The 980,891-nt window shown below is 42.7% G+C and overlaps 10 protein-coding genes and 2 long non-coding RNA genes across 37 annotated transcripts; 5 read left to right on the forward strand and 7 right to left on the reverse strand.

The window, feature by feature from the left end:
• Positions 1–1,710: 1,710 nt before the first annotated feature.
• On the forward strand, positions 1,711–55,295 carry GRTP1 (growth hormone regulated TBC protein 1). 2 transcript variants are annotated; one of them, XM_075918546.1, is made up of 9 exons: positions 1,713–2,132; positions 2,670–2,834; positions 4,825–4,976; positions 12,907–13,065; positions 20,961–21,085; positions 25,909–26,005; positions 51,417–51,589; positions 52,498–52,683; positions 54,731–55,295. In XM_075918546.1, exons 2-9 carry the CDS (start codon positions 2,803–2,805, stop codon positions 54,833–54,835), a joined length of 1,029 nt encoding a protein of 342 aa, XP_075774661.1. In that variant the 5' UTR covers positions 1,713–2,132; positions 2,670–2,802; the 3' UTR covers positions 54,836–55,295. The 2 variants fall into 2 exon arrangements, with proteins under 2 accessions (XP_075774659.1, XP_075774661.1); XM_075918544.1 differs by lacking the exon at positions 2,670–2,834 and having other exon boundaries at positions 1,711–2,132.
• Positions 55,296–69,527: 14,232 nt separating this feature from the next.
• LAMP1 (lysosomal associated membrane protein 1) lies at positions 69,528–104,747 on the reverse strand. Its single transcript, XM_075918533.1, has 9 exons — positions 104,606–104,747; positions 85,938–86,056; positions 80,318–80,534; positions 80,016–80,174; positions 75,441–75,646; positions 72,770–72,892; positions 71,642–71,711; positions 71,297–71,467; positions 69,528–70,474 (listed from the first exon to the last, which is right to left on the reverse strand). Exons 1-9 carry the CDS (start codon positions 104,649–104,651, stop codon positions 70,335–70,337), a joined length of 1,251 nt encoding a protein of 416 aa, XP_075774648.1. The 5' UTR covers positions 104,652–104,747; the 3' UTR covers positions 69,528–70,334.
• Positions 104,748–104,763: 16 nt separating this feature from the next.
• On the forward strand, positions 104,764–108,227 carry LOC142826125 (uncharacterized). The gene is made up of 2 exons (XR_012900379.1): positions 104,764–104,882; positions 107,922–108,227. It is a non-coding gene; the product is annotated as an uncharacterized LOC142826125 (long non-coding RNA).
• Positions 108,228–114,857: 6,630 nt separating this feature from the next.
• On the reverse strand, positions 114,858–183,926 carry CUL4A (cullin 4A). 2 transcript variants are annotated; one of them, XM_075918528.1, is made up of 20 exons: positions 183,209–183,926; positions 180,381–180,496; positions 166,872–166,975; positions 164,840–164,909; positions 162,157–162,230; positions 161,771–161,933; positions 155,374–155,463; positions 153,865–153,947; positions 150,050–150,117; positions 147,924–148,042; positions 142,582–142,774; positions 140,976–141,080; positions 134,313–134,423; positions 133,334–133,419; positions 132,231–132,338; positions 124,951–125,064; positions 122,547–122,652; positions 117,305–117,477; positions 116,780–116,932; positions 114,858–116,396 (listed from the first exon to the last, which is right to left on the reverse strand). In XM_075918528.1, the coding sequence occupies exons 1-20, from the start codon at positions 183,360–183,362 to the stop codon at positions 116,301–116,303; spliced, it is 2,286 nt and encodes a 761-aa protein (XP_075774643.1). In that variant the 5' UTR covers positions 183,363–183,926; the 3' UTR covers positions 114,858–116,300. The 2 variants fall into 2 exon arrangements, 1 of the variants encoding a protein (XP_075774643.1); XR_012900369.1 differs by lacking the exons at positions 166,872–166,975; positions 180,381–180,496; positions 183,209–183,926 and having other exon boundaries at positions 114,858–115,281; positions 115,991–116,396; positions 164,840–165,634.
• A 5,079-nt stretch (positions 183,927–189,005) lies between these two features.
• PCID2 (PCI domain containing 2) lies at positions 189,006–216,483 on the forward strand. The gene is made up of 15 exons (XM_075918548.1): positions 189,006–189,159; positions 189,317–189,407; positions 192,568–192,657; positions 195,208–195,281; positions 196,217–196,282; positions 196,856–196,897; positions 197,964–198,018; positions 205,307–205,410; positions 207,296–207,371; positions 207,491–207,632; positions 211,178–211,278; positions 213,204–213,277; positions 213,429–213,554; positions 214,211–214,334; positions 215,404–216,483. The coding sequence occupies exons 2-15, from the start codon at positions 189,372–189,374 to the stop codon at positions 215,491–215,493; spliced, it is 1,200 nt and encodes a 399-aa protein (XP_075774663.1). The 5' UTR covers positions 189,006–189,159; positions 189,317–189,371; the 3' UTR covers positions 215,494–216,483.
• A 1,937-nt stretch (positions 216,484–218,420) lies between these two features.
• Positions 218,421–233,309, reverse strand: PROZ (protein Z, vitamin K dependent plasma glycoprotein). The gene is made up of 8 exons (XM_006138944.4): positions 233,142–233,309; positions 230,661–230,824; positions 229,212–229,236; positions 227,789–227,902; positions 225,471–225,602; positions 223,544–223,629; positions 220,795–220,918; positions 218,421–220,017 (listed from the first exon to the last, which is right to left on the reverse strand). Exons 1-8 carry the CDS (start codon positions 233,209–233,211, stop codon positions 219,500–219,502), a joined length of 1,233 nt encoding a protein of 410 aa, XP_006139006.2. The 5' UTR covers positions 233,212–233,309; the 3' UTR covers positions 218,421–219,499.
• An 18,386-nt stretch (positions 233,310–251,695) lies between these two features.
• Positions 251,696–270,655, reverse strand: F10 (coagulation factor X). Its single transcript, XM_006138945.4, has 8 exons — positions 270,481–270,655; positions 265,818–265,978; positions 262,962–262,986; positions 261,754–261,867; positions 260,834–260,965; positions 259,474–259,763; positions 258,114–258,231; positions 251,696–253,091 (listed from the first exon to the last, which is right to left on the reverse strand). The coding sequence occupies exons 1-8, from the start codon at positions 270,557–270,559 to the stop codon at positions 252,544–252,546; spliced, it is 1,467 nt and encodes a 488-aa protein (XP_006139007.2). The 5' UTR covers positions 270,560–270,655; the 3' UTR covers positions 251,696–252,543.
• Positions 270,656–277,206: 6,551 nt separating this feature from the next.
• On the reverse strand, positions 277,207–294,492 carry F7 (coagulation factor VII). Its single transcript, XM_006138946.4, has 8 exons — positions 294,334–294,492; positions 288,045–288,205; positions 287,363–287,387; positions 287,159–287,272; positions 284,190–284,330; positions 281,236–281,342; positions 279,771–279,891; positions 277,207–278,196 (listed from the first exon to the last, which is right to left on the reverse strand). The coding sequence occupies exons 1-8, from the start codon at positions 294,401–294,403 to the stop codon at positions 277,655–277,657; spliced, it is 1,281 nt and encodes a 426-aa protein (XP_006139008.1). The 5' UTR covers positions 294,404–294,492; the 3' UTR covers positions 277,207–277,654.
• Positions 294,493–308,324: 13,832 nt separating this feature from the next.
• Positions 308,325–556,563, reverse strand: MCF2L (MCF.2 cell line derived transforming sequence like). Of its 17 annotated transcripts, none has more exons than XM_075917179.1 (34): positions 556,423–556,563; positions 546,549–546,747; positions 418,766–418,849; positions 406,261–406,375; positions 360,833–360,923; positions 355,438–355,551; positions 351,578–351,694; positions 350,881–351,030; positions 348,722–348,846; positions 347,105–347,219; positions 345,936–346,055; positions 345,035–345,226; positions 344,566–344,757; positions 343,544–343,703; positions 343,331–343,404; positions 342,801–342,877; positions 336,303–336,369; positions 335,355–335,470; positions 331,117–331,186; positions 329,279–329,371; positions 329,094–329,186; positions 327,830–327,955; positions 325,739–325,960; positions 324,939–325,031; positions 321,477–321,555; positions 321,254–321,320; positions 319,707–319,822; positions 319,138–319,230; positions 317,878–317,952; positions 314,996–315,076; positions 313,813–313,940; positions 311,498–311,610; positions 310,723–310,826; positions 308,325–310,603 (listed from the first exon to the last, which is right to left on the reverse strand). In XM_075917179.1, the coding sequence occupies exons 2-34, from the start codon at positions 546,724–546,726 to the stop codon at positions 310,509–310,511; spliced, it is 3,735 nt and encodes a 1,244-aa protein (XP_075773294.1). In that variant the 5' UTR covers positions 546,727–546,747; positions 556,423–556,563; the 3' UTR covers positions 308,325–310,508. The 17 variants fall into 17 exon arrangements, 15 of the variants coding, with proteins under 15 accessions (XP_075773294.1, XP_075773434.1, XP_075773221.1 ...); XM_075917319.1 differs by lacking the exon at positions 319,138–319,230 and adding an exon at positions 318,301–318,360 and having other exon boundaries at positions 355,432–355,551; XM_075917106.1 differs by having other exon boundaries at positions 355,432–355,551.
• Positions 556,564–556,955: 392 nt separating this feature from the next.
• Positions 556,956–602,641, forward strand: LOC142826461 (uncharacterized). Of its 2 annotated transcripts, XR_012900596.1 has the most exons (4): positions 556,956–557,994; positions 566,137–566,231; positions 588,009–588,076; positions 602,516–602,641. It is a non-coding gene; the product is annotated as an uncharacterized LOC142826461 (long non-coding RNA). The 2 variants fall into 2 exon arrangements; XR_012900595.1 differs by lacking the exon at positions 602,516–602,641 and having other exon boundaries at positions 588,009–588,204.
• Positions 569,355–804,689, reverse strand: ATP11A (ATPase phospholipid transporting 11A). 6 transcript variants are annotated; one of them, XM_025179412.2, is made up of 30 exons: positions 714,220–714,537; positions 677,834–677,956; positions 659,809–659,898; positions 655,239–655,319; positions 652,417–652,524; positions 650,113–650,241; positions 648,007–648,110; positions 639,727–639,777; positions 634,394–634,458; positions 628,430–628,511; positions 626,493–626,643; positions 620,310–620,507; positions 618,818–618,991; positions 616,672–616,835; positions 616,248–616,319; positions 614,670–614,743; positions 614,309–614,412; positions 607,118–607,299; positions 605,613–605,864; positions 603,380–603,554; positions 601,932–602,034; positions 601,523–601,668; positions 600,711–600,770; positions 596,501–596,628; positions 591,820–591,955; positions 587,688–587,753; positions 586,417–586,520; positions 580,221–580,386; positions 575,047–575,151; positions 573,485–573,622 (listed from the first exon to the last, which is right to left on the reverse strand). In XM_025179412.2, the coding sequence occupies exons 1-29, from the start codon at positions 714,292–714,294 to the stop codon at positions 575,062–575,064; spliced, it is 3,453 nt and encodes a 1,150-aa protein (XP_025035197.2). In that variant the 5' UTR covers positions 714,295–714,537; the 3' UTR covers positions 573,485–573,622; positions 575,047–575,061. The 6 variants fall into 6 exon arrangements, with proteins under 6 accessions (XP_006139013.2, XP_025035195.2, XP_025035196.2 ...); XM_025179413.2 differs by having other exon boundaries at positions 573,503–573,625; XM_006138951.3 differs by lacking the exons at positions 575,047–575,151; positions 714,220–714,537 and adding an exon at positions 804,162–804,689 and having other exon boundaries at positions 569,355–573,625.
• Positions 804,690–843,921: 39,232 nt separating this feature from the next.
• TUBGCP3 (tubulin gamma complex component 3) lies at positions 843,922–976,975 on the forward strand. Of its 2 annotated transcripts, XM_075918510.1 has the most exons (22): positions 843,922–844,182; positions 866,739–866,846; positions 870,829–870,896; positions 882,240–882,317; positions 884,055–884,272; positions 892,895–893,067; positions 896,085–896,203; positions 918,456–918,581; positions 923,321–923,389; positions 929,473–929,605; positions 931,903–932,069; positions 936,018–936,128; positions 936,424–936,532; positions 940,848–941,037; positions 942,370–942,505; positions 944,022–944,090; positions 949,814–949,949; positions 969,274–969,362; positions 969,520–969,651; positions 971,296–971,436; positions 972,630–972,746; positions 974,373–976,963. In XM_075918510.1, exons 1-22 carry the CDS (start codon positions 844,107–844,109, stop codon positions 974,529–974,531), a joined length of 2,724 nt encoding a protein of 907 aa, XP_075774625.1. In that variant the 5' UTR covers positions 843,922–844,106; the 3' UTR covers positions 974,532–976,963. The 2 variants fall into 2 exon arrangements, with proteins under 2 accessions (XP_075774625.1, XP_075774662.1); XM_075918547.1 differs by lacking the exons at positions 843,922–844,182; positions 882,240–882,317; positions 884,055–884,272 and having other exon boundaries at positions 866,736–866,846; positions 974,373–976,975.
• Positions 976,976–980,891: the final 3,916 nt, after the last annotated feature.

Genomic DNA, 980,891 nt, shown 5'->3' on the forward strand with positions numbered 1-980,891 from the left:
TTTCTTAAGATGTATGTTTCAGGTAACTAGCTATTGCAGTGGGTATGTTTTTGGTTTGCTCAAAGTTACAAAAGTAAGAGGAGCACCTTTTTAAAGAAACAGTATGCTGCAGATTTTCAATGAGGGGGGGAAACAGAAAATTTACTGGATGCTGTTATTATTCCATGTTGTAATTGTCAATCTGGCCTTTTGTATGTTACCTAATGGTAAAACTAAGTAAAACATAAGCTAACAATAATAAATCATTGACTTTAATGCAATAAGCTCTTCAGAGGAAAAATAAAACACAAGCTGCAAAAGCAGAGCACACTAAAACCTAACAACTTTCAAAACTATTACAGCTGCCAAATCTCACTGGGTTTGGAGGCAAATTCCTTCCATTAGAATGGAATTTAAGACAGCATTAGAAATCTCTCCCTTTTTGTGTATTTCAATTATACGTCTCTTAAAGAAGAAATATCTTTTAAAACAATTTTAGAGGATGTATCAATAGTTTTTAACATTCAAAATATATCTGAAATATTATCAAAATTATTTCTAAAAAAGGAGAAAGTTCAAAGGGAGGAGTAGAATTTGTAACTAATAAACCCAAATAAAATTTCAAAAATTGCAGAATATGTTTTAAACAGAATAAAAAAAATATAGAGATATTTTTTTAAATGAAAAAAACCTGAAAAATCAGAGACCTATTTTGGCTGCTTTGTAAAATGCAACTGGTATTTCTGAGATACAGGATACACTTCCAGTCTGTCTTTGACACCTCTATACATAATGATCCCAATCCTGCAAATTGCTGTGTGGGTTGGCCATTGCAACACAGGGCCTAAAACTGCCCTGACAGCTTAGGAGTTTCTGCTTTTAGCATCAATAAAAGGTGGTTAGGTAGAGTTCATCTCTGTCTGTGACCAGGGAAAAATACATAAGCCCCTTAGATGTGATCCTGAACTCAAGCATCTCCTGAAGGGCCCAATCCTATATGTTGGAAATTGGCCACTGATAGGCCAGAGCAGCAGTAGTGGGTCTGAAGTAAGGGGAAACCAGGGGTCAAAAATGAGAGTGTTTAACATAAAGTCCTTAGGGAAATGGCATAAAGTGATCAGGTGCTTAGTGGTGAGAGTTTTGTTTTTCTCTCTAGTGGCGTAAGGCCTATTACAGAATTCCCTCCCTTTGCCGGACAATCCCTTGTCACTTGGGCTCAGCCCTAATCCCCATCATGGAATCACAGGTCTAGAAGAGACCTTCAGAGGTCATCTAGTGCAGGCCCCTTACTCACGACAACATCACGCACTATCTAGATCCTCCCTGACAGGTGTTTGTCTCAGCTGCTCTTAAAAATGTCCAATAATGACGATTCCACAATCTCCCTAGGCAATTTATTCCAGTGCTTAACCTCTGACAGGACTTTTTTCCCCCCAAACACCCAACCTAAGTCCTTTGGCTGCAATGTAGGCTCATTGCTTCTCCTCATGTCCTTAGAGGTTAAGGTGAATAATGTCTCCCTCTGCCTTATAACACCTGTCTAGGCCACTGAAGTGGCCCCAGGATCCCTCTTGCCCAGGGTGTGAGCTCGACCCTGCCAGGGGAGGCTGGGCCCCGAGTGCGGGCGGGGTGGCGGGAAGAGGCTGCTGCGCCCGCTGTGCTCCTGGCCGGCTGCACAGGAGTCAGCGGGGCGGAGTCCGGACCCCGCCTCTTTCTCTCCGAGGCTCAGGAGTAAGAGGGAAAAAGCAGCAGCCGCCGCCGCTGGCGGGGAGGGAGCAGGAGCGGGAGCAGGTGAGGCGGAGTCACCGGAGACCCGGGCTGCCCCGGGGAGGAGCAGCAGCCGCCCAGGTGGGCAGGAGGGACGGTGCCGCCTGGCCACTGCGCGGAGCCTCTGGCAGGGGAGCCACGCGCGGGCTCTCGGCGCCCCGGGACTGAACTTCGGAGCCTTCTGCGCAGGATGGGGCCGGTCCCGAGGAGGCGGCGCGGCCGCTGCTCGCGCTGAGGGAGGCTCCGCTCCGCACGCGCCGCTAGTGCCAGGGCCGCCGGGCCAGCGCGGCGCGGGACAGTCGCTGCGGCGGGAGAAGCCCCGAGCGCCGCCGGGCCATGGATCAGGGCGGAGGAGGCGCGCGGGAGGCGGGGGCCGGCATTGCCAGGTACGCATGGCTGGCGGGAGGGGGGTCTCGTTTCCTTGTTAATTCTCACTCCCTGGCGCTACCCTGCTCTGCCCGCTGGGTTGGGGGTAGGCGCGGGCAGAGCAGGGTACGTCCCGGTTCGAGCTGAGGACGCTGGCCGGTTCTGTGCCGAAGAGCGGCTGTGGTGGGTGTTTTCCAAAGAAATGGCAATTTTACTTACTGATCAACATTGCCCCGGTTCCCATTGCCACAGCCCCGTGGAGATTTCCCTTAATACTCGGTAAAAACATTTTCACTGGCTTGGCTAAGCCCGTGTTCTCACTCAGGGAGGGCTATAAACGTATATTGTGCGCTATACAGTACTGCAGCTCCCTGGGTTAAATGGCTCAAGCGTCCCAAACAGACCAAACCAAAACTGAGAATGAACACTCAAAAGCCTCTTTCTCATGCGTCCTGTTGAGATTTTCTCTCCGTAGAAAATCTTGAATGCCCCTAAAATTTAAAGGAGGTGCAGCAATTTGAAATATTTTTAAATAGGTTGCTATTTTTTATATGTAGACTATTTCCTCAGTTGGAAGAAGGAAATAACCCAGGATCCGTGACACCCAACCTGCAGGCCTTGTAAAGAGAGACTTTTTCTGGGCAAAGGGGTATCTTTTCTTCCAGTTTCTTATGGGACAAAACAAATCCTATGGAAGAATGTTTGGAAGAAATGAATAAAGGGTAAATATCTATCTTGCAAGATATATCTCTTTATGGAGAATAAAACACTTTTATATAATAGTATTAATAGATCATAACTGTTGCTAGAAAGGTTAGAGATAATACATTTGGAAATATGAAATTAACTGCTGTAAATCAGCATTTGGAAGGATGCCATTCTGAGGGGAGTTGGTAAGGCTGAACACATTCTGAAGGGAAGTTACGGGCTAACAACAAATGCTGATGGTTCCCCAATAATCACGTTTGCTTTGTACATGAGGATTGAAGAGACACGAAGGAAGGTTTGTAATAGAAATGTAGAAGGAAGGTTTGTCATTCTTTCCATTTCCAAAAAACCCCATGAGTGATGCACTGGAACGAAGAATCTCTTAAAATAATAGATTAATGGCTTTGACATACATACAAGCTTCTATTAAAAACGAACAATACTCTTTTATAAAATCAGGAGACTACCCAGGACTTTGGATAAGCCACACTGCGTGTAGATATTGGATTACCTAACTGTTGAGGAGAATATCAGAGTAATTTTTTCAGCTGGTCTCTTTTCTGCTTCCTAACAATCATACTGAATTATGAAATGTGTTCTCCACCTTCACCATCAGAATCCTAAACTTGACATGTGTGAGTTGAAGAGTTTCCTGGCATTGTTTTAATGCTGTGTGTATGAGTGTGAAAGGTGACTTATTTCTGCCAGCTCTGTAAACTCAGTGGGCCTGAACATCCAGTAGTGCTGCTTCTGACTCATGCATCACCACCACTAAAAGATTCAGTGGATCAAACTCTTCCCATGGTTACACCTGTGGAATTCCATTGTTGGAATTTGCACTTGTGTAACTGAATTTGCCCTTACAGTTGGAATTTAGGCCTTAACATCCTGCGAGCTGCTCTGCATTACGGATGTCAAAGTGTAAATGTGTAGACAGTTAACCAGTGAGCCTGTGCTCATTGGTTAACCTTTCATGGTTACACCAGGCCCCCCTGTCTCACCCTGTTGCCTCTGTATCATAGGCAGCTGCACGGGGGCAGGTAGGAGCCAGTATGCACAGCTTTTAAGTCGGCTCCCTGCGTGTACCGGCTCCTACAGAGACGCCTGCTCTCCCTCTCCCCCCCACTTAAAATCTTGCTTCCTGGGGAGCCGTCTCCCCACCGTGTGTAACCATGAAACTGTTGAAAATTTTCAGCAGTTACATATTTACCTAAATAAACGGATTTTAACATCACTACTCTGCATAGGTGGAAAAGACTCATGGACATTCATGGGACAAATGTACCAGTCCTCCCACATAAAACATTTTGCATCGGTGGGGTCTATCACTATTTCAGATAGTTAGAATTATATCCAACTCACTCTTTGGTAGCCACATTGGTTCTTCGGTGCTAATGGGAATAAAACATTGTAAAGGCAAAAATCCCTAACTGTAAATAAAATAAGTACACAACGCACTTGCATGGAATAGATCTGATGAAGGGGCAGACAGGCCATTTTTATATAGTCACTTTTGAAATAATGTTTTTCTTTAAATAGGGTATTACCAAAGGTTACAAAAATAGAAAATTTTAAGATCTGTTTTTATTAGCACAGAATAAATGGAAATATTTTTTCAACTTTGAATCACAGACTCTTACCTTTGCAATGTATATTCTTTGCATTTGTTATAGCCTTTTTTTCCTGTTTTCTGAAAAACCTCTTTTCAATTAGTCAGAGGTTAAGCCAACTATCTATAGAATAGATCTTCAGCTCTAAATCTCTCTATTGCCAAAAGCACGGAACTCTGGCATTGACCATAATTTATATACATTCCAGTTCATTGTTCTAAAAGATGCGGAAGTGTCTATTTGCGGGGACAAGGAAGGGAAATATTTTGCTTTTTTCCATAACTACTTCTCAGAAATACCACCACCATTTCATTTACAAAATCATACTTACATATTTTAAAATATATGTATGGAAAAATTTTATTGGTATACAACAACTTATTTTATATTGTAGGGTTGATCCATATGGATTTGAAAGGCCAGAAGACTTTGATTATATGTCATATGAAGAATTCTTTTCCAGATATATGGTGGTACTCACTAGAAGAGCAATAAAATGGTCAAAGCTTCTTAAGCGGAATAATGGTGTACAGAAAAGTGTAAAAGGTGAGTTAAATATTTGTGGTTTTTTTGTTGGGTCTGAAGATGGATCCACATTGGGAATGCAACTTAAATTTAAATTGACTTATTCTTTAGAACACAAAACTAAATGTCTTTTCTGCTCTAAGTAATAGGACTGAAATCAGTAATAATACATAAACAACTTTGCTGCTGTTCTAGGAGTAATCAATTTGATTTAAAGTTCACAAGGGAGCAATCTTATTTTATATGCAGCTTAATAACTTACTATTGCTTATAATATTTTACATGTTTGTGTATTCAAGTGACCTCATTAAAGGATAGTTGTATGGTGCAACAGAACATGTTAAGATAAAGAGTTCTGAGTTTCTTCTCTAAAGTTTGCTGAGCCATGACTTGTTCTCTGATGTTTTGCAAATTGCTTTAGCTTTGTGTTCTTCACTTTTCCCCACTTATGAAATATGGGTTGTTTTATGGTTAAAAAGCACTACCTATGTGATAAGACACAATTAAAATGTTAAAAACAGAGAAAGTAAAATTAACACAGGAGCTTAGGTGCAAATATTTGAAAAGATGTTGATAGAACTCTTAATTGCTGGTTCAAGAAGCAGGAAAACCTCTCAGGATAACCCATGTAGGAAAGCCTATGATGTGAAATTGGAGGGGGCTGGGAAATGTAATTAAATGGAGGTAAAAGAATCAGAGAAATTTCTTTGTAAACTTCTTAATTTTCCCTTTGCACTTAATGTGTCCATTTTGTCCTCTGGAGATTCTGTTTGGAATTCTTATAATGGTGCCCAGCAGAAACATTAAAGCAGCCTTAATCTGCTAATCAACTAAACCACTTCAAATACTAATTTGGAATAATTTTCCTGAGTGTCCCTATGTAAAACAAGACTTTGGATGGTACCTGAATCCTTAGAGGTGTGCTTTCGCATTTTGGGATGTTATTGCAATGCAGCTACAGGAATGATAGCTCTTCCTACAGTGTTTGTTCTAAGGCGCATTACATCATGCTTTGTAAAATCTCTGCCACTGTTTTTGATATCAAGAATTCAATTACATCTGATTTGTGGATGAAAGACATGAAATATGATGACAGCAGAGATTTAAGATCCTGGATGTCTATTGTGTCAAATTTTCTGTTATGAACTTTTTACTAAAGATAATCAGAATTGCTTACAGTGCACTTTCTTATACACCTTTAGAAAAAATGTGACCAATAAAAAGGAGTACAATAGAGCTGAGACAGTATACATTTGGAGTTAATAACAGATCTTCCATACTCTGTTTGGAGCAACACTCAAATTACTAACGTTAAAAATTCTAGAAGAGGAAAGTGGCAGATTACTTTTAATCTGTAAAAATATTAATATAAATACTTGCCCCAAGGTGTTGATACTAGGACCTATCATGTCAGGTATATTCCCCTACTGGACACAAAGATGTGGGTAGTTGCCAGTTTGTGAGGATGTTCTTATCCTGTAGGGTCACTTATCCCATTGCAACAGTAGCAAGTTAGTCTATTAAATCTCTGATTCCTTCATCCCTCCCATCTTTTGGCTTCATTGCTCTGATGCTTTAGGAGTCAGAATTGCTGATTACTAATAATGTCTATTCCAAGCACAAACTGATCATAATATCAAACAGACTGAGGAATGTTTAACTTGCAGCTCTTCTGTACAGACCCTCTGAGAACTTTCACAATCCACACCCTCATTTTCTACTTCCCCAGGGAAGATTTGAAACCCTTTCTTTCAGAATGCATAGTGTAGATCTATTGGATCTCAAAGGACCATTGAATGTATATCATCTTAGCAGTTTACACCCATATGTCCTCAGAAGTGCTCATAATTACTATCATACTAACAGGAAGAAAGGATGACTTTGTGGTGCTAATTCCCTAATTTGGAAATACAGCATATCTGTGTGCTGATTTGTTGCATGTAGATGCCTTGTGTCTGACATGATGTATACATGCAAAGTTCTGTTCTGCTTAAAAGACAACTAATTAGGGTGTTTTAACAACAGTTGTGCTGTATATCCTGTTATCCTTGATCAGAGCTCCAGAAAGATGGGTCATGAATGTTGGCCATCATTCCATTTGCTTTCTTCATCCATTATTTGCTATCCCTCCCTTTACCTTGCTCCTCACCTTGTCCTAACTATTTCAGTCTTGCTGTCTTCTTGCTTTTCCTCTTTCACTTCTTGCTTCACACCTTGTTTCACTTCGTGCTCTTCTTTTTTCTCTTTCATTCACACTCCATTACTTGACAAATTCCTCCCTGCCCCCATTTCTCTGCCATGTGCTCTGATTTCTGCTGTAATCTCTTCAGCTGCTGTGATTTATATTGTCTCAAGTCCTGTGATCAACAAGCACCGGAGGTGCAATACTAGAGTCTTACACGACCATGGAAAGTTACTTTAATTCCCACCTACAATGTGCCCGTGTAGGAAATTGAAATAATCTACTTGCTGCTGGAAACATCTGGTGGCAGAAATTTTCCAATAAGTACTTCATCAGCCTTCTGATATAAATGCCACTGAGCTGCTGTGGGCTGGAAAAGGTTCTGCAGTTTGGTAGACATACAGAAACAATTATTATGTAACCCACATGCCTTCTGAGTGTGGTGTGCTATCCCATGTAGTGGCACTTAGACCACTTGGAGAGAGAGAGAGAGAATGAGATTTCTCTACTGCAGTGTTCTCCAACCTTTTTTGAGCACGAGATCACTTTTTGAATTTAAGTGCAATCCAAGATCTACCTCAAATATAAATACTCTTGCCCCATCTCCTTTGTGCCTCTTCTCCCAAGGCCCCACCCCTGCTCACGCCATTCTGCCTCTCTTGCCCATCCTCACTCACTTTCATCAGGCTGGGGCAGAGGGTTGGGGTGTGGGCTCTGGTCTTGGATTAAGGGATCTGGAGTGTGTGTGGGGCTCTGAGCTGAGCTTGGGGCAGGCAGTTGGGATGTAGGAGGGGTTCTAGGTGCAGGCTCTGGATACAGGGGTGCTCAGGGCCAGGAAGGGGCTTGGAATGCAGGAGGGGGTTCACGACTAACATAGGAGTTTGGGATGTGGGCTCCAGCTGGGCACTGCATACCCCAGGTGGCTCCTGGTCGGTGATGTAGTGGGGCTAAGGCAGGCTCGCCCTGGCCCTGGCCCTGGCCCTGGCCCTGGCCCACTCCCTAAAGCAGCCAGCAAACTCCATCCAAAGTCCTGTTGTGCCCCCTCTCTTCTCTGTGGAGAAAGGATAAAGTGGGAGGGGGCACCTTGACATCAGCACCCTTCTTCTTCCTCCCTTACCCTGAACAGAAAGCAGGAGGCTTGCAAGGGGAGGGGCAGCTCCAAGGCAAAGGGCAGTAGATGAGCAACCATGGGGGGAGAGGGAGCTGAAGTGCTGGCACTTGATAGCCTCTTGGCCAAACTAGTGAAGATCACCTGTCAGACTCCAAATCTACCAGTAGAGCCCAAGCTACTGGTTGGTGACCACTGCTCTGCTGCCTTTGCTGAGAGCCAGCTAGCTTTCAGCTCAAGCAGTAGAGGCTGATGCACTAAGCTCCAGAGTGTCTCAGGTTTGGTTCCACCCATCAGTGTTATATTTCCTCTTTGTAGCTTGTTGTCCAGACTAGATATAGTATGATCAGATGTGAGGTGTTTGGACACAGTTTCAATTTTTCTTCTAATAATTTTCAAGTGAGGTAGAGTAACTTTTAAAATGTCCTCTATAAAAGGCATGGGCTGTTGTTTATTGTTCCACTTAGTCGTGCTGTTGTACCCATTATTTTTCAAGAACTAAATGAGGAAATTATATAAAGTGATAGTTTCATTACAACTTGAAAAGACACCAAGTGTTCTGTTGTTTGTGTCCTTTATGTGTATGTGACCTAAGTGCTTGTCTGATTGTCAAAACAATTGCTGCTTCAATTCCTGTGTTTGGTTGTCAGTTCTGAAAGTTTTTTTCTTTTTACTTTGCATGAAGAAATTCCTTCAGTTGTCTTCATTTCTGCCATTTTTGATTTTGTTCCTGTTTAACCTTTGTTAATTTCACTTTCACTGTCTCTATATACCTAAAAAGCCTCAAAGGGATAGCCATGTTAGTTTGTAACTTTAAGGTGGGGAATCTTTTTTTGGCTCAGGGACCACTGTCTCACAGAAAAATCGGTCAAGGGCCACACACAAGTGAACAAGTGAGAAGCACAAAACAAAACAGAGAGAGAGACTGACTCTCTCTCTTTGTCTTTGTCTGTGTGTCTGTGTCTCTGTCTCTCGAGGGAAGGGGGGGGCTCAGGCAGGAAGATTTTGTTTGCTCAGACCCCAGTGCGAGGCAGGGAGTCCCGAGCCTCAAGAGCTGGATCCAGGCAAGCCGGGGATTACGTCTGGCCCCTGGGCCTTTGGTTCCCCGCCCCTGACCTAAATCATTGTTTCTCAAAGTGGTCTGTGGACCCACTCCAAGAGAGCTGCTAACTGGCTCCTTCTGTTTGTTTATTTACCAGCTCCACAGCCATGAAGCTCCATTGACAGGACGGGGCTACTGTTTCTCATGGCTCCCCTTGACTGCAAACAGCAAACTGCAGCCAATGGAACCCGGTAAATAAACAAACAGAAGTGGCTAGTTAGCAGCTTTCTTAGAGTGGGTCCGTGGACCACTTTGAGAAACACTGACCTAAATACAGCTTTAAACTTCTTCAGTCTTCTTTGCAGGGTAACAGACCAAATAAATCATAGTACTTAGAGAAGGTACTGGAAAATCAAACAACAGGAACATATTTATTTTGAGTATAAATCATGGGGAGTGGTGAGAGTTTATGTGGCGAGAGAGAAATAAAGATGTGACAAAAGAATATATAAACAGTTTCCCATCTCTGGCTTGCCTATCACTTGACTGCCAAATGTACACACAATCCACTTTTTTTGTGTGTGATATTTTTATAATAAAATAAGAAACTTAAAATTCCATATCTTGATCTCCTGACCGTAGCTGTGTTTTAGGGTATATTTCTCTCTAATGTATGTGCTAATTCCTCAACACTTAAATTTAATTTTTTTTTACATGCAGAAATGTGCTCCAAATATGAAATACTTCATACTGGAACTTAGATAATATTTTTGGATGAAACAAGTCTTTTTTTGTTTTTAATTACTTCATTCCCACATGACTTTGCTTAATATCACACCATAGAGGGACATAATTTGTCACGCTATACAAAAACACGTCTGTCTATAGACCAAGGAAATAGGAGTTTTCTGAGTGAATGTGAAAATTATACCATGAAGGGAATGCTGTCAACTTAAAGTGCATTTCTGACTTAGTTCTCTTATAGGTTGTTGTTATAAGTACTGCCCAATGCTGGAGAAATACTGTATTTTTTTTCATTGCACTTACTTTGGGCATTGGGCAGTACTTACTCTGTTTCCCTGGCTTTTGTGTGGACCCTTTATCCTGTTACTGAGGGGAAAATATATTCATAAATGTAAAGCCACAAAAACTGGCATGGGAATCCAGAGGCAAGTGCGGTACTGGAACTACTTTACACTCATTTTTAAAAAACCAGACTGGATTGGCAGCTTCCTTTCACTAGTGTGTTATACAGACAACATAGTTTGATTAAAGGATTTTTCCTTTATTATACCATGGATAGGCTCACTTTAAAACGGATATATGTACTGCTATTCACACAAGTGACACCACGTGTGTCACTAAACGTGAAAGTTTGTGGGAGCCTGCTCATCTGGAATAATTTGTGGGAACAGAACTTTGGGTTAGTAGGTAGTCAGAGGCCAGGCCCAAAAGGTCAGCTTATGGTAGGCAATTCAAGCTACATAAAAAAACGTAGCTGGAGATGACATACCTTAAGCTGAGCTTCGGCGCTGTCCTCACAGCAGGAGTTCAACGGGAGAAATGCTCCCATTGACTTACCTTAGTGCTCGGAAGGAGTGGGATACCATTGCTGACAGGGGTGCTGTCAGCATTCCATTTAGTGGGTCTTTACTACAGGTGCTAAATCGAATGTGGGAAGATTGATTGCTGCAGTGTTGATCTTCCCACAAGTGGAGACGTGGCCTGAGTTGGGTGAGGAAAGAGAAATCATGCAGTGAAATGTTCTTGTTTTTCTTATTTTGAGGAAAGAGTGGCTGGCCAACTGGCTGGCAATCCAGCCAACCTGCTGTAGAAAACTGAACTATATTTTGGAAAATTATAACTAATCTTCCTTTTTGGAGCTCCTGTGTCACTTCTGTAGGCTAGCTTTCTCTCAGATTATAGTGGGCAGTTTGTTGTTTTAAAATCCATTGTTAGGCATTATAATGAGGGAGGGAGTCAATGCTATAAAAAGGTTTTGGTGCTTACAGGAGATTTGGCCTCTTTATAACTGATTTTGGGGGATGTGGTCAACAGTGTATCCTTTATTCCCATATGACCTTGCTTAATATCTTTGCTTTCTTATTGAAAGCCCAAGGACATCTCTTGTCACGAGGACAATGACACTGAGGAGTAATGAGTGTATGTTAAGCTGCAGGGCTGCTGTTCCCTTGTACTGGATACCAAAGTCAAAGGCTTGTTCCTGCTTCTTACATTTGACTTAGATTCATGTCTGATGCTGGCAATGCTTTCAGAGTAAATAGTTATGCCAGGAGGGGTCCAGTTACAAGGGGAAGTACATTTTTGGAATAATCCTTTAAAGAAAAAGGCATAATATTCATTATGATAAAACCAAATAATCCTCAACCTAACAAGTGAGTAAAATGCAAAACAAGTGAGTACACTTTTAGGGCATGAATATACCTAAACATACCACTTGGCTTAGGCAGGGGTAATCATTAGAAACCAGGTAGTACAATCTATGTATCGGCAGTGTTTCCTGAGCTTCACAATTCAGTGTTTTTTTAAATGATATAGTCAGTATTTTACGAATACCACTTTCAAGCAGTAGGTGTTTGTGGGTATTCACATGCCTTTCCTAGGGGGTAATTAACACAGGAACAGCTAAAGTAATGAATTTTCCTTCAAGCTTGTATCCATATTGCTTATGCTTATGTGTGTGTGTTAACACAGTGAAGATATATTAAAAGGATACTGGCATGGGCATGTAGTTTAAACCTACCCTATCCATTAATGTGGTAAGTATCTGATAGTAGAAGGTGGGGTGGGGGAATTGATCTGGATTAAAAAGCAAAAAACCTCTCCAGCTAGTATGTGAAAAAAATCAATTGTTTTTCTCTCAATCCTTCTGACACTCCAGCAGGGTCATTCAGACAGTAGCCAGTAGCTCTGAATGACCAAAAAGTGCATGGGGGGTATCTAGTGTTTCTACTGCAGAGTTTTGCACCACTACTAGTCAATTGCCAGATCCTAATCCTAGTGTCATGCTAACATCTTCAGTGATTCTAATATATAAACAAGTAAACAAAAAAACACACAATGTCAAGCTCTGTTAGAAGTGCAGGGAAAGAAGAAAAATCAATATTTGCAAACGGAAAAAATAAATCAATGGGAAAACCCATTTTATTTTCAAATCTGTATGCAAGAGGACATCACAATAAAGGAGGAGTGGAAAAATTAAAATCCTAATGTATGGGATAGTGTTCAACTCCTAGTAATTCACTCTTATTGTAGTATGAATACATTAAGCTTGTAGAAAAGGACGGCTCTGAGGAATCTGTGGAGTCACTAGAAACCACCTGCTTAATTGTGTGTTTTGTGGGAGTAGAGATTGAAGTTTTGGGTGTGTATGTTTGTACTTTGTACTGTTCTTTGACGCTGGGTACAGTGTATTTTGGTCACTGAAATCTGCTCAATAAGTAATTCTAAATGTTTGACTTCACTTTTGGCCTCTTGCACGGAGGAGGAAGGAGGGAGCAGGATGATCAATGAATGCTTGTCAAGAGTTCTCCTAGAACCTCTCAACTTCCTATTTATTTCCAGAAGAAAAATAATGTTTTGTTTTGTTGCATTGCAGTGAAGAGATATATCAGGAAAGGCATTCCCAATGAGCATCGTGCACTGATCTGGATGATTGTAAGTGGAGCCCAGGCCAACATGGAACAAAACGCTGGATACTATAATAAACTACTTGAGGGAGAGAAAAATGACATGCTGGTGGAAGCAATCAAGACAGGTTATGTTTTAATGTTTATACATACAGTCAGTAACTGTGTTATAAAGCAAGAGTGACAGATTAAATTATGTATGTGTCGCAATACAGCTGTGTTTCTGTAAATGTTGAGTAGTGATTAAATGATGATTAATGTGCAAACTAGAATAGCCACAAACTCTGTAATAGTAGCACTCTTCAGACTCAACAGTGCTCCTAAATTTAAAATGAATGGGTGGCAGTGAGTGTAATTAAGTAGATTGTGGTTAGTTAGGGCACGTCTAAACTACATTCCTTTTTCGAAAGAGGAATGTAAATGAGCCCAATCAAAAATTCAAATGAAGTGCAGATTTACAAATCTCACACTTAATTTGCATAATCACATGAGAGTGCTTTTTCGAAAAAATGAGGTGTATGGGTTCTTTCGAAAAAGGTTTTTTTTTTTTTTTTAATAAAGAACCTTGTCTAGACGACGGTTTCTTTTTCGAAAAACTCTTTTTCGAAAAAGCACTCACATGATATGCAAATGAAGTGCGAGATTTGTAAATCCGCGCTTCATTTGAATTTTCGATTGGGCTCATTTACATTCCTCTTTCGAAAAAGGAATGTAGTTTAGACATAGCCTTAATGTGCAGAATGATCCAACTGTAATGATGACATTTTTATGAAAAAGCTGACACAAATAGACACAGTTTTGTGATTGCTGTGCACTGCCATCCACAGTGTCAGCACAGCTGTAGAGTTGTTTTGTTAGGATGACTGATACATTAGGAATTTTTTTTCATGACTCTTGAAAGTATTGGGTGATTTAAGTTGGGGTTGTACCAAATTTTATCTTAGAAATGGGTACCTGACTTAACTGTGTTCTTAGCCAAATAGCCTTCCCCCCTCCCCAACTATTGATTTTTTTTTTAAAAAACTGAATAGTAGCTGCATTTTGTGGGAGTTTGGAATTACATACCTGAGTAAGGCATTTTGGAAGATGCATCTCCAGACTCCTGCAGGAAGAATGTCCTGACTAGAAATCATCAGGCTTCTGTATACCTATGCTGAAATGTGAGCTGCAGTTTAGGGTTGTGAAGAGGGAGCAACTAAAATGATTGTCGAAGGCCCGCTTCACTCGTGGCCTAGAACAGTGATTTTTCAAACTTTTTTTTTCCCCTCGTGACCCAGTTGAAAAAAAATTGCTGATGCCTACAAGCCAACATAATTTGACTGGAGTGTGGGCTCTGGGATGGGGCAGATGAGAGCTTTGGGGTGAAGCAGGGGGCTCTGACTTTGGGGGCATCAGGGCTATGCAGCAGGGGCTAACCTTGAGTGGCTCCTGATGAACATGGGTGCTAAGACCGGCTTCCTGCCTCTCCTGGTGCTACAAAATATGACCCAGAAGCAGAAAGCAGCACATTTCCAGGCAATGGGAGTGCAGAGCTAGTGTTCGGGGTAGGGGTAGTGCGCAGGAGCCCTGTGTGCTCCCCCCACCACCACTTAGGAGTCAGGCCTGTTGCCAGCCATCTCCAGTGCACAGCCCAGTTTGTGGTGCCAGGACAGGCAGGTACTTTGCCTTAACACCCCCACTGGTCACCTGATCACCCTGCAGAAATGAGACCTAGTGCTTGGCATTCCATGACTCAGTACTGGCTCACAATCCATAGTGTGAAAACCACTGGCCTAGAGAACAAAGGCAGAGAGCACAATCTCTCTGCAATACTAGGCAATAAAACCAGGATCTCACCAGGACAGCAGGTGACTGGTTAAGTCAGTCTGTGAAACACAGTGCTGTGCTGGAATGAGGGGAAAGGGAATACAAGTGAGTTATAGGAAGAAATAAGGATTTGGAAGACCCACTAGAGGGAGGAAAAGACCGACAGGGAGAACTGGAGATCTTGGGATTTAAAATTAATAGTGAATAAGAGAATGAGGAACTGAAAAAACAGGATTGAGTGCTTTGCCAGGCTGAGTCTGACCGCCTGTACAACAATATTTAGGGCCTTAGCCCAAGCCCAAGTCAACTGATCCAGGCCAGTGGTAGCCATGCTATGTGGTCTCTTATCCCTGTGGAGATGTAAAAAGGAGAGAAGAGAATAAGCCAAAGACCATAGGAAAAAGTGTCTAGAAAGGAAATAATTACAAGGCCATATGTGATAATGCAGGAGAAAATAGAGAAGAATTAAGATTATACACAACTTTAAATTTAATGAAACTTTGTATTCCTGTCAATTTTGCAGATTCATATTTGGCTTCAGCTAAATGCCATTTCAGTTATTAAAATAACAAAATTTAGGAAACAAAGAACCTCAAACTTATATTTAAAAGCTCCTGATTTTAAGGGCTGAACTAATGATTTTTGAATGCATGTGATTGGTAGTACTGCAGTGGAGGAAGAAATGCTTATATCTGAGTGAGGTGTCAAAATGCTATAATGATGAGAGAACAACAGAGAAATTTTCTCATCAGGATTTCAGCAAAGAAGTAAATCGAGGAAGGAATTAGCTGATTTGCATCCTACATTTGATATCCGCATTAATTTACCATCTTATATTATTAAAGCATAAGTATTTAATTTTTAAAAATGTGCCTTAGAACATTTACTAGAAACAGATTACAGAGGGCTCCTAGCCTCTTCCCAACATACGCCCCTCCCCCTCAGCTTTTTGACCCTCAGCCCTTTGGGCAGCATCTGACTCTGTGGAGCTCATTGCAGGATCGGGGCTTAACTGTCTATTTTCATACTGGGTTCTTTATCTTTACTGCCTTGTCAAATGTATTCCAGTTCTTATTTTCAAATTGTAGGTCTTTTTTAAAAGGGTTAAATGTTGCCTTCCCATGTGAATGCAGGAAAAAACTAAATTAGCTGATTTTTTTTTTTTAATTCTGTCTTGGATATGAAGTTTTTATACATCCTTCTGGAAAACTTACAGTCTTTATTATTGGTATAAACCTGTCAAGAAAAGGCAGGTACATTCTATACTCTCACTGATACTTTAGCTATTCAACCTTGGTTCCTTTTTAAACCATCGTATAATATTCTATAATACTCTAAAAGGCCTTAGCCATCAGGAGGAGGTTGTTCAGGGGTTCTCAAAGTTCACTGCATTGTGACCTCCTTCTGCCAATAAAAATTACATGACCCCAGGAGCCTGCATGCCTGGGTGAGGGTGCTAAAGCTGAAGCTCAAGGGCTTCAGACCCAGGCAAGAGCTATAATAACCCCACTTCCGAGAGCTGAAGCCCTCAGACTTTGTCTTCAGCCCTGGGTAGTGGGGCTTGAGTGTTTGCCCTGAGCCCCAGCAAGTCTAAGCCAGCCCTGGCAAACCCCACTCAAAGGGGATTACAACCCACTTTGGGATCCCCACCTACAGTTTGAGAACTACTAATATAGTTGTTGCTAAATATAATGTGATGTGTTAAAATCCTACATAAAATCAGGCAAATTTCCCCTACCTCTGTTGTAAAATCTGCTATAGCAATGAAAAATAAATTTGAGTTGACACTTTAACTTTGGAGAAGGGCCCTTCTTCGAGTTGTACAAGAAATACATTTGTTTGGATCAGCTTCTGAAAAATTTTTTTTTTACATAACTAAAGGGGAAATACCATATCTGAAATGTCAGCTCCAACAACTTCCAAAGAGTACTTTTGTCATCTAATCATAATTCATTTATTCATAGAATCATAGAATAATAGGACTGGAAGGGACCTCGAGAGGTCATCGAGTCCAGCCCCTCGCCCTCAAGGCAGGACCAACCTCCGTCTACACCATCCCTGACAGATGTCTATCTAACCTGTTCTTAAATATCTCCAGAGAGGGAGATTCCACCACCTCCCTTGGCAATTTATTCCAAGATTAGACCACCCTGACAGTTAGGAATTTTTTCCTAATGTCCAATCTAAACCTCCCCTGCTGCACTTTAAGCCCATTACTCCTTATTAAACTCCAGCATCCTATAGATTTCTTAACTTGATTGCTTAATGCCCCAGTAAATGATCAACATTTAAATAGAACAAATTCATTTTTTGTATCGTTAGCAGCAAGATTTTATATTGCACTTGATTGGAAAAATGTGATTTCGTCTATGGAATTGTGATTTAGTAAAATATGGATTATCTGTGTGGTGGAAAAGCTTTCACACTAAGTATTTTCACAAGAGATGTGACAACTAAGGGTATGTCTACACTACAGCATTATTTCGAAGGTGGGGTGGAGGGGAAGGAAGAAGCAGGAGGGGAGCAGGAGCAGGAGTGGGAGGAGGAGTGATAGCTCGGGCGGTCACAGGGGCTGGAGCAACAGCAGGCAGTAATCTCTGCACCAGGGTCTACAGGTGGTCGCGGATGGCACGCCCCTGGTCAAGCAGCTCCCGCAAGCTCTCCCACCGCAGCTGCAGGTCTTCTTGCACCCAGTGCTCCTGGCAGAGGACCTGCCTTTGCAGGAGCTCCAGGTGCTGCCGCTGGTGGTACTTCAGGTTCTGGGTCAGCCTGCTGAGGGCTCGGATGCGGGCGGATGTCCTGGGCGGGGTGGTACGCCCTGCATTCACAGCTGCTGCAGCTGTGGACAAACACGAGAAGTGGTCAGTTCTCCCTATGGACACAGTGGGTGAAGCCCAGCCCCCCTATGCAAGGCGAGGACAGCAGGTGCCAGCACCATCATATCCTGTTATCTCCGGAGTGTGAGCTGGCCCCTCTGCTGTATATAGTGTGTGCGTGTGCAGGGGGAAAGGGGAGATGTGCCCTGCCTCTGCGTAGAGGGGGCTTGTGGAGGGAGAGCATCATGCAGTGTCCCTCCCCAGGGTTAGGAGCATGTCATGTGCCTTCATACATACATACATGCATGTGGGTAATAGGCCAGGGCCCCTGTGTGACAGCCAGCTGGGGCCACATGCCCAGGGTGGCACGGCACATGCACAGGTTGCTGCGTGCTCCGTAGTCAGCAAGGCTCACGGGCGCGGTCCCTGGTCTCCCCCGCCCTGCATAAGGGGACAGTGCTGGCACTCACATGTCGAGGCTTCCCTGGCCTCAGATGACACTGGCAACAGGCTTGCTGGGATGGCTTGGTGCGGGGTACACTCGCTCCAGGCTTCTGCGGCTCCTGGCCGCCGTCGTCCTCCTCCCGGGTGTCATGGGCAGGGCCCTCTGCCCCAGGGTCGATGACCACCTGGGGGGCCCGGACCGTCTGACCCCCCCCCCAGGATGCGGTCTAGGGCATCGTAATACGGGCAGGGGTCTGGGTCAGCCCCTGATTGGGAGCTTCCCCCTGAGGCCCTGGCATAGGCCTGTCGCAGCTCTTTTATTTTCAGGCACATCTGCTCCTGGGTGTGCATGTGGCCTTTGGTGACCAGGCTGTCAGCCATCTGCCTGTAGACGGCCGTGTTCCTGTGTCTAGTGCGGAGATCGTGAACATTGGAGGCCTCCCCCCAAACCTCAGTGAGGTCCACAATCTCCGCACTAGACCAGGAAGGCGCCCGCCTTTTGCGGCCCCTGGCAGGCTCCTGGGAGCTGCTAGCCTGCTCCTGGGGAGCGGTGGAGGGCTGGGTGCCACTGGGCTGCTGGCTCATGCTGTGCCAGGTGCATGGACTGCTGGCTCTGTAATGGCAGGCTTGCAGCTGGCACAGGCACTGTGGCCAGAGTCTACCCCTTTAAGGGCTCCGGGGCTGGGGCGGGAAGCAGAAGAGTTTTCCTGTGTGCCCAGAGTGGCCACCAGGGCACCCTGGAAGGGGCTGGAGGCCCCCTATTTTGAAATAAGCGTCTACACAGTGCTTATTTTGATTTAGCTATTTCGAATTTGGCATTATTCCTTGTGGAATGAGGTTTACCAAATTCGAAATAAGCATGCTGCTATTTCAAATTAATTTCGAAATACCAGTTTGGCTGTGTAGACTCTAGAAAAGTTAATTTGAAATAACGGCTGTTATTTCGAATTAACTTTGTGTAGACATACCCTAAGAGAATAGGTATTGAGAAATGTGGTCACCCTTCTTAGCATAGACAGAGGAAGAGTGCTCATAAGTCAGCAAGCCAGAATCTTTACCTTGGTTCTTTGGATATTAACCTGATCCTAAATTAGTAGTCATTAATGTAGAATGTAGTGTGTACACATTTTATTGTAACTTTATTTTTGTAGAAGGTTTTTTTAATTTTCTGCTTACGTAGATATCATCCTGTTATTTCTACCAACAGAGACAAAGCAAGTTTTCTGTAGCCTGTGACTACCAGATTGTCACAGACGCCTGTTAATGACTGTTGGTTTTCCTTTTAAAAAAATGTACACGGGAAGTGATTTATAAATGTTTCCCTGTCCTACCACTCCATAACTGACTGACTTTAAATGGAAAAGTGGTGATTAGAGCAATCAGTTTATCTTGGCTGTGAATTTTGTAGCACAAGCCATGGTTTTTTAGGGGTTTTCTTCTCATGGCTGTTCCCAGTTTAAGCTTTTATCATAGAAGTCTTTTTCATAACAAATTGTTTTCTTTAAGCAGGAAAAGCAGATAAGATGGGAAATATTTCCTAGACTGTAAGGAGGTTAGGCATATATCTGCATGGGAAGTTAGACTTCAATTTTGTTGCTTATATTTGACTCATACATTTTGGTTATATTTAAATAATTTAGTGTGGCCTTGGGTATTAAACAGCATCAAAGTGAAGTTGCTCTGTTGTCCTTTTAAATTAAAGCCTACTGCCAGTATATTGACCTATTATTGCATAGTGGCCTCTTTTTTTGAGTGAACTTGAAACCTCTTAAAGTGCCCTGATTTTTCAGAAAATATTATGCCTTTTTTGCAAATGTACGTTAGAGGTCCTTAAAGCTGAGTAGGTGCTAATTAAATTGATTAAAGGGGCAATGTTACTGTAAAAATTTGTATGTATGAGTGTGCTCTGTGCTCCAGAGAGCAATAAAGGTCATGTAACAAGTTGATGACAGGTGTGTGTGTGTGTGTATATGTGCAATTACGTGTACATACACCCATGTGTAATTATATATTAATTTAATTTGTATAACTTTCCTTAGATGTTTAAATACCCCTGAAAAGTTTAAAAGTTAAATTTATTTTTCACTATTCATGTAGCTTGTTAAGGTCTTGCTTTTCTCTCTAAACTAGCCCACTTCTAGGCACTTTCACTATTTTATGTGTATCGCAAACACTGCAGCAGATAGGTTAAGTTTTTCTGTTAGAATTAAAATTTTAAAAAGCATGGAAATATTTTTATTTCCTTCAGTATGAGCATATTTTCACAGAATTAAATTTTGGACCAAATTTAACCTGACAGTCCCCTTTTAAGGAATGACAGTTTTGAAATGGTTTAATCACATATCTTAGGTAAAACTAATCTTGAAGTACAGTGGTTGGCATCTCCTGTATGACCTTGCGTGAGTTAAGAAGCAGATTTTTTTCCAGGATGTGACAATGTGTATTTTTTTTTATTTTAGGTTAGAATCAAACACACATGATCAGTTATGAGATCTGAATCTTTTGGAACTGAACTGTTTAGTGCTAATCCAGATAGATAAATGCAGCAAAAGACAATTCTGATTATTTGAAAACAAAACTGATCTATTGTTAGAATGTCTTTCTAGCACCTCAGCTAATACCTTACTACTGCACTAGATAACTTTTGTACATAGTTTAAATTGCTGAAGAGATTAAATATAACCATTTCCTGGTTTTGCCAGTAGATCAGTCTCTGCCTTGAGTCCGGCTTGAGACTGTAAGCCACCCACTGTAAGCCTGCAGAGAGAACTCTTTCTAGGAATGGATCTCTCTTAACTATAAGTCAGTGAGCTGATATAAAGGTTTCAGGTTGTGCTTTACTAACTTCATCTCCTTTTCTATGAGTCCATGGTCAGATTTCAGTTGTACATCTTACAGTGGTAATATTGGGGAACATGGCAACAGGGCTTAAATTTGGTCCTTTCATTTTTTTCTAGACATGAACAGAACATTTCCAGATAATGTACAATTCCGCAAAACTGCTGATCCCTGTTTACAGCAGACACTCTACAATGTATTAGTAGCATATGGGCACCATAATAAAACAGTGGGATACTGCCAGGTATGTAACTTTTGATAGATATTTAAAAAGACATTTGCAATATTGTTGTTGCTAATTTGAAACTACATTTTTGGGTGATGGGCAAGGTTGTGGGGAAGGCTAAACATAATCCTAGAAACAGTTGTTGTTACTACCCTTCCAGTCTCACGCTTGAGTCATTTTAAATTAATCATTTTAAGCAAGATCAACTAGCAATGTGTGCTCACCCAATTTCCTTCCTTTTCAAGTGAACATAAACTAAAACGGGTAGGGAACCTACAGCTCTTGGACTGGATCCAGCTCTGGCCTATTTGGAACCGATCTGTGGTGAGGCTTGGGTCTTCTCTCCCCCCCCGTTCCCTAGCAGTGGGCTGAGCTGGCACTTGCACTCCAGCCCGGCTGCATGTCTTTGAACTTCAGCACCCCTCCACCAGGCTGTAATGCGAGCAGCTCTCCAGTGCTCCAAACTGAGGGTGAGTGGGTGAGTCTCAGTCTCTCCTCCCGCCCCCTTTTTGTTTTGCTTCTCACTTGTGTGTGGCCCCCTGACTTGTTTTGCTACTTGGTGTACTAGAGAGACATGGAAAATTTCTTATTTATTAAAAATGGCCCCTTTACAAGAGCTCTTACAAATCAGGTCTTGATTTCCATTATCTTTCTGGAGAAGTTTTTTGAGTAGTGGATTACTAGTGGCCATATGACATTCTTGACCAATGGTCTCCAACTTTTATAAGCATGAAATCACTTTCTGAATTTAAGTGCAATCCAGGATTTACCTCAAACCCAAACACCCTTGTCCTGTATTCTACCTGCCCCTTCCCCGAAGCCCTGCCCTGCTCACTCCATCCTCCCTCCCCAATCCTCACTCAACTTTTATCAGTCTGGGGTCAGAGGGTTGGGGTGGGGTAGAGGAATACAGACACTGATCTTGGGCTAGAGGATTTGGAGTATGGGAGGGGTTCTGAGCTGAGCCAGGGGCAGGGAGTTGAGGTGCAAGAGGGGGTTCAGAGTGCAGGCTTTGAGAGGGAGTTTGGGTGCACAGGGACTCAGGATTGGGGCCAGGGTTTGGAATACAGGCTCCAACTGGGCACTGCTTACCACAGGTGACTTCTGGGTGTGATGCTGGGGGCTCAGGCAGGCTCACCCCTACCCTGGCCCTGCACCACTCCCAAAAGCACCCAGAAAACTCTCTCCATCCTTGCCCCTCTGCTCTGTGGTGATGGGGTACAGGGTGGAAGGAGGGACACCCTGACATCACATCCCCTCCCATCTCTTCTTGCCGTGCCCTGCACAGCAACCAGGAGACTCCCGTGAGTGGGGGGCACCTCCAAGGCAGAGGGCAGGAGCAGCACGGCAGTGCTGAAAGGGGCAGATGAAGTGCTGGGACTTGATAGCCTCCTCACTGAAGCTGTTAGGATCACTTGTCAGAGGCTCCAAGATCTTCCAGTAAATCCTGATCTACTGGTTGGTGACCATTATTCTAGACATATTGTCTAAATCTAGTTTTAGTAGATTTGGTTGTAACATCTCTTTAACTCAAACTCCTGACAGACACATAAGAAGAAAATTTGTCTGCGTAAAATTCAGCCTCATAACTCCAACAGGACCTCTGATGTTGCCGAACCAGAGAATCCACATGGAAGGCTAGTGGTGAGGCAGCTCAGTGGCAGGGCGAGGCAGAAATGGTGTTTCCTGTTCAAACGAAATCCCTCATATGGGATCAGTCAGATCTTGAGGGTGCTGGATCAGGGAGGTCCAACCTATATTAGCTATAGATCCTCCAGAAAAATGTTTTGATAATGCTACTGTAGTTTACAGTCACCACTGAGAAGTGCCCAACCAGGGAGTTAAGTTTCAAATTGCCATTCTGCACTGTAGTCCATGGATGGCCAGCCTGCTCTTGGAAGAAAAATTTGCAGCTCCTGCACCCGCACCTGCAATTCAGAAAGGGGCAGCATGTTTCTGTTTGCATGGGACACTGGTGCAGATGTCAAAATGGCCGCCATTAAAAGAGAAATGCTCTCAAAGGCCCCCCCCCCCCCCCTTTTTTTTTTTTTTTTTTTGCTCAATCAAATGGCGGCTGCGGGTTTTTTTTTTTTTTTTCCCTTCCCCGTAACAACTTTTTTCCCTTAGCTCTTTGCGCTGCATCCACCACTATTTTGGCTCTTCGCCTGTAATGGGTTGTCCACCCCTGCTGTAGTCCTATGAAGTTCTTATCAATGTGTGCACAGCTAGTGAAATTCTTTGCTTTTTGAATATATTTTTTAAAGTAGGCTTTGTGTCTGCTATGTTAAGTGCCAAATAGTAAGTATCTTATCACCATGAATGTAGTTATCAAACTATCTGTCAACCTGGGAACTGTCTTCCAAGCAGAAGGCCAAGCAACACAGATGCAACATATACCCAGGCAACTTCAGCATTTTGTAAAAATTCAACAACTAATATTAAGGCTTCAAGATTGAAAATGAGTGTCTAGAGAACAGAGTGAATATTTTAAAATTCAAATTGCAGAGCTGTTTTGGCATTGTGTATCAAAAGACAAGTGAGCAAAGCCATTTGAATTCAAGAAATTGGATTTCAGTCCAGACAAGAATTTTTGGTTTCCAAAATCCTTTGAGTGTTTCAGTTTTGGCTCTGCTCTCTTCTTTCTTGAGCTGTAGCTGGCATTGTTTGTTTGTGTACAGTGAGACAATTTTATCTCCTGTCGCCATAGACAACACTGGTGGAGGAGAGTTAAAGGGGAAGGAGGCCATGGAGAATACAAAAGGATGAAATTTGAGAGGATTTCTAAGATTCACAATAAACAAGTATAAATTTGACATGAGCCTCCATAGCCTGTAAATATTGAATGACAATTTTACATTGGCTTCTTAAAAATGTTTTGAGGAATTTAAACACCAGAGGCTATTCTTATGTGCTCTTGTGCTGCAGAGTTTTAGATGCTATCTTCCTTATATCAGAAGAAAGACACTTTTAAAAAAAACCTCTCAGTCTAAATGCCAAAAGTTTATAAAATGTATAAGGTAAATCCTCCTAATAATGTTGCTAAAATTAATTGTGTGATTGATCTAATATTATGGATTATTTAAAGATGGTCTTTAAGGAAATTACTTAAGCATATGCTTAATTTTAAACACATTCTATTCCTGAACCAAGGTCTGTATATATATATATTGTCCTTCCTCTGAAATCCATCATCAAAAGCTCAATACACTGCACTATCAGGAAGGGACCAATTAATACTTAACGTATGTGGTTTGGGCCTGGCCCCGGAGGCCGTGCTGCCACTACAGGCAGTCCCCGGGTACGTACAAGATAGGGACTATAGGTTTGTTCTTAAGTTGAATTTGTATGTAAGTCGGAACTGACTCCAGATTCAGCCGCTGCTGAAACTGATCAGTGGCTGACTACAGGAAGCCCTAGGCAGAGTTGCTCTGCCCGCGGCCTCCTGGAATCAGCTGCTGATCAGTTTCAACAGCGGCTGAATCTGGACTCCTGGGAAGAACAGCTGGGGCACCGCCGGGTAGGTCCCCACAAGACCAACCCGGCAGTACCCCAGCTGCTCTACTCCAGGCGTCCAGCAACAAAAACCTGGTCTGCGGGGGGGGGGGCACTAGCTGCGCCCCCCCCTCCCCCCAGCAGACCAGGGAGACCCGAGCAAAGCCACGGAGGCGCAGAGGTCCCGCCGCCTCTGCGGCTTTGCTCCTGTCTCCCTGCTGTGCTGGGGGGGAGTCCCCCAGCACACCAGGGAGACCCGAAGCAGCTTTTCTCGCCCCGGAGGACGCGGTGGCGGGACTGCTGCGCTCTGGGCGGTCCCGCCGCCCACGAGCTCCGGGGCAAGAAAAGCCCCATTTGTAAGTGCGGATCCGACATAAGTCGAATCCGCGTAAGTCGGGGACTGCCTGTATTGACGTAGTCCGGGGCCACCCCAGAGGTCCTGCTGCCACTGTGGTCTGGGGCTAGCCTTGGAGGCCTCGAGGCTGTGGCCCATGTGGTCTGGGGCTGGCCCTGAAGGCCGGAGGCACCGCGGCCACAGCTACGGACCACCTGGCTGTGGCTGTGGCAGTGGCAGTGGCACCTCCCAGACTGCGTGGCCATGGCAGCGGTGCCTCTGCTCCTGGCCAAGGCGCTGCTGAGGAGCCTCAGCCCCAGAACTGCCTCCTGCCATCAGAGCCTAACCTGCTGCAGGGAGGAGGGAGCACTCTTAAGAGGCTGTGTGGGGCAGGAGGGGCAGGGATGAGTTCCTTCCTGCGTGCTGCTGAAAATCGGCTTGCATGCCATAGGTGGCACACGTGCCGTGCCGTAGGTTGCTGACCCCCTGCACTGGGGGCGGTGCCTGGAATGGCTGGATTAAAGCCCAAGGCGGGCCGGATCCGGCCCATTGAGAGGCTTTTGCCCACCCCTGGGATAGGACATACTCCACCTGGAACTGCTAGGCAGTATTACTGAGCACTGTTAGCTCCACTCCAGAGGTAGCTACATTTCAATGTTGGTCAAAGTATCACCTGTTCCATTGTTTGGGAAGGGCTTTGGGATTTAAAAAAAAAGAAAAGTAGTCCATACATTATTTTTTAGTGCTTTGTTTTTTCTTTTCTTCCCCAGTTTCCCTCAGCTTTTATTGGCCAGGTATAGGAGCTTAATTAGTTGGTAGACTTTGTTAGTAAATTTCCTGTATCCTGCCCATTTTGTGAATTATTCTATTTCTTGTATCTTTCTAGGAACATGCAGGTACAATGTTTTCCCTTTTATTTCAGTTAATCAGTACTTTGAAGTTCATGTTTGGTATTGTGAAGTTAAACTTTTGAAGTAAGCAGAGACATTATAAAAAAACTTTATTTTTATTTCAGGGCATGAATTTCCTAGCTGGATACCTGATTCTTATTACAAAGAATGAAGAGGAATCATTTTGGTTATTAGATGCTCTGATTGGACGAATATTGCCTGGTACGCTAGTAGTTCTTATTTTTTTGTACATTAGAGCTTGAATTTTATTTATAGAAGTCCTCTGTGGCAATATCAGCCTTACTGTTTAACTTCAATGGTCTGCTTAGTTTGCAGGAGTCTAATTCTGCCTTGATTTCAATAGAGGGTTACAGGATGATAAATTGAGACAGTTTGAAACTAAAACGCTGGTCTTTAGACAACAAAGCAGTAAGAAACTTAAAACTGATCTGCTAGTGTAGAATTCTTTTAATTTGTAACTCATATCTTGCTTTTCACCCACCACCACCATTAATATGGCTTGTAGTTCCAGTGACTCAATGCTAGGCAAAAGGACAGGGCTTATGAGCATGCCTGGGACTTTAGTAATTTTCTTTGGCCTGTGGGAAAAATATGATTGAAAGATGAAGCAATTAGTCTCAACTAAAGGTAGAGTATGGGTCTCGTAGTACAAATATCTTGTGATGGTCATTTACCTAGAGCAGTGTTTCTCAGCCAGTGATATGAGTCCCCTCAGGTGTACTTGAGAGAAGTTTGGGGGATACGTCAATGCAACTGAAATTTGGAGAAAACTGAATTTTTGTTACTGCGCTTTATTATTTTTGAAATTTTTGGGTGTAAAAAGTACATCGCCCGCCCGACTACGATTAAGTTGTTTAAACAAATATGTCGCAATGGTAGAAAATTTTTTGTGTGTGTCTGAAAACTGTAGGTACTGGGGGTACTTATACATTTTTTTTAAAGGAGTACTTTATAAAAGAAAGGGTGAGAAACACTTACCTAGAGTAGCAGTTTATGATGCTGCTGAAAAGAGGCAGCTTAATGTTTAGGACCTGTTAAGTCAGTGTTTATAAGCTTTTTCACACCATGACCACATTGCAGCAACAGAAAATTGGGATCCCTCACCCATCAGGCTATAAAGAAAAGGCTGGTGGCTGTGACCTTCCTAGAGGTAATGACCCCACAGTTTAGAAACCATGAGTTTAAATTATTCAGATATGACAAAATGGACATTCCTCCCCCCAAAAAATTTTTAGTAGATTACATGAGCACTCAAGCTAAGGATTTAACGCTAAAGCCTACGAAAGAAGAATGGCTGCCCCATGAATCCTCATAAGCACAGTGCTACTTGAGTCCTACACTTTTATTCAGGTGTACATTGTGCCTAAAACTTAGTACAGTGGTTTATCAATGGTAAGTTATGACATTCCCTTATCTGGCCTATTTTTGCTGCTGAAGAGCTTTTGTGAGCTGCTATCCTGAAAGGCCAAAGGCTGAACTACTTATTAAAATCTCAAATTGTTCCCTGGCAGTAACATACAGGACTGTCCTTGAGTTTTCGCCAGAGCATTGGATTTCTAGAGATAGTCTTATTTAATTTGTTAAGAAATAAAATTATTATCTTTGCTCTAAAGGGAAAATTTTTTTTGAGAAGGAAAGAAAGAGGAACTGGTGTAACTGTTTGATGGCATCGAGTAACAGCAAAAAATAATGCTCTAAGCCAGTGGTCCCCAACGTTTTGGGGCTGCCGGGCGCCTGGGGGCGGGGCCGCTCACGCGCTGCGCGTCCAGGGGTGGGACTGCTCACGGGCCCGGGGGCGGGGCCAAGCATGTGCTGCGTGCCTGGGGACGGCACCGGCCAGGGGCCACCCAGGTGCCGTGTGCCCGGGGCCAGCACCGGCATGTGCTGCGATCCCGGGCAGGGGCTGCCCAGGCGCTGTGCGCCCGGGGCCGGCACCAGCATGTGCGCCCAGGAGCGGGGCCAGCCCAGATTGCTCCGCGGGCGCACATAAATGGCCCGGTGGGCGCCATGGAACCAGCGGGCACCACGTTGGGGACCACTGCTCTAAGCTAAGTCATGTAACATACTAAACCAATTTTTACTTGCATGTAGTCATCAGAATTGTTCAGTCCATAAAATGCCTATTTTAAGACACTGCAGATATAAACTTCTTCTGAAACAAAGGTGGAAAACGTAGAAGCCAGGCCAAATCAACTTAAGAAATCTGAGACTAAAATAATTATTAGGTTTGTTACCTTTTTTTGTAATTATAGAACAGTTACTAGAGTACAGTGAAATTGACTGTTATTTTATTATAGTTTATACTGAATATAGCAAGCCCACTCTTGGAATATGTAGAAGATTGAAGTTATTATATAGGATCTGATCCATTGCGAGTCTTTTCACTGATCTCAGTAGACATTGGATCTGGCACTTAACGAAAGGCAGTGTGATTGTATTGTGAAGTTTAGTGCTTCCATGATTTTATTTTTAATCATTTGCCATTTCATTTATTTTTGTCTGGGATAAAGAAGTGGATTCATAGGTCTCTGAGATTCAGGACTCTATTCATCAGCCCTTTTAGAGAATTTGTTTTGATAGGACACCGTGAAGCCTGAAGCTTTTCAACACCTTGCTCCTAAACTTGACAAATACATTAATGAGAAAAGGCACTCTTGTTTCATTTTCCTATTTGTTTTTCTGGCCTTTCCCCTATTGTTGTAGTGGTATTGATTAGTACAGACTCATAGGGAGAGTGGCAATGGGACAGGACACATTAAAAAAGACACATTTATGCTCTGTTTAAATACTGTGTCTGGGGACTAGCTACAGACTTTACCTTTTAAAAATATCATTTATTGGGTAATGCAAAACTTTCTTAAATTTTTTTGTCAGTGATTAACAGCTTTGTTGCATATTTCCAAGACAGTTCTTTGATATTACCACTGGTGGCGGTCCCATATGGGGGGAGGGAGCATTTACCAGAAGTTGAATTGCTCTGTTTCTGAAGCTCAGAGCATAAAAGGTTAAATAATTGGAGTAATTGCACAGAAATGTAATGAGTGTTTTAGGTCTTGTACATGCTGGAGAAATTTACCTTCATAAGTGATTGCTCTGCCTCAATTGGGTGTTTAAAGCAATGCATATGTCAAGCAAAAGTGCTTCAGCTGACTGTGAGGTAAACAAATACCATGGCATTTACTGCAGAACTTAGTAGGGGTATGCAATAACTGTTTCACACTAACTGTACAGATCAAATTGATTGAGTACCAGTGTGGATGCATCTTACTGACACAGATGATGGGCTGTTAATTCTGACAGCTGTAACATCTGGCAAATCTCCTTTAGATTTTTAGCTAAGAATTCACTCTTTGTTCTTCCCTCTGCTGTACCACCTCCATGCCATATAATCTACCTGTGTTCCCCCCCTGCATCACACTAGAAATGCTTCCAGATTGTGCCCTCCCCTGCAGTCCTTCTACTAGCATCCCCCGATATCCTAAGCAGTTGAGTTAACTGTGGATAAATAAGTAAGCCAACTATTTAGTCTCAGAGGTCACGGAGTCCATGACTTTACTTGACCTCTGTGACTTCTTCAGCTTCAATTGGCAGGGGCTGAAGGCAGAGCTGTGCACCTCTGCCCTGCAACTGGGGCTAGAACCAGGACCATGCTGCCCCTACCCTGCGGGATCTGTCAGGGGCTGCATCCAGAGCTGTGTACCCCCTCGCAGCTTCCCAGGGCTGTGTGCTCTTCCCTCCCTCTCCCCCCCAGCTCTGGAGTTGGGGCTTTACACTCTGTGTCACTGCACCCTGAGCTCTGGCCATTGGAATCAAGTCTGTAATCCCTACCATGGTGGGGGCTCAGACTGTCAATCCTTTCCACTATGGAACTCCATTCCGCCCTATCCAGTCCCCCCGCCCCTGTTATTTTTAGTAAATTTGGAGACAGATCACAGGCTCCTATGAAGTTTTTTTTTATTGCCCATAACCTGTCTGTGCGTGATACTAAAAATAACCATGACAAAATCTTCACCTTAATCATAAGGAAAAATTCCTGTTCTGCCATTTGCAAAAACTCCCTGAATGTCCTCCTTCACCTGACTAATGCTCCCAGCTCTGGCTCTGACTGTCATAAGCAGTTGACCCAACTGTGAATTGCTGGTCATGAGTACTGTTTTGACGATCACTGGGTGAAATTTGTAGGTCTTGATCTGTGGTTGATTTGGCTGGCAGATGGCTTCACACACCTCTTTCCAGTTGCGTTTCTGTGTTCCGCTGCTACTTTGTTAAATCTGCTCGGTTGGAGGGTGCATGGCAGAGGGAACAAAAGGACACTGGGCGTGTGGTGTGGTGGGGGAAATGAAGCACAATTGAGGTAATGGATTTCAGGAAGGCAGATTTTGATAAGCTCAGAGAAGTTGTAGGTAAGGTCCCATGGGAAGCAAGACTGAAGGGAAAAACAACTGAGGAGAGTTGGAAGTATTTCAAAGAGACGTTGTTAAGGGCCCAAAAGCAAACAATTAGCTGTGTAGGAAAGATAGAAAATATGGCAAAAGACCAGCTTGGCTTAACAAGGAGATCTTGCATGATCTCAAAATAAAAAAGGAGTCCTATAAAAAATGGAAACTAGGACAAATAACAAAGGATGAATATAGGCAAGCAACACAGGAATGCAGGGGCAAGATTAAAAAGGCAAAGGCAGAAAATGAGATCAAACTAGCTACAGGCATAAAGGGAAACAAGAAGACCTTTTATAAATACATTAAAAGCAAGAGGAAGACCAGGGACAGGGTAGGCCCACTGCTCAGTGAGGAGGGAGAATCAGTAACAGGAAACTTGGAAATGGCGGAGATGCTCAAAGACTTCTTTGTTTCGGTCTTCACTGAGAAGTCTGGAGGTGTGCCTAACGTAGTGAATACAAGCAGAGAGAGGGTAAGTTTAGAAGATAGGATACACAAAGAACAAGTTAAAAATCACTTAGGAAAGTTAGATGTCAGCAAGTCACCAGGTCCTGATGAAATGCATCCCAGGATACTCAAGGAGCTGATAGAGGAGGTATCTGAGCCTTTAGCTATGATCTTTGAAAAATCATGGAAGACAGGAGAGATACCAGGAGACTGGAAAAGGGCAAATATTGTGCCCATCTATAAAAAGGGGAATAAGAACAACCAAGGAAACTACAGACCGGTCAGTTTAACGTCTGTCCCAGGGAAGATAATGGAGCAGGTAATTAAGGAAATAATTTGCAAACACTTGGAAGGTAATAAAGTGATAGGGAATAGCCAGCATGGGTTTGTGAAGCACAAGTCATGCCAAACTAATCTGATAGCTTTCTTTGATAGGATAATGAGTCTTGTGGATAAGGGAGAAGCGGTGAATGTCATATACCTAGACTTTAGTAAGGCATTTGATACGGTCTAGCATGATATTCTTATTGATAAACGAGGCAAATATAACTTAGATAGGGCCACGAGAAGGTGGGTGCATAATTGGCTGGATAACTGTAGTCAGAGAGTTGTTATATTAACGGTGCTAAATCTTGCTGGAAAGGGATAACAAGTGGAGTTCCGCAAGGGTCTGTTTTGGGACCCGTACTGTTCAATATCTTCATCAATGATGTAGATATTGGGATAGAGAGTAGGCTTATTAAGTTTGCAGATGATACCAAACTGGGTGGGGTTGCAACTTCTTTGGAGGATAGGGACATAATTCAAAATGACCTTAGCAAGTTAGAGAAATGGTCAGAGGTAAACAGGATGAAGTTTAATAAAGAGAAATGCAAAGTGCTCCACTTAGGAAGGAACAATCAGTTCCATACATACAAGATGGGAAGCGACTGTCTAGGAAGGAGCATGGCGGAAAGGGATCTAGGGGTCATAGTGGACCACAAGCTGAATATGAGTCAACAGTGTGACGCTGTTGCAAAAAAAGCAAATATGATTCTAGGTTGTATCAACAGGTGTGTTGTAAGCAAAACTCGTGAAGTCATTCTGCCGCTCTACTCTGCACTAGTTAGGCCTCAGCTGGAGTACTGTGTCCAGTTCTGGGCGCCACGTTTCAAGAAAGATGTGGAGAAATTGGAAAGGGTACAGAGAAGAGCGACAAGAATGATTTAAGGTCTAGAGAACATGACCTATGAAGCCAGGCTTCAAGAACTGGGCTTGTTTAGTTTGGAAAAAAGAAGATTAAGGGGGGACATGATAGCGGTTTTCAAATATCTAAAAGGGTGTCACAAGGAGGAAGGAGAAAATTTGTTCCTCTTGATTTCTGAGGACAGGACAAGGAGTAATGGGCTTAAAGTGCAGCAAGGGAGGTTTAGATTAGACATTAGGAAAAAATTCCTAACTGTCAGGGTGGTCAAATCTTGGAATAAATTGCCAAGGGAGGTGGTGGAATCTCCCTCTCTGGAGATATTTAAGAACAGGTTAGATAGACATCTGCCAGGTATGGTGTAGATCAGGGGTGTCCAAACTTTTTTCAAAGAGGGCCAGATTTGATGAAGTGAACATGCGTGAGGGCCGACCATTTTGCCTGACATTCTTTGAACCATTAAAATTAAATGCAAATTAACTATTTTATGCAAAGTTTATTGCAAATGGCATACTTTTCATTTCGTCACATGGATGACAAATCTAAACAGGTGTTTAATCACTCTGCCTTTCATATCTGAAGGCCAGATGAAAAAAATCCAGGAAGCTGAAATATATGTCAGGAAAATTGTAAAGTACGTTACATATTATTGGTAATAAAGGTTGTCTGTCAACTTTTAAGTTAAAAAAATATGAACAGGAACATGACACCAAGTATACATGTTGTGTCCAAATATATTTATAACTGATTTAGACCAACTGACATTAACTGAGATTTTACAATGTATTCATCTCAATACATATGGATTCGTTGGGGGCCATAAAAGATAGATATTGCCAAATTACCTGTGGGTAATTAAACTGGAACACGGACTGCAATTGGCCCGCGGGCCGGACTTTGGACATGCCTGGTGTAGATGGAGCTTGGTCCTGCCTTGAGGGCGGGGGGCTGGACTCGATGACCTCTCGAGGTCCCTTCCAGTCCTATGATTCTATGAAGTTTTGTGGGCTGAGACAAATGTGAAAAATAACAGCACATCACACTTGAATTGATTTAGGGTGCCCTCAGTGAAGAGACAGGAGAAATCTTGTCTGTGGTTGCTGTTTTGAATGCATTGACTTGTGCATGGTTTATTCACACAAATGAATACAATATTGTTCAATACTATCAAATGAAGCATAAATAATTAAAGCTTCTACTGAAGACAAGGCCACAGTCTTGTAGAACAGTTAAGTAAATTCTAAAAGTTCAGAGGCTAGGAATAAAACTCCTTAAAAGCAGTGAGAGAGGGGCACCAGAATTGTTTCCTGCAGCCTGAAGTATTGTGTGGCCAGGACAATTCTTTATCAGAAAATTCACTCTCCAATATTTGTATGCAAGCATATACCTAGAGCAGTTGATGAGCGAAAGTGGACTAAATGCTTCAAGGAATGACTGCTGGTTGACAAACATATGTACCTCACAGTTTGAATTTAGTATTTTGCATATCCTTTTATGCCTACTCTTGCTGTTGAGAAACATTGGAGTCTTCACTTTTAGAAACCATCAGATAGTTGTTAAGTTTGCTAACCTTAGTAGTTGATGTTAAATACAAAGTGATGTGTATCATTTGGCTGGTTTTCTTTTTCTGTGCTCATGCATTGAGGAAAAAAATATTTAGAGAGACTTGAAGATCTACTATGCCCTGTGAACAGATGTTTCAAACTATGGAATGATCACACAGTTGGTAGATGAGAGGTGTGAGGTTAGCCTGTGTTATCTGCTGCGGCAGATAATGTGGCATGAGACAATTTAGAGTGAGAGGAAGGTCTGTTGAGTAAAGGCAAGTATCTGAAATATCAAAATAGCTAATGTGGGGTTTTTTCTCGTAAAGAAGCAGTCTTTCTATTTTTTATTATCTGTTTCTGCTGAACGTATCTACAGCGGAAGTGATGGATACTATGTTATGACACTAGGAAGGCCAGAGGCAAGGAAATTTCCGATTGGAAGTGTGCAATTATGCAGTTACTCTGTTTTCTTATTGATATATTAAACACTAAACTGAGTAACTGCATAATTGCATGTTTATATCCTGCAACTTCCTTACCTCTTGCCTTCCAAGTGTCATAACATCCTCACTTCTCAAGTCCATCATCATAGTTATGAATAATTCGGAGCAAGGTCACTTCTACAAGAATGCTAAGTGCTTCAGGTGGTATAAAATAATATCCCCAATGTTTATTCAGTGCCTTATTGAACTAAAATCAGTTACACATTTCTTTCTTTTAGCAAATTTGGACAGAGCCCTGTGAAATCCTTAAACACAGAGCTAATTGAGTAAGCAGTTGTGCGTTTAAAATATCTTTCCCAAAGGAGAAGTAGAATATTCAGTGACATGGAACATTTCATTCAGCAGGGTAGGAAAAAACCTTAAATAACAAAAGTTCTAGACAGAATTCACAAGCAGCTGGGTGGCATGCAGGAAAGTATAGTGTGTTGAAGGAATGTGGTCATACTAAGACAAGGTTTCAGAACCAGAAATGGAGTTTGTGATACAGGAAGATCTTTGTGAGGCTATGATGCTAGGTTTACAAAAATCAATTAATGTCAAGCAGGCTATCCACCTCTGGTAGAACGACCTGGAAAAGAAGGCAAACATCAAAAGCTTTTACTTTGTGGCTATATCCCCACAAAACAGAGAATCTGCATATCTTGATTTATTCTGTGCTGCTGGTTGAACCTGCTGGGTCAGCTGCAGTCAGCTACAAGATTGTCTTCTGGCAAAGTTGCTTCATTTTTCTCTTTCGAGAGTGGCTGTTTCATCAGTAGTGAGACACTCACCATATGTGGCTGTCTGTGAAACAACTTAATGCCCATAACAAGGAGACAGGCATACGTGGTTTATAGAACAGATTATCTGGACTTGCAAGGTGCCATACTTATTTGACTAGTAGTCTTTAGCAAATGAAATGGAAACAAGGTGGATCAGATGCTCGTGGGGAGCCTGCTTAAAGCCTTCACCTCATGGGCACTGGCTTCCGCTCCCCCTCCCCTGCACTTGCTGCTTCTGATACAGAGGCAGCAAGTGGGGAGGGAGCTTGTGTAGTCGATAGGATTAACCATGAAGTGTAGACTTATTAGTTAATCGAGTACAGTAGTTGACTACATGTTGACATCTCTAAGCCAGGCATGCAGAGCGGAGAGTGCCAGGCAGTGACAGTTAGCTCAGTTGATCACCCTCTCTCCTCTTCCTCATGTGAGAGGTAGGTGTGTGTGTGTGTGTGTGTGTGTGTGTGTGTGTGTGTGTGTGTGTGTGTGTGTGTGTGTGTGTGTGTGTGTTTTCCCCTTTCTGTGTGTATGGGTGGGCTAAGAATATTTGTGTCGCCTTCCCTGTATGCAGTCAAAAGCCTTAAACATAAGATAGAGTCAAATATGCTGTATTCCTTTTAAGCTGCTCAGTCAACTTGATGTTAATTTGAATGTTTGTATGATTGACTGCCATTGAACTTGCTTAAATATGAATAATTTTACCATATGTCCAGTACTCAGCACAGGGAAATATAATTCTCAACAGGAATGCAAAAACCATGCTCTAAAGCTTTCCTAGTCTCTGTTTGCCAGAAGCTGGGAATGGGTGACGGGATGGCTCACTTGATGATTACCTGTTAGTTTTATTCCCTCAGAGTGCCTGACATTGGCCACTATCAGAATTCTGGGCTAGATAGGCCATTGTTGTGACTCAGTACGGCTGTTCTTGTGCCTAAAACAGTTTCCTATGGACCTGAGGAGTCTAGAATGAAAAAATTCTTGATTTTTTTTTTTTTTTTTTTTTTTTTTTTAAGCCTGGTTGTGGAATATAATTAAGATCTAGTCCACGTTAAGGTTGTTAAGTATGGTGTAATTGACTAATTGAATAGTCGGTGCAATTTTGCATCGACTATTTGATTAGTCGATAGGGCGGCACTGTCCATTTTAAAGGCTGCAGCGGCATTTCAATGTGACAGCGCTGCATGGAGCAGCTGACCCTGGGCTTCGTGCGGTGCTGCCGCTTAGAAGTACTCCCCTCTCCCTCTGCCCCCCTTGCTGCCTCTATCTAATAGAGGCAGCAAGGGGGGTAAGCAACTAGCCTCTATCCGATTGAGGCAGCAAAGGGGGGGAAAAGGGGATACTTCAAAGGGGCGGCGCTGCACAGCTGATCCCTGGTTCAGCTGTGCGGTGCTGTCCCTTTAAAACACCACCTCGGCGTTTCAAAGTGACAGCGCCACATAGCTGAGCCCGGGATCAGCTGTGTGGTGCTGCCGTGCATGGAGCCTGGGGTCAGCTGGGGACTCCCCAGCTGATTCCGGGCTCCACACAGCATTTCTGTGGAACCCATGGTCAGCTGGGGAATCCCCAGTTGATCCCTGGTTCCGCTGAAATGCAGCATGGAGCCCGGGATCAGCTGGGGAGCCCCTAGCTTACCCCAACTCTGCATGGCATTTCAAAGCGGCAGCGCAGCATGGAGCCCAGGATCAGCGGGGGACTCTGAGTCCTCTACTGACCCCAGGCTCCATGCAACGCTGCCACTTTGAAATGCACAAGAGCCCCCACTGGGGACTCTTGTACATTTCAAACCTGGCATGCTGTGTGCAGCCTGGAGTCAGTGGGACTTCCAGCTGACCGCGGGCTGCATGCAGAGTTCTTCATTCCTCCTTTGAAATGTACAAAAACCCCACTGGGAAATTCCATCGGCTACTCAACTAGTAAATTAACTGTTACTTAACATCCTTTGTTCACACTACAAACTGGAATCATGTTAGTAACTTGAGTACTGCTGTGTTGAGTCAGATTCCTTGGAAGGGTTGTGTTTATACTGCAGGCAAAATCTAAATGGCTTATTCCCTCCCTAATGGCTTGTCACACCTGTCTCCTTGTTGAGGGTTTGTATTAATATCATTTATAGATTCATAGATTTCAGAGCATTCTGATTATCTAGTCTGACTTTCTCTAGCGGGGGAATGTCCCCAAAGACAATTCCTAGAGCAGACCTTTCCAATATTGATTTTAAAAATTATCATTGAGATGAAGAATCCACCATGACTCTTGATAAATTTATTCCAGTGATTAATCACTCATATCTTAATTCCAGTTTGAATTTGTCTAACTTTAACTTCCAGCTAGTGGGTCATGTTATAATTTCCTCTGCCAGATTAAAGAGACCATTAGTAAATATTGGCTCTCCATGTAGCTACTTATAAATTGTAATGAAGTCATCTCTTAATTCTCTCAAGCTAAATATGTTGAGCTCTTTGAGTCTCACTATAGGGCATGTTTCCTAACCCTTTAGGGAAACAAGATTGGTGACATATCTTTTATTGTACCAACTTGTGCTGGTCAGGGAGACAAACTTTCAAAATCAAGTTCTTTAATCATTCTCCTGGCTCTTCTCTGAGCTGTCTCCGGTTTGTCAGCTTCCTTCTTGAATTGTAGACACCAGAACTTGGCACAGTATGTCAGCATTGTTACAACATTGCTAAATATAGAAGTTAAAAACCTTTCTGCTAAAGATTCTGTTGCTTGTGCATCCTGGAATCTGAAATATAGCCTACATTCTTTGTTCTCATATGTACACATTGACGTGTGTGTGTGTATATACATATAAAGTGGTGATCCTGAGTTGAATTTGGTATGTACTGTTTGTGTGGGAATAGTGGCTCTAAGAATTCCTTGAATGCTCAGTGATAAAGGCTGAGCACTCCAGAGGGACTCTTGGAGAACTCCGGAATTATTGTGTACCTGTTGCAAGCCTGTACAGAGAGTATGGGGCTTGCAGAGGCCTGAATAGTAGTGCTTGTGTTGCCTTTGGTTGGTAGTCAGGGAGCTGATCTACAGCAGGCACTGGTAAGACTTCCTTACACTAAGGGCAGATGGGGAGGGGGGAGGTGCCTCACAACCCACTTTTTAATTAAAGAAATATAACTGCAGAATTGGAAGATTCAGAGGAGTAGTTGAGTTAGTCTGTAACTGGACAAAACTTAAAAACAAACGAACAGTCTAGCAGCACCTTAAAGACTAACAAAACTTGTAGATGGTATCATGAGCTTTCATGGGTACAACCCACTTCTTCAGATGAATGGAGTATTAAAAGTCTAATTCCAAAATAAATAGGGAATGGGTGGTGGGAAGAGAAGGAAGGGAAAAAATAGTGATTTAGAGTGTTCATGTTGCATGAAGCTGATAGAGAAGGTGCAAATTGTTCTTAAGTAGCCATTGTTTGGTTGGTTAAGTCATTAGGATGTGTAAGGTAGTGTGCTAGCCAGGTAATGTCTTTCTTTATACCTTTGTGATGGGTCCCAAACTTGTAAATGAAGTTAAGTTCCAACACTTCCCTGTGTATTTGGCTTGTGGAATTGGCCTGAAACAACACAGTGACTTTGAATCCATTAATGAGTGCCGGGGCAGGTTAAAGTGTTCTCCAACAGGTTTCTGAGTGTTGCCTTTTCAGATATCTGATTTGTGTGCTTTAATCCTTTCCCATAGAGACTGTCCAGTTTGGCCAGTATACACGGCAGAGGGGCATTGTTGACATTTGATGGCATAGATCACATTAGTGGAGGTCAGTTAAACGAGCCCCTGATATAGAGGCTTATATGGTTAGGTCCAGTGATGTAATCACTTGTGTAGATGTGTGGACAGAGTTGGAACTGGAGCTGATTGCAGGGGTGGGTTCCAGGATGATTATGACTGAGGTGTGCTGCGTAGTTATTAGAAAAAAATAGTTTGAGGGTAGGGGGTTGTCTGTAGGTGAGGATTGGTGAAGTCCCTCGCTGATTTCTCCCCTCCTGCAAAATAATAGTCTGCTTGATAGCAGCGGCAATTACATCTTTTGCCCACCAGGGGCTGCTGTAGCAGCAGAAGAGGTCAGCAGGCTCACCCTTGGAACAGCCAGCTCTGGAGAGGGAGGGGGCACTTTGGCCTTCGCCCCCCTACTTCTACAAAGGTTCTGGTGCTCTTGCCTCTGGGATGTACCACATCAGTGCGTCCCAGCAATGGAATGTGCCATATCTCCTTGGGATTTGAGGAGTGTCAGGGAATGAATGGGCTTTTCCATTTTTTCCAGACTGTCTTAATTTTTAAAAAGTTTGTTGTTAGGAGTTTGAGGAAAGCTTGGTAACATGACCTAAGTGTAACTAACAAATTTTTGTGTGCCAGAATTTGCAGAGAGACTGAAACAACTACTTTGGCATGTAGAAACTGCTAACTCAAATGCTGAGATGAAATTTGAGGCTGTGGGGTGGGTAAAGTAATTATTTTATTTTTCTGAGGGAGGGATTAATTTTCGAAAATTGGCAAAATGCTGGGCTACTGGTTGGGCTTACTCAGGATTCATTATATTTGCAATTTAAAATTTTTCAAAATTGCTTTACTGTTTCACAATGTAGTTGGATCAGTTACTATTTTATATAAACTTAAATTCTTAGCAATAAATGTTACTTAATTGATGTAAATATAGTTTATACTTAAATGACCTATTTGTGCCCTATATATGGAAGAATATGAGGAACTTGTTATATATTATGTAATGTAACTTTTGTCCACTTACATGTATTAGAAATTATTGGTTATTTACTGCCAAATAGAAACTAGGATAATCTAGAATCATGTAGGAACTTTATTCATCATTTTATGGATTTTTTTATTTGATTTTGCTAAATGTCTTTAATATACAAAAGACTATCTTGCTGCTGGTAATGAAATCTCACTTGTGTCTGCTATATTTGGGAATTGGTATTTTAAGATTAAAATTAGTTCTGTTGGTTTGCTTCTTCAATCTTCAAATAAGTGGATTGTGTTACTTTGCTATATAGTAAGAATATGAAGAGCTGGTTTGGTTTCCTTCCCTAAATATTAAACTAGAGTTGATTGAGTGTGTGTTGAACTTTCTTTTCTAAATGACATCCATCCATCTATCCATAGCTTTTATGAAACACTGCATGCTGTGTAAGTCTGGTGGTATGACAATAGCATTCTTATAAAGAAAATTTAGCTTTGTAAGTTTTAAGTACAAAATAATCTGATTAGAAGCAAAGCATCTTTCATTTAGGGTGTGCCCACATTGTAGATTTTAACTCGAAATAAACTATGCAAATTGAGCTACATCAATTGTGTATCTTATTTGGAAATACCTTATTTCAAAATAGGGAGTGTCTACACAGTACTTATTTCGAAATAGAGCACTCTTTCTCCAACTTCTGTTATTCCTCGTGCAATGAGGTTTACAGGAGTCGGAGTAAGAAGTCCTCCAGCTTGACTCTATTTTGAAATAACTGCCTGCTGTGTGGACACGGACCAAGTTATAAGAATAGCGCTAGTTGTTTTGAAATAGTGTTTCAATATAGACATACCCTTAGCTATGTTAAGAACAGGTAATCTGATTGAATTTGATATTTAACTGACAATACAGCTGTCTCCCATAAACAAACGTAGAAAACCAGAAATACTTGATTAGCAGAAGGCACCAGGACTTAAGACTTAATCGTACAGTTGTGAAGTCATAAAAGGGCAATTGCCTCTCTTTTATAAGTGTATAAAGAAGTTTTTGTTAAATGTTACTGATTTTGAATAACTCCAGTGACTGGAATGCTGGATGAGACTAAAATAATTTATGAATGAATTACTTAAACATCATTTCAGAAGTTAGCAATTGGGTGACCCTGAACTTTCTTACTGTGAAGTGTTTACTCATTTATACTGTATGAGTGACACAGGGTCAGTGGCTGGAGATATGTGCCAGACTATTTGGAAACATCCCGCTGATGACTAATCTGTGTAACCTTGCATCTGTTACCTTCTTAGTATTATGAAAAGCATTGTGTTTATAAAAGGAGCTATTCATGCCATTTATGGAGGAGGAAACACTGACCATCTGCTTTCTCTCTTTTCTTCCTAAACGTTGTAGAGCCTGTTTGAAAGTGCTTAGGTAGCTAAAACTTTTATCAAGTGCTTGGACATACCAGTGACATGAGTATCTGATATATGGTGTATTTTAATTCAGTAATTTTTAATTCAGACCTTTTAATTAATTATTTGAAAAATGGGTTTGTTAATCTGGTTAGAAAGAAATTGTTGATGGCGTACGCTCCCATAGGAAGTAAGGGCGAAGAAGAAGAATCTGGTTAGAATTATCCTAGGTAAACTTTGTCAAAGCAGCAGGTTACATTCTCTGGTATGTGGAACGCTTGCAGATACCATTACTACATAAAATTAGTTTTGTTCTGACTCTGTATGTCTGCACAGGGTGACTTTAGAATTAAGTCTTGGCATGATTATTACAGCAAACAAAAATGCAGTAAAACTTGTTATAATATCTTACCTTTCTTTTTTTCCTCTATCTTTATTATAAATAATCTTCTCTACCGCTCCTCTCCCAGTAGGACATGATTGTTAAAAATGAGTTGAAAGTTAACCTTCCCTCAAAGTATTCATAATGAAAAACTTGCCCTTACTGAGAGACTAGATTAATATTTTTGTGTAACATTTTAGGAGGATGGTCACTTACAGCATGGATCAATAAAATGTCAGTCTCTTTATTTCAGAATGAGTAGAAAATTACTTTCTATTCTTTAGTCCTTACAACATTCTTTGCCTAAGTATAGTAACTTGGCACATCCTTAATCAGGAACATAGTAAAATGTGTGGTGGTTTTATTTTTTATGTCCACGTACCAGGCTCTGTGTGCTGCACTACTGAGAATGTAGAGGCAATCCAATTTCCTAGCTTTTTTCATTTTTTATGACCGACTTTTACTGTGGTTTTTAGGTGCATACGCAACGTAATTCTGTAAAGATAGAAGGTTTCTACCTCTGTTGTGCTGTATAGGGGGAAAGTACTCACTGGGTCTCTATACAGACAGACCCCGGGTTACATACAAGATAGGGACTGTAGGTTTGTTCTTAAGTTGAATCTGTATGTAAGTCGGAACTGGCGTCCAGATTCAGCCGCTGCTGAAACTGACCGCCAGTTCCGACTTACATACAGATTCAACTTAAGAACCCCAGGTGTCCCCAAGTCAGCTGCTGCTGAAACTGATCAGCGGCTGATTCCAGGAAGCCCGGGGCAGAGCAACTCTGCCTCGGGCTTCCTGTAGTCAGCGCTGGTCAGTTTCAGCAGCGGCTGACTTGGGGGCGCCTGGGGCAGAGCAGCTGGGGTGCTGCTGGGTTGTTCCAGTAGCGCCGCTCCTTGGTGCTACTGGACCAACCCAGCAGCACCCCAGCTGCTCTGCCCCAGGCGTCCTGATTCAGCCGCTGCTGAAACTGACCAGCAGCGGCTGAATCAGGATGCCTGGGGCAGAGCAGCTGGGGTGCTGCCGGGTTGGTCCAGTAGCGCCCAGAGCGGCGCTGCGGGACCAACTGGCAGCACCCCAGCTGCTCTGCCACAGGCGTCCGGAGAAAAGCCTGGTCTGCTGGGGGGGGGGGGGGGCGTACTAGCTGCGCCCTCCCCTCCCCTCCCCCAGCAGACCAGGGAGACGCGGACAGCGTACCGAGACGCACCGTGGTCCCGCCGCCCGGGTCCTCCGCGGCTTTGCTCCCCGTCTCCCTGGTCTGCTGGTCTCGGAGCACGCTGGCAGCGGAACAGCCCAGACGCGCCGCGGCTGTCCCACTGACGGCGTCCTCAGAGGCTTTGCTCCCCGTCTCCCTGGCTTTGCTCCCTGTCTCCCTCCAGCAGACCAGGGAGATGGGGAGCAAACCCCGTTCGTAACTGCGGATCCGACATAAGTCGGATCCGCGTAACTCAGGGACTGCCTGTAGTCATAGACCTGTCAGCTCCAAATGTTCAAAAGGAGTTGGGTCCTTGTCTCCAAATGAAATTGGCTTAAAAATCACAAGACTGTTTAAATATAACAAACTTTGGGTTCTTTTTATCTGCCTTCTACATTTTGAGCCTTTCACGTGCATTCAGGTCTTTTTTGTCTGCATAGCCCAGAGGATTAGAAACTTAATTTACAGGAGAATCTCAGCAGTGATTTGTTTTTAATCACATGTCTTCAAGAACTGAGGCTTTATATAAGCCCCCAAATATTGCTACAGGATTTGGCAAATTTTAAGTTTTTGTCCTCTACTCCCTGTTGTGATTTTCCCAGTTTCCCCCAAACACGATGTCGAAGCATTACTTGTGCAGTTCCCATGCATCTGATCAGAAACTAGAGTGCTGCTCTGCCATATTGAGCCAAGCAAGTCATGGATTTCCAACCAGACAGCTGCAGTGAATGAGCTAGCCAGTGTAGGAGTTGCATGAGCAGGATCAATAGATTTTTATGTCAAAAAGGACTAGGGATGTAATAGTGTAGTCGATTAACTGATAGCAAAAGCTTATAGGTTAATGTTATAAACTACATGCATTTCCCTCCGCCCCTTGCTAGTACATTTTTTAGCAGGCTGGACAGCAGCCCCACTGGGTCTGGGATCTACCCCTGCTGTGGCTCTGCATTTAAAGTGTATTAGGAGTTGGGGGGAGGGGGAGGCAGACAGGCTGCCTGGCTGGCTCAGTTCTGGCTCATGCCGGGTTCAGGAGCTCAGAACCCTCCTAGATAGGAGCTGCTGCCATCCCATATTGCTGCTTCTTTATCCACTACTTCTACCAACTACTGCCTCCTGCTAATTCACTCCAATACCCAATGTTTCAACAGTAGCTCCTGCCCTGCGCCAAGGAGCCATGTTTCAGTATTGCAGACCAGCTCCAATCTCATCTGTGCTGGTAAGACAGGCAGGGACAGTGTTTATTTAAAAAAATAAAAAGGGAGGAAGGTGGGGACTATATGCAGACTTACCCAAAGTTTGAGTATGATAGACAAAACTTTTTCATTTTGTGATGAGTGGCGAGTCTAGCATGTGCCAACCACAACATTAGTTACAACCTGACACACTGAAACCTGGGCTGGAGAGTGTGGATACACAGCCGGTGTTAGTGGTGGGCGAGCTGGGTAGTAGCTCTGGGCCGCCATTTTCAAGGGGCCGCTGACAAAGCTGGTCTTAGGGGCGGGCTGTGACCGCATTTCGGCCCGACCTCCCGAATCCTTCCCTCGGGTTTCCCTGGTTACTCCGCAACCCCCCCCCCCCTTTTTTTAGCTTGACAGATTTTCCCCAGCTTTTACAATTTTTTGTCTGATATATATATTTTTTAAACCATCTGGCATTCCTACAGGTGAGCTGGGTGGTTGCCAGTAGCCACCAATTGGTTAGGACTGGCCCTGTGGATGCACCATTGGACAATCATGACAATGAATTTTAGTAATGGAAACTGTAGAGAAACATTTAGTGTCAGAGGAGAAGGGCAAGAACCTTCCTTATTTCTTCAATTGTTATTGCTTGCAACAGTTCTCTACCTTCCCCTGTTTAACCCTTGTGGTTAGGCTAGGGTTCTCTAAGGGTATGTCTACACTACAGCGATAATTCGAACTAAGTTAGTTCGAATTAGTTAATTTGAACTAAGCTAATTCGAATTAGCGCAGCTAGACTTAAAAACTAGTTCGAATTAGCAAAGTGCTAATTCGAACTAGCATGTCCACACAGAGTGGACCCTGAACAGAGGTTAAGGATGGCCGGAAGCAGTGCCGGCAGGGCATCAGATGAGGACTTAGAGCGTGGAGCTGCTGTCTCAGGCTAGCCGAGGGCTGTGCTTAAAGGGACCCGACCCCCACCCCGGACAGACAGTTCTCAGGGTTCCCCACTTGCAAAGCAGTCCTGGCTTGGAGTGCCGTGAGTGCCCACACGCGGAACATCACAGCACTCGGCCATCACCCCGGCTGCACTTGCCACAGGCTGCCATCCGGGGGGAGGGAGCATCGGGGGGCTGCAGGAGAACTTCCACCCCGAGAAGCCCGCAGAGCCAGCCCAGTCCTCCCCATCGGGGGCGCGTACCCCATTCCTCCCTCACCTCCTTCCAATTACCCTTCCCTAGCCCCCCTTCCTGATGTACAAAATAAAACGTGTGTTCAAAAATAGAATCTCTCTTTATTGAACAAAACTGGGGGAGACTGGGAAAAAGAGGTGGGAGAGGGGAAGAGAGAGGCTGGGAGAGGGGAGGGCAACTAAAATGATCAGGGGTTTGGAACAGGTCCCATATGAAGAGAGGCTAAAGAGACTGGGACTTTTCAGCTTAGAGAAGAGGAGACGGAGGGGGGATATGATAGAGGTCTCTAAAAGCAAAAGTGGTGTGGCGAGGGTGCATAAAGAAAAGTTCTTCATTAGTTCCCATAATAGAAGGACTAGAGGACACCAAAGGAAAGGAATGGGTAGCAGGCTTCAAACTAGTAACAGAAAGTTGTTCTTCACAAAGCAAAGCGTCAACCTGTGGAACGCCTTGCTGCAGGAGGCTCTGAAGGCTAGAACTAGAACAGAGTTTAAAGAGAAGTTAGATCAAGTCATGGAGGTTGGGTCCATGGAGTGGTATTAGCCAGGGGGTAGGAGTGGTGTCCTTGCCCGAAGTTTGTGGAAGGCTGGAGATGGATGGCACGAGACAAATGGCTTGGTCACTGTCTTTGGTCCATCCCCTCCAGGGTCCCTAGTGTTGGCCACTGTCGGCAGACAGGCTACTGGGTTAGATGGACCTTTGGTCTGACCCAGTACGGCCATTCTAAGCTCAGGGCTCAGGGTCGGGGGTCTCAGTGGACCACCTTGATTTTCATGCAAACCTTCTCCTGGGTGGCCAGGGTGGCAGCTCTCCTGCCCTAGACGGCCACTTTCCTGTGCCTAGTGCAGAGTTCGTGGACGAGGTCCACGATGTCTGCACTAGACCAGGCGGGTGCCCACCTCTTGCGGTCCTGGCCAGGCTCCCGGGAGCCGCCAGCCTGGTCCCGGGAAGAGGCGGAGGGCTGGGGGGCATTGGGTGGCTGGCTCATGGCGTGCCAGGTGCAGGGTCTGCTGGCTGGGTGCTGGCAGGCTTGCACCTGGCATGGGCACTGTAGCCAGCCCGTGCCCCTTTAAGGGCTCCGGGGCCGGGAGGGGGGCATATGAGTTTCCCTGGTGGTGCCCAGAGTGGCCACCAGGGAAAGCTGGGGAGGGCTAGCCTCCCACTAGTTCGAATTAAGGGGCTACACAGCCCTTAATTCGAACTAGTAAATTCGAACTAGGCTTAGTCCTCGTGCAATGAGGTTTACCTACTTCGAACTAAGCGCTCCGCTAGTTCGAATTAAGTTCGAACTAGCGGAGCGCTAGTGTAGCGCCTATGAAAGGTAATTCGAACTAACGTCCGTTAGTTCGAATTAACTTTGTCGTGTAGACATACCCTAACATCTTTGACAAGCCTGCTAGCTGATGTGTGAATTGAAAAGTTTTTGTTACATTTAACACAGAGGTAATTGAATAGCTTTCTTAATTTTGTTATGACAGAAAAATTCTAAATATGAGGTAGATTTTTAGAAGTCCGCTACTAATTAACATATAGTCCAGAATAAACATTACAAAGTGACTTGAATGACTTATCTTTGTCTTTTCATTTGTATCATTCTGATAATAATTTATTGGTAATAAAACAGAAGTAATTGGTAATGCTTTACTAATCACTCTCTGAATCTAGTAGTTTGTAATTAGTATTTTTTCAAAGTGTCTTTCACTGTCATACCCATAGCAAAGGTTTGGAACTAGAGGTGGTCGAGTGTGGTGTATTGCTACATAAAACTAAACAAATATGCTAAGTCCTAGTTCAAGGAGTAAAAATCAGGCTCACGTTCATACCCTCTCTAGTTTGTGACTCTCTTATATATGGCATACGCTCTTAAAATACTGTTTTGAGCACTTTATACATCAGATTATCTGCTAATCCTGCTTAAAGGATCGTTTTCAAAGATCTCTGAATCCCAAAATGTGGTAGCCTTTTTTCCTCCTTTGTCATGAACATAGTTCACAAGAATATTTTTACTACCTTTTTTTAAGATCTGTAAACATGTCTCCTGATTTTACTTTCTTAATTACTATGTGCATCTTTGCCCAGTCTTGGGAGTGATAGAAACATCTGAAATAATGATCAGAAATTATGTAGGGTATGCAACAGAACTACAGTACTGTCACAGGTGTTTTGTCTTAAATTCTGAGCATCTATGATGCCTCAGAGTGCCTATGAAGTGTACATCTAGTTTAAAAACCTATATAGTTTTTGTGTGGAAACTTTATATTCTTTGGAACCATATTCATGGCAATTTGAATTCATATTAAGTTACTTTTTTAGAGTAGCATTTGTATTAACTGTCACACAAAGTTAGTATAAGGATGTAAAAGTTTTAAGATGTGGTGCTTTTTATTTTTGGATCTTCTTAATCTCATTTGTAACTGAGCACAAGGTAATATGGTCCTTACAATCTGTATTCTTATTTTCTGCAAATCTCGTTACTGCTCTATAGCACTAGGAGGTAATCTTTGGCAACTTTGTATTGGACATATTATTTGTAGGATTCAAGCACACACGAATGATTATATTAAGGAGAGTTGAAGTGCAATTAAAAGCCGGTTTCCACCATCTTATAAATCTTTTACTGAACTAGAATATTTTGCAATTTAAATATTTTGATAGCTCACCAAACCCCAGGATTAGCGCAACCACATAAATAGCTTGGGACCATCTCTTGACTAGTGGTTTCTCTCAAATGTATGTTTAAATATATATACCAGTGCCTTACCAGTAGTTTCCAGACTTGTTTATAACATGGACCGGCAAATCCATACACAAACTTTGGCGGACCAATATTATTGTATTTACATATTTGTATATTCATTAGGTAAATAATGAATATTTAAATATGCAAACAAAATGTTAACGTTCCACCAAAAGTTTGACTGGGTTTGCCGGTCCATGGTACAAAAAGCCTCAGTCCCTAGAGACCTTGAGTGCCAGCCCTAACCGCTAGAGCCCCCCCCTCCAGGACCCCCAACACCAGCCTCCCACTCTGAGTTCACCATTGTCAGCCCCCCATCCCAGCCGCCAGCCCCTCATCCCTTAAAGCCCCTTTACCCTAGTGCCAACTTCCTGTTTCCAGAGCCCCACTGCACCCAACCTCTCTGGGTCTCCCCCCCCCCCCCCCCCCCGTGCCAGCCCCCAGTTCCCAATATTAGCTCCATCCCCAGTGCCAGCCCTGTCCCCATAGTCCCCTCACTACTAGCCCTGCCCTGTAGTGCCAGTTGCTCAACCCAGTGCCCCCTGTATCAGCCCCACCCTTTAGAGCTCCCCAGAACTAGCCCCGCCTCCAGAGACCCCCAGTATTACCTTCGCCCCCAGAACTCCTCAGCACTAGTCCTCAGTGTCTGCCCCCAGTGCCTGTCTTGACCCCCTCACCTAGCCCTGCACTGCTTCCCAGCCGCCAGTTAAGTGCTGCTGCCTGGGTCACAGCTGCTCTAAGGCTGCTGGGCTGGGCTCTGCGTGGCCGAACGACTGTACAGCAAACCGCTCTTCCACAGCTGGGAGACCCCACCCCTGCCTGTCACTGGTTGGTTGAGAGATAGGACTGGACATGCCTCCCGCAACAGCTGCAGTGGGAGGGGAGGCACTAGGCAGCGTACCCGAGCCCTGGCCCTCAGAGCTGCCGTGACCCGGCAGCTAGTGGTTCACAGCCTGGTGCCTGTCCATGGACTGGTGGTTGGGCACCACTGCCTTGTAGTAATGGTAAAATGCCTGGGAAGTTTGTGAATATGCTTTCAGCATTTTTTTTATTACTCATAAAACCCTTTATCCTGAAAATTGATGAGCCGCATAACATTCATGGACTCAATGGAGTGATGGGTACTTAGCAATCAGGCTCCGTACTTCAGATCTTTGATTAAGAACAGACGTTGTGTGAAGTGGAGGGCTCTGTGTTCTGTCACTGTGAACCCGAGTGCTCTCTTTACTGTTGGGAGCGTTATCCTACATCTATATCCACTCTGGATGGTGATTGCAAGTGAAACAGTCAATAAAAGTGACCTAAATTAGTAATGAGATACCTGCAGTAAGTACAGTAATAGAGAGAAGCTAAAGTTCAGTTACAGACTTTAGGCTTTACTGTGAGAGGCTGCTGATTCTTTTAATGCCTTTTTTTAGAATTAGAAAGTTAACATCAAAGCTTATACTGTCACCAACCTATTATACTTGTTATTAAAATCACTGTAAATGACTGAAAACCTATAGGTAGTTGTAACATAAGGGACTTTCAGGAACTCTCCTGGATTGTACATGAATATTGTGCACTCAGTGGTTTTTTGGGTTTTTTTATATTAAAAAATAAATATCTTAGTCTCTGACACTTCTAGCACAAGCTTTTTCTTTTCTGTGCCAGCTATAACATCCTGGAGAAGGCTTTGTAATCTATGAGTTGTCTGTTTAAAATTATGAATCTTTATTTTTTCATTTGTCTTACAACTCTCTTCATAAGCAGAAATGGAATGTTAAATGTAAAATGAAGGCCAGCATGGAAACTGTTACATTAGGAACAACAAGGCTATCCTAGTTACAAAAGGAAGACATTGCTCAGCCGTGTAGTACTGTTACATAATGTTTTAGTTATTAGCGTTTACAACATATTTTAATCTAAATAAGGCTTTCCTACAGCTGTTGAACCAGCAGTTCATAATTCAGAAGACTCAGTAGCTGAGGAATGACTTATCTAACTTTACTCTGGCATTTCTAACAAGTGCAGTTGGTGTCCTGACACTGATATCCTGACATTCATTTTGCTGCAGTACTATAAAGATTGAAAATAGCAGCTGTTGATTCCAGCATATCAGATGATCACAGCAGTACATAGGAAAGAGCATGTGGAAACTTCAGTATCAGTACACTTGCTAGTGGTTTGAGTAATGCTCCTGTATCTCAAACATGCTCAAGAGAGAAGTTACTTTGTGTTTAATTGCTTTGAGGCAGGTGTCTTGTTTTCCTGCTTGCTTCTCCCATTGCTGATGCATATATATATATATATTTTTTTAAGTAACATTTTTAAAATTCCTGCTTTACAAAAAACTAACACATCTGTAAATTTGAGCATTTTTATTTATTTTCTTTCCTATGTTCCAAGTCGTGAATATTGCAAATGAGTCAGAAGTGCATAGAACATAAACAAAGAGAATTGTTGTATTGGCTAATTGTCTGTGGTAAGACTTACTGCTTCTTGCATTCTTTTTTCCTCCATCCTAGCAGCTGGAATTTTTCAGGTGGCCTGTATAATACACACATGCACATCTTGCTGACTGCTTTGTTTGTTACTCAGAGCTTTCTTATGATTGATTAGTGGAGACTGAAGGAATGTCAGTATAGTAGCAGTAATACACACGGATAAAACTTCCTGCAGAAGAAGGTGAATCTGGAGAGGGAAGGAAGAGACTATGGATTATAAATAATGGGCTAGAATCCTAAAAGTTATGTGCTGTGCTTTGTAGTGCTATGAAAGTGGTTCTGGAAGTAGACTATGAGATACGTAGGGATAAATATTCTGTAGTCAACAGGAGAGGAGGAGGTTTTTTGTGTACATCTTTGTAAAGTGCCTACCATACATTTTAAACTGTGATAATAAGAATAATAAAATCTCCATTATAATTTACTGTTCTTGAATTCAGATTTCTGTAAGTGGAAATTTGTGTGGTCCTTAAGCCCTCTTCTGTCTCTGAGCTTCTCATGAATATTAGAAATCCACTGTGTTATGGACTGAAGGGTTATAAAATTATTTAGGCCAGTGAGTTTTTTTTCCTCCCTTTTATTGTTTTATTTTCACTTAAGCCTCCTCTGTTCTTACCTTTGTGTGTGAGTGTGAGTGTGAGTGTGAGTGTGAGTGTGAGTGTGTGTGAGAGAGAGAGTGTGTGTGTGTGTCTTGGCAGAGACCATCAAAAATGACATGAAAACGCATTACCAGTTGGTGCACTTGTTTTAAATAATACTAATAACAGAGGTTACTTCTGCACCTCTCTTAAATATAATGCACATACGCACATATGCGTTGGCAGGTGTGCATGCACAAGTCATTTTCAGGGTTTCCAGTTTAGATGATGGTAACTAGAGCCCTGCGTGGATACAGAATTTGTATCCACATCTGCAAAAATAATCCATGCATGATATTCACATCCATGGATGCAGATACCCATGGATATAAAGCCGATATCTGCACATTTGCAGGGTTCTAAATACAAAATTTGTATTTGCATCCGTATCTACAAAAATGAGTGCAGATATCCACATTCACATCTGCAGGGTTCTAGTAGTAACTACCAACCTCTAAATTGGCTTAAGATTTTTTAAGTGCTCTTTTTGTTTGAACTGGGAACAGTAAGATGTGTCTGAGAGTTACAAAAACATTTAGCAAAGCTGAGGAATGAACTGTTAGGGAGGTGGTTGTGGCAGACTTGGGGGAAGTAATTTTTTGTGTTGAGAGATCAGTGGTTGCTGAGGTAGAAGAGTTGGTGAGCTGAGGATGCCAATAAATATCCTTTGTTCCTTAGTGTAACTTCAGTCGTTTGCTGTGGGCTCACCTGGTTAAAGTGATTTATAACTTCAATAATTTAAAATTTACAGGAAATTCTCAGTTATGGAGATTTCACACTAGCTAGTGACAAATTTTTGTTTTTTTCCTCCAAAGATTATTATAGTCCAGCCATGATGGGGTTGAAGACTGATCAGGAGGTCCTTGGAGAACTTGTGAGAATGAAAGTTCCAGCAGTGGCAGAGTTAATGGATAGACATGGTGTCATGTGGACATTGGTAGTGTCACGCTGGTTTATATGCTTATTTATTGACATTCTTCCAGTAGAGGTAAGTATAACTGGAAGGTATTATATAGTGCTTTTAAAAAAAAAAAAAGGTGCCAGTACTCCAGGGTGAGCTCTGACTGGAGGTGGAGAACAGAGAAGTTGCATGCAGTATTTTTTATAAATATATTCATCTCAGGTTACTTGTGTGGTATTTTCCTGCCTGAATATATAGAATTCTGCAAGAGAGAAACCAACAGGAAATGAAACAATAAAGATAAGGGATTATGAAAAGGTTTCCCAAGAGTCCCCAGGAAACAATAGAGATTCAGTTAATTCAGGGAATACCCTTGCCTGACTCTACTATTGTGCCAGGGTTTATTCTTCCCGGACCAAAAACCTAGGCTAAATGGGAATATTAAAATCTTCAAGATGCTGGCTAAGAAGTGGGGTTGCCCAGGGTACATAAAGGAAAGCTGACTGGCTGGCAAGGAGAGACAGACCAAGCACGCTGTGAACAGGGCAGTTTGCTTCTCCCAGCTGAAGGGAATTTAAAGAAACTGTAAGAAAAGATTTAGGATTAGTTAAGAGTATATATGTACCCATTATTCTGTACACTACATACCTTTGGGTGAATGAATAAATAATGCTTGGTTTTGAAGAAGCTGGTTTTGAGTTACTAATCCGCCACTGTTACAGGTTCCTGGAGGAATCACAGGTGCCAAACTAAGTTGGGCCTGATGGGCTAATAAAGTGGGGAATCTAGAAGTGGTTAGACTTGGTTTCTACCCACAGTAAGGTATAACAAGCCTGTGACCTGAGAGGTGCACTGGAAGAGGGACAAAAAGGGGTTTAAGGTGTGGCTTGCCTGGTAATGGATATACATTCATTATCCCACTGATCATGCCTTAGTAATAATTACTGATTGCAAAGCAACAAGGTAACCTTTCTGACAGTTTTCTTATTCTGCAGACTGTTCTCCGAATTTGGGACTGTTTATTCTACGAGGGATCAAAAATTATCTTTCGTGTGGCCTTAACATTAATTAAGCAACATCAAGCTTTTATTTTGGAAGCCACAAATTTCCCTGACATTTGTGATAAGTTTAAGCAGATCACCAGAGGGACATTTGTAACAGAGTGTCACACCTTTATGCAGGTAAGTGTTTCTAGTTTACAGTGCAGAACAGTTAAAAGCTATGGAATCAAATAGACTTTGAAGGGCCTGAAAGGTGACTACAATTTTATGAGTTGCATCCATGTGAATTTTCAAAAGACTGAAAAGAAGTTCTGGTATAAAACAACTTTGTATTTTGCAATGTGACTTGTCTTAAAGTTGAAGATGATGTTTCAAAGAAATTACTTATTAAACCAACCGTTCATGTACATCACCTGCATTCTACTAAATGAGATTCTAATTGATCCTTCCTGTGCAGCCTTTTCTAAGAATCACGTTTGTCTCCAGCCACATCCTGCATTCCTGCCAAAGGTGATGTCAGCTTTCCACATGAACCAATCTATTCCGTTTCTGTTCTTCTTTCGAAAACCACACATCTAAAGCCAAGGAGAAACTAACCCTTAGATGTGATTAGAGCTTTAGTGTTCTACATCAACCACATGAAATCCATTCAGAGCCTGGTTCCAGAATCCAGAGACAATCAGGGTCAGCTCTGCACATCTCACTCTGGATGTCTGATTTTATTAAACTTTATTAAACTTTGTCATGATCCTGTGAAAGTCTATTCTTCACCAAGAATAATGGATTATTCTACCAGAGCTCAGTGTGCTTCTTCAGCCTTCCTGAGTAATGTACCAATCACAGGCATTTGCATAGCAGCAACCTGGTTGTCTTTGGACTCTTTTTTTTTTTCAAGATGGTATGCCATCACACAAGCCTTTGAAGTCAATGCCAGCTTTGCAAGTTAGTGCTGCAATCTCTCAGATGATGTGAAATCCCACCACCTACGCAGGTGACTTTGGAAAGCCGCAAAGTGAATGTTCATGTGCACAATACATCAAAAGTTGTTACTTAACTGTACAGTGATTGTTGTTCTTTGAGATGTATTGTGCATATTTACTTTCCACAGCTCCCCCTTTTTTACTAAAATTTTGGACAGTGTTTCACAGGTAGTGGGAAGGTACAAAGGAGGAAGTAGGAGACCCCTCTTTTATACTTTTGGCTGGGTGATGAGGACAAGAGGAGCACACGTGCCACCTACTGGTACTGCTGGTGAAAGTTTCTGACTTACGTGTTTTAGGTGCACACTTAAAGTTGAACACATCTTGAAGAACAACAGTTACTGCAGGAGAGTGTTTTATTTTGAGGTTTAAACTCCATGCAAACTTCCTCATCATGGTACTGAACAAGACTTGCAGCATAATTTTTAAAGTATACTCAGAGATCACAGCTCAATTCTGTGGAACTTTCATTTTTCCTTCTCCCTATTCAGAATCGGTACTGTTCCTAAAGGAATACAAAGCCAAATTTGTGGCAAGCTTATAAATGACCTGTTTGCACAGTTAGAAGGCTGATATGGGCTATGAGACAACATTTTTTTATCTGAAATGATTGTCATGTTTGTTTAAGCCATGTCATATTTGACTCTTTAGTGCTCACAATGCAATTGAAGCAACAACTATCATATATGTTTGCTAGCATCGGCAATATTATTTCAGTCTAGAATCATGTTATGCTCCTTTCTAGCACTGTCTTTGCATAACACTTCCCTAAAAATATAGCTTAGCCTTAGGGGAAGAGTAAATGTACAGGTATTTTATAGAAAAAATGGGGTAGAAGTGACATAGTGAAAAGATCTAAATAGAACTATGGAGCCCAGATTGCCATTTATTTTCACTTAAATTGAATTTGTAGGTGTTTTCAGTTTGACTTTGTTGAATTTAGATACATTTTCTAAAATCAAATGCATAGCTACCAAATGGGAAATAATTGCTTAGGCGGTAGCACTGCTGTAGAGAACCTGGGAGTTACTGTAGATCACAATTTGATCTGAGTCAATAATTTACTACAGTTGTCAAAGGGTAATACCATTCAGGAGCATGGTATGTAAAAGAAGGGGAGGGAACCTCTGGCATGGGGCCTACAGGCTGCCAGACAGCTTGTTTACTTGAGAGTCTAAAGGCATAGCTGCTTGCAGCTCCTATATTGTCTGGGAATCGTGTTTTTAACTAACAATTATTTGTTTTAGAAAATATTTACAGAACCTGGAAGCTTGTCGATGGCAACAATTAACAAACTTCGAGAGACATGTAGAGCAAAGCTGGTTGCTCAGGGATCAACCAATAATATTTAAACAGATGGTCAGTTACTACAGAAATTGACACATTCCTGTAATTTAATTGCACTGACGGAAGCATAATTTCTAAACTTTCCATGAGTGTCACTTGGCACTCGACCAATTTTTCCTGCCTTTCAAGTAAGTGTTGTAAACATTTTATATTCTGTCAGTAATCTGTGATTTAGAATATTATCAGAATCAAATGTGACCAATGTGGGAAACTCCTTTAAAATGTCACTAGCCTTGTTTTTCTTCAGGGTATTTTGTAATGTTGGAGTAAATAGATGTATAGAGCAATAAATACCATTCTATACATTAATCATGAAACCACAGCCATTTGTACAAAATAAATTCTATTTATTTGTCAAAATCTGTTTAATATAATTCACCGTTGTTACCCTGTAACCTGGTATCTGTCTCTCAGGCTCTGGCAATAACAGGCCTTTTCAGAAAATAAACAGCCTCATTCTCTTAATCCTCCCTTGCCGTGAACGACCCTTAACGGCTTCTCTTCCCTGTACTTGCCACTCTCTGCAATTGGCCTGCAATATGTTGGCTGTTTCCCAAAAGCATTTTAAAAACTGCAATAGCCTAGCATTAATAGGTATCCATGGAGTGATGGCCTGATGTTTTCACCAGACATTACCATTCTTTATATAGGTCTCAGTAGTTTTGTAGGTGTTAGACACATCAGCCTGCCCTCTACTCTAAAAAACTGAAGGAAAGGGAGGGAGGGGATATAAGGGTTGTGGCTATAAAACAGTGTAGAGGTTGGATCTCCCTGGTCCAGCACCCTTGTGAATGAGGGAGTTTGCCAGATCAGGGGAGGTCCCCTGCCACCAGCCTCCAAGGACACTGCCCCTCCCTCCACCAGGCTCTGCTCCAGCCCTGCTGCTACAGGGCTTGGGCTTGGCTCTGGCCTGCTTCTGCCAGCTGGCTGGGGCTCTCCGGGACGTAGCACCCTACCCGCTGCCCTGCTTCTGTCGCGGACAGGGTTCCGTGGCTGCTCCACTGCTGCCACACCCAGCTGGGGCTCCCCAGGATGGGACTCACCAGTCCTGATGGTGGAGTTCTCGGATGCTGGACTCCTGACTGGCTCTCACTCCCAGGCACCAGGGCTCTCTGGTCCTGCAACATCCGTGATCCTGCTAGACCACGGATGTTGCTGGACCAGGGAGTCCCGGATTTAGGAGGCTCAGCTTGCAGTTACTGGGAATTTGTAGCATGTTCTCTTATTATAATATGTTTCTGTGTAATTCAGCAAAGCAGGAGGGGAGCTGAGGGGACGAGTGAGTAGGGAGCTGAACAGATAAGAGGAGAAGGTGGGAGTGAAGGACAGGAGCACATAGGCAGGAATAGAGATTGAAAGTCTCAAATCAAGAATAAGACCGAGGGAAGGTATAGCAAGCAGCCTGCACTCAACCCATGGTGGCTAGTTTGCTGGCCTGTCCAGCCAAGGTAATTGCTAACAACAATATTATCTTCATGGAGAGAAGAGAGAGGGAGCATGTTGCGAGGGGCTTGAAAGGGTGGCTTCATAGAGGTGGGTAGAACAAGAATAAAGGTCCGCAAGGGTGTGGGCTAACGCACTGGGAAAGGTATTGAGGAAACCTTTAATAAAATGGGTGGTGGTAGGGTGTAGAAACACTGAAGCGGGAGAAGGGGCCTACCTACTGCCAGATTGAGCTGTATAAAGCTGAGGAAAAAGCCCAACATTTTGAGCTCAAGGAGGTAATTGAGGATGATAGGTCTGGACACCTCACTTCAGTGATAGTGGTGGCAATGAGCCCAAGTGGTGAAATGTTTCCACTTAGCTTGGTAGCAGGCCCTGGTGGATCCCCTCCTGCTTTGTGTAAGGATGTGTGGCTCTGAGGTGGAAGCATGCTTTGCCTCCCCTCGAGCCGCAGCCAAGAACCACGCTGAGAGGTGAAGAGGCTCTTGATTATGAAATTGAATCTGCCCCAATCTTGCCTGAGAAGCTCTGGGAGTGTTCTGAGGTGGAGTGGTGTGTAGGCAGAGTCCCAGGGAGGTTTGTGACTCACAACTGACAGTGCACCAGAATGGCTATGAGTATTATGGCAGCTCAGGCCCAATGAATCTTGAGGGAGGGCTGGAACAGAGGGAAAGGCATTGGGGAGGTGCCCATCCAGGTTAGGAGAAGCCCTGTAAAGGCTCTCCCATGGCTCCTCTGGAACAATAAAGAGGCAACTGGTGGTTCTTGTGAGTGGTGAAGAGGTCCCAACATGGGCTGCCCCCTGAGCAGAAGAGGTAGGGGAGAGTGACTTCATGGAGTTCCCACTCATGGTTGAGGAAAGGAGGGAGCCCCACTGAGTGCATAAGCCAGGGAATTTTGAGTGCTCAGGAGTTGTGGCTTGGAGCGTCATGTGGCATTTGCACCAGATCCAAAGGCAGATGGAAGCAGGACAGAGGGATGGAGACTTATCACCTTGTTCGTTGATGTGGATGAGTGCCGCGATGCTGTCTGAGACGAGCTGACTGGTTGGATCCGAGGAGGAAATGCCTGCCATGTTAAACAAACTGCCCACTGTTTTAAGACATTTGTGAATTTCAGCTTCTTGCAGTGTCCAGATGCCCTTTACTGTGTAATGCTCTGGGTGGCGCTAACCCCTCTCCCCCATGGGAAGTGTTTGTGTAATGGCCTGCAGGACAGCAGAGGTAAAGGGAGCACTGATCATAGCCTTGGAGGGGTCAGCTCTCTAGGTGATGGAAGCCAGAATTATTCGGGTGGGACAGTGACTCTCCTCCAGATGGTCCATGTGAGTCTGTAAAGGGAGAGGAGCCAGAGCTGGAGGCAGTGCATATGGAGATATATGTGCGGTGTTGCGTAGCTACAGGCTGCCACACACTGGAGGCAGGTGAGGCAACAACAGACCTTGGTGTGAGGGTTGTGGCTTAGGCCCAACTCTATGCCTCTTAGTGTTGCAAACTGGGCAACTGTAAAGAAGGCTGGTGCTGCAATTGAGTTGAGCCTAGAAGAAGCTGATCACCTGTGTAGGCACAAACACTAACTTCTCTTTATTGATGCAGTTACCCAGAAAGGACAGGAGAACATGAAGGGTGACTTGAGATGGAGTCTGTGGGCTGGATGAACAGAAGGGTAGAGCCCCGTGAAGATACAGATGTCTCCATACAGGTGTGGGTAGCTGCAGCTAGACATGGATATCCACTGATCCCCGCGGCTCTACTCCCAAAAGATACTGTGGTAAATGGAGAGGCGTGTGGTCCTGTCACTGCTGGGAACCAGCACCTGGTGGCAGCAGCAGCTCCTTATGCCCGTGCACCAGACAGACGCCAGGGCTGGGGGAAATACAGCTGCACTGGTGGGAGGAGCTGTGGATGCAGGCTGCCAGGATTGATGGGACTACACTCCTCTCTATTGGCTGCTGGGCCTTTTGGCAGTAGAGCCCTGCAGATCAACAGATACCAATATCTATCTGTGCATATCTGCATCCATGTCTGCACAGGGTTCTATCAAAGGGCACCGAGATGGCAATGGGACAAGTGGCGCATTTTTGCAGGGGGTGGCTTCACATAGACAGGTAGTGGGTTAGAGGGGGTGGTGCCAGAAGATCCTTTTGAATTTTGCTTTGCTCTTGAAGCAGAAATGCAGATGGCTCTGGGGCTCGCTCAGAGACAGCATACAGGCATGAGAGTTGTTTAAACCTTAGAATGTAGGGGAGAGTCCCTGGGGAGGCAGTGTATCCTAACTGGGGTAAACTCTGACTAGCAAATAACTCCATGTATACATGTAAGAACATAAGAATGGCCATACTGGGTCAGATTGTGGAAGAAAACAAGCCTTCACTCTGTGTTTGTAAGCAACAAGTAGCCAGAGGCAGTTTATTCGAGCAATAGTGCAAGGGAAGCCTGATTCGGATGGGGGCAGATCTTTGAAATACAAGCATTACATATAAGAAGGCTAACAGTTATCTTAGTTCCTCCCAGATGCTACCCTATTCCAAGGTCCCTGCTGGAGTCAGCATTTCATCCTAAAGCGAAGCGGAGACAACACGTCTCTACAACTATCGCATTGTCAGGCCTCAGAATTAGTGACAGAACAAGAGATAGGCTAACAAACCTAAAAATGGCTGCATACAAATCCCTTGCTTCCACAAGATCAAAGGTCCATCTAGCCCAGTAGCCTTTCTTCTAGCATTGGCTCCCAGAGCAAGTGGACAGAACAGGTACTCAAGTGATCCTTCTCCTGGCACCCATTACTAGCTTCTGCCAAAGGCTAAAAAAGTATCCATGGTTTTGATCTATAGACCTCTGAGTTGTGGGCCCAGGATGCTTCTGCTGTGCCACTCTGCTCCCTCCCACAATACTGACAAATCACAAACAAGAAACTAGACCACTCTTAGGCTGAGTCAACAAAATTGAGTCAGATTGACATAAGGCAACTGATGTCAAGCCTGCACTTACTGATGGAAGTGCCCTACTACATTGCCACAGTAACTCCATATCCACAAGAGGCGTAGGGCTTATGCTGGTGTAGTTCTGATGACATGTTGTCATGTGAACATTGCTGTTGCTTACATTGGCTGCTGGCTGTCATTCTTGTCCATGTCAGCTCAAGCCATCACCCTAGGAAGGTGTTAGGCTCCACCTAGAGCTCAGCTGCTTCAGGGTAGGGATGCAATAGTATAGTCAAGTAACCAATAAGCAAAAGCTTATAGGTTAATGCTGTAGGCCATGTACATCCCCCCCTTACCCACCACCAGTAAATTTTTAGTCGGCTGGCCAACAGCCCAGCTTGCCCTGGGTCTGGGACCTACCCCTGCTGTGGCTCTGCATTTAAAGTGTATTAGGAGCCAGGTGGGCAGGCAGCCTGGATCAGTTCTGACTCGTGCTGGGTGCTCATCCCCCATCCCAGACAGGGGCTACTGCTACCCTGTGCTGCGCTGTCTATATTAGAGGCAGCAGCATGGGGCCACAGACAGCGGGTTAAACTAGCTCCTCTTGTGGACCAGCTTCAACCTGGCACCCCTTGCTGCTGCCTCTGAAACAGAGGCAGCAGTGCAGAGTGGCAGGGGGCTCTTTGGGAGTGGGGCTGGAGCACACTGGCTGCCAACCCTGCCCCCAGGGGGCATAGACTAGTCAAGTAACCTTTAAGAATGAGGTTAATGACTATTCAGTTAACTGATATTTAACATCCCTACTCCTGGGCTCTCTGATCTGAGCCAGGCTGTTTCCTTCTGAGACCCTGGCTGCAGTGAGGCTACTGGGCTCCTCACTGGAGGCTGGGTGTGGAGCTTGGCTCTCCTTATGTTGGTAAAAACAACCTAACATGTTGTATAATCATGCCCTTAGTAAAAGGGCCAAGAGCATGACAACACAGGAATGGGGGACCTGAAGTTGTCAATGTGCATAGCCTACTACAGTGGTGGTCACCAACCAGTAGATCAGAATCTACCAGTAGATCTTCAGGCCTCTGACAGGTGAACCTGACTGGTTTGGCTGGGAGGCTATCAAGTGCTGGCACTTTAGCATACCCCTTTCCGCACTGCCCTACTGCTCCTGCCCAGAGCTGTCCCCCTGGTAGCCTCCTGTTTGTTGTGCAGGATAGGAGAGATGGAGGCACTCTGTACTCCATCTTCCCAGAGTGAGGAGGGTGGGGCTTCGGTGTGGGGCAGGGCAGGGGTATTTGAGTTTGAGGTAGATCCTGGACTGACAAATTCAAAAAGTGAGCTTGTGCTTAAAAAGGTTGGAGATCCCTGGCCTACTATAACTTCAACTGAGTGCCACAGGTGGGTAAATGGGACACTGCCCGGGAAACCTTCCTGCACCTACAATTGGAATACAAATAGGGACAGTCACTTACATAAGAACGGCCGTACTGGGTCAGACCAAAGGTCCATCTAGCCCAGTAGCCTGTCTGCCGACAGCAGCCAGTACCAGGTGCCCCAGAGGGGGTGGACTGAAGTAAATGATCAAGCGATTTGTCTCCTGCCATCCCTCTCCAGCCTCTGACAAACAGAGGCCAGGGACACCAATTCTATCTCCTGGCTAATAGCCTTTTATGGACCTATCCTCCATGAATTTATCTAGCTTCTTTTTAAACTCTGTTATAGTCCTAGCCTTCACAGCCTCTTCTGGCAAGGAGTTCCACAGGTTGACTATGCACTGTGTGAAGAACTTTTTTTTATTAGTTTTAAACCTTCTACCAATTAATTTCATTTGGTGTCCTCTATTTCTTCTATTATGGGAACTAATAAATAACTGTTCTTTATTCACCCTCTCCATACCACTCATGATTTTATATACTTCTATCATATCCCCCTCAGTCTCCTCTTTTCTAAACTGAAAAGTCCCAGTTGTTTTAGCCTCTCTTCATATGGGACCCATTCCAAACCCCTAATCATTTTAGTTGCCCTTTTCTGAACCCTTTCTAAGGCCAAAATATCTTTTTTGAGGTGAGGAGACCACATCTGTACACAGTATTCAAGATGTGAGCGAACCAAATTTTTATACAGGGGCAGTAAGATATTCTGTGTCTTATTTTCTATCCCTTTCTTAATAATTCCTAACATTCTATTTGCCTTTTCGACCACCGCTGCACATTGTGTGGAAGTTTTCAGAGAACTGTCCACGATAACTCCAAGATCTCTTTCTTGATTTGTCGTAGCCAAATTAGCCCCCATCATATTGTACGTATAGTTGGGGTTATTTTTTCCAATGTGCATTACTTTACACTTATCCACATTAAATTTCATTTGCCATTTTGTTGCCCAGTCACTCAGTTTGGTGAAATCTTTTTGAAGTTCTTTACAGTCTGCTTCTCTCTTGACTATCTTAAACAGCTTAGTATCATCCGCAAACTTTACCACCTCACTGCTTACTCCCTTCTCCAGATCGTTTATGAATAAGTTAAACAGGATTAGTCCCAGGACTGACCCTTGGGGGACACCACTAGTTACCCCTCTCCATTCTGAAAAGTTACCATTTATTCCTACCCTTTGTTTCCTGTCTTTTAACCAGTTCTCAATCCATGAAAGGACCTTCCCTCTTATCCCGTGACAATGTAATTTACACAAGAGCCTTTGGTGAGGGACCTTGTCAAAAGCTTTCTGAAAATCTAAGTATACTATATCTACTGAATCCTCCTTGTCTGCATGTTTAACTCCTTCAAAGAACTCTAATAGATTAGTAAAACATGATTTCCCTTTACAGAAACCATGTTGACTTTTGTCCAACAAATTATGTTCTTCTACGTGCCTCACAATTTTATTCTTTACTATTGTTTCGAGTAATTTGCCCGGTACTGAAGTTAGACTTACCGGTCTATAATTGCCAGGATTGCCTCTAGAGCCCTTTTTAAATATTGGTGTCACATTAGCTACCTTCCAGTCATTAGGTATGGAAGCCGATTTAAAGGATAGATTACAAACCACAGATAATAGTTCTGTAATTTCCCATTTGAGTTCTTTTAGAACCCTTGGATGAATGCCATCCGGTCCCGGTGATTTGTTAACGTTAAGTTTTTCAACTTGTTCCAAAACCTCCTTTAATGACACTTCAATCCAGGACAGCTCCTCAGATTCATCACCCACAAAGGACGGTGCACAGATTTAGGAACATCCTCAGCTGTGAAGACTGAAGCAAAGAAATCATTTAGTTTCTCCGCAATGGCTTTATCGTCCTTGATTGCTCCTTTTATATCTCGATCATCTAGGGGACCCACTGGTTTTTTAGCAGTCTTCTTGCTTTTAATGTACTTTAAAAAAAAAATTGCTATTTCTTTTTCAATTTTTGGCTAGCTGTTCCTCAAAGTCTTTTTTTGCTTTTCTTATTACATTTTTACCCTTGATTTGACAGTGTTTATGTTCCTTTCTATTTATCTCACTAGGATTGGACTTCCACTTCTTGAAAGATGCTTTTTTGTCCCTCGCTGCTTCTTTTACATGGTGGTTAGGCCACAATGACTCTTTTTAGGTCTCTATGGCTATGTCTACACTGGCGGGTTCTTGCGCAAGAAAACGTTCACACTGCCATATGCAAGCTGCGCTTTTGCGCAAGAGCACCCATGGCAGTGTGGACGCTCCCTTGCGCAAGAAAGCTCTGATGGCCATTTTAGCCATAGGGCTTTCTTGTGCAAGAAATCCCTGCCGCGCATCCACACTGCCCTCTTGCGCAAGAGCTCCTGCACAAGAGGGCTTACACCTAGAATCATAGGACTGGAAGGGACCTTGAGAGGTCACCGAGTCCAGCCCCCCACCCTCAAGGCAGGACCAAGCTCCGTCTACACCATCCCTGACAGATGTCTATCTAACCTGTTCTTAAATATCTCCAGAGAGGGAGATTCCACCACCTCCCTTGGCAATTTATTCCAATATTTGACCACCCTGACAGTTAGGAATTTTTTCCTAATGTCCAATCTAAACCTCCCCTGCTGCACTTTAAGCCCATTACTCCTTGTCCTGTCCTCAGAAACCAAGAGGAACAAATTTTCTCCTTTCTCCTTGTGACACCCTTTTAGATATTGAAAACCGCTATCATGTCCCCCCTTAATCTTCTTTTTTCCAAACTAAACAAGCCCAGTTCATGAAGCCTGGCTTCATAGGTCATGTTCTCTAGACCTTTAATCATTCTTGTCACTCTTCTCTGTACCCTTTCCAATTTCTCCACATCTTTCTTGAAATGTGGCGTCCAGAACTGGACACAGTACTCCAGCTGAGGCCTAACTATAGTGCAGAGTAGAGCGGCAGAATGACTTCACGAGTTTTGCTTACAACACACCTGTTGATACAACCTAGAATCATATTTGCTTTTTTTACAACAGCATCACACTGTTGACTCATATTCAACTTGTGGTCCACTATGACCCCTAGATCCCTTTCCGCCATGCTCCTTCCTAGACAGTCGCTTCCCATCTTGTATGTATGGAACTGATTGTTCCTTCCTAAGTGGAGCACTTTGCATTTCTCTTTTTTAAACTTCATCCTATTTACCTCTGACCATTTCTCTAACTTGCTAAGGTCATTTTGAATTATGTCCCTATCCTCCAAAGAAGTTGCAACCCCACCCAGTTTGGTATCATCTGCAAACTTAATAAGCGTACTTTCTATCCCAATATCTACATCATTGATGAAGATATTGAACAGCACAGGTCCCAAAACAGACCCTTGCGGAACTCCACTTGTTATCCCTTTCCAGCAGGATTTAGCACCGTTAACAACAACTCTCTGACTACGGTTATCCAGCCAATTATGCACCCACCTTATTGTGGCCCTATCTAAGTTATATTTGCCTAGTTTATCAATAAGTATATCACGCAAGACCGTATCAAATGCCTTACTAAAGTCTAGGTATATGACATCTACCGCTTCTCCCTTATCCACAAGACTCGTTATCCTATCAAAGAAAGCTATCAGATTAGTTTGGCATGACTTTTTCTTCACAAACCCATGCTGACTATTCCCTATCACTTTATTACCTTCCAAGTGTTTGCATATGATTTCCTTAATTACCTGCTCCATTATCTTCTCTGGGACAGACGTTAAACTGACCGGTCTGTAGTTTCCTGGGTTGTTCTTATTCCCCTTTTTATAGATGGGCACAATATTTGCCCTTTTCCAGTCTTCTGGAATCTCCCCTGTCTTCCATGATTTTTCAAAGATCATAGCTAAAGGCTCAGATACCTCCTCTATCAGCTCCCTGATGAAATGCATCCCAGGATACTCAAGACCTGGTGACTTGCTGACATCTAACTTTCCTAAGTGATTTTTAACTTGTTCTTTGTGTATCCTATCTTCTAAACTTACCCTCTCAATGCTTGTATTCACTACGTTAGGCACACCTCCAGACCTGTTAAAGAGTGTAGCTCTTGCACAAGAAGCCCTCCCTTACCATGCCATACTGTAAATTTCCTTGCGCAAGAGCAGGCAGGCAGTGTGGATGCTCTGCGGATTCTTGTGCAAGAATGGCCATACTTGTGCAAGAAGCAGGGAGTGTAAACATAGCCTATTTGTTTTAATTTGGGGTATACATTTAAGTTGGGCCTCTATTAGGGTGTCTTTAAAAAATTTCCATGCAGCTTGCAGGGATTTGGCTCCAGCCACTATGCCTTTTAAAACTAACCTCCTCATTTTTGTGTAATTCCCCTTTTTGAAATTAAATGCTGGACTGCTGAGGTGTTCTTCCCACCACAGGAATGTTAAATGTTGTTATATTATGGTCACTATTCCTAAGCAGTCCTGTAATGGTTATCTCCTGGACCTGATCCTGTGCTCCACTCAGAACTAAATTAAGAATTGCCTCTTCCCCTTGGGGGTTCTTGTACCAGCTGCTCCAAGAAGCACTCATTTAAGTCATTGAGAAATTTTATCTCTGCGTCCCTTCCTGAGGTAACATGTACCCAGCCAATATGGGGATAATTAAAATCCCCCATTAGTCTAGAGGTTTTTATTTTGGTAGCCTCTCTAATTTCCCTCAGCATTTCAATATCAGTATCACTGTCCTGGTCAGGTGGTTGATAATATCTCTACTGCTAAATTCTTATTATTGGAGTATGAAATTACTATCCATAGTGATTCTATTGAATATATTGATTCATTTAAGATTTCATTTGATTCTACATTATTTCATGTACAGTGCCACTCTGCCACCCGCATGACCTGCTCTAGCCTTCAGATATATTTTATATCCTGGTATGATTGTGTCCCACAGATTTCCCTCATTCCGCCAGGTTTCAGTGATGTCTATTATGTCAATCTCCTTTAATATGAGGTACTCCAGTTCACCCAGCTTATTAGTCAGACTCCTAGCATTTGTGTAAAAGCACTTAAATGGCTGCTGTTTGTCTGCCCTTCCCTGATGCATTGGATTCCTTTATATGTGGTTGTCTGCTCTGGCCCAGGGTTTGTCCTCTCCCCTCCTCTTTCTGACTACGGCCTAGAGAATCTCTATCTCAATGGATTCTCTTCTAAGAGAAGTCTGTCTGGTGTGGAAAAGCACATAAATCATTTGGCTCTTCCTCCCCCCCCCCCCCCCCCCTTCATTTAGAAATTGCTCTACGGCCTTTTTAATGTTTAGTGCCAGAAGTCTGGTTCTACCCTGGTTTAGATGGGGCCCATCCTTCCTGTAGCAGCTCCCCCTCTCCCAAAAGTGTCCCCAGTTCCTAATAAATCTAAACCCCTCCTTCCTACACCATCTCATCCATGTATGGCCATGTGTGTGGAACTGGAAGCATTTCCAAGAATGCCACCACAGAGGTCCTGGATTTCAGTCTTTCCTAGCAACCTAAATTTGGCCTCCAGGACAGTCTCTCCTACCCTTCCCTACATCTCATATGGTACAAGCAGCTTCATTACCATATAGAAAGTGTAAGTACTTGAATTGTCTGTGGCCAGTGTAACACTGAAATTGAACCTCTGGTTTCATATGGAATAATATGAAGGAGCAAAATGTGGGCTGCTGTAAGCTTGGCATCAGGGACTCTACTGATTTAGCAACAGAGGCTCACTCTTGTATCGAATCCAGATCCTATTGTACTCAGCAAGTGACTGGCTCATTGGACTACATGCTTTGTGTTCTGCTCCTGCAGCTAACAGGTGTTAAATGACAAGCTTTTCTACCTTAGAATCATAGAATAATAGGACTGGAAGGGACCTCAAGAGGTCATCGAGTCCAGCCCCCCGCCCTCAAGGCAGGACCAAGCTCCGTCCACACCATCCCTGACAGATGTCTATCCAACCTGTTCTTAAATATCTCCAGAGAGGGAGATTCCACCACCTCCCTTGGCAATTTATTCCAATATTTGACCACCCTGACAGTTAGGAATTTTTTCCTAATGTCCAATCTAAACCTCCCCTGCTGCACTTTAAGCCCATTACTCCTTGTCCTGTCCTCAGAAACCAAGAGGAACAATTTTTCTCCTTCCTCCTTGTGACACCCTTTTAGATATTTGAAAACCGCTATCATGTCCCCCCCTTAATCTTCTTTTTTCCAAACTAACCAAGCCCAGTTCATGAAGCCTGGCTTCATAGGTCATGTTCTCTAAACCTTTAATCATTCTTGTCGCTCTTCTCTGTACCCTTTCCAATTTCTCCACATCTTTCTTGAAATGTGGCGCCCAGAACTGGACACAGTACTCCAGCTGAGGCCTAACTAGTGCAGAGTAGAGCGGCAGAATGACTTCACGAGTTTTGCTTACAACACACCTGTTGATACAACCTAGAATCATATTTGCTTTTTTTGCAACAGCATCACACTGTTGACTCATATTCAACTTGTGGTCCACTATGACCCCTAGATCTCTTTCCGCCATGCTCCTTCCTAGACAGTCGCTTCCCATCTTGTATGTATGGAACTGATTGTTCCTTCCTAAGTGGAGCACTTTGCATTTCTCTTTATTAAACCTCATCCTGTTTACCTCTGACCATTTCTCTAACTTGCTAAGGTCATTTTGAATTATGTCCCTATCCTGCAAAGAAGTCGCAACCCCACCCAGTTTGGTATCATCTGCAAACTTAGTGCTGGGATAGTACTTTCGGTCTAGACTTAAATGTGTATTTCCTAAACAGGCCTCTCTACTGCCCTTGAATCTGCCAGAGCTGCAAAAATCACAGGTTTTCCTGATACTTTAGCCTAAACTTTTCCTTTTGATGCCATCACCTGACCTTATTTTCCCTTGGAGTGCTTCCACTTTTCATACAAGCTTGTCCTTGCTCCTAGAGCTAGATGGTAGTGTTACCCAGTGATTCCTTTGCTCTGAACACCACAGGATGTTTCTGGAAATGTTGGGCCTGTTTCAGGTTGATTGATGTCAATGTCACTTGTCATTGTAACCCAACACCAAATTAGCAATATTGCTCATTTGACATGAAAGGGAATAGTGTTCACCAGTTGTCTGGCAGTATTGCTGTCTTTCAGGTAAGCATAAGCAAGCTATTACTTCAGTTGCTGATTTTGATTTTTGTGAAGCCAGATCCAATTAGTCATGGTACTTGTCCTAGCTGCTGTAATGTTGTGTGGTCCTTCAGACAAATGCTGCTATGGAGCAGGGCTGGTTCACAGGCCTCATCTATGATGAATCATTAAATTATGGGACTAAGCACTAAGGTTAGTTTCCTTACATCTACAGTTATTGCTTTTCCTATACAGGAGCCTCAATTGTTTCAAGCTCAGCTGTATGGTCTATGCATACGATGACTGCTCTAAAGCTACCATGAAATGACAGTATGACAAAGCGCTTCTGGATCTAACCTACCCTAAAAGCTTTGAGGAAAGGGTCCCCTATCTGGAGTATGCTTTATTATGGGTATCTCACTATCATCATTGCTCCTATACTTAGAATTCTGTGCAAAATATCTTATTGGCTTACTGACTGTAGTAAACTGTAAAGCAGAAGCTTTACATCTTGGGAGAGGGCAAGTTGGCATCAGTGCTGGTGAGAAAGTCTAATGCAGGTAGGCAGTTGACCAGGACACTGCAGTTGTCAGATTTCTCTGTCTTCCAACTTTGATGAGCAGGGCTTGCCGAACCACAGCGAGCTCTGCTCACCAGCCATGCTGTCCAGCAATCTGCATATGTGCAGATCACCTGAACCCTGCTCTTCCAGGTTCCAGTCTACTCACCACAGGGGAGTAGATTGTATAATTTGTTGAGCCCTATTGATGAGGAATGTTCAGCCTATGGCTACACAAACTTCAATCACCCAGACAGTGTCTTTGCCTTCATTTTAAATAAAAATAAATTAATGGAGATTGCCTATCTCCTAGAACTGGAAGGCTTGAAAGGTCATCAAGTCCAGTCCCCTGTCTTCACAGAAGGACCAAGTACCACCCTGATGGGTTTTTTTTCCCCCCAAATGGCCTCCACAAGGATTGAACTCACCACCCTGGGTTTAGCAGGCCAATGCTCAAACCACTGAGCTATCCCTCCCCCCCTTTTTAATGTATAAAATGAGTTATGAATTGGATCCAACCCACCCTTGCACTGGGAAGAACTAATAGCTTCCAGTTCTTCAAAAAATTAACCCACAAGGTGAATTGTGTTACAAGGCTCCCCTTGCTCCTGAGGCCAGATTCTGCTGAAAGAGGGATGGCCTGGACCAGGGTTTCCTAACCTATGGGTCAGGACCCAAATACGAGTTGCCATTACATTTCAAAAGGGTCACCAGGTGTCTCAAGGAGCCATTCACACATTTTTTTAAATTGCCCTGAGTCACCAGGTCTTCCTGAATTGTCAAATAGGTTCCCACCTGGAAAAGGTTGGGAACCACTGGTCTAGACAATTACAGGATTTAATGTCCCTCAGAGGAGGATGAAAAAGTTACACATGCTAGTTAAGTATATATGTAATGGTACACAGAGGTTCAGGACTTGGGAGTATGTGTATACTGCAGTGAAGAGCAGGACTACTACACAAGTAGGAATACCTACCAGAGTTTTTTTCTAGCTAGTGCAGAACATTGGTGAAGATGAAGCATCAAAAGCCTCTCAATAATGGACATGTACCAATATTACTAGCTTGTACTGAAGCCTATACCATCACACCTTCAGTGCTACTAAAGCAAAGCGTGGTTGGCATGCCAAACCCTGGTGTAATCATCTAAGGAATACACCTACCCTTAATCTCTTGATTCTTAAAGTGAGTAAGGAGTGGTACACACAACTTAAAATATTTCTGATCAAATAGTGAAGTAAAGCAAGATGAAAGTTATGTAGAAAGGGTCTGTGAAACAGTGTACAGAAAAAAGTCTTTATTAGCATTGTTATAGGCAATGCATACATAACTGATCCTTAAAGTGTACAACCCCAACCAAGTTTAAAGCAAGAAACTCAGATTAAATTCATCTTGTACATATCTGCAGAAAAGACTGAAATTCACTTTACAAAAAAAAGTAAACATCCATTTTGTATTTAAAAAAGTTCCAGCTCTGAACAAACTGGCAGAGCATCAAAAATATCAAGTATGGAATTGCCCAATTGTAAATATGAGTTCCTATAAGGTTGACTATTGCATGTTTCATACCCTGCATATGCCTGGCATGCTGGGTTTAATGCTTAGTAACACACACATAAGGGGGATTAATTTTTTACATAGATTTGTCAGTCATTACTTTAAATGCACCATCAGAAGAATTACTGACTTCATCACAGGATCCTAGTAGAACCAAGAGTGAAAGCTTCCCTTTGTTAGACTTTAATCTGAAGGTAAGTGAGTGAATGAATTAACTACACACCAGTCTGGAATAGGTCTACCGGACATGAAATTCATGCCAATTCAGAAAAGCACTCTTAAAACTTTAGCTTGTTTCTAAGTGGGTAAATATTTAACCAGTTAGCAAAATTAAACACCAGAATTTGAGAAGTTATTCCTTTGTGCGTAGCTAAATGCTGCATGATGGAATCATTTAATAAAGCACAATTTAACAAGAAGCATTTTGCGAGACTGTGCTCCCTTATAATAAGGAATCTCAGTTTAGGGGAAATTTATCCACTTCTTGCAACTGCTTTTTAATTAACCACTGGATTCATTTAAGTGAAAGTCATTAGATTGTTTGATATCCAGCATGACTTCTCTTTCTACCAATCAAATAAGCAATCAAGACAATCAGGACAAGTCCAGCAAGGGCAGCACCAACTATTATAGGGATCACCATGTTATCTCCATCCTGTTGACATTCTTCCACTAAAGAGAGGGGGAAAAAAAAAATTCAGTAAACATTGGTCTCTTAACTTGGGGTGGGGGAAGAAGAGAGACGCACCACCCACAGATGATTTCATGTTGGAATATTCTACTCCTAGCATACAGGTGAATGCTAATCTTCAACTAGTTAACTTCTGGCCTGACAGCAATAATGGAAGCTACTGTTAAGTAATCTTGCTTTTTAAGATCATTTCAGGAAAGAATGAATGAACAGGTTTGATAAAACGGTATTTACTGTGTACAATGATTTACTGCACACAGTACAAGAAAGAATTTATAGTGTACAAGAATCCCATGTTGGCTCTATTAATTAGGCTCTCCCCCACCTTTGCCCAGGGGCCAACACTACCAGAGGCCATAAGTATGGCCAGATTAAAAGCTTTCAAGCAACTTGTCAGGCACCACATAACCAGCTGTGAACTCCCCTTCTCAGATCTCTATTCTTTTGATACAACTGCAATAGAATACTGGTGTGAAAGTCTAACTACAGGCCCTCAACTTTTCTGCACACTACAGTTGTGCACATGCCTTATTTAGTATATGTGCTATTTCAAGAAAACTTAGCATTTGTTTACACTTCATGCCTTAATTCAAACAGAGCAACAAGTACAGATAGCTGACCCACAATTGTAGTGAGGCATGCTGTGAATATGGACAGATGAATTTACTGAACTGGTCATTAACTCTGAAGACTAGTTTCTGAAAAAATATTCATGTATTCTTAAATCAGTAAAATAGGCACATTCATTAAAACCTTCAGTGTCATTAAAGTGTGCTGGTTTTACAGATGCATACACAGTTTACCTGTTCCAAATTTGTTTCCATCAATCTTGAAAGCCTGAACCTGAACACTGAATAAGTTGACAAAGACCTGGTCGGTGACCCAAAGTTTCTCCTCCTTATTGCACTTGTAGGAGTTCCCAACTGTAGCTCTCAGTTCACTCATGCTGTTGTTAAAAGCATCCAACTTTGGTTCTGTGCAACAGAAGGCAGCATAAAGTAACAGACATGTGAGAAATAGCAATTGCTAAGGCTTCAGAAAATTCTATTAGTTAAGACAGAACACATACACACCCCCCCCCCCATGCACATATTTGGGCTTCCTTAATAGTTACTGACTAGCCTTATGACACTAACAAAAATCCTTACCTTTAGCTTCAGAAGGCAAAGTTGTGTTCACAATGACACCTTGCAGGAAAAACTTGTCGGTACTTGTATTCTTAAAAAAAGAGAATTTATTTGCACCCATACATCACATTTTAAACAGCTGAAGTACAACTTGGTTTTACAATAGAAGAGTTTAATGCATCCTTATTAGAAGTGCTGAGGCATTTAAAGCCTTAACACACTGAAAGCCTAGAAAGTGATACCAACTACTGTACAGTTTTAGAGAAGAAACCAATGGGAGGGGAGCAGGGAGGAAAATGCCCTCAGATGCTTTTTTAAAAAAGCTACAGAGTTAGCATTTGAAGATGAACATGACAGATACTCACAAAACACCACCTGAAAGGTACAATCCTCAGTTAACCCTGGATAATGAGATCTATAAAATCCTGGCAAGGACATAATACAAGTGCTCACTGGGGGAGCCTTAGAGAGGCAGGATCTACATTAATGACTAACTCAAGCCAAAGTCAGTTTGCCCCTTTAATGGCTGACAATTAAGAGATTTCAGGTTTCTCATGACGACTCAACCCAATGAGCAAGCATACTACATCCCAAACAAGTGCCAAGTAGTGATAATGCCCCTTTGAAGGAAATAAAGGGGCATCAACCCTTCTGTCACATGTACCGTTGATTCAACAAAGAAAACATAATACCTAACAATTCACTGCAGAAGACAGTGAAAGCAGCAGGAAAACTACTCATGCTGTATAAACAATATTCCTGAAAGGACTTGAATACAATTCCGTTTGCATGCTTTTCATATAATTAGATGGAACACCTACGTACAGCAGTCAGCTCCCCTAAAGGTTTCTTGAAGAAACAGAGCTACCAATAGTCTTGTCTGAGAACTGTAAAATGTATTTTAAAAACCCTCATTGCAAATTAGCCCTTTATTTCCCCCACCATTTCTGTTACTTGGATTCCTCTCCCTCCTTGTTTATTATGCATTCTGTAGGGAATGCATCTAACTTTTTTGGAATAAAACTGATACTGACTGTCACACACATCTTATCTTGAATATGGATTTAATGGAACAATTTAATGGAACAATTTAGTCACATCTAAAAAGCATGCCAGAGCTGTGCAAGTAACATTAAAAAACACCCTTACCAATAGAAAATGGAACACAAGTCTAGTTTTCCCAAAAATCAGGTTCAGAAAGGCAGAAGAATTGTCACAGCTCCCAGAGAAAGATGTATTCACAGGATCAAAATTCAGCACAACCAATCCAGTCTACAGAGGAGAAAAGGGCTAGTTATTACGTCTCTCAGCAAGTTGTTAACATTCTCTCAGTTTTCAGCTCTTTTCTACCTGGTTTCCACTCAGATGCAAGAAAAACTGCATGTGGATACCCCCATGAACAAGTGCTGATATTATGGGACAGGCTCCTTGTGCTTATACCCCCCCTTCAAGCCTCATGGCACTCTCGAGGCCCAGACCCTTTGGTTACAGTCAAACTATTTTCCAGGTAAAGATTGTTGTGGATAAGGAAGCTTATACTTAATTGAAGAGCATGAAGGAAACATCAGCCATTACCACCATGCATTAAGATTTAATTAGATTGATGCAACCATAAGAACACTCTTCTGCTTTCACTTGAGGGAGAACTGACAACAGCCATAAGGAGTTCTGCAGATTACTGATTCATTGGAAGGCAGACAGTTTGAAAGGCTTTATTACACAACAGTAACAGTTCAGCATTTCAGACAATCCTGTTCGCAGATCACTATGGGCTAAAGCAGTGGTCCCCAACCTATAGAGGCTACCGGGCTCCCGGGGGCGGGAGCCACTCACGCACCAGGCGCTTGGGGTCACGCCAGGGGCAGGGAAGCCCTTGCACCTGGTGCCGGCATGTGCCCCAGGGCCGGGGCCGCCTGAGCGCCTTGTGCCATGGGCCCGGTGCCGCCGCCTGAGCCGCGTGCCCGCACGTGCCCCGGGGCTGGGGCCGCCCGAGCGCCGCGCACCAGGCGCCAGTGTGTCGCGCGCCTGGGGCCGGCACCTCCAGTGCATGGCGGGCGGGGCCAGCCCAGGTTGTCGGCGGGCACAAACAAATGCCATGGTGCCCACGGGCACCGCGTTGGGGACCACCAGGCTAAAGGTTTTTAAGCCTGATGGATTGTATAAGTGTTCACAAACAAGCTTCTGATAATTGATGAGATACTCTTAAAATTATTTTAGCAGGATTAAACACCTGCTTCTTGACTAGAGGCAAATAGACAACACAGAGGTAAAGAGGAATCAACTGCAAAGTATCTCCTCCAGAAAGTCTGCTAATGGCGTATATGCACACAGGTACAGACTTGAAACCAAAGCTGGTGAGCTAAGGTTGGCAGCAAAAAAGTATAGAACCAAGAGAGCCAGGAAGTTAGAGTAGGCAGAAAAACTAAATATAACTAATAGATTCAGTTGCCAAAAACAAAAACAACACACACAGTAACAGAATACTAGCAAGGTTGCCTATAAACCAATTCCACTCACTCAATATTTGCTTGTGCTGGGCTTTAATGTAGTTTCATACATTTTTAGTCAATTAAGACTGTGAAACTCAAAGACTGTCTTGACTGGCCGGTTTTTCCGGAAAATCAGCCGCTCTCCCAGAAAAGCTTGCCAGCTGTCTACACTGGCCGCTTGAATTTCTGCAAAAGCACTGACTTCCTACTGTAAGAAATCAGTGCTTTTTGCGGAAATACTATGCTGCTCCTGTTCGGGCAAAAGTCCCTTTTGCGCAAAACTTTTGCGCAAAACTTTTGCACAAAAGGGCCAGTGTAGACAGCTGAGATTTGTTGTGCGCAAAAAAGCCCTGATGGCGAAAATGGCAATCAGGGCTTTTTTGCGCAAAAGTGCGTCTAGATTGGCCCCGGACGCTTTTCCGCAAAAAGCGCTTTTGCAGAAAAGCGTCCGTGCCAATCTAGACGCTCTTTTCAGAAAATGCTTTTAACGGAAAACTTTTCCGTTAAAAGCATTTTCCGGAAAATCATGCCGTCTAGACGTAGCCAAAAAGCATATCAAAGGATTGTCAGTTGTCTGCACTGTATTTAAAGGTTTGAAAAAGCATCTAAATATGAACAAAACCCTGATTTGCATGTCTAAATGAAGAAACAAATGTAAGCAGCATCTTAATTTTCCAGATTCTCCATTTGATGTTTTGAACTGTTTCTATATCTTGAACAAATGTTTCAGCCTGGATTTCAACATTCCAGGTGTAAAGTCCTGGTATATAATGGAAACAGTTAAGTGACTTATCTAGAGCAGTGTTTCTATGAGTACTTTTAGGGGTACGAGAGAGGTTGGGGGGGGGTACATCAACAACTGAAATTTGGAGAAAACTAAATTTGTTTTAAGTTTTACAGCGTTTTATTTTTGTACTTTTTATACCCAAGAATTTCACCACCCACCTGGCTACGATTAAGTTGTTTAAAAAAAAATGTGTGGCAATGGTAGAAAAAAATGGTGTGTCTGAAAACTGTAGGTACTGAGGGTACTCTATTTGTTAAAGGGGGTCCTTTTTTTTTTTTTTTTTTTTTTTTTTAAATAAAGGAGTTGAGAAACACTGATCTAGAGCAGCTACCAGTACATCAGGAACACACTATTTATGGCAAGGTTACAATGACTATCCACTACAGAATTAGTGTATCCAGGAAAACTGTTAAGCAATTTAATTGCAAGACCATAACTGAGTACTGTAACATTAGTCAAGTCTGTAAAGCACAGGGAAGCAATATTTTCACTCTCTCTCCATGAAAGGTTTTAGTATAGAAATAGTAATTAAAAAAAAATGTACCTTTCCATCTTTTCTTGAATACGTGACATTAAGTTGCAGCCCCATATTAGCAAGTACACAGGTCCCATTTCTACCAGTCACATTATATTTTCCAATCGTTGGGTTTTGTGGAGGGGATGTTGGTGCTTGGCTTGTCGTAGGTGCCTGCCTAGTGGTTGTCGTGACTGCAGTAGTAGAGAGTGGCAAATCTTTTTTACACAGAGTTTCTGGAAAGAAAGTAGTATCAAGTGATGAACATCAAGTACAACTGCACAGAATTACAAGGAAATCATTGACAACAAAAAGATGTTAAGATCAATCTCTCTCTGGGGAAGAGGGAGACTATCAATATCCCCTTATTTCAAGGAGTTTTATTCTTAATATCTATTAACCACTAAAAAATTAATTATATATAAAGTCTAATTTGCTTTTTAACAGTGAGATTCAATACAGAACTGGTCAGCTACACTTTTACTTTTGCACTAGCCATAAGGCATTGTGGGTCTCTCAAAACCCATTCCATTTCAGTTATCAAGACGCCCCATCCCTGCTTGTTTAGCTTTAGCAGAACAGCAGTTTAGGCAATTTAGATTAAATAGAGACTATTCATTCATCAGGTCAGCATTTACTTATTTTCATCAAATCAAGAACATTTACATCAGTGGTCTCCAACCTTTTTACACCCAAGATCACTTAAGTGACAGAACAAGCCAAGATCTACCACCCTGCCCCTTCCTTGAAGCCCTGCCCTCTCTACTCTCCTCTCCATCACTTGCGATGCCCTACCCTTATACTGCTGCTTTTTTCCCCTCCAATTCTTCTGTAGGAAGAGGTTTTTCCAACATTTGGCCTGTTTAGACTGGACCAAATGTCAGAAAGACCCCTTCTTTCGGAAGCCTCCTTATTCCTCGTGGAAAAAGGAATATAGAGGTGACTGAAAGAGCAGGTTTGCTCTTCCACTAAAAAAAAGTGGAAGAACAAATGCATACCTGGATGAGGAAGAGTTTTTCTGGGATATCTCCGGAATCCTGAAAAACTCCTGCAGTCTTGCTATACCCTCGCTGGGTTGAGGAAGGATGTGTAAGCTCTGGGGTGGGAATGAGGGATTTGGGTGTGGGAAGGAAATCTGGATTCAGGAGGAGATGGAGAAGGGGATGCTGGCTCGGGGAGGGGGCTCCAGGCAAGACAGTGTTGGGGTACTAAGCAAGCCACAGGCTTGTGGATATGAGGGTTCCGGAATTTGGGTTGGGGTATGTGAGGGGCTCAGGGCAAGGGGTTCCAGTGTATGATAGGCTCAGATCTAGGGTCTGGGGGAGCGTAGGAGTGTTATGGTGTGGTCCAACTGGGGGTTTGTTGGCCAGTATTTTATTTAAAAATGAAGCCTGTCAAACAAAAAAGTTCCTGCATTATCTTTATTTATGAGAAGGGCGGGGAAACTTGTTTTGAGTCACGGGTCACTGACCCACAGAAAAGTCACTTGGGGCCACACAAGTGAGATGCAAAAAACCCTCCAATGTGCCCCCCCCCCCCAAAGCCTCACTAATGTGGCCCCAACTGTGCTGGTGGGAGCAGGGGACATGGTACTGGGGAAGGGTGCTAGTGGGAGCTGGGGCAGAGGACAGGGTGCCAGTGGGGGCAGGGAGGCCCCTGCACCTGCCTCCCTCCCAGGATTCTCTCCCCCTCGGAGGGAATCCCTGTTGCACACCTCCTCTAGGCCTCGACTCCCCCCTCCCGCAGAGCAGGGAAGCTCGTGCACGCAACCCCTCCAGGCCTGAGTCCCCCCTCCCACAGAGAAGGGAAGTCCCAGCGTGCACCTCTGGTGATTCACCCAGTAAATTCCCAGCATGCCACAGACTTGGAGCAAGGAATCAGCCAGCATATTTCCAGAATCCCCAGAAGGGACGCACAGCTGCTGGACTTCTGTCCATGCTGCAGGAAGCCGCCACTACCTCCACTGTCGGTAGAGGTAGGTAGTAGAGTTTCTTGGGGTGGAGGGAATGGGGGCCCAGAACACCTTGTGATCGACTGGTTGGTGACCATGGATTTACATTAATCCCTGCTTTCTCTCTTTATGGAACTAGCTCCCCCTGCTGACATTCACAATAGGGTTGCAAGATGAACCTAAGTCTGTCAGCTGCCAGACCACTGGAAAGCAGAGCCTTTGAAAGCCACTGAAGCAGATCCTTTGAAAGCCATTTTGTAGCATAAGTATCAGTTCCAGGACTGAGGACCTTATTGAATGGATGGCAGCTGGGGACTTGCTCAGCATCAGTGCAGTTCCCAAGCATTTCCATGGCAGTACTAGTGGTATCTTGCTTCTTACTAAGAGAGTTCACAAGCTGCTGCTCTGGATTCCTCCTTCTAGGGATTGTCCAAAATACACCTTTCCCCCCTAGCATAGACACAACTTGTGAGGTTCATTCCCTCTGTCACTTCTTACATCAGGCCTGCTAGCATTAGAAGCCACCCTCTGCCACTCCTCAAAAAGGAACATTTCTGGTTTATGCATGTTCAGTTGACCAGCATAACTTCTGTTCCTGTCCAGTTTGCAGCCAGCATCCAGGTAGGTAAAGGAGAAGGAAAAGCCTGACATAAGGGAGCAACAACCCAACAGGCTCCCCAGCCCTACTGTTTGCCAAGAGATTACAGGGTCTCCTAACATGGAGTTCCTGTTTGCTTCAGCAACTCTTCACTCAAAGCCCCTGCGTTGCTTCTCTTCTAAACCAGCCCACAAGTTTTATTGTGGGTTGCAGGCAAGAAGTGTTGTATTTAAACTTTGCAATGTAGATGTAGCCTTGCTTTTTTGCACAAGAATATATGCAAATGAGGCACAGCGATGAATATCGCTGCACTTCATTTACATACTTAATGAGCCGCCATTTTGCACAAGGGGCTTTTGCGCAAGAAGGAGCAGTCTACACTACTCCGTGCGCAAGAGCCATTCTGCCTGAAAATAAGCAGCAGAATGGCTCCTGCGCAAGGAAGGGGTTTCTGCACAAAATGGTGGCTTATGAATGTGGCACCTCATTTGCATGTGTTCTTGCGCAACAGAGCGCAAGGTAGACATAACCTAAGCTACTTAAATGTCATGGCATAAACTACATAAGAACCCATACATTCTTTGGCGTTTCCTGCCCATGTCAGGGTTGGGTGCATAAGGGAACTTGCATCTCTGTGGAAGACAGGCCCACCCTGCCTTTCCAGTCCATTGTGGGCTTGGTGTACATGGAAGCCCTGGTAGGGACTTGGCTCAGAAAGTACAAATGAGATCATTCCCCTTGTCCGAGTGCTAATCATAGGGTTATGTGGTCCCAAACGAAGATCTTCCCACAGTTACTGCAGCTACAAGACCCCCATGTATTAGTATATTTGGGGAAACTGATAACCTATGTATCACCCTAGAAGGACCAACCCCCATTTACAAATGAGAGTAAATCCCAAACACAATGGAGAAGTCTTATTTTCACTGATTTAATAAAGACAGTTCCCCATAATATTTAACCACCCTTTTAAAAGCAAGGATGCCAAGTTGTCTGGTCACCAGAGGCTAGTGTTGAATGTGAGCTTGGATCTTTCAGTATCATATTGGACCAATGCAAAAACTGAACTTCCTGCCTACTTTCCTGAAGGTAGATGTGCAATCTGCCATCAGCAGGTAAGAGTCAGGTCTCCCTTTCTGCAGCAGTAGCTCCTACTTCCCATCTGAAGGAAGAGCCAGAAATATATAACTAAGCAAATCCCAGACTCTTAGGAGGGTGAATCTGAGGTCTACCTTGTGACTACACTATCAGAATTACACACTGCTGATAACGTATATAGGTGTAGCTGAACCAATGAAGAACAGAGTCTACACATGTATTTTAACAAAGGACAAGCCTCATTCAGCACCCTTTCAGAAATTCCCACTGAACAAAGGGGGCTTTGGAGACATTCTCTGTCACCGAAGACTGGTTTCCTGCACTAGAAAGAGCTATAATAGAGAACTATACTTCTGTATTTCTCCTCCCCCCCCCCAACCACCTTCCCAGTTTTCCTCAGAACATGCTGAACCTTGCTCAGGATATTCTGATTGGGAACATTTTTGTTGAAAGCGCCAGCACCTTTTTTTTTTTTTTTAAATGTAAAGGATTTGATGTTCCTGGAACATACTAGACAGAGCAATGGAAGTAGGGTTCCACCCAGTCTCAATGGCTGGCCCTAGTTATCAAATGCAGAACAGTGGCAGCAGCAGTAGCCGTCACGGTCGCCTACATCGCTCCACTAATAGGTTTCACTCATGACATGAGGGGATTCATCTGTAATACTGAGAATGTCCATGCTGATTCAATCCTCGGCTTGTACGAAGGCTGCCTATGTATGCCTGTCGTAATGTAGACACTTATCCTGGAAAAGCTGAAGCGAAGCCCCCCGAGTTCATTGTAGAACCATCAGATGGTGGCTTCCATGTTTGGCCTATCCTGGCAGTGAGCAGATGCCATCTTGAGATGAAAGGATATTTCTATTTCTCATTAGTCACACAGGGTTCCATAAACCTAGTGGATACAAGGAAGGTTTGCTTGTCTCAGTGTATTCTCTCAATAAATCAAAGCTACTTACCATTTTTACTTAAGGTATGATTCATAAGATATGCTTGAAGAGTAACATTGCTAAGTGTTATGGTCACATTCAACATATTAATCTGGTTGGTACTAAAACATCTGTATCTTGTGTCAATTTCTGCCAGAATATCAGTTTTTTGCGAAACCTCCTTTTCTCCTGTAAAAAGAAAATGTACAGTTGCTCAAAGATTAAGATGTCTCCAGATAGCACTGCACAGAGGGGAAAAAAGTGAAATGGCATTCCACATGGATAATAATTCAGGTACATACAAACAGAAAATCAAGACTTTTTTACTTCACCTCCAGTTGAGTTGGGGAATGTAGCTGTATCGGACAAATTGTAACGGAACATTAGCGTGTCAACACCATACTGCTCTGAGGTCTTTGTGAAATTCATTTTTAACGAGTGTCCCTCTCCAAAACCAATCACCAGTACAGGAGTCGAAGCATTCTCTGTACCACAAGTGCTTCCCTTTTCCAGTACATGAGCATTGTGTCCAAGTGTGAAGTTTGCCACCTAAAGTGGGTAAAACCAAGAGACTTAAATAGGATTCATAAATGCCTTCTCAACTGTTACTTTTCAGATATCCTAGCCAGTTATTCCAGCACTCACAGCACAACTCCATTACCACAGGGTCACTATTCTCAGCCTTAAGTAACCCTCAAATACGTACTTCAGTGTTTGAGATTTAAATTTTGATGAATATTTTGCTCTATAAAGAAGGAAACCATCAGGCTTCTCTAGCAATACACATTATATTCCTCTCCCCACCACATGTCAGATTGTACCTAACTTCCTGAAGGGGCTATGACAGTTTTACTTCAGTGCACTAGGCAAAAGTGAACACTGGAAAGTTAACAAGCTGTACTAATGTTTCTCAACCTTTTTTGATACCAGGGACTGACTTGCTTTCTTCTTAAACTGGCTAGGAAAACTTGGGGACTGGCACCAGTCCATGAACCAGTCACTGAGAAACAGTGAAGCTGATCTTTTATAAAGGGCCAGTGAGCTTGAGTGAAGAGAGCAGCTCCCTTTGAATGTTAGTGTACATCCAACATAACTAAGGAGCCATTTTTAGAGTTCAGACTGTTTGAGCCCTCCACGGCTCACTCCTCACACAGGCCATAAAAGGAATCTCTCAAGGCCAGAGTTTGGCATTCTGAAGTGTCATCAACTAAGATGACATGAAGTTCAAAAGATTCTAAATTGACAGGGAAGTCCCAGGGGCACTTATACACATTTAGTATATATGAGCGCGCCACATCTCTGCTTATGCATTTCTCTAGGATACAGTGAAACTTATATGAATGCTCTTCCTTGGTCTTACAACAGGAAGTCCTCTCCACTTTTATTTTCCATTCTCCTCATTTTCCCTCCACCACAATCTGTCTATTGAGTGGTTTCATTTCCCTGTTCAGTGTATTCTGTTCTTCCCCTCATTAGAGATCTCATTTTGCATTCCTCTTCTCTATGCATACTCTTTGATGTATCAACCTTCAACTTTTAACACCTTTCCAAGCTGATTAAGTGGCAACCAACAGGGTTTTTTTTAAAAAATTAGGTGCCCTGGCTCAAATGCTATCTACTGTGAAGGCAGCCCAAACAGACATGCTACCAATCAGCAGAAGGTTTTCCTTTTAGTTTTCAATGCAGAAGTGCACAATCATTCCCAGTTGTCTTCACCTGTGCCAGGTGCAACTTATTCAACTGAAGGATTGAAATTTTTAGCATGATTCCTAGTAGGGATGTAAACAGTTAAACTGTTAACTAGTTACCCGGTAAGCCTAAGGCTTACTGGATAGGAAACTGGTTAACTGGACGGGCTGGGTGAGGACCCTGTCCAGGCCATGTGGAGCTGCAGCTCTGATCCCATCCTTTGCCATGCCAGTAGCCCCAGCCCAGCGCCTGGGGGGAGGAGGGGAACCCTTGCCTGGCCACATGGAACAGAAGCACCAACCCTAGCCATGTGGGAAGTCCCAGCCCTGGGGCCTGGGTAAGGGCAGGATCCTGGCTGGGCAGCCCGCTCAAGCAGGACCATGGTTAATTGATTAACCAGTTAACTAAACAGTTAGCTGTTGAACCTCTATTTTACATCCCCAATTCCTAGCCTTAGGACAGTGGTCACCAACCAGTAGATCAGGATCTACTTGTAGATCTTGGCGCCTCTGACAGGTAATCCTGACTGGCTTGGCCAAGAGGCTGTCAAGTGCCAGCGCTTCAGCTGCTCCTCCCCCCACTGCTCCTTATCTCCTGCCCTTTGCCTTGGAGTTCTCCCCCCTGGGCAGCCTCCTGCTTTCTGTGCAGGGCAGGGGAGGGAGAGGAGTGTGCTGATGTCAAGATGCCCCCTCCCATTCTGTATCCTTTCAAAGCAGAGTGGGGGCACAACAGGACTTGTGATGGCGTTTGCTGGCTACTTTAGGGAGAGGGCGTGGGCCAGGGCCAGGGCAGGGGTGAGCCTACCTTAGCCCCACTGCACCACCACTCAGGAGCCACCTGAGGTAAGCAGTGCCCAGCTGGAGCCCACATCCTCAACTCCTCCCTAGTCATGAACACCCTTCTGCACCGCAAGCTCCTGCCCCAGCCCCCCTGCATCCAAACATAGTCCCAGAGCCTGTACCTAGAACCCCCTCCTACATCCCAACTGCCTGCTCCGAGAGCAGCTCAAAGCCCCTCTCACATTCCCAATCCTTTAACCCAAGACCAGAGCCTGTGCCCCAGCCTGATGAAAGCGAGTGAGGATGGCAAAAGAGGAAGGACTAAGTGAGCAGGGCCGGGGCCTCAGAGAAGGGGAGGGACGGAGGCAGGGGAAGGGTATTTATATTTGAGGTAGATCTTGGATTACACTTAAATTCAAAAAGCGATCTTGTGCTTAAAAAGGCTGGAGATCACTGCCTTAGGACATGCAGTGAAATTAGAGATATCCAGGAGGGCAGACAAATCGTATCCATTATACTCTCCTACTACTTGCAGCAACAGTACCAAGCCAGGACGTAAAATGTATTTACTTTAATAAATGTGGAACTGCTGAAAGTTTCAGCAGTTACAAATTTGGGGACGAGGGGGAAAGAAGAGAGAAGCATCAGTGTCCACCTGCCTCCCCACACTGCGGTCTCTGATACAGATGCAGCAGGGGGGAGGTGGCTTCATGTAATCGTGTAGGTTAACAGATGAGCCCAGGATCATCAGTTAACCATGTGAAAGTAACTGTTTACATCCCTAGTTCCAGGAGTTACAACTTAAACTGCAGTGATTTTTAAACAGGTTAATTTAAATGCAAATAAGGTTTTAAAAAAAAGCCACAAGTGAGGTCAGTGGACTTGAAACTTGAAGAGCTGCATACCTACAAGCTAATTTTTTCCAGACAGAAAATGCAATGAATCCCAGTTCTTAATTGATTTGCAGTAAACACCTACCTCAAGATGATAATCACTGAAACTTGATGCAGAAGCATGGACTTAACTCAGTGGTTCCAGTGAATATTTATTGCTACGGAGATTTTATTACTGGTTCTCAATAAAAATTAAATAGTTCAAGATCTGACCTTCTGTATCTCACTATCTAGCAGGATCATGACAGCACTTTAGGAATAATAAATCTGCTAGTGTAAAATCTGGATCAAGACAAGCAAAGCAAAAAGTGAGTAACAACAGTTAATTTCTATAGATACAGGTTGAACTTCTCTAGTCTAGCACTTTTGCCAAACCCTAGCAGGTCAATATGGTCTAGCAGCATTAGCAATACTTCCACTGCTTACTTTGAAGACATTTAGGGGTAAGTTAGAGCTAAACAACAGCACAGAACACTGAGAGCCAGGACTGATGGCTGTAAATAAACTTTGTTGGACTATAGGAAACTTGGCCACACCATGGTAAGTGGACATTCAGCTAACAGATGACAGATGTTGCTGGACCAGAGAGGTTGAACCTGTAGTTAACTTTGATCCCTCATTTACTATTAAGATTGCTAAAGACATTTTTCTGTGCCATACAAAAGGTTTTAAGTTTCAAAAAAAATGACTCCGCTTTAACAATATATTAGACAGATAGGATCTCAGCTAAGACAATCATACATTCAAAAGTGACTGATCCAAGTTTCAGAATAAAGGAAGCAAAAGTAGTCTTACGGGAGGAACACAGTTTGCAAGCTCTTCTGCTGAGCTCTTAATTTCAACTGAAATAAGCAGATTCACTTGGCAGTGTTGTATTGAAACTGGCATAATGCAGAAGAAACTGTTTTAAATGACACTTTATATATGGAAAGAATTGGCTTGGGTATAGTTTCTTCCTCTGTAAAAAGCTCTGAGAGGCCCATGGAGATTAGGGCTTAATGTCTGTATAAAATGGGGATGATAAATACTTAAGGCACAGAGGCAAAAAAGTATTTGAAGATCCCAGCAAATCAGTAGCAGAGAGGAGCCAATAGACTCCAGGTCTGAACTCCCCATGCAGTACCCTGTTGACTGTACCTACAGCTGCCTCCTCAGAACAAGAGACAGATACCTTGCAGCATGTACTGAGCACTAACAGATTTCATGGATCAGAAAGGACAACACTTGGCTGCATGCTGCCCCTGAAGAAAGACAACCACAACTGAACACTAAGAGCAGTGGACAATTTAAATACTCATTTGAGTATTTAATAAGCACACATCATTTGCTGACCTAATATCTGAACTACAAACTAGACAGGCAAGCCTAGAGGCTTCAACAATTTTCCCCAATACATCGGAGTGCTCAAAAAACCACACAATAGACTCAAGTAGAGTCCAATTATACAACTGGCAGAGGACATCTAGCAAATTCTCCTTAAGCTTGGCACAAAAGCACATTAAGCAGGAGAATATCAGCATGAAGGGCACTATCTGCTGAACTGAAGGCCACAAATTAAGCTGACAGTAAAATCTGCAGGATGCAAGAGATTACCAATAGGTACTGAGGGGAGACAAACTAAGCAGTGGTCTCCAAACTTTTCACATTGCACTCCTCCCTTACTCCTGTCCATGCCCCCCAGAAGCCCAGCTCAGCAGCAGGACCAGAGTTGGGTGGCTGTCTCCCTGCCCCAAGCCCTGTTGAACATTCCTCTGTACTCACTAGAGGGCATTCTCCATAGTTATAATACACTAGACCAGTGGTCTCCAATCTGAAGTACTCCACACAAGCTTCAGCAGCAAAAGGCACCAATAGCAGAGCAGAACATTACATTCTCTAGCCAAACAGCACTAACTTTTTTTAAAAAAAGATGTAGGCACACTCTAAATGGGTAGTTACAGCGAGATCAGGAGATGAACCCATTTGCCAGCAGAGAGCAACCCAAGCCAGAAAATATTTCTAGCCTGGCAAGTCACTTACACAAAGGTGTATTAGGAAACAGATAAAGCCCCTCACACTAGGTCAATTTAGTATCATAACAATATTAACAAGCATCATATGTACTTCATTACTGTGGTGGCATACTTATTGTGCAACATATACTCATTATTGCTTCTGTCTTGCAATTTATTGAGGGGAAAAATGTTCTGCATCTGCAAGAAGCCACACTGACCATGGGTTTCAGTCCAGGGGTTTGCCTGCAAAAAGCCTGTGCGAGATCAGGGCTTCAGACTACCTAAGTAACTGCACTGAATCAGACTATTATTTCTCACTACAGCCTCAAGGAAAACAACTTCTAGTATTGATGTTAGGACCCCAAATTCACGCAGCAGCTGGCAGTCTTAAATACTATTAGTTTGATTTTCAGATTAGATCTTGGAACAAGTGTCAGAGCCATTATTCCAGAAACAAGGAGGAATAAAAGATTTAAAGAGCACTGTTTGTGCAAGCAGCTTTTCTGGCTTAATGTTTGCTCTAACTTCTAACAGAACCCACCGGCAAAAAATTTCCTGTTTAAAATGACAATTAGAAAAACACCAAGCTACTCCTACCTTATACTGGCTCTTAGTCGGGTATTTCACTGAGAAGGATGCTGACAGATTAGCTATTATGCAGATTTTACCACTCTGATCTTTCACTTCAAATGCTGAAGATGACATCTGTAAAAACACTGTTAAGAATGGCAAGAAATTAGTTTCAAGGTGTTACTTGAAGAAACATAGCTTTGAATAGACAGTCTACTAAAACTCCTGTCACTGGAGGTCGGCTGGCATAGGTAACTCGGGAGCAAAACTGTTACACGGACATAAGTGCTCATGTGGTACAACGGGTGGGAAAGTTTCGCTCATCAACATAGCTTCTGCTACTCGCAGAGGTGATTTTTATGCCAAGCAGAGAGCTCTCCTGTAAGTACAGAGTGCCTTCACCACACGTGCTGCAGGACTGGCACATACAACTCCCCAAGTGGTGCAAGAAAAACTTTGGATAAGAGTCTTGACGTGACAAAATACAGAGAGTACAGTGGAAACACTTATCTGTATCCACAGAGATCTGTGGGTGTGTCCTATGGACAATTAATTAGCACTTCTATACTTTCAGGGGGGAAAAAAAAACATTTAAAATCTTCCATGTGGTAGTCATCTCTCCCATTACCTTAGCCCAAAATGCCTATAAGCAACCAGTGGTCCTATTTCATTGCCTTTAGTAGTAGAAACATGTTTCCCCCAATGCATGTCAGGCACGTATCAGGGAGTGCTAAAATGGATGAGATTTTAGTAAGGGATACATTTTACTACACTAAGAGGATAAGAACTCCTCCTTCCTTCCCACACCCTGCTAAGGAAGTAGGGATGTTAAATATCAAGTAATTGGCTAATTGAATAGTCGATGCATTCAAGTCCAGGCTCCACACAGCACTGCCGATTTGAAATACCCCTTCCATACACTCCCTTGCTGCCTTTTTCTGATAGAGTCGGGGGGGAGGGGCAGCACAACTAGTCTGTTGACTATCCAATAAGCATTCCCTTATCGGATAGTCGACTCGTCGTTCACATCCCTATGGGGAAGAGCCCCTCATTCTCAGTTTCCAAGCCCAGCAGTCCCTGACAAAAGCTAATCTGTCACTCTCCTTCCCATACTAATGCAGAAAGGGAAAGATTGCCAGCAGCAGTCTGATTCCATCTCACTAGGATGACTTTTGCAAGTTTCATCAACTTGGCACAATCAAGACTAGCAGGGTGAAAGACACTGTTGAGTTGCCTTTGATCACACTGGATACTAATAGTTTGGTAGGGCTTTGTAAGCTGCATTTACATGTGAAATAATGGACATCCTGACAATTAGGGTTCAAGCACAACACACACACCTGGAGGTAGTCCTAAACTCTGGTTTGAAAAAAAGTCTATAGCACTTGAAGACAGCATTGGGCTCACATTTTTCTTCTGAGGGATTTCTATGTAAAAAAATATTAAAAATTCTGCCCGTATTTTAAAATTCTGCAATTTTGTCAAACACTACGAAAAGAACTGAAACAGGCATGATTACATCATTTCAAAATACCTGCCAGCAACTATGTCTGCAACAATCCAGACATAAAAAGATTTCCCTAGTATTAAAGCAGTGGTTCTTAAGCTTAAGGGGGTAACACTGCCAAAAGTTAACCAATAAACCAAAATTACCCCTCTTCCTTTAAATGGCAATAGACAAAAAGAAAAATTACAATGAATCATTTGTAATGTATTTTGTTCTCATACATTATGTTGAACAAAATTCAACACCTATTGTATTTTAAAACTTAATGTCCCCTGAAATATGCCAAATAACCTCTCAATGGGTAACTACCCCCAGGTTAAGAATTGCTGTAGTAGAGAATTAAAGAAACTCCTGTTTCCATGCTCCCTCCCTCTCAAATCAGCAGGTGAGGAGGGGCAAGATACCTGCACCCCATGTCCAGTGAAATGTCCAGCCCAGACATCTGCACTCTCTAACCTCCAGGGAACAGGGATCCAGAGTAGGGATGTAAATGACTAGTTACTATCTTGTAAGCATTGGCTTATCAGGTAGTTGAGTCACTACTCAACTAGTTGCTTGACCTCCCCCCTTGCTGCTGAGGAGGGGGCAGGAGAAGGGGAGAGCAGGAGCAGATGCTGGGGGGGGGGGGGAGGGAACACAAGCACCATCTCCACGGGGGGCTGGGGGAAGCAGAGGTACAGAGAGAAAATTGCTTGCACAAGGTCCTCACTGCTGTGCCTCTGCCTTTGAAATGTAGCAGGAACCCTGTGAGTTTCCTGCTGCACCTCTGCTGTTGAAATGCAGTAATAGCCGCCTGTGGCTCTTATTACATTTAAAAAGGCAGCAGTGCAGCTGGTAGTGAATGCCCCCCCCCATTGACTAGTCAAGTAGTCAATGGAAATTCCATCAACTACTTGATTAGCTGATTAATCAAAGTTTAATATCTGCTTGGTTTGTATCAAGTTTACTTCACAATGTCTCCTTCAGTACATATGAGCAGGGCTCAACAAATACTACAATCTACTCGCCCGTGGCGTGGAAGAGCCAGGTTCGGGCAATCTGCACATGCGCAGATCGCCGGACAGCGCGGCTGGCGAGCAGAGCCCTGCATATGAGCAACTGCAGCTCCCTCTCCTGAGCAATCTTGTATTTATGAGCTCTGGGTTCAGCTGAAGACAATGTTGCAAATGTTACTCCTAAAATTGCAACATCCTGAAATGCCAATGGAGGCAGCCTCCATCCAGGAACCCAAATGACCTATTAAGTAGTTAGCAGCTGACTGAAGCAGAAACATACAGCTACTGGGTTTGCCCATAATTTGGGAGGTGTGGCCAGATGAAAGAAGTTAGATTGAGATATATGAATTTCACCTTCAAAGTCTTAGTCACTTCTGACCCTGTTGGGAAGGAATCCATTCCTTCCCCAGTACCAAAAGCTTTCTGCGTACTAAAGAACTATATTCCTTTCCCATACTTCCCTAATTTCCCTGTTGATAGGGACAACAGCCCAAATCCAGCTCATCCTAACAATTGCCATGATGCAGGTTTGTGCACCAGATTTTGTTGTGGGGGTGGAGAGGGATAGTGAAATACATTGAAAAGCTGGGGGAGGGGGGGAATTCTTCAAATAAGCAGACTGAAAACCAGGAATACTGGATTGTTTTCACACGAGGATTAAAACATCATTTTTAAAGAGAATTTGGAAACTGTCAGAAATTTCAGTTTCTGATGCTACAGTGCAAGTCTTGCCATGAGACTTAGGTACAGCTTGCCAGAGAGTGCACAGCAGTTTATAATATTAAACCCAGATCATTAGCAGAATTCAGAGCAGCTGTAGAACTGGTTGAGAAGTGCCAATTTTTTCCCCCATAGGATTTTGTTTCTCCCCCAACATTTCCTGTAAAGACTTTTTCCCCCATGAAAATCATAACTAGAGAATACTTTTTTGGTGCTTTCACAAGTTCAGGAGTTAACCAAAAGTTAACATTGATTTGATAAAAATCAGAGTGATTAGACCAAATTGAGGGCATTTCCATGAAAGTTTTAGTTAAACTCCTTTTGAGGAAAAAGTTGACCAATTGTATGTGGCTCCACTGAATGCTGTGGAACAGCTCAGGCTTAGATTATACCTCAGGCTCCCTATCTGCAGCAAAACAGGGATAGCAAGGGCTCCCCACACTGGGGAAAGTGCTTTGAGATCTACCAATGAAGAGAGTCAAGAATGACAGGGTTACAGGGTACAGAATGGTAACGTGCCATGGAGCTACAAGATCAGACTGCGGGATTGCTAGCCTTTAAACCACATGGCCAGTCACATGTGGCCCACAGCCTGTGTGTTTGTGGCCTGCAGTGGTATTTGGATTTACACAGGGCTCAACACGGCACCGCAGGGGGGGGAACCAAAACAAAAGAGTAGTCAATTTAATGGCCTTCTATTGATAATGAGTTTTAGTAGATAAATTCCTGCACTATCACTGCTCATTAAAAGTGCTGTCATATGGGTACAATTCCGGTAAATATTTCATTTATTAATATCAGCAGAACTGACTTAAATGGGGCCTGCGTGTTGTGTAGTCTTGCTTTAATCTTTGTATTCATGCCTGTCAGCGTGAAAGAAGCTATGAGCATATGTTTGCATGTATATGCATTCACACTTAGGTTGTGGCCGTTGGCATTTGCTGAGAGTATCACTGTGGCCCCCGGGGCTTCCAAAGTTGAGCAGCCCTGCTTTAAACAAACAGGATGCTATTGGAATAGAGATCAGGTGGCCTAGGAACAGAAGCCAAAAATTTAAAGAAAGAGGGCTTGAAACGAGATTGTAGAAGTCTTATTTAGCACACTGGAAATAAATCATTCCAGGCCAAAGAAGAGCAATGTGAAGAGAGGCATGAGTGTCAGAGGAGGGGATTAAGGAAACAGCAATGAAGCCAGAAGGGACAAGGCCAGGATCACCAAGTGAAAGATGCAGACAGGAGTGGAGCCTCAAAGATGAGAGGTCAAAGGGAAAAGGCATAACTGCAAATTTTAGTTGCTTGGGAATGCGAAAGTATGAGGAGGAAGTTTAAGGAAAAGTGCAGTTTCTGTAAGAGCTGATTCCATAGCAATCAGCATTTTAACCAGTGAGGACTAATAGGAAGTATGAAGAAGCAACTAGATTTACTGAGAGGAAAGAGTGACTCCAGCATCGCAAGCCAGACAGAAAACAGTGCAGTTGTTACTGATGAAGTGAGAACACAAGGTCATTTAGGAGGAGAAGTACAGTTCTGCTTTTGTTGGGTTTTATTTAGGGGAAGTAAGACAAGCACAGACATGGGGAAGAAGTCAGAAGTTCCTTGAGGGCAGACAGTATAAGCTCAAAATCATGCAAGCTGATTATGTCATTGAAGAGGCACAGTGATGCCTAAGAGATGACCAGTGATGAGGGGACATAAGGGAAGGGAGAGCAGAGAACACACCAAAAGAATGAGTCAGAAAGGAGGGGAGTCAGGAAAGAATAGTCAAAAGGCAGCAGCCTGAAGTTCAGAGGCAGCAGAGCAAATCCTAGGGTCTCTGCAAGGGAGTAGCTGTTTCCTGAAACTATCTCCCAAAAAACTATAAAGCTTAAAGCAAGATGCGAGAGAATTCTAAACTGTCACAATGAAAAAAAAAAAAAGAAGGGGGGAGCATATGCCCATACCCACACCAATGTATTGAGTCAGTGCTATTATAGAACCCAGCCTTCCTTATGTATCTCATTAAAGAACACTACATAACTGCAACACAGCTTGTGCTTACTGCAGTACAGACAAATTTAGCAGACCTTTATTCCCCCCCCCCCATTTACTTTAAGCAATTGGTGTTGTGACCTGCAAGCTTGTTAGTCATTAACACCTCCTAAGATGACCACTGCAATGTGTTACAGATAATTGATTTCACAGAGTGAGGCAGTTACTGTCAAAGTATATAATTAAATTGCTTTAGAAATTAGTGTTTAAAAGTAACTATCACTATCTCAGAAAGCAAAGACTAGTGAACTCCATGGGAAAGGATTTTCATTACCTTGTTCTGTAGAGCAGCAGCAGTGATACAGCTTTGAGAAATGTAAAACAGTCAGATTCTAATTTTAAAGACCGATTTACACCACCACTGAATAAATACAATGTGACATTGTGCCCCCACGTTTTTTATGGAAATGTTTTTCCACTGTAAATATGCATTAGGTATGTGGACCTGTACCCATGTACATAGTTAACCAATGATCCTGGGCTCAGTTAACCCTCATGGCTATATGCAGCTCCTCTTCCTAGGGTACAGAGAAGAGCGACAAGAATGATTAAAGGTCTAGAGAACATGACCTATGAAGCCAGGCTTCATGAACTGGGCTTGTTTAGTTCGGGAAAAAAGAAGATGAAGGGGGGACATGATAGCGGTTTTCAAATATCTAAAAGGGTGTCACAAGGAGGAAGGAGAAAATTTGTTCCTCTTGGTTTCTGAGGACAGGACAAGGAGTAATGGGCTTAAAGTGCAGCAGGGGAGGTTTAGATTGGACATTAGGAAAAAATTCCTAACCGTCAGGGTGGTCAAATATTGGAATAAATTGCCACGGGAAGTGGTGGAATCTCCCTCTCTGGAGATATTTAAGAACAGGTTAGATAGACATCTGTCAGGGATGGTGTAGACGGAGCTTGGTCCTGCCTTGAGGGCGGGGGGCTGGACTCTATGACCTCTCGAGGTCCCTTCCAGTCCTATGATTCCCCGTTGCCTTTGTATCAGACACAGCAGTGGGACAAGGAGCCAGCTTTTGTGTTATGCCAGGACTCCAAGTTAATACACAGATGGATTATTACGTTATAAATCACCATTTCAGTTCTCTGTTAAATGCAAAATAATCAGAGGCACAGGCCACCAAACAAATTACACAGAAAAAGTTTGTTATTTTGCTTCTCATTGCTTAGTATCTTTCACTTGATGCCCAAAGAGGAATGTCAGCATTTCCCCTTTATCCATACTCATAGAAAGTTTTTAATATTACAACCTTTAAAAGATGTAATTAACATGAGATTTAACCTTCTAGGTAAATTAAATATCTTACCTGTGACAGAGCAGCATTTTTTTAAAGCAAGAAAAAACTAGTGTCTAGCTTAGGGATGTAAGCCACTATAAGAGGCAGCACGGGGGGGGGGGGGGGGGGGGAGAAGGGGGGGGAGGAGAGGGAGGGGAGGGAAGGGGGCAGGGAGGAGAAAGAAGAAAGCGCTGCTTAAAAGCTGGTTCCCCCAGTACCATCTCCACAGGGGGCAGGGGAGGTAGTGGTTCCCCCAGCTCACGCCCAGTCCCAGATGCTGCACCTCTGCTTTTTAAAATGCAGTAAGAGCCTGTTGGCTCTTAATACATTTAGAATGAGAAGCACAGTGGGGGGGACCCCAGTGCGAGCCAGGACAGCTAATTCCTGGTTCTCACTAGGTCCCTCCCGCTGTGCTTTAGCCTTTTAAATGTATTAAGAGCCAACAGGCTTTTAATACATTTTTAAAAGGCTGAGCCGCAGCGGAGTTAGCTACGAGGCCAGAAGCTAACCTCGCTGCAGTTCCCCCACTTATTTACTAGTCGATTTAGTTGATTAAACTAAATTTAACATCCCTCATTTAGTTCTTTTTGAAAGGTTTGATGACATTTTCAATTGTTACAGCGTATGACAGTATTTTTATCAAGGTCCAAACTCCAGAGAAAATCAGAATAATGGTAATAAAGAAAAAGATTTCAGGGTTAATTTAAAAGTATGAGACTCTGGATTTGATCCAAAGTTCACCTGTTGACTCTACTGGTGTACACTGTTCCCAGAGAAAGCTATCCAGACTGCTGCCTGCAGGAGTTAATGATTTACTTCGCTGCTGCAATTTCATTATTAAAGCTGTTCCAGGATTCTAGATTTCTGCCTTATACACAGAGATCAAGCTAGCAGATTAATATTTGTTGGTGACAGTTTTGTTTAGGTTGGATTCAAACTGTCTGGACAGGTGGGGTTTCCCCACTAGTAGTTCTATGCTTTAGGAGAGGATGAAGCGGGGCTAACCACCAGAATCCACTTCAACACGAATCTCAGCTTGTGATCTTTCACTACACTATGAAGGTTCAGTTATAGGAGTCAGTTCTATGCTATGGAAGTGTCATTATTTAAGGCTAGCAGTGTTCTGGCAATGGCCAGCTATGACCTTACAATGTTTCAGCATGTCAACCACAAGCTGTCTGTGCCAATTAAGGCACTACACAATATTTGCCACTATACAACCTGGCACGAGCCCCATAGCTACAGTGACCGTATTTTCTGAACCAAAAATAGGGACACATTAGCCATACCTCTGACCCCTTAGGCCCCACCCACCTGCCACAAGAAGTCCTACTCCTGGGGGATAGTACTCCTGGGGTCAAGATGTACACATGACAAAAAGAAAAGTGTGAGATACAACCCCTCTGAGAAGTCCTCTACCAATAGGGATCGGTTTGGGAACTATAGGCCCTAGATCTAGAGTCTCAGGACACTGCAGCACTAGGGGCCCAACCTCAATTCAAGGATCCGAGACCTAATATCTTGCAGTGTAGATGCAGCCGTTTGACTCAGGGCCTGGGAATCATCCAGAACTATCCCACAACTTCATGGGACAGCTTTCTAAGTCCTCTTAAAAGATTATGCTTACCCATTCCAATTAACTGGTAATCAGAGGGGGCTGCAGACAGGGGTTGCTTTTGTCTGGAGCAGCCCCTGTCTGTGGAGAACTGAGGGGCCCCACAGGCAGGGACTGCACCAGTGCCCAGAGCAGCCTCCCCCCCCTCCCCTCCCAAGGCAGGGCGTCCAGCCTCCTGTGGACAGGGGCTGCAGTAGTTTTGCAGGAACTTCAGAAAATGCAAAATGGTCTCCATTTCCACAAGCCAGAATGACAATGCTGAACGGCCATGACAATTCCAGGGTAAAGACCATATCGCTAACCCTCACTACTACTTCTTGAAAGGTACATTTTCCATGGAAATCAATGGGACTGGGCTATTTTATATTCCATCTGTTGAGAAATGTGTGTCAATACCATGATGGCAATGTATAGGTCAACACCATGACAATGCCTATTTATGTAAATACCACCTAATAATTGCTGAATGAGACCACTTCCCAACCTGCTTACAAAGGGCCTGATCCAACTTAAATGTTAAGCTAGGATTGAGCCCAAAGCAATCTGTTGATATTACCCAAAAAGATCCAGTTAACATTTAATCACTGTTCAAAATAATGGACCAATCAGTAAAAGCCCCATTGCCTGGTAGAAGTGATCTTTGAAGAAAATTGGAAAAACTGAATTGACTTCTGACTGCATTGCTTGCTTTCACTGGACTTAGGTCTTTAGCACAGGTTTCATTGTGTGGGTCAGAATAACTCAAATATGTTGTCACAGCTAATGCTATTCATGTCAATTATCAATAATACTAAGTTGAATATTTTCAGTCATGCAAATGAGCGTTCTTATAAGACTCTTTGTTGACCACTTGTTCTCAATTTTGATGTAGTTTGGCTCTTTGGTTTGAAAAGGTTGTTGACCAATGAACTAGGAGTATATCCAGTACAAACCATTTGTTAAAGGACTGAGGAAAGAAGAGAGGGATGTGAAAAAACAGCAATATCTGAATCATGGGACATTAAGTAAACAACGAGATTTATTTTAAGTGGGTGCTTAATGTGTACTTGCTAACTCTCTTGTTTCTGCAGAGCTCAGAACAGAACAGTCCCTGGGTAAGTTTAATGCGCTGTAACATGCAAGTCAGAATCAACACAGGCATCCATGAAGTTATGAATTTCTTCTTTTCCCCAACTTTTTTTTTTGGAGGGGAGGGGAGAAAGGACATCAGGGAACAGCAATGCGCAGAGCCAAGAGGAGAACCACATCTACTGCATCCAGTGCATCTAACACCTATTCTAGTCTGACTGGTATTACAGTGAACCCAGTGAGCCACAAAAGCTCATGATATTATCTGCATGTTTTGGTAGTCTTTAAAGTGCTACCAGACTATTTGTTGTTTTTTAAGTTTATCCTGTAGAGACCAAACTTGGCTACCCCCTGAAGCTTTTACTCTTTTCCAGCTTTAAAAAAAAAAAACCCACACATGAAAAAGGCCATTTTGCAGTTGCATGTGTGGTTTGACAAGTCATTGTGAAGATGCAGCAAGTTCCATTCAATATCAAACTCAGGAAGTTTCAATTCAACAGTTCTCACACTTTAAAAAAAATGAAAAATGTTTGTGCGGGTGACAGCCCACAATCATTTCTTCTGCAGGATGGGGTGGTGATACCTTCAAACTCAGGGCTGACAAAGAACTAAATAGAAGTCTCTCTACAGGAAACAGAAGAAGTGACGACCAAAGCGGTTCAGTGAGCCACCCTCCCATTCTAATCTAAATAAAACAATCAGGTGCACCTTCAGTCTTCGTCCAGACATTATGCCTTCCCATGCAGAATATATTAGCAGTTCACTTCTGCAAATGCTCTTTTCAAGACAATTGTTTAGAAGAGGCCATTTTCTGACCTAACTAGAAATGAACGGAATTTTAATACCCTTCATTATTTTTCCTCTACTTGATCAAAACAAGTTTCTGTGCCCAAGCCTGAATGCCAAAGATAGTCGGTTTTGGATGAATTATCCATTATGTAATGTTACATCACATTTGCAGCTGAATGTTCTAGGATCAAAGGAAAGGAGCACTATTACACTGGTTACATTTTGCTTTAGAAATTAGGCTGCCAGTACTACCTGGTACTACATTATTCATTAAACAACAAATCATCTTGCAGCACCTTAGAAACTAACAATGTAGGGTCTCTGCTAAATGAGGCTAATAGAGTAGGTGGTAAGTGACCGATACTTTTGATGTCATTAGTGGTGGGAGCACCTGGTGCTGGGACAATGGGGCGACCAGCACAAGGTGCAGAACGTAGCATCCCACCTATCCAGTACAGGTCTTTGTTCAGACCTTGATTAAAATTAAAACGTGTCAAACTTGCAGAAGACAACAAGTTCCACAGCTTCTCTTTCCAGCTGGCTTTTGCAATTGCTTTGTAATAAAATAGTATAGTCACTTTTGGATCCATTAAGGAGTGCCCGAGGAAGGTTAAAATGTTCCCCAACAGGTTTCTGTGTTATTTCAAATCTCATGTGTGTCCATTAATCCTTTGTTGTAAAGGCTGTCCAGTTTGGCCAATGTACATAGCAGGGGTTATTGCTGGCACAAACCACATTAGTGAATGTGCAGTTGTATAAGCCTCTGATATGCTGGCTTATGTGGTTACGTCCTGCAATGGTGTCACTTGTATAGATGTGTGGACAGAATTGGCATCAGAGTTTATTGTAGGGGTAGGTTCCTGGATGAGTATGCTGCATGGTTTCTAGAAAGAATTTGTTTTAAGTTAGGTGGTTGTCTATAGGTAAGGATTGGCATGTTCCCCAAGGACCATGAGAATGAGGACTCATTTTCCAGGATAGATTGTAGATTATTAATACTGCACTGGAGGGGTTTAAGTTGGGTGCTCTGTTTTTTTTGTTGGGCCCATCTTGAAGAAGCTGATGCCTGGTACTCATCTGGCTCTGTCAATCTGTTGTGGGTTTGTTTTTTTTAAACTTTCCTGGTTGGGTATTTAAGTTTTAAGAATGCCTGATAAAGATCCTATAGGTAGGTGTTTGTCTCTGTCTGTGGTATCTTAAGGCCTGGTTGTAAACAATTGATTGTGAAATGTGACTAGGAGGGAAGCTAGAGGCACATAGGTAAGTGTAATGGTTGGTAGGTTTCTGGTATAAGATGGTGGAAATGTGTCCATTTAATTGTACTGTAGTGTCAAGGAAGTGGATCTCTTGTGTGGACTGGTCCAGGTAAGGGTGACGGTGCGGTGGAAGTTCTTGAAATTCCTGTGGTGTTCAAGGGTCTCTTTTCTGCAGGTCCAAATGAATAAGATATGGTCAACGTAGTATAAGTAGAGTAAGGATGCTGGGAACAAAAGCTGAGGAAACAGTCAAGGTCAGCCATAAAGATGTTGGCATGTGGGTGCCCATACCTGTGCCACTGACTTGAAGATATAAATTGTCCCCAAACTGGAAATATAGTTGTGGGTGAGGACTAAGTCACATAGCTCAGCCAGTAAGTGTGCAGTGGTGTTAACAGGGATACTGTTCCTGACAGCTAGTAATCAGGACCATTAATTTTTAAAGTTTTTTCAATGACAGATTAACACGGCTACCCCTCTGAGACTTTTAAACATCTACATTATTCATTGCCAATGAAGGATAGAAAACGAGGAGCAAAGAAAAACCCCACAGTTCTCAGTTCGTGAGCTATTATATATAACCAAGGCTATTTTAACTATAGATGTGCCTCCAAGTTTCTAAGCAAAAGTATTAAAAATTTATGATACTACTGAGATATCACATTTAGCACATTAAGGTCTCACCAAGTGACTACTAGAGTAGTTTGAAATACATATACAGTTCAGGGTAAAGATGGTCCAATGAAACATTCAGATCAATGCTATAACCAATTTTGCTTAAAGCATGTAAAAGTATCCACTGCCAGTCTTAAGAACACAGATTAGTATTGCTTTTGAAATTTTTCTGATTCTACTGATTGTTTAAAGGTGATTATACTCGACCTGGAAAAAAAGAATACAACTGACAGCAGCAGTTTAGTACCAGAAACTGCCATAATCCCATCAAACTGTGGGAATATAGGCAGGTTGGCAGGGGGAATAGGGGGAAGATAGTTGCCTCTCTAACAAGGTAACTTTTCTACAACTTTCTGCATTGTCTTTTCAGGGTACATCTATACACTATTTTGAAGCAAGCCACCTAGCCCAGTGTGATGCTGTATGGAAATGGGTGACCATTTTAATGATACCAAAACACAAAATTGCAAAGAATCTTACAAACTATGCCATGTAAGGTATCAACAGAGAAGTTATGATCAGCTTAATAGGATGATCATGTTTATATGTATGTGTGCGCATCGTGAGTTAGCAATGTCTGGCATATTTGTATATCAAAACCTATGCGGTTTCTCTCAGATTGACATCAGCACTATTGAGCTGGTTCTTCATGGGCCATTAAGCAATCAGCTGTGCAATAAGCCCAATGAGAAAAAGCAGGAGTTACACTTAACAGTTGTCAAGACACGTAGGGACATGTCTGTGGACAGGTGACGCCCAATCCTTTTCTATGCCTATGTGCTGTAAGCTTATGTTTGGGAAAAACCATATACAAACCACATGGCAACAAAGGCAGTAGGCATGTATAATTTTTGGTGATACTCAGAACAGTCTAAGTCCTGCCTCCCTCCCACCCCCCCAACCTGCTTTGTAAGAACAGAGGATTGGAGTGCAGGAGATAAGGGCTGTGATGCAGGAAGGGGGGCTCAAAGCTAGGGCAGAGGATTAGGGTATGGACTCTGAGGTGGGAGAGGTGAGGATTCTGGCTGGGAGTGCAGACTCTGGAGACAGGGATGAGCAGTTCAAACTTTGGAGTGCAACAGGCAGACTGCTCTGGAACTGGGGCTAAAGAGGACTCTCTCCAGTCCTCCTTCCCTCTCCACCTCCTGACATGAGTCTTGCACCCACCCAAGCCCCAGGAAAAAAGTCACCTGTGTGGAGGGGAGAGAGGGGAAGTTGTCATGTGACTCCAGAGTGAGTCCTTCTGTCCTCTTCTCTGCAAATACAGAAGTTCAATCTGCCATCGATGCTGCTCCCTTACAATGAGACAGGAGGAGTGCAGACAAGGCAGAGCTGCAAGAGGCAGCCACCCACTGCTTAGAGCACAAGCCAGGACACGCAGGGAAGATGCTGGGAAGGGGAGGGACAGAAGTGTGCAGGGCCAACATGCAGACCCTGACAAGGAAGGAAGGAGACACCCAGTCCTGACATTGGGAAGTCTAGAAACCATTGGCCCATACAACTCAGTGCTTCTACATGGTAAGGATACAAGAGGTGGCAACATCTTCTCCCTTTTCATCTATCCTGCTTCTCACCTCTAGAGTAACTGGTCTACAAGCTGAAGCTTTGAACAAAGGACCAACAGACCCATCCACGTGGATGTGCGCCAGAGGGACTCTACAAGTCCACATTCACCAACACTGAAAAGAACTGGATATTCAGATTCTGATATCATATGGATGCATCTGATTGCTCTGACCATTTAACAAATCTCTCACAATGAAACCATTAATGTAAGATACCAAAAGATTGGCTGTCAGTAGGGATGTAAAATCCAGTTTAATTAGTTAACTGGGTAAATATGTTTAACCAATTAAATGGGACAAGTGGGCAGGGTCTGCTCAGCTCCCCCACCAGCTAAATGTTCACATGGCAGCATGGTGTTTTAGGGAAGATCAAAAAGAGTAATGATCTAGTAATGGGACTAGTCCTGTGGGTTTAGGGATGTGAAAGGTTAATGCTTCTGATTAACCCATGGGGGCTAGAGCAGCTCCCCACCCAGCATAGGGCTGCTTCAACCCTGTGGGGCCCACACCCACTGCAGGCAGGAGCAGCTCCTGTCTGTGGCCGTCTCAGGGGGGCCATTCCAGCCTGGTCAAGGGAGGAGGGGATGGAACACTAGCTCCAGCCTCCCTGGGGTAAATTAAATTAAATGGTTAAAGTTTGAGAACCCCTTCATTGTGATACCATGAGCCTCCAAGTTGCTGCTGACCCCCCAGTGGGGTTAGGACCCACAGTTTGAGAAACAGGAATTAACCAATTAAAAGGATTTTACATCCCTAGTGGGGATCAGAACCTTTCGTACAGTTAGTCTTACTATACCCGTAAAAGATTTTCCTGTGGGAGGACAGAGTGATGTCATCATATCACTCTGCATCTCGCAGCCTCCCTCCCTAGCCCCATCATGGTGTCAGCAACCTACGACTAACTCTTCAACAGCAGCACTCACCTTCCTTGCACCTTGAAGGTAAGCTGCTGCTGGGCTTATAGAGGGGGGGGGCCACAGGACTGCATGGCAAGTAGGCAAGTGGTGATGAGGCCCATGGGGGGGGGATGTTGGGACTGGGGTACACCCCAGCCCCGAGCCACCGCACAGTGACTGGCTGAAGCTCCAACAGCTGCCACGAGGCAAGCGGCTGCTGTTTTAAAAATAGCTGACTGAGGCACTGGTGGTGGGATCCATGCAGGGGAGGAGGGAAGGGAAGGGTAGGGAGAGAAAGTACCAAGCTGGCAGAGAGGGAAGAAGAGGCCCTGGCTGGTGGGGAAGGGGAGGGGGGAGAGGAGGGGCCCTGGCTGGAACAGCCACAGTTTCTCCCCCCCTCTCCCACGGTTGCCTCTCCGCAGTGACAGGGGGTTGGCGACCACACGAGCAGGTAGCACAGCTCACAGCAGAGTTTCAAATACCTTCAGAACAGACTTCTGGTAAGGTGCTGTTGTGAAGGCTAAGGCTATAACAGTTTAAAAAAAGACCTGGATACATTCAGAGGCTAATCCCATCAATGGCTATTAGCCAGGAAGGGCAGTGATGGTGTCCCTAGCCTCTGTTTGCCAAAAGCTAGGAATGGGTGATGATATGGATCACTTGATCACCTGGCCACTGTTGGAAGACAGGATACTGGGCTAGATGGACCTTTAGTCTCATCTAGTATGGCTGTTCTTATTTGCTGATTGGGAGCCAGAGAAAAGGAATGCAGTGAAAAGGGCTCTGTTTTCTTTGTTTTGAGTGAGAGAGAGAGAGTGAGAGAGAGAGATCAGGAGCAGTCTGTGACTGGCTGGTGACTAATTACAGTGTTAATTACTAGTTTGGGCACTATCAGATCTTTTTGTAGCCTGCACTGACCATGGCATTTTCAGCGTAGGCTACCCCAAGGCATCTCAGATCAGACCTGAGTTGAGAGACCAGAATAGCACACTAAAGCCAGCTATATAGCTAGTACTTTGGAACTACAGCTCAGGTATTGGCCTCTGAAGCAAAAGCTCTCTAAGCAAGACTCAAGACAGACAAGTAATTTAGAGTGCTAAGCCAAGTCCCACAAATCTGTTGACCTGGGCTGGACAGCTTGCTCCAATATGCAGTGTGGATATTCCCTCTATGGTCAGTTTCAGCTCCTAGTATTGGCAACTCAGTCAGAAGTTTTTAAAACCAGTTAATTTAGACTATATAGTGCTACTTGTAACCAATAAAATGGCCTTACTAAATTTTCATTGAATACATCTGCTCGAGGGCCAAATCCCTAACTCCACAACTCAGCTGCATTTGAACAGGAAGCTAGGAAAACCATCTCAGAAGATGAGGATTATAGTATCTACTCAGCATTTGCACATTTATTATACCTGTAAGTTTACCTGCCAAGTACATTGTCCCAGAATCTCTCTCTTTTTCTTTGGAAGGAAGGAAGGGAAAGAAAAGCTACAAAAGTCTACTTAATGGCTCATCAGGATTTGATATATTAGAGAATGTTGTACAATGAAAGCTATACAGGATTTTGCCTCAAGAACAACATGTTTTAACTAGAGATGTTAGATATCATCTAATTGAACAGTCATGTAAACGCATGAAATCTTAGCAATTACATGACTATTTGATAGTCCCCAGCCATGAGACCAGCAGCCAGTGTGCTCCCAGCCTCGCTCCTGGGGAGCCCCATGTCACCCCCAAGGAGCTGGTCCACAAGGGGAGACCATTTTAAAACCAGCCTCCTGCACAGGAGGAAGTGTGGGATGGCAGCAGCCCATCTGCAGGGAGCTCAGACCTACACTCTGCCACGAGCTCGGACCTACACTCTGCCACAAAGCAGCCTCTGTCTGCGGTGAGCCTGGGCCTGCTGCGGACAATCTCCCCTGCTCCCCCACTCCATGCTAGCGCATCTGATGGAGAAAGCAGCACAGGAGCAGGAAGGCAGATGGCACCACAGAGCTGGTGCTGGGGGAAAACTGGCTTTTAAGCCAGCTCCTGCCTTCAGCAGGGGGAGGGAGGAAAGCAAGCAAGCAGAGACAGCACATATGGGGAAACTGCTTGAAAGGTAGCTCCCCCTGCTTATCAGCTCCAGACTACCACCCTCTTCTCCCTCCCCCCCCCCCCCTTTGCTGTTTCCTCTCTATCAGAAGCAGCAGCGCAGGGATGGGAGAGAACAGGCAGACCCGGTGCTCGTGGGGAGCCTCCTTAAAGCCATCTCCTCACAGGCACCAGCTCCCATCCCCACCCTGCCTCTGATACAGAGGTAGCAAGCGGGGGGGAGGGGTCCACATGTAGTCAACAATATTAACAGATAAGCCCAGACTTATCGGTTAATCACACAGTAAGTGAAGATAAGATCAGCAGCATTAGAAAGATGATCTAAAACATTCAGATACAAATTCCCCACAACTTTAGTTTTTCAAAAAGAACTAAAGCTGCAAGATTCAAATATGGGTTTTCAACTAGAGTGCTACAGAGTTGGTATCCAGCCATCTGTAATTACCCATGAGCTTTCTAGCCTAACAATCCCTGTATTATTCCCCAGTATCACCAATGATCATGGTAAAGAAAAACAAGTAGATAACTACATAGTTTTTGCATCTTTTATCTGATAATTTTTTACTAGCCTCTTAATCTGGAATATGCAAATTCCCTCCATTGCCCTTGTGAGTTTGTGCTTTCCAGCAAGCAATTGTTAGATGACCATATTTAATCAGCATGTACAATGTAAGAACTGACAGCCAATACATCACTGGTCTGGTTAAATGTTACACCTTAGACTAACATCAGGTGAAAGGAGCACCTCCAAGATGCAGCAGAAATGCCCAAATTAGGCCACACTAACTTCACAAACCCCTTCATTTTACAACTTCCAAGAGTTCAATGGAGAATCTTCTACTTCTACTTCACTCCGAATTTAAAGCACCACTTCAGCAAACCTTTAACACATCCTTGTGGTCAAAGCACCCAGGACTGGGAGAGAGTTCTCCCTGCACTATGTAATTCACACCTGGGGGGGAGGGGAAGGGAAGACTACCTAACAGTGCTGCAGCATGGCTCCCAACAAGGTAGCACTATCTACACTAGCACTTTACAGCCCTGTAACTTGCTGCACTTGGCAAAAGTGGGGTGTTTTCTCACAACCCTGAGCAAGAAAGTTACAATACCAGCATAGAAAAGTACTTTGTGATACTGAATTCACTTTAAACTTTCCCTGCAAGTTTTCCCCTACATATGTCAGCAGCAGCAACTACACCTGATGGATGCAAATTAAATTCCACTCTGTCCTGCACAGCTGGATGTATTTAGCAGTGAAGTAATGTTACCTTTTGAAAGCTTTATTAAGCAACAACTCCCTAAAATAAATAGTAAAGATCATTGCAACTGAACGCTATTGTCTGCGGAATCAGCCAGATATCAATGCACTGGTGACATACATTACAAACACAACACAACGTTGACAAGAGTTGTGCCATCTAGACGGATGATTCAAGTTGTCAGTCCCATGACATTTAACTTAATAGTTCACAGCCATGTTCAGGCAGAACCACCTTGCAGTGTAGTCAAATCTCCTGGATATCTGATTTTAAGACAACTAAGAGTCAAACAACATAAAAAGCTGTAATTTGACCACATGAGCCTGGAGACTCTTATGTAGAATAGCTCCGCTGGATATTAACACTTCATTTTTAGGTGGTGAATGTGCTTCCCATTTCCCAGCCCAGGAAGGGGGCGCGAGGAGACCAGGGGTTCATGACTCTCCGATGCACGGGGCCCACCGAGTACTCCCGCCCCACGCGAAATAACCATCCCCTGTGGTTTCAGGGCGCGCTTATCCGGCAAGGCCAAGGACGCCGCGCACGGTTGCGCATCTCCCCACGAAACTCGAGCCGGACGAGCCTAAAGTTACCGCACGGAAATAGAAAGCGGCAGAGGGAAGCGAGACAAGAGCCAGGGAGGCTTGCGGCGCCGGGCAGGAGCGAAGCCCCGCGTCGAGCCCCACGGCTCCGGCCTGGCCCCGCTCGCGGGCGGATTCGCTCGCTCAGGCCGCTGCGGGGAGGGGGCCGGGTTCGGCCGAAGCGCGGAGTTTCACCCCCCCCCCCCCCCGACTCTCGCTGCGCGGGCAGAGGCGAAGCCCGGATGGCGCAGCCAGGAAAGCGGGGACAAGTCGCCCCGCCCGCAAGCCGCCCGCCCCCCCCCCCCGCACAGATCGGCGCGGGCCCCTCCCTACGTGGGGGGAGGGGAGCGGCGCGGTCGGGCCCCTCTTACCGAGCAGCGCAGGGGCCAGGAGTAGCGCGCGGCCGATCCGAGCCATGAGGGAGGCGCGCGGGAGGCTTTCGCGCTGCTGCGGCTGCTGTTACCGGGTGCGAGCAACTCCCCCGTCCCCACTCCTCAGGTCATATGACTGATGGCGTCAGCGCCCCCCATGGCGTCACGTGACCCCGGCCGCCGGCGAGAGGGGGAGGGCGGGAAGAGTTTCGCGAGAGGATACGAGAGGTGGGAGGGGCGAGGGAGCCCCGCCTCCTTCCTCTCCCACCGCTGCAAGGTGATGCTGCTGGGTTGGGGCTGAAGCCGCGTGACACGGCTCCCCCTCCCCCACCCAGCACCCTCGCGCCCAGGCCCTGAAACTCCCGCGGCCGTTAGAACCGGCCCGGCACGAGCGGCAACCGCCCTGCACTGGCTGTCCCCGGCCCCTGCTGCAAGCGCCCCCCTCCCCCCGCCGGTTTGCAGCAGCTCCCCTCCCCCCAAGCAACTCGAGGTGTATTTCACCACTGAGTCCACTTCCTAAAGAATAAAACCCACCCGCCCTGGGGCGCCCCCTCCCCCCCCACACTTGTTGCCTCTATTGAAGGGAGCAAGTGGGGGGGGGCAGGAGCCGTTTCTGAGGGGAGCCAGTTTAAAAGCTGGTTACCCCCAGCACTGTCTCAAAGGTCCTGCCTGCTCCCTCCCTGCTGCCACTGTCAGAGGCAGCAGGGGGGGAAATAGGGGAGGCTGCTGCCAAGCAGCCCCTGTCTGCAGGCATCTCCAGCAGCAGCCCCATCTGCGGTTAGCCCTGGCGGCTGCAAACGGGCCAGTGCCAGAGCGAACAGGCTGATCCAGCACGCTGGAGAACCTCCTGCCTGTAGCCAGCCCCGAACAAAGGCTGCTCTGGCACCAGCCCCTTCGCCGCAGAAGGGGTCTGCTGGACTCAGCAGTCCCAGCTTTCCCTGATTGATGCACCTCTGCGTTTTAAATGTAGTAAGAGCCCGGCGACTTAACTACATTTAAAATGCAGAGCTGCAGTGCAGGTGGCTCCCAGAGCCAGCAGGACCCAGGACTGCTTAGTCCCAGCTCAAACCGGCTCCTGGAGCTACCCCCGCGACTGCTCTGCAGAGAGATTCTATTGGCTAATTGTATAGTCCATACAAATTGTATCAACTATATGATTAGCTTGATAATCACATTTTAATATCCTCAGTATGGATACCAATTTTGTCTGGGCTAGCTGGATTACCCTGGCTGTGTCCTGTTTCACTTTCAGAATCACACATTGGAGAGGTGGGAAGTATACAGTATAGCAGAGGTGCTTCCCACTTTATGCTAAATGCTTCCCCTAGCGAATGACTGCAGGAGGAGGGGGGAGGAGGCTATGCCCCATGTGGAGCAATAGCGTGGGCAACAAGTGTTTGCATGGGTTGCAAATAAATTGACCATGGGAAACCCCCACTTCCTGAAAAGGTGTGTCGACACTGACAGATTGATTTTCCACTCATGATTCTATGGGAAATGTTTGCTGAGGTTGACTGCAAGAACATTGTCTTTGCCAGGGAGATAGGCTGCAACCGACTTTATGTTTTGCAGAATGCACCATTTCTACAGGCAAACTGCCTCCCAGCTAAGCTGATAGGACCGAGTTCCTCCTTACCAGTTAATATAGTACATCATTGTGACATTGTCCGTAGGTATTTGTACTGTTTTGTTTTGGATCAGAGGGAGGAAGTGTAAGCAAGAGTTGTGGACTGCCCTGAGCTGAAACAGGTTGAGATGTTGCTTGGCTTCCTCTGGGGCCCATTGTGCTTGAACAACGTGATGGCCTAAGTGGACTCCCCAGGCCTGTAGTGAAGTGTCTGTGGCCATTGTTAGTGATGCTGGCAGTTGTTGCAAGGGCACCCCCTTGCACACCTTGTAATGCATGGGCCACCATGTGAGGCCTTTATCTTTATGAAGCCATTTGTTTATATGATGGATGTGCGGCCTGTATACCATATGCAATCATGCCTGGAGTGGCCTCATGTGGAGATGGACATATGGTACCACAAACATGGCCACAGCTATATGTCCATGTGTCCTAGATGTTGGAGAGAGTGTCAGGTTGTTATGCAGAGGCTGGCCTGTCCTAGAGATGTGAGGTCTCTGATTGTCAGGAACCTCTATTCTGGTAGGGAGGCTAGTACAGGTGCAGTCTAGGTGCGTGCTTATAAATTCTTGAAGTCAGGGTAGGAGTTAGTGTGCATTTTGACAGGTTATTCTGGAGCCCTGTTGAATAGTGCTGTCGAATAGGGCCATGGTGGTTTTGACCGCCTGTTCTGTATCGCATGTTGGGAGTGCCTTTTAGCAGGCAGTGGTACAAGTATGGGAATATAGTGATCCCCATTCTGCACACTTGGGCTGCCACCACTGTCAGGGCCTTTTTGAAAACGTGTGGGGCTGTTGAAAGTCCAAAGGGTAGCACTCTATACTGGAAATGCAGGTCCTCTATCATAAATTGTAGAAAGCATCTGTATGACAGATGTCTCGAGATACAACAATAGGCATCCTGGAGGTCAAGGGTAGACAGTCAAGCTCCCATTTCCAAGGCAGGAATGATAGTGGTGAGGGTTACCATCTTGAATCGCTGGGAGCAAACAAAGCGGTTGAATTTGCGGAGGTCTAAGATTGGCCTCCATCCTCCTGTCGTCCTGGTGGTGAGGAAGTAGTGGGAGTAGAATCCCTTTCCCCTGTGCTCTGGTGGTAACTCTTCTATGGTTCCCAACCGAAGATGTTCTGCTTCTTGTACGAGCACGTATGTCTGAGAGAGGTCACTGAAGAGGGACGGGTAAGGGTGGTGGGGGAGGATTTTGTCTGGAAATGGGTGACAAGGGAGGGATCACGAGGATTACCTGTTGTGTTCCCTCCTTTTGGGGAATTTGGTATTGCCACTGTCGGAAGACAGGATATTGAGCTAGATGGACCATTGGTTTGATCCAGTATGACCATTCTTATGTTCTTATTAATGAAAAATGAAATGCAATAACCAATTTTGATGAATTGAGCATCCACCTGTCATTGGTAATGGTACGCCCCACTGGATAGAATGCAGCTAGTCTGCTGCCAGATATTGTGGAGGATGTGAATTGCTGCTGTGAAAAAACTGGGGGTGTCACACCCTCAACCAATGCTTCAAAATGCCTGTTGTAACATTGATGGCTGCTGAGCTGTTGTCTGCTCAGGGGCCTGTCTGTTCCTGCTTTGGCATGGTTGACACCTGTTATCATAGAGCTGGTTGAAAGGTGTGGGTCTGAACCTCTGCGTGAATAACCTTCCCTGTTTGTTTGTTTTGTAACAGGCCCATGAATGCCAACTGTCTTCAGTATATGAAGTGAGGCAGTGGTAGATTTGGTGAAGAGCGTGGTTCCCTTGAAAGGCAAATCCGTGACTGTGGTCTCGACTTCTCTCGGAAAACTGGAGAGATGGAGCCATGATGCTCATTTCATGACAACCCCAGAGGCGATAGATCTTGCTGCGGTGTCTGCCGAGTCTGGTGCGGCCTGTAAAACTGCTCTAGAGACTAGCACCCCCTCATTAATGATTATTTAAATTGTTTTTTTCTGTTGTTAGGGAGAAACTCAATAAAAGATGTGAGTTTATCAAATATATGGTATGTGTATTTGGCGAAAAGTGCCAAATAGTTGAAGAATCTGAAGGCTGGATGATGAAAATGTCTTACTGCCCATCAGCTCTAATCTCTTCCAGTCCCTGTCATAAGGGACCGTGCCAGTAGCCTGCTGTTTCCCTCTCTGATTTACAGCATCCACCACCAGAGAGTTTGGGGTAGGGTGAGAAAAGAGAAAGTCTGCCCCTTTGGGAGCCACATAGCATTTCTGATCTGACCTCTTGCAGATTGGCGATATTGTGGCAGGTGTCTGCCAGATGGTTTTTGCTGGGTCCATTCATGGGGATGGCAAGTTGGCATGTGGAGAGGCATGCAGTATATTCTTCAGCTTATGCTATGTGTCCCTGGCATAGCGGAGAGGGAAATATCTAGTGTGTCCGCAACTCTCTCAAAGAATCCTTGAAATGATTTAAAATCATCCCCCAAAGTTGGAGGCAGGGGCATGATTGCATCATCTGGAGATGATGAAGAGATATGCATAGGTGGGGGCGAGTCAGGTGTCTGGTCATCGCCTTTTATGTCCACATCCTCTTCATCATCACATGAGCTAGAGTGGGCAGGTGACTGAGCCATATGAGCTGGCAACGGCTGCTGTGCCTGCTGCATTCTGTAGGCTTCCCAAGAGTCCCAGTATGGCCAGCTGGGTGAAATGGGTGGTGGGAACCACTGTAGCAGTTTCCACTGCTGCAGCTGCTGAGTGGGTTTAGGCAAGGAGTGCCTAGGTATGTGTGTCTGAAGAGGCTCATCATCGTCACTAGGTAGGGGTGATGCCAAGGTAACTGGGGTGGATGAGAGGCTGAACCTGGATGTGTTTTGGGTTACGGTGCCAAATAAAGGCGTTCCTGGCATAGAGGAAACTGTGAGCTCTGCCACAGTAGTGAATTTTGGTACTGGCAGAGGAGGAAGCGGCATGGGTACTGATGATGCTTGCAGTGTTGCTACTGGCAGCTTGGCTTCGGGCAGTGCTGGCTGTTTTGTGTGCAGCATCAGTTCGGAGTATTTGGTTGGTGTTGACATACTTGCCAGTGGCAGCATAGTAGTGCTCAGTGCCGAGGCTGAGTGTGGTCTGGTTGGTGCCGCAGCTCGTACTAACAGTGTTTAGGCTGGTGCCAACATGGAGGTTTTCTGCTTCACCTCTGTTGGTGCCTTGGAGGAGGAGCGGACTCTCTCCTTGGAGTCTTGGCTCTTGTCAGTGCCGGAGCGGTTAGCTGCCTATTTCTCTGGTGCCTTAGGTACTGTAGGTGCCGAGGCAGTCTTATTATGGAGAGAGCACTTCGTTGAGGAGGACTCAGTCCCTGAGGAAGAGTGGGACCTCTTTTTGGGCACTTGAGCTCCTTCATGGTCTTTTGGGCTGGACCTAGTGGGAGCCCCTCTTGCCGATGCCACTCCAGGGGATGGTTGCCTGGGCAGGGTGGTATGCTCTGGATCTGAAGCTGGCTGAGCAGTCTTCTCCAGTTATATCATTTTTAGCTAGAGTTCTCTGGCCTTTCTTGTCCTGGAAGTGAGTTTTTTTTACAGCGGGGGAGTGCTTCTCACCCAAGCAGCAGACACAGAGAGTGTCCATCTGATATGGGAATGGACAGCCTGCAGCTCAAACACCTCTTATAACCAGGCAAGCCAGGCATGTTCCCGTTAAAAAAAAATAGTCCATTGACATAGCTTTTGAACTTTCCAAAGCCTAGCATAATTTGTCACACAACCTAGCTATTTGGATATAGAGATACACTAACACTTTGTACCACTCAGGGAATCTATGTGTGTAATGTTGTTATAACCATATTTGTCCCAGAGCTTTAGGGATGCAAGTTGCATGAGGGGCACATTTTATTGGACCAGCTTCTGTGAAAGCTCAAAAGCTCTCTTACCCACAGAAGTTTGTGCAATAAAAGCTATTACCCACATGGAAATCTTTGTGAACTATGAGAAATGCCTCAGTCTGCTTTTGCCTAATCAGAAATTGTTAAAGGATAACCCTAAGGAAGGTCAAATCTACACAATCATTATATGATAAGTTTCACAAGACAATGAAGAGATGACCTTATAATGGAGAGATATGCTTCATACCTCTAGGTTAAAGGAACATAGTTGAGGTTGTTTGGATAAGTTAACTGCACTTCTACAAACTTTAAAATAAAATCAGGAAAGAGGTTGCAAAGTAGCAAGAGAGGCAAACATGGTAGGAGACCGGATTGGCTTACAGGGGAAATCCTTGGTGAACTTAAGCACAAAAAGGAAGCTTACAAAGAGTGGAAACTTGGACAAATGACATGGGAGGGGTTTAAATGTATACCTTGAGAATGCCTGGGATTTATCAAATGGAAAGCACAAATGGAATTGCGACTGGCTAAGGGTGTGAAGGATAACAAGAAAGGTTTCTACAGGAATGTTAACAAGAAAAAGGTGATCAGAGAGGGTGTGCGGCCCCTACTGGATGAAGGAGGTAACCTAGTGACAGATGACGTGGGGAAAGCTGAAGTACTCAATGCTTTCTTTGCTTCTGTAATCATGGATAAGGTGGGCTACCAGACTAATGCGCTAAGTGACGCAAGATGGGATGAGGATGAACAGCCCTTGGTGGGTAAAGAACAGCTTAGGAACTATTTAGAAAAGCTAAACGTACACAAATCCATGGGTCCGGACTTAATGCATCTGAGGGTACTGAGGGAGTTGGCAAAATGTCATTGAGGAGCCTTTGGCCATTATCTTTGAAAAGTCATGGAAGTTGGGAGAAATTCCAGGTGATTGGAGAAAGGCAAATGTAGTGCCCATCTTCAAAAAAGGGAAGAAGGATGATCCAAGGAACTATAGGCTAGTGAGTCTTACCTCGGTTCCTGGAAAAATCATGGAAGGGATCCTTAAGGAATCCATTTTGAGGCACTTGGAAGAGAGGAAAGTGATTAGGAATAGTCAGCATGGATTCACAAAGGGAAAGTCATGCCTGACCAATCTGATTAGCTTCTATGGTGAGGTAACTGGCTCTGTGGACGTGGGAAAGTCAGTGGATGTGATATACCTTGACTTTAGCAAGGCTTTTGATATGGTCTTCCACAATATTCTTGCCAGCAAGTTAAGGGAATGTGGATTGGATAAATGGACAGTAAGATGAATAGAAAGATGGCTAGAAAGCCGGGCCCAGCGGGTAGTGATCAATGGCTCGATGTCAGGATGGCGGTTGGTTTCTAGTGGAGTGCCCCAAGGTTCGGTTCTGGGACCGGTTTTGTTCAATATCTTTATTAATGACCTGGATGAGGGAATGGATTGCACCCTCAGCAAGTTTGCAGATGACACTAAGCTAGGGGGAGAGGTAGATACGCTTGAGGGAAAAGATAGGGTCCAGAGTGACTTAGACAAATTGGAGGATTGGGCCACAAGAAATCTGATGACGTTCAACAAGGACAAGTGCAGCGTCCTGCACTTGGGATGGAAGATTCCCAAGCATTGTTACAGGCTGGGGACCAACCAGCTAAGTAGTAGTTCTGCAGAAGAGGACCTGGGGGTTACAGTAGATGAGAAGCCGGATGAAAGTCAACAGTGTGCCCTTGTAGTCAAGAAGGCTAATGGCATATTAGGTTGCATTAAGAGGAGCATTGCCAGCAGATCCAGAGATGTCATTATTCCCTTTTATTTGGCTCTGGTGAGGCCACATCTGGAGTATTGTGTCCAGTTCTGGGCCCCCCACTACAAAAAGGATGTGAACGCATTGGAGAGGGTCCAGCAGAGGGCAACCAAAATGATTAGGGGGCTGGAGCATATGACCTATGAGGAGAGGCTGAGAGAGTTGGGTCTGTTTAGTCTGCAGAAGAGAAGAGTGAGGGGGGATTTGATAGCAGCCTTCAACTTCCTGAAGCGAGGTTCCAAAGAGGCTGGAGAAAGGTTGTTCTCAGTAGTGACAGATGGCAGAACAAGGAGCAATGGTCTCAGGTTGTGGTGGGAGAGGTCTAGGTTGGATATTAGGAAAAACTATTTCAGTAGGAGGGTGGTGAAGCACTGGAAGGGGTTACCTAGGGGTGTTTAAGTCTCAGCTTGACAAAGCTCTGGCCGGGTTGATTTAGTTGGGATTGGTCCTGCCTAGAGCAGGGGGCTGGACTTGATGACCTTCTGAGGTCTCTTCCAGCTCTATGGTTCTATGAGTAGTATAATAATTTAGGATTTATAGATTTTTCTAAAATTCATGTGTTTCAAGAAATCTAGAATATTCTCTGAAGACTTCTTTAGCTAACACAGTACAAAAAAGCAAGATGTTAGCCAGTGCATTTAGGTTATGTTTACATAATACATCACATGAATATCTATATAGTATATAAATACCATATACTTATGTGTGTGCTTGGTAAGCATGTTAAGTTGTACAATGCTTATTTTTGTTCATTTGTCCTTAGGCATATATCCTGTGGTCTCCTGGAAGACACACCTCAGAACTTGGCTTAAGCAAATACAAAAAAGTCAAAAGCTAGATGGATGAGCATTATGAAACAAACTTACAATGTAGTACAAGAAATAATGAAAGATGTATGAACATTGTGTTAGGGAGTATTTCCATGCCCCTTAACATTTGGAATTTAATAGTCAAATGAAAAATGAGAAAGTACAAGGAGGCACCGAAGACAAAGCTGGCTTATTAAAGTTTAAGTTCTCTTGTACTTATAAACAGCCTTGCTATAAACGAATGGCTAGTTTAAGGTGGCTTTGGGAAGTACATTCTCTGTGTAAGATGAACAGAACTCATTGCTAGACTTCAGTTCCCGGGAAGAGATGTATTAACTTTTTCATGCACTGTACTGGGTGTTGTCTTTAGACAATACATTTGGCTGAGCGTAGTTATGTAAATTCTTAATATCAAACTGCGTGTATGGTCAATTATTTGGCAATACCTTTTACTCACCAGAAATATGTCATCATAAAGATGCTGTAGTGGAAAAGAAGATATGTAGTTTAAGACATTCAATCACTCTGTAATATGATTTTTTCTCCTGGTCAGCTTGGTTAAAAGATATTATCTCATGCTTTTGAACTATTTATTTTACCACTAAAACTCTATTTCTAGTTGTATCTTATATTATAAATCAGTATCTCAATATGTTGTGGTAGGGTGGTTCTACCACATCAGGCATGAGAGCATATGGGTTTCATGCTGCAGAGAATTAAGGCGTGTCAGTTCCATTGCCTGACCTATCATCAGAGAGGTGCATCACTTGGTCATTCTTCTCATCATAGATGCCCTCACCAAGTTAGTCTTGGGAGAGAAACCTTATGTCCTGAACTACTTTTCTATTGTCTTACTTAGGACCTTTTAGGTAGATAAAGCCAGCATACTTCAACATAACCTCTTCCTAGTACATGAAGAAATTTGGTTACATATTTTTCCTCCTCTCCCCACAAAAAACACAACCCTCCAAAAAACCTAAAGCCCGAAGAGATCCCACACTCCAAACAAACAACCCAGAGACCAAATCCATAAGTTATTTAAGTAGTCATTGTGAGTTGGGATTTGCCTTTATCCCTAGCCCTCAATGCAAAAAGCTAAAATACTCCGATGGTAATCATTGCCATTGCAGCCCTCAAGGCACGCTTCTTTTTTTGTGATCCACCAGAGACAAAATTCACTTTTTAAAAAAAAGCATTTAAGGAACACTTTCAGTAATGGCTGAATATGAATCAGCCTCAAAGGATTTGGGGACTGAGTCAAAATTACTCTTTATTCTAATTTATGGGCAATTTAGATCATAGGTTGGTTTTAATTTACATGATATTCCACTGTCATATCAACAGATTAATAAAGAATGTTTGGCCTCTTAATATTAGACATTTATATCTAATACCATAATCAGACATTACAATATTATTGTACAGTTATTACCATAAACCATTTATATTATAGTGGAAGAAACTGTGCAACCTTTAGTCTCTGTCACTGCAATAAAAGTTTTCATTGTGACGTAAGCCCAAGGAACTGATCAGCTCATTTCATATAAATGGTATGATGATGTCAGTCACTAGTGACTTGGATGCCAACATATTTGTTTTAAAATGCATATCACTTTGTTTGGGCTGAAAAATTCTAATAGAAAAGGATTTAAAAAAATCCTTTTTATTGCCATATGAGTGAGAGTAATTTGGTTAACAAGTACCTGTCTTTAGGTATGTTGTTTTTTTAATTACATGGCTCAGAATTCTAGTCTGTTGTTTACCTCTTTCCACAGGCAGAACCATTTTGCTTGTGGATGAAAATATCTTTTAGTAATAGCTTCAATTTTTGTTAATTATTGTTTGTTTTTTATTCAACACTAGTCAGAAATTTAGAAGTCTCTCTTTTGGGTGGACAGCAGGAAAGGTAAGGTAGAGAGCATTGTTCATATTGCACAGGTTACTGGATTACTGTCCAACATTCACAAGCCTGTAGTCTGATTAAACTTCTGCCTGTTACATAAATATTTTTATTTTAAAGGACCAAAACCAGCACTATATTTTAGCAAGCTGACTTTGGCTGGTTGTGATGTGAATAGGCAATAAAAAAATTAGTTAAAAATTAGGTCTGCTAATTAGTACTTAATGACAGATTGCGATAAAAAGTGTCAGATTCACATGGTGGCTAAAAAAATTAGCATTCAATGCATATCAATGAGGTTTTATTTGAATTAACTAAAGAGTTAAATATTAAAGCAAGTTAAAATAAAAGTCTACATTAAATTACAATATTAAATAGTTTTTAAATACATTTATTGTACTAAACATATGATATGGCTTTTGGTTTCTAACACAGAAGAAATGGAATAAAATAATTCAAAGACTGCAATACAAGTAATGACACCAGATGACAGAATGAGGACTTTAATATGGAAACCCACAAGATGTCAGCTTTTAGCAAGGAATACTTAAGAAGGGGTTGTGGACTTATAATTTATGTGTAATAATTACATTACATAAATTTAGTAAGTTATTTTCAAGAAAATATTGCTCTGTTAAATTCTCATTAGGCCATGATCAAAACTCCTTTGGTAGCTTTTAATCAGAATGAAACACCATTATGCAAATCCTGTAAAACAAAAGAGAGGCTTGTAAATATTACCACAAAATGTATTTTCCTTATACAGTTACAATTATCTAACAGATCTACATGTCCTTCATTCTTTAATTCAAATCAACTTACATATATACAATATGTAACAGGGAACTCACAAAATCCTTAGTCTCTCAAGACAATCTATGTTTTCACAATATCAAGACTGTATAAAGCCTTTGAAAACTTCTCTTCTTGTGTTGAGTGCACTGTACAGTAGTTATCCTATATTTGTGTCTAAAGGCAAAACTAAATTTAACTGAAGTTTTACATGAACAGTGATACAAATCAATTGCCCAAGAGCAAAAAAATTCACAAATGAATACCTTAGCTAAATTATCAGACAGCTCACTAGACATTTTTTTTACACAGTTGTCCTCTTGGCACTTCAAAGATTTCACTTCAAAACCTGATTTATCCAAACCAGACTGAAGTTTACAGCTATTTTGAAAGAAAATTAAACAAACATGATGATAACAATATTGTGGTGTACAATTTCAAATATTTACTGAATGTTTGTACATAAGCATTAATCAATTAAAAGGGGTTTTAAAAGATACCCAAGTGATTTGTATAGCTAAAGAATGCAGCATTAAGGGTCTTTATGAATGTTCAGTCATAAACACATACATACATAGCCAGACTTGCATCTGTGACAGAAAAATATTTCAAATAATTATTTTACCTTCCCATCTAACTTCAAAAGTTAGTTTTAAACAAAGTAGAATAAACAAATCTCGAAGGACTCAAAAGAACAAGTGGAAGAACTAAAAGAAAAAAAATGTGCCATTTAAAATCACTACGAAGTCTTGACAAGATCATCCAAGAAACTTTTCCTTTGCATCTCATCCACGCCAGGGCATGCAGCTGGTTGAATAATATACACCAACTTGAGACATGTTAGAGGTAAAGTCTGGAGACAGCATAGGTAGTCAATGTCCTGAATACATTATTCTGGTGTTTTTGAGGGGGAAAAAAAAAAACAGTTCTCTCCATTATGCAACATAGTGGTATTGATTGGGGTTGTCTTTGTCTCTCTCCATATAGTCTCTGTCTATGAGAGATTCAATCCTTTTTTTCAAGTCTCCAGGCTGTAAGAACAGATCAGATTAGTAATATAAATGAAATATGAAAATAAATTATTTTCAATCTCATAATCGTCAAGTGAGGACAGTAATCTTTATTAAAAAAACAAAAACAGAACGATACACTGTATAACAGAGCAAATTAAAAAATGCATTTTTAAACAAACTCCTGGTAAAACCTGCTGACTTTTTTGTTCCTCACTGTTATACAAAACATATTTGAATATTTCAATTTTAGGATTTAATGGTTGAATTAAAATCAATGCTATATACTTATTTTATCATCTTATACAAGGGACATGAAGAGCAGAAAAATTAATGAAATCAGGTATTTTAAAATAATTACAGTAATGGATGGAAAAGGAAATTAAGTTCACATGTCCGTTTACCTTTACTGGAAATTTCAGCTGATTATACAATTCAGAAACAAGGAGGTTATGACAGAGTATCTTTCTCATCTTCATTATTCGTACAATAGCAGCATCAATCTGATACTGTCTATCTTGAAATACTCTTTCAGTTGTGCTAACCTGTTCTTCAACCTAAAGGACAAGGCAACAAACATAAAGCTATCTTTCATTGGTGATTCCTCTGAATGCTTGTTTAAGCTTTAGTGAAATATACAAGTAATGTATAAAATGAAACAATATTTACTCATTTTTCTCTGACATAAGCATGCATATTTAAAACTAGGGCTCTGGGATGTTCTGATGCAGTTAAAGAGAACTAAAGATACAAATCAAGCATACACCAATAAAATTAATACAATGCTTTAAAAAAGTTAGCTGGATAAATCAAACTACAATAAAAAACCAACAGTATTTCTTTAATTAAGATAAATATATAAAATATATTTATCACAGCGTTAGTTTAGTCAAAATAGATGCAAAGAACAAGATCATTTTAATACGTACTGTTTCTTTCATCTGTATTTGGTTGATCTTTATTCGAAACAATTTATGCTTGAAGTCACCATTAAAAATGAATTTGTCTCCATCATCTACTTCCTTGCCTTTGGGATTTTTGATCAATACTCGTGCTTTCCCACAGGCCAAAGACTGCAAGGTTCTTCGTAATTCACTGTTCTCTGTAAACATGTTAAAATACAATAAAACTGACTAGAACACGGACATGTGAAATATTAAATTGTTAATTTATAAATACAATTTAAAATATTTGTTCTTTTCTGAAGTACATTGCTAGTAATTTCTTCTAACTAATTCCTAACTATGCAATGTAATTCACAACTTTAAAGGCCCAATCCTATAGATCTTACTTACATGTAAAGATTATTGATATTTCAACACTGTGCAAGTCATGAACAAAGATGTGGTCCTAGACTCAAGGAGTTTACAATCCAAAAGATAAAAGATCAGACAAGAATGTAGTTGGAGACTTTGAGATTATAAAGAAAAATAGTCATCTGTGTTACCCTGTGCTTCACCAGTGGATACTGGGTTAGGGTACTGGGATGGTATAAGTATGTTCTAAGTTGAATATTATGTTAAAAGAATACGTGGAAAGATGTTTATGCTACCAGGAAAACTTTTATGCACTAAAAAACAATACAATATGAAATAAGTAGAAACAAATAAAGGAAATAATGAATTTTAATATATAAAGCACATAATCAAGTGACTTTGGTGTTAGGCAAAACAAACATTAATACACTAAATACAGTGTTAAACTTTGTAAAGACTTTTGTTAAAGCCCTGCCAATTTAAAAATGAATGTACATTTTGTTGTTCTCTGCCTAGTCTTTAGAATATCATTACCCACAATATAAAACCACAATAAAACATGTTAGAATAGCATTGTGTATGAACCTATGAACTGAAATAGCAAAGATTTTGCAAGCTAGTGCTGAAGTGTATTAGAGAAGTTGAGTAAAATGCTAACATTATTAGATCTAAAATTAGCCCAATTAGAGAATAGTTTAGCTTTCAACAATCCTGCAACACTATCATCATCAAGAAAATCTTTTTCACTCCTTCTTGTATGGTAAAGGAGCAGATGGACAATTATAAAATATTAGAATGCAATAATTAAACAATAAGCACCCATATGCTTTATTTTAAGCACTATAAAGAATGGTTACTATCCATTAACTGTGGTTCTTCAAGATGTATCGTCCACATATAATTCCATTTCTGGTATGCATGTATTTCAGATGCAGAAAATTGGTTTGTTTTTGAATAGCAGTGTCTGTTGGGGCCACAGCTGTCCCCTGGATAAATTGCTATCTACACATACACAGTGTAAGCCCTGATCTGCACCCAGGCTAAAGCTTAAACACACCGTGTGTTCATACTGCAAATGTGCTAACTTAGGGCTCAGACCCAAGATTTCAGGATCCTGCCAGTCTGAAAGGTGTGAGCCTGTGTTAAACTGGGATGCAGAGTCTGAGGCCTACTGGTTTTCTGTGGGTTTGTGGCCCCAGCTTGACTCAAGTCCCAGAAGTCCTCCAGATACATATTTCAGAGTTTCCTGACAACAGAGGAGTAGTGCTGCAAACAGAGAGCATGATGACCAGAAGTGTTGCTACTATCTGGCTAAGCGTGTTCTCCCCTTTCCTGCTCTGTGGATCTTGCCCAGAGCAGGCAATGAAGTTGGCAGGAGCCATCTCCTGCCTGCTGGAATGTTGCAGGTCATTCCTCTGTGGACTGTGATGAGTCTAGAGCTCTGATGCTTCCTCTCCCTGGAAGGCAGCCACTTAGCACTGCTCTGATCTCTGGCCCTTGCTCCTAGATCCTTCCTGCCCTTCCTGGAACACTGTGTGCAGGGACAGCCAGGCAGTATGCACTGTGAGTGGGAGACAGCCCCAAAACATCCCCATAGCCTCTGGGGATCCATTATCCCTGCCTCCCAGAATGCAGCAGGAGCAGGGTTAAGGGATCCACAAGGGCTGGATCACACTGCACCCCATTCCTGGACAGGAATGTCATCACTCTGCATCCAGGCTGTGTTATACGTGTGTGTTTTCCTCTGATATCTTCATTTCATGTCCAATTTCAGAACAAACAGATACACCTTCATTGAACATCCCACTTTAAAATTAAGAATGGAAAAGTTTAACTTTAATAGTTTGACAGCCATGAAAACTGATGTTCTACTTCTCCTCAGAACAAGTGCACAGGAGCATTTTCCTGCCAATATGACTCATTTCAGAGCTGGAAAGCCCAATTGTCAGATTATGTGGTAGTTCAGTATAAAGCCTTCTTAAACTGAAGTTGTTCTACTGAGACAGCCACCAAAGGAGCAAATCAGTCTGTTTATGTACTCGTGTTCTCCTTATGGGCACCCAAGTCCCATCAATAACACCCTAGGGAACAGCGTGGGCAACAGAGGGCAATAATATCAACACCGGGGTAGAGAGCGATAGGCACTATGGCGTAGGTTTATTTTGATTTGGGTTTGTGCTCTACAGTATGGACTCCAGGGCATTAGGTTAGAGCACAGGTCAGAAAATTCTTGACCTAGGGTTAAAATGTAGTGCAGATGCAGAAGGTTACTCACCATGTGCAATAAATGAGGTTCTTCAACGTGGTTGTTCTTGTGGGTGCTCCACTTCGGATGTTTTTCACACCATGTGCTTCTAGTCAGAGACTTTTGGTAGCAGTGCCCCTATTGGCTACACACATGCAGCAGCAGTTGTCTAATGTTGCTCTGAGGCTACATCTACACTTCGGGATTTTTGTGCAAGAAGCTTTTTGCGGAAGAGGTCTTCCACAAAAACTTCTTGTGCAAGAGTGAGTCCATCCTACAAAAGCACATCACAAAAGCAATGAGCTTTTGCACAAGAGAGCATCCAGACTGCATGGATGCTCTCTCGAAAGAAAGCTCTGATTGCTATTCATAGAATAGCCACCAGAGCACTTGTGCTTTTTTCGATTGGTTCTTTTTGCGCAAAAGCCCAGTTGCCTGTCCACACACACCTTTCTGTGGAAGAACTCTTGCGCAAAAAGGAGTTATTCCCTGTAGAAAGAGGAATACCTACACTGCAAAAACCCCCTCTGTTCTTTTGATTTACTGTAAATTGATTTGCACAAAAACACACTTGAGGTGCGGACGCTCCGCAAAAACAGCAATTTTGCACAAAAACTGCCATTTTTGCACCAAACCCCTGTAGTGTAGACATAGCCTGAGTGTCTACCCTGAATGCGCAGCCAACTGTCACCCACTTCCTTCTCTACCCTCTCCGAAACAGAGGAGGGTCAACCATCTCGAAGAACCTCAGTTACTGCTCAAGGTGAATAACCTCTTCTTTGAAGACTGTCCCTGCGGGTGCTCCACTTAAGATGATGGAAGAGCAGTGATTCTTGGTGGAGAGGAGGGGTTTCAGAGTTTATGTTTGTATGGTGGAGAACACGCATAGCTGAAATCGAGCAACTGCAGCTGACTGTTGTTTCAAGGCATAAAATATGGTGAAAGTATTGGGTGATGCCCAGGTAGCTGTTTTACAAATATCAATGATGGATACATGTTTGGGAAAAGCTATGGATATGTACATAGCTCTAGTGGAGTATGTGTGAAGTCCAGAGGGAGCTTGCAAATTGTAGTTTTGGTAACATAGTCTGATACAATTAGAGATCCATTTAGAAAGTCTCTGGTTCCATTACTGCTTAAACAATGGGCAGATGTCCTTGGGAGTCCCAGCTGGAATAGCTTGGCTCAGAGAGAAGAATGTGGCAAGTATGTGGTGACATCTCTCCACTTTGCTTAGTTGTAGAGGAGAGGGAGCATATCTTCTCAATAGGCAGAGAACTTCTTTCAGAAGTTCTAAAAGGCCCAAGGGTATCTTTTGCCAAAATTGGCTTATACGTCTCCCCTCCTCTACTTTTTTATAGCCTTCTGCTCTGACACTGTCACGGCATCAGTACTGGTAGAGGCAGGAACAGGCTTCAAAAGCACTGCTGAAGTCATCTGGTGACAAAATGGTGCAGAGATATCAGCAGGATTTAAAATGAGCCTTGAATTGCCCCTGGTTTGGACCTACTCAGAGCTGTTGAGTGAATGTCTTCAATGTCTCATCAGAAGATTGAACTGAATATGGTTTAGAACAGGGGTGGGGAACCTAAGGCCCGGGGTCTGGATGTGGCCCCCAGCTTGCCTGGATCTGGCCCCCAAGACTCAGAGGTCTCCCCCCTACCCCAGCATTGGGGAGCCTGTGCTGGCACTTCAGCCCCCTGCTGCCCCACCGCAGGGCTGAGCACACAAAAGCTACAAGCCTGGGCCCTCCTGGGCTCTGCTGTGTGAGGGGAATGGGATGAGTGTCTTTCTCTTTCTCAGTCAGAGGCCACGTCAATGAGGGCTTGTTTGTTTTTTTCTTCTTGCTTGTGTGAGGCCCCTGACTGATTTTTCTGCAGGTCAGTGACCTGGAACCCAAAAAAGGTTCTCCATTCCTGGTCCCACTGACTCTAATCAAAAAGTGAGTCCCGGAGTTCAAGGTAGACCCAGGGCTTACTGGACCACTCACAGAGACTGATCTAGTTTGGTTGTTGTCTTCTCCTCAGGCTTAGATAATGCTCTTGCATTTCTCTCAAAGAGCATGTTTTTGACAGGATTCCCTTTCTTTGTATGTCCATTTTGTGCAAAATAAATACTTGATATATTTATCTTTTTTCGGTCTCAACAGGCTAGCTGATTTTTAAAAAAATGATCTTGTGCCTATGGGATTCATGCACATGAGAAGTGGAATACACATGGACAATCACACAAGGACTATATTAATTCAACCCCCCAATAAAAACAAATCCAACTGTTCTAAAATGGTCATTTTAAAAGACGGATTCTTGAAACTACAATAGAACCTTAATAAACTGCACAGAAAAAAATGCAGTCTCTCTCTACTTCTCAAAGAACTGAAAAAGCTGTACTGAAGTCTTGTTACTGAGAATGTATCATTTTTACAAAATATACAACAGATAATTTACTAATACATTTACAAAATACCACTGTTATCTATAAAGTAGAAGTAGTACTTTTTTCCCCTATTTCCTTACTCTCTGATTCACAAAGGTGTCCAAATAGTCATTGCAAGTTATTGAAATTAGCAAAATTGTGCTGTACTTACCATCAAGCTTTTACATCCCAACTCATATTTAGAAGCTATTTAAATAAAATAAAATTATGAATGCATGAAGCAATTTTTCATACCTACACCAGTGGCCATTTTAATTTCTTCAAAAATAAATTCATCTCCTTCATTAAACATAAGCAGCACTAATGTCTGGAAGAGTGACACATGAAACTCCTTCTTTCCCTACAAAGGGAACAAAAAAAAACAAACCCATAAGTAACTATAAATGTTATACTCAACTCCAGAAATCATTAGAGTATCAACAGTATCCTATACAGTTCCAAACTTCAAAAAAGAACTCTGATGACAGGTTGTATAATCTATAGATTATTTAACAAATAGCTTCTAGATCGGGGTAAGCAAATTTCAGTCTGCAGGTCAGATCCAGTCTAAAGGGTTAGTCCCTGGCAGGCCCCCACCTCTTTATTTACCTGCACTTCTACAGGTATTGGGCGATCGCAGCTCTGGTTGGCCACGGATTGCCATTCATGGCCAATGGGAGCGGCAGGAAGTGGTATCACAGTCCGCGGCCAACAAGAGCTGTGATCACTCGATACTTGCAGAGGCACAGGAAATATAGCAGTGGTGGCCTACCAGGAACTAACTCTTGTGGCCCCCCCCCTTTTTTTTTTATTGCCCACCTGTTCTAGATGAAAAAAAATGCATATTTTAAAAGATTCTATTGTTTGATTATGTATACTACATATAGTGCCAAGGAAATATAACAGTAGAAAGACAATTGCCAAATCCCCTCCTCCCAAAACCAACCATCCAAAAACCCAAACAACCCTGGACATTACATTGGTAGTGTAATGAACCAAGGAGGTTACCGGTTAGTCACCTAATAGCATTTTCTTCTAGGTACACACAATGGGTAAAACCCTGTCTCCACTGAAGTCAATTGCAAAACTCTCAGGCTATGTCTACACTGCCTTCTCTTGCGCAAAAAACATGCAAATGAGGCAAAGCGTGGAATATCGCCATGCCTCGTTTGCATAATTAATTAGGCTCTGGTTTTGCGGACGAGGCTTTTGCGCAAGAGCTGTTCTTCCTCTTTTTTTCAGGAAGAATGGCTCTTGTGGAAAAGCCTGTTGCACAAAAACAGAGCCTCATTAATTATGCAAATGAGGCATGGCGATATTCCACACTTCGCCTCATTTGCATGTTTTTTGCGCAAGAGGGGGCAGTGTAGACATAGCCTCACGGATTTATATGGCCCAGAATGTCACCTAATGTGTTGTTTCATAAAGATAAGAAAACTAACATGAAAGGTATCAGTCATACAAAACTTGACAGAACACCAACACATTCTTTTTAATTCATGCAGTTCTGCAGCAACCACATTAACAGAAGTGTCTTGTATGTAAAATTAGGCAATGGGAAGGAGATTAATAATTCCAGATCCCCATGCACAAACAAGATTTTAAATTGGTTGTGAATTACAAAGTTCTCGGTCATTGTAACTTTACATAATCTCACGGCTGTAAAATTTTGTATTTATAACTAGTCATTGTCAACATCAGAGTAAAATGATTTTTGTCTGTGCTCCAGTACAATGACGTTGTTACACTGATTAAGCTATGAGACAGAACAAAAGCTATATTAAGAAACATTTCAGTTATTTAATACTTTAACAAGCATGTAAATTTAACTACATTCATTACATTATACAGGAGACTCTTGTGTTTACAAAAATCACTATTTGCAGTTCCATGTATTCATGGGTCTCCTGTCCAGGCTTGGAGGGAGGTGCAGCAGGGGCTAGGAGCCATGGGGAACTGAACATGGCCCCTGTGGTGAATTCCCCGCAGCTGCCAAGAGCCATGGTGAGTGTCTTGTGGCACCTGGACCCTGTGGTGAGTTTGGAAGTTGTGAAGCTGTGGCTCCCAGTATTTGTGATAGGCAGGGCTCGACACGTAATGTAATCTACTCGTCCATGGTGAGTAGATCACAAGCCGGCACAGCCGCGCAGCGCAGTCTGCGCATGCGCAGCATGTCGAACCGCGCAGCTGATGAGTGCAGCTTGCCGCCACTTGGCGAGCCCTAATGATAGGCAAGGGTTTCCTGTACCACTGATCCTTTTCAGCATAGCTTTATAATAGCTAAGATTAATAGTCAATCACTAGTTCCTTCAAAATACTATTAAAATTTTCCTTTTTTTTTTTTTTTTAAAGTTTCTTTCCTTTTACAGGTTTCTCTTCACTAACAAATGAGTCTTCTTATTGCTAAGTCATTGCTAAAAGATGTTTCATTCAGGAGTTTTCATGTGCTTAATTAAAATACCACATTCTATATAAATGTATTTATATAATGGTTATAAAATCTGTAACACTTTTCTAAATAGTGAATATAGAATTTTGTTAGATTCTAGTCTTCTCTGCAAAAAGTTTTATTAAGTAATGTAATGCTAAAAAGGCAAGAGGTGCCAAATAAGTTATTTTATTTAAAGCAGATAGTTAAGCATTAAATAAACAAACATACTTCCTTAAATTCTGCTTTCAAGACAGCATGCCCTAAAGTGGTCTGCCACTGAAGCTTTCGACCACTGTGTTTTCCAAGATAAAAGGTCTTAAATACCTCTTGAAGCTTAACCATCTGAAAGAAAAAAAAAAAAAGAAGAGGAAAAAAAGTTAGCATATCTTGACCAAACATATTCTCACAGATGATATTCACAGAAGTAGTGTGTTAGGCTCATCTTAATATTTTAAATGGAAGTTTACACAAAAGTAAAGTTCAGGGGCCAAATCTTCCCTCATTTGTGCCAGACTAAACAGAGCAAAAACTGATGCCAAAAGTTGCTGCTCATCATTCATATAATTTCCCTGAAATGAAATAAATATTAGATAAGATAAACCCAACTTCCCATTGAAAAAAAAGAATATATACCAAAGTGGTGTTTTCATCCTGGACCTACCATCATCTGTTCCCCACATATGATGAAATTGGAGGAGGAAGAGAGGAGAGAAGGTTTTTAAAAGCCCCACTCCCATACTGAATTCTGTTCCCAAGTCCCCATAGATTTTAAGACCAGGAGGGCTCGTAGGCTGTCTACATAGCAACATTATTTCAAAATAATATAGTCCGTATCTCCACAGCCAGCAGTTATTTCAACATAATATCGAAAATGTCAAGCTGGAGGACTTTTTACTCTGACACCTGTAATCCTCATTTTATGAGTAAGAGAAGTTGGAGGAAGAGTGCTCTATTTCCAAATAAGTGCTGCATAGACAGCACCAAAACTCGAAATAAGCTATTTCAAAATATGCTACACAACTGACGTAGCTCAATTTGTGTAGCTTATTTTGAGTTTAGCCCTGCTGTATAGATGCACCCATAGTGATCATACTTCAACGGTTCTCAATCGGTGGGTTGTGATCCAAAAGTAGGTCATAACCCTATTTTAGGGGGGCTTGCCAGGACTGTCTTAGACTTGCTGGGGTCTGGGGCTAAAGCCTGAGCCTTACTACCTGAAGCTGAAGCCCCATGAGCTTCAGACCTGGGCAGTGGGGCTCATGTTATAGGCCCTCTACTGGGGTCTGGTGCCCTTGGGCTTCAGCTTTTTTCTTCCACCCTGCTAATGGTGATGAGGCTTAAGCTTTGGCAATGGGGTTCGCACAGGCTCAGGCCCCCACTTCTGGGGCCATGTAGTAATTTTTGTTGTCAGAAGGGGGTCACAACTGCAATGAAGTCTGAGAACCCTGGATCTAATCTGACTACTCACACACTGCAGGCCACAGAACATCATTTACTCCTTCCTCTAATAGACTCATAAGCTCTGGATGAATTACTCAAGTCCTCAAATCATGATTTATAGATGTCGAAGTTTACACAGAGTCCACATTATTTGCAAATCACCCATGTCCCATTCTGCAGAGCAGTACTAAAACTGCCCCAGGATTCTGCCAATCTGACCTGAGGGAAAATTCTTTCTCAATTCCAAATATGGTGATCACTTGAAACCAGAGCATGTTGGCAAAATCCACAAACCAGATGCCTGAAAAATAACTCTTTGTGACTCCTGCGATTGGTTTGCCCTCCTAACTGCAGCCAAGGCTGCTTCCAGCATTTTATGTCCCATTTCTCACTATCCTATTCAACCCCACCATTAGCAGCAGTCCACTGAGTTTAAGGACTCCATCAACTGTCTGCCTGAACCTAGGGGACTAAAAGGGCAAAAGCTTCTTCTGCCTGTAAATCCAGGGTCACAGCTACAACCATTGTTGGATCTCAACACTCAGCCTGCCTTTTCAGCGAGGTAAGGGTGGGGTTAAGAAAAATGTGTATATTTGACAGAACCACTCAATTAATTTAATTACTATTAAAATAGGCTTTGCAATATCTGGTAACTGAAGTTATCTCTTTACAGTATAATTTAATGTAAATAAAGGGTGTTTTTTTGAAAGCAGAAGGGTCCTATGGACTTAGACACTGGGCCCAGGTGACTAGATAACCAGTGTGAAAAATCAGGGGAGGGTGAGGAGTGACAGACGCCTGTACAGTAAATCTTCGCTTAACACGTGCCCGCTTAACACATTTTCGCGATAGCACTATTTTTTTGGGGCAACATTTTTCGAACAACACGACCCATCCCTGCAATAACAGGATGTCCCCTAGGGCCGGCTGGTGGCCGGCAGCTGCATGAGGCTTTCCCTGCAAAGTGGCAGAGGTTCGCCACTCACCGTGCTGTTCCCCGGCGACCCCCTCTGGCTGGATGCTTCGCTCCCTTCTCCTCTGCCCCCCGCTTGCAGCTGGCGGCTTGGTTTCCCCAGCTGGCCGGTCACTGGCAGCTGCGCGGGGCTTACCCTGCCTCTGGAGGTTCTCCGCTCGCTGCACCATTCCCCGGCGACCCCCTCTGGCTGGATGCCTCGCTCCCTCTTCTCTGCCCCCCTCTTGCAGCTGGCGGCTTGGTTTTCCAAGCTCGCCGGTCAGCGGCAGCTTCACAGGGCTTCGTCTGTCTCCTTACAAAGCTGCAGAGGTTGTCCGCTCACCGTTCAGTTCCCCGGTGACTCCCTCTGGCCAGATGCCTTGCATCTGGCCACAGGGGGTCACCGGGGAACTGCGCGGCGAGCGGCAAATCTCCGCCACTCTGTAAGGAGGCAGACGAAGCCCCACGCAGCTGCTGGTGACCGACCAGCTGAGGAAACCCAGCCACCAGCTGCAAGCCCCCTCCCCTGTCCTTCCCTTCTCTTTCCTAGAGCCAAACGCCTCCCCTCCCTGCTATAACCCAGTTCCCTTTCTCCCCCAACCATATGTCCCAGTCCCAGCTGCTAACAAATGCAGACTGGAGCCGCAAGCACGCATGCTCTTGAAACGCAACCCCCACCTTTTCCATTATTTTCAATGGGAAAATTGACCCCGCATAACACGTTTTCACTTAGCACGATCATTCTCTGAAACATATCTACCGTGTTAAATGAGAAATTACTGTAATTTCTTAGTTTCCTTTTAAACAGAGACACAAGAAAAGATGTAATTTAAAATGAAATTCCCTTACATGGGTCATGAATAGGGTACTACCAAATTCACAGACATGAAAAAACACGTCACAGACTTTGAAAGCTTCCCCCATGAAATCTGGTCTTTTGTCCGCTTTTACCCTATATCAGGGCTACTCAACTTTGGAAGCTCTGGGGACCACAATGATACTCTCAGCACCTGCTGACGGTCGCAACTTAAGTGTGGTTGCATATATGTGCAATATATATATGCAAATAGCTTCTTTCACATTGACAGGCATGAATATAAAGCTTAAGGCAAGACTACACAACACACAGGCCCCATGTAAGTCAGTTCTGCGGATACTAATAAAATGCAATATTTACCCGACTTCCTCCCTATAACAGCACTTTTAATGAGCAATGACAGTCCAGGAATTTAACTACTAAAACACATATCAATAGAAGACCATTCTATTGACTACTTTTTTGTTTTGGCTCCAACCCATGGGCTGCCTGATGAGCCCCACAAAATCCCAAACTGCACTGCAGGCTGCAAACAAATGGGCCTCATGCGGCCCACATGGTGAGTAGTTCTGCCCTATACCATAGTATGTCTACACTGCAAAGTTAATTAGAAATAACAGCCGTTATTTCGAATTAACTTTAATAGCATCTATACATGCTAACCCATAATTCGAATTTGGTAAACCTCATTCTATGAGGAGTAATGCCAAATTCAAAATAGCTCTTTCGAATTAAGTGCTGTGTAGACACTTAATTCAAAATAGGGGGCCTCCAGCCCTTCCCGGGGAGCCCTGGTGACTACTCTGGGCACAACCAGGAAAACTTACTCTCCTCTCCCCCAGCCCAGGAGCCATTAAAGGAGTAGACCCTGGCCACAGTGCCTGTGCCAGCTTCAAGCCTGCCAACCCAGAGCCAGCAGTGGCCACTGGGGCCCCTGACCAGTGGCCCCAAAACATGAGCCAGCAAGCCAATGGCAGCCAGCCCTCCACCGCCCCCCAGGAGCAATTTGCCAGCTCCCAGGATCCTGGCAGGGGCTGGAGAAGGCAGACACCTTCCTGGTCCAGGGTGGAGATCATGGACCTTATTCAGGTTTTGGGGGGGGGATGCCCCCAACGTCCATGATCTCCGCACTATACGGAGGAAAGCGACTGTCTATGGCAGGATAGCTGCCAGCCCAGCTACCAAAGGCCACATGAGAACCCAGGAGCAGGTTAGCCTGAAAGTCAAGTTGGTCCGGCGAGACCCCCAACCCTGAGCTTCTCCTACCCCTTCTTCCCCTTGCTTCACCCTTCCAGCTCCCTCCTCCCAGGTTTCCCCCTTCCTTCTCCCACCCTCTGTCTTTCCCCTCCCACATCCTTTTCCCAGTCTCCCCAGAGATTCATTCCCCTCCCCAGTTTCTATTTTTGAACATACATGTCTTTTATTTGACATCAGGAAGGGGGGCTAGGGAGGGATAAGTGGAAGGTTTTGAGGGAGGAATGGGGCACGAGCCCCCGGTGGGGAGGATTGGGGAGGCTCTGAGGGCTCCTTGGGGTGGACACTCTCCCTCAGGGGCTCCTGGATCCTGACAGCCCTCCCGATGGACCCCCCTGGGTGGCAGCCTGCAGCAAGTGCAGCTGGGCTGATGGCAATGACCCCACAGGAAGCACCGGCGTGCCCAGGGGCAACTCTAGCTCCATGTGGCTGAGTGCTGTGGTGTCCCGAGTTCAGGCACTCAGGGCACTCCAAGACAGGACTGCTTTGCTGTCCGTCATCAAGGTAGATAAGCAAGCGGGGAACCCTGAGAACTGTCTGTCCAAGGTGGGGGTAGGGTTCCTTTAAGCACAGAGCTCAGTTAGTCTCAGGCAGCAGCCCCCCACACTAAGTCCTAACCTGATGCCCTGCCGGCACTGGTTCCGGCCATCCTTAACTTCGGTTCAGGGTCCACTCAGTGTGGACGTGGTATTTCGAAATAGCAAAATGCTATTTCGAAACAGTTTTTGTGTATAGATGCGTTATTTCAAATTAGCTTAATTCAAATTAACTATTTCGAATTAAGTTAATTTGAAATAGCGCTGTAAACATACCCATACAGATTTCAAAGGAGAAGCCAGCATTTCTGGCCCTAGAGGAAGTTGCAGGGGGAGTACACTGTTACTTTAGCGGGGGCAGGGTTACCATATCGTCTCCCTTCCTTCTTGTGCTGTCTTCAGAGCTGGATGGCCAGAGATTAGCAGTTGTTGCCTGGTTGCCCAGCTCTGAAGGCAGTGCCTCTCCAGCAGCAGTGCATAAATAAGGGTGGCAATACCATACCATGCCATCTTTACTTCTGTGCTGATGTTGGTGGTGATGCTTCCTTCAAAGCGGGGCTGCTAGCCAGCAGCTGTCCCTCTCTAGCTGCCCGGCTCTGAAGGCAGAACTGCTGTCAACAGAGTGCAGAAGTAAAGGTGCAAACAAGCCCTTCCCTATGCATATGCAGAATATGCAGCTGCATAGGGCACATGAAAATTTGGGGCACCACTGGGACAGCAGGTAAGAGTGGATCGGCTCCCTCATGTCCATGTGCAGGAGCTGAGCCATTCTCGCTGGGTCTGTGGTGCCCCAAATTATGGTGAAATGTACTGAAAGGGGCAGGGGGGGGGATGGTTACCTGATTGCCACCTGAGTCCAGGGCTACAGACGGAACTGCAGAGCCCTTGGGCAAAGTGTGGAGGGACCGGCTCTGAGACCCAAAAAAGGCAGGGCTGCAGAAGGCTCTTCCCCAGCCATTCCTTCAGCACTGTGCTCATGCTGCCCAGGGCTCCAGGAGTGACTTAAAGAGCCCAGGACTCTGATTGCTATTGCAACAGTGACATCAGCCAGAAGTCCAGGACCCTTTCAAACTGCCATGCCCCAAGGCAGCTGCCCTTTCCCCCCAATCCCTCAACCCCTTGTCCGCTGCTGTTCCTGAGCTGGGCTTCCAGGCACTGGAGGCTGGAATGCTCCAATTCCCAAGAAGCCCAAAAGCTGAATGACAGCCTCTGCAGCAGGCAGGTGAGGCATTTGACCCTCTCCTTGCTGCACTCTCCCACGTAGTGTCCTATGGCGAGGGGAGGAGTAAGGGGGAGGGCCAGGGCTGGCCCTACCATGAGACCAACTGAGGCAGCCACCTCAGGGGCCAGATTGGAGGTGGGGGGGGAGGCGCCACTAGAACCCAGAGTGTAGAAAATTGTGTCTGCTGCTGGGCATATGTAGGTAGCAGAGCAGTACCATGAGAGGAGTAGAACAGGAAAAAGACAGAATTAAGACCTTTCAAAATTTTGGCCCAAGCAAGGGGGCATGGGGGCATCATTTGAGCTCCCTGCCTCAGGTGCCAAAATGTTGTGGGCCAGCCCGGGGGGAGCCCTGGACTGGGGACAGGAACAAGTCACATGGGGGGGGCCATATAGGAAGTGCACATAGAGTCCCATAAATTCTAGGAATAGCCCTGTGTGCATACTAAAAAATACCTCGTTCATTCTATTTGAACGACATACCTTTTAATGTGTGCCAGCAACATCAGAGGTCAGACTGATGTACAAAAAGAGTCACTCTCACTGGACTCAAGATTTAACATTACACTCTAACCAAGAGGGATATATCCCTACTCCACAATCCCCACCCCACCTGCACCATCATAACTAGCCCCTCACCCAGTCAGCACCTACACTCCCCTTCTGCAGAGCCCTCCACATCCCAATCCCCCGCTAACCTACAACCACTTTCACATGGACCCTACTGGAGAGTTCCATTCCTCTGCATCTAGAACCCATCTCCAATGAGCTCCTGTTTATCTAGAGTCCACCCTCCTACCCCCCAGCAAGCAGTCTGCACCCAGACTGGGCCACAAACAACTTTGTCATCCCACACAAAGCCCTTCCACACCTGGATCCTGCTGGGCTGAACCTGCCTGCCTACATCTTGCATGCTTGACATGGAGGGGCAGGGCCTCAGGGTTTTTTGGGTATAGGCCTGGCCCTTGTGTTGTGTCAGTCAGGTGCATCCTCCCCACTGAGTCTGTGTCCTGTGGTGGTGGGGGGAAGGGCTGCAGGGTGATCTCACCTCTCTGCAGTCAGTGACCTGTGCTTTCCACTGCCATGCTGGAGCCTCCGCATTTATTTACTGACAAGATTTGCAGAATTTTAAAATATTGTCTGCCGAAATTTTTTAGCGCAGAATTCCCTCATGAATATCTAGTTATAAGTAATTGAAACAGTTCTAATTTAATGTGTTAGGCAACATTAATATTGAGAATTCCATCCCTCCACCACAATCGACAGAAATTCTTGTTCAAAGACTCACCTCTGGAGGTAAGTGGACTTCCATGGGTGTATAGGTTGGCCAATATCCCATAGTAAGTATATTTACCGTCAGGTCTATATTACCTGGATCACTTTGGTTCTGCATATACTGAAATAAAATTAAATTAAAAAACCCAAACCCGTTAAAAATCCTGCTAACACAATAAATTAAAAATAAACTTGGAAAAGTATATGGCATCTGTTAATTACTATCTATAGTATTAATCTTTTTTAACTGTAAATTAATTTTGACATACTGAATTAATTCTGGCAAGTCATTAAAACACTCATAGAGCTGACTATAAACCAAAAGTTGAATTTATGAAGCATTTCTCATTGAAAATGTCTTGAAGCACTATGCAATATAAAAATCTGATCAAAACCAAGTTATTCCTACAGTAAACATAGACAGTCTTAAGTTTCTTAAAATACTGATTGCAATTGGAAATTATGTACACCAATAGGAAGTTTTCTTGAGGCAATGTCCTCAGATAGAAAATGCTTTTCTTCTTACTGTTTTGCAGTCATGCAAAGTACACTACATACCTACGCAGTTCAGAACATAGTGAATGTTGGGAACAAAATGGACAAGATGACTATCAATTAGGTCTATTAGATCTGTTCTAAAGGACTTCAAAGTCAAAAGAAATGAAAAGAATCCATACAAAAATAATTATAGGATATTAAGATAGATAGATATTGGTACATTTTGAAAGAAATGCAGTCTAGATAGTGCCTGGGCTGAGCATCCAGAGAACATAACGACAATCCACTCTGAATGGCATAAGAACGTTCATCACTAAATGTAGGTCGTTCATACTGAACTAGTAAGAGCCTGGCAATAATTCTCACATGAAAAAATGGCATCTTATTAATTTTAGAGATGGATCCAATAATACATTTAGAGACAACATTGCATTCAGACTTTATTATTAAGAGACAAAACAAAATCAAATGAAACTAGGGCTAGATAACATCCCAGCAGATACACTACACTATAAACAATCTGTGGAAAATCTGTTTTGTTGTGGTTTAATTCAATACAATTATGTGACCTCATCTAACTAGTATAAATATACTACGCATAAGTGAAGTTAAATTTACCTGCTTAAATTGAATCATGACATCTTTTGAAAGTTCCATATCCTTGAACATTCCCTCCAATTTGCTGGTGAAAGCAGCACCACATTCTGCCACACAAATTAAAGTTTCCATGATTGCAATAAACATAAAACAAATAATAAAGGTTTAAGCTTAATGTTGAGCCAGCATGACGGGCCTTGAGATGCAAATCTAGATAAATTTACTCCTGCTCGTTCTGCTTCTTACTCATCTTTACACTTTCAATTGTTCTATTTCCCTTACTCAAAGTAAACAGGAAAAAAATAAAATTAACCTTTAATTGTTTGCAGCTTTTTCACTTGAGAATCACTTCAAACCATTTTACCACAGTTTGAAGTGTAAACCTCAGTTAAAATAGCAAGCTGTGTGTAAATCCTGCATTACTACTACTTCAACTGCAAACCCAGACCACAGAAGGGGTTGTGTCACTCCTCACCCTACAAGCCTGAGAGCTCCCAATGCTGTTGTTGTTGTAGCTCCCAACCTGGGACACTCACATCTAGCCTATCACACCCTGAGTGTGTGCTAAGACAGCTGATTCAGTAGTTCTGATTCTAGCCGCCCACCTGTAGCCCCACATTGGATTCCACTAGCCTTGGTTACAACACTTGAATGTGAGACCCCCACACTCCACCTGTTCCAAATACCCCTAGAACTATGTGCTCCTGGACACATCAGAAAACTGTAAGCCTGTTCTCAAAAGTCCTAAAAGCATACCACAGTTACAGCTTAATGTCACAGATTCAGATTTCCAAAATAACTCCACTACCATTTAGGCATCTAAATTAAATTTCCATATTTCCTTGAGCCCAGAGCAATCAGCAGTACCCATTCTGAACAGTGGGAGCTGTAGCATGCTCATCTTTTATTTGACAATCTGGTCCAGTCCCTTTAACATAAATAAAGATTCATATTTAAAAACCAAAGGAAGTAAAAAAATTCAATGTTTGCAGCTGCTCACCATGTTTAAGCTTTGACAACATCGACTTCTCAGCATCTACCGAAGCACTTTTTCCAACCAGCAATCTTTTGGCCAAATCTTTCTTATAAAATGCCTCAAACACATCTTTACCTGTATAGATAAACAACAGCAACAACAACAAGAAAAAAAGCCTGAGAAATGAAAAGTTACATATTTATTCATCTTCAATTATACAGAAGTGTCCTTCCTCTTGACTTGCTGAAAGGTGGATATATCTGTACATTGACTGGTGTTATTCTTTGAGATATGCTGTACACATATGTTTCACTAAAAATTTGTACTTGCTCCCAATGTACTTGAGTTGTAGATTTTTGGCTGCACACATGGCCCTACTCTTCTTGTACACCAATCTGAGGGCCATTGCCATCTCACTCTCTGTTCCTTCATACCACTGTCCAACATCCGAAGCAGTGGGGAAAGTGGGAGAGATTATGGAAAATATATGTGCTCAGCATATCTCAAAGAATAACAATTACCACAGAGGTAAAATAAGCATTGTTTTTGTCCTTGGAGTGATTGCATGCATAGCATTCCACTGTAGGTGACTCATCAGCAATTTCCCCTACAAGTGATGGGACTTTTTTTTTTCCCCACCAAATAATCCAAAGATCACAACACTGACTTACCAAAGTTGACGTTATTTCATGAAGCTTGAGAAATAGTGTTGTTTCTGAAGAAAATATGTAAAGATGACCACATTGTTGCCTTGCATATGTCTAGAAATATTGCTCAGGAAGGCTGATGAAACAGCCTGAGCCCTCGTAGAACGGGATTCTAATGTTGATGGAGGAGGAGACTTTAGTAAGGTCATAGGAAAGCATAATGCAGTCCCAAATCCAATAAGAGCTCTGTAGAGTTGTTCCAGGGTGACTTATACCTCTTTCAGAATTGGCCACAAAGAGCCTAGGGGAAGATCTGAATGACTGTACAATCCAGATAGAATGCCAAAGCTCTGCAAACATTGAAGAGGTAGAGACTCTGATCAGCTTTGGAAGCGTAGGATTTGAAGGCAGAAAAAGCTGACACCAACTTTGGTATACATTTAGGGTATAGCCTAGGAGAAATGCTGCCTTTATGGCTAACGATAAACGAAAGACAATGCTGAAAGTTTTGGAAATCTCATTGCAGAGAGGATTGCAACCAAAAACAATCATCATAGGTAGCCGTAGGAAAATCAGAGGTTAAAAGGGAGAATCTTTTAATTTGGCTAGGACTAGACTGAAGATCCTATGAAGGTACTGAAATGCTCACAGGAAGATAGAAACAGGTTTCCAGATTTCTTAAGGGTTTAATCAAAAAAGAAAGAAAAGATAGAGAGGTCATTCTGTATTGCTGAGAAGTGAAGTGGATTCTTACTAAACTAACTGAAAGGGTGGATGATTTCAGATGCAGTCCAGCATGTGTACGATTTCTGTATGGAGAATGAAATAACGGTGGGATTACATCCAGATCAAATACCAGAGGGGTAGCCGTGTTAGTCTGAATCTGCAAAAGCGGCGAGGAGTCCTGTGGCACCTTATAGACTAACAGAAGTGTTGGAGCATAAGCTTTCGTGGGCAAAGACCCACTTCGTCTGATGCATGCATCAAATGTGACATGCATCTGACGAAGTGGGCTTTTGCCCACGAAAGCTTATGCTCCAATACTTCTGTTAGTCTATAAGGTGCCACAGGACTCCTCGCTGCTTATCCCGATCAAAAACCTCTTTCATTTTTTGGGGGGAGGGGGTACTGGGGCAGGGACCTTGGGCACAGGTATAATTTGACTTCTATTTGGGGACAGGGGAGGTCCAAGCAGGGATCAAACCCACTCCACATGGTGTGGTCCAGGGAGGGAGTAACACCTCCACCCCCAACTCACCTCAGGAGCCCACCCAGCCTGAGTTGGGGGGGACGACCAACATTTATAAACTCAAAAGTTGGGGGCTCAGCTCCAAAAGCTTGAGAACAGCATAAGGTGGAGGGTGGGGGTAGCTAAGGGCTGTGTGCAAGCAAAGGGTAGCTCAGGGTGCAGCTAGAAGTTGGGTGTAGCCAGGTGGCATAACTCAGGGTGCAGGGAAGGGGCAGTTCAGGATGTAGGGAGAGGAGTTCTAGAGGTTGTGTGCCAGGAGGGCTCCTCTGCTGTCCTGGTTCCTGGACTCTCCACCATCCAAAGGTGGATGTTACGTCTGCTTCTGTGGGGACAAGGGGGACTAGGAGCTCAGGAACAGCTTTACCCCTGAGCACCAGCAGAGGGAACACTTCAGCTACCTGCTCCATGGAGCCAACTAGAGCAGTAGCTGACCCACACTCCTTGGCTCTAGCTTCCCACCTCCGACCAGGCTGGAGATGGGGAGAGAAGGAGAAGGGGAGAAGTTGCTCCAGGGACTGCCCTGCTACCATTTTGGGGAGGCAATGCCCTTTATGCCCTCCAACTCTGCTCAGGTGCTTAGGGCTTCCAGGAGGCACCAGAGCTTGGGCCCTGAGATTCATCCTAGCTGCTCCTAGCTTCAATCTATTGGGGGAGGCAGGGATCAGGACTTCAACCCTGTGGACAGCCTCAAGGATCAAGGTTTCAACCTCAGTTCCTGACTTCAGCTCCACAGGGGGTGCTGGGGTTTGGAGTCTGGGTTTTGGCCTTTGTGACCTCACAATAGTGTTTCCTGTAAGCTGGACACTTGGGCAGCCATCCAGGAGAGATTCAAATGCCACCCAGCTGATTAGCAAAGTGCCCACAGCTTGCCACATGTGTTTCTATTGGTGATGCACACCTACGCATGCCTCGGTCCACCTAACAACATGTATTCTGTGTTCCCATAAGAGGGAACACTGCCCCGTGGCCCACTTGAAGGTTGAGAAAATGTGGCCCTAGTGAGTCCTTGGTGCTGCTTGCCAAGATGACAAACTTCTCAGGACCATAATCTCTCACACATATTTAACCAGAAATTATTCACACGGTGAGGTGGAGAGATTGACGGTTGGCATTCAGAGACTTGTCCTGATAACATTAGGACATAGGAGATTTTTGTCCAGGATAAAATTATCAGGGGTCTGATAAAGCTGATGTAGATCCATGAACCAATACTGTTGTCATGGCCAAGCTTGTGCCACCAGGATTTATGTTGCTTTGTCTCTTTTCATCTTCCTGGAGCACTCTTCGAATGTGAGAAATTTGGGGGGGAGGAGGGGGAGAGGCAGAGAGGAGGATGCATAAAGCAGATGAATAGACCAGGGAAGAAGAAAGACATCCAGCATGGAACTTGTGCTGCAGCCACTCTGAAGCAAAATCCCTGCACCTGTTGTTGAAGTATGTCACAAATAAACGTATTACTGGGTACCGGTATTCCTTTTAAGCTAAGTGCTTAGGTGACTACCCAGGAGAGATTCAAATGCCGCCTGATTAGCAGAGCACCCACAGCCAGCAGCATGTGCACCACCAGTAGAAACACATCTCCACATGACTCTCTGCACATAAAATTTATTCCATGCATGGACTGAAAAAAATAAATTAGAGGGAACATTGCTGGTTACCCCCAGTGTTGAAAGACCTGGAATAGAATATCCTTCCTGACTGACCACTTGTGTTGGACAAGTTCCTATGGAGAGAATCTGCAATAATGTTCCTCACTTCTGGAATATAAAGCTTTTAGTAAGACATTGCTTCTTATAGAGATTCCATGGACAGATTGTTTTTTAGAGCAGCTGAGATGACCCTGCAATCCCCTTGCTTGTTCAGATAAAACATGGTAATGGTATTGTTCATCAGAACTTAAACCAAGTGGTTCCTGATGGTGGATATAAACGTCTTGCAGGCTTGATGCATACCACCGGAAGTGAGAGATCCTTCAAAAACTATAGCCAATAATTTTTCTCTGTACTCCTCAGACAACTTGTCTGTAAATTTGGAGACCGCTGGCCAATTAAGAAAAGTGTATTTAAAAAACAGTACCTGATAATTTGACACATATTTGAAGGCTGGTAGTAGCATGGTCCATATATAAGTCCAGTTTTTAAACTCCTTGTTGTTAGTGTCCCTGAATTGAGACTGCCTGGTACACTTAGCAGTATCCATAATCTCAAGGGAGTCAAGAGTTAGTTGGTAAAGAAATAATCAAATTCTTGCAGTGGAACTTTAGCACCGTTGACTGTGGGTGGTATAGAAGCTGGCATCTGACAGAGAGATCTGACTGATGCCAGCAAAGGCTTCATTAATGGGAAGGATGATTGTTTTCAGAGCAGGGATCTGTAAGATATATAGGAGCTTGTATGGTTATCTTGTGCAAGCATCACCTGTACTCCTAAAGACATGGCCACCCTTCTCATAAAGCCCTGGAATTTTAAAATCTTCCAGAAAAGATGTTGATTCCAGGGTGACAGCCTCAGAAAAAATGAAATATTAGGGGTGGGAAGACATGAAAAGATTTCCCCATTATTTTCCCTTCTTATCTAAGTTCCAACAAAGGAAGAGGCTAAGGGATCACAGAAGGGGCTTCCCTATATGTTGATGGTGTAGATTAAGGTGATCTTGTAGACTAGAACTCAGATGGAGGTTTAGACCTCCTCATAACAGTTCAAGATGTCCCATAAGGTCACTGGAGATGTTCCTTGTAAGAATGTCAGTCCTGACTTTCAGATTTAGTATCTCTGGAACAAGTTCTGTAAAAATGATCTAAAAGATGTTGAAGGAGATCTTGGTGTTGGATGGTTGAGTCTGAAGAGATGCAACTCTCCGTAGTAAATGGAAAAGCAGTCTCTGTCAGCGTTTGGTGGGTCTCCCCGATGGCACTGACACAGAAGCAGCCTCTGAAGAAGTAGATGGCAATGGGTAAGACAGCTGGGACATCAAGATAGGTGCCAGTTGTGCCAATGGAGCCTTAACATCACAACAATTTTGTGGTTTGGATTTTCTTCTTAATTTATTGTGATATGGTTGTTTCCCTCTTCAGTGTCCAAGTGTGGCTGTTGACTTAATTGCCCCTTCCTGCCCTTGGTCAGCTGCAATTACTGACACAAAATTGTATTTGCCAAAAATACTATCATCGTCCCTCCTGGAGTCTTGTCTATTAATACACAAAATGGGTCCTTATGCATTTCAGAAAACCCCTTCTGTACACGTCACCTCCTCTGGCTTTTCGTATACTTCTCAGTAGGCTCTGCAAATAGTCTTTTGAAACTTAAGACATATATGAATATCCACAGATCTTCACCCCTTCCATTGGGGCTTCTCCAGATCCGCTCGTTAGATCTACCACTCCTTGGAGCAGAGGTACTAGGAATATGATTCAGATTCAGTGTTCTCTTTTCCTCCACGCAAAACATGGCTCCTTCAAAGTATTATTACCCCAAATCTTGGCAGACTATCACTGGGATCCGCCAAGAGGAACTCAACATTGCTGCAGCAGTTCTACTTCAGATCTCCCAGCACACAGACTACCAAGAACTCTCTGAGCTTCGCTCTCACTGATAAAGTGGTTTGGTTATATAGAATAGCCATGCCACTTTATTGTGGGTGAAAAGCTCAGGAGAGAGCAGGGAGTGCTTGGAAGATAAGATGGGGAACAGCTGGTAACTACAGGTCTCAGAATATCTGTCCTTAAAGGACCAAGGCGTAGAAACTTAAATGCTCAGTAAGACCTACCCTTAAAGAGCCAGCCATGTCCTGCTATGACATATGTATTAGTTAGTAAAAAAAAAAAAAAAAAAAAAAAAAAAAAAAATTATTATTCTGACCTACTCTTTCAGTTCATTTAAAAACTTTAAAATACAGATATGCATAATATTAAAATAAAAATAATAAATGGAAAATGTCATGGTTTCATATTTAGCATTTCAAATTTAGAAAGGTTAATCTCTTAGCCTCAAGAAATATATACTTCCTTCATCGCTTCTGTTGGGATTTTCTTAGGGTTTGACAAACAATAATCAGTCTCCACACGTTTGCTGTCCAGACTGCTATATTCAAATAATTCTGGAAAAATATTTCCATAGCAAGAGCAAAGAGGGGTTTAAAAAAAAAAAAGCAGGCCTGCCTATATCTCTTATATAAAATGCCCAATATTAGAAACTGCTCTAGTTAGACAAAAACAGCTTTTCCTCTAACTCAGATATTTAAGATTTAGACCCCATTTTCCCCTAAAACAGCCAACAGATAGTTTAATTAGATGATATGGTGATATGCTTTTTCTGCTGTTCATTTTAGTATAAATGTCCAGATCATGTGGTTATCCTTATATTGATTGGTAGAGTTCATTCTCGGAAAGTGCATGGCATTAAGATGTCAAGCACTACAGTGCCACTCTCTCTTCTCTGTACCTTGATTTATTGTTTGCATCCTTATGTAAAAGAAGGATGGTGATGAAAAGGATGAGCTACTGTGTGCAGGGCTCCCACATAATCTTATCTGAGTGGCCAGGGGAGGGAAACAATGAGGGGAAAAATAATATCAGTGACACTCACAGTTTCTGGTCAGAGAACAGTTTTAACCTTTGGTCTTTATGCAACTAACATCAGCCTCTCTAATTTTGTAGTCCCAGCCTATAGACTCTTAAACATGCAACAAGTTTGTTACTGCTGCACTAAATCAGTTAACAGTTCTAGCAGTAGCACTAAAGATCATCTTAATCACATCTGTTTTAAACCCTTCTTACACTTAAACATTTCTTACCATGAATGAATCTGAATATTATCATGATTTTGTCAAGGATTCTTTCTAGCTCTTCATCAGTTGCTTCCTTATTTCCAGCTCTTAACTTTGAATCCACATGTTTTGCTATAAATAAATAAAAAAGTTGAGGAGCTTAAAATAAAAATGCCTCTAAAATTATTGTAATGTTTCCACTTCTAATATTACTAGATATTAAAGCACTGGTGAAATGCCAAATATCCTATTTTGTAATCGGTTATCCCGCCTCAAAAGTCAGAGTAATTATATTCAGGTATTACATTTTTAGTGAAAAATGATGTCACAAAGGAACCGACAATGATAAAGACAACAAATTAGCTTTAAAATTAATGTACTAAAACACTAGAATTTTCATGTTATGTTCACTACAAGAACATTACTTGTTGATAGACAATATTTGGAATTATACAATGCATAAGAATGTATAACATGAGAAACAAAAATAAACAACACAAAGACGACTATTTTTGTAGGCCTTTACCATGTCCTCTGGCTCTCACCAAAACTTAAACAGAAGTGATGCTTTCAAGTTAGTAGCTTGATAATGGCAGAGAGAAACAAGATTACACGATAAATTTTAATTGAAGGTATAGAAAGCCATACAAATAGCCCTACTCTGAGTCTCTAGGTTACGTGTCAGTGGGATGAGAAGGAAGCCATTGTAACAGCTGAGGATATAGTTTCCACAAGTGGCAATAAGCCCATATCACTGCTCGCACATTCAAATAGTATTCAGTCATCTCCCCTACATAAGGGTATTACTTATAAAGCCATTTTTCAGGTTAGCAAGAAAAAGCAAAAGAATATGGTATAGACAGAAATGTGCAGATCCTCAGCTAATGTAAACTGTAGCTCCACTGACTTCAAAGTCAGAGCTATCACAATTTACACCACCAGTGGATCTGTCCTCATATTACTTATTCTGAACATTTTAAATATTTTTTTTCTAATGTACACCAAATGATTACGCTTCCCTTTTCTGATTAGAAGTCCTGAACAATTTTCTTCTTTACAACTCAGTCTTCCTGTAACTTAATGCTTTTAAACTGATGTTCTCCTGAGTTTAGCTCAGGAGGGAAAAACAACCAGCCACTCAAATCCCACTACTCCTTCCTTCCTGGGCATATTTTTCTTATCGACTGTCAGTCTGTATGGGAAAATGATGTTTTAACATCAGTATGAGCCTTATCCAAAAGACATACCACTATTCTATTCTGAAGTAGTTACATTTCTTTTATAATAGCTCCTCCTTCCCCTTAGCAACTCACCCTACTTTAGAAAGTTAGCCATACAGGTTTCTAAGCATCTGTCAGCACTATACACAGTGCAGGCAAGTAGGGATGCAGCAATAGCAAGAGTTAACATGCCTCTTCATGTGATGTCTTGCAAGCAAACACCTGACATAGAATATCCAGACTTTTACCTGAACTCCACAACATAGCCAGATTAATTTTTGCCTAACATCTCCAAATCAATTCTTCTAGTGGGCTATGCATTGTATTACTATTACAACAGCATACTCAGTATGCTTTATCTTATTATGGTTTCTATAGGTTTTATAAATATTTTACAGAAAAATATATTATACCTATCAATTCTGCAGGCTTATTTGGTCTCTTGTTGATAAATGTTTCAAAGGATTCCTTCATCAAGTTTACAAATTTCTCATTTTTCTGAAAGCACGCTTCTATGATATGGTCCACTTTATCCTTAAAATCTAGTAGCTCTTGCACCATATCCTTGTCCTTTTCAGGATTAACCACTATTGTTGTCCCAAAGTTCTGTAAAAACAAACACTTTTGATAATCAGATACTTCATTGCTACCTGTCTCCCCTCACAGACACATACACCCTTATGAAATTCAGCAATTGGAAAAATTTATAATAGAGGTACTTGACATCTTAAAGCTGTTCAAAATGATGAGATGCATTGACATTTAAACACAAAACTAAAAAAAAAAAAAATCCAAACACACATTAATGGATTTCTAACAGCAGTGTTTAAGAGTTCACTTACATTTAAAATAAAAGTTACATATTTGACGTTGTTACACACACACACACACACACACACACACACACACACACACACACACACACACACACACACACAATTGAATACACAATTTATATTAAAAAATATGTGGGAAAGTGTAGAAAGAATGTTCAGTGTAATAAAAAACTGTGTGCAACTTCCAAGATTCTAATGTCAACAAGGGCTACAAATGTGGAGATACAGAGCCACCACTAGATGGGGAAAAGGGGGAGGAAGCTATTGACATGTGAAGACAAAATTTTTGCTTTATCAATTTTTAATCTTATCTTGTTTCTACCTGTACCCAGCTCTTCAATGGAATTACAGGCAGTCCCCGAGTTACGTGGATCCGACTTACGTCGGATCCCTACATACGAACGGGGCTTTTCTCGCCGCGGAGGACGGGGGCGGCGGGACCGCAGCGCTTCTCGGCGGTCCCGCTGCCCGCATCTCCCTGGTCTGCTGGGGGGGGGGGGGGGGGACGGCGCAGCTAGCTCTGCCTCGGGCTTCCTGTAGTCAGCCGCTGGTCAGTTTCAACAGTGGCTGAATCTGGACGCCAGTTCTGACTTACATAGAAATTCAACTTAAGAACAAACCTACAGTCCCTATCTTGTACGTAACCCGGGGACTGCCTGTATAACACTGTTTGTTGCTGAATCAGACAATTTACATAATAGTATTTGATTGAACTCCATGTAAGACAGTTTAAGAAAGTTAGCATCTTATATTTGTCACAAGTACAGTGACCAGATTTCCATAGTGAACAACTGGGACAACTGCACAGTGGCAGCAGGAAAGCAGTTTCATATTTTCCATTCATTACTATCTCAGCCACTGTAACAGCTGGCGGAAAAAAGACAGCTCAGACCTCCCTCTTAACATTTAAGTAGACATAGCAATAATTCATAGCTACGATCCTTGATACAGTGACTTGATCCTGCCAGAAGCCAACCCCTCATAGGGCATGTCTAAACTACGTTGTTATTGTTTTTCAAAAGAGGATATGCAAATTCCACGGGATTTGCATATCTTCTTCCAATCTCACTTTCAAAAGAGGATCTTTTGAAAATGAAAGTAGTCTGGATGCAGTTTTTTGGGGAAAAACCCCTTTTTTTAAAAAAAAACTCCATGTAAACCTCCTTTTTTTTTTTTTTTTTAAAGAGTAGGTTTTTTTTGAAAAAGCGTTTTTCCCCCCAAAAAACTGCGTCCAGACTACTTTCACTTTCGAAAGATCCTTTTTCAAAGTGAGATCGGCAGAAGATATGAAAATTCCCGTGGAATTTGCATATCCTTTCAAAAATTCTACATAGTTAGGCATAGCTATAATGTCCACACACTCCATACCTCTATCTATCGGTAGGTATTCACATGGCACACATTACTGTAGCAGCTGAACAATTTATAATCTTTAATGTGCTTATCCAGACAACACCCCAACTGGTAGAGAAATACCACTCCCATTTTATAGATAGGGACAAGAGGCTAAGCGACTTGCCCAAGATCAGAGAGAGAGAGTCTGTGGCAGAATAGGGATTTGGTCTCAGGTGCTTTAATTCACCCTGTACACTCTCTCACGGTATGTCTACACTACAGCGTTATTTCGAAACAGTTAATTCAAAATAAGTTATTTCAAAATAACGTGTCTAGACACAAAATGCATTTAGCGCATCCACACTAAGTGGATGCTGAATAGCATTTAAGGCCGGCCGGAACCAGGTCCGGCAGGGCATCAGGTCAGGAGTTACTGTGTGTGGCTGCTGCCTGAGGCCTGTGCTTAAAGGAACCCCCCGGACAGCAGATTCTCAGGTTTCTCTGCTTGCTTGCCTACCTCGATGAGGGACAGCAAAGCATTTTGTCCCTCGGGACACCACAGCACTCTGCATCATGGAGCCGGAGCTGCCTCTGGGCACTCGGGTGCTTCTCTTGGACATGTTGCTGTGAGCCTGGCTGCACTTTCTGCAGGCTGCCATCCAGGAGGTCCTTCGGGAGGCTGTCAGTGTCCAGGAGGCCCTGCGGGAGAGCTTCCACCCTGAACTTGCCTCCCTGGTCTGCCCCACTGGGGGCTTGTGCCTCATTCCTCCCTCACATCCTTCCACTTACCCCTCCCTAACCCCCCTTCCAACTAAAATACAGGCAGTCCCCGGGTTACGCGGAGCCGACTTACGTCGGATCCCTACTTACGAACGGGGCTTTTCTCGCCCCAGAGGACGCGGGAGGAGGGACCCCCAGACGCGCCACGGTCCCGCCACCTGGGTCCTCCACGGCTTTGCTCCGCATCTCCCTGGTCTGCTGGGAGGGGGGGGGGGCCAGCAGACCAGGGAGATGCAGAGCAAAGCCGCAGAGGACCCGGGCGGCGGGACCGCGGCACGTCTGGGGGTCCCGCCGCCCGTGTCTCCCTGGTCTGCTGGGGGGGGGGGGGCGCAGCTAGTGCGCCTTTCCCCCCCCCCCCCCCCCCCCCCCCGCAGACCAGGCTTTTCTCACAGACGACTGAGGTAGAGCAGCTGCGGCGCTGCCGGTTGGTCCCGCAGCGCCGCTCCTCAGCGCTACTGGACCAACCCGGCAGCACCCCAGCTGCTCTGCCCCAGGCGTCCTGATTCAGCCGCTGCTGGTCAGTTTCAGCAGCGGCTGAATCAGGACGCCTGGGGCAGAGCAGCTGGGGTGCTGCTGGGTTGGTCCAGTAGCGCCGAAGAGCGGCGCTACTGAACCAACCCAGCAGCACCCCAGCTGCTCTGCCCCAGGCGTCCCCAAGTCAGCCGCTGCTGAAACTGATCAGCGGCTGATTCCAGGAAGCCCGAGGCAGAGTTGCTCTGCTCCGGGCTTCCTGTAGTCAGCCACTGGTCAGTTTCAGCAGCGGCTGAATCTGGATGCCAGTTCCGACTTATGTACAAATTCAACTTAAGAAGAAACCTACAGTCCCTATCTCGTACGTAACCCGGGGACTGCCTGTACACATATTTTCATGAACACAAACTCTCTTTATTTAACGAGACTGGGGGAAGGAGGAGGGAAACGAAACGCTGGTGAGACTGGGGAAAGGAGGCGGGAGAGGGGAGAAGAGAGAGTGGGTGAGGGGAGGGGGAAACCTGGGAGGAGGGAGCTGGAAGGGGGAAGCAGGGTAGGGGAAGCTCAGGGTTGGGAGTCTCACCAGACCAACTTGATTTTAATGCAAACCTGCTCCTGGGTTCACATGTGGCCTTTGTTGGTCAGGCTGGCAGCTATCCTGCCATAGACGGCTGCATTCCTCCGTCTAGTGCGGAGATCATGGACGTTGGAGGCATCCCTCCCAAACCTGAATAAGGTCCATGATCTCCACCCTGGACCAGGAAGGTGCCCTCCTTCTCCGGGCCCTGGCAGGCTCCTGGGAGCTGGCAGACTGCTCCTGGGGAGCAGTGGAGGGCTGGCTGCCAGTGGCTTGCTGGCTCATGTTTTGGGGCCACTGGGTCAGGGACAGTGCCTGCTGGCTCTGGGTTGGCAGGCTTGGACCTGGCACAGACACTGTGGCCAGAGTCACCCTTCAAGGGCTCCAGGGAGGGGAGAGGGAGAGGAATGCTCTTAGTTGAGGCTGGAGTGGCCACCAGGGCATCCTGGGAAAGCTGGAGGCCCCCTATTTCGGTATAAGTGTCTACACAGCACTTATTTCCAAATAGCTATTTCAAATTTGGCATTATTCCTCGTGGAATGAGGTTTACTAAATTCGAAATAAGCACTCCGCTATTTCAAATTTATTTTGAAATAGCGGTTTGGCTGTGTAGACACTAGGAAAGTTATTTCAAAATAACTTTGCTGTGTAGACATACCCTCAGAAACCCAGGACTCACCTTCTCTAAAACTGTCAAACCTTCCTCCCAGTAACCTGACCCCTCCCCCCATCTATTCACCTGCACCGCTGATCAGTTTCCTTGTGTGTTCTTGGTTTCTTGTACTCTACCTCAAAATATACACATTAATTAAAACTCAACCCCTCCCACCCCACCACTCTCTTTTGGTCTAGTCCTAACATCTGGGATATAATCAACTTTTCAGGGGCATCAGATCATCCTAGTCACATGGGATTTTCTCACTGTCTCAAATGCCCATCAGCCCCTCTCCTACCTTGGAGGCCATAATCGAGTGGTTAGCATTTGGGAAACCAAGTGCATAATGTTTCTAATGTGCCTTCCCTAATCCTACCTCACAATATAAGACATGTGATTCCAGGAGTTTCACTGCAACGTTTTCTTATAATATAGTCAGCCCTAGCTTAAGGCTACAATTAAAAAGCATCTCCAAGTGTGCTAGACTGCATGTTCTTCAGGATGAATACATGACTAGCACAATATCTAGTTGTACAATGAAAGTGAGGCCTCTAAGTTACGTTCATCTCATGTTCAACATAACTTAAAAAACTGTTTAGCCTGTTAACCCTTATAACAAGCAGCAGTTATTTATAGCACAACAAATCTGCAACACTGATAGATGTACTGGTCAAGTTCTGATGTTCCAGTAGTTTCACAGCACTGCGATTAGAGTGTCTGGAGGAACAGAGAACTATTTATTTTGAACCAAACATAGCCAACTTTCCAGCCCAATGTTTTCTCAAATCATAAGTAGATCTATTTTTAAAATCCTGTTTGTATTTTTGTTCTTTTTGGGAAAAGAGTTCCCAAACATGATTTTTAAAATCAAAATGCGTATACACTGTCACTTCTAAACATGAGTTTTCAGAATATTGTTGAACAAAATGTGTGCATTAACAAACCAAATAAAAAATCCACGTTTCTGCTTAAAATATAATTTTCATGAACACAGTTGAGTGTTTTTTGCTTCTCATTACTTAATTTTTAGAAACCAAGCAGTCACTCCACTGTGCACAGCATATATACGTGGACAGTAAGATGCAATAATGTTTGAAATACCTTGATGTATTCACTCCAGTTTTGCAACAGGATCTGCTGCCCACCTTTTACCCGGCTGAATAGCTGGTATGTCTGGGTGAGATCTGATATTCTGTTTTCATCAAGCAGATTATCAAGTCCTAAAATAAAATTTTAATAATTTAATCTTATCTTTAACTGCAGGCATATCACTAAATTAAAGACAGAATAGAGGGTATGTGGGCTCTGTGATATAATCAATACAATTATAACATTACAGCAGATTTCTTTTGTAAAAAGGAGTTATGATCAGTACTGAAAAGTGTCTCTGGACTAGATCCAAAGGGATTTAGTCACCTAAATGCCACTTTAGGCAGTAAAGTCCAAAATGTAGATCCTCAGTGTAACATAATATTCCATAGGCTTTATGAAAATGTATCTGACTTAACAGATGTGCTTAATGCAAAATAGTTCATGTCGGGTATCACTAAAAAGGTTTTGATCTAGTAAACATGATTATCCCATTCATATCCATGTATCATTTTGTAGATGAAGTTAGGAATACTGACTCCATTCCTTTGGTTTTGGCTCAATCCCACTGCTGATACTTCAGGGACTACAATGGAAAAGCCAGATAAAACTTGATGGCTCAACAGTTAGTACCATGGACTCTGAAAAGGCTTTGCCTTCCATAATGCTACTGACTCATGGCTGATGACAGAGTCAGGTGATTTGGTCACCTGAAACTAACCAATTCCTTCGTCTGATAAAATGTTCCACAGGAGTATTCAAACAAAGGTTTCCCACCTTATGGAAATTCTACTTAAGGCAGGAAAGGAAAACAACAATTGTCTTTAGCTTGCTTCAACTTTGCTTCCCCACCCCAAAAGATACTTGCAAACATCTGGGAACAAAAAGAACTGTAACTAAAAGGGTGGGGGAAGACCTGCTGGGATAGTGAAGGATTCTATCTGAAATAATGTCTAGAGTAAGAAAGTATTAATAGTAGCCATCTTCTTTAGTGAATCTACTTAGATTGCATGGTATGTATTATTTTCTTAGTAATCTGTTTTGTTCTGTTTGCTACCTCTCTGACCACTTGAAATACAGCTTTTCTTGCAACTGAAGTGCCTCATTATGGAGAAATCTCTCTTCCTGGCTTCTCAGCTCAAATCATGGACCCTCAGGACACTGGTACCTTATGGCAGCCTCTGACAAAGGTTCTCCTCCACTCTCGCAGGCAAAAAAGTACTCCGCCAAGAAGGCAATAAAAAAAGCGGACTCCAAACTTAGAAGCTCATTTACCGACTCTGCAGACCCCATCACTACCAACCATGCCAAGACATTGCAGGTCCCAGATAGATACTACAGGAGCACAAGACCCTAAGCTGACTAGCTCAGACAAAGACAGCAAAGGGAAATCAATAGTGTCAGAGCCGATAAGGCAGGAGTATATAAAATACAGTCTGCAGGCTGGATCCGTCCCACCAAACATTCAAATCTGGCTCACCACAATATTCTGGGCCACCATTGTCCTGAGGCACAGCGGGACCCTCGGACAGATTTCCCACCTGCTGTGCCCCCAGATGCTGCTCCAAGTGGCCAGCTGCTCAAGCCAGCATGGGTGTGTCTGCGCAGAGTATGCACATCGGAAGAAGGCCTGCACGTGCTGCCCCTGCCCCCAGCACAATCCAGAGGCCCTCTTCTCCCCAAAGGGTGTGCCATACAAAGATGCACACAGTGGACCCAGCAGCTGGCCATTTTGCGTGGCATGTGGCGGTACAGCAGGTGGTGAGCCTGCCTGAGTGTTCCGCTAGACTACTGGCTGAGAACCGACCTACACTAAGCATCTCCTGGACAGAGCCTGCAGTTGTCACCCCCTCCTGCCCTGGTCACAACCTCCTTTCTGCCCCTCAAACTCCTGGCCCAGGTCACAACCCAAACCCTCTGCACTCCCTCCTGCATTGCTGCCCAGGTCACAACACCCTCCTACCCCTGGTCGCAACCCAAACTTTCTGCACCCCTCCTACACTGCTTCCCCAAGTCAAAATACTCTGTTCCCAAACCCCCTTCCATACCCTGGACCCCAATCCTGTGTTCCTGGTCATAACTGTAGAGTATGAGAATCTGTCCTTCAGTGTAGATTACAAGAGTTAAGAAAGATATACCTTTTTGCAAAATAGCTGTTAAGTGTTCTCCTAGTAATTGCTTCTCCACACAAGCAATTAGTAGTTTCCTATATAAGGCAATAAAGAGCAAGTAAGAAATACTGCACAGTTTAAGGAGATTACTCTCTTATCAGGATACCTATGTGAATAACTCCCATCATTAAATGACAAAACATCAAAAAATTACAGTTTATTTTAATTTTGCAGTCTGTATTTTACATAAACAAAACATTCTTATAGATAAACTCAACATAAAATGCTGCAAAAATATATGCATTTAAGAAATGATAGTTTTATTTATATTAATTTAAAAAGTAAAAGCTCTTACTATTATTCATAACACTTAATCTTTAAAACTGTTCTAATTTTTAATATTTCTTATCTTTTTTCTATAAAAAGAAAAAGTAAATGGTTCTAAGCTAGAACCTCAAAACCCAACAACCCACATTAGCGTGGTTCAAAATTGAAACTCAAATTCTGAACTAAGATTTCGTAGTTAAAGCAGCATACTTATGAGCTGAACGGAAATCCAGTATCAGACCACCAAATTCTGGAGGAAGATATTAAACTTGGTTCTGAATTTTGCAATGTAGGCTCATCTCTACTTTCCACCCATAATGCAGATTACTTACTTGCTGCATTTGACGGAGACTGGTCGGTTTCCTTTTCTGGGTTTTATGTATTACTGAAGTGGTGCAATATTTAGGTTGCAAATACTGCTGAACATTGTCAGCAATTTTTCAACGTACCATAAAGCAAACCAACCAAACAAAAATGCTAGCTTTATTCTCATATATTGCAAGCTCATAAATCACAGAATAATTGTATTGGTCTTAAGATTTATAAAACCTAATTTATTCCTGATATATAGTGTCATACTCATGTTGGTCCCAGAAGGTGCATCTACACAGCACCGTTACCTTAAAATAAGCTAAGCAATTTGCGCTATGCAAATTGCATAGTTTATTTCGATCTTATTTTGAAATAGCTTATTTCAAAATCTGATGCTGTCTACACAGCGCCAAATTTCGAAATAAAGTACTATTCTGAAATGTCACTTATCCTTTGTGCAATGAGGCTTACAGGGATGTCGGAATAGCGAGACTATTATATTTCAATATAACGAGCTTACTCTTAAGGCGTGGAATAGCTATTTCGGGATACGAGAGGTATCCCCAAAGTGAAAGAGTGAATTCCTGATAGAGTGTATTCTATCAGTACTTTACCCAACGTGTCCTCCATTATTTCTGATGTTATTTTTGTCCCTGAAAGATCATATCTATCCCAAGTACAAATCTAATTAGGGCTGCCAAATAATCACTGTTAACTCAAATGATTAATTCAAAATTGTGATTTAAAAAACAGATTAAGTGCAGTTTTAATAACTTTATATTATTTATTTGCACTGTAAAATGATGAAAAATAGTATTTTTCAATCCTCCTTATACAAGTACTGTACTACCATCTCTTTATCACTGAAGTGCAACTTACAAATATAGATTTTTGTTACATAATTGCCATCCAGTCTTTTTTATTGTTTTTTTGGTAACAAAACTGGGGCATTTGTCCCACTTGCTATTGCCAATTGGTCACCAGCTGGCAAGAGTGAACTGGACAAATGCACAGTTTTTGGTACAAAACTAGGATGTGACCCCTAGTAGTGCATGGAGCAATGTTCGGGGGGGGAGGAGACGGGAGGAGTAGCAATGCTAGCCCTGTGCGAGGAAGGTTCAGGACAGTGACTAGGGCAAGGCCAGTCCCATGCAAGCAGACAGCAGAAGGTCTCGGGCAGCCTCACAAGCAAGGAGTAGAGGTGGGCCTTGGACTGGCCCTACATGGGTGGGCTGCATGGAGGGCTTGGGCCAGTTCTACCCACAGGGAGGAGAAGGGGCATTGGACCATCCTTGTGCAGTGTCTCATTTACCTTTGAGAAAACATGGTCACTGTAGATGACCCAGGACATGTTCGATTTCAGAAAATTTTCTCTGCAAATTTGATAAAACACAAAGGAAGTACCAATGTGAGATTTCTAAAGATAGCTACTGCACTCAGTATAAGGTTTAAGAATCTGAAGAGGCTTCCAGAATCTGAGAGGGATGAGGTATAGAGTAAGTTTTCAAAAGTCTTAAGAGAGCAACATTGGCGTGGAAATTACAGAAATTGAACTCCCAAGTGGAATCTGACTCAGATGATGAAATGTCTGCACTGCTTTGGATTGTTATTGAGCAGAATCCATCATCAGCATGAACGTATGTCCTCTGGAATGGTAGGTGACGCATGAAAGAACAAATAAATCTTTACAACAGCTAACATGTAAGTATCTTATGATGCCAGCTAAAACAGTGCCATGCGAACGCCTGATGTTTTCACTTTCAGGTGATATTGTGAACATGAAGCAGGCAACATTATCACCTATAAATGTAAACAAACTTGTTTTGAGTGACTGAACAAGAAGTAGAACTGAGAGGACTTGTAGGTTCTAAAGTTTTACATTGTTTTATTTTTGAGTGTAGTTTTCTTTGTTCATAATTCTACATTTTTAAGTTCAACTTTCATAATAAAGAGATGTACTACGCTACTTGTTTTAGATTAATTAAAATATTTCTTTTGTTTCTTTTTTACAGTGCAAGTATTTGTAATAAAAATAAATATAAAGTGAGCACTATACAATCAATCCATGTTCTGTGTTGCAATTGAAATCACTAAACTTGAAAGTGTGGACAGCATCCAAAAATATTTATATAAATAGTATTTTATTATTAACAGCATGATTAATCATGATATTTTAAATTGTGTGATTAATTTTTTTAATTGCTTGACAGCCCTGAATCAAATACATATCATTTTTTTACTTTCTTTAATGTTCTAAAAGGATGGGAAACACCTGAGGCATGAGGATCACTAAAGGAGACAAACTTCAGATACTGTAAATACAACTTCTTAAATGGATCAAAGGAAAACAGTGATGATTTATGCCAGGCTCTCTCATTTTTTCACAGAACACTCTGACCCACAGTAGGTCCAGAATTTTGGTTTCATTAGGGTTCGAGTCTACTCTTTTTAAATTGTACTTTAAAGCCATGATTCTGCAAATATTTATGCATGTTTTTAAATTCATTCTTGAGAGTAGTCTCATGAAAATCATTAGAACTAACTGTGAAATAAAATCAATCTGGAAGAAAGAATTTGCAAGATTAGGGCCCAAATTAGAATTTTATAATATATAGAAGTTGTTTAAAAAATATTAGTGTGCATAATACAAATATTACAGTATAGCTCATGATAGATGATTTTAAGTAATAAGAATCAACAGATAATATTTAAATAAAATTCACCATTATAACACATGATCAAATAGCCTAGTCAGATAGCCTAGAACAGGTAATAAAAGTGGATTGATATTTTCAATAGTGCTCAAGAGTGATAATACACAACAGTTTCACTGAGCAACAAGCACCTTCCCTGAGGCAATCTGGGCTAAACGTCCTTATCAGTGCATGAATGGTTAACCCTACTACTATTTTAATTGTCCAAATGATGTATTATGTAATAACAATTCAAAGATCTCAAAAACTTCAACTCATGTTGCTAGATCTTTCCAGATGTTTTCTCTCCAACTTTTTTCTTTTTCCTGTTGTATTTTAATCAAAATATGTAGCCTTCATAAAACAAAGTTTTTATAGTTAACTCAATATTACCCTTATATGTATAATTGAATAATCCTGTCCTCTTTCAAACAATGGATAATCACATTGCTTTATGAATGGATAACAAAGTTTGGCCTATACTGAAAATGGAAGAAAAGTTGTACTCACTGTGTGCTGTGGTCTAAATATGTTATTACTCGGTCTCCTTCTTCTTCTAAACGTTTGTTTACATGGTGAAGATATTCTGGGACCTAACAAAAGAAAAGTATATAACATGTATAACCTTATTATCATTACAATTATGTTACCTATATATTAGCAAAGTACAGATTAAACTTCTCTAGTGCAGCACTCTCAGGACCTGACCAGTGCCGAATCCAGAGAATTTGCCAAACACAGAAGGTCAATATTGTCTTGCAGCATTACCAACACTTCCACTGCTTATTGGACTCTTAGAAGACATTAAGAGTACGTCTAGACTACAAGCCTCTTTCAAAAAAGAGCATCTAGACTACAAGCAGATTTGCTTTTTCGAAAGCGAGTCTAGATGCTCTCTTTCAAAAAAAGGCGTTATTCCTCGTAAAATGAGGTTTATCATGATCGAAAAAACTGCCACATTCTTTCAATTTACTTTCAAAAGAACGCGGCTGCAGTCTAGGCACAGGTGAATTTTTACGAAAAAAGGCTACTTTTTTCGAAAAAGTCTAAACATACCCTAAGGTTTAAATCAGAGCTAAATAACAGCACAGAACACTGAAAACCAGGACTGGTGGCTGTAAACAAACTTTATGGGACTGCCAGAAACTTGGCCACATCTATATGATAAGCGGACATCTGGCTAACTAAAATCACACCCGACTATAGATGTTGCTAGATCAGAGAGTGCTGGACTAGAGAGATTCAATCTGTACTAACAAGAGACCAACAGAGAAGAAATTAAGGATGGACTAATCCTAAGAAACATGGTTGTGACATGGTAATTTATATCAATCGCATACACTTTTTGCAGAATATTTGTGTTGAGTCAGTTAAATTTCACAACCCTCATTTGGGAGAGCCAATACATTTATATTAACAAAGGGACATTTGTTTGTTGGACATTTTCGGAAATATCTAAATTTCTGGCCTATCAACAGGACAGTATCACTTTAACCCAAGAAAATACAAAACTGTCTTGGTCTATTGAATAAACAAGACTTTTTAAAAAAAACTGCTTAGTTAGATATTAATCTAAGAAAGACAGAAATGATGTTGATACTTTCATAGCTCTTATTATTGTGCTCTCCAACAGCATGATTTTGATTAAATTTCACTGGGTTCTCTTTCATTTCTAGTCCTATAGTTAAAGCAGTAGTTTTTCAATCATTTTAAATTTGTAGACCCCTACAAAATTTCAAACGAGGTGTGGACCCTTTTGGAAATCTTAGACATTCACAGACTATTCAAAGAAAATAACCACAGACTTAAAGAAAATTCAACATTGTGGATTCAAATTCTCCCTCTCAGTTACACCAATGCAGCTCACACTGAAGTTCATGGAGCAGTACATGTGCAACTAAATGCAGATCTAGGATCCCATGGTCTTTTCTTTAATTTTAATATAGATTTGGACTTCTTACAGATTATAACATTTGCACTATACAAAATTCCTAGTGCTCATTAACACTGTTTATTTACCTCTCTTTCTTGCATTAGCCTTTGGCCCTCTGCTGCATATAAACAATTTGTCTCTTCCAAAAACTTCTGTTCAAATGATTCCTTGTAAACCTAGCAAAAAATTAAATTATTAGTTATTTATTAACATCATGCTTACAGCTGGCTTTATTTCTTGTAGTTGGCAAGACGAAAGAAAATACACCACAACACAAATTGTTTGTCCACAAGAAAAGTGCCAGGTTAACAATACTGGATAATAAAGTTCTTAGTTTATTCACATAACAGGTACTGAATGAGCAACTGCAATGGGAGCTTTCCCACATCATATCATTAGTGTGCTTCAATCAGGGATTCGGCATCTGATTTATGTAAATCAATGCACTTCTGTTTCAATCACACAGACATCAGAAGCCAATATAAACACAATTATGGGACCCCAATCCTGCTTACATTCCTACAGAGAATGCAATAGTCCCAAATTAGTGAAATAATAGGACACAACTGGTAAAACAAATTTGTTGAAATGCTAGAACTAATCAAGAACAACAATCTCCAAAATAATCGTCGTCCAAGAAATCTAGGGTCTGTCATCTTGCTTTAGCTCACTGAAATAAGTGAGGTGTAAATGAACTAAACTAAAACTAACAGGAACAATCAAGAGCAATGAACCCTTGTGAACCAGCTATTTCCATGCTGATGCTTGTTAAAAAATAATGCATTAATTAAATTTATAACTGAACTCCTTGTGGGAGAATTGTATGTCTCCGGTTCTGTTTTATACACATACTGACATATATTTCAAGTTATAGCAGTCTCAGATGATGACCCAGCACGTTTATTTTAAGAGCACTGTGTCAGCAGATTTCATAAAACACAATGTGAGATTTCTAAAAATAGCTACAGCACTAAACCCAAAGCTTAAGAATCTGAAATGCCATCCAAAATCTGAGATGAGCGAGATGTGGCACACGCTTTCAGAAGTCTTAAAAGAGCAAAGCTCTGCTGATGGCATCCAACTCAAATGATGAAAATGAACCATGTGTGTTGGTCTGCTCTGTTTGGATCATTATCAAGCAGAATCTAGTACAGGCTGGACCTCCCAAAACTGGGACTCCCTCGTCTGGTAACATCTGTAGTCTGGCAGGACCATGGGTGTTCCTAGATCAGGGAGTCTTGACTGGGAGTACCAGTGTCAAAAGGACTGGTGGCTCAGAGACCAGCGAGGCTGGTGCTGGGACCAGCACCAGAGTGTCGGTAGTGCGGCAGGGGCAGGGGCAGGGGCAGGGGCAGGGGCAGCACTAGTAACAGAGCCAGGGACATGGCAGTTGTGGCAGCCCCGATAGCAGAATTGGAATCAGGGCCGCGGCAGCTGATAGTAGGGCTGGGACCAGGGCATTCCAGATTGCCAGGATCGCAGCAGCACAGTAGCCCAGTGGTGGGGAAGGGGGGACCTGGAGCCAGCAGTGGGAGGGGAAGGTGGTCTGGGGAGCGAGTAGCAGGGGGCCTCCTCTGGTCTGGCAAATTCCCTTGTTCGGGACCACTCAGGTTCCAAGGGTGCCAGACCAGAGAGTTCCAACCTGTATAAGCATGGATGCATGTCCTCTTGGATGGTGGTTGAAGCATGAAAGGACACATGAATTTTTAGCACATCTGGAATATAAATATCTTGTGACACTGACTACACTAGTACCATTTGAACACCTGTTCTCACTTTCAGATAACATTGTAAATAAGGAGCAGGCAACATTATGCCCTGCAAACTATAATCAAACTTGCTTTCCTGAGCGATTTCTGAACAAGTAGGGATGAGTGGACTCGTACGTTCTACACTTTTATTTTTGAATGCAAGGGTTTTTTTGGGGGGGGGGGAGGAGGGCATAATTCTACATTTGTAAGTTATGTTTCAAGATAACCAGATTGTACTACACTACAGATTGAATCTCTCTAGTCCAGCACCCTAGGGACCTAATCAGCGATGAACCAGATAATTTGCTGAACCACAGCATTACCAACACTTCCACTTATTGGGCTCTTAGGAGACATTTAGGGGTACATTTGAGCACAGAACACCGAGAGCCAGGACTTGTGGCTATAAACCAACTTTATGGGACCGTGGGAAACTTGGGCACACCTGTGATAAGGGGACATCCCACTAACTAAAACCATGCTGGACCAGACAGTGCCAGACAAGAAAGGTTCATACCATTTTTTTTCCTTTTTAAAGTACAAGTATTTGTAATTGTGACGGCGCGTTGGGGTTTTCCCGTCTTCTCTACCCCCGAAATGGCACGAACAGACCCCCCCAGCCAGTAGAATAGAGGGAGTTTATTGCTTCTCCAGGATACAGCACAGCACAGATGTCATCTGGTTACAGGAACTGGGGCTAAGAGGCCTCAGTGCCCCCCCTTGAGATGGGGGGTGGCTGGGCCCTACAATCCCAGCCCCTCTCCCCAGCTCCTTCTCCCCTGCTTCCCAGACCGAAACTAACTAACTCTCTTCCAGCCCTGCCCCCCAGCCAGGGACGGCATTCCATCTTCCTTTGTTTCTCTCCCTGGGGGGTAGCTGGTCAGACAGGTTGAGAGACCCTCTTTGCATAATGACTCATCCCCTGTCCTGCTGGGCCGTGGTACAGACAGCAGCCAGTGGGGGTTACCACAGCCCCAGCATAGCAATCAGCAAGGTACCCCCACTACGCCACAGTAATAAAAAATAAATATAAAGTGAGCCCTGTACAGTTTGTATTCTCTGGTATAACTGAAATCAATATATTTAAAAATGTAGACAACATCCTGAAACATTTAAATAAATGGTGTTCTATTATTACTTAATAGTATGATATATTGCAATTAATTTTAATCACTTGACAGCAATAAAAAAGAAATCTCTCTAAACTAAAACTCCAATCTATCCACTTATTTAAAAAATTATATGCTCAGTTTTATTTTACTGAATAATTTACTACAATATTCATGGCTTGATTTTGCGAATGAAGATTTAGGAAGGGGTTTGTCCACATCTGATGCAAGCTCACTGGTGACTGACGAGTCCAAGGCGGGACAGGCAGATTCGGCCGCAGTGGCAGCAAGGGAAATTCTGTTCTGAGTTTAGTACTGCGGTGTTACAATTCTTCCTCCATGTCCTTTTGTCCTCAAGACCAGCCCTACGTGTATTCTTGAAGGAGGAGACAGCCTGCTGAATGGTGCATCTCCAGGCCTCTCGTTCCGAGGCTAAAGCAGACCAATGGCGGTGGTCAATATGACAGACGCCAAGGGATTTCTTCAGAGAGTCCTTGTACCTCTTCTTCGGTGCTCCTCTGTCGCGGTGGCCAGTGGCGAGTTCGCCATACAGCACAATCTTGGGCAGGCGATGATCCTCCATCCTGGAGATGTGCCCTGCCCAACGCAGCTGTGTCTCCAATAGGATGCCTCGATGCTGGTAACCTCCGCCTGTTTGAGGACTTCAATGTTGGTGATGAAGTAATTCCAGTGGATGTTAAGGATGGTGCGGAGGCAGCATTGATGGAAGCGCTCAAGGAGAGGCAAGTGATGCCGGTAGGTAACCCATGACTTGGAACCGTACAAGAGGGTACTCAGTATAACAGCTCTGTACACACCAATCTTTGTGCCTTTCTTTGAATGCTTGTTGTTCCAGACTCTTTTATACAGCCTTCTGAATGCACAGTTTGCCTTTGCCAGTCTGTTATCAATCTCTTTATCGACCTCGGCATCTGAGGAAATAATACACCCCAAGTAGCTGAACTGATGAACTGTCTTCAGCTCTGACTCACCAATGGTGATGCAGGAAGGGCGGTAATCTTCCCAAGGTGCGGGCTGATAGAGAACTTCCATTTTCTTCAAGCTGACTTCTAGTCCAAAGAGTTCAGCAGCCTCTGCAAAGCAGGATGTTATGCACTGCAGCGCTGTCACCGTGTGAGAAACAAGGGCAGCATCGTCAGCGGAGAGTAATTCTTGGATGAGTTGCCGCACTGTCTTAGTATGGGCCTTTAGTCGCTTCAGGTTGAACAGACTGCCATCGGTACAGTATCGGATATAGACACTGTCTTCATCATCAAGTTCTACTGCAGCTCTTTGGAGCATCATACTGAAGAAGATCATGAAGAGAGTCGGCACGAGGACGCAGCCTTGCTTTACACCGTTGCGTATTAGGAAGGGCTCTGAGAGGTCAATGTCACGTCTGACTTGGCCACGCTGGTCTTCATGTAGCTGGATGATCATGTTGAGGAACTTTGGGGGACACCCTAGTCGCTACATGATTAGCCACAGACTTTTTCTGTTCACAGTGTCGAACGCTTTGGTAAGATCGACAAAAGTCACGTACAATCCCTTGTTCTGTTCCTTAAACTTCTCTTGTAGCTGTCTAAGAATGAATACCATATTGATGGTGCTCCTATTATCTCTCAAGCCACACTGGCTCTCTGGAAGGAGTTCTTCTACAATGGTGGGCACCAATCTGTTGAGAAGTACTCTTGCAAGAAGTACTCCCGCGCGAGAGAGCAGAGTTATCCCCCGGTAGCTGGAACAGTTATCCCCCTTGTTTTTGTACAGAGTGACGATGACTGAGTCACGGAGGTCCTGTGGTAGCTTGCCTTGTTCCCAGCAACAGACAAAGAGCTCGTGGAGTTTGGTGTGCAGCGCTGGGCCCCCATGCTTCCAAGCCTCTGGTGGAATTCCATTGACTCCTGCTGCCTTGCCACTTTTCAGCTGTTTAATGGCCTTGACAGTCTCCTCTAGAGTAGGAATCTCATCCAGGTCTATTTTCTCTGGCAGTTGTGGGATACGATGGATTGCTGAGTCTTGGACCATGCGGTTGGCGCTGAAGAGAGTCTGGAAATGTTCCGACCACCGGTTCAGGACAGACACCTTGTCTGTGAGGAGCACTTGGCCATCTGCAGAGTGCAAGGGACTCTTGATGTAATGCGAAGGGCCGTACACCGCCTTCAGGGCTTCATAAAACCCTCTGTAGTCACCGGTATCCACGCAAAGCTGAGTTCTCTCTGCAAGTTTGGTCCACCATTCGTTTTGAATCTCTCGAAGCTTGCACTGGAGATTGCTGCATACAAGGCGGAAGGATGCCTTCTTATCAGGACAGGACGGCTGAGCAAGATGCGCTTGATGGGCGGATCTCTTCCTCGTCAGCAATTCTTGAATTTCCTGATTGTTTTCATCAAACCAGTCTTTTGTTCTTCTTAGAGGAAAACCCTAGGACATCTTCAGAGGTCTGCAAGATGGTGGTTTTGAGGTGTTTCCAAAGAGCTTCTGAAGAGGGGTTTGTGGGACAGCTGGGATCCTTAAGCCTCGACTGAAGATTGGCCTGGAAGTTACCTTTCACTTCAATTGATTGGAGTTTTCCAACATGGAACTTCTTCCTTCCCCTCTTTGGCTTGGCTTTGAAATGGAGACAGAGTTTACAGCGCACAAGGCGATGGCCCGTATGACACTCCGCGCTGAGCATTACTAGGCAATATAGTCTTACTCCAATATAGTTTTAATGGAAAATGAATTATGGTGTAGAGAGCCACCGAACAGTTATATGTACAGCTACTAAATTTAATCGTGATCCTTGTCATGATCATGAGGGTTAGCCAGCAGCCTGGGGACTAAGGGGTTAACTATGTCCCTTACTTAACTAAATAGATTTAGCCAATAGGAATGCTGGTAGGAATTTCAAACTGGGACAAAGGAAATTTTGGTTTTTCCCTCTGTTGTCCTGGGCAGTAGTGTCTTTCCAGCTATTGAAGGGGACAGGATGTCTCCCTCTAAGAAAATACTCTTCGCAGTTTGTAAGTAGGATAAAGTTTAGATAAATCTATTTTATTGTTTTATGGTTTGGAAAATAGGATCTCGTGTCTGTGCATTTAAAAATGGGTTTTGCTCTCCTTTGTAACTAAGTTCCTGGCACATGGTAAATTTCTCCTCCATGAGTATATTATTTTGTTACTGTTCCATCTAGTCATTATGCTTGCAACAGGAATATTATGGTGATAATAAAAGTTCGATAAGTTAATTAAAAGTTTATTTTTATTTACCTGGTATTGGTTAATTTTTGTGTTCAGGTTTGTACTTTAGGGCCGGGATTTCCTAAGTGATCTCTCCCCTGATTTTTCACATCAATACTTGGGTGGTAGCAGCAGAGATTTTATTCCCAAAATCTAGGTTGTTAAGATTTGGGGGGGGGAAGTTTTATATCAAAGCCTGGTAGATAAAGTTTTGGGGTACTTTTGCTGGCCCCCTCTTCTGCATTTATCGTACCAGAGTGGGGAAGGAGCCATGACAATCCTAAAGTATGTTTTTAGTTCAAAGAACAGAAATTAGAAAAAAGTTACTCTTGTAGGACACGGAACAATCAGAAAGGTCTGTCTTTAAGCATGACAGCTATTAGTAAGGTTTGATATAGTTACCTGTAGATCAGACAGCATGCTTAACAGACTTCGCAACAGGCTTCTGTCCACAGTTTCACCATTCCGTTCCCGTTCAATCAGCAAGAGGATTCCATCAATGGTCTTGTTTTGAACAAATTTATCACTAATAATGTGCTTTCTAAAAAGCTCTAGCCCCATATCCCTGTATAAATATTAAAAATAAAAAATTCAGAAATATAACTTAATTTATAGAACATTCACACACTAACTCCATGCATTTACATGAAATTTTCAGAAATGAGAGATGTTACATGTATTACATACACAAAATGTAATCAGGGGAAAAACAATGTTTATTCTTTACAAAACAACAACAAATTCAAGTTTAACAATTATGCTAGCACCATACTTACACAAATACCTACCATATAGAAGGAAGCATTGAGTTCTGAAGCACGTATGTACGATCCAAAAATAAGAAAATGCTTCTAATCATGATCTGCAAATATAAAACAATGACAAACTCAATTTGCCTATTTACAACCACACATAATTGTATTTTATATTAGGATTTGTGATAGTTAATTGACTTGTTAGGTATCTTAATTATGCATTCTAATTTTTGCACATATTAAATCAGATGTTTTATAAGGGTAATCATTTTTTAAAATTGTGGATCTTGATACCAATACTGTCTAAGCACAAACTGTATTCTAAGAGGTATCCCAAATAATTCTACACCCAGTTATTAATTTTAAGACATTTAAGATGGTATGATATCATGCACTAGTTCTATTCTTTGACCACCCAAGAACTGCACTAATATACTTCCATTGTACATGATGCAGTGCTATACTGTTATAAATTTGATTTTAGAAACGTATTTTTAAAAAGCAGTTATATGTTGGGAAGAAATGGGGTTACACAACATATTATTTGCCTATGAAAATCAGTTCCCAGTTAAATGAGAAAATAGGGGAAGGTTATAAATACTTCCCATTACCAATGAAAATATATGCAATATCTTAATTTTTCCAGATCTATCTTCTTTAAAAAGAGAAGAGAGTCTCTAGAGGTATGTCTACACAGCAGCGTTATTTTGGAATAACTGACATTATTCCGAAATAACAAAGAGCATGTTTACACTACAAACCATTATTTCAAAATAATGTTGAGCTGGAGGACTTGTTACTCAGACTCATGGTAACCCTCATTTCATGAAGAGTAAGGGAAGTTAAAGGAAGAGTGTTCTTACTTCAACTTCCTGCTGTGTAGACAGTGCCTAAAGCCGAGTTAAGTTATTTTGACTTAAGCTACACAATCGGCGTAGCCAAAGTTGCGTAGCTTAATTCGACTTTAGCCTTGCTGTGTAGACGTATCCTAGGTTATTTTGAGCCCTTCCACTTCTCTACCACATCATTAGCTGAGCAAAAGTTTCATATTCAGCCGTCCACTTAATTTTATAAAAAATTAAATATGGAAAATTGATTTCTTCACAGCTTTGATTTCATGCTAGAACACACGTTAGAAGTGGCTAAAGAAGCCACACTCTGCAACTTGGCACTTCTGAGGGGGAGGAAGAAAGAGTCGAGTTTAATACTACCACTTTCATCTCTTTTCACTTTCTTATACAAATGGTTAATTTGTTTTGACTGAAAAATCTCTCTCCTGGAAAATGTGACTTAGTCTAAATATCTTTTTACAACAAGAGTGGCCAACCTAAACCTGAGGAGGAGCCAGAACTTACCAATGGACTTTGCCAAAGAGCAACAGTTCTATGTCACCAACCCTGATCATATCCCCACCACCACTCTCAGCACATCCTGCCCAATGGCAGCCACACCAGTCAGTGCCTCCTCCTCTTTTTCCTCCTGCCCACTGCGATCAGCTCTTTCTCAGTGGGAGACACTGGAAGCGGGGGAGTATGGATGTGACAGGTTCAGTGGAGAGGGTAGGAAGTGGCAGGATCCTAGGAGGAAAAAGTAGAGGGGGACAGCACCTAGGGCAGAGCTAGGGATTGAACAGTGAGCACCCTCCAGCCCAGTGGAAAGTTGGCACCTGTAGCTCCAGCCCTGGATTTGGTACCTATGTAAAGAGCCACATATTAACTTCTGAAGAGCCACATTATGGAGCCAAAGGTTGGCCACCCCTGTTCTATGAGAAAATGCCAAAATGTTTCTATTTTCTGACTGGATTTTTTTTATATTGTGTTGAATAGAAACATGCTTTCTTATTATTTTCGAAGAGGAAAGTGGAAAATAAGTTGGGGGGGGGGGGTCTTCCTTCATCCTACCTTTTCTTTTTTGAAACCCGTGGGAAAATGGAAAAAGTGAGGAGAGAAAGGAGGATAAATTATTCGAATGAAAAAATAAAACTGAACATTTTTAGTTTGCATAAACCAAAGCAAAATAAAATGTTAAGTTGAAATTAAAATCTTCATTCAGAATACTATGTAAAAACTAAATTAGAAAATCCCCAGGAAAATTTTTGCGTCAACCTTTTTAATTGCGGCAAAGGGCAGGAATGCAGAGATTTGATTTTCCAACCAGTTTGTTCCTTAATCTTAACTGCCACTCTGCCATCCATGGAAAGTGCCATTATCTTATCTTTTAAACGTTACAAGTGATATGGAGAATTAAGAATATTTTATTAAATGTGTGATTCATGCCCCGATGTCCTCCATCATATTTTTGCCTGTGAAGATATGAAAAAAAAATGTATGGAAATTATCTATGTGTTTGTGAGTTTAAAATTAACTTTGAACTTTTCTGACTTTATAGGTTGGGGAAGCACCCAAAAATTGATGAATGCTGCTTATATGCAGCCAGGGAGTGCTCTGCAAGAAAACTGCAGGTGGAGAATAAGTGCATACCTCCTTATTGTTTGGAATGAAATGAGATTTTCCTTGCTGAAAAATTTATAAATTATATAGATGAATAAGAAAACATTTTGGTTTTTTTTTGTTTTGACTTAAGAAAATTCCTGTCAGTCTATGATGAATGACTGAACTCCCTCTCCACTTCTGATTTTTGCAATAACCTCACCATTTATTTACCACATTTTTTTGATATCTCATGGATTTGCATTTTGAACAAATAATCAACTTACCATTTGTCTGCAATGATCTTGCCAGCATTTATTTACCTTCTTTAAAAATAAAAGACTGTCCAGAGAATCTGTACAGCACCTGCTAAGGAAAACTAGTTCATCAACACCCTTTTGAGGACAGATACTAATGATTATCTTTATCCAGTAAATTTTTATTCATCAAGTTATTCAGTAAAGATTCTCAGTGGATACGCAAATGGAATTGTGCTGGAAGTTAGAGATCAAAGTTCAGTTGCTAAAAGTGGAAGACTAGGAGAGGGCTGGGAACGCTCTAAAATCATGACTCAGTTTTTGAGTGAATACCTTACATTGTTCTCCTGTGTCTCCATCTGGCAGATTCAATATGTAACTTTGACAGGTTAAAAGAAGGAGTCCCACATATCAAAAGCAACTCTCCTTCCCATTGAGGAGAGATGGCAGGAAGTAAGAACAATTGTGTTCATTGAACTGGTTTATATCAGACAAAAGTTCAAACTGCTGTATTCTTTTAAAAATCTTTCAAGGGCTTAAATAATCGTCACTAAACCCACACATGACTCTGTTCACCTAAAGTCACAGATCTTCATGAATTTACTGTGGAGGCTACTTCATAGAACAGCAGACTTTGGTTGTGATTCACGCTTTCTGAGTTCCATTAAGCCTTTTATGAAGAAATCCAAATGTGGCTTCCTTCACATGCAAGATCAACACATCTTCCTAAGCCAAATGTTGATGACTAACGTCACTTGTAAAATATGGAAATTTCACATCTCTGAAAATCATTTCTCACAAGATAGAAAAAATCTTAAATTTAAAAGCACTTAATTCAGAAGATTATATGAAGTTTAGGAGTATTAAAAAAAAGAAAGAAAGAGGGATTTATATCTCATTCTAATTGAAGATCGATTTCTTTTAACTACATTTAAAAAACCCACATCCACAAGATCTGTTTCAAGCATAAGACACTAACTCTTCCAGTATTTGCAGAGCCACAAGAGAACAAAATCAGTGAGGAATGTGACAACTTCATGGGAGGACAAACTGCTATGAGACCACAGCAAGAACCAATTCAAGGTTGTTGGTGGCACGCTCAGAGCAGTTGCAGATGGTGCAGCATCACTTTTGAGCCCAAGAAATGAGCACTATTTGACTGTCATTAAAATAATGAGAAATACCTGTAGTAATTTTGGAGGCACCCAGTTTGCTCAGACCCCCCAGTGAAGGGACACCAGAACAACACTGGTATGTCAAGGTCAACGCAAAGTGGCTTACCTCAATAACGCAAAGTGGCTTACCTCAATAACTTTGTAGGGTAGACCAGAACTAAGTGGCAGAGAGAGAGTTTGGAAGGAAAAATATTGAACACCCTATCTCAAACCCAGGAAGCAGGACTGCTGTACAACATTCTACCTGCAGCCACTCTCCTGCATACATAATACAGGTTGAACCTTTCTAGTCTGACACCCTTGGGACCTGACCAGTGTCAAACCAGAAAATTTGCTGTACTTCAGGAGGTCAATATTGTCTAGCAGCATTACTAACACTTCCACTGCTTAGTAGGGTCTTAGAATGCATTTAGATCTAAATTAGAGCTAAACAACAGCACAGAACATTGAAAGCCAGGATTGGTGACTGTAAACAAACTTTAAGGGACCACAGGAAACTTGGCTACACCCATGATAAGTGGACATCTGGCTAATTAAAATCATGCCAGACCATGGATGTTTCTGGACGAGAAAGTGCTGGACTAGAGAGGTTCAACCTGTAGCTGTTTCTTCAGAGGTTAACAAAGCATTGCTGACAGTCATTAAAATTTTGAGACCAGGTATAAAATTACTCATGCACTCTTGCCATGACAATGAAAATGTTATTGATATTTTGTTGGTCCACAGAAATTATTCAATTAAAGTAAGCAGGTAACTAAAATTTTGTAAGATTGCTTTTAAGATAAACCATTCAATATAGAAGATCCACATATTTGTTTGATCAATTGTTGTTGTATTACCTTTAGAAGGTATTAAGGAGTGTATTTCTGTGCACAAGAAAAGGATATTCTCTGAACTGAAGGATCTGTGCTTTTACATGATCTTCACAGACTTGCCGGAGCTGTTTGTACAGTGTAGGAGACACTTTATAAGAACAGAGGTTTTCGACAGCCTAAAAAACAAAGAACATTACAAATAAATATAAAAAAGGATATCCTGTGTAAAGTGCCTGTTCCAGCATAATTAACATAATGAATTATGAAAAGGAAAAAAAAAATCACAGAAAAAGAATCACATTTATCCATCTAAATTAAAAAAAGAATAAGTTAAAATGTGTTTTTAGTCAAAATCACAAAGAGGGAAAAATCAATGTTCATGGACTTTGTTTTAAATTATTTTTAAATTTGAGTCTCTCTCAGGCCCTTAGGGCACAAACCAGTTTCTGCCACCGATCTATCCTGAACCACAATCTGAACACCTTCCAAGTATTTGTGTCCCATAAGTTCTCTCTGACTTGGGAGTATTCAGAGGAATTTTGTTGAATTCTTGTTTATGTTCCTTCAGCTGCCCAATGACATGGCTGCCATGATCCAATACTCTGCCTTCGTTCTTAACATGCTTCAGATATATCCTTTAACTCTTCCAGGTAGCTTTAGAAACAAGGTTTTTTCCAACTCTGACAAAATTTCAGCATTTGTTACAAATTAATTGAATTTAATAGCTAGTACAGGCTGAAACTCTCTTAACTGGAATTCTCTGGTCCAGCAACATCCATGGGCCAACATCAATGTTGCAGGACCAGAGAGTCCCAGTGGACAGCCAGCAGTAAGGATCCCTGAGGGTCTAGCAGGGCAGTGGGTTGTCCACTGGGAGCTGACGGCAGGGCTGCCCAGTGCGTAGCAGCGGAGCCAGTGCAGCAATGGCTGCCCAACACGTTGGCAAGACAGTGGGGCCAGCAGGAGGTGGGGAGCCAGCTGGGAGGCCAGCGGCTGAGCCATGGGGGCCAGCGGCAGGGGTCCAAAATGACCTCCCTTGGTCTGGCAAAATCCCTCATCCAGGACGAGTCAGGTTCTGAGGATGCTGGACCAGGGAGGTCCAACCTGTATTAGATAATCCTGAGACATTTGCTTTCAAAAGCATAAAAACATCTGTGTGCGCCTTTGATGGATTTCTGTCTTTCATCTCCAAATACAATTTCTGTCTAAACATATGGATATGAAGATTTTTAGTCAAGTGTTTAAGTTCTAGATGTGCAGAGACCAAATATGGTTTAAGATGGTGAATGCATCTACCACATTGCCGGTTTGTGACATGATTTCCTTTTGGATATGCCCTCTGGCTTGCACATTACTGTGAAGGTAGAACCTTAGAGTTATGAGCACCTCAGGAACTGAGGCATTTAATAATTCTAAAATATTCAAAAGCTTCAGAGGAGTAGCTGAGTTAGTCTGTAACTGGAAAAACTTTAAAAAAATGAATAGTTTAGCAGCACCTTAAAGGCTAACAAAACATGTAGATGGTATCATGAGCTTTCGTGGGTACAACCCACTTCTTCAGATGAATGGAGTTATTAAAAGTCCAGTTCCAAAATAAATAGGGATCGGGACATAGGCGGTGAGCTATATGGGCTCATGGTGCCCATGCTCCACCAATATTTGGAGCTGGGTCTCTCCCCCTGGAGTGGACCCCGGCCCCCACTTGCCGGCCCTGTGCGTCCTCCTCCCAGACCCCATATCCCTGGCCCCGGAGCGTCCCTCCCAGCATAGGCGTGTGCACGGGGTATGACTGGCAGACTGGCTAACTGGAGGCTGCTGCTAGAAGAGGAGGGGTATGACGGGGCAAGCTCATCCCCCCGCCCCCGCAAGAAGATGCCGGCGGCCGCAGCATCAGAAGCTGCACGACCTGGCACGCCTCGGCACTGCTGCACATGCTCCGGCGGCCCTGCGGGCACTTCAAAAGCCGGGGCAGCACAGCTGAGAAAGAGGGCAGAGCACGCCACCGTGAGGCTGGCGGAGGATGCAGGAGGCCGGAGGGAGCCAGGGCCCCGGACAAGAAGCACTCCATGGCACACGTACCGCAAGAGGGCTGCCTGAGAACCCGAAGGGCTTGTACTGGGCGGCCTCTTCTTTGCCTTTGGGTGAGTGTGCCTCCCATGCCCATGTGCCCCCTCAGGCCGGCCATCCCCCTCCCGTGCGCCCCCCCGCATCTCTCCCTCCCCACCCGTGGGCCTCCCCCCCGCCTGCGTACCCCCACTGCCGGCCACCCCAGGGTGGCTCTGGTGGCAGTGAAGCAGAGCTGCTCACAGGCGGAGCGGGGTGGCCGGGCTCCCTGCCTCGCCAGCGACACTCTGCAGCGCCACTTGCCCACCTGCGCCCCGAACCCGAGAGCCACCTCCTCGGTACCAGGGCCCCACAGCCGGCCGCGCTGTCTATTCTGAACCATTCACTCAAGCCTGCATTTACATTGTTAGTGCTGGATTTTTATAGAAAGCGTTGAGTAGGGATTTACAAGAGTAGTTGAATAGTCGACTGTTCAATAGGCCTGGGCTTGCCAGGTAGTCAAGTCAACAACTCGCATTCCCCCCACCCTTGTTGCCTCTATATCAGAGGCAGCATGGAAGAGTAGGAGCTGGTGCTGGGGGGAGCCGGCTTAAAAGCCAGTCCCTGCAGCAGCATCTTCATGTTGTGGGGTTGGGGTGCAGGAGAGGCAGAAGTGCAGTAGCACTGCGGCGCTGCTTTTTAAATGTAATAAGAGCTGGGCAGCCTGCATGCCCGGTTCCTACTACCTTTAACCTGCAGAGCCGCTGTGGCCCCTTAACTACTCATGTACTTAACACAAATTGTAGCATGTACAGAATTACTCGGATACTTGATCCTTACCATCCTTAGTGCTGAGGATAATATTTTTTACTGGCATGCCATAATACTTCATAACGCTCCAGAGTGAATCGTGATGGAGGGTGTAAAGTACTTTTTGAAATCTATGAACTCTGAGTTGTTTAAACCATTTGGTGCTATCTTCAGTGATTATTCTGAAGGTGAAAATCTGGTTAACAATCTTTTGGATCAAACACCAGCTTGCTCCTCCCTTAGAATAAATAAAATGGCTGAGGCGAAACCTCCTTGGGGCTATATTGCAGAAGACTTTACCAGTCATTGAAAGGAGTGTGACTCCTTGCCAACTACTGCAATTACTCAGGTTACCCTCCCTTACTAATTTGACTATAATGCCATTTTCCATTGTTCGGGAGGCTTTTCCTGGTCCTATGCTTTGAAGGCAAATTTGGTGACTTTATCAGTGGATTCATCTCTGGCTTTCAACATTTCCCTGGTGACCTGCAGCTTTCCAAAGCTTTAATTTCTGTTTTCAGTGTTGTAGCTGCTGTGTTGGTCCCAGGATATTAAAGAGATAAACTGGGTGAGGTAGTATATTTTTTTCCCACCAACATTGTTGGTGAAAGAGAAGCTTTATTTCCATAGTGTCCAACCAGTTCTGAAGCAGTAGCCACTATAACAGCTATTGCTATAGCGAACTAGCCACACTCAACTGGCTAATAGCCACATGTGACTAGTGGCCAGCATGTTGGACACCATGGCTGTATATGCTTCTCTTCTTCATCAACAAAAACTGATCCAATAAAAGATGGATCACTCACCTGGCCTTTCTTTCTTTACTGTCATTCACTTTGAAATTAAACATGTTATAGTGTTAGTTGTGGGTTTTTGGGGTTCTTTGTCAAAGTCAATAGTTTTCTTGTGCTCTTGATTTGCTTAGCACCTCTTGAAAGAGAACTGCCACTTCACTTGCTTTTTTCCCCTTTTTCTTTCCTTGTTTATCCTTGACAGGCCTTCCTGCTGGTGTAAATTTACCAGTTAGGACCATGTTGAGCCAAATAAAAAAATTGTTTTTATTATCACGTCTTTCAGCAGCCACTGAAACCATTATCCATATACTTTCTGTTGTCTCTCTGACACTGCTTTTTACCGTGCAGTCCTTTCTCCCCCTTCCCCCCTTTTTAAATACAGATTTATTTACTTCTTTTTACTGGAGGTGTTTAGGGCAGGGATGTTAGTGTATACAGTAAGCTTCCGATAATCCGGCACCTTTAGGACCCAGGGGGTGCTGGATTATCAGATATGCCGGACTATCGGAAGGGGGGGCTATGAGGGGTCTGGGGTGGGGGGGCGGTTATGGGGGGGGGGCGGCGCTGTGAGACCAACCCGGCAGCACCCCAGCTGCTCTGCCCCAGGCGTCCCCAAGTCAGCCGCTGCTGAAAATGACCAGCGGCTGACTCGGGGAAGCCCGGGGCAGAGCAGCTCCAATTGTCCAGCTGCCTGGACACTTCCGGATTCCAGGTGGTGCCGGACTATCAGGAGTGCCAGACCACTGGATGCCAGACAACTGGAGTTTTACTGTAGTTGTTTACACAGTTAACCAGTAAACATGGTTTTATCAGTTAATCCTAATCTCTACACATACCACTACCTCTGCTGCCTCTATATTAGGAACCGATGCCCATGGAGAGCCAGCTTTTAAGATAGTCACCTCAACCACACAGGGATAAAACGAAATAAATAAATTAAAATTAGAAATCTGAGAAGAGAACAATATGTAAAAGGTTATAGATAATGGCGTGACCTAAGGAGAGGGGGCGCATAATTCATTTTGCCCCAGTGCAAAAATACTTAGTTAAGGTGCTGGCTGCCGCTGCAGGCTATAAGTATGCTCACTCTGCTAATCAACTGGGGGGGGGGGCTGGACAGAAATGTTGAGCTGGCTGGATTCGGTGTATTTTTCCTGCTCCTATTCTAGACCATTCTTCAACTTTAAGATTTCATCTTACAGACACTGCAAACTATCTGAACCCCCTTAGAGTAAATACAATGAAGGGAAGATAGTACCAGAATAGTTACTGTATCAGCATAATGCTATTTATAATTTCAAATACCTACAAACGTCAAATGAGATTTTTTTTTAATTGAGAAAGAGAGAGTTCTTCATCCCATAACACAAATCATTCAATTCATGGGCCTTATCCTGCAAACCTTTAATTGCACAATTTAGAGTACAGGCAGTCCCCGGGTTATGTACAAGATAGGGACTGTAGGTTTGTTCTTAAGTTGAATCTGTATATAAGTCGGAACTGGCCTCGATTCAGCCGCTGCTGAAACTGATCAGTTTCAACAGCGGCTGAATCTGGACTCCAGTTCCGACTTACATACAGATTCAACTTAAGAACCCCAGGCATCCCCAAGTCAGCTGCTGCTGAAACTGATCAGCGGCTGATTCCAGGAAGCCCGGGGCAGGGGCTTCCTGTAGTCAGCCCCTGGTCAGTTTCAGCAGTGGCTGACTTGGGGACACCTGGGGCAGAGCAGATGGGGTGCTGCTGGGTTGGTCCAGTAGCGCCGCCGCTCCTCGGCGCTACTGGACCAACTGGCAGCGCCCCACCTGCTCTACCACAGGCCCGGGGCTTTGCTCCACGTCTCCTTGGTCTGCTGGGGGGGGGGAGGCGCACTAGCTGCATCCCCCCCCCCCCAGCAGACCAGGGAGACGCTGAGCAAAGCAGAGGAGGACCCGGGCGGGATCGCAGCGCTTCCAGATCAGCGCCGCGGTCCCACCCGGGTCCCCCGTGGCTTTGCTCAGCGTCTTCCTGGTCTGCAGACCAGGGAGACGCTGAACAAAGCAGAGGAGGACCCGGGCGGGACCGCGGCGCTGATCTGGCTCCTCTCCTCCCCCCCTCCCTCCCAGCAGACCAGGGAGACGCAGAGCAGCTTTACTCGCCCCGGAGGACGGGGGCGGCGGGACCGGGCGTCCCGCTGCTCCCGTCCTCCGGGGCGAGAAAATCCCCGTTCGTAACTGCGGATCCGACGTAAGTTGGATCCGCGTAACTCAGGGACTGCCTGTACTCAGGTGCAGGCAAAAAATAAGGCAATACTGGTGGGCAGTGTCTAAGAGGAAAAATTAAGGGTGCTGTTATTCAGACAGAAATTGTACACATGCATTAATGAATGATGTGAACCTTGCTGCAGAATTACACACTTAGTTGAACATTATCATAGTTCTGAATAACATCTGTAACAAAAAGTTGTGTGTGGAATACCACTTTTAGCTAATTGAGCATATTTGTGAACCCAGAAAAACTCCCCTTAGAACTTCACTAAAATAAATGGGTTGCTACAGCATTATGTGAATCACAAGTGCATTATGCTCCCCAAGGAAGGAAGGAAGCACTCCAATTTGGCAGCCCTATTATAGACACAAGAGTGCTGTGCAATGACCCAATCTGGAGGTGAAATTGAGGTAGACAGCCAAAGCAAAAATGTAAAAATAATTAAAAAAAGTAACCATGTAATGTATTAAAATTCTACTGGTTAAAAGATTAACCATTAAGGAGTTCACACATAGGCAGGGAACTAAGAGTGTGTGTGTGGGCGGGGGAGAGATACTGCAGCACCCCAAAGTTTTAGGCTGGGGTCCCAGGAGAGCTTAATCATTAACTGAAATACATAACCAGTTAACATTTGACATCTTTAAACCAAATGGAGGTTCATATTCAACAAGAATGATCACAATCTCCTTGCCAAGCATGAATTCAAGGACAAATATGTTGGGTCATTGCTGATATCTGGAACATTCAGAAACAACCAAAGGCCCAACACGAGCACCAAGTATGAGTGACAAATGCCACACTAATTATTTCCATCGGAAGAAAAAGGAATTACTTTTATTTCCTTCAACCAAGTCCCTCCAACAAATATATTTTCTTCATTGGACATTCTCAAGACATAAAGCTACTTAGTTATCCTACAAAAATGATTAAACAGATCTATAAGTAGATGTCATTGCCTCACAGATATACAGTAAAACCCTGTTAATCCATTTTAATTAGGACCAGGGCCAGGTCAGATAATGAAAACCCTAGAGCAGGGCTGGGGAACCTTTTTGGGGTTGGGGACTGCTGACTCACAGAAAACTCAGTCGGGGGGCTGCACACAAGTGAGAAACCCCCGACTGAGAAGCAAAAAGACACTCTCCACATTTCCCTCATAGACTACAGCCCGGAGGGCCCAGGTTAGTATATTCTGCATGCTCCAGTCCTGTTGATGGGTGGCTGGAGCACCAGTGCGGGGTCCCCAATGCTGATCCTCGGGGGGCCAGATCCAGGCAAGCCAGGGGCCCCATCCAGCCCCCAGGCCTGAGGTTCCCACCCTGCAGAAACCAGAGAACTGAAAAAAATTATACTGTGGTGCCATCTAGTGGCCAAGTAGAGGCCACCCATGTCTGACCCTGGAGTCTTGGTTGTTTGGTAAATGCAGAGAGCTGGTTATGGGAGGGGCAGATAAAAGTTCTACTGTATGGAGAAGGAAGACAGATTAGAACAGTGAAACAAATATTATATGTAGAATCTTCCAAGAGAAAAGATGAGAGAATTGGGGTCTCAGGAGCAATGCCACCTGTCAGCAGTCCCTCATAGTCAATAGTATTAAATGCAGTCAATAGATTTCAAAGGATCAGCATGGATATTATGGGCTAAATTCTCAAGGGAACACACACATGCTGATGCCTAACTTGTAGATGCCTAGAAAAATCATTGGAATTCAAAAACCTGGGCTAAGAGCCTAGACTCCCTTTACAGTGAATGGGGAGAGACAGACATCTCAGAATGGGATTCCCAGAAACAAGTACACTAGGTATCTTCCCTTGTAAACTAGCCAATGGGAGATGTGAAAGAATGGGATGTATTCTACATTCCTCGGGAAATCTGGAACCTAATTCTAGGTAGCAATGAGGCTCCTCTCTCCACTTGAGATTCTCAGCTACAAACTCTCTCGGAGTTAGGTTCTGAGTTAAGGTTACTTTAAATTCTAAGAGTGACCAGCTCGGGATTAATGCAGTTTAACAAACCCACCTTGAATTAATTTAAGGTCTGAATTAAACATTTACTTTTCAAAGTGCCCCCATCTAGACAAGATTGGTTTTACTAAAGTAAACTACCTTTTTCAGATAGAAAATTTAGGGCTGGTCTACACTAGAAAGTTAGGCCAATCCAGCCATGTTGCTCAGGGGTGTGAAAAATCCACACACTTGATGAACATAATTGAATTGAACTAACCCAAGCAGGTAGCACTAGGTGAACAGAAGAACTTCTTCCATCAATCTAGCTATCATCTGTCAAGGAGGTGGATTACATATGCTGAAAAGAGAATCCCTCCCATTGACATTGACTACACCAGGGTCAGCAACCATTCCGAAGTGGTATGCCAAGATTTAACCCTCCTGCCCTGGACTGTGCCACTCTCCCAGGAGAGAGGGAGGGGCTCTCTCCCCCACGTGGGAGATGGGTAAGGTGGAGACCTGTGGGTGACTGCAGGGTGTCCAGCCCTGCTGGGGGCAGAGTCCTGTGGGGGTCCAGTCCATGATGCCCTTGCCTTCCTCCCAGGGACCCACATGCCCAGGGCCGACGCGGCTTTAGGGCAGGGGGACCCCCACTATGCATTTTCCTCTCCCCTTAGCTGCCCCCTCCCAGCCCCAGAGCTGCAGCCCGAGCAGCACTCACCATTTAGCACAGTGATTCTCAGTCTTTTTGGTCTGTGAACCACCTGGCTCAATGTAAACCTTTCCATGGACCACCAGTTGCTAATGGAAACTCACCGTTATCTACATAATTACACCCGAGCCATTTTGCTAGTGCTACAGCTAGAGAGAACGGTTTACTTTAAATTATTAAACAGATTAAGTGTTTTAACTTTCTCATGTTAGTTTATCAAACTTCATTTTAAATAAATAAAAATATTATTTTATGTCCAACACAAAAGTTTCAATGTTTTCTTTATTTATGGCAGGCGTTGGGAACTATCAGTTGGGGACCACACAAGTGAGAAGCAGAAAAACTACTCTAAACACCTCCAACCCTCTGAGCCCGACCCCATCAAATCTCAGTCCCCAATTCCCCCATTACCTCCTCACCCAGGCCCCTGCTTCCCCCACTCCTGGGCCCCCCCTCCTCCACCCCTCCCATACGGGGCTCCTGGCTCTGTGCAGGGTCCCTGTACCTCCCGGTGGAAGCCAGTGGGGAGCCGGAGCGGCTCTCAGGGGCACTGGAGGCAGACTTCTCCACACCACTGCTTCCTTCTCTCCCAGCCCTCTGCATGCTGGAAGGTCCAAGTGGGCAGAAGCGGCACACATGCAGGGGCGGGGCCTCAATCCTGCAAGGGTGGGCAGGTTGTCCTGGCTCTGTGTGGGGTCCCTGTGCTGCCGGATGGAGGCAGGTGGGGTCCTGGGGCAGCTCTCTGGTACACCACATAAGAACCGGCTGCTTTGTGGCAAGAGCCAGCTGGGGAGACTGCTCGTTTAAAGGGCCAGCTGAGGGCACGCTGTAGGGGACACACGTGCACTCCCAGCCAGGAGAGTGAGAGGGGCTGGTGGAAGCCAATGCCTCCATCTGGCTGCAGTAGCCCAGCTCCAGCCCCCTCTGACTGCCACAGTGTGTCCCCAGCCACCGCGCTCCTGGTGCAGATCCTTCATCCCAGCCCCAACAGCCCTGCAACTTCTGCAACAGCACCGCCACAGCGGCCTGGCTTGGGCTCCAGCCACAGCAGCCTGGCCAACAAGGCCCCAATCGGGGCCCAGCCCACATCTGGACACAAGGTCCTGTTCCCAGCCCAGATCATATGGCATGCCCCATGGTCCAGCCTCCATCTGGCAGCAGAAAGGGCAGGTGATGGCCCCCCTCCTGCTGCGACAGGGGTAGGATGAAGGCCTCGATCGGACTGCAGTGATCCTGGCCCGGCCCTTTATCCAGCCACTGCTGCTTGGGTGAAGAAGTCCAGCCCCAGCCAGTTAAGATGTAATCTGGTTGCAGGACACCCCCCCACCACACACACACATACTCTACTTCCCACCCCCAGTGTCCTGTCCTGCCTTCTTCTCCTCCCACACACCTCAACCCCCTGCCCTGAGCCCCTCCTACACTCCAACCCTGATTCCTGCACACCATATACACAAACTGCACTTCCAGCAGCAGCAGAAGTCCCATTAAATAAAGTCTGTGACTACGGTTTCATTTATGCTATTATTAATCATCACGTCAATTATCAATAATATTAAGTTGGATATTTTCAGTCACGCAAATGAGCTTTTTGTTGACCACTTGTTCTGAATTTTGATGTAGTTTGGCTCTTTGGTTTGAAAAGGTTGCCGAGCCCTGCCATACACGTTGATTGTGCCTCAGGATACGGGGGTAGGGAGGAGAGGTGAGAGGAGAGCAAATGACTCTCAAGGTCCCCTCCAGCCTCACCTGTCCATGACTCTATATTAGAAAATCACCAGCTCTACAGTGAAGGAACTACAAAACATCTGAAAAGCACTTCTGTTTATTTTTATTTTTAGCTTAACTGAAGGCTCAGATACATGATGAAGACTGAAACTTCAGATATAGCACAACTATTATATCTACTAGAGATGTTAGATATGTGTTAATTGAGTAGTCGAGTAACTGCATGAATTCTTATCAGTTACTCGTCTATTCTATAGTCCCCAGTGGGTGGGGCTGGCAGTCAGTGCGCTCTGGTCCCACTCCCAGGAAGCCCCTGCTACTTCATGCTACTGCCTCTGTATTAGAGGCAGCAGCGCTGGGTGCCAGGCGGGAACTGGTCCCCGAGGGGAGCCAGTTTAAAAACCAGCTCCACGCACAGACCAACTGCTTGCTGCCCCACACTGCTGCCTCTGATATAGAGGGTGGCAGAAGCCCCAGTCTGCGGGGGATCCAAGCTCCCCACAAACAATGGTTTCTTCCACTCCTGCTGCCCTTGATACAGAGGCAGCAGAGGAAGGAGGGTAAATGTGTGCAGCTGACAAGATTAACTGATAAGCCTAGTTAATGGTATAGTCAACTACACATTGACAACTCTAATTTCTACATATCACTTTTTAAAAAAATTTCCAGCTAAATATTTTAACAAACACCATAGGTTTAGGCATCATTATTGCAAGTTCTTTCCATGTTTTAACACATAATGACTGGTTTTAATTAGATTTCTCTTATCAGGAATTATCTACACTAATCAATAACAAACCTAAAATATAAAAGATGATTATAACTTTTGGTTACGTGGCAGACCAACCTATTTAACATATTGGGTTTCTGTAGACCTACTGGCTTCCGTTCATAATGAGTAAAGACCACAAAGATCCAGGGGAAAAAGACCCTATATGTACAAGTTCCATCAGGCAATTAAAATGATCCGTAACCACATTTCTAGTCAGAGCTAAATTATCCTCTCTTTCCTTCCCTAAATAAATAAACAAGCGTGCACAGAAACATACAGTGGAAACTTGCTAATTAGCACTGATGACTAGAAGATCTGTTATGAACTGCCATTATGAATTAAGTTTTGCACATTAGTGCACAAACAGGTGAAACTACAGTTTCCTTGCTTCTTATTTTATGATGTATACAAAAATCCATCCTGCCCCTTTCTTCCCACACATCAAAATTCTTGTCCAGGCCTTGATGATTTCATGCCAATGCAACTATAATCTCCTCCTAACATTTGAAAACAAGTCCAATGAAATTACAAACGCCTGGACTTGTGTCAAATAATGCATAAAAACATGATCATAAAACTTTTAAATATGGACCTATGTTATTCAACTGGAATGTGCGCTTACAAAGCCCAGTATTTAAATAATGCACAGTTAAATTGTCTTATTTAAAGAATTAACTACATTATTTTATTTTAAATATAGTAATGGATTAAATAAACTATGTTTAGAACAATATGTTAAATATCCCCATGAGATTAGGGAGTAAAGGGCAATCTTTACCCATAATTATTATTTTTAGGTCTTTGACATTCACACCTAATGCACACTGCTAGGTTCTCAGCATGCTCCCTGCTAATAACTCTACAGAACTCCAATGAAAGCTGTAGACCACTTCCAGTGATATGCAATTTCTGAGACCATGATACTGCAAAGAGTACAGCCCAGCAAAAATGTGAATGTCCACCTTATATCCACAGATGTGGATGCAGATGTCTGCAGACCATATTTGTAGACTGGATGCAGATACAAGTTTTGTATCCCTAGAGGGCTATAGCAATGTTTAACACATGTCCAAGTAGAAACTCATTCATTTCAGTTGCACAGTATCATGAGCTTTCTCAGGCACAATCCATTTCATCTCAAGAAGTGGGTCGTGCCCACAAAAGTTCATGATACTATTTATATTTTTGTTAGTCTCTAAGGGTATGTCTACACTACCCCGCTAATTCGAACTAGCGGGGTAATGTAGGCATACCGCAATTGCAAATGAAGCCTGGGATTTGAATTTCCCAAGCTTCATTTGCATAAGCCGGGCGCCGCCATTTTTAAATCCCGGCTGGTTCGAACCCCGTGCCGCGCGGCTACACGCGGCACGAACTAGGTAGTTCGAACTAGGCTTCCTAGTTCGAACTACCGTTACTCCTCATTCCACGAGGAGTAACGGTAGTTCGAACTAGGAAGCCTAGTTCGAACTACCTAGTTCGTGCCGCGTGTAGCCGCGCGGCACGGGGTTCGAACCAGCCGGGATTTAAAAATGGCGGCGCCCGGCTTATGCAAATGAAGCCCGGGAAATTCAAATCCCGGGCTTCATTTGCAATTGCGGTATGCCTACATTACCCCGCTAGTTCGAATTAGCGGGGTAGTGTAGACATACCCTAAGGTGCTGCAGGACCATTCGCTGTTTTTTAAGTTTTCTTCTAAATGTGAAATGATACTTTGTTGCCCACTCAGTCAGTACTAAGAGTGTTGAGACTCTGAAAATTAATTGTGACAATGAATATTGTAACATTGTTATCCTTTTTCATGGAAGCAGGGCCGGCCCACAACATTTTGGCACCTGAGGCAGGGAGCTCAAATGACATCCCCATGCCACCTTTTCTTCTGCCTGCCTGTTAGGTCTCTTGTGCCCTCCTTCCTCCAGAACAGCACTCCACCATCTCTGTGCATTTAGAGCAGAGAAAATACGTATGCACCAGCAGCAGACAATTTTCTACACTCTGGGTCCTAGTGGTGCCCCCCGCCCCTCAGTTCACCTCAAGGTAAGACCAGCCCTGCATGGCAGGTCACAGCATGCAAATAAGAGAACCAGTTATTACTAGGACTCTGAGTACCTGCATACTCTAATGAGCATAACATCTCATTTCAGCATACAGAATCAGCAGAGATTGGAAGAGTACTACAACTTATAGTCTCTGCCCTTTGTCCCTCATTCTGACTCCTGCCAAAATACATGCTTCCATAGCCTTCAATATGACTAGCATTAGTTAGATGAACCCTAATCCTGCTAGTGCTCCATTATTCCAGAAAATTCCAAGGAGAACATTTGGGAAGTCACTGATCTGGAATATGATAAACATGTTAGGAACAGAACATTGAACTGATCCGTAGTCAGAACAATATGCACTGTAAACATAAAAATCCCATTTACATTTCCACTGTTTAGGACCATGAAAATTCTAAAGAAATCAGTATTATATTCTACCATTTTCCTAGTTTTTCTAAAAAATACAACACAAAAACTTGTCTCTTACCTGGTAAAGATCTTCAAGATTGTATTTAATAGAGGTGCTACTTTGTATAGCTCTCACTGCTTCATCAAGCTTCTGCCAAGTGTCCTGAGTGTAATTATCAGGCAATTTAGGTCTTTCTGTAAAACCAGTTAGAGGTAAGTGGAAAACTGAACCATCAGTTAGGGAAGCAAAAATCCCATTTAAAATGTTAACAAGATAAACATATAACATCAGGGGTTGCTCCAGCCAAGCCGGGCAGGGCTTGCCACACTGCACCACAGGCAGGATACTGCTCCAGCATGCTGGACTGCTCCCCGTCCGCTGTGCAGCGACCTGGCCAGGCTAGAGCAGCCCCTTGTCCGTGGCGCACTGCTGGTGGGGTTGCTCCAACCAGGCTGTACACCAGTTAACTAGCCACTCAGTAAGCATCACCTCACTGGGTGATGCTTACCAGTAACCGGTTACCTGTCTACATCCCTATAACCAATACGAGTTATGTCTTTTTAAATACTATTTAATAAGGTGACAGACACATTGGGTTTCACTTCACACTTTAAGCTTGATTTAAAAAAAAAAAAGGAATATTTGCAATACCATATAACATTGGCAAAAGCCACTAAGGGCTGTTTTTATCTCAGAATGGTGCATACAAAGGCCCAGCTGCCACAAGTTGTTTTACATGGGCTGCTCCTCTTCACATACACAGATCCCCAATAAAATACATCTGCACAGATAGAAGAGCCTGCATGATCCTGGACAACATTTGTTAAACATGTCCAAGAATACTATTTCAGAATGCACTAATGACTAATTAAGTATTACAATTTAAGATTTTTTTATTTAATAAAGCTTAATTTAGCATTCCAAATTCTAGCAAATTAGTTTGGTCTACTGCAACATCTTCGACACCATTCTTAATTAGCTTTAACACTGTCTATACTAGTTTTATTTCAATATATTTTCTTTAAAAAGTATCTGACCGCCAAACCATTGCTATACGTTATCTCTAACTACACTGCATGTAATAGAACTTTCTACACATAACATATATTTGATTTCAGAACTTGCTCTTAACTGAAACGTTAGAAAGACTGCAACACAAACTGTTATACAGAAACTGCATCACTTAGCTGAAAAGGCAATACTAAGACAGTACAGTAGCCAGACACTGGACTTGTCTGACAGAATGGTTGGGTTCTGTTGCCATCTACATCACTGATGTGCTGTGTGACCATCAACAAATCACTTCACTTTTTTATGCCTCATTTCCTAGGAGTGTAATAGTATAGTCAATAATCGATAAGCAAAAGCTTATAGATAATTGCTATAGACTATGTGCATTCCCCACCCCAACCCCGACAGTAAATTTTTTAGCAGCTCAGCTCAGTCCTGGCTTGTGCTGGGTCCAGGACCAACCCCTGCTACAGCTCTGCATTTGAAGTGTATTAGTAGCCGGGTGGGCAGGCAGCCCAGCTCAGTCCAGGCTTTCACTAGTCTGGAACCAACCCCCTCTGTGGCTCTGAATTTAAAGTGTATTAGGAGCCAGGCGGGCAGGCAGACTGGCCCAGTTCCGGCTCATACTGGGTCTGGGAGTTCAGACACACACACACACACGCACAGTCAGGGGCTGCTGCCATCCCGCGCTGCTGTCTCTGTGTGAGAAGCAGCAGCACAGGGTGACAGGCAGCCAGTCAGTGAGGGGAGATGGTTTTTAAACTGGCCTCCCTCATGGACCAGCCCCCGCCTGGCACCCCACGCTGCTGCCAAGGGGCTCCTCAGGAGTGGGGCTAAAGCACGCTGGTTGCTGGCCCGGCTCCTGGGGACTATAAAATAGTCAAGTAATCGAAAAGAACTCATGAGGTTAATCAACTGCTCAATTAACCGATATTTAACATCCTTATCATATCTCCTATCTGTAAGACAGTAGCAGTGATGCTGGAACCAGAAGTGATGGAAGTGCTCTGGCATCCCAGGCTATGACTATTAACAACAAACACCAAATACAGGGCTTCCATCATACACATTCCTAACTACAAAAAATTGTTCCAGCCCCTTGGGTAAGATTAGCCTGTCTTTGGGAGCAACAGATGAGGGTCCCTTAGGATTGCCAGGTGTCTGGTTTTGAACCGGACAGTCCAGTATTTGAGCTTTCTGTTAAGGAAACAAATTGAGAAAATACAAATGAGAAAGTATAAATGTCCGGTATTTTCTAAATAAGATGTAATGTAGATTGTGATGTAATGTCAAGTGTGTCCAGTATTTTTGTTGAAACCATCTGGCAATGCTAGGGCCCCTAGGCTCAGAACCTCGCATATGTAAGTCAGCTGAATTAACTTCCTTGGGGCTACAGGATCAGGCCCTTGTCTGCCAAAAAAAGTCACTGCCTATACATAGGAGCAGGCTGAGTAAGAGCCCTTGTAGCTGTTGAGACAAAAGTTAGCGGAGTTAAGGCCTTTTCACAGTCACTTTCCAGAGCAAACCCAGCCTGGCACCTATTTCTTGGGGAGGAAGGAACTAGAGCAGCCCCGACACCACCCCACCTCGGGAGCGGCGCTGCTCTCAGAGGGTGCAGGCTGCACGGGCTCCCGGGGCTCGAGCTGGAGGCTGCACAGCGCCCCCAAACCACAGGGTGGGCCGGGCACCTGGGCTGGCTCCCCCGCCTGTCAGTGTGCGCAGCAGCCCGCAGCCAGGGCCCCTCCCAGCCGGGCCCGGCGGCCCCCTCAGCGGGGAAGGGGCGGGGGCAGCAGGGGGCCGAGGTCAGGGCCGCGGGGTCCACCGGGGGCCCGGCCGGGAGGGGGGCTGGACACGGGACGCCTCGAGCCGCCGCCCGCTCCCCGGCCCAGGCCCACCTCTGAAGTTCTTGATCACGAGTTTCTTGGAGGCGGCGGCGGCGGCAGCAGCGCCCCCGGCCCGGGCTGCCGCCAGCGCGGCGGGCTTGGTGAGCCCGTTGGTGTGTTCCCCCAGCGCCGGCAGGTGCGGCTTCCTCTGCGGCTCGCCGGCCATGGCCGCCCCCTGCGCGCTGCCCGGCCTCGGCCGCCTGCTGGCAGCGGCTGCGGAGAGTCACCGCCAGCCCGGCCTCCCCCCGCGGCGCCCCGGCTCCGGGGGCCCCATCAACCCCGCCCCGCTGGCGAGGGGGAGGGCGACAGGCCGCGGCTGCAGCCGGCTCCGCGCACAAGATGGCCCCCGAGGCGGCCGGGCAGGGGATTCGCGGGGGAGCGGAGGCGCCTGCGGGGCGGCCCCTGGCTGGACTCGGACCCTTCCGCGGCGGGGCGGGCGGGAGAGCAGTTCCGGCCCGGGGACACAGTGAGAGGAGGCGTCGCTGGGCTCCCCCTGGAGGCCCAGGAGAAAGCGAAGGGGTCTCGAGGCTGGCGCAGGCTGGGAGCACGGGGCCCAGGGCGAGCAGCGGGGAGCGCCCCGCTCGGCGTCTTTCCTCCCGGCCCTTCTCCGCGGACCCCGCTGGGAGCGGTTTCCAGCCGCGTTACTTCAGCCCGGTGAAGGAGCAGCACTGAGGCGCTCCATGTTTTTCAAGCGGCCTTAGTTGACCTAGGCACCGGGTTGTCAGTTTAGGTTGGCCGGATTTCTGGAGACTTCATCACATGACCTGTAATCTTTCATTCAAGCTTAGTCTTTAATTCTTGGGAGACCCCAGGCAAATCAGGGAGGGTTGGCAAGTTTCAGCGTAGCTGTCATTCTTTTGCTATTCTGTTCAGATTAGCCAGTAGGCACAGTGCCTAGGGCCTATGAAAAATTTAGGGCCTAAAAAAAAAAATCATAATTGACTCAAAAATAAGAAAACTACTAAGTCACACTTAATAATTTGCTATTTGTATTAGAATATACATTCAAATTTTGAACATCATTAAACACAGGTGTATTAAATCTTTAGTCAACAAACAATATAAGAACTAGTGGTCACCAAGTGAAATTAATAGGCAGCAGGTTTAAATCAAACAAAAGGAAGTTTTTTCTTCACTCAGCACACAGTCAACCTATGGAACTCCTTGCCAGAGGATGTGGTGAAGGCTAGAATTTTAACAGGATTCAAAAAAGAGCTAGATAGATTCATGGAGGTTAGGTCCATCGATGGCTATTAGCCAGGATGGGTAGGAATGGTGTTCCTAGTCTCTGTTTCCCTGGAGGTGGGTGACAGGAACAAGGAAGGAATCACATCAGGATTACCTGTTGTGTTCCCCCCTCCCCCATGACATCTGGTATTGGCCACTGTCGGCAGACAAGATACTGGGCTGGATGGACTATTGGTCTGACCCAGTATGGCCGTTCTTATGTTCTTATATGATAGTGGTCTATAAAATCATGACTGACATGGAGAAAGTAAATAAGGAAATCTATGTACAGTAAAACTCCATTGGTCCGGCATCCAAAGCTCTGGCACTCCTGATGGTCTGGCACCATCAGGAACCCGGAAGTGCTCCGGGCAGCCGGACAATTGGAGCTGCTCTGTGCCGGGCTTCCCCAATTCAGCCGCTGCTGAAAATGACCAACAACTGAATCGGGGAAGCCGGGGACAGAGCAGCTGGGGTGCTGCCGGGTTGGTCCCATAGCGTGGCCCCTCGGCGCTGCGGGACCAACCTGGCAGCACCCCAGCTGCTCTGGCCCAGACGTCCCCGATTCAGCTGCTGCTAAAACTGATCAGCAGCGTCTGAATCGGGGATCCCTGGGGCAGAGCCGGACTATCCGAAGGGGGGGCTATGAGGGGTCTGGGGTGGCATTCCCCCCACCCCAGACCCCTCATAGCCCCCCCCTTCTGATAGTCCGGCATATTTGATAATCCAGTACCCCCTGGGTCCTAAAGGTGCCGGATTATCGGAAGTTTACTGTACTTGTTCTTATAACACAAGAATTAGGGGTCATCAAATGAAATAGGTAGCAGGTTTAAGACAAGCAAAAGGAAGTATTTCTTCACACAGCACATGGAATTCCTTTCCAGAGGATGTTGTGAAGACCAGACTTTAAAGGGGTTCGAAAACTAGATAAAATTCATGGAGGATAGGTTCATCAATGACTACTAGCCAGCATGGACAGGAATGGTGTCTCTAACCTCTGTTTGTCAGAGCGTTGGGAATGAGCGACAGAATGGATCACTTGGTGATCCTGTTCTGTTTAGGGTTGTAAGTGACTAATCAACCAGTTGACTATTCGATAAGCAAAAGCCTATCAAATAGTCAACTAGTCACTCCCCTCCTCTTCCCCCCCCCCCCCCCCCCGGCTTGCTGCCTTTATCACAAAGAGGCAGCAAGGGAAGGGAAGAGAATGCGGGTGCTGGAGGGAGCCGGCTTAAAAGCTGGTTCCCTCTAGCTCCGAGGAAGGGGGCAGGAGTGCAGCTAACTTTGAAAAGTACAAGAGTCCCTGATGGGGCTCTTGTACATTTCAAAGTGGAAGTGCCACATGGAGCCTGGGGTAAGTGGGAGACTCAGAATCCCACACTGGCCCCAGGCTCCACATGGTCGCTTCCGCTTTGAAATGCACAAGAGCCCCCACTGGGGTTCTTGTGCATTTTAAAGTTGGAATGCTGCATAGAGCCTGGGACCAGGCTCCAGGTGGCATGCCAGCTTTGAAATGTACAAGAGTCCCTAGCAGGGGTCCCCCGTTGACCCCAGGGCTTCCACTTTGAAAAGCACAAGAGCTCCCACTGGGGTTCTTGTACATTTCAAAGGAGGAACGTGGAAGTTCTTATCGACTAATCGAATAGTCGATGGAAATCCCATCAACTATTCAATTAATTAATCAAAATTTAACATCCTTAGTTTTGTTCACTTCCTCTGGGACACCTCTCTTTGGCCACTATTGGAAGACAGGATACTGGGCTAGATGGACCTTTGTCTGACCCAGTATGACTGTTCTTATATAGGTACCTGAGGTGGTTATGTAACACCATGCATCTTGTGAATAAAACTGGCCAAGATAAAAAAAGTTCATACTATTCATCCTATTAAAGACAAAGTCCAACATTTCTTGGAGTTCTAGTTTCCTCTTCTCAGCCTGAAACACATCTTAATTTTCAGAGTGATGAACACCCACTAAATGAAATGGTGTCTCTGACAAGAAGGGCCCAGGGCTTCACTAGCTGTTTGTTGTTGTTGTTGTTTTAATTTCCCACTCTTGCTATGGTTGTAGCAGCTTAAAAAATAGTGAATATAGGAGCACAGGTATAGACCAACCCATGTTTTAACCATCATGTCATCTAAATCTACTCAGAGCAGATGTAGACAGCACACTGTTTAAAATCAGCACTCTTACCATAGAAGAAGCTGTATCAATAATAACAACAGTAGAGAACTGGACATTTTTTATGTTTATGGTCATTTGTGAAATTTTTTACCTTAATGTACCATGAAGGGTGTTAATAATAGGATGTAAAAGTTTAAATGGTTAACTGATACTAGGCTTACTGTTAACCAGATCTTACCCCTTAACCCTGGCCACATCAGGCTGGCCAGCCAGAGACCCTAGCCCTGGCCACTTCAAGCATGTAGGTAGGGCCCTGGCTGCAGTGGGTAATATAACTCATGGGGCTTCTGCCCCAACCACAGTGGCCAGCCAGGACCCAAGAGACAATGGTCAGGCCTGCTAGCAGAACCTCTGCCATGGAACAGGCAGGCAGGATCCTGGTCACAGCCATGTTGGAGCAGCCCCAGCCCAGCCCCATCCGTAGGTAATAGGCAGGACCTCAAACATGTCTGCAGTCCCAGCTGCAGTGGGCAGGAGTAGCCTCACTCCTGTCCATGGCTTGCAGGTGAGACCCCAGCCCTATCCACAGAGTGCCAGCCAGCCTAGAACAGCTGTGGGCTGTATCTGGCCAGCCCCACTGGGGGTGTGTCTAGACTACAGTGGTTTGTCGACAAAAGTCCACTTTTGTCGACAAAACTATACCTGCGTCCGCACTGCCACTGAGTTCTGTCGACAGCTGTAAACCTCATTCTACGAGGAATAACACCTTTTGTCGACAGAGTTTTGTCGACAGAAGGCATTATTGCATCTACACTGTCCTTTGCGTCCACACTGTCATGTCGACAAAGTGGCTTGCTTTGTCGACAGAACTGGATGTAGTCTAGACGCTCTTTGTCGACAGAAGCTTTGTCGACAGTATCTGTTGACAAAACTTTTGTTGACAAAAGCCTGTAGTCTAGACGTACCCTGGAACGCCAGTCCTGGCTACTCTTAGCCAGCTCACCGAAGCAATCTCAGTTCACTAGTTAAATGATATAATTTTAATTGTTTAAATGGTTAACTTTTTAAACTAATATTTACATCCCGAGTTAATAGGCCACCTCACCTTGAATGGTCCCTTGAAATATGTACTAACTACTTGTGCTGAACAATCTGTTTCAACTTGTATATAGCTGAGGCACTGAATACATTTCCCAGACCAGAAGAAAAGCTCTGTAATTTAAAAGCTTGTGTATCACCCAGTAAGAGATGGATCCAATAAGTGATATTACTTAACGCAGGCCCGGCAAAAGAGTTTGCAGGGTCCAAGGCAGCATGCTGTGGTTGGCTGCACTGCGTGGCTGGGCAGCACCCAGCCAGGGTAGTGAGCGGGTGGGCGGGCACTGGGTAGTGCAGGGCCCTGAAGGCACATGGCTCAAGGCAACTGCGTTGCCCACCTTGCCCTAAGGCTGGGCCTGACTTACCCACTGGTTTTGAACCAGATGTATACGTAATCCTGAAGATATGGAATAATCTCTCAGAGGGTGCATCAACATATCTAGTTATTCACCTAGTTTTACAACAGGCTACATAAAAAATGCTAGCAAAGTCAGTATAAACTCAACCTTCATACAACTATTTTAGGGATGTAAAATCCCAGTTAATTAGACGGTTAAACATTAGGTTAATCTAACATTTAACTGGTTAACTAATTAAGCAGTATCTGGGTAGGGGCTGGGGCTTTTACTGGCTCCCAGCTCTTGGCCCCTAAGCCCCGCCAGCCCCTGTTGAGGATGGACAGGGTTCCCCGCGCACAGTGGCTGCTCCAGACATTGGTGCAGTCCCTGCCTGTGAGGTGCCCAGGCTTGCCATGGATGGGGGGATGTTCTGCCCGAGAGCAGCTCCTGTCCACAGCCAGCCCCCTGTGGGACTGGAGTAGCCACCTGCCTATGGCAGGCGAGCAGCTGCTCCAGCCCCCACCAGTTATTGGTTAATCTTTCACATCCCCAGTTTATACTACTATCTATACTATACATTGTAAAACAAAAGGAAAAAATACATAGCACTTTAAAGATTAACGAGATAGTTTATTAGCTTCAGGGGGTAGCCTAGTTAGTCTGTTACAGGAAAAAAATGGTCTGGTAGCGCTTTATAGACTAACAAAATATGCAGATGGTATGTTAGTCTTTAAAATGCTACCTATTTTTTTCTTTTGTTTTACCACGATCAGACTAACACGGCTACCAATCTATTACTTTTATACAGTGTAAGTAATATGTTCCACTGGATGTGTCTTGTACGGTTAAAGTGGGAAAGCAGGCCATTTTCCAGGCATCTTGCGGTGTAGCACTTGTGGGTTTCACGCCGCTTTTGCCTAGTTACAGTTTGTCACAGCCCCTTTTGCTCGCACAGGGCGGGACAGTCTCCAACAGGCGGGAGGCACCGCCCCCTTTGCCCTCCAGCGCGAACAAGAACAACAGGGAGGGGAGGGGTGCGACGAGTCACGTGAGCGCCTTGCTGGGGCCTGGTGTCACGTGCGAAGCGGGCGCGCCGTGAGGGAGGCGGAAGCGCGGAGCTCTTGCCCCGCCTGCGGGGTGCGCTGGAGTGAGGCGCGAGCGGCGGCGCGAGGCCAGTGAGTGCGCGCGGGGGAGGCGGGTAGAGCGCGTCCTGGGACCCCCTCCCCCCCCCGCCACTCTTCCTGCGTCTGGCGCTGGCCCCGCGGGTGGGATGGGGCGGGGAGGGTCTTTAGAGCTGCTCGTTTCGCGGTGACGCTTCTGTTTCCTCTGCAGCGAAGCACACGCCCCCCCCCCCCTCCTGATCCCCAGCATCGGCCCGGGTCTGCCCATGGCGCACATCACCATCAACCAGTATTTGCAGCAGGTAAGCGGCTTTGTCCCCCCCCCACCCCCCGTTCCCTTGCTCTTGCTACAGGCACGTTGCCCTGCTGCTGAAAAGGCAAGCGAGGCTATGGGAGGGGATAACTAGGGAAGCTTCTTCTAGGGCAGGGATGAAAGCAGAGCAGCATTTGTTTCATGTGGCGCTTCAATGTGCGGAGGCCGAGATAACGACGTAAGCCCCCCAGTCCTGTGATAAGATCTGTTAGCGCGGGCTCTGGCATCTTTACCAAGTCCTCTTGTGACTTCAGTGGGCTTTGCCAGCCCAGATAGACAGCGTTGCACTAGCCCAGTTCAAGCGCTAAATCCAATATCACGGCTAGTGCAGCACAGGGGGTAACTCAGGCTCTCCTGTTTCCCCACCCCTGCCACCGAGTTAGGTGGAGATAAGCCCAAGTCTCCATTTAGCCCACAATTTCCATACTGCTGTTTTTACTGTTACCTGAATCCCTGCTAGCATTACTCTGTTGCCCCAGGCTGAGAGGCTTGATATAAAGATTCCTTCTCTATCAGATGTAACACACGCTTATTTAAGCACCTTCATGAGACATGTCAACTTGATCAGTTCCATAAAAGGAGCCAAAAGTTAAATATTAATTGTTCAAGTCCTTTTCCCAGTTGCTGTGGTTTCAGTCATGTTTTTCTGTCTTTAGGAAAGGGTTTTCTCTGTGTTTCTGAGTGACAGATCCATACTACTATAGAAAATTTAATATAAATAAATGAATCAATATGTTGGCAAATGCATGAAGTAAAATTGTAAAAAGGAAGCATTTAATCTGTTACTTAAAATGTCATTTAAAGTAATACGAGGGAAAACATTGTGTGACATTTTAAAAATTGATCATATCCCTTTAAATAGTCATTGAAATTTAAATCTCAGGCTCTGTTGTCAGGCTTCTTAACTGTAATAACAGCCGTGCTAGATTACTGTCACATTCTCTATCATATTTTCATAGTTTTAGATTTTGCTATTGAGCATTTTGCTTTAAATATTTTCAGAGAATGCTTTCTTTAAAAAAGATGAAGTCAATATAGAGCTGAACTCATTGATTGCATGTGCACTATACTTAACTGTTTAATAATGCTTTATATCATTGCTAATATTCTTTATTGACTTTAGGACTAATTTGGTTTCTGCTAATGATATGGAAGTGGGAATATATTTCCCTGAATAGTGTAGACAAGAATACAGGCAGTCCCCGGGTTACGTACAAGATAGGGACTGTAGGTTTGTTCTTAAGTTGAATCTGTATGTAAGTCGGAACTGGCGTCCAGATTCAGCCGCTGCTGAAACTGACCGCCAGTTCTGACTTGCATACAGAATCAACTTAAGAACCCCAGGCGTCCCCAAGTCAGCTGCTGCTGAAACTGATCAGCAGCTGATTCCAGGAAGCCTGGGGCAGAGCAACTCTGCCTCGGGCTTCCTGTAGTCAGCGCTGGTCAGTTTCAGCAGAAGCTGACTTGGGGACGCCTGGGGCAGAGCAGCTGGGGTGCTGCTGGGTTGCTCCAGTAGCGCTGCTCCTCGGTGCTACTGGACCAACCCAGCAGCACCCCATCAGCTCTGCCCCAGGCGTCCTGATTCAGCCGCTGCTGAAACTGACCAGCAGTGGCTGAATCAGGACCTGGGGCAGAGCAGCTGGGGTGCTGCCAGGTTGGTCCAGTAGTGCCCAGAGCGGCGCTGCAGGACCAATCGGCAGCGCCCCAGCTGCTCTTCCTCAGGGTCCAAAACAAAAGCCTGGTCTGCTGGGGGGGGGCACACTAGCTGCGCCCCCCCTCCCCAGCAGACCAGGGACACGGGGAGCAGAGCCGCAGCGGCAGCGGGGTGCCGCGCCTCTGAGGCTTTGCTCTGGCAAAGTCTCAGAGGCGCGGGAACCCGCCGCGGCTGCAGCTTCAGTCCCGGTGCCTGTGGTCTGCTGGGGACGGTCCCCAGCAGACCACAGGCACCGGGACTGAAGCGGCAGCAGCGGCGGTTCCCCGCGCTTCTGAGGCTTTGCTCTGGCAAAGCCTCAGAAGCGCGGGAACCCGCCCGGTGCCCCTGGTCTGCTGGAGACGGTCTCCAGCAGACCAGGGGCACCGGAGCAGCTTACGAACGGGGCTTTCTCGCCCCGGAGCTCGCAGGTAGCAATCCGCCACCTTGACCTCCGGGGCGAGAAAGCCCTGTTCGTAAGTGCGGATCCGACATAAGTCGGATCCGCGTAAGTCGGGGACTGCCTGTAATGCTATGTACGCAATCCTATATCCCATCCATACCCAAAACTCTAAAGGGTGTGTCTACACTGCACTCATAGCTTGAAATAATTGGGTAGCTTATTGCAAGTCAGTTTTGAAATAGCTTATTTTGATTTTTGGCGCTGTCTACACAGCACTTATTTTGATATAAATTGTTATTCCAAAATGTCCCTTACTCCTTGTGGAATAAGGTTTACAGGGACATTGGAATAGTGAGCTCATTATATTTCAAAATAACAGGCGTGCTCCAAAGATGCGGAATACCTATTTTGGGATACCCAGGGTATCCCATAATAGTGCTGCAGTGTAGACCAAGCCTAATTGACTTAAATGAGTTCACAAAGATACTCAGGTCCAGTCATGTAGCTCCTGCTTAAGAAAAACTGCCCATTGATGTGAAAGGGAAGATGTTTTGAGTAGGGAAGGCAGGATTAGTTTTTTTATTAGTTTATGTTATTAAATACTAATATGCATGTGAAATACGTTTGAGTCCTTATTAATTAAACCCAAACTATCCTTCCTTTCAGCAACTCCAACAATAAAATATAACTTGATTTATGCCCACAATTTTCCTTTTAATTTATAGAAATCTGTCTACAGATATACAAAGTTTTAAAATTCTACAGCCAGCAAACCCATATAGTTGTCTTGGGAGGTCACTGATCTGAGCTACTTTGTATAGCTAAGGAAAAATAAAGATGTCTGATTTTTTCCTGGTTGACGAATTTTAATGTGTCTTCCAAATTTAGCCAGTGAAAATAACGTGTGAAATTAATATTTGCAGAGTCATTAACAAGAATGAGAATGTCATCACAAAAGCATGTTTTTATTAGCAATGTGGCAATATGTATTACATGGTTAAGACTAAATCTTGTTCCTTAAAGTATATAATTGTTTTCTTGAATTTTCTTATGTAGGTCCAAGAAGCCATTGATTCCAGAGATGGATTGTTTTGTGCAGAATTGGTGTCATTTAAGCATCCTCATGTAGCAAATCCCAGGCTTCAGGTAAAGATCCAGTTACACTAACAAACCAAAGCCCCAATCCTGCAAGGTGAGGTGCACAGGCTGACCTCTGTTAATTTCCGAGAGGCTGGGAAAGAGTCTAGGATATTACTCATTTGCATGACATTTTTAGGGGCTTAGATGGAAAAATTCAAGAAGTTCTGAAGAAAATAACACAGAAGAGAATAGTGTACATAACAAGCATATAGGCAAAAATCCCTACAAAACACAAACCTTGCTCCAGAAAGGAGAACCTGCTTAAGGAAAAACAATTTTTTGCCACTGCTTTTATAAAGAAAAAAATCCTACAAAATGTAAGTCAGCAACAGTTCTGTAAAAGTAACTCATCACAGTATTTCAATATAACTTGATAACATTCTGTCTATAGATTATTTAAACAAGCTGTAGACTTCCAACAGAAAATGACATGCTTAGCATCCATTTGTCCTCTTTACCTTCACAGTACAACTTAACATAATTGTAAGATCCTTTCCAGAAAAATACAAAGAAACATGGATGTTCTATTCTTTACACTGTAGTATCTGAGAAGTGAGCGCTCGCTCGCGCTCTCTCTCTCTCTCTCTCTCTCTCTCTCTCTCTCTCTCTCTCTCTCTCAAAAAAAAAAAAAAAAAATTCCTGCAGGAGAATAGTCATCACACCACTTTGTGTCCCTCCTGGCCTCTTCCTTCACCCCTCTCCTTTTTTCCAGTGCTCAGGAGCCAGGGCTCCTGTGTCACAGCCTCCCTCCTCCCCACTACCCAGTGCTCCGGGGGTAGAGTGGGTAGGGGGAAGGAATCAGGGCTGCTGGGTTGTGGCCTTGCCCTCCCACCCCCGGTGGCCAGGGGGAGAGCACAATGCCTGGAGAGGCCTTGGCCTTGCCCCCCCTCCCGGCAGCCAGTGGGAAGAGAGCTGGGGCTGTGTGGCCTGGCTTTGCCTTATGGCCAGGGCAGGAGGAAAGCCTGTGGCCAGGGCTGGTGTGGCTGGGGGTGGAGGGAAGTTGAAGTGGGTAGAACTGTGGCTAGCTCAGCCTCAGCTCCCCTGCCTTGGTAGCTGGTTGAGGGGCAAAACTGAGGCTGTCCCAGCCTCGGGTGGGGGGGAGGGAACCAGGGTTGGGCTGGTTTAGGCCCAGGGGATGGGACAGGCCAGGGCTGCCATGCCTCGGCCCGGCCCTCTCCAGTGGCTGAGGGGAGAGCTGGGGCTGCCTATCTCCAGAGAGAGGGGGTTTGGTGAGCATAAGGAGCAGGGGGATCAGCCCCTAGTTGTCACTAATCTAAATGTCTCTTGTTCTTTCCCTTTTTGTCTGTATTTTCTCACTTTGCTCTGTCTCATTTTATTTAAAATGTTGCTTAACAAGCCACAGCAGCACACGTTTCTGGTTTGGTTTCCCTCTTTCCCCTTGTTTACCTCTTGATTGTGTTCCATAGCATTCTCTTTCCTTTCTTTCTTCATTTTCTTAATACAGTAAAACTCCATTGGTTCGGCATCTGACGGTCCGGCACTCCTGATGGTCCGGCACCATCAGGAACCCAGAAGTGCTCCACAGCCGGACCATTGGAGCTGCTCTGCCCCCAGCTTCCCCTATTCAGCCGCTGCTAAAACTGACCAGCGGCTGCATCGGGGAAGCCGGAGGCAGAGCAGCTGGGGCGCTGCCGGGTAGTTTCCCTAGCGCTGCCCCTGGGGGCTGCGGGACCAACCCAGCAGCACCCCAGGTGTCCTGATTCAGCCGCTGCTGAAATTGACCAGTGGCTGATTCCTGGAAGCCCGAGGCAGAGCTGCTCTGCCTCAGGCTTCCTGGAGTCAGCTCTTGGTCAATTTCAGCAGCAGCTGACTTGGGGACGCCTGGGGCAGAGCAGCTGGGGTGCTGCTGGGTTGGTCCTGCACCGCCGCTCCTCGACGCTACTGGATCAACCCGGCAGCACCCCAGCTGCTCTGCCCCAGGTGTCCCCAAGTCAGCCGCTGCTGAAATTGACCAGTGGCTGACTCAGGGAAGCCCGGGGCAGAGCATCTCTGCTTCGGGCTTCCTGGAGTCAGCTGCTGATCAGTATCAGCAACGTCTGACTTGGGGACGCCTGAGGCAGAGCAGCTGGAGTGCTGCCGGGTTGATCCAGTAGTGCCAAGGAGCGGCGCTGCGGGACCAACCCAGCAGCACCCCAGCTGCTCTGCCCCAGCCATCTCCGATTCAGCCGCTGCTGGTCAGTTTCAGCAGCAGCTGAATCAGGGACACCTGGGGCAGAGCCGGACTATCGGAAGGGGGGGCTATGAGGGGTCTGGGGTGGCACCCCTCATAGCCCCCCCCCTTCTGATAGTCCGGCATATCTGATAATCCGGCACCCCTTGGGTCCCAAAGGTGCCGGATTATCGGAAGTTTACTGTAATGACTCTCCTTAATTTTCCTTTTTTCCCCTATAGCGAGTATCCTGTTAATATTCTCGTATATATTCAAGGCTTTTATGTATGAAAATACTAGCTTGATAAAATATCTATGTGGTTTTTTTCTATTTTTTTAGTGCAGCTTTGTACATTTAATGCTCCATTTATTTCTTCTTTAATTAGCTTCCATCTCCAGAAGAAAAATGTCAACAACTTCTGGAACCACCATATGATGAAATGTTTGCTGCTCACTTAAGGTAAAGATAGAATGAGGTTTTTAATTATTATGTATTCACCTAGGGAACAGGAATGGACTCTCTCTGAATTGTTCTCATTGATTGGAAAGGGCACTGGTAACTTCAACTCCATCTGAAAATTTTGTACCTCGTACTGTTATAAGCAGGGCTGAACAAATATGCTTATCTACTCCCCCATGGTGAGTAGATTTCAGCCGGTTGCCCCATTCACCGGCAGTCTGCGCATGCGCAGTGCGGATATCGTGCATGTGTGGTGCGGGGCTGGTGAGTGGTTTTTGCTGCAATCTTTGAGCCCTGGTAATAAGTTATCATTAATTTACAGCAATTTTAAGGATATGGAAAATATTTACAGATTTATCTTTTTTAGTCGGGGGGGTGTGTGTGTGTGTGTGTGTGTGTGTGTTGACGCTGTCTTATTGATCATGCATGCCCTTTTCCAAGCCCTGCAAAAGCACGCTTACTTTACATAGCAATAGCAGACGTGAAAGTGAACAAACAGTAATGGGGAAAGATACATTTCTTGAATAGGAAAAGGTGATTGTAAACTTGTTGGGCTCTCTTGTGCCTCTTCGTTGTCCAGAATATTTCTTTTAAAAAATTGAATAGAGGTCAAGTTGACGTTTTAATTTTCCATTGTTTTAATAACCTTTCAAATGTATCCATCTCAGTTATATTGAATAACATTTGTAAAGAGGTTATTTAATACTGATGAGTTCAGACCTATTGCTATGTAATGTATTGCCAGTTTATTGATATTATCACTCAATATTCATTTCAAATATTATTTGCAGTTTGAATACGCCTAAAAATCCTGTTACTAAAATAAACTGCAAAGCTGTAATTTAGCTATCAAGAAAAAGGCTAATATATTAAGCCAAACTTTTAAATATAAAATACTTTTTGAGTGTCCTTCTTCATGCTTTTTCTTTTGACAGATGTACTTATGCTGTTGGAAACCATGACTTTATCGAAGCTTACAAATGCCAAACAGTTATAGTGCAATATCCTTTTGTCAGGTCATTTGAGAGCTCATAAATGCATGCATCAGGGATATCTTTGTGTTTGAGGAGGGCAAAATTCTTACACGTGATAGAATTACGAAATCTAAATATTGCGCACACGCGCTCTCATTTATACAGTATATGAATAAAATTCAGCTATTTAGACTTGTGACCAATGAAGCCCTAAAAACATTTTCCCCCTTCACTACACAAGGGTCAGAAAAAAAGTATTACTTGCCCCCAGCCCAGCAAATTAGTCTCCTACAGGAATTTCACACATAATATAGGAAGGAGGGAGACATTGCAAAGACCCACTGTCCTGTCCCCTTCCTTGGGCCTCTTCCATTCTTATGTGCTGGGCTCCATGCTTCCTCAGTTAGAGCAAAGGGAGCGGCATTCAATAGATCTGGATTTGTCCCTTACGTGCCTCTACATTCCCTGAGACCAGATTTGTTGCCTCTTTTGCAGTCTTCTGCATTCAAATAGAGCGTACTGTGAGGTCTTACACCTATCTCATTATACTTATATGAGTCACTTTGTAAATTGTGTGTTGTGTTTTCTTAAATATAACACATCATTCCTGCGAGCATTTCAAGCCCATAAAGAAGAAAATTGGTAAGTATTTTATAACTGATATATTAGTAATTAGGCAGGTGAATACATTTTGGGATGAATGTAATCATCTAGATCTAATGATAGTTCAATTAAGACACCACCATAAAATAACTCATCTGTCATGATATGTTTCAGTTATAAACACCAGTTATTTTCTTTTAGATTTGTATTAGGGACTTAAGCCAAAAATCTGTTCATTTTGTCTATTTGTTCAGTAGTTTACATACTCCAATTGTTTAGTAAACTTATTTTCTTTCCCTTTAGAGCGGGGGTGGGCAATAATTTTTGGCCGGGGGCCACTTCAAAATAGGGCTCCAGAAGGGGTGGGACCAGGTGGGGACCATGATTGGTCTGCAGGTGGGGAAGTCCCTTTGTGCCTCTCTCCCCCTCTCCTCCCCCCCCCCCCCCACTAGGCACCCATGCCCCTGGTTGCGGGGGAGTATGCGAAGTTTCTTCCCACCCTATCAGGGCCTGGGGGCAGGGGAGCTACACAAAGCATTCTTTGCCCTGCCCTGCGTGAGCATACGGCACTTTGATGTGCTGGGCGCTCCTTGCAGGGTGGGGAGGAGGGTGGAGGAAACTTCATGAACTCCCCCACCCCCAGGGCAATCAGGGCTTGAGGGTGGGGGAGCGCATGATGTTTCTTTCTGCTCTGGGCACAGCACATGGCTCTTCAAAGCACTGCGTGCTCCTGGCAGGGCAGGAGGAAGGTTCGTGGGGGGCCTCTGCGGGCTGGATCAACCTGCTTGGCGGGCTGGACCCAGCCTGTGGAAGTCCTTTTGCCCACCTCTGCTTTAGAGCATTGATTGCAAAATGATGTTCTTTCTGACAGTTTGTCATCTAGATATTAATTACATGCATTATTTATTTACTGCAAGTAAAGATGTACGGAACGCTGACCTTTAAAAGACATTTTCCTACCAAAATGTGATTCTTTTTTTTTTAAAGATTGAAGGAAAGGATATGTAGGAATGCTTACCCTTATATGGACTAAAAATTACTTGTACCTTTACCTACAGTATTGGTTTTGTTACTCAGACAAAATATTGTTTTTTTGCTTCTGTAGGGCTTTGCCTATTATGTATGCTGTAGCACTTGACCTTCGAGTTTTTGCTAATAATGTAAGTAGACAGGAACTTGAATTTAACAATTTCATGTACTGTGTCAATAAGGAATTTATTTGACTAAAGTGTCTTCTTAATATTTTAACCTTTGCTTAAACTTATCTGCATTCTCCCTTTTATGTAAGGAGGTATTACAAAATTATTGGGACTGTCAAGTGATTAAAAATTAATTGCATTAATGGCACAATTAAAAATTAATCACACTGTTAAACAATAGTAGAAAACTAAATATTTTTTGGACATTTTCTACATTTTCAAATATATTGATTTCAATTACAACAAAATACAAAGCGAACACTGCTCACGTTATATTTTTATTACAAATATTTTCACTAAAAATGTTTTCCAGTTCACCTAATACAAATACTGTAGTGCAATCTCTTGATGATAAAAGTGGAATTTACAAATGTTACTCTGGAGGAATTCTGCTCTAAACAATTAAATTCTGTATACAATTTTGCAAAACTCTTAAATTTTATACAATGTGATTTTGATGCATAATCATGCCAGTTGCTATTATTAGTAATTTATTTCAAAATACCTCAACAAGTATGTCTGTAACAATAGAACAAGGAATCCTGTGACACCTTAAATACCAACCGATTAATTTGGGAACAGGCCCTATCAGAGGGGGTGGGCCAGGAGGGCAGTTTGGCCCAGGTTTCAGGAGACAAAGGGGGGACCTCAAATTTTGACATTTTTCTACCAATTGCCATTTTATGACACCTTGCAATAATTACAGAGACAACAAAAGCTATATATATCTGCAGAAATGGATTTAAATCATGGGGGGGACTTTGGGCCTTTGCCAATTTTTCAGTCATATCTGAGTTTTTATCTGTGTGACTGGAGTCTAGAGTAGCTTCTGTGGCTAGTGATTCTACGTTATGAAACGCTGTTTGCAGTCTTTGCATAGTTTAGAGGTTTTGAAAGTTGTAATTAATTCTGTTATTGTAAAGTGATTTTTCTTAGTCTGAGGGTGAGTTTAACCTTTAAATTATATGTTTATCTCTACATAGGAGATTTTTGTATTCCTGTTTTTTCTTATGGTCTTCGTATACAATAACCATATCAGGCTCAGCTACCTCTTCGTCCAGTTTTAGATTCACGATAAAGGCTTTTTTTTGTGATGATAAAGTTTAATTTGAATTGTTTAATAATCTTTATATCTAATCTGGCAGTTGTCCCATGTTCATATTCATAATAACGCTCCAGTTATTAGAGGAATTTTATAATGAGAAGATGTTAGCAGATGAAATTTCAAAACTTTGAAATGAGGCTGTAAGAGCCATAGTAAATAACAGCCCCACACGGTTATAATATAATATAATCATTGCTAAGTATATACAGTTAACATTTTGTACAGGTGACCCCTGCACTTATGTCCTAATTGGTTCCTGAAGAACTGTCGTAAATCAAACCCTTATTGCCCATAGGGGCAATGTTATGAATGGGGGTTCCGTTCCTGGCCCACTTTGCCTCCGGGGAGTTGTCTCCTGGAGCTAGCGGCGTGAATGGTGCTCTGAGCCGGCCGGGGGCTATGTCGGGCAGTAGGTGGCCCTGCAGCGTGAAGAATGCCCTGTGCCAGCTGGGGGCTGTGCTGGCTGGTAGGCGGCTCCCAGAGCAGGGTGGCTATAAATGCAAGGGGTTGTAGGTCTGCCGGTTGTAAGTCGGGGGTCGCCTGTATAGCTAATAGCCTTTAGCGAATGAATTTGTTTTGTATTGCTATGTTCTAAAAGAATCCCTTTATAAAAATGAAGCAAAGATTTGAAAGTAGTGCAAGAGATGGTGAAAGCAACACAGTGAAGCAGCAGTTAAGTTTAAAGACAATAACATCATTTCTTGTAGAAAAGATCTCAGCTGTTACAGTGACTGTACTGACAATGACACTTCCAGTTCTGATGATGAAAACTTTGTACCCACAAATGACATTTCAGTGCTGCTGCTTCAAAATGAGGTGGTCATTAATCAAGACACAAGTGCCAACAGTAGTAATAGATGCAGGAGTCCAGAGTGAAATAAACACGGAAACTGAAAAGTGGAAAAAACTCCTTGAGTGCATATTGAATGTCATTCTTTTTCTTTCTGAAAGGGGATTGGTTTTGTTTGGTTCCAGACAACATATCAGTGACCCTACAAATGGAAACTTTCTTGGTATGCTTGAGCGTCTTAGCAAGCATGATTCACTTTTATCAGGCTATATTAAGCGTGTTTGTGAATGCAAGTCTACCAGAGTACAAAACGAGTTTACTGAGCTGTGTGCAAACAACAATTCTTGAAGAGATACGACACGTGTAGTACTTTTCAAATGATTATTGATGCAACTCCAGACTGTTCTCCAAAAGAACAGATAATTTTGGTTGTTAAATAAGTTAAAATTGCGGGAAATTCAAAGATTTCTTTAAAGAATGATTCATTTTGTTGAATAATTTCATGGAAAAAAATGGAAAAGAAATGCAAGTGGCAATATTAGAAATTCTGGAAGGCTTCAAATTAAATTTTCAAGTCTGCATTGACCCAAGCCTATGACAGTGGATACAATATGGTTGGGAAGTACAACAGAGTACAAGCAATCCTTAAGCAAAATCCAGACTGTATTTTCTCCAGTTATGGCACCCATTCATTAAATCTTATCAGCGATTATTGCGCTGAATCATGCAAGGAAGCAATCACATACTTGGGAAAAGTTCCACAATTGTAGAACCTCTTCAGTAGCAGTCCTCAAAAGTGGGAAATTTGAAGCAGCATCTGCCCGTTTCCCTTCATGGCATGTTGACAACAAGATTGTCGGCATGAATTGATGGCATTAAACCAGTTGCACAGCATCTGGACTCAGAGAGAGGCTTTAAGAAAGCTGGAATCTCTTACTTTTTCAGCACAGGTTCGCACTGAGCTTAAGTAATTTCAGAATTCAGTGAATTTGAATTCATTTTAATGTCATCCATGTGAATGAAACTGCTAAAAATGATCCACTAAACTAATCTTGTAATTAAAGCACACAATGCTACATTAAATGTTGAGAGGGATAACGTTGAATGACTTCTTAAAGATATTAAAAAGATTCATGATCAGTGGGACGCAGTCTTTTCAGATTCCAAATCAGTAGCACAGGGTATTGACATTTCATCTGAGTTTTCCACCGGTCGCAGCCTAACATTTCAATCTCATGCAAAAAGGCACTTTCGAGTCAGGGTGGCTTTTTTGTGTGTGTTGTTTTTTGTTTTGTTTTGTTTTGTTATTGACTCCATCAGATCTGGTCTTACCTGTCAATTTTGAGTCACAGACAAATGTGTACCCTTTTTGGATTCCTTTGAGAGTGCGGACACCTCAGTGATGAAGATCTATATCAGTGGTCCCCAACCATTTGAGCCCGCCGGGCACCGGGGGCAGCCCCCCCCCCCATAGCCGCATGCCCGGGGCCGGCGCTCTCCCCTCACCCCGCAAGCGCCGCGCGCCCGGGGCCGGCGCTCTCCCCTCACCCCGCAAGCGCCGCGCGCCCGGGGCCGGCGCTCTCCCCCCACCCCGCAAGCGCCGCGCGCCCGGGGCCGGCGCTCTCCCCCCACCCCGCAAGCGCCGCGCGCCCGGGGCCGGCGCTCTCCCCCCACCCCGCAAGCGCCGTGCGCCCGGGGCCGGCGCCCCCTGCAAGCGCCGCACGCCCAGAGCGCAGGCGGCCAATCCGCGGCGCTCCTGGGGCCGGCGCTCCTGGGGCCAGCGCTCACCATGCGCCATGTGCCCGGGGCCGGCTCCGGCGCCATGCATGCACCATGTGCCCGGGGCTGAGCCAGCCCCGAGCCCTTGGCGGGCGCACAAAAATGCCCCCGCAGGCGCCATGGCACCCGCGGGCACCGTGTTGGGGACCACGGATCTATATTCAGGAGCTGAAAAGCTTCAACAGTAGAACAATATTTCAAGAGATCTGTCACGAGATCATCTTCCTGAAATGTCTATATTCCACCAACTTTAAATTAGACTGGAAACCAAAAGAATTTCTTCAAGAAATATTTGATTTTGGTCTTTCAACTGTATCGCCTAATATCACAATTGCATTACGTATTTTTGTCAGTCTCCCAGCATCAGTGGCTTCAGGTGAATGCACATTCATCATATTCAAACAAGTAAAGAACTATCATCATTCTACAATGGAATAAACATTAACAGTAATGTTGCATGTAAATTTGACTTTTCTATTATAAATGAATTTGCCCACTAAAGCCAGAAAAGCATTCCTAAAATGAAGTGTTGCTTACAGTTGAAACTCACAATTAAAGTTACATTTTTAATATACATGCTATTGGTATAATTACTTAATTGTTAAATAAATAAATGTCTCGTGTTCATTTTCATATATTCTTTTGGTTTTAGTTTGAGTCTATGGATGACAAGTTAGCTATGTTGGGGGGCTCAGTTGGGGACTTTAAATTTGAAGTGGCCCGGGATTCTGTCATTCTCTCAGAGGGCCTGTTCTGGGCATAGGCTTTCATGGGTAAAAACCACTTAATCAGATGCGTGTAGAGATATGTGCAGCTGACAAAATATTTTTTACCCACAAAAGCATATGCCCAAATAAATCTGTTCATCTGTAAGGTGCCAAAGAACTCCTCATTTTTGAAAATACAGGCTACCCCTCTGAGACTTGTAACAATATAGAGAGAGAGAGAGACACACAAATTTCCCCAGGAGTAGCAAGATAAAGAAACCCCTATAACAACCCAGTTCCTGTTTTTCTGCCCCCTCCCTTCAGAGTTGGGTTCTGCTGGGTCCAAACTGGAGCTCGTTTCTGGGGGCAGGGGGAAGGGAAAGACAATTCTGTGCATACAACACTAATTTCTACAAAATTTCTGCATTATACAGTGGCACTGAATTCCTTCAGGAGTAAATGTAGAATTATGTATTAAAAACCTTATTTTATTTTTGAGTGCAGTGTGCAAATTTAGAGCCCATAAGTCCACTCAGTCCAGTTTCTCTTGCAGCCAAACACTGAAACAGACAAGTTTATTTACCTTTGCAAGACATAATACTCCTGTTTTGTTTACAGTAGGTGGGAAAATACCCCCTCACGGGCCAGATCTGGTCTGCCTAGGGTAGCCTCTGGCAGGCCCCCACAGCATTGTATTTACCTGCATCTCCGCAGGTATGCAGGAATTGCAGCTCCTTTTGGCCATGGATTGCTGTTCCCAACCAATGGAAGCTGTGATTGCCTGTACCTGTGGAGGTGCAGGTAGCTATCATAGCAGCAGCCCACCTGGGGCTAACTCTGGTGAACCACTGCCATTTTATTGTCCATCCCTGGTTTATGATGTCACCTGAAAGTGAGAACAGGCATTCACAGGACACTGTTGTACCCAGCATTACAAGATATTTATATGCTAGATGTGCTATAGATTCATATTTCCCTTCATGCTCCAAACACCTTTTGAGAGATCACCTTTGTCTTAGCAATTAGCTGAACAAATTGTAGGCCTGAGTGGACCTGTAGGTGCTAAAGTTTTTTACAATGTTTTGTTAGTGTGCAGTTACAAATATTGATTTTGTTATGTAAGGTACATTTTCATGATGAAAAGATTGCATTGCAGTCTCTGTATAAGATGAGTTGAAAAATACTTTCCTATCATTTTTACAGTGTAAATATTTGTAATTAAAAAATTGAGCACTACATTTTTTTATTGTTGTAACTAAAATCAATTTTTTAAATGAGTAATGTCCATTAACTGCAGTCGTTTGCTCTAAAATGACACATACTCAATTTCACACATTACGTTTATCTTATGCCTGCAATAATGTAAGTCTATTACTCTTAACTTTTTCTTATTTTTGGTGCTGAGAACCTGGAAATCAAGGAACCTAAAGTCAGTCTAGGTTTCTGAAGTGATTTATGATGCAGAAAAGCTTTCTGGAGCAGGCATTAGGTGCCCCAGTAATGCTTTTACTCCCTGGCTTCTTGACTGGGTAAAATTTTCTCCAAAATACTTTTGAAATTGATAGGATTTAATAGTTCCCCAGAGTTGGACCATGGTGATAGTTTGCGTTGCAGTGGAGAAAAACTATTTCTGCCTGAAGAAGAAAATGGTCTGAACAGGGTTGCAATCAGTTCATATACATTTATGAACTCATCCAACCTGAGGATCCAATCTTGATAAGGCCATTTGTGTGTTTGGGCCCATAATTACCTGTGAAAAACCTGAATTGAAGTGTCTGTATGGGAGATTTTGGTTTCTTGGATTGGAGAGTTTTATACACTAACTAGATTGGCATTGTGAGAGCCGATGAGGTATTAGAATATATACATTTTCAGTAACAACGATGAGTCTTCATTTCTTTTTTTCGCCTGTTTGCATTTGTTTTTAGGGTAGTTAAAAGTGAAGAAGAATGCCTTGTACATTTGTGTTTTAATTTTGACTCTTTGTTTACAAACTCCAGATAATATTAAGGACATTGGATTGTCTCTTCATTCTTACTCAAACAAGAAGTTCATTCTTTAATCAACCTTTTTTACCTCTCCAGTCTTGCACGCTATGGTGCCAGCTCATAATTTTATTGTGCGCTTCACAATATTTGATGTTTTTTCTTAAAGCCCCAGCACATGGGGTCCTGTAATTGTCTATCTAAGAATCTCAGCTTTCATTTACAAGAAGAATTGCGATCTTCATAGTTAGAGAGAGAACTTGAAATGGCAAACCCTGAAAATTCATAAAACAGCAGGCAAATTTAAAGAGCCTATGTTAATTTTTTTTAATAACTCTTTTTTGGTGGCTAGAATAGGGGTGACCCGAGTCATTTTTTGAATCTTTGTGGTGGGCAATACTGCAGACAGTGCATTCCGCATTCAAAAATAATCTTAATTTTTAATTTATTTTGTTTTTACATAGTTTGGTCTAAACTGTAATGATATTTTAAACATGATATTCATGTTAAGATTAAGAAAATGTTTACCTTCACAATGACCTCAACTCCAATGGGATCATACCAGCACCATAGTAGAACTTGAGGGAGCTGGATTCAGTTTCATATTGAGATGCTGCCCAAATTTTAAATGTTTGAATGCCGTAATAGAGCTCAGCCTCTGCAAACATTGAACACCCCATCTCCCCTTCTCATTTACTTCAGTTAGTGAGCGGATGGGTGTTCAGAACCTCCCAAGATATATTTTAATACATACAGCCTTAGGAGCTTACACCTTAGTTATTTAAACAGTATCTTGTAAAGTAAATTAATCGACTTCACTGCTTTTAAAAAGATGAGACTGGACATAGGAATACATACTGTGTCTTTTGCCCTGATTTTCTAGGCTGATCAACAACTAGTGAAGAAAGGGAAAAGCAAAGTTGGTGACATGTTGGAAAAAGCAGCAGAATTGCTAATGAGCTGTTTTCGCGTTTGTGCTAGTGACACGTGAGTGAGAGATCTTTTATTGATCTTGTGTTTTGAATTATTAAGAAATGTAAATAGCTGTACCCATTTGTTAAAGTATAAGAACTAATTCTCTCCACTAACCAAGACCATATCTTAGTCAGGACAGTCCCTTTTCTTTCTTGCCTCCTTCCCTTGGTGCAGTGTTCTCTCCTGAATATCAGTTACAACAGGGGAGGCTTTCTTTAAGCTTGATATTTCTAGCAGGTGTTGCAGAAGAGACTAATTTATGTGCCAGTCTCCTCAGGCAAACAATGAACTCTTTCTGTCCTGTTCCAGGGTAGAGTTTTACATAACGTTACATTGGGACTGGAAAGAGAGTGTTTTATTTCAGTCATCAGTTTTCCATTCTTAATATGTTTAATGCTCTCAACATGGAGAAAAGGTTTATTCACTCTCCCCTTCTAGTATTGTAAACAGCTGCAATTCTCAGGTGTGCAGAAGGCCACAAAAGGGGAATTTTACTGTAACACACTCCAGTCTATCACTATATTACAATATGTCTTGTAACCTCTATCATAACAAGGCTGTTTTAGAGATGTTAAATTGTGGTTAATCAGCTAATTGCATAGTTGATGAAATTTCCATTGACTTCGATAGGAGACGGGTGCTCACTATCCCCACTGTGACTCTACAGTTTAAATTCACCGAGAGCTGGGCGCGGAGCAGCCCGGCTCTTAGTACATTTCAACTACAGAGCTGCTGCAGAGTTAGCTCCCAAGGGTGACTTGAGCAGTCACTGTTCACACCAGCCCCAAGAGCTAACCCCCCTGCAGCTCTGAAGTTGAAATGTTGTAAGAGGCTGGCAGGCTTTCACTACATTTAAAATCCAGAGCTGCAGTGAGGTTAGCTTCCAGGACCAGCCAGTTCTGCTCCTCCCTTCCCCCTCCCCCCAGTACTATGGAAATGAGCCAGCTCCCCCCCCCAGCACCAGCTCCTGTTTTTCTCTCCCCCCACCCTTGCTGCCTCTGACACAGCAAGTATGGAGGGAAACAACTAGTCAATTTGACTACCCAATAAGCATATGCTTATCGGATATTTAAGTAGTCGACGACTATTTCATCTCTAGGTTGTTCTCCACCAGATTTTATGCACCAAAATTATTTAATCTTCTGTCATTACCTTAAAATCCAGGGATATTTCCTATCAACATAATCACTAGAAACCAAGGAAATCTCCAGCTAAGTAGCATTAGCATCCGCAAAAGTCTAAAATCACTCTTAATACCTTCCAGATATAATACCAAAGCACAATTAGGTATCTTTCCTCTACAACAATTTCCCTTTCAGTTTCAGTGTGCAACCATTCACAAATGCACAATTCACAAATGTTCTTCAAAATTTCATCCAAGTACACAAACTTAACTCCTATGTGATTATTTGAGAAGAAATAAACAACACTTTGTAGAATTTCAGAGTCAAATCATGTCTGCCTCTAAGATACCTCAATCACAATAAGATGAAAGATAAGTTTGTTCATACAGTGAAATTTTGAGGAGGTAGATATGTACATTGGTGGTGGTTATATATTGGAAGTGTGTGAATAGTAAGACAGGTGACTTGAGTTTGAGGTGGATACCTTATGTCATCAGGTAACTTTCTTGATATGTAGTGATTGCATTGATGGGGAACACAGTTGAGCAATCCTGATTTATCAAGGATGGAAATAGGATTGACCACTCTATTTTGATGAAGATTTGAATTATATAAAATTTACAAGGAATTTTTGGCCTGTTTTTGTTTAGTTGTAATGTAAGAACATTTGTTTAAAAATATGGATCAAAGGCCTGTAAAGGGAATTCATTCTAAAAAGCAAAATATGAGTTTTCCTAAAACAGTAATTTTTAATGTTTTATCTTTTGTAACAGTCGAGCTGGCATTGATGACTCCAAAAAGTGGGGCATGTTGTTTCTGGTGAATCAGCTGTTTAAAATCTATTTTAAGGTATGATCCAAGTTTAGCAAGCTTGTATTCGTTGTATTTCATCTTCTAAATCAATTTCCCTGTTTCTTACTTGGTGCTACTTCAATATAGTTTTCAATCATCTGACTTTTTTTCCTCAGATTAACAAACTTCATCTGTGTAAACCATTAATTAGAGCCATTGACAGTTCAAATCTGAAAGATGAATACAGCATGGCACAGAGAGTTACATACAAATACTATGTTGGACGCAAGGCGATGTTTGACAGTGATTTTAAGCAAGGTACTGTATGTTAGTAGAACAGATTTACACTCTCACTGGAAATGAAAACGAGCTGATGTTTTTTTTGGGTGTGACTCAAAACCTGTTGTGGAAAGCACAGTTGTTGTGAAGCATGACTTTCATTCCATCAGTGCAAAGACAAGATCCAAAGGGATTTACTACAGGCTCAACCAGATTAGACTATGGTTTACATTACAGTTCTAATTGCAACATGTAGTCAGTCTTAAACTATTTACATCTCCAAACTCTTCTTTAGTGTACACTATATATGTTTGGAATACACATTACTAACCTTTTCTGGATGAATGTCCAGCAATGTATTTTCTGATGTATGTTTGAGAGATGTTTGTAGAACTTCACAGCTTTCACTTACACGGCAGACTTTGAGCAAGCTACTATACAGTTTAACTTCTTGTTGCATTGATTTTGAAAGACATATTAGTTGTAGCTTTATTAATTATGATGATGCTTCAGGACTATTGCTCTCAATCTTTCCACACTGCTGTTCCCCTTTCAGGAATCTGATTTGTCTTGCGTACTCCCAAGTTTCACCTTTCTTAAATCTACTTACTTACAAAATCAGCAATAAAATTACAGAAGTGTCTCAGCACACTGTTATTGAAAAGTGGCTTATTTTCTCATTTTTATCATATTAAAATAAATCAATATAAATGTTGTATTTGCATTTTAGTTTATAGCATATAGAGCAATATACACAAGTGATTGTGTATATAAAATTTTAATTTGTACTGACTTTGCTAGTGCTTTTTATGTAGCTTGTTGTAAAACTAGGCAAATATCTGAATGAGTTGATAAATCCTTGGAAGTCTGAGAACCCCTAGAGGAACATGTATTCCTGGTTGAGAATTCCTGCTTTAACGCTAGCCTGTGCAGCCTTTGCTCCATGTTGGTGATTGCTGGGGTTACTTGCTTAAGTACCCCATTAATAAGATTACACAGTATACACGTTTACCCCTTTGCAAGGAAGGACATTTCCAATCTTTTGCTTGTCGGTCTTTTTATAGTCACTTGCACAATTTGGGCATATGTTTATATATTGTTTGAATCCCCTGAAGAAGAGCGTGATCACATAATTTTGGAAAATGTCATATCATGTAGAAACATATCCTGAAATTCTCCCTTCTTTATAACAGTAACACAATAACCTGGCTATATTGAGCTGGATTTATTTTCATAATGTGGTTTAGAACATAAGAATGGCTGTATTAGATCAGACCAAAGGTCCATCCAGCCCAGTAGCCTGTCTGCTGACAGTGGTCAACACCAGGTGCTCCAGAGGGGTGGTCCGAAGACAATGATCAAGTGATTTGTCTCCTGCCATCCCTCTCCAGCCTCTGACAAACAGAGGCCAGGGACACCATTTCTATCCCTTGGCTAATAGCCTTTTATGGACCTAACCTCCATGAAATTGTCTAGCTTCTCTTTAAACTCTGTTATAGTCCTAGCCTTCACAGCCTCTTCTGGCAAGGAGTTCCACAGGTTGACTACGCACTGTGTGAAGAAGAACTTTGTTTTATTAGTTTTAAACCTGCTACCCATTAACTTCATTTGGTGTCCTCTAGTTCTTTTATTATGGGAACTAATAAATAACTGTTCTTTATTCACCCTCTCCACACCATTCATGATTTTATATATCTCTATCATTCCCCCCTCAGTCTCCTCTTTTCTAAACTGAAAAGTCCCAGTCGCTTTAACCTCTCCTTTTATGGGACCCGCTCCAAACCCCTAATCATTTTAGTTGCCCTTTTCTGAACCCTTTCTAAGGCCAAAATATCTTTTTTGAGGTGAGGAGACCACATCTGTACACAGTATTCAAGATGTGGACGTACCATAGTTTTATACCGGGGCAGTAAGATACTCTGTGTCTTATTTTCTATCCCTTTCTTAATAATTCCTAGCATCCTATTTGCCTTTTTGACTGCCGCTGCACACTGTGTGGAAGTTTTCAGAGAACTATCCACAATAACTCCAAGATCTCTTTCCTGATTTGTCGTAGCCAAATTAGCCCCCATCATGTTGTACATATAGTTGAGGTTATTTTTTCCAATGTGCATTAATTTACACTTATCCACATTAAATTTCATTTGCCATTTTGTTGCCCAATCACTCAGTTTGGTGAGATCTTTTTGAAGTTCTTCACAGTCTGCTTCTCTCTTGACTCTTAAACAGCTTAGTATCATCCGCAAACTTTACTATCTCACTGCTAACCCCCTTCTCCAGATCATTTATGAATAAGTTGAATAGGATTGATCCTAGGACTTGGGAGACACCACTAGTTACCCCTCTCCATTCTGAAAATTTACCATTTATTCCTACCCTTTGTTTCCTGTCTTTTAACCAGTTCTCAATCCAAGAAAGGACCTTCCCTCTTATCCCATGACAATGTAATTTACACAAGAGCCTTTGGTGAGGGACCTTGTCAAAGGTTTTCTAAAAATTTAAGTATACTATATCTAGTGAATCCCCCTTGTCCACACGTTTGTTAACCCCTTCAAAGAACTCTATTAGTAAGACATGATTTCCCTTTACAGAAACCATGTTGACTTTTGTCCAACAAATTATGTTCTTCTACGTGCCTGACAATTTTATTCTTTACTATTGTTTCGACTAATTTGCCCGGTACTGAAGTTAAACTTACCTGTCTGTAATTGCCAGGATTGTCTCTGGTGCCCTTTTTTAATATTGGTGTCACTTTAGCTCCTTTCCAGTCATTAAGTACGGAAGCTGATTTAAAGGTTTGATTGTGTAACTGATACATCTGAAACTTAGAGCATCAGCATATCTTTTCAGGGACCTTTTTAAAAGGGAACCAGTTTTTATGGGAATACCCCATCTTCAGTGAAACCAACAATTCTTAAGGCATTTATGTTTCTATTACCCTTTGGCTACGTCTACACTGGCATGAATTTCCGAAAATGCTTTTAACGGAAAAGTTTTCCGTTAAAAGCATTTTCGGAAAAGTGCGTCTAGATTGGCAGGATGCTTTTCCGCAAAAGCACTTTTTGCGGAAAAGCGTCCATGGCCAATCTAGACGCGGTTTTCCGCAAAAAAAAGCCTCGATCGTCTTTTTCACAATTGGGGCTTTTTTTCCAGAAAACAGTACTATGCTGTCTACACTGGCTCTTCTGTGCAAAAGTATTTCGGAAAAAGACTTTTGCCCGAACGGGAGCAGCATAGTTTTTCTGGAAAAGCACTGATGATTTTGCATGAGAGTGTCAGTGCTTTTCCGGAAATTCAAGCGGCCAGTGTAGACAGCTGGCAAGTTTTTCCGCAAAAGCAGATGATTTTGCAGAAAAACTTGCCAGTCTAGACACAGCCTTTCAGTTAGTGGGCAATAGAGATTGACTTAGTTCCTGGGTGAATACTTCTAGGTTATTGTAAATATGAGAGAAAATGTTTTGATAGGCTCAAACCATAGGGTAACACTAGAGTTAAACATATTATTATTTGTTGTTACATATTATGATTTTTGCTGTTGGTTTCTGTTACCAACAGCAGTGCTGATCCTTTTTCTGTGTCTGCAGCTGAGGAGTATCTGTCATTTGCCTTTGAGCACTGCCACCGCTCCAGTCAGAAAAACAAAAGGATGATTTTGATTTACCTTTTGCCAGTAAAAATGTTATTGGTGAGTGGTGTGGTTTTCTACTTCCAAATCAGTCAGTGTGTGACAAATGACCAAGCTGACACACTATGGCATGACTTCCCCTGATTTATATTCAGAAGCTGTCTGGTGCCCTGTCCAGACACAGGAATCAGCGCACACAGATCTTGTACGTCAACGACTAAGAATATGGTCCCCGTTGAATTGTTTAACTATGGAAAAGGGAAAAAAATATTTGAACTTACAAATTAACTCCTTAAATAATAAAAAAGTATGATTCCCCACACAGCTCCTCATTCCAAATTCTGTTCCTAGCAATAAAGGTACCTATAGAAGTGTAAATGGTGACATTTCAGTGCATAAGAGGTGTTCAGGATTATAGCTTCATAGCAGTCTCCTGTGTTGGGGGTGGGGGCAGATCTGCTATGGCATCTCTAAGAAGAGTGTATGTAAAGGCCTGCATAGCTTACTTGAGCAGGTCAGCAGCCTAAAGGGAAGGATTCCTTCCTTCATACCCCTCCTACACCTGTTGGGTGCATCTAGACTGGTCTACACTGGCCACTTGAATTTGCGCAAGAGCACTGACGTTCTAATGTAAGAATTCAGTGCTTCTTGCGCAAATACTTTGATGCTCCCGCTCAGGGATAAGCCCTCTTGTGCAAGAATACTTGCACAAGAGGGCCAGTGTAGATAGGCACCTTAATTTTTTGCGCAAGAAAGCCCGATGGCTAAAATGGCCACGTTTATACCGGCCACAGATGCTTTTGCGCAAAAGCATCCGTGCCAACCTAGACGCTCTTTTGCGGAAATACTTTTAACGGAAAAACTTTTCTGTTAAAAGTATTTCCGCAAAATCATGCCAGTCTAGACGCAGCCATTGTGTATATATCCCCTCTGTAGGTAGGTGCTGGAGGAATTGACAGGTATAGAACCTCAATCCTGATGTTTGATTAATTCAGACTTCCCCCTCCCCCAGTCTTGTGCTCTTTTGACCAGTCATGATTAATTACATTGCAAGAGGTAATCTTGTAATGTGTGAAATGGGGACTGGGATGGGAATGCTAAACCCATTATTAGTGGCCAGAAAGAGAGATCTAAGGCTTCTGATGATCAGATCCTTTAGTATCTTAAATTACTATCCTCTTTTCTAGAACAGTTTTGCCAAACAAAAAGCCCATCTTGGCAAGATCATTCTGAGCTTCAAAAACTTTACACTTACTTAACAATGTACTAAAATAGCACAAGTGGCTCTTTGTTCACTGAGAGCTAGCTACAAACAGAACACAGAGTTTTGTTTCGCATCTTGCTGATTCTCCAGCTAGTAAAGGGGCTACCAGTGATAGCAGCCAAGTAACTATATTTCAGGTCTGACTGGACTGATGTGCAATTTAATTTCCGCTGTGTAAATTAAAACTTGCTATTTCCTTTTTCGTAGTGTATATGGTTCAAAGTCCCATCATACTTGATATAATGAGAATGAGTTTTGTCTTTTCAAATTTTCTTTAAAAAAAAAAAAAGACTTTAAAATTCATGAAGGGACATTAAGGAAAATATATGTGGTCAGATAGTCAATAAGTTTAACTGTGCTGATGCATACCTGCTATAACTAATGGTGTGTGTTAAAACAGTTTTCTGTTTGCAGAGTAGAGTGCAAACTACTTTTATAAAAGTTTTATAAAAACTTTTAACAGTCTAGGTCATGTGAAGTGTAACGGCTCTGTTATACAAGTTTTTATTAAAGTTTTTAAAACTCAAGCTCCTGTATCTATGACAGATAATTGTTTCTTGATATGATTAATGATGTAGTATACTGGGATTCTAAAAATACCTTCAGTCACCACCTTTTATTAAAAAAAATTGCATTTGTTCTTTTGATACTTGTTTTTTATAGATGATTGGATATATATTTAAATTTATTCTTGAAATTTTTAACTCTGCTTACTTTTCAGGGCCATATGCCAACAATTCAGCTTTTGAAAAAGTATGACCTTATGCAGTTTGCTGAAGTAACTAAGGCTGTGAGGTATAGTGTATTTATTGCATCACGTGTTTTTGTTTAAAATAGTATTAAGTGAAACATTTTTATAGTATGTGAAATATATCCATTGAGTTGAGATTTCATCTTCCCAGAGTTGAACTTTCTCATAATACTTCCATGTTTTCTGACATTTTAGTGAAGGAAATCTTCTGCTATTGAATGATGCTCTGACAAAACATGAGACCTTCTTCATTCGTTGTGGTATCTTTCTGATCCTTGAAAAACTGAAAATCATCACCTACAGAAACCTGTTTAAGAAAGTGTAAGTAAAGTAGAAATCCTGTTGTATGTGAGGGTGATTTTCATTTGGTTTCACCGTAGAACTGAATTTAAAACATCTAAGGTCCTTTGTTTCCTTTCTGTCCCTTAGGGTACGTCTAAACTACATGCCTCCGTCGACGGAGGCGTGTAGATTAGCCAGATCGGCAGAGGGAAATGAAGCCGTGATTAAAATAATCGCGGCTTCATTTAAATTTAAATGGCTGCCCCGCTCTGCCGATCAGCTGTTTGTCGGCAGATCGGGGCAGTCTGGACGCGCCGCGCCGACAAAGAAGCCTTTCTTGATCGGCACAGGTATGCCTCGTGAAACCAGGTTTACCTGTGCCGATCAAGAAAGGCTTCTTTGTCGGCGCGTCGTATCCAGACTGCCCCGATCTGCCGACAAACAGCTGATCGCAGAGCGGGGCAGCCATTTAAATTTAAATGAAGCCGCGATTATTTTAATCACGGCTTCATTTCCCTCTGCCGATCTGGCTAATCTACATGCCTCCGTCGACGGAGGCATGTAGTTTAGACACACCCTTAGAGACCAGAGTTTAAACAAAGTGAATTATAGTAGAAGAGCCCTTTTGCTCAGAGAAGCAGAATTTGAGGTGATTGTGCTGAAATAACTGAAATATATTTGTTTGAATCTTTCAGATATTTGCTACTTAAAACTCATCAGCTATCACTAGATGCCTTTCTGGTTGCCCTGAAATTCATGCAAGTGGAAGATGTTGATATTGATGAAGTGCAGTGTATTTTGGCTAATCTTATATACATGGTAGGTGTTCACCGTGGCAAGCTGTAATTGGTAGAAGTGACTACACACAGCAGGAAGGTTAATTGCAGAACGGTTAATAATAGGAAGTGTACTGGGTTTTGGTTTTTGTGATGTGTGAGGAACAAATTAGTACCTTAATACAGTGAAGATTTTTATGGTCTAATTGTTGCTTTACATAGGTAAAACAGTGAGGACTGCAGTTGAATTTCCATTATAAAGCCAAGCATGGCTCTTTTGCTAAAATCCATAAATGCAGTTTAAAAAAATTGTCAGTTATGATTGGGGCTAAGGTAGTATATTTATACTAAATTCTGAGTTCAGCTGTACATGGGATTCCTGATTTGACATCGTAAAAATAGAAGCACTCCTAAGAGTTTGAATTAATTGTTTTCACATTATATGGGAAAAAAATTAGACACACACAAATTAGTTTACTGGACTCTAGTAGTGGTTTAGTGCATGAATTTGTGTTAATTAAACTCCGTGTTTAAAGGTTATTAAGACTTTGGTCTTAAAACTGGGTAATACAGGAATGGATGTGAAATTTATAGTCCCTTGTAACAATAGAGCTCAAAATATAAATGGGTGACTACTTGGAAGGCTTGTCAGTAACAGCAAATTCATAGTTCATTTTCATATTAAAGGTTCCCATCAAGCAGAGCACTTATTTGTGTATTTAAGTATTTGAGTAGTCTCTTTGACTTAAAATATCTTTTATTTGTATTCTTTGAAGTCAATGGACTCCACTCATGAATTAAATAAAGCTAAGCTCTCACACAGAGAGCCCTGCAAATCCACAGATATCTGCTACTTAGTTATACAGATATGGATGCTGATACAAATTTTGTGTCTAGGACCCCATAAATTTGAGGATATCCACAGGTATCTGCATCTACTGATGTCAGTGTGGGTATCTGCAGCTCATTTTTGCCAGTACAGATGTGGATACACATTTTGTATCCATGCAGCACTCTAAACCTGTGCTTTGCAGGATCAAGACTGTAGGTAGCAAAAAGAAACTTACTGTTGGTTTCCAATACTAAAACTTCTTTCTTTTTAACTCTGTCAGGGTCATATTAAAGGATATATATCTCATCAACATCAGAAGCTCGTGGTCAGTAAGCAAAACCCATTCCCTCCACTTTCTACAGTGTGTTGAGTTTACTGCACCTTAGATAGAAGAGAACTTATAAAAGACTCTACATATCAATGGAACTATTTCTCAGATCACTCCGTGGAAACTGTTAATGACCTGGTTATGTTCAGTACTGGAATACAAAAAAACTGTTCATGGCTCCTTTCCCATTGGGATAGGGCATGCCAGCTTAAGCAAACACAAAGAACAAAATGCTCCCTTTTAAAAGTTAGTTTCTACAAACCTGGAAGTATCGTGGCAGGAAAAGAAACAAGAACATTCCTAACATGTTGAAACATTTGCAGAATTTCAGCTACAATCTTTAAAAAGACTGACTCACTTTCTCAAATGCAGTATGTGCTGATACCCCTTTATTTTCCTGTAACTATTTCTGACCTTTCCTATCAAAGGCATGGGCCCATCAGTGCATTTAATCATTCTTCATGAGGAGAAGCAATGCTTTTTTTCACCTGTCCTCGACCTGACTCCCATTTATTTGAAGCTTTGTGCTTTTTTTAATTGTTTTGATTGGATATGACACTTTTTTTCAAATTCTTTCTCAAAATTCAGGGCAAATGCCTCAATAGGTGCTGAACACTTGGCACTTCACAGCAATTTCAGTAGGGTTTGAGTGTGCAGCATGAGATGTGGTTATCTATTGCTACTCAGAATTGGGCCTTTGGTAACTGTACTTAATACTTGGAGTTTCCCCTGAGGCATATGACACTAGTTAGGTGACCTAGTCCAACACGGTTTCAGTTCTGGTTTTGTTGAAAATTCTGCCAGTGGGTCCATTCTCCTAAATGTGCAATCATTTCTAACTGTTCCTCCTGCAGGTGGTTTTATAAAGTAAAAAAACAAATGTGATATTTTTCTCTGGATGGGGAGAGAATGATAATTTTATTCTGAACTGTTTTAGCACCAACCTGTAACATCTAAGACATTTGGCAGTCTTCATAAAGAAAATGTGAATAAATTTGTTGAAAGTTAAAAATTAAAATACCTGTGAGGTAAGTTATTTCCTAGCTTGATTTTATTTTAAGGGTATATTCAGGCTGCTTTCATTGTTCTGTTTAGTTTTGACTTATTCTGTACAGTAGAAAATCTAAAAGTTACAAACCCAGGTTGTTTTGCAACTTTCATACAACATACAGGCAGTCCCTGAGTTACGCGGATCCGACTTATGTCGGATCCGCACTTACGAACGGGGCTTTCTCGCCCCGGAGCTCGCAGGCAGCGGGACCGCCCAGACCGCAGCGGTCCTGCCACCTTGACATCCGGGGCGAGAAAAGCTGCTCCAGGTGCCCCTGGTCTGCTGGGGACCGTCTCCAGCAGACCAGGGACACCCGGAGCAAAGCCGGGGAGGCGCGGCACCCCGCCGCCGCTTTGCTCCCCGTGTCTTTGGTCTGCTGGGGGGGGGCGCGCAGCTAGTGCTCCCCTCCCCCAGCAGACCAGGCTTTTGTTGTGGACCCTGGGGTAGAGCAGCTGGGGTGCAGCCGGGTTGGTCCTGCAGGGACCTACCTGGCAGCCCAGTTGTTCTGTCCCAGGCTCGAGATTCAGTCGCTGTTGAAACTGATCAGTGGCTGATTCCAGGAAGCTGGGGGCAGAGCAATTCTGCCTCCAGCTTCCTGTAGTCAGCCCCTGGTCAGTTTCAGCAGCAGCGACTGAAACTGGAGCCAGTTCTGACTTACATACAAATTCAACTTAAGAACAAACCTATAGTCCCTATCTTGTACGTAACCTGGGGACTGCCTGTACTTCAGTAGTGCTTGAGAATAGAACAGTGCTTCTGATTTCTGTGCAATTTGCTTCTAATAATATTCAAGTAATTAGTTTTGACATGTGAAAAGGTCACGTACTTTATTTTGTTTTTGCTGAAAATGATTTTGCATAGTTTAAAAATGAGCAGTGAGATTTCATTAGAGTTATCAATTTAAAAATGAAGTCACTCCTTGCTGTCAGAGCCTTCCACTGCTTCTAGTGTAATTGACAGGGAAAGGCTCTGAAAGTGGGGACTCTACGCTGCTTTGATGTGTAGAGGGGCGCACAGGATATGTATGCCCAAGGGTTCAGGCTTGCCTCTTCTCTATTTGCCTCATCTGCACTGTTTTCTGTTCTAGGGCTAGGTGTATCTGTACTCTACAGGCCACTGAGCGTCATTCTTATAGTAGAGTGGGTTCACAGATCCACCTTTTTGAAAGTGTCCTGTCAGAGTGTTAAGTGTCAGTGCAGGTTGTACAACTATGAAGAACTTATAATGTTTGAGAGTGGATAATTAAAACATGCAGTACTGGGAAAAGGATACAAGCTACTTTATTTTTTTTAATCCTCTTCCCATTTACTTCAGTGATACAGGGTCAGTGAGGAAAATCAGTGTGGTCTGTTCAAAATGCTCCTTTTTTTGTAGTGCATATAGAAAACTGAAGCAGGGTGCTGTTTTGTGATCATTGCTCTTGCTTGGCAAAGAGTAGTAGTGCACGGCCTATTCCTTCTGTAACCCCATTTTTCCTGGCCTTCCCCTCAGCCCACTTGGCTCAGCTATGTGTCAATCCCTGTCCCAGAGAGCTTACAAATTAAAGACATAATAATCATTTACTATTTGTTTCTTATGGGGGACGAGGGGCTGAAGATTGTACCACAATGTAAATAGTAGTAAAAAATATAGATGTGTATTAGAAAATGCTTTCTCCTCAAAATCATGACCTGTGATTATATCCAGTTTAGTCACATTTCACAAAGATGTTAAGTTTCAGAAAGATTTGAATCAAAATGGAATATTTAGTTCCATCTGTCTTGGTTCTGCGTAATTCCAACTCAATTGGTGTTGTTCAACATCAAAGAGGTAGAAGCCGAGCATGCCTGTGAACTCTTCTTAGAAAAATTTCATACTTTCATAAAGCACCATAAATAATGAAAACTAAATTACACATATAATATGAACAAAGTAGATGGTAGTTATGCATTAACTTTTTATTTTGCTTTTGCTCAATGGGGGCAAGGTCACTAGTTGGCAATCTAGGCCAGAACCTGAGCCAGTCTGTTTCTATCCCTACCTGAGAGACTAATGTAGGGACTCATTTCACTTATGCCTGTTTTACACTCTTGCTAAATGAGACCCTAGAACAGGAAGGCTGTGTCTAAACTGGCCAGTTTTTCCAGAAAATCAACTGCTTTTCCGGAAAAACTTGCCAGCTGTCTACACTGGCCACTTGAATTTCTGCAAAAGCACTGACTTCCTACTGTAAGAAATCAGTGCTTTTTGTGGAAATACTATTCTGCTCCCGTTCAGACAAAAGTCCCTTTTGCGCAAAGTTTTTGCGCAAAAGGGCCAGTGTAGACAGCTCAGATTTGTTTTCCGCAAAAAAGCCCCTATCGCGAAAATGGCGATCAGGGCTTTTTTGCGGAAAAGTGCGTCTAGATTGGCACGGACGCTTTTCCACAAAAAGTGCATTTCCCGAAAATCATGCCAATCTAGATGCAGCCAAAATCTTTAGCTTTACTAGGATTAATTGAGTAAAGACCTGGCAGGGGATGCTTTATAAGTACTTACGTGAATAAAGTTGTCCAGGATTTTACCATTATGTCACAGTGAATGTCACTGTTTCCTGAAATAATAGCTTCATTTTCCCCTAGCACTGCCTCTACACACAAAGCAATGTGGGGTCCCTACTTCCACAGGCTTTCCCTGCCACTGACTCTAGAAGGCTCTGACAGCATGAGGAAAATGATTCACTTACTTTTAATACATCTTCAGTAAAAATGTAGATGAACAGTACTGTACAAATACAGCTCATAATTTTCAAATCGAAGTAGCCACATATCTACTACATTAAAGACACCATTGATGATTGTTGTGGAGAGGGAGAGAAAAACAGACTGGAAAATAATGGGTTGTTTTTGAAGGATGAACTACAGTTAAATATTTTACAGTATTAACATTGTAACTCTAGTAAATACACTTGCTGAAACTGGTCCAGTTGTTGCATCTTTGTAATTGAGGTTATGGATTTGATACTGTGGGGACTTTCTTTTAGTCAGTTTTTTGTTTGAACCACATTCTATATCTTGAAGTCTTTGTAAAGAGAAATGTTTCCCAGTTACTTACATCAGTTGGCCAACCTCCAAAAATACCTGTCAGAAACCAAGTGCCTTTGTAATCATTGGCAATAAAGTTTCCTCCTGCCAGTTGCATATCCACAGGCTCAGGACGACGTCCACAATACTGTCTGTTTGTGAGACTTGTATTGAATACTTGTTCACATTCCCCTTCAGGAAGGTAGGAGACTTCCAACTCCACTAGTGAATCTCTCACCTCACTTTGTTCCAGTTTCCAGCCACAGACAGTGCCTGCCAAATGCGGAATCAAAACATGTTCTGCAAAGTCTTTGTCAGGAAGACATATAGGACGCTGGTAGTTGTTGCACTCAATGTGCTCTCGCAGTTGTAATAATGCAAGGTTATTCTCACCAGTAGCTTCGTCATACCGCATATGTATGTGTTTCTCATTCACATCCATTACCTGTCCAGCTCCATGCATCCTGTTATTCCCTGTGAAATTATGACATGTTCACTGCTCTCTGAAACAGTTTTAGCATCTGTCACCAAAGTTGAACACAGGTTAACTGCTAAGGGTGTGTCTAGACTACAGGGTTTTGTCGACAAAAGTGGACTTTTGTTGACAAAACTATATCTGCGTCTACACTACCACCACGTTCTGTCGACAGTAAGTTGACAGAACGCAGCAGTTTTGTCGACGGCGGTAAACCTTATTCTATGAGGAAAGACAGTTCTGTCGACAAAAGGCGCTGTTGCATCCACACTGCTTTTTCGAGAGTGTGTCTACGCGGCTTGCTTTTTTTGACAGAACTGGTTGTAGTCTAGATGCTCTTTTTCGACAGTGGCTTTGTCGACAGTATCTGTTGACAAAAAGCATTATGGTCAAATATGGTTTGGGATAAAGCCAGAGACACCAATAGAAGATATTGATTTTATAGCAAGTAAGCAAATTGGATTATTATACAAATTAATATGTTGAAGGGGCTTTTTAATTTTTTGGAAGCCTATAGGTGCACGAATAGGAAGAAACTATAATTTCAGGATGACAAAGTAAAATATACAACAAAAATGGGAGTGAATGATCGTGAATGGACATTGTCACATTGTTCCCTTTAAGTAAAATATTTTAAATGCAGACTGATTCCTAGGATAGACAGAATGTTATGACATGGCAATTTTTATGTGTAAACTCTTTGTTAATTTTTTTGTCAATTTTTTTGTGTTGTCAAAACATACTTTCAAACTGGGGGAAAAAGCTTGATCACCTACCCGTCCTAACCCTGATATCAGAATGATTGTGCACAAGGGCGCACTCAGCTGTAGTCAACACAAAGTTACTCTTCATCAGAACGCCTCCACAGAATCCCTTTCCTTCTGCATCTAGCAACAGAACCTTTAAAACAAAAGCCAGTAAATTCTACTGCTGTCTTACAACTTTGTAGCATGAGGGGATAGCAAAATATTGAACTATTACAAGCAGCGAAATTTGTAATTATTTTTAAAATGAAATGTTCCCATTCTGTCCTGATCCTATTCCTAAACCTCCCAGTGATTTAAATGGGAGTTGGATAGAGCCTATTAATTGTTGTATTTGCAAAGAAATCTATAGGGTTGTAATAGTGAAGGGAGTACTTAGCACTAAATATCTAATATTATACAGGTTGAATCTCTCTAGTCGGGAACCCACGGAACTTGATCAGTTCTGAATAGGGATGTAATAGTGTAGTCAATTAATAGATAAGCAAAAGCTCTTATAGGTTAATGCTACAGACTACACACATTTCCCCCTTTCCGCCAAAAGTACATTTTTTAGCAGGCTGGCCAGCAACCCAGCTCAGTTCTGGCTTGTGTTGGGTCCAGGACCTATCCCCATTGTGGCTTTACATTCAAAGTTTATTAGAAGCCTGGCGGACAGACATCCGAGCTCAGTTCTGGCTCGTGCTAGGTCCAGGAGTTCAATGCCCCCCTTCTCTGCCCCAGGTAGGGGGCTGGTTTTTAAACTGGCTCCCTTTGTGGGCCAGCTCTCGCCTGGCACCCTGCACTGCTGCCTCTGATATGGAGGCAGCAGCAGAGTGACAAGGGACTCCTCGGGAGTGGGGCTGGAGTGCACTGGCTGTTTGGCCTCACCCCTGGGGACTATAGAATAGTCAAGTAACTGATAAGAATTCATTAGGTTAATCGACCTGAAATAACCAATATTTAACATTATTAGTTCTGAACAAGAGAATTTTTTGGACCACAGGAGGGCAATATTGATTAATATTGCTAACAATTCCACTGCTTACTGGGCTGTTCGAGGACAGTTAGGGATAAATTAGAGCTAAATAACAGCACAGAACACAGAGAGCCAGGACTGATGGCTATAAACAAACTGAGACTGTGGGAAACTTGGCCACACCCATGAAAAGTGTTCAGAAGCTTCAGAGGGGTAGCCGAGTTAGTCTGTAACTGGAAAAACTTAAAAAACAACAAATAGTCTAGCAGCACCTTAAAGACTAACGAAACATGTAGACGGTATCATGAGCTTTCATTTGAAGAAGTGGGTTGTACCCACGAAAGCTCATGATACTGTCTACATGTTTTGCTAGTCTTTAAGGTTGCTGCCAGGCTATTCATTGTTTTTCCATGGAAAGTGGCATCCAACTAATTAAAATCATTCCGGATGACAGATGTTTCTGGATGAGCGAGTTCTGGATTAGAGAAGTTCAACCTGTACCATATAACACTTCAGAAGGGGCTCCCATTACATAAGCACTGAGTTATAGGACTTGCAAATTATATTAGAAAATGTGGTAAAATCCTTCTATGTTAATAAATGAACTAGAAAGTTTATTCCAGTGAGAATAATTTCCACATACCTTACGTACCCGTAAGCACAGCATTTTCAGTGTCTCCCCTGCTTACAAGTGACCTAGGTGTTGTGCATAGTTTTAGAGAGGTAAGGTGCCATTAGAATTCTGCTGCCCATGTCATGTGCCTACTATGCCTAACTGGAAATCTGGTCCTGCTAAAGCAGTGGCCACCAACCAGTAGATCGGGTTCTACTGATCTTGGAGCCTCTGACAGGTGATCTTGACTGGTTTAGCCAAAAGGCTATCAAGTGCCAGCACTTCAGCTCCTGTCTCCCCCCTGCCCCCCTCCCGGACATCTCCTGCCCTTTGCCTTGGAGCTGCCCCTCCTCCTGGGAAGCCTCCTGCTTTCTGGGCAGGGCAAGGAGAGAAAGGAGGTGGTGCTGATATCAAGGTGCCTCCTCCCATTCTGTATCCTTTCTCCACAAAGCGCAGAGGGGCACAACAGGACTTGGGATGGAGATTGCTGGCTGCTTTTGGGACTGGTGCAGGGCCAGGACGGGTGAGTCTGCCTTAGCCCCACTGCACCACCAACCAGGAGCCACCTGAGGTAAGCAGTGCCCCGTCAGAGCCCACATCCTGAAACCCTATCCCAATCAAGACCCCTTTCCTGGTCCCCAAGTCCTATCCCTAGCACCCGTGCATCCCAACTGCCTGCTCCAAGCTCAGCTCAGAGCCCCTCTCACACTCCAGATCTCTTAATCCAAGACCAGAGCCTGCACCCCAAATCTCTGCCCCAGCCTGGTGAAAGTGAGTGAGGATGGGCAAGAGAGAGAGGTTGAAGTTAGCAGGTGCAAGGTCTCGGAGAAGGGGCAAGGATATTTATATATGTGGTAGATCTCAGAATGCACTTAAGTTCAAAAAGTGATCTCATGCTGAAAAAGGTTGGAGACTCCTGTGCTAACGAGTAGGGCTGTTGAAGCAGTGGTGCAAGGAATGAGATGCTGCCAAAAGTAATTTTATAAATTGTAACATTTAAATGTTTTTATTTTTCAAGGAGGTTTTGATGGTGTTGCTATTTTCTATCATCACTTTTTTGCTGTTTATCTGACCTCTTGTTTAGTTAAATAAAAAAAGGTTCTAAGTACTCAGATATGTTGCATCTGAGTACACCGTTTTACCATAGATTTTCTTTATAACAACAGTATTTCCAAGATCTCTGTATTTACCTGCCAAGGGAATCCTCTTTGGAAAGTCATAACTTCCTTCATCTTCAGTATTTTACCATCATCACGTCTGCCACATGCACACTGATCTAGCAATGGTTACAAGAAAAAGACAGTTATGTCATACACAAGGTTTTTGTGGTGATGTTTGAAAATAACCACTACCTAGCAAATATTGTGGTAGTCCCACATTAACAGCTCATGATCAGTGATTCTTTGCTTCCCTCACTAATCCCCCAAAATGAAGGGCTAGATCATCAGTATCTAGTAGCTTGCTAATGGCTTTGGAAGACCAATGGTTTATTCATGGTTTGCTTCTTTCATAAATTTCCATTGCAACAAGTGCTTGATGTTTACATTAAACAAAACCCAGTCCTTGGTCTGAAACTTTTCAGTTTTTGAGCTCTTGGGAATAAGGGTCTGTTCTGGCTGGACAAAATAATACGCTTGCCCCCAAACCTTCTGCCTGAGGCACCCCGCCACCTCTTGACGTCAGAGCCCTGTCCCCCTGCAGCAGCCCTAAGTTACCCCTACAGAAGCCTCAAGCTCCCCTGTGGCTGGAGCCTCACCCCACAATGGCTGGTGTCTCAGCCATGCTGCACCTCTCCTCCTGAGACCCCAAACCAGACGTGGGAAAAGCTATTCACTTCCCAAAGAACCTGAGTTTTTTATATGCCCCATGCAGGTTCCAGGGCATCTGAGGGGGCAGGATGTGCTACTCAGCTTCCTGGGTTCCTTAGTAATCTCCCTGGTCTGCCCTCTGAGTTCCAGGGAGATTACTAACGAACTCAGGAATCTGAATAGTACAAACCACTTCCTCAGCCACCCTGGAACCTGCATTGGGCATCATAATAAGCAAAACCTTCCCCATGCAAACCTTGAAACCAGCATCCACTGTCTGCAGCTGCACTATGGAAGCCACTGCCTATGGTGCTCAACTGCCTTTGTGACACTGTCTCTTCCCCCCATGCTGGGCCCAGCAAAGCCCTCTTTGAGTAGGCCAGAGTCTTCTCCCCACTGTAGTGGGGAACAGAGTGGTAGGACTTTTCCCCCTTGATACCTGGCCTTCCTACTCTGAGTGTGAAGATGGTCCGTCTGTGCACAGAAGTCAGAGGTTAGAGCACTGATCTAGAGTGTGTCTACCCAGCAGGGCTTAACTCAAAATAAGCTGAGCAAATTGAGCAACCTCAATTGTGTAGCTTATTTCGAAATTGGGAGCGTCTACACAACACTTATCTTTAGAAATAGAGCACTCTTCCTCCAACTTCCCTTACTCCTCGTACAACAAGGGTTACAGGAGTTGGAGTAAGAAGTCCTCCAGCTTGACAGTATTTCGACGTTATTTTGAAATAACTACCTGCTGTGTAGACACGGATTAAATTATTTCAAAACAACGCCAGTTATTTCAAAATAATGTTGCTGTGTAGACGTATCTCTAGTGATGTAGAAGGATCCATGCTGCTCTCACAGCTAATCAATGCATAGACATGTGCTACCCTGGCTGTAGGAGGGAGAGCTGCTTGCCTGGTAGAAGAAGTGTTGGTATCCCTAGTTTTCTGTTGCCACTCCTGGCAGCAACCCCCCCCCCCCCAAAAAAGAGGCAAAATAAAAAGAATGGGCCTGATTCTCTTCCACCACCTGTGCTAAAGGTGTAACTCAATTGACTTTGGAGGAACCACTATTTACAGTGGAAATACTTGGAAAACTGGAGCCAGTGAATGAATTTTAGGATTTGCATTGCTCTGAAGCTGTGTTAGCTCAAACTTGTGTTTGTTTTACTCCTAGAATGTCATTACTAAAGCTCTCAGGACACCTCCTCTTTGCTCATTCCAGTGGTGTCAGTGCAGTCATGCTAGCACCTATTGGTTTGGTTCCCCCAGCCAGCCTACTCTGGGACTCAGCATGTTCTCTTCTGACTTGCTATACTTACCTCTTGGAATGCATGATTTTTTATCTTCTCCCAATTCATAGCCTTTTGCACATGAGCAGTGGTAGGACTCAGATCCTGGATAGCAGAAGTGTTGACACCCCTCTCTAGTTTTGTACTGACATTCATTTTTAGCTAAAGAGAATAATAAAAGCAAAGCACCAAGAAACAATAATTGAGCAATGAATTGAAATTTTCTTGCACAGCATGGGGTCTGTTTTGCTAAGCAATGGACATTTGCTTGTTTTTCATGCTCTTCTAAGCTCATCTTTTAAGCAATTTTTGCTACTACCTCTTTTTAACTTGTAGGTCTGATTACGAGATGTACTGAGCTCTGGCAACTCCTGGCAAGTCAATGTAAAGTAAGTTGCTCCATATGCCTCCAGATTAGGTTGGATATATTTCAGGATTGCATTTGTAGGGTGTACTTAGCCAAGTTACACTAGCTCTTCTCCACATGGAAAATGCCATGACACATTTGCATGTATGTGCACTGCCAGGTGTCTTTGAAAGAAGAGAATAATTGTACATTTTATGGAGGCAAGAATTGCTTAACAGACAAAGGACTAAAGTTGTATAGTTTGTAGGAACTCCTCCCCCACTAAAGTTGTATAGTTTGTAAGAACTCCTCCCCCACTTAAGTTGAAATTTTTTAATAATGAATATAAAAGAGAACAAGAAACCCAAAGGCACTTATTGCCTCTGAAACAGTGCCAGTCTCTCCAGCTTACCATAGCTGGGGCAACACTTGAGATTTACTTTGGTTTGCAATGTTAAAACTAATGGGCAGAGCTCCAGAATGGGACATTTGGTACCTGACACAGCTATGAGGTGGTACCAAAGCTGGCTTAAAGCCATTTTTATGGTTCTGAGAGGCTTGGGGCTGTGCAAGTCCAGCTCCAAGAGCTATGCTAAGCAATGTTCCCTCTATTTTTTTTCCATCCATGGGCGAAACACATTTTTGTGTGCACCGCACATGCACAAATGTGCACCACCAGTAGAAACAGAGTGCTGTAGGCACTCTGCTAATCAGCTGGGCAGCATTTGAATTTCTCATGGGTAGTGCCCCTCCCCCATCTAGCACTCAGTCCCAGTATTCCCTATAAGCTAAGTTGTGTCAATGCCATTGGTCCCCAAAGAGCTATTCCACTGTACCCACTGCTCCTTTTCCCTGCTATACCACTTATGCCAGAAGGGCTACATTGGCACACCGCACCCAGGGATTCCTCCATAGCAGGGAAATCCCCCAGATAATCAGTTAAAATGGTTTTAAAACTGGTGGAGTAGCACTAAGCAGCGGATTCAAGGACCTGGCCCAATGTGTCTTTAAATGCGTTGCGTTTTGCTATGCTTTTCCAGTTAGATTTATATCCATTCACATTCTAAAGCAGATCAAAAAAGGGGTAAGCTTTGTGGTCAGTTTGTAAGTGTAAAGGACTTTCTATACAGAGAATTGTTAAAAAATAGTCAGGTCCATGTGAATGAGATTGCTTGTGTCCCCCAAATTGTGATGTCAATAAAAAGGTAAATAGTAACATGTGACTTATCAAGGATGTATTCGTGTTCTGAGCAATTTGCTCAAGAACATTTTATAAAATGCAGAGAAGACTTAAGAAGAGCACAAGTACTATTTATATTCTCTTTATGCATCCAACAGCAATGCATCATACGTGGAAAATGGGGATTCAACAAAACATTTTCTTAAAGCATCAAATTTTTGTAAATTATTAGCCTGTTCACACTGGAAGAGGCCTTACTTCCTATGGTTCCTTACAATCATAGTTTCCCTCTTGCAGCTACAGCAATTGTATACATGGAGAAGTAATACTAGGAACATATTTAAGATCATTTCATATTCTTTAATGCAATTTAGCATCTTGGAAACAGGAGCAGAGTGTGTACCGGGTGACCAGCTAACAAGTGATCTGCAGGCCATGCTTTGAGAACCTGTAGATGATGAGCAGAGGGCCAACCACACAGAGGCCCTGTTTGTCTTGGTTTCAGGCTCTCAATTCTGCTTCCAACATGGCTTCATTGGTGCCATGTTGCCAGGGTTTCTTGTGCCCTTTACTGCATCTGCAATCTCCCTGGAGTAGAATGAAGGTAGCAGGGGGCACAGCAGTTAATGCAGCCTCACAATCTATTAACATTTTCACAGATTTACCCCAGGTTGTTGAGATGAAAAAATCATATCCCCTCTTCCCATGTGTCACTGTCATGCCTCCTACACAAGGAATCATATGTTTTAACATAAAACAATATAAACCATCTGCATGAGACCCATATAATTTCCACTATATCCAGTAGAGGAAATGTCTTACCAAAATTACAGTTCTCGCCTTCATAGCCATCCGTGCAGGTGCATGTGTAGCTGCGAATGCTGTCCTGACACGCCCCATTGTGCTGGCATGGGTTTGAGGAGCACTGTCTGCCATCTGAACAAATGTTACATCAGTAAGAGTAATAGGAGACGTCAACAGGGACAAATGCCTATTAATAACGGAGTTTCTTCCCAGCAACAAACTCTTACCGGCACATCTGTGCTGGTCACAAATCATCCCTCCTCACTCCTCGGATGGGCCCAAGTGTGCTCCCAGGTATGCTCTGGGAGTGCCCTGCCATCAGCACTCTGGAGTGTGAGTGTCAGAGTGTGTGTGTGTGTGTGTGTGTGTGTGAGAGAGAGAGAACGAGCAAACAGAACTGGTTCAAGTTCCCACCTATGGAGATACAGTGTGGGTGCTGTTCCGAGTACTGCCTGCTCCCCCTTGGCAGCAACACCTACATCTGCGGGGTTGGGGTGGACCCCTAGTACAACTCTGGCTCCTCTTGAGAGAATAAGGATTCTTACTGTTGCTCCTGGAGGAAAGAAGCAGCTCCTTGCCACTCCTATTGCAAGTAGGGAACAGGACAAGTGAGAGAGTGCTGGATGAATGGAGACACGCAAGACTCCAATGTTGTGAAGTGCCCAGAGCCCCAGATTACCTTAGTCCAGATTTGCATGAGAGAGAGCAATACAAGAAAAACATCATTTAATGTCATTGCATCTAGCCAAGTATTCTAACACTTTTATTTACAGTTCTGACTACTAATTGTTTCTCAGATGGCATGCTTTTAAGGATTCCACACCTGCATTTTTTATTCCTAACCTCTCCTTCCACTTGACCACATGCTTGATAAAAAGCAGTAGGCTAATTAAAATAATGAGCAAGTGGAATAAACTATGAGGCTACGTCTAGACTGGCTTGATTTTCCGCAAATGCTTTTAACGGAAAAATTTTCCATTAAAAGCATTTACGGAAAAGAGCGTCTAGATTGGCATGGACGCTTTTCCGCAAAAGCACTTTTTGCGGAAAAGCGTCCGTGCCATTCTAGACGCGCTTTTCCGCAAAAAAGCCCCGATCGCCATTTTCGCAATCGGGGCTTTTTTGCGCAAAACAAATCTGAGCTGTCTACACTGGCCCTTTTGCGCAAAGCTTTTGCGCAAAAGGACTTTTGCCTGAACGGGAGCAGCATAGTATTTCCGCAAGAAGCACTGATTTCAGACAGTAGGAAGTCAGTGTTCTTGCGGAAATTCAAGCAGCCAGTGTAGACAGCTGGCAAGTTTTTCCGCAAAAGCACACGCTTTTGCGGAAAAACTTGCCAGTCTAGACGCATCCTGAGAGTCTCTGTTAAATACCATAATTCTAACTGGAATGCTCTCTTCATAAACTCATTCTGGAAAGAGAGATTGAACAGTCAACTTACTGAAATAGCCAGCCCAAAACGTGTCCTGAAAAAAAAAATCCTTGTTACAACTCTTGTCTAATACCTTTTCCCACAATTACTTTGTCATAAGAATGTACAAGTGAACAAATCTTACATTCTATACTTAAGAAGTTAAACACAATCTGGTCCTAGTTCTATACAGGCAGTCCCCGGGTTACGTACAAGATAGGGACTGTAGGTTTGTTCTTAAGTTGAATCTGTATGTAAGTCGGAACTGGCATCCAGATTCAGCCGCTGCTGAAACTGACCGCCAGTTCTGACTTACATACAGAATCAACTTAAGAACCCCAGGCGTCCCCAAGTCAGCTGCTGCTGAAACTGATCAGCAGCTGATTCCAGGAAGCCCGGGGCAGAGCAACTCTGCCTGGGGCTTCCTGTAGTCAGCGCTGGTCAGTTTCAGCAGAAGCTGACTTGGGGACGCCTGGGGCAGAGCAGCTGGGGTGCTGCTGGGTTGCTCCAGTAGCGCCGCTCCTCGGTGCTACTGGACCAACCCAGCAGCACCCCATCTGCTCTGCCCCAGGGTCCAAAACAAAAGCCTGGTCTGCTGGGGGGGGGCACACTAGCTGCGCCCCCCCCCCCCAGCAGACCAGGGACACGGGGAGCAGAGCCGCAGCGGCAGCGGGGTGCCGCGCCTCTGAGGCTTTGCTCTGGCAAAGTCACAGAGGCGCGGGACCCCGCCGCGGCTGCAGCTTCAGTCCCAGTGCCTGTGGTCTGCTGGGGACGGTCCCCAGCAGACCACAGGCACCCGGACTGAAGCCGCAGCCACGGGGGGGTCCCGCGCCTCTGAGGGTTTGCCAGAGCAAAGCCTCTGAGGCGCGGGGAACCGCCGCTGCTGCCGCTTCAGTCCCGGTGCCTGTGGTCTGCTGGGGACGGTCTCCAGCAGACCAGGGGCACCGGAGCAGCTTACGAACGGGGCTTTCTCGCCCCGGAGCTCGCAGGTAGCAATCCGCCACCTCGACCTCCGGGGCGAGAAAGCCCCGTTCGTAAGTGCGGATCCGACATAAGTCGGATCCGAGTAAGTTGGGGACTGCCTGTACTCTTTGCTCAGGCAAACTTCCCACTAATTGCAATGAGGGTTTTCCTTGCATCTGGAGTACAGGATCAGAATCCATTGTTTTACTTCAAAATACATATTTCTTATGAAAAAATACAAGGGACGAAGGATTATGTGTTGAGTGTAAGGAACATGACAACAGGCATCTGATTTTTGAAATGTTAGATAAGGAAATATGATTTTAAAAACAGCTCATGATATTTAGACCAATTCCATGATTTATTTATTTGGTGCCAGATGATTTCACAGTGCAGAGAAATCTAGGCAACACAGTTATGCAAGGCATCAAACATGGTTGCAGTGTAGACTCTTGCTGTTCAGCTAAGAAGCAGCAAGCGTTGTAGTTCTTAGAAAAAGAAACAATAAATACCTACAGTCTTTTCTTTGTCTTCATATACTTCTCTTGCCTCTTCATACGTGCATCTTTCTTCTAGGCATTCTCTTTCCAAGTTGCCTTGAAAGAACTCCTCAATAATTAGGAAGGTCCCACGCTTATGTCTTGAGATAACTTGGTTTGCATTGTTGGCGGATAGAAAGACTGAAAAGTTGGATAAGAAGAGGCACTAATATGCATATACAGAGGGCCTTCCTTATCTACTTCTATCTCCTCTTAACATAGGTCAGGAAGTTGGCAATTTTTAATGTGAAGAGAAATATTAAGGAATTGCATCAACATCAAAGTTGTATAACCGTGGTCCACAACACGGTGCCCGCGGGCGCCATGGCACCTGCGGGGGCATTTGCATGCGCCCGCCAGGTGCTCGGGGCTGGCCTGGCCCCGGGCACATGGCGCACAGTGAGCGCCGGCCCCGGGCACACGGCGCTTGCGGGGGGGGGGAGCGCCGGCCCCAGGCGCGCGGCGCTTGTGGGGGGGGGGGAGCGCCGGCCCCAGGCGCGCGGCGCTTGGGGGGGGGAGGGGAAGCGCCAGCCCCGGGCGCGCAGCGCTTGGAGGGGGCCCCGGCCCCGGGCGCATGGCTATGGGGGGGGCCGCCCCCGGGCATGCGGCTATGGGGGGGGGCCGCCCCCGGGCGTGCAAGCGTCCCCACCCCCGGGCGCACAAGTGTCCCTGCCCCCTGGCGCCCGGCGGGCGAACGGCCACGCCCCCTGGCGCCCAACAACCTCAAATGGTTGGGGACCACTGTTGTACAAGTTCACAGGCCCGTATACAGGAATTTCGGGGGGGGGGGGGCTTTTTTTGTAAATGGGGAAAGCAAGGGTGTGAATGCACCTCCCTGGTCCCCCAAGTAAGCAGGGAAATAGGCCTGGCTGGCCAGAGCATGGAGGAGAGAGGCTCGGGCAGCGCACTGCTCAGGCCTTCCCCTGGCTGGTCGGAGCATGCTTACTTGAGGAAAGATGGGGTGGTGGGTCCTTTCACACCATGCCTGCATATTGGCCAGTTCAACTTTTACATTAACACTTGTCTTTAAACCCAGACTGGGCTGGAAAGTCATGGAGTTTTGGCCACTGCTTAATTTATAATGAGAGAGGTGCTGGAATTTTTTATACTTTCATAACTGATGCAACAAGCCCACTAGTGCTGAGGTTATGAACTGCCAAGCTCGTGTTGATTCAGTATGTAGTTGCTTGGAGAATTTGTCGTGGAGGGAGAATTAGGCATGTGTGGCTAGAACTACCCTTTCCCACCCTGACTTCATGCCACCCCTCCAAAACAATTCACAAACCTGTGAAAGGGGCTTCTGCAGGACCTGGGTTGGGGAGGAGAAATGTTACCATAGAGGCAACACTCTGGACATTAGAGTCCTTTGGAGAAGATCCAAGGGATTTTTAAATCCTTCTGCAGAGGTGGAGGGAGTGACTTGTGCCTCAGTTATTATTTCAGAACCCATTCCTCCACTCCTTACTTGGACTGACTCTCCCGGGAGTCTTGGCTGAATAAAGATGACCACATCTGGTTTTTAATCTATGTGTTTAGGGAAATCAAATACAAGTTACAATGGACAGAAGGAAAAAAGACCAGCTTCTTGGGTGGAGGAGACTAGAACCATGTGGCTGTGATGAGGGATCAAGGAAATGGGGGCTCTACTTTGTAATAGAAAAATATTGTGAAATAGTATGTGATTTCTTAGTTAAACCTTAAAAAAAAAAGTGCCAGGGAGCAGACTAGTTCTAGCGCTATTGATGCTGTTTAAAAAAAAAATCACTTTTTTGCCATATTTGTTATATAAAAAAAAACAAACTATCTAGTGACAATATATTTTTTTAAAAGTGCGTGTCATATTTTTCTTGAATCATTAATAGTGCATTTTTATCATTAGCGTGATTTTGGGTGAGCTAAAGAACCTTTTAAAAATCATATCGTGGTACAGGATTGAGGAACTTTGGTGAAAATCATTACTGTTATCACTGTGAGCCTAAATGCAGAGCTTCTTCCTGCTTATCCCATCCTTTCCTCACCCATCTGCAATGCTCTAGAGCATTAATGCAGAAAAGTACATCTACGCAAATCATGCAAAAGTCTCTTTTGGCCTCCTACCATAAATTCCATTTTCATCACAACAATGATTAGCAAGTAAGAAGTCATTTTATCATATGTATGGGCACTTTTTATGGATGGTAAGTACAGAGTAGAGAGAAAGTATTGTGCTGATGTTAAAGAAATGACATACTGTGATATACAACAAGGTTTTTGCTTCAGTAATTGAACTGTGGTTTCTGCTAAAGTGCATCAGAAAAACAAGAGAAATGTGGTTGAAAATGAAGAACTACCAGCTTCAATGAAAGCCTGTACTACAAATTTAAAATAATACCAGGTACATAATAATCTTGTATTCTCTTATGTTTTAGGAAGATTGACACAAAACCAAATTAAAAGAACAACAAAACAAATGTCATACCTGTCTGTTCCGTCTGAAAGACAAGGAGGACAAAAAGAAGAAAGCATATTGTCCAAAAGCGAGTTGCCATTGTAATCCACTTTGAAAATTAACTGTAGCTTTCCTGCATTCCTGCAGAGCTCTCAGGAAAGTCACTAAATGACCAATGTTAAAGTTTAAAGTTCAGTAGCACTAAGGGCAATGCCTGGACTCAGTGTCAACAAATGACAACTTAAAAAGAGAAATAAAGTTTCGTGGTACAACTATCCTCCCATTCGAGGAAAGAGGCAAACCCTTATCTTGGTGGAGCAGGCTTGCCAGCTATCCTGAAAACTGCTCAAGGGCTTCACATTTTGAACATCCATCCCAGAATCCAGTCCTCACTTTGCACGACACAAAAAGTAGAGCTGCTAACAAGCTGACAGCTAGTGCCACATGTTAAGGGCAGTACAGGTCCAAGTTGGAAGATAACTCAGAAGGAGAAGAGTGTGCAGTAAGACTGTTTTAGGCTTTAGTAAAAAGGCTGCTCCAATAAACCATTTAGCAGTGCAGTAACAGGGTAAGGAAAATCCTTACATCGTCTTTCAGAATCTCTGAAAATGTTTAAACTCTATTGTACCAGTATAACTCCATTGACGTTTGGGATTGCACTGAATAACCAGGGGCAGAATTTGTTCGAGAGGGCTGTATTTTCATGACACCTCCATTCTTGCTTTTTGCTGCCAGTGGCGGTACTGTGCTCCCAGAAGAGACAGAGAAAGAACCATTTTAGCAGCTCTGCTTTCTGTTTCATGCAGAATGGGAACTGGGACATGGGTATCTTTGTATAATCTACAGTAGCTTCTTCACTAGCTCTCAGACGTACACAAACACACATACATAGCTGTACAAATACTAGTACATTAAACAATTAGTTGGCACAAGCTAAAGATCCTTGTCCCTTCTCTTATACCTACAAGGGCAAGTTTGGCCCGTGCCTAGTCCAGGATCAAGAGATGCATAAAGCTAGTTTAGGGCCTCTGATTCCCACCTACCTACGTCCATTAAGTTCACTCCATTTGAGAACTGGCCGATAGAGAAATGTTGGCTTCCAGATTAGACAGACACCTTAATAATCAACATAAAAAAGAATGTGAACAGAAAAGAAAGAATCAAGCTTTTGTGTTGGTAGAACTCTACCATATTTCATAGTTTTTTTGGTGTACTGCATTCCCAATTACTATACTCTAACAAACTTTTCTTAAGTGATCTAAACTGTTTTAAACTTATCTGAATTTTCTGTTAAAAACCTACATAGTATTTTATTTTATTTCAATAAAAATGTTAAGAGGATTCAGCATTTGATTTTGTAACTATCTCACTGGGTACTGTATGTGTGTCATTAGTAATACAGTAGCAATTTTCCTTGTGTACATGGAGTTAGCTTAAACAACATGTCACCAAATTCCTAGGACTCACCTCTGAAGTTAAAGGGAAATAGGCACAAGAGCTACGTCTAGACTGGCATGATTTTCCGCAAATGCTTTTAACGGAAAAGTTTTTCCATTAAAAGCATTTCCGGAAAAGAGTGTCTAGATTGGCACGGACGTTTTTCCGCAAAAGCACATTCTTCTTCGAGTGGTCCCCGTGGGTGCTCCACTCTAGGTGTCGGGCTCGTCCCGGCGCCGCTGATCGGAGGCTTTTCGTAGCCGTAACTGGCCGGACCGCGCATGCGCGGCAGGCTTCGCGCGGTTTCTTCAGTCACGCGGTCCGGCCCCCCCGCCAGTTCCTTTCAACCGTCCTAGGTTGCTGATGGACATCGGATTCTCTCCTCAGAGACAGATCCTTAAGAGATAAACGTTAAAATTATCATAAGTTTTCCACAGTTTATTGTTAATTAGTTAGTTAGTTAGTCGTTTGTTCGTTTATAAAAAAAAAAAAAAAAAAAAATTTTGAAGTTCAGTAGATAGTTAAGTTATGGTTTTTGCTCTATTATTCGTTATTGTTATAAGAATATATATATATATCATGCCCGGCTCTCCGGGGTTTAAGAAATGTGTTCGATGCAAGGACCCCATGCCAGCGTCAGATGGCCACGACGCGTGCATACGCTGCTTGGGAGAGTCCCATGTGCCGGGAAAATGTGCCCATTGCTCGAAGTTAACGGCCAGGGCACGTAAAGACAGGGACATGAGGCTGAAGCTTATCTTGTTTGACAAGGCTTTACAGCCCTCTGAAGCGCCTCATCGGGAGTCTTCCCGAACTCATGAGAAGACGTCTCCACCGTGCACGGGGTCGACTCAAAAGAAATCTAAGCGAGTCTCCCCAGCGCGCTCTCTGGCCGCGGTCCCTCGGTCTAGAATCAGCGAGGGTGACCAACCGGGTACCTCTGGAATGGGGTATAAACCCGCAAAGCACAAGCGAGGCAGAGGTAAATCGGTGGAGCGGTCGTCTTCAGCGCCGGCACCGTCCACTGCCGCCAGCTCTACCAGGCAGCAATCGGCACCGATGAGTCGAGAACGGCACCCTATAGATCCGTCCGACCATAAGATGTCGGCACCACCGGTGCGGAAACATACCACGGCGCCGCAGTCGGCACCGGCTCAACCATCGGCACCGACAAACCAGACGGCACCGACGTGCCTAGCTCCTGCGGCACCTGACGCGGTGCCGAGCGACAGGCATGCCTCGGTGTCGGGGGCGGCACCGCATGCGCTTAAGAAACGGGTTACGGAACCGGCGGACCGTAGTACCCCGGTTCCGCCTAAGGCACCGGAGAGTCAGCTTCCCTCCCCATCAGTGTCGGTACCGCATTCTCCGATACTACTTTCAGACGATGATGATCGCGTCTCCAGACGCTCTCCTGTTAAAGGTCCGGTACCGACGAAGGCTCAAAGAAAGTCGCTCCCTCGAAGATCGTCTCCTTCGCCATCTCCAAAGTTCTCGCCGGCACCGTCTCCCTCCCCCCCGCGATATGTGCCAAGGGAATCGCGGTACTATCGCGCCTCGCGTTCTCCATACCACTACTCGAGGCCGCACTACACGCATGTTTACAGACATCCCATTCCACACTTCGGGATGCGATCTCCTATATCTCGCTCACCATCCCGCTCACCTTCGAGGTCATATGGAAGCAGGTACAGCGTTCCCTATTCATCTAGGAGACCATCTCCCGATTACTCTTATCGTCATCGAGAGCCGGACTATTCCCCATATGCTTACTCAAGGTCCCGGTCACCTCATTCCTGTTGCTGCCGTACCTCGCAGCATGAGCACCAGTCACCAGTGGGTTCCCCGCAACGCTCGGTTCAAACCCCAAAAATTCGGGCGGCTGCTCCCTCGCCTCCTCCTCAAATATCGGATCCTGAGGAGGGACAGATTTCAGATGAGGATGCCCCCTCGCACGCGATATCTCCACAGGACGTTGCCTCATCCTCTCCGGACGAAGCGGTGTTTCAAGGGAACGATTCACCCCCGGACGACAGTCGAGAGTTCCAAGATCTGTTTAAGCGGGTAGCTGACACGCAGAACGTTCATGCGGCTGACGTTCAGATGAAGCACTACAAATTGCTTAAAAACCTGCATCCCAAACAACAGTCCAGAGCAGCGCTCCCGATTGACGAGGCGATCCTTGAACCAGCCTCAGAGATATGGCACACCCCGGCCTCTGTCCCGCCCACATCTAAGCGGGTAGAGAAGAGGTATTTTGTACCTTCTAAGGGCTTAGAGTTTCTTTTTACTCATCCCCAACCGAACTCACTGATAGTAGACGCAGCCCTGAATCGAGCTAAGAATCCGCAGGCGAGGAATGCGACAGCGGAGAAAGAAGCGAAGAAATTGGACATATTTGGTAGAAAGGTCTACTCATCCTCTACCCTTCTTCTTCGCATTGCCAATTATGCAGCGCTACTGTCCAATCATGGATTTGACAACATAGCCAAGCTATCAGGTCTGGCTCAGAATGCCTCCGAGGAGGATAAAGCCATTCTGCGCGCGGTGGTGCAGGAAGGATACGCTTGCTCTCGTGCCAGTCTCCAGATAGCCATGGATGTTGCGGACACGGCTGCGAGATCAATAGCCACCGCGATATCCATGCGTAGAGCTTCATGGCTGGCGGCGGCGGGTGCTCCAAGAGACCTTCAGGCAAAAGTTGAGGACCTCCCGTTCGACAAATTAAAATTGTTTGCGGACAAAACGGATGAACTACTTCACACCGGGAAGGACTCCCGGACGACCCTTCGTATGCTGGGCATGTACGTCCCACCGTTCCGCCGTCGGAGATTCTTCCCATACCAGAGGCGATATGATTTCCAATTTCAGAGGCAACAACCTCGTCCGTTTGATCACACCCGATCCAAACAGAGGCCACAACGCCGGCGCCCGCAACCTTCCAGGGCGAACAATCATCCGCAGACCAAACAACAGGTTTGACGGGTCTGTCGAGGGCGCAATCGTACCAGTCGCGACCGCAATTCCCACCAATACCTCTCCCATCTTCCATCATCGTCTTCGGCCCTATTATCATCGTTGGGCCGCAATAACCACCGACAAATGGGTATTGGACATAGTGAAATCGGGTTTCATCATCCCCTTTACTTCAATCCCCCCTTCCCACCCACCAACCCCGTCCCTTTTCAGGGACCCCTCTCACGAAACTCTTTTGCGACAGGAGGTCCTACGCTTGCTCGCCATAGGAGCCATAGAAAGAGTCCCGAAAGAGTTCTGGGGGAAAGGGTTTTATTCCCGTTACTTTCTGACAGAAAAGAAGTCAGGAGGATGGAGACCGATTCTCGACTTGCGACTTCTCAATCGTTATCTGAGAAAAATGCGTTTCAAGATGGTGACATTAGCAACAATAATTCCATCTCTGACTCGCGGCGATTGGTTTGCGGCCCTCGACTTGCAGGACGCATATTTTCACATTACAATTCACCCGGCACACAGACGCTTTCTACGCTTTGCAATACTCAACGACCATTTCCAATACAGAGTTCTCCCCTTCGGTCTCGCGGCAGCTCCCAGAGTCTTCTCGAAAACGCTGGCGGTAGTTGCAGCATACCTACGACGGCAGCACGTCCTTATATTCCCCTACTTGGACGACTGCCTCATAAAGGCCTCAACGCACCAAGAGACCGTACAAATGGTTTCGTTGGCCAGAAACACGTTCGATTCGCTCGGCCTGATATTAAACGAGCAGAAGTCGACCACTGTCCTGACACAAACTATAAAGTTCATAGGCGCAGTACTAGACTCGGTCACGGAAAGGGCATACTTACCTTTAGACAGATTTCAGGCAATACAGAATCTGATAAGAGTCCTCGATATCGCTCCGACTGTGTCCGTGCATACATGCCTCCGCCTCCTGGGCCACATGGCTTCCACCACTTTCGTGGTTCCTCACGCCAGACTCCACTTCAGAGACCTTCAGCACTGGTTACGGAAGGTATACTTGCCTCAGAAAGACAGCATCCGCAAGGCAGTTATTCCACCGCCTCACGTTCACGACTCTCTGCGCTGGTGGAAACGCACGGAGACGCTCCTCTCCGGAGTTCCGTTCCGTCGTCCTCAGCCTTCTATGCTCATAACAACAGATGCATCTCTTATAGGCTGGGGAGCGCACATGGACAGCGACCGCATTCAGGGCAAATGGTCCACCATAGAGAGCACATACCACATCAATCTCCTAGAGTTGCGTGCCATTTTCCTGGCATGCAAGCATTTTCTTCCACGCATAAGGCATGCCGCTGTCAGGATACTCACAGACAATGTAGCGGCGATGTACTACATAAACCGGCAAGGGGGTGCCAAATCTCGTTCCCTTTGTGCGGAGGCAGTGCGCTTGTGGAACTGGTGCATAAGGAACGATGTAACCATCATGGCATCGTACTTACCTGGCATCAGCAATGTTATTGCGGACTCGTTAAGCAGACAATTCCCAGTAGATCACGAGTGGGAAATGAGAGCAGACGTTCTTTGACACATCTTTCGCAAATGGGGAACTCCGAAACTAGACCTGTTTGCCACGAGGCAGAACGCCAAGTGTCCCCAGTTCTGTTCCAGAGCGGGGATCGGAAGAGGGTCTCTGGGCGATGCTCTTCTAATGACTTGGACGGGACCGCTCCTCTACGCATTTCCCCCGACGGTCCTAATACCGCGAGCTCTCGAGAAGATAATGCTCGAGCGAGCGACAGTCATCTTAATAGCTCCGGCATGGCCGAGACAGCCGTGGTACCCGTTGTTACACAGGCTGTCGATATGCCCACCGTGGACACTCCCCCTTCACCCAGACTTGTTGTCCCAGCAGAAGGGAGCCCTCTTACACCCCAGACTCGAGTCGCTTCACCTCACAGCATGGTTCATAGCTGGCTCAAACAAGACGAGCACCTTTGTTCACAGCGAGTCAAAACAATTCTTATGAGTAGCAGAAAAACTTCTACTCGGAGATCTTACCTGGCAAAATGGCACAGGTTCCAGCAATGGTGTCAAGCTATAAATGTACAACCTACTACTTCCCCTCTACAACACATCCTGGACTATATCCTCCACCTCCACGACTTGGGTCTAGCCATGGCTACATTGAGAGTTCATTTAGCAGCGATCAGTGCCTTTCACGAACCTCTGCAGGGTGCTTCGATTTTTTCCCACCAAATTACTAAAAGGTTTCTAAAAGGCCTAGTGAACCTGCATCCGCCCCACAGGCCCCCTCCACCAACCTGGAACCTCGATTTGGTACTACGGGCAATTATGCATCCCCCCTTCGAACCGTTGGCATCAGTACCACTTCGAATGTTAACGATGAAAGTAGTATTCCTATTGGCTATCACTTCCGCACGAAGAGTGAGCGAGTTAGGGGCGTTGATGGCGAGTCCACCCTACACTTCCTTTTCAAAGACCACAGTGACCTTACGTCTACACCCAGCGTTCATCCCCAAGGTCAACACTTCCTTTCATATTAATGAACCCATAGTTTTAACTGCCTTCTACCCTAGACCGCATGCTTCTTCGTCAGAGACTTTGCTGCACATGCTCGATGTGCGACGAGCACTCGCTTTTTATATAGACAGAACACGCTCATGGAGACGCACGGACAGACTACTTGTGTCCATAGCACAGCGCTCTAAAGGCAACCCTCTTTCCAGTCAACGCATAGCTAGGTTGATTACCGCTTGCATTACAACCTGTCATTCATTGAAGGGAAAACCTCTCGCTTCTCAGCCTACTGCGCATTCCACTAGGGCAATGGCCACCTCCACGGCATTTGCTAGAGATGTGCCTCTCAGCGACATCTGCCGAGCAGCCACCTGGTCCTCTAGCACCTCCTTTGTTCATCATTATGCAATTGTGCGACGTTGGTGTCAGCCGACGGTCAGGGCAGTGAGTCCCTTATGACCGGCTGAAGTTCTTTTAAATTGTGCTTGGTTCTGTTACAGCAACTGAAGGAGTCAGGTTAAAGCTTAAACAGTTACTATTTTATTGTTACAGGGTAAATTTAGCTGTTAAATGCTACTACTGTGTTACAGATAACACAGACACTACAAAGGACAGGACAGAAATTACACTAATAAGTTACTTACAGGTACCATGAAACCCTTTGGTTCTCTGAGCTCTTATTAAATGCATGCAAAATAGACACATAGCAGGTATATATTCTCACCCCTGCGTTCCAGACTTGGCGTGGCCAGCGTCTTTCTCTCAATCCCTCGGGAAGAAGTAGGGCGAGGTTGGGCGTCCCACAGACCTCGGGAGACAATCAATACCTGCCAGCAGGTATAGATGATTGGAGCTCAAATAGGGTGGGCTGCTGAACCTCTTTTATACCCCTTGGGTCATGTAGGCTTCTTCCTGGGCTCAAGTGGCCATTAAGGAAAAATGGCTTTGAATGCCAAGTTTCCCACGAAGGGTGCAAAGCATAATTTACACCTGGGAAAATGCAGACAATGGGCACCTCTAGTATGTGATGGGCGAAGATTCCTCTCTGGGACAGTGCAGGCGTGTCAATTACTGGTACTAGCCATCAGGGCGACGGGAGGCCCCGGGTCATCAGCTAGCCCATTTACTGTCTGGTTTCTGTTTATGGTAGAGTCAGGGACAGGTAGCAAACCTGTGTTCCCAGGGCATCAAAGGCTGACTGCCTTTCTCTTGCTCTCTGGGGGGGGTAAAACAAGATGGGGCTCGTGGAAAAACAAGATGGGGTTTTGTGTCTGGCTACAGTTGGTCCTCGGACGCAGCAGTGGCGTCCGCAGTTCTAGCCTCTACGGAGGAACACTGACCCGGTGCGCATGGGGGTTACTGCTTGGTACTCACCTAGAGTGGAGCACCCACGGGGACCACTCGAAGAAGAAGGGGAAGTTACTCACCAGGTGTAGTAACGATCGTTCTTCGAGATGTGTCCCCGTGGGTGCTCCACGTCCCGCCCTCCTCCCCGCTCCGGGTCTGTTTTTGTCTCTTTGCAGATTCCGGACGGTGACAGGAACTGGCGGGGGGGCCGGACCGCGTGACTGAAGAAACCGCGCGAAGCCTGCCGCGCATGCACGGTCCGGCCAGTTACGGCTACGAAAAGCCTCCGATCAGCGGCGCCGGGACGAGCCCGACACCTAGAGTGGAGCACCCACGGGGACACATCTCGAAGAACGATCGTTACTACACCTGGTGAGTAACTTCCCCTTTTGTGGAAAAGCGTCCATGCCAATCTAGACACCGTTTTGCGCAAGAAAGTCCCGATTGCCATTTTTGCGATCGGGGCTTTTTTGAGCAAAACAATACTGCATTGTCTACACTGACCCTCATGCACAAAAACATTTGCGCAAGAGGTATTTTGCCCGAACAGGAGCAGCATAGTATTTCCGCAAGAACACTGACAATCTTACATGAGATCGTCAGTGTTCTTGCGGAAATTCAAGCGGCCAGTGTAGACAGCTGGCAAGTTTTTCCGCAAAAGCACATTATCTAGACGCATCCTGAGAGTCTCTGTTAAATACCATAATTCTAACTGGAATGATCTCTTCATAAACTCATACTGGAAAAACTTGCCAGTCTAGATGCAGCCAAAGTGTTTATTTTTGCACATTAAGGTCAATGAAGACTCTCCTCTGGATACAAAGATAGTGAATCAAAGCAAGTTAATAAGAAAACGGAGTCTGAAGTTACATTATTAGCAGTTTAGGTTGCATGTTACTCTTTTTCTTACACTTTTTTTTAAAGGAAAACTAAATCTACTGTGTAGATGTCCTATGCCTTATTTCCCTGAACATCAATGAAAATGGGTCCACTCACATATAACACTGTCTTTGCAGTAATAGCCATCTACAAAATGCAACAATCTGCTGTGTATTTTCAGCAAAACCTTTTAGATGTGCTGTGATCACTGAACTTGAGCTATACCCATGCACTGTAAATGCAAACCCAGAACTGGCCTTACCATGAGGTGAACTGAGCAGCCACCTCAGGTGCCAGACTGGGGTAGAAGAGGGCACCACTAGGACCCAGAGTATGGATAATTGTGTCTGCTGCTGGTGAACAAGGCATTTTAAGTTGTTAGTTCTCCTTTATTGGGGTAGGTAGCAGAGCAGTACCATGAGAGGAGAAGAACAGGAAGAAGGCAGAATTACAACCTTTCCAAGTTTTGGCCCAAGCGAGGGCGTATGGGGGCTTCATTTGAGCTCCCCGCCTCACGTGCCAAAATGTTGTGGGCCAGCCCTGTGCAAACCCTACCATTAGCAGACATGATCTGTAGGTATGTTGCTACCATCTTCCTCTGTTAAGAGTGAATGTTTCCTTGAGGGCAGGGGTAGGCAAGATGGAGACCAGATCCGGCCCACCTCACACTTTGATCCGGCCCATGGACTGCATCTGGCTGCTTTCTACTTATATCCTGCTGCCCATACCATTGAATTTCCTGGTGGTGGCAGGGACTGGGGCTGTGAGCCCTTTAAATAGCCACAGCAACCCTAGGCAGCTGCTAGATAATGCACGAGCAGCAAGGCCAGGAGCCTCAGAGCTCTTTGCTGTGTTATTAATTCAGAGCCTCCAGCCCCAGACAATCCTGGGTGTAAGCTAGTCCCCAGCCCCACCCCTTCCATTCCAGGGCTGGAGCTGGCCCGTGACCACATAGCAAAATTCATTAAGTGCCCCCCCATAAATCATTGCCTACCCCTGCTTTAGGGAAATGTACCCTGCTTATTTGCATAGTTAATTTAGAAGGGGCACATACATACACACATTTTATGCAGATATGTAGGACTCATTGCTGGGCATGGTGCTACTTTTCCATCTGGGGAAATTAACACAGCAGAGCTCCAGCACTGATTAATCAATTAGCATTGATTAGCTGGCAGGGAGATGAAAAACAATTTGGTTATTATAATCGTATTTCCTTAATAACAGACCTTAGTGTGCTTAATGTCCTGGGGCTCATTCTAACAAGACCATTCAAATGACATAGTCCTCAATCATTTAGGGTACGTCTACACTACAGCGCTAGTTCGAACTAACTTAGTTCGAATTAGTTAATTCGAACTAAGCTAGTTCGAACTAACGCATCTAGAACTAAAAACTAGTTCGAACTAGCGTTTTGCTAGTTCGAACTAGTAAGTCCACATTGAGTGGACTCTGAACAGGGCTTAAGGATGGCCGGAAGCAGTGCCGGCAGGGCATAAAAGGAGGACTTAGAGCATGGAGATACTGTCTCAGGCTAGCCGAGGGCTGCGCTTAAAGGGTCCCGACCCCCACCCCGGACACACAGTTCTAAGGGGTGCCCCGCTTGCAAAGAAGTTCTGGCTTGGAGTGCCCTGAGTGCCCACACTGGGCACATCACACCACTCGGCCATCAGCCCGGCTGCACTTGCCGCAGGCTGCCATCTGGGGAGAGGGAGTAATTGGGGGGCTGCAGGAGAGCTTCCACCCCCAGAAGCCCGCAGAGCCAGCCCAGTCCTCCCCATCGGGGGCTCGTACCCCATTCCTCCCTCACCTCCTTCCACTTGCCCTTCCCTAGCCCCCCTTCTTCTTGATGTACAAAATAAAGATAACGTTTCTTCCAACATTGACTCTGTCTTTATTGAAAAAAACTGGGGGAGACTGGGAAAAGGAGGTGGGAGAGGGGAAGAGAAAGGCTGGGAGAGGGGAGGGCAACTAACATGATCAGGGGTTGGGAACAGGTCCCAGATGAAGAGAGGCTACAGAGACTGGGACTGTTCAGCTTAGAAAAGAGGAGACGGAGGGGGGACAGGATAGAGGTCTGTAAAAGCAGGGGTTGGGTGGAGAGGGTGCATTCAGAAAAGTTCTTCCTGAGTTCCCATAAAGAAGGACTAGAGGACACCAAAGGAAAGGAATGGGTATCAGGCTTGAAACTAGTAAGAGAAAGTTGTTCTTGACAAAGCAAATAGTTAACCTGTGGAACTCCTTGCTGCAGGAGGCTGTGAAGGCTAGAACTAGAACAGAGTTGAAAGGGAAGTGAGATCAAGTCATGGAGGTTGGGTCCATGGAGTCCTATTAGCCAGAGGGTAGGAGTGGTGTCCCTGCCCAAAGTTTGTGGAAGGCTGGAGAGGGATGGCACGAGACAAATGGCTTGGTCATTGTCTTCGGTCCATCCCCTCCAGGGTCCCTAGGGTTGGCCGCTGTGGGCAGACAGGCTACTGGGCTAGATGGACCTTTGGTCTGACCCAGGACGGCCATTGTAAGCTCAGGGCTCAGTGTCGGGGGTCTCAGTGGACCCCCTTGATTTTCATGCACACCTGGTCCTGGGTGGCCAGGCTGGCAGCTCTCCTGCCCTAGACGGCCACTTTCCTGTGCCTAGTGCGGAGATCGTGGACGAGGTCCACGATGTCCGCACTAGCCCAGGAAGGTGCCCGCCTCTTGCGGTCCAGGGCAAGCTCCCGGGAGCCGCCAGCCTGGTCCCGGCAAGAGGGGGTGGGCTGGGGGGCATCGGGTGGGTGGCTCTGTGCCGTGCCAGGTGCAGGGTCTGCTAGCTGGGTGCTGGCAGGCTTGCACCTGGCACGGGCACCGTAGCCAGCCCGTGCCCCTTTAAGGGGTCCGGGGCCGGGAGGGGGGCATAGAGTTTCCCTGGTGTTGGCCAGAGTGGCCACCAGGGAAACCTGGGGAGGGCTAGCCTCCCACTAGTTCGAACTAAAGGGCTACACAGCCCTTAGTTCGAACTAGCTAGTTCGAACTAGGCGTTAGTCCTCGTAAAATGAGGTTTACCTAGTTCGAACTAAGCGCTCCGCTAGTTCGATTCAAATTCGAACTAGCGGAGCGCTAGTGTAGCGCATAGGAAAGTTAGTTCGAACTAACGTCCGTTAGTTCGAACTAACTTTCTAGTGTAGACATACCCTTAGTTATTTAGGCTATGTCTACCTAAGTAGGAGTCAATGCCACAACTGCACTACTCTAAGGTTCCCCCATTTAGCTATTCTGTAGACAGGGAAGCACAACCATTATTTCTATTATAAGAAACTGTACAGAAAGTGGGAAGAGGGCCCACGTGAGGCTTCAGGGGTACATAGTGTCTTGAACAGGCCCTGTGCACCGTAGTATATTTCAACACAGGTGAACATCAGTTTGTGTGCATAAGCAAAGATCATTGATTCAAGCCCACAACATTCTATTTGCTGGCAAAGTCTGTTTGATCTAAGGTTGGGCAATGCCGTGGAAATTTGCCCGGTGTCCCTGGTCTGAAGTGTAGAACAAATTACATAGAGACACCTGTAAATAACCTATCCCAGATTTGTCATGAGAAGCTGTGGATGCTTTGGTCACCTTCTCATTTTCTCTGGGTCCTTGCACTCATGACAATGTATTTTTTCATTCTCGTCTATATACCTGGAACAGTTTCTCCTCCCTTGTGCACCAGGGTCTGATCAGCAACCCTTGGATGGAAGGAATCCAGCTCAGAAAATAGAGCAGCTGTCATGCGTTGTGAACATAACAGACCTTGCTGCACCAGTTAGAAAACAGAACTGTTTCACAATAGATTTACTTACCCAAAGGCAGCTAATTGCCCACCACAGCCTATCTCATCCTTCTAAATCTTGGTATCCATGCAAGCTGGGTTCTGTCTCATGGCAAACTCTGTGTACAAGTTCCCCAAATCCTTTCCCCCGCCTACAAAATGAAACCACACTGTGGCCCTACCAGTGGCAGGTGAGGTAGGTGTAGGATTTGTCATTAAAATTAAAACCCCTCACATTTTAAAAATAATGAGAAAAAGGTAGCTGCATACATACAATGTACTTAAGCTTTTGTAAGGCATTTATCAGTATGAAGTATCAATTGATCACGTTAAACGGAATAAAAACTAGCTCACTCTCAGATCTAAAAAATAGGCATCAGTGGGTAATCATCACTGAATGGGGTATTTCTAGTGGGATACTGTAGGGATTGGTACTAACCTGCTTCTGTTCAATATTTTCTTCAGTGATCTGGAAATAAGTGCACAGTGACTCTTGTCCATGTTTGCAGATGACACCAAGACTGGCAGAGCACTAAATAGTGATGAAAGCAGGGGAGTCAAACAGAGCAATCTGGTTGTTCTGGTAAACTGGGCCTATTTAAACAGCCAAATGCCACGTTATACATATAGGACTAAGGACATCAGGCCCTATCTATAGAAGGGGATTGGGGGTGGAAAATCATATCCTGAGAAACAGTCACTATGAAAAGAATAGTCCTGTATTTTGTTTATGAAAAGAATATAAAGGTGGTAGTGGCCAAACAACTAATCATCAGCTCCCAGTGTGGTGCTGTGGAAAAAAGATCAGTGTAATCCTTGACTGTCTAAACAGAAATGCAGTAAGAATAGGCTTAATGGTCTTAGATTGCAGCAAGGAATGTTTAGGTTGGACATTAGGAAAAACTTCCTAACTGTTAGGGTGGTTAGACACTGAAATAAATTGCCTAGGGAGGTTGTGGAATTTCCATCATTGGAGATATTTAAGAGCAGGTTAGTCAGACGTCTGACAGGGATGGTCTAGATGGTACTTGGTTCCTGCCATGAGGGCAGGGGAATGGCACTTGACCTCTTGCAGTCCCTTCCAGTCCTAGGATTCCAGATTTCTATTAATAGGATGGTGATTGCACCCCTGTACGTGGCATTGGTGGGACAGATACCAGAATACTGCATTCAGTTCTGCTGCCTACATTTAAAAGCAACGTTAAATAATCCAGCACCCCCATTAAAGTCAGAGGAGTTTTGCTTCGCTAGGCACATGATTGGATTTTCAAAACCATCCAGTGTTTGCTTAATGTTAGTTCTCAGATCATGAACATTTGTTCACCTTGATCATTGTCAGCATTTTAAAATCTGCCAGCTTATGTACCTAGTTTGTACCGTATTGACTGGCTTTACCTTGAACTGCTTAAACTTTGCTAACAGGATTGTACAAAACATTAAGTTATGTCCTTTTGGCTGAGCCTTCCCCAAGATGAGCCGAGCGCAGGGGCTGTATTATACTGCAAAGGGCTGTGACCCTATCTCTGTGTCTGTGCTGGAGGAGACTGGAGAGTCTGGCTCAGCTGGACAGAGCTGAGAGGTGCCCAGGTGGACAGGTAGGCAGGCTCAGTGGTATTTCAGCACATCAAGTGACAGTTCCAAAGGGGGTCCCAGAGACCAAACCATTACAGTGGCCTGCTCCTTTCCCCTTATCTCCCATTCTCTGATAACTTGAGACCCTTGCTCATGTTATTTTCTCACTGACCACACCACTGAGGGTCTTGGCCTCGGAAAGAGGGTTTCCTTTCCTTTCCTTTCCTTTCCATCCCTATTCTATTCTCGCCTACAGATTTGTGCCAGCTGGACAGCTGGGGGGAAGCTCGGGGAGTGCGCAGCAGGCTCACTGCAGTTCCCACTGTAACGAAAAGCGAAGGGCAGACTTTTCAAGAGATACATTGTTGAGTTTAAAACCTAATCTGTTAGAATAAAATGAAGGTCTGTCTAAAGACAATAGGAATGTGTTCCGTACCAGGCCACAATTGTGCTTTTATGAGGCCACTATATAGCAGGTATAGCACAGAGTTCTTAGGGAGGCAGCTGGACTTGATTAGGTGGCAGGCATGGTAAGGGACAGGCTGGGGTACAAGCCTGCAGGAGGGAGGGGGTTCAGATGTGGCAGCAGGGCCGAGGTTTGTGTGGCACCTGTGTGTTCGGTATCCCCATTTGCTAGGAGAGTGCAGCTTTCCCCTCTCACTGGAGCATGGGGGCAGGAGGGGTTCCAGGCATGGCGGCAGAGCAGGGCAGGGGCTCAAGCCATGCTTTATTGGGGATGAGCAAATAGAGGCTTTCTGCAGAGGCATTAGCTAATAGCTTCCCCTGCTCCATCCAGGTTGCCATGCACATTATCTGTCTTCTCCAAATCGCACAGAGTGATTGGGAGCAGATGCTGACTGGCCAGAAACCTGTACTTTATGCTGCATTACTTTGTGCTGCAATGGCACCAGACCACTTACTGCATGCTTAGCATGGCACAAAGGAGGATGGAATAAGGCAGGCCTCCGCAGCAACTTTGTAAGAAGGATGAAAGAATTCCTCTATGAGAGCTTCATGGAGATGTAAAGGGAGGATTCCCGCACTGTGTAAGCACAGTGGACACCACAGATCACACTCAATTGCCTAAACCCACTTTTAGCAAGATAAAAAATGTGAATTCACCTGAGGTGCCTGCCCCCGGGATCAGTGCCCGACTGCAAGAAGTTGTTGGCTCTTGGTGCCATTGCTTGCCCTGCTCACCTGCTGAACATTCTCCACCTTCTCCTTTCCTCATTCAGGCTGTCCGCTATGCTGGTGCCTGACGCTGCAAGGGGAGTGTCTTGGGGAGAATCCATGAATTGGCTAAAGAAGCTGGTTGGATCTCCCCCCAAAGATCACACACAGCTGCTCATAGAAGCAGCATGTTTGTGTGATGATCTAGACCATCCATTTGCCTCATTTATCTTTTGATATGATTGTCTTAGCGTCTTTATTTTCATTCAGCACTGCTGGGTATCCCTGGCGTATCCTTTCTCCTCCATGCACTTGCTATCTTGACAGATACCTGCATTTTTTTTCTGGTTCATAGTTCTGAGAGAACAGATTTCTCGTCTACACAGCAATGAGGTCCAGTCTCCTGCACGCTCCATAATGTTCGTCTGCAACCCTGAGAACTCATGGAACTCATAGACAGACGTGCTACTTAGGTGTGCTCGCTGCTCTGAAGTTTGCTTGTCATGTTGGCCACACAAGAAATGAAATTCAAAGTCACATGTAGAGCAGTAGAGTTGACCAAAGTGGTCACAGTGGGACACCTCCCAGAGGCCAAGAACGTTGACTTTCACAGCACTGCACCCGCACTACCATAGTCGACCAAGCACCGTTGAACTTTACTCTTCGTGAAAGCAGGAGCACCAAAAACGACTTTAACAGCCCTTACAGTTGATGGAATGGGCTTGGCAGTATGGCCTCATTGTTTAGAAAATTGACCTAAGGCAGCTAAGTTTGACCTAAACGCCTAGCGTAGACCAAGCCTTAGGGATCGGCACTCTAAAGAATTATTCCCATTTTACCACCAGGGCTCACTGAAGTGTTGGGATCTATGCAGAAGTGGTGGGGACAAGTGTCATTTTATTGGATTTTAAAGTGAGCAGACAGATCACCGTTGCACCCACGGGTGGTGTTGGCCCCAAATTCTATACCAAGTGGGCCATGTGAAGTATCAAATGAAAGCTTATGCTCTGCTGAGCCTATGTATGCTGCTCATGTACTTGTATAATGTTGTATGTGAAGTTATGACTATGGACTCTGTTCTTGGATTGTAAATGTTCTCTGTGATAGGGAGCAATGGGCCTGGGCTGCCTATTGTGAGGAATGATAGCTTAGTGAATGGCTGTGCTAATTAGCACTGCTCCATGGACAATGGCTCTTGGGAGTGGCCAATACACACCTGAGGAATGCGTCTGGAAGCCTGCAGACCAGCCAGTGCATAATGGCTTCTTGCATGTGAAACACGGACAGGTCACTTGATCATGTGACCAGCTTCAGTTTGGGAGACACCAGGAATATAAAAATCCCATGAGGCCGTCTCCATCTTGTCTTCAATCTTGCTCCTGATTCCAGATGCATCCTTGCTAGGGACAGAGAGCTTGGAAGGATTGCTGACCCATCCTGATACAGGATGTACACCAGAGACTTCTAAGCTAGCAGTTTGCAACATCTCAGCTAAGAGCCTGCATCAAGAACTTGGGGATTGATGTATGTAATGTATGCTCCTTAATCTTACTCTCAACCTTTTCTTTCTTTTATTAATAAACCTTTAGATTTTAGATGCTAAAGAATTGGCCCAGAATGCTCTTGTAGGTAAGATCTAAAGTGTAAATTGACCTGGGACTTCGGCTGGTTCTTTGGGACTGGGAGGATCTGTTGTAGTTGATGAGATTGGGTTTTATAACCTGTGTGTAAGGTCCGGGGCTGATTATGGCCCAGAGAAAGCTGGGAAGTCTGAGGGGTTTTGCTCATGAGGCTTCCTGCTGGCCATGTTGGCAACTGAAGTGCTCTGTGTGGCTGGTCTATGGCCTATTTGGGAAAGGTCTCCAGTCAAGGGCTGTAAGTAGCCCTGGTTTTGAGCAACTCACCCTGAGCTGATGCCCTCAGTGGTGCCCAGACCCAGCCTGGTCGGTCACAAGAAGTGCTAACTTTTGTTTTTGCCAGTGGGTGCTCTTCTCCAGCCCCTTCCCTCCCAAAAAATGGTGGGCAGGTGTTGGTGGGGGAGACACCAAGCAGGGGCCAGGTCTTGTAGTGGAGGGGTGGGTGGAGCCTCAGGGGGAAGAGGCTGAGCAGTGGGCCTTTGGGGCAGAGCACTGTGATTAATCTGGATTTTTTTTTTGAGCCCTGGAGCATCTATGGAGTCTGTTCCTATGGTGGGGACTGTATTACTAGCACCCCACATTCAGTGGGGACATGGCTGGGTGGAACTGTCTGCACACTACTCCCACTGAAGTTACAGCAAGTAGTTTATACAGTTTAGGGCTTTACCTAGAGTACCACCTTTCTCATGAAGTCTCCTATGCAGATCCTTTCAAGTGAGATCCTCAGGGCAGCCAGAGACATTCTTTAGAGCCACACTGAGAAGAAGCAGAGGGCAGGCCAATGGGGCAAAGACCTGGCTCAGAGACTTTAATGCTCCTGTGGATCCCAGCATTTGTCAAGTAGGGGGTGGATCCCATGGCTCATAATGAGCGTGTGTGTCCAACCCCATCCTAGGTAGAACAATTTCATGGGAACTCCATGAAGGCCTCTGCTGCAGGTTTTAATCTCAAATGGGACAACACAAAGCTCAAAATATTTTCTGAACAAAATGCCATTTTAAAGACGGGGAATGAAAAAAACATTGAACATCCATGGCTATGGGATTACTAATGAAAAAACAAACACATCAAAGGCCGTAACAGTTTTCCCTCTTTACATAGGGACTCCATCATCTTGTTATGCAATTACTCATTTTTAACCTGAGGGGAAAGGCCCATATTTATTCTCCAACTTGGCATAAAGCAGCTGCAGTACGTCAGACTGTTGTTTGGGAAGACACAGGCTTTGTCTAGTTTATAAAAAGATTTTGCTCATATATACTTGGAAACACTTATTTACTGAATAAATATAGATAACACTTTATTTGGTGGGTAAATGCTGATGTACAACAACATTGGATTTCTATAGAAGTACCTAACATATTAATACTAAATTCATTGATTATTGTCCATAAAACAAACAAGTGTTAACATTATTTTCAAAAGAGAAACAGATATATGTTGAATATATATGATTTCTTTATACATTTTTTTTCTATTGACTGTACAGATACACCAATTTAAGTTACTAAAACCAACCAGACATATTGTTTCCATGAAACACCTGGTTATTTAGTATCAAATGGTAAAGATTTATTTGCAGTGTAGTTTTCACAAAGACTAATCTTTCTGCTCTGAGCTTTTTAATGTGTCTATATGTATGTGTGTAAGACTCATTTAGAAGATTAGAGTTTGCCCTGAGGCCATAAGGCTCTGGAAATGCTCTGTTGAATTTCAGTAATGTCCCATCCTTACTTTTATATACATTTGTCTTGCCTTTCCAACTCAAGTACTGCCAGTTCAGAATTTCATTATAACTGGAGAAGGTTAAAAAAACAAAAAAACAAAAAAACAAAAAACCACCACACAAACCACCACCAACTTTCCTATAGACATTTGGCAAATTGTAAATCAGGGACCCAAATGGAATCTAAATATCAGTCTGGTTTCATGAAATCCCCTAAACCAAACAGAGCAATGCGTGCATGCTAAAACCATGAATATACTCTTTAAGAAGCAGTACTGTAACTCTCAAAGGAAATAGTAAGCTGTCAGAAAAAGAATTTCAGCAGAAATACAAGAAAGACTGAATGCTTATTTATGAATCAGCTGAGTGTACAAAACATAATGCTAAATAAATTTAAGAGTTTTCTTTCAATCTCTTTCTGACCCAACCTTCTAACTTTGACACTTTTGTATATACTCCATATTTGCCTTTCCTTGCACATCCTTCACCCCAGCTGACTATACCAGTAACAAAATAAGTGTCCTTGTATTTAGTTACGTGGGGACCTCCACTGTCTCCCTGACATGCATCTTTAGTTACATTGTCATAGCCAGCACAGAACATATTTTCTGTGATCATAAAGGTACTAGATTGCTTGCATGAATTTCTGTCAATATAGGGGACTTCAAGCACTTGAAGTTTGTTGGACATGCGTCCTTGTTCAAAGAGGCGCCCAAAACCACTAACTCTTCCGGATTTTTGAGTCATCAGAATTTCATTAGCAAAGTCCACATCAGGAAGGCATGCTGGAATAACATACTTTGAAAACTTTATAGGTTCCCTTAATTTTATAAGGGCTATGTCATAATCATAAGTTGCAGAAACAAATCTACCATGCACCATTACTTTTTCCGCTGCGTATATCATTTCAGTGTTTTCTTCCTTTTCTCTGTCCACTTCCCCTGTGAAAGATCATTAAAAATATAATCATTATGAGACACAGTACAACAAATCTAAACACTTCCTTGAAAAACTAAGGGGCCAATACTCCACTGCCTTGCACCTTGTGTAGTCTTTTCTAATGTGCAATGTAGATTAACAATGCTCCTATCCTCATCTTTGAGCATGTTACATGCACTTTGGAAGGTATAGATGGCAAGTTAGGACCATCATGTTAGAATGGTGATTTGGGAGTTGAATGCAATGTTTTGTGCTCAATTCCCTACAACTCGGGCCATACAGAAAAGCAATTCTCAGAAGTGTAAACAGAATTTGGCCCTTTATTAGCTACAGCATGCAAAAATAATCTGGAAACATAGGTTTTTTGAGTTTCACAATTCTTTGATGTTTTTGCTATCATAGCTAAAAAGAACATTGTTCCACATATTTCAGTTTTGGTGAGTAGGCATCACATTTCCTGGGGAATGGGATGGGTTGGAACTTTGCCCTTTCCACCCCCACTGCAGGTGGCAGGTTCAGGCTTTAGTATTCCCTGTAAGATGAGTGCTTGAGGGGCCACCCAGGAGAGATTCAAAGGCTGCCCAGCTGATTAGCAGAGCACCCACAGTCTCCACAGCCAGCAACATGTGTTTCTACTGGTGGTGCACTACTACATATGCCTTGCTGCACATCTAATTTTTTCCATCTCCAGGTGGAAGACATTTTAGGGACCATTGTTGTGTAGTAATATTTGTTGTCAGAAGGTGGTCATGGTGCAATGAAGTTGAGAACCCCAGAACTGCTCAGGGCCCATCTCTAAGGGCAGTGGATGGCTAATATAGACCAAATAGGAGTTAGTCACCAGAGGGGAACCCAGAGTTACAAGTTGAAGCAAGGTTCCCAAAAGAGCCCTGTGTGTGCTGCATCACCGTCAGGCATGAATTCCATAGCTGAGGTCTCTACTGAGAACGCCCAGTGCCCATCCCTTTCAGGGCACAGTGGCTGGGAGGTGAGACTCCCAGTTTGGATAGAAACAGACACATTAGCTAAAAGTAATATCGCAACTGCCTCAGCATGGGTTACCTACCTAAGTGCAATCCTACCCCAACCACTTGGATCTGTGCTCATGACATCACCCCAGGCAGCCACAGCTACACTGCTATTCTACTGTGCTGACTTCAGGGTGACCAAATAGTTTTATATGGGCAACCTTACACCCCCAAAAGAAAGGTGTCCTGATTTTTCACGCGTGCTAAGTCACTAATATTGGGAGGTCTAGTTCTCCCTAGCCTGAGCTGAACTACCTCCCAGTTGCTATGTAGATATGCCCTGTGATATTGGGGCTCTTACCTCTCCACTGATTACAGATGAGGCAGAAGTTCATAAGGGATGAGAGTCTTTGAAAGCATTCTACCAGCTAAGTACTGTAAGGCTATGTCTAGACTTCAGGTTTCTTTCAGAAGAAGCTTCTCTGGAAGAGAACCCTTCCGAAAAAACTTCTTACGAAAGAGAGCGGCCACACTGCCAAAGCGCATCGAAAAAGCAATCTGCTTTTTCAAAAGATAGCGTCCATTCAGTGTGGACGGTATCTCGCATTTAAGCTGTGATTACTCTGGGCAGAATGGCCAGCAGGGCACATGTGCTTTTTCCGCTCCTCTCTCCCTCTTCCCCATCCACACATGCCTTTTTCTGAAAGAGCTTTTTGGGAAAAAGTCTTCTTCCTAGTAGAAAGAGGTTTACCAATGTCAGGAAAACCCCTGTGTTCTTTTGATTTTTTTCAAAAGAACGCGATTGCAGTGTGGACGTAAGTGAAGTTTTTTCGGAAAAATTGTTGTTTTTCCAAAAAAAAAACCCCTCTGCACTGTATACATGCCCTATATGGTTTACAGGAAAAATGCAGTCTATTTAGATGGGAGAGACAAGGCCTCCATTCTGGCTTTGGTTTAATTTCTAACTGCTGTTTTGGAATGAACTTCTGCTTTTTCTTTGGTCCTTTGAAGACTTTTGTATAGACGAATCAGTACAAAGTTTTTCAGTTTGATCAAAAAATGGCAAGGGGAGGATACTTGGAGAGTTCTAAGGTCTTGGAGATGGATTGTGCATGTGAATAGAAGATTAGACACTTCTGGGCTGGCTTTTTGAGATACACAAGGATAACTACTGTAATGATGTACTCTCTCGAGTTTTGGGTCCTGTAAGTCAAAGCTCTGTACATCAGGACCGGATCTGTTGATGAATGGAAAGCCAGTGCTGGTTGCAGAGCTGCATTTTGGATTATGATTTCTGCACATATTGAATAATGAATTTCTTTATTTCAACTCAGGAAGGGTGAATCACAGCGCTTCAGCCCAGAGGTTAGACACACATGAACTACTGAGCCCTGGTCATTATCCATGAGGAATTGACCTTAATAGCCTGGAGAAAAGGGGGCCAAGCGTGGATGATAGAATAGAATCATTATAGTAATTTGGCCTCTCTCCATCACTATGTGGAGATCACCTGTCAGTCTCACCAGTGCAGTTCAGGAACATGGCCACACTGATGCCACACTGACAGGATGCCAGCAAGAGAGAGCTGATTTCTCGCCAGTCTTTGCATTAGTCTTGACAAGGATGGAGAGGTTTGATTCTGCACATTCCTCAGGGCAGGGGCATTAATATTAAATGTTTGGTTTTGCAGAGTAATTTAGTAGATTACCTGCTCCATGAGACACAGAGCTGTGTGAGAGAGAAAAGCACTGGCTATTTTGGTTTGCAGTAGACCAAGATATTCCCTGTTGGCTTTGACAAGTTAGGAGTGACATTAATCTATGTGACAAGTTTTATTTAATTCAATTTCTTCTAGTTACCCCCAGACAAACAGATATTCTGGCCTGCGTGTAAAGGCCAATATGTTAAGAATTTAGGTATTTTTATCATTTACCTAGTTAAAGAAGGATAAAAATATAAAACCAAAGAATCAAAGTTGCAATCTATGGGTATGTCTAGATTACATCCCTCTGCCGACACAGGCCTGTAAAATAGACTACCCACCATAGTCAAGGAAGCTGGGATTTAAATATCCTCGGCTTCATTAAAATAAAAATGGCTGCCGCGCTGTGCCAGCTCAGCTGATCGTCGGCACAGCATGCGAGTCAAGACGCTGATCGGTCGACAGGGGAAGCCTTCGTTGACTGCTCCTGTAAACCTTGATATTTAAATCCCAGCTTTATTGACTATGTCAGGTAGCCTATTTTACATGCCTCTGTCGGCAGAAGCATGAAATCTAGACATACCCTATGGCTACGTCTAGACTGGCCCCAAATTCCGGAAAAGGGATGCAAAGCAGGTAAGTCAGCATAGGGAAATCCGCGGGGGATTTAAATATCCCCCGCGGATTTAAATAAACATGTCCGCCGCTTCTTTTCCGGCTGGGGGAAAAGCCGGAAAAAAAGCATCTAGACTGGCGCGATCCTCCGGAATAAAGCCCTTTTCCGGAGGATCTCTTATTCCTACTTATTCTCTTATTCAAGTAGGAATAAGAGATCCTCCGGAAAAGGGCTTTATTCCGGAGGATCGCGCCAGTCTAGATGCTTTTTTTCCGGCTTTTCCCCCAGCCGGAAAAAAGCGGCGGACATGTTTATTTAAATCCGCGGGGGATATTTAAATCCCCCGCGGATTTCCCTATGCTGATTTACCTGCTTTGCATCCCTTTTCCAGAATTTGGGGCCAGTCTAGACGTAGCCTATCTGTATATAGTCTGAACCCTTGTTCTTAAGCTAAGGCCTTTGGCTAAGCATCAGAGGCAGCCATAAGATGGGAAATGTATAGTCACATCCTCACAGATCCCAAACCAGTCACATTGAAATAGGGCAATTTTGGGCTGTTAGGAAGGCGATTCAATCTATCACCTCCACATTAAGGGACAAACTTTGAAGATTTAAAGAAAACTTAGGATGACAGCTTTATGACTAGCAAGAACCCACTTGGGGTTGTGAAATTTTCATTTTTTTATTGTTTTGGTAGTATGGTCCTCACATCTCTATTGTTTATCCGTATGGTCTTTGTCTGGTTCTTCGATTGTTTTAGTCTGCTGTATAAGTAATTTTGCAGATTGTAAAACAATTAAGGCCAGGGGATATAGTTGATTAGATAATCATGATATAATATGTTAGGATTGGTTAGTTAAATTTCTGTAAAATGATTGGTGAAGGTACAGATGAGAATATTATCACATAATAAAAGAAACAGGAAGAAAGTTAGGAAAAAAGGTGGGGGGGAAGAAAAACTGAATCCATGCTTGCTGCGAGCTAATCCCATTCGACATCAGATTGTTTGCATCTTCAGACTTCAGGTATTGCTGTTCTCTGTTCACACAAGAACCACCAGGGAAGTGGGAGGGCAAAGGGATAAGCCCCCTAAAAAGTAGGTTTTATTTCATTCGTTTTCTTCTGGTTACCACCAGACAACTTGCTCTCCAGCTTAGGTAAAGCCAACTTCATTTCCAGCTGAGAATAGTATCCTTACTTCCTTAAGGGTGACACTGGGGAAGAATGTGAAGCATTCTTTTCCCAAGGATTGACATATTGTAGTCAAAGGACTATGGGCCCTATTGTCCCAGTACAAAGCAATTAGATCCTGCCTCAAATTTATCATCTATATAGGGTAACTGAAATCATCAGAACATTAAATTTCTGTAAAACGATTGGTGAAGGTACAGCTGAGAATATTTCAGAGCCTCTGGCTGGTAAAGAGGGTGAGGTTTCTGAAAAGGCAATATTCTTTGTATCGTGTGGAGAGAAAGGAAAGGCAATATTGCTAGAACTAATGCTCTTTATCATTTCCACATAGTTCATCAATTGCAAAAACACTGATGCCAGCTACAAAATGAATCATTCATTTCAGTACCAGTCCAGAGAGAAATTGATGCAGTCAGGATAGCTGACAAGACTATTTTAAAAGCTGAGGAATGAGACAGAAGGCATCTCACATATGGAGATTAGAGGTCAGATTGTAATTAATAGCGGTTCCTATGGAAAAAAGGATAAAATAATAATAGCTACTTACCAACAATAACTTTAATTATTTTAGATTGGTTTATGCAGTGAGCTGCAGTAAGTATAAAAAACTGGTTCAGAATTGTCCCTCCACAAAACCCTTCCTCCTTTTCATTTAGTAGAAGAGCCTGTAATGAGAGAAAATGGATCTCACAAAAATAAGAGTTCAGAAATAGCGGGTTAAAATTAAGCAACGTTTCCTTAACCAGGAATAGCTTTTTACATACTGTACATATATACATATAACTATAGTACCTCCCAGTGTGTGTATATGCAGTTGTATCTGTCCCGTACCAGTATATATACCCCTGCTAGCCTTCAAACCATGCTTCCATCTTCTCCAGGCCACCATCAGAAGCAAGCTCCCGACAGACCAGGACATATCAACTCAAACTGGCACCAGACCCTGCCAGAACAATATTCCCACCCCCTCCCTGCCCCACAGCAGCCTATCTTTCAAATTGCAAGAGCCCTCCACGTGCCTATCACAACATGTAGCATTACCCCACTGAATACGCTAAATGCAACAACAACAGTGTGGAGGAAATCAGACAATCATTGCTCTCCTGAATGAACTCCCACAGTAAAAGGATAAAAGATAAAAACACCATCTCACCTGTGAGTGAGCACTTTTCATAAGGCAGTCACTCTGTATTGCACCTATCAGTCCTCATGCTCAAAAGAAAGCTGCATGACACTTTTAAAAGATGAGCCTGAGAGCTGAAATTTTAAACTCTCCTAGACTCTAAAAATCATGGACTGAGCAGATTTATGGTTTGTTATAATAATCCATAACCCACTAACCACCAATTCTCTGCTTTCATCCCAAATGTTTTTGTTCTTTTCCTCCTCTGGCCGCATCTCTAATTACCCAGAAGTTTGAATCAAGATAAGCAAATCCATCTACATTAATTGTGTAGCTGGAATGAACATACCTTGATTGAAACTTTGGTGCCATCCCCATAGCGGGAGGTTGATGGGAGAAATGCTCCCATCAACTTCCATTCCTCCTTGCAAGGAGTAGGAGTACTGGCACCAATGGCATTCGATTTATTGGGTCATTACTAGACCCGCTGAATCCAACACCAGAAGATCAATCTCCAAAGCGTCGATATGCAGGTAAGTATAGACGTGACCTTGAAATGTGTGTTAAGTGCTTAAAAGGTGGAACAAAATGTTTGGCATTTTTCATGGTGACACTTGGAGTATGTTTCCTGAACAAGAGCTCTGTCTAAGTTTGAAAGCTTGTCTCTCTCACCAAAAGAAATTGACACAGTAAAAAAATATGACCTCAGCCACCTTGTTTTCTGATACTCTGGGACCAACAAAGCTCATCTTTCCAATGCAAGATATAAAATTTACATAGTTACCTGCCATGGACATTCACCAGGCAAACAGTCTTTACCACCTACTATCCTCACATTAGGATTTGGAGATATTTTAGGATCATTTTCTGTTTTGTTGGGAGCTTTTATTTCATTCTGAAGGTGAACATCTGGGCTGGCTGTAGTATTGGCGATGTCCTTGTGGCTTGTCTCTTTATTCTTAGATAGTTCATTGGGTTTGCCATCTTGCTCATTGGTAACACTGCTGTGGTTACCAAATGAAATCACTGACCTCTTTTTTCTTTTCAAATAAACTTTCCCACATGGGAATGGCTCTGCAAGAACAACAAAGAAAAGTTAATTTTTGATGTAGTAACAATACGGTAACTGTAGACATTTAAATATTCATTAATTAGTTCCCTCATGACAACTAAGCTGAGTCAGATTTTCATGGTGACTAAGTGACTTTGCAAATGTTCAAATGTTGTTTTCTTTATAAGAAAAAAGAAAAGTTCAAGTACTTTTACTGATGTTTGTTTTTCAAACCTGAACATACAATTTCAGTGCACCTTTAACTTTTCAGAAGCTCAGTATTCATAAGAAACCCGCCACAAAACAAACGTGTGCCTAGAACAGTGGAAAATAATTTGCACGGAAATAGATGTCACTTTCAAGTGTTTCAAATGTTTGTATAAATAATAGAAGAGAAAACATCCTGTACAAATAACAAAAAATAATGTAACAATGTCCATTTACAGCTGAATTATTTACCCAGTTATCTTCACAATAGCAGGTTCCAAGAAATGTTTTCAGACAAACCAGAGGCTTGACAGACACTACAAAGCCTAAGACCAGAAAAGACCAAAACCAACATGTCTGCAGTCCTAAGGATTGTCCAAAAGTACTCGCTTTTATGCATAGGGCTCAATTTGTAGAGAGAGAATGCTGAGCAAGCAATATCACTGAAACAATATTTTCAAAATATTTAAAACAAAATGTTTTCACGGTTACAAAAATGAGTCTCTGAGTGAAGTGTTAGAGTTTATAACTCATGCGACTCCTTCAAACTTTTAACAATGGCAATTATTTATACTGATTAAATACATTATTTTTTAACTTAAGATTCATAACACTTGGGGAATGCCATCCTTGAGTATTTTGAGTAGTGGTGTGTGAGGTGATCTCTGTAGAAGAGAGCATGTTGTAAAGCCAGCCCCACAAGCCTTCCCCTTACTGACAACTACCCTTGCAAGACATGCAACTGTATTTTCAATTCCTTGATTGGCCTTGTTTTCCCACATGAGAAGCAATAAAAGCAAACCAACCCAGAACTCAGGTCAGTACTAGCTGAACTCTCATTGGTCAAAGCACTGAGGGAACCCATTATCAACGTATTGCTTCATACCTGTTGGAATACACGATTTCTCGTCCGCTCCCAGAACATAGCCAGTGGCACAGGAGCACACAACACCATTTTTGACAGGTTTGCAGAAATGGTCACAATCGCCATTAGTCAGCTTGCAGTATTTGGGTATAACTGCACAAGAGGCACATTTGTGTGAAAATGACAAAAGAAATGGCAATGTTATAAAGGCACATGCAGCTGATAATGCTTGTAAACCTGGGCTAGAGCCTTCATCTTTTTGTTTGCAATGTTTCAAACATGCTTCTGGCAAATGCATCATTAACTTATTTATTCCTCATGTTGGGAGAGTGCTCAAAATATACTAGACACTTTAAAAAAACACAGATGAAAACAGAAGTCCCTGCTCCAAAGAGTGGATAGTTTAAAAAGGGAAAGGCAAACAAATAGTGGGGAAAGTAGTATAACATATAAACAATGAGATTGGGTGATGGTAGACAGGCATTTTGTCCTTCTCTCCCTTGCTTTCTATGTAATTCATAAACCCTCATTGTTGTCGCTAAACCAATTCCTGACCTCAATTCCAATAGCTTTCACCCTTCTCTCCCAGCATTTGATGAAAATTAGCCATTCACTCACAAGATAAATAAATAGCTTTCTCCATTAGGCTATGTCTACACTATATCCTATGATGGCAAAACTTACGTTGCCATAGGTATGAATATTCCACCCATGAGTGACATAAGTTACACTGACATAAGCATTCATGTGCACAGTACTATGTTGACAGGAGAACTTCTCCCTTATCCCTTTGCAAAGACCTGGTGGCTTAAAGGCTTACTGCACTGGTGGCGGATATTGTTGGTTTCAGACCTGTCAAAACGCTCCATCCCAAAATTCTAACTTTTTATTCCTTAACTTTTAGGAACTCGAAAACTATTGTCTACTCCACAAACACTTACCAGTGTCACAGTTTTTGCCCTGGTATCCTTCCAAGCATAAGCAAGTGTACATGCCAATTCCATCTTTACATGTTCCACCATAACGACAAGGGTTGGGCTTGCACTGGTCCCCATCTACAAAAAGAAGCAGTGGCAGCTTTTAAAACACATTACACATTTTCACTGAGATTTGAAGTATTCCTGGATGGTGAATTTTGTGTCTATCTTTTTTTGCTATTTGTATTTAAAATGTTAGCTCAATATAACCCCATGAGATATAATTCTGCATTTCCCAAAGGGTCCTAGATCAACAGAAAACAATGACATGCAGAATACTTACCGTTTAACATCATGCACTAGCCTCATTGCCATTACAGACAGTCCCCGGGTTACATGGATCCGACTTACATCGAATCCCTACTTACAAACGGGGTGAGGCAACCCCGCACTAGCTGATTCCCCCCAGCAGACCAGGGAGACGGGAAGCTAGCACTCCCCCCAGCAGACCAGGGAGATGTGGAGCGGCTTTTCTCAGCAGACACCTCAGCTTGAGAATAAAGGACTGAGGGAAGTGAGGTGTGGGAGAATAAAACTGAGCTCTGGAGAAATGTTTGGCTAGAGTTTCCCCTACAATATGTACCAGTTCCAACTTGCATACAAATTCAACTTAAGAACAAACCTACAGTCCCTATCTTGTACGTAACCCGGGGACTGCCTGTACATGATTTTCCTGGCAACTGTCAAATACAATAAAAAAATTCTGGCTGGGTGGTAACCCTATTTTAGGGATAAAGGAAGGTCAGGTGCTTCTTTGGACTCATGTAGTAGACCCTTAGAATTGGCCAGGGGAGATCTGACTGAGTGAAGCAAGGAGAGACGTGATGGGATACTCCTGGCAGCTGATGAAGGATGCCACAGGGCTCCTTTCTGAAGCAATGGTAAGTAGTTTGGAGAACCTGAAATTCCAGACCTAAGCAAAAGGGTTGATTTGCTGCTGAATTCCTGTGTACTGGACTCCATGGTCCCGGTCTAATAAATCACTAAATCAGTAATGCTCATCGTGCAAATACTATTGCAAACCAAAACCTCTAGAGGTCACATAGCTGTGCTGTTTACTTATCAGCCAACAATTTGTTTTTATGAAGTGTGTTTCTCTCAGTTGCCACATTATGTTGCAATATATATTCTCTGAAGGTTAAGAACAAAATATAATTCAAAGTATTGCTTACCTATATATTTATTCCAGAATTCTTCCTAATGGGGAAGAACAATAGGTAGAGATTAATGAATCAAACTCCAAAGCAGAAGCTGTCATATCCATATATGAAAGGTAGTTTTGTTGAAAGATGCAGTTTAAGTAGAACTTGTTAAATTAGATACAAATACAGGCCTTTACAGTGCAGTGTTAAACCACCACGAAGACTAGACATTTTTGTATCAATGAAAGTTGAGCTATCAGCTAATAACCTGATTTGTTGGCTTTAAGGAAAAAACCACCAGATATAGTAAGATTAGCAATGCTGCAATCTATGGCGTGAGAATAGGGCCCTTGTGATGGTTTGTCTCTCAAACAGCTATGTTCCTATATTAAGCTAAACCTGAAAGAAGACAAAGTGCTGTTTTTCCTCTCTCTTTCTCTCTCTCGGCCAATTTTCTTGGTTAACTATATAGCTATGATCACCTACTGCATTTTGTAGCTATGCATCACAGCTGAGCTAACATTTCTGTTGGAGTCTTAATTAATCCACTTACTAATATTTTGAGAATTTAACAGTGTGATCCTAACAATACTTTAACAGACCTTGCTGCCTTAGAAGAACAATGGTTATAAGAAGTGAACGTATGTGACTTCATGGAAGTTATTTGAATACTGTTGTAGAAGAACAGGGCTCTGATGCTCAAATTACAAAGAAACAATCCATACTCAGGTTGCGCATTTAACCTGAAGATTCTACACCCCATTCTCAGTCCATAACCCAAAGCATATCACACTTTGCCTTCCAAACATGTTGTGTTCCCTTCTCTAGATAACCCAAACCCCTGAAGTCTCCTGGTTTTCATCTCTTCGTCCCTCTCCTTAATGCCCACATCTCTTTCCTGCTCCTTTGCCTCTCTCACTCCTGGCCTCCTACTTCTCCTTTGGTTGGCTCAGTCTTCTTCCTGATGCCAAGACACAGGCCAAGGCTGGAGCTGTGTCTATAGTACAAAGAAAAGGTGGAAAAAGATATGTAAATTGCTAACCTCAATTTGCCTATCTTTTTCCACTTTTCTTCCAAAAGAGGGTTTTCCAACATTTGGTCTGTCTACATGGGACCAAGTGTTGGAAAAAACCCTCTTTCTGAACATTCCTTGTGCCTCGTAAAACGGGGTTTATAGGGATGCCAAAATACCACATCTGCTTTTCCAAAAAAAATTTCAGAAAAGCAGATGTGTTTCCTGGATGCAGCAGAGCTTTTCCAGAGTATCCCAGAAAAGCTCTGTAGTCTAGATATACCCTGGGACTCTGTGTCCACTGACTCTAAAATGAGCATTGGGCCACACTTCCTCTCTGATGAGGAAGGTGATATGAACTCTTCAAGGCCAGACAAGTAGATAGGGTTGCGGACGGTCTAACAGCACAAACCCAAACACACATGCCCACAGCCATGCCCCTCTCTTGAAGCCTTGCCTCTGCCCCACTCCTCCTCTGAGGCACTGCCCCCTACTGGCTATCCCCCACCTTCACTCACTTTCACTAAGCTGGAGCACAGGGGAGCGTGAACTCTAGGCTAAGGGTGGGGCCAAGGGGTTTGGAGTGTCAGAGAGGGCTCTGGGCTGAACTTGGGACAGAGGGTCAAGATGCATGAGGGGAGTGAAGGGTGTGGGCTTCAACTGCGAGGAGCTTACCTCAGGTGGTTCCCAGGGAGTGACTGGAATGTCTGGCTCTGAGGCTCAGAGGTGGCATGACAGAAATGTGCATTGCCCTTGTTTGCAGGCACCATCCCTGCAGCTGCCATTGGCTGTGGTTCCTGGCCTCCTGTGCATAGGAGCCAGACATGCCTGCCACTTTCAGGAATGGTGCGGAGTCAGGGCTAAGGCAAGGAGCCGGTGTTAACCCCACTGTGCTGCCAGACTTTCAGTGGCCTAAAATCTCCCAGATTGGCTTCAATAGCCTCCAGTAGATCCAGCCTGATTCCATCCTACCCCTTGCCAAGCCCAGAAGAGTTGGCAACCCTATGGGTAGATAAATAGGAGTACATTCTTCAAAGCCCTTCAAAGTTAATAGACCACCTCTTTCCCACCCACTCTTCTTCAAGACCTAAGGGGATGCTTTGCTTTTGTACAAGCAGAAAGCCAGCATGAGTGTCAGGGTATCACCTAAGGACATTGAAAGGGGGCCGTCACCCAGAATAATCGGTCCATAGTTAGCCATCAAAATAAGTTAGAGCTACACAGCGGCAGCTTTAACTTACACCACAGACACAAACTCCAAGTGAACTAATGAATCCGGTCCTTAAATATACCAGAAAAAACAGGCACCTTGAGCTAAGTTGGATTAATGTCTCAAGAACTTTACCCTGGGCAGTGGTTGCCATTGCAATCAGCCTCCTTGTGCTCTCTCTCCATCTCATTTCCAGTGTCATCTGAAAACATATGTAATCACCCCGCCTATACTTTCTTATACAGAAAGGAGTGTGATTGAACCCAAGCGGCGCTCAGGAGCAGTTGAGATTCTGTCCTTTAGTTATTTCACCTGAACAGCGTTAGAAATGCTCCAAGTCACGTAACTGCGTCAACTAAACAGATCAGAACCAGGTAAACCGAACAGGAGGATTTAGCATGGTCTGATCAGACAGGGCCTGTACTGGGACTGGATGCTTTTTCAGATGTTGTATATTTCCCTGGACTCCTCCAGTGTGACAAAAGCAAATTTTGCCATCCCGCCCACTTCTAACAGTTAAAACAGAAAGCACTTGGAATCTCTCTGTGGGGTTCATGTTCAAAAGTGGTTAGTTATTTTTTGGGGGCAAAACCTGAAACACCTCACAAGGGCTTTCAACTGTGGATGATGAAGGCCTAGTTATTTTATGCTGATTTGTCCTTACGGTTTTCTGTGTGTCTTCAAATGCTTCTCTGGCTTCCTCTTTTGAGCAGCGTTCCTCCCAACATTCTCTTTCAATATCCCCTTTCTTTAGCTCCTCAAGAAAGGAATTAGCACGCTTTATTCTTCCCAAAAACTTGTTCGCATTTTCTTCCTGTAAAAACACTAAATGGAAAGGAAATGGCATGTGTCATTTTAAAACTGATGTCAAAGAACTTCATACGATAGAATTCAATAAGTGCACTAAAAAAAAAATCACAACAAACAACCCTAATCTATTTCTAGGCACCATTACCCCAAGCAGAATAAAAGATTCTGGCCCATATCTATGTATCAACTCCTGCTGCTGAAAAGTACATCCCAGTATTCCTCAGAATAGTCTGTTCAAATGGTAATCCCTTGACAGTGTGTCCCTGGACCCTGAAATTCTGTCTTGCTTCACTTGGTCTTGAAAATAAGAAAATGCAAATTGCTGCTCAGGTTTTGCCTCTTAATTCCCTGCGCTAACTCCAAATAATGTATCTCAAACTCCCACCGGGACTGCAAGACCCAAGCTAGGTTTCCCACGCAGTGATTCCTCCTGGTTGCCATGGACTGCTATGGCATGGACAGGCAGGTAGATCATGTTGGACTGCTCTGCTCTGAAACCCAGTGAGCAGGTAGCAGCAGAGGCTGCTTCAAGGGCTCATTGACCAGCAAGTGGAAGGGAAAGGGACTCAAGGGGGAACAAAGTTGTAAGACAGGGATTCAAGGAGATCATGGGTAAGACTATTCCAGGAGCCACGCCTTTCCCCCAACATTTCTAGGCTCCCATTCCCCCCAACTTTCAAAATGTCTTGTGCTGCCCCTAGTTTTCCTTTCAGCCTCAATAACACTCCCCCCGCTCTGGCTTCTCTCATTGAAACAGGTCCAGGCAAGATGATTGTAATTGCAGCCTAGTATTTAATTAACAGCGGCTACACAGAAATATTGGGCCAGTGGCAGCTCATTTGCTTTAATAAGAATAGTGATGATTAATGATGATTAAAAACTTGAGCACTGCAGCCCCATGGGTTGAAAGGCTGGCTGGTATTGAATTGCATTGGAGGAGCAATTCCAGCAGGTCCAGCTCAGCCATTTCCATGCATGTGCGGTATCATTACTTCCAGCAGGGGGCAGCGATACATACACATACTTCAATATATATATTACCAGTGTCAAAAATCCCACCATGCAGGAATAAATACTGAGGATACTAGTTGTCACCAGTTACCGGGCTGTAAACACTGGCATGCTGGTGGGTTTCAATAACCATATTGAACTCAGTGTTCATCACACAGCCAGGGTATGTCTACACTACCACCCTCGTTCGAACTAGGGTGGTTAATGTAGTCATACAAACTTGCAAATGAAGCCCGGGATTTGAATTTCCCGGGCTTCATTTGCATGTTGCCGGGCGCCGCCATTTTTAAATGTCCACTTGTGCGGACTCCGTGCCCGCGGCTACACGCGGCACGAACTAGATAGTTCGGAATAGGAAGCCTAATCCGAACTATCTATCTAGTTCGTGCTGCATGTAGCCGTGGGCATGGAGTCTGCACTAGCGGACATTTAAAAATGGCGGCGCCCGGCAACATGCAAATGAAACACGGGAAATTCAAATCTCGGGCTTCATTTGCAAGTTCGTATGACTACATTAACCACCCTAGTTCGAACTAGGGTGGTAGTATAGACATACCCCAAGTCAATGACAGATCTGAAGCTAGAACCCACATCGAAAAGCCTGACACCCTATGCAGTGGGCCATGCAGCCTTCCTTGGCATAGAACATGCAGTTCCTGGACTGTTTTGTTGTACATCTGATTCTTATAAATGTACTGGTGATTCCTATTAACTATGTGCTTTAATTTCCCTTAGTCTCGCCTTCTCTATCAAAAAAAAACTTTTTCTTGTGGGACAACAGAGTGACATCATCACATCACTCTGCATCTACAGGAACAAGCCCCACCCACTCCCAGCCTGGGCGCGGTGGCCCTGGCCCGGCTGGTCCTCCCTTCCCCTCCCCAGCAGCTGGGGAAGAGCCCTAGCTGCTGTAGCCGGCTCAGCCCTGGCCTTCCTCCGGCAGCTGAGAGATGGCAGCCTGTGCCGCCTTGTCCTGGTCCTCCTCTGGCCAAGAGACTGTGGCCTGCGGCAGGGTCGGGGTGGGGTGCTGAGAGGCCTGGGCTGGCTGCAGCTAGGGATGGGGGCCTAGAAGCTGGGCTTACCATGGCCCTGTCCCTCCTCTGCCTGGTGGCTAGCAGGAGAGCTGGGCTGACCTACCCCCAGACACAGGGGGATTGTTGAGCATAGTGAGCAGAGCCCACTAGTGCTCATAAAGATTGTTAAAAGGCAGGAGAAAAATTGTTCTCTCTAACTTCTAAGGATAGGACAAGAAGCCATGGGCTTAAATTGTAGCAAGGAAGGTTTAAGTTGAACATTAGAAAAACTTCCTAACTGTCAGGGTGGTTAAGCACTTGTCCAGGGAGGTTGTAGAATTTCCATCACTGAAGTTTTCAAAGAGCAGGTTAAACAAACACCTGTCAGGGATGGTCTAGAATAGGGGTGGGGAAATACCGGCCTGTGGGCCACATCCAGTCCACCAGAGTTTGTTCCTGATGGGTTCCCACTGCTATATTTACCTGCACAGCCACAGCTACTGGCAACTGCAGCTCCCATTGGCTGCAGATTGCCATTCCCAACCAATGGGAGCTGTGGGAAGTAGTGTTCCGATCAGTGCGCTGTGATTGCCAGTACTTGAGGAGGTGCAGGTAAATATAGTGGTGGCGACCCTCCAGAGGCTAATCATGGTGAACTGCTGCTGTGTTATTGCAGGGATGTGAACTATATGACCTCTTGAGGTCCCTTCCACTCCTACAATTCTATGAATTTGATTTGACACACTGTTTTGTTTTCAGTGGAAATGGCTGGATCAGCCCCACGGGCCAAATTCTGCCAGCATTACTCACATTGAGTAGTCCCTTACTTCCCACTGATTTCAACGGGCCAACAATCAGGATGAGATCTAACTCTTTGTAAATGTTAACTGCGAGTGACTGGCTAAATGATTTACAGCTCATAGTTTACTCACTATCTTGCTTGTCCTTACATTTTCCTGCTCTGTCATTGCAAAGAAGTGACAGGATACAGATGTGGTTTTAATCTCTCAATATCTTTGCCTTGCCATTAGTATTATGGCTAGGAAGGGAGTATACATGACTTAGCCTGATCTGTCTGTCAGGCTGATCTCTTGCTTCCCTAAATATTCCTGGCTCAAAATGCAGCAAGCTATAGGATGCTTGCCTGGTAAATCGGAACAGTAGAGAAATACGTGAAGAATTTATTTTTAGAGACTAAATGGGCTTGCAAAGAAATTGCTCCAGGGGAGAATCTTTGGAGGATGATTTTGCACTTGGAAATGTTGGGTAGTTGTTTAAGCATAATTGCTGTCTCTAACAAGCCAAAACACAAAGTCACAGAGGGCATGAAGAATGGATAAAGAAAAAAGCAAACTGCTGGGTCTCTAAGATTCACAGGATGGCCTCCTATCCACAGGATCTGAGCATCTCCGTTGTTAAGGTATTTGCCCTGTGTGGCAGTGTTATTTTGTCCACTTTACAGTCCAGGAACTAAGGCACAAAGTGACTGAATGACTTACACAAGCTCACACATGGAGCCTATGACAAGGAAGGGAATGGAATCTGTGGCTTCTGGACCCCCAGACTAGCTCCCTCTGGCTTAATTTTCTTTATGAAACTGTCCACCTACCGGACGTCTTGTTCCCAGGATTCTGCAGAGAATGTACATTACTTACAAGATGATCCAGTCAATTTGGGGATATGAGCAGTTTGGCACGAGCCCCTTTTTAAATTAAAATATCTATGACAGCAAACACAAAACCCTGAAATGTCTGTCTCTTCTTGCTCTCCCCTACTCTCATACAGCTCTTTAGTCCCTTTCCTTCTCTCCTCCCCTCACTCTCCATTTTGGTTTTTGTCTCTCCTTTCCCTGTATTGTTCTCTCTGACAAGCTTATCTGCCTCTCTTCAGATTCCTTTTCACAGGCTTTGAAGAAAGGGGCTGTGGAGGGTAGGGGGAGACTTCCCTTCCTACTGACTAGAGCTACATTTCATTTCTTCTAATTCTTTGGTTTCCTTCTCCACTTTCCCATGCACAACCCTCCACACCCAGACTGGAGGGGATTTTCTCATTCCCTTTTATGTCTCCATTCCCCCTTCCTAAGGACTTATGATGAAGGGGGCTTCCCCACCCCCCACTAGCTTCTGGGTGAAGGGTAGTTTTTCTCCAAGGTGGGAGGGGTTGTTTTCAGTCTTCCTCATCTCTGTGTGAAGACATTTCCTCTCTTTTTCCTCCACAGAGGCAGGTTGTATCTCCAGGTACTGCTCATGCCCCACCCTTATTTTCACACTTTGACTGGGAAAATTGAAAGTATGGACATGACATTAAAACCCCAGGCAAACCAGTTCACAGAGACCAGTGACACACATACTGCATGTGTGCTTGAGATACTCAAGCGCGGGGGACTCCTTTTGTCTTACTCTGCTCCTTTTCTGCCACGTAAGAGATTATTTCTCACATAAAACCCCAAACAAGCTTGACAGGGGAAAAATAAATAAATCAAGATTCTCTTACCATTTCCTTCAGCTCGCAGGAGACCTGCTAGGGAAGTGGAAAGCAGTATGAGGAACATCTGGTCAGCCATAACACGCATCTGGAAGAGTTTTCACTCTCTCTCCCCACACTGCAGGGCTGTCACTGACCAAGGTTTACTCAATAGCAGACTTCCTGTTATGTGCTTCGCTGTGCTGTACTTCTTATCACAACAAATAGTGATCGTGCATCTTCGGAAATGGGTTTGTCCAACTCAACGTGCTGATTGGATGGCTGGGCCTTTCTTGAATATGTCACAGCCAGAAATGAATTAAAGAATCTGGAGGCCCAATCCCAGGAAAAATTAAATGTTCTCTTTCTGTTTACCTCTGGCCCTGACATACAGGAAGCAGGAAAACTGACTGTATTTATGGCAATAAGCACAGATAGATTTCCATGCCAGAATTTAGGAATACGAAAGGGAAGGAAATCTTCCCTGAAGAATTTTTATAGGAAATATTGCATTTTCAAACTAAATTGAAAGCAAGTCCTGCCGGGTCTTAATAGCGTGCATTGCAGGGTGTTCGTTCACTAATTAGCATGTTAACTATTCCAAAGTTCATACACAAAGCCTAGGATCTGAGATGTTGCATTTCTCTTGGTCAGACAGGGTCAGATGAATCACTGTTGCAACTAATGCTCTAATCTGCACTTCTGCTTAATTAAATGCTCTGGAGCAAGTTATGCAGAGGAAGAGCTAGGGTTGCTAGAAAGTGAAGGTTTTGAAAGCTATTTCACTCAGGCAACTTGTAAAACCTTTCTATATTTAATAAAAGCTTAATATTTTGGAAAGAAAGCTAATTGGGTGCTTGGTGATTTTTCAGTATAAGAAGAGTGACAGGGCAAGTTAGAGGACTAGATGAGAAAGAGGGTTACTTCAGGGAAGCCAGGAGCAGCTACCCTGAGGCTATTAAGGGCAGAATGGAAGCAGCTGGAATAGAGCTGCTATAAATCAATCAAGGGCCAGGTGATTTGACTTCAGGCAGCCACAGGAAGCCTTTTTAAAAGGGAGAGAGAGTGGAGGTAGAGAGGAACTTGTAACTGATAAGGAGCATCAGAGAAGCTGAGAAAGTCAACAGCAGCATTGCCAGAGACCACAGGCGGAAGGTGAAGGGTTCTGACAGGAAGTGTTTGGGTTCCCTTCCCCCAGTAGCCTGAAATTCCAGCTGGTAGCCCAGCCCAGACTGACCATGGGGCATTTGCCCCACACTCTTTTAGCAGGAGAATTGAAGCCCAATCCCAACAAGGATAGGTGTCCACAAGACCTAGATTGTGTGATAGGGGAATGACCAGGAGTTTGGGACCCAGGAGTGAGACTGACCCTTCCACATAAGACAAAGCTTTTATTGACAGATTATAAATAAGCTAGAGAAGGAAAGGACCGATTACTAAGCAAACTGAATAAAAATTACCAGGATAGCAACAGTATAGGACATATGCAGCTATCTGAAAAAGGATAAATATTTACAGCTAATCCACAGTTGGATGGTTTTGTTTAACAGGCCACTGTTATCCATGCTAGTTGCAAGAGGTGTACAGAGGTAGGTATGTCTATGTTGGATCCAATGCTCCCACTGCCTGGGCCATGCAGTAGAGGTAAAAGTGCCCCCTCATCTCTTGGTCCAGTGGGGAGGAAGGCTGAAGATCTCAATTCCTTGACTCCTGTAAAGTCTAGAAATTGACCTGCTTCTGAAACACACTCAGGTGTTCTCCCAGTTACCTTTAGTAGTTTTCAGTTGCTTTCTGCTCCCTTGTCTTCTGACATCTTCAGGGTGAAGGACTGGAACCAGATGATCCATTTTCAACAACTTCAGTATTTGGGGCCAGGAGAGTGGCAGGCAGATCTATTGCCCTATCTTTCAATCCAGACAAGGATTTTTTTTTAAGGCTGAGCCCTTCCTTCTGTTCTCCAGCACCAGGAGTGGGAGTACTGCAGCCACTTATTAATGCTAAGACCCCCCTCCAGATCATGTTAACCCTCCAGGAAATCCCAGCACTTAGCTGTGCAAGATTGTTTTACACTTACTTAATTATATAGACTTTTGTCTAGCCAAGCTTTAAATATCACAAGGAATGGGGTTTCCACTGCAGGCCTTAGGGTATGTCTACACTACAAAGTTAATTTGAACTAACAGACGTTCGTTCAAATTAACTTCAATAGGTGGTACACATACAAACTGCTAGTTAATTCGAACTAGCGGAGCGCTTAATTCGAATGAGGTAAACCTCATTCTACGAGGACTAACGCCTAGTTCGAATTAAGTAGTTCAAATTAAGGGCTCTGTAACCACTTAATTCGAACTAGTGTGAGGCTAGCCCTCCCCAGCTTGCCCTGGTGGCCACTCTGGGCACCACCAGGGAAATTTGTGTGCCCCCCCCCCCAGCCCTGGAGCCCTTAAAGGGGCACGGTCTGGCTACGGTGCTCATGCCAGGTGCAAGCCTGCCAGCACCCAGCCAGCAGACCCTGCACCTGGCACGGCATGAGCCAGCCACCTGCTGCCACCCAGCCCTCTGCCTCTTCCCGGGACTGCAAGAGGTGGGCACCCGCCTGGTTTAGTGCAGAGATCGTGGACCTTATCCAGGTTTGGGGGGAAGCCTCCAATGTCCATTACCTCCGCACTAGGCACAGGAAAGTGGCCGTCTGGGGCAGGATAGCTGCCAGCCTGGCCACCCAGGAGCAGGTTTGCATGAAAATCAGGGTGGTCCAGTGAGACCCCCGACCCTGAGCTTAGAACATAAAAACATAAGAATGGCCGTACTAGGTCAGACCAAAGGTCCATCTAGCCCAGTAGCCTGTCTGCTGACAGCAGCCCACACTAGGTACCCCGGAGGGGATGGACTGAAGACAATGACCAAGCCATTTGTCTCGTGCCATCCATCTCCAGCCTTCCACAAACAGAGGCCAGGGACACCATTTCTACCCCCTGGCTAATACCATTTCATGGACCCAACCTCCATGAATTTATCTAACTTGTCTTTAAACTCTGTTATAGTTCTAGCCTTCACAGCCTCATGCAGCAAGGAGTTCCACAGGTTGACTATTTGCTTTGTGGAGAAGAACTTTCTGTTATTAGTTTGAAGCCTGCTACCCATTCATTTCATTTGGTGTCCTCTAGTCCTTCTATTATGGGAACTAATGAAGAACTTTTCTTTATGTACCCTCTCCACACCACTCATGCTTTTATAGACCTCTATCATATCCCCCCTTGGTCTCCTCTTTTCTAAGCAGAAAAGTCTCAGTCTCTTTAGCCTCTCTTCATATAGGACCTGTTCCCAACCCCTGATCATTTTAGTTGCCCTCCCCTCTCCCAGCCTCTCTCTTCCCCTCTCCCACCTCCTTTTCCCAGTCTCCCCGAGTTTTGTTCAATAAAGAGAGTTTCTATTTTTGAACACACGTGTCCTTTATTTTGTACATCAGGAAGGGGGGCTAGGAAGGGGTAAGTGGAAGGAGGTGAAGGAGGAATGGGGTACGAGCCCCCGATGGGGAGGACTGGGGTGGCTCTGCAGGCTCCTCGGGGTGGAAGCTCTCCTGCAGCCCCCCCGATTGACACCCGGCCCAGATGGCAGCCTGCGGCAAGTACAGCCGGGCTGATGGCCGAGTGCTGTGATGTGCCGAGTGTGGGCACTCCAAGCCAGGACTGCTTTGCTGTCCCTCATCAAGTTAGACAAGTGAGCGGGGAACCCCTGAGAACTGTCTGTCCGGGGTGGGGGTCGGGTTCCTTTAAGCACAGCCCTCGGCTAACCTGAGGCAGCAGCTCCACACTCTAAATCCTAATCTGATGCCCTGCCAGCACTACTCCCGGCCATCCTTAACCTCGGTTCAGGGTCCACTCAATGTGGACATGCTAGTTCAAATTAGCAAAATGCTAATTTGAACTAATTTTTAGGTCTAGATGCACTAGTTCGAATTAGCTTAGTTCGAATTAACTAATTCGAATTAAGTTAGTTCGAATTAGTGCTGTAGTGTAGACATACCCTTAGGGACTTTAATTGAACAAATCTTACTGTCAGGAAACTGGTCAGGATATTTTGCCTCAAGCCTCCTTTTTATATTTTCACCCCATGGCACCTAGATAGAGCTCTGTCCCCCCCCCCCATTAAACAATTGCTTCTGTGGAGTTCACACCTTTGATATCTTAGGAGCTCACTTTCACCATCAGCTTATTTCATTTATTTAACCAAGATACACATATTAAACCTGTAGTTAAAACATCCTTTATAGATCTGACCAGACAACTCATCTTTTTTTTCCTGAATGCCCTCCAGTTTGTCAGTACCTTTCTGTAAATGAGCAGGGCAGAAGTTAAACAACATTCACACTGGAGCCCTATACAGAGGCACAATTAACTCTCTGCTCCATGATGTCCTGCCTCAAGAATCCCAAAATGAACTGGATTATCTTTTTTAATTGCCTCATTGCAAAGTTATGCTTTGTTTGCTGGTCACTATTATCTGTAGGCTAATTCCACATTATTGCTTTCCAGATTTGTCCTCTACCACTGATCTGGATTATTTCCCCGCACCCCCATTTCCTAACTTCATTATTTTTTCCTATTAAAAAAAAGAAGCTATCTGTCCCTTTACATTTGTCCTCTCTGGAATTTGCTGTTCTTCCCAGTTCAATGGCATTTGTGGTTTTGAATATGATTCATACACTGCCACCCTTGTATCATCAATGAAGATGTTTGTTGAGGGGTATGCCCCGGCATGGGTACGCCCCCCCAAGGTCTCTTTGCCACCATTTGGGCCCCTCGACCAGGGCATTCACGGTACTCCCCCAGTCTCACTACAATGTCCAGGCCCCTCTAGCAGGACAGCTACGGTACCCGCAGTTCCAATGCAAAATCCGGGCCCCTCTATCGGGGTAAATCCGGCTCTATCAACCTGGTTCAAAAGTCAGCGCCCCTCTATCGGGGTAAATACGCCGCTCCTGGACCAGGGGTTGATTGTCCAGGGAAGGGAAAATGGGTGGTAGGGGGACCCGGGCCCTCCCCCTCCACCAGGTCCCAGCCCAGGACCTGTGGGCAGGGACTATGGCTCCTGCCTGCTCAGCAGGGAATCCGGCTGATACGCGCCGAGCCGCTCTCCCAGTCCTTTACCCTGGGCTGCTTCTTGCCACGCCCTGGCTCCCCCGTGGCCCTTCTGCCTCAGAGTCAGTACCTGCGGGGGCCGCTGTTGGAGTTGCGGGTGCGGCCCTGCCTACCTGGGGTTGGCGGCTGCTGGCTCTGCCTCCGGGTCAGGCACTGGCGGTGACTCCCGTTTCAGCTGCTGCAGAAACACCGGCACGGCCTGGGCTATTCTTTCCCCCTGCAGCATTCCTGGCTGCAGGGCTCTCTGCTTTTATACTCAGGCTCTGCTGGAGGGGCGGGGCCTTCTCAGCCAGCTGGGTCTGGGCTACCCCCTATCCTTCAGTGCGGGGCCTGTCCGCCCCATCAAATAGTTAAATAAAATAAGGCCCAATATGGATCTCTGCACAACTCCCCTAAATGTCTTCCCATCTCAGTGAATTATTGTGTATCATTAGTTTACTGTTCTTCAGCCAGTCCTAGTGACTGTGCTGCTCTTCCAACTGATTTGAATTAATTTGAAGAGAAAATAGATCTGAATTTTAGAAAATAATTTAATCTACCTTTCTCCATTAGTATATTATATTGCCTTCATAATGATATTGGCAACACACTTTCAAAGGGATCGGAGTCCACCCTCTCATTGTGCATTCATAGGTTTTCATATATAGGTTGGACCTCCCTGGTCTAGCATCCTCAGGACTTGACCAGTCCTGAAGGAGGGAGTTTGTTAGACCAGGGGAGGTTAGGGTTTCCAGGTGTCCGGTTTTGAACTGGACAGTCCAGTATTTGAGCTTTCTGTTTGGAAAACAAATTGAGAAAATATAAATGTCTGGTATTTTCTAAATAAGATGTAATGTAGATTGTGATGTAATGTCGAGTGTGTCTGGTATTTTTGTTGAAACCATCTGGCAACCCTAGGGGAGGTCAGTTCTGGCCCCCTCAGCTGATGGACTCTCCTGGGGTCTATAGTAGATCATCAGGATCCTAGCTCCATGGCCATTCTGGGCTACCAGACTCCACTGACCTGTAGGGCTGCTGAGGCTCCATGGCCAGTCCTGGGCTTGCTGGTCCACGGATGTTGCCAGACCAGGGAGCTGTGGATCAGAGAGGTTCTATCTGTACTATCAATTGCAGGTGAAAACAATTATTGGTATGTGCAACCAGCAGTAGCCTGTGCTATGCTGCTGGTCAGAACATAATGGTCCTTATCTGGCCCACCTACATTGAGAGCAAAGGGAGAAGTTGCCCATGGGCCCAGCAATTCAATGGAACCAGAGGCTCCTAGCCACCACTGCTGCTATTGCAACAGCAGCCAGAGCCCCAGGCTCTTTAGATCACCACAGGACCAGTGTACTGTGTGCTCCGTAGGGCTCAGAGCACCTCTCTGGGCAGTGTCTGCCCCAGCTCTTCTGCCTTAGGCCCCACCTCTTGAGGAGCACAGAGCTGGTCCTCCATATCTTGCCCAAGGGCCTACAGAGGTTGTCATCTCCCCTGCATTCTACACACACAAGTGGCAAACACCTTGGTTTGAATACTGTTACTGTAGGGGGCTACCTAATAAGCACTGACATTCTCTTTGTTCTCATAATGTAATCATGTTATACCAGAGCTAAGTTATCTTAAAGTCAGAGGCACCAGACACAAATATGGATCAATTTTATCATTGTTCACAATATTACATTAGTATTTAATGTAGGAAAAGATGAAACTAAGACTTCAGTAACAAAACCTGGAATGAAATTTTTTTCCCATTTCCTTGGTTCTGGAGTCTTAGGACAGATCACATGTAGCAAGGTTTGCCTTTAGTATTTGCAACTGTGATGTAAGGTCAAGTTGTGGAAATATAATTTACAAGTGTTACCCACTTTGAAAACATTGCTGCAAAATATTTCCTCTTAGATCATAATGTACAAACAATGAGTTTACTGTGACTGAACTGCAAAGGGCTTGCTTTCTAATCCTTAGGTAAAGGTGTGAGTAACTTTTTTAAGATCCTGAAAGAATAATAAACAGGGAAATGTCCCAGGTGGGATTCAAAGATTTCCTCTGCAATGTGGAAATGTTCTGACTAGAGGTAGCCTGGCAGTTTATGAATCCATGTGCCTGTTTAACCATTCAATATATTTAGACACCCGCGTGTAAACTCCGTAAGTGCCTTCGGTAGCACACCCCTTCCCCCAGCTGACAATCCCTGTCAGAAACCAGGTGTTCTTGTACTTTGTGGCATGAGGCCCACCGCTGTCCCCACTGCAGGAGTCTTTGGTCCCACTAAGGTCTCCTGCACAGAACATGTTCTCTGTGATATTTAATTTGGTCTCCTGGACACACTCTTGTGTCTTGACACGTGGCAGATCAACTCTCATCAGAACCGCAGAAGTAGCACCTCCTTCTATTAGACGCCCCCATCCGCTCACAGTGGAGAACTTAATGGAGGACAGCTCATACATTGCAAACTGTTTCTCAGGCAAACATATGGGTACCACGTAATCAGTGAAATTAACAGGTGCCTCTAGGCGCAGCAGGGCAATATCATGGTCAGTTTTTCCTAAAATATAATTTTCATGAATGATCATTTCAGAAACCCTCCTTTCTTGCTCCCCTTCATCATCTTCATCTATTCTGTGTTCTCCTGAAAAAGGAAATAAACTCTTGTCAGGTTCACATTGGTAGTAAACTTCTTAACTCCACACAGCTCTTATGGAAGGAAAGTGCTAAACTGACATTCCTTCTCTTCTTACTTACTATTACTACATTTCTTTGGCCACTACTGAATCCTGCCCAATTAATTCTTGTCTCTGGTTCAGCAGACACAGTATTTGTTACCCCAGAAAGGCCTCTCCTAGAGCCTCTTCCTTCATTCCAGCTTTCTCCCTTGACAGAAGATGTGTTACAGGGCTCAGCAACAGATTTATAGCAGAAGCAACCAGAGTACAGAGGTACTGCTTCTGTAGGGCCCCTTGACAGCATTAGAACTACCCCGCTTGGCTGTTCATTGACTAACTTCTAGCACAGAAAAGACTAGGCTAGGTTCCATGGCACAGTTATATATAGAAGCTAAGTACCAGACACTGGGAGCCAGTGTAACTCCACTGGCATCTGCATTTGCCAGCTGCGGGAGAGAAGAAATGAGAGGGCATAGGTGCTGGAACGAGGGGCGCTGCCACACCCTGTGGCTCCCATCATGGACAGCATTTACAGTTTATATAGTGGCTCTCAGCACACCCCAGTTTATGAATTGTTCCAGCCCCCCGTCAAAGTGCCACCTCCATAGTTTGCACCCCCACTTTCTCCCCACGTGGAAGACATTCTGGAGGATCCATGGGCCAAGGAGGGAGTGGGCCAAGAACAAGAGGGACTGACTATGCTCTCCCTGATTAAATCATAGAACAATAGGACTGGAAGGGACCCCGAGAGGTCATCGTGTCCAGTCCCCTGCCCTCATGGCAGGACCTAATACTGTCTAGACCATCCATGCTAGACATTTATCTAACCCACTCTTAAATATCCCCAGAGATGGAGATTCCACAACCTCCCTGGGCAATTTATTCCAGTGTTTAACCATCCTGACAGTTAGGAACTTTTTCCTAATGTCCAACCTAAACCTGCCTTGCTGCAGTTTAAGCCCATTGCTTCTTGTTCTATCCTCAGAGGCCAAGATGAACAAGTTTTCTCCCTCCTCCTTGTGACACCCTTTTAGAGACCTTGTAGATTGTACAGCAGACCCATGGAGAAATCTTCTCTTCTACCATTTCTTGACAGCAGCATTCCTGCTGGAGTCATGCTGCTAACTGGCTCTGCCTGCCACTGCCCCCAAACTCTCAAGACACCATTCACACCTCTGCATGGTAATAAATCTGGTCCCAGAGCCTGGTTACTAGGCCAATAATTCAGCAAGTTTTAAGCCTCTTCAATCCCAACCTTGACATCTGTTTTGTAAGACTATTATGTTATGGCTGAGGAAGAAGGCAGGGACATTTAGGAACTGCTAACTGCTCCAGTCCAGTAGATGGCCTGTGTCTTTGCAATCAGTTTGGACAGCTATTTTTTGGATATAACCCTAAAAATGTCTGCAAGTTCACCGCAGGCAAAATTGGGATAACTTCTGTAACTTGAGAAGTATTACTCTGGATTTATACAAGATGAAGGTAACCAAAAAACTTTAGGCTACAAAGTCTAAAAAAGTGAGGCAAGAGAAAGACATACCCAGTTTTACTCGGAGCAGTTTTGGATGTGTGTTTTCTAAGCAATGAGCAGCAGTAACCACCCAGCTTGGCGCAAGCAGTGAACCTCCACACTTTTGTTTCTCATTCTCTATTAGCAGAACCTGAAACATGCACAAGAAACTTTTATGTTACACCAAGTCATTTGCTGTGAAATTCTATAGACTTTACAGAAAAAATTCATTGTAATTGGCCTGCAAGGACCATGTCTACTCATCATTTTCCTAACTGATGATTGGTAAAGTTACCATCAACTCTTTGAGGCAGGGACTATGCTGCATAACCCAACAGGGCCTAGGTTTTTAGACCAATCATTTTAGTAACTCAGATTTATAAGTAATTCAGGAGATTATGGGAACTAGACATCCAACTTCCATTGAAACCCAGTAGAGGTGAGCACTTAACTCACTTTGGACCCTTTGAAAATCCCAGCCTTTGATGTAAATACATTGATAAGTAGGCTGTAAATGCTCATGCTGAGTAGCACCTTCATCTGCAAGCAGAAGTAACACTTTAATGTACTACTCAGGGAGAGTAAAAGTAAGACAGCAAGAGTGAAACCATCAGCATCTGAGAGCTTGGCAATGATTGTATGGCTTGTGCTTTTTGGAATTTAAAGTTTACACAGCAATGTATTTGGATCTAAATTACTAACATTACAAGTCGGAAATAAAGGGTTTTATTTTCCTGTTTGCTCAAAAAGAAACTTTGAATTTGGCCCCAAAGCAGACAACTGTCAAGTTGGCTTCCCTGCATACAGAGTTTAGGGAGCATTTTGCATCGCTAATCTCCCTCTCTTTAGTTTCTCTTTCCCCCTAGCAACGTCGATAATTCATCAAGTCATGAGTCACTTCATTCCTAACCTTGAAATCGGTTATGTGAGACTGTTACACTATGGCTGAGGAACAATGCAAAGATATTTAGTAATCACTAATTGTTCCTGTTATAAGCAAGCAGATAGCCATTGTATTGTCAATCCATTGACTGATATTTGTTGTATTTAACCTTTAAAAAGGTTTGCGGAGTCACCCCACGTAAATGTGGAATAGCTCCAGTAACTTGAGAGGCATTATGTTGCATTTACACAAGCGAATGTGACAATAAAACCAAACAAAAGTCTTCCCTTGAACAGTTTTGCTAGAATATATTATTGTTTTTGCCTGTTTTGCCCAAGAGTTCACAATCCCACTAACTACAGCTGACCCCCTTGTGGGCAACCTCAGCAATAAGGCAAACGACTGAATGGGCAGAGCATGGAGACAGCTGAATTACCATTTCGTGCCTGGCAACACAGTCACTCCAGCGGAGGGACAAGGCACGATATCAGGGATGCAGTGAGCATAGGGAGCTTGCATTGCTTTTAGCTGTTCAGTGCCTGAATGGAGGGCTTGGTTACTCAGTAGTAACAAGTACTCAGTAGACGACAAAATATGAAACAGAAAACTCACCTGCCATGGACATTCACCTGGGGGGCAGACATAACCACCTACAATTCTCCCCCGCTGAGTTGCACTTTGCTTTGCTAAAACAGGGATTCGCCCACATGGGTAATCCACTGTGAAAAATAAACAATAAATCATAGTAAGAAGAGTGATTGAATACAATGAATCCACTGGAAAACACACAGGTCCAAATTCTCTGCTAGGGCAACTCCAAAAAAGATTCCTTCCATGAAGTCATATCAGCAGAGAATTTGGCCAGTAATCTAGTGGTGTGCCTAATTACAGAATATTTTTAATTGCCAAGTGGGTAAATGTATTTTTTTTCTGTAGACACTGCTCACATGTGGTGTTACCTTACAATATAGATCATTTGATAAGAAGTTGCACTTGGGTATCACTGGAGGCTCTGAGAAAAGCATTGATGCTGTGTGTTTAGTGCCTCTAATTCCTTCTGGGTTTTCATGATCATCATTTTAAGCAGGCAGGATAAAGGGTTGTCTTTGAATAGTCTATGACACCAAGGTCTGTTACTCTACACTTCCTGTTCCCCCAGTACTGCTAACCTCCAGGTCTGAGGAACACACAGAGGGTGCAAGGTCCCATGTCCTCTCTGACAAGTGGCATCTAAAATCTGCAGAATTCTGCAGCAAAATTCTAGCCTCTGAAGCAGCAGATAGGAAATTCTGTAACTTATTTGGGTAAATGAGGTTGTTAGTGATTTGAAGAGGAATAAAAATAACACTGTTTTATTTGGACATTAAATTCAATATAATTTGTGCTACTCCTAAAACAGGGGCGGAAAACCTAAGGCCCGGGGGCTGGATGCAGCCCCCAGCTCCCCTGGATCTGGCTCCTGAGGCTTGGGGCTCCCCCCAGCCTTGGGGAGCCCATGTTGGCGAGGGGTGGAATTTTTTTTGCTTCTCACTTGTGTGCAGCCCCCGACTGATTTTTCTGTAGGTAAGTGGCCCTGACCCAAAAAAGGTTCCCCACCCCTGCCCTAAATGATCAATGTTGTCACCGTCTCTGGGTCAGCTGACCCTGGTGAGACCTTTTTCTAGTCCCCTTAATGTGCCCCTTTCCACAGGCAGATCCAGGTTTTGCAGCTCAGGTGGGGTGTATGTGATGGACATTGGTGGTGCCACCATCAGTTATACCCCATGGGTTGTTAATGTCACACGTTAGCATGCCTGCTGCTCTCGCTGCCCCTGCACTGAAACCCTAAACTTGGCTTGGAGCAAAAGGGAGGCCAGAAGGGAGCGTGGGGGGAGGGAGCAGGAGAGCATGCCTGCTGTGCACCTACCCTGCAGTGATGGCTCCTAACCACAGGGCTGGGTTCAGCTCCTCCGTATGGGAGTTGCAGCCTGGCGTACAGGGTCGAAGCGCCATTCAGGTTTAGCCCCTCCCCCACTTCTGTCATGATGATGGGGCGGCCAGGATAAATGTGAGTGAGCAGCGGTGTGACATGTTGCATGGGGTCACACCATGCGACTCTTTGTGCCAGACTAGTGCCCAGAGCAGGGAGCTGGGCTCAACCTGGCAGCATGGGAGCTGCCACCAATGGGTGAGGGTGTGATGGGCCTGTTCTCCAGCCCCTTATGAAAAGTGGGGTCAGACACGTCTTTTCGTCAGCTGTGTAATAAGCTTGAAAAGGTGCCTTCTCACACCTTAAGGCAGCCAGTTGTTCCCCTGTCCCTCTGCTAATAGCTCCATCAAGGTCCCCTTTTACATGACAGGCCTGTACCCACTCTTCTCTTTGGGGTGGGACACCACAATCCAGTCACTCCCTGACAGGGTCTCCAGGTGGCACCCCTCTGCCACTCCAGACACCTCACACATCCGTTAGGCACTTGTAAGTAGGGACCCAAAAGCAGTTTCCCAGTGGAAGTGTTTTATTTTGCCCCATCAGTGCATAGTATTCAGAGAAGTGAATTTACAACTAGTCCTACACCTCAACTGCCTCACCTCCACTCGGTCTTCCCCTCCAGCCCATAATTAGGCATGAACCAGCCATGGTGCTCTCCATTATATTGGAGGCCGTGTTGCAGCATGGCCGTACAGATCTCAATCTCAGGCTGCCTGTGTCTTGCTGCAGCAGCTGACAACCATTTCTACCAACCCTTTATGTAGGGTGGATCTCTTAACATATGAGTGTCTTTTGATCTCCATATTCTCAGCTTTTGCAAAACATCTTTGAAGCCAGGTTAGGCTGGAGGTGGTGTCTTTTTGTGACCATAAACTGCCTATTGTATATGAAAACTCATATTGAAATAAATAAAGGTATGAAGCATCTATTCATTGAACACAAATTGACAGCTCCCAGAGAAGCACCATAAAAAGATGTTACCCATAGAATCATAGAAGATTAGAGTTGGAGGAGACCTTAGGAGGACATCAAATCCAACCTTCTGCCCAAAGCAGGACCAACCCCAACTAAGTTATCCCAGCCAGGGCTTTGTGAAGCTGGGACTTAAAAACCTTCATGATGGAGATTCCACCACCTCCCTAGGTAACCCATTCCAGTGCTTCACCACCCTCCAAGGAAAATATGTTACTATAAGAACATAAAAACATAAAAAGGCCATGTTGGGTCGGATCAAAGGTCCATCCAGCCCAGTACCCTGTCTGCCGACAGTGTCCAATGCCAGGTGTCCCAGAGGGAGTGAACTGAACAGATAATGATCAAGAGATCTCTCTCCTGCCATCCATCTCCACCATCTGACAAACAGAAGCCAGGGACACCATTCCTTACCCATACTGGCTAACAGCCATTTATGGACTTAACCTCCATGAATTTATCTAGTTCTCTTTTAAACCCTGTTATAGTCCTAGCCTTCACAACCTCCTCAGGCAAGGAATTCCACAGATTGACTATGCGCTGTGTGAAGAGCTTCCTTTTATTTGTTTTAAACCTGCTGCCTATTAGTTTCATTACGGTAATAACTCGGTTTTTAGAACCTTACCTTGGGGAGTACAGGACACTTCATCACTTGCTAACATGTAACCCTCTGCACAAAAGCACTGTCGTATTGTGGTTGGACTGTCTCTGCAATAATGTTCACAGTGCCCATTTTCATTAATGCACTTCAGTGTGTCATTCAGACCTAAATGCAGGAAAAGACCACATCAGTTCCAGAATGTGGTGTCTTGTGTTTAACTCGAGTCAATTATACTCGGAAATTTTGACCACATTTTGACCTGTGACTCAGTAATGTTGATATATTGATAAAGAAAGCTGCTCCTGGGGGGCAAATGCAAGCACACATTAATGGCAGAGCTGGGAACTAAACACTCCAGCACAAATTAAAGAGTTCAAAAAATGCACCAAAACACACACAGTGATTGCTATTCAAAATAATGACCATTTGTCTCCAGTTACCACAAAATGGTATTTGAGATATAGCAATCTTTACAATAATTGGAATAGACCATCCTTGCGGTAACCAGATGGAGACTGTTAGCAATATGTTTGTTTAACAACTGTAATCATTGTATTCCTTTCACCTGCAGTAATTCACAGGAAAGGCCAGAGGATAATTCACTGCAGCAGAAGACCTGTCTTCTGGAGAAAAAGCACGTCTGAATGTTCATTAACTCAAGCTATCTGAATAGCTGAGCATGTATGGGTGCTTTATCATCATCATTATTACGTATCCAATACTATGAACTCAACCTGACCTGAAAACATGAACTGCAACATGTGAGACAAAACACAAGAGACAGAATAAGCGTGTGGGATGGTATGGACACTCCAGATAGGAAACACTACTGAAGAGGTGGGTTTTCACAAGATTTTTAAAGGAGGTGGTGAAGGGATTTGAAAATATTGAGTAAGAGGCTGTTCTAGTGTGGGACAGCATGAGAAGGTGGCAAAAAGATAGGTCTGTGCAAAGAAGACAGAGCTAGTCATCAGCAAAGAAGCATCAGTAGAGTACAGGAAATGGGAAGGGGTATAGGAAGTGAGGGAATATAAGCTGTGAAATCACAGAAGCCTTGTTACAGTACTGGTTGAACATCTCTAGTCTGGCACTCTCTGGTCCGGCAATATCTGTGGCCCGGCATGATTTGAGTTAGCTGGATGTCCACTTATCATGGGTGTGGCCAAGTTTCCTATGGTCCCATAAAGTTTGTTTACAACCACCAGTCCTGGCTCTCAGTGTTCAGTACTGTTACTTAGCTCTAATTTACCTGTAAATTTCTTCTAGGAGCCCAATAAGCAGTGGAAGTGTTGGTAATGCTGCTAGACAGCATTGACTTCCCATGGTCCGGCACAGGTCAGATCTTGAGGGTGCCGGACTAGAGAGGTTCAACCTGTTGTTAGAGCCACTAGTTAGATAACAATGTTAGACCAGATAAGCTTCTGATCCTCCTTTGGGCCTACACTATGCTTATGTACCGAGTATATTGAGTTAGAACCAATGCTGCTTGTCATCAGTGGAAAGACTCCCACAGATATCGCTGGACATTGGATTTGTCCCATTGTGCTTTTAATGAAGGTATAGGTAAGGACTGTTCTTTTCTGCATGTGTTTATATACAGACATGGCCACCCCTTCTACAATATTATGATAAATCTAGGGCAAAGTGTGTCTGCTAAAGTACCCTTGCAAAAGTCATCATTTGCTGACCATTACTGTCCTGAGGAAATGTATGCATTGTCATTGTATATGAAGTTACAAGAGTCTGCTACTTATTTGTTACTGAAACATGTCAAGCGATTGCGAAATGCCCATCGACTAGCCACTCAGAGAAGGAACAGAAATTACATATATTGAAACCTTGCATGCCAATCATAAGTAGACAAAAAGTGCAAGCAACATTTTGCAATTCATAATGAAGGATGGTCAGCAGCACACATACACCACGAAGACTGCCTAATCCCACGACATAGCATGGGTTTTTCCTGCACCTATAGAAGAGGAACACCATGGGCCTACTCTCTCCTTTCCATCTCAACACCTGGAAGCAAGACTGTTAGAAGACAAAGAGAAATCTCTTTGTACTGGGAGGAAGGGATAGTCTTAACTAGAAAGCCTGAAAGCTGCCTGAAAAGTCCAGCAGGGTGAGAAAAACTGTTTGATTCAAATCTTGTTCAACCTGATAAAATTTAGGATTTAGAATGTATGTTTACTTCTTATTTCTTATGTAGCCAACTCAGATCTTTATGCCTATGCACATATAATCACTGAAAATCTACTTTTGTTGAGTTAATAAACTTATTTTAATGGTTAATCTAAATGAATGAGTTTATCTAAAGTGCTTGGGGGAACTGCTCAGTTCACAGAGCTGGTGCATGTCCCACCACCCTTTGAAAGGAGAGGCAAGCTCATTAGTGAGCTTGCATTGATCTTGAGCAATTCAATATGCACTTTTCTGGGGTGGAAGGCTAGGGTCTCCTTGTGTGCAGTTCATAAGTGGCTTAGAAGAGAATTCATGTAACTTTGCTGGGCGTAGCTCTGCAAACTGATGGCTAAGGGAAAGGAGTCTGGAGGGGTTGGCTTTTCACTATGTAGGAGACAGCCTGGAGAAGAGAGTTAATGAGGGGACGGACAATGGTTATGCAGTGCAGATTGCATGTTGGGGTGTGTCACACTATTGCCATTTCTAAGCCATAGAGTTACTATAAATCAGTGAGAAAAATGCTCTTTTTCCCTCAGGTGAGTGAAAACAGTGAACTCCTTAGAAGATCTACACTATGTAATGATTATGTGGCTATTATTTAGAGTGACTGCAATACCTGTTTCCTAAATGCTGAATAAAACATAGCAGTGTTTTCTGTGAGAATGATGCACAGTAATGTTGACAAGTTTCAGAGGGGGAGCCCTGTTTGCACAGTAATGTTGTTTGCTACCAGTCCTTTTTAAAATCAACAATGTATTCATCAGAGCACCTAACATTTGAATAGGATTTTTTTTAAAGTTTTAATATCTGACCTCTCTCACAGTTTTTGCCCTTATACTCCTCAGGGCAAAGGCAAACATAAGCCTGAAATTCATCGACACACGTCCCACCATTCTGACAGGGGGCAGAGTCACATTGGTTGGCATCTGTAAAAACACAGTGTCAGCAAAGGCTCACAGGAAGGACTGCAGTGGTGTAATTTCAGTAAATTATTAGAACACATGAAATTCTCATACCAACATAAGTGTGCCAGAATTCCATCTGTAAAAAAGAGAGGGAAAAGGGCATAAGGAATTATCCAGACATATAATGTATCATTTCATGAACAAAGGATAAGAGCATGTACAATACCGAAACAAATAAATTATAGAGTTATTGCACATAGTTGGTTGAAGGGTGAAGAAAATTGTGGCTACTTAGAGAACATGTCTAAAATTGTACACAATATTAATTTGTGTATATTTTAAGACAAAGGTAATACAAGACAAAGGTACTACAGGTTGAACCTCTCTAATCCAGCACACTCTGGTCCAGCAACATCCGTGGTCCGACTTGATTTTAGTCAGCAGGATGTCCACTTATCATGGGTGTGGCTAAGTTTCACACAGTCCCATAAAGTTTGTTTATTTAGGTCTAATTTTCCCCCATATGTCTTCTAAGAGCCCAGTAAGCAGTGGAAGTGTCGGTGATACTGCTAGACAATACTGACCTCCCATGGTTCGGCAAATTCTCTAGTTTGGCACCAATCAGGTCTCGAGGATGCCAGACTAGAGAGGTTCAACCTGTATGTTATATACTTTACAGCTCTCAGGGTTTAAGAGGCAAAATCTATTTATGTTTCTACTAATAAGATAGGAAGAGATAAGATAAAGATCAGGCCAACAGAAAACTCCTTAGCCAGTGCTACTCCTTACTTACTGTTCTTTTAGTGTCTTGAAAGATTTCTCTGGCTTCCTCATAGGAACACAATTCTTCAACGCACTCCCGTTCTAGTGACCCTCTTTTTAACTCCTCAAGGAAGCTATTAGCTCTTCTTTGTCTTTTCAGCAAGCTGTTTGCCTGCTCCTGCTTTAAAAAGACTGAAAAATTGAAATAATTGGCACTCTGCATACACATTTCTCTCCTCAGAAACAAAATACAGTAGGAACTCAGGGTTATGAACTGACCAGTCAACCATATACCTCATTTGGAACCAGATGTATACAATAAAGCAACAGCAGAGATAAAAAAAAACTAAAATAAAAATATATCACAGATGCAGTACAGTACTGTGATAAATGTAAGCTAATACAAATAAAGAGAAAAGAGCATTTTATTTTGCATAATAAAGTTTCACAGCTGTATTAGGTCAATGTTCAGTTATAAACTTTTGAAAGAATAACTGTAATGCTTTGTTCAGAGTTACAAACAACCTCCATTCCCGAGGTGTTTGTACATCCTCTGAGAGTCTACTGTAAGCCACTCAGAGTTCAGGTCCCTTTACTTTTTAAATTCAAGCTGTTTGCAACAATATTTAAAGCAGGTAGAGACACATTATTTACTTATGCTGCTGTACATGAGGTAAAGTGATATATTCCACGTCTTTATGCAGACTAAAATTTTAGAATTATAGCAGTTCTTCACCCAAATAATTCATGAAGAGTTACCATTCATCACATGGGTAGGTTTGAAAAAAAAGTAGGACAGGATTTCCTTTAGTTCTGGCAGTCAGTCAACAACATTTCTGGAAATTAGACAAGCAGCACGTTATTTTGAAATAAGTCATTTCAAAATAAAGTAGAGTCCTGATTATCTGACCTAAATCGGACCGAGGGATGGTCAGATTAACAAAAATGTCGGATAATATGGAAACTGGTATGAAATCAGGTTTATTACTTATTATTCTACAGAACAACTAACATAATAGAGTACAGAACATTTAGTATGCAGTATGGCAGAGTGCTAAAGTTATTGTTTAAAAAAATTAGTGATTGACGTTTGTTTCCCAGCTTTGTTTCTCTTCCTTGCAGCAAGGTCGCACCAGCGTCTCAATAACATAACATCATTAGCAGTTGCCTCCCCTTGTTGTTCAACGTAAGCCAGTGCCACCTTGAGAACCTTGATCCCTTCGTTATGACTAATTCTCTCCATTTTGTCATTGTCATTTGTATCATCTTCATCGTCATTGTCATCCCGATTCACCAGAGCTATTATGTCGTGGCCAGTCATTTCTTGTTGCTCGTCTTTCTCCATCCATTCCTGTATTTCATCATCATCCACCTTCTCGCAGCCTGGAATTTGCTGTAACAAAGGTAATAGGTTATCACAATTTTCTTACACCATTTCTTATATGTTTTCGTCTTCTGAAAGTAACTATCTCCATGATCTTGCCAGAGTTTGTGGTTCAATCTCTTCCCATGATTGTAAGATCCAATAAATAACATCTTTTATGTTCACTGTCCTTCGCTTATATAGCATACCATTTCCATCGTCTATCACCTCAATGAGCGTAGTTAAAAGCTTACGACGATATTTTTTCTTTAATGCTTCAAGCACACCCTGGTCCATAGGCTGACACAATGAGGTGATAGTAGGAGGAAGAAAAATCACTCCAATGTCCCCACTGATCAATTCATTCTCATGAGGATGAGATGGCTCATTATCAATGACAAGGATTGCTTTCCTTGGTAGGTTTAGCAAATTCAAAAATTGTTCTACTGAAGGAAGAAATTCATTGAAAAACCAGCCTCAGAAAATTGATTAATCCATCTATGCATTCCTCTGATTTTTGTACGAAACTGGTAGAGCAGTAGGTGTTATGTTTTTGAAAGCTCGTGGGTTTTTTTGCCTTTCCAATAAATGTGAGTCTTAGTTTGTGGTTACCAGTAGCGTTACTACAGGCTAGAATTGTCACTCTTTCTTTACTTCGTTTATACCCAGGAGCTGAAACTTCAGCCTGGGAAGCTAGAGTTTTTGAAGGCAGCATTTTATAGTTTAAGCCTGTCTCATCACAGTTATATAACTGCTCACCTGATAATCCTTCATTGTCGATGAGATAATGAAAATTTGCTTTAAATTTCAGAAACCCTTCCTGATTTGCCGATAATTTTTTGCCACATATACTGAGCTGCCTTAACCCATATCTTTTTTTCCAGATATCAAGCCAGCCTACACTAGCCGTGAAATCAGGTTCCCCTTCATTAAATTCCTTTTGAAAACTCAGAGCTTTCTCTTGCAGAATCGGGCCTGTGACAGGCATGCCCTTATCCCTTTGCTGTGTGAACCATAAGAACAAAGCTTCACTCACTTTTTCATGTTCACATTTTTTCGTTTTTCTGTCCTTCAGTCCTGCACTTGAGGGTCGATCAAAGCACCACTTTTCTAACTCACTTATTTTCCTCTTCCAGTCACCAACTGTAACTCATCCCACACCGAGTTCAGATGCAATTTTTAGCATGGACTCACCTTTGTCTACTCTCTTTAATGCTTCAGGTTTTTGTTCAATGGAAAGAACCACTTTTTTTCCTCTTTTCATATGCCATGTTCCTCAAACAATAAAAGTATATTACAGTAAGGGGAACATGCAATTGGAAAAATGAAACACAATCACAGCACAAACATAAATCAGTGGTGCAGAGGAACAAACGAAGCTACGGCCATTGCGGTATGTGATGCATGGACACGTAAATAGCACGCTGAATGGCTGTGTCGGTTAAACTGGCAGGTCGGATAAGCGAAGGTTGGATAATCAGGACTCTACTGTAATGGAATTGCTGCGTAGACGTTTGCATTGTTATTCCAAAATGCTGCTGCTGGGTAGACGCACCCTTAATGTGCAAGAGGAGCAGAAGTCAAGTTGGTGTGCTACAGAGCACTGTGCTGTGCAAGAGAACACATCTCCGTTCTACACGTTTCTGCAAAATGTGAACTTTTTTTTAAAATAAGAGTTACAGTTGTTCTGTAGTAGAGACCCAGTCCGGGCTTCTGCCTTTAGGGCACCATCACTAAACAAATGCTAAATTAATATAAAATTATCTCTCTACTATTATAAAAGGCGAGGGGTCCATCACGCAGTCACACAGAACATTTGAGAATACACTGGAAGACTTGAGAAGTCTGGGTCTGGGGTGGTTTTTCCAGAGGCCAAATGGATAAGGCATCAGCCTCCAGAATTTGGGATTGTGGGTTTGAGTCCTGCCCCAGGAGCAACTGGGCAGCTGCCTCCAGCTTACCCAGGGCTAGATTTAGCACCAGCTGAGGGTAGGGAGGTGGGTTACCAGCTTCTCCAGGGCTGGAGCTGGAAGGGGTGAGCAGCTGGGTCGCTGAGCCACTTACTCTAGCTGCAGTGAGCAGAGCAACAATTGGCCCTGGGGTGGGGGTGCTGTGCAGGCAGGGAGAGCAGCCCTGGGCCCTACCCTGTGGGATAGGGTCTGGGGGTGCAATGCCAGCACATGGTGGGTTGGTGGAGGGGAGGCGTAGCACTCCCTGCTTTCAGTGCCTTCCCTGAGGGACAGCTCCCAGTCTCCTCAGCCAGGGCAGCTCCCCGCAGTGCCCTGCCCTCCCCCACGTGAGGGAAGCTCCCAGAACCACATCCCCCATCCTAGGGCTGCAGCTGGGGACAATGCTGGCTCAGCTTTGCCCAGCCACAAGGGACAAGAGAGCAGCCCAGCTCCCTGGGCTGATCCCACTGAGGCAGAGCTGGGACCCTAGAGCCTCCCAGATCTAGTGTCTGTCACAGGGTTTATTTATTGTAACAATCACTCCCATGTGGCAGCCAGATGCTGCTCTAGGGAATAAGTTAGCCAAGTGTGGAATGGAGGCTGCACCTTAGAATCATAGAATAATAGGACTGGAAGGGACCTCGAGGGGTCATCGAGTCCAGCCCCCCGCCCCCAAGGCAGGACCAAGCTCCGTCTACACCATCCCTGACAGATGTCTATCTAACCTGTTCTTAAATATCTCCAGAGAGGGAGATTCCACCACCTCCCTTGGCAATTTATTCCAATATTTGACCACCCTGACGGTTAGGAATTTTTTCCTAATGTCCAATCTAAACCTCCCCTGCTGCACTTTAAGCCCATTACTCCTTGTCCTGTCCTCAGAAACCAAGAGGAACAAAATTTTCTCCTTCCTCCTTGTGACACCCTTTTAGATATTTGAAAACCGCTATCATGTCCCCCCTTAATCTTCTTTTTTCCAAACTAAACAAGACCAGTTCATGAAGCCTGGCTTCATAGGTCATGTTCTTTAAACCTTTAATCATTTTTGTCGCTCTTCTCTGTACCCTTTCCAATTTCTCCACATCTTTCTTGAAATGTGGCGCCCAGAACTGGACACAATACTCCAGCTGAGGCCTAACTAGTGCAGAGTAGAGCGGCAGAATGACTTCACGAGTTTTGCTTACAACACACCTGTTGACACAACCTAGAATCATATTTGCTTTTTTTGCAACAGCATCACACTGTTGACTCATATTCAACTTGTGGTCCACTATGACCCCTAGATCCCTTTCCGCCATGCTCCTTCCTAGACAGTCGCTTCCCATCTTGTATGTATGGAACTGATTGTTCCTTCCTAAGTGGAGCACTTTGCATTTCTCTTTATTAAACCCCATCCTGTTTACCTCTGACCATTTCTCTAACTTGCTAAGGTCATTTTGAATTATGTCCCTATCCTCCAAAGAAGTTGCAACCCCACCCAGTTTGGTATCATCTGCAAACTTAATAAGCATACTCTCTATCCCAATATCTACATCATTGATGAAGATATTGAACAGTACGGGTCCCAAAACAGACCCTTGCGGAACTCCACTTGTTATCCCTTTCCAGCAGGATTTAGCACCGTTAACAACTCTCTGACTACGGTTATCCAGCCAATTATGCACCCACCTTATCGTGGCCCTATCTAAGTTATATTTGCGAGGGAGGGAGTTGGGCAGGCTGGCTAGGACCTAGCCGACTGGCACCTGGATGACACACTCCAGTGGTTCCAGTGCTCTCAGCAGGTGAGAGTGCACTGTGTGCGCAGACAGTGTGAGGTGGTGGTGGAGCAGCGGGTCCTTCATGGACAAGATGGCTGCCAGGTCTGCTTTTGCCCCACTCCTGCACCAGGCCAACCTGAGTGGCGTCTACCATCGCAATGACATTTATTAGCATTTATTAATGCTGGTAACTGATAATAAACTGATAATAAATAATGCAACTCAGTGATGTATTTCTGAATCTTGACATAGTAGACTGTAAAAAAAACAATCATTCTACGAGGTGAACAATGTCCTACCATATATTAATTAGTTGATTCTGAAGCCTAGTGATGACAATTTTACTTCTGAGCATTTTGACAGAAACATTCAACTGCTCTGGGATGGTGGGTAAAGCTGGGGATAGAAGATGGAGCTTGAGCAGAGTAGTCCCAAAATGTTTCCTCTCCAACATAATTCCCAATGGAAAATGAACAGTCTTCCATTTGGAGGTATCTCTGCCAGGCAGTGCCCAGCCACACTGATAGGAGGGGGGTTTGGAAGTTTACTCCACTCATACTTGTACTAGAGTATTTCTGTTCCTAGATTACCAGCCACCAAATTATCATTAACATATATATATTTAAAAACATAAAAGGGATTACTGTAGATGGCTTCCATGATAATTACGTCTGTATACGTATTTACTATAGTACACACAGTGCAATGTCTTTTTCTTATGCTCATATCAAGTTTCATCCTTTCATTTTGTTGAATACCGATATTTTTAATTTTTTGCAATTGCTTTCTTACTTCACTTGTCCTCATTAACTTACTGAAGGGAAGAGAATCTAAGGGCACCACCATTCTATAGCTAAAAAGGTATACGGAAATCTTCGTAGAATTGTATTTTTTTTATTGTTGATCAAGTCTTGGTGGGGAGGGGGGAAGGGTGTCACTCTGTGGATTGACTGAGCTCTATGATTACTAGTGCCCTTTGGTTCCCTGGGAGCGGATTCTGGTGCACATATTGAGATAACTTATTCATCTATGAGCCTAGCAGGAATTTTTCCCAATTGATACAGTAAGAGCATGAACACAATTGCCACCCAAAACAACGAGCTCATTAGAACACCTGAACAGACTTAGACACATTCATTAGGAATCGTTCTGTACAGCCATTGCTGTGGATGATCCAACACGCCTCAAGAATCATGTGATTAACAAAGCAATAAATAATGATCATTACAGCAGTTTCCTGAGACATACCTGTAGCCAGAAAAAGAGGTAGCAATAGCATAAAGCAGAGAAGCAAAACCACGTAGTTACTGGAAGCCATGATGAAACAGAAATGCCAGTGTCCCAATATCTTGCAGCCCTTGCTGAAATGTCAACATGGTGAAAGCTCTCTATTTCAAAGGCTTTGACCTGGAGGAGGAGTTGGGTAGTCATTAAACACAGAGAGCTAAACCCCATGCAAATAATTCTATTCGTGCAGAAACGTACCAACTAATCCCCTACATGGTCTTAAAAAACAGGCAAAAATCTTAGTTGAGAAGAATTCCCATTCATAGTGCCCAAAGGCTATACTGAACATTATGAATGTTGTAGTGTGTTCTTACTAACAGCACAGCATACTATTAAATGTGGACTATGAGTGCCAAATTACAGCCTGGATAGCATGCCATTACATTTTGTATGTCGCCACCCCCAATTCACAGATGAATCAGAACTCCAAGATTAGGTGATGGGGGGGAGGGAGGGTCAAGGTAAAGATCTGGAGTATCTTTGAAGGGGATCACATTATTGAGGTTTTCAAATGTATCATGTTGCTTTCCTTTGTGGTCCCCAGTGGGAACCCTGAACCACTGTCTGATTTTATATTGCGACACCAATTAACAAACAAGGAATACCAGGTTCCGCTTTGGACTCATTTTGCTGCAGTGAAGGAGCTGTGTACTTTATCACCATGGACTTCTACACAAAGGGCTTGCAGTGTATTGGAAAGAAAAGAATGGAGCAAAATTTCATTTAATTAATAATTGTAGTAGTTTGACCAAATTGACAGCTAAAGTTATATCTGGAATATAAGCATTCCTATGTATTCATGTCTATCAAGGGCTAATTGTATCAGAACACATAATTTACAACATTCTTAAGCAAAGATTTGACTAATATCAGCAAGGTTAGATGCAATGATTTATCAATGGGGATTGGAGCATTCCATAGGGCCTGGGGTATTTTCCAGTCAATTCTTCACTTCATTAGGTTAAAAGAAAGCAGCTGCTTTGTGCACATCAGAACAATGAAGGGAAGCACAATTTTTATACTATTGCCAGGCTTCATCATCATCATCTCCTCCCTGCTGAAGTCATAAGTGACTATCAAAGAATCAGTCTCTGTCACCTGAGAAATCAAAGAGTCCTGCCCATCTAGATGTATTATTTACACGGTTCTTGTAACTCACACTTTATGTGCGGTGATGTACATCCTTTTTGGACATCTGGTTTACAATATGGAAAAACTGACCTTTTGGGGCATCTTTTATTTATTGGACTCTGGCTAATTCCCAGAAAACTCATTTCCTGGAATTTTCAGAGGCTAATGGTGGGAACTGTTACAGGAAAGAGGGAAGGAGTATGACTGCTGGAGAACACAAGACACTATAACAATGAATGAGTCTCAAAATATTCCGCGCCTCTGCTATTGGAAATCCCCATTTGTACCTTGGCTTATCCTCACCTAACCCTAAACCCACCCCCACCTTGCCCTCTCCTTTAGCTTGGAGCTAGCTGGGGGATGGGGGACTGTGATAGGCATTCAGAGGAAAAACCACCTGGAGAAGTGATGATCTGCAGAGAAATGAGGCTACTGGCAGAAGCAAGGCAAGTGAAGAGTAGGAAATGGGGTGGGAAGCTCTGCTACTCAGCAGGGAGGTTTCTGGGGGATCTTGGGGTGAATAGACAAGGTGGGAGGGGTCCTGTATTCAAGGAAAGAGACAAGGGGATGAGGGGAGGAGGACAAACTGGGAAGGAAATCTGTCTCCACTGACCATGGGGAAGGGGATAGGAGCAGAGACTGCAACTATGGCTACATCAAGACGACACGCCTTTTTCGAAAGAGGCTTTTTTGAAAGATACTTTTGAAAAAGCCTCTTTCGAAAAAGAGCATCTAGACTACAACCAGTACTTTCAAAAAAGCAAGCCGCAGTCTGGATGCTCTCTTTCAAAAAAGCACAGTTTGCATTACATAGTGCCTATTTTGAAAGAACACTTTCAAAAAAAGGCATTATTCCTTGTAAAACGAGGTTTTTTGCAGTCCACAAAACTGCTGTGTTTTGATTTACTGTTGACAGAACGTGGCAGCAGTCTAGACACAGGTAAAGTTTTTTCAAAAAATTCCTAGACACACCCATACATTTTTTGTTTGCAGCTCTGAGTGAGGAACAGCAAGACAATACTGTAGCTTTTCAAAGAGTTCAGATAAGAATATATTTGTCAGAGCCACACTGCAATTTTTCTTATCTTATCTTCTTAGAACAGAAAAGCCACTGTCCTGTCTGAGGGAGTCTCTTCCTGTTATGCAAGTGAGAGCATAGGGCCACGTGTCTGACATTTCTTTATCTACCACCACATTCAGTGGCTTTTTTTTTAAACTTCTTTGACTCACCCTATACAAGGGATGGCACTTACACACACACAAAAAAACCCTTTGGATAAGAATTTATTACTATGTCTGGAGCGCTTGCTTGGTGCCACGTTTAGTCTTGTTCCTAAATCTCCGTAAGGGGCCAGCTGGAAGAAAAGACAGATGTTTGGATACATGGCAGACGCCTAACACTTTTACTTTTAAAAAAACCTAGCTTCAGCAACAAGCATTTCCATGTACTTGTGTTCTAAGACTATGGATTTCCATCTACTTTATTTGACTTCTAAATCAGATTTTGTTCCCAAACCCTCCTAATTACATCAATCATACAATGGTATTACACTGCTGTTGTACATTCTGTGTGATTCATATGACATTTTACATTTCCGCCCTCTCATTTTATTGGTATCTCAAACCTGTGAGGTTCTGATTTAACAGTTTGTTTGTGATTGCAATACAAATATTATGGAAGGGAAGCCCCAGGAGTGAGAATCTAGGAAATATACGAGTCATGTAGTGAAACACTTCATTCAAAGAAATACTGGTGTAATTAGGCTGAGGGGTGATGACACTGGTAGGCATCACTAGAAGAGCAAGTATTAAAAAGAGCACCAATGAAGTTTCCCATGGGACTTTCCTCCTAATTAGCTTCAGAGTCACAGACTCCTTTCCTAAGTTGTTGCCTAGCCAGCCCTGGCAACAAAGCCAGCCCTGGCAACTTACCTTGAAGAGCTGCATTACTTACAGTATAAATTATTTTCCCTCTTTTTAGGACCTGGGCCAGCAGCATCCAAACCAACCCCTCTGCGTTTTCTGTTTCAGAGAATTCCTAATCCCAAGTGTTCACCCCTCTTTTTAGTGACTAAGTGCATCTAGACCTAAAAGCATGTCCACATTGAGTGGACCCTGAACCGAGGTTAAGGATGGCCGGAAGCAGTGCCGGCAGGGCATCAGATTAGGACTTAGAGTGTGGAGCTGCTGTCTCAGGCTAGCCGAGGGCTGTGCTTAAAGGTCCCGACCCCCACCCAGGACAGACAGTTCTCAGGGGTTCCCCGCTTGCAAAGCAGTCCTGGCTTGGAGTGCCCTGAGTGCCCACACACGGCACATCACAGCACTCAGCCATCAGCCTGGCTGCACTTGCCGCAGGCTGCCATCCGGGAGGGGTCAATCGGGGGGCTGCAGGAGAGTTTCCACCCCGAGGAGCCCACAGAGCCACCCCAGTCCTCCTCATCGGGGGCTCGTACCCCATTCCTCCCTCACCTCCTTCCACTTAACTATCCCTAGCCCCCCTTCCTGATGTACAAATTAAAGGACACGTGTGGTCAAAAGTAGAAACTCTCTTTATTGAACAAAACTGGGGGAGACTGGGAAAAGGAGGTGGGAGAGGGGAAGAGAGAGGCTGGGAGAGGGGAGGGCAACCAAAATGATCAGGGGTTTGGAACAGGTCCCATATGAAGAGAAGCTAAAGAGACTGGTACTTCTCAGCTTAGAAAAGAGGAGACTGAGGGGGGATATGATAGAGGTCTGTAAAAGCATGAGTGGTGTGGAGAGGGTGCATCAAGAAAAGTTCTTCATTAGTTCCCATAATAGAAGGACTAGAGGACACCAAATGAAATGAATGGGTAGCAGGCTTCAAACTAATAACAGAAAGTTCTTCTTCACAAAGCAAATAGTCAACCTGTGGAACTCCTTGCTGCAGGAGGCTCTGAAGGCTAGAACTATAATAGAGTTTAAAGAGAAGTTAGATAAAGTCATGGAGGTTGGCTCCATGTAGTGGTATTAGCCAGGGGGTAGAAATGGTGTCCCTGGCCTCTGTTTGTGGAAGGCTGGAGATGGATGGCACGAGACAAATGGCTTGGTCATTGTCTTCGGTCCATCCCCTCCAGGGTACCTAGTGTTGGCCACTGTTGGCAAACAGGCTACTGGGCTAGATGGACCTTTGTTCTGACCCAGTACGGCCGTTCTAAGCTCAGGGCTCAGGGTCGGGGGTCTCACTGGACCACCCTGATTTTCATGCAAACCTGCTCCTGGGTGGCCAGGCTGGCAGCTATCCTGCCCTAGATGGCCACTTTCCTGTGCCTAGTGCGGATGTCGTGGATGAGGTCCACGATGTCCGCACTAGACCAGGTGGGCGCCCGCCTCTTGCGGACCCGGGCAGGCTGGGTGGGACCCGGGCAGGAAGAGGCGGAGGGCTGGGTGGCAGCGGATGGCTTGTTCGTGCCGTGCCAGGTGCAAGGTCACCGTAGCCAGCCCATGCCCCTTTAAGGGCTCCGGGGCCGGGAGGGGGGCAGAAGAGTTTCCCTGGTGGTGCCCAGAGTGGCCACCAGGGCAAGCTGGGGAGGGCTAGCCTCCCACTAGTTCGAATTAAGTGGCTACACAGCCCTTAATTCGAACTGCTTAATTCGAACTAGGTGTTAGTCCTCATAGAATGAGGTTTACCTGGTTCGAATTAAGCGCTCCACTAGTTCGAATTAAGTTCGAACTAGAGGTTTGTATGTGTAGCGCCTATCAAAGTTAATTCGAACTAACATCTGTTAGTTCGAATTAACTTTGTAGTGTAGACGTAGCCTCTGAGGGTAGCCCTTGAATTTGCCATACAAATCTTGCAGCTTGGTGGTGGTAGCCCTATGTTTTTCCACTGTTTGACTCTTGTCCACCAGGAATAATTCAGGTAAAGTTGAAGGAAAAATAGAATTTTCTTTTTATAAGAAATTTCAACATTTCAATCGAACTCTGTGTCCAAAGTGGAATGAAAAATTGAAATGCTGAAAATATTCATGAAACAAAAAGTCCAAAAAGATTCAAAGTAGAAATGCTGAAGTGGAAAATGTTGACACTTTTGATTGAAATGAAAAGATTCATCCAGTTGAAATTGTATTTTCAAAATGTAGGTTTTTTTTGTTTCTAAAGAACATTTTAAAGCAAAAAAGAAAAATTGGGGGGCTAGTCAGGCTTTTAGGTTAACTTGTTGGAATCTACTCAGAACCTCAAACATTCTAGAAACTTGTTAATTACTGAAAGAAATGTGACTGTCTTTTAATAAATTTCATTAAAAGCTAAACAGAAATAAGACCAAGGGAATGTATAACCAAAGTTACACTAAAAATGAAACAGGACAGCTAGTAAATCAATATCAAAACAATCAAATCAACAAGCTAGCTGCAGTATTGGATTGGAGTTAAATCATTAAATGAATGCAAAAACCCCCAACCCCAATCCATATCAATTTAAAAGAGCATTCTAAAGAGGTCATGTAGTTATACATTCTAACTACATAATTTTACCAAAGTCAATAAAATCTATAACTGCGTTCATATTAAAACCAAGCTATTCCCATAACAGATGGCTAACATCTGTCAGAGTTACTGAAGTCCTCTAATCATGGTTTAAAACCTTCAAGTTACAGCAAATCCACCATTTATGTGACACAGTCCCAAGCCCTGATTGTAGTTTTCCCTTTCTTCTAGCATAGTGTATTTCTTGTCTTTCTTGTGCTTTACAAATATTTCTAAGAGCCAATGCAACCTGACCATGCTTTATTGCTTTCAAGTTAGTGCTATACTTCGTAGTATTGTTCTGTGATGATAGTATCTAGGTGAAAAAGATAACATTATATAATCAGCTTTCAAACATCCATCTATCCATAAAAGCTGATTGCTATGGTTCTTTTTAAATAACCAGTCATTGAACATTCATTCATGAATTAAATTAAAAATGTATTCAAAATTTCTAGTTTCTTCTTTGGAAATCTAAAAACAGACAAATGAACTTTCTGGAACTAGATACAACTCAAATGGTTGCCTTCTGGAATCTTCAGCCTAAAAGAAAAAGTTACATTAGAACTTATAAAGATGAAACCTAATTAAAATACATATAACATTCCCTAGTCTGTATTGAAATTATTGTTTTTACACAAAAAATATTTTGTGTAAAAATGCTGACCAGCTATAAATCTGAGAATGAATTTTATTTTTAAAACTTGTGTTTCAGCTGTTGTGCCCTGCTTTTTAAAGATACACAGTTCCTATAGGAAACAATAAGTGTGGGGAAAATGGAGCAAAAATAGATTTAAAAAAAAAAGTAAAGAAGTGTTCTGTTAAACTCTAGGGGGGCTACACTGCTATTCGATTACATTCTGCATAAAAATGAAAGCTAACGTAAACATGAACGTTGACCTCTGACAACCAGGCAACTGGTTCAAATCTATAATAAACATCAAACTGTTGCTTGTGCTAGTTAAACTTTCCAAATTATCACTGTAAATGGATGTTCCTGATGCTCTAGCAACACCATCAGGCTGCTGCAAGAATTGATTGCAGGGGCCAGTGTTACAGACAATGGCAATGAAGGAGATGCAGGAGCTGTGGGGTTCCCGACTATCTACTGACATCACACAGAGCTGAACTGTCTAAGAACTAGTGGAACTACAGAACTCAGCATTGCTGCTAAAGGCAGTAGCAGGAAGCAGAGGTGGCAGTAACTTGAGTGGGCGGTGGCAGGAGGCAGCAGCAGCAAGCAGCGGTTGAGGCATCACTTGATCACTGCCCCAAGGCAGAATATGATCCCACCTGAAGACACCCCTCAATTCTTGACCTGAGACAGACAGTTCTGAGTGGGGTGCAGTGGTGGGAAAAGGAGAGTGGCATATTAAAGTGACATTCATCCTTCACATAGCCAGGTGGAAAACTGAGGCTGCCCCAAGATACTGTGGCCCAGGTGTTTACCTACTTTTGAAGCATTGTTGCAGTGTTTTTGCAAATTAATGCCACGGTCCTTCTTTTAATAAATGTTTTCTTTGGTTATACACAGACACAATACTTGCACGAGGGGACGTACTGCCTCGGACTGCAGGAAATCGAGAGCAGGCTGCCACAAAGATCCTTTCACATCCTGGAGTATGTGTAGGATGGTTCGGCAGGTGAAGTGCTCCATGTGCTGAGTGAGCACTCAGGGATCCACCTAGTCCTCCCATCATAGTCCAGGTGATCTCCAACCTCGGTGGTTTCTGCCAGGATCAGCTTCTGGTGCACCGAGGGAGACTCCACCACCTGCACACACAAGGCTGGATTGTGGAGCAGGGGATCCGCGAGGAGATCTGCTCCCTCGGTGGCCACAACAGACCTGGTCACTGAGAACAGCTTCTTCCGGGTCTGAAGGAGTTCCTGGTAGAACTCCAGCAGCTCTGAGAGGTCTCACGGAAGATGCCTTGGGTGGAGAAAAAAGAGCTGCCAGTCGTATCGGCAGCGGCGGAGGTGGCAGAGGAAGACGAGCACCAACGTGCTGCATGCTGGACTACCTTCACTATAGGGGAGTCTCTGCAGAGCCTGGAGATGGAAGGTCCAGACCTGGCTGTGCATGCAGACCAGGCCCTGCCCCCCCTCCTCCAGGGGGAGACGCAGGATACCTGCAGAGACCCAGTGCAGTCCTGGCCAGAAGAACTCCAGGGCTGTCCTCTGGAGTCTGGCTAGGACCTCTGGGGCCAGGCTCAGGGTGTTGAGCCAGTGCCAGAGCATGGACAGGACCAATTGGTTCAGCACCAGTGCCCACCCTCGTAGGGAGAGACACTAGAACAGTCCTGTCCATCTTCACAGCTGCTCACCCACCCTGGCCTCCAAACCCTGCCAGTTCTCCAGCGGAGAAGGATGCACGGCGGACAGAAAATGCCAAGATAGAGCAGAGGACTTGCGCTCCACCTGATGGCCTGAAGTGTGGGTAGGAGGGAGCCTTCCTTCCACCTGTCACTGACCACCAGGCCAGAGCTCTTGACCCAGTTGACCCGGGCGGAGGAGGCCCCAAGCATGAGGACGGGGACAGCCGCCTGGGTCATGGAAGAAGTAGGAGGAGGGAGAGGGGGCAGCATAACTGAGTCACCACCCAGACCGAGGCCTGTTGGCACAGGGTTGTACTCCCCCTGGGCAAGTGGGGTCGGACCCAGGGCCTTGATCTCCTCAAAGATGGAGCTAAAAATCAAACCCCACATCCCAGGATCCTCCCTGCCGGACACAATAGCAGCAATTGCCTCGGTGGCAACGACAGATGGTACAGATGGTAAAGAGTCAGGGGGCTCCATCCAAGGCCTCCTAGGGGATGATCTCCGTGAGAGGGACAGGGGTGTTCCCCTCTGCTGCTATGGCAATCTTGGCCGGCGCCTCCTGCTGACGCTCGTCAGGGGCGATGGCAACAGTGGTGGCCCCCCTCAGCATTTTTCAGGGGGCCTTTCCACCCTCTTCGTCGGAGGGGGGAAATTGAGCCCACCCCACAGACTGCAGGCTGTGCACTTCCTCCAAATGACTGTCCAGCCCTCCGAGACAGAGGGCTGGTCAGCAGGGGCAGGTGGGGGCATAGGTGATACTCAGGGGGGTCTGGGAGACAAGGGAGGAACAATGGGGGGAAGGGAACTCTCCCCCTGGGATGAGCCCTCTCCCTCACCTGGCAGCAACCATGCTACCCTCTCCTCCTCGGCCCCCACCAAATCAGATTGGACAGAGGCTGGGCCTGACTGCTTTTCTGGGCATGTTGGGGGAGGTGTGACCCCTTTGCCCAAGCAGAGCTGCTGGTAATAGGAGGGGCAGCCATGGAGGCTGGACTACCAGAGGGGCTGGCAGTGTTGCGTCCGGCACCCTCCCAGGCCCTGGGGCAGCCCAGACACCTCCTCAGACCGGGGCAATGGGCAGTCCCTCTGGACTTGTTTGCTCGCTGTTCCGCCTGACCCAGGGCCAGGGTTCTCTACTGACTATGTTGTTTACTGCCCCACCTGAAATAAGGTCTGGGCTAATGAACTACTATTAAAACTGTTTGTTTGCTCTGAACTAGGGATGGGCTTTAAAACTGTTTGTGTTTGTTTGCTGCTCTGCCCTGCACTAGGGCTGGGCCGTAAGACTGTTTGTTTGTCACCTGCCCTCAACTAAAGCTTGGGCCACAATACTGAACCAGACTGACTATTGGCTTGAGGCCCAGAACTAAAGGGGGCTCTACAGACATGGGCAGAGTGTCCGCCTGCTGACCAGAGGAAGAGGAATCCCTTCTCGAGCCCCACAACGGGCTACAAGGTCTTACTAGGAGGAGGGAGAAAAATTGTTCTCCTTGGCCTCTGATGATAGGACAAGCAGCAATGGTCTTAAACTGCAGCAAGGGAGGTTTAGGTTGGACATTAGGAAAAATGTCCTGTCAGGTTGGTTAAACACTGGAATAAATTGCCTAGGGAGGTTGTGGAATCTCCATCACTGGAGCAGGTTAGATAGGCATCTATCAGGGATAATCTACATGGTGCTTGGTCCTGCTGTGAGGGCAGGGGACTGGATTCAACTTCTCAAGGTCCCTTCCAACTCTAGGATTCTATGATCTAGTAGTTGCATAAGTAGGGTCAAGTTGCTGGGATGATAAGCACTCCAAAACTGGGGTGCACGGAAGGAGAGAGGAGATCGTCACATCTGGGATTTGATTTGAGCCCAGCTCAGATGTGATCTGCCATCGATTACAAATTTTGGCCAAACCTGAGTTTCAATTTGACATATTCAAAGCTCTGTTCTGAATCCAACTTGTTTTGTCCCCCACCTCACCCCTGGAGCAGACCCTTAACATCCGGGCATAGGTGAGCATTTGGTTCTGGCTTGGATTAGGCCAACATCTTAGAGTGGAAATCTTAAGAGAAGAATTCATTTGACCAGATTTCCAACTACTATAGGTTGAAGTCATGTGAGAAGCGAGGGAGAGATTTCGATGCAATTTTTCCCAGTAAAGCCAACAGCGTATTGTGGGCCCTGTTTCTAACGGAATGTAATTTCACGTGTAAAACTGCAGTACGGTCTGAAAGGTCCTAACTTGTTTTCCTGAAACTGACTCCTCAGTGAGAAATTCTTAAAATAACTAGATAAACATTGAATTAAAAGCAGTTTCCTAGGACAAAACAAATAGAGCGAAGTTAATATCTCTGCCAAAAGCCTGGGGCTAGTCTCATGCAGCAGCTGGCCTTTATCCTTTCAAGTTGTTTTTGAAGGGCAGAGATCGCCTGCACTGATCATTTACCAAGCACTCTGTTGTAACAGCTCTGGAAATTGTTTCACCATTGGAAGCCATAACATGACCTTTCTACGTTTATGGATCCCCAAAAGAGCATCTTTGGTCTTCTTATCCTGCTGGGAAAGGCTCTTTCTTAATTCACAACATTGACAGAATTGTCACATGCTAAATAATAAACATATATTGATTATTGTCACCATAAATGGATTCACAGCTTCTCATAGATGAAAGCCTGAAAAAATGCAGCTATTTTAATCTCGTAGGTGTTTCTACTACATACTATTGTATTGTGGGGATGTTAAAACAGTTAACCATTTTAACATAGGGCCTGACATCAAGCCCCACCATGCCTGATCCTGGCAGCCCACCACTTAGTGTGTCAGTCCCTCTGAGGCCAGGGCTGCTCTGGCCTGGCACAGCTGGCCATCACTGGAGTTCACTAGCAAGGGCTGGTTAACCAGTAAGCCTCATGCTTACATGTTAACTAACAACCCTATGTAGTACAGTATTTAGATGGGATTGACACCATGTCTTTAAGGTCAACAAACTCAGCTTTGTTACACCAAGTGGGAGAAACAAATTCCAGATGTGAAAGTACCTGACCTCTTTTACACACAATCACATTTTAATTTTTTATCTGCATGTATGGAGGAAGGTAATGTTCTCATCCCAGTGAAGACTGCACACCATGCTTCAAAGTAAAAGGATTAAAGGAAAGATTAAATAATAGGGTTTAAAAAGGATTCACAGGAAGAAGAAAGGGACAAGACTTTCGGAAACAGTCCATAGGCATGTAGAAGGAGGTTGGAGACCAGTGTAGTCTTTGAAGAATCAGACTACTGAAAGTTTAGCTTAGTTCAACTAATGAATATAGTTTTAACATAGCACCATACACTCATCCTGTAGTCTTCCATGGGAACCTTCACTAGAGGAGTGTGCTTCGCTTGACCCAAAGTATCTAGAAAATAGGAAACTGGGAAGGGAAACTACAGTGCTTACAGTGGGGAAAAAAGTTAAATTGTTGTGTCTCATTCACATTTAAATATAAATTCTGGATTTTTACTATATACCTATGGACTAAAACTGACCTAGCAACATTTTTCTTTTAGGCTATGGAGCCCATGTGGTAGTTGCCATTCGATAGCTTGGACTCTCTTGGAGCCCATCTCCGGGGCTTCCTATTTGGTTACGCAGAGGCCACTCATGAATAAACAAGATATATAGCCAATATCTAGGCACAGCTGGGTACCCTGAGTACTCTGAGGCATAGCTCAGAGTACTAAAGTATGTTCTTAGAATCATAGAACACTAGAATTTGAAGGGACCTTGAAAGGTCATCAAGTCCAGTTACTTGCCTTCACAGCAGGATCCAGTACCGTCTAAACCATCCCTGATAGATGTCTATCTAACCTGCTCTTAAATATCTCCAAAGATGAAGATTCCACAACCTAGGCAACTTATTCCAGTGTTTAACCACTCTGACAATCAGGAAGCGTTCCAACCGAAATCTCCCTTGCTTCAATTTAATCCCATTACTTCTTGTGCTATCCTCAGAGGCCAAGGAGAACAATTTTTTTCCCTCTTCCTTGTGACATCGTTTTAGATACCTGAAAACGACTATCATGTCCCCTCTCAGTCTTCTCCTTTCCAAAGTAAACAATCCCAATTCTTTCAGTCTTCCCTCATAACTCATGTTCTCTAGACCTTTAACCATTATTGTTGCTCTTCTCTGGACCTTCTCCAATTTTTCCACATCCTTCTTGAAATGTGGTACCCAGAACTGGACACAATAATTCAACTGAGGCTTAATCAGTGCAGAGTAGAGAGGAAGAATGACTTCTCATGTCTTGCTCATAACACATCTGTTAATGCATCCCAGAATCATGTTTGCTTTTATTGCAACAGCGTAACATTGTGGACTCATATTTAGCTTGTGGTTCACTGAGACCCCTAGATGCCTTTCTGCAGTACTCCTTCCTAGACAGACATTTACCATTCTGTATGTGTGAAACTGTTCCTTCCTAAGTGGAGTATTTTGCATTTGTCCTTATTAAACTTCATGCTATTTACCTCAGAGCATTTTTCCAGTTTGTCCACATCATTTCGAATAATGACCTTGTCCTCCAAAGCACCTACTTCTTCAGATACTTTAAGTTAACAGTTAGCAACCAATCTCTCCTACCTCCACCTTCCCTCTGGTGGAGACTTCTCACTGATGTTCCTCTCTCCGCCCCCAAAGACAAATTGGAGGACCTGTCTATGTACAATTTTATGAATTCTGATGGTTATAAAATTATTTTATTTGGGAATGTCTCTGTGTGGATGTGGACTCCACCACTTGCTGACATGGGCTGTGGTAGAGTACCCACCAGACCAGGGCAATGGATAATCATTAACAACTGTATGCTGATGAGATTAGCTGAAGTTAGTTTTAGCAACTCTCTGTGCAGGGAGGGGGAAGTGGACAGAGTGGAAAATTCCCTGATAGTACAAAGATGTCAAAAGCAGGAAGAAGAAAGGGAAAAGACTTTTGGAGAGACAGGAAGCATTCGGGCAGGAAAAAAGAAGAGATAAGCAGGCTTTTGTAGCAATGTGGTAGACTGGTTTAACTGCAGGATGAGCCAAGATCAGAAACAGCTAACTACATATGGGGGGGAGGGGCACCAAGATTATGAAGAGAAGTCATGTGCAGGAAAGGGACTCTGGCTCTGCCCATGCGGAGAAGAGTGAGGTCTCTGCCCAAGTCCAAAGAATGCTCCAGAATGGTGAGGAACTCGTGCCAAGGAAATGCTTGTAGATATATTTGTTATTTTGTATGGCTCCATGCATTTCCCATGCTACTGTACTAAGTAAAGAATGATGGTGTTTTACAAACCTGTGCAAAGTCAGTCTGTAGATTTTCACTATTATATGTCCCTGAAGAGGTAAACGGTAAATTAGAAACTCACATTCAGGGGAATACGCACACGATGCTCAGGAGGCTAAGTACAGGAAGAGGACACTAATTCTAGGAATTAGGCAACGGGGCTTCAGGGTGCCCCCCCGCTATGAAAGCAAACACCAGGGCTGCACCTGGAGTGTGTACCTGTACATCTAAATCCAGGGACAGTATCTAAACTCTGCCAGGCCCCACCAAAGTTAAGAGCACGTGGGAGTCAGCATTTGGATCCCCTCACAGCCATCTAGGGAGTGTCCAGCAGAGGACAACAAATCTGCAAAAGACCCTCCTCAAATTCCCCAGAATTAAACCAAACCGAAGTCCAAACTTTTAGAACAAGCAGTCAAGAAATCTGGCTATTGTCAAAGTCAATCTGGCAGCACCTTATCCAATCAGCAGGGTGGTGGTCCCATCTCCTGAGCCCTGTGGAAGCAACAGAGGGTTGGAATAAAAAACCAAGGGGCAGGTAGGAATGGAATTTTGAGAGGTGGATTAAAAGACAGGAGCAAAACATTTGGACACACAAAGTTTAACCTGGCTTTCGGAGTCCGTCATTACAGCCCTGTGGGGTTCTACTGACGCATTTATGTTCTTGCTGGACACATAGCACAACAGTGTTTCAAGCACCTTGAGACAATAAAGCAAACAGCACCTCCATTTTGAGGACATCCAACAAGGAATGCTGAAATTTATTCATCAAACTTTCATACATCCAATAAAGACCTCTGACTTTATACTTACAATTTACAACAGCAGTAGAAAAGGAAATGGTGAAATGTGCTGTATTAAAGTGCAATGATGTGTATATGATCACAAAAATAATGGAAAGAATGCTGCAGAGACAGCTGAAAGAACACAGTCTCATTCTAGGACTGTTTGGGAGCAATATATTTAAGTAAATTATGTTACAGATCATTTACAAAATAACTTACAAGAAGACAAACCCATATCGCTGCACATTGCTATTTCATTATCACAGATCAGGCTAAACAGTCCTGGCCAGCACAGTTTTGTACAGGATAATTTAAGGAAGGAAGGAATAGAGGAATTCTTTTTTGGAAATGTATAAAGTAAAAACCCTGATCAGCCTTCATACTGCAGTACTGCAAGAAACCTAAGTAGTTATGAATTGTAAAGTGACACATTTTCAGCAGCATGAAGACTATAAATACATCCTTTACATTAATATATATATGTACACACACACACACACACACAGAAACACATACATACATATATTTATACACACATTTACGCATGGACCATAGCCAGCTGCATATTGATTGTAATTGGGTTAGGAATCATTTCTGGAAAGTAGAAAAAGTAAGATAGTTCATCTGAGACATTTCTCTTTTAGCTGTTTCCATGATTGAGTATGAAATTCTTATATTAAGTTAGACTTCTAGGTGCTGAGCACCAGAGCTCCCATTGAACACAACAGAAGCTCACTGCACTCAGTGCTTCTGAAAAAAATCAAGCCCTCAACATTCCAGATTATTTTAAGTAATAGTTATAGAGACCAGGAAAAATTTTGTTTCAGTATAAGAAAAAATACATATATCTGAATGTAGCAAGGAATGAATTGAAGGAATTTTCAATACAGTACACACACAAGCGGATACCCTGTGTGCATTTGTAAGGCTGAATTGCAAAGAAAATCTGATGAGGTGAATTTTTACAGCATTTACATTATACCCTGAAAAACTGCATGTTATGATTTTCCTCCCTTTAAAAAAAAACAATTAAAATATTTGTCCACAATGTAGTTCAGATTTTTTTTAAATAAAGTATATTTCCCCACCCTCCACTTTCATAGAAAAAATACACAATTATTTAAATGTTTCCATCCTTTTCAGTAAATCTACAAACATACATCCTTAGCTAAAAGGCTCAGGTTTCTAACCCTTACATAAATCATCAGCATTAGGAAAGCTCTTCAGCTATATAGTGCAGCTTTAATAGTTTCATTTTCCTGTAACCATCTTCTAACTGGAAACCGCTAAGAAATCACTTAAGTAATACAAACATTTTTTGTTTCAATGTGTATCCTTGTAACGAAAAATAATTTTGTATCAAAGATGCTATTAAATCGCCAATGTTATGTAAACACAGTGATTCTTGGTAAAGAACTTGGTTTAGAGGCCAAAATACCTCAAAAATGGCCATTGGGGACACTGTAAAAATGCTGGAAAAGATAAAATAGTCTCTTCTTTTGATGCTGTTGCGGTCCAGGAATTGTTCATTTCTTTTGCAGTACAGTCTGTGAAGATGAATTTTACTGCAGAAAGCACAGTGCTAAAAATTCAAGAAAGGAGAATGGCTGGACCTTCATTAAATTCCCAGATATTGTAGAAGAGACTCCATGCACTGCATTAACCCAGAAGTATCCTTAGAAGAAGATTTTTGGGAGAATGAACTTTAAACTGAGATTTCTTATCCTTATTTCTGTATTTGTATCCTTATTATGCAATTATTTTTTATTTTATTATGCTACTATAGAATTTATCACAGAGGAACACATTCCTGTTAAATCCAGTTCTTCTTCTGGTTGTGGTAAAATGAGGTGTCTATAGACTTGATTGCAATATCCATGGGAAAATGTACGTTGAGACACATGTCAAATCAGAAGCTGCTAGAAGATCCCATTTTAGATAATTTACTTTTCTGTACAGTATCAGACTTCACCTACTTTTTCATTGAGCTCTTCCCAGAGATGGCTCCATAAATCACTATTTAAAACATGAGACAGGCAACACATACACGCTGGATCTCCATTTCAGTCCAGTCATTGGGAAGTCTGCACAAGATGGTGAAAGTTCCCAGGAGAGAAATTTTAATGTTAGCCCTTCATATCTGAGAAGCTGGTGCTGCCAGCATTGCCACTTTCACTGTAACTTGATGATGAACTCAAAGTACTGCAGCCAGTGCCTGATTCTGGAGGAGGAGGGAAAACAATCACAAGATACATGTTATGTCATGTGTTTGTTCAAAATGCTTACTAAAGAAATCTTTAGCAAAACTGACAATTGCCACATGTACAGTTAATCTCTTACCAGAGCTGCTTAAAGACTGAGCTGATTTTGAGTTGCCAATGAGCATCAATAAATTGTTGGCTGGTACCAAACCTTCTTTCCCAGTGCTCAGATTCTTCACATACCTAAGAAAATAATGTTACTGTCAAACTGTTTCATTTGATTTTTTAAGTATGCTCTTTTTACACACACAGAGATTGTTCAGATAATCATAGAACTGGAAGGGACCTTGAGAGATCATCAAATCCAGTCTCCTGCCCTCATAGCAGGACCAAGCACCGTCTAGACCATCCCTGACAGATGTCTGTCTAACCTGCTCTGTGATGGAGATTCCACAATATCTCTAGGCAACTTATTCTAGTGTTTACCCACCCTAACAGTCAGGAAGTTTTTCCTAATGTCCAACCTAAACCTCCCTTGCTGCAATGTAAGCCCATTGCTTCTTGTCCTATCCTCAGAGGCCAAGGAGAACAATTTTTCTCCCTCCTCCTTATAACACCTTTTTAGATAATTGAAAACCATTATCATGTTCCATCTTAATCTTCTCTTTGCTAAACTGAACAAGCCCAATTCTTTCAGTCTTCCATCACAGCTCATGTTTTCTAGGTCTTTTATAATTTTTGTTGCTCTTCTCTCTCTGGACCGTCTTCAATTTTTCAACATCTTTCTTGAGATGTGGTACCCAGAACTTGGCACAATATTCCAACTGAGGTCTAATCAGCACAGAGTGTATAATATCGGAATTGATGAGCTACCAGTGTGCATTTTAAAGTAGCCACACACAATTTTTCCATACCAAAGTCTGTCCTCCCCTTCACGGATCAGCTGAACGAGGTCTCCACTTTTTACTGCAAGATCTTCAGACCCTCGTTTGTCATAATCAGTCACAACAGTGTATTTACCAGGAGTCTAAAGGCACAGAAAAAAAACAAATGAAGCTTTACATTAAAAATAATAGATACTGACAAAAATTAAGTAGCTATTGGAATTTTTTTAAAACAACAATGAAGCCAAAGTGAATAAACCTAACCATTACACCAATATGTGAAGTCAGTATATTTATTATCACAAACATTCTGAATGACTTTCTGAGAAACATTGGTAGATATTAATGACATAAAAAACTGAACAATGAGTAATCTTTTTATTACTGACCTCGGCACTAGGAGTGTGCTAATAAAGTTTGCGGATGACACAAAGTTGGGAGGTATTGCCAATTCAGAAAAGGATCGGGATATCATACAGGAAGATCTGGATGATCTTGTAAATTGGAGTAATAGTAATAGGATGAAATTTAATAGTGAGATGTGTAAGTGTAAGGTTATGCATTTAGGGATTAATAACAAGAATTTTAGTTATAAGCTGGGGACACATCAGTTGGAAGTAACAGAAGAGGAGAAGGACCTCGGAGTTCTGGTTGATCACAGGCTGACTATGAGCCGCCAATGTGACATGGTCGTGAAAAAGGCTAATACAGTTTAGGGATGCATTAGGCGAGGTATTTACAGTAGACATAAGGAGGTGTTAGTGCCGTTATATAAGGCATTGGTGAGTCCTCATTTGGAATACTGTGTGCAGTTCTGGTCTCCCATGTTCAAACAGGAACAGGTACAAAGAAGGGCCACGAGGATGATTCGAATGGAAAACCTGTCTTATGAAAGGAGACTCAAGGAACTTGGCTTGTTTACCTTAACCAAAAGAAGGCTGAGGGGAGATATGATTGCTCTCTTTAAATATATTAGAGGGATAAACGCCAGGAAGGGAGAGGAATTATTTAAGCTCAATACCAATGTGGACACAAGAACAAATGGATATAAGCTGGCTATTAGGAAGATAAGACTCGAAATTAGGTGAAGGTTTCTAACCATCAGAGGAGTGAAGTTCTGCAACAGCCTTCCAAGGGAAGTAGTGGGGGCAAAAGACCTATCTGGCTTCATGATTAAGCTGGATGGGTTTATGAAGGGGATGGTTTGATGAGATAACTTGATCTTGCAATTAATTGACCTTTCACTATCAGTGGTAAATAGGCCAATGGTGGGAAGATAGGAGTTACTATAGAGAACTTTTTTCTGGGTATCTGGTTAGTGAGTCTTGCCCACATGCTCAGGGTTCAACTGATCACCATATTTGGGGTCGGGAAGGAATTTTCCTCCAGGGTAGATTGGCGGAGGCCCTGGAGGTTTTTCGCCTTCCTCTGTAGCATGGGGCATGGGTCACTTGTGGGAGGATTCTCTGTATCTTGGGGTCTTTAAACCATCATTTGAAGACTTCAATATCTGAGATATAGGTGAGTAGTGGGTGGGTGAGATTCTGTGGCCTGCATTGTGCAGGGGGTCAGACTAGATGATCATAATGGTCCCTTCTGACCTTAAAGTCTATGAGAACAGTTAGTATCTTCTCAGCTTTATGTAGCATGGACATTCTAATTGACTGTTTCTTTTCCCTTTCTTTTTCTTTCTCCTCCCTCCCCCCCTCCTCAATCCTCTATTTAATTTAGAAACTGGACCTTTACTAACACCATTCATCTGAAGAAACAGGTTGTGCCCATGAAAGCTCATGGTACCATCTACATATTTTGTTAGTCTCTAAGGTGGTGCTGCAAAGACTATTTGTTGTTTTTAAAGTTTTTCCTGTTACAGTCTAACTCGGCTACCCCTCTGAAGCATTGGTACATCTCTCTATTATATCAATGAACAACAACAACAACAAAAACAAACAAGCAAAAAAAAAATCCCAACCCAAACCTATAAATGTATAGGTTCCAAATACATTTATATATGTGATTTCACTGGATAATATCACTTTCTAACTCACTATTTTTCATTACAGAGGCAGTAAACAATAGACACCTGTGTTGGTTTTCATAATTCTATTGTATGGAATATAAACAATAAATATGAGTCCAAATGACAAAAAAATCTTCACAAGGTATTTATGCAAACACAACCTTAAATTGGTATCACTGTGAATTTTGCTGGATTAAGGACATCAAGCCTGGGGTTGTATTTTTTTCCTGCAAGCTCAAACAAAATTCCCATGTACTAGATACTTTTATTATATTAATTAGCAATATTCATTTCACTAAATGGGTAGGAAAATATTTCTGGTTACCAGCTTTATCTCTTCTCCCACTCCTCCTTCTTCTTCCTCTGCATCTGATGAATTAAGTGGGTCCTCAGCACTAGACCAACCATCATTTTCTTCAGAGGCATCAAGAGAATGAGAAGTTCTTGACCAGCCTTGACAAACAAATAGCTAATTGTTATTAATTTTGCTAAAGCAGCTCAGAAACAAGAGAAACTCCCACTGATTCAGAGGCCAGGACAGCACACACAATCTGTAATAGTTGGTTACATTACATATTAATTAGAAATAGGAAGAAAATGTTAGGTGAGAAAATATTTACATCCACAGGGTCAAATTCACCACTGACATAAGCTGGCACAATGGAGTAAATGTTGTGCTATTTTAAGGCAGTAGAGAATTTAGGGTTTAATGTTTTTAAAAAGACAATAAGTGTAGGGATGTTTTTCTTGGGAGGCACTGGAAACAAATTATTTCCAATCTGTGCACTGCTGAGGGCTGGTAGGTAGGTAGGACATCAAAGAAGCTTAACTGCATAATGAGATGATGGCAATGGACAATACTGCTGAGCACCTGTAGTTCCCATTCAAGTCACTAACTTCAGTACCACATCAGATCAGGCTGCAATAACCACCACAGGAACAAAGATTTATTTATCACACTGTGAGGTGTTACTATTTTTCTTAGGATGAGTATTTGCAGGCTAAACCATTTCACTTATTGACGATGCAGAATCACTCCAAGGTGCACAACATGCCATTCCAAATCAAATCAAACTAAGCATGCTTTTCACTAATGTCAGCAGGTGCTTAAAAAACAAAGTAACCACTAACATATCAAGTGATTCCTAATCATTAAAGAAAATAATGATAAACATTTCACAATTAATTTTTATGATAAATTCCTGTTCAGGACACAGTTACATCATTAATAGCCAGTGAAAAGAATGACCGGAGGAACATTTCCTAAACCAAATCTAAATATGAAAATATGATGATGATCACTTACACTGCAGGGGGGGAGGGGGAGAGGAGGCCCACCATTTTAGCTTGCCACAGAATCTGAGAGGCAGCTTCTATTTCCTGTACCTCGTGTCCAGACAATACAGGATAAAAAAAATGTTCTAGTACTAGCAGAATAAAGCCAAAATAACCTCTAATCCACAGCACACACACAAATGGATTCACATGGTCTAGGACTGATACTCTACCTTGTCTGCGCTGGGTTGCTGATACAAGATTAGAAGTACTGACCCATTTGGCCCTTTCCAATGTAAATACTGAACATGTATCTGTGAAAGAACTGAGTAATAAATTCCTGCTTCATTCCATTCAAATTTCATTTTAGATTAAAAGTTACCTTTATTACTGAGCTTGTAAAATGCAAAGCAGAACCCTTTTCATTATTTTTAAATAAAAAAAAAACACCCCAATATAACAGAGGAAAATAGGTGCTGTCTGTCGCTGGTCCTCAATTTTGCCACAGCATTTTCAAAAACGGAACAAATGAAACAAACAAGAAAAGGAATCTAAACTTGGGGTTTGCCAATTATTACTTTACTTGTGGGTTCCATTCTTCTTCTCCCACTCCTTATCTTGTCTGTTCTAGATGGTAAATTCTTTGGTGAATGGACTACCTCTTATGTATGTATATAGTGCCTAGTGCTACTGGGCCCCAAATATCAGTATGGACTGCTAGACACTGGGAATTCAGCTAACATTAATGATACCATTCATGAGGGGGAATATTAAATTTAAAAATAAAATAAAATAAAAAACCAGATGAAAGTGATTCTACATCCATATTAGGGAAAAACAAAATATCCCACAGAATTTCCAAGAATGATTTCCTATTACTTTCTGCCAGGACTTTCCCAACACTGACAAAACACCACATTGCTGGGGGGGGGGGGGGGGGGGGAGTAGAAAAAAAATACCCTTTTTTCCAAATAAAATTTTTCTACCTCAGAAAATGTAGAAAGGAAGCAAAAAGACTCCCACAGGATTGTCTTTACCTTTTCCTGCATCTTCTAATGCAACCTCCTTTAGAGAAAGTTCCCATCTCTTTGCAAAGACTCCTGAGCAAAACTTTTCTTCCTTGTAATATTCTCAAAGCCCAGACCTTTCATACTAGTTAGGAGGTCTAGCAGGTTTGGCTGGTTTCCTTCAGAGCTCTGATGTCACAGCCTTCAGAGTCCAGATATGCAGAGGCTGCAGACACCCTTAGAGTGTCTGGAACACTTTGCAGCAAAAGCAAAGTTAGTGCTTTTGGATAATACCATCCCCAAAATCCTACAACACCATCATGGTAAAAGACAAAGGATTAAGTAACCTTGGAAAGTGGGGTTTGGAAGAAGAAAGTGTTCTGTATGTAGGAGGAATATTGCCTGAGAGTATTCAGAAAGGGTTTACCTAGGGTTGCCAGGTATCCGTTTTTTTACCGGACAGTCTGGTATTTGCACCCTCTGTCAGGCAGAAAAATTCAGAAAATACCGGACATGTGCAATATATGGTATTTTCTGAATTTCCAGCTGGGCGCCGGATGGAAGCCTGGCAGGGGTGGCGGAACGACTGGGAGGCGGGGCCGCAATTGGCACTGGGAGCCCTGTGGTCACGCGCAAAAGCTGTGCGGGGACAGTAGCAGGGACTCCCAGCCACTGCCCCCGCCTGGCTTCTGTGCACAACCAGAGGCTCCCAGCACCAATCATGGCCCCGCCTCCCAGCTGGGAGCCTCTGGATGTGAAAAGTCTGGTATTTCCTGTTTCCTTCGGACAGAAGCCCGGCAGGGACAATTTTCCCCTGCCGCATCTGGCGGGGACGGGGGAGTGAGGAACGTGGCAGAGTCATAGTGAAGGGGGGGGAAAAGGGGGTACTTGCCGGGCACCATGCTAGGGGGCGCCGGGCTTGGGTGGGAGTGAAGCACACACTGCTCCTGCCCACATGACCAGCAGAGACCCGGGAACTGGCCACGTGATGCCTCCCTCAACACCATCCGTGGCTAACCCTGGCTCTTGCCCCCCAAAAGTGCAGCTTGCGAAGCTGCTCCTGCGCCCCCCCCAAACGGCCCCTGCCAGCTCCACCCCAGCCCCTGGCTTTCCTGTGCTTACCAGGTGGAGCTGCAGGGTTTTAAAAATGGTGCCCAAGATGGCGGCTGTCTTAAAGGGGCAGCCTCCTTAAAAAAAAAAAGGTTATTTATTTATTTATTTTGCTCCACAATTCTGTTCTGGGTTTTTTTTTCTTAACAATTTTGGTCTCTCCCCCCTCACCCCCGACAGAATTTTTTCCCTTTTTTTTTGGGGGGGGGGGGCGATGTTCAGTATTTTTTGTTAAACTATCTGGCAACCCTAGGTTTGGCACCAGTGTCATAGGAGAGGAGGGCTGTGACCATCCTGCCATACAACCTAATCAGTCCACCCCCAGTGATTTGCACGAGGTCAACCTTCTTCCTGAAAGGATCCTCATTATTCGAAGAAGACATCACTGTCTAAATTGAAAAGCTCTGTCATAGCCATTTGCTAAGTGCAGTGAGGACTAATAGGATTTCTCAACAGTGCACTGAAAGTGGTTCACTAGCAGCAATGAGGATTAATTTTAAAATGGAAGCATATGCAGTAAATTAACTGACATGTAAATATCTAATACTTATAACCAAAATTAAACAAGCTGACAGGAATTCCACCTTGGAATAATGGTCCTGAGCCCCACTGTTAGCGGAATATGGTATGTCTAATAGAGCTTTATGGAATTACCTCTTATACGCAATACGCATTGTGACTAGGTAACAAGGGTTCTGATTCTGCAGGGGTCTGGTATGGCCAACTACCTCCCCTGTGTAGTATAGCCAGACTATTAGACACATATTAAACACACAAAGTAGGTTATTTCCTTGGCAGAATAACTATTCTTCTCCAATTATGCTCCTTTTTTTGATGAGCAGGGAACTTTAGAAGTTGTTCCATCAAAACCAACACTCAAAACAGCTGGGAAAACTGAAAAGACAATACATTTGGGCACCCACACTCATTTGACGTGAACATTACAACATTAGCAATCTATGGCTTATTGTGGAGTACAAAAGGCAATATCACTCTACCTCTTAAACCAAAAGGAGTTGGATCACTCTTTACTTCATGTCGTTTAGCTTTTTTGTCAGGGCTGGTGGGAGAAGCTGCAGTAGGATGAATAGGCAAAAAACACAGAAGAGAGATATTGAAGAACTGGAAAAAAGAGAATAGGTAGATTGCATGCTAAATACCTTTGAGTTTATACTGGAATGTAATAAATGGTTTTTGATTAGTCTAATTTAGTTTAGTTGCCACTGACTGAGTATAATAAAAGAAATTAATTTTGGGCACTAAACTGGGCTAAACTGGCAAGGGCATTTTCGCAATTATGTATAGAAATGTATGATTTTTTCCTAAAATAACTATAAATCAACTGTAAATCTGCATTTTAGGTACAAATATTATAAAAAAACAATCATTTTATTCTGGCAAAACTAATTCTACAGCAATACCTGGTCCTGTCAGAAGGATCATTGGCAATGTCAGGTTTTTACCAGTAGGAGATGGAGTTTCTGTCAAGGCAAGCATGGAGTATTAGTGCTTACCTCATATGTGCTTTGAGTATTTAGACACACTATGCTGATACAGTCTCTCCAGATAGAACTCAAAGGTAATCAGTGTCGAAAAAGACATGTGAAGAGTGTATTTGAAAATCATGTGTTGTGCTAAGTGTTGTATTAGTGCAGACTATTAAGCAGAGCAAAGCGGAAGACTTCTTGAAAAAAACCCGAATTCTTATTTCCCTATAACCTCAAATATAGCAGCATCCCTTGCACAGTCTTGCATTAAATACTGAAAATTTGATGAATAAGAAGTTAATGAGAAAATACTTCTAATAAAATATTGGTTCTCTACTGGTTTTAATACAAATAATAATCCAGAGCTCATTCACTTTGAGGGTAGGCACCTGAGGTTTCCACTGCCACCCTCCTACCGTGTTCCCATTGGAGGTAAGCAGCTTAAGCTTCTTCTGGAGACTCCACAAAAGGAACTTGTGTGTACAGGACCTGGATTCAGCCTTCCTCCATCTTGGCTAGCACTATGTTCTAAAATACCCCATACCAGTGCAATGGAAATTATAGGCACTTGCTCCTGTCCATTTCTCTCAGTGGACTTTCTACCTCCGGGCCCTTTGCCAGGTTCTATGATAGCCAAAAAACAACTTAACCTTAGGAGAGGAGCTAAGCAATATCTCTCTAATGAGTGTATATATTCACACAAACACCTGCACGTGATACACCAACTACAGCCTTGACTGGAAAACAGAATCTAGTTTGTTAAAAATTTACCTTTTTGACTTTTGAGGTTAGTAAAGCCCTGAAGTGTAAAGCGCTTTTTTGACAGTGCAGAGCTTTCTGAGGTAGAACTAATTATTGAATTATCTACAAATGAGGAGAGAGATGAAAAGAGAGAAAGGGGAAAGACACATGAAAAGGTCAAGGCAAAAATCATCCAGCAGTATTCCAGAGAACTAGCATTTTGAGGGAGAAATAAAAATCAGTAAGTTCATGCATTGTAGAAGAATCCAAGCAAGAATTTATCACCTCCGTACAGGATTTATGTTTAGAAGTGGTCTAGTGGCTGAGCTCAGTAATGGGAACCCAGGCACAGAGGAATAAAGGGCTCTTCTAAACACACCCATCAAGGTTTTAAGAATTCTGAGGTAGTGTCAAGACATTTGTCCAGTAAAAGAGAGATCTGAGAAACCATCAAATCTGTAGGATCATCAACAATGTTGTCCCTGTAACATAAAAACCTAAGAGCATTTTCCTAGCTCTCACTTTACACTGGAGACTCCATTTCCCCTCAGTAAGGTACTCTATGCCCATGGATAATTGAACTGATAACTGAGACTCACCTTTGCCTCTCTCAGGGTACTTTGGTGTTACTGAGGTGAGACAACCTTCTGGGCTTGTGGGATCAGTTTTTCTCTCTTCTAGTTTTTTTAAGTTTCTTCCCTGATTCCTTGAAGGACTGTTTGTCAGAAAAAAATTCAGATTATAAACCTCCTGAAATTCTAAGTCTGAACAGGGATGGCAGATATCTGTCCCTGCTATAACCACAAGGCTGGTGTTGCTCCTTGCTACAGACATAGGTACTGAAGAGTACTGCATACACCCTGGCCTCCATTTCCTGGAAAGCTAGGATGGGGACTGGCACCCAAGATTGCAGCCATGTGTGTTATGATTGCTGCTATAGCTGCATTGGGCACAGCCAGTGGAAGGGTGCATGTTGCTTGGCTAGGGTGTGGAGGCCATGGAAGGACCAACTGTCTCCTGGCATCTCCGGGTTGGTGCCATGGCTGGGTGGAGCAGACACCTGCTCCTCTGGGCAGATGTGGCTGGGGTGGGGTGGGTGGGAGGGTGCCGGCTCTACCACAGAACTGCCATGGAGGGGGGTGAGATACCCCCTTCCCATGGCCCTAGCAAAAAGCTGCCACAGCTGGGGCAAGGCACAGCCCCCCCCCCCCCGCCATAGCCCAGAACCAAGCCGCTCTGGTAGCTCTGTGCTGCGACTGACAGGCAGAGGTGGCACTCTGCACGCCCGCCCCTGAGCCCTGCCTGCCCCGAGCCCTCTTTCAACTTTCACACAGTTAGGTTAATTTTGGGATTGTAATTAATTTGGTGATTCTGTCTCTTTTCTGTCTGGTTTTATGAGAAGCAATCCCATTCCAGGCTCATCCCATTTTCCTGCCACAACCAAACCCTGGCCTTGCTTTAAGTTATGATAAGAGGAAGCTGCATACCCAATTTGGTGGTCCTAGTTCTTACCATTTAGGAGGAGTTCTTGAACAGACAGACAGACCGACAGAAATGCTCAAATATAATGCTATATTCCGTAAACAGGCAACTAGACTGTGCTATTTTCTAGTTCATGCCACTGCTATAAACTCTTTATGTAAAACAATGTAACAGTTCAAAATCTATTTAAACCTCAGGTCTATAATTCTAAAGTGGCAGAAAAGCAGCGGAAGTAAAAAGTATAGTAGGAGGCAAGTGGACAAAAGAACAACAGAGGGTATGTCTACACAGCAACATTATCTCCAAATAACTAGCGTTATTTCAAAATAACAGTTTACATCTACACAGCAGGCAGTTATTTCAAAATAATGTCGAAATACTGTCAAGCTGGAGGACTTCTTACTCCAACTCCTGTAACCCTCGTTGTACAAGGAGTAAGGGAAGTTGGAGGAAGAGTGCTCTATTTCCAAATAAGTGCTGTGCAGATGCTCCCGAATTTGAAGTAAGCTACACAATTGATGTAGCTCAATTTGCATAGCTTGTTTCGAGTTAAGCCCTGCTGTGTAGATGAACCTAGACAAGCCTCCTTGGTAAGTCTAATGTATTTTGTAGCAATCTGCTATGTTTAACCCCACTAACTTTACTTGACAACATATTTACTTACCTTGTACAAGTTGATGCAGGTAAAGGTAAACTGTGCGTCTGTTCTAGTGTTTTGTGCTGACTAGCTTCTGCAAGAAAGAAAAATATCTATCAAAATTACTTCTCTCTATTCAGAGCCTTTGTTTTCAGAATTTTCTTGCAACCCAGGTGTATAGAATGGGGTTTCCAGTATAAAACTCCACTGGGCAGAAGGGAGAAGGAAAGAGATAAAGAGAATGTTTTACCTCGGCATGCCTGCAGTTGGCTAGTTAACACTTTTCTAATTTCATTTACCCAGGTAGCTTTAATTTCAGGGGTTGGTGCCTATCACAAAAAAAGAAACAAGTAATCAAGTACTGAAAGCTAGTTACACTAAACAATGATTGCAAAAACACTGATAGGAAGAGCCCTAATAATAAACAGAACTATCTCTCAGTCTTGAGTATAGGTGAGTTGTTTTAAGTTTTTACCTCATCTGGGAGGCTGGGAGAAATGATGCTTTTCAGACAATCATAGAACACTAGAACTGGAAGTGGCCTCAAGATATCATCAAGTTCAGTCCACTGCCCTCACAGTAGGACCAAGCACCTTCTGGATCATCCCTGAGCGATGTTTGGCTAACCTGCTCTTAAGTATCTCCAGTGATGGATATTCCACAACCCTCATAGCAATTTATGCAACTGTTTATCCACCCTGACAGTTAGGAAGTTTTTCCTAATATCTAGTATAAACCTCCTTTGCTGCAATTTAAGCCCATTGTTTCTTATCCTATCCTCAGAGGCCAATTTTTCTCCCTCTTCCTTCTGACACCCTTTTAGATACTTGAAAACCACTATCATGTCCCCTTCAGCCTTCTCTTTTCCAAACTAAACAAGCCCATTTTTTTTCAAACTTCTCTCATACTTCATGTTTTCTAGACCTTTAATCATATTTTGTTGCTATTCTCTGGACCTTCTCAAATTTCTCCACATCTTTCTTGAAATGTGGTGCCCAGAACTGGACACACTACTCCAATTGAGGCTTAATCAGTGCAGAGTAGAGTGGAAGAATGACTTCTCGTTTCTTGCTCACAACACTCCTGTTAATGCATCCCAGAACCATGTTTGCTTTTATTTCAACAGCCTCATATTGCTGACTCATTTAGCTTGTGGTTCACTATGACCCCTAGATGCCTTTCTGCAGTACTCCTTCCTAGACAGTCACTTCCCATTCTGTATGTGTGAAATGGATTGTTCCTTTCTAAGTGGAGTACTTTTGCATTTGTCCTTATTAAAAACTTCATGCTATTTACCTCAGAGCATTTCTCCAGTCTGTCCAGATTATTTTCAATTTGACCCTATCCTCCAAATCAGTCACAATCCCTCCCAGCTTGGTATCATCTGCAAACTTAATAAGAGTACTCTCTATGCCATCAACTAAATTGTTGATGAAGATATTGAACAGAACCAGTCCCAAAACAGATCCCTGTGAAACCCCATTTGTTATGCCCTTCCAGCATGATTGTGAACCATTAATAACTACTCTCTGAGAACGATTATCCAGCCAGTTATGCATGTACCTTATAGTAGCCCCATCTAGGTTGTATTTCCCTAGTTTGTTGATATGAAGGTCATGTGAGACCATATCAAATGCTTTACTAAAATCTAGGCATACCATGTCCACCACTTCTCCCTTATCCACAAGACTTGTTATCTTATCAAAGAAAGCTATCAGATTGGTTTGACATGATTTGTTCTTTACAAATCCACATTTGCTGTTACCTATCACCTTATTATCTTCCAGATGTTTGCAGATGAATTCCTTAATTACCTACTCCATTATCTTCCCTGGCACATAAGTTAAACTGACTGGCCTGTAGTTTCCTGCATTGTTCTTACTGTATTTCCCTTTTTATAGATGGGCACTATATTTGCCCTTTTCCAGTCTTCTGGAATCTCTCCCGACTTCCATAATTTTGCAAAGATGATAGCTAAAGTCTCAGATAACTCCTCTATCAGTTCCTTGACTATTCTAGGACGCATTTCACCAAGCCCTGGTGACTTGCAGACATCTAACTGTTCTATGTAATTTTTAACTTTTTGTCACTGTCGCAGAAACTTGATTTCTCTAATGAGAAAATTAACAAGACTTATTTATGCAAATTTTTCCTGAAATGTTGTGAATCTTATCTTTTTCATCATAAAGGCCTGTATCCTACAAACACACACAGTAACTTTTACATACTTGAATAGTGGCATTGACATCAATGGGTAGCTCAGGTGTGTAAAGTTAAGCACATTTGTAAATTCATGCAAGATCAAGTTCAAACAGTTACATTCCACTTTTTGGTCAATGACATCTGAATCATATCTCAAAATTTCTGGGCTGCACGGCTTAGATTAGTAACTTATAAAATGAGGCACCACTTCCTCTTTTTTATTCTTTTTAGAGCACCTCTTCTGTTTAAAAGTACCCTCTGCAGTCACCTCTGTGTGTTGGCTCCATTCTCCTCATTTTACCAATGTACAGTAATATAGTAAAAAAACCATTACACCTTGTAACATCTCAGTTGTATCCCAAAAAGCTTTATAGGAGTTGAATACGAGAAGTTGACCCTTCCGTGTCAGGCACCCTTCGGACCTGACCAGTCCCATTTGCTGGACCAGGGAGATCAATTCTGGCCCGTCTGCTGCAGGCCTCCATGCTCTTCCAGGGGGCTGCCAGTGTCCCAAATGGGCACCCCTCCTGGCCATCAGTCCTGGCTCTCCTCACAGCTGCCAACATCACTCCTGATCCTGGCCACTGGGCTTTGTTCCTGGCCTGTGTCAGGCAGCCAGCCTGGCTGGGCCCCAGTCGCAACTGGGCACAGCTCCTGGCCTCAGCTGGGCTCCTACCCTTGGGCTGCTGATCCAGCTCTGCTCCCAGCCCTGGCTGGGCTCCTGGCTCCTCTGCCATCAGACTCCCTGCCAGCCCCCAGCTCCCAGCCCAGCTCTGCTCCCAATCCCGTCTAGGCTCCTGGCCATTGGCCTATCAACTGCCACCGGTCTCCCAACTGGCTCCACTCCCAGCCCCAGCCAGACTTCCAGTTGCTGGCTCCTTTGTCGCCAGATTTCCAGATAGCCCCTGCTTCCGGCCGCTGGGGCTCTCTGATACAGCAATATCCGTGGTCCAGATGACGACGGACCAGAGAGGTTCAACCTGTACTTAATTTTTTTACTTCTATAATTTCTCTCTTCCTCTGATAAATTAAGTGTTATATTTTCCCCTTTTCTTGTCTTTCCACTGAACAGCTCCTATTACAGTCAGTGGGCTGGTTTAATTAATCTTACACATACTCTCAGATCTTTATGTACAAACATGAAAAACACTTCACTAGGCACTTTTTTGTGCATCTGGATTGTACAGTGACACATATAGGCTCCATTTACTTCTCTTATTAGAAGTCAGAAAGCATCACTGTCTCACTTCCAAACCAGAAAGTCTCAACTTTTATTTTGAAGAATACTACACAAGACTTGCTGCACATGTCTGTTACTTAGGCTTCTTGTCCAAGTGACATTGCTAAGACTGAAATAATAATTTATGTAAGTAAGAGCAACACCTGCAAGCATACAGGAAATGGGGAAATCACCTCATCATTTATTCTGTGAAAGCACATGGCTCAAATTAAAAACTGTATGTAGAACAAAAATATAGGCCTATGAGAAAGTAAAGTGAAACACCGTTACCTGAATGATGTAAACTTCTTCCCTCGCATTATACCAGATTTCAAATTTCTTTGAGTCACCTTTGACGTTCTCCGTTATTCCAACAGCTGTCATCTGGCAAACACAACAAACAGATGTTGACATGCTAAGCATCAGTGAAAATAATGGTAACAGAAGACCATTAGTCACCACCTTTGATTCCAATACACTGAACTGTTTAAAACCTATTCAGCAGAAAAACTGATGTTTTTCACTCAAGCCAATCCACTGTTCATGTATAATCCATGCATTATGAAGTGGGAAAGATTAACAGCTGAGAGTAAAGCTCTTATTAGTGTGCCAGAATGAAGGGGAGATTCTGTAAATTAATCAGGGCAGAACGAAAAATCATCTCTCATTTAAGGGCCAGATTTGGACACACTTATATGTAGGGTGACTTATATGTATAGTCACTTACTCTGCTAGTAATCCCAATTAACTATTTGACATGGGTAAGGGGATCACATTCTGGACTACATTACCCTAATATAGTTTTGTAATCTCAAATCAGGTGATCTTGGCATTAAAAAGGGAAGCTATGGAGAGATGGGAAGGACAGAAAAAATAGCACAAAGAGAAGAGATTATATCAATACTGGCCAGATTTGCTTCTATGTGCAAATTCTATGCTACAAAAAATTCTTTAGGTGTTTAAGGCATATAACATGTTTACAAATAAAGTTTTATGACTTCAGTGAATAAACACAATATACTATAATAAAACAGCTCAAAGCTTAAGTACTACTACTGTCTTATTCTTAATATGATTGCTAAATATCTTACATTTAAGGAATGCTTGTAACTGTAGGAAGGTGCTTTTTCATATCCCTCTCCATTTTCTTCTCTCTTCTTACAGAATAACACTGCCTTCTCATGGAGGAAGAGGTGCCTTTGCATTGGCTTGAAACGTGCCAAATCCTTCACTTTTGAGTGGCCCTTTTTGTGATCTGTCCATACACTGAAGGATCCTTGCATTAAAAGCTTGCCTAGTTCATTCAGGTTTCCCTAAAACAAAAACAGTGAAGTTGTTTACACTTTGAAGGGACATGATCAACTTGACAATACATTTCTGTCTGAAAAAATGTTGTTCTAGCAGTACAGTTGTTACCAGAAACTCCCACAATCAGTAGGGAAGAATGGTCCTAGAATTGTGAGACAGGAGAGAGCGAGAGAAAAATAAAGTATTTGTAAAAAAGGTTCTCTATCAATTTTAAAAAAAATAAAAAAATTAGTTGACATTGTTCCTTTATACATATTTTTTTGCTTTATTAATCTTGAAAGTGGGAAGACATTACACAAAGATGTGTGATGAAGGTGGTCCAAATTAGCCTGAAGAGAACAGAAGCAGCAATGGTATTTCTTATTTAGACTTTAACCACTGTCAATAAAGAAAGGGCGAGGAATCCACCATTACATGCAGATTGAAATCAACAAATTATAAGCAACATCTAACATCCAACAGTACATCCAAATACTAAAGAGAAATCTGACAGTTATACTAATCAGATTAGTAAAATACAAAAAAAGTCGTATCTAAACCTTTTAAATTTGATGGTTCAGATAAAATGGAATGTGGGGGTGAAAGCCTGGCCCTACTGAAATCAATGGGAACTGTCCAGAGTCATAGTTTCTAAGGCAAGAAGGAACCATTATGATCATCTAGATTAACCTCTTGCATAACACAGGCCACAGAACTTCCCCCAAACCATTCCTAAGCAGATTTTTTTGGAAAAGCCACCAATTTTCTTTTAAAACTTGTTTGTGATGGAGAACCCGTGAGGCTACTTGGTAAATTGTTCCAATGTTTCATTGTGAGGGCAAGGGACTGGACCTGATGACCTCTCGAGGTCCCTTCAAGTTCTAGTATTCTATGATTCTGTGATCACCCTCACAGTAAGAAGTGTACCTTATTTCCAGTCTTAATTTGCCTAATTTCAACCTCCAGCTGTTGGACTGTGTTATACTTTTCCTGGCTATACTGAAAAAACATTATTAAATATATGTCCCCAAATAGGGACTTATGGACTCTAATCCTTAATATTCCCTTTATTAAGACAAATAGATTGAACTCCTTAAGTCTCTCTAAGGCATATCTTCTCATTCTTTAATCTTTCTCAAGCACATCTCTGAACTGTCTCCAATTTATCAACATCCTCTTTGAATAGTGGACACGAGAACTGGACACCCTAGTGTCAAGATAGAGGTGAAATAACCTCTCTAATCCTACTCAAGTTTCTCCTATTTATGCATCCCAGCATTACATTAGCTGTTTTGGCCACAGAGTCATGTTGGGAGCTCATGTTCATGATTATCCACTATGGTCTCCAAATCTTTGTCACTGTTTCCTGGGATATAGGATGCTATTATTCCTGGGTTTGGTTCTGGAATCACAACTTCCCCATTAGATCATCTTGAGAGGAAATTTCCCTCTAAAGATAAAGCATTAGGTAAAGGTTAACAATGCTTGAAACATGTGGCCTTGTCCATAGGTTCTGGAAGTAGGAGTGCAGGGGAGCGAGTACTGTGACACTCCCTAGCTTAAAGTAGCTTCCCTCACATGCACCGTTTACAGTTGGGTTGAATGGGTCTCCACACTCTCACCACACAAATTGTTTCAAAGAAATTTTCAAGAGGAAAACTGGAATCAACAAAATGGGATTGGGACTTCTAATAAAATATACTGAAAGTACATACTAGTAGTGAGATTGGTGAGAAATGTGTCAGAATCCATTTCCCCATTATTTTTACTAGACAGCACAGATCAGAGATTAGTCAAAAGAAAACTGTTGCAAAATCCCATTTGCATTATTACATACATTATTATATTCACTTCATTTTGTATCTGTACAACAATTAAGAAATGCGGTCACTTACGTCATAGCCGGTAATGGCAATCTGGTGCATAGAATCATTGACTGCTTTGAGAATACCTAGTATAGAGGTTAATGCCTCCTGCAGATCTTCAGCTCCTTCACAGTTTTTACTGTACTTCAGCATTTCCTATGGGGAAAAACGATGTGATGCTCATTCTGTTTTGTAAACAGATAACTATTACATCTCTAGATGTGTGCACTTTCAACACTGAATTTTGAGATGAGCTTTCATCTGTTAATTCCTCCTCCCCTCCCCCAACACTATCTGGTTCTGTGTGTTAATTTCAACCAAAAATTCCCACTTGCCACAATTGAAAAAAGCCTGAGGAGGAGAAGGTGGGAATCTCCAAAAATCCCATGGTAATGGATAAAATAAGACAGAGTCAGATGGTTCTAAATTCTACTTCTTGCCTCTGGAAACGAGGCCTATATAAGCCCAATGTTGCAAACAGTTGCTATCAATATGGTGAAAAGATTGGCATGAAGTTTTGTGAAAAAGGTTTCTATTGTTATCTAGCTCTAAAATTTAGGTACATCCCATGCTCATTTTAAGCTGTTATTTTGATTGCAGCCTGAAGCCCTGCTCACAGGTCAAAAACCCACTGTGCTAGGTTATGTTTTGAATATCTATTAAATAATTTACAATGGGAAAAAAATAAGACCTGTATTAAATGTTTGGAAATTTGGTATAGCATTTCCAAAATTGTCAGGCTTCCAATATAAAAATTATTATATTAAACATTATCCTGTATTTCCAAAAACATACAGTGGCATAAATTAAAAAACACTTGATTCCAGAAATGCATGCCTCTGCATTACCTTGCAGAGTTTCTATATGATTGCACAGGCATTTTTCTGAGTATATTTTCAAGCCCATGGTGCCAATTTCTGCAGTGGTCAAGTTTCAAGCAAATAGAAAGTATCCCTTACAAGTCTGTTTGTCCTAGTCTTCCTTCTGTCTACTCAGTGGGAGAACAAAGTCAAAAAGAATTATAGCAAACTCTATATATGAAGCACAAGATTGCCCACCCACTTCCTGCTTTTAGAATCAGAGAAACAAGAGAACTGAACAAGATGACAGATTGAAATCTGCCCATCACCCTTCATGCCTTGAAAGTCCATGTATGGTCTTATTCCTACTGCCTTTAGGCTTTTCTTGGGGTAGGATGAGACAAATAGTGACATACAACTACAAAATAGTGTAATTTTTTAAAAATGCCCAACCACCAAAAGAATACTCATGCATATTGTTCTGTACCCCCTACCTTCAGCAGTAATTGGTATTTGGTTATTCTCTGAACAGGCTTCAGTAAGTAGGAATCCAAACTCAGTTTGTGCTCAAGTTTCCTCTGACATTCCTATGATGAATTTAGCACTTCATTAATACATAAAGTCTTTCTTCATTCAATCTTAGAAACATTGAGAAAAATGAAGACTTAAGTAAGTATACCTGAAAAAATGCAGAGTCTGAAAACTGCCTCCACAAGCTTTCAGATCGGGGTTTATTTTGACAATATTTTTCATACATCTGGAAATCTTCCATCTGAATTCCATAAAAAAAGGTTATTGTGAATTCAAGTACTGAACTTTTACTAAAAAGCGTTTAAAATACTTAGGAATTCCTACTTCTGAGACTAAGAAAAAAAAAAAAAAAAAGAGGACAAATGATAGTATAATTCCCTGGAACATTAATGACAAAAAATATTGTTAAAATATTTGCCATAATTTTGAAGCATATTAATTTACATATTGTATTGCAGAATTTTAAAAGAACACTTTCTTGTTAATTCTTGCTTCTGTTTAACTTTGCCATTTTAAAATATGTACAATTCACGTATATAAATCACTTATTTAAACTAATATATAAAGAGGAAATACAGCTGCATAGCACTTTAATATTAACCATGAATATAGGCAAGCAGTAATACAATAGAGAAGTGTTCTTTAGTGATTGATTACTATGTCACCAGATGCATCCAGCTAGTAAATGTTGCTAGTAGCTAATTCATAAAGTTTTGCTATCCATTCAGAAAGTATGTTAATTAACATCAGTAAAATCAAGAGTTCTACTCTTGTGGAGTGGGACAAAGTCTCTGTAGCACATCATTTTTTTCCTGTACAATTGCAGTTTTTCTGTTTGCGTTATCTGTGCAATAATGAACAAATGTATCAAATTCAAGTCCGTACACAGCGTTCAATCACTTTGAACTAAAATATCATCCAACTATGGTTGTGCACGGTTCACTTCAATGTCTTTAAGGGTTTTACTATTTGTTATTCCATGGCATGGCTGATCATGTAAGTCATGTGGTGTTATTGCTGCTCCCTAACTGTATGACTGAACCTTTTAAAAGTAGAGAAATGTTTCTGCTAGAGTCAAAATCGTATTTATGAATCTATTACCCCCAGGTCAAATTTACCATGCACAAAGCCTATGCGGCACACAAGTTCTACTTCAGCTCAGGCTAGTTGAGTTTTAACAGGGCTTACATGTTACATAGGCTTTATCCTGGTCCTTTGCAGATTATTGAGTTTCACCTTCTGAACAGAAGTGCCACAAGTTGTGAATATTATGGAAGCAAATTCAAGCTTTTATTTTAATGAATACTTGCAGGGCTCGACAAATTATACAAACTACTCGCCCGTGGCGAGTAGACTGTAACCTGGAAGAGCTGGGTTCCGGCGATCTGCGCATGCGCAGATCATCGGACAGTGCAGCTGGCGAGCGGGGCTCGCTGCAGTTCGGCAAGCCCTGAATATTTGCAATTAATCTTTTTTGTAGATTTGCCCAGCTCTCCTCTCTTTTCTGTTTGTCTTCTATTTCCTCTGTAGTCATAGATTGTTCTACAGGCAGTCCCCGGGTTACATGGATCCGACTTACATCGGATCCCTACTTACAAACGGGGTGAGGCAACCCCGCACTAGATGCTTCCCCCCAGCAGACCAGGGAGACGCGAAGCTAGCGCCCCCCCACCCCCAGCAGACCAGGGAGACGTGGAGCGGCTTTTCTCAGCAGACACCTCATCTTGAGAATAAAGGACTGAGGGAAGTGAGGTGTGGGAGAATAAAACTGAGCTCTGGAGAAATGTTTGGCTAGCGTTTCCCCTACAATATGTACCAGTTCCGACTTACATACAAATTCAACTTAAGAACAAACCTACAGTCCCTATCTTGTACGTAACCCAGGGACTGCCTGTATAACTAGAATGCTGGGCTTCTAATTCAAGTAGTAGGCAGAGCTGAGTGAGACCAGAACAGCGAGTAACACACATTCTCTCGAATACATACCCTTTCAAGGAAACACCTTCCCACCAGCTCTGGGTATTCTATGTAATTTTCTAGCTCTCGCAAGAATATTCTACAAAGAAAATAACTTTGTTAGGTTATGTGACAGAATATTCTAAAGGAAAAAAGCAGTTATAATGACTTAGACTTCCTTAGGTTCCCTCTCCTGCAATAGCCTTAATTTTCTAAGCTTTAGGAAATATCAGAGTTGTAATATTATACTACAAAAATAAACATCTTCCTCAAATCATTATTTGAAAAGGACACCAACTTTAAAATTGTATTTCTGTTTTTAAGATACTCTTGTTCGAAATGGTTACTACAAGATTACTATAACTGAACAAGAGGGGAGAAAATTTTTTTTATTTACTTTGTTGGTCACGTATTTTTTTTTTTACTGTGTTGACCATGTTGGCCAAATCTTACATGCCTGTATAAGAAATGTAACACCTGTCTTTTGTGTTTAACTGTCTGAAATTATAGTAGGTTGTCAAGAGATTAAAAAAATTATAACTGTGATTAACCAGTTAAAGAATAATATAATACCAGGTATTTAAATATTTTAGGATATTTTCAAATATATTTGATTTCAATTACAATCCAGAACAAAGAGTGCAGTGCTCACTTTATATTTTTGATGTCAAATACTTTCACTGTAAACAACAAACAAAATAGTATTTTTCAATTAACCTAATACAAACATAGGTTGACCCTCTCTAGTTCAGCAACACCTATTGTCTAACATGATTTTAGTTAGTCTGATGTCCACTTATCTTGGGCGTGGACAAGTTTTCCTCAGTCTCATAATTTTTTTTAACAGTCCTGGCTCTCAGTGTTCTGTATTGTTATTTAGCTCTAATTTAACCCAAATGCTGTTGGAAAATATTTGATCTCGCATGATCTTCTTATCAATAAAATAGGCAAATACAACTAAGACGGGGCTACTATAAGTTGGGTGCACAATAACCCAGAGAGAAGTTATTAATGGTTCACAATCCCGCTGGAAAGGTATAACAGGCGGGATTCTACAAAGGGTCTGCTTTGGGACCGGTTCTATTCAATATCTTCATCAATGATTTAGATATCGGCATAAAGAGTACACTTATTAAGTTTGCAGATGATACCAGGCCTGGAGGGGTTGCAACTGCTTTGAAGGATAGGGTCATCATTCAGAATGATCTGGACAAATTAGAGAAATGGTCTCAGGTAAACAGGATGAAGTTTAATAAGGACTAATGCAAAGTGCTCCACTTAGGAAGGAAAAATCAGTTTCACACATACAGAATGGGAAGCAACTGTCTAGGAAGGAGTATGACAGAAAGGGATCTAAGGGTTATAGTGGACCACAAGCTAAGTTTGAGTCAACAGTGTGATGCTGTTGCAAAAAAAAGCAAACATGATTCTGGGATGCATTAACAGGTGTGTTGTGAGCAAGACACAAGAAGTCATTCTTCCGTTCTACTTTGCGCTGATTAGGTCTCAGTTGGAGCATTGTATCCAATTCTGAGTACCACATTTCAAGAAAGATGTGGAGATATTGGAGAAAGTCCAGTGAAGAGCAACAAAAGTGATTAAAGATCTAGAGAACATGACCTATGAAGGAAGACTGAAAGAATTGGGATTGTTTAGTTTAGAAAAGAGAAGATTGAGAGGGGACATGATAGCGGTTTTCAGTTATCTAAAAGGGTGTCACAAGCAGGTAGGAGAAAAATAGTTCTTCCTGGCCTCTGAGGATAGAACAAGAAGCAATGGACTTAAGCTGCAGCAAGAGAGGTTTAGGTTGGACATTAGGAAAAAGTTCCTAACTGTCAGGGTAGTCAAACACTGGAAAAAATTGGCTAGGGAGGTTGTGGAATCTCCATCTCTGGAGATATTTAAGAGTAGGTTAGATAAATGTCTATCAGGGATGGTCTAGACAGTACTGGGTCCTGCCATGAGGGCAGGGGACTGGACTTGATGACCTCTCGAGGTTCCTTCCAGTCCTAGTATTCTATGATCCAGCAAATCCTCTGGTCTGGCACCAGTCAAGTCCTGAGGGTGCCGGATAGAGAAGTTCAACCTGTACTGTAGTGCAATCTCCTTATCATGAAAGGTGAACTTACAAATGTTGAATGATGTACAAAAGTAAAACAATGTAAAAATGTAGATGCTACAAGTCCACTCAGTCCCCACTTCTTGTTCAGCAAAGTATCTACAAGTTTGGTTACAATTTGCAGCAGATAACGCTGTAGCTTCTTGTTTATGAAATAACCCAAAAGTGAGAACAAGTGGTCACATAGCACTGTTATAGCTGGTGTTACAAGATAATTAAGTGCCAGACATCAACCACTAGTCCAGAGGACATACATCTGTGATGACGACAGGCTCTGATCAATAATGATACAAAGAAGAGCAGAGTGGTGAATGTTCATTTTCATCATCTGAGACAAAGGAGAGTGGCAAAATTTGATTTTCTTTTTTGGTGGAGTATTGCTCTTTCAAGACTTCTGAAAGCATGCTTCACACCTCATTACTTTTCAATGACACTTTAGATTCTTAAACGTTAGGCCGAGTGTGTAGTTATTTTTAGAAATCTCACATTGGAACCTTCTTTGCATTTTGTCAAATCTGCTGTGAAAGTGTGCTGGGTCATCATCCTGCGACTGCTACATCATGAAATATATGACAGAATGTGGGTAAAACAGAACTGGAGAGTTGCAATTTTCCCTTAAGGAGTTCACTCATATATTTAACAAACACATTTTTTTTAAACAAGCATCATCAGCAGGGAAGCATATTTCTGAAATGGTGTCCGAAGCATGAAGGAGCATACAAAAGTTTAGCACATCTGGCATGTAAATATTTTGCAATGTTGGAGACAAAAGTGCCATGTGAATGCCCATCCTCACTTCCAGATCACATTGTATGTAAGAGGCATGCAGCATTATCCCCTATAAATATAAACAAACTTGTTTGTCTCAGTCATTGGCTTAACAAGAAGTAGGACTGAGTGAATTTGTAATCACTAAAGGTTTACATTGTTGTGTTTTTTAATGCAGTTATGTAACAAAAAAATCTACATTTATAAATAGCACTTTCATGATAAAGAGATAACACTACAATATTTGTACGAGGTGAATTGAAAAATGCTATTTGTTTATAATTTTCATAGTGAAAATATCTGTACATCAAAAATAATATAAAGTGAGCACTGTACACTTGTGCATGTTGTTGTAATAGAAATCAATATATGTGAAAATGTAGAAAAATCTAAAATTTTAAATAAATTTCAAGAAGTATTTATTGTTTAATAGCATGATTAATCACAATTTTGTAATAGTTAATTTTTTAAAAATCGTGTGAGTTAACTGCAATTAAATCAATAGACATAAGTTATACTTTTGTCCTTCCAACCAGTTCTAATTCTGCTTTGTGTGGGAATATCTGCTAAACAACATCTACTAACTGAAACTCCTGGGAGAGTGTAAATTCTGTTGCCTTCACCATATAGAATATCAAGGATGGGATAAAATGGTTAGTGACTGAGGCAAGAAGTAAATACTTAGTGACAGGAAAAAGACACATATTCAGGGATCGACCATATTAGAGTGTGCTGGCTGTAACTTTGTAAAGGTTGTAAAATAGAATAAAAACTATTTGAAACTGATTAACTTCCTCCATTAATTGGGTGAGTGAAAGGACAGGTTGTACATAGCAAATTACTGGGTGTTTTATGCTTTTTTGCAGATACTGAATAACTTCACACTGCTCTTCGCAAGGTTATTGGTCTCATAGAATCCTAGGGCTGGAAGAGACCTCAGGAGGTCATTGAGTCCAACCCAATTCCCAAAACCGGATCAACCCCAACTAAATCATCCCAGCCAGGGCTTTGTCAAGCTGGGACTTAAACACCTCTAGGGATGGAGATTCTGCCATCTCCCCGGGTAACTCATTCCAGTGCTTCATCACCCTCCCAGTGAAATACTTTTTCCTATTAGCCAAGATAGACCTCCCCCACTGCAACTTCTACCTCCCTTAGGTACTTTGCCTTCTCTTTCCTATGCAATATGGATTTAGAGACATCAGGTACTGAGGGATGACTTAGTCAGAGTCCTTTAACACAATTAAAAAGAATACAAGACTTCCTTCCTCCCCCAAGCAATACCACAAAAAATGGTACCACATACAAATGAAAACATTCATTCTCTTATCCACACCCACTCACCGAATCAAAGCTTTTCTTATTAAACAGAAATCCTAACCTGTTATGAAAATGATAAATTTCTTCCATATTCCCAAACAAAACATCCTTCTTATTTAGGAGCCCTGGTGAAATGAGATTCATCATTAAAGGGTTGTCCATCTCTGTAGCATAGCCCTTTGACATGGAGAGAGAGGCAGATTAATTAGTTCCAACCCTCTCCTGTACACAAATCAGTCTGCCAACAGCCGATACAAAGTACAGAAGATTTCTGCATCAATTAAATGTTGACTCTTACAACATTGCCCTTCTCTTGACCATCATCAAAATGAATGTGCGTGAGGATTGTACACACACATTCATAACCTCTGGAGAGTTAATTTAAAGAATTATTCAACATTCTTGTTAAATAAGAATGTAACAAAGTTTATACAATCACTGAATTCAAGCCAAAGCTAGCATATTTCTACATCTTTTTTTTAATGTAGTTTGCAATTTTTTAATAACTTTACACATAGTTTCAAAGCAAACTATATTATCTAAGCAAGCCTTAGACATTGATATTTCAGATGACTGGTTTTGTTCATCCACATTTATAATGACTACTGCAGGTAAAAAAAATCATTGCAGATCCTGTTCTTTAGCATTTTAAAACATCAAGAAATGCATGCAAACTTGTTTTAAGTCTGATTTTCAAATGTAGACTTTATCCATTGTGTATGAAGAACCAGATCCTCTGATCTGAGCACCTAGCTTAGGGGAGAATGCAAAGGTGGCTTTTGACCATCACTGCTCTTCCCTAAGCCCTGGGGACTCTAGGATAGTCAGCCCAAAAATGATATTCGGACAGGCAAACAAGATTTTTTTGTATTGTACATTTGCTAGAATTTATTCATTTAAGGATAAACAATGAAAGGTGTCGATTCTTTAGATAAACAGATCCAGTAAAATATATATATATATATATATATATATATATATATATATATATAGAGACAAACAGACTTACCTCAAGAACACACAGAAGTTCTTCCACATATGCTCGTTCAGTTTCAATAAGTTCATTAATTACATGGCTGTTTAACAGAGAGATAATTAAGAAAGGACTTAATTTCCTTAGACTAATAAATCTTCATATAAATTTCCTTAGCCTATTTTACAGGCACAAATAATTAATGCTGAATATTAGTATTTCATATATTTGCATAACCCTATGTCAAAATGTCTCTTAAAAAGGGAGAGGTGGTGAATTCTGTTTAAATCAGAAGATTATAACTTGAAGCTGCACATTGTGACATCAAATGCTTTAAGCTTGGGTTCTACTGTACTTATAAGTGCTGCAGGAGTTGGTGTTAGAGGCCAGTGAAGATCGGTTTTTACATTTTAAATTCAGTTGGTCATTTGATATTTTAAACCATCTTATATACACCGGTATTTATGCCATCTGATGAAAAAATGTTATGCTGCATCTGTGCCACATTTGTTTTCCACTGGGAACCATTACCTTGATTGCTTCTCTCTCTCTGTTTTTAGGTGTGTGACCATTCCCACGCTCATGAACAGATGGAACTAACTGTGATGGCTAGAATCAACCACAGTGTGTCATTTTTCAGAAAGCTGAGCCAATACATTTTGCAAACCCTGACATCCCAAATCTGAAGTGGTCTGAGATTGCGAATTTTGGAATTCAGATGATGGTGCTATGATGTGGACAAAGGAGTAACAGGAACTTCCTTGTGATGTCCCCACCACAGAGTTTAAGGCCAGAAGAGACAACCAGATCATATAGTCTGCCCCTCTGTCTATCACAGGCCACTAATGTCACAACTGACAACCAAAACTAGAACAAAGCACCACAGCTTGTTAGAGACCAAACCATTAGATCCCACAGGCAGAGAATGGGGAGAAATTCTTTTGTGATCCCACATATATTCAGCATGTGAGCAAAAACTAGCCAACCAAGCACTAAGAACATTCTCAGTACTACCTCAGGGTATGTCAACACTACAGAGTTATTTCAAAATAACTCACATGATGGTGAGCATCCACACAGCAAGCCTGTTATTTTGAAATTACTTCAAAGTAACAGGCTTCTTATTCTGAAATAGTAAACCCGCATTTCATGAGGAATAAAGCCTATTTCAAAATAGTGTAAGTGTGGATGGTGCAGTTGTGCTTATTTAAAAATAACTTGTCTCTAGGGCTTCCCACAGCTGCCTTGGTGGCCACTCTGTCCTCACCCCTCAACAGCTTCCCTTCTCCTGCCACTTTTCAAGGTGCAGGCAGAAGGGAAAGCACCTGTGGCACGATGCAGGCCCTGCTTGCACTGTACCACACACCAGCACTCTGCCCAGCCTTCTCTGCTGCAATGAGCAACGCCGGCACTTCATCCAAGCCCCCCACAGCTGCAAACATGCCAGCAGCCAGCTCTAAAGCCCCATGCCAGGGGCGGAAGAGGAGGGCACCCTCGTGGATTGAGGTGGAGGTCGCCAATCTGATCGAGGTCTGGGGAGATCAATCAAACCTCCAGGATCTCCATACCAGATGCCAGCTTCATCCAGAGGGGACGTATGGACTAGGTTAGGACAAAGATCAGGGAGCACCGGAAGGCTTACACCAAGGCAAAAGTTCCAGGCAAAGAAGTTCCCGGTTGGGAGCAGCACCCTAGAACTGCCACCTTTATGTCCAGCTGAATGGCATCATAGGAGGGGGCAGGTCACTTCCCCTCCCTTCATTGTCACCTCTGGTCTGGACACGCCTGTCATCAGCCTCCAGGAGGGCAGGGCTGTGGAGGAGGAGGAGGAGGAGGAGGATGATGAGGATGAGAGGAGGCCAGTACTGACACTATGCCCACCAGCAAGGAGGTCATCACCCTGGAGTCAGTACCCTCCCCTCTCAAGAGGTCTCCCATGCCTCGGACAAAGCCAGGGAAGGCCCATCGGGTGAGTTCCATCACTTTCCCATGGCACATGTGGGGGCAGGTGGCAGGCTGTGAGGGACTGCACGCTTCTTGCTTGGCCTTCTCGGCCTGGGGCTAGCACAACAGCCTGTGCACGTGGGTGCACAAGGAGCATCAGTCCCATGAAGCTGCCACACAGGAACCAGTTGCTCCTTCTCACTGCCTGCCATACTCCAGAGTCTGTGGTGGGCCACTTTCCCACCACAAGCCACCACTAAGGAGGCTGTGGTCAGGGAAACACACAGCAGAGCCGCACACTCATGCTTGCACTCTTGGAGCAGCATCTGCTCCCAGTCAAGTGTAGTGATTTGGAGGATACCGATGTCCTGCATGGGAACCTGCTGGGAAGGAGAAAGTGGAGGGGACCCCAGTACCACCCTTCCCAGCAAGCGGGCATTGCTGCTCACACGCACCTCCCCCAACACCTCTCTTTCCTCCAGCGGGCAGGGATAGAAGTTCTCTCTCTGTTGGACACAGCTAGTGCCAGACCTGGCATGTGGGCAGCACAGATGGAAGCTCAGCTGCCCGATCCCTCCCTTCCACCTGCAGACTCCTGGCCAGGCCAGCCCCTTCTCATGCCTGCTTGTCCCCAGGACGTAGGGGTAGCGAGGCTCCCCTGGGATGCTGATGCCCCTACAGGAAAGTGCCTCATGCCTAACCACAGATGGCTTTGCATGAAGCACTTCACTGTCATCTAAACCAAAACCTTTTGGTGTCAGCTCAGAGATTAGGGATAGGCTTCATGCATGGTGTCTCCTGGGATGACTGGCCTTCTTGCTTTTCTTCACAAGTGGACCAGCTGCAAGTGGGGCACATGCAACACTTCCCTGACATCCTCCCGATCCTGCGAGACCCGCCAGTGGAGGTGACCCCAGGACAACTTGGCAATAGAACACCTGGAGCACCTCCATTCCCTCAACTGAAAGGAGGATGACTGCCAGGAGAGCCATGCTGACCAGGAGCTGCACTGCACATCAGGGAGCAGCTGTCCTGGCAGCATGAGACAATGGGAGTGGCTTACACCAATATTGAGTGCATGGTCACTGCCCTCCCTATACCTGCTCTTTCCCAAGCCCCCCTGTATTCACCCCTTCTTCTCCTAGAGCCCCCTGTGTCACTGATGGCTCCACACACAAAGTGGTGGGACCACCTGAAGCAGGAGCCATTCCCAGCCCCATCTCTGAGCCCCTCCTCCCCCTACCCAGGTTCTTTCTCCGGTTCCTCCCCAGTTCTAGATTCCCCCCCAAAAAATCAGAGAGTGTACTGTTTCAACAAAAAGTCTGGTTTATTTGGTCTTCGCAGGAGGGGAGGAAGGGGGGGTGGGGGGGAAGGTACCGAAGGGGGAGGAAAGGCACACTGGGCCACTGCAGAGGTCCCTTGTGGAAAAGTCAGGGGGAGAGTCTCACAAGTGGCCTTCTCTGAAACTCTCCCTCAGGGCCTCCCGGATGCGCACAGCCCCTGACAGGCTTGCCAGATGGCTGTGGTGTACAGCTGCTCAAAAGCTGCTTGGCCCTTGCCCCCCACTCTTGCAAGAAAGGCTCCCCATTATTTTCGCAAAGGTTGTGGAGGATACAGTAGGCTGCCACCACCTGGAGGATATTCTGGTCGCTGGGGTCCAGGCAGGCGAGTCGTCACTGGAGCCTCACTTTGAAGCAGCCAAAGGCACTCTCCACCATAATGCAGCATCTGCTCTGTCTAGCATTGAACCATTCCTTGGTGGGGTCCAGGTGTCCAGTGTAATAAGGGGAGCAAGGGATAGGCTACGTCGCTCCAATGCACATAGACACGTCCACGTCCCTGACCCTGATGGTGCAGTTGGGGTAAAAAGTGCTGGTGTGCATCCTCTAGAAGAGGCTGGAATTCCTAAAGACACGTTGTGCACTTTCCCTGACTACCCAACATTAATGTCTGTGAAATGGCCCCAGTGGTCCATGAGGGCCTGCAGGCCCATGGAAAAGTATCCTTTTCCTATTGACGTAATCTGAGGCCTGGTGGTTGGGGGCCTGGATGGGGATGTGGGTGCAATGAATGCCCACTCCCCCATAACTGGGGAAGCCCATAATAGCAAAGCCAGTGATGATGGGGTCCACATTGCCCAGGGTGGCGACCCTGTGCAGCAGGATGGTGTTGATGGCCTTCACCACCTATAGAAGGATAGAATCATAGAATCACAGGGTTGCCAGATCCCTTTGGAGTTCCTCGAGCCCAAGCCCCTTCCCAGAGCAGGAGCAACCCCAACTACCTCAAGCCTGCAGAGCTTTGTGAAGGCAGAATTGAAAAACCTCCAGGGAGGGAGATTCCACCATCCCCTTTCTCCGGGGAAGCCATTGCAGTGCTTCTCCACACTCCTGGGACAATAGTAAGAGAGTCAAACCTGCATCAGCACGGCCCCGATGGTTGATCTCCCCACACTGAACTGGTTCCCGACGGAGCGGTAGATGTCTGACATGGCAAGATTCCAAACTGCGATGGCGCCACGCTTCTGCAGGGGGTGGGTGAGTCGCATGCAGGTGGTCCTGTCACCTGAGGGCAGGGGCATGCCACTCCAGAGCTCTAGAAAGGTGTCCTTCCACATGAGGACGTTCTGGAACCACTGCTGGTTGTCTCACCGTTCCATGACGACTTGGTCCTACCAGACAATACTGGTCTCCCACTGCCAGAAGCAGCAGTGCACTATGTGCAGTGGGGAGGTGAGAGGAAGTGTGGCACATGAGGAACGACTGGGCCTGAGTGAGGAGGTCCCCCATTCCAGGCTGGTCATTGTCTTCAAGCAGGGCCACAAGGGCAGACTGCATAAACTGCAGCAGGAGTTGCAGCAGCGGGTCTAGGAACCAGTGACTGCTTTGTAGCAGGTCCAGCTCCATGATAGCGGTAGGAGTGCTGTGGGCATCTGAAAGGGCAACCACAGCATGCGGTGTGGCATTGGCTGTCTCTCAAGGAGGTAGGCTATGGAGAAGAATTTGAGACACGGCTGTAGAGGGGAGCCCCTTTAAGCACAAGCCTCACATAGCCTCAGGCAGCAGCTACAGGAAGTGAGTGCTGTCCTGATGCCCTGCCCGGAGTACTTCCAGCAGGCCTTAAATGTGATTCAGGCTCCAATCAGCATGGACATGCTATTTCAATATAGATCTGTGCTATTTTGATGGGGAGTTGTAGTGTGGATGTGCTATTTCGAAATAGTTATTTTGAGAGTTATTATTCTGAAATAACTTATTTCAAAATAACACTGTAGTGTAGGTGTGCACTCAAACTAGTCCAACCCATCCAGTGTCCTATCTCAAGTAGCAGCCATCTCAGATGTTTCAGAGGAAGGAGAAAAAAAACGACAACAGAATACACTGGAGGAAGGGGAACCTTTCCTGATCTCTGCAGGAGGAACTAGCTGAAGTCCTGAAGAATCAGATTCTGGGAAGATTCAGTGTGAATTGGAAGGGACGCCAGGTCTGCTGAGCTCTGGCTCCCCACTACCACAAGCAATCCCACCATATAATCCCACTTTTAAGACAGCTCCTGCTCCACCATATAATCCCACTGATAAATTTGTCAATCTCATGCCTAAAACTGATTAAGTTGCTTGCTGTCCACAACTCCTATTGGGAGGCTGTTCAGAAATGCACTCCTCATGCTTAGAAACCTTCTAATTTCCATCTGAAATGTACTGATGACCAATTTATACCCATTTTTTTCTTCTGTCCTTCAGCTTGAACTCCAATCAACCAACCAGACAATTTTTTAGGAAAAATCATCTAAAAATTTCGAAGTATGGAGACCAAACAACTCTTGGTAGTTCATTGAAGGCTCGATAACTGCTCAAGCCTGAACTGAAACTTTAAAATCGCCTTTCACTAATGCATTTATCATTGAAAGTTGGCCTAGAGGAAGTGAAATTAGATATAGGATATAATCAAAATACAAGCTACCGACTAAAAACGGGAGAATATCCTCCAGAACACAGCTGATTCAGGTCCACTAGCTTAGATTACCTTTAGTAATAAATTCACCTCAAAGTTTAGAGACTTGATTCAGAGAAACATATGAAAGCTTAGATGCTTCTCTGAACCTTAATCAAATGTAAAACTAAACAGTTTTCTTAAGGTTCATTTTTGAAAAGTTACAGCATTATTTTCAAATCTGTTGGTTTAATTTTGTCACAAATGAGGAGATACTTAGACAATCACAACAAGCTGCAGTCTTACACCAGCCAAGGAAAAGATTACTGCAATGGTGGGGTCATATTCAATGGTGCAATGGAAGGTATGTTTCTACAGATGATTTATTTAGCTAAAGTTTAAGGAAGCAGAGCACAAGACCAAACACAAATGAGGCTGGAAAATACAATTTTGAGATGTTTAAGATGACAAAATCCTCCCATATTACTCTCACTGAAGGAAGACAACTTGTAAGGACTTGTGCAAGATGGAGGTCCATTTTACAAACTCCCATGGCTACATCATAGCCATCTGAATCTGCTGAACAAAAATGTATTGGTAGACGTTAATCAGTCTAATCAGACCAACATGTTGGCTGTGGTACCTCAAGTACACCCACCTTCGTAACACAGCTAAGTTTTCTTCATCATCCATCACTGACCCAACTCTGTTTTGATGGAATTCACCCATTTCACTCTGGAACACAAAGTGAAAATGTACATGGGAGGAAAACAGGAAAATGCAGTTCCAGTCTATTTGCTACGTCACTGACACACAGAACTATCTTGATTTCACAAGAAAGACTGCAACTATTAACAGAAAACTGTGAGGCAAATTGGAGGGCAAAAGAATGAAAGATTATCTGTATAAATGGGGTGTCCCACAAAAGAGGAAGCCAGATTGCCAACATAGAATGGTTCTGCTTTTGGTTCTTTTCACAGCAAGAAGTGTCTCAGGGCAATATTACAATCTTAGAGGACAAAACGGAACTCTGTGTAATCAAAACTTAATTTATCAAAGCTCTTTTCTCTGACACTTTCTGTATTTCTTTGAGTTCTGTGACTTTACAAAGCATTGTGACTTTCTCTAGTTTGTGTGCGCGCATGCACGGTGGAGAGAATAATCAACATGAAATAAATTCAGAATTACTTTTACTCTTCTGTAGTTCATTCTCCGGAGATTACCATCTAGGCTGGACACATAGTCAGAACCTCGATGAAGACCTGGTACAGAATCAAACGGCAGCTTTTAAACTGGAGCAAGTTTGACAGATCATTTGTGCAACCAGAGAATAGCTTAAATTCTTTTCAAGTTCATTGGCTTAGTGCAGACACCTAATTTAATGGCTTTTTTTGTAGTTACCTGGAGAGACGCAAGGAGATTTTACTAACACCTCAGGTCTTGGTGCCACTGGCTGAACCGGACGGGTCTGCTTAGCTGCTAGTTTCTTTAGGCTTGCTTGTCTCTTTTGAAACATTTCTTCCATGCTTTCTTGCTTTTGAAAAACTTTTTGCACATGTTCCTGTACAAATAGCATAACATAATAATAATTCTGAATAAACCCACAAACCAACCATGCAGAAATAATGTTCTCAACTTCAAAATGAGAAATTCTTCAATCATTCTAACTAAAATATAATGTGTAATTCCAGACTGAGTCAATTAGTCCCAATTATGTAAATGTACATCAACAAAGCATTTCACTGCTGATCATGTGCTAAATTTAGGGCAATTAAATCATTACTGATTCAGATTTACATATTAAGGGAAAATGTAAGTGACGTATGAGTCTAAGTCCCATTTTTAAAATGGAGTTCAGCAATTAGTGAAAGAAAGCCAATGGGACTTAGCCTCCTAAGTGCCTGAATCACTTTTGCAAATGGGACCTAGACCCATTTTCACTATGTCACTTAAGAATTTAGGACAACATGCTCATGACATCCACGTTTGTCCTGTGACTCCTATACACATTCACAGGTGCATAGTGCCCTGGAAGAAGTAGAACTACTAAGTATCTTAAATTAAAGCTGTCCTAGGGAGCAACCTCAACTGCTGCAGGAGAAGTCTTAAAAGGGGTAGACCATCTCTCCCTCTCCATATCCCCATCAATAAAAGCAGTGCTGGGGCTACATAAAAGTAGGGCTAGGATAGAGCAATATCCGTGCTGCAGTTCGCAGCTCTCCCTCTCCCCACAGTGCTGCTGCCAGATACTGCATGTAGAACCGGGGAGTAGAATAAGCAATCAGGCTTATAAGCGCCTATAAAAATTCAGTGGCCAAAGAGGCTAGATCTGTGGCTTACCATTAACATCAGTCCTGCATAAAACACAATCTAAAATTAACAGTGACTATAAATATGTGCACATGCATAAATACTAAGAGTACCATTAGATCCTGGTTGAGAATGGGTTCATATAATTTGTAAACTTTATTCGGTTCATTGATTTTATTGTCTGCCCCAGTGTCCAGGAATTTCTCAATCTCCTGTAAAGCTGACTCTGCTCCATCCTGGGTCTGGCATTTGTCTACAGGCTGTGATGCTAGCAGGTAAATGCCTTCATCACACCATCTCATAGACTGGAAACACAAAAGAAAACAGGAGGAAAAAACCCCACATCAGCACGAACAATTGAATGGTTTGCAGAATACACTTTGTACATTTACAATTATGTGAGGGGAAAAAAAGATATCTGTCTCTGATGCTTTAGCTCCCTATTAGCAAAAGCTCACTTTACACTGGAAACATTCTCTCTCTACTAGTCATCACTTACTTTCAAACACATGGGACTATCACATGTTTGCAATATTATTAGCAAGTGAGATGGGAAGCAGAACCATTTCATATAAAATCTACCTTCTCCAAAAGACTGTGCAGTTCCAAAGATTTGGTAAGATGATCTTTCTTATTTTTTATCTCTGTTGTAAACGCATCGCAGAGATGATGGAGCTCATTGCACTTGGGAAGAATGGAGTCCACAGCATAGTGGTTGCTTTGAACAAGCTGGTCACCTTCAGAAGCCAGCACGTTAGCTTTTTCTAAGGATTCCTAAAACAGTTTTAGGTACATCTTTTGTTAGGCATTCTTCAAAAAGCTTCCAAAATAAAGTTCATAAACATGTATTCTATTATGGAAAAGTGCATTGATTTGCTAGGCAAATAATTTCATGGATTAAATTGTTAACTGTCACATTGTCTAACAACTCAAGTTGTTCTCCTCTTTCCTGATGTCCCAGTGCCTCGGTACTCCTCTTCAATATGGCATCTGTGTGGGTATAATCTTACATCACCAGTGCAGTCAGAAGTACTATCATCATTCATTTGCAGATGAGGCACTGTGGCGCAGACAGATTAAATGACATGTTCAAAGTTGCAAGTGGAAGCTGTGGCAGAATCAGAAAACAAACCCAGATCTCCTGAATCCCAGACCAGTGTCCTAACCAAGGGACTATACAATAATGGTCTATATAGACAAAAGTATATAACTATTCCACTACAAAATACCCATAAAAAACTGAAAAAAGTTCTCCATTTGTGTGTCTAGCAACATTTTTAATTTTGTGATACATTCTTCTCAGTTCTAAAATTGTCATGATACTGGTTGTTTAAATCATTGTGAGGAAAAGACACATTCTGTCCATTTCTGAATTGTGATTCTGGGTCAAAAAATATATTCAATTACTAGTTCCTGCTCATCTTTTTCAAAAAGCAAAAATATATTATAGTTCTTAGTCTATGGAGAAATTACAAGAACTTACATGTGATTTTTCTTCAAAGTTGGCAAGAGCCTTCAGAATGTGCTCCACATGTGCACAGCTGTTCCCCACATCTGTGAAAGCTGATAGTCTCTCAGACACTATAATTAAAGCTGCTTTGACCTGAAATGAGACAACAATATATTCAAGAGGATGATTTCACCTCCTCAGTAATAAGACTAGTGCTATATAGCTAGCATAATATGCTTCTACACAAGAATTGATTTGGAAGGGACCACTGAACACCTATGCCTGCTGGTCAGTGGAGATCAGAACACTGCAAGTAGAACACTTCGTCTTTAGAGAGAAATATTCAAGTCAATGAGGCTCCTACTTTCATAGTGCTCTGAAGAGCTCTAAAGCTCATCTCTTTCACCAATAGAAGTTGATCCAATAAAAGATCACCTGGTGTGTCTCATATCTTGGGACCTATATGGTTGCAACATCATTGTAAACATTATTTCTGAATGATAATCCTTGAAGTATCATGGACAATAGCGGACTACTCAGAGGGTACATACTGTGATAATGGAATATAAGACTGAGGCTATATCTAGACTGCAGGCTTCTTTCGGAAGAAGCTTTTCTAGAAGAGATCTTCTGAAAAAACTTCTTCTGAAAGAGAGTGTCCACACTGCCAAAGCACATCAAAAAAGTGACCTGCTTTTTTGAAAGATAGCTTCCATTCAGCGCAGATGCTATCTCGCATTTAAACTGTGATTACTATGGATACAGTGGGACCAATGCACTTGTGCTTTTTCCTCTTCTTTCGAAAGAACTCCCTCTTCCCCATACACACATGCCTTTTCCCAAAAGAGCTCTCTCGGAAAAAGGCTTCTTCCTCATAGAAAGAGCTTTACCAATGTCGGAAAAACCCCTCTGTTCTTTCGATTTTTTTTTTGAAAGAACGCATTGCAGTGTGGATGTAAGTGAAGTTTTTTCCCAAAAAACCTCTGTAGTCTAGACATAGCCTGAGGAAAGTACAAGAAAAAAGTCTGTAAGAAAATTTTCAATTGCACATGAGAGATGCAGAAATAGATTGAAGAAAAAACACACTACTTTAAGGATTAGAGTGTTACATATAAATAATCTGGAAAATGGTTTTGGATCCTTTGGAAATGAAAGTGGACACACAAATGTAAAATATTTAAATAGCATCCAGAAATTCTCACCTCTCCAAAAACTTGTTCAAAATTCCGAAGCTGTACACACTGCTCAAGCTTTTGATGGTGTTTAGTCCAAAATTCATCAAAGGCAATCTCTGTTTCATCTAACTGATCCAGAAGCCTAAAAGAGAGTACAGCATTGAAGAGATGGCTACAGTCTGAGAGACAATAGTATCTTTTAGTGGACAACTCAAAGCCTCCCTTTAAGTAATCTTTTTCTAAACAATTAGATCAGTGTTTCTCAAAGTGGTCCGCGAAACTACTTTCAGAAACCTGCTAACCAGCAGCATCAGTTTGTTTACTTACCAGAGCTGCATCCACAAAGCCTCATGGCTCCCATTGGCTCAAGTTTGCTGTTTGCAACCCAGGGGAGCTGCAGGAAATGGTGTGGGCTGGGCCGCCACTTCCCGCAGCTCCCCTTGACTGCCAATGGCAAACTGGAGCCAACGGGAGTGGTAAGGCTCGGTGGCCATGGCGCCGGTAAGTAAAAACAAACTGGGGTGGTCAATTAGCAGGTTTCTCAAAGTGATTTCTCAGACCACTTCAAGAAACACTGAATTGGATGCAATATTGTTAGCAGGATAGGAGCCAGTGCTAACTACTAGTTAGCTTTTCCTCATTTTTGATATTGCATGTCAATAGTTTATTGAATAATACTGACGTAAAACAGAAATCCATCATGAACGTTAGCATTTTTGGAAAATTAATAGCAATGGTTAGATCCTGATGTGGTACATACCCACACTTAAATTCTGGTTTGTGTTACCCTTTATATACCTCTCTCCTATGCAGAGACTATCAATCTGCAGCTTTATGCTATATACATGTCATTCGAACTTGCAAATGAAGCCCAGAATTTAAATATCCGGGCTTCATTTGCATGTTCCCGGGCGCCGCCATTTTTAAATGCCTGGTAGTTCGAACTACCTGCCCGCGGCTACATGCGGCATGGGCTAGGTAGTTCGAACTAAAGCTCCTAATTCGAACTACCGTTACTACCTCATTGCAGGAGGAGTAATGGTAGTTCAAATTAGGAGCTTTAGTTCGAACTACCTAGCCCGTGCTGCGTGTAGGATATTTAAATCCAGGGCTTCATTTGCAAGTTCGAATGACTACATTAGCCATCCTAGTCTGAACTAGGGTGGCTAGTGTAGACATACCCAACCAGAGGAGAAGCTTTAATATCTATAACTGAACTGAGTAAATGTGAATCTATTTATTTATTCAGGCAATTTCTAAAAAAAGAGCTGGGGCTCTTGTACATTTCAAAAGAGGAATGCACAAATGGCTATCAACTAGTAAATTAACTGATATTTAACATCTTTAATCTGTGCCAGATGAAATTGAGACAGAGCAACATCAGCAGCATACTGCTGGTGCTGAAATTCCAAATGAATCCTGATCTCCCTCACATGCAGTCTAAGCAGCAAAGGAGACAAAACAGAACCTCGCAGAACTTTGTTCAACAAAGCTTTTGGAGCAGACAAGCTATCAACTACTAATACCTTCTAAATATTGGCCACATTGAATCACTTTGCCAGGTATTGTGAGTATAAAAACTAAATACTAGAAAAAAATGTGCAAGTAAAAACTAATGCATACTCCATAATTCATCCATCTCACCTTTCCACCGTGGTTTGATTGTCAAGCTGATCTTGGTTGAGTTTGTAGTCAGGGTTCTCAGTAATTGGCTTTCTAATACTTTCAAGGATATCATGTCCGTGTTTTAATGCTAACCTCAAATCCTCCTGCAGAAAACAACAACAACAACAACAACAACAAAAAACCCAACACATGTTTTTAGTGGTCTTTCTAAAGACATCTTGCAAAGCACTATAGATAAAGTGATCTTTATAGAAAGAAAAGTGAGAACAATTTAATAAAGTCATTTGATTACAAGTAATGAACTAAAGGTATTGAATGTTAAACCTCAGTGTTTTCCAAGCTTGTTCCAACCTTTCAAATCTGAGTTGGAAGTTTCATGATAGCAGTCACTTCTTCTAAATTCCAGTGCTTCTGGTTGGTGCCACCCTTACCTTGAGAATTTTTGCTGTTGTATTTTGAAACTGCTGGCAGACTAGTTTTGGTTCAAATTATTGATTTAAAAAATAGTATCTGAACTGGTTTGCCCCTTTTTAATAATAATTTCAAGTGTATGCACACAAATTGTTATGATTTTTTAAAAAAATAATTAAAATAAAAATATCCCCATTATTACACCTTTGGTTATACAGCAATTTCCATTACACAAACATAAGATTATATTTTGTATGTGCTATATATTCTTAGCCTCCAGGATTATTTTGTGCAAGGAATAAAGATTAGTATTAACCTTCAAATACTGCCAGGTAGCTGTGAGTAAAGCCTCCAACCTAATACAGTATAATATAAATGTAAGTTTCAGTATACTGTGAATGTAAGTGTTGTAACCTTTTGAGCTCCGTAATATCCCAGTATGTGAGGAAGAAATCAGAAGGATTCTTGTGATTTAGCATGATCACACAGTTGCTCTTAGATGTAATTGTAATATAGATTGTGTTATAAAGAAGATCTGACGAATGATTCTTTGTACTGAAATAGATTGATAGATTGATTTTTTTGTATGGACAATTGTATCCCTTTACCCATGTGTGAAACAACTGTGTAGTGCCTGGAGAGAGGGGGTGAATGAGTTTGGAATTTGAATATTTGGAGAAGAGGGGTCAAGGTACCACAAATTGAAGCCCAAAACAAAGTAGACTTATGCAGGACATTATGGATAACCTTGGAGTGTTAAGAGCAAGCACCTTTTTACATACAAGACAGACTTGAAATAACACTGGGAAGGAGGCACCAACATACTGATGTCAGTTGGCAAAGAAGAATGACTTCCAGATAAATAGATGTTAAAACAGTGATCCTATGTCAACACTTGTGGCTTCTTGCGCGAGTAAGATGCAAATGAGGCTAAGCGTGGAATATGCCGAGCCTCATTTGCATACCTAATGAGCCACCATTTTTTTCAGAAGAGGCTCTTGTGCAAGAAGGAGCATCTACACTGCCCCTTCTTGCACAAGAAAAACCTTCTTGCACAGTGCCATTACACCTATTACTTTTCAAGAAGAACGGCATTGAGCAAGAGGGTTTTTCTTGAGCAAGAAGGGGCAGTGTAGATGCTCCTTCTTGCACAAGAGCCTCTTTTGAAAAAAATGGTGGCTCATTAGGTATGCAAATGAGGCTCAGCGATATTCCACGCTTAGCCTCATTTGCATATTACTCGCGCAAGAAGCTGTGAGTGTAGACATCGCCTGATTGATTAAGAACTAACACAGCAAAAGGTATAGATTTGAATGGGAGAAAAAGTCCTATAAAAGATAGGGCATCTTGCATGAATCTCCGAGGCTTGTCTCATCAAGATCGAACCATCAGTCCAGAATGAGGGAAGCCCTCACTCTTCCCCCTTGCATTTAATTCTCTTGGCCAGTGAGTTAATGTGAGCAACAGACTGGTAACTTTAGCAAAAGCAAGATGGGGTTGGTTTGTTTGAATATGAGTGTATGGATGTGAGAGAGAGATCAGGTTCAATTCCTTTTCCATTTAATTCAACAGCAGCATTTAATAAAAGCAATGTGTGTGTAACCCTGGGTTGATCTTTAGTGAAAATAAGGTAACAGTAGCATTAAGAAGATTTCAAAGGTCTCAAAGCATTAAGTATTTTACAAAAGCTTTCAAATTTTAACAGTATTTTTACTGCTAGTAGTAATTAAAGTCTAACTAAAAGCACTTTCATACGACACACCTACCTTCATTTTGTCCTTCTTTTCAGTATGTGCTGCAAGTAGGGAGCTGGTTGATTGCACATCATTTGGTAGTTCTGTTTCAGCCAATTCAGTCCCAAAGGACTGAAGCATTTGAGCTGTTTGCTTAACCATTAGGGCGAAACTTTCTATGGCCTTTTGGAATATAAAATAATTAAAAACATTTCATGCTCTGAACACACACACACACACACACACACACACACCCACCCACACACACACCCACACACACCCATAGAAAAATGCAAACTTACGACTACAATTAAAAGTTTGATATCAATGTTTCTTTTAAAGAATATTTTGTCAGCAAGAGCTGTAAATAAAACACCTTCACCATTAGCTTCCTAACCACAAATTTTATCTATACTCACATCAGAGGTGTTCTCTGCACATTTTTATAACTTTTTAAACCATTTTTTAACTTGAGCCTTTTCCCTCTCTTGTAACATTACCAGCCCAGCCCCAAACAATAATATTCTTTTGCTCCAAAGTCCTAAGAAAACCACTCCCAAACACATTACTTATGTTATTTCATTGAGATGACTTAAGTACCACTGGGATCATTTCCTCACTCAATTGATGTCAGCTTGCATTAACCAGAATGTGTTTTATATAGGACAAAAGTATAAAACAGGAGAGACCATTAAACTGTGAAAAATAAAAAACACCAACTAAGACTTACAGTGCGATGAGAGAGCCATCTGTTGTGGCAATAATCCAGAGTGCCACCAAGTTCTTCTGTTAGCTGTGTTTTGTCAATGTAACCATGCAATTCTGTTAGTGAGCCCAGCATTATGATCTGCAACCATAAAAGAAGAGAATTAATATGACTAGAGTCAATTCTAGTCAGTTAATTTCATAGTCGTAGGATCTTAAAAATCATAAATTTCATGGATTTCAGCTATCTGAATCTAAATCTGAAATTTCACAGGGCTGTAACCTGATTATGAGTCAGGGTCACAAAGTTATTGTAGTACTGCTACTCAACTTCTGTGCTCCTGCTGGCAGCAGCGCTGCCTTTAGATCTGGGCAGTTGGAGAGCAGCAGCTGCTGGCTGGGAGCCCAGTTCTGAAGGCAGAACCACTGCCAGTAGCAGCTCAGAATTAAGGATGGCATGGTATGGTATTGACACTCTTACTTTTGTGCTGCTGCCTGCAGAGCTGGGCCCTCAATCAGCAACCACTACTCTCGGCCATCCAGCTCTTATAGTAGCAGCACAGAAGCAAGCATGGCATGGTACTGTCACCCGTACTTCTGGGGTGTGCTGCTACTTGCGGAGTGCTGTTTTCAGAACTGAATACTAGGCCAACAGCCACCGCGCTGTGGCCACCCACCTCTAAAGGTAGCACAGAAATAAGAGTAGCATTACTACAACTCCCCGAAAATAACACTGACTCCCCTGTAATTCCTTCTTAGGTCAGGACCCCAATTTGAGAAATGCTGGTCTCTCCTGTGAAACAGTACAGGGTAAAAACACAAAACACCAAATTTCACAGGGGAGGTGGGAGAGACCAGATTTCATTGGTCTGTGATGCGTTTTTCAAGGCCATGAATTTGGTAGGGCCCCACATATGACCAAATCAATGACAAGAATCACATTAGAAACTTTGGAACAAATCCTACATTCTTTACTCAGGATATTGAAATCAAGGGAAGAAGCATAGGGTGGATTTGTTCCCTTCATGTATACAACAGCACACAAAATTAATTTAAGCTGGAAGATATTACAAATGTAATGAATGCAGACATAATCACCAGCATTTTATTTATGCTACGTAGTATGTTTTGAGGAAGGCATTTGTACAGTATAACATAGTGCCATCAGTCTTGCTTTTGGCACACAATATACGGCTATTTTCTTAAAGCTATGGTATTCAGTTAATTCACATCATACCAATGACATCAAAGATATGTTGGAGAAAGGGAGAGAACCAAAATGCAGCATGCAATAGCACGCAACAGGAGTTTTAAATGTTTGCTTTAGTTCCAAAATATAACCCACATTTTTGAATTTGCAGAGGATGTCCCTATAGATAGGATAAAAAGAGTCATCTGTGCAAAAGAAAAAGGTGCTTAAAGGGTATGTTTACACTTGCTGGTAGATTGGCACTGCTGCTTTCAATGCAATCAGGGCCTGGTAAAGACACATTAAATCAATGGCAGAACACTCTCCCATCAATTTGTGTTCTCCACCTCCCTGAGAAGCATAAGGAAAGTCAAAGGGAAACGCTCTGCTATCAACACAGTGCAGTGTAGCCACTGCGGTAAGTGGATCTAACTATGTCAACTTCAATTACACTGTTCACATAACAGAAGTTGTGCAAATAACATTGATTTATCATAGTAGTGTAGACCATTCCTCAGTCACATAATAAATTGCCCAGTGATACTATATTGTAAAAAAATTCAGGTTCCACTTTTCAGGGAAACATAATTGAGACTGCACATTTTCACCCAAAATTTTAAGTGGCTACTATTTTGTGATTGCAGTAAAGTAGTTGTTACTTAAATGTTCATTAATTGTTCCCACAAATAATCTTGGGGTGGAGGGGGAGAGAAAAAGAAGACTGGGTTGAAAAAGAAACAAACCCAGGCCCCATAGCTGTGTATTATTAAAAATTACATTACATATAAGGGGTTTTAGTTTGGAGAAACAGAAGTGTTAGCAAACATAAATGATATTCAGTAATGAACTTGAAAACAGCTGGGAATGAAATCATTCTCCTGCTGTTCAACGATGTAAACACACACACACACACACACACACACACACACACACACAATACAAAGATATAAATGAACAAAATGGTCTTTTAAAAGTACATACACTATATTTTACATAACAAATCTGTGCATTTACATATGTTAATAAAAATTCTAGAGTTTAGCTAAGTGCGTGATATTAGATCACTCATTTTATGTTTACTCACAAGTTAAAAATACTTTTATTTGACAAAAAAAAAAAAAACTCCTTGGGAACAGAACAACAGCATGGAACAGTACAGACAAATTTATTTATTTATTTATTTGCTCATTTAAATATTTTTGCTCCATCTTACAAAAATATTTTCACACACAATAAAAAAAAATATATATATAAAATTAAAATACAAGATTCCATAGGGGACATAAAGCTTGCTAAAAACATCTGGACCCCTCCACCCCCCAATAAAAGCACAAGTAAAAAGGGTGGCTTTAGCCTGATGCTGAAACAATTCTAACGTTGGAGCCATGTGAATATCCCGAGGAAGAGCATTCCACAGCCTGGGAGCAAAAGCTGAGAAGGCCCTGTTCTGCGTAGATATTAATCTTATCTCCAGAAGTGGAGGAACACTGAGCAGAGCTTCCCCAGCTGATCTCAATCCCCAGGGCAGGTTCATATGAGAATAGATCATCCTTCAGATACCCTGGACAACCCATTTAGGGCTTTATAGGTCATAACCAAGACCTTAAATTGTGCCGGGAAACATACAGAAAGCCAGTGCAGCTGCCAGAGCACTTGCATAATGTACTCTATATAACAAGTATTAGTTAAAACTCCAGCAGCTGCACCAGTTGAAGTTTCCGAAGACTCTTTAGAGGCAGCCCCACATAAAGCGCATTACAGTAATCCAGTTGGGATGTAACAAGAGCATGGATCACTGTGGCCAAGTCATGCTTGTTCAGGAAAGGTCGCAGCTGGCGGATCAGATGAAGATGCCCAAAAGCACTCGTGGCCACCGAAGAAATCTGGTTCTCAAATGTTAAAAAAGGGTCCAGGAGGACTCCCAAGCTGCATACTTGTTCATTCAGGGGAAGAATAACCCCGTCTAGAACAGGTACCATGCCACATTCCTGAACAGATGGCCTCCTGATCCACAGGACCTCAGTCTTATCTGGATTCAACTTCAGCTTATTTGACTTCATCCAGTCCATCACCATGTCCAGACACCGGTTTAGATCAGTTACCGCCACACCTGGTTCTGATGTCAGGAGGGAAATAGAGTTGGGTGTCATCTGCATATCGATGTCACCATCCTCCTTACGACCTCTTCCAGCAGCTTTATGTAGATGTTAAACAGCATAGGGGACAAGACAGAACCTTGCGGGACCCCATAGCACAATCACCACTAGCTCCACCTTCTGAAAGCATCCCAAAGGTAAGACTGGAACCACTGCAGAACAGTGCCTCCAATACCCAACTCTGCCAGGCATTCGGAAGGATACCATGGTCAATGGTATCAAAAGCCGCTGAGAGGTCCAAGAGACTCCTCCTGTCTATCTCCCAGTGTAGGTTGTCTACCAGGGCGACTGAGGCAGTTTCAGTTCCAAAACCCAGCCTATAGCCAGACTGAAATGGATCTAAATATTCTGTTTCAAGAAAGCTTATAGTTGCAATACCATCACCCACTTGAGTACCATTCTCAAGAAGGGAATATTAGCAACTTGTTAAAGTAACATGTAAGCAATTTTAAAAAATTTGCTAATATGCACACTGTCTGGATTAAGTACCTTAATAGGTCACCGCCAGCATAGTTGAGGCAAAGAAATACTTACTGGTACCTTCATTTTAAATTCATCTCTGTTGAATTTGAAAGCGAGGTCTGAGAGAGTTCGGTGGATAAATCCTGTTGGGCGCAGAACAAGGACTAGCTGCAGGTTTCCTGGGAAAGATGCCTGCAAGTATCATTAAACAGGTTTGTCACGTTACATTCTGTAACACTGGGTTCTATAAATCAGTGTGTGTCAACCTTTTTTTGTATAAAGTACCCCTTTAAAAAATTATAAAGTACCCCCAGTACCTATAGTTTTCAGACACAAATTTTTTTTCTATGCAACACATTTGTTTAAATAACTTAATCGTAACTGGGCGGGTGATGAAATTTTTGGATGTAAAAAGTACAAAAATAAAGTGCTGTAAAACTTAACACAAAAATTCAGTTTTCTCCAAATTTCAGTTGTGTTGACGTACCCCCCAGACTTCTCTCATGTACCCCTAGGGGTACTCGTACCACTCATTGAGAAACACTGCTATAAATGTATCTTTAAACCATGTGGAACCAGTGCTAAACCATGTGCTAATTGTAGCAAAGAAGAGCTACATAAATGCTTCACTGAATAAAAACTGAAAAAGGCCTATAATTGAAACTTGTAAAAACTCGCCCCTCTGTTGGAATTAGGATTTAACTATTTTGCTCCTTTCACTGTGAAGTGTTTGAATGATGAATTATACTGTGCAGAGCAATTAATGCCATATACTTACATGAATGTCAAACTTGTTAATCATTAATCTGAACTGAAATTTGTCTCTTTTTTATCATTATTGATCCAAAGTAAATATATAAAGGAAAAGTGTATAAACTTATGCTCCCCTCCAATCAGTCTACTTTAGAAAATGCTATCAGGATCATTACCCTAAGTTACTCTATACTCAAAAGTGTGGAGTAGTTTCCCCTCTCCTACTGCACTAAGTGCAAGATCTCTGCAATTCTACTTTTGCCTACACATTCATTCATCTCCACTTGCCTCCAGTTCCCCTAGCCATCCACAGCTTTTCTCTCTTGTAAACGACACCTTGCACAGCAGGGAGGGCATCACTTGAGAGCTAATAGTTGAGAGAATATGAAGACCTTTCTGTGTCAAATGGTAAAATTGGAGAACTGCTACAGTAAACAATACTGGACAGATGCCTGATGCCCCTCTTTATCTGAGCTTATCATCGCTATCTAGATAACTGTATTCTTTTTATGCCTTTTTCAGAAAGTCCTGGTGACATGCAGAGACAAGAACATGACAAAGGACATTTGTAGAACACATTTTAACTTTGTCATCTTTACGATGAGCATAGAAGAAAGGACAGAAAATACCCAATTTTGCTACAATCAAGGAGCAAGTTTGTTATGAAGCCCACCATGTACTAAGCAGACATAACAAAATGCACAGTGCCTTTTTAATACTGCTCCTTGACAACTCTTAAGCACAACCCCTCCATAGATGAACTTGGTGTGTTTATTAATGTCACATTTTACGTTTTAATGTTCATTATTGTGCAAGTGTCTAATTCTTCACAGTGTAAGAGAAGGGGGCAAAATCATAGAAAAATATCAACTTTTTACTGTTGGAGCAGGCTATGCTATGGATTTCTAGGTCAGGAAATGAAAAAAAAATGACAAAGATTCCTACAACATGTAGGGGAAAGTTATGGTAAATTCTCTTTTACGTGGCATTAACTAATCCTTGACCACCCAGGCTATTATTATTCATGCAGTGATAATACCCACAACACCACAGTACTTCCTTTCTACACAAAACTCTGTCCCAAACAGCTCACAGTCTAGGACTTTATTGTTGTCACTAGGGTGTACACTACAGGCAGTCCCCGAGTTACGCGGATCCGACTTATGTCGGATCCGCAGTTACCAACGGGGCCCGTCTCCCTGGTCTCCAGCAGACCAGGGAGAGGAAGCAAAGCGGCGGAGCACGCGGGCAGCGGACAGCCCAGACGCGTCTGGGCTGTCCGCTGCCCGCGTGTTCCGCCGCTTTGCTCCCCGTCCCCCTGGTCTGCAGACCAGGGAGACAGGGAGCAAAGCAGAGCAAAGCCGCAGAGCACGCAGGCAGCAGGACAGCCACGGCGCGTCTGGGCTGTCCCGCTGCCCCCGTGCTCCGCGGCTTTGCTCCGGACGCATGTGGTACAGCAGCTGGGACACTGACGGTTGGTCCCGTAGCGCCGCTCTTGGCGCTACTGGACCAACCCGGCAGCACCCCAGCTGCTCTGCCCCAGGCGTCCCCAAGTCAGCCGCTGCTGAAACTGACCAGTGGCTGACTACAGGAAGCCCCTGCCCCGGGCTTCCTGGAATCAGCCGCTGATCAGTTTCAGCAGCAGCTGACTTGGGGATGCCTGGGGTTCTTAAGTTGAATCTGTATGTAAGTCGGAACTGGCGTCCAGATTCAGCCGCTGTTGAAACTGATCAGTTTCAGCAGCGGCTGAATCTGGACGCCAGTTCCGACTTACATACAGATTCAACTTAAGAACAAACCTACAGTCCCTATCTTGTACGTAACCCGGGGACTGCCTGTATTTGTAATGTCACATCGGCACCATGCACAGATGTTGCAGCATCCAAAACATCGGTGGGCCACACGTGGCCCATCAGAGTTCTTTGTGCTGTCCGTAAAATATTTTGTTTACCATTGCTCATGCACAGGATTGCCAATTTTTGCTGGTTTCTGTCAGGGTCATTTATTTTTGTATTGGTATTATTACAGTAACACACATGTAAAGCAAGGGCACATGAAGTGAGGTGCATTCTGATTGCATGCAATGTTGACTGTAAAAGCCCTATGCTCCCTCTGCATCCAAAGTACTGATACGGTTCAATCAGCACACGCCACGAACTCTAGGTACGCCAGTGCAGTTAGCAGAACTACCCTATCTTGGGAGATCGTCTTGGTTACAACAATCTTGCTGCCCACTGAGATGAAGGAGGGGCATTCATGCAGCCCACTCATTAGCTTAGGTTGCCCATTGCTGATCTAAAAGCACATCTCACTTCTTAATAAATCTCCATTAACTATTAGCAGCAGAGGAACTAGAACACAATGGAACAATTAAAATGCCACCCACTAGACAGGAATGGTACATGGACATATTACCCGATTCACTGCAATTCCAGTAACCATCAGCATCAGATATTAACACCTTTACGGGCAATACTGATCCATGGAGTAGGGTGCCTGGGTTGGAACCCAGAGTAGGAGGTAGACTTAGGTTCTCCTTCCAGCCTTTAGGACAGTGGCTGGTCTGGTGAGACTGTGTTACCCTTGAAGGGAAAACTGCAAAGTGTTCTAACTGGAGGGTCAAGCCATGAAGAGGAAACACTGACTCCTAGAGAGCATGACAGATCACATCAGGAGCTAAGAGAAGTAAGGGGACATCTCACTGGGAAGAACTAATCCCCAGATAGAGCTGTGAAAGGCACACCAGCTGGGAATGGGGCATTAGCTCTTTGTTTGTCACTGCTAATGCAGAGTATCTGCATCTGAAACAATTTCATTGTGTCATTAAGTTTATTTTGTTCCATCATTAAATTAACCTGTGGACCGCGAACAAAATTTGTGTATAGAAATAATTCCAAACAAACAAATATCCATGAATGCAGTTCTTGAACCCCTGTTCCAGCCCAAATTGGAGTACGGGAGGGTCTCCAGTCTTATCCCAGGGCAGGGGATTGGGGTCCAGGAGGGGTTTCGGGTGCAAGCTCTGGGAAGGAGTTTGGGTGCAAGGGAACTCATCTGGGGCAGGAGGTTGGGTGTAGAAGGGGAGTTTAGGGCTGGGACAGAGCTTCAGGAAGCAGGCTTTGGCTGGGCACCCTTTAATTGATGGTGGTGGATCAGTGAGGTTAAGACAGGCCTATGCCTTGGCTTTGCACCACTCCTAAAAGCAGCTGGCATGTACAGTAATGGCTGTATGTGCTGCCCCTCAGTTACAGGCCCTGAGCCCACAGCTTCTACTGTCCACAGTTCCCCATTACTGATCAATGGGGGCTGCAGGAGTAGTGTCTGCAGACAGCACTTGGAGACCCCCTGCTCTGCCTTTCTCTACCAATAGATCCTGATTGGTTGGTGACCACTGCTTTATACGTAGCTGGTGCTTAAAACCACACCATTAGAGCTTACCTCAAACTTTAAACTTTATTATGATTACCAAAAAATCAACAAAGGCAATTTTACAACCAACTGTGATTTTATAGCAAGCAGAAAAGCTGAATTTTTGGGAGGAGTTTCTAAACTACCAGAGAGTGAATCCTATTTCTTTAATCACCCCCTATCACTCCAACTCAGCTCTTTTCAGTTCTCAGTACTGGAATCTTCTCAAGGCTCAATCTTTAATTTTCATGAAGTACTATCAGGATTCATTTTTTTCCAGCATTTTCAATAATTTATTAAACATATTTTAATGCCCAGAAAATTCCAAGTCCTATTATGGTAATAGCAGATTATCAAATCTGTTTAAAACAAACGAATTGCCACTCTATAAAAGACAAGGTTCCTTGTGGCAATGCTATAAGAGCAAAGCAGCAATGCCAAGAGAACAAATGCAGCTTTGATTCTGACTTGCTTTTACCTCCCAGAAGTAGAAGCCATATACAGAAACAGGTTACAAGCTCTGTGGCTTTGCACTTAATGGTAAATATTCTGAAATACAACATGACAAAATAGGCTAAAATAAGAAAGGCAAAGGTTATGAATAGTACCTGATAAGTAAATATGTGAGTATTCATTCATTTAGACATGCTTCTCTTTTGGAACTTATATACTAAAATAACTTTCATTGTCTAAAAATCATGTATATATATTAATATTTAAAAATTATAAATGGAAAGGTATGTTAGGTAAGCTTAGGTAGTTTTTTTTAAAAAGCTATGAAAAACATGCCAAAACCATCAAAAACACGTTCTATAGGCATCTTCTTCTAAGCCTGTTTTAAAGCTATGGAACCATTATTAGCAGATTTTAAAAATATGTAGTGTCCATCTTTTGAAATATTAAATCACGTAACTTCTTCCTAGAAATGTACTTTTGTAACTGGAGTTTCAGATATTTAAACAAATACCATGATGGTTTCAATTTAAACTTATAGGGGCATTTTTCAAATCATTATCCTTATTTAAAAAAAGCCAGCAAAGCTTGTTTGATCAGTGCAGTGAATATGGCTCAGCAATACTAGCTTTCTACCATTTGAAACTTAGCAGGGATGAAACCACACAGACTACACTGTAAGAATACTGCATACCTATGCCACTGGGTCTTGATGGGTTAAGTCATAAGAACAGTTAGAATGTGTCTAACAAAAAGCTATATGGTGCAATTTGGGAATAGAAAAATGCTTACTGCATTTAATATATAGATGGGTTCAGCCTCGAAAGACTGCCATAAAGTCCTTAACAGAAGAACTCACCGCTATTCGCAGTATGGAGGCTTTCACAGAGGTCCATTTGTCTTGCCTTCGATCTATGACAAGGATAAATCCAATTCCAGCATCTTGTAAACTACATTTGGGGGAAGCAAAAAAACCTGTAGTTAAACATACAGATGAAAAAAATCTGATCTTCACTAGCAATATTTCACAGTTAAAAAAATCAACTAGGTTAACCTTTCTTGTGCTGAGCCTTAATTTATATATTTTAAATATATACATAAAGATATCTGATCTACCATTAGGAGGATGCAGCCCTCCCAAAAGGATTCCATGCAGCTTGACAATCAATCTATATATTGCGCTTGTCCACAGGAAGCTAGCTTTTGCATAGCCTGTACAAATATTTCAGTGGAATACAAATCCCTTTGATTTTTCATGATTTCTGTTGCCAGTGTAAATGTCTTTCATATAGTTTTCAGTTTCACTATTCCTGGATAAAAACAAAATCATTTTCCTTTTGCATCTGTTTTCTTACTCCTTTTTCGGGCTGGCTTTGCTTCTTATTATACTTGTGTTTTAATCCCTTCAAAACCATCGAGTTTAAGATCCATGTATTACATTAGTCCTTCCATCTGAAATTGTCATAGTCATCCATGTTAGAAATCTCTTCTTAGGGCAATTATTATATTCACCAAGACAAAAAATTCCTAAGGCACCAAGAGGTGAAACTTGTACACTAGAAAGGTCAGATAAGATATACTTCTTTGAGATGGAAACATCTGTGAGAAAGATCTCACTTGAATCCTTGTGTAAAGATGAGCTTTGTTTTTCTGCTCTGTTCAGCTGCATGTGCTACAGTCATGGAGTACAAATACAGAGATCTGCTCCTGTTTTTGTAATTTCATATCAAAGCCAATTGCGTAATGCCAGCTCCTGACTGCCAGCCAATCACAACAGAAGTGAAAATGATAGACAAGTATAGACTGACTTAAATTGCTAATTTTTGGTACATTTGGTAAACTGTATATGCTATAACATTCTATAACTGAACACAGCAATAATCAAAGAAAAATATAAACTGATGTAGAATTACACTGTAGGGGGCTCTGCATGCTATGATTGTAAATATTACAAATCATGGTTTGTTTATTGTCAGTATAATGATGGTGCTTTTTATTTTCGGTTTGTAAAATGATATGGAAACATTTTTGCATATTTAGCACTGGTGATTTATCAGAGCGAGTTACATATTGTCAGCTAAATTCAATACAGATAAACACTGTGTTATAGTGGATGAAAATTCCCACTGTGGTCTCCTGAATTACTATTTACTGTTGTAGGTCTTAGTATCCCTCCCCTTTTTCTCATTGCGAGTTGACCAAAAGTATGGGCTAACTATTCATGGGAACAGAAAAAACAGAATTAGGCTTCCAAAAGTAACAAGAAAGGCAGGAATACTAACAAAGAAAGAAACTAAACAATGCATGTATCAACCCAAACCAAACAGTTGTTTTGTTTTACCACAGAAAGGCTTCAGATGCCCTAGAGCTTTTCAATAACACCACATGCTGCCTGTAACTCATCTCTCTGGTTTAGGTTAACTTTATCACTGCTACATACAGCTTTTGAGCATTTAACTCATAAGCCTGCCCAATCCACTCTGGGGTGGATTCTAGCCCTGTAAATTTACCAGCTCATAATCCCAGACAAAATATGCAAACATTCAAATAATGAGCTGCAGCTTATTTTGGGTTCATGATGCTTTTCAAGATCTTTATATTTTTATTAGTCTTTTTAGCCTATACACACCACCTGGCGAGCACTGACATCCAATTAGGTCAGATTCAAATTGTAAAATTATTTTATTATTAAATGGATAAGAAACTTGTTAGTGTCTGAGGCCATGTGGTTCACTACACCCCCCACATGGCTCTCTCATACACGGATGATCCCTGAGGGTTCCTACAACATGATGTACTCCACTGCTATAAATCAAGTGAGTCAGCCGCACAGCACATGCCAGTTGCTCAAAGAGTCAAAGAACCTCAGGGTTGCTCCGGCATCCACTCAAAAGCCCTGATTCTGAAAGCTGTTCTGCACAGGCAGACCCATCGGCCTGCATGAAGCCACGAGGCCCCTCATACAAAGCTTTCAAATTGGCCATCTCAATAATATGGCTCCTAAACAACTATCCGTTTGCATTTTGCATTGTAACAGTTAGAGTTTGTTTTCTTTTTATTTTGGAGGAAATCCACTTTCCTGCAATTCAAATAAATAATATTTCTCAAATTTCTTATATTCAAATATTAAAAACGATAAACCATACAGGGTATCTATTTTTTTGCTGAAAATTCAACTGTAGGCTTTCATATATAACACACAGAAACAGGGTTTAATAATTGAAGTACAACAGAATTTTTATTAATTATCTATTACTGTAGCTGGTAGAACTGTGTAAAATCTACTATTTCTTCCTGGAAAGCACATGTGGGCACTATAACAAAACAATAATTGGAAATAATACTAATTATCAAAAAACAACAACATTCCTAATAGCGCTGAACATTTGCAAGATATCAGACCTTACTAGTGTTGTAAAGCAGGCTTTTTCTATCCACGGCCTTCGCGTATAGCCCATCCTGCCACACAACGCCCCTCACACAAAACCCAGATACTCAGAGGAGCATGGGCAGCACAATGCAGTTTTTGTGAATGGAATTTGACCTTATAGGCATCCTGGAACTCAAAGGCACCAAGAAAATAGATAACGCCTAGCTGAATTTACAGATAAGCCTCATTTGACCGTAGCTTGACCAGTCTTAGGGGCAAGGGAAAAAGCAAACATAGGGTAATAAAACACACTTGTCTCACACTAACTATGCCCCATCTGGTCCTGTCCACGAGGGGATCACGCATACATCACGAAAATTCCTATAGGGCAGTATTGTCATACCACCTCATCACTAGCCTATCAGGCCCTGCCAAATGCAGACCCTAGCATGGCATCAGACACCGAATTTTTGTATAAAAGACCCTCTACCCCTTTGTTCGACGGAGGTTCTGTGTATTGAGGGCACGTGTCTTTTTTTTGCCCGGCTAAAGGATCACCCTGAGGCTGCCTCCCCACCCTTTGAGTCAAATATAGGGGTGCACGAGTCCTGAGCATGCTCCGAGTTCTAGTGTGTCTTTATGTTGTTATCGTTGCAGGATTTGTAAGTATTGCTTAAATTTATTAATTGGTGGTTTAGTTAATAGTTAAGCTGTATTAATTATATCCTATAATCCTGTGAAGTATAAGTAAGTCATATTAATTGTATTGAATAGATAGTGTGATTTTGTGCTATGCGAAAGGGTTAAGCTTTAGCCCAGGTATTAGTGTTAGAAGAAAAACCTTTGAGTTGTCAACTTGTAACAGTAAAAAATCAATGACTAACTCCACCAGCTGTCCTAAAGTGACATTGGAGGGATTGGCTGTGGGTGGTTCTTTTATTATCATTATTTTGGCTTTGTTTTTTGTATTTTTCGTTTGTATGCTACGTTGCCTTAGGCGAATTAGGGATAGTGATTTGATATAAGCAAATTGTAATCAAAGAATTGTAATCAGTTGGGTATAATTGTGCCCAAGCTTTTCTATGCTGTAAAAGTACTGAGCAATTGCTAGTTTAAACACCTACTTGTTAATTGCTGGTTTTGACCACTTAATAAAAATCATTTGTTTCACCATCATCCAGTAGTTTTCACTGGGTAGTCGGCTTTAACCCTTGAGGCTCCCATCACATCACCGAACCAAGGTGTAACAACTAGGGTTGCCAGATGGTTTCAACAAAAATACCAGACACACTTGACATTACATCACAATCTACATTACATCTTATTTAGAAAATACCGGACATTTATATTTTCTTATATATATTTTTTCAATTTGTTTCCCGAACAGAAAGCTCAAATACTGGACTGTCCGGTTCAAAACCAGACACCTGGCATCCCTAGACCTTACACATGTCACTGGTCCAAGACTGAATATTGCCTGTGTGATTTTGAAGAAGAAATTCCAGAGTCTAGAAAAATACATATATTTCTTTAAAACAAGTAGTCCTGTGGTACTTTATACTAAACAAAACAAAACAAAAACATAGAATGATGCACTTTCATGGGTAAACCCACCTCAGATGAGTTAAGAGTGGAAATAACAGAAAGCAAGATATATCAGGAAAAAAAGTACCTGTCAATTGTAGGGCCCATGTTAATGAAGCTAATTAAGAGGGCTGCGTGTCTCCCATTCATAGCTTTTGATATGAAAATGCTGATATTAAAGGCATGGGAGATAGGCTTTGTAATGCACTAATCAGTTCATGTCTTTATTCAATCCCAATTTTGTAGATGAATTCCAATTCTGCAGTATGTTTCTGTAATTGGATGGTGTAATTCCATTGTACAACTTATCTGATGAAGTGGGCTTTAGCCATGAAAGCTCATGATACTAAATATTTCTGTAAGGGTGTGTCTACACAGCAGAACTTAACTCAAAATAAGCTATTCCAATTGAGTGGTCAATTGTGTAGTTTATTTCGAAATTGGGAGCATCTCCACCAGTGGTGGAAAAAGTACCCACAAAAGTTACTTGAGTAAAAGTACTGCTACTTTGAAAAAAAATGTAATTAAGTAAAAATCAAAGTATCCTTCTGGAAAACTACTCAAGTAAAAGTAGAAAAGTAATGCATCTTAATTGTAAAAAGTAGCAGTCCTATGGAAATGTATGGTTAAACCATCTGAATTATCATAGGGCACCAATATTTGGGTCGGGGACAACTGATCTACAGAAAAATCAGTCAGGGGCCACACAGGGGAGAGGCAACCCCCCCAAAAACAAAACTCCAAAACCCTCACTGAAGTGGCTACCAACTGAGATAACTCATTCCCCTGGTGCTCCAGCCCCATGGTAGGAGAGGGAGAAGAGAGGAGGCATGAAGTACCAAGCTTCAGGGCTTTCCACAGGCCAGATTAACTCTTTTGGGGTTCCAGGGTTAGTTGATTTGGTGGCCCCCCCCGCTACACTCTGGGGTAAGGCCAAAATGAGGGTTCAATGTGTGGGAAAGGGTTGCCAGGGAGTTGGATAGGGATGGGGTGAGGGTTTGAGTGGGAGATAGGGTGATGGAGTGGGCTGGGAGCGGAGGTCTGGCTGGCAGGGAGATGCAGGAGGAGGTTGAGGATGGGATGTCTGGAAGGGTGGGAGGGTGCAGGAGCAGACAGGGGCTGGGAGAGCTGGGCGGGAGGCGGGCATGTGCTTGGCTCTATTGTTTACAACCAATCACCTTTCCACAGTCAAAATCGGAATACAGGATTCCCTATTTCCAGGGGGCGGCCCAAGGCAGGCTGCCAGCAGCTGGCACCCCAGGCGAAATGTGCGATCGGCACCCCCGTGCCCCAGGCAGAATGCGCGATTGGTGCCCACACCTCCACAGCCCTCAATGGCATGACGTCGTCATTACAGCACCCTAGGTGACGGCCTAGTTGGCCTATACGCACGGGCCGCATCTGCCTATTTCCAACCTTCCTTGACTGTCTAGGAAACAGTTACGTAAGTTCCTGACAAAATATGCACTGGACCAGTAGTTGATGCAAGTTCCTATTAAGTGTACATCTGCTCTTGAGATTTTCAGTGTTCCCTCAACTACGCATCTGCAGAGAGAGATTCAGCATCTGCAGAGACACACTTAGCAAACAGCCACTGTAGAAATGAGGGGATAGCAGCCTCTGCAGTACTGTCTTTTCCTATAGACCATAAAGGTTACACTGCAAGCCTGTGAAATCTTAATTCATATACATGTGGATATGCATTATGATATAGCCTAATTACATGACCACACAACACAGCATCCCTGCCTCATTCAGTGTATATGGTGGATGGTGCTCAATTAAGGAGCTGCTATTCAATATGTTATTTTCTTCTCATCATTCAGTGTGTGATCCAGGACTTATTTGCTGCATGCTATTCAATCCCTGCTCTGAATTAGGGACATAAGTGAATAGTCGACTATCTGATAAGTCGAGTCAAGTAGTGACTCCACTAGTCACTTAAAAGCAGGTTTCCCCCAGCACTGTCTGTGTGGGAGGCCGGGGAGGCAGAGGCACAGGGGGAAAAATGGCATGAGCAGGGACTGAAGCAGTCTCAGTTCATGTCGGTTCTGACTACTGCACTTCTGCTTTTGAAATGCAGCAAGTGCCCCACCTCCTTCTTATCGACTACTCAAATAGTCAATGAAAATTCCGTGAAATTAAACATCCCTACTCTGAATACAGAATTATCAATTTCCTCATAAACTTACCTATATTTGCTAACCTCAGTGGCATGGTGAGACACTGGAATGCTGGGTTCCATTCTAGGCTCAGATGAGGAGGTTGTTCCAATGGGCAGAGTCCTCCCACCCCAATTGATCCCTTCTAGCTTGTGCCCACCAGCTTGTCATTGCACATCCCTGTCTTTCCCACTCATTTCCTCATCCCAGTCCCATTCTCTTCACCTGGCCAGTCCCATCTTCTTGTCCAGCCAGTTTCACCACTTTTGGCTCCTAGTCTCCTTAGCTTAGGGTTGCCAACTCTGGCTGAAGTTACACCTGGAGATTCCACCCCCTTCCCATGACAATGTCATTTTCTTTAAAATAGCCTATTAAAATCGGCAGAATTGCTTTCCATAGTTATTTCCAGGAGACGGCTGGCCAATCCCAGAGAGTTTGCAACCCTAACTTGGTTAGCTAACTCTAGGTTTCCTTCCTCCCGATTTTCTTCTCTCCTGCCCCAGCCTGCACTAGTCAGTTCTAGTCTCCCTTGCCACAACTCACAACCCGTCCCTTGTCCCTCATGCATTTGAATCAGGCAGGCTCCTTCTCACTGGCTTCGTGTCCACAGGAGAGGCACTGAGAGCACAGGAGAGATGGTCTTGCTGCTCTAATTTGTTACCTGGCCCTAGCCTGTAGAAGACCAGGCCTACAAATGAATTAGGCCTGGGCTGGAGAATACTGAGTGCACATAATCTTTTTTTAGTTTTTAGCTGAGACGCTGCAGCTAAATTTGCACTGAGCATATATGAACTGCAATTTTTGAAAAGCTAATAACTGACAAATTTGAATGGATTTTCAAAGGGATGACAAAGGCCACCAATCTACAAAATTCCAAGTCACTGTTCCAAACCTTGAGCTCAGTGTATGGGTCCAAATACAAGATTTATAGAATATATTTTTAACATCGGCAGAATAACTCATTTTCCCCAATCTCGGTTGCAAACTGTAGAAATATTTTGGATGAAATTTTTCAAACAGATTGGAAGTTTTCAACCCAAACATGTAAAGTTTGTGAAAATTATAAGCAACTGGAAACTGGTATTATAATAGGAAGATATGGGCAATCTGAATAACAGATAAACCTGAACAGACCCTTTTTTCAGTAAATACACATATAACCTGATATCTTCTCTATATTTGTCTGTCCACCTAGCCCTCTGTTCAAGAATTACTAAACAATAAGAATGAGTACCATCAAATTTGGAGTTAGCTTCCTCCTCTTCTAACTTAAAACAAGGTTGGGTTGTGGCAGGAAAATGTGATGTGCCTGGAATGGGATTGCTTCTCATCGAACCATTCAGAAAAGAGACAGAATCAGTAGGCAGATGAAAGCAGATGGCTTGCGAATGTAACCTCTCTGTCCTGGATTTAAGCTTCCCATCTTTTGGTGCTCTTTAAAAGAGGTGGTGGGGGGGGGGGGGGCTGAAGCTTCCCCAGTCAAGTTGTACAGGGACAAATAAAACCATATAGAAGAGAGACAGAATCACCAGGCAGGTAAGAGGGTCTGGCTAACGGCGTCCCCCCATACGGGGGTGCCCTTTATAATGAGCTCCCCTACCTGCCAATTCATATGGGAACATTGCCGGCTTTTCCCCTTCCTCATAAAGCACAGGGAAAGTGCAGCGTATTCTGCATCCCTCACTCTAGCTGAGGAGTGCAGGAGGCAGATCAACTTGCACCTGCCCCAACCAACTTGCACCTGCCCCAACTTGCACCCTTTCCACTGGCTGTGCCTGCTGCAGCAGTGATGGACAGGTGCTTCTCACCAGACCCCAAGCTGCTGCAGTGAGAGAAGGCTGGGGTAGTCCTCTCCCCAGGGCAGCTTGCAAACTGAACCCTTCCTCTCCAGCCCTACTCCAGAGCAACGATTTAAATGAAGAAAAACAAATATTGTGTTAAGGACCTGAGCAATGCTGGGTAAATCTTCTAGTTTGTTTATACACATTTCTCCTATACATGTTATTTGTATTCTGAAAGGCCATTTATAAAATTACAAAACAGGAAAAAAAAAAATCACCAAGCAGACAATTTCCTTCCTTCTGCACAAAATAAATAAAAATACACTTGGAGGTCAGCATCATTCTCTTTAGTCTGCATAATAAGCCGACAGAACAGAATAGGACTCAGAAAAAAGGAATATCTAAAAAGGCACCGAAATAGCTATTAGTGGTGCCCCCAGACTACAGGTAGAAAGGAGTGAAAGGAAGAAGGAAGAAGGAATGGAGACAGAGAGAGAGAAAGTAAATGGGAGAAAAATTATAAGCTTGCCTGGGGTCTCACCTTTCCAAGGCCAGTATCCCATAATGCAGTGTCAGAGATGGCTGAGGGGTACTGAAAGAACCCTTTACTTTCTTCCTGTTAAGCACATATCTCAGACAGTGTAAAGACTGAAGTTTTAATTCAATGAACTTTCTGCTTCAAGCTTTGGGGACATCTCCCGCCTGTGTCTTCTATTGTAAGATTTATGATCTCATGTACCGGGGGAAAGGGTGGGAGAGCTTATAACACATGCTGTTTCACAAAGTAACTTTCCCCAAAGGCACATAGATGCAATTATGTATTCATCCTTGGAAAAATCCTCACATTTCTCCAAGGTATGGGTGGTGGTAACTGGTACATATATATTATCTCAAAAGTTTCTGCTGTTTTTATACTATTGCACGAATACAGTTTGAATATATTTCTGTCCACACTGACAACAACATAGAGATTGCCTTACAATGGTGACTCAAAGCAAAGACCAAACATTTCAAACGGAGGACAGGATTACATCATTTTTGACCTAAATAACTAACTAAATGAGGCAAATTTAATAAAGTATTTCAGTGTTAACAAGTTGCTCTTCTATTAAAAACAAATGGAAATTAGTTGACAATGTGTTTCAATTGTTCCCTGCTCTTACTCTCTCTCCCATCCTTTTACTGTGGTGTCACCTGCCCTAAACACAGTGGGGTCTTGGTCAATGACTAGGTGCCTTGGAGCAACAGTTATACAGCAACAAAGATTTACCCAGGTTGCTTGGGTCCTGAATTCAATTTTCATTTTTCTTCATTTAAATCATTGCTCTGCACGGGGCTGAGGATGAGGGTTCAGCGTGCCCCAGGGAGAGAGGACTACCACAGCCCTCTCGCACGTCTCACCTGGCTCCAAACTGCTGCAGTGACTCTCCATGGCTTCAGCAGCTCCAGCGGGCACAGCTGGGGGAAGGGTGCACATGTCCCTGGCTGAGGCAGGTCCAGGTTCGTCTCCCCTCAGCCAGAGCGAGGAACGCGGCAAACTGTGCACTTTTCCCTCGCCCCCGATGAAGGGGAACAGCCAGCAATGTTCCTGTACAAACTGGGGGAGGGGAGGACGTTTGCTTCATTCTGTCCGTATGTAGGGATAACATATTAATGTATTGAAAATGATTCCTCCAAATGGAAGTGACTCCCCATAATTTGTTCCCCACAACTTAGTGTTTAGATTTATTATTAATTCTTCTTCTTATTATTATTATTATTTGTTAAGATTGTTAAATGTTTAGATTTATTATTATTATTGCCCCCTTTAGAAAATAATGTATTAGGTAATATAACTTAGAACTGTTAAAAACATAATCCTATGTAACCAGAAACAGCCCCCCCCTCTGTGCTCCAGGGCATGCTCAAGCTTGTGCAAGGGGCTGCTTGAAATTGACATTGCAGAGATACATTGTAACAATGCATTGTCTAGCCATTAACTCTGCTATGGGAGCCAAGCCCTGTAATTGACTAAGGCCATTGTTACTTAATTGAGGCCTGTTCTCTTTAAAACATTGTTAACTTTACTTAGCAGTCAGAGAATGTTTTAAGCAATACCACCCAGAAACTTTCTGTAACTACAACTTTTATTATTATACAAAATACTGTATGAATGTATGAGAGAGTGCTTGGATGATGAATGAATGGCTCTGAGAGGTGCCAGCCTGAGAATACAGCAACAAAGGGCTGAAGAAGGCGTCAGGTGCCAGTGCAACCAAAAGGTGTCAAGTGGAGAAACTGGAGGTCCACCCGATGAGATCACTGATGAGCACCTGGCAGCCACCCTGGAGACATCAGCATGATACAGCAATTTCCATAGACTGGCATAGGAAGAAATTCCTATAAGAACTGGACTAAAAAACTATGGAATCAGAGTCCAAGGTTCTGCTGCCAGCCTACCAGGAGCTTCAGATGCGCATCTGATCAGGACTTCGCTCCCCACTACCATCACTTGTGTACAGAGTACCTGGCCAGTATTCTGTCACAAGCAACTTCCAGGCTGGTAACTATACACAGAACTTGAGTGAATGGATGTATGAATGAATGGTTATATATATATATAATATACATACAAGTGTATAAGGGTTAAGTAGTGTTAGGAATAAGTAGTTAAACAACGTTGTTTGCTTCTATCTTTTCTTTATTTTTTTATTATCTTTACAATAAATGTGGCTTTTTGCCTTATCCCCCTCATAAGATCCTGCTTGCTTTTATTTGGTACAACATTTTGGTGGAGAATGCGAAAGGGGGAATATTGGTAAAGAGCCCCAGGTATTGTGAACATTGGTGTGCACACAGCTGACTCTACAGAGAGCAGTTCTATTTTTTTTTTCTTTTTCTCTCTTTTTTTTTTGGTTAACCAAAGCCTGCTGACCTCCAGAGGGTAGAGGCTTCACAAAAGAGCTCATAGTAAAAAGAAGCTACAATTATTGAAATAATTTAGGCTGTAAATAGAAGCTATGGTTATTCATTGAAATAATCTAGGCTGTGTAAGAAGCTACGATTATTCATTGGAATAATCTAGGCTGTGTAACTAGAAGCTACAATTATTGAAATAATTTAGGCTGTAAATAGAAGCTACGACTATTATTGGAATAATCTAGGCTGTGTAAGAAGCTACGATTATTCATTGGAATAATCTAGGCTGTGTAACTAGAAGCTACAATTATTAAAATAATTTAGGCTGTAAAAAGAAGCTACGATTATTAATTAATAGTCTAGGCTGTGTCACTCGCTGCAAGGGTTCAGGGGTGATAAAGGAAACTACACAAGTATTAAAGATGTTTAAGAAAAGTCCAGGAAAAGCAGTCTCAGAGGGAGGAATAGAGTTTGAAGGAGCTCTAACCTCACCTTTCATAAAGAAATAACACCCTTTAAACAAATCCTTCAGAGATATGGGTACAAGTCCTTGGACAAGCCCTTGAAGATGTTTGTAATATTTTGGACCTAGAGGATAGATTGGCACAGTATATCCTCATGTACAAACCTTCTAATGCTGCCAAAAAAGATGCAGCAGCAATTTGGCTATTATGGGAGGCATGTAATAACAGTTACCTCCACTTAGCTACCTGCAAAGAAAAAAAAAAAAAATATCTCTCTGCAGAAAAAGCTAAACCCAAAAGAAAAAGGGAAAAGAAAACACAAATTCAGTTTGGCTCCTATGAAACCTGTAATGAGGTGTTCCTCAAATTAACTAATTATAAAAATTCAAATAGGAAACTGCAAAATGTAAAAGCCTCTGCTGCAAAAGCAAAAAGTTGGAAATGTCTGTCCCTCAGTACCCAGACACAGTTAGAGTCCCTTAAGGATGGGTACTGAGAGTTAAAGTAGCACTCTCAAAGTTTTCAGGGATATGCTTAAGGAAAAGGACCAGGAGGTGTGGGGTTTAGTGAACAAGGCCACCCTCCTTGCTAAACTGGTAATGGGACAAAGCCTGTGTCCATGGAAAAGGGCCATTCAGCAAGAAAAACAGGATCAGGCCCAAACAAGCAGGCAGGCAAAAGATAAATTAAAGGCCTTGTGGTAAAACTGGGAAAAAGCAGTAAGTACAGGCACTGAAAATCTAAATTCTTAAGACAATACTTACAAGAAGTAATATCTGAAGCAAGGCCAGTTTTCATTTTAAGAAATAAAGTGTTTTAAAAAAAAAAAACACAAAAAAAAGTTAACTCTACAGAGTATGGAAGAAATTGAGCAGTTGTAAAAATGCTAAAATGTTATAGGAAAAAAATTCTTGGTTTCTTTGCAGCCATTCTGAAGGAAAAAGGGGCCCTTTTCCAAAAGAGTGTCTGTAAATAATCCAGGCAAATTTAACTAAAAAACTTCAAGGGGGTTCTATTGGGAACTCAAGTACCCCCAAATGAATAAAAGTGAATGTAATCTTTGTACAGGTATGTAAAAATAGTGTTAGAAATATTCAGAGAATATATGCATGTATCTGTGTGTAAATACAGTGTAAATAGTAGGTAAGGTTTTTAAGATCCAGAACTCCTGTTTTGTAGGTTAGTAAACTGTTTTGTATGCTTAAAACAAATTGGTTTGTTTTGTTTTTAGTAAAGCCATTTCATACCAAGTTGTTTAATAAAAGTATAGGAAAACTCAGTGAGCATAAAAGAAATAGTTACACCCGATGCAAAAATTAATATGGCTAAATAACATTATAAACAAAGAATGCACATTTTCCTGTAACATGCAATGTATATTGTAGAAGGAGGTAAAAACTGCAAACAAATCAAAATCCTGTGAAGGCTTCAGGAGCCACAACAGGTTGTAATTTCCTTTTCAGGTTGCTGTGTGAGAGAGCAGGACTTAAAGTAAAAACTCAAAACTGTAAATCTCTGGCAAAAGTTATTGTGTCCCTTTTTAAAACAAAGCTACAAACATCTTTTAATCTAAAAGCAAGCCAGAAAGTGTCTGTGGTGCAAATGCCCTAGCTGGCAGCACACAAAAAAATGTTTGCAGGTAAATAAATAGTTTGATTAGCAAACTACCTGAGACCAGAACAAAAAGGGGTCTGCATATGGAAAAATTTCAAGATGGTTTTAAACACACTGGTCTCAAAGCTAAGTTGTCTAAATAAAAGGCATGCTATCACAGGATACTTAAACACCTATTGGTAAGATCCACAGGGCTACTTGTTATTTGATGCTAATGTTCATAAGTAACCCTGTAATATGTACATGATTTTCTTTTTAAAAAAAAGAAAAACCTTTAAAATGTTAAAATAATCATTGGAAACACATCTCACACTTAAAACCCTCCCAGCATTATAGTAATAATGCTTCCTGGCTACTCTCTATTCATAACCCTAACACAGCAGAAACTTACTAACTTAGTCTGCTGTATAAGAGAAAAACTAAAGTACACCTCCTAAATTTAATAATTACACAGTGGGGTAATTCACCCACAAGAAGGGGTAAAAACTATTAAAACCTGTTTTGCCTACAAAACAAAAATATTTAACTATAGGAGTAAGTGTAAGCAGAGAGAAATAAAAACATATTTGTAAAAGAGAAAGTATGTAAATAATAATGCCACCCCCAAAGGGGTAGAAGTATGTTCTTGTTTTGTCTTTCAGAAAATCAGGACAAGCTGGTACCAGCTAAATACCCTACAACACCATGGATGTATTGTTGCAACAAAGATTGTTTTATGTTTTGTGTTTGTCTCATGTCTGTCTGTCTGTCTAACTAGCTAGTATACTGTGTTAAAAATAATCTGCCCTAGGCAGGAAAGGTTCAATAAGCATTAAACATGTTAACTGCATTTAGAAAAACCCAGTGTAAATGGCTGTGGAGAAATCTCAGAGGAACTGATAGTTGTTTCAGAAGAGGCAGAATCAGCCAGGGAATTGGAGCAGTCTGGCAACCAAGTAACTGAGTATGACCAGCTTGCTGGGAAGTCAGTGTATTTGGGACAGGAGTGTTCCCAGGGGAGGCACCCCCAGCCAGGCCTTTTGTCTTTGAAAGAGGGAGCTTTGCATTTAAAACAACAGGGCAATGGGGCAAGACCTATGTGGCCAAGGAAGGCTGCAGATTTTTCAACCTAAAAACCCAAAATTGTCAGCGTACACTTGGGATGAATTTGTTCCTGCTACTTATGCTAACTTTCATAACCACTGTACTGCAGTTACTAAGAATGTAACAATGTTCAATGTGCAGGATTTTGTACCAAAACCCTGGAAATGGTTAAAAAAATGTACCCAAGAGCACATTGTATGTTCAAAAGCCTTGTAACACTGGTATTTTACTGTTAGTACTTGTAATTAGTGTTGAAGCTTCTCACCTGAGAAAGGGGAATTCCAAAATTGGTGTGTGATGTGAAAAGGGAAACTGAGGCACACCACCAATTTTGTTTTCAGGGCTAAATGCAAGGATGCCTACACTATGTGGGATAAGAGCACATACATTCATGCACTGTTAATTGGGTTTCAAACTGTTGCCCAAGCTGCCCTGGATAAAATCACTATTTTCTCTCGCTCTGGGCAAGTCACCTAACCTGGATAAAAAAAGAACATTTGTTACATTACAATCAAACACATGTTGCCTCACGATACCTTCTCTTAAACAGATTAAATACAAAGTGACACTACGAGTATACCAGATATCGTAGTGTCAAAAGGGGGAGTATGTAGGGATAACATATTAATGTATTGAAAATGATTCCTCCAAATGGAAGTGACTCCCCATAATTTGTTCCCCACAACTTAGTGTTTAGATTTATTATTAATTCTTCTTCTTATTATTATTATTATTTGTTAAGATTGTTAAATGTTTAGATTTATTATTATTATTGCCCCCTTTAGAAAATAATGTATTAGGTAATATAACTTAGAACTGTTAAAAACATAATCCTATGTAACCAGAAACAGCCCCCCCCTCTGTGCTCCAGGGCATGCTCAAGCTTGTGCAAGGGGCTGCTTGAAATTGACATTGCAGAGATACATTGTAACAATGCATTGTCTAGCCATTAACTCTGCTATGGGAGCCAAGCCCTGTAATTGACTAAGGCCATTGTTACTTAATTGAGGCCTGTTCTCTTTAAAACATTGTTAACTTTACTTAGCAGTCAGAGAATGTTTTAAGCAATACCACCCAGAAACTTTCTGTAACTACAACTTTTATTATTATACAAAATACTGTATGAATGTATGAGAGAGTGCTTGGATGATGAATGAATGGCTCTGAGAGGTGCCAGCCTGAGAATACAGCAACAAAGGGCTGAAGAAGGCGTCAGGTGCCAGTGCAACCAAAAGGTGTCAAGTGGAGAAACTGGAGGTCCACCCGATGAGATCACTGATGAGCACCTGGCAGCCACCCTGGAGACATCAGCATGATACAGCAATTTCCATAGACTGGCATAGGAAGAAATTCCTATAAGAACTGGACTAAAAAACTATGGAATCAGAGTCCAAGGTTCTGCTGCCAGCCTACCAGGAGCTTCAGATGCGCATCTGATCAGGACTTCGCTCCCCACTACCATCACTTGTGTACAGAGTACCTGGCCAGTATTCTGTCACAAGCAACTTCCAGGCTGGTAACTATACACAGAACTTGAGTGAATGGATGTATGAATGAATGGTTATATATATATATAATATACATACAAGTGTATAAGGGTTAAGTAGTGTTAGGAATAAGTAGTTAAACAACGTTGTTTGCTTCTATCTTTTCTTTATTTTTTTATTATCTTTACAATAAATGTGGCTTTTTGCCTTATCCCCCTCATAAGATCCTGCTTGCTTTTATTTGGTACAACATGTTTTCTGTATTGTTTTATGAGAAGCAGTCCCATTTTGGACATATTCTGTTCCCCTGGCACAGCCAAATCTTTACCTTGGTTTAAGTTATAAGAAGAAAAAGCTGCATATCTAATTTGGAGGTTCTAGTTCAGTGGTCCCCAACACGGTGCCCGTGGGCACCATGGCGCCTGCAGGGGCATTTGTGTGCGGCCATTAAGTGCTCGGGGCTGGCCTGGCCCCGGACACGTGGCGTATGGTGAGCGCCGGCCCCGGGAGTGCGGCGAAGTGGCCACCTGCGCTCCGGGTGTGTGGCACATGGGGAGCACCGGCCCCGGGTGCACAGCTATGGGGGGGTGGGGGCGCCGGCCCTGGGCACGCGACGAAGTGGCCGCCCGCGCTCCGGATGCGCAGCTACGGGGGGGGGGGGGGGGGGGGGAGGACACCGGCCCCGGGCACGCGGCTATGGGGGAGAGAGGGGTGCCGTCCCTGGGCATGCGGAGAAGCGACCGTCCATGCTCCGGGCACGGAGCGCATGGGGAGCGCCGGCCCCTGGTGTGCAGCTATGGGGGGCGCCGGCCCCAGGCACGTGGCTCATGGGGGTGTGGCATATGCGTGGCCCCTCCCCCTGCTGCGCGAGTGACCCCACCCTCTGGTGCCCAGCAGGCGAACGGCCATGCCCCCTGGAGCCCGGCGACGTCAAATGGTTGGGGACCACTGTTCTAGTTCTTACTATTTAGGAGGAGTTCTTGGATGGACAGACAAAGAAGCATTCACAGATAAACTCTCAAATATTAATGGTATTCAATGAACCAGTACTGTGATCACAGCACCCAGATGAGCTGTTGACAGCTATCTGTGTTCCTAAGCAGGTGAGGAGTTGTCTTCCGAGCCAGTTCGAGTTCTCGGGACCCCTAATTTCATAGCCAGATATAATGCCCTGCAGAGGTCAAAACCTTCTCTTCCCCGTCAGCTTGTGGCTCTGGAACTTTCCTTCTACTGCTGCCAAGAATGTCACTTTCAGCACAGAACACAAACCCCATATTTTTGTTATGACCATTCCACAACACTAAAATAAATAATTTTGTATGTACTAGTAATGACTAGAAGAGAAGCAAGAATCTACTCACCCACTCTGTTAGATTTGTAAACCACTCAAAAACATGGAGATGACTATGGTATAAATTAGGTAAAATAGAACTCTCCCCTATAGCAACATCAGCTTAAAGAAAATAGGGCAGAGGAAAAACATGAGGGTGTTCTATAACGTACTGAAAGCAATAGGGTGCTTCGCAGCATACTAAAAATACTAGAAGAAATTCATAATTTAAGATAATCCACTGTAGAACACAAATTGCAAGATTAAGATGATTGGCTAGACATTGAACTATATCTGAACAAGTCTCACTTTATTAATATGTTCTCCATCAAAGATTACCACCACTTCAGAATTGGCTTTCAAAAAAAAAATCAGTTTAGATCCGTATAGTGCATCCACCACTGTAGTAAATTTGTGAGGAAGTCAGTTACCAAAGTAAACTTCAGAAAATGTTTCATACATCTAGTTCTCTACTTAACCATTCTGCTTCCCTCTTTTTCCTCTTTCCAGGTAGTGTCCACCTTATCACTTGCCATGGAAATCATGTTGATGGCATCCATAAACCATGTCCTTAATATGTCTGTTGTCTTCTTCTTACCAAATTTTATGTTTAAGATATGTTTGGTCGTCTTAGAATTTCTGAAACTTTTTCTAATGCACTCTGAAGATCCTCCACAGACATTTACTTTGAAATGAGTTTATTGTCTTGTCAACATTTGTTAATAGATTTCCATTATTCTGTTCCTTAAAAGGAGGACAAACAATGCCGATAATAAAAATTCACAATTTTGTGTCAGTGCCAATCATGCTACTTTTCCAAATCTTTTCAAGTTTATGAAAGTTGTTTACTGCTTTTGTTCTTCTTTGTTTGATACCAACCATAAAGTCACCATCCTTGCTCATCTCCTTCCCTAGACAAGTAAAATGATATTTCTTCTAGCATTTCTTCATCCACTAACGGTTACTTTTGGAACACGGATAGCCATAAATTTGGTCTTCCCATTGTTGACGAACACACCAAGATGTTTTCCTGTATATGCCAGAAGGTTGGTCTTTTATTCCATTAAGTGATGTGTTGAACTAATCAGGACACTCATCAGAAAAAATGAGGTCATCCAATTGTGCTTTGCCCATACAATTCCTTGGTTACTTTCTGTGGTTACTATACTCATGACACAGTCAATGATCAGTGAAAATGATAATGATAACATAATACACCCTTGCAATACTTCAGATGTCACTGCAAACCATTGATTGATATGGTCACCATCTCTGATGGCACATTTGGCATTATCATATAGATCCTTGTTTATTCTAATCATTGTTGCTGGTACTCCTTTATTTTCCAAAGAGGGTCTTTGTGTACTCTGTCAAAAGCCTTATGGAAATCCATCAAATTTATCTCAATAGGTGTTTACCACTCCTTGCTTTGTTTTATAATAAGTCTACAAACAATAATATCGTCTTTACTCGAGCTCAGTGCTCTGAAACCTACTTGCTCCTCTATAAGTAGAAGGATTGTTTTGTTTCTCAATATGTTCTAGGCTGATGATGCACATGATTTTCCTAAGTACTAATAATAATGTGATTAATTTCCAGTGTGCGGTTGGTAAAGTTAACATTCTTGGGCAATTTTACTATAAGGCCTCTCTTCCACTGGGTTAGGTTCTTTTCTTCATTCCATATTCAATCCAAAGAAACAGGAGAACTTTTATCACTTGCTTTGAGCATCTCTACAGTAATATTAACCTCGAGAGCTGCTTCTCCATTTTTTAGCTTACAGATGGCTTTTATAACTTCTTTCATTGTAATATCTCCTAAATAGTCTAGAGTAGCAGGTCTTCACCACATATTTTGAAATAGTTTGCTTGGTCATAATCTATTTAGAATAGCCAGAAAATGCTCATATTTTCCTTATTATTTCTCTTTCTTTTAATTTCTTTTCAAAAAAATTGTTTGTGAGCTGTCTGCCTTACACAAGATTATAAGATCATTTCTTTGGCTAGCATTTTCAGCCTCTGGACATTTTCTATAAATATAGGCCCTTTTAATTTCAGATAACTCCTTTTTGGGTTTTTATATATTAAGAATGGTACAGTATCTTTAACCCTCAGCACAAAACCAGAAAGGTATTCTTCCTTTTCAACAGCCAATTTTGTTGCTAGCCTCCAAAACACTAATTTTTACCTGCCCTGAAACAATTTTAAATATTTACCTCTCTTTTTAATTCCTCCCACTCAAGTATTACTATTGTTATGGCATATAAAGAATTTTATGTTGGCATATATCTCAGCGTATTGATGGGGAAAAAAAAAGGTAGAAAGCAAATATCATGAAACCATTCTCCCAGTGACAGCTATGGAGACAATTGTATGATATCATCATGACACTTAACTGATTAGATAGCAAATAACTTAGGGCTAAATTCATTCCATGGCCATGTATATGAGATTCTCAGCAAGGTTAATGGAAGTTGCATATATCTGTGGCCATATTTTTTTTCTAATAATACTAACAACAAGTAAAATGAGTCACTGAAGCATCAAATTAAAAGATCCAGATAAACTCTTTAACTATCTGGCAGATCCACAGAGCTATGTGCCAAGCTGTTTCCATAAGCAAACTACACTCACATTTCAAATCTGATTTATGTTGGTGATCAACCTCAACCTCTGATCTTTTAACAAAAATGTAATGCTTTGGTGAATCACCCCAAATTTAACTGTATATAATCCACCATAATTTACTATTCACTATGCCAAATTCACGAGACTGTGAGAAGCCTGAAAACAGAAATATTTATTTAAAAGTTTTATGTTAAACATCTTATAAGTTGAAAGAATTAAGTTCCCTCCATGGCCAAAAAACCACCTCCCCCCCCAACCCTCCCCCCATGAATACAAATAATTAATGGGATATTTTAAAAAGATTATGATCCCAAATTTGAGAAACATTCTTTCAGAGGAAAGCTAGTCGAAAGATGCCACAACAGAGTAACATTGCTATCAAAAGGATTTTCCATGTCTAGTTTCAAATCTAATTTAACATTTAAATAAACCTTCAACACCAACTTTTGGAGGTCTGCTTTCAGTACCTACTGGCAAATGGAGGATACCTAAATTACATTTTTAAGAAACTTTCAATGTTTTCATATCTCTATTTTAGGTTTTTGTCATCTTGAAGCAAGGTACCAAGTCAGCCAACTCCATTTTAATTTTAGCTTCTGGAACATGCTGCACAGACAAGTCAAATTTTGCCTGAAAAATGAATTATGAATAATCTAGGTTTTTTTATGAAAAATATTTGTATTTATTATCTGAAGCTTGCATCAATTCAGCAATATGTTTATGTAGACACAAGAGTTAATCTAATAGGGGAACTAAAGTATCCAGATCAGTTGTACCTGCTGGAGATTGGAAAGCCAGCTAAAACCTCTCCTACACATCTACAACCTATCATAGATGATGATCCCTTACTCTCTCAGACCTTGGGAAGCAGGCCAGTCCTCCCTTATGGGGAACCTGAAATACAATACTCACCACCAATTTCACACCCTGCAACAGAAAACACTCACTCAGGAACCTACCCCTGCAACAAATCCTGTTGCCAACTCTATCCATACATCTATCCTAGTGACACCATCACAGGACCTAACTACATAAGATATACCAACAAAAGCTTATTCACCTACAGACCTGCTAATGTGACCTATGTCATCACGCGCCAGCAATGCCCCTCTGCCACATACATCTGACAAACTGGACTGTCTCTATACAAAAGAATGAAGAAACACAAAATCAGACATCAGGAATGGTAACGTACAAAAACCAGAGGGATACAATTTAACCTCCCTGGTCACAGTTACTGGCTTGCAAGTTGCCATTCTAAAAGCAAAAATACCTTCAAAAATACCTCAGATTTTATTCTTCATGCTTAAATTTGACACTTTACGATGGGGTCTTAACGAAGACGCTAATTACCTTACCCTTTACAAAGATAGCTTCCCCAATTATCACCTCTAATATCATTAGCTCACAGACATTTACCTCCCCCCTCCGTTCTGAAATCTGATTTGTCCTTTTTATATGTGTTCACTTTTTTTGATTGTATCCCTTTGGTATATATGGTCATGCCTATTTTCTTCCACAATTTGATCTGAGGAAGTGAGTCTAGCCCACGAAAGCTGAACACCTAATAAACCATCTTGTTAGTCTTTAAAGTGCTACATAGTCCTGTTTTTTGTTTCAAAAACAAACTGCAACATGAAATTGCTGAACTGGAATTCACATGAAAAATTGACACCGTCAAAACTGGAGTGACTAGAAACATGTAATGGCTCGCTCATTACAATAATTAATTTCCCCTTTAGATACTCTCAGCTTCTCATCATTGTTGGAGGTGAGCCACATCCATTCTGATTTCATTAGCACTGATGTTACACTCCCATCTCAGTAGGTCTGCTTTCCTTTCACTTCAAGCATCTGAGGATGAGAGCTGTATTTCATAAAAGCCTGCTCCCTAATAAATCGGTTAGTCTTTAAGGTGCCACCAGATTTCTTGTTGTTAACAGAGACAGGTATTTTCAGTACAAAGTTCAGGGACTGAAGAACGCCACACTTGCAGGATGTTCCATGCTCACATTCAACATCATTTGAAACCAGCAATTTTTTTCACTTGCTTTTGTTAACTTAAGGAATTTACATGTTTATATTTTTGCCATTGTAAAATGTATATTAATGATTTAATATCATGAAATTTAAGATTTAAATATGTGAAACCATAAAATTCAAGATTTTTTAAAAATCATGACTGAAATTTATGAAAATGGACAGTGACTTTGGTAAGGCAATGCTTTGAAAACTAATGCACTGATAAATTAATATTCTTGCATCATGTATGTACAGGATAGATATTAAGAGTTATGAGGATATGCTGGAATTGTAACTAAATTTGCCCAAATGAGGTATATCGGAGGAGATGTTAAATGGGTGTCTTTCCTAAACAGACACCCATTACACTAACAAGTGTGTGTGGGGGGGGAGGCGGAGGTGGAGGTGAAGACAGTGTGGCCTCTACAACCTACATGAAAGAGAAGCATGGTGTGGATTTTATTCTTCAGAAGAATCCATTACAAAGGTTTTACTGCTCTATAAAGATAGGAGGGGAACTGATCCTCAAGTGAGAAACAGCTGCATCAAAGTATCTGTATACTACATTAGTATTTTATAAAAGTGTATGGAGTGAGGTCTTTTCTGAAAACTAATGACACACTGGTGATTAATATCACTATGAAATGTATGTATTAAACACTGTATGAGGCATTATGGATACTCACTGATACTCGCTTTACAGTACGTCCTGGTGGGGGGAATATCACAGCCGGTTTCCTATGTAGATCAACGGTCTAGATTGCACCCCTGAACTGAGACAGCCTGTGACAAATACTTATCCCCCTTTCTCTCATGGGTATGTTATAAAGGTTTAACTAGTTAGCGCCTATAAAGTGCTCTGAACAAGTAGATCACATAGAAATGTGATTAAGACCCAATTTTATCCATAATTAATGAATGAATTAATTATTGAGTTAATAATGATAATTAGATTTGAATCCTCTCTCATTGTCAGCTCAGAACTTTTAACAACACTTCTAGAACCACAACAAAGGAAGGAGGAGGAAGAAAAAAATATTCTGTGAGAGTTATGTTTATAATGAGCTGGGTGTGCGATTCCCAGACATCCCCAGAGGTGTAGCTACAGCAGCAAAACAGTGTGAGGATCCAGCTGCCCCTCCTATGTGCATAACATCTCAGATGGGACCATACTCAGGACAGCTAGCCCCTCCTGCCACCTGATATACACTCTGGCATGTGAGCTTAATCAGAGCTACAGATATTACGTCTCCTCCAGCTGGGAATTATACGTCCAGCTCAACATATAGAAATCCCCACAACTACAGTTTGAGAATTATTCAAGCCTAAAGCTGCCAGCTGACGTGCCTGCAGTGTTCCATCTAAAAGTGATCTACAATGAACTTGTGCTAAAATCGTATTTACAATGGTCACATAAAACAGTTCTGGAGGTCAGCTTGCTTTGGTACAGGAGGAACTTCCATTAGACTGAACACGCACAAGAATGGGAGGAAAAAAAGAAAGAAAGAAGAGACTCCACTTTGTTAACGAAAAATTTAAAACTGTATCATTCAGGGTATTGTATGTCCAATAGCGGCCTCTTGTGGTTTGTGCTAAAAACTTTGGATGGAGTATAAAAAAAATTGTGACTGTTCCTGTCAATAAACACTAAGCTGCACTCATAACAACCAATGAACTAGCAGCCAACAGGGAAAGCATAATTGCCACATAACTCAGAGACAGTCATATTAAAAATAAAAAACTAGTCTATTAGAGAAAATTGGGGGGGAGTGAATGGTATGACGACAAGACAGGATGCGTGCTTTAATTTCCTGTTTTCATTCTACACTAGAATCCTGTGCATGGACGTATCTGTATTACTTAGAAATGTTTATTTAAAAATACATGCCTTGCAGCCTTATCTTTGGTTTGGTAGCTACTCCCTTCCCCTAATAGGCATGGATGAAGCAGCACAGAAAAATAAAATCTGAACTCGCTCTAGCCTTGGCTTTCCTGTTTATCTAAAGGAACTGAACCAATTTTAAGGTTCTCTTTGGCTCAGATAAGAAGTTATATAGTCACATTTTAGAATACCATTTCTTTCCTTCTTTTCCCTCCCCCTTCTGCTTTCTCTTTCCAAGATTCTATACTGATTGCACCATTGATGAAAACTATCATCTGCTCCCTTTGTTGAGCTTGTTATTAGGCCTTCTGCATTGTGAGCTCATTCCCAGTGGGTACTTTTCGGAGTCATACAAAGTATTCCAGGATCCCACTGAATCAGGGGCACCCTATGATATGCAATTCAGGAGTTCAAAGCACAGGTGCATGCAGCACACAAGAACAGAGGAATTTGTGCGTTGTATCAGCCTCAGTGGCAAGTGGGAATAGGGAGGTCATATAGCTCTCAATGAAATGAGAAGCAAAGAAGAGTAATATGACAAAACTGGTTTTGGAATGGTGATTATGGGGTGAGCATAGACAAGCCAGCTAAGTCTGATGTTGTGCTGTGAGAAGACTATTTAGATGTCAAATACGGCACAGGCAACAAAATATGAAAGCAATAGCAAATAGATTTGTATAATGTTCAAATGAAATTTCAAAATCTCTTAGGGACTTATCCAGATCTTTTAAACCCTCTTGAAATTTGTCCATCAATACACCATCCCTGAACACACTTAGATTAGTTTATTAGTCTCCACCTTTTTTTGCCGTCTGACCCCCATCTAATTATTCTATCTGCTACAATAGTAGCAATAGTTTATTGTATTTGCCACCCTCGCAACAGCATATAACTAGAACAAGCTGTTATCACTGTTTTGCAGAACAGAAGGCAAGGACAACTAAGAAGGAGGATGGCTGTTTTTAATCCCTGCAGAGAGATCAAATTCTTTATAAAGCTGGGCAATAGGCTCCTCTAAACTGTTCCACAACACAAATCAGTATACATTGATATTGACAATATCACTTTGTGATACACTTCCAGCCAACCACCGGGCTTAGTTTGCCAAAGGAGTATCATTGTTATAGATCAAGAAAAAGTTTCACGTTAAGTATTAGCCAACTGAATAATGCAAAGGACTCCTATTGATGACACCAACAATTAAGGAATACATATTCAAAATACAGTAAACGTCCGATAATCCAGCACCTTTAGGACCCAGGTGGTGCTGGATTATCAAATATGCCGGACCATCGGAAGGGGGGGGGGCGCTATGAGGGTTTTGGGGTGGAGTGGGGGGATGCGCCCCTCGGCGCTGCAGGACCAACTTGGCAGCACCCTAGCTGCTCTGCCCCTGGCTTCCCCGAGTAAGCTGCTGGTCAGTTTCAGCAGCGGCTGAATCCGGGAAGCCGGGGGCAGAGCAGCTCCAATTGTCCAGCTGCCCGGAGTGCTTCTGGGTTCCAGATGGTGCTGGACCATCAGGAGTGCCGGACCATTGGATGCCGGACCACTGGAGTTTTACTGTAGCTGGGTAGCATTTTAGGCATGTGGTTTCCATGGATTGTGCTAGTTGTAACACGATTAAATTCATACAGGCTGCTTGGAAACTTTATTCCTAAATGCCTGCAAATATAAAATTGAATTTAATTTAGGTTTGATGGGTAGTTTCACATTCAATGCTAGGTACTTGCAACACTCAAAAAGAAAGATTTTTGTCTTGGGGATGAGCATGAACAAGTACCTTAATCCATATCAACCCCTTCCCCTGCCCTCATACTTGAACTTTATTCCACACCGTCTGCTGCATTCTCCTATTTCAAATCCGATAAATCCCTGATAGATCAGCAACAAACAGTGCACAGTCTCTGCCTACATTTCTAACCTAGCCTTCTCTTTCACTTGTTCCCATCGTAAGGTGCAACATGGAAGATGTCAGAGAGCCCAGTGAAAGAAAGACTTGCCGGATACTGATGCTGGTATTAATGGAGGAGTGGGAGCGAGGGTAGCACCTATCAACTTGTTTGTCAAACCACTTTCAAATTCCTTCTAAATATTCACATTGTTATTATTGATTAGTTATAATACAGTAGCACTAGATTCTTTCCCATCATATATGCGGGAATGGCTTTCATTCTCAAAAACTTACACTAGTGCCATGAAGATATAAAGCTAACATTGCAAATCAAAGAACTCACATTACCAGATATTCCTCTGACTACTCTGCTTGTATTGTGCATATCAATTTTCTTTTCACACTGTATGGTTCTGTCATTTCATACTGGAAGTTTGCAAACATGTACACAAGTGAATAATCTCATTGATTTCAACAGGACTTCTTATATGGGCAAATTTAAACAAGTGTTTGCACAAATAAATAATAGCAGCTATTAAAAAAATCCTGCCTTAATAAGATGCAAGGTCTATTCAGCATTAAATACTTAATCTATGGCTGTTTTTGGTGGACTGAATCCTTTAAAATAAAGTAATTAAAATGTTTCCATTTTGTATATGAAAAATTGACTATAAATTCTTCGGGTCATAAATGAATTTGTCTTTGTCAGAACTATTCCAAGAACTCCAGTACTTTTGAAGAATGGACATAGAATTGTGCTAAATACAGACAGTTAAAGCAGGACATGCTATCCTTGAGGGGCTATTTTCTGGAGTACTAAAAATAAATAGGTTACTAAAGCTAAAAGTGCTCCAACATGTTGCTTAAGCTTATGTAAGCAGAAGCTGCAAAGAGCAGAAAGTACTCTACAATTATAGCTGTTAATTCTCAGACTCCATTTTTATAATTATTCAAAGATGTCAAACTTGAAATGTTTAGCGCATTTTTGTTTTTTCACAATCAGACTGAAATGTAATCAATTAAAAAATTTCAATTCATTTCAAGTACTACACATGTCCTTAAGTCCCCCTGCCATTTTGGGGGCTTTTACAAATCCATTTTTTTTAATCTCTTCCTTGTAGAGATATGAAAAGTGCACATAAAGAAAAGGATTACTGACTAATACACGGAAACAGTGAAATTGATGATACACAAACTACTGTCAAAATGCAAAGAGGAAACCAGCTGAAGAGAGAGATGTATGTTTCTTCTCTCATACATATATTATAAAAATTTTAGATACTAGTTATAACCATAATAGGTACATAATTTTCAGATTTAGAGGTGATCCTTTAAGTTAACACACCATGCCATAGTTCCAGAGCTAGCTGCACTTGTGTCCTAAGTAGAGTTGCCAGGTATCCGGTTTTGAACCAGACAGTCCAGTATTTGAGCTTTCTGTTCAGGAAACAAATCAAGAAAATATAAATGACCCGTATTTTCTAAATAAGATGTAACATATATTGTGATGTAATGTCAAGTGTGTCCAGTATTTTTGTTGAAACGACCTAGCAACCCTAGAAGATGTCAGGCCTGGGGTCTTTACCTCCCCTAGGGTGGATTTCAGCAATTTTCCACTGCTAGACTGAACCTTGGGCTGCTGTACCCTTTGTATCACCCATTCCTACGAAGCAGATACAGCTTGAGTTGCAGAACTATGAGTTCTTTTCTTTAGGAGTCCCTGACCAGCAATATGCAGCGATCAGACAGTCTCCTCATCACTGTTTATTTTATCAGTTGTAATAAGTATCAGAAAAAGGATTTTTAAAAACAATCTGCACACATCTCTTACCTAAAGTTTTACCATCCCCTAAAGATAACCTAAGCAGACCTAACTTCTTCAGTCAGCCCGCAGAGGATCCTGCCTCAGTCTGGCTTCCACAAACAGCTGCTGCTCCCTCAAACATTACAGTTTTGTTCTTCACTGTTCACAGGTTTTGATCCTTATGGGCAAAACCAGTTGGCAGGCTCAGCAGGCATCTGAGCTAGTGTCCTCAGCACCAGTGGTTCTGGCATTGGCCCTTGACAAGTCTCAATTTTTGTAAGGGGAGGCTAACTAGAATCTCCTTTTCCTTCCTGCTTCTTTACCCAGACAAACTCATGTCAAATTCAATACAGCATTGGGATTCCCCCAAAAACTTTGTTCAACTTCTCTCAGGCTCCTGTATTTGGCATACAGCAAAGCTACACTGCATTGCTCAGACTCAACTGTAGGCAGTGGGTATGGGACATACCACACTTTCAAAAGTTACAAAGAAAACCCTTTCTTTATATACACACAGTGCTTTTTTGGAAAAAAAAAACAAAACAAAACAACAAGTGCCAGGGAGTAACCAGAGAGACCTGGGGGAATTCGGGAGGTCAGGACCGAAATGCAGCCGCAGTCCCTTAATTGCCATGTGTCCCGAGCAGGCTTCCATTGGGCACCAAGCTGGGCCTGGGAAAAGCAGAAAAACTTCCTTAATTAGAAAATACCGGTGTGGTGTGAATGCTCCCAGGGCCGGCTGGGAGAAAGCGGCACAGGTGCTCCCAAAAAAGGTGCCGGTACACCTTACCAGTGCGTACCGTCACAAAAAAAAGCACTGTATATACTTATGAGTTACATTGATATTTTTTGCTTAGTTGTTCTGTAGGAACCAATCCCTTACAACACACTCTGACCATACAAAACTGTCAAGGAGCTGGTGGCGGTGGTGGATTTCATGCCCCTTCCCTCAAATATCATGGTATCTGACCCTTGTTAATTTTCTTATCCTGCACCAACTGGTATTACTCTCCTGTATCTAACTATTAACTTTTCTATGAAGACAAAAAAGGTCAAGAAAAGATCCCAATAAGTAGTCCAGAATTCGTGAACTAGAGAGCAGCTCCAAATCTGACACACCCCTTACAGGTTACAGGCAGTCCCCGGGTTACGTACAAGATAGGGACTGTAGGTTTGTTCTTAAGTTGAATCTGTATGTAAGTCGGAACTGGCATCCAGATTCAGCCGCTGCTGAAACTGACCGCCAGTTCTGACTTACATACAGATTCAACTTAAGAACCCCAAGCTTCCCCAAGTCAGCTGCTGCTGAAACTGATGAGCGCTGATTCCAGGAAGCCTGGGGCAGAGCAACTCTGCCTGGGATTCCTGTAGTCAGCGCTGGTCAGTTTCAGCAGCGGCTGACTTGGGGATGCCTGGGGCAGAGCAGCTGGGGTGCTGCTGGGTTGCTCCAGTAGCACCCCTCGGCGCTACTGGACCAACCCAGCAGCACCCCAGCTGCTCTGCCCCAGGCATCCTGATTCAGCCACTGCTGAAACTGACCAGCAGCGGCTGAATCAGGATCTGGGGCAGAGCAGCTGGGGTGCTGCCGGGTTGGTCCAGTAGTGCCCAGAGCGGGTGCTGCAGGACCAATCCGCAGCGCCCCAGCTGCTCTGCTTCAGGGTCCAAAACAAAAGCCTGGTCTGCTGGGGGGGCACACTATCCGCGCCCCCCCCCCCCAGCAGACCAGGGACACGGGGAGCAGAGCAGCAGCGGCAGCGGGGTGCCGCGCCTCTGAGGTTTTGCTCTGGCAAAGTCTCAGAGGCGTGGGACCCCCCCCCCCCCCGCGGCTGCGGCTTCAGTCCCGATGCCTGTGGTCTGCTGGGGACCGTCCCCAGCAGACCACAGGCACCGGGTCTCAAGCGGCAGCAGCAGCGGTTCCCGCGCTTCTGAGGCTTTGCTCTGGCAAAGCCTCAGAAGCGCGGGAACCCGCCCGGTGCCCCTGGTCTGCTGGAGACGGTCTCCAGCAGACCAGGGGCACCGGAGCAGCTTACGAACGGGGCTTTCTCGCCCCGGAGCTCGCAGGTAGCAATCCGCTACCTCGACCTCTGGGGCGAGAAAGCCCTGTTCGTAAGTGCGGATCCGACATAAGTCGGATCCGCGTAAGTCGGGGACTGCCTGTATTGTGAAAAGGTCTGACAGAGTTCAGAAGTAAATCCACAAAAACAATGATACTATAAAATTCCTTTTGCAATATTTTCCCTTAAAACAGCCCCCAAATTGAGCACACATTATATATTGAAGGGCTCTAATTCATCTGAAAAGTTATGTGATTTTCTGGGACTAACCAATTTAGGCTTAAGATTGGCATACACCATGAAATGAAATGGGAAGGCGAGGGAACCCATATTAACTCAGTTAGAAGAAGCACTGAAACTACCTACTAATGAGTAGTTTTATTCTGTATCTCCATCTTCTGCTGGAGCTGCTGAGGTTGTAGCACTTATTACAGTTCCAGAGTTGTGAGGATCTCCCTTTACTTGTTTCTCTTATGTTTCTGGTTTTTAAGAAATTCCTGCAGTTAGGCTCAGTATGGGGCTACTTCTCTGGTGCATCACACCCTTACGAAGTCTTATTTACAATACAGAATGTTTACTAAAGGTAAGGAGTTGGCTTCGACATCCATCTGTCTTTACAAAGTAAAGAGTCTAGCAAAACAATAAATCTGCAAGCACAGGATCTTCAAGCTGAACATACAGGATGTGCTAGTGAATTCCTAGCGATTACTCTTAGGCGTGGCAAAATAAATAATCATAACAGCAAGGGAGAATTTCTATCCCTATTTTTGCTTAAAAAGTTTAAAAGCCAAGAGAGAATTAAAGCCAAATATCATTTTACATGAATGAAGAAGTTTTTATTATGGAGATACTAATAATTTAAGTTCAAAATGTGACAGTTTAAGAGAGTCATAAGCAAGTAATATCAACCAGATTCTAAATCCCTATTTTGCATTCAGATTTTAAATTCCTATTTTTGAAATTCAAGAACTCCATACATAAGAGGGGAAAAAAGTCAATCAACATGTATCATATGGAAAATGTCAAGAATTAATAAGGAAATAAATGTTTGTTAAATTCTTGAGTGATTCAAACAAGAGAAACAATATGGTTGACAGGAGTTCCTGTACCATATCTGGTATTTTTAATAATTAACTTTTCATCATTTTACAATACTCACTTTGTCCTTTGTTCTCAATGGCTGAAATTTTCCCCATGTGCAGTGGGCCTTTATAAAACCATGCACCACGGAAATCCAAACCGTATGGATAGAAATGTGATTTAATTGTGTCTTTGTCTGCACAGAAATGAATTTTACCCACTCAAAACAAGCTCAAAATAGTTCCAAACCTACTTAAAACTGAGACGTTCTTTAAGTTAGTGGCTCTTACCCCGGGGTACATATGTATTTGGGGTACAAAGAGGTCTTCCGGGGGGTTACACCAATTCATCTAGATATTTGCCTAGTTTTACAACAGGCTACATAAAAAGCACCAGTGAAGTTATATAGAATTCTTGTTTATATTGCTCTATATATGGAAATGTATGTAAAATGTTTATATTCCAATTGATTTATTTTATAATTACATGGTAAAATTGAGAAAGTAAGCATTTTTTCATTAGCAGTGAAACACTTGTATTTTTAGGTCTGATTTGGTAAATAAGTTTTAAAGCGAGGTATACCAGAAAAAAAAAAAAAAAAACAACCAGACTTCTCAAACAGGTGCAATAGTCTGGAAAGGTTGAGAAGAACTGCTCTAAGTAATGTTTGCCAAAATCTTTTACATCTGATCCACTGGCTCACAGATGGTACAAAACTTTTCAATTCTACCAGCTTTATGACTAAATGCAGTGATTTAAAACACACATCTCAAAATTGTTTATTTTCTCTTTCAAAGGAACATATGGTATTCCTAACAGTTTGGCAGCTGTGCCATGCGAAAGGAATAGCATACAAAGCACAACAGATTTACCTGGAAGCCCTGGGACTCTAGCCAATGACTTTGGGGAAGACGCTGTAAGTGAAACAAAAGGATGCAAGATCTGCATCTTTAGCTTGGGTTGTAAACTGATAGAGAGGCATGATTGCAGCCAAAACATAGCAGAAGGAAGCAGACACTGAAGCTGCAAAATCATTGCATATTGCATCAGCTTGAGCTGTTAGGCTACTTGCTTGACACCTATGCTTGCAGTGACTCAGTGGACAGCTGAGCTGCAGTAACAGAACCTCGGAATCCCCATGGTGCAAAAGGTTTATTAAATCCATCTCCCTGACAGGATAGGGCTGTTCCCTAATATCTTGTTTCAAAATGCCATAAACAATGGGGTTTCTGGAATGCAAGAGAGAGCCTCTTACAATAAATATCAGAGGGGTAGCCAGATTAGTCTGCTCCAGCAAAAACAATAAGAAGTCTTGTGGCACTTTAAAAACTTAAATTTATTTGGGCCTTAGATTACATGAGCTGGCGCTCACTTCATCTGATGCATGCAGTGGACACTTCAGTTTGGCAGTTAAGAGTGTTACATTACTCTGCCTCTATTACACCCTGGTGCTGGGGTCGGTACCAGAGTCAGAATCCACTCCCAAGCAGAAAGGAGCCATATCCTATCTCTCTAACCCCTCCCTCTAGGGTGGTACAAAGGGAGAGCAAACCAGTGGGGTCATAGAATCCCAGGGCTGGAAGAGACCTCAGGAGGTGGTGACACATGGGGGACATGAAGGGTCACATGCTCCAAATGCCATGGATGGATGGGAGCCAACCAGCAGACTAGCGGGGTGGAGGGACTAGTGCCCACAGCAGGGGTTTCAGACAATGGCATAGCAAGCAGAGCAAGGTGACTTGGAAGAGGGAAAGTGATCAGGAATAGTCAATATGGATTCACCAAGGGCAAGTCATGCCTGACTAATCTGATTAGCTTCTATGATGAGGTAACTGGCTCTGTGGACATGGGAAAGTCAGTGGATGTGATATACCTTGACTTTAGCAAAGCTTTTGATACGGTCGCCCACAATATTCTTGCCAGCAAGTTAAGGTAGTAAATGGATAAATGGACTGTAAGGTGGATAGAAAGCTGGCTAGATTGCCAAGACCAATGGGTAGTGATCAACGGCTCAATGTCAGGTTGGCGGTCGGTTTCTGTTTTGTTCAACATCTTTATTAATGACCTAGATGAGGGAATATCATCTGCAAGTTCGCAGATGACACTAAGCTAGAGGGAGAGATAGCTATGTTGGAAGGCAGGGATAGAGTCCAGAGAGACCTGGACAGATTAGAGGATTGGGCCAAAAGAAATCTGATGAGGTTCAACAAGGACGCGAGTCCTGCACTTGGGAAGGAAGACTCCCAAACATTATTACAGGCTGGGGACCTACTGGTTAAGTAGTAGTTCAGCAGAAAAGGACCTGGGGATTACAGTGGATGAGAAGCTGGGTATGAGTCAACAGTGTGCCATTGTAGCCAAGAAGGCTAGTGACATATTAGGGTGCATTAGGAGAAGCATTTCCAGCAGATCTAGAGAAGTTATTATTCCCCTTTACTCGGCACTGGTGAGGCCACATTTGGAGTGGCCAAATTCTGGCCTTCCCCCACCACAAGAAGGATGTGGATACATTGGAGAGGGTCCAGCGGAGGGCAACAAAAATTATTAGGGGGCTGGAGCACATGACCTATAAGGTGAGGCTGAAGGATTTGGTCTTGGTTAATCTTCAGAAGAGAAGAGTGAGGGGGGATTTGATAGCAGCCTTTAACTTCCTAAAGGGAGGTTCCAAAAAGGATGGAGAGAGGCTGTTCTCAGTAGTGACAGATGGCAAACAAGGAGCAATGGTCTCAAGTTACAGTGGGGAAGGTCTAGGTTGGATATTAGGAAAAACTATTTCATTAGGAGGGTGGTGAAGCACTGGAATGGGTTACCTAGGGAGGTGGTGGAATCTCCATCCCTAGAGGTTTTTAAGTCCCAGCTTGACAAAGTGCTGTCTGGATGATTTAGTTGGGATTGGTCCTGCTTTGGGAAGGGGGCTGGACTCCATGACCTCCTGAGGTCTCTTTCAGCCCTGGGATTCACTAGTTTACTCTCCTTTGCACCACCTTGGGGGAGGGGGTGAAGAAAAGGCAGGTAGAAAGTGGGGCCTGTGTGGAGGGGGGGTTGCCTCAGCTCCTCTCTAGGCTGGGGGGGGGGGGGGGGGGGAATGGGTGTGTGTAGGTCACGTGGCCAGTTTCTTCATGACCAGTTGCTTCTATCTATCTAACTAGCGAATTTGAGAGGTGGGAATGAGGACCTATAATGGGGGGAAACCCAGGAGTTCTAATAAAGCCATTGCATTCACCATGACCTGTTGACCAGCAGGTGCTGGTCGGGGAACTAGCATCAAAGTCTGATGGCACACATGCCGGGTACTGGTGGTGAGCTTTCAGTGGCATCAGATTCCCCTTCGGACTCCAAAGAGAAGTGTTTTGTCAGTGACCATGATTAAGTGGTACTTAACTATTGCTGACATGTGGTGCGGGGTTCTGGGGACCAGCACTGCACTGAAACCTGGGGTGCTGAGATCAGGGAAGGTTTGCCTCTAGGAGCCAGGGGGCAAGGTGCTAGGAAGGCACCCAAATGCTTTGCATTCCCTCTGTTTCTCTAACTCAGTGTTTCCCAATTTCATTTGGCTGAGGAACCCTTTTCAGCTTTTCAGAATTTTAAGGAACCCCTAGGTTTGTCAAGCAAAAAAAAAAGGGGGGGGGGGCGGAAGGAGAGAGGGACCCACCAATTCATGAAAATCACATTCCTTTCCCGAGACCCTCCTCCCCCACCTCCCTTCTGTGAGGCCTCATCTGCTCTGTTCCCCTCCTCTCCATCACTTGCTATCCCCAGCCCTTATACCAGTCTCAACCTAGTGAGAGTGAGTTGTGGGATGGGAATGAGGGATTTGGATGTGGGAAGGGGTGAGAAGGACAAGATCTGGGAGGGAATTTGGATGCAGGAGAAGGGGCTGTTGGCTCGGGGAGGAGGCTCTAGGCTGGGGAGTGTTGGGCTCAGGTGGAAGGTTGGGGTGCTGAGCAAGCCAGGGCTTGTAGATGTGAGGGTGCAGGAGTTTGGGCTGGATATGTGAGGGACTCGGGGCAAGAAGGTTGTGAGTATGAAGGGCTCAGGACACAGATTTGTGATGTGTGGATGGTGCAGGAGTGTTGTAGCAGAAGACTGAGGATGTGGGGATACAGGAGTTTGGGGATGTAAGAGGCTCAGGACAGGGGGTTCCAGTGTATGATAGGCTCAGATTTGGGGTAAGGTGGCGCAGGAGTGTTATGATGCTGCAGTGAAATGGGGGTTTGGTCCCAATTGGGGGCTTGTTGTCCAGGCTTCATTTTTAAATAAAATATTATGTCAAACTCAAAAGGTTTTAGCATTGTCTTTATATGTGAGAGGGGTGAGGAACCTGTTTTGAGTCAAAGGTCACTGACCCACAGAAAAGTCAGTTGGGGCCACACAAGCGAGATGCAAAAAACAAAACAAAAACCCTCCAAAAACCCCCAAGCCTCACTAATGTGGTCCCAGATGTGCTGGTGGGGGTAAGGGACAGAGTGCTAGTGGGTTCTGGGGCTGGGGCGAGGGTGCTGCTGGGTGGAAGGATGCTGGCTCAGGTGGCAGGGTGCTGGGGCAAGGTTCTGGGGCAGGCAGGTGGCAGGGTGCTGGGGTCAGGGACATGGTCCTGCTGTGCACTAGGGTGACTGGCAGGATGCTGGGACAAGGAACAGCATGCTGCTGGGTGCTAGCATGGATGGCAGGGTCCTGGGGCCACGGCCAGGGTGGTGCTGAGTCTTGGGGTGTAAGGCAAGGTGCTGGGGCCAGGGCGGTGCTAGGTGCTAGGGTGGATAGCAGGGCTGCCAAGGAGCGGGATAGGGATGGGGTGCAGGATCTGGGAAGGAGGTGGGGGGCAGAAGGGGGCAAGGTCTGCGTAGTAGGTAGGGTGCAGAAGCAGGCTGGATGTAGGGTGTCTGGCCAGGGGGAGGGAGCAGGAGCAGATTGGGGGTAGGGCTACGAGGAAGAGTGCAAGGAGCGGACTTGGTTAGGAGTTGGACCTCCCTGATCTGGCACCCTCTGGACCTGACTGGTCCCAGGAGAGGTCATTTCAGGGCTCCTGGTTTCCCCCCACTCCGTCCCCACTAGGCTTCTTTACATCTCTATCCCCTGCAACCCAACTGAGCTGCCTACCCCTGCTGGTTCCCTGTACCTCCCCCAAAACCATCCCCCACAATCCAAGGGAGTGCAGCACCAGTTCCCTGCATCCCCTCACAGCCCAGCTGAGCTGACTGTCTGTTCTGTATGCCCTCCCCCATCCACTTCAGCCCAGCTGAGCCCTACACTGGTTCCCTGCATGCCTCCCCCACAGCACAGCTGAGCCCCATTTTCCTGCACTTCCTCCAAGCACTTCCTCCAAGCCCCGCAAAACTGCTGAGCCAAGAGCCGATTCCCTGCCCCTCACTCCCCTTGAGTCTAGCCCTGGTTTCTGGTACCTCCCTTCTCCTGCAGCCAAACTGAGCTCCACACACCCCACCGCCCAGCCCAGCCCAGCTCAGCTCCCCAGACCTCCCCACTCTGCAACCCAGCTGAGCTCAATTTCCCTGCACCTTCCCCCACACCATGCAGACATGCTGAGCCAGCGCTGATTCCCTGCCTTTGCCTTCCTCCCTCCCTTTGGCTGTGTCTACACTGGCACGATCTTGCGCCAAAGTGGCCGCTCTTGTGCAAAAATTTGCTGCCTGTCTACACTGGCCATGTGTTCTTGCGCAAATACACTGTCGGTCTCATGTATGAAATCAGGGCTTCTTGCGCAAGAACTACGATGCTCCCGCTCAGGAATAAGCCCTTTTGCACAACTATTCTTATGGAAGAGGCCAGTGTAGACAGGCAACATGAATTTCTTGTGCAAGGAAGCACTATGGCTAAAATGGCCATCGGCACTTTCTTGGGCAAGACAGCGTCCACACTGCCATAGATGGTCTTGTGCAAAAGCACAGCTCGCACATGGCAGTGTGGATGTGTTCTTGCACAAGATGTTCTTGCGCAAGAAACAACCAGTGTAGACATAGCCTAAGAGTTTCCTCACATAAGCAAAATGAATTTTGTGTTGTGCACCAGTACTGAGTTCATGTGGCTTGTTTGGATGTGCCACCTAAGTTATTAATAAATATTTTTAAACCTCTACCTTTTCCCTCTGCTACCATGTCACCTCCCCTTGCTCCATCATCTCCCCTGGTGCCTGCTGCCCTACCACTCCTCACCCTCCTCTGCTGTCCTGACTCCTGCTCTTCTCACTGTTCTCAGCCCTCCTGCAACTTGTCCCCCTCCACCAGCCCTTCTCTCCTCCCTGTGCCCACTCCTTCAGTAGCCCCACTCTGATCATGTGAGCTACCCCTCCTCAACCCCTCTTCTAACACCTCCCTCTACAAACCTGCCCTGCATCTCTCCTCTGATGGTGGTCCCTCCTCTACAGGTGTCTGCCCTTCTGCTTCACCCCCAGAATCCCTTGGCACCTGCACCTTCCCTTACCCCTGCACTCTCATGGTGCCTCCCCCTTCCCTCACTTCCCCTGCCCCCTTTTTCCCTGATGCCCACCCCTCACCACCCTCTGCCCCATTCCCCTCTTGCCCCTGTGCCCTCACACATGACTTGCTCCATCCTGGCCTACCTCATGTCCACCCCTTCTTTCAAGCCTTCTCCCAGCACCTCCCCTCACCCCTCTAGCCTCCAATTCCCTTACCCTGTCCCCTCCCAGCATCACCCTGTCCCCCTCCCACTGATGCCTCCTCTCCTGCCTTTTTCCTCATTGTCTGCACTTGGCCCCCTGGCATTTGTGTCTCCTCCACTCCTGTCCCTTGGGTGCCTTCCCCTTCGCCTCTGCACAAGCACCTTCCTCTCCCAGACCTTCCCCTTTCCCTCTGCACAAGCCCCTTCCCTCCCTCTCCCGTACCTTCTGCCTTCCATTTGTGGGGCTGGAGTCTGTGCTCTGTCCCCGGACTCCGAACCCGCAACTCAGCCATGCGGCGCAACACAGCGCCCAGAAGGTTTAAAATCCTGGGCCATGTTGTTGTCATGTCACGTCAGGGTGTCTCCCCACCCACTGGTTTGAGCACGCTGCGCAGGGCAGCAGCAGCCAGCAAGGGGGAGCTCAGTGACGGTCGCGCATGGCAGGGATGGGACCGGGACAGGGGAGAGACGCTTTGGGGCCGGGGTGGGAGGATGTGTGCAGGGGGTCGGGACCTGCTCCAGCTCCAAATATTGCTGGAGCATGAGCACCACGAGCCCACACAACTCGCCACCCATGCCTCTGCTGGCTAGCCGGCTCTCTCTCTCTCTTTTTCAGAGGGAAAATTCTCCAGCAATGGTGCACATCCACCTAATGCGGAATGAACATGATCAAGCAAGCGAAGAAGAAATAAGTTAAGCGTCAGATTTAACACTGAAAGCCAATGCCTAACTGCCTAGAGGCCATAGCATCTCCGAGAAAAGTCAGACACTCGCTGTGCTGTGGCTACCATGTATGAAAAATAGTATCCATTGATTTTGATATCACTGAAATGTACTAGTTGCTTATTTTGTTTCTCTCAATGAAATAAGACTAATTAAAAGGCCAAAAAGAAAAAAGGAAATACGACTGACACCTGTGCATTGCTAAACAAGTGAATTATGGAAAGCAAGATGCTCTACAAGGTAATTTTCCTCTTCATTCAAGTAAAACAAATTTTGTGTATTGTATTTGGAATTAGAGCTGAGGTCAGGATGGGCTCCCAGATTTGGTTGATTTTTCCTCCCATAATTTCTCCCTTTCTCTTGAACTTTGAAATTTCCTATTTCCAGTAGGATCAATGTTCGGTAGGTAGGGTTTTAATCTTCAAGTTTCCTGGATCAAAATGTTAGCTTTTTTGTTTTGTTTTTTACAGAAAGAGGTGAACACAAAATAGCAACCAAAAGCATACACTTTTCCCATTCATACAGAGAGCATACCCACCATTGTTAATAGTCTGGCTGCAGTAGAAACTGCTAATGACGCAGGAGCAAAGTCATATAGTTAAAACATCCTATCTGTACAATGGGTAATTTATTCATTTCTTTGGACTAAGAACTTGAGCTACACCTTATCTTTTTAAATGTATATTTCAAGAATGTGCCCATTACTAGTTTAACAAAATATGTTTTAAATGACAGCTGTGTTGATTAAGAACAAACAAACATAGCAGTTGCCTCTGGGTGTATCCCATATCCCAACAGTTAATTTACTGAGATAAAGAGAGCACCTTGTATTGTAAAGAGAGAAAATGCTTTCAAAAGAAAAGGAGGAAATAACAATTTATTTCCTGAAATTATTTTTGTTGAGTGTTTTGAAACCTCTTTCTTTCTTTAAACTGTTTTTGCAGGTGTGTATTCCAAACAGTATGTACTTTGCCTTAATCTATGAGTCGCACTGCTAGAGCAGGAAAACTTAAATGTATATGGTTGATAAACTGGTCACAAAAGAGCTTTGTACTGAATATTAAATTACAAAGCACGGTAGATGATGTTCTCAAGAGGTTTTTGTTCACTGTATTAGATCCTTGTATCTATGAAATACGAATAGTTTGTAATTCCAACCATACCCACATGAGGGAGTTGCTTGACATTAAATAAAATACACAATATAGTCTGTTTAGTTTAAAGAAAACATAATATTTAAATTGCTAAGGAATTTTCCTCCAACCCCTTTCCTTTGTTAACTTTCAATATCTATATGTATAAATCTATACACGCATCACTGTGCTGTCTCACTCATTTGCACTATTTCCTTCCCTTGGAGTCTCAGGATGTATTCACTGTTTGGGAAAGCAGGACTTGAGGACTGTGATGGAGAGGACTTCCCTGGTAAAGTACCCTTTAGGCAGGGCACTCTCCAGAGCCTGAACAGAGTTTAGGTATTGCCCAAGCATGGAGTCTCTAGGCGAGGGGTGGGCAATGGGCAATAATTTTTGAAGGGGAGCCACTTCACAAATTTCGGAAGTGTTTGCAGGTCACTCTGAAAGGGGTAGGGCCTGGGTAGGCATGGAAAAGAGTAGTCGATAAGGCTCATTGGGTAGTTGAGTTGACTACTTGCATTCTCCCCCCCCCCCCCCCATTAGATGCAGCAGCACAGGAGTGCCAGGGGAGGTTGCTCCGGCAACAGCCCCTGTCCGCAGGGGGTCCCAGCAGGGAGTTGGGACACTCTGTGAACAAGGGTTGCTTCACGGCCAGTCGCGCCCACAGGCTCCTACTGCGTTTTGAATTGCAGAGCTGCAGCGGAGTTTGGTCCGGGCGCAAACTAGGACGGAGCTGGCTGCCTTCCCCTTTTGATTAATCAAGTAGTCGATAAAAATTCTATCAACTACTCAGTTAGTAAAATAAGCTCATTTTAACATCACTGGGCCTGGGGCGGAAGAGGTGGGGTTAAGAGCTAGCCTACCCCAGGCTCCACACACACATTTGTGGGCCCCTTTAGTGGCAATGGAATATGGCACGGGGAGGTCAGGTCTTGGAGCAAGGTGCGGGCCAGGGGAAATGGGGAATGTCATGGTGAAGGCAGCTCAAAAAATCCAGGCAGCCACAGAGAAGGCACAAGCCCTTTAAATAGAAGCAGTTGCAAGGGCTCTTGAATCCCTGGCTCCAAGGCAGCATACTAGTAGTGAGGTCAGGAGCAGCGAGACCTTTAAATAGCAAGAATTGAGAGGGCTTGCGGCTCCTGTCTCCGGATAACATGATGCCTGGGAGCCCCAGGGAAGGTGCAAGCCCTTCCAACTCCTGCTATTGAAAGCCCCTGCCCTTGCCACCCAAGGCCCTGCCTCTTCAGGGACAGCCCACAACTACAGGCAGTCCCCGGGTTACGTACAAGATAGGGACTGTAGGTTTGTTCTTAAGTTGAATTTGTATGCAAGTCGGAACTGGTACATATTGTAGGGGAAACTCTAGCCAAACATTTCTCCAGAGCTCAGTTTTATTCTCCCACACCTCACTTCCCTCAGTCCTTTATTCTCAAGCTGAGGTGTCTGCTGAGAAAAGCCGCTCCGCGTCTCCCTGGTCTGCTGTGGGGGGCGCTAGCTTCGCGACTTCCTGGTCTGCTGGGGGGAAGCAGCGAGTGCGGGGTTGCCTCACCCCGTTTGGAAGTAGGGATCCGATGTAAGTCGGATCCATGTAACCTGGGGACTGCCTGTACTTCAAAAATTATTGCCCACGCCTGGTATAAGCCATGCAAGTAAGACTTTCCAGCATGGCTATACCTGTATAAGGACTGACAAAACTCTTCGGCTGTGTCTACACTGGGCCACTTATTCTGGAAAAGCAGCCGCTTTTCCGGAATAGGCTGCAAGCGGTCTACACTGGCCCCTTGAATTTCCGGAAAAGCAAGGACGATTTACTGTAAGAAATCGGCTGCTTGTCCGGAAAAACTATGCTGCTCCTGCTCGGGCAAAAGTCCTTTTTCCGGAAAACTGTTCCGGAAAAGGGCCAGTGTAGACAGCACAGTAGTCTTTTCCGCAAAAAAGCCCCGATCGCGAAAATGACCATCGGGGCTTTTTTCCGGAAAAGGGCTTTTCTGGAAAAGCATCCTGCCAATGTAGACGCTCTTTTTCCGGAAATACTTATAACGGGAAACTGTTCCGTTTTAAGCATTTCCGGAAAAAGGTGCCAGTGTAGACACAGCCTTCTAGTATAGACCAGGCCTCAGAATGTCAGGATCCCTTTATTATGTGGCTCACAGCAGCTGCTTTGTCAGCCTTCCGGGAAAATATAGCTCCCTATAGCACAGGACAGCAGATAGCTGAAAAAGCAATAAGGTTTGACTTGCCACTGCTGGACACCATGCTTTGATCAAGAGTCTTTTGTCTGAATGGGGGACATGAATACCAAGATTTGCAAAGAACATTAAAGTTTTAGAAACCTATTATGCTTTTAAATATTTTGTTTCTTCACACACTAATATTATGTTGGGCTTCTCGTTATAGCAAAAGCAATTCCACGATGCTTCAAGCAACACAGCCTTTAGGAAGACAAGTTATTAATTTTATAGGTGAAACAAAGCACACTTTGAAAAAAGTCCTAAGGCTGTATTTTCAAACTTCCTGTAAATCTTGTATCTGTGGATCGCTTAATAAATAATGGATAATATAATTAAGTAACTGACTTAATTTCCTTAAAGGAGCAGTAATGAAGTTGTTCATATAGCTGTTAATTTTTTGAAAGATTATCTATGCAAAATAAATGCCTTTAGACAAGTTTTAAAAATTGCCTTAAGACAATCTTAGCATTAGAAATTCCAAAAAGTAAGGGGAATGGCAACTAAAACAGTACACACAAGACGTTCCTGAGTCACAAACATTCCTAGGGAAAGAGTGATTGGATAGAAAACAGTGAATAAGAGTCATTTGGATAGGTGACGATGGAGGACCAAGAGGTCATACACAAAACATTAAAAGTAGTTCTTGATTATACTAAAAGCCAAAGAAGAAACAACATCAACAAAATGTGGTAATGCAGGAGTATCTGTACTGGTATCTAGGAGTGACACTTGTTCCATTTGTTATTCTTCTAACAAGCCCCCAGGTCAAATTCTTCCAGGTGAAATATGACTGAGTTTAATGGAGTTACAACAGGATGACTCTGGCCTTTTGAAGGCATACACCAATGTCACTCTATTACAAAACAGTGAAGTCCTAATTCTACCAACGTTTAAAAGAATATTAACACCAATTCCACACTAGAAAAAAGCTGAAACTAAAACAAAATTGCCAGATTCTGCCACCTTTGCTCATAACTGACCACAAGTATTCCACAATTACCTGAGAGCTTACCTCTCAGTCAATAGGTAAGACATGGACTATAATATAATTGAAGAATGTACTTTTTTTTTTTTTTTAAAGAGTTAGGAAGAACCTAAACTGATAACTATACATTTGCTGTCATTTTAGCATAGGAAATGTAGCAATGACCACTGTTTAATTCAAAGAAAACAAACAGAAAGCTCATCCACAACGTAAACTAGTGATGGGCAGTCTAGGCTATTGAGTGGGTCGCAAGATTGTAACCAAGACAGTCTCTGAGGATAGGGTAGTTTTGCTAACTGCGCGTGCATAGCGAGGATTTGTGGGATGTGCCAATTGAACCAGAGCAGTGCTGCCATTGGTGGCAGAGGGAGTGCCAATATTTTGTGCAATTACATGCACCTCAGTTCACATGCCCTTCCTTTTTATGTATTTCATGTTAGTAATAGCGGTAGGGGAAAAACAACTATGCAGACAGAAACCAGCAGAATCTGGCAAACAGGCAATAAACACAATGTCTTACATGGGCCAGAGAAAATCCAGATGGACTGCAGGCTGCTGATATAAAACATGGTCACATCTGGCAGAACAGATAAATATACAAAATCTGTTGGTGGGACAGGGTGGGGGACGGAGGAACAACATTTGCTCTGGTCATCAGTGAAAACATGATTGCTACTGGTGCACTGAATAATTTGCCACTAAAATGACTAATTTTTCTTCCATGAAATTTTTGATATCCCAACTAGGACTTCTCACATAGGCCATGTTTTACAAAATGAAATTTCACCTGATGAGGCTAACACTCTCAAGAACTTCAGACAGCAGGTGCAGATCTGAAATTGGTTTATAAATTGGAATATCAGAATTTTAGAATAGGTTCTCTCAAGAATGGATTAACCATGTCAAGTTTAAGCAATAAAAATTCAAGCCAAGAAAGGAGCTGATGGAGAGATTACTGGTCAATGTAGGTGAAGTCAAGAGCGACTGTGTATCATCTAATTGACAAGTATAGCACAGACTACTGCCAGTAATACTGTGGTGTGCATAGTAGACTAATCATGTTATGGCATCTCTTTCCAGAGTAGCAAGGAAGGTAAGAAAAGGGGAGACTAAAGGTAAATAATAATATGCAAAAAAAAATCATCTTAAAAAGAGTACAGGATAAAAAGAACAGTTTATACGGAGGCTACCTACTGTCCGAGTCAGAACTACAACAATGGCTGCCCGTCGCAGGGAGCCATAGCCTGTAATACCTCTAAGGCTGGTATAGGGGGCTCTGTCTGTGAGGTGGAGTGTTTTCCATATAAGGGCATGTAAATTAATAATCTTCCCCTGCTCCCTCCACCCATTGCAGTAAAAGATCAGCCAATGGGCTGACTTGTGCTCAGGCCTGCTACTCCACCCACTGCAGCAAAAACCAACCTATGGGGTGATAAGTTCACAGGCAATAAAACAGGCAGGCAGCCCCTCTCTCACTGGGGATTCGCATCGAGTGAACGCCTGGCCTGATCACCCAGACGCCTTGCACCCCCCGCTCTTGAGTCTTACTGAGCGTACTCCGAGTTGGTCGACCCGAGTGGAGACAGTTTATGAGCATGCGACCGGTACTTGTGTTCCTGCTGTCTCCAGAACTGGTATAACTCCTCCCCCCCCCCCCCCCCCCCCCGCCATCATCCCTATCCTAATTGGTTTTTTAGTTGTCCTTATTGCTTGTCAAGTGACAGTGGCTAAAAAGTTACTAAGTTAGTTTATAAATAGTTGTGGTTTAGGTTTTTTACTGTTTCCTTGTATAAAGTTGTGTAAATAATCAGCTCTATGGACAATACCAGTGTTAATTCAATTGTTCCTAACCCCTGGGCAGTTATTGGGAATTATTGTGATTTAGAAAAGCCTCAGGGAATTGTTTTGTGTTGTCTGGCAATCTGTTTAATTTTTGTTCTGATGATTGTCTGGTGTCATCAAAATAAAATCAGTTTGTGCTTTTTGAAACCCCCAGTTGTGGTCTCAACCTTTCCGGCATCCCTTTGAACCTCGTGTATTATGGGAACTTACACCTACCACCAACAGTTATTTCAACTATAGCCTCGTAGCTGCATGTACACAATTTACTTTGGCCTCCCCTGCTCACACACTATTATTGTGATGCGAAGACAAGAGAACAATGCTTAAGGGAATATACTTTTTTGTTTGTTTGTTTTTAAGTAAGTGAGCTGTATAACTCAGAGCTATGTGTGGCATAATTACTACAACAATGTAGGAGAAGTGTAATGTAATAAAGACCACATCTTGGGGTAGTGCAGGATGGTGACCAAATATCTGTAATGCATTCTACCTTATTATTTATTGTTATTCATAATTTGTTTTATTGTAGTGCCCAGGGACCTTTATAATAGACCATGACCCCGTTGTGTTATGTGGTTTGCAAACACATAAGAAGATGGTCCCTGCCCAAAGGGGGCTTACAATCTAAGTACATGCCAAAAGAGGACAGATGGACATAGGGGAGTACAAATTATAAGACAATAATGATAGGCAATGTTTTCTGTACATAAAGAACCTAGCCAGTGTCAAGATACCTAAGGTTGGTGAAGTAAAGAGTCTGATCCTACATCTGACCAATGCAAAACGAATGGTTGAGAATAGAGGGATAATATTTGGCAACAAAGATTTTAAAATAAGAAAATGAAATGTATCTCCCTCTTTCTGGATGCCAGAAAAATAGGAATAATCTTGATTCCATGATAAGCCTACAGTAAAACAGTTTCTGTGGACTGGCCCATTGGCTTAATAAAATGCACCACACTGCTATGCAAGACAACCAAAGTAAATTGCTAGGTTGGTTTTTGTGCACCACAACCAGAAAGAGATGAAAATGCTGCAGAGATAGTGTGCTCAGCTGCTGGAGCGGGTGGGGAGTGAATACCCATACTGATCAGTAGAAGAAGTTGTGAATAAGTAGTATTCTTATGCTTCATGTGGTATCCTGGCCAGAGTTCTCGGCTGGAAGGCTATTGCTCCATTGTGCGGCCTCAACAAGGAAACAGTGTAAAATAGACACTGGTGTGACAGGGAATCCTCAAAAGTCCAGATGAGAGAGATGATCCCATAGAACAATGCAGGCTTTCCCAGGTTTGGCTTCATTAACAAGAATGAGATATTGTCCTGTGTATGATTTGCTGACATCTGATTGAACCCACTCTTTTCACAGAATAGAGGTGCATCTCTCAAAAACTGTATTTACTTGCAGCAGAGAATTTTCTCTCATGCTGCTACCTCATAGCTCTCATACCAAACAAAATTATCAATAAAAAACTCTTAATGACTTTAAGCCATTATAAGAAACTGTATTTTTCCTTTTCTCCATTTAATTGAACACAGGGTCTGAACTTTACAACCTGTGACACACAGGTGGAAACATTTGATAACCACTGCTGTCGTGCACTTACCTGGGAATGCTAGTTAGATATGTCAGGACATTCTGAAACTCTCTCTCTGGAATCTCGCTGAATGTTGGATAGTCTGGGAATGTGATAACAGGGCAACCATCTTCCCCTCTACCACCTGAAAGCACAAGCAAAAGTACCGATATGTAATTAGTCACCCTATGTAGTTACTATTTCGTGGCAAAACAAAAATTATAATTATTAAAAAAAAATAATGATGTAGTCCTCAAATTGGGGATGTTTACTCAGAGTGATCTAGCTTTCAAGTACAATTTAGGAAATATAATTCACCGTAGCCAGAACTTCCAACTTATTTTATCTTAAATAGAAGGGTCAAGTGTCTGTTCCCACTGTGAACTGGTTTCAACATTAGAGGACTCTGCACCTTCCATACAATTTACTGTATCTGAATGCAAAAATACGCCACATAAAATGAGAACTGGACAAACTATTAAAAATTGTGCCTGCATATTCAGAACCAAATGACCTGAACTAAAAATGAATTGGAAATTTGACCTAGAATGGAGGAAAAACTTGCAAAGGGTTGCAAATGCTCATAACGCTCTTAGGGTATGTCTACACTACAAAGTTAATTCGAACTAACGGACGTTAGTTCGAATTTACTTTGATAGGCGCTACACTAGCGCTCCGCTAGTTCGAACTTAATTCGAGCTTAATACACTAGCGGAGCGCATAGTTCGAACTAAGGGGTGTGTAGCCCCTTAATTCGAACTAGTGGGAGGCTAGCCCTCCCCAGCTTTCCCTGGTGGCCACTCTGGCCAACACCAGGGAAACTCTATTGCCCCCCTCCCGGCCCCGGACCGCTTAAAGGGGCACGGGCTGGCTACGGTGCCCGTGCCAGGTGCAAGCCTGCCAGCACCCAGCTAGCAGACCCTGCACCTGGCACGGCTCGAGCCAGCCACTCGATGCCCCCCAGCCCGCCTGCTCTTCCCGGGACCAGGCTGGGGGCTCCCGGGAGCTTGCCCGGGACCGCAAGAGGCCTCGTCCACGACCTCCGCACTAGGCACAGGAAAGTGGCCGTCTAGGGCAAGAGAGCTGCCAGACTGGCCACCCAGGAGCAGGTGTGCATGAAAATCAAGGTGGTCTACTGAGACCCCCGACCCTGAGCCCTGAGCTTACAATGGCCGTACTGGGTCAGACCAAAGGTCCATCTAGTCCAGTAGCCTGTCTGCCGATAGCGGCCAACCCTAGGGATCCTGGAGGAGATGGACCGAAGACAGTGACCAAGCCATTTGTCTCGTGCCATCCATCTCCAGCCTTCCACAAACTTTGGGCAGGGTCACCACTCCTACCCCCTGGCTAATACCACTCCATGGACCCAACCTCCAGCACTTTCTCTCACTTCTCTTTAAACTCTGTTCTAGTTTTAGCCTTCACAGCCTCCTGCAGCAAGGAGTTCCACAGGTTGACTCTTTGCTTTGTGAACAACTTTCTGTTACTAGTTTGAAGCCTGCTACCCATTCCTTTCCTTTGGTGTCCTCTAGTCCTTCTATTATGGGAACTAATGAAGAACTTTTCTTGATGCACCCTCTCCACCCCACTCATGCTTTTATAGACCTCTATCCTATCCCCCCTCAGTCTCCTCTTTTCTAAACTGAAAAGTCCCAGTCTCTTTAGCCTCTCTTCATATGGGACCTGTTCCAAACCTCTGATCGTTTTAGTTGCCCTCCCCTCTCCCACCCTCTCTCTTCCCCTCTCCCACCTCCTTTTCCCAGTCTCCCCGAGTTTTGTTCAATAAAGAGAGATTCTATTTTTGACCACACGTTTTCTTTATTCTGTACATCAGGAAGGGGGGTTAGGGAAGGGTAAGTGGAAGGAGGTGAGGGAGGAATGGGGTACGAGCCCCCGATGGGGAGGACTGGGCTGGCTCTGCAGGCTTCTGGGGGTGGAAGCTCTCCTGCAGCCCCCCAATTGCTTCCTCTCCCCAGATGGCAGCCTGCGGCAAGTGCAGCCGGTCTGATGGCCGAGTGCTGTGATGTGCCCAGTGTGGGCACTCAGGGCACTCCAAGCCAGGACTGCTTTGCAAGCGGGGCACCCCTGAGAACTGTCTGTCCGGGGTGGGGGTCGGGTCCCTTTAAGCACAGCCCTCGGCTAGCCTGAGGCAGCAGCTCCACGCTCTAAGTCTTCATCTGATGCCCTGCCGGCACTGCTTCCGGCCGTCCTTAACCCCGGTTCAGGGTCCACTTAATGTGGACATGCTAGTTCGAATTAGCAAAACGCTAATTCGAACTAGTTTTTTAGTCTGGATCCGTTAGTTCGAATTAGCTTAGTTCGAATTAGCGCTGTAGTGTAGACATACCCTTAGTTCTCACGTGTTGTGTTTTATTTTTGCAAGTCTCTTCACTTCCAGTTTCCATTCTGGTCTGGAAGAAATTGCAGATTAGGAAGAGTTTATTGCTGGTGAGATTTTTTTGTACAATGCTGCAGACCCAAGTAGAAGAAATGAAGTATAAAGAAACATCTGAGCATCTGAGTGTTTATTTGAACCTTTTGTGACTTGTTTTGCACTATCAAGACTCATTAAGAAGAGGAAGTGAAAAACTTTTAAATTTATTTCCCATAGGTGTCACCATATGCCTTTAAAATATGACTAAATATATAAAAGAAGGGCCAAGATTCTCTAATCCCTTGCAATTGCACAAAGTTTACAGTGTTAGATAAACCCATCCAATCCTAAATTATCTCTGCTCAATGCTCAAAAGGAGGAGAGAAAAAAAACAACAGATAAGCTCCCTGCCAATATTATTCTCGTGCGCGTGCTCATGTCTTTGTTACTATGTCTGCTTTCTTGCATGCAACATAGTGATCTCTGCAAAATTCCTGAATGTAAATTATACTAAAAATAAATAATTCAGGATGCATTGCAAGAAGAAAAATTATAATTACTATGCAAATAGCGTGTCTTTGCAGCAAACCCTTTATGATATAGTCAAGCACTGGCATACGAAAAAGTTAATTTTAGCCATATAAATATTCAAAACAAACATGAATCAAGGTCAGTTTTGATTATCTTAGCCTCTTTTCCCTCTTCCCAATTCTAGGCTTAAATCTAGGCGCATGCTTAAATGATTTTCTGCTTCTGAGCCCTCTTGCAGAAAGTAATTTTGGCGTTATTTGATCGTAATTACTCATTATTATTAGTAGGCTATATAACATTTTTTCTGGGGTAATTTGGTCTTTTTAAAATTTTGATGTTCCATAGATCTTTGTTCTTTGAAGCTGCTAATGAATGAGGCATGAATTCCTCTTTTTAAATAAGTCTTAACTTGTGTTTATGATTATGCACATGCCTAGAAGTTTCTTCCTGAACTGACCCATCTAATTTATGTTAGATGATTACAGAACATCATGATCCTATGTTTATGAAGGCAAGGCAGATAAGATTTCCTGACTTTTTTCATTTTACAATAGGTAACTCTCACCACTGGAATTTGAGTCTGCAAGATTTGTTACTCTTACAAATCATTTTCATTCATTCAGGAACCCTCATAGAAGCTTGTTGCAATTTTGATCATCAGGGCCTGATTGACTGGTGATTAGTTCCAGTTTTATGCCAGTGTAGTTCCCTAAAAACTATAAGATGTTAGAATGGTTTCCCAAGAGATTCATGGATGGCGAGGGGGGAGGGGAAGGAGAAGAGGAGGAATATTCTGTAGACCTAGCTCCACATTTTCAATAAGTTGACTTGTGGGATTTCCTGTTCATTTTTGATATGCATGACAGTTAAAAGCTAGAAGTTAAAAAGGTAAGAGTATGTTTGTCTCCCTTTCATCTCTAAGTCTGAGAGTCCAAGATTTCTCAGATAGTAACAGTTTTTAATGGGAATCAATTCCTCAATTGCTAATTGAGCCTGCCTGGACCTGCCTGTTGGAAGGATGGCCTATCTCTTTGTGATTCACTGGCCCAACTCTAGTGGTACTTGAGCTGATCCCTCATTATTATTTTTTTTTAAAAAGGGGTTTGCTGGCAGGGCTCTGGGACTCTGGAACCTGCTCCTCAACTTCATCCTGGACAGGCCAGCTGCAAACATCATCTATTTGATAGTTTTTTAAAAAGAAAAAACAGTCTATATTTCCTGCAACAACAAGGAACTTCTGCCTGCCATGCACTTAAAAAAAAATCCTATCTGACTTCACAAAAATACCATGAGCTTTGATAAGCATGTCTTAATTATTTAAATCAAGAGAGCTGTTTTCACTTGAGAACTATTGTATGGAATTTCAAGAGAGGCCATAAGAGCTAAACACACAAATCCCGGGAGTTTGGTAACTAATACCCTTGGACTTCTTAGAAAACCCTAATTTACATTGTTGTTTAGATATTACCAAAAGCATGCTAAGCACCTTCCAGATAAGTGTGAAGACAAAGCATTTTCCCTGAAAAACTTAAAATCCAAACAAAGAACATATGGGGGAGAAGTGGCATGTGACAAAGTGGTGCTGTTTGCCACATATACTGAAGTTCTACTTTAATTTTATTTAATGTTACACTTTATGAAAGGAGGATGAGCATTTGTAAATGTCATGGAAGAAACATGGTTACAAAGGACTTGTAGGGGTGGATACATGGCAAACTAGGGAGTTCATGATGGTCTGTTCTATTCAGGTTGTTATAGAGCAGTATCTAAGCATGTTGCCATCAATTATCTTATATACAATCTTTGACAAGAAATTATTAATAATGTTTTCATCTCAGTATGGTGCGAATGTGAAATATAAAGTGACTGAATTCTTTGCACTACAGTAAAATGAATAAGACTCAAAAGTAAAGAATTCTCTGCTTAGAACTCTGATTAAAACACGGTTTGATTCAGTCGCAGCAGGCTAGTGTCTAGAATCATTTTACAGAAAGGAAAAAAGCCCCCAAAGAGATAAGCTGCACTCAAGTCCTTCTTCTTAAGGCTAGAAGGGCTTTGAAACAGTGAAGGTGTCTCAGATTTTTTTATTTTTTTTTTTAGTGAAGTGATAGGAGACAGATGGACGGATGGCAGTTCCTGCCACATTCATTCCACTTGAATAAGAGATGGCCCTGAAGGATTCTCTAAAGCACTTCCCTAGTCTTTTTTGTCGGGAAGAATAATGAATGCAATATGGCTAGAGGTAATCACAAGCAAATAATATTCGTTACAAGGAGTAAGGATGGGATCCTCAGACCTAAATCTATGGTGGATATTCAGAATAGATAGTCAAAAAATAAAAAAGTATTGACATAAGCAGACACAAATAAAGCAGCATAGCATGATTAAATGGCCCAAATCTAAACTAGTAGTTTAAAAACCCAATTTGTCTCATGCTATTCCTCTGTATGGGATGATGCCAAGAGTCAAACACTTGGGACTAACATAACTAACTCTTAAGTCAATGCACACTTGAAGACACAGCGTTTGGAAACTGCATCCTCCTGATTTGGAATTTCTGTTTTCTATAAAGGAAACACACACTTATTAACAGGACAACTAAAAATATTTGTGAACAATTTTAACTCTATGGGGCTAATTAAAATCTTTGTTATTCTTATTTATTATATTGCCTTCCTGATACAGCAAAAAAATGATCAAAGAGGAAAATCTTGCTGAAACATTTGTTTTGGAACAAGAAAGAATTTGCACATATGTATTTCTTCTCAGGATTGCATTTAATACAGAGGGATTCAAAAGTACCTGTAATTACGAACTATACTGGATTACAAGTTAGCTAATTTGAGAATGGTATTTGAAAGTAATGCCTGTAGGCTAATTTTTTTAAAAAATTGCATATGGGACCAAAAGTGAGTTTAGTACTTGAAATGATTTAAAATTTTTAAAACTCTGGCCTGCAGCTGGAATAATGCACAGAAAGTGGTAACAGCTGTCTTACTGGCAATATGGATTTAACCTCCCCCTCCAAAATATTGAATCTAGTACAGTATCTCTAGAGCTAATTATAGATAACATCTAATTTCTTAATGAATTATCTGAAATTTTGCTGAAATAAGTTATACCATCTATCTGGTTTCTGAAAACCAGCAGAAGCCATAACTTATCCAAGATGGCCTCCAGATTTTAGATTTATTCTATTCTCTCCCCCCTTGAAAACAAGATTAATATAATACAAAGCAGTACCATTCATATAATATTAAAGCTATTAAAACAAAGCACAAAAATTCCAAAATTTAAGGTTGCTCTGTACATAATATGTAGTTCCTAGTCTTCTTTTGCTGAAGCTACCAAGCATACTATGTTTTTATTTTCTGGAAAGCACACACTGGAAAACATGTTCAATATGGCTACATGGGAATTTTGCAAGACTAGATCTTGTCTACTTTAACAAACAAAAAACAACAACAAAACCAAACCATATCCCATGTAGAGAACTCTGCAGCTACAAATAAATTGTGCCTCCCACCAGCAGTTAGAGGCTTAATAGTTTTTGATCACTTCTGTAGTTTGTAAAGCACCTTTTCTTTCTCTGCGGGGGAGTCACAAGAGAATACAAAGATCATGAAAAAAAGGGCACAGACTCTCCAGTACACCTTCTGTCTGCAGCCAGTTAAAGCAAAGCACCCAGCAGCTGATCTAGTGGCCAGTTCTATGATGACTAATTTATGCTGGCTGGATACGGTCCCACAACGGGGGATATTAGTAAGATAAGGTGGGTGATGTAATGCCTTGTATCAAACCAACTTCTGTTGCTGATAGAAACAAGCTTCTGAGCTGCACACACCACTTCTGCAGGTCAGGGATACGTACTTAGAATCATAGCTAAATTCAAATTGGAACAGATTGTTTAGCATAAGGAGCTAACACATTTTGTGAGAGATTTTTCACACTGAAGTGGCCAACTTAACTCCTCTTCAGTCACAGGATAAACGGGGTTGGGGGGAGCGGCAAGTGTATCACTAAAATAAAACTTAAATCCACTGTCTCTGTTCTGCCCATGATTTGTAGTATCTAACAAAGTTATGAACTTAGGCTTCTACGTTTGTCTTTTGTGCAGGTTTCCTTTGAGGATGAGGACTAAGAGGTCAACTATGGAGTGCCTGTTTTGTAAGAAAACTTCACCCAGAAGTGACATGAGTTTGTCATCTCTTTTTTTTTTAATTCAAGTTTATTCAAGAGCATAGTGATGATGTCATTTCACCCATATAGTTATTGGGTGATATGGGCAATTTATGATTAGTACAAGGGCTTAGAACATGATAAAAAATTTGACCAACAGTTTTGAACAACTCTTTAAAAGCAGCTTCATTCTCTATAAAAGAGTTCCACAACTTAGGGTGTGTCTTGACTGCATCCCTCTGCCGACAGAGGGATGCAGATTAGGCACATCGAAATTGCTAATGAAGAGGGGATTAAAATATCCCACACTTCATTAGCATAAAAATGGTTGCCCCTTTTTTTCAGCATGGGGCTTTGTCGGAGAAAAGCGGCTGTCTAGAGGCTGATCTTTTGAAAAATAAAGTCTTTTTCAAAAGATCCTGTAAACCTCATTTCACGAAGGATAAGGGATCTTTCGAAAAAGGCTTTATTTTTCAAAAGATCAGCCTCTAAGCAGCCGCTTTTTTCCGACAAAGAACCGTGCCGGAAAAAGCGGCGGCCATTTTTATGCTAATGAAGCACGGGATATTTAAATCTCCGCTTCATTAGCGATTTCTATGTGCCTAATTTGCATCTCTGTCGGCAGAGAGATGCAGTCTAGACACACCCTTAGTGTGCAAAGGCTGTTTTATACTATATAAAAGGAAGATTATTATTAACATTGAAGTAAAATCTTAAACAAAGAATGCAACATAGGAACAAAATACATGGCTTTGCTATACAAATCTCAAGGATCAAGAGCAGGAATTACTTTTAAAAACTAATACTGTCAATTGATTTTCAAGCCTTTACACGTACTTTTGCAATCAGAAAAGGCAGGCAACATGGGAATTACAAACAAAGACAAAGGTGCATTCTAAAACATTTACTTTAAAAGACATAGTGAATCTCTTACTATTATTATATAAACTTCTATTTGTTTGGCAGTACATATTGTAACACAGAACAATACATAGAAAAGGAAGCTGCAATGAGTGGTTCAGGTGGGCAGAAGATTCATTTGTATTTTATGTTTTATGATATTCAAGGTGTTTGTAACAATTAGCTTGTGCAGATAACGTTTTGATAAGATACACTTGTCTATTTCTTAGTCCTATATATTCTATTATAATGTATCTGTGCATAAACAATTGCTAGGAGTTTAAATGTGAATATAAAGGAGATCTGGCAACTTCTCACTCAGTGAATAACAAAAATCTGAGGAAGTGTCTAAGTGAGAAAATAATATGAAGTGCTAATGAACTAAACTCTAAGCGAGGTGTTTATCACCCACAGAAGCAGAGAATGTCCTTGGAAAAAGCAACAAAGGCTAGAGAGAGCTCTTTGAAGCACAGAAGGAAATTAGAAGATTGCATATCAAAGAGTAACAAAGATAAAAATAGAGTATAATACCAAGTGAAACAGAAAAGACAGTGAAGTTAAAAAAAAAAAAAAAAAAAAAACCAACAACATCCCACTGCTGTAGGGAGTGAGTTATTGAAACTGATGTCTAAGAGGAACAGCTGAGCTAATGTCTGAACATTCTAATGAAAATGTAACATGGGTTCCAAACCAAGAAAAGCTCTTTTAGAGAAGAACAGTGACTAAAAGGGAAAAATAAAAAGGGACTTGCCAAAAAACAACGTTTTAATTGTGGGGGCAGCATGAACTTGCAATATAAATGCATCACTTGGATCCCTCTCTGGAGCTAACTGATGTTTGGATGGACTGCTACCCATAGATTAGATGAACAAGTGTCTGCATACTAATACCTAAGCACCACTGCTTTTAAAACTCTGTACTAACATGATTTGTCATAGCTTGTGACTAAGTAGGGTTACGTTTAACCGCTGTTCTTACTTTTAGTATTTTATTTCTCTATTTCGTAAATATACTTGAAATTAAACAAAATACTTTATAACTATTTACCTGGATGGAACTATTACATAGGGATATCAATTCTGTCTGCCCACTCTAAGAAATGAACAAGTTTTTACCGGTAAGAGAAAAGGAAACAAATAAGTTAACTTATCCAGTGATACACAAGATCACAAAAAAGTGGCTGTCATCTCCACTGAGAAGAGGTATCAGAGATGGCTAGGGCTTTGTGATGAGGTTCGGTGACTTGCTGTTACAAGCCTACACGCAGATAAGAATTCCACAATGCTAATAATATATATATTATTTATTTAGAGAAAATACTGCATATTCAACTACATTATTGTGTGTGTGTTAGATGCTCTCAAAGAGCATCTATCACACACAATAGTGTGCCAAGCCTAAAAGCTCTTAAAGGGAAAATATTTAATTAAAATATTCTTTATCTATGTACTGCCTTCAGTTGTAATTTATTTTACATCACAAGATCAAGCAGGGTTTAAAACCCCCCCAATATTCCCATGGCAAAAATACATTTCCTAAACAGTAGAGCAACAAAGTCACAATGTAACTGAGAGCAAGCTGTTACATAACTTCAGTGACAGACTATTAAACACTGCTCTTGTGTTCCCAGAACCCATAGCAACTTGGTATAGGAGAGCACTGAAAGTTAACTATTAACATACTAATATCAAAGCTAGGATAAACTATGAAGTACAAAAATAGACTAAAATGCATAAAAATCAAATTGAACTATAACAATAAATTGCAAGGACAAAGATAAATTATCACAATCAAACAGCTGTACTAGCTTTTAAAAAGAAAACATTTGCTAATAGATTCAGGGGTTAAGTATAAATTCAATAAACTAGAATAAGGAATGGCTGCTCTTGTTAAGCTCTACTGCACTGTGGACATAATGAGTGCTCAATATGCTTGTGGCTGTGTGAAAAAAAAAACTTAGGGATGGGGCTAAGGAATCTTAAATTGCATTCAATTGGATTGCATCTATTCTGTTCATAATAAGGTTTAACTCGTGATTGGGGAAAAGTAGTAAATCCTTCTTGTAGTTATCTAGTAAGACTGTTTCTTATATAAAATGATCATAAGATTTTTTTTGCCCAGTTAGAAAACAGGAACTTAGGCCTGGTCTATCCTAGAAAGTTAGGTTGGCTTAAATATGTTGCTAAAGGCTGTAAAAAATCCACATCTCAAGTGGCATTATTAAGAAAAGTCAGGTCACTACACAAAAGACAGGACTATGTAGCACTTTAAAGGCTAACAAGATGGTTTATTAGATGATGAGCTTTCGTGGGCCAGACCCACTTCCTCAGATCAAATAGTGGAAGAAAATTGTCACAGCCATATATACCAAAGGATACAAATAAAAAAAATGAACACATATGAAAAGGACAAATCAAATTTCAGAACAGAAGGGGGATGGGAGGGGGGAAAGGAGGGGAGGTAAATGTCTGTGAGCTAATGATATTAGAGGTGATAATTGGGGAAGCTATCTTTGTAATGGGTAAAATAATTAGCGTCTTTATTCAAATTTGAGCGTAAAGTGTCAAATTTAAGCATGAATGACAGTTCAGAGGATTCTCTTTGAAGTGAAGTTTTAAAAGGTCTTTGAAGCAGGATGCTTTACTACACAGACAGCAGTAAATTGATGCAAGGATTCTTTTCTAGTCCTAGCTACTGCCTCTCAGGGAGATTGACTAAGTACAGAAACGGGAGAACCTCTCCTACAGTGTAAGCATTGTCTATGCTGAAGTGCTAAGGCTGTAGGCACTCCAGAGTTGGAGCACCCCCGGGGAAAAAATCAGTGGGTGCGGGGTACCCACTAACTGCCAAGTACTACACTTTGTCCTCTTCTCTGCCGGCATCTCTGCTGACCAATTCCCACCCTTCTCTACCCTCCCAGCGCTTCTGGGGAACCACAAACAGCTGATTTGTGCCATTCAGGACGCTCCAGAAAGGGAGGAGTGGGATGTGCTCAGGGGAAGAGGTGAGGTGGGGAAGGCATTTGGGGAAAGGGTTGGAGAAGAGGTGAAGGGAAGGATGATCACCCCCACTTAGAGGGGTCTTTTTAATCTTTCACATGGAAGCTGTTCCATACCCTTAATCATTTTTTGCTGCCCTTCTGTGTACCTATTCTGTTTCTTTTTTCAGATGAGGTGACCAGAACTGCACACAGTATTCAAGTTGTAGGCACACCATGGCTTTATATTAGTAGCATATTGATATTTACAGTCTTATCGCACCACTTTCCTAATGGTTCCTGATATTATGATAGCTTTTTTGACTGCCACTGCACATTGAGTGGATATGTTCCCGGAACTATGACAACTCCCCAATTATTTCTTGAGTGGAAGCAGTTAATTTAGACCCTTCATTTTGTATGTGTAGTTGGGATGATATTTTCCAATAAGCATTATGGTACATATATAATATGATTTTACTGTATTGTCAGTAGTTTTCCAGAAATAGTCTTGACTACTATCAATGCTCTTTTGTATTTCAGTGCTGTGCATACACCTGCTGGCTGGTTTGAGTAAGCGGTCATGCTTATTTGATATGGTACAGCTTCAGCAAAGCATGTTCTGTTCATTCCCTCTGAAGCACCTGGCAGTGGCTACTATCGGAAGACAGGTTACTGGGCTAGATTAATTATTAGTCTCACCCAGCATGGTGGTTCTCATGTTCTTAGAGTTGGAGGATGGGAAACAATGTCTGGAAATTGATCTTCATGGACACTGAGGAACAATATCAGGAAGGGTGGTTAATAATTAAGTGCGAGACTTGGGGACAGGATAGGATTTGGAATGAACAGACTCTCTTTGGAGAGCAAAGAATGGGCTACTTTTCAACATTGTATGGGTAGCTGAAATGGGTAGAAAGGTGGAAGAAGTCCTATTCTGTTGGAGAAGTAGCTGAGTGGGTTAAGAAGAAACTAATGCGCTGGGGGGGGGGGGGGAGGGGGAGAGAAAGGGATTTTCAGTGTAATCCCTTGGGGACATGAACACCTACCATTACATTTTCTGCAGGTCAAAGGCTCTAAAATTGTTTTTGTTTCTCAATCCCGCCAAGGTCAATACATTCACAACACAAATCCAATACACTTTTAGTAACTGGATTCAGAGAAATCAAATACAGAAATGTAAGTCTCAATTCATAAAGTTTGCTATACCGCAGGCTAAATCCTGAAGTCCTCCTTCAGTTTTTTACAGTGTTATCTCCTGCTGACTCTTGTGTGATTGTCTGAGGTTAGCCTAAGACCTGTTCTCCCTATCTATAGAGCATTGTGATGCTGCCACCAAGCTAGCCATCTGGCACTATTAGAGAGAATATATATAATTCAACTTTCAATCATATTGAACAATTTTTCTGTGAATTCCAGAATAGTATATCATTATGCATCTATTCTAAAGCTAGATCTCAAAGTGATGGATGCCCCGATAATAGTTTTCAGTGACTATGTGCAAGTGTGGCTAGAAATAATAGCTAAAACTGGACTCTTGAACAATACATACAGTAAGAACATCCAGTATTTACCTGACAAATATGCAAACTGCTTCTTTAACTGGTCTTCAATATCTGCAGCACTGAGGGGAATTATATCCTGATGCATGATTTCTTCTGAAACAAAAAATATTGCTATATTATTTTACAGAGAATCACAGTCTACACCAACTGTCACCTCTAGAGCAGTGACTTCTAGAGCTATTCAAATTTTGAAACACCTGTCATATGTCTGGAGAAAGTCATTCAGTCTTCTGGCAAGAACAATCTTTTGGTTTTGTGCAGCGGGACTGATATAGTCACAAATGATTACAAGTAATAGCTTTGCTGAGACAAATAAAACTAGAAAAGCTGTTTATTCTTTGATGTGATTGTATTATGGGATAGAGGTAAATCTTACTTTGAACTTGAAGTTCAAACTCAAATTTCATTACAGCCTACTCAGATTAAAAAAAAAAAAGAAAAAGAAAAGAAGCAGCAGCAGAAAATGGGGCTATTTGTACATAGTCTACTCTTGCTGAAATTCGCCTGTAATATATAGAGTAGCCTTTCAGAATGTTGGGTAATATTATGTAGGCATCTCCAGGCTTCTCAGTGTGTCAACAAGAAGAAGCAACATGTACATTCAGAACCACACTCACTATACTGGTCACTAAATCCAAATCTAAATGTGGTTGAATGAAAACTTCTAAGAATAATAAAAGTTTTTCAATTAATATTCTTTGTAATACGAATATAAGGTTCACTATTCCAAATCAGTCTCAGAAGGGTAGCTGTGTAAGTTTGTAACTAAACAATAACAACAACAACAAAACCCATAAACAAAAAAAAAAAAACCTCTGCAACCCTTAAACAATAATGGTCCCGTATCACCTTATAGCAGGTCTAGTTAGAACAGCTAATTCTAGCTGAGAGGGGCACTCCGGTCGATGCCGGTAGTTCTGCTTCCATGAGGAGTAAGGGAAGACAAAAGAAGAGTGTTCTCCCTTCAACGTCCTGCAGTGTGGGCAGCACCTAAAGTCAAGTTAAGGTACTTTGACTTCAGCTATGCAGTTAACGTAGCTGAAATTGTGTATCTTAATTAAACCTTATCCTGCAGTGTAACCATACCCTTAGAGACTAACCAAAAAATAAAGATAGTATCATGAACTTTGGTAAGCATAACCCACTTCACATGACCAATATGGAACAAGGGGTGCAAGGTACAAATATACAGCAGAAAAGGAGGGGAGAGAGGGAGGGGAAAAAAACCTGTCACTTAAAGTATCCATACTAAATGAGGCGAATAGAGCCCTGGTCTACAATAGGGAGTTGTTTTGAAATAACTCCCTTTATTTCAAAGCAACAATTGAAGCATCCAAACTACCAAGCCTGTGATTTTGAAATAATGGGCTGGTTATTTTGAAACAAAAACTCCTGCATAGTAGTGTGGACATTCTACTGCTGCTATTTCAAAATAACTACTCCCCAGTGTCATTCAAAGTCTACTACTCTCCAGTGCTTCCTGGGGCTCTAAGTCGAGGTAGCAGATACCACATTAAAGGAGCCAGCCTTGGACTAATTTCGAGGCTTCCCTGTACTGTGGGCACATTATTTCGAACTATTTAACAACAAACAACATCTGGGCATATTTAGTTAACATTAATGGAGGAACGTGCATGGTTTACCACTGCAGTACTACAGGACAAGCAGAAGTATTTTTCATAAGATCAATATATCCTTCAAGTTGCCTGGTAATTAAGAGCCATGTTAAGCATCTATTCTGTCATCTGTTGTGGATCAGATGGTATTTAAGTGCTACTTTAGAGAAAAGCACTGTTGTAATCTAGTGATGCCATTTTCTAAACATTCTTTGATTTATTTGCTGAATTGAAAAACAGGCCTGTACCAGCACCCCAAATCTTGAAGAGTCTTCAACCTGTACCAAGTCTAGAGCAGCATCAAAATTAAAGGCTAGCCCCTAAAGCAACATCAATGGTTCAAACCAAAATCCCAATTCAAAACACACTTGGAATTTTGGATTAAAATTTTACAGCTCTGACACATCTTCAGCAGTTTGTTCATAATTAAAGTGCTAACCACTTAAATAGCACTGATGGCAACATAAGCGCTAAAAGCATCTAACAGAACACTTTAAAATATTGTTCCAAGAGATCAAAAACATAATATCTTCTATTAATTTCTATGATTTTTGCACACTTGAAGTCTATGGAAATAATGAAAAGTTAAATGCACATCTTTGTGCCTTAATATTATAGTACATGTTTTAAATAATATCGAATACTTAAATTAGTTATTGAAGATAAGGATAGCATTTCAATCCTAACTTGGCATTTTCCTGCTTTGGTTAAATCTTTAGGAAGTAAGGTACTTTTTTTGTCACATCTCTTCAAGAAAGTAAACCTTCTACCATCAGCAATTCCCATCTGCTGGTCCGCAGACCTCTGGCTGATGGGCTGCGGTGGCACTGGGCACCAGGACTGGTGTATATTGCTCCTGCCATAGCTGTTGGGAGAGGCATGTCCTGCTCTGCCTCTCAGCCAACCTGTGCCAGGCAGGGGCGGGGACACGGACGAGAAGTTCACTGTGCAGTGGGAGCTGGCTGCTATGAGGTAGCGCAGAGCTAGATGAGGGGGACAGGGCAGGCACTGGAGGCTCTGGGGGTGGGATTGGTTCTGGGGGTGGAGGGTTCTAAGAGGTGGGGGCTGACACTTGGGAGCTCTGAGGGTGAAACTAATACTGGGGGGATATAGGGGCAGGGCTAGTACTAGGGAGCTCTAAGAGGCAGGGGGCTGACATTGGGAACACTGGGGCAACCAGGGTGGGGAGCTGGCACTGGGGTATTCTGGGGGTGGGGCTAGTAGTGTGGGGGCTATGGGGGCAGAGCTGGCACTGGGGACTCTGGAGACTGGGCTAATATTGGAGACTGGGGACTAGCACTGGGGAGACCTTGGGGGGAGGGCTGGGTGCAGTTGGTCTCTGGAAGCAGGAAGCTGGCACTGGAGGGTTTGGTGGTGGTTGGCTCTAACGGGCGGGGGGCTGGCACGGAGTCATTTGGAATGGGAGCTGGCACCAGGGGGAGTTGGGTACAGAGGACTCTGGGGCCAGTGGCTGGTGCTGGGGGGTACTGCAGGAATGGAGAGCTCTAGGGGTTAGGGCTGGCACTGCGGGGCTCTGGGGACCAGGGCTTTTTGCAGACCAGTAGCATTTTATTTGCATAATGAATATGCATATATGCAAATAAGGTGTTACTGGTCCACCCAAAGTTTGTGAATGGGTTTTCTGGTCCCTGGTATTAAAAAAAAAAAAAAAAAAAAAAAAAAAAAAAAGTTAGAAACCACTGCTGTATAGATCATTGGAATTTACTACTTAGAATTGGGTTATACTTGGGAATAGAAGATTAAAATTATCTTCAGCCACCAAAGAAGAATTTTTAGGAAGTAAACCTAATACTAGCAAAAGAGCAGCAGAATTCTAAGAAGTGCTATTTTTAACAGTAGCCAAAGAATTATTAGTTTCATTTCTTCCAGATAAGTAGTGATTTATTATTTGAAACAGAACTTCACTGTTCTCTTTCTGGCATCTTTGCAGAAGAAGCACTGATAACTTCTTTCAAGCTACACAATGATTGAAATAATCTTTCTGTAACCTGCAGAATGGTGAACCTCTCATTGGCCAAAAGGCATCTGTATACCTGAGTTTAAAATCCACAAGAATATATGTTTAATAGTTAACTATGATTTAACTCTTGGGCCTCCTGTAATGCAACTTTCTGATATATACAGGAGATAACTGAATTAAGTTCTTTCAAAAGAAATGAAAGATCTCTTTTATATGATCAGCTCTCCCAAAGAGAAGAAAAATCCAGTCCAATACAAGCGGGGGGAGTTTACTGTTGGGACAATACAAACATTATGAAGATTCCATCTGCAGTCTCTCACACACTTGAAGGCCTACAATTCTGATCTTTCAAACAGATATGCAGGGGTGGACTAATCTACCCCTTCAAATCTGATTATAGGTTCAAACTACAAACCCTACATTTTCCAAAAATATCCAGACACAGGGAAGGTATCTCACAATGGTGGCAACAAAGAGAAATATTTTCATAATAGAAATGTAGGCTCCTGGTAAAATCTTACTATACATTTTAGAAATGTGCATCTGAGTCCATTTGTTCAAGAACTCCTCCTAAACAGTAAGAGCTAGGACCACCAAATTGGGTATGCAGCTTCCTCTTATAACTTGAAGCAAGGTCAGGATTTGGTTGGGCCAAGACAATGTGATGTGCCTGAATTTGATGGTTTCTCACCAAATGGAAAGGGAGGAGTCTGGCAGGATGATCATAGGAGGCAGCAAGGGGCCAGAGATGGGGACCAGAACAGCTATAACTCCAGTGGGCTAGCAGGGGCAAAAGATGGATAAAGGGACAGCTAGCTACTATATATTTCAGAGAGTTTGTCTTTCTGCCCCCCAATCAGGAGACATACACCCCCTCCCTCAGCTGTGCTTGCTGTAGCAGCCATGGAGAGGGACTTTTCACCAGGCCTCAGGATGCTGTGGTGAGAGAGGGGTGGGGTTGTCTTCTCTTCCCCGGGCAGCCTGGATACTAACCCCAGCTCACCCAAGCACAATGGATTTAAATGCAGACAAACAGAACTCTTGGTGGAAATAATCACTCCATAGTTTTCTACTATTGCCTGTGCTTCTGACAACCAGGTGTGTAGGCAAATATTACATATTAATATCTCATTCTCTGCTTTGCCATGTCACCTGTTGTATGTATGTATATATGGCCATACCTAGAAACGACAGACATACAGACAAGTGAACTGACTAGATCAAGAAATTGGAGAGACACCAGTGGAGGAGCGAATATCTTTTATCAAACCAACTTCTGGTAGTGAAGGAGAAACTTTGAAGAACATGGAGCTCTTCTTCATGAGTGGGCCAATAAAAGATATTACATCACCCACCTTGTCTCTAATATCCTGGGGCTGACATGGCTACAACACTGCAAAACTGTGAAATTGGTCAGTTCCATCACCACATTGATATATTAATCATTTTAAAACAACGAATAGTCCTGTGGCACCTTCGAGACTAACCAAAATACATAAAATCATGAGCTTTTGTGAGCAAAACCCATTTCATCAGATTAATTGGAAACTGGTTTTGCCCACAAAAGCTCATAATTTCATATATTTTGGTTAGCCTCTAAGGTGCCAGAGGACCACTCGTTTTGAAAGTTACAGACTCACACTGCTACCCCTCTGAGATGAATCATTTAAGTCATACATATCAGAAGATGACAGACTGGTTTGCTGTTTGTGTCCAAAAAAGCAGATTCAGCCGAACCATAATATTTTATGGAATCAATCAGGGTTCATGGCTCTGGAGCAGCCTTGCCACACTGCTCACTGCCCCACGACTGGGGACCCCAGTGCTTCCAGGCTTTTTAATCATAAAGGGGAGGCTCAAAGTAGTTCTCTCAAAGCCAGGTGCCTGCAAACCAAAATATGGGGCTTTCAGGGCTTCCTGACTTTCTGCTCCATGGCAGGGGAGTCCCACTGACTCAGAAGCTTGAGGCAGCCAGCTGTTCCACTTCCTTTTTTGAGGGGCAGAAGGGAACATGAACCAAAACTATTAGATTTTCCCAAACTTTAAAATCTTTGAATGCTTTTCTTTGTGGGAAATTTCAAGTTTGCATTCCAAATCAGAACAAAAAAAATACTACTACTGAAATTTATTATTATTATAGCTCTGCTTATAATAATCTGATCTGTGCGTACATTAACTGGCCAACAATGTCAGGTACGTTAGTTTGGAATCTGGTAGTTCTTCATTCTCCTTCCTCTTTCTGTAAGTCTCTCTTTTCTTACTATTGTCCCAAGATTTCAAAAATTATTATTTTAAGTAGCGTACTCAATGCACAACAGTATATTTCCAGTAATGCATAATTGGTATAACTACCTGGTTTACAAAATTATTAACATGATAAAGAGAAAGCAGAAATTATACTTCAGAATGTAGTGAAATATCACTCGTTACAAAAGCAAAGTTGCTAGGAAAAAACAAGAAAATCAACATCAAAATTGCAAAAGGCAAATAACTGATCATTAGAATTGCCTCAGACTAATTTTATCTGAAGTAAAGAAACTCAATACACCATGTTATAGATTTATGACACTGAATAAAACTTTATGCAGTATTTCAGAACAGGTTGGATGGGGAATTTTGTTTGTAGAGCAATTAAATGAGGAAAATGCTGAGAGGAAGGAGTAAATCTTTGCTTGGATCATCTCTGGATTATGTGGCATTTACATTTCTAATGAAGCACAGGCAGCCTGACTGGCCTCAACTGGAGTTTCAGATGGGATTGTACGTGGGGCGGCTATCTTGCCCAATGCGCAAACCACTGGGCTGCCCTTCTACTTTCAATATACTTGCATAATCAGAGCTAGCGGGTATGTCTATTTAGGCTAAAATTGCACTTCCAACTTCAGTGTAGACATATTGAAAGTCATCTCATCTTTGTACACCAGGGAAGCAAGAGGGACTTTTTGCTTCTAGATGCTTAAGAAGTAACTGAATGAATGCTCCAGTACTTCAAAAGATGGCATGAGGACTGTTAAATAAATAAGAATGATAGAGTAGACAAAGAAAGAAAGCAGATCAAAGCAGACTGATGAATATATGATTTAAAACAATGGGACAAACTGCAGATAAGTAATAGCGGTGCTATTAAGATTATTTCATTTAAAAGCCACGTCACTGAGGGTAACTATCATCTTAGAGTAGGGATGTAAAATCTTGTTTAATCAGCTGACCAGATAATGTTAGGTTAACCAGTTAACCAACTAAGCAGGATTTCAGGCAGGTTACCGCTCCAACCTGAGACTGCTGCCCCCTCCCTGGGGCTTGGTACAGCTGGAGCAGCCCTCTGCCTGCCGCAGGGCTGCTCCCAGGCACCGGTTACCCAGCAAGCATCATCCAGTAAGGTTACTGGTTATCCATTCATATCCCTATCTTAGACCCCAATCTGGCAAGGATGTCAGGGAAGGTGCAGTGGCCCAACTGCAAAAAGTATCTTGCACTAGCTGAACCTAAAATCACTAAAGACTTAAAAAAAATTAATATAAGGAAGCTCTGCATTTCATTCAAGTGAGACAATAAGAAAAACACTTCTATTTAAAAAAAAAAAAAAAAAAAACTGATATGGTAGCAAAAAACTCCAGTCATCTTAAGAAGTGGGTTATGCCCACAAAAACTCATGATACCATCTACATGTTTTGTTAGTCTTTAAGGCGCTACCAGACCAGTTTATGTTTTTTTTACGTTTATCCTGTACAGACTAACTCAGCTACCCCCTGAAACTTCTATTTCAATCATTTTTAGTTTGTGTCTAGTCAGTTTCCTTTTCTGGTTCTCCTGCACTAGAAAGATTCAGTCAAGTTACATAGCATACACAAACGTTTAAATTCAATTCATATTAAGCGTAGTAAAAATCTTTAAATTATCTCTTTAAATGGAAAGAAACCTAAACTGGAGGCCAAAAATTCAGAATAGATGTTTTGATAAAAAGGAAAATGCCTATAAAATACCCAAACTGTAGACAGAATAGTTACGGTGGGCATGATCCTTCCCATTGGTTCATCCTCATGCCAGTATCCCTCCTGACATCAGTAGGACTAAAGGCAGGAACAAGGGTGCTGAATTGGGACCAGTATTTGTAAGGCAAGAATGAAATGGTATTAATGAACTAACTTTTTATAACAAAGTTAAAAAATGGAGACAATTTTTAGTAACTCACTGAAGTCAATTTTCAGAAGCCTCACAGTGGATTTTAAAGCATATCAGTGAAAAATGAATGAAGCAAAAATAAAAAAGTCCCTTTAAAACAGAGGACCAACAACTTAAGAAAGGGCATCTCAAGAAATACCAGGCCATAGGAGGAAGGATGGTCTTGTGGTTAAATCATAGGACTGTATCAGCCTGTCTTGTTTCTATTCTTGCCTCTGCTACATGTGCACTGTGAATTTCCCAAGGTCACACATCCTCTTTGTATTGCAGCAACCTCATCTATAAAATGATAATACTTACCTACTGTACTTCTTGTGGGTGTTTTGGAAAATAATGTTTCTGTACACTGAGCTCTTCAGGTGGAAAGCATTATAAAGCCAAAAAAAAAATCCATCGATTCTTGCACAGATGTGCTAGAGCACAGTTCTATGAATGACCAAGACAAGCCTCACTATTGGTAAAAAGACAGAAAATGTCTAAAACTGAATTATGAAGAAAGATTTTTGTAGTAAGTTTGACACTTGGGGTTATAACTGCCATGTCCATTCCATATTGATAAGTGAAATGGGTGTTCTAAAATGGAAAAGGCCAAAAGGAACTGATTTAGACAATTGTTTGAATGGGTAATCTGACGTTATTTTAAATGTTTTGTCAGGCCTTCCTGATGCATCTACACCCTCCTGTGAAAACACTGTAATAAGCCACCAGAATGGAGGCCTAAATGCAACAGAAAGCAAAGGCAAAGTTAGACAGAAATCTATGATGAATAGTTCAAAGCACTTTAGATTAGAGGACTACCACAGACTGTATTATAGATTATTATATGGGTAAAAATAGAAAACTGTCCTCTGTAGAGTAGCAAATCACAGCTCTTCCCATTTTACATTGAAAAGCGCAATCCTGTCCCACAGTTTTGCAAATTATTTAAAAAAAAATAAATAAAAAACAAACAAAAAAAACCTAGCGCAAAACAACCTGAAAATATCAGTCTAACTGGCTTAGATTAAAACAGAAGAACTGCAGATAAACTACACTGCAGCACTTCCTTCCCATTTAAAAGAAAAAGAACACAAAGCTCCTCTCACTAGAAGGACAGAGTTACAAATGTGAAGTCATTTAGCAGTGCAAAGTAGTAATAAAAATGAATATCATCATGTCAAAATTCTACCTCCACAAACTGCCTCAGGTTTTCGGTACAGCAACAGGACCAAGCCTGAGCTATTAGCATAGGAACTAGATTTTTGCTACTACCCAGTAACATCCATGGTTTCGCCAATTAGCATAAAAGCTCTGCTCCAAAGATCTATTCCAGCAGGAGACCAAACACATAAAATATGATAAAATGTCGGGGGACATGTCCCCCGACATTTTATCATAGTCCCAGAGACTGCAAAGGGCCCAGGATTTCACTTCTGGAGATCTTATCCAGATGGTCAGGTACTTTCCCACTACAAATACAGCATCAATCCTAGTCTTGCAAGGGAGTCCAAGAGCTTTTGTCTTATTTTCATGTTAATTAAAATGGTATGGGATGTAAAAAGAAACACCCAGTTGTTCAGCTCATAGATTTTTACAGCAACGAGAGGTCTCGCCATGATACATTCCATCTAGCTATAATACCTATAAATTCAAAAAGCAGTGATGATAGAGATTGTCAAAAGAATCAGCTTTAGAGTAGCTCTGGGCTGTAGATCAGATCCCTAATTCTAGATATTTATTTGCTAAGCCTATATTTCAGAAGCCACTAAATACAGAACTGACTGGGTGACTGAATATAATCAAAAGTGCTGAATGCACTCCCTGCTGTCATAACACAGCCCTTATAGTGCCCACTGATTTTCAAAAACATATGCTTCTGCAAAAGTTAATCCTGCAAAGGATAAACATAAGTTTATCAAAGGGATCAGGAAGTGGAAAATTACATCACAGAAGGGATATTTAGCAACCCAGTCTTTCCCATATTGTTAAAAAAAGGTAGGCAAGGGAAGTGAGGTAGAGACCAGATTTTCAAATGAGGTCAGCACCCAATAGCTCCTAGTGCACTCAGATGTTGGGTGAAATGGGACCTGTTGTGTGCTGAACTCATTTGAAGGTTTGACTACTTCAAGTAGATGCCTAAACAAGGTCTGACATCTTGAAAATCATGCCCTCATTTCCAGCACTAAATGCTTTTGGAAAACTATCCCTAGACATTTAGGCCTATCGAAACCTAGGCGTCTGTTACGAATGAAGTGTGGAAGCAAAGATCATTTGTAGCAGAATTAAAAACCTTTACATATTCCCACCTGTAGCTAGAACAATGAAGATTTGAAAAAAGAATTAAGGATGTTTACCTCAGAATTCATCTGAGAGTAGCCGTGTTAGTCTGTAACTTTAAAAACAACGAGAAGTTCTGTAGCACTTCGGAGTCCAACAAATAGAATTATATCATGGGCTTTCGAGGGTAAAACCCACTTCATCAGATGAGTTGGAGTATACAAAATATTTAAAAGCAGCTACCTGTCAGTTATAGGACCAGTGTTACATGATGCTAATTGAGTCAAGCTGTATGTGTCCCATTCATAGCTTTTGATGTGTAAATGAGAATATTAAAGGTTGGGGAATTTGCTATTGTAGTGCATTAACCAGTTAATATCTTTATTCAATCCCAAGTTGATAGTGTCAAATTTGTGAAAAAGTACAGAGGCCTTTGTACTAAAATAAAGCAAGCTCAGATTCTTTGCAGATAAGAGAAAGTTCAACTTTAATATGAGAAAGCAAAATCTTTTCTTACAACACAACTGAACAAGGAGGAGAGACTATAAATGGCTCTTTAGATAATCTTACACAAGCTGTTTTCCCTTATTTAGGGTCAGATAGTATTCCGATTGAAAGGGAATTGGATCAGGCTCTTTGGAGTCAGTAGCACTATACTGTGGTATTTTACTATATATGGACTTGAAAGCCAACTTGATTCTGCTTGATTTTTTTTTTAAAACATACAGGTTCTTACACACAACTCTGTGGATACCATTATGATCCTTCTATAATAATTGAAAAAACTGTCAATATTTTGGGTTGACTTTTCTCTCTTTAAAACTAAAAGAAAAAAAAAGAAAAAAACTGAATCTCCAGCTGTTCCCCCCCCACCCACATCACCATTAATCAATTTCTTTGTGTTGTCTTGAAAGTGGGGGACTAGATCCAATTAACCAGTTAAGACACTGAGGGAACTCTCTCCTAAAATCTGGTGGTGTGTTTTTTGTTTTTGTTTTTTTAAACCGAAACAGACTATTGCTCATTTCAGAAATTCTCTTTGCAGGTCTTGATATTTGTTAGCTCCACAAATAAAGCAAGTTAAGAAAATGTAACATCCCTGTGGTGGGAAAAACACCTCAGAAGCCTAACACTGTAGCATTTAATTTCAGAAAGGGAAACTACACAAAAATGAGGAAGTTAGTTAAACAGAAATTAAAAGGTACAGTGACAAAAGTAAAAGCCCTGCCAGCTGCATAGAAACTTTTCAAAGACCCCATAGTTGAGGCCCAATTTAAATATATATCCCAAATTAAAAACATAGTAAGAGAACCAAAGAAGTGCCACTGTGGCTTAACAACCAAGTAAAATAAACAGTGAGGCTACGGATACACTGCCTTCTTTTTTTCCCCAGAAGAGGATATGTAAATTGCACTCGCATTTGCATATCTTCTTCCGATTCTTTTTGTAGAAGAGGTTTTGCCAATAAAAAGCCCCGTGCAGACGGGGTCATTTGTCGGAAAAAAAACCCTCTTTTGCAAGATCCTGTAAAAGCTCGATTTTTGAGGAACAAATGATCTTGCGAAAGAGGGATTTTTCCAACAAATGGCCCTATCTACATGGGGCATTTTATCAGCAAAACCTCTTCCACAAAAAGACACAGAAGAAAATATGCAAATGCGAGCGTGATTTGCATACCCTCTTCTGCACAAAAACAGCAGTGTAACCATAGCCTGAGAGATAAAAAGGCATCATTTAAAAAGTGGAAGTTAAATCTTAGTGAGGAAAATAGAAAGGACCATAAACCCTGTCAATTAAGTATAAAAATAATAAGAAAAGCCAAAAAGGAGCTTGAAAAACAGATAGCCCAAAAAAAAAAAAAAAAAAAAAAAAAAAAAGGAATAGCAAAATGTTTTTTAAGTATATCAGAAGCAAGAAGCCTGCTAAACAACCAGTGGGGCTCCTGGACAATCGAGATGCCAACGGTGTACTCAAAGATTATAAAGTCATTGCAGAGAAACTAAATGCATTCTTTTAAAGGGAGATATGATAAAGGTATATAAAATCATGACTGATGTGGAAAAAGCGAATAAGGAAAATTATTTACTTGTTCCCATAATATAAGTACTAGGGGTCCCCAAATGAAATGAATAGGCAGCAGCTTTAAAAGAAAAACAAGGAAGTTTTCCTTTACACAGTGCATGATTGGCCTGTGGAACTCATTGCCAGAGGAGGTTGTGAAGACCAGGACTTTAACAGGGTTCAAGAAAGAACTAGATACATTCACAGAGATTAAATCCATCAATGGCTATTAGCCAGGATGGGTAGCAATGGTGTCCCTAGCCTCAAAGAGGCTGGTAATGGGTGATGGGAGAGGGACTGCTTGACTATTTCCTGTTCTGACCTGTCCAACACATTATCAATAAACTACAGCCTATATTGGAACAGGATACCATACTCAAAGAGGCTCTGGGAGACAGACCCATAGTCTCATATAGACAACCACCTAACCTCAAGATGATTCTTACCAACCACCACAGGACATACCACACTAATACCAACCCTGGTACCTTCCCTTGCAACAAACCCCGTTGCCAGCTTTGTCCACATACTCATTCTGCTGATACCATTATTGGACCTAACCAAGTAAGTTATAAGATCAAGAACACATATTCCTGCGCATCCAGAAATATAATCTATGCTATCATGTGCCGAAAGTGTCCGTCTGCTATGTACATTGGACAAACATCTCAGACACTTCGCCAAAGGATTAATGCCCACAAAACAGATATCAGACAAGATCACAAAGAGAAAACAGTTTCTTGCCACTTTAACCAGAAAGGACACTCTCTAAATGACTTAGCCACCTGCATTCTGCTACAAAGACCTTTTACATCTGCACTTGAAAGGGAATCCTCTGAACTGTCATTCATGTTAAAATTCGACACTTATCACCAAGGACTTAACAAGACTTTGAACTTTCTCACCCATTACCAAGACAGTTTCCCCAATTATCACCTGTAATACCATTAACTCACAAACATCCCACTCTCCCTACCTTTAATATCAGCAATTCACAGACACTTACCTTCCTTCCTCCCCCTTCCCACCCCCCCGCATCCCCCTTCTGTTCTGCAATGTGATTTGTCCTTTTCATATTTGTTCATTTTTTTTTTTTAATTGTATCCTTTGGTATATATGGTTGTGACTACTTTCTTCCACTATTTGATCTGAGGAAGTGGGTCTGGCCCACGAAAGCTCATCATCTAATAAACCATCTTGTTAGTCTTTAAAGTGCTACATTGTCCTGCATTTTGCTTCAACTACCCCAGACTAACACGGCTACATTTCTATCAGTATTATTGGTCACTTTCAGCAGACAGGATACTGGGCTAGATGGACCTTTGATCTGACCCTGTATGGCCCTTTCTTATGTTCTTAAGAAGTTCTTTTGAACCATTAGGCCCATATGCATCAGAAGTTTCTCTTTTAACCCTTGACCATTCCTGGTGTAACTGTGTGCTCTTTGGTACCATGTTGAACTGTTTCACAGTTTTAGTATTAACCTGATCAGCAGTCCACAATTTATTCAATAGAAATGAACTTTTATTCAATTAACATTCAGTTACACTTGGAGCTGGGCAAAATTTTTAGGATGAATGTATTATGTAATGAATAAATGCAGTTTTTGTCAACCAAAACTAATTTGTGTGTGTGTCTCAGTTTTGGTAATTCCTAAATGGCCAAAGGAAGAGGTGGTAATGCTGCCCCCCCAAGTCCTTGCATAACATGTAGCCCATTGGTTAGGACACACATTAAGTATGTGCGAAACCCATTTTCAAATCCCTGCTATGGAAGAGACCTGAAATGAACTTTGATTCAGCAAAAACCGATAAACCTTTTGGATTGGATTCAACACAAACCACTTTTTTTTTTCTTCCAAACTGTCACCAAATCTACAAATCAATTAGTCAGTACCTCTAGTTCCACTGAAATCTACAATTCTATTGTTGGACAAGCAACTAAATAACCAATTCCCCAAGACTTTTACCATAATGTGACTTTTCCATTGGAAGTAGTGTGTGAAGTGCCATGAGAAAGAAAGCAGTAAGTTATATAAAACTGCACCGTCAGAAATAGATTGTTTCTGCTACACTGAAGTCAGGTTATGGCATGTACGCTTAAAAACAATGCTTCATCTTCCTGAACATTCCATCAAATTAGCAAGATTATATACCTGAAAATAAGTATCTTTAAACTCCAGCTTCAAAGGAAAACAAATAGCCTTGTCAGTGCAAATTCAGCATTAGGTGTCTGATGCATAGCTGAATCATTTAAATATTTAAAGTCTTATTTTTGAAACTAGACAATTGATTGAGGCTTACTGTTAGGAGACAGCTCATATTTCTCCACCCATTCAGGAGAGACAGGTTCCTCTTAGAGCCACGATGAATAAAACAGATCGTAACATTCTGAGTTTTGAATAATTTTCTCCAAAAACGTCACTTCCATGCTATTAATCCTACCCTGAATATTGGCATATTGGATATATAGATTCTAATGTATTTCACATTAAGAAACATCACAATTTCATCCCTCCGAACAGGCTGGGTTTCAGAGAACCGTCCTGCTTTGACCCCCAAAACCCATCACGGTTCAAGAAAATCATGTCCCTTGGAGCTGACTGGGCCTGGCTTCTTGCTTTGGGCATCTCAACTTGGCTTTTGATGCAGGGACCTTGAGTGTCGAATGGCACTGACACCTGATGCACAGGGTCACAGCACCACTCGTTCACACTGAATTAGTGTGGTACTGTGTGTGCCGGAGGCCAAGTTGAAATACCCAGAGGGGGAAGCCAAGCCCAGCCAAACTTGTGGGAAAAGAACTGCCCACCCCTGCAGGGTGAGCTCACGCTGCAACTTCCCCATGTGTGTCTCTCCCCAGCCCCAGCAGTAGGTCCTTTAGCCACTTAAGAGTTTAGAGCAGTGATCGCCAACCTTTTAAAGTACAAGATCACTTTTCGAATTTAAGTGTAATCCAGGATCTACCTCAAACCCAAATACCTTTGTCCCCTTTCCTCTGTGCTCCTTCTCCAAGGCCCTGCCCCTGCTCGCTCCATTCTTCCGCCCTTTCATCAGGCAGGGACAGAGGATTGGGGCACAGGCTCCAGTCCTGGGCTAAGGGATTTGGAAGGTGAGAAGGTTCTGAGCTGAGCCTGGGGCAGGGAGTTGGGGTGGGGGTGGGGGTTCAGGGTACAAGCTCTGTAAGGGAGTTTGGGTCTAAGAGGGCTAAGGCAGGGGCTTGGGGTGTAGGAGGGAGTTCATACCTGGGACAGAGATTCAGGATGCAGGCTACAGCTGGATACTGTTTCCCACAGGTGGCTCCTGTGTGGTGCTGCAGTGGGGCTACGGCAAGCTCACCCCTGCCCTGGCCCTGCACCACTCTCAAAAGCAGCCAGAAAACTCCCTCCATCCCAAACCCTGTTGTGCTCCCCTCTGTGGAGATAGACTACACTACAGGGTGGGAGAGGAAAACAGCTCCAAGGCAAAGGGTAGGAGATGCTCAAGGCGGGGGGAGAAGGGGGGGGGGGGGAAGAGGGAGAGGAGCAGCTGAAGTGCTGCACTTGATAGCCTCTCAGCCAAACCAATCAAGATCACCTGTCAGAGGCTCCAAGATCTACCTGTAGATCCCAATCTACTGGTTGGTGACCACTGGTTTAGAAGTATACAATTAAAGGCCTGATAACAGAAGGGAAGGATGTACTTTATGAAGGGTGAAACGGCCTGCTACTGGGGGCAGTAATCTTGTAAAATTGTACAAGCTAATCTAAGTCTTGTCTTGTCCTGTCAATTTTGGAAAGAAAGTAAACCCAGGTTGCTAGACGAAGTGGTATTGGGAATTCAGTAAGTGCCATTCCTTCCCTTATAAGCTTGAGCATGGTGATTGCTTTACTGCTTCAACAGCTTTTACAGGACTACTTTTGGTCAGTAAAAACTGTGTGACACTTTTCAAAGCATGGGGGTGCTAGTCCTTGTGCATTGGATGAGCTGTAATTTGGGCAATTACATTATGGCCACCCAAGTTCTGGATTCCCATTTCAACAGAATATGGAATTTTCATCATCTTCATTGCTGTGAGATAGTATTATGGCATGTGCAGTTATACTGCAGCCTACCTTCTTCTCTTCCCTAAGCACTCGCTTCCCACCCCCACACATTGGGGACCTGCAGACCTTCATAGCTAAAAGCACAGACTGCTATATGTTTAGCTAAAGAGCTGGGCTCTATAGATGGGGCTTCAACAAGATCATATCCTCTGCAGATCAGCACAGGGGGTGGACCTCCCTTTATGTATTCTTTTAGTTTTTTAACAATTTTAAAAGCAAACCTGAATAGCTCAATATTCATTCAGCTATATGATGTTCAAGTTTATTTTTAATCCATATATAACATACATTATTATGTAACCTTGTTTTAAAAAATGTCATCCTTTTAACATCCTCATTGAAATGCAGATCTCTCTAAAGGGAAGGGTGATCTCGAGAGACAGCACTGACAGTCGTTCTGCTGAGCAGCAACAGCAGTAACTTCAGCATATTAGGTAAGCAACGAAGATAGGAAGATTGAAGATAAAGTGTTAATGCTCTTAGTGACTAAACACTAAAATGAACCAAACACTTACCCTTCCACTCCAGACCTAGCAGCCAACGAGACACTAAGCTTCAGTTATATCATTTAAACAATTCCCACCAAATGGGAGATTTAAATTCTTGTTAATTTGTCCTCCCTCAGAGAAGAGCAGGAGAACCAGTTGAGTCCATATGTTAAACACACAGCTTAATTCCTAAAAACAACTGTACCAGCAATAAAACCACATTCCAGGGGCAAGCACTTGTAATGCATGTAATGAAGAAGAAGAAGAAAAAAAAGACAGCACAGTGGCAGACTACTCCACCTGCTCTGCTCACACTATCTAGGGCTTCCTGTCCCATGAGCACAAGGCATTTTTCTAAAAAGAACTCTTCATCTGATTCTTCATTAAAATCATAAATGTAGGCTTTGGCAAGAAACATGCACAGCATCATCATAGTCATCTTTTGTACAAGGAGATTACTCACTGATCATTCTTGCAAACAATTTGCTGACGTGCATTTTGATGGAGGTGCGCCAGTACAGCAGCACCCAAGGCAGCAAGTCAGACACTCACTGTTTTGATATTTCCAGTGATGAAATGTCTTGATAGTGTCAGTAGCCAACTCAAGTTTTGGATTCTTCCAAATGATTCTCTAAGGGTTTCTAATACTAACACTTGAAATTAGCATTAAAACCATTTTAAAAATGCTTGTCTATGTTTTACTGTTTTTCTTTGTGACACTGAGCACCAAATACTGGAGCATTAGCTTCACTAAATGCTTTCATCTCCAGGCAAGTGGGTGTTGCACCTTTGAAGCGCTATTTGAGTCAGGATTTCTCTTTTCCTTAGGATCCACAATTTTACATTCCTAGAGCAGATGTGATCACCTCATCTCAAAAAAGATCTCCTGGCATTGGAAGAAGTTCAGAAAAGGGCAACAAAAATTATCAGGGGCTTGGAATGAATGCCATATGAGGAGAGATTAATAAGACTGGGAGTTTTCAGCTTGGAAAAGAGGAGATATGCTAGATGTCTATAAAATTATGACTGGTATCAAGACACTAAAAGACAAGTTATTCGCTTGTTCCAATATCATAAGAATTAGGGGTCACCCAATGAACTTAACAGGGAACAGGGTTGTGTGTGTGTGTGGGGGGGGGTTTAAAAGAAGCATTTCTTCACAGAAATAAGTCAACCTGTGGAACTCCTTGCCAAAGGATGTTGTGAAGGCCACGGCTTAATAAAATTCATGGGAAGAAATGTCCATCAATAGTTATCAGCCAGGATGGACAGGAATAATATCCCTAGTGTCGGTCAGAAGCTAGGAATGAGTGACAGGGGATGGATCACTCAATGATTATCTGTTCAGTTCATTCTCTGCTGCATCTGGCATTGGCTAATGTTGGAAGATAAGATGTCTAGGTGGACCTTTGGTCTGACCTTATATGACTGTTCTTGAAGACACTTTCAGATGCTCCCTCTGCTGTTCCAAGTAATGGTAGTTACTGCAAACGTGAGATGACAGCAGGAATTCTTGATCATTTCATAGAGTATTATGAAGTCAAACGTACATCATCATGTATAGTAGCTGCAGTATGTCAGAGACAGACCTGTGCTCAAAACCTTCACAACAATCCAGCATAGTGAAACCGATTCATGAAAGATGCAGGTTTGAAGCAAAAAGAAATTGCATATCAAGAGATTAGAAATCATTCATTCATTCATTCTCCTTGAATGGTTGGGAGAGAGGAAACATTGATTATGTAGACCTCATAGTCAGTTATCTACATCCGTACTATAACTTCAGATTTCTCAGGACTTCCATCCCAAAATTAGTTAATAAAAGCTGAAACATTAAAGAAACAGACAATTTTTTAAACAATTATTACAGTGTATATGCACATACACAGCATATAGTAGTAAAATCATTCCTGAAGTGTTCATTCTAATTTTAGCTGTCTCAGCTTATTATTCTAAATACACTAGTGACTTTATAATTGTATTTGACAGTCACATATGACAAATACATGTCTAGAGAAGCAAGAGGGACATGTTCCTAGAAAAAGCATGATGGACTAAACAGAAGATTGTTCCAAGTGCTTAAATGAGAAAAATGTAATGTGACCTAAATGTGTCTGATTTAGTACTTTATCAAACAGGCCAATGTGGATTGAATGGAATATTACACTTTTCTAACTCACTGTCTGTCATCAGATTTAAGACTCAAACTTTGTTTGAGTCTTAATTTCTGCTTTCTGACTAAAATGAGAATGAAAAGAAAATTCTAGTACCTCAACTACTATTGTATTAAGATTTGAGAAGAGCCTTATCAAATGATAGGGGTTTGTTGTACTGAGATTTAAACAAACAAAAAAACCCCACCACATCGGTCTCTGAAACTTGAGGTAATTACACAGTTTACCTTTAAAAATATGCTCAAAATGTTCTTTTCCAGACTAACACCCCAACACTATTTCCTTGTTAAATATGCCCAGCATCAACACTCCTTTCCTCAAGAAAAACAACGGGAAAACACATTCCTTCCAAGCATGCCCTGAAAGACAGCATCAAGTTTTGCAGGGCCAGTTGTGGCGGGGAAGGCAAGTTTCAAAATTCCTGAAAACTCCTTGTCCAGCTTCCTTAAGCAACTTGCTGGGTTGGGTGCCTAGGAGGATCTCAGCTGCTAGGTGGCCTCAGAAGGCACACATGGTAAAGATTATCAGAACTGGTCAGGAATTTTCTGTTGGGATGATTTTCTGATGGAAAATCCCAAGGGATTAGTTCCCTGCCAAATTTCAAGTTCCAACAACATTGCAGCTAAGGTATGAGGTTAAAAAAACGAAGTACATCCTTATTTACAACAGCAGATGCATTGGTTTTCTATTCTCTTTCCCTACTGAAAATTGCTAAACCATTTAAACTCAAATTAAAACACCTGAACAAAATCACTCATGCTCCTGGATTAAGAAAAAAACATGAAAAAGCAGTAGTCTGTTAAATACAAACAACAGATATAAATCATGTGTGCAACCTAAATGACAGGTATTTTTTCCTACAAAACTGTACAAAAATACATTAATAAGATATAGTAAAATTAAATAATCTAAATCTGCCTTAATTACCTTAAAGATTAAAAACATCAATACAACAAATGGAAGAAAAAACAATAGAAGCGTGTGGTGTAGACCTAGATAAAGCAAATGAAGATTTATTTTGAAAAAGCAAAGAAAGAGAAAATATTCAAAATGTCACAATCAGATAAGTTCAGAAAATATTTCTGAAAGAAAACTAGTAAACAAATTGTTTTCTGAAGTCTGTTCATGACTCTCTGGGGTTGCGTCCTCACATTAAGCGCTCATGGCTTAGCAGCATCTTCACCAGGCAGGCCCTCCCAGAGGGATGACAAATTCCACATAACTACAATATGAGGGCTCTGACCATGACCAGGCCACCCCTCACTCTACTGAATCTCTCACTCAAAGAAAGAGAAATGTTTTGTTCTGCTTTGTTTTCTCTCTATGATAAAGCCCCTAGTTCACTCAAAATGCTGAGCTCTAGCAGAAGAGAATGATTCAGTCTCCACTCTTCAACATGTGGTCTATGTTCTGTGGCATGTACCAGTAACTGGAACATATCCATTTTTATTCCCAGTTACCCCTTGCTGTCGGCTTTGCCTTACCTACAGCTTCTAGGGCTTTATACTAATTTCAGGTACATAGGAATGTAGTCTCTCTCCTGGCCTAGATCCCTTCATGCTGTCTGGCTATGAGAGAGGGCCCCGTAATAAATTATCTGCCTGGCTCTCAAAGGAGATGCAGGAGGCTGCAACTCTAATCTCAGGCAGCCTGCCCCTTGGTCCTATCTAAGGGTCTGATATGGTCCCCACTATTATAGCATCTGAACGCTTCACAAGTTTTACTGTTATCCTCACAACATCTCCCGCCCCCCCCCCCGAAGAACTGCATTAAATACTAATTTATTTAACAGAGACTTCCCCAAACCCACACATTAAAGCTGTAGGCAAAGCAGGGAATTACATCCAATTTTCCTGAAACCTAGTGCCTTAATCTCCCGACAAACCTTCTGCTCCATCCGCTCATGTCATTGTGCTCCCTCCATTGCCTTGCTACCAGGGAAAACAACATGGCCCCCCTCTGCATTTTAACTTTACTCACAAGTAAAAGAGGTCAATATGCCTCTCCCCCCAATCCTGTCCAAGCCTGCTTAATCTTCATTGCTCCCCTTCACAGACCCTGGGTCCCAGAGCTCCTTCCATAAGGTGCCATGGAGACAGCTTCCCTTTCCTTCCAGCTATCTGTGGAATGATCCCATCCCACATGGATCTCAGGGAGGGATGATCTGGGCCATAATGAAGAAGCTCACAATATGTTGCTGCACATCTGAGATCAATACAGAGCCCTGGAAAGTGCTAGTCAAAGCTGCCTGCTAACATGTTTACATTTTGTCCAACTTTAAGCAAGCCCTAATGAAGGAGGGAGCTCAGTGATGATGTGCAGAAACTCGTGCCATTATTTAGCACTTAATTCAAATGCATAGATTTAAATGTATACACCACTGTGAAGGCTGGGCTGGATAGCTACAGTTCATAAAATTATCTTAATCCACATAAAATCTACATCCTAAATATACAGCCAGTTCTTAGAGACAACTCCCCCCAACACACACAAATACCAAAAGTTCCACCTCACGATTAATCCTCCCAGACTCTTAATTCTTCTAGTCTTACCTTTAAATATTTCTTCCTTCCTTCCTATGCAGTGTGCCTTGTAGTATGTTCCTCCATACCCGGTGCAGTAATAGGAATGGATACTGATGAACACAGTGCAGCAGAAGCTCACACATGGATAATTTAATTAATTATTCTAAACCGAGAAGCCACCCCTTATGCATACCAGTTTCATTTAAATAATGACGTTTCAAAAGCAGCAACTCTGGAATGTAAATGCCAGCCCAGCAAGTTACAGCCCTTCTCTCTGGTATTCCTCAACAACAATCATGCATACCAAATAATAGAAAGCAGAACTGGACATGTGAATTGAACAAGCAGAATAAGGAAGCAATTTATGGATGTCACTATTTCCACAAAACATGCTTTTCAGTTTTGCAGTGAATTGCAGCTGCACTATTTATAGCCAACAATGTCTCCATGTATCATTTACCTCCCAGAGAAATAAATTTTTGTGGAAATTTTTTAATTAAGGAATTTTAAAAAATAATATATTTTTGTTTGAGCCTCCAGTTTTAGAATGACAAATGCACCCTGTAAATGAAACTCTCTTCCCCCTTCCCTTTCCTTATTGCATAGGGCTTTTCATAGAGATCAGAACCAAAATAAATATTTGTCAGAGTGAAAATTACAGCTTAAGCAGTGATGTCTAAAGGAGAGCAGAATGGCTCTCCAAGATAACATCTCCTTCCTGCAAGCTATAAGTGGTTATAATTGTCATAATAATGTTCTAAATGCATCTCTACAAAAACTTGTTTCTTGCAACAAGTGCAAAACAATGTAATTCATAATGTGATATATTATGTAATACATCTAAGACTAAAAAGATACATTGAAGATTTACATATACATAATCCCTCACTACTCCGACAGTATATTTATACACTATTGTGCATGCTGAAAATTCAAGAATTCAATTTCTTCTGCCTTTACTACTCTATCCCACATCACATGTTCCTCTATACTATCATTTGCCAGAGTTACTGGGTAATACATAATTTCTATGCAATTAAGTCAGCAGGAAAAAATGGAAAACAAATAAAGTGGGACACACCTGCGCTTTTCTTCAGGAGGAGCCACAATTCTGCAATATCTTTGTAAAGCAAGGAGATCAGACTTAAGGTCATATTGCCACAAGTCAATTTAGAGCAACGCAGCTTCGTAGACAGTGACCTATTTATCTGTAAGCCTGTCTTCAGAACACAAAGCAAGCATAAAATTCCATCTTTCAGTCAAAGCCAAGCTCCGTGGGATACAATACCTTTCTTCAAATTACATGCAAAGCAAGTGTGCCTTTCAACCCGATCAGAGCTCTGGCAAAGGGTTAGCTGTTTACTGGCTATTTATCAGTTTCAAGTCTTATTTTATAAAGAACTGGCATGGATTACCCTCAGTTTATTTACTTAGAGTGTGAACACATTCACTGTTTAAATACTATCAAGAACGTGTTAAAAATTTAAGCTCTCAGTGTTGCATGTCAAAAACCTCCCTGTAGGAGCCCTACATTTAACAAATGGTCAAGTCTCAAGTAAAGCGATCTTTTTTCCCTCCCCAACACAAGGAAATATATTGTCCAACACACAGCTGTCTTCCCCAAAGACTATTCTGATTAGCAAATCTCTTGGAATTTAACTGGGCATTTCATAGTAGGGAGATCTCACCCTTGCATCTGACTGAAATAGATCAGAATATTTTGCCTGACAGTAAGGCCCTCCTCCCCCATCCCTCATAAACCATGTGTTCTTTATGAAGATTTGTACCACTTTTGGTGGATTTACATAGGGGCTATTCTCTAAAAAAATAACCCTATTTTACTTACAAAGTCATATTGGTCAAAATGTACCCTGAGGCTTTTTTTTAAGTCAATTTTTAAGAAAATCAGTCTCGATCGGTTATTTTTGTATGACCTTTCACACAGTAACATTTAGCCGTCTTGCTCTACCTTTAAGGTAATTGCTGAAGGATAGATGATCAGTTAATTAATGGTCTCAAGATTATTTAGCAGCAATCCAGCCTCACTAATACGGAGACTAAGAAGATAAAGGAGAGTGGCAGCAACAGCAATTAGCTGTCCTATATGAAAATTCATAGCCCCCCTTTCCCCCCCACCCATGCTGTTATAAGAGCTCTTTTCCAACAAGACAGCGCAAAAGGGGAAAAAAGAATAGTGGGGATAAAGAGCGCGAGTTGGTTATATCTGCTTACAATGATCCATTTTCATGGGGCAAGGTTCAGTTATACATTCAACAATCCATACTATCAAACAATTTTACATAACCAGAATCAGCAGAAAACAAGTGACCAGTGGAATACATGAGATATTTCAACTGCTTACCTGAAAAAAGTGTTTTACAGGTCTGCCTACTACACATCCATCCTCAATGAGGCAGAAATACTTGTTTTCAAAGCCACTTACCATGTATGAAAATACTCATATTTTAAATATAAATATTAGACAGGCTGGTACAGTACACTGCCTTAAAATACATCAGAGTAATTAAACTAAAGAAATTCAGGTAATTCATTCTTAGCATTCACTATTATTCTTTTTGGGTATGTAAGGATTCACAATGTAGCTGGATCCTAGAGAACTTTTTTTTTTTTTTAAATTACAGTTGGACTAAAAAATGGACTGCTCCCTAAAAATACTTTAACTGCTCTAGATCTTATGCAATACTCAAGAACTATTACAATTTTTGACTTCCAAAGTGTCCGCCATCTGCAAACTCAAAGGATCATACTGTGAAACGGTTAAATACTATCTCAATTTTAGAAATGTGGAAGCTGAACCAATGAGATTTAAGTGAGTTGTTCTGTGTCTCAAAATACATGTGTGGCAGTCAGGAACAGAGCCCAGATCTCGACTCACATTCTTATGCCTCAGCCATGAGACCCCAACTCTCTCTTGAAGAGTAACAGATTGCTCCAGATTGTCACCTGGTATCACCTGCATGGCTTGTTGAGAGCAGTCTGTACAGAGGATCAAGACCTTGAATTCCAATCCTCAGACAGCATCTGTAATTAAAATTATCCTATTTATAACTTTTGCAGTACAAAGTGATCCCAGGCAGAGCTATTTCTCTTCCCTATTAGGATATCAAAATAGTATTTTGGAAATAAATTCCATTAATCTTAAAATACACACATGCTGCTGTTTTTTCCTTATTTAACAGCACAAAGTCACTCCGATGCAGCAGCTAGCGTGAACTCAGCACTATATCTGGTTGATCAGACAACTATTAACAGCTATGAGAGTCAACCATTTAACCCAGTAGTCTTCAAATTGTGGGGCTCACCCCTCTCTAGGAGCACACAACAGGGTATGGGCAAGCCCCCACAGCAGAGATAGCTGCCCAGACCATTCCTCATGAAAAGTGGGGAGTGACAGCCCCCCAGCTTTGCTCCTATCCTTGCCCCCAATTCCACTTCTGCCCCCGCACCACCTCAGTCTTAGCACTTGGACTGAGGCTCCACTCCTGGCCCCACACGTGCCTTCTCTCCCCCACCAGCTGTGGCCTTCAGCTCCCATCGTCGTCCCCTCCTTCAGAGCTGTGGCCTCATTCTGAGCCCTGACTCCAGAAAGAGGAGGTGCAAGGACAGGTAAGAAGGGACATAACGTGACAAGTTTGGGGACCACTGGTATGAAGCTCCTTGCAGAGCATGCTGGAAATGCAGCCCTCATAAAACGTATTTAACTACGGAGAAAGGGTAAGATTCTTTTCAAATTAAGTGGCGGAAAGACAGGGACTGCCTTTAAAAACATTTGTGGGAAACCAGGCAAAATAAAGTGGAAGAGGGGACTAAGCCACTGCCATAAAAGCAGAGATAGGAATCCTCCTACATAAACATTTCAGTAAGATAACAATCAGAAATATACAACCTGACACACTGGCATAGTTAAATCTAAGAATTTCTTAAACAAATAAAAAAACAACCCCCAAAACCTATACTGTGTGGTCAAGATAGAGATGAAGTGTAATAATTTATGTAGATTAGAACGGCTTTTTCCTGCATCCTGTTACATTGTAAGAAAGGCAGACACATAGCTCATCACACACACAAGGATTTCAAAGTACAGGGATTTCCCTGCAGATGAGGCGATACAAATTTCTATCTGCACAGGACTCTAAATATTCTGTCGTCATCTGAGATATTTATTTCTATCAGCAGATAGAAATCCGTATCCACTCACTGAATGGCAGGTCCTGGGAACCACAGTAACCAAAGGAAAGAACATGGTACCCCAGGTCCCAGGAGCCAGCACCTTGCATTAGTAGCAACTCTTAGCTCTGTAACTCTTAGCTCTGTAACCTGTGTCACATGTCAGGGATTGTACAGCCCCACTGGGGGTAAGACTGGGACCCCCAGCCTCGGATAGCCGCATGGCCAGGAGAAGCTGCCAACATGGGACATTAACTCCTCAGAGTGGCAGCACCAGGTTCTTCTCTGGCTACTGCAGTGCCTGGGAGAAGAGCCCTGTCATTCAGTGGATACCAAATTCTATCCGCAGATTGAAATGTGCGTCCACACAGGGCTCTAAGAGTATCAATAGGATGGTAAGTAGGATCCTTGTAAATTTCAGAATATTTAGTTCTGTATAACTTGTACCTCCAGATCAGTGGCACATCCATGGGTACCCGCATGGCCCCACAGTACGCTAACATCTTTATGGCTGACTTAGAACAACGTTTCTTCAGATCCTATCCCCTTTTACTCCTCCTTTACTTACGCTACATCGATGACATCTTATGATCTGGACCCATGGTCAAGCAACACTGGACGCATTCCAGAGACTAACAACCTACACCCCACCACCAATCTCAGTCTAGACCATTCAACACGAGAGATCCATTTCCTGGACACCACAGTACAAATCACGAATGGAAAATTAAATACCACTCTACAGAAAACCCACTGACTGCTACACTTACCTACATGCCTGTAACATCCATCCAGGACACACCATACAATCCATCGTCTATAGTCAAGCCCTTAGGTACAACTGCCTCTGCTCTAATTCCACTGACAGAGACCAGAAACTTCAAGAGCTCTACCGAGCATTTATAAATTTCAATTACCCACCGGGGAAATAAAAAAAACAAATTGAAAGAGCCAGACAAATACCCAGAAACCATCTACTTCAAGATGGGCCCAAGAAAACCAACAATAGAACACCACCTGCCATCACCTATAGCCCCCAACTTAAACCCCTCCAACGTATTATCAATAACCTACAACGTATACTGGAACAGGATACTACACTCCGAGAGGCTCTGGGGGACAGACCCATAGTCTCCTATAGACAACCTAACCTCAGGAAGATTCTTACCAACAACCACAGGACATGCACATTAATACCAACCCTAGAGCTTTCCCTTGCAACAAACCCCCTTGGCCAACTTTGTCCACATATTTACTCTGGTGACACCATCACTGGACCTAACCATGTCAGTTATATGATCAAGAACACATATTCCTGCTCATCCAGAAATATAATTTATGCCATCATGTGCCAACAGTGTCCTTCTGCTATGTATATTGGACAGACTTCTCAGACACTTCGCCAAATTAGTACCCACAAATCAGACATCTTCACAAGGAAAAACCAGTTGCTTTTCATTTCAGCCTACCTGGACATAGTCTTAATGACCTTACTACTTGCATCTTACTTCAAAGAGACTTTAACACCAGATTACAGAGAGAAACTTCAGAACTGCCTTTCATGCTTAAATTTGACACTTTACGAATGGGCCTCAACAAAGATGCTAATTACCTTAACCATGACAAAGATGGCTTCCCACTTATCACCCCGATTAGCCATTCATTGACTCAAATAGCTATTCTCTCCCTTTTACCCCACTTTCTGTGCTAAATTTGATTTGTCAGTTTAATAATATGTTCACTTTTTTCCCCACTGTATTCCTTTGGTATATAGGGTCATGGCAATTCTCTTCCAGAATATGATCTGAGGAAGTGGGTCTGGCCCACGAAAGCTCATCTTGTTAGTCTTGAAAGTGCTACAAAGTTTTTCCTTTTGTTTTAGTTCTGTAGAAGTCTTCAGTTATATGTACAATTGTTGTGGGAAGGAGCCAGCCAGAAGCATGAGGGGGATTCCAAAGCAGATGCATTTTAAGATGTTATTTGTGTCTGTCCACTTCCCATTGTGTGTTTCAGAAGGAAAAACAAAACAAAACCAACCACCATCGGCCTGGTACAAAACCTAATGCATTTCTGTCCTTTGTAGAAATAGAAATGGAAGAGTCAAACTTACAGGGCAAAGATTGCAGTATGTGAATGCATACATGTCAGTTACCAGGCTCTTCTTGAAGCAAACAGAAAAGTCCATAAAGAAATGCAGCACCAATAGCCCAAGAGATTCCAGAAGAAAGAGATACACACATCCGTACAAAAACATTTATATTCTGTTAAACATTTTACCCCAAGTATCCTCTGCCTCCAGATCAATCTCACTCCAAGGCTACGTATAAACTACACCCCTCTGTCAGCAAAGGGATGTAAATTAGACATATCGAAAGTGCAAATTAAGCAGGGATTTAAATATCCCGCCCTTCATTTGCATAATGGTGGCTGGCGCTTTTCTCAAAATGGGGCTTTTCTAAAAAAGCGGCAGTTTAGATGGCACATTTTCGATAGAAATGCCCCTTTTCGAGAGATCCTGTACTCTGAGGATCTTTTGTAATGGGGCATTTCTGTCAAAAATGCCCTGTCTAAACTGCTGGGTTTTTTCAAAAAGCCCCGTTTCGAAAAAAAAGCAGCGTCTACCATTATGCAAATGAAGCACAGGACATTTAAATCCCTGCTTCATTTGCGCTTTCATTATGTCTAATTTACATATTTTTGCCAACAGAGGGGTGTAGTTTAGAAGTAGCTCAAAGGAAGGGTTCAAAATTCACCACAGTTACATTACTGAAGAAATGGAAATGGGGCTTAATAAAGAGGTATGGTATGTCAAGGAAGGGAGAAGATTTTGTGGTTTTGTCATTTTTAAAGAAGTACAACTAAAAGCCCTAAGATGTTGGCTACCAGATCAGGAGCCTGCTTATATCAAGGCCCCTAAGTCTCAACTGACCATTGTAAAATATGTAACAGGAACCAATCTGGCTTACCTGTGTGTTAGTGTTAATAGAGTTACAAACATGAGCTTCAGAGTTAGTCTGTACTAGGAAAAACTTAAAAAACAACAAATAGTCTAGTAGCACCTTAAATAAATAAAATATGTAAATGGTATCATGAGCTTTCGCGGGCACAACCCACTTCTTTGGATGATTTTCATGTTTAGACGAATGAAACGCCTGTATGGTGCAACATGCATTAATCTCATTTACAATGCTTGTTATAAGGAAATATGTGAGTGTTTGCTCTGTAACTGCAAATCACTGGACAGAAGCATTAAGAAGCATGTCATACTAGTTTTCAACAAGAGATGTTATCTCTTGCCTAACAAAGGCACTAGATGAACCATTGTGGAACAAGACAAAGGTTTTATGATCAATTCCCCCTCAGCCCTTCTCCCCTTCCTTGCCCAACAGCTGAATTTACAATTGGAAAGCAGGAAGGAGAAAGGAATACGAAGCCCTAAAAAGGGGGAACTGTATCTTGTGTGCTACTTGGACACTGAGGGACAAGGATTGCTAAGCATAAGTAAAAGATTCCCAGGGTTGTGTTAGTCCTAAAGAGCATAGAGAGTAGTGGTCTCCAACCTTTTTATGCCCAAGATCGCTCTCTGAATTTAAGGACAGGTGAAAATTTACCCTGTTCCTTCCCTGCGGGGAGATAGGGTGCTGGCTGTGAGGGGGGTCAGTGCAGAAGCCTGGGGTGTGGGAAGAGCTATGGGTTGCTGGCTCCGGGAGAGGATCAGGCTGGGACAAGGAACTAGGGAGCAGGCTATGGGAAGTGGTTGGCCTGCAGCTTCCCACCGCGCAGCACTTATCACCGGCAGCTCTTGGTTGGCAACAGCCAGGCTGAGACAGGCTCCCTGCTTCCCTAGTCACACACTGCTCCTTGTGGCTCTGGGGGTGAGGGTGGGGTGGTATGTGGCTCTGAGCTTCCCCCTCTGCCAGCACCAGCCCCTCAATACCCATTGATCACAGTGCTTTGAGACAAGAGAAGCATGCCGAGACACCTTCCCTACACTCACCCAGGGCCAGGCTGGCTGCTTCCAGGAGAGGGCTAGTGGCATGGAGCTGTGACAGGCAAAGAGCTTGCTGATCACAATCGACTGGGAGACTCCCTAGGATCGATTAATCAGTGGCCGCTGGCATAGTCCTTGCTTACTGCAGAAGGTTCGATTCCCTTTAGAACTTAAAACTAACTCATACAGGTGTGGCTATGTTTACCTGATTTAAATAACTGTTGTAAATAACGCTTAGTTCCTTGCTTTAGCTAATCAATCTTCTGTTTATTATAGTATTGGCTACAAGCAGTGTCTTAGGTATGAACTGTAAGGTGTCGGGGGTAAGCAACTGGGATTTTTTGGGACTGGGGGTAAGCTGAATGTCACTGTGTTTTTTGGTATAAGGGACCACAAAGGCAGCCTTGTTTAGGTGACAAGATGATTGGATTACTCAAGGAGGTTGTGTGAGACTCCATGGTGAGGCAGTTACAGTGTCTGAGGAGTTTACACTAGAGACTTGGCTGGTGAAATAAGTATAAAACTAACAGCCAATTTGGGGTTTGTGCCCTGCTTCTTAACAGTGTGCATTGAGGATGGTACTAATGCTCTTGAGTCACTAGAGAGCTTGACAGAGGTTACTGACCATAGGAGTCAAGGTCAGCTGCAAAAATACTAATTTATGCCCAAATACTGCCCTTATCGACTATTTGATTACCCAATTCATCTGAATTTAACATCCCTAATGTCCAAACTACATTATCTCTGTCTTGCTGAGCAGGAGAAGTGATAGCAGGAACTGGATACTTTTATGAGAAGGAGGCAGAAGTGGATGGAAGCAGGGTCAACCAATGTCTTAAGTGGTAACCAGAAGTTCAAATAAAGTGGAGACAGATGGGATCCTTCATTGCAGTGGTAACAGGCTAGAAATCCAACTAAAAAGGATCAAAAAGATTTGGCTTTGATATGCAGCTGTGGTGGAAAGAAAGTGGAATGGAATTTAGGAGAAAGAAAGTTCTTAGGCCAGAACAGTAATGGGATGGAACTGGATACGTAAAGAACAACTGACCTGTTTTGTTTTGTTTTCTAAACATGGTAAATAAAGATGTGTTGATTTAAAAAAAGGATGTAACTATTGACATGAACAGTATAAGGAATGCTGATCTATTAAAATACAGGCGTGCAGCTCCCACCTACTCATTTTAATGAACCAAGTCCATCAGATGCGAAAAACCAGCCCTTTCAGTAATACAGCCTTCCTTGGGATGCAAGATTACTCCCTTCACAGCATTTACAGAATAACTAGTAGTCAGGAGATAGAAGGACCTGAAAAATCAGTTTATTAACTTTTCTGCCTCTGCTACCTAGTCATCTGTAAGATGATAGCTATAGGGTTGCCAGATGGTTTCAACAAAAATACCAGACACAGTCGACATTACATCACAATCTACATTACATCTTATTTAGAAAATACCGGATATTTATATTTTCTCAATTTGTTTCCCGAACAGAAAGCTCAAATACTGGACTGTCCAGTTCAAAACTGGACACGTGGCAACCTTAGATGGCTATAGGCCAAATTCCAAGTCTTGCATTGAGTCTGTGATGATCCATATCCAGAACATTCCAGCCTTACTAGGCTTCATGCCTATGGTGTGCTCAGCTAGTCGCATCCAAAACAGGGAGCTCCCTTGCAGCTGTAGAGTGCCCACTTGTCCCTGCACTAGAGTCCAAGATTCCCACTACTGTCACCCCTTGTTGTCCACATGAATTATAAAACTCATGAGATCGGGAGTTTTTCTAAAATGCTATCTCCCCTGCAGAACTCTCATAGCTGCGTAGAAAAGCGTGAAAATGTGAGCCCTAAAGGCTCAAAAACCAGAAGGCAAATAAAAGGAAACCCACATCTTTTTCCTCTCTCAAGCCAGTCTCCATAATTTTAGGACCTGACTCAAGATTTGTGTAGGCCCCTTTTCTATGGGACTAACTTTTACTGGGAGGATTCTTTGTGCTACCATCTAGCCTAGACACAACAACTGCCATGATGCCTTGGGGAAAAGGGGGGAAACTGTTGCTCTCTTTTAGACAGTGCAGGGAGAGAGTTAGAGAGGAGCCAGATTGCTGGCATGGAGCCTTTTCTAGTCCAGGAGCTGCTGCTGAAAGCTAGAGCCAGCTGCTGGGAGCTTGCTGGGGCTTTGATCTAGGAGGCTGCTTCAGGGGCTCTTGGTGTGATTGTCCCTGGATTGGGGACACCCCCCTTGCTGTGCCTGTGACTGAGAAGAGCCTGCATAGAATTAACTGTGACTGTCTGGAAAAGCGCTGCCTGGGATGGAGCACAGAAGACAGACTGACTCTGGGTCCAAAGAGAGGCAGAGTGATCTGCCCAAGGAACCAGAGCTGCTGGACTGCCTTGCCTGGACTGGCTGCCTCGCTTGGACTAACACACATCCAACCTGAACAGTGCTGTCTCCACTCCAGCTGCAGATCTCCAAGCACACCCACGCAAGCATCTGGGACGCTGGCATTCCAGACGAGTGTGCACTCCGGGGTGGGATAAATGGTGGCCATGTAAATGCCAGTTCGACAAGTTTCATTTATTTGTGTACTTTGTTATTTTATTCACTTTTAGTCTGCTAAACCCTGTTTAAGTGGTTAAGTAAAGGTGTGTTAATTCTAATTCAATCAACTAGATCAGGGATGGGCAATAATTTTGGCATGGGGGCCACAATGAACTTTGGTATGTGATCATGGGCTGGCTCCACCTCTTGAAAGGAAAGGGGAAGGGCTGGGGCTAGAGTCTTTGAATTAAAAACACAACAAAGAGCTCACAGCTCCTAGACCTGCGGCTACCGTGTTGCCTGGCAGCTGCCTGGCATTTAAAGAGCTTGTGGGTCTGGCCTTTGCCAGGGTAGTGCCATGATGGGGAGCGGTGAGCTATTTAAATAGGATCCCACTGCCTGAGCCTCTGCCTGGAAATTCAGTGTCTTGGGCAGCAGGATATCAATAGAAAGTGGGCAGGTGCGGTCTGGATCAGGCCCCTGGGTCACATGTTGCCCAGCCCTGACTTAGATGCATATTATTTATAATGGCGGTTTGAAGTTAAATCCAGATTATTATTGGAGTAAATTTATTCCTGGAGGTTCCCAAGGCATCCCATTAAGTGTGTATGGGTCCAACCATGTGGAGACACCGCTATTTTTTTATTCCTTTAAAGCATGGGACTGCAGCAAAGAGGTGGACAGAAGATCCTCAACTATCCAACATCACTGCTGGGATACTCAGGATCTCCTTTAATGTTACACACCTGATACTTTTAGGCACACAGGTGAGCGTTGCCTGCTCCCGAGTAACCCAGGAAGCAAAGAGGAATCCTAGAGGCTGGCAGAACCACGCACTTATCCAGGCCAGCAGTGGACAAGGATGAAAAGGGCAGCACAAACTCCACGTAGCCCCTGAAACTCACCATACACCAGCCAACACTCTGGAAAGCTATGCTTGAATTTCTTCCATTGCCTGCCCCCCTCCTTTTTCAGGGCTTCAGTGGGTTCCACAGTCCCCACACAAGTGAGAGGATACTCAGGATCAGCAAAAGGCCAGCGGAAGACTCACTTCAAGAATAATCTTATTAAAGGAGCAGATGTGGGGGAAGGAATGTGGATAATTCTGCCCCCCAGAAGATTGTAGGAGGACTCTTAAGAGAACCTCTTCAGAATCTGAAGAGATTCTCTTAAGATTCTGAAGTCCCCATTTAGATTTCTTCCCTGAAAGGAAAACCCCAGCATAACAAATGAATTAAAATCTTGGCCCCAAATCTTTTCTGCTTTTGGGACACAATTTGCATCTCAGTTACAGAAACCAAACTGATGCTGCTCATAACAACAACTATAATGAGGAGTCCTGTGGCACCTGAAAGCCTAAGATTTACTTGGGCATAAGCATTCATGGGTAAAAACCACTTCAAATCTTATGTCCAAATAAATCTAAGGTTTTAAGGTGCCACAGCACTCTTCATTATTTTTGCAGATATAGATTAACATGGCTGCACTTTGAGACATAGCTACTATATATAGAAAACAAACAACAACAAGAAGAGCTACAATATGTATGCCTCCTCTTTATAGACACCATCTTTATAAAGAACCATTTTTATAAGTTATCAAATCCAGCAATATAGGTTGCTGCATACAATTTAAAATACAAAAATCCTGCAAGGACTCTGGCTTGCTTATGGACATTATAACACAGAAGATACATAGCAGCCGTCACGGTGTTCCACACCTATTCTCTGAGGCAAACAGGAAGCTTATACCTTTACCTGATTGAAAAAGCAGACAGTCCATGGAATGCAATTTCCCTAAAACAATGGCTATTTCTTTTCCTGTGTTGTTTCCTGGCCAGTCCATAGTAGAAATGTGGAGACTAAAGCTTTTTCACAGAAGCACAAGCTGCCATCTTCCACTTTTGCGAACTGCAATTTGCACTGTTACACTGTTTACTCTTTACACTAGGTGAGACAGAATGGGCGGGATTCTTGCTATGATTCATAGGGCAGAACAACCTCACCTGAGGTGCAGTGTAGTCAAAAGCTTTAATTTCACAACCCTACATTCCAGATATGCATCAAAAATCTTTATTTTTCAACTTGTCCAGCTAAGCAGTAATTACTGTGAATGTACTACCAACAGGGGAAGACAGTCATGCAAATCTGTTTGGAGGAAACAAATAAGATTTTGCAAACTACCACAAAATCCTCTAATCTCATGATCATAGATTTGTAATACATTTTTTGTACATTGTGCAAAACCAGCAGTTTGCCTTTTTGAATATTTTGAACATTCCCTACCCATACCCTCCTTCCAAAAAGTCTACTCAATTAGCTGTGTGCTACTGTGTTTCTCCATAATGCAAAGCAAAATCTTTTGACTGCCACAGTCAGAAAGAGCTAAAGATTACAAGATGAACTCTATGAGCTCTGACACTTGCTCATCAGCTGAGCAAATACACATATGACTAATATGAGCATGGGACAGCCCTCAAATACCCCCTCTTCTTTTCTTCCTATTTACACAAGGATGTTAAGAAACAGGTAATTGACTAATCACGTACTAGATACAATTTGTATCAAGTACACGGTTATTTGATAAGTGGCCCTTGTGTGGTTCTGAAATTTAAATGTAGTAGAAGCCGGGTGTGCAGGCAGCCTGGCTCCTACTGCATTTAAACTGCAGAGGTGCAAGCAGTGGCTAGGTCCAACCGCTGTGCCTCTGCCTTCCCTGCTCTCTCCCACCCTCCATACAGTGGAGATGGTCCTGGAGGGAACTGGCTTTTAAGCTGGCTTCCCCCAGCAACAGCTCCTACTGCCCCCCCTTGCTGCTCCTGATACAGAGGCAGCAAGAGGGTCGGTGAGTAGTCGAGTAATGACTTGACTACCCGATAAGCCTATGCTTATTGGGTAGTCTACTACATGACTAGTTGTTTACATCCCTAATTTACTCTGCAAAAATGACAGTATTTGCACCCATCTTTTTCTGTCTCTGGTTCCCCTCCCAGGTTTTTTTGTTTTGTTTTTTATTTTTTAAGTGAAAGAACCCTAACATGCTTGTCTGGTGCTATCCTCCATTTCCTACCGCTGACATTTTTTCTTCCATTTATAAAAGTTTCAGAGGGGTAGCAGTGGCAGTCTAGAACTTTAAAAACTATGTGCAGTCCTTAAAAGCACCTTAGAGAGTAACAAAGTAAGTGTGTGTGTGTGTGTGTGTGTGTGTATGTATAAGTATTATGTGCTTTCATGGGCAAAATCCACTTAGATGAGCAGAGTGGAGAGAAAAGGGGAGAAGATATAGTTTCCCAACAAAATGAGGAAGCTTTAGTTAATTTAGCTTCTGTCTCTTGCGCTTTCTCAGAAGCTCTTGCTGTACCTGTTGGGCAAGCAGTGCAAAAATAGAAGTAGTTTCCCTTAAGCTTGTCCAGACAATGTGAATCTATCATCGACTGCTTGACAATGGACCATCTTCAGGCTTCAGAGAGCCCAACTATGACTAATTTAAAGAGTTACAGGGGCAGGAATAATCAGTTAGCACAGTGATACTCAGAGGCTTGGGAGTCTTTACTGAGTATCCTGTGGCTCTCTGCAGGACATGATATTAAAACAATCTGTGATTTAATTAACATCCAAACAGGATGTTTTTGCTACATTAATAGCCAATTACAGTTTATAAAATAATACCACTTGGACAGGCATTCTAAACATAAGAATGGCCATACTGGGTCAGACCAGTCATCCATCTAATCCAATATCTGTCTGCAGACAGTAGCCAAGCCAATGCCAGGTACAACAGAACAGGACATCATCAAGTGATCCACCTCCTTTTCTGTGAGACTAATAAACAAACATTAAATATTCCTGTTATACTGTTCAAATATATAGTACTGCAGGAACTGTGGCTCTGCTGATTGCTAATTTGGCTCATGAACCATTGAGGTGTGAGTATTACTGAAGGTTATCAGGAATATCAGCATTCTGTTCTATAGCAAAACCTTGATCTTCAGCCAAAATTCCCATAGGAGGGAGGGCAGTGTAAGATGGACAGCTTGAGACTTCTACCAGAAACTTAAAACACCAAGGAACAGAGTTTCTGATCTAAGTTAAACCAGCTCATATCTAGGGTAACTTCACTAAAGTCACTGCCTTCAATTGAATTCATCTTAATGTATATCAGTAATGAAGAACAGAACCTAGTCAATGTAGTCCTGGAGTACTCAAAAAACTAGCTAAGTCATGTTTGCTTTGTTTTTGTTTTTATGCATTTTACTTCATGTTCCTTAAATCACAAGTCTATCCCAACTGCTTAGATGGTAGCAATACCAAAATATTTTGAAGTATGTCTGCCTGTATTTGAAGTTCTTGTTCAAGGGATCCAAAGTACAAGTAAATTGCATCTAGTAAATGTTTTAATAAGATCATGTAACTACAGTGGTTTTGGGAGTGTGAAGGGGAATTGCGTAAAAAAAAAATTCAATGAATCAGAACCGGGCATAGTCACTTTTTGCATAGGAAACTTCAAAGTAGTAAGAAACTAACATTATTTAAACAAGGGGCTCTCACAAACTTTACTCTCTTAGCATCAATAAACACTGTGTGTAAAGACTCAATGCTAACATGGAGAAAGCTGGATTGGGAGAGCTGATTGTTTACATGGGGAAAAAATGTGCCCATACTCATAACTCAGGCAGGAGGCAATGTAACATAAATAAAGCTTATATTGCATTCACTTCAGTGGAAATGTTTATAGCTCTCATCTTCTGAAAAGATGCTAAGAATATTAATAGTACAGGACCAGTGTTCAACGTAGAGTTACCAAACGGTTTGAACAAAAATACCGTACACATCTGACATTACATCTTATTTAGAAAATACCGGACATTTACATTGTCACATTTATATTTTCTCAATTTGTTTCCCAAACAAAGAGCTCAAATACTGGACTGTCCGGTTCAAAATCGGACACCTGGCAACCCTATCAACTTGTGGAACTGGAAGCTGGGGGCAGACAAATGAAAACCATTTTAGGGATTTCAGGAGTATACTCCACAGGGAAATATTTTCAAAACTACCTGGTACTCTAGAATTCCAGAAAGTACAACCATTGCTTTTCAGAATCATTTTTATGTCCCCCAAGGTAAGTATTCTTCAGCAGGTGTTTTAGTATTATCCGGAAGGACGAGGCAAAGAAATCACTCCAATCCTCCCTTCCATTTGGTGGCAGAACTGTGACAAAGGGTTTCTGAATGCCTTCCCCATGACTTCACTACTTTCCAAAAATAAATCCTCCACACATCGCTCAATGCTGTAGAAGTAGTACTGATGATTCAATGTCAGACAAATTCCACTTACTCAGGTGGTAAATTACTTTGGTAAATTTACCAAACCAGTCCAGCTCCTCTCTGATAGTAATAAGTAATTGTTTTCAGCACAACAATGTAATCCTTATAATTCAAGTCACAATAAGAAAAAAAAGGCATCCCTTCGGGCTATTTCTAAAATAAAATGTGTTCTCCCACTGCTTGAGTTAAAAGAAGATGACTAGATCTAAGTATTATCCCAACTGATGATTTTTCTGCCATAAGGCATTCAGTTGTGTACACAAACCTTCTAATCTGAACTATGACACGATTTCACAGCAAGGCACATACATTTTATCTAGCTGAACTGACTACATTTGCACGAAATAACAGATCAATGTCCTTTATCATTACTCAGCCTATGCATCTGAAGTCCATCTTATGTCCAATTTCATTTAGGTAAGAAATCACTTTTTATATCCATGAAACATATAGAGTAAGATTTCACCCACATAAATGTTTTTTGTGGACAAAACCCACTTCTTCAGATGATGAACTAGAAGGGAACAGAAAGCAATATTTTAGAATAGAAAAAAAAAAAAAGGTACCCGTCAACTGTAGGAGCCAGTGTTAATGAGGCTAATTAAGTGAGCTGCAAATGTTCCATACTTAGCTTATAATGTAAAAAATGAGGTGTTAAATACAAGGAAGACTGGCTTTATAATGGGACATCCAGTTAATGTCTTTCTTCAAGCCCAAGGAAACAGTGAAATTTGCAGATAATGTCAATTCCACGCTCTCTCTCTCTCTAATTGGCTAGTGACTTTTTTTTTTGTAGAAGAATGGCTATTTTTAAATCCATGATTGAGTGCCAAGGCAGGTTAAAACATTCTCCTACAGGTTTGCGTGTGTTACCATTCCTGATATCCAGTGTTCCCTCTAAGATTTTTCCACCGATGAGTAGAGTGAATTTTGTCTTGTGCACCAGTATTGAATTCATGTGCTCTTGTTCAGATGCGTGCCACTGTGGCACTCAAGTTATTAAGTAACTTATAAACCTCTCCCTTTTCCCCTTTGCTGCCATGTCTCCCACCCTCCCCTTGCCCATCTGCTCCCCTGGTGCCTGCTGCTGCCTCCCACCCCTCTCTGCTGTCCAGGATCCTGCCCTTCTCACACCCCTCAGCCCTTTCCGGACCTGCCCCTCTTCCCATCCTCCTTGACTCTTAGACTCACCCTTCTCTTCCCCTTGTGCCCACTCCTCCTCAAGCCCAACTCTGATCATCTGTAGCTACCCCTTCCCATCTCCTCTCCTAACACCTCCCTCTACCCACCTACCTGCCTCTTCTCTTTGGTGCCTGTCTCTCTCCTCCACAGGTCTGCCCTTCTGCTTCATCCCCACAATCCTCCTGGCACCTGCACCATCCTGGTGCCAGCCCCTTCCCTCACTGGCTCTGCCCTCCTTGCCCTCTTTCCTCCTGGTACCCACCCCCTCACCACCCTCTGCCCCAGTGCACCCTCATACGTGACTTGCTCCATTTCCTCTCTTCCTCATGCCCACCACTCCTTTCAACCCCTCTTCGCCAAGCACCCATTCTTCCCCTCTCCTCTTCATCCCTCTTGCCCCCATTGTTCCTCCTGTTTCCCCTCACTTCTTGCACCACCACTGATACCCTCCCTCCCTTCTCCTCTCCCTCCTGCCCTTTTCCTTATTGTCTCCTCTTGGCCCCCTGGCATTTGTTTCTCCTCCACCCTGCCCCTTGGTGCCTGCCTTTTTCTTCTCCTGCCCTGGTACCCTTCTCTTCCCTCAGCACAAGCTCCTTCCTCACCTTCCTCTTAGTTCTCCCTCTGCCCCTTCCGTAACTTTCTACTTTCAATGTGAAAAACAGTTTGTGGGGGCTGGAGCTGTGGTGCTATTTTTAGTACCATGGTCACAGCCCCAAAAGCTCTATCAGTGCTGGCCACAGCTGCTCCCAAGGCAGGACCACATGCCAGGACTGAAGCAGTGGGCGCCCGCGATGCTATTTTTAGTACCACAGTCCCAGTCCTCGTGGGACCTCCGTACTAAAAATAGCACCATTGGCAGCCCCAGCTCCAGCTGGAGTAAAGCAGTAGCTGCACGAGGCACATTCCAGCTGGGGCAATCTTACCAGAACAGTCTCACCTTGTGCACTGTGTCTCCACATGGAGTAAAAGGGCAGCTGCCTGCTGGGAACCTGTGAGGCCACCAGCTACTGTCACCACTCACATTCTGTTCCAGCAGGAAGATGAACACTGTGTGCTGCTATATGACTCTTAAAGTGACCTAACATTTTTGGTTTGTGGCTGCGCAGCTTAGAGGAATACTGCTGATATCTGATTTGTGTCCATTTATCCTTATCGTAGAGACTGTCTAGTTTGGCCAATGTTCATGGCAGAGGGGCATTGCTGGCACTTGATGACATATCACATTAGGGAATGTGCAGCTGTATGAGCCCCTGATGTGGTGGCATATGTGGTTAGGTCCTGCAATGGTGTCACTTGTATAGATTAGGGATGTGAAGGACTAGTCGACTATCCAATCAGCAAGTGCTTCTCGGATAGTTGGCAGGCTAGTTGACTAGTCGCTTCCCCTCCCTTGCTGCCTCTATCAGATAGAGGCAGAATTCGGGGGGAGGGAGAAAAGAGGGTACTTCAAAGTGGCAGCGTTGCTTGAAGCCTGGGGCCAGACCCTGGGCTCCACGTGGTGCTGCCACTTTGGAAAGCCGCATGCTGCCCGAAGCCAGCTGGGGTGTCCCCAGGCTGCATGGGGCGTTTTGCTGCGGGGAGCACAGGATTAGCTGGGAACTCTCCAGCTGACCCCAGGCTCCATGCAGCGCTGCAGCTTTGAAACACCACCTTGGCATTTCAAAATAGCAGCTCCACATGGAGCCCGGGGTCAGCAGAGAAGTCCCCAGCTGACACCAGGCTTCTAGTGGCACTTTCACCTTTGAAGTGTAGCAACAGCCCTTCTAACTATGCAAGAAGACTAACAGAACCTCCATGTAATAGCCAATTCAAAACAACAGACTGAAATACATTTAAGTTAAATTGGGTATATATACATACACATACACTAGTCTGAAGCATAATAATATTTTTAGTGATTTAAAAACATCCCTTAAAAAAACCCAACTGATGAACGTTGTGTGGCTACTTCCTGCTTTTGGCTTAGAACAGAGTGAAAAATACTGAAATCCAATACAAGCTGTTCTTGTGGTAATTTGGCCCACTTTAATTTTTAGAAATCTCACCGCAAAGATGTTTTTCCTAGCCCATTTTCCCTAACTGGGGAAGCGTGTGTGTACTGAACCTGGGAACCTTTTGAGATTTGTTTAAGGTAGTTCATGAACACATGGGATTTTGTTATGCATAACATATATAAAATAGTAGAAAGTAGGTACAACCACACAAACCACTACCATAGGATAGGGAAAGTCATTTAAACAGCTTACAACCAGCATAAAGGATTGCAAAGATCATGTAAAAACAGGAGATAAAGAGTACCAGTGAAATTATATTCCAAGTCAGGAAACAGCCCTGCCCACAATGTAAATAGTGTTTTGCTTATTGGAGACAGTCACCTACAGGGAAAAAAAGTCTGCTATAAGATTACTGGCAAGTCACTTTTGCTCTAAATTCTAAAGAAATAAAATCTCCCTTCTAATTGGATTATTTTAAAGTGTCATTTTCTGCAATTCCATTTCCCTTCTTCATACAGTCTTAGTTTTCTTCAGTGTACAAGAAGCTACTTAAATCAGCTAGACACTCTACAGTGTCATTCACTGGGATCAGAATTTAAAAGTGCAGTAATCCATATTCAGACAAGAAGTCTCTATCTTCAATATCAAGAGTTTCAGAACAAACCCAGATATATAGTGTGATTTTGTTTTCTGAAGATGCATTTGATGTTTGCAATAAAAACAAAAATTTTCAATTTTAAATAACGTGTTTCAAACAGTGTTTTGTTATGTGGCTTTAAAAAAACAAAACAAAAAACAGAAAGCTCTAATACTCAGAATGCAGTTAAGAGTCACAATGGATATCTGCTTCCTCACATGTTCACATTACACTGTAGAGAAAACATTCACAGGAAATGGCAACTAATTTTACTTTCCCACAGTATAACATTTAGATGGCAGTTTATTATAGTAGTCCATTAAGACATCAGTGTAAAGACGTGAACAAGCAACATCAGTTGCAGCACTCCACTGAATCTATCAGTTTTGGATGGATCATCATCAAGACTGGAAGCCTCATCCATTAGTATTTCAGAGGTGACAACATAATTATAAATGAGAGATATGCAATGCCATTTAAGTTTACAAAACACAAACATCTTCACAGAGAATGCTCTAGCACTAAAAAGCTGTATTTCTATAATTTCAAGACAATATTAAACCACTTTACAAGCTCTTGAAATACTTAATCAATACTGTGAATAATTAAAGAAACACCATAACTGTTATGGCAGAGAAACATTTTAACTGGAGCTGAAATTAAGTTTCACATGGTAACTACTTATATATGCACACCAAAACTCTTAAAGCTCTTACGTTTCAAATAGTGTTCTCTCTTTATTTCTACTGATAATATGTTACAATCACAGTCACTTACCATATATTGCACAACACATCTGTTATACATAATTTATCCAGAGATCATTTAATTTCTTCTGAAACAGTTTATAAACTTGCCCTTCAAACTGAAATTTACTCAGTGTTTAAGAAAAGGCTCACAGGAGAATCTGAATAATGTAATTTTATCAGAATTGTCAGCAGTGCAAAATAGATCTCATCACGGCTGTTTGTCAAGACGATCCTTGACATGACAAAATTTCAGCAGCTGGAAATGAGTACTTATTGATAACTCAGATTCCAGATCCTAAATTTTCAATGCTCTTGGCAGCCCTCCAAGCTGCCAACCACCAAAACCATCCTACTTCCAATTTCTCATAATATAAAAATCTAGGGTAAAATACTGGCCCCAAGTAAGTCAATGGCACAATTGCCACTCACCTCCACAGGGCCAGGATTTTACCACATATCTTCCGACCTGCAACTGAAAATGCGCATATCTAGAATTAATCTGCAAGCGCAAACAAAATTACATGATCACCTCTTCAAGGTAGACGTTTACTAAAAGCAATTTAAAATGCTTTCACATATTACAGTTTCTATTTTATGAATTTTATGTACCCCCTCATATTTCATTAAAGGTAATGTCAGAAGTTTCTTATATGCAATGTCAGTCACAAAGTCTACTGTTTATTTCATCCATTTCAGATATTTTTGCTGTTGCAGTGTCTCTCTAAGATTGTCTTTCAAGTGTCAAAATGCCAAATCACTGATTTTGCTCATTTAAAAACTTGTATCTTCTTATGTTTAAAAGTAAAAGCTACAACAAGCCTAGAAAAGGCTGGGGGAAAAATCATGTTTTTAAAAGAGTCTGATCCCTCCAAGACTGCAAAACAAGTCAGCACAGACTTTCATGGAAAAGTCTTACAGTGTTGGTGCTGCTCATGTTAGTTGCTGGAATGGCAGTTTTGAAGAGTGAAGTTGTCCAATTATCACAAACACTGAACAGATTGTAGCGAGCTAAACTGCCAGGTTATATTCTGTCAATATGTTTGAATGCTCACTGTGGATGAGGAAACTGAACTCTTTGGACCTTCAATTTTTAGTCTCTTTACTGACTGCCAAAAGGATGCCAGTTGTGGTGCTGGTTTTTATATATCCATTTCTGGCTAAGAACTTGACTGTGACCAATGTATCATTTCACATAAACACTCAATGGTTACCAAATGGTAACAACTTTCTTGCCACTACTGATGTCCTAGAGATAAGGAAAGTTCTATACCTCCTCTACCAGCTTCAGGCCTTGACGTCTGTCAGCCCGAAGACTAAATCTACGATCCCATTCCCCTCCAAAGTCATGCTTCATCAATTAAATTAGTCAAAGAGTTAACTATTCACTGTATTTACTTGAAACATGTTATTGACCCATTTTCTATTTACTATTTCTATTTACATTAAAAGAACGATAAACTTAGAAAACAACAAACGGCCTGGTAGTACTTTATAGACTAACAAAACAAGTAGATGGTATCATGAGCTTTCATGGGCACAGCCCACTTCTTCAGATGACCAGAGTATTGAGTTTAGGATATGCAGACCCAAAATAAATAGGGGAGAAGGAAGAGGGAGGGAGGGGTGGAAAAAAAAGGGGGCGGGAAACAAGGAGCAGAGGGTATGAAAATATCAAGGGAAAACAAGTAAGCAGAACTGGTAATCTATAAACACCTGAAGACTGGATAGTTAAAAAGAAGCAGATAAGAATCAAAGGATAGCAATTAGATAGGAAGGGTACTAATGCAAGAATCTACACAGACAAAGAGCTGTTGGCACCTTCATTGAATGTTAGGTTGATAATGTCCCAGCCATCAAATGTTATCTTATCTCAATTGAGAAGGTGATCAGTGGAGAAATTTAATTTTGTGGATGAATTGTAATTCTAACACCTCTCTTTGTATTTGGCTTGTAGAATTGGTTTGCGACAATGTTGAGAGCTACAAAGTCAAACACTTAAATGTCAGGAAAAGGCAAAAATTTAAATATCTTCAAATTTCTCACTATGCTTCTCTTTACTAATTTAGCCCATCAATATCTCCCTTCCCATTCATCACGTTTACCCTCATACCAATCCACACATCCATTCACAGCCTGGATGTTTTACCACATACTAATAATTTCACATAGACAGGGAACAAAAAACAGGACTATGTAGCACTTTAAAGACTAACAAGATGGTTTATTAGGTGATGAGCTTTCGTGGGCCAGACCCACTTCCTCAGATCAAATAGTGGACTGAGGAAGTGGGTCTGGCCCACGAAAGCTCATCACCTAATAAACCATCTTGTTAGTCTTTAAAGTGCTACATAGTCCTGTTTTTTGTTTCAGCTACACCAGACTAACACGGCTACATTTCTATAGACAGGGAAGACACTCTCCAAGAGCAATGCTCAGGTAACAATGTACCAGCTCCTCTCTCAATTGCTGAGAAAGGGATGGACTTTATCAGGATAATGTCTTTGGACCTTGCTCTGGGGGTCCTCGTTTTGCATCAGCCTCTGGCTAATAGGTCTGAGGAGTGTGAAGGTCTTCACATCTAATTACTGGGAGAAGGAGCTCTGTGAATGTTCCCTATTTGTACCACAATGTGTAAGGGTGGGATCAGGGGGTCTCCGATTCGCCACCTTTAGTGCAGCCTTTATTGTTTGGTTCCCTCTCATCAACAATTAGTTCAAATTCCTCCTATTTCTGCAGTTGCTAATAGCTTTAAATGTAGCAATTCCTGATTGGGTCCTCGTGGGCAGCAGTAAACCTAAAAGCAACAATGAATCCTAACCCGTCTTTTCGCAATACAACAGTGGATTTTTTAAACGAAACTTAGAATTGGCAGAATTTGATGGAACTTGTGCAAGAAGGGTCCCTACTCTTCTAGGAGAGTGGATTTGTAGAGCTCTGATCAGGACTATAAGCTGTCTCAATTTCTCAAACAATGAGCATTATATAAATAGCTGTGTTTTCAAGAATCAAAGAACGAACTAGAAAAATCTATAGGAAAGTTGGTTTAAATATGCATTTTATGGATTATATAAACCATGCTGTTTACTTCAAAATTCTTCCTGCAACACACACAAAACACATACCTCAAAAAACCCCACTGAACAGATTGTACATTTACTTTTATAAGCTCAGAGACTTATTTTAAAGTTAAGGTGACTTACCCTGAGCCAGAGAATCCAGCCAAGAACACCACTCAGAGAAAAAATAATAGCTCTTCATTTCAGCTACAGAAATTCTTAAATCAGTCATCTTTATGATTAAGTAAAATCAAAGGGAAAGTCTGCACTTTTCCCTTATTATGCTCAGATCATTCTATCCTGCTGTACACTTAGTTTTGTTATTGATTGAACTTTGGTCCTTAAATGCAATAGGAGGGACAGGATGACTTTACTCATACTTTCCCTCCAGTGATTACACTGCTTCTTGCAAACACCTCTTTAATTAAAATATTCTCTCTCTCCACGCCAGGTATTTACATACTGTAGATATACCAAACATCTGACATGTTGGCAACAGACTTTAGCCTTGAAGTCTTAGTATTTATTTCATGAAAACATTTTGGGTGTGTTTTTTGTTTTCTATTTTAAGCATTGACAGGACTGAGCACATGCTGATAGTCTGCTAGTGAGATCCATAATATATTGTGTATCGGGGCAGGAGGTGCACTGAAGTCAGGTGATCATGAAATCAAGTGTCAAGGTGGGTGAGGACTACCTTCTGCTGGTGTAAGACACAAGACTCCAAACAACATGGAGCTCTTCTTCAAGTCTCACTTTGTCTATTGACAGCTGTTAAGGGTTGTGAAGTGTACCAGAAACATTATCAAGCAAGATTTTCTATATTTTTCTATTATTGCACATGTGATGTAACACAAAGTTCTGGAACTTCTAGCAGAGTCGGTAACAGAACACAGATCTCTGCTTTCCCAAACCTCAAACATGCAGCCTGTCTGAAATCATCTGACAAATTAAGTATGTGACTATTCTCTTTGTGAACATTAAGTCCCAATCCCTTTCCAGCATTCTAGCAAATAGCTGTGTGACCTGCTCGCAAATCATGTGTCACACCTCCATCTAGAGGCTAGTTCAAACAGAGCTTTCTTTTGGTATCTCTTACACACCCTGGTCTGAAATGGCAGAGGTTTGTATCATGGTTCTCATGGTCCAGGCTTCAAATCCTGGTTACAAGCCACAGGGGAATGGATATAAAAAGGAACTGTGTAATTAAATACTACTATAATGCATGTGCATAGAGACAGGAAGGATTTAGGGCAATCTTAATTCTGGCCTTTTTTAACTTTTAAGTGGCTGTCTTTGCAAACCTAGTGTTATTTTAATATAGGGAATATATTACTTTGTTAATAAATATTTGTGTTACAAGAGGGCTTCTTTATGTCTTAAGTTAGCACTTATGTACATGGACAGTAAGCTTGTCAGGGTATTGAATGCCTTCATTATATGTTTATACAGTGGATGATAGGGATGTTAAATATTGGTTAACTGAATAGTCAAGTAACCTCATGAATTCTTATTGGTTTCTCATCTATTCTATTAGTCCCTGGGAGCGGGGCCAGCAACCAGTGCCCTGTAGCCCCACTCCAGAATAGCCCCCTGCTACTGCATGCTGCTGCCTCTGATACAGGGTGACAGGCAGGAACTGGTCTGGAAGGGGAGCCAGTTTAAAAAACAGTTCCTCTTGCAGACCAGCTGCCTGTCACCCAATGATGCTGCCTCTGACACAGAGGCAGCAACCCCTCTCCAAGAGGGGAAGGTGTTTGAGGTTCTGGACCTAGTGTGAGCCAGAACTGAACCAGGTTGCCTGCCTGTCTGCCCAGCTCCTAACACACTTTAAACGCAGAGCTGCAGCAGGGGTAGGTCCTGGACCTGGCACAAGCCAGAACGGAGCCAGGCTGCTGGCCAGCCTGCTAAAAAAATTCATTAGTGGAGGGTGAAGGGGGTGGAATGCACGTCATCTATAACATTAACCTAAAAGCTTTTGGTGATCAGTTAATCAATGACACTATTACATCCCTAGTATATAACACAATGAGGACTCTAAACACTACTGCTGTATCAATCATTATCAACACACTACTAAATAAGTAGCTGGGAGGCCTTTCTAATATTACTAATGAGCTAAGTAGGTCAGCTTAAATATATGCAAAATTCATTAGGGAGTGACAATTGTTCCATCCGGAGAATGTTTGGAGTCCCCTATATCAGAGAGGTTTTGAGGTTCTCCAATCCAGCTCCCCGCATCACAAACTTGCTACCACGCTTTCCATTATTGCCAGACTCAGAGAACACAGCATGGACCATGGAAACCGATCTATCCCTGGCACCAATTGAGGACGTAGTTGAGGCAGCTTAGTATGCAGGGGATGCTTGCCAAAGCGACGGGGAAATCATGGACCTGTGGTGAGGTGCTTTAGGGCACACATCTCCATGGCTGCAGTGCTCTTGAACCCTCACTTTGACAGCTTCCATCACCTGTCCTGAATCAGAACTATAGATCAAGGGATTGTATACAGGGCACCACTCACCTGTGTATATCTGAGGCAGTGGCTGGAGACAGCAATCTAGGTCCTAGCTCTACAGTTGGGAAAGATTCCGGGGGGTGGGGGGAGCCAAGGCAAGAGAGAGAAGGAAAAATTGTCATGGCTTGGGGAAATACTCTTCCAATCTACCACTGACAGTGGGGAGGGAGTAGCTAGGACCTGGGACTAGGGGAGAGCCCCACCTTTTCAGAGGGCACCTAAGAAATGGGATACTGGTCTTGCTCTTCATTAATGTGAATAGAAAAGAAACTGAAGACAGTTTGAGCATTCAGAGTCTGTAAGGCTGAACAGCTGATGTGGTTTATGTGAAAACTCTAATGTGGAGTTATCCAGTATACAAATTGGGGCATAAATCACTCGCCTAGAGTCTCCAGCTTTCTGGGCTATTTGCCTCAATAGGTATGGCATAAGAGTGGAGCTCCCCCATTCCCAGTTGCCAACATGGGAGTGGAAGTGAGGGGACATCTGCTCCATTCTCAAGTTCTTCGAAGTGCTAAAGCACAAAGGATTCTGGGACGGGGGGGTGTAGGAAAAAAGTACTGTGTCACAAAATTAAAGAAAAGGTTGAAAGCAACTAATCAATTTCTAAATCTTAGGGCCGACAAGACAATAATTTATTCCAACTTTTACTTTTAAGTCACAACTGAGGCTTTTTTCAATCATAGCCATCTGCATTTCACAAACAGTGACATGGTGTTTTTATGGAAACTACGTTAGTTCTGTTACTCTGACTATGACAAGCACTCACTTGTTCAATAGGAATTATACCCGACAGTTATCATATGCAAAAGCGGCGAGGAGTCCTGTGGCACCTTATAGACTAACTGAAGTGTTGGAGCATAAGCTTTCGTGGGCAAAGACCCACCGTCAGATGCATGCATCTGAATACCCTGCATGTGTCTGACGAAGTGGGTCTTTGCCCACGAAAGCTTATGCTCCAACACTTCAGTTAGTCTATAAGGTGCCACAGGACTCCTCGCTGCTTTTGCAGATTCAGACTAACACGGCTACCCCTCTGATACTTAATATTCATATTATTTGATTGCTATTCACTCAATCCATAATCCATAAAACTTTGCTCAATCCATAATCCATAACACTTTGTTTTTACAATACATGGCTGACATCTTCCTCTGGAATCGCAGCTAACATATTAATGCATATCTTGTACTAGAAATATATACGAATCTTTAACAATAAACATGGCTTGTTTGACCAAAGAGAAATGACCTAAAACCTTATTTTATATTTTTTTTGTTCAAGAACTCCTCCTAAATGATAAGTTAGGACCACCAAATTTAGCATGCACCTTCCTCTTCTAACCTAAAGCAAGGTCAGGATTTGGTTGTGCCAGGAAAATGGGATGTGCCTGGAATTTGATTGTTTTAAATACCCTGGAAAGGGAGGGGACTGATCAGAGGGCCAGTTATACCACAGAGTCACCACTGGGGGCAGCAAATATAGGGGACAGCTATACTACAGAGTGACTACAGGAAGACAGCGGCCAGCTGGGGCCAGGGTTCGCCATCTTTCTGGCCACCAACCCAGGTAAGCAGGGCCCCTTTCCCAACCCCCTCCTCACCAAGCCTTCAGCCACAGCAGGAAACCCAGCCAGCCCAACCACCAAGGCTGGGCAATGAAAAGCCCTCTCCCCGAGGAGACACTGCCCACCCCCACTGGGGCACCCAGAGTGCTGGCCTCCCAGTCAGCCTGCATGGCCCTCCTGCCCCCCCTCTGGACTGGGAAGTGCCAGCTTGTGCAACATCATCTGCCCCCCCCCCCCCGGACCAGGACTGGAGAGCGCCTGCATGACACCCCCTATGCTGGCCTACCCTGGGGAGAAGCTGGTGGCAAGGTGCACATCACACCTCCCACATGGACAAGCCAGTGGGTGGGGTGTGCGGTCCCCATGGCTCTGGACCTCTCCACAGGGAGAAGCCAACAGGCACCCCCACCCTCTGTCTTGGGCCTCCTCCTCCCAACGACCTGCCCTGAGCCACCCACATCTCCAAGACCTTGCCCTGACTCTTGCACTCCCACTCCTCCACCACCAGCCGCATGTCCTGAAGGACTTGGGCAACACTGGTAAAGTCTTCTAGTGCAATATATACAGATAATATTACAACAGGAATTATTCCTGCTCTAAAATCAGTGTAAATTAGGGAGAAAAAAGAGAAACTGAAGGCTTTAAAAAGAAAGGCTGCTCTAACAAAGTTGCAAAATACTTTATACAACAACGCAGTTTGGGTGAGATAGAATTTGGACACTGCATTGGGGAAACTGATGCATTTTGTAGCTATAACACAGGCACACAACACCACAAAAGGATTCTGTAACTAAAACATCATACAACTTTACAAGATATCTTGGAGATTCAGAGAAGCTAAAATAAGTGACAACTTTCCTGTCCTAGAACATGTAGCTTTCCATACTAGCAGAGCTTACAACTACAGGCAGTCCCCAACTTACTAAAGGGTTACATTCCAAACACCTGGTCGTAACTCGATTTGGTCATAAGTCGAAAATACCCTTAAACGTGCTGCCTGCGCTGTTCGAAAAACTTGATGTACATGGTTCTCAACTAAAAAATATTATAATGGGGTTAATGGGAGGTTGGTCGTTAGTACAGATGGTCGTACGTCAGTGTATTCATAAGTTGGGGAGAGACTGTACTACAAACTGGAAGAAGGTTGAGGACTGATGAAAATCAAATGGCTACTTTTCTGTCTATGCTACAGTTTTGCCTGGGGCAGTTTGTGGGCCATCTGACTCACAAGTATAGAGAAGAACCACATTGAGGGCAGGTGATGGTTCCCTCCTCCCCTCTTGCTACACCCCCCAATCCAAACTGTTCAATTATACATGCTTAAAATGCTGTTGAGATTTTAGACTTTTCCTTATACTGCTGTCAACTGACAAACATAACCCTTGTTTAATCTGAATTTAACTGGGCCAGTTAAAGTTGGCAGCTAAATCTAAATCATTTCCTGGCTGACATGTCAATTTGGCACGTACCATATATTAAAAAACAAAAATCACACCTCAATTTTGTGTGAATAATTAACACACATTTGCTCTTATTCTGATTATCCTTCTATACAAACTTTCTTAATGGCTTTAAGTCTACATTTTCATGACTGATCTAGGATGCTGTATTATTTGAATATCAATTGTATAATACTCCCAGGACTGTAAGGAAAAACAAAATCACAGATATGTTCCAGTGTGTTTCGTAAGAGATGGACTAATTCTAGTAAATACTAAAAAGATAAAAGAAAAAAGTGAAAAGGAAATAGAGGAGGCTAATAAGCACTATTGAAAAACTGTATATCATAGACAAGAAATCCAAAATTTTTATACAGTTATTGGATTCTGACAGATGTATATAATCTGGATTTAGAAAAATACCCATTTTTCAATATTCTGATATTTAAGATAAAAAGATCAGCAATGGAGGAATTATCAATCTAGATCTAAATACTGTACCATACAACACTACTGCTCTTAAAAATAAACGAACAAAAATCCCCATCATACATGCAGCTGCTTTTGTCACCTCATACTATTTAATTGGCATAGGCTGAATATAAAAATACAAGAGAGGAAAATATTTTTCCTTCACAAGAAGCTTCTTGTATTATTAATACAATTAAACAAATGGATCTCTTGCCATGTCACACTGCAACTTTGGTTTAAATTTTCTTCAGTCGGACTTCGAACGTTTAGTTCATTTAAGTATTTAAGAAAAAGAAAATACAAAAACCTATTAACATGCTACCATAATTTAGGACTAGGATATTAGAGTTCTATATTCAATGAAATAAGCGCTACAAAATTTAACTACCCCGTACCCCAAAAATAAACATGAAGACATCTCACCAGACAATGCTCGACGTGTGTTATTTCGCGAGTGTCTCTTTGGAAGGGAACGAAGTACTGCGGATGAGACATTGCGAAGGGTTTGGCTCACTCTTGTTTGTAACCTGTAATGACCTTCTCGGCCTTCCCTTAAAAACTCATGTAGAGACATGGATGTATTCCTGTATTTTCACAAAGTTTTTCAACAAAGGAAAAAGTTAATTTTTCAGACCAGTGTTCTAATGAAATGTCCAAATGCCAATAGCACCACAAAAAAGTGTTTTCCTCCAGTAATCCCAGTTAGGGGATGACATTCAAAAGCTATTAAAAAAAAAGGAATGACATAGTGACAGAGGTTTTAAGAACTAGAATTAGGTGCAATTATTTGTACTGTTCATGCTCAGAAACCAAAGCTTGTTCCTTACCAAACAGGATATAATAAACTATTGGAGTATTTCAACCAACAGAAAAGACCAAGATAATTTCTAGATGAAGCTACAAGATTTCAAGTTCATCTAACACCTTAACACTGAAAGTATGCCATCTTGATACAGAATAATACATTCACAGCTCTCTCATCTTCAGTGGCAGCAGATAAAAATTCTCACTTAAGCAGACGAGACTAGCACAAAAACCAACAGCAAAAAGTGTTCAACACCACCTATTTTTCATTGTCTAGTGCTGCAACTTTAAAAAACAATTTCATGCTGTATTAGATGAAATCAAGAAGACACATCCAGTTGATAATTCTTTACCACAGCATGCGCTGTCCCAGGGTATCAAAGAGCTATTTTTCATTTCCAAGTAACACTGGCTCTGTTTGAATCTTTCTCGCTGAAGTGCAGGAATATTCCATTGTTGCAAGGTGACATCTTAAGTTTTCAGTGAAGAAGCGCACTTGGCAGTCCTTTTCAAGCATTCACAAATCAGCACTCAGGCAGGCAGAAATCTAATGCTGAAACTCACTACGCTTTCTGTGCCCACATCTGCATCAGCCTATATCCCCTGAAGGCCAGCATTGTGCCAATACCAGTAAAACCAAAGAAAATATAGATGCCAGTACAATGCTGTACACTAGAAAGAGTGTACTTTTTCATCAATTTAGTCTGGTTAGGATTTTCATCCTCTATAAAACATAGAAAACCTGTATAGAATAAACCTTTCGAAATCAAAGTGAGTTTTCATACCATGCAAGCTGAAGTCTTATAAAAGAAAATCTTGAATCTTCCTGGGAGTTTAACAAGCAGCTAACAATGGGAAGGAAGGGAAGAGGGGGGGGAACGGAACCCTGCCTTCTTAAAACATAGCAGGAAATTCTGTACTGTCTGCTCTCCCATCTCTTTCAGTGTGGGAGAAAGAGGAAATTGATAACACTGCTTTATTTGGCAGTCATCTCTTTCCATAACATTCTGTTTATATTTAACTACTGGTATATCTTGTGATTTACCACAATTTCCATTATATTTGAGATAGAGCTAGTTGATATGCAGTCTTTTCCAAACCCTCTCTGAAATTCTTCAAGTGAGCTAAAGATAGAATTTGAAAAAAGGAGTCTATTATACTAAATATCAATAGCTTCCTAGAATATTTGTAGAGATACAAGGTAGGTGAACAGTATTTTTTAACCAATTTAGGTAGTGAACAGGGCAAGCTTTCAAGAATACTTATAGTCAGATGAAAATGACCTAGATAGGCTGTCACTGCAGTGGAATACATGCTATCTGCAAACCTTTTTCTGCTCTTGGTTAGGGGTGTTTATACTAATGTAACGTTTACTATAGAATATGCTAATATACCAAAAACCCTTGTTCACCAATGATAAAGCATAAGTAATTTATTTTATTCTAAATGAAATGTATATGACAGTGGAATTCATGGGGTGGTTGAAAAACACATTCTTAATGATTATATCCTTTTCACCTGTAGTCAATGAGTCTTGAGTGCTGCAGGTGTCTGGGTGATGACAGTAAAGGAAGGAGAATCCATATCAAATAACTTATGCTGAAGCCACCACCCTCCTTACACAGAGAAATCAGGAGCCCCAGAGGTGAATAAAATTTCTACTGCATAACATTTCTACTGAACAAAATAAGAAGTCAGGCCTACTCTGCCTTGTTGAGAAAGATGAACTGTTGCAGTTGTGATGTATAGAATACTAAACTTTAAATTAAAAAAAAGACTCAGAGGGTAACTATTAGTCTGTAAAAACAACAAGGAGGCCTGTGACACCTTAGCCCTGATCAAATAACAATTGGAGCATCCACACTACCAAGCCTATTATATTGTAATAAGGGACTGGTTATTTCAAAATAATAACTCCTGCTTTCCACAAGGAAGAACGCTAACTTCAAAATAGTTATTTTGAAATGATGGTAGTGTGGACGTTCCATTATTTTGAAATTGAATGACTCTGGGGAGTAGCTAAGTAATTACTCCTTAGTGCTTCTTGGTGCTCTAAGTCAAGGTAATACGGCCACATTAAAGGGAGCCTGCCAAGGAGTTATTTTGAGGTTTCCCTATAGCATGGACATGCTATTTCAAAATAGTTATTTCGGGAGTAGTTATTTTGAAATGATTTCCCAGTGTGGACATGCCTTTAGGATTTATTAGGGCATAAGGCAGTGATTTTAACCATGAAAACTTATGCTCCAATAGATCTGTTAGTCTCTAAGGCTACGTCCACACATCAGGGCAAAACTCAAATTAAGCTATGCAACTTGAGTTACTCAATTACTGAAGTCGTAGCTGAAGTCGAAATGGCTTCATTCGGCTTTTAGCACTGTCTACACAACAGGAAGTTGAAAGAAGAACACTCTTTCTTTGAGGGCAGGAAGTAATGTGTGTGTATGTGTGTGAGAGAGAGAGAGCGAGCTTTGTATCTTTTTTAGTTTATACCTTTAGCGGCAGCTCTATCTTCTTTGGTTTAACCTTGGAGTGATAATTTCTCAACTTTAATGTTACCCCAAAATATTCTCACTGGAGACCACCCAGGGTTACACTAGTATGGATTTATTGCTTGAAGAAACCACAGGCATATGGGTTGCAGAAGGAGCCAAGGCATGTAGATCCTGGAGGGTCGGTCTACTCATCATGGCTGGGGAAGCTGGTCAGGAGGAGAGACACTGGCTGTAGAGAGGAGTTTCTCAGGACCAGGGGAAGAAAGAGAGAATCTCACATGTGTTCCCTCTCTTTAAATAGTGTTTGAATGCTCCTGTGACTCATTCACCTCACCATCAGGGAGCATGCCCAGACTTCCCTTTATCCAGCAAAAGCAGCAGTCTATGATGACTCATCACCATATGCTCCAGTCTTAGCAACTCCAAAAAAAACCACACTCACACTCTGGCTGTATCTAGACTACATTCCTTTTTTGGTAAAGGGATATAAATTAGGCAAATGAAGCTGGGATTTAAATATCCCATGCTTCATTTCCTTAATGGCAGCTATCGCTTTTTTCACAACAGGGCATTTTTGGAAAAAAACAAAAACAAACAAACAAAAAAAATACCTGGCAGTTTAGATGAAAATCTCTCGAAAATAAAACCCTTTTTCAAAAGATCCTGTAAATCTCATTTTTTGAGGAGTACAGGATCTTTTGAAAAAGGGTTTTATTTTTGAAAGATTCCCATCTAAACTGCCGGGGTTTTTTCAAAAAAGCCCCATTTCGGAAAAAAGAGGCAGCAGCCATTATGCAAATGACGTGTGGGATATTTAAATCCCGGCTTCATTTGCAGTATCAACATGCCTAATTTATATCTCTTTACCGAAAAAGGGATGTAGTCTAGACGTATCTCCCCTCCCCCTTCATTCACTCAGGGGAGAATACAAGTTAGAGCAAGTTATAAGCAAGGTGGTTGAGAGTTACAAGATTACGAAGTTTTACAAAGATCACAATGAGTTGCAAGGTTTGACAAAGTTTAAAACCTTAGACCTTACAGTTTAGTGTAGTTTCTGAAAATGCATGTGTATAAATCAAGTAAGTTCAGGTGGAGGCTTTTTATGCAACAACTGATACACTATATGCAAATATTCACTTTCCAGGTTGATTGTTAATTTGCTATAATAAATACTTAGGCCTTTACAAAATTGCTGTGTTAGGTTGATCACACACAGACTCATCCCACACATCAACACAAAACTGGGTGAAGGAAAATCAGGTACAGCATGCACAAAACAATTGTTTTGGACATTTTCATTGTACTAGATGTTCAATGCCTATGCCACAGAGAAAAAGTGGGATTCATATTTTGTGACAGATATAAAAAATCATCTTTTTGCAGCGCTCCACATTTTCTTGAGTAAATGACTTACAAGGGGCAATAAGATGGTGCTGGTCACATGCAGTTACAGAGCAGGCTAGCTCAGTAAAAGCAAGTGCACCTCAGAGTTTAGTACTTGGTTTCTGAATAGAGGTCCTTGCACGATCAGACAGCACTTGCTGCTGACAGCATAGACCAGCCAAATGGACATTCCCCATAGCTGGTCGTCAGGTTTTGTGTTAGCTGGTGCGTGCTAGCTGCGCACTCTCCTGACCTGTTGGATGCTTCTGTGGAACAGTGTTTCTTAAACTTTTTGGGACCATGGAACATCAAAAAATTGTTTTCCCCATGCAGAACACCTATGAAAATTTTCTTTAAAAAAAAATTGTCAGACAAAAAAAGACAAAAACAAAGAAACAACAAAAACAAAGAAGAGGTCACAGCACACCCGTGAGTTGTTCACGGAACACCAGTGTTATGTGGAACACAGTTTAAGAAACACTGCTGTAGAACACTGACAAACTGTGTGCGTCAATGTTCCCCTATAGTGTGACACACAATGGAGTGCTACCAGCTGATTAAGTTACTCTTAGTTCAAATAGTGCTGGAGCCTTCTGTGGTGCTGAAGGCTCTCGGTTCAAACTCTTCTGATGACATGTGCGTGGAAATCACTACATTTAAGCAGGAGCAATATTTCTCTATACTCTCTACACCTACTTCCTATGTACACTATGCCACAAAGGATGAATAGTACCCTTTCTTGATGAAGTTGAAAGATTCAGGACACAAACTCCAAGAGAACCAAAGATCCACAATCCCACTAAAATCAGGGCCTAAGTCACAATCACATTGCTTCAAGTAGCTTTTAATTTTCTTTCATGTGCTTAAATTTGTTCTTAGCAAAGAAATTAATCACAACAATGGCTACTGCAATACACAATCAGAAGGAAACAGATGGTGTGATGCAGGATTTCCCAAACATCAGCCATACTCACATCACCAGAAAAAATAAATCAGAGTATTTTCCTTGCTGTTGGGTTACTATAACAAAAACAGTAGACACAGGATTTCTTCTGTGCTTTGCACTGCATCAACAGGCTAATTAGCAGTTTCAACAGATACCAATTAATGTTCAAAGAATATTGCTAACACTAACTAGATTGCACCTGATCCCCTCTCTCATATTTGTAAACAGTAATATGCACAGGGGAACACCACTGACACTATATTTAATGGCTATGCCTAGAGTGGTAGAATCAGAAAGATCATGAAATGGGGCAGGTTTATGTCTTCACTTATGTATTCAAATAATTTCTATTTTCAGCTGCACACAAAACTGTTACTTCTCCATAACTTTGCATTTTGTAAGTTGACCTTGAATCTTCTTTTGAGAATTTTGTAACTATTCACACATTTCCCCTGTTCCCTGAAATAAAATTGTTTTCTTCTTTGGGCTCATGATGTGTTTCAAATAGCATATTAATTTAGTCTTTCATCTTTTTACATGTGCACACGTCTTATCTTTGCTGAACATCTTGAAATCCCTGATGTCCTTTTCCCCAACACTGATGAGTTAATTTCTTATAACCTTGTTTTAACCACAAATCTATAAGAGTTCACACACAGCACCAAATGTCTCTCCACCACAAGTACAAGAGGTTCTGGGAAGCAGCACCAGTGAAGTTATGGTGCAGAAGAGGATGCAGGATATGCACGAGCTATACATACCTTGTATGCTCTCCAGCTCCCAGCACACAAGTGAGGGGGTGGGCTGAAGGATCCACTGCTCTATGGATAAGTCCATCTTTTTTCCACTCCTCTTGCCAGGAGGAACGTTGGAGTTGCAGTTGCTTCTGTACACACACAGAACAGCAAGCACAGTTTTGCAATCACTCTGGGGGTAAAACCAAAGATGACTGCAGAGATATGTGTGTGTAAGCAGAAGGACTGTGCACTGGATAAAGACATTTGTACCTAATACAACAAAAACGTTAAAGATGCCATCTGTCCCTCAGCAGTGGCACATTCAAAATGAGATCAGGAATCCAATGAAGGAGAAAGCACAACACAAGGCCAGTGTTTTTTTTAAATAAACAAGCTCAAGCTGTTAATTATCTCACAGCACACAAGTGATCTTTGATCTTGCTGAAAAACAACATACCAACAAAAAAAAAATCTCAAGTGGAATTACATTGTCCTACATGTTGGTTCCATTATGTATGAAATTCTGCATAAAGTGATGCCTAATTGTATTTTTACTTGTTTCAGGTATCTGAAGAGAGGTTGCCAACTATGAAACCTGAACATTATCTTGTAATAAATAAATCTGATCGTTCTAAGGATGATGAGACTGTATATTTTGTGTTTGCTTTTTTAAATAAACTCACAAGATGAGAAACCTGGAAATATTTACATTTATTGAAATACTTAAAGGTAAAGGCTGTCAAGCCTAACATTTTTCTTTTTTTGGAAGTTGTCCCACATTATAGATCTGAACTTCCCAGTTCTAGCATTGTATTTGATTAAAAAAAAGTTGGCCCAGTGTGCTAATACTATGATAGGAGAGGACACATGGGTAGCAGCCTGTACTGATCACAAAGATAATGAAATGGGCTGAGGGCGATTATCTTATAGGTAAAGCTTTAACTACTTTCTCTGCCCCTCACCATTCCCACCCCAAACAGCACTATGCAGAAAAAGATGGTACAGAAAGCAAATTTTGACACAAACAGCAGGGCAGAAGGGCATTAGAGTGTTCTGAAGTAAATAGATTCCAGTTATAAGCATTTAATACATATGCACAGTGCCTCTTCCACAAGTTTTGTTGTTAAATTCATAAGACCTGGTAAGATACAACTTCTCTCTTCATACTGTTCTGTCATAACTGAGATCAGTGAGGGAACACAATCTGGCACATCCTTCACTTAAGAGGAGGCAAAATATGCTTCATGAGGGCACCTTTGCAAGTCCTTTGCCAATTACAGGCAGTCCCCGGGTTACGTACAAGATAGGGACTGTAGGTTTGTTCTTAAGTTGAATCTGTATGTAAGTCGGAACTGGCGTCCAGATTCAGCCGCTGCTGAAACTGATCAGTTTCAACAACGGCTGAATCTGGACACCAGTTCCGACTTACATACAGATTCAACTTAAGAACCCCAGGCGTCCCCAAGTCAGCTGCTGCTGAAACTGATCAGCAGCTGATTCCAGGAAGCCCGGGGCAGAGCAACTCTGCCTCGGGCTTCCTGTAGTCAGCCGCTGGTCAGTTTCAGCAGCGGCTGACGTGGGGACGCCTGGGGCAGAGCAGCTCGGGTGATGCCGGGTTGGTCCAGTAGCGCGAAGGAGCGGTGCTGCGGGACCAACCGGCAGCACCCCACCTGCTTTACCACAGGCCCCGGGCTTTGCTCCACATCTCCCTGGTCTGCTGGGGGGGGCACTAGCTGCGTCCCCCCCCCCCCCCCAGCAGACCAGGGAGACGCGGAGGAAAGCAGCGGAGGACCAGATCAGCTGGAAGCGCCGTGGGTCCGGCCCCGGGTCCTCTGCCGCTTTGCTCAGTGTCTCCCTGGTCTGCTGGCTCCTCCAGCAGACCAGGGAGACGGGGAGCAGCTTTTCTCGCCGGGGGGGGGGGGGGGGGTCCCGCCGCTCCAGTCCTCCGGGGCGAGAAAATCCCTGTTCGTAACTGCGGATCCGCGTAACTCGGGGACTGCCTGTATTCCAAAAGGGACCAAACTTGTTGAGTTTCAATGACAATGCAAAGCCCATCCTTATATAAGAGGGTTTCAGGGAAGGGATATTGCTCGAGGGTAATAATTATGAAGGGATGGAATTTGTTTGCTGTAAGGGTTGGTTAGTTATAGTATAGATCGCTGTTGGAGCTGTACTTTTAAATAGTTAGCAGGGACTAGAGTCTGGGATAGGTTTGTATAAATCTACACAAATAAAGTGTGCAATGGAGGATGACTGCTTTGTGGCTACGTACGAAACGGAGTTAGTTTCTTTGTCTCAGTCAGCGCCACTCAGGCCAGGACTCACAACTAATGGCTGGGAGTATTAAAAGGGATACTTCTGCAGCTCCAACTGCTTTTCTCAGGAAAAAAAAAAACCATTCATTTTGGCTAGTGGTAGGACAGTATACACTGACCTAGGAGCCAAGGGAGTCTGAGTTTCACCATCTGTCCTAATTCTTTTCTGTATTTAGTAATCCTCTGTTTTTCTTGTTTTATCTGGCATGTAGTTAGGTACAACAGTTTTAAAGTATATGTTCAGGAAGTCACCACATTTTTGTAGTATTACATTGACTACAAATGTATATTAGCTTAATTTTATCTTCACAGTAGTATTATTTCTCTCATCTTATAAAGATGGTATGTCATAAATGTCTTTGAGAGAGCTTTAAGAAAGGCTAAGAAAATCCCTGAACTGTTAGAAGGCAAAAGGATTTGTCTTAGATCATCATTATAGTACAGCATTGTGTTTTCCATAGTACAACAACTACAAGGAATGCAAGACCGACAAATCACATGAGGGGCTATGTAAAACTTTGAAGAAAGAATGAGATTTTCATAATATAATGAACACAGGTAATTCATGTAGAACTGTTCATTTTAAAATCAATAACCATCCAAGTGGGCCTCTAACTGAATTTTTACGCAAATTAACATGTAATTAAACAAAAATGTGTGAAAAACTGGGATGGAAGGAGTTGTCAGTGTGAGGTCTGCTTTTTTCTTAGTTAGAGAAGAACGAATTCTAAACTGCCTGATCAGATTTTTTTTCCAGCCTGTTTACCAGTTAGTTAATGATCACAGTCACTTCTTATAAACCACAAGTAATGACAGGTATTCAAGATCAAAAGAGTGACAGACTAAGCTTTTGGAATTGTAACAGCAGAAAAATGAAAAAAACTCTAACAGTTGGTAATCAATAGCCATCTTTCTTGCGCTCAAAACCTGGCACAAATGTGATATGATAATGCAGTTACCATGGTTACAATTCGTAGGAAGTGAACCGCTCATTCTATCCTTAGTGGAATATTTCTCAGCATGTGCTATGTTTTGTTGTTGTTTTAATTCAGTAAGCAAACATGACACTGAAGCTCATTGAAATGGGTGACATGCTTTTGGATACATAAAGAGACCTACTGATTTCCCTTAGTTGTGTGTTTGTATATGTGTGTGTATATTATATTTTTTCTTGTACCCAATGGCAACTTTTTTTGCTTTTGGATTTTTGACTCTCTAAAGAGAAATTTCTTCTGAGATTTACTGAAGCAAGTTTAAGCGATGTCTAATTACAACTATGCTAGGGTATTTCCAGAACACAGATGCACAGTGCACTTGGATTTGCTGTACAGGCAGTCCCCGAGTTACGCGGATCCGACTTATGTCGGATCCGTACTTACGAACGGGGCTTTTCTCGCCCTGGAGGACGTGGGTGGCGGGACCACCCAGACGCGCCGAGGTCCCGCCACCCGCGTCCTCCGGGGCGAGAAAAGCTGCTCCGTGTCTCCCTAGTCTGCTGGGGGAGGGGGCCTCCAGCAGACCAGGGAGATGCGGAGCAAAGCCACGGAGGACGCGGGCGGCAGGACCGCCCAGACGCGCTGCTGTCCTGCCGCCCGGGTCTTCCGCAGCTTTGTTCCGCATCTCCCTGGTCTGCTGGGGGCCCCTTCCCCCCAGGAGACCAGGGAGACGCGGAGCAAAGACCTGGGTGGCGGGACCGCAGCACGTCTGGGTGCTCCCACCGCCCGGGTCCTCCACGGCTTTGCTCCGCATCTCCCTGGTCTGCTAGGGGGCCCCCCCCAGCAGACCAGGGAGACGCGGAGCAAAGCCGCGGAGAACCCGGGCGGCGGCACCGCGGCGCGTCTCAGTCCCGCCGCCCATGTCTCCATGGTCTTCTGGGGGAGGGGGCACAGCTAGTGCGCCCCCCCTCCCCCCCCCAGCAGACCAGGCTTTTCTCGCGGACGCCTGTGGTAGAGCAGCTGGGGCGCTGCCGGTTGGTCCCACAGCGCCGCTCCTCGGCTCTACTGGACCAACCCGACAGCACCCCAGTTGCTCTGCCCCAGGAGTCCTGATTCAGCTGCTGTTGAAACTGATCAGCGGCTGATTCCAGGAAGCCCGGGGCAGAGAAACTCTGCCTCGGGCTTCCTGTAGTCAGCCACTGGTCAGTTTCAGCAGCGTTTGAATCTGGACGCCAGTTCCAACTTAAGTACAAACCTACAGTCCCTATCTTGTACATAACCCGGGGACTGCCTGTACTATAGCTCTTACACAACAGCCAGCCAAAGGAAGTTGAAAGACACCAATGAACTACACACAATGAATATACACACACACAGGAGATGGCTTTCTTTGACATGACCTCATTACACATGAATACTGGAATGCAAGAAGTCTTGCAGACGAGATGGGGACAATAAAGAAAGGGTACAAAAATGAATCCTTACCCCAAAAAAATATAATGTATCCTACGTCTAAAGAAAACACTTTACTATAAAGCCCATTATGTGAGTCATGCCTACAAACAAATGGCATGGGAATTGGAACCCCCATGCCCAAGAGTTCTATAAACTAAAAGGATCCATCCCAATGAACATATTTGCCCCTCCCCCCCCATAACAGCCCGGATAAGGTAGTTCCACTTCTGTAGAGTCCAGACTGATTTTCCCAATGTTTTAAGTGGTGTGTCCCTTTTGCAAGTCCATCAGCCATCCCTGCTGTTCTGTAATCATCATTAGAAGCAGGAATGGCCAACAGTGCTCCTCTTCCTTGTGCAATCAGAAAGCCCAAATCAGATGTGGCCATATCAGCTGTGTCTGCTCCCATTTGTAACAACTGGGATCCTACGTTTGCTATCAGCATTACTGCAATAAATGCCTCAGCTCTATACCCATCAATAGTACAGGAGAGCACAAAACTATTGTCCTGCCTCCATTAGAAACTCTGATCAGATTTTCTGATACAGTAAAACTCCATTAGCCCGGCATCCAATGCTCTGGGACTCCTGATGGTCCGGCACGATCAGGAACCCGGAAGTGCTGGGGCAGCCGGACAGGCTTCCCCCATTCAGCTGCTGCTGAAACTGACCAGCAGCAGAATCCGGGAAGCCGGGAGCAGAGCAGCTGGGGTGCTGCCGGGTTGGTCTCATAGCGCTGCCCCTTGGGGCTGTGGGACCAACCCGGCAGCACCCCAGCTGCTCTTGGGGATACCTGGGGCAGAGCAGCTAGAGTGCTGCCGGGTTGGTCCCGCAGCGCCAAAGGACGGCGCTGCGGGACCAACCCGGCAGGACCCCAGCTGCTCTGCCCCAGGGGTCCCCGATTCAGCCGCTGCTGAAACAGATCAGCGGCTGATTCCAGGAAGCCCGGGGCAGAGCAGCTGGGGTGCTGTGGGGTTGGTGCCGTAGCGCCACCCCTTGGCACTGCAGGACCAACCCAGCAGCACCCCAGCTGCTCTATTGCAGTCATCCCCGATTCAGCTGCTGCTGAAACTGACCAGCAGCGGCTGAATCAGGGACGCCTGGGGCAAAGCCAGACTATCGTAAGGGGGGACTATGAGGGGTCCGGGGTGGCATCCCCTCCCACCCCACTCCAGACCCCTAATAGCCCCCCCTTCTGATAGTCCGGCATATCTGATAATCCAGCACCCCCTGGGTCCTACAGGTGCCGGATTATCGGAAGTTTACTGTACATCCTGAGAGATGGATCCAAGCAGAGAAGGGTTATAGAACAGCTGCAGATGCTGCAATTCCCACAACAGATACCCAATAATTGTAAGAGAGTGTGCACATGCACACATGCTGTATGAACTTACAGTATAGAGAAACCACATCAAACAAAAACCATGCTGGGAAAGATTTTGTGGCTAATACACAATCCGAGAATAATCAGAGAATGCATATTTAATGACAGTGGAGCTGCAAAATTCAGATCTAAACAAAAGCTTTTCCAAAATTGGGGTACTGGATGAACCTCCCAGGTCCACCACACTTGGGACACAACAGGTTATGAACCAGCAAATCTGATGGACTAGCGGAGATCAATGCCAGTCTCTGCCGCCTACTGCGAGGCTCCACTTCGGTGGCAACAGAGGGGCAGCATTGATGGGGGATGTTCCGGAGAATCACAGAATACTAGAACTGAAAATCATCTCAAGAGGTCATCAAGTCCTCCCGGTAGGATCAAGCACCATCTAGATCATCCCTGATAGATGTCTATCCAACCTGCTCTTAAATATCTCCAGTGATGGGGGTTCCACAACCTCCCTAGGCAACTTATTCCAGTGTTCAACCACCCTGATGGTTAGGAAATCTTTCCTAATGTCCAACCTAAACCTCCCTTGCTGCAATTTAAGCCCATTGCTTCTTGTCCTATTTTTCTCTCCTCCTTGCAACACCCTTTTAGATGCTTGAAAACTGCTATAATGTCCCCTCTCAGACTTCTCTTTTCTAAACTAAACAAATTCAATTCTTTGAGTCTTATGTCATAGCTCATGTTTTCTAGACGTTGAATCATTTTTTGTTGCTCTTCTCTGGACCTTGTCCAATTTCTCCACATCTTTCTTCAAATGTGGGACCCAGAACTGGACACAATATTCCAGCTCAGCGCAGAGTAGAGCAGAAGAATGATTACTTATGTCTTGCTCACAACAGTTCTGTTAATGCATCCCAGAATCATGTTTGCTTTTTTTGCAACAGTGTCATACTGTTGACTCACATTTAGCTTGTGGTCAACTATGACCCCTCAATCCCTTTCAGCAGTACTCCTTCCTAGACAATCACTTCCCATTCTGTATGTGCGAAACCGATTGTTCGTTCCTAAGTGGAGTACTTTGCACTCGTCCTTATTAAACTTCATCCTTTTTACCTCAGACCATTTCTCCACTTTGTCCTGGTCATTTTGAATTATGACCCTACCTCTGGCTCCTGTCATCTACACCAGGGGTCTCCAAACTACGGCCCGCGGCCCGCGAGGCCCTCTCATCCGGCCCGTGGAGACCTTTTTGTCTACAAAACTTTTGCATCAAGGTACCTTTCAATCTTTGGAACGACATACCTGTGTGAACAAACATTTTCAAGAATGAAATACGTGAAGAAAAATTTGAGAACAAACTTGTCCGATGATAATCTCAGGTCACTGTTGATGTTAGGGACAACAAATCTAAAGCCAGAAATGTCTGCTATTTTGGCATCCAGGAAACAATTTCACCATTCACACTAATACAGGTGTTCATGTGTAGTGTATCAATGTGTTATTAAATAATAACTGAATAAAATAATATTAAATAAATAATTAAAAACAACATCCATGTTTTGATTGTTTTTTATTTGGACCTCAAGTGTGTAGTCGGCCCCCGAACTGCTGTTTGATAGTTAATGCGGCCCTCGGGCTGAAAAGTTTGGAGACCCCTGATCTACACGATTAATGAATTACATGCTTCTTAACATCCCTAATGGTTCTATCAGCCAGTGAAAGTGTACCTTTCTTTAGTAAATAAAGTAAAAATAGAAAACATTGAAATTGATTATTTCAATTGAGGCCTTCTACCTGGTGATTTCAATCCCTGGAATTCAAAGAACCAACTCTGCCACTTTCTGCTGACTCTAGAACAGTATACACTCTATGAAAAATCATTGTGATTCTCCAATAAGGAGGTTTGCAGCCAGTGGATTTGTATAATGGACAACCCACTGGTCACACCCACTTTCCCATTCAACTGCCCTAGAAGAAGTTGCCATTACACCCCAAAATTATAGAAGATGTGGAGTCCAGGTGTGCAGTCTGCCTCACATATGCAGCAGTTCCACTAAGGTCCAGCTGAATTCAGGACATCCAGAGAGAAGGATGAGAGGAAGGGCCCTTAGCTATTTGGATGTTTAATTTTCTCCCTGAATAATTTAATAAAATTATATCTGTTTACTTTAAATTCTCTATTTCTCATTCCATTCACATCAATCTACATACTTTAGATAAAAGTAACATATACACTGTTGAAACAACAAAATATTTACCATCTAGACACTAAACAGAGAAATTTCTAAGTATGGCAGCCAACCTCCTTCAAAAAAAACAAACATTTGTATTAGCTCATTATACACTAGCAAGAATGGGAACATGCATTTAAGATGGTACATATATTAAATAGCCAGCTGCAACACTACTAGTCTATAAAATATACTTCTGATTCAAAGTAAAGGGATTCTACAACTCTTTAGGAAGAATTTTCTATTGTAGTCAAATAAGATTATATTAATTATCTCATTAGAACATAATTGAGTGCGTCACTGGTGCTCAGTATTATCAAATACAAGCAGTTGATTAGGTTATCAAAGACAAATGGAGTAAATTCTAAGTTCATTTGTAATGGATGGATAAAGCTATACAATATTTAAGAGACCCAAATTCCCCCCTTTTTGCTCTCAAATTTAACAACTCCTTTCAGCTCATTTAAACATCCAATTGTGTCTTCTGCTCTCAGTTTTCTGGAAAAAAGATTTAGAAAATAATAGGCAATTGTTGAACTTCTATACAAAGTCAAAGAATCTCTGTAAATGATGTAGAGAAATGCTAGGAACAGACTTCCTTCCTCAATAAGCAGACCCTTACAAATACCTTTAACAATGCTTTATTAAGTTAGGTTTTTTTTTTTTTAAATCATGAAGTTCAACAAGCTTTTTCTCATGTACAATTAAGCTAAAAATAAAGTTAAGAATCAGGAACAGAATTAAAACAGTTTTCAAAATAAGAGTTCTTAACACAAAATAATTCAGGGGTAGAACAAGATATCCCTTCATAACGTGAACTTTACTTAAAAAATAGCTTTTAAAAAAGTTTACTCCTAAGTGTCTGTTCATCTTTCAGAATATATACTGTTGCAGTCTCCACACAAAGACTCTTCTGTAAAGAATCCTCTGGCTATCCAGGACCCTTAACCTCCCCTTCCATTAAAGGATCATCTGAACAAGTTCCCCTTTCTATTCTCAAGTGAGCCCCTATGTAGTAGAGTGCATCGGAGTAGCATTTATTCTTAGAAACTCAATGACAAAAATCTGTTAAACCTGTAAAGATACAAAACCCCTTTAATTCATGCCTTGATGTTAAACGTCCTCATGTCTGATGTCCATGATGCTAGCTCTTAGCTATTCCCTGGCCCTCATAAACAATTGAGGCTTTTCATAAATGCTAAGGACAGAAGGAGCTATTATGATCTTCTAGTCTGACCTCCTGCATAAACACAGGTCATAGAATTTTAGCCAGCAATTCCTATATTAAACCCATAACTTCTGGTTCAACTGAAGTGTATATTTTAGTATAATGTTGACAGTATTATCTGTGCCATCTTACTTTTATTTAAAAAAAAAATTAAGGGCACAAATCAGTATAAATATCTAGAGTTTCTATCTGACAAACACTAACATTGACACTGTTAGAAATGGCATGAAACTGGCTTTCAATTATTAATATTTTAATAAAGATAACAGCACCGCTGTACTACTGCCCAACTAAGAATTAACATATAAAAGATGTGAATTACTGTGGCATGTATTGAACTTGCCGCGGGATTCAGCAATTCAAAGGGATTTGGGGTTCGCAGATGCTGCCACTGCTACTGCAGCGGCCGGAGCCCCAGGTCCTTCATAATCACCTCTGGAGTGCCACGCTGCACACTCCAGGGCTAGGGGAGGGAGGTGCTGTGCTCTGGGAATGGTGACGGGTGCCTAGGGACTGGCATGTTGTACTCCAGGTGGCGCTCAGGACTGTGGCCTGATCTAGTCCCTTCCAACTCAGTCCTTACCCCTTCCAGGAACATGAAGCCACCCCCTCCTCACCCACCCACACTTTGCCCAGGGGCCTGGCCCATGGAGACTGTGGGTGCCCCTGTGGACCTTTGATCTGATCCAGTATGGCTGTTCTTATGTTCCGTTCACTGTAGTAGGAGACAGGGGCTGCCCCATGAGAACTGGTGGGACCAGGAATATCCATAAGTCCCAGGCTGCAATGTTCCTTCTAATCTTTCCCATGTGTGGATTTTTTCAGTCAATGTGCGGAATATTTTTTATGTGCATAGGCATATGTGAATTTGCATCACCAGTAGAAACAAAGTGGGTGCTAATCGGCGGGGCGGTATCTGAATCTCTCCTGAGTGGCTGTACAAGTGCTCAGCTTATAGGGAACACTGCTAGGCTATTATCAAGGCCTTCAGTGTTGATGGTGCCATCAGTCTGCTGGTGTCGTCAAAGTCCTGTTGACAGAGTCCTGCACCAGACTTCATGTTCTGGAAGAGTGGACAGTACAACTGTGGGATGAGGAGTGGAGAAGGGCCCAGTGCAGGTTTCACTTCGCTCCCTTCCTGATGTTTCACCTTCTTCTGCACCAGCGAGCACCCTCTGTCTGAGGAAGAAGTGCAAAAACCAGCACCCAACACCAGAGAAAGGGAATGGTGCCAGGAAGCGCACAGTGGTGGAGGAGCACTTTGTAGTGATGTTGACGTCCTTTCTTCATGTGCGGTCAAAAGCACTAACAAATCTGACACTGGTCTCTCACATGAGTTTCTCCCCAAAACTTCAGACAACTGGTCTGTGGTTCACTCATGGGCTTACAGGAAACACAAGCTTTCAAGGCTTAGGTCCAGGCCATGCCTAGCCCCAGGGGCAGAGACTCTCAGCAAGAGGGAGAAGAATCTCTATTTACATTAACATTACAAACTATGAAAACAGAGTCAAACTACTGAGAAGCCTTGCTGAAGAGCAGGGATTGTCTAGCAACCAGGGAGCTAACAGCCCCCACGAGCTCCTGGGCAAGGTGGTGGTGGGGGCTGGCTCTATACTCCAGAAAAGCAGAAGAGATGAGGCCAGGAAGCCAGCTCTCAGCGACACCCAAAGCCCGGTGCCGGGGGCCCACCACACCATCCCTCAGATCTGCCCAGTGGCAATATAAAGGGCTTGGGGGCTCTGGCCACTGCTCTAGTGTCAGGTGGGAGCTCCAGGCCCCTCTGAATCACTGGGCCCCAGGGCAATTATCTCCTCTCTCACCATTGCCCCACAGTGGTGGACCTGCCAACAACCATCTTGGGTGATAAAAAGAAACAGAGGATGTATGGTCAGTGGTGCCCCTTTTACCAGAGCATCAACGGGTACTAGAGACAGTCTGACTGATACCACTGAAGTAATCTCTGGCAATGTTGCCAACACTGCACACACACCTACCATGGAATGGATATGAATGTGCACTCGAAGAACCACCATAAATTTACAAATTCTCTATGAGACACAATTCTGAAAAAAAATGGATTAAAACATTTTGTTTTCCATTTATTTCTGTTTCATTCCAGATCATTTCAATGTTGTCACAACTTTTCACTTCCTTTTTCTTCCAAAATGAAATTCTGGTGAAACTGAACCAAATGCACAAAAATGTTTTTTTTTTTTAAAACTGAATTTTTTTTATAGTAGGAGTAAACAGAGTTCTCTTAACCAGCTCAATTACGCCCACACAAACAAAACTGCCCTGACTGCCTTTTTCGAGACCCTGGGGAAAATGCGCAATTAGTTCATGCCCCTCCCTCTCATTAACACAGACTTTATCTGCTTAAAATCCCCTACTGTGATTTCTCACAAATTCAGACTTTTAAAGAATATTAATGTACTTCTTTTAAAGAAGATCAAGTGCAAAGGTTTCAAAAACTTGTCATCTGGTGCATAACTGAATGGCGTGTGGCAACAATACTATACTCTGAACAGCACTTAAAGACATTTTACGGACTATTATTTACAGAAAACAGATGGAAAAAGGTTATCCCTTAGATGAGCTAATCCATATCTTATCATGCAGGACTGTTCCCTATTGTAAATACACACAATATGGTATATGAATTAGATATTAAAGTTACTGATTGATCAGACACTAATTTTATCTAACGATGTCAAAATGCTTTGCAAAAATTAATTAAGACTCAGTATCTCCACAAAATAGATACTACTACACTTAAGTCATAGATGGATCTAAGGCGTTAAGAAAATGAACTAACTATATCATGGGTAGACAATATACGACCTGCAGGCTGGATCCAGCCTACTAACCCTTTGGATTCAGCCCACCAAGACCCTCAAGCAGCCTCCTTGCTTGCTATAGCTCTAGGCCGCTCAAAGGTAGCTGCTGGGGCCATATGCCTCTAGGTGCCATGCACCCCGGGCTCGGGGGCGGGAGGGGAAGAAAGAGACTTCAGAAACTGGCCAATGGGAGCTACTTGTGCTGTATTTGCAGTGCAGAGAGCACACAAAAATCTCCCCCACCCGGCGCACGGTGAAGAGACACACGTGGCTCCAGCAGCCAGCCACTTTGAGTGGCCTGGGGCTGCAGCAGGCAGGGAACCTGCCTGAAGGTCCTGCTGGGCTGATGACTGGGAGCTGCCTAGGTAAGTGCCTCTCAGCCAGGGCCTACCTCTGGCATCCCAACTCTCTGCCCCAAATCACCCACGACCCAAACCTACTGTAACCCCCTCCCCCAGTCACAACTCTCCCCCAGACCCTGTGTCCCCTTCTATATTCTCCCCCAGGCCAAATCTTCTCCTGCACCCATACCTCTTCCCCACCCATCCACCCTCTGCTGCACCACATCGTAACGCAAACCCTCTGCACCCTCTTCTGCACTCCTCCCACAGGTCAGAATCCTCTCCTGCAGCTAGGGTTGCCAGGTGTCTGGTTTTCTATCGGACAGTCCGGTATTTGCACCCTCTGTCCGGTAGAAAAATTCAGAAGATACCAGACATGTGCAATATCTGGTATTTTCTGAATTTCCAGCTGGAAGCCTGGAGGGGACAGGGGAGCAACTGGGAGGCGGCACCACAATTGGCACTGGGAGCCCTGTGGTCACATGCTAAAGCCAGGTGGGGCGGGGCGGGGGCAGTGGCAGGGACTCCCAGCCACTCCCCCTGCCTAGCTTCTGCACACAACCAGAGGCTCCCAGCGCCAATCGTGGACCCACCTCCCAGCTGGGAGCCTCTGCCTGCATGAAGAAGCTGGGTTGGGGGAGCAGCTCCCAGTCACTCCCCCCTTCCAGCTTCTACTAGCAACTAGAGGGAGTGCCTGCCGGGGGCACGGCCTGTTGGACCCCGTCTGCAACCAGGGGCTGCATTTCCCCTCCCCTCCGCCAGCTCTGTTTCCCGCCCCCCTTCCTCCGGCACCCCCTCTTCCCTCCAGCCCCCCAATCCTTCCCCATCTTTGCTTCCTGCTCCCTTCCTCCGGTCCCCCTCCTCTTGTCCAGCCCCTCTGGCCCCCAATCACCCCCCCAGCTCTGCTTCCCGCCCCCCCACTTCCTCCCAGCCAGCCCCACCACGTCTCCCCCACCCACGATCAAGTGTGTCCGGTATTTTTGGGGGGAGGGGTCTACCTGATAATCCTACCTGCAGCCATACTCTTTCCCAAACCTTGCACTCTCTGCCCCAGGTTACAACCCCCTCCTTCACTCAAACTCCATCTCAGACCCTACACCCCCCTCTTGCAACCCAATCCCCTACCCCAAGCTCCTTGCTGCACCCAAGCTGCACCCCTATCATAGAAAAGTGCAGCCCTTGAGCACTTACCAAAATCTTGGAGTGGCCCTCCCATTGCCCTCATCTACATTGATTTTTCCCTTAATTGTACACCTTTTGGCATAATAGTCTTTCATGTGCTCTCAGGCCCAGTTATCAAGATCAAATTCAGTAAAGACAAGTGCAAAAGTACCACATGCCTTAACGAAAAAAAAAAAATCAAATCTCCAACTACAAAATGGGGAACAACTTTAAGCAGTAGTACAGCAGAAAATGATTTGGTGGGAGCGAAAAGTAGGAAAAGGGTTATAGTGGATCACAAATTGAATATGAGTTAATGCAATGCAGTTGATAAATAAGGGTAATATAATTCTAGGGTGTATTAACAGGAGTGTTGTACATAATATAGAGGAGGTAACTGTCCCACTCTGACTCTTGTGGGGCCCTCTGCTGGATAGTGTGTCTAGTTTTAGGGTCCACCTTTTAGGAAAGAGATGGACAATATGAAGAGAGAACAGTAGAAAGCAACAGAAATGCTTTAAGGTTTATGAAACCTGACCTATGAGGAAATGTCAAAAAAATGAATAGTTTTGAGAAAAGACAACTGAGGGAGGATTTAACAACCATCTGCGAGTATATTAAAGGTTCTAATAAAAAGGATGGTGGCTCAATTATCTCCATGTCCACTAAAACTAGAACAAGTAGTAATGGGTTTAATCTTCAGCAAACCCGTCTCCACTTACTGGAGGATTGATGCTCCAGTGATCAATCTTCTGGGGCTCAATTTTGTGGGTCGAGTAAAGCATCGCTAAAATCAAATGCTGAGGGTGTCCACATTGACTGTGGTACTCCTTGCTGTCATGAGTAAGGGAAGTCAACGGGAGAGTATTTTCCCTTGACTTCTTGCTGCGGAGCTGCTCCAGAAAAATCAGTGCAAGGCATGTGGGCTCTAGCAGCACAATTCTGGAGTTGTGTATCTTGCATCCATTTTCTCTGCCAACACAGACCTGGCCTTAAGGTTCAATATAAGAAAAAAAAAAACTTTCTAATGATAAAGATAGTTAAGTACTAGAACTTGTTTTCAAGGGAGGTTGGGAAATCCCCATCACTGGAAGTTAATATCCGTACATTAGACAAACACCAGTCAGAAATAGGCAATAATTTTTGATGGGGGGGGCCACCCCAAGATTTTAGAAAGTGGTAAAGGGCCACACTCTTCCATGATATTAATGGAGGTGCTGTGGGGTTTAGGATGGAGCTTGGGATAAGGCAATGGGGTGCAGGAGGGCATGTGGGGTCTGTGAGGGAGTTGTGATGTGGAACATGGGACTGGGGCTCAGGCAGGGAGTACAGGGGGTTTGGGTTGTGACCTAGGGCAGGGTCTGGGGTCAGAGGGGATATGGGTCTCCAAAGTCTGTGATGGGGACAGAGGGTTGGGGGAAGGAAGGGGCTGGGGTGCCAGAGGCAGGCTCTGACTGGGAGACTTACCTAGGTGACTCCCAGCCAGCAGCCCAGCATATTTCTCAAGCAGTCTCCCTGCCTGCCCACCCCTGCACAGGCTGCAGGGGCCATGTGCATCTGTGAGTAAAGGCCTGTGGGAAGAGGTGAGTCGTGTGCTGCCTGTTCTTGAAACAGGCAGCTCACACTGGCTAGAAACCAGCCAATGGGATTGTGCTGGGAACAGCACATGAAGCATCTCTCCCTCCCTCCGGCTCTCAGCTCTAAAACAAATTAGGCCTGGCAGCCACTTTTCTGAGTGGTGTGCAGGGCCAGGTGTGGCAAGAAGGAACTCTGCCTGAGGCTCCCCGCTGCATCTTTGGGCCGGATCTGGTGGCTTGGTGGGCTGCATCCGGCCTGTGGGCCGTATTTTGCCCAGCCTTGGTCTAGGTTCACTTGGCCCTGTCTCTGAGCAGAAGGAAGGACTACATTTTTTATGACTATAGCTAACAAAGCAACATCACAGACTTTGGAGACTGAACACAATACAAGTTTCATCCCCATCACCCTGAAAGTTATCTAGATTTACTAATCGCCATCTTAAGGAAATTTCAGAAGTCATATAAGCACATCACTGCAAGTAGATTACAAGGTCCAGACTTTCAAAAAAGCACAGTTCATACTTACAACCCTAAATGAAGTGGCCAGATTTTCAGAAGTGTATTGTACCTCACAGTTCCTTTTATTCCTAACACCTAACTACTTCCAAGAAATGTGGCCCCATCTACTGGTATTACATTTTTTTGAAAATCTGGCCACAGAGGCTTATTTTTAACAGGAAGCTAATCTTGTCTAAGATGAATATTAAAAAACAGAATTCGAGAGTATACAAAATGATATAAAGTTAAACTGATTATTTACATTTACCTAACTGTTAGCCAGTTAGAATAAATGGATGTGAGGTTTAAGTGTAAGACACTTACTGTGATAAGGGATAATCCTCCAAAGAGATTATTGAAAAGTCATAAAGCTTATAGTGTATTCAAGATGACAAAGCTACTACATTACTTCCTCATGGATTCCTTTTAAATAGTTTTATTTTAATCCTACATCCTAGGATACTGCTTTGTAACTCCAAAGATCAGGCCCAATAAATTCTCTTTTTTAACTGCAATGCTATTTTAACTGCCAATGGTGCCATCAATAAAAATCACATTTGAAAAAAGGCAAATTCAAATTTCTTTAACACATTTTCACAACATAACTAATTATTTTAGAATAAAAATAAGTAAAACATAGTTTGGTTTTCAGATCCCTTCCTCTCCTCCCATTTTTGTTGTGTTACACCACTGTATTTTTACTAACAAAGGTGTACCTGAACAGTGGCCGGGAAGTTACTTTGTTACAATTTAAGAACCTTTTCAATGTATTAGAATAATTTTGTTTATGTCCACATGACTGGCACATATTTTGTAACAGAAACTAACATTTCCTTACCTAGGCCTGATTTGCAGAGAGTAGTTACACATTTTGTTTCGGCCAATGTGAAAATGTTTTAAGACAAAGCATATTGCAGCTTTGTGGAGAATTTATTCAGCACTTATTACAGACTAGCCAATTAGCCCATCATAAGACAGGATTTTCAGGTCTCCTCCCCCCCCCCCCGCTCCTCCTCCTGCCCCTCTCCCTCAGCTCTCCTCCCCCTCCTGCCTCTCACTCAGGAGCACGCAGAGCCCAAACGGCTGCTTGCACCACTTGCTCCCACACGGCGGCCCAGCTGAGCGGTGCAGAAGTTAGCCAAGCACCACTGCAGCAGGCGAAAGGGGGGCAGGGCAGTGATTTCACAGCCAGGGGGCAGGTCCTGGAGCCGCTGTCACGCTGTACGTCACCGCCCCGCCCCCCCTTCGCCTCCCGCGCTCAGCTGACTTCTGTGCCACTCAGCTGGGCTGCCGTGGGGGAGCAAGCGGCTGTTTGGGCTCCCCCGTGGCGGCCCGGCTGAGCAGCGCAGAAGTCAGCAGAGCACCATGGTGGGAGGTGAAGGATGTGACTCAGGCAACAGCGCCATCCAGAGGGAACAGCCAGCATTTCAGCGTTACATAGTCACAGACATTGGGCTACTCTATAGTAAAGATTAGCATGTTAATCAAGTGCTGATTCTACATTGCACAAAATCACGCTAAGCAATTTGAAAGGTGATATTTTATGCCATTTCCCCATTCAGTTTTATTTTTTAAAAATGTGACAAAAATGAACAGTGTAGCAATACTGGAAAATAATTCAGTTTCATAACTTACTAATGCTGTCAGAGACAGACCAAACTTTAACCCTGACTGAGGCAGGGAATAGTTTAGGCCACTGCCTAGGTATCCAGGTGATGTGTGGTCTTTATCACAATAGGTTTCATGGAAAGACTAATTGGGGCACAAAGAAAAACCTAATGGGGCCTGATGCAATAGTGAAAATATTAACAAACTCTTTAATTTTATTTTACTCCGCTTTATACAGCACTAAAAAGTAACTACCACAAAGAGCATGAAATGTTGAAACTTTTAACCTCCCCACCGTAGGTGAAGAACTTAGTAGTTTCTTTGGGCATTTCTTCATTATGGAGCTTAATCAGCACCAGTTTTAGCAGATCTGTTAAGTTGATGGCAGAGTGCTTGCCTGTCAATTTCTGTTCTCCACCTCCCCAGGAAGAAAAAGGTAAGTCAATGGGAGAACCTTGCCTTTTGACAGTGTGGGGTAGACACCATGGTAAGTGAATCTTGCTACATTGACTTCAGTTCTGTTAATCATGTAATAAAGTTACATAGCTTAGATCAATTTACTGTGGTAGCACAGAGCTATCCTTTGTGGGAGCCTGCAGAACCATTTATTGATAATGCTTATTGTTCTCTCAACTCTCCACCCTGTGCTACTAAAAAAAGATGTCCCTCTTATTTCCCATTTCTAACAGGTCAAGAGAGGCTACTGTAACTCTTTCTCCTCCCATATTTTGAAATCCGTACCCACCATGCCACCTTGCTTTTATCATACCTTTGGATCCTCCTCCTTCAGGTGCTATATTTAATCCCCTGTAGCCCACCACAATTTGTAGACCCCTTGATCCCACTTAATCACTCTTTTGTCTTTCAAATACCTACTGAAGCCTGCCATCTCTAACTCTCACAAGAATAAAACACTAAAGCCACAATGCATAATATATAAAATCAAATGCCCGTGACTTGATTTTATGTGGAGACTGTCCTACGTTACCAGACCCTGCATCCTTAGCGGATGTTTTCATGTTGTGTTGTGTCTAATTTAGATTTCAATTTCCTTCCTGTCAAGTATGGCTCATCTACAAAGCACTACGGACATCTACAAAGCACGCAAACACACACACACACACACACACACACACACACACACACACACACACACACACACACTCACTCCCCATATTCAATAATAGTGCGTTCCTGAGGATGCCTTAACAATGATACGTCAATATTTCTGAGCGTGTACACCACACTACATGGGATTTTCAAAATGCTCAGGTTTTGCATAATTCTGCTCTCAGTGAGATAAAGGATGAAACTATCAGTATCTTCTGTGGTATCAGAGTTACCTCACAAGTGATTATGAAAATCCTACTAAGGATGTTAAGTAACAGTTAATTGATTAGTCGAATAATCGATGGAATTTCCATCAACTACTCAACTAGTCAATAGGCATTTCTACATTCTTCCTTCGAAATGTACACGAGCCCCCTCCCCCCCCGGGGCTCGTGTACATTTAGAGGAGGAATGCGGAATTCTGCGTGCAGCCCCGGGGCCAGTGGGAGGTCCCGCTGACTCTGGGCTGCATGCAGGTGCCAGCTTTGAAATGCACAAGAATCCCCAGCGGCATTTCAGCAGAATCCGGGATTCTTCGGAAATGCCTTGCTGGAGCCCGGGATCAGCTGGGGGCGTTTGGAAATTGACAATAAAAAGGAAAACATTTGTGTGTGAAAACATTTACCAGCTCTAGTCCAAATGCCTCAACTCTCACCAGCATGTAGATCACGCCTGCTGTACAACCTTTTAAAAGCATGCTGTGAGCATCCTAAACACTGATAATGATAATTAACTCCAGCGGCTGGTGGGAGGGAGATGGACAGTTATGCCCCCCATGTCCTAAGTATCCCCTTTGAGGGGGGAGGGATGAAGAGCTAGCATTTCAAGGAGCTCTAGTCCTGGCACTTTCACATATCTTTTGTATATTTAGTTTTAGAACAATTATATTTTATTATTACTACTTCCTTGAATTCAGTCATTTGCTCCCTACCACTTCCTTCCTCCTCAGTCAAATGCATACACCAGTATGTGGACACATGCTGTATTAGCAGCATGCTAAGCAGTTGTAACCATGCCGGCAATGCTCGCATTCTCTAGCACTGATAGAAGCAGGTCAGTCTAGTTTACAGTTTGCACAAAATGAAAAAAGCCAACCAACAGCAAGCAAAGAGTGAAGAGAAAATTAAGTTTTTAAAAAATCCACTTTGTGCTGTGACAAATCAGTCATATTTTTTGAAAATGGATTTTATTCTGAGAACATCCATTTAATCTCTACCTATCTTTAAAGTGATGCCCTGGTTTAAAACTAAGCTTTTTCAATTGGATATTTGTACATTCCACGATCAGATTCACAGCCTTCTGTTTCAGCAGTAATGCTATTAAAAATGTCAAGGTTTGTTCTCCAATACCTTTTTCCTTAATTAATACTCCAATATAAGGCAGCAGCACAGCGCGCTTTGGATTCATTATGCCAAGTGCACTGCTACACTAAAGGAAGAATCTAACTCCCTATTCCTCCAGCTTTGGATTGGGGGAAAGCTACCCAGAGCAGATCCGCGAAAGGGGACAGCATTCTCTTGTGTGTGACACACAGCCCTGTTCTGCACAAGCTGCCTGCCTGGCAACAGCTCACCCATGGCAGGAACTGGATAGGTCTGGGAATCTTCCTCTTATCACACTTGCACGAGGCTGCGAACGGTACATCTACATGAGCTCTGGGTTAGAAGAACATGATTTAGCAGACCCTGGGTTTGTAAATTTATGTCTTGAGTGTCTAAGCTTATTTGTAAGCCTAAGTTAGGAATTGTTGAACCTCAGGTTCCAACTTGGGGCTCCAGCATCTACACTGTATTATGCAGGTCTGGAACCAATCACCTAATAAAGGCCATGCTGGCTGCCCCAATACGCATTCCTGAGCATATGATGGATGTCACATCCTCAACTAGCCACAGGTTTTGGGCTACAGACATACCTGGTCACCAACAGAGGTTGATGTGGCACCAGACGAGTGCAAAGACCCTCTTTGTCCTGTTTTCTTCTCCACCTGCCTGTCCATATGGAGCAGCAGAGAGAAGGTGGTGGCACAATGGCATCAGTGGCATCTGAGGGAGGAGCCAGGGGCCTGTTTTTTGAAATAGTTCAGCAGCAACACATGGCTTCCTCCGCATCAGGCTCTGTCCTCATTACTGCTACTCCCCCTCAACCTCCTGCTGGCTCTTCACAAATCCTTGCTCGGACTTGGGGGTGTGCACGTGAAGCAACGAATAAAACCCTGCCTCCACTTACTCTGGAGAGACCCTGTAGGAGAACTCTAGTCTACAATACCCTCTCCCCATTGGTGTTTTCAGGACTGATATTTGTGGTTGAAGTCAATTTTGACTTCATGTGCAAATTAGCTAATTATGTAATTTGCATAATTTGTGACATCTGGCATTACATACAACTTAACAGTAAGGATTAAATGAATTCTGTTCTATGAACACAGAGCTCACATAAGTCCTCAAGAACAATTTTTCAGGACCTTTAAAAAAAGCACAGATGCCAGATGGAGTGTTTATTTAATTCAGCTCTACTCGATCAGCACCTTCTAACAGCATGCATCAGGCATACACAAACAAATCAACCTAAACCAAGAGTAATCATTCTTGTTTCCAAATACCAGATTGGAGGGGGAGGATGTGGAAAAATTTGTTTCCCGTCCAATCAGTTCTAATGGACAGGATGGGATCTCACACGGATACAAGAAGTTAGAAATCTGCAAAGTGCACCAACAAAATTAATATAGAAGCTGGTAAACATTTCCACTTCCCTAATGTGAAAATAATGGTCTACTTCTTTGGGCTGTATTCCTTCACAGCCTTCTTAATTTCCTGTCATATCACACACACAAAAATATCAGTCTGTCTTTAAAGATAGCTTCACCCATCACATTGGAACAATGCTTCCTTTTTTTGCCCACACAATAACAATCACCTTGCCTCCTATCTTGTCTGTTTTCAAAGCATCTCAAAGTCAACAGTTTTCAAGGAAACTGATTAAGAGAAAATGAGGTTACTGAAGCAGAGAAAGAGACAGGATTATCTTCTAGGTCAAAGTAAAATCAAGCACTGTATAATTTGGGGAAAAGGATGAGGAGAATCTAGAGGAAAAAGCTTAAGATAGGGCACTGCATTCAATTTAAGCTCTTAGGAATCATATATTCATGTAATTTTTTTTATTTAAAAATACTTACCTTCATGTTGTAAATTACTTGGTAAAGTTTGGCTGCCATGAAAATCAAATGACCATTTACAGCTGCATTTTCAGAAACCTTTCCTGCCTTTTCTAACAAGTTCAGGGTTCCTTTCTTTACCTTTAAACCCCTTGCACAATTTTACACCTGCCTATCTTTCCTTCATCACCCAAGCTGCACTAACGATGTTAAATATCAGGTAACTAAATAGTCAAGTAATTGCACGAATTCTTACTGGTTACTTAACTATTCTGAAGTCCCTGGGGGTAGGGTTGGCAGCCAGTGCGATCCAGCCCCACTCCCGGGGAGCCACCTGCCATCTCATACTCCCCGCAGACAGAGGCTGCTTCATGGCAGCCTCCTCCCCCCTCCCCTGTTGGCAGGGAGCTTGGAACCCTCCACCCCACAGACATGGCTGCTGCCACCCCACACTGCTGCCTCTGATACAGAGGCAGTAGCATGGGGCAGCTGGTCTGCACGAGAAACTGGGTTTTAAACCTCACAAGCCAGCATGCGCCTGGCACCCCGCACTGCTGCCTCTGATTGCATTTGCACCAGATTGCATTTGCTCCAGCTTCTGTCTGCAGGGAGCTTGGACCCCCATGGAGAGGGGCTGCTGCTGAGGATTAGCATCTGCCCACAGTGAGCTTCACAGCAGCCTCCCCTACCTCTAACCCCTCCCCCTGCTACCTCCCTGCACTGCTGCCTCTGATATGAGCCAGTACTGGGGGGGAGACTGTTTCCCCCTCCCTTTGTGGCTTCTGCTACAGAAGCAGCAGGGGCGGGGGGTATAAGTAATCAACTAGATTAACCGATAAGCCTAGATTTATCAGTTAATTGTATAGCTGACTTCTTCACATCCCGAAGCCACACACCTCAGCAAGCCATCATTTCCTTCTCCTAGAAGATCATTGCTCTTCTCTCATTGCAGACCTGTGTGTCTGGGACTCCCATTCCTCACCCGGTTCTACTCCCTCCCATCCCACCTGTTCCTCAACTAAGGTTGGGAAAAAGCCTTCTTCTCACCCTACCCACAATAAGAAGTGGCCTATTTTGCTTGCTTTATTTTTTAATGAAAGTGGAATCAATCGTCATTGGCAGGGCTCGACAAATAATACAATCTACTCGCCCATGGCGAGTAGATTGTAATCTGGAAGAGCCGGGTTCGGGCGATCGGTGCATGCACAGATCACTGGACAGCACAGCTAGCGAGCAGGGCTCACTGCGGTTCAACGAGCCCTGGTCATTGGATACTGAGGAGAGAGTGAAGTTTTGAACTGCTTGATAGAATCGAGAAAAGTCAGTTAGGCATATCATCGTATCTACAAGGGCGGCCCGTGACTATAGGAGGACTTGGCCACCACCTAGGGAGCTGCCGTCCGGGGCGCCCGATGATGACGTCAGTCCATTGACGGCCCTGCAGGCGGGGGCAGCGATCGCACGTTCTGCCTGGGGCACCAGCTGCTTCAGCCGGCCTCGGGCCGTTCCTGCGTATGTAGCTCTATTCAGCTGTTTCTCTTGCTAGCTCAGATCTATACCGAGACAATCATGAAAGTAAGAAACTAAAGGTGTGAAGTCAGTGTACATAATTTAAAGCACTACACCCTCTTTGGCTGCTCTCATTCAGGAATAAAAGTGGCCTTTGCTCATTGTAACTTATGCTCATGGATTATACATGTTTGGTTGATTAATGATAACTTTTCTTAGAGTCCCCATGTACACATTGACTAACTGGAGTAAATGTGAAAGCTGAACATTTTATTCAACATTAAACATCAGCAGGGACAGCTAAATCATCATATTGGGGGAGGGGAGAGTGAGCAGTGGGGGTGATCTATGTTTCCTACCCCACAATATTTCTTCAGTATGTGGGGAGGGTGCAAGTTGAGCAGTCCAGGCCTTGCTCTTCCTCCAGCATAGCCTCCTCAGTACTGGGGAGATCGGGTGCCTGAAAGGGGGGAGGAGGGAGATCTGAAGCCAGCCTTGGCTTGGAAGGGTAGCTAGAAGAGCCATGCCATTTGGGGAACTTGTGTGGGGAGAAGAGAAACACCCCCTCAGCACGGGAGCTGCTGCTAGTTGTGTAAAAGGAAAAGTTGTGGTGAGGAGCATGGAGCCAGACAGGTGGCTGCTGTGAGCAGGGACAGCTTGCTACTGCAGCTGTCCTCACCCATCTCTTTGTCACATCTCTGGGTATGCCTACACTGCAGGACAACACCCATGGCTGGCCCATGTCAGCTGACTCCAGCTTGCAGGACTCAGGCCATGGAGCTATAAAACTGCGGTGTTGACATCAAAGCTTGGGCTGGAGCCTAGGCTCTGGGACCCTGCAACGGTTGTGGTACCACAGCCTGAATCCCATCACATATGGCACATTGCAGCCCCCAGCCCAAGCCCTACAAATACAAGTCTGCTGACATAGGCCAGCCATTAGTGTTGAATTGCAGTGTAGACACAGCGAAGGCAAAATAAACGCCTTCTCTGCTCCCTTCCCTACCGTTTCCAGAATACCTGAGTGCTCTCTGCACCCTGGACATCTCAGCAAGCACCCGCAGCCCTAAAACTCACCCTGCCATGCATTAAAAATTAGTTTCTGTTGCTCTTGAACAGTCAGGTATATATTTCTGATGCAGCACGCCGAAAATTTAAAAAGATGCTACAAAACAAGCGATGGAACAGACTGAAACAATGGAAACATACAATTCTTCCAAAGGAAAATGGAAAAACATTGTCAATGGACTTTAAGTAGCAAGATAGAAAAGCAATTGTGCTGATCTCAACACGGACATTAACTGAAAATGGTTGGCCAGATTCCTGGTGCTCAAGTGTTGAGAGTTAGGAGAGAAATAACTATGACAACAAGGTCAGTGGAAGCAGAACCTCTACGGGGGCTAGACCATGGCTCTGGAATTGTCATGTGAGTGCTAAGAATGGGTCACAAAAACTTGCTGTCTTCTTTGGCAAGATACAAAACCCTTATGTTTAACGTAACTTTCACAACATAGCAGCAGGTTGTTCAGGCACTGTAGCACTGAGTACAGTAATACAAAGAAGGGGGGTGGGGGGAAAGAGAGAGAGGTGTCACTCACCAAACAGGTTTTGCAAGAGCATTACACTACACAAAATGTGGTTTGAAATTGGATTTGAAAAGCAGCCAGTGAGAGAGAGGAGTGGCATGCGTTAAAGGATTGTATTACACGGATAGACATAAGACTGGCTGGGATAAGATACTAATCAAAATAAAGGACTTTGCCAGAAGTTAGACAGAGACATTTACAGACCTGCTGTAAGTAGTTAAGCTTTCAAAATGCAAAGAATTTAGTTTGAGTGTTATTTCTAGAATCAGATACATTTATTGCTCTGCTTAGTTTCAGTTTAGCTTGATTCTCACTCTAATTACAGTAGTAAATCATTACATTATTTTGGATATCGATAGTTGTTTGGGAGAGGGGGTAAAAGGGGGGGGAGGAGAAGAACTGTTTGCCTCTGATGAGAGGTGGATTAGAAATAAAAAGGCACCTCCAGCACGGTCACTCATACATATGGAAGCAGAGCGCACTACAAGAAGCGCTGCAAATACAGTGACCATAACAGGAATGGAGCACAGTGAAAACCCAAAGACTAAAAGGAGACAGTGCTTAGGTGTCCTGTTACTAATGCTGTTTAGTGACAAAAGCCATCTTAGCATGTTTTACGTTTGTACTCTCCAAATCTTATTTTACTCCAGGTACAACTTTTAATAAGAAATCAGGCTATTGACAGAAAAAGTTAGAGACAATGATCCTCTAAAGGGGTTACTCTAACATATAATGTAATCATGCAATTATTTGAGGAAGCCATTTTCCTAGGAAGTGGTCTATCAATCTCTCCTTGAACCTTAGATATATTACATTCTGGCCTAGGTTATTTAGATTATTTGGACCTTCCCCCCCCCCCCATACTTTTGCTAGTGCCAGTCTCCATATGCTTCCAACCCCAAACTATGTTATATCACAAAATCCTTTGCTCCCAATTTTGTACTCAGGCCAAAACTCTTTGCTGAATCTATCATTCCTAAAGTCTAAGTTCAGTTGTTCTCCAAGAGACCCACCAATGCCTAATCCACTTTATAGTATCCAAGTTGTCTTAAATAAAACTGATTTCATTGGCACATAATAGGGTGAGAGAAAAGAAATCATGAACAAAATAAAAAAAGCACACTTGCCAGACAAATTCTATGGAGCAGGTTCAAGTCGCCCATTACAACGTATTGTTTCAGGTACCCGAAAATCTTGTATAGAAAAGCCTTCAGTCTGACTCAGCAGCAACAACATTGTATGTCTCTCTTCTATCTTAGTATGTCACATATCCCATTCTGAACTCCTCCTACTTTTAAGCTTTCTTTGCTCATCAGCTTAAGATATCTGATGCCTTTAAGAGAATGCAACCAGTATAATTTACATTTTTTGCTCAGGGCAAAGATTAACCATATCTGTAAGTGTATCTGATAGGCTACATAGAGTATACACATACACACGTGGGCTTTTATCACCTGCCCACTTTTATCACCTGCCCACTAGTGTAAAGCCCACTTCATGAGACTGATGAATCTATAAAAATGCTCTTTTCCCTTTTGGTCTTGTGGACTTCCTAGAACTTGTCCTTCCTGGAATAGCATCCCATGGTTGAGGAAGCTGAAACCCCGCCCCCCCCCCCCCCCCCCACACACACACACAATGGACACTATCTGTGCAGCCATCAATTCATCTCCAGTACGAGCATGTGTCTGACTGGGCCCTGACCCTCAACTGGGAGCCTAGATAAGAACATTTCTATCACTATTCTAGATGAGAACACAACTTGCACCCCAACTAGGAGAGCTGACAGAAATGCCAGGCCTCTGAGCAAAGCGGGGCGGGAGGGGAAGAGGCTCTGCAGTCCTAGAAGGGGCAGAGCCTCAGGTGGCAAGGACTGAGCTAGGGCAGCCAGGCCTCAGTGCCACCCAGAGCATGCCATGCCCCCCCCACAGCTCCCCAGAGCTGCCTGGGCTCTGGCCGGCACTGCTGCTGTAGTTTTTGAATTGCAAGGCCCCAGGGCAGTTGCTCCTCAACCTCTGTGCATGGAGCTGGGTCAGGCCTGCCAACAGGGGAGGAGAGCAAATAGTCACTCTCAAATAGTGAGAGAGCCTGCTCAGGGTCAGACCTGACAGTATCATTACTGCTCACCCATATGGGCACTATGGGGCAGTAATCGTAGGGATGGATGGGCCACAGCAACCTCTCTAGTGCCTTGGACATAGGCTCCAGGCATGCAATGCACTTTCCAGGACATCACATCCTATCAGGTTGGCAGATGCCTCCATTCCCCTCAGGAGTCACCCAACACCAGCACTCTCTCCTCCCCTGTCTACTGCTTGAGATGACCAGCAGCCAGTTTTCCAACTTGCCAAGCAGACAGTTTTTCCTCCTCCGGTGCTGCAACAGTTACCTATGGTCAGCTAGCCTCCTCCATCTCAGAAATCTACTTGGGTATCTTGTTGATGAAGCCCTCGCACTCCCAGATGCCACACAGAGGAGTCACCTCTTCCTGCAGCTCTCTTACCTGCTTCCACCAACAGATGTCTCTCACCTCTGGTGGTGCCCCCTGCCTGGCTTCCGTTGATAGGGATACAGGCTGCATTCCTAGCAAGTCAAGACCAGGCCTCAGTGGAAGCTTCCAAGGTCAGGATGGCCAGAGCTATAATTTTCATTTTGAATAGCTGTACATGCACTGAGTTTAATCAGGCAAACATGCTAAAAACAGAAGTGCAGCTGTGGCAGTGTGGGCAGCTGGATGGAGTATCCGACTGAGTGATTACCTAAGGTGGGAATGGACTCAGGATGGCTAGTCTGCCCTGCCACCTGCACTGCTGCGGTTACACTGCTAATTTTAGCATGCTACCTCAATCAAAGCTGGCATCAGTATGTCTGCCTATGCCAGAAGTTATACCTCCCAGCTCAAAATGTAGGCGTTCCCTTAGCTTACGTCACAAAATCTGCACAATTTTACAATTCTCTCACCCTTCAGGACATGATGCCACCTATCACTATACTTTCAGTTACCCATCATTAAACCCACACATTTCCCACCTCACTGCTGACAACCCCCATGGAAAGTAGACCCCTGTGCCCTGCTGCTGACACAACCTACACAATACAGAGCTGAAATAAGGCAGAATGGATCACTCAAGATATACTGCCACCTCTTTCCTTTGATCATGCACATCCCCACCTTACCCTACACACTGCGTAACAATTACAACTCTTCCAGCTAATCCCTCCATCATTCAATACACTTGCATTGACCATGGCGAATGCAGCTGGAGCAGATGCAGATAAATGCCCAGTGACTACTTCCAGCTGGGGCACAATAATGTCTGTGTGGGTATGCACCATAACACTCAATTTCCTGGTTTAGAGAAGGGAGTTTTTCCTGAACCTGACTTCCTGAAAGTGCATGGCACACCACTGTGCAACCTTAACTCTGCAGTAATGAAGTTTTTGGTCAGTGAATAGAGTTGGTAGTGGAAGTCATGTGAGTGGCTGCACTTAAGGAGAACAATGCAAAAATAGGAGATGGCCAAAAGAGCCATTTGAAAAAACTACAATACATCAGTTTTAAGGGGAAAAAATAAAAAGGAGGATAAAAAAATTCAAAGCTTAGTTTAAATCGTACTATAACTGAAGCAGGGTTACTTACAAAATGCAATCACAATGAAGGCAGAAAAGAGCATGTATGGGTATTTTTTGCTGAGACTATTCCTAAATATTACAATGACTGGCACCTTAGAGAAGCAGAGAGAGCGAGAGCGCGCATGCGCATACACACAATTACAGCTAAATCCTATAACCATAAAGGTGGCATTCTATTTAACACATCACTCCATTTTGAGATGTATATATTTGCATAATTAATTAATAGAAACACAATCCAGTTCCTGCCACAGTGTAAAAAACAAGGGTTGGAAGCTGCTAACAATCTTGTGGGTTGGTGTGCGCACACTTGGATGGTTGGGAGATGTGCAAGTCAATTGGATAACTGCGTCAGCCATCTTGAAAATTATCTCCTACTATCAGATTGAAAGTGAGAAGAACAATATGCAATACTGAAAAACACAATTCACTCTTTGGGAAAATAAAATATATCAAATTTCAATATTTGTGAATAACGATACTTTGAAATTTCTTTATCAGCAACCTATGAGTGCACTCTTGATGACAAGGAGATGAAAAACTTGAAACATCTGTCAACTGCCTAAGAATACCTGACAAAAGAACATATTTTCAAAGGATGCAATAAATATTTCCTTGCACTTTGAAGGTAACCATAGATAGATGTATGCTGTAGATTCAATTGTGTGTTCACATTTCTGCATAAACAATTGCCCATGAAAGTTCTCCTGGAACTCAATCCAGCCACAGACCAAAATATTACATGCTGCTACTTAGTTCTAAATAGTTAGATTTCCAGAAAGCATTAAAAATCTGGCAATTGCCAGAACTCTCATTAATCTTATTATCACCCTAAAACAATGTACAGGTCTTTGTTGCAGTTTTTATTCCTATTCAGAAGCACCATTGAATTTGCTATTATTGATGGAGTCATAGCTTCATCCTCTTAGAAGTACAATTTCAAACTACCGAAAACAGAGGCTGCTGTGTGCCTTTGATTTTCATTATTCCACGTAACAGCTTTTTAACCCATACTTTACAGTTTCCCCCCCAGTCCTTAGCTGCAGTTTTGTCTGAACTGAAAACAATCAAGACTGGTTTATGCTATTTGACTGTATTAGCAGCTACCTAAGAACAAAAACCTAGTCAACAAGATCTAAACCTGGCTTCATTAATTCTCAACAACTAAAACCTTGCTAGACACAATGAAATGTTACTAAAAATAACGAGTGTCAATGTAAACAGGAGTTAGTCTTATATAAATAACTTCAAATATTTTCTCTCTAACATAGCTAAACACAAAGGAAGCTAGTCAAGTCACACAGATTTACTAAAAACCCTATACAATCAATAACATCATAAACAAAACATTATTTCAGACCAGTAGCTCCTCCTACCAGTGCACAGGAAAACCACATTTAATCTCTGCACCAATTCTTCTAGGGCCATTTCTTCAATTCTCAGCCAACATCTCATTCTCTTGGAAAACAAAAAGGATCCACAGCAAACATGTTTTCCCCTATTCTAGAAATTAAAAAAAAAAAAAAAAAAACTACAGCAGTGCTTCACAGCCCTGCATTTCAATTACTCCACACAGATCCCGTATCAGCACAAAAGGTGGTGTGAGTGCATACACTCCCCCTGCAATGCACAGGCTTGGCGGATGCTGCTTGAAGCCAGAGTCATGAATGTTAATTACCTCAGGCTCACTTAAGACTTCTCTCTTCTGTGCACTGGTTGGTCTGCAGCATCATTACTAAAATGTTAAAATTAATGTGAAGCACTGATGAGTCAGTAGCACAAATCTCTGTATCACACTGAAATGAGCACTGGGGAGAGCTGCACTGAAACACCACATTTTAGGAAACAGCAGCTTAAACAAGCAATTCAGCAGACCTGAACCCAGCAGTATCCTCATTCTTAAGTGAACCGTAGCCTTCTTTTTACCTTCTTGACAAATCAATTGATACATGGGGGAAAAAATAAATCACTTATTGCAGACAAAGGCAATATAATTTCACTGGAATGTATTCACATTCTTCTAGCTAAAACGTGACTTTTTGGGTTTATGCCAGATGTCTTCTGTGCTTGTTTAAAACCCCCCAATAATATTAACCATTTTCAAGACAGATTTAGCCATTAAAATTCTAACACAATAGCTCGTTTAACCCCTACATCTCTATTTCCAAAAAACAGGGGCGGCCCTCGACTAGCTGCCAGCAACTGGCACCCTAGGCAAACCATGCAATTGGCGCCCCCACCTCCAATCCCTCAATGATATTGCGCCACCATTTGGCGCCCCATTTAACTTGGCGCCCTAGGCGACTGCCTAGTTTCCCTATACGAATGGGCCACCCCTGCTAAGAAACCAACATTTTCTGGCTTTATGGCACTTGATTCATAGATCTTGTCTATCTCTAATGTCTAAGACATCTCATCCATCATGCGACCCCCATTTGGTTGTTCCGTGAAGTTCATTTTCAGTGCTATTATCCAGTCTTCTTTTTAAAGTCACAAGCAATGATTCTCACTATTTCCCTTGGAAGATTATTCCAATAAATCAGCCAGGGTGCTTGCTTTTGCTGAAATTCAACTAAATTCTCTCCTTACTTTCATCTTGCTAATTGAAATTGTACTCCCTTGTACCACCCAAGTATTTGATGCTCCTGTTTGGTGTTTATCTAATCAAGTTACTAATTTAGCACAGGAAGAGGAAAAGAGTCCATGTGAGTTCAATTACATAACTGAACTCTAATAAATGGATAAGGGGCTACAGTAAGGTTGTTTTTGGAACATGCAGCACAGCATTTTGCACATGTACATTTGTTTAAGAGATTGCTGAAAAAGACACTATTAGGTCAGTCTTAACTGTTTATTTTCATCCATCTAAATGCTTTGCCTACTCTCTAACTGTACACTCTTGAGCAGGGCAACTCAACACACCACCCGCCCGTGGGCCATTTGTAGCCCATAGTGCAGTTTGGAATTACATGGGGCTCAACATGCAGCCTGCAGGTGGGATCCTTTGAATATGACCCGCACTGGGAACACACTCCACAACAATGAGTCAATATAATGGTCTTCTGTTGATATGTGTTTTAGTAGTTAAATTCCTGGACTGTCATTGCTCATTAAAAGTGCTGTCATATGGGTAGAAGTCAGGTAAATATTGTATTTTATTAATATCCACAGAACTGACTTAAATAGGGCCTGCGTGTTGGTAGTCTTGTCTTAATCTTTGTATTCGTGCCCGTCTGTGTGAAAGAAGCTAGCTGCATGTACATGCAACCACACTTACGTTGCAGCCCTCCACATGTGCTGTGAGTATCATTGTGGCTGCCAAGTGCTTTCAAAGATGAGTAGCCCTGCTCTTGAGTATATGTGTGCGTGCACATATGCACACATGCACGCACACAGAGTAGCAACCTTTTTACTCTTTTCAGTCTATTGGCTTTTATTAATTATTAGATTTACCCAGCATTGCTCAGGTCTTCAATTTTTTTTTGGGGGGGGGGAGGGGATAAAATGAAAATGCTTCGTTTCAATCACTGCTCTTGGTTGGGATGGAGATGAGGGGTTCAGTATGCAGGCTGCCCTCAGGAGTGAGGATTGCCTCTCTCACCACAGCAGTTGGGGCCAGTTGAGAAGCGCCTCCCCGTGGTTGCTGCAGCTCCAGAAGGCACAGCAGCAAGTGCTGATCCGCAGCTCGGTTCCCAGACTCTGGACATGTGTTGGTGGGTCCAGGCCACATATCAGTGAGGGCTAGGTACTGATTCCTGGCTCTGGCCAAACAACCCCAAGCTTTAGCATCCAGCTCTGGGTCACATGGTGCTGGGTGCTGATTCCAGAGGCTGGCCTTTAGCTCCTGCCATACAGCTCCTGCCCCAGGCTCTGGTCCCAGGCACTGACCCCAGACCCACATCAGCAGGTGCCGACCCTTAGCTTGATCATGCTGCAGTAAGGCTCACCAGTCACTCACTAGCTCTGGCTCCCACTGCTACTCCCAGCTCTCCATTTATCTCTTTCTGCATCAGTTCTGGACCGCACTACCTCTCTGGCCCCACATTCATCCTACAAATACGCTGGCACCCAGCTCCTGTCTCTTCTTCTGACCTCCCCATCCTGGGCTTAATTTGTCTTGTGGCTTGTTGAGAAAGAGTGGTGTTCACAAACATGCAAGTATCATGTTTTCAGAGCAGACTCACTCGTTAGCATGTTTGTGAATATCACTTCTCGCAATCTCCCCTGTAGCTACGAAGTGTCTCGTGAAAAGTGATATACAATTAGCACTTGCCAAAGCATTATTTTTATTACTGAGGCTAAGTCTACACTGCAGGTTATTTTCGGAAAAAGGTACGCATATTGTGAACTGCAATTTGTGTACCTTTTTCTGATTCCTTTTTTGGAAGAGGCTTTTCCAACATTTGGCCCGTCTACCTGGGGCCAAATGTGAGAAAAATCTTCTCTTTCGGACATCTCATAAAATGAGGAATACAGGACTTCTGAAAGAACACGCTCGCATTTTTGGGAACCGATCTGAGAAAGCGGATGCGTTCCCTGGAAAAAACTCTGTACTGTAGACATAGCCTGGGTCTGAAAAAAGCCACCTACATAAACTGCAATGAATTAGATGTGTATAATTGTGCATTTGTTTTTCCTAAATTTATTTAAATAAAAAGTGTCAATGTGGCCGCACTTCATCCTTCTCCTCTGAAGTTTTGCACACAGTATACCCTGATGCTAATCAGAGGTACAAGGACGGCTTTATAGTATGGAAAGGACAGATCTATTTTACATGGAATCCCCAAAAATGTAACTTAAGTTTTGCAGAGAATTCTCTTTAGCAATGAGAGTAAATCTGGCATTTTACTAGTTGAACAGGTTGCTAATTAATTAGGCTGAGGATGGAATAGCTAAAAGTAAGGCTTATAATATAACCTGACAAAACTAAATTGAACCCCTTTATATACAATATACTATAAAAACAATCGAGCATATGCAACTACTAATTTACTTGATAAAATGTAAGGATGAGACAGCACATTCTTAGAGCTCCAACTCCTAAGGCTACATCTAGACTGGCATGATTTTCTGCAAATGCTTTTAACGGTAAAGTTTTCCGTTAAAAGCATTTGCGGAAAAGAGCATCTAGATTGGCATGGACGCTTTTCTGCAAAAGCACTTTTTGCGGAAAAGCGTCCGTGCCAATCTAGACGCGCTTTTCCGCAAAAAAGCCCCGATCACCATTTTCGCGATTGGAGCTTTTTTGCACAAAACAAATCTGAGCTGTCTACACGGCCCTTTTGTGCAAAAGCTTTGCACAAAACGATTTTTGCCCGAACGGGAGCAGCATAGTATTTCCGCAAGAAGCACTGATTTCAGACAGTAGGAAGTCAGTGTTCTTGCAGAAATTCAAGCGGCCAGTGTAGACAGCTGGCAAGTTTTTCCGCTAAAGCAACTTGCCAGTCTAGACACAGCCCTAAGAGTATAAGAAAGGTCACACTGGGCAAGACCAATGCTCTATCTAGCCCAATATCCTCTCTTCTAACAGTGGCTAGTGCCAGGTGTTTCAGAAGGAACAAACATGAACCATCCTATTGTCCACTTGCAGCTTCCCGGCAGCTTCTCTCTCAAGCTAAGAGGAGTTTGGGTTGCACAAGGAATGTAAAATAAGGCCCTTTGTGCTTGCCAAGTTAGCATTATAATTTATATTACATAGCACATTTTTCAGTCTACGAACACCTATTTTTTGGCTGAATATCAAATGTCTCCTTGGTGAAGTCTACTCAACTGAAGTTATCTCCCAAAAGAAGTGACAGATGCCTGATCACTTAAAACTAGGGCAAAAGTGCTAGAGAATATAATGAAGTGAACAAATCTGCATTGGCAATGAGAAATGGTAGATTACCTACTAAAGCAGGGGTGGATGCTGCTTGCCAGGGTTAGCCTTTGATGGGCTGCCAGAAGTTTTATTTACCTGCACTTCCACATGCACAGCCAATCGCAGCTCCCATTGGCTGCGGTTCACTGTTTCCCAGCCAATAGGAGCTGCAGAAAATGGCGCAGGCGAGGCCACTATTGCTAGCAGCTCTACTTTTTAGAATGGATTTATATAAAGGTAAAACCAACAGAATAATGTTTCCGTATTTTTTCCACTGAAACCAATCCTGCTTTTATTGTTAGCAAGGGGAATTTTACTTTTCACTGGGTCAGGATCAGCATTAGTCTGGTTCCTAGGCATATTTTGACACACAATACCTTGGAAGAAGTTGCTTTACCTTCCTGTATCTTAGTTTACTCATCTAGAAAATGGGGAAAGAATGATACCTTTGTAAAAGTAGGAGATCTATCATCCAAAAGAGCTATGCAAGAGCTAAATAATATTAGATTCTAATATTTGCATATATCAACACATGAACTATTTAAATACTAGCCCTTCAATAATTCAAGTGTCAAAGATCTGTCTTAACTATAAAGAAAGCATGAACACCAAGAATTAAAGCGGTTACTGCATCTTCAAACTCAACTGACCAGTTAGATATTGCCATTAATTTGATCTTTTATCAACAGAGAGTAGAACAGGGACTTGATCATTCTCACAATAGGTTTTTGCTGTTTTTAAACTACTTTAATAAAATGATAGGCTGTCAAATTTCTGCTTCTAAAATAGTAAGTAAAGAATAAACATTAATTTTTGTAAAGGACTGTTTTATTTAGCACAAGCAAAGCACTCATTTAATTTCTACACCACCATGAAGCTGGCAAAAAGCAAATTATCCTTTCCAGGAAAACACATGGATCCCTGTGGTGACTAATCAGTACCACAAGGAAAGCAAGGCATCATGTAATAAAATTAATTGAGAAGAGATACTCAATGTATTAGCTCTTTCTCTGCAACAAGGGTGGGCAAGAGGTGGTTAGCAGTCCAGATCCGGCCTGCCAAGCTGCCGGATCCAGCCTGCGGTTGCTCTGCTGGCACCTTTACTACAGAGCAGCTGCAGCCGCTCTAAACAGTGGGCTAACTGCTCTGCAGCCTGGGCAGGGAGGAAAAAGCTTTGCGTACTGTCCCCGCCCCCTAAAAAAATTTCCAAGATCCCAATGTCCAGTTTCTGGCCAATAGGAGCTGAAAAAATTTCACTGAAGTCTGGTACAGACAATGAAGCCTCCTCTCTCCTGGTGTTGGAGCAGAGTCCCATGGAGCATCCCCCCTCCCGCACTCAGGCAGGGAGCCTCTCTCAGGTTCCTGCAAAGCTGCTGGCTGGCAGTCATCTAGGTAAGTGCCTTCCAGCCAGAGCCTGCCTCCTCTCTCCTCACAACTACCTGCCCCCAGCTACTACCCAAACCCTCTGTATCCCCTCTTCCCATCTCCTCCAGATCACAACTCCCTCCCAGACCCTGCACCCTCTCCTGTACTCCTCCCCCAGGCCAGAATCCTTTCCTGCACCCCAATCCACTGTTCCACATCCCCACCCAAATCCTCTGTACTCTCTGTCCCCCCAGGTCACAACTCCCTGCCAGACCCTGCACCCTCTCCCAACCCCCATATCCCAGGCCAGAATCCTCTCCTGTACCCATAACCCCTCCTGGACCCTGCACCCCAAGCCCTTGTCTCAGATCATAACCTACTCCTTCACCCAAACTCGCTCTCAGGCCCCACACTCCCTTCTGCACCCCAGTCCTCTATCCTAAGCTCCCTTTTCCCTTCCTGCTGTCCCACATCCCCCTCTCCCCTCCACAGAAATGCAGCCCATATCCACTTAAAATCTTGGAGTGGCCCCCCATTAAAAATTATTGCCCACCTGTGCTCTGCAGCCATATGGATTTTTTCCTTAAACTTGAAATAAATTAATATCTAACAGCATATAGTAGTAACTCCAAGTTTAATAGGCTTATTACATTTCAATGTTATAAACCCAATGCTTTGGGTTTATTTATATGAAGTGAATAAAGTTGAGCTGTTCATCAAGTTTTCGTTAGAACCTGTAATATAAAATTAATCTTCTATGTGTATAAAGGGAGCTTTGTGATAGATATTTTAAGTATCAGACATCCATTTAAGATGGTACTCTGGCAAGGGAAAAAAGATCCATAGTACTATCAAGATTCTGTAACCATTCTATTTCTGAACTTATTAGGTAATGAGTTAGAGCGCACTACACACACTCAGGTTCTCTGTTAACATCTGAAGTTTGTTTTGAAACAGGACGGGTCAAGGAACTCAATGTCCAAGAAATTCTCAGCAAGGATTTCCAGATTTCAGGGGATCAAAATAGACTGGACTCCTGCTAGTAAAATACAAAAGGAATAAGAAAGTCATAGTTTGTAGGAAGGCAACCTAGAGATTACGTCTTTTCCTGCGTAGCAAGAAATGCAAGATATGCATACACAATTTCACAATCATTTACAGGAGCAGAGTGTGCTGTTTCAGCAGTGACTCTCTGTCATCTTCCCTCAGTTTACAAGTTATTTTTTAACTCTCTACGGAATGTCAGTAAACATATTGGGCCTGATTCTCCAATGCTGCCATGCATCTTGTGAAACTGTTTCCACTTGTGCAACATGAGTGGTAGATAATATTGATTTAGTAGCATTTTTCAACTCTTATTCTTCAGCAGATCTCATGGTAAATTAAAGTTTGGATTCTATGTAGAAAAGCTCAATGAGCAGTTATGATTTGAAAAAAGTATTGTGGGAGTCTATCTAGTTTTCTATCTGGCTCTGCACTGTCCAAGGTCCAGCACCCGCCTTAGTCAAGAAACAGCAGAGTAACTTGCAGTTTATAGCAAAATGCAGGACAATGAAGCACTTTAAAGACTAACAAGATGGTTTATTAGATGATGAGCTTTCGTGGGCCAGACCCACTTCCTCAGATCAAATAGTGGAAGAAAGTAGTCACAACCATATATACCAAAGGGTACAATTAAAAAAAATGAACAAATATAAAAAGGACAAATCACATTGCAGAACAGGAAGGGGATGCGGGGGGGGGGGGGGGCGGGCAAGGAAGGAAGGTAAGTGTCTGTGAATTGATGATATTAGAGGAAGGGAGAGTGGGATGTTTGTGAGTTAATGGTATTAGAGGTGATAATTGGGGAAACTATCTTGGTAATGGGTGAGATAGTTCAAATGTTTGTTAAGTCCTTGTTGGAAAGTGTCCACCACAGGACATACCACACTAATACCAACCCTGGTACCTTCCCTTGCAACAAACCCCGTTGCCAGCTTTGTCCACATATTCATTCTGCCGATACCATTATTGGACCTAACCAAGTGAGTTATAAGATCAAGAACACATATTCCTGCGCATCCAGAAATATAATCTATGCTATCATGTGCCGAAAGTGTCCGTCTGCTATGTACATTGGACAAACATCTCAGACACTTCACCAAAGGATTAATGCCCACAAAACAGATATCAGACAAGATCACAAAGAGAAAACAGTTTCTTGCCATTTTAACCAGAAAGGACACTCTCTCAATGACTTAACCACCTGCATTCTGCTACAAAGACCTTTTACATCTGCACTTGAAAGGGAATCCTCTGAACTGTCATTCATGTTAAAATTCAACACTTTCCAACAAGGACTTAAACATTTGAACTATCTCACCCATTACCAAGATAGTTTCCCCAATTATCACCTCTAATACCATTAGCTCACAAACATCCCACTCTCCCTACCTCTAATATCATCAATTCACAGACACTTACCTTCCTTCCTTGCCCGCCCCCCCCCCGCATCCCCCTCCTGTTCTGCAATGTGATTTGTCCTTTTCATATTTGTTCATTTTTTTTAATTGTATCCTTTGGTATATATGGTTGTGACTACTTTCTTCCACTATTTGATCTGAGGAAGTGGGTCTGGCCCACGAAAGCTCATCATCTAATAAACCATCTTGTTAGTCTTTAAAGTGCTACATTGTCCTGCATTTTGCTTCAACTACCCCAGACTAACACGGCTACATTTCTATCACTATTCTACTTGCAGTTTATAGAAATTTAGTAGTATTGGTACATGCTAAAGAGCCTTCTCAGCCATAGATTAATATTGTAAACTTCTCTTTAGTACCATTCTTTCCTGTTACACCCACACACTACTTAATTCAATTTATAATTATAGCTTTGCTTACAAATGTGTGTATATCATGTGCAAATGGAGGAGTGATGCATCTTCCTAATTTTCACATGGTTCCAGGCAATGAATAATTTCATCCTTTGAGAAGTTACATCTGTTTCAAAGACTCTGGAAAAATCAGTAACCTCTGAAATTTTCTACTAGTAAGAAGCCTTCACCGTGAAAACTATAACGTTGTTGGCAATGATTATGTATGTCAGAACAATCTGTAGCTTTATTATATGGACCCCACATATGTTTTATACCTCAATCTTTACAGCTCATTTTTGCAGATCCAGATATGGATACAGATACAGATTTTGTATCCAGGTAGGCCTCTACCCATCAAGCTGCAATGTGTAATGGCAAATGTACATTAGGGCTGTGTCTACATTGGCATCCCTTTCCGGAAAAGGGATGCTAATGAGACACATTGCAATTGCAAATCCGCAGGGGATTTAAATATTCCCGCGGCATTTGCATTTACATGGCTGCCGCTTTTTTCTGGCTTGGGGATAAGCCGGAGAAAAGCGCCAGTCTAGACGTGATTCTCCGGAAAATAAGCCCTTTTCTAGAGGATCTCTTATTCCTTATTTCAAGTAGGAATAAGAGATCCTCTGGAAAAGGGCTTATTTTCCGGAGAATCACATCTAGGCTGGCGCTTTTCTCCGGCTTATCCCCAAGCCGGAAAAAAGCGGCAGCCATGTAAATGCAAATGCCGCGGGGATATTTAAATCCCCCGCGGATTTGCAATTGCGATGTGTCTCATTAGCATCCCTTTTCCGGAAAGGGATGTCAATGTAGACACAGCCTAGCTGTTAGTAGTTGCAGCAATAATGCACAAAGTCATTGTATATTTAACACAAATTAAAATAATGCACAATTCTGTAAACAGTGATGCTAGGTTATTCCATTGGATCATTATCTAGGGACTTGGTGGATTCTCCATTGTTTGACTTTTTAAATCAAAACCGGATCTCCTTTTAAAAGAGGTATTTTAGATTAAACAGGCTTGATGCATAAATTACTGGGCAAAAGTCTTTGCTCTTGATTCTCTGATCATAGTAGTCTAATCTAGCCTTTAAAAAAAAAATGTATAAAATCATACAAGAAACATAGGACCTAAGATATAAGAAGCTTTCAAAGAAATAAAAAGGCTCAAGCCTAAATTACATTTTACCTTAAGCAGCCCTATCATAGATACTGACATGGCTCCCATTAACACAGTATTTGAGTCTCAGAATCTTTAACATATTTATCTTTAAAATACCCACATGAGGACAAAGTCGTATTGGCATCCCCATTTTACTGATGAGAAACTGAGGCAAAAACTAACTGACCACGATCAAATAGGAATCTGTGGTGGAGCAGAAAAATGGAACCTGCATCTTATGAGTCCCATGCTAGAGCCTGAACCACTGGATCCTCCTTGCTCTTCTTCTTGTTTGTGTTACAAGACAAGGCCCAGCATACTCTTAGTCAACATCTGTCCCGAGCCCTACCTTGGGAAGAGATCACTATGTAAAAAAAAAAATACGACCTTTCAGATATTCAAACTACATTGTTGGCATAAATATGGTTTGGTACATTTCTAAACATTTTAGCCTCATTTAGACACTAGCTCTTTCTGTGTGGAACAGTTTTTCCGTGTGTGAATGACTGAATTCTCTTGGCATTGAGCCCAGTTTGGCTTTATTATGCAAAGAATCCAGCATGCTATTTTGAAACATGGATTCATAAACAGAGAAGGCAATATTCAAGCTCTTGCAATACCTCAGCACTTTACAAGGCAAAGGCAACCCTGAATTTATAACAATGGAATAGGGAGATTTTTACAAGTTATCTTGCTTCTAGAACTAAGAGGGAACAAACAAAGATTGAAATGCAGAGCTACATGTTTTAAACACCAATAGTCGGCTATTGCATTAGCAAAACGAATACAGAAGCACAAAGTAAACAAGACTCCAGATTTGCTCAAGCATGCAAACCCAATATTTAAAACATTACTGTATTTTATTTTTAACACACTATTTTGTATGTTCAATAGAAAATACCTGCAAGACACGCACAGTTTTATTAATTCTTAATGCTCATTTTGAAGACTGAGACCATCAGTCTACTAGCTGCATTTTCAAGGATCATTCTAGCAGGCCTGATTACCACCAATCCTTTCTGGGAAATTAAATTTGGAAGGAGAAAACTGTCTCTTACGGTTTCTCTCTGTATTGTTTATTTTACTGGGTATCTCATGGTGAACATACTACTTCAAGAACACTATTTGCTTTAATATTGCTGATTGACTAATCTAGTCATCTCCATATTAAAGAACCAAGGCTAATATGATAATGATCTTGAAAAGTGACCCATTAATAAAGTGTAAACCACTGTAAATTTGTCATACAATACTTATTTTATAACAGCCGCTAAAAGAAGACAACTTAATGGTCCCACATGAGTCTGACTGCACAGAAGAGTGACTATATAATATAGGATAGAAAAAAAAACCACCTTATTTCCTTCCATGCTCTTTTTCTACTCATACCAAGTGTCACCATTAATTTGAATCCTTCTTTTCTCATATGCATCTTTTATTGGGTTTGGTTTTCTTCAAAGTCTACAAGTCAATACCGGGTACTTTAAAGTAAAAGAAAAATGTCAGTCAATAAGACAATTAGTAATTTTAGAGTAGTGATAGAAATGTAGCCGTGTTAGTCTGGGGTAGCTGAAGCAAAATGTTTTAGAGTAACACACATGCTTGCATTGCATTAGAGGTGTGAATAGGGAAGAAACACTGGATAGATTATTTTTATTGTGGGGTCTCTGAGCAGATCTATACTGCAGCTGGGAGCGTACCTCCCAGCCAGAGTAGACATACAGGTGTACACATTGTTCCAGATACGGCTTTTTAGTAAAGCCACCTGACTATGGAACAAGGAGTTGGGCAAGCTATTAATAGGGCAGCTAGCTTTTGCTGCTGCTACCTCTCTTGCAACATCCACACTGCTATTTTAATCATGTTAGCTCAAGCTAGGCTCATGTGTGTTTGTCTACCCAGATTTGGAGGTTCACCTAGCTATAGTAGGGAAGGTGACTGTCAAAGGAGCTAAAAACATACACAAGTGTGACAACCAAACATGAAACTATCTAAGAAGTTTTCATTTTTGGGGAAAACAGCCTGGCATAACACTCCCCTAAATTACCACCTCAAGCTGAGGCAACTGGAGCTCAAACAGGGGTAGTTGGAGACAGCCTGGTGTGCAACTTAGCAACTGAACCACACAGAAATAAGATGAAAGTGGTCCCCTGTAATGCCCATCCATTTGGATCTAGATGATGTTCTTCTCTGACTCTTACAAAAGGGAGGAAGACTGGAGGGAAGTATAGGTATGTGTAGGTGCAAGGTGTACATTTCCTCAATATTCTGAAATAACTTTTATGTGTTCACCCAAACAAAGCTATGTGAGAGATATTCACAAAAAATTTAAATATTGTTTGTAGCCTTTAATTTAACAACAAGAAAAGAGAAAGAAAAATTGTATGTAATTCTCACAAATATAAACCTGAATGATGTTAAATATTTGTCCCGAAAAAAATTGAGCTCTGTCTTTTGCTTCAACAAAAAGAGTAGGCTGAAGTGCAAGAAAGTGGAAGTAACTGAATATAAGGATATTGGTTTCCCTTTTTCATTGGCCCAAAAGAATTTAAGTTAGCATCTACTTTATTAGTTATGATTCATGTAATGCACAAGAGAACAGACAAAAAACCCAGTGTCTATTTATTTAAGTTTCAGAATTCTGAATGGTAATAATCCCAATATATGAGTATGGCTTCATAGAAGTCAAAATATACTACTTCAGCAGAACCTCTGGTTCACGCAGTCAAAATATATTTTAATTGGACAAGAATGGCAAATCCATACCTTTGAGCTAAAATAATAAACATCTACAATTAAATAATTGAAAAAGCCTTAACTGAAGATACAATGAGAAGTCCTGTGGCACCTTATAGACTAACAGATGTATTGCAGCATAAGCTTTTGTGGGCAAAGACCCACTTCATCAGATGCACGAAGTGGTTCTTTGACCACGAAAGCTTATGCTCCAATCAAACTGTTAGTCTATAAGGTGCCACAGGACTTCTCATTGTTTATGCAGATTCAGACTAACATGACTACCCCTCTGATACTTAACTGAAGAGAGAATTAGACACCTAGATCAGCCGCTCAAACTGGAGGTCGGAACCCCAAAGTATGTCACTATCCATTTTAATGGGTCCACCAGGCCTGGTTTAAACTTCCTGGGCTCTGGGGCTGAAGTCTAAGCTCCAGAGCTTCAGCTCTGGGCATCTGGCCTCTTGCTTAAAGGCCTCCTGCCCGGTCTGAAGCCCTTGGGCTTAAATTCCAAGGCAGAAGGGCTCGGGCTTCCCCGCCCATCCAGTGAGTGGGGTTCAGGCTCAGGATGTTAAGGGGTGGGTATTTGGCTAATCGTGTAGTTTATACAATTTGTATCGACTACGCAATTAGTTGCTAAGGGGAGACAGTTTGCCGACCTGCCGTGGGATAGGTCCAGGACCCAGTACAAGCCAGAATTGAGCAGTCCCAGCTCACACCAGCTCTGGGACTGCTACAGCTCTGCCTTTTAAATATAGTAAGAGCTGCGATCCCTTGCTACATTTGAAAGGCAGAACCGCAGCAGTCCCAGCCTGGGCCACCATGAATAGGGGCTGCTGCTGGAGCAGCCTCCGCTAACCCCTTCCCACCGCTGCTGCATCTGATAGAGCCAGTAACAGGGGAGAAGGCAGCACCACAGAAACAAAGCCAGGTCCCTCCAGCACTAAGTCAACTCCCCCCACCCACTTGCACCAGCTCCTGCCCTACCCCCTTGCTGCCTCTGATACAGAGGCAGCAAGGGCAGGGGAAGCAAACTTCAGCTTATTGGATAGTCGAGTACTCGACTACTCGCTTACATGCCTAGTTCAGGCAGGTTCAAGCTTTGGTCCTGTATCCTGGGGTTCTATAATAATTTTTGCTAACAAAGGGGGTCTCAGTGCAATGGAGTCTGAGAACCTCTGAACTAGATAGTTGTATGAAATGGAGGGACCATTAATCATCACTCCTTTTAACATAAAAAAGATGCTTAAAAAAATCCAAACATTTGCTTTACTGACATCTATAAAAAATTGCCCAGGAACATATTAGGATTTAGAAAATGTTCTACCTATTTTGGATGCCTCAAAATAAAGCCTGGGTGGGTAGCTTAATATTTTCTGGAAAGAAAAAAAAAGAGACAGTTTAATGAGATACAGCTTCTTTTTCCTGAATCTGGGTGACTTGTTAATGTTTATAAATAAAATATTTTAGTCAAGAAGCACCCAGAACACCAACACTGAGGCTACATCTACAGGACAGCGGGGATTCATACTCTGAGATCAATCTACTAGCAGTCGATTTAGCAGGTCTACTGAAGACTTGTCAATTTGATTGCAGATAGCAATCTGCAGCAGGGCCATAACAAGGGCAAGGCGAATGAGGCATTTGCCTCAGATGCATAGCTGGGGGGGGGGGGGGGGTGCAGAAAAGACTGCTACTGTGTTGTCTTCACTCATGCCTCGCGCCACATCAGCACCCCCACCTACGCTGAGGATGGTCTTGCCTCAGGCGCAGAATTAGCTAGTTACAACTCTGCTCTGCAGTTGACCCCTGTACTCTATTCCCAATTAGAAGAATAAGGTAAATTGATGGGCGAGTTTCTCCTGTTGATCCCCCACGGGGAGGACCTGTGGTTGTTCCTCATGCGCTTGTGCAGCCACTCAGGACAAATTCAGATGTCACCCAGCTGATTAGAAGAGCACCCACAACTATGTTTTTTTTGTTTCTAGTAGGGATGTGATTGGCTAACCAGTTAGCATCACCCTCATCGGAGCAGCCTCCGGACTAAAGCAGTTGTTTAGCCAGTTAAACAACATTTAACCAGTTAACTGATTAAAAGGGATTTTACATCTCTAGTTTCTACATATTTGCACATGCCTCAGTGCACATTTTATTTTCCATTTCTTTGCCTTGAATCGTATTAGAGAGCAATGTCTGTCATAGGCTAGCTGCCGTGAACAGCACGCTGCCTGGGCTATATTTCATGCTCAGATCACATTGTTGCAAACATAATATCACCTATATCTGTGGAGAGTCTCCTTTGACCAAATGTGATCCAAGTTTGGCCATTTGTTTTCACCAAGACTTAATCTATACATGTAAATCATTGAAAGTTTTCATATCCAGAGCACAATCCCAGAACCTCTTTTTTTCACTGAGCAGACATTCAAACCGCGCGTGTGTTTTTTCAGTCACGTTTGCCACTACAGAATTCACCCCTCCCATTTTAAACAAACTGAAAAGACATTTTTTTGTTCATTTTAAAACTATTTATCCCAGAGTTCTGAGTTGATAGTCCTGTCATATTTATTCTTCTAGTGCAAGATTAAGGGATGAAATGTCAGACTGCTGCCACACTAAGATTTCTTCCAGCACTTAACACTGGATATATGTCATGTCCAAATGGCATATTTATAGTATCCATTTTGTTCCTATTTTATCAAGAACCAGAACATGCAGAAAATCATCTACACCGGAAGGAAACGAAGAACTGTATGAAAAATACAGGATAAAATGCAATACGGCGTCATGATGTTATACACAAACCATGCGTTTGTATCACAGTATATGATTTATGGCAATAGTCATGCAACAGTGTCTTTTACATTGACTTCACATGAAACATGAAATAAAGGATATCCTTTAAAATTAAGGTCAGGTGACTGTACAAGGAGTGGGCCACAATGTGTATGGAAAGAAAAAAGCATGAACAGGAGGAGGCAAACATAAGGCATGCCCTCAGACTTCCTGTTGCTCAACTTCATCCATAACAAGGGACACTTTGTTAGATGTTTGATAAATTTGTCATGTGTGTCAGTCTCTATCTGGTCTTGCATCCTCTCTGGGGTGCTTCCTGTCTACTGAACCAAAAACAGTAGACACAAGGTCAAGCTGCTGCAGGTTTGGAAGAGGAAGAGAATTTTTCAGAACAGGATATTATTCCTCTGTACAGTACAGCATGGGCAGATATTGTATTTTCAAGAAAGTCCAAACCTGTGAAATCTTTTCAAAACATTGTAATTATCAAAGCAAAATATTCAGGGATGATGCAAGACATAATGCACAACGCAGAATTCCCAAGGCAAAGAATTCATACTGAGGTGATAAAATCATTTAAGAGAACACAGTCACCCGGTTTGCTATGTAGGTACAGATCTAGATTAAAATCTGCCTCAAATCACTCATCTGCTTCTAAATCTGACAAACAGAAACTTTAGGAAGGAAGGAAAGAAAGAAAGTTGAACAACCTAGAAAGGAACATTATTTAAATAAGTTTTAAAAGCTGGGACCAGATACTTGGATATGTATTCAAAAGCTTTGTACAATAGTTTGTTCCTCATAGGAACTCCACCTAGTTCTCACCCTTCCATACATCAGAACATTTGTCCTCACCCACACTAGTAGTTGTGGATGTCTGGTAGAGCAGTTAGATGTGCTGGGACACAGATGGTATGTCTAGACTAGACAATCTCTTTCGAAAGAGGCTTGTAGACAGCCACAAGGATTTTGAAAAAGTGAGTCACTTTCTCGAAAGAGAGCACCCAGGCAAGCTGGACGTTCTCTTTCGAAAAAGCCCTGTTTGTGGTCAAGAACACTTTTTTCGAAAGGGCCCTTTTGAAAAAAGGCACTGTTCCTGGTAAAAGTAGGTTTCCTGACTTCAAAACAAAACAAAACAAAACAAAAAACAAAAAACAAAAAAAAAAAGCTACATTCTTTCAATTTAGTTTGAAAGAACGCGACGGCAGTCTAGATGCAGGTGAAGGTTTTTTTTTTTTTTAGAAAAAAGGCCACTTTTTTCGGAAAAAAAAACCCTCAGTAGTCTGGACACACCCAGACTGGCAAATGGTTGTATGCAGAAGGGCAGTTAAAGGAGGTAATGAAAAGCCCTCACCCCCATTGCAATAGTTACCATTATCAACTTCTCTAGCAAGTCCTTTGTAGACAGACAATACTTTGTGAACGGCATCAACCAGCAATGAAAGCAGGGATGGTCAAAAAAAAATTTCATCTCAAGTTCAAAGGTTTCCTATTAAACGTTTAAAGAAAAAAGCCAAACAAGTTGAAAAACCAACCCTCTGAAATTTCACACTAAAGGATTACCCCCTTTAAAATCCAACCCCAGTTATGAAATAACCACCAGCTGCCTTCATAGTATTTGCCAAGCTGTAACCAGTGTTTTGTCAACATGTCTATAAAAGTGTTTCCATAGAGAAGGTACTTCTCAGTACAGTACTTTTCCAATTACAATTGGGAAACAGAAAAAGGGAATTACACAAAAATGAGGCGGTTAGTTAAACAGAAATTAAAAGGCAAAGTGACTAGAGCCAAATCCCTGAAAGCTGCATGGAAACTTTTCAAAGACACCATAATAGAGGCCCAACTTAAATGTATACCCCAAATTAAAAAACATAGCAAGAGACCTAAAAAAGTGTCACCGTGGCTTAACCACCATGTAAAAGAAGCAGTGAGGGACAAAAAGGTATCTTTTAAGAAGTGGAAGTCCAATCCTAGTGAGATAAATAGAAAGGAACATAAACACAGTCAAATCAAGTGTAAAAATGCAATAAGAAAAGCAAAAAAAGATTTTGAGGAACAGCTAGCCAAAAACTCAAAAAGAAATAACAAAATGTTTTTAAGTACATTAGAAGCAGGAAGCCTGCTACAAAACCTGTGGGTCCTCTAGATGACCGAGCTATAAAAGGAGCAATCAAGGACGATAAAGCCATTGCAGAGAAACCAAATGATTTCTTTGCTTCAGTCTTCACGGCTGAGGATGTTGGGGAGATTCCCGAATCTGCACCGTCCTTTGTGGGTGATGAATCTGAGGAACTGTCCCGGATTGAAGTGTCATTAGAGGAGGTTTTGGAACAACTAGAAAAACTTAATGTTAACAAATCTCCGGGATCAGATGGCATTCATCCAAGGGTTCTAAAAGAACTAAAATGGGAAATTGCTGAGCTATTATCTGTGGTTTGTAACCTATCCTTTAAATCAGCTTCCATACCTAATGACTGGAAGGTAGCCAATGTGACACCAATATTTAAAAAGGGCTCTAGAGGCGATCCTGGCAATTACAGACCGGTAAGTCTAACTTCAGTACCAGGAAAATTAGCAGAAACAATAGTGAAGAATAAAATTGTGAAGCAAGTAGAAGAACATAATTTGTTGGACAAAAGTCAACATGGTTTCTGTAAAGGGAAATCCTGTCTTACTAATCTATTAGAATTCTTTGAAAGGGTTAACAAACATGTAGATAAGGGGGATCCAGTAGATATAGTATACTTAGATTTTCAGAAAGCCTTTGACAAGGTCCCTTACCAAAAGCTCTTGTGTAATTTACACGGCCATGGGATAAGAGGGAAGGTCCTTTCTTGGATTGAGAACTGGTTAAAAGACAGGAAACAAAGGGTAGGAATAAATGGTAAATTTTCAGATTGGAGAGGGGTAACTAGTGGTGTCCCCCAAGGGTCAGTCCTGGGACAAAACCTTTTCAACTTATTCATAAATGATCTGGAGAAAGGGGTAAGCAGTGAGGTGGTAACATTTGCAGATGACTATCCTAAACAGTTTGGTATCAAGACAGAAGCAGACTGTGAGGGACTCCGAGAAGAACTCACCAAACTGAGTGATTGGGCAACAAAATGGCAAATGAAATTTAATGTGAATAAGTGTAAAGTAATGCACATCAGGAAAAATAACCCCAACTATACATACAGTATGATGGGGGCTAATTTGGCTACGACAAATCAGGAAAGAGATCTTGGAGTTATCGTGGACAGTTCTCTGAAAACTTCCACGCAGTGTGCAGCGGCGGTCAAAAAGGCAAATAGGATGCTAGGAATTATTAGGAAAGGGATAGAAAATAAGACCCAGAATATTTTGCTGTCCCTGTATAAAACTATGGTACGCCCACATCTTGAATACTGTGTACAGATGTGGTCTCCTCACCTCAAAAAAGAGATTTTGGCCTTAGAAAGGGTTCAGAAAAGGGCAACTAAAATGATTAGGGGTTTGGAACGGGTCCCATATGAGGAGAGGGTAAAACGACTGGGACTTTTCAGTTTAGAGAAGAGGAGACTGAAGGGGGATAGGATAGGGGTCTATAAAATCATGAGTGGTGTGGAGAGGGCCGATAAAGAAAAGTTATTTATTAGTTCCCTAAATAGAAGAACTAGAGGACACCAAATGAAATTAATGGGTAGCAGGTTTAAAACTAATAAAAGAAAGTTCTTCTTTACACAGCGTGTAGTCAGCCTGTGGAACTCCTTGCCAGAAGAGGCTGTGAAGGCTAGGACTATAACAGAGTTTAAAGAGAAGCTAGATAATTTCATGGAGGTTAGGTCCATAAAAGGCTATTAGCCAGGGGATAAAACGGTGTCCTTGGCCTCTGTTTGTCAGAGGCTGGAGAGAGATGGCAGAAGACAAATCACTTGATCGTGTCTTCGGTCCACCCTCTCTGGGGCACCTGGTGCTGGCCACTGTTGGCAGACAGGATACTGGGCTAGAAGAACCTTTGGTCTGACCCAGTACGGCCGTTCTTATTTGCATCTGTCTTCCTGTCAACAACACTGACTTCTATCTTACATATCTGTGACCCAGTAATTCACCTGGAGCTATATTAAATGTACTAGTCGAAACATAACTAACTATATATACACAACTACAAATTCTACTCTTCAGACTCTTCTCAGTTTAACTCTAAAAATAGCTTTGTCAGAAGCTAACAATGAATAAAAATGTTTAAGTACACCATTAATTCAGTTAGCATATTGTATGTATCAATTACTACCCAGCTCAACTTTCCAAGCCAAGTCTTAGTAACAAGCAATTATTTGAAATATAAAATCAAATTTAAATTGCAACCAACACCAAAATACCATTCTATAAGTACATGTATATGTGCAGATCATGCTGAATGAATATGAACAAACTACAAATAAGACTAACTTCCCGCCCCTCCCCCCCAAAAAAACCCCACACTTACTAGGAAACCAACAATTAGTAGCTCTTCCACTAGCTCTCCAAAACTAGATTCTGCAAAGCAGCTGTGATTTTAGCAATGTAGGAACTGAAACATTAAAACTAACATTGCTAAAAGAAAGAAACAAACATTGGGTAACGTAGGAGCAACTTAGTTTAGTCATATAATTGTCTAAGTCACTCAAAAAACAAGATTAACTTTTAGCTTCATACATACCAACCTTTTTTTGTTGTTTTGACTCAAATTTCAAACATGTACTAATCTCTTCCTTTGGCCATTTACTTTGTTAATTTGAAAAAGAGGGTACAGTACAGGGTGTTTGATGCTCTACACACAAATGCTGAACTCCAGAGATAACCTGAATCTCAAGTTCAGTAGAACAGACATAGTAAGTTTTGCAAAGTACATTCCCAGTGAAACTTGTTTCCATGGAAGCAAATAGCTGCAGATGCTTTACCATTCAACAGGGAAACATTTCTGCAGCAAGATCCTTGCTCACATGCAAAACTGAATTCCACACATTTTTTTTTTTTGCAAAACACAATTTATCCTGACAACTGAGGAAGAAATCTTCAACCTCACTAACTCCTTGTGTTTTTAGGGCCACTTTATGCCACTCCATCTGGCATTGGAAGGATTCCCCAGAGCAGATGCTGCACAGGTCCCACAGATCACCTCAGAAACCCTGAAGTATGAGTCAGTCTGCAAATCCCAGGGAGTGCTGCCCCTACAGAAAGCCCAAAGAGGCTGATGTACCTTAGAGCAATGATTTTCACTCCCCCCCACCTGCCCCATGACCCAGATGAAGAAAATTATTGGATGCCTGTGACCCAACAATTTGACTAGTGTGGACTCTGGGGTGAGGCAGAGGACGAGAGCTTTGGGCAGTAGGAGGGAGCTCCGGCATTGAAGCGGGAGTGAGGGCTGTTGCAGGAGGGGCTTACCCTGAGCAGCTTCCAGTCAGAGGTGCAGCAGGGATGCTAAAACAGGTTTCCTGCCTCTCCTGGCACTGCAGACCATGCTTGTCTCCCCCAGTCCTAACTTCACCGACTGCACATGCTTGTGTGTTCTCTTCCCCCTGAGGAGCTAGGCCTGTTGCCAACTGCTGCTGGAGCGCAGCGCAGTCTGCAGTGCCAGGACAGGCAGGTAGCTGCCTTAGCACCCTCACTGGTCACCTGATCCCCCTGTAGCAAGGAGACCCAGTACTTGACCTTCCATGACCCAGTACTGGGTCATGACTCAGTTTGAAACCCCTGCCTTAGAGTGTGGCTACACTATAAAAACCTGCAGCATCAGTGTGGTTGGCTCAGGTCAGCTCATTTGCACTCCTGGGACTATAAAATTGCAATGTAGATGTTCAGCCTCAGGCTAGACTCTGTGATTTGAGACCCCACAAGTAAGGTATTTCTTAGCTCCAGCTCCAGCCTGAGTCCAAACATCTACACTGGTATTTTCAGACATGCAGCCTGAGCCACAGGAGCCCAAATCAACTGGCCCAGGCTCTGAGACTTCATGCTGCTTGTTGATTATTGCAGTGTAAACATACCCTTATTGCTCCCAGGAATGTCAAAATTATGCCAGGAACCATCTAGTCAAAGTCACCTGATCTTCCACTCTCCCCGAGCTAAGCTCCCTTAAAAGGCAGAGCATGGAACTTCACTATGCAAATTTAACACCACAGGCATGCCGTTTGCTGCTGTGAGCACCCAATTCATCACTTCGCTTTTACACCTCTTAATTAGAAGCAATAAGTCTTTTGACCTGAATTGTGACAGCTACAAATAAAAGCTATGATATATAATGATAACTTGATGATTTGCCTTGAAATTGATAGTATTTTTAAGATAGACGGAAGTGAATTTGTTGGCAAAATTAAAAAAATAAAATCTCTTACTTGAATCATCATGCATGCTCTATTACAATCCTTCATTCAGTGTAATATTGAAAACAATTCCCACCTACACTGGCATCTTTTCATTGCTAACTACAGCAAGGAGTGACTCCTGAGGGAGAAGAGAGATGGTCCTCCTATGGATCTGTAACTGGTTAAGAAACAGGAAGCAAATGACAGGAATAAATTATCAGTTTGCACAATGGAAAGAGGTGAACAACGTGGTCCACTTTTGTGTAATTGCTGAATTACCCCCAGTGAGGGGTGGCAGTCAGCTTGCACCTGCAGCTCTGCTTCCAGGGATCTGGCTGCTGCCCCCACACTGCTGCCACCTCCCTGAGAGCCAATGCATGCCAGGAGACAGCTTCTAAGCTGTTTCCCAGCATACACCAGCTCCTACCTGCAGCCCTACTCCTGAGGAGCCAGCTGCTGTCCCCCACTACTGCTTCTGACAAAGAGCGGGGCAGGAGTCCGCATGTAACCATGAATGTTAACTGATTACAGTGTCAAACTTTCACATCCCTAATGCAGAGGAAATGGAAAAGGTGCAAAGACGGGCATCAAAGGAACAACTTCATGGAAGACAGGTCCATCAATGGCTACTAGCCAAAAAAAGTCAGGGATGTTACTCCATTGTCAAAATAACCCTAAACAACTTTGATTCCCAGAAGCCAGGCAAGGAACACGAGTTGGATCTCTCCTCAAATTTCCCTGTTCAGGGTACTCCTCAGTTGGCAGCAAAATACTGAGGATCAATGGTCTGACCCAATATGGTACTTCTTGTAGGAGACCAGATCCTCAATAGAAAAGCAAGCATGAAAAATTCTGTAGTGTATTTTTCAGCTGTGCTAGTTGTAGGACTGCATGTGAAACATACTAAGTAATGTTCAAGAGTATGCAGCACAAAGAGATATCCGTGATACAAGTGATCTTATAGCTATTAAAATTAAATTTTGTAAGCCACCTCAAATATTTTAGAGAGAGAGAGACAGGGTAAAATATTTTAAATAAATAAATATATACACTGTTAAAATAAATGTCAAGTCTTTCAGTCAACCTACCTTTCTCTTCCCATCTTTCTTTCCTGTTTCTGCCTCCATATTCTCCCTTCCTCCTCAAAATAAACTAACTCCTTTCACCACTCTTACAAATGCAAGTGCCCCAGCAACCTGGCGATATCACAGCTAGCATAAAACAAAGGTGGTTTACAGACTGTTAAGAAAACGCCTCTTTTAAAAGCATAGGCAAAGTTGTGTTGTTTCATAGGCTAGCCATCATTAGTAATGAGAAATCTGTATTTCTTACAGTGCAAGGAAATAATTTTAAAAATTTGGCAAAACTGTATCATAGTAAAAAGGCTAATTTCAACTTACTTCATTCTCCCCCTCATCCAATCTTACCATTCAACTCAGTCTTATGATAAAATAAATTAATTTCTATCAATATACTTGCACATCTCTTAAACTGGATTTCCAATCTGTTATTTTGAAACCTTATTGGAAACATTATGTATATTATATTTGCTGTTTTATAGTAATGCCTCTCCTCTCTCTCCCCTACTTGTGTTAAATCCAAGTTCCAGAATATTTCAAAACATATCACCAATACACTGCCTCAGTCCTACTGATTCAACAGCAGCACCTGCTGGCTGAACAGAAATAGGATTCAATTTCTGAAAAGAGCACCATGCATACGTTTCAGGAAGATGGATTTGTTGGGCTATCGTGAGATTTGTATATAGTAATGGGAAAGAATTATGGCTAAGCTATCAGATCCTCCATATCCAGATGCAAAGAGTGCAATGAATTATCCTCGTTAGTTCTTAATGGTGTCCTCAATTTAGACCCGTAGACTTTGCACAAATGGAAAACTTTGAACAGCCTCCACACAGACAATGAAGAGCTTAACTATTATATTCCTTTTAGCTTTTAGTTGAATTCCCTTGTAGCTAGGCTAACTAAAAGTGTGATCAGACATACAAAAAGCATAGGCTATCCTATCAAGTGAAGGTTCTCAAACATCTCAGAGAGCAAGTTGACTATGTGCAAATCCATTAAGGGCTAACTGCTGAAAGAGGTTAGAAAGGGAATTGACAAACATCTCTCAGCCAGCCAAAGCTCAGACATGGAACTATATATATATATAAATAAATATATAAATAAATAAATAAAAGACTCAAAATAAGGGACAGAAAAATATTTATGTATGCCATTTAAAAGATGCAAAATAAATTCAGTTAGTGTAAATCAGGCATGTCCAAAGTCCGGCCCGCGGGCCAATTGCGGCCCGTGTTCTAGTTTAATACGGCCCCACAGGTAATTTGGCAATATCTATCTTTTATGGCCCCCAACGAATCCATATGTATTGAGATGAATACATTGTAAAATCTCAGTTAATGTCAGTTGGTCTAAATCAGTTATGAATATATTTGGACACAACATGTATACTTGGTGTTATGTTCCTGTTCATATTTTTTTAACTTAAAAGTTGACAGACAACCTTTATTACCAATAATATGTAACGTACTTTACAATTTTCCTGACATATATTTCAGCTTCCTGGATTTTTTTTTCATCTGGCCTTCAGATATGAAAGGCAGAGTGATTTAACACCTGTTTAGATTTGTCATCCAAGTGACGAAATGAAAAGTATGCCGTTTGCAATAAACTTTGCATAAAATAGTTAATTTGCATTTAATTTTAATGGTTCAAAGAATGTCAGGCAAAATGGTCGGCCCTCACGCATGTTCACTTCATCAAATCTGGCCCTCTTTGAAAAAAGTTTGGACACCCCTGGTGTAAATGATGCTGTCTAGAACCTCACTTTCACAAGTCTTATTTTGGACCTAAACAATTTTCAACAATAGAAGATAAGGAACAGCAAATTGGTATGAAATATTTTGAACAAAGTTGCTTGTGAGATGGTACTAATTAAACGTTGTCTGGAGAAAAAGAAAACTGTAGGCTAGTCAAACACTGGAACACATCGTATGGGGAGATTGTCAATTCTCCATCATTTGAAGATTTTAAGCATAATGGGGTGGGGGCTGGGAGAGGGGAAGTCTCTACCAACACAATTGCCTAGTCTTTTGGAGACCAACACTTCACCTCCCACAGACTTTATTGGCAGCAGTGAAGGAGTAGTTTCTAGCCTTCTTTTGTCATCCTGACAATCCCCACCAGGTGACTGGAGTTAAGGATTATTCAGCAGAAGTTCAGCATGGACAAATCTTTCATTAGTACAGGGTCCCAAGAGGAAGCAGAAATGAATCATCATCTCCATAGTAATGGCTAGGAACAACTCTACACAAAGGTGTTTCCTGACTGAAAGTCGCACACATTAACAATGGTTATTTTTTCTTCTAATGCGTTTATTAAGTTTGTTAAAATGCTTACCTGGTGAAAAAGTATCTTAAAAAACGAGCCTTACACATTTAACAGGATTAAACTTAATCATCAAAACAGATGTAACGTGAGTGGGATCGCCTCCACATAAGTAATATATTTCCTGTGCAATTGTTAAATTTATCAGTTTTGAAGAATAACCTGTTCACTGGTTAGCTTAGCTTGCATTTTAAGAAAAATCAACTAATTTTAATTATGAACAATTTAAATTAATTTCAAAGAATTATAATTTTTCTAATGTACCTTGTAATCAAATAAGTTCAAACCCATCTGACCATAAAACCCACAAAACCATTCACTAAGTGACTCTTCAGATGAAATATCCTGCTTTTAACCTCTAGTAATTAGAAACAAAACAAAAAACATCCTTTCTGCTAGAGGAAAAGGTTTGTATTTGACATACGACCACTGTTTAAACTACAAGCAATTATTTAAAAACATAATATGTATTTTTAAAGAGAAATGACAAGTATCTTGCCTGGAGTTAGTCCAACAGGATGAAAAATAAAAAGAGAACTATTAACATTCAACTATAAAAATATGGTTTTTCTATCGGAAGAGGAGACACTTGTTTCTAGCCGTAGTAAGACACAAGATTACAACTTCTCTACTGGGTCCTGCCATGAGGGTAGGGGACCGGACTCAATGACCTCTCGAGGTCCCTTCCAGTTCTAGTGTTCTAGGATTCTCTCTCTTTATATGGTAATAGTTTGACTTGTGTCACTTAGTTGAATGCTACACCGGTCTACTCCAGCAAGTAGGGATGTAAGCAATTAGTTGACTATCCGACAAGCAGAAGCTTGTTGGATAGCCAACTAGTGATGTGACTAGTTTCTTCCCCACCCCCACGCTGCCTCCATCAGATTTCTTGTACATTACAAAGGCTCAGGCACCGCAAGAAGTGTGGGGCCAGCAGAGAGTCTCCTGCTGGTGCCGCTCCCTGCAGGGCTCCTTTTCAAAAGGTAGGGCTTCTAGCAGGGCCTTTGCTATAGTTCAAAGATGGAGGTGCCCTTATAGACTAATCAAATAGTCAATGGAAATCCTATTGACTATTTGATTAGTTAATTAATCTAAATTTAACATCCCTACCAGCAAGTAGATACAGGACTTTATTATTAAATACCACATCAGAAGCAATGGGCTTTAGCATTTGTTTCTTTCCTTCAACGGTTTCCTGAAGAATTCATATGGTCATCAAAAGTAACATTAATGGAATGTCTTAAAACAGGGGTGGGGAACCTTTTTTGGGTCAGGGTCCACTGATTCATAGAAAAATCAGTAAGGGGCCACATATACAAACAAAAAACCCGCACTGTGGCCCCTCACTGAAGCTATGTCTAGACTTTGGGGTTTTTTCTGGGATACCTGATGTATCCCAGAAAAACTCCACCACGTCCAGAGAACGCGTCTGCTTTTCCACTTTTTTTTGCGGAATAGCAGACATGTTTTTTGGAAACCCTGTCTTCCTCCTTCCACGAGGAAGAAGGGCTCTTCTGAAAGAGGGTTTTTTCCTGAAATTTCAATTTCTGGGCCAAATTTTGGAAAAGCCTCATCTGAAAAAACTATCGGAAAAAGGTACACAAATTGCAGAGCGCAATTTGTGTACCTTTTCCCAATAAATCCCCTTAGTGTAGACATAGCCTGAGAAGGAGGAGAAGGAGAAAGACATTCCCCACATTCCCCTCACACACCAGAGCCCGGGGGAGGGGGGGAGGAGGGGGAAAAGGAAGAGCAGCAGCAGCAGCTGCAGCATGGTACAGTAAAACTCCAGTGGTCCGGCATCCAATGGTCCGGCACTCCTGATGGTCTGGTACCATCTGGAACCCAGAAGTGCTCCGGGCAGCCGGACAATTGGAGCAGCTCTGCCCTCGGCTTCCCCGCTTCAGCTGCTGCTGAAACTGGCCAGCGGCTGACTCTGGAAGCCTGGGGCAGAGCAGCTGGGGTGCTGCTGGGTTGGTCCTGCAGTGCCAAGGGGTAGCGCCAGGGGACCAACCCAGCAGCACTCCAGTTACTCTGCCCCAGGCATTCCCGAGTCAGCTGCTGCTGAAATTGACCAGTGGCTGACTCCGGGAAGACTCGGGCTTCCTGGAGTCAGCCCCTGGTCAGTTTCAGCAGCGGCTGACTTGGGGAAGACGGAGGCAGAGCAGCTGGGGTGCTGCTGGATTGGTCCCGCAGAGCCGAGAGGTGCATCCCCCCCACTCCACCCCAGATCCCTCATAGCCCCCCCTTCCTATAGTCCGGCATATCTGAGAATCCAGCACCCCCAGGGTCCTAAAGGTGCCGGATTATTGGAAGTTTACTGTAGATTGTGCATGCTCCAGCCCCCCCAGTGGAGGTAGCAGGGGAACTGGAGTGCCAGCACGGGCTCGCCAATGCTGGAGGTGGCCCTGAGTCTTGGGATCCAGATCCAGGCAAGCCAGAGGCCGCATTCAAGTCCCTGTCTTAAAACCTCCAAGATAACTTAGCAATTATTGTTCAAATTCTGAGTCTGACCCACTAGGTCACTGCATCTTTTACTATGTAAGTTCACACATTGTTTGGAGTAAGGTACTCTCAACACATAAGCCTTTGCTTAAAACTTTCTTGCTGTTTGCACACCTAAAAGGGAAGGGAAGATGCACCCAGTTTGCTCAGAGCGGTCTTCAGAGAATGTTCATGATTGAAGGAGTAAAATAAACAAACTTTTAGAGTATTTTGAGGACTCTAGAGAAGGTGGCTAGACAGCTGAAAATCCTATATTTTACAGGGTCAATAAAAGCAATAAATAAAAAGTGAAGGCTTCTTTGAGTCTTCCCCCCCCCGCCCCCAGGGAGTCAAATGCTCTTAAATGTCATCTTTGCACTTCCTTGTTGTTTTCCTGGTAAATTAGTACTTAATGAGGTTGAAGATTTCCCCCCCCCCCTTATCTACTTGCTCATTTCAAAGGCAATACAAATGCTCTGTCACCACCAATTCACCGAGGGGGTTAAAAATTTCTGGTTTGCTTCAAGTTGAGCTAGGAGAGGTGTGACTGAAAGTTATAGGACTACCATATGAAATGATTTCATGGTCTCAATCAATTTCCTCATCACATTCAAAAAAATCCCACATCAGCACAATTGGCATCCATGTTAGAAACCTCTCTAGATAGACAAATCCCAAATTGCTTCACTCCTGCAGGCAAACCGGGAAAGTCACTGCCTTGCTTTATTCAGAGACCTCTGAGCAGTTGGAGCTTTTAATCCAGCAACTGTCACGTGCTAAAATAGATTTTTAAAAATTTTACTTTTTAAAAATCCTTTAATTTTATACCAGTTTATTAGGCATAAATTTCCCTTTTTAAAAATGGTATTCTAAACTAATGAGATATAATTAAGTCTCTTCATGTTAGAGCAGTGGGTGGTTCTTTTTTAGGTCTGAATGAAAGATGTATTTTTAAATGTGGAAGGAAAAACAAGTTATGTAAATTGGTGTAGCTTTGACGGTAACAAAACTACTATAATTAAGACTGCAATGCAATTTCTGATATAAATTTCACTTTACTGCTTTGCCAAATCTATTTAGCTATTTGACCAGATTTTCAAAGGTACGGAATGGTACTATTAGAATTGATAAAAGGACCTATGCAGATTAGGTGCCCGACACCAACTGACTTTCAAATCTGCAAATCTTGCCCACTGTCTAATTTTGAAGGTAATAGGAAACCATTCTTTCTGGGTTTAAAAAATTATTTTTGTGGCTGGATAAGAGAATTCTCTCAGAGGGGTAGCTGGGTTAGTCTGTATCTACAAAAATAATGAGGAGTCTTGTGGCACTTTGAAAACTAGCAGACATATTTGAGCATAAGCATTCCATATATATCTGTGGGAGTTTAAGATGTGACCAGACACCTCATTGCTTTATACTGAACTTTAAAACTTCATACCTCAGCTATGACTCATCAATCATTATGATAAGTATATGGTAAATTTAGGTTTGTTGTAATTTTATTAAAATTAAGTAATTAAAAGTGATTTATTTGTATAGATTCTGATATTGATGAAGCACTTATGGTGTTTTTTGTAATTGTATTACAAAAAACTCAGCAAAATACATTTATATAAAATCTGTAATATTAAGGTTACAAACTCAGATCTCAGCCCAGTATCTATTTGCTGGTATAGACTAGTGGAGCATTCCACTGAATGACACAACTCTATTACCATCACAGGGAGAAAAGTTGTAATCTTGTGTCTAACGATGACGAGAAACTGTGTCTCCTCCCAATGGAAAAAAAATTGTAGGAAAAAAAAACACCCTGTGTTTTTTATAGTTGAAGATTAATAGTTCCCTTTATTTTTCATCCCGCTGGCCCTGCTCCCTGAGGAGACTTCGCTGTGAGCTCTGTAGTATACAGCTTATTCAAAGCTTTATACTGTAGAGCCTGCAGCATGTTTAACTAAAAACCAAACCGTGTGACCGCTAAAAATCACAGTTATTTTTAGCAGTCACACAGTTAGGTTTTTAAACACATTTTTACATCCCCAATCTAGAGTTCTAAGAACATGCCAAAAATTTAAACAATTGTATATTAAACAGCAGAAAAATGTTAGCTGGTGAATTTCTGAGAATATTGGCGCATAGACATGCTGACAGACTCCTTAACTGGAGGCACTACTGACACCATTACAAAAGAGTTCCAATCAATAAAGAAAAAGACTTGTAAAATTCTATACAGTCTGTCCCCTTACTACAGTAAAACTCCATTGGTCCGGCATCCAAAGCTCCAGCACTCCTGATGGTCCAGAACCATCAGGAACCCGGAAGTGCTCCGGGCAGCTGAACAATTGGAGCTGCTCTGCGCTGGGCTTCCCCGATTCAGCCGCTGCTGAAACTGACCAGCAGCTGAATCAGGGAAGCTGGGGGCAGAGCAGCTGGGTGCTGCCGGGTTGGTCCGGTAGCGCCATCCCTCAGGGCTGCGTGACCAACCCGGCAGCACCCCAACTTCTCTTGGGGACGCCTGAGGCAGAGCAGCTGGGGTGCTGCTGGGTTGGTCACTCAGCACCGAGGGGCAGCGCTACCGGACCAGCCCAGTAGCACCCCAGATGCTCTGCCACAGGCATCCCCTATTCAGTCTCTGCTGAAACTCAACAGCAGCGGCTGAAACGGGGACGCCTGGGGCAGAGCCGGACTATCGGAAGGGGGGGGCTATGTGGGGTCTGGGGTGGCATCCTCCCCCACCCCACCCCAGGCCCCTCATAGCCTCCCCTTCTGATAGTCCGTCATATCTGATAATCCAGCACCCCCTGGGACCTAAAGATGCCGGATTATCAGAAGTTTACTGTACTTGACCATAGAGCCTTTTTACAATAGTGTAAGTAGTGCCTATAATTAAGGCCTATCAGCATTTCATAAGAGCCCTGCACAGATACAAATTCGGTAGCTGCATGTGCAGAAATGATCTGCAGATATCTACAAATATGCTTGGTTCTAGATTCAAAGTTAGCATCTGCACAAAAATGAGTCTCGATACAGATACTCGCAAATATCCAGGGATTTGTCTCTCACACACACACACACACACACACACACACCCACCCACCCTTATAAGCTCTAATTCAGGGACTTTCCTCATTGTACAATGTCAAGTATAACGGAGCCCTCATCCCTGAGAAGGGTGCCAGTGAGATATGGCAATTTCCTGAAATATCCTTGAAAACCTTATTATATTAGTGTGACAGAAGACATTCATGTTCGTTCCCTACGCACTACTGTAAACCTTTGTACAAAGTATGCCTTGTGAGTCATACTTTGCTGTTCAGTAATATCATGGTAACAATCATATAGCAAAATATTCCACCCACCTCTCGACACCCTCTCCATGTCTTATTGCTCTTGCACCCAAAATGCCTCCAACAAGACTGCATGCATCCAGATCCCCACCCAAAAGCCACCGATGTGTCTCAATCCCACCCACACTAAGCCTCTCCACATTTGGAGCCTGTCAGGCTGAGCCTGTCCACCCACACCTTGTGCACAGAGATGCAGGCCCAGCACAGCATGCCCTGTCAAGAGTTGGATGCAGCCTCATTGATGACTCCATGTCTTGGGGAGGAGAGTCTGCAGGGTCATCTTTATGCAGCTAATGGCTTGCGCTCCCCAGAGCCATGCTAAAGCCTTCACATTTATTTATTGACAAATAAAACTTGCAGAGTACAAACTGCAAGTACAACTTTTAAACTGGTGCTAGACAAAATTCATCCAATGCACAGGGTTTGGTGGTGATGGGGATTTCAACTATCCAGACATATATTGGGAAACTAACACAGCAGGGCACAGATTATCCAATAAGTTCTTGGACTGCATTGGAGACTATTTTTTATTTCAGAAGCTTGAAAAAACTACTAGGGATGGTGGTGGTGGGGAATTTTCTAGATTTGATTTTAACAAATATGGAAGAACTGGTTGAAAAGTTGTAAGTGGAAGTCAGCTTGGGTGAAAGTGATCATGAAATCATAGAGTTCATGATTCTTAGGAACGGTAGAAGGGAAAACAGCAAAATAGAGACAATGGATTTCAGGAAGGCAGATTTTAGTAAACACAGAGAGCTGGTAGATAAGGTCCCATGGGAAGCAAGACTAAGAGGAAAAACAACTGAAGAGAGTTGGCAGTTTTTCAAAGGGACATTAAGGGCCCAAAAGCAAACTATGCCACTATGTAGGAAAGATAGAAAGTATGGCAGTAGACCACCTTGGATCAACCAGGAGATGCTATAAGCAAAGGATGAATATAAGCAAAACAGAAGTATGCAGGGGCATGATTAGAAAGGCAAAGAAAAAAACTAGCTCAATCTAGCTAGAGACATAAAAGGTAACAAGACGACATTCTACAAATATATTAGATGCAAGAGGAAGACCAAGGTCATGGTAGACACACTGTTCAGTGAAGAGGGAAAAACAATAAAAGGAAATTTGGAAATGGCAGAGATGCTTAATGACTTCGTTGTTTTGGTTTTCACCAACAAGTTTGATGATGCAGGGATGCCTAACATAATGAATGCTACTGGAAATGGGGTAGATTTAGAAGTTAAAATTACTTGGAAAAGTTAGATACCTTCAAGTCGCCAGGGCCTGATGAAATGCAACCTAAAATTCTCAAGGAGCGGATAGCTAAAAGTCATGGAAGTCTGAAGAGGTTCCAGAAGACTGGAAAAGGGCAAATATAGTGCTCATCTATAAGAAGGGAAATAAGAATAACCCAGAAAACTACAGGTCAGTCAGTTTAACTCCTGTGCCAGAGAAGAAGATAATGGAGCAAGTAATTAAGGAATTCATCTGCAAACATCTAGAAAATAATAAGGTGATAGGTAACAGCCACCATGTATTTGTAGAGAACAAATCATGTCAAACCAATCCGATAGTTTTCTTTGATAGGATAACAAGTCTTGTGGATAAGGGAGAAATGGTGGATGTGGTATACCTAGTCTTTAGTAAGACACAGTCTCACATAACCTTATCAATCAACTAGGGAAATATAACCTAGATGGGGCTACAATAAGGTCGGTGCATAAGTGGTTGGATAACCGTTCTCAGAGAGTAGTTATTGTTCACAATCCTGCTGGAAGGGCATAACTAGTGGGGTTCTGCAGGGGTCCTTTTTGGTACTGGCTCTGTTCAAAATCTTCGTCAACGATTTAGATGATGGCATAGAGAGTACGCCTATTAAATTTGCAGATGATACCGAGATGGGGAGGATTGCAAGGGCTTTGGAGGATAGGGTCATAATTCAAAATGATCTGGACAAGCTGGAGAAATGGTCTAAGGTAAACAGGATGACATTTAATAAGGACAAATGCAAAGTACTTCACTTAGGAAAAAATAACGACTCACACATACCGAATGGTAATAGAGATGTAGCCGTGTTAGTTTGGTCTTGGTGAAACAAAAGACAGGACTATGCAGCACTTTAAAGACTAACAAGATGGTTTATTAGGTGATGAGCTTTCATGGTCCAGACCCAATTTGATCTCAGATTTGATCTGAGGAAGTGGGTCTGGCCCACGAAAGCTCATCACCTAATAAACCATCTTGTTAGTCTTTAAAGTGCTGCATAGTCCTGTATTTTATTTCAACATACAGAATGGGAAGTGACTGTCTAGGAAGGAGTACTACAGCAAGCTAAATGAGTCAACTTGTGACACTGTTGCAAAAAAACCAAACATGATTCTGGGATGAAGAATGAGAAGTCATTCTTCTGCTCTACTCTGCGCTGGTTAGGCTTGGAGTATTGTATCCAGTGCTGGGCACCACATTTCAAGAAAGATGTGGAGAAATTGGAGACGGTCCAGAGAAGACCAACAAAAATGATTAAGCGTCTAGAATACATGACATATGAGAGAAGACTGAAAGAATTGAGCTTGTTTAGTTTAGAAAAAGAGAAGACAGTACACGATAGCATTTTTCAAGTATCTAAAAGGGTATTACAAGAACGAGGGAGAAAAATTTATCTTGACCTCTGATAAGACAAAGCAGGAATGGTCTTAAATTGTGGCAAGGGAGGTTTAGGTTAGACATTAGGGAAAACTTCCTGTCAGGGTGGTTAAACACTGGAATAAATTGCCTAGTTTGTGGAATCTTCATTATCAGAGATATTTAAGAGCAGGTTGGATAGACATCTATCAGGGATAATCTAGATGGTGCTTGATCCTGCTGCGAGGGCAGGGGACTGGATTTGGTGATCTCTCGAGGTTCCCTCTAGTTGTAGTATTCTAAAATTCTATAAAATTCAGACTGGGAAAAGGGGTAATTTTCCCCCCAAAACACAGCTGACTAAGGGACATAGTGCATTTTCCATAACAATGACATTTTAAATGGATTTTATTTAATTTAAAAATATATACTCTAGTTCAAATACAGCTATTGGACCTGACGCAGGAAGTGAACACATGGAGATCTTATGTCCTGAGTTATGCCAGTCACGATGGCGGCAAATCTACAAATTTTTCACTTACCATATTCAGTTAATCAGAAGTAGGTCTTACAGGCATTAATGCAAATTAGAAAACTTTGCATTGTACATACACACAGTACCACCAAAAAATTCAGCCATTCTTAAGTTGACAGATCCGTGACACACAGCAAGGTGGAATGGAATGGAGAAGAGAAAAGATACTTTTACCCACAGATATTTGCACACATCTTTAGTTTTAGAAAAGAACAGGAATTAACAGATATCCCATGCATGTCTTTATAGGCAGGACCTAGGTTTATAAGCTCATCCTCAACTCCACACACACACTAACCTGTTTTGCTATATCAAACATATGCCCATGTTCATAACCAGGGCTCGACAAATTATGGAAAACCCTACTCGCCAGACAAAAAAGGGACTCACGACCCTCCACCCAAAAAAGTGTTTTTTAATGGAATAAATTCCTAATAAGAATAAGAACAGTAATTACTAATAAGTTATTAATAAATCTTATAAACCTCTACATTTTCCCTCTGCTGCCATGTCTCCTCCCCTTGCTCCATCAGCTCCCTTGCTGCCCCCCAACCCCTCACCTTCCTCTGCTGTCCTGACTCCTGCCCTTCTCACTGCCCTCAGCCTTCCTGAGACCTGCCCCCCTCCACCAGCCCTTCTCTCCCCCGTGTCCACTCCGCCAGTAGCCCCACTCTGATCATGTGAGCTACCCCTCCTCATCCCCTCTCCTAACACCTCCCTCTACACACCTGCCCTGCCTCTCTCCTCTGATGCTGGTCCCTTCCCTGCAGGTGTCTGCCCTTCTGCTTCACCCCCAGAATCCCCTGGCAACTGCATCCTCCTTGTGCCTCCCCCTTCCCTCACTGCCCCTGCCCCCTTTTTCCCCTGATACCCACCCCCTCACCACCCTCTGCCCCCGTTACCCTCATGCCCATGCCCTTACACATGCCTTGTTCCATCCCTGCCTTCCTCATGCCCCCTCCTTATCCTCTCCTCTCCCAGCATCACTCTGTTTCCCTCCCACTGACACCTCCCCTCCTGCCCTTTTCCTCATTGTCTGCACTTGGTCCCCTAGGATTTGTCTCTCCTGCACCCCTGTCCCTTGGTACCTTCCACTTTCTTCTTCTTCTCCTGATCTCCTCCCCTCCTCTCTCCTCAGCACAAGCCCCTTCCCCATATTTTTCCCCTGTCCTCCCCACAGCCCAGCCCAGCCCAGCCCCTTCCCTTCCCCCAGGGCCAGCTCTAGGTTTTTTGCTGCCCGAAGCAAAACATTTTTTGGCCATCCCCCTTTTTTGTTGTCTTTTACACATTTACATTTTGCAATGGGCTTTTTTGGTTTGTTTTCATTTTTGTCCTGGCATTTTAGCCCTATAAATAGCAAATAGTATTTTCATTCTTTTTTTCCCAGAAAGGCAAAGGCGCTTCAAGTGAACTCCCCCTTTCACTCGCTGCTAGGTCACAGCAGCCTTTTCCTTGCCCTGTCCAGACCTCTCACTCCCAACCCACAGGGGGAGCAGGGTGCAGGAACAGCACAGAGCCAGAGGGGTGGAGGGAACAGTGGTGGGGTACAGTGGTGGCGCAGGGAACGGGAGGCCCAGAGCCAGAGGGACGCAGGGATCGGGGGGAGCAGGGTGCAGTGAAGGCACGTGGAATGGGACGTGGGGAATGGAAGGGGCAGAGGGATCAGGGTCTAGGGGCAGTGTAGGGAACGGGCAGCACAGAGCTGGGGGGGCAGGGATCAGGGGGAGCAGGGTGCGGGGTGCAAGGGCAGCACAGAGCCAAAGAGTCGTAGGGAAGAGGGAGAGGAAGGGGTCCGGGGAGCAGGGGCGGCGTGGGGAACAGGCGGCATGGAGACAAAGGGGCACGGGGTGAGCACAGCGAGCTGGGTGGTCAACAGGGAGCCGTCTCTTGCCGGCGGCAGTGGCAAGACTGGAGCCGGTGGGGCGGGGCGAGGCCTGGCTGCACCGCGTTCCGCAGCCAGCTCCCGAGGACATGTGGCCAGAGCCGAGCTGCTGCAGCCCTTTAAAATTGGCAGAGCCACGTCACACCAGCGTCCTGGCATCTGCCGGCATCCCACCCTCTTGCCAAGTTTCTGCTCATACTAAACCAAATACCCTTGCTCTGTCCCCTGATCCAACCTTTCTCCAAGGCCCCCATTCCCTGCCCTGTCCCTTTTCACTCCCTTCATCCACTCCTCCCTCAATGCTTGCTCATTCTTCCCACTCTCACTCACATGCTCATTTTCACGATGCTGACTAAGTGGGAGAGGTTGAGGGCTCTAGCATGAGGTGCGGGCTCTGAAGTGGGGCTAGAGATGAAGGGTTTGAGGGGCAGGAGGAGGCTCTGGGAGGGGACCAAGGGGACCAGAGGGTAGGAAAGAGTATGGGCTAGGGCCAGGTGGTGCAGGCTCCAAATGGTGCATCACCACCTGCTCCACAAAGAAGAGTTGCTTGGCAGACTTCATGCAGTAAATGGCAAGAATAAATCAAGGATTTTCCCCCCAAAAAATTCATTGACAGATTGTAATCGAGGAACTTAAAAAGAACACACAGCCATTTTTAAACTATTGCTGTCAAGTTAGAACTTTCAGTTGAGTAAGAACAGTAATTGTGAAATTACTGACTCAGACTTTTTTTATTTACACTGAAGAGCCAGGCAGGATAAAACTTCTGTCCTGCACACTCAGCATGCCAATTCTATATTTAAGTAGTATGGGAAATTAGTTATATTCATCAGGACATTCAAAAGTGGATTGGTTTATAGCCCAATACGTTACCTCTCACCCCTTTTTGAAAGGGCTGTCAATTCTAGGTAATATATGGTAAAACAGTTATATTTATATATTTCGCTATTTAGTAAGCAACAGGAAAACAAACATTACTACTTATCACATTTATCCTGGTTTGCTGCTGGTGGTGAATGATGAGTGCAATGCATAAGTAGATTTAGCTGAATTTATAAATGGTTAATATGACTGGTGTATGTTAATTCTGTTTTTGGCTTGTATTTACATTAGGCTGTTATTAAGAGGCGTACCAGAGGCTTAGTAATACAACGTTAGCTGAAAATCTGTTTTTGATTTATTGAATTACACCTGCTAGAACATCTCTGCAATCTAAGGCTGAAAAACTGTTGGTTGTGATACACAGAAAGCTCCATAATTTAACATTTTTAGTTGAGGCTGAGAACACTCTTCAAAGAGTTTATGAATGTAACAGCTGAGCATTTGAAGAGTCTGAATACAACAGCTGATAATTACAGCTTTACAACAATTGGTTAAATTGGTTTTTAAATTACTCTTGTTACAAGTTTATGTGCTTCTATATGAACTGCTGATACATATACATTCAGCTGCTTTTTCAGTTCTCAATTTTTCACATAAAAACTAATGGAAAAGAAGTCCTTTTTTCAGTTTTATGTTTTTAAAGTATTTTCTATTCAGTAAATGTATCTTACTGCACAATTTTGCACCAGAATAATTTCAAGCTTTATTTTTTTTATTCTGGATCTTTGCTTGTTTTGATTCTTTTAACCCTAAACTGACCTGTGCTTAGGTCCTAATTTTTGTAAAAAGCATTGTCGGTTGCACCCTCATTTGGATGCTGTTTGCCACCGCTTTCCTACTCGCTGTTTTCCAAGATGGTTTGCATCAGTATGCCATAGTAGCAAATTCTGCAAATTCTAGAGCCACTTGGACTTCACTCTAAACCACAGGAGGAGAATGGAACAAATCATTGCAGGAAGGCGAGGCTTCAGGAAGCCTGCAGGCACAGAAGTGAGCTGGGTCAGCCCACTAGTCAGAAGACACCATTGCTGCACGAGCATCCCCTGGAATATAGTTTGCAGGCTGTGGTGGCAATTGACATTTGCCTGCGAGCACAGAACTCAGGAAGGTAGAGTAGCTGAGCCGCAGCAGGAGGCAGCAGTGCCAGCCAAAAGACATTGTGCCCGAAAGAAAAGAAGGGGGGTTATCTAGCATTGGTTGAGAGCTGCTGAAATTCATCCAGAAAAGAACAGGGGAAAAAAGAATCATGATTCCCCCTTCCCCAAAAAACTAGCTCTACAGGCAACAGAGGAAAAAGAGAAAGTATTACAGAGACAACTACAGTAAAACTCCAGTTGTCCGGCATCCAGTGGTCCAGCACTCCTGATAGTCCGGGTTCCAGGTGGTGTCGGAAGTGCTCCAGGAAGCCAGACAATTAGAGCTGCTCTGCCCGGGGCTTCAGCAATTTCTGCAGCAGCTGACTCGGGGAAGTCTGGGGCAGAGCAGCTGGGGTGCTGCCGGGTTGGCGGTGCTGACCAACCCAGCAGCACCCCAGCTGCTCTGCCCCGGGCTTCCCCAAGTCAGCCGCTGGTCAATTTCAGCAGCAGCTGACTTGGGGATGCCTGGGACAGAGCAGCTGGGGTGCTGCCAGGTTGGTCCCACAGCACCACCCCCCCCCCCCATCGCACCCCAGACCCTTCATAACTCCTGCTTCCAATAGTCCGGCATATCTGATAATCCGGCACCCCTGGGTCCTAAAAGTGCCGGATTAACGGAAGTTTACTGTACTAACAAAAGCAGACAAGTTTATGACAAACAAGCAGACAAACAAGTGGTCTTTGTGATGTCACGCTACTGTCCTCATTAAGATTTGCACAGAGGCAAAAGGTAATCTGGATTCTAAACCCTTTGAGACAGAAATGGTCTTCTGCTCTGTATTTGTGCGGTGCCTCCTACAATGAGGCCCTAATCCTGACTGAGGTTCCTAGGTGGCTCCCAGGCAGCAGCCCCACAGAAGCCTGAGCTGCACTCTAAACTGCTCCACGCAGCTGTGTTCTGGGCAGAGTGGGGGGGATGGAGGGAGAGACAGGGAAGGAGGAGGCCTCATCGGCTGCCCCTGCCACCAGAAAAATTTCTCTGCTCCTATTGGCCGGAAACTGAAGAGATTTTGCGGAGGGGAGGGGGGTACAGAACACAAAGCCTCCTTCCTTGCTCCCCACAACCTGGAGCATAGAGCAGCCACATTTAAAGCAGCTGCAGCAGCACTGTGCTTAAGGATCCCAGCGAAGTAGTCACAGGCTAGATCTGGCACACTAGCTGCCTCTTGCACACGCCGGCCAAGAGGCACATAGAACTAGGTTTGTCAGCAAAATAGTAGGTTCTTGTCAGAACCCCCCCCCCCACACACACACACACACTATTGCTTTTTAAGTTAAATTAACACTTGTTAATATATTGATCACTTCAGAGCAAGGTACAAGAAACCCCTAAGTGGCCAATTATAAAATAGCCTGTCAGAGCAAGTTTCTTCCTAAACTCATTGTCAGAGGCGGATATTAGCTACAGCATTCCCCATAGAGTGGATGCAGAGTAATATAATTGAAGCAGGATGAGAGGCAGGGGCTTTATTTGGTGAACAGTCAGTCTCACTTCGTTTCTCGCCTCACCCTGAGCAGCATATCCTCATGCAATTGAATTATAGAAGACAGGTAAGGCAAGACAAGCAAAAACTAAAACAGCTAAGTAGTCTTGAGCCAGCCAACGGCTTCAGAGTCAGCAGTGATCAGCTTGGGAAGAACTCCAGGAAGCCCAACACCAACCGCAACCATCTAGAGTGTGCATGTAGCATCTTCCAGAGCACCACAGGTGCATAGAGAGCTGCCCTGAATCCCTCAGGCATGGTTGACCTTGGCACAATGAACTACACCAACCTAAATCTGTGACACTAGTTCCAGAGATGGCTGTGGAACCCAAAGTCAGGTAGCCCGATGGTGATGTGGGAATTCAGGAAACAACAGCAACTCTCTCCTGTTCTGTCCATCATGGAGAACTGATATTATAGCTGGATGCAAAGTAGGCAGCACTGCCCAGATAGAGTAATTCTGTGTAGTCACTGCTGTGGTTCTGTGCTTAGTTCACTGGCTGCATTCTACCACCTGATGTTAAGCAGAGGAATACTGGCTAGGACTGGCAACCATACAAGTGCCTGGGATAATTCTCATGGTATGATTACGGTGTGCGTCTATTAGTCGAATGTGGGCAGAGGTTAACCATCATCACGCACTGGGGTACAATGCAACGATGAATCACACCATGTTCCTCCAATGAACCAGATGTACTGGATCCCACCTCACTGTGGACCTAGATGAGGGAATGTTATGAGCAGCTGCAGAGAGAAAGGAATTGCTTTCAGACTGACTGCTGCCCAAGTGGCAGCTCATTGGACAGTCACACCAAATCCAATGTTGGATCAAGTTTTCCAGTCTGCTTTCCAGAATTCATTTATTTTATTTTCTTGCATGAACATTAACTCTCCAGGAAACAGCCTCACTGACTGCAACCCATTTTTAAAGCTAGGCTGTCCCATCAGCTAACATTTAGATGTTGTATTATGCGGGTTTTCTATAGCTTGGCACCAGCAAGGTATGTTTGCAACAACATTTGGTAGATTTCTCTCACCTGCCCGTATTGCTGGCACCTGCTGTTTCTCTCGCACAAGCTGGATAATGTCCGACACAACAATCTGAGGCTCAGTATCTTCTTCTTTCTCCTCATTAGACTGGCTGTCTGTTATGAAACAATTGCAGCTGCCAGTTTCCTTACATAGGGTCACCCTCCAGTGCCAATAGACAGACATGAAAGTGTCTTCTGTTGACGTCTGCCAAAAGGGAGACAAATTATAACATCATCATTATTCAAGGTTAGTTTAAAAACAGTGATAGTTACACACACACACACACACACCACCTGTGAGTTTTCTGAAGAAAATAAAGCTACATTATTTTATACTTATTTAAAAGGACAAGTGCATATATCTAGGATATCATATGAGTGGAACTAGCTGTCATCCAAAAATAACATCAGGTTGCCTTGTATGAAAGAGCCCTTTCTTCACTGAACCTTGAATCAGAGGCCTTGAGAAAGACTAAGTCAATTTAACCACAAAACCAACATCCTGATGGAAAACAATATACAACCTTATGAACAATTACACACAAGCAAAATGATACTTCTATGTACTTTCAATATCAGACCAATGCTTACATAAATATTCTCCTGAATAAGGTTTTTTGGATAAGAGAGAAAGTGCCCCAGGAATACAAGATTTGCAAAAGGCAAAGCAATATAAATATTAAAATATTTCCTGCAAAATGACTTATGGATTTGAAAAGAACATGGTAGGAAACAAATTAACTAAAAGTGCATTTTGCTGGTGGGATGAGGACAAGGGCAGGACAAAGAAACGCTACAGAAGTAACTTGTTTTAGCTTCTAATAAAGGCTCTGGGCCTCTTGAGCGGCCCTATTCCTGGAAGGGAATATTTCATGGATGCAGGAGGGGAAGAGGTAAAAGTTAGATGCCTACAAAAAGGTAAGAGATTTAACAATGTGTTTTTATAGATGGGAGAAACATCTGCAAGTTTGTGCATTTACAGAAATAGATGGGAAAAAATCATGCGTCTTGACCTCAAAGTCAGCTGTTCTTGAAATTTACTGTATGCCTGACACAGTTCATCTGTCAGTCTGTTCAAGAACTCCTCCTGAACAGTAAGAGCAAGGACCCCTGAACAGTAAGAGTGAAGACCACTAAATTCGGTATACAGCTTCTTCTAATCATAACTGAGAACAACGTAAGGATTTGGCTGTGCCAGGAAAATGGGATTGCTTCACATACAATCATACAGAAAAGAGACTATCACCAGGCAAGTGAAAGGGGCTACTCTTTACCCTTCTGGGGATCCCTCCCCCCCCCGCCACCTGGTTCTGCCCTAACCCCAAGCCTCCCACCACCCCAGCTGCCCTTTATGGAGAACGGGAAGGAGGGCCAGAAGCTTCCCCACCCCTGCTGCCGAATCATATGGGAACATTAATGGCTGTTCCCCTTCATCAGGGTAAGGGAGGGAAATGCACTTTGCTGCACTTGCACTCTGGCTCAATAGTACAGGGGGGCCGACAAATCTGGACCTGCCCTATTGGGGAACATGCACCCCCTTCACTGGCTGTGCCCACTGGAACTACAGCAGCCCTGGAGAGGTGCTTTTCACCTGGCCCAACCTGCTGTGGAGACAGAGGTCTGGGATTGTCCTCTCTCCCCCGGGCAGCCTGCATACTGAAACCCTTCTACCCAGCCTCACCCCAGATCAATGATTTAAAATGATGCATGTGCATTTTCCTTATATTGTTTAAAAAAAAAAATTGAGTTACGGACCTGAGCAAAGCCAGGTAAACCAAGTAAAAGATCAATCATAATTAACTCAAGAATAAAGGTATATTGTTATTCACTTGTAGGAAATATTTCCTAATCCCTGATACTTATAAATGCTTAAATACTTATATTTGTTTGAAGTGTGGTAGCCATATAGGTCTCAAGATAGGAGAGAAAAGAAGTTGGGTGAGAAAACCTCTTTTCTTGGACCAAATTCTGCTAACAGGAGAGAAGTTCTCAAGTTCCAGAGAGATCTTCATTGAGAAAAAGTCTAAAAAGTAGTAAGGCTCTAGCAAGAGCCTCCATCACGTGAGAAACTTTTTCTATCAGTCTAGCAAAACACCTTTGTCAGCTTTAAGTCAAAATATGACCAAAGGAAAGGAAGGGGAAAAGCTGCTGGAAACCCAAATAGCTTTGCTAAGTAATTGTGGGTAAGTGAACAAAAGGAAAGAAGGGACATGTGATGACATCTCCACTCACATACCATAGGCACTGAACAAGGATGCAATCTCAGATTACCATACACTCCACTTACTGCAACGGCAAAAAAATATTCACTGAGTCTTTTCTCTAATTTTCCATATTTCCAGATGCTGATTTTGGACTGCTCCAGAATAAAAATATTATACAAGAGAATAGGTGGTAATTAGGGATGTAAAATCCTGTTTAATTGGTTAACCTGTTCAATATAATATTTAACCGGTTAACCAATTCAAGGATAAGCCTGTCACCGACATGGGCTGCTCCAGCTGGGCTGACGTGCCCCCTGCCTGCAGTTCCTGCTGGTTAACAAGAATCGGCAAGCCTCATCTGTAAAGGGTGAGACTTACCAGTTAACCATTCACATTCCTAATGGTAGTACTAGTATACTTTGGGATATCTGCATTATATCTGATGGTGACAGTCTTACTGATTTAAAGAATATTGACTGAGTAAATTTAGCTCAGAATAAAAGAACTGCCCAGAAAGAAAGAAAGAAACTAGTAACAATGTTTTAACCATGATTCATTCAAGAATATTCTGAGAAGGATTAAATTATTATCTAATTCAAAGATGCGCAACCCGTGGGTTATCACCCCCAAGGGGGTCACGGCTTCCGGGGGGGTCACAGTGCTGAGCCAGCCGCCATTTTTTCCCAGCTTTGCATACATGCGGCAGGGGAGTGACAGGCGGGCAGAGTGGCATTTAAAGGGGCCGCCTTTTTTTTTCTTTTCCCTCCCTCGATGAAAATTTTCCCAGGGCTCACACTAGGAAAAAGATTGCACACCACTGATCTAATTATTGTTAATTACAATACTTCCCACACATCACTCCTACCAAAGACTTTCTGCTCTAACCATCATTATAAATTGTATTTTCTCTGTAAAAAATAAATGTGTTTTATTTTCAACCAACAGGCTGCTGACAACTTTCCTCTCTCCCACCCTCCATTTCCAAGTAGTGTAGGTTTTTCTGTACTTTTAAAACAAAAAGCAGTGTGCTAGATTTTCCAAGGTACTGAGCATCCTTAACACCCTCTGACTTTAATGGAAGCTGCATGTGTTTGTACCCGTTGGCAAAAAAAAGTATATTTAAAAGAGCCATGAGACATTACCACTGCTAAATGAACAAAACAAAATGTTTCTCTAGGAGAACTCTATTGGAATGTGTGCACAAGAATGGGATACACAAAATCAAATACTTATGATAAAATAACTTGTATTCAACTCTGCAGCTGTTCAAACCATCATAGGCAAGGATAAAAACAAGAGTCTATACATGCAGAGATAACTTTGTAGCATGCAATGTTAGAATTTTAGTGAAAGATACACTTTGTAGTATTGTCATCAATTTCCACTTCATTTGCTGATACCACACTATTGTTTCTCTTTATTATCTCACATGATATATTAAAGAAACTAGGGAGAAATATTTCCTTAGATAACGATTTTCTAATCAAGAGGTTTTTGGGGAAAAAAAAATCTTTTGGGGAGGACATCACAGAATAGCAATTTTTTCCTTCCCAAGAGTGAAAGAGTAGGGTTACACCTCAGTGACCAGAAATTACTTTATAAATATTAGGTTAACCTTCACTTCGGATTTTTTTGCCTTTCTTTTAAAAAATGAAATTTCTAAAAGATTTTTTTAATTGTAATGGTTAGTTAATATTTACAACCTTAATCCAACTTAGTGAAGTTGTTTGCTCATTTAATTTCTTTTATTTAAATAATAACATAATGAATGTAAATTTTATTTGGGGAATCGAGCTCAAGAAGTTGTAGGGGATGGAAGGGTAAACACTGGGACTGCATGAGATGGAAGCACAGGCTTCAGTGATATGGGTGGATGCAGTCCATGGAGGACTAAGTAGCACTAGTGGAGGGTCAGGAGTGCAATGGAGAAAGATTTAGGGTGAATATAAAGGGCAAAAGAGAGGAAACAGAACACATAATTACTTTGGGATTTTAGAGCTATTATGTGTCTGCATCACTCACTGTGCATTTGGCAGATATGTCCTTGAGGGTCATTCCAAAGTCACTGAAAAAGTATCCCTAGTCATGTAGTCTTTATAACAAGTCTTGGGATTTACTCAACCGCACCCCTCCTCCTTCCCCCCCCCCAAAAAAGTGGCATAAAATTAGATTACCATTTTGAGGGAAAAAATAACTAACTTCTTTTCAGCTCTGCACTCACCAGCTGTGATGTGATTTTTTTCAATGTAAACAATGTAATAGAATAAAAATTTCCTCCTCTCAAAGTTTTGACTGCACTCTGAGCTCAAAACAAATACAAGCTTACATACAAATGCTGCCCTGACTTTTCTACCATTGCAAGCTAATCCACTAACTTCAATGTTGTTGCAAATGGGAGAAGTCAGAACAGAATTCATAATCTGTCAGTATCAGTGAGGCAATACAATAAAAAATTGGTTCTCAGATCAAACATAATTGGAATATAAATGATTTCTGAAAAGATTACCTGAAGATTGAGAGTGGATTCTAAAAGCTGGAAAAGAGATAGAGCCAGTTTTCCCAGAAGACACAATGACTCAGGGCACCAGTTTAAGCTCGTAGAGTTCCTATAGAGCCCTACTTATAAATTAAAACTGTTTTTCTATAGGAAGAACTCAGAAGAAGAGTGCAAACCAGGATAAATCCATCCCTCAGGCATGGCTGCAAATTGCACCTTCATCTCGTCATGAAATGTGTGAATCAAGCCCATAGTCTATAAAGCCTGCCTGCAGTATTTATAATGGATGTACACCACAGTGTGCAATGAACACGTGTTTTTTGAGCTTATGTAACAGGATGTTTATTGGCGGAGGCATAGGACACAAAGAAAATATGGAGGCATGAATCTTGGGTTAGTGAAAATTGTGCAAATCTTTGAGCACATTGTGGATAGGATACAAGAGAGGTTATAATTCTCACCCAGAGAGGTAAAGCTGGTTCAGTCTGTTTTATGCAGACAGTACAGGCAGTCCCCGGGTTACGTACAAAATAGGGACTGTAGGTTTGTTTTTAAGTTGAATTTGTATGCAAGTCGGAACTGGCGTCCAGATTCAGCCGCTGTTAAAACTGACCAGCAGCGGCTGAATCGGACATGCCTGGGGTAGAGCAGTTGGGGGGCTCCTGGGTTGGTCCCGCAGAGCCGCTCCTCGGCGCTATTGGACCAACCCGGCAACATCCCACCTGCTCTGCCCCAGGTGTTCCCAAGTCAGCCGCTGCTGAAACTGACCAGCGGCTGACTACAGGAAGCCCGAAGCAGAGCTGCTCTGCCCCGGGCTTCCTGGAATCAGCCGCTGATCAGTTTCAACAGCAGCTGACTTGGGAACACCTGGGGCAGAACAGCTGGGGTGCTGCTGGGTTGGTCCAGTAGCGCCGCTCCTCGGCGCTGTGGGACCAACCCGGCAGCCCCCCAGCTGCTCTACCCCAGGCGCCAGCGAGAAAAGCCTGGTCTGTTGGGGGGGTACTAGCTGCGCCCCCCCAGAAGACCAGGGAGACGCGGGTGGCGGGACCACCGAGACGCGCCGCGGTCCCACCGCCCGCGTCCTCCACGGCTTTGCTCCACGTCTCCCTGGTCTGCTGGGCCCCCCCCCTCCAGCAGACCAGGGAGATGCTGAGCAGCTTTTCTCGCTGTGGAGGACGCGGGCGGCGGGACCGCGGTGCGTCTGGACGGTCCCGCCGCCCGCGCCCTCCGCGGCAAGAAAAGCCCCGTTTGTATGTAGGGATCCTACATAAGTCGGATCCACGTAACCCGGGGACTGCCAGTATATGAAATCTGAATGGTCTTTCAGCAGTGTTAACATAGTTCAGTGTTCTACTGTCACAATGTTTCATTGGCTGTGACTTTATACTTCTATGTACCTAAGTTATTCTGATATCTGTTCAAAGTGTCACATGTAATATGTTGGCTATGATCTTTCTCGACTCTCTGAACTCCTGGAATTTTAACTTTGTTTGATATTAATATATGAACAGTTAGAAATTTATTACCATAATCCTATGAATAGTTTAAGCGATACCTGGAAAACTACAAATAAATCTTGTAGAGCAAACTCTTCCTGACATTCAAAGTGATAAAAACCCACCCAAGAACTATTTCTGAAAGTGAAAAGAATATTTGAGTGTCAATAACTCAGATAATGATTTTATTTACTTCAACCTTCTCTACTCAAAATGGTCCTCCGGCCAAAGGAATGGAAACACCACAAAAAAAAAAGTTGTTTCAAATTTATTTCAAAGCTAAGTGATAGTTGTTCATGCTGGGTAAGTTCTCTGCCCAGAAGTGGGGGAAAAGGAAGAGGGGACCTCACATTGATGAAGGTTACTTACATACACTGAGTGGAGTATGCTGCTTGTACTCACCATAAAACATCAGAGAAGGGGTACCAAATTCATTTCTTGGAGAAGTCCAAATTCTATCTTTAATTATGGTTTGTTGACTGAGGCATAACTGCTGGGTTGAGGTTAGTAAGTAGTCTTTAAACAGAATTCCCACTGAAGCCAAAAGATTTGCAGAAAGACCTACAGTAGTATAGGGACTCCATGTAATAACTAAACTCAGTAACTATTTCTCCAGTATTGCCACATACACCTGTAACTCCAGGAGCAGAGGGCAAAAAACTCCCTGGTTCGTAGCTGTGAGTCTCTGCTGGCCTAACTAGTGCAGTGCACTACACACACTTGTCTTGTAATATTTCATTGAAAATTTGGCAACATAGTCAATACTACTGCATGAGGGATGTATGGGAGATGTATAAAGAATTATTTCCAGCACATATCTATATGACCTTTAAATGTATGCGTCAGACAGTGTCTAAGCTATCTGGTCCTAGACAAAGGAATGATTTTTTTTAAAGATTTTACTATCTCCTCAATGTAAATTAAACACTGTGTTAGCAATCACTGGGAATAGGACAGATGATGAAAAAAATATCACAATGCCTCTATACAAAAACCAGGGACTCCACTCCTTGATTACTACATGTGTTCTGATCAGCCCATCTGAAAAAAGATATGAGAATTGGAAAAAGATACAGAGAAGGGCAAAAAAATAGTTAAGGGTATAGAACAGGTTCCATATAAGGTAAGGAGAAAAAAAAAAGAGCTCTTCATGAGTTGGGGGGTAGGAAGGACATATAATGGAGATCTATAAAATCATGAAGGACGTGGAGAAAGTGAATAAAGAAGTGCTATTTACCTCATTACATAATACATGGCCTAAAGCAGTGTTTCTTAAGCTTTTTGAGACCATGAAACACCAAACAATATTTTTTTTCCTGTTGAACACCTATGAAAATTTTCTTCAAAAAAAATTGTCAGACAAAAAAAAAAAGACAAAAACAAAGAAGTAACAAAAACAAAAAAAGAGGTCGCGGTATACCTGCAAGTTGTTCGCGGAACATAGTTTAAGAAACACTGGGCTAGAGTCACCCCTATGAGTGCATTATTCTTATACAACAGCTTTAAAATAAATATAAGGAAAAGCTTCTTCACACAACACACAGACATGGAAGGGAGGTTAAGAACAGGACATTGAACACTTTGGTTATGAAACTTGTGAAGATTTAATAGGCAGATTCTACTACCTTGCAAAAGATGGTAATTTGCATCATTTTTTCAGTATTAAAGTAGAGCTAAAGAAGTTATTTAAGAGCACATACTGAAAATTAATGCTTCATATGATTAAGTTTACAGTATTATAGCCTATTGGAGGAGTTGCCAAACTTACTGACCCTCTAAGCTACACAAAATGTTCAGAAGTTTGAGAGCCACATGGCATGCACAACCTGCCCAGCAATGTGGCACCTACCGGAGCACAAAGTTCTGCCCTGATGCTCCAAGCACGGCTCATTGAGCCCTCACTCCCTGCAGGGCAGAAGCACTAGGTTCACTTCCCACGGGCCAGAAAATGAGAAGGTGAGAAGTGAGCCATATTCATTCTGTTTTAATTAGGACTGATGTTACACTCCCATCTTTATATCCCTTCCTTTCTTTCTCTTCAAACATCTGAAGTAATGAGTTGTATGTATCTCATGAAAGCTTATGCCCTAATAAATGTGTTAGTCTTTAAGGTGCCACCGGATTTCTTGTTATTTTTAATAAGATTTAAGCCAGTGCACAAGTGTGTCCTCAATTGTCCACTAAATCAGTAGTTATTAGTTGGGGTGGGGGGTTGATGTCTGATATTAGCAACATATTTTTTCATGACAATTCTTTGTATTAATATTATCATAATGGTAATCAAACAATTTTAGTTGGTACTAAGAGACAGCCTCCCCCATAGTGAGCCCCAAAGCATTCAAAAACCCCATGAGATGGGCCTTAAAACATGATATTTTTATAATAGACTTTGGGTTCTATTTATTTCCTTTCATATTTTCAACCTTTCCTCTGCAACACAAAGGGCTAGAAAGTTAATCTCATCATTTTTAAAATGTTAAGTATCACAAACTTATGAACCTTATGAATCCAGGGACTGGGGCTTTAAGTCAGAATCAAATGTTGCAGATGTTGGCACTGATGACTGACTTCCCTGAACTCACCAGTACTACAGTACCTGTGCTTGCATTCACTTACATACAGGACTTGGGCCTTAAGAAAGACTGTTACATCTAGATGGGCCCAAAATTAGGATTCGCAAAGCCAAATCTTTACAAAGTCTAAGGGAAGAAATGTTTCCATTATTTTTAAAAACTGCTAAAGATACCTTAAACCATCTTCCCCTGTAAGCTTTGAGCTGTAAATTTGTAAGTCCCCTCCTGTTCCTAAGTGGAAACCAGAAAGTAGTACTCATTCCCAAAGGACTTCAAAGGAAAGCAAGACTGTCTAATGTATTTCAATAGTCCAAACTAAGTGAAATATAAGATGCAAATAGATACCACAGGCAGTAGTATGTATATATTCACACTCAATCTCAGGAATTATTCGCAACACTATGAAGGAGATGTTTTTAAAATATAAAATGTTAATCTAAATGCGAAAAGACACCTTTGTTCTTTTCATCAACGAAAAAAGTAAGACAAGGCTGTTCTCTTCCTACCAGACTCACTCATTTCTAAGCGCCCTGAAGAGAGGGCGCCCTGCAGTATTTATCAGATGATCAACCCGGTGTTAGACAACCGGATAGCAGATTTTTCACAAGCTAGCAGCCTAGATCGCCCCCTCCCACACACACACACCCCCCACCCCCCCACCCCCGCGAGCGCGAAGGTGGAGCGCTAGTCGCAGGCTGAGGAAGGCTGGCTCAGCCCGGGCAGCTACATCCTGGGGCAGGCGGCAGCAGAGGGCGGAGCACCTCTACCCACGAAGGGGCAGTGCGGCCACTTGCTGGCTCCTGCCTCGCTCCCAGTGGATTGAATGGGCCGGGCTCAGGCAAGAGACCTCGGCGTGCGTGTCCCCTGCCGCTCCTCTCACAGCGCCAATCACGCGCGCCCTGCCGGGACTGACCCGGTGACTCCCTGCAGCAGCTGCTCGGCCCCACGGAGGGGAGGGAGCCCGGAGAGCAGCTTTACCCCCGCGAGCGCACCGCTGCCCCCGCAGCACGGCTCTCCCGGGCAGGCACGAGCGGAGAGGGAGGCTCCCTGCTCCCAGCCACGAGTCCGGCCAGTGCATGGTGGGGGGAGGGTATCCCGGGCACCACTCACCTAGGGCAGAGCGCGGCTGCGGAGTCTGTGCACAAAGCCCGCCGAGCTGCTCCGCGTCCCCCGGGTTGTTGTCACTGCTTTGCCTTGGCAGGCGCGCCCCAGGGGAAGGGAGGGGAGAAGAGCTCTGCGCTCGGCCGCCCCTGCCCACCGCAGGCCGGGGGAGAAGGGGGCAACGAGGAGGCGCCAGGCCAAGCGCTGCAACTCCGCCCCGTGCAGCCCGCTCGCTGGGGAGCTGCAGCCCCGCCCGCCCACGCGCCTTTGTTAAGGGGGGTGGGAGCAGCCGGAGCCCCGCAGCTGCTGCGTGTGCTCCCCGCCCACCACGCGTCGGGCGCTCGCCTCGTCCCCCTGCCGGGAGAGCAGCGCGCCGGCCTGCCCCGGGTAGCGGTTTCTTCTGGGGGAGGCGGAGCAGCCGGCGCACCTGGGGCCGCCGCTTCCAACGTGGGGGCTCGCAGGGGGACACCACGAGAGGACAAGACAAAGGCACAGAAGCTGCCTTGTGCGCGGAAGGCTCTTGGAGCCCTGCCCAGCGCGGCTGGGGGGTGGGGCGGAGGAGTTGCCCCACTTGCTTGAGGTCACGCAGCCAGCGCTGACTGAGCAAGAGGGACTCAGTCCCGCTCGCAGCCCTGGGGCACTGCCTGCGTCCTGTTCGAAGGGGCGCACTGCAGCCACCCGCGCCGCGCTGGGAATCGGTCTTGGCTCCCCTTGGAGCCACAAACGAGCGAACAATCAATTTCCCCTGCTTTGCTGCTGGCCCTGTTACCGCACCTGCTGGGTTACAACACTGCGTTCATACTCGGCAAGTCACTGAACCCTCAGGGTTCTACGCTGTGAAGTGGGAGACAGTCGCGGATGTAAGGAGGGGAGGTTGTTATCTAGTTTTTTTTCCCACGAAGTCTGTCCACAATTTAAAATGATTCAAAGCGTTTAGATTTTTTAAAATATTTCCTTAACTGAGCACACGGACACGTGGATGGTGATGTTTGTTTTCCATTGGAACCCACATTCATTCCCTCAGAACTTTTCTGAAGATTTCTGTATTATTGATTACAGGTAGCACCACCTGTAGCTAACATTGCATGATACTTCCAATAGGACAATAAGGGTGGTCCTCCATCCTGTTACTTATCTTACCAATAATGATGAGAGACAGGGTATTTTCCACAAAAAGATTGGGGTTTTCCACTTGTAGCTAAGATTGCATGATACTTCCAATAGGGCAATATGTGTGGTCCTCTGTCCTGTTACTTGTCTTACACATACCGATATGAGACAGGGTATTTTCCACAAAAAGATTTGGGTTTTCAAAAGCCAGTTGTAAGAATTCAAAAATGATGCCTCAGTCCCTGGCTAGACAGTGGGAGGGGACACAAACACCTGTTGGTTGGACATTTCAAGTATTCATTAGAAGTATGACTCACCATTAGATACACTTGCTTCTCCAGGAAGAAGTTTTGTTATCTAGTAGAACAGGCATGAAATAACCTGCTTCATTCTGCAAATTGAATCATCTGCTTTCAGAAAGCAAAGGCTGGGGTCCTGGGCTGGCTGACTGGAAGTCCTGCTCTTGAAAAGGTACCTAATTGTCATTTTTCCCAGCAGTTTGGGTAGCTTGCTAGTGTGTATTTGCAGTATTATCTATTGTGTGAACAATAACACCATTGAAGGGCTGATCAAAGGTTGGGTGATGCAGACTTTCTCTTGAGTGACAACTTACCCAAATAAGTCAATTGAGTATTGCCTGAAATCAAATGCCTAATTCGTAAGGAAGTATACATACTTGTGCAGGTGCAAGTGCTTTAAGAATTGTCAGTGATGTCCTGGTTTGGTAGCAGGCTCCAATCAAGACTGTTGCAGAGAAAGTTTAAAACTGAATCAGTTATTACTGTTAACTAGGATTGTGAAACACTGTCCACATTAGATTTTTGTGTTGTATGCATATATGGACATAAACTAAGATTAAATGTGAAAAATCTCAATTTGCTCTAAGTCTACAGAATCTGTGAATAAAATATAGGTAGTCGTTAGATATTTTAGTGTTAACTATATCCTGGGGCTAATATAATTTGTGTAGGCATAGGCTTAAAAAGGATTGATTACTATAGATCCATTGAGAAGGCAGTATTGGTGAATTGCCATTTGAGTAAATGACCACGCTGACTTATGTATTAGCTTTGGATGTTTTCCTCTTAAAAAAAATGGTAAGTGTACTTTTTCTTTGGGTAAGCAATTAGTATGCAAAGAATCCTGAGAATGGGGTTGAAAGTAATCTGTTTAACCAAGGTTTACTATACCCTATCTTTCTTACAGTTAGTTGCTTGTAACTTTGCCAAACTGACATTGTGCAGTCTGAAATTTTCCATGCTAGTTGTTTGCCTTAGGCCAAACATTTTAAGCATCTTTCATCTAAAATAGTTTACATCTTTCCAGCAGGAGAGATTAGGGAAAATAAATTTTTGTACATGTTAAAGTGTGTGTGGCTTTTCTTGGTACTCTGAAGTGGTTCTCAAACTTTTTGATCTTTGGCCCACCAAGCTCAATGCAGACCTTTCCACGGTCTGAGTGCAGGAGTAGATGGGGTGGAGGTCAGGTGGGAGGTTGGTTACAGTAATAGGTTGAGGGGAGTCTGGGAAGGAGGTTGGGTGCAGGAACAGTGTGGGGGGTGAGGAAGGGAGGGTGCAGGAGAAGACTGGGGGTGCAGTGTCTCGGCAGGAAGGGGGGGCATAGGGATGTAGGATCTGGGCATGAAGAGGATGGGGGGCACTCACGGGGCTCCATGCTGCCAGATACCACCTCCCGCTGCTCCCATGGACTGTGATTCTGGCCAATGAGAGCAGCAGGGAAAGCCTCCAGGCAAGCAGTTTCCAGCAATGCTGTCCCCCCCAGTCAAGGAGTGGGAGAGCTGCAGTGTACATAGCTGCTTACTTGCCCCACAAGCCAGATCCATCCCACAGAGGGCCATGGGGCTGGAGCACCAATGCAGACTCCTCGTTGTGGGGTTGTGGGGGGGATGGGAGGGGAAGAGGAAAGCACTGAGCTCATGGACCACTCTTTAAGAACCTCTGCTCTATTGCCTTCCAGCTTTGGAGCAGGGAAAGGAGTTTAAATTTGGTATTTATCCAACTGTCAGCCTTTTGCAACCAAAATGAAAATTCACTACATGGAAGCTTGCAACTTTCTCCCAACATAAGAATGGCCATGTTGGGTCAGACCAAAGGTCCATCCAGTCAGTATCCTATCTGCCAACAGAGGCCAATGCCAGATGCCCCAGAGGGAGTGAGCACAACAGGCAATCAAAACGTGATCCCTCTCCTGTCTCCCATTTCTGGACAAACAGAGGGTAGGGACACCATTCTTACCTATCCTGGCTAATAGCTATTGATGGATCTAACTTCCATGAATTTATCTAGCTCTTTTTTGAGCCCTGTTAAAGTCCTAGTCTTCACAACATCCTCTGGCAAGGAGTTCCACACATTGACTGTGCGCTGCATGGAAAAAAAACTTCATTTTGTTTGTTTTAAACCTGCTACCTATTAATTTCATTGGGTGACCTTTAGTTCTTATATTATGGGAACAAGTAAATAAATTTTCCTCATTCATTTTTTTCGCACCAGTCATGATTTTATAGACCTCTATCAGATCACCTCTTAGTCTCCTCTTTTCTAAACTGAAACGTCCAAGTCTTTTTAATCACTCTTCAAATGGCACCTGTTCCAAACCCCTACTGATTTCATTGCCCTTCTCTGAATCTTTTCCAATGCCAATATTTTTTTTGAGATGAGGTGACCACATCTGTATGCAGTATTCAAGATGTGGGTGCACCTTGGTTTTATATAGAGGCAATAAGAAGTTCTCTGTTTTATTCTCTATTCCTTTTTTTATGATTCCTAACATTCTATTTGCTTTTCTGACTGCCGCTGCACACTGAGTGGATGTTTTCAGAGAACGATCCACAATGACTCCAAGAGCTCTCTTGAGTAGTTGTAGCTAAATTAGACCCCTTCGTATTGTATGCATGGTTGGGATTATTTTTTCCAAAAATCTGTTTGCACAAACTCAGATGCTTATTAGAGTTTGCCAGATAAATTCTCTGACAATTCCATCCACACTGAGTATGCTGCATCATCCCCTCCTGGCTTCTATGTGCAACCAGAAGGCATATGTGCCATCCTCACAGAACTACTGCCATCCTGGATATACCACTGAGCTTTCTTGAAATTGTTTCCCTAGCTGATCCCTGGTTCTGCGGAAATGCCGTTTCAAAGGGGCGGCGTTTCAAAGGGGCAGCCACCGCACAGCTGAGCAGGAGCGCAACTGTGCAGCATTGCCATTTTGAAGTATCCTTTCTCCCCTCTTTGCTGCTTCTGTCTGATAGAGGCAGTAAGGGGGTGGGGGAATCAACTAGTCCTTAACATCCTTACTTTAAGGCATAAGGGACAGGCAGCAGGATTGCCACTAGAGAAGGGCATCATCATCCCTAGAACTATCTTCATCTGTTGATCTTTATGCATTCTCATGAGTTTGGATTAGAATGCTGTATTTTCAAGTCATGAGTGTGAATAATCAGCAGATGGCTGATGCCTGTAATTGCCTTTGGGAGAAACTAAGTATTGATTTGTATTATGAGTGTACCCAGAGTCTATGTGACAATGGTGCACCATTGATCTCTCTATAAATAATAAAATATATATATATATTAGGCAACAAGACACATGAAATTTGACTGAAAAAACAGCAAGGTAAATCATATAGGAAGAAATAGTTTCGAATAACTCTTCAAGGAGGTTTCTGTATTAACTGATCTTTCAGGTAAATAGACAAAGAAATCACTAGAGGTGTGCCTGATATCTTGATGAACAGGTCTGCAGCATGCGAAACAGCAGTAAAAATCACATCATGATGTTAAGCTACAAGAAGAAAACAGAGAAAACCAGACAACACTGAAGTCAAAGGCAACAATTCTGTAGATTTAAAAGGGACAGGATTTTAATCTTGATTACATAACAAAGTACATATTACATTATCAAAAAAGGATTAGAAAAGGAGCAGTTCAATGTATTAGAAGTTTGGAGAATGCCTTCATCTGAATAAAAATGTAAAAAGCTTAAGTATAAAGTTATGGAGCAAGAAGAAATATTCTATGATGTTATATTGCATTTTAAGAGTATATTTATATTTTTGGCAGTCCAGGTGGTTCAGCTCCAAAACCAACTGTTTTAAACACATGCTGCAATTAGTAATATTAGTAATTTGGTTATACAAATAAGATGTCAAAGAAATAAGGTCTGTTAGAGTGATCTGTGTCAGTTATGTCTTGTTTTAGATCATTGCATTCTATGTGAAACATGACTGATTGAAAGGTATGGCTGAAATAAACAATGCTTGCTGAAAGCAGTAAGCCTACCCCAACATGCCGAGCATATGGGTTATAAAACTAAAGGACAGGAATAAAAAGCAGCTTCTCTCATCATTGGTGTTACAATTTGAAGTACTAAGTTATTGTTTTCAAATGAAATTGTAAGAAATATGATTGTCTGATGTCTAAAAAAAAAAGTTCTGAAGACTTCAATTTACATTCTGTCCAAAACCAGAAACTGTCAATCTGCCTACACTATCAGCTTTTGCCAGAAGAGGCAATGCAAATGAAGTGCTGGATTAGCATATTGTCATGCTTCATTTTCATAATCTATTCCGAGCTGTTTTTGTGAAAGGGGTTTTTGCGCAAAAACAAGCAGTGTGGACGTTTCCTTTTTGCACAAAAACCTCTTTTTGCGCAAGATCCTTATCCTGAGGGGATTTTTGCACAAGGGGTTTTTGTGCAAGGGGTTTTTATTTCATCATGACGCTAGTCTGGCTTTTTATTAAACAATGTAAAGGTTGAAACCCTCTAATCCAGAACTCTCTCATCCAGAAACATCCATCATCCAGAATTATTTTAGTTAGCTGGATGTCCTCCTTTCATGGGTGTGGCCAATTTTCCTGTGGTCCCATTCAGTTTTTGTACAGCCACCACTCCTAGCTCTCAGCGTTGTGTGCTGTTATTTAGCTCTCATTTACAGCATAATAAGTAGTGGAATTGTTGATAATGCTGCTAAACAATATTGACCTCCTGTGGTCCAGAAAATTCTCTTGTTTGGAACCAGTCATGAACTGAGGGTTCCAGATTGGAGAGGTTCAACCCAAACTAGAATGCTGCACAAACATGACTCTCAGGGTTAGAAGGCACCATACAGAAGTACACTGCTTTCTGATGGCTCAAAGTAGTGCTAGAAATCTTTCTTTCTGTGGGGTGAAAACATTAGCCTTTGAGTTTTTGTACTGGTGCAACGAAACAGAATACAAATCCTGAGAATTCACTGTAAATAACTGCGATTTCTTCATTAATAATGGAAGCTTTAATTTCATGGTTATTCTAAAGCTGAGTAATTCAAGGCTGCATGAATCAGAGAAACTATAAAGCCTACAGTAAACATTCTAGCCTATAGTAAACTAGTTTTCATCAACAGGGCACTGTTAAAGATTTATCTTGTTATAGATGTATGACCCTTGTGTGTTACCACACTCCTTTGGTGCCCACGCAAGTCCCTAATGAAAAAAAAAAGAGATCTTACGGTAACAAATTGGATTGTAATGCACTGGTGGGTGGAGAAATCAAATGGACAATTCACTCAAATGTATCAGTTCGTTGCAATGAACTGATTAACTCAAAGAACAAAACCTAATGGTGAAAAGTGCCATTTAATCCTATCCTCATTTCACAAACAAAAAGCAATGTACATGAATGAGTTTAAAAACCAGAACAGATCCACAGTGAAATATCGGTTTAGTTGCATGGTTCAAGAGCTCTCACTTAATTCTAAATCTTTGTTCCATTTGAATTGGCACTGTCAGAACATGGATATTGAGAGATTATTTACTTCCTTCTGGGAGGTGGAAAGCTGCAGCCTGACTGCTCTTTATTCAGTGGGGAATTCTGTGCCAAAAATTTAATAATTCTGCACGTAGTATTTTCAAATTCCACAAAATTTTGCATTTTTATTTGTCAAAAATAACACAATATAATCACACCATTTTCAATTTTTGTTATTTATTTCAATATAAATGTCAACAAGTGCATCTGTAACAATACTGACAAAAAAAAATCAGGTTTTTTGGACAATTAGATTCCTTACTAGAAAAAAGACATACAACACGCCGAATAATAATTTATTTATACTATATAGAACCCTTATTTCCCACAGATGCCAGAAACAGCAGGGTGTTGAATAAATTTTTCTGACAAAGTCCAGCCTCTTGTGTCTATATTTTTTAGTGTTTCACTTTTTTTAGTGTTCCTCATTTTTTGAGGAGTAACGTTAGTTCGAACCAAGGGGTTTGATTTGAACTAACGCATCCTGGAGCACACTTCCTGGTTCGAATCAGCTGGCGAGTGGAATAGCGCGTGGGCAGGATTATGCTAATGAAGCATGTGATATTTAAATCCCTGCTTCATTAGCAATTTTGGTCAGCTACATTTGCATCCCTAATTCGAACTAGGGAGCAAGTGTAGATGTACCCGAAGTGTCTTTCCCAATTGGGACCATGTGCCCTGTATTGACCTTGCGCCAGAATGGGCACCCCAGCCCATCAGTGATGTGTCCGTCGTTATAGTTACTGATGGCTCTGGGCAGTGGAAGGGTCTACCGGCAAGTAGGTTGGTTGGAAAAGTCCACCAGTTGAGAGACTTCAGTACTGGCGGAGGACGTATGAGGTGCTTTGTGAGGCTGTGTCAGGTTGGAATGTAGGTGGTTGCAAGCCAATGCTGTAGGCAGCGCATGTGTAGTCTCATGAATAGGACCACACAGGTTGTGGCCATCATGTGCCCCAATAATTGGAGGCACATCCGGACCATGGAAAAGCGAGTATGCTTAACCCCCTGAATGAGGTCGCAGATTGCCTTGAATCTTTGTGGTGGCAGTTAGGCTCTTCCTATCACTGACTCTAGGAATGCCCCAATAAATTCTATCTGTTGTGTGGGCTGTCTAATGAATTTTTGTATATTGATAAGCAGGCCAAGTTGGGAAAAACATTCCCTGGTAGCAGTAGTCATTGTTATAGTTTGTTGACAAGTGGAGCCCTTGATAAGACAATTGTCGAGGTAAGGGAAGATGACGTTCTGTCTTCTGAGGACGGCTGTAACTACAGCTAGCATCTTTGATAACACTCGAGGGGCCATAGAAAGATCAAAGGAGAGGACCCTGTAATGGTAATGGTCTTGACCTATGACTAATCTGATAAATCTCCTGTGGGTTGGGTGGATGGTTACATGAAAATATGCATCTTGAAGGTCGCAGGCTGAAAACCAGTCCCCTTTGTCCAATGCAGGTATGATAGTTGCCAGGGTCACCATCCTGAATTTTGTGTTAAGGATGAACTTGTTGAGTGTCCTGAGATCCAGGATTGGTCTCCATCCCCCTGGTTTTTTGACTATTAGGAAATAGTTAGAATAGAACTCTCTTCCTTGATATTCTGGGGGAACAGGTTATGTTGCCTTTTGGATGAGTAACTTTTGCACCTCTGTTCATAATAGGGACTTGTGAGATGGGTCCCTGAAGAGGAACAGGGTAGGGGGTTGGGTAGGGGACATGGAGGTGAAGGGTATTGTGTAACCTGATTTGATAATTTCCAGGAACTATTTGTCTGTAGTTATTTGGGCCCACTGTTGGTAGAAGGGTCTCAGGTGGTGATGGAAGGTGGAATTAGAATGCACTGGTGCTGTGGGATGGTGGTTCAGAAACCTCCCAAGACTTCAAATTTGTTGTTCGTGTGAAGTTGAGTGAGTGGTGGAGGACTGATTTTGCTGCGGCCTCCTCCTGTTAGGGCATTGTTTAGACCTGTTGTCATATGGCCTCTAGTTTTCTGTAATAGTTATAATTATAGTCCTTTGTCAGGGGATATACTTGTGTTTCTTATTAAGTGGGGTGTACCTCCTCAGAGTGCAGAATGTGGTGTGTGAGTCCTTCATTGAGTGTAGGACCTCATCTGTATTTGTGGCAAATAGCTGTTTTCTATAAAAGGGGAGGTCCTCCACCTTCGATTGCAATTATTTTGGGACCCCGATGACTGCAGACATGAGGCTTTACACATTATGATGGCTGTGGCTCTAGCCACAGTGTCAGCGACATCCATTGCGGCCTGGAGGGCCGTTTTTGCTATAGATAAACCGTCCTTAATGATGGACTGGAGGTGCGGTCTCTTAATGTCAAGAAGATCCTGCAGCAGGTCCTGAAGTTTAGTATAGTTGGCATGAGCATAGTTGGCCAAGAGGGCTGTATAATTTAATATTTTGAACTGTAGGGTGACAGAAGAGTACACTTTGCAGCCAAAGGTGTCTAGCCACTTATGCTCTTTGTTGTGGGGTGTAGACTTAAATTGTGGGTTCTTAGCCTTGTGATTAACCAAATCTATGAACAGTGAGTTTGGCTGGGGATGTGAGAAGAGGTCCATATCTTTTGCAGGGACAAAATATTTTCTATCCACCCGGTGGTTTGTTGGGGGAATAGAGGCTGGATTTTGCCATAGCATGTCTGATGGCTCCAGGATAGCTTCGTTGATGGGTAGAGCTATCTTCAAGGATGCCTTGGGTTGTAGTATCATCAGTAATTTGTCTTGTACTTCTTGGAGTGTAATGTCTTGTGATTGAGGTAACCACTTAAATAGTTCTTGAAATTGTTTTAGGTTATCTGCCAATGGAGAGGGCAATATCTAGAAGATTGCCTCATCTAGACTAGTGGATCTGGAGTCATGAGAGGAATTCTCTGAGTCCGAATGAGGTAAGTCATCGTTATCATTGGAACCCACTTGTGTTATTACCAAGGGCGGGTGAGACAGTGAGGAATGCACAGATGTAGTTGGAGAGCACATAGACATGTGCTGTTGTGATGTAGGAGCTGTATCTCGAGTGGTAGGCATGAGAGGAATATGGCTGGTACCCTTGTCATTATTCCCAAGGGGCCTATCAAGGCTGGAACTGTTGTGGGGGGATACATCCACGGTTGGTTGGGCCACATGGGGTGTTGTAGGGAATGATGCCAATATGAACGCCCAGAAGCCACTGATCCCGACGGAGATGAATGGCATGAAAATGCTCCTATGTCCGCTGCCATAGTCAGTGTTTGGTGAGAGCAGTGTAGGAAAGCGGGGAGCCCTTTCTGGCACGAGTGTGCCCGTGGGTATAAGACACCAGTGAGGAGCACGGTGAGCAAGCTCTTGATCTGAGCAGTGTACCTGGCTGAGGAGATATTTGTAAGTGCCATGTCTTGTGCAATGCTTTCTTATGCTGCGGGGCTAGAGCGTGGTCAAGTTCCACCTGACCAATCTGTTCAGGCACTGGAGAGGCACTTATAGGAGCTGGGGGTGGTGGCATATGTGGCTTCGTGGATGCCGCTGCCTCAGCAGCACTGACCAGTGTGGTGGGTGGATTCTCACTCAGCTCTCCAGGCTGGTGCAGACTTGTGTTTCTCTGTGGTACCAGAGACTGATGGCACCGGAGAATGAGAGGCTCTGGCCAGCACTGGTAATGAGCGTGCCGGGGAAGCCTCTGAAGCTTCTGTACTGGGGCCTGTCCTTATTGCTATGGTCATTTCTCTTACTCTCATGAGAGGACTTTTTAGGATTACCTCTTTTTGTGTCTATTCCAGAGCTTGTTCTTAGAGGGGTGTGGCTCACAGCTGGCGTGGTTCTGACTGCAGTCCCCTAGCTTCCTCCATCTGGTGTTTCTATAAAGTAACTCTAGTATCTCAAGGGTTTGAGGCAGGAACGAACAGCAGATGCTGCAACTGGTGCCAATCTCAGCCCCTCCAACGTAGTAAAGGTTCATCACTGATGGAGAAGGATCGGGGGCAGGAGATATAGTCTTGACATCATCCTTCTCCATGGTGAGAAGCTTGCTGAGGCAGGGAGAAGTAACTATACTAGCTGTAAAAGCACAAATACCAAGTTTAAACTTACTAAAAATGTTTACAGGTATTAAAAGCAGAGGAAGATCAGAATAGATATAGAGAATCCTTAGACCATGTAGTGGTAAGAAGGAAATGGAGTGGTGTATCTATTTATGCCCTGGTTCAGAGAACAACTGTGAATGCACACATCAACAGACACTACATGCTACAAATCTCTGGTCTCGGGTGCACGAAGCCTGTGCGCCAATGTGTGGACTACACATACAGACCAGCACTCTAAAAAAATCAGTTTGAAGAACACAGCTATAATTCCATCTAGCTCTTGACTTGTACACAAGTATTTGCTGAAGCCCCCAACGTTCCTATTTTTTCCGTCGTCTGTTATATCTTTATTCCACTATTTTTAGCTTGTGATACCTGGAGGAGGAGGTCACAGTATTTTTCCTTTTCCTCTAGAGCGTCTATGTTAAATATACTCCAGTGGAGCACAGATAATATCTATTCCAGAGTACAGTTGTGCAACAGTGGAAGCGCCTTCACTTACATATTTATTGTTCTTTCCCATTGAATAAGCCCTTTCCTTAGGAGGTTTAAAAGCTGTACATCATCATTCCCAACATTCAGAGCAATATCAAAGCAGAAAAATGCATTTAAAATGCCTGACAGAAATAAATACAGGGTGTAGTTGAGTAATTTGGCACATGGAAGGCAAAATATGCTTATTTGTTGAAATTTTTGTGGTAGATTTCTTGTGTCCAGGATAGAGTTTGCAGATAAGTCCTTGACAAGCCAGCTAATGGCATGGGACTTCAGGGATTAAATTCCCAGCCATAGTTCAGAGAGAACTCTCAGAAAAAATATCATTTGAGAGCTAATTAAGTGCAGCTGAGCTAGGGTCCTACCAACTCATGATCCTGAAAAATGTATCACGGACTGTGCAATCTGGTCTCCCTCATGAAATCTGGTATTTTGTGTGTTTTTACCCTATACTAAATAGATTTCACAGGGGAGACCAGTGTTTCTCAAACTGAGGGTGAGTCTACACAGCAGGGCTTAATTTGAAATAGCTCAATTTGCGTAGCTTATGTCAACTGTGTAACTTTTCAAAACTGGGAGCCTCTATACAGCACTTATTTCAAAATAGAGAACTCTTCCTCTTCCTTACTCCTCAGATGTAGATGCGGACTATGTTATTTTGAAATAATATTGCTGTGTAGACATACCCTGAGAGTCCTGACCCAAAAAGAGGATGCTGGTGGAGTTGCAAGGTTATTATTTGCGGTGGGGGGGAAAAATATTGACACCCTTATTTTTGTGCTGCCTTCAGAGCAGAGTGACCAGAGAGCTGTGGCTGCTGACCAGGTTCTCTGCTTAAAGGCAGTGCCCTGCTAGCAGCAGTGCAGAACTAAAGGTGGCAATACCGTAGCATGCTACCTTTACTTCTGCATACCTGCCTTCAGAATTTGATCAGGACAGCTACAGTTACAACAGTGTGAAATTTCAAATTTAAGTATTTGAAATAAATAATGAAATTTACAATTTTGTAAATCTTACGACCATGACATTGAACAAAATGGACTGGGAATTTGGTAGGGCTTTATCTTACCTTTACAATAGGGCTTTTACTTACAGGGGAGAAAACAGGGATTTTCCAGAGCACAGAATTCTAGGGCAAAATATATGCTACACTGTCTGGTTTATAGTTTTTTTTTAAGCTTGCTGGCTGTAAAATTGCATGGAAGCATTGCTTCACTGGTGTCCATTTGTATTAATCCAGAACTCTGATGAATCTAAGTGATTTTGTGTTTGAATCTAGGCCTCCAATGAACTCTTACTTTTATCTCTTTGCTCCTCTTCTGGCTACACATACTTCGTGAAAATGTTACACTTTTTTAAACTACTGCAAAAGAAATAAGTCTTGGTTACTGTGACCAAATCTCATTGAAGTTGACACTATCAGATGACTAATATAAAGTATGAATACAAACACATTAGTAATAGATTCAAACACTACTTTAATAGTCTATTATCTACTTACAGTTTATTTCAGGTTAATAAGAAATTATTTCATATTCACCCTTATGTGATTTTAATTGCTTATCAACAAGCGAACCCAGTCTTTAATTTTTATTTTATTGCAAACAGATTCATATCTCCTGCTTATATATTCTACAGAAACGTCCAAAATAGGAAAGAATATCCATAAACAAGTTATGATTCATCTATAGAAATGAAAGTTAAAAACAGCATTGAAAATAAACTTTACAGTAATGTATGATTATTTGACTGTTTAAATCAGGTCAATGAAGTGTTATAGGATAATCTAAATATTAGATTTGAAGGCTGATTTATTTATTTTCAGATAAATATCCCTATCATTTTACAGTTAAAAATAAATGTCAGTATTTGGTGCAGATAACTACAGACATCTTTAATGCTTAATGCACTGATAACACCCCCCCGCCGCCCATTCCCAACAGCACTTTTGCAGATTCTACTTTACATTATATAATGAGGACATTTTAAGTGACAGTGTATGCATACAATATAACAAGTCAGAAACACCACATTGTAAAGTCTGTATATTTTCATACAGTAAAAAAAAATTAAAGCTACATAAGCTTATCTTTAGATTGTTCTCCAAAGTAAAATCATGTGTACTTACATTTTCATAATACTTTGACAAATTTCTATTAAAGCTTTGTTTACAGAGACAACAGCATGATCACAATGATCCCACTGACATTTCAAAATAGTGCAGTTATTCAGTTAAACTTGTTTCCTTTTATACTTGCAAACCAGTGGGATCAAGACAAACAGGCTAATGCAAGCAACAAAGAAACTGTAAGCTTTTATATTAAGTGATTAAACAAACAATATTATACTGCATACCATACAATGAAAATGATTCCAGAGTATTTTGCTATTCGACACTGCAGGAATACATGAACTTCAGTAGCTAAGAAGCTTGAAATACTTTCTAAGTCTTCACAAACACTTGGTTGGTGCCTATCAATTCCAATACATTTATAAAAGCAGTTATGGAGATATTTTGTGTTAAAGCTGCAACAATTTGAACAAGGCAAGTGAGGAAGTTACATAGATTGTTCTTTTCTACTTCTTAGAATTTCTTTTATTATTCAAAAGTCCACCAAATGACCATGTTCCACTAATAAAACAACCTTTGAATGTTATTTAGATACAACTTACATGTACACGTGTCCTAGTTGATCCATTTACAATGAAACTCTCAAGTTTAACATCTGCTGCACTGCACTCAAGTTTAACATCTGCTGGGTAGTAACAAGGGACTGAAGCAAAGATGTATCAAGTGTAAATTAATTTTGAGAACATATGCCTTTTTCATTAGATGGCATACTTTTGCAGACAAATATAGCAGTTACTTAAAAGATTTATTAAGTTGAAGCAGAAATATCTATTTAAATGCATCTGATGCCCTCTCTAAAATGAGTTATTTAAATAAAACTATTTTGTCCTTTAAACAACTCCACAAAGTGTTTAGCCTATATAAAATCTCTGTTAATGATTTCTCGGTCAAAATCGGGCTATAAGAAGGTTGCCATAAATTGTTTTGTTAGTAGGCAGCAAAGGAATGAAGCATTTTCAAGAATATCAAGTAAGAGTTTTCTTATTTAAGGCTGAAGGATGGAAATGAGAAAAAAATTAAAAAGGATGAAGCTTTACAAAATAAAAAAGTTAGAGTAATAGTATATAAGCAGAAATGTATACACTAATCACTACTACCATACATAGCATCAAAACATCAATTGTTTGGGTGAGATTGACAGAACAAGAGACTTAAATTTATAAATTTAAACATTCATTAGAATTTTAACATTCAGATACAACTCGACTGTAAACTAAATTTTAAGTGGCCAAAACTCATAAATATTAAAAAAGCCTTCAAAACAGATACTTAAAAATAACAGATATGGTGTATTAACAAATGTATGCATAAACAAGATCTATAAATAGCTATAGTATGAAAAATATTTCAGTGCAAAGGCAATTTTGAGATTTCTAAAAAATACATTACAAATTATTTGTTAACTGCACACAGGAAATTTGTCACTACTACCGGTATAAAACTTAAACCCATATAAGGTTTTTAAAAATATATATACACACACACACCAGTGTTTTATGTAGGGGACAGTTCTAACTGACTGACTTTCAAGTATTTAATGGCAAATATAAATATATTTATATTTTGAATATTTCAGTATGTGACAAATACGATGGCATTGTTTGAAACTGAAAACTGCTACATGTTAAATGGTGAAGATGCCCTAGTATTCTATAGCACAGTGAATAAAGATGTCACACTTCTTTTCTTCTTCTCTCTAATCTTTGGTATAATGAAGGTTTCACAATTCACTGTTTTAAAATTCTAGCTGTTTTTCCCAGTGTTTCTTAATAGTTGGTCACAGGTTGTTTTGAAGAGTTCATTGGAAGTGTTTGTGTGAAACATTTTCTAGTGAATTGATTTCACTTTTATTAAAAAAACCACATGTACTTCTAAGTTTTACACAAAAATGAAATTGTCCCCTTATCTACAGCATTAAAAATATCTGCAAATAATGCTTTCATCAAGTTTTCTAATAAAGGCAACAGTTCTGATCTCAAATATTTAGTTTCCATCTAAAAATAACATTTAACTATGGGCCTGCCAGAAGCATTACTGGAAATGCTTGTTTATCAGTTATTAACGATGGATACATTAAAATAGATCAGCTTGAGATTAAACCTCCAGGCATTTTTACACCCCAAATAAAACACTGGAGAAAAACCAAGCAAGTACATATCTAAGTAAAAACAACATAAAATTAATGCTGCAGAGAATTGGAAGTGCAAGCTGGCTGTACTGCTTTAAATAATTCATATAGCTTCTAGTCAGACTCATTTCTATGAGAAATGTTTTAACCCATAGTAATAGATACATGCCATCTAGTGGTTATGTCTCAAAAGACTAACAAATGTATACTAGTTTCTTCATAAAATACGTATTAGCCATTGAATCAAATTAAGAATCAAAGAACAAAAATGGAGATATTAAAAGAATCCTATTTGGGTAATATAAAAGGTGGGTTTTGAACAATTACTTCCCATCATTGGAAAAAGCATAACCTGCCTAATGCCTTCTAATATGCATACATTTAAAATCATACACATATACTTTTCCAGAGGGTAAGTAAGCGATAGGAACACTGATTAATTTATTCTTAAGTTCACAGACATTTTAGGCTAAATTCTTAAATTCAGTAACTGAGTAAATGCCAATATTGATGCTTTTATGTATTTGACAACCAGCTTGATGCCATATAGTATGTATCTAGTCTAAGCATACTTTAGTTTGTCTGCCTTTCTACAGAGGGAACGAACTTAATACCATACATAGCTCTGATTTGACCACTTGCAAGGAAGTGAATATTAGAGAGTTGTTTCTTGAAAGCAAATTTGCACAGACAAAACAGCAGTTTGTTTTACAGAAAGAACAAAGAAAGAAAAAGGTACAGAGGAAAATCAGGAAGAGCATTTGTTAAATATTCTTTAAGTGACTTTCACTGGAGTTATCTGAGGTCATTGCTTCTGGCTTAAAATTTGAAGTGCTGATCTCAAAATGTAGGTCAATGACAAACTATATACTTCAAGTAATACAGACTATGACTAATGACAACAGAAGCAACAAATGCACAAAAGTCTTGACACAATGATGAAGAGAATTTCTAGTGCTATCAGTCTCACAGTACCAGACTGTGCTGATTGTTCATTGCTGCAGCAGTTCAAAACACAAAAAGGAGCCAACAGGCCTGAAAAGATTCATACTTGTAGCTCTTGATCCTATTTATCTGCACATTATTTCAGACAGGAAAAGCCAAATGTATTTTAGTACAGTTCTGTGACATGTTTCCTGTTTTTGCAAAAAAGGAAAAAGAAAAATGTTCTTAAAGGCTTGAATTGGTGATCTGTCATACGGATGTTTCCAAACCTGACCCACTGTAGCAGTACCTTGCACTGGAATTGCAACGGTTATTTGAATAGCCACGGTTATTTGAATAGCCAAAGATAGATGGAAGTATTGAATAATCATTGCCTCTCCAGTACGTAAACATTTTTTTAGAATGAGAATTAGACCTCCTGGCTGGGGAACTGCTGCAGTCACTGCTCTTGTATCTTGGGTTTTTCAGAGAGGCCAGAGGTGTGAATTCTGAAATGTGGTCCCGACAGCGCCTGGACATAATCTGCTAAAAACAAAGAAACAGTACCCAATAAATGGAGAATAAAATAATTAAATATCTTTAAAGTGTCCTTTCATAGAGGCACTATGCCTTTGGCACACACATACTACTCAGTTCAGTACCACTGTATGGCTTGTTTTTTTCTGTCAAAGGGGCATTCCTCCAATGATGAGCAATCAGGTACTTTCTACATGATTAATTTTTAGGGCTGTCAATTGACCTGCGTTTAACACAGAACAGGATTAACATGATCGTTTTTTAAATTTGTTAAATGCAGGTGTTAATGCTGTGCTGCCCTTTGAAGTTGCACTCCAGCGCTTCAAAGGGGCAGCTCAAGCAGAGCCGGGGATCAGCTGGAGTCCCCAGCTCCACTGTTGCAAAGCCCCTTTGAACTGCCATTTTGGCACTTTAAATGGACAGCGCATTAAGAACCGGGGATCAGCTGATCCCCAGCTCCGCTGTTGTAAGGTCATTTTGAAGCTCCAGATTACCCACATTGTAGTACTGTGGTGTCAGGAAACAGTGATGCAATCATGAGAAGAGGGAAAGTGGGAAGTAAGGTATATTCATGGGACCAGATGGGAGATTATTTGGGTAAGTCAGCTGGTATTAATAAAGACACTATAATAATTAATTGTAAGCATATCATTGCATGGCATCATTAGAAGGGTAGAATTAAGGTTCTTTCTGTATTTTAACTATGCTTTTATGTACCTAACCGTAAAATTAAAAGAAATCAAAACAAGTTAAACTTCAGATGTTCTGGGTTTACAATGCCTGTTTTGGAGATAATTACAAAATACTTGTATGATTTTTTTTTACCTTAACTTACCACTGTGTGCTTTCAATTTCAAAGCAATTTAATGCAGTTTTTCATCCAGGAATATATATCACACGAAAGGCATAATACATGGAGCTCTATGTTTCAGTTTTCATTAATATCTGTAGCATTTTAAGACTGTTTATGTCTGACATCTTGTTTTATCTGTATTTGGTCTATAAATGTGTCTGAGAACAACCTGGGCTGTGATGAATAAACTGCTAATGGGTATTACTTCTATGTACACTATGTATTCAACTCCCAAGATATACCATAAGAACAAGTAGTTTATAAATATGAAAGCAATTTTTATACAATACTTAATCTCTTAAACCCAAACCTCCTCAGTGGGACTCCTTGTGAGTGTATGGATCCATGCAGGCAGATTGCTTAGCAGGATTGGGGCTTTGTAGTGTTATGTGTCTGAGACAAAAAGACCTTACCCGTGATACAAAAACTTGAATTTCTAAGAAAATGGTAACGAATGATAATATATATCAAAATTGGGAAAGTATAGCAAAAACTCTGGAGGAAACAGTTTTACTTTAAATAGCACAGCACACCAACAGAAATGACTTCAAACTGGCAACATGTGCAATACTGTTACCTAGCATTGATCTAATTATGCCTCGGAAGCTGAAAGAGTTCCTTCAAGAAGTGGCCCATCGCTGTTCGCCAGTGCATTTAGAGTTGTTTTATGTTTCATACTCTTCTGCAAGGATGAGGAAAAACACTGAGACTACTGCTGAATACATGAGCGAAATGAGTGAATTTCTCAAGTTGAAAAGAATAAAAATCTAACTACTGTATCAAGGTAACTGAGAGCAATAAATTTTCCAAAATAGTTTTTTTAAAAGTTAGGTTTAAAACAAAATGTATATTCCCAATCCTGAGGCTAATTCTGTACTGTCGTACTGTCCACTCAGACTGGCTTTATTCCCATTTTGAACTTCACTGATAGAATTCTAATCACTCTTACAGGGATATATGCAGTGTACCATAACTAACAAGTAATGGGTACGTGTTCTGCTGCACTCTTTTGATTACTTTACTAATTATAGTAGAAGTTCTTTATATGAACAAACAATTTCCTTATGACATGATCAAGTGATATGAGAGCACAGTTCCTATAAGGATGTCAAAACTTCCCTGGAACAAAGCAAGTAGCTATGTTAGTAAATGTTTATTTATGAATAGAAAAAGATGTTGTCACAGATATTTTTGGTAAAAGACACAAATGGGTCATGAGCAATGAAGAAAGATTCATAGAAGCTTACGTCCTCTCTATGACTTTTACTAAAAATTAGGGCAGTCAATTAATCAGTTAGCTCAGTGCTATTAGCTTGATTAAATATATCACAATAAAGCAAAGTTTTAAACTTTAAACAACAAAATACTAATTCAAAAATATTTAATACATTTCATGTTTTTCTGTATTTTCAAATATATTGATTAAAATTACAACACAGAATACAAAGTGTTCACTTCTCACTTTATATTTTTATTACAAATATTTGCACTATAAAAATAAAATAAATAGCATTTCAACTTATACATGTACAATCTCTTTATTGTGAAATTGAAACTTAAAAATGCAGATTTTATTTTGTTACATAACAAAATTCAAAAATAAAACAACGTAAAACTTTAGAGCCTACGAGTTCACTTAATCCTACTTCTTGTTGAGCCAATAACTAGGAGGAATAAGTTTGTTTAGATTTGTGGGAGTTAAGGCTGTCCACTTCTTATTTACAATGTCATCTGAAAGTGAGAACAGATGTTTCACATGGCACTTTGATAGCTGGCACAGCAAGTATTTATGTGCCATATGTTGAACATGTGTATGCCTCTTCATGCTTTGCCCAGCATTCCAGAAGACGTACTCCCATGTTGATGATGCTCATTAAGAAAATGTGATAATTAAATTTGTGATTGAACTCCTTGGAGATGAATTATATGTCTCATGTTGTGTGTTTTACCCACATTTGGCGATATATTTCACATTACAGCAGTCTTGAACGATGATCCCGCATGTGTTGTTCATTTTAAGAACTCTTTCACTGCAGATTTGAAACAAAATCCAAAATCTGAGCGGGGCAGAATATGGAGCATGCTTTCAGAAGTCTTAGCAACTCTCCGATGCAGAAAACTATAGAACCTGAACCATCAAAAAAGAAAATCAATCTTCTGCTGGTTGGCATCTGACTCAGATGATGGAAATAAACAATGTGTTGGTCTGCACTGCTTTAGATTGTTATCAGATAGAACCAATGTCCTCTGGAATGGTGGTTGAAGCATGCAGGGACATGAACGATTAGCATATCTGGCACATATATACCTGCAGTGAAGGCTACCAAAATGCCATGTGAATACCTGTTCTCACTTTCAGATGACATTGTATATAAGAACTGGGCAGCAATAAGTCCTGCTTATGTAAATACATTTGTTTCTCTTGGCTATTGGCTGAACAAGAAGTAGGACTGAGTGGGATTGTAGGTGCTAAAGTTTTACATCTTTGAGTCCTGTTATGTAACAAAAAACGAGTTAAGTTGTACTTTCATGATAAAGAGATTTCACTACAGGACTTACTTGAAACTGAAATATACTATTTCTTTTGTTATGTTTACAGTGCAAATATTTTGACTAAAAATAATATAAAGTGAGCAGTGTTCACTTTGTATTCTGTGTTGTAATTGAAATACATTTGAAAATGCAAATATACATCCAAACATTAAATAGCATATATAAATAGCATTCTAATTAAATGCGTAATTAATCATGCTTTTAAATAAGAATTTTTTAATCGCTTGACAGCCCTACTACAAATATCTGTGACAAAATGGGGAACTGTGGAGTCTAACTGCAATTATTGAAAAGTGTTTGCAGGTTTTCGCATGAAATTACTCACAGCAACAGATTCCTCCAAAGCTTTTGCAGAATTATTGATTAGTTTATTCCAATAAGGAACATTAGTTTGCATATACAACACTGAAAGCCCTCTGAAATTGAACTTTAAATTGTGTCAGTCTTTCAAATTAATTATACATACATATGTATGTATGTATATAAAAATTGATAATGGATGGTAAGTAGCTGTTCACCACACACAAATATCTCGAGATAAGAAATACAAAGATCTGTACAGCCAGAATTGGTTCAGTGTATTTTCAGTATTTGCAGAAGCCCACTGAATGATAAGAAGGCTTTATTATATTAAGGGATGCAAAAACTAAAAATCACTGTTTCAGCAACTAGTTCAAACCAAATTCTAGCATATTTAGAAGACAATTTTAGCCAAAAATGTGAACATGAAAATTTATTTCAGATAGATCCTCCCTGTGAAATATACAGTCACTCACTTTAAAATGACCACACTTTTTAGAAAGGAAGAAATTATATTTATTATATTGGTCAGTCAGAAAATACGAATAAGAAATTTGCAATAGGGACGGGCCCTGCTGAATTCAGTGAGAGTTTTGCTCTTAACTCTAATTTGGACATGATTTCACCTTCAATAGAAGGGCATCTTTCACTAGTCTATTTCCTACATTTTTGTCAATTTAAATATTTTGAATTCAACAATTATATCTAATGTTACGGTTTTTTTTCTTTCTTTCTAGAAAGCTGCATAAGATTTCATCAAATGAATACAAGGAAAATTTCCTTTAGAAATGGAAACATGATTGCTGGAAATAATGCCTGTAGAACAAAAGATCAGAACTGAGCATTATTTCCCAATGTAGTGGAGCAGACAAGAGAGCCACTAAATGGCTTTATAGCATAATTTCTGTATTAAGCTAGAAATAATGGTAAAACCAATGTCTTGCTTAAAGGCTTTATCACTTCTTTGTGTGGTGAACAGTCAACTTAGTTACTATGCAAGCACTGCATGCATCCATCTACAGAAACATCAGTGCTTAAAAAAAGGAAGGGAACAGTCACAGATCTTTGATTCCTGAAGCAGAAATATTACTGCATAAAATACAATGACTGTACAAAAGATGACACAGATAACCATGAATGATGTTTAGACTCTTTTAGAATAAAAATAAGGAGGAAAAAATCTATTCTGAGAAGTATTTTTCTCTAATATATATTAGTTTGTGTGTGACAGAAGTGGAGACAATGATTACAGTAAACAGGCTTTGATGAGTATTAAACTTTCTACTGTCCTTTGAATGAAATGGCCAAGCATGCAGAAAGGCAGAAAAAAATCACCTTTTATTCCATTAGAAACTTAGACTGCTTGAAGTCTGAGAGAGCATAAAGATGGTGGACTGCTCAACAGAAAGGCACTGATGTTTAGTCTGATTTTCCCAGAAGATTGTAGGAAGTAACCGTGCACATCATGTATGTTTAAAGCAAGGTAGTGGTTATTTAGGCAAAAGCAGGTTGGAAGACAGATGGAAAAAGAGATAGGGAAGAAAGAAATACAAGGGATAATCTGGTTAAAAGCTAAAGATTTTCTAGTGATATTAGAGTTTATTAAAATGAACATTGCCAGCATTAAGCCCACATTTTGCCTTCCAGCTGCTTCATTAACACATAACGGCACTGAAAAATGCCAATATATCCTCCCCCTACCTCTCTTTTGATTTTTTGTTTTGTTTTATAACCCATCCTCGTTATTTCTCTTTAAAATTTTTAGCTCAAGCACAATCTGTTTAGAAGTAGAGTATTGATAGAGTGTCTGTAAGTAAGTCATATCGAAGAGCCCTATATTCAAAGATCCAAATGGAAAAAAAATCTGATCTGTGTCAAAATCTTGTTCCAATATTCTGCTATACCAACAAGCTAGGTTCTCTTATTGAAATAGGTCAGTCATAATTTTATACACACAGGGAATACAGAATATGAGATGCCTTACAAATATGAGTTTTAAGGTTGGAACTACTCTGATGGCACTGAGCCATAGCAATGTGATCTACCATCCAAACCACCAGAGTTTGGCTTTGTTCTTATTCCCGTAATGGAATTTTGCACTAGTATTATATAGTATAAACTTAAAAAACAACAGATGGTCTGGTAGCTCTTTATAGACCAACAAAACATGTAGATGGTATCATGAGCTTTCTCCAGTCATCTGAAGAAGTGGGCTGTGCCCACAAAAGCTCATGATACCATCTATATGTTTGGTTAGTCTATAAAGTGCTACCAGACCATTTGTTGTTTTTTAAGTTTATCCTGTACAGACTAACTTGGCTACCTCCTGAAGATTCATTATATAGTAGTTTATCTTGTTGGCTGATCAAAAGAATGGGGAAAGTAGAGATATGAAACTCTTATTTTTCAATGATTTGTTACAGTGTATGCTAGTGTGTTTGTAGTTTTAGATATTGTGAATATATATATCTCATACATATGATTAAAAATTCTAGAAGGAGTACTGAAAGAAGCAAAAATAAAGATAAGCTCAACTATAGATTAAAAGAGCTAACAGCTTTTGCAGGGTTAACTCTGGATTGAATAAAAAACTTGCCTTACTGCTGTTGGTTTTAATTTGTGCTTAGACAATGTCTTTACATGATCTTAAAATAATTTTAATGAACAGCCTGGAACAGTACCATCAACTAATTCTCAACAGTCTTATAATTCATGAAAATTGATCAAACAAAGCTCTCAGTGAAATTTAAACAGTGCAGAAAATGACTAACACAAACTTTTCTCTAAACATAAACATGATTTCTGTTCCCTCCATTTATTGCTTCTAAATTTCTAGGGGGCTCTAACTTTTAAGGATTCCTAGCAAATTTTGCTAAATATACGGAAAGATATTTTTACCTGGGTTCTTTCTGTTGCTGTGGGCCACAACTGTCTGCATAAAACCTTTTTGAGTACATCTGGAAGAAGGCTGACAGTTATCAGTAAAATTATACCAAGCCATGCAGGACCACTAGACAACATCTGCATGAAAACATAGTACATCCTCTGATAATTGAGAAAAGGCCTAGTGGAAAAAAGAAAAAAGAAATTAAACCTCCAGGGAACCTATAAGAAAAAACCAAGCAGTGTTAAATATAAAAACTGGAATAGTGGAGTTTTGTGTGATATGCAACCATTTCCAGTTTGCACAGAGTTCACTTTTCAGTTTGTAGGAGTTCACCCACTGGAGTTTCATTTTGTATTTCACATTCAAACAAACCAGAAAACTCAGACAAGTTTAGTTCAAATGGCCACCTTTGCCTGTCTTCATGTCAAAACCACTATAGTTTGGTACAGTATTTCAGCCTAACTTCTTCCTCCCACATTAACCGAAGAATAGATTTCAGCCTGGTCGGGGATACTCAACAGGTCTCCCTTCCTCCTCCAAAAGTTATTGACTCATCCTCAATATTGCCAATTCCAAATGTTCAGAAACATGAGTCAGGCTCCTAATGTCCCCCAAACACCTCACTTGTGATATGTTTCAACATTAGGAGAGGAAAAAAAAACGTATTTTCACATGCCTTTTGATTTTTTTCACACTCAGGGGAAGAAAACCTCTCCTCCACTTGTATGTTATCTCAAAATTCAAACCTTAAATATACTCACAAGAAAGCAGCCTTCCTGTTCACCAGTTGGAAGGAGCTCCACTTCCCTCGTCTATCTGATGGTGCATGAGGAACTCACCTTTCTATCTCCCTCCCTTCTTTGACTGAATAGGCAACAGCCTCATTCTCATTTTCTCTGTATGTGCCTGCACCCTTTCCATTCCCTACATTCACCTCCAGCCCAGATTTTACCTCTTTCTTCTCTGTCTTCTACTCATCACATTCTGCCTCTGATGTCACATTGCCCTGAATTCCTTCTCAGTCTGCCTGCTGCCTCATCTCACGCCTTCTGCACCCTCAGATTCTACATATTTCCTTGTCCAGCTCCTCAGAACACTTACTGTCTCTACTACTTGTTTTCACGAGGCATACCGGAGCGGTTGACAAAGGCTTCCCTTGTCGACCGCAGCACATCTAGACTTCCCCGCTGTGCTGATCAGCTGATCGTTGGCACAGCATGGTGGCCATTTTGATATAAATGAAGTGCGATTTTTTAAATCGCTGCTTCATTTCCCTATGTTTAGTAAACTCATCTACATGGCTCCGTTGACGGAGCCATGTAGTCTAGACATAACCCTACTGTTCTTACAGTTAGGAAGCTTCTCCATAGATTTATTCTAAATCTGGTATGCTGTAGTTTGAACCCATTACTACTTCTCCTTCCCTCTGTGGCAAGAGAGAACAGCTTTTCTCCATCTCTTTTATGGCAGCCTTCTCAGTATTTCAACTGTTATCATATCCCCCTTAATCGCCTCTTTTCCAAACAGAAATATACCCATTTCCTTCAGCCTTTGCTCATATGTCTTGCATTCCCTTTGATAGTCTTTGTTGCTCGTCTCTAGATCCTTTACTGTTTCTCTACACCACTTCTACACATTGGTGACCAAAACTGGACACAGTAGTCCAACTGAAGTCTAGTTGCCTGTGACTTGCTATAACTCTGTTAATACAACCGAAAATTGATTTGCTTTTTTTTGCAACAGAATCACATTTCTGACTCATGTTGAGATTATCATTAACTACTACACCTCATTCCCTTTCAGGAGTGCTGCTGCCAAGCCAACAATGCCCTCGTCCACATTTGTTTTTTCTGTCCTCAGTGCAGCATCTTATAGTTATCTTTTTTAATTTAATTTTGTCCTCTATTGCCTCATTCTTCAATTTAATCAAAATTCCTCTGAATTTTAGCTTTATCCTCTGATGTGTTGGCAACCCCAATCACAGTATTGCATCATCTGCAAATTTGATCAGTATGCTGTCTATTCTTACATCCAGGTTATTAACATGGAGAACCTTAGTCACAGATCCAATTCAAAAGGTAGGAACCCAGCCAATAGGAGCCTTGAGTGCATCTCTTGCAGAAATGTAAGTGGACAGGCTGCTTCCTAGAAGATTCTTTCTGACCTGAGGGAGAGGGAAGCAGACCTCCCTTCCTGTTCCCAAACTGTTATGCAAGATGCAAGCTAGCCACAGTCCCCCTCTCCATTTACAGATTGCCAAGGGGAATCAGCTGACTCACTTAGTTGAGACACCAAAAGAATAACGGCATCAGAATGTTCATGTGTTAGATAAATGACACAACCTATGAGTTAGTCAAAAGTTTACAGAATCATAGAACACTAGAACTGGAAGGGACCTTGAAAGATCATCAAGTCCAGTTCCCTGCCCTCATGGCAGGACCAAGCACTGTCTAGATCATCCCTGATAAATGTCTATTTAACCTGCTCTTAAATATCTCCAGCGATGGCAATTCCACAGTCTCCCTAGGCAATTTATTCCAGTGTTTAACCACCCTGATAGGAAGTTTTTCCAAATGTCCAACATAAAACTCCTTGTTGTTTAAGCCCATTACTTCTTGTCCAATCATCAAAGGTCAGGAGAACAATTTTTCTCCCTCTTCCGTGTAACACCTTTTTAGATATTTGAAAACCACTATCATGTTCCCTCTCAGTCTTCTCTTTTCTAAACTACACAAGCCCAATTCTATCAGTCTTTCCTCACAGGTCATGTTTTCCAGGCCTTTTTAATAATTTTTGTTGCTCTTCTTTGGACTGTCTCCAGTTTTTGACACATCTTACTTGAAATGTGGTGCCCAGAACTGGACACAGTATTCCAACTGAGGCCTAATCAGTGCAGAGTAGAGTGGAAGAAATGACTTCTCATGTCTTGCTGACAACACTCTTGTTAATGCATCCCAGAATCATGTTTGCTTTTTTTACGACAGTGTCACATTGTTGACTCATATTTAACATATGGTCCACTATGATCCCTACATCCCTTTCACCGGTACTCCTTCCTAGACAATCACTTCCCATTCTGTATATATGAAAGTCATTGTTTTTTCTTAAGTGGAGTACTCTGCATTTGTCCTTATTAAACTTCATCTTATTTACCTCAGACCATTTCTCCAGTTTGTCCAGATCATTTTGAACTTTGATCCTATCCTCCACAGCACTTGCAACCCCTCCCATCTCGGTATCATCTGCAAACTTAATAAGCATACTCTCTTTGCCATTATCTAAATTGTTGATGAAGTTATTAAACTGAACCAGTCCCAAAACAAACCCCTGGGAAATCCCTTGTTATGCCCTTCCAGCATGATTGTGAACCATTAATAACTAGTCTGAGAACGGATATCCAGCCAGTTATGCACCCACCATATAACAGCACTATCTAGGTTGTATTTCCCTAGTTTATTAATAAGGTCATGCGAGACTGTGTCAAATGCCTTACTTAAGTCTAGGTATACCACATCCACCACTTCTCCGTAATCCACAAGACTTGTTATCCTATCAAAGAAAGCTATCAGATTGGTTTGACATGATTTGTTCTCTATAAATCCATGGTGGCTGTTACCTATCATCTTCTTATCTTCCAGATGTTTGCAGATGAATTACTTAATTACTTCCTCCATTATCTTCTCTGGCACAGAAATTAGACTGACTGGGTTTCCTGGGTTGTTCTTACTTCCTTTTTTTAAATAGATGGACACTATATTTGCCCCCTTTCCAGTCTTCTGGAATCTTTCCTAACTTCCATGATTTTTAAGATGATAGCTAAATGCTCAGATATCTTCTCTATCAGCTCCTTGAGTATTTTAGGATGCATTTTATCAGGCCCTAGTGACCTGAAGACATTTAACTTCTCTAAGTAATTTTTAACTTCTAAACCAACTTCATTTCCACTAGAATTCACTATGTTGGGCATCCTGTCACCATCAACCCTCTTAGTGAAAACTGAAACAAGTTGTAAAGCACCTCTGCCATTTCCAGATTTCCTGTTATTGTTTCTCCCTCTTCACTGAGCAAAGGGCGTACTCTGTCCTTGGTCTTCCTCTTGCTTTAATATATTTGTAGAATGTTTTCTTGTTATCCTGTATGTATCTGGCTAGACTAAGCCCTGATGTACTTGAGTTACTTGCTTATATTCATCCTTTGTACTTTGACTTAGTTTCCACTTTTTATGAGACTCCCTTTTTGATTTTTAGATCATTTAAGATCTCCTGGTTAAACCAAAGTGATCTCTTGCCATTGTTCCTATCTTTCCTACACAGTAGAATAGTTTGCTTTTGGGCCCTTGATAATGTCCCTTTGAAAAACTGTCCATTGCCTTCAATTATTTTTCCTCTTAGTCTTGCTTCCCATGGAACTTTACCAACCAGCTTTGAGTTCGCTAAAGTCTACTTTTCTGAAATCCATTGTCTCTATTTTCCTGTTATCCCTTCTACCATTCTTTAGAATCATAAACATTATGATTGCGTATCATTTTATGGGGAACAGCAATCCCATGGGAACTATATGGGTGGACAATGAAAATATTTATAACATGTATGTTTATTTTCCTCACAAGTTTTAATAATTAAGTTGGTAGTTATTTTTCAGTTATATAAAACGAATGTCATGATAAAATTTAAAATGTAGATAAAACAGCCCATTTAATACAGACTGAAACTCTCTAGGCAGGCAACATCTGTGATCTGACATGAATTTAGTTTGCCAGATGTCTACTTATGGGTGTCACCAAGTTTCCCACAGTCCCATAAAGTTTGTTTACAGCTACCAGTCCTGGCTCTCAGTGTTCTGTCCTTTTATTTAGCTCTAATTTTCCCCAAATGTCTTTAAGAGCCCAGTAAGCAGTGGAGATGTTGATAATGCTGCTAACTAATATTGACCTCCCGTGGTTCAACATCAGTCAAGTCCCGAGCATGCCAGATTAGGGAGATCCAATTTATATCTATTTTAAAAATACATATTTAATCCAGAGGGCTCAAATTTACAGCCCGGAAGGCCATCTATGGCCAGAGCAATTTTGCAATCTGGCCCAGGAATCCCAGCAGCATGTTTATGTCCATAACCATTCTCCTAGCCCAGCCCCTTCCTACCACCAGCCTGACCTCTCCCCCCAATGCACTCCATCCTCTGAGAGGCACAGCCTCGGGGATTAGCAGAGAGGGGTCTGATCACTGCTGCAACTCCCCTCCAGACATTCCCTGTAATCCTCAAAGCCACATTCCTCAGGGATTGGGTGCACTGGGAGGCAAAAGAGCAGGGCAGTGTTTGGGAGACGGACACGTGTTTGGGAGACGGACACGTCCCCTCCCCAGCTGCCAGGACTCCTGAGCTAGATTGTGAAAATGCTCCAGTCATGGGTGACAGTGAGTTTGAGAGCCCTGATTTAATCTACAGCCATACGCCTTTCTACTCTGTTTGCAGGTAATACACAAAACCAAATAAGTCTTTTTACAATGTCTCCTGTTTACATCCATTTTATATTAACTAAGAAGAAAAAAATAATAAAGTATAAGAATAATTTTGCAGCATGAGTTTTCCTTTCCATTTTTCTTGCTAGTCATAGATATTAAACCTTTCCAGAGTATATTCACAAAAATACAAAAGTAAGGTAATAAAAATAGCAGCAGGTGGCACACAAATTCTGCAATCTTTTTTATTTTAAGAAAAGAAGGAAAGGAAAAACATGTATTGAAATGTTATTCACATCTGGTGAATAGAAGGAATATTTAGCTTTCATAACAAACACCTGAAATTGAACAGAATGCCTTACTTTTTAACATGAACTTATTTTCTGCAGCATGTTTATTAGCACAATAGGGCACCTCTTTAATATATACTTAAGCTTTTATTAAAAATAGAGATTTTGGTTTCTTAAAACAACAGAACAACCAGAAGTTTGGGTGTTTACTGACTTAGCTCGAGTGCTATTCCTCTTTTAGTCTTTAAGAGCATTTTACTAGTTATCAACCTAAAGAAAAGTGAAATGTTAATTAATTGCCGTGATTGACTTGGTTTAAGTTGTTAACTGGTACCATAAATTATTGTGCATAGAAAAGCTGAAATGAATTTTATCTGAAAAAAATACAGTTGAATATGTAAACTTTGTTTTATGTTTCTGAAAATTACATTTGTAATACAATTCACAGAGGTTCCTACCAGATAATTCCTCCCCAGAGGAGGGAAAAGATAATGTAGAATAACAGCGATCCCCAGATCACAAAGTGGTTTATCCATGTCCAGTAGTGTGTATCTAGTGCAAGCTGAAAGAAAACAGGTCATCTTGGTGTTTATATTGTTATTTAGAAGTGGTAAAACACTCAATGGGAGAGGAAGTACAAAGAAAGTCAGTGAACTATTTAAAGAATATGAGAACTCTATGCATAATTTTCGTGAACAAGAATACCTTTCTATTTCTACCACAGTTAAGAAAGTTCCTATGCCAAAACACTAAACTTTGAATTCTGTATTGAGATCTAGTACATGTCATAAAAAATTCTTGACTATTCATTAGGAAATTGTAACAATGAGATATTATTAACACAGTTTCAAACAACTGTTTCACCTTCCTCCCTCTTCTTCCTCTTTACAATTTTGCAATAAGTGCCCAAGTTTACATCAGTTAAAAATCTGTGTATATAATTACTGAAAATCAGAAATTATAAACTGCCTCAACCATGAAAAGAATTCTCTTCCTCCTTATTGTTAACAATAAGTACATAGTGATGCTCCTTAGTGATGTTTTATTTTTTAATTTAACAATTTAAAAAATAATTTAATTTATTTATTGGATGATAGATATGTACGTCATGAACTCCCAATGCTTCTCGCTTTTGACAGTGAAAATAAGAAAGTACTCCACCAATGAACTCAGTAAAATCAGCTATTTTAAATATCCCCACTAAAAAGTCAGGTAGAAGAAAACCAAGCGAAATATAAGCATATGTGCTCTTCTTCACTGAAATTTCCATTTCATTACATATAATATTTAAGACATCTCTATATTTAAACATAAACCAACGTTGACAGGGCATCTGAAAAGGGATACACCACCAAACCAAGCTAAAAAGCTGCACTTCCACAACAAACCACAAACAGGATCTATCTGGCAGTATATTGATAACAATGTGATATGTCAGGATCCAATTTTGGGACTCCAGTTAAATCCTTCATTCTTGAGCTGCCAATAACTCTGCACAGATTCAAACAACTTACAAAGTTTTTCATAGCTTCACATGCCAACAGCTCTAGACACGAGCAGCATCGAAAAGCACCAAAGGAAACCATGACTAATTCTCCATATGCAGGACTATAGTCAAAATATTATGTGGGGAGAGTAGATTTTAGTAAACAGGATAAGGAACAACTGGAGCTATTGATAGGGATCCTGAAAGTCTCAGTGGAGGAAATATTAATATGGAATATCTCACCTTCAATGTAACTGTAAATACTAGCACAGTAAACACCAGTGTTCCAAAGGTCCAGTTTCCAAACATCTATAAAAAAGGGTTCAAATTGATTAGAAGTAAGGTACTTCCTTGTATCACAATCTATTTAGAACTATTTTGGGTATACATTTATTTTGCTTGCATGCACATATTCAGATGGAACACCAGCAGAATTCATATAATCAGAACAGTGTGTCCAAAGCTCATTGCTAGTTTGTATAAAGAAAAACTGTAGCACAGTTAAGTGTGTCATTGTACTATTTTCCTTGAGAACTCTGATGATATCTTTAGTCTCCTCAACAGGCATCTTCTTTCTAACCACACTTCGCATCAGTTCTTGGAATCACATGTCTTCATGGTGAATGCATCAGGTTGGTAACAGGACAAGTAAGAATGCGATATGCATAGTAGAAAATTAGATATGTATAAAATTTACTGATTTTTGTAAATGCCTTTGAGTAACCGATAATTGATTTCCCCCCTTTTATTCCTTATTACATGCACCTTGAAATAAAATTGTCTGAGCTACCCTAAATTCACGTGCTTTATGTGGCATATAATATGAATAGCTTAAGATTCCTTTTAACACCCACAAATATATCTATTTTAAAAACTGTGGCACTGAAAAGAGAATTGAGAAATAAATGAAAAATGATGTGAAGATGGTCCTAAGAGATGAACACAGACAAAACATGAGGGAGCAGCTGCTGCTTACTCAGTAAGAGAGAGCATGCCTGCCGCTCAGGAGTAGATGAGCTGAGCTGAATTTTCTTATTCAAATGTAGTGGCAGTAGACTTCCAGCATGCTGCACCAGAGGCTGCTGGGCAGACATGCAAAGATTAAATGAGCTTCCATTTCTTTCCACTTCATTCCATTTCCAAGATTTATGAAAACGTGCTATTTTATACAAAGGTAGAATTAAGTTGCAATTGATAAATATGACTTTTGCCTTATTAAAAAAGACACAGAAGTGTCATTCATATTTTCCATATGCTAGTGTTTATAACAGATTAAGTTTTACTTAAATAAACTTTGATTTAGTATAAAGTTAAGACATCTAATGAAGGTGCATCTACACAGCAACATTATTTCAAAATAACTTAGTCAGCGTCTACACAGCAGGTAGTTATTTTGAAATAATGTCGAAATACTGTCAACTGGAGGACTTCTTACTCCAACTCCTGTAACCCTCATTGTACGAGGAGGAAGGGAAGTCAGAGGAAGAGTGCTCTATTTCAAAACAAGTGCTGTGTAGATGCTCTCAATTTTGAAATAATCTATTTCTGTGGTCACCAACCCTTTGATCATGATCGACTGGTCAATCACGAGGCCTTGACCAGTTGACCGCAAGGCGTTCCGGGCCCCCCATTTACCTCCACCCCCAAGAAGCCCCACTACCTACCTCCAGCGACAATGGAGGTAGTGGCGGCTTCCTGCAGCCTGGCCAGCTGGACCCCAGCGACTGGAGCAGCCCCCGTGGCACAGTGGGACCCTGGCTGGCAGGGCCCCCATTGAGAGGGCTGGAAAAGCCCCGTTCCTGTTCTTACCCCAGTTAAACAATTAAATTATGTCATTTAACCAGTTAACTTTTTAAACAGGTATTTACATCCCTACTTTGTATCTTTAGTCAGCCTCCCAGATGGGATGCCTCAGTTTCATCTGTGCTAGTACTTTCTGTGATGTGGACCCTGCTCCACAAGAAAATGGATCGACACCATAAACTCATTTTACAAAGACTACAATTCAAACTTCATCATACCAATATCAAATTCTGAATCTCCGTTAGGACACCTTCAACCATATATCACATCCCACAGTGCTGATTTCTCATTTAGCTTAAGTTAATTCAGTGGCCATTTTAAGGGCTCAGTGCTGCAGATGCTGCTGGCTGCTGTAGTAGCAACAGCTCAGAGCCTTGGTCTCTGTTGAGCCCTGGAGTAGTTGTCCCTCTTTGGGAAACATCTCTTACTATATGTTTGTACAGTGCCTAACCCAACGGTGTCCCCAATTCAACTGGGGCAGCTAGACATCACTGTTGTAAATTGACTACTATTATTATTGACAGATTTTGGACACCTGAACTTTGCTTGTCAGTTGATTGCTATGGGCCACCCAAAAGAAATGAAACACTTTGGGTGATAAAGGACATGCAAAATTCGAACAGTATATTACTTTAGAGACTGTAGTGGACTGTCAATAAGATTTCTAAATAAAGTTAGGGGCTTTGCATTTGTGATTTATTTTTAAGCTGAATGCCATACCATACTGTGGCCTGTCACACTGGAGTTTTTTACCACTGTACAGGGCATTAGCTTGTCTCACATTTTTACTAGCCTTGGTGATGGTGGAGATTTGGGGTGAAAAGCTGAAAAACAAGCATGCCCTCTTGATTCAGTAGCTTAAAAGTTGTCCATTTTAATGACTTGGAAACCATGGTCAACCATCTAATGTAACTTTATGATATTTTCACACTTGTCTCTCCTCTCCCCCTTCACTTCTTTAGACTTTCACTTGTTGTGAATACTAAATGGATGTTGTAAGCCATTCAAAGCTTGCTTTGTGAAGCACTGAACTCATACTGGACACTTAATCATTGAGTCTAGGTTGATGTTGACATTTCAGTTGATGACTTATCTTTGACAGCCAAGATTTTCAGACACCCAAAATCCACGCTTAACAGTGAAATAAAAGGTCAGAATTTGAAGAGGAGCTGAACTTCCCTTAAATTCTGACATCTGGTTTCATCTGCACAACAAGACTGAACTAAAAGATTCAAGACAGACTCTGAATCTATGCACCTGGCAACAAGAGGCTATGAGAGTAAGAACATAATCACAAGAGAAACATAATACCATAAGTTTGTTAAAGTGCTACCAGACATCTTGCTGTTTTTGCTAAGACTAACACTACGTCTCTGAAAACTACTGTTGCATACTAGACTGCTCAAAGACAAGTCTTTAAATTTACAGGCAAACTTAAACAGAAGATTTATTTTTCCCCTTATATACAGTGGTTTCCTTTTTAATGATGCAATAATATCCATTCTACTTGAATATTATTCTCTAGTGAATCTGACATTTCTAAAGAGACGTGTTACACTTAAAATTAGGTAAAAAATTAAACTGTTGTATTCTGTCATTCGATTAATCTTTTCTGAAGTTGTGGAATCAGTTATTTGCTTAGAACAGAAATTTTCAGTAAAATAAAACAACTGAGTGAAAGCACGGATGAAAACAACAAAATGCAAAAGAAAACAGAAAATGAATATTTTAAAAAATATGGTCTAATACAACTCCCCAGTATTTAATAATTTTTAAATAAATTAAAATGGCAGAACTGCTAATATTTCTATAAAGGAAAGAAATCATGAAAATATTTGCAGGAAATATTTTAACTGTTCTTTAGTTCAAGAACAGGGAAAGAGGAAAAGCACATCATGACAACACCGCAGTAATCTTACCATATGAGTGTTGGCTGTCATTAGCTGAGGATAGGAAGAGAAGCAAGTAGCAAAAAGAAAAAAAAAAAAGCAAGACACAAACAAAACAGACCAAAAATGTTAATGTATAAATAACTAAAATGCAAAAGGTCCTTATAATGTATATTCATGTTACTGTATGGTAGGTAGAAATAGAATATCTTAAATAACTATATGTAAAATATATAAATGCTGAACATTTGTTCTATTTAGGCTCTTGAATGTTGCCCATCACAGGGCTACCCAGGATAAATTTGCATACATGAATGCAATTACTCAAATTTTCAAGCTACTGATGAAGGAGATGTTAATTTTGAAATATCAAAGTTAAAATGTAAATTCTTACTGGATATGTGGAGTGTAGCCTATAAACTCTCCTCTCCCCCAAAGGAGCATGCAGCCACATGCTGATTACTGTACATGGTATTTTAGCAATATAATTCTGTTTTTGTTCAACAGTGTTATGGATCATTCCTATCTCACTGCCATCCATAAAACAGTTCTCTCCACAGAAACATTATGACAATAGTTGGCTATTTTTAAATGAATTAAGCCTACATAAATGATAATTGAACATTTGGGATTTTTAACTGTTACAATTTCCCAAGTCTGCTTTGATCCAATTAAATACTAACCTGTCCATTGCTGGCCACAGTTGTGTTATCAAACAAGAAATAGGCACCAAAGAAAAATACCACAGCATCAAACAGTCCCAGGAACGTCCAATAAATAAATACACGCCAACGCAGAAGAGCATTTTTGGCGATATCCCTGAATAAAACAAGACATATGCACTCAGATTGGCATGTTAAAAAGGTTCAAGAAATATGAAGTCAGCAAATTATTCTGTGAGAAAAACTGGTTACCTGTGTCCATAAGTGGTGTTCTTTGAGAAGCATTGCTCATAAGAACATAACAGCCACACTGGGTCAGACCAAAGGTCCATCTAGCCCAGTATCCTGTCTTCCAACAGTGGCCAATGCCAGATGCCCCAGAGGGAGTGAACAAATACAAGTAATCATCAAGTGATCCCTCTCCTGTCATCCATTTCCAGCCCCTGACAAGCAGAGGCTAGGGACACCATTCCTACCCATTTTTGCTAATAAGCATTGATGAACCTAACTTTAATGAATTTATGTAGTTTTTTCTTGAACCCTGTTAAAGTCCTGGTCTTCACAACCTCCTTTGGCAAGGAGTTCCACAGGTTGACTGTGTGCTGCGTGAAGAAAAACTTTCTTTTGTTTGTTTTAAACCTACTACCTACTAATTTCATCTGGTGACCCAATAAATAACTTTTCCTTATTCCTTTTCTCCATACCTGTCAAGATTTTATAGACCTTTATCATACCCGTCTTAGTCTCCTCTTTTCTTGCGCAAGAACACTGATGTTCTAATGTATGAAATCAGTGATTCTTGCGCTAGAACTATGATGCTCCCGCTCAGGAGTAAGCCCTCTTGCACAACTGTTCTTGCACAAGAGGCCAGTGTAGACAGACAACATGAATTTCTTGCGCAAGAAAGCCCTATGGTTAAAACGGCCATCAGAGCTTTCTTGTCCAAGAGAGCGTCTACACTGGCATGGATGCTCTTGTGCAAAAGCACATCTCTTGCGCAAAGGCACATGCCAGTGTAGACGCTCTCTTCTGGAAGAGTTTTTGCACAAGAACTTTTCCACAAAAGAGTTCTTGTGCAAAATCATGCCAGTGTAGATGTAGCCTTTGTGACTCTAAGCAGTACGTATGCAAGTGGGTAGGAGTTTATGGACAGATCCCAATACATCTCTACCTAACTAAGCATTATCTCTCGCCTGCTGAGTGACAGCATAGTGGGTTGTGAACATGTGCTTTGATGACCACATAGTAGCCATACAGATGTCCTGGGTCAGCATGTGAGCCAGAAAGACCGCTAATAAACCTTCTGCCGAAGCAAGTCGAGTTTCTTAGAGTCTTTATTCTTAGGGGTGATCCTGTTGCTCCCAGTTGTTCACTGCCTCCCCCACTAGGGAACTGAGAGCTTGATGGATAGATACTCATGCTCCTTAGAAAAGATGAAGTACTTGTGTTCTGCCATTTTAGAGGTTGGGGGAAGGAAGGACAGCATCTGCCATAGGACATGTGTGTTTAGTGACCCCTTCATGCAACGGCAAAGCAACTCAAGCAGGAGCTATCAGGCAAAGAACATGGAAGAGGTAGTCCATAGATTCCTCCAGATCCTTTGGCTACATGCCCAGATTGGCAGCCATCCTCTTTAAAAGCTCTTGACGACTTTGGCATCGTCTTGGGGGACCAGTGGGAGACCTTCCACAATGGCATCATCCAGCAATGACAAGGAGGCCACCTGAACCGAAAGGTCTCCCTCCACTGTTAATGGCACAGCGGCCTGCTTAGCCACCTTGCCTGAGGCCAGTAGGATGCCCGTCACCGAAGCTTCCAGTGCCAGCTGGGAGTGGGGGGCTGGAAGAGCCAAATATTTCCCTTCTTTATCCTGATCCCGAAGGATATTCTACACTTATCTGTGATGTGTCCTTCTCCCAAGCACCATAAACAACTATGGTTTGCTAATGAGTTTGGCCTTCTGCAGTGATCACATGGCCTAAAACCTAGGGACGGAGGCAGGCCCGCTCCCAAGGTAAAGTCCCAATGGGCTGGACATGTCTCTAGGTACTATGGGGAATAAACAATTGAGGGAAACTTAACTACAAGACTAACTAGAAGAACACAGTCCAATGAGAAGCAATAGTGTTAGCTGCAACAGCACATTTCCATGCACCATCACTGGCAGCAAAAAAGAATTGAGTGATGGGAGCTGGCAGCACCCTATATTCTGTAACATATAAGTGCCACTCCAGCAGGTGCCAGAGACAGTCCCCTATGAATACTGCTGAGGGAAAAAATGCCTGGTATCAGTACATGTGGTAAACACACACACCTAAATTGAGTGGACATGAATCAGCACTTAAAGGAAGAGAAATATTTAAAGATCATATTTGTAACAACTAAACATTTCCCATGCAATGTGTCTGCTAGCTCCACATTCAACTCTCTCCATAAGATCTATTCTTGCTCAGCCTTCTCCATTGTTTGTTGACTATAATTCTACCAATTCCCACTGCAATAGTAAATACTATTACGAGTCCATGTTAAGAGTTCAATCTTTTCAGGGAAGAGACATGTTCAAAGTACAAGTTTTGTAAAGTCTTGTGTACAATGATGACCTAAAAAGATAAGTAATTAATTGAAACACTAGAGGTCTCTGGAGACTCTGCTTTCTCTTCCAGGCAGTGCTCTTTTGTAAACAAAAATAGCACAAGACAAACTTTTTATACAATATGGAATATTAAAAAAATACGTGGAGTCGTGCTTACCAGAATCGAGTTTAAAATATAAAGAGTATTAATAGAATGCTTCCTTTAGAAAATTATACTGATTGTTTGAGGGATAAAACTGTTTGCTTAGAGTAAATATTACATAGTAAATATGTGTCTGAATAGTACATGTTTAATTTTCAATGCATGGAAAATTGGGACAGGGCCTATCATAAAATGGGTCAGGAAAAGCTGAAATGAAAAATGTGAATTACAGGCAGTCCCCGACTTACGCGGATCGGACTTATGTCGGATCCGCACTTACGAACGGGGCTTTTCTCGCCCCGGAGCTCACGGGCGGCGGGTCACCACCCGTGTCCTCCGGGGCGAGAAAAGCTTCTCCTGGTATCCCTGGTCTGCTGGGAGGGTCCAGCAAAGCCGCTGGACCCAGCAGACCAGGGACACCCGAGCAAAGCCGCCCAGGATGGCTTTGCTCCTGTCCCCCTGGTCTGCTGGGGGGGGTCCAGCAAAGCTGCTGGACCCCCCAGCAGACCAGGGACACCCGAGCAAAGCTGCTGCCTGGGCGGCTTTGCTCGTTTGCCCCGGAGCAAAGCCGCCCAGGCAGCGGGACTCCCGCAGCCAGGGCAGCTTTGCTCCTGTCCCCCTGGTCTGCTGGGGGGGTCCAGCAAAGCCACTGGACCCCCCCAGGAGACAAGGGACACCCGAGCAAAGCCGCCATCCTGATTCAGCCGCTCTGGTCAGTTTCATCAGCGGCTGAATCAGGACGCCTGGGGCAGAGCAGCTGGGGTGCTGCTGGGTTGCTCCAGTAGCGCCGAGGAGCCGCGCTACTGGAGCAACCCAGCAGCACCCCAGCTGCTCTGCCCCAGGCGTCCCCAAGTCAGCCGCTGCTGAAACTGACCAGCGCTGACTACAGGAAGCCCGAGGCAGAGTTGCTCTGCCCCAGGCTTCCTGGAATCAGCCGCTGATCAGTTTCAGCAGCAGCTGACTTGGGGACGCCTGGGTTTCTTAAGTTGAATCTGTATGTAAGTCAGAACTGGCGTCCAGATTCAGCCGCGGTTGAAACTGATCAGTTCCGACCGGGGGACTGCCTGTATATAGATATAAACAGTAGCTGGAAGCAAAAGCACTTATATATTATCTTCCTTTTCAACACTGATCATATCAATTTTCACACAAATACTTTTAAAAAAAACTGGGCTTAGGCCTGTCTGAAATTATTTCTCATTGTGGGTAAGTTTCCCCATTCTTTTAACAGCCAATTTATTTAAAGGAATACATCACTATAAATGGCTACAATTGCATCATGTGGCCAATGATAATTTTATGCTACAGTCTGACAAAATAAGTTCAGCAGATCATAGCTCATAGTAGATCTAATGTCCACTCTTCTCAAAATCCAAACAAAATGTAACTCTCCAAAACAAGCATTTTAAAAATACTTTTAAATTGTAAAGTATAATCAACATGAGTGTGTTTTTAATACCAGTATGTGATATTGCCATTAGGATGTAAGAGTTTACCCACTGTGAAATAAATACCCTGTTGCTCCTGGCCCTGGCCAGGATCTGCTGCTGGCTCTCTGTCCCAGCTCTGGCCCTCAGCCCTTGGACTCCACTTCCATCTCACCTGGCTCTCTGGTCAAGCCACATCTGTGATCCTGCTGCATTGTTTTTTCCCCTTGAGTGCTCGAACCCTGGAGCACCCACAGGGTCCCCAACGATGCCAGACCATAGATGTTGCAAAACTCGAGTGTCCCATACTAGAGAGGTCCAACCTGTACTGTCCTATGTGCTCAAAAGCATGCTCCCTACATCTGGTCATTTCCAAAATACTTCCCAAGTACTATCCAAGGTTCAGTGAATCTAATTGTTAGAGGATGTTCCACTTCTTGTATTGTGCACAATGGAGGTACTGAATTGCTCAAGGCACATTCAAAGAAAGACTATCTACAAATGACCAGACAAACATTGGTGGTAAATGATTCCCTTTACCTGTACAGCGAAGGTTCTCTCTTGAGCATGTCTATACTGACATGTTGTTCTATCAGACTGTACAAGAGGATAGGAAGAGAGGTGAAGCTGATATTGTACAGTGTTAGATACGCAGTATCATATAAAGGCTGCAGATGGAAAAAGAGTTACATTAACTAGTTATAAGTTCAAATATAATACATCATAGAATGCTTGATTTAAGGGGAGTGTCATCTTGTTCAGAGCCACAAAAGAAGAGGTAACTCACCTGTGCAGTAATTGACATTCTTCGAGATGAGTATCCCTATGGGTACTCCACTCAGGTCAAAGTGCCTTTGATCGGAGATTTTCTCAGCAGTACTCCTCCCCCCCGGGCCATGCACATGCTCTGCCTGCCTAACATGCTGTCAGTTTATAAATTGCATGCACACGGTCTAGACTCCTCGTTTCTTCTCTACAACCGAAAAGTGTCATAGCCGAAGCAGAGAGAAGGAAGTGGATAGCAGAGCACCCACGGGGACACTCATCTTGACAAACATCAGTTACTGCACAGGTGAATAACCTCTTCTTCTCTTATCAGAGGGGTAGCCATGTTAGTCTGAATCTGCAAAAGCGATGAGGAGTCCTGTGCCACCTTATAGACTAACCGAAGTGTTGGAGCATAAGCTTTCGTGGGCAAAGACCCACTTCATCAGATGCATGTTCTTCTCTTGGGAGGGATGTCCCTGTGGGTGGTCCACTCAAGTGACTGTGAGCAGCGTCCCTTAAGACAGGATGATAGGGGCTTTGGATCAAGCCAGAAGGCTACGAACAAAACATTCTAGTGTCAGCTGCAGTCTCCGTAGCGTTGTGCAAATGCAAGATTTGATGCCCGTGTGGCTGACTTGCATATGTCGACATGGGGAACACTGTGTATGAAGCAGTGAATGTGGATATGGAATGTGTGGAATGCACTCTGATGAAGTCAAGATGCTGGACTTGTTGAGCTAGTAGCGCAGGCATGTGTAGTCAGCTATCCATTTAAACAGTCTCTGGTTGGAGATGGTGCTTCCCTGAAATCATGGCATAATGGAAACAAAATGCTTCAGAGTCCTTCGGAATGGTTTAAGGATAGACGTTTCAAATCCCAGAGGTCTAGCATGGCTGGCCATTTCTTTTCCATCAAGAAATAACATGAATAGAACCCCTTCCCCCAGTGTTGAGTAGCTATTGGTTCTATGGCTTTGTGGATAAGGCATTGTGCCTTTGAATGGAATAATAGCATGTGAGAGGGTCCCTGATGAGGGATGGGAGTGGGGGTGATTGGAAGGTGGGGATGTGAATGGGATGGTATACCCTGGCTGAATGATTTCCAGGACCGAAAGGTCTGAGATGATAGCTTTTAAGCTGGCTCCCCATAAGCACCAGCTCCCACGGAACCTCCTGCCTCCGATCTCCCTGTGCTGCTGCTTCTGATACAGAGGCTGATACAGAGAAAGCAGCATGGTGGGGAGGGGCTCATTGGTTAGTCACTTATTCATTTCCCCTATCACATCCTTACCGAGTTGGGGGGCAGTTAGTATGTCACGCTCTGTAGTGTTCTCAGTTGCCCCAGTATGGCCAATGAGCAGGGAATGGTATAGGTGGTGCCATCCAGGGATGGGCATGCCATGACTATTGTACAGCAGGTGTATTGTGCCTGCATGGATCCCATTTCAGGTGGGTATAGTAGGGGGGAGAAAGGTCTTTGCTCTCTGAGTCATATTCCTCCCCACTTGATAGGTGGGGAGGTGTCGTGAGGGTGCTGGCAGTATTGTGTTTATGGCTCTGGTGAAAAATCCCCATCCAGGGAAGGAGATGATCAGTTGCACTGTGGAACTGGTGCTAATCAGAGCCCAACTGCAGTATATGTTCCGGTGCAGAGTGGGACTGTGGTGCAGTGCTGAGGTGAAGTGGGGATGACAAGATGGAATCTGAGGAGTGTGTCAGTGCCCTGTGAGTGGGAGCTGTTTGTTGCTGCAGTGCCGAGCAGCCAGGCAGCCTCCGCAACATCAAAGGCTGAAGCAGAGAGGTAGGATAAAAGGGAAGTGCCGCTCCTGCTGTTTGAAGAGGCTGCTGCGAGTCTAATCGCTGCGGTCACTGAAGGAACCCTGGGTGCATTCTGAGAGGCAACTGAAAGCCCTTTGCTCAGTACTTTGTGAACCATCTGCCCATTCATGGTTGGGACTCTGCAGGTAACTGCAGAGTCCAAAATGCTCAGCCACAGAGCAGCTGATATAGAAGAAATTGAAAGTCTATGCTGCATTGTTCTACACTGGGGAAGCAGAGGAAGGAGGCCTTTCCCTGGACTTTGAGTTTCTTTTGTTGAGGAACGCCTCTTGAAACCATAAGAGCCCGGCATGTTGAAACAAATGAAGATTTGTTTTGGTTTGTTTTTAAAATAGGAATAAGAAAAATACTAACTAATTTGTTAACTGAAACAAAATACTAACTAATCTGTTAACTGAAACAAAGGACCTAAGTAACTACGTATAAACTAAGAAACCACGTTGCAGAGGTGGGAAGTGCTGTACTCTGTCTCTGGCCAGGGCCATTAAAGAAGGAACTGAGGAGCCCGGACCATGCGCGTGCTATTTATACACTAACAACTCTTCAGGCGAGCAGAGCTGAAGAGTACTGCTGAGAAAATCTCTGATCAAAGGCGCTGGGATGCACCTTGACCTGAGCGGAGCACCCACAGGGACAACTCTCGACCAGAAGCATATTCACTTTAGGTGAAGACAATTTCACATAACATCCCTAGATGACTTGTTTTTTTGAAATAGGACAGAAGTCAATTTTCACTCGGGCTCTTCTGTGCAAACAAGTCAATCAAAATTTTACCTAACAGCCATCAGTAGATCCCTCACAAAGATACAATTGTACAAAGGGTCTGTAAAGCTGCCCTAGTTAGGTAACTGATTTTCCTGGTGGGAAAAATCACTGTCTGCCATAGTCAGCTCAGCTCCACTCCACTCCACTCCCTTTTCACCCACCCAACAGAGGGCAGAGTTCAGGGGTAATGGCTGGAATATTGCTACATTCCAGTAATCCTTAGCTGACACCCTCAACTGGAGCCGTAGCTAGTAAATTTAAGCTAAAGCAAATTCCACAGAATAGCTTGAGCAGGAGGATTAAATTGGCTCCTTGGCAACACAACCAGTGTTTTTCTCCCCTTCTCCCTGTTCTGGGTCTTATCAGAAGAATATATTGTTTATTATTAATAAACCTATTTGCTTCACGATCAGCCTCTGCCCTGAAACATGTGCACTGAAAAGTCTTACTACAAAGGCATCTCTCTTTTTAAAAAAAAGTACAGTTATTTTTCATAAAAACAAATGGCAAATTTTGCAGCCAAATTTCATCTACACATAATTTAACATCTAGTGTTAGCCAGTGTTTTGCAAAATGCTAGATAGGATTCAGTACCTCCCTGAAATTAAAAATAGTTTCACACTCACTTTTTTAAACTTGTTGAAGCTTTACTGTGTAAATCTTAGAAGACCAGATCTTTTTCTAAGTTTCTGAATTGTTTTCATTTCCCTTACTTCATGGTAGGGGAGATAGGGAGCATTTAATACAACTTGGATAGCTGAGAACAGCCAAAGAAGAGCAAAGAAAAAACTTAGAAGAAATAGGACTGTCGCCTCAAGAATGCCTTATATTTTTCTTTTAGAGAATTAGGTTCCTTTTTCCTAAACCAGTGAATTTATTTTCTCTTCTCCCAGCACTGATTTTCATGGTATAGACATTGGCTTGCTATGTCTGGAGAGTCCCAGAGCAGGCTAACTGCCTTCTGCACTTCCCCCCTAACTCCAAAGACAAACTGTTTTTCACATCTACACCTTTCAGATTTTCTTCTGTTCGTGTTCTGTGAGCAAAAATTGATGGGAAGATCAAACTGTACATTTTTCATGGAGATTTTGCTTTCCATACCTAACTCTTGGTTCTGTGTTTTCCATTACATCTTCAACTCAGAAAATAATGAGGCTTTTCTGATAATTCATCCAATTCATTTCAGTAATAGTCATGAGAGCTCTTTAAAGCCACACTAACCAAAGGTGATAGCCTTTACAGAGAGCTGTCAGCTAAACTAATAGCTTTTTCAGCCTACCTGGTCTGGTAAGAACATACTGCATCCCAACAGTTTTATTTGAAAAAGGCCAAAGAGAGGATTTTACAATAACCAGAAAAATTAAAATGTCTGACTAACCTGTTGTGAAAACCCACAGAAGAACTGATATAAAAACTGAGGAAAAATGAAGCAGACATTCTGGAAAACAAATTAGAGTTATCAAGTGATCCATGATCAACAACATATATCATACATTAATTTAATCACTTACTGTATATTAGAATACTACAGAATACTAATTTTACTGAACACAGACTACAGAGAAGGCTGTGATAGATTTATAGAAATAGGGCATTCACATTATCATTTTACATTACCACAGACAGAAACATAATTTTGAAAGAAAAATTATAGCAACTACTCTGTCAAGTTGGAGGGAAATGAAATGGTACCTGGGGGTACAAGAAATATAGAAGAAGAAATGTAGGGTAATATAAACATTGGGACTTAGGCAAACTAGTTTCAGTTATACTGTGGCTAGTCCGTATGAACATAAACAGTAAAATGGGTTTTTCCTTCCATATTGGTCAACTGAACTTAGAAACTGATTTTTAAATTTGAATTATGTTAATTTTTAAAACAATCTTCCTCAGATTTGATTTATATGGAACTTAGAAGATGGGTGTTGGAGGAGGCAGGAATTGCTGAAATAAGAAAATCAAGATTCAAGAAAAAATCAGAATTTTATTTTTAAGCTTATTAAAGATCAGACAATGAATAAATTAAAGCCACTCTTCCTCAGTCTGACAACAAAAACAAATCACCTAGGGAACTGTATCTAGGAGTCAATAAATTTTCTGTGCAATTGCTGTATTTTCTACAGTAGAGGGTACCTATTGCATATACTTAATTTTGTTTTCATATTCACAGATTATATGATGTCATCATACCTTATAAAAGAAGTATTGCACAAGCTCTGATATCCTAACGTAATAAAAATGCCCATGAACAAGCAACATTTTTTTCAAATGTTTAAATTTAGGTATTGCATAGTCACTGTTCCTTGCAGCTTGACGACCTTCTTTTCCAGTGATTCCTAGAAGAAAGAATCTGTTAGAAGCTGTTCAGAAAGCTGAAGAATTATTTAAAGCATATAAACGAATACCAGTAAATACCAGGGCATGCTGTGATGTTAACTAAATATTATCAGATTTCACTATACATTGTGCAATTATAGCAAGAGTTAGGAACATATAAAATTGTCTAAGAAAATGGGTAATCTTTTTTGAAACAACAAATATAATTTAAAAAATTAAGAGGTTGTTTCTGTTAAATTTAAAATCTAGACAGTACACTTACCTATACCAACATGCGCTTCTAGAATCATACTGACATCATTTGCTCCATCACCAATTGCTAATGTGATAGGGTGCTCCTTTGATAATTTAATTAATTTTACAATCTGAAAAAGAATTAGCATTAAAAATCTCTTCCCCTGACATATTTACATTTTGGTTACTGTGTTGAGATGGCATTTGTTGTACAGTTAATTAAATGTAAGTAAAATGCTTACAAAGGAAATTCTGTGAAAGTTGAAGTAAACAGTTTTAACTGATTCAACTATCATATAAACACAGATTTTCTTTGGCTTGAGAAAACTTTGAATATGAATTGTGAAAGCTTTAATTAAAATAACTCCCAAGTTACTGACTGTAAATTACAGTAAAACCCAAAAGTTTTAAAAAAAAAGTTTTTACTTTCTTAAATGCCTCCTCAACCAGGAAAGTTGCTTTTCTTTTCTTATTGCTTAAGGAGAATAGTTTTCTTAAATAAAAATCTCATGATTTATTCATGGAGTGGCAAAATGAATATTGTACTTGGATTAAAAAAATGGAGTCATGTAGTAATGATAAAAGATAATAGAATCCTGTATGTCTTTCCAGATACAGAAGACTACTATGGGAGCAAGATTCATCCACTACAACTAGCAAGCACTATAATTTTAAAAAATGGTCTATTCAAACAAAATACTTATAAAAACTTCCCCAGGATGAAAAGAAGAGTGATCAAATATATTAATTAAACTAAAAATGTTCAGGTGTACCATACATGAGCATAAAAGATATGGGGAGTCAAAATATTTATGTTCTCGTGTTTTGTGTCTTAAAATATCAACATCTTAAAGTTTCCTCCTTTGGCGTTATTAATATTGTTTACAAGCTGAAGTCCAGGTACAACAGAGTTGTTTTTAATTTGGAAATAACTTCAGCAAATGTATATATTTATGTTAATATCAATGAACTATTGCTGGAATGTTAAAAAAAATACTTTACATCTAATATAGAACGAGCAAAGAATAGTCAGAAACTACTTTAAATAGTTTACACCATGCACCTACTCCATCTGGATATCATTTGTGTATTTTTTTAAAAAACCAGGAACTAAACATACTACAATATAAAAGAGGTAACTCATTCTTCCAATAGAATCATTCTGTATGAATAGAAGATAAACCAATTAGTTCATTAAATAAGTTTAATTTACCAGTATGTATCGACGATAAAAGTTGATCATATATATAAATCAAAATCAAGGGCACAACAGGGTGTCCTTTTAATATGCCATTATCTAATTACTTTCTAGCAGAAATTCTCATTCTTTTTCTAATTTTTAATTTTTTTGCTTCCATTTTATGAGTCAGAAAAGTGAAAGATAATATTTTAAATTACCATAATATGCCACAAATAATAGTGACTTTCAGAATTTACATTGATGTATAGTTAAGTAATTGAACATGAAACACAAACCTGTGCTTTCTGCAAAGGTGCCATTCGACAGCATAACACTGCACTACAGTTCCTGCAAATTTCAAGAAAGAGCTCTCTGTAGTTACCAGAGTTCCCATCTTCTCTGGGTTTCATTATTAATGATAATGCTGCTCCATCAATAATTAAACCATAATCTTGCATATCAGCTGAAAGTCTGAGGAAGAAAAGGCAAGTGAAAAGCTATTGTAAAAGGATAGGTGACGCATTTATTTACCAAAAAGCAATTTTAATGGTACATTATCACAGTAAATATGCTTTAAGTGAAAATTCTATGCTGTTCCTAGTAATATTTTAACTTCTAGTTTATTTTTTACTCGTTACACTTATTTGCTTTTGCATTCACCACCTATCTTGGACAAATAAACTAGATTGATTCAGTTTCATTTATCCTCTTATTTTCCATGCACTAACATAATGCTGCTGTGCTTGGGTTTCCAACACTGCAAGGGAATGTACACAACAGAAATGGGGGGAAAATCCATGATTTTCAAAACAGTGTAAACATTTACATTTATAATAGTTCCACCCCTCACAGGGGCAGATGACCGTTTTGCGGGGCCCAGGGCAGCATAATCTTGCGGGGCCCCCCTTTGCCACGGCGCATGCGCGGGGCTTTTTGAAGCGCGGGGCCCGGGGCGGCCGCCCCGCTCGCCCTGCCATATATCCGCCCCTGACCCCTCAACTTCTCCCTCTGCTTCTACTCTCAATGCACAACCTTCTGTTTGTAGCTGAAGCAAACTGTATCTGTGCAAGTTTCTTCATATGGTTGATGGATTTCCATTCCAAACGGCTAAATGTAGTGCCTTGCATGTAGAAACATTCTGTTTAGTTTTGATTTAAAAATAGACAACATAAGCTACTCATTTTAATGATCAATTATTGGCTATTTTGAACATTTCCCTTGAAAGCATAGCACCATGCTACAAGGGGCATGTTGAACATCATAGCAGCATTAAAGTAGCAAAAGACCTTAGTCAGAATTAAGTAGCAAATGAAGCATTTATTAAGACCTATGAATGAACTTGAATGCTTGACTGTACAGTGAAATATTTTCACTTCTAGCCCTAGGTATGCAAAATCACTACAACTTACATATAAGCACTTTTACCACCGTGGAGCTAATGGCAAAGAAATTATGAGACAGTAATCAAAAAATGGACTTTGCGTAAAAGATAAAAACAAGTTAAAAACATAACAATGCTTGTTAATTGATGCTATCTCATTATTGCATACTTATCACTAGCATGACATTTCTATTTGTTTTCATATTAACAAAGAGAACAAAGCAAGCACATATAATGCTTAGTCCAGAAGACCCAGAAGATGATTTTCCCCACAAATTTTGAGACAAATGTATCTTTTAAAGTTATAATCGTTTGACGTTTTATTCAGACATTTACCTATTTTCTGCTTCCAAATCCCACTTTTCTGACTTTCTAACCATCCTGTCCCATGTCACATTCTTAACTGATAAAATCAACCATGCTTCCGCAGATCATCTGCAGCTGCCACTGAGATACGCAAACATAATTCAACATTCACTAGCTCCTCAACCTTCATATTTAAGCCACTAATATTTTAAGGTTCATAAGTCCTGCAGTTTGCTTGCTGTGTCCCAGATGCATGCACACTCTCAATGAAGGTTTCCTTAATTACATTACACAAAACCCTTGGCCAATACCCTTAAAAGGTAAGTCTCAGAGCGCACAGAACACGACTTCAGGAACATACAGTTTATAATATATATACAAATAAAAATAATATGCTTTCATAATCATGATTTTTGTCCATGATCTATTTTTAACAGCAGAATGGTTTAAAAATAACATAAGCCACACGACAAGCCAGAGGCTGAAGAGCATACAAATTTAAGCTTGCACATAACAAGCCTACATTAGGTGTTAGTTGCTATACAGTAGTTTACACTCTGGCAACAAAAGAACTATAGTAGATTGCTGTCATTTCTATCAGGCCCAGCCTTTGCACAATGCGAGTGAGGCAGTCACCTTCGGCCTTGTGTATTCAGGGTCCCGTGCTGCCCAGCTCCCGGCCATACCCAGGAGGCCAGGAGCTGCTCGGCTGTGTGGTTCAGCGTGCTGCCTTGGGCCCCGCACACTCTTTGGCCGAGCCTGATTGCTAATGGAGCAGCCATTTAATTATGAAGTACCCCCAAAAATATTTTCTTCATTTATAAACTGAACTTTCTACATACCCTGAGAAGTTGTCCCTGGTTAAGCTACCACTATGCTTTAGGACAGTTTTGCTTAGATCAAACAATACATCATGTAAACTCTGTTCCTCAATTTTCTTTGTGGTTAGTTCAAGTAGCTGTGTATTTCTTCTGAAGAGTTTGCAAGCATAGCATGTGGCTGCAGCAGTCTCCATTTTATCTCCTGTCAGAACCCAAACCTTAATGCCAGCTTTCTGGAGTGCTTCAATAGTGTCAGCAGCTTTTTCTTGCAGCCTGTGGATATCAATTGACAATAAATATGAATAGTCTGACTGGAAATGAGAAATTCAGGGCCCTTACTAAAAGGTTTCCATGACACTAACAGTATTCCAGTAAAAGGTTTTAGACACAATTTTCTTATATGATGAAAATCATAGCTGGGAATCTGAAAATGCTTAAAGACAAAGATCAGTGTATTATAAATGTGTCTTACTATTTTCAAGCTAGTTTCTGCTTTCATCTTTGTACTTTAAAAATTGGATGTTTCATCTCACCATTTCCAGGGCAAGTATGGACACACAACATATCCAGTATCTTCAATTAATTGTTTTAAAAAATGAAATATCTAAATTACTGGACAATGAAAAACTAGACACACGTACATTACCCCCACAGCACCCAATATCTTTTGCTCCCATCAAAACCCCCTGAAGATTCTCTTTTCATTTCCTCAGACTGCTCATCTCAGATTTGCTTCTCCATGTTTTTCCCTCCAGCAGAGAAGGGTAGATAGGAATGCAACCCACCCCTATCATATATCAGTGCTATTCCCAGAAGTGTGAGATTCCCCTTTTTTGTTCCCCTGGGCTGCCGCAGTCCTCATAGCCAGAACTAGTAACAAATGAAGAAACCCAATAAATGTCTTCTGACTAGATTTAACATTGCTGAGATTTTGTATTTGCTTTTCTGCATGGGTGAGAGATTTTAAATAAACTCTATGGAAAGTACTTTAAAACAACAACATAATTATGGCAAAGCTAATCACTCAAAATTCAGGAAATGTCAGAATTAAGGTAGATCATACAACCTTAATTATTTTTCAATGTGTGAATACACAGTGCAGTCTGATTAAATAATTAATAGGAATATTACTGATTTTCATGTAAACTAATATGTTAATTAACATTTGTGACTCAAATCAAATGAGTATAGAAGTATGTGGGTAATAGTCACCAGATATTACTCTTCAAAGTTTTTTTTTAGTCTGGTGTCTATTACTGAAAGAATATTTTCATTTGAAGTAGGTCTTAGAAAAACAGTAGTAGAAGTAATAATTTGCAACAACGATCATCTCAAAATAGTGATTTCTATGTATTATGCATAAATGAGAATGTAGGGTAGCTAATTTATAGGAGACAGACAACTAAAGAGATTTGTGCCTCATACAAAAAAGGAGGTATAATTATTGCACCTCTGGTAATAGGAACATTTTGCCCTTTATCACACCTGACGTTATATATCAAACATAAACAAACCAATGTACTTACTGGTCCTCAACAGCTGTGGCACCAAGCAAAATAAGATTTTTTTCTATCTGCTCATACGCTTCTGCCAGTTTCTTTTCTCGATCATGAAGAGCCAGCTTTGCATTCTGAAGCAGCCTGTGCACACCATCATACTCCTTGTGTGTGAACTTTTTATATGCAACACACAATGTCCGTAGTCCCTCCTTAAGAGTATGATAAAAACAAAGAACAATGTTTATACTGTAAAGGTCCGAAATAACATTAACAATTTCTGAAAATAGAAGCAATTATTATTATTTAATATTTACAATCAATATGAAGAGCCCATCTTTGGTTCCTCTACATCACTATAGAGCTTGATTATGACTACATGATCTTCCAGAGCAAGAGGAATCAGGATGTTATACTCTTCTGAGAGCAGCGAGAGAGACACATTGTGACCCTTTAGGTAGGGAGTAAACTGTACTGGATCTATACCCCCTGCAGCACATGCTGCCTGACATAACAAGGCAGCTCTAATGATGAGTACTCAAGATAAAATGGGAGAAAAGTATGGGAAACCAAGACTGTGTGTTCCCCTTTCTGATCTCTAGCTACCTACACTGAAGGCAAATGAAGTAGCTTTGCGGAGCCTGCAGCTCCTTCTCAGCTGTTACCTGCAATGCAGGTAGCTGGGTGCAGGGAGCACGTTTCACTCTCTTACTCCTTTGTGCTGCTGGCAGATCCTGACATTACAGTATATGCACAAATTTTGCTCTTGGCAGATCTTGACATTATATGCACAAATATTTAATTTGTAAGCAAACATTTTTAGTCTTTTAGAAAATTTAAAAAGGGACTGAGGTTAATTTTAGCTGATTTTATTCCTATTTGCCATGTTAAAAAGATAAGCTTTAACAATCTGATTTATTTGCAAAGATTATCTTTAAACATGTGCAACTGAAAAAATATGTAAAAGCTTGTACAAATAGACCACACACTTTCGAGCTATAAAACAACTGCTTAAGGTTTCATGCATGTTACTCGGTAAACTCCTTATACACTGAAAGGGTAGGTATCATCTAATTTTGAGGTAACTAAATACTATAGTTATACTATTTTGTGCAGTTAAACACAAAATCCTGCATTGTCATGATAATCTCAAACCTATATTTACTGCACATATTGTTTATTAATTTATAACAGTTTAATTGTAACAGAAGAAAAGCAAGCAAGCATATAGGGGAAAAACAGGAAGTAAAGTATCTCATTAACACAAGGAAACCAAGTAAGAAGCTATCTTCTGTATTTACTGGTCTGGTGAACAATCTAGTCCAGTTTTAGTACCTTTTTCATCATAGTGTTACACTTTGGCAAATGGTTACACTTTGGTGCCTGGTATCTGGACTGAAAGTCAGGTGAAATTACAAAAGTACAACAAGAATATTTCCTGTTGACCATTTTTGATGCCAGTATGATGATTTATTTTCTTTCTGGTGCCAGATATTTACATCTTTTGTGGAAGAGTCTGTATGGACTTGCCTTGACTGAAGACTTGACAGTATGGCTCTGAAAGCCAAAGGCCCATTGCCTGGTGTAAATTTGCATGCAGGCGGGGCTCCAGGCAACTCAAGTATGTGGAAATGTAACCTCCTACTCTAGGCCTTGAGTAAGACCTGACAGTAAATAACAAGCAAATGCTGAAACTGCTAAGCGTAATCATAAATAACAAGTATGGCTGAAACTTTTCAAGAATTTGCTAAAGCTTGTGGGAACATCGAGCAAAATAACAGACACACCTTGCATTTATCAGAAATGCCTGCCACAAATGGGTAAACAACTTTAAGGTAACTGCTTATATTAGGTTCTGGAGAGAGAAGGTAAAAAGCCAGTGTAATAACTGTTTGCAAAATAGGGACCTAACTTTAGCTAGTAAAGTATGTGGCAATTATGGGTGTGAACAACCAAGTCTAGCTTTGCAATAAAAATAGGTTTTGCAAAAACAATCGAAGGGAGATAGAGAGTAGGATGAGTCCATAGGTCCTGCTCACTTTACTGACAATTTTAAACAACACAGTCCCCAAGGAATCTGCATACTTACAGAAACAAAATTAAGATTAAAGAAGAAGCAGTGAAAGGAGAGCCAAGGGTGAAGACACCATAATATAAGACACATTATATTGTGGTAGAATTATACAACCTGTGATTTTAAATGAGACTGAGGTAATGCAAGAAGGATGAAGTGAGTAAAAGAAGAGTTGAAGTCAGTGACAGAAATCAGTGTAAAAGTAATGGGTTTCAAGGAGCCATTTGAAGATGACTGAGAGTATGTCTACACTACCACCCTAGTTCGAACTAGGGTAGTAATGTAGGCAACTGGAGTTGCAAATGAAGCCCGGGATTTGAATTTCCCAGGCTTCATTTGCATCTTGCCGGGCGCCGCCATTTTTAAATGTCCACTAGTGCGGACTCCGTGCCGCGCAGCTACATGCGGCACAGACTAGGTAGGTCAGACTAGGCTTCCTATTCCGAACTACCGTTACTCCTCGTTTCACGTTTCACATTTAAAAATGGCGGCGCCCGGCAAGATGCAAATGAAGCCCGGGAAATTCAAATCCCGGGCTTCATTTGCAACTCCAGTTGTCTACATTACCACCCTAATTCGAACTAGGGTGGTAGTGTAGACATACCCTGAAGGTGCTTGATACATTTCAGAGGGAGGTCGTTCCAGTTTGAGGAATGAGTGGATAGGGACAATCATCAGTTAAAAGTAGGCAGACTGAGAAGTGGGAGGTGGAGAGGGTCAAGAGAACAAGTAGGCAGGAGTTGTTCTGAGCTTTACACAGACAGTGACAAAGAACCAATTAAGGGGGATAGTAGAAATAAGAAGGTGCCAAAAATAAATCCAACATTTCCAGTTAGAGAGATGGGCAGTGAAGCTATAATTGGAAACAGAAGTGTTGAGGGAATGATGAAAAATTCAGTTTTTGCCATCCTTAATTTAAATTAAGTACTATGACATTCAAAAGATGATACCAAGAGGAAAGGAAAAACACAACTGAAATGGGGGGGGGGGTGAGGACTGGAATAAACAGATGGATCTGACAGTCGTCAGCACAAAGTTGATAAGACACCCAGGAGTCAACAAGATATTAAGAGTAGAAAAGGAGGGAACCTCGGGCAGATTTTGGCCAGCACTTATAGAAATGGAGAGGGAAGGGAAGAGGAATCCCTGAAAAAAGCCCAGGAAGGATAGCAAAACAGAAACCTATGTTAGAGAAGGTGATCACAGAGTGAAAAGGCAGGAGAAACATTCCATTTTTATTTCAGTTGCATTTGGAGTTTGAAAAGAGCTCTGCTGCAAAGCAGCAGCTGAATTTGAGGACTAGCAGTAAAGCATTTCACTGTGTACAAATATTCATTCACCTTCACACTGCACTACTGCAGAGATTGGATACTACTATATTTTTGTATTGGCTCACAATGGCTTGTGGCTTCTTCAACTATAGCTGATGTACAGCACTGTAAGCAGTATGACAACAGCCAGATCAGATGATCTCAACTGGGGAGATGCAGCCCCCTGGACGGCTACGAGTCAGTTTCAGGGGGATCTGCAGCACAAAGCCAGCATTAAACTGACTGGGGCCCATGGTTAAAACTTGCAGCCCTGAATCCTGTCCCAGTGGGGAGGAAGCCTGAGTCTCCTGGCTTGGTGGCTGAAGTGCAGAGCTCTGCCGTCCTCCTACCGCTAGTTGGGAGATGGGAGTTTTCATAGCATGTTGGTGGAGGCCTCACAAAAAAGAAGGTGGAGAACCCCTGATCTATATGACATCCTAAATGTTTTACTGCTAGTCCTAAAATTCAGCTCCCATTCCCTATTTGTCTATGAAATAGGAGAGTAAGGATAAAACCAAGTAACAATCACCAAAAATTAGTTAGAAATTTTATGGCAAGAGGACTTCAGTTGATCACCAACACTTTCAGCCTTGAGACTGGATATTGCTCTCCATAGAATGGTACTGCAAGATTACTTATCTATCATGTTCCTAGTAATTTGGCATTTTCATGTTCTATCTTGATCATGACAAGGAAGCACAGATTTGAGTGTGATATTTTGGTCTAGGTTACTTCTGATTTGATCTGAACCGGTTTACACTTCCATAGAAACAACAATTCCTATTTTTGACAAATTATCATTATAAGTTCCCCTGATACTCTGCAATGATATCTTTAGCGTAACCTGATGGGCGCTACCCAAATAATTCTGCTCTATAACAACCATTGTTGCCATTTTGGCTTTATATATTTTGATCCATGAGTCAAATTTACTGCAACAGAAGACACATAACCTATGTACATTTTTTAAAGAAAAAAAAAGTCAAAAATATGGTGGCAAACACGTATAAATCAGAAGTGAAATGTACTATTTTTATTTATGTCCATAAGGAGTCATGAGGAAAGAAATGGCAACAAAGCCAAGAGTGTTGTATAATGGCAACAAAGTCAACCATGTTTATTAATAAAGTAATTAACTCAACTGAGCCAGTGCCTGAAACCCATCTGTCAAAAGTGACTGAATTTCTGGAGAGGAAACATTATTCTATTTTTGGAAGGGAACATATACATAAGAGGATGAAATTCCTCCTTATGAAGATGATCATCATAAGGCCAATAATGCATTAAATAGCACATAATCCATTTTTTGCTTTGTTTCACCAACAGGACTGTCTTGTTTGGACATAAGAGCAAGTCAGTTCATTAGAAATGAAGGACAGCAAGGTCTTGCCCATAGTGTTCTCATACTTTGCTTTTGTAAATCACAAAATCCTAGCTCCTAATGTAAATGTTTTAGGCTCACATTCTACTGGTTAAAGCTCAGGCAGTTTCAGGCTGAATGTTTTGCCCACCAGCTTAGATAATAAATTTGTATTCATCATACAATCGTCTCTATATTTTTGATACTTTTGGTATTTAGCAATTAACAACTACAATCGTCTCTCAATTTAGATTTTTACTTTGAGAAAGAACACATTAACAGTCACTTCTTGAAGAAGTTAGCCTGAGATGAGGCTCTAGTAATTTTACTTCTTTCTGTCACAACAATTTGGGCAACTAACTTAGTGATTATATAGATAAATTGATTTTGCTTCCTGTAAAAAGTGAACACCATTTTCCCTACCAGTATACTGTCCTGAACACAGATTCTGAAGTGTTACTTTAATGATAGTCAGTAAAGTCCAAATGACAAAATGGACAAAATAAATAATATAGTCTAAATAATCTTTCAGAAGAGAGGGAAAGGAGCAGATAAATATTGAAAGCATGACTCAATCGTATTGTTCCAGTTTAGTTGACTGCTAAGATTAGATTCCAGCAAAGACCTTTCAAGTTGGTTCAAACTTGTATACTATGGATTATCATCAAATAAAGAAGAGTTTTATTTCCCAGTAAATGACTTTGTCAGAGGCAATTATATGGAAGATTAATCAAGCAAAATAAAAGATAAGACAGCTCTCTACAAAGGTACTTATAAGCAATCCAAAAAGGACAATCATCAGAACATCTATGAGCTATCTGTCATTTATTACAGTATGTGAGCCAATTTGCTGCCTGTATGCTCTCGCAGAAGCTGCTATATTTAAGAATTCAGTCTAAATGCAATTATCCAGAATGAGGAAATATTGAAGCTGAGGGTCTGGATTCTCACTCAGAATCTGCCAGAATTTGGATGGATATAGTATATTAAACTGCTCTTTCACTTTTACTAGCTTCTTCCACCTATAAACAGCCACCCTCTCACAGGGGAGAAAGCTATTTTATATTGTAAAGCTTAGTATTGTGCTCTGGGAAAAGAGTTTTTAAGAGAAAATCCAGATTCCCTTTAAATCAACAGACAATACTGATGGATATTTCTTCATTTCCTATAGTAAACAACTGTTTTCAGTCTGAGTATTTGATACCAGTCAACATTACCTTATTTTAGAGAGATAATCGTATTTTATTGAAATGGCATTTGTTTTTTTAATGGCAATTGAGACAGTATTTACAACTCCTAATCCTATCTTTCAAGTAACCAAGTTGAATATTTCTTCTGAAAGGAATCAAGCAAGAGCATACTTCCTTTTTAGTGAGCTAATATGTATGTACAGGCATTATTGTTGAATTGCTTCCCCATAACAAGAACATTTACAGCTAAATTATGTTCTAATAGTTTCTCCCTCAGGAGATCTTGTGAAGCAACCTAAAGTCAGTAAAAATATCAGATGTCAAGGCTGGATATTGGAAGAGAGGGTGGAATTTTCAGTAAGAGTTTTACCACTGACTTCAATGGGGAAGAGTTAGATCAAAGCTGGGCACCTGTTAAAAACCTCGCCTTAGACCAGGGCTACTCAACTTTGGAAGCCCTGGGGGCCACAATGATACCCACAGCATATGCCGAGGGCTGCAACTTAAGTGTGGTTGCATATACATGCAAATATATATGCAAATCTATGCAAACAGCTTCTCTCTCACTGACAGGCATAAATACAAAGATTAAGGCAAGACTACACAACACACAGGCCCCATTTAAGTCAGTTCTGCTGATATTAAATAAAATGCAATATTTACCCAATTTCCATCCCTATGACAGTACTTTTAATAAGCAATGACAGTCAGGAATTTAACTACTAAAACGCATATCAACAAAAGACCATTATATTGACTCATCATTACGGAGCGTGTTCCCAGTGGAGGCCACGTTAAAAGGATTCCACCTGCAGGCCACATGTTGAGCCCTGCGTAAACCCAAACCGCACTATGGGCCGCAAACAAACCGGCCATGTGTGGCCCACAGGCTGCATGGTGAGTAGCCTTGCCTTAGACTGTCAATTAATGAGTCCTGGGTAATGCACAATAGTAGCTACTAGTTAGGTTATTCTCACTACATAATTAACTTGTAAGTATCCTTCAAATATGGGTTTTACAATGCTTATCAGGCATTGGCCTACATTGGGACAAAAATCACACCTCATAGGAAAGATCTCCAGGGGGTAGAAAGGGGGCTCTCTTTTGTGGGCAGCTACTCCTACAGGAGCTTTGATGAAAAGTAATCCTTGAATTCAGCAGGGCAATCGGACTGTGGCTGTGTCCAGGTCTGACACAATGGTGGAGGCTCCTTGAACCCTCCTCCCCATGTTAGTGCACAATACAGGGCCAGAAGGGTAGACAATGACATTTCAAATTTCATCTTACCACTGCATTTCGCTCAACTCTGGATCGTATTTGATCTATTTTTCCTTCTGTAACTCTAGGAAATACAGAAGAATCTGCTCCCTTACAAAACAGAAAAATATCACCTAAAAAGAGAAAATATGAAGTTTAAAAAAGTTAAAATTTATTTCCTCAAAACAATATATTTTTAAAACAGGTTAAATATCTTTAAGGATAGTTCTTCAGACATACAAATGTCCTGACAGTGCTAATTACCAACTTAAAATTCCAAAGCATCACTCACAAAGCAGAAAAGAGGAAAGCATGAAGAAAAGAATATGCTAGAGAAAACGCTGAATTAAAAATCAAGACATGGATCACAAATAGGATATGATATCTCTACCTGACATTGACTGGACAATCACACTCATTCGCCTCCTTACAGAATCAAAACTCAAAATCTCTAACAATTCAAACCTGACAGAGAAAAGAAAAAAACATTTGATATAATCCTGTTTTTTCACATAGCTAAGCTTATTATCCACACAGAACACAGTAAGTAGTAATCAGTTAAGAAACATAGGTTAAACCTCTAGCAACTAGACCAGGAGTTTTGGCTGGACAATGACAGCATGATAGAATCCCCTATCACACTGTCAGCAGTCAGTATCATACGAAAATACAAGAAACCCTGTAAGAGAGAGATATGGAATACACTACTCATAGGGAATTTCCTTCTAGTTTTCAATAACAAAGGCTGTCCCTATGCATTAAAGTTTGAGGGTCTATATATTTCAGATGTCTTGGAATTTTTAATATTTATTAAAAGTCTAAATAACTGTGTTTTCTACAAAGGGAAATGACACTTCTATCCCAAATAAATCCCCACCCAACACCAATAACCTCATCATTAGGTAAAGGAGAATAAATAGAAGTTTCTGATCTACCTTCTCCATGCCTTTCATTTAATGTATTTTATCATGTTCTCTCTTAATATTTTATAAAGACTCCCAATTTTTTTCAGTGTAAACATATATATTCAGCCCAAGTTCTGACCTCTGAAAGTCCTTTCTCCACAAATACCTGTATTTTATTTCTAAAAACACTGTAATCATTAGACAAATCACATCATATTGTTTAATGGGAGAATTTATCAGCTCTATGTTTTTACAGTCTGGAATTAAAAAATATATATATACGTGAGGCCACAATGCTACTTTTTCTTGAAGTCAATGAATGGTACAATTCTAGCAGAAAGTTGGATTATGCTTATGATTGCAAAATCCAGTGAAAACTGGAGTAAATTCCAAGTATTTTTAGTATTTCCACAGTTTACCTGATAAATTACTACAGTGCCTCATTTACTTATAAATTTACTTATAAATACAAAAATCCTATATTACTTAATAGGAATGAAACAAATAGGGTTCTATAAAAATACAGAGCAACATTTTTAAAAGCACATAAGTCATAAAACTTTCTGGGGGATTTACATGAACTCAAAAAGGTTCTATTGAATTTTACAAATTAGAGTATCTTTCTGTAAATTACTTAAACCATCTATATGATTTCCCAACAGGGATATAATTGTCCATTAAACAGGATTGCTTAAAAATATGGAAATAGATGAAGCCATATTAATTTTTATTAAGTTCCATAAAGCCTGTTCCAGAAACTTTGACTTATCATACAACTAATCAAAGGAGGATTCTTTCTAACATCATATTGCTTTGGACTATCTTTGTTGTTTTCATTTATTTTCTCCCTCTTACATAGTCTCTCAAATGTGAAAACAAAAAATGAGAAATCCTTTAAAGTATAAATATCAGTAAAGCATTAAACTTTTTCAACTAATTATTTCATTATTTCGTACAATTTTTGGTTTACAAATAAATATATTTAGCGAAAAAACTGGTGGATATGCTATTGATAAAATGTGTGCTCTCAGTCCCAACCTGTTCACATTTCCACAGCTACTCACCTCTCAATATCATTTTTTGGATTTAAAATTTCCATAAATTTGTCCTTCAGCCTTAAATATGTGTAACCAAGCCTGCAAAATTAAATGCAAATTCAGACAAGAAGAGATTACAAGTAATACGTTTATAATTACACAGCTCAGAACACTGTCAGATTTTAAGAATTAAACTTATCTTCTGAAATAGGAATATATTTTTTTTATTTCATTTATGGGCAAGAAAAAAGAATCAATATATGCTGAGAAGGTAGTACACGTCAAATATGCTTATATGATTATATACTTAATCTTATATGCTTATATGATTCTATAAAGTTGCCAATAAATAATATTTCTGCACTGAAAAATTATTTTCAGCTTCAGTGAATCAAACCTCCATATTTAAAATTGTTTTTGAGACCTGAAAGCTATCAAATTACGCATATACCTCTGTACGCCTTCAACTAAAGCAACTTCATCAGGTGATGATGATATATAAACACATGATCTCCCAGATAATTGGGCTTTCTTTACTCCATCTACATTGTCATCTTCTTTCACTTGAACCGTGTGACACAGACAAAGAGCACGGAAAAATAGCTCCTCTCTCTCCTAATAAATAAAAAGGAAAGTATTGTCATTATATAGTATTACTTTGAAAAGGGAAAAGAAAAACAAAACCAAATCACCACCAAATCTTCCCTTTAAATTATTCTGTTTTGTAGGAGATTGGAATCACTTATTTGATTTGGGCTTTTACCTACAACCAATTATGCATATTTTCCTAGATATGGTGGTTAATCGTTTAAGGAGAACTGAATGCTAGCCCTAACCATAACTAATCAAGCTTCCCCCAGATGATGTCATGAAGCCAGGATCAGATGACAGCCTGAACATTACCTGGTCCTCATAAAAGCCAGCAAGCAGCTCATGAAAGCAGCAGGGAGTAAGAGGACTACTGTAAAAACTCCCTAATCTAGGGCCACTGTGTATTACTCTTATGGGAATGGCCTGCAGTAGAGGAAGTCTCAGACCCTGACTCCCAGACAGCTGGCCTATGGTAAATAATCTTGCATAGGTCACAGGGAAAGGAGTGATATGATAAACTTTCTTTCAGCACCCAGGTCTTACTCTGGGGAGAGTTTTCAATTGCTCTGTTGCAACTCTGACAGGTTTCCAATGCAGAATAGCAGAGCATGCTTTAAAGGGCCTTTAATCCAAGCTGAGAGCCAGAAAAGCACTGAATCTGGACCTTTGACGATGTTAGCTCCTTTTATGGACTCCAGCATCTTGCATAGCTTGAAATAGCCCCCTTTTCTCTGCCCTGCACCTTGAGTGGTGGTAGTGTATTTGGCTGGCTGACAGCGAGAGGAGAGAGATTCTTGATGGCTTAGGGGGAGGAAAGAAGACATAATACTGACAAAAAGGGTCAGCATGGTGATTAACTCACCCCGTAGGAATGAGGGGTTTAAAAAGGCCAGCCTGTGCGTGGACTCTCCCTTTTACTCAGAGCGGGAGGACAACACCTACTCTCCCTTCCTATTTAGGTGATAAATATACCAGGTTATTGGCTATATCTGCTATGGGTACTACTCTAGCTATCCCATTCAGGGTGGCTGGGAAGAAATTTCTACCACATTGACCCAGTGCAGTTGGATTTTTTTTTGCCTTGCTTACAGCAAGTCCAGGTGGACTTTGTTCATACATGACACGGCAGGCGGTGGTAGGCCATATGTTGTAACTTGTTACTTAAGTGTATAGTGAATGTTCAGTGAGGTACTCCATACAAAATGGCATCCAGTAATGGATAAATGGTGTAGGAAAAGGACTTGAGGAGAGATGCTCAGTAATTGAGTGAGCTGGGATTAGTTGGCATGGAGCCATCCATCCATCATAGTCCACCTTATCCGTCCTATGAGGGGTGTAATTGTTGACATCCCAGCAATGGATTTGCTGGAAGGACATGGATAGAAAGGAGGAGAGGAGTTGGTTGAACCTCCCATCCCAGGGGATTGTAAACCCAGCAATGTACCTGCTGGAAGGAGTAGGGATGTGAATGGGTAACCAGTGATCTGGCAGCCCCATGTGTCTGGGGACTGGGAGCACGTAGCCCCTCAAGTGGGGACTGCTCTGGCCAGGACACCCCCCACCCCGGGATCTCTAGCTTACAGAATTATAGCAAATAAAACATACATATGCCCCATTTTGCACTAATTTAAATGTATGGAAGCTATATGTTTTTAGCAACCATTTTTCTCATTTATCACAGTTTTTGTCTTCTACTATCATGGCAGGTTTCCACTTTAATAAGTTAACTATCATTATAGATGTTATCTATTAACATGGTAAAACTTCATATTTTAGTTTTCATTTAACAATATTTTCAAATTTTATTAAGTGGATTCTCCTGGATATTTTTGTTATGAAAATAAATCCCTTAGACTAAATTTAAGAGGAAAATATTTATATTGTGGTACAGTTCCACCAGAATCCCACTTCATTTACTAAAATATTTGGGATGTTATAATGATACTATTCTTTTCAACATAAAGATCAGCCCCTTTTCATATTTTTTTTAAGAAAGAGCATCGTACTTTCCCACTTCCTCCTGGAGAAGAGTCAATCATATCAATGCCTGTGCAATCATGGAGGATTTGCCCATTACAGATGACATGAGGTATATAAACATGCCCTTCAATGCAGCATTCTACGAATTCCATATTGTTCTCAGTTAATGTTCCTGTTTTATCCGTGAAGACATACTCAACCTGCAAAGAAATACATTAATTAAGGAGAATTGGATATACTGCCAGATACTGAGAAGGTCTCTCTTTATAACTGAAGTTGTATAATTTTCAAGCCCTTAACTCAGGGTTGGGCAATAATTTTTGCCCGGGGGCCACTTCAAAATGGGAAGTGGAGGAGCTACCCACCCCCAGACCATGATTGGACTGGGGGTGAGAGAGCCCCTTTGCCCCCTTTTCCCACTAGGCACCCATGCCCTGGAAGAGGCTTGGCATGCTCCCCCACCCCCAGGCCAATCAGGGACCTGGGGGTGAGGGAGCGCAGGAAGCCTCCTCCCGCCCTGCAAGGAGCACGAGGCACTTTGAAGCGCCGCAGGCTCCTCACAGGGCTGGGGCAGGATGAAGGAAGCTTCACGCAGCTCCCCCGCCCCCAGGTCCTGATTGGCCTGGGGGCAGGGGAGCAGCAAGGCCTCTGCGGGTCAGATCCACCCGCTTGGCAGGCTGGATCCAACCTGCGGAGGCCTTTTTGCCCACCCCTGCCTTAGCTGGTGGCCCTCACCGAAGAAGAGCAGTGAGATCAGAATCTGAACCATAGCAATAAAGCAAAAACAGAGAAAACATAATGATATGGTTACAGAGTAGGCCTAGCAACTTTATTGTTTACCTGAACATTAGTTTTATTTCATCCTTCCATAAAGATTTATGTAATTCAAAAACCCACAGCAGTTTAAAAAAAGGTGACCCATAGCAGGAACAACTGATATGTCAGACTACTATACCAGCTCAAAAGTGGGGTAAAGTTGCTTGAGTTTGGGGTTTGTTTTTTAGTTTTTGGATTTTTTTTGCATAACTGACAGCAGCAGTACCAAATACATAATTTAAAATAATGATATTAATAAATGTACAAGCAATGCTTTTCTTAATTACTATTGTTCACATTGTTTAAAAACCGTAGACATTGTCACGTACAGTAAAAGAAATAAGTTGGTCCAACAAAAGATATTGCCTCAGACACCTTGCCTCTCTAATATCCTGGGACCAACATGGCTACCACACTGCATACAATAATGAATGTGGGAGGAAGGACAGCTCGGTGGTTTGAGCATTGCTATGCTAAAACCAGGGTTGAGAGTTCAATCCTTGAGGGGGGCCATTTAGGCATCTGGGGCAAATCTGTCAGTGATGGTACTTGGTCCTGCTGTGAGGGGAGGGGACTGGACTCAATGACCTCTCAAGGTCCCTTCCAGCTCTATGAGATAGTATATATCTCCACTAAGTTCAGATGTGTTAGAAACTATTGATATATTTTTATCATCAATTAGAACTTTTATGAGGAGTTTACCTGCCCTAATTCCTCATTGAGGTCAGAAGTATTCACCAGAGGTCCTTCACCTGTGTCCTCATCAAACATTTCTTCATCCCAAGTGAGGAAATAAGAACCAAGAAACTTCTGCATTTCCACTGTGACATACATCGATACAGGAATAATGTAGTTGAAAAGAACCATGAACGCAAGGAAATCTGTAAATGCTCTAAGTATCTGCCAAAGAAACAAAAACAAAACATTGATTTTTCATATAATCGGTGAAGATTCGAAAATTAAAATAGTCATTTACAAGATTATCTTTCAAGTGTCTTTCAAACATTAAGTGGAACCATTTCAAAGAAAAATAATTTTAGGTATTCTCAACCCAAAGCTTAAAATTTTGCATCTCCATCACCCATTTTCTCTCTATGCTTCGCTATATAGTGAAGTCAGAGTCTAGCACCTCTTTCTATATCTCTTATGATTCCAACTTCACTACTAATCCAGCATGAGGAAGAAAGTGCTTTGAAGGAGAAACCAGCTTTCTAATTCTTTTTATAGGAGTTCACATTTAGAGTACATAATTTCCAGTTACCTATCAATTGTATTCAGTGGGTCTGACAGCCTCGCTGAGCCCTTGAGCAAGATGCGGATGTGGGAAAGGGGCAGGAACTCAGGTGAAAAGGGAAGGGCTTGAGTTAGACAGCTCTCAGGGTCCCCCAGAGAGCGCTGCATCTCCCCCAAACAGCCCTCAGCGCTGCCTGTAGCGCACACCACAGAGCTCTGACAGCAATTTAAAGGGCTCAGGAGTTTCAGCAGCTGCAGCAGTAGTGGCAGTCAGGAGTTGTAGTCCCTTCTGTATTGGTAGATCCCAGGGTAGTTGCCCTCTTTGCTCTCCTCCTATCAGCGGGCTTGATTGTATTACAAAGTTCTAGGCCAGATGATAAGCAACTCGTCATGGCCACTGCAGCTCCAGTGGGCACAGCTAGAGAAGCGTTGCATGTCCCTCAACTGGGACAGGTTCAGGTTCCTCTGCCCTCTAACCCCCCCCAGACAGAGTGAGGAACGCAGCAAACTGTGCATTTTCCCCTCACTCCCTGACAAAAGGGAACAGCCAGCAATGTCCCTGTACAAATGGGGGGAGAGCTGCAGCCCCTCCACCATCCCTAAAGGGCACCTTGGGAGTCAGAGGCTTGGGACTGGGCAGTCCCAGATGGGAGCCTGCTTGGTGATTCTGTCTCTTTTTCTGTTTTTATTCATTCCCCTATGCATGGGGCAGGAGCTTCAGCCCTCCTGCCCCCTGTGACGGCGCGTTGGGGGTCCCCCGTCTCCTGCACCCCGAAATGGCACAAACAGACTGCACCAGCCGATGGAATAGAGGAAGTTTATTGCCTCTCCAGGATACAGTACAGCACAGATGTAATCTGGTCACAGAGCTGGGCTAGGATGCCTCAGGCCCCCTTGAGATGGGGGAGACTGGGCCCCTAAACTCCAGCCCCTTTCTCTAGGCTGTCTCCTCCATGCTCCCAGACAGCAACTAACTCACCCTCTTCCAGCCCTGCCCCCCAGCCAGGGCAGCATTCCACCTTCCTTTGTTCCTCTCCATGGGGGGTGTCTGGCCATCCTGTTGAGAGGTCCCTTTGCATAGTGACTCATCCTGTTTTGCTGGGTCGTGGTACCCACGGCAACCAGTGGGGGTTACCCCAGAGCCAGCAGCATAGAAACCAGCCAGGTACCCCCACTACGTCACAGTTCTCCCCCCTCTGAGAGCGAACTGAGCAGGGTCACTCCGCTCGTGACCTAGGGAAGTTCAGGTCCTCTGCGTGGGAACCCGCCCTGGGGACATGGGTGCTCCCCTTGACTCGGGCCGGCCGTGGCGAGGCCCCACATGAGCTGGCTTCCCTCTGTCCACTCGCCGCCCCGCTCCAGGGCGACTGGCACAGGCCTGTCCTCGGGGGTCACACCCACCCTTCCGCTGGCCTTGATCTCTGGCCAGGGTCTCTCGGGCCGGGGCCATGAGCCCAGCGAGCCTTCTCTGGACAGCCAGGGCGGCTCCCACACCCAACGCTCCATCCAGGGGGGTCTTCCCCTCCCATAGCTCTCTCAGCGAGCCCAGAGGGTCCTCTATCTGGGGTAGAGACCCCCAAGCCGCTTTCCTACTGTCCTGGGCCTTCCCGCCCCTCTGGCAGGAGTCACAGGACCGGCAGTACCGCTGCTCGGCTGTAAAGATTCCCAGCCAATAGAAGTGTTGGAGCAGCCTCAGCCGGGTGCTCCGGATCCCCCGGTGGCCCCCAACGGGGACGTCATGGGCCAAATACAGCAGCTTGAGGCGATACTTTCGGGGGACGACCAGCTGCCGCTGGACCCCCCATGCCCTCACATTCCTGGGGGGAAGCCATTCCCGGAACAGGAATCCACGCTCCCACAGGAATCTCTCCTGGCCACCTCTCCCCCGGGGCTGAGCTGCACGGAGGCCAGCCTGGTCCCTCAGCCTCTGCAAGGAGGGGTCTGCCTGCACCTCAGCCTGGAATTCAGCTGCTGAGGCAGGTATCGGGACCTGTTCCCCACCTTTACCTAGGTCCGGAGTCCCAGCCTGGCTGGACCCCGTGTCCACTGGGATGTGACCCTGAGGACGCTGCCAGGAGTTCTTCCCTGGACCCACGTTGTCAGCCCCTGCCTCTGGGGCAGCCTGCCCTTCCTCCAGCCCCAGCCAGTTAACCCTGGAAAGTCCCCGGCCCTGGGACCTGGTGCACTGAGCCCTCTTGTGGCCTTTTTTCCCACAGCGATGGCAAGTTTGGCTTTGGGCTGTCTCTGTCCAGGCCCTGGCTGGTTCTCTGGGGCACAGACGACCTGTTCCTTGGGCTCGCCTCATAGTTGACTCCCTCCATCGCTCAGCCGAGATCCGGTCTCTGCGCGATTCCCTTTCTCTCCGGGGCTCCCGTTCACACCCGCACCGGCTCTCCGTGAACTCATCCGCCAGCCTCCCGGCCTCCTGGGGGTTCTCTGGTCTCCGGTCCTTGAGCCACAGCCTCAGTTTGGGTGGGCACGCTTCATAGAACTGCTCCATCAGGACCAGCTTGAGCAGCTCTTCTGCGGTCTGGGCTCTGACTCCAGACACCCACTTGCGGCAGTATTGCTACAGGCGGGAGGCCAGATCCACATAGGTCTCCCGTGGCCCTTTCTGTACCCTCCGGAACTTCTTCCTGTACATCTCGGGGGTCAGCCCGAACTTGTGCAGCAGGGCCTCCTTGACTCGGTTGTAATCCCCTGGCTGTAGGTCCTCCAGCTGACTGAGCACTCTGGCCGCCTCCTGGTTCAGTGCAGGGATGAGCTCCTGAAGCCAGTCAGCTGGGGGAACCCGTTGCAGTCCACAGGCCCTCTCAAAGGAGCTGAGGAACCCGTCTGTCGCCCATGTCCTTCAATTGGGCCACCACGAGCCTCTCCAAGTGTCTGGCAGTCCCGGGACCCTGGGGCCCATCCGCACTTGGCGCAGCCGGTGCCCCGCCGGTTCTCCGCTCTGCCATGGCCAGCTCATGCTGTCGCTGCCTCTCTCGGTCCTGGCGATCCCTTTCTCGATCTTGGCGCTCCTTCTCTCGGTCCTCTACTTCCAATTCCTTGATCCGCAGCTGGATCTCCAGCCGCCGCAGCTCCGCTGGGCTGGCCCCTGCCCTAGATGGGCTACAGCTGGCAGGCCTCCCGGGAGACGCTGTCTCATCTCTCCGGTGGGTTCCAGCGCTCCTCCCCCTCTCTGAGCCTGACACACTCTCAGGGGGGGTCTGGCTGCTTCCCCTGGGGACAAGATCCTAGCCCTGTGGCTGGTCATTCTCTTCCAGCTGGACAATCAGCTGGGCTTTGGCTGCTTTCCGCACAGGCAAGCCCATCTCTGCACAGCCCCACCAGCTCTGCCTTCAAGAGTCGGGCGTAGGCCATCTGCCCGCTGGTCCCCTCGGTGCAGACTCACCAGTCTAGTGCTGCAGCGCCCCACGATTCCCAGGAACCGCTTCGCTCTGTCTCCAGCATGCTTGGCTCCAGGGCTCTTGCTTCTACGGTGCCTTGTCGCTCGCCGCTGGAAGCTCCATCCACGGGGTGCAGTGCATCCCACTTCTGACACCAGTGTGACGGCGTGTTGGGGGTCCCCCGTCTCCTGCCCCCCGAAATGGCACAAACAGACTGCACCAGCCGATGGAATAGAGGAAGTTTATTGCCTCTCCAGGATACAGTACAGCACAGATGTAATCTGGTCACAGAGCTGGGCTAGGATGCCTCAGGCCCCCTTGAGATGGGGGAGACTGGGCCTCTAAACTCCAGCCCCTTTCCCTAGGCTGTCTCCTCCATGCTCCCAGACAGCAACTAACTCACCCTCTTCCAGCCCTGCCCCCCAGCCAGGGCAGCATTCCACCTTCCTTTGTTCCTCTCCATGGGGGGTGTCTGGCCATACCTGTTGAGAGGTCCCTTTGCATAGTGACTCATCCTGTTTTGCTGGGTCGTGGTACCCACGGCAATCAGTGGGGGTTACCCCAGAGCCAGCAGCATAGAAACCAGCCAGGTACCCCCACTACGTCACACCCCCACACAACTAAACTCTTACCTTGATTTAAGTTATGATAAAAGGAAACTGCATAAAAAATTTGGTGGTCCTAGCTCTTACTGTTTAGGAGGCGTAGTTGAACAAATGGATAAACACGCTCACTAGCTCAAACTCTCTCACATATATATTAGATACAGGGCTTCCCTGATTCAATGAAATTGCAAGGTATTCACATGCATATCTTAGCACTTAGATGTTTATAGATAGTAGGATTTTAAGCAATTAGAAATAAAAGACTCGACTGTGCAAACTTTACTCCCATTAGTGATGATGATTGCTAGAATTACTAAAATCACACATGTAAGGGAGTAAAGGTTGCCAAATCCATGAGAGGAAGGGCTTCAAACCGAGACCCAAAATTAAAAGCTACATGCTTAATACTGATTTTTCAAGTAACTAATACAGCAGCCTGCAAGTGGTTCACCTGCAGCTGGACTGGGAGCCGCATATAGCCTTTTGGGTAACCATTAAGCTTGCTCATCATTTACCTGTTTAAACAGCTGGATTCCTATATCCCTAGTGCTCAGATAATGGTAAAGCTGATAATTGTAAAGTGACAAAAATTGCTATTATCAATTAAAGGGAAGCAAATCTCCCTGGCTTAGTTGCTAATTACTTTTATTTTTAAATTAATAAGCAGCAGCAGCATTGGGCAGCAGCCAGCTCCCCAGGAGCAGAGTGGTAGGCATGCACCAGTTCCCAGGGAGCTGGCTGCTACCCCAGGTGTAACTGCTGAAATTTTCAGAGGTTACACTGTTAATCAATTACACACATTTTAACATCCATATACTATTTAAAAACACTACCTACAAGATTTTCATGAAATAACATTAATAAAATAAAAAATGTATAAAAACCAAAAAAGATTACAGGAAACTTCCATTGAACTTAGGGTCGTATGGAAGCAGGTTATCCAAAGACTTATAATTAAAATTAACAACAAACAAAACAAAAACAAATCCACATAGCACTTTCATTCCATAAAGAATATTTTAGTATATCAGCACCTACTACTCAGCATTTTAGAAGTGACTTTCAAAATATTCATAAATATATTTTAACTACAGTGTGTACTTCATGCAAAGAACATGGGGGCAAAGAGTCATTCATAAAAGTAACAGATTGGAAAAACCAATTTTTCATAACTTCTTAAAGTTATGCCACTTTGTTTTACTCCTTTGTCATGTTATACATACCACGAAGCATCATTAGCAATTAGAGACAGTCAATGTGGATCTGGTAAATGACACTTTTTCATGGTGGCCATTTGAAAACATGGTGGCCATTTGAAAAAAAAATCATATACTTTTAAAATTTTATAAAATATCTTTTTAAACAGAACATTTTCCTAATTCTATATTAATCCACCAAACACTTCAACTGTATGGTTTCCTGTTATCTATAATGTCACACAATCATGTATTTTCAGATTTCAGTAAAATGGAACTGCAACAATCTCAGGAAGGCTAAAGAAAAACTGCAAGTTTACAATTTCCTAGTTGCTGTATGTTCCACCCTTTTTTACATAAAACACCACAGTGAAAATGTGTACATCACCCTTAAATACCTTGAGAGAAAACTAAAATGTGTGATGTATATGTGTGTTATAAAAACACAGTAATTTTCCATACCAGATTTCTTTTCCTTTCCGACTCGGTTTTTTCATTATACCATGGTTCATCATGAGCTGGATCACTCTGCCAGATATACTTCATGACAGTATTTATTATTGCTTTACTGATTAGAATACAGAGGTATACAATAAGGAATACATTCATTGATCTAAAACAAACAAAAGAAACATCTCTTCCATTAGTATATAAAAATGTACAGAGTTTATGAAAACTTTATACTGAAGCTCCCTAAGTTCAATTAGTATGTTACGACACTAAATAAGTTCTCTGCAGTATTTCTCCAATGGAGAATAATATCACTAAGGTCTGGTCAACTCTTAAGTTTACCAGCATTACTTGATCACAAATATTATATACACAATTTACCAGCATCACTATGTGGGTAAAAGCACTACTGTAGATACAAGTACATTGGCATAACTATCCTTATACCAGAAAAGCCTATGCCAGCTCCCTGAAACAGCACAAACTATACTAGTTTAAGCCCTTTTACACTGCTATAACTGCATCCACACTTAAAGACCTGGTCTACACTACATGGGAAGATCAAATTACGTAGCTGGAATCGATGTATCTTATCTGCACTGTGGGAGGTTGATAGGAGTAAACGCTCCCCTAGGGTTCCCTTAATCCTCACGAGGAGAAGGAGTACCCGGCACCGATGGGGGCGCCCTTTGATCTAGCGGGTCTATATTACACCTGCTAAATTGAACCCTGGAAGATAGACAGTGGCAGCAATGATCTTCCGTGTAGTGTAGACATGCCCAAAGAGTTTTGCTAGTATAATTATACCAGTATAATCGCAAAACCACACTAGTGTAGATAAGGCCCTACTCTCATCTCAAAGTATCAGAACAAAAAGGTTATTAACATCAGTGATGGACATAATTTAACACTCTGAAATGTACACCTTTTATAATAGAAAGAGCTTCTTCACCACTCTCAGCAGTTGTGAAGGAAAACGGAAGAACACAAGCTCATCACCACAGCTGGTCTTAAGGAATGGCATCCTAGCTGCCACTCAGACACTGGGGTAAACTTTGGGGATATCTAATAGGATAAAGATTATATACAGTGATAATCCCCAGAATCTTTGGTAACAGACAACCAATAATATCCCAAGTAGATGCCACTCCCCTTATAGATGGCAGTGTCAGAAAGCAACAGACTCCCTTTTCAATAGCATTCTTTTTGCTTGTGTTACGACATCATTCATTTTAGATGAAACACAAAAAGCCTGCCAGAGACAGAATGGTAAAACACTGTATTTCCACAGTTTGGTTCCCTTTTGCTGTATTTTAGTATGCTGGTCCAAACTGAAGTACCTCAAAGGAGTTTTGTCTATTGAACTTAGGGTTGCCAGGTGTCCGGTTTTGAACCGGAGAGTCCAGCATTTGAGCTTTCTGTTCGGGAAACAAATTGGGAAAATATAAATGAGAAAATATAAATGTCCTGTATTTTCTAAATAAGATGTAATGTAGATTGTGATGAATGTCAAGTGTGTCCGGTATTCGTGTTGAAACCATCTGGCAACCCTAACTGAACTCAACATTAATTGCTAAAAATTAGGAATTATAAGGGGACATAGCACAATCTGGTGATTCTGACAGTGAATCTATGCTAAGTAGCAAGAGATACTGTACTCTGGAACAGGGAAGTACAGCAGATTTCTAAAAGGTAACTAACATTAAGAAGTGTTTGACATTGTTTTTAAAATATAGTCATTCATTCAAGATGGGAAACAAAAATCTAATGGGAGTCCATGTTGATACAGAAAGATGCCATTTTTACTAAGTCACTTTCTACCACCCATATTTTACTCAATGTTAAATAAAGTTTTAATGTAAACAAAAATGTGTATGAATATTTTTCAAATCCAAAGATACTCATCTCATCCCAAAATAAATAATAAAAGGACAATATAAAACCTTTACTTTTCAACAGCAGATCGTTTCTGTGATTTTGACTGATAATTTAATGCCATCTTAGTTTCCATGCCGGTGTATATAGCAACACCTGAAACCAGAAAAACTGTTTTAACAAAGGTTTTGAATGCAAATGTTAATGAACAGCACAAGATCAAGAAGTATATACAATCCTGACTTCAATTAAAAAAAATCTCATTGCTAGCTACATACTCTACCATTACATCATGCCTTGGCCATTTGAATAAAAAATACTGATTCAGGTGAAATTCAGAAATTACAGTTGTAACAAGTTGCTTACCATTGACCTTGAATCCACAACAGCTATGCCAGCTGCAGTCTGTTTTAGGCATCAATATACCATGCTCAATAAGGACCTCAAATTATGCCCTACTCTCAGAAGGGAATTTATCTCTGAATTTAGACATTTTTGAATAGTTGACATATCACGGAATCACATATTGGTGAATGTATAGACCTTTCTTCCACAGAGGTCTAAAAACTTTTGGTTTCTTTACCTGAGGGGACAGACATTGAGTGCTGTTACCTACTTGTTCAATGACGGCCTGAACCACCAAAAGGTTTGGGGCAGGATGAATGAATAACAATACTGTCACCTTTTCTGGGACAAAGTATCTCTTTTCTGCTCTCTGAGGAGTAAAGATGCTGGAGCATGCCACACAAGCCTGTCATGCTCAAGGATGGCACTGTTAATAGAGTGCACCACTCTGCTAGGTCCTGCACTGCGTAATATATCCAAGAGTCTGTAAAGTATTTCCTGAACTTCCTCCATAAGAATATGGAGCTTACCGATAACTTCAACAAATCTTGAAACCATTTTTAGTTATCTGGTGCAGAACAATGGACTTCTAGCAAAAATCTTCCAGACTCAGGCACATTGAGCATACCTGTACCAACAGTAAATGCACATAGTGGCTAGCACTAGAAGCAGCAACATTTGCATTTCATTTCTAATTCACATTTTTTCATCTTGAAGCTACACAACATTCTTCACAATTCTTTTATTGGACAAAATGCAACAGGACAAAATATTTTTGAATAGTCCAAATTCTAATTCTAAATTATCTGTCCAGCTTCAATTTTAGAAACTAAATGATACGTTGTAAGAAGTATTCTAAACAAGCCTAAACTACATGATGTATCCAAACACAAAAGAAATCCACAGATTTTGCTCTCTTCAGCAGAACCTACTCATTCATTTAGAAAATACTACAGTTTTGCACAGCCCCATTAATAACATCTTCAGAGAGTAAAGAAATAGAAAATTAGATACAGCAATTATAATCAACTGTAAACAAAAATGTGTTCAAGGTACATATTAAATCAGATCTAATGTGTACAGGGTCATAACTCATTGCTAAAAATAAGACACTCCAGTATGTTTCTGTGCTAGGATAGTTCCATACACTGGGTGTGTTATTAACAGGGTCAAGAGCAAATGCTCAAAAAGTAGCAATACTTGAGCTTGAGATGCATCTTTACTGAGTTTATAAAATAGTCTTATGAAATTTAAAATAATAAAAAATACAAATTAATTATACCAATTTCATTGTTTTTAATTCCAAATAAAGAAGTTCCTCAACACCTCTCCTCTAATAATTTCCTGCTGGGTTTTTTTGGAGAGAGAAAGGTAAAAAAAAATTAATTTTCTAGATTCCTTGCCATTCATATTATCCCCTCTTGAAAACAGAAGGTGGTGCATGATGAGAGATGTAGCCAGACCAAGGAGCCCACCCCATAGAGGAGAATGGGAACATGAAGCAACTAAAAAAGCGGTTTCTCGCATTGTGCAGTAACCGGGTTCTGAGAGAGAAGTGCCCCTGTGGGTGCTCCACTGTAAGTGTATTGGTGCTCTGTGCTTATAGTTGGGTCTTTTTAGCAGCAGTACCATGACTGCCAATGTGCATGTACGGTGCCGTCTCGCACCCTAATGATGTGCTGGCGTGCGCACATCATCAACTGTCCCTCAGTTCCTTCTCTACCGCGGAGAGATGTTAAAACTCCAAAGCAGAGGGAAGGAGAGAGGGTCATGGAGCACCCACAGCGACATCCATCTTGAACACCAGTTACTGAACAAGGTGAGTAACCTATTTTTCTTCTTCGAGGAGTGTCCCTGTGGGTGTTCCACTGTAAGTGACTACAAAGCAGTGCCGAGAATTTGGAAGGAGGGGTTTTGGACATTTAGAATGAGTGACAGATAGCACTGCCAACCCAAACTGAGTGTGTTGTGAGGCATACCTTTACAAAACGTTATTCCCTAGATAGGTATGCGCGGAAGCCCATGTTGCACCCTATGAATGTCAGCAATAGGAACATTGTTAAGAAAAGCTGTAGAGGTAGCAACTGCTCTGGTAGAGTGAGCCCTTATTTGGTCTGGGAGTGGTACTTTATTGATCGAGTAGCACATCTTAATGCAGATGACTATTTGAAGAGTCTTTGTTTGGAAATGCCTTGATCTTTGGAACACTCTGCTATTGATAGAAAAACATCTACATTGCTTTGTTCTTTCTAGGTACAAGACTAATGTGTGATGGATGTCTAAGGAGTGAAGATGAGAGGCATTGGCATGTGCATGAGGTTTTTGGTAGAAGACAGGTAAATACATTGGGTAATTAATATGGAACGGAGAAACCACTTTGGGGAGAAATTTTACATGAGGCCTAAGCTTCACAGCTTGTAAAATATTGCAAATGGAGAGTCAACCATGAGTGCAGTGATCTCGCTGATTCTCCTTGCTGTGGTGATGGCTACAAGGAAGGCAACCTTTATTGGAAGATGTAAAAGTGGACAAGTTGCCATTGGTTCAAAGGGATGTCCGGTCAGCATTGTAAGGACGAGGATTAAGTCCCAGGAAGGCAGTGTTTGTCTAAACAGAGGGAGTCCTTTCAAAAACCCTTTTGTAGTTGGGTAAGCAAAGACTGTATGTCCTTCTATTTGGGGTGTGGTTGCTTGATATCACTGCCAAGTGAGCTTTAATTAAGGAGACTGGGGTCCCTGTTTCTTTAAGGAAAGCAGGTAATCTAACAATCTTGGTACAGGAGCTGAGCGTGGTGATACTGAGTTGTCTGTGGTTGATAGAATAAAACATTGCCATTTTTGAGTGCAGGTTTTTCTAATGCTTGGTTTATGGCTGTCCATGATTAACTGTTGGACTTTTTCCGAATAGGTAGATTTTGATGTACCTAGCCCTGAAGGAGACAGGTTTTAAGATGCAAACTCTGGACATGTGGGTGCAGGATTCAGCCTGAGTCCTATGAGAGGATGTTCAGGACTTATGGAAGACAAAGTGGAGGAGCTATAGCCATCTGTCACTGGTAAGGGAACCAGGGTTCTCTGGGCCATGTAGGTGCTATTAAGATCACTTAAGCCCTGTCCTGCTTTTTTTCTGGTATGGGAGAAAAGGCATATATGAATCTGCCTGTCCAGCAATCCCCTAAGGAGTTCCTGCCTAGGCCCACCCTGGAGAATCACCTGGGGCATTTTGAATTGTGACATGTGGAGAACAAATCTAGTTCTGGAAAGCTCCACCTTTGAAATGTGGTATGCAAAATCTGAGGGTGGATCTCCTACTTGTACTTCTGAAGAATGCTTCTGCCGTGACATTTTGCAATCCTGGAAGACAGACTACCGAAATGTTCACGTGATGCTCAACGCACCAGTGCCACAGTGCCATGGCCTCTTTGCATAGATGATAAGTCCTGGCACCTTGACATTTTATATAAAACATGCATGCTGTGTTGTCCATAAGGATTTTACTGTTTTGTTGTGAATGAGAGGGAGGAAATGTTCGCATGCATGTCTGACCGCGCAAAGCTCCAGAATGTGGATGTGGAGCACTGACTCTGGTGGAATCCATCTTTCCTGAATCTTGTGGTCCTCCAGATGCACATCCCAGGAAGGACCTGGTATTGGTAATGGAGGGAAGGAAATCTCCTCATCCTCACTTGAGAAAGGTGGAGCAGAGTTAGAGGCGGTGACAAGCTGGCTCAGCCCCGCAAACACCGGAGTGGCATCAGTACGAAGAGAGGGGTTCCCAGGACCGATGTAACTGCCAGATCTTCCTATGTGGTCAAGGGGCGCAGCATGGAGAATACTGGTACCGAGGGTGCTGGCATAGTTTTGGTACATGTTGGTGTCTGTCCATGCTGTTGCTAGTACCAACAGCATCAACGTCTCTGTGCGTGACTCCAGTACCGTTTTCGTTGGGGACTGTACTGGTGGGTCTGAGTGGCCCGCAGTACTGGTCTGCTGTACTGGTTTCAGTGCTGATATTTTCAGTGCCGACAGTGAAGGAGCTGTCTTTTTAGGTTTTCAAGAGGAGACTGCAAGGCATGCTTTCTTAGCTGGCACTGCTCCTTGGGACTTGTCCGCACTGGACATGCCCGGAACCTGCCAATCTCCAAAAGCCAGTGCCAACAGTACCAAGGATGACTTTTATTGTGGGGATACCTTTTTAGTTAGCCTCTCAGTACTTGGAGATGATGTTTGCTTCCTCTTTGAAGTCATCTTAGCTGAAACATCTTGAAGCGGTACTATTATCCTTCGGTCCAAAATTGCAGGTAGGAGAAGTCTGCGGTGGAATGACTTGTGACTCTGATTTTGAGGCTGGCCTGATGGTCTTCTCCATCATGAGAAATTTTAGCTGCACATCTCTGGCCTTAAGAGACCCGGAGGAGAGCTTTTTGCAATGGTGACACTTCTAGGAGGAATGATCCTTCCCCAGGCACCGAATACATTGAGCATATCCAGCCAAAGCAGGGATGGACAGCCTGCAATTAAGGCATCTTTTAAAGCTTGGCATAACTGTAGGGCTAAATAGAGGGAAAGGGGTTAGAAAGAGATCGAATTTTCTTTTATTTTTAAGGAAATAGGAAGGGAAGATACCCAAATAACTCTAAAGGAAATGCTATATAGATAAACTATGCTCACAACAATCTTATCTGAAGAAGTGAACAGGATTGCTGCTGGGTTCCGACCAAGCCTGATGCGGCTGAGAAGGAACTGAGGGACAGCTGAAGATGCATGCCTGTCTGCATGCTTGCTATAGCGCGAGACGGCACCACACATGCAGTGTCGGCATCCAGTGTCGGCTGCTAAAAAGATCCAAATATAAGCCCAGGGGTGCCGAGACACCTACCAGTGTTCCCTGTAAGCTGAGTGGCAGCACAGCTTTACAGGTGATTAATCAGCCCCGCCCAATCAGAGGCTCAGAGTTCCATGCATAGAGTTGACTGTGTGGAGCTGATTTATCACCTGTGAAGTTGTGCTGCTGTGCAGCTTAGAGGGAACACTGACACCTACAGTGGAGCACCTACAGGGACACTCCTCGAAAAACTACAACTTCCATATTCCATTTTTTTCCAGTTTTTTTGGTGATTGGTTTATAAACATAAAACTGAAATTTTCAGCAGAAAGCAGAAACTTTATAGAAGGTAAAACAAGTTGAGATGAAAATCTAATTCTCTGTTGAATAGCTGTTTTAAGAGAAAATGTTGGTCAGCACTACGTCGATTAGGTTGGGGTAACAATTCTCCTGACCTAGTGATTTAGCAACAGAGACTGAACATTTTCCAGTGGTTCATTAACTGATAACACAATTGGGCTTTTGAGCACACAGTGATAGACTGTCACATCCACAGCGAACCATCAACTTTATGAATCAAAGCTACACATTTACATGCAGAATTTAGGAGTAATTTCCTTCCAATGTCTATTATTGATAGCGAATACTCAGAGATTACTATAAGAAACAAAGGGTGTCACTGCTCTTGTATGTCAATTGTGATTGTCTCAGTTGTTATGACACAGTTGCACTCTGTGGTGCAGATGTAGTTCAGGCAATGCAAGGGAAAATTTATGCCCAAGTAATTATAACTATAGATTTCAACTTGATTTAATGTTTACATTTTAACTGAGAATGCATTTTCAGAATGTATTAATTCAAATATTTACCAAAGATTCTCTCTGTGTTCTTTAAAGTAGCTCCTCTAAGAAGCAGATTTTCAGATCCTAAAGGCCTACAAAAGATAAGAATGATAAAAAATATGGTAAGTGTTCAGAAAGAGAAAACAGATTGTTATGAAAAAGTCACAGAAACATAACAGACAGCTTAAGAAAATAATGTATCGCTAATTTGTTTAAATGAAAGTCCACAATTAACAAGCAAACAACATTTGCTGTTTTCATTTGGGATTTTTTACTAAATATTTATGGTCAAGATTTTTAGATATATGAATTGCTAAAGTTAAGCTCTTAAAAATTCATAAACACCTAATAAAGTAAGCTGATTTACAGAAGTGTTGATTATCCAGCAGCTAGTGCTGATTTCAGATTGAATTTGGACCATAAATCTCAATACACAAAGATAACTGAAAAAATGCATTATGGAGTTTGTTTGAATGGTACTGTCCAAGATATACATGCCATATTGTAATCAATTTATTTTGATTTATTTCTCACTTCTGAAAATTGTACAGTCTATTTTTGTTCCCTGATTACGATGGGAAACTTTACTTATAAAGACTGCTGCTTTCAAGCTCTTTTTCCCTCCCATAGCTGCAAAACATTTGATTGAACAAAAGAGTTTTTAGCCTCAGACTGTTATAAGAATGCTTACGTCATCCGAAGATTTGATATACTTCAAATATCTTAAGAGAAGCAAGTATTTTTATAATGCATGCTGGGAATCTGCACACGAAATATCAGCAAATCATTGAAAACTATTTTATCTTGTTGAATTTAAAGACTTATTTTGCTTAGTCCTTCACGGAAACCAATGATGAAGGAAGTTTTAATTTGAGTCAACACTGAACTGTAAGAGTACTTAAGAACTGTGCTAAAAGGTGCTAGGTTTTAGATGTAAAGCCTGGACCTGACCTGATCACTTGTAGATATTTCATGACACTATCAGGTACTTCTGTTAACAGTGGTGTCTGTACCATTTGTATATGGGAAGGTTATTTCTGGTACTCTTATTCATCATTTCTCTTTTCTCCTACCCTAGCTGGCATAAGTCTTCTGGACATCATTCAGATGATACCAAAATCAGGAAATAGGAGGAAAATATCTGTCAAACCTAGTCAGTATATAAACCCCAATCTACCCCTCAAGAGCCCGAGGGGGAGGTGGGAACGATGTAGAATGGGAGAAGACTATAATGAACAGTATTACTAATGTCATATATCCTCCTTCTCCCACCCTAACTAGCAAAAGATCATAGAGATAGCAGATGTCATCCCAAAGGAGGGTTTACATGTAGCAAAGGTTGGAAAACCAACTAGCCAAAAAAGCATCAGCAGCAAATAAAACAACCTGCCAGTAGTGACAGCTGAAAGCGGACAGCTATGAATAGATGATCACTATCCAAATAGAAGAGGCAGGACTCTCAACCGTCCATGCACCAGATTTTGCCATCCAAGAACATACCACAAGAAGAGTAACACATACGATGCAAGGACAAGCTTTTCACAGTTTGGCTATGAAACAAAGCTATGAGCTTTGGTTATGAGACATAAAATACAATATTTCACCTATAGTATTTTTACTGGTAGCCTTGATTTTATTGCATGTCTGAAAGCAAAGCGAACAGTTGCTTAGAGTTTTAGCCATGAACTATATTGAAAAGAGAAATATTACCAATGCAGGAATCTTTTTGAAACTTGCCTATAAAATGCTGTGAAGATGCACTGAAAACAGCATCATAACAGTTCATCCCTGTGACCAAGTCTCCTGGGCAGCAGGGTGACCTAGTGGTTAGGTCCCGGAATTAACTGTCGGGAAAGGGGTGCAGACCAGTGCCACTGGTGCCCCAGGCCAAGGAACTCCGACCCACTATATTAGTACAGTCCTTTAGTTTGGAGCTTGGCCCCAAGAATCCACCCTCTTAGTGAGGGTTTCTAACAGGTTCCCCCTCCTTTGTCCCAGAGGGCGTGAGGTGGAGGCTTACAGTCTCTGGTAGCTGTACAAGTAGACAGGCTTGGGTTCAGGTCCTGCAGACAGCAGAACCACCCTCCTGTCTCCTTGCTGGTCAGGCCCTATCTGACCCAGGCTCCTTCCTTTTATCCTCCCTCCAGGCCTGGAAATGGCTGCAGATAAAGCAGGGAGGGGTTAGCTGGACAAAAATGCTTTGTTTAACCCCTGCAATACCAGGCCCTCTTCTCTTCATTCCCTCACAACCCCCAATCTCCAATATTCAGCAAATTAAGATGCACTAATCTAAGAAAATGCTGTCATTGCTGATTACTTCCAGTTTCTGCTCACAAAGGGCACTCAGCAATTTTCTCTGAGAAATCTACAATATAATAGATCAGCTCAATCACCATCCCTCATGGCTAGGTGCTTGGATTTGGAGAAACATGGTTGGTCTCAGATAGCAGTTCTAGTTCATTTTCCATCAATCAGTTTATAGGTCAAATGTAAGCTCCATTTTGCCCACTTCTTCCTCCTGTCTTCCCTATCAAGGCCCTCACTACAGAGGGAAAGAGGATCTACCTCCTATATATGCTTATGTCCAGGTCTCAACCCAAAAATAACAAAAGCAACAGGATAAAACTTTTTCTTTTGTGGCTATTTGCAGGGAGCCAGTAACCAAGGGGCCACCCAGGGCTTTGCATTCTCAGAGTGCCTCCTATTAAGCCCTCTGATTAACATCAGTATGTGACTGCAGGTGTGGCAATTCTCTGGAGTAATGAGCCCACTGGATGAGGAAAACTCCTGCTATTCCAGCTCTTCCTGTTCCTCTCTGCTTAGCTTGTCAAGGTGTTCTGGTTCCCTCAGGATACCTGTGTGCCCCATTAGATGTAAGTGCTTGCACAGGTCTAACTGATCACATCTGAAAACAGGATTGCACAACTGTATCTGAGAAGCCTATTTCAGGTAGAAAAACAAACTATTGTAACTTGAGCAAACTGGAAATGCAAATCAATGAGACAGTGAATTATAAAACCCCGCAATGCGATTTTTACAAAGGCACTTCAGTACACTACAGTGCCTTAAGACCAGGCTTGTCCTCCACTTATGACCCCATTTTACCTTTTGCTTGCTTTGGAGGATAGGCCCTTCAAACAGCATAGATTCCAAGGCAGACCCTGGCCTTCCCCACCACTCTGAGCTCATTTCCACTTTCATAATCTTCAGAGCTTCCTGCTCCTTCAGGGGCATTGGCTTTTTCATCCCCTCCCCGCAACTCTGTTAAAAAGTCAGTCCAATGTGATGCTTCCTCCTCTCTGCAAACCATGGGTGAGAGGTACGCACTGCACTTCCCTCAATCTTGTGGGGATACCTGCCTCTTAGACTTCTCTTGAATCTAGGAAATTATTAGTAGTCTCTGAACCAACATGCTGGAGTTTTGGGTTATCCTATGTGACCTGAAGTCCTTTTTCTAGCGCATCCTGTCTCCTTGCTGGTCAGGCCCTATCTGTGGGATTGAGGAAAAGGAAAAACTTTTGGTGGAGCCAACCAAAGTCACCCTTAAGCAAACTCAGAGATAGCTCCTTCAGGCACTGCTGGCTACTTTCTACAGATGTTAGACTGGACATTCTCTTCCCCTCTCCCTTCCCCTCAGAGCTGTCTATTTGCTTCAATCCCTTTACTTAATCTCTTCTCCTCAGTTTAGCTCTACCCCCTTCCATTCTTTCTGTTCTCAATTCCTTCCTTTGATATCCACTGTCCATCTCCCATTTAGCTACCCCCCCCCTCCACACACATAATAAAGCCATGGACTTTGCTTGCTATTTGCAAATGAAAATTCAGCTCACTTTGCTTGCATATAATTACTATTTTCCTACCCTTTTTTTGTCTATTTAGATTATAAACTACTTTAGGGCAAGGACAGCCTCTCAATCTTATATGCAGTGTTTAGCGCAGTGCCCCCCCCCCCCCCCCAAGGGCTACATAATGCAAATATCATCCAAACTGCAGTAGTATACATGAACAGGCAGTACAAATATGTAGCTCCATGTTTTTTTTCCTTCTCCATTTTCTCTACCCCTCTCAGAACTGTCCCTCTCTTAGGCCAGGGAAGCTCCTGCATAAAGTAGGAAAGTGGAGCCTGCACCTTGAATCTTCCAGCAGTTGCCAGCAGTTGAGTCCAGAACAGTCACTTGGCTTGACTACAGTGAGACAGCCATACTAACTGCATTTTGGAAAGTACTCCTGTCCCCAAACCATAGGGAAGTTACATTGGCCTGAGATACATATCTTTCTCTCTCTCAAATTTTTCATTATTTTAAGAAGCTTTGTTGTTATAGGAAACACTAAGTTTGTGACTTCCCAGTGTTATGTGCAATGTGAGACTCCTAGCCTGCAAACTCCTGCCTGTGTGAAGTCTTGTTGATTTTGACAGCCTCTGTCTATGAGGTAAGATCAAAGCCCCAGAAGTGCAATGTACTGATAGTATGAAGGACAAAAGCATATGACTCCTGTTCTCTGGGGTTCCTCAGAATAATGAATCACGTTTAAGGTTGAGGTCCTGATCTTCAAGTCACTCAATGGTCTAGGCCCCATATACCTAAAAATTCCTTAGACATAGGCCATTGTTGACAACTCTACTCCTGAGGCAGAATGGAACTTTCTATTGTATGGGTGAAGCTCATCTTGCAGGAGACAGACTGAGGAATGAACTCAGTACCATCACATTCTATTCCATGTGCAAGCTGCATTTCTTTCACCTTGCCTTCTTTAACAAAGCAATATCTATATTAAAAAGAAATAACTAAGCCTATCAAAACTCTATGTAAACAAAAAACAATATACTGCACACACAATTCTTCCCCTGCAGAGAAGATGAGAAAGAATTAACTGCATGTGACAGATGGTAGTCATGTTGCTTAATGTACTCTTAGAAACTGCTGAGATCCTACAGGGAGAAGGGCAGCACAAGAACCTACGTAGAGCAATACAAATAGAATAAAATGAAGCTATTTGAGTAAACAATATCTGAAATATCTATAAATCGTGCATGCAAAACAATTAGGGATTGTAAACAACACTATAAAAATACTCTAAATCAATTATTAAGCTTACATTCAGACGTCTAATACAGACAACCACTAAGTGCTATCAAATCAGATTACAAACCTAATATTCAAAAGAAAATGTAACATAAAAAGCTTATTGAATAGAGGAAGCATAAAATATTGACTATACACAAAAGTGAATTTTGTAAACTTTTAAAATAAATTCCTACAGAAAAACCAAAACACCATACTTTTCCCTCAAGATCCCCATATTCAGATATAAAAGAAACCTAGATATTACATGTTAAATAATTCCTCTCTCTCATTTACCTTACAATAGGTTCATTGCTGTCATGGTAAACATTTATTCGACCAACGAATCTGTAAGAGGAAAGGTACTTAGTATCAATGCCTGTTATTAATTTATTTTATACATAAACACATGCACACAAGCACATACAACTTGAGAAATATTTGTAAAACATGTTAAAAATATGTATTTATGACAATCTGAAACTTAGTATGCACAGAAACTGCATCTCACTTCTAAAAATGTGCAAAAATACAGTAAGTTGAAGATTATTTTTTTTAAATTGTCTGTGAAGGCTCTACATTCTATAAACAAGCTCTTAATGAAATGTTAACAGTTCAAGTTGAAATTTTCCATTTTGGGAGTCTACCTTTCTTTAAGAAATTTCAGCTTACATGTTTGGCTACTTCCAAAACTGAGACTAGAGTTGCCAGGTGTCCGGTTTTCACCCAGACAGTTCGGTATTCAGGTCCCCCATCTGGTAAAAAAAAACAACAGAAAATACCGGACATATGAAATGTCTGGTATTTCCTGTTTCCCTCGGACAGAAGCCCAGCGGGGACAATTTTCCCCTGTAGCGTCTGGCGAGGGTGGGGGAGTAAGGAACACGGGAAGCCCAGTGGGGACAATTTTTCCCTGCTGCTTCTGGTGAGGAGCGTAGGGCATTTAAAGACGCAGTGCCTTTTTCTTTTTTTTTCCCCTCAACAGAATTTTTTCCCAGTGTTTTTTTTTGTGGGGGGTGGTATTCAGTATTTTTTGTTAAACCATCTGGCAAGTTCATTAAATGTTATATAATAAAGCCTGAAAATGTGGGTTATTAAAACATATTAAACTTTTTGCAAACTTCACTTTCATAAGCCAGCATTGAAGACATCAGTTATAACAGCGATAACAGCGAGTCAGTTTTAAGTTTGTATGTAACAAAGGTGAAAACGGTTTGAAGGTGATTTGTGAATCTCCTGATTAGAGAGCATTTATTAATTGATTTTCAATTCCTGAAAGAGACTTTTACTTACCGTAACTGTAATTTTTTGAAACATGAGGCAGCTGTGTATTCCACAGATATGGCCTGTGGGCTGGATTAGGCCCACCAGGCCTTTGGATCTGGCCCATGGCCTGCCCTCCTGGGACCCTCAGGCAAGCTCCCTATCTGCCACAGTCTCAGGTCGCTCAAAGCAGCCGATTGCTCCATGTGCCTTTTTGGCCAACAAGACCTGCGATGATTGTGCTGGTGGTGGGGAAGTGCATAATGTCTTCCCCCTCCTCAGGGTCGAGAGGCACGTGGAGTCTTGATCTGGGACTGCGGCAGGCAAGGAGCCTGCCTGAGGGTTTCACTGAACTGCTTGCTCAGAGCTACCTAGGTTAGCGCCTCCCGTCAAAGCCTGTATCTGGCATCTCACCTCTTCCCACATCCTGTCTCCCTGCCCCAAGCCACCACACCCTTCTGTCTCAGGTCACCATACAAACCCTCTGCACCTCTCTTCACCAAGGTCACAGCTCCCTCCCAGACCTTGTACACCCCATTGTCCAAGAATCCTGTCCCACACCCATTCCCACCTCCTTGATTCTGCAACCCCTGCTGCACAACAGTCCCTTTTCCCCAAGCTCCTTTCTCTATCCACCCTCTATCCCTTACCTCACACCCCCTCCACAGAAAAGTGCAGCCATTGACCGCTTACCTAAATCTTGGAATGCAACCACCCATCAAAAATTTTTGCCCACCCCTGGTATTTAGGTCCATGCATGCCCAGCACCACTGGAGCTGAATAATTTTTGCCACCTGTTGCAGTCAGCAGGTGTGCATTTGTGGCCATAACCCCTCTCCCAGTTAAAATGATGTGCCTCTGCTCTTGCTGAATTTCTCCTTACTAACCATAGCTGGAGCCAGAACGCTATGTGGTTAACTTCACAATGCCTTGGTTTTTTTTTACTTAATTGTACTAATTATACATTGTTAGCTAGTACCCTTAATAATAGTGCTAGATAGCCTTATTGTTTTCCCAGGTAATGTGCTCACCAGGGTCTAGAAGTTGTGTGTCGGGGATGGAGGTATGCAATCCCTAATGGTGCTTCCCTATTTAGGCAAGGCTCATAACAAAGAGGCATTTGTTTACAAAATGGACTCAGGTAGTGAGACATAATCTCAAGCAGGCCAGGAAGTCTGTCTCAGTACCAAGACCTTGCGGAGGATTAGAAGCTGCACTCAGTCTCGGTGAGTGGTACTGGTTTGCACTCTGGGACTGGCCTATCACTGAAGAGGTGACACTACTGCCCCTTGGGTGTGCCAAGGACAAGGCATAAAAACTAATCAATACCATTCCAGGTTTTACAGAGACTCTTCTTCCTCTTCCAAGATGGGTAAGGCTATTGCCCCCAGCACACTGAAAGGAGCAGATCCTTCCCACTGCTCCCCAAACCTTTTCAGGGGCATGAGAGACCCCATACCATTGACTCCAGTTCCGGTCACAGAACATTCATTGGATCTGGTATGAACAAGGGTAAATGTAGCAGTGCATGTTTCCACATTGGTGGCATATTATAAAGGTGGCAGATCTCTTTTGCCTTTATATCCCCAGCTCCATGTTGGTCAAGGAATTTGCCAGGACTATGGCATTCTCACCACCTGGATGGGCAGCTGAACCTTGGAAGTGAAGCCAATGCTGAGCTCAGCACACTCCAGAGTGCTTTGCAAATAGGCAATCAGAGTGTATCAGTTCTGCAACAAGGAGATTATTGCTCTGGTAGCAGATCTCTTCCCTGGAGCCCAGAACCATCTCATGGACCACCGCAGCAGGAATTTTAACTCGAGTCATGAGTGGTCTCTGAAGTCCAGTTTTCTGCAAGACATCTTCACTACTTGGGAAGCCTCTTCTATAGAGGTGATACACAGGATTTTCCAGCTACTTGTGTGCTGCAAACACTGATCAGCATTAAGGCGCTGTCCAGAATCAATAGTGCTGATGTGTCACCATTAACTGAAGCAGAGAAAGATTAAGATTTGGGTTTTATGTAAATTAATAAAATTGGACGGGCAACAGAGAAACATAATGTTAAGGTGCATATAAGGATTTATATAGTTAATAAAGATAGTTTCAAGCAGTTCCTGCTAGGGAAAACAAGATGGCAATTGCAACCAAGGCTGTGAAAACCAAAATGGAGGCCTTAGAATGATTTAGCCAATAGCAAGAAGGCAGGCTGGAATAACAAAAAGGTCATTCCAAAAGAGGTCAGCAAGGCAGGACACAGCTTTTCAAACAGGTCCATCTTTAAAGCACAGGTTATCAATCATGTCCAGTTTTGACTGACAGCAAGAGGGCTTAAAGTTGATTGGCTGATAAAGACAGGGATTGAACAACGAACTGATCAGAACAAATCAAAATCACCATGCAAGGCAGGGAGCTGACAGGCTTTAATTTGTCTGTGAAAGTAGAAAAGTACTGGTGTGTGTATGGGAAGAAAGTGTTGGAGTGGACAGAAATAGGAGAGAAAGAAGTCCACTAAAAGTGATAAATTGCTTAAGAAGCAAATAAGTGGTGGGAGAACAGCAGCAATACCAATACCATTTTAACAGTGCAGAAAGAACAGTCAGAGAGAACGGAAGACATTAAAGAAGCAAGCATGATTCTGATAAATATATAATGTAATATGTAAATGTGTGTATAGGGCATGCAAAAAAGCTGGATGATTATGTATGTTTTACGTAGAGTTTTACTATTTAAGAACTTGCTGTCAGCATCTTTGTATGTGATTGGCCATCAGACAGGGAACAAATAATTTAAAACTGTTTCCAAATTGTACGATATTGCAATTTTGTGTACTTTAATGTGTATCTCTAGGATTTTATGCCTTTGTTAAAAAATCATTGGTTTATTTCTTCAATGCATGTTTTCAATATGCTGTGTTTTCCTAAAGTCTATTATAGAGTTTTTGTATTAGTAACTACTGCATTAAATAAAGGCTATTTTTGTTTTTGAAAAACTATAGCCTGAGTGCTAGTCCTCTGAATGGAAGATTGTATCCTGGGAGTTAACAGAGCTAGTCTGTTCTGGGGAGCCCTCTAACAGGTCTGAGATAGTTACACACTTCATTTCTCTACAGAGGAAAAAGGATTGTAAGCTGTCTAAAATCCCATCCAGCAATATCGTCAGTCTATCCAACTACACATTTAGCCTGGCAGAAGAGTCTGTCCTATCTCGGGGACTCTCTTTTTGCCCCACCATCCCCACAAACATGATACAGATCTGCGGAGATCTGGAAGCCTACTTTCACCGTCTCCGACTCAAAAGAATACTTTCAACACAACACTGAACAGCGCACTGACACACAGATACCCTCCCACCAATAGCAAAAGAAGAAGAACTCCACATGGACTCCTCCTGAGGGTTGAAATGACAGTCTGGACCTATGCATACAATACTTCCACCAACGTGCGCAGGCAGAAATTGTGGAAAAACAGCATTGCTTGCTTCATAACCTCAGTCGTGCAGAATGCAATGCCACCCACAGTCTCAGAAACAACTCTGACATTATAATCAAAGAGGCTGATAAAGGAGGTGGTGTTGGCATCATGAACAGGTACAGGAACAAATCAACACACTCTTAGAGCCCCGACCAGGGTTATTCTGTCTATTACCAAAGATCCACATACACAGAAATCCTGGATGCCCCATCCTCTCAGGCATTGGTACTCTCACTGAAGGACTGTCTGGATATATGGACTCTCTACTTAGACCCTACGCCACCAGCACTCCCAGCTATCTCCGTGACACCACTGATTTCCTGAGAAAACTACAATGCACTGGTGATCTTCTAGAAAACACCATCCTAGCCACCATGGATGTAGAGGCTCTCTACACAAATATCCCACACATAAATGGAAGACAAGCTGTCAGGGACAGTATCCCTGATGATGGTGGCTGAGCTCTGTGACTTTATCCTCACACACAACTATTTCAGATTCAGTGACAATATATACCTCCAAATCAGTGGCACCGCTATGGGCACCCACATAGCCCCACAATATGCCAACATTTTTATGGCTGACCTGGAACAACGCTTCCTCGGCTCTCGTCCACTCATGCCCCTTCTCTACCTAGGCTACATTGATGACATCTTCATCATCTGGACCCATGGGAAGGAAACTCTGGAAGAATTTCACCACGATTTCAACAGCTTCCTTCCCACCATTAACCTCAGCCTGGACCAGCCTACACAGGAGTTCCACTTCCTGGACACCACGGTGCAAATAAGTGACGGTCACAAACACCACCCTATACCGAAAACTTACTGACAAATATGCCTACTTTTATGCCTCCAGCTTCCATCCTGGACACACCACACGATCCACTGTCTACATCCAAGCACTAAGGTACAACAGAATTTGCTCTAACACCTCAGACAGAGACAAACACCTACAAGATCTTCACCAAGCATTCTTGAAACTATGATACCCACCCGAGGAAGTGAGGAAACAGAATAACAGAGCCAGACGTGTACCCAGAAGCCTCCTACTACAAGACAAGCCCAAGAAAGAAACCAACAGAACACCACTGGCCATCACCTACAGTCTTCAGCTAAAACCTCTCCAACGCATCATCGGTGATCTACAATCCATCCTGGACAATGATCCCTCACTTTCATAGGCCTTGGGAGGCAAGCCAGTACTCGCCCACAGACAACCTGCCAACCTGAAGCAAATTCTCACTGGCAACTATACACCACACCACAGTAACTCTAACTCGGGAACCAATCCTTGCAACAAACCTCGGTGCCAACTCTGCCCACATATTTACACCAGCGACACCATCACAGGACCTAACCAGATCAGCCACACCATCACAGGTTCATTCACCTGCACATCCACCAATTTAATATACACCATCACATGCCAGCAATGCCCCTCTGCTATATGCATCGGCCAAACTGGACAGTCCCTATGTAAAAGAATAAATGGATACAAATCAGATATTAGGAATGGCAATATACAAAAACCTGTAGGGGAACACTTCAATCTCCCTGGACACACAGTAGCAGATTTAAAAGTAGCCATCCTGCAGCAAAAAAACGTCAAGACCAGACTTCAAAGAGAAACTGATGAGCTACAGTTCATCTGCAAAATTGACACCATCAGTTTAAGATTAAACAAAGACTGTGAATGGCTAGCCAACTACAAAAGCAGTTTCTCCTCTCTTGGTGTTCACGCCTCCAGATCAGCTGCTAGAAGTGGGCCTCACCCTCCCTGACTGAATTAACCTTGTTATCTCTAGCCTTAATCTGACCTGCATATTTATACTTGCCTCTGGAAATTTCCACTACATGCATCTGATGAAGTGGGTCTTTGCCCATGAAAGTTTATGCTCCAATACATCTGTTAGTCTATAAGGTGCCACAGGACTCCTTGTTGCTTTTGCAGGTCTGAGAGAAGCATTTTTGTAAAATGCTGGCAATTCCTCTCAGGCGAGTCACCTTTTTTACCTACCAAACCAGACAAATTGAGGATTGAGTTGCATACGTAAGCAGACCATTATAGGGGAGTCTGGAATCTGAGCCTCAGGTAACAGAGGGAGTCCTCAGTCTTCTAAATGAGCTGACAATCAGCTTGGCTCTATGCTTTACCTATGATCCCAATCATTCCACAGGTCATCATCAATCTGAAAGCAAATTGGGTCAAGCTTATCCTCATTGCCTTGGCATGATCCAGGATGTTTATTTTCATCATTCAGCCTCCCATATCTCTTTCTCTTCATCCTGATCTGTTCATACAGAATCACAGATGTAGTCTGCACCCTACGTTCAGCTCCCCACATTTCATTGAAAGACTGAATGCTCAGTAGTTGAATGAGGACGACAAGCAATGTTTTCCAGCTGCTTGACAGGTCCTAAACAACAGCAAAAAGCCTCTACCAGAATGGACTATTAGGCAAAATGGAAATGGTTTTTGATGTAATCTTGACCCACGGAAATCAACTGATGCCGGCTTGCACCCAGGACATCTTGGAGAGCTTGCTGTATCCTTAGACGTGGGGCCTTATCTTAGCTCACTGAACGTGCATCTGGCAGTGATCTCAAGGTTTCATCCACCTGTTCACAGAAGATTAGTATTTTCCAATGCCATTGTAACAAGCTTCTTAAAAGGAATTTTTTAATCTCCATTTTTATCTCCAACACTAATTCCTATGTGTGACCTTAATACAGTCTCAGCAGCTCTGATGAGACCTCTGGTCAACACTGATAATCATTTGTCTCCTTCCATTTTACATGTGTCAAAGAAACTGCATTGCTAGTGACAATAACATTCACAAAGCGAGTCTGAGAGTTACATGCTTAGCCTCCTTATGCACAGAGGTCTAAAGACTAAACGACATCGATGTTTATGTCTAATGAAATTTTTCATCTTCGTTTGAACCAGGTTCAATATCTACCTGATCTTCTCCTAAGCCACATTCGTCTCTATTAGAGCAGCATCTGCATGTAGAGATCATATGACATCTAGCCTTCTAGACTAAACTCTGTCATGCTTTGCCTTGTCAATTTGTGTTGTATGTGGACTATATGAAGGGACACGCAGTCTCGTCACAAACAGTTACTAAATGGATAACATCGTATGAATACAAAATAGATGTGATTATGCCCTCTCTATTGGTGCAAGCTCTTTCTAGGAGAGCGCAAGCTACATTAAATGGCATTTTTAAGTGAAATCTCAATATTGAACATTTGCTGAGCTGCAAAAGGTCTTACAAATCTTTAAGGATTGCCCCTCTCACCAGGGTTCAAAATTGTCCCCTTCCGTTGTGAACCCTGGTGAGAGCATCACCAGGGGAAACACCTAACTAAGCTAGCTACCACTACTATTAAGAGTATTAGCGATACACAATTAGTAGTTCTAAGTCAAAACCTGTGGGATTGTGAGATTGCAAACAAGCATTTCTTAGCCCATGTTTTGAATATCTTAAAACATTAAGATTGGAAGATTTTTAAGAATCCAATTTACATGTCACTATTCATGCTCTTTACCTGCCTTTTGAATTTCCTCTCTGCTTGGATAGGACAATAAATATTGGTTTCACTTTCAAATTCTTATATTGCAATGTTTAGATTTCAAATACAGCAGGAGACCATTAGTTTGTTTAAAAAATAATCAGCAACTTCATGGGATTTTTGTTTAAAAGCCTTAAATTTAAATTTTGGGCTCCATTTGAATTGATAGCATTCCTTTAATAATCACATAATTTTATAGTTTGTTTTACAGGATAGCTTAATGGCATTTACTAAAGCTATAAAAATACAAATAATTTTCTTACTTATAAAGGTCAGGCTGAGGTTGTTCACATTCAATAGTAGCATGCAGTGCATCAATATCTTGTTCATTATGAAATGCCTTTGTATCTTGAACAGCACAGTAAGTCTAGAATGAATAAGAAAAATGTAATAAAAATTAAATAACCCAGAACACATGCAGTAACCAAATTAGTTATGTAACTGAAGGAAGAGGACTGAAGTAGGTAAAATTTTCCTACTTTGTGTTAGACTGTCAAGAGCCATGTAATATGATTCTCATTAAAAAAATCTGAACTTCCAAATACAGATATGGAATTTTCCTCTGCCGGTCCTAATTCACAGATAGTTCATAAACTGCAAAGAAAACTGAATCACTCTTTTCTTGCAATGTAAGCAGCCTAAATTTGAAGTGAAATGTATTTGCTTTTTCTTAGTCATTTACATAGAGATCCAGATGCCAAATGGAAGCATGCCTTAATATGCCTCATCTTGCACAAATCAGGATTGCACATATGGGAACACACGTGCACATTTCAAGTGAAATCTCAATATTTGACATTTGCAGGGCTGCCAAAAGTCTTCCATATATATACTTGCAAATCTTTAGGGATTTCCATGGACACCTAACATAGCTAACTAAGCTAACACTAATATTAAGAGTATTAACTACGTGGTGCCCATGTTGGGTGTGTTCAAAAGTAAGTACAGGCAGTCCCCGACTTACGCGGATCCGCACTTATGAACGGGGCTTTTCTCGCCCCGGAGCACACGGGCGGCGGGTCGCCACCCGTGTCCTCGGGGGCGAGAAAAGCTTCTCCCGATCTCCCTGGTCTGCTGGGGGGGTCCAGCAAAGCCGCTGGACCCCCCCAAGCAGACCAGGGACACCCAAGCAAAGCCGCCCAGGCGGCGGGACTCCTGCCGCCTGGGCGGCTTTGCTCCTGTCCCCCTGGTCTGCTGGGGGGGGTCCAGCAAAGCCACTGGACCCCCCCAGCAGACCAGGGACACCCGAGCAAAACTGCCGTCTGGGCGGCTTTGCTCCCGGGCAAACGAGCAAAGCCGCCCAGACGGCGGCTTTGCTCTGGTGTCCCTGGTCTGCTGGGGGAGTCCAGCGGCTTTGCTGGACCCCCCCAGCAGACCAGGGGGACAGGAGTAAAGCCTTGGAGCACGCCCACAGCGGGACAGCCGGGCACGCCTGGGCTGTCCCGCTGCGGGCGTGCTCCGGCTTTGCTCTCCGTCTCCCTGGTCTGCAGGGAGACGGGGAGCAAAGCCTTGGAGCACGCCCGCAGCGGGACAGCCCAGGCGCGCTTGGGCTGTTCCGCTGCGGGCATGCTCCAAGGCTTTGCTCCTGTCCCCCTGGACTGCTGGGGGGGGGGGGCAGTGCAGCTAGTGCCCCCCCCCCCAGCAGACCAGGCTTTTCTTGCCTACCCCTGGGGTAGAGCAGCTGGGGGCTGCCGGGTTGGTCCTGCAGCGCCGCTCCCGACCAACCCGGCAGCACCCCGGCTGCTCTGCCCCAGGCGTCCTGATTCAGCCACTGCTGGTCAGTTTCAGCAGCGGCTGAATCAGGACGCCTGGGGCAGAGCAGCTGGGGTGCTGCTGGGTTGCTCCAGTAGCGCCGAGGAGCTGCGCTACTGGAGCAACCCAGCAGCACCCCAGCTGCTCTGCCCCAGGTGTCCCCAAGTCAGCCGCTGCTGAAACTGACCAGCGGCTGACTGCCTCGGGCTTCCTGTAGTCAGCCGCTGGTCAGTTTCAGCAGCGGCTGACTTGGGGATGCCTGGGTTTCTTAAGTTGAATCTGTATGTAAGTCAGACCTGGCATCCAGATTCAGCCGCGGTTGAAACTGATCAGTTTCAGCAGCGGCTGACGCCAGTTCCGACTTACATACAGATTCAACTTAAGAACAAATCTACAATCCTTATCTTGTACGTAACCCGGGGACTGTCTGTATACATAAGCAAACAACAGTTAGTAAATTCCTCATAAAATAGCTCAATGGTAAGGAAATAAGTTAATCACAGTTTAAATAAAAAATACACAAACCAATATCTTTGTTTACATTGTAATATAGGCTGTTACTATGCATCGTATTCAAAAAAGTTTGTGTTTTAAAAATAAAAATAATATTTTATTACTTTATGGCTAGATTCACCATCCAAGCTTGCTGTTGTAACAAAACATGTTCCATCCCCTCTGCTGCTTGCCAGAAATATTAAGTCACATGGGAATGTTTCATCTTCTTTTACCATCACAATGTCTCCAACCTAAGAAAAATAGAAATGTCCCCCCACCCCATGTGTCTCATTAGTTAAACAGACTAAAGATCAGAGTCCAAGGATGAAACCTTGTCCCACTGAAAACTATGGAAAAATTCTCACTGGATATGATAGGGCTGAGATTTCACCACAAGACTATGCGTACAATTCTCAAAAGAAGTACTATATACTGTAGGACAATAAATAATAGTGAGCACTTGTATAGTATCTACCCTCTGAGGATCTCAAAGAACTTCACATCTTTAGGCCTTACAACATCCCTTCTAAATATGTATGTCTGTGATATTATCCCTATTTTATAGATGTAAACCCTGAGGCACAGATAGGTTACATATGTATCAGGTCAGACATATGACTCTAGAGTCTGACTCTGTACTTAAACTGAGTGTGACCCAATATTACTGGCTGTAGCTTTAGAGCTGGTTGAAATGATTTACGCTCTATTTTTTTTTATTGAATTTGTTTAGCAAAAGTTTTCATAAAAGTTCAGCTCTTTTCCCCCGTCCATTTCTGGTGGGCAGCAAATTAATTCATACCTCTGATACTTAACTGACACTTCCATAGACCTTGTCAGCAAGACTACTGGCTTCTAAGAGTGTGCCATCATACAACAAAGCAGCCCTCAAAGTCAAAGGATTATTTTAAAGATTCTCTTCACCCACCTCTGGCAGCATCTGATATATAATTTTAAACTCAAATTTAAGTACAGCAGGTCAACACATGCCAAAAAATTGCAAGAAAGCAGTCACTTGGGGGAAGGGAGTCAACACAAAATTTCAATAAAAATTTCATCAAAAATACATTTTGGAATGTTGATTAACTGAATATTTGACTAATGTGGATTTCTTGGCAGTGTAGGGATGTAATAGTGTAGTCGATTAACCGGTTAACCAATAAGTAAAAGCGTATAGGTTAATACTATAGACTACATGCATTTCCTCCTCCCCTCCCCCGACCCTTGCTAGTACATTTTTTAGCAGCCTGGCTCAGTTCTGGCTCATACCAGGTCTAGAATCTACCCCATCTGCAGCTCTGCATTTAAAACATATTAGGAGCCAGGTGGGCAGACGGTCCAGCTCAGTCTGGCTCACACTGGGTCCAGGTGCTCAGACCTCCCCGTACGCAGGGGTTGTTGCCACCCCATGCTGTTGCCTCTTTATCAGAAGTAGCAGCACTGGGTTTTTAAACTGGCTCCCCTCGTGGACCAGCTCCTGCCCGGCACCGCATGCTGCCTCTGATACAGTGGCTGCTGGCCCTGCCACCAGAGACTATAGAATAGTCTACTAACTGATAAAAATTCATGAGGTGAACTGATATTTAAAATCCCTATTGCATTGTCTACTTTATCATACAAGATGCCCTTTTCTAAGTAGTTTTCTAGTGAATCATTGTGCTCTTGTCAGGATTTTATTATGGTCATAAATGACTTTCATAATAGAAAATTATGGCATTAAAGACTGAATTTTGACATCACCAAACAAACTTTTAGAAGGCAAGCAATTCGAATGTTACAAATATTTTTGGTAATTGACAATGACTGAGTATAATAGTAAAAATCAAGACAGTTTAGGCAAGACTTGATAAAATGTATTTTTTACGTCTTCTGGAAGAAATTCCAAATGAATTAGCTCAGCAACTGACCCATCTTCTGTATCTATGCACTTTCAAATGATTTGGGTACTTCTGGTAAGTGGATTTTACATTAGAATTTTCATGTTAACATTTGCATTTGAGAAAACTACAACAGGGTACAATCACTGAATGAAGTGATAATATTTCAACCACAACTTTATTTAAGATTTTTCCTCAGAAGTCTTTATGATGCTGAAAAGGTACAAAGCAAGAATAATATTCCAATTGGGCTGTATCACCTTTGCAAGGAATGGAACTAGTTAACAAATTTTGCATCAGAACTGGATTAAAATGCTAATCATTGTTGCTTTTCTAGGTAGAGAAAGAAAAATTAGAACAGACGAATAACCATGAGTGAAGGGCTAAAAATTAAAAAGAATAATGAAAGGACCCGAATAGAGAAGCAACCCAACATAGGGAATGAATAGGGGAGATTCTAACAAAGCAAGGATTTTATTCTGATTTAATCAATGAGAAGGGGGAGTGTTAAGCCTGATCCCTAAAAAGAACTCAGAGTTAGTTGTTACTTACTCTTAATTTTCGGCTTTGCTTTCTAACCAGTTTTCCATGTTGAATGAAATGAACAGGGCATTGATTCATTGCATTGTCTGCTTTATGTCGAAGCCAATCTTCATAACCCTAGAAAACAATAAAATGCAAAGGAATAAAATTAAAGAAATGTATTTATCCACACTTTACATTGCAGTTGTAAGTGATAGCTTTCTTAGAAAAATAGTAAAAGAATTTTCCATTACAAGATAATAAAAAGTAAAACATATCTCTAAAATCTTTAATAGTTTATTACTAAACAAATCAGATGTGCTTAAACAATATAAGTGAAGGTAATCTGACTGTGTGAATAAGTGAAAAAATGCAGTCATTTCTTTTTCTCTGGTAAACTCTTGCTCAACTTGTATCCCTGCTTGTCAAAATGCTCTGAGGGGTTTCTATAAAGGCTGTTGCTTAGGAGACAGTGTGCAGTATGCATTTGGAAAGGTGGGGCTCAACATTAAAAAATTACAGGGCTGGAATGAACCACAACCTGGGTAGTTTCCCTGTTTGATTTCTGATTACACAGAACTACTATTTAGTGTACACAGTATACCAACCCTCCAGAATAAGTTTTGAGAAAGTCACCTTGCTGATGCCTATTTTTATTGATTTAAATTCCATGAATTTAAAGGATTATATTAGTTAGGAACAAAACCAAACATCGTTAACTCAATTTTCAAATTTTTATAACCATATTAAAAAATTAAAAAAAATATTTTTACTATTTTATTTCTTGAATAAACCAATGGATACTTTTTTGGGGGGAGAGGAAAAATCTTCCCTCCTCCTTTTCATCCTCTTCAAATCTCTCTTGCATGAATTCCACAGAAACTCCTAATATACACATAAAGGCCCGATGCTAAAAGTGATATTTAACAACAGAGCAAACCTACATAGATAGCAATGTTGCTTTAAATTCCCTGGAAATTCCTAGACACAAGGCAATAGATGTCATATATCCAGGGGCAGAACTCAGCACATTATTTACTATTAATGACAAGTGGAAGACGAAACAACAGCTACTAACAATACAAGCCCTGTCACTCTGTGATGCAGAACACCTCCGTGGATGGAGAGGCAGGGCTAGGAGTTCTTTGTTCTTTTTGAATGGGGAGGAGGCAGCTGAGAAAGGAGCAGAGCTCCTAGCCATGTTTCCAGCCCCTCCATAGACCCCCCCCCCTCTCTCTCTCTCTCTCTCACTCTGAACAGGGCTGGGATTGGGGGGTGAGATTGGCAATTCTGCTCCCTTCATCCCTGCCCCTCCCAGAGGGGAAAGGAGCAGAACTCCACCCACCAGTCCTGTACACACGTGACAGTTCCTTGCAGGGGCTGAGGGCTCTGTTTCTTTTCCTGCTGGCTCCTTTCCCTTTTATCTGTCATACTATCCCTGTCCTCTACTCCTAGGCAATGCGGTTGGGGAAAATCACATAGAGGGTTATGTGGTCCTCACATTCTAGTACCAGCAAAAACGTTTGTTTGGTTGCACCCTGCAAGCAGTCCACCAACATCTGCACCAGCTGTAGTTTTTGAGGGTTGTCATCAAGGGCACCATTTGGGAAGAACGATGGTGGTAGATGGGGAGCAAAAGCAATGAATACCAGGATGCTGTTGGCTCTTCTTTCCTTTCCCCAGAAAGTGAGAGGAAAGCACACAGCTTGCATCACTTACTTCTCTGCCCCTCTACTCACCAGCCAGGAGTGAAAGAAATGCTCATAAACTGTGAACTCACCCTTACTCTCTGATAGTCAGGGGAAGAGCAAACCGTTTCCTGGTACATGCTACTTTAGCACTGCCCTTCCCAAATGGCATCGTAGCCCTACGGGACTACAAGTGTAGTCTTATGTAGAAGACATTGCAAACCACAACAACAGATTGTTAAAAATAATCCACCAAATCTTAAGAGTAGGAAAGCCACCCTTAAAAAGATAGTTGTTGTGCTTCCCACAGCCACCTAGTGTCAGCAAATACTGAATTTAACAGCGAATATAGTCAGGCATGCAATGTGAAAGAAGAAAATGTTGCTGTTTGTAATTTCTATTGGTACCACTGAATGAGAAATTGTACAGTGAGTAGAGCCCTGCAGTGTCCCAGTCCAATCTGCTTCCTGTAGCTCCCATTGGCTAGGAACAACAATTGCGGCCAATGGGTGCTACAACTGGCCATACCTGCAGGCGCAGAGGTATATAAATAAAGCACCCGTGGCCCGCCAAGGAATCACGACCGGCTTATTGCCCACTCCTGCTCTATGGTAATTTTAATTTTAAAATCTTAAACTATTATATAGTATACTCATCATAAACTGTTAACGGTTTAAATACAAATTATTGCAATTCAAATATTTAAAAGTCTATCTTGTGCATGCTCTATATAAGTTTTCTATATTATACTGCAACAACTGTATGTTGGAAATTTCCTCACACAGATAACTATTTTCCCCCATAACTTAGTAGTATAATTCTTCCTCTTCATGTCCTCAAGTTTTTGAATAGGTAAGTGGATATTTAGAAACAAAAAGAAACAAACATCTGGCTGTGTTTAATACACACAACTGTAGAAACTATTCTCTGTAGCACAATTATACAAAGTACAAAATAATATTACAAAAAGTTCTGTTGCATAAATGAAAATAAGCAAAATCGTTTCTACTTAAAAGAGAGGCAGGTATCAAGTAAAGCTCTCAAAATAAGAAAGGATAATCTTCTCTTGAATCCCTAAGGAAATACAAATAGTTTATAAAGACAGGAAAATTTACATTTTCCTACAATCTTCAGTTTTACCCCCTCCCTCAAGAAAACTCTTACCTGTTTGATAGCTGTTACAGTGATGACAAAGAAAAGCGGAAGACCACTTGTTACTGGACTGGTTGGTGTATCAATAATTAACTGCAACACAAAGAATAATCATACCATTTCCAAAATATTCTTTTGTGAATGTAATGCAATCAGTTTTTAAGCATGAAATTTATATTTGCCTTTTTTTTTAAAAAAGCCCATAGTGCAACCATACACAAAGTAACTTTTTTAATAACAGGGAAAGTAAGTACAATAAGAAATCAAGATTATATCTATTGATAATATCACTCCACAAAACCATCTATAATTACTAATACAGGCAGTCCCCGGGTTACGTACAAGATAGGGACTGTAGGTTTGTTCTTAAGTTGAATTTGTATGTAAGTCGGAACTGGTACATATTGTAGGGGAAACTCTAGCCAAACATTTTTTTTAGTTTTGGATAGCATAGGGAAAGGTTAACTCCCCTCTAATGTTTGTTTTGCTGTCTGTTCCCCTGTTCAGAAGATTTCACATCTATTTCTGTCCCTGTGACAAACTCAGGACTAAAGGAGTAACTCATCAAATACCAAACAGCTCTGCACCATGCTTTGAGCTAATAGCTTTATTTCCACACACCACCCAGGGTTCTAGGAGGAGGGTCCTTTTTTTGCTAACACAATGAGGCCAGCACTTTGTTTGTTTTGGTGGAGTCTTTGTTTGCCCAGGGAGCCCAGCATGTATAGGGGGAGGAGGGGCGGAGAGGCTGCTTTTGTCTGCTGTTCGGCAGCCTGTTGCTCAGGGGAGGGGGCAGCCTGTTGCTGGCAGGGGATTGGGGGGGGCACCGGGCGTGGGGAGGCACTTTTCCTCTGCCCGGCAGCTCTGCGGGACCCCAGTCGGAGCCGGCCCGAGGAGGAGGAGGATCCTAGGACCCAGGTGAGCGAGCCCCGGGAATGCTGCTGCGCATGTGCGGGAGTTGCCTCACCCCGTTCGTATCTAGGGATCCGACGTAAGTCGGATCCACGTAAGTCGCGGACTGCCTGTACATATACGGCTATTCACCAAATTTGTGATCATGCCCTCAGTTAAAATGGAGGTTGCTTACTGTAACAAAAGCCACTTTGAGATGTGGTCCCTAACTGTATTCTACACATCAGTATGTGTGTGCACCAAGTGTTCAAGTCTCGAAATTCTTCAAAGCAAAGTCCATTGACCTGCACATGCACAGGAGGTCCAGTCTCTTTGAGCCCTGATGTGTGGGAGTGGATTTCCTCTTTCCATGACTGTGTGTACCATTAAAGAACTGGGGCAGGCTGAGAAAACAAGAAATTGGCTCCTTTGGCAGGAACAAAAAAAATGTCAGTAGATCCACAAGATGCTGGTGTATACTAATCTGGCTGGCTCTAGCTGCTGTGGTTACAAAATGTCCAGGATCTTGTGTTGAAGACCTCTTCTAATGGGATCTGTAGATCATTTGTGATCTTTGCAACAGCTCCTGATACTAGCAGTGATCATTTGCTGGAAAGGAGGATGAAAGAATTATAGCATTGTTGGGGGATGAAGAAGACGATGATCCTATTGGAATCATTGGTACCGATGAAACTTGTTCTGGCTCCTCCTTCTTGTACACAGATGGAACTGACTGCCAAGAAGGAGAGGAGTGATGCAACTTCTGAAAGGGGTCCAGAGGCTTGCCATAGGGATCCCACAGATTCCAAAAAGTCCATAAGGCAGGATACATCCATTTTGGTGGCCTCCAGGGAATCAGTACCAAGAGTCCCTAGGAAGGTCATACCCAGAGAGATGGCAAACATGGCCTTTTGACTATCCATTGGGGCTCATGTGCTTGAGCAGATACTGGTGCAGCTATCACTTCCAACAATGCCTCCAATCATGAGATAGTTCCATCAGTAGCAGTATGCTGCTGCCTGATGGCTGGAGATGCAACTGTTCCTGAGACAGCAGCAAATACTCCTCCTGTCGAGTAAGGACATCCCTGACAGTAAGAAAGGAAGGATGATTGTGAATACATAACTCCCTGGTGTTCTAGTAAGTCCCTGTATGGTCTGCAGTACAGAGAGTTCCAGCAAGTATGTCTGAAGGAGCCGGCTCCTTTGTTAGAGGCAAACAGTCTTTAGGTGATCAAGGCAATACCAACGAGTAGTCTGGACCAACACCCACAGATTGAATTGGTGAGCATCTTTCCTCCCATTCTGGAAGCACAGTCACCATCTGATTCCTCTTTTTGCATGCCCTGCCCTCCAACCTGGTGATCATCTGCAGAGCCAGTTCCTCCTCCAAAGCACTGACATCTTATCCAAACACATTTCCAACAGACCATCCTCTGTGAGGATCTCTCCTTGCACCCATGACAATGCCCTCTATTCTCACAGAAGACTTTGGAGGAAGAGTCCTTGGGCTTTGCAATTAATTGTTCTACTCTGAGGCCTGTGCTTGGAGGGTCACTACTGGTTGGTGGAGGCCTCATAGCTTCCTCCATCAGGAACTTAAGTTGGGACTCTCAAGTTCTGGGTGGAAAGGATCAGCAGATATTGCACTTTGCAGAGATCTGTACTTCTCACAGACAGTACAGGAACCATTGATGACTGTTGCTGATGGAGAAGAAGAGAGGGCAGGAAAAGCAATTCTTGAAGCCTGGATCTCTCAACATAGTCCTGGGACTAAAGAAGATTTCCTCCAACTGGGGTGGTGGAGGGGGAACTACTTGGTGCCAACAACAGATTATACTAACAACAAAGTACTTAAGGGTCTGGCATGGGGGGAATATGACAAGCTACCTCAGGGGCAGGGTGCTGAGCCTATCAGGCCCCTCAACATGTGCAGCCCCAAGTACCCCCAGGCTTCTCAGTACCCCCCTCTTCCCCATACGAGAGTCAGCCTAGCAGCACGTCAGTAGCTCCTCTCCCTGTCCACGGGGCAACAGGGCCTAGTGGCCTCAGTCAATAGCAACCCCTGTCCATGAGGCAATAGGGCCCAGGGACCTGACTCAATAGCAATTCCTGTCTGCAGGGCAGTAGAGCTTAGCAGCCTGAGTCAATAGTAACCCGTCTGCAGGGCACTAGGGCTCAGTGGCCTGCATCAATAACAAATCCCTTTTTGCAAGTGGCCAAAGTCAGTAGTAACAACAGTAGTGCCCCCTTTGGGTTTAATGGGGTGAGGTAAAGGGACCGGTGTCCTCCCTCTCTACTGGGTTCCAGCCCAGGGCCCTATCAGTGGTGGGTATCTCCCACCATTAACTCAGTGGGAAATCTGCCTGCAACACACTGAGCTTTCGGGGAATCTAACTCCCCTCTCTGGGCTACTTCCTACCCACCTCACAGCAGTCAGCATCTTCCCCACTTTCCTTCTCCAGGCTGGGAGTTTCCCTGGCCAGCCTCTGCTGGCTGGTCTCCGATGCAGCTTCCATCTGTGGTTCCTCCTCCCAAGCACTGGCAGCCACTCCTTCCTATGTGATGATCAGCTCTGACTGAGCTGCTCTCTCCACTGGCCTTTATACTGGTCCTCCAGTTGGAGCATGCCCAGCAGGGCTGTGGGGGTGGAGCTCTCTCGGACAGGTATGCCTTGTTAACCCTTAGGGTATGTCTAGACTACACCCCTCCGTCGCCAGAGGGATGTAAATTAGACATACTGACATTACAAATGAAGCGGGGATTTAAATCTCCCATGTGTCATTTGAATAAAAATGGCTGAGTCAGCAGTTTGTCGGCAAAAAGCAGCTGTCAAGATGGGGATCGGGCGACAAAGAAAGCCTTTGCCGGTCAATCCCTTACGCCTCGTAAAATGAGGTTTACAGGATCGGCCGACAAAGGCTTTCTTTGTCGCCCGATCCCCGTCTTGACAGCTGCTTTTTGCCGACAAACTGATGACTCAGCAAAACGCGGCAGCCATTTTTATTGAAATGAAGTGCAGGAGATTTAATGCAATGAGAAAAATAAAAAAATGTTCCAAGAACCTATGTAATTATCGCTTGCTTTTGTGACAAGCAAGAAAATAGAAAAGATCTTTTATTCCAAACCAACCAATTTATTACATTTAGTATATTTCGGTGCTCATACAAAGAGAAGAATTAAGAACTCTAAAAAAGTGACGATCTATAATTAGTCAAATATGTCAACATGCACAGACACAGCAAAAGCTTACCCACTCTACCCTGTCACTGTGCCTTGACCCTGGCCTGGAGGGTCTACCTTTTGCTGAAAGAAGATAATTCAGTCTCCAATCCCATTTAAACCATTCCATTTATGCTGAATATTATCAACATGGATGCCAGTTAGTGTCAATTGGGATGATGGGATTAGTGAGGTGAAAACCTGCTTATTACAAAATAAAAATCACTCATTTTATACACATTAATCATTCTCCACTATGATTAGATTCATACTAGAAATGGTGAAAAAAATCAGTATCCAATCTTTAAACCTCCCAATCTCAATCATCCAATTTCTCCTAGTACCAAAATTAATGGAGTGGAAGATGCACGTTCCTTTTTTTGAAATATCTTTCAAGCTTTATCTGAATTTTATAAGTTCTGTTTTTCTAATGTGCATATGAATATATTTAAGAAATGGCAATGGCTTACCTGAACAAGAAAAATTATGAGAAAATAGAAGTTGGCTATCCTTCTGAACTGCTCAAACAAGTTCTTCGGCACGAAGTTCCAAAATGTGTACTAAAAAAAGGTAAAGAGTATTTAAGTATTTATAATTAATGTGGTTCTCTCTTTTACTGCATGCCCTGCTACATCACTAACAAAACAGCCAACTATATAAAAGTACTTTTAAGAATCAAACAAGCTCAAAATTCACAAGCTAAGTTTAAATATCACATGCAAATTAGATGGAAGTTTTTGTTAATTTATTTAGATAAATATACTTATATGCAATTGGCATTCATGTATTCTTGAAATCATTTGGTTAAAACTGAAATTCTAATGAATACGGCTACCAGAAAGAGAAGTCAAATATTTCATTGTTTCCTTCAGAAAGCTCTGGACATCTTGATACTAAAGACTGAAATAAGTTTTTATGGCATTGATATTCAGTTAACATATATTTCATGGAAAGCTACTGAAAAAACATGTAAAATCTTAAAACAATTGCTTCTAATGCTGTATTTAATTTCTATTTTGTTTTTTATTCATGGTAAACCTGCTTAACAGCAGAATTAGGTTACAAAACCAAACGTTTCAGTCCCTTATGTTCTTTGGTTTTGTTACACACACATTCCTCAGAACAATCAAGAGCGCTATCAGTTTATGATTGTAAAACCTTTATCTAATAGTTATATATAGTAAACTTGAAATACATGTGAGACACACAAAGTACAGAAGATGAAAAGGCAAACCAAGACTCTATAAGAACCTATGCAACTTGCAATTTTCTCTTGGTGATCCAGTGTGGAGAGAAGTGGGGACAAAAGAAGAAAGGATTTAAAGAAGCAATCAGAAGTGGCAAAAAAAAAAAAAAAAAAAAACACACCCACCTGACTATACTTGTGGAATTCAACTATGCTAAACAAATAGAGCCATTTAGCTAAGAGGATGGCGGAACTGAAGGAGAGAACCACTTTGTTACGAAGGAAGTCAGCTTGGTCATAGAATTTCTGCCAGAGATGCTCTTCTGCATGTCCTCTGGCATGTAGGAGCAAATGTCAGGGTGAGCCAGGACTAGAGATTGGCAGGTCAAACCTTACAATGGGAGGAAGGAGCAAAGGATTCAAGAGTGGAGGAGAGGGAAACATAGAGAGAATCAACACCAATTTCCGTGGAAGAAATGGAAAAAGAGTGCAGAAAGGAGAAGGCTGAGAGCAGACAAGATGACATCAATCCTGGATGAACTGGAAGTCACAAAAACGGAAAATAATAGGGCGTGAAGGAAAGGAGGAAGAGGTTGAAGGGTGATGCAGAAAAAAGACCAGTTTGTTGGATTGGATAGAAAGAACTCAGCAACAGAAAGAGTAGAGGTTGGTGAAGATTAAATCAAGTTAATGGTCATTTTGGGAAGTGAGAAGGTGAAAATAAGGCTGCAGGCCAAGTGAAGATGTGAGAGTTAGGAAATGTTCATGTAAGGGATTGGACAGGCCATCTACAATGTGGCAATATTACAAAGGATGAATGTTGAAGACTGTAAGGCAAGTGAAGAGAGTCAGAAGTCAAAATCAGAGAGGCAGGTTGATGGACATGGGTTGGGTGAATGGGAGATTGCAACTTGGAGGGGACAAGGAAGCAGATGCATTTCTTTTCAAAAGAGAATGGGTGGAAAGGGAGAAGTTGGAAATGCCAGGAATGGGAGAAGAGATACCCAGTCCTCCCTCTTCACTAGAGACAGAAGCCACAGCCTATTGAGACGTACTCATCGCTGACTAGTTCGTAAGTTTGGGGTAAACTCCCCTCTGGAGTCCCTCCTTGAGGAAAAGGTTGAGATGTTGTGAGGAGGCTGGGGAGAACCTGGGGGTTCTGGCCCAGGGACCCTAAAGCAATGGCAACAGGCAGGGTTTCTGCCATTCTCAAATCTGGGAGCTTTTCCCTGGGCCACTTCCCCAAAACAATCCCTCCCAGCACCTATCCTTTGGTACTGCTCATCAGTCCCCAGCTCACACCCACACAGCTCCTGCACACAGCACTCTATACTACCTGTCATTCCTAGCCTGAGGGGAGCCCTTTTAAAATGGCACCACAGGCCTTAATTTTCTGCAGGTGTTTAATTAGTTTGTGGCTTCTAGCGAATTTTAATTGACCCCAGCGTGCCTGCATGATTGGCCTTTTTTTTACCCAAGGGAAAGCTTTTTACCCAAGCTCGCATGTATTCCCTACACCTGTAAATGGCAGATGGTTGGTCTGCATCTGTCACAATAAGCTACTTGTTTAGAAGCTGGTTCCATACAGTCATAAAATTGACCATGATCCCATCCATACCTGATGGCACTTAACCCTATGATACTGTTTCCTACCTAAAATTCTAGACTGAACCATTAATTCAAATCACTTTTATGCATATACTGTACACAGTCATACGTCTCCAAAGACATAAGCAGTCACCATGATCTAATCCAGAGAAGGGCTAATAGAAAGGTTGAGTCAAAGGATGAGAAATTTAAGAATGGCCTGTACAATCTACATCCTACACATCCTCACCCACATTACAGGGCTTTTATTACTCACTACATCTTCTGGCTTCTGCTGTGCTATATTAGCTGTAGGGAAATCGCCTGCTAACATATCAGAATATCTACCTGTATGCACATCTGTAGCAGGTGTTCTCACTGACTCACTGAAAGCATTAATACCTTAGAAATTAATTCCTGAATGTTTAAGTTCTAATATTCAAGCCTCCACATAAGCAAAAACTCACAGAAGCTTTGTTCCAGGATTCTAATTCAGTTTTAGGCATGTTAGGCAAGGTAATAGTGACTGCCAAGGTATAGTGACTAGTAACATTTACCAACAGAATCCCAGTGCCTGAACTCTGGCTGCAGAAATGGAGACTGACAGCCTTTATTGAGTCTTGTTTGGTCATTTCAGCATTCACCATCCAATTGCCAAACAAAGGACAGGCAATATAAAAGGGCAGACATCTTCAGTTGTCATATTTCAGCTATAATTTTTCAAATATTGCCAAATAGAAATGAGGGGAAAAGCATCCCTCCTTTACCAAATCAGAAGGTCCCGAACACAGCTGGATGAATACCAACTTTCAGTAAAGCAATGAGGTATGTCTTAATTTCTCCAGAATTAACAGATACCTAAAACAAAACTAGCATAGTTCTGATCACAGGGGATATTTGTTTTTTGGTAGGGTGAATGCAGGAAAGATTAGGAGGAAAAAGGATGCAATCTTAATTTTAAATTTTCCAAAAATACAAAAGGTGCCTAATAACACTTCTAAATCCTCTGTTACTTTCAAGTTCTACTAGCATCTATTCAATTAATTACAAACATCTTAGATTCCCAGGAAAGGGAAGAGTACACCCACCTAGGGTGAACCTGTGCTGAAGAACTTGGAGAACTGAATAAAATCAAAGCCAACTTCAATGCTTATAGCATGACATTATGAAAACAAACAGTTCCTCAACTTCAGAAGTCAGTATCAACACCTTCTACCTCCAGAGATCCAAATGGGCTTGACATTAATGCCACATCTAGAAAATTCAATGAAAGTGAACAAGACAGTCCGTGAGGACGCACTCCTTTAATGAATCATGCCTTCTGACTCAGAGACCTTCGGGATATTTTGGGAATACTACACAAAGTCTTTTTCTTCCCCTCAGAGCCACCAAAAGCTGAAAGGGAAATATACTAATAGCTCATTCACGCTGAAGGATCACAGTCAGCCCTAAGCCAAAACAATACAGTGATTATGGTTAGCAGTAAGGGATCTCTTATAGTAACATTCAAGGTTTAATCAAAACAAAAAAAACCTCTGTGGGCAAACATTAATAATAAGAATATTAAATAAAACATTATCTATACACAAAAGTGATATGTCCATTACTCTCTTCAGAGAACTTCTAGCAACATTCCTCAGTAGACTTCATAAAATGTTATTTGTGGCAGTTTTATTGCCTTTTCCTGCACACTCCCTGAATACAATAAGCATAGGCAGATGTTTGGATAGGGGAGTAATAGTTCTATGTAATCACTTGATACAATCTCAAACGAGGAAAGGCTTACATGCATGTTTTAAAACAGTTCCGCAAAGTACTAAATGATGTAGGTTTATGTGCTTTCCTCATACATTTGAAAAAAACAGGTTGTAAATTATAATTGGAATTTGAGTATATTGCTTATCTTTTGCAGGAACACTATGCAAAGGACTGTAAAATCAATTTGTCTGCATTTAACACAATACAATTTCTATGGTAAATTGTTTCTCCAGGTTGTAAAAAAAGGTCTTCCTCTGTAATTCTGGCACACTCCTAAAGTGTTGTGCTGCTCTTGCATCCTGTATGCACAGAATCCTTTTGATGACCACTACATTTTCTCTGCAAGCCCTATTTCATCAACTCCTGCACCCCACCCACTACAGGCAGTCCCCGGGTTACGTACAAGATAGGGACTGTAGGTTTGTTCTTAAGTTGAATCTGTATGTAAGTCGGAACTGGCATCCAGATTCAGCCGCTGAATCTGGACACCGGTTCTGACTTACATACAGATTCAACTTAAGAACCCCAGGCGTCCCCAAGTCAGCTGCTGCTGAAACTGATCAGCAGCTGATTCCAGGAAGCCTGGGGCAGAGCAACTCTGGCTCGGGCTTCCTGTAGTCAGCCGCTGGTCAGTTTCAGCAGCAGCTGACTTGGGGACGCCTGGGGTAGAGCAGCTCGGGTGCTGCTGGGTTGGTCCAGTAGCGCGGCCGCTCCTCGGCGCGCCTGGACCAACCCAGCAGCACCCCAGCTGCTCTGCCCCAGGCGTCCTGATTCAGCCACTGCTGAAACTGATCAGCAGCGGCTGAATCAGGACTCCTGGGGCTGAGCAGCTGGGGTGCTGCCGGGTTGGTCCAGTAGCGCCAAGGAGCGGGACCAACCGGCAGCGCCCCACCTGCTCTACCACAGGCCCCGGGCTTTGCTCCACATCTCCCTGGTCTGCTGGGGGGGCACTAGCTGCGTCCCCCCCCCAGCAGACCAGGGAGACGCGGAGCAAAGCGGCGGAGGACCCGGCCCGACCCGCGGCGCTTCCAGCTGATCTGGAAGCGGCCGCGGGTCCGGCCCCGGGTCCTGCGCCGCTTTGTTCCCTGTCTCCCTGGTCTGCTGGCTCCCGCAGCAGACCAGGGAGACGGGGAGCAGCTTTTCTCGCCCCGGAGGAGGCGGGCGGCGGGACCAGGCGTCCCGCCTCTCGAGTCCTCCGGGGCGAGAAAATCCCCGTTCGTAACTGCGGCTCCGACGTAAGTTGGATCCGTGTAACTCGGGGACTACCTGTAATACCACCTCACTTATCCTCTTTAGGCCACCAGCCCTTGTCTCTGCAGCCAGATGGGCTAGAATCTTAAGTGAAAGCAGAAATGCATGTGTAATGATTTGTCTTCAGGGGCTTTAACAAAAATACCTGATATCACAAGATTCATGATAACATTATGAGAGTCAGCACAACTGACTACCCACAGCCTATATGTCCAAGCAGCCACCCCTTTTTCTAAATTTCTCCCACTTCACACAATCGGATTCTTCCTTCCCTAGTCTTACTGGATTCTTCCTGCTGCCTCCTAAAACTACTTATAAATCCATTCACCAGCACTCCCAAGAACCTCCAGGATGTTGCTTCACCTTCAACCCTATGATTTCTCTAATTCCTCTAATATTAACCTTCCAACTACATCCTAACCATCACTATGATGGATTTAATCTCTTTATTTATAAAGCTTTTTTGGATACTGTTTTCCTTAAAAACAAAACAAGGAAATCCTAGGTATCAACTTCTAAAATAAGCATAACGATACATCAGAAAAGACCAAGATATTTACACAACATTTGGATTATTGTATTGTAACTACAGCATTCCCAATACAGTACATGGATTTTTAATGGCACGCATAAAAAAAATTATTTAAAGAAAAGTCGCAATGAAGGCTGTTAATTTTTTAAACAAGATCTCTGTCTTCTGAAAGACAAGTCAAATGCCAGCTGCATCATACAGTTTATATTCAATATATAGATCTATAATGAAAAAGCAGTTCTGTTTTCAGAACTTCTGAATTTATAAAAGTCTTACATTTGCAAACAGGGAAACTGTCAAATGAAGTTTTGTCACAGTAGAAGGCAGGCTACAACAGCTGTAGTGAAAGCTACATAATAATTTCCAGTGAAATCCATAATTTCTAAAACTTTCAACTTTCAGTCATAAGAACATGAGAACATAAGAACGGCCGTACTGGGTCAGACCAAAGGTCCATCTAGCCCAGTATCCTGTCTACCAACAGTGGCCAGCACCAGGTACCCCAGAGAGGGTTGACCGAAGACAATGATCAAGCGATTTGTCTCCTGCCATCCCTCTCCAGCCTCTGACAAACAGAGGCCAAGGACACCATTTTATCCCCTGGCTAATAGCCTTTTATGGACCTAACCTCCATGAATTTATCCAGCTTCTCTTTAAACTCTATTATAGTCCTAGCCTTCACCGCCTCCTCTGGCAAGGAGCTCCACAGGTTGACAACACGCTGTGTGAAGAAGAACTTCCTTTTATTAGTTTTAAACCTGCTACCCATTAATTTCATTTGGTGTCCTCTAGTTCTTCTATTATGGGAACTAATAAATAACTTTTCTTTATCAGCCCTCTCCACACCACTCATGATTTTATAGACCTCTATCATATCCCCCCTCAGTCTCCTCTTTTCTAAACAGAAAAGTCCCAGTCTCTTTAGCCTCTCCTTTTATGGGACCCGTTCCAAACCCCTAATCATTTTAGTTGCCCTTTTCTGAACCCTTTCTAAGGCCAAAATATCTTTTTTGAGGTGAGGAGACCACATCTGTACACAGTATTCAAGATGTGGGCGTACCAAAGTTTTATACAGGGGCAGTAAGCTGTTCTGGGTCTTATTTTCTATCCCTTTCCTAATAATTCCTAGCATCCTATTTGCCTTTTTCACCACCGCTGCACACTGTGTGGAAGTTTTCAGAGAACTGTCCACGATAACTCCAAGATCTCTTTCCTGATTTGTCGTAGCCAAATTAGCCCCCATCATACTGTACGTATAGTTGGGGTTATTTTTCCCAATGTGCATTACTTTACACTTATCCACATTAAATTTCATTTGCCATTTTGTTGCCCAATCACTCAGTTTGGTGAGATCTTCTTGGAGTCCCTCACAGTCTGCTTCTGTCTTGACTATACTAAACAGTTTGGTATCATCTGCAAACTTTACTATGTCACTGCTTACCCCTTTCTCCAGATCATTTATGAATAAGTTGAAAAGGATTGGTCCCAGGACTGACCCTTGGGGTACACCACTAGTTACCCCTCTCCAATCTGAAAATTTACCATTGATTCCTACCCTTTGTTTCCTGTCTTTTAGCCAGTTCTCAATCCAAGAAAGGACCTTCCCTCTTGTCCCATGGCCATGTAATTTACACAAGAGCCTTTGGTGAGGGACCTTGTCAAAGGCTTTCTGAAAATCCAAGTATACTATATCTACTGGATCCCCGCATGTTTGTTAACCCCTTCAAAGAACTCTAATAGATTAGTAAGACAGGATTTCCCTTTACAGAAACCATGTTGACTTTTGTCTAACAAATTATGTTCTTCTACATGCTTCACAATTTTATTCTTTACTATTGTTTCGACTAATTTGCTCGGTACTGAAGTTAGACTTACTGGTCTGTAATTGCCAGGATCGCCTCTAGAGCCCTTTTTAAATATTGGTGTCACGTTGGCTACCTTCCAGTCATTAGGTACGGAAGCCGATTTAAAGGATAGGTTACAAACCACAGATAATAGCTCAGCAATTTCCCATTTTAGTTCTTTTAGAACCCTTGGATGAATGCCATCCGGTCCCAGAGATTTGTTAACATTAAGTTTTTCTAGTTGTTCCAAAACCTCCTCTAATGACACTTCAATCCGGGACAGTTCCTCAGATTCATCACCCACAAAGGACGGTGCAGATTCAGGAATCTCCCCAACATCCTCAGCCGTGAAGACTGAAGCAAAGAAATCATTTAGTTTCTCCGCAATGGCTTTATCGTCCTTGATTGATCCTTTTATAGCTTGATCATCTAGGGGACCCACAGGCTTTTTAGCAGGCTTCCTGCTTCTAATGTACTTAAAAAACATTTTGTTATTTCTTTTTGAGTTTTTGGCTAGCTGTTCCTCAAAATCTTTTTTTCTTTTCTTATTACATGTTTACACTTGATTTGACAGTGTTTATGTTCCTTTCTATTTATCTCACTAGGATTGGACTTCCACTTCTTAAAAGATACCTTTTTGTCCCTCACTGCTTCTTTTACATGGTGGTTAAGCCACGGTGACTCTTTTTTAGGTCCCTTGCTATGTTTTTTAATTTGGGGTATACATTTAAGTTGGGCCTCTATTATGGTGTCTTTAAAAAGTTTCCATGCAGCTTTCAGGGATTTGGCTCTAGTCATTGTGTCTTTTAATTTCTGTTTAACAAACCTCCTCATTTTTGTGTAATTCCCCTTTTTGAAATTAAATGCCAGGGTGCTGGACTGCTGAGGTGTTCTTCCCACCACAGGAATGTTGAATGTTATTATATTATGGTCACTATTCCCAAGCGGTCCTGTAACGGTTATATCCTGGACCTGATCCTGCACTCCACTCAGGACTAAATCGAGAATTGCCTCTCCCCTTGTGGGTTCCTGCACTAGCTGCTCCAAGAAGCAGTCATTTAAGCCATTGAGAAATTTTATCTCTGCTTCTCTTCCTGAGGTGACATGTATCCAGTCAATATGGGGGTAATTAAAATCCCCCATTAATATAGAGTTCTCTATTTTGGTAGCATCTCTAATCTCCCTCAGCATTTCTATGTCAGTATCGCTGTCCTGGTCAGGTGGTCGGTAATATATCCCTACTGCTAATTTCTTATTATTGGAGCATGGAATTTCTATCCATAGCGATTCTATGGAACATGTTGATTCATTTAATATTTTTATTTCATTTGATTCTACATTATCTTTCACATACAGTGCCACTCCGCCACCCAGCCGGCCTGCTCTATCCTTTCTATATATTTTATATCCCGGTATGATTGTGTCCCACAGATTTTCCTCATTCCACCAGGTTTCAGTGATGCCTATTATGTCTATCTCCTCATTTAATATGAGGTACTCTAGTTCACCCAATTTATTAGTCAGACTCCTAGCATTTGTGTACAAGCACTTTAAAAATTTGCCACTGGTTATTTGTCTGCCCTTCCCTGATGCATTGGATTCCTTTGTATGCGGTTGTTTGTCAGCTCTGGCCAATGGTTTGCCCTCTCCCCTCCTCTCTTTCCGACTACAGCTTAGAGAATCTCTATCAACGGATTCTCCTCTAAGAGAAGTCTCTCTCCGATTTACGTGCATCTCCGCACCAATCGGTTTTCCCCCATCTCTTAGTTTGAAAACTGCTCTACGGCCTTATTAATGTTTAGTGCCAGCAGTCTGGTTCCACCCTGGTTTAGGTGGAGCCCATCCTTCCTGTATAGGCTCCCCCTCTCCCAAAAGTGTCCCCAGTTCCTAATAAATCTAAACCCCTCTTCCCTACACCATCGTTTCATCCACGCATTGAGACTCTGAAGCTCTGCCTGCCTATCTGGCCCTGCGCGTGTAACTGGAAGCATTTCCGAGAACGCCACCATAGAGGTCCTGGATTTCAGTCTCTTTCCTAGCAGCCTAAATTTGGCCTCCAGGACATCTCTCCTACCCTTCCCTATGTCATTGGTACCTACATGTACCACGACCACCGGCTCCTCCCCAGCACTACACATAAGTCTATCTAGATGCCTCGAGAGATCCGCAACCTTCGCACCAGTCTCAGTCCTGCTTTGTTTCATTTTGTACAGTTTATGAACTACTGTTTTAAAAGGAGAAAAAAATTGTGTGTGGGGGGGAGAGTGGGAGAAACAGACTTTATATTTAAAAAATCCTGCAAGTTAATTTTAAATATCCTTATAATCTAAACATCTGGGAGTTCTTACTTGCCAAAAAAATAATCCTCACAGAGAACACTGTTGCAGTTCACATCTTTATTCTGAAAGACATATTTTCAAAAGCTCACTGCTTGAACAAGTAAGTCTTATATGGAACATGCACAGTAGAGATTTTTTTGCCAACTTTTTTAAGCACACCTATAGAATGGTGCATTGCCAATCTAGTAAATATACACACATGGTTAAATTCAATATTCTCTGAACTGCTCAGCCTTAAATTTAAACCAACTAGCCAGGATGCATTTTTCAAATGTTATGGGAGATGCACCAAAATTCTGCTCATAGCAAAAAGAAATGTGCATAGACAGAGCTTTGAGATTTAATCCCAGCTCCTCTTCTGATATTTTATTTCTTTGCACTTCAAAAACAAAATAGAATGTCCTCACACTCGCAGTCCAAAGAGGGACAATATCCACTGCTCCCATTTTTCTAAAAATCAGATATTAAGTGACTTACTCATGTCACACAGGCAGTTTGTAGCTGAACTGAACTCTGATATTTCATGTGTTAGATTTATGTCTTAGCCCCCAAACTGTCTAAAGCAATTTGCGTGAAACCTCTAAATTTAGCTATGCTACAAACAAAACTGCACTATAACAACACATAGGCAATTGTGTCAAGTGCTTTTCAATATACAAATAAAAATGTATGAATGAGCAAATATCTCAGCCATATTTTAAAAAAGTAAATGAATAGACTAGCCACCTAGAGCGCACGATTGTGGTTGATAAACAGTTTGCATTACAGAATACCTTGTGGCTATGTTAGCTTCCCAGAAAACTGGTTAGTTCCAAGAATGGCTCTACATCAGCAATGAGCAACCTAGGCTAGTGCCTGGGCCACATGAGTGGCCCTTCTTCATCTCTGTGGGCTGCAAGTGATATCCTAATCAAAATGGTCTCCTGGGATAGGGTAGTTTTGCTAACTTTGCTTGTGTACCCAGAATTTGTGGGGTGCACTGACTGAACCATAGGAGCATTTTGACTGAATACAGAGGGAGCGCACAGCTCTAAGTCAGTGTTGTGCACCATAGCATATGCCTCACTTCACCCGCCCTTGCTTTAAGTGTGTGTTACTTTAGTAATACTGGTAGGGAAAAAAAACTACATGGATTGGAATCAGAGGAATCTGGCAACCCTGCATGTGGGGTCACGGTCGACAAAATGTGTCATAGATCATATACAGAACCCTAATGGGCCATCACTGCCCACCACCATTGGTCTAAACTAACATGGATAACTGTCCGAATGTTTTTGAAAACCTTCCCAACACCTGCTTTATTCTCAAAAAACGTCCATTTCATAACATGGAATGCACACAAATCTGGAATCAAGGAGCCCTGTGCTCCCTCCTCCTGAATGACCATATAACCCTCTGTACTTCACAACCCGTTTTTAAGGTTTCAGTGGGATAGAATAGGCATCCACTTGAAAAGTATGGTATTCAGAAGCTATAATTTGTTCCAGAAGGAATCCTCGCTTAAGGCCAGAATATGGCCTTGTTTCAAAAGAAAATTCATTTTATCTGAAAACTCTCAGAGGGGTGGCTGGGTTAGTCTGTAACTTTAAAAACAATGAGCAGTCCTGTGGCACCTAAGGCTATGTCTAAACTACATTTCTCTTCCGAAAGAGGAATGTAAATGAGCCCAATCAAAAATGCAAATGAAGCACAGATTTACAAATCTCATGCTTCGTTTGCATAATTGTGTGAGAGCACCTTTTAGAAAAAGGGTTTTTCGAAAAAGAAACCGCAGTCTAGACAGGGTTCTTTCGAAAAAAACCTCCACCATTTTTCAAAAGAACCCTTACTCCTGAAAAAATGAGGTGTGCAGGTTCTTTCGAAAAAGGGGGAAAACGCTTTTTCAAAAAAGTGCTCACACATGATTATGCATAAATCCGCACTTCATCTGCATTTTCGATCAGGCTCGTTTACATTACTCTTTTGGAAGAAGACTGGAGAAGTCATTGAGTCCAGTCCCCTGCCCTCATAGCAGGACCACGCACCATCTAGATTGTCCCTGATAGAAGTCTGATTAACCTGCTCTTAAATATCTCCAGTGATGGAGATTCCACAACCTCCCTAGGCAACTTGTTCCAGTGTTTAACCACCCTGACAGTTAGGAAGTTTTTCCTAATGTCCAACCTAAACCTCCCTTGCTGCAATTTAAGACTATTGCTTCTTGTCTTATCAGAGATCAAGGAGAACAATTTCTCTCCTTACTCCTTGTAACACCCTTTTAGATGCTTGAAAACTGCTAGCATGTTCCCTCTCAGTCTTCTCTTTTCTAAACTAAACAAACCCAATCCCTTCAGTCTTCCCTCATAGGTCATGTTTTCTAGAACTTTAATCATTTTTGTTGCTTTTCTCTAGACTGTCTCCTGTTTCTCCACATCCTTCTTGAAATATGGTGCCCAGGACTGGACACAATATTCCAACTGAGTCGTAATCAGCGCAGAGTAGAGTGGAAGAATTACTTCTCATGTCTTGCTTACAACACTCCTGTTAATGCATCCCAGAATCATGTTTGCTTTTTTGCAACAGTGTCACACTGTTGACTCATATTTAGCTAGGAGTCTACTATGCCCCCTAGATCCCTTTCTGCAGTACAGGCAGTCCCCGGGTTACGTACAAGATAGGGACTGTAGGTTTGTTCTTAAGTTGAATCTGTATGTAAGTCGGAACTGGCGTCAGCCGCTGCTGAAACTGATCAGTTTCAACCGCGGCTGAATCTGGACGCCAGTTCTGACTTACATACAGATTCAACTTAAGAAACCCAGGCATCCCCAAGTCAGCTGCTGCTGAAACTGATCAGCGGCTGATTCCAGGAAGCCTGGGGCAGAGCAACTGAATCTGCCTGGGGAAGAGCAGCTGGGGTGCTGCCGGGTTGGTCCGGAGCGGTGCTGCAGGACCAAACCGGCAGCCCCCAGCTGCTCTACCCCAGGGGTAGGCAAGAAAAGCCTAGTCTGCTGGGGGGGGGGCACTAGCTGCACTCCCCCCCCCTCCCCCCAGCAGACCAGGGAGACGGGGGTGGCGGGACTGCCCAAGTCCTCCACGGCTTTGCTCCATCTCCCTGGTCTGCTGACCTGGGAGATGCGGAGCAAAGCCGCAGAGCACGCGGGCAGCGGGATAGTCCAGGCACGCCGCGGCTGTCCCACTGCTGGCGTGCTCCGCGGCTTTGCTCCCCATCTCCCTGGTCTGCAGGGAGACGGGGAGCAAACCCTTGGAGCACGGCCGCAGCGTGACAGCCCAGGCGCGCCACGGCTGTCCCACTGCGGGCATGCTCCCAGGCTTTGCTCCCCATCTCCCTGGTCTGCTGGTCGGGAGACAGGGAGCAAAGCTGCAGAGCACACCCGCAGGGGGACAGCTCAAGCGTGCCTGGGCTGTCCTGCTGCAGGCGTGTTCCAAGGCTTTGCTCCCCGTCTCCCTGCAGACCAGGGAGACAGGGAGCAGCTTTTCTCACCCCGGAGGACGGGGACGGCGGACCGCAGCGCATCTGGGCGTCCTGCTGCTCCCGTCCTCCGGGGCGAGAAAAGCCCCGTTCGTAACTGCGGATCCATCATAAGTCGGATCCGCGTAACTCGGGGACTGCCTGTACTCCTTCCTAGATAATCACTTCCCATTCTGTATGTGGGAAACCGATTGTTCCTTCCTAAGTGGAGTACTTTGCTTTTGTCCTTATTAAACATCATCCTATTTACCTCAGACCATTTCTCCAGTTGTTCCAGATCATTTTGAATTATGACCCTATCCTCCAAAGTACTTCCATCCCCTCCCAGCTTGGTATCATCTGCAAACTTAATAAGTGTACTCTCTACGCCAATATTTAAAACACTGATGAAGATATTGAACAGAACCGGTCTCAAAACAGACCCCTGCAGAAGACCACTTGTCATGACTTTCCAGCATGACAGTGAACCATTAATAACTACTCTCTGAAAACGGTTATCCAGCCCGTTATGCAGCCACCTTATAGCAGCCCCGTCTAGGTTGTATTTCCCTACTTCTTTGATGAAAGTCATGCAAAACTATATCAAATACTTTACTAAAGCCTAGGGGTCGAGGTTTTTTCCCCACTCTGGCATGATAAATGAAAAAGTGGGGGCCCGCAAAAGTACCCCAAAACCTTATCTTTCCAGGCTGTGGTATAAAACTTTCCTCCCTCCCCCCAAATCTTAAAAACCTAGATTTTGGGGATAAAAATCCGCTGTCACCACCCAAGTAATGATAAGAAAGCCAGGGAAGAGATCACTTGGGAAATCTCAGCCTTACAGTAAAACCAGGGCACAACAATTAACCAATACAGGTTAATAAAAAGGAAAGAAAAAGAGCTTTTATTATCACCACAGTACTCCTGTTATAAGCATAATGACTAGATGGAAAATTCACCAATTAGTATACTCATAGGGGATTCCACCAAGACCAAAACTTAGTTACAAAGTAGAGGAAAAGCCATTTTTAAATGCACAGACATCAGATTCCCATTCCCAAACCATAAAACAATAAAACGGATTTATCTAAACTTTACCCTACTTTCAGATAGTGAAGAGTCTTTTCTTGGCGGGGAGAGACATGTTGTTTGTCCCCCTCAGTACCTGGAGATAAACTGCTCAGGGACAAAGGAGAGAAAAACCCAAAAATGTCTTTGTCCCAGTTTGAAATTCCTATGTACATTTCTATTGGCTGCCTGCTACCTGGTTAGGTAAGGGACAGATTTAACCCCTGGCTACTGGCTAACCCTCATGGACATGACACTAGGCATACCACGCCCACCACTTCCCCCTTAATCACAAGACATGTTATCCGATCAAAATAAGCTATCAGATTGGTTTGACATGATTTGTCCTTTACAAATCCATGCTGGCCATTATCTATCACCTTATTATCTTCCAGATGAATTCTTTAATTACTTGCTCCATTATATTCCCTGGCACAGAAGTTAAACTGGTTGGTCTGTAGTTTCCTGGATTGTTCTTTTTTCCTTTTTTGTAGATGGGTACTGTACTTGCCTTTTTCCAGTCTTCTGGAATCTCTCCCAACATCCATGACCTTTTAAAGATGATAGCTAAAGGCTCAGTTACCTCCTTTATCAGTTCCTGGAGTATTCTAGGACGCCTTTTATCAGGCCCTGGTGACTTGATGACATCTAACTTTTCTAAGTAATTTTTAACTTGTTCTTTTTTTATTTTAACTTCTAAAGCTACTCCATTTCCACTAGTATTTGCTATGTTAGGCATCATGTCACTGTCAATCTTCTTGATGAAAACCAAAACTAAGAAGTCAATAAGAACCTCTGCCATTTCTAAGTTTCCGTTATTGTTTCTCTTTCCTCACTGAGCAATGGGCCTACTCTGACCTTGGTCTTCCTCTTGCTTCTAATATATTTGTAGAATGTCTTCTTGTTATCCTTTATGTCTGTAGCTAGACTGAGCTTGTTTTGTGCCTTTTCCTTTCTAATCTTGTCGCTGAATACTTCTGTTTCTTGGTTATATTCACCCTGGGCTCGTCTACACTGGCCCCTTTTCCGAAAGGGGCATGTTAATTTCACAGGTCGTAATAGGGAAATCCGCGGGGGATTTAAATATCCCCCGCGGCATTTAAATAAAAATGTCCGCTGCTTTTTTCCGGCTTTTAGAAAAGCCGGAAAAGAGCGTCTACACTGGCTCCGATCCTCCGGAAAAAAGCCCTTTTCCGGAGGATCTCTTATTCCTACTTCAAAGAGATATTCCTACTTCAAAGTAGGAATAAGAGATCCTCCGGAAAAGGGCTTTTTTCCGGAGGATCGGGGCCAGTGTAGACGCTCTTTTCCGGCTTTTCTAAAAGCCGGAAAAAAGCGGCGGACATTTTTATTTAAATGCCGCGGGGGATATTTAAATCCCCCGCAGATTTCCCTATTACAACCTGTGAAATTAACATGCCCCTTTCGGAAAAGGGGCCAGTGTAGACATAGCCCCTCTGTAATTTGACTTCATTTCCACTTTTTATATGACTCCTTTATTTTTAGATCATATAAGATCTCCTGGTTAAGCCAGCGTGGTCTCTTGCCATACTTTCTATCTTTCTTACACATTGGAATAGTTTCCTTTTAGGCCATTAATAATGTCGTACTCAAAAACAGTCAACTGTCTTCAGTTGATTTCCCTCTTAGGTAAGGTCCCATGGGAAGCAAGACTATCAGCTCTTTGAGTTTACTAAAATCTGCCTTCCTGAAATCCATTGTCTTTATTTTGCTGTTCTCCCTTCTACTATCCTTAGAATCATGAATGCTATGATTTCATGATCACTTTCAACCAAGCTGCCTTCCATTTTCAAATTTTCAACCAGTTCCTCCTTGTTTGTTAAAATGAAGTCTAAAACAGCTTTCCCACTAGTAGTTTTCCCAACCTTTTGAAATTAAAAAAAAAAAGTCTCCAATGCAGTCCAAGAATGTATTGGATAATCTGTGCTCTGCTGTGTTAGTTTCCCAACATATGTCTGGATAGATTAAGTACCCCATCCCCACCAAATCCTGTGCTTTGCATGATTTTGTTAGTTGCTTTAAAAAAAAAAAAGCCTCATCCACCTCTTCTGCCTGGGTAGTTGGTCTGTAGTAGACCCCTAGCATGACATCACCCTTGTTTTTCACCCCTTTTAACGTAACCCAGAAACTCTCAACAAATCTGACTCACATGTCCATCTCCTCCTCAGTCCAAGTGTACACATTTTTAATATATACGGCAATACCTCCTCCCTTTTCCCCTGCTTATCCTTCCTAAGCAAGCTGTACCCTTCTATACCAAAATTCCAGTTGTGTGTATTATCCAACCAAGTCTCTGGGACACCAAGTCATAGTTGTGTTTATTTATTAGTACTTCAAGTTCTCCTTGCTTATTTCCCATAGTTCTTGCGTTTGTATACAGGCATCTAAGGTACTCACATTTGATTTTGCCCCCCAGTTCTACCTTGCCCCTCCTTTATCTCTGCTATTACAGCCCAGGCCCCCTCCCATTTCTAACCCACCTCCCAGGTCCATGTTTTTCACCTACCTGTGACATTTTTTTTATCATAAAATAAGCACTCTACAGATTAACTAAGCAACATACTATGAGCATTTAAAACTGTAAAATAGGTTTCAAAATAAGTAACCATTCATTCTAATGGAGATGGGTGAGGTTCTAGTGGGATCCTGAATAGATCTCTTTTTGACTCAGTACAACTTATATCCTTTTATCAACAATTTGTAGTAAAATTTTGGTTAGCAGATGATAGAATGGTACATAGTGATAAGAACAGGAAGTTTTATAGCATGATGTGGATTGCGAGTTATCTGGGCTCATTTGAACAATAACCTTTTTATTATCTTCAGCTTTCCCCAAAATAGGGTTTTCATTGTTCCCAACTCCAGACTTTCTTTACAGCCAGAACACCTTGAAGTTTTATTTTACGCGAAACCATGAGTTGGTAAAATAGTAAAAGTTTGTTCTACCTAATAGTTGGTATTGCTCTAAGTAGATTTGGGGATCCAATACTCTTCAGGTTCCAGGTGAGATGACAGTTATCAGTCATGTGATTTAAAAATTCTCTCTTCGGAGTTGAGCAAATTTATCATCTTTTTATGTTACTTTTCTTTTTCACTTATTCCACAAAAAGCTATAAAAAATACTTGTACTCCTCACATTTATTTCTCTATTTTCCCCAACTCATCTCCATAGTAATATTTTCCTTTTATTTAAATAAAAAGAGCCCACATTGTTATGAATCGTATGCAGTCATATTATTAGCTGAATGTGTACAGAATGAGTCATTTTATTCCCCTTCAAGCCTGAGGCAATTTGGTGAAGGAAACTTGCAGCGCTTTTCATTTTACCTTTTCCAGGAGCTGTCACAGTGAAGAAAATGACTTAAGAAGAAGAAGAAAAAAAATTTGTGGAAACAAAAAATGAACAGAATAAAAGCACAAAAGTGTGTTTTCTGACACTGAACAAAAGGAAATAAGTCTACCTTTGACGAGACTATCCTGTTATCTGGATACCTCTGTGGAATGTATGCTTCGGTGCCTAAAGGAGGTTCACGATGCCCAACATAAATAGTCCGATTGTCCACCCAATTCTCTTCCCCAGCACACTGCAAAAAGAAGAAAGAAAAAGTCATCCTCAGTTCACTTAGTATTTTTGTATATAAATGAGTCAGATTCACTCAGCTAGTCCTGTTATTGATCAACTCACACACCATTTTCACACAGTCACTAATGTGTGATCCTCAAAGCTCAGGCTATCGTGGGGCTACTCAACACGTGGGCCATGGGCCGCATGCGGGGCTCAACATGCGGCCTACAGGTGGGATCCTTTGAACATGGCCTCCACTGGGAACACGCTCCACAATGGAGAGTCAATATAATGATAGAGGCAGTAAGGGGGAGGAAGGGAGGAAGCAACTAGTCAACTAGCATGTGGACTATCTGATAAGCATTTGCTTATCGGATAGTCGACTAGTCCTTCACATCCCTATAACCTACCTCTGCAACAAACCCTTTTGCCACCTCTGTCCACATAGCTATACAAGTGACACCATCACAAGACCTAACCACATAGGCACAACATCAGGGGCTCTTACAAATGCACATCCTCTAATGTGATATATGCCATGAAGTGCCAGCAACACCCCTCTGCTATGTATATTGGACAAACCAGACAGTCTCTGTGACAAAGATTAAATGGATACAAATTAGACATCAGGAATGGCAACACACATAAACATGTAGGGAAACATTTTAACCTACCTGGACACTCAATTATGGATTTAAAAGTAAATATTCTTCTACAAAGGAATTTTACTACCCCATTAGAGAGAGAGACTGCTGAACTGGAATTCATCTACAAATCTGACGTTGTCAATCTGGGCTTGCATCAAGATATTAACTAATTAATCCACTACAAAGCCAATTTTCCCTGCCTTTAACATTCACATTTTCACATCAAAAGGTACTTATGGGACACATCTACCTACTCATTGTTAACGTTAAAGACTAACATGGCTACCCCATAGCCTTTTCAGTTCAATTGTTAATGCAGTATTACAAACGGGGGTGAGGGGGAAACACCCTGAAGTAGTTGTGTGTAGAAAAATCAATGAGTATATAATCCAAAATGTGTAGATTTGAAACTTCTCTTCTGAAGAAAAAGTGTGAAATGTTTAAACCTATACAATTAAATCTGTGAATCATTAACTGTACCTTTATATAATTAAAGTAATCTATGCATTTCAATGTGTCTGTATTGGAAACAGTCAAAGGGAAAGTTACATCAGTGTTCATTCTTGAAATTATACAGAAATATAAACACATGGCACTCTTGATGCCATGATGCCAAAAGACATGATGCCAAAATAGTGAGGTTGGTATACAAAACTAAATCAGATAAAAGGATAAAAAGATCAAGTGTTTTTTAGCACTCTCACCATCCTATTCTTCTATTTCTATCCTACTCAGTACTAGGGATGTAATAGTGTAGTCCAGCGTTTCTCAAACTGTGGCTCCTGACCCCCTGGGGGGTCACAAGCAACTTAGAGGGGGATCGCGAGCAACTGAGAGTCTGGTTGCAGCAATGGAGAGGGGGGTCACGATCAACTGAGGGGGAGGGGGGATCACGGTATCACAAGTTTGAGAACCCCGGTGTAGTCAATTAACCGATAAGCAAAAGCTTAAACAAAACACATTTCCCCAACCGCCCTACCAGTAAATTTTTCAGCAGGCTAGACAGCAGCCCGGTTCAGTCCCAGCTTCTGCCGGGTCCAGGACCTACCCCTGCTACAGCTCTGCATTTTGAGTGTATTACAAGCTGAGCAGGCAGCTTGGCTCAGTTCCAGTTCACACCAGGTCCGGGAACTCAGACCTCCTCCCTGGACAGAGGCTGCAGCCACCTCAGGCTGCTGTCTCTGTATCAGAGGCAGTAGCACAGGGTGACAGGCAGCTGGTTCCCGATGGGAGCTGGTTTTTAAGCTGGTTCCCGATGGGAGCTGGCACCCCACACTACTGCCTCTGTATCAGCGCGGAGTGGCAGGGGACTCCTCAGGAGTGAGGCTAGAGCGCACTGGCTGTTGGCCCCACACCTGGGGCCTATAGAATAGTTGATAAACCGATAAGAATTCATGAGGTTAATCGTCTATTCGATTAATCAATATTTAAAATCCCTGCTCAGTACATTGACAGGGACACCGTAAGAAAAACTGTTTTGATGATGTATTTGTAGATGCAAAGACTGAATAAAAAAGACTATCCTCAAAGCAGAGGAAGACCGTGATCCTGAGAAGTATGGCATACCTGCAACTTCTATAGACTTTGAATGGATATTGTAGGTATTCAGCATTTTTTAGAATCCAGACCCAAATGTATGGATCTAAAAAACCATTCAGTGTATTCTTTTTCAAAAATGGAATAAGGGGAAGGGGAAGAAAATTTCATATCCTACATGGCTAAGCCCCAACAAGTCAGCTTCCTGAATCTTTCATGTGAGTTACCACTACTTAAGAAGCTTGTGCCATTTCAAATATTCAACTTGTTAGAGAACAGTTACAGTTCATACAACTTACCCCATCCAGGACTTGCGGCAAGTCAGAGAATTTGGAAGAAAAAGAAAATTGTATTGAAAGCATTTCTATTTTATATTGAGCTTCTGTGGCAACAGAACCTAATAACAATATTAAAAAAATGTGTTTTATACTTCAACTGCAATGGTGTATACATATCACCTTTTCAATATGTGCTGATGTATACAACATGTGAAAGATTTATGGATATTTCCATCAAATGCTGCTGAAAACAGCACTGTGCAGGCCCAGACAGTCTATTAAGTTATACAATTCACTGCAATCCTTTTTACTCTAAGAAGGACTTTAAAAAACAGGGAAAATTCTTTTTAAGACACACAAGGGATGCAAGTTGGAAGCATCCATCGGAGTTAATGGGAATTCAATGCATAAATCCTTGAATATGGAGGACTGACTACTGAGCTTCTCTCTACACTGAGCAATATATGACAAACATATTCAACATATTCCTTCCATTTAAGAGCTCATGTAAAGGGATTTGGAGAAGATGTTAGTAGGTGAGGTAACCAGTACAGCCATGAGTCAAGTACAAGTGCATAATCCTCCTCTATTAAATGATTTACCAATAGGAGCTCATATAATACTATTTAAAGTCCTTTAAAGAGCTGAAGTTCCCCAGAGTACTTGGTTGACATAGAAAATAGTATTTTTTGTCAGGCTGACAGTCTAGCATTATGACCAACATCTGTATATACAAAGGCACAACAAAAAATTATTTTATATACAGATATAAGACACTAATTTACTAGGTATATTAATTTTAAGAACAAATATAACTCTAATTCACCATAGAAAATGGATTAAAAACAAGTCAACTGTAACTTCTTACATATACTTTCCACAGCAGAATTAATGTGATTTTTCCACATGTTTGTAGAAGTGATGAATTAACGTACATCACTGGTCTACTCCGAACGACTCAAACAAAAAGACATTTCACAACATATACATGGAATATTTGCCTAAAAAGTACAACTGGATTGTTCAGCGAGGTAATACTGTAGTACAAAAAGAAGCATCATGCATTATTCAATAAGACTGCAATTCAGTTATCCCACAAGGACACTCGTCTCTACTAATCAGGAAAAGGTATATACAGAAGAAAATAGCACAGTGAAGCTCTAATGTATGCCACTGAAGAGTTCAAAACACCATGTAATATTGTGATAGAAATGTAGCCGTGTTAGTCTGGGGTAGTTGAAGCAAAATGCAGGACAATGTAGCACTTTAAAGACTAACAAGATGGTTTATTAGATGATGAGCTTTCGTGGGCCAGACCCACTTCCTCAGATCAAATAGTGGAAGAAAGTAGTCACAACCATATATACCAAAGGATACAATTTAAAAAAATGAACAAATATGAAAAGGACAAATCACATTGCAGAACAGAAGGAGGATGCGGGGGGGTGGGAAGGGGGAGGAAGGAAGGTAAGTGTCTGTGAATTGCTGATATTAAAGGTAGGGAGAGTGGGATGTTTGTGAGTTAATGGTATTACAGGTGATAATTGGGGAAACTGTCTTGATAATGGGTGAGAAAGTTCAAAGACTTGTTAAGTCCTTGTCGGTAAGTGTCGAATTTTAACATGAATGACAGTTCAGAGGATTCCCTTTCAAGTGCAGATGTAAAAGGTCTTTGTAGCAGAATGCAGGTGGCTAAGTCTTATATATTGTCTTATATAATATTGTCTTATATGTAATATTGTCTTATAATATGTGAATACATGTAATATTGTCTTACAAAGAGAACACTTTGACCAAGCAATTCTTCTGATGTCCAGGTACTGTATATTATAATTAGACATCATTTGTAGAGTGACACCAGGATAATAGGAAAAAGGGAACTCTGCTCTGCAGCCAGTGCCATGAACTGTATTCAGCGTTTTTTGTTCATCTACTTAAGCCCACTACAGATCTGTCCAAGAAACCATAAATAAACCTAAAGCACTATGTGTTTCTATTAATAGCGCAAAGTTCAATGTACTGAAACCTAGTTTCATTGGCACATAAATGAAGCAGCATGACTTATGTTCTACACTCTCTCCAACAGTGTCAGCAATACAGAAACTAAAGACAAGCAAAAAACCATTAGGGATCTGTACTTTACATAAAAGAAGGAGGATTTGATATGATCTCCATAAAATCTGAATGTTTTCGAAACCCACACAAAATGCACAAATCACCGTCTTCAAGGTTTAACTTCCAAACTATGACAAGTTTCAAAATCATGTGTAATATGATACTCTGCTAATCTTTAGCTAGTTATGGTTAGAGATTGACAAAGTATAAATATTCAACAAGTAGTAGAGGGTAGGAGTAATGAAGTTAGCAGTCTGAACTATAAAACAATGTTTTTTAAATTAAATTATGTACAGATATTTTTATCTTAAGAACATAAAGAAATAAATGCAATTTGATAAAATCCAGTAGTATAACAAATCAGTATATTACATATAATTTTAGCTCCTCCAGTCCAAAGGCAGCTTTATTTCATTAATTAAGTCAAGCTAACAATTGTCAGTACAGTTAATTTTGAAAAAGTAAATGACCTTGAAAGATTCAAAGTCTTAGATAATTTTGAGAAACATGGTTTCATAAACTGGAAAATCAATGGAGAAAAGTGACATTTCCAGAGAACTCAAAGAAAAAATAGGGTAGCAGGTTGGAACAGAGCCAATAGTAACACTCTTAAAACTGATTACAATCCTGTAACTCAGTGGTCCCCAACCATTTGTGGTTGCCGGGCGCCAGGGGGCATGGCCGTTCACCCGCCGGGCGCCCGGGGGGCGGGCCCCCCCCAAGCGGCCCCCCCCCATAGCCGCATTCCCAGGGCCGGCGCTGGCGCTCTCCCCCAAGCGCCGCACGCCCGGGGCCAGCTCTGGCGCTCTCTCCCCCCCCCCTCATGCGCCGCGGGGGGGTCAATCCGCGGCACCCCCGGGGCCGGCGCTCACCGTGCGCCACGCACCCAGGGCCAGGCCAGCCCTGAGCACTTGGCGGGCACAGACAAATGCCCCCGCGGGCGCCATGGCGCCCGCAGGCACCGTGTTGGGGACCACGGCTGTAACTAGTTCTTAAAGAAGTGTGGCTCCTGTGTGTATTCAACACATGAATATGCACAGGACTCACCGAGCGGTGGCAAGCCCGGCTCGCCAGCTGCGCCCCACTCACCAGCTGCGCAGTTCTGCACTCTGCACATGCACAGATCATTCTGCGCATGCGCAGATCGCTCCGCGCCGGACGTTCCAGGGTGTAATCAACTCGCCATGGGTGAGTAGATTACACTATTTGTCGAGCCCTGAATATGCATACATCCCATGCACCTAAGTCTGGAAATTCTGGACAAGCAGCATCAATTGACCTGCCTCATGCACCAAAACAAAGGCATAAGAGGCAGACCAGGTCAATGCTTCTCCTTATTATGAATCCAATGGGACTCAAAGCAGAGAGGACAGAGGTGCAGGTATACAGACCAAAATCATAAATCTCAAAAAACCCTTCCAGTTATAGGTAAGTAACCTTCACTTCTTTGAGTGCTGGTCCCTAAGTATATTCCACAATGAACGACTAACAAGCACAGCTTAAGTATCAGAGGGGTAGCCGTGTTAGTCTGGATCTGCAAAAGCGACGAGGAGTCCTATGGCACTTTATAGACTAACAGATTTATTGGAGAATAAGCTTTCGTGGGCAAAGACGTACTTCGTCAGATGCATGTAGTGGAAATTCCAGGGGCAGGTATAAATATACAGGTATAAGAAAAGAGTACCAATCAAGAGTAAGGCTGGACATAATGAGGTCAATTCAGTCAGGGAGGATGAGACCCACTTCTAGCAGTTGATCCTAAGGCATGAACACAAAGAGAGGAAAAACTGCTTTTGTAGTTGGCTAGCCATTCATAGTCTTTGTTTAATCCTAAAATGATGGGGTCAAATTTCCAGATTAACTGTAGCTCAGCAGTTTCTCTTTGAAGTCTGGTCTTGAAGTTTTTTTTTTTTTTCCAGGATGGCTACCTTTAAATCTGCTACTGTGTGTCCAGGGAGATTGAAGTGTTCCCCTACAGATTTTTTTATATTACCACTGCTGATATCTGATTTGTGTCCATTTATTCTTTTACATAGGGACTGTCCAGTTTGGCCGATGCATATAGCAGAGGGGCATTGCTGGCACATGATGGCATATATTACATTGGTAGATGTGCAGGTGAATGAACCCGTGATGGTGTGGCTGATCTAGTTAGGTCCTGTGATGGTGTCGCTGGTGTAGATATGTGGGCAGAGCTGGCACCGGTGACTTGTACTCAGGAATATTTTCATGCGATTAAGTGTTGGTCTGTATCTAATTATCCTGAGCGTTTCCTGGTCTTTGGGAATCCATGTATTGGTAGTCACAGCTGCTAGGGTAGGAATAATGACAGTTTAGAGATTCCCTTTTACTCAATCAAATAAACTGGAAAGCATAAAAGAAATTCTGACAGTAATTAGGCAAAACAGAACATGATTAAAATTAATGTTTTTGGCTCATGCCATAGAAGAGGACACATGTTTTTGGTGTTAGATTGTGAATGAGCCCTGTTAGCATATCACCAGGCACAGAAGATTATACTACTTTCTCTTCACTATCTATAGGAGCTGGTAATATATCTATTCTATCTGTATTTTGTATAGTGCTATATTAATCTTTCATGAATAATAATTGATTGTCAACAAATAATTAATGGAATTATTTAATCTCGAATTATTATTAAATTCAAACAGGAACTCCTCTCATTTGGGTGACCACCAAAGAGAAAGCTTTTGTGAACACCAGAACAGTGTTCCTAGTCAAAAGGAAAAGACTCTGTGCTAGTAATGTTCCTGACAAACTTTTTGTGAAACAGATGAATATCTATATGAAAATATGTCTGTATTAAGAGGCACAAACCAAATCCCCTCCCTACAGGAAGGTTTACTGATGCTTGTGTAACCATCTTGACTTTCAGAAAAGGTGTTCAGTTGCTAACGTCCAAAATGGGTGCTCCACATCTTTGTTGAAGACTAAAAAGTATGGGAACTAGAACCCTCTCACTTGACATTGAGGTGGGAATCATACTATTGTCCCTTATTGATAAAAGAAAATCCACATTCTTATGAAGAATCTACTCCACGTGAGAATGGTCCTTGATGGGAAACCAGGAAGAGGGTTTGTTGGGAGGAAGGGAAAGAAATTCTATGAAGTAATCATAGTGGATGAATTTTCAAGCCCAACTGTCCGTCTTTACTGACTCCAACTTGTTCTCAAAAAGTAAGAGAGTACCATCAAAGAAAAGGGAGAAAAGTAGAAATGGTCAGCATCAGTAACAGTGGGTACTTCTGAATTAGTGCTCTGTGGGTGGACAGGAATGGATACAGGTTTTTGTAGCAGGGGAAGCTGAAAATCAAGGCTTTTCAACCCTCTGCTGCTTGCCCTGAGGCTCTGGTGAACACTGGTAGTAGATAGTTTGTGAAGGGGCTAGTCCTAATTTATACCCTTGCCTGCAGTGTTTTCTCTTCAGGGACAGCGTACAAATTCCTGGGGATGTGAGGGTCGATTGAGACTCTTTCAAGAAGGAAAATAGAAATGGTTTCAAGACAGGAGAAGCAGAAAAAAATAAACCTGGGTGTGTCTGCAAAATATTAGGAAAGGAGAATGAAATAACATCTACAAACATAGCAGGGAGAGCACCAAGCGGAAAAACTGAAAGTAAATATAAGTGGTGAAAAAGGAAATTGATCAAAAAGCCTGTTCCATAAAAACAAATCCTGAAGACTATAAGTGAGAAGCTCACCCTCAAAGTACCTAAAGAACAGAGAGAATGAGTGTTCAGATATCTATTGAAGGAATACAATTCAAAAGGCACCTAATGGACAAGTGAGGGCCCACTAGATGAAGATAAACCTGTGAACAAACTCAGTGAAAAGAAGTACAGTAAGATCAAATATACAGAGCATTTCAGCCTGAAAAGAAGAAAAAAACCCAAACATAGAATCATAGAAGATTAATGTTGCAAAGCTTTAGAAAAGGAATCCTTGGCCTACACAGTTCTAGGCACACTTCCAAGCTCATGCTCGGAGAGATGCTGCCTGTGGGTTGGGGCCAATGTGCGGGGGGGGGGGGGGTTTCAAGGTCCAGATCACAATGAGGTCTTAGAGCTGTCTCATGAGCACCTCACATTTGTGGGAGAAATGGGTAACAGATGCTGCACTACACAGAAACGTGTATCTCACCAACAGAGTAGAGGAAGTGCTGGTGATCATTATTCATGGAAAAAGAGAGAGGGGTAGAGATTTAATTCTTGAACCCCAGGTCTGAGAAAAACAAGTTACCTTAGCCATATTATAAAAAACTGACTATGCTAATAAATAGTTTATGATATATATTTACAAGGAAGTCTCCTAGGATAGGGTAGTTTTGCTAACTGCGCTTGTATAACTAAAATTTGTGGGGTGTGCCAATTGAACCATAGCAGCACTTTGAATGAAATGGGAGAGCATAACTCTCACAATGTTGTTCACAATTAGCACTCATCCTGCTTTAAGTGCATATCTCTTTTGTAATACCAGTAGGAAAAAAACCATGCAGACAAAAACCAGCAGAATCTGGCAACCTTATGTATGGGCAACGGTGAACAAAACGTCTCGTGGGTTACAAAGTGAACACCAATGGTCTGCATGTGGTCCTCTAGCTGCATGTTGCCCACTGCTGGTCTAGAGTATGAAGAGAGCAACTGCACAAACATAGCCAACGGACACTGCTTATAAAGAATCTCTAAACTTCGGTGTATTGCACACACGTACCCACATATGGACTTCATATTGAGACCAGAAAGCAAAGAAGAAATTCAAGATTAGATTATTACTCCAAGTCATGTAACTAAAAAATTACAGAATAAATAATCACATTTAGATTTACAGCTCCAGTTTCAAAAATAATCTCTACTGACCAGACTAGAAACGTAAGGTTGATGTGCAATAATGTCTCATTTTTTCCCTTATTAATTAAAGAATTTTTCCTATAACAGAAGAGTCTGAGGCAGATGGTACTCAAACTGTGTATCTGCTAGTAATGAATGCTCCAATCAGCTCTACTCCTATGTGCTCAGTCTACAACCAAGTTTCATTCACACAGATACTGCAAACTCTAAGAAACAACATTTGCAACAGACGTGGCGCTTCAGTAAAAACACTACTTAATTTTTTTTACTTTGATAAAGCAATTAACACTGTTGTTGAAGTTACACAAGAACACAGCTGTTCAGTCACTTCAGTAGATTAGGGAAACAATCAAACAATCTATCATCACCCAAATCTATATTAAGTACTAATACTGCACAGTTTGAAAAACCTCCAAATGTAAAATATTTTGCTTACATCTAGTTGTGCACATTATTGCAGATGTGCAATAGCAAGATTGCCTTTGTTCTCAATTTATTATTCAGTGCACATAGCAATTTTAACATTGTAAGAAGGTACAGTTAATTAAAGGGAAAAAATAATTTGCATTCTGATTTTCAGTATTCTAATTATACAGTCTCATTTATTATATTACTCGTTTCATTTATACACAAGGAGCTTGATTGTTCATAGGTACCAACTATCCATGCTACCACAAATGAGAATGCTCAGCACCTTTAAAAGTGTCAGGCCCTATCCAACGGTCCGTGGGAGATGTAGGTGGTGCTGGGCGCAGTTTGAACTGGGCAATGCTGAATCCTGTCATACATCCTAAATGTGCTTTTAAATACAGATATTATCTGTTAATCATGACAGTGCAGATCCCCTAGTATATGTTATATAGAATATTTTGATTTAAGAACTAATTTTACATTTCCTTCAAGAACTTGAACCAATAATTGCTACCAACAGCAAATACATAGGTATGAGTAAATATCTTACTAAGTATGAAACCTCCTGAAATTACATGCTTTTCTATGTGGAAATAAAAGGTAAAACTCATCTCTCTGTAGAGGACCAACACAAGGTCCATGTAAAATGCTTAAGGAGGATTACACTTTGATTAGGACCATGTACTGGCCATCTACATGAATTAATTTAACTCACAATGAACAGTAATAAATGTTTGTAAAATTGCTTTATGTACATGCATTTCAGGTATATTGATAAATGCATCCTAAAAATCCAAATAAATAGATATTAGAGACATTGATTATCAACACGAATTTTATAGAGGCTTGTTATAAAGCTTAATCTCCTGTTATACATACTGTACCACGGATAAAAAAAACCTCTACAAATCTGCAAACAGCAAATCATATATTTAAAACTGATGTTTGATTAAACTCCCCCATCTTCCTTTGCCAATAAGTGCAGAACAATGTTATGGTAATGTGCACAAAATGCACTTCTCTCTGTAATTGAACAGACAGTGACTCCGCTTGCCAAATTCTCACTCCTGAGGCTGGTGAATGGATCATCCATTTATGCACCCCCACACCCTTAGGCTGTGTCTAGACTGGCAAGTTTTTCCGGAAAATCATCTGCTTTTGCAGAAAAACTTGCCAGCTGTCTACACTGGCTGCTTGAATTTCCGGAAAAGCACTGACGATCTCATGTAAGATCGTCAGTGCTTTTCCGGAAATACTATGCTGCTCCCGTTCGGGCAAAAGTCTTTTTCCGAAAGACTTTTGCGCAAAAGGGCTAGTGTAGACAGCACAGTACTGTTTTCCGCAAAAAAACCCCAATCGCAAAAATGGCGATGGGGGCTTTTTTGAAGAAAACCACATCTAGATTGGCCACGGACGCTTTTCTGCAAAAAGTGCTTTTGCGGAAAAGCATCCTGCCAATCTAGACGTGCTTTTCCGAAAATGCTTTTAATGGAAAAATTTTCCGTTAAAAGCATTTTCGGAAAATCATGCCAGTGTAGATGTAGCCTTACAGTTTTTAATATGTATATCCATAACTCATCACCCCTAAAATAATGTATCACTTATATAAATAATTGAGAATCACAGTAAAAACAGTATGGGATTGCAAACAGAGGTACTTCCCTGACTCCCTCCAAGCAATTTCTTTGCCTAGAATTGGGAAGCACTCCTCTGCCTACTCTATCCCTGTCTTATGCTGCTCAAGACACATACCCTTTCCTGTCCCCTCTCCTGCTCTGCTTCTCAGCACTCTGGACCCTCATCCCCTCGCCACTCTCTTCCTCACCCTCATTTCCCAGGCATCACATTCCCCTGTAGCATGTAAGCATTCCTCCTTCCCTCCCTCATTCTCCGCACCCACCTTTCACAGTGTCTCTGACTCACAGTCTCTGTACCCTGTCTAGCCCCCTGGACTATGAAGTGGCAGACATTATGTCTGTGGCATGACTCCAGTATCACTAAAGACAGTGGGAGCTGGCAGCCAATTTTTATTAAGGGCAGCCTCACTTCTACATGCAGGTAGAATGTAGAAAAATGGCAGCAGCCTTTCTGGTTTCAACCTCATTGACAATAATAGGAGATACTGTAGTGGCATTCTGAATAAAGGAAAATGTATAAGTTGGTGATCTTTCATCATCTTTTCACGAGACATCTAAAAACAAACCATTCCCCGAAATCCTTATAAAATCACAAGGGTTGGCAAAAGTAGGCACTTAGACAGCATAAGGCAATTTACTTCCATTGATTGTTTTTCATATTCTGGGGAAAGACATCTACACTTGATTGCTATTTAACTCAGTAAGAGTTCTAGGCAAATATCTGACATCTGGGTGTGTGTTTAACGACTTATTTCTGGGAGGAAATCTTTACTAGGTCTTACCTCATTTTATTACCTAATGGGCAGAGGGTGGGGTGGAAGCAAGGAGGAGTTGTGAGGTATCCACAATAAATGAATTATTAGCAAAACAATTGCTTGACTTATAATTATTATACTGCTTTATGTAAGATCCACTGATCCTTTGCTCATTAAAGCAGAAGTTTTCCTTTGTTTGGTTTAACAGTGTTTATGTGGTAGTGGAATTACAAACAGAAACATGATGAACTATGGAGTTACTTAAATATACTGTAGTTCTTTTGTTGTAGTTTCTCCCTCTCTTTTCAGAAAAAATTCAGAGTACTCAGTTACAAGAGCCATGGAGTTAAAATATTGTGTGTGTGCAAAACTTCCAGAGCTATACACTAGGACTAAGCAAAATATTTTCTCCAAGTCCACAAGAGCTCGACTACACACGTGTATGTACATGACTGAATTTGACCATGTAAACTACACAATCATTTGTATGATAATCTACTTTAAGTATAAGTTTTCACATAATTACAGATGCAAAATACCTAAATTCCTCAAATTAATCATTACTTATAAAATCAGTCAGTAAAATGGAGTATTATATTTGTATTTATTAGCTTATTAAAAATGGTGGAACAAAGTGTAAATAGGTGCTTTAGCACATCTATAACAAGCCATAAGAACTGTGTACTTAGAAAGCATGCAAATTTTGCCATCATCAGTTACTAATTAATCAGGTACTAAAAGAAGCATAGCAGAGGTGCCAAACAAAGCTCACAGCACTAAGAAACACCTATGACTTTAATGAGCATGTTCCTTTAGACAATGTTAGTATCATGGGATACATTATCTCATTATGTTGCTAGAAACAAACTGTAAAAGAGTTTCTAAATCTCCAATAATATCTTAAAGATTAGTATCTGAAAATATACTCTGCTTCCCAATACTGCAGAAAATTAATTAAATTATTATAAATGGTTCATCAAGGTAACAAAAATATGAGACTACACTCTATTTGTTTATGGAACACAATTTTACTACAACTCTTTCCAGGTTAAGCTGTCTTCCAGGATATGGAAGACATAATATCTTCCACTGCCCAATGAGGGGAAGGGATTTCAATCTGTACATTGCAGGATACATTCTGGTATGGCTCTCTCAATCACCTTCTGAAACTTGCGATTTGTATTAATAATTAATTAGTCATTGGAGCAACAACTTGAACTTGGGTCTCTCATACTGCAAGAGAATGCCCTAAATATTAGACTATAGTGTAATTTTTACTTTTCCCCAGCTTGATTATGAATGATGATTAATGACTATGCTGTCACATAGCAAGACCTAGTGGGGGAGATAATAGCTTTACGGAACCAACTTCTGTTAGTGAAAGGAACAAGCTTGCGAGCTACATACAGCTTTCCAAGGTTTTCTTCTAAAAGACTTAACTCAGCATTGCCCAGGTCCAGGAAGCAGGGTAGGAGGGAGGGTAGAAGCCTCCTGCCAGTGCTCCACGGGCCCAGAGGCAGAAGGCGGGGGAAAAGTGCAGACTGGGCCTGGGGGCAACAAGGTGCAGCCCAGGCCTAGGGATGGGGCAATGAGGCGTAGCCCAGGCCCAGGGACAGAGAACAGGCAATGAGGTGCAGCCCAGTGAGAGGGAAGGAGGGCCTTGCAGGCCTGCTGGCACGGCCATGATGAGCAGCCCAGGCTTGCTGGAGGAGGTCACCTGTGTGTCTGGGAAAGGAGGGGGGGCTGTGCTGCTTGGCTCTGATAGTGCTCCAAGGGGGAACAGTGGTGGAGAAGGGGGAAGGGTTTGGGACAGGGCAACCGCTTACATGGGCCAATGCTTTTGGCCTCACCTTTTTTCTTCTTGCCTGATCCATAATTGTGCTCCATGGTGGCTGTAAACCAGCAGGAAGAGCTGAGGCAGTGTGGCTCCCAACAGTTAGCAGGAGTCTGCAGAGTGACTTTTCCTATCTGTCTGCAAACTAAATGGGTGCATGAGAGTCTGTTTTGTGGGTGGGAGTGACAAAAGGGGTTAGCAGGCATAAGATATTACACATTTCATGTGGCAATTGGCAGATTTGTCATCTAATTATAAGTCAAGTTTATAGCAAGCTTCCCCTTAGACCATGACAATAACTGAAACTTGAGTTTATAAAGAGGATGTGGAATTGCTGCTCCTGGAGCTAGTGAAATCTAGAAAGTATGATTAAACCTTTTAAGTTTTTACAAGATAACTGAAAGCGGTGCTAAGAATTACATGCCGTACTGCCTAAGCTAAGAGAGCTTGCATAAGATGCCTCAAAAGACTGGCATCTTCATTCTCTCAGTTGCAAGGGGAACAACTGAATAGAAAGTTGTTCATGAAAGGAAAGTAGGGAGAGAACATCAAACTACAAAATAAAGTTAAACATTTCAATTTTTAAATGTACTGCTGTTATTTGCAGCATATGAGATTGTGAAAAGTGTGTGTGTTTTTTTTTTTAATTGGGACGGGATTTCATCCCATCATTCATGCAAAAATAAGTGATTATTTCCAGAATTGTTAATCACTAAGTTCTAGGGCAAATAATAAATGTAAATTTAATTTGCTGTTTACACGTTTCTATATTCAGCTCTTCCACAACGACTAAGCAAACTTTCATTCATATAATATTTAGGGTTGCCAGATGGTTTTCACAAAAATACCGGACACACTTGCCATTACATCACAATCTACATTTCATCTTATTTAGAAAATACTGGACATTTATATTTTCTCAATTTGTTTCCCAAACTGAAAGCTCAAATACTGGACTGTCCAGTTCAAAACCGGACACCCGGCAACCCTAATAATATTCAGTGTTAATAAATTTTGTTGTGCAATGCTTATCACCATCTCTACACTAGGGAGAACGGTAGATTTCCGCAAACCCCAGACTGGAATTCTAGCACTTGTATATTAAACAACACAGAGAGAAGGAAAGATGTATTGGACTCTTTGGTCAGACCTCCTATAGCAGCCTTTGGCAAAGATACAATTAAGAAAAAAAAAAAAGGACTTTGTTACACAGGTCACAGCTCAGTCCAAACCTATATCACAAATGGATTATCACTTGCCTAGTAAGGATTAGATTCTGAATCAATAAATATCAGCAAATATCAATATCACTATAGACAAAAACCAAAGAAAAATATTTGGATTGATAGTACAGTTAGCCAAAGAAAAGAAAAATACTGCTTGTGAACTTAGTCCCACCTTAATGTATATAAAACATGTTACACTGGCAATGAGTGATCTTGGAACAGACACACCATTCAGATAGCTTCAACTTTTGGAAATTCAGCAACTGTCATTAAATATATATTAGCAGATGTCTCCATGATTTCCCCACAACTGACAATTTAAATCAATAAAAACAGAAAAATGCTTAAATCCTATAATTGCACACAACTATAAATATTAATAAAGTCATTAAAATGCTTAAATAAACATTGATCTGTCAAATATTTTAAAAAATGAATTCTGCCAAGCCTAACAGTCTCATGGCTAATGAGCTGTGGGCAAGAAGGAGACATTTGCCTTCAGTTGTGCTGTCTGGCCATCTGAAGCCACTGGGATGCCTGCTTCCCATTTCACTGCTCTTTCTGCTGGATCTCAACCACAGAAGACTTTTCAGCAGCACAGAGAGGACTCCAATATCGGTCCAGGGTTTCTCACACCACATGCTACCGCAAGCTCACCTTTACTCCCCAGCAGCCCCACCCAACCAGCAAATTTCTACTACTCAACTAGTCCAGTTGTCTAGCCATGCAACACATGCAGGCCAACCAAACAGCTGACCCAGGCACCTCCATGTTATGGTCTTCCTCAATGTCCCAGGAGATAAAGGACCCTGGGAGCATGCAGAAGCAGGTACTTCTAAGCATTGTGGGGAGGAACATGCAACCAGATGCCTCTTCGCCCCTTCTTGTTGCTAACTAACTGCCTGGAAGAAAAGAAAAGCTAGCGGGGAGGAAACGGGGGGGGGGGGGGGGGGGGAGGGAGGGTGGCTGTTGTGGTCTTGCTTGCTGTGATGTGGTTGTGGAAATTAGATATGTGCCCAATAAAATATTTTGCAAAATTACGATGTTGAACAATTCATCATTTAACATAGCTATGGTTTCTTTGCAATTCAGATATTACTTTCCTGTAGGCATTTTCAAACATTAGCTTGGCTCTGGAATTCAAAGGACGACTAAATATGCAAAATGTTTCTTATGCAGTTCTCTGACAAATTGTTACTTATGCAGTTGCATATTACTAAATCAAGATGCCAAAATCTCACAGCTCAGATTGTAAACAGTCATCATATCCATTTTGGCAACAAGCTTCATCAGAATGCATCAAGTATTGCATGTAGCAGATACATTAATACAGAATGTACATTGTAATATAATATTTTTATTACAGTTAGCAATATATCTGTACAATTTAATGCATACAGAAGTCAACTTTATATATAACCATTCATTTAATCTAAAAAGTATTTACAGAGAAGCAAGACAAGTGCCACTGTCAAATAGCCACTGTCAAATAGTCTATGTAACAAGGCACTATTACAGCAAACACCTTACACCCCTTTTGAACAAAGCAATGATGTTCCAATTCCTTCTGCTTAACTTATATAGCCAAAGCAAACTGAGTTGCAAGTTCATCAGTTCTCCTAAATCAAGTAGAGCTAATACACCAATGGGAGTTCTCTGAAACAAAACACAAGGGCTTTTGGAAGTGTTGTTATTGACCGAGTAGTGGTACTCTTCATTATCAGTCAGTACAGACCAAATGACATACCAATACATAAGGCACTTTGTTGCTTGGGCTGCCTTTTCCAAAGAAAGCTTAAAACCAACATCCTGATAGCTTGTTATAATTCCTGTTCCTCTCCTTTAGGAAAAAATATGGCAGTAAGTCTTATATCTTGGCCAAATTCTAATATGGAGTATTACATTATACCTATTTAAATTTTCCTCTGCAATGTCTGCTGAATAGCATATAATTGTTTGCAACTCTCAGAAACATTATACAACTGTCATGTTCCAACACAAGTTATACTACATTTTAGTCTGTATACAGTTAACTCATGCACAGATAGCTTTAAAATCCCTTGTCTCTTCAGGATAAGTTACAGTCTCTTACAATGTATTATTCAATAGTTCCCTGTATTTCTAGACCATCTCCAGTAGACTGGCAGCAAGTCCTTGGTTATGTAATGTCTGCTCTAGAAAGTTATAAAGATTAAATGAGAATTTTTTTAGAGTTATATGAAATACAGACTGTGCTCTTAAGGAAGTTCACATATACATATATATAACAATACTGCACTGCAACTTAGCCATGATAATGCAATCCAAAATACCAATTACACTTCTTAATATATAGGAAGAGCTCAGATTTTAAATATTTCTGCAACCCCCCTCCCCCAAGAAACTGATGTTCTAATACCACCCACAAATCATAGTATTTAGTTTTACCTACCATTATGTTAGATGCTGACAATATCTCTCTGGTCCTCGAGTGTAGTTGTGAGGATGTTTAATATACACCTCAAACAAAATGTCTGGATCTCAGACTTTATGTAAAGACTATACTGGTGACACCAACAAAGTGACAAATTCACATTTGACACCTTTAGAGAGTGTTAACCTCAGGAATATAAAGAAACATACTCATAACAGATTTTAAAAAGCTTCACAATGCTGTTAGTTGCAGCATTTGTAGAATAAATTTGATTTTCACAACAGTTGAAGAAACAATTCAATTAAAGATTAAATATTTAAAGAAGTTCTTTTGATGTACTGAGCTTTTAAGTCATGTTTACCTCTCATTCTTCCAAAAAGTATAGTTTTTTTCCATCTACAACTGAATACCAAATCAAAGTACAAATATTTCACAATGTATCACATTTAAAGACATCAAAAGAGTCTTATGAAGGATAAGCACTTACCCAGTAGCCAGTCAAATATTTAAACACAGTAAATGTAAATAGTACTGAAAAATAGTAAACATTTCAGAATTGTTGGATATTCACATAATGATTTTCAATTTCACTTCCCACACTTTCCAGGATAGAACATCAGTCTGATCTTTCAATATGCCTACTCCTTAGATAATAAACTATAGTGTAAATGTTGGTGCAATTTTTGGTACAAACAATGAATATCAGAAGTTTACCATATTCCACATTAAAGAACTACTACTGACAATGAAATTGAGAGCTAGTTGAGCAATAAGTCCAAAGTATGAAACCAAAGAGAATAAAATCACAAAGAGTTACAATAAATTTGAGCGATCCTTTGAAATACCAGTGTTATCTTATGTAAGGTTTGGACTAAAGTTTCAGAAATAAGACATGGTTAATTGGATACCACATACAGTAAATAATTTGGCTATATAAGAAATTCCTTCATCTGGCTTTAGCTAAAGTCTGCTAATTAGTAATGACATCACTTGTTTATTAAAGGCTATAAGAAAGGTAAACTTTTTAAAGGGTTCACTGCTAATATCTGCCTGACCAAGATGGAGCTGATCAACATACAGGTCTAGCCCTCATGGGTTCAACTGTTTGTAAAGAACTTGATTCAATGATCATGAATATGTTGTTAATGTTGGAATGTACTAAATTGTTCAGTATTTGGGCTTTTTAGGCCAGCTTAGAGCAACCATATAAATTTCATTTGAATTTTGGATTTAATAAAGACATTTATGATTACATTAGTTCAGTAGTAAGGCCTCATGTAAAAATAATAATTCCTACTACAGCTCAAAAAATACAGTTATAGCTAGACAACTTGTGGGCTCCAAGAGTTCTCGCCAATTTATAGTGTATAGCAGGGTGGTCACCCTGCTCCGGTGAAGTAAGCATTAAACCCAGCTCTAAGAGAGGGCTAGGACTGTGGTCCTATCAGATGAGGTCCTATAAGGGAGAGGAGGAACACACACTTTTGCTCCAGCTGTGCAACAGAAAGGACCAGGCTGCATGGGTAGTCTAGAGAGTCCCTGAGACAGAGCAGTGCTGAGGAAATGTAGCAGAGCTGGCAAGCTCTGGTGTGACCCAAATCCCAGGGTGCAGGGCTGGTATCGGAATACTAAGGCTGCAAGGAGACAGTCGGGGCAAGAGGAGGCAGCAGGTCCATACCCTCTTGCCAATGATAAGTGGCCTTTTCAGATTGCAGTTTGCCCCGAAGCAAGGGTAGATGATGGCTGGCAGTGGGTCACTGAGGTAAGGTGGGTACAAGGGATTCCCTGGAAGAGGACTACCCCAGGGTCTCAGGGCACTGCTGCAGGACAGTACTATGAGGAAAGAGGCACCATGGGCCAAGAAGGACATGGGGCCTGAAGTAGAGCAGAAAACAACAGGTAACTTAGGATAAGACACTGGCCAACAGGGGGAGCTCCAGGGCTGAAAGAACTAATTTCTGGATAGATCAGCAGGTGGTGCCATGCTGGTGAGTGCTTGAACCTGTTACAATGTTATATTTAAGGTTCTCCAAGATGGATCTAAGTGAAAATTGCTTTGTCTGCCTGCACTGTTGCTACCCAATATGGCTTGCTAAGGGTGAAAGGATAGTTCTTGTTACTGATACACACCCCCTACTCCAGTGTTTCATGGCATGGCAGCCAAAGGCACATGCATATTCGGGCTAGAGACCTATCAAGTTCATAATGCACGTATATTCTATTGCTATGATGGTATGACAAAATGTCTGCTTGCAATGGGGTTGTACATAAGAATAGAAAAAGAGGGGTGCCGGTGTAACATCCTAATTGAAAAACTGGGTAAGAATCAGAGATCACACAACTCCCAGGTGGGGAGGGAGAATACATGGGCCCTACCATCATGTAAACCTCTTTCCCTGAAAGTGTTTAAATCCAAAACATGAGGTTGTGTGACTGAGAGACGGTTTTAGAAAGGCTCATTGAGGCCAACTACCATCAATGTTAGAAAATGCTTAAGGGTTCACGGTTAGGCATTTAAATCTGAAAAGATAAAAGTACTTGCCTGTGACAACGTCAACTGCCTAGATAAATCATATTGAATTAAGTTAAATCTTTCAGTGTTGTAGGAGTTCATGGTCTTAAAAATGCAAATGTATATCATTATTGTGGGACTGAATATAGTGACTTGAGGGAGAGACGTGACTAACATAAATCCTGGGAAGTAATGTAAGCATTCAATTGTGACTTCACACTGTTATAAACTGTAATTTCCATCTTAGAGGCTGGTGGGGTTCAACTAATTTTCTTTATTTTAAACGGAACAGTAGCCATGTCCCACTTTAAATAGAAGAATGCATTATATCATTCATGTTTGTGCTCAGCAAATAGTAATGAGCCTTTAAATATATCAGTGTGGATGACACCAAAATAATTACACAGCATGATAAACAGAGATGGAAAAGACACTTTTGATGTACCATGTACCTTAATTTGAATATAGACTTAATTCATGTCTGCATTTCAAGAGCATTTAATATACAAAAAAACCTGTCTCTCTCATCTCAGAAAGCCAAGATATTATTAGAGATTTTTTTTCCTGTAAAGTCAAGTATCAAAATACTTTAAGATTAGTACATTGAGTGGTAATGATTTTGATAGTGGCAATGGAGGTTAGGTAGTTTTGTCTGGGGTGAGAAGATAAGTGTAATCTCAGCCTCCAGATGTGTCTGTTGTTCAGTGATATGGAAAAAGGTTAAACAACCATTTGATGTAGCAATTTTCTATTCACTAGCAAAAACATTCATAAACAATACGTGCAGTGGCATACCCCTCCAGTCTCTGATTTGCTCCCATGTAATGTTTGATTAAGGGGTTGGAGGAGAATTGTGTAAATTATATAATAGGATAAGAAGCTCTAGCAACAAGCTGGTGGTGCAATAGTGGCCTATTCTTACCATATTTCCTCATGTACAGGCAGTCCCCGAGTTACGCGGATCCGACTTATGTCGGATCCGCAGTTACAAACGGGGCCCTTCCTCTCCCTGGTCTCCAGCAGACCAGGGAGAGGAAGCAAAGCGGCGGAACACGCGGGCAGCGGACAGGGCTGTCCGCTGCCCACGTGCTCCGCGGCTTGGCTCTGCTTTGCCCCCCCCCCCCGTCCCCCTGGTCTGCAGCTGACCGCGCGCTCCGTGGCTTGGCTCTGCTTTGCCCCCCCCCCGTCCCCCTGGTCTGTAGACCAGGGGGACGGGGAGCAAAGCAGAGCAAAACCACAGTGCCCGAGGGCAGCAGGACAGCCACGGCGCATCTAGGCTGTCCCGCTGCCCCCGTGCTCCGCGGCTTTGCTCCGGACACCTGTGGTACAGCAGCTGGGGCGCTGCCAGTTGGTCCCGTAGCGCCGCTCTGGGCGCTACTGGACCAACCGGGCAGCACCCCAGCTGCTCTGCCCCAGGCGTCCTGATTCAGCCACTGCTGGTCAGTTTCAGCAGCGGCTGAATCAGGACGCCTGGGGCAGAGCAGCTTGGGTGCTGCTGGGTTGGTCCAGTAGCGCCGAGGAGCGGCGGCGCTACTGGACCAACCCAGCAGCACCCCAGCTGCTCTGCCCCAGGCGTCCCCAAGTCAGCCGCTGTTGAAACTGACCAGTGGCTGACTACGGGAAGCCCCTGCCCCAGGCTTCCTGGAATCAGCCGCTGATCAGTTTCAGCAGCAGCTGACTTGGGGATGCCTGGGGTTCTTAAGTTGAATCTGTATGTAAGTCAGAACTGGCATCCAGATTCAGCCGCTGTTGAAACTGATCAGTTTCAGCAGCGGCTGAATCTGGACGCCAGTTCCGACTTACATACAGATTCAACTTAAGAACAAACCTACAGTCCCTATCTTGTACGTAACCCGGGGACTGCCTGTATTTCACCTTAAACAAAATGTGCCCCCAAATGTTTAACCTATGCCCACTCCCTAAAGAAACCTTTAAAAGTGACCCTCTCTTCAAGAACATTTAACCAATTTCAACCCGCTATGTTAGCACAGTAGCAAAGGAAAATCTTGCACTGCTAATAGGCTATACCCCACACTCTTCTAGTCCTGTGTGTCACACTCTGTGGGAAACCCTACTGTAAAAGGGACCCAGAAGGGAGTGCCCCTGTGGGTAGGCAAGACCTCCTTCCATATAAGGATCTTTACATGGGATTGTGAACCCTTCTGAACCCAAGATGGAGCCTCAAAATTACAGGTTCTATATATTCTAGTTCCTCTTCTGAAGACATAGAAGAGAAAATCTAGGACTTCCTACGAAGCTCAAAAGAAAGATGGTGAAACAGTGATTTTTAAGACTAGAGGGGATTGCTATGATAATGTGAGAAGGGTCTGAATCATTCTTCCATTACAGCCAGGTGGAATTCTGGGTGTAGTTATGTTCACTCAGTTACTTTGACCTGCTAGGTATGCAACAGTTAAGTAAATACAGTTCACGCTGGAATGGAAAAGACATCCTGGGTGTGGTTATGTAAATGCAGTTCACTCAGTTTCTTAGGCTTTCTAGATATTCAATTGTTAGAATAGTGTTTTGCCTATAGTAACCAATTTGGCTGTTGTGGGGTCATAAACTGTGTTAATCCTAAATGCAGGAATTGTAAGATATGACCACTAATGCTTGAAGCTATTGAGAATGCAGAAAAACAGAGACTGTGTTTAACTCAGTTCAAAGGAGAGAAACTGTCAGTGTAAAGAATCTCAGATGGATAAAATGCAGGACTATGTAGCACTTTAAAGACTAACAAGATGGTTTATTAGATGATGAGCTTTCGTGGGCCAGACCCACTTCCTCAGATCAAATAGTGGAAGAAAATAGTCACAACCATATATACTAAAGGATACAATTAAAAAAAATGAACACACATGAAAAGGACAAATCACATTTCAGAACAGAAGGGGGATGCGGGGGGGGAGGGGAGGAAGGTAAGTAACTGTGAGTTAATGAAATTAGAGGTGGGGAAGGGTAGATGTCTGTGAGCTAATGGTATTAGAGGTGATAATTGGGGAAGCTATCCTGGTAATGGGTAAGATAGTTGGGGTCTTTGTTCAATCCGCCCCCCCGGAGAGTGTCGAATTTTAACATATATCCTTTGGTATATATGGTTGTGACTATTTTCTTCCACTATTTGATCTGAGGAAGTGGGTCTGGCCCACGAAAGCTCATCAACTAATAAACCATCTTGTTAGTGTTTAAAGTGCTACATTGTCCTGCATTTTACTTCAGCTACACCAGACTAACACGGCTACATTTCTATTACTATTTCAGATGGATAAGGATTCCTCTTCCAAACTTTGTGATGGGAACTTAGTGGGGAAGGGCAGAGCTCTGAACCTGCAGGCTACATGCCCTCCAGGCATGAGCTGTAAAACTGGTTCAACCTGTTTCTCTCCCCATAGCCCACCCTGTTGTAATGATAAAACTAAAACAAACTCTATAAGGAGTCTCTTTATTAAAAGCATCATTCCAGTTACTGCTGGAGTTTTTTGACTGGACTGTGCTGCAGGCCAAGAGCTGAATTCACTGAGAAGCCAAGAGAGCTGAAATCACTAGGTTTAGCCCACAGCCAAATCCATCATAAGGCCAATGGCAACAGGTGGCCAGCAGGAACAGTGGCTGGTGGCTGGCAGAGAGGCCAGCAGGAGCAGTGGCAAGTGGTCGGCAGGCAGCCAGCAAAGCAACATGTGAGAGCAGCGAGCAGGCGGATGGTGAGTAACCAACAGAATGGGTGAGATACCTCCTACTCTCCCCCCTCCCCAGGATGGGAGGTGAACTCTGCAAATCACCTCTGAACTCTGGTCTACCCTGACCAAGGGCAGCAACTGTGAGTGGAGTGCAGAGAAGGGCTGGGCATGTGAATGGGACATTTACACGGCTAGACTTGAGAGCCTGAGAGTGAAAGGACATTGCCCTACCTACTTGAGCTGGGATGTTTACTTGTGGTTTGGGTTATGAATTTTGTTTGTGATGTTTGCCCAAATTAATGGCATGTTACTTCTCGCCCTCTTTTATTAAAAGTTTCTTTTCTGCACTCAGGATCTGCTTAGGAGTGGGGAAGCACTGCCTCTCAGAGGTGCCCAGTGGTGTTGTGTACTGGTGCCCCTCTCCCAGGTTACTGGGTGGGAGCTCAAGCCAGTTCGGTGTGGATGGATGTAATGGAACCCTGGGATATTGAACCCTGGCTGCTGGTGGTGCTACCTGGCAGATGGGTTACTATTGTAACATCTGTTTTGGGTTTGCCGGTTTGCTTTTTTGGCACACAGCTGAACAATTTACTAGCTGGTAAACTGAATCCTATTAAGCACAAATACAAAAATGTGCATGTATATTTTATATGATAAACCTAAAAGGGAAATTCAGAGGAAAATGGTTTTTAAATCTAAAAATGGATTCTTCATAATTATTTACTTTCTGTTCTGAGCCTCGCTTTGAGTATACAATCAAAAGTGTTTTTGTTTTTAAGTTTTACTGAGCATAAGATCTGCCTCTTCCCAGATGAGGGTATTTCCCTGTTCATATTGTCTGCTCCTGGCGTCTAAGTACAGTTCTGGAACTAGGCCAAATCACAGAAGCTATAGCAGCAGAGGCTCAGCTGCTGTAAAGCAGAGCCACAAAAAAGTAATGATGAAATAAACTCAGGTTACCTTTATAAGACTGTGCCTACAAAATAAATTAGTACAAATTAAATTTACATTGAATATTCAAGAAAACTAATTATACATTGCACTCATAGCCCTCTTCTGAAAATACTTTATTCCATGGTTGGCTAGTTATAGGTCTTTTCAGAAGACTCTAGATTTACTTGCAGATAGATGGCTTAGCCAGCCACATGTGTGTAACCTAATTCAGCTGCTCTCAAACTGTGGGTCAGGAACCTGAAATAGGTTATCATCCTGTTTTTAATGGGGTTGCCAGTGACGGTTTAGACTTACTGAGGCCTGGGACGGAAGCCAGAGTCTTACCACTCAGGGTACGTCTAGACTGCAGAGTTTTTCTGGGATACCAAGGAAGAAGGGATGTTCTGAAAGAGGCTTTTTTCCCTACACTTGGCCTAGTGTAGACAGGCCAAATGTTGGAAAAGCCTCTTTTGGAAGAAAAGTGGAAAAAGTTGCAAATTGCGTTTCGCAATTTGAGTATCTTTTTCCAACTTTTCTTTGTAGTCTAGACACAGCCTCAGGGATGAAGCCCAAGCCCAAGCCCCTCCACTCAGGGTGCCAGGGGTTCAGGTTACAGGTTACCTAGGGCTGAAGCCTTTGGACTTTGGCTTTGCCCCTCCCCCCCGATTCAGGGCTACATACTTTGGGAGGACTCAGGATTCAGTTCCCCCTCCTGGGGTTGTATAGTCATTTTTGTTGACAGAAGGGGGTCATGGTCCAATGAAGTATTAGAACACTGATCTAATGTTTAGAACAGGCCCTACGCTGCCTTCTCCCTACACCAGTCAGGGCAATTTTTGGAGAGTCTGCTCTCTTAAAAGAATTTCAGGTATCATAAGAAAGGTCTGTGCCACCTGGGACCAGGAGCCACTGCACGACTTCATCTTCAGCCTAATAGCCAGGTTTTTTATTTTCCCTTTTTTGTGGCATGGAGTGGGGGCTGTCTGCTATTTTAAGGGTCCTGAATACATAATCATCTAAGCCAACAGCAGCCATGAATCACCTTTGCAATGCAGCTCCAGGTCACTACCCCCTCCACATGAGCCAAGCCAACTTAGAGAAGGAGCGCTTGGATATTAGCAGTACTGACAGGCAACTGCCCCATACCAACACTGAGTAAGAGAGCGGTCTTAAAAAGGTCAAGTCCTTTAAGAGGAATTCCAAGTAGAAAAGTATTTTTTCCTAGAGGAAAGTAAATACTTAAAGTGTGGTACTAATCTGAAGAGTTTAGTAATAGCTTGAGGGTTTACCTTTTTGTGTCTCAATGATATTGACTAAAATACACTGTTCACAGGTGGCAGTAGTATGGTTTGCTTGTTATCTTACCACCAACCATGTAAACACAATATGAAAGTCAGGTGAAAGTTGCTTTAAATTAAATCTCTGGAAAAACTTCCTAACTAAGACCCATAGGGGCACTGAGATCCAGGAGGGATCTGGGGCCTGAACTGGTGGAGGAAAGAAGTAGGTAACAGCAGGTAGGACACTACCTAACAGAGGGTGATCCAAAGCCAAACAACTAATTCCCAGATTGGCCAGCAGAAAAGGTGCCGTGATATTGAGTTGAAAGTGCTACACAGGCTAGAATGATCCTTCCAACCCTATGATTTTATAGGGGCCATGAGTCTATACTAGCACATCATTAAAACCTGCTAATTCTCTTAATTCAGACTTTTTTATGACCTCCAGGAATTCTGCAGTGGACAGTACAGCTAGCTCCAGAGCTGCATAAGCAGATCAGCCAGCCCGTGCCACCTGCAGTGGCCACTTCTAAGACAGCTTGAATGTGGAAGGGGGCTTAAGACTGCAACAGGGGGTTGAGGTACAGGGGGGTGCTTTCTTGGGGCAGGGCTCCTTGGAAGTGGGTAATATCGGGGGGGGGAGAGTGGGGAAAGAGGGTGTCTGCATGTTGCCCCAGCCATAAGCTTCAGCTCTATGACTCCCATCAACTGTAGTTCCCAGCCAAATGGGGGCTGAAGAGTTAAAGTTTATGACTGAGGCAACACATGGAGGAAACCTGCTTTGGCAGGGAAATACGGGCCACTTCCAGACACTACACAGAGCTGAGCGAGGCTCCACCCCTGGTACCCCCACTCTCTCCAGCAACCATGGTCTCTGGACCACCCTGCAAAACACCTACAGCCACGTGGCCCAGGTTTTAGTTAGGGATAACACAAATCATGGACACATCACAAGGTCCTGGAGTTTTGTTTACTGCCTGTGACGTTTATGATTTTTACTACAAATACTCCAAACTAAAATATAGCATGAATTATAATAACTCAAACGGGGGTGATGATCTCTGTACTGAATGTAAGAGGTAATTATCTACTTTACTGGTTTATATAAGTTGATTATGTGTTTATGTAAGAGGATAAGCGAGATCTGAAACATCTGACCTACCCTGAGCTATCACAAAGAGTTGGGAGCTACATGCAATGGAAAAGTCTTCCAGAACTATTTTTTGTTTTAGCAGTGTATAGGGTATTTACTCTGGGTTGGTAAGTTTCAAACATGATGGTTAGGAAGTTATCTAGCTATTTGCATTATAAGCAGGATAACTGGGTTTGGATTTAGAATTAAAGGGGATATTTTGATTTTTAGGTGTTGGATTGTGGATAATATCCACCTAAAAAGGCAGAAGATCTCACTTATGCATAGCACTGTTGGATGTAGTGTAAAGAGAAACCTGATTCCAGCTATAAAAACATCTGAGATGAAAACTTTCCTGATAGTCTGTGATATATAAGAAATATTGCACTTTAAATTGGATAGTGATGGGTCTTTTTGTAGCACTGATTCTCTATTTTTTACATTTCCTTTTTTAAGTTTTTAAAAACTTGTGAGGTTTCTTTTAATTTAAATATTTCCATTTAACTCTTTAGGAAGCAATATCCAACTCCTACAACAATTATAACAGGTAGTTTATTTTACTACATCATTTAAGTGATTGTATTTCTTTGTAAACATTTTGAAATTCCTATTTCTGGACATACATTGTGAACTGATTCAATGTATATGTACATACACTGTGATGGGTTTGATCACCAGGGTCCCCTTGAGAATGTCACCTGATGTGTGTTAGTCATGCCACTGAGCCCACCTGCCCTCTGTGGCACCCATAACTAGGTTTGTTAAGAAGCATGTAATTCATTAATATTGTACTTGACAAAAATGTCAACTACATGATTGATTGATACGGGTTAGTAGTGCAAGCACTCAGTCCCAGTTTGTGCCAGGTCTAGCAACAACCCCCACTGCAGCTCTGCACTAAGAGTATTTTAGGCGCTGGCATGCAGGCAGCCTGGCTCAGTCCTGGCTTGCACTGGGTCCTGGGAGCTAGCCCTGCTCCAGCTCTGCAATAACACTTTCCTTGCAGAGCTGCAGGGGTAGCACCCTGCCCGTAGGCTCCTACATGACTTTTTATGCAGAGTTGTAGCGGGGGTAACTCCCAGAACCCAGCATGAGCTGGGACGGAGCCAGGTTGCTGGCGAGCCCTCTCAACATTTACTGGAAGAGCTGCAGGGGGTGGGAAGGAGTAGGTGTGTAGTTGGCAGTATTAATCAATAAGCTTATTGGTTAATCGTTTTTCTTATTGGTTAATTGTTTAACCAACTATGTTATTATATCCCTACCCACAACTCTGTCCTGTTGGGCCATAAGCTCTGGTATCCCCCAGCCAATGCAAAGAGTTGGGATAACAGCCCCACAACAAAGCAACATAGATGCTGCACTAGCTCGGCTCTGAGAGGGTTCATCTATAAGGCCATTGACAGCACCCAGGAACACAGTCCCAAAGAGGATCAAAACCCCAAATAAACCAGTCTTATTCTGTATAAAAGTTACACACAGAAAACTCATAAAATCAGCCCCTTTTATCAATGAAAGAGGTGTACAGTGCTTGCTCCTCCCCCAGGTAACAATTATTTACACTAGACTCAATAAAAACCACTTGTTTATTATCAAGTATAGAAAGTAGGATATAAGTAGTTGCAAGTGAAAACAGATCAAAATAAGGAACTAAGGCAAATGAAAAACATGCCAGCTAATCCTAATACATGAAAAATGTTACCCTAACAGTTCTATAATCTCCTGCACAAAGTAGACAGCCTCCTAGCTTGGACCCAGTCCTTCCCCCTGTTCATTCTTAGATGTTTCCAGCAGGAATCTGGCAACTACCCTATTGTTTTGTTTCCCAGCTTTATACCCCTTTGCCAAAGGCAGGAATTCTTTGTGTTCAGTTCAAACTTTTCTCACCTTGAGTGGAAAAGTACAAGATCCAAGATGGGTTCCAGCATCAGGTGGCCTGGCCACGTGTCCTGGCAGGACCAACCACAATATGGGCTTAGAGGAAAAAAGCACACTCATTCGCACAGATCATTGACTGGAGCACCAGGCCACTATGTCTCTGAGCATCAATAACGACACTCATTAGCACATTCAGAATTATTAACAAACCCAAGTTTTATATTTCTAACTTCACTTACAAGAATGATACATGAACAGAAATAGAACATACACATTCTGCAGATATGTCACAATACATTTTGTCTAAATGTGTCTTTAAGTTATCCACACTCATAAGCCGATTTTCATAAAGCACGAGGGGGGGGGGGGGCTGACATAACTAATAGAAAGGCCGTGTACTTCATTCTCTTAGTCTTGCTACCTTTCCAGCAAGAGACTCTTGACTATTTCACTTCAGCACAGGAATCCAAGAGGACACTCTTTCACTGCTGCTTTGCGCATCAAAATTAAAAACAAAATATTCAGAGGTAAGACTTCAGATACTCTGGACAGAGTACACCAGCAATCTATTTTTTCCTATAGGATACCACAAAACAAAAGATGGAAGTAAAACAAACATTTAGCATTGGGAATAAAAGGAGATTTTGGTCCTTTAAAGAAAATTATAGTTTTTCAAGTGTTCCTAAGGACTTTTTCATAGTAGGGTGGCAAGGTTGAGAATGTCAGAAGATACCTGTAAGAGTGAAGATTGTTCATTCACTGGGTTGAAAAGCTACAATGGTAAGGTGGCTACATATAAATTGCAATGAAGCATAAGGACATTCTGAGGCTTTCTACAATGGTAATTCTGCTCAAATAGGGCAGTAGTGGGCAACCTGCAGCCCACTGGAATGCTATTTGTGACTTTTTGTTTATTGTTGCCCACAAGTCTGCTGGTTTCTGTCTACATAGCTTTTTTTCCTACAAGTATTATTATAGTGACTCACGCTAGGCATAGGCAAAGTGAAGTGAGGTGCCTGCTGATTGTGTATCACATTTACTGAGAGCCATGAGCCCCTTTGCATTCAAAGTACTTGCTATGGTTTAGTTTACACACCAACCATCTTGCAGCCCACTGAGATGGAGGGCCACTCATGCAGCCTCGCTCATTAGCCTAGGTTGCCCATAGCTGAAGTGAGGAAATATCTCTGATTTCTGATGCATATTAGGTGTTACTCAGTTTCCTTGTTCAATTTTGCATTGCTGCTTGCCTGAATAAATAGCATTCAGGGTCAAAATCCAAGGAGGCCATAAAGGGCTTGTTGAAAGAACCCAGGAAAGAATCAGCAATGACAGGAAAACCAGCTTCAATTACACACCTTCAAAGCAGTCCAGAGAATGATTGAGCCATTACTGGAAAATGCTACTTCCAGATGCAAAGGCTGAGACTCTAAAGATAAAAAAGCCCTGATTAGTGCTTTGAGCAGGAAGAGAGAGGAGAAATGAACAAAAGGATAGTCAGAGAGTGTTAGTGAGTAGGCGAAGAGGCTGACTAAAGACACACAAAGGGAGAAGGCCGTATGCAGCACAGGCCGGTTATCCCAACTCAAAGATGGGGAATAAGCCAGATCACCTTACCCTTATCCCAACTATAACAGACAGCTGAAGTTTAGATAAGGAAATGTGTGGGCACATCTGTACTTTTAAATCCATCTCTAAGTGCTGAGAATCTTTGTGGCAAAAGAAATCCTGCTTTGTTTTGAAGACAGTGTTTCTGTATTACTGAACATGTATCCTGTCAGAGGCTCCCAGAAAGAAACTCCTGCAGGTTCTGACTTCCATTGCAACCTAGGGAGTGGAAACCCATGTTTAGGTCTGACAGTAGCTTAATGCTCAATTTTATTCAGAGAAGGTGAAGGCCTGACACCTCCAGGGTGCACTCAGAATACACCAAAAGGGGACAGCAGTTCCCTAGCCTACTAATCTTGCCACTAATACTCTTTTTTTGTTATAAATTCAGCTGCAATAGCATCTATTTTTTTTTTAAGAATGGACAAAATTATCTGGTTTAGACCAAGGCTTTGTACTTAGTGATGTAAGTCAGCAGTTCTCAAGCAGGGGCTCAGGGTTCCCTGGGGACTGAAAGCAGATTTCATGGGAGTGGGCCAAGGGGGAGCAGAGTCTGGAAAGAGGTTGACCTGGGGTGAGGGTTCAGGAGCAGAGTGCAGAGGATTTGGGTTGTGACCTGGGGCAGATGTGCAGAAAGGGAAGCAGAGGGCTTGGGGAGGGGGGGGGAGGGAAGGAGTGGCTGGTTAGGCTCTGGCCAGAAGGTGTTTACCTAGGCAGCTCCTGACCAGCAGCCCAGCGGGACCCTCAGGTAGGCTCCATGCCTTCCATGCCACTCAAAGTGGCCAGCATTGGGGACTATATGTTCTCTGAGCACAATGAGCTCCTGGGAGTAGAAGGGTGGACATCACATGCTGCCTACACCACAGACCTGGTCCAGGCAGCTCCCATTGGTGTTTTCTGGCCAATGGGAGCTGTGAGACTGTGCTGGGGGCAGAAGCAGCACATGAAGCCCTCCCACCCCTGCAAATGATGAGCATAGAACACATGCCCTCCACAGCCAGCCACTTTGAGCAGCATGTGAAAGTGCAGAAGTCAGGGAGCCTGTCTGAACTCCCATTAGGCCATGAAATGGTGACAACAGTTTAGCAGGCTAAATCCAGCCCACATGCTGAATTTTGCCCAATCCTGCTCTAACAGCTGCCCCATTTTTTTATATGCAGAAAAATCATTGTGGCACAGATGGAACATTGAGTTTTTATAGCATGTTAGCAGGGAGGCTCAGAAACAAAACCCCTGCTTTTAGTCACCTTGATTTAAATCAATGCATCCTGGGGTGGGAAAGTGGGAGAAAGGGGCACAGTTAGGGGCCTCAGAGGTAGTTAGGAGAGAAAAACAAGTATAATAAAACAAACTGTACTGGAGAAGGCCCTAAATAATAAGCAACCTTAATTTAAAGTATGAGGCAAAGAATCATTGTATCTGCCTTCTTGATCATCCTAAATTCGCCTCTTAGAAAAAAGCTAGAGCTTTATTGATGATATATTGCCTGTTGAGCATGTTCTTAGAGGGATATTCCATCCTTATAGAACTGAAGATACCAAAGAGTTAAAATATGGGTAACCAATTCTGAAAAATTGTTTGACAGTTCCACAAAACACCTTTTCTCAGTATTCCTGAATGCACTGAAACTGTGCTGCTGATCCCTTTAAGGTTCTAAATGACTTAAGAGTACTGTACTTGATCAATTACCAAGAAATTATCTTCTAAATTTTCATCAACCTATGGAAAAATCACTTCAATTTATATGCAGATTCACAAAACCTTTTGGGAGACCACTTGATTATTAGTATATCAAGTCGTAAGTTCAATAGTAACAATTAAATTCTGCTTTGTAGAAGCAGAAGTAGAATTTAAGGAAATGACCACATAATACTTCAGGACAACGTGTCAATACTTCAAGACTCTCCCATCTGTCAGGGGGTGACCATTAGTTACCCCTGCTGTTTGTTGCAGGTGGCTCGGCTGGAGCCGGCGCTGGGCTGGTTCTAACCAGTGATGAGCTGGCTCAAGGTCTCCTTAACTGCATAAACAAGTTGTGAGATAATTAAGCCCAAGGACATGTGTGGGAATGGGATAGCCGTGGTGCTTCTTGCTAGAATGTGCCTGTGAATGTTTGTGCTTCTTGGAAAGAAAGAGTTATAAAACAGCTGAAAGGCCCTGCCTGAATGGTCAGTCCCACCTGCGGATCTAGGCCATGTGGATGCCCAGGAGTTCCCCTCACTGGAGCAGCACCCACTACCAGCCCGCGAGAGCACAGCAGGGAGGGCTCAGGACCGGCAGTAGCTGGAGAAGGGGAGTAAGCATTGGATCCTTGCTTGCCTGAGTGCTCGCTTGCTTGCTTAATTGCCTGTTTCTCTGCACTGAGAAGCACATGTTTAGTAATGTGTGAAGGCTGTAAGGTGTAATATGCTTTGGCAATAAAACCTCTTATGTTTATGCACCTGATGTGGCTTCATTGAGTGTATCCAAGCCTCCTGATAGAGCAACACCATCACATCAGTCTCCCCTTCAAACAACTAGTTCAGTCAATGCAATCATTATTGTTGGACAAGCATCATTCTCTTGCCATGACAGGTGATGGAAACAAACTTTACAAAACAAAAACAGGTTAGCTAGTGTATTACATAAAAAAATAAAATAAAATGATTGGAACCCTGAAAGGAGGAAAACTACACATTGCAAGACAAGTCAAAAGCTCTGTTTGATCAGTGGATCAGAGTACTTTGAAGGGCACGCGTGCCATTATATCAAAGCATAAAACTAAATTTCTTTCATTGTTCTTAGTCCAAATATTTTTAAGATCTCTAGTTAAATGCCACTTCAGACATTTAGTATATTTTTCATTACCCCACATTTTAAAAATACTGTTCTGAAGGCTAACTCTAGAAATACTATTTAAATTGCAACCCATTATAATTAGTTATCGAAATCGTTCTGTGGGAACTTCCACATTTTTCACTGCAATATCACATTTCATTTAGTAGCTTTTGGGCTCATCCTGGCAGTAACTCATCATTCTTCCTGCCTTTAGATATGAAAAAAAGTACAGTTTTCTGTGCATGCATGGACAAAGGTCAGATGGGACCATTCAATTATGCAGTCTGACCAGTGGCGCTGACAACCTCCATAAGCTCCTAGACAAGGTGGGCAATCAGGCTCCATGCTCCTGGAAGGGATGGGGCCTCGGGCTGCGTGGGCAGGGCCTCTGTCCAGCTAGCCTTTAGAGTCACCTACAGTGCCCAGCACAGTGCTACAGTGGTGATTTAAAGGGCCTAGAATGGCAGCAGGGACCCTTTGAATTGCCAGGCCCTGGGGCAGTTGCCCCTTTTGCGCCCCCCGCCCCAAGCAGAAGGCATGAGTCTGACCTCTTCTAAAACACAAACAAACAATAGAACTTCATCCAGTTATTTCCGTATTAAGCCCTGTAACTAGTGTTTGACAACAGGATCATTCAAGATGGCATCCACTCTCTAGTTTTACAGATTTCAACTCAAGAGATAAAGAATTCACCACTTCTCTTGATAGTTTGTTCCCTCACCATTATAGACTTGTGCCTTATTTCTAATTTCAATTTGTTTGGCCTTTCACTTTTAGCCATTGATTCCGGTTATACCACACTCACTTAGATTACAGTGCCGTTAGTACCTAATATTTTTTCTCCCGATAAAGGAAATTCTAGATGTGCCACACAGATTAATGCCTGCCTCCAGGCGTCTCACAGCAAGCCATTATTTCTAGCCTTCATAATTTCCATTCTCTTCTCGACACCCTCTCCACTTTTTCAACATCCTTTTAAAAATATGGACATCAGAACTGTATGTATTATTCCCGTATCAATCTCACAAATGCTATAAATAAAAGCAAAATCACCTTACTGCTTCCCCATATTCTCAATTATACATCATATAAATATTGTAGGTATTTACAGCATTGTCTGTTTATATATTTGTGACTTGTTAGTAGGTCTATACAGAGATGAGACTGAATCAAATGTAGAGGAACTCCCCTCCTACCTCAAATTTTAATGCTAAGGTTTCTAGTTCAAGGAGAAAAGATTTATATTTATTAATACTTCAGTTTCAGAAGCGTCAAATCTTTCCCTAAAGATTAAACTCCCTTAAACCCCTTTTTTCCTTTCAACAGTCAGCTTCTTTTCAGAAGGAAAACAACCTCTTTATGGAGACCTCCAAATCTAAGGACAGAGTTTGAGTATTTAAAAGTAGAACATTGTGTTTAGCATTACAGAACATTTTATAATAAATGCAATTTTACAATGGAACCCTGTAAAGTAAGAGGACTGCAATCAAAACAGTCTTGAAATAATATAAGAGACCAAAAAAAGGTACAAGTGTTTCAAACCCAGTTCCAATTTGTTTTGTGAAATTCCTCTACATCCTTTTCAGTCTCTTTAGCAATAACAGTCTGTGTTAAACAACGAAAACTAAGCAGTGAACGTAGGGTTGCCAGGTGTCCAGTTTTCTACCGGACAGTCCAGTATTTGCACCGTCTGTCCAGCAGAAAAATTCAGAAAATACCGGACATGTGCAATATCCGGTATTTTCTGAATTCCTGGCTGGGTGCCAGATGGAAGCCTGGTGGGGGCGGAGGAGCGACTGGGGGAGCGATTGGTGCTAGGAGCCCTGTGGTCGCACGCAAAAGCCGGGCGGGTCACGGGCAGTGGCTAGGACTCCTAGCCACTCCCCCTGCCCAGCTTCTGCGCACAACCAGAGGCTCCAAGCGCCAATCACGGCCCCACCTCCCAGCTGGTGGCTCCCAGCCCCGCCCCTGCCTGGCTTCTGCTTGCAACTAAAGAGAGTTCCTGCTGGGGGTGTGGCCCAAAAGACTCAGGCTGTGGCCAGTGGCTGCACCCCCCCCCACCAGCTCTGCTTCCCACCCCCCTTCCTCCCGTCCAGCCCCGTGGCCCCTGAGCCCCCCCCAGCTCTACTTCCCGCCCCCCCTTCCTCTTGGCCAGCCCTGTGGCTCCCGACCCCCCCCCTCGCCAGCCCCGCCTCCCTTCCTCCCATCCCCCCCTTCCTCCCGTCTAGTCCCGTGGCTCCTGGACTCCCCCCCCTCCGCCAGCCCTGCCCCCTGCCCTGCCCCCCTCCCAGCCAGCCTTTCTCCTCTCCCATTTCCCCCCACCCACCCATGATCAAGTGTGTCCGTTTTTCTGGCAGGGTCTACCTGGCAACCCTACACAGTGACACATTAACTGGTGAAAGCAGTGAAGAGCCAGTGCACTTGGTTAGTTATAAGAAGACTATATGTCCATTAAAAATGTCTCCTTGGAATAACTGATGGTTTTCTACATGCAAGAGGAATATTTCCAATATTTTCTCTCATACCATGAGCTGGCAAGAATTGCTAGGAGATCCTAGAAACTACAGAGAAAAATGCTACACAAAAGTCTGCAGATTTATGGCTTCAGAGAACTAGTTACAAAGTTGATCAGTCAAACTGGGGCATTTACAGAAGGCCTTTCACTCAGTAATCACTTCTGTACTGACCTCTGGTTATCCCTCTTGAAGAGAAAAAAAAATTGTTCTTACCATAAAGAGACTGGTTCTGCGACATGATGGCTGCCCAGAGGGAGCCACACTCTTGGAGAACGACCATCTCTGCATGTCTGGCCCACCATCTCAGAATCTTCTAGAAAGTGCTGCCACTTCCCCCGACCCTTTGCATTGTGCAGGGTCCCAGGAACGTCAGAGCAGGAGTGGCTCAGTCACCACTTAGTTTCTTCCACTAACTAAAGAAATCCTTATCTTGAGGGTCAAAAGAAGTGGGTCAACTGCCCATGTGGATACTCACAGACGGAAGATTCAAACAACCAGGAAAGGACTGAGTCTGGCAGTTAAGAATTGACCACAAGCTTGTACACTATATAAAAAACACCCGAACAGGCAGAGAAAGGGGAGGAGGGGCTCAGGAACTGTTGAGGATACAGCAGTTGAACACGCTGCACCTTTGCTGAAAAGGAACATGGAGGTTCCAACCGACACAGATTTCTAGGAACTCCGAGAGACTGCTTATCCCACACTAGGGATGTTAAGTAGCCGTTAACCTGCCTGGCTCTTACTACAGTTAGAAGGCAGAGTTGCAGCAGGGGACCCGGCACGAGGCAGGACTGAGAAGTCCAGGCTTGTGCCAACTCTAGGACTACTGCAGCTCTGCTTTTTAAATATAGTAAGAGCTGCCTGGCTTTTACTACATTTAAAAAGCAGAGCCGCAGCCATCTGGGACTGCTCAGTCCCAGCTCGCACCTGTTCCCGCTCTGCACCTCTGCTTCCCTTCCCCGGCAGAGACGGTGCTCCCCATCTTGCTGCCAGATCCTGCTCCCCCAATCCAATACAGAGGAAGCAAGGGGGAGGGAGGAGGGAAAATGCGTAGTTGAATAGTGACTCAACTATTCGATAAGCCTAGGCTAGTCACTTGCATCCTCAACTAGTCACTTGCATCCCGAATCCCAACAGCATTAGATCCATATGAGCAATTTTCAAATGAGAAGGGTTAATTTATTTTGCTTTCCATGTACTGGAAAAAACACAGCTGTTTTACACTTACAGCAAGATCAGAGTTTGGTGTTGTGCATGAAATTAGATTGTTTCTCATAAAATGGAAAGGAAGGGGTCTGGTAGGAGGGAGTTATACTGCAGATTGACGACAGGGGCAGCAAGGCCCGAGAGATGAGGACCAGGACAGCTATAACCCCACTGGGCCAGCAGAGGGCAGGGGTGGAGAAAGGGACAGTTAAGTTTTATATATTTCAGAGAGTTTGTCCATTTGTATGCCTCTGTGTGTATCTCTTGGTCCCCTAGCCAGGGGACTGCAATCTCCCCAGCTATATGAATCAGGTATGTTAATAGTTTAGTCAGTCACATCACCCTTTCTGGGTGATGCATACCAGTTACTATTAACTAGAGGCCTGGCAGAACCCATCAAACCACAGGCCGGGGAGGGGGTGCTGTGAACAGGCTAGGGCCTGGAGTGGGTCCGACCTGGCCAGAGCAGCCCAATGCACTGTGCATGGGAAGCACTCCAGCCCAGCCAGAACAGCCTCCATCCATTGCAAGGGGCCTCTCCAGCTCACACCCATTTAAACGTTTAACCAGTTGAACATAATGTTTATTAATGGATTAACTCATTAAATGGGATTTTATTTCCCTAGTATGGAGTAGGGATATAAACGACTACTCAAGCAGTTGACTACCCAATAAGCTTAGGCTTATCAGGTAGTGGAGTCACTACTCAACTATTGCTTTTCTCTCTACTTGCGGCAAGTGCGGGGGTGAGGGAGAAGCGGGAACTGGTGCAGCTTGGAGGGGGAACAGGGGAGGCAGAGCTGCAGCAGTCCCAGAGCTGGCATGAACTAGGACTGCTCAGTCCCAACTTGTGTCAGCTCCAGGAGCCACCCGCACTGCAGCTCTACCTTTTAAATGTTTTAAGAGCCTAGCGGCTCATACTACATTTAAAAAGCAAAGCCACAGTGGTACGGGACCTAGCATGAGCCACAACGGCTGAACCCTGCTCGTGCCAGGTCCCAGACCTACCTCCAGCCTGCATACCTGGATCCTACTACATTTAAACTGCAGAGCCGCTGCTTATCAACTAATCATGTACTTGATATAAATTGTATCAAGTACACAAGTAGTCAATTACCCACCCCTAGGTGCTGCACTGAGAGATGGCTGGGGCTGTCCTCTCTCCCTGGAACAGCCTGCATAATGAACCCCTCATCCCCATCCCCATCCCAAAACAATGCTTTAAATGAAGACAAAAAACGTATTTCAGTTAAAGACCTGAGCCACGCTGAGTAAATCTTCTAGTGGATCATAGTCTGGACTAGGTGACACAGTAGTCCACATTTACAGGCAGGTAGCTGAGAATAGTTTTTTGTTTTTTCAGGTCCAAATTTTTCAAATCAACAGGACACACTGCATCTCTGAAGCAGTTAGTAGATGTTGCAATGCTGTAACTACTTGTTATAAGAAATAATGTAAACCTTTTCAACTGGGGATGTTAGTATAGTTATTTAAATGATTAACCAATAAGCCTAGCCTTATCAGTTAATCATAATGACTACACGCACAGCTCTCCTTTGTTGCCTCTGAATCAGAAGCAGCACAGGGGAGAGCGGAGGCAGGAGCTGGTGCTCATGGGGAGCTGGCTTTTAAGCTGGCTCCCCATGAGTACTATATCCAGTGGAGCCGCCTGCTCTCCCCACCTCTGCAAGGGAACAGTGCAGAGGATGAGGGGCGCAGGTGGGAGCCAATATGCGCTTTTAAGCCAGCTCTGTGCATGTGCTGGCTCCATGGAGCTGTCTGCCTCGCCCTTGCTGCTTCCCACAGCACCAGATTCTCTGTATTAAAAAAGTCCTTGGTACTCACACTCCCCACACATACTGACCCAGGTTCAGGAAAGGATCTAAAATGACAGCATGATGGATAGAGGCAGCAGCACAGAGAGAGGGCAGGCAGGATGCCGGCATAGCCATTATCGGCAGGTCCCCCATGGAGAGGGGCTGCTGTCACAGAGAAGCCTTTGTCTGCAGCAGGTCTGGGTTCACCGTAGTCAGAAGCTGCTCTTTTGGATGGTGGAGCAGCCTCTGTCCACAGGGAGCTTGGGCCACCTGCAAATAGAGGTTGCTGCCACCCCACGCTGCTGCCTCTCTATCAGAGAGGCAGCAGCATGAGGCAGCAGGTGAGAGCTGGTCTGCTCAGGAATAATATCAGTCTGCCCAGTTTTAATATCAGCTCCCCTTGTGGGCTGGCTTCCACCTGCCACTGATACAGAGGAAGCAGCATGGGATAGCAGGAGGCCAGCGGTGGACTGGCTGCTGGCCCCACCTCCTGAGACTATCAAATGTAACTGCTAAGTTTTGGTGCGGTTACACGATTATTCAGTTACACAATCTCTAACATCCCTATTGTCAATCTCTAAAAGTGATGCAGCAAATACTAGATGTCCTAGGGACTGCATTAGACATGTCACAGGGTCTGTCTGAAAGGAGTTTAGCAGCCACTGGTAGTACAGCTATTGTCAATAATCCTACCTTAAACAAAACTTTAATCAAGCCAACTGACTATATCTCTAGACAGCCTTCCAATTTAAACAGTAAGAGAAACTTGCTTTATATGAGCTTAAAGCCCCCTAGATGATCAAGTATGTTTTAAATTCTTAAGAGCCACATCTAGCACTCTGTACTATAGCTGAGGAAATCCCTTCTAACAGTCAGCATATTCAGTTTTGCAAGGCCCAGAAATTCACTTGTGTGGACCAGAATAGACTCAAATTTCGAAGCCTTCATTTTACAGGTATCAAAGTTTATGGCAGATATCATTGTTGATCATCTAACCCAAGATATCTCCTTTTTCCATTTCTGGTAGAGCCAGCGTTTCACTAGCTCTCCGCCCCCCTCCCCCCCAGCCCCAGACACACACATTTTGCAAGCAGCAGTTAAGTAGTTTTAACATCTCTCAAATGACTACAAATTGAACCATCAAAGAACACGGTGGTGCTTTTGAAACCTCTCCAAAAAAGCTATTTTGTTTTTGCTGCTATCTTCTCATTATTGGCTGGTGCCATTTATTCCAAAGCAAATTGTGCTAAATCCTTTTGTTTCAGAAGTTATAATGCAGGGGCTTGCATTAAACTTAGAACAATTTTGTTAGGTTGTCCAAACTATTGCCAGGACTCTGACACACTGTGTTATTCAACAAAGCTAAATAAATAATTTGCTTGGGTGAATTAAAAAAAAATTGAGCCAACCTAGTTATACAAACACTGCCAACTTAGTTAAATGTTGAACTGACAAATAAATAACTAATTATATATAACTGGTTATATTTGTTTGCTATTATCCCCCACTGACTTGTAACTATTTTTATCTGTTTTTCTGTAGTAGATGAAAAGAAGAGATAATAGCAGCTTTGGAAACAATCTCCATAATTAAAGCCATCACCACCACCAGTTCAAGAACAAATGTAAAGTAAAATGAGTATAGCTATGAGCAAAAGATTATTTTATTAAATTCCAGAAGAAAGCACAAAACTTTCAGAAGTGATTATTAATGTTAAGTGCCCAACACTCTGAAATTCAAATGCTCCCCTTAAAAAAATGTGTACTCAACACTTTCTGGGGGAAAATGTAGTAAAATGAGGGCCTGAGAAAGCCCAAGTAGCACAGGCCTGCTTTGATGCCTGAGGACTAGCTAACAAAGGACAAAACTTAGCTAATATAAAGCTAAGCTGTGAGCAAGAAGCAGGCCTCTGTTCACAGAAGTTGGCACAAACAGGGATGAGAATGCAAAACACCAACTGGTAATAGGCCTAGGTGTAGAACAGTAATTGGTATTAGTCATAAGTTGAAAGCAGATTCCAAAAGGATGGTACCACCAGCTCACTAAAAAAGTCCTTGGTACTCACACTCCCCACATACTGACCCAGGTTCTGGAAAGGATCTAAAATGACAGCATGATGGACAGAGAGGTTCTAATTGAACCATGAAGTGCAGAGTGGTGGGCGATATCTAAGTAGAGTCAGAGGGTGGCAACCTGACAGGTCAGGAATGATGTGTAACTTGTTTGTACCTGTATATAAAGTGGCATTTTGGAGGGGCAGTCTTTGTCCAGCATAGGGAGCAGTGGGACATCCACTGACTGAGCTGAGTCCATTCTTATGGGTACATAAGCGTAGTGGTTTGGTAGAATCTACTGACAATTATTACTGTACTTCACTTAATAAACCTGGCTGGGCACCTTCGATCCTTATTTGATTTGTGGTTTTTGTAGGCTCTCTTGGAATCTGATGTCTTGACTAATTGCACAAGTCAACACAGCACTCATGATCGAGCACACATGCACACAGCTTTCTGGTTGTCATCGCTGATGAGCAGAAGACTTGTCGGGACACCACCCCAGTAAATCCTGACCTACTACAAAAATCAGACCCTTGAACATATCCCCTAACATAAGCACCCAAAAATTACAACACTCAAATTACTAGTTGCTTTAGAATATTTTGTCTCCGCCAAAATATCTTCTAAATAGGAAATGGCTTACAAATCCTACCAGGACTGCCTTTTATCCCCACAAATTAACTGTTTAGAAAAGGTGAAGGTGGTTAGAAGATGCTTCATTTTGATCAAAATTAAGATTCAAGAGGAGCTTTATAGTTGCTTTCTGCTGAGTTTAACAGGTACCTTTGTTTTTTGGATTTTAGTAACTACTGTCATTGATTACAAAGCTGATAAAAATTATTGCCACCAAAAATAACCAGTCAATCTATTATCAATTATACTAGGTTATTTTGCTAAATTTCTTCCAATATCTTAAGTTAACAGCCAAATATAACCAACAAATCCACACATCAAATTGTATTACATGATATCTATAACAAAATAATGATTGAACAGAACTCAGCTCAGTCAGCAACCCCCAGGTTGCTCCTGTACCCTACTTTCCATTCAAATTCTGCACTCCCATCCCAACCTCACTCACTGACAGCCCTGTTCTGCGCACTGGATCCCTCATTTTTGGCCCCACCTCAGAGCATAGAGGGCTTCAAAAAAATCCACTAATCCTGGAACCCCAGAAGAGTTAACCTGGTCTGAGGCTTTGAACCTCAGTCCTACCTATCCTTCCTCCTCCCCTCCATGGGACTGAAGTGCCAAGGGAGTGAGATGTCTCCGTTGGGGCCACATCAGTGAGGCTTGCGGGAGTTTGGAAAAAAAACAACCTCTCCAATCTCACTTGTGTTGTCCCCGATTGATTTTTCGGTGAGTGGCCCCTGATCCAAAATAGGTTCCCCGCCTCTCCCACAAATAAAGACAAAGCTGAAATGTTTTGTGTGGACATAATACTTTATTTAAAAATGAAGCCTGGCCAACAAGCCCCCAATTGGGGCCAAGGCCACATCTGGCTGCAGCATCATAACACTTCTGCACTGCCCCCTAATCCTAACTCTGAGCCCATCATATACCTGAACTCCCTGCTCTGAGCCCCTCACATCTGTAGTCTTGTGCCACAACACTCCTGCACCATCCACATACCCCAAACCTGTGCTCTGAGCACATCATACACCCAATCCCCCAGCCCTGAGCCCCTCATATCTCCAACCCAAATTCCTGCACCCTCACATCCACAAACCTGCAGCTTGCTCCAGCATCCCAACCCTCTGCCTGACCCCAGCATCCCAACCCTCTGCCTGACCCCAGCACTCTCCAACTTGAAACCCCCTCCCTGAGCCAGCATCCCATTCTCCGCCTCCTCCTGCACCCAAATTCCCTCCCAGAGCTTGCACCTCTCACCCCTTCCCACACCTGAATCCCTCATTCCCACCCCCAGAGTCTTCACCTCCGGTCTCAACACAGTGAGAGTGAATAAGGGCTGGCAATAGCAAGTAATGGAGAGGACGGGGCCTCAAAAGGGGTGGGGTCTAGGGGAAGGGATGGGGTAGATCTTGGCTTGCTCCGACATTTAAAAAGTTATCTTGGGTGTAAAAAGGTTGGAGACCACTACCTTACAGCATGATCTGAAGATGCTGAAGAACAATTGGGGATCAAGTTCTAAAGGTCAAAAGATCTTGGATAGTTATAATCCAGGCACAAAAATTATATTACACTTAAATGAACTTTTACTGTGTGGTTTTCTCTAAAACAGTATTTTTATAGGTTGTCTGAAACAGTAGTACCTTACCAGATTCCATGCTTTTGTAGCAAAGTTTTTAAGAAAAAAAATGTATAATACTGTCTCTCAGGTACGGTATAAGTGTATAATCAAACGCTTGTGATATTTTTATTTTACCCTTTAAATAGCTATAAAATAATTTTACAATAATTTAAGTGTGTCATCCAACAAACCAAATCTTTATCCCATTGGAAAAACAACTTAGTGCCAAGATACTAGTTTCACGGTGGCAAATTTTGCCTGTACTGATAGAAGTATGTAGTCTATGAATTTATGGTTTTGCCTATTAAATATCATAGCTACGAATTGCTGCCTATTAATTATTTCTTTAGGCCTATTAGCAGAGGTAAAGGCTTTAATTCATGACAAGAACAACCTGAAAGAATCAATTGCTGCACAGTATATGTATTCAGTTCAATAATACAGAAACAAAACAGCTTTCTTTCTCAAAGATTCAAGTCAAACTGTGCCAACTATGGTGGAGGGTTAAATGAATCTTACGTACTAAGCCAGGGTACACTGCACTACCCCATGTCTCCACAAGCTGCCCGTTATTTCAAAACAACAGGTGCGCTATTTTGCCATCCTGATAAATCACATTGCACAACAGATAAGAAATGGCTGGAAACAGCACGCTATTTTGAAATTTGGCACTGTATAGATGTGCCAAATTTCAAAATAAGATACACAATGGCTGCGTCTACACTGGCCCCTTTTCCGAAAGGGGTATGCTAATTTTAAACTTCGTAATAGGGAAATCCGCGGGCGATTTAAATATCCCCCGCGGGATTTAAATAAAGATGTCCGCCGCTTTTTTCCGGCTTGTAGAAAAGCCGGAAAAGAGCATCTAGACTGGCCCGATCCTCCGGAATAAAGCCCTATTCCGGAGGATCTCTTATTCCTACTTCAAATAAGAATAAGAGATCCTCCGGAATAGGGCTTTATTCCGGAGGATCGGGCCAGTCTAGACGCTCTTTTCCGGCTTTTCTACAAGCCGGAAAAAAGCGGCGGACATCTTTATTTAAATCCCGCAGGGGATATTTAAATATCCCCCGCGGATTTCCCTATTACGAAGTTTAAAATTAGCATGCCCCTTTCGGAAAAGGGGCCAGTGTAGACGCAGCCAATTTGCGTAGCACAAATTGCGTATCTTATTTCGAGTTTAGGGTGCTGTGTAGATGCACCCAAAGAGAGGAAATATTCTGTATATGATCTATTGATACTATTTGTTAAATAGTGAGAATACAGAGTTTGCCTTTTTATTTCTATGAGCATGAACAAACTGTTGTCAAAAAGATTATGCTGTTTCTTTGTTCCCGAAACCCTGAAATAAACAGAAGCTGAAACCTGAGCTTGTAAACTATGCTGGTAAACCACAGAAGAGACTGGACATTAACAATGCACCAATTGTTACACATAAGACTTATTAATTAGAGCAAACCATAGTTTCTACAAATACTGTTTAAAGCAAATGTAAGACATTTCTAATAGTGAGAAAAAAACACTAGCTTTGCTTTTGGAAAAATAAAGCATAAACTAATCATTGCCTGAGGGTTTCTGGGAGGTGGATTTTTTATCAATTAAATCACATCAGAAACATTACTACAGAATGTCAAGTTAAAAAATGAATCAGGTTTTTTTAAATGTCACTTTCATTTCTAGTTGTGTTGAAAGCAATATTATGTAAGTATCTGCAACAGGAATTATTCAGCATTATTCCAGAAGAAAAAGGCTTTAATAAAAGTAGTTAATCTTTCATGAAAGAAAAGTAAGCTATAACATAAGCTGTTAAGTCATCACACAATACAGTAGGAAACAGCCTCATGTCACATGTCCTTATTAAATCTTCATTATAGCTGCAGTCACCAAAGCTTTGTGTACTGGAAGAAAAACACCGCAGTAAACAACACATACACTGTGCTACTTAAGGCCATTTCTTAATTTTAAATGCATTTAAGGACCAAGTAATGCTACCATAGTGTAGTCTATACATTTCTGATGTTCTCATAACCACCGTATCTATATGCCATGCAAGAGACTAAATTTAAAAAAAGATAGTCAAATAAGGTATCCTTGTTTCTATCACTGTTTGAATTATTATCACCTCCATTACATACTGAAAGTTTTCTCCCGAGCCTTTTTCCCTTTCTCCTGTGAGAACAGCTTATAATATTTCCACAGATTGCTTCAGTCTACCTTCTGTAGCCTTCAGGATGAATGTTGAAAATGTCTTCTTGCACACAGAGCAGTACCCAGACATGTACCCATCTAAAATTACAGGCAGCACCTCAAATGGCGGTTATTAATGCATTCTGCTGCATCACCAAAGGGACATATCTTGAATCCCAGATATCTGCCTTCAGCCGATTGAGGCTTATGTTAGAGGAGGTGGAAAAGGGAGGAGGAGAAGCACAATCTCTATCAACATACTGGCCTCAATATACTGCCACTCATGGGATGTACCATGTGCTGCTTAAGAAGCTGGAACCTAACTAGCAGTGCCCAGTGGAGTGCTCCCATGCCTCCTCTTCTCCTGTCCCCTCACCACTCCTAAAATTACAGGAGTGAGGCAATGACAAGGGGTGTGGCACTTTGGCTATCTCAGTTCCTGCTCACTGCCAGCAGAGACAAATTAGGAACTGCTCTATACCTCTGGTCCAGAAACTTCTTTCAGATGGTGCTCAATTATTCTATTAGGTTACAGTTATAGTTATGTTGTACTGGAAGGGAAAGTGCCCACCAGATCGATGGGCAGCTATTTTATCGACCTTCAATTCCAGTACTCCCCTCTTGCCCCTCAGAATGAGAAGTGTAGGTGGAACTGGCAGGAAAGCATCAACAATTGACTTACCACAGTGAAGACGTCATGGTATATAGCTCTGAGTATGCCAACTTCAGCTACATGAGTTGCCTAACTTAGATTGACAGTCCCTGGTAATGTAGACAAGGCCTAAGCAATGTTCCGTCCAATCTTTTCCATCCATGTATGGATTTTTTCCATTCACGTGCAGAATAATTTTAAGTGCACCAAGGCATGTGCAAATGTGCACCACCAGTAGAAAAAAAATACCTAGTAGTGGGCACTCTGCTAATTAGCTGGGAGGCACTGCAATCTCTCCTGAGAGGCTGCACAAGTGCTCAGCTTACATAAAACAGTGGGCCTAAGTTTGTTACTTAATGTAAGGTTTTTATACTGCATAATGTAACCTTCTCCAGTGTCAGTTCCATTCTTGAAGAAACCATTATGGCAGCTCCCAAGACCAAGAAATTGGGGTTTAAATGCTGCATTCCATAAAAGCAGCCTCTGTCCACAATGAGACCAAGCTCACCACGGTCCAAGGCTTCTCCCTGGGATGCCAGAGCAGCCTCTGTCCGTAGTGACCTAGGACCATCCATGAACAGGGGCTGCTACCATAGAACAGCCTCTGCCTGCAGCAAGCCTGGGCTGCAGCAGATTCTCCCCTCCCCCCATAGAAACAGCAGTGTGATGGGGGAGGAGAAGGGTAGGCGGCATCGCGGAGCTGGTGCTGGGAGGGGGGAGGGGAAAACCAGCTTTTAAGCACTGGCAACTGTTTCCCTCCCTTTCTCCCCCCACTGCCTCTGTAGGAAGCAGCAAAAGAGGAGGCAGAGCTGGCATGCGTGGGGAGCCTGCTTGAAAGCCAGCTCTTTGTGAACATCAGCTCCTGCCTGCCCCCTTAGCCTCCCAATTGCACAGCATGGTGGTGATACAAAGGCAGCAAAGGGGAGGAAGTGCATGTAGTCATCACGATTAACAGATAAGCTCAGGCTTATTGGTTAATCGTGTAGTCCACATGTTGACATCCCTAGATGCACAACACTTATTTTCAAAGTTGGACCTCCTCCAAGACAAGAGGCTCAACATGAATGAGGATACTTTGAAGAAAATTATGCAAGCATACACAAACCAGGATTTCTGGAAAAAACAAGCAGCTGAGAGACAAAATAAATTGGTATAGATGAAACTTGTTTTTATTAAACTTTAGCAAAATACATATATTATGAAAAAAAATTGTCGTCTGTCCCCGTCCCCCCCACACCTTTTCTATTTTTTAACCCAATCTCAACCTGGTATTAATGTTTGAAAAATAAACACCCAAAGAATATTGGATTTTTTTTTAACAAATAAAAGCCAAAAATTAAGAACGCTACCTTCTCATGAAATAAACATCTTCTATATGTCTTTCCTCCATTGCCCCTAATTCGAGAGAGTTTCAGGGAAAGTAAAATAGGACAACGTCAAAGTAATTTTAATTGCACTTGTTTGCCCCAGACACCAAATGGTTCACAGATTTGCTTTACCTCGCAGTATGGATCAAAGAGAGGCTTCCTATCATTCCAGGTTTGCTGACACAACAGGACCATCAAATCTATCAACCAGAACCAGACTCTTCACTTCACTGCATGTTTTTTTAAGAACCTGGAACTTTTTCATTATTCAGTGTTGAAGTTGTTAGTGAACTCTACAAAATGTTTATTTCAAAACAGAAAATGTTTACTATATGGTCAATGAATCTCTCTGCTACAAAAAAATCTCAATTCTAGATATACCCAAGAACTTACTCTCAACTCAGCATTATACCTATCACTCTCTTAGATGAAGGTCCATATTTCAGCAGTATCAACATGCCATTTTCTCACAGATAATAAAGGAGTATTTGCCTATCAGACAGTTAAGAGATTGTGTTTTATTTTAAAGGGATTTAACATTTATGGTTATTTGCTTCCCTTATTAAAAATCTAACACCCTCTAGGGATCTTAATCTAGTTTTCACACATTTAACACGATATCCCAGCGGTTCCCAACCACCAGTCCATGGAGCAGTGGCAAGCCGCGAACCACCACCTGCCAGGCTGCAGCACTTTGCTAGGCAAAGCCCCCCAGCTGCTAATGAGCCCCATTCCCTATCCGCCACTAAAAATTCTCCCCCTACTCACCCACAGTGAGTGGCGCTGCAGGCTGCCTTGTGCGCTGCGGCTGGAGCCGGGCCATGGTGGACAGCCTCAGCATGGCCCTGGTTCCAGCTCTGGAGGCAGTCTCGTGGCCCAGCTGGTGGGGCTGCATGGCGGGAGACTGCTCCGAGTCCTTTCCATTGTGGATGGCATGTTTGGGACCAGGGAGCCTAGGTTTCACAGCCATAAGCGTTCTGGCCTTGATTGGTATTACTGAAAATCAGGTTAGAGGCCCCGGCTTCCCCCTTGGATCTGGCTGCTTCCCAATGTCCTAGGGCGTCACAGCTGGCAGTGCTGCTCACAGTTGTGCAGGGGGAGCCAGGCTCCCTGATGCAAACCCGCGGGTGTCGGGGGGCTGGTACCCTGTGCCTCTAGGCCCTGACTGTTAACAGCCTGGGGAACGAACTCTGGAGACACCAGAAACATGCGCCCGTCCCTGTCAGTTGTGCCACAGACACCAACGATCCCATGCGTGTGTCGGGGGCTGGACTGTCACCAGGCCTGGCAGGGCAGAGGTGGGGTCTCATCCCAGACACGGAACAGTGCTTTTCTGCGCGGTGGGAGGGCTGCACAGAGCTTGGCACAGCAGCCTTAAAGCAGCTGTGACCCAGGCAGCAGTGCTCAACTGGCATCTGGGAGGCAGCACAGGGCGAGGTGAGGGAGGGCGGGGCAGGCACTGTGGACTCTGAGGTGGAGGATGACACTGCGGGGAGAGGGTGCAGGGGACTCTGGGGTCAGTGGCTGGCGCTGCGTGGTAGTGGAGGGGTGCAGGGCTCTAAGGGTTAGGGCGGGCACTGGGGGGCACTGTGGAGGCCAGGGCTTTTGGTGGACCAGTAATATGTATTTGTTTAATTATTATTTGCATAAGGAATATGCAAATATGCAAATAAAATGTTCCCAGTCTCTGGTATCAGAAAGGTTGGGAATCACTGCAATATCCATTTGAGCCTATGGGAAAATATTTATTATTTCAACTGGTGTTAAAAATGCATTTCTCATTGTAATTATTTATGCAAGATGAATAAGTTACAAAAACATATGTTAATTTCCCCATTTACAGTTATTCAGAGGGACAAATTAATTCTGCTTCCTCAAATCAAATTTTCCCCTAAAGTAATTATAGATTTTCACAATCAATGTATAAGTTTTCCTGTGTTTTCCCCTAAGCCACATGCCCACTGAGAGGATGGAAGATGCACTGCATACTTCACATGGTAAGAAACTGTTGGCTTATTATTTAGACAGAACTAAAGAATTCAAACATTCACCAAGATGTGTCTTTTAAGCTGACTTTGTTCTCAAATACTATCCAGATAGATCAAATTTTGTATCCAAGCAACACACTTTAGGCTAGCACTCCTTTTCCCCAATGGGTAAGGTCCCACTCTGCTAGAACCATGTCAGCTTCAACAGCAGCATGCCTCCTTTACAGAAGTCAGTCAGGCTACTACTAGGCCTTTCACTCACACATGCACAAAGCATTATTCTTTGGACCTCTTGTCCACCTCTTTCCTTCTCTCTTATGGATTTACTGCTTGACAATCTATACCATGAGGGAGAATATGCAGAGGACTCTCCAAGAATTTTTAAGCTGGCTCCCCTCAAACACTGGTGCCTCCACTCCCCACCATATGCAAAAGTGTAACCGCTAACATTTCAAGTGATTACACATTTACGCAAATATCCAAAAATTAACATTCCTACCTCCCACTCCTGCACCCTACCTCCTACCCAGACTTTCCACCCCCAGCCACTCCTACACCTCCCCTCTGCTTCAACACCTTACCTCCTGCCCAGAACCCCACCCCAATCTCCAGCCCACTCCTACACCCCACCCCTCCCCTCCCACCCAGACTCCTCACCCCCATTCTGCTCCTGTGCCCCATCTGCCAACCAACACCATCCCGCTCTTACACTTTACTACTAGAGTTTCTTAAACTGTGTTCTGCGGCACAGAGAAAAACAGACAGGGAGTTCAACATGGCCACCCTTAAAAGGGCAAGCCAACTTTTTTTTTTTGCTCAATAACTCCCCCCTCCCCCCGACCTCTTTTTTTCTGCTCAACAACTTTTCCCTGCCTCCCTCTTTTTTTTGCTCAACAAAAAATCCTTGGTGGTCCTCCTAAAAAATAATTATTGTTTGGTATAAAGTTTAAGAAACACTGCTCTACCACCCTCCTAGATCCACCAACCCCCAACCCACTCCTGCACACTCCCTCCCACCCAGACTCCACACTCCAAGTCCACTTCCTGGTAGCCCTCTCCCACACACTGAACCCCCCATTTTGGCCCCACCATCAAGCCTAGTGGGGCTCACAAAATGTACTAGCCGAAACCCCCTCCCTAGGCTCTGGTCTAAAAGGGGAATGTTAGGAGTGTCTTTTTGCTTCTCAGTAGGGAGGCACGTTAATAAGGTGGGTTTGGGGTTTTTTTGCTTTTCACTTTTGTGTGGTCCCCAATTGATTTTTCGTTGGATCAGCAGCCCCCGGCCCAAAAAGGTTCCCCATACCTGCAATACATCATAATAAGGTTTCAAAGTCAGTCCTCCAATTAGATGAATGGAAACATTTTGCACCGCACTGCTCGTTACTATTATCTCATTTGGCAGGCTGCAGCCTCCAAGCAATACAATAGTAGATCTATTTACATTCTAAAGGTCATCTTAACAATTAGAAGGGATATTTTTTTAAATAAAAGCTTTGGATTCTGACAATATAGCAAAATAGAAGAAGAGAGCATGAGTCCGACAGGTTTCTTAGTTTCTCTATAATACAAGTTTTGATTAGTGGAAGAATAAGATTTTATGGAAATGGCAAAAACACCTGTCGTTAATAAAATGGTACACTGATGTGTGCAGGAATATTGCTGCTTTTAGATGAAAGTAACATTCACCCCCAAAAAAATTTGGAATTAACTAATGGAGTTATGATACCTAGAACCTTTCAATCCTGGGTTATCTGGCCCAAATTAAGTACAAGATAAAATCCAATTCACTTCCTCTTTCTCGGAGAAAAAAAATCCCTACATATCCCACTTCTCAAAACTACAACTTAGTGTGACCAAACCTGTATTTCAGGTTATACTTATGCTAAGCTTTTAGTGCTACCACTTCCTCATTTTCTGAGGGATTTTAGGCCAGGCTTTGTGAATGTGTGAGTAGAAGGGTTAGTAGTAGCCTGACTGATTTCTTTGACTAAGGCATGCTGCTGCTGAAGCTGACATGGCCCTAGCAGAGTGGGACTTTATCAGTTGGGTACTTGAATCCCAGAAGCCCCCACTGTTGATATCCCCGCTCCAAATTGATTCCCAATGGATGAGTAGCTGTCTGGCGTTGCAAGCTTCCACAAGGCATTTGTTACGTGTTTCTCCACTGTCTCATTCTGGTATTCTTGCACTACAGGACAGGGGTAAGTAATTCACAAATTTGCATGAAAATGGCCTTATGCATATGGAAGTTTTGCAGCCACTGCTGGTTGTCCCATACCTACATAACAATGCAGTCCCACCAGTCTCTGCTTGTCTGATGGCACCAGAACCAGTACCAGCATTCCAATGTGGCTAGAGGATCGAATGCCAGTGGCGTTTTCCAGCACTTAACTCAAATGCTTCACAGAAGAGCATGTTCATGTCCTCCTGAGATTCTTCCTCCTTTCAGTGGACCCCGGATATGCTCTGGACATACTCCAGCATTAGACACATCAAGGTTATCATCATCACATTTTGATGCACAACGAGATCCATGATAGATTCCATGGTCATGCTGCTATGGTATCGACATGGATAACCAACAAGAGAAAAAGGGCGCAAAAAAGCTGTTTGCTCTGAAGCGGGGTGGGAGGTGCGGAGGAGAAATGAGAGCATCATGGGCTGCTAATGACATGTACCCAGAACCACCCTGTGATGCAGTGTACCTAACCTGCACTGAACAGTAGGGAGTTGCCCTGGCCTAGCAGGCTGAAAGGGCCCCGCCCCCACGGCCCTACTGGGCATGCTTGCAAGGGAGACTAGCTATAAAAGCCCAGGGAGCCACTTAGTCTGGGCTGACCGCCAGAGGGGAAGGAGCTCAGGCCCGAGCTCCTGCAGCAGCCCCAGCCCGGGAGGCCGTCCAGGAGGGCCCATCCCACCAAGCAACGCCTGGAGAGCTGAGCAGAGAGCCGGGGACAGTAGGAAGTGGCCCAGGGCGGAAGATTGCCCTTCAGGAGCTCGGTGCATTTCAGGCAGTTTCCCCGTCGAGCAGGCAGCGGAGTCCTCCACTGTCAACAGGGCCCCAGGCTGGGACCCGGTGGAGTGGGAGGGCCTGGGTCCCGCTACCTCCCCCCAACACTCCTGCTCGCTAGCAGTTAGGAGGCTTCCCTGTGAACTACGCCTCAGGGCCGTATATAACCTGACAGAGGGAATTGTACTTTGGGACTAGGACTCCAGGGCTGTATATACCCTGATAAAGGGAACTATGCGTGGACCAAGCCTCTGAGCCGTAAATATTCTGATAGAGGGGACTGTGTTTGTGACTAGGTCGCTAGCTGTATATACCCTGATAGAGGGAACTGTGTGTGGATTAGGCCTCTGAGCCGTATATACCCTGATAGAAGGGACTGTGTTTGTGACTCGGCCTCTGAGCCGTATATACCCTGATGGGGGAACGGTGTTTTTAACCAGGTCATTGAGCTGTATATACCCTGAACTAGGCCTTTGGGCCATATTTGCCCGGGAAAGGGGGACAATAAACCAACTTTGGGGACTTCAAGACCATGGGGGGGCATGCCCCTCAACACACTGACTGCTCAGTTTTAGTCTCAATGTGTACTGGGAGAATAACCCAGAATGCAAAGAGGCATAGGCACTGTGGGATAGCTACCCAAAGTTGATGGTAACCACCCTGCTGGGGATGCACTACCTTGAACTACATCAAATTCTTGTTCAGTGGGACATGCATCTTTGACTTAAGAAAATCGGATGCTTTTAAAAAAAAAATCGACCTTAATACATTCGACCAGGCAGTGGACCCAAGTGTGGCAGCAGAGCAAGGCCAGCACTTATGCAGTACCCCTGTGTTTTGCACCCCCCATTTGCCGGAAGTGTGCAGCTTTCTCTTCCTGATGGAGCATGCAGGTAGAAGGAAGGGTAGAGGGGGGCTCAAGCCATGCTTCACTGGTGATGAGGTTTGCTGCAGAGGCATCAGCTAATGGCTTCCCCTGATTCATTCAGCTTGCCATGCAAAATATCAGTCTTCTCCAAATCACATAGTGATAGGGAGCAGACGTTGACTGAATGTGACCATAAACCTAGGCATTATGCTGCATTGCTTTGTGCTGCTGTAACTCACACAAGTAGTTGCTTTGTGCTGCTGTAACCCACACACTGCCCCATGTAGCGGCACTTAGACCACCTATAGCAAGAGGTAAGAAAAAGTCTAAGCTGAGCGCCAGCTGGCTTCTACACTAAGGTCCAGAAGTCCCAGGTTCAAATCCACCTGGTGGCAATTACACTGCGATGATGCTTGCCATGAAAAGGTATCCTATCCTGAAGGATGGAATAAGGCAGGCCTGCCCAGAAATCTTGTGAGAAGGATGAAATATTTCCTCTATGACAGCTTTATGGAGCTGTGCAGGAAGGATTCCCGCTCCGTCACCAGACACATTAACAAGCCATTCCAGGGACTACATCTCCCACTCATGTAGGGACAGTGGCTGCCACAGATCACATCCGATTGCCTTAGCCCAGTTTTTGCACGATTAAAAAAATGTGATTGCACCAGAAGTGTCCTCCCCAGGATCAGTGCCCAACTGTGAGACATTCTGGGAAGAGGGGATCGTCTCCAAAGTTACAAAAAGTTCTTGGCCCTCAGGCCGTGTCCAGACTCAGGGGTTTTTTTGGGAAAAGTAGCCTTTTCCCGAAAAAACTTCCCCTGCGTCCAGACTCAAGCCGCGTTCTTTCGAAATTATTTCGAAAGAACGCGGCTTTTCTTTTGATGGCGGTAAACCTCAATTTACGACGAAGAACGCCTTCTTTCGAAAGTTCCTCTTTCGAAAGAAGGCGTTCTTCAATGTAAAGAGGCCGTCTTCGAAAGAGGGCATCCAGACTCGCTGGGTGCTCTCTTTCGAAAAAGTGGATTTCTCTTTCGAAAGATCCGCCTGCAGTCTAGACGCGATCTTTCAAAAGAGGCTCTTTTGAAAGATGCTTTCGAAAGAGCCTCTTTCGAAAGAAGCCTGCAGTCTAGACATAGCCTCAGTGACCTGTTGCCTCACTTACCTGTTGACCATTTGCCTCCTCCTACCACCATGCTGTCCTCCACGCTGCTGCCCAAGGTTGCCTAAGTGTCTTGGGAGGAATCCCAAGGGAAGCTGGTTGGAGTCCCCCTTTCCCTAACCCCTAGAATCACATGCAGCTGCTCATAGAAGTGGCATGTTTATAGCAAAGCTCTAGATCATCCATTTGCTTCCTTTGTCTTTTGGTAGGACTGCCTCAGCTCCTTTATTTTCACTTGGCACTGCTGAGCATCCATGGCATATCCTTTCTCCTCCAGGCCCTTTGCAATCTTGGCATATAGTTTCTTTTGCTGGTTCGTAGTTCTGTGAGAACAGATTCTTCTCCCCACATAGCAATGAGGTCCAGGATCTCTTGCATGCTCTATTCTAGCAACTCATGGTCAGGTGTGCTTCCTGCTCTCAGGACTGCTAGCCACACTGGAAATGAAATTCAAATTTTTCTAGGGACTTTTCCTGTTTACCTGGAAAGCGGTAGACTTGAAAGTCGTGGCCAGAGCGGACACCACAGAGCATTGTGGGACACCTGTCAGAGGCCAAGAACGTCAACTTTCATAGCACTGCATCTGCGGTACTGGAAAACTAAGCATGCAAGATCGAAATTAGCAGTTACTCCTCATGAAAGCATGAGCACAGAAATCAAATTTAATGGCCCTTAAAAGAACAGGCTTGGCAATGTGAAATCATTGTTTAAAAAAAAAAAACAAAAAAAGACCTAATGTGTCTAAGTTCAACCGAAACTCTCAGTGTAAACCAGGTCTGTGTGTCATCATTGGGACAACTATAAATTAGGACTGGCAAAGGATTTCTAAAAAACATGATTAATCACAGTATTTTTTTAAAGTAATGATTAATCAGAGTTTTAATCACAGTGAAATAACAGAATACCATTTATTTAAATAGAATTGGATGTTACTTCTGTGCTAATGCTGCAGAGCGTGGTGCCTGGCGCACAGTCTGCAGCTCAAAGCAGGGTTCATGCTTTCAAACAAGCTGCATCTTGCCAGAGCCTTTGGCCAAACCTTAACCCATTCCTGGCAAACAACGGGTGCCACTGCAGCTTTTGATTGCAGGAGGGGAGCAGGAGAGAGAGTGTAAAAAGTGTGTGTAGAATTAGAGAAAGGAATTAATGTTTAGAAAAAATATTCTGCGAAGGTAGAGTGCTCTCTTTGTGTGCAAGGATTAGTAAAATTGGTGTCCTCATTCTCCATGTGATAGACAACAACTTTAGGGCTACAATATTGCCTGTTGTTTAGTCTAGCAGACTGGAGACTGCAAAACCTGGATTTTCCACACTATTCATAGCAGAGGGGAATTACTGGTACTTGATAGCATGTATTACATTAGTGGATGTGTAGGTGGGATGAGCCCCTGATGGTGTGGCTTACGTGGTTAGATCACGTGATGGTGTCACTTTTGTAGATACTGTACAGAGCTGGCAACAGGGTTTGTTGCAGGTTGTAAATTGACAATCTACTACCTATCCTGAGAAATGATCCCTCACTCTCACAGACCCTAGGAGACAGGCCAGTCCTCTTCTACAGACAGCTCCCCAACCTGAAGCAAATACTCACCAGGAGCTACACAATACACAACACAGAAAGACCCTTACTCAGGAACCTATTAATGCAAGAAACCTCGTTGCCAACATATCTACACATGCCTCTCTGCCATATGTGTTGGCCAAAGGATAAAATCGACACTACTCAGACATCAAGAATGGTAAGATACATAAGCCTATGGGAGAGCACTTTAACCTCCCAGGACATTCAGTAATGGATTTGAAAGTAGCCATCCTCCTCAAAAGAATTTCAAAACTTGATTACAAAGGGAGACAGTGGAACTGGAATTCAAATGCAAATTCAATACTATCAATTTAGGATTGAATAAAGTTCTTAAGTGGCTAGTGCATTACCAAGCCCATGTCACCTCTTTTGATATCCACATCAACCTCTGTGAACGAGCCACTTCCATCCTGACTTGATTAGGCTCATTTACACAAGTACCTTTTTTCTTTTGTTGTCCTTATACATACCCATGTCTATATACCCATACCTCTAAACTCAACTCCAATTCATCTGATGAAGTGGGTTTTACCCACAAAAGTTTATGCCCTAATAAATCTGTTAATTTCTAAGGTGCCATAGGATCGCTTGTTATTTTTGCAAACTAACATGGCTACCCTCTGAGACTTTTGCTTTTTTTCGTTCCAGGATTTCAGACGTTTTCACCAAAACAATAGAGATTTTCTCTATTTACATACATTGCCACAAATGCTCAGATGCATTTTACACCAGGTCCTTCTGTAAGGGCAGGGGACTGGACTCAATGACCTCTCAAAGTCCCTTCCAGATCTAGTGTTCTATGATTTTTCTATGATTTTTTTATCTGTATCTGAAGTTCAGGCAGTGAGTGAATATATCCCTGGGAATGTTCTCCCTTCCCAAACAAAGGCTAAATGAGAGTACACTCAGGCTTTAATAGAGAAGATAGTCCCAATTCTGAAGGATCTTTCATATTATATTTCAGAGAGTAACTCACAGGATACCAGTGTAATGTAGGAATATGTTCAAGGCCACTCTTATTTAAGACTAATGTTTATAAAAAGCAGTGGCAGAATTTCAAATATTTCTTTTGAAATGGACAGAAGAAAATATTCTAAGGACTGTGTTTAAAACCAGCAGTTTTGTTTTTTAGTATCATGAACATTTTAATATACACTGTACCTTAAAGGTAAAAGGCACAAAGAAAGCAGAAAGTGATGGTAATCTACTTTTGGAAAGGCATGTTAACCCGTAAGAAAAGTAAAATGGTCCTATTAAAATACTAGTTAAATTGTATAAATCCCTTCAGCCAGGTGTCTATGTGACACACAATTAATTGTTCTAGCAATAATTTCCCTCAGGTATGAAAGTAAACAACAGGATACTGTGGGGAAGATTGCATTATTAGTAGACAGGTTTCCAATCAGACAAATTTGGCAGTAAACCTGATGTCACAAGTGGCATTTCTGACATCACAAAAGAAAAAAAAAACACAACATACTGACTGGAAAAGGAGACAATTTTTTTACATGTTATAAAATGTGATCAGTCACAGTGAAGGGCAGAAAATATAGAAAAGTGTAACAGTCTAATTTTGGTAAATTACTATTTGTTCTATTTGATTAAATGCTTCAATTTTAAACTTAATGGGACTGCTAATTACACAAGCCATTTCACTTCCATATTTCACATCCGATGAAATGTTAAATATTATATGAAATGCATCCTGAGTCCAGAAATAAGATTTTTATGTTCTCTCTCTCATACACATACCCAAAATCAGGCACAATAATGCTTTACCTTTAAATAAAAATCTTTCCAACAGTTACAGTCCCTAAAGGCAGACCTGTTCCAGCTCTCTGCAATGTTAATCCTGTCATACCCTATTTCTACAAGAGTTTGTTCAAAGTAATGAAGTCTGGAAGAAAAAAAAAAGAATGTAACATCTAACTAAAGTATGTCTATGAATACTTAACCAGGAAAATATTTCAAAACACTTACCAGCCAAGATTGTATTATCACAGTTGTAAACAAAACAAAAAAATGTAGCTATAGTCAGGGTTGTAAAACTAACCTTTTTAAAATTTAAAATTCAAGCTAGTCCACACCAGATCCACATACTTACATAAAAAATTTAAACTGGGGGGGGGGGGGAGGGTAACTTAAAAAATAAACAAGGTAAGGAATAACACATAGCAACTGTGTCTACAAACAATACTATTAAAATGTTATTTCAACCACTCGATAACTCCACTCATGGTTAAGGAAAAACATTTAAGCTTTAGAAGTAATTCAGTATGGATCCATTGAAATAAAATACATCAAATCCTACTAGAAAAAGTCCTCAAAAATGATTCCCATACAAACAGTTAAACATAAAAATAAAAAAGCAAAGAGGTTTTTATGCTAACATGACATTACTCATTTCAAACAAAAATATATCAGACAAGACATCTGAATCTACATCTTCACATACAAAAGCAATCTCTCTTAGCTTAATAGACAGAAAATCACAGTTATATTATAAAATAGAGATTTTAATTTGATTAAGTTTAGTGGGAAAATACTGTGGTCTGGAAATCCGAGAAGAGAATTCAGATAATGTAGTTACTTTTCTGCCATTAGGAGTTATTTTAGCTATACCAGGAAAGTGATTATTTTATGAAACTTCAGACTTTTCATTTCCAGACCTCTCTCATTAGCAAATTGTTGGCTAGTGATATTACAATGACTAAAATAGATGCTACTAATGGAACCTGAATCATCAAAAATTGAGAATTTCTTTCAAGATGATCAGGCCCATACACAGGGAAGGGGGGTTGCGAAGGGTGCTAATGCAACATCCCACAGTCCTTTATGGTCCGCCATGCAGCGGCGGATTTAGGGCAGGGCGAGCGGGACGGCTGCCCTGGGCCCCACGCTTCCCGAGGCCTCGCGCATGCGCCGTGTCAAAGGCGGGGCCCCGCAAAATTTCGCTGCCCGGGGCCCCGTGGTGCTGCCCAGGGCCCCGCGGCACTCTCATCCGCCCCTGCCGCCATGGGGCCAATTCCAGCTGGTGTAGGAAAGCCAAAGGTGGTGCGCCACCAGCCTCCTTTCCCCTATGCCCCGACCAGCCCAGGGAAGCCTGGGATTGATTCCTGCTCCCCTCACCCCCAGAAGAGGTTGGGGGCAGGGCTGGGCCATGGGGCCAGCCTCTCCTACAGCTTGCACCCTCCCAAAGAAATCCCTGCGTATAGGCCTGATAATATACTTTTAATGTGATCAAAGAAAACTCAGTTACTGCCAAAAATCAGTAATGGTTTTTAATACAGTTTTCCATTAGTTTTCATTTCAGGTCAACAAGCACATTATCTTTTATAGCTAGAACTGCTATGATACCACCACAAAGAAGCTAGCACACCATGAGGAGAAATCCTTTGTCTTAACCAATTTTTCCTTCCACCTCTTACACAATTCTAAATTTAGCATTGCCTTTGAAAAACAGTATCGACAGACTCAAAATATGTCAATTTTAGTTTGCATATTCCCCACCTCCAATGAAATATAAGGAGCAGGATGCGGTGAAGAACTGGACTTAGAAACATTTTGAATTAGCAGAATAGAATCTAAAACAGATGCAACTAAAGATCATTGTGAAGGGTACTGAGAGGAAGAAAAAGGCTATTTCCCATATTATCAGTTCCATCAAGGTGATAAAAAGACTACTCATGATACACATATCCAAAAAACAACTTCTTATGTTCCTGTCATTTTTGGTGCCCAAATCATAAAAAGATGCTAAAAAAGTTTCCCTTACAGATGATTAAATGTGGTTAGTAATTTTTGGATATGTTCAGTTTAGTTATTTTGTTTTTGATATTTCATGTGCAATAGGTATTGGAAGTATTTTATTTTGTTTGTACTGTTCACCCTGACCCCAACTCTGTGTTAGGTAGGGTATGCTGTTTTTTGCCTGTAGGTTTTGGAGATTTGTTTACTTGATTCTTAAATAATTAGAGGATCTGGACATGTGGTGCAAAGAAATCAAAATACATCTAATTATATACTCATTGTTCTCAGGTTACTTTGCTTAACCAGAAGCAGTAACACACCTGTCACGTTACTGGATTTTGAGGGGAGCAGCCAGATTGCTGCTGTACTCATAGGTGGGGGCGTTGGCCCCAGAAAATGGTATAAAAGGGGGGCCATGTGGGGTGCTGAATAGAAGCTCATTGTCTGCTAATCCTATGTACGCTGTTCATGTGTTTGTATAATGTCTGTGTGTGTAATTATTAGCATGTACTTGTATGGATACTGAATATTTCCCTGCATGTGGTTGAGCATTGGGCAGGGCCTGGCCTATGGACATGCTAACTAGCGAGGCCCTGTGGGACAATGGCACTCAATGGGCCAAGGACACACCTAAAGAATGCGGGCTGACACCTGAGAGCTGCCAGCAGGGAACACAGAGATTGGCTGCTGGCCAGGTGACCTGCTGCAGCCAAGAAGAGACCAGGAAGGACGAATAAAGAGGCCATGTGGTCGACGCCATCTTGGTCTTCAGTTCAGCACTTCATCCCAGAGGCAGCATTGCAGGGATCGAAGAGCCCGAAAGACCTGTGGACCCATCCTGATCCTAGGATGCACAACAAGAACTTTTAAGCCAGCAGTTGTAACATCTCTGCTAGAGCCTGCATCGAGAATTGGGAGATTCGGTGCATGTAATGTACTATTCTTTAACAACCTTACTCTCATGCTTTTCTTTATTGTAATAATAAACCCTTAGTTGTTAGATGCTAAAGGATTGACTCAGCGTGATTTGTGGGTAAGGTCCAGAGGGTAAATTGACCAGGGATCTGTGGCTGGTTTCTTGGAACCGGACAGAACTTGTTCGGGGTAGGTGGGATTAGGTGCTAAGACCCCCCCACCTGTGTATGAGGCCCGGGGCCATCTGGGGCACAGATATTGCTCAGGTGTCGGAGGGGTTTTGCTCGTGAGGCTTCAGGCAGGCAGCTGAAGCGCTCTGTGGGACTGGTTTGTGGCCTGTTTGGAGAGGTCACTAGTCTGGGGACTTTAAGGAGCCCCGCATTTGAGCAATTCGCCCTGAGCGGACACCCTCAGCTGTGCCCAGACACGGCCCGGTCCGTCACAACACCTACTCTCTAGAAAGACTAGAACATCAGCTCCATCTCACTGAAATAAAATCATTACAAAGATATATTCTTATCCTAACAATAAAGATAGGTCGGCAGGAGTGGAAAAACAGACTAACTAAATATTGTACAATACTGCATACATACAAAGTGGCTGAATTATTTTTGGACAAGCAACCTTAAATTATGGCACTTCCTAATTTTGTAAGTCTGGTACACACTTAACATTTTCAAAATGGAAACCCAAAGAATTACTACAAAATAGGATGTTAGATATAATTTATTTTAGTAATTGTGGAGCTGCAACGATTTTTAGCAGTTATACGGTTACTAAAATGCATCTACCTGGAGACAGAGCCAGCAGTCAGTACAGTCCCAGTTCCATTCCTAGGAAGTCTTCTGCCACCCGATGCTGTTGTCTCTGTATCGGCACATCTAAACTACATTCCTCTTCCGAAAGAGGCATGTAAATGAGGCCGATCAAAAATTCAAATGAAGTGGGGATTTACAAATTTTGCCCTTCATTTGCATAATCACATGCAAGCGCTTTTTCGAAAGGTTTTTTCGAAAAAGAAACTGCAATCTAGACGGGGTTTTTTTGAGAAAGAAAAGCCCTTTTTTGAAAGAACCTGTACTCCTGAAAAAATTAGGAGTACCTGTTTTTCAAAAAAGGATTCTCCCCCCCCCCAAAGAACCCCATCTAGACTGCAGGTTTTTTTCCCAAAAAACCCTTTTTCAAAAAAGTGCTTGCACCCGATTATGCAAATGAAGTGCGAGATTTGTAAATCTACGCTTCATTTGAATTTTTGATCGGCCTCATTTACATGCCTCTTTCAGAAGAGGAATGTAGTTTAGACGTGTCCAGAGGCAGCAGTGCAAGGCAGCAGCAGCCCCTGTCTGCAGGAGGTCCAAGCTCCCCACAGACAGAGGCTGCTCTGGTATCCCACCTATACCTGCCCCACACTGTTGCCTCTGATAGAGGGACAGCAGCATGGGAAGGGGGAAGTAAGCAGCTCTATGGAGCCAGTACTCCCCACTCCCCCTCGTGGGATGACAAGTAGCTCCGTGGAGCTGACACACATAGGGAGCAGGTTTCCCATGTGTACTGGCTTGTGTGTGCCCCCCCTTACCCTGTGTGCTCCTGCCTCTGTGAAAGACAGCAGTGGGGGGGCGGTTCCACGGGAACTGGCACTTGAGGGGAGCTGGCTTTTAAGCCATCTCTCCATGGGCACTAGCTCCCGCCTCCCACGCCCTTGCTGTCTCTGATACAGAGGCAGGCAAGGGGGAAGTGTAGTCCATTGGATTAACCGATAAACCCTGTAATGGGCAATTAGGGTACGTCTACACTAGCTCGTTAATTCGAGCTAGGTAGGCAAATCAGGCAACCAGAGTTGCAAATGAAGCCCGGGATTTAAATATCCCGGGCTTTATTTGCATGTTCCTGTCCGGCCACCATTTTTAAATCCCCCTTAGTTTAAATGAACTGCCCGCGGTTACGTGCGGCAGTTTAAAGTTAATCCGAACTAAGTCCTCAGTTAACAGTTAATCCGAACTAAAGACTTAGTTCATAGTTCAGATTAACATTAAACTGCCACGTGCAGCCGCGGGCAGTTGGTTCGACCTAAGGGGGATTTAAAAATGGCTGCCGGATGGGAACATGCAAATAAAGCCCGGGATATTTAAGTCCTGGGCTTCATTTGCAAGTTCGAATGCCTACATTAGCCACCCTAGTTTGAGCTAGGGTGGCAGTGTAGACATACGCTTAGTGTGAAGCTTCTGAGATGTCCTGGGCTTTAGAATTATGCGTCTTACATCACTATAAAATATTTGGGGGGGGGGGGGAGAGAAGGAGAGAAGTCTGATCAAAAATATTTCTGGGTTCTCAAGTAGATACCCATAGAATCTGGACTTTCCGTGAAGATTATTTTTTTCAAGTTTATAGTCCAGCAGGTGCAGAGCTGGCAGACTCCCTATGCTCCCTGGAAATGGCAACATGTCTCTGCTGTTCCCAGGCAAAGGCACAGCTAGGCAACTGTGCATGCTGACCCAGTACGCAAGTGCTGTCCCCACAGTTCCCACGGGAAGGAGCTGCTGCATCAGAGCTTGGAGCGAGGATAGCTTGCAAAGTTGCCTTGCCACGCCTCTTCCCCCTCAGACTGGCACCCCAAGACCCCTCTCATGCTCCAACTCCCTGCTTAAGTCCCCTCCTACACCCAAAATCCCTGCCACAATCTGTACCCCATACCCTCTTCTTTGGCCCAACCCTGCACCCCCTCCCTCTTACTTAACTGGCATATTTCACTTACTGGCTTCTACTGTTCCCCCCAACATGCCAGATAAAGTCTTTTAGCATATTTAAGATAAATACTATTGCATTATGAGAATTATGTATCTCCGTGTATCAGAAAAATGATGAGAGACTATGACCTATCCTGAAATGTGGAAATCTCTGTCAAGTAGGGCTATCGTGCTATTTTAAGAAAACAATCATGATTAATTGTGGGATTAATTGTGCTGTTAAACAATAATAGAATGCCATTTAAATATTTGTAGATGTTTTTTCTACATTTTAAATATTGATTTCAGTAACAGAATACATGGTATACATTGCCTGCTTTATTTATAACAAATATTTGCATTGTAAAAAGAAAAACAAACAATAGTTTAATTCCCCTGTTACAAGTTCTATAGGAACATATAAATGTATAATTATATACAAAATAATTGCATTCAGAAACAAAACAGTATAAAAATTAGAGCCTACTAGTCCACTCCATCCTACTTCTTGTTCAGCCAGTTACTCAGAAAAACAAATGTGGTTGCTATTTGCAGGAGATAATGGTGCCTGCTTCTTGTTTACCATGTTGCCTGAATGTGAGAACAGGTGTTCCATGGCATTGTTTTAGCTGGCTTGCAAGATATTTATGCGCCACATGCTTTATGGATTCATATGTCCCTTCAATCTTCAGTCACCATTCTAGGGGCCATGCATTCATGCTGGTAATGGGTTCTGCCTGATAATTATCCAAAGCAGTGAAGACCAGACATTCATTTTCATCATGTGAGGCAGATGTCACTAGCGGAAAGTTGATTTTCTTTTCTGGTGGTTTGGGTTCTATAGTTTCTGCATCAGAGTGCTGTTTTTGTAAGACTTCCGAAAAAAGCAAGTTCCACACCTCCTATTCCTCAGATTTTGGAAGGTACGTCAAATTCTTAAACCTTAAATCAAGTGGGATAGCTATTTTTCGAAGTCTCACACTGATACCTTCTCTGCCTTTTGTCAAATATGCAATGAAAGTGTTCTTAAAATGAGCAGCATGTGCTGGGTCATCATCTGAGACTGCTATAACATGAAATATATGGCAGCGTGGGGTAAAACAGAACAAGAGACATACAATACTCAACCAGGTTCAGTCACAAATGTAATTAATGAATTATTTTTAATGAGAATCAGCAGCACAGAACTATGTCATCTGCAATGGTGACCAAAGCATAAAAAGGCATACAAATGTTTAGCATATCTAGCACATAAATGATTTGCAATGGCAGTGTAACAGTGCCATGTAAATGCCTGTTCTCACTTTCAGGTAATGTTGAAAACAAGAAGTGGGCACCATTATTTCCTGCAAATATAACCAAACATGTCTGAGTGATTGGTTGAACAACAAGTAGGACTGAGTGGACTTGAGGCCTCTAAAGTGTTAAATAACTGCATTAAAAAACAAAACAATGTAACAACAAAAAAATCTACATTTTTAAGTCCAACTTTTGCAATTAAGAGACTGCACTACACTGCCTATAATGGGGGAATTGAAAAATCTCATTTTTACAGGGCAAATGTTTGTCATTAAAAACAATATACAGTTAGCACTGTACAGTTCATGTTCTCTGTTGTAACTGAAATCAATATATTTGAAAGTGTAGAAAAACCATCCAAAATATTTAATTTAAATTGGTTTTACAGGTAGGTTGAACCTCTCTAATCCAGAACTCTCTTGTCCAGAAACATCTGTTGTCCAGAATGATTTTAAGTTAGCAGGATGTCCATTTTTCATGGGTGTGGCCAAGATTACCACACTCCCATAGTTTGTTTACTGTCACCAGTCCTAGCTTTCAGTGTTCTATGCTGTTTTTTAGCTTTAGTTTACCCTAAATGTCCTCCAACATCACAGTAAGCACTCGAAGTGTTGGTAATGATGCTAGACAATACTGACCTCCCGTGGTCCAGAAAATTCTCTCATTTGGATCTGGTCAGGTCCTTAGGGTTCCAGACTAGAAAGGTTCAACCTGTACTACTGTTTAACAGTGTGATTACAACCCTGATTTTTTGCAGTTAAATCGTGTTAGTTAACTGCGCTTGACAACTTTATTGTAAAGTCAAACATCAAATGAGAACAATCTCCCATCTGCTAATAACCCACCCAATAGGAACAGTGAGCTATGCACAGATTCCCTGTAATTTTGAGTCTTTCTTGTTTCCTCCCAGGAAAGATACCAGATTACTATTCTCACTGAAATCTCCCACAACAGAGGTAGTGATTAGAACTGAGAATGAGGACAGAAAATATTTAACTGACTTGAACAACTCATTGCATTGCTGTTTTTTGAATCACCCCCTCTTGTCTCAGATATACCTCAGGCCAACCACACACCAATATCCATTGGCTAGGTCAAGTGTAATAAAGCAAGAAGCTTTGGACAACAAATGAAGTGTGGGCGTACGTTCTTCTGAAATGTTATTCAGCCACCAACTGTCTCCATACCTTCTCATTCCCTCATATCCCATCCGTCTTTACAAGAACCATTAGAGGACTCTACAGATTTATGGAAGGTTAAATGATTCTATGTTCCTTCCTCTGAAAGAAGTGGCTCTCATGCTTTGTTTTATGACAATTCAATTTCCCAACTTGACTTGCTAGCTCTTCAAGTGTCTATGTGTAGTAAACTAAACCTTGTGCATCCCAAGTTGTCATTCCCTGTGTTTAATACATTCAAATATTACAATCAGAATTCTGTTTTAAATCATCTGTTCTTACAAAGCTTCAGTCCTTGGTAAGATCTTTCATCTTCTCTCTCTTGTACTTCATTCTTAACCCTTCCTGGTCAAAGAAATGGCTTTTCTTCTGTTGTTTGCACTTTGCCTAGCTTATTCATAACTCTTAAAGCGGTCTCTTTGTAGTGTTAAGAGTCTGCAAACTGCAATACCACAAGCATGCTGATAGTCTAAATTGCACAATGTCTGAAGTAAATCTTGATTTTAAGCTGTGTTTAATGTCTCACTTCATATCACGTTGAAAGAAGTGGACTTCAATTGCAGGCATTTATTCTGCCACTGGAGCTATAAAACCCTTTGATAAAAAGAAAATTTTCTAAAAGCCAAATATTGTCAGATGTATTAACATACGAGTCTATGGAAACAATGATAACGACAGACCTTTTTAACTTACATGTATGTCAACATTTTCAATGGTGGCTAGAATTGTTGCAGTTACTGAGGGTCTGTCAGTCTTTACATGTTTAACAACAATTATTGAAGATTTTAAAACCTACTAGTCTTCAAGAGCAATTCCTGGTCCAAGACTGAAATGTTTAATTTTACTACAAAGCCCAGACCCATGAACTTCTATAAAGTTGAATGCATGATGGAAATTCATTGTTTTAACATTTAAAAAAAATAACTTCTTTAATTGGGACAGGATACTACTACAGCAGCATTATTCTCTCTGTGTCTTGTGAAAGCAAGTACAAAGATGACAGTAGTTCTTTTTCAGTTACAAAAAGGAAAAATAATGAAGTGTGATATTAGCCCAAATCAGTGTTACTAAATAGAAAACTGGGATAATTAATTAAGGCTTCCTAAGCATCAGTAATTTTCCTAGCTGGTCATACACGTGGTATATATATGATAAGAACACTTCTACAGCTTTGCATGTTCCTCTGTTTGCAGAAGATTCCTGGAGATTATCACCTTTGTGAGTTTATGATATACTTGGATCATGAACACTCTCAGGGTTTGGCTATAATGGAGCTACATTATCACTGAAATGTAAGTCTGCATATTGAATGATTTTTTCTACAGTAGCAGGTATTGCTCATCAGTTAGCATAATGTCCAAAATGACCATTGCTACTTTGCCCATTTTGTAATTACATCCCTTACTAGGGAAGAAAAGACAATTTTAGTGTGCTTTTGAAGTGATGGGATACAACTTAAACTGCTGGTTATCTACTGAAATTTAACTTTTGGGGAGTGGAAGGGCACAAGATAGCGCCAGTGTTGGATAAACTTTTTTTTTTTTTTTTTTAAATTGGAGACATTCCCTTTTCAAGTTATCTTTAGTGAAAAGGGGAAAATAAGATCAATACAAGTGTCTGGTATTTCAATGTTTTGGTTAAAGACTATCTGTAACCACATAATTATATAGTCACTTTATACAGAAGCATTAACTATGTATTCTATTAAGGTCTCTGATAAACAGAGTTGCTTCAAATAATTTTAGAATACACATGCTCAAAAACTCATTGTTCGCATTTGTGGTGCTTAACTTAACAGTGATGTGATTTCTTTAAAAGTATCTTGATCAAAGAAGTTTGCACATCAGTGCTACTGGATTGGAATTTGTCTCATGTAATCCTGAATTTTCCTAAAAGAAAACAAAGTGTAAAAGTTCTTCAGAAACTTTAAAAGTTTAGCTTTTCCTTACATTTCCTTCATTAGCTCTGTAATAAAGCAAACCTGTTTCCTTCATCTATGGAGTAGTTCAGGAAAGGGATTTGCCAAATTGATTTTCACATTACATCAGTACCTTTCCTTTACTTACACAAAAATTCTAAGAGGGAATAAAGTCAATTTGTAAGCAGTTTTATAGTTTTAAGATATGGTATTTACCATCTGATTAAAATAAGATCTTCCTTAGCGAAAGGCAGTTGAATTAATTTTTAAATTTTATGATAAATCCTTACACAGTTGAATTTCCGAGATACTACCCTAAATGCCCTTCAATGATGTAGTCCAGAGAATTGATTTTATAAACACAAGAAGGGATCCCTTTAAATAGGTAGTATATGTTGTGAGAGCATCCTTTGCGTTTCTTTTAATATACAGCTAAGTCTTGATAATTTATTTAAATGCTTTACTTGCTTTACACAGTGCAATGGAATAAATTAGGCACTCTTCTGATAATTATTCTCTTATAAAATACATTTGTATACATAGATGAATGGTCTTGCCCTAGCTAAGAGGTATAAATTTGAGACCAGAAGCCTACTCTATTGAACTAAAACAGGGGTGGGGTGGTCACTCCAAGATTTTGGCAAGTGATCAAGGGCCGCACTTCTATGGAGGAGCTGTGGGATTTGGGATGGAGGTTGGGTGCAGAAGGGAGTGTGGAGTCTAAGAGAGAGTTTGGGTGAGAGGGGAGGGTTCTGATCTGGGGCAGGAGCTTGGGATGCAGGGTCCAAGAGGGGGTATGGGTGCAGGAGAGAATTCTGGCCTGGGGGAGGGCCTCTGGGAAATAGTTGTGACCTGGGAGAAGAGGGAAAAGGACTACAGGGTGTTTGGGTGGTGGCCTGGGGAAGGGAGAGATGGGATGGGGTACCAGAGACAGGCTTTGGCTAGGAGGCACTTACCTAGGCAACTGCCAGGAATTAGCTCTACAGGAACCGGAGTCAGGCTGTCTGCTGAAGTCTCCTCGGCTGGGTCTGCTCCTGGCAAGGGGTGGAGAGGGGGAGGGGGCCTCATACACTATCCCTGCCCTCAGCAAAATGTCTTGGCTCCTATTGGTTGTAAACTGAAGATTTTGCTGGGGTGGGGGCAGTGTGTGAAGCCTCCCTCCTCGTCCCCCACCCCAAGCTGTCTAGAGCAGCCAGCTGTTTAAATGTGAGCTGCTCTCTGCCTAAGGGTTCTGGTGAGGCAGCCATGGGCTGGATCTGGTGGCTTAGCTGGATCCAGCCCGCTGGCAGCCTCTTGCCTACCCCTCAACTAAATCCTGTGAAAAATGTATTTCTAATTTGTCTTGTCCAGGAGCAGGCTTTTAACATGTGATATAAATTCACAGACTTGTGTAACATAATATGGGAAAATTTCAACCCTGTGTTAAACTTTATAATGAAAAATTGTGTAGCATGTCCATAACCTATGTATTACGAAAGTTTGTATTCTATCTTTCAGTATCATATCAAACCAAAGAATCTGGTGTGATGTTTCAGTTCTACTAAATAATTTTGAAACTGCCCAGGAGTTTTGGGTTACATTATGTTAATGGACTTTGTTCTGTAGGCTTGAAATACTCTGGTCTTGAAATGTCAAGGTTTCATAACCTGCATCAGTGCTGTCATATTATTTGACCTGGCATATGAAATAATGCAGTAGGAGTTAGATCACTGAACTTAGCCTGCTTTAATTTGCAGGGATTTTTAAGTCATGTTCAGAAACCAAGGACTCTAGTGGGGATGTCTCCTGTTATGACTATGTAAACCGCTAGAGAACGGAACTATTTTCTTATAAAAAGTCAATAACTGTATAACACACTGAGTGTGCGTATGTGTGCACCTCTGTGCTAGAGGAGGGGGAGTTGTCCAAATTATATCTGTGCAACTGTAAAGGTTGGGGATTTAGTTTCTTGTTTTTTAATCTGAAGTTTAGGCAAGAATACACACAAATCAGAGTGCTCAAGGTTTTTTGATATAGACTCAGTTTCAGCAACTTACCATAATGAACACACTGGTGCTGCCTGAGGGCCTTAGGCTGCAGGCAACAGCACAGAAATAAAGGTAGCAACACCATGCCATGCCACCCTTACTTCTGCTCTGCTACTGGTCCTGCCTGTGAAAGCAGCCTCTTTGCTGGCCAGGTCTCTCGCGCATATTGCCATCCGAGCAAAAGGTCAACTACCCTTTGATAAAAAACCCTTACACTATGTAACTTCAAGACCGGCGAAGAACAGGAACCAAAACCAAACCTAAAAAGTTCATGTAATGTTCATGCTGGTTGTGTCATGCCCGATAAGGCAGAAAAGGAAAACAGGAAACCATCTCACCCCCTTACTCCTGTCACTTAACAGACAGGGCCTGCTAGCCTATCACAAAAAGCGCACAAAAGCTTTCTCTATACAACAGCTTCCCCTCCTGTATCAAATTGAGGAATCCCAAATAAACATTGGAAGGCAGAATATGAGCCAGGTCCGAGGACTGATCTCCCAAGGGCCACCTCCCGCTCACCAAACCAAATGAGTTTCTGTAGAGCGTAATGTATACCAAACATAACGTATACCAAGTATGATTGTGTTGTAGTTTGTGTGTCTGTTAAATGTAAGAATTGTTATCTGAAACTGTTTAGAGGTATTGTTAAGTGTTAAAAGTTTTAGATAAATGATTAGTCTTATAAGTAAGACTGATGTAAATGTAACTGTTAATAATCCCTGGTCCCTTGTGAACAACTATTGGGATTTAGAAAAACCTCAGGGAATTTTCTTTACTGTATTGCATTTTGCTTATTGGTCAGTCTAATAATTATTTGGTGCTTATGTATGTAAGAAATTAATAAAATAATAATGTATACGTAGAAGCACTTTAATAAAAGTTTAAAAGATATTTAGTAATAGTTTGCCTGTTTCTGGGCCTCCCTGGGACTAGCCACATTCCCGAATCTTTTACTTTAAACCACACTGCCTACAGAGCTAGGCTCCCCCATCAGCAGCCCCTGCATTCTGGCTGCCCAGATCTGAAGACAGCACTAGCAATAAAATCACCACCCTGACGTTTCTAAGAGCCATCCACCAATAATGTTTTATATCCATGTATGGAGTGACTTTCATTTACATGATACATCACCTCCGTATTCAGGATGTAAAATCCTGTTTAATCAATTAACCAGTTAAACATTAAGTGTAACCCATTAACTGCTGAAAACAGAGGCAGGTGAAGAGGTTCCCCCCCACCTGCCGCAGTTGGACGGAAGTGCTCCCCACCCACGAACAGAGGCTACTTCAGCCCCCACCAGTTAACCATAACTAGTAATCATCACCCAATAAGGATGATGCTTACATGTTAAACATTCACATCCCTACTCTGTATTACTGCACATTACTCCAGCAGGCATGCCTGAGGGAGGGGTGCCTGTCCTCCAAGCTGGATCAGGACCCCCTAAATAGATGAAATTTACTATTTAAAATAAATCTTTTGTACATGAAATTAACCAAAATGGACCATGAATTTGGTAGAGCCCTATTTATGCAAATATACTGGAACCTTAGTTATAGCAGGGTTTTGTTTTTTAAAAGTTTCTTGCCTGCATAGTTGTGGAAATATCTTTGAGAATGCTACCCTTTAAGGTGTAAATGCTAGAAAATAAACAAACTCCAAGTTTATCTAAAAAAACCTCTATTTTTAATCCAGTATCATCACTGAGAAGGAGCGTCACTCATGAATTTTCAGTGCTTTCAGCTGACAATACTGAGATTCATCTGTTTATTTTTCTAAATAAATTATATGTGGGGTGTAGAAGCTAAATACGGCTTGTTAGATTAAATTTTATGAATCAGTTAAATTGTATGTTATGTGAACATAAATTGACAAGGCACAAGAAGTTGTTTCAGCAAAGCAGGAGAACAGTGTTTTGAAGTCAGATGTTATTTACTTCTGTATATTGCCAAAGTGACCAAATGTGTAAGGTTCTAAACCCATATAGAGTAAAAGAGACTATACACTGGAGTGCATATGATCTGAATAGATGGGCAAAATAACTATAGATACACAATATAGCAAAAAATCAGTGTGACACTAAGTGCACGACTTGCTAGTATGTTCTCCCTTTTTAACCCCCACGTGCCACAGCCAATCTAATGTACTTCAACATTATTACTCCAGGAGACATAGCAAAAAGGAGAACAAATGCACTTCCCTGCCTCACCGAAAAAGAAAATCCCTGGCTTCCCCCAGCTCTGTCTCCTTGCCCTACTAATCAAGTTTCTCCTCTACCTCCAATCCCAATGTTCTCCTTTCCTCTCTGTCTATTTTTGTGCCCCTCTCATTCAAATATTACTGTTGCTTCCTTCTCTATGCTGACTAGATGTCAGCAGGAGGGTCACTGAGAACACAGGAGATACAAGCTCCCTGCTCTCAGTTCTGGTGCCTGGCCCTTCAAGTCTTTATAGAAAAAAGTTCTTCTGAGCTCCTGTAGCGGAACATACCCAGTTGTTCTGTGGGGGTGACGTGTGCAATCTGGCAGCAGGAGCTGAGAGGATGGTATATGCTAAGAAAGGAGGCGTTAGCTGCTAAACCATCTAAGGAGTCTCTACTGAGCATGTGCAAACTGCTGTATTTCAGAGGTTTACAAACTTGGTCCAGTTTGGGTGGATTTTCATAGGGGCAACAAAAGGCATATGCCTGATAGAAAACCATCCCTGTCAAATTCCAGGTCACTATTCCAGCGAATGAGGGTTCAGAGGCATGTCAAACTCAAAGCCTACTGAGAGCCGCACAAACGAAAACGGATAGCTTTCAGGACCACCAAAGAAAATGTACTTCTATTGGAAAGTCAATTATTTATTACTAGCAGAAATACCCAGCGTTGCCCAGGGAACATATAGTAAAAGGTGTGATGAATTAACTACATCAATGAGATTAACATAGCATATTTGATAGGAAATACTTTTCTCTTATACAGTATATGACTAAGAAATTAACGTAGCTAGTGATGTGTTTACAAAACGCATTTACATATAATTTATTTCTTGCATATAACTCAGTTATTTAAGTTAGGAAATCAGTAGTATCCATTCAAAATTTGGTGTTTCTAGCTTTTACTGTTTTGGAAATCTAAGCTAATTATTAGTGGGCCCAATTGAGGCTCTGGGGAAACCAAGGGAACCGAATTTGAGATATAACCAATCCAGTTATTTAAGTTAGGAAATCAGTAGAATTCGTTCAAAATTTGGTGTTTCTAGCTCTTACCATTTCGGAGATCTTTCAGGACCAACAAACAAACAAACAAACTCTGGAAATATTTATAAGATTAAAGATTATGTGTTAGGTATATTTTAGAATATTTTTTCAGGTCTTGTTTCAATATAATACACTAATTTGATGCGTAAAATTGTTATTTGCATCCATGAAGACTTTGAGTTTAAGGTGCTTCAGCCCCCCCTGCTCTAACCCAATGCCCTCCCCCTCCTGCAGAGCAAAGCACCCCAGCCTCCCTGCTCCCCCAGAGCCCGGCACTTCCAGCCCACCACCATCCCCCACTCTAACCCAATGCCTCCCCCCTCACCCAGAGCCAGACACTCCCCTCCCCCATTCTAACCCAATGCCTCACCCCTCCCCAAGAGCCAGGCATTCCCAGCCACCTCTTCCCCACTCTAACCCAATTCTCCCCTCTCCTTCCCCAGAGCAAGGCATCCCCAGCCCTCCCTCTCCTGCCACTGTAATCTAATGCCTGGGTCCTGGATCAGCCACACACTTCTCCCTCTAGGCACTGGGGCGCATGCTTAGAGCAGCCTGCTGTGAGCAGGCACTTGGATGCGCGCGCAGAGTGGCCAGCCATGAGCAGTCCGCGAGCGCAATTCAGTGAACCAGCAGGAGCTGCATTTCTTTAATCAAAGAGCCTCATGTGGCTAAACAGCAACGGGGTTGACCACCCATTATAAACAATGTAACCGGGCAGGCCACACTTAGATAACTTATAAAGATGTAGTCGCGGGCCGCAAAATAATTTGATCAGGCCGCATGTTTGACATGACTGTTCTAGAGCATCTCATTTCCTCATTGTTTTTTAAACAAATTTCTTCCTTCACCTTTTTCTCAGAAATGGCTACATGGCTTTGCTGTTTTTTTAGTAGCTTGAGGAAAATACTCAGCATGGAAAATTTCTGCCTAAACAAAGTTTGGCAAATTTCTAAGCAATTGAAAATAGGGCTTTAGAATGAAAACCATCTGGCAGCTTTACTTAACAGGCAGCACTACCAGTTGTGCAGCCAACCAGTATTGCTAGGACTTTAATGATAGCCCTTTGTCTGCGTTGCACCACAGCTGCACAATTATGCATACTGTCTATGAATGCCTGCTGACCAGGTTCAGCAGTGGTCTGGAAGAAGTGCATGACGCCCCCGAAGATGCCATCACTTGGCAAGACAAAGATGCACAATAAATGTATAAATAATAACTACCAAAGAAAGAGTAGCCCATAATTCTGCACTCTTTTAGATTTACTTTCTGCAGCACCGTTAGGGAGACTTAATACACACACAAACTTACACCCTACTCTATTGGTCCCCTTCATTTTAATCTCTCCTTGTCAGCTACTAAGGAAACTAGGGAGAAAATTTAAAGGTCAGGGCGCAATTTCCTAAGTGATGCTCATGCCCCACAAATTCATGCATCACGAAACTCTGAGAACAAAGCAAATTTTCCAGAAACGTGTGAGCCAGAGAGTTTGCAGTATATGACTCTTGAAAGAATATAGTCTGTGTATAGGTCTGTTAAAAAGAAACCCAGCAAACAAACAGGTTCTTGTTTCCTTCCTTCAATTCAACTTCCCTCCAAGCTTCCACGCACAGATACATTTATTGCTCCCTTGTCTAGACAATGGAGGTATGTATTGGAGAGGGAGTACATTAATCTTCTTAGTATTAATTGATCCAGCAGGAGCACATTAAATATTTTAGGGAACTTTAATGGAGCACACATTAATGTGCAACACATTAATGCACTTCAGAAAGCATATCCTCATAGTCCAAAATAAGCTTTTCATGTATCCCAACAACTCTAGTGAAATAATATCTCTATCTGTGATCACATGGGCAACACTCCTCATTACAGTCATGGTTGTGCCTGCTGGTCATGTGTTCTGTGTGATCTGCCTTTAAAAACCACACACACACACAAACTAAAAGCACATTGCTGTGACCATTCAATGCTGTGACCACCTTTTAGTTTTGCAGTGCTTAAAACACAACTTCATTGTCAATTTGAAGACATCAAAAAAGCATTAATCAGGGCTGAACTTTGCAGGTGGAGTGGAGCTTCTCCTGTCATCAAGAAATAGTCTCGAAAGCCCCATCACACATGATAGAGTAGCAACAGTTGGCAACACTGCCCAGTTTCCTTGATTAAAAATGTATACGACACAGGGTTTTTTTTAAGCAAGAGCAGAGTTACTAGCTATATCCATATGACTTACCTAGAGAGATCAGGGTCTTGCGAAGCTCCCTGGTTTGGTTCAAATAAGTGGTGATGCTGTTTTGGTGGTGGTGGGTTTTTTGTTTGTTTGTTTGTTGGTTGGTTTTGGTTGTTTTTTTGTCACAGTAGCACATGTAAAGTACTAGGTCTTTCAAGCAAAGGAAAATATATTCCATTCCCTGTAGTTATTTCTACCTCCTGATGAAAGCAGAGTGGCTCAGACGCATATAAAATTATTAAAATTATATATTATGTCAAATGGCAAAAAACAGGCTCTGCGTGTTTTGTATTTTATTCAGACCAATTTATCAGTCTGCAGTTATACACCTTCATTGTCCTTTGCTGGATCAGTGAACACTGCTCATTGTGATTTAATGTCAGACAAAGATTACATTGCAGCATGCAGCTTTATACAGAGAATAGTTTAAAAAACAAAACACTAGACACTATACCAGCGGCACCTTGAGACTTACTTCTTGAACAAATGTGAGTTATTACAGAAATAGCATCTGTAGTCTTCAAAGAGAGGGATCCTGTTTGACACCTCCTTACTATGCTATTTTTGGAACAATAGTAATAGTGTGACAAGCTGTCCTCCAGTGACTCAAGAGCAAGAACATCAACTTCAGGGCAGACTATTAAGAAGCACGGCAAAAAACTGCAAATGGTTGTGAATTCTGAACTTTGATTTCACCAAACAATTAAGTGCAAACTCTTCAGGCACTAGAACAGCCAAAGACAGGTTTATCTTGCCCCCTAGGTAAGCTTACCTTTATGAACGCGGGAAAATATTAAGGTTACTGCAAGTTGTAAAGGACAGTCATTTAACCCAAAGTCATAGAGCTCTAATATTAATACAACACTTGTAGCCAAATCCTATAACAAACAGGAGCTGGGAAATGACAAGAAAACCGGCTCCCAAGTAGGGATGTTAATGGTTTGCCAGTTTTAGTTAACTAGTAGAGGCTGGAGCAGTCCCCCTGCCTGCTATAGGCTCCCTACAGGCAGGGGGCACTCGAGCCTGGCCAAAGCAGTCGGTGACTGTGGTTGGGGGTGCTGCTTCAGTCCCCCTTCCTGTCCCTTCAATCAGTTAACCGGTTAAATGTAATGTTTAACCAGTTAATTAAATGGGATTTTACATCCCTACTCCCATACTACCCTATCACGACTCTAAATCAGGCTGCCACCATCAGGAGCCTTGTTGCTCCTCACAGTTTCTGTTTGGAGCGTAACTCCCCTGCCCCTACCACTCCTAGCTAGGGGCCTGGAAGCAAGAAGGCCCAAAGGGGAGGGGCAGCAGGTCTCCCAGTGAAAGTCCAGTCCCCCACACTGCACCTCTTCAGTCATTGAAAGCACTCCTGGAGAGGACACACACCATCGATAGAGGACACACACCATCGGCCAGCATACTAATTAAACCAGCGTCTGTGTGTCAACCTATGTTAAGCTGACCTATCTGTCTGGTGTAGATGTAGCCTTTAACACTCTCTTGTTATTCCTAGAAAACCTTGCTCTCAAGAGTCTAGGCAGCATAGAAAGATGGTTCCTCCTTGTTAGAGTTTTTTATTCCTTCCCCCTCCTCCCTTCTGCTTCCAGTTGGAAGTTTAGCTAATGGGAAGAATTCATTTTGCACCTCTTCCCTGTAAAGGAGAGAGAATCAATCAACAGTCTTTATCCTCTGATGTTCCACAATAGTTTGTCCAGTGTCAGTTGGTCTTTTCTGGTAAGCAGACACATCACCTTTTTGTTGTAGGCCAGCATTTCACACTTTCCTCTCAGTTACAGAGGATTACACTGCAAATACTTATATTTTACCTTGTAACATGAATTAATGCATGCAGCAATTTACAAGCATTCAATAAAGTGTAAACACTAAGCCTATGTTTATAGTTCTAGTACCTATTTTAACAATACTAATTCATAGGTGAGTCAGACTAATTCCAGCTATGTATCTGGAATTTCAGTACCCAAATGAGGTTCAGGTGCCTCAGCATAAGATAGCAGCTGGTTTACCAGCATCACAGCAGCATTGCAAAAAGGCTGCACAGTAGATTCTTGGGATGTGTCTACACCGGCACAATCTTGCGCAAACCAGCCATTCTTGCGCAAAAACTTGCTGCCTGTCTACACTGGCCGCATGTTCTTGCGCAAGTAAGCTAATGTTCTAATGTATGAAATCAGGGCTTCTTGTGCCAGAACTCTGACGCTCCCGCTCAGGAATAAGCCCTTTCGCGCAACTTTTCTTGCACAAGAGGCCAGTGTAGACAGGCAACATGAATTTCTTGCACAAGAAAGCCCTATGGTTAAAATGGCCATGAGAGCTTTCTTGCGCAAGAGAGCGTCTATACTGGCATGGATGCTCTTGTGTAAAAGCATGTCTCTTGCGGAAAAGCACATGCCAGTGTAGACGCTCTCTTCTGGAAGAGTTTTTGTAGAAGAAACCTTCCGCAAAAGAGTTTTTGCGTGAGAACGCGCCAGTGTAAACGTAGCCTCAGAGTTACAAATGCAGGTGTTATGAACTAGACAGTCAGTTAATCACACAACTCATTTGGAACTTGAAGCATACAATCAGTAAGTCCCTGCCAATTTCACAGATGTGAAAAAACGTGTCACAGACCATGAAATCAGCCCTCCCCAGCAAAATCTGATTTAACCTGCTGCTGGCAACCTGAGTGTCCTAGTAGCTAGGGACAGGCACTGTCCTTTCCTTGCACAGCTGCTCTTTCTGGGAATTCTACTCTGCAGAAACACGTGTGTGTGTGTGTGTGTGTGTGTGTGTGTGTGTGTGTGTGTGTGTGTGTGTGTGTGTGTGTGTGTGTCACACACACACACACACACACACACAAAATTCCTGCCATGGCTCCAGCACGAAGTCCAGGGATTCCACTCCTAGTTTCTCAGGGCTGGCAACTGCCTGGTTTCAGGGTTTCTGCCTCCTGCTGCTCCAGCTGAGGCTTGGGGCAGCCCAGAGTTGGGGCTTTCCTTCACTGCTCCAGCCTCGACAGAGTGGGCATGAAGATTCTGCTCCCACCAGGGCTTCTGCCCCCTTCTCCCCCAGCTTCTGCCACATCTCTGAGCGCTGAGAATGGCGCTTTCTTCCTCAGCAGCTCCTCCTGGGGTTGGCGGCTTGCACTCCTGCCAGCTGCAGCCAGAACAGCCTAGGCTTGGGCCTTCCACAGCCCTCCTTACTTACCACTCCAGATGGGCTTAGGGTACCTGAGCTCAGAGCATCTTCTCTGTGACTCCTGCCAGGGCTCAGGGTGAGACAGTAGGGGCTTCTGTCCGGGGGCCAATGTTCACTTTTAAGATTTTCCATCCAAGAGAAGAGTAAGTTTTGACCTCAGTATTGATGCTCAAGACGTGCACTTGTTTGAATGTGTGCTACCGAGACACCCACCAGTGGCCCCGAGAGACTCTCCCAATGCAGAGACCCCAGCCTGCCCCTGACTTGCTGAGACCCCTCTCCCCCCCCATGGGGATGTGAGACCTACCCCCACTGAGGGAGCGCTGTTCCCATGGCAGCCTGTGTACAGGGCCAGGGCTGCTCCAGGCCGCTCCCCACAGATCTGGCTGTGAGTCCCTACCTGGGGCAGAGGCAAGCTGCTGCCAGCCCCCAGAGTTTGGGGATAGGGTGGGAGCCAGCAGAGAGCTCTGAGAGCTAGAGTGAAGTGAGGAGGGGAACAGGAATGCAGGGGATCCTAACCCCAGGAGCAGCCGCACCACAGCCCTGGCTCCATCTCTGGCAACCGCCCACCATGCGGCCCATCCCGGGAGCAGCTGGGCAGCAACCACATGGCCCTGGCCCCAGCTCCAACCCTTCCCCTCCCTAGGACTCCAGCCATTAAAGGTGAGGCTTTCCAGTTAACCATTCTCATCCCCAGTTTTGACTGCAATTCACTTGTGTTTACAGGGTTTCTTTTTTTTAATGACTGAAATATTAAAATACCGCATTTTATATTCACAGCTTTTATCTAATGGAATTTTTAAAAACACCCACATACATAAAACCTAAAGTTCTAAAGCATATGAAATAGGAGGTAAACAAATCTTAACTTTGCCTTAGAATTACTAATGAGCTGGATCCAACAGTACACCTACTTTTAAGGGGTAAACAACAACGTCTCATACATATGTTCTTAAGAGGTTGCCAGATTATTTGACATACAAATGTTTTATAAATTTTACACAGCCCTTTCTCTGAAGCAAAAGCATTTGTACAGTAAAGGAGAGGGGACCTGATAAATTGAAGACAAACATTGCTCATGAAATGGTGCACTAGATTTACCTATAACATGAATTGCTATTTATCCACTTAACCGGTTACAAAAACACCACTAGTGCACAGATGGTGTAACAGCCAAACTACAGTACCTTTAGCTAGCTTATCTTTAAGGACTGGCAGTACAAGGGTAAGAGTCACTGTGGAGGCTACTAGAATGCCCAAATACAATAGGGTTGTCACATTACCTTTATCAGAGAGTTTATGCTGAGAAGAGAAACTAAAACCCCAACATTCCATACCCTCTTGTCAGAGGGGACAATGAAGGGGATTGTACACGTATCACATGAGTAGTCAGCAGCTGACAGTCACAGGAAGGATAGCTGTTCTCACAAGTGAACTGTGGCATCATCACGGTGAAATGTTTTATTGAAACTATGAAGCAATTTTTTAATCGAGTCACAAGCCAACAAACCATTGTCTGGCTATACCAAAAGAGACATTTAATCTGGCTTAATCCCCACTTTATAGGATTAAGGTGGGCTATAAGAATGTGGTTCCTTCTTGTACCGACCCCCCTTTTGTTCCTTTAATAAGCACCTCTTTTTAAGTTCTTTTGCTTTATCTGGTCACAGTACTTTCCTATGGAGTACCTGCCCTGAACATCCATCCCACAGATAAATAATAAGCTGTGACATTTGATCTACACAGTATGCCATGCATGAACAAATCCCGTCCTGAAACCCGCTGGGGGGAAAAGGTGAAAAAAAAAAAAAAAAAAAAAAATACATCCAAGCCAATATGGTAGAAGAAGAAAAAATTCCTTTCCAGACCCTTTAAAACAAAATAAAATGGGACCACTAGTATAATGCCCATAGCAGGTGTTAGCCAAACCTGGTATTTTACCACCTAAAGGGGGAGAGGTCCTCTCTCCATCTGGGTCAGTGCAAAGAGGAGCAGCACAGTGGCTGGGAGCCTTCCTTTTCAAATCCAGCGACTACGCCACTGTGACGGACCGGGCCGTGTCTGGGCACAGCTTAGGGCGTCCGCTCAGGGCGAATTGCTCAAATCCGGGGCTCTTTACAGTCCCCCTGACTGGCGACCTCTCCAAACAGGCCACACACCAGTCTCACAGAGCGCTTCAGCAGCCTGCCTGAAGCCTCCCGAGCAAAACCCCTCCGACACCGCAGCAATATCCGTGCCCCAGATGGCCCCGGGCCTATACACAGGTGAGGGGTCCCAGCACCCAATCCCACCTACCCCGAACAAGTTCTGTCCGGTTCCAAGAAACCAGCCACAGATCCCTGGTCAATTTACCCTCTGGACCTTACCACAAATCACGCTGGGCCAATCCTTTAGAATCTATATCTAAAGGTTTATTATTACAAGAAAGAAAAGCCTGAGAGTAAGGTTATTAAAGTACAGTACGTTACATGCACCGAATCTCCCAGTTCTCGATGCAGGCTCTAGCAGAGATGTTGCAGCTGCTGGTTAAAAGTCCTTATTGCACATCCTACGATCAGGATGGGTTCCCAGGTCTTCCGGGCTCTTCAATCCCTGCAGTGCTGCCTCTGGGATGAAGTGCTGAGCTGAGAACCAAATGGCATCGACCACATGGCCTCTTTATACTCCTTCCTGGCCTCTCTTCTAGTCTGCAGCAAGTCACCTGGTCAGAGGCCAATCTCTATCTTTCCTGCTGGCTGCCCTCAGGTGACAAATCCCATTCTTTGGGTGTGTCCATAGCCTATTGAGAGTCATTGTTCCACAGGGCTTTGCTACTCAGCCTGTCCATAGCCATGCTTAACCACATTCACAGAAATATTCAGCTTCCACACAGATTACAGATTCCTACCCACACACATAGACATTATACACTCACATAAATAGCGTATATAAGATTAACAAACAATAATCTCCCATTCAATACCCCACATGGCTCCCCCCATACCAATTTCTGGGGCCAACACCTCCACCTAGGGGTGCAGCAGCGATCTGGCTGCTTCCCTCCAATTCAGCAACGTGACAGGGGAAAAGGTGAAAAAAAAAAAAATACATCCAAGCCAATATGGTAGAAGAAGAAAAAATTCCTTTCCAGACCCTTTAAAACAAAATAAAATGGGACCACTAGTATAATGCCCATAGCAGGTGTTAGCCAAACCTGGTATTTTACCACCTAAAGGGGGAGAGGTCCTCTCTCCATCTGGGTCAGTGCAAAGAGGAGCAGCACAGTGGCTGGGAGCCTTCTTTTTCAAATCCAGCATTTCTCAGGTGAGGAGTTGGTGATACTCTGCCCCTATTGCATCAGTTTCCATTCTCCCCACCCCCGCCAATACCATTGCCTTCATTCGGCCAGAACAGCCAAATTCCCCCTGGCTTATGACGCAGGGTGGTTAATGTTAACATCTTGCCCCAATTTAACTTAGCTATTTACAGCCTCAGAAACCTATCAGGCTAAAAACAAAAACTCAATTACATGTAACTGATCTGCCATCTAAAACAGATAGAAACTACAGCTCTGTTTTCAATGTTTAAAATTAATCATAAGTGACAAGGCTATGCTTCAAAAGAACAAATCACTGGGATTAATCTAAACTCAAACTGCTTGTTTCTTGTCCTTTACATTTGCCTGCTTTTCCAACATAATCAGTTGTAGGGAGAGTATATACACACACTGGCAAACGTATCCAATTTGAACGTCTTTCTGGATCACCATCTTCATTTTAGTTCCTTACAATCCTATTTGGCTGGTCTGTTGCCTAATTGGTAGAGCGTCGGAATAGACTGGAGAAATTGCTGTGCCTCTTCTAATGGCCTAGGCCAAACTACATCATCTTTGTGACTCTGTTCCCCTATTTGCATAAAATGGAAATAATACCACCTTTTTTTTTTTTTTTTTTTTTTTTACATAAAGTGCTCTGAAATCAATAGAAGAACAACAACATTTGATGAGAAATGGGTATCCTGTTCCTGGATGTACTCTGCTACATGCGGAGTACATATCCTACACAGAGAGGCAACTTTATAAGACAATCTCTATTTATCTATGTAGGGTGGGATTTTCAAAATTACTCAGCATTGACCCCGACCCAAAAAAGGTTTCCTTCGTTGTCTCAACGTCCAAGATCAGGTTAATTCTAGCATGCCTTCCAATGTATAGCCTTTAATTGTGTCTTAAAGTGAAATTGCTAAACCTCAAGTATGAGGAGAGGCACTCACATTTCAACTCTCAGCAGCAGGTTAGTACTCTAAAGAAGAAATAAAAGAGCAATTTCCCCCTTGAAGCAGACTAGTTCTAGTTGCTTCTAGAAGTGTTAGTCTATTATACGGTTCTGTTGGAAAGAGTTGCTTTATAGCGAACATAACTCCATTAGGAAGCTACGTCAGTAATGGCTGTAAAATTCTAATTTGCTCATAACACACAAGAAATGCAAACTGGGGTCATTACAGCATGAGAGTTTCCAATATATAATCAAAGAAAGTAGCAATTATCTCAAGGTCTCAGTGTACGTCTCTAGTAATGGAGCTCCCTAGTGAAGGTGAGTGGGGGGGAAGGAGTGAAATGTACATGTATCAAGCAAAATCCTGAAAGATGTTAAGAGGAAAGAATTGTATAATATATTGTGGGATTGAGTCCTACTGTGTAGACAATGCTACTTTTTGAGGATTGTGCAATGCTGGATTATGTCCTAAGGGAGGTAATTACTGGCAAGATGTTGAATACCATACATCCAATTATAAGTGCCTTGAAAATGTGTTCCATGAGATATTTAAAGTTTTTCCATGTGGCATAGCAGTGTGGCTCCATCATACCCAGACGCTGAAAATTGTCTCATGTCCCTTCCTTTTTCAGAGAAGACGACATAGGAGATTGCATCTTGCATTTTTCTGAATTTAGACTGAAGGGAGGGGGAGGGGGGGAAGAAGAGTCTTAAAAGGGCCTTCTCTTTCTCACCTATTTTTTTCACCTCCATTGTCTCTGTGTTTGAGTAACAATCAATAGATTTGCTGTTGGACATGTTCGTGTCATATCATGTCCTGTACACATGGGCATTGTTTTTCCTCCCTATCTGAACAGCTATCTTGATCCTTTCCTCTGACCATGCTCTGACATACCATCTACTGTAATACACAGGTCTATCCCTTAAGCCCTGGTATCCCGTGATACTGTTAGTAGTGAAAGATGCTCAGAAGATGCTCGGAGCATGGTGTAGGTTAAGTAAGCATCATTAAATAATCCTCTGGCTTAACAGCTAATATCTTTATCAAGGATTTCTGTACACATTGCTTGAGAGCAATACCACTCATGTTTACTATTTGTACTTTCTATGATACTGAGTGATGCAATGAATCTAGGAAGCAACATTTCTTCTTCTGCAGGAATGATAGTATTTTTAGCTTGAAGTATGGCGTTTTCATCCAAACAGACATTTTGGAGCCTGTGTTTAAGCAGTCTTGTAAAATAAATGGCTGGTTCTCAACCTACTAAAAATAAGGTGGGGCAGAGAATGAAATATCAAGTTGAGTACACAGTAGAATGCCCTGCCCATGCAGAGAACAGGAAAGTTCATCCTATAGCAGTCAGACAGATTACAAAAAGTACTAGGAGATTCTCTGCTGCAGCCCTAGGGAGCAAAAGACATAAAAGGCCTGCCTTAGCAACAGGCAGAGATCCAGGGAGGTGTGAAGCAGGCAAGAGCACAGGATAGCCTATACAGTTACAAAATCTTGCTACAGGGCCTCTGGAGTGAAACCCAGAAGAGAGAGAGGGGCTAGATTCCAGTACAAGATCACGAAGAAAAGGGATTTTCATAATCATACCACCAAAGAGAGATGCAAAGACTAGCATTGTGTGGAGTTGGGTTGTAGGCCCAGCATGAGGTTAGTAAATGCTGGTTTGCTGAGTTTGTTGCTTCAGAGCATCAAGGACAAGGGAGGGATCAATGGTGTTATTTGACTGGACTGCTAAATCATTCATAAGCATTAGAATTAGCACAGATATCCAAGAGAGACTGAAGTGCCTTGAGCTACAGGGTCACAATGGAGAAACTGATGAGCTGCATGACTGGAAGTAGACCAAGCTAAGATGATCTTGTCACAGACCACAGAAGAAGTGTAAGGAATTGACTTGTTTTCCTCTGGAGACTTTGGGTCTGTGAGCATCTCCATTTTTTCATTTCTAAACTAGATTATGAAAAGCTAATAGTTTACTGGTCACAATTATTCCTAAACTGTCTGAGAGTGTCATCTTAAACATAGGAGTACCTAAGTCTCTCTCTCCAGACTTTCATGCTGGACCATCTTAAATCCTATGACATACCAAGGTTAGGAAAGAAAACATGGTACCTACATCTTACTACATATTTTAGAAATGTGCGTTTGTCCGTTCAAGAACCCTTCTAAATGGTTAAGAGGTAGGACCACCTAATCCAGTATTTCAGCTTCTTTTCATCATAACTTAAAGCAAGGCAAAGAGTTTGGTTATGCCAGGATAATGAGATGTTCCTGGAATTCAATTGTTTCAGAAAATGGAAAGGAAGAGGTCTGGTAGGAGGGATAATTATACTGTAGAAGGACCCAGAGGGGCAGCGAGGGGCCAGAGATGGAGACTCGAACAGCTATAACCCTATTACAGTAATTTAGCGAATACAACCCATGGGTTATATTCGTTTTAACAAACCCCGCACCTCCCCCTGCAAGGTATACTCGGGTGCGGGGAATACAGAATTTTATTTTATTTTTATTTTTTTTACTCACCAGGTGGTGAGTCGCCTCTTCCTGTGGCTGCGCAGCCTCTAGTTTCTAGCCTCTGGGCGGGAGGAGCACTCACTCCCCGGTTCCTGCGCTGCTGCAGGAAGGGGCAGGGGAGTGCTTATCCCCCGGTTCCTGGCTGCCAGCATCCAGCCTGCAAAAGGGGAAGCGCTTACCCCCCGGTTCCTGTGCAGCCGCAGGAAGGGGTGGGGGAGCGTCCCCTGCCCCTTCCTGCGGCTGTGGAGGAACCTGTGTGATGGGCACTCCCCGGCCCAGAGGCTGGCGGCTGCGCTGGAACCTGGGGCGGTGAGTGGCTAATCCCCCTCTCTCTCCCCCCCCCCCCCCCCATAAATATACTCCCAGCAAATATACCGCCGGCACAGAAAAGTCTTGTATAGCCTGCAGGTTATAGTCGTGCGTGAGGTATACAAGATTTTTTTTTTTTTACTCAAATAGAAAAAAAACACGGGGTATATTCGGGTGCAGGTATATTCACTAATTTACGGTAGGTCTGAAGGGTGCAAAGGAGGAGAAAGGGACTGCTATCTACTGTGTATTTCAGAGAGCTTGTTTGTGTCTCCCCTCACCTGGGGAACATGCACCCATTCCCCAGCTCTACCCACTGCAGCTACAGAGGCCATGGACAGACGCTTCTCATCTGGCCCCAAACTGCTTCAGTGAGAGGGCTGGGATTGTCCTCTCTCCTTTTGGGGCAGCCTGCACACTGAACCCCTCATCCTCCGCCCCACCTCGGAACAATGATTTAAATGAAGGAAAAACGAAATCTGAGTTAAGGACCCAAGCACTTCTGAGTAAATCTTCTAGTATAATACAACACTGCCCGATATTCAGTACAAACTTTTGGCTTAGTATATCAAAACAGAAATGGAAATAACAGATGCTGACAGGTAGCACATGGCTGTTATAAATGTGTTTTGATGCTAATAGCTCTACATGATTATCATCTTGAAAAGCATCATTAAGGTATGTCTAAACTGAGCAGGGCTCCCAGCTACAGCTGAAAGACACATGCTAGCTCTGCTCAAATTAACGTGCTAAATATAGTAGCACAGATTAAAGATGTTAAATCGTGATCAGCCAGCTAATCGAGTAGCTTCTGGTAGTGGCGTGAACTGGGACTAAGCAGTCCTGGTTCACACCAGCCCTCAAGAGCTGACCCAGCTGCGACTCTGCCTTTTAAATGTAGTAAGAGCCTTACTACATTTAAAAGGCAGAGGTGCAGCATGGGTCCCGGTGTGAGTGGAGACTGAAGCAGTCCCTGCTTGTGCTAGGTCCCCAACTGCTGCAGCTCTGCCTTTTAAATGTAGTAGGAGCCAGCTGGCTCTTGCTATATTTAAAAGGCAGAGCCACAGTGCCGCTGCACCTCTGCCTCCCTTGCCCCACCAACCCTGTCCCAAATCACAGATACGATGCTGGGGGGACTGGCTTTTAAGCCGGCTCCCCCTAGCACTGGCTCCTGCTCCTTTCCTCCCCCCACCCCACCTTGCTGCCTCTAATATAGAGGCAGTGGGGGGGGGGCGGAAATGTGAGTAATTGTCTTCACTACTTGATAAGCCTAGGCTCATTGGGTAGTTGACTATTTGACTATTCTTTTACATCCCTAGTGCAGATGGATGTTATGGGATGGATAGTGACATGGGCTATCTTTGATTAAAATCTTCTTGCATCTATACTTGAGTTGCTAGCCCAAGCTGCTACCCATGTCACAATATCCCCACTGATATTTTTCACACACATGTCTGTCCATTTGGGCAGAGAGGCTTGCTCCCAGTTGTAATGCTGGCACAGCCTTCTCCACTCCCACTGAATTCCAACACTTGTTCTTAAGAAAAAGATGAAAAAAAAAAAACAAAAAAACAAATACCAATGAGGCAGATTAATAGTGAAAAAAATCTTGTTTCTTTTTTAAGTCAATACAATGGTCAACTCAGGAAATATCAAATGTATTACAATACTTACTTAATAGCATTCATTCCTTATATACACTGAAGACATTTAATTAATTATCTATTTAAAAATCTAAGTTCCTCTGAGCAGGTATTGCATCTTCCTGTCTTGCCCAGAACAGGACAATACTTAAACAATTCCAGTTCGTTGTCTGAGTCTCTCCTCATTGCCTGCAGAAGTTATATCATTTTTGGAGGAGAGGATTGATCTTTCTTCTCAGAACTGTTCTTTGAAAAGTGTCTTGTCCAGCAGAAGTGGAAAAATTTATCACTAGCACATTTGCATTCTAAATGTTTTATAGTCTGAGGTTTTCAAAGGCACCTACAGGAATTAAGCACTCAACTCCAATTACAATGCAAAGAGAGGAGTTGGGGACTTAACGCACTGGAACTCCTTCGTTTAAGGCTGGGATTTTTCAATTTCTGCACCAAAGGGAAAGGTTGAATCAAAATACACAACTCGAGATACTTGAATTATGTAGCTTGATTTGAGTTTCCCTGCCGTCCCCACAGATGACGAAGAACAAGGGCAGGAGTTTGAGCTGCCAACGAGGGTGCTTTCTGAGTTCGATTTAGCGAGTCTTAACTAGACCTGCTAAATTGAACTCCAGGAGATTGGGGAAGATTGATGCTGCCATGATCAGAGCGTAGACATGGACTTAATGTATTAAGTTCCACACATTTAAGCTCTCTAGCTTGCTCCTCCCTTCTCAAAAGTTAGAGAATTCTTATGCGAGCCTCTAGTTGAGTTCATGCATTCTAAAGAAAGATAATCCCCTTTCATTCAAGAGGCACACTATATCTTTAAAATAATGATAAATGATCATCAAAGCTACAAATATTAGTGACAGAAGAGAATAGCAGCAAGTAGAATGAAGCCCTACTATCAAAAGAATAGGTCGCACAGATAAGGCAAAATGGAATTAAAGTAAAAACCCACAGTGAAATGAGACAACTAGTACATGCCATGGCTATCTACTTGCAGAGCAGCACAGTTCATTGCCCCTTTCAGTGCTCTAATTGCTACAGGAGCTCTCCATCACGTGGGATTATGTTTAAGATCCTGGTCTGGCTCTTCGAAGCTTGCAATGAGGTTGGCACTCATCACCTCAAGGACTGCTTCCTATCCAAGACTTATCCCTTTAGGTAATTTCATTACCCCTGAGGAGTGAAATGCACTTCTCAGGAACAGCAGACTTACCTGAAAAACAAAAGGGTGACAGTCATTAGAGGCAACCTTCTCAGTAACTGGCCGTCTGTTGCGAGGCTATAACAAAGGTAATTTGCATGTCTTTGAGACAGAGAAACCCTGACTGCATTTCCTTCCTATTTAGTATTCAGTTTCATTTTTCCCCCTTCCTTGAACATGTGGTGCTGAGGATGAGAGTCTGCCTTTTGCACACTAAAACACCAACATTTGGCATGTTACATTTCAATCATTAATACCAGACTGCAGAAAAAACAGTGAAATTAGGGTTGTCAGGTGTCCAGTTTCCACCCAAAACATCCATTTTAAAAGGGACCCTTGCAGATCCAATACCACCACTGACCAGGCCATTAAAAGTCTGGTTGGTGCAGGACTGACAGGCCCCCTGCACTCCTCAAAAAGCAGTGATATGTCCCTCAATTCCTAGGTGGAGGTATGGCCAGAAGGCTCCCCGTGCTGTCCCTGCTCCTACCCCCTGCCCTACCTTGGAACTCCCTCTTGCACCTCAAATCCCTCATTCCCAGCTTCACCCCAGAGCTCGTACCCCCCAGCCATAGCCATCACCTCCTGCTTCAGTCTAGCGAAAATGAGTGAATGGAAGTGGAGGACAGCAAGTGAGAGGGGGATGGAGTGAGTGGGGCAGGGTGGAGCGGGTGCCTGAGAAGGAGTGAGGAAGGGGTGTTCAGTTTTGTGTGCAATTAGAGAATTGGCAACTCTAAGTACAATGCTTGCACTGGTCTTCACTTTATACATCCTTCCCCTTTCCTCCATACTCCCACAAACCTTGCACACTGTCTGTTGTCTCACCACCACCACCCACATGCATACCTACAATTAGTAATGCTACAACTTCATATTTCTACTTAACATTAACCATGGAGCTTCTACCAGTGCCTCCATAATATTCCGAAGGCCTACAACAGATTGCTGGCACTCACATTCCCTGCCAGTTACTAAGTGATATTTTAACTTTTGATAGGTATCTTTACTGTAAAGCCATTACTCACCTCCTCCAAGGAAGACTTTGATACTTGTGAAATAATGCAGTTCGCAGGTCTTATGAGAACAGTAAATATACCCTGTGGCAGGCAACCCCACCTTGAATTTTAAATTGCTCTACTTTTTCTATATTTTATATAACGTTACTGATAGTTAGCTTATGAAAGGGCACTGAATTCACTATATCAAATTGCAAATATCCTGCATTTTTTCCATTTCTTTCAGATAAGATTGAGCTCTGTATTTTATTAAAACTTCCCTTCTGGTTTGCACTGTGCAAAAATTTCTCCCCTATTAAGTTTTTATTCAGTTCTAATTTTAGTTTAAAAAGGCTGCTTCAACTCTGAATCAGAATTAATTTTGTGCTGTTCTATATTTTAAGTAGCAGTAAATTAAAAAGACGTAACACTCATGAGTTAACTGAAGCCTCATCCCACTCCTACATCAAGCAATAGTTTCACTATTCAAACTTTTTTAGAAGTATTTCAGACTGGAATTACTACAATTCAAGTTCTATTAACTTGTAGAGGAGTCATCTATTTCACCTATGTTTTGTCTTCCAGGTTTTGGATGGCCATGAGATTTCCTACTTACTAGGATGTAGAGTTATATCACCTTCAACTGGCTTCATTAAAAGAGCCACTGCTTACAATGGAACTATTTAGATTTTTATTATGCTTAAAAATTTCACTTGTATCATTTGTGTCTTAAAGCTGAAAGCATTAATACATAGGTGACACGAGTAAAGTGAACAATAAAGCCAACTGTGTAGCATTTCATAAACAATTTTAAAAGTCTATTTCCTTTTGGACTGGCCTTCACCCTGCTGAGAACAAGAAGTCTTTACTACTGTTATTAAATATTTACCATATGGTTGCTCTGGCACCCTCACTGAAACACTGCATAGGAATACTATAAGTTAGAAATAGATACAAGAATTACATTTAGATAGTAAGCTGGTGGCAAATGATCTGGATAATAGCCACGAAACAAAAAGCCTAAGTTAACATTCTGGCTTTCACTAAAAATAGCGTCCCAGACAAAGACACATAAAAAGAAGCTTCAAGATAAAATATAACCCTTCACTTGGAAATCATTCTATGTCAAACAGCCTTTGCTACAAAAATACTGTTTGACACTTAAAGAAAATGAAGGAAAATCTCATGGTGAAATACAAATGCAGACCTCTGGCTTTCTCTGACATAATTGGGAATTATCACACTCAATGAACCTTTAAAAACCAACCAGAAATATTTACACTATTAATGAACAAAAATGTCCATACCTCACTCAGCTGATCAGAGCAACAGAAAAACAGCTCTGCCCACTGCTAATGGCATCTTCAACACTTTCCACGCCAACCCACTGAGACACACCGTACTCAGATTCGCCAAGAGATAAACACCACATACAGAAAGCCTCACCAACTTTGACCTTGTATCCAACCTCCTATTTCTAGGCAAAAATTACTGAGAAAGTTCTAATGTGCAAATTCTGATATTTTTAAGTAACTCATAACTGAGCTCCAGATCAGCACATAGACAGTATTAACATACAATGACCTCATGGCAATGGATGGACATTATGTCAATGCCCACAGCAGTCAAACTGCCTGCAACTTTTAATTTAAATTGACTAAACTATTGCTGACCAGACAACATGAAAGAGGACAGCAAATGCGTGCCTTGTTTCCAGTCTAAATGTATCTCAGTGATTCTCAAACTGTGGATAGAGACCCTAGAGTGGGTCGATACCTTATATTCAGGGCCAGATTATCCATTTAGCCCAGTAGGCACAGCGCCTAGGACCTACAAAAAATTTAGGGCCCTACAAAAAAAAAATCATAATTGACAAAAATAAAAACACAACTACTAAACAACACTTAATAATTTGCTATTTTTATTAGAATACACGTGCAAATTATATCTTGCCTGCTTTTAATATTTGGAAAGGACTGTTTTTGAAGAGATACAAGTATTACATTATCACTTTATTATCAGGTTTAAATAAACAACCTTTCACTACCTAATTAGCAAGGTTCCCTGTAGGGATGTAATAGTGTAGTTAATTAACCAAAATCCGATAAGCAAAAGCTTATAGGTTAATGCTATAGACTACACCCGTGGTCCCCAACACGGTGCCCGCGGGTGCCATGGCGCCCGCGGGGGTATTTGTCGGCACCCGCCAAGTGCTCAGGGCTGGCCTGGTCCCGGGCACATGGCGCATGCACGGTGCCGGAGCCGGCCCCGGGTGCATGGCGCACGGTGAGCGCTGGCCCCGGGGGTGCCGCGGATTGACCCCCCGCGGCACATGGGGGGGGGGGGAGAGAGCGCCAGCGCCGGCCCCGGGTGCGCGGCGCTTGGGGAAGGGGGGGGGGGAAGAGAGCGCTAGCGCCGGCCCCGGGCACGCGGCGCTTGGGGGAGAGGAGAAGGGGGGAGAGAGCGCCGGCCCCAGGCGCGCGGCGCTTGGGGGGAGAGCGCCGGCCCCCAGAATGCAGCTATGGGCCGGAATGCAGCTATGCCCCCCCCCCCTTGGGCGCCCGGTGGGCGAACGGCCACGCCCCCTGGCGCCCAGCAACCCCAAATGGTTGGGGACCACTGGACTACACGCATTTCCCTCCCTTTCCTCTGGACAGGGGCTGTTGCCACCCTGCACTGCTGCCTCTGTATCAGAGACACCAGCACAGGGTGACCGGCAGCCAGTCCGCAAGGAAAGCTGGTTTTTAAACTCTCTTTCTTCGCGAACCAGCTTCTGCCTGGCACCCCACACAGTGGCAGGGGATTCCTTGAGAGTGGGGCCGGAGTGCACTGGCTGCCAGCCCCGCCCCCAGGGGCTACAGAATAGTCGACTAACCAACAAGAATTCATGTTATTACTCAACTATTCAATTAACTGATATTTAACTTCCCTAGTTCCCTGTAAGCTGGGCAGCAGTGTGGCCTCGCAGCTGCTTTGTGAGCCTGCCCAGGAGCTCAGGGGCCTCTTCGCAGGGAGCTGCCTTAGTGGAGGGACGGGTACTTCTCCATCAGCAGCAGTTCCATGCTGGAAACAGTTTGTCTCTTCCAGATGGTAGGGAAGGGATCAGGAGCAGCCCAAGGTGGGCTGTGGCAGCTGACACCCTAGGCGGAAGGCGCGATCGGCGCCTCCACCTGCTCGGCCGTCAATGGCTGATGTAATCACGGAGCACCCGGACCGGTGGCACCCTAGGCAACTGCCTAGTCTACCTAGGCTCATGGGTCGCCCCTGGAGGAGATGCAGGAAGGAGGGGGGCAAGGATGGGGCGGGGAGTTGGTCTGGGAGGGGAGAGGATTGGTGCCATTACAGCACCTGGGTTTGGCTACAGTTTCATGTGAGAAACCCAGCAGTCTCCAGCCTGCTGGTCTGGGAGAGGAGGAGGGGGGAGCAGATTGCATAGGATAAGCAGATGGGGAAGGAGGGGGTGGGTGGGTGCTGGCATCTGTGTGGTGAAGTGGGGGGAGTTTGTGGAGTATCCTAACTCACTGCTGTCTGAGCTGCAACTGCTGGTGCAAGGGAGAGACATAGAGCTCTGTCCTGGGCTAGAAAGTGGTGGGGAAGTTGGCTGCATGGTATGAGGGGGTGTGGTATGTGGATATGCTGGGGTATGGAGGCATGTGGCTATATGGGAGATGCGGATGCTTCTGTGAAAACTTCATTGTCTCATTAATGCATCAGAAGGCACTTAGTCAAATATATCTTCCCTTTTCTAGTTGAGGCTTGAGTGAGGAGAGGCTGGTTTTAAGTTACCAACCGACTGGTGGCATAATTACAAGATCTTAAATATGCCAGAAAAAATATTGAGGGAGGAAGGGAGAATAAATGTAGCACCCACTGTTAGACCTGTAGAGCAAACACTAAACAATGACCCCTCAGCAGTTCTAGACCAGTTTTTTCACCTAGTATTAGGAGGCAAAGATAAAGAACTTGCTTTTGGCCATACACAGCTTGTTAATCTGCCTGGAGATGTTAGGCAGTTTGTTTGGAGAGAAACAGATCCACAGTAGGGATGTAAAGGACTAGTCGACTAACCGATAAGCAAATGCTTATTGTATAGTCAACTAGTCACTCCCCTCCCCCCACTCCGTTGCCCGTTGCTACCTCTATTAGATAGAGGCAGCAAGGGCAGGGGGAGAAGAGGGTACTGAAAAGTGGCAGGGTCGCACAGATCCCCGGATCAGCTGATCCCAGGCTCCATCCAGTATACTAAAGTAGCAGCGCTGAACTAAGCCCAGGGTCAGCTGTGGAGTCCCCAGCTGATCCTGGGCTCCAAGCTGTTTTGAAATGCCACGCAAGGTCTGGATCCCCGGGCTTTGCACAGAATTTCATAGCAGCAATGCTGCTTGGAGTCCAGGATCAACTGGGAATTTCCCCAGCTGACCCCAGGCTCCCTGTGGTGTGCCAGCTTTGAAAGGTACAAATGGAATGAGGGGGTGTGAAATGCATGCATTTCAAAGAGGAAGCGCAGCATGGAGCCAGCGCGGGACTCTGAGTCCAGTGCCATCACTTCCACTTTGAAATGAACACATGTGGAGCCCAGAGTCACGTGTGGAACCCAGAGAGGTTCTTGTACATTTCAAAAGTGGAATGCAAAAGTGCTTATCGACTAGTCAAGTAGTCGATGGAATTTCCATTGACTACTCGACCAGCAAATTAATTGCTAGTTAACATCCCTAACCCAGAGCAGACGAAGGTAGAGAGATTCTGTATTCACAGATCTTAATGCAGGAACTGACTTCACTTATATTGGTGTTTTTCTATTGTAATGTAGTTAGGTTGCTTTTGTAGATAAGGATTATGTGGATAGGCCTAGATCATGACATTTGCATGACTACATTTCAAAGAAAGTTTACATACGTGTTAATGGCTTACTGCAAGAAAGAAAAGGATTTTTACATTTTTTATTCTGAAGACTCTAATCTTTATTTTTTAAAATTATCCTGTATTACTAATTAATACATGGTAAATTGTTAAAACTGGAAGAATTTTGCCATGGAACCTGTTTATTTATTTGGCCTTTGAATTAGAGTTGGATTCCAGATACGTGATTTCCATTAAATTTTACAATTTGCATTAGGCCAGATCTTTTCTATATGGTATATTTCTGGCTCTTATGAGTCAATGGGTGTACGAGGTGTGTTGTAAGATGAAGACCATATTTGCAAGCTCTTTAAAAAAATGGATCTATCTACAAACTCTGAAGCCATGTGTTAAAGTGCTGTTCTGGAGCTTTTATTCGAGTTGATGACACACACAATGTAAAAGTTTTAAAGATAACTTTTAGCTGTGTTTACAGGTCTCCGTTTCACTTGCACGGTGATCCTAACCATTTATTTAAAATGTCCATCACCATCCACCTGGTGTTTTACTTCCCTTCCTATTTTCATGTTTGTGGCTTTATTTGCTTTCTGTGTTGCTTTATTACTTATTTTTACTGTTCTATGTTAGTGCACTATCAGATTAAGAGTTGACATCCCAGAGAAACTATACGCCTGAGTGCATGCCTTTTTCTCTCCTTTCCAGTGTAAGTAAATATTGTATTAATATTTTCAAGGAGAGCATGACTGTTTCCAGCTGACTCCTAGATTGCTTTAGCATCTAGCTGAGCTGTGTGTGGATAATGCACATTTTGGTGTGTTTAGTAACTTGACTTGTTAGAAAGGATGATAAAATACATATAGTTCCAGGGTAGTGTTTATTTAATACAAATAAAAAGAAAATTAACATCAGTATTGCTCCTTGTTAATTATCCCTTGTTTAATATTTTTGTCTTCCATACCTGCGAGTGGTTTAAAAAATATATTTATATCTTAGTTTTTTGTTTATACAGGTGGTGCATAAAAAAATTCAACCTGCCCAAGGATAGAAAATGTTAGAGGGAACACTGCTTATTACTACAGTGTTTGCATTTCACAGTTGTTTCATAGTGATAGAAATGTAGCCGTGTTAGTCTGGGGTAGCTGAAGCAAAATGCAGGACAATATAGCACTTTAAAGACTAACAAGATGGTTTATTAGATGATGAGCTTTCGTGGGCCAGACCCACTTCCTCAGATCAAATAGTGGAAGAAAGTAGTCACAACCATATATACCAAAGGATAGAATTTAAAAAAATGAACAAATATGAAAAGGACAAAGAAACTCTATGCTACTACTAAACACGGTTTCTGGTGGAAATATATGGCCAGCAGCTGCCAAAGTACTGTTATTCTATAAATGATGTTGAATGAACTTGGCAACCTTGTGTCTCAAGATATCAGCTCTGCAGCACAATGCATTGCTCTGCGGATTTTACAGTAATAGTGGAGGCAACATCACCTTCTCCTCATCAGCCGATTAACTATCAGATGAATCTGAAGTACAATCGTAGTATACAACAAAATGGCTGTTATCTTAGAATGAAGTACCATAAATTTCTCACACGGTGTACCACTTTCAAGAGTGAAAATTAAAGTGGGTGATGTTAAGTGTATAGGTGATAAGGTATTTCTTCCTTATATATTTCTATAGTGTCTAATTTAAAGGGCCGACAGTTATGAGTGTGCCTAAGGCTTACAAAGCGCTTAATACAGCCCTACCCCTTTTAGTGGGATCATGAGGGCTTACACTTGCTGGGACCCAGGCCAAAGCCCAACCCCTCCACCACTTGGGGCCCAAAGCAGAAGCCTGAGGACTTCAGCCCTGGGTGGTGGGGTTCAGATTATAGGCCCTTTACCTGAGGCTGAAGCCCTTGGGCTTTCGTCACCTGCCTAGGGCAGCAGGGCTCAGGCTTCAGTCCCATGACAACAAAAATTACTACATAACCCCAGAAGGGGGTTGTGGTATAGAGAAGTTTGAGAACCTCTGGCTTCACTTCAACTTTCAGTCATTGGCTCATATTATATCTCTCTGCACTACAGTGAAGAGCCTATTATTCAATATTTGTTTCCCATGTAGTTATGTATAAACAAATTGAGTCACCACTTTACAGTGTGCTAAATGTAAGTGGATTGAGCGCCTTAAATCTATACTAGAAGGCATTTCTTCCTAATCCTTTACTCATTCTCATGGCTTTCCTTTGAACTCTCTCCAACGGATCAACATATCTTCAATTGTGGGCACAAGAATTGGCCACCATATCCCAGCAGCTGTTGCACGACTTCCAAATATAGAGGTAAAATAACTTTTCTATTTCTAGTCAAGATTCCCTCACTTATCCATCCAAAGACTGCATTAGTGCTTTTAACCACACATCCCACAGGGAGTTCATGTTAATCTGATTATTCACCATGCTTCCCAAATCCTTTTTTCCTAGGGTAGACTTGCTGTACCATGTAACTATTGCCCACATTTTTTGTTTATAGCTATATACCAGTGGTGGTCAACCCGCGGCTCACGAGCCGCAAGAAAAAAAATTGCGGCTCCTGACGGAACCCAGAACCACTCAGGTCAGCCACTCTCATGGCTGGGCTGCTCTGAGCCACATGCGTGCTCATGGCCCACGCCATTCTGTTCACAGCCCCCAACGTACTGCATCATATCCTGCACATGCAGGCAGGGTCGCACTTAGTGTCCCAACCTGCACGTGCTAGCAGCCGGCCGCTGAGCGCAGGCAGAAGTAACCCCCTTAAAAAAATTATTGCCCACCCCTGCATTATGACTTACTATTCAAGACTAATAATAGAAATGTAGCCGTGTTAGTCTGGTGTAGCTGAAGCAAAATACAGGACTATGTAGCACTTTAAAGACTAACAAGATGGTTTATTAGATGATGAGCTTTTGTGGGCCAGACCCACTTCCTCAGATCAAGTAGTGGAAGAAAATAGTCACAACCATATATACCAAAGGATACAATTAAAAAAAAAATGAGCACATATGAAAAGGACAAATCACATTTCAGAACAGGAGGGGGATGGGGGGGGGAGGAAGGAAGGTAAGTGTCTGTGAATTAATTATATTAGAGGTGGGGAGAGTTAGATGTCTGTGAGCTAATGGTACTAGAGGTGATAATTGGGGAAGCTATCTTGGTAATGGGTAAGATAGTTAGAGTCTTTGTTCATTCCTTCTCGGAGAGTGTCGAATTTTAACATGAATGACAGTTCAGAGGATTCCCTTTCAAGTGCAGATGTAAAAGGTCTTTGTAGCAGAATTCAGGTGGTTAAGTCATTGAGAGAGTGTGCAGAACTTATACTGTGCGAGTTACAACCACTAGCTTAGACTGGTGACACATTATAGTCTACCAATAGGAAGGCACTAAGATTACTAATACCATATTGTGAAATGTGTATCAACAGCTTTTGACAATTTAACCTAAAAACAAGTTCAGGGATAAAAGCAATAACTGGCCAAAAAAGTTAGCAGTATCCAGGGAAGTGGTGAAAGCCATCAAAAATATGTCAGCCCAACCCCCCTCCATTTTGTTGACTTAAAAACTAAGAGGCTCCCATAAGTGCCAATTCACCACATCATAGTAGAGAAGAAAAATACTTGCTGTGGCAGAAAATATGTCAAGATCTCTCATCACCAACTACTCATATTTCAGAAAGGTAGTCACATGGCCCAACAATATGCATGTGAAACCCCAAGATATGTCTCAAAGAGACTTGCTCAATTTAGAGGAAAAAAAATTTCATCTTCCTGCTGAACTGTAACAAAAGCAGAGGTTCCACCTTATATAATCTTGCACTGTTTCTAGAAGGTATTTAAGAGTTAGTCTGAATTCTGTTCAACTAGTCGGAACCCAATTCAGCTGACTCATGCCTCCATATACTCACTTTCAGAATTGCACAAAGTCTTTTCTTAAGAACAAAGAAAAAGAAAGAAAAAAAAAGACACCTAATGACTCAGTAAAAGCATGTCTTGGGACTGTTTGGCTAAGTCCATGGGCAAGTCAGGCTGAGACATGCATACCAGTTACTTACACGTAGTACAACAGCCTGTACTCTAGCTGTATGAATGACTTGAATGTTAACTGTCAAATATTTCTTTTTATTTCTATAAAAACAAACAAGTAGCAATCCTATATATGGTTTGTATTATTCCTGGCCATCTCCATGAAGTCAACTCTGTTCTTGCTCTCAAACTACTAAGAAAAGTGCTCCCATGTCTATTCATTAAAAAACACATGGAGAAGTGGAACCCATATGCGGTTTCAGATCATAAGCCCAGTACTTTATAAAAAGACTACATGGCTACGTCTACACTGGCCCCTTTTCCGAAAGGGGCATGCTAATTTTACAGGTCGTAATAGGGAAATCCGCGGGGGATTTAAATATCCCCCGCGGCATTTAAATAAAAATGTCCGCCGCTTTTTTCCGGCTTTTAGAAAAGCCGGAAAAAAGCGTCTACACTGGCCCCAATCCTCTGGAAAAAAGCCCTTTTCTGGAGGATCTCTTATTCCTACTTTGAAGTAGGGCTTTTTTCCGGAGGATTGGGGCCAGTGTAGACGCTCTTTTCCGGCTTTTCTAAAAGCCGGAAAAAAGCGGCGGACATTTTTATTTAAATGCCGCGGGGGATATTTAAATCCCCCGCGGATTTCCCTATTACGACCTGTAAAATTAGCTGGCCCCTTTCGGAAAAGGGGCCAGTGTAGACGTAGCCCATGGGTGCTCATCTACTACCAATACTCAAGATTTCTATGGCTGGTGTAGTCCAAGAGTTGGGATTGGGTTTGGAGGCATTAGAAGAATGGGATGAAACTAAGCAACGTGATACGTCATAAATGTAGTTGTTGCACCCGTTTGTTCACTTTTGTCTTCTGTGGGTTGTTTTCTTACCTTTTCCTGTATTTCCTAGTAAATTCTTTATGATTAGTCTCTCCCTGTGTCATCATCCTAATTGATGTGTCTATATTTAGAAACAGCAGCAATATCTCAGAGTAAAACGAGTGATTGCTTAAATTCTAAGGTAGTTTTTGTAACCAGACACAACCCCTCTCCCTTTCTCTTCACTGGTGTCTAGCTGACCAGACATACTCCTCTGCTTTTCCCTTCTTCCCTGACCTTAGCTTTCTTAATTAAGAATTTGTGAAGCTTTTTATCAAGCCTTTAGTGTGTTATTTTTAATACAATGCAATTTCTTGTACTTTGCTTAGAAACCATATTGCTTATGAATATGTATGTAGCCTGTGGAATTTGTGTGAGGTGCGAATGTGAAATACCCAACCAAAAATGCCATTTAGGATCTGTGACCTTTTAAGGCAGACAAAGACCCTGCAAGCAGATAAATGTACTGAGAACTGGCCAGAAAAATCTCTCGCTTTCTCTCGGACAAGATGTAACATCACAGCAGAAACCTGGGACCGGCCCAGGACAATAAAGCCTCCTGCAGATCCCAAGGAACATCATGGTCAAATCTCCGGGAAGCTGACGCCTGGCCCGCACTCCAGCCACCAGCAAAATCAAAAGTAATCTATACTGCACTTGCAGCCTGCCTCCAAACTGGCAGCGTGCGTGCGTGCGACTTTACTGTTAAGAATCTGTACCAATAAACAACCCCAAAAGTAGTACTGCTCCAGCCCACCCTTTGTCTGGGTTTGTTCCTCAGGAGGTCTGAGGAAGTGCAACACATTTAATAATGTAGAGATCTATATACAAATCATTGCCATAATAAAAGCCCACCATCTTCAGACAGAGTGCCACTAGGAGTCATCACTGGTAATCTTTATAGCCATACAGAATATAACAAATCATAACAGAGCACAGATTGTGAATTATTTTTAAAAAGTATTATGAGTCTCTCTACACAGAAGGTCAGTTTTAAAAACCTCTCAGAATCATTTACCACCATCATCTGGTCCGATGATAAAACAAGATGTCTTCTGAAGAGGCAGGAGGAACCATTTTCTTTTTAAAAATCATAGAATACTAAAACTGGAAGAGACTTCATAAGTTCATCAGGTCCAGTTCCCTGCCCTTATGGCAGCACCAAGGATCTATGTCATGCCTGATAGATATCTATCCAACCTGCTCTTAAATATCTCCAGTGATAGAGATTCCACAACCTCCCTAGGCAATTTATTCCAATGTTTAACCACCCTGAATCAGTTATGAAATTTTTCCTAATGTCCAACCTAAACCTCCCTTGCTGCAGTTTAAGCCCATTGCTTCTTGTCCTATCCTCAGAAGCCAAGAACAATTTCCCCCCCTCTTCCCTGTGACACCATTTTAGATACGTGAATACCGCTATCATGTCCCCTCTCAGTCTTCTCTTTTCCAAACTAAACAAGCCCAATTCCTTCAGCCTTGCCTCATAGCTCATGTTTTCTAGACCTTTAATAATTTTTTGTTGCTCTTCTCCGGACCTCCTCCAGTTTCTCCACAAATATAATGGAAAGGAAAACTCAACTGTTTGGGGCATAAATATCTGTTTCTGTAGTAGCATCATGAACTACTCAACTATCACTCTCAGAAGTTTGATGGGTCATGGGAAAGCAGCTGAAGATAATTTTTACTTGTCCATATATACTGGCTCTCTCAGGATACAAACTTCTGAGAGTGATATTGGGCATTTCTCTATCCAGCTGCATCACTAGACAGTTGTCAAAAGGTGAAGATAGTTTACAGAGATCTTCCACATCTTTCCTACCTGCCAAATACACCCTGTAGGGCTTGATTTAATGACAAGATCAATGTCTGAGAGGATGACAGGAGCCAGCTGGAAAGCTGGAAGGGGAGACCACCAGTCTTTTACAGCTTCTGCAAGTGGTGAACAACACTGTCAGTGACCACGTGGATATGACAGGTGCACAGTGTGTGGCCCGAGAGGCAGCAAAGATTCTAGTTCTAATTTCATTTTGTTTACCTACATGCTTCAGACTCTGTTTGCTAGCTGACCCTTAACTGTTATTTGACTAACTAAAGGATTTTACAAAGGAAAGTTTCATCCATCTTCTCACACACTTTTGAGTTTGAACTTGTTCTTTAATTTGTGCAGGAAGTAAAGTATTTCTGGAAAGGAATATCTCCTCACATTGCTATTTCAGACCAATAGGAGCTATTCTAAAAATAGCAAAGATTTTAGAAAGAATGCTAGTTATTCATTTACTCAGATATAGTTGGTTTTCAAATAAAATTTGGAAGACTCATGAGTTGAAGTGCCTGTTTTAAATATTCAGCCCCAGGGTGCCAACTAGTAATATATTTGTAACAGCCAAACTACTTTAAGATAATCATTATGTATTAATATAATCAATTTTATGAAAAACGAAAAGGGGAGAAATCCTGTTAATATCTTTATAAGGAATAAGGATACTTGAAAAATGATTTAGCTGAATAACTGCACACATTTGATACCTGAATACCCTAATGAATGACTTAAATCCTCTTTTCTTGGAGTGGAAAGTTTATAGGTTATTTGAATTATAAAAATTGTCTATTGGTTGTTTCATTAGCGATAGCAAGTTAAATATTCAACTTTTTAAAATTAATTTATACCCTACATCCACCCCTTTCCATGCTGCCTGTGTGAGCCACACGCAAAAAAGGACTACAGAGCATGAACAGGATACAGTTCAAGCTGTGCTACACAATGACCAGTAGGACATCCACTAAGAGTCCCTTTCAGGCTCGGCCTTAGGGCAAGGCAAACAAGGCAGTTGCCTTGGGCCCTGCAGCTTCAGGGCCCTGCACTTATCAGTGCCTGCCCACCTGGCTGCACCCTCGCTGGGAGCCCCCCAACCACGCAGTGTAGCCAATCACAGCATGCCGCCTTGGGCCCCACAAGCTGTATGGCCAGGCCTGGTCTCTTTAAAGGGAATTTTACCTGTGTTTATTTTTAAAAGTTCTTGAGAACTTCTTGACAAGTTGCTTGTAATTTTACCACTTGCTTTCAGAATAAGCTTAAGAGAAATTCCAAATACCTGTGAAGAAAAACCCACAGGCTATAAACATGGTTCAATTAAGAAAGCTCTTGCCTCCAAGCCACGTAATCAGACTCTTATCCACTACTAAGATTATTTCAATGCTGCAATGTTAGAGAATGGCTATAGTTCAAAAGATCTCTGCACCAGTCTCTCGAGGTTGCCTGGGGAAGAGTTAAAGATTATATAACCACTTACAAAAGGACAAGAGTAAGGGATAACTGTAATGTTCTGGCCAATATTCATCTTCAATAAAACATGTTCTAATGTATGTGGGGGAGTAATTGCTGAGCACATAATGGCTCCTTCCTTTTCCTGTAGTCATTACACTCTTTCAATTCATACTTTATGAAGGTCAGACATCCATGAAGAATGAAATGCATTAAAAGAAATAACCCCAACACCACAATATTTTTTCCTCATATTCCCACTGTCATGCCTCCCCATTGTCTAATTTTATGAAGGGGAGTAGGAAGACAAGTTGAGAACCGCTATTATAAACTTCACATCTCTGGCAAGGCTCTTCGCAAACCCTATAGAACCTTCAAATATCCATCTGTAGTTTCCTTTGATATTTCTACCCCAACAATAGTTTGGCCACACCATTTTTGTCATAGTAATGAAGTAGCAGGCACTGAAAAGGTGTACAGGCATTTTTACTATAACAAAAATATATATTTAAGCTTTTCCATTATGCAAACAATGGCAAGCGTGTATGAACATTTCCGTCATATGCCTAATATATGTTTTGAAAAAAAAAATCTAATTCCACATCAGAACAAGTCTCCAGAGATAAGCATTTAAGCACGGTATTACTGTCGGTTCCTGGTTACGGAAACTCGTCCCGTAAAAAGAAACGCAAATGGCTAGAATCCCTTTTTTCTGGAGAAGGGAGAGAAAAAGCGCCTCAAGTTTGAGAGCTGAAATCTTCTAAAAATGATTCTAGTATCACACATTTAAGTCTGTGTTCACTGAATCAGCCCCCTCCTTCCCCTGCTGAAAATATTTCAAGCTTTCCTTCCCTGTGTAAATCACTGTGTCCTTTCAAAAACAAAAATCCACATTTTTGCATGCCCAGTGAATGCGGTGGATGCACTTAAAGGGTTACATTTCTCTTTTTCACATCTCCCTTCCCTCCCTCACAGATACAAAAGAATCTTCCTGCCAGATACAAAAATAAAATGACCAGATGGCCTAGGGTAACTCACCGTTTGCCACTTAACACCATTTAAGAGATTAACATTACTTCAACATTGACTTCTAATGTTGTGAAGCTATGACTCATTCATTTTCACAAATGAATAAGGATTTGGTTTGTTTGTTTTTAAAGGAGTAGCTTTCAAGATTTTCCTTAAATTATGAATGCATGGAAATTGTGCTTGTAGATAATGACCTTGTTTCAACTCAACATCCTCCTCAAAGTTAAACTATAATTCAAAGATGCCCAATGTATTTGTCAAACAGCAGCAACTTCATCTCCGTTACACAGAGAGAAGACTATTTCCCAAAGTGTTTATAAAGACAAACAAGATAGTAACAAATGAATTAAGTACAATTAGATTTTTGTTGTTGCTTTTTCTACAAAGGAATAGGTGCAAACACTGTAAACAGCTACTTATACTATTTGTAGAAACTTATCAATAAGGTATGAAATTATAAGACCTTTCTATTGGATTAAAATGTAGATTTAGCTTCAATTGCTATAATTTGGCACATTTCTCTGAAAAATGTATTTTCCCATTTTTAACTGTGCCACCTTAGCAGAAGTTGCTTAACTATCCAAGAATGAAGTAGCCAGCTAGGGGAGGGGAGGGGGGGGTTACAGTCTGGAAGTAGGTTTAAATCCACATTCACTCCTAGCATAACTTCACTGATGAGTTTCAGTAAAAACAAACCCAACCCAGCCCCTGCCCCAAGTTGTAGAGTACTTTCAATTAAAAAACTGGTCTTCAGTAACACAACAAAGTTAGCTAATTCAGAACTGCTATGTGTTAAAGAACATATAGGAAATCCCAGTAAACATGAACGGCATTTTCAATTTATGAGTATTCTAGGTTTACAAGGAAAATGCTGACCATTACTTAAGAACAATAAATGGAGTAATTTAGTAAAAACTGAATGCTTAATCTAAACATTAGATTATATATCTGCTAACTTCAGCAGAACAGTTATTGAAAACCCATAAATGGGAATAATTAAATTAAACTGCTTAGGGCTTAACTTACAGTCTCATCATCTTCATGTATCATATTTCCAATAATAAAATAGTATTGTTTATATGTAGGCACATTTTGTATTAAGATTAAATGGAAGCTTGATCTGTAAGAGCTTTCATGGCACTGTTTCATTTAAAATAACAGCTTATACAACTCTAAAAAGAAGAGGTAACAACATGTACTTTTAAACAATCATATCTTCCACATTTAATCATATTCTTAAAAAAACAGCAAGTCGTTTCTTAATTATATGTAAAAGAAAGTTTTATTTATATTCTAATTGTATATTTCAATTAAACCAAGTGTGTGGAAGAGGAAGTACCTTTGAGTGATTTGAACTGCAACACACCTAAAGTGGTTCTTTTCTTCTTTGGTCCCACTGTAAACCTAGCTCAAACACAGCCACACCCCAGTAAACTACAACAAGCAATTGAGCTAAACCAGGTGAGGGTAACCAGAAGTGTGGAAACTGATGGTGATTCAAGGATTGCTCTTCCAAGCATATGAAGGCTGTTCTGGTAGCCAAAGCAGAAGAGACCATATCTTGGTACAATGGCATAGCAACATATTGTGGGAAGTGAAAGGCATGGCGGGGCACTACAGAAGTCATGGCTATCCACTACAGCTATAGAAGACTCCTGTTGTAATAAACAGTGCCACTGGGCCAAGCTACATCAGTCAAGAGGATAGGGTTGTCCTAGTGCAATGGTCACCAACCAGTAGATCGGGATCTACCAGTAGATCTTGGGAGCCTCTGACAGCATCTCAGTCAAACCAGTCAGGATCACCTACAAAGCACTGGCACTTCAGTTACCCCTCCACCCACTTCTCTGCTGCTCTTGTCTTCTGCCTTAGAGTGGCCCCCCCGGGAGCCTCCTGCTTACTGTCAAGTGTGTGGGAGGGAGAAGAGGAGCACTGATGTCAGTGTGTCCCTCCTCCCCCAATTCCTGTACCATAGCATCACACACAGAGAAGGGGATGGAGGGAACTTAGCAATGCCAATCATAGAGACAGAGAAAGAGAGAGAGAGAGAGACAGAGAGAGACACACAGAGAGAGAGAGAGTCAGTCTAGTCTGTCTGTCTGTCTCACACTGTCCTTCACTCTCATCTCACGACAACACATACGTGGGGGGTTGTTTTTACTTCTTTTACTGCTTGCAAAGTGTGTTACTTTGACTGGTGTGTGCATTTCACCATTTTCATTTCTCTCTTATTCTTATCTTGCCAGAGGATGTGGTGAAGGCTAGGACTTCAAGGCTACATCTACAGTACTGTCTCTGGGACAGGCATAAGGATCTTGTGCAAAACGGGGTTTTTGCACAAAAAGGAATCGTCCACACTGCTTCTTTTTGCAAAAACCCCTGGCACAAAAAGAAACAGCAGAAAATATGCTAATGATGTTGCAACTTATGATGATGAGTCCCTCATTAGCATATTTTCTGCTGGAAAAATCTCATAGTGTAGCTGTAACCCAACAGGGTTCAAAAAAGAGCTTGACAGATTCATGGAGGTTAGGTCCATCAATGACTATTAGCTGGGATGGGTAGGAGTGGTGTCCCTAACCTCTGTTCCTCTGGAAATGGGTAACAAAAGAGGGATCATGTGATGATTACCTGTTGTGTTCCCTCCCTCTGGGTCATCTGGTTTTGGCCACTGTTGGCAGACAGGATGCTGCGTGAGATGGACCTTTGGTCTAAGCCAGTATGGCCGTTCTTATGTTCTTAATTCTTTGAGTAGTGAGTTCTAAAATTACTAACCTATTGTGGCTGCAGCACTTTTCCCTATGGTAACTGCTGCTCCTAGAATGGCTGGTATGTCCCTGCAGCCCTTGAGAAAGGCACAGCAGGGGGTCTCCACTAAGGATGTTAAATTGCCGTTAATTTACTAGTCGAGTAGTTGATGACATTTCCATTGACTACTCAACTAGTCGATGTACATTTCAATGGATCAATGCAGAAGTGCCTAAGAGCCCCAGTGGGGCTCTTGTACATTTCAGAGGAGGAATAAGGAACACCACATGCAGCCCGGGGCCAGCGGGAAGTCCCGCTGACTCCGGACTGCAGGTGGGCATGCCAGCTTTGACATGTACAAGAATCCCCAGCAGGGGCTCTTGTGCATTTCAAAATGCATTCATGGAGCCCAGGATCAGCCTGGGCTCTGCCTGGGCTCCATGTTGCGCTGTTGATTTCAAATGCCACGTGGAGCCCATGGTCAGCTGGGGCCTCCCCAGCTCATCCCAGGCTCCGTGCAGCATTTCAGTGGAACCCGGGATCAGCTGGGGACTCTCCAGCTGATCCTTGTTTCCATGGAAATACCACAAGGAGCCCAGGGTCAGCTGAGGAGTCCCAAGCTGATCCCGGGCTCCAGGCGGTGCTGCCCTTTGAAGCACCCCCTGTAGTATTCCTATCAGTACTATCACAGAGGCAACAAGGGGGGGGGGGGGGGAGGAGGATGGAAATCGACTAGTCAACTGACTATCCGATAAGTCAATTATCCGATAAGCATTTGCTTGTCGACTAGTCTTTAATATCCTCAGTCTCCACATGCCTGCAGCTGCCATTGATCAACAATGGGGGACCATGGCCAGGAAGCTGTGGGCTCAGTGCCTGTAGATGAGGGGTAGAACATGGCACCAAGGAGCCATTGCTGTACATGGCAGTTGCTTCCAGGAGTGGTGCAGGGCCAGGGCAGGAGTAAGCCTTCCTTAACCCTACTGCTCCATCACCCAGAAGCAGTCTCAGTTAAACGATGCCCAGCCAGAGCCCGCTTCCTGAAACTCTGTCCCAGCCCTGAACCTCCTCCTGTACTCAACCTCCGGCCCCAGATGTGAATCCCCTTGCACCCAAAGTCTTTCCCTGAGTTTGCACCCGGAAACCCCTCCTGGACCCTAATCCCCCAGCCTGGGCTAAGCCCAGAGCCCCTCTCAGACTCCTAACCCCTTGACCTAAGACCAGAGTCTGCACCCCACCCCCCACCCCGGCCTGGTGAAACCAAGTGAGGATGGAGGAAGGAAGGGGGATGGAGTGAGCAAGATGAATCCTTGGAGAAGGGGTGGAGGAGGGGAAGAACCTCAAAGAAGGGGCGGGAAGGGAGAGATCTTACATTGCGCTTACTTTGAAAGAGTGATCTTATGGTTAAAAAAGTTGGAGAACACTGTCCTAGTGCAACTTCTCCCATCTTAATCAACCTCATTCATGCACATCTCTCAGTCAATTAAACACTTCAACATCAAGTTTTACTGTGTGACCACCTACTGTTCAGTATGGTGGTTTAATACGAATTGAATGTCCCTTCCTAATTCAGATTTCTCTGAAAAGGTAGTTTCATATTCATTAAGTACAGTGTAACACTCATACCTGCAAAGTTAAATAATATACATTAACTGTTATAATTATTTATTTACAACTCATTAATGGTACTTCAAAAAAAACAAAGCATTGCATAAAGTGCTAAGTATATTATTTGAATAACATTAGGCATCAAAGTATAAAGAAATCCATCCCAGTTGATCTACATGTTCTCTTGCGTAAATTACTAATCATACAGGGTACATTCTGCATGGCTTAGGACATTTTTATACACACTTAAATTATTTGTACTTGTTCAGAAGGGTTGTATTTAGTAATGGTATTAAAAATTTCATAGTGAGGGTGCTGAAAGCAACTGAACAAAACTACACTGTATATGATTGAAGCCATTTTAAGCCCAGACAGGGTACCTCCAGTCCCCCAAATTCCAGCACCACTGGTATTTAATACCTTTTAATATGCATATAATCTATTTCTATCTTGAAAAATTACGTATGTGTTTTATGGTTTAACCAATACTTTTCTGATGCTTTAGCAGATGAGCATTTCAGGGGATTTCACAAGTATCTTTGTAATGATCTAGAAGAACCTAATTGTCCTTAATCCTCTATTTAAAATAGGTTAGATGAAATCCTCTTTAAACTGAAGCAAGGAGATTAGTCAGTGCCACCAGGAAACAGAATTGCTACTTCTTTCAAATTTAAGTATTTGATTCTTCTAGATAAAGCAAAGGAAACAACTGGACAAAGGTTTCAACAAGGGAGATTAGTCAACATAAAACAGAGGATGCTGCCTGTGTATATGAATTATGTATATACAAAATACTAAACCTGAACAAAGTAACATTCACTTCTTGAGTCTGTGGTATTTGTAGCTTCATGATAATAAAGCAAGTACAACAAAGGTCCTAAAGAATAGCTGTGCAATTTCAGTGATATTTAATGGAAATACTATGCAAAAAACTTACTAACAAAGTTTAATCAATTAAATCAAGGTTTGGGGAGATGCTTTCAAAATCCAGATCAAGGCTCTTGGAAGTCAAGTAGCACCAGGGGAAGATGAGGCAGAACCAAAAAGCTCACCTATTTTTAGTACTTATATGACTACCATTACCACATTATGTGAACACAGGCATTAATGTTCATTGGCTTTTCCCTACATTTCTGTAAGATGAGGAAGTGTCCTTGTCCCCATGTTGTGGATGCAGAACTGAGGCCCAAAGAAACAGTTATTTGCCCAAAATCACACAAGAAGTCTGTAGAGGAGCATGGAGCTGAGCCTGGATCTGGGGAACAGATTCAGCATGAACTACTGGACTATCTTTCCTCTCAACAAAAAACAAGTCCAGTATAGAATGTCATCTTCTGCTAAAAATATTTGTTTCTAAAATATAATTCTAAAATGCTTTTGTGGTGCCAATAAACTTTAATATGAAACATTTCTGATTAATTAATTTTAATTATAACAACTTCCAGGGGGATTTAGAGTATAGCTCTAACAGACTCCTCATAGTTACTTACTATAGTTAAAAATGAAAACTGGTGTCTTTCTGACAGAGAAAGAAGACATGGTTTGCTTCCCTACCTGCAATTGTTGCCATGGCAATTATAGCAGAGGAGATAACAGCATTCCAGTGTTCTGTCTGGTAGTTCAAGCTGAATTTCAGCAGAGATGTCCCTTGACAATTATATCAATGGAAATGTTAGATTATCCCATATAATGGTAAACCAATGGGTTCAGCAATGATACCTAGGAAAATACAATTTAACTAAAAGATTTAAATGAGAAGATAACAAGCTATTTTGTTCATGAAATACAGTTAAGACAAATCTAGTTACATAATCGGTGCTATAACATCTGCCCGGCCATTCCTAAAGCACCGTTTCATCTTTTAAGGGGGCATGGGTGAGGATCCGAGGGGGGAGAAAAAAAGCGCATCTCAAAACTCCCTCCATTTTCAAGTTACATTTAAATCTGTTTAAGCTGTGCTTGAGTTATCTATCCTTCTTGCTATTTTAAATAGTTGCCAATTATAGCACTTAGATACTGTAAACTTTACTGGCTAATCCAAAGTTACTACATTCAGACTGCAGTAACCCAAAGCAAATTTGAGATATTTTGATTTGAATGAACTATAAAAATCAAGTGAAAAAAAATCAAGATACAATCTTATCGAAACAACACAAACAAAAAAGGGGAAGTGTGATCAGAGGCAAAAGGGTTGAAAAACATTGGGGGTATATATTTTAGCCTACGATGTGTTACTCAGGGTCTTGCCCTCCTATTCCCAAACAGCCTTTTTTAAATTACAACAGAACATCAATGTCAAACGTAGTGCTACAAATGATCTTTCCTGAAAAAAAAAAAACTAAACTAAATAAAAATATGCAAGTACAAACTATCAGAAACCAAAACAATTCACTCAGTTTTGGTCTTATAAGCAGGCAGAGATCAAAATAATTTCTGGTTCTTAAAAAAAAAAAAAAAAAAAAAATTGTAGAAAATGATCATTAACTTAAAAAAACAGAACAATCCAGAATCTCCAAAAGATTTTTTTTTCTAAAAGTATAGAGTACCTGGTGGCTGCGTCTAGACTGGCATGATTTTCTGCAAAAGCAGTTGCTTTTGCGGAACAGCTTGCCAGCTGTCTACACTAGCCGCTTTGAATATGCGCAAGAACACTGACGATCTAATGTAAGATTGTCAGTGTTCTTCTGCAAATACAATGACTCTCCCATTTGGGAAAAAGCTCTCTTACGCAAATGCTTTTGCGCAAGAGGGCCAGTGTAAACAACTGAGAACCGTTTTGCACAAAAAAGCCCCGATGGCGAAAATGGCGATCGGGGCTTTCTTGCGCAAAACCGCATCTAAAAAGTGTTTTTGCGCAAAAGCGTCCATGCCAATCTAGACGCTCTTTTCCACAAATGCTTTTAACGGAAAAACTTTTCCATTAAAAGCATTTGCAGAAAATCATTCGAGTCTAGACGCAGCCTCCGAGTGCAGAAAAACAATACTTTGTAACCATAACAACCTGATCGTAATGTGGGTTAAAGTTTACTGTAACCGAAGTGGTTTATAGTCAGTCCTGCCTTCATTTGTAGATTTAAAAAAACAAAACAAACAAACAAACAAACAGGAAGCATGCATTTTTCTTTATGATTAACCTGCTGATCAATTCTTCGTGGGGGGGGGGGGACGACATTTAGCTCTTCATATATTTACTGATATCTGACCCTCAGATTTAGAATACAAAACACAAAGAACCAGGAAACAAGAACAAAGTGAAAATTACAATAGTTTTACTGATAAAGCTAAATCAGCATGGTAGGAATTTATATTTACCACCTGTAATCTTAAAGGCAAGCTGTGATAAGAACATAACAGCCACAATTGATCAGACCAAAGGTCCATAGCCCAATATTCTGTCTTCCAACAATGCCAGATGCTCCAGAAGAAAAGGACAGAACAGGTAATCATCAAGTGATCCCTCTCCTGTCATCCTTGTTTAGCCTCTGACAAACAGAGCCTAGGGATTCCTACCCATCCTGTCTAATTGCAATTGATGGACCTAACCTTCATGATCCAGGTCATAGATTAAGGATTCATCATAAAAAATGAAAGTTGTTAGGCTTCGCCAACAAGTAAATGACCCTTGGAGTAGACAATGTTTAATTGGAAATAAAGTGCATAGGCAGGCTCGGGAAAATCCCTTATGCTCAAACAGAGGACAGAGTATTCCATCCCCCCAATGACACCTCCAAATTAACATTGCATTACTGAAATGTTAGGCCTGAAGGATGATAGGATATTAAATTTTATCACCCTTTCAACATCAAGGAGGATCAGACTATGAAGGACTAGAATGCCAGGCAACAGAACAATTCATGAAATGAAATAAGAAAGGTACTCAAGGGAAAGCCAAATGATGGTGAGGAAACACACAAACTGAGGTGCAAAAGTTACCACAGTAGAAATTACGTAGATAACTATATGAATAATTACAAGACAAAGTACGGATGTACCTGAGCATCTGGCCAACGAAACAGTACAGATTTGTCAAAGAAAATAGATGCATCCCTAATTTTGGAATCCTCCTTAAGAGAGATGTAAGTGACTGATCGAGTACTTGACAAGTCTAGGCTTATTGGGTAGTCGAGTCCCTACTTAACAAGATGCTTCCCTCCCCCTTGCTCCCTCTGTACCAGTCTCTGTTAAAAGCCAGTTTCCCCCAGCACTGTCTCCATGGGGGGCAGGGGAGGTGCAGCAGGGGAAACAGGGGGAACTGGAGACTCAGCTGTCCTGGCTCGCGCTGGGTCCCAGACACTGCACCTCTGCTTTTTAAATGTAGTAAGAGCTGTCAGTCACCGTGAACTTCCTTATCAAGTAATCAATGGAAAATTAGCTTCCTAATCACTATTTAACATCCCTATCCGAAATAGCAGGACGAAAAATGTGATATGTGAATATACATTTCCAGTCTGTGCTGCATGAACATTTGATTCCAGATCAAATAAAGCTAGAATACTAAACACGAAATTCATGTTTCAGGAAGTTATTTGTTTTCTCCTTCCCTCCACCCAGGTTTCGGAGCTGAATTTGAAGGATGTCAAAGTTAACTATTCTTTGGTCATTAAACATTCTGAAAGGCACAGATTATTATTTTGAAGGCACACTATGTTAAGTCATACTGCTGCATTTTAAAAAGAAACGGACTGTAGCTACAACTAAAAACTGAAATTGGACAAATTTCTCCAGTTTGCTAAGTACATTTGATTACGCTTTGTATTAAGTCAGTCAGTTTCACTATGTCCAGGATGGTTAGCCCATTTTCCCAGGTTATGTGAACCCTCTAACAGCGAGATATATAGAAAAAACATGTGACTAAGCCCACAAATACTGGCCTGGATAGGTGAAGCACCAGAGACAACTTATATTTTTTTGTGGAAGTTCACCATGTCCCTTTAAACAGAACAATCCCAGATCAACAGGCTAATAACATCGGTTTCCAAGTTTCATATTTAAGTGTTCCCCCCCACCCCCCGCGCCACACACACTTTAGCTTAATGGTCAGCTTTAACATTTTTCTCCTCACTGTTTCAGTAGCGATTAAAACATGGATACTAATAAAGTGTTTGGCATTTAATAGAAACAGACATTTCAGAATTATATTCAATTTAAGTGGTTCACCCTGTACATCAACTAGCATTACCTGTCCAGTTGCAACAATAGATGTATACTCAGAATGCCCATGAAGGATCTGCTGCTGCCATGGCCATGTCCCCACTGCTCCGCCCCCACAGGCTGTGTGCACACATCTGTCAGAGAGTGTCATGGGGCCACTGGAGTCCATCATCCAGGTGCCAGTGGGCTGGATCCTGGCAAGCCTGCCCATACCTGCTGGCTGGACTCCCTGCGTTCCTGGCAAGGCACAGCCTCCATTCCACACTCCGCCCATGGGCTGCTAACTTAACTGAACCAGTGTGAGGGGGGGAAGAGGGAGGATTTCAGGGTCATGGCAGAGGGAGTAGGTAGAGAGGCATTTCAGGGCCTGGTTTGTGAGAACAGGGTGGTACCGAGGGGCTGACTCGGGTATTTAATAGACTGCTGGGGGAGACAGGGCTCAGGCTCACAAACAGGGGCACAACTAAAATCTGGTGGCTGTTGGGGGGGAGGGGGTGAAGAGGCCTCTCAGACCCAACTTTGGTGTGAGTCTCCTCCTGAGCCCGCTGGCTGTGCAGCAGAGCAGCTCTGACCAGGTCCTGGTGCATTCAAGGCGGGCTGGTTCGTGAAATGGGAGCAGCACACAGTTCGCACTGCCAGGGTGGGGTGCACGCCATTATCTGGTGGCAGTTGGTTGGTCGGTCTCTGGCAACTCAGCAGGAAAGTGAAAGGCAAGCAAAACACCTGCACTGCACCTTCCCACCTCGGGACCCTCCAGAGGCAGGGGAGCCTCGCAAGTCTGTTCTCTGTAACTAATAGTGTGATGGATGCCTCTCCTTTTAGAATAGTATAGATCACTTCAAATACTGCACAGGAATACTTGTATGAAACTGAACACTAACAGGAAATATGCTGAAACTCTTTGGCTGCGTCTAGACTGGCAAGTTTTTCCGCAAAAGCAATTGCTTTTGCGGAAAAACTTGCCAGCTGTCTACACTGGCCGCTTTGAATTTGCGCAAGAACACTGACGATCTAATATAAGATTGTCGGTGTTCTTCCGCAAATACAATGACTCTCCCATTTGGGAAAAAGCCCTCTTACTCAAATGCTTTTGTGCAAGAGGGCCAGTGTAGACAACTGAAAACCGTTTTGCACAAAAAAAGCCCCGATGGCGAAAATGGCGATTGGGGCTTTCTTGCGCAAAACCGCATCTAGATTGGCACGGATGCTTTTCTGCAAAAAGTGCTTTTGCGCAAAAGCGTCTGTGCCAATCTAGACGCTCTTTTCCACAAATGCTTTTAACAGAAAAACTTTTCCGTTAAAAGCATTTGCGGAAAATCATGCCAGTCTAGACACAGCCTTTATGTATATTTTCAGAGGAACACATTGGTAGGCCATTCATTACCATCGTCTGACCTAACCAAGGGTATGTCTACACTACAGCATTATTTCGAAATATCTTATTTCAAAATAGTTAATTTGAAATAAGTTATTTCAAAATAACGCATCTACACACAAAATGCATTTCGAAACAGCATTTTGCTATTTCAAAATAGCGCGTACACACTGAGTGGACTCTGAATCACATTTAAGGCTAGCCGGAACCAGTTCTGGTAGGGCACCAGGTCAGGACTTACTGTTTGGGGCTGCTGCCTGAGGCTATCTGAGGTCTGTGCTCAAATGCCCCCCACCCTCCGGACAGCTGGTTCTCAGGTTTCCCTGCTTGCTTGTCTACCTCGATGAGGGACAGCAAAGCATTTTTGTCTCTGCGTGCTTTGGTTGCCCTCACTCGGGACATCACAGCACTCTGCAACATGGAGCCAGAGCTCCTAGGCGCTCTGGTGCTTCTCTTGGATGCGTTGCTGCAAGTCTGGCTGCACTTGCTGCAGGCTGCCATCCAGGAGGTCCATTGGGGGGCTGTCAGTATCCAGGAGGCCCTGAGGGAGAGCTTCCACCCTGAGGAGCACTAACAGTCCCCCTGGTGTGCCCCACTGGGGGCTTGTGCCTCATTCCTCCCTCGCGTCCTTCCACTTACCCCTCCCTAACATAAAATAAAGTACACACATTTTCATAAATACAAACTCTTTAACAAAACGGGGGGGGAGGGATGAAACTCTAGTGAGACTGGGTAAAGGAGGTGGGAGAGGGGAGAAGAGAGGGCGGGAGAAGGGAAGGTGAAACCTGGGAGGAGGGAGCTGGAAGGGGGGAAGCAAGGGAAAGAATGGGGAGGGAAAGCTCAGAGCTCACGGTTAGAGGGTCTTGCCGGGCCAATTGTCTCCCGGCACCGCGGATGCGAGTACCTCAGTGTCCCCGGGGAGATGGGGAGGGGGATGGAGAGTGGGTAGGAGGTGGAGGAGAGAAGCGGGAGGAGGAGTGGTAGCTGGGGAGGCAGCAGGCGCTAGAGTGGCAGGAGGCAGCACACTCTGCACCAGGGTCTTCAGGTGCTGGCAAATGGCACGGCCCTGGGCAAGCTGCTCCCGCTGGAGCTACAGGTCTTCTTGCACCCACTGCAAGGGCAATGCAGGGCTCGCAGTGCCCCCAGGTGCTGCTGTTGGTGCCCCTCCACTGCACGGGTGGGACTGTGGAGCCCTCGGGCGCAAGAGCATGTCCTGGGCAGGGTGGTACGCACTGTACGTACAGCTGGTGCAGCCATGGAGAAACAAGAGAAATGGTCAGTTATCCCTGGGGACATAGTGGGTGAAGCCCAGCCCCCCTGTGCAAGGTGAGGATGACCATTCCCTGCACCATCAGAGCCGATGTGCTTGCACACAGGCCATGTTCGGAATATCCTGCTATCCCCAGGAGTGGAAGCTGCCTGGAGACCACACCCATGCCCCTGTGGTGTATATAGTGGGGGGGGGGGGGAGGAGGAGGGGAGATGTCCCCTGCCTCTGTGTAGAGTGGCCTTGTGGAGGGAGAGTGCATCCAGCTGTGTCCCACCCCGGAGTCAGGAGAATGTCATGCCTCCTCACACACGCGTGTGGCTAACAGGGTAAGGCCCCTGTTTGGCAGCCAGCTGGGGCCACATGACAATGGGTGGCATGGCACATGCTCTCACATGCACAGGTTGCTGCATGATCCATGGACAGCAAGGCCCACACATGCAGTCCCAGGTTTCCGTCCCCTCAGCCCCCATAAGGGGACAGTGATGGCACTCACCTGTTGCCTCCCTGGCCTGAGAGGACACTGGCAACAGGTCTGCTGGGGCAGCTCAGGGGTCCTGGCTCATCGGGGTGGTGATGATAGCCTCCTCTGGCTCCTGGCTCTCCTCCTCCTTGATGCCCTGGTGAGGGCTCTCTGCCCCAGGGTTGATGACCATCTGGGGGGCCAGGACTGTCCCACCCCCCCAAAATTCAGTCCAGGGCGTCAAAATGGGGGCAGGTGTGTGGGTCTGCCCCTGGCTGGAGCTGCCCCCTGTGGCTCTGGTATAGGCCTGTCACAGCTCTGATTTTCATGCGCACCTGCTCCTGGGTGCGCATGTGGCCTTTAGTGGCCAGGCTGTCAGCCATCCTCCTGCAGACGGCCGTGTTGCTGCGTCTAGTGCAGAGATCATGGACATTGGATGCCTCCCTGCAAACCTCAATCAGGTCCATGATCTCCACACTAGACCAGAAAGGCACAGACCTTTTGCAGCCCCTGGCAGGCTCCTGGAAGCCAGGGGACTGGTCCTGCAGAGCGGCGGAGGGTTGGCTGCCAGTGGCTTGCTGGCTCATGTTGTGGGGCCACTGGGTCGGGGCAGTGACTGCTGGCTCTGGGCTGGCAGGCCTGGAGCTGGCACAGGCACTGTAGCCAGACTCTACCCCTTTAAGGACTCTGGGGAGAGAGGGAGGGAAAGGAGTTTTCCTGGTTGTGCCCAGAGTGGCCACCAGGGCACTCTGGGAAGGGCTGGAGGCCCCTTATTTTGAAATAAGCGTCTACACAGTGCTATTTCAAATCTGGCGTTATTCCTCGTGGAATGAGGTTTACTAAATTCGAAATAAGCGCTCCGCTATTTTGAATTAATTTCGAAATAACGGTTTGGCTGTGTAGACGCTAGGAAAGTTATTTCAAAACAGTTATTTTGAAATAACCTTGCTGTTTAGACATACCCCAAGATTCCATTTTCCACCACTTCTGTAAAAGTAGGGGGAAGCATACATTTTTTTAAATGATTTAAATTATTCCATTTTTCAAAAATTTTAAAGGATTAATGTTGCTACACTGGAACTTCTCCAGTGATCAAAGATTTATAGAGATTTCCTTTCTAGGGAACCTATAATTTATCAAATGTAATACTGAAAACAAAATCTGTACTTCCAGTAAAGAATAGATTTAGCATTCTAGATTTGTCATTCTGAAGTAATGGGAACATACGGAACAGCAAAAGCAAGGAAGCAGTAGTGACAGTTATTTTTAAAAATATATACAACCAACAAAGTAGAGCATTTTAGTAACTGCGATTCTCTAACTCAACTAGTCCTGCCAAAAATCAAAACAGTCAGACTAGACAGTAGTAGCTACAGATCAGGGTGAGTTATCCTATCCATACAGAACAAACAGTCAAGCAAGGGCTGCAAGCTTTTTACTGACCATTTAGTATCTTAGCAAATGTATGCTGCGAGCAACATTTACCAGATTGCCTGGAGAGCAAATAACTTCAAGCCTGTGTCCAGCTCCACAGCCAGCACAGTAACATCCATTATATCCAAGATTCAAGTAAACAAAAGTTATTCATTTTATCAAGTCAAAACTTGTGCATTTAGCTCCCAGAATTTGAGCCACCTCTCAGCTCATTAAAAAATAAATAAAGCAAGCAAGTGAAGCAGGAACATCAGAAGTTTTACAATTACTAATTCATGTTGTTATCCCTAACAAAGGGATGCAGTTGCAAGATACTCTTACTTTATAGCATATGAATAATGTCTTGCATAACAATCTATTTTACAAGATAATTTTCTTAAGACAGTTTTAATCATCAGAGCATATTTGATTTCTCTCAAACAGTGCTGTTATGTCTAAATTTGTTCTTTTTAACTTATTATCCAATTTGAAATACTTACATTACCCCAAATCAAGACGATGGCACTAGACATCACCATAAACAGGAGTAGAGAATTCTTTACTACTCAATCTTCTGCACCAGCCCACAGCCAACTTGATTATCTTGGATAATTCTCCCACAACTCGCCTTTCCAACAAATGCTTATTTTACATAAGGCCTAGGTTATTTGGGGGAAAGGAAGCTTATTTTTAAAGGAAAATATGGAGATAAAGTTCAGAGAATAATATATTAAAGACCCATAGAATGTGGTTTCTTTCCCTTCCATTATGATAAATTTAAGTATCAAAGTGTTCTTTTCTAAAGAAATGGAACAAGTTGTTTTACTAGCCTAATTAATTACCTAATGAATCCACTGAAATTTCTTACGATGTCCAAGCTGAACAAGAAGGATTACGGTTGCTTAATAGATATCTCTGACATGTATGTAAAAGTAGCTTAAAAGGGTAAGAAAAGCAATAAAAGTTCAAAATGTACTTTTGTTTTTTATTATTATTAAATAAAAAGGATCTTAAAAGTCAAGCCTGGAGCATGAAATAGCAGTGTTGACTATCAAACAAGTATTTTATTACGTGTCACTTGTAACATTACTGACTTCAGTGAAGGAAATATGACGACAACATGGTTACAAGAGCAACAAAGTGAGAAGAGAACCATGAAAAACAGCCACAGAAGAATGAAGCCAGTTTTTTTTGTTGTTGTTTTTTAACTATTAGCAGAGCTTGAAAAAACATACTTTACTCACTAGAGAAAGGTGCACATTATATCCACCAATATTTGAAAAATTTAAGTTTTGGGGAGATTAAAATTCTAGCCCCTGAGGGCAGTAACACTCTTTCAGGTATTATCTGATGTAAAGCTATCTTCCCAAATCTTCTCATGGTCAACTCCAGTACCTCTGCTGAAGCTTAGGAAAGTTAACAAAACTGGGCATTTAAACTGAGGCTATTCTGGTCCTGTGAACAGCAATGATGACACTTAACTTGCCATTAGTAAGCATCTAGTAAAGGATTTTCAAGCCTTGACCTTCAAACTGACCTGCCTTCAAATACAGGATTTACCTCTAACCCATTCATAAAAGGTTCCATTTACACACTTACGCTGTATCTGTCCAAGTACAGATTTGTCAGAATGCTTTAGGGGGAGGGGAATAACATGAAATAAAATAAGAGACTCAATATTTAATGCGTTTTCAATATTGGTATGGCAATATACCAATGGTTAATGCCCAATCTGTTTAGTTAGCTATAGCTACAGATACAGATTACAAAAGTTGATTTCACAGTAAGTCGTTTGTATTTTAGAGTTCAACTTCAAATTTGCACATCTTCAAAGAATTGTAAGGAAGTCATATACACCTAAAATAAAAGTCATGGCTGAATCTACAATGACAAGTTTATATTTAAAGGGACACTACCAATTGAAGTCACACGTCTACTATACCTACTGTAAACTGTGCAAAGAGAAAAAAAGATTCTCCATTACTTTTAGGGATGTTAGCATGTAGTCATTTACACAATTAACCGATAAACCTGGGCTTATCGGTTAATCCTAACTACACCCCCCCTCCTGCCTCTGTTTCAGAGGTACTGAGTGAGGGGGTGTCAGGTGGGAGCAAGTGCTCAGAGAGCCATCTTCCCACAAGCACGGTTCCTGTCTCCTCACCCCTGACACATATAAACATGTAACCACTTTAAAAAAAAATAATTCAGTGGTTACATGTTTACACAAATACAAGTTAGTTAACATCCCAAATTACTTCCAGTTTTATTTTATGTATAATCAGTTTCCTCATTTCTCCTGTACAGTATGATTTCCAGTTTGCTTTAATCTTTCACGCAGCAACAGAGGAAAAACTTTTTAAACAAAATGGGATTGAAAAACCAGAAAAAAAGATTACCAGGGACTTATCAGGAATATTGTGTTAGGGGTGCTTTAAGGACTTATTTTCATTGTGGTTAGAGAACCTCTGTTTTCAGTGGAGTGGGGAGAAAGCGTGGTGCCAGGTTCCTGACCCCAGGCTAAGAGCATTTATACCTTTCCTCAGCAGCAGGGCATTGGCCTTAAATGGTTCATAGAACAAAACACTTAACCTCTCTCTCCACCACGTCCTCTCTCAGAGCCCTGTTGAAAGAAACCCCAGCAGTTCATATAATATCAGCTTTCATGGGCAAAACCAAGGTGTTACAGGAACACTCTTTTTTTTAAAATTACAGACTAACATGGCTTCCACTCTGAGACCCTGAGTTAAAAACATTTTGCATGCCCCTTCAGTTTGGGATGTAACTCCTCTGATAACAGTCTGGGATCTGTATACTCCATCACAGAAACAGATGTTACTTTAACTTCACTGTAAAAATGACCCAAAATTCAAGTCTTTTTCCCTTCTAAAAAGTCAGTCTAATTAAAAAAAAAATTGGATACGTTTTGATTTTTAAATTTAATATACACGATTTAGTGAAACTTTTCGTTAGGAAATTAGTTTTGCTTACTGTGACGGGGAGTGCATACCCTGCACTGAAGCAAGAGGGGGGCCTGTGAGTGGAGGAAGTCCCACCCTTTCACCCAGACTGGGCATGATCCAAATTCTGGGGCAGTATAAAAGGCAGCAGAGCAGCTCAGTCTGGGCTGGCCAGTGAAAAATAAGGACCTCCAGCTAGAGCTCCTGGCTACAGCCAGAAACTCTGATAGTCGGAACCAGTGACCCAGGAGACAGCTGCAATACAACCCCTGTGGAGTTCCAGGGAAAAGCTGCTGCCAGAGAACCAGAAGACCCAGCTACCACGTGGGATGCCAATCCAACTGCAGCAGTAGGAAGTAACCCAGGAAGGGTGTAGGAGCAGCCCCTCCCACCAGATATCCTTGGCATGTTTTAGCCGCATTCCCCACTGAGGGAGTGGCAGACCATTCTGCTGCTCACAGGGGCCTGGGTTACTAGGGTACTAACCCCAACCCTTTTGACTCTGGCCCTTAGGCCACACTACCCTGAACTGAGGGTTATTTACTGACTCTGGCTAGTAGGCCATGCTGTCCTGAACTAAAGGGGTGTATACTGACTCTGGCCATTGGGCCACACTGCCCTGTGAGCAGGGCCACTTATGGACTGGGGGGTTACCCAGAGACAAGGAAGATTCACAGACTGTAGACATGGGAAGCTGCCTCATGGCTGAGGAGGTGACATCCACACCCTGGAATATCGTCACATCGGTGACGGAGAGTGTATATCCTGCCACCCTTCCCATAAGAATCAAAACATGTTCAAGTTTTCAGGAAACTGCATGGTTTACACTTATATACCTGTATATTTAGTGAGAAACTTCTGTTCTACATTACAGAAAAATAACTGAATATTTATACTTCATAAAGACCCATGTACTATGCTTGAAAAACTGAAACCGACTAAAGCACTACTTTCAGAAAACAAAACGCAAACAAATATTCCAACTTAAAGTGCAGTAAGTCTACATTTTTATATTGTCTGGAACAGAGCTACTCAGCACATGGCCCGTTTATTTGCAGCCTGCATTGTGGTTTGGGTTTACACAGGGCTCAACACACAGTCCACAGGTGGGATCCTTTGAACATGGCCTCCACTGAGAACACTCTCCAAACAGGGAATCAATATAATGGTCTTCTGTTGATATGCATTTTAGTAGTTAAATTCCTAGACTGTCTTTGCTTATTAAAAGTGCTGTCATATGAGTGGAAATGGGGTAAATATTGCATTTCACTAATATCAGCAGAACTGTCTTAAATGGGGCCTGCATGTTGTGTAGTCTTGCCTTAATCTTGTCTTCATGCCCGTCAGTGTGAAAGAAGCTATTTGGTTGCATATATATGCAACCATACTTAAGTGGCAGCCCTCGGCATGTGCTGTGAGTATCATTGTGGCCCCTTGGGCTCCTAAAGTTGAGTAGCCCTGATCTAGAAGGATTCCAAAGCATTTACAAACTGTGGCATGTGGATTCTCTTACCCCACCCCTTTTGCTTACACAGGGCTGTGGATGTGTGTGGAAGCAAAGAATAATTTGGAGAAAGCAAGCAGAATGCATTTGGACTTGACTATTCTGTTATGATTAATACTTCTCTTCTAGAATGTTCTCCCACTACTTAAGGGGCTATAATAGGTGCATTACAATATTTGCAGTGCTTAGCATACTAGTTAAAGTCTGGGTTTGCCAAAGCAGACCCATGCCTGGAACAAATAAGCAAACAAATGACAACAACAAAAATAGTCTGAAGAAGTGGGCTGTACCTACGAAAGCTCAGGATACCATCTACATATTTTGTTAGTCTATAAAGTGCTACTAGACCATTAGTCTGTACAGAAAAAATAACAAACTTGGCTACCCCCTGAAGCAAGTGACAAACCATTCAGGTAAAACAGTAAACAGACATTTGAAGATGCTAGCAAAACAGACTTCCCCTTGAACTAAGGGCATCAGATCTCTAAGTCTTTGCATAACCTTGAAGTTATACTTGACTTCACATGCCTTTGGACACAGATTGCAAATGTAGTGAGAACTATCACTTCTCACACCTTAGGAAGTACAGGAGACCAACATTTACTTTTTGAATAAAGGATCCTAATGTTTTACTCATCCCTTTTATCACCTCAAAACGACACAATTGAAGTTATCTGCATCTGATGGATACCACCTCATAGGAGCTACAATTAAGTTCAACATGCAGAATTTGTTTATCAACAAATTAAGACCAAATAGGTCTTATCACTCAGCATCCGTTAGTCAGGTGTTGGACAGGGAACACTGTTCATCTGCAAAGCCTCTGATATGCCAATACCCACATTATCTATAACACCATTTATCCATCCACAATCCACCTACACACTATTATAGCTAAAAAGCATCAGGAGAAGACTTGGGGTGAAGAATTCTTAGTGGCAAGACCTCAATGAGATCCACTGCTATGGCTATCTGTTAATAGACAGAGTCCTCCATCATGCAAGTCCAACTCAACGAGTGAGACTTAAATTTGTTGAATATTTTGCAACTCCTTGTCTGTCTGCAGGGCCACATTGCAAATGTGTGTGAACCCAGTGCCTCCATTGCCACCCCACCCATCATCACTTAGTTGAAGCATACAGTTTTAGAAGTCTTTCCACAGGAAATCCCTTCAACACTTGTCATTTTTCCTGTAACCTCTTCTCATTTCCCTCCAATTTGTCCAAATCTTTGAAAAGCTTTAAAAAAAAAAAAAAAAAAACACTCAACCTGGTTACTTTAGCTATGGTTTCACCAGAATGAAAATCTCCCTGATTTAGAACAAGATACTTCAGAATATTTAGCAAAAAATCATAACACTAAACACTCCAAGGTTTTATCCCCAGCCATAAATATTTATGGTTTGGCTTCCCACCTTCCATCCTCAAATGTACTAATTTGCATTCATTCACATTTAGGTTCAGTTGAACCGAATGTGAATGCAGGATAACTTCTCTGTATTGTTTTTAGTGGTTACTTGGTAAGAATGTTGTTTAGCCTCACTTCTTGATCATTAATGAGGATGTTAATGAAAGCCTGGTTTAGCACTGATTCTTTAATACCTCAATATACTCCTTGCTCCAACTTAATACAATACTAATTTTGATATAATTTGTTCATTTCATACGGATTTCAAAACCATATGCTTTGTTCATTTCATACAGATTTCAAAAGCATATGCTTTGTTCATTTCAAAGTCAATTCATTCTTCCTCAAAAGGAAACAATGGCCATACGGGTAAACCAGCAGCATCCTTAGCCTAAGTATACTGTCTTCCAACTGTGGCCACTGTCAAGTGTTTCTAAAGGGATAAACAGAAGGGGCAAGTAATGGAGTGATCCATTTCCTGTTATCAGTCCCAACTTCTAGTGATCAAAAATTCAGAGACATGGGGTTGCATCTCTGATCACATTCGATCCATTGATGGATCTCTCTTCCATGATTTGATTTGATCTAATTGCTTCTTGAACCCCCAGTTATAGTTTTGTCTTTCGCAACATCCCTTGGCAGGCCCACCAATAGGAGGTGGTAAAGGGGGGCAGTTGCCCCAGGGCCTGCCAATGTAAAGGAGCCTGGGAATCCTGATTGTCACTGCTTCTACTGCAACAGCAGCTGTTTAAAGGGCCCAAGGCTTTGGCTATCTGGAGTACCACTTGTGGCTCTGAGGCTGCGAGAGGAAGTGCACCATGCTCTGAGCAGCACAGAGAGCTAGCTGCCCCAGCTACACTCCTTTTACCCAAGGCCCCACCCACTCAGAGTACAGAGCCACCATGGCCCTCCCTCTTGCCCAGGGACCTGCAGAGCTATCAATGAGTTCCACAAGCTGTCCATCGTGTGAAGTGCTTTGACATTTTTTAGACCCACTACCTAAGAATTTCATTTAAACCCGCTACCTATGACTCCAGTTCTCATGTAACACTCTTTTCTAAGATGAACATCCCCAGACTCTTTACATCTCTCTCCATCCAGAAGCTGTGCCATATCCTTAAACATTTGTGTTGCACGTCTCTGTACTTCCCACTCTCCAATTCTAATACATCTTTTGGAGACAGGGTGACACGAATTGCATGCAGTATACAAGGTATGGGCATGCCACAGCTTTGTGACATTTTCTGTCTCATGTATCCCTTTCCTAATGGTTCCTAACACTTTGCTTTTTGACTGCCATTGGATATTGAGCGGATGTTTTCAGAGAGCTATCCACAATGATGCTAAGATCTTTCTCAAGTGATAACCGATCATTCAGAACCCATCATATAAATTGAGATTTTTTTCCGCACTACACATTGCTTTGCACTTAACAGTAAATGTCACCTTACATTTATAAGAAATACTTGTAAATTCATTGTTTAAAAAATTCTAAATCAAATCTGATTTGCTATTCGTTGCTAGCTCTGGTCCACTCCAACAGTATTATTTACATTTGTGTACAGTAAATTGTCCTTGTTTTAGGTGGGAAAACTGACTTTTACTTTTTTTTTAAACTAAAGTGCAGGACAATCCCCATACATATTTTGGGATCACTAACAACTGTTTAAACCATATCCTCCTTTCAGTCATGTGCAAGTATAAGCCCCGAAGGCTTCTCTTGACCTCCCTGCAAATCATGAGACTATCAAACTCATGACTGATCTAAGGTCAGCTTTCAGCAGAAAAGAGAATCGCTGAACGGATTCATTCTGGTTCATTCATTGTAATCAACTTGATAAAAATAACTATGTGGTCTTTGTTGGGGGTTTGTATTTCACTAGGTTTGGAGAAATACAGGATATCAAGTATTTTATTTCAGATGCAAAGGCTCCCAAAAACAGAAGACAGATTTAGCAAAAAACCAGAGATCCACCTCTCAGTGGATTGCGTCCGGCCGAGCAATATTCATCATATTACACGAAGGCTAGTTTTCACTTACTGAACAGCCCGAAATACTGTGCTATTCAACTACTCACCAGCGAATAACTAGCCCATGAATTGGACAACACCAAATATTGTATCGACGCAACGCATGGCAAGTAGAGCTAGAACAAGTGTTTACACTTCGCGCTCGCAGGAGGGGCACCTGCTGGTCCAGCCGGGAGACTTCAAACCTCTCCCGTCCCGCAAGCAACTAGCGGCCGGGAGCGGCCCATCGCCGCGCGCTGCAGGAAGCGAGCGGGGCAGAGCCGGGACTCCCAGGAGTAAGCGAGAGGATTGTCCGTAAGCGCCACTGGGCATGGAGCCAGGCGCGCCCGCCACCGCTTGCGCTGCAACCTGCTGCCCCGCCGGCCGAGTTCCCTTCCCGGCAGGAAGCGTATCGGCTGCTCCGAAACGGGGGGACCAAGCGCTCCCGCTCGCCGCCCGGAGGGGGCTGCGCTCCCTGGGAGGGAGGACAGTGACCGGCTCCGCAGCACCCTCCGGCTTGCAGGGGGCGCTTCCCCGGGCCAGCGGGCGTGTCGCGTAGGCGCTTCGCTCCCTCTCCCGCCAGGGAGAAGCGGCCCGCGGGAGTGGCGGCGCAGCCCGGGTACTTACATATCTGTTGATAAGCGTGCGGATGAGGCTGCAATCCATGGTGAGCCGGAGCCGCTCGGCCGGCCGGGCTGCCTAGCTCGCCTCGCTCCCCCTTTCCAGCTCCATGGAGCAGCGGCTGCTCCTCTTCAGCCGCCCGTCGCCGCCCACTCGAGGAAGCAGAGAGCGACTCCCCTGCCCCCGCTCCGCCCGCCGCCTCTTCTGCCCCGGCTAAATCATGCGTGCACCGGGGCACCGGCCACCCATGTGTGCGCTGCTGCCCCACCGGCGCCTCGTCCCCCCCAGCGCAGGTAACTCGGCTCGAGCTGCTGCTGCCGCGGCTGGACACTTTGCAAGGAAGAAAAAGCAAGTGGAGGAGGTCCCTGACTTTGCCCTGGCTCCTCGCTGCTTCCCCACAGTGTTTTATTGAGCGTGCAATTTGCTTTACTCTCTCCAGCGCCCAAGCCCTGCCCAGACCCGCTCGCCTCCCCCTCCCGCTTTGCTCCTTGCTTGCCTGCTAATCAGGCAGTTCGCGTCATGAAGGGCGGGAGAGCATGCGCACTCCGCCTCCCCGCCCCCTCCCCCAAAATAAGCCACCCTTTTCACCCACGCAGCGCGCTGAACTCCGCCCCCTTGGAGTCCTTTTCTGCACCGCGCCCGGTACAGCGAGCAAAACTGCAAGGGGACACGCTCCCGAGCTAGGTTTGTAGGAACTAGGAGGCTTGGGACGGGAGCGGTTTGAGCCTGCTGCCTTTCCTTTCCTCCCCTCCTCCCGGAGTCTCAACGCAAGGGGAAAACTCCCCACGTTTCAGCTGATGTTTCAACCCTCTTCTCAGTCTCTTCTGCTATAGGTTCAAGGAGCCGCCTCCTGCAAACTGCCCGGCTCTGGAAGCCAGAAGGGTGGGTGTGTGCAGAGACGGTAGGATATAGCCGTGGAGGGGTGACTTATATTTCGAGGTAACAATACACAGGTACATCCGCTTTACAAGCCTTCCCAGATTTTGCCCTGGCTCCCAGTGGGTTGTGAGTGACAATCTCAGGAAGTGCGACTGACCAACATCTGTTCGCAGGAGCCTGCAACAGAAAATCCGAAAAGCATCGGGAGCTTCCCGCCAGCGGAAAGAGCTAATCACAAGAGGAGCAACGAGAAGGGTGCGAGGTGGTCCTTTTTTTCCATCACTTACTCCAGAGCCCTAGCCCCAGCTACCGAGATAGCCTAGTAGGCAGTGGTGGGAGTGACAGTAGCTGTCGCTCTCCCCCGAGGGGGGCGAACTCGGCGCAGCATTGGGACAGCCCTAGAATGCTCTCGCAGGTCCGAGTTGCAGGGGTTCTAGAGGCCAGAGCACTTGCTGCTCTTGGGAGAAACTAGTGATGAGCTCTTCTGCTGTTTTCTTTGCTGTTGAGGGTGGGAAATCCGAAAAAAAGGGATTTTAGATGGAGCAGCTGTTCATTTATTCTCTGTTCAGGATTTCATTTGTAAAATTCCTAGGGGATGAAATCACACACAAATCCCCAACAGTTGCAGATCCAGGTAAACAACATGTTACACACACAATGCTGTAAACATGGAATAATATGGATAGGCAACATATTATTTCTTAAATGCTCCTTATTGATAATAGCTTTGGGGCTGGGCAAAGGCCTTCAAATGCTTATACATGGAGTAAATATTTATATGAGTAGTTCCCATGAGTTATATGGATCTCATTATGATTTTCTTAACTTAGAAATTCTAGAAAAATTAGTTCTGGTTTCCAGTCCTGATTCCCCTCAGTTTACTAAAGGACTTGTTGAGTCTCAGAAAATTGTTCTGTGATAGTTTTTACAACTTTATTGAAGGAGTAAGGCTGTGGAGATTTTACTTTAAACAAAAACTTCCCTTCTCCAAAAATCAACTAAGTATTTGTTTTTAAAAACACCTATTTAAAACAAAATATTTTTATACATTCCAATTAAAAATCTCTTCCTGTCTAGAGCCCTGATGATACAACCTGCTTTGCATGACCTAGATCATGGCCTACATTAGTCAACTTTCCCTCTCTTGATTCCTCTGTTGTCAAAATTCACTCATTCTCCAACCGTCATAAAATCTCACAGGCCAGACAATACTAGAAACTTCTCATGTGTGTGGGGGGGGAGGGAGGAAGCAGTATATTTTTATCATGCGTATTGAGTTATTCTTTATGCATCTTGAACAACAAAAAGTCACAGGCTCATATTTTCCCCTCTGTGCAGGTCACCTTTAATTTAGCCACATAGTATACATTCAGCGTTGTTTGTTACTCCTTACACCCACAAAATGTGCAATTTAATACATAGTATGTGCAATGTGGTCAAGCTAATGGTGCTATTCAGACATTAAGGGACATCAAATTTAAAAATAGGATTTATGTACCTTTGTTAGTAATTTATATTAACTTTGTCATACTCAAATTTAAGCCTAATTTCTCTGAGACCGAGAGGTGAAAACTTCACACACAAAGGAAAGAACAGTATAATGGGTTTTACACTACACCGTACTATAAAGAAGAAAATAGCTGGTGGCCATACTATAGATTTGTTCAGTTGCATGGTGTCATGGATAATTAAAACCTAGTGGGTATTCCTAGCATTTACTGTGCTTTACTAAACATGTTTTAGATGTCTTAGTGCCTAATAAAATGTCTTTATGATTTTTCAAGAACAAAACGTTAGTGAGAAGGTGTTGGATATATTTCTGATTTTTTTGACATATTTCTTCCTCATCTTCTGACAGTGATACCTTAGCTTCCTATTTATATGCTAGCTTCAATAGCAGTGAGCATGATAAAACCAATTCAGTTATATTAAGAAGTGAAACTAAAGAAGAGAACTAAAACCCAGGTTATCAGGATGGTTAATTACTCTTTCACCAGCAGCCACAGGAGAACTGCAATCTATCCATTGTGCTATAAATGCTGGTGATGAGGGGTAAGGTTAATCAGCACATGTAGTACCACCCACAGGATACTCATTTTACAGCACCCCCTAGGAGTTCCACGAAGATGTATGAGCACCTTGGCCTTATGTAGCTGTTACAGCTGTCTCTGTCTTTGGCTTCTGGCTCTGTGGTTGGTCTCTGACCCTTAGCTTGAGCACTGATTCCTTTTCTGGCTCTCACCACTAGGCATGACTCCTGGGCTTACCTTCTACACCAGACTATCTACACCCTGGTTGTGCTATAACCTTCAAGATGTCCTGTATTTCCTAATTTTAATAACAATTCTCTATCAGAACAGATTGATGCTTCATTTAAAGAATGTTTGCAAACAAACAACAGGATTCTAAAAGTAGCAGAGGTAGTCATATGAGCTAATTGTAAATAATATAATTGTTGTACATAGTTGATTTTTCTACCATAACAATTGTGATTTGTACTGTCCCATTACAATGCTATTTAATTACATTTGTCTCTATTATTTGTATCAAATAGTTCCTCAGCAAAGTATACAGTACATGGCAACCTCAAAGCAGCCTTTGCTGCATGGAGATCAATGCATTCTGGAAAGTCTCTATAGAAGGACCTGGCTTGCCTACACAGCAAACTGCAATGTATTAAATTAGAAGAGCTCTGTAAGTTTGAAAGTTTGCTTCCCTCACTCACAGAAGTTGGTCCAATAAAAGATATTACTCTACCCACCTTGTGTCTCTATTTAAGAAGACAGACAACTTTCTCCCAGAGTCAGGTTTTGGTGGGGCAAAATGTGAAATCCTGTTAGCTGCTATGGTTACAAACCTTTTCATACTGTTTACACACCTGTCTTCCTTTTCATACCTCTTACACAAGTGCATGAACACGTGTTTCTTGCTGGATTAGTAATGGAAGCCACCCTGTAACCAGTATAAAGGGACATATAAACAGGCAGGGAATTAGTAACTGCTGGAATCTACAACTAAAGTGAGTATTTCTTCTCTGTATGGTATGTTATGGGTGACTAGATGTCCTGTGTTTAAAGGGACAGTCCCCTATTTAAGCCCTCTTGCAGGTGTTCCTACTTATTTTTATAAATGGAGAAAATTGGTGCCTATTTTCTGTCTCTCCCCTCCCATCAATATTGGTGGATCCTCCTGCTGTCTGGATTCTTGACTGAAAGCTAGCCAGTCACCCATCCATCAGTGGTGAGACAGTGTGGGGTGGGAGAGAGCACACAGTGGACTGACAATAAGTCCTGTCTCCTGGGTGTGCAAGGTTTCTCAGTTGCCTAGGAACCTTCTCCTGCTGAGACTCTTTGTCGGGGTTCACTGAAACCCCTGCAGTCAGGTTTCTCGGATCCTACAACTACCAGAGCTATCCTTAGTGGGGTGCAGGTCCTGGGACAATTCTTACCCAGGCCCCAGGTGTGGAGTTCAGGGCAATCCTCCTGCCACAGGCCTTGCCCTGCCTCTGCTTCACCCCCACCCTGCCTCCACTGCACCCCTTCTCCTAACTTCTACCCCTCTCCTGCCCCTGCTCTGCCCAGGGCAGCAGGGCGGGGAGGAGCAGAAGAGGCTGTTTGGGCACTCCAGCTCTCATCGCTGTAGTGAGTGAGGAAAGGCAACTCCTGCTGCCATCCTGAGTCAGACTCCTCAGTAAACCTCTGAGCTGTCCTAGGCTCTGTCCATAGGACAGCTGAGGAAGCTGAAACAGGCCAGAGCATGGGGCCTGTAGCAGCCACTCCAAACCATCCTATGGACGGGTTGGCTCTAATCCCCACCCCGTTTTGGCCAGAAGCAGCTCCCATCCCCTCCCTCCCGCAGTGTGCCAAAAGGGTATGAACCCTGACAGAAATCTGGGGAGGGCCATGTGATCCTGCATGGTGCTTTGAGAATACACAGAACCAAAAGAGGCAGGTCCATCCTGGCACCCAGGTAGGCAGGCATGGAGAATGAAGATCACTAGGAAGGAAGGGCTCGGTCAGATCTTCCAGTCACTCCTATCCCCATGGAGAGAGGTGTATGGAAATATGTGTTTCACCTCTCCCTGTGCAAACCTTACAGATAAGAAAGTAAATAGACTTCAGCTATGCAATATTTCTTTTTAACAGTCAACGTGATATTAATTTGAACATTTGTAGTGCATTGTTCTGATTGATTGCCACTGAACTCATTTGAATATGAGTAATTTTACCAGGTGTCATACATTCAGAATAGGGAAATATAGTCACCCTCACTACATTGAATTGGTCTTTGCATTCTTGTATTCACTTAGGAGTTGCATTAAGGTTAGCCTTTTTTTAAGTCTCCACTTTAGGATCTAGTATGTTGGTCCTGCACTGAGTTTCTTGCTGTTGGATTACAGGCAGTCCCCGATTTATGCGGATCCGACTTATGTCGGATCCGCACTTACGAACAGGGCTTTTCTCGCCCCGGAGCTCACGGGCGGCGGGTCGCCACCTGTGTCCTCCGGGGCGAGAAAAGCTTCTCCCGGTCTCCCTGCTCTGCTGGGGGGGGCCAGCGGCTTTGCTGGGCCCCCCCCCAGCAGACCAGGGGGACAGGAGTAAAGCCGCCCAGGCGGCGGCTTTGCTCAGGTGTCCCTGGTCTGCTGGGGGGGTCCAGCGGCTTTGCTGGACCCCCCCAGCAGACCAGGGAGACAGGAGTAAAGCCACACGGGCGGCGGGGTCCCTCCGCCTGTGCGGCTTTGCTCGGGTCTCCCTGGTGTGCTGGGGGGGGACTCCCCCCAGCACCCCAGGGAGACAGGAGCAAAGCCGCATGGGTAGCGGGGTCCCTCCGCCTGTGCGGCTTTGCTCGGGTCTCCCTGGTCTGCTGGGAGGGGAGGGGGTGCAGCTAGTGCACCCCCCCCCCCAGCAGACCAGGCTTTTGTTGCGGGACGCCTCGGGTAGAGCAGCTGGCGTGCTGCCGGGTTGGTCCTGTGGGAACCCACCGGGCAGCGCCCCAGCTGTTCTGTCCCAGGCTCCAGATTCAGCAGCTGTTGAAACTGATCAGGCTGATTCCAGGAAGCTGGGGGCAGAGCAACTCTGGGGGCAGCAGCTGAATCTGGAGCCAGTTCTGACTTACATACAAATTCAACTTAAGAACAAACCTATAGTCCCTATCTTGTACTTAACCCAGGGACTGCCTGTACTGTGTAAGTAACCATGCTGTATTGGGGGTTAGGAAAGGAAAGTTTTCCATCTCATTTTAGGGCCTTCAAGGACCTTTTTGCTGTTTTATTTATTTTCACATAATACCTTATTATTGCTCTGACTCTAATCCTGATGTACAGTTGCCTTTGCCTAATTTACCCTTGCTTTGATCAGCATGCCAGACCACCTAGTGTATCATAGCATCACATCTACTTCACATAGCAACATGATGAAAAAGAAGTCAATACATTCATGGAGGTTAGGTCCACCAATACTTATTAGCCAGGATGGGTAGGAATGGTGTGCCTAGCTTCTGTCAGGGGCTGGAAATGGATGACAGGAGAGGGATCACTTGATGATTACCTGTATCTGTTCACTCCCCCTGTGGCGTCTGGCATTGGCCACTGTCAGAAGACAGTACACTGAGCTAGATGGATCTTTTGTCTGACCCAGTATGGCCATTCTTATGTTCTTATCTGTATGGCTTGCAAACTGTGTCTTGCTGCCTGTATGGTAGTGATTGGGGAGGGGGCGCTATTATAAATAAAGCAACCAATTTATCCTATGGGTCAGGTAGCTGAAAGTCACATGTTATGTGACAATAACTGGATGGACTGGAACTATTTAGTGCAACTAATATGCACTTGTTACATCAGGAATTTACTTTTAATAATTTTCTAGTTACAGAAATGGGCATCTGCTTCCAAAGCAGCAAAGTAAATACAATTCTTTTTTTGTCATCTTTAATTGTACCTCTTTTGCTTCGGTGTTCAAAAGACCACTTTTTAGTGGCTTGTTCTTTCCTACCAGATAAAATGCTTAAATTAGTAGTGTCAGCATTTTTTAATCCAAGAATGCTGTGGGTTCATGTTTCTGAACAATATCTGCATTTTTTTCCTGACTTGGTCATCAATCTTTTTACAGCCATTTACTTAGGAAGCATGAGTGATTTTATAGATCGATACCATAAAGTAAATATGTTCATTTTTGTAATGGTTAGTGTTATATCATTTTTTGTTCAGAGGAAAAAATATGCAATAATACAGTCATAAAGTTTCCCTATTTAGAAAGGTTAATGCAAATTACTTTGCAGAGGAGAAAAAACACAAATAATGTTTACCAGCAATTTGCATGCAAGTGTTTCTCTCTTTGTTTGGTGGAAAGAAAGAACTACCCAAAATAGTCTGAGAAATGGCTAGAGGCTGCCCTACCCTCATTTGACAAAGGACAATATCCCAAAGATGTTTTATTTTTTTAACTAGCTGGCTACACTTTCATTTACTGAAGGTTCCAGATAGGGATTAAATAGTATCTGTTAGTCACTTAATCGACTATAAACAAAAGCTTATTGGTTAATGCTATAGACTACATGCATTCTCTCTTTCCTCTGCCCCCGCCAGTAAATGTTTTAGTAGGTTTGCACCAGGTTCAGGACCTACCCCTTGTAACAAATCTGGGACAGCAACATGGCCTCCTCTGACGCAGAAGATGAAGGGCCCTCTAAGACCCCTTGGTGAGCGGGTCCAGCATCACCTAGCCCACAGGAAGCTGGAGGGCGGGACTAGGAGTATAAGAGCTGATAGCTCAGTCACAGCCTGGGAACTGAACAGACCAGATGCTTGGTCCCAGCTCCTGCAGCAAAGGGTTCAGCTGTGCTGTACCTGATGGGAGGACTGGGTTGGACTGCCAGGACTCCTGCCAGGTCCTGAGGCTTGGGCTGGGCTGCTGAGACCATTGTGACAGCCTGAAGACATGCTGTGACCTCTGGGACCCCCGCCAGGCCCCGATGACTAGACTGGTCCACCTGTGCCCCTGCCTGAGCTAGAACCAATGGTCTCCCTGTCAACACCTCTGTTCCTAGCTGACCTTGAGGAGCAGTGCCTGAACCTAGTAGGCTACCAGGGTGAACTGGGAAGCAGCCCAGAGTTAGCCATCTGAGGAGATGGAGGTCGGATGGGCAGCGCATTGTGGCTTGGATCCCCACAGACCTAGTTGGTGTGTTACAGCCCGATCCCTGCTGACCCATTGGCTGCCACTGTCATGGCTCTGGGCTGCGACACAGTGAAGTGGGTGGGCCTGTGTCCCCCCTGGTACCCCTTCCCTTGGGTGGCAGGTTCCCCCTGTGAGGCAAAACCCCTGCACTTGTCGGCTCTCCGCCAGTGAGAAGACCTGACTCCTGCCCAGCCGGGACCTGGCTGAAGCTTTAAACTGTTGAACCACTTTTGGTAGACATTTGTCTGTCCGCCCTGCCCTGACCCAGGGCTGGGCCTTATAAACTGTTAGCCCAGACTGCGCCCCAAGCTGAGCCTTATACACTGTCGCTCGGCCTACAGTTAGGCCAAGGTATGCCGAGCAAACTTGTCGGCAGCTGCGGCACTGCAATTGCTCTGTAGCGAGATACTTTCGAGAGTCAGCATGGCCTCCCTGTAAAGGCCACCCTTTACACTGCTGTTGTGGCTCTGCATTTAAAGTGTATTAGGAGAAAGGAAGGCAGGCAGCCTGGCTCCATTGTGGCTTGTGCAGGGTCCGGGAGCTCCTTCCCCAGACAAGGGCTGCTGCCATCCCGCACTGCTGCCTCTATATTAGAGGCAGCGGCTCAGAGTGGCAGAGGGCTCCTCAGGAGTGGGACTGGAGCACACTAGCTGCCAGCTTCACCCCCAGGGACTATGGAATAGTTAAACAACCAATAAGAATTCATGAGGATACTTGACTATTCAGTTAACTGATATTTAACATCCCTAGTTCCAGATGCAGTGTGAGTGTACCTTTTGGATATAGAGGCTTATTCCATAGAGGCTTTCCAAATCTGTCATGTGGAATTAAACCATATTTGTCCTGCTGTGTCCGGGACTCTACTGTTCATGGTAGAGAAAAGAGGATTTGACCCTTTAGTATTCAGATACTTAGACTACAGTATACTCAGGGATGGCTGTCTTACTGGGAATTGTTCCAGGAAACTGATGCTTAATGATACTTGAGCTCTAATAATTAGTAACAGCCTCTGTGTGATGGGGATGTATTTGGGCAGTAGTTTAAGTAATGTTAAATACTGTGATTAAGTGCCACCAGCAACGCTCACCACTTTAGAAGCTACAAATAGACATGTATACTAATGTACTCCTGCAGCAGCCACTTGGTGTTGGCCTAATTAAAGACGAGTATGATTGGTGCTGTTGTGCCCCCTCCATATCGTATTGATTCAGTTCAACTGCCTAATGCTGGGGTGGAAAATGGGAGTATGTCCAAAGCACTGGAGTAGAGCTTAACCCTTGGACTGGGTATAATGCTTTAAGACCTTTAGATGAAAGGGACTTTAAACACTAATTACCCTAATTCTTGGCTCTGCCTCTGTCTCATCTGCTTCTTGAAATTGCTGATTATTGGACTCGAACAAGATAAAAACCTCAATTTTTAAATTATGCTATTACAGAAGAGGGATTACAGGCTACATCCTAAATAGGAATGACTGCAACAATAGTATACGGTTCATGGAGTCACCGTAACAACTTAAAATCAGTTTAAATAAATAATCTTTTGAAATGTGGGGGACTGCTTTCACAAAATATGGAACAGCAACCTTAGGCTCAGTGGATGTTTTCAAACCTAGTCACTATCAGAACAATAATTTGAATGGGTATTTATTTATATCCATACTAAACATAAAAAATTGGCATACTTGAAGCCAAGAATGGTAAATTAAGGGTCATTCTTTACCACGCATCTGCAAAATACTGTAACTCTAAATTATAATATTCCAACAAGTAGCTCTGAGAGGAGAGTGTTTGCTCACTCCACCTCTCCCTGAAAAGAGAAGTGGTTCAGGTCCCTAACACAGATTGGCAAAGAGGCAAATCTGGCACCATGTTACGTGAATGATGAAAGTTCCCATGCTTTAAACTCATGGGCTACGTCTACACTGCAGGCTTCTTGCGCAAGAACTGTTTTGCAGAGGAGTGCTTGTGCAAAAGTTCTTGTGGAAGAGAGCGTCCACACTTCCATGTGCTTTTGAGCAAGAGTGTCCACGGTAGTGTGGACGCTTCCTTGAGCAAGAAAGTTCTGATGGTCATTTTAGCTATAGGGGTTTCTTGCGCAAGAAATCCATGTTGCCTGTCCACACTACCTTCTTGCGCAAGAGCTCTTGTGCAAAAAGGCTTATTCCTTGTGGGGAGAGGAATAACTCTTCCACAAGAAGCCCTCTTTTCTGACGCTGTACTGTAAATTTACTTGCACAAGAACGTGCGTGCAGTATAGATGCTCTGCAAGTTTTTGCACAAGAACAGTTGTTCTTGCGCAAAAAGCCGACAGTGTAGACGTAGCCATGAAGTAGGAATTCTTTCTTTAAAACTAATGGCCCATAAGCTGCATTTCTGTCTTCAATTACAATTGTGCAAGTCCCATTAACATCAGTGAAATTACTTGGGTGTAACTGAAATTACTTTCCCTTCCATCCTCTTAAAAACATCTGACTGTATATTCACTTACTAATGAAAATATAATGGTTTTGTGGATTTTCATGAGGATCTGCTCTCAGACATAAAGTGATCCCTTGAGCTAGCCTGAAGCCACTACTCTATGAAGTAAGGCACTGATCAACAGGTAGCTAGCTATCCTCTCTGCCTCACCTGCTCCACACCCAGGTTAGAGAAAAGAGCTAAAGTGAAAAATAGGACCTCATTATTTTGCAATACCTATAAATGAAGAGAACTTGCTGTAGACAGGCTTGCATGGGAACTCATTAAATATGGTAGTTAGAACTGTATATGTTTCCTAGCTGTATTGTTTATCCCTACAGTGTTTAGATTTATGTGAGAAATATGTTAAATTTAATTTCTGCTGTGAATAGTGATGTGGTTCCACAGAAAATGCTGCTCTTGCCTCAGGCACAGAAAAAATGTGTGTTGCTGATTGGTCTGCTTGGTGATTTGATTTCACAAAGGCTCATGGCTCTTTTGCTAAGGAGGATCCAAATGTCCCAACAGACAAGAAGGCAAATATTTTACTCCTCCCACAGGTTCCTTCCCAAAAACACAACAAGAAGAGATAACAGAACAACCAACCCTCCCAGTTTCTGCTACCTCACATATCCATAGGTAACACAGCTCTGATTTCCAACTTTTAAGAACTCTAACCTCCCAAAGACTCCTGTGAGCCGAGTCTTTGGCTTATTTTTCTCCACTCCCCACCCTTCTATTATCAATGCAAAATGTGGAGACTTTGTGAAACCTTTGCAACAGTATAAAACAAATGGGAAATATGTTAAAGGATCTCCATTGCATTAAAATGAACATGATACTGCATTGATTTTTGTAGTTAATTTTAATATATAATTCAACATATATAATTCTGATTACTTTTTCATTTATTTCCTGCTATTACATTGGATTCTATGGCAAACTGTATGTGAAAAAATAAAATCAGGACTTTTGCTGCAGAATTTATGGTCATTATCCAATGATATACATGTGGGTGAGTACCAGGATGCTCATTTCCCCCTATGGAGCACCCACAGAATTGGCACCTGTGATCCCTATAGTAATCCATCTCCTTGAGAGGCCGTAGCTAGGTTGGTGGAAGAGTTCTTCCTTTGACCTAGTGCTGTCTACACCAGGGCTTGGGTTGGCTTATCTATGTTTCTCAGGGGTGTATGGATTTTTCCTTCCCCTGAATGATGCAGTTAGGTTGTCCTAAATTTTAGGTGTAGACCAGGATTAAGTTAGTCAGAGGTGTGATTTGCTTTTGACATGGCTGTGCCAGGAAAAGACCCTAGTATAGTTGCAGTTATACTGGCAAAACTTCATTTTAGCTGAGATAGCATAGTTCACTTGAGGTGGGGGTTGGAGTAAGCTATGCCTGCAAAAGCCCCATTTTTCCAGTGTAAGCTATGTTCACGTTAGGAGGGCTTTGCCAGGATAGAATACTGGTGTAGCTATTCCATCAAAGCTCTTCTGGTGTAAACATGGTCTTAAACAGTACGTTCTTTAGGGCAATTGTTGTTTTATTCTTTGTACAGTACCTTTTATAAAGGGGACTCCTAGATTCTCCTGTTGTACAAATAATTAATAATGGGTCGTGTGTTACTAATAACTGTGAACCTACACTATTTTTAATCTGGTGTAAATCCTACTTGGAGGGTTCTTCAGAATTAAGAATTTGTTTGAGGCAGAACCTGGCACTAACCAGAGAAGAGCAACTTCAGCCGGATCAGTTTGCCAAATTTGCATATTACTAATCATTCCCTCCAAACAGGTGAAGAAAGGCCTTTGTCTGACCCAGTTTTAAGACTGAGTGCACAAAAAAAAAAAAAAAAAAAAAAAGAGAGAGAGAGACAGAGAGGAGTGGAAAAGTAAGGGAAAACCAGACAGCACAGAATTGGTTGGATTCATACAGCAGCTCCCTCACAGCCACAAGCTCAAGTAAAGAGCAATTCTGAAACATTGTTTTAGTCCTATAAATTAAAATGGACTGTAAACAAATATACCTCCTTTGTAGAGGAAAAAAGGTAGAGTTGTTTTCTGATAAATTGTTAATCTAAGATCCGAGAAGTTTCCCTACTGAGCAGCATTAGGCTGCACGGAATCTGAGTTCTTAGAAACTTCAGGAGAATTGCAAAATTGTATTTAAAAAAAAAAAAAAATTTACTGGAAAGAAAAGTGGAAATCCTAAAGAACAAAACTAGCATTTAAAATGTCTGTTCTCAGAATTCTAGAAGATATTGATTGAATCCTAAATCATCAAGATAAGCCCAAACTCCCACACATTGGACAACAAATACCATATTTTAGAGAGGAGATCCTGTGATGGAGTATACAAATCCCTACACTGGGCAACAAACATTAAGGAGATCAACTAGCTGCACCCTATCACCCCTGCAACATATGCACAGACTGGAGGAGGAACTAAAAGGCAGCAGAAAAGGTCACTTGGGGGCAGACCAGGAAAGGGAAAGGATTTGTGCCTTGCAGATCATGAGAGAGGCTGAGGGAAGGCAGGATCTTCTCTTCAGCAACAGTGTGAAGACTCCTCCCTGAGGAAAAGGAGGATCTGCTTCTGTTACACCTGGAGAGGGAAGCATTTTCCTCCTCTCACCTACTAACCCAGGTGTTTTTTTTTTCTCTGTTTTGTTTATGGACTCCCCTGGAAGGAGAGAGACTTGAGCCAAGACTTCAGGAGACAGCCGCTGCACTATGAATGAGAGCTCTGAGCTATCACACCATTCCTGGCCAAGAAAAAATGTCTAGTGGAAAGCCCTTCACAACCTCCTGTGGTAGACGATAGCGGGGTGGCAAGGCTGGCCTCCCTGGGCTATTTCTTAAGATGCTCATGGATGTCAGTACCTTGTGTTGCCTTCACAGAGCTCTGGGCTGCAGCCTGGTAGGGTTGGAGGGTCCCAGCTTCTCCGTCCCTGCATGTTGATAGGCCTCAGCTCTGACCACTGGGAATGCTCCCCATGAGTGAAGACCACCTCACAGCCACATGTTAAAACCAAAAAGGCTAATAACAAAGTTATGGCTGTATTGTTACTTTGACTGCAATACAGACAGGAAGCAAAGGTTGACAATAGCTAAACAAATTTAATCATTCATCAAGGCCATATTGTTTGTTTCCCTGACCTCAGTCCTCCTCTCTCACAGGCACATTAGAAAGAGTGCCTCGTAAGTGGGCATCTGAAAAAGCGGAAGTAGAAACAGCTATATGATTCCCAGCAAAGTTTCAGCAGCTCAATGACGAAAAAGTCTAATACCTCTGGGACACTAATTTAGCTAAGAGCCTTGCTGGAAAGAAGTCTTACAGCCAATCAGTCTACCTCCCGTAAGTTCTAAGAAGAATAAGACTAAAATACTTAATTGTTGCTCTACTGTAACAGGTGGACTTTAGTTTGTCAGTCTATAGCTGGTAAAATTAAATTACACAGAAATTGCAGATCCTGTTGTTCTAAGACAATGAGTTTGATTCAGTCTACCCCTTTTAGCCCAACACAAATCACATGCAAATCAGGATCTAATCATTTTACTCCTTTAATCTTGCATGCATGTAGATGAGCATAAAGATGGAAATAACTAAAAAATAACTCCAAGACACAGCTTGAGGAGGGAAGATGGGAGAATGTTGTTACAAGACAGAGGAAATAAAAGTGATTGTACAGAATCCAGAGTGATTGTACAGAGATGATGATCTCTCCCCCACTCTAGATGACAAAACATTACTTTGGTGAGATGCTGATATAAACCTCATTGGCATGCCTGATGTGATAACTGATAACTCAGACAGTCACTGACTATAAAGAACATAAGAATGACCATACAGGGTCAGACAAATGGTCCATCTAGCCCAGTATCCTGTCTGCCGACAGTGGCCAATGCCACGTGTCCCAGAGAACAGAACAAGTAATCATCAAGTGATCCCTCCCCTGTCACCCAATCCCATCTTCTGGAAAATAGAGGCTATGGACACCATCCCTGCTCATCCTAGCTAATAGCCATTGATGAACCTATCCTCCAGGAACGTATCTAGTTCTTTTTAGAACACTATTACAGTCTTGATCTTCACAACATCCTCTGGTAAGGAGTGGAATTTCCACAAGTTGACTGTGCACTGTGTGAAGAAATACTTCCTTTTTTTTTTTTTTTTTTTTGTTTAAAACCTGCTGCCTATTAATTTTATCCAGTGAGTCGTAGTTCTATATAATTAGAATCAGTAAATAAATAATACTTCCTTATTTACTTTCTCAACACGTCACAATTTTATAGATGTTTGTCATATTCCCCTAATTACTTGTCTCTTTTCCAAGCTGAAAAGTCCATCTTATTAAGCTGTACTCATATGGAAGCTATTCCATATCCCTAATAATTTTGCTGCTCTTTTCTGAACCTTTTCCAGTTCCGATATATCTTTTTTTTTTAAGATGGGGTGAATACCTGCACACAGTACTCAAGATGTGGGTGTAGCATAGAAATAGAGAGGCAATCTGATATTTTCTGTCTTATTATCTATTCCTTTCTTAATGATTCCCAACATTCTGTTAGTATTTTGGACTGCTGCTGCACACTGAGTGGATGTTTTCAGAGAACTATCCATAATGATTCCAAGATCTCTTGAGCTGTTACCACTCAGAGTAAAGTGGTGCAGCTGCATCAGTTTAGCGGTGACGCTGTAGTGAAAACACAGCCTTAGACTGCTGCTTAGGAATGTTATGTAGACTTTTTTAGAGTTGAAATAATTTTCAACCTCTAAAATAGGGTGGAAAAGGCAGAGAATCTTTCACTTGAGATTCACAGCTCAAAGGGTACGGATTAAGAAGTCCTCTTGGATATTTCTTCACTTCAGTTAGTTAAGATGATAAGCACCTGAGTTAGCCTAGTCTAGGTTGAGCAGCCATAGTGCAAAATCCTACTCATGTTACTTTGTTCTCACTACAGATTGAATCTCTCTAATCAGAACCTTACTGGTGCTGAAAAGAGAATTTGCCAGTCCTTGGGAGGTCAATATATCTAGCAGCATTACCAATGCATGCACTACTTACTGGACTCTTAGAAAACATTTAGGGGTAAATTAGAGCTAAATAACAGCACAGAACACTGAGAGCCAGGACTGGTGGTTGTAAACAGACTTCATGGGACCATGGGAAAATTGACCACACCCATAAGTGGACATCCTGCTAACTAAAGTCATGCTGGAATACAGATGTTTCTGGACTAGAAAGTACTGGGCTAGAGAGGCTTAACTTGTAGTATTGTACTCCCCCGTGTGGACTCAACACTTCCGGGGGAGCACATTCCTTACTTTTCATATTGCAGTAAGTTGGCCTGCTATAATTCACTGGGAAAGAATCAGAAGAGAACTTGTCTATCCTGGGCACAGAGGGAGAATTGTGGGAAGGCACTGGACAACTACCGAGGCATGTAAGGGATTTAGTCTGTATCCTCAGTGTGAAGTGGGTCAGCTATCTGCCAAGGTGTAAGGGGCACCCAAGCTTCCGCATAGCTCTTGATGGGCCAGTTAGCCAGGGTTGAAAGCAACATCTGATTTGGGTGAGGAGTTTTCATGTGTGGATGCAAGTGGAATTAGGTGCTACACACAAGTTAACTCTGCAGCAAAAACATACCCAGAGTATGTTGCTTACAGGGCTGCAGTCTGAAGGACTTTGAGACAATGCGTAATGAGTACTGGTGAGAAATGAGTTACACAATCGACACATTCAAGAAATATTTCAGATTTGAATTCCCCCTACTTAGCAGAATCTCTTGGCTCTGAGACTGCTCCGTTAGTACTGCTGGAGGAAATTCCTGAAAACTATCCTAGCAAAGTATGGAATATGAAAAAGCCACTACACTGTCAGCTTGATTTTGCACTTTAAATGGAAAAAATGACAAAAATGTTGTACTGTACAGCAAATATCACACATGTCTTTCAGCTGTTTAATTGGAGCAGCATTAGAATACAAGGCAGCAAAAGACCTCTTAAAGTACCTCCAAAGGTACTTATAGTGCTTGTATTACCTTTATCTCAGCACTACACAATCTCTAATGTATTCTCTCAACCTTCCGTGCGAGTGCTATTGTCTACATTTTTTCAAGTGAAGCACAGAGTGACTAAATGATTTGGCCAAGGTCAGTCAGAAGGTCGCTGGTGAAGCAGATAATTGAGAGCACATCTTCCAAGTTCCAGGCTAATGCTTTAACCATTGGATCATCCACATTGCATTATTTTATAAATAGGATTTATTTCCCAGAAAATAAAACTTTGATTCAGTAATGTGAGAATTTTAAATAAGACTTGAAAGCGCTCCCGACTCCTCCCTCCATTTTAAAAAAAATGTTGAGCATGACATGATGTTCAGTGTTCATGGGCCTTTCCAAATTTAGACTAAGATTTTCCAAAGTGACTAGTTATTTTAGATGCCTCCATTTTGTGAGTCTCCAACTTGAGCCACTGTAACTGAAACTGATTTTCAGTAAGTAGTTAGTGCTAACGTCTGCACATTAGGCTGTTGTAAGGGATGATAAATTGGGGATCCCAAAACCAAGACACTCAAAATCACTTGACACTTTTGAAAATCTTGTCCAAAACTTCTAATTTTAATAGGTCTGTATAAGTTTGCAAGTCATTCCTTAGTTGCATAACTTAAAATTCTTATTGTGCTGTACTTTTGTTCAGTGGATATAATTCTAGGTCCCAATATAGTTCAGCATGTACCTAATATTATATAGTAAGATAGTTCAGCATGTACCATACATAAGTAGTTCTTCATTAAGATTACTTACGTCAGTGGTTCTCAAATTTAAGCAATCCAATTACCTTAATTTTGATTTTAAATTTTTTACAGATTCTGAAGACCCATCCTCTTCCTGCCCTTGCTCTGCCATGTCACACCCTTTTTCTAGGGCTCTCCATCTGTCAATCTCTGTCCCACATCCTCATTCACTAGGCTGTAGTAGGGAGTTGAGATGCAGGGGAAGTGAAAGCTCCAGCTGGGGGTGTGGGCTCTGTGGTGGGGCCAGGGATGAGAGTCTGGTGTGCAGTTGGAGGCTCCAGGCTGGGGCAGACAGTTGAGGAGGTAGAGGTGAGACCTCTAGCTGGAGATGTGAGCTCTGGGATAGAGACAGAGATGAGGGATGTCACATGACACAGGAAAGGGCTTCAGGCTGGGGGAACAGTTGCGGTATGGGAGAGCGAGGGCTCTGGTTGGAGGTGTGGGCTCTAGGGATAAGGGATTTGGGATGTTGGAGGGAGCTCTAGGATGGGGTGTGGGACAAAGGCATGGGAGGGATAGCTCAGTCGTTTGAGTATTGGCCCGCTAAATGCAGGGTTGTGAGCTCAATCCTTGTTGAGACCATTTAGGAATTTGGGGCAAAAATTTGTTGGGGATGGTACTTCCTCCTTCTGTGAAGACGGGGGACTGGATGTGATGACCTTTCAAGGTCCCTTTCAGTTCTAGGAGATAGGCAATCTCCATTAATTTAATTTAAAGGCGCGTGGAGTATGAGAAGGAGTTCCTGGTTATTTCATCACATGACAAACTATTTAATTAAAGATTTATTCCTGGAGATACCAGGAGAAGCTTGGAGGGTTAGCAAGCCTACTTGTAAAGTCTTTCTGATAACTTCCAAAAGATTGAAATATAGACTACAGTCCTTCCAATGTGCTCCTTTTAGTTGTAAATCCACAATCCAGAGAATCAGAGCAGGAAAGAGGCAAAATGAAACCATTCCTTGCCATTTGCATGGAAATTAGCTGTTTCAAAAAAAGCTTACAGCCCAGTTTGTGGAAAGTTACTGATACAAGATGGAGTCCAGGATCAAATGAGCATATCACATGTCATTACATGGTTTGATGACTCATAGAGAGTAGCCAGTGTCCCCCTGGAGGCTGAGGCATATGCAGCAAGCCATATGAATGCAGAATGAGATTCTTCTGAGGTCCACTATTAGGGTATGTCTAAACTACATTCCTCTTTCGAAAGAGGGATGTAAATTAGACATCGAAATTGCAAATGAAGCTGGGATTTGAATTTCCCATGCTTCATTTGCAAAGTCATGTCATGGCATTTTTTTTAAAAATGCTATTTCAAAAGTGAATCCATGGTCTAGACGCAGTTCTTTCAAAAAGAAAAGCCTTTTTCGAAAGATCCTGTAAACCTCATTTTTTGTGGAGTACAGGATCTTTCGAAAAAGGCTTTTCTTTTTGAAAGAACCATGTCTAGACTGCAGTTTCACTTTCGAAATAGTGTTTTTCGGAAAAACCCCACCATGTTGCAATTATGCAACTAAAACGCAGGAAATTCAACTCCCAGCTTCATTTGCAATTTCGATATGTCTAATTTACATCCCTCTTTCAAGAGAGGGATGTAGTCTAGACATAGCCTTAGAGTGAAATGTTGTTAATGGGTCATCAAGCTTGCGTAGTTCATACATAATGGCTGGCTGGAATGTATATGTAAACTGCCATATGATGTTACCCTTATAACAAATACATTTGAGATACAGATACAGAGAGCCAATATTTATATTTTAGATACCATAATTATACAGCTTTAAACAGGATAATCTTATTTAGCAAATAATGACTTTTCTATTGACACCTTCCATAACATAATTTGTACAAGATTTATTGCAATTGCCTAATAGTGGCAATATTGTAAGAACAAAGAACGGCCATACCAATGGTCTCTGTAGATCATTAGCGTGTCTTCTGACTGTGGCCAATGCCAGGTGCTTCAGAAAGAATGAACAGAACAGGTAACCATCAATTCACTCCATTCCTTGTCACCCAATATGTGATCAATGACATAAATGGTCATATCTCAGTTATACAGCATTACACTGGGCTAGTGTGAGAAAGAGGGAAGATGATACTGTCTGCCATAGTTCAGGGCAACTACACTTGGTTTTTCCTTAGTGGTTCAAAAAGGGTACTCTCAGGCTTTTGGTGTCCTAGCTTTTGTCTTTCTAGGGTGGAGATCTGTGCCTTTTTCTTTCTTGACCAGGGTATTTCTGGGCTTAACATTTCCCTGCCTTTACTGTATAATTCCCAGCACAAGAACATCTGCCTGAACAGGTGTAGTTGCTTTCTCTTCAGAGACTAATAACAGAGTAACTGCAAACAAGTTATAGGTTACCATGCAGCACTTCCAAGGTCATAAGTATAAGAGAGAAAACATTAAAAACAGCAAAAGAACCTACACGCATGTGAATAACCTTATCCAGAGATTATACCAACATGGGCTCCAGCAGGCAAGTCCCCAAGCCCCTCCCCCTTCTCTAAAGGGCCCTCTTGTGCTCACAAGTTTGTAACAACCTTAGCTGAGAACTAACACTCACTCTTATGGCGTGTAAGTAGACTTAGTCCTTCCTGTCCTTCCCTTAGGATTGGGGCTCACAAGTAGAAGTCCTGTCTACTTGCTGGATCAGGAAGGAAGCCCTGCACTAATTTAAAAGTAGGCTATTTATCCCCAAATCCTTCTTTTATCTGTTGGCCCCTAGAGAATCTAGTTTGAACTAGTATATGCAGACCTCTCCAAGCAGTGGTGTTTCTCTGGAGATGTTGCATCCTGAGGGAATTTGCCTAATCACTGTCTGCTATTCTCCTGTTTACCCTTCCGATGGCAATGCAAACAACCATGTAAAAACACATAGGCAATTGTGGTTTTAATACAGTGAATTCCAAAGATATTAAACTCAGTTCAATAAGTTTTTAACCCAGTTCTGGAAGGTTTGTCACAGCTTCTCCAACAAATGACAATGGTGAACTGGGAGGATGAGCTGGAAGACATACACTGGTGTGCATACGTGATGGATTCTGAGAGCTAGCACTCCATTTTGGGAAGCCTATCTAATGTAGGGTTGATGTGTGAAAGAAAACTTCGTGTTTGTGCAGGGCCATCCTTATGAATTCTGGTACCCTATACAACCTGAGCACCTGCACTCCCAACCCCCACAGTGAGGGAGCAGGGGCTGTGGGGAGCAGGAACAAAGCAGGGAGGCTGGTGTGGGAGCAAGCAGAGGGGAAGAGCTGTTAGCCAGGAGGCAGAGCAGATGGTGAGGCACTGGGGCAGCAGGTGCCAGTAGGTGGAGCAGGGGATTTGGGCCACTTGACCGGGAAGCAGAGCAGGGGGTGGGGGACTGAGGAATTGAGGCCACTGAGGCCAGGAAGCAGTGAGAGCACGGGGCCGGGAGATTCAGCCACCCGGGGCAGAAAGCAGTCGTAGCAGGGGCCAAATTTAGTGGTGCCCTATGCAGCTGCATATTCTGTGTGTATGCTCAAGAACAACAGTCTCCAGTAGGATACAGGGGAAATGTTCACACTTTTTTCTGAAAAGTGTCATGTGCTATATTCACAAGAGATACCATCCCTTAACTATTAATTTTTGTACTTCTAAATGCAGTCACAGATTCATGCTTTTATATTCCTTGTTCTTCCATTGTACTTTCCATTGTATAAATATACCTTCCCCATTTTCTGTTTTTAGGGTAAAGTATAGTGTTGAAAGACCTACGAGTTGCTGTCTGTTTTTCTCATGTACCTTTACATAAATGCCTTAACTTCTGACTGCTATATTCGAGAAAACACTGCCTTTACTGTTCCTAAGGAAGTTTATGTTTCTTGTTTTAAATTTTGGAAGAAATAGAGGTAAAGGATAATATTTGCTGATCTGGCAAAGAGGTGACACTGTATGTAGAAGACCAACTCTTTGAAATGTTCCTGGTCTGAAATGAAGCTAAAGAACAGAGAGGCAAAGACCAAGGAAGATATTTTAAAATTAAATCAGGGTTGGACAAGATGTGGCGAGGGACCGGATCCAGCCCACCTAACACTTTGATCCAGCCCGCGGTCTGCATCTGGCTGCTTTCTGCTTATACCCTGCTGCCCGTGCCACTGAATTTCCAGGTAGTGGCTCAGGCAGCAGGATCCTATTTAAATGGTTCACGGCTTCCAGCTGCAGTGCTACCCTGGCAGGGACCAGACCCATGAGCTCTTTACATAGTCACAGCAACCCCGGGCAGCTGCCAGGCAACACAGTAGCAGCGTGGTCAGGAGCCACAAGCCCTTTACTGTATTTTTACTTCAAAGCCTCTGGCCCAAGAAACTCTGAGGCTTTACCCAGCCCCATCCCTTTCACCCCAGGCCTTGTCCCTTCTGGGGGTGGAGCCGGTCCATGACCTAATATCAGTATTCATTGTGACCCATTTTAAAAAATGATTGGCCACCCTTGCATTAAATCTTCAGTAACTTCCTACAGTCGGCATTGATTTTTCTATTTCTCTTAGAAATCTGAAGATTGGAAAAGAAGACTTGGACTTAAATTGCAGCAAGGGAGGTTTATGTTGGACATTGGAAAAATTTCCTAATTGTCAGGGTGGTCAAACACTGGAATAAATTGCCTAGGGAGGTTGTGGAATCACCACCTTTTAAGATTTTTAAGAGCAGGTTAAACAAACGTCTGTCAGGGATGGTCTATACAGTGTTTGGTCCTTCCAAGAATGCAGGGAATTGGACTAGCTGACCTCTTGATGTCCCTTCCAGTCCTAATGATCCCATGATTCTATACATTCATATCAGTCAAGTTTGGATTAAAACATCTATGTAATACGATGTGAGCCTTATAGTATTGATAACCCTGCATTGCAATAGTGTGGAGAATCCTGGGGAAAGATCTCTTGATTTTATCTACTACAGTCATCATAAATCTCTTTTACAGGTGCATAGTGCATGTCAGAGGCCACTAGTGGGGAGGGGCACAAAGGGGGCACCCACCAAAGGAGGCCACGTGACTTCTCTCCATTCCACCTCTAGAACTATGCCCTTCCTCCTCTGCCCAGCCCATCCATTTCCCATCCCACATTATCTGGGGTGGGAGTATCCTGCTGTGCTGCACTAGACAGCATCTCAGAGGCTGCCTGGGACTCAGGAGGGTGTAGCCAGTGCACATCCTTCCCCGCCCATCCCCATCCCAGCACGTTACCTGGTGAAAGGCAGTGTCCCCTCTCCCAGGCAGCATGACCAGAGATTACCTCTAGAGTGCAGCAGCCAGGCAGCGTGGCCAGAAGAGAGGCTCTGGATTCACAACTTCCCTTCTAGCTCTGGCCCCACCAGCTGCTGGCCCTTCTTCTTTCCCTCCCCATGGTGTCTGGGGAGGGACTTGTGACCCTTCCGCACGCCTTCCCCCCATCCACATTGCTCCGGTGCATTTATATGGTTATTATAGTGATGATTGTGTCATCCCTCTGCTATTAAAACTGAAACTAGCTAGTTGTTTTTGGCACCATCCAGAGAAGATTACTTTTCCTAATATTTGCAAATAATTATTTATGTCACAAGCCTCAATATTTGATGCAACAACAAATGATTGTTGAAGTAAGTTGAGGATCGGTAACATGGAGTCAGCAGGCCTCAATAAAGGCCTGTAACATAAAAACATCAACAGGCCTGAAATCCAGTGAGCAAGACTTCGGTTCAGTAACACAGGAGCCAGGAAAGAGGCCCTATTGATAATTGTGTGATTGTGTAAGTTAGGTCGAGCATGGAAGGACATTGCGAGGTACCGGGTACAGATTGTAAACCAAAGGGGAGTAGTGAAATATCTTAATAAGAAATGTCTTGGTACAAAAGACTCCCCAAAAACTAATGCACATATTGACCTAGCTTCAAGACTGGGTCGTAATTGATAGCATGAAGGATAGTAAGTAATCCTCCCTTCCTTAAGGTGAAGGGTGGTAACTAGGCAACAGAGGGGGCAACCTGGTACGTAAAGAAGTGATGTAAGTTGTTTATACATGTCTATAAAAAGGGCACCACAAACGGTGAACACCAACCAACCTGGCAGGAGAGAGGGGGGGCACTAGGCATCTGAAACGGCAGGTGTCATTGCCGAGACTTACAGAACGCACAGTGGCTTAACATTGGCTAACCACTGTTAATGTCTGTCATTTGGCAATAGGCCTGCTATGTGTTGGTACATTGTCAATGCTTGCAGAATGCACAGAGGCCACTGCTGACAACTGATAATGCATAGCATTTGGCAATAAACCTGCTCGACTGGTTTCATCCTTGCCTGAATCTGTCATTTCCGGGGATCTCAGAAATCCACTGTGTTGACCCAAGTGCACGGAGTCTAACACTTTAGATAAAGGGAGTGCACGCACACAGCCAAAAGTTTATCATCACTGATGGAGTAGAGGTCCTGTCAGAGTGCACTGGGATAACTCCGAAACCCTGACTGACAACAATTGTATCTACAGTTATGTATTGTGCAGTTAGTTTTCAATTGAGTCTTAAAAGCTAATGCTTCACCGGTTATAAGTTAATGCTAAACTAACAAATATGAATTGCCATATGTAAAACTACCTTATCATTTTTGTTATTTGTTTGGGATAAATAAGCATGATTATTCACTATATTTATTGTTTTCAACAAATAGTAAGAGGATTTAAACCCTTATCCTACAGAAAAACTACTCTTTTATGCTGTTTTCCTTCTATTGGTTACTTGGCTAAAAAATTGGTATACAAATTCCAAAAAGTACTTCCTTGATAAAAGCCAATACCATGGCAGATGCTCAGGCAATTAATGAAAAAATCTGCTTCTAATAAAATGTAAAAATATGCATTTTTAATAATTGTCCTGTGGATTGCAGCAGTTCCCCATCTGCCCAACAAGAGCTGTATTTCATGGGCATCTGCCATAGACCAGAGAACCAGAACTGGGAACCTATGCTATGTTATTGAGTTTAATCTGTAGTCTCATCTCTGTGTGTGTTTTAGCTAATACAGGTTAGCTTTTTTGACAAATGATCTTCAGTTGGACCTATTAATGACATATTAAAGCTAGATACATGAATTGCTTGCTCAGTTTTTACTTTTATACAGTGATAGAAATGTAGCCGTGTTAGTCTGGGGTAGCTGAAGCAAAATGCAGGACAATGTAGCACTTTAAAGACTAACAAGATGGTTTATTAGATGATGAGCTTTCGTGGGCCAGACCCACTTCCTCAGATCAAAGAAGTGGGTCTGGCCCACAAAAGCTCATCATCTAATAAACCATCTTGTTAGTCTTTAAAGTGCTACTTTTATACAAGTAGTTTTCCCCCAATATTTAAATCAAAGCACAGCACAGCGCATTTTTTAAACCCCCTGAAAATATCTTGCTCCACACAACTTGTATTTAGATAGTTCCCTCCCTCCCTTGAGAGAGGAGACAAGGAATATCTTATTTTGTATTTTCAATTACTTATTATAAAATGTCACTCTCTTATTTGATGTTCTGTTTGATACTTTGACTTTTCATTTATAAAAGATCTGAACCTATGATTTGTCTCCATAAAAAGCCATTGCACTGTTCTTAACAAAAGTGATTTTACTGCTTGTTTCTCATGGTAAGATACTTCTATTATTCTGGATTCAGTATGTTCCACTGCTGATAAGTGCTCATGTTATTTCTTTCTATTCCAGAAATCTAATGCAGCTCTTAGATTTTAACACTGAATAACTCCTTTCATACTGATTAGAGCTTAAACATTTACACCAGGAGTGGGGAAACTTTTTGGGGTTTGGGGCTGCTGACCCACAGAAAAATCAGTTGGGGGCCACACACAAGTGAGAAGCAAAATGAGAAGCCTCTGATTCAGAAGGAGAAAGACACTCTCCACATTCCCCCTGCACACCAGACTCTGGGGGGTGGGTGGGGAGGGAGAGGCAGGCAAGTAGATTTTGTGTGCTCCAGTCCTGTGGGTGGGTGGCATGGGTGCTGGAGTGCCAGCAAGGGCTCCCCAATGCTGAGCCTCGGGGGCTAGATTCAGGCAAGCCAGGGGCCACAACTGACCCCCAGGCCTGAGGTTCCCCAGCTTGATTTACACAGTTTAAGGATTTCCATATACCATTCTAAATCTTGGACGTTATGCTGGGACATCCAGATTAGATGAAATACTGCTATCAGTAATAAAATCATAGTTATCTGGAGTAATGCTGGAACAGGCAGAATATTAGCAGTTATGTTCACTACAGTAAAATATCTGCCATAGACCACCCAAATCATTACAATTGGCCCTCATGAGCCCTTTAAGTATATAATAACAGAGAGATGAAGAATGCAAAATATTATTCAATGGAAAAAGTGTTAAAATTAGTGCAGATTATTGTAGGAGGACACTAATAGTTTGAATACAAGTGAGTTTTCATGTTAATTTAGAAAGTTATTCATGTACATTTATTATTGTCAGCCTCTTTTCTCCCCTTTCCATGGTGTTGTTTATAACCCAAATCAGTTGGCTATGTCTACACTGGCCCCTTTTCCGAAAGGGGCATGCTAATTTGACAGGTCGTAATAGGGAAATCCGCGGGGGATTTAAATATCCCCCGCGGCATTTAAATAAAAATGTCCGCCGCTTTTTTCCGGCTTTTAGAAAAGCCGGAAAAGAGCGTCTACACTGGCCCCGATCCTCCGGAAAAAAGCCCTTTTCCGGAGGATCTCTTATTCCTACTTTGAAGTCCCTTATGGAGGGACAAGGCCTTCAGGTAGATGGCTTCATGCTCTGCACAGATCGCTAGCGATACATGAAATTTGTGGATAATATCCTTGCTTCCTTCCCCAGGGAGCCATCCTGCTCAGTTAGAAATCTGAAGGTGAAAATCATGGAACTTTCTGGACCTATGCAGAGGATGAATATGGTTCTTTGGTTAAGGCTAGTAAATATTATGTGAAATTACCTGGCATGTGAATTGGCAACTAGTTTCACCACACTTATAACAGGGCTTTAACTCTGCTGATTCAGAATATGTTTTTTGCCCACAAGTTGATTTAGATCAGCTCTGATGTGCTAAATATTAAAATACCTGTTTAAGAAATATTGTTATTTCTATCTGTGTTATTATTGTTACTTCTATCTTTAAAGTTAAGGTTGAATGCCTGAAATAGCTGCCAGATCACAAAGGCAGGAAGAATTAAACAAACAATGTAGATTTCCCCCCCCCCCTTCTAGACTTGCATTGTAAAATATGAAGGCTGCTCCCATCATTAGATTTTGCCCTATATATTTTTTATATTTTACACTATGTCTAAGTATCTCTGTGTAATCACCCTGGGTTGGACATTTGGAGGTGGAATGTATCCTTTAAAAAGATGAGTACAGAAAAGACAGATATTTTTCCCAGAGAAGTCTTGGAGTGATGATCAAAATTAATGTATTTCAAACCAAATTTTTTTCATTAATTTTGAACCTTTAACAGACATATCAGAACATGTTCATTTTATAGAAGCAATTCTCATTCTAAATGAATGGAATGTAGCTCAGTGTTTCCATATTAAGAACTGGTTCTATCAAGGCTCATCTTGTCCATCAATAATGAATACCTGCCACCTAGAGAAAGTAAGAAACCATAACAAATAGCTAAGGTTTTCAGATCCGACTGAAAATTAGACTAGAAGTCCCATTTCTTTTTCTTAGCTAATAAACCATTAGTTAACTATAGAATTGGATACCAGTATTATCTTTGGTGAAAGATCTAGGGTACCATTTGATCTGGGGTGACTGATCTCTTGGGACTGGGAGTAGCTTGAATATGATGTGATTTGTGTGTGTGACTTTTTATCACAATGTCCAATTTGTCTGAATGGCAGGAGAGCCTAAGGAAACTATCTGTGACTCCAAGGTAATATTGGTACAGTGATCCAGGAATTCACATGCATTACCTGCTTGGTGAAATCTAATTATAGAACACATTGCTAGTTGGGGCTATCTGCCTTGTTTTCTGACAGTCTGGCCTGAGGTATTCACTCTCAGTTGTGAGTCACTCCAGACAGCATGACACATGCGAAGTGAAAAATAGGGCACCAGCAGAATTTGAAGTAGATGGCACGGGCCAAAATAATCCCAGGTGTAAATGAGATAAACTTCACTGAAGTGTATGGATTTGCCTCAGGACTTTGGACAAATTAAATGAATTTGGACAAATGAGAATACATTTATGTGATTTCTTGATGCCATAAATTTATGTGATTTCCTGATGCCTTTATCTTCTATAATATGCATTAGAGGACATGTGGCAACACATATTTAATCTCTGTGGTGTGGCTGCAGAGTTTATAAAGTGGGTTGTCAACTATACGCAAAGGATAAGAACCCTCTCCTTAATGGTAAATATTCTTGCTCAGATGTACCTTATAAAAAAATTTTCATTGTATTACCTTGAGTTAGATATCACAAAATATCTTACCTCCATATCTTCCCCTAACTCTTTTTTTCTTACCTGTGAAAGCTGCAATACAGATATGTCAACTACTAAAATAATACAAAGCCAGAAAATGACATCTTAGAGTTCTGACAGATACAAATTGACAAGCATTGTTCCTTTTAGGGCTCCTAGCTCGCCAGTCAACCTTTGAGAGCTTGTTCTTGTGTGTGCACATAACTGTTCAGTTACAACATAATGATTTCACATCTTAAAAGAAAACTGCACCCATTTTTCTCAGCACAGCAGTCTGGAAAGTCACCTAACAAGCACTGCTTTTTCAGTGACATTAGACTCTGAGATATCTAGGGCTATGCTTATTTTGGAAAATGGGTGTTTCTATAACAAATGCTGGCACTATATCCACTATGCTGCTGAAAAAATATAATTTGTGAAACTTTGTTTGCAACCTATATATCAGGCTCTCTATCTTCTGTGCTTAAAATAGTGATGTATACCACAAGAAACCTTATTTCAGTCACAGGGAGTATATGTGAGGAGAAATCTGTACTATGGACTAGAAGGACTTATTTTCTAAGTCCAGTACAACACCTCATGAGAAAACATTGATGTATTACTTTATTATTACAGAGGCACAGTAATCTCTCTCTAAATAAATATTTTAGCTTGTCCTCAGTCCAGGTGAATATTTTTTTCCCACACGGACCCACCAGATAGAATAAATTATGGGCCTGCTTAACCACCAAAAGCTCTAGAGAAATAATCTTTGTTATAGCCGTTGAAACATGATGTTTTGAGAAAAAACATAATTATTCATTGAAATCACTTTTTGTCAATGCCCACATCATCTGAAGACTAAGCAGGACAGTAATAGCACACAAATGATAGATAAACCTAAAAGCATGCACAGCGCAGATATGTATGAGGCATGTCTAGTATAAAGGAACAAAAATATCCTGCCATCAGGATAGGACCATATCAACAAATGCCAGGGTGCTTATTACTGCAGCTTTCTCAACATGCAACATGATCATTGCTGCTGGCACTTCCTGTGTATGATGACATGTGATTTACAAACTAGAGCTGACCACATCACATGTTTATGATGGACCTCCCATCCCCTTAGCCATGTGTAGCAGCATCTCAAACACTGGGTTACTTTTAGGATCCCATCTGTATGCTCATATTTCTTTTAATGCTGCTTGTGTACAAATTTTGTTCTTTGTTACCTTTGCCTACCTCATAAATCTATGTAAAAGGAAGAAGGGGAAATTTGGCTTCACACTTTTTGTTTCTAAATACTTGATTATTTGGTGTGCAATATGTCAACAGCCTCCAACATTGTAATCTACCCCTTTCAAAGTTTATGGTTGTTTTTTTTCTTCTTAACACCAATAACAGCCTGGTTTAATTGCTATAGAAATTTCTCTGTGAACCCTGACAAGAATTCTAAAGAGGTTTTTGCATGCAATTAGATGATAGGATATCATCAAAAATTACTGCTGTTGCAGAACACAATAATTCACTGTGAAATGACTTTTGCAGGAAAAGAAGGTGTATTGTGTGTGAAAGAAAACTGTCAGCATTATATTATGACTTTCCTTTATTTGTGAGCTGTTATAAAAATAAACAGTACAACACCACTGTTGGGTATTGTGTATTTTGCTTTCCCCCATTAATATATTGGATGTGATTTTTTGAAAACATAGAAATGACAGAAAGTGTTCTTTAATAGCAGGTCATAAATGTTATTTTCTGAATGTGAGTGATAAACATTGTGGTTCTTCTAATTTGTGTTTTCTTGTCAAGACCCCTAGGTAAGAAAAATTATAATTTATATATGTCACATTTTTAATAAACATATGGCTAAAAGGTTACCTCAAAAGGACATTAATATCTATTACAGGTTTTAAGAGAAGGAATAATCTGATCTAATTTCCTGCATAAGACTGTGACAGGGTGTACCAACCCCACACAGGGCCAAGGAAGACAGATAAATCACAGAAGGCCACACCCCTTTTCTCCTGCTTCACGTGTTCCATGTGGATGAGCCAGATAAAAGGAGGAGGAGGAGGAGGAAGGATATATACTGCAGGTTCCTGCAGAAGTGCTTATGGCACTCCAGATGGCAATGCTGGTGAACCTGGACAAACGACTTGCTGACCATTCTACACAAGAGATCCACTTCCTAGACACCACCGTACAAATCAACAATGGAAAATTAGACACCACACTCTACAGAAAACCCACCGACTCATACAGTTACCTACATGCATCCAGCTCCCATCCAGAACACACCACACGATCCATCGTCTATAGCCAAGCCCTTCGATACAACCGCATCTGCTCTAATCCCACTGACAGAGACCAGAAGCTTCAGGATCTCTACCAAGCATTTATAAATCTCAACTACCCACCCAGAGAAATAAAAAAGCAAATTGAAAGAGCCAGACGAATACCTAGAAACCATCTACTTCAAGACAGACCCAAGAAAACCAACAATAGAACACCACTTGTCATCACCTACAACCCCCAACTTAAACCTGTCCAACACATTATCAATAAACTACAGCCTATATTGGAACAGGATACCATACTCAAAGAGGCTCTGGGAGACAGACCCATAGTCTCCTATAGACAACCACCTAACCTCAAGATGATTCTTACCAACCACCACAGGACATACCACACTAATACCAACCCTGGTACCTTCCCTTGCAACAAACCCCGTTGCCAGCTTTGTCCACATATTCATTCTGCTGATACCATTATTGGACCTAACCAAGTGAGTTATAAGATCAAGAACACATATTCCTGTGCATCCAGAAATATAATCTATGCTATCATGTGCCGAAAGTGTCCGTCTGCAATGTACATTGGACAAACATCTCAGACACTTCGCCAAAGGATTAATGCCCACAAAACAGATATCAGACAAGATCACAAAGAGAAAACAGTTTCTTGCCACTTTAACCAGAAAGGACACTCAATGACTTAGCCACCTGCATTCTGCTACAAAGACCTTTTACATCTGCACTTGAAAGGGAATCCTCTGAACTGTCATTCATGTTAAAATTCGACACTTTCCAACAAGGGCTTAACAAACATTTGAACTATCTCACCCATTACCAAGACAGTTTCCCCAATTATCACCTCTAATACCATTAACTCACAAACATTCCACTCTCCCTACCTCTAATATCATCAATTCACAGACACTTACCTTCCTTCCTCCCCCCCCCCCCCCCGCATCCCCCTCCTGTTCTGCAATGTGATTTGTCCTTTTCATATTTGTTCATTTTTTTATTGTATCCTTTGGTATATATGGTTGTGACTACTTTCTTCCACTATTTGATCTGAGGAAGTGGGTCTGGCCCACGAAAGCTCATCATCTAATAAACCATCTTGTTAGTCTTTAAAGTGCTACATTGTCCTGCATTTTGCTTCAACTACCCCAGACTAACACGGCTACATTTCTATCACCTTGCTGACTGTGGAGACTGATGGAGACTCCAAGCCACTGTCAGCCAAAGAAATGCCTACTGTAGGAGAAAGAAAGAGCCTAAAGCATGGGCCTGGTGCTTGAACCAAATTAAGCAAAAGTTATACTTTGAGTAACAGACAGGTTGTGTCAAAAGCAGATGTTTGCCTGCAAGTCAGTGTCTCTCAGCACTAGAACTGCTAGCACTGATAAATGCATATTAAGTATGTAAATGCATTCCATGAGGACAATACAGGGACACACAGATGAGTACATGATAAAACAGTTGGAAACAAGAGTGAAAGCATAACGGGCAGTGAATGCTTTGGAGAAAAGTACAAAGGGAGGTACCAAACATGTCATTAGTGTGTAAAATGATACGTAAAGTGTGTATCGTAGATAGTTCATTTCTGTCTATTAACATTGGGGTACCTTGACTTAATTCTTTGGCCGGTCTAAGGGGCATTAGTGAAATCCATACTATCAACTAAGCTGTGTCCATTGTCCCAGGTACAAATAAGTAGGGACTCAGAGGCCATCTGGCTACCAACAACTATTAATGCATCTTGTTCAACAATAAACCTGACTCGGATGCCTTCATATCTTATCTGAGTCTGTGGTCTTTGGGGGCACTCATGAAAGTCTGTTATGCTAGCTCCCGGCACAGAGCTGGCATGATATACTGAGGAAGCATATGAAAACACACACAGCTGAATGTCACTGACAGAGCAGGAAACCTGTTAGGACGCCACACCAGTGAATCCTGAATTTATTGTATCACTGTCCTAAACAACTACACCTAGGACTCAATTTGGTTGGAAATAACATAGGAGATGTAGTAGATGCTGATGCCTAAAACCTTACAAGGGAAGTCTCTGACTTCACAGGGCCTTGGGTCAGAACCAGGCGGAGCAGGCAGAACTGGAGCACAGGTCTGATGGCTCCAGGTCTCAACACATATACAGCGCTGCCACTTCTGTTACTGCACGGGCTGGGAGCGAGCAGCCTCCCATGGGCACGAAGGGGCTGGAGCAACCCTCTGCCTGTGGTGGGTGTTGAATGGGTCGCTGCTCCCAGTTAACTGTTACCTGTTCACATCTGTAATGCAAATTAGCTGTAGAGTAAGTGTAGTGATAGGTTGAGTTATGTCTGATATCATGACGGTTTAAGATTCTTGGAAGGGCATAGTTACATCCACGCACAGCAAGTCATGTAATTTGTAAAGTAAAAATGGACAAGAACTTAAAATTTGGATGGCAGAAGATCACTTCACACTAGCCTAGACATTCAAGACTTCAGCATGACACAGAGATGGAATCCCAGAATCTTATTATATAGACGAGTTGCTGAAAGTCTGTACTATCGCAGCTTGTGGCAGTTAGTCTTAAGTGATCCACAATGATCAATTTTTTGGGGATTAAGGGTTCTTGTGCAAAAGGGTTTTTTTGGTGCAAAATGGCCCCATCTACACTGTTTTTTTTTCCGCAAAAAGGATCAGAAGAGAATATGCAAATGAGAGCGTGAGAAATGCTAATGAGCACTTCATTTGCATTTCCTCTTCCGCAAAAATGCTACAGTGTAGATGGAGCCAGAGAGTGTGAACAGCTCCCCCAAACACTGCTAGTTAAAAGATTCCAATCTGACATGGATTGGGTGCATGTATACCAAAAATAGGATCCATGTGAACAGAACATCTTGAAGAACCAGAGTTTACCATAAGATAAGTAACTGTTCTTTTGTACATGTATTTTAAGTAACCCCAACAATGAGCTTTTCATCATCCATTCTCCTCGTCAGTCCTGCCGGACTCCAGCAGCTATACTTTCATGTAATTTTTTGTACTTAATTTACAATATGTCCTGAGAATGGCACAGGGGTTTGCTTTTATTGTATTCATAGAATTGCACCGCTTGTCATGAACACTTTTTGCAATGTGTTATGATTACTTCTACATTTATCATCAGCAAATCTTGTCTCTGCAGTTTTATTTACCTTTGAATTCTCTCCTTTGCTTTGGGAGGTAGAATTCTCTTGGCTGGTGTTGCAGGGAAATGCAGAGGCACCACAATCTGTGCAAATGGATAGACCATTTCTCTTGCATAGCAAGGGTACATTTATTGGGAACTCTTGTGGCAAATATACTCTTAACCTCTTGCCTCCTATATTTGAAGCTACTAGCTTCCCTGTTCTGTGGGTGAAGAAAGGAGATTGGTAAGTGGGCCTGTTTGAGGAATAATACCACCCTTTCCAAATTTCATCCCATAGAAATGAAAGACAAGAGAGAGGAAAAGAATACTATTCAATGTGGCCACAAAGTTTGGTTTTAAAAGCTGAAATGGTAGCATGTAAGGCTGGAGAGCTGAGCTGCTACACTGTTTGTCTGACAAGAAGCAAATAAACTGAGAAAATTCAGAAAGAGAGAGTGCATGTCCTGGAATTTTGAGTGTGAGTCTGATCTGCTTCAGGTATTTGCAGGAGGAGATGCACAACACAATTTTTTTAGTTTGTTGGCAGAGATTATGTTAATTCTGATCAGAGAAAACAACCACATTTAAAAATTCACATATACATTCACCACTGTAAGTGCTATCCCCTTCATCTTTTAGACTTTGGTCTGTAGCATCCATGTAGTACAAACAATATTGTCACTGATAGTAGATGCTGTCATTTTAGTACAACCAAAATAATGTTTTAACAAGAGGATATGACTAGGCAGGGTCAAGGCTGCTTGAGCCCCATTTGCTGAATTGCTTTAAATTTACTACATTTTTCTAACTTTAGCACTGCCATCTGGTGCTATTGCTTGGAATTGCAATTTTCAACCATAGTGATAATTTTTTCCAAATTTCATAGTTACTGTAATGTATCTTCTCTGCCAGATTTGAAGTACACCACTGTCTTTATCAAGATTGTTGCAAACATGTAAACTGCAAAATCACCAGTCTCACAGGTGCAGGTTGCCCTGCTGCTGGGGCCAACATCTCTGGCATTTACTCACCTGGTATATTCTTTGAGACTCCAAACTCCAGTAATTTTGTCGGTGCCACATTAAGAAGCAATAATAGGTTCAAAACACTGCTGGCATATAATTCTCCATGTGAAAAAGTACTTGTTTTCTGTGTGGACAAATTCACTGAGCTTTTCTTAAAAGCAAAATAGCATCAATCTAATTTAATAAATTAAAGCCCATTGCTCCTTGTCCTATCTTCAAAGATTAACAAAAACAATTTTCTTCCTCTTCCTTTTAACAACCTTTTATGTACTTGAAAACTTCATGTCCTGCCCCAATCTTCTTTACTCCACATTAAACAAATCCCCTTTTTTTCAATCTTTTCTGTTAGGTCACATCTTCTAGAACTTGAATCATTTTTATTGCTCCCTTCTGGACTTCCGTCAATTTGTCCATGTATTTTCTGAAATGTGGCACCCAGAACTAGACATAGTACTCCACATGAGGCCTTATCAGTATGGAGCATTACTTCTTACGTTTTACTTATAACTTGTTGGAAAGTATCAGCAAGAATGTTGATAGAAATGTAGCCGTGTTAGTCTGGTGTAGCTGAAGCAAAATACAGGACTATGTAGCACTTTAAAGACTAACAAGATGGTTTATTAGATGATGAGCTTTCGTGGGCCAGACCCACTTCCTCATATCACATAGTGGAAGAAGATAGTCACAACTATATATACCAAAGGATACAGTTAAAAGAAAGGAACACATATGAAAAGGACAAATCAAATTTCAGAACAGAAAGGGATGCGGGGGGGGGGGGGGGGGGGGAAGAGGAAGGTAAGTGCCTGTGAGTTAATGATATTAGAGGTGGGGAAAGGTAGATGTCTGTGAGCTAATGGTATTAGAGGTGATAATTGGGGAAGCTATCTTTGTAATGGGTAAGGTAGTTGGGGTCTTTGTTCAATCCCCCCGGAGAGTGTCAAATTTTAGCATGAATGACAGTTCATTCATGGGATAACTCTACTTATCTTACCCATTACAAAGATATCTTCCCCAATTATCACCTCTAATATCTTTAACTCACAGACATTTACCTTTCCCTCCCCGCCCCCCGCATTCCCCTTCTGTTCTGAAATTTGATTTGTCCTTTTCATATGTGTTCCTTTCTTTTAATTGTATCCTTCGGTATATATGGTTGTGACTATCTTCTTCCACTATTTGACCTGAGGAAGTGGGTCTGGCCCACGAAAGCTCATCATCTAATAAACCATCTTGTTAGTCTTTAAAGTGCTACATAGTCCTGTATTTTGCTTCAACAAGAATGTTATTTGCCTTTTTTCAAAACTGTGTTACACGGTTGACTCATTTAGCTTGATGTCCACTGTAGCCTTCAGATTCATTTCTGTAGTAGTCAGTTCTAGGCAGTCATTTCTGATTTTCTAGATGTGCAATTAATTGTTCCCTCTTCAGTGGTACTTTCCAGTAGTCCTTATTGAATTTCATCCTATTTACTTCATTTCTCTAGTTTGCCCAAATCATTTTGAATATTAATCTTATCTCCCAAGCAATTTCAGCCTCTCCCAGCTTGATATCATCCACAAACTTTATAACTGTATTCTCCATGCTATTATTTATCTTAAATTATGAAGCTATTGAACAGAACAGGATTCCTTTCAATATGCCATTCCAGTTTGTCTATGTACTACTCTTTGGGAATGGTTTTGCACCCACCTTATGTAAGATAGTATCAAAAGCCTTACTAAAGTCAAGATCTGCCACATCTACTACTTCTCTCCTATGCGCATGGCTTGTTACCCTGTCCAAAAAGCTATTAGGTTGGTTTTATATGATTTGTTCTTGACAAATCCATGTTCATTATTACTTCTCACATTATTATTTTCTAGGTGTTTGCAAATTGATTGTTTTATTATTTGCTCCATTATTTTTCTAGGTACTAAAATTAAGATAACTAGTTGGCACCATATTAGCCCTCTTCCAGTCCTCTGGAATCTTCCTGTCTTCCATGAGTTTTTGAAGATAATTGCTAATGGCTTAGATACCTCCTCAGTCAGTTCCTTGAATATTCTAGGACAGTGAGTGGTTCTCACATTAGTGGTCCACAGCAGCCTTCCAGGTCGTCTGCAGCTCAAACTAAGCCTCCCCTACCCTCAGCAGGGAGCTCACGCTGGTGCTCCAGCCTTGCCTTTCCTCCCCCACGCAGTTGGGGCACCCGCATCATCTTCCTGCTTGGGGGTGCGGGGTGTAGAGAAAGCCCTGAGCCTTACGATGTGATCTGGCTCAGAGGGAAGAAGTGCTTCCCCTTTCCATCTCTCAGCTGGGAGAACAGCAGCATGCGGGTGTGCTGCCTGGAGGCTTTTGCTGCTGCTCCCATTGGCCAGAATCCGGCCAATGGAACAGTGGGGGGAGGTGCCTGGGATTGGCGTGGGGTGCGAAGGCAAGTAAGTGTCCCCCATAACCTCATGCCCAGACCCCCACAGTCCTAGCTCCCTCGCACCCCACCCCACCAAGACTCTGCGCCCTCTCCCCTGGCCAGACACCCTACACCCTGCCAGACACCCTTCCCCCCAAGTCACTCCTGCATCCACCCTTGCTCCTTCACCCTTCCCCTTGGTTGACACCCTACCCCCAGCCTGCTTCTGCACCCTTCCTCCTAGTTAGACACCTAATCTAGCCCACTCCTGCACCTGCCCTTGCTTCTGCACCTTCCCTTCCTCTTGCCACCTCCCTCTGGCCAGACACCCTACTCCCAGCCAGACTTCACCCCCTCACCTCCTTCTGCACCCCACCTCCTGCCCAGATCCTGCACCCCTATCCATCTCTTTGGCAGCTCTGGCCCACTCACTGAAGCCCTCATTTTTGTCCTAACCCCAGAGCTTGGGGGGGGGGGGTCCACAAAGTTCACTAATCCTGGAACTCCAAAAGAATAAATCTGGCCTATGGAAAGCCCTGAACCTCGTAGAATCATAGGTTTGGAAGAGACCTCAGGAGGTCATCAAGTCTAACCCTCTGCCCAAAGCAGGACCAACTCCAAATAAATCATCCCAGCCAGGGCTTTGTCAAGCCAGGAATTAAAAACTTCTTAGGATAGAAATTCCGCTACCTCCCAAGGTAACCCATTCCAGTGCTTTACTACCCTCCTAGTAAAATAGTTTTTTCTAATATCCAATCTAGACCTCCCCCACTGCAACTTGAGACCATTGCTCCTCATTCTGTCATCTGTCACTACTGAGAACAGCCTCTCTCCATCCTCTTTGGAACCCCCCTTCAGGTAGTTAAAGGCTGCTATCAAATCCCCCCTCACTCTTCTCTTTTACAGACTAAATAAGCTCAAATCCCTCAGTCTTTCACTGTAAGTCATATGTTCCAGCCCCCTAATCATTTTCATTGACCTCTGCTGGACTTTCTCCAGTGCATCCATGTACTTTCTGTAACGGGGGCCAAGAATTGGATGCAGTACTCCAGATGTGGCCTCACCAGTGCTGAATAAAGGGGAATAATCATTTCTCTCGGTCTGCTGGCAATGCTCTTCCTAATACATCCTAATATGCCATTAGCCTTCTTGGCTACAAGGGCATACTTTTTTAAAGATGGACACTACATTTGCCTTTTTCCAAACATCCAGGATCTCTCTTTATCTGCATGAGTTTTCAAAGATAATGGCCAAAGGCTCTGCAATGACATTTGCCAATTCCCTCAGTACCTTCAGATACATTAAATCCAGACCCATGGATTTGTGTATGTCTAGCTTTTCTAAATAGTTCTTAATGTGTTCTTTCTCCAGTGAGGGCTGCCTACCTCTTTCCCAAACTGTGTTGCCTAGTGCAGTAGTCTGGGAGCTGACCTTGTCCGTAAAGACAAAGGCAAAAAAAAAAAAAAAAGCATTGAGTACTTCAGCTTTTCCCACATCTGTCACCAGGGACATGTCTAGATTACGTTTTAATTTAGAAAGAGGATATGCAAATCCCCTAACCCTTAAAAAAGGAGGTTTATGCGGTTTTTCAAAAGTGTTTTTTTTAAAGACCCCATGTGCCATGGAATTTGCATATCATCTTTCAAAATTAAAATGAAGTCTATACATGCCCTACGTTACCTCCCTCATTCGGTATGGGTCCCACTCCTTTCTGAACCACCCTCTTATTGCTAATATGTTTGTAGAAAACTTTCTTGTTACCCTTCACATCCCTTGCTAGCTGCAATTCCAGTTGCACTTTGACCTTCATGATTACATCCCTGCATGTTTGAGCAATATATTTACACTCTTCCCTAGTCATCTGCCCAAGTTTCTACTTCATGTAACCTTCCTTTTTGTATTTAAGCTCACCAAGGATTTCACTGCTAAGCCAAGCTGGTCACCTATCATATTTGCTTTTCTTACTGCGCATTGGGATGGTTTATTCCAGTGCTTTCAATAAGGTTTCTTTAAAATACTGCCAGCTCTCCTGGATTCCTTTTCCCTTCATGTTAGCAACATTAAATATGGGGGGGGGGGGGGAGGTTCTATATGTATCCTTACCATGCATGCCCCCTGCTTAGGGCAGGTGGAGAATTCACAGCTCCCCATGGCTGCCCATGGCAGGCTGGGCTGAACTGGAACACCCCCAGCAGCTCCCCACTCACATTGGGCAAGGGGATGCGCCAGCCTGGCCAGCCCAGCTGTTAACTGGTCACATCCCTAGTCTCTGTCTTTTCTACTCAACATCAATATTAAGAAGCGATACCATGTAAACCCTAGCTAGGATGGAGTCCAAACTCCAGAGATTATGGAAGCTGTCATAAGAGGTTGCAAAACTCCATCAGATCCCACATCTAGACCTGAGTGAGTTGATGATAGGCAAGCAGTGTAGACATAGTATCATGGTTTCTTTTGGGCCACAACCTTGTTTGCATTAAAGACAGTTGAAATTTTCTGGTGGAAGATTTTGGTCAGAAAATTCTGATTCCACAAAATAGAAATGTTTCACAGTAGGTGAACTGATAACGAGTGCGTCTGTGTGACTGGAGATTATCGACATGTTTTTTGATGTTTGTTAGAGTAAAATTTATAATTTCAGCTAATGCATTGTGTAATATAACCATTGTACCTCTGAGCTGCAGGGAGCTCTTTGGGTACAGGCCACTTGGAGAAGTTTGAGGTTTTAATTTTTCATCCCAATTTACGGATGGAAACAGAACTCTTGGGAATTTGCAATCTCCTGTGGGCTGGGCAGTCTGTATTTTGGTCAGCTCTCTTTTGCGTCACGACACAATTTGGTGACATCATAGCACGGTGACGTAATTGTGTGATGGAACAGTGACCTCATAGAGCAGGTGTGGTTGTACCGTCCGAAATTTAGCCTGGGTGTCACCACGTGGGAGGAGGATGCGAGTCTGGGGTCCTGTAGCGTCCCCCTCCTCAACTGTCATCGGCACAGAAGGGATGCAGGGGTGCGGGGGGAGCTGGATACTCCTGATTTCTATGCCAGTCCCAGCCGCCTCCTGCAATGGTAACGGGCTCTGCGTGTGGGCGCAGGGTCAGGCTCTGGAGGTTCGAGGGTCAGTTTGTGCCCCGGAACCTTTGCGCTGTGGCTGTGTGAGGAGGGCGGGAGGTGTTCGGCGCTGCGCGCTCCGGGTCGCCCCGCGCACAGGGGCATTGTGGGCGCTTGTTGCCGCCGCTGTTTTCCGCGGGTTCTGTTAAAATGGCGCCGGGAGGCAGCGGCCGTTAGGCGCAGCGCGCGCGGCAGTGGCAGAGGGAGGTTCCCCGCCGCGGGGGTGAGGATGGCGTGTCCGGATCAGAAATCCCCCAACGTTCTGCTGCAGAACCTGTGCTGCCGCATCCTCGGCAAGAACGAAGGTAACAGCCGCCCCCCCCCCCCCCGCAGCGCGCGGCACGGCGCGAGCCCAACGTGCAGCCGCCCGGCGCGGGGTCCCGCGGCTGCACCCAGGGCCCGGCGGTGGCTGCTGCTGCTGCCGGAGTGGCGGGGCCCTGCGCACCCCGAGGCGCGCAGGCTGGCGCGGGCCCTGCCCCGAAGCGGGGTGCGGCTCCTGGCCCGGGGGAGGGGGCAGCCAGGCGAGGGAGAGGAGAGACACCCCTGCCCCATGGGAGCGAGTGAAACTCCTCGGCCCGCTGCTGGGGCAGTGGGGAAAGGGCCCCGCGTCAGCGCCGCTTCCTCTGCTGCCTCCAAGCAGCTGCGGGCAGGGCAGGGCAGAGCCGTTAGCAGCAGCGAAGCACTTCGGGCTCCTCTGCGCTTATCGCACTGGAGCGGTGCCGCCTTGGCACTCGGGCTCTCCTAGCCGGGGTAGCTGCCTTGCCCCCTGAGGCCAAGCCTGCGCTACCCACCGCGCTGGCCATGGGGGAGTGCTCCCATCCCCATACTTATTCCACCTCCACGAGACGTGGAAGCTGCGCGGTGGGGAGTGTCTGCTGCTGACATAAGGGCCATACACAGTGGGACTAGGTCGATGTCATTTATGTCGCTGAGGAAGTCTTTCAGTGGATGTGATATACCTTGACTTTAGCAAAGCTTTTGATACGGTCTCCCACAATATTCTTGCCAGCAAGTTAAGGGCATATGGATTGGATAAATAGACTGTAAGATGGTTAGAAAGCTGGCTAGACTGTTGGGCCCAACGGGTAGTGATCAGCGGTTCCATGTCAGGTTGGCTGCCAGTTTCTAGTGGAGTGCCCCAAGGATCGGTTCTTGGACCGGTTTTGTTCAACATCTTTATTAATGACCTGGATGAGAGGATGGAGTGCACCCTCAGCAAGTTTTCAGATGACACGAAGCTAGGGGGGGAGAGGAAGATACATTGGATGGTAGGGTAGGGATAGGGTCCAGAGTGACCTAGACAAATTGGAGAATTGGGTTTGTTTAGTCTACAGAAGAGAAGAGTGAGGGGGAATTTAATAGCAGCCTTCCAAAGAGGATGGAGAGAGGCTGTTCTCACTAGTGACTGATGGCAGAACAAGGAGCAATGGTCTCAAGTTACAGTGGGGAAGGTCTAGGTTGGATATTAGGAAAAACTATTTCATTAGGAGGGTGGTGAAGCACTGGAATGGGTTACCTGGGGAGGTGGTGGAATCTCCATCCCTAGAGGTTTTTAAGTCTTGGCTTGACAAAGCCCTGGCTGGGTTGATTTAGTTGGGATTGGTCCTGCCTTTGGCAAGGGGCTGGATTTGATGACCACCCGAGGTCTCTTCAAGCTCTATGATTCTGTGATCCCTGGGCGATGTAACTTGCACTGACTTGAGTCATAGTAACAACCAGGACTCTTGTGGCATCTTGAAGACTGAATGGGCTCCTTGTTGCTTAAGCTATACTGTAGATCAGCTAGAGAAGTGTTGTTATATCAATAGGAGAAGGTATCCTATTGACATTAGGAATGATAAAAAGCATGTAATTCATTAATCATATAGTCGACAAAAATGTTTTTGTCTACATGATTAATCGATAAGGGTTAGCATTGCAAGCACTCAGTCTCGGTTTGAGCCATGTACTGGCAACTACCCCTGTTGTGGCTCTGCCCTAGAAGCAGTTTAAGAGCTGGTACACAGGCAATCTGGCCCAGTCCCCGCTTGAGCTGGGTCTCAGCATCAACCCCCCTCTGCGGTTCTAAATTATTATGGGGCTAAGCCAGCCTGCCTGTGTGTCAGCTCTTAAACTGCTTCTAGTGCAGAGCTGCAGCAGGGATAGATGCTGGGACCCGGCACGAGCTGGGATGGCGCAATTGTGTATAGCTGATAGTGTTAACTGATTTAACTGACTATACCGTGGGTTCCCAAACTGGGGGGCATATCAGCAAGTTTTGTTGCTGTTTTTGTTTTTTGGATCCCGTCAGTTCCTTTTTTTTTTTTTTTGCTCAACAAGTTTTACTGGGGGTGGGGGGACATGAGGCTTTCTCAAAAATCAAAAAGGGGGGCATGATGCTGAAAAGTTTGGGAACCACTGGACTATACTATTACATCCCTAGTTGACATAGCACTATCTAGAGCTGGGGTTAGATTAGTATGACTGCATGATGTACTTACAGTGACATGTGTAGCATAGACAAGGATTTGGTTTCATTCTGCTGCTCAGGGCCTGGTGACAGTCACAAAAAGCTGTGGACTGCTGTGTGCACGGCTCTTGCCCTAGGGGTTATCTTGCAAGTGTGTCTCACTTACCTGTTCAGTGATAGTGTTTGCCCTCTTCTCCTGCTTTGTTACCCCCTCCTGTAACTCAACTCTGTCCTGTTGGTAGTCTGTGCTGAGCATGGCAACAGCCAGCTCTGGGCTGGAGCAATGGGCTACCTGCTTGCTGGCTAGACATTGAGCTGGGAGGCTGTGCTCAGTGGAGTTAGGTGCTTCCTTGGACCTTAGGTGTTAAATTTTGAAGTCCTCTGAGTCTTGCTGATTGTTAGGCTACATCTGTCTCCCTTGTTGGTATAACTTATGTCGCCTCCTATGAAAAAGAATACCACTGGTGTGGACAGCTCTCCTGCTGCCATAGCTACTGCTGCTTGTTGGGTTTCATTAAGTCAGTTGGAGAGCCCCTGTTGTCATAGAGTGTGTACACAAGAGATTTTACAGTAGTGCAACTGTGTTGGTATGACTATGCTGTAGGGATGTAATAGTGTAGTTGATTAATTGATAAGCAAAAGTTTATAGGTTAATGCTATAGACTACATGCATTCTCTCTGCCCCCCTTGCCAGTAAATTTTTTAGCAGGCTGGCCAGAAGCCTGGCTCAGCCCCGGCTTGCAGTGGGTCCAAGATCTACTCCTGCTGCAGCTTTGCATTTAAAGTGTATTAGGAGCTGGGCAGGCAAGCAGCCCGGCTCAGTTCTGGCTCACGCTGGGTCCGGGAGCTCAGACCCTGCCCCAGATGGGTTGCTTGCCATCCTGCACTGCTGCCTCTGTTTCAGAGGCAGCAGCATGGGGAGACTAGCAGCCGGTCCATGAGGTTTTTAAACTGGCTCCCTGTGACATAGTGGGGACTGTATTCACTCTGTTTGCCTTGTGGGGTTGTATGTGATCCTGCTGTCCTGTGCTGTTCTGTAATAACTCTGTGTGTGTATGCCTTAGTTTCCCTTGGCACTGCAACACTATCTGGATGAAGAGGGGAAGGTTGGTCATGACTCTGGGGAAGAATGTCCAATCTCTCACATCCTGAGGGTCAAGTGACAGTAGATAATACTTTGGGCCAGGGAAAGGGAACAAAGGGAGAGGTGAAGCTGACACCAGGCTGGGGATTAGGGCCTGGGGAGGTTGGGTCAGTCTCAGATGATTTAGGACCGTGGTCACCAACCTGTTGATCGCAATCAACTGGTTGATCGGGAGGGCTCGACCAGTCGATCACGAGGCATTTGGGGCCCTCCACCCCCATTTTCTCCCACCCCCAAGAAGCCCCACTACCTACCTCCAGTGACAATGGAGGTGTAGTGCTGGCTTCCTGCGGGTGGAAGGAAGTCCGGCTGCTGCGCGCTACTTCTGAGGCTTCTGGAAGTGCGCTGGCTGCTCCCCCACCCTCAAACAGCCGGTGCGTTACCACAATCCAGGTGTGTGGTGTGCCAGGGACTTGTTGTGCGGTGAGGAGGAGAGGTAGGAGTACCCAGAGGAGGCGCGCGCCAGGGCTTCCCTTCTCGGGGAGGCGAGGGGGTTAGAGCGGGGAGGAGTCCCTGGAGAAGGTGCGTGCCAGAGCTTCCCTCGTCTGCGGGGGTGTGTGTGTGTGGAGGTGTAGCGGGGAGGAGTCCCAGGAGGAGACACGCACTGGGGCTTCCCTCCTCTGCAGCGGAGGGAAGGGGGGACAGGAGGCGCATGCCCGGGACTCCCTGCCCCCACTGACACCTTGCCCCTTCCCCAGCACCCACTAGCACCCTTCCCCAGTACCATGTCCCCTGCTCCCACCAGTACAGTTGGGGCCACATTAGTGAGGCTTGAGCGGGGGGGGGGGGGGGGGGAAGTGTTGGAGTGTTTTTTTTTTTTTTTTTTTTTTTTTTTTTTTGCCCCAACTGACTTTTTTGTAGGTCAGTGACCTGTGACTCAAAACAGGTTCCCTGCCCTCTTCATAAATAAAGACAATGCTGAAACTTTTTGTGTTTGACATAATATTTTATTTAAAAATGAAGCCTGGCCAACAAACCCCCATTTGGGGCCAAACCCCCAATTGGGGCTGCAGCATCATAACACTTCTGCACATACACACATCCCAGACCCTAGATCTGAGCCTATCATACACTGGAACCCCCTGTCCTAAGCCTCTCACATCCCCAAACTCCTGCACCCCCACACCCTCAGTCTTCTGCCACAATATCTGTACCATCCACACACCTCAAATCTCTGTCCTGAGCCCATCATACTCCCAACCTTTCTGCCCTGAGTCCCTCACATACCCCCAAACCAAACTCCTGCACCCTCACATCCATAAGCCTGAGGCTTGCTCAGTACTCCAACCCTTCACTTGACCCCAATACTCCCCAGCCTGGAGCCCCCTCCCTGAACCAGCATCTCCTCCTCCTGCATCCAAATTCCCTCCCAGATCTTGCACCTCTCACCCCTTCCCACACCCAAATCCCTCATTCCCACCCCAGCGCCCACACATCCTGTCTCAACCTAGTAAGAGTATGGCTAGACTGCAGCAGTTTTTCTGGGATCTCAGAGGTATCCCGGGAAAAACTTTTCCGCGTCCAGGGATGCATTTGTTCTTCCGCTTTTTTTAGCAGAACAGAAAATATGCTCTTTTGGTAACCCCTGTATTCCTCGTTCCACGAGGAATAAGGGGGCTTCCGAAAGAAGGGGTTTTTCTGACATTTGGTCCAGTCTAGACTGGCCAAATGTTGGAAAAACCTCTTCCTACAGAAGAATTGGGGAAAAAAGCGGCAGTGTAGCCGTACCCTGAGAGTGTATAAGGGCTGGGGATAGCAAGTGATAGAGAGGAGGAGAACAGAGAGAGCGGGGTTTCAAGGAAGGGGTGGGGGTCTTGGGGGAAGGATGGGGTAGATCTTGGCTTGTTCTGACGTTTAAAAAGTGATCTTGGGCATTAAAAGGTTGGAGACCGCTGGTTTAGGATGAGAGAGCAGGCTTAGGGCAGGAAGGGGGGAAACAGGGTCTGGAGTCCCTGCTCCCCTAGAAAAATGGCACCGAATGCTCCTGGTTCCTGTGTAATCAATGATCCTGTGCTACACTGTGTCCCTGCGAATCAATAAACCTTCTTTCTAACTGCTGGCTGAGAGTCAAATCTGGCTGCAGATGGGGGTACAAGACCCGGTGACTCCCCCACACCTCATGACACTCCCCTTGCAGACCAGCTGCTGCCTAGCACCCTGTGCTGCTGCTTCTGATACAGAGTGAGGCCAGAATATATTGGCTTCTGACCCTGCCCCCAGGGAGTATAGAATAGTCGACTAATCAATAAGAATTCATGAGGTTACCCAACTATTCAATTAATGAATATTTGACATCCCTATTGTGCTGCTGAGAGTCCTTTGCTGTAGGGCTATTAAAATACATGTTGTTAAGTAACTGTGTACTGTAATTGCTGAAAATGTCAGTGGTTACATGCAGGGAGGTGGGCTGTTCCCCAGGTGTTGGTGCTCCTGGGGAGCTGGCTTTTAAGTGTGTAGTGGGAGTCAAAGGGTAACTATGTTAACCAATGAGCCTAGGCTCATTGGTTAACCGTTTACATGGTTACGCTTTCACAACTCTACTCTTATGTAGACATGGTCTTGAAAGAAAGAGCTGTTCTCTGGAGAGAGAGAGAATTCCGCTGCCCTCCCCTTCTTCCTCCACAAAAGATAGTGGGCAGGGTGGCTCAGCACTGTATTCCATGGGGAAGGGGTGTGCTTCTTTTCCCTCTTTTAGATCATATATAGGATGTTATTTCTTGCTGCTATTTTGTCTCACTATTCTTCCATCAGCTGCATTACGTCTACAGGGCTTAGAATTGTGTGGCTGCCCCCAGGCTTTGATGAGTAGCACAAAGTACTTAGTTGCTCCTAGGGATTGAATTCCTGGCATGTCTACACTGAAAATCCTGCAGTGGTGCAGCTGTGCTGGTATAGTGCTTCAGTGTACATGCTACTATGCTGATGGGAGAGCTTCTCTCATCACTGTAGTTAGCTTAACTACAATGATGAGAAACTACCATCTCACAGGGAGGTAAATTATGTTGATGAGAGAATCCCTCTGTTGTTATAGTGCTTAATACACTAGGGGTTAGGTTGATGCAATCCTGCCGTGTGTGTGTGTGTGTGTGTGTGTGTGTGTGTTGTTATAGTGCTTAATACACTAGGGGTTAGGTTGATGCAATCCTGGTGTGTGTGTGTGTGTGTTATAGTGCTTAATACACTAGGGGTTAGGTTGATGCAATCCGTGTGTGTGTGTGTGTGTGTGTGTGTGTGTGTGTGTGTGTGAAGGGGGAGGGGCGATGGGATGGATGGCCTGGTGGGAAGTTCTGGCTACACCAGAGCTCCATGGACCCATCGACCAGGGAGCTCTACCCCATGGACCTTCGGCCCCAGCCAGGGAGCTCTGGGACCATCTCTGGCTGCGGAGCTTTGGCTGCGTTCTGACTCGAGCAGCCAGGGAACTCCAGCCCCAGGAGCAGCCAGGATGCTCTGGGGTATCAGTCCCAGCCACTGGGCTCCGCTCCCAGCCCTGGCCACTGGGATTCACTTCTGACCCCACTTGGACTGTGGGCCCCACTGCCACCATTCTCAGTCAGGGCTGTGTTCCCTGCTGTGCCAGCCTGCCACAGGCTCCCTGCCACTGGACCTGCTGCTGGCCAGGGCTGCACTACTTATCTTGGTTGCCCTCCGCTTGCAGCTGGGCTGAGGGCAAGAGGGCAGGGAGCCTTCTGGTTTGGTGGGGTGAGGTGGGGGCCAGTGGCAGGGGGGACAGAAATGACCTCTCCTGCTCTGGCAAAATCCTTCACCTGGGACCAGTCAGGTCCTGAGGGTGCTGGACAGGGAGGTCCAACCTGTATTTCAAGTTTCAGTAGAATTGTCTTGTTATACCTACAACTTCTGAAATGAATACCTATTTCGGTAAATCCTATATGGATGCCTTCTGTACTAGTATTTGAATATTTTCATATGTTGTTGGAAGTGTCACTCTCTTTGTAGATTTGCTATAAGTATGACCTTTATGCCTCACTATTACTTCATTCCTGAGTATTAACCTGCTTTTTGGACAGTATTTTTTAATAATAATGCTCTAACTAAAAAATCTACAAAGGGTTTACCATTATTTTTATGATACATAAGACCTGAACAGTAGTGTGTGTGCAGAAGAGGGGTTATACATTTTGTTTTTCTTAAAAATACCAGGAATGACCTGTCTAGCTTTCTCTGGATTTATTTAGGAATATAAGTGACTAGTCGACTATCCGATAAATTTTTGCTTAGATAGTCGACTAGCTCCTTAATTAGTTGCTTCCAACAGGCTCGTGATACACTTAAAAGGCTAAAGTGCAGCAGGGTTAGGGTTAGGCCTTAGGCCTTAGGGCAGTGGTCCCCAACCTTTCCGGGCGCCCGGGGGCAGGGCCACACTCGCGCCGGGCTCCCGGGGGCGGGGCCGCACGTCCTGGGGCACGCCAGGGCTGGGGCCGCCCGAGCCCCTTGTGCCGTGGGCCCGGGGCTGGCGGTGCCGCCCGAGCTGCATGCCTGGGGCCGGCACCGGCGCTGCGCGCCCGCATGTGCCCCGGGGCTGGGGCCGCCCGAGCGCCGCGCACCAGGTGCCGGTGAGTGTCGTGCGCCTAGGGCCGGCGTCTCCAGTGCGCCGGGGGCGGGGCCAGCCCGGGTTGTCGGCGGGCGCCTACAAATGCCCCGGCGGGCGCCATGGCGCCCGCGGGCACCGCGTTGGGGACCACTGCCTTAGGGTTAGGGTTAGCGTGGACCCTGCGTGAGCTGGGACAGCTGATTTCTGGCTCGCGCCAGGTCCCGCCTGCTGTGTACCAGTCTTTTAAATGTATTAAGAGCCAAAAAGCTCTTAATACATTTTAAAGGCAGAACTGCAGTGGGGTTAGCTCCCTCACTGGGAGTTAACCCCTCTGTGGCTTCCTGCTTATCAATTTATCGTTGGAAAATCCATCAACTAGTCGATCAGCTGATTAAAGTAAATTTAACATCCCTAGTTTTTATTGAGGGCTTTTTAAGGGGTGTCTGGGAGATGTTTTTGCGTTTCTTAACTGAAGGTTTGAGTGTATGGAATCCTTAATAAAGCCATCCAAATACCCATGTTATCTAACAGTTTTACGGAAATCCCTTTTCAGTTGAACATGTACACGTTTTTTGTAAAGTCATAATTTCCCTGGTTTTGTATTTGTCACAATTCTTCTAGGGTATATAAGACAAGAACTTCTAATACGTGAATTGAATAATTAAACCTAGAAGAAATAGGGCCTAGAAAAGAAATACGGACTCAACATTAACTAAAATTGTGCTAAATAATACTATAAACACATTTGATGAAAGGCAACATGACTTTCATTTCAAGAAAAAAGGCTGTCCTTTTAATTCTCTGTTTAAGTTTTTTAAATTATATAGGTAAAATTTACAAAAAAAAAATTCTAGTAAGACACCAATCCCAAGAAACAAATTCAGATCTCATGCAAATTGCTAAATCTAAAGATCAGGAGGAAAACTGCAGAAAACTGGTGTCAGCTATGGATTGCTGAATTCTGATTGTGAGTTCAGTATCTGGCACTCTGACAGACTGAAACATTTATTTCCCTCCTTTTTTTCAAATTTTGATTTGATAAATTAGACAAATGTTATGTCTCTTCACTACCATAAGACTAAAAGTTAAAATTAAAGTAATCTTAAAAAGATGATGACATGAACATATTCAGGATTTAGTAGACAAAACTAAAGATGCAGAAATATTGTGCTAATGAAAAACAACTTTAGAACTGTGTTTTAAATCTGTTTGTAAAATGAAGCATTGATCTATGAAGTGGCGGGAACAGGTTTATGTTGTGTTGCCTCTCGTGGATTGCTGAATTCTGATTGTGAATAATTTTCATCTTGAGCATTAGGTTTAGCAATTTTCATGTCATCTGATCTTGTTTCTTGATTATTGTGTTTGAAGATCATTTCTCTCTCTCTGCCTATGTTACTTAAAAACAGACAATAAAAGAACAGACTTGTCTCTTACAATGAAAATTGCATTGCCTTTTATCAAACATGACATTAGTTAGGGATGTTAATGGTTAACTGATGTAAGGATATTAAGAAGCGGGCAATTGACTAATCATGTGCTTGATACAATTTGTACAAGTACACAATTAGTTGATAAGGGGCCCTGCTGTGGCTCTGCAGTTTAAATGCAGTACTAGCCAGGTGCACAGGCCACCTGGCTCCTACTACATTTAAACTGCAGAGCCACAGTGGGAGTAAGTCCCACATCAAGTGCAAGCTGGGACTGCTGAGTCCAGGCTCGCGTCGGGTCCCAGACCTACCCTGCTGCAGCTCTGCCTTCTAAATGTAGTAAGCCTAGGCTTACCGGTAGTCGAGTCACTACTTGACTAGACACTCCCCCCCCCCCCCCCCCCGTTTATCGGGGTGGCAAGGCAGGGAGTAGGATCTGGCTTAGTAGCTGGCTTTTCCCTTAGCCCCATCTCCACAGGAAAGCTGGGGAGGCAGAGGCTCAGCAGGAGAAACAGCTTGAGCGGAGGTCCGAACACTGCGCCTCAGCCTTTGAGCGGCTCTTGCTACATTTAAAAGGCAGCAGTGCAGTAGGGGGTGGGGTGGGAGCTCCCTCTGAGTCACCTGCCTCCTGCACTGCTTCCCTTGATACTGGTATAGAGGCAGCAGTGTGAAGGAGGAGAATGGGAACTGATGCTCGTGGTGCTGTTTCTGCCCTACACCCCATCATGTAAATGAAAAATTCACCAGTTACATGTTTACACAGATAAATGCATTTTAACATCCATAATTATCACAGTCATTTGCTTGGATCAACTCCAAAAATGTATTAACTGAAGCAAAGCTGTCAGGCCTTATCAATTTTCCAGCTCTGTCATGTCCTCTTCTGTAATAAGTTGTCTGACCAAGAGGAGTCTAGGTATCTTGTTGCTTAAATAGCTAACATGCATGAAGTCTCTAAGGGTATGTCTACACTACCACCCTAGTTCGAACTAGGGTGGTTAATGTAGGCAACCGAAGTTGCAAATGAAGCCCGGGATTTGAATTTCCCGGGCTTCATTTGCATCTTGCCGGGCGCCGCCATTTTTAAATCCCTGCTAGTTCGGACTCCGTGCCCGCGGCTACACGCGGCACGGAGTAGGTAGTACGGATTAGGCTTCCTATTCCACAAGGAAGAAGGAGAGTCACAACGAGGAAGGAGAAAATTTGTTCCTCTTGGTTTCTGAGGACAGGACAAGGAGTAATGGGCTTAAAGTGCAGCAGGGGAGGTTTAGATTGGACATTAGGAAAAAATTCCTAACTGTCAGGGTGGTCAAATATTGGAATAAATTGCCAAGGGAGGTGGTGGAATCTCCCTCTCTGGAGATATTTAAGAACAGGTTAGATAGACATCTGTCAGGGATGGTGTAGACGGAGCTTGATCCTGCCTTGAGGGCGGGGGGCTGGACTCGATGACCTCTCGAGGTCCCTTCCAGTCCTATTATTCTATTATTCTATGATTCTATGATTCCGAACTACCGTTACTCCTCGTGGAACGAGGTGTACCGGTAGTTCGGAATAGGAAGCCTAATCCGAACTACCTACTCCGTGCCGCGTGTAGCCGCGGGCACGGAGTCCGAACTAGCAGGGATTTAAAAATGGCGGCGCCCGGCAAGATGGAAATGAAGCCCGGGAAATTCAAATCCCGGGCTTCATTTGCAACTTCGGTTGCCTACATTAACCACCCTAGTTCGAACTAGGGTGGTAGTGTAGACATACCCTAAGATAGTGTTTCTCCTCTCTCTCAGGTCACTTTTGCTGATGTGATCATTTAGTGTTCCATCACATTTTTTTGATATCTCATTAATTGGCTCGTAGAATTCTGCTCTAATAACTTTTTTCTCAGGGGTACACAGGTAAATTTAGTATTCCTATTCAGATGATATATTTACAGAATTTATGCTTGTTTGAGTTATATGTGACTATGTGACTGCTAGCTCCTTTAATCTGTGGCTTGCTCTTGCTGTTAAGGTGAATGGAAAATCTGTAGCTGATGATCTATAATTTACACTATATTAGGGATGTGAATGATTAACACAAGGGTGTTCCAGCCTGGCTGGAGTCCACGGCGGAGGGGCTGCTCCAGCCTGGCACTAGCACCCCCACTCTCCCGGTCACCCCATTGAATTGATTAACCAGTAAAACATTATGGTTAACCAGTTAATCAATTAAACAAGATTTTTATATCCCTTCACTATATTAGATTTTGTAGCATCTTACATCCAGGGGTTTCAGAGAACTTAGAAATATTGAGTGAAAGATTTTATCTTGCAGCTGAGTTACAAGTTATCTCTGTGTATTAAAGGTAAGAAAACATATGAGTGGTTAGTTGATCTGGCAAGAAATTCACTCTGGGGAAAGGGTCCTCCAGGTATGTTTATTCTAATTGCTGATGAGCTCAGAGGAGCCTTCTTCAGCTTGTTTACTACATTACAATATGAATAACTTATTTAAAGGATCAAATACAATATAGAAATTCACAATCATTTTTGTTCCACTTTGAAGAAAAGCTCTCAGCCAAGAAAATGTTTTAGGCATTGGGAAAGGTTGGGAAAACTCTTAAAACAAAATCTTACTTCGTGAAACATGAATGACTGTGGATCTGGAAACGTGGGCTCGGTTCACAGAGGCAACAAATTAACTTAACAGTCATTCTCTTTGTAAATAGAAGATATTTACTTGTGCAACTCTATAGCTTTATACAATCTCTCTATATGGAAAAAACAAACGCATTGAAGTACTTCAGAATTGGTGTTGGTCTTTAGAATTTATACCATGCTAAAGAGCTGGTTTGCACACAAGTTTGTGTTAACTTTTTTGATGAGGGTGTTTTTTGTTTTAACTGATACAGTTGTATTGGTACACTTTGTAGTTGAGAAGCAGTTATAGAAGTATAAAGTGGTCCTAATACTGGTACAGCTTATTCCCTGTATGAGAATATTAATATGGATGTAAGGCATCTTTATGCAGCTATGACTGTTTACATGATGGGTACTTTATTTTTATTGATTAGATATGGTACAACTCTTATGGGTAGACAAGACTAATGCCAATTTGTTTGTTCTACAACTTTTATTTTTATTCATGGTGTCTTTTTGTGGTCTGATCTGTTTGGTAAAGCCCGTTATCTGAAAGTGCTTTAAAAATATTTAGTAATTTTGTACTAAAACGTGGCATGGCTAAGAGGTCAGAGGGATCACCTACGCCACCACAGGGATGGAATTATTTAGTACCAAGTGAATACTGAATCCAGTTGAAACTGCAGAAGAAATTCTCTTCATACAAGAAAAACTATAATGTAGTATTAGATTAAACATGTTTTTTATAGGATTTGTCAGAAAGAAGATACTGTTAATCTTTGGAAACTGTTTGCTTGGAGTTGGAGGAGTGATGACAAAAGTCGTATCATGAGTAAAACACAGCCAATAAAGGAATTAAAACCATGAATTACAAGACAACTTTTCAGTAAATATAAATTCAAAGTAATAATAAAGCAACTTAAAGTAAACAACTTATTTTTTTAGAAATTGACTGTTTTAGAAAAAGAAGAATACCCAGAAAGTAGAAAGCAAGAGTCACTCAGTATTCTTGACTCCAGAACTGCTTTTTCCCCCCCCTTAAATTTCTCAATAGTTATAGTCTCTTGAAAGGTACAGGAATTGTCCAGTATTACCTGTACCTTTGTGAAGTGCAGTGGACCAAATGAGTTGCTCACTAAGGCCTGGCTTACGCTACTGTGGGCTGTCGTTCTGAATGACACAGCTTTAGCTATGTGTCTTCACTGTAGTGAGTTGATGGCAGGTGTTCTCCCTTTGACTCTGCATATGCTTCTCTTTCTAATGGAGTACCAGAATACTTGGCAATTGTGTCAAGTATCAGAGGGGTAGCCGTGTTAGTCTGAATCTGCAAAAGCGGTGAGGAGTCCTGTGGCACCTTATAGACTAACTGAAGTGTTGGAGCATAAGCTTTCGTAGGCAAAGACCCACTTCGTCAGATGCATGTAGTGGAAATTTCCAGAGGCAGGTATAAATATGCAGGCCAGAATCAGGCTGGAGATGATGAGGTGGATCCAACCAAGGAGGATGAGGCCCACTTCTAGCAGCTGATCTGGAGGTGCTACAGTCAATTGTGGATTAAACATCCATCCTGGACACACCACACGATCCGTTGTTTACGGCCAAGCACTGAGGTATAACCGCATATGCTCCAAACCCTCAGACAGAGACCTACAAGATCTTCAACAAACATTCTGTAAACTGTGATAACCACACAAGGAAGTGAGGAGACAGATTGACAGAGCCAGATGTGTACCCAGATGCCTCCTACTACAAGACAAGCCCAAGAAAGAAACCAACAGAACACCACTGGCCATCACCTACAGTCCCCAGCTAAAACCTCTCCAACGCATCATTAGTGATCTACAGCCCATCCTGGACAATGATCCCTCGCTTTCACAGGCCTTGGGAGGTAGGCTGGTCCTTGCCCACAGACAACCCGCCAACCTGAAGCATAGTCTCACCAGCAACTACACACCGCACCATAATAACTCGAACTCAGGAACCAATCCTTGCAACAAACCTCGGTGTCAACTCTGCCCACATACATACACCAGCAACACCATCACAGGACCTAACCAGATCAGCCATACTGTCACTGGTACGTTCTCCTGCACATCTACTAACATAATATATGCCATCATGTGCCAACAATGCCCCACTGCTATATACATCGGCCAAACTGGACAGTCCCTACGTAAAAGAATCAATGGACACATCTGATATTAGGAATGGCAACATACAAAAACCTGTAGGGGAACACAATTGCAGATCTAAAGGTAGCCATCCTGCAGCAAAAAAACTTCAGGACCAGACTTCAAAGAGAAACTGCTGAGCTACAGTTCATCTTCAAGTTTGACACAATCAACTCAGGATTAAACAAAGACTGTGAATGGCTAGCTAACTACAAAAGCAGCTTCTGCTCTCTTGGAATTCACACCTCCAGATCAGCTGCTAGAAGTGGGCCTCATCCTCCTTGATTGGATCCACCTCGTCATCTCCAGCCTGATCCTGGCCTGCATATTTATACCTGCCTCTGGAAATTTCCACTACATGTATCTGACAAAGTGGGTCTTTTCCCACGAAAGCTTATGCTCCTACACTTCAGTTAGTCTATAAGGTGCCACAGGACTCATCGCCACTTGGCAATTGATTTATCACATCTGTACTAAACACGATAGATTAACCCTTCCTGGAATCTATAGACATGCCCTAATAAAAGGACTGTTTCAGAAGTCTGCCCTCTGGTATATCAGACTTAATCTAAAAATTAAAATTATCTAGCCAGTATAATTAAATTCCTGTATTTTTGTCTCCATTTTAAATTATACCATTTCTTACTATTTTTCCTTGTATTCTCCCATCAAGGGTTTTCCCTCCTTCCCTTTTTAGTTTTTTTACACTTTTCACACATGCTTTGTTTAAAGCTCCTTTTAGGCTTTGAAATGTAACACAAAGTGACATGATGCAGTTCTGATAGATCACACTGTGGAGGGAGAGGGGCGGAATGGATGCATCCATAAAGGGAATTCTCTAGTAAGCCTCAGAAATCTGCGTTTGCAGATGGAACGTAAGAATCTACTTTAGGAAATTCAAATTAAGAATTTATAGATCTTGAATTACTGATTTTTTGTTGTTGTTTTGGTTTTGTTTTCCTTCCTCTATACTGTTTTTACCTTTTATCTATTTGGTAAATAGTGTTGCTTACGATTAATGGCATTATTTGGCTTTGTTTCTAAAAATAACTTTTAGAATTTTGACAGACTTCTGCTTGTTTCTTTTCTTTGCATAATGAGCTCATGTTAGCACAGTGAAAATTAAATCCCTCTTCCATAAACAGTTTCATGCTAGCCGTCTTTTAGGCAGATCAAGACGGCAGTGTTGCCTCACAATTGTAATTGTATTTTTAGGCACTGAAATGTGTGTATGCATATATATTTTAAGTTCATCTAATGTCTCAGTAAAAAAAATTGTTTTCTTTTAGGGTGGGAACAGCTTAACAGTATATTTGCTTCTATAATCATCTTTCTCTCTGTGTGTGTTGCTATCGGACATCTTACTGTCAAATATATCTTTCTTTCTTCTCACTTCTGTGTGCTCTTTTGCTTGTTCTGTACCTGAAGTCAAGAGTTTGACACCAGAAGTGCTCCGACAGCAAGCATATTTCTTGAAAACCAAGGATTTTGAAATGTTAGTGGAAAAAGGGTAAATATTTTGATCCGGAGCTATTATATGACTGCAAATCCAACAAATCTTAAATTTCAAATTAATCTCTTGACTTATTAAAGGAGGGATTAAAAGATTATTAGTTCAGTTTTAGCAGAGGGCAAGGACTGAATGGATAAGGAGATTGAATTATCATTTTGGCTACAGGTGGCCTTTCTAAGTCAGGGTAACCCAAAATATCCTTTTTAGGGTTGGATTTCTCACTTTTTTTTTTTTTTTAAATTTAACAGACATTTACAAGTGAGATTTATAAATAAGGTTATAAGTAAGGCTTTGAAGTCTTCAGAAAAACTGTTTGAAAACTTTTGCTTCCCTGTCAGCCTTGTCCCATTATCTCTATAGCAAAATCATATTGCACCACAGAACTAGAAATATTGGTAGACTTTTACATTGGCTTTTGTTTATAGAATAGTTGACTAGTTGATTAGTCGCTTACCTCCCTGGGCAGCACATGGCGCCATGGTACAGCCCTTGCTGTACAAGCCAGCTGCTTTCAGGAGTGGTGCAAGGCCAGGGCAGGAGTAAGCCTGCCTTAACTCCACTGCTCCACCATGCGGAAGCTGTCTCAGTTAAACAGTGCCCAGCTAGAGCCTGCTTCCTGAACCTCTGTCCCAGCACAGAACCTCCTCCTGCCCCAGACTGTGAGTCCCCCTGCACCCAAACTCCTTCCCAGAGCTTGCACCATGAAACCCCTCCTGGGCCACAATCCCGCACCCTTAGTCCGGAGCTTCTCCCACACTCCAAAATTCTTTGCTCAAATAGGGATGCAAGAGAGTAGTCGAGTCAACTACTTGCATTCTTCCCCCCCTCCCCTTGCTGCCTCTATAGCAAAGGCAACAAGTGGGAGAAAGACAGTGCTGGGGGAATCGGCTCCTGCTATCACAGGAAGCAGGTAGGAGATTTTGGGGGGGCCAGAGCAGGTTGCTGCCTGTGAAGCAGCCCCTGTCCATGGTGCCTGGCCTGCGCACCTGGCTCCTACATTTAAACTGCAGAGCTGCAGTGGGACCCCTTAACTACACGATTAGTCAATTACCCACTTCTTAACATCCTTACTTCACGGCAGCCTCCCCTGCTTCTCTCCCCTGTGCTCCTGCCTCTGATAGGTTCCCCCTGCACTGGCTTCTGCCTTCTCTCCCCCCTCCGTAGCAAGGGGGGCAGGTGGGTCCACAGGAGCCGATACACTCAGGGAGCCTGCTTGAAAGCCAGCTTCTTGTGTGTATTGGCTCCGGCCTGCCCACTTCACCATCCATGCTGCCTCTCTATCAGAGGCAGCAGTGGAGGGGAGAGGAGCAGGAGGACCTGGTGCTTGTGGGGAGCCTGCTTAAAGCCAGCTCCTCGGGGCACTAGTTCCTGCTTCCCTCTCTCCTTGGTGCCTCTGATACCGAAGCAGCAAGGAGGAGTGTGTTTTTTATCAAGAGTAACCGATAAGCCAAGGCCTAACAGTGAATCATGTAGTCGACTACACGTTGACACCCCTAATTTATAGTAGTAAAAATGTGATGTATGTGGCCAATGCAAGATGTGATGTACATTAGGGATGTAATAGTGTAGTTGATTAACCGATAAGCAAAAACTTAAAGGTTAATTCTATAGACTATATGAATTACCTCCTCTCCCCCTTTGCCAGTACATTTTTTAGCAGGTCTGGGACCTATCCCTGCTGCGGCTCTGCATTTAAAGTGTATTAGGAGCCACGCGGGGTTGCAGCCTGGCTCAGTTCTGGCTCGTGTGGAGTTTGGGAGCTCAGCCTAGCCCCTTCCCCTAGACAGGGGTTGTTGACACTCCATGCTGTGCATGGTTTTTAAACCAGCTCCCGCCTGGCACCCCATGCTACTGCCTCTTATATAGAGGCAGCAGCACGGAGTGGCAGGGGGCCCCTTGGGTGTGGGGATGGAGCATACTGGCTGCCAGCCTTGTCCCCAGGGACTATGGAATAGTCGACTAATGGATAAAAATTCATGAAGTTAATTGACTGTTCAATTAACCAATATTTAACATCCCTAATGTACATACTTTTAAGTGCTTGAATTTATAAAAATGTGAGTTTACCAAGCAATTAACACCCTCAACAGTTTTTAAAATGTCTGGTTTTTTTAAAAGATATTTCTGTAACTTACAAATAGGTCTGCAAAAGCAGACTCTTTATGTAACTCGTAACATATACAGAGTCAAAGCTGTCCTGACAACTAGCAATATTGGAATACTTACCGTTGCACTTCCTCAGACCTGCTGAGGAACAAACCCGGACATAGGGTGGTCTGGAACAGTATTGCTTTTGCGGTTGCTTAGTGGTACAGATTCTTAAGAATAAAGTGATATTCACACATCACATTCACGCTGCCAGTTTGGAGGCAGGCTACAAGTGCAGTGTAGATTACTTTTGATTTTGCTGGTGGCTGGAGTGCTGGCCAGGCATCAGCTTCCCGGAGACTCAACCATGATGTTCCTTGGGAGATCCCTTTGGGCTGGTCCCAGGTTTCTGCTGTGATGTTACATTTTGTCTGGGGGAAGGGGAAGGAGAGATTTTTCTGGACACTTCTCAGTTAATTTATCTGCTTGCAGAGTCTTTGACTGCCTTAAAAGATCGTAAACTGCTTTTTTGGTTGAGTATTTCTCATTTACACCTCACGCACATTCCACAGGTTACATGCGTATTAATGAGCAATTTGGTTTCTAAGCAAAATGGGACCTCACGACTTTGGGTACCAGAAATTGCATTGTACTACAGATAGCATACCAAAGGCATGCTAAAAAAGCTTCACAGATTATAAGTAGGAAAGCCAAAGTCAGGGAAGAAGGGAAAAGCAGAGGAGGATATCTGGTCAGCTAGACACCAGTGAGGGGGGACGGCGGTCGTGTCCGACTGGTTACACTCACATGAAAGTTCAAATGATATGATGGTAGTGTAGTTCGATGTAGTTTGTCAGACTTTTCCACCTGGGACCCCAAATCTGCTAGGTATTGTTTTCGAAGACTTGCTCAAATTCTACAGCCCTCTTATTTGAGCTTCCTGCAAAGACCCTTGGAGAGTGGCTGAGAGTGGCTGGATAAATGGTATTTGAGGAGAAGTGGTAGGGCAGGAAGTGGAGAGATTTGTTTTAAGCTGAATCCTAGCACCTGCAGAATTTTGTGTGTGTGTGTGTGTGTGTGTGTGTGTGTGTGTTCTTTTTACAACTTAGATTGGGGTGGGCAATGGGCCCTCCATGGACTGGATATGGCCCACCACAACAGTGGATCTGGCCCTGCCACTCCCCCACCCCCAGGCCAGTCAGGGCCTGGGGGTCAGGGAACGCGCGAAATCTCCTCACCCCCTCAATAGTGCGCGACGGCTAGAGAAACATGCCAGCTGTTTTAAAACAGCCAGCATGTCTCTCTAGCTTCCATATGGTCTTGCAGGGGCAAGGAGATTGGCCTGGAGTCAGAGAGAGTGCACAAGGTCTCCTCCTGCTAGGTGCCTAGAGGAAACCTCCAGCTGTTTAAAAAGAGCTGTTTTTTCTCTCTAGTTGGCGGGGGGAGGGAGGGAGGGGGAAAGACTTCTCTTGCTCTCTCAACCCACCCCAGGCCAATCAAAGTAGTGGGGAAAGCACAAGAAGTCTCCTGGCCCTGCCACTTCTGCCCAATGCCCCGCCCCTTCTGGGGTGGCCCCGTTTTAAAAACTATTGCTCTCTAATGACTTAGATGGTACCCAAGTCTGACTTGCTTCTCATACCTGGAAAAATTGAGGATTAATTTGATTCTTCCTTTGTTAGTGTTAGTTTAACATCTAGCACTCAGATGGTGGTTATTATTAATTGTTTTGATTTCTCTTGCAAATTGGAGATGAGAGGTCAGTCTGTCTTCAGTGGCTTTTCTATACCTTGCCCTTATTGGTAATATGATTAATCATACTAAGATACTTAATGTGCCTCCATTATGAAATGTATCCGTAAAATAAGTTTGATGAGTTTAATGTGATCATAATGAAATTGACTGCAGTTGGCTTTTGTAAGTTTTAAAATGAACTGGAGGCATCTTTGTTTTGGTAGCAAGTTACTGGGATCAAGTAGTTGGCCTTTGTACATAACAGTATTAGAAATCTGACTGGATCCCTGTGGGATCGTAGGACTGCTTTGCCCCCTTAACTCTTAGCCTCAGTTTTCTCACAATGGTTTGCTAGTGAGAGGCAGCAACCCTCTCTTGAAAATGTTAGCAGTCAGCATAATATGTGTGTAGTCTCTCACCCAGTAGATTGAATGGGTCTGGGAGCATTCATGCAAGAATCACACACAGCAAGGCACCAACCAAATTCTGCTCATCTCTCAGCCTTGTACCTAAGGATTATGCTATCTTCCATTGCTCAAGACAAGCAGTACAGATTTATTAATTGGTTCACCACTTCAAGGCTATGTCTAGACTTTTTCAAAAGAACCATAATGCCTGAAAAAATGAGGTTTTACAGGTTCTTTCGAAAAAGGGTGTGGTGTTTTTTTTTTTTTTTTTTTTTTAAAGAACCGAATCTAGATAGCGGTTTTACTTTTGAAAGCTCTTTTTTTGAAAGAATGCACAGCTGCCATTATGCAAATGAAGCACAGAAAATTCAAATCCCAGCTTCACTTGCAATTTCTATCTGCCTAATTTACATCCCTCTTTCGAAAGACAGATGTAGTCTAGACATACCCTAACAGTATAAAGTGCATATACACCAGCCTTTGTAAAACCTGAGCAATTTTACAAGACACGTCAGGCAAACTCACTTGTAAAAGATAAACAGTAAAACACGTTTAAGTGATGGGCAAAAAAGTCAGAGTAGTTACCAAAAGAAATAAAACATAAGCACACAGTCTACCCGTAGCGTCCAACACATTTGCCACTAGCTACCTGTGGCTATTTGGCTGGTTAAGCGTGGCTAGTTTGCTATAGCAGTAGCCATTATAGTGTCAAAACAGTTTGGACACCACAGGTCTAAGATCTCAGTGCCTATTAGACTGGGCAACATCTAGATTAAGCAGGTTTTTTTCACTGCATTGGATATGGCAGTCATTAATATTCAGGTTTGTCTCTTAAATCTGGACTAGGCTTCTCTGTTGGAGTCTTCTTCTCAATGTCTTCGTTGTTTGCAGCATATGTGGGGGCAGGAGGATGGTGAAGCATGGGCCCCTCTCCTCCTGTTCCGCTTTATGCCCTTAATCAATGTGTTTGGAGAACACAAATCCAGGCTGTTTGCTGGGTCTTGCTGAGTCCCCAGGCAATTTTGAGCAATTCCCCTGGTATGGCCTCTTGAAAGCGAGTCACTGAATTGTAGTTCACTTGCTGGACGCTGGCTGTTGGTGGTTGTTTAACCTGCACCAGTGCAGGTGTCACTTTCCTTGCTGTTGTGTCAGGGGAACTAATAACTGGCTGTCACTAAATATGCTGTAAATTTAACAGTCGTACAAGGCAATCTCATAACTTCATCTGCACTAAAGACATACATGTTCAGATTAAACAGTGACTTTCAGTCTTTAGTAACCTTTCTTCTGATACCTTCCTTACGTGTCATGCTTCATATGCAGTTTTGCTATTTTATATAAATGAGTTACTCTGTCCCCTGAGGGAGTGCCCTGTATCACAGTCGGTTTAATTGGTTTGTCAAAACTAATGAATAAATGTGCTGAGCGTTAAAGCAGATATACGGTCCTACAGTTCAGTACGCTGTATTACCACGGGATTCTGTAATTTGACTTCAGTAAATCTTCACTTTGATTCATGACCTTGAAATCTGTTCTTGACTTAAACCAGGGAGGGACAAAAAGATAAAACATACTTTTTTGTCCTTGTGTGAATGTTGGCCCATACTGAAGTAATATTACTGATTGAACTGTTCATGTTTGTAGATGATATTTCCTGCATAAAGCAAGATGCTGAGAAATATGGTTACAAAAGCATTTTTAAACTACAGGCAGTCCCTGGGTTACGTACAAAATAGGGACTGTAGGTTTGTTCTTAAGTTGAATCTGTATGTAAGTCGGAACTGGTGTCCAGATTCAGCCTGTTGAAACTGATCAGCGGCTGATTCCAGGAAGCCTGGGGCAGAACAACTCTGCCTCGGGCTTCCTGTAGTCAGCGCTGGTCAGTTTCAGCAGCGGCTGACTTGGGGACGCCTGGGGCAGAGCAGCTGGGATGCTGCTGGGTTGCTCCAGTAACGCCGCTCCTCGGTGCTACTGGATCAACCCAGCAGCTGCTCTACCACAGGCGTCCTGATTCAGCCGCTGCTAAAACTGACCAGCAGCGGCTGAATCAGGACACCTGGGGCAGAGCAACTGGGGTGCTGCCGGGTTGGTCGAGTAGCGCCCAGAGCAGCTGCGGGACCAACCGGCAGCGCCCCAGCTGCTCTACCACAGGCGTCTGGAGAAAAGCCTGGTCTGCTGGGGGGGAGGGGAAGGAGCGCACTAGCTGCACGCCTCCCCCCCGCAGCAGACCAGGGAGATGCGGGCGGCGGACCGAGACGCACCATGGTCCCGCTGCCCGGGTCCTCCACGGCTTTGCTCTGTCTCTCCCTGGTCTGCTGGGGGGGGTTCCCCCTCCCCCCCCCCCCCCAGCAGACCAGGGAGACGCGGAGCAGCTTTTCTCGCCCCGGAGGACGCGGGCAGCGGGACCGCAGCGCATCTGGGCGTCCTGCCGCTCCCGTTCTCCGGGGCGAGAAAAACCCCGTTCGTAACTGCGGATCCGACATAAGTCGGATCCGCGTAACTCGGGGACTGCCTGTATAGCTTACTTCCAGGTTTAGATTTATGCAGAAATAGTCACTTGAAAAGCACAAGAATCTATAAGGACAAAGCATAAATGCAAGGTAGTATTAGGGGAAAGATTTGATCTACCATATTTTATCTCTTATCTGAAACGTCGATGTTTTTTGCATTTTATTTGACTTAATCACTTATTACCATGGAAGCACTTATTTTTTCTTCATTTTAAAAATTGACTTAACTAATTTTCCCTTCTCTCTTTCAGCTGATGTAGCCCAGCAGTTTCAATATGCAGTGAGAGTTATTGGAAGCAACTTTGCTCCTACTGTTGAAAGAGATGAATTTCTTGTTGCGGAGAAAATAAAGAAAGAACGTATGTCTGGCTTCTTTTCATCTTCAATAATTTAGATCTGAATAATTTTAAAATGAATCAATATGTTCTGTATAGGTGAAAATTGTAACAGTATTCTGAGTGTGCTTTTAAAATACCACTCAAAATATAAGAAGCAAGCTCTATAAGCACTAAGAGTGAAAATTGCTCACCATAAACCCTAAGTTGGTCTCTTTAGCGTTCTGCTTTTAAAGTCAGGAAATGCTAAAGTGAGTTAATTAGCCACACTTGTCAAATACAAAGTAATAGTGGTTGCTTACTACAAAATTAGATATTTTCAGTTCTGGTGTACTTTCTGCTGCTTTGATATAAGAGCACCAAGTGTCGTATGAGTGCGGTATGTCCTTCTGCAAAAATAAAAGCATACTTGCCTGTGACAGTTCGGGATCCCTGAGATGTCAGAGGTGCTGAGATGCCACTGAGTCAGCCAGTTCTGCCAGCCTGGGTCCCCTTAAGCTCTGTTTTGCTGAACCTGGCATTAAATCCTCCTCCAGCAAAGATCACAGGAAGGGCTACCCTCAGCTGCAGAAATACAGATGCTGAGATCAGAGCCTATTGTTTACCCCTCACCCTCCTCAGTTAGAAATTACATAAACTAGGCTCTTTTAGGGTGCATCTACACAGCACCTGAAACTCGAAATAAGATACGCAATTTGTGCTACGCAAATTGTGTAGCTTATTTCGAGGCTATTACAAAATAGCTTATTTCATCATTTTGTGCTATCTACACAGCGTCAAATTTCGAAATTCAGCACTATTTCGAGCTATCCCTTACTCCTCGTACAATGACCTTTACAGGGATGGCAAAATAGCGCATCTCCTATATTTCGAAATAGCAGACATGTTCAGAAGAGGCGGGGGTAACTATTTCGGGATACCTCTGGTATTCTGCAATAACTTTGCTGTGTAGACATACCCACAGAGTCCATTATCTCCCTTGCTGGTGGGCCGTGAGCACTGTCAGACCTTTTTCCATTGTTGTAAATGAAGGTCTGGTGGTAGACTCCACCGAGGCCTTTTTCCTAGTTCCAGAGATAGAATAGATGCATACAAATGGGATAATAATATTCAGTAAATCATACACTTTATACAAGATATCATTGGAAAGGTTATTTCAGTTAGGTCATTCATATCAGCATATTTTAATAAAGCATATGGAATGCCATGTCATAGCCTCTGCAAAAAAAGCATTCTTGCCGTCTGCAGATTCTCGAATTCTTATTAAAAAGCATGAGCAAGTTGCGTGAGGGAATATTTTAACGTCATGTAAGCCTCCTATTTGATAGATGTCAGCAGTGTGAAGTGTAAACCTGTTTAAACTGGATTAGGATTAACATGCATTGTTGTTTAGAACTGCTCTTAATGTGAACTCTACCTTAGATGTTCTTTTCCTTCTCCAAAGAAGAATTTCAGAATTCTCCAACTCAAATTTACAAAGCACAAATATTCTTCAGCATAGACCTTCAATACTGAAGGTTTTCTAGGTGTTTGATCATCATTACATAACGCAGCACACACACTTCATTATGCAGCAATTTTTTGACATTAGGAATTCATAAAATTATTCTTTCCATTTCTCCCCCTCCTCCTTCCCTATTTTTGTAGGTTGAGCGAGACCTTATGAAAAGGAATGGTGGGTTATACCCTTCTTATTAACTCTCACTTAATTCACTTCCTGCATCCAAGTCCTTTAGTTGTGAAACTGTCCTTATTGGCAGCTTTTAATTCTGGCTTGTAGAACATTTGATAAGGTTTAAAAAAAATCTAGAATAGTGAGTGAGCCACATGTGTGGCCCTCCTTCATCTCAGTGGGCTTTATGACTAGTGTTCGGCAACCTGCAGCCCACAGGGGAATGGGGTTCCACCTGCAGCCTGCACCTGTCTACTCTCCTCTCCCACATGCCTCTCGCATACTGGGGCACTGGAGCCCTGCACTTCTACTCCTTCTCCCTCTCAGCACTTTCTGAGCACCATGAATCCACTGATTCATCCACCATGAATCCTCTGTTCCTCCTGCTCCCTCTCCCTCTCAGAGCTTGAACAGACACCAATAGTTAATTTGCCTCATTCAACTGCTTAGTGCTTAACTTGTACTTAAATCCTGATCACTTGCTCAAACTAGGTCTTCCCACACCATCCTGCTTCCAGTTAGGCATGTTCAGAGGCTGCCAACTGAAGCAAACTCCACAAACACCATGGTAGCGATGTAGTGCTCCCCTTCCTCCTCCTGTACCCAATAACCCAGAGGTAACAACACTCACCCAGGATGTAGCGATGGTGGCTCCAAATGTCCTTCTGCCAGGTGTAGAATAGGGACTTGAACCCAGGTCTCTCTCATTCCAGATGAGCACCCTAGTCAGTGGAGTACTGGGCATTCTGCCAGGGAGTGGGTCTGTCCAACTCTCCGGTTAAAGCTGTTCCACTATGTATAAAATTGAAATATTGATTGGAGCAAACCGAGAATAAGCGACTGTAACCCGTTTGTCAGGGAACTCATGTGGGATGGGGGAGACTCAAATTCTAGTTCCTGTTCAAATTATTATTTATTTAAAAAGTGAAAAATAAAAAGCATCATAAGGAGAGGGAGTTTTGCCACAGGTTACTCTACTAGACTACAGGTCTGGGTATTGACCTGTGACGTAAAAGACCTGGGTTCAAGTCCCTGTTTCACATAAGGACACTAGGCAGCATGGGGATTTGAACTCTTGTGGGTGTTCTACCAGATGTGCTATGTAAGTTAAAGGGACAACCATTATCTTCTTCCTAGTACTGCCTACTGGCTAGCTTAAGCAGTTCCCTACATAGTTTGTGAGCTTTTGACTCCCATAGTTAGACAATAGAAATAAAAATCTAGACGCTTTGAAGTGAAGGCATAAAAGTCATGAGAGCAAAAGTCTAATTTAATAAGTGTCCCCATATAGACATGGCTTCACATTCAGGAAAGATAAGGTGACTCAACTCAACATGTAAAGTCCGTGTATGCCAAGACCACTTTATTCAGGGATTTTAACTTGTGGGTTTTTTTTCCTCATACAATTGATTTGGCCTTTTCCTCACTGTCCCTGTATAGACAAGTCATTACCTATATTAACAGAATGTTGCAGATCACCAGAAAGAGCTATGACACCTCAAATAGGCAATGGAATACAATTTGATCTGTCAATGGTCCTAACTTATTCAGACTCAAAGTAATAATCATTTCATACCTGTATAGTGATTGTGAAGTGAATGGAGGATCTTTGCTAAATGCCACTTTGCAGGAAAAAACAGACTGTCTTGGGACCTTCACAGCCTGTGGTTTTCAATGGCATGGGCATTGCTGACGAGGATCAGCTGACTCAGGTATAGGCTTTAGATCCAAATAATTACTGTGGAGACATTTGGGCAAAGGCAGGAGTCCAGGGTCTGGGTCCTCTTCAAGGAAGAAAGGTCCTGGCAAAGCCTGGGCTCCAGCCTGAGTTCTGTGCTCTACACAGTAATTTTACAGCCCACATCTGGAGCCTGAGTCAGCTGACCCAGACCAACTGCAGATGTTTGATTACTCTGTCGATGTACTCTTGGGGTGCATCTACATAGCACCCTTACCTTGAAATAGCTTATTTTGAAATTTGGCACTGTCTATACACAGCACCAAATTTCAAAATAAAGCGCTATTCCGGCAAGTCCCTCAGCCCATGTGGAATGAGGGTTACAGGGATAGCGTGCCCGTTATTTTGAAATATATTTCAAAATGATGGTGTATTTAAAGGTGCATTTAAAGACACAAAATTGCTATTTTGGGGTACTTCCGGTATCCTGATATAGCCTCGGAGGCTAATCAGTGTATGCGTGTGGAAAATAAACTGTGTTCTTTATCCTCTTGCTTTCCTCCCAACCCATGAATTGCACTAATGTTTTAATAAAAGATAATGTTGCCATTGTTGACTTAAGTTTCATACCCTAAGAACCTTTTTCCTTTTAACAGTTGTGCGACAAAGAAGAGAAGCGGATGCTGCTTTGTTTTCAGAACTTTACAGAAAACTCCATTCGCAGGTATAGTAATGTGCTGTTTGAAATGCACTTTCCAGTATTAAAGGAAACTGAAGATCAATGTTCCCTCTAATTTTTCCATCCTCATGCAGAATAAATTTTGTGTACCAAGACACGTGCAGGTGTGCAACACCAATAGAAACACATGCCCACCTGATTGGCCAAGTGCCCACAGCCAAAAGCAGTACCTGCATCTTTTCGGAGCGACTATCCGAGCACTCAGTAGGGATATAAAATCTTGCTTAAAATGCTAACCAGTTAACTGTTTAAATAGTTAACTGGCCCATCATGCCATGGGTAGGGGCTGCTAAAGCAGACCCCTGTTTGTGGCATGCTGTTGCAGGCCTGGCCGTGCTGGAGGAGCCGCAGAAGACCTAGCCATGCCGGAGCAGCTTTACATCCCTTGCACTTACAAGGAACATTGCTGAGGATGCCATCTTTGCAATGCCATGGATTATCTAAATCTACATTGTGCAAAGAATATTAACTTGAAAGTGTGGCTTTACCGATAATTTCTTTTTTACAATGTGTTTCTTTTGGACTTTCTGTTAAATTGCCTGTAGTTCAAAATGTAAGAAACTAGCTTGGATTAAAATAAAACTGGAAAATATCAGCAGTATAGGTTTGCCTATAAATGCATAAAGGACATTTTATGGGAAGTAGCTTTGCAAAAATAGAAGTGTTTACTTTTTTATGTGTAAAATTGAAGGATTATTTCAATGCCACTTATTTTTAGGATAATGTGTCCTGAAGTGTATCAATATATTGATTAGAAGATAAGCAGTCCTCTTATTTTGGGTTTTTAAGTGATCTGAGGTTTTCATGTTGAAGGTTAAGGGTTTTGCTGACTTCAAGAGTTCTGCTAACACACAAGTACTTATCAAAGAGCAGTGTATATCAGTCTTTTCTGATAATAGAAGGTAATCTGTAGCATCTGTGTATCGGAAGAAGGGATATACCTTTAAATTAGATGGAAAGAAATCAATACTTTAAATGTGTCCTAAATTCTCAAACTCTAGCATTTATCATGTTTGAAAATCTCAGTTAATGAAACTGAGGTAGGCAGTAAGATAGTATCTTAGGTCATCAGTTTTATATAGTGTGGCCTGGAGAAATATAGAGATTTTTAAATGGCAAAAATTAATATGCAAGATTAAAATTTCCAGTATAACTGAATAGAGTTTTTCAACCTTTTTTCATTTGTGGACACCTAAAGCATTTTGAATCTAGGTGCAGACTGTAACAAGGTTGACTCACCACTGCAACGCTTCCTGCTGGTCTCAATGAAAATTAATCTCTTCAGCCTTGGCTTGTCCCCTATTGACTGGTATCTCACCCTCTATCTGTCTTCTGAGTTACTGGAGGCCCCTGGTTCCTCCTGGCGTGTGGTATCCTTCCCTCACGGTACTGCTCTTTGGCAGTGCTCATGCACTCTGGGGTCCTCCCCCACCAGGGAGTCCTGGATCCCCTATATCTACCTAGCCTCAGGGACCATCTGTAGTCTGAAATGGCAGCTCATCATGGGCAAGGGGTGTAGACCTGTTTCACTGCAGCCTTAGTACCCTCAGGCCTAGAGATCAAGACCTCAGCCTGACAGTTTGCCTGGCCAGAGCTCCCCAGCTCTGGCTGTCCTTCCCCAGCACTGTGTCTCAGGAAGCCTCTGTAGCTTCCCTGGCAGCCAAGTTCCTCTTGCTCTACAGCTGGATCAAGAGTGTGCTCTCCTCCTCTCCACGAGCCCCTATTTATACAGAAGAGCCCTAATTAGCTTCTATATGCTACAGTGGCTTGTTCCACAGCCTCACCATCTCCTAGGACTGGATTTAACCCTTGGTAGGGCCAGCATAGGGCAGATGACCCTTCACACAGACCCTTATGGAAATTCAACCTATAGTCTGACAGTGCCTACCATAGAAGTCTTAGACTGAGAACTGACCAGATTTCAACTGTAATGGTTGCACATGCTTGGCATGGCATTTAATTCAGCACGAGAAAGGGTGCTAAACTGTGGGCTTCTGTGGTAATGCCAACACTTCTCGTCTTTGATGTGTAGGTACTGACATTTTTTGGTTGATCGGAAAAATGGAATGCCTGTTCTGTGATCAGAAATTTTATTTTCATAAGCTTCATGGGGTAGCCGAGTTAGTCTGTACAGGATAAACTTAAAAAACAACAAATGGTCTGGTAGTACTTTATAGACTAACAAAACACATAGATGGTACAAGGAGCTTTCATGGGCACAGCCCACTTTCATAGTCCCCTTTAGTGGACCCCTTCCCCTAGAGGTCCGTGGACCGCAGATTGACAGCCACTGTAAGAGGAATGTTAATATGTTTCAGAGACTATCTCATATCTAAAAGGGGAAACATTAATTGCGTTAAATAGTGGGGTGGATTGATTTAAATCACCAAGAAAGAATAATTGATTTTAAATCAAGTTTCCTAATGGTGGTACTTCACATTTTCTTAAACAATAGTGCAAATCGGATCACTAAAATATGTTAATATTACTACTCAGTGCTGCATTTTACAACATCTACGAGTCTATACTTAGTAATTTTTTGATAACTTGATTTTTATTAATTTAGGAAACAGTACGTTTTACTCATTACTTGTGTCGAGCTGCAGATGCAGCAACAGTACATTAGAAATGTAAGAATGAAATTTCACACACACACACACACACACACACACACACACACACACACACACACACAAACACTAACATTTACATTTACATTTAATTAAACTAAACATTAAATGTTTCATAACATATTTGCAATAGCAGCAGTCTCCTGAGTTATTGGCTGATGGCGATCCTTAACTTTTTTTTTAATTTTAAAATTTTATTAACTCTGACAGATCCTCAGAACATTAAACAAATGGTGTCTTTAAAACTTCTACAATTAGCTCTCCTCTTCCCACTCCTACTGTCATTTTAGTTCATAGACTGAAACAGAAATATGAGTTTTCCTGCTTTTTCCCCAGCCGATTTCTTAGATGTGTATGAATTATGCCCAATGATGAAAATATTCTCAGAGTATGTCTACACAGCAAAGTTATTTCAAAATAACTTAGCTCGCGTTTACACAGCCGAACTGCTATTTCAAAATTATTTTTTATGAGACTAGGCTAATTCTTAACAAATCGTTCAAAACCGTCAACCACAGAACTCTATTGAACATTGAGAGAGAATTAGTTTGGCTCCTCCTGCTCTCTTCAGTGAAGCTGAAGCAAAATGGTTGTTACAAAAGTATTTTGTGACTTCAACATCTTTTTATTCCTGGGGAAGACTTACTTAAATCTTTGGCTAAAAGACTGATTAAATGGGCACTGCAGCCATATATTGTTAAGGAGCATCCTTCTGTTTCGTTTTCTAAGTATCTTCTCATCTTTGCCATGTTTGTAGCATCGCCTGACAAAATTGCATGTGAGAGTTGAATTTTTGTTTACAGCTTATTACGGCTTTTGCTGCCACTTCTTTTGAAAGTTGTGTTTTGTGGGCATTTCCTAGTGTACATATTTTTTCTGAAAGATGTGCAATCCCATCTTCAGTCATCACAGGCCCGTTTTACTGTATCATTGTGTAAGGCTTAAACTGGCACATTTCCCCCTCCAGTATTTTTGCATACTGTTCCAGTGTATCTCACAGCTAGGGATGTGAATGCTTAAACGATTAAATGGTAAGCCTTATCCTTAAAGGGTGAAGCTTAATGGTTCTGGTTAACTGATGAGGGCTGAAGCAGCTCACTGCCCCTCATGGGCAGTGAGCTGCTCCAGGCTGCAGTGGCCCCCTTGGCTGCCCCCATCTAATTAAATGGGATTTTACATCCCTACTAGTAATCTTCCACCAATGTCTGCTTTACCAGCTGGTCTGTAGCCTGGTCATAAGGACTCAACCATATCAGTGAAGGTATTTATTGTTATCAATGCAAAAAGGAGAATTTGTGGCACTGATGAGCTGAGCAGTCTTTATCTATGGCAGAGGTGGGCGAAATAGGGCACACAGGCCAGCGGATCTGGCCCATGGACACAGCAAGGAGCTTCAGGCAGACTCCCTGATTGGCCCAGTCCCCACATGCTGCTCATAAATGTGGCTGTTTGTATCTCAGCTGTGAGCCAGGGAGAGGGGGAAGAAGCTTCAGGCACTGTCCCCGCCTGCAGCAAAATCCCATTGGCCGATTTCTGGCCAATAGGAGCGGCCTGTTTGAAGAACAGACAGCACACGAAACACCACTCCTCAGGCTCTTATTCACAGATGCGCATGGGCCTTGCAGCCTGTGCAGGGATGCTACAAGCAGGGAGCCTTCCTGAGAAATCTGTTTGACTCCCAGTCAGCAGCCCACCACATAAGTCTCCCAGCCATAGCCTGTCTCTGGCACACCAGCCCCTCTCCCCCCCCAAAACCCACATAACCTGAACCCTCTGAGCCCATACCCCCTCCCAGATCTGGCACCCCAGTCCTCTGCCCCACATCACAGTCCCCTCCTGCCGTAAGTCATAACCCAAATCCCTGCATCCCCTCCTACACCTCAGTCCCCTGTTCTAGGTTACAACACAAATCCCTGCACCCCAATCCGGTGCCCCAGGTCACAACTGCCTCCTTCACCGGAACTCCCTCACAGACCGAACAGGCCCTCTTGCACCCCAGTCTTTTACCCCAAGCTTCCTTCTGCATCCAGCTTCCATCTCAGACCCTACATTAAGATCATGGATGAGTGCATCCCTCAATTATTTTCCAAAATTGTGCAGTGCCCTCGCCGCCCCCCGTAAAAATTATTGCTCACCCCCAATCTGTGGTGTCTTGTTGGTTTTTGGTGGTACTTACTACAAACCCATCCATGGAGATGATTTTACTGGATGATTGAAATCTTTTTCTTGCTACTAATACTTTGTTGTCTGGAATATGTTTAGTTGCAGCACTACTGCTAAAAATACCAATAGATGACTGTGAAGTTGTTGCAGATCCTCTAAGTCTCCTATGCTTAAATGGGATCTGGAATAGGGATTTTAGTAATTGTGTAGCTGCAGCAATCTTTAGTGGATATGTGGTTACTGAAATACTCCCTGGGGGTGAGGGTGGCAGCCAGTGAGCTTCCTGCCCCACTTCCGGGGAGCCCTTTTCTGCCTTGTGTGGATGCCTCTGTATCGGAGACAGCAGTGTGGGGTGGCAGTGGGAGCCGGTTTAAAAAAACAGTAAAGCGATTACACGTTTACAAAATTAAACACATTTTAACATCCGTAATGTAGATCTGATTCCAAGTTACTGAAAAAGTGAAGACTGACAGCGCTTGGGATGCACTTAATTTTAGAGTAAGCCCCATTGAACTCTGACGCTTCTAGTTTTTGAGAAAATAAGTAAAAAATGGGGTTCCCTTGGGAAAGCTGAATTATGCTGAAATAATATAGGGAATAGACTTACTGTGTCATGATTATGGTCTGTGGCCATGATGTTCCAAAATGAGGGGCATGTGTTATGTAATATAAGAAAATAACAGTGGCAGCAGGCAACTCTAGATTTTGCTTACTGCAACTTTCTGTACGTTGTGCTTGGATGATAGATTTTAAACTTAGTTAGCTAATCCTTAGGGCTTACTTAATTAGTTATGATAAACTTTTTTTAAGCAACACTTGGCAAAGCAAATAGCTTGGGAATTTACTTGTCAAATCATACTTATTCTAAAAGGCATAGAGAGAGTCTTGAAGAATAATGCATTGCAAATTGAATTATTTAAGTTACTAACCAGTTGATTGTACCCACATTGTTCTTCAGACATAGCCACGTGTTCATCCACATCATATTCTCCCAATAAACAGTTTTCCTTGTGAAGTTTCATTCTTGCAACTAGGTCCTGCACATTTTCCTCTAATTGACACATTTCCCCCTCTCTATCCAGGGAACGAATTCTTCAAAATATTCCCAGATATAGTATAGTATATTTTACTGGAGTATAAGTACAATCAATGTGAAGATTGTGTCTGCACACAGAGACAGTTGGTCAGATGTCTGTCAGTAAGAGAGGTACGCAGTTTTGACTCGATTCCTATGGAGGAAAATGAACTATCACAGACATATGTAGACCCAAAGCAAGTTAGCACTTTTTTGGCACATTCAGTAATGCAGGGTACATGTCTTCCTGTACATTGGTCATCCAAAATGTTTGTCCTGTTCCTTATGGCTATCTTTTAGAATGCTGTTGTTTTGTAGTTCTATCATCTCTTCTTCAAATGTGGTCCTCTCCATGCCAAATCTCACTACTGAAGGTGAGACTGCCCTTACCTTAACTGGAAATGGATTTTCAGCAAATTCAAGAACTGTCTTCAGGGATTTGACAGCTAGAAAACGAGAAGAAAATTCAGTTTTCACTTCTGAGATGAACGCCATAAAAAAAATGCATGTTCACTCAGCTATGTCACTTACAAGTTGAAGATGGCAAAATGAGTTAATGTCGCACATCAAAGAAGGCAGTTTTTTTTCTTTGCCTTGAAGTTTAAAATTGAGTGTGTTTAAGTGGCATGTCATATCTATGAGAAAAGACATTTAGCAGGAATGTCTCGTCGTCTAAACATGACAGTAAATCCTGGAGATCCTTTGCCTCCAAAAACACTCGTACAGCAGGCAGTAGATGCATAAACCGATCTAACACTTTGCCTCGACTCGGTCATCTAACTTATGCAATCATTGCTGTGTTTTGTACTCCTCAACTAAAGCTTGAAATTGTCGATATTTCAAGGCATTTGCAACAATGAAGTTGACTATTTTTGTGACACTATCCATTGTGTTCTTAAGAAATCCTCTCTTCAGTTTGCTGCATAACTGTTCTTGGGTCAGAATGCAATGGTATGAGAAGAAATCTGGAAACTGTATTTTTCTTCAGCAAAGAAATTAGCCCCTTCTCTTTTCCAATAATGGAGGGAGCTCCATCAGTTGTTAGTGATGTAAGGTGCTTCTTCAAATCAATGCATTTTCCTGGTCCTTCAAAAATGCCATCAGCACAGAATAAATGTCCTCTCTCCTAGTTTGACCCATTAAAGATAGAAGAGTAAGCATTTCTTTGACATACTTTTTGCAATTGAAAAAACATCCAGATTAGGAGCTGAGAGGTCTGAACGATCAGTAGATTCGTCCATTCCCAGTCTGAAGTACTCAGTGCTTGCAATGTCTTTTAGCAATTTAGAAAACAGATCACCTGAAATGCTTTCACAATTCATCTTACTACAGTTGAATCAGACACTTGCAGTTTTAATATTTAACTATCATTTTAAAAAAAAATTCTGCAAAAAGTGATTTGCTGCAGTCCAAGAAGCACTGCTTCATCAGTTCTCTTTCAGTAAAAGGTCGTCTTGATTTAGCTGTGTGCCAAGCCAGTTTGAAGGAGGCCTCTGTAATGGCATTGTTGTCTTTAACTTGCAAATGGAACATCTTGTTGAGTACAGAAACCTTCCAGTAAGTATCTTAGTTTTTCTTTAATTGCGGTCAGGTGGCTACAAGTCTTTGAACTCAGGGTAACAAGATTCATGGTGCTGTTGCAAGTTTTTCTTTAGTACAGCGATAGTCTTTTGACAAAGATGACACACTGGTTTTCCATTTATCTCTGCAAATGTGAATTGTATCTCCCAAACAGGGTTGAAAACCCTGTGTTTATGCAACAAGTGTTTCTTCTTTGCTGCCATTTTTAATGCTTCTTATTAAAAAGAAAATTGTATACCACTGTTTTGGGTATTAAGCTTGAAGCTTCAGGTTGTGGAGTGATTCTTGGAGTGATTTTATTGTAAAAAGAAAAGTTTCCAAGCCAGAGTGCTTCAACCTGCAGTGAGCTGGGAACTGGGTGAGTCAGGCTGGACACAAGAGGCAAAAAAGGACAGGTGCGCACAGGGCTGATGTCCTCATACTGGAGTCCGTCCCTCCATGTGGGGCGGAGACAGGGTTGCCTGGCCACACCGACAGACCCAAACATGGCTTGTGTGAGCCAATCAGCACCTCTCCGGCTCTGCCCACAAGGCTAAGCAGCTAGCACTTCCCATGCTGGCCCCAGGCTCTATGCTGCGCTTCCTTTTTGAAATGCACAAGAGCCCCCTCTGGGACTCAGTGAAGCATTTCAAAGTGGAAGCGCCCACATGGAGTCCAGAGTCAGCTTGGGAGTCCCCAGCTGATTGCAGGCTCATTGAGGTGCTGCTGCTTTTAAACATTGCGGTGGCTTTTCAAAGGGACAGAACTATACAGCTGATCCTGGGCTCCATGTGGCACTGCCCCTTTGAAGTATAGGCAGTCCCCGGGTTACGTACAAGATAGGGACTGTAGGTTTGTTCTTAAGTTGAATCTGTATGTAAGTCGGAACTGGCGTCAGCCGCTGCTGAAACTTATCAGTTTCAACAGCGGCTGAATCTGGACGCCAGTTCTGACTTGCATACGGATTCAACTTAAGAAACCCAGGCGTCCCCAAGTCAGCTGCTGCTGAAACTGATCAGCGGCTGATTCCAGTAAGCCCGGGGCAGAGCAACTCTGCCTCAGGCTTCCTGTAGTCAGCCCCTGGTCAGTTTCAGCAGTGGCTGACTTGGGCACGCCTGGGACAGAGCAGCTGGGATGCTGCTGGGTTGCTCCAGTAGCGTGGCTCCTCGGCTGAATCAGGACGCCTGGGGCAGAGCATCTGGGGTGCTGCCGGGTTGGTACAGTAGCGCCGAGGAGCGGTGCTGCGGGACCAACCCGGCAGCGCCCCAGCTGCTCTACCCCAGGCGAAGGCAAGAAAAGTCTGGTCTGCTGGGGGGTAGGGGGGCACTAGCTGCACCCCCCCCCCCAGGAGACTAGGGAGACGCGGGTGCGGGGTCTGCTGACCAGGGAGACGGGGAGCAAAACCTTGTAGCACGCCCGCATTGGGACAGCCCAGGCGCGCCCGGGCTGTCCCGCTGCAGGTGTGCTCCGCGGCTTTGCTCCGCATCTCCCTGCAGACCAGGGAGACGTGGAGCAGGTTTTCTCACCCTGGAGGATGGGGGCGGCGGGACTGCAGCGCATCTGGGCATCCCGCCGCTCCAGTCCTCCAGGGCGAGAAAAGCCCCTTTCGTAACTGCGGTTCCGACATAAGTCGGATCCGCGTAACTCGGGGACTGCCTGTACTCCTCTCTTCCCTCCTCCCTTACTGCCTCTATCCTGTCGAGTAGTCCTTAACATCCCTAGTATACATTGCCAGCTAAGGGCAGACTTGGAGAAGAGGAGGGCATTGTCAGGGTGGATTTGATTTTAAATCAAATTGATTTTAAGTCATGATGTAAATCGCTGGTCAGGAAGACTCATTTTAATCATGGTTTTCTACATAAAAGTTCATTCTAGTGAGAGAATGTTATGCTAGATTTCAAATCAATGAAGGCTACACTCAAAGTCCTCAAGACAACAAACATGTTATCTTTGGAAGCACAAACCCACAGTTTGAGAATTGCAAAACTAAGCATCTCTAATGGTATCTTCTAGACCAGGGATCGGCAACCTACTGCACTTGGAAAGATGTTGGAACAAATTATTTAACAATGCATTTAATTTAATAAGCGCCTACAGGGTAATGATGTCATAGGGAATAGCTAGTATATACCTGTCAAGTTGATTTCACATGATTTGTTCTTAATTCCCTTCTATTAATCAGGTTACAGGTTTAGTGAATGGGGGTTGGGGAGTTGACGTGTGCTCTTGATTTTTAGAGTACATAGCTTGACTATTCCTTTCTTTTGGTTTTTGTTTTAGTACTGTTCACAGTTGAATATTGCTATGTAATCTTTGTACCTCTGACTTTGTAAATAGTTTGATAGTTTCCTTTGTCTCTGTGCTCTTTGCAGAGATTATAGTAACCACAGGTTAGAGCCCTCTTATTCTGAAGGAGAATCAGCAGAAAAAGGGCAGCTATTTGTTAGATTTCTCAAGGATTCCACCACACTTCTATTGTAGAAAGCCGGGGTTAATTCAAGATGCTGCCTCGATCAAAGAAAAATTGATGTATGGTGGACTTGAAGCAGTATGTAAAACTCCTTTACAGAAAACTGTAAATTTTAAAATATGGTTTGCTGATTAGTTGACCTCTTTCAGTGCACAAGACTTTGACCCAAAATAGTACAGGTTTCACCACCCTTGCCTGAGACACTCTCATCCATCATGACCCTGGCTGCTCTTGGATGAGAGAACCTGGGAGTGCTATCTGGGATGCCTGCTGCCTGGCAGTAGGGCTGGGACCATGGCTGCCCAGGAGGGGAAGCCTGGCTGGGGCCACATTAGCCCAGGCAGCGATGGGGCAACAATATCCTGGACAGCAGCAGCAGGTCCGCAGTTGCCTGGGCAGCAGCAGCAACATGTTTGGGGCTGCAGCCGCAGCAGCCCTGAAGCTAGAAGCTGGGCTGGGCTGCAGCAGCCTGATGGAGGCAGCACAGCTGGGGCCATGTCACCCGGCAGTGGGGCAGGGGCTCTGAAAGCAGCAGCCCAGGAGGGCAAACCTGGCCATGGCTGCAGCAGCCCAGCAGAAGCAGCGCGATCAGACACATGCAACCCGGCAGGTAGCAGAGCCGGGGCTGGGGCTGGCCAGCAGGCAGCCTGGCCAGACCAAAGGAACTAGCAGCAGAGAGGGGCAGTGGGCTGAAAGTCTTGTGTCAGGGGACCTCCTATTGTCTGGCAAGTTCCCCCAGCTGGGATAGGAAATGTGAACGACTTGTCGACTTAAGTGCTTATCGGGTAGTTGAGTCGACTAATTGCTCTGCTCCCTCTCTCCCCCGTCCCTTGCTGAGTCTATCAGAAAGAGGCAGTAAAAGGGGGAGAGGGAAACAGGGTACTTCAAAGTGGCAGCGCTGCGTGGAGCCTGGGCCCAGACTCTGGGATCCACGTGATGCTGCCACTTTGTAACACTGTATGCAGCCTAGGACCAGCTGGGGACTGTCCTGCTGGCCCTGTGCCCCAGTGCTTTCGCCTTTGAAGTGCACCAAGAGCCCTAGGACTGTTGCTATACTTCAAAGGCGGAGGCCTCCTGTTCACTATTCAATTAGTCAATTATTCGAAACTTAATATCCCTAATCTGGGACTGGTCAGATGCTGGACCAGGGAGGTTCAACCTGTACTGACATGTAAACTCCAGTGTCACTATCTTGAGAACATGTCTGGAGGTGTCCTCCCTGAGTGTATTTAAATTATGTTTTTCTGTATTTTTAGTGTGCTGAAGTTTTAGCCTGCTGCTTACAACTACAATATAGAAACTAATTGCTTATGATCTAGGTTGTGAGGGAGGGCTAAAAATGCAGTAAACTACAGAAATAATTGTTAAGCAATGTCTTTTTTTTTGGTTTTAAACTTGGATATTATCTAATACATTCCTATTTCTGATAGGGCGTCTTGAAAAACAAATGGTCAATACTCTACCTCTTGCTCAGCCTTAGCGAAGACCCACGTAAGCAACCTAACAAGGTAGGGAAAGGGTTCTTTGTTTTTTCAATAAATATTTTAAAATTCAATACAAATCCCAAATGGGAATATTAAGAGATGTTAGTATGTAGACCAAAACAAACATCTTAAAAAAAGGAGAGTATCTGCAAAGTACTTGGAAAGGCTGGAAGCAACACTTTTTTTTTATTTAAATATGATGATTTTTTTAAATTGTGAAAGTCAATTTACATGTACAGCAAACTTCAGATAATCCGGCACCTTTGGGACCCAGGGGGGTGCTGGATTATCGGATATGCCTGAGTACCAGGAGGTATTCTGGCAGGGAGGCTGTAACGGGTCGGGGGAGATAAGGAGGGGTCGGGCAGGGAATGGTGTGGCGAGGGGCGAACTGGGTGCTGGTGAGGGGCTGAGCTGCGGGACCAACCCGACAGCACCCTAGCTGCTCTGCCCCAGGGTTTCCCCACGTCCGCTGCTGCTGAAACTGACCAGCGGTGGACTTGCGGAAGCCCTGGGGCAGAACAGCTGGGGTGCTGCCGGGCGCTGAGCAGGGGGGTGAGGGGCAGCGCTGCAGGACCAACCTGGCAGCCCCCCAGCTGCTCTGCTCCACGCTGCTTCCCCAAGTCCACAGCTGGTCAGTTTCAGCGGCGGTAGCAGCAGCGGACTTGGGGAAGCGGCGCGGAGCAGCTCCAATTGTCCGGCTGGCTGGAGCACTTCCGGGTTCCAGTTGGTGCTGGACTATCGGGAGTGCTGGACCACTAGATGCTAGACAATTGGAGTTTTACTGTATTTTGTATCTTAGTAGTCTAACAATGAGAAATTAAAAAGCTATTTTCTTGCAGCATAAAACAGAATAATTAAACATGCAGGGCTCGTCTACACTGGCCCCTTTTCCGGAAGGGGCATGTAAATTTCACCTATCGTAGTAGGGAAATTTGCGGGGGATTTAAATATCCCCCGCGGCATTTAAATAAAAATGTCCGTCGCTTTTTTCCGGCTTTTAAAAAAGCCGGAAAAGAGCGTCTACACTGGCCCCGATCCTCCGGAAAAAGCGCCCTTTTCCGGAGGCTCTTATTCCTACTTTGAAGGAGGAATAAGAGCCTCCGGAAAAGGGCGCTTTTTCCGGAGGATCGGGGCCAGTGTAGACGCTCTTTTCCGGCTTTTTTAAAAGCCGGAAAAAAGCGGCGGCCATTTTTATTTAAATGCCGCGGGGGATATTTAAATCCCCCGCGGATTTCCCTACTACGATAGGTGAAATTTACATGCCCCTTCCGGAAAAGGGGCCAGTGTAGACGTAGCCGCAGTGTAGTCATTATCTAGAACATTTTGGATATATTTAATTTAGGTCAAATCCATACTGAATGCTTTTTTTTTTTTTTTTTTTTTTTGCCAGTGTTAGCAATTTTGATTGAGGGTGTGTGGTGTTTTGGCAACACTTTGGTAGCAGCAAATGCTCTAGTATAGTTGCATTTATACTGATTTAAAAAAGTGCTTTTTCTGACATGTCATATACCAGCTTTGCAAATTAAATGAAATATGCTGACAAATGCTTTCTTTTGCTGGTATAAGCTGCCTCTTCGTTTAAGAGGTTTTGTTGCTAGTTACGTACCAGCAAATCTTTTCTAGTACATACCTAGCTTACCTTTACTATTAGGAAAGGTAATAAAAGTTCAGACACAAGGGTGGAGGAAAAAATTACGTTAGCTATTGATGTGATTGATTAAAGTAACTCACTATTAGATCTTTGTGTTTATCTTTAAGGTATCAAGCTATGCCACATTGTTTGCTCAAGCATTGCCACGAGATGCTCATTCAACCCCTTACTACTATGCCAGGCCTCAAAGCCTTCCATTGAATTACCAGGACCGCAACGCTCAATCTGCCCAGAGTGCGGGCAGTATGGGGAGCAGTGGGATCAGCAGCATAAGCATGTATGCCCTAAATGGGCCAACGCCAACTCCACAGTCCCTTCTTCCAGGGTAAATTAAAATCTGGTTATCCTGCATATAATGAAGATTTTCTCGATAAATATTTTTAATATTACTTAGCATCGTTATGCAGTGGTTTCAAATGTTTTACAGTGATAAGCGTATGGGTATCTACACACATTTTCAAAATACTTTACAAAATAGCAAACCTCAAAATATTTTTGTCGTCTTAAGTATGTGTACCTACCAGATGTTAAAAATAGGCAAACGAAGGAATAGAGAGAATATATGGCTGTTCACTATTTCTGCTAGGCTATGTCTACACAGCAGCGTTATTTTGGAAATAACATATAGTCCGTGTCTATATAGCAAGCAGTTACTTCAACATAATGTTGAAATAATATCTAGCTGGAGGACTTCTTACTCCAGTTCTTATAACCCTCATTTTATGAGGAATAAGGGAAGTTGGAGGAAGAATGCTCTAATTTGGACTTTCTGCTGTGTGGAGCGCACCAAAAGGCGAAATAAGTTATTTTGACTTAAGCTATGCAATTGGCATAGCTCAAGTTGCGTAGTTTATTTCAGCTTTAGCCCTGCTGTATAGACATGCCCTTAGTGAATATCTTCACGCCACTCTTTTGAATTAAACTCTGTTTAAACTTGATGCCTGTTAAGTTTACTTGTCTGGCAATCTTGGATACTAAGGTCCTTGGTTAACCTACAGAACAGCTATGGAAGAGACAGCAGCTGTACAGACTTCCAACACTGACCTGTCAATATTTTTCAACCTTGACCTAAAAATATTTCCCTGAAGGAATAGGTAAGTAGTTTAGTCTCAATGCCAATCAGTTATTGGCCTCTATTTTGAAATTGTCAGTAAGTTTTTAAATTAGTGTTAGTGAAGATCTGATATATGAAGATCTGTCTAGAATGCGCTGGAACGAGATCAAGGTAGTGGCTTTGTATTGAAACAAGGTGACAGTCATTATTTCGTTACCAATGCTCTTTCAGTTTCCCACAAAGAGTACAGCTTTGTAAAAGGGCCTGTCAAGCTTTTGAAATAAATTTTAAAATTTGCTTTTTTAGACGACGTTCAATGACCGTAGTTTAACAAACCAAACTGATTAAAAGCTTCAGAGGGGTAACTGAGTTACTCTGTAACTGGAAACGTAAAAAACAACTAATAGTCTAGCAGCACCTTAAAGACTAACAAAACATGTAGATGGTATCATGAGTTGTTGTGAGTACAAGCCACTTGTTCGGATGATTGTACCCATGAAACCTCATACCACCATCTACATGTTTTGTTAGTCTTTAAGGTGCTGCTAGACTATTCTTTGTTTTTCAACAGTGGTCTCCAGCCTTTTTAAGCACAAGATCACTTTTTGAATTTAAGTGCAATCCAGGATCTCTCTCAAACCCAAATGCCCTTGCCTTGCCTTCTTTGTGCCCCTTCTCCAAGGCCCTGCCCCTGCTCACTTCATTCTCCCTCCCTTTCACCAGGCAGGAGCAGAGGATTGGGGCACAGGCTCTGGTCTTGGGCTAAGGTATTTAGAGTGTGAGAGGGGGTCAGGGACTTGGGATGCAGGAGGGGGTTCATGACTGGGGCAGGGGATTGGAGTTGGCTCCAGCTAGACACTGCTTATAACCTCAGGTGGCTCCTGGACGGTGGTTCAGTGGGGCTAAGGCAGGCTTATCCCTGCCCTGTGGCCCTGTACCACTCTCAAAAGCAGCAAGAAAACTTCCTCCATCCCAAGTCCTGTTGTTTCCCTGCTCCCTATGAGTTCTGTGGAGATAGAATACAGGGTGGGAGAGGGGGCACCCTGACATCAGCACTCCCCAGCTCTCCCTTCCCTGCTCTGTACCACAAGAAGGATGCTCACAAGGGCAGAGGGCAGCTCCAAGGCAAAGGGCAGGAGATGCACAGCAGTCTGGGGGGAGTAGCCTGAAGTGCCAGCGCTTGATAGTCTCTTGGCCAAACCAGTCAGGATCACCAGTCAGAGGCTCCAAGATCTTCTGGTAAATCCCAATCTACTGGTTGGTGACTGTTTTTTAACTAAGTTCAGAGATCAGCAGAGACCTCTAGGACATTACATATTGGTGTGAAGAATACTTACTGGAAATATAAGTTCAAAATCATTTTTTGGTGGGACTAAATTTTACTCTTACTAATGTTGGAAGGTGATCTATAAAACCTGATAGTCACTCAATATGTAGTCTTTTTTTTTCCAATGCCAGTAATTGACATTGTAACAAATGATTTCTATAGGTTAAACATTTTCATAGGCTCTAGGTCTCATGTGGAACAAAATTTGCAAAAGTTTAAAGGAACATAGGAATCGCCATGCTGGGTCTGATCTAACTACTCACTATTTCTGTGGTGTCAAACTAGTTCCGTGGTGTCCAACTAGTGCTATAGCGAACTAGCCACACTCAATCGGCCAAATAGCCACATGTGGCTAGTATGTTGAACACCATGGCGTTAATTCATTTTCTTGTCTCTGATACCGGCCTATACTTTGATCCTGTTTCTCTAAAGGCAGCTGAATTTAATGGTCTCTCAAAGCCCTTTTCAGCCGTATATTTCTATAATTCTGTGAATACTAGATGCTCTAGAGCAGTAGTTCTCAAACTTTTTGACCTGTGGACTACCTGGTTCAATGCAGACCTTTCCATGGACCACCGGTTGCTAATGGAAATTCACCGTTAATTACATAATTACACCAGAGTCATTTTGCTAGAGCTGCAGTTAGGGAGAACCAGTTTCTCCTTTACTTCTTAAATTAAAGGAAATTTAGACAAATTAAGCATTTGAAATTTCTCATGTTAGTTTATCAAGCTTCATTATAGATAAAGTAAAATATTAATTTATGTACAACACAAAAGGTTTCAATGTTTTCTTTCTTTATGGCAGGGGAGGGGAACTTTTGTTGGATCAGGGGTCACTGACTCACAGAAAAATCCATCGGGGACCACACCCCTCTAAACCACCCCAACCCTCACTGATGTGGCTCCCAACTGAGACACCTCATTCCTCTGGTACTCCAGCCCCACGGGATGATGGGGAGGGACAGGAAGGACTGAGGTTCAGGGCTTCCCATGGGCCAGATTTACCCTGCTGGGGTTTTGGGATTAGTGGATTTTGTGGACCCCTCAGGCTCTGGGGTGGTGACACAAATGAGGGGTTCCGTGTGTGGGACAGGGCTGCTAGTGAGTGGGATAGGGATAGGGAGAGAAGTGTAAGATCTGGGCTGGAGGCTCCTCCTGGCATTTCAAAGTGGCAGCACCAGGCTCAGTGTGGCACAACTGCTTTGAAATGCCCGGTGGAGCCCAGGATCAGCTGGGGACTCCCCAACTGACCCCGGGCTCCATGTGGCGTGCCAGCTTTGAAATGTATAAGAGTCCCCTACTGACCCCAGGCTCTATGCTGCACTTCCTCTTTGAAATGCATAAGAGCCCCTTCTGGTTTTCCCACCAGGGGGAGGGGCAGCGGCAGCACGTAGAGCCGTTTCTAGCTCCGCTTCTTCCTCATGAGCCTGATCCAGTGGGGAGGCTTGGGGCTTCCCCCCTACAGAGGGAAACCAGAACTGGTGCTCTAGCCTCATGAGAGGGAGGGAGGGAAGGTGGAAGCTGAACTTGAGCTGTGGACCACCTGAAAAGTGGCCATTGACCATTAGTGGTCCATGGACCACAGTTTGAGAACCACTGCTCTAGAGAATGGTTTGAAAATCTTCTTATATGGCAATTGAAACAATTAACTTACAGACTGTCAAGTTTAAGAAAAAAAAGAGGCACTTAGTGGTTGGTTAATTTGCCTTGAAGCATGAGGATTTAAATTCCTTATATTATACTACCTCATGTAATTGTGGATGTTTTTCTTTTCCATACAAATGTCTAAACCTTATTTTGAATTCTGCTAGGTTTCAAGAACAAAGTTCCATCAAACAGTCAGATGGAAGAGAATACAAATAATAGAATACAATTAGGTCACTGGCTTGATATATATATAGTGGTTAAAATAGTCTTAGCTCTCTGATGTGTGTCTTGCTGCTGGTTTGAACATATATGAAATGAGTTGGTTAACTAGTGAAAATTTTCTCCTCTCTTTGCTAGGCTCTGTTTTTAATGTGAACTGTACCATGGGAGAAAACTTACTATGCCCTTCTCTGAAGTGCTGAGAACAAAAATTCCAAAATCACATGGTTAAAACAATGGCATGTACACTCAGAGTTCAGCATTGAATTTAATAATGCACAACCTTGGCCATTATAGGGCTGGTAGTATATTCTGAACTCTTCTGGGCAAAATTCACTGAAAAACCAGTGAGAATTTGATAACTGAGAGTAAGCTGTTATGGCTTATTTGCATTATTAGGGAATTTAAATCTTTCACGTAAGTTGGTTTCCATTATGACGCTTTTATGCACATCACTTCTATAATTGGCATGAGTAATGGAGGTGGTCCATTTAAAATATTTAAAATTAGGTTCATGTGTTTGTTAATTAATACTTGATTTCAGATTAAGCATCCAGCTGGATTTCTTTTTCTGGTAAATCTAATCTATCAGACAACTGCTTGTGGGCTAAGATGCATGTCCAAATAGATTTAAATTCAGGTATTATTAAATAAGAATATATATGCTGCAAAAGTTGGCTACCAAAGCTGAACAGTTTTAGGCCATAAGGTAGTTGCATAAGCACAGCGTTTTGTTAGGACATGCCTCCGAATGCGTGGTCATCATAGTTTCTTTGTTAGACTATTAAAATAGTACTCTTCTTAAAGATTTATCATTTACAGGCAGTCCCCGGGTTACGTACAAGATAGGGACTGTAGGTTTGTTCTTAAGTTGAATTTGTATGTAAATCGGAACTGCGTCTGGGCTGTCCCGCCGCCCACATCCTCCGCGGCTTTGCTCCGCGTCTCCCTGGTCTGCTGGGGCCCCCCCAGCAGATGAGGGAGACGCGGAGCAGCTTTTCTCGCCCCGGGGGACGCGGGCGGCGGGACCGTGGCGCGTCGGGGCGGTCCCGCCACCCGCATCCTCCGGGATGAGAAAAGCCCCGTTCATAACTGCAGATCCGACATAAGTCGGGGACTGCCTGTACTGTAGTTACAATTACATTAGTACCTGGATTTGCAAAAGTTTTCCTTCAAAAAATGTCATACAATTTTACACAGAGAAGGAGCTTGATGTACGGTATTAGTTTGAAAAGCAGAGAATTCATCTTTGAAACCATGCTGGGGCCAAACTTAAAGCTCATTTATGCTTCATGTAACTCGATTAGATTCAATTGGACCGTGCAAAGTGGTGATGGGCATTTGATTGGTTTTATTAAGCATTATCTGCTTACGTGCTTAAGTGCTGTGCAGTACTTAAGAAGGCAACAATTCCTGCTCCAAGGAACTTAATTCAGAAGTTGTACAGAATTTATTAGGCAAGTTGGAAGGTGAGTTTAACTTGGAGAACAGCCTTTTTAAATATCTAAAGACTAGCTTAATTTAAGTTTTTTATTTAATGAGTTTTATTTAGTGGGTTTCACAGCAGATGTGATCTGTAGGGAAGAAATCTGAGCTAAAGAGGGGAATGTGTGCTCTGTGTGTTAAGAAAAATTCCAGACCCAGGAGGTAGAAGGGAAGAAAATCCAAAGACGAGTGGTGATCTGCCATACATTGGCAGAGCATGGGGAGCAATTTGGAGAATGGTAAGAAAATGAACATTGATTTAGGCAGAGCTGTTGAAAGTGTGCAGATCTTTTGAGGGTGAAAATGTCAACTTAATGCAGGAATTGAGAAGCAGAAAAAAGATTCTTAACTTCTTGTTTGGATAGGGATCTGGGAAATGGCAGGCTAGAGATGAGGAAGCTTCAAAATTCAAGATAGTGTAGTAAGAGAACCTGGATTCCTACTTCCAGGTCTCAGCAATCTAGCATGAGTTATGAGGGAATGTCTTACCTTCGGAAAACTTTGGCCCTGTCAGGGCATAGAAATTTGGTCCTTTCTGAGACCCACTGTGTCCCTCTGGAACTTTCTGTATCAGCTCCTTGAAGAGCAGATATACAATTCTGCATGTAGTAAAAGAGTGATTGTATGGTAGGCTGGGTTCATATAGATCAGTACCTGTAATGCTATAGTGTATACTCCTTGTGTTTCTGTACAAGAACACATGAAGGAAAAGACCTATATCACGCCTGTTTAACCTCAACTGCCTTTTGTTTGCAACTGGATGCTCTGATATCTAGATGATGCAGTCATTCTGCTGCCCTTTTTTTAAAATTTTATTTTGCAAATTTGCTTTTTCTTGCACTGTTTGCTTTTGGGGAGGGGGACATCCATTCTTTTGCCCCTTTTTTGAGACTGGGCTCCTTTTTCCTTCATCAACTCTGGCCTGAGATTAAAAGCAAGGGCGAGAAATGTAGCTTGTAACAATTTCTGTTAGTGTATTAGGATTAGCTGGCGTGTTTTGTTTATTTGGCTTTTGTAATTTACTTTGATCTGTTTTCACTTTCAGTCACTTAAACGCTACATTTTATACTTAATAAAAACACTTTTGTGTATCAGTCCCAGTCTAAATAATTGTTACGGGGCAGGGGGAGGGAGCAACCACTGTACATCTCTCTTTCATTGCTAAAGAGGGCAAACTTACAAGCTTTCTCTCTGTAAAACTTTTATACAGAAGTACACTGATTTATTTGGGGGTTTGGTCCTTTTGGGCGGGGACTGTGTTTCCAGGTGCTGTTGACTGCCTTATAGCTGAGCCCTCCCAGAGCTGAGCTGGTTCGGTGTCTGTGTTGCTTTGCTGGGAGGCTCTTACGCCAACTGTGTCTTTGCTGGGGAATGCCAGAGCTATGGCCCAACTGGACAAGATGTTGGGGCAATCCAGAGGGCTGGTTGGCAGTCTCAGTAGCATGACCAGCACACTGGGTGACAATCCCAAGGGGGACCCCTGTGATCCAATTAATCACAGGAGGATCCTCAGAAAATCCTCTTCTCGCATTCACTTCATTTCTAGATTGGGACACTAATCTACAGGATCATACAGCTCAAGGCAAATACTTTTGAACAATATGTAATGATCCCATAACATAAGAACCAAGGGTCTCAACTGAAATTAGTAGGTAGCAGGTTTAAAACAAACTAAAGGAAGTTTTTTCTTCACACATCGCACAGTCAACCTGTGGAACTTCTTGCCAGAGGATGTTGTGAAGACCAGGACTTTAACAGGGTTCTAAACAAAACTAGATAAATTCCTGGAGGTTAGATCTAGCAATACTTATTAGCCAGGATGGGTAGGAATGGTGTCCCTAGCTTCTGTTTGTCAAAGGCTGGAAATGGGTGACAGGAGAGGGATCACTGGATTATTACCTGTTCTGTTCACTCACTCTGGGGCATGTGGCATTGGCCACTGTCGGAAGACGAAATATTGGACTAGATGGACCTTTGGTCTGACCCAGTATGGCCATTCTTATATCTGCCTTCATTTCCTACTTCTCATTCAGGACCAGTTTGCCAGAGTAGTGTTTCATGTCCATGCTGCCATATTCTTTATAAACTGTCCAGAAGGAGCAAAATCCTCATTATTCTGCGAGGAATCAGTGAGGGAATGGAACTGCTATGTAGCGTAGTGAATAGATGTTTCGATAGTGTTTCAGCCAGGCATACATAATGTCATAGCAGATCTGCAAGCAGAATTTTCTACAAGATTATGAGCAGAAGCTAGCTTTGGGTTTTGAAGAGATCCACATTTTCTTGGGTTTCTGCAGATAGACTTCTTTGTTATGCTTTGCTCGCCACTTGGTATTTTCAAATCTAATGTTAATTAGATTCTTAAAGACTTGTCTAGATCAAGTACCTATGGCAGACATTTGTGGAGCTGCAACCTGGTCATAAGTATATACTTTCAAACTCATGATGCTATATTTGGGCTTTCCAGAAGTGATGCTATATTCACATAAGTAGTCCTTCTGTACTTGTTCAGGTAGATTCAGAAATCCCCTTCACGTTGAACGACTTTGGAGCCATCAGAAGTGGAACAAATATGTGCAATTACTTGAAGAAAAAAATGATACTAACCACTTCTGTAATTGACATTCTTTGACACTTGTTGCATGTGTCCATTCTATGATGCATCTCCTTCCCCTCTGTAGTATGTCTAGTAAGACGTTCCTGAGGAGAGTCAGGGAATGGCTCTGTTCTCTTCTAGCATTGCATAGTAGCAGAGGGTGCATATGGTGACCTGCTGGGGAATGCTAAGGGAAAAATATGACTGGTGCATGAGGCACATGCGCACATGATATTAAATGGATGTATGCAATACATCTTAAAGAACAACAATGACAGGGCAGGTTAGTAACTTTTTTTTTTACACCTGAGTGAATAAGACACTTATTTAGTTCGCAGCTGATATACAGCTCAGAATGTTCCTGTCTTTGAGTATTAGATTTGTTCGTGAGGATATATATTTTTATGACTTGTTTTTTGTGATGTGCTTTGTATTGCTTTTGAAAACCAATAATATGTTGTTTTTTTAAAAAGCCCCCCCAATCTCCCCTCCGCCAACACTTTCCATAATTATAAATTTTAAAAGAAAAAAAAAGTGGTGGGTTTCATAAATTAATTCCAGTAAATGACCTATAGTTATTCCCAGCTCTTCAAACATTGTCTTCCTGTCTTTTTTAGACAATCCTATCAAGCTCCAGGAGTGGGAGATTGCCTTCGTCAACAGCTGGGTTCACGTCTTGCATGGACTCTAACTGCAGGCCAGCCTTCATTACAAAGCTCTACCTCAAAAGGCCTTCCAAACACTGTTTCTCGTAATGTGCCGAGATCAAGACGAGAAGGGGATACAAGTGGTGAGCAAGATGCTTTTTGCTAAAGATTTTTTCCCCTTACAACTTGTTGCTCATTTTGTTGTGACTATTCTCTTCCTGGGAATAGCTTCTGTTCCATTGCGTGTTTCAATAGGTCAGGAACTTTCCCACAAGATAAATTTAAAGGTAGGAAGACTGTGCATATACAAAAGAGCAGTGTATTTGGTCTTTAACTTTTCTGTATCCCTCTGTTTCTACTAGAGATGTGAATAACTAGTTGACAAATCGTCCTCCCACTCCTTGATGCAAGGGGGGCTGGAAAGAGGAGGTGGCACTGGGAGTCCCCAGGTGGCCCAGGCTGCATGTGGCGTTTCGAAAGCTGGACTCCCCTATTGACCCTGGGCTCCATGTGGCACTTTTGCCTTTGAAGTATAGCAACAGCCCTGATGCAAATTGCATCAACTGTTTGATTAGCCGAATAATTGAAGTTTTACATCCCTAGTTTATTCTGGGGAAAATATGGCTTGAATACATTTTCTCCCCATTCAAAATTAATTTTTCCTTTGATATTGCAAGTAGCATAGAACTAATTTGCTGCTGCGGATAGCAGGATCAAGTAGCAGAAAAAGATGGATTCTGAATGAATATGTTTTTAAAAAACTGCAGTGTCTCTGATACCCATTTTCCCTGCAACTGTTGGTTAACAAGGAGGAACCCGCAGAAATGCATGGAGCTAATTATATTCCCATTTACAAGTGAAATGTGTAACTGTTTGTTTTTTATTGGAGTATCAAGTCCTTGAAGTAGTATTTTAACTACCTCCCTGGTACTTTTTTACAGTGATATTATTAAATAGTGCAATCATTTTTAAAATACAATGGGATAATTTCTCTTGTTGGTCACATTGCTGTTAAAAGGCTTTTCGGTCCAAATTAAGGAGCACACCTGGATTTACAGTAATTGAGAGAAAAATTTGGCCACTTGAACTAATTAAACTATAGTGCAACTGTTAAGGAAAGTTTACTTTCTACCTGCTTGTATTCAGAAACCTTTCCCGTTATTCATGATCAACTCTGAAAAGTTAATGGAAAAAAAATATGGTGCCTCTCAATGCCATTCCCTTCCTTCCTGCCCAACTGCTAGCTGAATTAATGTGATCAATTAGCAAATAAAAGATCTCATAGCTGCCAGCCCTGCTATATTTATCGTGGATTAGAAAATCAAGCTGAGTTCTTCCAGTTATGTGCATTATTGCTATAAAAAATATATGTAGACCAAATGGAGAGTACATTTGTAACTGAGGACAGAACATGGCCTTGCAATTAGAAATTGCATAACAATAGTGTGATTGCACAAGATGAAATGTATAATTTAGCCCAGTCTTCATTGTTATGTTAGCTTTTCAATACTAAGATTAAAAAGTCGTAAACTATTTTTTCAGTTTACAAGCAGTTAGGACTGTTTAATTCATACAAGAAACAGATTATATTAAGTACAGATAAAGTGTCACTCTTTTTGGATTAGAATCACATTCCAAATATAAGACCAAGCAGCTATTGACATTAATAAAACATACAAATAGTTAGAGCTCTGTAAGTAAACTGATTTACTGTTAATTAGCATTTTCTAATATTGCCTTTGGAAAAGTGCAGTTGAGGAGTCATGAACCTGTTCTAGAGTTGTCTAACAGTTGATTTGCTAAATGTAAGAGTGCATCTCCTTTTAAACTGAAGTTATAAAAGGATCCCCACATTGTCATATGTCCTCAGTTCCTCTCTCCTTCCTCCAGACTTCTGACTTTCTGAAGGGAGAAAGGAAAAAAGGGTTTGTATGACTCTGTAGCTACAGTGACTTAGGATAACTTTCTTTTCTCTGTTGTGAAATGAAATTTGGTCAGGTAACACTTTTCAGCTGTTTGAGAATTTATATCCTCTTGATTAATGGGAGTGTTTTAAAGTGTAACATAGAGTAGCATTATTTGTCTGAGGCAGTTTTCAGAAAATCTTGCTATACTTTAAGCCTTCTAGCACTGGTTCTGTATGTTGATATGAAGCTAGTCTTTTGGCTTTAGTAGGTTTTCTTCTGAGATGACTCAGCTGACTTCCTGACTCTCAACCTAGCACATGTATGTCTTGTTAAAAAAGTTGAGGGAAAAAGTAAAGGAACTCTTTGCGGTTAGGATTTCCAAATGAGGACACTTCTGCCAATTTCAGAAGAGACAGCATCCTATTAAGACACAATCTGTAGGTGGTACTGAGAACATAGATCTGTTCTTAGCCTCAAATAGAGTAATAAAAGTACAGGATATTGTAAGACCCGGCACATGAAGAAAAGCTGCTCACTATCCTGAATTACTTTCTGTAAATTGATAACTAGCCTGAGGCACAAAAGCAAACTAGACTTCAATCAGTGTCGTAAACTAGAGGATAAATTGGATGTGCTCGCACTTTAAGCTCTATTGAATCAAGAGCTGGATCTTTCTATAGTAGCATAACTTACATTTTTCTCTGCATTTACCTTGCCTGGGATTTAAAGGCTGTACAGGTAAAAATGTTTGAACTCCTAGCACCCAACAGTGGAGTAATTTTTAAATGAGAAATATTCTGAATTCACAAGAAATATTTTAATAAGCAGATCACCTTCTTGGATGAGCTGTATTGGCTGCAAAAGATACTATTGAAACATTAACTTTGGAACAACAAACAAGTTTAATTGTACAGTCAGGAAAGGATGAGGAAATTCTTTAAGGCTACTTGCGCTGATGGTAAGATCAGAATGGAATGGACCTAAAAGTCTGTCTGTTCTCTTTCTAGTCTCTGGAATGTTGTGCTAAGTTTAGAGTGCACACATCTAATGGCTAAACTGATTTGGTATGTTTTCAGGTACAGGGCATTTGGTTTTCTTTGTGCCTCCTCAGGACAACTTCATCATGAAGAACTTAAAATAAATGCAAAGGAAGCCTTTTGTTTTTCAATTCAGCTTCTATGTAACTTTTTAAAACAGAGTGATCTAAGTATCTTTACACATTTTTACAGTCTTAACCAATGTTCTTTTTTTAGGCTCTGTTGAAATAACTGAAGCCAACCTTGTAAGAGACATTTTGTACGTCTTCCAGGGAATAGATGGCAAAAACATCAAAATGTGCAACTCTGAAAACTGCTATAAAGTAGAAGGAAAGGTACTGTATAGTAGCTATTACATGATATGCATGGAATCTGAATAGGGAGAAAAGCTTGGGGGAGAGGGATACCATCGGAATGTACAGTATTTATATACATTTTATGTACAACTTATTTAAAAAAAAACAAAAACTTCAACTTATCAGCGGTATTCAGCAACCCTAAACTTACCTACTATCAGTTGGTCGAGCCATCTTCAAGGCTACTGCTTGGGTAATGCCTGCAAAAAGAACAATGAAGAGAGTGGCTTTACTAACTAGTTCAGAGCAGGCATTTTATGCATACAGGGGCAATGTAGAATAAAGGAGGGAGATGATCCCAGAAGGTATACATCAAGGTGCACAAAGCTAATATTGTTGAATGTTAGGTGTGTTTAAAAGGTGGAGTAGATAATTGGGAAGGTGCAGATCTGGGAAGGGCCATGAAGGTAAGTACAAGCAATTTTTTTATATGATGGATAAAGAGGAACTTACAACAGTTTGTATGGTATCCTTTAAGAAGTGGGAGCCTTGTCTAAGAGGGGTGTGTTAGCTCTGTAGCATCACTGTTCTTTCACCTATAGAAACTCTCTCCTCGGGGCTTTGCTAGCCCTGTCATTACCTTGCAGGTTAACAAAAAGTGCATACAAGTCCTTGAGTTCTCTTCAAGCATTCCCTTATGATATCCAGCCTGATAATCAGTCCTGTTATCTTTTTTTATACACACAGGGAGATTGATCTGTTAAGTCCTTTTTACTTTCAGCTGGTTTTGACATTTTATAATTTTTCATGGTTTTCCATTAACTATTCTGGGCTGTTGCAACAGTGTATGATTGAGAAGCACTTTACATAAATGGCTAGCCAGAGAGTGATGACCACTTCTTTTCACTTGAATGAGCCAGCACTGAGACTCATGGTTCCCTAGCGACTCATTTTGATTCCACAACAAAGGATATAATAATAATTTCTTAAATATTAACCACTGTGACAGGATCAGGTCACATGGCTACAGGAGAGTGGTCCTATTGGGATCCGGGAGGCAGGCAGGCTGGCCATCCTATGGAGAGGATCCATTAAACCCAAGAAGCCAAATAATTATGGGGGATGAATAAAAAGGAACAGTGGTAGATGTGAAGGTCAAAGGAATAAAACAATGGAACCAGAAGAGGACACCAAGCAGATAGCCCCAGACAGTGCTCACTGTTCTTGAAAAGCATCAAGAAAACCAGCGGACACTGCCAAGAGGCACTCTGCCTGGATTCATGTATATATAGAGGAATGGAAAAAGACAGTTTCAGGCTTTTCCCTTGGCTAACCTCAGCTCCCGGATTTTATAAATGGCTATCTAGGCCATAGCTAGGAGGAGGTTGACAAGGAAGGAGGTCCCACAACTTTGTAGGGCCACGGATAGAGTGTGCATAAATGAACAAGTGGGGGGAGAAGTACAGCCAGAACTTCTCTTAGAGGTTCTGGAGGAGCTGAAAGAGGGCCAGTAACCTGGCACACCCAAGATAAGCAAGCACTAGGGTCTCCGTGCCGCAGGAGGGGCAAGTGTCAGGAGCAGGAGTAACAAGAGAGTGGTAGAAGGCAGGTAAATTAGCCCTAGGATAAGCAGGTCCCTTTTCCCCTGGTAATTAATGGGTTACTCCAAGTTAATTAGGACATCTGGGGCCAATCAGGGGCCTGCGAGAACCTGTTAAAAGCCTCCCCTCCAGTTATCTAGGTGCATGCTCTAGGACTGTGTTTCTCAATCTTTTTTTTAATAAAGTACCCCTTTTTTTAAAAAAAAAAGTGCCCCCAGTACCTACAGTTTTCAGACACACCATTTTTTTCTACCATTGCAACACATTTGTTTAAACAACTTAATGGTAGCTGGGTGGGAAAAGAAATTTTTGGGTGTAAAAAGTATAAAAATTGTAAGTGCTGTAAAACTTAAATTCAGTTTTCTCCAAATTTCAGTTATGTTGATGTCTCCTCCCCCTCCCCCCCAGACTTCTCTCGAGTACCCCAGGGTACTCGTACCTTAGGTTGAGAAACACTACTCTAGGAAACGGTGGGGGCAGGCATGCTATTAGAGAGCTGGATGGTGCAGACACAAATGACAGGAGGGAGGCCTGACAGGCACAAAGTAAAGAGCCAGGGAAAACCCTGCCAGTAATGCAAACAGCCCTTCAGCCCCTGGAACTTTAGGGAGGGGGAAGAGAAGAGAATCAACCAGAAGGGAGAAACTGAACTAGGTGTATGGCTTGTTACCACCAGGCCCGGAGGGCTTCTGGAGACAGACTTCCTTCTCCCTTCCCTGTGAGGGAGGTTCAGCAAAAACCCCTGCTCAGACAAGGTGTGGACAGTAAATCCAGGGGTGGGAGAAATTCATGGGTGGGGGAGGAAGAGTTCCATAGCATGCCACTAAGTGGAATCCTGGAACCCAGAAAGAGGGAAAAAGACCTCTGTAACACCATTTACACATCTCACAGTGATTGAATATCAGTAAATTAAGTGGAGACCTTGCATGATATCCTTCTTGGATAAATAGCATGAAAGTTTTTTCTGTATTATGTGTAGTGAATATGACTGATCTGAGACTGTTACTTATAAAGAACAGTGAACGTTTAGCCTGTTGCTACCACTGGGTGTCTGTGTCAGAGCTAATGGAGGAATTCAAAGTGGAGTGTGAGGGAGATATATTGAGAGGAATGAGCAAAGTGTGTGATCTAAGCTGTAGAAATGTTGGTTGGAGAGAAGGCAATGTGGTTGTTGCAAGCTACAGTAACAATTACAGCTAAGCATCATGACAGGACTAAAAAAGGTCATATTTTGGAGTGTAATGCATCCACCTTTCATATACATGCCCATATCATATATCTTTTGAAAGCTTATTATATATACACACTTTAGGTAAGGTATGAAATATACTTAATTGTTTTCCCATTACATATGCTTAATTGTCAAAATATCTAGCCAAGTGATAATAGTTTTATAATATTATATATAATACAATATTTTCAGTTGAAATTTGCTGAATAGATCAGTCTTCCAGTAGATTGTGTACCCATAGTTTGTACTGCATAATGGTTAGATGTAAATGTATGTGAATTCCTATAGGCTACATCTAGACTGGCATGATTTTCCGGAAATGCTTTTAACAGAAAAGCATTTTCGGAACAGCATCTAGATTGGCATGGACGCTTTTCCGCCAAAGCACTTTTTGTGGAAAAGCGTCCGTGCCAATCTAGATGCACTTTTCCGCAAAAAAGCCCCGATCGCCATTTTCGCGATCGTGGCTTTTTTGCGCAAAACAAATGTGAGCTGTCTACACTGGCCCTTTTGCGCAAAACGACTTTTGCCCAAACGGGAGCAGCATAGTATTTCTGCAAGAACACTGACAATCTTACATGAGATCGTCAGTTTTCTTGCAGAAATTCAAGCGGCCAGTGTAGACAGCTGGCAAGTTTTTCCGGAAAAGCGGCTGATTTTCTGGAAAAACTGGCCAGTCTAGACACAGCCCCCATGTAATGCTCCTCCATTTGTATACCTTTGTATTTACAATGTAGCATCTACTCTGCCTGAGAGAGCGCTTTAATTTGTAATTTCTTGTGCATGTAGTGCTAGCCTTTGAAGTATTTTGGAAATTAGGTTTTTAATTCAATGACACTTATTAACAGATCAGTATTTAATGTTAGAGATGCAATATACAATTGGACTTCGTCAAAGTGTTAGCCAAACAAATAGCATCAAAACTGGTAACATAGAAAATTAGTTTATCTAATTTAGCCAATAGCTGTATACATGCACAAAATGAAAAGAGGTGGTAGTGCTAACAGTATCCTTTGGGAATTTTACTTCTACAAGGTTGTTACAGTATATGAAGAAATGGAAGATACAAGGCTCTTAAAACTTTCAAAGAGAAAAAGACTGTCCATAAACTTTGGAATAGTTATGTTTGTCATACTCCATCAGTGCTTGACAGAATTCTTGGTGCTGACAGCAGAAGCCAGGAGAGAGGAATTGTATTGGCAGCTACTGGATTAGTTTTCTAGTTTAGATGATGTGTTCCCTATACTCTTTCACAAAGCATGTTTTCAGAAATACGCAAGCAAGTCATATTTGGCATATGTTAGAGTTGTACTAAACCCAGGAAAGAAAACAGACTCTGATTAGAGAGCATCATATTCATCTGTTCCTATAGCCACCAGAGCATTTGCTTCTGTTGCATTGTTGGCTAACATTGCACACAATATAGACAACCAAAAAAACCAAACAAACAAACCCAAACCATAAAATAGAAATATTTGAGAGAGCATCCAAACTAAGGAAGACATCACTTCAGAGATGATGGCATTTCATGGAACATAAATGTAAGGCTTCATTGCTAAGGATGTAGAGTATTACTTAACATGTCTTTCTCCCTACTAGAGTAAAATTAATTTTAAAGCAAAACCTTCTAGTTATACTGCAAAACTAGTTGCCTTATGACATTGTGTAGTGCTGACAGGTGGAACAGAACCTGGGACCCCTGGAACTTAGTGCATGAGCCTCTATAGCTTGAGCTAAAAGCCAGCTGTCTCTCAGCTAAGGCTGTATTGCACACTCATTCTTTATCTCTGTACATGGTCTAAGTGCCACAGCAGAGGACAATACAGCACACCCAGGAGGTGTGTGGGTTACAATTGTGCCATCATGTTGTTCATAAGATCACAGTCTCTTTCTTCAAGTAGCTGCTAAAATACATCTCCTTTCCAAGCTGCTACAAAGATATAAAGTGCTTTTTCCCTTAGATGTAGATACTGCAAGCTATTTCAGTAGCAAAGTACAGGCAAGATTAGAAAAATGCAACTTCTGAAACCTCATGCCATACATAGCATGGACAAGACAATTCTACCATTATTCTATGCATCTCAATAACCATTAGCTGACTTTAGTCCAGTGGGTAATAATCTGAAACAGGAACACAAGTCATCAAGATGATTTTTGGATGGTCTTCTGGCGAGGGAGCCTGACCAACACTTTTTTACATGAATAGGTAGTTGTGTCTGAAATAGCCAAAATGAAAGTCGCAGTATATTATCCAAAGTCAGTAGTTTTCAGAGGATTGTTTGCTTTTGTGCCTCAGCTGGAGCAGGAGTATGTCTTTTTAGTTGGTTGGTTGAGGCATAAAATTCAGCCTGCAGTTCCAAAGACATTCAGAGAAAGTGTGTCTCAGTTGCAGAGTCCATTCTATTTAACAGATTCAAAATCTCATCCATGAAGATGATAAAATAGACATCAACATAGGGTCTGTTAATGGAAAGAATATTTTCCACTGAGAGGGTACAGTGGCATTTCAAAAACAGTCTGCAGATAGTCCAGCATCACAAGAAATATCACTGAAATGTTGGAGACAAAAGTCACTTACTCTCCAGGCAATGAGTTGCTTGAGTAGTGTGCAGCATTTGAAAAAAACAAACCCTTGAATGTATCCAGAATTGACACACTATGGAAAAAGTACATGAGAAAATAAACTAGTCACCTACAAATAACCTCTGTTTGAGATCCTTCTTGTTGTCTTTATGACTACTGCCTCATCATATCATACCAGTACCAGATCATACCAGCTCTAGGAAAGCAACATGCTATTAAGATCATGGAGCAGTCGCTATGCTGTTGCTTTACAAGTGAATGGACTCTCCCAAATGAGCTTGGTACCACTGTATTTGACTGAATAGTTTTTCACAGCTTTTGCTGTTTTAATGTCTATGCAGGGAAGTTTTGGGAAGAAGCAGGAGTGCTTATTTCTGACATCTCTGCAGCTTTTACTGCTAATCATATGCTTTCCAGTAAGCTATTCTACCATTCTCTTGTATAGCTTGAATTTAGCGTTTGAGGCCCTAAGTGCTCTGAAACATTATTCATTTATTAAATGGTGCATCTAGAGAGGAGTTACTCTTGTATTTCTAGTATTTTGTTTGGCAAATGTTGACTGACTCACTCACAAGGTGTGTCCGGTTCGAAGGCATTGAATCAATACAATGGGTCATTAAACAGCTTGATGATACAGGTTGAACCTCTCTAGCCTGGCACCCTCAAGACCTAACTGGTGCTAACCAGAGGATTTCCCAAACCATAGGAGGTTAATAGTGTCTAGTGGTATTACCAATGCTTCCGTTGCTTACTGGGCTTTTAGAAGACAATTAGTGGTAAATTAGAGCTAAATAACAGCACAGAATATTGAAAGCCAGGACTGGTGGCTGTAACAAACTTTATGGGACTTCAGGAAACTTGGCCACCCTCATGTTTGATAAATATCTGGCTAACTAAAATCATTCCAGACTATTGATGTTGCCGGACTAGAGAGTGCCAGACTAGAGAGGTTCAATCGGTATTGTAATTCCTGATATGCTGCTACTACTGGAGGAATTTCAGACATGGGGTTGTGCCTAGTCTCCAACACTTAAGTTCTGTGGATTGCAGTCTCCGGGTTATGGAGATCTGCATGGATATTTAGAAGCAGTATGAGGGGATGGTTGGAAAGTTCATCTACACTCACGCTGTATCATATTTCCATACTTTTTATTGCTAACAGGCCCAACTATGCCAGATGTAAACAGTGTAGATTTGTTTCCATATGAATCTCCTTAAAGAAAATAGTAGAGCTTTTGGACCGGGGAATTTGCTCTTCCTCAGACTGCTTCTTGTTTTAATGGAATTTTAAGTGATATGGGGACAGAGAACCGTCATTAAAGACCCAAAGGGCAGCAGTGGGATTGTAGGACTGACAGGAAGAAAGCCAACCTTTGCAAGATGGACTCTCACATTATATGTTCTGGGTGAGTAAGCAAAAGCTGAGAGAGAGAGAGAAAAGTGACCTACCAAGAAACAGTGAAGAGACAGTCCCCAAATAAATCATGATAGCAGTTTCCAGGTATCTAAAAGGGTGTCACAAGGAGGAGGGAAAAATTGTTCTCCTTGGCTTGCAATAATGGGCTTAAATTGCAGCAAGGGAGGTTTAGGCTGGACATTAGCAAAAACTTCCTAACTGTCAGGGTGGTTAAATACTGGAATAAGTTGCCTAGAGAGGTTGTGGAATCTCCATCTCTGGAGATATTTAAGAACTGGTTAGATAGCCATCTACCAGGGATGGTCTAGATGGTACTGGGTCCTGCCTTGAGAGCAGGGGACTGGACTCAATGACCTCTTGAGGTCAGTTCTACTGTTCTATGATTGTATCTATGCTGAAGAAGGATGAAGAGCATATTACAGCTCTTATCAATTATGTCACCAACAATATGGCAAACTCATGCAACATTAATCACATCCAAAGGTGCTTTTTGACATATATTAGGCTGCATGTGACAGATGTTCCAGAGTATCTACTGAAGCTAGCAGATGTTTGTGAAGAGCAGATCGATTTGTGAGGAGTGCAGTTGCTTCTGATGGGACATGGGTTTCTTCAGACAGCTCAAAAAATCTGGCAATAAAACATGGCCAAGACCACCAAATTTTGTCCTCACAAACCAGACTGTCACAACAACTGTCAGTAAAGAAATTTTCTGCAGAGCCCTGTCCTTATCAGGATTAGAGATGATGTTTTAATGGCAACTGTTGTTCACTTAGGACCTGTGCCTGTGTTCCTTTTTCTGTGCTGATGAATGAGAGGAGCAGTCAAAGCTGAATTAAGGTATCAGCTGGAAGCTCAAGCGGAAAGAATGTATGAGCTAAGACCATGCAAGAAAGAAGCCACAGTGTACATCAAATGCTATGGCTGTCATGCAAATTTATGATTAGAGAAGAATTCCACGCAATCAGTGTATTGGCTGCTGAGTACTTGATGCGGGTCCTAAAAGGATTGCCAAAGTTAATTTTGTAATGTAAGTCCTTGACGGACATAAGAACAGTAACAGTGAACTGTTGAAAGACCGTGCTAGATACAATGTAAAGTTAGATGCAAGAAATAACAGGTGCGTTTGGTGGAAGACCCGAGCATCCATGGAAATATTTTCTAAATGTGGAATCCATCAAGCAGTCTCTTGTAAAATTTCTCTCTGAATATATAGTTTAAAATGTACAGTAATTCCTCATTTAACACGTGCCTGCTTAACATGTTCTTCTTCGAGTGGTCCCCGTGGGTGCTCCACTCTAGGTGTCGGGCTCGTCCCGGCGCCGCTGATCGGAGGCTTTTCGTAGCTGTAGTCGGCAGGCTCCGCGCGCCGTTTCTCCAGTCACGTGGTCCGGCCCCTTCGCCAGTTCCTTTCAACCATCCTAGGTTGCTGACGGAGATCTCAGTCTCTCCTCAGAGGCAGCTCCTTTCAATAGAAAAGTTAAAAATTTTCATTAGTTTTCCTCAGGTAATAGTTAGCGTTAGTTAGATAGGTAGTTATCTGTTAAAAAAAAAATTAAAGTTTGACGTAGTTAATTAAGGTTACTGTTATTCCTAGTTTTATCTACTGTTTTAAACCCGGGACATTCAAAATGCCCGGTTCACCGGGTTTTAAGAAATGTTCTTTGTGTAAAGACCCCATGCCGGCGTCTGACGGCCACGACGCATGCATACGCTGCTTGGGGGAGTCCCATGTGCCGAGCAAATGTGCTCACTGCTCCAAATTAACGGCCAGGGCATGTAGGGACAGGGACATGAGGCTGAAGCTCATCCTATTTGATAAGGCTCTGCAGCCTTCTGAAATACCTCAAGGAGGTCCCTCTATGGAGCGCAAGAGGAGGTCTTCACCGCTGAGTGGATCGGCTCAAAAGAAAGGGAAAGAAGTCTCCCCGGCGCGATCCCTGACCGCGGCCCCTCTATCTAGAATCAGTGAGGGTGACCAGCCGGGTACCTCCGGAAAGGGTTATCAGCCCATGAAACAAAAATCACACAGGCATAAGTCTGTGGGGCTTTCCTCTTCCATGCCGGCGCTGTCGACCGCCGTTAAGGCGGGGAAGAAATCGGCACTGCTGATTCAAGGGCGGCAGCCTATGAGAGTGCCTGACCCTACAACCTCGGCACCGACTGTGCAGAAGCACGGGAGGCACGATACGGCACCGCAGCCGGCACCACTTCAACCAGCGGCACCAACAGAGCAGACGGCACTGGGGCACCGAACGCCCATGGCACCTGATATGGCTCCGAGTGGCAGTCACACTACGGTGCCGGGAGCGGCACCGCAAATTATAAAGAAAACGAGCACGGCACCGGCGGACCATCGCAGCTCGGTTCCGCCTAACGCACCGACAGGAGAGTTAGCCTCCCCAGCTTCATTGGCGAGGAACTCCCCAATACTGGTAGACGATGAGGATCAGGTCTCCAAGCGTTCCTCCGTCGGCGAGCCCTGCGCCATGCCTTCGACCGTACCTACAAAAGCTCAAAGGAAGTCGGTTCCTAGAAGTGCGTCTCCTTCTCCATCACCGATTTTTTCCGCCGGCACCGTCTCCCTCGTCCCCGCGATACCATTCTCCAAGGGGGCCTCGTTATCATCACAGCTTCCGCTCTCCGCACCGCCACTCGAGGCCGCATTACACTTACATTTACAGGCACCCCATACCACATTTTGGGATGCATACTTCTAGGTCTCGCTCACCAACTCGTTCACCCTCGAGGTCTTACGTCAGTAGATACAGTACTGCCTATTCATCTAGAAGACCATCTCCCGACGGCTCCTATCTACATGGAGAGAGAGAGACTATTCTTCTCATCACTACACAAGGTCTTGTTCTCCTCCTCACTCTTGTAATTGCCATGTCTCGCGGCATAGACACCAATCCCCAGTGGGGTCAGTAAGGCAGCCAGTCCCATCGCCAAACATTCCGGAGGTTGCTCCTTCGTCTCCCCCTCAGATGTCAGAACCTGAGGAGGGTCAAATTTCAGATGAGGATGTTCCTCCGCGCACAGTATCTCCAGCTGACATTTCTTCATCCTCTCCGGACGAAGCTTTGTTTCAAGGAGACAGTTCACCCCCTGGCGACGGTCGGGAATTCCAAGATCTTTTTAAACGGGTGGCACACTCGCAGAACGTTCAGATGACGGACATGCACACCAAACAATACAAGTTGCTGAAGAACTTACACCCGAGACAACAGTCAAGAGCAGCACTCCCAATTGACGAGGCTATTCTCGAACCGGCCTCGGAGATCTGGCACACCCCGGCCTCCGCCCCACCTACGTCAAAGCGGGCGGAAAAGAGGTATTTAGTTCCTTCCAAGGGCTTGGGAGTTTCTTTTTACGCACCCCCAGCCGAATTCCCTAGTAGTAGATGCAGCCCTTAATCATGCCAAGAATCCGCAGGTAAAGAATGCGGCAGCGGAAAAAGAGGCCAAAAAATTAGACCTATTCGGAAGAAAGGTTTATTCTTTGTCTACCCTCCTTCTTCGCATTGCCAATTACGTGGCACTTCTGTCCAACCACAGGTTTGATAACATTGCCAAGTTGGCAGGTCTTGCCCAGAATGCCTCCGAAGAGGATAAAGTCATACTCCGCGCCTTGGTACAGGAGGTGTATGCTTGCTCCAGGGCCAGTCTGCAGATAGCCATGGATGTTGCGGACACGGCAGCGAGATCAATAGCCACCGCAATATCCATGCGTAGAGCATCGTGGTTGGCCGCTGCTGGGGCCCCTAGAGATTTTCAGGCGAAAGTCGAAGACCTGCCCTTCGACAAATTGAAATTATTTGCAGAATAAACTGACGAGGTGCTGCACACGGGAAAAGACTCGTGTACGACCCTTCGTACTCTTGGCATGTATGTACCACTGTTCCGCCGCCGGAGATACTTCCCGTATCAGAGGCGATATGACTTTCAATTCCAAAGGCAACAACCTCGTCCGTTTGATCACAATCGCTCTAAACAAAGACCCCAACGTAGACGCCCGCAGCTATCTAGGGCGACTAATGTACCGCACACCAAACAGCAGGTTTGACTCCTCTGTCGAGGGCGCAGTCATACCAATCGTTGTCGCCATCACTACCAAGACCACACCCATCTTCCATCATCATCTTCGGCCTTATTACAATCGTTGGTCCGAAATAACCACCGACAAATGGGTATTGGAAATAGTAACATCAGGTTTCACCATCCCCTTTGCTTCTATACCCCCCCACCCATCCACCAACCCCGTCCCTTTTCAGGGACCCCTCTCACGACACACTTTTGCGACAGGAGGCTGTACGCCTGCTGGCCATCGGAGCCATAGAAAAAGTCCCGAAAGAGTTCAGAGGGAAAGGTTTTTATTCCCGTTACTTTCTGATGGAAAAGAAGACAGGAGGATGGAGACCAATTCTCGAACGGCACCATCTCAACCGTTATCTGCAGAAAAGGCGTTTCAGGTTGGTGACTTTAGCCACTATAATTCCAGCTTTGAATCACAACGATTGGTTTGTGGCCCTCGACTTGCAGGATGCGTATTTTCACATTACGATCCACCCGGCGCACAGACCTTTTCTGCGCTTCGTGATAAACAATGACCATTTCCAATACAGGGTCCTCCCCTTTGGCTTGGCGGCAGCTCCCAGAGTTTTCTCAAAGACTCTAGCGGTAGTGGCGGCATATCTGCGGCGCCAGCACGTCCTCGTATTCCCTTACTTAGATGATTGCCTCATAAAGGCCCCAACGCATCAAGAGGCCATACAGATGATCTTGTTGGCCAGAAGCACGTTCAATTCTCTCGGCTTGATAATAAATGAACAGAAGTCGACCACCGCTCCGACACAAAATATAAAGTTCATCGGTGCAGTCCTAGATTCGATCATGGCAAGGGCATACTTACCTCTAGACAGGTTCCAAGCGATACAGGAACTAGGAAAGGTACTCGACATTGCTCCAACTGTGTCCATACATACTTGTCTGCGCCTCCTGGGCCACATGGCATCCACCACATTCGTGGTTTCTCATGCAAGACTTCACTTCAGAGATCTTCAACACTGGTTAGGAAGGATATACTTACCACAAAACCACAGCATTCACAGGACGGTCACTGTGCTGCCTCACGTTCGCGACTCCCTGCGTTGGTGGAAACACACAGGAAACATCCTTTCCGGAATCCCATTCCGTCCTCAGCCCTCTGTGCTTATAACGACAGATGCATCTCTCATAGGCTGGGGTGAACATATGGGCAACGATCGTATTCAGGGCAAATGGCCCTCCATAGAGAAGACTTATCACATCAATCTCTTGGAGTTACGCGCCATTTCCCTAGCATGCAAGCATTTTCTCCCATGCATACGACACACCACTGTCAGGATATTCATAGACAAAGTGGCAGCAATGTACTATGTAAACCGACGGGGCACCAGATCTCGTTCCCTCTGTCATGGCTCCTTCCCCACTCTGGCATGATAAATGCAGAAGTGGGGGCCAGCAAGTGTACCCCAAAGCCTTATCTACCAGGCTTTGGTATAAAACTTCCCCCAAAATCTTGAAAACCTAGATCTTGGGAATAAAACTTCCGCTGCCACCACCCAAATGTTGCTAAAGAAACCAGGGGAAAGATCATTTGGGAAATCTCACCCCTAAAATAAAAATCAGGGCACACTATTAACCAATGCCAGGTTAACAAAAAGAAAGGAAAGAACTTTTATTATTACACAATATGCCTGTTGCAGGTATAATGACTAGATAGGAAGGTAACAAAATATACTCATGGAGAAACTCCATGGGCCTAGAACTTAGTTACAAAGAAAAGCCAAAACATCTTTTAAACAGTGCCAGATCTCAGATCCCATAACCCATCCTTAAAACAATAAAACCTAACAAAACTACCTAAACTTTACCCTACTTACAGAAAATGAAGAATGGTGTCTTGGAGAGAGAGAGAGAGAGACATGCTTGTCCCTCTCTGTAGCTGCAGAGAACTCTCTCTCAGAGAGAAAAAAGGGAGAAAAGAAAAACCCAAATTCCTTTGTCCCAATTTGAAAAGTCCCACCTACATTCCTATTGGTCACTCCACCTGGCTAGGTGTAGTTAACCCCTTAATCCCCAGGCTGCTGGCTAACCCTCATAATCATGACACCCTCTGTGCGGAAGCAATACGGTTGTGGAACTGGTGCATAAAGAACGGCGTAACCATCACAGCATCGTACTTACCTGGCATCAGCAATGTCATTGCAGACTCGTTGAGCAGACGTTTCCCGGTAGATCACAAGTGGGAGATAAGATCAGATATTCTACAGCGCATCTTTCGCAGGTGGGGTATGCCGAGAGTGGACCTATTTGCCACAGCGCAGAATGCCAAGTGTCCCCAGTTCTGTTCCAGAGTGGTGATGGGGAGCAGATCTCTGGACGACGCTCTTCTTGCCACTTGGCGCACATCACTTCTCTATGCGTTTCCCCCGACTGCCCTGGTGGCCAGGACTCTCGAGAAAATAATGCTCGAACACGCAACAGTCATATTGATAGCTCCGGCATGGCCAAGACAGCCGTGGTACCCACTCTTGCACAGGATGTCAATATACCCACCATGGCCACTCCCTCTTTGTCCAGACCTGTTATCGCAGCAGAACGGAGCTCTCCTGCATCCCAGACTCGACTCACTTCACCTCACAGCATGGCTGATAACTGGTTCAAACATGATGAGCACCTTTGCTCACAACGAGTCAAGACAATTTTGATGAGTAGTAGGAAAGATTCCACTCGGAACGCTTACCTGGCGAAGTAGCGGAGATTTGCTCAATGGTGTCAGACTCAAAACGTGGAACCCCTTGTTTCTCCTTTGCAACAGATCCTAGATTACGTCCTACAGCTTCACGACTCTGGTCTCTCCTTGTCTACTCTGAAAGTTGATATAGCAGCGATCAGTGCCTTTCAGGAGCCACTACAGGGTTCCTCGATTTTTTTTTTTTTTTTCCCCCCCATCACACTACAAAAAGGTTTTTAAAGGGTCTGATGAACCTGCATCCACCTCACAGACCTCCTCCACCAGCCTGGATTTGATCCTGCACACATTAGTGCACCCCCCCCCCTTTGAGCCTTTGGCATCAATATCGCTGCGAATGTTAACAATTAAAGTTGTATTCCTATTGGCGATTACCTCGGCACGCAGAGTCAGCGAACTAGGAGCGTTAATGGCAAATCCTCCTTACGCATCCTTTTCAAAGGACACAGTGATATTGCGCCTGCATCCGGCGTTCATCCCCAAGGTCAATACCTCTTTCCATATCAATGAGCCTATAGTTTTAAATGCCTTTTATCCTAAGCCACATTCTTCTCCATCAGAGGCCTTGCTTCACACACTCGACATGCGACGAGCTCTCACTTTTTACATAGAAAGAACCCGTTCATGGAGACGTACGGACAAGCTGCTTGTATCCATAGTGCAACATTCCAAATGCAATCCTCTGTCAAGTCAACGTATAGCTAGACTGATTACCGATTGCATCTTAACATGCCATTCACTCAAAAGAAGGCCCCTCGTTTCTCAACCTATTGCTCATTCCACTAGAGCGCTGGCCACTTCCACTGCCTTTGCCCGAGGCGTCCCTCTCAGCGACATTTGCCGGGCAGCCACCTGGTCCTCTAGCACTTCTTTCGTTCATCATTATGCTATATGCGGCGCTGGGCCCCGGACGCAGCAGTAGCGTCCGCGGTTCTAGCCTCTGCACAACATCATTGACCCGGTGCGCACCTTGACTACTGCTTTGTAGTCACCTAGAGTGGAGCCCCCACGGGGACCACTCGAAGAAGAAGGGGAAGTTACTCACCTGGTGTAGTAACGATCGTTCTTTGAGATGTGTCCCCGTGGGTGCTCCACGTCCCGCCCGCCTCCCCGCTCCGGGTCTGTCTCCTTATCTCGTTATAGATTCCGGACGGTGACAGGAACTGGCGAAGGGGCCAGACTGCGTGACTGGAGAAACGGCGCGTGGAGCCTGCCGCGCATGCGTAGTCCGGCCGACTACAGCTACGAAAAGCCTCCGATCAGCGGCGCCGGGACGAGCCCGACACCTAGAGTGGAGCACCCACGGGGACACATCTCGAAGAACGATCGTTACTACCCAGGTGAGTAACTTCCCCTTTTCACGATAGCACGATTTTTTTTTTTTTTTTTTTAGGGGAATATTTTTTTAATTACACAACCATCCCCGGGATAACACAATTTCCCCAGCCAGCCCATTGCTAGTGGCTGCACGGGGCTTCCCCCGCCTCCCTGCAAAATGAAGGAGGGTTCACCACTCGCCGCACTGTTCCCTGGCGACCCTCCCCCCTCTGGACGCAGTGCGGGTCCCGGCAGACCTGTCACAGGGGCATACTCCCAGTCCAACTCCCACTATGTGTGACAATTTTGAAGAGCATGTTAAGAGGCATCTTTGCAAACTTAGATTTGAATGTCATCTTGCCAGACATTGACTCACCATTGCAACGTGGAGAGAAAACTGTGGATGGTTAACTATTACTATTCTTCAAGGACTCAGTGGTACCTGAGCTGCTTATTTGTGCCTATGCACTACGAGGTGCTGCACAACCAGTTATGTTTGTGGTCAGAAAGTCTTCTCTGTACAGAACTGTGTTCATGCTAAGGCAATGAAGACTGTGATAACCCATGTAATCTTGTCAAAGACCAAAAAGATTATTGACCAGAAATGTCATCAGTGCTATTATATTTTAATGATTTTTGTGCAAATTTAATATGATTTAATGTGATGCTTTGAGGTAAAAAATAAGTCTGATTTGGTTTCTCAAATTATAAATAGTCCTTAAACTAACACATGCACATATTTTAACATGATCATTTGAAAATTATATTTTATCCCTGTTTTATGGAAACAGTACTTTTTGGCAGCTTCATATAAAACCTCATCTTAAAGCAGACATGACAAGCTTTACAAATGATGTATATATGTAGAGCGAGAGTACATTAAGTTGAGCAAATTGGTGGTGGCTGCTGCTCAGCTAAGGAAATGAGGACCTTGATAAGAGTTTTAGCTGTGTACATAGAAAGAAGAAAAATGAGATCTTAAGTGTTGTGGGAGAAATGGCAAAATATAGACATGGCCATGATGGTGAGGCCAGAAATGAGAATCAAATTTGTGCACTGTGCAGTGGAGTATAGTGGTATTGTGAGTAGTGTTAGAAAATAGAGAGGAAGCAGGTAAGGGTATAAAGAGTTCTTTTTTTTAATCCTGTAACTGGTGATCTAGCCAAACATGCAATATAGAGACTGAGATGTGGGACTGGCAGGAGGGGGGAAAAGTCATGAGTGGAAAGGCAAGTCTGTAAATTGTCACTATGAAGATAGTAGTTAATGTGATTTAATAAGCTTATCTAAGTAAAAGAAGAGGTGGAAAGATCATAAATTGAATTTTATTAAAGCAGGAATAAGGATTACCCATTTAAGATACACCGAATCTCCAAAGTAATAAGAGGCAAACCAGGAGAAGTCAGAGTTGTTGACAATTACCATGATAGGAGAGTATAACTATTAAAAGCTGCAGAAAATTCAAGGAGAAATGGGATAGAATAGTGGCCCTAAGGGTCTGGTGACATGAGTTTCAATGAAGCAGAGTAGAGGTCAGATAGAGTCTGGCAGTGATCTATGGTGAAGCTGGAGGAGAGGACCACAAGGCAATGGTTGTAAGTGATACATGCAGTGATTTTTAGAAATGAAGACTAAAGATTAAGGATCAATATTTGGAGGCTGCAAGAAAATTTAAGTATGCTTATATTGTGGGGGTAGAGAGCCAGAGAAGTTGTAGGGCTGTGTGGGTGAGAGGGGTGAGTAGTGGACCCTTGGATAGGTCTAAATGCTTGTCATAACCTGCTGTACACTTTGTAACTGGTGGATGCTGCTTATGAGGACAGTGACAGTCCTTCAACTGCCTTTAAGTGTTTGGTCTGAGTCTCATGCTGCTCTGTCAGTATAGCATGGCCTTAGAGAGGGGGGAAAAGTACTTTCAGGCTACTTTGTGCTGACAAAGCAGTGTAGAGTGACCAGAACAAATTAAAATCAGACCCACTTTTGAGTGTGTTTTGGGGTTTTTTGGCTTTGGGTTGGGGAGGGGGGGGTCTGCAAATATGGGATTAATAAACTGCCCTTTCATGAGATAATCAGGTATCCAAACAATAATTGTGGAGATTTTTCATATCCGCGTCGGTCTCTTTCAGTGGCTTATTTTTACAAAGCTTTCCTTCTTCCTTTGCAGAATAGAGAGTCTGAAAACTCCCCCAATCCTTTCCTTCTAGAATAGTGGTCATCAACCAGTAGATTAGGATCTACTGGTAGATCTTGGAACCTCAGAGGTGATACTGACAGGTTTGGCCAGGAGGCTATCAAGTTCTGGCACTTCATCTGCCCCTCTCAGCACTGCTGTGCTGTTCCTGCCCTCTGCCTTGGAGGTGCTTCCACCCCGGGAGCTCCCTGCTTGCTGTGCAGTGCATGGGTGCTGATGTCAGGGTGTCCCTCCCCTCACCCTGTACCCCATCTCCACAGATCACAGGGGGGCAAGGATGGAGAGAACTTGCTGGCTGCTTTTGGGAGTGGTTCAGAGCCAGGGTAGGGGACAGCCTACCTTAGCTCCCTGCACCAACACCCTGAAGCAAACTGAGGTAAGTGGTGCCCTAGTCCTGAGTCCCCACACAGCCAAACTCCCTCCCAGAGCCTGCACCATGAACCCCCTCCTGTACCTCAACTCCCTGCCCAGGCTCAGCTCAAAACCCCTCCCACACTCCAAATCCTTTAGCCCAAGATCAGTGTCTGCATCCCCCCCTCTATACCCAAGCCCTCTGCCCCCAGCCTGATAAATGTGAGGAATGGGGGGGAGGGAGGAAGGATGGAGAGAGCAGGAGCCAGGCCATGGAGAAGGGACAGGAAGAAGGCAGGGCAAGAGTGTTTGGGTTTGAGAGAGATCCTGGATTGCATTTACATTCAAAAAGTGATCTCATGCTTTAAAAGATTGGAGACTGCTGTTCTAGAAACACCAGGCAGAGTTCTTCTCTTCATAGGCATCATTTTCAGTGAAATAGCATAGAAAGGGTGGGAACTGGGGGGGGGGGGGGAGGGGAGAAACCTTTAAACCTCTATTGTAGATATCAAACTGTAAATGAAATTAAGCTCTGCAGCTTCCCTTTCAAGCTGTTTTTTGTAATTAGCTTGTGATAATATGGTAACTTTAAGATCGATTAATGAGTGCCTGTCAGCCGACGGTCAGGGCAGTGTGTGTGGGTATGTCTCCTAAGTCTTCAACTGCTAAGACACGAAGTCTCGTTGCAGCAGGCAGCCCAGAAGGCTGAAAGGAGCCCCGAGTGTTTAACGTCCGTGACTTTACTGCTAGGACCGAGGTCCCGTCGCAGAGGGTAGCCAAACAGGCTAACAGACGCCCCAGTGTGTAGGAAGAGCTTATTACACCTTAGATTTTAACTGCTAGAACACAAAGTTCCTTCGCAGCGGGCAGCCTGGGAAAGGCTGGAAAGGTGCCCCAACGGATCTTGTCACCTGGGAGTGACACGGATCCAAACGCCCAAGCTCTCCCTATGTCTGTCCCTTTATGACCGGCTGAAGTTCTTTTAAATTGTGCTTGGTTCTATTACAGCAACTGAAGGAGTCAGGTTAAACTTAAACAGTTACAGGTTTATTAAAGGAACTTATAAATCATATGGTTACAATGGCTATTGCTCTATTTCATAATTATTAGCAAAATATAGATAGATCTTAAAAAGTGGTTATAGGAAAAAGGTAAAGATAGAAAATAGAAATAATGGTACCAAATGACAGTTTAATCTTTAAAGAGCTCTAACACTATGTATATATATACTTAAACAAAGGACCACATCCAGGTACAATTTTTACCCCCTTCTGTGCCTCTCGACTCCAGCGTGTCAGGCCAGGGCCGGTCTCTCAATTCCTCAGAAAGACGAATACGAGGTGGGCATCCCCTCTGGAACCTCGGGAGTTCAAACACCAAACCCGACCAGCAGATAGGTGGTAGATTGACACACAAAGTCAGTGTGCTGCTGGACTCATCTTTATACCCCTGGGGGTCCGTATTCTCTTTGTTATCTTAAGAGGCCAAATTTTACTGGTCCGTTTTGTGGCGCCAGTTCTTACAAGCAAGTTTCAAGTTAATTTACACTTGTAAGAGAGGAAGATAGCTAAATTAGGACTGCCGGATGTTCTTGTTGGGCGGGAGATTCCTCCTCCCGCGGACGGTTATGTGTTCGTATCAATATGGGTTAAGTCAAGGGCACGATGTACAGCCTCTTGGTCAACAATTAGTTTGACCACCCTCCTATCTCTGCTTACAGTTGGTCACGGTCACTGAGCCAGCATATCTAAACCTCCTGCTCCAAGGTTTTCAAAGAATATGCTGTTTTCCTGCTCTTATGTGCCCTGCATGGTTTCAAGCAGACAAAGATGGATGTTAAAATGGGGGTTCACGTCTGGCTACAGTGCCCGGGCAAGTTAAGATGTTCCCCAACAGGTAAAGGGAACATACAGAAACCTGTTGGGGAACACTTTAATCTTACCTAATCACTGTTTGAAAATTCTTCAAGTGGCCGTCTTGTCACAAACCAATTCTACTAGCCGAATACACAGAGAGGCATTAGAATTCAACCGCATGTTCAGTTCTCATGCTAATGGCCTCAGTTGTGATGAGGGATGGTTGGGACGCTATAAACCTAACATTCAAAGAAGGGGCAAACAGCTCTTTGTGTAGATTCCCGTTATTGCCATTGATTCTTATCTGCTTCATTTTAACTACCCATTCTTCAGATGCTTACTATTCCTAATTCTGCCTTCCTGTTTTTCCCTTGATATTTCTGTACCCTCTGCTCCTTGTTTCCCGCCCTCCCCCTTTCTTCCCTATTTATTTTAGGTCTGCACATCCTAAATTCAAAACTCCGGTCATTTGAAGAAGTGGGCTGTGCCCACGAAAGCTCATGATACCATCTACGTGTTTTGTTAGTCTATAAAGTGCTACCAGACCATTTGCGGTTTCTGTGTTACCTTTTCGAATTATCTGATTTGTGTCCATTAATTTTGTGTCGTAGAGACTGTCCAGTTTGGCCAGTATATATGGCAGAGAGACATTGCTGGCACTTGATGGCATGGATCACATTGGTGGATGTGCAGTTTAATGAGCCTCTGATGTGGTAGATGTGTAGATAAATAAATGAGCCACATAAACCTGTTGGAGGACATTTTAACTTGCCTGGGCACTCATTAAACCGAGGTTTAAACAAAGACCTTAACTAGATTACTCACTACATTCCACATCCTAATGACCTAAAAAACTAAACACCAGGTACTTAGAGCGGGTTCTAAGTACTCTTTATCAGTTTCATTTAGCAAGGACCCTCTAACTGATTATTCTTTTCCCATATGTTTCCCCTCCTTTCCTTTTCCCCTCATCCCCTCCCTTTCTTTGCTATTTATTTGGAACCTAGATTCCTTAAACTCCATTCATCTGAAGAAGTGGATTGTACCCAAAAAAGCTCATGGTATCTTCATTTTTTTTTTTTTTTTTTTTTTTTTGTCTCTAAGGTGCTGCAAGGCTTTTTGTTTGTTTGTTTTTAAGGTTTTTTTTTTTTTCCAGTTACAGACTAATATGTCTACCTCTCTGAAACATATTACTATTGTTAGGCCTTGTCACAGCATATGCACATTCTGTCTCTTACGGGAAGGTATACAGGGATGTGGACACTGCCTAGTTGGCTGTTGAATCGTTGGGAGCCCTTGATCCAGGGTTGTACTGCCTAATGTCTAGAGTCAATGAGGAGCAGCCCACTAACTCAGATCAGCACAGCTTGGTGGCAAAGCCAGTAGTGGCTCGCCCTTAAACTCAAGGCAGCACAGCTTAGTAGCCAAAGTCCATTGTGATCAGCCCCTGTTGCAGGGCAGTGTGGTCTAATGGTCAGAATCATTTGTAATCAGCCTGTCTAGAGGCAGTACAGCCTAATGGCCAGAGTCAGTCATTAGCCCTGTGAGCACCGTACCATTCCCTTGGTGGGGAATCTGGCCGAAACATGCTGAGTTTACATGGGTGGGAGAGGCCATCCTGCACCCTCCCTGGCTCTCTTCCTACCATTGCCGGTGGGTTGGCGTCCCATGTGGTCACTGGGTCCTCTGTTTCCCTGGTAGCCGCTTCTCCCTGGGGCTTTCCTGGGGCTGTGGTTTCTGCTGTCAGGGTCGCTGGCTGGTTTGGCCCTGGAGCTCCTGCTGGAGGTCCTTCTCCTTCTGAGGCCAGCTCAGACTGAGCTGCTCTCTTGTCTCTTATGCTGCCCCAGCATTTGGAGCATGCCCAGTTTGGGTAGAGGGGTGGGACTTCTTCTGCCCACAGAGTTTTAACCCCACCTTCTTCAGTGTGGGGTATGCTCACCCCATCACAGGCCTGTTGGTTACATTCAATACTTAGTGAACTAGTGGAGTCCTTCATTTGACTTAATTGTAATGGATTTCATTTCACTAAGCTGTTTTTGCTGTTTCTTCTCCTAGATCCCTGAGGTCTTGAGCAGCAGTCATTCCACATCAAGTGCTTTTGCTTGTGGAATTCTAAATGTGTTGCTCTTATCTATTCTGCTAAAGTTATGGGGGAAGCTGCCAGATCCACTTATTGGTAACAATTTATAGTATACTAGAAATTGTTTTGTTTTATGAAACAATTTCTGCTCTCAGTTACTTGTAACGCAGCCAGACTACAGCTGTTTGGGCTGAAATTTTCCATGCTGCATTTTTGTCTCAGGCCACTTTTTAAAAAAGTGTTTTTCTACAAAAACCTTTCAGCCATTTATGGGAGCAAAGGAGAAAATATCATGTTTTGTTAACTTAGTTTTACCACTATTTTATGGAGAAGCTGTAGCAGCTCTCTACTTGACCCATTAGCAAAATGCATGTTTTATCTACTTCTAGAGCTGGTCCACAGAGAGAGGATAATAGTGTACTACAGCTACCATTTACTTCATTAATTTAAGTGCTTGAGGTCTAGGGATCTGAAGGTTCCAACTCTGCTGATCACCTGTGATTCTTTATAATTCCACATGATGGAAATTCTGTGTGTGTGTTTTTCTGGTTTTCATTTTTTAAAACTATGAAATTTCATTACATCTATGTCAAAAGAACATTGAGGTTATAGAGTCAGACATTCTAAAGTTAAGGAAGGCTAGAATTATAATTGCTTATACATTATTAGTCTTTAATTACATGATCACATTTTTTTTTCTCGCAGAATCCCTTCATTCAGTGTTCACGATAAATGGCATTCAGTGAATGAGTTTGCTCTATGTTCGGCAAAGAGATACTTGGGGGAATAGTGAGGGTTTGGGCTTTTTTTTTTTTTTTTTTTTTTTAATTCTGACTGAATGAGCTTTGGTGTTTTTGTTAACTTCGTAGGTCAGCCTGTCCAAATCGCTCAGAGATACTACAAGCAGACTTGCAGAGTTAGGATGGCTACACAATAAAATAAGAAGATACACAGACCAGCGGAGCTTGGATCGTGCCTTTGGGCTCGTAGGTCAGGTATGTTGGATACAAAGATTGCTAAGTTGCAATACTTTGATTTCATTCCCTTTAGGAACTGCTGGGTCTAAAAACACAGTATGAGAATGGTTGGGAGACTTGGGAGAATTCCTAATTTGGAGTCTTTTAGTATCATTTGATTTACTCCTGTGTGCACTGTCATTGTTGGCTATGAGCCAATGTCAGGGTATAAGGGCATATACCAGCCTGTGGGCCAGATCTGTTTCACTGGGGTTAGCTCTGTCAGGCCAGCACTGCTATATTTACCTGTGCCTCTGCAGGTACAGGTAATTGCTGCTCCGATTTGCCACAGGTTATCATTTCTAGCCTGGAAGCTGCCAGAAGCAGTGTCCCCATTTGCACCACTTCCTGCAGCTCCTATTGACTTGCAATGGTGATCTGTGGCCAATTTGCCCATACTTTCAGAGGAGCAAGTAAATATAGTGGTGGTGACTCAACAGAGGCTAATCCTGGTGAATCAGATCCTGTCCGCAGACTGGTATATGCCTACTCCTAGTGTAGGATAAAGGAGTTCTCAGCTGAGTTATAGGGTTCATTCCTGCTAGTCCTATGAAGCAGTCTTGCCCTTCTAACCCTAGTAGGAGTACCTCTTCCATAGACTTGAACTTTAATTTTTTAAGTTTACTATATATGTATATATAAAAATAAAAATCCAGGAATGGCATAATGGCATCTCTGAAAAGTGTCATCACTTGCTTTAATAAACTTAAAAAACGACAAACCATATAGTAGCACTTTAAGGACTAACAAAACATGTAGATAGTGGTATGAGCTTTCGTGGGCACAGTCCATTTCTTCAGCTGACCAGCTTATCTGAAGAAGTGGGCTGTGCCCACGAAAGTTCATGATACCATCTACATATTTTGTTAGTCTTTAAAATGCTCCCATACTATTTGTTGTTTTTTAAATTTATCCTGTACAGATTAACTGGGCTACCCCTCTGAAGCTTTATCACTTGCATTGTTAGAACTATTTTGCTTTATTTTGTAGTTATACCTCCTCCCTTCCCCAAATGTGTAAGGGAACACTCTTGACTAGGTGATAGATGATGTTAAATGAAATATTGCATTACTTAGGCTAAATGCAAATCACCAGTTATCTGCTGCCATTTCTTTTGACCGCAACATCAAAAGAGTGTTAATTTTTGTTTTTATAGGTTCCATCACCATGACTTAGTCTTCAGTAACTTCACAGCTGCTGTAAAATCTAAAACCACATTTACCTCTAAGGCATTCCCGTTTTCTCTCACTTGTTCCCTCTGTAAAACTGGATATTATCCCTTCTGAGTCGTCAGAAATGTTGTTGTCCTTGCCTCTAGCCATAACATCCTACCTAATCTGCAAAGAAAGTGAAGTGCTCCTCCCTTCAGTCTAATTTTTCTTGAGGTCAGTAGAGACACTATGGTGCTTTCTACTTTTCTATCGTTTTTATTCTGTCCCCTTCTGACTGTCTTTTTTCATTCTAAATACATAAAATAGATATATAAAATTAATTTATATATTTATTATAACAATATATTAATATAAAAATTATTTTCTAAAGGCTAATATTGACATCCATGTTTTATGTGGCAGTACTAATGTATGTATATGTGAATTTTTTCAGAATCTCCCCCCATTTCTAGGTGAGGTTTCCTACCCTCTTTCCTAGAATAGTTCCTGCTTCTGCTTATTTTCACGGTTTCTGGTATTAGTCTGTCATCTCACAAAACAAGAGAATGTAATTTACTCAGAAAATTAAATGTCTTCTATCTCAGACATCAAGTATGCATTTCAGGGTCTGTGTTAGTGTGGTGTAGGCCATCAAGTAGATGTGTAGAGTTTTCCATTCATGATTTGTGTCTGAGACTAGCACTTGTGCAATGTCTGTGGCACTGGTGTGTGAAAATGTAATTGTATAATTTACTTAAGCTGTCGGTAACTAGGCAAAAGATCATATTTCATCATTCTTGAACATTTTTTATACGACAATTTCAGATGCTGCATGCTCAGCATTAAGAACTTAATATTTCAAATATAGTGTGCAGTTGAAAGCTTCTTTAATTTGCTGTCACAGAAAATTTCATCCTTATTTAGAGCACACCCAGAAAATTACACATTTATTTTAAGCCTAAACAAGGTTACTAATCTTCCAGGATTGGCCGGGAGTCTCCTAGAATCAACATTCCTATCCTGGTAACTATTAAAAGCAATTCTAGAGATTTTAATTGAATGTTTTAAGAAAATGTCATTGTGTCATGTTTGGGCAAAAAAAATCTCCTGGAATAGTTTGTCAGAGTTGGCAAGACTAAGCTTAAACCACCTGTATATGTCATTGTTGACCCAACTTCTTGACTGAAACTTGAAGGTCAAAAATGAGTCTGTCAGGTTACTAGTAATATGTGTCATATATACTGCACATTAACCATTTATTTTTCCACCTACACTATGCAATTGTTGTTGCTTTTCCAGAATATTCAGCTGTGACATATAATTATCTTGTATGTTCACACATTCCTAAAGAAAATACCAAAGTAAGGTTGAGGTGATATGTATTTTAAAGTCCCTCTCTTGAGCACAAGTTTTACTTTCCTCTGGAAACTATTTCTTTCTGTGTTTATAGACTACATCAGACTTCTAGGATAATGTCCAGTTTTTCATTGCATAATTTGTATCCCAAACCTTATTTTACCAAGTAATTGCAAATTTTACTGAATGCAAATTTGAACTACTAAATTTAATTTCTTTTACAATAATCTGATGTCCAGTATGACAGTAAATGCTTTGAAAATTGAAGCTCGAAATGTTTAACTTCTAAAAAAAAAATGTAGAAATAACATTTGGTTAGTGTGTTTTACAAAAGAACCTATTTTGCCCTCCAGTTGAATGGGCACTGCTTTGGTAGATTGCTAAATTGTGCTGAAGAAGCAAGTGAGAAGGAATGGAAAGCAGTGTTAAATGTCATGGATTTTTTTTAAATCCGCAATCTGTTCATCACTCTTGACCCCTCGCTGGAGTAGTATAAGTTTGTTCTTTCTTGAATTTCTCTTTCTTGCTCATAAAATCAAATTGAAGAGAGGAACACTTTCACTTACTTTAAGGATAGGATCAAATCTTGAGACTGGTCACCTTTTTCTTGATCTGGAAAGGAGATGGAAGGGATTTAAGTTTATTGAAGGAAAATTGGGATTCGTTTTCCTTCTGTCAGTGATAATAATTATTCAGTGGGGTATATTTAAGGTAGAGAATAATTTATTTTACAGTGTATTGTTCGTATTTTTTTTTTTTTTACTTTGGATTTGTTTGACTTGGTTTTAGGCCGATGGAGATAAAGCAATATATATATATCATACTTCTTTATGTAAATTTACTGTTTCCAGTCTAATTTGAAATGCAGATATCAAAATTGCCAATTAACTTCGATTCCCAAAGGAGTTTAGATAGGTAATGATGTGTTAATTGTTTGTCACTTGACATAAATTAAAAACACATTTCTATCACAATAGCAATCAATTTCTTTAAATTAAATTTTCCTTTTTAGCCTGGTTAACATAATTAATAAATAGTAATAACGGTGAATGATATTTCATATCCTTTCCTAGAATAATTCCTACCCAAATAATAAAAAAATTCTGATAAAATGTTTTCTCTGCCTTTAGGAAAATATTTTCAAAACTGTAGTTATTTTCTGGTTATGCTCTAACAACATAGGCTGGCTTAGAAAAAAATGACAAAATGGTCTGTAATACTTTTGCTTCTCATGGAGTGCTGTATTTGCAAGTGCTTAAACCTTATTGAAGTCAATGAAAGTATTTTTGTAGCAGTGATTTTCAACCTTTTTTTAGGCTGTGTATCCCTTTCCAAAAAATGAGGTCTACTGTGTATCCCCATTTGAAATTGCAATATAATTTACCTATGATTAGATTTCCAGGTCTTACTAAATAAAATGCATTGTCCACCATTATGGGAAAACCACTGTTCTGTTGAATTCTTTGCGTTTTGGATTAGGCCTTAATCATCACAGAGGACTTCTGCACCTTTCAGATCATTTAAACTCTTAATTATTCTTGTCTTCCTTTCTTCAATATCCATTGAGGAATGACAAGCAGTTACTGTGTGTTCCAGAGTCAAAATATACAATACTAATTTAAACAAGCAACACCTAGAAAGGGAATAGTAATTCTTTTCAAGCACATAGGAGAACGTATTGGTTTGACCTTGATGTTTTATGGACTTGTTCTTTTATAATAGGTATTATTTAACATTTATATTGTGGTCATGCCTAGAGACCTCAGCCAAGTTGAGGTCCTTTTGTGCTTGCCATGGTACACATTCTGGAAATGTTGTTCTTGCTCTCAAGAAGCCTAAGTTTCTTCAAACAACTGATGTAAACAATGCTATTCTGCTGCTCAGATTTTTTAACCTACTTGAGAACCCAGTTACTTACGATATAGGTGTAAGAATTTAGGCTATCAATAGAATTAAGTTGGTAGCCAGCAGAAACTTTCTTGTTCCCTGACTGATGATGCATATACTTGCTAGCTGCACACCGAAGAAAGAGGTAGCACTTGGTGCATTCATATAATCTCTCTGGTCAATACCTAATTTGACTTTCTTAAAGTAATTTCAGTTAGATGAGGTTTTTAAGAAAAGATGTACTCTTAATATCAATGTTTTAAAATTTAAGATGAAACTGAAAATGGAAATAGAATGTATTAGATGTTTATTTTCCTTTCTCAGAGTTTTTGTGCTGCCTTACACCAGGAACTCAAAGAATACTACAGACTTCTTTCTGTTTTACACTCCCAGGTAAACTAATACTTCTGATTTGTTCTTGAGTTTGCCTTTTCATGTTTAAAAAAAATCACTAAATAATTTTCCAAAAGATTATTACATTTGGTTAGGCGGTTTATTTAGTTTATTGATATAATATGAGCATTATAAAAGCAAGAATTTTGTTGGTGAAGGGGCTAACTATGTATGTATCTGGCAACTATCCAGTAAAATACCAGGTGTGTCACTCTGCCTAGAATATCTATAAAGACAGTGTAAAGTAATGGAAACAGTTCCAAGCTTGGTTGAGAACTTTTATGTTCAGAATATCACCATCACTTAGTTTTGCAGTCTGTTACCATCCAATTTTTAAATTTTATTTTGATTTTATACATCTATGCTATGTACAGCTACAGTAAGGAATGTTTCTTCTGTGAGTGCTTGCATATGTCTGTTTCAGTGTAGGTATGTGCATGCCTCTTCCCATTGGTATCCAGGGAGTTTTCCGCAGTAGAACCTGTAGAGGTGACCCCACTCTTTACCATGTTCCTTGTGCTGGGAAGTGAGGGTAGAAGGAGTGGAGTCACCCCACCCATCTCAGTTCTTTCTCACAAAGAAGTTTGTGATCAGAGTGTGTCTCTTCCTAGAGATCTACTTACCCAGTTGTAATCTTTTGTGGGGCGGTTTTTTGGTTAAAATTTGTGTTTTATTTCTAATTTATTAATCCATTTTTTTAGTATTTTTATTTAGATTAGGGCTGTCAATTAACACGCATTAACACCTGTGATTAACGCAGAGCACAGTTAACACATTTTTTTTAATGTGTTCATCGCAGGCGTTTCCGTGGCGCTGCCCCTTTGAAACACTGCTAGGGCGTTTCACAGGGAAAGTGCAGTAGGAGCCTGGGATCAGCTGGAATCTCCAGCTGACCCCGAGCTCTGGGCAGCACTGCCCCTTTGAAATGCCGCTGCTGCATTTCAAAAGGGCAGTGCCTAGGGTCAGCTGTGGGGCGCTGCCCTTTTGAAGTGACATCCTGGCATTTCAAAGGGGCAGCGCAACACAGCCCGGGATCAGCTGGGGACTCCATCTGATCCTGGGCTCCAGCAGTGCTGCCACCTACCCCCTTTGAAATGCTGTGCCGGTGGCGTTTCCAAGGGGCAGTGCTGCGTGGAGCTGAGGTCAGTGGGGGACTCCAGCTGGTCCCGGGCTCCTTACAGTGCTGCCCCCTTTGAAATGCTGCTGCTGTGTTTTAAAGTGGGGAAGCGCGAGCAGAGCCCGGGATCAGCTTAGGACTCCAGCTGATGCTGGGCTCCTTCAGTCCTGCCCCTGGGCCTCATTTCAAAGGGGCAGCTGGACTCAGCCTGGGGATCAATGAGGACTCCAGCTGATCCCAGGCTCCTGCAGCGCTGCCCATTTGAAATGCCACCACAGCATTTCGAAGAGGCAGTGCACGCAATTAATCGCGATTACATTAATTAATTGCAATTAAATTTTTTAATTGCTTGACAGCCCTACTTTAGTTTAATTTATTTTTTAGGCTAATGTTTGCTTAACAGGGCTTCTGGGCCCTTCTTAATACTGGGATAACCTATACCAAGTACCCTGAAGGTCAAGCCTTGCATGTGCTGCAGAAAACCTGTGCCTTCAGTTTCCCTAATTCATGCTATCAAAAGTGCTTGGGGGCAGGTCACTAGAGACAGTTATTCCATTTCTCACAGTTTTAAGACCAATACAAAAACTGAGCAGGGGGAGGCAGGGTGTTTGTTTTCACTGCATCTTGATGAAAGCAGGCCTGAAACAGGCTTTGTAACTCCCTTGATCATCAAAGGGAAGCTCTTCAGTAACTCTTCTTGAAGGGCTACTTCAGCATTACCAGCAGAGCAGATCTCCATCCCCAGGTCCATTGTCTTCGAAGTCTTAGGGTTCCAAATAATCCTGGCCAATGTTTTCCCTAGGGATTGAAATTAGAGGGAGGTGTTTGAATTTACAGGTGTTTTTATTCTCACTACTTCCTCATAACCAAGAAATTGGAGTTGGAGACCTATACTAGATCTCAGGAAACTCAATTGCTGCGTCCGTTACCAACGCTTTAAAATGGTGACCCTCACCACAGTCATACCCACCCCCGACGAAGGAGATTGGCTGTCCACCCTCAACCTTCAGGATGCTTACTTCCACATTGCAATACACCCATCACACAGATGCTTCCTCCGATTCACAGTAGCGAACCAACATTTCCAGTACAGAGTTCTACCTTTCGGCCTATCAGCTGCCCCAAAGTATTTTCAAAGGTGCTAGCACTGGTTGCTGCTGATCTCAGAACAAGGGGAATCACCATTTTTCCCTACCTCAGTGATTGCCTCATAAAGTGCCTGTCTCCTTACCATACGCAGCAGGCAATGACAGTTACCAGGGTATTATTTGACAGACTTGGGTTACGTATAAACCTGACAAAGTGTGTCTCGCTCCCAACACAGACACCAGACTTCATAGGTGCACACCTGGACTGCGAAACCATGATAGCCTCGCTTCCACAGCACAGATTCACAGCGATTCAAGACTTGGTGCATCTGGCACAGCGCAGCCCCTGTATAACTGCCAGGCAGTGCCCTTTCCTCCTCAGTCACATGGCAGCCACCACCTTCATGGTGCCTTTGCATGCCTGCATATGAGACTGGTGCAGACGTGGCTCAGGACAGCATACAGGCCGCACATACACCCATTGAACAAGTCTCTCAGCATGCCGTGCAGCATAAAAATCTCTCTTACCTGGTGGACACTAATAGACAATGTCCCCTAATGCTTACAATTACCACAGATGCCCCTTTAACAGGTTGGGGGGCTTATTTGCAGGACCAGGTAGTTCAAGTCTTGTGGACACCAGATGAACAATACAAACACATCAATTTGCTCAAGCTCAGAGCAGTCTGGTATGCATGCATGCACTTCTCCCAGATAATATACCACAATACCATCGGCATACCGACAGACAACACGACAACAATGCATTACATCAGCAAGCAGAGTCACTGTGGAAACAGATTTCTATTTGACATCCTTCAAGCTAAACTGGTTGATAGGATCTCCCTCTTTGTCAGTAATATGCTGTTTTATCCAGCAGATAGTATTTGAGTAAGAGAATCCTGTTTACCAGCAAACTCCAGAAAAGTGCACAGAATATATTTTATTTCCTAAAACATGCATGTGTGAACTCCTTTTGCAGCTTCTAATGCATCAGAAAAGATTTAAAGGTACTAAATCTGCCATTCTGTCTCTTAAATAAGGGTGGATGCAGAATTGACTCATTCTTTGAAGTTTGTGAATATGTATACTGCTTTCTCTTTGAGGGGGTTTGTGAGGTTCTGTGATCCATTTTATTGCTTGGTACCAGACATCTTAATTCAAAGTACTTCATACAGATTCTCATCAGACTTCCTCCCAACCTGTTACTCCCCCTCTTCCCCACCCCCCAAAAATCCTCAAAAGAATATGCTCACCAAAGTTACTCATTTCTGACTTGTGCTCCATAAAGGTTGATAGCATCCACCCAATCTTAGATATAAGAAGTCTGAACAAATACATCAAAACTTTAGAATTCAGAACTCTTGATTTGAAAGATTACCTTGCTCCAAGCAAATAGTCGGACTTGGCAGACTGAGACAGAGAGCACTTCCAAGATCACGTGTGACCCTGAAAGGGGCACTGTATAGCAGCCCCATCTTACACTCAGAGCTGCATTGATATTGCATGTATCTCATAGTGCTTATTCTTACTTAGAGAATGTCCAGACAGATTCACTATGGTGAAGGTGACAAAAACAGTGAATGGTCTCTGGAAACGGTGTTTACCATTACTTCTGCCTTTGGAAAACACATGTTATAGACTTTGGCCATCACTACTTTTCCTTGAGAGCAAGCATAGATCAGGAGTCTCTCACAGAATCATTCCTCCTGGATTGGTTCAAGGACTTTTTTCTAAGGATTCCCTCCAACGTCTCTCAGATCCCAGTTCCTACAAAAGATCCAGAGAGGCAGCATAGCAATTTTTCTGGCTGTACCAGTATAGTCATACAGCTCTTCTTGTATGCTGGCTTTCTGGTATACTCCCTCAAGAATTACCAATCAGCTTTCATCCAACACCAGACCTGATGTCTCAGACACTTCAGGTTATTCTCTACCTTGTTCTAGAATTTGTTATTATTTGGCTACCAGGATGATAAACTCTTAACCAGCTCTGCCCTCTTTTGCTGTACAAGAATAAGAGTTTTTTTTCCCCAGTCTAGACTAGGGATGTAATAGTATAGTAGATTAACCAACTATCCAATAAGCAAACGCTTATATGCTATAGACTGCAAGCATTTCCCTCCCTCCGTCCCTTCCCCTCCCACAGACAAGGGCTGTTGCCTGTCACTCTGTGCTGCTGCCTCTGAAACAGAGGCAGCAGCACAGGTTGGCAACTGGTCCGTGAGGGGAGCTGGTTTGTAAACTGGTTCTCATCATGGACCAGCTCCCACCTGGCACCACGTGGAGTGACAGGGGACTCCTTTGGAGTGGGGCAGGAGTGCACTGGCTGCCAGCCCCACCCCCAGGGATTATAGAATAGTCGACTAACCAATAAGAATTCATGAGGTTACTCGACTATTCAGTCAACTGATATTTATCATTCCTAGTCTAGACCCTTGCCATTCCCAAGGGCTAGGGTCAGAGATGAAAGTTTCTCCACTTGGGTGAGTATAGTGCTACAGTGGTTGTTCCAGAGTCCCGTGCTCCCTTGTATGTATTACTTCTGCCACCTCCAGGAATTAGTCCTATCCCTGAAAGTCTATTTAGCTGCAATTTTGGCATAGCATCTTTACAAGTGTTAATGCGTTCTCCATTTTACAGCCATGAATTTTTTCTTGTGTTTGTGTACGGTCAAGCTAATGTTCTGTTACTAAAAGGCGTTGACGCCTATCCACATGATACAACTGTTTGTGTATATGTTGTGAGCAGATGTTCTTTGGGATGATTTGCAGAGCAGCCACTTAGATTTCAGTTCACACCTTCATTAATTGTTCATTGAATCTGAAGTAAAATCTTTTCAAAAGCACTGAAGTTCATTTCCAGAAGTGATTTAGTCTCTTAGGGTATGTCTACACTACCCCGCTAGTTCGAACTAGCGGGGTAATGTATGCATACCGAACTTGCTAATGAAGCCCGGGATTTGAATTTCCCGGGCTTCATTAGCATAAAGCCGGCGCCGCCATTTTTAAAAGCCGGCTAGTGCGAACCCCGTGCCGCACGGCTACACGCGGCACGGGCTAGATAGCTCGAACTACGTAGCCATTCCGTGGAACAGAGTGGAACGAGGAGTACAGATAGTTCGGAATGGCTACGTAGTTCGAGCTATCTAGCCCGTGCCGCGTGTAGCCGCGCGGCACGGGGTTCGCACTAGCCGGCTTTTAAAAATGGCGGCGCCGGCATTATGCTAATGAAGCCCGGGAAATTCAAATCCCGGGCTTCATTAGCAAGTTCGGTATGCATACATTACCCCGCTAGTTCGAACTTGCGGGGTAGTGTAGACATACCCTTATATATTAGTAGTACTTCATCTTTGAACTTTGTAGTTAACTTATTTGCTTTGTTCTGATGACATTTGGAAGAATTAAAATCAAACTTGTGATCATGGTTGAAAGTTCATTACTCATTCTGTTGCTCTGTTTCCTTTTTTTTTTTTATGTTTTGTTTTTCTTTCCAGTTACTCTCTGATCACCACCTGTTATTTTTCAGCATTACTATTTTTTCTGTTGCTGCTTTTGTAACTATCTATCCATGAAGCTGTCTAATACTTCTTTTACACAATGTGACATGTATGCCTTCCCTGCTTCTTTCTTCTGTCAGAGCCACTATTTTAACATTTGATGTGTGCTGTCACCTACACTTGATTCTTGGTTTCTTCTCATGTCAGTATGTAAAGTTTCATCCTAAGTATTTTACAGTAAAATGCTGTTTTGTTGATTGAGTAGAGATAAAAAATCTGAGCAAAGATAATTTCGGAACAAAAATATTTAGCATATCTGTATGCTGCCAGTACTTCTGTGCTGTGTTTTGACTGTGTCCCTGTGTTTTTAATTTGATCAGTTGCAACTTGAAGATGATCAGGGTGTAAATTTGGGACTTGAGAGCAGTTTAACACTTCGTCGTCTTCTAGTGTGGACATATGATCCAAAAATAAGACTCAAGACACTTGCGGCACTTGTTGACCACTGTCAAGGTCTGTTATTTTTAAAATATATTTATTTTATTTTGTTTAAGTTTTGTAGCTTCAGGAGTGATTGTGCATGCCAACCATGGATGTCGGTTATATTAAGTTGTTAATATTTCAAATTTAATGAGTAGATTTCTGGTAATGTGACTGGTTGAAGAACAGGTAAAAATATTCATCTTTCTTTCAAATATGTCTGTAAGCAGTAGATCCACCAGGTTATCATAATATAAAATAGATAATTACACAACCATAATAATACACTCACACATTAATAAATTTACTAAAACATTTAAATGATTATATACTTTATTTATATCCTTTACTGTTATATTGAGGCCTGGGCTCGCTGTAGACATAAGCTGCTCCATAGGATGGCTGAGCAGCCTCTGTCCGCAGGGAGCTCAGGCTCCCTGCAGATAGAGGCTACTGCCACCCTGTGCTGCTGTCTCTGTCAGAGGTAGCAATGTGGGGCAGCAGGTAGGAGCCAGTCTGCACAGGACTGGCTTATGCCTACCATTCCGCACTGCTGTCTCTATCAGAGGCTACAGTGCAGGATGGCAGGGGCCTCTTGTGGCCCCTGGAGACCATTGAATAATCATGTAACCAATAAGATTTGGTGAAGTTACATGATTATTCAATTAGATAGCTAACATCTGTAATATAATTACACAAAGACCTACCCACTTTCAAAATGGCTGCCATCTCCCATTGCTGTCAGTGGGTCTGATATTCCTGGCACAGAGGTTATATAACGGGTGGGCAAAAGGGCCTCCACGGGCCAGATCTGGCCCACTAAGCAGGTTGATCTGGGGCCCCATGCTCTTGTCAGGGCAGGAGGAGACGCCTTGTACTCCCCCGCCCCCAAGCCCTGATTGGCCTGGGGTCAGAAGGAGGTGCGTGCAAAGTCTCCTCCCACCGCCAGGGGCATGGGTGCCTAGGGGAAACTTCTGGAAGGAGGCAAAGACTTCATGTACTTCCCCACCCCCAGACCAATCATAGTCTGTGGGTGGGGAAGCAAGGAAGTATCCTGGCCCGCCTCTTCTGCTTTAGCCCCCACCCCTTCCGCTTGAGGCCCCACTCCTTCCGATGCAGCCCAGGGCCACTTCAAAAATTTCTGAAGTAGCTCCTGGCAAAAAATTATTGCCCACTCCTGGTATATAGTCTTTCCTCAGGGCAGTTGGTTTTCACCCTCATTGGAAACATATGGCCTTTTTGAAGGAGTATCTTAATGGAAGAATGCATATTGCCTCCGTACCATGAGAACAGTGGGAAATGACACTCATTAAAGTTTCTCTGAGGAATTTTTTTTATGTAGCAGTCTGTTCTGAGAGAGAAATTTTACTGTTTTGACCAGGGCTCACCAAACCGCGGTGAGCCCCGCTCGCCAACCGCGCTGTCCGGCGATCTGCGCATGTGCAGATTGCCCGAACCCAGCTCTTGCCCGTGGCGAGTATATTTGTATTTGTCGAGCCCTGGTTATGACAGTAAAAAGAGTGACATTAATGCTAAATATTTTATTTCAAAAGTTACCCTTTTCACTAAAGCTTCTCAGACTGCAAGAGGAGGGGGGAAAACTGTTCATGGAAACATAGATAGTACTGGAGAGAGGGTCAGAACTGTGTGTGTGCGTGCCTGCACATGGGAATGTAGGGAGATGCCAGGGGCAAAGATGAATAATAGGTCAAGAAAGAGGAAATTAGAAATGTATAAATAACAGTGTAGATGGTGAGGAAGTACTTAAGTGAGTAATTAAAGACTCACTTGAACCATGTACTTGGGTATGTACCATTAATGGCTGTCTAATGCAAGTTGTACTGCGCTTATCTATGCTGTTATTTTTAGTATTGTCCTTACTGCCAGTCTTTTCCTGCTTTAGGTGCCCATTTCTTGCCATAATGAAATACTCCTGTAGCAGGCAGCTGCCAGAGCCTTTTGCTATTGTAGGAGAAAATCTCTGGCAGGAGGCAGGCAGCACAGAAAAGTTCTATGGCTTCCTGCTGCCAAGACTTTCCCTATACTTCTACTCTGCCAGAGCCTTCTACTTGTATGTAACACTGGGGTATGTGGCTATATTGCAGCTTGCTTTTCTCTACAACATGTAGGTACATATACCCTAACCACTGCATCGAGTGACATGTGTTATAAACATTTAGGCTATGTTTACATGATTTAAAATTGCTGTATAAGGTCAGAAATGGGCATAGTTAGTCATCAGGTCTCGAAGAAAGTGATTTTTTGAAGTCTAAAGTACATAATCAGAACCTGCTTTCCTTCCTGCACTTGTCTACTTTTTTTCTCCTTAGGTAGAAAAGGTGGTGAACTAGCATCAGCTGTCCATGCCTACACTAAAACAGGAGATCCCTATATGAGGTCTCTGGTACAACACATTCTTGGGCTAGTGTCCCATCCTGTCTTGAATTTCCTTTACCGTTGGATTTATGATGGGGAACTGGAGGATACATACCATGAAGTAAGTTTATATGAAGTAATTAATAATATTGAGATTTTTCTAGTTCTTATTTGGGTAAAAATCAGTGAGATCGAACTGCGAGATTGAACTCACAATGAGCATAAGAATAGTTCAGTTGCATAGAATTACTTTAAAGTATAAAATTGCCCATGTAATTTAGGGTATGTCTACACTGCCACCCTAATTCGAACTAGGGTGGCTAATGTAGGCAATCGAAGTTGCAAATGAAGCCTGGGATTTAAATATCCCGGGCTTCATTTGCATCTTGCCGGGCACTGCCATTTTTAAATCCCCGCTAGTGCGGACTCCATGCGCGTGGCTATATGCGGCACGGAGTAGGTAGTTCGAATTAGGCTCTCTAATTTGAACTACCGTTACTCCTCGTGGAACGAGGATTTTTTTATTTAAATAACATTTTTTTCTCTTAAAGCATTTTATTAAAAATCCAGTGTAAAGATTTATTCAAGATACATCATAGCTCAAAGATATCTCATCATGGAATAGGGATTACAAATTCTAATTCATTTAATGCTTAAGAAAAGTTTTGTAAATGAGTTCCAATAGTTTATGGATTAGGGACCCAATTTTATGGGGCACCAGAGGTTTTTTGTATAGATTACCTAGAAAGATTAACCTACCTATCCAATGGGACTTCGTGCTCAGTCTCTAGAAGGTACATCAGAGATGCTTAGTTTTGCAGTCCTCACATTGTAGGATTTGTCTCCAGAGATAACATGCTTGATAACAGCAAAAATGTTTTTAGATAAATAAAGGTGAGAAATAACAGACCTCAAACCCATTGTCGCTCTACACATTTGTGTACACAGTCAGTCCCTTACCTTTCTCTAAAAGTGCAATATTTCAAAAAGTTCAGTAAATAGAAGCCAGTATTTTAAGTTTCTCCTTTTGATTTGGCTGAGCTACCGGTAGTCAATTTAATTTTTGTTTAAAAATATTTCATTTACTTGATTTAAAAAAAAGTGAACGTTTAACTAAATTCAAAAATTTCATGTGCTTGTTTTGCTAAAATAGTATGTTTGTTGTTGAAGAAAAAAAATCCAGAATACATAATGTTGTTGTTTCAGTTAAATAAAACAATTTAAATGTCTGTCTGGTGATGTCCTCCTAATACAGAATGGCAAGAAATCCTCCAAATATTAATGGTTAACCTGTGGAATTGGAGATATTTATGAAGTCATTGGGATGCTAACTATCTGCTTCAATTACCTTTGGTAAATGAAATAACCAAACAATCATTCACTTTCTGATATAGTTGTAAAACTAATCTGAAAAGTTTTCAAAATAAATCAGTTTAAAAATGTATAGTGTGCGCCTTCTAAAAGTGAAACCAACATCTATCTTTGAATTGTGAAGAATATGTATTAAGGTTATAACAACCAACAAGAAGAATGCACTTTTATGTAGAAAACCATGATGAAATCGAGTCTTCCTGACTGTGACTCAAATAATTATTTAAATCAATTTGATTTAAATCAAATCCACCTTGACATTGATCAAGATCTAATTCCATACCAGTTACTAAGATAGATCTAAATGTTGTCTGTAAAAATTAGCCCTTGTGGTTAGGATTAACCAACAAAGTAAATGCATTACTTTATACCTACTCTCTTGATTGAGAGGATTTTTAAATAACTAATTCTTGGGATAATGTGTTGTCTCGGTGCATCATAATACCATTAGCACCTTACACACGGCTCCTAGCCTCATTATGTGAAAAATATTTTTAAAAAAATCTGAAGTTGTTTGGTATACACAATATACATAGCCTGATTATTTTACTATAATATCTTACCAGTTTTTGTAGTTGGTCTTTTGTAAATCCATCCCAAATACCACTTTACATTATGTCTAATCTGTCAGTTGTAATTGTGTCACAAAGTTAAAATAATAAAAAAAAAAATCAGATTGTTAATTTTTAAAATAACTAGGCTGTTCTGATAAGCATAGATATAGCTGATCTGAACACACACACAGTCAGACTCAAAGTGTGTGGGGGAAATATTGCAGTCTTTCTGTGAAGCTGCATCCACACAAGAGGTCACTAAGGATGTGTCTAGACTACATCCCTCTTTCGACAGATTGCAAATGAAGCCGGGATTTGAATTTCCCGAGCTTCATTTGCATAACCGTGTCATTGCGCTCTTTCGAAAAAGCGCAATTTTGAAAGTGAAACCACAGTCTAGACGTGATTCTTTTGAAAATAGCCTGTGAACCTCAAGCCTTTTTTGAAAGAGCGCCATGACGTGATTACGCAAATGAAGCACAGGAAATTCAAATCCCAGCTTCATTTGCAATTTTGAAGTGTCTAGTTTACATCCTTCTGTGGAAAGAGGGATGTAGTCTAGACATACCCAAATAGATAGCCTATCCATTGCTGGACTTTTTACCCTGGCTCTTACCCGCTGGAATTCATTTACATCTGTGGGCAAGGCTGAATTAAGGCTGAGGCAGAGTAGGCATCTGTTTAGAATGCTGGGTCAGTGCTGTCACAGCATCAGAATCTATTTCATTTAAAAATATCTTCATAAACATTCATGGCTACAAAAAATGGCTTGAAAATGTGACTTGATTGTAAATGATGCAATGACTTCTGCTAAAATCTCCCAGGAGAGGAGTAGCAGCAACTACTAGATATAGGGAGAAAGCAATCTGACTGCTCTAGGGAAGGCCACTTTGATTATGTGGGGACTGGGCTTGGATATTGTCCTTACCTGTGAGTGAAAATCTGCCAATCAACCGAATACTAGAACCTTCATTAAAATGCCTCAGCCTTCTATGCATCATATCCTGTTTTTAATTAATTAAGCTATTGCTGTGTTGTCAGTCCCTTCAAAATCTGAGTAAACAAGAAAATACGTAAGTGTATGCTGTGTGCAAGGTTAGTCTGCATATAACATACTTAACATCAAACCCACAGAACAAGAAATTGTAAGTTAAGGCCTCTAATTATGCATGCCCTCTCCAGACCTCGCTACGTGCCTCTACACATCTCACTACAGACAATGCATCATAACTTTAATTCTGTCCTCCTGGGGATGAAAGTGTTGCTGCTCCTTTCTCAGACTCTGCATCATTACAGACAGATCAGATTTTCCTCACCTCACTATCTTGTCTGTACCCCTCTCACTCATATTTGAGGTAAAGGGTATTGGAAAGGCTGGAGGGGATTGGAAGAGCCTGCAAGTCTGCAACCTGGGCTGTTACCTTTGTTAAATTATTGTAAGTGTCTGCCCATTCCTGACTTTTTGTTCCCAATTAAACTCTTTTAGGATAGATTTCTAAGTCCTTGCTCAAAGAACGTAGGTGGGTAGAGAGTGCTCAGAAAGGGAGTTTTCTCCTATTGGCCTCATTCTTTGCGCTAGGGGCTGGGTAGGCAGAATGGCCCACGTGAGACACTAGATCTGACTCAGATACAGTCTATGCTATTTTTTTAGTCACCCATGACTAAAAAGATTCTGTGAGACCAGGAATGTGGTCCTTTTTGTCCCATGGAGGGCCCAGCTTCCCTGAACGATCCTTATCCTTCTCACAAGAAACTCAGGAGAAATAATGGGCTCGTTTTGATGGATTTAGCTGTGGTTCTTTTTATGTGCAAAAATGGTGCTGTCCCCCCAAAAACAATAATGTCAAAACACTGTCCGCACAACCATGAAAGTACCAAAATGCTTAAACAAAAATACAGTTTGACTTCTATGTAGTATGTACATGCACTGTTCAAGGTAACAACAAAACAAAATAAATCCACTTCCCAAAAAAGCCCAAAGACAATGACAACAGCTACTTCACATGGGACTGTAAATAAACGTGTATATGTAATATGTGTCCAGTGAGAAGTTAAATACAAGAGTGGGTGAATATGTGTGAAATATAAACAGAGTTTACATGGAATTTATATCTAATGTATCTTTTATTTCTGTCAACCTGCAGTTTTTTGTAGCTTCAGATCCTACAGTTAAAGCTGACCGGTTGTGGCATGACAAGTACACTTTGAGAAAATCTATGATCCCTTCATTCATTACAATGGATCAGTCAAAAAAGGTATGGGCAAAATGATTGTTTTATTGTCCCTTTGCTGCTTTTTATGGCTGATAACATTAAGAACAGCTGGTATAAACTTAGCAGAATGTTCTGAACCTACCATGTTGTCTAGATTGTTACTTTGAGATGTAGGAAAAAACTTTGTATAATTGCTTTGAAGAAAGAGCACTAGTAAAAGCAAACGTGTGGGGGGGGGGGTCTGTTTTCAGTGGTTGGGAGCAGAGAGGCAGCAGCTTGCATCTCATTTTTATTGTTTATATAAAATAACTTCAAAAAGTTATTCTCTTGTGTCTAGGTTCTTCTAATAGGAAAATCCATAAACTTCTTACATCAGGTTTGTCATGACCAAACACCATCTACAAAGATGATAGCTGTGGCAAAGTCTGCAGAATCACCAAAAGATGGTATGATAAAAAACTGATAACCTAATTGTACCTTTCAATTTTAGATCTGTTGTCATTACTCTTAAACAGTATATGATTTTTAAACCAGGAGTCTTAAACTCCAGGCCATGAGTCATCCCAGACCAGGAGTCCAATAGCTGAATGCGGGTCCTGCTGCCACATGGGGTGGGGCGGGTGGGGAGGTAATCCCCAAAGCCAGGCCTCCCCGGTAATCCCCAAAGCCACCCATCCTCAGGAATGAGGTGCCATGGAGGGAAGCGGAAGGGGCAGGTCTTGGGGAATATGAATGAACAATCTTTCCTCCTCGACACGCGGCCCAGCCTACTGGGACTCTCAGGTTGGATTGAGCAACTGTTCTGGCCCAGGATCACCCATGGGCCAGGAGTTCGAGACCCTTCCTTTAAACTATTTTAAAGTGACTTTTTGGGGATGGGGTAGATGGGACCAAGAAGGAGAATTAAAAAAAAATCATATATTCTATAAGTACCTGTACTAAGTCATTCTACAAAAGATGTCTCAGTGAGACGTAAATATGTTATTTCCCTCTTTAGTCCTGTAGTATTGTAGCTGCACTTTCCCCTTGCTCCCTGATAAAGGGGAACAACCAGCAATATTTCTGTATGGATCTGGGGGAGGGGGAGCTTCAGTCCCACCTGCCTGATGATTGTGTCTTTTTTTTTTTTCTGTATGGTTTTGTGAGTAGCAATGCCATTCCAGGCACATCCCGTTTTCCTGGCACAACCAAACCCTTACGTTGCTTTAAGATATAAGAGAAAGGTGTTTACTGAATTAGGTGGTCCTAGCTCTTACTGTTTAGGCGTTCTTGAACAGAAAGACACAGGGAGACGCACAAACTCTCTGGGCCCCTGCTGCTCTCCTGGGGGTCGCCAGGCTCCTCTCCCAGCTGTGCTTCCGGCTCTAGCCCCAGCCCTGTTTGCCACGCTCCCTGGTGCTGTTGCTGGCCTCGGCCCTGGCCTCACCTGCTAGTCATGCTCTCTGGCTTCTAGCCCTACTGGCCCATGCTTCCCAGCCTTGCCATCAGCCCTGGCCTGGCCATCTGCCGCTGGCTGCACACCCCAGCCTGGACACCTCTCCATGTCTGAGCCAACAACATTCGTGGTCCTACCTGTAGTGTAGATTGCTACAGAGTTAGTCAGGAGGCAGTGTATTTAAGGAGATAGTTAATTTAAAATTTCACTATACTATCTTGAAGGAATTATCAAACCAGAAATATTCTCCCCATTCCAGTCCTCCTCTCCCTTTTAAATGTAAAATAAACTGAAAAAATGTTGTATTGGCGGGGAACACAAAAGAGTAAAATAACACCCATTTATTTAATTGGTATTTCAAGTAATATATTCTTTCCTTTATTACCTTTTTACACCCAAACTGACAAAATTTGGAGATGATGAAAAATGACCAGGTCACTAACATCAGATAATGTAGATTATTTCCTACAATATACTTTCTAGTGCTTTTTGTCTAGTTGAACTTTAAATGTAACAATCCTTTTCCTTTTCCTATTTCCTCTTCATTCGAACATAAAGAAATTTTTACTCATTCGCTCTGTAGAAATGTTTAATGTTTTGCTGCCATGTTCCCTTTCTTAATTTTGTTCACCTACTTCTAGTTTGAGTCCTTTCCATAAGCCTAAATATTTATTCTCCATTTATTCTTAAAATACCTATAGACTGTTCTATCTTCACCACACATACATTTTTGTCATGTAATCTATCTATCCATATTTATTTCTTAAACTTCTTTGTACATGTAATCTAGTCTTCTGGTAATGTTTGTTGTTTCTCACTGAATTTCATTAGTGTCAATAGTAATATGATATGAAGACTATAAGTACAATATTCCAGGTGCAGTTGTACTAGAGCAGGGGTGGGCAATAATGTTTTGCCGGGGGCCACTTCAGAAATTTTTAAAGTGGCCCTAGACCTCAAGTGCAAGGGGTGGGATGGGATATTTCAGGGTTCATGATTGATCTGGGGGTGAGAGAATTCCCCCCCCCCCCCCGGCTCCTCTTAGGTGCCCATGCCCCTGGCATGGGAAGAGACTTCCCGCACTCCCCTGCCGTCCCCCCAGGCCAGTTAGGGCCTGGGGGCAGGGGAGCGTGTGAAGCCTGCTCCCACTCCTCCAGGAGCATGTGGTGCTTCTAAGCACTGCACACTGCTCGCAGGGTGGGGACAGGGCGTAGGAAATTTTGTGCGCTCCCCCAGGCCCTGATTGGCCTGAGGACAGGTGACCATGCAAAGCCTCTTCCCACCCTGCCAGGAGCACCTGGCACTTCTAAATGCCGAGTGCTCCCGGCAGAAACTTTGTGCACTTCCCCCTGTCCCTAGGCCCTAATTGGCCTGGGGGCAGGGGAGCCACAGGGCCTTCACAAGCTAGATCAGTGTTTCTTAAACTTTTTATGACTGAGGAACACCAAACAATAATTTTTTTTTTATGGGAAACACCCAGAGGCTTCGGCCTTGAAGGGCTGCCATTTTGAATTCTGTTCTCTACGTGGCACACCTCCAACTGCCTTTAAGAACTTTCAGAAACACTGGGCTAGATGCACCCGCGGAGGCCCTTTTGCCTACCTCTGTACTAGAGCGATATACAGGTGAACTATTTTATCCTTATTAATTGATGTGATTCCATTTCAGTTTTGAAGCGCATGTGTTTTGGTCATTCCTTCATCCCTCTCTGCCCCACCACTGAAAACTCACAAGTTTAATTTGGTGCTCTCACAAAAAGTTATTTTTCTAACTTTTATTGTGAGTCTTGTGATATTTAGTGTTGTTCCTAAAGTCCCAGATCCTGGAATCATTTGATTACATGAGGCTCTCGGCTTTCATTTTAAAACTGTAATTTTGTAGCCTGGACGGCTATAGAGAAAAGCTGGGATGTGAATTTTAAAACTTAAGTTACCAGAAGGCATATAAACTACCATACATTTACTATTTTCTAAAAATCTCACAGCTTCTAAGTCAGTCTTATGACTTACTAGCCTGACACTTGCTTTTTGCATGTTTATGATTGGTAATACTGAATTTACTTTCCACTCACACTTAAGTTGCTTGTAATGCTGGAGCTTCCAAGGTTTCTCCCTCCTGGTATGTATCTATTTCAGCGATTTCCCCCAGGAATATCATTTCTTGGTTGCTTGCATTTTCTCCTGCTTTTAAATTTTACTGTTACATTTCTGCCACTGTTTCTAAACTCTGTCCCATAGTACAATTTCTTTCGTCTGACTAGTGATTCATCTCTAAGTAGAATGTCAGGATTACAATTAACTCTTGAAAATTTAATTTGCATTATTAAACAAGAACTCTCTCCACTTTTTAAATACTTGTTTTATTTAAGACCATCACCGCACATTTCCTCTTATCCCTTTTTGCATAAACATTCTATCCGTAAATTCAGTTGGACGGTTGTAGAATAGTGTGTAATCCTGAATACGGAAATATCATAGCAAATGGATAAAATAGACGGCTGCTTGCTGTAAAAGTGATAAAATAATATTCTTAATTTGAAATTCAATATTGACAATCTTGGCTTAATGTTGGCTGTAATACGCCAGGGCTAGAGAACAGTGGGAGAGAGCTAGAAGGGAGATATGAGCCCTAGGCTCATTAGGGCGTGGTTCTCTGTAAACTAGAGAAGGCTACTATAGGCTAATTGAAGCACCTGTTGCCAATTAAGGCTTAGTCAGGAATCTAATAACCTCCCCTACCCTCCTACCCCCGCCCCCTTCAGGCAGATAGGATGGAGTGAGGAAGAAGAGGGGGTCAAATTTGGAGGTGTGTTGCTCAGATTTGAGAGACCAGAGAATTGGATGAAGGAGGCTGTGTCCCAGCAAAGCAAGGAGACTCCTACCCCCAGGATCTAGGACTGAGTGTAACCCTACCTAAGTGGGGGGGAGGGAGGGAGGGAGGAGGATAAGAAACCTGCAGGAATTGAGAGGGTCTGGAGCTTAGACCTAGATCCCTTCCCTGCTTCCCTTCTCTACCACCTTTCTGATCCTCTATCGGGGCCGTTGGAGCCTCAAGAGCTGGGGCAGTGGGTGTTGTCGTAGCCCTCTGCCAAGAAAAACATGGGACCCATCATACAAACATTGACCATTTTTTATGACTAAAATTAATGTACAGATTACTCCAGACCTGCTTCAGATTTTCATGAATAGGCCAGTTCCGTAATAGCAAATTAGAATCTGTGGCAATGGTAATATAAATATAAAGGTATCACTTATTATTTTCATCTTCAGTGTTTGTTAGTATTTTAAACATGTATTAACCATTATTTTCTTTTTTTGTTTTTGCAGCTGCTGACTTGTTCATAGATTTGGAAAATGCATTTCAGGGAAAAATTGATGCAGCTTACTTTGAGACCAGCAAATACTTGTTGGATGTTCTCAATAAAAAATACAATTTACTGGAGCACATGCAGGCTATGAGGCGCTACTTACTTCTTGGTCAAGGAGATTTTATAAGACACTTAATGGACTTGCTCAAGTAAGACGACATGCAGTATAATTATAATGCATTTCTAATATTTGCAAATGTACAATAGATCATTTTCTAAAAAATTTTTTAAATGCAGCTAATATTTTATTATAATGGGTATGTAAAGATTCTTAGATTCAACAAATATCAGACTCTTTTTTTCCTTTTGATATTAGTTGAAATTTGGTTTCTCCTGTAAGTAGTGAGTATGAAAGAATTCCGAGATCGTTGAAAGCTGAATTACTGTTACTCTCATCCTCTTGGCTGCTTGCATTTCCAATACCAGTTATTTATAAATTTTGTCTCACTTTCTAGTTCTCTTAAAACACCGATCATGAGCACTGCTCAAACGCAACATTTCTACATCTTTTTAGGTTTAAGTCTTTGATTTTTTTCCCCCAAAAAATGTTTAAAGTGTGTAGTTAAGACCGATGATTAGAGCTTCATTGGCAGTTCACAATTTAACTTTTGGCACCCTCAACTACAACCATAAGTGCCCAGATGAGTTTGTAAGAAGCATACTTGCACAGTTTTATTTTAGTTGGTGGTCATGTTGCTGAATTTCATACGTAAAAGGAAAAAATCCATAAGCATCTCTTCTTTTCCCACAAAACAGTTTGTGTATTGCAGAGCTTCCATTAGCTTGGTAAACATCAAAAACAACTTTGGCCAACAACATTGATGAAATGTGTCTGCACTTTTTCAGAAAACAAATAATGTGCAGCAAAAACCCCTAGAGATGGCATATAGAATCAATATTACATTTGACGCATAAGTAGTGGGGAACTTTTTAGTGCAGAAAAACAGCCACTTGATATAGAACTTTAAAAAGTTTCCATTAAATTGAGGATTATGTCTAATTTTTAAAGTTTTACATCAAGAAGTGTTTTTTTCCTACCAGAAAGTTTCATCAGCCAGCCCTAAGTACTTAAGATTCTTATGTACAAAATTCTCATAACCATTAACTAAAATTAGTGACTTGCTGGTTCTAGCTGCTGTATTAATGAAGTACAAATAAACAGTAGTTCGTTCTGATTTTAAATGTGACTAAAATTATAGAACAGTTTTGTGTTAGATACCAATCTAATCTTTAAAATTGAATCAAATAGTAATAAATCTCTTACTAAACATTGATGTTTGTGATATATAGACAAATTACTTAAAATCTCTCAATGTTGTTTAATATCTCATTTCTCAGTCATTCAGGTAGTGAATGTAAACAGTTGTCCTTAATTTTGAAAATGCATTTTGGAGAATGTTTAAGTGTTGTGTAAACTCAATGCAGTTGCTACTGTACAATATCATAAACTGTATATAATGACTTTATTTTATGACCTCCAGGCCAGAGCTTGCCCGACCAGCTACCACTTTGTATCAGCATAATCTGACGGGAATCCTTGAAACAGCTGTCAGGGCAACTAATGCACAGTTTGATAATCCTGAGATCCTCAAACGTTTGGATGTTAGACTTCTGGAGGTACTCTTGGTCATTTCATCTTCTGACATAAAAGTTATTTTCTGGTATCAAGATCTGAAATTAGCTTTTGGATCAGATGAACATCTGATCTCTATTTGTGCTGAACCATACTCTTCTGTCCAGTATGGGGGCACGTCTAAACTACGTTTTTATTTTGAAAGAAGATATGCAATTTCTGCAGGAATTTGGAAATCTTTTGATCGTGTGTTAGAAAGAGGATCTTTTGAAAGTGAAAGTAGTCTGGACCCGTTTTTTTCAGGAAAAAAACCCTTTTTTGAAAAATCATGTAAATCTTTTTTTTTTTCCCAAAAAAATAGCGTGTCCAGACTACTTTCACATTCGAAAGATCCTCTTTCAAAAATGCGATTAGAAGAAGATTTGCAAATTCCCGTGGAATATGCATATCCTCTTTCAAAAAATCTTTGTAGTTTACACGTAGCCTTTGTATTACTCAGCACAATAGCACAAATTTACACAGCACAAATTTACCTTACCTGCTGGAGATTCCCAGTAGAGAATTCCGTCTTCTCACTCTATATTGAGTGGATCTTTGGTGTAAAGTTGGTGGGCCTCCTGCTGTGCCAGCTCTTCCCTCTTGTCTCCTTTCCACCCTCAAATGTAACACTAGCTCTACTGAGTTTGATCATCTGCTTTTATAAGGTCCCTTACTCTAGCAGTATGAGAGAGTAGGGAGAGTCCTGCTGTAATTTATACAGGGGCTAGTGGTCGAGAAACGGGGGGCTCAAATTAACTGATTGGTCACCACTCTGAGAATTGGGGGGATCAGAGTCTTTGTGACACCAGTGGTACAGAATCATGAAGAAAATGAATAGTGAATATTTTCTGAGTCAGCCTTGCAAGAGAGAGACTTCTGTAAATTATGGGAGTTTCGTGAGGGAATGTGATGCTTAGCCTGGGCCTGCTATGGACAGGGGCTGCTCCAGCTGGACTAGAGAGTCTACCATCCATGGCAGGCCCCCACCAGTTAACCATAACAGGTAAGCATCACCCAGAAAGCATTAACCATTCACATCCCTAGTCTAAAATGTGATTTTTCTCATCAAATGGAAGGGGAGGACTGTGATAGCAGGGAAAGTTACACTTTTGAATTACCACAGGGGAGCAGCAAGCCCTGGGAATAGTTATACTTCCCAGTGACCATGGGGAGCAGCAGTGGCCTACTCTGGCCTGGTCCGGTCCTTGCCCCTGTCTTCAGCACCCTCCCATAATTCCCAACTGTACTCCGGCACCCCCACACCTTGCCCTGAGCCCTTCCTCACTCACGATCCCGGACTCCTGCACCTCCCACATCACCAGCCCCTTGCGCTGAAGGATTTGAGCAATGCAGGTAAATCTTCTAAATAATATTAATATAGATAAATAGAAGCCATTTTTGGTAAATGTAACTTAATTTTCATATTTCTTGGGAGAACGGTATACAAGACTTCAGCATTGTGCAGACATTGGTACATGACTAAATGTTGCCTTTTTTTTTTTTTTTTTTTTTTAAATATAGGTATCTCCTGGTGACACTGGATGGGATGTCTTCAGTCTAGACTATCATGTGGATGGGCCAATTGCAACGGTAAGACTATATATTGTAGTTTGTCTGGGTTTCTCAGATAGCCACTTACATTGCTAATGCTTTGTTATTAAAATAGCCTTTTTATTCTAGAAATGGATGATTAAAGAGATTATTTGGCATATTAGATGCACCATTGTATTAACAGTTCAACCAAAATCTCAATTTCTCTAAATTATTAATGAGTGTTAAAATGCTACAGTTAAACATTCATTACTTAAAATAAATAATTCATTTGTTCCAGCAAAATTTTAGCAAGTACTTTATAAATGGATTGTTCATTTTCTGCCATTATTTTTAGACTGCAGCAACTAATTTGGGATAATTGTAAGAAACTGTAAAATGTATTTAGGGGAATTTATTTGTACTAGTATAAATTTGATACAGTATTCATTAAGACTGATGAGCTAATAGTTGCACTGTTGTTCAAAATGCTTTTATTGTATGTAAAGAATTTCAGTGTGTTTTTTAACAAGGTCTCAAAAAATACATCTCCAGGCCTTGCATTCCCCATCCTTTGGGGCAGATTTTTTTTTTTGGTAATGACTCAGCCATATAAATTTGTTTCTTTATACTTAAGCCACCCCAACTAATCTAATTTTGACCATTTGACATTATCATTTGAGCATACATAGTGCAATCCTCAATTGTAGTGAAATAAATTTCAGCAATAATATAGATACTTTCTGTGCATCAGTTATTTGATAAGTACAAGTTAGATTGTAATCAACTTTACTTTTGCAATTCATAGCAAACTTTTGATTACGCAACTTTTTACCTTTCAAATCACTAGTTAAAGGAAGATAGACAATTCAGCAAGTAATTAAGCAAATAGAACTTGCCTAATATTATACAGGTAATTGATTTAAACAAGACATAAAAATAATATTGTCTATTGTAAATTTAAATGCTGCTACTTAGGAAAAATTTCCCTGGAACTTTTTTCTGGATGGCTTAGATACTTTTGATTAGGTACATTGCTATCCATCCCCCATGAATCAATCGGAATGCAGGCTCCTCCACAAATGCACTATAGTCTGTATATCTGCAACTCTTAGGCTATTCCAGAACTATTTTTGAGTAAAGGAGGAAAATTGGTTCTGAGGGATTTGAGGTATACAGCTATCCACTAGGAATTAGGTTTGGTGAAGGGCTGTGCATCACTGCTGATTGCTTGAGGACATGAGGTGAAACTAAGAGATTTTTAGGAACCAGTGTAGGAAAAATTAACATCTTTTTATGAAGGATTAAAGTCTCAGTGGATCCTTGTTTGTTTTTTTTACTAAGCACTTTGAAGAAAATGAAATACCACTTCATTTTTAACTTACAGGGAAGCCATCAGGCCTTTGTTTGGGAGACCTTGAAGGTCACATTTGAAGAGGAATATTAAAACTCCATGTGCACAACAAAAGGTCTAACTTCAAAGAAATCCTGAGCACTTATAGGAGAGTGCCGGGCACCCTCTACACTGTTACCTCATTGGGAATTGAAAGATGCTCAAAACCTTCTAAAAATAAGCAGTGCTTTCTGTTCTGACAAGGTCTCAAGTGTTTATAATTGGAATAGTTACAGACCCGTAACTAAAATGGAGTTTTATGGTCCTGCTATAAATTGAAAATAAGCACATACATAGAAGTATTAGAATTTTGTAAAGTAATGTAACTTACTACCGTACAGTAATTTGTAAATCTCATGTATAGAAATATACATAACATTTTATTCATTTATTTCTTATTCTAATCAAGTCAAAAATACAATAATAGTGTTGATTTTTATATATAGCTTACTGTTGCAAATGTAAATATGTCCACTGTAGGTATACTCTGGAGTAAATGCAAATGCTGCATTTCTGCAGTCCAGAGTGTTGCATTAGTACTTGGAAGCTTTAAGTTGCTGTTTCAGTTAACAATAGGAAAATACATTAGAGAAGCTCTGTGTGTAGCTTGGCAGTGTATTAGAAAATATATATGTAGTTCTTTGAATCTCTGAACATATAAGACTTTTATTCTTAATGGACTACAGTTCAACTGTGGGTGCATGTGTGTGAGCGAAAAAACCACTGAGATTGAGCAAAAAGAATAGTTTAGTACTCCAATATCCATCAATCAACCCAGACAGTTGGTACAGATTGTAATATCAGTACATGGAGATTTGGGGGGAAGCAAAGTTATTATGAAATATCTCTATGTATAAAGAGGGTTTCTGTCTAGTCCTGCTTAATTGTCTTCCTGTCTCCAGCAGGTAGACAAAACCAAGCAAGAGAACTTGTCTTGGAAATTTGGGCCCTGATTTTCTAAATGGCATGTGCACTATTACTAGTATTGCACGTTCTGTTGTGGTAAAGAGATACAGAATTTGAGCAGAGTGGAGGTCAAGGGGGAAGGTTAGTGTCTGTGAGGTAATGACATAGGGATGATGATAGGGGAAGCTATCTTTGTAGTGGGTGAGATAATTAGAGTCTTTGTTTAGACCCATACATAAAGTGTCAAATTTAAGCATGAATGACAATTCTGAAGCTTCTCATTGAAGTCTGGAGTTAAAGTCTCTCTGAAGCAATATGCATGTTTTAAGGTCATTGAGGGAATGGTCAGTCTGGCTGAAATGGCAAGCAGCAGCTTTCTCTGTGTGAGAGTGTCTTATGTCTGTTTTGTGTGCATTGATTCTTTGGCGAAGTGTCTGAGAAGTTTGTCCAATGTACATAGCAGACGGACACTTTAGGCACATGATGGCATAAATTATATTTCTGGATGAACAGGAATATGTGTTCTCGATCTTGTAATAGGCATGGTTAGGTCCAATAATGGTGTCAGCAGAGTAAATATGTGGACAAAGCTGGCACTGGGGTTTGTTGCAAGGGAAAGTTCTAGGGTTGGTATTAGTGTGGTATGTCCTGTAGTTGTAGGCCCTGTAGGATCCTGCTTCATTGCTAATGAACACTCACAGAAATACCAGGCCTACACACCAGCCTGTTTGATTCAATTCAGGATTAACGCCTTGTATAATACCGCAAACTAAGCTATAGTGTCGTTTTCACTATAAATATCTTGACTATCCAAGATTCAAGAGATAGTGAGTAGGTGTAGTGGAAACAAGAGTTACATACGAAACAAAATCATAACAAGCTTTCTGGTGATGAAACTAACCTTCCTTAGGTTACCCTGTTATCTCACCCCAAATGTTCTTTGCAGTGTTTCAGCTAAGGCTGATTGTGATCCCATTTTCATGAATGTAATTGCACTGCCCAATTACTTTCCCTAGGTATAGAATAAAGGGGTGTGTTCCTTGACTTCTTATAGCCCCCAAAGTTCATTATGTGTACTCAGTCAGGATAACTCTCTGTGGTTTATACTGCCTCCCTGTTGATTTCATATCCCTCCATTGGTTTCATATGTAAATGATTCTCCATTGTGTTTGCTTACAAAGCTTAATTTACATGCCAGCTGAGATTGTGACTTATGTCTGTCAGAAGATCCATTTGTCAACTCTATCTTGCCTACATGCTTTTAAAACATACTTTCAGTATACATAAATAGCCTCTTACATTGCACCTGTACATTCATTTCACAATAATATTAAAAACCAATGATATCCTGGCTTTCTTGTAAGATCCCATATGATGTTCTTTGGTGACTTAGAATGTACATTCCCAAAACAGGATATTCTTGTAATCCCTACCTTGCCAGTTGGCATTGAGGGATTCATGGGCTAACCACCCCACTCCTATGTGCTTTTTTTGGGAGGAGGGATGGTCAAGGTTAAGAAGAGTAGGGGATTCATAATGAAGACCAGTGTCTAGGAACCAAGAGGCTTCAGCCTTTTCTTCCTGGAGAGTGGTCACAATTCAGTCTCTCTTCTCCCGCCTCTCCCCCTCTCCAGCTCTTCTTCCTGGAGCTGAGTTATCATACAAACAGTCCCTTTATTCCATGGGGGAGCCATTCCTTAAGCCAAGTTCCTGTGCTTCTAACTACCTGGCCTTCATCTCTTACCTTACGTGATGAAATGTCCTGTGGCACCTTAGTGACCAACAAAAAATATATATATAGTATAATGAGCTTTCATGGGCAAAACCCATCTATTCAGATGAGCTTAGGTGGAGAAAAAAGTGGTACTATCACAATTACAATAGGAAAAGAAGGGAGAGGAAAGAAAAAGTACCTGTCAATTGTAGTGCAGGTGCTAATGAAGCTGATTGAGTGAGCTGGAAGTGTCTCATGTTTAGCTTTTGATGTCAGTGATGCGTTAAATAAAAGGAAGACTGGTTTTTATAACGGGCCATCCAGTTAGTGCTTTTGTTAAGCCGGAGGAAAACAGTTTCAAATTTGCACATGAAGGTCAGTTTCGTGCTCGCTCTCTGTAGTTTGCTTATGAAATTTCTTTGCAGAAGAATGGCTGCTTTTAAAACCATTAATGAGTTCCCAGGCAGATAAAAATTCCCCTACAGGTTTTGTGTTACCATTCCTGATGACTTATGTCCATTTATCCTATGTCATAGAGACTGTCCAGTTTGGCCACTGTACATGGCAGAGGGGCATTGTTGGTGCTTGATGGCATATATCACGTAGAGGATGTGTAGTTGTGTGAGCCTCTGATGATGTGGCTTATGTGGATAAGTCCTGTGATGGTGTCACTTGTACAGATGTGTGGACAGAGTTGGCAGGGGTAGGTTCCTGGGTGAATGTGTCTGAGCCGTGCTGTGTGTCTGCTGGAATGAGGCCATGGCCAGTACCCAACACACCACACACCTTAGACATCAGAGGCCACCAGGACTTCTTAATACAGGTGTCTCAGACACTCAGGCTACAAGCAGAGGAGATTATCGAGGATGTAGACCCTATGGTGGACATCCTTGATCCTATGGGCCCTTAAAACTATATAAACTAACATTAAGTTGTTGTTGTGGCAAATCCCAGCATCCATACCTCCCACCTCGCACCCCCCAGCTAACGGAGCTGAACACTGCTACTTGGTTCCCCATAATGGGCACAAGCATCTTTTCACTAGGGATGTTAATGTGCTGTCATGTACACAGTTAACCAATAAGCCTGGGTTCGCTGATTAACCCAAACGGTTACACACACACCCAACCCCTACTAACTCTGTATCAGAGGCAGCGGGGTGGAAACCGGAACTGATTCCAGTTCCAGGGAGCCAGTGTGCCCGTTCCTGCAGAGCCGCCTGCCTTCGCAGTGCTGCTGCCTCCCAGAGAGGCAGCAGGGAGGGGAGGGCAGGTGGGAGCTGGTGCTTGGCTTAAAAGCTGTGGCTTCCTGCAAGCACTGGCTCCTGCCTGACCCCCACATGTAAACGTGTAACCTCTGAAAAATAAATGTGTTTTAACATCCCTACTTTTGTGCCACCCTGGCTGTAGGTATGTGAAAGAAATGCTGGAGACTTGCCTGATGACCTAGTTTCATGAAGTTCTCCTGTGCCAGTGCAGACTTTGACTTGGTTTTATTGTATTGGATCTTTTTACTCTGATTTTTTTTTCCTGATTCAGGTTTTATAATGGTGTTTTGCTTATTGTTTTTGCAGTTGATGACAGAATCAGATCATCTCCCTGAATAGAGGGACTAACATCCCTAGAGCTTTGGGTGTATTTCCTGATGTTATCTGTTGATAAAACCTATATATATAAATTGGGATATTGTAGAAAAATTTTAACAAACCAAATGAATGGGTTGTAAATCTGGTAATTTTATTTTAAACTGCTATATTGGTTTTATTTGCAGGTATTTACACGAGAGTGCATGAGCCACTACCTAAGAGTGTTTAACTTCCTATGGCGAGCAAAGCGGATGGAATATATTCTCACAGACATATGGAAAGGGCATATGTGCAATGCAAAGCTTCTGAAATGTATGCCAGGTAAGAGAAAAACAGAATGGGTAATGTGGTTACTCATGTTTTTAGATGCAATTTAGCTAAAATTGTACACCAGAGAAAAATCCAGCTAGTGGAGATAAAAAAAGAATTCATAAAGAACATTTCATTGGTACCTATTCAGAAATGTCTTGTTTTTATTATTTAATTTCTCACATAAGAAATGTGAGTGAGGAAAAAATGGCATAGTAGCTGGGAATGGAAAGTCTATCCTATGCCTTTTCTATTATTACTTCTTGAACTTCAGCCATTGAATGCTTTTAGCACTGAGAACTCCTTAGATTCTGTTCACTTCCTTTATACTTTTTCATGGGAGGAAAAAGGTGAAAATCCAATGCAGTTGTTTTTAACATATACATCCAAACAGAATGGTGTTAGTCCGAAGTGGCGAAACTGTAAACTAAGCCTATTACGTCTATTTTTAAAAAGAATCTCACAATCAAGATATATAAAATTATTTCAATCCATTTTTTTTCATAATACATAAAATGACATTTTTATTTTGGTAGCACAGCTTGTTCTAGTCTGGTAGTATCTTTTGCTACAGGCAGGTTATTAGATGGCTAAACCTTTTGTATAATGAACAGGGTCCCAATCCTGCATTATACAACATGAGGGCACTTGGGCAGGGCTCCACGTGAAGTTTTATTCTCGCATTGTGCATCATATATACTGCAGGCTCACTGCACAGATATGAAATTGCTTTTCACCTAGTTATAGGTTAGTGTATTTTAGTGAAAAAACCTGAAGTTTTTATCTTCAGAGCAAAAGCCAATTTTGTTTGTTTAATTTAGTACTTGATGTTTAAAAAAAAAAAAACCCTGTTGTATGGCTAACATGGAAATTAGATGTTCAGTTGCACTTGCGTACATGGTAACAACTTCAGCATGGACTGTTTAGGAGCATAAAGCCAGTATTGTTTGTCTGAACTAAGGCAATTGTAGAAGAACAACCAATCTTGATAAAGTTACATGTAATGTAAAGTTACATGTAATGTGGTTTTTTTAAAGTATATGAAAGTATAAAACAGACTTGAGCTACAAATAGTCAAGTTTATCTTCATCTTACAAATTTTATGTTCTCTAATTAAATTTAAATTAGTTTTGATTACAGTAAGCTAAATAGGTATGCATTCATGTGTGGTCTTGAGGTAAGAGGTTACTGAGCATGAAAGTGGAGTAGTCACTTCACTTACTGCAATGAGTACAGTGGGGAGAAGGTTCCAATAAAACATAGATGAAGGTGAATGTGACAGATGTTTTCTAATTTTCTTGTTGCCTGAATCCCACTTTTGCAAAGCCAGGACTTGTCTCCTGCTTCTATAAGATATTCTGCAGAGAGCACTGAAGTTCCCTTTAAACTGTGCGGCTGCACAGCAGCCATCAAGGGCCAAGCCAGAGCCCCTTTCCTTACCTCAGCCTCAGGGATGCTTGTACCCAAACCCCTCATCACTGGCCCCACCCGAAAACTTGTACCACCAGCCAGAGTCCTGCCTCCTCCACTCCGCCTCCCCACACCCTAACCCTCTACCTAACCCCAGAACCCCTTCCCATATTTGAACCTCTACCACATGAATTTTATGTGCACCAATATGAAGGTGATGAATCACACATTGCCTCCATACTGGTGCACTTAACACAATTAACTCCACACACACACGAGGAAAAAAATAGAGGGAATGTTCAGTGTGCTCTGCACTGTTGTGACTTGGTTCAGTTGAATCTGATATGAAAATATTGACTGAGACATTGCTTTCAATGTATTTTATGAGAATGGAGCCAAAAATAGTGATAGATGAACACAAGTTCTAAAATAAAATCAAGTTCTATCTTCTCTATAGGTCAGACTTGTCCAATTGTTTCTAATTGCAGGAACTACAGAAAGTCAGGATTGAGAGTTTTACCAGCAATACCAAAATAGGACATAAGGTTAATAGTAAGCCATTCATGTACACAATCTTTTCATTTAATCAGGCTCCCTAAACTGGATTGAAACTAAGATAATTGTACTGTATTGAGTACTCAGTGCTGAGATAGCAGGACTTGATGGATAGAGCTCTGTAAATCTATGAATATCCACTTTATATCCATAGACCATGTTTTTGGATTGCACAGGGTTATAAAGTTTGTATTTGTGTGGAGCTTTTCCAATGGGACATTCAGAATGACAGATTTCCATCTGTGAAGTGTGTAGATGATGGCATTCTTGATTTAGTTAATGTGGAAGTACTGTCACAATGTAGGAGCTGTGAAATGAAGTCTTGGGGAAGTCGGATGATACCCAGCCTGGAAAACAGTGATATTAATAGAGAAGTCCCACAAAAAGGGCATAACATTTATATCCATGAATTAATACTTGTCTCCTGCTTCTATAAGATATTCTGCAGAGTGCACTGAAGTTCCCTTTAAACTGTGCGGCTGCACAGCAGCCATCAAGCAGCCATTGGAATTCGATTTGCAGTGTGCTTTGGCCATAACTTGGTAGAGCTATTTCATGATGAACATTAGTTTTTCCTCTTCGTCTGCCTCAATGTAATAAATTGAGAGATACATTAGAGCTGCAGCGGGCAACCTGCAGGCCATGAGATATTTTGCTGAGATTGACCATCTGCAGGCACGGCCCTCCACACCTCCTGGAGGCTGTGGTTGTTGTTCCTGGCTTGTCAGAGCTGTGGGAACTAGTGGTTAGCATGTGCCTATGGCATGTGCTTCTTCACACAGCTCCCATTGGCTGGGAATGACTAATTGCAGCCACTGAGAGCTGTGAACGGCCATACCTGCAGCTGGTCAATGTCAGAAAAATGTCTCATGGCCCACCAGTGGATTACCTTGATGGGCCACATGCAGCCTAGGGACTGTAAGCTGCCCACCACTATCTTAGTGTCTAAAACTGCTGTATCTTAAACCTTCCAGTTCTTTTCCCCCCAGCTTCTCCACAAATAGGTACAGTAAAACTCCATTAGTCCGGCATCCAATGTTCTGGCACTCCTGATGGTCTGGCACGATCAGGAACCCGGAAGTGCTGGGGCAGCCGGACTGGCTTCCCCCATTCAGCCGCTGCTGAAACTGACCAGCAGCTGAATCGGGGAAGCTGGGAGCAGAACAGCTGCGGTGCTGCTGGGTTGGTCCCGTAGCGCTGCCCCTTGGGGCTGCGGGACCAACCCGGCAGCACCCCAGCTGCTCTTGGGATGCCTGGGGCAAAGCAGCTGGAGTGCTGCCGGGTTGGTCCCACAGCGCGGAGGGACGGCGCTATGGGACCAACCTGGCAGGACCCCAGCTGTTCTGCCCTAGGTGTCCTTGATTCAGCCGCTGCTGAAACTGATCGGCGGCTGATTCCAGGAAGCCCGGGGAAGAGCAGCTCTGCCCCGGGCTTCCTGGAGTCAGCCGCTGATCAGTTTCAGCAGCGGCTGACTTGGGGATGCCTGGGGAAGAGCAGCTGGGGTCCTGCCGGGTTGGTCCCGTAGCGCCGTCCCTCTGCGCTGCGGGACCAACCCAGCAGTACCCCAGCTGCTCTGCTGCAGGCATCCGCGATTCAGCTGCTACTGAAACTGACCAGCAGCGGCTGAATCAGGAACGCCTGGGGCAGAGCCGAACTATCGGAAGGGGGAGCTATGAGGGATCTGGGGTGGCATCCCCTCCGACCCCACTCCAGACCCCTCATAGCCCCCTCCCTTCCGACAGTCCAGCATATCTGATAATCCGGCATCCCCTGGGTCCTAAAGGTGCCGGATTATCAGAAGTTTACTGTATATTGCATTAGGCTGTCAAACTCCCCTTAGAATTCAGATGCAGCTTCATTACCAGTTCGTAACTTGTATCCTATTTTCCATATCAATTCCTGTCCCTTCAATAAACTCAAGTCTGATTTAGCGATCGTGCATATGCTAAGGGGCTAAGAGAGAAGTGTAGCAACCAAAGCAACAAATCAGAAAATTCAAGAAAGGTTTTATGAAAGGAGATAGCCAACTCAGTTCTTTACTTCAAAACTTCTTTGAGTTCTTTTGTTTTTTAAACTACATTGCCAATTTCAACACATCTTACTCCAATGGATACATCAGTTTAACTAGGTCTAACTTTCATTCCTTCTTAATTTGAGATGTGGATTATGAACATGGAAAACCTGAAGTGACATTAAAGCTCTGGCTCGTGTTAATTAATAGAAAAATTAAGGATTACTTGGAAAATTAAGGATTACCTTTATTTATGCTTAGGCGAATTGTTGGGTTATATTTTACGTTTTTGTGTGCTGGAATACCTGGGGATTCCATTTTGTGCCAAAAATAGTATCTGGGCCATAGTCGTCATCTTCGAGGAGTGTCTCTGTAGGTGTTCTACCTTAGATTGTGGGTGCTCCACCTGAGGTCTTGCAGTGCCATTGTGCATGTAGACGGAGATTTACAATAGCAGTGTCCTCCGGTGTGCTGCGCATGTGAGGCAGATGGCATGTGCAGCAACCGTCCCTTCAGTTCCTTCTCTACTGCTGTCGGCGTTGGTCAGAACTTCAGTTGCTCTTCTTATTCATTTACTAGTTCAATATTGTTACAGTTAGTTAGTTTTGTTGGTAGTTAATCGGTTAGAATTAAGATTTATTTTCTTTCTCTTAAAAAAAAAAAAAAAAAAAAAGTTAGACTGCGATTTTTTTGGTATAACAGTCCTACTATCATTGGGATGCCTGGCTCCCCAGGTTTCAAATGTTGCCTCTCCTGCAGGCTTTCAATCCCCATCTCCAACGGTCACTCCAAGTGCATGAGCTGCCTCGGTCAGATACGCATTACAGCACAGTGCGAGCACTGCAAACAGTTTACAGCTTTCACAAGGGAGGCACGGGAGCTCCAATTGAAACTTCTCTCACTAGAGAACATGGTAAGACCAGCTTCAGATCAGGATTATTCATCTCCCCCACACCAATTGTCACCCCTGGCCACGTCTGAAAAGTCAGCGTCAGCCAGCATCTCCTTGAGGGACTCTTCCTCTGACCAGAATTGAAAGCGGTCCCATTCCTTCAGCAAAGGTCTCTCTCTCTCTCTCTTCCCCCCCCCCCCCCCCCCCCCCAAAATGAGAGCAAGCACCTAAACTTCCCTCTGCACCAACACCTACCAGGCTTCGGGACAGGGAGGCTCCGGGACCATTAGGTACCAATAGTTTCCAAGGGTCAAAGGACCTACATAAGCCTTTCAAGCCTTCAGGCAAGGCCAAGGCAAAATCAGCACCATTGGCACCACCAGTGCATACATTTGCTCTGAGAAGAAAAATCAAGCCGGGTACAACTGTGGCATCGCTGTCACTGAAGAAGGAGAAGCTGCACCCATGCCACCTCCAGCACTGAGGAGCTACAAGCATGCAGTACCGACACCCTCTAACTAGGTACCATTGGCGCCGCAGACTGCGGCCATAGCTCCACCCCAGCTTCCCCTGGCACCACATATGCCAGTGCCAGCACCCTTCACCACAACAGAGGAGCTCAGGGTATCCTCAGTGCCCACAACACCGCTATTTGGTATCAACAGCATCCCCACATCAAGCAGCGACCTATATTTGCTTACTCCAGGCTCAGCATCGTCCTTGTTGAGTGATGACAAAGAAGACGCTCTGGTCGGCACCCATTCTTCAAGACGTTCTTCCCCAAAACAGCCTCAACCACCAACACTTACATGGGCACAGCAACAACCACTGAAATGGCTGTCCCCTCCGATGCCGCTTACCCCTAACTGGCCTTATTGGGACCTGTGCGTTCCGTATTGGGTTCAACACCAGTTACAGGGTCAACAGTTCATGACGACGGCTCCTGCTTCTAGAGCCGTGGTCACCAACCAGTAGATCGTGAGCTACCGGTAGATCTCAGGGGCTCTAAGAGTAGCTCTTGAGCCCTCTCTGAACTGCGCGCCTGCGCAGTACATTTACATTAGATTTCCTCATTTGAGGAGCAGCTACTCACTGAGCAACACCACAGGTGAGTAGCTGCGAGGAATGGTGGGAGCTGGGAGGTCGGGAGGGCTGAAACACCCCAGCCAGCTGACTGTGGCTGTCAGCTGAAAGAGGCTGCCCCGCGCTCCATCTGATTGGCGGCTTCTCCTCTGCGCCTGCCCATGTGGAGCTTGGTGCACCCTGTCTGACCACCATGGCCAGCTGGCCGGGCAGCCACTTCTCTTCCCTCCAGCCCGGCTGCCCTGCGGTCAGTCCAGGGAGGCTGCGTCTAGCTCCAGCTGTGCTGGAGCAAGCTTCCCGGGCTGAGCGCAGGGCAGCCGGGCGGGAGTGAAGAGAAGTGGCTTCCCGGCCAGCTGGCCATGGCGCTCAGTCAGGGTGCACCAAGCTCCACGTGGGCAGGCGCAGAGGGGAAGCCGCCCGATCAGCTGGAGCGCGGTTCAGCCTCCTCTGGGCTGAAGGCCACAGCCAGCTGGCCAGGCAGCTTCTCCTCTGCACCAGCCCACGTGGAACGTGGTGCACCCTGGCTGAGCACCACTTCCAAATGTTGAAAAACCTCTTCCAAATGTTGGAAAAACCTCTTAAAAAAAGGAGCAGTATAAGGATTGGGGATAGCAAGTGATGGAGAGGAGGACAATAGAGAGGGCGGGGCTTCAAGGAAGGGGCGGGGCGGTAGATCTTGGCTTGGTCTGTCATTTTAAAAAGTGATCTTGGGTGTAAAAGGTTGGAGCCACTGTTCTAGAGCATCATCTCTGCCCCCCTTGACAGGTTGCTCTACCAAAAGGAGGAGGAGGAGATCGCTTCCAGTGATGAGGAATCATCAGCCTTCTCTCACTCGGCAACCCACATCTCCTCCTCCTCCTCCTGTGACAACACACTTATGCTCCCACCTCCTATGGTTCGAGACAACTTCCGTTCTTTCCAAGAACTTTTTAAACGGGTAGCTGATGTCCTTAAGGTCTCCTTGGTCAGCCTCCCTGTGACCCAACACAAACTGACTGTCATATTCCATTCCACGCCACACCAACCTCCAAACTGGCCTTGCCCATGGATCCTGCCCTTATGGATCCTGCCAAGATTGTATGGCAGACACCGGCCACGATTCCATCGGTCTGCAAGAGATCTGACTGCAAATATTATGTGGTACCACAGGGTGTGGACTTTCTCTTTTCTCGTCCTTCACCCACCTCTGTAGTGAAGGACGCTATCAACCAAAGGGACAAACAGAGTGCAGCATGCACTACCCCGTATGTAGTAGTGTTTAGATCATATAGGTTAGGAAGGCTTATTCCTCAGCCTCTCTTCAGCTACGTATATCGAATTATACAGCAGTGTTGGATAAATACCCACTACATCTTTGAACAGCTATCACTTTTTATTGACAATTTGTCAGAGGATATGAAATAACAGTTCTCTGCCAATATAAATGAGGGAATGTTGCTCTCCCCCACGGCCCTTCAAGCCACCCTCGATGCACCCAACACAGCCTCACGGTCCATTGTGACAGCTATTGTGATTAGGAGGTCCTCCTGGCTCCATATGTCAGGTTTTCCTTGGGAGTTACAGGCCACAATAAAGGATCTCCCCTTCCAGGGATCTAAGCTGTTCAGACTCAACCGATGCGACCCTCCATGCGCTCAAGGATTCCAGAACAACATTGAAAACTCTTGGGATACATGCGCTTGCAGCAAAGCGCGAACAAAACAGATATTTTAATCAGCGATACAAATCCTCTCTTTTCTATTAGCTCAGAGACACTTTAACAGCAGGAGGAGAGATAACAAACCAAACGCAGAGAGACCGCTGACCAACCAGCCATGTTTCAGCCATCTACCTCCAGGCAAACATTTTGAAGGTCAGGTTAAGAGTCCGATATCACCCCTTCATACGGAACAGGATCACATGCTCACTAGAATGGTGGGCGGATTAAAACAAATGTGCACCTGGGTACCCTTCCGCAGAAGTCCCCCGACAATTGCAGTCATGACGGACGCTTCCCTCCCAGGGTGGGGAGCACATTCAGGCCCCCTTACAGTCCAAATGATGGCAGTCCTATGAGTGCTCCCTCCATATCAATGTGTTTGAACTCAGGTACGTATGGTATGCCTGCCGGAACCTCCTGCTACAGATACAGGGCAACATAGTGCAGATTTTTATGGACAATCAAGCCACAGTGTACTACATAAACAGGCAAGGGGGAGCCACATCTTTTTGTCTTTGTAAAGAGGTGACATGCCTATGATTATGGCGTATAGAACACGATGTCTGTATACAAGCCTCTTATCTACTGGGCAATGACAATAATACGGCAGACATCCTCAGCAGGAAGTTCACGTCCAACCATGAATGGGAATTGGACAACAGCATACTCCACACTATAGTCTCACGCTGGGGATTCCCAAACGTAGACTTGTTTGCAACCTCTGCAAACAAAAAGTGTCCACAGTACTGTTCTTGTACGGGCATTGGATTACACTCAACAAAATAACAGCGGGGACAGCATCAATAATCCTCATCGCCCCAGGTTAGCCATATCAGATGTGGTATACTTACCTACATCATATGTCCCTAAGCCCTCCATGGCAGCTTCCGATAGTCCTTCATCTCCTGACTCAGCAACAAGGTCAAATTTGTCACCCATTTCACCACATCTTTTGCCTCCGAGCTTGGCTTCTCACTGGATCTCCTCAATAGAATCAACATTTATGGATCAGGTCAGACAGATCCTAATAAGTAGTCACAGAGTCACAATTAGAGAGGCTTACCTGTAAAAGTGGCGAAGATTCTCCTGGATGAATCAAACATCGGCAGATCCATTCATGATTCCATTGGCTGATATACTAGAATACCTCTTCCATCTAAAACCTACAGGCCTCTCACTCAGCTCGTTAAAGGTACACCTCACAGCCATAACCACATTCCACCAACCTGTTGAGGGCAAATCAGTCTTCACCCACCCCACGACTAAATGATTTCTAAAGGGCATCCAGAACATATTTATGCCTGTTAGGTCCCAGGCTGGGACTGGTTTTCTAAACTTTGTATTATGAGCTCTAACCCATGCACCATTCGAGCCTATGGCCACGTGTTCAGTGCTGCACTTTTCAGTGAAAGTTGCTACATTAGTCGCACTCATGTCAGCCAGAATAGTAAGTGAAATTGGGGCGCTGATGGCTGACCCACCCTTGACCATTTTTCAAAAGGGCAGGGTGGTCCTGTGACCACATCCAAAGTTCTTACAAACAATTCTTACTTCCTGGCATTGCAATGAATCTCTGGTGCTACCTGTCTTCTGCCCAAAGCCTCATGCCACTACCGAAGAAGCTAAATGGCACACACTTGATGTATGCCGCGCAATTGCCTTTTACCTAGAGAGGACAAAGGCAATTCATAAAACGAACAGACTTTACATCTCCACCACTACAAGATCCTTGGGCATGCAACTCTCGACCCAGAGACTTTCCAAGTGGGTCATAGACTGCATCTGTCTGGCTTACGCCAAATTTAACTAGCAGCCTCTGCTGCAATTATGAGTGCGTTCCACAAGGGCCATGGCAACCTTTGCAGCCTACCTTAGCAGCATCAATCTGATGGACATTTGCAGAGCCGCAACATGGTCTTCTGCATACACTTCACCTGACATTATGCCCTGGACACTTACCTGAAATGGGGCATGGAATTTGGACTCAAAGTCCTCACCAAAGCCCAACACGATTATTAACCGAAGCACCTGCTTCCTAGCACGGGTATTGCTATATAGTCACTTAAGGTGGAGCACCCAAGGGACACTCCTCAAAGAAGAAGAAAAGGTTACTCACTTTGTGCAGTAATGGAGGTTCTTCGAGATGGTTGTCCCTATCGGTGCTCCACCACCTGCCGTTCCTCCCCTATGCTTCGGAGGAGTTGTCCTTCCAGAGCAGAGAAGGAAATGAAGGGACGATTGCCACACATGCATGTAGCAGCACCGTGTGTGCCATCTGCTTCACATGTGCAACATACCAGAGGCCACTGCTACTGTTAATATCCATCAAGATGTGAAACAGCATTGCAAGATCTAAAGTGGACCACCCACAGGATCAATCATCTTGAAGAACCTCCGTTACTGCACGAAGTGAGTAACCGTCTCTTACGCTGAACTAGGGATTTAAAAAGTTAACCAGGTAGTTTGGTAAGCTTTTACCTTACTAACATGCTTACTGGTGTAATCAGTTAAGCAGTGCACAACTGGAGCAGCCCCCAGCCCGCAGTGTGGTGTAGCGGGCTTTGCCTGGCCCAACTAGAGTAGCCGCCTACTTGCAGTGGGCTTGGCCCAGCCTGGCCAGCACAGCCTACGGTCTGGCGAGCTCCCGTGTGCTGTGGTGGGCCAGTTTGGCGGTTAAACATACAGTTTGATTAAAATTTTAAATGGGATTTTACATACCTACTCTGAACTAGTACCGCTTCACTGCATGTTAGGTAGAAAATCTACAGGGTTGGTTTTTTAAAAAAACAAAACACTTTTTCTCTTATTCAGATTAATATCAGCATCTTGTGGCTATTTTTGCAATGTTCAGTTCAAAGATGTATTTAAAACATTTGTTTTGACTCATCAAAACTACAAAGTTGAAATTCTTAAAACAACCTTTAGAGGGCAGTAGCAAATTACAAATGGTTTTTCTGGCAGAGTGCATTTCCCGTCTACAGAGCTAAAGAACTTTTGTTTTATTTGGGTTGTTTATACAATATAGTCTCTTTCTTATGTCTAATTTTAAAGAAGATGGTATGTGTTAGTCCTTAGAAGTCTGATTTTAGTTGATTGCTGTTTGATAGTGTTGTGTTATACATTCTCTGATTTGTTTATGTGAGAAATACAAAATACTCAATCCAGGGAAGATTAAAATGATTGTTGGGAGAGCAGGGATCCATATTTGTCCCTCTTTGGTTGCTTTCGCTTTACATTTGTGGGGCAGGTGAACAATCTAGAAGTCTGGTTGGACTTTCAGCTGTTAAAAGAGCACATTAGCAGTTTTGGCTAGAACAGCTTTATTTAATCTATTTATATCCAGGAAACTACCTTTTCTTTTTTTCTTTTTCTTTTTCTTTTTCTTTTTCTTTTTCTTTCCAGATTTGAATGGATTAGTCATACCTTTGTCACGTCTAGCTTAAACCACATATTGTGTTCTATGTGTGGCTAGATCTTTCTATTCAGAAGTTTGAAGCTGATTTTGAATTTGAACTTGTCAGTGCTCTTTTTATAGTGCATATCTTTCTGGGAGTGCACAACTGTATTTTTGGCTCCATACTGGCTACCTAATAAGTGTTGGTTTATTATTGATTATTGATTTTGACCTAACCCTAAATGGACAAGTACCTGATATGTCAGGCCACTTCCTCCCCGTGGCTTGCAGTCACTCATGTGAATAGTGAAGGTATCTGAGTTGGAGCGCCACTCATTTAAGTGTGAGGGGAAACAACTGGGGAAGTTCTAACTGAAGGCCAATGGGCACCATTTCAGGTTTTGGGGGGAGGGCTGCTGCTGCAACCACTGATTCCATTCCAGAAGCTACTTTAGGTACCTGAAAACTTGTAATTTTTTTGCAGACGATAACTTAGAAATTAACTGACACAGTGTTACTAGTGAGTGAGTGTGTGTGTGTGTCTCTCTCTCTCTCTCTCTCTCTAGATAGATAGATAGATAGATAGATAGATAGTGGTCGTTTGGGGCTAAGCCCCTGGGTTCTGCGCTTCTTGGTGGGGTTTTCTTCATGTGCCTCAGAGGCTTTCACAGCCATGAAGGCAAGGGTACCCCGCTATCTGAGCACTTTTCATCCAGGGTATGGGAGGTCAGTCCCTACATTAGACCACAGGGCCATCTCCTGTTTCTTGCAGGCAGCCCACCAGCCAGGAGAGGGTTGGGGGGAACCCAGTCCTACCCACTTGCTCCAGGGTCCAGCCCAGGGCCCTATGGCGGGGGTAGACCCGAGAGGATTGCGAGGCCTGGCTCTTGCCCCAGGGAACAGTGGCCCCTCTCTGGGCCACTTTCCCAACCCCTCCTGAGTACCTCCTCCCAGTGCTTTGGGTCAGGCTTTGTTGCAGGCTGTCTAGGGTCAGTCTCCTTGTGCAAAGGACGGTGCAGATTCAGGAATCTCCCCAACATCCTCAGCCGTGAAGACTGAAGCAAAGAAATCATTTAGTTTCTCCGCAATGGCTTTATCGTCCTTGATTGTTCCTTTTATAGCTCGATCATCTAGGGGACCCACAGGTTTTTTAGCAGGCTTCCTGCTTCTAATGTACTTAAAAAAACATTTTGTTATTTCTTTTTGAGTTTTTGGCTAGCTGTTCCTCAAAATCTTTTTTTGCTTTTCTTACTACATTTTTACACTTGATTTGACAGTGTTTATGTTCTTTTCTATTTATCTCACTAGGATTGGACTTCCACTTCTTAAAAGATACCTTTTTGTCCCTCACTGCTTCTTTTACATGGTGGTTAAGCCACGGTGACTCTTTTTTAGGTCTCTTGCTATGCTTTTTAATTTGGGGTATACATTTAAGTTGGGCCTCTATTATGGTGTCTTTAAAAAGTTTCCATGCAGCTTTCAGGGATTTGGCCCTAGTCACTGTGCCTTTTAATTTCTGTTTAACAAACCTCCTCATTTTTGTGTAATTCCCCTTTTTGAAATTAAATGCCAGAGTGCTGGACTGCTGAGGTGTTCTTCCCACCACAGGAATGTTGAATGTTATTATATTATGGTCACTATTCCCAAGCGGTCCTGTAACGGTTGTATCCTGGACCTGATCCTGCACTCCACTCAGGACTAAATCGAGAATTGCCTCTCCCCTGGTGGGTTCCTGTATCAGCTGCTCCAAGAAGCAGTCATTTAAGCCATTGAGAAATTTTATCTCAGCTTCTCTTCCTGAGGTGACATGGATCCAGTCAATATGGGGGTAATTAAAATCCCCCATTATTACAGAGTTCTTTATTTTGGTAGCCTCTCTAATCTCCCTTAGCATTTCAATGTCAGTATCGCTGTCCTGGTCAAGTGGTCGGTAATATATCCCTACTGCTAATTTCTTATTATTGGAGCATGGAATTACTATCCATAGTGATTCTATTGAACATGTTGATTCACTTAATATTTTTATTTCATTTGATTCTACATTATCTTTCAAATACAGTGCCACTCCTCCACCCAGCCGGCCTGCTCTATCCTTTCTATATATTTTATATCCCGGTATGATTGTGTCCCACAGATTTTCCTCATTCCACCAGGTTTCGGTGATGCCTATTATGTCAATCTCCTCATTTAATACGAGGTACTCTAGTTCACCCATCTTATTAGTCAGACTCCTAGCATTTGTGTACAAGCACTTTAAAAATTTGCCACTGCTTATTTGTCTGCCCTTCCCTGATGCATTGGATTCCTTTGTATGCGGTTGTTTGTCTGCTCTGGCCCATAGTTTGTCCTCTCCCCTCCGTTTTTTCTGACTACAGCTTAGGGAATCTCTATCAATGGATTCTCCTCTAAGAGAAGTCTCTCTCCAATTTATGTGCATCTCCGCACCAATCGGCTTTCCCCCATCTCTTAGTTTAAAAACTGCTCTACAGCCTTTTTAATGTTTAGTGCCAGCAGTCTGGTTCCACCCTGGTTTAGGTGGAGCCCATCTTTCCTGTATAGGCTCCCCCTCTCCCAAAAGTGTCCCCAGTTCCTAATAAATCTAATCCCCTCTTCCCTACACCATCGTCTCATCCACGCATTGAGACTCTGAAGCTCCGCCTGCCTACCTGGCCCTGCGAATGGAACTGGAAGCATTTCTGAGAATGCCACCATAGAGGTCCTGGATTTCAGTCTCTTTCCTAGCAGCCTAAATTTGGCATCCAGGACATCTCTGCTACCCTTCCCTATGTCATTGGTACCTACATGTACCATGTCCACCGGCTCCTCCCCAGCACTACACATAAGTCTGTCTAGATGCCTCGAGAGATCCGCAACCTTTGCACCAGACAGGCAAGTGACCATACGGTTCTCCCGGTCATCACAAACCCAACTATCTATGTTTCTAACCATCGAATCACCCACTCCTAACACCTGCCTCTTCCTAACTGGCATTCCCCACCGCACCCCCAGAGGTATCCTCAGTGCGAGAGGATACCGCAACATCTTCTGGGAGGCGGGTCCCAACTACGGGATGGTTTCCCTCTGCTCCCATTGAATGCTCTGTTCCCTTGAGACTTTCATCCTCCTTAAGAGCACTGGGGCTCTCAGACTGGAGGTGGGACAGTACTACAGTGTCCCGGAAAGTATCATCAACATAGCTCTCTACCTCCCTTAGCTCCTCCAGTTCAGCCATCCTGGCCTCCAAAGCCCGAACTCGGTCTCTGAGGGTCAGGAGCTCCTTGCAACGGGTGCACACATACGCCACCCGCCCACAGGGCAGGTAATCATATATGTTACACTTGACACAATAAACAGGATAGCCCCCACTCTCCTGCTGGGCTTCTGTCTCCATTTTTCTAACGAATAAGTTTAAGTATAAACTGGGATTCTTTTTAAACCTCTGGAATATAGATTATTCTAATAGTTATGTTTTAAAGAAGGTCAGAAGTCACTAGTGCCCTCTAAAACTCCCTCTCCAAACTCTCCTGTTAGCTGTTCCTGGTCACACTCTCCCTGGTCGCTGAGTCACAGGCTTATATAGCTCTGGTAGCCCCTCCCCCTGACTGAGGCTCAGCCAATTAACAGAGGCTTCTAGATTTCAAACCTTTTAGAAGCTCCTTCAAACAAACAAACCAACCAGACAAACACAAGCTCAGCACACTGCAAATAACTCCCCCCCCACACAAACACACACTCCAGACAGCCACTTACCACAAGGGTCCCATTTGTACTCCTCTTTTACCTGGAGAACTCCCTCTCCAAACTCTCCTGTTAGCTGACATAATGTGCTAGGAATAGTTTGTGTACAAAGAAATTAAGAGGGAAGAACCAGAAATGGTACTTATTGGTAGACCTTCAAATCTTTTGACGATTTGTATAAGATCACAAAGTGATAAAAACAAATAAAAAAACCAACCCACCACCACAGTCCGAACTTGTCCTAAACTCATTTCAGTGCTTCAGATTCTTCTTGATGGCATGATCACCTTGCAGTTAATGAAATGTAATTTCTTTATCTACATTACTTGTATAATCCTATTTGGGTAGTATCTAAACATCTCAGTCAGGCATGTCCAAAGTCCGGCCCGCGGGCCAATTGCGGCCCATGTTCCTGTTTAATACGGCCCCACAGGTAATTTGGCAATATCTATCTTTTATGGCCCCCAACGAATCCATATGTATTGAGATAAATACATTGTAAAATCTCAGTTAATGTCAGTTGGTCTAAATCAGTTATAAATATATTTGGACACAACATATATACTTGGTGTTATGTTCCTGTTCATATTTTTTGAACTTAAAAGTTGACAGACAACCTTTATTACCAATAATATGTAATGTACTTTACAATGTTCCTGACATATATTTCAGCTTCCTGGATTTTTTTTTCATCAGGCCTTCGGATATGAAAGGCAGAGTGATTTAACACCTGTTTAGATTTGTCATCCATGTGACGAAATGAAAAGTATGCCGTTTGCAATAAACTTTGCATAAAATAGTTAATTTGCATTTAATTTTAATGGTTCAAAGAATGTCAGGCAAAATGGTCGGCCCTCACGCATGTTCACTTCATCAAATCTGGCCCTCTTTGAAAAAAGTTTGGACACCCCTGATCTCAGTCTTTTATGTATTTTATTCTCACAACTACCTGGCATGGTAGAGAGGTGCTGCTACTCCTATTTTACAGATGGGCAGTTGAGGCAGTGAGACACTAGACCAGTGGTCACCAACTAGTAGATCGGGATCTACCAGTAGGTCTTGGAGCTTCTAACAGGTGATCCTGACTGGTTTGATAGCTTCCTGGCCAAGTGCTGGCAATTCAGTTGCCCTTCCACCCCGTCATGCTGCTCCAGCCTTTTGCCTTGGAGCTTCCCCCATGGGAACCTCCTGCTTTCTGTGCAGGTTGTGGGAGGAAGAAGAGGGGAGATGCTGATGTCAGGGTGTCCCTCCTCTTCCCACTTCTGTACCCAGTCTCCACACAGAGAGAAGGGGATGGAGGGAGCTTGGCAATGCAAATCTGTCACTTTCACACACTGTGTCTCTGTCATTCTCACAAACACACACTGTCCTTCCCTCTCATCTCTTGACCCAACACATATATGAGGGGTTGTTGTTACTTTTACTGCTTGCAAAGTGGGTTATTTCAGGTTTTTGACTGGTCTGTGCATTTCATAATTTTCATTTAGCTCTTTTACTTGCATATAATTCTTTGAGCAGTGAGTTCTAAATACCTAACCTGTTGTGGCTGGAGTAATTATCTCTGTGGCAATTGCTGCTCCTGGACATGGCTGGCATGTCCCTGCAGCCCCTGAAAAGGCAGAGCAGGGGGTCTCCACGTCCTGTCTTTGCCTGCAGACACCACTCCTGCAGCTCCCATTGATCAGTAATGGGGAACTGGCCTGTAGAAGCTATGGGCTCAGTGCCTGTAGATGAGGGGCAGCACATGGAGCCACTGCTGTACCTGCCAGCTGCTTTCAGGAGTGATGCAGGGCCAGGACAGGTGTAAACCTGCCTTAACCCCACTGCTCCACCACCAGGAAGCCATCTCAGTTAAACAATGCCCCGCCAGAGCCTGCTTCCTGAATCCTTGTCCCAGTCCTGAACTTCTTCCTGCACCCAACCTCCTGCCCCAGATGTGAGTCCCCCTGCACCCAAATGCCTTCCCCACCCACACTCCAAACTCCTTGGACCAGAACCTGCACTGCAGCCCCCTACCCCAGCCTGGTGAAAGCAAATGAGATTCAGGGAGGAGAGGGAATGGAGTGAGCGGGCTGAAGCCTCAGAGAAGGAGTGGAACAAGGGCAGGGCCTCAAAAAGGAGTGGGAAGGAAGTGGGGGCAAGGGTATTTGGGTTTGAGGTAGATCTTACATTGTACTTAAATTGAAAAAGTGATCTTGTGGTTAAAAAGGTTGTAGACCACTGTACTAGACTGTATCCAAGGAATGCGTTAACTCTTCTGCTTTTTTTCACAGAAGAGCAAATGCACTCTTTTGGGGAGCCCTGTACACTTAGTTTCACGAGGCATAAGGGCTCTGCCGAAAGAGGAGGCTTTTTCACCATTTGACCCTGTCTAGACTGTGGCAAATGGTGGAAAAGCCTCTTTTGCAAAAGCGATCTGAAAAAGCTACGCAAATTGTAGAGCGCAGTTTGGGTAGCTGTTTCCGATAAAGCCCCGTAGTCTAGACCTAGCTTTAGTGATTTATTGAAGGTCATGCAGGAACTTAGTGGATTTGAGAAGCAAAAGGCTTTGACATACTGCAAAGTCCTAATACACCGTATGATAGACAGCTGGTTCCTTGTTTGTCTTGCAATGCATAGAAATTCATTAGAGCTGTGGTCACCAACCCGATGGGTCGATCGGGAAGCCCCGACTAGTCGATCACGAGGTGTTGGGGACCCTCCCCCCCCACACACACTTCCTCCCATCCCGAAGAAGCCCCACTACCTACCTCCAGCAACAAGGGAGGTAGTGCTGGCTTCCTGCAGGTTGGACAGAAGTCCAGCAGCTGTGCGCCACTTCTGGGGTTTGAGGAAGTGCGCAGGCTGCTCCCCCTTCCCCAGACAGCCGGCACCGTACCACAAAGCAGGCCTGTGGCGCACTGGGGACTTTCTGCGCGGGGGGGAAGAGGGGGGTAGGAGTCCCCAGAGGAGGCATGTGCCGGGGCTTCCCTTTTCCGTGCAGTGGGGGAGGAGGGGTTAGAAGTCCTGTGAAGAGGCGCACGCCTGGACTTCCCTCTACGGGGTAGGAGGGGAGAAGGAGAGGACTCCGAGAGGAGACGTGCGACCGGACTTTCCTCCTCTGGCAAGGAGTTGTCCCTGGATGAGGCGCGTGCTGGGGACTCCCTGTCCCCTACACCAGAACCCACTGGCACCCTTTCCACTGCAGTAGAACCCACTGGCACCCTTTCCCCTGCCCCTTGTCCCCACTGGCACCCCATCCCCTGCTGCAGAACCCTGTCCCCTGCCACAGAACCCACTAGCACCCTTCCCCAGTAGCATGTCCTCTGCTCCCACCACCACCACAGTTGGGGCCACATTAGTGAGGTGGGGGCGGGGGGTTTGGAGGAGTTACTTTTTGCATCTCACTTGTGTGGCCCCAACTGACTTTTCTGTGGGTCAGTGACCGCTGACTCAAAACAGGTTCCCCGCCCTTCTCATAAATAAAGACAATGCTGAAACTTTTTGTGTTTGACATATTTTATTTAAAAATTAAGCCTGGCCAACAAACCCCCAATTGGGGCCAAGCCCCCATCTAGCCGCAGCATTATAATACTCTTGTATCCTCCCCCACGACTCTAGATCTGAGCCTATCATATAGTGGAACCCCCTGTCCTGAGCCTCTCACATCCCCAAACTCCTGCACCTCCACATCCTCAGTCTTCTGCCACAACACTCCTGCACCATCCACACACTGCCCATCTTACTCCCAACTTCCCTGCCCTGAGCCCCTCACATACTCCAACCCAAACTCCTGCACCCTCACCCAATCCCAACACTCCCCATCCTGGAGCCCTCTCCTCAAGCCAGCATCCCCTTCTCCACCTCCTCCTGCATCCAAATTCCCTCACAGACCTTGCACCTCTTACCCCTTCCCACACCCAAATCCCTCATTCCCACCCCAGAGCCCACACATCCTGTCACCACCCTGTGAGGGTATGGCTAGACTGCAGAATTTTTTCCGGGGATTCCAGAGGCATCCCGGAAAAACTCTTCCACGTCCAGGAACACGTTTGTTTTTCTGCTTTTTTTAGCGGAACAGCAAACATGCTCTTTCAGTAACACCTATATTCCTCGTTCCATGAGGAATAAGGGAGCTTCCGAAAGAAGGGTTTTTTTTTTTTTTTTTTTTTTTTTTTTTTGACATTTGGCCCAGTTTTGGGGGAAAAAAAAAAAAAAACCTGCAGTGTAGCCATACCCTGAGAGTGTATAAGGGCTGGGGATAGCAAGTGATGGAGAGGAGGAGAACAGAGGGTGCGGCTTCAAGGAGGGGGTGGGATTTTGAGGGTAGGATGGGGCAGTAGATCTTGGTTTGTTCTGACATTTAAAAAGTGATCTTGGATGTAAAAAAGTTGGAGACCACTGCATTAGAGAGATTTTTGCTCAACTCTTACTATCTAGTATTAAATCTAATGATGAAGACCAATAACTTTTACTCTAGTGTACTTAATATGTTGAATAAAGCAATATTAATATGCTGGCTCTTGTGTTTCTGTCCTTTTCTTTTAACATAGAAACTCTGGGTTTTTTTTACAGAGCTTTCTGGGGTGCTGCATCAGTGTCACGTTCTGGCATCAGAAATGGTCCATTTCATACATCAAATGCAGTATTACATTACATTTGAGGTACATTTTATCCATCTATTTTGTTGTTGTTGAAAAGGGAGTATAGTCACATTTAATAACTGAGGTGACTTCTGTTGTGTCTTCTGTTTAGAGTAGAAGAGTAACTATATAATCTATCAAATATAAAACAGCTCAGCCCTGAATCCTTATTTTCTAGGTACTTGAATGCTCATGGGATGAGCTTTGGAACAAGGTCCAACAAGCACAGGACTTGGACCACATCATCGCTGCTCACGAAGTATTCCTGGACACAATCATCTCTCGCTGTTTGTTAGACAGTGACTCCAGAGTAAGCCTTTTTCTTTGTATAAAATCATAGCTTTGTTATGTCAGCTCCTGCTTAAATGATAAAATTGTTTTTTATTATAGTAGCTCATAGAGTCCTCCTCTCCCCCCAGGTACAGGTACAGTATACCTTCCCTTCGTTGAATCCTCTTCTCCAGCTACCCCTTTCTTTAAGTGACCTCTTTTGCTTACATGTCTTCCACCAACTACAAACTAATGGCTCAGATCTACCACTCCCACCCTGCATCTCGGCTAGTCTAACATCTCCAGGATGTCTTGCCATTAATTTAAACTTTGCAGGGCCAACATTGAACTTTCTATATCACTGGTCAGAGGCTTGAGTGACAAGTGTCCACAGAGTATCATCATCTCCCACTCCAGCATCATTCTGACCATGTTTGATGATACACATAGCTTTGAGTCGCCTCCGCTATCGGCCCCACCTCTCCCACACCAAACACAAGCTTCTGATTAGACCTAGTTGGGGAAAAAAGGAAAAGAAATTGTAACTTTGGTATTGAATATTTTTCCTGGCTTTCTGAAATGTTGTCAAGCTTTGACCAGCTTTACTTCTAGTATTTACCTTTTAAGTTCCTAAAATTTAAATCTTTTTTGTATCTTATCACATTTCTGCACATGCTGATTCCTATCTGTTGCATCATTTATCCACTTCTCCCACGAGAATCTTCAGACTTTCCTCAATGACTCCTTTTATGTGTGGAACACCCTCTGCAGACTAAAATGTGAACTCACTTCTCTGCTCCTTCAGATAACTTCTCAAGACTTGTTCTTCCATGATACTTATGGGGATCTGTCGATAGATAGATAGATAGATAGATCTAGTAGAAACTTCAGATTTTTCTTTTTGATCTGTGTAAATGCCTTTTCTCATTACATTGCCCTCGTCTCGTCTCTCATATTCATTTCAATTGTGTAATCTACCCACTTGTTGTATCTTGCTTTGGTTATATTGTAAGCACTTTGGGTGGGAACCATATTGTTTTGTATAACCCTGAGTGCTTCCAAGCACTATTATAATACAAAAAATTATTTCCTTGATGGGCCACTTAGCCAGAAAAGCTGCATTTGAATTTGAGAAGGACAATACCAGAATAAAACCCTTCAAGTAAAAATGCAGTTGTTTTACACAGCTAGTAAGAGCTGTACAATTGGTAAGAATTAAACAAGAATCTTGTGGGAGAACCAACAGGAACTGCAAAATGACCTGGCTTTCCTTCCAGACTTACTGTAGCAATAACAAAATTATTTTGGACCTATGGTGGACTATTGGCCATCTGTTTTACTCCACTCTTCCCCTTCCATGTTCTTAACCATTGTAATGATTTTAAGATAGAAAAGTGGGTCACTTGGATTGCATTTGGGGTGCCTATGCAGGAACAGAGGATGTTGCTGTTGCAATATGGATTGGCCCTTATTGTTTCTAGTAAGAAATATATTAATGTTTCGATTTTGGGGGGGGGGGATTTTTTTGTTGTGAATTTGGGTTTTCTGCATAGTTGTGCTCAAAGTTACCAATTGGTTTCCATCTTAATCATTCTTTGGAACCACAACAAACATAACAGTAGCTCTTAAATCCTGCTATGTCCAGAATTTTCTCCTTTTTTACCCTCCTTATCAATCTTCACAGGCACTTCTTAACCAGCTTCGAGCCATTTTTGACCAAATCATTGAGCTTCAGAATGCTCAAGATGTAATGTACAGAGCTGCTTTGGAGGAGCTGCAGCGAAGGTTGCAATTTGAAGAGAAAAAGAAACAGCGTGAACTTGAGGTACAGTAAGGCTGCCAGCACGATGAATTATGGGTAAAGCTAAGATTTTTTTTTTTTTTAGTTAAAATTCACGGACCGGTCATACAAAACTACATGGAAGCCTGTGACTTGTCCCTGACTCTTGCTACAAAAATAACTGACAAACTGGGGAGAGAAGGAAGGTCCCATCTTCCCACCCCACTGCTGGAAACTGGGTGGGGGGACCCATGTGGCAGCTGGTAGCTCCAGTCCTGCTGTGATAGGGCTGAAATGGAAAATGTCATGAAGGCCTCTGGAAATCAGGATTCTGTGTCTTCTGTGACATAATCATAGCTTTAATTATGGGTCACAATTATTTGAGACAGATGAAAGAATTTATTTTTTTAATTTAAAGTGTATGGGTTTTTTTAAAGATCAAATGAATATCCAAAGTTGTTAGGTTATTTTGCCAAAAGTTAAAAATATAGCCAGGCTACCAGAGTATCCTGAAATAGCTATCCCGCAACTTCACAGCAAGCCTGTTATTTCAAAATATAATGGGCTCTGTATTCCGATGTCCCTATAAACCTCATTCCACAAGGAGTAAATAATTACGAAATAAGCTATTTCAAAATAAGACTGAAATAAGATACGCAATCTGCATAGCTCAAATTGTGTATGTTCTTTCAAGCTATGGTGCAGTATAGATGCACCCAAAGAGAATAAGCAACTTCCACATGCTCTATAGGTTAAATAAAATGTCTTTCAGCATGTCTTGATAGTAAGCCATTTTTGAGCTGGTTCAGGCTGAAGAATGGGGAGTAGAGTTACGGCTCTGGATCTCTGATGGAAAATGTCTTTCCTCATCCTAAAAATCAAATAATTTCCCCTTCCACCGTACATATACGTTCCGTTGGAAGAGTGGACATGTGAGGAAACCAGCTCATTCCTAAACACACACAACGTGTGGAATTCTTATTTATCACTTTTATATAATAATTTTTGGCAAGTGTTTTATAACTTGACATCTTTGTTGATTCATAATACAATCAACTTTGTTAGTTTATATTTATTTCATAACCAATGTGAAGAGTTGGCAGTCACAATATAAGACTCTGCATATGTAGCCTATGATGATGATTTTCAGTGTATGAACATGTCAGTTTATGGGTCCAGCTACCAACTGGACTAGTTTATAAATGGGAGGTTTAACATCTCTCTCGCTTTGTTCTTAGGGTGAGTGGGGAGTAACTGCATCCGAAGAGGAAGAAGAGAACAAAAGGATTAGAGAGTTTCAAGAGTCTGTACCAAAAATGTGTTCACAGCTGCGAATACTTACACATTTCTATCAGGTGATCTTCACATTTATAAGGATTGTTTAATATGAACGAAGAGGATAAGTTTGCCAACTTTGTATACATTTGAGTTTCTAAAAATCAAATCTACCTGCAATTTCTATATGAATGTTCACCTGTCCCATGATTTGGATTTTTTTTTAAACATCCATGTTAGCTAGTCCTAAATACAGTATATCTTGACTTTTAAATATGTTTAAATTAACTCAAAGGTGGCTCCATGAAAAACATCAACCTTAGGAAAATTGATAGTTTGTAGGTGGATGACATTTGGGAACTTCTAGTAGCTGTTCTGTGTGAGCATTCAAAGCAAGTACTTTCTTACCTGATACAGCGAGAGTCTCTCCTGTTAAGTCTCAAACTTGTTTCATAATGGATTTAATAGATCTTTTTAAAGTAATCTTAATCAACATAATCCCAGTTGCATTCCATTTACCTTCTTAATCTTTGCAAATGATTACTATCCAAATAATTCTCTAGAAGAAACAGTCAATTTCTGTTCTCATTTTAGGGATGTCAAAGTGGGTAGTGTATGAGCAGCTAAGTGAAAGCATGCAGAGTCACATGCTGTGAAAAGAGAATTATTCAGACTTACTCTTAATTAGTTACATTTTATTCCAAATGCACTATTTCTCAAGGAAGCCAGTAGTTACATTTCAAGCAAAGCATTCCACCGGATTTTTTTAAAGGAAATTAATGTTACTGCCATCTACCATAAGACATTAGAGCCACACTTCTATCAATTTATGAAGGTCAGGAAATTGACCATCAAGGATAAATTTTCAGTTTTATCTTGCTCTATTGTGTCTACTTGTCAAATCTCATATAAAATGTCTCATCATGTACTTTTCTGAAACCCCTGCAAAGTAGCACTGGGCAGTATAAAGACAGCATTTTTAAGATTTAGCTACTCAAAGGCCAGTAAATAAAATCTATAAAGTTAGATGAAGATTTTGCTGATATCTTCTTCATTTTAATGCATATTCTGCTGTTCATATTTTCTTACATGTTTAATACTTTAGACAAAATACAAGATGTTAAATGGAGGCATACTAAATAAAAATAAACAAATTAGAAGAAACTTCTGTCTCCATGTGAATTATGCTCTGCATTTTATTTAGCTTTGTTGTAGGACTGATGTGGGCCTGAGACAGTAAAACTCACGTAGATTTTTTTGCCACAAGTAGTTCCACCATTACTGCTTGTAAGGATGTATTATGTCTATACCGGCTGTTCTGGCTGTTATATTACCTGTTCAGCATGTCTTTACTCAACACACTCAATCTTTTGCAATACCAATTTGTGGGTATCTGGCAACAGCTAGGTACATTAACATGGGTCCTACAATTGACAGGTACTTCTTCTGCTGTTATATGTATCTTGGATTTTGTTATTTCCACTCCAGCTCATCTGATGAAGTGGGTCTTACCCACAAAAGCTCCTGATACTATATATTTTGATTTGTTATAAGCATTCTGCTTGCCCTTCCTTTTGGCATTCCCTATTCCTTTTATGATGGTGCTACCATTCAGATAATTAGTTTGTCAAAATATAGTGTTACAAATGAATGACACCATCTGTACATTCTGATGAATCTCCTATTTTTTCACTTTTTTTTTTCAGGGTATTGTGCAGCAGTTTTTGATCTTACTGACAACCAGTTCTGATGAAAGCCTTCGATTTCTTAGCTTTAGATTGGACTTTAATGAACATTATAAAGCAAGAGAACCAAGACTTCGTATGTCTTTGGGCACTAGAGGGAGACGCAGCTCACATATGTGAAGCAACTTCTAATGACTGTTCCTGGATTTCTGAAGAATGTTAAACCTGGTATTGAACAAGGCAGTCAACATCTACATACTAAAACCAAATGGCATGCGATAGGTGTCTACCATTTCTACAGGCAATATGTTTTCAGTCATGTGATTGTGTGACACTATAGGACAGAAAGCAAAAAAGTCTTGTTTTTTACATTGACATTTGTAATATTACCAAATTAAATGGGCTGGTTTAAACTGTTCCAACTGATCTGCTAAATCTTCCTCTTAATGAAGACAGTATTTTATTTGGGGCTTTTTAAGCTCTCCTCACTGTAACTTACATTTGTCTCCAGGAAATCACATCTTAGTTTGTTTCAGAAGGCACCGTTTCCTTTTTTAACAATAAAATAAGGTGTTATTTTTTTCTATATATATTTGTTCTATTGGGATATTACTTTTGTTAAAGCCAAGAGATTTGGATCCAGACCTAATATCCTTATAAAGAAAAACATTTTACTATACTGATTTTCAGTGTTGTGATGTATTTGTGTGAGAAACTTTGTATCCTGGTATGTAAACTTTACATACATTTTTAATTCTTTTCTCTGTTCAAGGATAACATTTTCAAAATTTTAATTTATTATTCCAGGCAAATTCTGCTACAACATAAAAGTGAATTACAGGAACATAACGGATGTGACATGTATAACATAACATCCTAAAAAATGAAGTTAAAACCTCAGTACTGTCCCAAGTGAAGTAAAGAAATGTGTATATATGGATAGAAGTGAATGAAGTATTTTGTGTTCAAAATCTGATGACTAGAAGAAATTGACTTGGATAATGAAGACTACTTATTTCTTTCCTTGCCTATTTTTCCATTGTAAATATTTATATATTGCTGTCCAGATGTTAGGGGGAAATTGTTTTTGTAAAGATGTCATTATATCAAGTCATTCAAGTATCCATTTATTATGTTCCACAAGTAAAAGCTTAGAAGAATAAAAACACAACTATCTTTCAAATACTTTGCTGGTTTTTTTGTGACTGGAAAGTGACACGGTTTTGGAGAAGATGGGAAAAGGGTAAACTGTATACCAATAGGCATTTATTTTCTTTTTTTAATTACAAAACCCCCATCCATAGCAGGTCTTAGTATGCTCTCAGAAACTAAGAGTTTGCAATTCTGCAAAAAGTTGTAATGTACAAATAACTACACTCAAATTCCAACCGTTCAGTTCCATAACAAATCAACCCATGTGATCAGTGACCCTGATTAAGTACCCCAAAGCTAACCTCTTTCCCTTTCCCCTCCCAGAACATCTGGGGAAACGGCCTACATGGCATGCTGTGAAGCTCCTTTGTTTATCAAGTTTGAGCTACTTTGGATCAAGCGGGAAGAAAAATTTCATTGTTGAGGACTGCTCAATGAGAACACTCTGCCATGCAACAGCCTTGCCTACTTTTAAACACTGGTGCTTCAACTCAAGTTCCTCCACTGTCTATATCGTGGTATCAATGGGGAAAGGTCCTTCAGATAAGGAGGCTGTGCAGGTCATCAGCCAAGAGGAACATGGGCCTTAATCACAGGTTGTGGAACAAAGGTCATTTAGCTCCAGTACATGAAAGAGACAGCTAAAGATTGAGCAAAGATGATGTAAGATGTTTTCCATTTTCAGTATTGCTCTGGACTGTGAACACAATTCTGCCTTAAACGTCAGGTTTTTCTTAAACGGTAGCTTTGCCCCACAGCTGGAAGCACTTGAAATATAGTGAATTAATCAGCATGTCAACTTGAAACAAATCAATTGACCAAGACCTTGTGGCTTCTAAAGTAGAGACAGACACACTTTTTCGCTTCCCTCCCAACTACAATGTAAAATGTCATGCATTTTCAACAAAATCAGCCGGATTCATCCTGAAACTTTCACCACTGATGTTTTAGTTGTTTTTTCCCTCTTGCTTCATTTGTTGCAGATCAGGGTGATCTGTGAGAAGAAAGCTGTGGATTAAGACATCTAAGGGCCAGTGCACTGATGGAAAACGAGTCTTGTACAGTATAAAGTGATACTCAATCATCAGGAGAATGGTCTGAGACTGGAACAGTGTTCTTCAATTTGTTTGGAAATGTCCAGGCTCAATTAACCTCTGAGGGCAAACCATCAAAACAGGCACATTGCCCTGCCAGGAAAGCTGTCCCCTAACTGTAGAGTACTCTATTTACCCACAGTGACAGTTTCTTCCTAATCCCTATTAGCTAACGGCTGGTTTACGCCCTGAAGCAGAAAGAGTTGTATCCCTTACAAAACTCATGGGATTTTTAAATCCTTGTTGTCGCTCTGGCTATTATTTTTGTGCATATAAAAATCTGATTTTTTAAAAATAAATTCGACTAGCCCCTTTTCTTAAATGTAGCAACAAAATCACATTAACTGCACTGTGTGGAAAAAATACTGCCCTTCATCAATTTTAAATGTGTTGTTTTTCAAGTTAATTGAATGACTCCCTGTATTGGGAAGGATTTTTGTTGTTGCATTTTCAACTTTCTCATGTTTTCATCATCTTCACTCCACCTAAACTGCCCTAATAACAATCTTTTTTCCCAAGTATACAAAGGCATTTATTCCATCCATAGACAAGTTCGTGTCTTTTATCTTCCTTCAGCACTGTGAGCCATTGCTCCTTTCCTCACTGAGGCTCTCATCTATGTAGATGCCCTTGATTCACTCTGCTTTCCTGGTTCTCCTCCTATCTTGCTTAACTGAGCTTGTTGTGTTGACCTTGGAGGATCCTATTTCCCCCTCTGTTTGTCCCACTCTGATGCCCCTTCTGGGTATGTTCACTGTCCTCTTCTGCAATTCAAATCACTTCTTTTCAACTGCCATTTCACAATGACTTGCAAATATACCTCTTCCCCTGACAATTTAGGTTACATCCCCACCTGTCTCCCCAGTGAGCCAGTTTATTACCCACTCAGACTTGCTACTTACATTTTTGAATTCCAACATGCTCACAATGAGGCTATCTAGTCCCTGTTAGAGTATGTCTGCACTTGCCCCCTCTTTCGAGAGAGGGATGCAAATGCAGCTGAGTGAAATTGCAAATAAAGCGCGGATTTGAATTTTCCACACTTCATTTGCATATTCGCGTTATGGCACTATTTCGAAAAAAGAAATGCTGTCTAGATGCGGTTATTTCGAAAAAAAGCTCTTCTTCCGAAATAACTGGTAAACCTTGTTGTAGGAGGAATAAGGGTTATTTCAGAAGAAGGGTTTTCTTTCGAAATAACCAGGTCTAGACAGCTTTTCTTTTTTCGAAATAGCGCCATAACGGGAATATGCAAATGAAGCGTGGGAAATTCAAATCCGCGCTTCATTTGCAATTTTGCTCAGCTGCATTTGTACCCCTCTCTCGAAAGAGGGTGCAAGTGTAGACATATCCTTAGATAAAATGCTTAACAGGGACTGACATTTGTGGCTTGAGAACATGACCAGAATGTATGTAACTGATGCAAGGACCTGAATTTGTAGACAGCATGGAACAATAGCTTTTGAGAGCAGGGAACTGTTCCAAGTATCTTAATTATATATTAATTCCAAAACCTCTTTCAGCACCATCCCAGCATAGGATGTCTCTGGTCTCCCCACCCATGCCAATATATCCTGGACACCAAGGTAAGTACTGGGGTACCATAGCACAATCACTCCTGCTGTTCTTGGTGAGAATAGGGATCTCATTTTGCTGCTTTCCCACCCTTGAAGAAAGGAGCCCCTTGGCAAATTCCACTCTATGGATTGCCTGGTTATGCCCCAGGAAATCCTAGTTATAGTGTGCCTAAATCTCCAATTTGTCTTCATCTGGCCCTGTGCCTCAGTTCATCTTCTCGGAGAGGGTTATATGATGTTAGAGGAAAAGGTGACATCACTTGGACTTAAGAAACTAGACATGATGGAGAACTGGAGTCTTACATTTCATATCTTATTCTCTTTGGTAATGGCACGTAAAAATTCACTTTATCAGATTGCCTCACAAGCACTAATGAAGCACTTCATAACTCTTATATCATGTATGGAAGCATTATTATCCCAGTTTTTATAGGTGAGGAACTGACCTTTGGTCTACAGTGGAAGTTTAGGTCTAACTTAGCAGCATTAGATTGATTTTTCTAAACATTGAGTCCTCACTATCAAGTCTGTTCCATTGGTTTAAGTACTGTTAAAACTCAATTTCTGTACTGTGCTTTCATGAATATGGCTAAATTTGACCTTGCATTGTTGACTTTATGGTAGTGCATATGCGGTGCTGTAAAAGTCAACTTTCTTGGCCTCTGCTGCTTTCCAGGTCAACAGGAAAAGCCCCAAGGAAATTTTGAATTTCATCTGTGTGAAAGCAGGTAGCACGCCGAAGCAGCACAACTTACCATGAGTTCCCAGGGTTGCAGATGAGCACATGAATGGAGCTTGAAGGAGATCATGGATCTCATTGCTAGGAGAGGAATCTGTTCTCACAGAACTACAAACCAGCAAAATAAACGCAGGTATCTATGCCAAGATTGCAAATTGCATGGAGCAGAAAGGATACGTCAGGGATACCCAGCAGTGCTGAATGAAAATATAGGCACTAAGGCAATCTTACCAAAAGACAAATGAGGCAAACGGATGGTCTGGATCATTGTCACAAACATGCTGCTTCTATGAGCAGCTGTATGTGATCCTTTGGCAAGATCCGACCAGCTTCTTTAGCCAGTCCATGGATTCCTTCCAAGACACTTCCCTTGCAGCTTCAGGCAGCAGCGTAGAGGACAGCATGAATGAGGAGGAGAGGGAGAATGTTCAGCGGGCCAGCAATGTCACCAAGAGCCAACAACTTTTTATAACTCCTCCTCCCAGGACATCTTGCAGTTGGGCACAGATCCCGGCGCAGACACTTCTGGTGAGTTCACATTTTTTATCTTGCTAAAAGTGGGTTAAGACAGTTGTGGGTGATTGGTGGCCATTGTGCCTATACAACAGGGGTCCCCAGAACAGCTTGCTAACATGTCTGGAGACAGAATGGGAATTCTTCCTGCACATCTCCATGAAGCTCTCAGACGAACTCTTTAATCCTTCTCACAAGGTGTCTGGGGAGGCCTGCTTTATTCCATCCTCCACTATAGGACACCTTTCCAAGCCAGTAGTAAGTGATCTGGCATCACTGTAGCACAAAGCAACATAAGGTCCAGGTTTCTGGCCACATTGTCAGCATCTGCTCCTGATCATGCTCTGTGTGATTTGGAGAAGACAGATATTGACAACCTGGATATGGAGCAGGGAAAGCTATTACTGATGCCTCTGCAAATCTCTGTTTGCTCGTCCCCATTGAAGCATGGCTTGAACTCCTGCCCTGCCCTGCTTCCAGGCCCGGACCCCATTCTGGATGCCTGCCTCTGTGGGTGCTGTGTGAGCCCCTGCCCTGTTCCATCCCCCCCCCCCCACTCAGACCCCCTTCCTTTTGCAGGCTCATGCCCTGGCCTGTCCCTTACCATGCCTGCCACCAGAGTCCAGCTGCTCCCTTAAGAACTCTGAGGTGCATCTGGTGCACGGTGGCTGTTTAAAAGCACAACCGTGGTCTTGTACTTAACACATCCCTATTGTCTTGAGATAGACCTTCCTTTTATTCTAACACAATGTTTCTCAAAGTGGTCCGTGAAACCACTCTGAGAAACCTGTAACTGGCTGCTCCGGTGTGTTTCTTTACTGGCTGTGCAGTCATGGAACCTTGCCGTTTGCAGCCAAGGGGAGCCGGGGGAAGCGCAGTGGAATGGGTCACCACTTCCCACAACTCCCTTTGACTGCAAACAGCAAACGGGAGCCTCAACGCTCCATGGCTATATAGCCAGTAAATAAACACACCAGAGCAGCCAAGTTAGCAGGTTTCTGAGTGGTTAGAGAGACCACTTGGAGAAACACCAGTCTAACATTGTAGAGCATAAACCCTAATCTGTATCTCCTGAAAAGTCTGCCCTTCGCTTTTTGTTACAGCGGGGACAGCAGTGAGCCTGCTGCACATGCCCAGTCTAGCCAGCTATCCATCTAGCACAAATCTGCAGGAGAAAATGAACTAGAGATGACATGTTCAAGGAGCAAATGCAGTCCATCCACTTGGACAAGGGAGTGCTTATGCAAGTGAAGGGATACGCTGCTGGAGCGCACATGCGCAGAGCATGACAGAAGAGAATGCACGGACTGAAAGTGAGGAACCAGGAGGGAGTCTTGTCATCTATGGTGGATGTGAGAATTCCATATGGCTTTCCAGGACACCAACATGCACAGGCCCCCCTCTCCAACCTTGTGGACCAACATTCCCTCCTCACAGAGTTCCATAGCTTCCTCTCCCAAAGGCC

This window comes from Pelodiscus sinensis, chromosome 1 (genome assembly GCF_049634645.1).
Source record: "Pelodiscus sinensis isolate JC-2024 chromosome 1, ASM4963464v1, whole genome shotgun sequence".
In the NCBI taxonomy this organism is placed as follows: domain Eukaryota; kingdom Metazoa; phylum Chordata; order Testudines; family Trionychidae; genus Pelodiscus; species Pelodiscus sinensis.

Excerpts from the sequence above, each read along its gene's own strand:
- CUL4A (XM_075918528.1), bottom strand. The coding sequence starts at position 183,362 with ATGGCCGGCGAGCCGCAGAGGAAGCCGCACCTGCCGGCGCTGGGGGAA. Across the intron at positions 122,653-124,950 it reads TGAAAGCAGAATTTAAGGAA|GGAAAGAAGGAGTTTCATGT; the intron begins GTATGTTTGTTT and ends TTCCCTTTGTAG. Across the intron at positions 116,397-116,779 it reads AGCTGAAATTTCCAGTAAAG|CCTGGAGACTTGAAAAAAAG; the intron begins GTAAACGGACAT and ends CTGTTCTTACAG.
- PCID2 (XM_075918548.1), top strand. The coding sequence starts at position 189,372 with ATGGCGCACATCACCATCAACCAGTATTTGCAGCAG. Across the intron at positions 195,282-196,216 it reads ATGTTTGCTGCTCACTTAAG|ATGTACTTATGCTGTTGGAA; the intron begins GTAAAGATAGAA and ends TTCTTTTGACAG. Across the intron at positions 207,372-207,490 it reads TGTTTAAAATCTATTTTAAG|ATTAACAAACTTCATCTGTG; the intron begins GTATGATCCAAG and ends TTTTTTCCTCAG.
- F7 (XM_006138946.4), bottom strand. The coding sequence starts at position 294,403 with ATGGCTTCCAGTAACTACGTGGTTTTGCTTCTCTGCTTTATGCTATTG. Across the intron at positions 288,206-294,333 it reads ACCTCTTTTTCTGGCTACAG|TCTTTTTAAAGCAGGAGCAG; the intron begins GTATGTCTCAGG and ends TCAATTTTTCAG. Across the intron at positions 279,892-281,235 it reads CAGGTGAATGTCCATGGCAG|GTTCTGCTAATAGAGAATGA; the intron begins GTGAGTTTTCTG and ends TGCATGTTTCAG.
- LAMP1 (XM_075918533.1), bottom strand. The coding sequence starts at position 104,651 with ATGGCTCGGATCGGCCGCGCGCTACTCCTGGCCCCTGCGCTGCTCG. Across the intron at positions 80,175-80,317 it reads ATTCCCCAACTCAACTGGAG|GAGAAAAGGAGGTTTCGCAA; the intron begins GTGAAGTAAAAA and ends TTCTTTTTACAG. Across the intron at positions 70,475-71,296 it reads TGGAAACAAATTTGGAACAG|TGGAAGAATGTCAACAGGAT; the intron begins GTAAACTGTGTA and ends CCCTCTCTTTAG.
- ATP11A (XM_025179410.2), bottom strand. The coding sequence starts at position 714,294 with ATGCAGAGATGGTCGTTCTCCAAGAGTGTGGCTCCCTCTGGGCAGCCA. Across the intron at positions 616,836-618,817 it reads CTCCAGGAGGAAGTGGGAAA|GAGAGAGAGGAGCTATTTTT; the intron begins GTACGATGCTCT and ends TTTATTTATTAG. Across the intron at positions 600,771-601,522 it reads TGCAATACTTCTTTTATAAG|AATGTCTGCTTCATTTTTCC; the intron begins GTATGATGACAT and ends TTTGTTTTCCAG.
- TUBGCP3 (XM_075918510.1), top strand. The coding sequence starts at position 844,107 with ATGGCGTGTCCGGATCAGAAATCCCCCAACGTTCTGCTGCAGAACCTG. Across the intron at positions 944,091-949,813 it reads TGGATGGGCCAATTGCAACG|GTATTTACACGAGAGTGCAT; the intron begins GTAAGACTATAT and ends TTTTATTTGCAG. Across the intron at positions 969,363-969,519 it reads AGTATTACATTACATTTGAG|GTACTTGAATGCTCATGGGA; the intron begins GTACATTTTATC and ends CTTATTTTCTAG.
- MCF2L (XM_075917106.1), bottom strand. The coding sequence starts at position 546,726 with ATGTCTGTCTATTGGCACTGGAGGGTGACCCTATGTAAGGAAACTGGC. Across the intron at positions 336,370-342,800 it reads AACTTAGCTGTGTTACGAAG|CCATGTAATTAATGAACTTA; the intron begins GTGGGTGTACTT and ends TCTGTTAAACAG. Across the intron at positions 335,471-336,302 it reads AACTTCTGTGTGTTCTTGAG|GGCTATGCTACAGAGATGGA; the intron begins GTAAGTCTGTTT and ends TCCATGTCAAAG.
- F10 (XM_006138945.4), bottom strand. The coding sequence starts at position 270,559 with ATGCGTGTTATGGCTGACCAGATGTTCCTCATACTGCTTTCCACTTCC. Across the intron at positions 259,764-260,833 it reads GAAATCGTGTATTCCAACAG|AGCCATTCCCATGTGGGAAA; the intron begins GTATGAAGCAAT and ends TTGTTCTTGCAG. Across the intron at positions 258,232-259,473 it reads CTGGTGAATGTCCATGGCAG|GCTCTTCTACTAAATGAAAA; the intron begins GTAACTATGTAA and ends CTCTCATTACAG.
- PROZ (XM_006138944.4), bottom strand. The coding sequence starts at position 233,211 with ATGGCAACTCGCTTTTGGACAATATGCTTTCTTCTTTTTGTCCTCCTT. Across the intron at positions 230,825-233,141 it reads CTTTCAGACGGAACAGACAG|TCTTTCTATCCGCCAACAAT; the intron begins GTATGACATTTG and ends CCAACTTTTCAG. Across the intron at positions 227,903-229,211 it reads GTTTTGGGCTGGCTATTTCA|ATGGCAGACAGTGCTCCTCA; the intron begins GTAAGTTGACTG and ends ACATTTGTTCAG.
- GRTP1 (XM_075918544.1), top strand. The coding sequence starts at position 2,083 with ATGGATCAGGGCGGAGGAGGCGCGCGGGAGGCGGGGGCCGGCATTGCC. Across the intron at positions 4,977-12,906 it reads TGTACAGAAAAGTGTAAAAG|TGAAGAGATATATCAGGAAA; the intron begins GTGAGTTAAATA and ends GTTGCATTGCAG. Across the intron at positions 26,006-51,416 it reads GATTGGACGAATATTGCCTG|ATTATTATAGTCCAGCCATG; the intron begins GTACGCTAGTAG and ends TTTCCTCCAAAG.